This window comes from Pristis pectinata, chromosome 12 (assembly GCF_009764475.1).
Source record: "Pristis pectinata isolate sPriPec2 chromosome 12, sPriPec2.1.pri, whole genome shotgun sequence".
In the NCBI taxonomy this organism is placed as follows: domain Eukaryota; kingdom Metazoa; phylum Chordata; class Chondrichthyes; order Rhinopristiformes; family Pristidae; genus Pristis; species Pristis pectinata.
The window spans coordinates 8,966,430-10,119,862 of NC_067416.1; the positions used below are offsets into that span (position 1 = coordinate 8,966,430).

Consider the following 1,153,433-nt stretch of genomic DNA (forward strand, 5'->3'; position numbering starts at 1 on the left):
CTAAGAGATTTAAATCGGGGGACATTAGTGCAGCTAAGGGATGTACTCTGAAAAAAATTAAATCCAAACCAAACTAATTAATTTATCCAACTAATTAGGTAGAAGAGACATGGCTCAGTGTGTGGTGTGTTGTAATTGCAACATATGGGAACTGATGGACCCCGCAGTGGTTCAGAGTGACCATATCTGCAGCAGATATCTGCTCGAGGAGTTGATGAGTTAGACTCTGAGCTTCAGACATAGTGACACATCAGAGTAGGGGTGAGTTACCTGGACACTGCATTCCAGGAGGCAGTCACATTCCTTAGGTTAATTTCCTCCACTTTGAACAGTGGTCAGGGGAAGTATAGAGGGGAGAGGAAGCAGGTAGAGGGATCTGGAGGGTAGTTCTTGAGGAGCATCAGCCCTTACCATTGTCCAAAGGATATGAGGTTCCAACTCCTTGTGTGGGGACTACAGGGATGATGTACAGACTGTCCATGTCAACATGTCACGGGGGGTGGGGGCATTCGAGTGGGGGAAGAAAGGAGATACCGTATGTAGTGGTCATAAGGGACAGCATAGTTACGGGGAAAAGAGACTGTTCTCTGAGTAAAGACATAGGATCTCAAAGTCTGCATTGTCTGCTCAGTGCCAGGGTTAAAGACATCTCCCCTGGGCTGGAGGAGAACTTGGAGAGGTAAGGAGAGGATGCAGGACTCAGACGGAGGTTCTTCAGATGGATTATGAGTAGTCTGAAGCTGAGCCACATGCAAATTGGCAGGGGGATAAATAAAATTAGAGATATAAAACGTGTGGTTCAAAACTTAGTGTGGGAGAATTAGGTTCTGATGTATGGGTAATTGGGACGGCCTTCATCTAAATCATGATTGAGGTATATAAGATCATGAGGGGCATAGACAGGGTGAAAGCACATAGTCTTTTTCCCAGGGAGGGGGTGTTAAGAACAAGAGGGAACAGGTTTAAGATCAGAGGCAAGAGGTTTAGAAGAGACATCAGGGGCAGCTTCTTCACGCAAAGGGTGGGGCGTATTTGGAATGAGCTGCCAGAAATAGTGGTTGAGGAGGGCACATTAGCAACATTTAAAAGACATCTAGATAAGTACATGGATAGGAGAGGTTTAGAGGACTATGGACCAAACACTGGCAGATGGGACTAGTTTGCTGGGCAACACAGTCAGCATGGGCGAGTTGGGCCGAAGAACCTGTTTCTGTGCTGTATGACTCTACAATATGTGCTAGGACCAGTGTCCTGGTGAATTGCATTCACAGGCTTATTCACAGGGCTTTAAACTAATCAGAGAGGGGAATGGTTCCAATGATGGGATGTTTCATAAATCGAAAGGAAGTGAGAACGCAGTGGCACAGGATAGTGAAGGGAAGAATGAAAATCAAAATATGACAGGAAGGGGCAGAAAATAAAAGTGAAAGAGTGTAGCAAATTGTGAAGCTGGAGTAAGTAAAGGTTATAAAATCTCAAAGCTTAAGGCTCTTGATCTGATTGCACACAGCATTTATTACAAGGTAGATGAACTGGCACAATCAGCAACAAATGAATGTGATCTAGTTGCTATTACAGAGGCATGGTTACAGGGTGACCAGGACTGGGAACTCAACAATCCAATGCTCCAAAAGAATAGACAAGAAAGGAAAAAGGCGTTGCTAATCAAGGAAGGTTTCAATGCAGTGTGAGTGGTGATATAGTGGCAGTGGATGTTGATTAGGATCAGTTTGGGTAGAAATAATGAGTAGCAGGGGAAAGAATTTGTAGGTGGTTCCCAAGGTATCACTTCTAGATTAGACTAAAGCATAAATGGGCAAATATCAAAGGCATTCATGAAGGGAATTGCAATTACAAAGGATGATTTTAATCTGTGTACTTATTGCACTAATCGAACTGGCAAAGGGAACATGAAAGAGGAATTTGTGGAGTTCATCAGTAATTGTTTCTTCAGGCAGTATGTTACAGAACCTACCTGGAACCCAGGAGATTTAGACATGTGTAATAGAACACCGAACATAGAACACTACAGCACAGTACAGGCCCTTCAGCCCACAATGTTGTGCCATATTTTATCCTGCTCTAAGTTCTATCTAACCCTTCCCTCCCACATAGCCCCCTATTTTTTTATCATTCATGTGTCTATCCAAGAGTGTCTTAAGTGTCCCTAATGTATCTGCCCCCACAACCTCTACAGGCAGTGTGTTCCACGCACCCACCACTCTCTGTGTAAAAAACTTATCCCTGACATCCCCCTTATACCTTCCTCCAATCACCTGAAAATTATGTCCCCTCATGTTAGCCATTGTCGCCCTGGAAAAAGTCTCTGACTATTAATCCTACCTCTGAATGAAAATTGGATTACCAGGAGATCTTGCAGCTGAGGATCCTCTAAGAAGTAGTAATCACAATATGGCAGAATTCCGGATACAGTTTGAGGGTGAAGATATTGGATTCCAAAATCAGCGTCCCAAACTTAAATAAGGGCAATTACAATGGTGTGAAGGTAGAGTTGTCTCGAGTGGCCTGGGTAAATAGGTAAGATAAGATATCTTTACTCACATGTACATCGAAACACACAGTGAAATACATCTTTTGCATTGAGTGTTCTGGGGGCAGCCCGCAAGTGTCACCACATTTCCGGCATCGACATAGCATGCCCACAACTTCCTAACCCGTACGTCTTTGGAATGTGGGAGGAAACCAGAGCACCCGGAGGAAACCCACGTAGACATGAGGAGAATGTACAAACTCCTTATAGACAGTGGCTGGAATTTAACCCGGGTCTCTGGCGCTGTAAAGCGTTACGCTAACCACTACACTACCATGCCTGCCCCTGCATGTTGCCCCTGGTTGGTTTATTTTTTCTATGTAACTATTTAACCGAGTGGCTGCAGTTCTGACTTAGGAACTGTTCAGCTTACGAGAAGTTCTCAGGCAGAGAATCCTGTCGTAACCCTGGGAACGACCTGTATTGAAAAGCAGCAAGTCTATCATTGAACCCTGAAGGCTGTTAAGTAGAGAGTTGAAAGATGAGGTTGAGGAATAGGTCAGTGGATGAGCAGTGGCAGATATTTAAGCAGATGGTTCATAACACTCGGCAGAAGTGCATCCCAATTAGAAAGAGGGATTCCACAAGAAAGATGAACCATCTGTTCTTAACAAAGGAGGTCAAGGAAAATGTTAAATCAAAAACTAGAGCTCACCAAGTGGCAAGGACTTGTGATAGACCAGAGGAATTTTTCAGGAACCAGCAGCAAGAGACTACAAAGCTAATAAGGAGAAAGAAATTGATTATGAGGGAAAACTGGCAAGGAATAACAAAAGCAAATAGCAAGAGTTTATTTATGTAACAGATATATAAAAAAGGAATAAGCATGGCCCCTCCAGAGAGTGAGAAGGGGGAATTAATAACCAGAAACAAGGAAATGGCAGATAAGTTAAATAAGTACTTTGCATCAGGATTCACTGTCGTGGATACTTCAGATATCCTAAAGATTACAGGTGGGCTTGTTCCAAATAGTATGTAACAGTTCCTATCATGAGGAACCAGGTATGGGACAAGTCGCCCTCAAGGGGTTTAAAGATAAGATAAGATAAGATAAGATAAGATATCTTTATTAGTCACATGTACATCAAAACACACAGTGAAATGCATCTTTGTGTAGAATGTTCCGGGAGCAGCCCACAAGTGTCGCCACGCTTCTGGTGTCAACATAGCACGCCCACAACTTCCTAACCAGTATGTCTTTGGAATGTGAGAGGAAACCGGAGCACCCGAAGGAAACACACACAGACACAGGGAGAATGTACAAACTCCTTACAGACAACAGCCGGAATTGAACACGGGTCACTGGCGCTGTAAAGCGTTACGCTAACCGCTACACTACCGAGTGGTGGCAGAGATAGCGGAGCCAATGTTTGAAGTTTTCAAAACTCACTGAGTTCTGGGGAGGTAACAATGGACTAGAAAACCACAGACGTGACTCCCTTGGTTCAAGAAGGGTGGGAGACAAAAAGTGGGAAACTTTGGGCCTCCTCCTTAACATTTATAGTTGGCAAGATGCTGGAGTCTATATTAATTCCCCCTTCTCACTCTCTCGAGGGGCCATACTTATTCCTTTTTATATATCTGTTACATAACTCTTGCTATTTGCTTTTGTTATTCCTTGCCAGTCTAAGAAATAGCTAGCTATTTAGAAAAGCATAAGTAATCAACCCATGTCAACGTGCAAGGTAAATCTTGCTTGACAAATTCCCTCAAGTTCTTCAAACATGTAACAAGCAGAGTTGATAGAGGGAACCTGTAGATGTGATGTATTTGGATTTCCAGAAGGCATTTGACAAAGTGCCAAGTAAAAGGTTGGTAGACAAGAAAAGAGCTCATGGTAATCATGGAAGTGCATTAGCATGGATTGATGATTGGTCATCACGTAGAACACAGAGGATCAAAGTGAACAGGACTTTTTCAGACCAGAGGGATGTAGCTAGGGAGTGCCCCAATGGTCAGTTCTTGGCCCTCAGTTATTTATCATGTATATGAATGACTTGATGAAGGAACAAATGTAATTGTGCCAATGACATTAAAATGGATGGGAGAGCATATTGTGATGACGATATTTGGATTCTGCAACAGGATATCGACAGGTTAAGTGAGTCAATGGGTGAAAACTTGGCAAATGGATTTCCATGTGGGAAAGTGTGAGGTAATACACTTCAGTTGGAGAATTTAAAGGCACACTTTATCTAAATGGAGAAAACTTGCAAATGAGTGAAGTACAGAGGTATCTGGCTGTTAGTAGGTTAGCAGGAAGCCGCAGCAAATAATTAAAGGAGATGGCATATTGGCCCCTATTGAAAGACAGGTGGAGTTTAGATATAAGTAAGTACTGTTACAATTGTACGGGGTGTTGATAAGGCCATCTGGAGTACTCTGCATAGTGTTAACCCCCTTATTTATGAAAAGATATACTAGCATTGGAGCTGACCAAACGAGATACATTAATCTAGTTACTGGGATAAGGGAGGTTGTCTTATCATGAGCAGCTGAAGAAGAAGGATCTTTGTTCTTTGGAGGTGAGTTCAGTGGAGCAAGAACAGGCAGAAACAAAGGGCCTACCACGGCAGTCCAGTTTGTGTATCTTGTGTAGGAGACAGATACTGCTGTGTTGGGTTGGAGAACTATCAGGTTGCAGGCTGTGGAGGAGAGATCTCCTGAAGTGATGAGATCTGTGATGGTATTGGAGACAGTGGCCTGGTGTTCATTGGTGGGGTCATGGTCCAGGATAGGTATGAGGAGGTGTCCAAGAACTCTCATCTAGCCACTGCAAGGTAGAGGTCAGTTCATCGGACCATGACTCGAAATGTTGACTGTCCATCTCCCTTCACAGATGCTGCCTGGGTAGCTGAGTTCCTCTGTTTGCTCGTTTTTTTGTTCCAGATTCCAACATCTGCAGTCTCTTGTGTGTGCTTTGTTCTTTGGCATTTAGAAGAATGAGTGGTGATCTTATTAAAATATATAAGGTCGTAAGGGGGCCTGACGGTGAAGATGCACCAGTCTTCATTGGTGGTTTGGCAATGGGGAGAGTCAGAGGCTTTGAATTCTTGGGTGTAAACACAGTGGATGTTGGACCAATCACAAGGAAGGTACGCCCACCTCTCTACTTTCTTAGCAGGTTAAGGAGGTTCAGCTTATCACAGAACAAACTTCTACAGACGTACTGTTGAAAGTATCCTGATTGGTTGTATCATGGTTTGGTATGGCAATTTAAATGCGTAGATAAGAAGCTGCAGAGAGTATGCACTCAGCCCAATACATCACGGGCACATCCCTCCCCACCATTGGTTGTATCTACAGGGGGTGCTGCCTCAAGAAGGCAACATCCATCATCAAAGATCCCGACCATCTGGGCCATGCCATCTTTTTGCAGCTCTCCTGCAGGAGGTACAGAAGCCTGAAGTCCCACACCACCAGGTTCAAGAGCAGTTACTTCCCTTCAACCATTTGGTTCTTGAACCAACTGGCAGAACCCTAATCATTACAGTTTAGCAACACATTTTGATCCCTTTGCACTAAAATGGACTTTGTTTTCTTTTCTAATTGTGTTCTTTCTTGTAAAAACTATGTGTAATTTATGTTTAATTTATGTTTTTCTTGTGAATGCTGCTTATCTGATGCTATGTGCCTGTGATGCTGCTGCAAGTAAGTTTTTCATTGCACCTGTGCGTATTTGTACTGATGCATATGTCAATAAACTTGATCTTGAGAAAGACAAGAGAAGGCCAGAGCGGAGCATTAATAAAATAATGAACTGAATGGGCTGAATGGACATATATCCAATGTAATCCTATGTAATAATCCTATGTTTGATGTAGGTTCAATATGAGGACCTATAGGTAGTTAACTAAGCCAGACAACTGTGTTAAATATCTAGCTTTATGAATAAAAGATTACCAACACTACTGGTGGGCTTTGAACATGCTGCATTATCCTTGCAAGCTTTAGCTTGCTCTTTTAAGAGCTTAGAGACCAAGAACAGATACAGATTCAATAGTTTAGAGAATCCAGATGAAGCAAATTCTAAATACCTACAAAACAATCATGAAATGTTTCAATAGTCCACAGCATACAAGAAAACAAATAGAAAGTCTTCCAAAATATTTCTTGCCATCCCAAACAAAAAAATGTAACGGAGGAAATTCACCCCACCATCAGAAGTATTGACTCTATCATGCCTATCTATACCAATCCCACTTGCCTGCATGTCCCTCTGCGCCCTGCTCATTCAAGTCAAAATCCAAATCAGGTTTATTATCACTGTCTTATATGACTTGAAATTTGTTGTTTTGCGGCAGAGGTAAAACCTCCAAAGCCTCCACTTCCTTTCTGTAATGGGCGACCAGAACTGCACACAATGCCCCAAATGCTACCCAACCAAAGTTTTTTTACTATTAGTTAAACCTAAAATTTGTTCTCAATAAGTTAAACCTAAAATCCATTGAGTATGTATTCATGTAAATGATAAAGAAACGCAGGAATATCTTATTGTTGGTAGATCCAAGTTTAGAAAGGAAACTTTCAGATTTATTAGCTCTTGGTACTTAAGTGCTGCTATTTATTTAGAAAAATACTGAAATCTCCCCAAGGAAGCTGATATTTGGATACAGATCTGTGCAGGACAGTTATTTAGCAAAGTCATGGATCATGGATGGTCATGCTTTTCCAAAGTGAAGTGTAGAATTGTCTGCATACTCTTCCATTTCACATTTTGATATGTTTTTAATCTTAGAGATAATGATAACATCAAAGCAAAATACTGGAGATGCTGGAAATCTGAAATATAAATACAAAATGCTCATGATGCTCATGACAAATGATACTCAGACAGAGAGTTCATGCTTCAGATCAATAATCTTTCACCAGAACCGAAACCTAACTCTGTTTTTCCCACCAGAGAAGTTTCCTGACTTGTTGGTAGTTCCTTTCTGTCTACAATTTGTCCTTATCCATATGCAGCCTACCAACCAGAGCAAGGAGCAGTTGGCTACTGTTGACCCTTCCAGTTTACCATCTCCAATGTGCAGGCCCTGGGCTCCATAACCATTTGTTCTCACTGCTGTTCACTGTTTTTATTTCAGGTTTGCAGCATCTGCAGTTTCTTTCCCCTTGTCTATTGTTAGTAGATGTAGTCCAAGTTTTCCAGGTAACTTTATCCATTTCCTCCAGTGAGACAAAAGAGATGTGAACGTAATCGTTAGGTTGATTAATCAGGTTACAAAAGGGAAGAAAACAGCAAATAAAAAGGCAGGTGTTGAACTGGCAGAGTTTCAGAGACTAACCCATGAGTATTGTAAGGTGTGCCGTGCTCATAAAGACATTGCAAAGAAGGGTTGGAGGAGAAGAGAGCTTACCTTAGCTGCTCTGGTAAGAACATTAGACATCTTCCCAAGATGCCAGGAGAATTGCTGGACCAATTAACTTGACCTGCCTTAATGAGAATCTTCCCTTATAATTTCCTTAATTGGACTTTTCTACAACACAGAGTAATGTATACCAGGTGGGTCATTAAGGGAAGATGCAAAGTAATGCATTTTGCTCCAAGTATTGGATTGCAGCCAATCATAACATGTCAAATACAGCATTACATATCCATCACAATTAATGCATTGGAGAAGATACCAAAACATCAAGTTGGATTCAGATTTTTTTCTTTTTTTTTACTTTTTACACATTATCCTAAGTTGCTAAACAAGTGTTGTTGCTCACAGTCTCAGCGTGCGTGAGAACTACACATTAAGAAATATCTGAGTATGGTCTGGGGTTGACGTATGCTCTGATGAATGATTACGTTTTAATTTATGCCTGCACTGAAGGGCAAGAGCTTCATTAATCTTGGTTTTCCTGACATCTGCCATGTTGTGATTTCAGATTTGCTTAATGAAGAAGCAAAGCAGTACGCCTGCATTTGTACCTTTCTGCGGACAAACATGGTGTGGATGGATCGAGGTCAGGAGCAGGAAGAGGAAAAGATGGCAGGAAAACGTGGAAAGGTGGGATGATTAATGTGATGGAATGAAAAAAGTCATGAGCTGCGAAAGCATTAAGAGGTGGTGGAGAAAGTCAGAAGAGTGTAAGATACAGACTTTGGATGCAAGAGAGTGTAGGGACAGCTGGGCAAGACTGTTCTTAAGCTGAAGTCCAACATATGCAGCTTATAGACTATTGGTTATGCACCATTTAAGAACTGTAATATGTAACTAGCTGCTCTCTATCTGTTGCTGCAATCATACAGGTGCCCAAGAAGAACAGGGTGAGTTGCCTCAATGACTATCAACCGGTAGCACTCACATCTACCGTAATGAAGTGCTTCAAGAGGTTGGTTATGGCAAGAATTAACTCCTGCCTGAGCAAGGACCTGGACCCGCTGCAATTTGCCGACCACCGCAACAGGTCTACAGTGGACGCAATCTCACTATACTCTCCACTCTGCTTTGGAGTACCTAGACAACAGCAAAACATGTGTCAGTCTGCTGTTTATCGATTACAGCTCGGCGTTCAACACCATCATCCCCTCAGTACTAATCACCAAGCTTGAAAACCTGGGCCTCTGTACCTCACTCTGCAACTGAATCCTTGATTTCCTCATTGGGAGACCACAGTCAGTAAGGATTGGTGATAACGTCTCCTCCTCACTAATAATCAACACAGGCGCACCTCAAAGCTGAGTGCTTATCCCACAGCTCTACTCTCTGTACACTCATGACTCTGTGGCTAAGCACCACTCAAATACCATTTATAAATTCGCAGATGACACCACTGTTGTTGGCAGAATCTCAGATGGCGATGAGGAGGTGTACAGGAGTGAGGTAGATCGGCTGGTTGAGTGGTGTTGCAACAACAACCTTGCACTCCATGTCAGCAAGTCCAAGGAATTGATTGTGGACTTCAGGAAGGGGAAGTCAGGAGAACACACACCAGTCCTTATTGAGGGGTCAGCGGTGGAAAACGTGAGCAGCTTGAAGTTCCTGGACATTAACAACTCCGAGGATCTATCTTGGGCCCAACACATTGATGCAATCATGAAGAAGGCAAGCCGGCAACTCTACTTCATTAGGAGTTTGTGGAGATTTGGTGTGTCACCAAAGACTCTTGCTAATTTCTACAGATGTACGGTGGAGAGCATTCTGACTGGTTGCATCCCTGCCTGGTAAGGAGGCTCCAATGCGCAGGATCAAAAGTGGCTGCAGAGGGTTGTAGACTCAGCCAGCTCCATCATGGGCACAACCCTCCCTGCCATCGAGGATATCTTTAAGTGGCTGTGCCTCAAGAAGGCGGCATCCATTATTAAGGACCCTCACCATCCGGGACATGCCCTCTTCTCGTTACTACCATCGGGGAGGAGGTACAGGAGCCTGAAGACCCACACTCAATGATTCAGAAACAGCTTCTTCCCCTCCGCCATCAAATTTCTGAACAGTCTGTGAACACTACCTCATTGTTCCTTTATTTGCACTATTTATTTATTTTGCAATTCATTTTTTTAATGTCTTTGCACTGTACTCTTCCCCCAAAACAACAAACTTCACATCATATAAGGCAGTGACAATAAACCTGATTCTGATTCTGCAAATATTGCTTGAAGAAGTTTGATAAACTGTCTGTCTCTGTGGAAGCCCCATAAGAAATGCTGCTTTGCACAATGCAAGTTCTTTTATAAACAGAGTAACTTTGTAAGTTTAAATCACCAATTATCTTCCAGTATCCTAACGAGTGAATGCCACAGGAAACAAGAAATATCCATATGGTAATCAGTGGCAGAAGTGTTTTTTGGTATTGAAGTGGTTGGATAATTGAGGATAATTGAGGATGTGTTGGATAATTGAGGAAATCTGCCCCTCTCTCTGCTGTCTTTTTTCTCTCTCACCCTTATCACACATGACTAAAGGAAGTCAAGCAAATCTGAGTCATGTTCATAGAGTTGTACAACACAAAAACAGGCCCTTTGACCCAACTCGTTCATGATGCCTACTTACATTCACAATCTACCTCATCATGGCCTTGCACCTTATTGTCTGCCTGCACTTCACTATCTCTGTACCTGTAACACTTTATTCTGCATTCTGTTATTGCTTTTCCCTTGTACTGCCTCAATGCAGTGTTGTAATGAAATGATCTGTATGGATGGCATGCAAAGCAAAGTTTTTCACTGTACCTCGGTACATGTGAGAATAATAAACCAATTTATCAATTTATGTTGATTGCATTTGCCCACATTAGGCCCATAGCTCTCTACTTCCTTCCTATAGTACTTGTCCAAATGCCTTTTAAATGTTGTAATTGTACTCGCCTTTACCATTTCCTCTGGCAGCTTCTCGCATGTAACCGCCACCCTCTGTGTGAAAAACCTGCCTCTCAGATCTCCTTTAAATTTCTCCCCTCCATATGTGAATGACCTTGCTTTGGTACTCAAGAAGTTAATGTCATTGAGTCTACCCTGAACAAGGACCTAAAGACCACAAAGGAATATAAACTGAACTGGAGGCCATCAGTTCAAGAACTGACCTGCACTGCCCTAATCCCACCTCAACAATGGAAAACTACATACCACCTCTTGCACTACCATGGACTTGCCTCTGATTGTGTTCTTTTTGCACTAATGTCTTGTTTTTTACAGTCTTTTGTTTCACTTTCTTGTATAATATATGTATGACTTATATTCTGTGTGCCATCTGAATCTAAATTCCTGTGATGTTGCTGCAAGCAAGTGTTTCATTGTACCTGTACCTCACCATACTTGTGCACATGACAGTAAACTTGACTTGACTTGGCTCAAGGCAAATCTCCAAAAAAAAACAGTTACTGCTTTTTTCATGACCACAGAAACACCAATATGGTCCCTATCTTCCATGGCAACAATGTAAGTTTACTTCAGTGATGCCAGACTGCACACTAACCTCCAGAGACCATCTAAAGAAGGTAGCCAACAAGATAAAGACGAGAGGTAACCTGAGCTACTCAGTTGGAAACATCTGCATCAAGGCATTGATGGTGTCTGCATGCTCAGTGGCCATATACTGTACAACAGTATGGATCAGATTCAGCCACATCAGCCTTGCTGTTGTTCAACTTGACACTGTAATGGAGTGCCTCAGTGGTATACTTTAGTGCAGATCTAGGTCCTGGTTACCTGTGCTGAAAACATTGCTCCTCCATCCATGAGCCATGACACCACAACCCTCCGTGAAGCCCATCAGATTTAGGAAAGTAAACACCTCCCCACTCTCCAGGATCTCTCCGTTGTCCCTGGGCAGTGTTTGAAGTCATGCAAACCCTTTTGGATCCTAGCATTCAGTTTCCAGCAAGGCAATTTAAATCTGGTTAAGCTGGGAAAACCAAATGGAATTCACAGGAGGACACAGGTAAGTGTGAAAGACCCATCGCACAGAGCCCCAGGCTTTGATCTTCTACATTGCTTATGATCATTCAGTTGCATTCACCCAAACTATGGCTGATGTGGACAACCAATGTACTGATAGGAAGTACAAACACCTTCTATGTGTGACTGTGGCAATCAGAAACACAAGGTACCCCAATAGGCATTCCATAGGGATGAAATGGCTTTCACAGCAGTACTCTCTGCTACCACAGATGCAATTACCTGACTTCAACATTATAGTTCTTGTACGACCACAGAGCCATATCGAAGAAGGTGATGATCACTCTCTATTTCCCTTTATTCTCTCCCCCTCAATAATTCTCAACAACTCAAGTGGAAATGAAGGTCCCTCAATACCATGGAAAGAAAAGCAGGGTGTTCTGAAGTCCTTGCTTCTATATATCATCTGAAAAAAAAAAGATTCATTGCTCATTGCTGCTTTAGAGCTGTACTGAGGGTAAATTGGCCGCTCTTTTCCCGATGTGAAAGCAATAAATACACTTCAAAAGAAGTTTCATGGCTCTCTGGTGCCTTTCCTGCTTTGTGTCTGCTTTAATTCATTCTCACAGTACAGAAACTGTGTGGATGAAATAGCTGGAACAGAACAGGAAAGCCAGAGAAGACTGTAACAGCCAAAAGAAACAAAGCTTAAAATGAGTGATGTACATACGTATGAAACATACATATTAGGAACAAGAGTAGACCATTCAACCTGTCATGCCTACTCATCACTTACTAAGATCATGGCTGATCTGATGTAACCTCAACTCTGAATTCTTGTCTACCCAGAGTAATCTTTCATCTCTAGCATATCAGGTATCGATCTACCACTGCCTTAAAAAAGCTCAAAGACTCAGCTTCCACTCTCCTTTGAGGAAAAGAGTTCTAAAGACTCACAACCCTCTGAGAGAGAGAAAAAAAATCATTTTGCATCTGTCTTAAATGGACCACCCTTTTGAACAGTGAGTGCTGGATCTATATTCTCTCAAAAGGAGAAACGTCCTCTCCACATCCACCCTGTTATGACACCTCAGGACCTTATATGTTTCAGTCAAGTCACCTCTCACTCTTCTCAACTCCAGTGCAGTTACATAAGACATTGGTGAAGCATTTGGAGTATTGTGGACTGTTTTGGTCACCCATTATAGGAAAGAAGTTATTAAACTAGAAAGAGGCAAGAAAAGATTTACCAGGATGTTACCTGGACTTGGTGGCCTGAGTTACAAGGATTGGTTGCATAGATTAGGACCTTGTTCCCTGGAACGTAGGAGATTGAGGGGTGATCCGACAGAGGTATGTAAGATCATCTGGGGCATAGACAGGGTGAAAGCACATAGTCTTTTTTCCAGGGAGCGGGTGCTGAAAACAAGAGGGCATAGGTTTATGATCAGTGGCAAGAGATTTAAAAGGGATATCAGGGGCAGCTTCTTCACGCAAAGGGTGGTGCGTATTTGGAATGAGCTGCCAGAAATAGTGGTTGAGGCGGGCACATTAGCAACATTTAAAAACCATCTGTATGAGTATATGGATAGGAGAGGTTTAGAGGGCTATGGGCCAAATGCGGGCGGATGGGATGAGCTCTCTGGACAACACAGTCAGCGTGGACTATTTGGGCCGAAGGGCCTGGTTCCATGCTGTATGACCCTATGACTCTATGTCGCGTCCAACCATCTTTGGAACTTTGCTGATGTTTCACACGTTACTTTGTTTTAAAGAACAATTTGATTGGGCTCTAGATAGCAACATAGATAACAACTGCATCGTCATGGGGACCTCAAGCCACATATAAGGGGGTCTAAAAGTAGTAATTTAAGATCGTAAGGACAGGTAGAGTACAAGAGTAGTTTTTTAAATATAATTTACTTTGTATACACGGGAGCTAAGGATAATGAGGAAAGTGGCCGTATTAGTTGAAGAAATTAAGCATGTGACATTGGATTTCCCAGAGAGGAAACTCTGGGATTTCCAGGGCATCACACTGTATCATATAATCCTGTTTCAGCGAGTGTTCCAGGACCACATTTTCCCATTGATTGTTTCTCTGCAGGTTTAAGTTGATTAATCTGTACGTAAGAAGTTTCCCTGGCAACGGATGCCCTTACAAGTTAAATGACAAAATAAAGCTCAAAGGCTAATGTCATAGTCACACTACCAACCAAACAAAACATATGACAATTTGCAAATGATGAACAGGAAAAGACCCACCAAGCCTATCCTGCTGCATATAAATGTGATGCCTTGACACAACAAGACAGGGTTACTCACATTTAACAAATGTTTGCATTTTTAAGTGTCAGCTGTCTCTCTGTTGGTAGCACCCTTGCATCCTGAGTCAGAGGAAATGTTTTCAAGTTCCACTCCAGGGGTTTAAATGGAAACATGTAGCCCGAGTCCTTAATACAAGGGGTGCTGGCTGCCATGTTAAACTGATGCCTCTTCTGCACCTTCCTGAGGTGAGGATCCCTGGTGGATTTTAAAAATTACAAGACACTAATCTCAAGAAGAGCAGGGGAATCCCTCGAAATATTTTTCCCATAAGAACATTTTATGCAACTATTTTTGATTTGGAACATCAAACAGTACATCACAGGAACAGGCCCTTCGGTCCACAATGTTTTTCCGGACTAAATAAGCTAATAAAACCTCATCCCTTCTGCCTGTACGCAGTCCATATCCCTCCATTCTCTGCACATTCATATGCCCATCAAAGAACTTCTTAAGTGCCTCTGTTGTACTTGCCTCCACCACCACCTTTGGCAATATATTCCAGGCACCCACCACTCTGTGTAAAAAACTTGCCCCATGCATCTTCTTTGAACTTTCCCCCTCTCACCTTAAGTGTATTCCCTCTAGCATTAGACATTTTGACTCTGGGAGAAAGATCCCGGCTGCCTACTCTATCTATGTCTCTCATAACTTCTATCAGGTCTCCCCTCAGCCTCCACTGCTCAAGAGAAAACAGCTCTAGTTTGTCCAATTTATAGCACATGCCCTCTAATCCAGGCAATATTCTGGTAAAGCCAGTCCTGATGGTCTCAACCTGAAACATTGACTGTTTATTTCCCTCCATAGATGCTGCCTGACCTACTGGGTTCCTCCAGCATTTTGTGTTTGTTGCTTCAGATTCCAGCGTCTGCAGAATCTCTTGTGTATCCTGGTAAACCCCTTCTGCACCCTCCCCATACACCTCCACATCCTTTCTATAATGGGGCGACCAGAACTGAATGCAATACTCCAGATGCGGCCTAACCAGAGTTTTATAAAGAACTTTTTATTTGGTGTTGTGGTACCTTGCTCAGTGGTAATTGGCTGCCTGAATTGTCCAACAGTTCTTGATTAGTGGTAAAGCAGTTTGGAGTATACAGAGACTGTGGAAGGTACTATATAAATGCTAATCTTTCTTTCTTTAAACCTGGAACCTCACTATGACAGAATCATTCTCTGAATGCTTACAGTTCGAATCCATCCTTCAGTAAAGGTATGCACTGACCACAATTGTATTCTGTGCCTGGAAGGGACATGCATTCTGTTGCATTACAGAAGCCCAGTAGAGTGCTTGTCAGTGCTTATTTCTTTATTTCCCTTAAGTTCTAACCTATTGACCTAATTATCACATGGTCTTCCATGTCTTGCAACCAACTCTAATCTTCCCTTGGCATGCAAACAATAGCTTTTCACTGTATCTCAGCACGTGACAATAATAAACCAATTACCAATATACATTCTTGAAATGCTTCAATTATTGTTTCCTAGAGTCTTATCTCCTAACAAATATAGAAAGAACTGTAATCCTTTTTCCCTCAGTAAAACTCAGTTTAACAAATAGCTGAGAACTACAAATTAGAGATTTTCTTCGAACTCAATTACATTCTTTTCCTTTGTGTCCTGATAAGGATTTATTAGATGTAATTTTTAATTTGGAACCCTTTCAGGATGGCTCAATATCTAATATTTATGACAGATTATTAGGAATGAGTAAGGTGCCACTAGATAAAATTAAAAATGCTTAGGAACAAGATTTGCAGATGTCAATTTCTGAGGAAACTTGGAATGAAATTTTCAAGTTGGTTAATACTTCTTCATTACATGCTCGTCATTCTGTCCTTCAATTTAAAGTGGTCCATAGAGCTCATTTGTCTAAAGATAAACTATCCCATTTTTATTCTGATATATCTCCTTACTGTGATAAATGCAGTAACGGAGTGGCTTCCTTAATTCACATGTTTTGGACGTGTCAGAGTCTTAAAAAATATTGGACTAAGTCTTTCATACTTTTCTGTACTTTTTAAAATAAATTTTAAACTTAATCCTTTGACTGCACTATTTAGGATTGTTGGAGAAAAAGATATAACTTTGAAGTCTTCTGATTTACATATTCTGGCTTTTATTTCTCTGATAGCCAGCAGAGCAGTATTGCTTAAATGGAAGGAAGCTACTCCGCCTACGCATGATCAATGGTTACGGGATGTTATGTCATACTTGAATCTAGAGAAGATTCGCTGTTCAGTTTTTGAATCTAACCTAGACTTTGAAACCCTGTGGAGACCCTTTTTGAATTATTTTCAAAATCTTTGATTTGGGGACTAAAACGCAGATATTGGCTGACACTGTTACATTTTTTAAGGTTTTTCCTTGCTGTTACTTCGATCTAACAGCTTTGGGTTTTGGTAGTGGGGGTAGATTTTTTTTTGTAATAAAATATTTCAATTTTTTCTTCCTTTATTAACTAACTACTATATGTGATTATTGATTTAGAGTATTGTAATCCTAAGTACGATTTAACACAATGTATTCAGTAGTATTTTTACTCTCTTTCTTGATGCGTGTACTCTATTTTTTCATGGATTTAATAAAAATATTGTAAAAAGAAACAAATAGCTGAGAATAAAATTAGTGTGACTGTCAAAAACACACTTAGCTTGGATCTGCATGAGATCTTTGAATTATAGCCTGTGTTCTTGGTCAAGGCAATGAAACCTTGCTGTACCACCCCCACACGCAAGTTATCTGAAAGGTATGATGGGGTGCTGGGGATGGGGGGAGGTGAGGTTGTGGTTGTACACCCTGCCACATCCCATGATATTCCATCAAGTTGCAAAAGATTCATAAGTATAACCAAAACACTGAGCTAATGAGCAAACACATTCTAAAATCATTCACATTCACTGAAATTTATTGCAAGAACACCACCACTTTGGACAGAATTGTGTCTGTTTACTCAGATGACAATAAAAGATTTCTTGCTGTTATTCAAAAAAGAGTAATAAGTTTTCCTGATCTTCACAATATGTTTGAAAACACACACATTAGTCATTGCATCTCTTTGTGAATGACTGTTGTTTTCTTCCATTCAACAGCAAAGGTTTTGCTTCCAAAGTTACCAACCAACCAACCCCTCCCTTTCTGGAGTAACTCCCTGATCTTCCACAGAGGGTGTGTGAGGATGTGAACGCATCTCTGCAAGCCTATGGTTCTTAACCAGTTGGGAGGCACTATTTAGTCTATAAATGGGAATGGTGGTGTTAAATACTTCAACAATGGATTCACTTGATTAGATGATAAGTAATAACTTAGGACCTGGCAGCATAAAACTATCTGAATATTGAGATATATTAAGCACCAGAGCACGTCAGGAGAGGAAACAAGGGAAAATGCAAAGATTTCAGGAGGGGGAAGGTATGCCTGGCTGTTCTGTGTATTAATACACTCTTTCATATTCCCAGTATTTATTTCAATCCTTGTGCCATTGAGTCTTTGTTTCAGCCCCTTCGTCAGATGTTACAGCGATCCATTGTTTTGGCAGACTCCATGCTGCTATCCACTTGCTTTTGAACCTCTGCAGGGGCCACAGGTGGAGATTCCATGGTATAGCCCTGGGACTCGTTCCAACTGCTGATCCTGTGTTCACCATTCCCAGAGGAACCAATACCATGGTGCTGGCCAGCAGGAAGATAAACAACTTTAAGAGTATCTCTACTGTAATAACTCTTGTGTGTGACCTCTGCTGGAGCAAGGTTTGGATGTAAACAGTGGTGTGCCACAGGGATCTGTTCTGGGACCCCTGCTGTTTGTGATTTTTATAAATGACTTGGATGAGGATGTGGAAAGGTGGGTTAGTAAGTTTGCTGATGACACAAAGGTTGCTGGTGTTGTGGATAGTGTAGAAGGTTGCTGTAGGTTACAACAGGACATTGATGGGATGCAGAGCTGGGCTGAGAAGTGGCAGATGGAATTCAACCCCGAAAAGTGTGAAGTGATACACTTCAGAAGATCGAATTTGAAGGCAGAACACAGGGGTAATAGCAGGAATCTTAGCAGTGTGGAGGAACAGAGGGATCTTGGGGTCCATGTCCATAGATCCCTCAAGGTTGCTGCGCAGATTGTTAGGGTTGTTAAGAAGGTGTATGGGGTGTTAGCCTTCATTAGTCAGGGTATTGAATTTAAGAGCTGCCAGGTAATGTTGCAGCTCTATAAAACTCTGATTAGACCACACTTGGAGTATTGTGTTTAGTTCAAGTCACCTCATTATAGGAAGAATGTGGAAGCTTTCGAGAGGGTGCAGAGGAGATTTACCAGGATGCTGTCTGGATTGAAGAGCATGACTTATGAGGATAGGTTGAGCGAGCTAGGGTTTTTCTCTTTGGAGAGAAGGAGGATGAGAAGTGACTTGATAGAGGTGTACAAGATGATAAGAGGCATAGATCAAGTGGACAGTCAGAGACTTTTTTCCCAGGGCGACAATGGCTAACACAAGGGGCCATAATTTTAAGGCAATTGGAGTAAGGTATAATGGAGACGTCAGGGGCAAGTTTTTTACACACAGAGTGGTGGGTGCATGGAACGCACTGCCAGCAGAGATAGTGGAGGCAGATACATTAGGGACATTTAAGAGACTCTTAGATAGACACATGAACGATAGAGAAATGGAGGGCTATGTGGGAGGGAAGAGTTCGATAGATCTTAGAGCAGGACAAAATGTCAGCACAACATCGTGGGCCTAAGAGGCTGTACTGTGCTGTAGTGTTCTATGTTCTTAAACCCTGGTGATCTGTCTGTTCTAACCTCTGAATGTTTTTAGTGCATGTTTTCCTGCGATCCTCTCCGTTGGAACAACATTTGTGACCTCTGCTGGTGGTGGGATCAAGCAGCCATTCCGATTAAGAATCACTGACCTGAAGCATTAACTCAGCTGCTCTCTCTGCCAGCGCTGCCTGACCTGCTGAGTCTTTCTTACATTTTCTGGTTTCATTTCCTATTTTCTGAATTCACAGTATTTTGCTCTTTGTATCCAATCAAAATCATTTTGCTGTCTGTAGGAACTTTCTCTATACAAATTGGCCGCAACATATTCTGGATTTCCACAACAGATTATTATCTGTAAAGTGTTTTGGATCTCCCTCTCTCTCTGTTGTTTGGATGGACTTATCAGTTTTCACAAGTTACACTTTTGGGAATCAAAAAATGCAGTCACTAAACATATGAAATAAAAACAGAAGACGTAGCATCCATGGAAAAAGAACCAGAAAGGTCCTCAACCTGAAACATTAACTCTGTTTCTCTTTCCACCGTGGCTGTCTGATCCACTGAGTGTTTCTAGTATTGTCTGTTTTTATTACAGTGTTGGGATCAATGCCAAACCAGGAATTGATTTCCGTGAAAGACTGTAAAATTCTTAAAATTTGCAGAGAAGGTTTGTAACTATTTCAGTGCTCAGACAGAAGTGCTCTGTCACCTCCCACATGCTATTTTACAAAGTGATTTTCACCGCAAGCAAATTTGTGTTGAGTAAAAGAGATGTTTTAATTCCAAAGTCCTGCAGACGGTATATATAAATAGAGACACAGGAGACTGCAGATGCTGGAATCTGGAGTAAAAAACAAAATGCTGGAGGAACTAAGCGGATAAAAAGGCTGACAATTGCGAAAAATCTCTCAATTTTTTTTTCCACAGCTGCTACCTGTGTTAGAACATAGAACATAGAACATAGAAAACCTACAGCACAATTCAGGCCCTTCAGCCCACAAAGCTGTGCCAAACACGTCCCTACCTTAGAAATTACTAGGCTTACCCATAGCCCTCTATTTTTCTAAGCTCCATGTAACTATCCAAAAGTTTCTTAAAAGACCCTATCGTATCCGCCTCCACTACCTTTGCCTGTAGCCTATTCCACGCACTCACCACTCTCTGAGTAAAAAACTTACCCCCGACATCTCCTCTGTACCTACTCCCCAGCACCTTAAACCTATGTCCTCTTGTGGCAACCATTTCAGCCCTGGGGAAAAGCCTCTATCTACCCGATCAATGCCTCTCATCATCTTATATACCTCTATCAGATCCCCCCTCTTGATCATTGCCAGTGCTTTCACTTTTTTACTTAAGAATAATCTTCTGTAATGTGGTCAGCAGAATCCATATGGGGTTAGGTTCCCCCCCTAACCCCCTTTGTAGCCCGATATAATTATGCCTGTGCAAAACTCATGCTAATCTATGTCCCAACCTTCCTATGTTGGCATCCATCTCCATGTGGCAGCTGAAGTGGTTCTATTGTGTTGAAGGTGCTATGTAACCTCAAGTTATAGAGTCATAGAGCACTACAGCACAAAAACAGGCCCTTTGGCCCATCCAGTCCATGCCAACCTGATCTTCTGCCTGGTCCCATCTACCTGCACCCGAACCATACCCCTCCAACCCCCTCCCATCCACATACTTATCCAAACTTCTCTTAAGTGTTACAATTGAACCCACATCTATCACTTCTGCTGGCAGCTCGTTCCACACTCGCACCACCCTCTGAGCGAAGAAGTTTCGCCTCAGATTCCCCTTATGTTTTATGTTTTACCTTTCACCCTAAACCTATGTCTTCTAGTTCTTAGTCTCACCCAACCTTAGGGGAAAAAGCCTGCATGCATTCATCCTATCTATACCCGTCATAATTTTGTATACCTCTATATGATCTCCCCTCATTCTACTGTACTCCAGGGAATAAAGTCCTAACCTATTCAACCTTTCCCTATAACTCACTTCCTCAAGTCACGGTAACATCCTTGTAAATTTCTCTGCACTCTTTCATGCTTATTGATATCTTTCCTGTAGGTAGGTGACCAGAACTGCACACAATGCTCTTAATTCGACCTTACCAACGTCTTGTACAACTCCTGTATTCAGTGTCTTGATTTATGAAGGCCAAAGTGCTAAAAGCTCTCTTTATGACCCTATCTACCTGTGATGCCACTTTCAAGGAACTCTAGACCTGTATTCCCAGGTCCCTCTGTTCTATCACACATCTCCGAGCCCTACCATTCACTGTGTAAGTCCTACCCTGGTTTGTCCTCCCAAAGAGCAACACTTCACACTTGTCTGCATTAAATTCCATCAGCCATTTTTCAGCCCATTTTCCGAGCTGGTCAAGATCACACTGCAAGCTTTGATAGCTTTTCTCGCTGTCCACTACGCCCACTCTCTTGGTGTCATCTGCAAATTTGCTGATCCAGTTTCCCACATTATCATCTAAATTATTAATATAGATGATAAGCAACAATGCACCAAACACCGATCCCTGTGACACACCACTAGTCACAGGACTCCAGTCAGAGAGACAACCATCTACTACCACTCTCTGGCTTCTCCTGCTAAGCCAAGGTTGAATCCAATTGGCGACAAATGGCAAGCGACTTAACCTTCTAGATAAGCCTCCCATGTGGGACTTTGTCAAAGGCCTTGCTAAAGTCCATGCAGATGACATCCACCACCTTTCCCTCATTGACCTTCTTGGTAACCTCCTTGAAAAACTCCATAAGATTGGTTAGACATGATCTACCAGTCTCAAAGCAATGTTGACTATCCCTAATTAGGCCCTCTCTGTCCAAATACATATATTCTGTTTCTTTGACTACCTTCCAATAATTTACCCATGACTGAGGTCAGGCTCAGCGGCCTATAATTTCCCGGCTTTCTCTTAGAGCCTTACTTGAACAACGGAACAACATTAGTTATCCTCCAGTCCTCCGGCACCTGACCCGTGGCTAAGGATGTTTTAAATATCTCTGCCGGGGCCCCTGCAATTTCTGAACTAGCGTCCCACAAAGTCCGAGGGGACAGCTTGTCAGGCTCTGGGGATTTATCTACCTTAATTTTCCTCAAGAGAGCCAGTACCTCCTCTTCCATAATCTGGATATGGTCCGTGACCTCACTACTCTTTTGCTTCAGTTCTGAAGTCTCCGTGTGTGTCTCCAGAGTAAATATGGATGCAAAAAATTCATCTAAGATTTCCCCTATTTCTTTCAGCTCCACACATAAATGACCTCACTGATCTTCAAGGGGACCAATTTTGTCCTTTGCTATGCTTTTGCTCTTATTATAGCTAGAGAAACTCTTGGGATTCTCTTTCACCCTGTCTGCCAGAGCAACCTCATGTCCTCTTTTTGCCCTCCTGATTTCTCTCTTAAGTGTTCTCTTGCATTTCTTACACTCCTCAAGCACCTCATTTGATCCTAACTGCCTATACCTGATATGCGCCACCCTCTTTTTCTTTACCAGGGCCTCAATATCCCTCGATAACCAAGGTTCCCTAAATCTGTTTTCCTTGCCTTTTATTCTAACAGGAACATATGGATTCTGTAGTCTCTTTGCATCTCTTTGCGGAAAACAGCCTATCCCAATCCCTTTTGGTGCCATCAATATTCACCTTCCTCCAGTTTAGAATCTAAACCCGAGGACCAGTCCTATCCTTCTCCTTAATTATATTAAAACTAATGGAATTATGATCACTAGATCCAAAGCATTCCCCTACACACACTTCTGTCACTTTCCCTATCTTGTTGCCTAAGAGGAGATCCAGTATTGTGCTCTTTCTAGTTGGGACCTCTACATATTAATTGAGGAAACTTTCCTGAACACATTTGACAAACTCTATCCCATCCAATCCCTTTACAGTATGAGAGTCCCAGTCAATATGTGGAAACTTAAAATCACCTACGATCACAACCTTATATTTCTTGCAACTGTCTGCTACCTCTCTATAAATTTGTTACTCTAAATCCCGCTGACTATTAGGAGGTCTATAATGTAGTCCTGTTAACAAGGTCAGCCCTTTTATATTCCACCCATATTGCCTCAGTAGACGAGCTCTTCAGTACATCCTCTCTGAGCACTGCCATGACATTTTCCCTGATGAGTAATGCCCCACTACGCAAAAGAGGCATTTCACTGTGTGTTTCGATGTACGTGTGACTAACAAAGATCTTATCTAATACCTTCCTTTCTATCATGTCTAAAACATCGGAACCCCGGAACATTGAGCTGCCAGTCCTGCTCCTCCTGCAACCAAGTCTCACTAATGACTACAACGTCACAATTCCACATGCCGATCCATGCTCTAAGTTCATCTGCCTTACCTACAATACTCCTTACATTGAAATAGATGCATCTCAGAACATTAGTCCCACCATGGTTATCAACCAGTTGATGTGTCTTTGCTTGTAGGCTTAACATCTGCTTTGCCCACAGCTATTGCACTTGCTGTCTTGCCACTCTGGTTCCCACCCCACTGCACCTCTAGTTTAAATCACCCTGAGCAGTACTAGCAAACCTTCCCACAAGGATATTGCCCCCCACCCCCTCTCCAGTTCAGGTGCAAACCATCCCGTTTGTACAGATCCCACCTGCCCTGGAAGAGAGCCCAATGATAGAAAGCCCTTCCCCCTGCACCACCTCCTTAACCCTGCATCGTCTTCCTATTTCTTGCCTCACTAGCATGTGGCACAGGTAGCATTCCTGAGATCACCAGCAGGAGGTCCTGTCTTAGCACCTATCTCCCTGAACTCTCTCTGCAGGACCTCGTCACTGGTATCAATATGTCATTGGTACCAATGTGGACCACGACTTCTGGCTGCTCACCATCCCCCTTAAGAATGCTGTGGACTTGATCCGAGACATCTCTGACCCTGGCACCTGGAGGGCAACGTACCATCTGGGAGTCTCGTTCTCGTCCACAGAATCTCCTGTCTGTTCCCCTAACCGATGAATCCCCTGTCACATCCGCATTTCTCTTTTCTCCCCTTTCCCTCTGAGCCACAGAGCCAGTCTCAGTGCCAGAGACCTGGCTGCTGTGGCTATTCTCCTTCCCAATAGTATCCAAAGTGGTATACTTGTTATTGAGGGGCACTGACTGCCTATCACTTTAGTGTTACTGAGGCTGGCATTGTGGCTGAGAGCATTGAAAGTAAGGATCTTTGGATATTGGGCCAGTGAGCTGAATATCTTTGTTTTACATACAGTAGAAATTAAATCTTCCATCTGGTTTAAGTTCACCATTTAAAGTCGATTTGCCTGAAAGCATTCTCACAGTGTAGTCATGGTGGAGTCTAGAATGGATACTTAATGGTCTGGGTGGACTCGATGAGCTGAATGGTCTGTTTCAGTGCTGAACGACTCTAGAGTCTATTACTCTAATTCTCTATGTTGTCCTTTGAACCTGTCAACAGACCCCAGATTACCATGCTGCACAGATCACACATGGAAGATCAGGATTAACTTCAATGAATGAAAACCAGCAGTTCAGATCAGGATGAATAGCAAAAATCAGTCCCCATTATCACCAATGAGATCAGGATAGTTTTCACTGGCAACATGGCTGGGATTGTTCGAAGGGCTTTGGTGGGAACTATATTTTCATGGACCCATTTCTGCAAACAAATGATGGAACAAAGGGGTGCTTCATGTTGCTGTATCAATAATTAACCAGTGAGCAAGCCTGAAATTTAGCCAAGGAATAAAGTGGCCAGAGGGGACTGGAAATAGTCATTGAAGATCTCTAAAGCAGCACAGTGTAGTAAAAGATTGAGTTGGTGAGATTGTAAGCCACAGAGGAAGGGATAGTATTACAGAGGGAGGGATGGTATTATAGAGCACGTGTTGGATTCAGAATCAATTAATGAATCTCCAGGACATCAGCAGAAATTGTGGCCTTTATACAGAGGCAGAGACAAAAACTTCAAGCACATTGGGGTAATGGAATGGTAAGGAGTGGGGGTTGGGGTGAAGGGGATGGAATGCTCATTAAAAAGGGAAATACAGAGACCAGTGACTGGGGGAGGGCTAGACATCTGCTGTTCACTCAAGTACAGGGATGCGAGCACATATTATGGACCTGGAGAAACAAAGGAATGCAGATGCTGGAATCTAGATGAAAAATGCAATGATGCTGGAGGAACTCAGCAGGCCAGGCAGCATCCGTGGAGAAAAGCAGGCGGTCAATGTTTCGGGTCAGGACCAAAGATAGGAAAAGGGACAACTGTCTTCTCAGAGAAATAATTTTCCAGAAGGGATGTTCAATTGAGCTTCCACTTCTCACTTGTGGACATAAGAAATGGGAGTAGCAGGAGGCCATTCAGCCCTTCACTCCTGTAACATTGAATAAGATCATGATTGATCTTATTTGGCCTCAATCCTTCTTTCCTGGCTGTTCCTCATGACTATGAGACTCCAGTGGTCCAAATATCCATCCATCTCAGTCAGGGAATAATTACAGTACAGAAAGAGACTATTCAGCCTCTTGAACCTGAAGTAGCTCTAGTGCCAGCGACCCGGGTTCAATTCCAGTCACTGTCTGTAATGAGTTTGTACGTTCTCCCTGTGTCTGCGTGGGTTTCCTCCGGGTGCTCGGGTTTCCTCCCACATTCCAAAGACATACGGGTTAGGAAATTGTGGGCATGCTATGTTGGCACCAGAAGTGTGGCGACACTTGCGGGCTGCCCCCAGAACACTCTACGCAAAAGATGCATTTCACTGTGTGTTTCGATGTACATGTGACTAATAAAGAAATCTCATTTTATCTTATCTTAAAAGCAATCCAGCTAGCCCTGCTCCCTCACTGTCTCTCTGCAGCCTTGCACATTCCTTCCTTTCAGATGCTTATCCAGCTCCTTCTCACTACAATTGAATCTGCACCAGAACTCCCCCTGGCAGTGCATTCCAGACTCTGACCACTTGATGTCTTATAAAAAAATTCCTTGTGCCACTTCTGGTTCTTTTGCCAATCACCTTCATTCTAGGTCCCCTTTGGTCCTTGACCTCTCTACCAACAGGAAGATTTTACAGCCATCTGCACTGTCCCAACCCTTCATGATTTTAAATACTTCTTTCAGATCCCCTACCAACCTCCACAAGGAGAACAACCTCAGTTTCTCCAGTCATCTTTTGCAGTCTCTGAACTGTTCTCAATTTTCTGGCCTACCATTAATTTGCAACATGTAAAAGATCCCACAGCGTTGTTTCAATTAATTTTAATTGATCTCCCAATGGTGTTTTGACTGATATACATCAACCTAAACCTGAAACAAAACACTATCATTATAATATTTGTCAGACTTTGCTGTACACATTACTGTCTGAGCACATCCATTTGTACCACAATGGATATTACACTACAAATGTACTACAAAAAATGTAATAAGCTCTACATAAATCCAAGTTCCTTTTTGCTGAATTAAATCTGAAAGAAAATTGAAAACTGATTTGGGTATATAAAGGATTCATAGCAGCTGCATCTAATAAACAGATACCTCGAGACAGTGCATTCTTGGCATGGATAATTTCAAATTAATCACATATTACTCTTGGGAAACTTGGGGAGTAAAAATGCAGATATATTGTGTTTTAGTTCAGTGATGAAATCTTGATTGTGGGTCTCCACATACACAATCTTGACTCAGTACCGCATGTACAGTTTTGTACGTATTTCTTGAAGCTTATTAGTTCAGTGACTGTTCAACACATCTGCTCTTTGAAATGAATAACAAGTTCAGAATCTCTTACAGTCAATTAACTTTCAGCCCTCCCTTTATAATCTCTTCCAGCCCTCTGAGATAAACGTGCTCCTCCAAATCTACCAGGATAGCCATCTCCAATTTAACCACGTCATTCTTGACAGCTGTACTTTTAGCTACCATACCTCAAGCTCTGAAATTTCATCCTAAGAGTTTGCATCTCTTCTTTCTCCTTTGAGACAAAACTACTCTCTTTGAGACAGTCCTATGAATCAACTTGGAAAATTTTGCTACAGTAAAGTTGCAATAAACAAATTATGATTAAATAGAATGATTGATTTACTAGCATTGTCTGTGTGAACGTAAGAAGCTGCAGGGAGTAGTGGACTCTGCCCAACACATCACAGGTACATCCCTCCCAACCATCGGTAGTATCTACAGGAGGCGCTGCCTTAAGATGGCAACATCTATCATCAAAGACCCCCACCATCCGGGCCATGCCTTCTTCTCACAGCTACCATCAGGCAGGAGATACAGAAACCTGGTGTCCCACACCACCAGGTTCAAGAACAGCTACTTCCCTTCAACTATTTGGTTCTTAAACCAACCTGCACAACCCTAATCAGTACCTCAGCAGAGCAACACTATGACCACGTCAATCTTTTTGCACAAAAATGGACTTTGTTTTTTTTATTCTTTTTTTGTAAAAGTTGTGTATAATTTATGTTTAATTTATGTTTTTCTTGTGAATGTGGCTTACCTGATGCTATGTGTCTGTGATGCTGTTGCAAGTAAGTTTTTCATTGCACCTGTGCACACATGGACTTGTGCATCTGACAATAAACTCAACTTTGACTTTGCTGAACTTCACCTTTGTTGCTGCTTTAAAGGCGGCACAGTGCAGTTTGTAGAGCTGCAGCCTCACAGCTCCAGCAACGCAGGTTCAATCCTAACCTCGAGTTCTGTCTGTGCGGAGTTTGCAGGCTCTCCCTGTGACCTTATGGGTATCCTCTGGCTTCTCCAGTTTTCTCCACACCCCAAAGATATGCAGGTTTGTAAGTTAATTCTACATTGCCCTTAGTGTGTACGTGAGTGGAGAGGAGTGTGGGGAGAATAAAATAGGATTACTATAAATGGGTGCGAGATGGTTTAGGACTGACCTGGTGGGCTGAAGGGCCTGTTTCCATGCTATATGACCTTTCATTATTTGGCATAATCAGGGGTGCAGAACTGAGGTTGTAATGAGATCAGATAGGATCTGCTTGAATGGTGGAGCAGACTCGGGCCTGAGGAGCCTTCTGCTGTTAATTTGACTGTATCATGATACTCTTTGTTTGCACTGCTGTTTACAATCAACTAACAAAAAGGCAGGACATTTGGAGAGAAAATAATGATAACAAATTAACTAAAATTGGAGTCAGGTGGCAAATGGACACAGGAAATGAGGCAATTTGACCACTTAGGCTGAAAAGAGTGCAGAGAAGGCTTTCAAGGATGTTGCCAGGACTAGAAGGCTTGAGTTATAGGGAGAGGTTGGCCATACTAGATCTTTATTCCTTGGAATGTAGGAGAGTGAGAGGCATACATAAGGTGGACATTAACAGTCTTTGCCTGAGGGTAGGGAGTCCAAAACTAGGAGGCATAGGCTTAGAGTGAGAGGTGAAAGATTTGAGAGGGACTTGAGGAGCAAATTTTTCCACATAGAGGGTGGTGAGTATATGGAAGGAGCTGCCAGATGAAGTGGTTGAGGCAGGTACAATAGTATCATTTAAGAAGCACTTGGATAGGTACATGGAGGGGCTTAGAGGGATGTGGGCTGAACACAGGAAATTGGGACTAGTTGAGTGGGCACTGTGATTGGCATAGACTTTTTGGGCTGAAGGGACTTTTTGGGCTGAAGATCCTTTAGCTATGCTGTTTTGCTCTATGGTTCAATGGTCTGAGTTAACAATTAGGTTGCACTATTATGATTTGTCTGATTTTTTTTCCACTGCTAAAAGATCATTATTGTCCTTGTGAAAGACCAAAATTTCTGGAGAGAATCCCTCCAAGTATTTGGCTTTATTGCCCAGAACAATACTGCTGCACAATTATGCCTGAAGTAAACAAGGATGTGAATAAAGTGCATGGTTGGAATTAAAATGTCACTTCAAATTGAAGGGATACTTTTACTCTATTTAGCATGTGAGGAGGAGTCTCATTCAGCACTGTTTAAATGCTGTTTTGGGGGCAACAGTGGTTATATTGCTGGGCTAGTGACCTTGATGTCAGGGCTAATGATTTTATTCCAGATTTACTTAGTAAATTGAACTTAAATTCCTTAACCAATGGTAGGATTTGAACTCACCTGCCAATCATTGTGGACTTCAGACCCAGAGCATTGTTGCTAACTTTTAACTGCCTTCCAAAATGGAAAAGGCTTGTAATAGCCTCTTCAACTAAAATTGGTTTATTATTGTCACATGTACTGAAGTACAATGAAAATATTTTGCCTGCCATTCATACAAATCATTTCATCACATTGAGGTAATACAAGGGAAAACAATAATAGAATGTAGAATAAGTATTACAGTTACAGAGAAAATGCAGTGTAGGTAGACAATAAGATGCAAAGCCATGATGAGGTAGATTATGAGGTCAAGAGTCTATCTTATCATACAAGGGGATCATTCAATAGTCTTATAAGAGCAGGATAGAAGCTGTCCTTGAGCCTGATGGTACATGATTTCAGACCTGTATAGTTCATTCATTCCAGGATGATGGAAGATCACCAGACCTGTAAGTAGATTTAAAAGAACATTATTAGTAATTCTTAGAGTCATAGAGTTTAGACTTAAAAGAACAGAAAAATTATGTGTGTAGATCTGCAGAGAGCTGTTTGTAATGAGTTGCCACATTCTGGTGCCATCTTGCAGGTCTCAGTATTCAGAAAGGTGTGTCCACTGTTTCACACAAGCATACTTGCCTACTTCTGGTGGTACCTGCTGTCCATTTTGTTTCCTGGTGGTACCTGCAGGGCTATTTTGTTTCCTCAAGGCATGTTCATGGACCAATTTTTCAGGAGCAGCATCAAGCATCTGTTGCACTTGACTAATGTCATCTCTGTGCCCGGTGTGCTTCAGGTCCATGCAGATTACTTGAGATCCATAGCTTTAGTGTGTATAATGTGTGATATGAAATACTGAAGCAATTAAAAAGAACTTGCATTGCATGATTGAAGTTCTAAGTTATTGCAACCATTTCTTTTAGACATTTCCAACATCTCATCTCATATATCTTTACAAAATAGGAGGCCATTTCATCCCATCAAATATAAGCCAGCTTTCAGAGCAAATCTATTAATTCTCTCCTCCCATTATCTGGAAAGAGGTTTGCATTAATTGACTTTATTTAGTATAGTCTAGTTTCTGGTCATTCTGTGTCTCAAGCCATCCTGAGAGAAGTTTCTCATGTTCACAAGAGTGATATTAAAGGAAAGTTGTAGTTCTATTGTGATGAGATTCTGTGCAAACGTGGCTCCCATTTGTGACTCCTATAAACAGAATATAACAAGCCTCTAATTTGATGTATTTCCCCACCCACCCCATCAATTGTTAAGACAAGAAAAAGATGAAAGGATCTCTTTTTTTTAGTGCCAGTGACCTTCACCTCAGTTACTTCAGATACCTGTAAAGTATCTGAAAGTCATAAGACACCTGAACTTTGGGAATACTTTGCACCTTTCTAGTCTCCATATTAAATGATATTGAGGATTGGGAGAAGATCAAAAGCAAAACTTTAAGAAGGCTGATACCAGAACTAGCACATGACAACTATTAGAAAGATGAAAGAGCTTTCCCAGAGAATGCATAGGGCTGACCTTTAAAATAATGAAGGGGTTTGAGGGGGAGAAATGACACTGTTTTCAGTTGTTTGCTGACCAGTTTCAAGGGCCATAACTATAATGTTGTTAAAAATATATCAAATAGTGAGTTCAATAAAAATTTTTGTACTCCAGGATAAAACTGTAGGTCATCCATAGTTGAAGTGGAGCATGTATCCTGGTCACCACATTTCAGGGATGGATGTCACAGAATTAGAAAGAGCACCAGAATTTAACGAGGCTATTGCCTGGGATGGAGAAGTTTAGCGAGCTGGGCCAGGCTGGGATTCTTTTCTTTAGAAAACAGGAGGCTGAGGGAAGATTTAATCCAAAGGACAGGGTGAATTTAAAAAAAAGACCTACTTTCCTTAACAGTGAGGTTGAGATGAGATTTAAGGTAAAATACAGAAGTTGTTGGAGAGGAGCTGAGGAAATAATTTTTTACCCAAAGAGTAGTAGGGGTCTGGAATACACTGCCTGGAAGGGTGGTGGAGATAGAAACCTTCCTCACATTTGTAAAGAACCTGGAATGAGAATGTGCTTAACCAATAAGGCTATGGATGGAGAGCTGGGAAGTAGGATTAAAGCAGCATGGACATTTTGGACTGAATGCTCTCCTTCTGTGTAGCAATTCATTGCATCTGGAGCACACAGAAGTCCTACATAAGCAGCAGAAGGAGCAATAAGCTACCCGCTCCATCAGGCACCTCTTCCCTTATCTGTGGAAGAGTCTGTGGTTCCCACATTGGCCTCATCAACCACCTTAGGTCCAACAAAATCGGAGTGGAAACAAGTCATATGGATGTAAGGGAAAGATGGATCAACTGGTCAGGGAGAAGAAACAGATGAGTTTAGATGATGAAGAGTTGTAGGAAACTAATGGGGAATGTAAACATGGGTCAAATGGACTGAATGGCCTCTGGGTGTATAACACAGGGTATGAATAAATAGAGTGAAGGCATTTGCAAACTTTATACCTTCTTCAAAGAGAAACACGTGTTAAATAGTTAGGGAGTGCATCTGCTGAAAATCTTTTCTAAATGTCGTTCAGTAACCGCTGAAAGTTATAATGGCTCTTGTGTAGCTCCAGTAACCTGGATTCTGTTTGTTTTGAATTTGAACATTCTTTATCTGAAGGCAGGGATTTCTTCTGATGTTCCAGTTTCCTCCCATGTCCCAAAGACATAATGGTAGGCTAATTAGCTGCTGTAAATTGCCCCTATTGTAGGTGGGTGGCAGAGAGAATTAGGGGGGAAATTGATGTGGTGTATGAATTAGAATAGGTTACAGGGAAATAAATAGGATAATGGGATGACCCCGAGTGCCACAATGGGCCAAATGGCCAACCTCCTATCTTGTAATAAAAGATGAAACCCATTTGTGACACCTGGGTTTTCCATTCATTGACATCCTTTACTTTATTGGTGTTAAGACTGTTGGAGACCATGTGTGTGTTGGGGAGGGATAGGGTGGGGGTGGTGATGTAGTGAGGATTCAAAAAGGTTTCATGCAATAGAAAGTCTTGCTTTAATGCATCTTGACCCCAGGAGCTGTTAATCCATCTGTAAACCAGTGATTTTACAGATGGAATTCATTTTTTTAATAAATCCATGGGATGGACGGTTGCAGACAGTCAGAAATTATTAATTGGCCTTGAGTACAGTAGTCCACTGATGCATTTTGGAGAGCAATTAAGAATGAACCACTTTGCAATGTGTCTGGAGTCACATGTAGACCAGTCAGATACAGACAGAAAATTTCTCTCCCTAAAGGACATTAGTAAACCAGATGGACTTTTGCAACAGCTATCATAGAACATCGTTGATATTTGCTTTATATTCTAGACTTATTTAAATAACTCAGTTTAAGCTATCTAGCTGCCATGATGAGATTTGAACTTCATGCTTCAGGACCATTAGTCTGGGCTGCTGGATTATTCGCCTAATAATATAATCACGAAGCTACCCATGCTTCATTCAATTCAATGAAGCAAAACAGGGCATTGAAGCTATGGTATGCATCCATGTATCCTGTTCCTGCCCATCAGGATTCTGCTGATCAGAAGTTCACTGTAGTGGCTCCATGTACTAGACTTTTTGCTAAAGTAATGGGTCTTTAATCATGGAAGATTGTTTCAATGTAATTCCACTCAGCACTTTTCCTGACTTCAACACAACTCCTCTAACGTGCTCTTCAATCAGTATCTTATCTGCACCCAAGATTTAACTTAAATCTCCACACTTTTGAGTTTAATTACCATCCTTTCAAGAGAACATGGGAACGGGAGTTAGCCATCCAATCCCTCGAGCCCTGCTATTCAATTAGATCATGGTTGATCTCTCCCTCAACTTCACTTACCAGAATTTGGTCCTGTGTTGTTACTCTGTGCAACAAAAATCTATTAATCCCAATCTCTGGAGTATTAAATGTCCAATAGCCAAGAGTCTGTGGAAAAAGTGTTTCTGATTTTCCTTCCCCCTGTACAGTTGTTCTTGTTTAAGAAGTTAATATTGAAATTTATTTTGATTTTTGTGGAATTTATAGCAATTAAAGCCACACAAAACCATTTTACAAATCTTCCTTTGCAGTCTCAAGCTACATGAAGTACAGAACACTATTATAAAGGATGATTGAACTGTTTCTAGAGTCCATTTTGAATACCCTATGAGATATTGGTGTAGAATTTCTGTGGTTTTCACAATTATCTGCCAGAGGATCAGAAAGTTCATGAAGTTATCAACTATTTCTCCAGGTATTGCACTAATTACCCAACAAAACTGAAGTAACTGGGTGCAATAATTACCTGCAGAAGTTACTACCTGCATTTCCAATGGTTAAACCTCAAGAAAACTTGGAATTTGTCACATATTTGTTTTCTTATGAGTCAGTTTTTATCACTTTATCTGAAATGATTTGGAACTCTGGTGAACCATGGCCTTAGTGCAAAGTGCTCTCACTTTGAATGCAATGTTGCAATTGTATTTAAATGTAAGCTTGATTCCAGGAACATGGTGGACCTGACACCTTGGATGAGTGAATCTCACCCCACTTGCATTTGGAGTCTTTTTGAAAGATAGACTTGCACTTTTCACAATGTTTCCACGTCATTATTAGATGCTTTTACACCACAAGATTGGCATTTATGTTTGACTTCACACTACGTTGTGTAAGTCATTTGCCAATTGTGTGTGTCAGCCATGGCTCATTTGGTGACATTTTCATTCTGAACCAAAAAGTTGTGGGTTCCAACTCCGACTCCAACTCCAGAGACTTGAGTATAAAAATCTGAACTACCGGAACAGCCCTAAGTGCTTTACAACTAAGGTAGCACTTTCTGGAGTATTGCACGCATTGCAGGAATGAACTTTTTAAAAAAAAGTATCATCCTTAAGCAAGATGCTAAAAACAAGAGGGCATAGGTTTAAAATCAGAGGAGAAAGATTTAAAGGGGACATCAGGAGCAACTTCACTCAAAGGGTGGTGCATATTTGGAATGAGCTGCCAGGAATAGAGGTTGAGGCTGGCACATTAGCAACATTTAGATAAGTACATGGATAGGAGAGGTTTAGAGGGCTATGGGCCAAGTGTGGGCAGATGGTACTAGTTCGCTGGGCAACACAGTCAGCATGGATCAGTTGGGCCGAAGGTCCTGTTTCCATGCTGTATGACTTAAAGTCGCAGCATTACAGGTGGAGAACACATTAGGCAGGAGTGTCCACCACTTCCAATCTTACACTTGCTTCCAAAGACTCCAACACTCTGTTGCTTTACCAATGGTTCCAGACAAGGAAATGGTCAACAACAGATGGAAAATCCATGCAACAGAAAAGGATGAGAGACTCATTTTAACTTTCAATGGTTATTATCGAGAATTTGGAGGAGGATTTTTCCCTGTTACAGGCACAGTGCCTGATCTGTATAACATGCGATTAAAATCTATTGATATGAATTCTAAACTACTTTGATATTTAATCATTAGAAATTCAGTAGTAATTTCCACAGGTCTCTCTCCCACTCATTATAAAGAACATGACAGTTATATTTCCCTCAGTAAGTTCCTATAATCATCTATTTTTAATAATGCTAAATAAGTCATAAATATTGACCAGGATATCACAGAGAACTCACTGATTTTTTTTTTGCAGTACTCCTCATTGGATCCTTTATGTCTACCTTCTCATGATAATGATGGTGCCTCTAACAATGCAGCATTCACTCAGTGCTAGCTTAGATTTTTGTACTCGGGTCTCTGGTGTGGCACTTGAACCTACAACCTTTTGACTCAGAATGAAAACTGAGCTATGTCTGACACATGTGATTTATGCAATGTTATGTGAAGTTGAAAATAAATGCCAAACTTGTAGTGTAAAGGTAACATTATCATGATCTGTCATTCCTGCTCTTGTAGCATGTTGGATTAGCAATTCCAGCAAGCTGTCTTGACAAAGATATAATATCATGTTTCTAACACTAAAATTGAGGTAGAATGTTTTGCCTGGTTTCAGGAACCAGATATTTCCAACTTGTTTGTGAATTGTTAGAATGTCAAGATAGAAAATGTCACCTACAGCATCCAGTGATTTAGCAGTGACTCAGAACTTGGCTCTGAAGATATTCAGAGTAGATGATGGTGTGCTATGTGTCACTGTTTGACAGGAATGGCTTGAGTAAATTCTCTTTTTCTCCTTGGAGAGCACTGGTACATTTCAACTATGACAGAAAAACATCTGGTGAGCCTTATCTCAAAAGACTTGTTCATTCATAGAAATTGCCATTTACAAAAAAACTGGTGGAGGCAGGTCCTGAGATGCATCAGTAACTTAAGCTGAAAAAGCTTTCTCGGGAGTGGGTTTCCTTTTACTCAATTAAGGTAAAGAAGCAAAATCCATTAAAGAATTAGGGAGGGGGAGAGAGAAAGAAATGGAGAAGAGATAAAAGTGAAAGCTCACCAATCATACTGTTATATTGAGAGGATGGAAAATAATATTTTGGCAGTTTATAGAATTGTTGAAACATGGAAAGAGGCTATTTGGCCCATTGTCTGCTCCTAACACAGCACTTCCATCAGTCCAATTTCCCTAATCTTTCTCCTTAGCCCTGCAATTTATTCTCTCCCAAGTGCCTGCTCAGTTCCCTTTTAAATACATCTGATTGATTCTGTATCCACCACCTTTACACAGAGTGAATTCCACATTCTAGCTACTCCCTGAGTTCAGTGGTTTATCCTCACATTCCCCTTGTATGGGCAGGCACCGTAGTGTAACGGTTAGCATAATGCTATTACAGTGCCAGCGACCCAGGTTCAGTTCCAGCCGCTGTCCCTAAGGAGTTTAAGTTCTCCCTGTGTCTGCATGGGTGTCCTCTGGGTGCTCTGGTTTTCTCCCACATTCCAAAGATGTACGGGTTAGGAAGTTGTGGGTGTGCTATGTTGGCACTGGAAGAGTGGAGACACTTGCGGGCTGTCCCCAGAACACTCTACGCAAAATATGTACTTCATTGTGTGTTTCAATGTACATGTGACTAATAAAGATACCTTTAACATCATAGAATTATACAGCATGGAAACAGGCACTTCAGCCCAACTCATCCATGCCGTCAAGGTGCCAACCTGAACTAGTCCCATTTCCTGCATTTGGCCCATGTCCCTCTAAACATTTCCCATCCATGTACCTGTCCAAATGTCTTTTAAATGTTGTAATTGCACCTGCCTCTACCACTTCCTCTGGCAGCTCGTTCCATATACCCACCACCCTCTGTGTGGAAAAAGTTGCTCTTCAGGTCCCCTTTAAATCTTCCTCCTATCACCTTAAACTTTTACCTTCTAGCTTTAGATTCCCCTGGGAAAAAGACCGTGACCATTCACCTTAGCTATGCCCCTCATGATTTTATAAACCTCTATAAGGTCACCCCTCGGCCTCCAACAATCCAGGGAAAAAAGCCTCAGTCTCTCCAGTTTCTTCTCATAACTCAAGCCTACCAGTCCCAGCACCATCCTTGTGAATCCTTTACTGTGAGGGGAAAGGCAATCACAGAGGAAGGAATGAATTAAATTGACAATGTTAAATCCACATTCAGGACATGCAGTGATGACCCCTTGAAAAGGTGGCTGTGAACAACTTTCTTGAAAGTCTGCAGTCCATGGGGTGAAGGTATTTCCTCAACGCTGATGCTCTGGAATATTTTAACTGATGAGCAAAAATTTGCAGATGTGGGAAATCTGGAATAAAACCGGACAATGCTGGCAGGCACAGTAGTGTAGCAGTTAGCGTAACACTATTACAGCGCCAGCGACCTGGATTCAATTCCGGTTGCTGTCTGTAAAGAGTTTGTATGTTCTCCCCGTGTCTGCATGAGAAGTGTGTGTATTAGATAGTGCGCTACACAGGCACTGTAGTGTAGCAGTTAGCGTAACGCTATTACAACAGTATAATGCTATTACGGTGCCAGCGACCCAGGTTCAGTTCCTGCCGCTGTCTGTAAGGAGTTTGTGTGTTCTTCCCGTGTCTGCATGGGTTTCCTCCGGGTGCTCCAGTTTCCTCCCACATTCCAAAGACGTACGGGTTAGGAAGTTGTGGGCATACTATGTTGGCACCGGAAGTGTGGCGACACTTGCGGGCTGCCCCCAGAACACTCTAAGCAAAATATGTATTTCACTGTGTGTTTCGATGTACATGTGACTAATAAAGATATGTTATCTTATAAAAGCTCAGCAGGTCATGCAACATCTCTGCAGGGAGAAGCAGATTTAGCTCATCAGTTTTGACGAAAAGTCATTGATCTGAGGTATTAACTCTGTTTCCCCCCTATGTCCGAATCTGCAAAATATGCTAATTAATGCCTTAACTGTAAGGGCATGAACAATGTTGGCCACTTGAAAAAGGAAAATAAAATAACTTTTAAAGTTGATACTATGGGGGGATAAAAAGTGATGTTCAGACTGAGACAGTGACAGGATATGTCGGAACTTGTGGTTTGGATGGGATTAATCCCACTTTGACCAGGTGCTGATTGCTGATGGAAGAAATGAAGCTGGCAGGTTGCTCTCTGAGTTTCACTGCTGTAAAGCAGCTAACAGGGTTCTGGTTTTCAGTCAGTCTTAATACCCAAGGAGACTCACTGCAAGAACCAGCAGCTTGATAATACCAAGCCTTCTGTAGCCTGACGGCTGCTGTTTGTGGAACAATTCTCATTAAAACTGGGATCTGTCACTCATAACTGATGAGTGGGAGCCTTTCAAAAATGAATCCCTAGCGCACATCGCAAGAATATGGGATTTATTTTATTGATCTATTGGGCTAGGTGGCACAGTCTGACTCATGGCTTGCACTCCTCCCTGGCCACACTAATCTTTTATAACTACCCAGCTGCCAATGAGACCTCCAAGAGAAGGTGGTGTTGCCTATCCTTACTGATTGTGGTCTGTTGGTCAGGAAGTCAGTGATTCAGTTACAGAGAGGTGTGCCGAGTCCTAGGTCTCGGAGTCTGGAGATGAACTTGATTGGAATTATGGAACATACAGGGAAATGCCAGCTTATCATCTATGCAATCTGGTATTTCAATTGTTTTCCTCTATGCCATTACAAATGGGCACAAATACCATGTCCGGTTTGGGACCAGGTTGTGGCTTTGGATGTTGACTGATGGACAATCAGGAAACCAGGAAACCATTGGCAAGCTTCCATCTTGGGCAATATTACAAGGGGTCTACAGACTGGTTTTCAGTGGGAGTGGTTGACAAGGTGGTTATTTGGCTTTTTAGTGGTGGAGATGGCTGCATCTCCCATGGGCAGCCTGGCATCAGGGTTGTCATAGAACAGGACAGCCAGTACGGGCCCTTCAGCCCATGATGTTGTGTTGAACTATATGAACACCACCTCCATAATCAATCTAACCCTTCCCTCCTGTACAGCCCATAAACCTCCATTTTTCTTGCTTCCATGTGCCTATCTAAGAGCCTTTTATATGCCCCTACTGTATCACCCACTACAACCACCCCCGGCAGTGCATTCCAGGCACCCACCACTCTCTGTGTAAAGAACCTACCTTTGAAAGCTCCCCTGAACATTCCTCCTCTGACCTTAAACAGATGACCTCTGGCATTGGTTATTGCTGCCCTGGGGAAAAGGTGCTGGCTGTCCACTCTATCTATGCCCCTCATACACCTCTATCAAGTCACGTCTCATCCTGTGTTGCTCCAAAGAAAAAAGCCCTAGTTCACTCAACCTCGTTCAACGTTGTCATGACAATGTATCCATGGAGGTTCCTGTTATCTTATTTGTCCTACTTGCACAATTTGAAGAGATCACAGTCAATGTTGTAACTGATCACAAAAGCCAACAATGATAATGCCCTGGTAAATCACACATTGATCTGTTCTTTTGGTGCGGAGAGGCAGAGTCTTAAGAGAGGGAATGATTCACTGAAGACATGGCCCCCAGTGTTTGGGGAAGGAAGGAAGGAAGCAGTGGATGTGCAGCAGGCTGGAACTATTCCTGGAGGAATTCCTTCACCTTGGTTAGCTAGTGAGATCAACCAATTCATCACAGACCAGCAAATGAACCTGGGACCTCCCTCCTTGGAATAGGTGAGTCCTCCATCATAAAGTGCATTAAGATGGAATCTATGAGATTTGCATTCATTAAGCTGTAAATATTAATATTCTCACTGACTGTGCTCGAGTCCCAATAGGACATGCTGAATAAAAGTTTTGCTCTTGTCTGATAATTCATTTCCTGTCTTATAACTCATCTTGTAAAGTATTTTTATTAGCAAATTCTCTACTGAGTGTTTCACTGTGGCTTGCTAAACACAGTCTCCAGTCTAGGTCCTTGAAGCAATTCTTCGTTATTTGCATTCTCCTGTCTATAGCTGTGTTTCCCCAGAATTGATCAATATTCCGAAGACCAGATGCTTTCGACTCCACTACAAGCCAATTTGTTTGCTTGCCTGTAGCTGGCAGGCAGCATTGAACACCAATGCACATAAACTGGTAAGAGCAGTGTGATAAGGTTTGACTGTGGTATTCAGAGGAAAATGGCACTAGTTGAGGTCGGTGCCATACTTCATTACACAAAAGCAATGCATGTGGATCTGCAAAGGAATGACGGCTTTTATACTGCAGTCAGTGCTCAGCATGTTTAACTCAGGATCTGAGAAACAATTGTAACAGGATATGAATTTTAATTAAGCAATGTGCATCTTTCTTAATGAATCTGAGAAACAAACCGACAAGTCAAATCGAGTTTATTGTCATATGCACAAGTGTGGTGTGTTGCAGGTACAATCAATAACTTGTACACAGGCATGCAGGGGTTCACAGGTATGCAGGTACAGACAACAACATAAATTATACAAGACAGTGAAGAAAAAAAAAGACACAATCAGAGATAAGTCCATGGTAGTGCAAGAGGTGGTCTGTCGTGTTCCATTGCTGAAGTAGGATTAGGGTTGTGCAGGTCGGTTCAAGAATCCAATGGTTGCAGATGGGATTCCAGGTATAACAGATGAAGGTTTTATCCCTGCTCTCTACCAATTTCATTTGGGCTGCAGTGAGGATTCCCTGTTGGTATAGTCTTCCCTAGACTGGGCAGTCACGGTAATCTAGCAGTCAACGTATGCTATTACAGTGCCAGCGACCTGGGTTCAAATCCGGCCACTGTCTGTAAGGAGTTTGTACGTTCTCCCTATGTCTGCGTGGGTTTCCTCTGGGTGCTCTGGTTTCCTCCCACATTCCAAAGATGTACAAGTTTGGAAGTTATGGGCATGCTATGTTGGCGCTGGAAGCGTGGCGACACTTGCGGGCTGCCCCCAGAACACCCTATGCAAAAGATGCATTTCACTGTATGTTTTGATGTACATGTGACTAATAAAGAAATCTTATCTTAACCATGCTTGACTCTGATCACTCCATGGACTAACCTTCAACTGGCCTTTACTGGTCTGCTGTCTGATAGTCCTGGGCAGTTTGCAAGTCTGTAGTTATAAATGAGGAGCAAGAACTAATTTCAAGAGTTGATCCCTGCACCTGGATTTTATTGGCAAATAATCTTGAACTGATGCAGGTCAGAGCAATCTTGTTCCCGAAATCATTTTAATGATGTACCATGGGATAAGGCCATCCAACACATCAAATCTGTGCTGACCCTTGTGAGAGCAAGCTAACTGGTTCCAAACCCCATGCCCTCTCCCCACAGAGTTGCAGATTTTTTTCCTTTTAGTTACTTATTGTTTCCTCTTGAATGCCACCATTGAATCTGCCTCCACGATTGCCCCTGGCAGTGCATTTTAGACTCTAAAATGGCCTTCTGGCCTTGCAAGAAGATGCTTTCAGAGATACAAGAGACTGCAGATGCTGGAATCTGGAGGAAAATAAACAAACTGCTGGAAGAACTCAGTGGTTCAGGCAGCAGCTGTGGAGGTAAAGAGATGGCTGATGTTTCGGATCGAGACGCTGCATCAGGACCTGACCTCAACCTGAAATGTCAACTATCTCTTTGCGTCCATAGATGTTGCTTGACCTGATGAGTTCTTTCAGCACTTTGTTCCTTGTGTGAAGGAGGCTTTCCTTCCTTTTCCAAGTTTTCACTTGTTTTTTTGGCAAATTACTTTCGTTCCATGTTCTCTGGTTCTTCATCTGCTGGTTCTTGTTTATTGAAGTTAATTTCTCCCTTACTGCTACTTAGAGGGTGACGATGGAGATGGGCACACATGCAAATACACCTTTTCTCCAAGGTAACATAGTCATGTAATGTAACAACACCACTGCTTTACATCTGCATTGATAGAAATCAGCTTTTGCTACGGAGGAAGTCCACAGTGCCAATAATTTAGAGAGAGACCGTCTGTTCACTCTGCAAGGGCTCAAATAGAAAATGAGCTGGGGGTGGGCAAAAGGGATGAGGAATCAGAACTAATTCCCATCCACCCTCTTACACAGATCCCAAAATCCCAGCAAATATGACATCCATTCAACAAGGAATTCTACCAAGGTTGTCTTCTAGCAAGGAACAACAAAGAATTCTAGCAAGGGCATTCTGCGTTGGCGCTGGAAGCGTGGCGATACTTGTGGGCTGCTCCCCAGCACATTCTCAGTAACGTAAAAAAACACATTTCACTGTGACTAATAAATAAATATCTAAATATATAATGGTTTAAATTCAAGGAAGAATTTGTCCGGAGGTAAATTTACTTATTACTTATTTCATCACAGAAGGAGGTGACTCAACCCGTTGGGTATACGCATGTGCCTGTAGACACATCCCGTAAATCCCATTCCCTGTATTTCCTTGTGACCTATTCTTTCTTGCATGTCCATAAATTCCTCCCAATTCCACCACCATCTGCCCTCACTAGGAGAAAATTACAGAGGCCAACTAATCTTCCAATCAGTACATCTTTGGGATGAGGGAGGAAACTGGAGCACACGGAGGAAATTCATGCAGTGACAGGGCGAAGGTGCAAGCTCCACACAGACAGCACCAGAGGTTGGAATCGAATCAGGGTCACAGGAGCTGTGTGGCGGTGGCTCTGCTACTTGTGCTACTGTACAGCACTGATGCGCCATGATGTGAATGAGCAATGAAGCAACACCGTGTGGTGGACCCACTCCAATTTGGTTCAAGGCATTGTTTAGTGGGGGTGTGGAAGGAATGTCCTGACATGTTGGACATTGTGCCTCACACCTGGGTTTGATGCTGACTTCTATTTCTCTCTGTGTGGAGTTTACACCTTTCCCCTTTGATGTGGATTTTCATGCAGTTTCCTCCCACATCCTAAAGATATGCTGAAAGGTTAATTGATCACTTTAAAATTCCCACTGGAGTAGGCAAGTGGCAAAAGAATTAAAAGGGGTATTGATGGGCATATGTCAGAGGGAATAAGTTGCAGTACAGGGAAATAACAGGGAATGGAACAGAGGGTATTGTCTGTTGGAAACTAGGCTGGACACAATGGGTGGAGTGGCGCCATCTGTACTGAAAGAAGTATGTTCAGTCTTGAATTCCAGACCTTCTACTCTTAAATCCCAAAGTTAGACGGGAATTTTGCTTTCTTGTCACCCTCTGTGGCATAAAGCTCATAAGGAGGCAGTTCCCTATGGGGACCAGTACCTTGAGTGGTGGGGCTGCTTTTGGAGAGACTTAACCTTGAGTCATGGATGAGTTATAAGGATGGGCGCCACGTGATGACTGACCCTTTCCACCTTGCGCAGTTGGCGGGATCCCCATTACTGAGGCTCCCAGCAATAAAGGAGAAGCTGTTCCCTTGGAGGTTGATGGCTTTGATACCATGGTTGAAGCCCGTTGAACACCCGAGCAACAGCTAAAGTAAGGTTTGACCCTTTAACCAAGCTGGAACTGGCCTCTGGTTGACACTGACCGATGTCACTGCTAGAGCCTCAGCAGCCTGTATACGTCAATATGTCAGAAACACACAAGACTGCGCCATAGTTTTCCCAAGTACGCATTTGGAATCACTTTAAGTAATATCTGTGAAAAACACTCTTGTTGCACATAAAATATCATGCTACACTGGAAAATAACTAGGGAGACGACAATAATAAGTTTAAGGTAGACTTTTAATGGCACCAGTGAGACAAAGTGATTCAGCTCTTCGCCCACCTATAAAGCAGAAAAAAAACTAAACTTCTCTGGATTTCAATGTGCAAAGCTCTTTGTTATAAATTCAAAGCAAAGGCACTGATCTGAGGGGAAACCTGTTGAAATGTAACTGGCCTTGGGTGCTACTGTGTTGTCAAAGGAAGTTCTTTCTTACTTAGGCATCCCTCAGGACTAAGGGTAAGTCGCTTCCACTCCCGTTTTGTGGGTTCTGAGGTGTCCGATGATGCCAATGAACCACAAATTCTTCCACAGGAGGTGCAGGTAGGGGAGATGTGTGAGTAGCTTGTGAAGTGGTACATTCCCTCCACCATTTATGTAGGCCTTCTGTGTGCTTCTGATACAAGGCCTTGAGGTTCTAAATACCATGCAGAATACTCCTCCTCCACAGTCATGTTCCTAGTAGTCAGTGGGGATACTTCATTTCTTCAAGAAGGTTTTTCACCACATCCTTGAATATTTTTCTCTATTCCCCTGGTAACCTCTCCAATAGCAGAGCTCACATTAGAGTCCCCATCTGGTATCCAGATGTCTCGGGGGTACATCTCTCACCCCCAATTCAGTCAGTCTAGGCTAATGCCCTATTGAGGTACAAGCAGATTGGAGATGTTCCTCTGTCTATTCTCCCAGATGGACAAAAGAGATCCTGGATCCTATTTGAGGAAAAGTAGGGTATCCACAAAGTCCTCCATGAAGGCCCCACCCACCCAGGACACTCTCTCTTCTCCCCCCTCCCATCAGGCAGAAGATACAAAAACCAGAAAGCACCAACTACCAGGCTCAAGGACAGCTTCTATCCTGCTGTTATAAGGCTATTGAACGATCCCCGAATATGAAAAGACAGACTCTTGACCTCCCAATCTACCTCATTATGGCCTTGCACCTTATTGTCCACCTGCACTGCACTTTCTCTGTAGCTGTGACACTTTATTCTGCATTCTGTTATTGTTTTCCCTTGTACTACCTCAATGCGCTGATGCGATGAAATGATCTGTATGGATGACATGCAAAACAAAGTTTTTCACTGTACCTCAATACATGTGACAATAATAAAACCAATTTACTTTAATCAACAACTTTTTTTCACAAAAGTAATATTACCTGGCCATTATCACATTGCTGTTTCTGGGATCTTCCAATGCACAAATTGAAAGTGATGTTTCCTTTGTTGCTACAGTAGATGTATACTATAATGTGCACACCTTGTGTGAATCACTCTGGGGCTGGTGGGAGGTTTGAAATCCGCTGTTTTCAACACTTGAGAGTGATAGAAGATTAACGTGTTTGAGATGAACTGATAACTGGAGGTGTGATGGGAGTGGAAGTGCTGTGGTAGCTTTTTCTATTCCATCTACACTCAAGGGTCTATCAAATCAAACTCTAACTGAGCAACTAATCTCCAGAATATGAAATGATGTCTCTCTCACTGGAAATGTATGATTCTTTCATGTAAATTCCAAACATTCAGACAAAATATATTGTAGCTGAAAGGAGAGACAATATTTAGTCACAAGACTTACTTATAGAGACATAGAGTGATACTGTACGGACACAGGCCCTTCAGACCACCAAGGCCATGCTGGCTATTCACACTAACAATACTCTAGTTGCATTTTATTCTCCCCATATTCTCATCAACCGCCAGATTCCACCACTCACCTACATGCTGGGGGCACCTTATAGTGGCCAACTAACCTATCAAACTGCAAACCTTTGGGATGTTGGAGAAAATGGAGTGGACCCACATAGAAGATGTGCAAACTCCATACAGACAGCACCAGTGGTCAGGACTGAAGCCAGGTCTCTGATGCTGTGAGGCAGCGGATCTACGAGCTGTGATTTGATAAGAGTTTTCTTATTAATCTAGAGGACACACAGTCCCTTTTCTGCACAGAACTGTTGACATTTGGCCCGAAAAGCTTGGCTAAGTTGCGTTTCAGTCAGTACAGATCCAAAACAGTGACTCAATGAACACACAAAGTGCGACACCTGCACTTTTTGGCATAAATGTGGTTCTGGTGTTAACACTGATGATGCTCAAAATTCAAAATGATGTGCCCAGGTTAGGGTCATCTGCTGTGCGCAGGGGATAGACTGACCTGTTTAAACCATTGCAATTGATGAGATGCCAGAGTTGGATGTGAACTTCCCTTACCAGTCATAGTCGAAGGAAACTAACAGGAGCTACCTTCTCATTAGTGTCTGCTTCACTGCTTCTGGCTGCTGTTTCTTTCCTGCGAATTCTTTGTCATGTTTCATTATTCTGTAATTTGGTGCCCTTTCAAAGTTCTGTCTGGGATCCTGGCAAATATAGAAGATGGGGGGGGGGGGGGGGGTGGGTTAGATGGAGCGTATTCTGCCTGGAGGTCGGTGACCAGTGGTGTTCCACAGGGATCTGTTCTGGGACCCCTGCTCTTTGTGATTTTTATAAATTACTTGGATGAGGATGTGGAAGGGTGGGTTAGTAAGTTTGCTGATGACGAGAAGGTTGCTGGTGTTGTGGATAGTGTAGAAGTTGCTGCAGATTACAACAGGGCATTGATAGGATGTAGAGCCGGGCTGAGAAGTGGAACATGGAGTTCAGCCCAGAAAAATGTGAAGTGATACACTTTGGAAGATCGAATTTGAAGGCAGAATACAAGGTTAATGGCAGGACTCTTAGCAGTGTGGAGGAACAAAGGGATCTTGGGGTCCATGTCCATAAGTCCCTCAAGGTTGCCCTGCAGGTTGATAGGGTTGTTAAGAAGGCGTATGGTATGTTGTCCTTCATTAGTCGGGGTATTGAGTTCAAGAGCCGTGAGGTGATGTTGCAGCTCTATAGAACTCTGGTTAGACCACACTTGGAGTATTATGTTCAGTTCTGGTTGCCTCATTATAGGAAGGATGAGGAAGCTTTAGAGAGGGTGCAGAGGAGTTTTACCAGGATGCTGCCTGGATTGGAGAGCATGTCTTCTGAAGATAGGTTGCGTGAGCTAGGGCTTTTCTTTTTGGAGAGAAGGAGGATGAGAGGTGACTTGATAGAGGTGTACAAGATGATGAGAGGCATAGATCGAGTGGACAGTCAGAGATTTTTCCCCAGGGTGAAAATGGCTAGCACGAGGCAGCATAATTTTAAGGTGATTGGAGGAAGATATAATGGGGATGTCAGGGGTATGTTTTTTTACACACAGAGTGGTGGGTGCGTGGAACGCACTGCCGGCAGAGGTTGTGGGGACAGATACATTAGGGACATTTAAGAGACTCTTAGATGGCCAAATGAATGATAGAAAAACGAAGGGCTATGTGGGAGGGAAGGGTTAAATAGATATTAGAGCAGGATAAAATAATGGCACAACATCATGGGCCAAAGGCCTATACTGTGCTGTAATGTCCTATGTAGATATATATCCCTAAACCAACATCATTAAAATGGATAATGAAAACACTACCACATCACTGCTTGTGAGATCTTGCTGTGCACAAATTGGATGCTGTGTTGCCTGCATTCTAACATTGTTAACACCCCAAATTACTTCATTGGTGACAAAGTGCCTCAGGGCATCCCAACAGGGCAGGTGCGATAGAAATGCAACTCGGTCTTTCTTTGTTCAGAGCTCATTCTCTACATGGAGGGAAGTTATAACGCTGTTGTTTAACTCAAAGGTCGGCTGTTAGCAAACGTCTGTCCCAGCTGTGCCAAGTACTTAAGCTGCAAGGGGCGCACAAGGGAACGGGTCAATGGTCTTGTGGAGGGAAGGCTCTTCTCTCAGAGGGTGTTCCGTGAGCAGTTTGCATCACCTTCAACAAGCAGTAATGTGTGTGCTATTTTAGAGTTATTGAGTCATACAGCAACAGAAACAGGCCTCTCAGCCCACAGAATCCATGCAGAACATAAAATACCCATCCATATTAAGTTATTCTTGCTTCATTAAAGTATCTGTTGCTGATTTACGTTAGTAGCTAGTGCCACAGGTCCAGACTCGGGCCTGCTGGTGTCTCTCCAGTCCACTGACGCCCCAACTCTTCAGCCTGAGACACCAGCAAGAGTTCACAAGTTAACCAATGTACCAGGGAGGTCCCTGAGGTTCTCTACTCCCAAACAAGCCCATTCTATTTTACTAGACAAGAGGGCACAATGATCAAAACTTGGCACAGGCATTTACAATCAGTAAGATAAGATAGCTCACATGTACATCAAAACACACTGTGAAATGCATCTTTTGCGTAGGGTGTTCTGGGGGCAGCCCGCAAGTGTTGCCACGCTTCTGGCGCCAACATAGCATGCCCACAACTTCCTAACCTGTACGTCTTTGGAATGTGGGAGGAAACCAGAGCACCAGGAGGAAACCCACGCAGACATGGGGAGAACGTATAAACTCCTTACAGACAGCAGTCAGAGTTGAACCCGGGTCACTGGTGCTGTAATAGCATTACCCTAACCGCTACACTACTGTGCCTGCCCCTCACCAGTGGTCTTTTATTAAGAGAAGGGTATTGAAGAATCCTGGATTGGTTTATGAGGCAGATGTGTTAGAAGGTGTTGGATAAAGGGAAAGTGTCGGTTATGCCAAATCCACTGAATGTGTCCAGGCTGGAGAAGAAGAAGATCCTTATCACTGATAAATCTCAGTCCTGGAACTCCTTAACAGCGATGCTGTGGGAGTGTCTTCACCATAAAGGGTCTACCACTAATAGCTCAAGGGCAATTAATGCTCGCCTCACTAGCAATGCACACATCCAGTATGTGAATTAACAGAAACATCCCAGTAACTGGAAAAATTATACTTCAGGACGTTAGTGCTAACGTGCTAGAGATTGAAGAACGGCAGCAATTCCAATGGAATCCATTCACTCCGATGCAACCCATTGCAAAAAGGAAAATTCAAGCTTTGACTATTTAAAGCAGTAATTAGAACCAGCCAGTGTGTATTTCAACAGGGACAATAATGCTTATTAAACCACTGACATCAGATAAGGTTGCGGAGGATATGCAGGGGATGTGTTGAACATGGACTTTGGGAAAAGGGCTGGGAGATTACGAGAAAAGATTAAGGGACATCTAATCTGGGAGAGGAGAGCAAACTGGATGAGAGGTTGGTTAGACTGAGGATTGGAGCAGGTAAGAGTTAAAGGCAAATTTCTGAAGTCGTACGTTCAGTTCCAGGGCCACTTCTGTTCAATCAATGATTTGGAACCAGGCCTGGAAGGAGTGTTGTCAAATTATGCAAATGATACCAGAATAGAAGGCATAGTTAATTATTCATAGGACCAAATGAAGCTACTAAAGGATAAGACAGAAGAATAGGCTGAAATGCAGCATATTTAATTCAATGCCAAAGGGGCTTAACTTTCAAGTGAATTGCCCACCTGGTCTAATTTTTATTTCTATTGAAAGAAAGGACTGCTTGTACAATAGACGAAAGTGTGGTGTAATATATTTTGATCTTTTTTTTAGAAAAAACAACATAAAATATAACCGCAGAACATTAAGTACAACACCTCAGCTTGGTAAGACTTAAAAAGAGAATAGATTTTCAGCTTTACCCCTTCCTGCAACAGTATAGTTGGTTGATCTGATATCCCATCCTTTCCTTAGAGAAGGTAGGAGCTAGAGTTCCAAGAGCAATGCACTGATCTCATGAGGCATTGGAAGGAGGGTCATGCATTCTAAAAGGGATCCACCTAAGTCATTGGTGCAATACCATGCACACATTTCCCTGCTCTTATAATCTGTGTGTTCCTATCTCTTGGTAAATCCCAGTTTGTAATAATGTTCCTCCTTCCAACAGTACATTATGATCAAGCCAACACGTTTGTGCTGAGACTTGAAGCCTGAGGCTGAATTAACAATTTTGCTAATGGACATCAGGTCACAAATGAAGCATTTGTCATTTGTTTTCTGAAGTTCCTCTTCGGTCCAATAAACTTTCCTCATTTTTACCATTATCTGCTGTGTCTTTTGTTTTTCAGAACACAGTAGTTCCATTGGCCCATTTTACTAACCCTTCTGTGACCCACTTTCACATAATGCAAACCTCGACCTTTCACTTCTGAGTTAATAAGTAAGTGTCCTTTCTGTAGTGAGCATTTGCATTCAAGAGGTAATCTCTCAATCCGGAAGGAAAGATGAATTGGATAACACACTACAACACAACAAAACAAATTCTCTACGCCATCCTGAAATCTGGAAGAAAAATAGAGAATGTTTAGAGGTTCAAACAGCATCTGTGAGGTCCATAAATCACAAATGCTGTGACATGCAACAACACAGAGGTTGTAATCCAGAGGTCTAGGCTAATGATCCAAAGGTCCAATGTCACCATGCTAGTTGGGGAATTTGCATTCAATTAATTAAATAAATCTGAATTTTAAAAAATAATCACAGGGATATTGCAAAGAAGAGAAGGAAATCTGATATGGTTCAGCAAGCTGCTCATTTCATAACAATGTAAGAAGCTGTATGGTTTTTTAAAGCCCATTGAATAGGATGATGGCCGCTCTGTTCTTTCTCTCAACTCTTTCCTACCTGTTCCCCATAATCCTTACCCTTGTCACTTCACGCAGTCCAAAAATGCACCCGTCTTAGTCTTGAATACATGATATAAAAATGCGTAATGAAGAAAAAATCTTGATGCTCAGCATCCATCGCTTCCTGGGAGAGATTCTGAACCAAGGGAGACCTTCTGACCGGAGCAATTCCTGCTCCTTTCTGTCTTACTGGGCAACTCATTACTCTGAGTCACCCCCCCTGGCTCTAGGTTCTTCTCAACATCTACCCTGTCAAGTTCTCTTATTGTCTTATATGCTTCAGTAACCTCTCCTTCATCCAAACTCTAATGTATGGCCTCAATCTTTCCTCGTCTCTGCATTCCAGAAATAGCATTCTAGATACTTAAGTGTATTGCTCCTTAAATAAGAAGACAGTAAGTGCTCTAAACTAGCTAAAGAACCAGTGATCAGCATTAGATGTCCACCTTCCCAGCAATGAGTGCATTGCAAAAATGTTTTAAACATGGGTCCACTTACAACAGTGTTGGCCACTACCATTATCACCCCCACCTCTGTTGCCCTCCTGCTCACTCAGGTGCAGACAGGAGATTCCTGAAATGTGGCAAGTTTCTAAAGCACTTACCATCAGGCTCAAGGACAGCTCCTATCCCACTGTTATAAGACTATTGAATAGTTCCCTAGTATGATAAGATGGACTCTCGACCTCAAAATCTACCTCGATATGACCTTGCACCTTATTGTCTATCTGCACTGCACTTTCTCTGTAGCTGTTACATTTTATTCTGCATTCGGTTCTTGTTTTACCTTGTACGACCTCGATCCACTGTGTAATGAATTGATCTGTATGCAAGACAAGTTTTTCATTGTACGTTGGTATATGTGATAATTCCGATTCCACTTTAAACTACACTTTGCACTAACCCACTCCACCCCACCAAATACAGATGTGGCTGCCTTGACACTAAGAATGCACAAGACCATTTGAATTAGTGCACTGGGCTTCACTTACTTCTCATTATGATGCATCCAGCATCTCATGGCAGAAGGAATCCCGTCTGATTTTCATCTTCCATCTGCCCAGATTTACCCAAACTTTTAAGGTGCATTTAAAGATCACGCCAATCAGAGCTGAGCAATAATGCAATACACAGCACGGACTGTACAATCCTTCCCCTTGTCTGTTGGCATGTACTGCCAGAGAGAAGGGACTAGTGGCCACTTTAATGATTTAGAACATAGAACGTAGAAAACCTACAGCATAATTCAGGCCCTTTGGTCCACAAAGTTGTGCTGAACATGTCCCTACCTTAGAAATTACTAGGCTCACCATAGCCCTCTATTTTTTCTAAACTCCATGTACCTATCCAAAAGTCTCTTAAACGACCCTATCGTATTCACCTCCACCACCGTTGCTGGCAGCCCATTCCATGCACTCACCACTCTCTGAGTAAAAAACTTACCCCTGACATCTCCTCTATACCTACTCCCCAGCACCTTAAACCTGTGTCCTCTTGTGGCAACCATTTCAGCCCTGGGAAAAAGCCTCTGACTATCCACACGATCAATACCTCTCATCATCTTATACACCTCTATCAGGTCCGCCCTCATCCTCCGTCGCTCCAAGGAGAAAAGGCCGAGTTCACTCAACCTGTTTTCATAAGGCATGCTCCCCAATCCAGGCAACATCCTTGTAAATCTCTTCTGCACCCTTTCTATGGCTTCCACATCCTTCCTGTAGTGAGGTGACCAGAACTGAGCACGGTACTCTAAGTGGGGTCTGACCAGGGTCCTATATAGCTGCAACATTACCTCTTGGCTCCTAAATTCAATTCCATGATTGATGAAGGACAATACACCGTATGCCTTCTTAACCACTGAGTCAACCTGTGCAGCTGCTCTAAGAGTCAAGAATTTATGCTTCCTTCTTCTGCACTCCCTTTCCCGGTGGTGCTGCCACATCCTCAGACTCTTAATTCTACCTGTGATGGATTTTCCAGGTCCTAAAAGGGCTTATTGCTAACCTCAGCTTTTTAGCACAGCAGCATGACCTGTCCAAAGGTCAAGAAGTGGTTGCTCATTCAGCTAAAATCCCATTTGCAAGAACAGCAGAAATTGTCCAAGGCTTAAGATGTTTGTTGTTTGCTAAATTAAACTTCTAACCAATATTCCCTGCTCAGCCTCTAAACATAAACAAGAGAACAATGGGATCCACGTTTACTTAATTAAACACTCCAGTCACCTGGCCTGAAAATGTGGTTGAAAAAACATCACAAACATCACATGGCAATGACGTCAACTAAATAAAGAAAACAGTATAAATTATAGAAAGCAGTCAGGGTCAGGGGAATGACAGAGAGAAGGGGTTACAGAAAGAAGACATCAAATTCATTCCTCAGCCTTTGGTTTCTGCGATGGACGACTTGTTCGTGTGCAACTCGTTGGTATGACTTTTTAGCTTGTAAGGATTGTACTTGTGTTTGGAAATCCTTTGTAAGTTACAAGTCATTGTTAAGAATTTCTTATCAGAATTAAACGTGTCTCGCTTAAAATAAAATAAACTGTGTTTAAACTGCTTCGTTAGCTGGAAGTATCTTCTCCTTGGTTTGGAGGAGGGACCCACTTAGTCTCTCTGAAAAGGTCTAGCTGTCAATAATCACTCTTGAAATAGTGATTATTGACAGCTAGACCTTTCCGGAGAGACTAAAGTAGTGAAGGAAACTAGTCCTTGAAGTGTAGGTTGATACAGTATAATCTCCTTATAGTGACAGTACTCATAGGTACTAATGCCAGATGGAACTTAAAGTCTTAAGTTTAGAGCTCTCAGACTGTACACTCAAAATCATCACATACCTCTCTCTATTCTGCTATTATTACTTTAGCATTTCTTTCTGCACAGCTTCAGACTTGCACTACAATCTTTGCACCGTACTGTAGTTTTGCATCGTTGCTGTATTTACTGTTGTGTTTATAATTACCATGTATATTGTTTACTCTGCAAGTTTCATGCGAACAAGGAGGTTCAAAAACATGAGGAGACAAGAGGGGAAGAAAGATGGATAGTTTCAGGCAGGTAATTCTAGAACTCAGGATCTTAGCAGCTGAGCGCACAACTGTTGATGGTGGAGCAAGTAAATTTGGGAATGAACAAAAGACATCGAGCTGAATAGATATCACAAAGGGTTGCAGGAGATTATGGAGATCATGCAGGGTTATGGAAGGATCTGGAAAAAGATTAAGAATTTTATAGACCAAAGTGACTACAGTGGCCAGAGTCTGGAACAAAAATCATAGCACTGAAAGAACTCAGCAGGTCAAGCAACATCTGTGGAGGCAAAAGGTATATGCCTTGGCAATCCTGATGCAGGGTCTCAACCCAAAATGTTGACTTGCACTTTTGCCTCCACAGATGCTGCTTGACCCACTGAGTTCTTCCAGCGTTCTGCTTCATGTTGAGCATTTTGAAACTGAGATGTTCCTGAATAAAGAGTCAAAAAAAAGTTCCAAAATATGCATTTCCTCAGAGAAAAAGTTTGAGTAATAGTGGCAGATGATTTTTTGTTCTGCATTGTTTGTAACAAAGGGGACATTTACTTTCTAAGGTACAGGGAACAAATAAATAATTCCCAATGCATCCCTGCTCCAACTTTCATCCAACTGGATGAGAAATCAGATGGATGAGAGAAAGGCTTACTGGGATAATGGCCTCTTCCTGTTCCTAATCATTGGTGTTGCTATGGTTGCAGAATGTTTGCATTTGCCCTGTTAGTTTCAAGTATCCTCAAACCCCCTTATCTAATAATGAGATGGGCAGACACGGTAGTGTAGCAGTTAGTGTAACGCTATTACAGCGCCAGCGACCTGTGTTCAAATCCAGCCACTGTCTGTAAGGAGTTTGTACGTTCTCCCCGTGTCTACATGGGTTTCCTCCGGGTGCTCCGGTTTTCTCCCACATTCCAAAGACATACAGATTAGGAAGTTGTGGGCATCCTATGTTGATGCCAGAAGCGTGGCGACACTTGCGGGCTGCCCCCAGAACACCCTACGCAAAAAGGTGTATTTCACTGTGTGTTTTGATGTACATGTGACTAATAAAGATATCTTATCTTATGAGATTTCCCCAAACCCCTAAAGAACAGAAGCAATGGATGTGAAAGTATCCGTTCTAAATATTTGAGCAAACAAGTAAAATTGAAACAAGTCTATATCATTAGTGTTTGATTTCTTCAGTAAGCAGGCCAAAACACAGCAGAAAATTTGTAGTAGGGAAGAAGGCCATGCAGCCCATCATGGATATGTCTGCTTTTCAAAAAAGATGCTGATTGGCCTTTCATTCACTAAAGATTCTTGCACTCAATATATCCTTGCCATAAGAAAAAGAAGATGCCTCTGCTCAGGATCACAGGAATAAACATTAGAAGCTGAGGAAGGATATTCAGCCCCTCTAGCCTGCTGCTGTATTCAATAATATCATGGCTGTTCCTCTGCTTGTAATACATCTCCCTTCCCAATCTTTTATTGTGTCCAAAACACAATGGGGCACCACAGAACATCTTCTGCATTAAGAATGATGCATTGGACCGAATTAACCATGGACAGTAAAGATAAATAATGTATTCATAGAGGGATTTATCCAGCAAACAAAAGTGTGTTGGTTGTAAGTCTTTGGTCTTCATGATTGGAGAAAAATATGACTCTAGATCCTGTGGTTTTGTCTTAATAAATGACACCATCACTGCATGTAATTATAGTATGCATGCACATTTATTCAAAAGGTTAAACTTCCAGCCAAAATAGCCTGAGCACCAAAGACACACTAAGTAGCACACCAGACAAAGGAAATTAAATGTCTTGACTTATCTCCCATTGATTATCATGTATTATACTGTCTTCACCACCCAATTACTTTTCGAAAAACAGGAGGAACATACTACCCAAAGAAACACTTCCCACCACGCCTCCCTTCTTCAAACACAACTACAAGTCCACCACGTCTACACTTACTGTTTACCCCTCAGAAACCTGGCTATTATTCACATTTGTGTAACAGTGTTATTTTAAGCATCTAAAATTATTAAAATATGCAGTTACTAAAATAATTACAACTTTATCAATAGGATACAAACAAAAGTTGCCTTTCTTCAGTATGTAACATCACATCTGACATACTAAGATAAAAGCAACACTGAGTTTTAAACAAACACTGGAAATAAAAAGACATTTCGTGAATAATTTAATCAAAGTCTTTAAAATCACCAACAAATTTAGTAATGTAAATGCTGTTTGATTACACTGCCCATTTTGGTAAATTCTTTAGATTTCTGCATTACTATCTGGATTGATTCAAATTTCCAATTAGAAATTTTCATCAGCAGCTCAGTTTCTGCAGCTGATTGTACCACTTCTAAAAAAATACAGTGTTTCATCCACACATTGGCCATATCTACCCTTGATGAACTGTTCAACACTGGAGATTTCACCGGAGTTATGAGACAGCAGAACTAACTGCAATGCCACTCTGCTTTTGTTGTGGGACTTTGAGAAATCTCCAAAGAGTATGCTGGATTTACAATGGGAATTACCGCAGTCCCCAAATCTAACAAGAAACTAATTCCGTGTACTTTATTTTAGACTCATTTTGGTAGTTTAAAATCAGGTTGTTCACAGGTGATTGATGCTGTGATTGACATTTTGATTTAAAATGCCCAGTTTCAGCTTATTAATCAAACTTACCATTACTCTTAAATATATCAAATAATTTTTTCAAGCAGCACTCTAATGAAATAATTGAGATTTATAATACCTGTGGTTCAATGCAGACATTGCATTGGTGATATGCAAATATTTTTCAATGGCAGGTTAACATGTTTTGATGAAAGGTTAATGTTGTTTTCATCTCCAAAGCTGCTGGAGTATTTCCAGAATTTTCGACTTTTATTTTAAATTTCCCACATCAGGAGTATTTTGTTTTCATGTAAGATTAAAATGTAACTTTCCTGGCAGGACTTAAAATAAAGCAAAGATAATTTCTAAGGCAGAAATGGTAACTCTGTTGAAAGAGCAGAAACTCTTAAACAGTCTGGTGCCGTTGTAGTGAGGCGTTAGTTCAGGAAGCAACACAGAATATGCAAAGGCTGGAGGACAATAAGGCTGAGATCAACTCCTTGAATAATCTGAGGAATTGGCAGCAAGCTCGCCCTCTATTCCTGACTCATTGGCTCCCTGCCCTTCCACCACTGTTTTTGTGCTCACTGTAGGAAACAGAAGTGGTGAGAAATCTTTCTCCTGCCTTGCCGCCTCCTCACAGAAGTCAGCCCTGTATGTACTGGGGGATCGTAAGGTTGGCTAGCTCTGAAAGCCTTTGGGGCGCTGTAATGTTTACAAAAATGTGGTAAGTGACAGTGTATACACATCACAAGAGGTAGCAGTTTATTTGCAAGACAGAACAGACTGGTCGAAACACATGTTGAGCTGTCTTCAGACTGGGTGTTCCAGTCAGTGTCACATTGTAGAAACTTCATAAAGCTCTCTTGTCCAACAGCATCAGAGTATGTCCACACACAGGTATACAGGACTGTCTGTACTGTACTGCCTTTGAGGGAATTCTGACCATAACATAGTGGGGAACATAGATTTCTAACAAATACAACTATCTTTCTCCTTTTGGATGAACAACAACTATAAATCTAGCCAACTGAATGATTTTTGAATTCCTCCTGATCCCTTTTCAGGTTTTGATGTTGAATCAATTTGTTGGGCTATTTGCTTCTGGATTTGGACTCAATGAAGCTTCTGCCTCTTTGTCAGAATTACTTGGATCTGGTACTTCATTCCTGAAATCTGCACTGGATCAAACTTAGACACCATGATCAAGTGATTTGTCATTCAGACTTGATTCATCTCCAGCTGAGATATTTTGGATTTTATTTCCAATGATATTTCTTGGTTCCTCAAACCTTGACCAGTGCACATTTTGTTTGAAACTACTTTCCCTCTGATTTGTATCTTGGTGACTCACTGTTTCTTCAGCCTTAGAAGCCAAGCTCAGCTCAACAAGGTCCAAGTGTGTTTTTCAATCCTCTGTTCATGAAGAGTTCATCTTGCATTCTGTGGAGTTCTATGCTTCAGAAAGAAATTGGCTAAGTGATGTTTCATAATGAGTTTTCAAAGTCTCTACTGCACTCAATTCCATTCACAACTCCTCAGCAAATTAAGCACTCCATCCCTGTATGCAGTAAGACCTAGGCAACGCTCAGGCATGGGCTGATAAGTGGCAAGTAATATACACTCTACAAAAGTGCCAAGCAATTACCATCTGCAATAAGAGAGAATATAACCACTTCCTCTTGACATTTAATGTCATTACCTTTGCTGAGTCATGTACCATCTGGGGATCACCATTGCTCAGAAGCGCAACTGGACCAGCACAAGAATACAATGGCTACAAGAGCAAGTCAGAGGCTGGGTATCCAGTGGCATTTGACTCATCTCCTGGTGCGGCGGACTGGGATCCCACACCGCTGGGTTCGGGGGCAGCTGCTTCTCTTCAGCCATTTGGTTCTTGAACCAGCCGGTCACTGCAGTTTAACAACACTATGACCACCTTGATCACTCTGCACTAAAATTGACTTTTTCTGTTCTAATTGTGTTCTTTCAAAGTCAAAGTCGAGTTACAGTGTTGCTAAACTGTAGTGATTGGGGTTGTTTGGGAGCCAAGTGGTTGGGGGGAGGGGGGTGGTTGTTCCTGGGCCTGGTGGTGTGGGACTTCAGTCTTCTGTACCTCTTGCCCGATGGGAGCTGCGAGAAGATAGCACGGTCCGGATGGTGGGGATCTTTGATGATAGATGTTGCCTTCTTGAGGCAGCGCCCCCTGTAGATACTGCCGATGGTGGGGAGGGACATGCCCGTGATGTATCGGGCAGAGTCCACTGCTCTCTGCAGCTCCTTAAGTTGCTGTACATTCGAATTGCCATCCCAGACCGTGATGTAACCAGTCAGGACACTTTCAAAAGTACACCTGTGGCAGTTTGTCGGAGTGTTCGGTGGCGGGCCGGGCCTCCTTGACCTTCTGAGAAAGTAATGACGCACACATACCCAGGGTATAAATGCCACAGAAACTCGCTTTTGAGAAGACAAGGACATGGGCCAAACGCAGGCAAATGGGACCAGCTTAGATGAGCATCTTGGCTGGCATGGACCAGTTGGGCCGAAGGGCCTGTTTCCGTGCTTTATGACACTGACAGCCTAAGCCCTTTTCACCATCTACACGTCACAAATCAGGAGAGTGATGGAATACTCTCCTCTTGCTTGGATGAGTGAAGTACCAACAACTCTTAAGGAGCTCAACACCATCCAGGACAAAGGAATCTGCTTGATTATTACCCCATCAACCACCCTAAGTGGTCATTGACTTCAGGAAAGGGGGTGGTGCACATGCTCCTGTCTACATCAATGGCGCTAAGGTCGAGAGGGTTGAGAGCTTCAAATTCCTAGGAGTGAACATCACCAATAGCCTGTTCTGGTCCAACCATGCAGACGTCATGGCCAAGAAAGCTCACCAGTGCCTCTACTTCCTCAGGAGGCTAAATTAATTTGGTATGTCCCTGTTTTCACTCACCAATTTTTATTGCTGCACCACAGATGCACCATAGCCTCCCCTTCATGGACTCTGTCTATACCTCTCACTGCCTCAGTAAAGCAGCCAGCATAATCAAAGACCCCACCCACCCCAGATACTCTCTCTTCTCCCCCCTCCCACTGGGCAGAAGATACAAAAGCCTGAAAGCACGTACCACCAGGCTCAAGGACAGCTCCGATCCCGCTGCTCTAAAACTATTGGACGGTTCCCTAGTTCAATAAAATGGACTCTTGACCTCACAATCTACCTCATTATGACCTTGCACCTTATTGCCTACCTGCACTGCACTTTCTCTGTAGCTGTTACACTTTATTCTGCATTGTTTCACCTTGTATTTCCTCAATACACTGTGTAATGAATTGATCTGTACGATCGGTATGCAAGACAAGTTTTTCACTGTACCTTGGTACAAGTGACAATAGTAAACCAATACCAATTCCAATTCCCTCCACATTAGGTGCAGTGTGTACAATCTATAAGATTCACTGCAGTTACTTGCCCAACCTGGTCTGACAACACCTCCCAAACCCAAACCCTGTACAACCAAAAGAGACGAGGATAGCTGGCTCATGGGAGCTCCACCCTCAAGTTTCCCTCCAGGTCACACACCATCCTGACTTTGAAATACCTTGTGATCCTTCATTGTTGCTGGGTCTAAATCCTGGAGTTCCCTGCCCAACAGCGCTGTGGGAGTACACTCACCAGAAGACTTGCAGAAGTTCAAGAAGACGGCTCACCACTATCTTCTCAGGATAAATGGGGAGCGTGATAACTACTGGCCTGCCAGTGACACCCAAATCTCAAGAAACTCACTTCTTGAGACTTGCATCATCTATTCCGTACAACATCTCAGCTGCCTCATTTGAAACTTGGTGACATTAAAGAGCAAGGGTATGTTTCATAATGAGCAGGATCGAGGGGGGATGAGGAATGGTGGGCATTGTCAGAAACAAGCTCTTCAAGCACGCCATAACACATACTTACAGAGTTTAATTCACCTAGAGTTGTGGGAGATGTACTCATGCCATTCTATTGAATTATCATTCTCTCTATTCTCAAAAGTCTATGCATGTACCTTGAACTTGTCCATGACTGGGAAGGAGTTTTTGTGTGCCTTGTTCCTGCAACTTTGACAGATACTTACCTATGATTCGAAGTCACTGTCTCGACAAGGCCAGCTAACAAAACTTCTCAAAACTTCCTGTGTGCTGAGTCTGAACTGTGGCCAAAATCTTTTCTCTCAAAGTAGTAACTATTACCTCTCCGTGAACCCATTTGATACACCTTTGTTCACATGGAAACACATTGCTATGACTGTGGAATTATTTCATTACTTTGATCTGGTTAAATTCTGTCTATCCTTTCAATGTCTGTTCGTGGAGCTTTTACAACATTGGATCTCAACTGCAATTTTCTTCTTCTGTGCTCAAGGTATCAACAGGTCATCTTGGTTGTAGAAGCAGTGCACTTTCACCAGAAGAACTCGAGCAGATCAAGAGGATCACGCTATGTTCCTTCATTTGTGATGCAGCATTTTGACGATGAGACGTTGGCCATTCCTTTCCCTCCACAGATGCTGCCTGACCCATTGAGTTCCTCCAGTAACTTGTTTTGTGTTCCAGATTCCAGCATCTGAAGTCTCTTGAGTTACCTTATTTTCCTAGTTTGTTACAATGCTGGGAAGCTGTATATAGCTGTCTGCTTGAGTTCCATTTGCCTAAAGTCTTTAAAGCCTCCCCAACAAAGGTTTTCAGTTTGATTGGTAATTGGTTTATTATTGTCACACATACCAAGAAACAGTGGAAATCTTTGTTTTGCATGTCATCCATTCAGATCATTTCACAACCGAATTACATCGGGGTAGTACAAGGGAAAAGCGATAACAGAATTCAGAATACAGTGTTACAGTTACAGAGAAAGTGCAGTGCAGGCAGACAATAAGGTGTAAGGGCCATGATGAGGTAGATTGTGAGGTCAAGACTTCATCTTTATCGCACAAGAAATCCATTCAGGAGTCTTATAACAGCCGGGTAGAAGCTGTCCTTGAGCCTGCTAGTGCATGTTTTCAAACTTTTGTGTCTTCTACGCCATGGAAGGGGGAGAAGAGAGAATGACCAGGATGGGAAGAGTCTTTGATTTTGTTGGCTGCTTTCTTGAGGCAGCGGGAAGTGTCGACAGAGTCCATGGAGGGGAGGCTGGTCTTCCTAATAGACTGAGCTGTGTCCACAACTCACTGTAATTTCTTGCGGTCTTGGGCAGAGCAGTTGCCTTACCAAGCTGTGATGTATCCAGATAGGATGATTTCTATGATACATATTTAAAAATTTGTGAGGGCCAATGGGAACATGCTGAATTTCTTTAGCTTCCTGAGGATTTAGAAGCGCTGGTGAGCATTCTTGGCCGTAGTGTCCATGTGGCTGGACCAGGACAAGCTATTGGTTATATTTACACCTCGGAACTAGAAGCTCTCAAAAAATTGCTTTCTGTTAATAATATCTGTGTGAACTTGCTCAGGTAAAAGTCTGAATTCATTATCAAACAGTAGGTAAGAATATTTGTCTGTCAATGTAGTAGTTATCAGCATATTTATTCAAAATTCTATCTGTTTGCTGCCATTCCTATCTATGACATAGATACCATCCAATCCCAGTTGTCTTTGAATCAATTTCCAAACCATGAATTCTTCTTTTCTCTTGCCTTATTTTGAATTGTCACTGAAATTGATTTTGTTGCCTGCAGCTGTACCAAATCCTGAGAGTTCCTGAAATAAAAAACAGAAAATGCTGAAAACACTCAGCAGGTCAGGCACCATCTCTGGAAAGAGAACCTGTTAACGTTTCAGATCCAGGATATTTCACGAGAATTCCTCAGTGCACACATAGCCATCTTAATACAAGTACATAATGCATTAACAAGGAAGAAATGTTTTCAAGATTTAAGATTTGAGATATCTTTATTAGTCACATGTACATCGAAACACACAGTGAAATGCATCTTTTTTTGCGTAGAGTGTTCTGGGGGCAGCCTGCAAGTGTCGCCACGCTTCCAGCACCAACATAGCACGCCCACAATTTCCTAACACGTATGTCTTTGGAATGTGGGAGGAAACCGGAGCACCCGGAGGAAACCCATGCAGACACGGGGAGAACGTACGAACTCCTTACAGACAGCAGCCAGAATTGAACCCGGGTCGCTGGTGCCGTAAAGCGTTACTGGAGGAACTCAGCAGGCCAGGCAGCATTCGTGGAGAAAAGCAGCCAGTCAACGTTTCGGGTCAGGACCCTTCTTCAGGACTGACCCAAAACTTTGGCCGCCTGCTTTTCTCCACAGATGCCACCTGGCCTGCTGAGTTCCCCCAGCATCATCGTGTTTTTCATCTAGATTCCAGTAGCTGCAATCCTTTGCTTCTCTAGAAATGTTTTCAAGATGTGGTTAAACTCAAAAGCCACATAGCTTCAGATAAGGCCGTTCACTGCATTCTTTATTTTAAAGGATAAACAAAAAGATTTGTAATTAAGTTTCAGAATCTATTTTCTTTACTCACATCAACTTTTTTTTTACATTTTCTTTTTTCTTTTTCAATCTTTTTATTAATTTTCAAATTAATACTGATTAATACATATAACATGGGTGATTATACACGTGATACAAAGAGATCGGGAGGACAACCATGACATACATAATCATAAAGAATAAAAAATATATTCTAGGCCCCACGGTCTCTTAGTAAGCGAATATATTACAAAAAAAATCAAAAAGGGAAAGAAAAAGATTTATTGTATAAAAGAAAGAACGCCCAAATCAAAAAAAAAATTTACGTAATAAATCAAAACAAACTAAAAATAAAACTTCAAAAGAAAAAAAAATTGGACTGACATTTCTCGATGAACAAAGAGCATTATTATGTCGTCAACTCCACTCCGCTAAGTTCAAAGATTATTAAAACGGGGTCTATATCATATGAAAATATTGAATGAATGATCTCCAAACTTCCTCAAATTTAAGCGAAGAATCAATAGTGCAACTCCTAATTATTTCTAAGTTTAAACATGACATAGTTTGAGAAAACCATTAAACATTTTTTTATATTCATTTCTTTGCAGAGCACTGATAATATCAATGAGAAATCTGGGTGAGAGGAATTGCTGAAAGAGCCAAATTAACCATCACAATTCTCAAGGAATAGAACTGAAAAACAGAGGTTTTATTAAGTTTACGCGGAACTCAGTTAGACCAGAAATTGAGTAATTGTGAACAGTTCTCGTCTCAATGTTTCAAAAAGTCGACAAAGATGCGACCTTAACTGAGGGGTTATAACATTGGAAAATGGGGGTGAAAAGGTGATCCAGAAGTCATCTTTGAAATTATGTTGGAGTCTGATAGGTAAGTATAGACAGGATGTTTCCAACACTAGGAATCATAAATATAAGATAGTCACTGACTAAACGAGGAATACAGGGGAAATATCCGAAAATGGAACTTGCTACCACGTGGGTTAATCAAGGCTACTGAAATGGATCATTTAAGGTAAAGTTGGCAAAGAGCAGGATAGTGTGCTGATGGAATTGGATGAGAAAGTGTTTCAAGAGGTTCGTGTGGAGCAACAACAACATTGACAGGTTGGACTGAATGGCCTGCTTCTGTGCTATAAACCATGAATTTCTATGTAATGCTTGCAGAACCTGGGTTGGATCCTGACCCCTGATGCTCTCAGAGTGAACCTAGTAAGTTGTCCCTGTCACACCATGGTCTTCCCATTGGATTCTTCCCATAACCCAAAGGCATGTTGATTGCTGGGTTAGTTGAATGCTGCAAATTAGCCTTGGTGTGGGTGTGTAGGAGGAGAGTTGTGGCAGTTAAACATCGAACAGTGCAGCATTTCGGCACTTCGGCCCATGATATTGTGTCTAACTAATTAAACTAGTAATTAAACAGCTAACCAAACTAGTCCTTTCTGCCTACACAAATCCATATCCCTCCATTCTCTGCACATCCATGTGCCTATCTAAGAGCCTCTTAAATGCCTCTATCGTATCTGCCTCCACCACCACCCCTGGCAGCATAGATCTCCTTTAAACCTGCCACACACATCTCTTTTAAACTTACCACCTCTCACCTCTGCCCTGTGGTATTAGCCATTTCGACCCTGTGAACGTTATCAGTTAATGGGTATGTGGGAGAGAATAGGTTATGGAGAACTAGGTGGGGAAATGGACTTGTTGGTATTGCTGTGGGAACTTCCATGGACTCAGCGAGCCAAATGGAAGCCTCCTTCTATGTGATAAGGAAATATGAAAAATGTGATAGGAAAATGACATCCAATTATTAACAGAGCATGTTGGGACAATCCTGCTGCATATACAGTATATGACTCAAAATTAGATTGAGTTCTATGTATATTTATTTTGGTTTTCCCGTGGTATTTTCTGGATATTTAAATTGGACAAAAAAAAAAGATTTGGTGAAGAAAACCACTAGAATTGTTAGGGAAGTGTTCTCTTTAAGAAAGAAAGAAATTCTGCAGATGCAGGGAATCTGAAATAAAAGCTGAGGTTGCTGGGAATAGTCAGCAGGTCAGGCAGCATTCACTGGAGAGAGGAATAGAGTTCATGTTTTGGATTGGTGACATTTTCCCTGAAATATGAATCTTTCACCGAGCCTTGGGTGGTAAATGAGGGAAGCCACCCCCTTCATTCATCCATCCAATGTTCACACCTGTCAAAGTGCATGTGACGAAGATCAGGCAGATTTCAAAGTAGAGGGGTGTGCAATCCAGTTATCAGCCCTGGGGTAGACTCTAGCACCATCACAGTATGAGATGTGTGATGTATGAGAGTATTACATCACAGTAACTGCACTGTGTAATGAATTGACCTGTACGATTGGTATGCAAGACAAGTTTTTCACTGTACCTTGGTACAAGTGACAATATTAAACCAATACCAATACCATAGTTGCGAACATTTCCCTAATGAGAAGCATATATTACCCAACAATTTCAAGAAAGACTTTCAGACCATTCTAGATATTCACCTCTTTCCTCAAATAAAAGTTAACATTTTTTTAATGGAGTTCCTTGACGATTGGGACAGCATACAGAGGTAAAAATGCTTGTGGCAGATTTCTGTGACTCCAATTTTATCCTGATAAATGAGGAATTATATTGAGCACCTCGCAGCAGAAGGGACATGGCTGTGTTCGAATCTAAAGGCAGTGACTTTGTTATTCACAGTGACTGCTCAAAGACAATCACAGCAAGGGCCAATTTAGGCTGGGAAAATGTTCAATGGAATATTGATAAGTTGCCAGGTCATGTTCCTCAGCTGGTAGGTCTTCAGCTTGCCAAATGTTGAGAAGGGTTTCTGATCTGTTTTCGTCACTTTAAGTGAAGAAATTCCCAACATCAGTTTATTCATTTCATCTATATCTCTCTTTCACACTGGTTGCAAAGAGCGGTTTGGCTACATTCATTTCAGTGAATTTGAAAAAAATCTCTAAGCATCTACAGTTAAACATTAAACTTTTTGTTTACAAGAGTCTGGTGGGTTTGTGGTCACTTTAATTCTAGATTGAATTTGACTTAATTAACAGCATTTAAATTCCCCATTTGCTATGACTGAATTTAAACTAGTATCTCAGGATCAATTGACCAGACACTTCAGTGATAATCCAACAACATAACTGCAATGCCACCATGGCATGAATATTGAATTCTCCCACTTTAGGTAATCCCCACCCCCCTTCCCCACAAACACCTCCCCCCCCCCCCCCCCCCCCCAGCCATGCTTTTTCTCTTCTTCCACTTCCTAGCTTTTTTTTCACACTCTCTCTCTTCCTACCTTTGACCTATCCCCGGTGGATCTGCTCTCCCCTCCTCCACTGTACCTGCCTATCACTATCTCTTATCTGCATCTACCAATCACCACCCTATGCCCACCCTGGCTCCCCTCTTTTGTCCACCTATCACTGCTCTGCTTTTCCCTCCTAAATATTGGGCTTCCCCTTTTCCTACCTTCAGTCCTGAAGAAGGGTTCTAACCAGAAATGTTGACCGCCTGCTTTTCTCCACGGATGCTGCCTGGACTGCTGAGTTCCTCCAGCATCATCGTGTTTTTCATCTAGATTCCAGCATCTGCAGTCCTTTATTTTTCTGCAATGCTACCACAGCTAGACAATAATGTTTGATTATTGCTGAGTGTTTTTTTTTACCAATTGTGGCTTTTCTTGATTGTGTAATTCAATATGCATGGCCCTAACTAGAAAATAAGTCTCTGAAAAGATAATTTGCATTTATATATCCCCTTTAGAATCCCCCAAATTGCTCTATAGCCAATGAAACTCTTTTGTGGTGTAGCCGCTGTTTTAATGCAGGAAACACAGCAAATGACTTGCACACAGCCAGGACCAGCAAGTAACAATGTGATGATGATCATTTCTATGATATTGTTTGAGGGTTAGATAATGGCCATGACATTGGGTGTATTTTCCCTGCTCTTCTTCAGAATGGTGTCAAAGGACCTTTTGCATTCAACTGTGCACTGAGGGCACCTTGGTTTAGTGTCCCATCTGGAAGATGGCATCCCTGATCGTGCAGCATTCCCTCGATACCCTACTAAAGCACCAGCCTTGATTTCTGGGATCATTTCCGGAGAATTAAATGACCGTTCAGGGTCACAAGGAAATGCAGTAACAACAGGTAGGAATTAATCAAAAACAAGGTTAAGATGAGTCAGACACATGAATGCACCAGTTTCAGGAGATAAGGCATGATCTACCCTCTGCACATGAATACAAAGCTTAGCTTTATGTAACAAAACCCTTTCTTAAAGCATTTATGATCTTGTTAATATGAACTGCACAAAGAAGTGTTCTCCTCAGCTGGATTTATGCAGGGATGTATTTTTTAGTCAGGACCATGCATATTGAATTATAAAGTGAATAAAAACTGCCGTTGGTGAAAAAAAACGCAATCATCAAATGTTATTGTTTAGCTGTGGTATCATTGTAATTACGTTGTTGGGCTAGCACTGAAACGTCTGGTCAATTGATCCTGAGATATCAGTTTCAATTCAATCATAGTAAATTGGGAATTTAAAATCACAAGTTAGTCTAGAATTACAAAAACTGGGTTCAATGTTGGTGGCCATGAACCCATCAGATTCCTGTAAAAATCCATCTGGCTCACTAAATTCCTTGACTCACCTGATGCCCTTACCTGCTGTGGTCTGTGTGAGACTTCAGACACCAATGTCATTGATCCTTAGCTGCTCTCTTCCCTCTGAAATGGACTAGCAAGCTCCTGTATGTGGGTCGGTGGTAGAATCTTGAGTAAATAGATGGGATTGTGAAGAGAATAAAATGGGATTAGTTGTAGGATTAGTGTAATTAGGTGCTTGATGGATGGCATTGACTTGGTGGGGTGAAGGGTTATTTGACTCTTTTAATGTATGTCTATCTTCTCACATGAAATGTTTTTGGTATTGATTGGTATTCAGAGTCTTCAGAGGGGAATGAAAATCAGAGAATATTTTATTATTGATTAGTGGGAAGGCAAAGTAATTTTTAATAATTGAAAATCAAAAATCTGCAGGTACTGGAAATCTGAAATTAAAATATTAAACGTTGGAAAACACTCAGCAGGTCAGGCAGCGTCCGTGTAGTGAAAAATAGTTGAAGTTTCGGGCTGAAGACCTTTCATCAGAACTAGAAAGTGGAGAAAACAGGTTAGTTTTAAATGGCAGAGAGAGTGAGGGAGGGGTGGATAGGACAAAAGAAATATCTTGGACAGGATGAATCCAGAGTTGGTATGGTGATTTCACCGTTTATGGAGCTGTCTGGTCAAGAGATTAGTGAGGGTGGTTAGGGAATGAGAAAGCAAAGAAAGGGGCATGTTAAAGCTGTGAAATGTAGAGCAGAGCGATTGCTGAGATCTGAAACTAGAAGGAATACTCAGCAGATCAGCCAGTGCCTGTGGACAGGAAAAGATAGTAATCTTACTTAGTAATATTACAGATAGATAACCTTCCAGCAGAACCGGCTAATTCTAGTACAATTGGAATGCAACACTATTGAATTCAATATTGAATCCAGAGGGCAGTCAGGATGAAAGAAGTCCTTAAGCTTCCATTGGGACTCATTGAAACAGTGTAGCAAGTCACAGGTAGTTCAGAATGGGGGTGAAATGGGGAAATTAAAATGACAGGCAACTGGAACCTGTCACTTCCTTGCCCACTGAAAAAGCAATAGTGTGTCCACTGCAATGTCTGCCAACTTCTCAGACAATAAATTATTGTACCTCCGTACAAGTGACAATAATAAGCCAATACCAATACCATAAACAAAACTAAACAGCCTTTCTCTCAAATTCTACCACTTTAAAACAAATATTTTGTGCCTGATGCCTTATTTTTCTTTAGTCTCAGGATTTATGTCCAATGGTGTAAGCCTTGGGAACTTCATCAGAGTTTCCCAGACATAAAAAGACTGTTCAAGTGGGTGCAGTGTGCTACCAACCACATAAGTAATTAGTTGACACACTGATCTTGGTTTCTGGCCTTCCAAGCCGACTGTAGATGCTTGCTGCTCCTCTGCACTGAAATAGTTAATCATAAATCTCATGTTATATGTATTTTCTCTCTTCTCTTTCAAAAAAGAATTAAAATTAATGTCTGTAGATAAGTACAATTTCACACTGGGTTTCAATGCATTACTATATTTTATTCCACAATAACTTTCATGAATTATGGATGTGTCTTTGTGGAATAAACCCGGTAATGCACCATTACTGCAGCCACGACCTATATTTACTGACATAATTGTATGAATAGACTGTTCAGGTCTATTTAATTTTCTCAATTCTATAGTTCGGCATGATATACCTCCTTTTTACCTAGCTTTAGAATTATAAAATGGTTCACCAGCAAAGCTATTCTTTTCACTAAATTAGTCCCACCCCTACCCTTTCTCAACTTGATTGCTTTGACTACAAGAAAATGAAATGTTTAATGGGCCAAGAGACAGCTGGAGCAGATGGACGCACATTCAAATTCTCATGAAATGATGGAGCAAAGAGATGAGGGCCTGTTAATAAAGAAAATGGGCAAAGCAAGTCTCCAGTTCATGGGCATTGTCAGGGTGCTTGCCTGATACCCAGTCTTGGGTGAGGCACCAATGGGGAAGACAGAGGCCATTGTCTTTGGTGCCCACTCAAACCCTCTACTGCTGCCACTGATTCCCATTTCTCATTGGTGGCAGTCTTGAAATGAACTACACATCATGGATTTGTACCATTCTCCTCTCCCCTTTACATCACAAAACTCCACTTTTCTCTCTAAACAGATGCTGCCTGAGCTGCTGCAGGTTCCTAGAAATTCTGTGATTTCATTACAAAACCTGGCAACTTCCATCCCTGCAAATGATTGTCCCCATCCTCCTCACACACCTCTGAAAACCAAATCATTTCCACAATCCTACCTCATGCTGCTAATCCTACTTCAGAACGGAACACCACGGACCCCATCTTGCGCTACTCTGGACTTGTTATTGATAGTGTCTTTTTTTTGCACTGATGTCTTGGTTTTGCACCATTTGTTTTGCTCTTTCTTCACTGTCTGGTATAATTTGTGCATAATTTATATCTTGTGTGTCATCTGTACCTGTGTACCTGTACATACATACAAGCACGTTTTTAATTGTACCTGTACCTCACTGTACTTCTGCACATGACAATGAACCCAACTTGATTTAACTTGACTTTTGTCCCATGAGGCATTACCCATCGCTTTGGGGTCGTCAACAGTTTCATCTTAAATAGGATGCCTCCTGTTTAAATCGGAAGTTGGTCGCCTTATACAAGGGTATGGGACGCCCTTTCTCCTGTATAATGTTTGACATCCAGGCCCTTGACTTCCAACAGTTGAACCCAAGCTGATGCAGAACCAGTGACTCGGGATAGCATTCGTCTCAGAGCCACACACAAAGTGCTGGAGGAACTCAGCGGGTTAGGCAGCGCCTATGGAGGGAAATGGGCAGTCGACGTTTCGGGTCGAGACCCTTCATCTGGACCCTATCCCCATCACTTTCTCTATTTCCCCTCTCCATCTGCCCATCACACCCACACACTCCTCTCACTGGTTCCCCTCCCCACCTCCCTTCCTGTATTCCAAGCTCCACCACACTCTCCTATCAGATTCCATCATCGTCAACCCTTTGTCACTTCCACCTATCACCTCCCGGCTTCTGACATCATTCCCACTTCCCCCCCCCCCATCTGCCTATCACACCCCTCACCTGGATCCACCTATCACCTGCCAGCTCTTGCTCCACCCCTTCCCCCCACCTTTTTATACTGGTTATCTCCCCTCTTTTGTTCAGTCTAGATGAAAGGTCTCAACCTGAAACATTCACTGTCCATTTCTGTCCACAGATGCTGCCTGACCCGTTGAGTTCCTCCAGCACTTCGTGTGTTGCTCCAGATTCCAGCATCTGCAGTCTCTTGTGTCTCCATTTGTCTCAGAACCACCTGGAAGATTCAGCGGCCCAGGATTTTCCAGTCAGTAAGGAGCATTACTGGCGTTCCCTGACCTCAATTTACTGTAGAGAGATCCTGTCATTGGGAGGGAAATCATGATCCTTAACCACAAGCCCCACCCACAAGAAGTCCCAATGAAAATGAACCCTGCCTGCAATAAGTCTCTCTGCCAAGCCAGGGGTGAATATTAGCTCAACTTGTGTATTTTTCCCCTTTTTTTGCTTTCTTTTCCTCTAGGAGTGGAGAACATTCCCAGCCTGACCTGCCAGGCACATATTCCTGCTCAGCATTTTGCAGCTCCTACATTGCTTTGTCTATGTTCCCACTTTCTAACTGCTCTCATTCATCCATTGGCCAGATAACATTATTTGCAGCTTATCCCCATGGTCACCCCAGTTTTACCCATTCAGGGACACCACCACCACCACCCCCATCCTCTCTGCGGCTTAACAAATTACTTTAGTCATCTTTCCAGTTCTAACAAAAGGGCTTCGACCTGAAACATTAACTCCGTTTCTCTTCCTATAGATGCAGCCTGACCTGGTGAGTATTTCCAGCGGTTTCTCTTTTTACTCTCTGAAAAGTCAACATATTCCTTGATTTTTGGAAATGCAATGTTGGAACCCAAACCTCAATGATCCACAGCAGTCCAATTAGGATCCTCATCCTTCAACTTAAGCTCTTAATAGTCCAGACCCTTATTTTACTCTGAAATCTCCTGCAAACTCATGGCTCTCATCAGAAGTGGATGGCATGCTGGTGCAGTGGATATAACTGCTGCCTTACAGCTTCAGAGACCTGGGTTCACTCCTGATCTTGGTCCCTGTCAGCGTGGAGTTTTTTATATTTTCCCTGGGACTGTGTGGGCTTCCCCCAGGGGGCTCCAGTTTTCTCCCACATCCCAGAGAGGTGCTGCTTGATAGATTAGTTGGCCATTGTAAAGTACCTCTTGTATAGAAGGGAAGGTTGACGAGGATGCTGCCAGGACTCGAGGGCCTGAGTTATAGGGAGAGGTTGAGCAGGCTAGGATTTTATCCCTTGAAACATAGGAGATTGAGGCCTTATAGAAGTGTATAAAATCATGAGGGGTGTAGATAGGGTTAAAGCACGTAGTCTTTTTCCCACAGAAGGGGTACTAATAACTAGAGGGCATTGGATTAAGGTGAGAGGTGATAGATTTAAAACAGTCCCTGAGGGACGACTTCTTCATGCAGAGGGTGGTGTATAATGAGCTGCCAGAGAAAGTGGTTGAAGCAGGTACAATAATAACTTTGAAAGACACTTGGAGGGGTTTAGAGCAATATGGGCCAAACGCAGGCTCACAATCAAAGACCCCACCCACCCGGGTCATTCTCTCTTCTCTCCTCTTCCATCCTGTAGATGGGGTCTGAGACCCTATCTCCCTATCTTCCTGTAGAAGATACAGGAGCCTGAGGGCATGTACCACCAGACTTAAGGACAGCTTCTACCCCACTGTGATAAGACTATTGAACGGTTCCCTTATACAATGAGATGGACTCTGACCTCACGGTCTACCTTGTTGTGACCTTACACTTTATTGCACTGCACTTTCCCTGTTGCTTTGACACTTTACTCTGTACTGTTATTGTTTTTACCTGTACTACCTCAATGCACTCTGTACTAACCCAATGTAACCGCACTGTGTAATGAATTGATCTGTACGATTGGTATGCAAGACAAGTTTTTCACTGTACCTCGGTACAAGTGACAATAATAAACCAATACCAATACCAGGCAAATGGGACATCATGGTCAGCATGGATGAGTTGGGCTGAAGGGCCTGTTTCCGTGCTATATTACTCTATGACTCTATAGGTGGGTAATAGTGGAATTAAGTGAGTGGTGAGGACAGTTGTTGTAGGTGTGAGAGAAAAGTAAAATGGGGATTAGTGTTGATGAGGTCTTTATATAAAAGCCCCATCAACACCTTGTCAGGCTGGCACTGACAAGGTGACATGAAGGGCCTGTAACTCTTGAACTCTAAGGAGCCGAGAGGTAATGTTGCAGCTATATAGGACCCTGGTCAGACCCCACTTGGAGTACTGTGCTCAGTTCTGGTCACCTCACTACAGGAAGGGTGTGGAAGCCATAGAAAGGGTGCAGAGGAGATTTACAAGGATGTTGCCTGGATTGGGGAGCATGCCTTATGAAAACGGGTTGCGGGAACTCGGCCTTTTCTCCTTGGAGCGACAGAGGATAAGAGATGACCTGATAGAGGTGTATAAGATGATGAGAGGCATTGATCATGTGGAAAGTCAGAGGCTTTTTCCCAGGGCTGAAATGGTTGCCACAAGAGGACACAGGTTTAAGGTGCTGGGGAGTAGGTATAGAGGAGATGTCAGGGGTAAGTTTTTTTACTCAGAGAGTGGTGAGTGCATGGAATGGGCTGCCAGCAACGGTGATGGAGGCGGATATGATAGGGTCTTTTAAGAGACTTTTGGATAGGTACATGGAGCTTGGAAAAATAGAGGGCTATGGGTAAGCCTAGTAATTTCTAAGGTAGGGACATGTTCGGCACAACTTTGTGAGCCGAAGGCCCTGAATTGTGCGTGGGTTTTCTATGCTTCTATGTTTCTAACTCTCCATCTCTGATTTATGGACCCCTCCATAAGTACTGACAGCTCTGCCTTCAGCCAGTTAAACCTGATGCCCTAACATTCCTTTTCCTTCTTCCTTTAAAACTACCCTTAAGGTCTACGACAAGTTGCTCATCCCTCATCTGAAAAAAGAAGTTCCACATCTACAGATGCTTTGGAATAATTTAATTTTCGCTAACTGAAAACTACCTTGAGAGTTGAAAGGAGAAGTAAAAATAAATGAAAAGGCACTGGCTTGGAAAATGGCAGAAGCTGAATACTAAGTTTTTATACAATAGTTCATCCAGCAAGACTGTGACCCCAGTGGAGCCTGTTTGACAAGAGTGGAGACTGGAGACACATTCTTCAACCCATGCTCCCATTTAGAACCTAGTATGACAACACCTGCTCTTTCTCCATGGACTTGGAGGTTTTTTTTTTGTCCTTAATGATTCTATATATCACTGCCACAAATAGATGTCTCAGGCCAGGAACACAGGAATAAGAACTAGAAGCAAGTGTAAATCATATGGGTCATCAACAGTGATTTGGATTCAATAAGATCATAACTGATCCTGAGTTCCAGGTCTATTTCCTGCCCAATCCCCACATCCCCTGATAATCCATTATCATTTGTGGCAGCATGAACCTGGTGCGTGATCTGGAAGGAAACTTGTAGGTAATGGTGTTCTCATGTGCCTCCTGTCCCCGTGTCTGCGTGGGTTTCCTCCGGGTGCTCCGGTTTCCTCCACATTCCAAAGACGTATGGGTTAGGAAGTTGTGAGCATGCTATGTTGGTGCCGGAATTGTGGCAACGCTTGCGGGCTGCCCCCAGAACACTATGCAAAAGATGCATTTCACTGTGTGTTTCAATGTACATGTGACTAATAGAGATATCTTATCTTATCTTACATGTGGGTTTGGGAGCTGCTATTGAAAGCCATTCCCACCAATTCCTCAATTTACAAAAGAAATGTGCTCCTGTTAAGTGAACTCTCACAGATGGTAAAGGCAAGGTGAAAAACATTAAGGATATTTTAGTACAGTATATTCTTATGAGAGGACTACTGCTCATGATTTGTTATAGTGAAAAATAGATTTGTAAACCAAAGGCCCATACCCCAAAAAATCACTGGTCTGACTTGCTGGGTATGTCACACAACCCTGCTATTAGAAACATGTTCTGCTTACTTATCTGTGTTATTACTTTCTAACTGTCCCCTTTAACCAATCTGGCTGGACAATCCTTGCTTTATATTCACCACAATGTTGGCTTCATCCTATCACAGATTTTCTTTTTGTCCTATCCATTTCCTCCTGTCATCTTTCCTGCAGCTAAAAACTATCTCTTTAATATCCCATCTGCAGTTTTGCTGAAGGGTCATTGATCTGAAATTGTAGCTCTGACTCTCCCTCCACAGATGCCGCCTGACTGGTTGAGTATTTCCAGCACTTTCTGTTTCTATTTCAGATTTCCGACATCTGCAGTTTTCTTTCAATCCACAATTGTTACAGTCAATTTTCAATGCAGGAAAGATTTACTGACAGTAATTAACACTTTGCGCCATGAAAAGAACACAGTCTGAAGTGGGCAAGACTTGACTTTCTGTGTGGAATTTAGAATCAGAATCATATTTATTATCTCTGACTTAAATGATGTGAAATTTGTTGTTTTGCAGCAGCAGTACAGTGCATAGAAATAAATTATTTCCATAAATTACAAAAATAAATACATAGTGAAAATAGAAGGAATAACGAGGTAGTGTTCATGGACCATTCAGAAATCTGATGGCGGAGGGGAAGAAGCTGTTTCTGAATCATTGAGTGTGGGTCTTCAGGCCCCTGTACCTCCTCCTCGATGGTAGGAATGAGAAGGGGGAATGTCCCAGATAGTGAGGGTCCTTAGTGATGGATGCTGTCTTCTTGAGGCACCGCCTCCTGAAGATGTCCTCAATAGTGAGGAGGGTTGTGCCTGTGATGGAGCTGGCTGAGTCTACAACCCTCTGCAGTCTTTTGTGATCCTGTGCATTGGAGCCTCCATACCAGGCAGACCAGTCAGAATTCTCTCCACCATACATCTTTATAAATTTGTAAGAGTCTTTGGTGACAGACCGAATCTCCTCAAACTCCTAATGAAGTAGAGCCGCTGGCATGCCTTCTTCATGATTGCATCAACGTATAGGGCCCAGGATAGATCCTCTGAGATGTTGATGCCCAGGAACTTGAAGGAACTTTAGTTTGCATGTATTGGGCAAAAACAAAGACTTCAAAAAGTTTTAGACACCTTAATAGTGATCAAGATAGCAAATGTCATTTTCTTTAATCACACACCTACCTTTACTGCAGTTGCTGTAGAATTTGAACAAACAAGATGATGATAATATTAGCCTCATTATTATTCCAGCAGTTACGAACTAGATCTAGATATTAGATATTTATTTATTAGTCACATGTACATCGAAACACACAGTGAAATGTGCCTTCCTGCATTAATGAGAATGTGCTGGGGGACAGCCCGCAAGTGTCGCCACGCTTCTGGCGGCAACATAGCATGCCCACAACTTCCTAACCCCTACGTCTTCGGAATGTGGGAGGAAACCGGAGCACCCGGAGGAAACCCACGCAGACACGGGGAGAACATACAAACTCCTTACGGACAGCGGCCGGAATTGAACCCAAGTCAGTGGTTTATTATAGCAATTTCTGTATGTAATTGTTTCAGCAAGTATATAATTTGCTTCCCTGTCCTATCTAAAACAATAATTGATAGCATGAAAAAATGAATATCATTTTTTTTCTTATGGCATTAATTAACTGATAATAACATCTTTAATTTTAAATCCATTCTCATAAGCCATGGCTTTTTGATGACACAGTGGCTATAGTTAAGCTTAAACCTTTTGGGTACCATTGATTTGTACTCATTCTCCCATTTAAATTCCTTAATTAAGTTTCACTTCATTGTTTTTCTCCTCTCATTGTAAATTAACATTTGTATTTGAATCTTATACCAGACTTGACTTATTAGAAACTAATGATGGACCTTCTAGGCTGGCAAATGTTTAGTAGTCGCTCACACGCTGCAGCAATTAGGAAAAATAATTAAAACAAATGATCTGTGTGGCTCTTCAACAAATATTATTAATCAAAAGCCTGCAGCTGACTGGCATTCAAGTGTGCATGCAAAACATCTGAATGAATGTCGCCTACAAAATATGTTGGCTCTACCTCTTTGGAAATAAAATGAGTGTAATTTTATGAAATAAGGCCTCTGGCTATTCTCCTGCTAAACGATTCAGAAGCGATGAGTTTCACAGCAACTTATTTCTTTTGCCTTCCAAGCCATCCGTGCCACTGTATCTGGGGACGTACTTAATGAACGATGGGAAATTGTATAGTTGGAGGATTGTTCATTATGAAAATAGCCTCAAGGGAAAACAAATGTTACGGTCATTTGTGAAGCTGGACATTGGTAAATATGCAACAGTTGCATCAGGGTTTTCAAAATTAGCTTATAACATGGTCCATCGTAACTTCTCGCTTTCCTGTACTTGGTTTGAAAGAGGTTCTAAAATATTCCAGTTCAATCGCGGATGTTTCTCCAAACAGCTGGTTGGATTCTTAATTCACTCTGTTTTGATTGAACAGTGTCCTGGCCATTACAACCAGTCGAGTGCACACAGGATGGTGTTCAGGTTGCTTAAAAAATATGAAGGAAAATATTAAGTCAATCCAGGCAAATTCTAAGTCACGTGGAGGATTTGGATATCAGGTTTGATGGTCGGGTTTGAAAGTCTGAAGCAGGGATGGAAATTGCATGACATTTTTTCACTTCATATATCACCAAGGAAACCCACTGAAACTAGAGAAATAAAGGACTGCAGATGCTGGAATCTAGGTGAAAAACACAATGATGCTGGAGGAACTTAGCAGGCCAGGCAGCATCTGTGGAGAAAAGTACGTGGTCATCATCGTGTTTTTCACTTAACCAACTGAAACTGATAGGTTAAGTTATCAAGGCTTATAATAACAAATTGGACTAGAAGCACACAACAGATCAGACAGCATCTGTAGAGAGAAACAGAATTAACGTTTCATGTCATAGATGCTTCATCAGAACTGCACAGTTCTGACAAAGGTCTCTGACCTGCAGTGTTGTTTCTTTTTCTGCAAACGCTGACTGACCTGCTGAATGTTTCCAGACCTTTTTTTATTTCAGATTTTCAGCAACTGCAGTTTTTGTTTTGATTTTACAACAAGGAATTGGTTCAGCTTGTGAAAAGGGGTATATTTTCTTGCAACAAGTATTCCTGTGTGATCCTAAAAATTCTTACCTTGTTAATGCAAAATTATGGAAGTTTTGGAATTAGACTGTCTCCTTTTCCACTAAATATCGGAAGTTAGAAGAAACAGAGAAAGTCAATGGGTGTGTGGGAATGCCACAAGTTCCCCTGCAGATTTCCCTTTAAGTTCCATAGCACTCCGACTTGACTATATACCTCTGTTCCCTTGTCAACAGCTCGCCTTCACAAGAACAATTAACAGTCAGAGAGTTGTAGAGTCCTTCAGCACAGAAACAGGCCTTATGACCTACTGAGTCTGCACCAACCAGAAAGTAACTATTTCAGAGAGGTGGAATAAATGGGTCTTTATCTGACTGGAAAGATATACGTAACTTGTGGAGGACTCCAAGGATCAGTTCTTGGCGCACAATTACTTACTGTCTATGATAATGATGTAGAGGAGGGGGCAGATTATTAAGGTTTGCTGATGACAAAAAAAACAGATGGAAAGGCATTACTCTGTTGAGAGCATTTGGACTCAACAACAGGATATGGATAGGTTGAGTGAGTGGGCAAAAGCTTGGCAAATATTGGAAAGTGTGAGGTTATATGCTTTGTTAGGAGTGATTAAGACTATTTTCTAAATGGGAGAGACCTCAGTGGACTACAGAGGGATCTAGGTGTTCTTGTGCACAAAACACAATAAGTTAGTAGACAGATGCCACAAGTAGTTATGAAGGCAAATGACATATTGACTTTATTGCAATGGAGGTTGGAGTTTAAAAATAGAGAAATATTGATACAATTTTTTCGTGTGCTGGTGAGGCCACTTATGGAGTATTATGTACAGTTTTGGTCCCTTATTTAGGAAAGAGTATACCAGCATTGTAGGCAATCCAGAAGAGATTCACAAGACTGGTGCCTGGGATGAAGCAGGTAAAAAAAAATTGGATCCCTATTCATGGAATTTTGAATGAGGGGTGAACATATTGAAACATATAAGATCCCAGCATAGAGGTTGAGCTGTTTCCACTTGTGAGAGAGTCTCAAATGTGGGGGCATAGACATAAGATAAGGAGGTGGTCATTTAAAACAGGTGTGTAGGAATTTCTTCTTGCAGAGAGTGGTAAATCCTCTACCTCAGAGGCTGTGGAGGCTAGATCACTTTTATTTAAAGAGGAAGTAATAACTATGTGAAAGATCAGGGAGTTGAGTGCTATGGGGAACTGGCACAGAAGAGGAGATAGCCCTGGAGGAGATCAGCCATTTTCATATTGAATGACCACACAGGTTTGAAGGCCAAGATGGCCTATTCCTTCTCCTTTTTTCTTGTGTTCTTGCAAATGTAGTTTCCCCTTCTCATTGCTTCATTTCATACTGAACATATCGCTGATGGGTGTGTTCCATGTCTCACTGTTGGAGTATCTATGTCGGCCAGGAACCTAGGGATACAACTTCTGGAATGATTTCCCAATCTACCATCATAATTTTGGCAGATCATCTGCAAAAACCCTTTGAAATGGTTGATAAATGTAAAAACTCCAGAATAATTTACAGAATTTAGTGTTTAACATTTCTCAAGAAAGTTACCACAATAATCTCTGTATAATTCTGATTATAAGCAGGAAAAGAAACTCAAGCGGAGACTAAACTGGTGAACATCTTTATTAAAATAGCAAACAGGAAAAAATAAAATGAACACATTAAGCATTTTTAAACATGTAATTTCTGGGCCATTTTTATTTAAAATGTGTGTTGACCATTTCCTTGCTATAAAAGTTATGTTTTTTTTAAGACTGTATTATCAGTTAGTTTTGTCATTCAATTAAGTTTGGCATTTATTTTCAAGTGAGAGTGGGATTGAAGCAAGCACGACTGATTATTTTACAAAAGGCATCATGATTACCATATTGTTTTTAAAGGCAACATTTAATTAAATTTAATTTTCAGATCTCCCATGAGCCAATTGCTAAAATCTGAGTCACACCAAATCCTCAAGTTCATATTCCAATGAAGAGTCATTGACCTGAAACATTGACTCTGTTTGACAGATGCTGCCTGACCTGCTGAGAATTTCCAGCATTTTCTGAATTATTTTGGATTTCCTAAGTTTTAGTTGTTAGTTTCCCAAGTTCACATTCCTGGTCTGTGTTGATTGAAAAAAAGACAAATTTACATTTATATGGTGACTTTCACATCTGCCTAAGGGCATCCCAAAGTGCTATACAGGCACTGAATTTCTTTTGAAATATAGTCAAAATTGTAATGTAGGCAATTGGGTTAGTAGATATGAGCTCCCACAATGTGATAACGACCAGATAACCTCTCTTACTAACGTTGTAATACTTCCTCACACCTGCAGTGGAATATTAGATGAGATTATTTTATTGTCATATACACCAGGGTGCAATGAAATTCCTTGTTTGCATGAAGCTCACAAATAGTACAAATGGTCATAATAAATTCAACAGTAAATACGATGATGAGCACAAAACAGCAGAATGGTGCAAGGATTATAGTCCAACTTAAGTAGTGCAAAAAGAGATACTGAAGTGACAATAATGGAATAACCGAGAGAGTTAGAGTTAGGAGTAGGAGAAAAGAGTACCAGGAAGGTGGTGTGAGAGGGGTGATCGGTCCATGAGTCTGATAGCAGTGGGGAAGAAGCTGTTCTTCTGGACGTCCTGGCTTTCAAGCTCCTGATTCTCCTCCCAGAAGGGACTACATGCTCCAGTTGCTGGAGCAGGACTCCAACGCCGAATGTTCTGACTCAGGATTAGAGTGCTACCAACTGACCCAAGGGAGGCAGCTAATTCACCCTGTCAGTCAAAAGACGGGGATTCCTCAAACTCCCTTCACCAGCTTGGGGAAAATCAGCCTTTGTTCCTGGCATTGACGCAGTTAGATATCACAGGATATTGGAAGAGGGCAGGATTGGGCATCAGGGTTAATACTAAACAATTGAATACTCCACCCACTGTTTCTGCTGAAACTCTCAAGTGCAGAACACTCACCTTGGTGGCAGAAGGTGATCAATGCAGTTGGGAGCACCAATTGGGCCAATGGAACAGGGACAATACTGAATATTGAAGAGCTCGTCATGGTTGCTTGCTGTTCGCAGAATAATACTTGCCCGAAATTCAAGAGAGTCGGGGCAGAGGTGAGTGTAGTCGCTATTACTAAGGAGAAGGTGTTTGGAAAGCTGAAAGGTCTGAAGGTAGATAAGTCACCTGGACTGGATGGACTACACCCCAGGGTTCTGAAAGAGGTAGCTGAAGAGATTGTGGAGACATTAACAGTGATCTTTCAAGAATCACTAGATTCAGGAATGGTTCCAGAGGACTGGAAAATCGCAAATGTCACTCCACTCTTTAAGGATGGAGGGAGGCAAAAGACTGGAAATTATAGGCCAGTTAGGCTGACTTCAGTGGTTGGTAAGATGTTAGAGCCCATTATTAAGGATGAAGTTTCAGGGTACTTGGAAAAACATGATAAAATAGGCCGAAGTCAGCATGGTTTCCTCAAGGGGAGATCTTGCCTGACAAATCCATTGGAATTGTTTGAAGAAGTAACAGGCAGGATAGACAAAGAAAAGTCAGTGGACGTTGTTTACTTGGATTTTTAGAAGGCCTTCGACAAGGTGCCGCACATGAGGCTGCTAAACAAGATAGGAGCCCATGGTATTACAGGAAAGGTACTAGCATGGATAGAAGATTGGCTGACTGACAGAAGGCAAAGAGTGGGAATAGAGGGGGTCTTTTCTGGTTGGCTGCCGGTGACAAGTGGTGTTCCGCAGGGGTCGGTGTTGGGTCCGCTACTTTTCACGTTATATGTTAATGATCTGGATAATGGAATTGATGGCTTTGTGGCCAAGTTTGCTGATGATACAAAGATAGGTGGAGGTAGATAGTAGTGTTGAAGAGGCAGGGAGTCTGCAGAAGGACTTAGACAGGTTGGGAGAATGGGCAAAGAAGTGACAGATGGAATATAGCGTAGGGAAGTGTATGGTCATATAGTTTGGTAAAAAGAATGAAGGCATAGGCTATTTTCTAAACGGGGAGCGAATTCAGAAATTAGAGGTGCGAAGGGACTTGGGAGCCCCAGTGCAGGATTCCCTAAAGGTTAACTTGCAGGTTGAGTCAGTAGTAAGGAAGGCAAATGCAATTTTGGCATTCATTTCAAGGGGACTGGAATATAGAAGCAAGGATGTAATACTGAGGCTTTATAAGGCATTGCTCAGACCACATTTGGAATATTGTAAGCAGTTTTGGGCCCCATATCTAAGGAAGGATGTGCTGGCATTGAAGAGGGTCCAGAGGAGGTTTATAAGAATGATCCTGGGAACGAAAGGGTTAATGTACAAGAAGTGTTTGATGGCTCTGGGATTTAGAAGGATGAAGGGGGACCTCATTGAAACCTACTGAATATTGAAAAGCCTAGACAGAGTGGATATGGAGAGGATGTTTCCAGTAGTGGGAGAGTCTAGGACCAAAGGGCACAGCCTCAGAATAGAATGACTTCCCTTTAGAACTGAGATGAGGAATTTCTTTAGCCAGAGGGTGGTGAATCTATGGTATTCATTGCCACAGACAGCTGTGGAGGCCAAGTCATTGAGTATACTTAAAGCGGAGGTTGATAAGCTATTCATTAGTAAGAGCATCAAAGGTTATGGGAAAAAGGCAGGAGAATGGGGTTGAGAGGGAAAAATAAATCAGCCATGACTGAATGGTGGAGCAGACTCGATGGGCTGAATGGCCTCATTCTGCTTCTATGCCTTATGACTAAAAAGGCAAAAAAAACAGATGATTTATCTTATTTTAATTAATTAACATATATTTAAAAGATGGTGTAACTTCAATAAATGTGAACAAAAGAGATTGCAAATGTGTTTTGATGTCCTTGATGTGGTGATGTTTTTAATGGCAAAAGCTGTTCAGTCTCCTATTGTGAAATATTCTTATTAGATCAATGATCAAGGTTGTTTCAATACTTGGAAACAAGGGAACTGTGAATAAATAAGATTTAGTTTCAGTGCAAGCTCTCATTTTTCTATTAGGCTTTAAGATCCTGCTCATCCTCTGTCCTGCCTTTTGTGCAGGTGTTTTGTTAAGCCTTTTAAAAAGCAGCTTTGTCTTCGATCTTTTTTTCCCAATTGCTGAGTTTTGCTGGGTTGTATCTTTCCTGTTACTGGCATAACTCATGTACCATCTCCTGAGTAACCATTACCCATGATGTAGGTCTAGGCAGTGAGTGATGGCAAGGTATTTAACAAACAGAATGGCATCATAGCCAGATCAGTTAATCACATGTTCACAAAACCTCTCCAGCAGAGGTCAGTCAATGCCAATTATATTTTCTCCTCTTAGTTTAGGACTGAAGTTTTTTGTCACACCTTCACTGGCCAACCTAGTACAGAATGAAATCTTCTCTGTGGCCATACTGGCCTCTGAAATTCAATGTCACACAATTCCATTGAGGGGACTTTGTAGAGTATTCTTCACTGAGGCAATAGGAATTGACAACACTAATCTAATCCCATCTGGCTACCTAGAGAACGCGTTCCATATCTGCAGGTCCAAATTCATGCAACAAATTATTGCTTCATTCAACTGAGCACACGTTGGGATGTTGGCATGATCATGTACACGGTTTCTCAACAGGGTTTTCCTTCAATCATTTCAACAGAAATGGCCAGAAGCAATTGTGATAACCCTTTCCATGTGAAATCTTGCAGGCAAAAGTTCAGCGCGCAATATCTGTGTTGGTCCACTTTGTTCTATCTCTGTATACTTTTCCCCAGGTCTTTCCCCACTCCCCACCCTCCCCTGTTTCAAACAACGATCCATTATCTTTTTAAAAATTACTAAAGGTTCTGTTTTATATTCCTTCCGGTAGGGAACTGAATGCCCCAATGACCTCCTGCATGAAGAGATTTTGCTGACTTCTCGTTTGTCCTGATGGGAATGTTAAATTTATGATGTTCAGTTCTTAATCCCTGACCAACAGATATATTTTCTTTGCATACTTCCCAAAAATCATAGGACATAGAACACTACACACAGTACAGGCCCTTCGGCCCACAATGTTGTGCTGACATTTTATCTTGCTCTAAGATCTATTTAACCCTTCCCTCCCACATAGCCCCCTATTTTTCTATCATTCATGTGTCCATCTAAGAGTATTTTAAATGTCCCTAATGTATCTGCCCCCAAAACCTCTTCAGGCGTGCGTTCCACACACCCACCACTCTCTGTGTAAAAAACTTACCCATGACATCCCCCTTATACCTTCCTCCAATCACCTTAAAATTATGTCCCCTCGTGTAAGCCCCTCCTGTAATCCTCAATAACTTTGAACTGATCTATCATATGAAAACAAAAATAAAATCTGCAGATGCTGGAAATCTGAAATAAATAAAAAGAAAACGCCAGAAACACTCAGCAGGTCAGCCCATATCTCTGGGAAGAGAAACAGAGTTAATGTTCCGGTCGAAGGTCCTTCGTCAAAGCCGTATCATCTCCCTGCTAGTCCTCATTAAAACTTTTACACCTGCTGACCCTGCTGTGAACTTCTTCCCAACATCAAGCTTATTTCTGGTACCATCTTCAACATGTGTTATCCGAAATTCTCCTGCATCTCTCTGAGCTTACACCATGCCTCAATCACCCATCGGTAACTTTTACGTTGGGTTCTGATTAAGCAACATCTTAATTTTAAAACTTCCACATTTGGCCTTCAAGTCCTTCACTTGTCCATATCTTTATTCTTCTCTGGTGTTCCAAACCTCCAGTATCTCTATATTCCTCCAATACTGACCTCTTGCGCATTCTTAATTTAAATTGTTCCATCATTGACAACCACGCCTTCAGCATGATAGGCTCCAAAGTTTGAAATTCTTTCCTTAAAACTCTCTCTCTCTACCTTCTTTAAAATGCACCATAAAACCTATCTCTTTAATTACTCTTTTGGTCACCTGCCCAAATGTCTCTTTGTAAGTCATTTATATGTCTGATTATATTGGGACATCTTGTTACGAATTTGATTTTGTTTAATATTATGAAGATTTTCCCCCACCTTTTCCCTTTAAAGACATTGCCAGAAATGTCTTGCCCCTGGCATAGGTTCTTTGCATCTAAGTCCAAAAACTTTGTAAAGAGCAGTTTCACTTCACTAACTGTGCTACCACGAACCCCAGGAACAATTGAGCTAAATGGAAGACCACCCAAAATATGAAATATGTGTACTTGGCATATCTGACCTTTTGTGTCAATGTTCCATGCAATGTACTGTCAATTACTGAAAGCTGTTTCTTGATAAAACTTGATGCAATTCAATTTCAATTGATGCTGTAAATACTATCATGCACCGAAATGTCAGTTGAGGTTTGCAATAATAGTAGCTGTTTGCAAAGAAGCTGAGCCAACCCTACAGAAACTGCTGACTCTTGAAAGGTTTCACTGCCGTAATCTAATCTTGGTGTTAAGAAAAACTTAAAAAACATTTTGACTTGTGTTTTGTGGTCGGCAATGTCATCTTAACACCTGAATAAAATGTTGGCTTTGCAATCACTTCAAGTATATGTTTAATCCAGCTAAATTCTTCTATGAGATCACAGCCACTATAATTCACCTGGTAGTATCCACCGCCCATAAATTATCCAAATGTACGTCTGACATCCAGTGACAGACGAGTAGATATTTCCTCCAATGTAATAATGGGAAGAGATAAGCCATTGTTTTTGGTCCCTAGCCACCTATTCCAGCCCTTGTCTGGGCTACTGTCTGATGCTGAACTAAAATGTCCATAGACATAGTATCTTATCTGACCTTGAGTCTCTGACCATGTACTCACATTATTAACAAAATCATTTTTCCCACCTCAGGGTTATTGCCCAGCTCCATCCCCGTCTCAATTCACCAATCAATTAATCACTGGTCCATGTCTTCTCATGTCTGGACATTTGTCTGCTCTAATGCTCCCCTTGCCACCCTCCCACCTCCACTGTCTTTATACCTGAGCTCATCCAAACCTCTGCTCCCCATTTCTGAACTCACACTGACTCTTAAGCTTTACGACCTACATAAATGCCAATTTTAAAATCATATCTCACTCATTAGAACTCTGAAATCCCCTCTTACGACCCTCTGTGATCTCTGTGCTCTGTCAATTTTGGCTCCCTATTATAAACCCTCCATCAGTGGTGTCCACAACCTCAGCTGCCTACCTCCCTCTCCTTTTCTAAGATGAAGCTTCAGCCTAACTAATGAAACCCTCAACCTAACTAAGCATTTTGTCATCTCCACTAATTTTTCCCAGTGTGACTGGATGTCAATTCCATTTGAAAAACAGTCTGTGAAATGCCTTGATATAAGGGAACTATATCAATGCAACCATTTTTGTTGTTTTCTAATGCATCTTATTACCTGGATTGGATTATCATTTTATATCCATTATTCTATCCATAAACTTCCAAATGCTGCATTGTCATAATCTTTATGTATTTACTATTTACTATTGCGTTCAGTTCTGGTCACCTCATTATAGGAAGGATGTGGAAGCTTTAGAGACGGTGCAGTGGAGATTTACCAGGATGCTGCCTGGATTGGAGAGCTTGTCTTATCAGGATAGGTTGAGCGAGCTGGGGCTTTTCTCTTTGGAGAGAAGGAGGATGAGAGGTGACTTGATAGAGGTGTACAGGATGGTAAGAGGCACAGATCGAGTGGACAGTCAGAGACGTTTTCCCAGGGCGAAAATGGCCAACATGAGGGTGCATAATTTTAAGGTGATTGGAGGAACATATAGGGGAGATGCCAGAGGTAAGCTTGTTACACACAGAGTGGTGGGTGCGTGGAAAGCACTGCCAGCAGAGGTTGTGGAGGCAGATACATTAGGGACATATAAGAGACTCTTAGATAACTGCATGAATGATTGAAAAATGGAGGGGAGGACTATGTGGGAGGGAAGGGCTAGAAGGGCAGGATAAAATGTTGGCACAACATTGTGGGCCGAAGGGTCTGTACTGTGCTGTTATGTTCTATGTTCTATTTTGTTAGCTTGCTGAATTGAAATACTCTTTTAAAGTATATTTATTAACTGATTATTACCAAGACACCCCTCTTTTTCAGGTGCTTTTGCCGAGAAATTCTTCTCTGGTCAGAAGGAGATAAGTACAGGGAGGGGACTGGAGGGTGTAGGCTGTCATGGTATTTTACTCAGGTACAGAAGTGGTGAGCAGAAATCTCAGGCATAGGGGAGGATTGATTGGTTCAATTTTAGGAAATGGACTGAGTGTAATTTGTGCTGGACAGTTTGAGATTATTTTTTGTCCAATATCTGGCATGAAACTGCTAAATAGCAACACTGCAAGACTCCTGTGGTGTTGTTCATGCATGATCTGGATTCTATTGTTATATAGTCATTCAGTATATTGAACTCCACTTCTGAAATCCATTCCTTTGAAGACCTTAGAGTGAATTACAGAGATCTAGTACAACATGTTATTATGATTATATAGTGCATTTAATGTTACTGATGGTGATAGAGGGTTAAGTGCTTTGAAACGTAATAATCCATTTACTTCTTAGCCACTCGAAACAATGAGTTGCCATCTGTTACGGATTGTAGCCATAAGATTTTCTCAGCCAATCAGTACTTTTTGCAGGAAGAATGTATTTTGAAAAAGAAACTTAAATTACCAACAGCAAAAAACAAACTGCTGGAGGACCTCAGTGGGTCAGGCAGCATTTGTGATCACAGACATTGCTTGACCCGCTGAGTTCTTCCAGAGTTTGTTTTGTGCTTCAGATTCCAGCACCTGTAGTCTCTTGTGTTTCCATGCATTCTATTTGCCTGCCCTTTGAGTAACTGGTAATTGATTTATTTCTGTCACGTGTACTTAGATACAGCTAAAAACTTTGTTTTGCATGCCATCTATACAGATCATTTCAAAACAAAGGTAAATTGAAGTAGTACAATGGGAAAAGCAATAACAGAATGCAGAATATAGTGGTACAGCTACAGAGAAAGTGCAGTGCAGGCAGACAATAAGGTGCAAGGCCATGATGAGGTAGAACAAATGAAAATGATGGGCAAAGAAATTCCAACTGGTCCATCAAACTACGGATTTTCTTTATCCTCCACTTCAGAATCAGAATCAAAATCAGAATCAGAATTAGCTTTGTTATCACTGAGATATGATGTGAAATTTGTTGTTTGGTGGCAGCAGTACAGTGCAAGACATAAAAATCTATGAATTACAAAAGTAAATAAATAGTACAAAAAAAGGAATAGTGAGGCAGTGTTCATGAATCACCTGCACTGCACTTTCTCTGTAGCTGTGATACTGTACTCTGCATTCTGTATTGTTTTACCTCATACTACCTCAATGCACTGTGTAATGAATTGATCCGTATGAACAGTATGCAAGACAAGTTTTTCACTGTACCTCGGTACAAGTGACAATAATAAACCAATACCAATTCTAATTCCAAGAAGCTGTTCCTGAATTATTGAGTTTGGGTCTTCAGGCTCCTGTACCTCCTCCCTGATGGTTAACAAGAAGAGAGCATGCTCCGGATGCTGAGGGTCCTTAGTGATGGATGCTGCCTTCTCGAGGCATCACCTTTTGAAGATGTTCTTGATGGTGGGGAGGGTTGTGCCTGTGATGGAGCTGGCTGGCATTTCTATCTCTATCCAGGGAAGAGGCAATATAAGCAGAGAAATCTCCAGTGCTGTTAATGGGAACGAACTCCCTGACCCCATCACAGACTGAAAGCACAAGACAATGCATGGACAATGTATTGTCTCAAAAATCAGGTATCTTCTGTCAAGGCCAGTCTCACTTTCTCTGAAAGATACAAAGAGCCAATGGTCACCACTCCACCCTTCAATATACTCCAGAGGTTTCTTTCCTTCTAGGAAACAAAGAACTGCTTTATATCTAATCTAATCCTACCCATGTAGATTTAAACCTAAAGGTAAGAAATTGATAGCAAACAAGTTGCCATTGAAGTAAATAAATCTTAGAAACTTTGAAGCATAGTGTACTGTTTAGTGTTGATGTTCGGTTCCAGTACATGTCTGGGAAGATTGTCACGGTATCAGAGTGAAATGTAACCAAATGGAGAATGAACATAGCTGCCATTTTAAGCAGCTCCAACACCACCATCCCTTGATACAGTGCCTCAGTTGGTACAACTCTTGCTGTTGAATCAGAAGGCTATGGGTTCAAGTACCATGAATAAAGAAATCTAAGCTGACAGTTCCATAAAATACCGTGAGAGAACTGTTGAAATGTTCAATCACAGCCCACATCTGCTTCTCACAAGAATGTAAAAGAGTCCATATTTTTTCATGAGCAGGGGTGTTCTTCCTGGTGTCTCGGTCAATATTTAACCCTTAATCAACATTTTAAAAAATACCTGGTTATTATCAGATTGCTCTTTATGGGAGCTTACTGTGCGCAAATTATCTGCCGCATTTCCTATTCCTCTGACCATATTTCATTGCATAAAAGGTGCTAACAGAAAAGCAAAAATGTATTACTATCTCATCCCACTCAACACATCCAATGTTAAAGCAATTCATTCACGTTAAGCCGGCTGCCTTTTACGGTTTAACTGCGTAAGTTTTATTCGGGGTGGGGGTGAGTGGCCTCGTTTTGAGATACATCAGGTACGAGTAGTTAAGTTGGGAGGTTTTTTTTTATTTACAACAATGCAAGTCAGTGGGTGCCAACACTGACTGAACGTGAGAGCGGGAGCACACCCGGGCTGATCGACATTGCAGAGCTGTGAGTGTCGTGTTAAGCGCTGCCATCGATTTCCCGAAGGGAGAGAGAGAGAGAGGCAGGGAGAATAACAGAGAGGGAGGGAGGGAGGGGGTGGGGGTGAGGGACGGAGTAAGCACCTGCACCAATGATCCACTAGATGGTATGAGATGAATGGAGTGTCGGCGGGGGAGGAAAGTTTGTTACTGCTGAGTGCATCAGTCGTGACTCAACTGCAGGCTGCCTGCAGTCAATGTCCGTCTCACAGGGGGAATCATTGTCCAACCACCTCGCATCCGCACCATAACCACAACTTGTTGCAGGACCCAGTGACTACCCGCCCCCCACATTCTATCCTCAATAACGTTAATTTAAGTTTATGTTTGTCGTGTTTATAGTGTACTGTGTTGCTGCAAAAAGGCTGATTTCCATGGCATTTATACCCTGGGTATGTGTGGCCATGACAATAAACTTGAACATTTAATTATTAAGTTGTGGAGCTCGGCGTTGTCACACTCCTGTTTGGTTAGTGTGTATGTGTGGGGTGTGGGGGTGTGGGGGTGTGGGGGGGGGGAGGCAGAGGAAGGGGTCAGTGATTTGCCGGTGTGGGCGTCTATCCTTGGTAAACACGCGTTGCCCAGTGTCTGGTCAATGTGGACCCCGGCGGCGCGATCGCCCTTCCTTATGACAAGCGGCACGAGTCGTCCTGCGCTTCAGCGTGCACCGCTTACCGAAAACCTGCGGCAGGTTTGGAAAAAAACCCCAAGGGAACGCGCGTAAAGAGGGGGGTGGAGGGGTAAGGAGAGCCCGGCGGGTGATACCCGGGAGCAAGGCGGTAGGAGCCCCCGGGAGATGCGGCCGTCTCTGCCTCCCTGTTCCCCCAAAAAATATAACACGAGGCAGAGCCCAGAGCGATGAGGTTGCGAAGACTCCCACGCCCCAGCAGACCGTCCAACCTACCCTGACGCGCCCAGTGATTATTAATAAGAGGGCGGTTATCCTTAACACGGTGAACGAGTTAATGAGGAGGACGGTGCTCTTACCAGGCTGATCGTTAGCGAAAGCAGAGTGGGTCTGAGCTGCCGAGGACATCGCACACTCCCACATCGCCGGAGTGTGTGTGTGTTTTTTTTTGCAACCGTGTGACCAGGATGCCCACAACACGACATCGAAGCGTTGATAAATGATTGCAGCTCGTTGCACACAACACAGTAGTGGATCTAACCATCATCCTTGAATCAGTTTATCAACAACCTCCTTCCTTTACCTTTTTATTGGCGCACTTTTGATTAAAGCACTGAATGCGAACAGTTTTATCAGTTGGAAGCACTTTTTTGTAAGAAGAAAATATTGAACAAAAAAATAAGCACCCCTCTCTTCCCACTGGAGTCACACAACTTCCAAGAAGTTGGATCGGGTGTCACGGAGAGGTTGAAGTTTTGTGGCCGGGGGGTTCTGAAGGATGGTGCCGCAGGTTGTGTGGAAGCCGGTGTGGATGTGTTGGACACTGCTCGCCTCTCTCGCCTCTGCGGACTTGAATTGCGCCCCTTCTCCGGCGAGGCAGCGGGGATCGGTGTATGTGCGCCTCGGGGCGGAGGGTTCGACGGGGCGATGGCGTCGCGGGCTTTTGGACGAGTTCCCCGGGATGGGCGCAGGCGGTCCGGGTCACGGCGGCAGCTCCCGCCCGGAGGCGGTGAAACTGACCAACCCTCGGCCGGAGGAGATGGAACTGACCAGTACCACCTTCGCATTGGCCGGTGATTCCGCGCACAATCAAGCCATGGTTCATTGGTCTGGACAGAACAGTAGCGTAAGGATTTTATATTAAAACACGCGTTGCAAACTATTAGTTTGTATTTATCGTAATAGAGACGTTGCGATTGACATAACCGTTTAACCACTTTGGCTATTCTATCCAAGTTTTGTATGGGATCGCTCTAGTTTCGAATCTCATTTTAGTTGTTGGATGGCCCGTCTAAAGCCCAGAAAGGTGCAGATTACATTTAAGTAGTGGGTTGAGAGTGTGAAAGATCGGGGTGGCCATAAAGTGATTTGAATGAGGTGGGTGTTTTAAAGCAGGTTTATAACGTGGCCGTCGGTTCCTTAACCAACCCTCCGAGAACAATTGTTTGAGACCCGATACAGTTCCAATCATTCATCGTCTCGGAGACCCCATGGCAATAAACTGGGTGAAGCAATGGTTTGAGTGAGTGACCATTATTCGAACCAATACCAGTTTTAAACTCCAGGTATGATATATGCAGGCAAAATGGATAAGGGTACGTAAAACGGGGATCGTTCATTGGCTCCAGAGTCCTTTCTTCAATTGAAGTGGGCATTATTTTGGGGGGTTGGGGGGGAACATCTACTCTTCAATGTGTTTGGAAACACGTGTTCAGAGAACACGACCATTGTGATTAGGTGTCAATGACCCTGATCCAAGTGACAAGCAAGCGTAGATTTTGCTCTCTGTGTAAAAGAAATTGGATAAAGTGAAGCCGGCGAAGTCATTCCTTTTTTCATATTGGAGTGGTTACGGGTCCCACGGAGATCTTGTGTGTCTCTGAATTTACGAGGGACTATTTCAGTCCCTCCCGAAATTAATCCCCTTTTAAAAGAAGTTGGGTTTAACGACTCTACATAAGTGACTATACATTTCAGCAGCACGTTTTCCCCCGAAGTTACATGGGTTTAAATTGTTCCTAATTAAAACCTGCTTCGGAAACATTAATCGGACTAAAGCCCGTTATTTTCTGTGGGTGATTTTTCTGTTGCAATTTGACTCTTAACGTAACGACATGGCTGAGTTACGCTGTGAACCCCATGTTGAGTCGCAACCTTTTTGGGGGGGGGGGGTAGGTTCAGTTTGGAATTTTCTAGAGGTGCTTTTCACCCCCCCCCCCCCCGTAACCCCACAAACCGACTCTTTAAATTGAAGGTTCAGAACCTAACGAGCGCTTGGAAAGCCGGACTCGCTTGTATCCCAACGCTTGGTGGAATATCCTTCCGGATGGATTCTGCCTCTCAAGGGCGAGGGGCATTCCTCGGGATACAGAGCGGTGATGGAAATACCCCGCCTGACCCACCCCCTTAGTCTACCAAAATGTCCCTAATGATTGGAAACGAGGAGCGAGCCCGAAAAGGCAGTGAAGAGAAGTCTGTTTGTGCCCGGTTAATGTACCTCCGCTTGGCCGATTGCAACGCGCACTTGCCGCTGCCCCCACCTCTGGCTATTCACAGTGTACCAACCACAAAAATAAATATTGGCAGTGAGACCAGAAACTCACACTGCATCTATCTCCCCCCACCCCTGACAAAGGTAGTGAAAACTCTTGAAATATCCGACTTCAAGTAATAATCTGAAACTCTCCGTATGCGGCTCCCATTGTATCTCCGCTCACGCAGTCCTAGGGCAAAGCCGCTTTAAGGTTCCTGCAACAGACTCCGATGTCAAACAAACCGTGCGTCACCAGTGTTATCAATAACCGGGCATCCGTCCATAACCAATGCCTGGGCAATGTCTACTCTCTGGGCGACTCTCGCAAGTAGGGCAAAGCCACCACTGCCTTTGCTTAACGTCATTTTAAACCAGGGGAAGGACACAGAGTTGAGTGGAGCTGTTGAGGCCAGCGCCCATAGAACCGGTCGCTGTGACTTGCGGGTGCAGGGCGAGAACAGTTTGGAGTTGGCAATGTCGGGGCAGTCTTGTTTCAACGTTGGCACGGAGCTAGCAGGAGACGCGAGAGATTGCAGATGCTGGAGTCTAGAGGCAAAGACAAAACAAATAGCTGGAGGAACTCAGCGAGTCGACCAGCGTCTGTGGAGGCGACGTTTCGGGTCGTGACCCAGCATCAGGACTGAACAACATATTTACTTTGCTATATCCCTGATATTTTTTTAAAAAAAGATCTCTTTGACTGTAACTATATGTCGACCATACTTTCCCTCAACTATTGGTTGGCAGAAATATCAAGACATTATTTCCAAGTGGAGTCTATTTCCCTCGCGTCCCATTTTACATCAACAATAAGTCCGCACCATGAGCCAACATAAAAAAAATTCCCCCTTTTAATGCGTGTGCTTCTCTTCATCTAAATTTCATTTTAAATCGCCCGGGTGGGAATTAACATTGGAGGTTTAGTGAATCCTCTAATATTCTTTGCGTTCACTGAGCGTAAATTAAGAGTCCGGGTTTCGTCGTTGGAGATGGATTCCCACTTAGAGAACTTGTGTCGGAACCACTTCATCATCTGGCTGTAGAGAGCCTCCGCTTCACTTGGTTTTGATGCGGTCATATCAATATTTCAGTTACATTTTTTTGTAAAGAAAATCTTTAATGGATGGATTTATCACCCGCTCTACTGCGGAAAAAAAACAAGCTGTTTTTTACGCACCGGGTCGGGCATTTCTGCTTAATTGCTTTTGGGACTATGTCACTTTTTGGCATTAAAGTGTAACGGATTTAATTGAAAGTATTAACCGCTTGGGTTAGAGGTGTCGAAATACTGAGTGCGCAGAATAGGAATTGAGTCACGGGATGTAGGTTTAGCCAAACGCTCTCAATACACCCCCTGTAACCTGCCGATTGGGCAGTGGATCTAAAATTCTCAGTATCACATCCAGCTGTGGTCTTTCTTCTCAATCGCAGTACCTTCCCACGGCCCTTCAACCCTATTAAATTTGATCATCCCCGATTTTAATCGCCCCAGGACTGGTGACAGCGCAGTCATCTGCCTAGACCATAAACCGTAGAATTTCTTTCTCAACCACCGACCCTTATCTCTCTCCCTCTCCTCCTCAAAGAGACTTAAAATTCACTCCTTTCAGCACACTTTGTTACCTACCCGTGATGTTGGCCCAGTTTTTATTCGATAACAAGAGTTTGGACAACACGCTATGTTTCAAAGCACTATACACGGTAAATGGAAGTTGTAGTCAAAGCACATTGTAGTTCTGACGGATGTAGCTCTTGATCGCCTGAAGGAGAGTGTCCTTTGGGGTGTTATCTTCAATAACTCACTGGAAATATTGGTTTGGAAGAAGTCTTGGGCAAGTTATGGCTGTCACTAACTTAACACATTCATTGCAACATTCCTTAATTTCCATAGACATATCTGCCAGTTCCTTGGCTAAGACACCCTTAATTATCATAGCCCTGTCATCTATTAAAATCAATGGGAGTATGTCTGCCAACACTGCTTGAATAAGATCTCACAGTGTGATCTACTGCCCTCCAAACTATTCTGTCTGGTTAATAACCCTTCTCCTTCCTCCCCTCCCCCACACCCATTTAATCCCTGATATATTCATCACCTAACTAAATAAAATGAGTAAGTCACAATTACTTTTCTGCAACTATGACTTATTACTTATTTCTCCCAAGCTGACTGTCCAAGAGATTAATCTTCCATTTCTTAGGGACTGCATAGCAATCTTGGAAGGTTGGCAACTCTGGTAGCAAAGCAGGGTAGAGGCATTGAGATCACATTGTTTCAGAATGGTGCAGGTGTGCTGAGTATTTGGGAACTGTATAAGGAATGTGTTATAGGAGTGTGGCCACTGGGTGTCCAGAGTAGCTTCGTGGAATCCTGCAGAAATGTAAACCCTCTAGTCTTAATCACTATGTTTTGCTTGAAGGGAGATGGTTGTGCTTATTGGAGGTCATTCGGCCCAGCTCCTGGGCAAGGAGATCCTCAGTGTAGCATGCTAGGCCCAACCATCTTCAGTTGATTCATCAATGACCTTCTTGAAGTCTGCAGGCTGCACAGTCAGCAATGAACAATGTTCAATTCCACTCACAGATCCTAAGGAAACGATGCAGCTCACCTTTGCAAGACCTAGATGACTTCCATCATCCTAAACAATCACTTCCTCCACCTCAGTGCTGTCTGCAAAATGCACTGTTGCTACTCTGAGGCCGCACTGATGGCATTGTGACCTTCACCCCTAAACAAGGACAAGGGCAGCAGCACATGAGAACACCACCTTAAGGTCTCCCTACAAGTTGCACATCGTTCTGACTTCTTCATCATTGCTGGGTCTAAACCCTAGAATTCCCCACCCGACTGTATTGTGGGAGCACTTTCGCCAAACGAAACTGTAATGATTCCAAAGGCAAGACAGTGCTGGAGTGTGGCGACTCACTACCGATCTACTCATTACCCTTATTATAATCTTTCTACACTTTTAAACTTAAATTATGTGTCACTTACTATAACTAATAATGTTCTTTTAAATCTTCTTCACCTTATTGCACTGCACTTTCTCTGTAGCTGTGACACTTTACTCTGTACTGTTATTGTTTTTACCTGTACCACCTCAATGCACTCTGTACTAACTCAATGTAACTGCACTGTGTAATGAATTGACCTGTACAATCGGTATGCAAGACAAGTTTTTCACTACAAGTGACAGTAATAAACCAATCCCATTACCAGAGGTGGCCCACCACCATCTTTTTATGGGAAATCAGGGATAGTAAACAAATAGAGCAACACCCATATTCCAAAAAAAACAAAGAAATAAAAAAATGTTAATGCCATTTGTATTTGGTTTACCATCCTGCTGTAGGCTATGTGCTTTGACCAGGGCAACGATATTTAGGGAAATCTTTGAATGATTATGAAATTGCTGCTTGGGGCAGGTGAGATGTTTCCTGCATCGATTTTGAGATTGGTTTCTGATGTCGGTCATGATAATTGCACAACACTGAGCCATAATATCATGATGCACATCTGAGAGTTTTGGAGGAATGGTTTACCTTTCCAAATGTCTTTGTTTTATGTCAACATTTATTCCTATTTCTTGAGACTTTTTTTTAGAAATTTGCGCATTGAGATTTGGCTGAAATGCATCAAAATCCATAAGCAAAGAGAGTTCTTAACCATACATTGGTAGCATTGCTCACGGTCTAAAGCTAAAATGGTCTATTCCACTTACTTTTGCAGCAAATTATGATCTAAGGTCACCAATAGTAGAAAATGAGTACAGGCAGCTTGACTTAATGGTTTTTGTCACTAGTATCATCACTGCTGTGAATTCCAGGCCAATATTCAATCAAGTAGAAAAGGCTGAATTCTACATCTTGCCAATTCTTCCCAATTGGTGTTCAGACAATGAAAAAAAAATCTGCAGATGCTGGAAATCTGAAACAAAAACAGAAAATGCCAGAAATACTCAGAAGGCTTGGCAGCATCTATGGAAAGAGAAACAAATGATTGATGTTTATCAGAACCTATCTGGGCTTCACCTGTTTGTGCTCCTTTCTGTCGCAGCTTCTTCTGCCCTCACCAGTTCCTTTCAAGCTTCACGGGCAACAATAATTCTTCTTGAGGCAACGGCACAGATATAGTTGCAGTTTCATGCTTGCTCATTCACTGGCGTGTTGTGCATTAGAGGTTGTGGGTGCCCTTGACTAACTTGGAGATTACTCACCCACTTTCTAATGGTGTCTTGTCCAACTGCTCTCCTATGGGTATTCCCTTGTTTGAAGTTATTAATTGCATTACCATTAACTGGTATTCATAAGTCACCACTGGAAGATTGCATTGTTTACAGTTTTTTGTAGGAGACCTTTTAACATCTGGCCTGCTTCTTCCTTAATAGCTGAATGCAGGGTAACATGCATGCTAATATGAGCACAACAAACTGCAAAATTATCAATGGATATGCAGCAAAGGCAAATCGCTGATTAGGTGCAGATTTCATTGACCAGTCGATCAGGTTCAAGGGCTAAATGGCCTTCACCAGTTTCCTGTGATCCTCAACAAGCATAAATCATCACTCTTCCATTCTGAATGTCATGTTGGACAATAGCTATGGTCCCTTTGTTACCAACATTCTTGAAGTGCTAGGATGTATTGTATTTGGTGCATGGTTTTGAGTATTGGTATAAAGCCATCTTATTCTACCCCCTGTTCAGGACTGAGTGAGGATGGGGAAGAATTGATGATTTAATTGTTGTAAAACTGTAATGGGAAGAGAAAGAGCTTCAGAACAATATTCTTGATTGTGGAGGAATTCGGTGCAAAATCTGTGTAAATTTAAGCACAATAATTATCATAAAAGTTTGAGGAAACTGCAGATGCAGTTAGGTTAAATGTACCAGCACTTCGTAATAACATGAAGTTACACATGGCATTTTTTCACTAAAAAGGCTCCTGATCATTTTTTCTGCATGCAAAGAAACGTTCTCCATTTCTTCTCATGCAGAAACAAATGTGTGCATTAATCTTAATGTGAGACTACAGTTAATGCATTCACACAGAAGTGGACTGCAGTAGTGTTTGCTTACTGCCCATAGGTGAGACTGGTGTGTATTTAAGTCCCCCCGTATCTTGTAGGATTTCTGTACTGGTTCAGAATCAGGCTTTATATTTCAGGTATCCATGAAGAAAGGTTCTGTTTGCTTCATTAACCTGCAGTAAAGCTACTGCTGTGAGCTCCATAAAAATCAGATGATCACATGAAGTAAAATTTGATACTTAGTAAAAGGTGCCTGTACTCATCCGATTCAGTGATAAATGAGATTTGGTTTTGTCTAGAGTTGAGCACAAAGAAGGTGGGTTTAGCTATAATTCCAATCTCTGGTGTGTTAAAACTCCATAATAAATGCCTATCTCATCCATTTAATGCTAAGACATGTCGTACATTTTGATTGTAAGTAATGATGTTATGTCATTGAAACAACAGTTGAAACATCAGCAGAGGAATTTGTCAGGAGACAAGTGTAGATAAATGCAATTCACTTAATTGCTATATTGTCGATTGTAGTCAAGCATGAACATCCTTTTGCTATGCTCTCTGCTGATACAAACTGCTCACTACAGGGAATGAGAAGCACTTTGTCAAAGATGGGCAGTTAATACAGTTGAAGTGCCCATGATTACTTTGGATAAAAGGTCGCCATTTTATTTTCCTTGGGGAAGGACATATTTTATTTACTTGTCCTGTAACAAAATCATATTCTATTTCCCTTGCATGTTAATTGCTCATTTGCTCCAACCACATAGGAACAATCTCTGTTTAAAATGGAATGCACTTTGTCTCTCTTGATTGACTCTTGGATCTTGTATTACATCAGATTATGCATCCTTGTTCCAAATATCTAACTTTACAGAGAGATGTATAGAGGGATCTTGGGGTCCAAATCCATTGCTCCCTGAAAGTGGCTGCATAAGTTGATAGTGTGGTAAAGAAGGCGTATGACATGTCTGCCTTTATTAATCGAGGCGTTAAGTTCAAGAGTCAGGAAGTCACGTTGCAGCTTTATAAAACTCTGGTTAGGCCGCACCTGGAGCATTGCATTCAATTCTGGTCACCCCATTATAGGAAGGATGTGGAGGCTTTGGAGAGGGTGCAGAAGAGGTTTACCAGGACGCTGTCTGGATTAGAGGGCATGTGCTATAAGGAGAGGTTAGACAAACTTGGGTTGTTTTCTCTGGAGTGGTGGAGGCTGAGGGGAGACCTGATAGAAGTTTATAAAATTATGAGAGGCATAGATAGAGTAGACAGCCAGTATCTTTTTCCTCAGGGTCGAAATGTCTAATACTAGGGGGCATGCATTTAAAGTGAGGGGGAAAAGTTCAAGGGAGATGTGCAGGGCAAGATTTTCACACACAGAGTGGTGGGTGCCTGGAATGCACTGCCAGGGGTGGTGGTGAGGCAAATACGATAGAGGCATTTAAGAGGCTTTTTGATAAGCACATGGATGTGCAGGGAATGGAGGGATATGGATCATGTGCAGGCAGAAGGGATTAGGTGCCAATAGCTCAATTAGTTCGGCACAACATCATGGGCCAAAAGTCCTGTTTCTGTGCTGTACTGTTCTATGTTCTATGTTCTATGTTTAAGGCTAATTATCTGTCATCCCTATTTATCATGTTTTACATTCTTGTCATCATTTATGTGCTCAATTTTTAGAACAGATTTTCTAATTCGTTTGGAATAGGCAAATGCACTACTTGGTGCTGTGTGAGCCAAGCAGTTCTTGATTGGATGTTAGTTAAAAATAGAATTGTACTTGCTTGTGATTCCTCCTGCAGTAAAATAGCCAGACCCTCAGCTGCCTGAGCCCAAAGAGCAATGATGTCTATTTAATTATAACATGGTGGCTAGCCATGTTGTTTGCATGCCTGATCCCAGAGTCAGGTAGTCTGTTCCTGGGGCACAGAGGAAAAGATCAAGGATTGTTCAAAGCCTTCTCGGAGAAACATCCCAACTGGGAATGCCCGGCCAGTGATAGCTCAAAGTGGAAGAGCATTTGCAATGGTATTGAGAACCTTGAGTCCATTCATTGGGAGCACATGGAAGCCCAGTGTATTTGGTTAAAGGAGTTTTCCACCTCACGAACCATCCAGCTACCCACCCATCTGTGGAAGAGTCTGCAGTTCCCGCATCGACCACCTCAGAAGAAGAGTGGAAGCAAGTCATTCTCCATCCTACTGCTCTGCCTTCGAAAATGAAAATGTGAAATGGCACTTGTGGATCTATGCAATGGATACGAGACTTCACTAGGAAAAAAAAGTTGCATGGATTAGCACTGTCCTTAATTTTCTTAAGGGGTTCTCTATCATTTAACACAAAGAGTTAGCAGTCAGAAAAGGTAACATTTAATTCATAAAATCATTTAAATTATGTTATTTTTAAACAAAATCTTCTTATGTTCCTTCCATTTTAGGGAAAAACATCTGCCTTCTTCATCTGGTGTGATCAATGTTGTACTTAAAGGTACAACTAGGCACAACTGGCAAGAACTTACATCAATTGAACACTTTTCATGGCTTCCAAATGTCTAAAGGTTTTGCGGGAAATCAGATGCCTCTCTTGGGCTGTCGTGTTTCCTCACAGTTGAAGTGTCAGCATATGTCCGCAATAACAAGATTCCACAAACAGCAATCATCAGATAATCTATTTTAGTTGAATAGTGAACATTGGCTAGGGCTGTTGCACAGCTCTCCTTTGCTTTGGTTTGATGCCCTACCCTTGGCCTTCCTCAGAGGGCATATAGGAATTTGGGTTAACAGTCCATCCATAAGATCACCTCTTTGACATGGACTGCCCTGAAGTGCCCATTGTTCATGGGGGTTGAGCCCACGATTATCCCCTCTGAGGTGAGAGACCTGTCACTGTACCAAGGCTGATGGTTAAAGTTAATGCCTTCTCCCATTGCCTCACCTTGAAAGGAAAAGCATTGCGATGGTAGTACAAGTGAGAAGAAGCAACACAGTTACCCACTCAACTGAAGGATGATCATCAAAATTACCACAACATGGAATGACCTCACTTTTTTAGTGCACCTGGTGATTTTAAAGTTAGCCATAATTTGGTCAATGCTGATTACTGTTGGTGCAGGATCTGTTGAAATGGGTGGGAGATAACATTTTAAAGTGAAGTGTAATTGGAATAGTGAAAGAGAAGAGCACGTGGCTATTGAAATTTTCAGTGCAGGTTTTTTAAATATATCCATCACCATCAATACATTGCTTCTAAATCATTGTTCCATGTGTTCACAGAGTTTCAACCCCAAACGTTAACAATTCCTTTCCCCTCACAGATGCTGCCTGACCCGTTGAGTTCCTCCAGCAGACTGTTTGTTGCTCCAGATTCCAACGTCTGCAGTCTCCTGTGTCTCCATGTATTCCAATTGCCCACCCTTTGAGTTTTAATTCTGGTAGTGTTGCCCACGAACGTTGCAGACTTGAGTTAGAAGAGATGGTGTAATGTAATCTTTCCCCTTTCTTTTTCGCCATCTTTTCCAGTTTTCCTTGAGGAGACAGCACTGGTGTTGTTCACATGAAAAAAGCAAAATTTCCTTCTTAAAGAATGAAAGAACAAATTGCTGGAGGAACTCAACGGGTCAAGCAGCATCTGGGGAGGCAGAGGGATGGTCAACATCTTAGGCTGAGACCCTGTATCAGGACTGTTGAGTTCCTCCAGCAGATTGTTTGTTGCTCCAGGTACCAGCATCTGTAGTCTCTTGTTTCTTCATTTGTAAAGAATGGGGTTATAGTGGGTGTTGAGAACAATGTGTTCATTCTGTGCATCAGTCATTGTAAACACAGTGAGGGCAGAGTGTTGGCGGGAGGGCAGTCAGATTGGGGTGCTGTAGCAATAGAATTCATGTAAACATGAAACTCTTCAATTAATTCTCTGAAATGTACTGTATACACAGCCCATGTATCTGTAGAACTTGATTGAGCAGTTATGTTCTGTATCAGTTTGCATTTATTTTAGTCACTGAAATGAAAAGAATGGATTGTGTTAAAAAGGCACTGGCACTGTTAGTCCTGTGTACTATAGCTAAGTTGTAGCATGCTAAGACCCCAGAAACTTCCTGGAGTCCTGAAGAAGGGTCCTGACCCAAAATGTTGACTGCCTGCTTTTCTCCACGGGTGCTGCCTGGCCAGTTGAGTTCCCTCAGCATCATCTTCTTCTTCTCTGGAGTCTTTCTGTGTAGTGGCGTTTCATATTACTTGACATTTATCCATTTTTGAAGATGGTTTCTTAAACACATTATGAATTGGACCACAGTAGTGTAGCGGTTAGCATAACAGTATTATAGCGCCAGTGACCCGGGTTCAATTCCCGCCGCTGTCTGTAAGGAGTTTGTATGTTCTCCCCATGACTGCGTGGGTTTCCTCTGGGTGCTCTGGTTTCCTCCCACATTCCAAAAACATACAGGTTAGGAAGTTGTGAGCATGCTATGTTGGCGCCGAAAGTGTGGCGACACTTGTGGGCCACCCCCAGAACACTACGCAAAAGATGCATTTCACTGTGTTTCAATGTACATGTGACTAATAAAGAAATCTTAGTCTTATCTTATTTATATTAAAGATAGAAGGAATTATTGTGCTGTTCATCTTCCTGTAAGACTTGGGTTTAAATGCAGTCTTATGTAGAATGTTCAAAAGCTTACTCTTTTTCCACCAGCTACCTTAAATATTTTTACTCCCAGTATTAGAGACGTGGGCCTTGTTGCCACGCAGAGTAACCAAGGCAAACTGCATTCAAGTAGGCGATCAAAAATGCGTGAAAGAGGAAGGAGCAGGTTGATATGGTGACAGAGATAGAGTGGGGCCTAGGACGGAGCAGGAGCACTGGCATACGTCAGTTGGGCAGAATGGCCTGTTTCTCTGGTGTAAATTCAATGGGTCAGGTTTTCTTGCTGAAAATCAGTCCTATACAGACAGTGTAGTGCTCAGGACACGCGAGCGATCCTGCTGAACTCTGGCCTGAATGCGCTGCTTGTTGCAGGGGAGGTCATGTGATCCTCTTGCACGCATACACCAATGAGGTAATCTCCTTCATCCCACAGATGATTGACACAAAAACCCCTGGTGACTCAGGGATCTGTTCTGGGACCCTTACCCTTTGTGATTTTTATAAACGACCTGGATGAGGAAGTGGAGGGATGGGTTAGTAAGTTTGCAGGGACACAAAGGTTGGATGTGTTGTGGATAGTATAGAGGGCTGTCAGAGGTTACAGCGGGACATAGATAGGATGCAAAGTTGGGCTGAGAAGTGGCAGATGCAGTTCAACTCAGATAAGTGTGAAGTGGTTCATTTTGGTAGGTCAAATATGATGGCAGAGTACAGTATTAATGGTAGGACTCTTGGAAGTGTGGAGGATCAGAGGGATCTTGGGGTCCAAGTCCATAGGATGCTCAAAGCAGCTGCACAGGTTGACTCTGTGGTTAAGAAGGCATATGGTGTATTGTCCTTCATCAATCGGGCAATTGAATTTAGGAGCCGAGAGGTACTGTTGCAGCTATATAGGACCCTGGTCAGACTCCACTTGGAGTATTGTGCTCAGTTCTGGTCGCCTCACTACAGGAAGGATGTGGAAGCCATAGAAAGGGTGCAGAGGAGATTTACAAGGATGCTGCCTGGATTGTAGAGCATGCCTTATGAAGGCAGGTTGAGGGAACTTGGCCTTTTCTCCTTGGAGCGACGGAGGATGAGGGGGGACCTGATAGAGGTGTATAAGATGATGAGAGGCATCGATCGGGTAGATAGTCAAAGGCTTTTCCCCAGGGCTGAAATGGTTGCCACAAGAGGACATGGGTTTAAGGTGCTGGGGAGTAGGTACAGAGGAGATGTCGGGGTAAGTTTTTTACTCAGAGAGTGGTGAGTGCGTGGAACGGGCTGCCGGCAACGGTGGTGGAGGCGGATACGATAGGGTCTTTTAAGAGACTTTTGGTTAGGTACATGGAGCTGAGAAAAATAGAGGGCTATGGGTAAGCCTAGTAATTTCTAAGGTAGGGACATGTTCAGCACAGCTTTGTGGACCAAAGGGCCTGAATTGTGCTGTAGGTTTTCTATGTTTCTATGTTTTGTTTCTATTTCTCGGGTGTGATCCTGAGGGGTTGGAGCAAGGTTTAATATCCGTGCCCAACCCCTGCACCAAAAAAGGTGGGAAGCATCATTGGGGTTTCCAGGTCAATTTTCTTGGAGGACGCAGGAATCTGAAGAGTTTACGTAAAAGAAAATTAGACTCAGCTTTTGTCTTCATATGTTTGCCTGAAATACCTCTGCCTTGACTGGTAACTTAAGCAAATAATTATGCGGGCAAAGTTCGTAGAATTCAACTTCCTACCTGACAGAACCGGAGACTCCAGGAATGGCTGGAATCTTACTCAGCTAGAGGTCCTCACCAGCCAGTAGTCTGCCTGTCCTAGAAGATCTCGACAGTGCTGGATTGTGCAATGTTTGGACCCAAGCCAAAGCTGTGGGATTCCAATCCTTGGCACTAAGGTCCCTGGTTTTGCTAGCTATCTGAAGGTGGCCCTCTTGGTAACTGGCAGTCTGTCCACCTTCCAATTGGAACCAGCTGGTCAACTGATCTGGCCAATGTTAATCTCCATAAGGATGTGGAGAATAAGTGGCAGTTGTATTCAGTTTCAAACAAGCATGGGCAAAGAGCACACATGTATCTCTATTTTGACACTCTGATTGTTATTTGTAATTCCAACAAGATTGGAGGTGAAGGAGTGTGATTGTTGGCAGATGCTGCTGCACAATTGGAATTGGTTTATTATCGTCACATGTACCGAGGTACAGTGAAAAATTTGTTTTGCATAGCATTCATACAGATCAATTCATTACACAGTGCATTGAGGTAGTACAAGGTAAAACAATAACAGAATGCAGAATAAAGTGGTACTGTTACAGAGAAAGTGCAGTGCAGGTAGACAATAAGGTGCAAGATCAGAACCAGGTAGATTGTGAGGTCAAGTGTCCATCTTAGAGTCCATCATTTCAGAGGCAGAGAAGCAGGCACAACCTCTCTCCTTAGAATTGGTATGAAGTGGGAATGTCCCCTTCTGTTGCCTTTAGGATTCAATCATTGCTTGACATCCCTGCCTTTTACATTGCAGATGTGGCACTATTTTAAAAAATTGAAAATATTGAGACAGTGGGTGGATTATATATCAGATTTCTATTTATTAGGTTATCTATGCTGCTGTTCTATTATCCTGAGACTTTGCGCTCCAGTACAAAACTCTGCAAAGTATTCTCTCAACATCTTCCCTGTCGAGCCCCAACCTCCCCTGAATCATATGTCTCAATGAGATTGTCTTATTCTTTGAAACTCCAAGGAGTGTTGTCCATTCTGCTTAATCTTTCCTCATGGGATAACCCCTCATCCTAGGGATCAATCTGGAATGTAGTGGAGCCTTGTTTTAATGTGGCAGCAAACAGTCTGCTGGAGGAACTTAATGGGTTAAGCAGCATCTGTGGGGGAGAAGGGATTGTTGAGATTTCGGGTTGAAACCCTGCATCAGGTGTTTGAGTCCTGATGTGGGGTTTTGACCCAAAATGTCAACAATTCTTTTCCCCCAACAGATGCTGCTTGACCTCCTGAGTTCCTCCAGCAGATTGTTTGTTGCTCCAGATTCCAGCATCTGCAGTCTCTTGTGTCTCACAAAAAGTGCTGGAGGAACTCAACAGGTCAGGCAGCATCCATGGAGGGAAATCAACAGTTGATGTTTCGGGTTGACACCCTTCATCAGGACTGGAAAAGAAGAGGACAGAAGCCAGAATAAAGAGGTGGGGGGGAGGAGCACACGCTGGCAGTTGAGAGGTGAGAAGAGGAAGGTAGATGGGTGGGTGAGGAGGAGAAGATGTAATAAGCTGAGAGGTGATAGGCAGAAGAGGCCAAGGGCTGAAGAAGCAAGAATCCGGTAGGACAGGGCAGTGGACCATGGAATAAAGGATGGGGGAGGAGTGGAGATGGGCACACCATCAAGGTGGGGGAAAGGAGCCACAGGAACAAGGGAAGACAAAGGAATGCAAGCGGGAGCCCTTGGACTCTTTTACCTATCACCTCTCAGCTTATTACATCTTCCCCCCCTCACCTGAACTCGCCTATCCCCTGCCCGCATGTTCTCCTCCCCCTCCCCCCACCTTCTTATTCTGGCTCCTGCCCTCTTCCTTTCCAGTCCTGATGAAGGGTCTCGGCCCGAAACGTCGACTGCTTATTTCCCTCCATGGATGCTGCCTGACCTGCTGAGTTCCTCCAGCACTTTATGTGTATTGCTCCAGATTCCAGCATCTGCAGAATTTCTTGAGTCTCTTGTGGCTCCTTGTTTTAACGTACACTATCATCCAAATTACAATTGACTACTGCAGTCACACCACAGATGATGACAACGTGGAGACTGCATGTTACAGTGCTTGGGATATGTGGGTGATCCTTCTCAACTCCAGAACGAATGCACTGTTCATCATATTATTGGTTCCTGGGTAAAGTTATGTGACTGGTCCTCCTGCAGGTCCGCACTAATAATGTAACTTCCTTCACCTCACAGACTTTTGACACAAAAACCCTTCGTGATGTTTGTCAGTTGTGATCTTTTATTTGGGGGTGAGGTGGGACAAAGTTTAACCCCAACTCAAAAAAAAGTTGAGAAAATTCATGAGGGGTTCCATATGAGTTTACTTGGTGGTTGCAGGAATCTAAAAAGTTTATTAAGGAGAGGTCCAGCTTTTGCCTTCATTTATTTGCCTGAAGTACCTTTTCCTAGTTCAATAGAGTCCTGGAGTGAGACTTGAACCTGTAACCTTCTGGCTGGGTCAACAGTACTGCTGCTGGGTCCCAGCTGATTTAGAAAGCTACAATATGAAAGCAAGACAGAAAATGCAGGTTTAGTCAGTGTTAGTGGATTGAAAAGGCAGGTCTATGTTTTAGCTTTATAAAACTGGTTAGGCCGCATCTGGTGTTTTACGTTCAATTCTGGTCGCCCCATTATAGGAAGGATCTGGAGAGGGTGCAGAAGAGGTTTACCAGGATGCTGCCTGGATTAGAGGGCATGTGCTGTAATGAGAGGTTGGAAAAACAAGGGTTGTTTTCTCTGGAGCAGTGGAGGCTGAGGGGAGACCTGATGGAAGTTTATAAAATTATGAAAGGCATAGATTGAGTAGACAGCTGGTATCTTTTTCTCAGGTTTGAAATGTCTCATACTAGGCATCTATTTAAGGTGAGAGGAGAAAAGTCCAAAGGAGATGTGCGTGGCAAGGCTTTTTTACACAGAGAGTGGTGGGTGCCTGGAATGTGCTGCCAGGGATGGTGGTGGAGGTAGATACAATAGAGGTGTTCAAGAGGCTCTTAGATAGGTACATGAATATGCAGAGAATGGAGGGATACGGATCATGTGCAGGCAAAAGGGATGAGGTGTTTTTCGCCGAATTAGTTTGGCACAACATCGTGCGCCAAAGGGCCTGTTCCTGTGCTTTACTGTTCTATGTTCGATATTTTATGTTCTTTGTTCTATGATTTGTGGAAGGAGCTAACCTTTCTTCCCCTTCCAGAGGCATTTCCTGATGTTTCATTTGTGCATGCAGAGTGGTCCAATATTAATATTGAAATCAAATTTCAAAGTTATATTTTCTGTCTCTGTATCTTTCCTTCTCAGGGTGTTTGGTGCATACCTTGGAGAATTTACAGGGAGAAATTCTTGACACTTCTCAAGTCACAGGCTTGGATTGGCATTTGGGAAGCGGTTTAGGTAGCTACGTGCCATTTAGAGGCTGAAGCGAGGGTGGCTTTGTGTGATCCAGGATTTTGCTGTGAAGTCTCAAAGAGTTCCCTGGTATATCAAGCCAAGCAAGTGCATATTGCTGGCTTGAACAAACAGCCTGAGCGCTTGGCCTTCCTGGAGCAAGAGAGTGAAACAAATGGTTTTCATTTTGTTGGGGGAAACACTTTGCTGGTGCCAGAGGTGCTGTGCTTCCAGCAGCTTGGGAAACCAGCCAAGGAAAACACGACTGCTGCCTTATTAATATTCTAGCATCAATGGGCCTGATGCTGATTCCAGCACTGCAGTCCAAATGGCAACAAGTACTGCTGCTCTATTCTGAAATCTTCAGGTTGTAAAAGGTTGCAGATTTCATTGACTGAGACCATCACTGCTATCATTCTTAGAAAAAATTAACTTTTGGTATTGCTTTTGGTTTATTATTGTCTCATGTACTAAAATACAGTGAAAAGATTTTGAGTGCCATCCAGACAGATCATTCCATATACAAGTAGATATTTAGATATTTATTTATTAGTCACAGGTACATCGAAACACACAGTGAAATGCACCTTTTTGTGGTACTGAGAATGTGCTGGGGGCAGCCCGCAAGTGTTGCCACTCTTCTGGCGCCAACATAGCACGCCCACAACCTCCTAACCTGTACGTCTTTGGAATGTGAGAGGAAACCAGGGCACCCGGAGCAAAACAGAGTGCCGAATAGAATGTTACAGTTACAGAGGAAGGGCAGATAAATAAAGTGCAAGGGCCACAATGAGGTAGATTGGGAGATCAAAGCTTAATCTTTTAGCGCATAAGAGGTCTGTTCAAGAGTCCGATGTCAGTGGCATAGAAGCTGTCCCTGAGCCTGGTGGCAGGTATTCTCAAGCTTTTGTATTGTCTGCACGATGGGAGAGGGGAGAAGGGAGAATGACTTGGGTGGGAGGACTCCTTGAGTTGGCTACTTTCCCGAGGCAGTGGGAAGTGTTGACAGAGTCAGTGGAAGGGAGGCTGGTTTGCGTGATGGACTGGGCTGCATTCACAACTCTCTGCAATCTCTTGCAGTCTTGGACAGTGCAGTTGCCATATTGAGCTGTGATACATCTGGACAGGATGCTTACTGTGGTGCGTCTGTAAAAATTGGTACGAGTCAGCGGGGACATGCCAAATTTCCTTACCCTTCTGAAGTAGAAGTGTTAGTGTGCTTTCTTGGCTGCAGTCGTACTGAAGGAGTTTTCAGACATTGAAATAAAAACAGAAGCATGCTGGAAACACTCAGCAGGTCAGGCAGCATCTGTGGAAAAAGAAACAGATGTTTCATTTCTGAGAGAAACAAGGGATGCTGAAATCTAGATAAAAAACACGATGCTGGAGGAACTCAGCAGGTCAGGCAGCATCCGTGGGGAAAAGCAGGCGGTCAACATTTCGGGTCAGGACCCTTCATTTCTGAGACCGTTAGTCAGAACCGGAGCAAAAACATGAACTCAGTTGCTCTTTCCACAGACGCTGCCTGAACTGCTGAGTGTTTCCAGCACTTTCAGCTTTTATTTCAGATTTCCAGCATCTGCAGTTCTTTTGATTTTTTCTTTTCATATATAGGCTTGCTTGTGATTCTGAACACATAATATTCTTATCTTACATAATTTTAGCAATGATTGCAAACTAAATGCTGAATGGTTTGGAGTATTACATGCACCCCATGCCCTAAATTGTGCGTCCCCTCTTGGCTAGAGTGCACACACACAGACACACCACTTACAGAAGATGAATTTGCATTTCTTGCTGTGTGTTCTCTGTGTGTTTCTTCACTAAGAGCAAAAACACAAGTGTTACATAAACATTTAACATCCATGCCTTTTACATGCGGGATGTAATGTTATTCAAGGAAAAAATAGTTCTGAAAATATCACAATTGTCACAGTGGGATGGGTTACCTGCCAGATGACTTTCCTTTGGCAGGTTCACTCTGCTGCTGCTACCGTTGCAGTGATCACCAGATTGAGCACTTGCTTGGCATGAGATGGATTTTGCCTCTCCTTTTTGTGAATTTCTTGAGAGGAGATTTGAAAGAGGTGCTGTGATGGATAAGATAGAGTAAATGGAGTGGAGCTGTTTCCATTCGCAGATGGTTCAGGGACTGAGAAAGAAAGATTTTAAAATGAAAGGTAAAAGACACAAAGGTGTTGTGGGGCAAATCCTTCCTTAATGCAGAGTGGTGATGATCTGGAACTGCCTGTAAGGCTGGTGGAACCCAGGGCTTTTGAGATAAGCATTTGAGGGAAATTAAGTTACAGGACTAGGAAAAAAGTTTGTGTCAGGGATGGCACTGAATAGATTGCTCCATAAAGAATTGGCTTGGAGTTGATGGCCTCTTTCTTTGCTGTAACAATCCTATGACTCTCTGTGTCATTGGTGTGATGGATGATGGTTTTGGGAATTGGAACAGTATCTGGTTTCAACTTTCAATGTACACAGGTCAAATCATGGTTAATTCAAGAAACATTAAATTCAGTTAATTTGAAAATATTCTGGAATGAAAACCTGATAACCAGAGCAGTGACCACGAAGCTACTGGATTTCCATGAAAACTCACCTGGTTCATGAATGTCCTTCAGGGAAGGTAATCTGCCATCCTTGTTTTATCTGGGCATCCTTGGTGAAAATTTTTATCAAAGGCCTTCTGAAACTCTTAATATATCACATCCACTCATCCCCCCTTGTCTATCCTGCTGGTTACAACCTCAAAATAATTTCCTGTTCAGAAATCTATGTTGACTCTGCCCAGCACTATCACTTTATTAATAATAGTTTCCAACATTGCCCTCCACATAGAGTGAAAAAGTGGAATAATTGCAGGCAATTTAAGCTACTATAATATTAATTGGACACATGATATATGAAAAGAAGATAAGGAACATGTGTTTATATATATATGTGTGTGTGTGTGTGTGTGTATATATATATATATATATATGTATATGTGTGTGTATATATATATGTGTGTGTATGCGTGTGTGTGTGTGTGTATATATATATATATATATATTTTTTATATATATATATATATATTTATTTATTTATTTATATTTATATGAAAATAAACAACCAGCAAGGGTTTGCTATTGGATCTAGCAATGATGAATAAACCAAAGAAAAGAAAACTAAAAGTAGGGGAACATTGAAGCAATAGTGACCATAACGCAATATATTTTTAAGTTGATTTTAGAGAAGGCATAAGCAAGAAGGCAGGTTAATAGATTTGAGAAAAGCTGATTAGAGGGGCTGGAAATAGAATTTGGTTCAATAAAATGGGCAACGTGAATTGATTGCAAACTGACTTCAAGATGCACTTTGGAATGTGTGAGTAAGGCTTGCTATTTACATCAGAAGTGGGTAGTGATGTTCCCAAAGGATCAGTTCTGAAACCACTGCTGTTCACAATTTGTTCTTAATAATTTATACTATTGAATCAAAACATAATCCTAAACTTTGAAATTATGATTGGGAGGGGCCATGATGGGGCAAGGGGTGGGAGTCAAAACTGAGGAGGACTCCACCAAATTACAGGAGGCAGTAATAAACATGTAGAATGAGCAAATTGAAGTTCAACACAAAATATCCGATGGTATGTTTTCAAAAGCTATTTCAGTGGGAGCACAAACATTGCTGTGTTTTGGTTGATATAGTGGATACTCTTCTGATGTTTCTGGATCCCTGTGTACGGTTGCAAGGCTGAGACAGTGTGTAGTTTGGGAATACAGATGGGTTTGTCTTTTCTTAAATTATCCTACACGGCATCTGTTCCTGTGCCATTTATAGTGATAACTGCTGGTGATTATCTTTCTACTCTTGTTTAATACTGTTGCTAAGCAGAATGATGCTGTCATCAATGCCAAACATTTAAAAGTTAAAAAAAAAGTGTGGTCTTAAGAAATACTGCAGAACATAGATCTAGAAACTGAGGATGAAAAGGAGGAATGTTGTTTTTCTTACAGCATTTTTTATGACCATTGGATATGCTTTATGAAGTATTTTTGAACTATGATCATGATTGTAACATTGAAAACATTGCAGTCCATTTTAACAAAGTAGGCACTTATAACCTGAATTTGATAAATGGCCTGGTAATCTAGTAACATATCAGTCAAGTGCTGATCAAGTCATAAGGGCTACTTCCTCAGGAGGCTAAAGAAATTTGGCATATCTCCGTCAACCCTCACCAATTGTTATAGATGCTCCATGGAAAGCATCCAATCTGGATGCATCACGGCTTGGTATGGCAACTGCTCTGCCCACGAATGCAAGAAACTGCAGAGAGTTGTGGATACAGCTCAGCACATCATGGAAACCAGCCTCCCCTCCATGGACTCGGTCTACACTTCTCGCTACCTCAGGAAAGCAGCCAACATAAAGGTCCCTCCCACCCCAAACATTTTCTCTTCACCCCCCTCCTATTGGGCAGTAGATACAAAAGCCTCAAAACACGCACCATCAAGATCAAGGACATCTTTTATCCCACTAAGATTATTAAATGGTCCCCTTGTATAATAAGATGGACTCTTGACCTCACGGTCTACCTCATCATGAACTTGCACCTTATTGTCTGCCTGCACTGCACTTTCTCGACAACTGTAACACCTTATTCTGCATTCTGTTGTTGCTTTTACCTTGTACTACCTTAATGTACTGATGTGATGAAATGATCTGTATGGATGGCATGCAAAACAAAGTTTTTCACTGTACCTTGGTACACATGACAATATCAATTTATCAATTTAGCAATTTACCTCCCCTGTACTTAGCTGGCAGACATGTCCTCAGTTATAATTCTCATCAGAAACTGGGCTCCTTTGACAGTGCAGCACTCCCATGTGTCTGTTCTGGGAACATTGACTTGAAACATGCTTGAAACTCTGAAGTGAGTCTTTAGTATGCAACCTTCTGATTCAGATGGGAGTGTTACTGCTGGTCGGTGATAAGTGTACAAGTTATCAGTTTATTTGCAGAAGGTTTTTATTTTAATTTTTTCACATCAGCGGGGAGTCTGATAGCTTGTGGAGATTTATCATCTCAGTCAGCTGCGTCTCTAAATCGAGCCACAAAAAATAACAGCCCCTCATAGATTTTCTGCTTGCCCAGTGAGGAGATCACACATTCCCCTCCGAGGATTAAGTAGCAGATTGAGGCATAGGTTGTGCTGACAAGAGTAATTTTTGAGCTTAATTTATTAAAACTATGCAGTTTGCCAGCAGGGATCCGAGAGTCATTGTCACAGTGTCATAGAGCAGGGAAACAGACCCCACATCCCACCAAGTTTGTGGTGACCATTGAGCACCCATTGGCATTAATCCTATTTCCTATTCTCCCTACATTCTCTTCAACTCCCCCCTTCCCAGATTCTATACTCACCTATGCACCAGGTGCAATTTACAGGAATCAACCTACCACCTTTGGAATGTTGGGGGAAACCAGAGCAATCACAGGGAGAACATGTAAACTCCTTATCTAAAGCACAGAGGTCAGATTTGAACCTGGGTCACTGGAGCTGTGAAGTAAGAGGTTCCTGGAACTACACAGAGCTTGTTGGAACAGCCCAACAATGGTATTACAAAATCTGTCAGAAAGCACTGGCTTGGCTCTGAACTTGTGTCATCTTTGAGCTGCTAAAGGGAGCTTTCTCCATATCCTTCCTATTTAGAAGGCATGTTAATGGTTCAAGAGCCGAGGTTTACACTGGGCTATTTCACTCATTTACAATTTTGTTGAATTACAAAGTAACTCTATTAAGTGTGGGAAGAAAAGATATTGCAATATACCTGTTTGAAGCATTGATATCAAAGAGATGTGTATTCAGTTTCCACTTTGGATTAAAGCTATGTTAGCATTTCTATTCCTTTTTATCAGAATCTGAGAGTCGTAGAAGAGCTATGCCACAGAAGAAGGTCATCTGGCCTACTGAGTTGTTAATCTACCAGGAGAATTTCTATAATTCACCCATGGACCAGACAGCTTGCTTCAAAATTGCAAGTCTTGTACTCTCAGCGGTGGGTCAATTAATTACAGAATGAGGGAAGGTTCTTTCATTAATAGAGGAATTCCATTGTTCACAACACTGCTTTGATGAAAGAGACGAAGTGTGCATGCATCAAAGATATTGGTCACACTGAACCCCTAAACTTGTGTTGGTTTTTGTTTGCCAAGGCATCTCATGTGTATGAAGTCATTTTATGCTGGGGAGCAATATTAAAACTTTACTGAAAGAACACTTGACTTTTAGGTGTCACCATTTCTTGACTGTGGGCACACCGCTTCCCATCTTCATCAGTACTCAGAGTTACTTAAAGTGACAGTGAAGTGTCTGCTCGATCTCTCTGTGCTCCTGCATAAATATCATCATCTTTCTCCAAAGATTTATTTAAGCCTTTTTTATGTGTCTGGTGATAACATCTCATTTGCATCTAAGTCATTATTTGTGGCTATGTTATTATTACTTGGGGACAGGATTTAGTTTGTATCTTCCTTTGTGAATCTTTGGATGAAGTAATCAGCTCAATATTTGGCATCTTTTGTATTTATAAGCTAGCTGCAAGCTCATGAACGATGGCTTGATGTGAAGTTCTTTTTCACCATGATTAATCAAATTGGCTCCTTAATACTAACTGATGGATTATTTGGAAAATTAACTAACAATAAAAGGCTTAACTCAACTGAATATAGTTCTGTAATATATGGGGGCATACGTATTTTCACTAAATTAATTTGTTTTGTTAGTTGATTGTATTTTGCTACTAAATTATTTTTATTTAACTCTATCTTTTGATGCAGCTGAGACCATTATGCACTTGACTGTATGAATATCTTACATAAAATACCTGTCATAAACTTAAATGATTGTCAAACCCATTCCTGTGCACACTTGTGTACAAAGTGGCCTGTGCACATACATAGTTTCATTAGAAGTTCTGGTAGAGGTTGCGTGTCATTGGTCTGGGGGTGTTGGGTCTCTTTCAGTCTCTACAGATGCTGCCTGACTTGTTGAGTGCCACCAGCATTTTCTGCTCTTGTTGAGAGCAAGAAAATGCTGACCTTGTCATTGACGATTACAACCTGTGAAATGAATTACGAACTTGATGTCCTTCTGTGAGACACCAAGCAGAAGTGGAACCAATGAATCTGCCTATTGATTGTCAATCACCATGAGTGGGGGGAGTGGGGGGGGCACACGGGGGAGGAAGAGTGAGGAGGGGCATTGAAGGACATTGGGTCTGTGCTGGCTGATTTGATTACTAAAAGCTGACCATTGCACAAACACTTGGTCTCCAGTGAAATGACCAGGGCAGTTGCCCAATCCATGACCAAACGAGGCTGCTGCTTCACTTTCTGTCAACTCTGTGGCCCGTTGCTTTCCTCCTCTGCTTGATGTCCTTTGTTAGCAATCATGCCTTCAGTTGCCTCACTCTGGATTCTGTTTCCAAATTTTTTTCCACGTTTTTTCCCCTTTTAAGTTGTTCCTTTACATCTTCCTCTTTGACTAAATGTTTTGGTATCCTGCATTAATGTTTCACCTCTTGGTTCGCTGTGAAGATGTATTTTATCCAATGTATGCCCTTGAAATCCTTGGGCATGCATTACTAATGTCAAAAGAGTAAAAAGGTGTTTCTGAGGGCATCTTACTCTGGATCAATGGTGTAAATGTTTCAATAACAGGGACTTTTCAGTTAAAGATGGAAAGTTCTGAAATTCCCAGGGTTAGAAAGGATAATCAAAGTCAGTCAAAAGTTATAGTCGAGCTTATTGCCATATGCACAAGGACACATATGCACAGGAGCAATGAAAAACTTACTTGCAGCAGCATCAAAGGCACGTAGCATCAGATAAGCAGCATTCACAAGAAAAACATAACTTAACATAAATTATACACAATTTTTACATAAAAGAGCAAAATAAAAAAAAAACAAAGTCTATTTTAGTGCAAAGTGATCAAAGTGGTCATAGTTTTGTTAAACTCCCGCGATTAAGGTTGTGCTGGTCAGTTCCAGAACCGACTGGTTGAGAGGAGGTAGCTGTTCTTGAACCTGGTGGTGTGGATATAGTCATGGCAGTATGTTGGTGGATGAGAGGGAATGGGAATATAGGATGGAATCTGGATCTAGTAGAGTCTTCTCCTACTTCAGTGGCCAAACCCTTAATGGTAATGCAAGAGTTAGTGCTGCCACCTCACAACTCTAGCTACCAGGATTCGATCCTGAACTCCAGTTCTCACTCTGTAGAGTTGCACATTCTCTCTATCACTAAATACATTTCCCCTGGATACCCTGGTTTCCTCCCACATACCAAAGACATGGTGGTTGGTTGTTTAGTTGGGTTAGGTAAATTATCCCTCCGATAACTGGATAGTTGGAGAATCAGAAGCAGATTTATTATCGCTGGCTTATATAATGTGAAATTTGTTGTTTTGTGGCAGCAGCACAGTGCAAAAGCATAACATTTCTGTAAATTACAAAATAAATAGTGTAACAAAAAAAAGGAATAATGAGGCAGTGTTCATGGGTTCGTGGACCATTCAGAAATCTGATGGCAGAGGGGAAGAAACTGTTCCTGAATTGTTGAGTGTGGGTCTTCAGGCTCCTGTACCTCCTCCCTGATGGTAGTAACAAGAAGAGAGCATGTCCTGGACGGTGAGGGTCCTTAGTGATGGATGCTGCCTTCTTGAGGCACCGCCTCTTGAAGATGTCCTCAGTGGTGGGGAAGATTGTGCCTGTGATGGAGCTGGCTGAGTCTACAACCCTCTGCAGCCTCTTGCTGTCCTGTCCATTTGAGTCCCCATACCAGGCTGTGATGCAACCAGTCAGAATGCTCCCCATCATACATTTTGCAAAAGAGCCTTTGGTGACATACCAAATCTCCTCAAACTCCCAATGAAGTAGAGCCACTGGCATGCCTTCTTAATGATTGCATTAATGTGTTGAGCCCAGGATAGATCCTCTGAGATGTTGACACCCAGGAACTTGAAGCTGCACACCCTTTCCACCACTGACCCCTCAACGAGAACTGGTGTGTGTTCTCCTGCCTTCCCCTTCCTGAAGTCCACAATCAATTCCTTGGTCTGACTGACATTAAGTGCGAGGTCATAGATATGACACCATTCAACCAGCCGATCTGTCTCACTCCTGTACGCCTCCTCATCATTATCTAAGATTTTACCGACAACAGTGGTGTCATCTGCAAATTTATAGATGGTGTATGAGCTGTGCTTAGCCACAGAGTCATGAGTGTAGAGAGAGTAGAGCAGTGGGCTAAACACGCATCCTTGAGGTGTGCCTGTGTTGATTGTCAGAGAGGAGGAGATGTTACTACCGATCCACACTGACTGTGGTCTCCCGATAAGGAAGTCGAGGATCCAGTTGCAGAGGGAGATACAGAGGCCCAGGTTTTGAAGCTTGGTGATTAACACTGAGGGGATGAGGGTGTTGAACGCCGAGCTGTAATCGATAAACAGCAGCCCAACGTATGTTTTGCCATCATCTAGGTGCTCCAAAGCAGAGTGGAGAGCCAGTGGCATTGCGTCTGCTGTAGACCTGTTGCACCAGTCGGTGAATTGCAGTGGGTTCAGGTCCTTGCTCAGGCAGGAGTCAATTCTAGCCGTGACCAACCTGAGTTGATGGGTATATCAGTGAGAGTAGATTAAGATAAGACAAAATAAGATTTCTTTATTAGTCACATGTACATCGAAACACACAGCGAAATGCATCATTTGCGTGGAGTGTTCTGAGGCAGCCCGCAAGTGTCGCCACGCTTCCGTCACCAACAGAGCATGCCCACAACTTCCTAACCCGTACGTCTTTGGAATGTGGGAGGAAAGTGGAGCACCCGGAGGAAACCCACGCACTCATAGGGAGAACGTACAAACTCCTTACAGACAGCGGCCGGAATTGAACCCGGGTCGCTGGCGCTGTAATAGCGTTACGCCAACCGCTACACTACTGCACCTGCCCCTTTTGGAAAAATAAGTAGAGGAGTGAGATTAATGGAATTTTTCTGAGAGTGGGTATAGACCCGATGGGCAGAATAGCTTCATGTGTTTTAAGTAAACATAAAAATGTGAAATGTTTATTAGAGTCATAGAAAGATGCAGCACAGAAACAGGCCCTTGGTTCCACTGAATTCACACCACGCACCAAGCACCCAGCTACATTAATCCTACACTAATTTTATTATCCAAACATACCCATCATCTGCCCCCCAATTCTACCACCCACCTACACACTAGGAGTAACTTACAATGAGCAATTAATCTACCAACCTGTCCACTTTTGGGATGTGGGAGCAAACCGGAGCGCCCTGAGGAAACCCTTGCGATGACAGGGAGAATGTGCAAACTCCTCACAGACAGCACCTGAGATCAGGATTGAACATCAGGGTAGCGTGCTTCACCCCTGCTCTACTCTCTCTATACCCACGATTGTGTGGCTAGGCACAGCTCAAACGCCATCTACAAATTCGCTGATGACACCACTGTTGTTGGCAGAATCACAGATGGTGACAAGGCATCGTACAGGAGTGTGATAGGTCAGCTGGTTGAGTGCTGTCGTAACAGCAACCTTTTGATTTTGACCCGCTATGTTCCTCCAACAGTTTGTTTCTTGTTCCAGCTTACATCATCTACAGTCTTCTGTGTCTCTATTTTAGGTTGTTCAATATTTCTAAAGTGCATCTTCAAATGCAAATCTTTCTTTTGGATGGATGGATCTCATGCTTTACAGGATTAATGCAATATTTATTGATCTTCCTCTGCCTGCTTGCAAATCTTGCTCAACATGAGCTCTTGCAAGTTGTAAGGGCAATCTTTTTCTAGCATAATAAGTGCTCAAACAGCTCCATTTCCATTAATTGTCCTGGGTTTAACAGCCACCTTTTTTCAGATATGACATGACTTTAATTGTAAGCTTGTCACACTTCGATATCATTTGTGAAATATCATAGTTTGTTACTAATGTTTAAAGTTGTATTCTTCCCCACACTCTTGCAGTCTCTTCAAACAATATTGATTAGCATATAAATGGACATTACCCAGTCATTACATATGAACCTGCACTCTGTCCCCCCTTTCTATATGTCTAGAATTTGCATTTAGAGACTTGTATTACCATAGATTTGAATTCTATTAAAATGAATGGAACCAAGTAAGAATTTAAATAATAAACTCAACATGGAATGCTTTTTTAATGGAGCTGAATATATTTACTGCGTCCTCTTTATCACTGTGATACTCGCGCATAACTCTGGGTGATTATATGAACATTTGACGTATTTTGACCTGGTGAATCTTTTGCCTAGTTACATCCCACTGAAACATCTGTGCTACAGTAGGGTTGCAGGATCTCTCTACTTGACTTGTGCACTTGGATTCAAAGCATGAGTATTAACGTAGAACTTGGGGGCACAGTGTCATAGCAAAAGGCCATGACACAGGAGGTTGCAAATCCTCGGAAGTCTCTACCTCAGGAGGCTGTGGATGGTTAATCAATGAGGTTATTAAAAATTGAGGTTAAGACATTTTTGGATACTTGGGGCAGAGATGGATTGGGCAGGAAAGTGGTCGAGACAGTGGAGCAGACATGGTCTTCCTGAATGGTAGAGTAGAGTTAAAGGAACCACATTTTTTTCATATTTCCTTATGAGAGTGACTTGATTGGCCAAATGTCCCCCTTCTATGCTGGCTCTCAGTGCAATCCATCCATTCTATTCCCCACATTTCCCTGCAACCTCTTCTCTCTCACATGCCTCATCCACTCCCCTCTGGGTGTCCTGTCCTCCATCTACAGTATCCAATTAACTGGAGCACCTGGAGGAAACCTAGGTGGCCACAGGAGAAACTCCAAAAAACTCCACAAGCTCCACTATGCGAACTCCACACAGACAATTGTCTGAGGTTAGGAACGAACCTGGGTCACTGGAGTAGCATAGAGACAGCTGCAGTGATTCCACCAGTCTACCGCACAGCATACTTCTTTGCTGTCTTCTAATGTTCATCACGAGGAGTCTTTCAATAGAGTAATTGCACTTATACTGGACAAGTTCTTGAGGGAGCAAAGAATTGGGTGTCAGGATGGGTCACATAAAGAGTGTAGGAGGAGCTTTGTGTGGAGAACATGTACCATTTAGACCAACTGGGTTGAGTCATCTGTTTCTGTGATGAGGTTATTTTTGGAGTTTTGTTTAGAAGAGCAAAATCAGTGTATTGAATTGGGTCCTGATGCAAGGTTTCTATTTCTTTGCCTCTACAGATGCTACCTGACTCGCTGAGTTCCTCCAGCAGCTTGTTGCTTGCTCAGTGTATTGGATTATTGTTGGCTTCTACAATTAGTGTGTAAATTGGTTGTTTTTGTCTTAAGCAGTCCCTTGAGACTGAGGGTGACTGGCTTCCATTTGGGTAGTATTGGATCTGAGGTAACTGATATGGCCACTGTAGCATCCACATCTTCTGCCATAGATGGAGCAGGAGGTGCTTGATGAAACTGGTGAATAAGTAGTTTGTGAGGTGCTGCACTCCTTCTGCCGATGTGTGTTCCAGATGCATGGACTCAAGGTTCCTGGTGTCATCTCCAATGCTCCTTCTCCACCTTGAGCAGTCATGGGCCAAGAGATGTCCAGGCAATAGCGGGGAGAAATACGTTTCATAAAGGAGGCCTTGAGCACATCCTTGAATCTTTTCCAGTGTCTGTTTGGTAATCTCCTCCTGTGCCAGAGCTTGGAGTAGAATGCCTGTTTCAGGAATGTTGGGCATGCGATCCATGCAGTTGTATGGCCTAGACCAGTGGAGATGACTAGGTGTAACTAGGCCCTCAATGCTGGGAATATTGACCTGAGGGAATGTTTCTTGTGCTAGCATACTTATAACCCAACCCACTGTGTTGGAAATAGTCTACTTTGGATCAGGTGTTTGTTTCACATTATGCCATGACAACTAATTAATCATGTGTACACTGACAGTGGCTATATCTCCTCTAAATCCTAAATTAGATGGAAATCTGTCAGGTGCTTCAAACTTTTTCTCGTCCCTCCATTACCATATTGGTATGGTTATTCTTGCGTTAATGGTAAATTGTGCATAATTTATGTTTAGTTTATATTTTGTTCTTGTGAATGCTGCTTATCTGATGCTATGTGCCTGTGATGCTGCTGCAAGTAAGTTTTTCATTGCACCTGTGCACACATGGACTTGTGCATATGACAATGAGCTCGACTTTGACTTTCAACCCAACCTACTGGTGGGAAGCAGTTCGTTTTGGATCAGGTGTCTATTTCATATCAGGGAATTCAGTGGAAGGTAGAATTTGGCAGCATGTAAAAGGGTCATGAGTTTAAACCCACCTACTTCTGTCCGACTGTTTCAGACCTGGTGGCTACTGTTTCGTACATTTACTTAGACACCCTGAGGCCATAAAAGTGTTGTATGAATGCAAGTTTCTGTTCTTATCCTCAATCTTGTTTGTTGATTGGTTTTCTTGTAAGGTAAGGTAAGCAGGATCAATGCAAAACCTCTCAAATTCCTCTTGTGTTTAGGGCATTTTAGGGAGTTGGAGGGGGCAAGCTTGTGGTGGTGTTTATGAATTCTGTGTTTGTATGATCCATATAATGCATTTGAACATGTTCTCACTGGTAATTTTTATCACCCCATGCTCTTTTTCTTACTCCCACAGAGCACATCGTTTGCCCAGTGATAGATGCCTGAAGGCAAAAGCCTTTGGGTATTAGTCAGAAAATTTATTCATCCTGGCCTTGAATTTTTCTGGGTCTTGAATCTAATTTAACGCTTCTCATCCTCCTGGCTCCTCAATTGCTTTTGGCATTTACTTAGAGCTGTTAACTTCAAGAATTGGTCAAGGGTGATGAAGCTTTTCGTCTTTGCGGGTAGCTCAGGTGTATATCAATAGAGCCTCATGGGTTAGTATAAAAGATTTAAATGTATAGTTGCTGATGATGGTAGCAGAGCTTTGTACTCAGCTACAGAACTTCATCATCAATCAGGCAGTGGTGCAGAAAGCTGCCTCATCAGACCTCCAGCCTCCCAACGTACAGTAAAACTCCGATTATCCGGCATTCCCAGGACTTTGGTGGTGCTGGACTAGCAGATTTTCTGGACTGTTTGGATGTTATTTCTCTTAACACCTCAACACACTCTTAATGCATATTTTTTGATGTTATAAAGAATGATAATAAGTTTTCCAGTGAACCAGGTGCGTGGAAATTGGGGACCTGGTGAGTAGAAAACAAGCACAGGAACTGGAGCTTTGATGTTGGAAGGGAGTGTGGGAACTGGGGACTTGGTGAGTGGAAAACAAGCACAGGAACTGGAGCTTTGATGAGTTGGAAGGGAGTGTAGGAACTGGGGAACTGGTGAGTGGTAAACAAGCACAGGAACTGGAGCTCTGGAGAGTTGGAAGGGAGTGTGGGAACTGGGGGGTCCTGTGAGTTGGATGGGAGTGCAGCAAACGTGACCCAGAGATCCAAATTCCAGACAATCCAATTTTCAAATAGACGGATAGCAGAATATCAGAATTTTATGGTACATATAACCAAAAGAGAGAATTTGAAACATCAGTGCATTTCATGCTGAGCTGCCTGGGCTTTATTACTGGTTGGGATTTTCAGCGAAGACATCACATATACGGCAAACCAAGTAACATGGAGGTAAAGGGAGGGATTGAGGCTGGGTGGGATGAAGGACAGAGAGACCTGTATTGTCCTCATGAGACTTAACAGTATTCTCATTGTCAGTTTAATATCAACTCCGTGATATGCTTCCATCTCATCCCCATTTTTTTGTGCATTTTCTCCGTCATCTGAGCAAGAAGAATTAAAACTGATGATGACGTGTCATTAAAGGCTACCTCAATGACAGAGCAAGTAAAATAGTTGCAGTTGTGAAATTTTATCTGTGTTCCCAATCAGTATTTCCCTGTTCAATCAGGTGCAGTGATCCTGCAATTAGATCAGAGCAGGCAATTGACTGGCTGGGCGTTTGTGGTCCCAGTCCTGGTCAGTGCAGTGATGTACTGCAGTCTGAAATTTCAGAAATGATTACTGTCATTTGTGCTGCTCAGAAACAGCTTGCGGTGGTAAACAGCGACTGCACTAAACAGTGACCAAAAGAGGAAAAAGAACAGGCTCGACTGAATGGTCCACATCCTTGTCCATTATGGCCAAGGTGATCCTAATATCTCTGACAGCAAAAATCAGAACAATTGGTAAGTTGGTTTATTATTGTCAAATATGCCGAGGTACTGTGAAAAACTTTGTTTTGCATGCCACCCATATAGATAATTTCATCACATCAGTGCATTGAGGTAGTACAAGGGAAAAACAATAACAGAATGCAGAATAAAGTGTTACAGTAACAGAGAAAGTGCAGTGCAGGCAGACAATAAGGTGCAAGGCCATGACGAAGTATATTGTGAGGTCAAGAGTCCATCTTAAAGTACCGGGGACCATTCAATAGTCTTATAACAGCTGGATAGAAGCTGTCCTTGAGCTTGGTGGTACGTGCTTTCAGGCTTTTATATCTTCTGCCCAATGGGAGGGGGGAGAAGAGAGAATGTCCAGGGTGGGTGGGTCTTTAATTATGTTGGCTGCTTTACCGAGGCAGAGAGAAGTGTAGACAGAATCTGTGGAGGGGAGGCTGGTTTTCATGATGTGCTGAGCTGTGTTCACAACTTTCTGCAGTTTCTTGCAGTCTCGGGCAGAGCAGTTGCCATACCAAGCCGTGATGCATCCGGATAGAATGCTTTCTACAGTACATCTATAAAAATTGGTGAGGGTCAATGGGGATATGCCGAATTTCTTTAGCCTGCTGAGGAAGTAGAGGCACTGGTGAGCTTTCTTGGCCATGGCATCTAAGTAGTTGGACCAGGACATGCTATTGGTGATGATCACTACTAGGGACTTGAAGCTGTCAACCCTCTCGACATCAGCACCGTTGATGTCTAGAGGGGCATGTGCACGGCTCCCTTCCTGAAGTCAATGACCAGCTCTTTTGTTTTGCTGACTTTGAGGGAAAGGTTGTTATCATGACACCATGTCACTAAGCTCTCTATCTCCTTCCTGTACTCCGACTCTTCGTTATTTGAGATTCGGCCCCCTACGTTGGTGTCATCTGAATCTTGTAGATGGAGTTAGAGCAGAATCTGATTGATGATGTTCTTTGCCAAATTAATTTGTGATTCAATCATTGGTTTGCATGGTTGCAAACTGGAGATTATACGATTTATAATTCTTAGTAAAACTAATAGAGGGGAAATAGTTGATAGAAAACTTTTCTTCTTGGTGTCCCCATCAACCCATTATTGGATTCTCGAATGAGGTAAAGCGAGTGAGACCTAGCAACCTATCACTGCTGTGTTTCATTGATCAATGGATTCCAGGCATGTGCCTTTAATTCTCCACCAGACAGGATTTTTTCAGTTATGTTTGGTGTGGCTGAATAAGCAGATACTTCCTACTCTCCACTTTGAATGAGCACCTTTGTTCAGTGTGACCTGCTGGAGTTTGATAAGCCTCTATGAATATATAAAAGCCATAGGTGGCACATGAAGAACAAATATCTGAAAGGACCTTCCAGATATTGCATTGACATTTCAGTTTCATCCTTGTTGCCCTCGAAAGCAGCAAGGATGTCCCACTGAATCTTTCAAGAGAGTACGTGAGTTTGATCCCTCGTGATTTAGGCTACTCTCTCTTGGGATAGTAATAAAAAATGTTCCCCGTCCATTCACCCTTCAAACTCAAACATGTTTGAAAACATTGCAATTTGAAAACTCTAAAACATCACCAAAAAAAAATCAAATTAAAGCAAAACTGAAAATTTTGAAACCCCAATCAGCCAAGTTGGGCTTCCTTAAACCATAGACTGATGTTAAATACTTGAATGATGGATTTGACTTTGAATAAACAGGATTGAGATTAACCAATCCGAATAAATGGCTCTGCTGAAGCATAGGGTCAACCATGGATTCTTTCCTTCTTGATCTGCACGCATGCATACTATGTACACGTACCCAGCTAGCCTGTCCAGAATTAAATGAACAAGTGAACTGCATCTATGATAGCCTTATATATACAACTTAAGGAAAATAGGGCTGGCATTCAATGGATCTGTTGCCTATTTGGGGAAGGTTGGAAATTGACAGCAAATTGGACATAATTAGAAGCAGGAGTAGACTACATTCAGTAAGTACACTATCAAATCTCTGCCTTAAGTCCACTTTCCACTGAATCTCTACAACTTCTGTTTCTGCAGCCCAGAATATGTCTGAGCATCCTCAGTTCTAAAGAATCACAAACCTCCTGGTGAAGTAGTTTCCTCTCATTGTGTGGTCCCATAATTTTGCAACTATTGCACCAATTCCAGGATCTTTTAAATATCCTATTATTTTGAGGAAAGATGTGGAACATTGGAAGATTTTTTTCAGTGACTTTGGCTGAGGTACCTCGAAAGAGTTGAATGCCCTCAACGATGTTGTTAGGAAATAACAAATATTTATAACAGACATGGACATGACAGCAGGATGGAGAGGCAGATGGTTCAACTGGGAATTTAAAGCAAGTGCAAGGGAAAAACTAAAACCTGCTGAATGCTTTTTATGGAGTCAGCTTTAGGATGCACGTAAAGCTAAATTGAGCATTAATAAAAGCATAATTACAAAGAAGGGTAGAAAAAAACAACATGCAACATACACCAGGGGGAAAATAAGAGATATATTGGGTATCTTCAGAATGAATAAGGCAATAAAAATTGTGCAAGACCAGAATAGAGGCACCTGAAGTATAGTAAAGGAAGAGAAGGGTGTAATTAGTCTTGCAAGTAAATTTAACACTGCCATTAGTCACAAATGGGGATGGGTAAAATAAGTTGTGATTGAGGTATTGGAACAGTGAATGATTCACAAAATAATAGGCAGAGCACTGCATCAGAAATCTTAGTTATGCTGGATGAAATGTTAACATCCTTCTTTGTATTGAACAGAGCATGGATTGATCTTCAATCCCACCCCATCTAGACCAGGACAGGCTTAAGATCACATCAATTAATCTATTGTGGGTCCCACCTTTCAAACCATTTGTTGACTCACCTACTTTAAGCCACACCAGCTATTTACCTTAATGAAAATCAAGCATATTTTTTCATCTTTCTTAGTTATTTAATCACGGGAGGTTGCTGGGGAGCACGAGGTATCCGTGGGCACCCTGGGTGAATTTTGCGATTGGTGGGCTCCTCAGGGGATCGCGTGTGCCGTGGATTCTCGTCTGAAGTAGTGTGTTTTGCATCGTTTAGTTAGCATTCTCTGCAGTAGTTATGTAGTCAAAATATGTCTGCGTAGTTTTTCCTTTCTTGTGTAAGTTGCTGTAGTTTTGACACTGGATGTCATTTTGTAGTGCTTTTCATGAATAAACTTCTGTATGTTTGTAAAAAAATGGGAGGTTGTTGTCTCTGATGATCCAACATTTCTTGTTCATCCTCGATCACTGTTAAATTGAGTTGTTTTCTCGGTCAGTTAAGAGACAATTTCATTGCAAAAAAACAAACTGCTGGAGGGTCAGGCAGCATCTGGAGAGGGAAGTGTACTGTCGACATCTCAGGGTTGAAACCCTTCATCTCAGTCTCATCCTGAAATGTCAACTGTCAAATTTCCCTCCACAAATTCTGCCCAACCTATTTGGTTCCTCCAGCAGCTTGTTTCTTGCTCCAGATTCCAGCATCTGCAGTCTCTTGTATCAATGTTTTCATCGCTATGGGTTTGGATTCACATAAGCCAGGCCAGCAGAGGATGGCAAATTTATTTCATGAGTTAGCTTGGTAGATTCCTTTCGACAATCCAGTATTGCATAACTAACATTACTGGCACTGGCTCTACTACGTAATGATATAAATTGAGATTTTCCAGCAGGGATTCAAACTCCAGTCTCTAGATCTTCCTTTTGAAAGATGGCCAATTGATCTTGTGTCAGATATCTTCCCTGGAACAGGTCCAGTAGCTCACCGGAATTTTTTTTCATATCTTGAAGCTTGTGAATTTCAGAATTGTTGCCTTTTCATTTTCTGCCTGCAATCTCTGTTAAATAGTCTGTCTGTTCCAACAGGAGGCAACCCCCACTGCAGACAACCGACGAACTTGCAAATTTCTACGTAGTCTGGGGATCAAATAGTCTGTGGTATTTTCCTGGTGTGCAGGAGAGGAGAGGGACACTTCTTTCTTAAGCATTTAAGAAAAAGCAGACGTATTGCGCTGGAAACATTGGTCAATAGAAAGGCAACAAACAGCAATCGATTACTGATAGATATATGTTGATACATTTATGAAGATAATTTGTTCTTTCCCAGGAAATCAGACTGTGAAAAAGCTGCTTTATACCACCATAGTAATCAAGACTGGTGTGTAGGCTGCCTGACATGTCCTCTGCCTGATCTTGTTCCCACGTTCAGGTTGGTTACACAAGCTCTTCCCCTGGTACCTTTGAGGTGAAGGAAACTTCAAGAGATTTGGAATAGGAGGAATGGTCTTTGAAAGTGTGGACTTCCCACTACTGTTCAAAATAGTTAGAACTATTGCTGGTCCAGTCTATCTGATTGTAATTTTTTAAAAAATGAGTCAAGAGGGTTGGATCTGTACTCTGCTTTTCTGCTCATTGTGACACCCTGGGTTGTGAAAGGACCTGTGTAAATGCAAGTCTGTCGTTATCTCCGTGGCCCTGAAGTCCAAGCTTTCTCAATTTCCAGGGAAACACTTTCAAGGCGTCATCCATACAGGAAACGTGACTGCCAATTTGCACACAGCAAGCTCCCATAGGTGATAGTAAGGTAGGTGCGTAGACAATTTGGTGTTGCTTTAAGGATAAAGTTTGGCTACCTCCTCGGCACTGTACTGTAAGATGCCTCAGTCATAGGATGGTGCCCAGAACATTCTGACTCTGCCGGGAGGACCACTGTTTGAATTAAGGCCGATGAGAGGTTCCATTTCGTCCTGGGCCCGTCAAAATAGATGTCTGCAAAATTCCTGAAGATAAGGAGTGTTGCAACATAAGAACCAATGAAATAGGAGCAGCAGCAGGCCACCTGGTCCTTGAGCTTGCTGTGCCATTCATTAAGATCATGCTGACCAGTTACAAGCACTATCATAGATAGGGTCAATGCACACAGTCTTTTGACCAGAGTTGGGGAATCAAGAACTAGAGGGTACAGGTTTAAGGTGAGAGGGGAAAGATTCAATAGGGACCTGAGGGGCAACTTTTTCACCCAGAGGGTGGTCAGTACATGGAATGAGCCGCCAGAGGAAGTGGTTGAGGCAGGTACATTAACAACATTTAAAGGGTATGTGGACAGGTACATGGATAGAAAAGGTTTAGAGGGATATGGGCCAAACGTGGGCATATAGGACTAGCTCAGATGGGCATCTTGGTCAGCATGGACTAGTTGGGCCAAAGGGCCTGTTTTCGTGCTATATGACTCTATGACTATCCCCTTATTGTCTGATTCTCTTAATATCCAGAACTCTATCTATCTATGTTTTGAATGAACTCAACAACTCAGTCTCCACAGCCCTCTAGAATTCCCAAGAATTCCACCACTCACCTACACACTAGGGGCAATTTACATTAGCCACTTAACCCACCAACCTGCACGCCTTTGGGATGCGGGACGAAATGGGATCACCCGGGGGAAACCCACACTATCATAGAGATGCTGTGCAAACTTCGGAAGCCAGGATTGAACCTGGATCACTGGAGCTATGAGGCAGCGGTTCTCTCAGCTGTGTAACTGTGCCGGCCTTGGCCCTTCATGGAATTGTCTTCCCTGAAGGTAGTGAAAGCAGGATCTCGAATATTTTTAAGGCAGAGGTATGTAGATTCTTGACCAGCAAAGGGGAGAAAAGTTATCGGGTTTAACAGGAATGTGAAGCTGAAGTTGCAGTTTGATCAGCCTTGTTCAAGGGGCTTAGTCACCCACTTCTGCTTCTAAATCACGTTCATCTAAGGAGAAATGTTTTTGGAGCTGGTTGCTGGAAACAATGAGTTCCAGACTCTCCCCAAGCTTTTCAAAAGTAGCTGGATGGGGATTTGATGCATTGTAACCAAGGAGGTTATGATCTGAGAGCAGGAAAGTGGGGTTAGTCACTATTTAGTGATCGGCTAAATAACCTTCTGTGGCTGTAACTCATACAACTCCTTTTGGGATGTATGAGGAACAGTAAAATAAATCAAAAATGATCTTGCATTTATATAGGTTCTACACTCCGGGACTTTGCATTCCCAATTACAAAATGAGAAGTAGTGGCATTACTGCTAATCTATATTTCCCTTTTAGTTTCACTGATGCATCTGGTACCGTATTCCTCAGATTTCAAGGGGTTGCTTTCACTTTTAGGAATGCTGGTTTGGATAGTTTGAAGACTCAAATTATACTCTTGAGGAAGGTACAAGATTTTAGTTTATTTTTAAACTACAAAAAATAAATGGGAAGTGCTTTTGAAGTATTAAGCTTCTTCCTGTAAAGGAGCTCGTTTGACCTTGCATGTGTGAATTGTGAAATAAGTTGTCCGTGAAAATAAATAAATCAGCCACTATCAGAATTCACTCACATTCAAATGGATCTTGGGTGGATTTTGGTTGGGGAAAAGGGTCTCATAAGCTGGTGATTTCATCTAACACAGATCTAGTGTCCATACACTCTACTGAAATATAGAAAACCTCAGGTGTAAGTGTATAAATAAATTAATCTTTTTTAATAGTTCAGCAAAATGCTTCAAAAACACAGGAATGTACCAATTTTTATTTAATAATGAGTCCATTCATGAACACCTGTTCTTTGATGTGGCAGTCTAAGTGTCTGGCAGTAGCTGGTGTTACAAAATGAGCTACTGACAACTGTGAGTCACATTCCTCATTGTGGGGTATCATAGAGTTGTACAGTCTTCTGACTTACATGGGTTATCCTCCAGTAACACTCTCCACTGCCCTACATTGGTTTTACTGGATGTAGGCATCACTGGCAAGGCTGGCATTTAATTGCTCACCTGAAGAGCTTGGTGGGCCAGAGGACAACTAAGAGCAAATTGGAATGCTGTGGTCCTGGATTCACATGCAAGACCAGACTGGTAAGGGTGACAGGTTTCCTTCCCTAGATTGTTGTATGAATCCACTTTGATAATAAGTGTGAGTAAACAGGATGGGTTTATATTGCAGTACAGTTGTTTTATGGTTGCCATGACTGAAGTTGGTATTTTATTCCAAGTTTATTTAACCGCAATAAAATTCCCTCAGATGGCACAGTGGGATTAGGACTGACACCTCGAGAGAAGTAGTCCTATAACTAAGCTACTGTGTCTATTGAGAGCTCTGGTGTCTTTTAAAATTACATGCACAGCTTCAGTACTCCAGGAGCTAATCAGCTTAAAGTGGTGAGATGCTGTATGTTTCAGACAGAAGATGCTCAATTAAGAGGAAAGATTTGAAGGTGGTACGGTGGGAGTTCCAGAAGTTAGAAGCAACTCATTCAATGAAGTAAAATGGATTACTTGTATAACTGATGTGGAAATAATGAGGAAATCTAAAATATCCCTTCAGAAAAAAGGGTTGCAAGGCTGCACAGGGGTGTCAGCAGAGAAGATAACTTTGGGGGGGGGGGTGGTGGTGAGAAGGTGGGTGCAGGGAAGAAAAGATAATTCATTGGAAACTTAATCAACGAGAAAATAAGGATGAGTACAAACGAAGAGCTGAGCGTGACTAAGGTCAGGATGAACAGGTGAGCATTAAAAAGATGGCCAGATAATTGCAATAGTGATAACAAGGCATATTAGTTATATAAGCAATCAGGGGGCAATCAAGCACTGCTTTAGAGCTTTTGCTGGATTTATTAGGGCAGCGCACAGATGAAGATAAAGACCTGACTGATGAGCTAAAGGCATCAGTTTTGACCCATTCATCTCCTCCAGACTCAAAGCAGCCTTGATTTTCAAGCTGTTGAAATTATTGGCTGAAGAATTAGAATAAATGAGTTTTGCCCAATACTTTGGAACTGTGAGCATTGTGTTGAAGGTAACACTTTGTCAGTAGCTTCAGTGGGTTAGAAAACCTGCTTTTAGAACATAGAACATAGAACACTGCAGCACAGTACAGGCCCTTCGGCCTACAACGTTGTGCAGACATCTTATCCTGCTCTAAGATCTATCTAACCCTTCGCTCCCACGTAGCCCCTTATTTTCTAATTTTCTCTGCCCGCATCCTTGGGCATTAGAGAACCGTCCTTTAAACTCTACTCCCCAATGAAGCAGGAACAGACACAGTGAAATGTGGAAGAGGGGAATGTTAAGTTGCTAATATTTTTTTGCATATTTAATTCAAGGCTGAAATTAGCTCTCAGCAACACTATTCCAGAAATGTATTTGCTGAACCAATTAAAAGACAAACCTTTTCTTTCTGGTCTAGTGTCATGTGGAAGAGTTTCTGAAATCTGAAAGGCCATCAATTTCAATCATTAAGCACCTTAGAATGCTTAATTACTGAATGGGTTGGGTTGTGAAGGATATCTCCTTACCATTTCGTTGTTGTTGCTGCAACTATTGAAAAGACCTTCGTAGAACTTCGATTGAGTTTAGACAGATGCAAGCTCGGGGTGAAATGCTGCCTTAACCAGTGTTGTAGCTACATAATATTACATTATAATGGAGAAGATAAAATTGCGGCACCTCTTACAACTCTTTCAGGGCCTTCAAAGTGTTTGACAACCTATGTGGTAGATTTGACTTGTAGCCACTGTTGTAATGTACGACTCCAAATATTATCCAATCTGAGATTATCAAATTCTGCATAAACCAGGAATCCAAACTTGGCCACGATGCTTGACTTTTATTCTTTACTTCCACCTGTGTTAGATGCAGAGACATGGTTTGGGAAGTTAAAGTGTCCACGTGGGCTTGTGTGAGGTGAGGGAGTGAATTCATTTCAAGATGCAGCCCCTTCTTGCTTGTATAAGTCCTCCTTGGGTTACAAGTGCTTGACTTATGGATAGTCTGAACATACATATGAATGTTTGGGAGACCAGCGGGATGGTTTTGCCGGCTGCTGCGGAGTTGCAGGCATCTTCTGCTGTGTGGGAGCTCAATTCACGGCAATAATATGAATGGTTGATATATAGACCCTGGTTTAACTACACATTGCCCTGAGTTGGCCTGTGTCCAAAGACCCCACCCACACAGGTCATTCTCTCTTCTCCCCTCTCCCATCAGACAGAAGATACAGGAGCCTAAGGGCACCTACCACCAGGCTCAAGGACAGCTTCTACCCCACGGTGATAAGACTATTGAACAGTTCCCTTATACAATGAGGTGGACTCTTGACCTCACAATCTACCTTGCACCTTGTTATGATCTTGCACCTTATTGTCTACCTGCAATACACTTCCCTGTAGCTGTGACACTTTACTCTGTATTCTATTATTGTTTTTACTCTGTACTATCTCAATGCACTGTGTAATGAATTGATCTGTACGAACAGTATGCAAAACAAGTTTTTCACTGTACCTCGGTACAAGTGACAATGCTAAACCAATACCAATACCAATGTTTTTACTTAAATATATTGTCAAATGGCAGCATTTCTGACTTGCAAACTGTTCAAGTTACGAATAGTTCTCAGGAATGGAGCCCGGTAATAATTCAATGTTCATGCTGTTAGGTAGGTTTGGAATGTTGCAGCCTAATGGCATGAACATTGAAGTCTCCCGCTTTAAGTAATCCCCACGCCCCTTCCCCACACCCCCCAGCCACCCCCCCCCCCCAAACATACCTCTTCTTTTCTTCCATTTCCTAGCCTATCTCTCTTTTTTTCTATCCCCCTTTTTTTCCTCCTTACCTTTGACCCACCCCCCGGTGGATCTGCTCTCCCCTCCTCCCCCGCACCTGCCTATCATTGTCTCTTAGCTGCACCTACATATCACCACCTTGTGCCCACCCCGCCTCCCCTCTTTTGTCCACCTATCACTGCTCTGCTTTTCCCTCCTATATATCGGGCTTCCCCTTTTCCTATCTTCAGTCCTGAAGAAGGGTCCTGACCCGAAACGTTGACCGCCTGCTTTTCTCCACGGATGCCGCCCGGCCTGCTGAGTTCCTCCAGCATCGTCGTGTTTTTCATCCAGATTCTAGCACTCACCTGCACATTAGTGACCAATTAACTTAACAACAGGCACATTTTTGGGATGTGGAAGGAAACCCGAGCTCCTGAAGGAATCTTATGCATTCACAGAGAGAAGTTGCAAAACTCCACACAGACAGCACCGGAGGTCAGGATCGAACCCTGGTTTCTGGAGTTGTGAGGTAGCAGCTCTCCCAGCTGCACCACAGTGCCACCCCAATCTTAGTTAAGGTTTAGTTAAGTAAAGCTTGGCAGAATTGCACACACTGACAGAGCAGGCACCAATGACGAAAAAAATGGAATGACACCAAGATTAAGAATAAGTCCTGAGGGGGCAGACTGCATAGAACCCCTAAATTTATTGCTTCAGCCATCTGAAAGAAATTAATAAAACTCTCTAGAACTTACAGTGCACAGAGTGGGGCACAGGGGCTGTGTGTAAAGCTTTTTACTTGATTGTGGATGCTGTGCAATGTTGCCACTGTCGTTCCTCAGGTTTAACTCTAGCTGTACACTCCAGAGAGTGTTGTCAGATTTCTGCCATTATAAATGCTGAGACCTGATAAGCTTATGGCAAATGCAGCAAAACTCCAATAATCCGGCATCCGATTTTTCAGAAATCCTGATGGTCTGCCATCTGCCTCGCCCGTTATTCCGGAATGTGAACCAGGAGCCCGTTGACCAAGCTGGATGTGCAGAGGTTTGGAGTGCTGCCAGGGTCAGGGTCTGGACTGTGCCCTGGGTGTGCAGGCAGAGCTGAGATTCAGAGTGTGGGCTGGGATCGGGGTCCAGGACACCAGGGGTCAGGTATGTACGAAGGTTTTCAGCTGGGGCCAGGGTTCAGAGTGTTTCCCACTACCTTAAAACTCACCAGAAAATTTATTACACAAGTGTGCAGTATGCAGAGAAAGTCTGTTTGGGTATTAATAGGACTAACATCCAATGGGTCAGAAAATCTGCTAGTCTGGTACTACCAGAATCCCAAGGTTGCCTGATTTTCAGGATTTTATTGTGCTATTGTTGTTCGTCGACAATCAAAGTTTGATTTATGGCAGATAAATACAAAAGTCATTGGGGCTGCAGGAAATAGTCAGCAGATAATAGGAGAGCTACCCTTGCTGATGTGTAGGCCTGAAGACTAGGGTACATTGATGAGCAGAGATTTCAGAAGGGATCCCATCACAACCCTGTTGTAATGCAGGAAATGGTATTGGTGTTGGTGTTGGTTTATTATTGTCACATGTACCAAGATACAGTGAAAAACTTTTGTTTGAATGCCATCCAGACAAATTACAGCATATATAAGAACATCGAGGTTGTAAGAAGAAAAACAGAATGGTGTTGCAGTTACAGAGAAAGTGCAGTGCAGCTTGACAAATAAAGTGCAAAGGCCACAACGAGGTAGATTGAGAGATCAAGAGTTCAAGAATTCATCTTTTAGAGTCTGAGAGTTCCATTCATGAGTCTGATAATAGCGGAATAGAAGCGGTCCTTGAGTCTGGTGGTGTGTGTTCTAAGGCTGTTGTATCTTCTGCCTGACTGGAGAGGGGAGAAGAGAGAATGACCGGGCTGGGAAGGGTCCTTGATTATGTTGGCTGCTTTCCCCAGGCAGCGGGAAGTTTAGATGGAGTCACTGCAGGGGAGGCTAGTTTGCTCGATGGAGTAACCATTTTGGGAACATCAAGCTCCCACAAGCAGAAATGAGTTAGTAACTGGATCATTTCCTTTGGATGTGTTGGTTGAGTAAATTATATCATTATGGCAAGGCTCACTCCCAGGATTAACCAAGCTTTGTTACAAAAACATGTGCTGAAGTATTTATAGAATAGTTTGCATGTTCAAGCTGCCGTTTCTGGAGTTTTACTAATTTTGCCTCTTTTCTCTCACACGCATTTGAAAACAAGCTGGTGCTATTTTTTGTTAATGACACAGATTATACATGGCCAATTGAAAGGATTGAGCTAAATTGCTTTGTCTATCTAGCTAAATGTTTTTAGTTTGATGCTCCTGGCAGTCCTGTATTTTCTTTCCTTCATTCTTTAAGTCTTCACCCTAATCTAAAGACTTGAGGCTTGCCATAAAGACTAGGTAAATATCAACACAAAAATGTGCAGTAAATATCTTTTTACCTGTAACTTTTGACCGAGGTACAGCCTGTTTTATTTTGATATTCAAATATAGTGGGTTTAATAATTACATGTCATCGCATAGCTTCTTAATGTTTGTTGTATTACCCAACACATATACCGCACTGAAATGACTGCTGATATTGTTTGAGTGATTTCTTTCCCTTACAGGAAATGCATTTGTTTCTTCCCGACAAATGCATGATTGAAAGTGAACAGAATTCCCATGGACACCAATGTGAATTCTTGTCTATTGCCAATCATGTTCACAATTGGATCGTGTGTGTGAAATATGGGAATTCTTGTTGGGAGATGAAGTATTAAAGCATTCATGGAGATTATTGATAATGGTGAAGAGATTTTGTAAATGGTATGAAGGAGGGTTTTAAGTCAGAACTAAAGTACTGATGTAACATGACTATGGCAAGGGAATCCAAATTCTTCAATTATACTTGGTTTGCAACAGAATATTGTCTTGTGAGGGATCAGGGTGGATGGGCACCATGCCATGTACTCTCAGAACCAAAGAGCAATACTTTTCTGCACAAACAGCAGTATTGTCAAAGTTACTGCCTTAAAGGGGCAGGGCTTTTCAACTCAATTGGTTCAAACAGACGCTCATTGTGCATTGACTTGTTGTTGTGAACTTTTGTCCACTCTACACAATGACAATTGTATTGTGTTTAAACATGGGAAATACTAGAATGTATTGCATGGATGAGGCCATTTGGCTCATCATGTCTGTGCTTATCCTTTGATCAATCCATCCAATTCATTACAGTTCTCTGCTCTCTTATCATAGCCTTGCAAGTTCATTTTTTTCTTTTCAATTACCCATCAGATCTTCTTCCATCATCCTTTGGGTCATGAAAGTAAGATAAGATAAGATATCTTTATTAATCACATATACATCGAAACATAAAGTGAAATACATCTTTTGTGCAGAGTGTTCTGGGGACAGCCTGCAAGTGTCGCCATGCTTCCGGTGCCAACATAGCATGCCCACAACTTCCTAACCCGTACGTCTTTGAAATGTGGGAGGAAATCGGAGCACCCAGAGGAAACCCATGCAAACAGGGGGAGAACGTACAAACTCCTTACAGACAGCGGCCAGATTTGAAACCGGGTTGCTGGCGCTGTAAAGCGTTATGCTAACCGCTACACCATTGTGCCTGCCCTATGTCAAGTGATTAGCTTACATTTGTAGAGAGAGAGGAAAAGAGGCTCTCAACAGAGCAGAATGTAGAATCAATTTGATCAGTATTTCAATACACTTAGAGTCATAGTCATACACACAGAAACAGGCTCTTCAACTCAACTAGTCCATGCCGACCAAGATTCCCATCTAAGTTAGTCCCACTTACCTGCATTTGGCCCATATCCCTCTAAATATTTCCTATCCATGTACCTGTCCAAGTACCTTTTAAATGCTGTTAATATACCTGCCTCAACCACTTCCTCTGGCAGCTCGTTCCATATACTGACCACCCTCTGGGTGAGAAAGTTGCCCCTCAGATTCCTATTAAATCTCTCCCCTCTCACCTTAACCCTATGCCCTTTGGGTTTTGATTCCCCATCCCTGGGAAAAAAGAATGTGCGCATTCACCGTATCTATGTCCATCATGATTTTATACACCTCTATAAGATCACCCTCATTCTCCTGCGCACCAGTGAAAAGAAGTCCCAACTTGCTCAACCTCTCTGCATCACTCAGTCCCTTGAGTCCTGGCAACATTCTCGTAAATATCCTCTGCACTCTGTCCTTTATTAAACTTCCTTTATGCTGGCGAGATATGACCATTATCAGCCATAATTATCAACATAACAGAGTCACAGAGTCATGCTGCATGAAAACATCCTCCCTGATCATTAAGCAACCCTTTACACTAATCCTATACTAATCACATTTTATTCTCCCACATTTCCATCAACTGTCCTGCAGATTCTACCTCTCACCTCCACACCAGGGGCAATTCACAATGGTCAATTAACCTACCAACCCACAAGCCCTTGGGATTTGGGAGGAAACCCACGTGATTACTGGTAGAATGTGCAAACTCCACGCAGACAGCACTGGAGGTCGGGATTGAACCCAGGTCTCTGGGGTTGTAAGGCAGTGACTCTACTGTCTACACCTCCACGCCACTCCAAATGAACCCAGAAGATTGCTAATGTCCCAGAGTTCGTTGTAATTCTGAACTCAGATGGACACTTAGAAACGCAAGATGAACCATTTGTAAACGGAGTAAATTCAGTGAGGTTGTTTCCCTGGGCTGAGGAGTCTAGAAGTAAGGGGCATTGTGATGGGATAAGGAGTCAGTATTTAAGACTGAGATGAGCAGAAACTTCTTGAAATCTTTGTATTTCTCTATCCCCGAGAGCTGTACACTTCACCTGTGTAAAACACTACACCTGTGCAAATCTCCACAGCATCTGGCGACCCTGTGACCTCTGTCTCAGAGGCCGACATCAGAACAACCTTCAAGGGGGTGAACTCTCGTAAGGCATCAGGCCCCGATGGTGTAGCTGGCAGGGTACTGAAAATCTGTGCCCATCAACCGGCTGGAGTGTTCAAGGACATCTTCAACCTCTCACTGCTGCAGTCGGAGGTTCCCACCTGCTTCAAAAGGACATCAATCATACCGGTGCCCAAGAAGAGCAGGGTGAGCTACCTCAATGACTATTGCCTGGTAGCACTCACATCTACTGTGATGAAGTGCTTTGAGAGGTTGGTCCTGGCTAAAATTAACTCCTGCCTGAGCAAGGACCTAGACCCGCTGCAATTTGGCTACCGCCACAACAGGTCTACAGCGGGCGCAATCTCACTGGCTCTCCACTCAGCTTCGGAGCACCTTGACAACAGCAAAACATACATCAAGCTGCTGTTTATTGATTACAGCTCGGCGTTCAACACCACCATCTCCTCAGTACTAATCACCAAGCTTCAAAACATGGGCCTCTGTACCTCCCTCTGCAAATGGATCCTTGACTTCCTTATCGGGAGACCACAGTCTGTGTGGATCGGTAGTAACATCTCCTCCTCACTGACAATCAACACAGGCGCACCTCATGGATACGTGCTTAGCCCACTGCTGTACTCTCTCAACACTCATGACTGTGTGGCTGGGAACAGCTCAAACACCATCTATAAATTCACCAATGACACCACTGTTGACAGAATCTCAGATGGTGATGAGTAGGTGTACAGGAGTGAGGTAGATCAGCTGGTTGAGTGGTGTCGCAACAACAACATCATACTCAACGTCAGCAAAACCAAGGAATTGATTGTGGACTTCAGGAAGGGGAATTCGGGAGAACACACACCAGTCCTCATTGAGGGGTCAGCGGTGGAAAGGGTGAGCAGCTTCAAGTTCCTGCGCATCAGCATCTCAGAAGATCTATCCTGGGCCAACACATTGATGTAATTATGAAGAAGGCATGCCAGCAGCTCTACTTCATTTGGAGTTTGAGGAGATTTGGTATGTCACTAAAGACTCTTGCAAATTTCTACAGATGTATGGTGGAGAGCATTCTGACTGGTTGCATCACCGCCTGGTATGGGGGCTCCAACTTGCAGGAACAAAACAGGCTGCAGAAGGTTGTAGACTCAGCCAGCTCTATCGCGGACACAACCCTCCCCACCATCGAGGACGTCTTCAAGAGGTGGTGCCTCAAGAAAGCAGCATCCATCATTGACCCTCATCATCTGGGACATGCCCGCTTCACATTACTACCATCGAGGAGGAGGTACAGGAGCCCGAAGACCCATACTCAATATTTCAGGAACAGCTTCTTCCCCTCCGCCATCAGATTTCTGAATGGACCTTGAACCCATCAACACTACCTCGTTATTCGTCTTTTGCACTATTTATTTATTTTTGTGACTTATATTAATTTTTATGTCTTTATGTCTTGTACTGTACAGCCGCGACAAAACAACAAATTTCACGACATATGTCAGTGATAATAAACCTGATTCTGATTCTGTAATTGCTTAGTTGTTGAATATATTCAAAGCCGAGATCAATAGTGTCTTGGAAACTGGGCATCATAGGATATGGGGATCAACTGTGTGGAGCTTGCACATTCTCCCTATGAGTTTCCACTGGGTACTCCGGTTTCCTGCATGCTGATAGGTTAATTGGCCACTATAAATACCCCTCAGTATGGCTAAATGGCAAAAGAATGAAAGGGGAGTTGATGGTCCTGTGAGAGAAAATAAGTCGCAAGGCAACAGGAAGGGAACTCGGATTTATGGGACTGTTCTATAAAGAGCTGGCAGGGACTCAATGGGCTGAATGGTTTCTTTTCTGTATTACATTATTTAAGTAATGATGTGGATCTTGAAGTATAGGATCAGACACAACCTTACCCTATTTCCATCTCTTGTGTTCCTTCGTGGGGATGTCAACAATCGCTGCACTGTGCTTGACTATTTTAAGGATTCCTTTCATAATGTTCAGTTACACATTTATAAGTAGGCAATTAATATTTGGTCAGACTGCAGTGAGCAAAACCTCAGAGAGAAATTCTAGTTCATTTAACCTCCCAAATTCAGACAACAGAAGTGTTGTGCATTCCAAAGTTATGGTGGAAACAACTGACGACCTTAACTTGCTCACCATCTGTATTCAGCACTTGGGGAAGCTATGTCAGAGCTCTCTCCATTGGCTTGTTTCCTGCCATCTCCAGGAATGGGTAATATGATGTGAAGACAGATGTTGAACTGGCAAGCAGAACAAATAAAAGTCAGCAAGGGATGAAGCAGTATTGCCTTAGACGGCAATAAAGCTCGAACAATGTTTTAATTAAACCACTTGATTTGAATTTCCTGAACGGGAAATAAAAATTGCACTAACAAGAGTTGATTGTGAGGTGGATCAATGGACTTGCAATTCAAATTAAATTTTTATCATCTGTGCGAGGCACTGAGGAAGCTGGCTGAGTGAGTTACAACAGTACCTCTCAGTTTTGTTTTTTATGATGAATAAAGTTTACTCTGGAATTTTAAAAAGTACCTCTCAAATGCATGGCAGCCCCGTTGCTTGCAGGTACCCCTTCCACATTGCCACTATTTTTGGCATGTTCCCTTTGACCCTCACCAATTTTTATCAATGCACCAGAGAAAGCATCTTATCTGGATGCCTCAGGGCTTGGTGTGGTAACTGCTCTGCCTGAGAGTGCAAGAAATTGCCAGGAATGTTGTGGACACGGCTCAGTACACGACAGAAAACCAGCCTCCCCTCCATGGACTCTGTCCACACTTCTTGCTGCCTTGTTAAAACAGCCAACATAATCAAAGACCCCTCCCACCCCAGACATTCTCTCTTCTCTCCCCTCCCATCAGGCAGAAGATACAAAAGCCTGAAAGCACGTACAACCAGGCTCAATGACAGCTTCTATCCCACTGCTTTAAGACTATTGAACGGACCCCAAGTACTATAAAATGGACTCTTGACCTCACAATCTACCTCGTTACAGCCTTGCACCTTATTGATTGCCTGCACTGCACTTCTTCTGTGGCTATGATACTTTACTCTGCATTCTGTATTATTTTTCCTTGTACTATCTGAATGCAATGTTGTAATGAAATGATCTGTATGGATGGCATGCATAACAAAGTTCTTCACTGTACCTCGGTACATGTGACAATAGTTAACCAATTTACCTATTTGATTTATGGATATGCTTTTCTGCTCCTTCATCACCAATAGATAGTGAGCTCCAGGATTTTAATCCCAAAACACTTCACCACATGGACTGCAATTGTTTGAGAAAATGGCCCACCCTCACCCTCTCAGGATAATTAGAGATTGGCCTTAAGTATTATCCTTGTCAGATGCAGGGTTATATTTTTATGGCACTTGGGACATTGATGCAGCTAGTTTAAACATGTTGTGACATAACGAATGTCCCAATCCTGTTAAACAAGTCAGAACCAATTTTGTGTGATGGAGCAAGCAAGCTTGGCAGAACAAGTAAATGGCCAATTGGAATATCCTCTTAAAGATCACCATGTCACAGGGTTGTACCTGTTCTTGTAGAAATGTTCTGGGCAATTACGACCAATGAGTCACCAAAGCGTGTGACAAGCCACATAATAGAGATGGAGGTAGATAACAAAGACCGATCTCTCCAAATGTGCAGGCTCTGGAAAGGCTATAGGATGGAAGAGAGGTCAGGAGGACACAGGGTTGTTCCAAAAGCAATTAACCTCTTCATGAATGCAGGAGAAGATGATAGGTGTGTGAACATAGATGGTCAGCAGAGGAAATGTAGCTATGAATAAGAGGCCTGTTGAGTACAAATGACTTTTGGGGCTGGGAGGTGGGGGGAATGTGAATTGATTGAATGGTTGAATCAAAGGGATGGCTTTGTTTTGATTAGATACTGACCAGGAACAGGGGTCTTCTTGGTAGGTCAAGAAGTAATAGTTAAATGTTTGTATATTGACCAAGAAAATGATCAGTGATGATGTATAATCTTAGGTTTGGATGACACAGGTCCCGTGTAATAATGTTTAGGGTATAATCATCACTGAGGGAGTTGTGATTTTTAATCGCACCAGAACTGTCTATTTGGGTCGCTTCTGAGCATGTGTTGGAATAAAGTTGTGAACAAAGGACTTTGTTTCAAAATAGCGATGCCCAGATCTTGTCTATGTGTAAAAAAAATAGATTGCAGGATATCTCCTTTTAATTTTTAAGTTCTATTAATTGGTAACAGTTTCATAACATTTGAAGTCAGACATTTTTGTTGCTCTGATAACCAAGTGATTGGTATTGGTATTGGTTTATTATTGTCACTTGTACCGAGGTACAGTGAAAAGCTTGTCTTACAAATCGATTGTACAGGTCAATTCATTACAAAGTGCAGTTACATTGAGTCAGTACAGAGTGCATTGATGTAGTACAGGTAAAAACAATAACAGTACAGAGTAAAGTGTCACAGCTACAGAGAAAGTGCAGTGCAATAAGGTGCAAGGTCACAACAAGGTAGATTGTGAGGTCATAGTCCATATCATTGTATAAGGGAACCATTCAATAGTCTAATCACAGTGGGGTAGAAGCTGTCCTTAAGCCTGGTGGTACGTGCCCTCAGGCTCCTGTATCTTCTACCTGATGGAAGAGGAGAGAAGAGAGAATGTCCCGGGTGGGTGGGGTCTTCGATTATGCTGGCTGCTTCACCAAGACAGTGAGAGGTAAAGACAGAGTCCAAGGAGGGGAAGCTGGTGTCCGTGATGCACTGGGCTGTGTCCACAACTCTCTGCAGTTTCTTGCGGTCCTGGGCAGAGCAGTTGCCATACCAAGCCGTGATCCATCCAGATAGGATGCTTTCTATGGTGCATCGGTAAAAGTTGGTGAAAGTCAAAGGGGACAAACCAAATTTCTTTAGCCTCCTGAGGAAGTAGAGGTGCTGGTGAGCTTACTTGGCCGTGGCTTCTACGTGATTGGAGCAGGACAGGCTGTTGGTGATGTTCACTGCCAGGAATTTGAAGCTGTCAACCCTCTTGCCCTCAGCACCATTGATGTAGACAGGTGCATGTGCACCGCCCCCTTTCCTGAAGTCAATGACCAGCTCTCGATCTGTCAAGTTTCAAACACATGAGAAATAAAAATTATGATTCGAAATGCTCAATAATGTAAAACAACTTTGTGAGTTGATGTTTCTCTCAAAGTCCTTCCTATCATGGAAACATTACAGGAACCTAGCAAAGTAATTCATTGTGGACATTTTAAGTTTTCTCCTGTGTCCACCTCTGCTCCATTTGAAGTTATTCCAGGCCACCAGGGCTCTAGGTGAAAAGGAAATGTATGAGGTTGGTTTAAAGGGCATGAGGTGCCAACGTTTTCAGTGCAGTTCTCAGTAGCAGATGGGTTGAGGTAGTGGCAGCAGTGGCTGATGTTATTGGAGGAGGTAGCAGGTGATCTTTGTGTCACAGACTGTTGGCCAAATGATAGTTGCTGTACTTCTCTTTACCGTTTTGGACTCAGTCCTGTTGAATTGGAAGTGGCAGCCCACCTATGTTTACTGTGCTCAGCAAGCTTTAGCTGGGGAGAACCCCCAATTAACCCTTTCCATTCCAACCCAATGGGTTTTATCAGAACATCTGAAAGTTTAACCTGCTGTTGAATAAGCTCCAAAGACCAGGAATAGTCTGGTTCAACTGGTTGCACAGGCATATAGTGGAATGGAGTTTTGTTGTTGCAGTGTTTACCTGAGGAAATTGGAGTTCATCTGAGTTCAGAAGTTGGGAGAAGCAGCTTGTGGACACCAAGTCAGCCAAAGTTGGGAGAAGTGAATGGCGGTGGAGAAGGAGGGGAGAAGGATCTGTTGTTGTGTTGGAATTTGCAAGAATTAGATTTTCCCTGGAATGTTTTCAAGAAACTATGCATGGGAATAAATTTTCAGGAATCTACAAAACACAGACCACCTTTTTCCATGCATGTTAACAAAATTAAATGCAATAAATTATTTAGGCATAATCTGAAATTAATTTAAATCATTTGAATCCTATCATGTGGTAGAAGCTCCTCCAGGATTCATTGATTTGCATGAAAAGGTGATATTATCAAAGGGGACACATTGGCAGGTGTTGGCGTTCCAGAGTAGCTGGGTTAATGGTGTTTTTGTAAACATGCCTTTTTCTGACAAATTTCTCCATATTTCTCAACCCCCAGGGCAAGAACTCCTGCTACTGATTTTTCTCAGTACTTTGCCTGTATCTTAGTTCTGATTATAGATCCTTTACACCCTGCTCAATACATTTGCATGGATAATTTTCTACTCTGGTCAATAGATTCCTTGACTCTGCAGGAATTAATGATCAATCATTTGGTGCACAGCTATTTTCTTTAGGATTCTTTGAAATATTGAAATGATTACGGATGCACAATTAGGGTAAAAATATTAGAATCCTAACAACTTTAGTTAACATGTGGCCCCCAAAGGCAAAGAAACGGATCCTAGATAAAGTAAAACTGAGGTTTTAAGAAGACTGCATTAACAAATATCTAATAGCAAAACCATCCTTGGTTCAGTAGCAACAACATTTTCCTTTTATACAGTAGTAGATGTGGAATACAGAAACATTTGTACTAATGGGGTAAGTTGTATTGTTGAGTTGGTGCTGATGTGTACTATGGATATAAGCCCATTGAATCTTCAAAATTTCGTGAGACAAGGAGGACATTTAGCCCATCTTGACCATGCTGTTTGGGGAAAAAAAACAATCTGATCTCACCTTCCAGTACTTGATTGGTAGCCCTGTAGCTCCCAGCTCTTCCAGTGAGTATCCAGGCACTTTTTACATGTGATGAGAGTTTCTGCCTCTACCACGATTGAGGCCAATAGTTCCAAACCCTGACCACCATATGGGTTGAAAAAAAAATCCTTATCTCCCTCTAAGGGTGGAATGATGCATTCTCTAGAATAAGCCTTTTATGTTTGTAACATTGATATTCATCGATCCATTTAAAGAATCCACCAGTAGAGAAGATTGGATTTGGAGACCAGGTGCCAGTCTTTATCCTATGGTGGGGATGACAAAAGCGAGAGGGCATATGTATAAATTAAGAAGTAGGAGGTTTAGAGGGGATCTGAGGGGCTGGTATAGATAATGGTCGGCATGGGAATGGTGGACCAAAGGGCCTTTTTCTGTCCTGTACCACTCTATGCAGTCCAAAAGAGGTTCACTAGGCTAATTCCTGGGATGAGAGGGTTGTCCATTCACCAGCAGCTAAAGAAATTAGATCAACATTCTTTGGAATTTGAGGAGTAGTCTTATGGAAACATATAAAATCCTGACCTATATGACAGGGTAGATGTTGAGATGTTTCCACTGGTGGGAGATTCTTGAATCAGTTACAACATTATGCAGTAATCCTTTAAAACTGAGGTGCATAGAAACTTTTTCTTGTAAAGGATGGTGATTCCCTGGAATTCACCACCCCAGTGGATTATGGAAGCTGGATCACAGGAGGGTATTTAAAGAGGACATAGATACATTTTTGAAAGATGAAGGAACTGAGAGCAATGGGGAACTGGCACAGAAGGGAAGATGAGGCCTGGGGCAGAGCTGCCCGAATGGTATTGAATGGTAGGGCAGGCTTGAGGGGCCAAGTGGCCTACTCTCACTTCTACTTACTTGTGTTCTTGTGTTCTGATATTCTTATGACAACCATTTTCTTTTCACTCTCCAGAGCAATGATAATAGAAGCTGTTGCATTATTTTGAGAGGGGATATTAGATTGTCATTGTATTATAAAATCCCATGCTGATGTTTGTGAGCATAATGACTATATTCAAAGCTACTTGGAGCCAGCACTGTGGGACTGCATGTGTATTTGGAAATCCTCTAAAGGCAATGATGGTAGCAAGGTCAATATACCTGAACTATGTAATAGTTTAATGGAGTACTGAATCAACAGGAGGTTTCCTCTATAAGGAAACAGATGAAAAACAATGCCCCAGATATTGGCCTTGAACCTTTCCTGTTTTCACCTACACCAATAAATGTATTTATTAGGTTCTAATGTTGTATAGCCTGCATACAAACGCAACACTCAGTACATTTTTGGAATGCTTTCAAGAAATCTCAGGAATTTGGTGAGGGAATTGGCAAGCAACTATTTCTATTGGTTGGGAATCTGGGGGTAAAGTTGGCTGTGAAATTAAGGAACGCTTCTACAGACAAAGGAATTAGAAATTCAGAACTCTTGCTCAAATGGTAGTTGATGTCAGGTCAAATGGTTAATGTTAACTCAACATTTTGATTATTGGAAGTAGTGAGAGAGGTGGGAGATAAGGAAATTAGACTGAGGTAGGTCAGCCATTATCTTGTTGGATGAACAAGCTTAAGGAGCCCAGCGACCTCCTCCTGTTCCTTTGAACAACAGAGTATCTGTTTGAAAGGCCACTAAAGCTAATCATGTGTAGGACTGCAGCTAGGTGTCATCACATGTGCTTCAAGGTGGCAGATATTTTGCTCGAAGGATATTGCTATTGGCATTGGGTTTGGTTTATTATTGTCACTTGTACCGAGGTACAGTGAAAAACTTGTCTTGCATATCGATCATACAGATCAATTCATTACACAGTGCAGTTACATTGAGTTAGTACAGAGTCCATTGAGGTAGTACAGGTAAAAACAATAACAGTACAGAGTAAAGTGTCACAGCTACAGAGAAAGTCCAGTGCAATAAGGTGCAAGGTCACAACAAGGTAAATCGTGAGGTCAGAGTCCATCTCATCATATAAGGGAACCGTTCAATAGTATTATCACAGCAGGGTAGAAGCTGTCCTTAAGCCTGGTGGTATGTGCCCTCAGGCTCCCGTATCTACCTGATGGAAGAGGAGAGAAGAGAGAATGACCCGGGTGGGTGGGGTCTTTGATTATGCTGCCTGCTTTGCCAAGGCAGGGAGAAGTAAAGACAGAGGCCAAGGAGGGGAGGCTGGTTTCCGTGACACATTGGGCTGTGTCCACAACTCTCTGCAGTTTCTTGTGGTCCTGGGCAGAGCAGTTGCCGTGCCAAGCCATGATGCATCCAGATAGGATGCATTCTGTGGTGCATCGAAAGTCAAGCGCATAAGTCAACCAGTTGAAATTTTAATTCACTTCCCTTCATGCCCACTTTCTCTTGCTGACCTTGGTGTCAGCTAAAGGGTCTTTATTCCCTGAATTTTTCCAAGGGGGATTGAACTATGTTGGTTCCTCACCTAAAGTCCTCTTCCCCCCCCCCCCCCACCAAACAGAGTGCTGATTCTTTGTAGGATCCTTGGTCTTCCAATTCAATCATAGTATGTATTTATAAAAGGCATCGATTCACACGTTGCAGTGCTGGGAACTTGTTGTAGGGAGGGCAGGGCAGGAGTTCAGATCCGTTGTGTCCGAACTCCTGCTCTCCCTGTTGTGGTGCTGGGAACTTGGTGTAAACTTCTGCCCACCCCACTGTGGTGCCAGGAGCCTGGTATGAATCCCTGCCTCTGCTGGGATTCCCTCAGCAATGAGTGGCCTTGATGTTTAGAGGCTGCCTGAGGGAGCTGTGTTGGGCAGTCAAGGACGAGCGATGCAGCCAATCAGGAGTACATTGTGTGCGCGTCATGGCCGAGCATTGGCACCACCTTCTCCATGTGTTGAGAGACCGCCCAAGTCTCATCACCTCCTGATCACTGTGATGGAAGCTGTGTCTCCTCGTCTGTTTTCAGTCCGGAGGTTTGTCTATGCTTATAAGCTTGTTAACGTGGAGAAAGACCCATATCTCAGTGCAGACCAGCTTCCTCTTTTGCTCCAGCTCGTCTTGCACCAACCATCGGAGGATGCCTCTCAAAGTCAAAGTCAAGTTTATCGTCATAAGCACGCACAGGTATGCGATGAAGAACTCCCCACTTCCTTCCCTTTATTTCATGCTCCACCTTCCTCTCCTATCAGATTCCATCATCCTCAACCTTTTGTCACCTCCACCTGTCACCTCCCAGCTTCTGGCATCTTTCCCACTCTCTCCCCTCCCTCATCTGCCTCTCACCCCCCTCACCTGGATCCACCTATCACCTGCCAGCTCTTGCTCCACCCCTTCCCTCCACCTTTTTATACCGGCTGTCTCCTCTCTTTCTTCCAGTCCAGATGCAAGGTCTCGACCCAAAACGTTGACTGTCCCTTTCCCTCGATAGGTGCTGCCTGACCCGCTGAGTTCCTCCAGCACTTTGTGCGTTGCTCCAGATTCCAGCATCTGCAATCTCTCTTGTCTCCGCAATGAAAAAGTTAGTTGCAGCAGCATCACAGGCTCATAGCATCAGATGCACAACAGTCACAAGAAAAACATAAATTAAACATAAATTATACACAACATTTGCAAGAAAGAACACAATTAGAACAAAAAAAAAACGAAGTCCACTGTAGTGCCTCTCCACACTGAGCCACAGGGCGATTCATTGCTGGATCTGTGCCAAGTTCCTAGCATGGCAGTACTGTCAGTAATGATCCCTTTATATTTTGCAGAGATTTTGAGGTGTACTTCCTTAAAATGCTTACTGTAGGTATCCAGACCTCAGAAGCACATCAGAGAGCCAGGATCACTGCTTCCCAGTAGACCATGAGTTTTGTACCAGGTTTGAGGTCTTGATCTTCAAGTATTTTTTTCAGAATCAGAATCAGATTTATTATCACTGACTTATATGATGTGAAATTTGTTGTTTTGCGGCAGCAGTGCAGTGCAAAGACATAAAAATTACTATAAATTACAAAATAAATAAATAGTGCAAAAACAAAAGGAATAACAAGGTGCTGTTCATGGGTTTATGGACCATTCAGAACTCTGATAGCAGCAGAGAAGAAGCTGTTCCTAAATCGTTGAGTGTGGGTCTTCAAGCCTCCTCCCTGATGGTAGTAACGAGAAGTCAATAGACCAAAGGCTGTGTTGGTGCACTGGAGGCGGTGGTAAATTTTATCATTGAGGTTGGAAGTGGTCCACATTTTCTAGGGCCTTTATTGGTGGGGAGCAGTGTGATGCATCAGAAGCAAGTTGGTAGTGGACCTTTATCTTGTGGGTATTGAGTGCAAGGTCAATCATCTTGCAGGCTTCGGAGTTGATGTCTGGAGCTTCTCATAGACTGCAACTCGATTAATAAGATTCCTGTGACCTTGGTTCGAGAGTGTAGTTGCAGTAGCCGGAATAGTTTTAATGCTATAATCATCCCTTTTAATACTGATTTTATTGTGTAGCCACTGGGATAACACTCACATAGTGACTGGGCAATACAGTTCATTATTCCTACATATCATATCAGATCCCCTAAGCTAATTAATCATTCAATTTTATCTCTACTCAAGTGGATATAAATTTGGGTGAGCTCCTTCTAGACTCCTGCTAAGCTTAAACTGTAGTGAAAGGTTATCAGCCTGAAATACTAATTCAGTTCCACTCCCTGCAGCAGACCTGACCTGCTGAGTGTTTCCAGCATCTTCTGTTTTATTTTGGACTTTTCAGTGCATGCAGCTTTTTGCTTTCAAGGCAATGATTGTGTTGCAGATATTCCTCAGAGGTTGTTGCAGCAATAAGGCTTCTATATCTAAACAACAACTGATTTGTTTAAATGATTTCTCATTTGGAATCCATTGTGGGAGCCGTATCTAGACAGCTTTGTACAGATTAGAATTACAAATGTTGTATTAGTTTGAATTTGTTGCTCATTATGGCTGCATTATGCTGATGTGTTGCACATTCCAAAATGAGTAAGTATTCAACAAAAATGATTACAATTCGATGTGTGGTTTTGAGGATGTGGTGTTCCATTTAATTATTGCTTAACAAAGTACAGAATTGAATTGGAGGTGTTCATAAAACGCAAGAAAGCTACATGTTGATCTTGAGTTCTTGTGGTGACAGAGTGATGTCTATATATTGTTCCACCAGTAACCTGGTTCTGTATATTTGCAGCACCTAGGGAGCGAGCTTTATGCACAGAGACTGTACCATTCTGCACAAAATCTGCAAATAAAATTTTGTACAGGAGCAAAAACAAAAGAGTGACTGTCTGGGGACCTAATAATTCAATACATTGCATGAATAAATATAAATAATGTTTTACAACAAGATCTTCCAGAGGTTTGAATTAAATCCTGCAGCTGATGTTGTTATTAGTTTGTAACTGCAGATCATTTCTCTGTAGTATCAGTGCAAAACACTACACTTACATAACTTCCTATTAACTTCTCTATTATACACATATTTAGCTTCCCCCTTTAAATATGTCTGTATGATGTGACACTTTGAAAGTACTTCATTCATTGTAAAGTGTTCTCGGATGTCCTGAAATTGTCAAAGGCATATAAATAAGGGAGAGTTTTTCTTTAATTACTCCATATGGTTTCAAATTCCCCTTTCTTCAGAATTCTATCTTGCCTTTATGAACCTTGTTTTGGATTCTCCTTCATCTCAGTCCTTGCCCGAGGCTTTGCCCAATAGTTGAGAAACCCCCCACCAGGTGAAACCTCCTCTTCTCTCAGCAGAATGGGCCAGAACGTCCCACTCGCCATCTGGTTGTTTCCTATCTGAGTGTAACAGCATAATGGATGGCGCTCAATGAAGCCTTGGCAACCCTGTCAAACTCCTGATAGAGTGTGACCATCTCCCCAGACCGCCGGTCCTATTGCTGTTACAGTGAGGTCACATGATTGGCCCTAGTACAGGCTGACAAAGTCTGAGTTAAGACCTGTTCCCACTTGACTTCACCACACTTTCCCTTATTATGGAAAGCAGGAATGAAAACAAATATCAGGGTTAAGCAAGACAATTTTATTTAATTTGGACTTTGGAAACTAAGAAACATCAAGTTACGTGACAAAATAGATTCAGGAATGTGATAATTGATCTAATTATCGAATTATAGCAATGTTCTGCCTCCTTCAAACGTATCGGAAATGTCAAATGTATTTGCTAATGGATCTGCAGATTTAATATACCAACAGGCCATATTTTCCGCAATTAACCAATGCAACTAAACACAAGGCCAACTCGATAGTCACACTGAGCAGAGAGCAAATATATCTTTTTGGCCAATTAAACTACATTTGATATTTGGTATTTGGGTAGTGAAGTGGACTTTGGTGCACTATAGCTCTATTTTTGTTGAGAGGTGATTGTAGCTTGGAGGTGGAATGGTGATGGGGCAAGGGGCAAGGATTGGTACACATCCTGATACCACTACATTCAGAGTCACCTGAATGTGTCCTGGAATCAGACTGAAAATAAGTCTTTGTAGTCCGTCTTTTTGGTTAAATTAATAAGCAGACATGTTTCAAGAAGCTCTTTTGCATCTATCACTATTTTGCCTGGTTTCTCAAGCCATAGTTGCTTCTGCACTTAAGTCAGTTGGTTTCTGTGATGTGCTGAGCTGTGTCCACAACGCTCCGCAATTTCTTGTGGCCTTGGGCAGAGTAGTTGCTGTACCAAGCTGTGATGCATCTGGATAGGATGCTTCTAACGTGCATCTATAAAAATTGGTGCAGGGCAATAGGAACATGCCAAATTTCCTTAGCACTGTGTTAGAAGTGGTTGGTCTATTAAAAGAATGAAATCCAAAATCTGATTTTCTGCCTGTCCAGCTTCTCTCTGTGGAGAGGTTCAGTGTACATTCTAAGGTCCTTTGTAGGCTAATTGCTTTTGTTCAAGAACATTTAGTCTTCAGATTAGAGCCAGAACAGAAGTAATCTTGTGTTGTACTGGGATGTGTTGAGCAATGAAAGTCAAAAGGGAGCAGCAATAAACATGGGGTTCTTTTCATTTATTCAAATATTTCATTTTCAAGGTATGAATGACATTTATTTTGTTTCCTACAATGTATTGGTATTGGTGTTGGTTTATTATTGTCACTTGTACCAAGGTACAGTGCAAAACTTGTCTTGCATACCTTTTGTACAGATCAATTCATTACACAGTGCAGATACATTGAGTTAGTACAGAGTGCATTGAGGTAGTACAGGTAAAAACAATAACAGAATACAGAGTAAAGTGACACAGCTACAGGGAAGTGCATTGCAGGTAGACAATAAGGTGCAAGGTCATAACAAGGTAGATTGTGAGGTCAAGAGTCCATCTCATTGTATAAGGGAACTGTTCAATAGTCTTATCACCGTTGGATAGAAGCTGTCCTTGAGCCTGGTGTTATGTGCCCTCACGTGAGGAGAGAAGAGAGAATGACCTGGGTGAGTGGGGTCTTTGACTATGCTGGCTGCTTCACCAGGAAAGCGAGAGGTATACCAGATGGTACAATGTACCAAAACTTGTAGCATGTAGATCCACCAGACACCACTACCCTCCACAAAACCCAAAGTTTCTTTATTTCAAAACTATACTTTATTCATAATATACACACAGTAAATATAATTCATAACCTTTATGAACCAATTGCAATGCATCCTTGTAGCACACAACCCAGTTACCTTGTCATAAGCAGACTGTCCGCTGTGAAGCCACGGTCAATAAAATGAACTCGAAACTAAGCCGGATGCCAAATTAATAGACTTGTACTAAAGCTGTGGTATAATTCTCCCACACACCCTTAAAGGCTGTTATGGAAATAATGCTGCAAAAAGTTACAAGAAAGATGTTAAAGCCAAGAGTCTGGTTTTGGAGGAAAGGTTGGAAGAAAATTGGCTTAGCAAACAAGAAGCTGGAGGAACTCAGTGGGTCAGGCAGCATCTACTGAAGGAAATGGACAGTCAACGTTTTGGGTCGAGACCCTTCACCTGGACTGAAAGATAGAGGGGAAATAACCAGTATAAAAAGCTGAAGGGAAGGGGTGGAGCAAGAGCTGGTGGGTGATAGGTGGAGCCAGGTGAGGAGGGATGATAGGCAGATGGAGGAGGGAAGAGTGAAATAGTGACAGAAGCTGAGAGGTGATAGCTGGAGGCGACAGAGGGCTGCAGATGATGGGATCTGATAGGAGAGGAAGGTGGAGTATGGAATCAAGAGGTGAAGGCAGGGAGGGCAGATGGAGACAGCGGGGGAGTGGAACCAGGGGAAGGATGGGCAGATGAAGAGAGGGGAGGAGGGGAAAGAAACAGGGTGATGGGGGGATGGGGGTGAGTGGAGGAAGAACTGGGTAGATCAGGAGGAAAGAGAAAAGGGACAGAGGAGGGGTAGTTTACTGGAAGTTGGAGAATCCAATGTTCATGCCATTGGGTTATATAGAGTGCCCGGGTGAGATATGAGGCGCTTGTGTCTCCAAGAAATTGGGCTTGTCCAGTTTGTGAGATTGACCAGGATCCTTAAATGTTAAAGGGAAAGATTGATTCTAGGTCATGCACAAGTGCAGGGCCAGAAGCAATGGGTGCAAACATTCTGACTTCATGTTAGGAATGATCAGCATCAGCCAGAGCACTCCTGAAGTTTAGTTTAGTCAGGTGATGGGTTGGGGGTGCATCGCTTAGCTTCCTGTGAGAGAGCGGGGTGTTACTGGCAGTCGTCATAACATTCAGTAAGCCCCATTTCGGGACGACAAACTTTCTCTGGCTTTGAACGACACCTTGGCTATGTGAGAGGTCTGTTCAATTGTAGTTACTAACTTTCATTGTCATCAGTCACTGAGTCCTTTCAAAGTACTTCAATCTTCAACCCACTCTTTCATTCATGAAGCAAAGTTCTCGCCTACTCTAGTTTCATCTGTAGCTTTTAAAGCCTCCAGTTGGTGTTGTTCTGCTTGTTTTCTCGATCATTTCTTGCTTAAGGCTGCCACTCCAGCAACTTAGAACAGTTCCATTCTCACCAATCACTGGTAATCGTGTCACTTCTTACATAAGGCATGTTTGTTGTACAAGGCGTGGGTGGGACCACACTTGGAGTATTGCGTACAGTTTTGGTCACCCTGCTCTAGGAAAGACGTCATTAAGCTGAAAAGAGAGCAAAGATTTACAAGAATGTTACTGGGACTCGAGGCCCTGAGTTATGAGGAAAGGTTGGGCAGGCTAGGACTGTATTCATTGGAGTGTAGGAGACTAAGGGATGACCTTATAGAGGTGCACGGGGAGGGTGAATGCACACAGGCTTTTTCCCAGGGAAAGGGAACCAAAAACTGGATGGCATTGGTTTAAGGTGAGAGGGGAAAGATTTAAAAGGGACCTGAGGGGCAACTTTTTCACACAGAGGGTGGTGTGTTTTTGGAACGAGCTGCCGGAGAAAGTAGTTGAGGAAGGTACGATAATGAAATTTAAAAGGCATTCAGACAGGTACATGGACAGGAAAGATTGAGAGGGATGTGGGCCGAATGCAGGCAAATGGGACTAGCTCAGATGGGTACCTTGGTTGGCATGGATGAGTTGGGCCAAATGTCCTGTATCATTGCTGTTTTACTCCATAACCTTCAGCACCCTCTTGCTTAATTATTCCAATCTAGTGAAGTATTTTTAATATTGCCCTAGTTTTGTTAATGAATGCGTAGAATTTGATCTAAACCTCCAACTTTACCAAGAACATCAGTGAGAGTTGCTGTAACCACCAGCCAGATCCTTCCCCCACAATGAACATCCAGGCACAAGCCTATCATTTACCATTAGTTTCTAACTATTTTTCCATCTGCTTATTAATCAAATGTTTACTGAATTTATATCTAATGGTCATCATCATGTAAAGTCATTGCTTGTAGCTAGATGCTAAAGCAGTTGTCTAATTCAGCTTCAGCTAGGATCATATTTAATGCCCAGTTCAATGTGTTCCTGGATCCCAAAGCCAAAATTCCCCGTGTTACAGAAGTTGCTCTTCCTTAATTCATACTCCCACACCTTTAGAACCTTCTCTAAAATTTCTTCAGCTTTGTTCCCGTGAAATGTACAGTGAACAGCAATCTTCTTGTTTCTCCGAATGCCAAAGGACTGCACTGTATAACGAATTTTTGGAAACACTGGAGTCTGGCCAGTGAGTTGCTCCAGCACTTTAGCAGCTCTGGTGAGTCTGTCACCACTTTCACCTGCACAGATGTTCAGACACAGTTTCCTAATGCGGAGCTCACGCATAGGGTTTTCCTTCCGTTCACTCGTCATCGCTACAGCGCCTGTGCCGCCAAGAAGCTAGTGTAGTAGTTAGCATAACGCTACTACAGCGCCAGTGACCCCGGTTCAATTCCGGCCGCTGCCTGTAAGGAGTTTGTACGTTCTCTCCGTGTCTGTGTGGGTTTCCTCCGGGTGCTCCGGTTTCCTCCCACATTCCAAAGACGTACGGGTTAGGAAATTGTGGGCATGCTATGTTGGCGCTGGAAGTGTGGCGACACTTGCAGGCTGCCCCTAGAACACTCTACACAAAGATGCATTTCACTGTGTGTTTCAATGTACATGTGACTAATAAAGATATCTCATCTTATCTTATCAATTATCAATGAGATTCCTGGAGGTGGATGTTGAGAATCATAGAACATAGAAGAGTACAACACAAGAACAGGCCCTCTGACTCATGATGCTGTGCTGAACTAATTAAGCTAATGACACTTAATCCCTTCTGCCTGCACAAGGTCCATATCCCTCCATTCTCCACATATTCCTGTGCCTATCCAAGAGCTTCTTAAAAGTCACTATGGTATCTGCCTGCACCACTGCCCCTAACAGCACATTCCAGGCACCCACCACTCTCTGTGTAAAAAAACTTGCCCCGCACATCTCCTTTGAATTTTGCCCCTCTTACCTTAGGTACATGCCCTCTAGTATTAGACAATTCGACCCCGGGAAAAAGATGCAGGCTGTCTGCTCTATCTATGCCTCTCATAATTTTATAAACTTCTATCAGGTCTCCCCTCAGCCTCCACCGCTCCAGAGAAAACAACCTGAGTTTCTCCAACCTCTCCTTTTAGCACATGCCCTCTAATCCAGGCAGCGTCCTTGTAAACCTCTTCTGAACTCTCTCTGTAGCCTCCTACAATGGGGCGACCAGAACTGAATGCAATACTCCAGATGCGGCCTCACTAGAGTTTTATAAAGCTGCAACGTAACTTACTGATTTTCGAATTCAATGCCTCAACTAATAAAGGCAAGCATGCCATACAGAAAACACGATGGTGCTGGAGGAACTCAACAGGCCAGGCAACATCTGTGGAGAAAAGCAGGCAGTCCTGACCCGAAACATCTTCAGTCCTCAGGAAGGGTCCTGACCTGAAATGTTGACCGCCTGCTTTTCTCCACAGATGCTGCCTGGCCTGCTGAGTTCCTCCAGCATCATCGAGTTTTTCATCTAGATTCCAGCATCTGGTCCTTTGTTTCTCAAGCATGCCATACGCATCTTTACCACCCTATAAGCTTGTGTGGCCATCCTGTGAAGTAAGTTAGTGGAAAACTTAATCAACAAAGTACAAAAGGTACAGGCCAAGAAAGTTATGGTAAAATATAAATCAAAAATGACTTATTCTTCAATGATTAGCAGTATATCAAGGAACTGTATACATTTCCACAGAAATAATTTACATGTAATTCTTGTATTCAAAGCCTGAACTCCCTGTGTAATGGGATACATGTCTTGATGTGAGGCAACACTTGTGCCAATTCTGTCAGAGAGTTCTCTGTTGAGAATCCTTGATGCTATTTGATCTGAGAAATAAGGTGGGAGAAGGTTTGCGATCTGACAACCAAAAACGATATTGCCAATAATTGACAGGTAATTGCATTGTCTTGCAACGACAGGCAATGCACATTGGGATTCAACGCATTTATTTCATGCCTGGAGGGAAGTAAAAAATCGTCTTGGGGGATGAAGTGTAAAACAAGGCTGATTTTGGCAGAAAACAGGTCAGTTATATTAATATCAATGTCTTTTGGCTCTTGAATTCATTAAAATAGGCAGAAGGCTCAAGTGTGCCGTATCCCAGAAAACTTGTCTGGTTACCTTGGTGGCCAAAGTAATTTTGGAATCTAAATATTAATGTATATAACTAGCCTACTTCCTACAGTGCATCAGCCTCAAAACCCAATTCTCTCCATTTTAACTCTTGCTGTCAGGGTTAACGGGGTACAATTACTTGTTGGTTCTAAATACATTTAATGTTTGGAGCTGTGAATCTGGGTCTTGAGGTTGGGCCATGTTGTGCATGCCAAACCTGTTCCTTGTTGTTCCCATGCTCTCACACTTATCTGGGTTGCTGGCACAGAATTGGTCTTGTTGGGCTTCCACGCTATCCATTTAGGTTGTGGGGTCTGAAGGGCGCTCAGGATCCAGGCAGAGCAGTGTGAAAGTATCTATTCTTGGAATGGAACTGACAGCCTTTGACAGGCAAAGCTAGAGATAGAGCTTTGCAATCTGTAAAAGTTGTTATTCAATGTCTATACGTTTTTATATTTCTGTATTCCTTTTCGACATAAAAGGTGGCCATTTCGATCAATCAGGTCTATCCCTGCTCTCAGAACACTCTCATTATCCCACTATTTTTTTCCCCGCATCCCATTCTTCCCACATCAACTCCCTTTAAATTGACCTTATGGAGGTGTATAAAATCATGAGGGGCATAGATTGGGTGAATGCACTCAGTCGTTTGCCCAGGGAAGGGGAATCAAAAACAAGAGGGCATAGGTTTAAGGTGAGAGGGGAAAGATTTAAAAGGGACCTGAGGGGCAACTTCTTCATGCAGAAGGTGGCGCATATATGGACGGTGCTGCCGGTGGAAGTGGTTGAGGCAATAACAACATTTAAAAGGCATTTGAACAGGCACATGGATGAGAAAAGCTTAGACATATATGGACCCAATATGGGCAAATGGGAGTAGCTTAGATGGGCATCTTGGTCGGCATGAACCAAATGGGTCAAAGGGTCTGTTTCCATCCTGTATGACTTTACACAAAACCAGACACACCAGGGGCACTTTACAGTGTCCCACAGACCTGCACATCTTTGGGACATGGGACGAAACAGGAGCACCTGAAGAAAACCCATGCAGTCACAGGGAGAACATGCAAATTCCACACAGACAGCATCCAAAGTCAGGTTTAAACCTGGGTAGCTGGAGCTGTGGGCCTGTCTTTGACATTTTAAAAAGTATGCATATTATTAAAATTATTAAAACTGTTAAAATTGCTATAAATAATTGAAAGTTACTAACTTTAGCTTAATTAAAATAAAATGCCACTTCCAACTCACCCTGTATCAAATCAACATGACATTCAGACAGAAGGCAACAATTCAAGGTTGTAGGTCAACGCTCCACTACTTTGAGGCAAATCAGAGAAGAGCAATAAATGCACCCCATCCCATGAGAGAATTTAAGAGTAAAGGAGACCAGTTAAAACACATCAGCACACAGTGAAAATAAAAGTTGTAATGGCCCTGAAATACTAGACTGATTTTTGCTACCTTCTCTCAAATTGGCTAAATCTTGTGGAGTAAATTCTGGAACTGTGTCAATTTTGTTTAAAAGGTGTTCATCTCACCCACCGATAGTTCAATGGCCTGGATTCTTAATGGAAGGAAAGTTGTGGCTGGTTTAACTAGCTTCATTAAAAGTAAATCTCCAAATTAAATTGCTAATGCAAAACCTTTCAAAATTTTGACAACTAACAAATGGATTGTAGATATGATATTAAAATATTCACTGGTTCCAGTTGTAGAAATAACTTTCATGATGAAATTGAAAATACACGTGACTCATTGTGTTCATAATTGACGGTGTGATGAAAGATTTCATCAGCTGAATTCTGCCAAGCTCCTTTACATTTTCTGTGTGTCCTTAATTGTCCATCCCATATTGTTTAGTAGGGAAAAGATTACTTTTATTTAAATTAAGGGTTGATGAGTTAATTGGCCACTGTGTAGGGTGAATGGTGGAATCTGGGTGGGGTGTTGCCAGGGATGCGGGAAGAACAAAATGGGATCAGTGTAGGATTGGTGTAAGTGGGTGCTTAATAGTTGGCACACGCTCAATAGGCCAAAGAGCTTTCCTCTGCACTGTATGATGCTGTGACATTATTGGTATTGGTTTATTATTGTCATTTGTACCATGGTATAGTGAAAAACTTGTCTTGCGTACCATTCATACAGATCAATTCATTACACAATGCATTGAGGTAGTACAGGGTAAAAACAATAACAGAATACAGAGTAAAGTGGCATAGCTACAGAGGAAATGCAGTGCGGGTAGACAATAAGGTGCAAGGTCATAGCAAGGTAGATTGTGAGGTCAAGAATCCATCTTATCGTATAAGGGAACCATTCAATAGTCTTATCACTGAGGGATAGAAGCTGTCCTTGAGCCTGGTGGTATGTGCCCTCAGGCTCCTGTATCTTCTGACTGATGGGAGGGGAGAAGAGAGAATGACCCAGGTGGGTGGGGTCTTTGATTATGCTGGCTGCTTCACCAAGGCAGTGAGAGGTATAGACAGAGTCCATGGAGGGGAGGCTGGTTTCCCTGATGTGCTGGGCTGTATCCACAGCTCTCTGAAGTTTCTTGTGGTCCCGGGCAGAGTAGTTGCTGTACCAAGCCGTGATGCATCCAGATAGGATGCTTTCTATGGTGCATCGATAAAAATTGGTGAGTGTCAAAGGGGACATGCCAAATTTCTTTAGCCTCCTGAGGAAGTAGAGGCACTGGTGAGCTTTCTTGGCCTTGGCGTCTATGTGGTTGTTCCTTGGAGACTTTGGAGAGGGTGAGAAGAGTTTCACCAGGATTCTGCCTTGATTAGAGAGCTTTATTGAGAGGTTGGACAAACTTGGATTGTTTTCTCTGGAGCTTTGGAGGGTGACGGCAGACCTGATAGAGGTCATGACAAGATCATGAGAGGCATAGATGGGGTAGACAGTCAGGATCCTTCTCCCAGGGTAGAAATGTCAAACACCAGAGAGAACATTACGTTAAGGTGAGAGGGGGAAAGCTACAGGCAGATGTGCGAGATAAGTCCTCTACACACAGAGCGATAGCTGCCCTGAACGCGCAACCAGAGGTGGTGCAGGCATGATGGTAGCATTTACGAGGGATGCACATGAACACGAAGAGAACGGAGGGGGGGGGGGGACGTGGACCACGCGCAGGCATGTGGGGCTAGTTTAACCTGGGATCATGGTCGGCACAGACACCACGGGCCAGAAGGCCTGCCCCTTTTATTATTATTATACAGGAATGGGAAATGGAGATAACTGGTCATCCATGTGGCAGTGAGTGAGGGAGAGGTGTTTCCTGGTGCAAATTCATAACCATGTTAGAAGTAGGAATTTTTACTTGTGTTAATCGTATCCACACATCATGTGCAATAGAACAGACTGAACACTTCTCTCACAGTGAGGATTTACAAGGTATTGTCATCAAACTTGTCAATTGATGAAGTCCACTTCAGAAGTGGATGCCGAGTCTCCTTCTGAAGACGTCCCTGAGATCGAGGATGACTTGCTTCCACTCCAGTTTCCTTGTTCTCCTCATACAGGCCATGGAATCTTTTCTCCTGTCCACTGGTCGGCTGCCCACCTGAACTGGGCAGAGGGAGTGAAGTTGGATCAGTGGGAACCAAAGGAATGTGGTTGGATACATCATGACAAGGGCAAGGAGAGGCTTAAACATTAATGTGTGTGCAGATTCCAGTCCTACTCCAGAGACATCACAAGTGCCAACTACAGGTATGCTGCATTGTCAGGGATGTTGTTTTGCAGATGAAACAGTGAATCAATACCTTGATTGTTTTGGGGTGAATGTAAAATAACCTGTATTACTAATCTGAAGTGCTCCTCCTGGTCTCCTGACCAATATTTATCCTTCAGTCAACATCACTGATAAGTAAATTATACAGTGATCATCACATTATTGTTTGTGGGAGTATGCTGCACGCAAATGGATATTTGTGTTTCCCACATTACAGCTGTTGATATCATTTTCGAATAAAGTTTAGCAGCTTAGAAAGTTATGAGCCAAGTGCGGGCAAATGGGACTGGCTCGGATGGGCATCTTGGTTGATATGGACCAGTTAGGATGAAGGGCCTGTTTTCATGCTGTATGACTCTATTACTCTGAGACTCTAAATACCTTGGGATATCCTGAAAGGTTTGTGGAATGTGCTGTGGGAATATAAGTCCACCCTTTCCTCATTTCTGATCCTCCTGGTCTTGAGAAACGGTTCAGTGAAAGACGAGCAACAACCAAACTTCTGGAGGAACTCAGTGGGTCAGGCGACATCTACGGAGGAAAATGGACAGTCGACGTTTCGAGTCGAGACCCTTCATTTTGGGTGAAAGACGAATCCCCCTCTCTATATGTGTACGAGCCTCTGCAGTTCCTGGTTTATCACCCTGCCATTTTCAACAAGACTGCCCAAGCACTTTGCCCTTGAGGCAGAACTTAAAGTTACAGATGGAAATGTTATCACCTTATCTTAATGTGCATTTTTAATAGAAGACCCCAAAAGTTTCAGTCGGGTAGCAATTCCAAATTAAAAAGAGGATTTAAAATAGGGATCATCACTAAGCAGATGGGGAAAAATAGTGTGTAAGTAGCCCACAACATTTTAACTGCCTTGTTTACAGAGCTTTTCATCGAATCTACTTGTTCTTTTGGCCCTACTCTCAGTTTTTATATGAAAACCTAAGATAAGATAGGATGTCTTTATTAGTCACATGTACATCGAAACACACAGTGAAATGCATCTTTTGCGTAGCGTGTTCTGGGGGCAGCCCGCAAGTGTCACCACGCTTCCGGCGCCAACATAGCATGCCCACAACTTCCTAACCCGTACGTCTTTGGAATGTGGGAGGAAACCGGAGCATCCGGAGGAAACCCATGCAGACATGGGAAGAATGTACAAACTCCTTACAGACAGCGGCGGGAATTGAACCCAGGTCGCCGGCGCTGTAATAGCGTTACGCTAACCACTACACTACCGTACCTGCCCGTAACTAGACTTAAATATGTAAAATGGAATTGTTCATCCCTTGAACTTAAATGGAAGTTTTCTTTGAAGCAACAAACAATCCACTGGAGGAACTCAGCAGGTCGAGCAGCATCTTGGGAGGAAAGGAAATGTCGACGTTTCGGGTCGAAACCCGGCATCAGGACCAAGGATTTTTCTTTTTGTCCTGTGCCTCATTCCACAGCAGGTTCATTATAACAGTGACTACACATCAATATGTGTAAAGCCCTTTGGAACATCCTAAGTTACTCCAAGGAGCTGTGCAGGTGGAAGTCTGACTTTTCTAATTTGCCATACTGTTGGAGCGTCGTCTCCTCCTTCCTCCAGTGACGCTCTCCCTTCCATCCCAAAACAAGTGAGAGACATGACGAATCACTTTAGAGCAATGCTGATATTTCTTCCTGTCTGTACTTCTGCTGGAAGGCAACTTCATGGAAGTGCAAGAAAGTCAATCCAGTGTTCTAATCTACATTTTTTTTTGCTCGATCATGACCTGGTGACATCAGAGTCATAACTGATGAAATTACATCTCCTTACATAGATGTTGTTACTCAGCTTAAAAAAAATTAAAAATACATTTGTGGGACAAGTCTAATAATTAAAGACGCCATATGATTGATTACTCATCTCATCCACTCATTCTCTTTCTGTACATTTCCGCCACAAAGTTAATTGAAAATGTTCAACGATACTCTTTGACCTCATAATAATTTGACATCGTGAGGGAGGCGCATGAATTGTGTTGCCTTGACAGATCTTGCAGCGTGTCTCTCTCTCTCTCCCCCTCTCTCTCCCTCTCTCTCTCTCTCTCTCTCAGACTTAGTATTCTCCTGAGGATCCAGCTGAGAGTTTCCAGAGGGATAAAATTGTCTAGTTTCTTTGAAACGTGAATGGTAGGGGACCATGATTCAGAATCTCACTGGCTTGGGGAGAATCAGAAGAAGGGCCAAGGGGTGCTTTTTTCTTTTGTTCCTCAAAGTGCTATTTCCTCTCAGGATCACAGTTTGCAAACTGAGTGCTGGTGGCAGTGGTGTTATGACATTGCTGGGAGTATTGACCCAGACAGTGAGCAGGATCACTGAGGCTTCAGAAGCCAAAAAACTCATGTCGTGTGTGTCTTGTTTTATGTTAGCTTCAACAAAGATAGCTAAAGGTAAATGTCCATCTCCCATTGTTCCTTCAGTAGTTTCATGTGAGGCACAGTAAAGTCCTGTATTAACATCTCGACCACTGAACAGAGCAGCTCCTGGGAGCTCTGTCAATAAAAGCACATAACTTGTGTAAAATTAGAATATCGTCACCGTACTGAGCAAGTCACCTTTAAGCCTCTCAACCTTTATAGCGTGAATCCTCTGCAGCAGCAATGGGAGCACTGAATGAACATGCCTTTGGCATTATTCCTTTAGAGGTTTTTCCACAAATCTATGGAAGAGGTCCTGTGAATTGCCCTTCTAGTTTAGAGAAGTGGATTCCTGGGACTAATACTGAAAAGTCAAAGTCAAGTTTATTGTCATAAGCACAAACACATGTATGCACAAGTGCAATGAAAAACTTAATTATGGCAGCTTCTTGGGCACGTTACATCAGATAAGAAGTGTTTACAAGAAAAAGAACATAAATTAAACATAAATTATACACAATTTTTACAAGAAAGAACACAATTAGAACAAAAAAAACTGCTTGTTCCATGGAGACACAAGAGACGAGATGCTAGAGCCAAGAACTACTCACAAAGTGCTGGAGGAATTCAGCGGGTCAGGCAGCATCTGTGGAGGGAAATGGACAGTCAACGTTTTGGATTGAGACTCTTCATCTGGACCAGAGTATCTTGATCTGAAACACTGACTGTCCATTTTTCTCCAGAGATGCAGCCTGACCCACTGAGTTCCTCCAGCGTTTTGTCAACTGCTTGTTCCATGCTGGTGGACGTAGGGGTTGGTTGGACTGGGGGAAATTAACCAAGGTTCTTGTTTCTGATTTGTCACTTGTAGCGAGCGTCCAGCCAATCAGGAGCATCATCGTTGAACCTGGTTACAATAACTAGTGTTAATTATTGCTGTACCTGGACAAAAACCACTTGCATTCTCCTAATAATTACAATCATGACCCAATAATCCAAAGCAAACAAAGACAGAATGTTTGCTTACCCACAATCTTCTGACATCGGGAGCATAAAATGAAATGCAACAAACATTAAATTGATTCTCGCACAAAGCAATTCTCACCTTCCTCTGATGAGCAGAGAATCCCTGATCCCAGTTCGTGAAATTAATTTCTGATGTTGTAGTTTTTCTCCCTCTCTTGCTTCTCTCACCTTTTAACTTTCTCTCACGCAGTCCTCTCTTTCCCTCTCACGTTCTCTCTCTCTCATGAGATTTTTTGAATGAATGTCAAAATCATTGGCGTCAAATTTATCTTAGGAACTGCTTTGACTATGGTATTCTGTTCAAAAAATAGTAAATATAAATTTGAATAAAGGCTCCTGCCATTTTTGAACTAAAAATAAAACTGCTGGAAATCTGAAATAAAAACAGAAAATGCTGGAAATATGCAACAGGTCAGGCAGCATCTGTGGAGAGAGAAACAGAGTTAATGTTTGAGATTGAGCCCTCACCACTGTGCCTCCTGTAAGGTCCGTTTTCTCTCTCTCTGTTCAGTGCTCTAGTGATAAGACATTCCATACAAGAGCCTCTGAGATGTGTCTCTTTCTCCTGAGCTGTAGCTTCCCCTATGCCATATCTGACAGAATCTTTGACCATACCTCACCTCTGATCGTAACCGCTCTTCTGCACAGTTCAAGGACAGAGATTCCCTGGTTCTCACCTTCTACCCCACTACACTCCATAATCAACGGGTCATCCTTTGCAATTTCCACCAGCTCCATCAACAGTCCTCCACCAGACACATCCTCCACTCCCCTCCCCTTTCAGCATTTCAAAGGAACCATTCCCTTTGCGAACTCCCGGGTCTGCTCATCTTTTTCCATCTACCCCTCCACTTCTTACAACACATTCACATGCACAGGAGATGCAACACCTGACTCGTACACCTTTCCATCTTTCCTTCCCATCATCTAGGAACAAAAGAATGTCCTTCCAGACGAAGTACTGATTCAGTTGCATGTCGTCCAATCTGGAGTACTACATTCAGTGTTCACAATGTGGTCTCCTTTACACTGGGGACAGCATATGTAGGTTGGGTGATTGCTTTGCAGAGCACTTATGTTTAGTCCATAGAGACAACCCTGAACTTCTAATTGCCTGCCACTTTAATTTTCCATCCCATCCAACTCTGACTTACCTGTGATCTCCTGCACTGTTATAACATACTGTTATAACAGGGGTCAATGTTATCTTGAGGAACAGCACATATTTTGCATGGGCACTCTGCAGCCTCCCAGACACAATATCGAATTCTACAACTTTGGATTACTCACTTTCTCTGTCTGTATCAGATCGACCATTTCTGCTGTAAGTCACCCTTCTCTGAAATTGGCTCGTTTTTTTGCTCTCCATCAGCAGAGCCTCATCCACTGGGCATGTCCTACTTCCCTTCATTTCGCAATTCTTGTGTTCCTTTGTTTGTGTTGTCTCTCGAACTGCTCTTATTTCATTGATTTTGTTCATCATCTCTCTCTCTAACTGCCCCCATTGACAAGATGACCTCTACTACTAGTCCCCATGGTTTCAACATATCAGAGATAATACCTTCTGTTCTTTCTGTTCCTTCCCCACTCTCTCTTCAACTTAGAAACAATTTGTTTTCTCTCTTTGGAAGTTCCAACAACCTGAAACATTAACTCAATGTCTCCTTCCACAGATGCTGCCTGACCTGCTGAGTGCTTCCAGCATTTTCTGTTTTTTTTTATTTCTGTCAGTATTTAGAACATAGAACATAGAACAGTACAGCACAGACAGGCTCTTCGACCCACAATGTTGTGTCGACATAGCTATTCCCTCCTACCTACAGAATGCTCATATCCCTCTATTTCCCTCTCACTCATATACCCATCCAAGCCCCTCTTAAAAGCCCCTAATGAATTTGCCTCCACGACCCTATCAGGCAACGCATTCCAGGCGTCCACCACTCTCCGAGTAAAAACTTACCCCTCACGTCTCTTCTGAATCTACCCCCTCTCACCTTAAATGCATGTCCTCTGGTATTGAATCACTCAATAATGGGAAAAAGATATTGCTTGTCCACCCTATCTATGCCCATCATAATTTTATACTCTTCCAACAGATCACCCCTCAGCCTCCACCGCTCCAGAGAAAAGAGGCCAAGTTTGTCCAGCCTCTCCTGATGGCACATGCCCTCTAATCCAGGCAGCATCCTAGTAAACCTCTTCTGCACCGTCTCTAAAGCCTTGACATCCTTCCTATAGTGAGGTGACCAGAACTGCATGGAATACTCTAAATGCGGCCTCACCAGAGTTCGATAGAGATACATCATAACTTCCTAACTCCTATACTCGATACCCCGATTACTAAATGCAAGCATTCCATAAGACTTCTTAACCACCCAGTCTACCTGTGTAGCCACTTTCAATGAATCATGGACTTGCACCCCAAGGTCTCTCTGCTCTTCAACACTGTTAAGGGTCTTACCCTTTAGAGTGTACTGCCTCTTGACATTAGTCCTATTTGCTTTGATTTGTCAGATTAACGCCATCAACTGTTGTATCCAATAGCCCATTCCAGCTGTTTCCTGTAAAAAAAGTCTCCAAACATCTGCCCAAATTTGCATTCCCAAACATTCCAAAATGAAGATTCAGTAAAATATGGCAAGCAACTATGACATGTAGAAATGAGTAATTATACCAAGAGCAGAACACAGTTTGAATTGTAGGTGCTCCCAACATTATTTCATGTACCAAGACACCAAAACAAAAGTGAGTGCAAGTTTGAAGGAGCAATGCAAGTGGTTGAAGCACAAGATTCATTTCTCTTGGATATTTAGAGCACATACCCTTTGTCTAAACTCTGGACTATTTCTAATTTTACTTGGCATGACTCTCATGTTTTTCTCAGGTTGAACAGAATATAGATTTTCATTTTTAACAAAAATGAAAGGGCACTTCTCTAACCTTTATGAAAATTGGACTGCATTTGGCACTTTTTCTCAAAAATTCTCCTATTAGCTATTGATAACATCTCTGGCTAATGGTGTTGTCAATAAGATATGATGGTTACTATTATTCCAGTGAGGCCTCTTGGTGGGGTGTTATGTACATGAGTAAACTAATAAGACTGGATCAGGGGTAGGTGCCAACATAGACTGCCTGGGAAGTGTATATTATATTTATTTATTTGTTAATTTACTTATATTTACGTGGATATTGCATGCAGAACTATATTATTTAATTATAATATTGTACATAATGCTACACACCGCATCACACACAGCCCTACCAGTTAATGCATGAACCCAATTATGTTGATTTCCCAGCTCCATTCTATATTCCTTTGTATGAAAATCTCTTTTGATGCCTTCAGAGTTATCAGATGGTCTCTGGTGGACATGGGGGTGATGACGGTGAAGGGTGGAGGGATGGTGAAGAGGATATTTAATTGGTTGCGGCAGTGGGAAGTCGGCCGTCCTGTGGCTCCAGTGTGGACAGCCCCCTTGTTGCTGCAGCTTTGGTAAAGTCAGGGTGGCCCAGTGGCGCAGCTGGTAGAGCCACTGCCTCACAGCGCCAGAGACCCGAGTTCAATCCTGACCTCGGGTGCTGAAAGTGTGGAGTTTGCACATTCTCCCTGTGACCGTGTGGGTTTCCCTCAGGTGCTCCAATTTCCTGCCACATCCCAAAGGCGTGCGGACAGGTAGGTTAATTGGTGCTGGAAATTGCTCCCAGTGTGTAGGTGTATGGCAGAATTTGGGGGGAGTTGATGAGAATGTGGGTGGAGTAAAAATTGGGATGAATGTAGGATTATCGTAAATGCACTCAGTGGGCTGAAAGGCCTGTTTCCCTTCATGTCTCTACACTCTAAAGTGTAACTGGGCACTCACATTAAATTTTTATTTCCTTCTTTCTAAAGGGGAATAAAATTCTGAACAGATGCATATGTGTGTGTGTGTGTGTGTGTGTGTGTGTGTGTGTGTGTGTGTGTGTGTGTGTAGGAGTGTGTGTGTGAGTGTGTGTGTGTGTAGGGGTGTGTGTGCGTGTGTGTGTATGTGTGAGTGCATGTATGTGTGTGTGAGTGTGTGCGAGTAGGTGTGTGTGTGTGAGGGAGTAGGTGTGTGTGCGTATGTGTGAGTGCATGTGTGTATGTTTGAGTATGTGTGGGTGTGTGTATGTGTGAGTAGGTGTATGTGTGTAGGTGTGTGTGTGAGACTGTGTGCGTGTATGTGTAGGTGTGTGTGTGTGCGTGTATGTGTAGGGGTGTGTGTGTGTGTGCATGTGTGTGTATGTGTGAGTGCATGTATGTGTGTGTGTAGGTGTGTGTGTGTGCGAGTAGGTGTGTGTGTGTGTGAGAGAGTAGGTGTGTGTGCGTATGTGTGAGTGTGTGTGTATGTTTGAGTATGTGTGGGTGTGTGTGTATACGTGTGTGTGTGCGTATGTGTGTATGTGTGAGTAGGTGTATGTGTGTAGGTGTGTGTGCGTATGCACGTGTGTGTGTGTGTGTGTGTGTGTGTGTGTGTGTGTGTGTGTGTGTGTGAAATAGACCTGAGGTTGCATGTTTCCAATAGACTGGACAATAGCATGATATTCTTCCCTTACAAGATGTCCATGAATGAATCCGACTTGATTTAATCTCAAACAGGAAGTTCATTGGCTTCTCTTTAGTTGTAGCTAGAATCTATTATATAGTTAAACTTCCTCACTTCCAGTGTGCTTTCAGGTTTAATGTGTCAAGTTGCAATTTAGTTGAGCATTTCAGATTCAGTTATGAGATGTGTATTTGTTGCTTCATTGTGGATCTGCACAGCAAGTTCTAGAGGTGGGAAATGGCACATATGTCAGCAATTAAAACAAGTTAGCATCGGGTATTTTGTGGAAAGCATCTTAGCCTGATCCATAATAATGCCTGCCATCATCATGAGTGTACAGGGACCGTGTGCAGAAGAAGTGTTGCGTAAAGGTCTGGAGAAATAGGGTCACCGTTTTCTCTGAAAACTATGATGTCCATCACTGTTATTCTACAGTTTTCAATAGCGTAAGACTGAGGAAGGGATGACTCTTTTGTGCTCTAATGGGTACTTCTTTGAAAGGTGTGTTGATGGATTAAATTTAGAAAATACTAACAATGGTATGGAGTAGACAGAAAGCACCATTTGATGTGAAGACCTTTCAGCAGAAATGAGTAGATGTTGCAGATGGACAGCTTGTGGAGAGGAACAGAGGGGGAAGAAAGACACTGAGCTAATGGAAAGAATGGTCAGTGATTATGAGGACAGTGTAATGAGTCACAAGAGTAGTGTGATCAAAGGAAGTAATAACAGAAATTAAGGCCAGCAGGCTGTATAACATTTTACTTCACAGAAAGATTGCTGTAATCTTGAATCTAATGACTTTAAGCAGCTTCTATTTCTCCCTACTTGGACAGCAGGTGTTGGGACTGTAGGCGTCGGTCTCCTGGGCACGTAATGGGGATGTGTTGTCGAGAACGTGTTTGGGAAGGGTGATTCAGCTGCACTCGTTTGCTTTGGATTATTGGGTCACAATCGTAATTTTTAGAGTGCGGGTAGCTTGCGTCTATGTACAGCCTGTGATGGCACCTGCCTCTTTTCTCCACCACACTCCTCTGCCCATTGAAGCCCCCTTTATATGACAAAATTCCCCATGCTTCCCACTATGAATGGTAGGACCTGAGGGATTATTGAGGAACAGAGGGATCTCCATTGTACAAGTCAAAAGATCCCAGAAGGTGGCAGGACCAGTAGATCAGGTGGTGAAGAGGGCTTATGGGATGTTAGCCTCATTGGCTGAGGCATAGAATATAAAAGCAGGGTTGTTATGGTACAGCATTGGTTAGGTCACATCTGCAGTACTGTGTACAGTTTTGTTCACCACACTATAGGAAGGATGTGATAGCAGTACAGAGGGTGCGAAGGGGATCCATCAGTATGTTGCCTGGATTGGAGCATTTCCGTTATGAGGAGAGAATGTGTTTGCTTTCCTTGCAGCAGAGGAGACTGGGCTGGGACACCTGAGAGAGGCGTACAAAATTAATGCAGTCAGAGGCAGAGTATATAGCAGGAAATCTTCCACCAGTAACAGAAAATAAAGCCAGATGACATAGATTTAGGGTAAGGGGGAAGAGGTTTAGAGGGGATCTGAGGAAGAACGTTTCCACTCAGAGAGTGGTTGGAACCTGGAGCACACTGTGTCGGAGTGGGTGGTGGAAGGGGGTACTCCCAAAGTAGTTAAGAAGTATCTGGACATACACTTGAATTGTCACGTCATGGAAGGCAGGCTACCAAGTGCTGGTAATTGGGATTAGTATAGATGGGTACTAGATGGTCAGTATGGGCAAAGTGGGCTGAAGGGCCGCTTTCTGTGCTGTCTGACTCCTCCTCTGCCATTGTCCTGTGACTGTCTACACTTTCAGAAATGTTAGAGAGGTTCCATCCAAACTAAGGACATGTGTTGTCGGGATCTACGCCCCATGCCTCTGCTGTTAAAGTACATGACTTGTGGTCATCCAGCTACTTAACTAGTGTCTGAGGGGGTGTGCTGAGTGACTGCACCAAGTGATAGTGTGAAGATTGTGCGTGCTGAATAAACAACATGGGTGCTGGTTCTAACAAAGCCTTGTGTCCGGTGATGGAGCAGAAATACCATTGTCCTCATATTCACATTCGGAGGTTGACATTTCCATGGCATTTACTAATCCAACTCCAGCTGTGCTCCTCTTGATCTCAAGGAAGCATGTTATCTGGATAAAAGGAAATGCCATATTAAACCATTTAGAGCTTTTAAGTGTGTAGCTAATGGTTCATATACAGTAGAGTTTTTCCATCATTACTGTGGGATATGTGACCCCTGTGGATTCTTAACATCCAACAAAGACCATGTATAGAAAATACATGATACTCAAGGAGCTCAAAACGTGTCCTATTTTTTCATGAGCTTTCCTGGAGCTTTCCAGAAACAATATTGCAATCCAGAGATAGTTACATGAAACAATCTTTAAAGGCTATCTGTGAGTTACAAACAGGTTCCATTTTTACAGATGTCCATAAGTCAATTTTGTCCGTAAGTCAAAAAATGCACAAAATCACTCAATATGGTGACCATACCTCCACAGTATTGTAATAAATGGTGCTGGTGAAGGTCAACTGACATGAACATTCCTTTATTGTCATCTCCTGCCTGGCTACAATGGTACAGGATCAGGAAGTCCCAGGCTCAGTGGCTGGTTTCGATGGGCTTGAAGTATCAGTGCACGTTACATTGTTTAGCAGAGTATCATTGCACAATTATTAATAGAAGTGATTGCTTGTCAACTTTCAAAGCAACTCTCTTAAGTGGCCTCCTGTGGTGAAACAGGCAGCTTGTATTCTTAAGAAACAATGGTGTCTAATTATTGCAAGAAAGTTGCATGTAAACAGGCTTTCTTTTAAAGACTGGTTCTCATTTGAATGTAATAATATTTATGGGAGCTCATTCATACTAAAAGGCAACTGCAACATGCCAGCTGGGTTCAGTGCGATTCACCCCATTAGAACCACAAGTATCAGGTTATGCACTGTTGGATGTTGGAGGTAGGGTGGGAAAATGGGTTTGGAACTCTTCCAACATCCAAAATCCCTGAGAATTTTCAAGAGCTCAAGGTGCTCTTGGTTGAGGAAGCCACAACTGACAAAAGAAGTATGAAATAAAGATGTTTAAGAAAAGAGATGATGACTGTAAAATGACAAGCTTGGTGGGTTTGAGGATCCCGGATCTTCCAATATTTTGTATGATGAATTACATCAGCCTCTGTTTATCCTTCTGGAGTGGAAACCTTCATGTTGTTCCATAATCTCTGCTCCCCACAAACAAGCCTTCCATCAACTGCACCAACAGACAACTAACCGCATTGGGAAACAAAGGCTGGAATCTCCCGTTATGGAGTTAAGGGGTTTGAAATAGAAATGGGGGTGATAGGAACGATTCAATGTGGAAATTATTGATATAAAATTTTCACATGGAAATGAGCAAAATTACCTTTTGGAAATAAAAAAAAGAACTGCAGATGCTGGAAATCTGAAATAAAAACAGAAAATGTAGGAAAGGTTCAGCAAGTCAGGCAGCATCTGCAGAGCGAGAAACAGTTAGCTTCTCAGGTCAAAGACCCTTCATCAGTTCATGTGCCAAAGCACATCAGATGCAATAACACCCTTTCATGCAGGTAGACACAATTGTCACAGAATTTAAGGTTGGGGGTGAAACTTATAGAAGTTTACAAAATGATGAGGGGCTTAGACATTATAGATAGAATTTTTTTCCGGGGGCACTCTAAAAGGAGAACAGGTTTAAGAAATTTAAAGAAGACCTGAGGGGCAAGTTTTTCACGCAGAGGCTGATGAATATCTGGAACAAGCTGCCAGAGGAGGTAGTGAAGGCAGGTACTATTACAATGTTTACAAGGCATTTGCACAGGTACTTGGATAGGAAAGGAATGGAGGGATATGGGCCGAATGTGGGCAAATGGGATTAGTGTAAATCTGCATCACAGTTGGCATGGATGAGGTGGGCTTTTAGGGGCCATTTCTGTGCTGGGCGTTTCTATAATTCTATGGAAAAGTGGAACAACTTTCATCAATTATTTGAAAATCAAAAAACTGAAACTCTGAAATAAAAACAGAAAATGCTAAAAAAGCACCTCAGCAGATCAGGCAGCATCTGTGGAAAGAGAAACAGTCTGCATTTCAGATCGAAGATCCTTCTTCAGAATTGAGAAAGGCAACGGAAAAAAGATGCTGAGTTTTCGCAGCACTTGCTGCTTTCACTGCATGAGTTATTTTCCTTTTACTGGTCTTTGTTGAGTGAAGAATGTTGTTCAGGGGGCCAAGGAAACTGCTCTTCCATCAGTGCAACAGAGTTTCCAGCATTCACGAGAGTCAACGAAACATGGACATGGGTTCGCTTTGACATTTCTTCATGTAATCCTGCATTTCTGTTAACCTGTGAGCATGAGTTTAGTTCGTCTCCAAGATATAGATCCAATTCTGTATTCGCAGAACCTAAATGCTCCAAGTTACATACAGAAAAAAAAAACTACGCTGGAAAAGTGCCAGGATTCATGGTGTGCTGTTGCTGTAGGCATAGAGAGACTAGACTTTGGGACTGAATCCACAATTGCAAAAATTCCCTGACTGTTATAGCCAATGGGCTCAAAATAATTAAGGCGTCAAAGCTTTGCAGAAGTCACCGTAGGCTGCGATGTAAAATCCTTTATCTCTTTTGCAAACACAATACTGATTATTGCAGCATGCCCTAATCCTTGCTTGATGATGTCAGCATGCTCAGATTAAAACTTTCTCTATCACCAATTGCCCCTTTATTCTCTGACATGGGTAAGGTTTGCAAAGGTTACTGGAAAGGACCTTGGTGGCTCATTTTCATAGAGACCTCTCTTAATTTATGTTCCTGGATAAAGTGTCTAGGTGTGTGTGTGTGGGTGCACGTGCGCACGTCAGGGGGATAATGTGTGGGCATGGAGATGGTTGAATAAAGTCCATTTATGCCAGCTTGGCATTTGCTTTTACATTTTCTCATGATTCTCATGTTCCCCTTATGACAGAGAAGATCATTCAGCCCATTGATGCTATGCTGGCCCTTAAGGGGTGAGGTGGGGGAGTGAGGAATGGGGTGAGGTGGGGGAGTGGGGAATGGGGTGAGGTGGGGGAGGGGAATGGGGTGGGGTGGGGGAGTGGGGAATGGGGTGGGGTGGGGGAGGGGAATGGGGTGAGGTGGGGGAGTGGGGAATGGGGTGAGGTGGGGGAGGGGAATGGGGTGGGGTGGGGGAGGGGAATGGGGTGAGGTGGGGGAGTGGGGAATGGGGTGGGGTGGGGGAGGGGAATGGGGTGGGGTGGGGGTGGGGGAGGGGAATGGGGTGAGGTGGGGGAGTGGGGAATGGGGTGGGGTGGGGGAGGGGAATGGGGTGGGGTGGGGGTGGGGATTGGGGTGGGGTGGGGGAGTGGGGAATGGGGCGAGGTGGGGGAGTGGGGAATGGGGCGAGGTGGGGGTGGGGAATGGGGTGGGGGAGGGGAATGGGGTGAGGTGGGGGAGTGGGGAATGGGGTGGGGTGGGGGAGGGGAATGGGGTGAGGTGGGGGAGGGGAATGGGGTGGGGGTGGGGATTGGGGTGGGGTGGGGGGAGTGGGGAATGGGGTGAGGTGGGGGAGTGGGGAATGGGGTGGGGTGGGGGAGTGGGGAATGGATTGATGTGGGGGGGGCGAGGTGAATGTGGGGAATAGGGCGAGGGGCAGGGTGAAGGTGGCATGTGGGGGGATGGGGTGAGGAGAAGGTGGGGGATGGGGTGGGGTGGGGGAGTGGGGAATGGATTGATGTGGGGGGGTGAGGTGAAGGTGGGGAATAGGGCGAGGGGCGGGGTGAAGGTGGTGGGTGAGGAGAAGGTGGGGGATGGGGTGAGGAGAAGGTGGGGAGTTGGGTGGGGTGCTGGGGGATGGGGTGGGTGAGGACAAGGTGGGGGGGATGGGGTGAGGAGACAGTGGATAGTCGGGAGTGGGACGGAGTGAAGGTGGGGAATGGGGCTCGGAGAAGGGTCAGGAATGGGGCACTGGTTGAGGTGAAGAGTGGAGGAGATGAGAATGGGGCGGTGAAATTGGGGTGTGGGGCAAGAGCGAGGTAAATATCTGTGGAGCGTGGGCACTGGTGGGGAGTAGACACAAGGTTGCATCATCACACAACAGAATGGTGCAGCAGGATCATATTTACTGCTCTGGCATTTTATTGGGCATATTTGCTCTTGGATTCCTTTTAAAATCCCAATTCCCTGGCTGTCTTCATTTCCCTTCGTACCTTCACTTCACCATCAATTACTTGCTTTAATTGATTCTGCCTCCCTGGCCCTGTGAGACCTTGCATTCTGGATTTGTGCAGCAGCTTGAGTGAAATAAGTTGAGATAGCATCCTTAATCTCCACAGGACATCCCAAAGCTCTCCACAGCCACTGAATTACTTTTTAATGCATTGTCGCTGCTTTGATGGCCAATGTGACAGCATCTGCAGAACCAATGAGAAACAGGGTTGATTAATCTATTTCAGGTGGTGTGATTCTGTTTTCCTTAAGATTCCTCTTAAATCATTTTTTTCCACAAAAGATGGATACCATCAGCAATGCCGGCATATATTTTGTCTACCCCACTTCACCCCGGGTCTAAGGCAGTTAAGATTGGTGGTTCTGGAGTAACATATCGGTCGGACTAGGTGAGGGTGGCTGATTTCATTCTGTGAAGGACGTTTGTGAAACCGCAAGCGGGATTTGAACTCGTGTCTCTGAATCAATAGTCCAGGCCTCCTGAATGACACAGGAACACAGGAAAGTAGGGTTAGGATAAGGCCCCTCAAGCCTGCCCAGCCACTCGATATGATTGTGGCTGATCTACCTCAGGCCTGATCTCCCCTTCTGTGCCAGTTCCCCAGAATCCTCAATCCCCTGATCTTCCAAATGACTACCTTCATCCTCCTTGCATATTTCTAACGACCTAGCCTCCACAACCCTCTGGAGTAGAGAATCCCAGAGATTCACCACACACTGCAACAAGGAATTTCTTTCTTCTTGGCAGCCCAATCACTCCAATCTTCCATGCAAGAAATCTCTGATATCCACACAAACTGGAAGATATATCGACCTCTCAATGAAAAAAAATACAGCCTTCTCCCAGCAATGCATTGATATGTCAGCCCACTCCAGTGTTGCACTTGGGGTTTTATTTGTGACTTCAGCTTTTCTCTCCAGGCTTCCAGATGGCTGGACCTTCTCTTCATATGGTTTTATTCCAACTTTGACTGTGTTCAATTTGCCACCTCAGAAAGAAGAGACAGGGAAGAGTCCTTCTCCAAATCCCTGACACCAATCAATTTGTTTAAATTTAAGCATAAGAATGAGGAGCAGGAGTCTAATACTAGAGGACATAGATTTAAGGTGAGAGGGGAAAGATTTAAAAGGGACCTGAGGGGTGACTTTTTCACACAGACAGCGGATAAATTTTTGCCTTGTTCTGCTTTATTTTTGATATCATGGGATAAATGTTGACAAGGATGGGAAGAGTTTCTGGTTCATCAGATGGTTTCATGGCATCTTTATAAAGGTGGTTGGATGAGGACCTTGATTAATGGTTACCAAAGAGGCAGCAAATTCAATCATGCAACACGCACAGGGACAGTGGGCTAGAGTTTGTTGTCAAGTCTTTCAGTGGGGCTTCAGGACAGAGGTAGGCATGTTATTAACAAGTCCAGCTGCCAAGATTAAACAGAATAAAGAAAAATAATGATAGAAAAAATTCAGACTAAGAGATTAAAACTTGGTATGCTGCTAAAGCTTCAAACTGGCTCTAATTTTCACTTCCATTGCTGTAGAGGTGAAAATTATAGCAATTGAAGAGATGGATTGATGCTCTGAAAGGATTGGATGGTACTGTAAATGTTTCTTTCATGGCTAATGAGTTGAATGGCCTTCAGGTGCATTTTTTCTTCTGAAGGCCAAAGAAAAATATTTTGGAACTGCGAATAATAACAGAAAGGAGAAGGAAAGCATTGAAGGAAGAAATTCGTTGAGCAGATTGGTTGATCATTTATGAACAAGAACCAGAAAATCACCACCAACAAAAAAAATTATCTGTCAAAAGGAAAGAGAATTAAAAGCTAAGTAAACATAAGCACGTTAGAAATAAATGGTCAGGATCTTCCTCCCAGGGTTTAAATGTCAAATACTATAGGGCATAGCTTTAAGGTGAGGGGGAAAGTTAAAAGGAGATGTGCAGGGCCAATTTTTTGCCAGAATAGACTGCCGGGGTGGTGGTGGAAGCAGATACAATGGTGGCATTTAAGAGGCTTTTAGGTAGACACATGAACATGGAGTGGAATGGAGGAATATGGATCATGTGCAGGCAGAAGAGATTTAATTTAATTTAGTATTGTGTTCAGTGCAGACATCATAGACTGAAGGGCCTGTTCCTGTGCTGTACTGTTCTATGTTCTAAGTTCTAAATCAGAGCAGAAATAGGCCATTCAGCCCTTCAAGCCCATTCTGCCATTCAATTAGGTCATGGTTGATCTACTTTACACAGTTGTTCCACTTCTATTACGTTTTGGTTCCCTTAATATCGTGAAGTCTGTCAGTTGCCGTTTTAAATTAAAGACTGTGCCCTCTGGTTTAAAGAATTCCAAAGATTTGCCACACCTTGATTGAAGGACTTTCTTCTCATTTCAGTCCTAAATGGCTTACACCTTATTTTAAGACTGTGAACACTAGTTCTAGACTTCTTAGCTAAGGGAAGCATCCTCCAGATAGATTGTGAACAGTTATGGTCCAAGCAATTCTCTCTGTTGTACCGCTAGTCACAGCCTGCCAACCAGAGAAGGAACTATTTGTTCTCATTCTTTGCTTTGTATCTTTTAACCAGGTGTTACTTCATGCTAGTATATGGCCCCAGTTCCATTTGCTTTAACTTTGTTCACTAACCTGTGTGGAACTTAATGAAAACCTTTTGAAAATCCACTGGTTCCTCCTCATCGCCTTGACTAGATACATACTCTGTTAGCTTAATCAAGAACGATTTCTTAAATCCACACTGACTCTGCCCAATCCTATTATTTTTTACGACTACCTCAATAGTAGAATCTACCATTTTTCCTTCTGTTGATGTCAGTCCAACCAGTCTGTTGTTAAAAACAAACTGCTGGAGGAATTCAGCGGGTTGAGCAGCATCCGTGGAGGGAAAGGAACGGCCGACGTTTCGAGTCGAGACCCTGCGTCAAGACTGTGAGTGTAGAGGGAGGATGGCCAGTGGAGCAGGCACAGTAGTGTAGCGGTTAGCATAACGCTATTACAGCGCCAGCGACCCGTGTTCAATTCCCGCCGCCGTCTGTAAGGAGTTTATACGTTCTCCCCATGTCTATAGTGTTACAATGTGCATGGAGATGGGTGACTAGACCAATCTGGGCTCGAAAATTCCTTTCACATGGGTGACAGAGGTGTAGAGACGCTGCAGCATCAGTGCCTCTTGATGTTCTGGATTCCCTTTTCTTCTTTGCTTCTTTCATTCTAGTTTCCTCAAATGAGGGAGCACCTCGTTTTGTTCAGCTATGCCACACAGGATGATCCAATGCTTGTTGTTCCCAGTAGGGTGCGTCAACACTGAAACTCTTCAGGGATGTTCTAAGAGAGTCTTTGAATCTCTTTGTCTGTCCACCACGTGATCGTTTGCCCTCAGTCAGTTCTCCACTTTGGTATTCTGTCCTCAGACATTCTTTTGACATTTCCTGCCCACCAGATCTGCGATTCTTTCAGCAATGTGTAAATACTGGGGAAGTTTCTTTGGGACGGAGTCTCTGTGTGTCTGGAATCTTGTCTTGCCACGTGACATGAAATATTCTGCACAGACAGGTCGTGGTAGGTGATAGGTGGACCTGGGTGAAGTGGGGAGTGACGGGCAGATGGAGCCAGGCGAGGGAGGGGAGTAGGAGACCCTGTAAAAGTGTGTGGGTGATAGGTTGATTGAACCAAGTTGGGTGGAGGGGATCAAAGCTGGGTGATGGGGGCAAAAGGGGGGTAAGGAAAAGAAGACGGTGGGAGGACCTAAGTGGATCAGAAGGAAAGAGAGGGGAGGGGGGGAATCACAGGGGATAAAGGGTTATCTGAAGTTGGAAAATTCAATAATCATGCCATTGAGTTGTAAATACCCAGGTCCATTGTTGCCTGTTTTCTCTCCTCCTGCTTTCTTATATTTGCCTCCCTCCAAACTTGGGATCAATTCCGGAATCTGTAGGATTCTGGAAGGCGATAATCAGAGCTTCCACTATCTCCATATCCACTTCTTTCAAAACACTAGGAAATAAAGATTGAGCATCGAATTTAATAAAAGGCATTGCTCGGTCTTGTGTACGAGTACCGGCTGCCCCCAGTTACAGATGGATGGTACACACCAAATGAACAGCCCTGCTGTAATCTTAAAAATGCTTCAAAATGATCTTGTCCCACTCTGTGCACACATAATCTAATGTGACACTGAGGCACGGGGCTGTGAATGGTGCACAGTTTGAGGTGTTGATGAACTGAGGCTCTGCCAGCCTGCCGAAGAAGTGGATGTTGTTAATCCCATGGCAACACACCAAGAAAAGCAGGGAGTATGGGCAGCGGCCAGGTTGAATTCTACCCCCCCCCCCCCACCCCTCCACCGCCACAAGAAAAAGAGATTAAATTGATCTCATTACTGAGAGAAAGGTATAAAGTTATGCAGCAGCTGCTACATTTCCTTCAGGACATCTTAAAGATCCTGAAGCACTTTATAGCCAATGGAAGTATTTTTTTAAAGTGTTCTAACACAGGAAATGTGATAACTAATTTGTACAGCATGCTCTCATGGTTTGATGTACACAGACCTAAACTGCTTTTATTGCAGTTTGTCTAAAGCTGGTTTTCTAACCTGGCATATGTGCATTGACCGCAATATTTAAAGCTAATTGATCAAATTAGTGTAATGCTAATAATTTCACTGTCTGCTATTTACTCTTGCTGCCTCGCTCTTGTCAATAATTTCAGTTTTGGATTTGCTGTGACTGTTGCCTTGATAAGTTAAGATTTCTTTATTAGTCACCTGTACATCGAAGGTTCTGGGGGCAGCCCGCAAGTGTCAACACGCTTCCGGTGCCAACATAGCACACCCACAACTTCCTAACCCATACGTCTTTGGAATGTGGAAGGAAACCAGAGCACCCGGAGGAAACCCACGCAGACACAGGGAGAACGTACAAACTCCTTACAGGCAGCAGCGGGAATTGAACCCGGGTGGCTGGCGCTGTTAATTGTTATGCTAACCGCTACACTACCGTGCCAGGGCCAGTGAAAGATTCAATGGGCCTCAATGTGCTTACACTTTGCAGGTGGTTCCAGGGTAAACTACCGGTGTCATCCTCCTCCTGGCTCAGCTCACCTCTGACATGCACGCCTGGATGTCAGGTGCTGATGCAATTGACTCACTCTGCAGCTGGAGTCAGCACAGAATGGAGCAGCTAGTAGAGTCACTGCCTCAGAGCGCCAGAGACCCGGGTTCAATCCTGACCTTGGGCGCTGTCTGGGTGGAGTTTGCATTTTTTCCTTGTGACCGTGTGGGTTGGTAGGTTAATTGGCCACTGTAAATTTCTCCCATTGTGTAGGGGAGTGGTTGAATCTGAGGAGATTTGATGAGAATATGGCGAGAATAGAAAATGAAGTTGATTTGTGTGCAGTTCTGGTCGCCTCATTACAGGAAGGATGTGGAAGCTTTGGGGAAGGTACAGAAGAGGTTCGCCAGGATGCTGACTGGATTAGAGAGTCTTAGCAACAGGGAGAGGTGGGAAAAACTTGCATTGCTTTCACTGGAGCGTTGGGGACTGAGGGGAGACCTGATAGAGGTTTATAAAATTATGAGAGGCATAGATAAGGTGGATAGTCTTTTTCCCATTGTAGACATGTCTAATTCTAGAGGATGTAGCTTTAAGGTGAGAGGGGGAAAGTTTAAAGGAGATGTGCATGGTAATTTTTTTATGCAGAGAGTGGTTCGTGTCTGCAACCCCCCTTGCCAGGGGTAATAGTGGAAGTAGACGTGATGGGGATGTTTATGAAGCATTTAGACAGGTATATAAACACGCAGGGACTGGAGGGATATGGATCATGTGCAGGTAAGTCAGGTTTAGTTTAATTTGGTATCATGGTCGGCACAGACATCACGGGCTGAAGGGCCTGTTCCTGTCCTGTACTGTTCTATGTTCTTAATTTAGGATTAGTGTAAATGGGTGGTCGGTTATCAGTGCAGACGCCATGGGCCAAAGGGTCTGTTTCTCTGTTGTCTTCTTCTTTGACTCTGTAATTCTGTGAATCCGTTGGTGAAGCACACACCTACTGAACCAAGCAGTAAGATGCCAGCTTCTCAGCTTTATAGCAGCCATGGTTGGCATATGTAGCATAAACCCATTCATTTGATGTTGACTGGAATTGGAGATGGTATAAAATGGGAGTGAGGCTGGAACCCAGACCTGATTTGGGCTGGATTACTGCAGCACTGGGATACTGTGGGTGGACGGAAGTCATTTTTAAATACTGTCACTGATGTGGGAAATGTACTAGCCATTTGAGAACAACAAGCTCCCACAGACCGGTAATGATTAGATTGTAATTGGCAATGGTGATGTACAAACTGGTTGGGCTAATTCACAATAACAATTTGGGATCTTCCTGAGAGAGCATGCTGGACATTGGGTGAATGGCTCATCCAATGGCCAGCAAGGAAGCACTCCCGCTGTACACCAATGGAGAACCAGGTTCGGTGTGTTGTTCAGAACTCTAATGTGGCGACTCTATAACTCTCTGACTCAGAGGGAAAAGTCTAACCAACTGAGCCATAAGTGGCACTCAAAGCGGGGATTTGAGTTCCCCATTGTACCAGCAGCACTGTGGGAGTTTTCCCATTGTACCAGCAGTACTGCAGGAGTATCTCCATTGTATCAGCTGCACTGTGGGTGTTTCCCCACTGTAGCAGCAACACTGTGGGAGTTTCTCCATTGTACCAGCAATACTGCGGATGTTTCCCTGTTGTACCACCTTTTCCTTAGGATGTTATATCATGGTCCCAACTTCCTGCCTGGGAGGGAATCAAAGGTGCTGAGGGACTATTTGAAGAAGGTGCATGAACTGACAAGCTCTTATCAAGCAGTAGCACCACAAATGGAATATTTTGCTGTTCATTCACATATTGTTATAGGAACTTGCTATGTGCAGTTTGCACTGGTTCATCTCCATGATAACATTTAAATACACTGAAAAATTTATCGCTTGGATGCACATGCAGCTTCTTGTAAAGTTTTAAGTGATCACCCTATGGCACTGACACTCTCACCAGGGGGAATGGTTTAACAGGATGAATAGTGAAAGCCTGGAATAATTTTGAAAGGCTTCCATTCCATCGCCACTTAGCCTTGATATGATTGAACAGAGACTATCCCTAATGTGAGGGCTCTCTGCAAATAGCCTTTAACATCCGTCTGAACTCGCAGAACAAAATGAAGGTCCTCAGTTCAGTATATATCAAACAAATAATCACTCCCCCACACAGGACTCCCTCAGTGCAGTACCGAGATGTCAGCCATTGTTTCACTCATACTCTGAAATATTGCTTTGGATCATACATATGGACATCGGAGTTGGGAACAGGAGGAGACCACTTGGCCTCTCAACCTTGTGCTACCATTTAATAACAACAGGGCTGATCTGACTGTAATCTTAACTCTGCACGGGCAGGCACGATAGTGTAGCGGTTAGTGTAATGCTATTGCAATGCCAGCGACCCGGGTTCAATTCCAGCCACAGTCTGTAAGGAGTTTGTACGTTCTCCCCGTGTCTGCATGGGTTTCTGCTGGGTGCTCCGGTTTCCTCCCACATTCCAAAGACGTACAGGTTAGGAAGTTGTGGGCATGCTATGTTGGCGCCGGAAGCGTGGCGACACTTGTGGGCTGCCCCCAGAACACGCTACACAAAAGATGCATTTCACTATGTGTTTCGATGTACATGTGACTAATAAAGATATCATTATCGTCATTCCCATCTACACTTGGTAACCTTTCTCCCCCTTGCTTATCAAGAATTATTCTGCCTCTGCCTTAACGGCATTGAAAGACTCTGCTTTCATCATTCTTTGAGGAAGAGAGTTCCAAGTACTCTTGACCCTTTGAGTGAAAACATATTCACCTCATCTATGTCTTACCTGAGCAACCCTTTTACTTTTAAACAGAATCAGAATCAGAATCAGGTTTATTATCACTGACATACGTTGCAAAATTTGTTGTTTTGTGGCAGCAGTACAGTGCAAGACATAAAAATTACCATAAGTTACAAGAATAAATAAATAGTGCAAAAAAAGAATAACAAGGTGGTGTTCATGGACCATTCAGAAATCTGATGGCAGAGGGGAAGAAACTGTTCCTAAAATATTGAGTGTGGGTCTTCAGGGTCCTGTACCTCCTCCCCGATGGTAGTAATGAGAAGGGGTCATGACCCATAGTTCCAGATTCTCCTATTAGAGGAAACATCGGCTTCATACCTGCCCTGTCAAAACACCTCAGGATCTTGTATGTTTCAAACAAATTACTGACCACTGTTTTAAACTCCAGCAGATACAAGCCCAGCCTGCCCAACCTTTCATCATCAGAAAACCTGCGCATTCCATCTGTCAGTCCAGTAGCATTTCTCTGAACTGCTTCCAGTGCAATTATATTCTTCCTTAAATGAGACCAAAACTGTATGCAGTAATCCAGATTGTCTCACCAATGCACGACTGAAGCATAAGCTCCCTACTTTTGTATCCAATTCCCCGAGCAATAACCAATGACATTCAGACAGCTTTCCTAATTGTAGTGCCTGCATACAAGCCTTCTGCAAACCATGCACCAGGACACTCAGATCCATCTCAATCTCAGAGCTCTACTATCTCTTGCCATGTAGATAACATGCATCTTTCATTAATTTTGTTCAGCCAAAATGGACAATTTTACATTTTGCCACATTATACTCCATTTGACTGATCTTTGCCCAATTGTTTAGCCCATCTACATCCCTTTGTGGACACTGTCTGTCCTCCTCTTTCCTACCTCTCATCAGCAGTTTGATTCTTAAAAACTTTAGTATGTCAATATTTGTTAATGCATACCAACAACAGGGGAAAATAATCCCTCAATATCTAACCACAAGTTTCCACTATACATGTGAAAGGGCATAAGGTAGAAACCTTTAGTTAGTCTGTGAGTACCACACTTTGTGTGACCACACTTGGTGGGCTTAACACTATGATGCTGGAGGAACTCAGCAGGCTAGGCAGCATCCATGGAGAAAAGCAGGCAGTCAACGTCTCGGGTCAGGACCCTTCTTCGGGACTGAAGATAGGAAAAGGGGAAGCCCAATATACAGGTGGGAAAAGCAGAGCAGTGATAGGTGGACAAAAGAGGGGAGGTGGGGTGGGCACAAGGTGGTGATAGGTAGATGCAGGTAAGAGATAGTGATCGGCAAGTGTGGGGGAGGAGGGGAGAGCAGATCCAATGGGGGATGAGTCAAAGGTAAGAAGGGTCCTGACCCGAAACATTGACCACCTGCTTTTCTCCACGGATGCTGCCTGGCCTGCTGAGTTCCTCCAGCATCATAATGTTTTTCATCTAGATTCCAGCATCTGCAGACCTTTATTTCTCTTGGTGGGCTTAAGGTAGATTTGTTTTGTTTTGCGTGCTTGCATTATTTAAGTTCTTGACTGTTTTGAATCTCTTCTCAAAGTCTTGACAACGTGGCATTTACTATGGGCACAGTTATTACAGCGGGTGTCTGGTGTGCTGGGATCATCCTGCCATCCTAATGCTTTGTTCTTGCATAAGCACAGAGCTTATAATTCTGTCCCTTCAGCCACAATACTTATTTCTGAATATACAGTGCTCCTGGGTCGGTGGGAGAGCATTCAGCCAGGGCATCCTCTGCGGATGAACTGATTTCTGGATGTTTGCTGAGTTGGGGATCACCCTACCCTTCCAGTGAAGCTGAATTTCTGAATTTTGGACATGACAAACAGTGACTGGTGAGGCTTCAGATGGCTGGCAGTGTCTGTGGTGTGAAGCTGTTGCCATGGAAGGGGGAAGGAAGACAAGAAATCAAGAATGTCGGAGCAGGACTAGGCCACCCAACCCCTCAAGCCTGCCCTGCCATTCAATACAATCATGGCTGATCTAAAGAAACACACAAAAAATGCTTCAGCACTTTGTGTGTGTTGTTCCAGATTTCCAGCATCTGCAGTCTCTCTTGTGTCTCCATGGCTGATCCATGCTGCCCTCATCTCCTCTTCCCCATAACCCTCAATTCCTCAATCCTTGAGATATTTATCGATTTCCACCTTAAATATATCTAATGATCTGACCTCCACCACCCTCACAGGCAGAGAATTCCAGAGATTCACTACACCCTGAGAGAAGAAATCTCTACAAACCTCAGTTTTAAATGACTTGCCACTGTCGCTCTGTCCTCTCGTTCATGACTCTCCCAATGGTAAGAACGTTGCAACATCTACCCTGTCGAGCTCCCTTATATGCTTGAATAAGGTCACCCCTCGTTCCTCTAAACTCCAAGGAACACAGAGGGAAGAAGAGAAAGTGGAGCGGGGAAAGGAGCAGCTGCACCAGCAGCAGGAATATGTCATTAGCGGTAATCATACTGTTGCTATTATTTCATCAACCATGTACCCAGTGCTATTTCTGCAATAATAACTCTAAAGTCAAATTATACGGCAATTAAGAGTGTGATATCTACTATAATTCAATATTTATCTTGCTTTATGAGCTTTAAAATGCAGTTTTTTTTATTGCGGCCAGATTTCCTCATATCACCCTACTCGTGATAAGTGTAGATTACTGTACCTCCACAGGGATTAACATGATCAGTTTATACTTAGGAGAAAACCACTTCAAGTTTTATTTTAATTTTGGTGATTCTTTAGTTACCTGAAATTCAATCTTCCCTCTTTATTTCACCCACTACAGTAAAAGTCCAATAATCTGGCACCCTTAGGAGTTTGATGGTGCTGGACTAGCAGAGTTTCTGGACTATTGGGAAGGGCCTGGGAAGTGTTGTAGAACAGGGAGACCTTTTAGTACAGGTGCATGGTTCCTTGAAAGTGGAGACACAGGTCGACACAGAAGGCATTTGGCACACTAGCCTTCATTGGTCAGGATATTGAGTACAGGAGTTGGGATGTCATGTTACAACTGTACAAGGAATCGGTAAGGCCATAGCTGGAGTACTGCGTGCAGTTCTGGTTGCCCATGGTATATAGGAAGGATATCGTTAAACTGGAAAGGGTGCAAAGAAGATTTCTGAGGATGTTACCAGGACTGGAGGGTTTGAGTTCGAAGGAGAGGCTGGATAGGCTAGGAGGCTGAGGGGTGACCTCATAAGGGGCACAGATAAGGTGAATAGCCACATTTCCCGGGTAGGGGAGTCCAAAACTAGAGGGCATTCAATTAAACTAAAAGAGGAAAGATTTAAAAGGGACCTGAGGGGCAACTTCTTCACACAAAGAGTGGTGGGTATATGGAACAAGCTGCCAAAGGAAGTGGTCGAGGCGGGTACAACTATGGCATTTAAAAGGCATTTGGACCACAAAACAAATGGGAAAGGTTCAGAGGGATAAGACCAAACACAGGCAAATGGGACCAGCTCAGTTAGGCAATTTGGTCAGCATGGATAAATTGGGCCGAAGGGCCTGTTTTCTGTGCTGTATGGCTCTATGACTCTATTGCATGTTATTCCAATTAATTCCTATTAATACCCAAATGCTCTTTTATTTCACCTTTTTTTTAAATATTAGAGCATAGTATAATAAATTCTCCAGTGAACATGGTGAGCTTAAAGGGAGCTGGAGATACACAAGCACTCTGGACCCTTGGCTCTGGCCACACACCCCGCTCACATTCTGGATCCCCAATGAGTGAGCTAAATGTCGAACCATGATTGAGTGGATGCCTGGAGTTTTACCGTAAGCTGAAACCTTGCTGAATTTTGTGAACAAACATGAGCCACTCTGACAGGCTATTGACCGTAGAGTCATAGACCCATACAGCAGGGAAACAGGCCCTTCGGCCCAATCCGTCCATGCCGACCAAGTCGCCTCACTGAGCTCGTCCCATTCGCCGGCGTTTGGCCCACATCCCTCTAAGCTTGACCAAAGTTCTTGGACATGAAACGGGAGGAACGGGGTTGCCGCCACTTCTCTGCGCCTCACGACCAATAGAAAGCTGGTCCCATCCTTTTGAGAAAGCGCCATGGTGTCTTTCACTTGCAGGTTAAAAGTGTATCCAAGGAAAGAGGATTAATTTTGTGTGGACCATCAGCCTTCTCTCATTTAATTCAACAGGTATCAAGCTTTCCGTAGTATGGTGGCAGTAGTCCAGATGGACTGGTGAGAACATAGATCATAGAACAGTAGAGCAGAGGAACAGGCCTTTCAGCCTATCATGTCTGTGCCAACCATGCCATTCTAACTAATCCATCTAGCAGCATGTGGTCTGTATCCCTCTTTTCTGAGCTGGTCCCATTGGCCTAAATAATGCTCAATATAATATAAATTATATAGTAAGTAAAAAACTAGAAAGCTTTGGCAAACTTTGAAACTGAATTAGAAAGCGATAATGTTGGAAGTTCACAACATGAGATAAAGAGTTGCTGTAATAAAAATGCAGTTCATCCATTAAAATGAAGAGGACCAGTCACTTCCAACTAGACTGATTGGCGCATGACTCCTATCCTATGAAATGTGGTCTTCTATGGTGTCTGTGGAATCAATGTGTGAATTTGAACACAAAAATTCCACTTGGAGTAGGTCACCAGGCCCCTTGAGGCCTACCCACCATTCAATATGATCATGGGTGATCTATGCTGGCCTCCACTCATCTTTTCCAGTTCCCCATAACCCTTGATTGCTCAATATTTCAAATACTTTTCTATCTCCACCTCAGATATATCTAATGATCTGGCCTCCACCACCACTGGTGTAGGGGAATTCACCACCCTCTGAGAGAAGAAATTTCTGCACACTACAGTCTTAAATGAGCAGCCCCTTATTCTGTCCTCTTTTTCGTGACTTTCCCACCAGTGAGAACATCTCAACATCTGTCCTGTCGAATCCCTTTAGAATATTATGTAGTGGCCTACTCCTGATCCTAATCTTCCAACAGATTAATTTCAATCTCCTATTATTTTCCCCATTGCCCTCTCAAGTACTTTAATTCTCCTTTTTGAATGTGTTTCCACCAGCTTGACCCAAGCAAACAATCCAGATGCAAGAACAAATGCAATCAGCTCATTTTGGAATAAAGGACCGTGTGGGTTACAGACTTCGATTATTGTTTTATTCATTTTGCCCAATGTTGTGACCTTCCATGGTTTTCACTCAAGGTATCCAGTGCAAGGAAGGATTTCACATGCTGGTTCCAAAATGGCTCGGTACAACCCAAAGGTATAATACCGCAGATGCTGGAAATCCAAAGTAAAAACATAAACCACTGGTCAGGTGACATCCGTGAAGAGAAATAAAATGAACATTACTCAGAATTTTGAAAAAGTGATGAAAGAAGTTTTAAGATGCAGGGAAAAGGGAGAGAGGGTTTGGGGGAGAAGCAGAGGGAAAGCCTGTGATAGGATGGACAGCGGACGAGAGTGATTCAAATGGTAGTGGTGCCATTTGAAAGTGAATAGTGAGGGCTTGTGAATGACAGAAATTGTATCTGGGGAGGTATAAATCAGAAAAGATGAATAAAATTGAATAATATCTGAAGAAAAAGTCAAAGTGGAAATTTGAGATACAAAGCTGTAATGGCTGATTATCTAAAGCTGTTAAATTTATGATAAGATATTTATTTATTAGTCACATGTACATCAAAACACACAGTGAAATGCGTCTTTTTGTGTTACTAAGAATGCGCTGGGGGCAGCCCACAAGTGTTGCCACTCTTCCGGCACCAACATAACCTAACCCGTACGTCTTTGGAATGTGGGAGGAAACCGGAGCACCCGGAGGAAACCCATGCAGACACACGGGGAGAACGTACAAACTCCTTACAGACAGCAGCGAGAATTGAACCCGGGTCACTGGCGCCGCAATAGCGTTACACTTACCGCTACACTACCGTGCTGCCCAATTTGGTACTGAGTGTGGAAGGAAGCAATGTGCCCAGTCAGTAGATAAAGTACTCTTCTTGAGCTTGAGTTGGACTCTGGTTCTATGCATTAATTTATTGTGGTTAATTTAATCAATTCCCCGGGAAAATAAGTGTCTTTATTTCATTGTTGAACAAACAGCTATTAAAATTAATAATAAGCCATTCTCAGGTTTAAAACCAAAGATATATCATTTATGGTAATTATCATTTGGTGAGTTAATCAGTTGCAGATAAACAGACCTTAGAAATTTTTGCAGTTGCAACATTGCATCTGTGACTGATATATGGTAAAGTGAATTCATAATAATGCTTTCATTAATGGTGTAGTAACATATCAAAAGTGCCTCACGCAATGTATTACTTTAGGGAGGTGAACTGTTTCATCATACTCCTACAGAAGTGACAGCTGTGTGATCAAAATAATGCTACAAAGTGGACAAGCCTTTGTTTTGCAAAAGAAATTCCAGCAGTTGCTGGTGGAGAATTTTAATCTTGGCTACCTCACCTTTGAGAGCAACAGTGAGACATGTTGTGGGAATATGCCGTCTCCAGGTCTTGCCTCTCTAACTTTCCAGCAGTTATCATTCCTCTATTGTCAATGGTCAGTATCCTGGTGTTTTATCCCTGGGGGCTCCAATGCCTCAAGGACTGCCCACGGTCAAACCAAAGGTCCATCACCTCATGTTGATTAAAAGACTAGCAATTAATTGACTGTGCCAGCACTGATGTGACCACACCTGGAATATTTGTGTACAGATCTGCTCTCCCTACTTAAGGAAGGAATTACTTGCTTTGGAGGTTCATCAAATCGTTTCCTGCCAGGCAGGATGATTTGTCGTCTGAGGACAGTTAAAACAGACTGAGTCTATTCTTTTGGGTTTAGACAAATGAGAGGTAACCTCACTGAAAATTACATCATTCTAATGAGGTTTGACAGGGGAGGTGTGGGTTTGATGTTTCCCCAGGCTGAGGTCACTGTCTTAAAATGAGGGGTTGGCCATTCAGGACTGAGATGAGGAATCCAGAACCAGGGGTACAGTTTCAGAATAAAGGGTGGCAGTTTAAGACTGAAAGGAGGTGACATTTCTTCACTCAGGAGTGGTAAAGTTTTTACCTGAGAACAGTTGGAATCTCAGTTACCAACCGTATTCAAGAAAGAGCTCGATAGATTTTTGGATATTAAGGAAATCAAGGGATGTTTTTGATTAGTTCAGGAAAGTGGCACTGAGGTAAAGATCAGTTATAATCTTATTGAATGGTGGAGAATAGACATGATACTGAATACCTGCTGCTGTGTCTGCTGCTCATATGATACATGGACATTGCTTATGTATCGTAGCTTGGTTCCTTTGCAGATGGAAAGGCTTTAAGTGAGGATCATGGCTTAAAGTGGCGAGGTTTAAACTGATGTCTTAATTGCATCTGCTTTAATGTTGCTACTGAAATGAATCTATATGTCAACAATCTGTTAATGCGATAGTTCAGAAGTCACACTTCGATTAATTTGTTGATTAATATGTACCTATAAAAATAGGTTAATGGTTTTCCTAAAGCCAGTGAAAACATTTCATACGAACATGATCTTTTATGGTTACAACCCAAAGTCTCAACAAAACAGCTTTATAAGTGTGACTGAGATTAAGGCAGGTCAAAGTCATTAGTGGTTTGTGACTATTGTACAGAATGATTGCTCTCCTGACGTTTAACCAGACAGGGAGTAGCCTTGTTCCAATACATTGTTACACTCTCTTGTATGGTTGCTTTACTTCTGTTTAAAATATTTTTGCTCAGTTGACATATTCCACAGTTGTTATGGATACAAGATGACAAGATAATGGCAAATATTGCAATTTGACACCCCAAGCCTCCACAACTGACACAAAAGGTAGAACATTGATTTGCATTTTTTATGCCAGTAAATTTCAGATGCAACATATACTTTTTTTAATGGTGGACCAAACCGACAGTTTTTGTTCTTGATGGCCCTGTCTGCACCCGGCAGGTGGGTCTTCTGTCATAACTGCTTAGTGTGAAGGGAGTATGACAATGCAAAGTCTCCAGTTTTCAGCCACTGACCCATGCTGGGAGTTGATATTCCTCACCTCCACATTTTGCTTTGTGGTTTCTTTCCTTGCTGTGTGAAAACTTGGTCTGTTGTGGTTGACAGAAAATGGGTGACTAACAAATATTCTGCCAAAGAGTGTCAATGGGATTATCTCTGGGCGTGGTGCAAATGGTTAGCAAACCTTTTGTGTGTTGGAGAGGAAGTTTCCAGCCTCTTATTCTGTCATTGCCCTGGGGTTCTTTGCCAAGCGATGATATGCCTGTGGCAGGAAGGCTTTGGGAGTTGTCATATCCTGATGGTCCAATCCTCATAAGTCCAGAGCAGGCTTGCTGGACCATTTAGTTTTTTTCTGTCATTTTGTTGTTGTCAACATCCTGCAGTCCTAGGTTCTGGGAAGGATTGACAGTCAGTATCAGGCTGAAGTGACACATTTACATCAGACATCTCCTCCTCCCTACCTAACAGGTACATCTTACGATGAGATGGACTCTGACCTCATGATCTACCTTGTTGTAACCTTGCACCTTATTGACCTGCACTTTCTCTGTAGCTGTGACACTTTACTCTGTACTGTTATTGTTTTTACCTGTACTACCTCAATGCACTCTGTACTAACTCAATGTAACTGCACTGTGTAATGAACTGACCTGTACAATCGGTGTGCAAGACAAGTTTTTCACTGTACCTCGGTACAATTGACAATAACAAACCAATACCAATACAGTGATAGACTGCAGCAGACTCGCCCCGGCAGATGCAACTGGTACCATTATTGTGGGCCTTGGCCCAATGTGAAACATCTTTCTTCCTGAATTTGCAGTAATTATACAGGATCGTAGGCAGAAGCAGGCATGTTGGCCTGACCCATTCTCCCAGCAGAACTGACATTTATCAACCATCAGCAGATCACCATATCTCAGATCTCTGTGCACACATGGGAAGAGTTGGAGGTCCTGGATGAGCTGGAGGTCAGGTGCTGGTACATCGGGCTGCCTGCTCTACAGCTGGACTTATTGCTGGACCCTTGAGTCTGGGTGTCCATTGATGGTTTTGTCCCCTCTTGGTTCAACATCTCATTTGAATGACAGCATCTCAAACAGTGCAATTGAGATGGATTCAAGGGATCCCATGACATTGTTTCAAGGAGGAGCATTGGCGTTTTCCCTGATTAATGTTTTTCTCTATTTGCTCAAATTGGTTTTCATGTTTTCTACTTAACTATCATGACTGTGCTTCAAAAGTCCTTCAAATGGCACTGAAATGTCTTGGGTAGAGCTGAGATTATCAAGGCACTATGTAAATGCAAATGTTTTTCTGATACAGGCTAGATATTGTGCTCATGTGTCTGGAGATCAGACTGAAACTCTTCTGGTCTTGTTGACTTTGTTACGTGCTGGGAAAACATTAAACCCCTGTGAAAGTTCTCCTGCAGTTCCCTGTTTGACCAGTTCATGAGTAATGGTAAATATCTGTGGCTTCTGAACATGTATCATTTTAAATCCACAATAGGATGAGTGGACAATATTTACATTTAGAACTGGTCTGGCTATACAGTTGTCCGCAGAGAAACCTTAGAATTGGTAACAGTTTGTTTCAGCAATGTTGGAATGCATTTCCAGATTTGAATGTTGAATTTTCACCAACCCTTGAGACTATAAGGAGATGTTGGACAAACTAGGGTTGTCTTCTCTGGAATGGCGGAGGCTGAGGGGAGACCTGATTGGTGTTTGTAAAATTATGACAGGCATACAGTAGACAGCCAATCCAATCCCTGAAAGTGGCTGCACAGATTGATAGGGTGGTAATGAAGGCATATGGGGTGCTTGCCTTTGTTATTCAAGGCATTGAGTTCAAGAGTCAGGAAGTTATGTTGCAGTTTTATAAAACTCTGGTTAGGCTGTATCTGGAGCATTGCATTCAATTCTGGTTGCCCCATTATAGGAAGGATGTGGAGGTTTTGGGGAGGGTGCAGAAGAGGTTTACCAGGATGCTGCCTGGATTAGAGGGCATGTGCTATAAGGAGAGGTTAGACAAACTTGGGTTGTTTTCTCTGGAGCAGCAGAGGCTGAATGGAGACCTGATAGCAATTTTTAAAATTATGAGAGGCATAGATAGAGTAGAGAGACAGTATCTTTTCTCCAGGGTTGAAATGTCCAATACTAGAGGGCATGTACTGAAGATGAGAGGGTGAAAGTTCAAAGGAGATGTGCAGGGCAAGTTTTTTTTACATAGAGAGTGGTGAGTGCCTGGAATTTATGTTTTTCTTGTGAATGCTGCTTGTATGACACTATGTGCCTGTGATGCTGCTGCAAGTAAGTTTTTCATTGCACTTGTACTTACATGTACTTATGCATATGACAATAAATTCAATTTTGACTTTGACTTTGATCTTGAGGGGTGGTGGTGGAGGCAGATAAGATAGGGGTGTTTAAGAGGCTCTTAGATATGCACATGGATATGCAGAGAATGGAGGGATATGGACCTTGTGCAGGGAGAAGGGATTGGGCATCAGTAGCTTAATTAGTTCAGCACAACACCATAGGTTGAAGGGTCTGCTCCTGTGCTGCACTGTTCTATGTTCTACATTCTAAATCCAAAATGACATCAACACAACTGGACTCAAATTTTGTTTCAAGCAGATTCTGAGTCTGTGGGTGAATATTGTTGAACAGCCAATCCTAGTTGTCCTTGAGTGACTTTGCCACAGGTCTGGAGTTACCATGTCGACCAGGATTTTCCCCAGATGGCTTTTGATGTGTCACCATTATTAAATGTTAGCTCTTTAATTCCAGGTTTATTTAGTTAACTGAATTTAAATTTCCTGTGCTCCATCTGAGGGATTTAAGCTCTTATTTCCATATCTTTAGCTCAGGGCTCTATTGCTCATTTAGTAACATAACCACTTTGCTACTGTGCCCTTGCAGGAAGGGAGGGGAGCTGGAAATTGGTCCACCAATCCAGAAAGAGGTCCAGGTAATTTTTTTAGCATCTAACTTAAATGCCCACTGGCTGGTTACTTTGTAATCAGCCAGTCTGGATGGGAAGTCAGTGAGGGGCAGTGGAAAAACTGAGAGGAGTCTGACACAAGGCAGGTGGGGGGTACATTTCTGCACAGTATTTATGGAATTGAAATGAAACAGCTCTGTTGTCATGAAAGGCAATTTCAAATATAGTCTGGCATTATTTTTGCCTCTGTTGTCACATTTTGATTAAAAATGTACATATTGGTTAGTTCAACTCAAATGATTTCAGAATGAATTCAGAATTGAGAAATCTTTTAAAACTAAAGTCTGTCTTGTATTCTGCTGAATCCATTAAATGTAGAGAAGTCTTGTGGCAAGTATACATCCATCACGCAGAACGTCACAAAAATGACATTAAAAAAAGGAGAAAAAAAGTCAATCTTTTTTCTGAGTCAGGCTTTGAAACTTATAAGCAGTTCCTATTTTTGACCACTTTGCCACAGGGAGTACTTGTCCAGTGGCTTCATGGGGTGGGATCAGTTAAAAGCCTTTGTTTTATCCATTAGGTATCACAAGGGTGCTTTAGACCTGTCCTATTATTCCCAACCCACCTCCAAACAGCCCAAAGCTACCAATGTGCAATGGGAAGTTGCAAGGTCAAATGCTAGATGATCAACATGAATTTAAGAGCAACAAACGATCTGCCGGAGGAACTCAACAGGTCGAGTAGCATCTGTGGAAGGAAAGGAATTGCTGATGTTTCGGCTCGAAACCCTGCATCAGGGTTGGGTTCTGGGATCAGGATTATGAATCCAGAGTTTGCTTTGTGAAGGTGTCTGGAAAATCTTTTAAGCTATTTTTGGTGTAAGCACCTTCTCCCATACAGGGACTGGAAAAGCTAGAATATGTCCTTTGCTAAGGCTGTAGATCCTGAGACATTGTAGCTTTCAAGACTGGGAGAGGTTGATGTCCGCCTTACTGGAGGAAGATCAGGAGTTATATTTGGTTTAATTACATCAGAAGCTACTTACTTTTTTTTAAAAGAAATGCTCTTTGATGGAGAATATATTAATGGCTCTAAAAATAAATAGGAGAAATTGATGTGCACTGAGGCAAATGCCTCACTCAGATCTCAATAAGGAGAAAGTCATGCCGTTAAAATAGGAGAAAATACACAGGAAGTGCCACTTTGATGAGGATGAATATTACTTTTCCAATCACTAGCTGAATGACTACAGCACTGGGATTTTGAAATTGCCTCACTGTGAGTTCAAGTCCCTGAGCTCTCCATCGTCTAAACTATTTCTGCAACTTATGGACTGAGTGTTTTCAGTCCTAAATCACTTGAAGGATCCAACATGTTATATGGAATGTGCTTTGCTGTATTTATCACAATAGATATTACTGTAAAACTGTATTTACTTGATATAATGGTTTCCAGTCACCAGTAGTACAACTGTACACATAAAGATAAAATTATATACCAGGCATGAGTATCAACTTAGGTCATAGAATTCTTGCTTCAGAGCAACAAGGACTTGATTTCAAACCCCATTTCTGCATGAACACATAATTTAGGCTGACACCATTTTGGTCCAGTTTGGGTGGGCCACCTGTTGTCCCACAGCCCATGTACAGCAGCATTTATCTGGGCCAGAAGTAGAAGGTCAGGTGTAAACTCCCCCTAGTGTGTAGGTGGATGGTAGAACATAGGAGGAATTGTTAGGAATGTGAGGAGAATAGGTTACAGGATTGATGGGCTGAAATGAACCTCTTCTATGTCATAAGGAAATTGTGTAAAATGGATACAAAAAGTGGCTATAAATGTCTTTCAATTTCAATCCAGTGAATCCTGGCAGGATAATGTATGGATGTGAAGTATTGGAAGAAAAATCAAAAGAGAACTGCGTTCATATCATGCTTCAAGAAATGTCCTCCATTTGTGCTGTAACAATTTTATAATTCTATTTCAGAGCCTATTGCAGAGTTTCTGATGTCAGAAATTAATATTCACTGACTGAAAAAGCAATCTGCTTAACTTGGTCCAACACCGAGCTTCCGAATGAGTTAGCTTCAATAGTTCATAAAGGACAAAATGGAGATAATCTATTTTAATATATTTACAATGGCAAATAATCAATTGGTAATTTTTCTCCAAACCTCCCGCAGTTCTCTCATGTGGGCTTGTCAATTCCTCCACTCTTTGTGATCTACATCTGATTTGAACCAATAACCTCCAAGCAGATTGTGTGTATGCTTCAGGGAAGAACCACCATCTGTGCTGTTGAAACCTGTTTGAATTGCGTATTGTCCGTAACTTCATCTGTGCTCCATGGAAGGTAGCAAGAAGAGCAATTTAACAGTAAAGTAACATTTTACAATAAATATATAAAGTCCTTTATTGCTTTTTTTTTCAGAAAACATTGGGGTATAAATGTGGATTCCTTGTAGGAAGCAGTATGAAGGGGTTTCTTAGTATGACCATTCACAAGCTGATAATGATGTCTCTACAAGAGCTGATGATATTTATATTGTTGTGTGATCCCTGGAGTTCATCTGAGATGAGGTTTCTATGGTTTTTCCAACCTTATTAGGCTATTTTTGGCTTATTTCCCAGTCGGAAAAGGTCCGACTTTGTCTCTCTCTCTCTCTATCTCTCTCTCTCTCTCTCTGTCTCTGTCTCTTGTCTCTGTCTGTCACTCTCTCTCTCTCTCCTTCCCTCCCTCTCTCTCTCTCTGTCTCTGTCTCTGTCTGTCACTCTCTCTCTCTCTCCTTCCCTCCCTCTCTCTCTCTCTCTCTCTCTCTCTCTGTCTGTCACTCTCTCTCTCTCTCTCTCTCTCTCTCTCTCTCTCTCCCTCTCTCTCTCTCTCTCTCTCTCTCTCCCTCCACCCCCCCCCCCCCCCCCTCTCACCTCCACTCCTGGGTTGTTAGGAGTGTTGCAGACAGCTTGATGCAATGTCCTTTTACAATATAGTACCTTAGTAATACCATTTGATTTTAGCTTAGTTTGCATCCATATACATAATTGACATTCTGGACACCAGCCTCGGGAAATAAATAGCATTTACCTCCTTGTAGACTGTGAAAGGAGCAAAACTCAAACTGCTGGAGGAACTCAGCAATTCAGACAGCATCTCTAGAGACAGAGGGATGGTCGACGTTTCGGGTCAAGACCCTGCATCGGGTCTGAGAGTGTAGAGAAGGGGATAGCCAGTATAAAGAGGTGAAGGGGAGGGGTGAGGCAGGAGCTGGCAGGAAGTAGGTGAATCCAGGTGAGGAGGGGTGGGGGGTTGAGGTGATAGGCGGAGACTACTAAGGACCACAGATTCTGGAATCTGGTAAGTAAGGTGTTAGGTATGCCATGTTCTTTCTCTCTCCTTCCAATTCACCAGGTTCTCTCACCCAACCACCTTCTTTCCAACACCACTGCCCCCCCCCCCCCACACACACACACACACACACACACAAACACTCCTCTCTTCAGGCCTCTGTTACCCAGTTTCTTTCCTTCCCCACCTGGTCCCATCTGCCCATCATCCCTCCCTTATCTGGTTCCAGTCTCCATGAGTTGAAGGTCCATTTCCCTCCACAGATGCTGCCTGACCTGCTGAGTTGCCCCAGTAATATGTATTTTGCTCCAGATTCCAGCATCCACAGTCTCTTGTGTCTCCAGTCGATGAATAGAATGGATTCAAGAACCCAACTGAAATAAGCTGACATTCTCAGGAAAAGGAAAAGGAGCAAGTTACTGAAAATCAATAAACTGCAGACACTGGAAATCTAAAATAAAAAACAGAAAACAATGAAAACCCTCAGCAGATCAGGCAGCATCAATGGAAAGAGAAACAGAGTTCCACTTCAAGTCAATGCCCCTTCATCAGAGAGGTAATTTATATTTGACTTCAGACTTTCGAGCTTGCCATACTTTCATCATGATTGCTGCACATTAACAGTATTGGTAACAAGGTGTATAACAACAGTGGTGTTCATGATTTCTTTCAAAGTCAAAGTCAAAAGTCAAAGTCGAGTTTATTGTCATACACACAAGTACATGTGTGCACCGGTGCAATGAAAAAACTTACTTGCAGCAGTATCACAGGCACAGAGCATCAGATAAGCAGCATTCACAAGAAAAAACATAAATTAACAGTAAATTATATGCCATTTTTACAGGAAAAAATACAATTAGAACAGAAGTCCATTGTAGTACAAAGTGATCAAAGTGGTCGTACTGTTGCTATACTGAGGGTAGTGATTAGCGTTGTGCTGGTTGGTTCAAAAACTGAATGGTTGAAGGGAAGTAGCTGAAGTAGTGTGGGACTTCAGGCTTCTGTACCTCCTACCCAATGGTAGCTGCGAGAAGATGGCATGGTCCGGATGGTGGGGATCTTGATGATAGATGTTGCCTTCTTGAGGTAGCGCCTCCTGTAGGTACTGTCGATGGTGGGGAAGGATGTGTCCGTGACGTGTTGGGCTGAGTCCACTACTCCCTGCAGCATCTTACATTCCTCCACGTTTGAATTGCCGGACCAGACCTTGATGCAACCAGTCAGGATACTTTCAGCAGTACATCTTTAGAATTTTGTTCAAGTGTTCTGTTCCAAGAAAAATTCTGTGTGGGTGATATAGTGGTGCAGTAGGTAGTGCAGCTGTGGGGATCTGAACGTGATCCTGACCTCTGGTGCTGTCTGTGTGGAGTTTGCACGTTCACCCTGTGACACAGTTCTACCACACGCTCTGATTTCCTCCAACATTCCAAAAGCACGCCAGTAGGTTAATTGGCTGCTGTAAATTACTCTTTAATGTAGGTAAGTGGCAAAATAATCAGAGGGCATCTGAGAGAGAAATAAGAAGTGGCTCTACAGGGAAATAAGAACAGCGGGTATCAGACTAATGGGATTGCTCTGCTGGGAGTCAGCATGGATTCAGTGGGGCCAATAGGCTTCTTTCTGTGCTGTAATAACTAAATAAGTGCAAAATTGACTTTCCTCTTGTTCCTGCAGAAGATCCCTTGAACTCACCTTGAGTTTAATGCAGGCACGGTAGTGTAGTGGTTAGCGTAACGCTTTACAGCACCGGAGACCCAGGTTCAATTCCAGCCACTGTCTGTAAGGAGTTTGTACGTTTCTACCCGTGTCTGTGTGGGTTTCCTCCGGGTGCTCTGGTTTCCTCCCACATTCCAAAAGATGTACATGTTAGGAAGCTGTGGGCATGCTATGTTGGCGCTGGAAGCGTGGTGACACTTGCCGGCTGCCCCCAGAACACTCTACGCAAATGATGTATTTTCCCTGTGTGTTTCGATGTATATGTGACTTTTGGGTGAGGTGCTAAAATAAAGTTCTGTCTGCACTCTCTGGTGGACATAAATCTAATTCAAAGAAGAATAGAGTCCTCCCTGGTGATCTAGCTGATATTTGTCTGTCCACTGACCACTAGAACAGATTATCTGGTCGTTATCAATTTGGTGTTTGTAGGAATTGGTAGTGTGTAATTTACAAGTCTCTGTATTTCAAGGACTGTAATATGGTTCAAGGAATTCTGAAAGGGATGTGACAGGTGCTATGTAATTGCAAGTTATCTACCTTCATTTGTCATTGACCAGATAAAGGTCAGTGAGTTTCCTTGGTTTATCACTGACCAAAAATATGTTTCACCAACAGAGGAAGATCCTGAGCTCTGTGTTATACTGTGCTTGGATGTTTGAAATTCCCATATATCTTTGAATTTTTAGTTTGCAATATATTATTAAAAATGTTTATAGTGTAGCCATTTCATCACAGAAGTCACTCCATTTACCTTCCAAGGATATAGACAACTCATGAAATCTGTCACACAGCTCTTTAGTTTAAAATATAGAAATGCATTATAATGGAAGGTGTGATGATTTATGGGTGGTGGTTTGGCTTACACTTGCATAAAAATGATTTGACTTTCCTTTGATCAAGAAGGAGCTGATGGCAAAGACATCGAGGACATTTGCCCTTCAACATGCCTTGATTAGAGGTGTCAAGTCAATCTGGAAACACCTATGCCAAAATGGACATGTTTCTTTGAAATAAAAGATGGATTCGAGGCAAATCACCTCCAATGTCAGTTTTCTTTATGTCGTATTCTCAACATCAAAAAGTATTTTGTCTTTGTATGAATTTACAGTGACTAAAAGAGGTCGTATACATCGTATCTGTACTCTTTGCATTGTATTCCATTGTACTGTGCGGGATTCTTTTGTCATGAATGTGCCTGAAGTAAAGAGAGAGGTTTCAGGTGTGAGACAGGGTCCACAGGATGTCCTGACATGCTTCACAACTGATGAACTACTTTTGAAGTGTGGTGATTGCTGTTCTGCAGCAAACCATCAGGTTCTTGAACAGACCTGCACAACCCTAACCCTAATCCTATCTCAGCAATAGAACACTACGAGCCACCTCTTGCACGATCGTGGATATATCTTTGATTAAGCACTAATGTCTTGTTTTGCACAGTCTTTTTTTCTCTTCACTGTCTTGATTAAATGTATGCATACTTTATATTCTGTTTGTTGTCTGAACCTACGTGCCTGTGATACTGCTGCAAGCAAGTTTTTCATTGTACCTGGACCTCACTGTATTTGTGCACATGATAAACTCAACATGACTTGACTCTACTTGGCTTGCACTGAATGGCTGATGTGTAGATCATTTTCTGTTATGGTAATCCAAGGCAATAACAATGTCTTTGTTGCCAATCCAATACTGAGACAACAACTTGCCCTTAATATCCTGAAATACTCCACAGGAAAATAATCAGATGTGTTAAAAATTGGTGTTAAGCCAAAGGAGAAGATAATAACATGGGTGGTCAGAAATGAGAGTTTTACTGGAGACATGAGAGAAGAGAGAGAATGCCAGAACTTAAGGCAAGAAGGTTAGAGGTGTGGTCACTGATAGTGGGTGAAGGAACTTGTGTCCGTGCAAGAGGCCAGGACTGAGGGATTTCAGGTCCAACAGCAATGGGAATCACTGATGTCTTTTGGTTTATTGGTTTATAATTTTCACATGCACTGAGATATAGTGAAAAGCTTATGTTTGTGTGCCTCCAGGCAGATCATGCCATGCATAAGTACATCATGCCATACATGCCACAGCAGGCATGGTAGTGTAGCGGTTAGCGTAACGCTTTACAGCGCCAGTGACCCGGGTTCAATTCTGGCCGCTGTCTGTAAGGAGTTTGGTACGTTCTCCCTGCGTCTGTGTGGGTTTCCTCTGGGTGCTCCCGGTTTCCTCCCACATTCCAAAGACGTACAGGTTAGGAAGTTGTGGGCATGCTATGACGTGCCGGAAGCGTGGCGACACATGCGGGCTGCCCCCAGAACACTCTACGCAAAAAGATGCATTTCACTGTGTGTTTTGATGTACATGTGACTAATAAAGATATCTTATCACATCTACCACCACACTGTCCCATCTGTGGGAAGAGTCCGCAGTTCCCATGTGGGTCTCATTCACCACCTCGGATCCCACAAAACCAGAGTGGAAGCGAGCCCCGATGCAGGGTTCAACCCAAAACAATCGACAATTCCCTCCCACCCACAGATGCTGCTCGACCCGCTGAGTTCCTCCAGTAGATTGTTTGTTGCTCCAGATTCCAGCATCTGCAATGTCTAGTGTCTCCTTGGAAATAGGTCATCCTTGATCCTGAGCAAATACTTAAGGAAAATAAGATGCCTCAATTTGTTGCAGCATCATTACTAGATTTGAGATTAAGTGGGAACTGTAATCCAATCCCTGAGTCCAAGACATGAGCTGAATTCTCTGACTAAATTCAAAGTGAGAATGTAAAATGCTGGAAATACTTGGGTTGGGTAACAGATGCAGAGAGAGAGGGAAACAGAAAGTTAACACTACAGGCAAATGTCCTATCAACATCCCCCATTAAATTGCACTCTTTTTTTTCACTTCCACCAATCCATAATTCTACAAGTTTGATTATACGTCAATAGAAGTTGCCTGCAGCTACTAAAACATTGACTTGTGTCTCACTCGGCAGTGCTGAATGGGAGTGAACTGGATAAAGTAATCTGCTTTTGGTACCCCAGCATTACTCCCGGGTCAGCCAGCCCAACTGCTCTGCAATAGAGGTTTGGCCTTATTTGTAGTTTCTGCAATTGATCTGAAATTGAAAGGAAATGTTATGTTTTGAGGAGGTTGTCGGTGGAAAATAATGTTGCAGAACCAAATTGAACAAAGCAAAATCAATGAAAATAATGTTAAAAAATACGTATAATCTATCTTTGTATATATTTCTCAGCCAGCAAAACTTAATATTTAATCAGCAAATTATGATAAATATTATGTTGCACTTCTGACCCTGAAGTTGCTGATGGCATAAATCATTATATCAGTAATTGTTTTGGGAAGGAGTATCACAGAGCCTGGAGTTTTAATACTTTCTGCCTGTTGGTGTGTTATGAGATCATTGTAGAAAATGACTGAGAGGAGCTGGAATTGTGGAATTGTTATGGAGGGGAAAGCCATTCAGTCCATCAAGGTCATGTGAGCTCCTTTGTCGAAGAATCTGTTGAGTCCCTTTCCCCCACCGTTATCCCAGCAAATTAGTTTTCCTCCATTTCCTTTTTGAAACCCTAATTGATAATCATCCCAAGTGTTAGCTTTTTCACTGAGCTTTTGTAGAGGTGGATTAGATGGGAAAATATTATTTTTGTGCAATGAAATGACAGAACTATATAATGAGAATGCTTTTTCAACTTTGATTCATGATACTGCAGTGTTACACCTAGTTTAACGGAATGTCTAATACTAGAGGGCATGCATTTAAGGTGAGGGGGGTAAGTTCAAAGGAGATGCGGGGCAGTTTTTTATACAGAGTGGTGGGTGCTTGGAATGCGTTGCGAGGGGTTGTGGTGGAGGCAGATGCGATAGAGGTGTTTAAGAGGCTTTTAGATAGGCACATGAATATGCAGAGAATGGAGGGATATGGATCACGTGCAGGCAGTAGAGCTTTGTTTAATTAGGTGTCATTAACCTAATTAGTTCAGCACATTGTGGGCCGAAGGGCCTGTTCCTGTGTTCGATGTACATTACACTGGACCCTTCTATTCCAGCAAACCTCTGCAGGACCTCCCTTGTAAACTTGAGGGCATCTGAAACGCTGTCACCCGTGTCCGAAGTCACAGTAAGACCTCATTGTCCATCAACCTCATTTCCCTCAATGTCAACAAAACAAAAGAGGTGGTCATTGACTTCAGGAAAGGGGGTGGTGTACATGCACCTATCTACATAAACGGTGCTGAGGTCGAGAGGGTTGAGAGTTTCAAGTTCCTGGGAGTGAACATCACCAGCAGCATGTCCTGGTCAAATCACGTGGATGCCATGGTCAAAAAAGCTCACCAGCACCTCTACTTCCTCAGGAGGCTAAAGAAATTCGGTATGTCCCCTTTAACACTCACCAACTTTTATCGATGAACCATAGAGAGCATTCTATCTGGATGCATGACGGATTGACATGGAAACTGCTCTGCCCAGGACCGCAAGAAACTGCAGAGAGTTGTGGACACAGCCCAGCACGTCACAGAAACCAGCCTCCCCTCCTTGGACTCTGTCTTTACATCTCGCTGCCTTGGTGAAGCAGCCAGCATAATCAAAGACCCCACCCACCCGGGTCATTCTCTCTTCTCTCCTCTTCCATCAGGTAGAAGATACAATAACCTGAGGGCACATATCACCAGACTTAAGGACAGCTTCTATGTGATAAGACTATTGGACGGTTCCCTTATACGATGAAATGGACTCTGGCCTTGTGACCTTGCACCTTATTATCTACCTGCACTGCACTTTCTCTGTAGCTGTGACACTTTACTCTGTACTGTTATTGTTTTTATCTGTACTAGCTCAATGCACTCTGTACTAACTCAATGTAACTGCACTGTGTAATGAATTGACCTGTACAATCGGTACGCAAGGCAAGTTTTTCACAGTACCTCGTACAAGTGACAATAATAAACCAATACCAATACCAACACTAAACCAACCCTGTGCTTGCTAACCTTCTTTGGCTCTGCATTAGGAAGCACCTTGATATTTTTAAGAGCATTCTCCCCTTCAATTTCAAATCTCTCAGTTAACTTCTTCCTCCCTTTTCTCTCTAATCTTCAGCTGCCATAAATCCTCCAGAAGTTATCACCCCTCTAATTCTGATCTCGAAATTATCCCCAGTTTTATTTGCTCATCCCAGCCAAGGTCCTAGGCTCTGGAAGTCTATTCCTAAACCACTCAGCCTCTCCAACTCTCTGCCCCCCACTGCTCCCTTTTTTAAGGTCTTCTTGTAAAGCACCATGGAGTGTTTTGTCACACTAAAGGAACAAAATAAGTGCATTTTGTCATTTTATTCTTTAATTTATTCAATTAGAGATATGCTTCTATCCAGCTATTACCCCACTTTGAACTCTCCGTGGTTGGTTGTAATCATGTAGTAACCCAGAAATTGCAAACAGTTTTGGGTAATTTGTGGGATGGGACTCGACTTGATGACTTTACATATTCCTGGAGGTTTGAACATCACCCAACCTCCCATTTTCAGCTGGATGCTCAGTCAAGAAGATTTCCCTTCCCAATTGTCAACACCTTTCATAATTAGTAACCTAAGGTATGAAATCAAAATAATTGATAATCTTTGGTATCCTCTGCCTGCAAGGCACAGCCGTGGAGTCGATTCAAGAATGAGCTGAATAGTTCCTTGTACAGCACGGGAGTCATGAGGTATAAGGAGTGGGTGAGGAACTAGATGGAAAGGATCAGCCGTGATCCTGCTGAATAACGAAGAGACCTGGAGGGACATGTTAACATTTTCCTTTGAAGTTGTAGTGTTGCAGTGATGTTTCTCCTGTGGTATTCAAGCCTTACAATCACATGGTGATTATTAGCCTTCCGTTCCTTGACACTTAAGGCATTCCTGGAAGGTTGGCTGGCTCTTGGAAACCTCACCATGCAAAGGCAATTCTGGTTTCATCACTGTAATACCCAACAGACGGGGTGGGAAACCATTGAATCCTACACACATCTCACCCTGTATGCGGTGGTGGGCATATCCCACCCCTTAAAGTGTCTGTGGAATACATTTATCTGGAGAAAAACAACGGGCTTGAGCAACCTGTTTCACAACAACTGCTCTGCCCGAGACCATAAGAAATCACAGAGAGTTGTGGACACATTTCAGTCCATCATGAAAACCAGCCTCCCCTCCATGGACTCTGTCTACACTTCTCACTGCCTCAGGAAAGCAGCCAACATAATCAAAGACCTCACCCACCCTGGATATTCTCTCTTCTCCCCTCCCGCATTGGACAGAAGATACAAAAGCTTGAAAACACACATGACCGGGCTCAAGGACAGCTTCTACTCCACTGTCATAAGACTCTTGTACAATAAAATCAAACTCTTTATCTCACAATCTACCTCGGCGAGGCCCTTGCACCTTATTGTCTACCTGCCCTGCACTTTCTCTGTAACACTATATTCTGCATTTTGTAATTGCTTTTCCCTTTGTAGTACCTTGATGTATTGATGTTGTGAAATGATCTGTATGGGTGGCATGCAAAGCAAAGTTGTTCACTGTATCTCAGTGCATGTGACAGTAATAAACCAGTTTCTAATTGCCAATTACCTATTCTTCGTGGATAATGAATGCTAACTGAGGATCCAGAGACCTTGGAAAATAATCCACTGGCATGCCATTGGCTGATGGGGTCTTCAGCTTCACAGCAAATCTGAAACACAGCAGCTCCCACAGTGAAGCACTTACTCCATAGTTTATCTGGATTATGGTGCTTACTGTATGTCTCTGGAGTGGAGCTTGACCCACAACCTTATGACTGGGCAGTCAAGCCAGTTGCCACAGAGAGAGGGAGAGGGAGGGTGGGAGGGAGGGAGAGAGGGAGGGAGGGAGGGAGGGAGGGGGAGAGAGAGAGAGAGGGGGAGAGAGAGAGAGAGAGAGAGAGAGAGATCTTTTTTAGTCACATATATTGAAACACACAGTGAAATGCATCTTTTGCGTAGTGTTCTGGGGGCAGCCTGCAAGTGTCGCCACACTTCTGGTGCCAACATAGCATGCCCACAACTTCCTAACCCATATGTTTTTGGAATATGGGAGGAAACCAGAGCACCCAGAGGAAACCCACGCAGACATGGGGAGAACGTACAAACTCCTTACAGACAGTGGACGGAATTGAACCCGGGTCGCTGGCGCTGTAATAGCGTTACGCTAACCGCTACACTACCGTGTCTGCCCACCTACACTACCGTGCCTGCCACTTAAGTCCGCCAAGATCGGATGGTGTTGCACCTGCTGCCATTGCATGGGTCGTCCAGGGCTCACACTATTACTGCTTGTGTGCCAGCAGAGGCTTCTTCAACTGAAGGCACACATCTGGCAGTATTAAAGTCACAGCCCAAGACTGCTCTCATTTTGGCATGAGAGTCTGTGCCACAGCTGTATTTCCAGCAAATGTACAACTGCTGTCTTTGTCCAGATGACTGCCTTGGGGCTGGAAAACTAGGCAAAGATACCAAACAAGCAGAACAATGAGAGAGTGAGAAGGCTCCTGTTATTTACTGCCTTGCAGGAGTAGGATTTTAAAGGCAATTTAAAAGTGACATTACTTTTTACAATGGCATGCGAAGCCCTGGATTAAAATTGTATTGCGGTATACAACACTGACAGCTTCCTCACCCTTTGTGTCCTCCATTGTGGCAAATTGAAGTTTGCTGAATTAGATTTTGAAAATGAGAATATTTCATTTCGACTGGGTTTATTATTGAAGCTCTTACTCAGAAAGCCAAAGTGGCTCAATTTAGCAATGGCTTTATTTACCTGATGCAAAAAAGGAGTATGTCTGTGAGCAAGAAGCAGCTCTCTGCTTCCACCTCCCCCACCCCCCGCCACCACACCCCATACTGAGGGCAGTAGCTGGCTAGGGTGCAATGCATCTATAAATATCGCAGGCCATTAATAAAGATGGCCCGCTTTTGTCTTCTTTGAAATTCTTATTCAAATCATTGACGGTACATGAATCACTTTCACCTTCACAGGCTGGAAGCTGCATGAAGGAAGCAACTGCCCCTTCAGTTGTAGGACTCACCTGCTTTCAGTCTCTCGGGTATTGGGCAGATTGTTCAGGTCAGCACGCAGCTGGTGATGGTGGAAGTTACCCCCCCTCCCCCCCCCCCCCACCAGGACGTCTACCCTGAGGCCTGAGGGTAACCCTTTCACCAAAGGTGACGTCTCTTTCTCCCTGTCAGAACAGAGTGATTTGTGGATGTCAAAGAGGCTGCCTGCAGTTTCCTGAAAACTGAACCAACTTCAGCAAAGCTGTAGGAAGTGGTGTGAGAGAGAGCCACTTAACGAACACAAGCCACGGTGAGAAGGTGGGAAATTCCACAAAACATTGGAAGTATTCTGTGGGGGTGACTCAGTGGCAGATCTGGTAGAACTCCCGCAACCTAGCTTCGATCCTTTGATGCAGTCTGTGTGTAGTTTGCACGTTCTCCCTGTGTCAGTGTGGATTTCCTCCAGGTGCTCCAGATTCCTCCCATGTCCCACAGATATGCCGGTTGGGCAACCCCCCTTCCTCAATGGAATCAGTCACTCTATCTTAAACAGTCTGAATTTTTACTTCAGACTTAGTGGTATCATTGGATGTCTTTGTGACTATCTGTGTCATTTGTGTGAATGATAAGGCTGACCAAACAATTGGTAAAATGAAATCTAATATAATGAGTGAGGATACAGACTCAGTGTGACTTGGACTCTCTTTGTAATGGTGCTGCTTATCTGATTGCATAATAATACAAAATAAAGAACCCACCACGCCAACCCACTTCTGGAAGGGTGGTTCAGTGGCAAAGCGAGTGGAACTGCTGCCTCACAGCTCCAGCGACCCGAGTTCAAGACTGACCTCCGGTACTGTCTATGTGGAGTTTGCACTTTTCCTTGTGACCACGTAGGTTTGCCCCAGGGTGCTCCAGTTTCCTCCCGCATCTCAAAGATATGTGCATCGGTAGGTTAATTGGCTGCTGTAAATTGCCTGCAGTGTGTCGGTGAGTGGTAAAATTTGGGAAGAATTCATGGGAATGTGGGGAGAATAAAATAGGATTAGTGTAGGATTATTGTAAAAACAGGTGCCTGATGGTTAGCACAGATTCAATGGGCTGAAGGGCCTGTTTCCATGCCATATCTCCCTATAATTCCATCAGTAGGTCATCCTATTTGACTTGTAGTTGAATGTCATCTTTTACTTTAGTGATCCTGACCTTTTGCTGATTTTTTTTTATCCTCCCCTTAAGAAGCTGACTGCCTGCATGTTTCTATCTACCAACCTTTTTCAGTCTCTGGTAACGTTGCTCTAGCTCGTGGCAAAGAGAAGATTAAAATCTTATCAGAATATGGATAGGTTTTCTGATTGCTAAAGTGGATTAGTGAATTGTTTATTATTTGTATTCTTTGGAGAAGACACATCAGTGTGTCTGTACTTTGGAATTTTAACCACCTATCAGCCTGGTGAAAGAAAGCCATGCCTGACTACACTGACTTTTTAAACAGAAACATCAGATAAGTTACCACTCCAATTATTTCTGAGAGAGTCCTGAAGTGTGAATTGGTTGAAGCAGGTTATTGTTTTGCTGGTTTGATCGAGGGATAGTTGTGAAAAGATCAGTGATTGGGTTTGCTTATTGGCGTTATAAAGGCAAATAACAGAAACTGCTGGACTATATTCCTGGAAAAGGTATTGATAAATTGGTAAATTGATTTATTATTGTCACATGTACAGTGAAAATCTTTGTTTTGCGTGCCATCCATATCATTTCATCACAACAGTGCATTGAGGTAGTACAAGGGAAAACAATAACAGAATGCAGAATAAAGTGTTGCCAGTTACAGAGAAAGTACAGTGCAGGTAGACAATAAGGTGCAAGGCCGTGACGAGGTAGATTGTGATGTCAAAAGTCCATCTTATTGTACTAGGGGATTGTTCAGTAGTATTATACAGCGGGATAGAAGCTGTCGTTGAGCTGGTGATTCCTGCTTTCAGGCTTTTCTGTCTTCTGCCCGATGGGAGGGGGGAGAAGAGAGAATGTCTGGGGTGGGTTGGGGTCTTCGATTATGTTGGCTGCTTTACCGAGGCAGCGAGAAGTGTAGACAGATCGATGGAGGGGAGGCTGGTTTCAGTGACGTGCTGAGCTATGTCTACAACTCTTTGCAGATTCTTGTGCTCACAGGCAGAGAAGTTGCCCATATCACGACCGTGATACATTCAGATAGGATGCTTTCTATTGTGCATCTATAAAAAATTGGTGAGAGTCAAAGGGGACATGCCACATTTCTTTAGCCTCCTGAGGAAGTAGAGGCGCTGGTGGTACTTTCTTGGCTGTGACGTCTACATAGTTGGACCAGGACATACTATTGGTGATGGTCACTCCTTGGAACTTGAAGTTCTTAACCCTCTTGACCTCAATGTCATTGATGTAGACAGGAGCATATGCACTGCCCCCCTTCCTGAAGGCAATGACCAGCTCTTTTGTTTTGCTGACTTTGAGGGAAGGTTATTATCATGGACACCATGTCACTAAGCTCTCGATCTCCGTCCTGTACTCCGACTCATCGTTATTGAGATTCGGCCCAGTACGGTGGTGTGATCTGCAAACTTGCAGATGGAGTTAGAGCAGAATCTGGCCACGAATTCTCCTGATTCCCATTCCCTCCAGCTCTACAGCCCAACAAACGTTGTCTTCTCCTAATCTTGTGCAAACTTCCGCTTCTCCCCCAAGGTCTGGCCAGCTGAGCTCCACACTCCGGAATTCTGTCTACAATGCTTCCCACTTCTTTTTACCCATCTTAAGACTTCCATCCACCATCACCCCCTAATTTGCCAGTGGAGAGACTCCCTAGCTCATTCCTCCCACCCATCCTGCTCTCACCCCGGGAACTTTCCACCGCCCCCACCATAAGATGCAACATCTGCCCCTACACCACCTCCATCACCTCCCTCCAGGAACCCAAACAGTCCTTTCAGGTGAGACAGAGATTCACCTGCACCTCTCTTAATATCATCTACTGCATTCGGTGCTCCAAGTGTGGCCTCCTCTACATTGGCGAGACCAAACGCAGACTAGGTGACTTTTGCAGAACACCTGCGCTCTGTCCGTAACCACGATCTGCATCTCCCCATTGCCAGTCACTTCAGCTCCCCCTCCCACATTGTCACTGATATGTCAGTCCTCGGCCTCCTCCACTGCCGGAAGAATTCCAAGCACAAAACTGGAGGAACAGCACCTCATTTCCATCTTGGAACCTTGCAGGCCTAACGGCATGAATATTGAATTCTCCTACTTTAAGTAATCCCATGACCTAACCCCACAAACCACCCCCCTCCCCCACCATGCTTCTTGTTTTTCTTACCTTTCCTAGCCTATCTCCTCTTTTCTCTCCTTACATCCCCCGGTGGATCTGCTCTCTCCCCTCCTCCCCCACACCTGCCTATCACTATCTCTTACCTGCATCTACCTATCACCACCCTGTACCCACCCCGCCTCCCCTCTTTTGTTCACCTCTCACTGCTCTGCTTTTCCTTCCTATATTTTGGGCTTCCCCTTTTCCTACCTTCAGTCCCTGAAGAAGGGTCCTGACCCGAAACATTATCCGGCCTGCTTTTCTCCACGGATGCTGCCTGGTCCGCTGAGTTCCTCTTGTATTATAGTGTTTTTCATCTAGAGAGAGTACAGAGGATATTTACGAGGATGTTGCTGAGACTCGAGGGGACTGATTTATGGAGAGAGATTGAACAGGCTTTATTCACTGGAGCGGAGGAGAATAAGGCGTGATCTTATAGAATTGTACAAAAATCATGAGGGGAATAGATAGGGTGAATGCACATAACCTTTTTCCCATGGTTAGGGAATCAAGAAGTCGAGGGCATAGGTTTAGGGTGAGAGGGGAGAGATTAAATAGAACCTGAGGGGCAACTTTTACACCCAGAGGGTGGTCAGTATATGGAATGAGCTGCCAGTGGAAGTGGGTTGAGGCAGGTACATTAACAACATTTAAAAGGCACTTGGACAGGTACATGGATAGGAAAGGTTTAGAGGGATATGGGCCAAACAAGGCCAAATGAGACTAGATGGATGGGAATCTTGTTCAGCATGGATTTGTTGGGCTGAAAGGGCCTGTTTCCATGCTGGATGACTCTATGACTTTGAAGTGACATTGCTTAAGCCTTCAAGATGATGGAGGAGATAGGACTGTTCATGAAATTTGCTCCTGATTGACATTCCTGTGGGCGCATGTCGATGTAGGTGTGCAAGCTGGTGCCCTCATGTGGAGTGGGCCAGTCACTGCTGGGCAAATACCCATTACTGGTCAGTTTTAGCTGGGATCCTGTAAGTAAGACCTTTGCAACAAAACAACTTGCAATTATACGGTGCCTTTAACATTCCAAGGCACCTTGTGGGAGAGTTATCAAAGAAAAAATGAAGGCCGTGCCACAAACAAAAGATGAAAAAAGCAGATGACCAAAGGTTTGGTGTGCTTTAAAGAGCATCTTAAATACATGGAAGGGATCTCAATCCTCAGCATCAAGGCTCTGGGACTTAACTGCACATAATATGTTGCGTCAAAAGAGAGAGTGTGACAGGCAAATAGAATCATTCCGAGAGGCCTTCCCTGTAGCTTGGTTTGCAAAGGCTAAAATATGGTACAGAGTTTCTATTCCAGTCAAAAAATAAAAATTAGAAATTCAAGAGTACAGACATTAAATGTTTGTTGGGGACAATTATTTTTCTCCTACCTTTTTCTGCTTTTCCATTCACGCCCAGAGCTGACAAACTATGGAGATTTTATCACATGACCTCTCATTTTTAGCCCCCCCCCCCCCCATTCAAACAGTAGTCCTCCTCATTCCCAGATTCTACCACGACCTACACACTGGAGCAATGTACGGTGACTAATTAACCCATCAACCACACATCTTTGAGAAGTGGGAAGAAAACCAGAGCACATGGGGGAAATGCACATGGTTACAGGGAGGACATTCAAGCTCCATACAGACAGCACCCGAGGCCAGGATTGAGCCGATCCCCTTTTCAATATTTTTTTGCAAAAGAATGCTTAAAGAAAATTGACAGGAGAGGTGTAATATCACAATTTTAATTTTTCTCTCTGCTTGCTCTCATTACTGTTCAGGAGATTGATTCTTTGTTGCTGAGCACTTCAGGGTAACCCTGGAGGTTTGACAGCCCAACTGCGTTTAGAGATATTGCTCTTTTTATGGCTGCTCCCACCCCCCCCACCCTTGAACGTGGCTACTGGTGTGGCTATGGTGCCATAAAAAATTGTATATAAACTGCACTCTTGTACGTCAGCTCCTTTCTTTGGGGACTTCCAGTTCAGGAAGGCATCTTTCTAGAGTTAATAATTCATCCAGCTTTCTGCATGTAAGCTTGTGGTCAAAGATGGAAAAAAAATGAATTCATGTTTTGAACGCTATTTATATCCTTATTAATATATTGCCTCAAGTTTTGCAATTTCATTGTCCAAGCAAAAAGGATCAATATAAAATATCAATATCAATAAGTAGTGTTTTGTAAAATTCTTCCAAGCCTAATTTTAATGGGCTAACGCAGTGGTGTATAAGTTGCACTGGTGTACAAGTTGACCTCTCCCTGCCTCCCACCATTCCATCAATCTCTGCCGTCACAGTGGCACTGACGGTAGTAGAGCTGTTTCACAGCCCCACAAACTTGGGTTCGATTCGAATCTCTGGTGCTGTGTGTGTGGAGTTTGCAATGTTCTCTCTGTGGGCGTTGTGCTGATGGATGGATTAACAGATGTGAAATGTGAGAGGATAGATTGCAAGGAAATAAGTGGGGGATAGGATTGCTCCGAGAGCCAGCATAGACTCAATGGGCCAAATGATCTCCTTCTGTCATAGGGAAATATAATCTGATATATAATATGGTAACATAACAAATAACATAACAATAAATGATATATTTATGCACCTTTTTAGTCACTCCCAAAAGTGTCCAGAAAGTAGATTTTAGACCAGTTTTTATAGGAAATCACAATGCCATTATGTTACGTACCAACAACAAAAGAAACACACTGAGTCATGTATAAGTGTTAGAAACTACTTTAGTAATAACTACTTATGATAATAAGAAAAATAAAAGTAAAAATGTTAGAATGTTAGAAGTAAAAATGTTCTATGTTAAACATTAACCCCCAAAACTAAAACCGAAGTGTGCGTGTGGCAAATTCCCAAACTCCAAGTCCAGGAATAGTTCTCAAAGTTCAGTCCAGCAAGCCATCAGGTGAAACATGAGCAAAGGCTTTTGCGAAACCACTGTTGACTGAAGAGAAAATGTAGAGAGAGAATAGAGACATTACGAAATCCAAATGTTCCACGACGGAACCCAAATGACACCTCAGTCACTGATGATCTCCACTGTTTTGTTCCAAAGTATCTGCCACCCCGAAAGGCATTTGAAACGTGGCCGTCCACACAAATACCTGTTTCCCACTACAGGTTAACGACAAAGTGGACTCCACTGAATTATTCCAAAAATCCATACATGGATTGTAGTGACAGACACAGTTACTGTTTTCATCCATCGATACAGAGACCAGCAAGCAGTGTCCCTCTTTCTCCTCTCTCTCCTTCTGACTCTAAAACGTCAGGACGTCATTTCCGTTGTTGTTGTAATGAAGACACGCACACACGCACACACGCACGCACTCACACACACACACACACACACTACTGTACTATGTCTTAAAGGGACATTCACCAAATAGTAACCTAATCCATAACAATTAGCTTGCCCATGTGATCAATTTTCTTCTGCAAGTTTTAATGGTAAATGGCATTGGGCTATTCAGCTCTGGTATGCATCTCAGTCAAGCTTAATTGAGTCGTCAGACCACACTTAGAGTACTGTGTTCAGTTCTGGTTGCCGCATTATAGGAAGGACGTGGAGGCATTGGAGAGGGTGCAGAGGAGATTTACCAGGATGCTGCCTGGATTAGAGTGTATGGAATATGAGGAGAAGCTTAAGGTGCTAGGGCTTTATTCACTGGAAAGGAGGAGGATGAGAGGAGACATGATAGAGGTATATAAAATATTGAGAGGAATAGATAGACAGTCAGTGCCTCCTTCCTAGGGCACCAATGCTCAAGACGAGAGGGCATGGCTTTAAGGTTATGGGTGGGAGGTTCAGGGGAAATGTCAGGGGGAGGTTTTTCACCCAGAGAGTGGTTGGTGCATGGAATGCACTGCCTGGGGTGGTGGTGGAGGCAGATACATTGGATAGGTTCAAGAGTTTGTTGGATAGGCATATGGAGGAATGTGAGATAGAGGGATATGCGGGAGGAAAGGGTTAGATAGTGTGAGGGTGGTTTGATGGACGGCACAACATGGTGGGCCGAAGGGCCTGTTTTGTGCTGTATGGTTCTATGGTTCTATGGTCATCAATTGGGGGATGCACCTTGCAGCAGTAGTTGTTGATGAGTGGTTTAGATGACAGCACAGCCTGTTTTGTTTTAACCGGTTCCATCTTTTCCTAAGACATGGAATGTTACAATGTCCTCAAGTAGCTGAGATCAAATAGTTTTGCTACAAACCAAGGATTGTATCGAGGGGCTTCCTGATCTGCAAGTGTTATCGCTGTCGTTAACATCTGTGCAATTCTCCACAGAACAGGAGAGCAGGAATTCTCAAGAGTGTTTGAAGGGAAATGTTAGGACTAACTTAAATAGGATTGTCAAGGTTAGACTCACCCTGTGTGACCAGTGAAAGTGACATCTGTTTTCAACAGCGAAACACAGCAGCTTGTACAAAGTGCTATCAAGCAACCTTTGTCTGACTCCTAAGTGGGAGGAATAGAATGTTTGATGTGCTGTGTCCTACAAACGCGAAGGACTCGTTGCTTCTCCCCTTGAGCTATCTTTGACTCTCTGTTTTTGATTTTTGTGTAATCCAGCTCCTGATCAGCATGGAGTCAGCACATCTGGAGTGCTTTCTGCCATGGAGCAAACCAGTCATCAGTGTGCCAGGTTCTTCTGTACACTGCCTTCCAGTTTCTTTTGCACAAAACAATAGCTGTTGCCTAATGTGCAGTGAAGCACAACCTTTATTATAAATAGCAGCCAATCATAACGCTGTCCTTGGTTCTGAACCTGAGTCTTCAATGTTACTTGAATGGGTGAAGTTCCTGGCGTGGATTCTCCATGTCTCTTTGGGATAATCCATCATTGTCAATAATCAGCAACTCAGAAACAGAAGTGATTGGGTTTGGCAAGCACCATGGCTCAGTGCCTGACATCCACACCTCCATCACCAGCTTATGGTTTCAAGCCACTCTCTGGATGCTCAAATACATAATGTAGGTTGGTGTCAGGGCACCACTGAGGGAGATGCCTTCATTTTGATTGGATTCTAAACTGAAGTCACATCTTACCTGTTGATAAGAGATTCTGTGACACTATTTCAGAGATAGATGGGTGTCCCTCCTCTATGTCCTGGTTGGTTGACATCAGTACAACTGATGATGTGGTCATCACATCGCTATTTAAGATAAGATAAGATTTCTTTATTAGTCACGTGCACATCAAAACATACAGTGAAATGCATCTTTTGCATAGAGTGTTCTGGGGGCAGCCCGCAAGTGTTGCCATACTTCTGGCGCCAACATAGCATGCCCACAGCTCCTAACCTGTACGTCTTTGGAACTTGGGAGGAAACCGGAGCACCCAGAGGAAACCCACATAGACATGAGGAGAAGGTACAAAGTCCTCACAGACAGTGGCCGGAATTGAACCCAGGTGGCTGGCGCCGTAATAGTATTACGCTGACCGCTACACTGATCTGCCTTCATGCAGTTGTTTTCAGTCCACTTTTACTATTGGTATTGGTTTATTATTGTCACTTGTACGGAGATACAGTGATAAACTTGTCTTGCATACCGTTGTAGAATCATTCTGTATGCAGAATTAGCGGTCACTTTTCTGAAATTACAAATTGGTATTAATCAACAGTAAAATACATCGAGGCATTTTGAGCTCATGAAAGACACAACATAAATATAAACTTTTTTACTTGCTCCTTCTGGGGGCTGTCCTCTCCAGCCCCTTTAATTCACAGTTAAAATTATTCAAAAACATTCATTAATGTGAATCTTTATTCGAAAGGCTTTGGCTGAGGCATTTTTCACTTATCCTCTGTTGAATAGCTTGCCAGTTGATAATTTAACTCTGTGTGATTACGTTGTCTCTTCTGCTATCCTGAATGAAATAAGAGTTCCTTTTATTCATTCCTGGGATTGTGTACGTTATTCGGAAGGCAGACACTTCTTATCCAACCTTAGTTATCCTTGAAGAACCACCTCCTTGAATCACTGCAGTCCTCCCGGTGAAAGTAGTCCCATGGTGGTGCTGAGGAGGGATTTTCAGGATTTTGACCCAGTTCCAATGAAGGAATGGTGACATATTTCCAAGATAGGATGGTGTGTGACTTGAAGGACAACTCTGAAGCAATGTTGTTCTCATGGCACCTGCTGTTCTTGACCTTTTAGTTCACAGAGTTTGAAGAAGGAAGAGAAAAAAGCTTTGAAAACAAACAAAAATTCACCAATCTCTTTGTTTTGTGTCGCTTGGAATAACTATTAGCCAGTAGTAGTTGTTTGTTAGTGACATCTAAAGTGCATTGCTTCAAAATGATATCAGGATCTCTAGCCTTTGAGGTTGACAGTAATAATAGATTTCTGCTTCAGCTTCATATCACTGGATTGACAAGACTGCAGCACTTCTTGGATTACTTGAACTCCTGAAGAGAAAAATTACATTTGGTAATTGAGTGTTTGGGTAGCTGAACGTTTATAATTAAATGGTTGAAGGAACACAGAACTGTTTTGGTTAACTGTTTTATTGTATGGTATCACTTGGAATGCTCATCCAGCTACTTGCAAGAATTGTGTTTTTAAGTGCGTTGTGACAGACCTTTGCCTGAAAACTACTGATAATGTTGGGCAGGTGTTCTAAGCTACCTGTCTGGAGGAGCATATGAGTGGTTAATGTCTGGGAACCTTTCTAGTGATCTAATCCTGGCACCTTTCAAACCACGGATTCAACTGGCACTAACACTGCCCTGGCATCAAGTGACCATGGATCCACTGGTCAGTGTGTGTGGTACAGGGCTGGGTAATGTATGCTGCTCTAAGGCCGTAGATTTGGTAATTGGTGCAATTTGTTTTGCATGCCATCCATACAGATCATTTCAAAACATAAGTACATTGAGGTAGTACAAGGAAAAGCAAGAACAGAATGCAGAATATAGCGTTACACTTACAGAGAAAGTGCAGTGCAGGTAGACAATAAAGTGCACAGGCCATGACGAGGTATATTGTGAGGTCAAGAGTTCATCTTTATCGTACAAGTGGTCCATTCAAGAGTCTTATTACAGCGGGATAGAAGCTGTCCTTGAGTTTGGTGGTGCGTGTTTTCAAGCTTTTGTATCTTCTGCCCAACGGAAGGGGGAGAAGAGAGAGTGATTGGGGTGGGAGAGGTCTTTGATTATGTTGGCCAGTGACCTGGAGTTTGCTCTAGTCCATAAATTATTGGAGACTCCGGGTCAAACCCAGAGAATTTGCAGGTATGGATGGGAAGTGCATAAGTTCTAAATGTGGTTTCAAATCCTATCAGAGACTGGATGCAGGGAGAATATTTTCTTTGGCTGGGCCTCGAGAACCAGGGGCCACAGTCTCAGGATATGGGGTAAGGCATTTAGGATTGAGATGATGAGGAATTTCTTCACTCCATGGATGCTGAAACTTTACAATTCATTACCACAAAAGGCAATGAAGGTCGAGTTGCTGAATATTTTTAGGAAGGGTGGACGGATTCCTAGCCTCAAAAGGCATCAAGGGATATGGGGAAAGAGCAGGAATATAGTTTTTGGAAGGAAGATCCGCCATGATCATTTTTAATGTTGGTGTTGATGCCAAGGACTGAATGCACTTTTCCAGCTCCTATTTTCTGCCTTTCTATGTTTCTATTCCCTTTATTCTCTCTGCATGTCACTCTCTCATCAACTTAAAATGTTCTTGTCCCCATACTCATCCAATTCTGTTGAAGGGTGATCGACCGGATACCTTAACTATGTTTCTCTCCCCACAGATGTCGCCTGGTCTGCTGTGTATTCCTGGCATTTTCTCTTTTTATTTTAGATTTACATCATCTGCAGTATTTTGCTTTTCGGCTCTGATCTGTGTAGAAGCATGGGAAGGCAGAGGAGTTCGCTGATTATGTTTTTTTTTCCTTTGGATTCTGGATTCTCCCACACTTTCACACAATAAATGTCTTCTTGGGGTAATTCACCATTGTTAAGAAGTCTTTGTCTTACACTCACTCTATCCTTCCCCCGACCTCTTTAATTCATGGTTAAAAAGACATACAATAGGAAAGTGAACAAATCTTCTACATTTCACAAGCCTCATTACAGTAGTGCTGTGTGTCACTAAGCTCTTCTAATGTTTGAACTGACTATTGTAAACTTCAAAAACCTAGCACAATCTTTCTCTCTCAACTGAAACCAGGATCCCCAACATTCTGCCTTTGCAGCAGTAGTGAAGGAAATGGTCGTCAGGGATACGGGGTTCGTGAAGCTATCTATTCAGGGAGCAGCAGACAAGATGCTGGAGGAACTGAGCAGGTCAGGTAACCTCTGTGGAGGGAAGTGGACAATCGACGTTTTGGGTCAAGACCCCTCATCTCGACACTTCATCACGTTTGTGCAGATTCCAGCATTTGCAGTCTCTTGTGTCTCCTATTCATGGAACAGACTTGGGCATGAGGCTTTCCAAAATGCATTTTGAAGAACAGCTTATTTATAAAGGGGTGGCTTCTCTTGATGGTTCTGGAGGTCTGGACACAGCCGGATGAAAGGTGATGATTGTAGAAATGGATGGTGCACCATCTTTCATCGTGCACCATCTTATTTACTTCGTCAGATAAAGTTGCCTAACAACTTTTCATCTGTCTGGTGTTCCTCCTTTCACAATCCCAAAAGTGGAATATACTGTAAATGTGCTGAGATTGGTAAGTTGAACCTTAAGTTGTGGAAGGTGACTGAACAGGCTACTTTTGTGATGGTATACATACAGAGGTGGTTTTGGTGCCAGGAGACTCCTATTGCTCATCTCCTTGTAAATTTTATCTAATGTGGGACAAAGTAGAGAGTGGCAAGTCTTGCTTTAGATACCCTTGACGGTCCAACTCTGGAAAAAATGAGGAATAATGTCTTGGTTCACTGGTAACCTTCTGGAGATCAGACCTTACTGAGAGGAGAAGCTTGCATGAGTGTGCTAAAGATAAGATAAGATAAGATCTTTATTAGTCACATGTACATCGAAACACACAGTGTAATGCATCTTTGTGTAGAGTGTTCTGGGGGCAGCCCGCAAGTGTCACCACACTTCCGGCACCAACATAGCATGGCCACAACTTCCTAACCTGTACGTCTTTGGAATGTGGGAGGAAACTGGAGCACCCAGAGGAAACCCACGCAGACACGGGGAGAACGTACAAACTCCTTACAGACAGTGGCCGGAATTGAACCCGGGTTTCTAGCGCTGTAAAACGTTATGCTAACCACTACACTACCGTGCCTGAAAGGGCTTGTCCTGATCTGAGCCTTATCAGAGCATTGGCCTCAGAAGGTAACCAGTGAATGTTCTGCACTGGATCTGGTGCTATAAGTATGGAGGTAGTGGGAGTGAGGGTGGAGGTTGACAACTTTCAAATCAAGTCGAGTTTACTGTCACGTGCACAAGTACGGTGAGGTACAGGTACAATGAAAAACTTGCTTGCAGCAGCATCACAGGTACGTAGGTACAGACAACACACAGAACATAAATTATACCGAAGTTATGAGTAAATTATACTAGACAGTGAAGAAAAAAGACTGCGCAAAATAAGACATTAGTGCAAAGAAAACACAACCAGAGGAAGCCCATGGTTGTGCAAGAGGTGGTCCGTAGTGTTCCATTGCTGAGGTAGGGTTAGGGTTGTGCTGGTCGGTTCAAGAACCTGATGATTGCAGGAAAGTAGCTGTTCCTGAACCTGGTGGCGTGGGACTTCAGGCTTCTGTATCTCCTGCCTAATGGTAGCGGCGAGAAGATGGCATGACCCTGATGATAGATTCCGCCTCCTGTAGATGCTGTCAGTGGTGGGGAGGGCTGTGCCCGTGATGAACTGGACCATTTCTCTGCAGCCTCTTGCATCCCTGTGCATTGGAATTGTCGTATCAGGTCACGATGCAACCAGTCAGGATAGTTTTGTTATTCTGATACTTTGATCCATTCCCTGCCAAGAATACATCAGTTCATCTGTCAAGTCTGCACCATTCATATCAATGATTTTTTGAGTGAATGCAATAACTGCTCATTGCTTCCAAAGCTCATGGGAACACCCCAGTCTCCCACCATGGGCAGGAACCCTCAAAGCAATGGAGGAGCTCTGGAGATGAAGGAAGAGAGAGAGAAAACATCTTATAATTGCACAGGTGGGTCTAGATCCCCGTTAGAGTAAAGCTCTAATAATCCGGCATCTGATTGTTCAGAAATCCTGATAGTCCAAGATCTGGCTCAATCATTAGATAAGATTTCTTTATTAGTCACATGTACATCGAAACACACAGTGAAGTGCATCTTTTGCATAGAGTGTTCTGGGGGCAGCCCGCAAGTGTCACCACTTCCAGCGCCAACATAGCATGCCCACAACTTCCTAACCCGTGTATCTTTGGAATGTGGGAGGAAACCGGAGCACCCAGAGGAAACCCACACAGACAAGGGGAGAATGTACAAACTCCTCACAGACAGCAGCCGGAATTGAACCTGGGTCACTGGCGCTGTGATAGCGTTATGCTAACCGCTACACATATGAGCTGGGGGTCCAGTGTGCAAGCAGGGTGTGTGGCTAGAACGGGGGGGGGGGGTGTCCCGAATGTGGCTGGATTCAGGGTCTAACTGTATGCTAGGTGGGTGAGGAAATGCCATGGGGTTCAGGAACACGGTGAGGTTTGCATCCAGAGCTGGTATCAGAGGGCTGAGGGCACATAACTCCAAGCTCAAAGACAGCTTCTATCCCACAGTGATAAGACTTGAACGGTTCCCTTATACAATGAGGAGGACTCTTGACCTCACAATCTACCTTGTTATGACCTTGCACCTTATTGTCTACCTGCACTGCACTTCCTCTGCAGCTGTGACACTTTACTCTGTATTCTGTTATTATTTTTACCCTGTACTACCTCACTGCACTGTGGAATGCATATGAACAGTACACAAGACAAGTTTTTCACTGTACCTCGGTACAAGTGACAATAATAAACCAATACCAATATTTCCTGCTCCCTTTAAGCTAACCAGGCTCTCTGGAAAATTAATTATACTAATGTATATATAAAAACAAGTGAAATAACAGTCTGTTTGGTATTTCTTAGAGTAACATTCAATAGTCCGGAAAATCTGCTATTTCAGCACTGCCAAACTCTTATATTCTGGATTATTGGAGTTTTACTATACTTACACATATGCAGCTTTGCAGTTTGTGCATTTAAGACCTCCGCTCCTGAAAAGCCCAGGCACAGGTTCCCCAGTGGAAGTACAGCTCAAATGGTGTCCCTAGCTGAAAAAGAGTTTGTTTTCAAATGTGCATGAACTTCTGGACCAGCATATTTTTGCATCCATTTATTTTGCTGTGAAAATGGCATGAAGTGGTGAGACAGGTGTTGGACTTGCAGTCAAGGATCGAGCGTTCAAATGATTTAAGGGGCGGTTCAAATCCCAATTGGCTCTGGAGGGTGGGCCACCGTGAAGATAGACATTTCGGAGGACCAATGGCAGGACTGTGGGTGATGAGTGTTTAGAAGTGAAGACATGTGACAAAGCTTTGAGGAATGCATTTAACTGGAGTCAGCGATTCTAGGTACTGGACATCCGGAAAACAATTTCAACAAAAAGTTAGTAATTTAAATCAGCGTTGAACTTGAATAAAACATCTACAGCAACAAGAAGAAATAGCTTTCACTCTGTTTAGGATGCTTTCCTGGAATAAGCGTGTTTGCCTCCAGTCGCTGGTTTATTACCATTTTAGTAAGTTCATTTTAGTTACTACATCTATGTTGGTTGTTTTATTTAATTTGTACCTTTAATGAAGTAAGTGCTCTTCAGTCATCAAGTTCATGGATATTACTTTTACATGTTCCACCAGAGCTGGCAATCAGAATTGTATTGATGTGAAACAGGTGTCAGGAATTCAGATGAATCACCAACACCTCCTGACGTTTTTTTTGTCATGCTGTGTGATTAGAATTGTAGTACATCATCACTTACTCTGATGCCATAAATATTTCCGTGTTAAATCTTTGAAGTTAATTGCACCTGCAAATCCAAAAAAACTGCCTTTCCCTTGAAAGTTATGGAATATTTGAAATGGCTTTATCGTTTTAAAAGAAAATGTTGCAAAATTGTCAAAAGAAGCAGGAAAAATAAGTGCATGGAGTTGCATTAACCTGAAATGCCTTGCCTAACATTCTCAACTCCAAGTCTGAATGTTGATTCAAACAGTAACTTTTCAAATTGGATAAAACTTGTATGGCTTAAAGAAAATTGTAGGGATATGGGATGGATTGGATAGCTCTTTCAAAGAACAGCTGAATGCATGATGATTCATAGAATGATATAGCACAGGAATAGGCCCTTCAGCCCACAATGTTGTGCTGAACAAATAAAGCTAATGAAACCTGATAACTTCTGCCTGGACATGGTCCATTTACCTCCATTCTCTGCATATTTCTATGCCTGTCTGAGACCCTCTTAAATGCCTCTATCATATCTGCATCCACCGCCATCCCTGGCAGTGCATTCCAGGCACCCACCACTCTGTGTGTAAAAATACTTGCACTGCACGTTTCGTTTGAACTTGCCCCCTCTCAACTTAAATGCATAGCCTCTAGTATTAGACATCTCGACCCTGGGAGAAGGATACCGGCTGTCTACTCTATCCCTCGTATAGATTTGAATAGTTTTCTTCTGTATCAGTGACTTTATACCTTTGTAATTAAAAACTAATAGTAATATGTAACCTTTATCCAATAATGATACAGAACAATAGGATTAACAGCAAATTGGAACTAGACCACGTGTTGCTTTGAAACAGTCACAGCATCTTGATCGTGTATGGGGATAAAGATTTCATCTTCTCCCAAATAAACTAGCAAGGAATGGTGGGGGGAAAAGGGAATATTTTTAATTGGTTCTTGCCTTCTCTCCTACCCATTGGAGAGAAGGATTACATCTGGACCCAAATAATGGTAAACGGGTCAGCTCCACTAAGGGAACGTCAAGGCAAAAGTGATCACAGTGCATGAGCTTTATTTAAAACAAAATTGACAGAGGAAAGATGAAATAAAGATCAAAAATCTCCATATTCTGAAAGAGTATAGAGGGCATTGGAAAGATCTAAAGGGAATTCACAAGAATGATACCAGAACTGAGGAAAGACTGAATGAATTGTAAATTTGCTTTCTGAAAAGGGGATGCTGAGATATAACTTAATAGGTGTCTTTATGGTAATAGGTCTGTCTAGGATAGAGACAAAGAAAAAAATTTCCACTTGCTCAGAAAGCCCAGACTTGGATCATAAATATAAAATAATCAAGTATAACTCCAATAAGAAACTGGAGAAAGATCCTCAGCTGGAGCCTGGTTGAAAGTATTGTGTATCCCTGTGCTATGGAAGTATTGTGTTCCAAGATAACCATCCATAGAGCAATTTTCTGCAACGCGAACCCTCTTTTCCTATTGAATCAAGGTAAACTAGTCTAGTTGTCTGTTTACATTTTGTGTTTATTTATTTCATAAATTCTGTAAGAACAAATTTTTATTCCTTATCTCAAATGTTTTCGCCTTGATGGGTGGGTACACTGTAAAAGCTGAACCTAGGAATAGTAGTGTGTATAGCTAAGGTTGGATAAAGTGAATAGGGTCAATCTAGTGTTAAACTGAAGCTTTGGCAAAAACCTTTGATTAAATAATCTGTTTCTGTGCTATACTCAATATATTTCCCTCAGCAGGGGTGTATGTGGAGGAGCATAAAGCAGGGTAAATAGTCACTTAATTGTCTTGTATTCTTGAAAGAAAATGTTAAAAAAAAATATTTGGGTCTGGTACTTGTGTTGCAGAATATCAGCAAAACACAAGGACCATGTCTATTACACTCAACTATCTGCATTAAAATAGCATGGCATCATTAAAAGATCAATGAATTGCGTGTTAAATAACTTATCACACAAGTACCATACCCCTGTATATTTTAACACGAACATCATGTACACTGAACATAGAACATTACAGCACAGAACAGGCCCTTTGGCCCACAATGTTGTGCCGACATAGCTAATCCCCCTGTGAAGGATGTACTGTACAGAAATATAGTGCTCAGCACTAATGGTTTAAACCTATTTGTGTTCCACACAAGACTTCTTTGATTCATTTATAGGACGTGGACATGACTAGCAATGTGATCATTTATCGTCTGTTTCTAATTGCCCCAAACCGAGGCGATAGTTAAATATCAACCACGTGACATGGATGTGGAATCACATATTGGTCCGACTGAGTAAAAATGGCAGGTTTCCTTCCCTAGAGGAATCAAAGAACCAGATGGTATTGGTTTATTATTGTCACTTGTACCGAGGTACAGTGAAAAGCTTGTCTTACAAATCAATCGTACAGGTCAATTCATTACACAGTGCAGTTACATTGACTTAGTACAGAGTGCATTGATGTAGTACAGGTAAAAACAATAACAGTACAGAGTAAAGTGTCACAGCTACGGAGAAAGTGCAGTGCAATAAGGTGTGAGGTCACAACAAGGTAGATTGTGAGGCCATAGTCCATCTCATTGTATAAGGGAACTGTTCAATAGTCCTATCACAGTGGAGTAGAAGCTGTCCTTAAGTCAGGTGGTACGTGCCCTCAGACTCCTGTATCTTCTACCCGATGGAAGAGGAGAGAAGAGAGAATATCCTGGGTGGGTGGGGTCTTTGATTATGCTGGCTGCTTCACCAAGGTAGTGAGACAGAGTCCAAGGAGGGGAGGCTGGTGTCCATGATGTGCTGGGCTGTGTCCACAACTCTCTACAGCTTCTTGCGGTCCTAGACAGAGCAGTTGCCATACCAAGCCATGATACATCCAGATAGGATGCTTTCTATGGTGCATCTGTAAAAGTTGGTGAGCGTCAAAGGGGACAAACCAAATTTCTTTATCCTCCTGAGGAAGTAGAGGTGCTGGTGAGCTTTCTTGGCTGTGGCTGGGTTTTTATTACTATCCAGTACTTTTATGATTAACACCACCGATTCCAGATTATTGACCACTAGAATTTAAATTCCTTCACTGTCATGGTGAGAAACTCCTATCTCTGGAGAGTTGATTTGGAACTCTGACTGCTGATCCAGTATCTAAACCACAACTCTCATTATCATCCAATGTTTTCAGCATGGTGTTCTAGCCATCCTCCATCATGGGTTTATCTAAATACATTGCCTCAATTATTCCCACATTATAGTCTCAACTCTCTCTCTAGATAATTAACAATGATTAGAACCTGCTTTCCCAAACTAACACCCATCTGATATTGTAATTCCAACCATTTGTAGAAACTGGAACATTTTAGTTGCAATCATTTCTTTTGTGGCAATGACTCCTCAGCCTGTTCATCTGTAGGCTCATCCAGAGGAAAGGGTGAATGGTCTGTTTGTGGACTATTAATTGATCTTGAGCTCTGAAGGAGTCTCTAGAGTGGACTTTAAGCCATAACGTTCAGTCCTTGAGGTGAGAATTGCTGCCTTCATATTGAGCACAACAAGGCTGAGTTTTGCTCCTTGGTGTTCACTGTTCACCAGTAGTTGAGGGGCAGTTTGGATTGGATGGAACCAAAATTGCGAACACAATGGCTAACAGGAGGCGACATAATTTTAAGATGATTGGAGGAAGGTATAAGGGGGATTTCAGGGGTAAGCTTTTCTTTTTACATAGAGCGGTGGGTCCATGGAACGCACTGCCGACAGAGGTTGTGGGGGCAGATACATTAGGGATACTTAAGAGACTCTTAGACAGACACATGAATGATAGAGAAATGGGGAGCCATGTGGGAGGGAAGGGTTAGATAGATATTAGAGCAGGATAAAATGTTGGCGTGATATTGTGGGCCGAAGGGCCTGTACTGTGCTTTAGTGTTCTGTGTTCTAAAATTAAAGAACTAATGTTATGAGCAGCACACAGGGGTGAGGGGAAAGAAATAGGGGTACGGTAGTAGGGTGGGAGGCGCAGAAATAGCCCTTTGCAAGTGCTAAGCAGCATGCTTGGCAATCCAGAATGCATTGTAGATTTGGGTAATAATGGAACACAACAGAGCTGGTTACCTGCTGATATCTGACCAGTGTGTACCAGCACTCACCAGGATACCCGTCTGAATCAATCTCCCTAGCAGGGAGTCAAAACCTCTTCCAGAACACTGCAGGACTTTTCCCAGAAATCAATGTGATAGATTTTCAGCTCAGGTTTTCTTTTTCAGACATCAACATTCAATTGGTGACGGCTCCATTTCTGTTCTAATTAAAAGACTGGTGGTTCCAATTTTGTATGTTTCTTTACTTGCCTCCATTTCCTCTTTCTCCAAAGCTGCCTCTTTTGCTTCCTCGTTTCTCACCTTCCTCCATTCTGACTGCTTGGTAGAATATAAGTAAAGAGCTACTGAGTATTGTCCAATACTTTTCCCAGCTGGCCTTTGGGGAGAGCACAACTGTAGGTGCTGGAACCATGGTGGCAACCACAGCTGATCCCACCACTGCCATTATCCGGCTCGCTTCTACCTCTTCGGAACGGGCTTGAGTGATTGGCAGCAAATGGTTCCACAGTAACCGCTGTTGGAACACTCACGACAGAAAATACATGTTTAATGGAGCTGCAATTAGGCTTTGCAAAATGTTTGAGAAACACTTTGATTGAGGTGAAAGTTTCTTGTAACTTAGTGTCCAGGAATAACATCCTTCCTATCCTAAATACCCTGAGAGGGAATTTACCAGCATCTCTGTGTAAAATGGAGTGGTAGTTGGAAAGAAACTGCCCTTGTAAAAATGTGTCTGAGGTACTAAAGTTTAGGATAAAATTAGCTCCACCAAGAGGAAGTGAAATACTATTAATGAAGTCCAAAACTGCACAATGATGACATTGATATCATGATGTATGGATCAGCTAAAGATTTTAAATGCCTCATTTGTGAGGCAATAGGACAGTGTGTAGGTTATGTGGTGCCATGAGCCTTTTGTTTTTCAATGGGATTATGGGCCAATTTGATCTTGGTCTCAGATCTACCTTCCTCCCTGTTTCCAGAATGCTTGACTTTGCTACAGTTCCAAAATCTGAATATCTTAGCCTTGGAATCATTCAGTGACTCTGGGGCTACAGCTTTCAAAGGTAGAGATTGCCAAAGAGGAGAGATTTCTCTTCATGTGGACAAGTGAGTGGCCTCTTTTTGTTAAAAGTATGCCCACTAGTTCTGGGTTCCCCTACTGGTGGGGAGAGGAGGGAGGGGGTGGTTGTAACATCCTCTCAGCTCCTTCACAATCTCACACATCTCATTCTGCTGAACTCCAGTGAGTACTTCACATCAGTATTCACCAAGAAGAAGGACATGGAAGATAGCAAGATCAGGGAGGGCAATGCTGATATTCCAAGGCATGTTGATATCGAGAAGGAGGAAGTGTTGGGGCTCTTGAAGAACATCAAGGTGGATATATACCTAGGGCCAGATGGGATTTATTCCAGGTTGTCGAGAGAGGCAAGAGGGGAGATTGCTGGGGACTTGACAGATATCTTTGCATCCTCTTTAGACACAGGGAGGTCCTAGAGGACTGGAGAATAACCAATGTTTTTCCTTTGTTTCAGAAGGGCAATTGAGACAAACCTGGAAATCATAGGCCACTGAGCCTTGCATCAGTAGTAGAGAAATTATTGGAGAAGATTTTTAGGGATGGGATCTACTCTCAACTGGAAAAGCATGGAGTTGTTGGGGATAGTCAACATGGCTTTGTGTAGGGATGGTCATGTCTTACAAACGAGATTGAGTTTTTTGAGGAGGTGATGAAGATGATTGATGAAGGTAGGGCAGTGGATGTTGTATTCATGGACTTCAGTGAAGCTTTCACCAAGGCCCCTCGTGGGAGGCTGATCCAGAAGATTAAGGCGATGGGATCCATGGAGACTTCGTAAGTTGGATTCAAAATTGGCTTGGCCATAGAAGACAGAGGAGGTGTTAGTCAGATTAGAGGTCTGTGACCAGTGGTATTCTGCAAGGATAAATGCTGGGACTTCTGTTGTTTGTGATTTATATATAAATAATTTAGATGAAAATGTCGGTGGGCTGATTAGTCAGTTTGCAGGCAACACAGAAATTGTCTGTTGAATCTGAAATGACTGAGCAAATTCAAAGTGAAAAACATGCCTCACTACAACTTTGATTCATCAAGATGTTAAGGGAAACTTCTCGACGTAAATATGCATAACTTAGTTAAAGACCTGGTCTCAGATAGAAATTTGACATTCTGAAAAGGTTTGGAATTCAGGAGGCTAAAGCATTTCCAAACTAAAGCCAGTTGTTATACCAGAAAATTGGGGAAATTGATCTCTCAGTGAAGATTGTACGCTTAAATAGCGGAAGTCTTGTTCGATCAATTAGTTCCCTTTTACTACTACAATAGACAAAAGGATTCTTTCTGATTGAACACTTAAATCTATTGCTCAACTGACAATGTTCTTGGAGGTGCCATCCCTTTGCTTACTGCATTGGGAAACTGAACATTGAGTTGAATGTTTTGCTCCTTGTAAAGTTCAAACGATAGATCATTCTTCAGAGGTTTGTGACATTACTCCTTGCTGTTTCAGTTTCCTCTCCACTGTGTTCTAGTGGGAGGAAAGAATAGAAATTCCTTTTGATACAAAATGACTGCTACTATGCTGTCGCTCTTCACCCTAATTATGTGACTGCCAAATTATTGTACAACTATTAATCATATCAGCTAAAATGCCATTGGAAACTCCAAGTTCAATAGCTATTGTTCTCAATCATTGCACAACTTGAAAATCAAGCTTGCTTTTAAACTCCTCTCTCTTTTCTCAGTTGCCCATCACCCGATGCACTTTGTCAGTTCTGAAATAAAAGCACAACATGCTGGAGATATTCAACAGGTCAGGCAGAAGCTGCGGAGAGAGAAACTGAATTATTTTGAGTCAATTATATTTCAGCGTTTGTCTCCGGGGCATTGGAACACTTTGGTATTTTACAACAATGAAACTCTTAAATGGACCTCTTGTACGTTAAAAGTGAACTCCTGGATTTCACAATCTACCTCATCATGGCCCTTGCACCTTATTGTCTACCAGCACTGCACTTTGTATAATGCATTCTGTTATTGCTTTTCCCTTGTACTACCTCAATGTACTTGTGTTTTGAAATGATCTGTATGATGGCATGCAAAACAAAGTTTTTCACTGTACTTTGGAACATATGACAATAATGAGTTAAATATCAATTCCAATAATACCTCTTGGCCAGTCTCTGGAATGGTCCTTCCAAGGAGTGTTGAGGTGGGGAGGTTGGAGGGGGTGATGGAGGTGGTGCAGATTGTGAGCTGAAGGTGTGAGACAAGCTATTATCCTTTACAGGACCCTAAAGGGCAGCTGAAGTTAATATATAAACCAGGCACAAATTAATTGAATCGTGGAACAGGCTCAATAGTTAATTGATTTACTTCAGTTCCCATAATAGATGATTGAATGTTTCAATTGACAGAAGGAGAATGGGATTTATATAGAACCTTTCACATCCCTCTTAGAATATCCCAAAGTGCTTTACAGCCAATTAAATACTTCTGAAGTGCAGTTATTGCTGTAAATGTCATTTATTTTCTCAAAATGAATCACTGGTTTAAGCCACAGGATGTAATGCTTCTGCTTGCAAAATATTCAGTCAGCTGAAAGGGCCTCTCTTCACTCCGTACTCCTGACCACTTTTTTAATTTGTGTTTCTTGTGAACGCTGCTTATCTGACGCTATGTGCCTGTGATGCTGCTGCAAGTAAGTTTTTCATTGCCCCCTATGCATCCATGTACTTGCACGTGTGACAATAAACTCGACTTCGACTTCTTATGAGCGGTCAGACACTGACCAAAAAGAGCCCTCCAGCACTCCTGCTATCTGCCCCAGTAACCCAACGAAAACCTCCAGCCATGCCTGTCAGTTTGCTGCATGCAAGGGGCAAAGCAGTGGTATGCAATGATTCTGGGTTCCCAACTATGAGACTGAGGTCAAGTGAGCAGAAAAGAAATCTCTTTATTTGTGCGATGGCAAGGCTGTGAGTCACAAGAGAGCAACTCCAATTAAGAGGCCCAAATGCAGGTATTGTATTCCTTTTAATTGAATGGCATTGATGAATCGTGATGCATTTTGAAGTTGATCACTAATAATTACATGAAGACCCATCACTTTGGAATTTCTCCAACCCTTTAATTGCTATTTGTTTTGGAGATTGTGAACCGTGTAGACAACCTCTGGTGATCATAAGTATCTTGGGAACTGGGCTCTGACACTTTTGGGGTCTCTGTCTCATCAGATGTGCCATGAGTTACGCTTGCCACTGTCCTCCTAATTGGATCTGGATTTTATTGAATGGCAGAAGTTACAGCAGCAGAGGATGCCTACTCTTGTTCCTAGTCCTTTATTTAACAATGATATTTGAAAACTTAGTACATCCCAGTCAGTTTGAATGACAAATTTGTCAAATCCAATGCCTCAAACAGAAAATGCTGTAAACACTCAGTCGGTCAGGCAGCATCTGCGGAAGGAGAAATGGTTAATGTTTTGGGTCCTGGACCCTTCATCAAAATCTGAACCTGCTCAGACCTGAAATATTAAGTTTCTCCTTCCACAGATGCTGCCTGACCTGACTTCCAGCAATTTATGCATTTATTTCAGATTTCCAGCAGTTGCATTTTTTTTATTTTCTGTTCCACTGTCTCCCATTTCTCAAATTTCCACCCTCTCCTCCCAATTCCCGAAGCACACAGCCCAATGTGTGGTATGTACTGAAATTCTAGGCTCACTGATAAAGAATGGGTGGTTTGGTATCTCTATATTTCTACCTTCTGTGTGAATGATGCTTTCAATAAATAGAGAGGAAAAAGTTAAAGATCTAAATTGAAATATATCCATATATTTCACAATGCGCAGTATGCATCCCTTCTGCAAGATGTACATGGTTTAAGTATGCAATAATTTAAGTGACTTATAGTATGGTAAATGAGAGAGGAATTTTAAACAGTTATTTAAGGTGGCTACTGGTTAATTCAGAAGTTTTTTTTATTTATACTCAGTAATAGTTGGTTTAGGTGATCAGTTCTGACCCTTAAATCTATTGAAATGTCTGTTCTATCTCTCTCATCCTTGTCTCAATGTGGATGGTGCAGGCTTCGCTGAGATTTTAATTTCCAGAGAGATTTTGGATGCTGCTACCAATCCAGATCAAGTTGAATTTATTAAGAAACATTTGTTTTCTGACAGTTGTCAATGCTTGAGTGGTTTAATTCATCTTTTTCGGCTAGGGACACCATTTGAGCTGTACTTCCAAGACTGAAAAAGGAATTTAAACATGAGTGTTGTGGAAACATGAATAAAAGCTTTCCAAAAATTCAATCATCAGCAGACTGATTTTTTTTTTTCTCTCTCCATCTGTCTCTTGCTCTCAGACACACATATTCTTTGTCCCTCACTTTCTTCCTGTGTTTTTTCTCTCTTACTCTCATACTCACTTATGCACTCTCCTTCCTGTGTCCACCAGGACATCTTTTGCTGTGATGGAGCTTGGAATCGAGTGTCTGTTTCCAGAGTCTGATGCAAATGACGTGGCCTGTGCAAGAGAGCAAACTGAGTATAATTTGGGGCTCAACACTGGGGGTGTTGGCAGGGAGATGTGGGTTCACTTATCTGGGTGGTATACTTGGAGGATTTAGCGGAGGCAACATTGGTGGCAGCTTTCCAGTGCTTTGATGTAATTAGTCCATGAGTAAGACACGTACGTGAGGACAGATCTATTGCAACCCAGCAGGCGGTGAGCTTTGAGGTCTTGATGTTCAAACACTATTAGTTATTATAAGATGTACATGACTTTGAAATGAATTAGATACATTATGGCATTAAGGACCTAGTTATAATGAAGCATAAAGACTAAACCTTGCATCTTCCTGAATTATTATTTGAGAGCTAAAATTAGATTACAGCTTTCACATCACTCCGTGGTATATTTCTTTAATGAGTTAGCATGTGAAGATACTAAAACCTTAGCTTGTAGTGGTAGCTAACGTGTGTTGTGGCCTTAATGTCAGGGGTTTAGACAGAATAGATGGTTAGATTTTTTTTACCAAAATGCAAGTGGGCATAGGTTTAAAGTGAGAAGAAGGGGTTCTAAAGGGATTCTGAAGGGAAAGTTTTCTTTTTAAACACAGTGGTTGATATCTAGAACATTCTGCCTGGGGAGGTGGTAGAATCGGATACAATTATGATGTTTAAGAGGCATTTAGACAGTCATTTGAACAGGCAAGGCATAGAAGGATGTAGACCTAAAATAGCATTAGTGTATTTGGGTAAAAAGGTCAGCATGGTTGAGGTAGGCCATAGGGCCTGTTTCTGCGCTGTATGACTCCATGACCCAAGAAGATGGCTGGCACTTTGGTACAATTTTATCCCTGTGAAGCAGGATGGATATGGGACACACAGACATACCACCAGAGGAAATCAGCAGGTGTTTGTTTCAAAAGCTGCTCTCTACCTCACTGCCAATTTGGACCTTCTAGTCCACCATACTTGCCCTTTTTTTTCCTTCCCATATCCTCCTCATATTCCTATTCACTTGATCCACTGACCTTGCCCCTTTTTTTCTCTTCTTCCCCCCCCCCCCACCATCCCCCTCTCCGCACACCCCTCCCCCAATCATTACAGCTGTAGCTGACTGGCACAATTTTAGTCTCCTGGGCAGGTGCTCCTGACCATCCACCCAACTGCGTTGATGAGGAAGTTGGCAGTAGAGGCCTGGCCACTAAAGTGATTCGAGCCTCCCCCACCCCATGTAGTTCTTGGTTGGGTTAACCCCTCAGCTGCTTTCCTGACTGGATTTTCACCCAGGATGTGGAAGCTATGCCTTGGGTGGAGTGCCCTTGTATTACCTTTTAAGATCTTCCTGAAGATCACAGCACTTGGGTATGTGTAGATCATGAGAGGCTTGGTGATAGAAAGACAGAAGAAAGTGAATCAGTAGTTGGAATCTGTTCCAGTCTTCCCAGCTTGAGTGGAGGAAGACGAGGGTGATCTAACGTTGACAGAAGTCAGCCAGCTTGGCATCGACTAGGTCTGTCCTTCGAGCCAGACCAAGCTGTTATTACAGTCACTTAGTTGGGATAATATAGGTCAGTGTAACAAGGCAACCAGTACTGTAAAAGTAACTGAGAATGTAAGGGTTAATAATGTACAGCTGTTATTGCTTCAACCGTGGTGTGACAATAGTTATGACTGCAAGATGTGCAGGTGCTTGGGTGAAGCAAAGAAGTGCTTAAGGTATACAGTGGCATGCAAAAGTTTGGGCACCCCTGGTCAAAATTTCTGTTACTGTGAATAGCTGGGCGAGTAAAAGATGATCTGATTTCCAAAAGATGCAAAGTTAAAGATGACACATTTCTTTAATATTTTAAGCAAGATTACTTTTTTCATCTTTTACAGTTTCAAAATAACAAAAAAGGAAAAGTGCCCGAAGCAAAAGTTTGGGCACCCTGCATGGTCAGTACTTAGTAACACCCCCTTTGGCAAGTGTCACAGCTTGTAAACGCTTTCTGTAGCCAGCTAACAGTCTTTCAATTCTTGTTTGGGGGATTTTTGCCCATTCTTCCTTGCAAAAGGCTTCTAGTTCTGTGAGATTCTTGGGCCATCTTGCATGCACTGCTGTTTTGAGGTCTATCCACAGATTTTCAATGATGTTTAGGTCAGGGGACTGTGAGGGCCATGGCAAAATCTTCAGCTTGTGCCTCTTGAGGTAGTCCATTGTGGATTTTGAGGTGTGTTTCGGATCGTTATCCTTTTGTAGGAGCGATCCTCTTTTCATCTTCAGCTTTTTTACAGACAGTGTGATGTTTGCTTCCAGAATTTGCTGGAATTTAATTGAATTCATTCTTCCCTCTACAGTGAAATGTTCTCCGTGCCACTGGCTGCAACACAAGCCCAAAGCATGATCGATCCACCCCCATGCTAAACAGTTGGAGAAGTGTTCTTTTCATGAAATTCTGCACTTTTTTTTTCTCCAAAATTTCCTGCATCCTCACCACAAAATTCAGTGTCAGAAGTTTGCAAGGGAACATCTAAACAAGCCTGATCCATTTTGGAAACAAGTCCTATGGACTGGTTAAATTAAAATAGAACTTTTTGGCTGCAATGAGCAAAGGTATGTTTCGGATGTGGGTATAATCACAGTATTTAAAAGATGTTTAGGAAAGGTTTAGAGAGATACGGGCCAAACGCAGGCAAATGGAACTCGCTCAGACAGACATCTTGGTTGGCATGGATGGGTTGGGCTGAAGGGCCTGTTAACGTGCTGTACAATTCTATGACAGATGTAGTTGAAAAGGCAATTTAGAATCATAGTATTAACACAGACTCGACTTCAATTACTCCCGATAAGCCTGGGAATGAAATAAGGAAAGCACAACGTTAAAATATGAGGCAATATTGGACTGTGAGCTTTGGGTGTGGTGGATAGGCCAATAGAAATTGAGATTCTTCAGGATGCATGAGATAAGACGGGCCAAATGCATTTCCTTGTGTGCTTATGAGTGTGAGACAAGAGAAAATGGCATGTTAACTTTCATTGCACAAAGTTAAACCTTAATCATTCAAAAAGACTGCAGTGGGATCACAAAATTAGATTAGCATTCAAGTGGAAGGGACATCGCTTTATTGGCTTCTGTGTGCTTCAGTTCATTCATTCGCATTGCATCTGACCTGGAATGATCTGAGTTGGACCAAACTTGATTCCGGTTGAATAGATCCTCATTGTTCACGGTTGGGGTTAGTTGAGTTTGCAACTTGTACCTAATAGAAACCTAATCGACTATGTCAGAACCGAATCCTGTGCTATTGAATATCTGTTTATCTGAAGAGGCCTAGTTTACCAAGTAAATCATGATTACCCTTTCTATGATGTTTTGGGAAAATGCTTCAAAATATATTTCAGATGTCACATGTTGCTGCATTCTCTCTTGGCAGATATCCAGGTCTCCTCAAGGTACCAGGCAAATTATTGCAACCCATAAAGCACCTGCTGTTCTAGGTTAGTGAATGAAAATGAAACATTGGATGTGGCAGAACCTCTCTTGACAGCAAGGCTGAGCTGGTGCATGTTCATGGGGTTTGATTGTGCCTGGCGGGGTGGTGGAGCTGGGGCTTGGAGGTGACAGCACTGGGGAAGAGAAGAGAAAACGTTGCCATGTGTTCAAATAAAATTTAATTATGTGCATTTTAGAGATGTCAGGGATACATTTCGGGGGGAAAAAAAATGGAAGCAACACCAGAATTTAAACAAAAATCTCTCTAGTCATCTCTTGCTTTATCACAGCAATTGTATAGGTCTGTGTAGTAGTTCTACCAATGGAGGAGAATTATCTCATTATATTGGTTTAGCAGTAATTTCTATAATGTGATTTTTTAAAAATTATTATTCATTCACAGGGTCTTGACATCATTGGGAAGATGACTATGCATTTCCCATCCCTTAATCTTTTCCCTTGATGGCTTCTAAATATACTGATCAAGAAAACCATTTTGTATGCACTCCAGGATTCATCCACTAAACTATTACTGCTAATTTTGTTTGCCTGGTCTACATGTAAAGCTCCCCATGTCCACTGTGTTGCCCTTGTTATGTGTATCCCTAATTTCCTGACTTATACTATGCCCTGCATTACAATTATTGTTGGGGGCAATCGTCTACAGATCCCTAAGTGTTTTCTGTTTCACCTGAACTGAATTTAGTACTTGATTTTTGGAGCTCAGATCTGTTCTCTCTACAGTACATATCCCATCCTTTATTATCAGGGCTGCCCATCTTTTTCTACTTTGCCTATCTCTTTTAGCAGTTCATTATCCAGGAATATCTAATTTCCAATCATTGGTCATGTTGTAACCACATCTCTGTGAAGACTATTAAATTGTATCTATTTATTTCCATTTGAGCTGTTATTTTTATTATTATTGTCACATATACTAAGATACAGCGAAAGGCTTTTGCTTGAGTGCCATCCAGACAGATCATTCCATACCTCAAGGTAGGAAAAAGAAAAATAGAATTCAGAATATAGTGTTACAGAGAAAGGTAGACAAAGTGCACGGGTCATGATGAGGTAGATTGGGAGATCAAGAATCCATCTTTTAGTGTCTGAGAAGTCTATCCAAGAGTCTATCCAAGGTGAGATAGAAGCTGTCCTTGAGCTTGGTGGTTTGTGCTCTCAGGTTTTTGTATTTTCTGCCCGATGGGAAAGGGTAGAAGAGAGAATGACCAGGGTGTGAAAGGCCCTTGATTATGTTGGCTGCTTTCCTGAGGCAGCAGGAAGTGTAGACTGAGTCAATGGAGGGGAGGCTGGTGTGAGTGATGGATTGGGCTGTACTCAAAACTCTGATTTTCTTTTGTCTAATGTGATTCAAAGGCTGCATTTCTTCAATTATAAGACTTCAGTTTTGCTTCTTTCCCCCCCCCCATTTTTCCCTAATTAGAGGCTTCCTGTTTGTAGGGCACTGTCCCTTCCTGCCAAACTCCGGTTAGCTTTAACCAGTTCCTGACCTGCATGACTACCTTGTGCTTTCCCTTTAATGTTCTAAATCTCCCTTCACCTGCACCCTCCACCGACTATCCAGTTTAAGCCTTTATCTACTTGTCTGATTCACTAGGGCAATGGTGAAACCAGTTCAAGTGGAACCTTTCCCAATGGAACTTCTCCTTTTCCCCAGTACTGGGTCAGTAGCCTATAAATTGAAACTAATTTCTCTGACAACAATCATTAGTCATTAATGTAGTGATTTTACTAACTCTATGCTAGTTAGTGCATTGCTCAATTAGTAATGCAGAGATCATTATCTTTGTGATTCTGCTTTTTATTTTGGAGCCTAGCTCCCAGTACTTTTACAGAACAACCTCCTTAGTCCAATTTATGTTGTTGGTTACCACCTGGACCATAACAGCTGGGTCTTTTCCTTCCCACTCAAGTTCTTCTCCAAATCTGAAGAGAGATTCAGGCAGTAGCCTTCAGGACTCATGCTCACAGCTGCAGAGAATAGTATTTATCTTTCTAACAATACTGTCCCATCACTCCTGCATTCCAGTGCAGTCCCCCAGGTTGAATGGTCCATTATACCATGGTGTTGTGCTCAGTTAGCTCACTCCCTGTGGCTTCCATCACATTTCGTGTAGTTTTTCGAAAAAAAAGTGTGCACAATGCTCAGGCTGTGGCCTAACAAGCTTTGAATGTATCTAACATAATCTCCCAGCTCATATAAATGGGGTAATAATAAGTAAATTCCTTATCTACTTATTCTTTAAGAATCTGTGGATGGTCATTCCAGGGAAAGTGTATGTCTGTCGGGCCCACTGTTAGTAAATATTTTTCCATACCCTAAAGAGTGATGGAGAACCAAATGCTTTTTGAAACAATCGGGTGATTACATGGTGACTATTACTGATACTAATTTATTCTGGATAATTTAGTTAATTGAACTTAAATTACCCAGGCAAGAATTGACCAGAATTCACAAGAATTGACAAGAATTCACCATTTGTCCAGGCCTCTGGATTAAGCAGTCTAGCAACGTAACTACTATTCTATTTATAGTATTACACTATAGTAATTTTATAGTAATTTTATGTCTTTGCACTGTACTGCTGCCCATATCCCTCGAAACATTAGGTTCTTCCTTTTGTCTCTTTTTCCCCTGATGAGCACCCTTGGATCAGAACCTTCTGCTCCCCAGGATTTATGGTCGGAGTTTTCACATTCGGTAAACCTTTGGTATCCTGTCAATCAATCAGGACTGCACTCAAGGGGAGTAAAGCAACAAAAAGGAAAAAATATAAAATCAAGATTTAAAATTAGCAAATACAGATCAAGCAAACAATTAAGGCCAATTGCAGAAAGAGACACAAAGTTAACGTTTCAGTTCAGACCCTTCATCAGAATTAAGTTCTGATGAAAAGTCTTTGATCTGAAACATTAACTGTTTCTCTCTGCACATATGCTGCCTGATCTGCTGAGTGTTTCCAGCATTTTACATTTTTTAATTTTGGATTTCCAGCATCTGCAATTTGTGGATTTTAACTTGGGGAAAAATTGAGAGAGATTTTTCAGAGAACTGGTGTTGGCATGCCGGGCTCCTTTTGTTCCGTATCATCTCACGAATAAGACAGGTAACCACACCTTGCGGTGTTCCAGTTTTCTGATACAGTTCAGGCAGCTGACTGCTGACTAAATATTGGTGAACGTTCCACCTTCCCCACCTACTGCCTCCATTCACACTGAAATCAGGATCCCACCCCATCAAGAATATTGGCTGTAATCATGGCATGCAGCAAATCTAAGCTGCACTGGTGCATTTTGCATGCTCAGGAGCCCAGGCAGAAGGTTGCATCTTAGGAACAGTACAGTGACTCAGCTAGTAGCGCTGCTATCCTACAGCACTAGTGACCAAGTGTAATCCTGACATCCAGTGCTGTTTGTGTGTAGTTTACCTGTTCTCTCTGTGAATTGCATGAGGTTCCTCTGGATGCTTCTGCTTCTTCCTACAGAGGTACAGGTTGGCAGGTTGAACTGCCGATCTAAATTCCCTTAGTGAGCAGCTAGAAACTGAGGGGAGCTGATGGGAATTTGGGGAGAATTGGTTCCAGAGAAAATTAGCGAAGAAATGGGATTGTTCTGTGAATGGCTTCCTCCTCTCCAAAATACGGAAATTAACACAGCAGGAACTTATGACCAACAAATCTCAGATGCTTCTGCTGCAAAACGAAGTACTTTTCTGTAAATAAAAACGTTACTTTTCCTTGTATCTGGAGTATAATTAAATAATTCCAAAGCGCATCTCTCCTCTGCACAAACAGACAGACAGAAGAATTTCACAACACTCTCCCACAAAGTATCCTGTTTGCAACCGGTCACGCATGTATGGTGAGCCTCCTGTTCCTGCCAGGTTATTGCTATCCAATCCAATCACAGTTTAATTGGATCAGTAAAGTAATTAAGAACTCTGGTGTAAGAATAAATACATTGTACTGTGTTTACAACACATTAATGCACATTTTTAATGGGCTTATTCAGACCTTTCCTTCCTTCTGAAGACTGTGCCTTGTGTTTGAAATGTCTGCAGAGCCCATGATGTTCCTTCAGTAGCTTGTCCTGCTTGCTTTGCTTGTTACTACAAGCAGTTACCTCTGGATTCCATTCCTGTGAACCGTTTGTACGTTGGAAATGAACATCAACAGCGTGTGGGAGAGGGCCAGAGAAACAGTGGTGACGGGAAAGCGAACAGGCCCGGGAAGAGCAGCTGTCAGCTGGCCTCACTTGCTCAGTGAGCGAGTCTGCTCAGCCCTCCCAGCTCTGCTCTGCTCCACACGGCCTCTGACTGCTCTGGCTTGGCGGTTGCACAGTGTTGGGGGGGCTGGGGGTGGGTGGGTGAAGTGGGGCGAGAAGGCACGCAACAATGCTCCGTTCCCACCCAGCAGCCAACAAATTTATCCGGCTGGTCTCCCAAATGCTTGTTCTAATGTAAAGGGTGTCCATAGGTCAGTGTTCATAACCCAGGAAGGATTTGCAGGTTTTAATGCATGTTTTGGGATGCACTGTTGTAATGATTTGTATGGACTGGATTTTTGCTGTACCTCAGTACATGTGACAATAATAATAATAAACCAATCTAAATTCTTCGAGTGATTTGGTCAATACATTCAGCAGTGTTAACACCTTTTTTTAAACCATAGCACCATTGTCACTCATGTGGCCCCTGAGATGATGCACCCTTTTGTTTGAGGGGCTTCCCTGCTGGACTCAGCCCCTCGGTGTCCAGTAGTGGAAGGGCCCTAGACTGTTTCTTCTCCACCGAGCCTTTATTGAGCATCGCTTTATTCTCACCTGATGACCCACATGTGTATTGGGACCAGACTTTGCTGATCTTGCCTCTTTTTTTCTCCCCCCCCCCCCCCCCCCCCACCCCCCCCCCCCCCCCCCGTAGATAAGTGATGGTGAGAGAGTTGCGTGTAATTTTGAACTCTGTGCTATTGGCATGGTGAGAGTGCATCGTATGGAAGTGAATCTTCTGCTGCCTTGCATGACTTAATAACAAAGTGTAGCAAAATCTATAGAATGAAGCCATATCTGTTTGGTAAATTGGTTTATTATTGTCATGTACTGAGGTACAGTGGAAAAACTTTGTTAAGCAAGCAATCCATACAGATCAATTCTTCACAAGAGTGCATTGAGGTAGTACAAGGGAAAGCAATAGCCATGCAGAATCAAGTGTCAAAGAGTGCAGAGCAGGTAGACAATAAAATGCAAGGCCATAATGAGGTAGACTGAGGTAAAGAGTCCATTTCATTGTACTGGGGGACTGTTCAATAGTTTTATAGCAGTGGGATAGAACCTGTCCTCGAGCCTGGTGGTACGTGCTTTCAGGCTTTTGTATCTTCTACCCATTGGGAGGGGGGAGAAGAGGGAATGTCTGGGGTGGATGGGGCCTTTGATTATGCTGGCTGCTTTACTGCGGCAGTGACGTGTAGACAGAGTCCATGGAGGGGAATTATGTGATTATTTGCCACTGGTGCTTAAAATGATGTCAATCTAAATCAACCACTTCTAATGTTTGAAGGAACTGTAAAAATGAATAATAAATGCAGGATTAAATGTATGGATGGACTCCTGACCTCACAATCTACCTTGTTTGACCTTGCACCTTATTGTCTACCTGCAATGCACTTCCCTGTAGCTGTGGCACTACTCTGCATTCTGTTATTGTTTTTACCCTGTACTACCTCAATGCACTGTGTAATGAATTGAACTGTATGAACGGTATGCAAGACAAGTTTTTCACTGTACCTTGGTACAAGTGACAATAATATACCAATGGTCTTTTGAGCAGAGCAGGAGAAACCTTTGGTATATGGAGCATTGGAAGGCTGTGGAATACACTACTGGGTTTAACTATTAATTCATTGACCATGCCAACATTTAAAAGGTTTGCTGTGTGGTTGAAGGAAAAGGATCGAAGGAGAATGAAACAACAAGCACATGGGATTAGGTCTCTTTCTTGTGTGGAAGATAAATGCCACTATTGTTAGGTTGGGACGTAATTTCCACATCATTTGGTTTAATTGTATTGGGGAGCTTTGAACACAATTAGTTTCCAAACATGCTCAACAGCAGATAATTGCAACTCTACCTCACTGCAATGAGACTTATACTGGGGTAAGTGCCTTGCAAGTAATTACTTTGAGTTACACTATTATTTTTCCCTTGCTATAGCATATTTAGTACAATTTCCTAATGTATTTTCAATACAAATCAATGCTTGATGCTGACAGCTGTTTTGTTTTGAATGTATATCCAGCAGTTGTTGTAGCTTACTTCCAAATGACAGTGGAGAATCTGATTGGCCCTAGAGCTCCATAAAGAATAAAACTTGGATTTAGTGACTGAGGATCACACTAATCTTCTGTACCACGTCCACAATTAATATGACCAGTGATTTTACATTGGCCACATTTTCCTGTGAGAGATTTCCCCAAGTTATTTATATTTTTATTCTGGTTTAAGTGTAAGCAGTGTATAGTTTGTGTTCAGCAAGATATTATTTCTATAGACATGGGATTCCTTTCTTCCTCTTTTGTAAGATAAGATTGATTTCTTTATTAGTCGCATGTACATTGAAACACAGTGAAATGCGTCTTTTGCATAGAGTGTTCTGGGGGCAGCCCGCAAGTGTCACCACGCTTCTGGCGCCAACATAGCGTGCCCACAACTTCCTAACCTGTATGTCTTTGGAATGTGGGAGGAAACCGGAGCACCTGGAGGAAACCCATGCAGACACAGGGAGAACATACAAACTCCTTAAAGACAGCAGTGGGAATTGAACCCAGGTTGGTGGGGGAGAGAGAGAGATTACAGAATGCGAAGACAGTATGAACAATCCTTGTGACCTGCTGGTTGGTACGCTGATTGGCCACTGTAAGTTACCCCTTCTGTAGTGTAATTCTCGGTCTAGATGAAGGGTCTCCACCTGTCTATTGACTGTCTATTTCAGCATCTGTGGGAAGAAAAGAATTGTTGACGTTTTGGGTCGAAGCCCTGCATCAGGACTCCAGTAATTTGTCTTTTGCCCCTTAGGAGCTTGTGTGTTTGAATAGGGTTGCCCCTCATTCTTTTAAAATCCAAGGAATACAGACCCAAACTGTCTAGGCTCTCTTGATAGGACAATCCTCTCGCCCCAGGATTTATTTAATTTGTATTTTCCAAATGCCATGGTGGGATTCAAACTTGTGTTTCTCGATCAGTGGCCCAGAAGACTAGCTACTAATCCAGTAACTTACCTCAGAGGGTGGAGCAGTGAGAAAGCCTCTCACAAATCAGAGGGGGAGCAGGGTCCTGATGCAGGATCTCAACCCAAAACGTCAACAATTCCTTTCCCTGCCACAGACCTGCTGGGTTCCTCCAGCCATTTTTTTTTGCTCTAGATTCCAGCATCTGTGGTTTCTTGTGTCTTCAGTAACTGAACCATTGTGCTTTTGCTGACTCTGCTTCAGGCTTCTTCCTTTCTCCAGTGAAAGCAAGCTATGTGTTCATATTAATTGCCTTTCAGCAAATGAACATTTCGCCAGCAGATTCTGTGCGCAGATTCCTTAACATGTTGAATTCTAAATAAAGTATATTGGAAGAGCTGGTGAAAAAAATTAGATCAACAGTTTTTGTGACTGAGTGAGTGACATTTGTTCATTGCAGACAATTAATGCCATGAACCTCCAAGTTGAAATTTGCACTTAAGCAAACTGTTTGTGTGAATGTCTCTAAGTATGTTCACCAGAGGCTTGGTGTACACAAAGCTCACCTGAGCCTGTTCTGCTTGAGATTTGGTTTGCCATCTGGAACCATGTCTTCCTTCCCAAGAATTAGAACATAGAACACCACAGCACGGTACAGGCCCTTTGGCCCACAATGTTGTGCCAACATTTTATCCTGCTCTAAGATCTATCTAACCCTTCCCTCTCACATAGCTCCCCATTTCTCTATCATTCATGTGTCCATCTAAGAGTCTCTTAACTGTCCCTGATGAATCTGCCCCCACAACCTCTGCAGGCAGTGTGTTCCACACACCCACCACTCTCTGTGTAGAAAATAAACTTACCCGTGACATCCCCCTTGTACCTTCCTCCAAGCACCTTAAAATTATGTCCCCTCGTGTTAGCCGTTGTCGTCCTGGGGAAAAAGGCTCTGACTGTCCACTCGATCTATGCCTCTTATCTTGTACACCTCTATCAAGTCACCTCTCATCCTCTCCAAAGAGAAAAGCCCTAGTGCACTCAACCCATCTCACTTAACCTATTGTTGTGGTTAGTCTTAATTAGGAGAAAACCTTTTTGTATCTTTTTAAATTTGTAAAGGGGATAGAGGCATCTATAACAAGGCTAGTATTTATCAATTTTCCTATGACACAGTGAGGCCATTCAGCCCATCATGTCAATTATAACAATCCCATGCTCCTTTCTCTTTTCCTCCCAACTCTCCCTTCATTCTCTTCATATCCACAGCTTCAGGAGACAACTTACCATAGCCAATTAACCAGCACGACTTTGGGATGTGGGAGCAAACCGGAGTAGCCAGGGGAAACCCATGCGTTCATAAGGAGAGCGTGTGAAGTAGCAAAGGTCAGGATCCAACGTGGGTCACTGGAGTTGTGGGGCACCAGCATCACTGCTGCTCCACTTCACCTTCTAAGTATTGCCATCCTCGGTCAGACTGGAGAAAGTGGTGTTGGGCTCCCTTCTTGAATTGATGCAGTCTCCTTGGTAAAGGCACTGCTCTTCAGTCAGGAGATGTAGACTTCTGAATGTCAAGTGGCTGAGGCTTGGAGTTAACTTCTGTACAGTATCCAAAAATAACATCAATAGGAATATTAAATTAGCAATATGTTTCTAGGACTCGTGAAACCATAACTTTACTTTTGTAAATGAACTGAAATCCAAGTGTTTTTTTTTAAAGAGATATTGACTGTAATGTCCTGAGGGGGCCTCGAAAGGGAGAATGTGGAGAAAATATTTTCTCGTGTGCAGAATCCAGAACTAAGGGTCACCGTTTAAGAATTAGTGGATGCATTTGAGACGGAGATGAGATGTATTTCTTTTTCCTGAGTGGCCGTGAGTTTTTGGAACTCTCTTCCTCGGGTTGAAGCAGATCTTTGAATTTATTTTAAGGCAGAGGTAGGTTAATATTTGCTGAGCAAGAGGTCATAAGGTTACCAAAGGCAGGCAGAATATAGTTGAGTTTACAATCTGAGCAGCTGTGGTCTTATTATTGGGGAGAAAAGGCTCAAGGAGCTGAATCAAAGACCCCACCCACCCGGGTCATTCTCTCTTCTCCCCTCTCCCATCAGGCAGAAGATACAGGAGCCTGAGGGCACATATGACCAGGCTCAAGGACAGCTTCTATCCCACTGTGTTAAGACAATTGAATGGTTCCCTTATACAATGAGATGGACTCTTGACCTCACGATCTACCTTGTTATTACCTTGCACCTTATTGTCTTCCCTGTAGCTGTGCCACTGTACTCTGTATTCTGTTATTGTTTTTACCTGTACTACCTCAATGCACTCTGTACTAACTCAATGTATCTGCACTGTGTAATGAATTGATCTGTACAAACGGTATGCAAGACATGTTTTTTTTACTGTACCCCGTTACAAGTGACAATATACCAATGATTCCAATTTGAATGTAGTTTGCTTTCATTAGTTTTGTGTTTGGCAGTAATACTACCTGCTATGTCACTGGGCTATCCAAGAAAGTAAGTTAGAGGCACAGGAAGGAGAAAGATTTGATGGGATTGTTCTTCTCTGCTGGGAGATAGTGTGAACCTGATGGGTCAAATGACCTCCTCCTGTGTCATAATGAGTGAGTTAGGAAATACTCAGCAAGATGGGCAGATCTGAGGAGGAAAAGATGCTGCCGATAAGCTTTCTTCCTATTAGATGGTCCACTTGTGATAAATCTCACTCAGGATGAGCTGCACTGGCAAATCTGATATTGCCTAAGCTTCACCCAAAATTGGAGCTTATCGTGATCATATGGTGGAATAGACTGAATTAAATTAAAAAAAAATGACAAGCATTATGAAAAACCCTTGAGCAAAGACTGCTAATTCATTTCAATATCCTTTGAAACATAAACTTGAAGAGCAGTTGTTTCTCATCTTTTATTCCTCATTGGTAATGCATATGATTTAACATGACACATGTATGTCACAGAGAAATGAGGGTTCTGTTATACTACCCTTTTCATTTCACAGCAGTTGGCCACCAAATTTTGTGGTAAACTTCAGCAGTTTTCAAAGCAATGAATAAGATCTCCTCAAATTAGTAACAAACGGTCTGAATTAGCTGGAAAAAAACTAATCATTTTTTGAATCTTTCTCTATTTTGGGTTGAGAAAATAGTGTAATTTTTTTCTTGCTGATTCCAGTAAGATCGAATATGCCTTGCCATGGTTTTTATGGTAATATATGCAGATATGGTACTTGCTATTGAACTTTAAAGATAATTTAACATCACAGTCTCTGTTTTGGTATTTAAATGAGCAGAAAATAATCTCAACAAATTTAAGATCTGAATGAGTAATTTCAGTACTGAAAAAAGAACAAATTTGCATTTATATAGTGCTTCCCTAACGCGGAAGGTCATCAAAAAGCACTTCGCAGTCAATTATTTCTCTTCTTGAAATGCAGATGCTCAGGTGGAGAAACCTTGAGCCAATTTATGCAGAGCAAGATCCCAGTATCAGAAATAGCTGGATAGATGCAAATTGAGAGATTAATTTTGTCCTAACACCAAAAGAATACCCTCGCTCTTTGAGTGCCTTGGGATGTTTAATGACTACTAGTCAGCGGCACAGCCTTGCAAAAGGTGACATTGATTGCAGTGCAAAAGGAATGTTTCATTGCCACGTCAGTCTGGATTATGTAGTTAAGTGTCTGGAGTAGGACATGAATTCAGGCCTGAGCCAGAATGTTGGTCCTACCAATGATGCAATACTCAGCAGCTCACCAAGCTGTGAACTTAAATATATTTGGGATTTTAATTTGCTTGTTATTTTAAATGTGCATCTTATTATGCAATACAGAAAATCTTTACTCCTTATCCATTCAGAATTGAAGGAGAATCAATTCCATATTGACAAGGATCTGAACTAATGCCAGATTACAGGGAAATAGAGCACAGATCCATAGATATTTTCAAGGAGTGAACTTGGATCTAGAACCTCATCCAAGGGCAGCAATATTCTGCAGACTCTGTCACTCCAAGGTCACCTCAGAACTGCATTTGGTTTTGGTTGCCATACCTTCATTCTAACTTGGTCATATGTCTGGAGCTTGGTATTGGTTTATTATTGTCACTTGTACTGAGGTACAGTGAAAAGCTTGTCTTACAAACCGATCATACAGGTCAATTCATTACACAGTGCAATTACATTGAGTTAGTAGAGTGCATTGATGTAGTACAGGTAAAAACAATAACAGTACAGAGTAAAGTGTCACAGCTACAGAGAAAGTGCAGTGCAATAAGATGCAAGGTCACAACAAGGTAGATAGTGAGGTCAGAGTCCATCTCATTGTATAAGGAACCATTCAATAGTCTTATCACAGTGGGGTAGAAGCTGTCCTTAAGTCCAGTGGTACATGCCCTTAGGCTCCTGTATCTTCTACCCGATGGAAGAGGAGAGAAGAGAGAATGTCCTGGGTGGGTGGGGTCTTTGATTATGCTGGCTGCTACACCAAGACAATGAGAGGTAAAGACAGAATCCAAGGAGGGGAGGCTGGTGTCCATGATGCGCTGGGCTGTGTTCACAACTCTCTGCAGCTTCTTGTGGTCCTGGGCAGAGCAGTTGCCATACCAAGCAGTGATACATCCGGATAGAAAGCATCCTATGGTGCATCTGTAAAAGTTGGTGAGTCAAAGGGGACAAACCAAACTTCTTTATCCTCCTGAGGAAGTAGAGGCGCTGGTGAGCTTTCTTAGCCGTGGCATCTACGTGATTTGACCAGGGCAGGCTGTTCACAGAAACCACATGGACTCTGGCAGTTCATAAAGTCAACCAACAATTACTACAGGATTTGATCTTTAAGTTGGTCTCAGTCATCCTGGCCTCTTCCAATGGGGCTACGGTGGCAGAACAAACCAATGGATTCAGCTGTCTGTTTGGAATTGCCAGCAAAATCCGACACCATTCTGTAAAAACTTTGTGCGACTTTATTCACCTGTGTGAGCAGAACGTGTTTTTAGAGAAATAGAAGTTTCTTTACAAGGAATGAGTTATCCAAGAACAGGAGTTAATTGACATTGAGTAAAGTTCTTGCTTTAGGCTAAGTGTCCTAGTTTTGATGGATCATCTTGCAATTTTCTGCAGGTGCATGTTGTGCCCTGCTATGTGTTTCGTGAATTGAAACAAGAGGAAGAAGTTTAAAACTCTGAAATAAAAACATAATTCGAGAAACACTCAGCAGATCAGGTGACATCTGTTGAGACAGAAACAAGAGTTAAAGTTTTGGGTCAATGGTCTTTCATCAGGCTTCTTCAAGCCTTGCTTTCACATTAATTTCAGACTCTGGTCACTGCAATGCTGCTCCTTCCTAATTGCAAGCTTCTTCAGAAGCAGTCAGCTTAAAGCAAAGGCAGCTGAACATCGGGCATTATTCAGGACTTCTTTCCGATTCTTGTCACAGGATATCAGTGAATTATAGAAACAATAGCACATTTTATTGAGAATTAGAAGTGGGTACAATAACAACATTTAAAAGACATTTGGATAAGTACATAGGAAAGGTTTAGAACATAGAACACTACAGCACAGTACAGGCCCTTTGGCCCACAATGTTGTGCTGACATTTTATCCTGCTCTAAGATCTATCTAACCCTTCCCTCCTACATAGCCCTCCATTTCTCCATCATTCATGTGTCTAAGCCTCAAATATCCCTAATGTATCTGCCCCCACAACCTCTACAGACAGTGCGTACCACACACCCACCACTCTTTGTAAAAAAAAAAAAGAAAACCCAAACAAACAAACTAACATACCTCTGACATTCCCCTTGTATCTTCCTCCAATCACCTTAAAATTAGGTCCCCTCATGTTAGCCATTGTCGACCTGGGGAAAAAGTCTGACTGTCCACTCGATCTCTGCCTCTTATCTTGTACACCTCTATCAAGTCACCTCATCCTCCTTCTCTCCAAAGAGAAAAGCCCTTGCTCACTCAACGTATCCTCATAAGACATGCTCCCCAATCCAAGCAGCATCCTGGTAAATCTCCTCTGCACCCTCTCTAAAGCTTCCACATCCTTCCTGTAATGAGGCAGCCAGAACTGATCACAATACTCCAAGTGTGGTCTAACCAGAGTTCTATAAATCTGCAACATTACCTCGCAACTCTTGAACTCAGTACCCTGACTAATGAAGGCTAACGTTCCATATGCCGCCTTAACGACCCTATCGACCTGTGTAGCAACCTTGATGGATCTATGAACGTGGGCCCCAAGATCCCTCTGTTCCTCCACACTGCTAAGAGTCCTGCCATTAACCTTGTATTCTGCCTCCAAATTCGATCTTCCAAAGTGTATCACTTTTCACTTATCCGGGTTGAACTCCATCTGCTGCTTCTGAGTCCAGCTCTGCATTCTATCAATATCCTGTTGTAACCTACAACAACCTTCTACACTATCCACAACACCATCAACCTTTGTATCATCAGCAAACTTACTAACCAACCCTTCCACATCCTCATCCAAGTCATTTATAAAAATTACAAAGAGCAGGGATCTCAGAACAGATCCCTGCGGAACACCACTGGTCACCGACCTCCAGGCAGAATACGCTCCATCAACCACCACCCTCTGTCTTCTATGAGAGATCCAATTCTGAATCCACACAGCCAAGTTTCCCTGGATCCCATGCCTCCTGACTTTCTGAATATGCCTTCCATGAGGAACCTTATCAAACACCTTACTAGAATCCATGTAAACCCCATCCACTGCTCTACCTTCAACAATGTGCTTTGTCACATCCTCAAATAATTCAATCAGGCTCGTGAGACCTGACCTGCCACCCCTCAAAACCATGCTGACGGTACCTAATCAGCCTATGCATCTCTAAATACCCATAAATCCTGTCTCTAAGAGTCTTCGCCAGTAATTTGCCCACCACTGAAGTAAGACTCACTGGTCTGTAATTCCCAGGGTTATCCCTACTCCCTTTTGTAAACAAAGGAACAATATTTGCCACCCTCCAATCATCTGTGTCACATACCAGCAACAAAAGAAACACACTGAGTCATGTATGTGTTTAAAAACTATCTTATTAATAACTAATTATGATAATAAGAAAAGTAAAAGTAAAAATGTTAGATCTTAAACATCAACCCCAAAGCTAAACGAAGTGTGTGTGGGGCAAATTCCCAAACTCCCAGTCCAGGAATAGTTCTCAAAGTTCAGTTCAGTAAGCCGTAAGGTGAAACGTGAGCAAAGGCTTCTGCAAAACCACCATTGACTGAAGAGGAAATGTAGAGAGAAAATAGAGAGTAATTACGAAATCCAAATGTTCCACGATGGAACCCAAATGACACCTCAGTCACTGATGATCTCCATTCCTTTGTTCCGAAGTATCTGCCACCCCGAAAGGCATTCGAGATGTGGCCGTCCACACAAATATCTGTTTCCTTCTACAGGTTAATGTCAAAGTGGGCTCCACTGGATTATTCCAAAAATCCATATGTGGATTGTAGTGACAGACCAAGTTAATGTTTTTCCTCCATCGAGACAGAGACCAGCAGACAGTGTGTGTCTTTCTCTCTCTCCTTCTCTCAGACTGACTGCTCCAAAAAACATCATCACGTTCTTATCTCCTGTTGTTGTCATAATCACGCCACAGACACACACGCTACCGTGCCATGTCTTAAAGGGACATTCACCAATAGTAACCTAATCTGTAACCTCTGGCACTACTCCTGTGGCCAGTGAGGATGCAAAGATCATCGCCAAAGGTGTAGCAATCTCAACCCTCGCTTCCTGTAATAACCTTGGATATATCCCATCCGGCCCCGGTGACTTATCTATCCTAATGTTTTTCAAAAGTTCCAGCACATCCTCTTTCCTCACATTGACACGCCCGAGCGTATCAGCTTGTCATACACCATCCTCGCAAACTTCAAGATCTTTCTCTCTGGTGGATACTAAAGCATAGTATTCATTAAGGACCTCTCCTACCTCTTCCGACTCTAGGCACGTTTCCTCTTTTATCCCTGATCGGTCCTACCCTCCCTCTAGTCATCCTCCTATTCTTTACATACGTGTGGAACACCTTGGGATTTTCCTTGATCCTACTTCTCGTGCCCCCTTCTAGCTCTCCTCAGTCCATTCTTAAGCTCTCTCCTGGCTACCATGTAACTCTCCAGAGCCCTGTCTGATCTATGTTTTCTAAACCTCAGGTAAGCTTCCTCCTTTTGACAAGATATTCTACATCTCTTGTCAACCATGGTTTCTTCACTCTACCATCCTTACCCTGCCTCAGTGGGACAAACCTATTCAGAACCCCATGCAAATACTCCCTGAGCAACCTCCACATTTCCGGTGTGCACTTTCCCAAAAACATCTCTCCCCAATTTACGCTCCCAAGTTCCTGCCTAACGGCATCAGAATTCCCCCTCCCCCAGTTAAATACTTTCCCATATTGTCTGCTCCTATCCCTCTCCAAGGCTATGGGTAAAGAGCAAGGAGTTATGGTCACTATCTCCAAAATGCTCACCCACCGAGAGATCTGAAACCTGATCAGGCTCATTACCCAGTACCAGGTCCAGAATGGCCTCCTCTCTAGTCAGCCTGTCCACATACTGTGTCAGGAATCCTTCCTGGACCCACCTAACAAACTGCCCCATCTATCCCCTTTACACAAAGGAGGTGCCAATCAATATTAGGGAAGTTGAAATCACCCATGACAACAACCCTGTTATTTTTGCACCTCTCCAAAATCTGCCTCCCAATCTGCTCCTCAGCATCTTTGCTGCTATTGAGAGGTCTGTAGAATACTCCCAATAGAGTGATCGCTCCCTTCCTGTTTCTGACTTCCACCCACACTGACTCGGTAGATGATCCCTCCAGGACGTCCTCCCTTTCTACAGTTGTGACACTGTCCCTGATCAGCAAAGCCACTCACCACCTCTTTTTACCTCCTTCCCTGTCCCTTCTGAAACATCTAAACCCTGCAATATCCAGCAGCCATTCCTGCCCTTGCGACAGCCAAATCTCTGTAATGGCCACCATGTCATAGTTCCACGTACTTACCCACGCTCTAAGTTCATCAGCCTTGTTCCTGATACTTCTCACATTAAAGTAGACACACTTCTGCCCATCCAACTGACTGCAATTTTTTCCTTTCAAATGTCTATCCTTCCTCACAGTCTTTCTACACTCTGCTTCTACTTGTACACTAATTGCACTACCCTCTGACCTTTCACTCCATTTAGAGGGATATGGACCAAATGCAGGCAAATGGGACCAGGTTGGGTGAGTAGCTCGGCATGGATGAGTTGGGCTGAAGGGCCTGTTAACGTGCTGTATAACTCTATGACAGATATAGGTTAAAGTAACCACCATAGAGGAATTTAGAATTGTAGTATAATCACTGACTCTGTTTCAATTACTGTGCTGCAACACTCTGATTCTGACTCCAGAGAAAGAATTATGAAAGTCCAGCAGGTTGACATCTGTGTGATTTTTTTTCTTTTTTTTAACATTAACAAGGGAAAGGAGACATTCATCACTGATTGGTTCTGGGGAGCATTGATCTTCGATCTGATATTTTTCTGTTGCTAGTCATTGCAGTGCAGTTGGCTTTGAGTTCTCCAGGACTTGGGAGAAACCCTGGTGACTTTCTTGCATATAATTTTTTTGAAGCTGCTATTTCACAATCTCTCAGATGCTGCTGCTATTCCATAACTCTCTGTGGGATGTGCATTTATCTTTTGATCAAGTTTTCATGTCCAGAAGCTCTGGAATTGGCAGTCAGGGCTGGTTGGCTTGGGTATTTTGCCACCTCCATTCACTACACGTGCTGAGATCTGTTGCACTCCATGTACACACTTCTGAGATCAGCCAATCTTCTTCAGCCACAGGAGATTTCCTCCCTGTGTTTGTGACTGTGCTGTATTTGGAGCCCCTTCCTCCTCCATGTTCACACACGGCTGTTTGGTGGCACTATTAGGTGACAAAGGCTCAGCTCCCCCATGCACACTGATGAAGAGCAGCACTCTGCTGGGCTGATGCCTCTCTCCCCTCTCACTTGGCCCTCCACTCCTGGCCCAATTTCCACTCCTGAATCAACTGCAGTTTCCTTTGGTTGATCATCGTTAAGACCAAAACTATCGTCTTTGTCCTGCACCACAAAAACTACATGGTTTTCGTTTACTTTAAAATTGTATTTGGTGTCACTGTGGAACAGCTGGTAGAGTCACATAGTATGGAATCAGGCCCTTCGGCCCAACTCGTCCATGCCAACCAAGATGTCTGTCCGAGCTAGTCCCATTTGCCTGCATTTGGCCCATATTCCCTCTAAACCTTTCCCTTTTCATGTACCTGTCTAAATGGTCTCTTAACCGTTGTAATTGTACCTGCCTCTACAGCTTCCTCTAGCGGCTTGTACTAAATACTCACCACTGTCTGTGTGAAATAGTTTCACCATGGGTCCTTTTCAAATTTTTCCCTTCTCACCTTAAATCTATGCTTTAGACTCCTCTACCCTGGGGGGATAAACTGACTATCCATTTTATCTGTGCTCATGATTTTATATATCTCCTATAAGGTCACCCCTTGGCCCCCAGTGCTCTCGGGGGAGGGGGGGGCGCGGGCGCGGAGGTGGTAGGAGAGGAAAGTCTCAGCCTCCAGTCCTTCAGTCCCAGTAACATCTTCATGAATCTTTTTTCTTATCTGCACCCTTTCCAGTGAAAGGCATCCTTACAGTGCAGCTTTCTCACATCCAGGTTCAATCCCAACCTCCGTTGCTATCTTTGTGGGGTTTGTACATTCTCCCTGTGACTGCATATGTACATCCTTTTGGGTTCTCTGGTTTCCTGTCACATCTCAAAGACCTGCAGGTTAGCAGGTGAATTGACCACCATAAATTGGCCCTAATGTGTATGTGGGTGGCAGAGCTTGTGGCGCGTTGATTGAAAAGTAGAGGGAATAACATAGGATTAGTGTAAAATGATTGCTTTGTGGTTGGCATAGACTTAGTGGGCTGAAGGGTCTATTTCATGGTATATGACTCTTTGCCTCCACGAGCTGTGGTGATGCAGATTCAGACCTGACTTCTGGTGCTAACTGTATGGAGTTTGCATCGTCTTCCACTGACCTGTGTAGGTGGCTGTTACAATTCAGGGGTGGAGGGGTGGGGGGGGATGTTGATGTGAATATGGGGAGAATATTGTACATTGGTATTAGTACGAATGGGCACTTGATGGTCAGCATGGACTCAGAGGGCTGAAGGGCCTCTTTCTGTGCTGTATGCATCTATGTCAATACGTGAATTTGAAAGAGGAGGTAGAGCAAATTTACTCCCTCTGAGTGGGCAGACAGGTTTAAGATCATTGATAAGAGGTCTAAACAAGAAAGTAGGATACATTTTGGCTTGGCATGATCTGGGGCAATCTCCCTGGAAAGGTGGTGGAAGCTAGTTCCTCAAATAACTTTAAAATGAAGTTTGACAGGTACTTGAGGATCTTGCAGTGTCACAGACAAAATGCAATTGCTGATAGCCAAGTGAGATTCAATGAGCTGTGTGGTCTCCCCCAATGATCTAGGTGTCTGTGATTCCAACTTGCAGGGGCGAGAAGTGACTTGATTGAAATGTGTAACAACCTGAGGAGGCTTGATCGCGTCGGTGCAGAGAGGAGGTTTCCTGTTGTGGGGGAATCTGTTTAAAAGTAAAGGCTTGCCCGTTTACAGCAGAGAAGAGGTGATTTTTTTTTTTCCCCTGAGTGTTTTAATACTTTTAAGGAAGGGATTATATAGTTGAAAATGATATAACTGCTGATGTTGGAAACCTGAAAAATGCAAAATACTGAAACTGCTCAGCAGGTCGAGCAGTGGCTGCGATCAGTTAAGGTCAGAACTAGAAAAGAGGGAAAACGAGTTATGTTGTAAAAAGGTGGGAGAAGGATGGACAGGACAGAGGGGATATTTTTGATAGGATGGATCCAAATGAGTAAATGTGGCAATTAGCGGTTAGATTATGCTCCTTTGTCTATGGTATGTGTTACTAACAGCAGGACTGTGGGACATGCCCAGCAGGTCAGGCAGTACAAATGAAGAGAGAAAAAAATTTGGTTTATTATTGTCACAAGTACCGAGGTACAATCTTACATGCTCTTCATACAGACCAATTCATTACAACAGTGCATTGAGGTAGTACAAGGGAAAACAATAACAGAATGCAGAATAAATAAATTTGAAGATATTTGGAGTCCATTTATTCAATATTTTCACATGATGTAGATCCCCTTTCAATAACTTTCCAACTTGGAGGAACGGACTTGATGACATAATATTGCTCTGTTTCTACTGTGAAATTTTAGCCCAGTTTTTTTTTCTTTTTTTTGTTGTTTGTTTTTCTTTTAAAAAGTTTTTTTTGTTTAGTTTATATTGTTTATAATTTTTTTATTGATTTGGGTTTTCTTTTAAATTTATATAATAAATCTTTTTCTTTCCTTTCTTTTATATTATATTCAATTACTAAGAGATCATTGGATCTACAGATTTTTTTTATATTTTATTGTTCTTTATGATTATATGCTATGATTGTTATCCTGATCTCTTTGTATTACATGTATAAATATTGATACTATATATCAATCTGTATTAATTTGAAAACTAATAAAAAGATTGAAAAAGAAAGAATGCAGAATAAAGTGTTACAGTTACAGAGAAAGTGCAGTGCAGGTAGATAGTAAGGTGCAAGGTCATAACGAGGTAGATTGTGAGGTCAAGAGTCCATCTTATTGTACTAGGGAACCCTTCAATAGTCTTATAACAGCAGGATAGAAGCTGTTCTTGAGCCTGGTGGTACGTGCTTTCAGGCTTTTGTATCTCTGCCCGATTGGGGGGTGGGGGGGGGTGGTTGGGCGGGGTGGGGAGAGGAGAAGCGAGAATTTCTGGGGTGGGTGGGGTCTTTGATAACGCTAGCTGCTTTACCAAGGTAGCGAGAAGTATAGATAGAGTCCATGGAGGGGAGGCTGGTTTCCGTGATGTGCTGAGCTGTGCCAAAAATCTCAAATGGATGCCAGGCAGAAATGGATAGTTTTGAACTAGAAGGAAAGAGCAAGCCACCTAAATTTGGAGAATTCAGTGACATGTCCAAAAGGTTGCAACACGCCCGGACAGAAGATGGGGTGTGGTTCCTCAAGCTCACATTGGGTCTCATTGTAACAGTGCAGGAGGTAATGGACAGATCACTCGGAGTGGGATGGTGGATATATTCTCAGTAAATAAGGGACTGAAGGGTTGCTGGGGGCGGGCAATATTTGGAGCTGAGGTTGAATCAGACATGAGCTGACTAAGTGGCAGAGCAGGGTTGAGTGACCACCTCCTGCTCTTCGTGTATTTTTAATGTGCATCCCATTTACTCTCCCATCACTGCAGGTAAATCCTCAGAAAAGGGGCGAAGATGTGAGTAAACTGCATTGCCAACTTCAAAGCATATTATCGTTTGGATGGGAGGTGTGGACAGTGCAAGGAGGTGGAGAGATATAGATCTCTAATTCCTATACTGCATTGACACTGGGGAGAAGAGCCAGGTGGTTCGTTTGTTCCCAGTGCATTATGAGATGGTTTAGATAAGATGTCTTTATTAGTCACGTGTACATCGAAACACACGGTGAAATGCATCTTTTGCGTAGAGTGTTCTGGGGGCAGCCTGCAAGTGTCGCCATGCTTCCAGTGCCAACGTAGCATGCCCACAACTTCCTAACCCATACGTCTTTGGACTGTGGGAGGAAACCAGAGCAGCTGGAGGAAACCCACGCAGTCACGGGGAGAACGTACAAACTTCTTGTAAAACCATCTCTCTGGATACCTATGAAAGAGAGTGATAACTATATGTTATATTACTATATTCCTAACAATGCTCTGAATGTTTAAATTCTAGCAGCTATTTCTTTATAATCCTTAAGCTATCAACAGTCAGGGTTTTTTAAAATAAAAAAGAGTTCTGTTAACAGCCCTATGAATACCAAAAAGAAGAGCTCGTTAAACATCCCTTTCTCCAGAAGTTATCTATAAAGTCAATTGTATTTCTTTGGTGTAGCCAACACCACCTTAACCTTCCCGAAATTCATCTTGATGTTTGTTGTACAGTTTGAACTTTACTTGACGTTAACCTTTACTTGACATTAACCTTCTTCGTCTGTGCTTTGTTACTTGTATCTGTTACTTAGAAGCATATTAAGGGCACACTAGATGTGACGTACCCATCCTAGTGCAAACATCATAAACACCTGATGCTATTTGGACAGGACTATTCTCTGAATTTGTTTAGTGGGGTATGAGTCGCTCTCTCGCTCTCTCTGAAGTAGATTGAGAGATCAAAAGTTCATCTTTATCGTATAAGGAGTCTGTTCAGCAGTCTTGTAACAATGGGATAGGTGCTGTCCTTGAGCCTGGTGGTATGTGTTCTCAATCTTTTGTATCTTCTGCCCAATGGAAGGGGGGAGAAGAGAGAATGGCCAGGGTGGGAGGGGTCTTTGATTATGTTGGCTGCTTTCCCGAGGCAGTGGGAAGTGTCGACATAGTCAATAGAGAGCTTACAGAGAAAATATTCCTTAAAAGTAATGCTAGGGTGTTGGAGCTGAGAGTACATTCATCAGAACAGGGAAGGATACCACAAGTTCAGAAGCCCATCCCTAGGACTCCATTCGAACAACTTCTAGTGGATGGTGAAGTTGTGTGTGGAGGTCATCAATAAAGCTAGGTGTTTGGAGATTTTGTCTTGCAGAGAAAGCTTATGGAATTAGAACATCTTGTCCAAATTGGTAGTGCAGGCTGAATAAAAATAGAGACCTTAATTAATGTTTGAGAAAGAAATGAAGTAACAAGCTGTTGGAGAAAGTGTATGGATTTATGACTAGGAAAATGAATTATCAGAGAGCTAGCATAAATACAAAGGGCCAAGTGGTCATCTTCTGTGCTCCAATATTCTGGACCCTTATTCACTGCAGGTGACTTCAGTAATTTTCAGTAACCTGTTGACCACCCATTCTCTTGCAGTTTACCAGTTCTACACTGCTGGGAAAAGTGTCTTTGTGAGATAGTGGATTGGAAACTGAGAGAAGAAAAGCTATTTATTTCATGCCTCCAATCATAAAATGTCTCCTTATACTCTGAGTGTAATCTCAGAGTGCATACGAGAAGCAATTTGTCACAATGGAACGTTCCGCAGACAAATCCCAGGATTTCTCGTCTGCGCTGCAGCTTTCTTTGAGCTTTGCTGTGTACATGCAGGCAATTCCATTCTGACCAGGAGTCCACTTTTAAGTGCCTCTCTCATCCTGTTGAAAGAATGAAGGCAGTTTCCAGCTGGTTACTCCAACAACTGCGCGTGCCGTTGGCGTGAGCCCTGAGCTGCTGACAGACGCTTTGATTACAGAGGCCAGGGCCAAGGAGGCAGTGGGCATCTGCAGGCTAAGTGAGGGGAATGGTGTCATTTCTAAGCATGCTGCTACATAAACTGCTGGTAAGAGGGTAAATGCAAAAATTGGAAAAGAATAACCCTCTTGCTATAACTGCCAATGGCCTTGGATGGTTCTTCTGTCTCTGATCATTTAACCCTTGAGAGGATGAGCAGTTATTTTGCTCCTGGACTGAATACAGATGTAAACCCATGAGGATGCCCTTATTTCTTTGCCATCTGTGCTGATTCCAAACTTGGGGAGTAGTTTCAACCCGGTTCCTAATGGATGTGACACCGCTGAGACCACCTGTGTCCATCTGTGTTACGCTGCCCACCTCCACTTCCCTTCACTTGTACTTTGGTTACCACCAGATTTGACAGGGTGGGTGTGTAGAGGATGTTTCCTCTTGCAGGAGAATCTGGAACAAAGGGTCTTTGTCGGGGGTAAAAAAAAAAAGGGTCTCTCATTTTTAACTGACAGAAATGAGATGATTATTTGTTTCTCTCTGAGGGTTATGAGCCCCTGATGCTCTGCTTCCCTTGCCTTTTCGAGCCTTTGAATATTTTTAAGGCAAAGGTAGGTGGGTTCTTGGTAAACGAGGGTGTAAGAAGTCACTGTGGGTAGGTTGAGATTACAGCATTTTTTGCACTACTTTAGACTGCACTACAATCCTTGCACTGCTTTGTGCTTGTCACTGTATTTATTGTTAACAAAGTATACCGTCTGTGGGCTTCACGTGAACAAGGAAGTGCATCGCACCCTGGTGTGTATGACAATAAACTAATCTGAATCTGAAGCCTTGATCTTGCTGGATGGAGGAGCCGAGTGTTCTGTCCCTGCTCCTGACTAGATTTGTTTTTGACAATTCCAATGCAGAGGTGGCTGACGTCCTTCCTGTTGCTCTTCATCCAGAACTGCATCCGAGCTCTACCTCGCCCCCCGTCCTGTTCATTTACCACCTCGCCTCCGTTGGCTCCCAGTTCCACAAAGCCTCAGTTGTACAATGCTTCCCTGCCTTGGCCTCGATCCTCCCAGCCGAGGCCAATGCAGTGTCTTCCAGGCCTGTAACCCACTGCTATGTCTGTACTCCGCTAATTCTTGCCTCGTCACTCTCCCTGGATGCAAGCACTCCGTGACTGGTGGTGAGGTTGTCCACGGCCAAGCCACTAAGCACTGGAATTCGTTACTTAAGCCTTTTTGTTGCGCAACCTCTCTCTTCCTTTAACAGTCAGAAGGGCAGTACGATGGAGGACTTGAGCTTGAGGTGTGATGGTGGTAGACAACTGGCTTCCCTCTGCACACTCCAATAGATTTCCTTCCATTGACTGACTTGTACAGTAGAACGATAACCCACCATCCGACTATTCGGAATTTCCGATGAGTCAGCATCTGGTTCACCAGCTGATGTTTGCTGTGCCCCCAGTTTCCACACTTGCTCTCAGATCAATGGAGCCAAAGCTCCTCCACACTCTCTGACACCCCAGGACATTCTAACACACCGGGTTCACTCAAATTTATTATAATACCGTGTAACATTTTAATACAAATGTGCATCAAAAGTGTGTTCGGGTGTTAAAAGGGAATAATATCCATTAGTCTGGAAAATCTCTTAGTCTGGCATCGTCAAAGTCCTGAGTGTGCTGGATTGTCAAAGTTTTACTGTACAAAGGAAAATCCAGTGGAGTAAAATGGGACACCGCTCAGATGTCAACCCATGTTCATCTTCTCTGAGGTACTCCTTTTAAATATAAGCCACTGACTGCTTACAGGGTGACCATAGAAGTAATTGTGCCTGGATAGAGTGGATGTGGAGAGGATGTTTCCATTTGTTGGAGAGTCCAGAATCCGAGGGCACAACCTCAGAATAAAGGGATGTCCCTTTAAACCCGAGATGAAGAGGAATTTCTTTAGCCAAATGGTGGTGAATCTGTGGAATTCGTTGCCACAGAGGGTTGTGGAGGCCAAGTCATTGAGTGCAGTGATGGGTTCTTGATTTGATAAAAGGGTTAATGTTATGGGGGAGAAGGTAGGAGAATGGGGTTGGGGGGGAAAGAAATCTGTCATGTTTGAATGGCAGAGCAGACTCGATGGGCTCAATGGCCTAATTCTGCTCCTATAATCTTATGATCATGTCTCCAACAGACCAGGGTGTGTAATACTGGGAGTAGTTCAACTCTCAATTGTAAACATTTTGCCGTTTCAACCTCCAGTGTTGCATACCTAGGTGAAACACAGAAGTGTGCCTGTTTTTCTCAGTGATGGTTGAGGGAGGAGCGTTTGCCTTGGTGAACTCCCTGGAGTTAGAAATCAAAGAACAACAGATGCTGGAAATCTGAAGTGAAAACAGAAGATACTGGAAGCACACCAGAATGGGTCTTTGACCTGAAACGTTGACCCTGTTTGTCTTTCTGCAGATGCTGCCTGACCCGCTAAGTGTTTCCAGCAATCGTTTTTGTTGTTTTTATCCATGGTCTTGGGATGGGATCCTTGGAATTTGTGTAAACAATGAAAACAGCGTGTTTAAGGCCTCAGTGTAATTTCTGATCCAAGTACTAGTGGTTCTGACCATGCGCCAGAACCTCGGCACTGCACTGTTATACATTTCCAACTCAAGAAAGGAGTTTAAACCCACTGCCCTCTGAACCACAAAGGAAACAGTGATAATGGAATCAAATTAACATTAATCAAAATAAGAAAAGCTACTGTTGTATAACTGAAAAAAATCAAGAAAATTAAAGCCTCTTTCAGTGTTACTATATTCATGGATCTATCTCCAAAGGTAGAATCATTCCTGATAAGGTTGCTATTTGACAGCAGCTGCTGAAGATCCTGCAGTTATCCACTCCCATTTGATGAGTCTAGGTGTTTAGTGCAATGTGAACGTTCTGCATGAGAGCTTGACCTTTTTTCAGCACAAAAGGTCAAAATAATGGTGATACTGTTCCAAATGTAGTCAGCCAGGTATTGCACTGGATATCACATTCTTCTAGGATGAGGGGACGTAAATTCCCTGAGTAAAGGTGCTTATCTGGCAAGCCAAACTTTCCAGCTGTTTTGCAACTGGGCGATATCCAGCAGGGGAAGAAACAAAGTGGTTTAATCACCCAAGGCAGACATGTGAAGGAAACCGCTGATGAAACGCATTCCTTTTGGCAGTTTGAGAAGTCTTTTGATTATTAATCCTATTCCATAGAGAGGGTGGAAAAATCCCAAGAAGAGGCGATGTCTCCAGAAGGTGACACCCACCATTATGGACCCCCACCATCTGGGCCATACCCTCTTCTCAATACTGCCATCAGGCAGGAGGTACAGGAGCCTGAAGACCCCACCTCAAGGTTCAACAATGGCTTCTTCCCCTCTGCCATCAGGTTCTCGAACTGACCTGAAAAACCCTAACACTACCTCCAGCCTATATTTCTTTTTCTCTAACCTTGCACAACAAAAATAACCATAACAAAATTAGTGCAAGTTATGTCTAATTCATGTTAATTTAAGTTTGTTAACTTGTGTTTGTAATTTACTGTGCTGCTGCAAAAAGCTAACTTTCATGGCATTTACACCCAGGGTATGTATGCCCATGACAATAAACTTGGAACATGAAACTTGAAGTCAGAATTATTCTGTTGTAAAGTAATTTTACACATTTTGCCTTATCATTTTCATTAAGTTGGCGGTTGATGGTTGTCATGGACTCGATGGGCGGAAAAGTTTGTTTCCTTGCTGTACCTCTCTATGACTCTGAGGCTACGTTGAATTGAAGTGCCAAGGCTGATGAACCCTGGTAATCCCACAATACTATGAACCAGAGAGTCATTCAATTGACAGACGGCTGTAAGACCCAGCTGTTGCAAAATGACTCCTGTGTTTGCCTATGTAACGACACAGCCAATGGAATGGTGATTATGCTGGCACTGTTGTAATCTGCTGAAACAGACTTGGCAACTTGACTGCAATAAACTATAACCAGATAATAAACGGGTAAACTGTTTGTGATGATGTTAAAGGGCACTGATTTGGATGCTACCTCCTTTGTTACATGACATCAGAGCTTTTTGTGTTGCTCCAAGAGACGGGGTCTCAGTTGAAAATCTCGCTTGCCTGAGGCAGTGCATTGCTCCCTCAGTAAAGTAGTTGAAGCAAAAGCTGCAGATGCTGGAAATCTGAAATGAAAACTGGAACTGTTGGGAACACCCAGCAGGTAAGGCAGCATCTGTGGAGAGAGAAACAGAGTCAACATTTCAAGCTAATGTCCCTTTTTATTAGATGATTCTGATGGATGGTCATTGATTTGAAATGTTGACCCTATTTCTCTTTCCACAGATGCTGCCTGACCTACTGAGTGCTTCCAGCAATTTTTGTTCTTGAATTACTGTTGTGTAAGACTTTCACCTGAACTTTCGTGCTGATTTCATTAAACCTTCTTTAACTTACTTCAATACCTATGTAAAAGTTTAATTCACCTGAATTTCTGCCAATTCTGGGTTTTCTGTAAACTTCTGGAACTCTATGTACAAAAGTTTGATTCAAGATTCTGCCATTGATTTGATTTTTTTCTTAGCAATGTCTTTTTCTTCATTAAGACCTACAATGCCTTCTCCTTGTCAGGGTTTGATGATGGGCTTGATCAATGATAAGCCTGAGAAGTCACCTCAATTCATCCAGTCTGCCTCTGCTTTATGATCCACAGACACCTGACTGTACCAAGGGCATTGCAATCCCCAGAGAAGGCACAACAATGAAGTTAAAACAGGGCCATGGGGGAGAGAGTGGGAATTCCTCATTGTTAAAGGGTCAAGACTTGCTGAGGGTAATTTGGTAAGAGGAGCAGAGTGGGGTGGGGAGGAAAATCAAATTGTCCCTATTTTTATAATACAGGCTATCAACAGTAAGGTAATCTCCATCCAAGCCAGAAACTGGCCAAGCTTCACATTAAAATTTGCAAAGCTGTGATTGCTCTTCCTCCTACATTTAAAGCCATTGACAAGAGATCCAGGTGGGAGATGGGGAGACATTTTGCACTTCAGTGACCAGCCAGGATCATGAATGGAAAGTCAAACCAGCATAGAACTTGTACTCTGGTAGGACACCATGGACTGTAATGGAACACAGGGATCTAGGAGTACAAGTGCATAGTTCATTGAAAGTGGCATCACAGACAAGATGGTGAAAAGGGCATTTAGCACACTGGCCTTCATCAGTCAGGGCACAGAGTATAGGAGTTGGGACATTATGTTGCAGTTGTATATGTTGTTTGTGAGGCTGCACTTTGGAGTACTGTGTACAGTGTTGGTCACCCTGTTGTAGGAAAGACAGGGCTAAACTAGAAAGAGTGTAGAGAAGATTTACATTTGCCAGGACTGGAGGGCCTGAGTTATAGGGAGAGGTTGGCCAGGCTAGGTCTTTATTCCTTGGAATATAGAAGAATGAGTTTTGCAGTGTTTAAAATTGAGAGGCAGATTTAAGGTGGATGGTAACAGTTTTTTTCTCCTCTGGATAGGGGAGTCCAAAACTAGGAGGCATGGGTTTGGGGTGAGAGGGGAAAGATTAAAAGGGACCTGAGGGGCAACTTTTTCACACAGAGGGTGGTGTATAAATGGACTGAGCTGCCAGAGGAAGCTTTGACTGCCCTCAGAAAGAACAAGCAAAGGCACAAAGGGCCGAATGGCCTCATTTATGAAATTTGCAGTACAAAACAATGAAATCAAAGAATCCTTTGCTGTAATTTGCATAAATGGCAGTTTTAAGTCTTAATTTACACATGCAAGAAGAATGGATCAAGTGTAAATAATTGGCCTGTATTCACTGCTCGCTCACCCAACAGCCTGGTTGGGATTCATTGGCTGAGGGAACTGTGGATCAGTGAAACCTTCACCCAATGTAATCAGGTCCCGCAAGTGAGCCAGACCAGGTCTTTCTCCTGGGGTTCAGGAATCAAGAACGAGAGGGAAAAGGTTTAAGGTGAGAGGGGAGAGATTTAATAGGGACCTGGGCGTGGTCCGTAAATGAAATGAGTTGCCAGAGGACGTGGTTGAGGCAAGTACGGTAACATTTAAAAGACACTTGGGCAGGTACATGGATAGGAAAGGTTTAGAGGGATATGGGCCAAACATAGGCAAATGGGACGAGCTTGGATGGGAATCTTGATCGGCGTGGACCAGTTGGGCTGAAGGGCCTGTTTTTGTGCTCTATGACTCTAAGCCCCACAAAACAGCTGAGAAAGCCTTTGATAGTTGTCAAAGCCATGGATCCTTCACCCACCTGCTGAATCCTGGACATTCAAAGGTAATTGAAAGTTGAATAAGGAATTAAAAAATTGTCAGCTATTATACATTTGGAAAAATAAAAGACACCCTCGTAAATTATGCAGTTAAAAATACTACAACAAGCGCAAACCATAGAATTGTGCAGCACACGCAAAGGCCATTTTGGCCCACTCCATCCATGTCGACCACGATGCCTACCCATGCTAATCCCATTTGCCTGCATTAAGCCCGTATTGCTCTCCACCTTTCCCATTCAAGCACTTGTCCAAATGCCTTTCTAAATACTGTAATTGTACCTGTCTCTCCCACCTCCTCTGACACCTCGTTCCAGATAACCACTGCCCTCTGTGTGGGGGGGAAAAAACTTACCCCTCATATCTCCTTCTAAATTCCTCCCCTTACTTTAAACCCATGCCCTCTAAGTTCTAGACCCCCCTGCCCTGGGGAAGCAAGATCCTGACAATCTACTCTATCTGCGCCCCTCGTAATTTTATGTGCTTCTATAATGTCACCCCTCAGACTCCCATGCTCCAATGGGAATAAACCCTACCTGCCCACTCTCTTTATAACTACAGATCCCTACGAACCCATGAATCCCACAAAATACTTCAATAAAATAATTAACTCATTTTGTTCTTGCCTTTCTTGCAGTTATAAAATCACTATTTAATTAGGTTTATAAATCCTACCCGGGATAGGAGCTGTGAGCTAACTTCCCAGCATAAAAGCCGGAGAAACCAGGCGAGTCCATTTCACGTTGCCGGATTCAATGTGAAATTTGTCAATGGAGACTTCTGGGCTAGAAGCACTCAATTATTTTGGAATTTCTGCATTGGAATACGTAGGGCCAAAATCCCTAATATTGTTTTGCTGGCAATTCACTACTGAATGACTAGCCATTCCCAGCAAGATATTTTTAAAGGGATAAGTGTGTAAGGGCTGGATGTGTGGACGTGTTGGGAGAAGGCCTGTGTAGAGCACTAAAGCCTTCATTGGGTAGTTTCTGCAAATATTTACACGTTGTGCGCTTCGTATAATTTTATACATATTTATCACTTTATTTAAGCTCTGCATCTGCACTCATTTTCCATTAAATTGAGTGTTTTCTGAATTTAAAAAAAAAACTTCAGTTAAATATTGGCTCAGATCTTTATTGTAAAAGGATGTGGATACAGGAGTAAGTTGTATAGGGCATTGGTGAGACTGGTCCTGGAATATTCTGTACAGTTTTGGCCTCCTTCCATTTGAATGGATGTACTTGCAGTGAAGATTTAATTACTGACTGGTTGTGTTTCATCCTGGTCTGGTAACTGCTGTGCTCTGGACAATGGAACTTGCAGAGAGTAGGAAACGCTGCCCAGTATGTCACAGACTCGTCACTTCCTTCCGTCCAGTCCATCTTCACGGTGCATTGCTTCCGGACGGCTAACAGTATCGTCAAGGATGCCTGCCACCCTGGCCCTTCCCTCTTCTCTTTTATCTTCTGGGAGAAGGTATAGGAGCTTGAAAGCCTGGATGACCAAACTCAAGAACAGCTTCTTCTCCACTGCTATTAAACTTCTGAACCAATCACCTCTTTCACAACCCCTTCCCAGTGGGGCTGCCATGTCCTTAGACTCTTAATTTTACCTCTTCTGTTATTGTCACTTTTAACTTTCCTTTTGCACTACAATCTTTGCACCATTCTGTTGTTTTGTTGTATTTATTTTTACCATGTATATTGTTTACTCTGTGAGCTTCAAGTGAGCATGGAATTTCATTACACCCTGATGTACATGACAAAACACTAATCTGAAAAAACAGGTTCCAGGGATTGCAGGTTTTCTGTATGAGGGGAAATTGAAGAATGAGAGGACATACAACCTTCCTGACAGGCTAGATGAATGAAGTACGTTTCCCTTGGTTGAGAAATCTAGGACCAGAGGCAGTTTGAGAATAAAGGGTAGGCTGCAGGGAACTGAGACGAGGAGAACTTCTTCACTCAGACAGTTATTTTCAATGAATTAATTTAATTTTTGTTGTGTTTGGTGTGTTAAATATAAACAGTGCAATGTTTTAAGTTTTCTTAACAGTTCTATTACTTGAACAGATCTTAAGTGTTACTGAATGAATGTCAAGTGCACTTATGAATAGTCAGTAACGTTAACAGAGTTAACGTTGCTGAACCTGGGAGGATGGTCTCACTGGCTGTTAAAGCCATCCTGTGAGTGCAGCAAGTTGTCTACAGGGACGGTTCCTGTGCTGCACTTCAATATGCTGAGTGCAGGGAGTCCGAATGTGCCCCAGGGCCAAGCTGGAACAAGTAACATGGCTTAAATGCAGACATGAGAGTGCAGATGCTTGAATCTGGAGCGGAAAAAAAAACAGGCTGCTGGAGGGACTCAGCGGGTCGGGCATCATCTGTGGAGGCAAAGGGATAGTTGATATTTCGTGTCATCAGGAGTGGGAGTGTGAAGAGGAGATAGTTGGCATAAAGAGGTGAGGGATGAGGCAGGAGCTGGCAAGTGACAGGTGGATCCAGGTGAGGAGTGGTTGATGGACATATGGAACCAGGTGGGGGAGGGAAGGATGGAGGTAGTGACGGGTTGGGAGGTGATAGATGGAGGCAACAAAGGGCTACAGATAATGGAATCTGATAGGAGAGGAAGATAATGCAGGTAACCAGTGATTTCAGAGACAATTGAGAGTAGGACTTTCACAGTGAATGGTAGAGCCCTGGGGAGTGTTGTAGAACAGAGAGACCTAGGAGCACAAGTACATGGTTCCCTGAAAGTGGCGTTGCAGGCAGACAGGGTGGTGAAGAAGGCTTTTGGCACGCTGGCCTTCATGGGTCAAGGCACTGAGTATAGAAGTTGGGATGTTATCTTGTAACTGTACAAGGTGTTGGTGAGGTCACATTGGGGATATTGTGTTTGGTTTTGGTCACCCTGCTATAGGAAAGATGCCATTAAGCTGGAAAGAGCACAGAGGAGATTTGCGATGATGTTGCTGGGACTCAAGGGACTGAGTTATGGAGCGAGGTTGAGCAGGTTGGGACTATTTTCAATGGAGTGTAGGAGAATGAGGGGTGATCTTAGGGGTGTATAAAATCATGAGGGGCATAGATAGGGTCACAGTGCACAGTCTTTAGTGTAGCGGTTAGGGTAACGCTATTACAGTGCCAGCGACCCAGGTTCAATTCTGGCCACTGTCTGTAAGGAGTTTGTACGTTCTCCCCGTGACTGTGTGGGTTTCCTCCGGGTGCTCTGGTTTCCTCCCACATTCCAAAGATGTACGGGTTAGGAAGTTGTGGGCATGCTATGTTGGCACTGGAAGCATGGCGACACTTGCGGGCTTCCCCCAGAACACTCTACGCAAAAGATGCATTTCACTGTGTGTTTCGATGTACATGTGACTAATAAAGAGATCTTTTTCCCAGGGTTGGGGGATCGAGAACTAGAGGACATGAGTTTAAGGTGAGATGGGAGAGATTTCATAGTAACCTGAAGGGCAACTTTCTCACCCAGAGGGTGGTCAGTGTATGGAATGTGCTGCTGGAGGAAATGGTTGAGGCAGGTACATTACCAACATTTAAAAGGTACTTGGACAAGCACGCGGATAGGAAAGGTCAGCATAGACCAGCTGGGCCGAAGGGTCTGTTTCCCTGCTCTGTGACTCTGACTCAGGATAATGGGCGACCTGCCCCATCTCTTATTCTGGATGTTGTAACTATAATGCTACAATTTGATGGTTGCAAGCACCTACTACGCTCATACGATGTGATGCATTTTGCTGCCTATTGCTAGGGATACAATCGTCAGCGACCACCATTAGCACAGTCAGAGTAATCATCTGCAGCAGTTATCATGGATTCATGGGAGGAGGCCATTTGGCCCATCATATTGCACTGACTCCAGTTTCACCCACTGACCCCTTCTCTGTAGCCCTGCAAATTTTTCTCCACAATATGAAGTAGTTACTCTTGCAATATTTAAGATGTCTTTGGACAATCTCTTGAATCACCAAGGTAGAGAAGGCAACGGGCCAATGGCTGGTAAATGGGATTTGTATAAATGGTTACCTGATGGCTGGCATGGGTATGGTGGGCCAAAGGGCCTGTTTCTGTGCTGTATGACGAACACTCAATGACTGTATTATGTTTATCCAGTTCCCTCCTGAAGGCCACAGTGGAACCTGGCTCCATCACACCTGCAGGCAGTGCATTCCCGATTCCAATCATACAGTGTATGTAAAAGTTTTTTTTTCCTCGTCACTCTTAATTCTCCTCCCCTATATTTTATACCTGTGATCTCTAATCTTCAACCCCACAGTCTCCCACCATCCACCCTGTCATCATCGTTCTTCCTGTGACTATGTGGGTTTCCTCCTACATTCCAAAGACGTGCAGGATAATAGATTAATTAGCCACTGCAAATTGCCTCAAGTGTGTAGGTGAGTGTTGGAAAAGGGGCAGTATAAAATGGTTATTAGTGCAAGATGAGTGTAAATGGGTGCTTGAACATCAGTGTGGACCTGGTAGGCCAAAGGGCCTGTTTCTGTGTTGTATGTCTCAATGACTCTATGACAGCCTCTCTTTCTGGCATGGAAATATTTTCTTTAATCAATATCCCCCTCCCCAACTTTCCTTTTCTTTGCATCCAGGAATTTTTAATGCCTGTTCCTCCAACTTCTGAGCCAAATTTCTGCTATTGCCACCACATCGTCATAGAGTTGTACATCGTGGAAACAGGCCCTTCAGCCCAACTCGTCCGTGACAACCAAGGTGTCTGTCTGAGCTAGTTCCATTTGCCTGCGTTGGGGCCCATATCCCTCTAGGCCTTATCTATCCATGTACCTCCCCAAATGTCTTTTAAACATTAATTGCCTTCCTTCCTCTGGCGGTTCGTTCCATGCACCTATCACCCGCTGTGTGAAAATCATTGCCCTTCATATCCCTTTTAATTCTTTCCCCTCTCACCATAAATCTATGCCCTCTAGTTCTGGACTTCCCTATCCTGGGAAAAAGACCGTGACCATCCATCTTGCCTCTGCCCTCATGATTTTGATACATCTCTCTAAGGTATCCTGGTCCAACCACGTAGATGCCACGGCCAAGGATGCTCACCAGCCCCTCTACTTCCTCAGGAGGCTAAAGAAATTTGGCATGTCCCCTTTGACACTCACCAACTTTTATCGATGCACCACAGGAAGCATCCTATCTGGATGCATCATGGCTTGGTATGGCAATTGCTCTGCCCAGGACTGCAAGAAACTGCGGAGAGTTGTGGACACAGCCCAGCGCGTCACGGAAACCAGCCTCCCCTCCATGGACTCTGTCTATACCTCTCGGTGCCTTGGTGAAGCAGCCAGCATAATCAAAGACCCCACCCACCTGGGTTATTCTCTCTCCTCCCCTCTCCCATTAGACAGAAGATACAGGAGCCTGATGGCACATACCACCAGGCTCAAGGACAGCTTCTATCCCATTGCGATAAGACGATTGAACGGTTCCCTTATATGATGAGATGGACTCTTGACCTCACATCCTACCTTATTATGACCTTGCACCTTATTGTCTACCTGTACTGCACTTCCCTGTAGCTGTGACACTTTACTCTGTATTCTGTTATTGTTTTTACCCTGTACTACCTCAATGCACTGTGTAATGAATTGATCTGTACGAATGGCATGCAAGACAAGATTTTCACTGTACCTCTGTACAAGTGACAATAATAAACTAAAATCAATACCCCTCTGCCTCCTACATGCCAGGGGAGAAAAGTCCCAGCCTCTCCTTTATAATTCAAGCCCTCCAGACCCTGTAACATCCTCCTGAATCTCTTTTGCACCTTTTCCTGCTGTTAATTTGCTATGTGACTATCTGTGCCTGTTGAAACAATACAAATGCAGTGGTTTGCAGGAAATGATAATCAGCTAGATTATTCTGCGTTTCGTGATCTATGACATTCAATTGCAGTAACTTACAAAGATGGCACTTGAGGATTTGATTTTTTTCCTCCCCAAGTGTGGCAAGATGAACAGTGATAACTAAGTTTGGAAGCTCAGTGTTGAAAGGCTCTGAAATTGATTGAAATTTATTATTTTGCTCGATGAAGAGAATTATGCTGTTGAAATGGAATGGGAAATTGAGGAATACCAATCATATCTATATGTAGTTACACCAACTTTTAAAAATTGAAAAATTGAAATGTTGAAACATACAAGATCCCAAGGGGGCATGACAGGATAGACGTCGAGATGTTTTCACTGGAGAGTGAGTCTCAAATGAGGGAACATAATTTCAAAATGAGAGGTTGGCCATTTAAAAACGAGATGCATCAACATTTCTTCTTGCAGAGGATAGTGAATCTCTGGAATTCTCTGCCTCAGAATATTGTGGAGGCCGGCTCATCAGAAGTATTTAAAGTCAAGGTAGATAAATCTTTGAAAGATCAGGGGATCGAGGGATATGCGTTTAGGGTATGCGAGTGCCAAGATCCCTAATTTTGTCATGCTGGCAATTCATGACTGAACTACCTGCTGTTTGCAGCAACATGCTTTCAAGGGGATAAGCAATGGTGTAGAGACCTGGGGTAGGTAAGCCACGATCATATTGAATGGTCAGGCTGGTTTGAGGGGTCAGGTGGCCGATTCTTGCTCCAATTTTCTTGTGTTCTTGTGGAAATGGCATCCATATGCAATGTTGTTGCACATCTATGCAACTGAACTGATGGTCAAACTTCCCAGAGTAAAACTTTATGTAGGTTCTTCGAACATTAGACTAAAATCCACCTAAGTTTTGTGGTGGTAACGTCATCGAGACCATCAACATTTGCTGTCATCACTCCTTGAAACTGAAGACGTTTAGCATTTTCATGTATACATTGCTTAACCGGAACTGCGGAAGGCGCTGACAATGATTCGGCTTCTCCAGCTGTGCTGTTTGCAGAGTTCTCCAATGTAATCAAGGGAAATTGATGTGAATTTCAGCTGTTTAAGAACTAACTGTGAAACACCCTGCAGATGTCATGTCTTGTTGCTTGAGGTGCGACTTATAAATGCTGAGCTGAGCCATAATTACTGCTTAGCAAACTCGCTTGTCTGAATAAATATAATTTTATATATGCCGATTGTAAGAGATAGGTTATATTATTTTGACTTCAAATTTAAGTTGCATGTGCAATTTTCTGGGATTGCACAGCGCTGTTTGAATATATTCTTGGATAGTTCATCTCATCAGAAAACAAACTACTGGAAGCAGTGAAGGGATGATCAATGTTTTGGGTCAAGACAGTTTTGTTGCCTCCATGTTTGTTGCTTGATCCACTGAGTTCTTCCAGCAGTTTGGTTTTTTTGCTCCAGATTCCAGCATCTGCAGCATCCTATGCCTCATCTCATGATCACCTTAATTGCTCTGACTCATACTCCGCCATTGGTCACTCAACATATTGGTCCTAATGATCTTCTCGTCCCAATTATCCCTTGTCCAGGGGTGCATCCACCCTCCAATACAGAGGAATCCTTTGGGTTTGAGAGTTGAGAAGTTAATTACTGGGAATTTGCTTCAATTCCTGTGGATTCCAATGCAGTTCCAGAAGTCAACACTTCAACTCGTGGAACGCAGAACCATGTCACCAGTAAATGCACTAAACTGTCTGTTTCAATGGACAGTGGTAGAAAGACATTATTTAGAATGGAGATACAGGCCTGTAAGACTCGAGACGTCACCATTATGGATACTAGAAGATCTCTCTAAATTTCCTCAAGATGTGACAATTGGAACTTTGGACTTTCTGGTTAAAGTGGTGTTGTCGACTATGTCAACTCAAGTTCAGCACATAAAGTTTTTGGAAGAGATGAGCCTTTCCAGAAGGCATTTAGGAAAGCAAATGATGTTATTAGCCTTTATTGCAAGAGGATTTGAGTGTAAGATGAAAGATGTCTTATGTGTACTTAGCTAATGAAGGATGCACTTGCTTTACAGCTATTGGAGGGAAGATTCACTAGATTCTTCCCTGGGATGTCAAATGTGGAGAGATGGAGAAGACTAGATCTTTGGTAAATTGGTTTATTATTGTCACAGGTACAGTGAAAAGCTTTGTTTTGCGTGCTATCCATACAGATCATTTCATTACACATTGAGGTAGTACAAGGTAAAACACTAACAGAATGCAGAGTAAAGTGTTACAGTTACAGAGAAAGTGCAGTCCAGGCAGACATTAAGGTGCAAGGTCATGATGAGGTAGATTGTGAGGTCAAGAGTCCATCTTATCGAACTAGGGAACCGTTCAATCGTCTTATAACAACAGGATAGAAACTGTCCTTGAGCCTGGTGGTACATGCTTCTGCCCAATGGGAGGGGGGAGAAGAGAGAACATACAGGGTGGGTAGAGACTTTGATTATGTTGTTCGCTTTACTGAAGAAACGAGAAGTGTAGACAGAGCCCATGGAGGGGAAGCTGGTTTCCATGATGTGCTGAGCTGTGTTGACAACTGTCTGCAGTTTCCTGCGGTCATGGGCAGAGCAGTTGCCATTTCAAGTCATGATGCATCCTGATAGGATGATTTCTGTGGTGCACTGATTAAAATTTGGTGAGGGGCAAAGGGACTTTTAAGGACCTCCTTAAAATAATAATTGTTTTTTGGAGGATTTGACAAGGTAGATAAGGGGAGGATGCTTTCCCTGGCTGAAGAGTCCACAACAATAAACCAAAGTCTCAAAATAAGTCATAGGCCATGAGGAATGAATGGAGGAGAAACTTCTTCAGTTAAAGGACGGTGAACCTTTGGAATAATCTATCTGGAAGCTATGGAAGCTCTGTCCTTGATTGCAGTCAAAGCAAAGAGCTATAGATTTTTGGATACTAAAGGAATCAAATGATACGTACATAGGACAGGAAAATAGCCTTCAGCTAGAAGGTCAGCTAGGGTGTTTTCGACTGGCTAAGTAAGCTTAAGGTGCCAATTATCTTCCTGCTCATGTTTATTGAGTGGTGCTTAACGTCACATTACCCCCATGCTTCTAGTCCTTTCAAGGCAAGAGCTAGGCAAAATGATTCTTTGTAAAATAAATGTTAGTTCAAACTGGAGTCACTGTATTGACATTGAATTGAAGGCAAAGCAAAGATAATAAAGCAGTTGGTACAGTATGCCTGAAGGAATATTTCCCAGTCAGATAAATCACCTTTTTGTTTTCTTTTAAAAAGAATATTAAATCTGAGAAAAACAGAATCAACATTCACTCACGGTAGAGACCTGCATCTCTATTACACTTTCCACTGCTTCACATCATCCCAGAGTCAAATGCACACTTTCTTGTTCAGATGCAGTCAATCTTCACCCAGCAATCTCCGACGGACAGCAATGCCCAATGATCTATTTTGGTGATGTTAGCTGAGAGAGAAATATTGGCCAGGACACAGGATGGAGCACCCCAAACTTTTCTTGAGTATAATGCAGCAGGATCTTTTAATTCTAGCCCGGTGGGCAGATAAGGCCTTGGATTTGTGTTTCCTTCGAATGACAGTGCAGCACTCCCTTATTCTTCCCTGGTGTGTCAGCCTAGATCTTGAGTCCATGCACTTGAACTTGGACTCGAGCCCTTTTCCTCTGGAGCATTGGATGCTGAGGGGAGACCTGATAGAAGATTATAAATTTATGAGAGGCATAGATAGGGTAGACAGTCATAACCTTTCTCCCAGGGGAGAAATGTCAAATACTAGCGGACATACATTTAAGGGTGGGAAAGTTTAAAGGAGATGTGCAAGACGATTTTTTTGCACAGAGTGGTAGGTGCCTAGAATGGGCTGCCAAAGGAACCAGATATTTAAGAGGCATTTAGATAGACCGATGAATATGCAGGGATATGGAGGGATATGGATCATGTGCAGGCAGAAGAGATTTAGTTTAATTTTGCATTGTATTCAGCCCAAACATCATGGGCCAAAGGGCCTGTTCTTGTGCTGTACTGTTCTAGGTTCTGTGTTCTATAACCTTCTGACTTGGTATGTGTAGACAGAACCATCAGGGAATATCAACGTGCAATCCAAATTACCCTTTAAATTTGAGAGTTAAGATGCTAACTAACTAAACCTACAATGGACATTATTCAAGTCTTTATGAATGAAGTTCAAGTCCTTTTGCACAAGCCACAGAGGACAGGACTGAGCCCTCAGAAGATGATTCCTGGCAGTGATCGGGTGGCACATTTTGGCACCAACCCAAGTGACATCATCTCAAGGTTTCATTAAAGGCTCCTTGAGAATACGATTTTATACTTAGTGTGACACATTGAATGAGATTTCTTTTTTTCCCTGATTAACGGATTTGAGACACAGGGAAGGAAATGTATGCAGTCCTTAGAGTCTTGATAGCTGTATAAGTCGTACATCAAGATTGCAAAAGCCATAAAAGAGTTGTGTATTGATATTTGGTAGTGAGACATTTATGATCTAACCTCACTGGAGAGGCTTGCTTTAAATCACTGAGAAACCAAGGAGATCTAATATAAGAATGCCGTTATGATTTCCTTCAAAGATTTGCCGGCACTTTTCAATGGCTCAGCTGCATCTGCTTCCCCTATTTGTCTGTTTCAATATCCAGTTCCAACAATGGAAATGTGTTGCTGAGAAAATGCCTGTGCTCCCACAGTTCTTTCAACCACAGAAGAAATATTTCATTAGAATCATAAAATCAGACAACACAGGAGGGGATCATTAAGCCTTTTCCATCTCTTTTGGAAGAGTTATCCAATTAGTCTCATTTCTATGCTCTTTCCTTGTAGACCTGCAAATGATTCCCTTTCAGTCATATTTCCTATTGCCTTTGGAAAAGCTCTTGCAGCACCTTTTCCAGGCAGTGGTTACTGGACCATGGTAACTCGCTGTGTGAAACTTCTGCTTTCCCTCTCTGTTTTCGACCTCAAACATTAACTCTTCTTCGCTCTCCATGGATGCTATTTGACCTGCTGAGTGTTTTTGACATTTTCTGTTTTCATTTCCAGCAAGTGCAGATTTTTTTTCCATTTTCCTTTTGCTCTCTGGTTCCTTTGCCAGTTATCTAAAACAGTTTCTAACTGATCCTCCCTGGTTCTTCTTACTTACGCCACTTCTTTAAAAAACAGTGTTTCCTTGTGAAAAGTCAAATCAAATTTGTTGTCATGTGCACAAGTACAGCGAGGTACAGGTACACTGTAAAACTTGCAGCAGCATCACATGCACGTAGGTACAGACAACACACAGAACATAAAATGTACATAAATTATACCAGACGGTGAATTATATAATTGTGTGGATTGTGGGAAACCAAGACTTTAGTGCAAAAAAAAGACAATCAGAGACAAGTCCATGATAGTGCAAGATGTGGTCCTTAATGTCTGTTGCTGAGGTAGGGTTAGGGTTGTGCAGGTCAGTTCAAGAACCTGATGGTTGTAGGAAAGTAGCTGTTCCTGTCCCTGGTGGTGTGGGACTTCAGGCTTCTGTACCTCCTGCCTGATGGTGGCAGTTAGAAGAGGGCATGAACCGGATGGTGGGGATCCTTGATGGTAGATGCCACTACCTTGAGACAGCACCTCCTGTGGATGCTTTCAGTGGTGGGGAGGGCTGTGCCCGTGATGGACTGGGCTGTGTCCACAACACTCTGTAGTCTCTTGCATTTTCTGTACTTGCATTGCCGTACCAGGCCATGATGCAACCAGTCAGGATATTTTCAACAGTGCATCTGTAGAAGTTTGTTAGAGTATTTGGTGACATGCCAAATCTCCTGGAGCTTCTAGGAAAGTATTCTAGGAGGGAATTATTTGCTTTTTTAATGTTCGTGTACATTCTCCACCAACTGGAAAAATCGAGACAGCAAGTGCTTACCAGCGCAAAGTAAGATTTTATATTGCACGGAAACAACCCAATCTAATGTTTCTGTTTAATAACAAATTAAACCAGATCAAAAATACTTTTCTAGTGTACACACCTGACTCCCTTCCCTTCCTAATCTTGGGCTCGCTCCCTTTCCAAAGATATTTGCTTGTGTTGTGTTCAAGTGCACCAGATATCTACTGGTATTGCCCGATTGACATTTTTCAAGTCAAAGCTTAGCTTATAATCAATACTTCTAAATTAGTCATTTTAAATTTAGAATATATTTTAAACTTACATCTCCATATGCTTAAAAAGTTTGTGTTCTCTTCCTGCCAGCAACACTCTATTTCTTGTTCCAGGTTCTGACACTTAAAATTATTCATCAGATTTTGAGTGTAACACTGTCAGGTATTTTGCTCCAATGGTGTTTTTAAAGAAATGGTGTAATAGCAAATTGGGTCACTATTTTTATATCCCTTCTGACTTTTGTATTCTTTTATTTCTGCTGTAATCCTGTTTTACACTGTTGTCTCATCAAAATTAACTCCACTGTTTCCATTGGGAATGAATGCTTAAGTACAGGTAATATTGAAATACTCAGCAGTGTGGAGAGAGCCACAGAGGTGAAGTTTTAACTCAGTGACCTTTCACTGGAGCTAGGAAAAGTTAGAAATCAAACATGTTTTACGTTTCAAAGTAGGTGAATTTAATAACTCTTAAAGAGCTTTTAAATATCAGAAAAAATCTGACCTTGTTATAGCATTCCTGTTATTTGTGTCACTAGAAGGGACAACTGGATCTTTGTAATCAAAGTATCAGAGTTTGCAGGCTGAGACACGAGCCAGAGACACATGGAATAGCAGGTCTGCCAGAGGTGCTGAGGGTCGCAGTATGTACTGTGAATGCCTCCAGATAAAATAATGTGGTCAACATTAGTAAAAGCAGAAAATGCTGGGACGTATTGAGCAGATCCGGCAGCATCTGTCGAGAGAGAAGCGGAGTTAACCTTCCAGGTTGTTGACCTTTATTCAAAATTATGAAATGTTACAAATAAAACAGGTTTGAAGTTGCAGAGAAAGGGAATGTGTAAAGAAAATTAGGGGAATATTGGTGATCGTATGCTGGCTGTAAGAGGTCATAATGGTGGACCCAGCTGAGAGAGGGTGGTGCAGATGATCCATCGTGAGGAGATACAGTACAACCATATGGAATTGAATGAAAGCAGAACAGGAGAAAGAAAAACAGATTAAAAAAACACCAGATAAGCAAAACGATGTAGATGCTATAAATCTGAAATATTAAAAAGCAAAGAAAAAAGTGGAACGCACTGCCGGCAGAGGTTCTGGGGGCAGATACATTGGGAACATTTAAGAGACCCTTAGATAGCCACATGAATGATAGAGAAATGGAGGGCTATGTGGAAGGGAAGGGTCACATAGATCAGTGGTTTTCAACCTTTTTTCATGCTGTGGCCCCCCAGAACACGTCCTTGTTAGATGGCAGACCCCCAAAGCCCACAAAATCAAACAATCGATAATTCATGCATACAACACTTAAATTACTGCACATAGGCCCTATTGAAATAGTGACTATTTCAATCACCGATAATTACCAGCGGTGTCTTTCAGTGTTCAGTTCAATGTGAAGGTCGTGCTTGTTTTGCACTGCAGAGTTTGTCCAAACGTGGTGGTATGTGCGACAAACATACGCGTATGTCATCCTCAATATTCAGTCTTGATCTGTATTTGGTTTTCATGGCAGTGACTGTAGAAAATGCTATTTGGCACAAGTAAGTGGTTGCAAATGGTAACAGAACATTGACGGCTTTGCCGGACAGCAGTGGATACTCCTGGGAACATGCTATCCGGAACGACAACAGTGACCTTTGGTTGAACTGCAAGCGCCAAGTCCTGTCAGATGACAGTTCAGCCAATTCTTCTTGTTCACGTCCAGTTAAATCAGTAAGCATGCATTCAAACGGATTTCAAATCCAATCAAACATGCTCGTGTCATCGTCGCCGAAATACTCATGGAAATAATGTGACAGCTGTTGAATATGGTTCAAAACGGTGCTCGCAATGGCCTCTGTCTTCGTCTCGTTCACTGTCAGAAAGTCAGCCAGCAAATGAAACATATCATAGATGCCTTGCTCGCATCTTCCCTTCCAGATATGGAGTTTTTTCTGGAAGGCATTGATTTTGTCATGCGTTTTCAGAACATTTGCCCTTGCAAGGTCCTTGCAATGATAGATTTAAGCTGTTCAAAATGTTGAAAATATCTGCAAGATAAGCTAATCTGGCAACCCATGTCTCATCTGTCAAGAACTATGCCAATGATCCGTTATGCTCATTTAGAAAAATGAGCAGTTCATCTCGCAATTCATATACACGCTGCGCAACGTGGCCCTGTGGCAGCCATCTGACTTCTGTATGTAGCAACAAATGCTTATGCTCTGCTTCCATTTCATGGCATATGTTTTCAAACAAACGATGATTGAGCAGCCTGGCTTTGATAAAGTTAACAATTTTAATGCATGTGGAAAACACATCCGCAAGATTTTCATCCATATCCTTTGCAGCCAAAGCCTCACGGTGAATCATGCAGTGGGTTGCTGCTACATGTGGAGCTGCTACTTTCACTCATGCGACTAGACCCGACTTCCATCCCATCATTGCGGCAGCACCATCCGTGCATACTCCAATACACGCCAATAGCGATTGTACAAAAAAAAAGTGTCAAGCACACGGAAAAATTTCTTCACCGGTTGTACGCCCTGGGAGCACCTTGCAAAACAAAAAGTCTTCCAAAGCCTCTCCTTCCCAGCAATATCGAACATAAACCAACAACTGCGCAGCACTGGCAACATCAGTACTTTCATCGAGCTGAATCGCAAAACTGACTTGCTGAAGACGTGCTATCAGCTGGCTCTGTATATCTTCTGCCATATCGCCAATTCTTCTGCTTATGAGACAGTGGAATGGCTTTCAGTTTTTGACTGGATTCTTTTCCCAGTACAACTTCGCACATATCTACTGCTGCAGGCAGTATAAGCTCTTCTCCAATTGTGTGAGGCTTTCTGGAACGTGCTATTCGTAATGCTACCAAATATGATACGTGAAGAGCCTTCTCATTTACAGTGGCGCAGGCTGTCATTTTGCCTTTCTGCTTGAGGTACAGCTCCTTTTGCCGCTCAAAATATTCCTCAGCTTACTGGCAATATCCGGATGCACTGTTGTTAAATGGCGCTTCAATTTCGCTGGTTTCATTGCATCATTGGACAGCATTTGCAAACACACAACACAGAGGTTGGTCCGCATTTGTCCCCACTGCGATGAAGCCGTATGAAATGTATTCTGGATCGTACTTGCATTGTTTTCTCTTTCGGTTACCCTTATCCCCTTCGTCATCAGAATCTTCCAGATTCTGGTCAGCTTTTCTCTTCAGAAATTTCTCCATACTCAGCAATACACACTGGACAGTTTAATTACTATTACTGATAAACAAAATTATCAAAACTAATCTAAAATTTACATGCTTGCGCACTTTTCGTTTAACAGTGACATCACTGTGGCATAAATGCACGGTAAGTAAGCAATATTATTAAGGCACAGTGCACACCAACAACGTCACTCAGTCTCACTAACACTACAGTGCACAACAGAATAGTAGTGAGTAGTGAACACTACTGACCACTCTGATTACACAAATCGAATATTAAGTGGCAGCTTACGAGAAGGGAACACCGTCTAAGTCTCTAAGATTGTCACCTGTAACAGATAGAATAGATATGGCCGATTTTCTGAATAGTGGAAAACCAGAGCAAGCAAGTAAGATACGTCTTCGTAACAGATCGCTTTCCATTTTTTTTTCTTGGCTTGCTCGCGAACCCCCTGGCAACCCGCTGGACCACAGGTTGAAAAACTCTGACATAGATCTTAAAGCAGGATAAAATGCCAGCACAACATCGTGGGCCAAAGGGCCTATACTGTGCTGTAATGTTCTATATGTTTAGTTGCTCACGTTTCAAATGCACTACATAAAAATCACAGGAGCTTTGCACATTACCAATCAAAGTCAGAATGAAGATGCACTTATTGATTACGAACTACTTAGCATTTTACACCAGATCAAATTAACAGCCATCAATATGCAACATCACTGGTAATGTGCAGAGAAACATCTCCAGCAACAGAAAAGTGTCATCTTTAATTTAGTTTAGGTTGAACTTTAATAAAATCAATGCATGTATTGTATGATTTTTAAAAAATTCTCATTTTACTGGATTTCTGTCTTTTTTCGCTTCTTTGTGAATTTAGACCAGTGTTGGTGAAAGAAGGGCGGCATGTTTCCAGGTCAGCATCAGGAAGGGGACCTGCAAATGGTGGTGTTCCCATATGCTTGTTGCCCACGTCCTTCTAGGCTGTAGGCGTGGCACGTTTGGAAGGTGTTGCAGAGGCCTTACTGAGTTGCAGCAGTGCACTTTTTATAGCTGGTTTACATTGCAGCCATATTCTGCCAGTTGTGAAGGGAGCTGGTGTTCAGGGGGATGCAAGAGGGGCCCTACACTGGATGATGTTAACTTTGGAGTGATACTGGAGCTCCAGGAAACTGAAGAGAACTCAATTCGTAATTGGTTTATTATTGTCACATGTACTGAGGTACAGTGAAAAGCTTTGTTTTGCATGCCATCTGTACAGATCATTTCATTACAACAGTGCATTGAGGTCGTACAAGGGAAAGCAATAGCAGAATGCAGAATATAGCATTACAGGTGCAGAGGAAGTGCACTGCAGGCAGACAATAAGGTGCAATGCCACGAAGACGTAGATTGTGAGGTCAAGAGTCCATCTTATTATACAATCCCTGTACCTTGTGGACAGGTGGAAGATCTCACTGATCTTATCTGCACATTATCGGTGCAGTGAGATCTTGGACTCAGCTCATGGGAAGGGGTGCCAAGTATAGACAGGTGTACACAAGGTACTGACAAACTACCCTGAATGATATTCACAGGTCCCCATAATTCTGACAGCTTGGGATCTATTTTGGTCTGATTGGACTTCAGTGAAACCTGTTGAAAACTTTTTTTTTCTTCTGGATTTAAAGTAACATTTGTTGTAGTTTTCCCAGTCACCAAAAAAATATAATTAAAAAGGAAGCTGGCTTGTCCCCTGTGGTGTGTACGCACCTCTCTCATCTTGTAGAGTACAGGCACCATACCTACGAGACATGCAGTGATGTATTAAAAAACACATCCTTCACTCTGCAGGTAAAATCTGCGGGAAAAGATTACTTGCTGCAGGAAGAGCATCTGGTTACATAAGAAGTTGTACCACTTGGCAGTGAAAGATGAGCTATCAGTTTCCTTGCATGTGGCACAGCCATTTTATTAAAATTACCATCTGCTCACTGTTTTTCAGAAGACAGTCAGATGAAGGACTAGATCTACTGGTATCCAGACAGCACACTGTGGAAACTTTTGATGCAGTCAACGCAGTTAAATGATAAATGGCAACGCTTTTTAAATAACATGGGGATAAATTTGGGGCATCATTGATGTGTGTGCTTTCTGTCGGAGCAGTAACTATAGTGATGGCATGTTGGGCAACTATATTCAAGGCCGATTGATAGGTCTTAAGACATTCAAAGGAATCAAGGGATATGAGGTTCGTGCAGGAAAGTGGTATTGAGGTAAAAGGTCAGCAACGGTCTTACTTAATGGCAGAGCCAGAAGAAGGTGCTGGATGGCCTTTGACCTGCTTCTATTTCTTATGCTCTTCTGCCTTTGAAGACAATGGAATACATTTTAGAGCATCCAATGCATTTAGTGCCTCATTTTGGAGATGAATTTCTAGGAAATGCATCTTGAGGGTAATACTCCTATCAGTAGAATGTAAACACTCCTTAAAATGTTGACCTCTAATTTTTATTTGCATAAATAATTGCAACAAATTTGAGGTTGTTGGTGGTCACCGTTAAAATGGAGGACATCTGACAGCAAACTTTGAAGTCAAGAAACTCAGGAATTATTGTCAGCGATTCACGGCTCCTTTCCAAGGTGTGCTGTCTTTGCTGAGGCAATTCATGTACATTCAGTGGGGTAAGCTATTCCGCAGTGCAGTGCAAAAGGATTGTGTGGTGCCCAAAAGAATTTAATGAAGAACCAAAATGTGATCTGGTCCATTGTATGTGGGTATGAAGCATTTTGGAAATTTATTCTGGTTCCTCTGTGTGTGATGTGAAGGTGCAAGGGGGATGCTAGAGAAATGCGTGAGGGTTGGTGAGCATGCGCAGTGATGTCTATTAGCATACATCATGTGCATTGATAACATTGTACGGGCATCATTGTGGAGCCCAGGTCTACACATAGTGTGGGCTCCTCTCTGAGAAACTGCAGAGCCGAGGACTATCTCAAAGTTATTCAAAGAAGACTGGCTGACGGGGTTCCCTGCTAGGGATTGATCTTCTGCCTAGAACTTTGCTTGTGAATCCAACCCCTGATGTACCTTCCCCGGATCTTCCCACATCCTCCTCCTCTACCTCACCTCCTGCCACTTTACCCTTGGTCCTCAGGTCTGATTCTCCTTATCCCTCTTCATCCTCTGTCAATCTCCACCCCACCTCCCCCCTCCCCCTGAAAACTAATTGTCTTCACACTCAAGATCCAGAGTTCTAATGATTTTGTTAAAGTTTATGATACTGGCCCAAGATCCAAACTCTAACTGCTCAAAAACTGGAATTGTCCAAAAACTCAAACATTCTTGAAAGTATTGCACTTGACAATCAGTTAAATGAAGTTCAGATTTATTGTCCAAATGCTGGGACAATTCAGCCAAGCGCCAATTGTACTGGGCAATTTGTCAGCTTTGCAGTATTGTGGTACATGGGTCACAAACCCGAACTCTGAGTTGACCCAAAGAGCCTTTGACCACTCCTGACTTGCCTGAACCTCCAACACCTCTGATTTCGTTTTGCTTTGCAACTCAATAAGGCTAACAGATAACCCCAGGGAGGAACTACAATAAGGAAGCATAATTCAAGGTCTATTTTGTAACCATAAGAAAATCCTGTTTCTTCCAAAACATTATGTACACGTGATCAAAAATCTGAAAGCTGTCATGGTCTCAGTCCTGAAGTTGCTGAATTTTGGACACGGATCTATATTTCAGATTCTATCTTGCTTCATATTTATGTCCTAACTTTTCTTTCACTTTATGATATGTTTTAAAAATTATGAAGATTAGAGCTTTCTATTAAAATAAATATAGAAAATGCTGGGAAAAAAAAGTCATCAGGTCAGGCAGCATCTGCTGAAGGAGAAGCAATTAAAGCTTCAGGTCAAAGACCCTTCATCAGAGCTTGTGGTTTTTCCAGCAATTTCTGTTTTTATTGCAGGTTTTTCAAAGCTGGCAGTTCAGAGCTTGTTACTTTGCTCTCTCTGAGAGCTCTTCTGAGTGATTGGCTGTCCAGACTGCTGATGAAATCTCTGTTGCTGGATGCTAAGGATCTTGTAGAGCTGACATCCTGCAGCAACAGGCAGGGGCAAAGAGAAAATCCACACAACAGAGCCTGCTGAAATTTTGTGATGTGAGCAACTAATACTATTGGTAATTGTTTTTTTTATTGTCACATGTACCAAGGTACAGTGAACAGCTGTTGTTTGCATCCCATCCAGACAGACCATTCCATACATATGTTGAGGTAATGCAAAAAGAAAACAATACAGAATATAGTGTTACAGTTACAGAGAAAATGCAGTGCAGGCAGACAATAAGGAACTATGATACGGTAGGTTGAAAGATGTAGTGTTCACCTTTATCATATAACAGGTTGGTTCAAGAGTCTTATAACGGTGAGGTAGAAGTTCTGCTAGAGCCTGGTGGTACAAGTTCTTAAGCTTTTGTATGACCACAAAGTCTGGGCCAATGTTTGCTTTTGGTTAATCTATATACTTATGATAGAGGGAAACACGATTAAGCTTTTAATATTCATGTTTCTGAGAATTATGTTCTATTCGCACACATTCGAGGATTGAAAATGTAAGGATGGGCTTCCAATTTTTCTTGATTCAATCCCAACAGATTTCCCCCTTCCTCATTGTTTTCCTGCACCTCATCCTTTTGGCATTGTCTTCTCTGTGCTAATGACTTCATGTTTTTTTTATGACAAGTTCTGGATCAGCCTCGTGTGTTCCCTTATAAGGTATCTTTATTACTCACATGTACATGGAAACACACAGTGAAATGCATCTTTTTGCGTCAAGTGTTCTGGGGGCAGCCCGCAATTGTCGCCACGCTTCTGGCACCAACATAGCATGCCCACAACTTCCTAACCTGTACATCTTTGGAATGTGGGAGGAAACCCACGCAGACAAGGGGAGAACATACAAAGTCCTTACAGTCAGTGGCCGGAATTGAACCCGGGTCGCTGGCACTGTAATAGTGTTACGCTAACCGCTACTCTGGATCATCCTGTCCCTCATAATCAAGAATTTGCCTTCACCATCCTATCTATAATAATGACAGTGTGACGTGGGACTCCTTGTAAGAACGGACACTAATATTACATACTTCCATTTCTGACTAATGAGTTGATCAATGCCTTGCATTAAGAAAATGAAAAGTCTGTTCTATTTCATAAACTGTGCATGAGTGAACAGAAGAAATAAATGTGAAAATTGTATTCTGTAATGGTTTTCCCCCTAACATCACTGTTGTCTGTGCTCTGGATAAACAAGACATTTCATTCCTGTGCCTTTGCCCTGCAGCCAGTTCAACCTGTATATTCGGAAGTAAAAAAAGAAAGCAAGAGCCTAATCTCTGACCTCTTTGTTTTACAGTGTTGGTCACCAGGCTGTCAGTTAAATGAGAAACCTCCTGATCTCGGAGGTGGTGCCTAGAAACAGTCTTAGCTTTTCAAATGAACAGAACATTTTGATTCCCTAGTGTGTGAGCTTTGCTGCCGAGGTTTTTAACAAGCTGTTTTGTGCACTAAGATATAAAACTAATGGCCAGGAAACCGGTCCACTAAAGCTGTTCCCAAGCCTTGTGTTTACTGCAGCATTGTGACAAAACAATCCTAACCGACTGGGGTGGACTTGCTCTGAGGAAATCTGTCTCCGCCTGCCATGAGCTAATGTTCACATTTTAATACAAGTGATGACAAGTGAAGAAACTAGAGGTCTCAAGAATGAGTAGGTGACAATGGCCATTTCAATCTGTGGAGGGTAACGTAATTGCTCCCTCAAATGACCTTCTCTCAGGTCACACGTGCTGGGTCAACATTAATATTAGAAACCCCACTTGAGTTGATCCATTTTTTCAAAACTATACTTTATTCATGAAGTATATTTTAGAGTTTATTCATTTATTTATACTATTAGGGCATGTCTCACTCTTTATGTAATTAGTTTATTATCGTCATGTGTACGGAGATACAGTGGAAAGCTTTTGTTTGCGTGCCATCCAGACAGATCATTCCAAATGCAAGTGCATTGAGGTAGTATAAACAATAACAGAATGCAGAATATAGTGTTGCAGTTGCAGAGAAAGTGCAGTGCAGGTAGACAAAGTGCGAGGGTCAGGGTGGAGTAGATTGAGAGATCAAGAGCTCATCTTTATCGTATACAAAGTCTATTCAAGAGTTTTATAACAGTGGGGTAGAAGTTGTCCTTGAGCCTGGTGGTATGTGTTCTCAAGCTTTTGTACCTTCTGCCCACTGGGAGAAGAGAGAATGATCAGGGTGGGAGGGGTCCTTACGTTGGCTGCTTTCCCGAGGTGGCCATCAGTTCAGTGCGTTCTCTAACAATGTCAATGCTCCTCCTGTTTCTGCCTTAAATGATGCACCCCAGAGGCATTTGAATGGCAATTATACAGGGCCCAGTCCCTCAGTGTCCTGTGGCAGCAGGACCCTAGACTGCAGTCTTTCCTTCAGACCTATGCAAACCCCAAGTCCAGTTTTACTGTTCCCACCATTTCTCTGGTCCTCTTGTCAAGCCATCTCCTCCTCCTGTAAATAAAACAGCAGATGCTGGAAATCTAAAATGAAAACAGGAAATGCTGGAGACACTCAGCATGGAGTTCTGCATACTTTCTATTGTTTGCCTTAGTTTGGTATGAGGCTTTTATGTATAATTTATGTTAAGTTTATGTAATTTATGTTTGTAATGTGCTGTGCTGCTGCAAAAAAGAAGTATTTACCATGGCATTTATACCCTGGGTATGTATGCCCATGACAATAAACCTGAATTTGAACTTGAACTCCCCTCTACTGTTTACCTTCTATAGCTGAGAGGACAGAGGAGGGCTGAATATGAACTAGTCACACCTGGAGAACTCTGAAATGTCTGCTTCTTAATTGTCCCTTCTCTACAATTCCTTAGTGCAAGAATGGCCTTCACCTTCCTTGTATATACAACAAAATGGAATAACTTTATCCTTGTTCTCAATATTTCTCTTCCCAAGTCACTCAAACTTCTCAGGTGTTTATCTGCTGTTATTTCCCTTGACACCCCAGCTTCAGGAAAGCATGCATTGTGCACTTTACAACTTGAAGATCTTAAACATTTCTCAAAGGTCAGAGATTACTCCAAGGGTTGAGGAGAAAAGGAAGCTTGTTAATTTATTGAAAAGCCACGATTACAACATGACTAATCTACAGCAACTGGCACCAGTTTGCTCTTTCTCTGTCCCTCCCTTTACAATTTGGGGTTAGCAGTCTCCTTTGGTGTGTCCTCTTGTCAAGCTACCTCCACCTCCTGTCAATAAACTATCTGCAGATGCCGGAAATCCAAAATAAAAACTGAAAGCACTGGAAACACTCAGCAGGTCAAGCAGCACCTGTGGAAAGAGAAAGGGGTCAGTTCTGATTAAGGATCTCAGAACTGAAGCATTAACTCTGTTTCTCCTTCCACCATTTCTGCCTGACTTGATGAGTGGTTCCAGCATTTTCTATTTTCACTTCTCTTATTATTTCGCTTCAGGCATCCTGATTTTATGGGAGGGAAGATCCTCAAATCAGCCACGTCTAATTATTGGAAGGAAAGCAAGTCTCCTACCTCAGCTGGTTGTGCACTTTTTAGGTGTGTGACTAATTTGAAGGAACATGCCAGACTGACTCGGTGGTCCCAGCCTGCATCCTCCCCTTCCTCTTTTTGAACGGGCACACACTCCACCAAGGCCTGCTTTCGGTTTATGTTACTGTTCCACTGATATCTCCTGTAAGGAATTCCACACTTTACCTTCCAGGCCCATGTTGGTAAGGCCAAGGTAGCTCATATCAGTGGTAATCTGAGGTGTGTAAAAGCAGACGACAATTGAATTCCGAATGGGCTCTCTAATTTCTTGTGAACTAGAATTTATTGAAACACTACACATACCACATGCCTTACACCAGCAATCCAAAATGAATAGAGGATGTGGGAAGGTACCCATTGGATTGTTGATCAACTGTTAATTCAACATCAGACTTTGATCTTCTCACAAAGCAAATGACAATTTTCAAATCGTCACCTCCATCCTGTGGCCGCACTTGCTCCTTGACAGGACTGTCTATTCGTACTGTTCACTTGTATTCTTTCCTGTGTGTTTTCCACCTCCTCTGGCAATGATGTGATTCTTTGTCTCGGATGCCACTTATGATCCCAGTTAATGAACGACACTTAATTATATTTCTTTTGTTATGTAAAATATATTTTTAGTGAAGTGTTATTGGACATGCTGTGGAAGAAAAGGTCAACTGGACAATTGTCTGTCTTAAATACACCAACCTAATTAAAAATGGGAAATTTTAAACTGAGACACGAGACGGAAATTTAAAACTAAATCTGACATGTTAAATAATTAATAGTTTTGAAATTTCTAGTAGTTTGTGATTTACAATCTTGCCATTTTTATTTGAAATTATTTACTTTTTTAAAACTAGTGTTGAAAGTAAAACACAGACGGACTCATTAGTGCATCAAAACCCATTTATATAATGCGTCCAGTGCCACAAATGAAGATGTGAATTGCAACATGCTGGTGCAGACCAGGGAGGGCTCAGTTTGACTGAGCACGGTTTGTGCCCGTGGTAAGATTCTACACACTGAAAGCCTGATGTTCAGAAATTTCAAAGGAAGATAGAAAGAAGAGAGAGCAAGAGGGATAGATAAGCAGAAAAAGAGAGTGTGTATGTGCAGTAGATTGAAAGTTGATTTGCATGCATTTTCAGAAAGATTTGGATTTCCCCTTGCCAGGTTGTGCGTAGATGCTCTGCAGATAGTGAAGTACTTTTGAAGTGTAGCTTGGTTTTAAAGTAGGCAATGCTACAGTCAAACAACAGCAAACACCCACAAACAAATGACTGATTTAATTTATTCAGATTTTGGGATGTGGGCATCCAACTATTATTGTGTTCGAGAAGGTGATGGTGATCTGCCCTCTTCATCCACTGTACTCCTGATGAAGGGATTCCCACAGTGCTGCTCGGAGGGAGTTCCTGGATGTATACCTAGGAAGACAGGGTGGTGCCTGACTTGCAAATGGCAGAGTTCCCTTGTGCCTGAAGATCTGCTCTTTCTTGATGGTAGAAGTTCTGAGATTTGGCGGTGCTGACAGCATCGCCTCTATGACTGACAGCTGTTCATTTTATCAATGGTACAAACACTATAACCATGCTGCGCTGGTTGTGGACGGAATGAATGTCTTGGGTGATGGATGGAGTACCAATGAAATGGGTTGTCCAGGTCTTTCTGCATGGTCTGTGTTATTTTCTGAGAAGTTGCAAATAGAGTTGAATGATGTGCATAATGTGAATGATCACCTAACCTTGTGATGAAGGGAGGTCATTGATAAAGCAGCTGATATCTAGGTCTAAGGCACTGCCCTAAAGTGCCCCTGCAGTGATGTCCTGGGGCTGAAATGATTTGATCTCCAACAACCATAACCGATTTTCTTTGTGTGAGGCATGACCCCAACCATTGGAGTCTATTCTTTTTGATGCACATCAACCTTGGTTAACTGGGGCTCCACAATGCCACACTTGGTCAAATGCTGCCTTGCTGTAAAGAGCAGAGTGTCTAACCTCACCTCTGGAATTCAGCTTATTGGTCCACACTTACATATTTCAAAGATAGCAATTCACAGCAAGAAACTTGGTTTTCATTCTGTTCCTATTTGTAATGCCTGAACATCTACTGTGGATAAGATCAATAGGTTGCAGGCAGAATTTGCAGTCTCCACTTGCTTTGGCTTCAGTTCACATGCAACAGGGAACTGTGTGGGAGAAGGCACTGGCTTCACTTTCATACAAAGACAATCTGTACAACATCATTGCTTCCACTTTGTTCTCAGGTTGCTTTCCAGGTGGCTCCAGGTGAATGAGATGCTTTTAAAATTAACTCGCAGATGCAGGGAAACCTCCTCTGGCAGGAGACTCCCAGACATTGGGTCATTCCTTACAAGAAGAGTCAGACGTTCAGGGGCAAAGATGGAAACCTTGCTTGCATTGAAAGGCTGATACTTGTGTAGAACCAACTTCCACAATAGCAGTGGATGTCAGCTCAATTAAATCAGGATGGATAGGGTTTTGTTGATGTATGGTATTACGTACACCTGGAAACATCACACTGAGCATCGAACAACAGGTTGCTGGTGAGTAAGTGCTGCTTAAAGCATTGGCAACAACACCTTTCATCATTTTGCTGATGAGAGCAGACTGATTGGGTTTGTCTTGTTTTTTGTGGACCCAAGGTGTTTTCCATATTGCTGTGTGGATGCCAAAGATACAAGTACATCTTGGTTAGAGTCTTGAGTGGTTCTGGTCTTCAGCACAACATCTGTGATATTGTCTATCCCATGACGACTGAGGAATACTATTGACCAGGGCACTGGAAGCCTTTACAAGAAATCCTTCTAAGAGCTCTATACTGATTTAAAATGATTCCATTGACTTGAAGGAGTCCTCTGAATCAAAACTGCTTGATTCGATTACACAAGGTCATGGCAGACTGTTGTAAGTCACAGAGAAATCAGTTTTATGGTATACATCTCTTGGTATTCTGTAAAATGTGTTTCTTAATGAGTAAAGTGACCAAACTACTGGATAAATCGAGGCCTAGTGTTGTCTCTGTGCTTTTATTATATTCCATGATAACCCATGAACACTACCTCATTATTCATTTTTATTTTGCACTATTTATTTAGTTTTGTAATGTATAGTAATTTTAAGTCCTTGCACTGTGCTGCTGCTCCAAAACAACAAATTTCACATCATATGTCAGTGATAATGAACCTGATTCTTCTACTGTAGCTGAATGCTTTCCTTTCTGTTTAATGTTAATACCTAGGATTATAAATTAGCCATTCTGCTCTTTGACCTTTTCCATGCCTGAGATGATGTCTGACCGATATTTAATGCCTATGTACCGAACTTGATTCCATATGTCTTGATGCAGTATGGTGAACAAAAACCCATCCGACCCTGATTTAATTGACCTGACATCTATTGCTGTTGTGGGAGTTAGCTCCACACCTGTGTGCCACCCTTTGGATGTGGGCAAGGTTCCTACCTTTTTTTTTCCCCTGACTGTCCGACTCTTCCTGTGAGGAATGCCCCGATGTCTGGGACTCTCCTGCCAGTGGAGGTTTCCCTGCATCCGTGAGTTAGTTTCAAAAGTATCTCATTCATCTCAGCCTGAGCTATGTGGAACCTGAGGACAGAGTGGAAGCAATGATTGGCTTTGTATGAAAAGTGAAGCCAGTGTCTTCTTTCCACCCCCACCCCCACCACCACCACCCCCCTCCCACACCCAACTAGGTTCCCTGTTGCATGTGAACTGAAGTCAAAGCAAGTGGAGACTGCCAGTTCTGCCTGCAACCTATTGATCTTATCCACAGTTAGATGTACAGACATTACAAATAGGAACAGAATGGAAGCAGAGGTTCCTGCTGTCAATTGATATTTGTAAATGTGTGGATCTCTCACAGGGTAGTGAACCTAGAACTTGCTGCCTCTGAGGGTGGTGGTGGCCAGATCATTGGATATAATTAAGGTGGAGGTAGATCGATAAATATCTGAAAGATCAAGGAATTAAGGGTTATGGGGAACTGTCACAGAAGAGGAGTTGAGGCCAGTATAGATCAGCCATAATCATATTGTATGATGGGGCAGGCTTGAGGGGGTCTGGTGGCCAGACCATTCTAAAGTGCATCACAAGCAATGGAGTACGTTGTTAGTGTAATCCCCGTCGCAATTAAGATGCCACTTGTAGACCAGAGAGGCTGGATGCAAAGACCCTTAAGTTGACTGATAGAAGTGAGCAGGGAAGAGCTCTGATGAGGATCTGCCCAAGAATTAGTGTGTTGTGCTAGACACAAAGGCAAAGATTTGAGTGTTGACCAGAAACTGATCTGACCCTTTGTTTCAGGTGGCAAGTAATTATTTTTTCCCATCCCATTGTCCTGTACATGGGTCTTGATTCTCTATGTATCTTCATTTTCACATACTGACCATTTTATCCAGCCGATCCACCTATTCACAGCATATCTGATTACTAACCATAGCCCAATCGACTACTGTTCAAAGCATATCCACCTATTGTCCCTCATTGTTATCAGTGGCCCTCAGAACCCTAGTGTGGATTAGTATACTTCTGACAAGTGAACCTTGAATCCTGTCAGCTGACCACTTAGGATGGACTGATGTTTCTTCTCTCGCTTTTGGTTAAGGTTTCTGACCTGCTCCATGTTTAATTTGCATTTGTAATTTATTAGATAGATATCTTTATTAGTCACATGTACATTGAAACACACAATGGAATGCATCTTTTGCATTGAGTGTTCTGGGGGCAGTCCGCAAGTGTTGCCACATTTCCGGCACCAACATGGCATGCCCACAACTTCCTAACCCGTATGTCTTTGGAATGTGGGAGGAAACCGGAGCACCCGGAGGAAACCCACGCAGACATGGGAAGAACGTACAAACTCCTTACAGACAGCGGCCGGAATTGAACCCGGGTCACTGGCGCTATAATAGCATCACGCTAACTGCTACACAAGACGGAGAATTTTATGGCAGTCGTTAAATACAGTCTACGGATATCACAGAGAAGGTTGGAAACCAGTTCTTGTATTTTATGTTTCTTGTGTCTCCCCCACTAAACAATACTATGTCTACCCCTCACAGCAGTAGAAAATGCCGTTGGCCATTTGTGCACAGCAAGGTCCCATAAATGAACTAAAATTTACTAACAACACAAAAAGCCCTCACAAATAGGGAAGGATAAAAGAGAAAGATCAAGTTCAAGAGTCATGCCTTTCCTTGGCAAATAATTTGCTGTCTGTACCTACCTCTAGACCACTTGAATAAAAGCATCTAGTTGCTATAGAATCCTGTCCAGAATGAATCAGCACATTCAATGAAGAAGGGTAGAAATGGAGAATGTTAAGATGCATAATCTGAACAATATTACATCTGTGATGTTTATCTTATGTTATCAGAGGTGACAGAAATGAAAGAAACTTATTCATGCGATGACATAGTCCTGTTTATTTATCAACAGGTCTTCTGGTCAATAGCACACTGCTTTTTATCGGAGCTTTCTGTGAGAAAACTGATTGCAGCCTTGCCAGTATCAACAGAGTGACAATGCTTAATCCTGCTGTGCAGTTAGCTCTGTCTCCTCGCGGCTCCAGGGTCCCAGGTTTGATCCCGATCTCGGGTGTCTTGTGAGTGGAGTTTACGTATTCTTCCCATAAGCATCGGTTTTCCCAAGGTGCTCCGGCTTTCTCCCACATCACGAAGAGATCCGAGGGGCAAGTTTTTCCACAGAGGATGGTGGTTAGGTAGAACAAACTGCCAAAGGAGGTGGTAGAGGCAGATACTATTAAACCATTTAAAAGGCATTTGGATAGGAACGTTGTAGGGAGATGTTGCCCCAACATGGGCAAATGGGATTAGCGTAGATTGACATTGTGGTTGGCATGGAGGAGTTGGGCCAAATGGCCAGTTTCTATGTTGTGAAACTCTATGATAAGGTGGTAGGTTAATTGACTACTGTGAATTAGCCCTTGATGTAATTAAGCGACAAAAGAATCAATGGGTAGTTAATGGACATATGAGAGAGAATAAATTGCAGGGCTATGAGGGAGCAATGGAACTGATGGGATTGCTTTGTCAGGAACTGGCATGGATCCAAGGGCTGAATGGTCTCCTTCTGTGCTGTAATAAGTAAGTAATACTTTATAGGCCGTGAAGAAATGTGGGTCCTGAGACTGGGAAAAGTACCACATTAGTGCAAGTCTTTTTTTATATGGGTGATATCCACAAGACTGATATCTGTTGCCCATTCCTAGTGTGCATGGTCTGTAGCCATTAAGATAAGATATCCTTATTAGTCGCATGTACATCGAAACACAGAGAAATGCATCTATTTTGCGCAGAGTGTTCTGGGGGCAGCCTGCAAGTGTCGCCACGCTTCCGGCGCCAACATAGCATGCCCACAACTTCCTAACCTGTATGTCTTTGGAATGTGGGAGGAAACCGGGAGCACCCAGAGGAAACCCACACAGACACGGGGAGAACGCACAAACTCCTTACAGACAGCGGCTGGAATTGAACCCGGGTCGCTGGCGCTATAAAGCATTATGCTAACCGCTAAAGCCTTGCCTTCTGTGTGAGGTAAAAAATGCCTTTAAAAGCTGAAGTAGTGGGCATCTATCAATATCCGGAACCAAAATGACACAGAGACCATTGTAGTTTTTTTGATGAGAAGAGAAAATAAAATGGGTTACAATGAAGCAGCCACAATAAAATATGTCCAATCTTAGCTAAGCATTTGATAAAATATGAAAACTCAAAAGAGCAATATCTTAAGTCACAGTTTGCAGTGCAATTTAGTAATCTGCAGGTGGTATAGACTGTAATGTGTTACTTTAACAGTGCATCCCACAGAGAAATGGAAAGAGAGAATATACAGTACCACAACGAAAACAAAAGTGCAAGGTATGTAATCAACAGCTGCCTCGTTGCAATGAATGACTCGGGATCAGGCCCTGAGCCAGGAATCTTGTCATAGGTATTGTTCAAGGCAAAACAGCTCTATTTAACTCTCTGTAGAACTCTTATGAGAAGACTGCTACCTGCTGAATTTACAGGCGGATTCATCTTCAGCTGCTAAATTCCCAGTGAATCCAGGCGTCTGGAAGTTCTGCATATGCAAGCTGTTGATAGGTGCTCCCTAAGGATAGTACTATCTGTCCTCTCTGCTTTTCTCTGGCTGCCTCCCTGCTATGTAGAGATACCTTGGGCCAGGCTAGTAGCATTTGAATCTCTGGTTCAGGAGGCTGTGAACACAATCACGATATGGGAATACAGAATGAGGTTGAGATACGTGAGCAGTACCAAGCATTGTCCAAAGATTCAGAAATTTGGGGGAGTCTGTCTATTTGATCCAGTGGCTCAGGTGAATTTTAAAGACTTTGCAACATTATTTTAAGAAAAAGCAGAGATCTGTCCTTCATACTGGCCAGCATTCCTCTTTTTTTTAAGCAGCACCACCTACAAAATGCAATGCAGCAACTCACCAAGTCCCCTTTGACAGCACCTCCCAAACCTCTGACCTCTATCACCTGGAGGGAAGGAATACCAAGCACAAGGACACAACACTACTTGCATGCAAGTTCCCTTTTACCGTATATATTTATGTGCAGAGCATCTTTAAGAACTGGCTTATATCGCATGGGATGACTTTTAATGCACAGTTGGACTCAAACACTGCAGTTTAGTTCGGACTTGGTCTTCAGTAAAGATGGTTCTGTTCATAGTTCTACCTCGAGAATGCCAGATTAAAATATTTATGTTATTAATGTGTGATCAGGACCTCCATTACAGTTGCGTAAGCACTATGAAGAAAAATTCTAAAGTAAATATTGCAAAAAAAAAATTAGCAGCTGTCCCAGTCCAGCTGTTCCTGAAGCCTGCACAGTGGAAGTTAATGGGCTTCTGTAAAAGGGTTTGTAAATGACAAGTTGACTTGAGATTTTCATCTGTTTAGGCAAGGATTTGCCCCTTTGCCTACACTGAATTTTCACGGGCAAACCCTGGCATGTGCTACTTATTTTACCTACTTTCAAGCAGAAATAGAAAATGCCAGAAGGACTTAGCAGTTTGGGTAGAATCTATGGAAATAGAAGCCCAGTTAATGTTTAATGTAAGGCAAATTATTTGGGTCAATTGTGCTTTGGACAACTTATTTTATTCTGGAAGCTGTTCAAGATCAGAAATCAGGATGGCAATCTCCTTTTTTTATATAGTACATAGAACATTACAGCACAGTATAGGCTCTTCAGCCCACGATGCGGTGCCAACATTTTATCCTGCTCGTATGAAGTTATTGAGAGAGATGCTCTGTAACTCCAAGTCCATCAATTCTTTTTCTTCTCTGCTTATTGTCCTTAAGTAAATGGATCAGCAAATGTTGCTCACAGTAATTGTCTGGCCCAGGAAGTACAATATTAAATTGTGATGATAAAGTTGTGCAGCACAGAAACAGGCCCTTCAGCACAACATGTCTTTGGCAATATAATAGTGTCATCCCTTCAATGCCCAGCTGCTTCCATTGGTCACCCACCTTTCTAACAATGTCTAGCTTTCCCATGCCAGTCAAGTTGCAAGAGAAGCAATTCATTATGCTCTGAGATGATTTTTGATCATGAATTAAATATCTGTTCCACTCACCTTTAAATACTTTGTAATACTGGTTCAAGGAAGATAGCAACTCACTTTCATCTCTTTAAAACTGTTCAATGATATTGTAATGCTGCTGAAAGAGTTTTTCTCTTTCTGAATTTGTGTATTTTAAATTAATGTAATGGGAGTTGGAGACTGTGAAGAGCTAATTGAAGTAGTCAGCCCTAAAGCAGTCATTTCACAACCATTAAAATAACCCCAAGACCAATAAGGGTAGGGATTGGGGATGGATATTGTCAGTGAAGGTCACTTTGCTTTGACTTGGCCCAAAATCATTAGCCAATAACATTGACTGGAAGTGAGATCTAGAGTCTGCACAGCTTCACCACTCTCCTCTTAATTCAGTGTGGGCATTGCATTGCTTGAGGGACCAGAGTTCCTGGTGAGGCTGCAATGGTAATGAGATGGAGAGACTCCCCTACTGTAAAAGCACTTGAAGAATAAGGAAAGGAAAGGCTTGAGTTCCCAGTGAAGTCCAAAAATCAGAGTTATACAGCACAGTAACAGACCCTTCACAGCAAATCGTCTACACCGACCACTGTGTCCTCCTCAGCCAGTCTGTAGAGAGCAACTTGCAACAAGTTGCCACACTCTAGCACCATCTTGCCTCCTTTTCCATTGCCTGCATATCCCTCTAAACCTTTCATATCCATGTACCTGTCCAAATGTCTTTTAAACATTGTAATTGTACCTGCCTCTACCACTTCCTCTGGTAGCTCGTTCCATATACCCACCACCCTCTGTGTGGAAAAACTTGCCTCTTGGATCCCCTGTAAATCTTACCCCTCTCACCTTAAATATACGCATTCTAGTTTTAGAGTCCCCTACTGTGGGGGGATAAAACATTGTGATCATCCACCTTATCTATGCCCCGCCTGAATATACTATATAAACCTCTATAAAATCACTCCTTGGCTCAGAGAAAACTGACCCAGCCTATCCAGTCTCTTCTTGTATCTCAAGGCCTCCAGTCCCAGCAACATCCTTGTGAACCTCTACTGCACTGTCTCTAGCTAAATCACATCCTTCCTTTAGTATGGTGACTAGAACTGCACTTGATATTCCAGGTGTGGTCTCACCAATGTCTTGTACAGCTGCAAGATGACATTCCATCTCTTGTAATCATAGGCCGCCTTCATCACCTTGTCTACCAGTGTTGCCACTTTCAGGGAACTATGTACTTATACTCCTGGGTGTCTCTGTTCAGCAACACTCCCCAGAGTCTGCCATTCATTGTGTATGTCCTGCTCTGGTTTAACTTCCCAAAATACTTTACTTTGCACTTAACCGAGTTAAATTCCATCTGACGTTCCTTTGCCTACTTTCCCAGTTGAGCCAGATTCTATTGTAACCTTAGACAATCCTCTTCGCTGTTCACCACACCACCAATTTTGGTGTCATCTGCAAACTTATTAATCATCCCACCTACACTTTCATTCCAATCGTTGACAACAGGGGTCCCAGTGCCGATCCCTGTGGCACATCATTGGTCACAGGCCTCCAATCTGAGAAACAACTCTCCACTCCCGCCCTCTGTCACCACCAAGCCAATTTTGTACCCAGTTTGCTAGCTCACCCTGGACCTCGTGTGATCTAACCTTCCAGACTGGCCTATCGTGTGGGACCTTGTCAAAGGCCTTGAGAAAGTCCACAGAGACAACCTCTACTGTCCTGCCCTCATCAATTCTCTTGGTCATTTCTTTTTTAAAAAAAACACTCAGTGAAATTCATGAGACACAATTTCCCATACACAAAGTCATGCTGACTATCCCTAATCAGTCCTTGCCTTTGCAAATGCAGATAGATCCTCTCCTTCAAAATCCCCTCTAGTAACTTTCTCACCACTGATGTTGAGTTCACTGGCATCTAGTTCCCTGGCTTGTCCTTGCAGCCCTTCTTTAATAAAGACATAACATTAGCCCCCCTCCAGTATTCAGGTAGCTCATCCCTGGCTAAGGAGGATAACAAAAAAATCTCTGTCAGGGCCCCTAGCTTCCCCCAATGTCCCAGGACACACTCAGTCAGTCCCCAGGGCTTTAAGTACCTCAAGACTGCCCACACCTCTTTTGTAATGTCAAAATGTTTCAGGACGTTACTGTTTTCTTCCCTGAGTTCCCCAGCTTCCATGACCTTCTCCATGGTAAATACAGACAAGAAGTATTCACTTAATACCTTATCCATCTCCCGTAGCTCCACAGATAGATGACCACACTGATCTTTAAGGGGACCTATTATTTGCCGAGTTATACTTTTGTTCTTAATGTACTTATAAAATCTCTTTAGATTCTCCTTTACCTTATCTCCCAAGGATATTTCACCTCCCCTTGTTGCCCTCTTGATTTCCTTCTTGTGTACTCCTCCATCTCTTATACTCAAGGGATACAACTCCTCAAATCCAGTCATCTGAAGTGATCACTGCAACATTGGATGTGTTTTATTTGCTCTGTTGTGTCTTGGTAATGATCCACTGTCTTATAAATTGTGTGCAGTACTCTTTGGAGGCCAGATTATACTGTTTGCAAATCTGTTCATCATGATAACACAAGTATGTTTATTTAATAAGCATCCAGCAGCAGTCCATAATCAAAGGCGTAAAGAACTCCCTGAGGCTCAGAAAGAGACTCTGCCTCTCTGCTTCTTATTTCAACCAAATATCCAAAAATTGCAGAAGGGAGGTTAGAGTTGACATACACACTCTCGGCAAGTATCTGTGTTGCGATTACATGGATTAACATGGTAGTTATTATGCAATTTAATTAGAGACATGATTAGCCTCATCTGGATTTCGCACTAATCCTTGTGTAGAAAAGCAAACAGGATGACACCTCCAGCAGGATTTCAATGATCTTTTTAAACTTTTAAAAACAGCTCAATAACGGGCTCTTCGGCCCAACAAGCCTGTGCCGTCCAATTACACCTACTAACCCGTCCAATTACACCTACTAACCCGTAGGGCTTTGCAGTGTGGGAGGAAACCCACGCAGACACGCGGGGAGAACGTACAAGCTCCTTACAGACAATGGTGGGAATTGAACCCCAATCGCCGGCGTTGTACTAGCGTCACGCTACCGCGCCACCCGCAAGAAGGTACTATAATCAATTAACCACCAAACCCACACAAACATGCAAACTCTGCATAGACAGCAGCAGAGGTCAGGATTGAACCCACATCGCTGGAGTTGTGAGGCAGCAGCTCTACCAGCTGCGCCACCTGCTGACAAATTTTAAATTCTCCGACTGCCATGGTGGGATTCGAACTCGTACCTCTGGCTTAATGGTCCAGAACTCTGGCTGAGTCCAGTAACTTAACCACTGCACCACCGTGAGTGAGACATTTTTAGTAATATATTACGGCAAAGAAGCTCATCTAAATGCTTATGTGATGTCTCTGGCATTGCAATCATTCAAAAATTATAGATTTTGACAGGAAAGACAAGTAAAGTTTATTTTGTAAAAGTACAGTAAGGTACAGGTACAATGAAAAACTTGCAGCAGCATCATAGGCATGTAGGTACAGATAACACACAGAACATAAATTATACAAGACAGTGAAAGAAAAGATTGTGCAAAAAAAGCACAGAGACAAGTCCCAGGTAGTGCAAGAGGTGGTACGTAATGTTCCATTGCAGAGGTAGGGTTAGGGTTGTGCTGGTCGATTCCAGAACCTGATGATTGTAGGAAAGAACTGTTCCTGAACCTGGTGGTATGGGACTCCAGGTTGCTGTACCTCCTGCCCGACAGTAGTACAGATGAATAAAAAAATTGGTAAAAGTTCTCTGTAGCTTTCTTGCGTTTTTTCTCCCCTCTGTTCATCTCTGACTGCCTGCACTTTCAGTGTATGAATCGGCTGGTTGATTGACTTTCCACTTACAAAGCTGATATGAAAATGACGCAATTTTATTGAAAAGGGATGCTAGAGCTTCAGAAGCAATTCAACATATTTCATTCTTTGTTGAGGTTGTTTGCTTGAGAAGGCACAGTGGAATAAAATCAGAACATGCTGGAAGTACTCTGGTCAGGTGACATCTGTGACGGTAAAAACAGGTGATATTTAAGGCTGATGGAAAGGCATTGATTTTGAGACATTTACCACTGTTTCTCATTCCACAGATGTTGCCTGATCTGTTGAGATTTTCCAGCATTTCTTGTTTCTATTCAACCTCTTCTGAGGTTGCTTCAGATTATTCACACACACTTAGGTCCAGTATAAAGCTGTGCTGGAGATCTCTATGTGTGAATTGGGATCACTCCAGCTGGGCTCCCATGGGCTGGTTGCACCCATTCATACAGTCTTCAGGAGCCTACCTTCAATTGCCCTGCCCCCTGCACACATTCGATTGGCTACTCAGCATGTACTGTCTCGACAGTTGCACGGTGGCAGGTACGGTGGTGTGGCAGTTAGCATAACACTTTACAGTGCCAGGGACCTGGGTTCAATTCCGGCCACTTTCTGTAAGGAATTTGTACGTTCTCCCTGTGTCTGCATGGGTTTCCTCCAGGTGTTCCGGTTTCCTCCCACATTCCAAAGACGTACAGGTTAGGAAGTTGTGGGCATGCTATGTTGGCACCGGAAGCGTGGCGACACTTGTGGGCTGCCCCCAGAACACTACACAAAAAATGCATTTCACTGTGTTTTGATGTACATGTGACTAATAAAGATCTTATCTTGCAAAGTGCAATACCTCTTCACCTTCACAAATAAATTATCTCCTCCTTTCATCTCTAATATATTAGAGAAACTTACTTTGCAGCAGCATTACAGGCACATAGCATCAGATAAGCAGCATTCACAAGAAAAACCTGAATTAAACATAAATTATATGTAATTTTTACAAGAATGCAATTCTTGCTTGAGATCTGAATTCGAACAGAGTTGAGGAGAAATTTCTGTAGTTGTTGTCTGGAATTTATTACCAAAAAGAATAGTGCAGGCAGGAGTCATCATTATGTTCAAGAGGTACATGTTCAGAGCACTTGATGCATGCAATGATGACATTGAACTGGGTACCCCATTAAGTATGTAACAACAGGAGGTGGATCAATCACCAGTGATTTACATCCTTTTTAAAAAAAAAACAAGCAATATAACAAGGAGTACATTGCACGTAAAATAGTGAACCTCTGTGAATTGAAGTGACTCCCAGGACATAATTTTTAGTTGTTTTGCAATGAAACCTTTGCCTTTCACTTTTTTGAAAACAATGTTTTCTGGTATCCCTCTGTAAAGATTGAGGGATCTTTGAAATGACAACTCTTGAAATATGTACCTATTCCTACCACTGGTTATGGGGCTTTGGTAGTTGCATCTGTAGTCTCCAAGACACAATCAGATCCGTGCTGAAGTTGGGGCTTCTCCCCAGAAGACCAATGCAGTGTCACCCATATCTCCCTCCACCTCTGTTCTTAGTGATTTCTATCCCCCATTTTCTCTTTTCTGATCCCTGTTCTCTGTCATCTCCATTGGCTTCCCCCAGTTCTGAGACAGGGTCATTGACCTGAAATGTTAGCTGGTTTTCCACAGATGCTGCTCGACTGGCTGAGGTCTTCCAGCATTTCTGTTTTGTTTCTGGCTTCCTGTGGTCAGTGCAGAAATGAAATGGCAGCTGTTTTTCAAGAAGGCTGCAACTACCTGAGAAATGTTTAGTTTGGCAATGGAAGCCATGATAATGTTTCCTTCAAGCAAAGATGTCCCAATTCTGTGAGTTTGGATTTGACATGACCGCAATATGCACCAATTACTACACAATGGATTGTCATGCACTTGGATACATTTTACAACATATCAATTTTAAATCAAATGCTTTATCTTTTAAAATGTTTATAGCTGAGTTTTCAGCTTCTACCTAATTGTACGTGTGTGTTCCAATCTCTCCTTTGCCAGCTCTGTAAGGGATTGTGCTTTATCCTTCTTGGTTTGTTGAGAATTCTTCAATGTGATTGACTTGATAAAGTCTTTGCTGCTGGATGCTAGGGATCCTCTTGAACTGACACCTGACAGCAGTGATGTAAGAAAATTGGACGTTCACACTACAAAGATTGGCTACACTTCTGTAGGCAGTGTTCTCTGAGGTCAGGGGCAAGCATCGTTAGTTTGCCACTGGCCGCAAAATCCAGTCCGTTGTTTATGTTGAATTCTTGTCCAACGTTCCCTATTAATGCTCTCTGTCGCTGATGCAGCCTTCCTTGGAGAACAAAGTGCTGAACTAAAGTCTCTCACGCAGACAGACAGGTGAAATTCACTGAAGTATTATAATGATACGGCAAGCAAACTTTTTGTACAGGAGATAATATGGTAACAATCACTGTAAGGATGGAATTTCTGAGGAGGACTTTTTTCCTGATCTACTTCTCAATGGATTATTGACCAGCAGCAGCTGCCTACTACTACCATTCCCTGATGATGCTCACACTTGAGTAACAAGCATCAAGTGGATGGAATATGATAATCAAACCTGGTTCTTTGTCTGTGATTCAATATTAAAAGGCCCAGTAGAAGTATCCTTCCCCTGCTCTTGATTACACAATTTGCATTTTGACTTGATATCACAGGACCCAGCTCACATTCACATTTTTTTAAGGGAATAGTTTTCCCCAATTCAACAATGATGTGAAACTTAACTCCACCAGCGACAAAACTACAGTGGCTACAAAAGCAGATCAGAGGTGCTGGATCCTGGAAGAATGGCATGTTACGGCTTAAGTGTAGAGAGCAGTTTCCGAGGGAAACTGATTTCTTGTCACCAGCTGAACTGTAAAATAAACCTTGTCACTGAAAAAGAATGTCATTTCCAAATCTATGTATCTATGAGGATGAAGTAGTTTGTAGGCTGAGATTTAATTTCCTGAGCAGGAGTCGTCTATTTTCATTCATTTCATTTCCTCCTCAATTTATGTTAAAAGACTGGCACAACTCCTGGGGAACCACACAACTTGTACTTGCTTTGTCAGTTTTTTTTTGTACATGTTTTAATCTGGACAAACAGATGTGTTTAAGAACTGATTCTCCTCGCTTTTTGCCCGAAGGGAATGTTCGTAGCAGTGTCCAAATTTCCGTTCCAATTCTGCCAGTACAAGGAACTCCAGGGGAAGGATCTGTGCTGGGACTGCCCTTTTCTCTATGTTAATGGTCCAAAGAGGTCTTGCCAGGCACATGGAGAAAGAAGAAACCTTCATGTGCCTTGACAATGTTAGTGGGCCCCAGTGTTGATCAAAGTGCATCTTGTCCTTTGCCCCATACTCCTTGAATAGACTGGCAATCACATTGAATGTGAATAGCAGACAGAGAGCATAGAACGGTACAGAACAGCATCTGCTGCCCACAATGTCTGTACCAACCAGGACGTCAATTTAAACTGCACATCTGCCTCTACATAGTCTATATACCTTCATTCCCTGCTTGTTCATACATCTGCTCATATATCTAAATGCCACTTAGACATTGCTATTGTATCTGCTTCCACCACTTCCCCTAGCAGTGTGTTCCACATACCTACCACCCTCTGTATATAAAAAAATATTGTCCACCAGATCTCCTTTAAACCTTCACCCTCTCACCGGAAACCTCTAGAATTTTACATTTCCATCCTGGGAAAAGAGACTCTGACTATCTAACGTCCATTCTTCATAACTTTATAAACTTCTATCAGGTTCCCCCCTCAGCCTCTGATGTTCCAGAGAAAAGAATCCAAGTTTGTCCAACCTCTCCTCCTGGCAAAATTGGCACTTAATTGAAAGGCTGTATAATTCACTGTATAAGGCTGTATTATCTTCTTTTTACAGAAGTATTCCTGTGTTTCTATTTTCTTGTGAGAAACCAGATTCTGCTGGAATGTTAGCAAGCAACTGATCTCACCACGAGCGATATTCAGGGCACTTCACTTTAGTCCTCCTGGAGACTGTTAACTGGACAGTTTTACCCCTTCCTGATACACAGTATATGAAGGATGTTGCTCTGGACCAGCACCAGAACACAGAGCTCACCTCTTGTCGTGGGGTGGGGGGTGGTCAGAAATAAATTGATGGAAGAGGGATACAAAAGAATGAACAGAAGCTACACGTGGGAAGAGGAATTATTCCTGTACACGTTGGAAATCCAATGGCACTTTGGAGGCCTGGATTTTGTGTGCGAGCTTAGCTCAGCCTGTGTCAGTCTTGACTCTGAGTTGGTGTACTTTAGATTCAAACTCCACTCCAATGTTTAAATACAATGCAGGCACGGTAGTGTAGCGGTTAGTGCAACACTACTACAGCACCAGCGACCCGGATTCAAATCCGGCCGCAGTCTGTAAGGAGTTTGTACGTTCTCCCAATGTCTGTGTAGGTTTCCTCCCACATTCCAAAGATGTACGGGTTAGGAAGTTGTGGGCACGCTATGTTGGTGCCGGAAGCGTGGCAACACTTGCAGACTGCCCCCAGAACACTCTGCTCAAAAGATGTATTTCACTGTGTGTTTCGATGTACATGTGACTAATAAAGATATCTTAACTTATCTTAAATATGAAAGGCAGCAATTGCTTCCTTTCCTATCTCCTCAATGTTCCCTCGGGAAACTGACTACAATGTACCTTTGGCTTCCTCATCTACAAACTACCCAGCAGGTGAGATCAATTTCCACACTTGTATATTTTTGTTTGTGACTGCACTTTAAAAGCACTTCATTGGCTCCAATGCACCATGGGATCTCTGTGTATGATTCCACGTAAAAGCATTTAATCTTGCTGTCTAAAATCATCCAGCTCTACGTGTCCATCACTGGACACCACCTTTCCACTGTCTCCGTGTTGTCCCACCGGTTGTCCAGCATGCAACCCTGGGTAAGCCACAGGTTCAGCAGATAAACCTGCCACTAGCTCTGTGGCTTCCTCATTATAGGTACATTGTCCATTTCTATGTACATTGTGCCCATCCTGACAGGAAATCTGAATGAAATGCATTGAACGTATATATAGATTAACTGCTGTAGTGCATAAATACTACCTGTTAATGTTTTTGGTTATCTGCCATATACATTTTCCCATGTGGACCTCAGATGGGATGTATGCATGTACCTTGCGTGTGTGGACAAGCAGTTTACCTTTTGGTGAAATGGTACGGGGAACAGTGGACTGCTGTACATCGAGTGTGTGTTTGTGTGACTTGACATTGGAAGTACAGCAGTTTGAATAAAGGGAGTGAATGCCTACTTCCAAATTCATTTAGCAAATGTAATTCCAGTAGTTGTTTACATGGCAAACAAAAAATCAAATTGTTTATAATTTGAGTAAAAGGCATCAACAGTAAACAGTCCAGATGGTCTTGACCTGAAACATTGATTGTCCATTTCCCTCCGCAGATACTGCCTGACCCTCTGAGTTCCTCCAGCATTTTGTTTTTTGTTCCAGATTACAGCAACTTCAGTCTCTTGTGTCTCCAACAGCAAATGTGAATTCATTGCTTCAAATATTCATTCAGGCAACAGGTCCCGATGTGAGGGTTGATGCATTTTGAGGGAGTCCAATTGGTTAAGTACTTTAAGTAATCAGGTTTCGAATAATGTCAATTTGTATGTGGCGAGGAGTTGTAATTGCACAAGTGAAACAATTCTCCTTTAATTCAATGAGCATCTAGTATCAGAGTGCTTCTGTCCGATGTGCTTCTCGTCGGGAGATTTGTCCTTTGCAAATGGGCAATGTAAAATTCAGATATAAGATAAGATATCTTTATTAGTCACATGTACATTGAAACACACAGTGAAATGTACCTTTTGCCTAGAGTGTTCTGGGGGCAGTCCGCAAGTGTCACCGTGTTTCCAGTGGCAACACAGCATGCCCACAACTTCCTAACCTGAAACTCTTTGGAATGTGGGAGGAAACCGGAGCACCCAGAGGAAACCCACATGGACACAGGGAGAACGTACAAACTCCTTACAGACAGCGGCTGGAATTGAACCTAGGTTGCTGGCGCTGGAATAGCGTTACACTAATTGCTACACTACCGTGCCTGCCCAGAATTGGGCACAATTTTACATTGAGTTGTATAATGCTTCCCAACACATGAACAGGGAGCTAACAGGTTGGTGTTTATGTTCCCTGTGAGCCTCCAACCACCTTACTACCTGTCATTACCATCAATATATCTTTCTACTTCTTTATTGCTCACCTGTCTTTCAATTTCTATTGTAAATTCTGAACAGTCTAAACCTGCCTTTCCAACGTGCATTTGTGTAGAGTGCCTTCAGTGTGACATCATCCTTTGAATATTAACATCATCCACCTCTTGCATCTCTGTATGGACTTGTGAAGTCAAGTTTATTTTGGATGCAAGTAATGGACATGGATGGCCAATGGGTTGAAACTGGGGAAGAGCATTTCACTTGGGACCAGTGCACTGTGAGAAAGATGGTCCCATCAATCCAGGCCTGGGGATTTAGAAAACACTGCTTCAAAAGCTGGAGGAAGCACGTTCAACCATATATTTCAAGGAAGAATTGGATGGATACTTCAAGTAGAGACACTTGAAGGGCTGTAGGAAAAAGTAGGTGGTGGGGTGGAATGTACTGGATAGGTCTGTGAGGGAGCCAACGTCTGCACAGTGGGCTTGTACACGTGCAGCTTGCAAACAAGTGCATTTTATGCATTATTTTATATATATTAAATATGGCATTCAATGTCAAAAATGCTGCTGATGGAGAAATAACAAATTTCTGCAGAGCAAAGAATAGTGAAATTATATTAATAAACTCCCTTCAACACAGCTTTCCACTTTGTATGAATGTCAACAACAAGAATAAGTATTCAAGGCTTATTCTGACATTTTCATACAACAATCATTTCTGAATATTTAGTGGGGTTTATATTGGGAAACGTGCACCAATCATACAGAAAAGCTGGAGTCATGACTGTACCAAGGTTACAGTCTCGATACCAGTCTCTATGTCCATTCGCCAGTGGGCAAGTTGCAGTAACTAACAGCCTTCAGTCTCTTGGAGTTATGTTGGCTTCATGCCACAGAGAGTGTGAACAGGTCACTTCAATGGAGTGCTCTTTTAAAAGCCTTCTGCATTATTGAAGAAACAAGATTGATAAACTGCTTAGCAGTGAGCAGCAGGATTGCTGCAATCTTGTCTGGAAGCTCAGTATGAATGAAATGCTGTTGAACAGAAGACCGTGGCTTGCTGATGTAACACAAGTTATCTTCACAATAATTTAGTACCCTTTTTTGAATAAAAAGTTTAATCCAACTCTGCAATATCAGAAGCATAATTTTCATGGTCGGTTTTCCCAACTATATTGCATCAGAATTGGACATCTTTTAAAATGCATCGAGCAAGGTGCTGCTTCTTTTAGTGTTTTTTCTACAGAAGGCAAAATGAAACCATCATATTGCAGGCCATTACAGAATTCCAATGAGAATGGTCAGTAGAAGTAATGTGCCAGTGTTCTCTGTGTAGTCGGGTGCAAATTGGAGTCCACTTTGACGCACACATTTCAGTGTAAGCCTTTTTTATATTATTAGCTAGCATTATTGCCTGTGGCTCGATTGGTACCACTCTTGCCCCTTGATTAAGATCTTAAATTGAAGCCTGTCTGCTCTCTCAGAATGGATGTAAAAGATTTCGTGATACTGTTTTCAAGATAAGCAACTGAGTTGTTCCAATGACCTATCAGCAGGCACGGTAGTGTAGCGGTTAGTGTAATGCTAATACAGCACCAGCGACCCAGGTTCAATCCTGGCCACTGTCTGTAAGGAGTTTGTACGTTCTCCCCGTGACTGCGTGGGTTTCATCCCACATTACAAAGATGTACGAATTAGGGCGTTGTGGGCATGCTATGTTGGCGCCGGAAGCGTGGCGACACTTGTGGGCTGCCCCCAGAACACTTCACGCAAAGATGCATTTCACTGTGTGTTTCGATGTACACGTGACTAATAAAGAAATCTTATTGATATTTATCCTTCCCTCAGATTATTCAAAAAGATTGATTATCTGGTCACTGTTGTATTTCTCTTTGTTCAAGGTTGCTTTGCACAAAATGGCTTCTATGTTTCGCATATTAAGATTTCTTTATTAGTCACATGTACATTGAAACACACAGTGAAATGTATCTTTTGTGTAGAGTGTTCTAAGAGCAGCCCACAAGTGTCACCACGTTTCCGGCGCCAACATAGCATACCCACAACTTCCAACCTGTACGTCTTTGGAATGTAGGAGGAAACCAGAGCATCTGGAGGAAACCCACGCAGACACGGGGAGAACCTCCAAACTCCTTACAGACAGTGGCTGGAATTGAACCCGGGTCGCTGGCGCTGTTATAGCATTACACTAACTGCTACATGATGGCCCTTTAAAAATGTTTCTTTGGCTGTGGAATGTTTTTGGATGTTCTGGAAAGGACAGCAAAGGTACGGTAAAAATGCATCTGCTTCTTATTAGAATGAAGATGCAGAAAACAATTAAATCTAAATCTGAAATGTTGCAAATGATTGACAGGTCAGTCAACACTCAGAAGGTGTCTCGTGCAAAATAAAATGGACTCTGCAGGGGTTTACTCTGGGTTTGTCACCTGCAGAACCATCAAAACATGCAGAATGGAATAAAAACATCAACTTGTGTTTACCTAGCAGTCTAAAAGTAATAAAACACTCAAATGTACTTCGGACATGCATTATCGAACAAAATTTGTTAGTGTGCTGCACCAAGAAACATTAAGACAATGAACCCAAAAGCTTGGCCAAGAAGCTGAATTTAAAAGATAAGATATCTTTATTAGTCACATGTACATTGAAACACACAGTGAAATGCATCTTTTTGCGTAGTGTTCTGGGGGCAGCCCGTCAAGTGTCGCCACACTTCCGGCGCCAACATAGCATGCCCACAGCTTCCTAACCCGTATGTCTTTGGAATGTGGGAGGAAACCGGAGCACCCGGAGGAAACCCACACAGACACGGGGAGAACATACAAACTCCTTACAGGCAGTGGCCGGAATTGAACCCGGGTCGCTGGCACTGTAATAGGGTTATGCTAACTGCTAAGGTTGAGAGGAAAAGAGGTGGCAAGGTTAATGGAGAAATACATCTTACTGGACTTGTATTCAAGGGGCTCTCATTTCTCCGAAAACATTAGTGTGTCTCCAGAAATTATGTTACATGTATGTGTTGTTGCAAATGTTTGCATTCTTATTTTCAGGACAATTTATTTTGTATTTATGATTAACGATTCATTCGGAAGTAATTTTGCCATATTGACCAAGTACATCTGAGACATTAGATGCACAAAACAATATCGTCCTATCTGTTGGTATTCTGATCTTTATTCTCTTTATTTTATTCCCCTCAGTCTTATCCTCCTCCATGATCTTTGAGATGCACACCAGATAAAATGAATGCCATCTCCCCCATCACTGAGAGAGCTGCTTTTGTTCTAAAATCATTGGTCCCTCTGTCAAGCGCAGAGTTTCAAATTCTGGAAGTTGTGTCCTGCCTCATGTATGATCGAGCTTAGTCACAGGGAAAACAGCAGAAATAGGTCGGCTCAGAGACAGGCATTAACGGAACATGTAAACTGTGGCAGATGTGAATGATCTGTCCAATAGTACTATAAGCTAAACACAATTAATCTTCATTAAGACCCATCTTTCATTGGCCAGGGGGAAAAAATCCTGCATCAGAATTTCCATTTCCACTGTTAATGATTGAACTTATTAGCAGAATTGATAATTAGGAATAAAGTCCTTCTCAACAATGCATATCTGGTAGAGAAGAGTATAAATGAAGCCCCACACATTTTAAGAAGTTAAAATGCTAACCCTTGTTTTACAATTCTTCCATTGCCTTTGTAACCTCCTCCAGCCCAGCAACTCTGAGACATTTGACCTCATCTGATTCTGGTCTCCTCACCCTGCTCTGACGGTTCTCAAATTTAATTGCTGCCTTAAGCTGCTCACCCCTTCAATAATGGAATTCCCTTCTTCAAGCTCTCCTCCTTCTCCAAAAAGAAAGCATTCCTTAAACCTACCTCTTTGAACAACCCTTTGGGCACCTACCTAAATGTCATTTGCTGTAACTGGATGTCAAATTTTGTATCTCAACACACCTTGAAGTATGTTGGGAGGCTTTAAAATATTGACAGCTTGATAATTAAAAACCAACAACAACTTTTATCTGGATGTCTTTTCAAAGATCCTACGTTATTATCAGTTAAGCTCAGTATGTGATATTCATGCCTTTTGTGTTGACCACTATTGTTCAAGACCCTTCCTAAAATACATTCTCTGGGAATGCTGCATGTCAGAAGTGTTAATTTTTGGAGTGGTTATTAAAATAAATACCTTTTACCTATACTTGAAAATCAAAAATTTTGCAGATAGTGGAAATCCAAAACATGGAGAAGGGGTTAAACAGAAAATGCTGGAAACACTTAATTTTGAAGCAGGGTCTTTGACCTGAAGCTTTAACCCTGTTTCATTTTCTAATGTGTTTCCAGCATATTCAGTTTTTATTCCCTTTTTTTTGTGCACCTGGCTTATGATATTTAGAGGTTTATTGAGGAAAAGTGGCAGTCTCCCAGTGTCCCAACATTCTTTCTTCAATCAGTACTAGATAAAAAATTAACTAACCAATTGTCTCTTTATGGAATATCGCTCTGCATAAAAATGTCATTGGTCTGGCTTATTCAACAACTGTCATTGAATATCAAAGTACTTGAAGCATGTTGAACTTTTTCTTTAGATGTGCTGGTCATTGTATCAGCTTTTTCCTCACATTTCTTCCATTCTTTGAAATTGAAGAACAATGGATTTATTCATAAGAGAAAAAGCCAGCTTTGAAGAAGAGGAATAACAGTATGAATGTGAATTGAAGGATGTACACAGATGGCAAACTTGTTCTTAAGTGAAGCTTGTTCATGTACAAAATATTGTTAAGTAGAGCACTGCTCGATGATCTGCAGTGTTCAGTTATTATAGTGCTTGCAAATCCAGTATTATTTATGTACCTTACTTCTGGTGGACCCTTAATCATTTTATTTCCTGATGGACCATTACATAGGAAGATCAAAGACTTGTGCCTGGCTTGAGCAGCTAGTACAAAGCTGAGGTAAAAATAAGGTTGCATCTGGAAACATGTTGCCAATATTTTGAGCTTTCCATATTGATGTGGGTTCTCTTCAGATTCAGCTCCATTTACGATAAAAGGAATTGCTGGGAATCTGGGAATAAAAAGCAGAAAAATGGTGGGAAACCAAAAGAAAGTTCTCCATTTATACAAGGTTATTCATAATTTTGAGGAGTTCCCGAAGCACTTAGCTTCCATTGATCCTTTTGAAGTGTAATTGGAGGCATAAGTGGAAGACAAATGGTGGACTATTTTCACGCAACAAGATCCCATAAAAAGCAATGAGGTAAAGACCAGATAATCTGTTTGTTGTGATATTGATCGAAGGCAAAGTATTGATGGGGAAGATTCAGGGATTTAAATGGTTTTGTAGAGGACACACATTTCATGTACATGTATGTTCAATGGTTATTGTAGGGGCCTGTTGGTCGCCACACTATGCAAGGCAGTGGGTGATCATTTATATCCACCTGAGAGGGCAGGCAGGGCCTTGGTCTAATGTATGCCCTGAAAAATGATTTCTCTGACAATGCAGCATCCCTTAATTTCCATTCGGCGACATAGAAAGAGGTCATTTTGTCCCTTTGAGTATATGTTGGCTCACAGAGCAATCCCATTCCCCTACTAATGTCCCTGCATTAATGTGCCCTCCTGGATTATAAGTCTATAATGGGATTCAAACTACCAGCGTTCCAACTCGGAGAGGCGAGAATGACAATAAACAATCTTCTGGAGGAACTCAGTGGGTCGAGCAGCATCTGTGGGGGCAGAGGTAAGAATGACGAAGCAGCTTTATGACAAAAGGTGTTCAGTGGATGGTCAAGGAAGGGCTTCCTTTTTCAATAGTTCACTTCATGTGTTGGGTCGTCCTGAAGAGGCTTCACGGCCAAAGGATGACTTCTGAAGCATGGTCACTGTGGGAGAACTACAACACCCAATTTATACGGAGCAAGCTCCCACAAACTGGAAGTGATAATGGCCAAATAAGGTTTCTATGGTGTTAATTGAGGGATAGGTGTTGTCCAGGAAACCCTATTTCTTAAGATAAATTTCAAAAAAGACTGGTTTAGCAGCTCATGCAAAGGTTGGCATCTCCAACAACATAATGGCACTCTCACGAATCCACTGGAGATTACATCCAAATTTTGGTGTGCAATTCTGTGCAGTGGCACTTCAACCCACAACCTCAGGGGCACAAGTGATACCCAATGAACCACAGTAGATAACTAGCATAAAGTAAGTGGATGGCCTTGGGTAGGTAGAAGTCAGTACATAAGGTGACCCAGGGATTCTTGCTGGGCTTGCTTTGTGTATCTAAGTAGTGTGGTGGAGACACAGGACATTACGTCAAAAATTAACTGAGGGAGAATTGCCTCAAAAGGGAGTGAGATTTTGGACTGAAAAAAATGAGTAAAACCTTAAACACCATCAACTAAACTGGACATCCTCCCACCAGGAGACAGGTTTGGAAAATAAAAATCCGAAGTTTATGGTTCTTAATGAACTAAAAAATAATGGCAAATGGGATACAGATTTAGTATATTGTAATGGTGGAGGTCTTTCCAATTCAGAATGGTGTATGGTATGACTTGAGAAGGAACATACAGGTGGTGGAGTGCCATGTGCCCACTGACAATGTCCTTCTTGGTGCTAGAAGTCATGGGTTTGTAAGATGTTATGGAGTCATGTAACATGGGAACGGGCCCTTTGGTCCATCTTGTTGATGCTGGCCATCAAGTACTTAGATGTCTTAATCCCAGCTGTTGAAGAAGTTTTGGCAAGCTGCTGCAGTGCATATTGTAGACGGTACGGACCAAAGCCGCAGTGCATCAGTGGTAGAGTGAATGAATATTTTGGGTGGCGGATGCAGTGCCAATCAAACCTCAATAAAAACTACTTGATGAAGGGAAAGACAGGCAAACTCAAGTGTGAGTTCGATATTTAATTAAAAAAGAGAAGAAACGGGTTTTGTATAGCACTTTTTATGACTTCAGAACATCCTAAAGCTATTTGCATCCAACAAATTACTTTTTTGAAGTACGTTATAGGAAAGCACAGCAGTCATTTTGTGCACAGCAAGGTCCCATAAATAGCAATGACAGAAATAACCAGTCAACCATTTTTTCATGGTATTGGTTGAGAGGTAAGTGTTGGCCAAGAGACCACGAAGATGTCTCTCTCTCTCTCTCCCCCTCCTTTGAATAGTGTTGTGACATTGTTTATGTCTAAGCCAGCAGGATTGTGTTTAATGTCTCATTTAAAAGAGAGACCCTGCAATAATGCAAGGCTAGCTCAGTACTACACATATATATAGTCTCTTTGCAGGGACTGGAACCTCTGACTTCCCACTCAGAGTACTACCACTGGGCCAATCTCTACACTAATTAATTTCACAAAGAAATGCCTAATGGATATGATAAACGGTGAATTTCAACATGTTCCAATTTAGATGTTATCACCAAGAAGTTATTTCATGCGCACATCTGATGTGTTTGAAGGCTTTTCCACTGCTCCTTCTGATTTAGGAGGGTGGGGAGAGGAAGGTAGGTTGTGGGCTGCAGGGGTGTGCTCAGAATGGAGAGGGGATCAGGGAGGGTGGTGATAGGCTGCTGGGGTTGGTGGTCATGGGGATGTGAAGTGTGTGTCAAAGTTGGAATGCTCTGGTGGATTCAGATTAGTTTATTGTTGTATACACCAGGGTGCAATGAAATTCTTTGATCGCATGAAGCTCACAGAGCAAACAGTATACACGGTAATACAACAATGAGTGTGAAACAACGGAATGATGTAAAGTATAGTAGTTCACACTGAGGTAGTGCAAAAAGAAATGTTGAAGTGACAATGATGAAAGAGGTAGAATTAAGGGTTTGAGAATGTGGCAGCCCCACTGGGAAGGGGGTATGAAAGATGTGATTGGTTCAGAAGTCTGATAGCAGCGGGGAAGAAGCTGTTCTCGAGCCTGGTCGTCTGGGCTTTCAACCTTCTGTATCTTCTGGAAGGTAGAAGAGGGGAAAGGGAATGAAGGTGATGAGATGAGAGGGCGGGGTGGGCCTGGGGAAATGTGTAGTGAAGGGTAAGTACATAACTTCAAAGATTATAAGAAAATATGAGTAGGAGTAGGCCATTTGGCCCCGTCAAGTCGGCCCCGTCAAGCCGGCCCCGCCATTCGATATGATCATGGTTGATTTGCCCCAGGCCTCATATCCTCTTCTGTGATAGTTCCCCATGGTCCTCAATTCCCTGATCTTTCAAATATTTTACCTACTTCCACTTTAAATCCCCAATGATCTAGCCTCTACAACCCTCTGGGGTAGAGAACTCCAGAGATTCACCACCCTCTACAAGAAGAGGTTTCTACACACCTTCGTTTTAAATGACCAGCCCCGAATCTTGTCGCCATGTCCCCAGTCATGTAACAATATGAAACAAATAAGATCATCCCTCACTCTCCTAAGCTCCAAAGAATATAGATTTTGTTTCCCAAACATACAGTTTATTCATAAATATATAATATATACATACAGGAAGTACAATCAGTACGCTGCTTTCTTCAGAGACATGAGACTGCACATGCCGGAATCTGGAGCAACAAACAATCTCAGAAACCCGCTGAAGAACTCAATGAGTTGAGCAGCATATGTTGGGGGAGAAGGAATTGTCAATGTTTCAGGTCGAAACCCTGCATCAGGACAGCTTTCCTTACATTCATTGTGCCAGCAAATCAATGCATTCTATTTACAATGCATCAATGCAACTCCTGTTTCCTCCTCAAACAATACACAATAGATCTCTTTATTATGTGCTTCCAAGGAGACATACTAATCTGTGCTTCCAAACACTGAACTTCATTGTCTGCTACCTACTTGAGTTACCTTTATGTTATGTTGTAGTAGGTCTCATATTAATTGTGAATGCTTCTGCATGAGTGATCTGCAATAGATTCAGACCATGAATGCGTTATTGAATTGAATGGAATTTAAGCCCAAAAGCAAAGATGTATGCAACAAGTGCCTGGTGACTTTCAACAATAGGGATTGAACTAAATTTTATTAGTTAACATTATACCAGAGAATTTCCAGACTGTTGACATTTATCATAGGAGATGGGGTGCTGAGGGCCAAAGTTGCATTTGTAGATGGGCTAATTAAGGAGAGTATTAGTGGATCTGATGACAGGAGATGACAAAGTTGAATTTGTTTTGAGGTCATGAACTTTGTGGATAGCAGAATGTCTGTGGATGTTGTCTACATAGACTTTCAGAATGGGTTTGTTTAGGTTCCACGTAAGAGATTATTCACAAAGAATTGGCTAAGTTTTTTGATGTGGATTTGTATTTGTAGGGCACATGAGGCAGAAGGTAGTATGCTTGATGTTATGTACTCTGAATGTTAGGTGGTGCTCCTCTGGTCTGTACCTTACTGTTTCACCATTCATTGATTGGATGAAGAACTCAAGAATTGCGTTTGGATTTTTAGGCAATACTCAGGAGGAACAGCAACATTTGTAGATGACAGTTGAAAGAGACTAAGTAAGTGAATGTACAGCATAAAAAGAGAAGCAGGAATAGAGCATTCAGCCCATGCATCTGCTCAGGTATTCCTGACACTCTACAGAGCCTTGGTTGGGTCCCACTGGGAGCCTTTGGCTCAGTTAAGTTCACATATTTGTCTCAAAAGAGGTGGAACATGGATTTACCCGACCAATGTCAGGAATTAAATGGTTAAATTACTGTTGCATAGACTTGGCTTGCACTCCCTTGAACTTAAAAGGTTGGGGCTAATCTGATTGAATGGTTTAAAATGGAAAATTAAATAGAGAGAAGCTTTTTTTGTCTCTAGGAGGGGAATACAGAACAAGAGGTCCTTTCCTCAATGCATTTCCTCAGAAGCCTCGGTATGCTGGCCAATTGACATTTTCAGGACTGAGATTGATCGATTTCTTTCATTGGGTGAGAGTATGGATTAACAGCAGTTAAATAACATTGATGTCATGTCATAACTGTGATTGGGCTGATCCTCTTCGCTTGCTCTAACATTCATGATTTTCAACACTTTTGTTTATCAAATCATCCCTTCAATCTCCTCCTCATCACGAATATAGATATAAAAATAGAATTTATTACATTCTCTTAAACCAGTCAACATCCTGTTAAATTGGCACCACCCTCAGAATTGTCTTCTACTTATAAAGTGGGAGCCAAAATTCTCCAACTGGAGCATGGAAGTTTTATATAGATCCACTATTACAATTTCACTTTTATCTTCTATACATCTTGCCATAAAACCTAGCATTCCAATTAATGCTTTTATAGGCTTGTAAATCAAACTCTTAATTCACATCATCCAATTTCACCTCATTCAAATTGTACTTGTTTCTATCAGGTTCCAATTCCAAAAGAATTATTTATTTTGCCTCCTGTTTTGGCATCGTCTATGGTTGTAGATGTCGCTCTATCCAGCAAAATATTTAAACTTACACATTTTAAATTGACAAATACTTAAGCTGATGTATGGAAAGGATCAAACACATGAATTAACCATTTAGAAACCACTCTCAAGTATGTAACCAAACTGACACAAGTAGGTTGTTCATCCTCTTGTCCCTGCTCTGCCAGTCAATAATTTTGTAACCGATCATCTCCCTCATGTTCAGTTTCTCACCCTATCCCTTTATTCCTTGACCTTATACAAGTTTAAGGCAGATTTAATAGTGATTAATTTCCAGGGAACATCAGTTCAAACTCTCCCATGGATGCCAGGGAAGCAAAATTTAAATCATTCAGTAAATCTGGAATTAAAAGACAGGCTAGCCTCAATAACGGTAAATTGGTTTATTACTGTCACATATTCCGAGGTAAAGTGGAAAAACTTTTTTGCACACCATCCATAAAGATCATTTCATCACATTAGTACATCGAGGTAGTACAGGGTAACTGACTGGTCACACATAGCAACGTCGTTCACTGATGTCCCTCAGGAAAGAAGCCTAACAACCAACCTTGCCTTGTCTAGCCAATGGGTGACTCCAGACCCACAAATGTGGTTGACTCTTAACTGTGCCTCTGTTCAGGGGCAATTAGATGCAGACAATAAATGCCAACATAGCCAATGGCATTCAATCTCGTCAACAAATATACAAAATAAAATGACTGAGCATTCATTGTCCTCGGGTAAAGAATTTCAACCATTTACAGCCCACTGTGCAAAATAAAATTCCTCAATGACCATTTTCATATCATGAGACTATGCCACAATGTTCTTGCCTTTCCTGCCTGAGGAAACAGTTCTCAGCATCTGCTCTGTCAATCCCTCTCAGAATCTTACCTACTAATTCCAGCTTCCTGTTGCAATCAGTTGTTGCCCTCCTTTCAGTTCCATACCCCTTTGGTCTGCTCCAAAAGGGTTCTGTACATTACCTTGCAAAAGGCATCAGGACGTTCGAGTTTTTTTATGTTTCAAAAATAAACTTTATTCATAATAATAAAAAAATATACACAAAAGAAACAAAGCAAAACTTTTACATTCATGGTCATTACATTCAGTAGTGTTAACTTATGTTTTAAAACCATTGCACCATTGCTTATGTGGCCTTCTGGGATGATACACCATTTCATTGTTTGAGGGGCTTCCTCACTAGACTCAGCCCCTCCATGTGCGGTAGCAGAAGGAGCCCAGACTGTGATCCTTCCCCTCAAAGCCTTTGCATTGGTTGCACCGAGCTTCAGTGCGTCCCTCAGCACGGACTCCTGCAGCCTGGAATGTGCCAGTCAGCAGCATTCCCTCACGGACATCTCACTATGCTGGAAGGCCAACAAGTTTCGGGTAGACCAAAGGACATCTTTCACCGAGTTGATGATCTTCAGGCAGCACTTGATGTCTGACTCGGTGGGTGTGTCCCTGGGAACAGCCCGTAGATCAGGGAGTCTTCTGTTACGCAGCTGCTGGGGATGAACTGGGACACCGACCCTTGCATCTTTCTCCTCACCCTCTTTGCAAGTCTACAGTCTGCAAAGAGGTGGGTGACCATCTCTTCAAAGCTTTTAGAAATTGGATGAGAATGTTCATTCTGTGGCTTTCCATTCAGAGACTGCTACATTATAATTTTCCCTTTTTTAAAAAAAATCTTGGGTGGCTTCTGTGTTAATTATCAGGCAGTGTTACTTTTCCAGTCTCTGAATAATAACTCGCTGGTAAGCGTGCTGTAAGCTTCTTTGATACAAGTTTAACCTTGTTGACTAGCTTTTAAGGGTAGGAAATTTTCATTAGTTGGCTTCGTGAAATTAATGGCTGAACACATTTGATCTGAGAGTTTGGCCTTAGCCACAGAACAGAAAAAAGAATCCGAATCTGGATAAATTACTGAAGGAGTCAGTTAAATACTGGAAGTTGTGGAACTTGAGTGTGAATAATTTATACAATCCCCTCCAGAATGGCATGGTGGAAATGGGCCACTCACTGGAAGTGTCTGTACTATGTTCAACCTAATGAATTGGAACTATGTCCCTGCCTTTCCAGTCAGATACCACTGAGCCTTGGTCAGGTTGATGATACGGACCAACCTCTGTACAAGGGGAGATGCAGCAGTTAGCACTGCTGCCTCACTGCTGTAGGCACCTGGGTTGGATGCTGAACTTGGGCGCTGTCTGTAGGGAATTTGCATGTTCTCTCTGTGACTGCATGGGCTTCTTCCTGGTGCTCTGGTTTCCTTTCCCATCCCAAAGATGTGCTGGTCAGTAAAATGGCCACTGTATGTCGTTCCTCAGCAAACGTTAATGGCAAAAAGCATCAAAGGAAAGTTGCTGGGCGCGTAAAAGAGAATGTGCAGGGCTGAAAGGAGATCAGAACAATTTAATAATGGTGCTGAGGTGGAGATGGTTGACAGCTTCAAGTTCCCAGGTGTACACATCACCAATAGCTTGTCCTGGTCCAACCAGGTTGACACCAGGGCCAAGAAAGCTCACCAGCACCTCTACTTCCTCAGAAGGATAAAGAAATTTGGCATGTCCCCATTAACCCTTGATAGGTAGATGCGGGTGAGAGATAGTGATAGGCAGGTGCGGGGGAGGAGGGGAGAGCAGATCCACCGGGGGATGGGTCAAAGGTAAGGAAAAAAAGGTCGGAAAAAAGTTCTCCCACTTTAGGTGATTCCCCCCACCCCCCACCACGCTGCTTCTCTTCCCTTTCCTAGCTTTTTTCTACCTTTTTTACCTTTCTCTCCCAACCTTTGACCCATCCCCCAGTGGATCTGCTCTCCCCTCCTCCCCCGCACCTGCCTATCGCTATCTCTCACCTGCATCTACCTATCACCGCCTTGTGCCCACCCCACCTCCCCTCTTTTGTCCACCTATCACTGCTCTGCTTTTCCCTCCTATATGTCGGGCTTCCCCTTTTCCTATCCTCAGTCCCGAAGAAGGGTCCTGACCCGAAACGTTGACCGCCTGCTTTTCACCACGGATGCTGCCTAGCCTGCTGAGTTCCTCCAGCATCGTCGTGTTTTTCATCTCGATTCCAGCATCTGCAGTCCTTTGTTTCTCCAGAGGGGACATAGACAGGGGAAAGGGGTGGAGCAGGAGCTGGCAAGCGATAGGTGGATCCAGGTGAGGTGGGGTGATCGGAAGGTGGAGGAGGGAAGAGTGTGGATAGCAACAGAGGCTGGGAGGTGATAGGTGGAGGTGCCAAAGGGCTGCAAATGGTGGAATCTGAACAGAAAGGAAGGTGGAGTAGAGAGAATGCAGCGAAGGTTCACCTGACTGATTCCTGATGAAGGGTCTCGACCCGAAACATCGACTGTCCATTTCTCTACATAGATGCTGCCTGACCTACTGAGTTCCTCCAGCGTTTTGGTGGTGAAATACCTTTAGTTGAGGTTGCTGGCTTACAGTAATCTTCATGTAAAAGCTGACACCAGTATATCCTCCGCTTTCCCTCTACCTGTCCTGCTGTGAGCTAAATCCTGAGTATAAACCTTGAGGGTCCTGAAGATCAACATTGTCCTGATGAGATTGGACTCCCAATTTATCTCAGCCCCACTTCCCTGCAGTTCTTGTCTCTGTGGCCTGCCTGCTGACATCTGCTGGTGAGTGACTAGTTCACTTTTCCTGACTGCAGTAACTCTGACTGTAGCCCCCCTACTGACTGCGGTAACTCTGACTGCAGCCCCTGTACTGACAATGGTAATTCTGTTCTGATTGTAGCCCCCATGTAGTTAACTCTGACTGTAGTCCCTGTTGAGTTTTTCCAGCATTTTCTGTTTTTATTTCATTAAAAGTTGATTGCTCCATGAGTGAATTAACACCTTTGATTTTCAGTCCAGTGGTGTTGAAAATCTCACTGCAGATGAATTCAGCAAGTTGCACTAATATTGATATCATGGAGTGCAGTCTTCCACCAGAACAGAAGTACAAGCACAAACTAAAATCCCGCCAAAATGAGATGAATTTCCTGCTGGGTACTCAGGGTCCCAGAGGTGTGCGCAGAATTAAGATCTGCTCCGGGTTAAACAGAGAGTCAATTCCTTAGCAATGTTTGCTTTGGAGATGTCTGAACAAATTTCTGGAATGGTTGGAATGGCTTATTATTGTCACATGTACTGAGATACAGTGAAAAGCTTTGTTTGCTTGCCATTCAGGCAGATCATGCCGTACATAAGTACATCGAGGTGGTGAAAAGTAAAGCAGAATGCAGAATATTGTGCAGCAGCTACACAGAAAGTACAGTGTAGGTAGACAAAAAAGTGTGTGGGTTGGCTCCTCCTCTGAAGGGCAGCACCTCCTTCAGTGCAACAGTCCCTCAATACTGCACTCCAAGATTTTTCTGTCAATATGAGACTTAAACCCACATCGTTGGTCTTGGGACTCTCACCTTTGAGATGCAAATAGCAAGGCTAATGTTGAATTCCCATCCTAACCCTTTAGCCCTTAACTTGAATGTAACATTGTCTAGAGATTGCTGCTATTTTTGATAAAGGCAAAAAGCCTTGACAATAATTTATTTATGCATGCACGTCACTGACTCAAGACTTTGGAAACTCCTTTCAGTTAAATGGACCTTCAACCAGTATCAAGAGAGAAGAGATTTGCATTTCTGTTGCGTGAATACAATCGTAGATCCTAATTTTGACAGAGGAGTTTCTATCGACCTTCACTTTAATTTTCCATGTCTTGCTCCTATATATTATGTCCTTCCAAGATTTTTCAATTAAATTTGTAACATTCTGCAAATTCTTGTATTGTGAGGCATATCTAATTATTTTTTAAAAGAATACTAAGTTTGCTTGAATACATTGTTCAGTGCAGAGTCAAAAAACTGCTTTTCCAGATAATCTCTCTAATGTGACATTGTGCTTAATTTTATCAGAACTCAATACTTTTTGCTTAGGTTTGCCAATTAAGAGAACTTATTGACTTAATTTTTGCATTAAATTTAAATGAAGACAAATGTATGTTGAATAATAATATGCACTGCATGACAGCTTCTTTCATGGTCTTGAATCTAACATATGTTTGCATAAGCATTCTTACAGTTTGCTTTTCTATTAACAAACTTTCACTTGCAAATCTCAAACTGCAGATTCACACACATCCATAATTCATTCCCTGATGATCCATTAGTTTTAGCTGCACAATGCCCTCTGTGGAATTGGAGTTAAATGAATCTGCATGGACTCTGTCTTTACCTCTCTCTGCCTTGGTGAAGCAGCCAGCATAATCAAAGACCCCACCCACCCGGGTCATTCTCTCTTCTCTCCTCTTCCATCAAGTAGAAGATACAGGAGCCTGAGAGCACGTACCACTGGACTTGACAGCTTCTATCCCACTGTGATAAGACTATTGAGCAGTTCCCTTATACAATGAGATGGACTATGACCTCACAATCTACCTTGTTGTGACCTTGTACATTATTGCACTGCACTTTCTCTGTAGCTGTGACACTTTACTCTGTACTGTTATTGTTTTTACCTGTACTATACCAATGCACTCTGTACTAACTCAATGTAACTGCACTGTGTAATGAATTGATCTGTACGATTAGTATGCAAGACAAGTTTTTCACTGTACCTCAGTACAAGTGACAATAATAAACCAATACCAATATTGAGTGAATTGTTGGGCTGGATGGCACTAACAGCTAGCTGGTGATTCTACGGAGAAGTGCTGGCTAACTGCAGACCATGCGTCAGTCCACTCCAGACTCCTGCATCTGCACACTGCTGGGAGGGAAGTACAGAATGTGCTCTCACCTTTGAGCCTGGGACAATCCATAACTTGTCAAGCTGAGGGACCAGGTGTGCTTCTTATCTGGCTCCTCTGCTTTACGCAGCTACTGATGCGTCTCGCACTGCCCTAATCACTTGAATGGGGTTGCTGACCTTAATAAAGTTTAGCTGCATTTATTGCTGATGTTTCTCTATTTTTCTAAGATATTTTTATTAAATATTGACACAAGAAAGCAGGAGTGAGCCATCAGACCCTACCACTTAATATGATCATGGCTGATCTATGCTGGTGTAACATGCTTTACAATAAGTTTATTACATTTTAAATTGTTATCTTTTTATTAGAGACATTTAAAAACCAGGAAACCTTTGATAACAGGCTTGGTTCCTTCATCCAAGTCATTTGAATGCGCTGCCAGGGGTGGAGGTGGAGGCAGATATGATAGAGGCATTTAAGAGGCTCTCAGATAGGCACACGGATGTGCAGAGAATGGAAGGATAGGGACCATGTGCAGGCAGAAGAGATAAGGTGTCATCAGCTTAATTAGTTTGACACAACATCATAGGCCGAAGGGCCTGTTCCTGTGCTGTACTGTTCTTGTTCATCAATGTAGATTAAATTGGCCCCGGTAATGTTACCCACTGCTTACTGATTGCCAATCTAAAAATGGCACATTTATCCTGACTCTTTCTGTAAGTTAACCGCTCCCCTATCCATACCAATGCGTTCCCTGCACTCTTGAGTGGAAATCCTTTATGTGGTACCTTATCGAATTACTTTTACTTGTGGGATAGTTGGGGAACCCAACCTTTGAGGTTGCTGCTAGTCTTGTAACATAGGGGTGTGAGAGTAGGAGGCAAATCAAATTGAGTATGACCTGGTCCCATGCCTAGTAATTCTGCTTCAGAATCGGTCACAGTTTGCCCTGCTCCTAACCACCATTAACATCAGTCTTTATCACTTGTTTGTGCTGATGAATCCTCGGGTCTCTTGTTGATAATCAGTAAGCTAAACTCTCCACCATCTCCTCCAGACATCAAGGAGTTAATAATCAGGCCATCTGTTTTAAAGAGGTTGGACAAACTTGGGTTGTTTTCTCTGGAGCATCAGAGGCTGAGAGGAAACCTGACAAAAGTTTATAAAATTATGAGAGGTATAGATAGGGTAGACAGTCAGAATCCTTTTCCCAGGGTAGAAATGTCAAGTATTAGAGGATATACATTTAAGGTGAGAGGGGGAAGGTTTAAAGGAGATGTGTGAGGCAAGGTTTATTGTACACAGAGAGTGGTGGGTGCCTGGAATGGGCTGCCAGGGGTGGTGGTAGAAGCAGATACAATAATGGCATTTAAGAGGCTGTTAGATAGACACATGAATATGCAGGGAATGGAAGGATATGGATCATGTTTTGGCAGAAGAGATTTTGTTCAATTAGGTATCGTGTTCAGCGCAGACATTGTGGGCCGAAGGGGCTATTCCTGTGCTGCACTGTTCTATGTTCGATGATTGCATCTCATCAGCTCTGGGATAGAAAATATTGACAAGATAAGATGTCTTTATTAGTCACATGTACATCGAAACACACAGTGAAATGCATATTTTGCATAGAGTGTTCTGGGGGCAGCCCGCAAGTGTCACCACACTTCCGGCGCCAACACAGCACGCCCACAACTTCCTAACTTGTATGTCTTTGGAATGTGGGAGGAAACTGGAGCACCCGGAGGAAACCCACACAGACACGGGGAGAACGTACAAACTCCTTACAGACAGCGGCCGGAATTGAACCCGGGTCGCTGGCGCTGTAATAGCATTACGATAACTGCTACCCTACCGTTCCTGCCCTAAAAAGAACTGGCCCGTACGGGGATCAAACCCACGACCTTGGTGTTATTAGCACCGCACTCTAACCAGCTGAGCTAACCGGTCACGTTAACTGTTTCTCTTTCCACAGATGCTGCCTAACCTGCTGAGTGTTCTCCGCACTTAATGTTTTTACTTCAGATTTTCACCATCCGCAGTTTTTGATTTTCATTTATGATCCTATCTAACTGTTGTACCTTCAGTCTTTTATTCTGCACCAAAGTTCGTGTGTTGCTCCTTGGCTGTTTTCTCTCTTGCATTGGTAATAACACGGTGTAACAGTTCACAGGCTGTTCAGACTTTGAGCTATACTGACGATGTAAGGGATGTGGTGAATTCCGGAAGCGTGGCAACACTTGCAGCCTGCCCCCAGAACACTCCGTTGCAAAAGATACATTTCACTGTGTGTTTCGATGTACATGTGACTAATAAAGAAATCTTATCTTATCTTATTAGTGTTCCATATTTACCTGCTCTATAATGTTTGGTTATCTGCAAATACCTTAGTCTTAGTTCTACCTTCTTGCACCAAACCATGTTTCAAATTGCTTGAGCTCATTAGTGCAGCGTTTAGGGAGCACTTAAAATACAAAATTGAAAGTCACTATGTTTGATTGCTGAAGTAATGTTTATGAAGCACTCAAGCTTTTTTCTCGCTTTGCCTCCTTGTTATTTATTTTCAATCATTCATAATTGCAGCTATACTTTTCAGCCAGAATCTGGTTTGTTAATTTCTACCTGTCTTATTTTAACAGCTGAGCAATTCTGTGAAGTCGCAGTCCGTCATAATCGTAAAAAAAAAACTCAAATAAAAAATTACTGCCTCGCATTCTGTTCACTCGTGGAATGTTTATGCTTTAGTGTTTCTGTAATTGAAGCTCACAATCTTCGAACTTTAATATTCAACTATGAAGGGTGAGCCGTAAAAATTCAGAATCAGCAATTGCAAATAATGTCGAGGAGTTGCGGGAAAGAAAACCGTCAGAGCTTAATGCTCCCAACTGCTGCAGTGACTATGGCAGAGGTTCGTGGCTGGGCTTTGGAGTCTCTCAGTTGCTTCTTGGCTAGCTCTTTGTTGGATTGTCGACCTCTGGGCTGAGCCCGTTGCTGGTGTTCTGCCTCCTCTTGGGACAACACGCTGGATTGATTGGCCTACTTCTGTCATATTACATGGAAGCAGCCCCTTCGGCCCATCTGGTCCGGGCTGACCAAGTTTCCCATCTAAGTTGGTCCTATTTGCCTGTGTTTGACCCATATCCCTTTCCCGTCCAAGTACCTGTCCAAGTACCTTTTAAAAGTTGTCAATGTACCTGCCTCAGCCACTTCCTCTGGCAGTTCATTCCATATACTGACCACCCTCTGGGTGAAAAAGTTGCCCCTCCTATTAAATCTCTTCCCTTCCACCCTAAACCTATGTCCTCGATTCCCCAGTCCTAGGGAAAAGACCGTGGACATTCACGCTACCTATGCCCCTCATGAATTTATACACACATTCTGTGCTGTAACCATTCTCTATGTTCATTATGTTTGTAGAGCTGCTGTCTCAGCCCAGGCAACCTGGGCTCAATCCTGATCTACAGTGCTGTCTGTGTGGAGTATGCACATTCTCGTGACTGAGCAGGATAAGATGAGATCTTTATTAGTCACATGTACATCGAAACACACAGTGAAGTGCATCTTTTGCAGAGAATGTTCTGGGGGCAGCCCGCAAGTGTCACCACGCTTTCGGCACCAACATAGCACGCCCACAACTTCCTAACCTGTACGTCTTTGGAATATGGGAGGAAACCGGAGCACCCGGAGGAAACCCACGCAGACACGGGGAGAACGTACAAACTCTTTACAGACAGCAGCAGGAGTTGAACCCTGGTCGCTGGTACTATAATAGCGTTCAGTGAGATCATGGCTGATCTGTGATGTAACTCAACTGGACAGAGACGAGGAGAAATTTCTAAGCTCCGACACACATCTTCTGCACTCTCTTCCCGGTGAGCTATGGGTGCTTAGCTGTTGAGTACACTTAGGGCTACGATGGACAGACTGTGGGGCTCTGAGGAAATAAAGGAGTATGTGCACTGGGTGGGCAAGTGGATTGAGATGTAGGATCAGCCATGATATTGTTGAATGATAGAGCAGGTTCTGAGGGTCATTTGTATTTATATTTCTTGTGATTCTGGTAAATTGGTAAGTTGGTAAATTGGTTTATTATTGTCACATGCACTGAGGTGCAGTGAAAAACTTTGTTTTGCATGCAATCCATACAGATCATTTCACCACATCAGTGCATTGAGGTAGTACAAGAATAAAGTAGAATGTAAATTATAGTGTCACAGTTACAGTGAAAGTGCATTGCAGGTAAACAATAAGGGGTAAGGGTCATGGCAATGTAGATTGTGAGGTCAAGAGTGAATCTTATTGTTCAATAGTCTTATAACAATGGGCTAGAAACTGTCCTTGAGCCTGGCGGTACGTGCTTTCAGGCTTTTGCATCATCTGCCCGATGGGAGGGGGAAGAAGAGAGAATGTCCGGGGTGGGTGGGGTCTTTGATTATGTTGGCTGCTTTATCGAGGCAGCGAGAAGTGTAGACAGGTCCATAGAGGGGAGGCTGGGTTTCATGATGGACTGGGCTGTGTTCTCAACTCACTGCAGTTTCTTGTGGTCTCGGACTGAGCAGTTGCCATACCAAGTGGTGATGCATCCATATAGGATGCTTGCTGTGGTGCATCGATGGGAAAAAAAAATTGGTGAGCGTCAATGGGAATGTGATGAATTTCTGTAACCTCCGGAGGAAGTAAAGGCGCTGGTGTACTTTCTTGGTCATGGTGTTTCTGTACAGTGTACATTTCAGTGTATCCATTAATGCCATAGGTTATCACAATTAAAATTAACAGCATCAATTGCCTTAATGGAGCAGAGCTCCAAAGTTCTCTCATCCTCTACAAGTGGAACTACTTCCTCAACTCATTCCTGAAAGGCCTGGCTCCATTTTCAATAGATATCCCCTATTGTCGGTTCCTGAACTGGTGGAAAGATTTCTCTCATCCTGCCTCCTCCTAATATTGTAGACATTCGATCAAATCACCCTGAAACCTTCTGAGAAGGACGAATCCCAGCCATTTTTGCTCTGCACTTTTTTGTCTTTGCTATTTCTCTATTTCTCAGCAGATAACATAAGATATTTATTTATTTGTCACATGTACATTGAAACACTCAGTGAAATGCGTCTTTTTTGTGTTACTGAGAATGTTCTGGGGGCAGCCCGCAAGTGTCGCCACTCTTCCGTCGCCAACATAGCATGCCCACAACTTCCTAACCCGTACATCTTTGGAATGTGGGAGGAAACTGGAGCACCCGGAGGAAACCCACGCAGACACTGGGAGAACGTACAAACTCCTTACAGACAGCGGCCGGAATTAAACCCGGGTCACTGGCACTGTAATAGCGTTACACTAACTGCTACACTAGCGTGGATGGTACGGGAGCATAGGGAAGATTTAGTATTGAATCACCATAGCTACAGCACGGGAGGAGGCCAGTTGGCTCATTGTGTCCACACTGACTCTCTCCCATAGTAACTCATCAGTTCCATTTCCCTGCCCTCTGTCAGTAGCCTTGTAAGTGATTCCTCACCACAAAGATAATGGGACAGGTTTGATGGTCTTTCCAATGTTGAATTGTATGATTGTTGAATGGTCTCTCCGTGCCATGCATTCTCAAATGTTAGTTCTGCACATATCCTGCAAGCTCCGAATCTGAGTTGTGATGAAGTACAGTTCCATGGACAATCCACCCTCTCCCAAGGTGCATAGAAAGGGGTGATGGAGAAGGTCACTGCACAGTGACATCCTTTCCAATATCCCTATCTACCCAGTTCAGCTTTTTTTTTTGCAGAAATACATACTCTGTTATATCTTTACCACACTCCTACCCGCCTGAGTTGAGAAAATTAAGCACAGAACATGGATCGATGCTCCAAAGATAACTCTACACAGGTCTGAGCATTCATCAAACAACTGAATTGGATGAGCCTAGGCGAGAGTACAAGCAACTCATCCATGTCTGTCCCTGGAACCGTGGCAGTAAATCCACCCCTAAACGGTGATGTGTAATGCAACACAAGGATAAGCTTTCAATTCATCTGTCTGAAAGATGAGTATTTGAATCATTATATGAACCCAAAGCAATCTGACCATTTGACATATAAATGCATTTAAAAGCTTTCAGTGATTTTACCTCAGGAATAAAAGCAAGCAAAAATAAACGATTAAAGTTTATTCCAAAATAACCTTTGATGTAACAAAACTGCAAGGAAGACTGTATCCCATTTTATAGTAGGTTTAATATTCTCCTATTCGATGCTGTGCTTCCAAGATCATTATTTCCAGCCTCTAAGAATATTTCTTCATCTTTCAGCCACTGAAGTTCTTCATCTTGATTGTAAATTAATAAGTCCTCTTTATGTGGCATGTCCTTTTTTAGTCTCTTCTGTAGCCAATTGTCTATTCTAATGTAAAGGACATTCAGACATTTAGAAGAAAACCTCAAAGACCCTAAGTGACAGGTTCAGTCATTTGGCAATGGAAAATGAAAAGATAGTCAAGTGGTTTGGTGAAAATGGTTTGACCAGGATCTTTATTTTGGTATATTATTTCCATTTGCTAGATTTTAGCTCAATTTTAATTCTGAGGAAGTTTTCTATCATTGGGTAATGATGCTGATCCAGACCACAAGTCCAAGGTATTTTTCTGGACGATAGACTTTGCCCTTTCTTGGTGGGATTATTAGATCATGAGCAGGAATAAGCCTACAATAAGGTCATGGCTTATCTGATTTAGAACTGAGGGCATCTGATTTGCCCTCAGTTCTAGCCTCTTGCCCAATCTACATAACGCTTGATTCCCTTGCAGTCCAACAATTTATCTAGGCCAGTCTTGAAGATGCTGAATGACTCAGCTTCCACATCATTCTGGTAAATGAATTCTCAATTTTTGAAATTCCTCCTTTTGTGCACAACCTTTTAACCTGAGATGACGCCACTATTTTCAAATAACCTACCAGGTGAACCATCCTCGCTGCATCCCTCAAATTCATATGTCTCAATAAGACTGCCTTTCTTTTTTCTAAAGTACAGAAGAGAAGATCACAATATAACCCCCTTGTCCCACAAATCAATCAACTGAACTTTCTCTACCGTGCCTCCAAGATGAGTACATTTTTGGGGGGAAGTGTTAGAAAATTGTGTGGTGAGAGTGGAAAGAATGATTTGGTAGCATCATCACTGACCAAGCAAGTTGACATAGGAAGGACCTATCTACCAAGAAAGGGATTACTGCAGATGGTGGTAGAACGAACAAAAACTTGAGCTATTCATCACCACTTCACCCTGTCTATCCACAATGGTTTTGTCAGGACTGACTGTCAGATGGTAATTGTAGGGATAAAGTCACATCTTTACACAACAAGATATCTTTATTCATCACATGTACATCGAAACACACAGTGAAATGCATCTTTTTTTGCATAGAGTGTCCTGGAGGCAGCCCGCAAGTGTCGCCACGCTTCCGGCTCCAAAATAGCATGCCCATAACTTCCTAACCTGTACGTCTTTGGAATGTGGGAGGAAACTGGAGCACCCGAAGGAAACCCATGCAGACATGGGGAGAACGTACAAACTCCTTATAGACAATGGTCAGAATTGAACCCAGGTCACTGGTGCTGTAAAGCTTTACGCTAACCACTACACTACTGTGCCTGGTGTATTACTGTGCGAAAAGAGAACAGATTCAACAGCTCTGGTCTGAGCATCCATAAGAAGCAGAGCCTCAACCAACCACTCCAAGATGATGTAGCCATTTTGGTTCTGGCCCACAACTAAAACTTGGTAAAGGATGCAAGTCCATTGGAACTCTACAGCGGAATAAAGTGGAGTCTGAGTCTACCACGCTCTGTCTATTGTACTAAAGTACATACAGGAGATAAAATGCAAAAAAATAACACAGGGACCCTCAAACTTTCTGAGGAAATGCTGCCACTCTGTTCAAAATTTGGCAGAGGCAGGGTTGAGATTAGGTTACTGGAGTCATTAAAAATGCATGTATAATCATAAAGATACTGACCCAGAATCAATGAAAATGAAGTGACATTTTGCTTAATCTAGCAATGTGTTTGCAGACTCCAAGCAGCATAATGGAAAATATTGTCATTAAAAGCACTCACACCGCAATGATTAAAAAACCTGCAAAATCCCCTAGGAATTAGGAGAAGAGTCAATAGCTTAAAAGAGTCTGATTCTGTTACCAAGTTTATGGCTATAATGTAATATCTAAAAAATGTGAATTAAAATGTGTTGGAGAATTGATAGAAATAACTTCCAATAGTCCATAAAATCTGCCAGTCCAAAACCTCCAAAATCCTGAGTGTGCTGACTGATTGGAGTTTTACGCTACTCTGTTTCATGCACTCTGCTCTGAAGGTGATTTCTATCATTGTGTTCTGTTCTGGTTGCCTCATTATAGGAAGGATGTGGAAGCTTTAGAGAGGTTGCAGAGGAGATTTACCAGGATGCTGCCTGGATTGGAGAGCATGTTTTATGAGGATAGGGTGAGTGAGTTAGGGCTTTTCTCTTTGGAGAGAAGGAGGATGAGAGGTGACTTGATAGAGGTGCACAAGATGATAAGAGGCATAGATCGAGTGGACAGTCAGAGACTTTTTCCCAGTGCGACAATGGCTAACACAAAGGGGCATAATTTTAAGGTGATTGGAGGAAGGTACAAGGGGGATGTCAGGCATACGTTTTTTACACAGAGAGTGGTGGGTGCGTGGAACGCACTGCCGGCAGAGGTTGTGGGGGCAGTTACATTAGGGACGTTTAAGAGGCTCTTAGATAGCCACATGAGTGATAGAGAAATGGGGAGCTGTGTGGGAGGGAAAGGTTAGATAGATCTTAGAGCAGGATAAAATGTCGGCACAACATTGTGGGCCAACGGGCCTGTACTGTTCTGTAATGTTCTATGTTAATACCCCAACACATTTTTTTAGATGTTACCCAGTATTAGAATACATTTTCCAGTGAACCTGCTAAGTTTAAAAAGAGTGTAGGAAACAGGGCCCAGTAAGTTTAAAGGCAGTGCAGAAACTCAGTGAATGGAAATGGAACATGGGAAACATCACCTGGTAAGAATGCCAAACCGTTGGGATTCCTGGATAGTCAGATAGCACATTATCGAAGTTTTACTGTACAAATGATAGCTAATAATCATGAACACACTTAGCACTGGTGACCTAAAAAAATTCTTCCCATCAACTCACACAGCGTGCAGAAGAAGCTGTTCAGCCCTGGTGTGCTAGTTACCATTTCTCCCTCATTTAACACCTCTGATTAACTGGTCATTATCACATTGGTGTTTGTGGGAGCTTGTTGTGCCCCAATGGGTAGCCACTTTTTTTTATATACGGCAACAGCGACTACTTATAAAAAGTCATTTTCGGCCTGTAAAGCTCCTTGGATTGTCCTGAAAGGGCTGTGAAATGTGCCAGAAAAATTCATTATTACTATCACTATTTTTTTGCAGTTATACTAAGCTGGCCTGTCACAGAACGTGGTCGATGTTCATGGTTTTTAGCTGCATTGACACAGGACTGGAGCACAGGCTAGGATGTGGGGAGCAATATGCTCATATGATTATCCCATCTATTAAGTCTGCGTTCCCAAGTTCCCATTCTTTTGCAAAGTCCTCTGCTGGAAATGTGAATTTTATACATAAAGAAAAGTCACTTCAGACACCCTAGGGCCAATATTAACTCTGTTTTCCTGTTCACACACTGCTAGGATCATGTACAATGCCATTTTCACACTGTATCTCATTTTACACTCCACCAACATCAATTTTGAAGTGTCAAATAAGGGTCATCTCTGGTTGCTTCAAATGTCACAGCATTTAACCATTGTAGGGAAAAATATTTCAGATTGCAAGTCTAAATATTTAAGAAGACATGCCGTTTTTAAACCAATCCACACTCATTTAATGGATGTCAAAAATCAGATATCGTGCAGAAAGGAGAGGTGGAGTAAATTCAAATCCTGCCTGTGTTTTTTGAGGCCAACACACTTCTGTGCCACAGTTTGAGTGACTTTAGCAAAGAAGATTTTCAAGAATGTTGCCAGGACTTGAGGGCCTTAGTTATAGGGAATGGTTGGGCAGGCTACTTCTTTATTCTTTGGAGTGTGGGAGACTGAGGGGTGACCTTATAGAGGTGTATAAAATCATGAGGGGCATAGATAGGGTGATTGCGCAGGGAAAGGAAATGAAAAACTGGATGGCATTGGTTTAAGGTGAGAGGGGAAAGATTTAAAAGGGACCTGAGGGGCAACTTCTTCACGTAGAGGCTGGTGGGTCAATGGAACGAGCTGCCAGAAGAAGTGGTAGAGGCAGGTACAATTACAACATTTAAAAGACATTTGGCCATGTACATGAGTAGGAAAGGTTTGAAGGGATATGGGCCAAACGCAAGGAAATGGGACTAGTTCAGATAGGCATTTTGGTGGACGTGGACAAGTTGGGCTGAAGGGCCTGTTTCCGCACTGTGTAACTCTGAATCCAGAAAGTGAGTGTTTTGGTTCCTTTTACTTTACTTCATATTATTGTTCTCAATTAATTTATACCTGTTAAATGTGTTTTTAAATAAGTTTATATATTTTAATTATTTAAATCCTATTTCAACTTTTTAAGATGCCTCTAATTATCAGGAACAGTTAGAGACAACTAAGAAGGTCTTTGACAGCTCAAGCTGTCAAAAAGTTATCAGGATGGTCCAGGAGCAAGGTTTCAGAACCCACCAGCTGAGACCTAGTCATCTTTATGACCTGTCCTGCTTCATAGAACTGGCACCTTAGTGAGACCATGAGGTCTGCATAAAGCTAGTGCAGCTGTGGGATTGAATCTAGGTATGGTTTGTGTCGAGCACAATCTGGCCCACCATGAATCATGACATCAACTTTACCTTTGATAGTCCAACCCTGAAGTTCCTTAGAAACGTTATTGTATATTGAAGATTCTCTAATAATAGTTTTCTTTTTGTAATTATATATGACTTGGAGTTACACTTTCAGTTTGTCTGCAAGTGTTTTGGATCAGTTTCAATTATGAACAGAAGAACAGTTGTAGAGTAACACCAAGAATTAAACTGAATCACTTCACAATGGCTTCATTCTCGATTAACCTATGATATCACAGTAATGTGTGGGAGCAAAAAAATATCTTTTCTTTCCTATCAAACACAGCACTGTCATTTTAGCAAGTTGCTTTGTTCCCACGTGTTAAGTCTGTTGTTTTGTGTGACTATGTCCCAGGGGGCCATTGGCACAGCTTGACCTTTGATCAGTGGTAGAAACGAGCCGCTGGAGCTCAGCGAGTCAGGCAGCATCTGCAGAGGAAAATGGACAGTCCAGATGAAGGGTCTCTTGACCTGAAACATTAACTGTCGTCCCCTCCCCCCCACAGATGCTGCCTGACACTCTGAGTTCCTCAAGCAGCTCTTCTTTTCTCCAGATTCCAGCATCTCCAGTGGTGTCGATCAGATTGTAAAAGGTTGTTGGGAATGGAAGGGATGATGGGGAGATGTTTATTCATTAGCCACGTGTACATCGAAACACAGTGAAATGTGTCTTTTTGCGTTACTGAGAATGTGCTGGGGGGCAGCCCGCAAGTGTCGCCACGCTTATTCCTAACCTGTACGTCTTTGGAATGTGGGAGGAAACCAGAGCACCCGGGGGAAACCCACGCAGACACGGGGAGAATGTGCAAACTCCTTACAGACAGCGACGGGAATTGAACCTGGGTCGCTGGCGCTGTAATAGCGTTATGCTAACCGCTACACTACTGTGCGGCCCTGGGGAGATGGAGAATGGAAGAGAAGATAGAACTCTAGAAAAATTCATGACATAGAAGGAGTCTATTTCTGTCCATTGTGTCTGGACTGGCTGAAATATCCCACCTTTCAGACTAGGCCTGATGCTCCATAGATCACAGCTCTTCAAGTACAAATCCGGGCACGGTGATAGTTTCTGCATTTACCATTCATCACTGCAAACAACCATGACGTGGAAAAAGGTTTTCCTTGTGTCTTTCTAATCCTTCCACTGAATACTTTAAATCTCTGCCCCCTCTTCCAAGTGAAATAGGTCTCTTCCTATTTACCCTCTACCCCCCCTCAATGTTTTATCCACCTCAATTCAGCCCCCTGTGTTACAAAGAAAACAGACCCCAGCCTGCTCAATCTTTGTTCATCATGGAAACTTTCCAGCCCTGGAAACAAGATGGACGGTGAAAGCAAAGGAAGGAGGGTTTCAGGAGACGCTGAGTGTAGATGGTGAATGGAGTATTTGAGACTGAAGGCAGGGAGAGTTAATGAAAGGGAAGATGGAGAGTGAAGGAACTGGGAGGGGCTTTGGAGAAAGTACAGATAATGAAAGAGATGGAGCAACGTGGAGGGAGAAACCTTTGTTTGAGCACTTTACTCAAGTGGCATCATTCACCTGATAGTGTGACAATGCAGTCTCTTTACATGGTTAAAAGATTGCATCTGAGCCCAGTGATCATTTTGAAGTGGGCGGTAAGTAAGACCAAGTGCTCATAAATGGTTTCTGTTCCTTTCCTGCTTCAGCCCTTGCTTAGCAATACTGAGGCAAGCAGTACTGCCCATATCTCGTGTGTTTATTTGCCACTGAAACTTTCCTAGTACCAGTGGGTTTAGGGATGAATTTACCAATCACAATAAGATGGGGATTTTCATGTTGGACCCTGATTGTTGAAGTTTGAAGATAAAAATTTAGGCTGATATTCTCGTGCAGCACTGAGAAGGTGCTTTATGATCAGAGGTACAGTCCTTCAGATGATACCCTGTCTGTTCTCTCAGAGAGATCCCACGTCATTGGTTCAAATAACAGTAGGGGAGTTATCCCTGGAGTCTGACCAATATTTATCCTTCAATCATCCTGTTATCTGACCATTGCCACATTGCTGTTTGTGGGAGCTTGCTGTGTGCAAATTGGCTGCTTTGTTTCCTATATTACAACAGTTACCACAAATCTTCAGCAGTACACTGTGCCAGGGTCTCCTGAAGTGATGCAAGGCATTGTTTAAATACAATACACAAAAAGTGCTGGGGGAACTCAGCAGGTCAGGCAGCATCCATGGAGGGAAATAAACAGTCGATGATTTGGGCTGAGACCTTTGACTGCGTGTGCTCCTCCCCCTTCCCAACCTCCTTATTCTGGCTTCTGCCCTCTTCCTTTCCAGTCCTGATGAAGGGTCTCAGCCTGAAACGGCGACTGTTTATTTCCCTCCATGGATGCCGCCTGACCTGCTGAGTTCCTCCAGCACTTTTTGTGTATTGCTCCAGATTCCAGCATCTGCAGAATTCTTTGTGTCATTGTTGAAATGCAAGTTCTTTCCAATCACTTGCACCCAAATATCACTGTAATGGGAGATCAAGCTTAAATACCTTGAGCAGTTTAAGGGCCCAGTTCCTTCCCACTGCCTGCATGCCGCACGCACCTCCTGCACTGAATATATTTACATTCGGAACACTGGCTTTTCTGAGCGAGATTTGCAGATTGGGGCCAAATCGCGAGCTGTTTGCTGCTGTGAGCTCATGCTCGCTCTGTATGATCACTTTCACACTACTCTTATTTATTTTACTTTAGGGCCTCAACAGCCCAAAGAAGAGAGAGGAGACTCATTCATCAAGTACGAGTGAATTCAGGTCACTGGCACAGCACATGCATTGTCTTATTTATTGCCTTATTCCTGAAGTAACCCTGGAATTTTTTTTTCAATCTTTGGTTTTGACACCATTTGTGGTATCATAGAATCATTGAATTGTTACAGAAGGAAGCTGTTCAGCCCACCATTGTTATTCTGCCTCCTAATGGAGCAATCCCATTCCCCTGGTCTTTCCCTGTGACCCTGGAAACTCACACTCAAATGCCAGTCTAATCTCCTGTTGAAAACCCCGGCAGATTCTGTTACCTTATTGAGAGAAAGTTCCTGTCATACACCTGCAATATAAGTTTTTTTCCTCACATTTGCCTTTCATATCTTGGCCAAAGTTTTAAGGTTATGCCTCCCTGGTCCTTGAACTCTCTGCTAATAACACAGTAAAAATTCCCTCTATTTAATCTTTCTAATCCAACATAATCTTGTGCAACCAACAAGATGCTGGAGGAACTCAGCAGGTCAGGCAGTATCTGTGGAGGGAAATGGACAGTCGGTGTTTCGGGTCGAGACCCTTCATCTGGACGGTGTCGACTGTCCACTTCCCTCCACAGATACTGCCGACCCACTGAGTTCCTCCAGCATCTTTTGTGTTGCTCCAGATTCTAGCACCTACAAACCCCATTATCTTGTGCCCCTTCATCAAATCTCCTCTCGGCTTTCTTCACTCCCAACCTCCAACACAAAAAGTTATGAAAAACAATAACCGATATGACAACGAGCTTCCTAAGTATGTGCTGATGTGACTGATTTCTGTTGCAGGCACACATTGCAGCTTTAACTTTTTTTAATCAGGATGTTTGCTAGCTGTAATGAAGATATATAATGGTGTCTGTATTGCAAACACATCTGTACAGTTCAACACAGCAAATGAAATGTGTGGCTTCGATCTATGTATTTTTAGATAACATTGTGTTCCTCAGCTTCTACCAAAGTGAAGATATCTTTTATTTCTCCATTTATCAAGTAGTGTTCCTCTTTTCTTGAGGCCCATTGTGCTTGAAACTGTTCCCACTGTGGAAGACAGGCTGGCTAACTCCTCCCAAGCCTAAAGCTTTGCTACTCTGTGTTTGCATGGTGGAGGGTTAAGTGAAAGAGTGTGCTTGGATTGATTTGTTGATGGATCATAGAGTAATACAGCACAAAAACAGTCCCTTTGGCTCACCTCGTCCATGCCAACCAAAGTGCCCGCCTAAACTAATCCTATTTGCCCATATCCCTCTAAACCTTTCCTATCCATCTACTTATAGTAATGTCTTTTAAATGGCATTATTGCACCTGCCTCAACTACTTTCTCTGGCAATGTATCCCATATACGCACCACCCTCTGCATAAAGAAGTTGCCCCTCAGGTCACTTTTAAATCTTTCCCTTCTCACCTTAAAACTCTGCCCACTAGTTTTTGGTTCATTTTCCCTGGGAAAAAGACTGAGTGCATTCACCTTGTCTATGCCCCTCATGATTTTATGCACCTCTATAAGGCCACCAGTCAGTCTCCTACATCACAAGCAATAAAGTCCCAGTCTATTCCAACCTCTCCCTGTAATTCATGCCCTTGAGTCCTGGCAACATCCTCATAAATCTTCTTTGTTTTCTTTCCATCATTGGTGCTGGAAAGCTATTGAGGAAAATTTAATTACAAGGTTGGCAAAGGTGTTCACAGACCAAGGTGGTTCCGTGGAGTCAACCCCAGATTGCCCAGTTGAGTGTTGGAACAGTTGGAGGTGTGAAAATGATTACTTCTGCTTCAAAATTCCTGAAGGATCTAAATTAATGTCCTGATCTATCCAAAGCTGATCACGATGAAAGTGGGGGCATGAGGGCAGAAACCAATTGGAGTTCGGATTATCCAATTGGACTTGTTAGTCCGTCACAGAGATGATCATCAGGTGGGGAGGGAACTGACTCGAATGTGATATAGATGGTCACTTGGTAAGGAGGTGATGGGCTCTGACAGTTGACAAGCAATGCTGACCCTTACTCCTTGACACACCTGTAAAATATAGCTACTGTGTCTAGGGATCAACAGTAAGGTGACGCCATATCTGTACAGCTCAGCACTTTCAGGAGAGAGAGAGGAAGGGAAACATTATGGGTAATTAGCATGTAGGAGTGTTCTCAGTACCTGTGCAATGTTATTTAGTATTTGTGGTGATCTAGCTTTGTGTAAAGATAATGCAGTGTATATTTAGAATCAGTATTGCCACAGAAAATAACATTTTGAAAACCCATTGTGAGTACGGCTTGTTCAACAAGGCTAGGTTATACATAGATGAATACTTTGAGTGAAGGAATTACACACACCTGCAGTTATTCTGAAGCTTGAGTGTGACTGCCAATAGCCCATTTGTGATCTGCTTCAACCTGTCAATTCATGGCCAAGGTCCAAGCTTTTTCTTTATACATTTATTTCTTTCCCTCCCCCTCTCCTCCCCTCCACTCTCCTCCCCTCCCCCTCTTCTCCCCCTCTCCTCCCCTCCCCTCTCCTCCCCTCCCCTCCCCCTCTTCTTCCCTCCCCCTCTCTTTCCCTCCTCCCCACTCCTCCCCACCCTGTCCTCCTTTCCTCCTCATCCCCCCCTCCCTCTCCCCCTCCCCCTCCCCCTTTCCTTACTCTCTTTCTGCATTGTGAGCTGTCTGATTTTTTTCTTGCGTGCCCTATCCTTGTGTGTGTGACAGGAGGCCAGAGCCAACCTCCTCTGAAGTGACAGCCAACTCTTGTCCATTCGGTATAAGGAACCTCTTAATGACTCAGTAAGTGTTAATTACTGCCAGTCAATCTCTCTGGCATTGAAAATTAACTGTTAGAAGCATCGGCTCTTAATCCTTAATGTTTCATTTGTTCGAAGCTCAAAATATTTAAGAACAAAACTTAAACATTTTGGTTTCTTCAATAATTTGTCTCTTCTTTCTTTGTGGCTGATTGTGAATCAAGTTCACCTATTCTAATTTACACTTCCGTGTGCTATTCATTTCTCAGTCCTTTCATCAGATGTTTGAGATGCTTATCCCTGGTTTCCTGTGAAACCATTTCCACTTTGCAACTCCAGTAATTTGCAGAACATTAAAAATGCAGAAGGGCAGATCTAATTAACAGAGGGTGCCATTTTGCAATGACTGGGCTACTGTTTGGATTTATGCAGTGGGTTAATGGTTATGGCACCACAAAAAAAAGCTTTTCAGGATCTCAGATTGAAACAAAGTGTTTTACAACCAATGAAGTACTTCTGAAATGGATTCACTGCTGCAATCAATTGAGCACAGCACAGTGATAATGACCAGATCGTCCGTATTTGTGATGCAGAAAGAAGGATACGTTTTTGGCCACAACAATAGACATATCTTCCCTGTTCCACTCTGACAGTTTGGCATGGGATCTTTGGATGTCTAAGGTCGTTTGAAACAATGGTGTTCCTCCTGCATTTGTCTTGAGTGTCACCCAGAAATCCTTGCACTCAAGTGTTTGCTCCAGGAGTCGAACTCAGAACCTTCTGACACAGAGGCAACAATAAGACCAACTTGGATACATGTTCGGGATTCCAGTGTCTGCAGTCTCTTGGATACATGTTGGCAATAGTTGTAAGTTCTACCATCTGGTTATTGGAACCCAGTGGTTCACTTATGTTCTACAAGGTGGTCTTATATGTGGCTCAGATCTCACACTATGTTAATGGACTGTTAATCTCCTCCAGTGAATTGGCAAAATTGACTGCAACTTTTATCTCTCATTGTGCTTTGTACTATTAGTGGCACTATGCTGTGTTTACACTGCAGAGTAAAATAACATGCATTGTATCCAAATGAAATCAAAACGCACTGCACATCAGTAATTAATGTTCCTTGAAAGTAAGATCTGTTGCTGAAAGATAAGATATCTTTATTAGTCACATGTACATCAAAACACACAGTGAAGTGCATCTTTCTGGGGGCAGCCTGCAAGTATCGCCGCGCTTCCGGCGCCAAAATAGCATGCCCACAACTTCCTAACCCGTACGTCTTTGGAATGTGGGAGGAAACCAGAGCACCCGGAGGAAATCCACGCAGACATGGGGAGAACGTACAAACTCCTTACAGACTGCAGCCGGAATTGAACCCGGGTCACTGGCGCTGTAATAGCCTTACGCTAACCATACGCTGAGCAGGTTTGGTTTGACAGTTCTCTTACGACAGGGACCAGATACATGATAGTGACAGGATGAGTCAAGTTTCCATTTTCAATGTATGAAAATTCCAGGAATTTTACCATCATTTTGGGATTGCCTTCCTCACTACCACTCAATGTTCAGCAAAAACCTCACAGCTCTGTGCTAATCATATAGCTGACCTGAATCCCTCCATCCTGTGATGCATAAACACGATTACTCAGGGTTTAGATCAACCTTGCTCGAAAATCATAGTCACCAAAAGGAGCCCATTCAGACCAGTGTGTCTGTCATCAGCCTGACAAAGACATCCAAATCACTAGTTGCAAGACCCCAATCTTTCCATATTGTTTTGCAAATGTGTTAATCTGCTTTGAATGCCTCTATTGAATCTGCTTCCAACACTTCCAGCATCTGACCTTTTCAAAAGTGGCCTTTGAACTCTGCCGTCTGGTTGTTGATCCACTTGCCGGTGGAAAACATAGAGGTAGACTAGGAGATCGAGAGCTCAAGAGCACATCCTTTAGCGTATGAGGGGTCCATTCAAGAGTCTGATAACAGCGTGATGGAAGCTGTCCTTGAGCCTGGTGGTACCTGCTCTTGGGCTTTTGTATCTTTTGCCTGATGGGAGAGGGGAGGAGAGAAAATGTCCAGGCTGGAGGGGGTCTTTGATTATACTGGCTGCTTTCCCAAGGCAGTGGGAAATATAGAGAGAGGCAATGGAGTGGAGGCTTTTTGCGTGATGGACTGCGTTAAGTTAACAACTCTCTGCAATTTCTTGCACTCTTGGTCAGAGCAGTTGCCATACCAAGCTGTGATGCATCCAGATAGGATGCTTTCTATGATGCATCTATAAAAATTGGTAAGAGTCATCGGGGACATGCCAAATTTCCATAGCCTTCTGATGAAGTCGAAGCGTTGGTATGTGTGTTTTATTTTGGCCTTAGTGTCCATGTGGCTGGACTTCAGTAATAGCTGCTCATGAGTGGGTCTCCAGTGGGTTGAATGTCCACTGGATTCTAGGAAATGGTCGAATTGATGAGGTTATTGTTCCTGAGTCTGTGCTATGAAAAGTGGGTTCGAGCAACCACTGGGCATGGGACGAGGTGAGAACAACAAGCTGCTGTGGTGCAATGCCAACTGCTCATGTTTGCTATTGGCAATTTAAGTAGATCATCAGAGCTCATCTCAACCCAGCAAGGAACACGTGCCTTGGGAAGATAAGAGGAAGGGAAGACGTTATCAAGAGTACTGCTCTAAAGATGCATCTTGAGAACAAACTAATGATATGACCTGGGGGAAAATTACTATAATTTTTTTTGGTTCATTTCTCACTGTATGTAATTCTTTAATAGTATGTGTTTTTCACCCTGGTTGATTTTTATTAGTAAAACTTGATTCTGCAGAAGGATTTATTCATTGCTTCTGATCATTCATTACATCCAGGCAGGCGAGTGGGGAAACTTTATCAGTTGTGTAGCTCATTGTTGGAATTACAGACTTTAAAATCAATAGAAGTATGTGTGAACGACAGCCTGATGAAATGCAGGAGGTTTTTATACGGTGAAGTCTAATTTGCTGAAATGGCAGGTTGCCTTTCAGGCAGAAAGGATCAGAGCAGAATCGCAGAGGAACTCTGTGGAAGTTAAATGCAAGTCAAGCGCAGAATATAAATTCAAACTGCAGAACAGGCTACTGCTTGAAGCTGAACTCGGAAGTAAGAATTTTTTTTGGGTGGCTGGGATTACACTAAAACAATGTGAAAGAAGTTGTGGGAGATGGCATCTGTGAAACTGTAGCGCCAAATCAAGAGCAGCGATGCTAATTTGTTTGTAACTCCCTAATATTGACACTTGAGATTTGGTGGAGAAATAGGTGTGATTAAGGCCAGTCAGCCCCTCGAGCCTGTTCTGCTGTTCAATAAGATAATTACTGAGCTGCATTATAACTTGCTTCACCCACTTCTGTCGGCCTCTGTGCCCGAGAACAATCTCAGCTTCTGCATCCATCAGTCACCCTCGTGTGTCAATAGGATACTTCCATATATCCATGACCCTACATGTTATTGCATCTGTATCATTCCCCTTTAACTGGCCTCTTTGAATGCAGCATTTACTCAGTGAAGCTGGAGTATCGGTCAAGGTCTTAAGGACTGTCGTCAGTAATTATTTCCTTGGGGCTCCTCCCCTCTACACTGCTGTGATGATTGCAGGAATGGGGTAAGATCATGGTGCTGGACCAGGAAATTCCCAGCAACGAGGTCCTAAAAGCGGAGTTGTTTTCGTCATTGCTGTTCTGGCTTCCCTTTCGTGAGTTGTATTTGGAAATGTTCAGTTTGACCCTTGGTGTTTGCAAAGATTTTGATATGTGGGGCCGTTGTTGTTAACTGCATTGTATTAAGCATGAGGATGAGTCCCTATTCTGGAGTGGTCTAGAGTAACTCTGCTTGTATGGTGTGAACGTGGCTCCCAGTGACTACTGGGTCCAACTCGGTGGGAAATCCCTCCTGTGGAATAACTCATCTTTATGCAGTGAATGGGCACACATGAAGAACAGTCACTGTGTTAGCTACCATTGGTAGCTACAGAAGAGAGGCATTTAACCCACTGTGTTCCTGACAATTTCCAATGTCTTAGTATCATAGAGAAATACAGCACAGAAACAGGTTTTCCAGCCCATCAAGTCTACACTGACCATCAACCACCTATCTTACACTAATTCTACATTTTCATCAACTCCCTTCAGATCCTACACACTGGGGGCAAGTTATCATGGCTGATTAATGTACCAACCCACACATCTTTGGCATGTAGAAGGAAACCGGACTAAGCTCACTAGTCACAAGAAGGACATGCATACTGACAGCATCTGAGGTCAGGATTGAACCCAGTTCTCCAGTACTGAGACACTTTAGCTCTACTAGCAGTGCCACCTTGCCACCCCTGTGTCCTGATATCTCTGTATCTCCCTGTGTTTTATCCTGATGCCATAGCTTCATTTTCCTACCAGGCTCACCCCTGCCAATGATCTTATGCCTGAGAACATCCTTTGGATCCCCAGTGAAATCTTACATCTGTCTGATACTCTCCTCATCATACCAATTGCCATGAACAGGGTTGGCTCTTTCTCGGTTAGGTATGTCCTGAACCTCCCAGTGACACCGTCCACTACAGAATGGATTCGCGTCCAGCTTAATTGGATGCTTCCTATCAAAATGGTGTTCACACTCACTTTGTTTTCTTGCTCCCTGTGAACATCTTGAGACAGTGCTCAAGAAGGCTGCAGCCTTGTTCAGGAATGAGAGATGACTTTCACTTGCTTTGTTACGTTGCCCTCTCTGAGAGTTGGAGGTTTAGAATCCACGGTGACACTGACACGTCACGTAATGTACTGAAGGAGGCTTGCACTGATCTGCAGTACTCACTCAATGCACTGTGTAATGAATTACGATACAATAAGATACGATGTCTTTATTAGTTGCATGTACATTGAAACACACAGTGAAATGCATCATTTGCGTAGAGTGTTCTGGGGGCAGCCCGCAAGTGTCGCCATGCTTCTGGCGCCAATATAGCATGTCCACAACTTCTTAACCTGTACATCTTTGGAATGTGGGAGGAAATTGGAGCACCCGGAGGAAATCCACACTGACACGGGGACAATGTACAAACTCCTTACAGACAGTGGCTGGAATTGAACCAGGGTCGCTGGCGCTGTAATAGCGTTACGCTAACCACTGCAGTACCGTGCCTGCCTGTCTATGAATGGTATGCAAGACAAGTTTTTCACTGTACCTCAGTACAAGTGACAATAATAAACCAATACCGTCATTTACATGAGTTCTTGAAAAATCAAAAAAACCTTGCAGATGCTGGAAATCTAAAATAAAAACAGAAAATGCTACACATACTCAGCAGGTCAGGCAGCACCTGTGGGAAGAGTTAACATTTCAGGTTGCAGACCGTCTGTCAGAACTGGGGAGGAGCGAAAAGAAGCTGTAGGGAGGCTGGGGGAGGGGGATGTCTCTGATGGAATAAAACCAGGGTGACCATGGGGATAAGCTGTAAACAGGTTATCTGGTCAATGGGTGAGTCGGGACAAAAGAATACAAAAGACTGTAGGAGCTGCAAGTCATGCCCGGAAGGTCAGGCTTAGCATATCCTCTACTCCCAGAGGGAGAAAAAGAAAAGAGGAAAAATAAAACACACACGCTCAGCCAATATCACAGATAAACAACCCATACACACAGAGTAATCAAGTTATCTGAAGTTGTTGAATATTGAATTCAGGCATGGTAGTGTAGCGGTTAGCATAACGCTATTACAGCGCCAGCGACCCTGGTTCAATTCCAGCCACTGTCTGTAAGGAGCTTGTGTGTTCTCTCCGTGTCTGCATGGGTTTCCTCCGGGTGCTCCGGTTTCCTCCCACATTCCAAAGATGTACGGGTTAGGAAGGCATGCTATGTTAGCACTGGAAGCGTGGCGACACTTGCGGGCTGCCCCCAGAACACTGTACGCAAAGATGCATTTCACTGTGTGTTTCAAAGATATCTGTGACTAACAAAGATATCTCTCTCTCTCATAAATTGATTTCTGTCTGTATCAATCATCAATCTGTGATAGTGACTCAGATTTTTCCTTTTTCTCCTTTTTCAGTCTCTGGGAGTGGAGGACATTCCCAGTCTGACCTACCGGTCATGTCTTCCTGATCTGCATTTTGCAGCTTCTACATTCTTTTGTCTCTTTTCTTTTGCTTCCATTCACCCATTGACCAGGTCGCCTTACTTACAGCTTATCCCCATGGTCACCCTGGTTTTACCATATCAAAGCAGCCCCCCTTCTTTCACCCTCCCTGCTGTTTAACAAGGTCCTTTATTATCCTTCCCATTTCTGATGGAGGGTTTTCAACCTGAAACATTTGCTCCCTTTCTTTTCTCACAGATGCGGCCTAACCTGCTGAGTATCTCCAGAATTTCTGTTTTATTTATGCTACATTAATACCTCAGTTTTCTTCAATATCATTGGGTCAAAGCTGAGATATCCTGCATGCATTACTACCCATTTCTGCTCAGTTTCATCTTTGAACAAAATGCCAAAGGACAACATTTAAAAGCTTTACTTGAGTATGTATTCTTAAACAGTGTGAATTATGAAGGCAGAGATTATGGAGAAGTTTCCTCTGTTCTGACTGGTTATTATTTACACCTGTTGTACTGATTACACACCTATAGTAGAAGTTGATTTGAATTTGAAATGCTTATTGAGTTGAGAGAGGAGAAGTATCTATGCCCATTAATTTTGTTTAATTATATAGAGAGGCAGACACGCATAAGTGTCTATCCTCATCTACATTTTTCAAAGATGAGTTGAATTTTTGAGAAAGGGCAAGTATGGAGGAAGGAAACGAGTTTGAGGATAAAGGTCCAGTTTATCCCTCCACAGTGCATTGGAGTCCATTTTATATCAAAACAGCCTGATGTTCATGGAACGTTAAGGCCCCTATCTGACTCTGCTGCAGATTGGGTTAGTGTTGGCATCCCCACCCGACTAATCTCAACTTTGCGACCTACCACGGCCGACAAGAAGTTGAAATTACTTCATTGTGTATTGCTATTTACCATGTGCAACTCCACAGGAAGGGAGTCAATAATTCTAAAATTCAGATTTGGACTTACTAAATGTAATTCTTTTGGGAATATGACAGCATTTTCATCAAATTTCTACAATGAAGGAAAGACTTGCATCTGTAAAGAATCTTGCATGATCTCAGAATGTCTAAGCAGGTTTTAGATCCTAATTTATATGTAGCTTCAAAATACGTTGATGATTATACATTCGTCTGTGTTTTGTGGACAGCAACAATGAGGATACAGTGCTTATGGTCCATTATACTGCCTGCAGACTTCTGTAGACTTTTGACTGGCAGCTTACAGTGACCAGAGATGCTTTTCAATGCACCAGACTCCACAGGGAACTGGATGAACAAGGAAAAAAACAGCGCATCTCCTTTACCTATCAGATTGAGGAGCCCTCGCTGTGTTTTACGGAGTTTAAACCAGCAAAAATATTTAATTCTATATTAAATTATACATATAATGTTGATTAAACTAGGGAAAGATAGTATGAAAGAGAGAGATTAAAGAGATAAAAAGAAAAATGTTTAAAAAAAAATCATTTTTAAAATGCTTCTGAGGGGAACCGGCATTTGATGGAATAAGGCATCACACTTGTGGAACTTAATTTTAATGGACAGGTTATTTGTCAGTAGTCAAAATTCATTGTGACATTGACTTTCACCTGAAGTTCATTTGGTGCATTTTGCTGGGTGTCCAGTGAAGAAATACCCTAATTTACTGTTCTTTCATGAACTTGATTACTGAGTCTCTCTGCAAAGCAGTGATGATTCGAAGCTCGTGAAGGTACAAGGCAACTCGAGCATCAACTTTCTTATTTATCATGTCTTATGCTGTTGAAAATTATGAAATGACTTGATCCATAATAATGGTGAATGTCAATATTGGCATTATACTAAGTGCAAACACCAGTCTATTGTTTAGGACCATCACCTGGGATTTCTTATTAAGATTGACCACAAATCCAAGATGCTGACCAGGTTTCTACAGTTGAGGATCCTGGGTGGAAATGTATAAATTGGTAAATTGGTTTATTATTGCTAAATCGGTTTATTATTGTCACATGTACTGAGGTACAATGAAAAGTGTTGTTTTGCATGCCATCCATGCAGATCATTTCATCACATCAGTGCATTGAGGTAGTACAAGGGCAAAAACAACAACAGATTGTAAAATAAAGTGTTACAGTTACAGAGAAAGTGCAGTGCAGGCAAACAATAAGGTGCAAGGTCATAATGAAGTAGATTGTGAGGTCAAGAGTCCATGTTATTGTACTAGGGGACTGTTCAATAGTCTTATAACAGCAGGAGAAGCTGCCCTTGAGCCTGGTGGTGTGTGTTTTCAAGCTTTTGTATCTTCTGTCTGATGGGAGAGGGAAGAAGAGAGAACGTCTGGGGTGGGTGGGGTCTTTGATTATGCTGGCTGCTTTACCGAGGCAGTGAGAAGTATAGACAGAGTCCGTGGAGGGGAGGCTGGTTTCTGTGATGTGCTGAGCTCTGTCCACAACTCTCTGCAGTTTCTTGCGGTCACGGGCAGAGTAAACACTGACTGTTGAGAGAAAACAAACTGAGAGAGAAAGGAGTGTTGATCCTGCTCTGCACTTTAACTGAGGAAGAAAATTGGATATGGTTCATGCAATACCAAAAGGAAGGGAAAGACAAAGCAGGAAACTACAAGACAGGGAAAGCACTGGAAACTATTATTAAAGACATTATAACAAGGCACTTAGAAAAATTTAAGGTAATCAGACCAAGTAATCAACATGGATCTGTGAAAGGGAAATCCAAATTATTGGTGTTCTTTAAGAATCAACATGTGCTGTGACTAATCTGCTGGATTTACTGTACTCAGTTTTCTGAAAGTACTTAATAATAGTTATTGCAGAAAATTAGACCTCCTGGTGTAGGAGATAATATCTTGGTGTGGATGGAAGATTGGCTGACTAAGAGGAAACATGAAAGGTACTTATTGTTTGGCAAGATGTAATGGGTGGTGTGCTACAAAGTTCAGTACTGAGGGTTCAACTTCTTACATATTCTATAAATGATTTGGATGAAAGAAGTGAAGGTACGGTTGTTAAACTTGCTGATGGCACAAAGATATGTCGGAAAGTACTTAAAGAGGAAGATATTAAGATGAGTTTGATGGAGAACTGGCACAGAAGAAGATGAGATCTGGGCAGATCAACCATAATCATACTGATGGCGGAGCAGGCTCGATGGGCCAGATGGCCTACTCCTGCTCCTATTTCTTATGTTCTTTAAATAGCTAACAGAATATTATTGCTTATTATGTGGGGAGTTGAATACAAATATAGGGAGATTATGCTGCAGTTATATAGGGCTTTGGTAAGACCACATCTGGTGTACTGTGTACAGTATTGATCTCCCTGTTTAAGAAGGATAGAAATGAGTTGGAAGCAGTTCAAAGAAGGTTATGAAACCTGAGAAGGATGGGTCCTTTTATGAGGGCAGACTGGGCTTGTATCCAGTGGATTCCAGAAGAGTGACTTGATTGAAACGTATAAGATCCTGAAGAATCTTGAAAGGATGAATGTGGAGAGGACATGGTGGGGGTCACCATTTCAAAACAAGAGTCACCTATTTCAGAGCAAGGCAAAGCATTTCTTTTTCCTCTGGTTATTGAACTGGGCAGCACAGTTGCATAGCGGTTAGTGTAATGTTATTACAGCACCAGTGATCCGAGTTCAGTTCCAGCCGCTGTCTGTAAAGGAGTTTGTACGTTCTCCCCGTGTCTGTGTGGGTTTCCTCCGGGTGCTCCAGTTTCCTCCCACATTCCAAAGATGTTCAGGTTAGCAGATGGGTTAGTACATGGGTGTAATTGGGTGGTGCGGGCTTGTTGGGCCAGAAGGGCCTGTTACTGTCCTGTATAAATAAAGCTTTTAAAGACTGAGAGTCTTTGGAACTCTCTTCCTCAAAGGTCGGTAGAGGCAGAGTCTTTAAATAAATGAGGCAAGGTAGATAGATTCTTGATAAGCAAGGGGGTGAAAGGTTACTCGAAGTAGACCGAAAGATAGAATTGAGGTTGGAACCAGATCAGCCATGAGGTCATTGAATGGTGGAACAGGCTCAAGGGTCCGAGTGGTCTACTCTTGCTCCTAATTCAGCATAGTGTGTATGTATGTTCCCACTGTGTTCGGGAAGTGTCTAAAGTTGGGTTAAAATAATGCTAGAGGAACTACAATACCTTTATACTCAGCAGAGTCAATGCATGGTTGGTGTTCATCATAGAGTCATCTTGTTTCAAACTTGGACATTCCAACAGATTAAAAGTCCAAATCACTACATGGGTGCATGAAATTTAATGAAGTAGTTTGGCTTTGGTCAGCATTGCTCATTTTGTTGTCGTGAGAAAAATATAGACACAAGAGACTGCAGATGCTGGAATCTGGAGCAACAACCAATCTGCTGGAGGAACTCTATGAGTCGAGCAGTATCTGTGGGGAGAAAAGAATTATGGATGTTTCAGGTAGAAACTCTGGAGTAAGACTTCCTCAAAGTTGGAGCAACAAAGAATCTGCTGGAGGAACTCACTGGGTTGAGCAGTATTTGTGGGGGAGCCTGATGCAGGGTTCTGACCTAAAACGTCAAAAATTCCTTCCCCCCCCACCCCCCCCTCACAGATGCTGCTCAACCCGCTGAGTTTATCCAGCAGATTCTTTTTTTGAATCGTGGGAAAAAGTTGTCACGTATAAAACAGAGGCAACACAAGGAGATGTTAGATAGGAAAGTAAGCTTGGGTTTGTTCATCTGTTAGTCCCCTCCCTTCATCTAGGGCAGGCACGGTAGTGGTTAGCGTAATGCTATTACAGCACCAGTGACCAGGTTCGATTCTGGCCGCTCTGGTTTCCTCCCACATTCCAAAGATATATATGGGTTAGGAAGTAGTGGGCATGTTATGTTGGTGCCAGAAGCATGGCGACACTTGCAGGCTGCCCCCAGAACACACTATGCAAAAGATGCATTTCACTGTGTGTTTCGATGTACATGTGACTAATAGAGAAATCTTATCTGTGACTTCAGCTGTAACACCCTTAAGCCTAAAATTTGCTGCCTCAACACTTCTTTCTGATTGGCTCATCCACTTATGAGATGAGTGAGTTAATTGCAAGCGAGCATTTATTGCTTATCCTGAAATGCCCTTGAGAAGGTGGAGGTGAGATGCCTTCTTGAGCCACTGTAGTCATTCTGGTGGAGATACTCCCAGAGTATTGTTGGGTAGAAAATTCCAGGACTTGGAGCCAGCAACGATGTAATAAATTTCCAAGAAGGATTGTGCGCTTTGAAATGCATCTGCTGGTCTTGTCTTCGAGATGCTGCCTGAAGCCCCAGTCATTGACACTTCCCAACATCCCTTCCTCTGGCTCAGCATCGAATGTTGTTTGATAGTTCGGGATCTTTGCCACATTACGGATGCCGTGTAAATGAAAATTGCTGCTGTTGTTGATGTGACACTTCAAAATGTAGATTAATGGCAAATAACTTTATTTAAGTTCATCTGCCTCCTGAAATAAATCGGCTTATAGTGTTAGCAACATGGGTTTGGGTATTGGACAATGGTGCCTTTCCCTATCACAGAACTCTACCACCTTATAAAGGCAATGGTGAGGTTTTGCAGCTTAGAGGTAGGAGAAATTGGTGACTAAATTGCTGGAGCAGCAGCTAGTGTTCTGAAATGATGCTCAGACAGGGATTCAAGTCCCACCTTAGCAGCTCGGGAATTTAAATTCAAGTAATTAAATGAATGTGGAATTTTAGAAAAAATGTCTCAATTATGGTAACCTTGAAACTGCCTGTTTATTGTAAAATCCAACTGTTTCACTGATGAAAAACACAATGATGCTGGAGGAACTCAGCAGGCCAGGCAGCATCCGTTGAGAAAAGCAGGCGGTCAACGTTTCAGGTCAGGACCCTTCTTCAGGACTGAAGATAGGAAAAGGAAGGCCCAATATGTAGGAGGGAAAAGCAGAGCAGTGATAGGTGGACAAAAGAGGGGAGGCAGGGTGGGCACAGGGTGGTGATAGGTAGATGCAGGTGAGAGATAGTGATAGACAGGTGCGGGGGAGGAGGGAAGAGCAGACCCACCGAGGGATGGGTCAAAGGTAAGGAGAGCGAGAGGAAAAAAAGGTAGACAAAAAGGGCTAGGATGGGGAAGAAGAGAAGAAGCATGTTGGGGGGGGAGGTGTGAGGAAGGCGGGTAGGGATTACTTAAAGTGGGAGAATTCATGCTGTGAGGCTGTAAGTTTCCAAGATGGAAAATGAGGTGCTGTTCCTCTAGTTTGCGCTTGGAATTCTCCTGGCAGTGGAGAAGGACAAGGACTGACCTATCAGTGATGGTGTGGGAGAGGGAGTCGAAGTGACTGTTTCACCGATGTCCTTTCGGGAAGGAAATCTGCCAACCTTACCCAAACTGGCCTTTATGTGACTCTAGACCTACCAATACGGTTGTCCCTTGGAGACTCAAGACACTGCAGATGCTGGAATCTGGAGCAACACACAACATGCTGGAGGAACTCAGCGGTGTAGCTGTGAGAGTCAGTGGGTTTGTAGTAGATGTCGGTGGATAATCTGTCTCCTGAGATGGCGACAGAGAGATCAAGAAAGAGGGGAGAGGTGTCGGAGATGGATGGGGTGGAAGCTGGGTTCCTCCAGCATCTTGGTAGTTGTCTCTTAACTGCTCATCAGTTCAGTCATAATTTAAGGATGGACAATAAACCGGCAATGGTTTAGTTGTTTGTGAACAGCTAGTTCCTTCTTCACTGTCATTCACTTCTTGCAATATCTTCATTCTGTGAACAAATTTAAAAAAAATTGCAACAGGGTATTCAAGCAGTCTGTGGTCACTAATTCTCCAGTCACATCTCCTCCTAATTACATACCTGAGCTCATGAAGAAAAAGCTCATCTTTTCTTAATGAGGCAAAGTAAATTGACCATAAACCAATTGTCACATCAGAGACGGAACATGATTCTTGTGCTGTAGGGTCAAGGGTGAAGTTCTTTCCTGTGCAAAGGTTTTATTTAATTTTCTGAATGTTTGTGACCAGCTCTCCTTGACTGACTCTCCTGGGGCAGTCCTGAAGGAAGATCATAAAACTGGCCCCACTGACCATCAAGCACCCGTTGACACTAATCCTGTTTTATTTGCTCCACATTCTCACCAATTCCCCTCAGATTCTACCAATCACACACACACACACACACACACACACACACACACACACACACACACACACACACACACACACACACACACACACACACACACTTGGGGCAATTTACAGTGACCAATTAGTCTACCAACCCAAAGATTTTTGGGATGTGGGAGGAAGCTGGTGGAAACCCATGTGGTCACAGGGAGATCGTGCAAACTCAGCACAGACAGCACCCCCAAGGTCAGGACTGAACTCTATTAGTTGTGCCACTGTGCCGGCCTAAGTCTTGCAATTTCAACACAAAATTAGAGTTGAAGAGAGTGAAGAAGGTTGTCAAAGGATACAGCAGGATATAGATCAGTTACAGTTATGGGTGGAGAAATGGCAGATGGAGTTTAATCCATGCAAGGGTGAGGTGTTGCACTTTGGGAGATCAAATGTAAGGGGAAACTATATAGTTAACGGCAGGAACTTTAATAGCATTGGTGAACAGAGGGATCTTGGGGTCCAAGTCCACAGGTCCCTGAAAGTGGTAATGCAAGTAGATAGAGTAGTATATGCTTCCTTTCACTACTAGGGGCATATGACATGCTTCCTTTCACTACTAGGGGCATAGAGCACAAGAGTCAGGAAGTCAAGATGCAGTTGTATAATGCTTTGGTTTGGCCCCACTTGGAGTACTGCATGCAGTTCTGGTCACCCCATTACAGGAAGGATATAGAGGCTTTGGAAAGAGTTCAGAAGAGGTTTACTGGGATGCTGCCTGGATTAGAGGGTATTAGCTATTGGACAAACTTGGGTTATTTTCTCTGGAGCGGCAGAGGATGAGGGGAGACCTGACAGAAGTTTATAAAATTATGAGAGGCATAGATGTAGTCAGAATCCTTTTATTCCCCACAGTAGAAATGTCGAATACCAGAGAGCATAGCTTTACAGTAAAGGGGATGTGCAGAGCAAGTATTTTTACACAGATAGTGGTAGGTGCCTGGAACATGCTGCCAGGGGTGTTAGTGGAAGCAGATATGATAGTGGGATTCAAGACAATTTTAGCTAGGTACATGAATATGCAGGGAATGGGGGATAGTGTCCATGTGCAGGTAGAAGGCATTAGTTTAACTTGGCATCATGCTCAGCACAGACACGGTGGGCCAAAGGGCCTGTTCCTGTGCTGCACTATTCTGTGTTCTATGTTTTGAAGATGTCATCTTTCATCTGATGGATGTGAAGGATTCCTTGGCAAAGAGCAGTGGAACTTTCCCCAGAGTCCTGTCTGTCATTTATCACTCAAATCGACATGCCTTTAAAATGAAAGCAGAGTCTCTGCTCTCTGTCACATTGCTGTTTATGGGATCTTCCTGTGCGTATATCGGCTGCTCCATTTCCTACATTATAAGCAGTGCCTGTGCGTCATTGGTTGTAAATCCTGCAATGATGCACTGAAGTAGTAAAAGCCCAGAACTAGAAACTTTTCTTTCCATGAGTTTTGTGCTGATGGGGTCACGCTAAGCGAAGAAAGGCTTACAACTCCAGTCTCTCAAGTCCTGGGGTAACCACACACATTTTAAGTTTTGTTTTAAATTAGTAATTAACTTACAAGCAGGTTCTTTGCCAGTAGGTACTCCCAGCCCCAGCCACCCCCAGAGGTGCTGATTGATATCTGGGGTTTCTCTGGGCACTGCCAGCCTTTAATGTTGTTGCTGATTCCAAACTGTGTCTTGGTAGCCTCAGCCAGCCCAACATGATCAGTGTCTGCTTTTAACAGGACAGTGATCACTGGCCATTTCCTGCACCCCCACTGCCTCACCAACTCAAAAACTGGCACCAAGGATGTTAACATCAATCTTGAGAGGCTGAAAATGCTAACAAACAGCTTCAAAACAAAAATATAGTGGCAATTTGGGTGACAATCAATAGTTCAAAACGCTCATGAATACTGGCTGATTGAGCGGACGGCCAGCAAATAAGTTTCAGTTCTGATTTATTGCAGGGCACTCGGATTTTCACCCGCAGATTGAGATCACATTTCATGATTACTGTGAAAACAAAGACTTAAAAACAAAAGATTTCTGCACACAAAGAGGTGGTTATGTTTGAGAGAGCGTTCTTTAGTGAGTATGTTGTTATTTAAACCATAAGGATGCAGGAAAAGGCTCACAAGTGTGCAACCTTCACTTACCATTCAGTCCATCAGCTCCATGCAGGTTGCCAGCAGAACAATCCCTGTAATCCCAGTTTCCCCTTCTCCTTTTTTCCCTATATTTCTGTAGTTTATTCTCTCTCATACACGCCCATCAACCCTGCTCTGATTCTTTTGTAACTTAGGTACATTAGGCTAATTGGCTACTGTAAATTATCCTGATCAGCTCACCTTTGGGGGACGGGAGGAAACCAGAGCACACACGGGGAAATATGCGGTCACACTGAGAACATGCAAACAGCACACAGGGTTGACCCCAAGCTGCTGTGGCTCTGGGATAGCAGCGGTGTAACAGTCGATCATTTTGTTAAGGATGAAACATTAGAGTCAATGAGTTATACAACACAGAAACAGGCCCTTTGGCCCAACTCATCCATGCTGACCATTTGCTTACATTTGGCCCACATCTCTCGAAATCTTTCCTATCCATGCACCTGTCCAAGTGTCTTTTACATGTTGTAATTTTACCCAACTCTATCACTTCCCCGGCAGCTCGTTCCATATATCCACCACCTTCTGTGTGAAAAGTTGCCCCTCAGGTCTCCTTTAACTTTTCCTCTCTCACCTTGTACCCATGCCCTCTCATTTTAGACTCCCTTACCCTGGGAAAAAGACCGTGACCATTCGCTTGGAACTGGGATTGGTTTATTATTGTCACGTGTACTGAGGTACAGTGAAAAACTTGTCTGGTTTACCGTCCATACAGATCAATTCATTACATGGTGCATTGAGGTATAATAAGGTAAAACAAGGACAGAATGCAGAATAAAGTGGAACAGCTTCAGAGAAAGTGCAGTGCAGGGAGAAATCTATCCCCCTCATGATTTTTTATACCTCTATAATGTCACCCCTCAACCTCCTACACTCCACAGAAAAAGCCCGAGCTTATCCAGTCCCTCCTAACGCAAGCTCTCCGGTCCTGGCCAATATCCCTGTGGATCTTTCCTGCAACCTTTGACATCCTTCACGTTGCTAGGTGACCAGAACTGCACGCAATATTGGCACAGGACACAGGAGATAACTCCCATGACCACCTTCCTTGTAGCCCCATGAGGCCTTTTACTACCTCCCTGACCGTGGAGATGCAGTCTTAGTTTAACCTTTCCTCTGACTACTGCATTTTCCGTGGAGTGTCAGCTACATTGGGAGTTATATTTTAAATTATGGGATTACATGGACCAGTGATTATCTTTTGAAATGGCCGAGCAAGTCTCCCAGTTTAGAAGAAAAAGGTCTGCTATCCTCACCAGAATAATCTCATTTTAACATATTGATGCCAGCCAATGACCTGTCAATGTAATTGCCCCTGAGGACAGCACAATAGTGCAGCCGGTAGAGCTACTGTCTACTATCTAGGTTCAAACCTGACCTCTGCATGAAGTTTGTACGTTCTCCTTGTGACTGCGTGGGTTTCTCTGAGCGTTCCAGTTTCCTCCCACATCCTAAAAAAAACATACAGATTGGTAGGTTAATTAGCATCTGTAAATTGCTCGCAACAAATAATCTGCTGGAGGAACTCAGCAGGTCGAGCAGTATCCGGTAGGGGGTGGAGGGGGGAAGGAATTATCGACATTTCGGGTTGAAATCCTGCATGGGTTTGTTGCTCCAGATTCTAGCATTTGCAGTCTCTTGTGCCTCTGCAAATTGCACCTGGTGCACAGATAAGTGCTAAAATATGAGAGAATTGATAGGAATGTGGGTAGAATAGATGACAAGGAAAATCAATGGGGGGGGGGGGTGAGATTGCTCTGTAAACCAGCATGAGACAGATTGGCCAAATAGCCTCCTTCTGTGCCGTAAGGAAATATGGAACCAGACAGAAGTCATGCATGGCAGGATGCTACTCATTTATTTTTCAAAGTGGATATTTAAGTGAAAGTCTCTTGTTTGCCTGTGTTTAAAAAAAACAGAGCTCTGTTAATGGAAGTCTTGTCATTCTGGTAATTAGCCTTCTCTGTGCAGGGGAATTTAAAATTTCAGTTATAGAAATGAATGATAGCTCTTGGGGGTAAATATTTTTTTTCAAAGCATTTGAAATGAGACGAGGCAAGTCTGGATGAGATGTTTATGGTTGAAGTAATCATTAACAAATTTCATTGAAATACATCGACCACCATCAGCAAACACAGATACTGTTGATGGAATGATTATTACGATCCCATTAATTGCGATGAGAACATTAGTTTTGATGTAATTTTTAAAAATTGCTACTGTGATAGGTATTGAAATTTCAGTGGTCGTGTTTTATTTATGAAGTGTTTTATCCAACCCTTTGCCCCTGAAAATGTAAGTGCCATATAGAATATATTGAGTTTTGAATTAGGGAGATGTGTGAGCTGTGCTGTATTAGTTTTCCTGCCTCTCTCCTCCAAACTTTCAGATTGCTTTCTCAGGTACTTCAGTTTTATTCAGTTTCATTTCAGCTTTCTGAATAATTTCAGCACAAGTCTTTGGAAGGACAAACTCCCAAGGCAGAATACAAAGTTAATGGCAGGATTCTTGGTAGTGTGGAGGAGCAGAGGGATCTGGGGGTCCATATCCACAGATCCCTGAAAGTTGCCTCACAGATGGATAGGGTAGTTAAGAAAGATTATGGAGTGCTGGCTTTCATAAATCAAGGGATCGAGTTTAAGAGCCGCGAGTTAATGATGCAGCTCTGTAAAACTCTGGTTAGACCACACTTAGAGTACTGTGTCCAGTTCTGGTCGCCTCATTATAGGAAGGATGTGGAAGCATTGGAAAAGGTGCAGAGGAGATATACCAGGATGCTGCCTGGTTTAGAGAGTATGCATTATGAGGAGAGACTATAGGATCTAGGGCTTTCCTCCTTGGAGAGAAGGAGGATGAGAGGAGACATGGTAGAGGCATACAAAATATTAGGAGGAATAGATAGAGTGGACAGCCAGCGTCTCTTTCCCAGGACGCCAATGCTCAATACAAGAGGGCATGGCTTTAAAGTATTGGGGAGGGAAGTTCAAGGAAGATATCAGAGGAAGGTTTTTTACCCAGAGAGTGGTTGGGGCATGGAATGCGCTGCCTGGGGCGGTGATGGAGGCAGGTACATTGGTCAAATTCAAGAGATTACTAGATAAGCATATGGAGGAATTTAAAATATAGGGCTATGTGAGAGGAAGGAGTTAGATAGTATTAGGTGAGGTTTAAAGGTCGGCACAACATTGTGGGCCAAAGGGCCTGTATTGTGCTGTACTGTTCTATGTTCTAAGAATACACACAATTGCAATCTTCTGAGTTTCTAAACTCTCTGTAACTGTAACACCATATTCTGCATTCTGTTAGTGCTTTTCCCTTTGGATGATTTCAAAGTACTTATGTTTTGAAACGATGGCATGCAAAACAAAGTTTTTTACTGTATCGCGATGGACAGGCACAGTAGTGTAGCGGTTAGTGTAATGCTATTACAGCGCCAGTGACCCGGGTTCAATTCCCGCCGCTGTCTGTAAGGAGTTTGTACGTTCTCCCCGTAACTGCGTGGGTTTCCTCCGGGTGCTCCGATTTCCTCCCACATTCCAAAGACATATGTGTTAGGAAGGTGTGGGCATGCATGTTGGTGCCAGAAGCGTGGCGACACTTGTGGGCTGCCGCCAGAACACTCTACGCAAAAAGATGCATTTCACTTTATGTTTCGATGTACATGTGACTAATAAAGATATCTCTTGTATATGACAATAATAAACCAATTACCATTTACCAATTACTAACCCTGCTGTGGCTGAATCCTTCTCACCACCTCAGCACAATCGACCATGGTTCGGTTGAAGCACCCATTCCTGTGTCTAAGTATAATCATTTCAGCCCCCACTTCAGAGGGTTCAGCGCAAATATCGGGGCTGGAAGTCCAGAAGAGGTGCTGCACTGTAAGAGTTGCTGTCTTTAAGATGAGATATTAATCGAATATTCTTTCTGCTTTCTCGCTTTGGATGTAAAAGATCTCAATGCTCTGGTTTTCAAGGTGACAATGGCCTGCCCAACATTTATGCATCAATTATGTGTGGTCAAAGGCTCAGCAGATAGCTCTGGTAACCCAGGTTTGATTCTGATCTCCGGTGCTGTCTGTGTGGAGTTTATAGTACTCTTTGAGACTGTAGTCTTTCTCTAGGTTCTCTGATTTCCCACCCCCCCCCCCCCCACCTATCCTTTCCCAAAGACATGCTGGTTGGTAGGTAAATTGACTGCTGAAAGTTGCCCCGAGTGTAGGGGATTGTGGCAGAATTGGGATGGAGTGAATGGACATGTGAAGCAGGATAGGTCACAGGGGCATAAGTGGGGGAATGGGATTGTGGGACTGCTCTGAGAGCCGACATAGATGTGATGGGCCAAATGGCCTTCTCCTCTGTTTTAAGGAAATATGATATGATGTGCGAAGATATAATACAAAACTAATTATCACAAAAATAGAGCACCTGGTTATTGTCATGTTATTTGTGAAAGCATACTGTGTACCAAGTGATTGCAGTATCTCCTGCAAAGGAAGAATGCCGACACTTCAAAGGCTCTTCATGGCTGTGAATCATATTGGGTTGTCCTGATGGCAAGAATATGACCACAGAAACATCTTCCCTTTGGTGTTCCCAGAAAAATTGTTGCTACTGATGTTTTTTTCCCTCCTCCTGATCCAAATGGCTCCCATCGTCATATCTCTTTCCCCACCCCCACCCTGTCCATTGTGCATCACTCACAAAATCCTCCCACTGGTTCTCCTCCCCACCTCCTTCCCTTTATTCCATGGTCTACCTTCCTCCTCCTATCAGATTCCACCTTCTTCAGCCCTTTGCCACTTCCACCTATCCCCTCCCAGCTTTTTACATCACTCCCATTCTCCAGCTTCCCTCCCCTCCCTCCCCTCACTCCCTCCCCTCAATCCCCGTACTCCCTCCACCTGCCTATCACCCTTCCTTGCCTGGATCCACCTATCACCTGCCAGCTCTTGCTCCACCCCTTCCCTCCACCTTTTTATACTGGCTGTCTCCCCTCTTTCTTTCAAGTCCTGATGAAGGGTCTTCATCCAAAACGTTGACTGTCCATTTCCCTCCATAGATGTTGCCTGACCTGCTGAGTTCCTCCAGCACTTTGTGTGTTGTTGTTGGCTATATTTGGGATGGATATCACTGAGGAGGAGGGTCATTAAGTTGTTCTAGCCCATTATATGTACAGCGATCCCAGTTGTTTACCAGGCATCTAAGAGTTGGATTAGGTTCATTGAAGCATAGGGCCACACAACACAGAAATGGGCCCTTTGGCCTACCAGACCCATGCTGACCTTTTTGCCAAAAAGGAGATAAAGAAACTAAGCCGATATTCTCAGGAAGAAATTTAATTGGCTGATTTCATTGAAATATTTAGCATTTTGAAATGAATTAATCAAGAAGATTGAGACATTTATTTTTCCATTTGTTGAGGTGTTTGTCTTGGAGTCATAACCTTAAAATACAGCCAGGTTGGGAAAATATCTTCACAAAAAAAGATGGCAGAAGAATGTAACTCTCCCAAAAACTGTATTGGACGCTGAATTAACAGTTTTAAATCTAAGATTGATAGTTTTTTTTATTTTAACCAGATAAGGGTATGAAAGAATGTGGAGCCAATATGGGTGCAAGGGATTAGAATGCAGATCACGAACAATCTTACTGAATGTCAGAACAGGCCTGAGGGGCTGAATGGTCTGCCTGATGTTCTAATATTCCTGTCTGGAGGAATTGAAGTATGATTGTTAAACCCCTTCCCACATGAATATAAAAGTGCTGCCAGATTTTGGTTCATAAGCAATGAATATATTTGATCAATGGGAATGTTCCTTCTGTGTTACAACCCCAACCTTGCAGCAATTCCCAAGATCAAGAGGAGGCACGCCTGGTGTTAGAGCCAAACACAACTGACTCTTCAATTACCGAAGGATGTTATCAGTCGAGCTGCTGAAAATGCCAGCAAAGGCCATTATTTCTCCTTAAATCAGAAGAAAATTGCTTTTATATCATAGAGTCATGGAGCGAGACAGCACAGAAACAGGCCATTTGGCCCACAGAGTCTGCTCTGACCATCAACCACCCATTTACACTAATCCCATATTTTATCCCCGCATTCGCTTCAACCGATTCTATCACTCCTGACACACTAGGGGCAATTTATACCAGCCAATCAACCTACTAACCTGCACGTCTTTGGGATGCAGGAGGAAACCAGGGCACCAGGAGGAAACCCACCTGGTCACAGGGAGAACGTGCAAGCTCCACGCAGACAGTATCCACGGTTAGGGTTGAACCTTGGTCTCTGGTGCTGTGAGGCAATGGCTCTACTGGCTGCACTACTATGTCGCCTGCTTTTATGGCTTGCAATAATATTTTTTACTGAACGGTGCAAATATCAATTTTAATATTTAATCAGGTTTTGACAGGACTATTAAAGTTGATTGGGTTGCCACTAATTTCAGCTTGTTATGTGTCCTAGTCCCATTGACATCACTCCTTGTTTATGACTGGAACTGTGGTCAATGTTGATTTGCATGTTGGTTATTGGCAAGTTCATTGGGTTGACTTATCGAGATCGTAACAAAGATAAGACATGACTGAACATTTAGGCTGTAATGTAGCTAGATCTTTTGTACTGTCTCCCTTCTGCCCTAGGTGCTGTCGATCTTCCATGCACGTTTTAATCTGAATGCCCAGTGAAGGTGAAGGACAAATGGTTCAATATTCCTGAAATTTCCCTACTTCCCTATTGTTTTTACCTGAACTACCTCAATGCACTCTGTACTAACTCAATGTAACTGCACTGTGTAATGAATTGACCTGTACAATCGGTGTGCAAGACAAGTTTTTCACTCTACCTTGGTACAAGTGACAATAATAAACCAATACCAGTACTAAATTTGTTTGGAAAATCCAAATCAAAATGGCAATGAAAGTACCTAGTTGTTGATGATTAAAATAAGACACCAGCAATCACAATGCACATTTGATAATACTTAAAAATAGTTTATCATTTCACCAGCAATTGTGGCTTTTCTTTTCACCTGCCTCTACAACCAACAGAGTACAGCGGTATGACACCTTAGTGGAGGCTATGGCTTGGAGATTGGTTTAGAATTTAAATTGAGATAATTTAATAGATTCAGAATAAATAAAGAAAATGAGCACCAGTAACCACTAGACTCCTGCAGAAAAACTGATCAGGTTCACTATTGTCCTTTAGGGAAGGAAATCTACTTTCCATACCAGGTTTGGTCTGTGTGTGATTCCAGAGCAACTGAATGTGATTAACTCAAAACTATTCAACCACTTCAAGGGCAGCTGAAAGTGGGAAAATGTTGACAAGCCAGTCATATTCTCATCTCATTAATAAATCATAATAAACATGAGCACATCTTTAGTGGTTGGGAATTCATCCCAGTCTTGGTCTGAAACTGTGATTTTTCTGCAGGGGAAATTGAGGTTTGTGTTACATCTCAGTGCTGGGCCGACTGGGGTCTGATCTGGGGAAGTGTCTGAGGCTTTAGCACTGGGGAGGAAGGGTCACTGAAAGTTTTCCCTCTGGGACCACAAACAGCAAGGATGCTTCTCTGGGTTGCAAGGAATGTCACTGACTCTACTGGCCCAGACCTCCCATCCCGGTCAGCTTCTGTGAAATCCCCTCCATGGTCTGGAAACCAGTGGGCAGATCTTGGGTGCATCAGTTTCACTTTTTTCATGTCTGCTCCCGAAGAAGTGAGCTGTCTGCATTTTAAAATATCCTGAGCCTGAAATTTGAGGCAACAAGTATGCTTTTGCATCAGTCTGCTTCCCTCTCCCCTCCAAATCCTATCTGGCGTTAAATTCAACTCAAAAATTGACAGAAACAAACAAAAAAAAAGTTGAGAAAACAAGGGATTTCGGCTTGGAAAAGGACTTCCTGAGAGATGACCTTTTCATGATAGATTCGGTAGCAAAGGGACGTGCAGGAAGTTAGTTCCAGACTACTGCTGTCAGTTAAAGTTTAAGGATAAGATTTTTGGTGTTCCTTCTTACTAAGGCAAATTAAAATGGTGTTGAAGGCATTGCCTGCAGTCCACAACTAACTGTGATGTTTGGTACAACTGAAGTCCTAACACATGGTACACTACAAAACTCGTCAAAGTCTAGTTTATTGTCATATGCGCAAGTACGTGTGTGCACAGGTGCAATGAAAAAATTACTTGTAGCAGCATCACAGGTACAGAGCATAAAAGCAGCATTCGCAAGAAAAACCTAAATTAAACAATTTTTAAAGAAAGAACACAAGTGATCTGGACTTCATTCAGTGATTAGTTTGAGGGAAGGACTTTAATTGAGAGTAATGGAGCAAATATCTTGGGGTTTCCACAATGGAATTGGATAGTGTGAAGGGAAGCTTGAGGGATTTTTTCCCCCCCAAAGGAAGCCAAACTATATTTCTCATTTATAATTAAATAGTAACACATCCTGGCATGAGATGTTCTGGCATGAGACTGATGCCTGAAGGCAGATTTTTTCCCCAGGTCATATCCTTGGGTAAAAGCAGTAAACTGTGAGCCTCCCTGAGGTCAGAAGCAGTGAAATTGTTTCCCCAGCTCTCTTCATTACCCGGCTAGCTGTGGAAACTGCAAGTTTTCACTCCTAAGGGATTTTGTACATTCCCACCATCACACCAAAGAAATCCTGTGACCGAGCGACAGACCAGAAGCCTTTAATAAGAGATTCCAGCTAAATATGGAATACCTGGCTAAACGAGAGAGTCATAGAGAGATACAGCACAGATACAGGCCCTTCGGCCCAATGAGTCCATGCCGACCATGGTACCCACCCAGCTAGTCCCAATTTCCTGTGTTCGGCCTATATCCCTCTCAGCCTCGTCCCTGCATGGGGAATGCTACCATAGATGATGGACTGCTACCAAAGAATTCTTGCTTGGATTACTATCAACAGTTCTAATTGCTGATTCAAGAGGGTGAGTGGGGAGGGGAGGGGAGGGGAGGGGAGAACTCACCAGCCCCCATCATCCTTCATTACTAGAATACAGAACAGAGAACAGTACAGCACAGGAACAGGACCTTTGGCCCACAATATTGTGCCAAACTAAACACCTAACTAAACGAATCCCCTCTGCCTATGCAAGTCCATATCCCTCCATTCTCTGCACATCCATGTGCCTATCTGAGAGCCTCTTAAACAGCTATATCGTATTTGCCTCCACCACCACCCCTGGCAGTGCATTCCAGCACCCACCAGTCTGTTTATAAAAAAATTGCGCCAGACGTCTCCATTGAACTTACCCACCCCCCCCCCCCCCCCCCCTCACCTTTAATGCATACCCTCTGGTATAAGATATTTCAACCCTGGGGGAATAGATACAGGCTGCCTACTTCTTATAACCTTATAAACCTCTCAGCTCGGTACCTTATGAAGGTCAGGGTGATTTGCTTAGTAGTGTCACATGTGTCCTGTGTTCGTGATTAATGTTTGGTGTTTCAACCTCAAACAGATCAATTGCATGCTTACAGTGATACTTGGGTCATGTGGGATATGGAAAAAAATTGTAAGTGCTTGTGCAGGGGTCAGTTTGGGACCGGCTGGGTCTTAATGTTGTATCTGTGCAGACCTCAGGAAGGATCACTCCATGCAAGGCAGTGAAACATGGAGAATAGACTGAACCAAAGCTCTACATCTTCCCTGGGAATCTATTGTCTTTCCTCTGGAATTGGGGCAGGAGATTACCTTCTGTAACATTGCATTTTACTTGATCGCCGGTCCCAAAATAACGCAGAGAAACTACAGTTTAGTGATCTCCGATAAAATCTCTCTTCCTGCTGAGAAGAACCAAGCATTGCTTCCTCCTATGAAACACACGGCTTGCTTTATTGGAGAGGATGTTGAGGTTTAAGACAAGAACGTCATAGGTCATGAGTTCCAATCAAACACTGCTGCATTGACTGCTGGTTTATAAACTTTCTGGTGTTCAGTGCATTTTGTGGTCCCTCTTTTAAAGCTCCCAAATTTAAAATAAAACCATCATTAAATCAATATACTCTCAGTGGTCTATCTTTGTTGCAGGCTGTTTCAAGGGGAATCCCATTGTAATTTAGAAATGGAATTCAGAGCACAAAATGAATGATTGTTTTATTTAGTAAGACCATTTTTATTTAAGTTTCACTGAATATGATGTTGTGCCCAAAGATAATACTATCATGTTTTAATATTTATCATTGGATTAGGCTATTGTATCATCACCTACTTGAGTTTGCATTTAGCAATGATAGCTCAGTATTGCCTTTGTTCTGTTAAATAGAACTCCATCTGTAATCCTTCAAATATTGAATGCAGCATGTGAAGAATAATTTTGGTTTCTGATTAATGTTCTCTCCTTATAATAAATATAATGCTCAGAACCTAAAGCCCTGCTGTTCTTTGGGACCTAATTTGTTTGGGATAGAATCACAGAGAGAATCCTAGAGTGGTTTGGACTCTCTTGATTTTCACACTCTTCCATTGTCAGCAGTGGCTCCTTAGCTCACACTGTGAGTTAAGAAGATCATGGGTCAAGTCATAGAGTTATACAGCACAGAAACAGGCCCTTCAGACCAAATGGTCCATGCCGACCAAGATGCCCCATTTAGTCCCCATTGTTGTTGTTTGGCCCATAACTTTCTAAACCTTTCCAATCCATGTATCCGTCCAACTGTCCTTTAAAAGTTATCGTATCTTCCTCACCTCTTCCTCTGGCAGCTCATTCCACATGGATACCACCCTTTGTGTTTAAAAAAAAGTATCCCCTCCAATTCCTATTAAATCTTTCCCCCCTCATCTTAAACATATGTCCTCTAGTTCTTGATTCCCGAGCCCTAGGTTAAAAAAAAAGTGCATTCACCCTATCTATGCCCCTCACAATTTTATACACCGCTGTAAGATCACCTGTCAGTCACCTACACTGCAAGGAATAAAGTCCTAACTTGTCCAATCTCTCCCTGTAACTCGGTCCCTCAAGTCCTGGCAACATCCTTGTAAATCTTTTCTGCTCTCTTTAAAATCTCAAAGAATTACAAATGGAAAAATCTATGATGGCACCCATAGTGTGGAGCTAAAGGAGTGCAGAAATGTTGGAGATGCCACCTTTATTGAGGAGTTGTTAGTCTGGGCTCATGCCTGCCCTCTCAGCTAGATGTAAAGGATCCCAGAAGAACTTAGTCCTGGTGTCCTGGCCAAGATTTATCCCTCAGTCGACTTTGCCATCTCAGATTATCACATTGCTATTTGCAGTAGATTGCTGCATCTTGAAATTGACTGCTGTGTTTCCTGTATTTGAAACACTGACTACCCTTCAAAGGACGTCATTGGCTGTAAAAACACTTTGAGAAATGATGGATTATACGTACCTGCAAGTATTTCATCTTTCATGTCCTTAAATACCACAATGTTATTAGCGTCAACCACTTCTTCACCTAGAGATGGTCAGTATCTGGAATGAGCTGCCAGAGGAAGTGGTTGAGGCAGGTACATTAACAACATTTAAAAGGTACTTTGATAAGTACATGGACAGGAAAGTTTCAGAGGGATATAGGCCAATCACAGGAAAATAGGACTAGCTTAGATGGGAATCTTGGTCAGCATGGACCAGTTGGGTCAAAGGGCCTGTTTCTGCACTCTATGACTTAATGACACTCCTAGTGCTATTGAGTTTCTCGTTCACACTGCTCTCTGGGTAAAGGTATTGCTCCTGAATTACTTGAAAGGAATGTGAAAAGTGCTATACAAATACACGTCCTTGTTTTTTTTCTCTGTTGTTTTATATTTTACATGAATTGCAAGTGTCATTATATTTAGCCCATGCAATTGATCATCCTGCTATGTTTTGAAGTGAGCCTTCATCACCTTGCCTTAATGGATTTGAGACAGCCTTTCACAGGAAGAACAAATGAGTACCACTGATAGTTGTACTGATAGTTTCATTTGTTATTGTGATCCCTTTCGCACATCTGCAGTTTTTGAGATAATCCATTGATGTTTCAAGTCCTGAGGAAGGGATTTGCTATCCTGTAATCTCTCTGCCCTCTAGCTTTCCAAAGAACCAGAGATCTTGGTTCTTTTATACACTTGGACTTTGTTTCCTCTACAGTCTGCAGAATTTTTAAACCTAAATTTGGTCCCATTTAACCACTCCTTCTCTAGTTCAGTCTAAATCTTTGCAACCCAGAGGTGACCTGCAAATGAAGGTGAGACCATTCACCAATGTTCCAGATTTATCTCACCTGACTTTCTGCTGCATACCTCTGCTGTTCTTCCCCAAAATATACATGTAGGGTCAATAAATGCCAAAGCTAGTGGGAGACCAAAGCTGAGGTCTCTGAGTACTGGCTTGTTACGCTTTGAGGCCCTCATGATCAGTCAGCAGGTAGATATAGTAAAGATGACTTTTCATATGGGGGAGGGGGAATGGTAGACATTCTCTGGGGGTCAGTGGTAAGGACATTGAAGATTGGATATGGGTATGCAGGTAAAATTCCAAAATTTACAGGCAACACCAAAGTGTGGTAAACAGCGAGGAGGACTGTAATAGTAAGAGGACTTGGATAAACTCGCAAAATGAAAAGATGTGGGAAATGAAAGTTAATGCATAAAGTGTGAGTGATACTTCCTAACAAAAGGAAGAGGGGACAATACAGATTAAATGGTCTGTGTTGGAACAGAGTGTGTGCGTATATTTTCGAGAAATGGCTGGATGTGTTGAAAGAACCATTAGCATGGGATCCTGCTCATAGAATAGAAAAGCCTCCATGTTGAACATTTATAAATAAAAATCTATAAGACGCCTTCACCATTTTGACTACCTGTGTCGCGGCTTTCAGGGAACAGTGTACTTGTACCCCGAGGTCTCTCTGTTCTACACTCCCTCAGACCCTGTCATTTACTGTGTAAATCCTGCCCTGGTTTTATTCTATCTTTGATCCTCCACCACCACTGTCATATTCTCTTTAATCATCATTGCTACCCCTCCTCCTTTCTTTTGGTCACAACTAGAATATTACCTGCAATTCTAGTCACTATACTTTAGGATGCACAGGTCCTCAAGAAGGTGCAGAAGAGAATAGTTCCAGAGATGTGGGACTTCAGTGACAAGGGCAGATTCGAAAAGCTGTCCTTGAAGTCAAGAAAATTGAGAGGAGGTTTGAAAGAGGCATACGAAATCACAATGGATGCAGATGGGTAAATAGGGAGAAGTTGCTCCCATTCCCACTGGCAGATGGTTTGTGGACAACAAGCAACAGAACTAAATTGTTGGGCAATGCTTGGAAAATTGGTTCTAATGCAGACACTGGTTAGTATCTGGAGCTTGGTGTCTTTAAAAGATTTCTTTATTAGTCACATGTACGTCGAAACACACAGTGAAATGCATCTTTTTCCGTAGTGTCCTGGGGGGCAGCCTGCAAGTGTCACCACACTTCCAGCGCCAACATAGCATGCCCACAGCTTCCTAACCAGTACGTCTTGTTGGAATGTGGGAGGAAACCGGAGCACCCGGAGGAAACCCACGCAGACAGGGGGAGCACGTACAAACTCCTTACAGACAGCGGTTGGAATTGAACCCGGGTCACTGGCGCTGTAAAGCATTACGCTAATCGCTACACTAGCATGCCTGCTTAATCCTGACTATTCAAAAGCAATTGGATAGGCTCTTGAGGGCAAATAATTTGCAGGGATATAAAAATAAATATCATAATAATGTTTATTTATTAGTCACATGTACATCGAAACACACAGTAAAATGCATCTTTTTACGTTAACAACCAGCACAGTCTGAGAATGTGCTGGGAGCAGCCCGCAAGTGTCACCACGTTTCCGGTGCCATCATAGCATGCCCACAACTTCCGAACCCGTATGTCTTTTGGAATGTGGGGGGAAACCGAGCACCTGGAGAAAAACCCACGCAGACATAGGGAGAACGTCCAAACTCCTTACAGACAGGATATGAAGAAGGAGCAGAAAATGGTACTGAATAGACTACTGGATACCAGAGTCCTTGAGGCTGCGTTTGAGAGCTGCGAGGCACACTAACTCTCCACCTCATAAAATTTATTGAGAAACACTAAACAGATATTTTCTGCATCATAGCAATTCACTGTTAGTCTTCGAGGCTTTGTGAGCCTTCATCCTTCTGCCAAGCCTTTTTGAAATTAGAAATTGCTTTATTAGTCTCTGAAGATTTGAGTTATTTGGATTTAAAATTGCACTCACTCATTCTTCTCAACAATCTCTCCATCAGTACATGGATATTTAATTTAAGCAATATTCTACAAAAATACTATCTTTGATTGTTCTATCAACTTCCTTAATACTTACAGAAACTAGTGTTTACTAGTGGATTAGGCATGATTTTAATGTGGTTACTGCTAATCCAGGATGTACTGTTGTAAGTATCATGACTGGTTGCATCATGGTCTGGTACGGCAATTCGAATGCGCAGGAACCTAAGAACCTGCAGGGAGTAGTGGACTCTGCCCAATGCATCACGGGCACATCCCTCCCCACCATCAGTAGTATCTACAGGAGGTGCTGCCTCTAGAAGGGAACATCTATTGTCAAAGATCCCCACCATCTGGGCCATGCCATCTTTTTGCAGCTACCATCGGGCAGGAGGTACAGAATCCTGAAGTCCCACACCACCAGGTTCAAGAACAGCTACTTCCCTTCAACCATTCACTTCTTGAACCAACCAGTAAAACCCCAATCACCGCTACAGTTCAGCAACACTGACCACTTTGATCACCTTGCACTAAAATTGAATTTTTTTGTTCTAATTGTGTTTTTTTCTTGTAAAAAAGTGTCTATAATTTGTTTAATTTCTGATTTTTCTTGTGAATGCTGCTTATCTGATACTATGTGCCTGTGATGCTGCTGCAAGTAAGTTTTTCATTGCACCTGTGCACACTTGTACTTGTGCACATGACAATGAACTCGACTTTGACTTTGATATTCTGATGAAAAATTGTGATATGTGGCATTTTCCCAATGTCTGGTTTGTAATGAAAAGGGGTGCTTTTCAGTAGGGCAGAGCAATTTACTACCTTTAACCTTTGAAGCAAAATCTTCCTTCCATTCAGGCCTAAAACTTCTGTTATCTTTCTATCTGTGTTCTTATCTGTGTCTCTTATAAATCGATGACATTATTGTAATCCAGAAAATTAATGTAGGACTACTAACACTTAAATGAGATGAGTACTGAGCATCCAGCAGAGGTACCCTGCAGGGACTCCATGCATATGCCGCATGTACACGCATCACAAGCTGTTGGGGCATGTGATACGACGTGCAACTCACGTTTCAGGGCCTGCCCTGCTGAGGTCAGAGGGGAATGTGAATGCCAAGGGGAGGGGAAAGTTTTCTGTGTACCGTAGGAAAGATGTTATTAAGCTGGAAAGAGTGCAGGAAAGATCTACGAGAGTGTCGCCAGGACTCGAGGGACTGAGTTATAGGGGACAGGCTAGGACTTTATTCCTGGGAGTGCAGGAGAATGAGGCGTGTAAAATCGTGCGGGGCAGAGATAGGGTAAATGTGCTCAGACTTTTCCCCCAGGGTTGGGGACTCAAGAAATAGAGGGGAAAGATTTAAGATGAGAGGGGAAAGATTTAATAGGGACCTGAGGGGCAAATTTTTGTTTATACAGAAGGTGGTAAATATATGGAATGAGCTGACAGAGGAAGTGTTTGAGAAAGTACAATAATAAGTTTTAAAAGACAGTTGGACAGGTTCACGGATAGGAAGGATTTGGATGGATATGGATCACACACAGGCAAATGGGACTAGCTTGGATTGGCTTCTCAGTCGGCATGGACTGCTGAGGCTGAAGGGCCCCTTTCCGTGCGGTATGACTCTATGTAGGCTGAAAATCATAGCCCTTTCCACCAATACACAATGGAAAACATAGGTTGCCTTCTATCCTTGGGGATAGAAGAGCAGAGAGAAAAGCAGAGTTATGACTCATTGAATCTTACAGCTGGACCAACACTGTCCAGTGCCATTTCAACCCCTTCCAACACCACTAATCTGAATATTTTCCATGAATCCTTTATCTGAAGGGGGAGGAGACTTTGAACAAGCCAGTTGTCCTACCACATTTGACTGCATGGCTAAATTCTGCAGTAATTCATCCTGGAGATAAGAACGAGCAATACGTCCCTCATCATCCGATTGCATGCCTAGAAGGTTGACAGGCTACCAGATGTCTACTGGAGCACAATAAACATACTGGATGCAGCGGCAGCATGTTTTTCTCCTGAGGCTGCTGCTGATGAGAGCAATAGCTATTGTGCAGTGGCTAAATAAATGGATCTCTTCGTAATCTTGAGCACCATAAAACACTGGATGTCACAAAGGATATACGTTTAATGATTTTATATATAAAGGCACAAATGTAGTAACAATGTCAAGTCCAACGGTGGAGGCACATCTAGTACAAAACTTCAAACGAATTGAAAGCAGCCAATTTAATTCTTTATCAAGCTACCATTTTATTAATCACCATCTGCAACTTTTTGGACAGTCCTATTGATGAAATATGTTAATTCCATTGCTGATATAGCAGGATTTAACAGAAAGCAAATAGATTGCATTCTGCTTCCATACTGGCCTCGCATCTGTCTATCTGAGTTGATTGCTACATCTTTCTCCCAATAAACCAAGTCCCTTAGGTACACAAGAGTAATTATACTGAACTTAGCACTTCTCTTTTTGCTCAGCAGTGTTTACTGCAATCCGATAATCAGTTTGCTTATGTGTACTAGCGTTTCAACTTGGTGAATCCTGTTCCAGACTGATTGCCGTCTATAATTAAAACTCAATGCATCTGATATTGGCTTGTTTGGGAGGCGTTGTACTTTGCTGTGCAAATGATCCTCGAGTTATATTCCTTGGTTGCTGCCACTATTCAGTTGACTGCTAGATGGGCAAACTTAATAAGTAACAATTAGATTTTCTTCTTTGCAATTTGGAAGTTTTGTATTACAATTAAATGAAAACCAAGTCACCTTAGTTTAACCCTATCAGAGACGTCCTCTCTTCCCCCTCCGCTCCGCTATTTAACGAGCTTCTTTTATCTCCTTCCCAGTTCTAACAATGGTCTTCAGCCTGAAACATTAACTCTGTTGCTCTGTCCACAGATGCAGCCTGACTTGCTGAGCATTTCCAGTTTTTATTTTATATTACAGATATCTTTAGATCTAGTTTTTCTTTAAAATCATTGCTCATCAAGGTAGTCAGCTTGTGTAATATATGTCCCAACAGTTTTAGCCTCTCCCAACCCCCAAAAGCCCTGAGAGGAGTTTCCAGACATTTGAATTGATATCACGAAAGAATCAGAATCAGGTTTATTATCACTGACATATGTTGTGAAATTTGTTGTTTTGCGACAGTAGTACAGCACAGGACATAAAAGTTACTGTAAGTTACAAAAATAAGTAAATTAATGCAAAGGAGGAATAATGAAGTAGTGTTCATGGGTTCATGGACCATTCAGAAATCTGATGACAGAGGGGAAGAAGCTGTTCCTGAAACATTGAGTGTGGGTCTTCAGGCTCTTGTACCTCTTCCCCGATGGTAGTAACGAGAAGAGGGCATGCCCTGGACGGTGAAGGTCATTAGTGATGGATACCACCTTCTTGAGGCACCGCCTCTTGAAGATGTCCTCGATGACGGGGAGTGTAGTGTCCGTGATGAAGCTGGCTGAGTCTATGACCCGCTGATGCCTCTTGTGATCCTGGGAGCCTTCATACCAGGCGGTGATGCAACCAGTCAGAATGCTCTCCACTGTACATCTGTAGAAGTTTCCAAATCGCTTTATCTGTAGAAATCTGTAATCTGTAGACATCTGTAGGTATCTGTAGAAATACCAAATCTCTTTAATGATTTTATATACAAAGGCACAATGTTAAGTCGAACAATGGGCATACATTTCGTATAAAACTTCAAATCAATCGAAAGGACCCATAATTCTTTATTGAACTACTTTTCCCCTTCTTTTAATGGTAACTAACGTGATGGAGTGAATTGGAACAAGGCCCATTCAGCCTTGGACTGAGCTGGTTGAACAGTAGAGCGGAGGGTCTCTGTCCAAACCCATGCATTGTGTGCCTTTCTACAGATGTGAAGGACGCATTCCGGAGTCGTTTGGATGAGTTTTCCCTGCATAGACTCCATTCCTGGAGCAACCTGCCTGGAAAACTTCCTTTCTCCATCTGCCAAGTTGGCAGATGGTACCATTTGTGGTCGACCAGATGCTGCAGCTGCCATCAAAACAAAACGCTGTACAATCCTCCAGCAGAGCCATCCATTAAAAAAAGTAAAGCTTGGCTAACAATTTTCCTCCAAACTTTTCTGAGCACTCAAGTGTGGGTTCTGTTACGGCATGTGCTTTTGCAAGGGAGTGTTCCTTGAACTTTGTTGATTTTCAACATTCGAATCACAGAAATTTACTGCAAAGGTGGGGACTACTCAGCCCATGGAGTCTTTGCTGGTCAAAAAATGGTGGATTTTAGGCTTTTCCCACAATGCCGCTATGTACGATAACTGTTCCATAACAACATCGGCGTATAGCCGTTCAAGAAGGCAGATGAAATTCAAAAACTCGCTGATGCTGGAAAATTGTGATAAAATCAGAAAGTGCTGGAAATATTCAGCAGGTCAGGCAGCATCTGTGGAGAGAGAAGCAACAAGTTAATATTTCCGAGCGACGAATGAGGAAACGTTAGAAAGCAAACATGCTTCATGTTTTTGGAGAAGTTGGGGGAGACACAAGTGGTGGTGACACTGGCAGAGACATGATGGTGAAAAGGTGCAGAGGATACTATCAGGGCTTCATCCTCTCTCAGCTGGTGCCACCACCATTTGTATTCCCTCCACCCTATCTACAATGTAAAGCGAGTTTGATTTCTACCCTTTCCCAGTTCTGATGACAGGTCAGTGACCTGAAACATTGCCTCTGTTTCTCTCTCCACAGATAAGATCTTTATTAGTCACATGTACATCGAAACACACAGTGAAATACATCTTTTGCGTGGTGATTTTTGGGGGGCAGCCTGCAAGTGTCGCCACGCTTCCGGTGCCAACGTAGCATGCCCATACCTTCCTAACCTGTACGTCTTTGGAATGTGGGAGGAAACAGAGCACCCAGAGGAAACCCACACAGACACGGGGAGAACGTACAAACTCCTTACAGACAGTGGCCGGATTTGAACCCAGGTCGCTGGTGCTGTAAAACGTTATGCTAACCACTAAGCTACCCTGCCTGCTCTCTGACCTGCTGAGTATTTCCAGCATTTTCTGTTTTGGTTCAGGGAAGCTGCTCACCCCCACCCTCCAACTTCTCAGTGGAGTTAGGGATGGCAAATTGGTAAATTGTTTTATTATTGTCACACGTACCGAGGTGCAGTGCGAAACTTGTCTTGCACATAGTCCATTCAGATTAATTCACTACAACAGCACATTGAGGCAGTACAAGGCAAAACAATAACAGAATGCAGAGTAAAGTGTTACAGTTACAGAGAAAGTGCAGTGCAAGTAGATAGTAAGGTGCAAGGTCACAACGAGGTAGATTGTGATGTCAAGAGTCCATCTTATCGTACTAGGGAACCATTCAATAGTCTTATAACAGCGGGATAGAAGCTGTACTTGACCTTGGTGGTATGTGTTTTTTTATCTTCTGCTCAATTGGAGGGGGCAGAAGAGAGAATGTCCAGGGTGGGTGGGGTCTTTGATTACATTGGCTGCTTTACTGAGGCAGCAAGAAGTATAGACGGAGTCCATGGAGGGGAGGCTGGTGTCCGTGATGTGCTGAGCTGTGTCCACAACTCTCTGCAGTTTCTTGCGGTCCTGGACAGAGCAGATGTCATACCAAGTTGTGATGCATCCAGGTAGGATGCTTTCAATGTTACATCGATAAAAATTGGTGAGTGTCAAAGGGGACATACCAAATTTCTTCAGCCTCCTGGGGAAGTTGAGGTGCTGGTGAGCTTTCTTGGTCATGGTGTCAACATAGTTGGACCAAGACAGGCTATTGGTGATGTTCTCTCCTCGGAACATGAAGTTCTCAACTCTCTCAAACTCAGCACTGTTGATGTAGACAGATGCATGTACACCTCCCCCTTTCCTGAAGTCAATGACCAGCTCTTTTGTTTTGTTGACATTGAGGGAAAGATTGTTGTCAGAACACCATGTTACTGGGTTCTCTATCTCCTTCCTGTACACCGACTTATACAGCCCACTACAGTGGCATCATCTGCAAACTTGTAGATGGAGTTAGAGCAGAATCTGGCCACAGAGTCATGAATGCGTAGGGAGTAGAGTAGAGGGCTGAGTGATAAATGCTGGCCTCACATCCTGAAAAGTTGGTAAATTTCTCTACAGTTTTCTCAAGGACTTTAAAATAGATGTAACTCTTTTTTGAGGAATTGATTGGATTGATGTCACATTTGGCTGTACAGTGCACAGCTGATAGAGCTACTGCTTCATAGACACAGGGTTAACCTTAACTTCTAGTGCTGTCTGCATATGCATGTCGTCCTTGTGACCGCGTGGGTTCCTCTGAGTGCTCTGGATTTCCCCCACATCAAAAATAATGTGTAGGTTAATTGGCCATTATAAATTGTCTCAAGTGTGTAGGATCTTGCTTGATTTGATTGGAATGTGGGGCAAATATAATGCATGAAAGTAGGATTCTTGCAAAAATGGGTATTTGATAGTCAGCACAGATCTGATGGGCTGAAGGGCCTGTTTCTCTGCTGTATCTCTCTATGAGTCCATGGCATTTCTAAGCCTTTTACACCTCAGCCTCCCAATCATTCCCCAAAATGTTACTTGTGATCAGATATTTTTAAGCAATCTCCAACCAATTGCTGACAGAATTGTTGGTCCAATGCCTCTGAGTCATAATCTGTTGTTAATTGACATTAACTGGTTAATTTTGTTCAAAATGGATATTAGGATAGGTAATGTAGGAAGTGGAAAAGTTGTGCAATTTAAAACCACTTAATTTGAATTATCTGATCACTGAAATTTACCACTAATTTCCCAATCTGCCACATTATTTACATATCACTAGTTAAATTAGCAATTCAAATGATAGGAGACTTAATTTCGTTAACACAGAAACAACTCTTAATGACTAGGATTAGTCTGTACAACAACATTTCACTGACATGGGTTAAGAGGTTTTATTGAAAATATGTTCCCTCCCTGATTTATTCAGGTTTAACCTTTACATGGTTCACAAACCAACTGGATAACACTTTGCAGAAAATAGCAATGTAAAGTCCCTCTTCAGTGTTAAGATGGTTATTAGAGATCACTGCCAGGCCAGTAGCTTGTCAGATTGCATTGCCCCTATCCCCACATTGAACACCCTCTCTAATTTTCAACCTATTCATTTCATTGGGAATTAAAATCAGACAGGTTCTGTGACTGGTGGGTGATCTCCTCCATCGATTTACTACTTAAGAGGGAAAAGTGAAAGTTATTCCCATCCCGACCCACCTTTCCATGCCAGAATCTGAAGAAGGGCAAGAATTTCCCCTGGGGTTTTGGATAATATTTCTACTTCATTGCACATCTGTTTCAAAGATGTTGCTGATCACAATGCTGTGAGTGTATTTCACTGTACAATCAAAGCACAGGTTTTCTACAAATACAATTATTATAAACTCTTGGTAGTTTTTTCTAACTTTTTTTTCCTAACTTTACCAGGATGCTGCTTGGATTGGAGATCATGTCTTATGAGGATGAGTTGAGCGAGCTAGGGCTTTTCTCTTTGGAGAGAAGGAGGATGAGAGGTGATTTGATAGAGGTGTACAAGATGATAAGAGGCATAGATCGACTGGACAGTCAGAGAATTTTTCACAGGGTGACAATGGCTAACACGAGGGGGCATAATTTTAAGGTGATTGGAGGAAGGTATAAGGGGCATGTCAGGGGTAAGTTTTTCACACAGAGAGTGGTGGGTGTGTGGAACGCACTGCCTGCAGAGGTTGTGGGGGCAGATACGTTAGGGACATTCAAGAGGCTCTTAGATAGACACATGAATGATAGAAAAATAGAGGGTTATGTGGGAGGGAAGGGTTAGATAGATCTTAGAGCAGGATAAAATGTTGGCACAACATCGTGGGCTGAAGGGCTTGTACTGTGCTGTAATGTTCTATGTTCTAAGAAATCCACAAATGGTTGTAAAGTTTGCTCCAAAAATGGAAGCATAATTCCCTGTTGTATTCAGGGCTGGAAAAAACAGTCTCCAAGACCTGCTTAGGTTTTGCAAGATGACAGGGTCACAGCCATGGACTCCTGAGTCTGTGACTTTTGGACATTCATGCCCAGAAATTGGATTGGACTCTTCTTTTTGGCACACTGAAATAATATTTTTCTTGAGTTAATTTCTAATAAGAATTCCTGCAAAAAAAATGCAAGATGGACTAAAATTGGAACAGAAAGGTGAACAAAACCAGAACTATGCATTTTCCCATGAGGTGACTCTCAATTGAACAGGGTTTCTGATGCTTGAATGAAAAGCAATTAGAGAAGGATGTCAGTGCTTAAAGACACTTTTAATTTCAGCTGCATAATGCCAACATACAATTTGGCTGCCGTGGAAAAGACAAAGGCTGCAAAGGAGAGAGGGAAAGAGAGAGCTCTGAATATTCACATCAAGGGACATAGAAGTCATCATAAGAGAGCTACATGCCTTGAGAGTGGTCCTCTGGTGCCAAGAGACCTGCCAAAGGTGGCGTTATGGAGCCTGGCAGGAGGTGGCTGCAGTTGCTCCCTCCAGATTGGTGAATTCCCCCTCAAAGGAAAGTGATAGAAATAATACATCTCGTACACACGTGCTCACACACACACACTCTCTCTCTCTCTCTCTCTCCCTCTCTCCCTCTCTCTCTCTCTCTCTCTCTCTCTCTCTCTCTCTCTCTCTCTCTCTCTCTCTCTCTCTCTCTCTCTCTCTCTCTCTCTCTCTCTCTCTCTCTCTCTCTCTCTCTCTCTCTCTCTCTCTCTCTCTCCCTCCCTCCCTCCCTCCCTCCCTCTCTCCCTCTCCCTCTCCCTCTCCCTCTCCCTCTCCAATACACTGACTCAGCCATCTACACCCTTCCACAACGTCCCCTCTCCTACTCGACCACTCACAGCACTGTAGTGTAGCGGTTAGCGTAACGCTTTATAGTGCCAGCGACCCGGGTTCAATTCCGGCCGCTGTCTGTAAGGAGTTTGTACGTTCTCCCCGTGACTGCTTGGGTTTCCTCCGGGTGCTCCGGTTTCCTCCCGCATTCCAAAGACGTACGGGTTAGGAAGTTGTGGACATGCTATGTTGGCGCCGGAAGCGTGGTGACACTTGTGGGCTGCCCCCAGAACACTCTGCACAAAAGATGTATTTCACTGTGTGTTTCGATGTACATGTGACTAATAAAGATATCTACGTATATCTATATCTATAATCTCCATCACTGATCTTCTACTCCCTTCTTTTTGCACATGGAAGTCACGCCTCCAGTTGTTGAGGAATGGCAACTCTTCCTGTGCACAGAGATATCTCAGGGTTCTGCCAACTCCTGCCGTTACTGCCTCCCCTGTCATGCCCACCCCCTCCCCAGCCTCCCTCCAATTCTGCATTTCTGGGCAACTGGCTCAAGGGCAACCTTGTTCTTGCTGCTGGCAGGTGAGGGCTGTGCAAGGAACGGAAATGATGCCCCACTACAGTCGAGCATGTGATCATGAAATTAACTGGTATGTCATGTAGTCCTGGGAATGAATGTGTCCGATCTCTAATGTGAGGTAGATGCCTATCTCAAGCATCTTCTCCCAACTTAGTTATATGTTTCCCTGTGACATAGCGGGAGGCCATTCAGCCCCTCAAATCTATGCCAGCTCTCAGGACATTCATATGTCCCGACAAACTTCCTGACAATCTTTTCTCTCTCACATGCTAATCATGTCTAATCCGATGTTTTCCTGATGCATTAACACGTTGCAGCAGCCAGTTAACCCATCAATGAGTACGTTTCTTTGGGATGTGGGAAGAACCCAGCGCATCGTGGTATGTCCCACAAAGAGCATGTGCAAAATCCGCACACACAACACCAGAGATCAAGATTGAATCTGAATCACAGGAGATGAGATACAACAGCTCTATGTGATGTGCCATTCTGCTGCCCTATATAAACTATAAAGAGAGGTTGGATAAACTTGGGTTGTTTTCGCTGGAGTGTTGGAGGCTGAGGGGGGAACCACAAAGCCTGACATCATAGTGATCACGTTCAAATGTATTGCACAGAGCGAAACATTGTGGTTCTGCTGCTGTAACTTCATCAGTTCTTTCCCATTGTGTACCTTGAAATGGCCAGTTGCCACAATGGTGGAAAGTGAACCTCACTCTCTCATTGAAGACTGCATTTGATTGAAATGTTAATCCCTCAAAGCATTACGCACCACTGCATGCCAAGTAAATCTGTGATGTACACTTGGCTGCATTGACAGCAAGGTTGAATAGCCACTGTTGATGTTGACCAAAGCGTTCAAGCTCTTTATCACTGGTATCAACTGCAGAGTGAGTTGGTGGAAGGAAAGAGCATCTTATGTGAAAGTCTGAGTTCTTTAGACTGGGTTCTACTCATCTGGAAATGCAGAGATATGGTAGCAAGTCATGTAGGTAATTAGATGAGGGATTCATTCATTCATGTGTTATAATCAGTGCAAGTAGACTTGCTAAGCAAGATGTGAGGTTTAAAGTATATTTAAACATGCAGCATGCTGTTCTTTCTGTGTCCATTGATCCTGATCTCCATGGAGAAAGCGGTCCAGGTGTGAGAGTGTGGCTAACGTCCTTCCTGGAGAAACCACATATCTCGATGACAACAACGTAGGAAGACCAGATGCATTGTTCATCAGAGAAGTTCAAATAAGTGTGATGTTTTCAAAGAGCATCTGACTCTTGTCTGTTCTAAAATTGGCATGCCTTTTCCTCTTTTCTCAAGGTCTCTGATCAACCCTGAGTGGACAGAGAGAGCACTCTCTAAGTTGAAGCACATTCCATGGACTTTGGCCTGTAGTCAGTTCTGAGGCTGCACCATCAGGTCTCCTGACATAACCTTTATATAACCAGCAACAAATTAGTGCAATGTGCTCTTAGTTCTTCCGAGACTACTCAGTGAATGTTGTTCCAGTTCCAAGATATGTCAGTATGGGCAAAAAATACGTGAAGTGATGACATTTGATTCACATCTGATCTGTGCATGTATCATGACCGATAGTGCTCCCACCAGTTCCATGAATGGTATGGTTCACCCAGAAAAGATTGCTAGCGTGATTTATCCCAGGTAAAGCTGAAATTAGATTAAGTGGTGCTGAATATTTCAGTGCTACACGATCCAATATCCAGGCAATAACCAGCACAGTGGCAGAGAACTGTTTTTGATGGCTGGTTGTTCCTGCTTCCTGCCTTTGATTTTTTCCCCAAGTGTCTCATTGCTGTCGAACTCTCCTCCCTCTCCATATGTTTTGCTGTGTGCTCCTCCTTATTCTAAATACTTCTCTCCAACCTGCTCTGCATGTGAGCCTCTGCAAGTGCGCTAATTGTCTTAATACTCACAGTCTCACTGCTTGATGGGTCTTCCTTAAACTACTCTCATCCTCACAACCTTTCCGCACCATTACAAACCCAAGGATCTAATGGTCACTAAAGACAGAAGGCAATTTCAAATTCCCTCTTGATAGTAACGTGCTTTATTGCCAACGTTGGGATATGCAAGTAGTGGCAGAGGTCTGTCGCAAAATAAAAGGCAGTAGCTGCTGACTCGATCAATAATTTTAAATATGAGTTTGATAGATTTTTGCAAGTCAAGGGTATTAAAGGGCATGGAGGAAGGGTTAAAATGCATGTCAGCCATGGTTTCATTGAATGATAGATGAAGCTTGTGGACTTGAGTGGCTTATGTAGGTCAACGAGCTTAGAGGTGATGGACTTGATGAAAATTGGGAAAGGTATGATATCAATATAAATGTTGTATTATAGCATTTGCAATTGACCAGATAAATAACACTGCTTGTGCTCAAAGGCCCTGGATAGACAAAATTGATGTGTTACAGAAATAGCAGATAGAATTCAATATTGTAAATGGAACGTGGAAGGCCATAACCCAGATACTGAGCTGACAGGTCCTGGATTGATTCAATAATGTTGGATTTGAAAGTAAAGGTGGTTTTATTTCCTAAACGTGGATGAGAGCACACAGATAACTACATTTTGCAAACAGATGTTGAGGCAGATGATGCAGGGTTGTGGGAGATGTCCATGATTCAGACTAAGAAACCTCCTGTCAACCAAATGGTTGCATGGAGGAAATTATTCTATCCTTGGGTGTAATGATTATTTTCTGAATATTCAAGTAACTTATGGATGTTCGCTTAATGTTTGAAGTTCACATTTATAACAGTTTTATTTTGAGGTATTCTCACAACGGTAACATCCATCATCCAAGATGCTTCTCAGGTTGAAGCGTCCAACATCTGCTTTTAAAGCCCTCCAGCATATCCGATCACAATCTCCATCTGCCTTCATTTTCACTTGTTTCATTGACTGCCTGATGACTCCGTGTCAAGGTCTGGAGTTCTGGCGATCATGGCATTTGCCTGAGTCAGTTTTGATACTCCTCCTGTCAAGTGCAATAAACCCCACCCAGACATTTGAATGGAGTTCAACAACAGTAAATGCTGGTGTACGAATGCATGGACCAGACATGCTTGTGATAAAACAATCCTCAGCACTGGGCCATACCAGATGAGCTCATCGATGCATCCAATACCGTGGGGAAGGATGATTGATTTGATATACTTTACTTGGAATTCCAAAATGCATTTGGTAAATATTAGGCAAATTGTAAGTTAGTTAAATGGATTGAAAAGTGATGGAAAAGAGAGCGATGATTAATGGACAATCTCCAGTCTAGGTGAGGCAATCGGTGGAACTGTGTGTGTGTGTGTGTGTGTGTGTGTGTGTGTGTGTGTGTGTGTGTGTGTGTGTGTGTGTGTGTGTGTGTGCGCGCGCGCGCGCGCACCCTTTTTGCACAGTGTATTGATGATGAGCAGTGAGGTATTTATTGCAGCTTTCCTGTCGTTCAACATGAATTTGCCTTCTCTCTCCTTCCATCTTCAGTAACATTTTCTAAAATCATCCCTTTAACTTTCCCCTCAGTTTCCTTCATTACTCTCATTATTACCTGGCACTTTACATGAGACCAGGATATTATATTTAGGGAGTAAAAATATGCGTTTCTATAGTACGTCTCTCTTAAGATTTCCCCAAAGACCTTTTTACCCAATGAGGTACTTTTGATGTGAACCAATTGAATCAATGTTGTAGGAATTGGAGAAACTGAAATGTGAAGTGGCAACACAGCACGATCCCACAAAATGATGTAATAGCTGTTGGATAAGTGATACACGTTGGCTAAGATACCAGGGATAATTCAAATTGCTCTTCTTTCAATTGGTGCTTGGATATCCATGCAGAGAATAGATGGGGCCTCATTTTAATATCACATCTGAAAGAAGACACCTTTAATAACGTAGCATTCCTTCATTACTGGAGGGCTGCTCCGGATTTTCATGCTCTTGTCTCTGGAGCGCAGCTCCTGGCTCAGAGGCAAGAGTGCTGCCAACTTCTGCACAGCCAGTACCCGCAAGTTGTTTTAAGTTGTCAAGTAGTATGGTTTGCTGATGTACCCATAAGCACAACTGTTTTCCATGGATCCAGAAATGGATCTGACATTGAATAACAGCTGTAATGGAGCCTAGCAACGTCTGTTACACGGAAAGGCTGACAAGAAAAGTTAGGAATTTGGATGAAGACATCAGCCACACATGGAATGTATCTGAGTCTTGCCAGCTGTTGTTTCAAAGCGCCTGCCCTGGGAAATTATTTATGTCAATTTATCAGCAATTGTTTAAGAAATTGAGAGAAATGAGGAAGTAAACAATAAAATGGATTTCATTGCAAGTGAATTTGAGATCATCCATTTTGAAATAAAAGGTAATACATTAGAGCATTGTTTTTATTGATGCACCATAGAAAGCATCCTATCCGGATGCATCATGGCTTTGTATGGTAACTGCTCTGCCCATGACCGTAATAAACTGCAGAGAGTTGTGGACACAGCTCATCACGTCATGGAAACCAGCCTCCCACCCCCGGACTCTTGCCTACACTTCTCGCCGCCTCCGTAAAACAGCCAGCAGAATCAAAGACCCCAGATACATTCTGTCTTCTCCCCCCTTCCATCGGGCGGAAGATACAAAAGCCTGAAAGCATGTACCCCCAGGCTTGACAGCTTCTATCCCACTGTTATAAGACTATTGAATGGTTCCCTAGTATGATAAGATTGACTCTTGACCTCACAATCTACCTTGTTATGACTTTGCATCTTATTATCCTCCTGCACTGCACTTTCTCTGTAACTGTAAGATTTTATTCTGTATTCTGTTATTGTTTTACCTTGTACTACCTCAATGTACTGTCGTAATTAATTGATCTGTATGAATGGTATGCAAGACAGGTTTTTCACTGTACCTCTGTATATGTGAGAACCATAAACCAATGTATCAATTTACCAATTTATTTAAATGTGGGAGCACCCTCAATACTTGGACTGCAGCAGGACAAGTTTTTCACTGTACCTCGGTTTAAGCGACAATCATAAACCAATACTAATACCAAGATGATGGTTCACCCTCACCTGCTTACAGAGTAGCCCAGGCAAGTAACCACGATGCATTTTGTGGATGGCACACACTGGAATGTGTGTGAAGTTTCACAGTTTCCAGCTTTCCACATTCATGAGCCGTAAGCAGGTGGGGGTGATCCATCATCTTGACCTGCTGCAGTCTTTCCAGCAAAGGCCAGACCCCATGAAGTAAATAACTATAAAAATTGCAGCCGTTGGTCTAATGTAGGAAATGTAGCCGCCAATTTATGCACAGCAAGCTGCCACAAACTGCAATGTGCTAATGATTGGATAATCTTATATTTTCTAATATGCCGTAGAGAAGGCTATTCATCCCACTGAATCAATGCTGGCTTTCAGAGCAACCCCATCAATTCCATTCCTCATTTATTTCCCTTTAACACATAACATGCTCTATCATACATGATCATTAATCTATTTCTGGTAATGTTAGCTGAGGGATAGAAACTGGTCAGGTCATCCCTGATTAACTGCCCTATTATTCTTCAAAATGTTGGTACTATGTCCACCTGCGAGAAGGTATATGGCCTCGTTAGATACAAAAGACGTCACCTCCAACAGTACATCAGTGAAATATCAGCCTAGACTTCAGTACAATCATTACAATCAGCCCAAAACATTATAGGCATGTCCCTCCCCACCATCAGTAGTATCTACAGGAGGCACTGCCTCTAGGGGGCAACATCTTTCATCAAAGATCGCCACCATTCCGGCCATGCCATCTTAGAACCACAGAACACTACAGCACAGAAAACAGGCCATTTGGCCCTTCTAGTCTGTGCCGAAACTTTATTCTGCTAGTCCCATTGACCTGCACCCGGTCCATAACCCTCCAGACCTCTCCCATCCATGTACCTTCTCACAGCTACCATCGGGCAGGAGGTACAGAAGCCTGAAGTCCCACACCACCAGCTTCAAGAGCAGTTACTTCCCTTTAACCATTTGGTTCTTGAACCAACCTGCACAACCCTAATCACTACCTCAGTATAGCAACACTATGACCACTTTGCACTACAATAGACTTTGTTTCTTTTGTGCTCTATTGTGTTCTTTCTTGTAAAAATTGTTTAATTTATGCTTTTCTTGCGAATGCTGCTTATCTGATGCTATGTTCCCATGACGCTGATGCAAGTAAGTTTTTCATTGCACCTGTGCAGACATGTACTTGTGCCTATGACAATGAACTCAGCTTTTGATTAATCAAGGTTGTGTGGTGGGACTTGGAGCCACAACCTACTAACGTAGAGATGAGAGTTCTGTCAACTGAAATAACACACATCTATGTGGCCTTATAATATTAAATGCATAGAAAAACTGCTAGTAATAGCCCTGATCCAAAACTGACCATCCACAAGATGACATCATTATTTTAGCAAGGTTGTGGAATTACTAACTTTAAAGAATCCAAATTCTCTCAAATCGTATACATGCTGCAGTGGCTATTTCATGAGTCAGAGAACATCATGATACCTGTACCAATAATCATTTGAAACTAATGGGCGTCTGGCAGTCTATGACCGAGGAGAGAGAGTTTAGCCTGTCAAAGTGATCAGCAGTTGGTGGCTGGGAGTTGGAACACAGAATGCACAAGAAGGGACCTGACCACTCAGAGCTAAACACTGATGTACAGAATCATAAGTGACAGGAGTAAGCAGAGGCCAGACAATGTGTAATGAAAGAAAATTGCAATATATTCTTGGCCAAGCTGAACAGTTGGTGAGCAAAGATCCAATTAAATACACAGACAGTGGAACATTGGTCTATAATTATATATTTGGAAAAAAGAAAACACGACGTATGTCTGTCATATTCACAGAATGATTCCAGCCTTTGCAATGCCTTTGAAGTGCAAACCATTGTTGGAAACAGGGTGGACAACAGGGTCAGGAGCTGAATAATGACTGAGAAAGGATTAGATTTGAAAGTCAATTGCACAGAGGTTGGAATGAGTAGTGGCATAGTTTTATTGTATTTCAGTGCCCTGCACAGTCCATGTGCCCCTAATGTGGATACGGGCATCCAGCATGCAGACTAAGCCTGTATGTAACTTGAATTTCTTACCAATGCAATCATATCACTAGCATTGATGACTTAACTCATTGATTATATTCACCATTTCCTTGACATGATGGCTAGAGCTGTTTCAGAGAGACCGAAAGGGTACACTGTTGAGTAATCTAAAATTGGACCTGTGACTCACCTTACATAATCTACCTCTCTGACTCTCCTTCCTGGCCTACAGCCCCCACCTACCCATGTTCGTGAGAAGTTACTAGCTCCCGCCCACCAAGTTCTAGACCCCTGACGCTCCTCCCAACAGACGACGTCCCACCTGAACTCCAATCCAGCTGGAGTGTTCCATAATCTGAGGAAGTATATGCTGCTCCTTTGGAGTCTGTGAAAGGTCCTGCAGTGTAACATAGGTATTCAGTACTTAGCAGAAGCAGAAGGCTGCACTTCAGTCTGCACTTGGGAGTCCTGCATTTCTGCCTAGTTGAATGGGTGAAAATGTTACAGATCTGGACTGTTCTGCCTTTTATCAGTGGAAGATCTGCCCCAATAACTCTCAAAGCACATCACCTGACGTATGTCCGGCATTTTCTGTTTCTATTTAACATCCAATGTTCATTCAATTTTGTTTGCTATTAAGGGGGACTGTTTTGATGTCTTAACTAATTGGTAATTGGTTTATTATTGTCACATTTACCGAGGTACAGTGAAAAACTTTGTTTTGCATGCCATCCATACAGATCATTTCATCACATCAGTGCATTGAGGTAATACAAGGGAAAAGCAATAACAGAATGCAGAATAAAGTGTTACAGTTACAGAGAAAGTGCAGTGCAGGTAGACAATAAGGTGCAAGGACATAACAAGGTAGATTGTGAGGTCAAGAGTCCATTTTATCGTACAAGAGGTCCATTCAATGGTCTTATAACAGTGGGATAGAAGCTGTCCTTGAGCCTGGTGGTATGAGCTTTCAGGCTTTTGTATCTTCTTCCCAAGAAGAGAGAATGTCCAGGGTGGGTGGGGTCTTTGATTATGCTGGCTGCTTTACCGAGGCAGTGAGAAGTGCAGACAGAGTCCGTGGAGGGGAGGCTGGTTTTCAGGATGTGAAATATTGTACTATAATGGGACCTTAGTCTGGGCATAGAGGAGAGGTGGGTCAGATAAAAGGAAAAAGATTAGAGCCAGGATTACGCTATGCAATCCAGAGCAAATTATCCCGAGAATTAGGATTAATTATCATTCCAATTAAATGAGGGAACAGGACTGTTAGAACTGATAGGAAGAAATGGTTAAAAGCATGAATGCAAAGAAAGATTGTGTCATTCTGCCTAAGAGAAGTGAATTGAAGCTTATGGTGTTTGCTGTACATTTACACTGATGCTGTCATTCTTAACACCACTACTGTGCTGGCAGATTTAGAGATTAAATATATCATAGTGTTGCAGCATTTTCTCCCTATAATAGCACAACGCTGTGGTAATGTTAAACAAATGATAATTAATGCCACTGTGCATCAAGTGAATAAATACTATTTGACTTGAGTAACATAAAGTATATTCCACGTGATATTGTCTCCTCCAGGCCGCACAACAAAAACACACTTCATGTCTATCTTTATTCAATACTCAGATATACCATCCACCGCTCTGTTTATGCATGTGCGTGTGTGTGTTTGCTTTCAGGCGCTTTGTTGCTCCAGGCTGAGTTTAGTTTAACAAAGAGGAATAGTAGGAGCAGACTGTCACACTGCCCGTCATCCTGGGAAGCAGTAGACTCCTTTGCAGATAAGCAGGTTTGACTGCTGCAGCTGGCTTAACATACGTGGTTAATGTTTTCAGGGGCACCTGATCTTTGCACTGCCCCTGTTGCCCGCGTGGCCAGTCACGTGGCAACCTGGAGCAGGTCTTGTTACCCAACGCTCCTCTTTAGCAACATGATTAACCGACAGATTACACCCAGGCATTTGCTCGCCTGCCCTCACACGTGATTTTGTTTTAAAATTCATTGTAGAAATTTCACATTCCTTTTCTCCATAAGAGAAAATTCCCTGTCGTGCGGCAGCATTTTACACTGATCTCACATATCAAGTTGTCTCTTCAGTCTATGTGTTCTTCATTTCACAAACAGTTGAAGGTGATATCTGAATTATTAAAATTATATCTTACATCTCAAGCAGACAGTGGAAGTACCACAATTGCCCTTATTTAAGCTGTTAAACTGCCAGTTTAAAACAGTTGATAGGATCACACAGCACAGTAGGAGGCCATTTGGCCCATCATGGCTCTTTCAAAGAATTATCAAATTAATTCACTGCCTTGTTCTTTCCTTACTATCCTGCAAGTATTTTTCCTGCATAAATATTTATCCGATTCCCCTTTGAATGATGCCACTAAATTTGCTTCCACTTCTCCTTCTGTTGTCCATTCTTGATCACAACAACCTGCTACGTAGTTTATTTCTTTTATGTTGCCTCTTTTATTTTTAAGTCTGATTCCTCCAATCACAAATCCTTCTGTTCCTTTTTGTTTAGAAAGATCCTCCTCATTTTAACAGCTGTGAGATCTTTCCTTAACTTTCTTTGCTGTTGTCCCCCCATATAATTACTCTTTTTATGCTTGGTACCATTATGCTTGGCATCTTTTGCATCCTCTCTAAGCCTTGACATTCTTCACAAGTGACCAGAGTTAGCCACAATCTTCCTTCCAGGGCCTAACGTGCTTTATTAAGATTTACCTTCTGAAGCGATCACTTGGGTTTGAGAATGACTTTGCCCTGCTTCGATTTTGTGGGCTCTAAGGTGGCTTAATGGGGCCAATGTGGGAATTGAAGACTCGTCTACGGATGGGATGGTGAGGAGGCTCGGGGGATGCCTACAGGGTGGGTGGATCGTTTGTGAGATGGTCCGCACCTTCTGCCACTAGTGCAGGGCCTCAGTGTGCTCCTGATGCCTGGCCTTGAAGTCCTCAATACCATCCTGAGTGTTCTTCCTCCCCTCTGAGCAGTCATGGACCAGAGATTCCCAAGAGCCAGTGAGGGTGTTGCAGTTCTTCAACACATTCTTGAATCTTTTCCTCTGTCCACCTGGTGATCTCTGTCCCTGACAGAACTTGGAATAAAGGGGCAACACGCACAAAATGTTGGAGGAACTCAGCAGGTAAGGCAGCATCTATGGAGGGAAATGAACAGTCGACGGCAGGTCGAGACCCTACATCAGGACTTGGCCTGAAACGTCGACTGTTCGTTTCCCTCCATAGATGCTGCCTGACCTGCTGAGTTCCTCAGGCATTTTGTGTGTGTTGCTTCAGATTTCCAGCATCTGCAGTCTCTCTTGTGTCTCCGTTTGGAATAAAGGGTCTGTTTTGGGAGTCTGGTAAGGTTTGGCACAGCCATCTCAATGTGATATTCACTTCTCTTTTTAAAGCCCAGGGTCCCATATTCTTTTGGAACACTATGTTTCTTCTGTTGTGTACACTGCCAACTATGTGTTGTGGCCATTTAGTTGTCAAGCTGTCAGTGTTTCAGACTCTCCTTGTTCTATTTTCCAACCGGGCATTTCCTTCTCAAAGTGTACACCAATCACATTGCAGAAAGCCTCCCTCACCAAATTACATTCTGCTCACAAATTCATTCAAATTCGAATAAAAACTAAATTCCCACAATGACATTCTGCCAACCCCTGTTCTTGCTGCAGCTATTACGATAGTTCACTGCCCACTCTGCTGGATATTTTTAAACAAAAAATGTATCTCGTAAAACTATGTCAATAATTCAGCAACCTACATGGGAAAAATCACAAAATTACTCACTCCAATCATTGTCACTTCAATCATCTCATGTAATGCTTTATCTCTCTCTCTCTCACCTCTCTCTCTCACCCTCTCTCTCTCTCTTTCTCTCATCCTCTCTCTCTCTCACACACTCTCTCTCTCCCTTACCCTCTCTCTCTCCCCCTCGCTCTCTCTCTCTCTCACACCCTCTCTCTTTCTATCTCTCTCACTCACACCCCACCTTTCTCTCTCATGCACCCCCCTCTCCCTTTCTCCCTCTCTCTGTCTGCCTCCCATTCCCACTGTCCCTCTACCTCCATCTCTACCTCTCCCTCTCTCTTATTTCCCCTTCTCACATTCTTCCCCAGTCCTGGCACTTAGCTATGCAGATGATCCCAACAATTCATACTCCATGCACTCCAAACAACTGTGGAGTAACCCCCAAAACATCAACATTCACCAGTGCCCAGTGCAGTCTACAATGGCTCTCCCCTCCTCCAGGGTAGAAGGGTTTCTGTCTTTTACCTTCCATATTTGAACTGACTGATCTCCGTACCCTTGAGTTATAATAGTTTAATTCACCTTCATTCTCCTTTTAAACCTTGCCCTTGTTGCTGTTCTTATGGCTGTACATTTCCCTTGAGAAGTTCTCATTTTTTTGGAATCTCTGAGCCAGCACTTATGGCCCATCTTGTATTGGCCTTGAGAAGATTGTGGTGAGCTGTCCTCTTGTTCCATTGTCATGCTTCTGGTGAAGGTACCACCACAGCGCTGTTGGTCAGGGAGTTACAGGGTTTAGATTGCACATGAGGAAGGAACAGCTGTATGTCTTCAAGTCAGAATGACATATGACTTTGAGTGGAACCTGCAGATGGTTCACTTGTCCTTCTTGTTGGTTAAGGTAGTAGGTTTGGGAGCTGCTGTTGGTGTAGCCTGGGCCAGTAACTGCAGTGCATTTTGTAGATGCAACCACTGCCTGCTGGTAGTGGAAGGAGTGAATGTTAAGGGTGATGGGATACCAATTAAGTCGATGGTGTTGAACTTCATGAGTGTTTTCAGACCTTTGGAAAGTCGTGCTCCAAATTTGGTCTTGTCAGTGGTGGAAAGGCTTTGGGGTGTCAGAGGATGAGACACATACTGCAGGATACCCAGCCTCTGACCTGCTCTTGTAGTTCTTGAATTGACATGGCTGGTCTATACAGTATGTGTTTCTAGTCAATGATGACCATCCCCACCACAGGGATGTGGATGGTAAAGGGCTCAGTGATGTTAATGCCATTGAGTGTCAAAGTTAAGCAGTTAAATCCGCTCTAGTTGGAATCAGTCATTTTCCAGCATGAATATTACTTGCCACTTATCTGCCCATGCCTGAATGTTTCTTTGACCTTGCTCCATGTAGACGAGGGCCGCTTCAATGTGGAGTAGCTGATTTTTGTGCAATCATCTGCAAGCATCCCCACTTCTGTCCTTACAATGGAAGGACAGTTATTGATGAAGCACATGAAGATCTTTGGGCCTAGGTCACTGCCCTGAAGGACTCCTGCAGTGATACCCTGGGGCTGGGATGATTGACCTTCATTAGCTTTGTGTGAAGTATGAACCATTGGAGTACTTTCCCCTGGATGCTTATTGACTCAATTTTTACCAGGGTTCCTTAATGCTACAAACAATCTACTGGAGGAACTCAGCAGGTCGAGCAGCATCTGTGGGAGGAAAGGAATTATCAGCTCTTCAGGTTGAAATCCTGCATCAGGACCTTTCCCCCCACAGATGCCTCTATGGTGCATTGATAAAAATTGGTGAGTGTCAAAGGGGACATGCCAAATTTCTTCCTCAGGAGGCTAAAGAAATTTGGCATGTCCCCTTTAATACTCACCAATTTTTATCAATGCACCACAGAAAGCATCCTATCTGGATGCATCACAGATTGGTATGGCAACTGCTCTGCCTGGGACAGAAAGAAACTGCAGAGAGTTGTGGACACACCCCAGCGCATCACGGAAACCAGCCTCCCCTCCATGGACTCTGTCTATACCTCTCGCTGCCTTGGCGAAGCAGCCAACATAATCAAAGACCCCACCCACCCGGGTCATTCTCTCTTCTCTCCTCTCCCATCAGGCAGAAGATACAGGAGCCTGAGGGCACGTACCACCAGGCTCAAGGACAGCTTCTATCACACGGTGATAAAACTATTGAACGGTTCCCTTATACGATGAGATGGACTCTTGACCTCACAATCTACCCTGTTTGACCTTACACCTTATTGTCTACCTGCAATGCACTTCCATGTAGCTGTGACACTTACCTCTGTATTCTGTTATTGTTTTTACCCTGTACTACCTCAATGCACTGTGTAATGAATTGATCTGTATGATCGGTATGCAAGACAAGTTTTTCACTGTACCTCGGTACAAGTGACAATAATAAACCAATACCAATACCAATCCAAATGCTGCTCGACCTGCTGAGTTCCTCCAGCAGATTGCTTGTTGCTCCAAATTCCAACATCTGCAGTCTCTTGTGTCTTCCTTGATGCCCCACCTTGTTAAAAATGCATTGATGTCAAGGGTGGTCACTCTCACCTTACCACTGGAATTCAGTTCTTTGATTCATGTTTGGTCCATGGCTGTGACGGTATCTAGAGGTAAGCGGCACTGGCAACATCCGTGCTAGGCATTGGTAAGCAGTTTATTGATCAATAAGTGCTGCTTGATAACACTGTTGGTGACACTTTCCAGCACTTTGCTGATGTTCGAGAGCAGACTGGACGGGAATGAAATTGGATCTGTCCTGATTTTTGTGAACAGGACATGTCTGAGAAATTTTCCACATTTTCAGGTAGGCGCCAGTGCTGTGACTTTTCTCACATTGTCGGGTATACAGTATGTCATTGTTGTGCTCTACTGGGGCAGCTTGGCTAGGGGAGCAGCTTGTTCTGGAGCTCAAGTATCCAGCAGTACAGCTGGGATGTGGTCTGATTCCATAGCCTTTGATGTGTCCAGCGCTCTCAGCATATCATGTGGAGAGGATCAAAATGGCTCAAGTATTGGTATTGGTTTATTATTGTCACTTGTACTGAGGTACAGTGAAAAACTTGTCTTGCATACCGATCATACAGGTCAATTCATTACACAGTGCAGTTACATTGACTTAGTACAGAGTGCATTGATGTATTACAGGTAAAAACAATAACAGTACAGAGTAAAGTGTCACAGCTACAGAGAAAGTGCAGTGCAGGTTGACAATAAGGTGCAAGGTCATAACAAGGTAGATTGTGAGGTCATCGTATAAGGGAACCATTCAGTAGTCTTATCACTGAGGGATAGAAGCTGTCCTTGAGCCTGGTGGTATGTGCCCTCAGGCTCCTGTATCTTCTACCTGATGGGAGAGATGAGAAGAGAGAATGACCCAGGTGGTTGGGGTCTTTGATTATGCTGGCTGCTTTGCCAAGGCAGCGAGAGGTAAAGGCAGAGTCCAAGGAGGGGAGGCTGGTTTCTTTGATGCGCTGGGCTGTGTCCACAACTCTCTGCAGTTTCTTGTGGTCCCGGGCAGAGCAGTTGCCGTACCAAGCCGTGATACATCCAGATAGGCTGCTTTCTCTGGTGCATCGATAAAAATTGGTGGGTGTCAAAAGAGACATACCGAATTTCTTCTGCCACCTGAAGGAAGATTAGCTTCTGTGATAGTGGGGATCTCCGGAGGAGCTAAGTTCAATTATCCATGCAACGGTTCTGCTGCCTTCTCTGTAGCATTCAAACGTTGGGCCCTGCCGTCACTGGGGAATCTCTGCATACCGCACTGGTTGGTGACCCTGTCCTTCTGCTGCTTTCGTGTTGTAGCCTTAAGCTCTTCCAGCCTCTCCTTAATCTCTACTTGCCTTTTGCAAGCTTTCAGCTTCATCAAACCGCTCCATTTCTGGAGTCAGATCACACTCAATCCTGCCTGCCACTAATGCATTCCCTTTGTGCTTTCCCTGCTGCCACAGTAATGATTTGTGGCTTTGCAGTAGTGTTCGAACTTGGGGCCTGGCCACCACAGCTGTATCATGGGGCAGAGCAGGCTGCAAACCATAACTAGAACTCAGGAGGCAGATCCCAATGTCCTGGCTTGATGTCACTGTAACAGGTTGCTGCTGTCAAAAACCTTCTGGACCACTTTGAAATGTCTCTGATAGTCGAAGGCATTTAAAAAACTGTTCAAATAAATCTAAAAATTTAAAAAATTAAAATTAAAAACAAGAAAAAAAATTACTTAAATAGCTTCATCTAAATTAAAAAAATCTAACATATTAAGATAATGTAAAATAAAGAAAAATATGCAAAGCGCTTAACCTGTATTTAACATTTTAAGAGACATAAAACATTTCTGCAGATGCTGGAATCTGGGGCAATTCACAAAAAAATGCTGGAGGAACTCAGCAGGTGAGGCAGCATTCATGCCCTCTTCCTTTCCAGTTCTGATGAAGGGTCTCGGCCTGAAACGTCAACTATTTACTTCCCTCCATGCATGCTGCTTGACCTGCTGAGTTCCTCCAGCACTTTTTCTGTTTACCATTTTAACCCAGGTCAGTGACCCCATTAACCTGAAGCCACTCTATTTACTTTGCCCATAGATGGTGTAAAACTTGGGGCTGTATGTAAAGGGCAGCACAGTGGCACAGCTGGTAGAGCCACTGCCTCACCGTGCCAGAGACCTGGGTTCAATCCTGGCCTTGGGTACTGTCTGTGTGGAGTTTGCACGTTCTCCCTGTGACTGCGTGGGTTTCCTCCAAGTGCTCCAGTTTCCTCTCATGTCCCAAAGGCATGCTGGTTGATGTTAATTGACCACAGTATATTGCCCCTAGTGCACCGTGAGTGGTAGAATTTGGGGGAAATTGATGAGGATGTGAGAAGAGTAAAAAGAAAATGGGATTAATGTCGGACTAGTGTAAATGGATGGTTGATGGTTGGTGCAGACTCCGTGAGCCAAAGGACTGTTTCCATGCTGTATCTCTCTGTGACTCTACGAGTGTGTCTAGCCCCTAACTCAGTGCACTTGTGTATAATGGGTCCTTCATCTCCAACATGTCTCTGACTCCCATGTTTCGATGTGCAAGCATGGAAACTGGTGATGAGCTGAGGATTAGTGATAAGGATGTTCCCCCCCTAACCATTCAGTCCCTCTACCACTGGGGCACTGTGGCTCCAGTGTGCTCCATCTTTCGAATGCATTGCAGCAACACACCAAGGCTTCTTCTGCAGATCCTCTCAAATCCACAGCCAGGGAGTGTGCAGCAGGAGGGTGGGAACGCCACCGTCCGCAAGTTCCCCTATACATCACACAAAGTCACAGTCAAAGTCAAAGTCAAAGTCGAGTTTATTGCCATATGCACAAGTACATGTGTGCACAGGTGCAATGAAAAACTTACTTGCAGCAACATCACAGGCACATAGCATCAGATAAGCAGCAGTCACAAGAAAAAACATAAATTAAACACAATTTTTACAAGAAAGAACACAATTACACAGAAGAAACAAAGTCCATTGTAGTGCAAAGTGGTCATAGTGTTGCTATACTGAGGTAGTGATTAAGGCTGTGCAGGTTGGTTCAAGAACCGAATGGTTGAATGGAGGTAGTTGTTCTTGAGTCTGGTGGTGTGGGACATCAGCCTTCTGTACCTCCTGCCCGATGGTAGCTGTCTGACTTGGAAATTTACTGCTAGCGCTAAGTCTGGGTGCCAGAACCCCCTACCCAACAGCACTGCAGGAGCATCTGCACTACTACTGCTGCTTACAAAGATGGCTTGCTACCACTTTCTCTGGGGCAATTAGGGACAGGCAATAAATGCTGGCCTTGCATTGGTGCCCATGTGAGTCAATAAAAACACGTGGGATGTTAAAAATGTGTACATGTAATTTTGTACCAAAAGGATATTTAAGTATAATAAATGATGAGAAAAGGCTGATTAAACTGAGTGCAATTGCATACTGCAAGCCAAATATTAAAAAAATTGACGGGCTGGATTTTGATGTGACAATGCTGGTGAAACTGACAATGTTTACTGTGTGCAGTTTTGGGTTCCTTATTTAAGAAAGGATGTGCTGCCGTTCAAGAGGGTTCAGGGAAGATTCACTAGAATGATTCCAGGATTGAGAGGGTTAACACATGAGGAATGTTTGACTGCTCTTGGGCTGTACACCTTGGAGTTCAGAAGAATGAGGGGGGACCTCATAGAAACATTTCGAATGTTAAAAGGCCTGGACAGAGTAGAGTGGCGAAGTTGTTTCCCATGGTAGGTGAGCCTAGTACAAGAGGGCACGACTTCAGGATTGAAGGGCGCCCATTCAGAACAGAGACGCGGAGAAATTTCTTTAGCCAGAGAGTGGTGAATCTGTGGAATTTGTTGCAACAGGCGGCTGTGGGGGCAAAGTCATTGGGTGTATTTAAGGCAGAGATTGTATCTGAGTAGCCAGGGCATCAAAGGTTATGGTGAGAAGGTGGGGGAGTGGGGCTAAACGGGAGAATGGATCAGCTCATGATAGAATGGCAGAGCAGACTCGATGGGCCGAATGGCCAACTTCTGCTCCTTTGTCTTATGGTCTTCAATTACGTGAAACTGGCAGCAATGTATGGAGAAGAAACGTGAGCATTAAACTCGGAAATCTGAAGCTGCTGTCAGGAATTCTCTGCTCCTCCTTGAGGAGCACTGTTTCTCATTTCCAATGTAGTTCATATAAATAGCGAGAGCTTTTAGATATACGTTATTGTTCCTGTAGATACCCCTACACTGCTAGTGATTGAGGAAAGAATATCATCCTGGTCAGCACATTGGGACTTGTGAGGTCAAATGACTCACTGCAAGTTAACTGATCAGCCTTCAAAGTAACGTGATGGGCTTTCTTGACTGAAAAATTATCCTTTCACTCACCTCCGCAAGAGTTCATTCCAGGACCCTCTGCTTGCTAAATCCCCCGGTGATATCGTTCATTGACATGATGTCAATTTTCATGCACTTATGTTGGCACCCAGCTCTACTCCTGCACCATACTATTTCCATATATTTAGTAAATAAATAAATCCTTTCATTGATTCCCATTCCCCAAAGGTCCAAGGACAATAGCAAGCCTCCTTCATCAATATCTGTCCATTGGAGCCATCACAGTTAAAGTCAGTCTTGTCCCCTCACTGGGAGTTGTTGGATATATCAGTTGATTTCCCCCATTGCAAACTTAACACAAAATATCAGCCCACTCAGTATAGACCCCGGATTGAAGTGTAGGCTGAGTTACTCCCTTGATGGAACTTCTGAGCCACTGGAATCCAAAGTAAGCTCATTGCAGGTCGATAAACAGAAATGCATTACAACCTCTCGCTCCGTAATTAGAATGGGAATCATTACTACATACTAAGCCTGTTTGGTGATTGTGTTTTGCACAGAGTCTGTATTTTATTGAATTCCATTATCTACTGAATCATATTTTCCAAGGAACTTTAAGCCATAGTGCAGCAGATTTAAGTTAAGGCAAAATGGTTTATATTGTGACACTTGGCCAAGTTTGAAAAATAAACTATGTTACTGTAAAACAAAAGGATAGGTCCCAGAATTATGAATTGCTGTTAATCAGTTTATTAAAAATAAATTTTTAATATTGTGTTCAATCTAGAGTATTTGGTCTGACCTGATGTTATCCTGTCAATTTGTCACTGGATGTGCATAAGGCTACATGTGCTAAAATGCACATGCATTATCTACATCGGCAGTAAGTCACAGAGCTTTTCTTTCTACTGAGATTCCCAGGTGAAAGATCAAGGTCCATAGTGCACAATGCCACAAAGCTGATCAAAACTAGAAGCGACAGTGTTGGTTATAGTTACTGCACACTTCCATTCCTTCATTTTCCGTATCTCCAGATATCCAGTGTCCTCCAAGAATGGACAGATCACATTCTTGTGAGCTCCAACTGTCTTCTTTTGGAAGAAGAGACTTCCAGATTTCATTTATACTTGGTATCACAAAAACTATCCTGATTTTTCTCCTAGATGGCTACGCTCCAAATTTCAGATTCTGGTTTTGATATCTCAACTATCAGAACGAGCTGGTTCTACCCCGTGAAATACTCCTTAACCTCAATCAATTCACTCGTGGGAACACAAGCCACGTTTTTGAAACTTGTCCGAACATTAGGACATAAGAAAGCAGAACAGGAGTAGGCTGTTAATCCCACTGAACCTGCTCTGTGATCCAATAAGATTGGATGATCCTGTTCCTTGTCTGTTTTCCCCATCTCTCTTGATTGTTTGTGTTCGCAAAATCAACTGAGCTCAGTCCTGGGCAGGTCCAATGTCTGTGCATTGATTGTGGGACAACAAATTCCAAACTTTTGGAACCATTTGAGTAAAGAAATTTCTCGTCATCACTGTCTTAAATAACTGACCCTTTTCCTGAGATTAGACACCCTTCTTCTCGAATCTCCAGCCAGGTGAAAAATCCTCATCTCATGTTCTTATGCAATGTGGTAGGAGGCTATTCAGCCCATTGAACATGTACCAGCTCTCAGAGCAATCCTATCAATCCCATTTCCTCACATCTCCCTGCAACCTACTCTCTCTCTTATGCCCTTTAACTTCCCCTGCCACCCCCCCACCCCGGTTCCCCCACCACACACCTATCCCTAGGGGTGATGGACAGTAACCTACTAACAAGCACATCTGGGATAAACACATGTGGTCTCAGGACAAACAACACAGACGGCACCAGAGATCAGAATCAAACCTTCCACTGGCGTTATGCGGCAGAGGTACTACCTGATGCACCACGTAATTTGTGCCATTACTGTTGTCTTGTACCAATTACTCTTCAATCTTATACTGGGCACCACCCTGTTGTAAACCCCAACCTTCACTGGTCTGACTGACGGTGTTGACTTGTTCCTTTAGGGACTCATGTATTTAAGCATGATGCAGGGCTTCTGCCTGAAATATCGACAAGTACATGGTTCCCTTACAGTGACATCACAGGTAGACAGGGTGGTGAAGAATGCTTTTGACACTCTAGCCTTCATCAGTCAGGGCACGGTGTATAGGAGTTGGGATGTTATGTTGCAGTTGTACAAGCCTGCCAGAAGGATTCCTTCTTCTTCAGCCCTTTGCCTCATCTACCTATCACCTCTCAGCTCATTACATCTCCCCCCCCCCCCCCACCTACCTTTCCTCTCTCACCTGGACTCACCTATCACCTGGACCCACCTATCACCTGCCTGTGTGTGCTCCTCCCCCTCCCCCTCCCCCTCCCCCCACCTTCTTATTCTGGCTTCTGCCCTCTTCTTTTCCAGTCCTGATGAAGGGTCTCGGCCCAAAACGTGGACTGTTTATTTCCCGCTATAGATACTGCCTGACCTGCTGAGTTCCTCCAGCACTCTTTGTGTATTGTTACAAGGATGCTGCTAGGACTGAGTAATAGAGAGAGGTTGAGCAGGTTGGGACTTCATGCGTTGGAGCGTAGGAGAATGAAGGGTGATCTTATAGAGGTGTATAAAATCATGAGGGGCATTGAAAGGGTAAATGTGCACAGTCTTTTTCCCAGGGTTGGGGAATCAAGAACTAAAGGCCATAGGCTTAGGGTGAGAGGGGAGAGATTTAATAGGAACCTGAAGAGCAACTTTTTCACCCAGAGGGTGGTAAGTATATGAAATGAGCTGCCAGATGAAGTGGTTGAGGCAGGTACATTAACAACATTTAAAAGGCACTTGGACAGGTACATGGATGGGAAAGGTTTAGAGGGATATGGGCCAGATGTAGGCAAATGGGACTAGCTTAGATGGGAGTCTTGGTTGGCATGGACCATTTGGGCTGAAGGGCCTGTTTCAAGACTGTATGACTATATGACTCTAATTCCTTTCCCCCCAGAGATGCTGCTCGACCGCTGAGTTCCTCCAGCAGATTGTTTGTAGCTCTAGATTCCAGCTTCTGCAGTCTCTTGTGTCTCCTATTATATCTTTGAACCCCTGTACTTTGCTCATTCATATTCCTCCGTGTCTTTCCCTTGTACGTGGACTCACCTTGGTTTAAAACACAAATGCTAAATAGAGGAAACACTCAGCAGGTCAGCCAGCATCTGTGGAAAGAGAAGCAAAGTTACTGATTCAGATTGAAAGCCCTTCACCAGATTTCTAGCATCTGCTTTTTTTTTATTTTCATTGACTCCCCTTTAATTTCCTTATCAAAAGGTATTACATCAATCATAACAACAACAGCTTGTCTTTGTAAATTGCCTTTGGATACCTTGGAGTGTTGTCAAACAAACTTAGACTCTGAGCCATGCGAAGAGATGTGAGTGTGGTGGCAAATAGTCTGGGCAGAGAGGTAGGGAAAGTGCCAGATGAAAATGCGGCTACCAATTTGGAGATGTGCAAGAGACTGGAATTTGAGCAGTGTGGATTGGGCTGGAAGGGGCTGCTGTGAAGAGGAGAGGGTAGATTATAGGGGGATTTGGAAACAAATATCTACTCAGCATTTATACTCCTATTTCCTTCCAGAATTCCATGTGTTTCAATGGGATAGTGACTTGCACAGGAGATTGTTGGGAGGAGCCAACTGGAGCACAGGTCAGGTAGCATCTGTGGAAAGAAAAACCTGAAGTTAATGAATCAGGTTGAAGGCCCTTCACCAGATTTCCAGCATTTCCTCCCCTTCAATGATAATAAGCATAATATGGAGACATACAAAGCATGTGTGTGTTTGCTGTGCACTTATAGAATCAGAATATAAGTTCCTGCACACATCCCTGCTTTGCAACCAAATCTCGCCCAAATAAACTCCAGTGTACATAAGTAAGTCCAGCTCAGTGCATGACCTCAGGTGGGGTCTGACCGAGCAGCACAATGTCCTCTGCTTTGTAACCCAGCTTCATCACAAGGATGAAAGCATTCCGTTCACCTTGCTTAACGTGTTTCCCAGTATCCGGTCACAACGGTATTTCATCTGTTAACTCCCAAGCTAGGTGTTACTGAATCACTACTTACTCTATCTCATCCTTCTCACTTGTCTGTTTCCCATCTCCTCACTGACGTGACCCTTGATTTGCTTTGTCCAACTAAATTGAAAGCGCCCACCTGTGCAGCAGTGGTATTCAAATTGTTCAGTTTTCCGCTGTTGCGTATCCACAAATGAGATAAATCAGGATGAAATGACCAGTCAATCTGCAGACAGTATTGGCAGCCGCAAAATGCAAGAAGTTTCTCAGATTTCCTCATGATGCGAAATACAGCCATTCAGTCCATCAAGTTTATGCTAGCTCTCAGATCAATCCCATGCTCTCACTTAAATAAAAGCTGAAGATGTTGGAAATGCTACACAGATCCAGCAGCGACTGGAATTTCTCTGGAATTAGATATATTTTGGAAAAGGGGCAATCTGAAGGGCAATGGGGGAGTGTACTGGGACCTCACTTTCAAAGGGCTAGCACGGGGCGCAGGCCAAAAGGTCTCTTTTACCACTCTAAGATTCTACAATGAGAATAGCCCAGACCCCTTCCTCAAATGCTACACAGATGTCACCATGTGCAATTATAATGATTAATGCAGAGTAATAAAGCCATTCTGAATGATTTATTTAAGGGTTATACAAAGTATGATATCAGGTTATTTTCCACATTAACGATTCACTTTTCATCCCAAAATTTTGCAACAGACGAGATCTTTAAAGACTTTTTTATTGCTCTAAAGTGGTTTTCACCTCTTCAGTAGATTTCCATCCCATCATCTTGGAAGTAATTTCCGTAGGGAATTAACCTAAAAGACTTGGTTTGCCACAACACAGCAGACATTAATAATCAATCACAGGGAGCGTTCGGATTACTTGTTCCCTGGAAAATGATGAGACAGAACAAGAATCAACATAATTAGTTTTGATTTTCACTCAGAGAGGATGGTCAGAGGAGGAAAATTCTAACTCAACATATCAGTATTGCTGGAGGATGTCAATTAATTTAATTATTAATCCATTCGTTTCGGTTTATCATTTGGCCTAGTTTGGTACTGTCATTGTCAGTTTGTTTTATTTTCCGATTTTAACTTCAGTACGCCTTCATTGTTGCAACTCAAGCTCCAGAAGGTTGTTCAAGGAATTGAGCTCATAATCCAAGGTTACGTCAAATTGTACTGTCGTGGGTGAGCTGAATTGTCAGAGGTGCTATCTGCCAAGATAAGAGTTGAACCCATAACTTATACACTGTGACTGCACTTCAGAAACGCATTCCCTCTGAGGCTGTGTGAAAGTGCAAGATCGGAGGTGTGTGAAATTGGATAGTTTCACTTGAGCCTTCACATGATGGACAGAATGGCCTCTGTCAGGAATAGTATCATTTCATGATATTGTGAAAGGCAATTTATTAACACAACATCTTTAACTCGTCAGTTTAATCCACTTGCTTGGAAAAGAGTGTCTTTGGGTTCATTGAAAGCATCGCTATGCTAGTATCAGCAAAGCAAAAGTCAGAGTCTTTCCCAAATAAGCGAATTGAACTATTGAATCTAAAGAAGGATTTCACATCAATGTAGCTCCTTTCCCGGTATATGACACTGTAAATTATTCTTAAGTCACTTTCTTCTGATTCACTTTTATAAACTCACTGAAATCTGTGATACAGAATGAGTCTGTAATTGCTTGCAAGATGCTTATCTTGCGTAACTAATGTGCTTTTGATTTAGAACAACTGCATATCTCTTTCCTTGATATCAATCATTTAAATCCATTAATTTTTATGTTTACACAGCTTCTCTAAAGGCTTTGCTGCAATGAGGCTGGGGTGACTGGGGTTGTTAGCTTTCGATGGTGTCATACAACGAAGATTTCAACATTAGCTGGGCTGGTATCCAGACACTTCCCTTAAGATCAACTGTAAAACAGCCTGGGTGAAACTCAGTGAATAGATCCAGAATTACACTGCAAGGAACCAGGAAAAATCTTGGAAAGAGGAGGGATATCTTCTCCACAGCTAACTTGCCAAATTAGAACATCCCTTTTGAATGAAAATATGACATGTCAACTTCTGAAGATTCATATATGTGGGGTAACTCTTCGGATTTGTCATGGATTTTGAGCTTGCTTGACAACCTCCCTGTCCCTGCTCCCAATCTCTCAGCCTCCCATTGTTGCTATTTTGAGGACTTCTGAGGAAGGAAACTGTACAGTCAGGAAGATATGAGTGGGAAGCAGAAGATAGAATTTATCTAGAAGAGTGTAAGAACATAGAACATAGAACAGTACAGCACAGAACAGGCCCTTCAGCCCACAATGTTGTGCTGACATAGCTATTCCCTCCTGCCTACAGGTTGCTCATATCCCTCTATTTTCCTTTCATTCATGTGCCCATCCAAGCCCTTCTTGAAAGTCCCCAATGAATTTGCCTCCACCACCCTATCAGGCAACGCATTCCAGGCATCCACCACTATCTCAGTAAAAAAACGTAACCCTCACGTCTGTTCTGAACCTACCCCCTCTCACCTTAAATGCATGCCCCCGGTATTGAATCGCCCAATAATGGGAAAAAGATATTGCTTGTTATGGATCACTCAATAACGGGAAAAGATATTGCTTGTAAGGTAATGTATGTCAGGATGATAAAAAAAAGGAAGGCGATACATCATAAATGGTAGGATGATGAGAACTGAGGTCAAGAGTCCATGTTATCATACTAGGGAACCGTTCAATAGTCTTATAACAGTGGGATAGAAGCTGTCATTGAGCCTGGTGGTACGTGCTTTCAGGCTTTTGTATCTTCTGCCCAATGGGAAGGGGGAGAAGAGAGAATGTCCGGGGTGGGTGGGGTCTTTGATTATGCTGGCTGCTTTCACAAGGCAGCAAGGTATCAGGAACTCACTGCCTGAGAGTGTGGTGGCAAAAACCTACGTCACATTGATAAGAAACTGTACAGATTTACAAAGATTTACACTGGGAAGTTGTGCAGTCATTGAGAGGTAGAGCACAGAAAATAGGCCAATCAGCCCACTGAGTCTATGCTGTTCATGAAGCATTCATTTTTACACTTATCCTAACCTATTAGGATAAACCTATATCCTATAAACCTATTTTATCTTCTCATGTTCCCATCAACTATCCCTAGATCCTACCACTCACCTACACACTTATCGCTATTTACTGTGTCCAACCTGCATGTTTTTGGGATACAGGAGGAAACTAGAGCATCTGCTCACAGGGAAAATGTGCAAACTACACACAGGTACCACCAGAGGTTGGGATTGAACCTGGGTCACCAGAGCTGTGAGGTAGTGGGTCTATCAGCTGGGCCGTGATGCCAACAGTTGGGGTTAGGCTCTTTTCCTAGCAATATAAGCTGAATGGCCGCTGTGTTGGAACTTGTGTATTAATGATCCTTCGATGCTGTCAGAAAATTGAGTCCTGAAGAAGGGTCCTGACCCGAAACATTGACTGCCTGCTTTTCTCCACGAATGCTGCCTGGCTTACTGAGTTCCTCCAGCATCATAGTGTTTTTTGTCTAGATTCCAGCATCTGCAGTCCTTTGTTTCTCCACTATATCGTCCTGCCTCAGGATCTTCGAGGATCTTCGAACCTCTTGTATGATGACTGCATGGAGATCTAATGTGGCATCCAGGGAACAGCTGAGACATATTTTAAACTTAATTTTTATATTATTATGAAATTACTCGTTCTTTCTCATGAAATATTCCTGTGTATTCATTGCTGTTTGTGTTGGTTTTTGGTTTTGGTTTATTATTGTCAGTCGTACTGAGGTACAGTGAAAAACTTGTCTTGCATACTGTTCATACAGATCAATTCATTACACAGTGCATTGAGGTAGTACAGGGTAAAAACAATAACAGAATACAGAGTAAAGTGTCACAGCTACAGGGAAGTGCGTTGCAGGTAGACAATAAGATGCAAGGTCATAACAATGTAGATTGTGAGGTCAAGAGTCCGTCTCATCATATAAGGGAACCGTTCAATCGTCTTATCGCAATGGGATAGAAGCTGTCCTTGAGCCTGGTGGTATGTGCCCTCAGGCTCCTGTATCTTCTGCCTGATGGGAGAGGGGAAAAGAGAGAATGATCCGGGTGGGTGGGGTCTTTGGTTATGCTGGCTGCTTCACCAAGGCAACGAGGGCTATAGAGTCCATGGAGGGGGGGCTGGTTTCCATAAAGTGCTGGGCTGTGTCCACAACTCCCTGCAGTTTCTTGCGGTCCCAGGCAGAGCAGTTGCCATACCAAGCCGTGATGCATCCAGATAAGATGCCTTCTATGGTGCACCAATATTGACTGGTAGCTAATCACCTTTCACTGTAGATTTTTATTACACCACAATGGCACCCATTAGCAGAACACAATGAAGCCCAAATCCCTACCATCTGCTTAAAGCAAATATCCAGACACGGGTTTAAAATGCAGCATTTCCTGGCACATCTCTGCAATAGCAATGCTATTGAAAACCACAGGTAAGCCTCAGAGCATTTAAGGCAATAAATCAAAATGTCTTGGTAGAATTTCTGCATTGGAACAGGGATAAGAATAAACTGCATACTAATCCATCATGTGTAATTCTCCATGCACAAGGAATACTTTGCATAATAACGTTTTCAACATTCTTCATGCTTTCACTTTTCGATTCACAATCTCCAATCCAACATCCAGGTAGCTATGCAGGGGAAACATTATTGATGGTCCCTTTAGGAATGCAATGAATGGTGCTTGGCTCTTCTGCATCTAGCACCTGCCCTATGCTCAATTGGACAATGGTTAACATGCACCTCAACACCATTCACTCAGATTTGCTCCCTGTCCTTGGATGCACTTGTCCAACAAAAGTCAATCAAAACAAAAGCAGAAAGTAAACCAATACTGAGTTCAACAATAATGATCATGGCCAATGTTTCCAAATTTTTCAAACAACTCATTTGAAGTACCTTTGATACATAGAACATAACACAGTACAGCACAGGAACAGGCCCTTCGGCCCACAATGTCTATGCGGACCATGAGGCCAATCCAAACTAATCCTATCTGCCTGCATATGGTCTGTAGCCCTCCACTCCCTGCCTGTTCATGTGTCTGTCTAAATGCCTCATAAATGTTGCTATCGTATCTGCTTCCACCATCTCCCCTAGCAGCACATTCCAGGCATCTACCACTCTCTGTGTAAACAAAAAACTTGTAAACTCACAAATCTCCATTGAAATTTCACCATCTCACCTTAAAGCTATTACCTCTAGTATTTGACATTTACACCCTGGGAAAAACTCTATCTCCCTATCTATCACTCTCATAAATTTTATATACTCCTATCAGGTCGCCATTCAGCTTCCAATGCTTCAGAGAAAACAATCCATGTTTGTCCAATCTCTCCTTGTGTCTAATACCCTCCAGTCCAGGCAACATCCTGGTGAACTCTTTTGCATCCTTTCAGCTTCTCAACCCAGCACACAGCTTCTTTCCTTTGTTCCTTAACTTGCCCTATTACCAGCCCCATGTGCTTTGCACCCTCAGTCTTCTGATCTTTAACCTCTCCTGCTCTCCACACCACTGGAGGTCTTTCCTTTCCCTCTTTGCTTCCCACCTTACCGAACCTCCTTAAAACCTGTTGCCTCCCTAACTATTGCTGCTTCTGGTGAAAGGTCCCTCCTTCCAGGTAGTCCCTGGCCTGTTGAGTGTTTCTAACTTCTTTGATCTTTTCATGGACCTCAGTCTTATGAGTTCCAGTTGTCCCATAGTCCAGGCTTTTATTGGGAAGGTAATTCCTGCTCCCCATAGTGTGAAAAGCTTCCTGATTTCGCTCCTTGGATGTAATTTAGTGCTGATGTTCTCTCATTTACGTCCCTTTCAGCTATCTCCATGCCTTAGGTATGGAACTAAAACCCAACCTGATGCAGCCAGTCCAGACTTGAGGACTTACAATATTTTCCAAACACAACCTTGGGGCTGTTAAGTAGGCGTATGGTGTGTTGGCCTTCATTAGTCGGGGTATTGTGTTCAAGAGCCGCGAGGTAATGTTGCAGCTCTGGTTAGACCACATTTGGAGTATTGTGTTCAGTTCTGATTGCCTCATTATTGGAAGGATGTGGAAGCTTTAGAGAGGGTGCAGGGGAAATTTACCAGGATGCTGCCTGGATTGGAGAACATGTCTTATGAGGATAGGTTGAGTGAGTTAGGGGTTTTCTCTTTAGAGAGAAGGAGGATGAGAGGTGACTTTGTAGAGGTGTACAAGATGATAAGAGGCATAGATCGAGTGGACAGTCAGAGACTTTTTCGCAGGGCGACAATGGCTAACATGAGGGGACATAATTTTAAGGTGATTGGAGGAAGGTATAGGGGGGATATCAGAGGTAAATCTTTTACACAGAAAGTGGTGGATGTGTGGAACGCATTGCCGGCAGAGGTGGTGGAGGCAGATACATTAGGAACATTTAAAAGGCTCTTAGGTAGCCACATGAATGATAAAAAAAATGGAGGGCTATGTGGGAGGGAAGGGTTCGATAGATCTTAGAGCAGGATAAAATGTTGGCACAACATTGTGGGCCGAAAGGCCTATACTGTGCTGTAATGTTCTATGTTCTACAACCTGCCCTGCCCTGACCAACAACCTCAAAGGTGCTATGGACCTTTCTGAGGTTAAATTACCAAATATTGATCAGAAATAGAAAACACAAGTGGTAATACTGAGCACACCATCCTGACCTGGATAAGGCATTGACCTGGAATGATCTAACCTGACCTGAACTGGAATCCAAGTAAATTAGACCAAACCTGAACTTGCACCTTTAGTTAGGTCCTGAAGGGCTTGTGTTGGGTAGTTACAACCTACCTTGTCTTTTGTTTAGCACCCATTCATTCTCACAAACCAAAGGTTTCTCAAAAGAAGAAGAGACCACGTGATTTGAAAAGCCCACCCTGTGGTGATGAATCAGTCCCTCCTTGCTCACTCTCTCAGCCCATCCCTCAGTCCCTTCTCTCCACGGAGAGAATGTTGGTCGCCTTGAACCAGTCTATATGGTGCTGTGTTGACCTTCCTTGTCAACTTCTCCCTCCCGCTGGGTAAACTGATCTCTCTCTAAACATAATGCAAGAAAATAAACAATTTTAGAAAGAGGTATCATTCAGCAGGTTTCTCTCTCTGAAAGGGTTACCTACAACCTTGCTTATCTCTGAGCCTGCCTGAGTCAATGAGCCTTTGTTATTTGTGTTGATTCCCTCTGTGTGATGCTTTGTTGGTTTGAGGGCATTTTGATGTATGCCTGTACTGAGAGATGTGTCCTGTACGAGGAACTGATTATGTTCACCCTGAGGTATAGAGTGCAACACTTTTACAAACAGCCTTCTCGAGATAAATATTTAATGGAAAGTGCCTTTTTTGTGTGCGTGTGACCCAAAGCCATTTATTCCTTGGTAAGATACAGGCTACTGTGGCAATGCACAGTGCTGTGTTTACCTCAGCTGAGCCACCTGCAGTTGAGTCTCAAAGAAAACCGAATGTTTGGAATCCTTCAGTGTGTATTATGTAAAGAAGACCTGTTATTTTTAGATGCTTGTTATAGTTTGCAGTGGTATAAAGTGGCTTCATTGTTGATTCAGCACAGATTGTGTCATGTCATTTGAACATAAAGTCACATGAAATGCATTTACAGTACCAGAACACCTCCAGGAGACAATAGAGCAGAAGTGAGGCCAAGCTTAAAATGTTCCCAAGTGTTTCACTTTATAATAGACAGATGCAAGTGGAGACCTTTTAAACTCAATTTAGTTGAGATCTTGTCACCTCCCTCTGAGCTTGGTGAGAGCCTTCCTTTCTCTGAGCTCAAAGGTCAGGAGTTCAAAGCCTCACCTCTGGAGACTCAAACATCTGATCTCATTGGCCTTCAAGTGCAGTACCATCAGGAGCACTGCACTATTGATGAGCTGTTACGCTGAGCCTTCTCAAGTGAAGGTGAAGGAATGTTGAATTAATATCAGTGTCCTTCAACTGAGATGCACATCAAAGAGTCTAACGACACAAAGGAATTCCTCAGAATGGTCTGAATAATATTTCTTCATCCATCAATATGACAGAAGAAAACAGGTTAATGATCATTTCTCCTTCTTCTGACTGTATGGAAGCCTTTGCCAAACCTTTGCCAATGCAGCACAAACCAGCACCGTTTTTGACTCTTGAAGTAATTCATTAGAGCAAGGGCTCTAAGATTGGGAGGTTAATTAGTTACTTTAAATTAAATGGAGCAATGGGATTGGTGGGATTGCTGGCATAGACTCGGTGTGCAGAATGAACTCTATTTTTGTTGTAAGGAGATGTGAAAGATGCCTTGGCATCCTTAAATGCACATGATTTCTTGTTAGAATATACAGCAAACATTTGGATCAGTGGAGCCAGTAATTAAGATAGTTCTGTCATTGTCTGAGACTGGTGTCTATGGTATCATAGAACGTCACAGCACAGTACAGGCCCTTTGGCCCACAATGTTGTGCCGATATTTTATCCTGCTCTAATATCTATTGAACCCTTCCCTCCCACATAGCCCTCCATTTTTCTATCATTCATGTGTCTATCTAAGAGTCTCTTAAACGTCCCTAATGTATCTGCCCCCACAACCTCTGCCGGCAGTGCGTTCCACGCACCCACCACTCTCTGTGTAAAAAAACTTACCTCTGACATCCCTCTTATATCTTCCTCCAATCATCTTAATCATGGCACTCCTTTTTGAATCGAATATATTCATAACAGCTGGGATTCCTTCATTGCAAGCAGTATTATCACAGTCTAAAGATAGTGCATAGTAGATCATGATGAGTACTATAGAATATTGACCTTGGCAGAATTCATTCATCTACGTTTACAGCCATTTTAACACTCAAGAGTTGGTAGTGTTGCTGGCAAGGCCAACATTTACTGCCTGGTCCTATTTGGCCTTGAACTGAATGGCTTACTGGACCATTGCAGAGGCTGTTAAGAGTCAACTATACTGCTGGTGAATCTTTGGCCCCTGCCCCTTCACTGGACATTAGCTATTACTTAGTGTCTGATAAATTTATTGATTTATTCCACATTATTTAATAAGGATTTGATTTTGTATTTCTAGATCATCAGCTTATTTCTCTGGATGTATATTTGATAACTTTATCGCTATTATACTGTACTCCTGCAAAAAATGCAATGCATTATTAGCAAATGATAAGTCTTTCTGTTAATCATTATGGTTGGATTTTACTGTTAGGGTTTGAAGTCTAATTCTGATCTTGTCTCTTTTAGGTGATTCTCATCCTGACAAAGCTCTACGACCACAATCTCGGGAGTGTCACGGAAAGCTCACTATGGAGGTAAGTGGATCTGAAAGGTCAGAAGAACAGTAAGCTGGTTAATTCAGTAGGGAGCAAACATTCAGGACTCAATGTAGTGTGAAATATTAAGGAGACAGGGACAGCTTGTGACTATCCTGAAGCATTAAGAGAAGCAATGTCTGGTCTCTCTCAGCAGCAACTGGAGTCTCGGAACTGAATTAATGAGATTTTTTTCAGTATTCCCCCGACATTAATTAAGTAGAAATTAGGACTAGGAAATACTGATATGCATTGGTTGCAGAATTGTACAATAGACACACCAAAATAAGGCAATTACATCAAAATATATCAAAGCAGGGATTATCCCATTCTGTACTTTACAGTAAGGAAATATTGTGCAAAATTGATTATTTTTTAATGGACAAAGCTATTTAGCCATACTGATAGGGCAAGCGATCTGACACAGTGTGGCATCCTGTAGAACTCTCCCTGTACCATGTAAAGGTATTTTGTCATTGAGGTACTGGAGTTCCCAATCAAACACCTACAGGGACAGTTGGAGGCGATGTCTGGCGATCGACTAATCATTCTTGGCAACTGATTAGTGTGAGGTGTTGCACTTTGGGAGGACAAACCAGGTTAGGGCTTACACAGTAAATGTTGGGCTCTGAGATGTGCAGTAGAACAGAGGGACCTGGGAATACAGGTCCATAGTTCCTTGAAAGTGGCATCACAGGTAGGGTCGTAAAGAGAGCTTTTGGCACTTTGGCCTTGGCATTGTGTGCAGATCTGGTCACCTACCTACAGGAGAGATATCAATAAGCTTGAAAGAGTGCAGAGAAAATTTACAAGGATGTTGCCGGGACTTGAGGACCTGAGTTATAGGGAAAGGTTGAATCGGTTAGGACTTTATTCCCTGGAGTGCAGGAGAATGAGCGGAGACCTTCTAGAGGTATACAAAATTATGAACGGTTTGGATAGGGTGAATTTCCCGAAGGTTGGGTGAGACTAGAACTAGAGGTCAGAGGTTTAGGATGAAAGGTGAAATATATAAGGGGAATCTGAGGGGGAACTTCTTCACTCAGAGTTGGTGCAAGTGTGGAATGAGCTGCCAGCAGACGTGGTAAGTACGGGTTCAACTGTAACACTTAAGGGAGGTTTGGATAGGTACATGAATGGGAGGGGGTTGGAGGGATATGGTCCAGGTGCTGGTAGGTGGAACCAGGCAGAAGGTCAGGTCGGCATGGACTAGATGGGCCAAAGGGCCTGTTTCTGTGCTGTAGTGCACTATGACTCTATAACTGGTGGCCTCTGTTGGACCAGAGGGCGTAAGCTTTGAGTAGGGGGTAAGACGCTTAGAGGCGATCTGAGGAGACGTCTTTATGCCCAGAGGGCAGTTGGAATCTGGAACACACCAGCTGAGCTGATGGTGATAGAGCCCCTTATAACATGTAAGGAGTATCTGAAAGAACACTTGAATCACCAAGATGTAGAAGGTGTGACCCAAGTGCTGTTAAATGTGATTCATACAGATGACAACTTGATGGTTAACATGGACATGATGGGCTGAAGGGCCTTTTTCTATACTGTATAACTCGATGACAGAGGATGTTTCCTATTGTTCTATGCATTGAGATATAACTGCATTGACAGCTGGCAAGTCACCGTGTTCCCATGTGTCACCCTGATATTGGAGTTTGAACTCTGTACTGCCTACAGTGCACAGGATTGTGACAGTATTGATACAGACGTATGTGTGTGATGAATATGTAACTCTGTTCCAAAAGGCTGCAATTGTAAGTCTTTGTACCAGTGCTGTAAATTGGTTGAAAAAATTAAAATTTAATAGCTTCGTCCACATGAAGTAAATTGCTTGGTGCTTCAGTTAAAATAATTCATAAAAGTATATCAAGTGAATCTGTCATGTGTCTGTAAGCCAACATTAACAATCAGTTCTATGCATTGATAAAAACAAATTGATTAAAATATCAATTTTCAGCTGACTGAGCTAAAATCTCAACTTTGAGTAATGTCCATTTTACAGTAGTTGGACTTTTATGTTATGCAGAGCATTAAAGCACAGCAAGACTCACAAACAGCAGTGGCCTTCAAAGTATTCTTCCTTTGGAGAATGTTGCAAACATTGCTGTGCTCTTGCAGAGAACTTGTCTGAAATTGTTCCAATGATTTCAGGGCAGGAGCTGTGGCTGGGGGAGGGGACAGTTGGCAAAGGAAGGAACAAATGCAAATACAGAGAGCATTTTTGTTCTTATTCAGTCAGGTACTAAAACCAAAAAGATTCTACATCAAACATTGATCTTCAGAGTAGAAAGCAAGCAGGATTTGTATAGACCTAGCTTTAACATTGTAATCTTTTAGAACCGCTCAAAGTGGAGCTAGGGCTTTGCTCTTTGGAGAGAAGGAGGATGAGAGGAGACATGATAGAGGTGTACAAAATATTAAGAGGAATAGATAGAGTGGACAGCCAGCGTCTCTTTCCCAGGACGCCAATGCTCAATACAAGAGGGCATGGCTTTAAAGTAATGGGTGGGAAGTTCAAGGAAGATATCAGAGGAAGGTTTTTTACCCAGAGTGGTTGCGGCATGGAATGCGCTGCCTGGGGTGGTGGCAGAGGCAGGTACATTGGTCAAATTCAAGAGATTACTAGATAAACATATGGAGGAATTTAAAATAGAGGGATATGCGGGAGGAAGGGGTTAGATAGTCTGAAGCGAGGTTTAAAGGTCGGCACAACATTGTGGGCCGAAGGGCCTGTATTGTGCTGTACTGTTCTATGTTCTAAAGTGCATTTTAGCTCCTTATGACTCCCATAAGCCTAGTTGGAAAGGTAGTGGGGAACTAGTAATAACATCTGAGTCCTTATGACTGTTCATGAAGAACAGCTTGCGCATGACTTTTATCAACAGGGTCATAAACAATAGTTTTTATGTTTAATGATTCAATATAATTCATTGCCTTTCCTTGTAGAGTTGGTAATGTTTTGAAGATTTTATTGGAGCTTAAGGTAAATTGAGAATGGTTATATCATGAAAACCAATCTAAGCATTGATTAATTTATTAAATTGACAAATGAGACTTATTATTTACTTATTAACATTCTAAAGAATAGCTGCTGATTTGAGTTAACTTTATGGACTTATTTATAACTTTATTTTTGAAAGGTATTTTATTTATGGAAGAACTTACATTGTGCAAAGCAGCATTTCTCTACTATAGATCTAATATCACACAGACAGCTTCTCCCCAGAGTCTCTGCAATGTTCAGTCCTAAACATTGTTGCAGTGTTTGCACAGAGAGCAGTTGGTCATAAGGTACAGTTCTTCAAGTGGAATAAAACAACATTACATAAGCCACATACTTTGCAGTGGGTCAGGCAATGGCCATTTACATCATGAGAGAGTCTGAACACTGCTCTTTGATATTCAATGTTCCTTTATCATTACTGCATTGAAGTCCTGCTCTGCCCTAACCAATAGGACTGTTGGAGAGCCTTTATCACATGGATTGAAGGAGCTCTGGAAGGTTGATCACTGCTACCACCACCTTGGGGGAATTTAGGGATAAATGCTGGCCTTTGCCAATGATACCCACAGCCTTCGAATGAATGATAAGTGAGAGCCTAGGGACAGGGTTTGTGAAGGGGATTAAAGTTGATGGGTTTGGTCTGCCCATTATATAGTTGGAGGAAATATCTGCTCATCAAGTAGGGGAAGTCCAGCATGGAGTCTGACTATCAGAGACAGCAGAGGGTGAAGACAGATGCTGGTGAGGAAAATCTGGGGCTTGTTAAGATACATGTAGAAAGTTAAAGTGGAAGAGGAAGAGGAAAACCAGGAAAAGGTAGACAAGTGTAAAAGAGCAGGAAGAACATAAGAAAAATAGACCATAGCACACTACGACACAGTACAGGCCCTTCGGCTCACAATGTTGTGCCGACATTTTATCCTGCTCTAAGATCTATCTAACCCTTCCCTCCCACATAGCCCCCCATTTTTTTTTATCATTCATGTGTCTAAGAGTCACTTAAATGTCCCTAATGTATCTGCCCCCACAACCTCTGCAGGCAGTGCGTTCCACGCACCCACCACTCTCTGTGTAAAAAACTTACCCCTGACATCCCCCTTATGCCTTCCTCCAATCACCTTAAAGTTATGTCCCCTCGTGTCAGCCATTGTCGCCCTGGGAAAAAGTCTCTGACTGTCCACTCGATCTATGCCTCTCATCATCTTGTACACCTCTATCAAATCACCTCTCATCCTCCTTCTCTCCAAAGAGAAAAGCCCTAGCTTGCAAGGAGCAGGAGTAGGCCACCAGGCCCCTCAAGCCTGGCCCTCCATTCAATATGATCATGAGTGATTTTTCACTGACCTCAACTGTTCTGGACCAGTTCCTCATAATCCTCAATTTCCCAATCTTTCAAAAATTTATCTGCTTAAATACTCCCAGTGATCTATCCACCTTAAACACTTCAATGATCCATCCACCTTTGAATGCTCTAACCTCCACAAACCTCTTGCACAAAGAATTCTAAACATTCTAAACATGATGTCAGGAGAGGAGTGGATATTGAATATTCCTGGTTTTCAGTGTTTTAAGAGGGATAGGGAAGGGGGGAGAAGAGGAGGAGGGGTGGCGATACTGGTCAGGGACACTGTTACGGCTGTGGAAAGGATGGATGTTGTATAAGGATCATCCCTAGAGTCTGTATGGGTGGAATTAAGGAACAAGAAAGGAGCAGTTACTCTACTAGGAGTATTCTATAGGCCCCCCGGTAGCAGTAGAGATATAGAGGAGCAGATTGGCAGGCAGTGTTTGGAGAGAAGCAAAAATAACAGGGTTGTTATAATGGGAGACTTCAACTTCCCAAATATAGACTGGAACCTGCTTAGTGCCAAAGGTTTAGGTGGGACGGAATTTGTTAAATGTGTCCAGGAGGGATTCCTGACGCAGTATGTTGACAGGCCGACTAGAGGGAATGCCATGTTAGATCTAGTTTTAGGAAATGAACCGGGACAAGTGAAGGATCTATTGGTGGGTGAGCATTTGGGGGACAGTGACCATTGCTCCATAACCTTTAAAATTGTCATGGACAGGGACAGGTGCAGAGAGGACAAGAGGATTTTTAATTGGGGAAGCGCGAACTATGAGGCTATGAGGAGAGAACTTGGGAGTGTAAACTGGGATGTCCTTTTTGAAGGAAAATGTACCATGGAGATGTGGTCGATGTTCAGGGATCTTATGCAGGATGTTAGGGATAAATATGTCCCGGTGAGGCAGAGAAGGAATGGCAGGGTGAAGGAACCGTGGGTGACGAGAGAGGTGGAATGACTTGTTAGGGAGAAGAAGGTAGTGTACATGAGGTATAAGCAGCAAGGTTCAGACAGGGCCCGTGAAGAATATAGGGTAGCGAGGAAGGAACTTAAGAAAGGGCTGAGGAGAGCTAGAAGGGGACATGAAAAGGCGTTGGCTAGTAGGGTTAAGGAAAATCCCAAGGCCTTTTTCAAGTATGTGAAGGGTAGGAGGATGGCTAGGGTAAAGGTAGGTCCGATTAAGGACAAAGGTGGGAGAATTTGCCTGGAGGCGGTGGAAGTGGGAGAAGTTCTCATTGAGTACTTCTCTTCGGTATTCACCAGGGAGAGGGGTCTTGATGACGCGGAAGGGAGTGCTGGTAGGGGTAATGTTCTCGAGGTTGTAGCTATCAAGAGAGAGGATGTGTTGAAGTTGTTAAATAATATTAAGACAGATAAATCTCCGGGGCCTGACGGGATTTTCCCCAGGCTGCTTCGAGAGGCTCGGGAGGAGATTGTTGAACTGCTGGTAAGGATCTTTGAGTCTTCGTTGTCCACGGGAATGGTGCCAGAGGATTGGAGGGTTGCGAATGTTGTCCCCTTGTTCAAAAAAGGTAATAGGGATAGGCCAGGGAATTATAGACCGGTGAGTCTCACGTCTGTGGTGGGTAAGCTGTTAGAAAGGATTCTAAGGGATAGGATTTATGAACACCTAGAGAATCATGGACTGGTTAGGGACAGCCAACATGGCTTTGTGAAGGGAAGATCTTGCCTCACAAGCCTGATAGAGTTCTTTGAGGAGGTGACCAGGAAGATTGATGAGGGCAGTGCGGTGCATGTGGTTTACATGGATTTTAGTAAGGCGTTTGATAAGGTTCCTAATGGTAGGCTTCTTTAGAAGGTCAGAGGCCAAGGGATCCAAGGAAGCTTGATGTGTGGATTAGGAATTGGCTTGCATGTAGAAAGCAGAGGGTTGTGGTGGAAGGAGTGCCCTCGGATTGGAAGGCAGTGACTAGTGGTGTCCCGCAGGGATCGGATCTGGGACCTCTACTTTTTGTGATATTTATAGATGACTTAGATGAGGGGGTGGAGGGCTGGGTTAGTAAGTTTGTGGACGACACTAAGATAGGTGGTGTTGTGGATAGTGTGGAGGGCTGTCGGAGCTTACAGAGGGATATTGATAGGGTGCAGAGCTGGGCTGACAAGTGGCAGATAGAGTTCAATCCGGAGAAGTGTGAGGTGGTACACTTTGGAAGGACAAACTCCAGGGCAGAGTACAGGGTAAACGGCAAGGTACTTGGCAGTGTGAAGGAGCAGAGGGATCTGGGGGTTCATATTCACAGTTCATTGAAAGTTGCCTCACAGGTGGAAAGAGCAGTTAAGAAGGCCAATGGGATGTTGGCTTTCATAAGTCGCGGGATTGAGTTTAAGAGCTGCGAGGTGATGATGCAGCTTTACAAAACTCTAGTTAGGCCACACTTAGAGTACTGTGTTCAGTTCTGGTCGCCTCATTATAGGAAGGATGTGGAGGCGTTGGAGAGGGTGCAGAGGAGATTTACCAGGATGCTGCCTGGATTAAAGAGTATTGAATATGAGGAGAGGCTTAAGGTGCTAGGGCTTTATTCACTGGAAAGGAGGAAGATGAGAGGAGACATGATAGAGGTATATAAGATATTGAGAGGAATAGATAGAGTAGACAGTCAGCGCCTCCTTCCCAGGGCACCAATGCTCAAGACGAGAGGGCATGGCTTTAAGGTTACGGGTGGGAGGTTCAGGGGAGATGTCAGGGGGAGGTTTTTCACCCAGAGAGTGGTTGGTGCATGGAATGCACTGCCTGGGGTGGTGGTGGAGGCAGATACATTGGACAGGTTCAAGAGCTTGTTGGATAGGCATATGGAGGAGTGTGGGATGGGGAGATATGCGGGAGGAAGGGGTTAGGTAGTGTGAGGGTGGTTTGATGGACGGCACAACATGGTGGGCCCAAGGGCCTGTTTTGTGCTGTATGGTTCTGTGGTTCTATGGTTCACCACCCTCTGTGAAAAGAAATTTCTACGCACCTGAGTTTTAAGTTACCATCGCCCCCACCCCCCTTCCCCCACCACCAACCTCCCTATCTTGTAACTATGTCCCCTTGTTTGAGGTTTTCCACTGTGGAAGCATTTCAATGTCAGGCCTCCTAGGAATCTTACATGTTTTAATAAGATCATTCCCTAGTTCTTCTAAATTTCAAAGAGTGTAGAATAAGAGAAACAGAGTGAGGGAGAGAGTGACCATGGAAACAAATTAAGAAGACCTGAGGTTTTTGAAGTATCTAGATGATGTGAGCTCTTAAGAACATGTCCCAGGTTTCTATTGATTAACCTTTGTGTATATTTGCCTTGTTGCAAGAATAAGCTTATAATAAAATTCTACCTGCTTCGTTACAGTACAGAAACAGTGTCAGGATGTATTTATGAGCTCCTTATGCTTAATCTCAACTGAAAGCAGCTGTTCACACTTTCTGAACACAATAATTGCTGTTCTCATCTTCCTGGAGTTTTACTAGGCTGTGCACTCCATGTCTGCATATTGTGAGATTCACACAATCAGCTATTTTTCCTTGAGCATTTCACAGGACTCACGCAGTCATTTTTCACAGATTAACGTTTGTAAATACACTTCAATTTTTGTGCCAGTTTTTAAACTTGTGGAGGTAAAAATTCTTCAGATGTCAAGTGTACCAACACCATGACAATTTGGTGTAACCACAAAAAGGTGTTTTGAGAAACAAGAGACTGCAGATACTGGAATCTAGATGAAAAACACTATGATGCTGGAGGAACTCAGCAGGCCAGGCAGCACCTATGGAGAAAAGCAGGTGGTCAATGTTTCGGGTCAGGACCCTTCTTCAGGACTGGAGATAGGAAAAGGGGGAAGCCCAATATATAGATGGGAAAAGCAGAGCAGTGATAGGTGGACAAAAGAGGGGAGGCGGGGTGGGCACAGGGTGGTGATAGGTAGATGCAGGTAAGAGATAGGCAGGTGCGGGGGCGGGGGGGGTGAGGTTGTGGGGAAGGCAGGTGGTGATTACTTAAAGTGGGAGAATTCAATGTTCATGCCATTAGGCTGCAAGGTTCCAAGATGGAAAATGAGGTGCTGTTCCTCCAGTTTGCGCTTGGAATTCTCCTGGCAGTGGAGGAAGCTGAGAACTGACATACCTGTGATAGTGTGGGAGAGGGAGTTGAAGTGACTGGCAATGGGGAGATGCAGATTGCGGTTACGGACAGAGCGTAGGTGTTCTGCGAAATGGTCACCTAGTCTGCGTTTGGTCTCACCAATGTAGAGGTGGCCATACTTGGAGCACTGAATGCAGGAGATGATATTAAGGGTTTTGATTTCAGTTGAAGTAGTAAATGATTCTCTCTTCTCTCCTCTTCCATCAGGTAGAAGATACAGGTGCCTGAGAGCACATACCACCAGATTTAAGGACAGCTTCTACCCCACTGTGATAAGACTATTGAACAGTTCCCTTATACAATGAGAAGGACTATGACCTCACGACCTATCTTGTTGTGACCTTGCACCTTATTGCACTGCACTTTCTCTGTAGCTGTGACACACTACTTTGTAATGTTACTGTTTTTACCTGTACTACATCAATGCACTTTGTACTAGCTCAATGTAACTGCACTGTGTAATGAATTGACCTGTACGATCGGTTTGTAAGACAAGCTTTTCACTGTACCTTGGTACAAGTGACAATAATAAACCAATACCAATACCAACGAAGAAATTATTTGTAATTGGAGTATTGTGTGCAGTTCTAGTTGCCCCGTTACAGCAAGGATGTGGAGGCTTTGGAAAGGGTGCAGAAGAGGTTTACCAGGATGCTCTCTGGATTAGAGGTTATGAGCTATAAGGAGAGGCTGGACAAACTTGGGTTGTTTTCTCTGGAGCAGCGGAGGCTGAGGGGAGACCTGACAGAAGTTCATTAAATTCTGAGAGGCATAGATAAGGCAGACAGTCAGAATCTTTTTCCCAGTGTTGAAATGTTAAGTACTATAGGAGATGCATTTACGGTGAGAGGGGAAAGTTTAAAGGAGATGTGCAGGGCAAGTTCTTTTACAGAGAATGGTAGGTGCCTGGAATGGTCTGCCAGGGGTAGAGGTGAAGCAGGTACGATAATGGCTTTTAGATAGACACATGAATATGCAGAGAATGGAGGGATATGGATCTTGTACAAGCAGAAGAGAGATCAGAATCAGGTTTATTATCACTGACTTGAATGTCGTGAAATTTGTTGTTTTGTGGCAGCAGTACAGTGCAAAGGTATAACATTTCTGTAAAGTACAAAATAAATAAATTGTGCAAAAGAGGAATAACGAGGTAGTGTTCATGGGTTCATGGATCATTCAGGAATCTGATGGCAGACGGGAAGAAGCTGTTCCTAAATCGCTGAGTGTGGGTCTTCAGGCTCCTGTACCTCCTCCTCGATGGTAGCAAAACGGCTAGATTAATTCTTACAGTCTTACATGTGGGGATTTACATTGATGTGGAATCCACCTCATCTTCAAAATAAGCTTGACAATGGCATGGAGTCAGTAGGGACTGCAGATGCTGGAATCTGGAGCAAAACATCAAACTGCTGGAAGAACTCAGTGGGTCCAGCAATATCTGTGGAGGCAAAGGGATGGTCGACGTATCAGGTCAATATCTTGCATCAGGACTGAGTGTTGAGGAAAAGTTGCCAATGTAAAGAAGTGAGAGGGAGAGTGAGACGGGCAGGTAGGTGATAGGTGGAACCAGGTGAGGTGAGCAGATGGAGTCAGGTGGGGAAGGTGGAGGGGGGAGTTTAGAGTAGAGGCTGGTAGATAATAGGTGGAAACAGGTAAGGAAGAAAAAAAATAAGCAGCTGGAGCTAGGTGGGGGAAGATAGAGGCTGGAAGGTGAAAAGTGGACAATAAGCTTGAAAATAAGTTGTTTTTGGAGCCTAGCTGTTATAGTTACAGAGGTTAATATGCAACTGGCTAGAACTTCCTCAATTGCTCCAGTGGTGCAGATGGTAGTGCTGCTGCCTCACAGCTCCAGTGAACCGGATTCAATCCTGATCTCCGATGCTGTCTACGTGGAGTTTGCACGTTCTTCCAGTGACCATGTGGGTTTCTCCCGCGTGCTGCAGTTTCCTCCCACATCCCGAAGACGTGTAGGTTAATAGGTCACGGTAAATTGTTCCTATTGCTATAAATTGATGGCATGTGGATGGGAATAGGATTAGTGCAAACGGGTGCTTGATGGTCTTGGACTTGGTGAGTCGAAGGGGTTATTTTCATGCAGTATGACTCTAACTCAATAACAAATGCACACCAATGACTTTTTCAGGCATGATTACTTAATGTGTTGTGTGAACTTCTCCCAATGTCCCCCTAACTATCTCCCAACCCTCCTCAACTGAACTCCTGATTCATTCCCCCATACCGATTGGTATTGGTTTATTATTGGTACCGTGAAAAACTTGTCTTGCATACTGTTCATGCAGATCAATTCATTACACAGTGCATGGAAGTAGCACAAGGCAAAACAAATGTCCAGTCCACCCATCTCTCAAAACCCTCCGTATACCAATTCACAGCCTCTCCAGATCCTGACCATTGCTGACCTACCACCTGTACCCTGGCAGGCAACATTTTGGATCTGCAACCCTTTGTCATGTTGGATGCTTGACTGGGCAATGTGCAACTTTGTATCTTGGCCTGTGTTAAGTTTGCGTTTAAATGAGATCCAGGGATTCCAAAAAGCAGTGCATTCAACTTCTAAGACTGGCTGTCCATTTTAAAACCAGACAGTTGCCACTTTGCAGAAGTGAGGCCACATTTGGAGTATTGTCTTCCGTTTTGGTCACCCTGCTATTGGAAAGGTGCCATTAAGCTGGAAAAAGTGCAGAAAAGGTTTACGAGGATGTTGCCAGGAATTGAGGGACTGAGTTATGGAGGGAGATTGCGCAGGCTAGGACTATATTCATTGGAGCATAAGAGAATGAGAGTGATTTTACAGAGGTGTATACAATCATGAGGGGCATAGATAGGGTGAATGCACACAGTTTCCTAGAGTTGGGGAATCAAGAACAAGAGGGCATAGTCTTGAGGTGAGAGGGGAGAAATGTAATAGGAACCTGAGGGGCAACGGTTTCACCCAGAGGGTGGTCCTTACATGGAATGAGTTGCTAGAGGAAGTGGTTGAGGAAGGTACATTAACAACATATAAAAGATACTTGGACAAGTACATGGATAGGAAGGGTGTAGATGGATATGGGCCAAATACAGGCAAATGGAACTAGCTTAGATGGGCACTTGGTCGGCATGGACCAATTGCCCAGAAAGCCTGTTTCCATTCTGTATGACACTATTAGCACCCAGGATTGGATCTGTTGGTGGTTCGTCATCCCCTGATGTTTCGCACCTTCCCAGAACATGAGACATCCCAGCATCCTTTCCGGCCAAGTAAATACTATTTTGAAACGTAGTCATTGTTCTAATGTAGGGCGAGCAGTGGCCAATTTGTGCAGAGCAAGCTCCCACAAACACATTGAGCTCCGGGCAGGGGAGACTTCTCGTTCCATTTATTTCATTGGCCTTGTTTGGAAGAAAAGTGTGTATTTAATTTACCTCTCTTTAACCTCCACCTGTTCGTTGTGAAAATCCGAATTAAATGTGTTTTGCACATTGATATTCTTGTCTTGATGAGTGGAACATAACTCACAGTTTTGATGTGAATGCACGCTGGTACTAACAGCCTGGGATGTAACTGCTAACTGCTGCTGCCGTGTGTTAAAATAGCCATGTGGCAGCTGTAGTGACTCCCCAGCAATATGTCAACTGTTGGCTGCTCAGCTTCTGATTCCTGCAGCCACTCTTTATGACATACCATGTATTAACTTCAGGTTTTATGGTCTGTCATTATTTTCTTTTGCTACTAATGGGCAATAAGGGACAGATCTCCCACCTTATCCTTGTTCTGGGTAACCTGGTGGAAGTTCTGGTATCCTCGGCTGGTGTTGAGTGAAGCTGGCAGCCAGCAGTGTTTCCCTCATCCCTCCCGCACACCCCCGCTCCCCCACTGTTCTGGTAAACTCCTAAACTCCTCACAGAACCAACTGAATGGTATGATCTGTCCGTCTGTCTGACTGTCTGTCTGTCTCTCCCTCTCTCCCTCTCCTCTCTCCTCTCTCCCTCTCTCCCCTCTCTCTCCTCCCCTCTCTCCTCTCCTCTCCTCTCCTCCCCCTCCTCTCTCCTCTCCTCCCCCTCCTCTCTCCTCTCCTCTCCTCTCCTCTTCTCCTCTCCCTCCCACTCTCTGTCTGTCTGTGTGTGTGTCCGTCTGTCTCCCTCTCTCTTTCTCTCTCTTGGAGTCCTGCCTGCTGGCCTGTGGGAATAGTACTGGGGAGGAGCTGCACTGTCAGAAATATCGTTAAACTAAGGCTCTGGTTCTGCAAAGAGATCCACTCTTTTGAAGAAGAGAAGGGGAGTTCTCACTGCAGAGATGGGCAGTACTTATCCCTCAATCAGTGAAATCAGTTGCTTGGTCATTTTTTCATTTCTGTTTCAGGGAATTTACATTGCACAGTTTTGTTTCCTATATTTCAACAGTGACTACCCTTGCAAAGTCTGCCATTGCATGGTGTTGTGTAGCTTGTCTTTCTTTTATAATTGCCAGGATAAATTCACGTTGATGAAATGGGTTCCATTTCAAGACAAGGACGTTGCTTTACAAAATATATCCTGGTCTAGTGTCCACACTGAATAACTTGAGAGGACAAGGAAATGTGGATGAGGAACTGGACTTTCAGTTCAGGTGTCTGATCTACCTCCCGCCTGATGAGAATCTCCTCACTTAGCAGGACATAAGAACCCAATGTGAACTGAGTTTTGGGAGGCTCCATTCCAGGATCCTCTGCACCTGGATCCCACAATACTAAAATATTAGAGTGACTGGCCCAAGGGTGATTGATCAGAAGATGAGGGTTAACTCGGCCTTTTCTCCTTGGAGTGACGGAGGATGAGGGGTGACCTGATAGAGGTGTATAAGATGATAAGAGGCATTGATTGTGTGGATAGTCAGAGGCTTTTTCCCAGGGCTGAAATGGTTGCCACAAGAGGACACAGGTTTAAGGTGCTGGGGAGTAGGTACAGAGGAGATGTCAGGGGTAAGTTTTTTACTCAGAGAGTGGTGAGTGCGTGGAATGGGCTGCCGGCAACGGTGGTGGAGGCGGATACGATAGGGTCTTTTAAGAGACTTTTGGATTCGTACATGGAGCTTGGAAAAATGTCCCTACCTTAGAAATTACTAGGCTTACCCATAGCCCTCTAAGCCTAGTAATTTCTAAGGTAGAGACATGTTCGGCACAACTTTGTGGGCCGAAGGGCCTGTATCGTGCTGTAAGTTTTCTATGTTCTAAGATGCATGGGATGAAGATTAAGGAAATTCTACTGTACCCTACTTGAAGGATCTTTGATTCAGATGATGGACCCCAACAACCACACTGATATATCGCACCACAATGCAGTGTAGTTTGAACAATTCATTTAAAAGATAGCTCAGGGGAACATTAAACATCAAGTGCTCTTGGTCGATCTATCAAGCTATTTGCTTAGCAACCAAACTCATCAACTGGCCATCAGCCCAGTGATCGTCACAGAACAAAGGCAGAGAGGTTAGCTGATGTTATTTTTAGCAGCATCCATCTTCCTTAAAACTGCCAGCAAAAGGCTTGTTTCGTCACGTTCTTTCAGTGGAGGGCCCTCGTGGAAATTCCCACCTGTGGCGGAGTGCTCTAGCTGTGAGCGAAGACTTTTAGATAAATTCGTCCATCCTTTGCTGCAAAGATGTATCAGTCAGACACAACAGCAACCTGACGGCCTGGATTCTCTGAGTCCCCTGGTTACTCCAGTATGGTCAATCTGCCTGATTATCTGTTGTCTCAATGGTTCCATCAGTGGAGACTCGCAGAAATTATCACATAGCTTTCTCCAGGCACATCAACTGTACAGAATAATGAATCTCTCAGAACCCAGTTTCATTAAAGTTTATAATTTATTTAGAATAATATATAATAGCCGGTAAATAATTAATATGTTATATTTCAATGTTTTTACTTCTCTCCTCCAAGGCAATTATCTCATTGCTTCACGTGCGAGGTCAATGTCCTGCTTCTACTGTTAATTGCATCATTCCCACTGTATCTCTCTCTCCCTCTCTCTCTCTCTTTCTCTCTCTCTCTCTTTCACCCCCCCGCAGTACACTGCCTGTGGCCCTACAGGTGTCATCTGCTCTTTGACACTTTGTTGACATGCCTTTGTTGATATACCTATTCTTGATGATTGAAAGTGGCCACACAAATTGATAAGGTGGTAAAGAAGGCATATAACATGCTTGCCTTTATTAGTTGAGGCATCGACTGCAAGCATCAGGGAGTTATGTTGCAACTTTATAAAACTCTGGTCAGGCCGCATCTGGATTATTGCCTTCAATTGTGGTCACCCCATTATAGGAAGGATGAAGGCTTTGGAGAAGGTACAGAAGAGGATAACCTCATTATGACCTTGCATCTTACTGTCTACCTGCACTGCACTTTCTCTGGAACTGTAACACTTTATTCTGCATTCTGTTATTGTTTTGCCTTGATGCTTCAATGCACTGTTGTAATGAATTGATCTGTACGAATGGTACACAAGACAAGTTTTTCACTGTACCTCGGTACATGTGACAATAATAAACCAATTTACCAGAATGCTGCCTGGGTTAGAGGGCATGTGCTATAAGAAGAGGTTGGACAAACTTGGGTTGTTTTCTCTGGAGTGGTGGAGGCTGAGGGGAGACCTGATAGAAGTTTATAAAATTGCTTAATTAGTGTTTAAGAGGCTCTTAGATAGGCACATGTATATGCAGAGAATGGAGGGATATGGACCTTGTGCAGGCAGAAGAGATTAGTTTAATTAGGTGTCATTACCTAAATTAGTGGGCTGAAGGGTCTATTCCTGTGCTTTACTGTTCCATGGTCTGTGTTGACTCAGAATGGTGATCAGAGGATACAGACGATGTGGCTGAGAGACCGCCTGCCTGCCCCTCATCCAGTGTTTCATTGGTCATAGAGAGGCCAAGTTTTGCATTCACAAAATCCACACTCCCTGTCTTTGAAGTGTGACGTTGGAAATATACCTATTCCCACACAACAAGCTCTCACAAAACCCAATTTGGTCAAAGTGTGGCATGGAGGTGCTGTAGGTAGTGTTGCTGCAACACAGTTTCAAGGACCCAGCTTTGATCCTGACCTCTGGTACTTTCTGTTTGCACATTCTCACTGTTTATCATGTGGGTTTTCCTCACCTTGCTCCAGTCTCTTTCCACATCCCAAATACGTGCTGGTCGGCAAGTTAATTGGTCATGGTAAATTACCCCATGTGTAAGTGGGTAGTGGGAGAATCAGGAGGAAGTTGATGAGAATGTGGGAGAGAATAGTTTAAAGGAAATAAGTGGGGATATGCGATTGATTACTCTGGGAGCCAGTATAGAATTGATAGGCTGGGAGCCAGTATGGAATTGATAGGCTGTATAGTTTCCTTCCTTGTCAGGAAGGTTTAAGGGTGCATGTCCCACTGTGTGTGAAAACCTGAATAAAAAAAATCCAGGTTGTCGCTCATGTTTAGAATGGAGGGAGTGCTGCATTATCAGAGGTGCCATCTTGGGATGAGAGATTAAAGTGGGGCCCCGTGTGTCCTCTCCAGAAAATACAAACAATCCCATGCCAGTATTTTAAACCAGACCATGTGGAGTTCTCCCCTCTTGCCCTGGATGACATTTCCCCACATTCAATGAGACTAACGAATGATTGTTAGTGCGCTGTGTTTTTGTGGGATCTCCCTGTGCAGAAGCTGGTTGCTCCATTTTCCCTAATTGCTTCAATGGCTGCTCTTCAAAGAGTACTTCATTGGTTGCAAAGCACTTGGAGATGACCAGAGATTGTGAAGGTTGCCTCACAGATAAAAGTCATTTTCATAGATCAACAGCGAGAGAGATACTGAGATTCTTGATCATTATAGCCCCTTACCCATTGGAACTTGCTCAGTTGTGACTGAGTTGGCACTTAACTAAAGTGTTAAGAATTTAAAACAGGAGGAGGCCGTTTGGCTTCTTATGCCTATGCTATCATTCTTTAAAGGTCATGATTGACCGATCACCTCAGCGCACTTTCCTGCACTAATCCCATTCCCCTTGATTCCCTTAATATCTAAAAATAGATCTCTTTCTTGGAATTACTCAGCAACTGAGCCTCCTCAGCCCCCTGGGATAGGGAATTCCTAAAATTCACCACCTTCTGTGTGATGGAGTTTCTTCTCATTTCTCTCCTGAATGGCTGGCCCCTTTATTTTGGAACTGTGACCCCAAGTTCCAGACACCTCAGTCAGTGGAAACATCATCTCTGCATCTAATCTGTCAAGTCCTGTATGAATATTGTATGTTTCAGTTGAGAGTTACAGGTGAGTGTGTGTGTGCTATTACACAGTTGTGAAGGGAACCTCTCCTCCCCTTTAATACAAGCAGATAAAACTGATGCAGATCAATGTAAACCTGTTTTAAAATCCCAGGTTACCATGGAGAATGTAATTGTTCAGTTGATATCTTCCACTTATTTATAGCTCCTGTTTAACACAGCTGCATAGAGCTGTGTTTCTTCACCTCTTAGGTACGGAATATTTATTCTACGGTCTAATTGTGCTGCATCTGACCTTTCAACAGTTCCTAAACTAATCAGCTCCAGCCATTTGATTAATTAATTTTCCATATGAAGTGTGGCTGATATTAAAGAGCAGGCTTGGCTGCAAAATATTAGTTTAAGAATTTTAGTGACAGTTATGATTTATTAATGTGCTTGTCAAAGGGAATGTGCCGCCTCTGTGTCCCTTGCCAGAGTTTCACTCTGATTTGTTCTCTCATTTTAATCCGAAGGGGTAACAGACCTGTAAATCTGCCAGATTGTTGGGCTTCCTCTCTACCTCCCTTTCTTCTGCTTGGCCGTGTGTTTATGAGGAGATTGGTGGTGGCGGGAGGGAGGTTTTATTCAGTTGAATGGACAGCCCTTCTCAGGCACCGTCCAGTTCTTGCGTCCACTCAACCTTCAAAAACGCGCTAGGTCACACAAAACATCGAACAGTACAGCACAGGAACAGGCCCCTTGGCCCACAATGTTGTGCCAAACTAATTAAGTTAATGACACTTAATCCCCTCTGCCTGCACATGGTCCATATTCCTCCATTCCCTGCATATCCGTGTGCCTATCTAAGAGTGTTTTAAATGCCTCTGTCATATCTACCTCCACCACCACCCCTGGCAGCATATTCCAGGCACCCACCACTCTCTGTGTAAAAAATATGCCCTGCACGTCTCCTTTGAACTTTCCCCCGTCACCTTAAATGCATGCCCTCCAGTATTAGACATTTTGACCCTGGGAGGAAGATACAGACTGTCTTTCCTATCTATGTCTCTCATAATTTTGGAAACTTCTATCAGGTCTCCCCTCAGCCTCCGCTGCTCCAGAGAAAACAGCCCTAATTTGTCCAACCTCTCCTTATAACCTCTAATCCAGGCTGCATCCTGGTAAACCTCTTCTGCACCCTCTCCATAGCCTCCATATCCTTCCTATGATGGGGTGACCAGAATAGAATGCCATACTCCAGAGTATAAGTGGAAGATGTAAAGAAAGTCTTGCACTTTTATAGTGCCTTTCACAGCATTGAGGTGTCTCTAAGCTGCTTCTGAAATGCTTCGGAAGTAAGATGGTCAGTCTGTGCCCAACAAGATCCCACAAGCAGCAACATGATAAGGAACAAATCATTTGCTTTCGTGATAGAGATTGAGGGATAAATATTGGCCTCAGGACATGGGTGATTACTGATTCCTCCGGAACAGGCTCAATCTGGGCAGAACATCCCACTTTTCTTCTCCTAACGAATAGATGTGCCCGTGACTGCCACAAGGTGTCAGGGAATCACCTGGGCAGAGAAACTGGAAGAGAATTTGGAAGGGAAAACCACAGTTGGCTAACACCAAGTTTGCATGGAGCCATATAACGCAGAAGCAGGCCCTTCAGCCTATCGAATATGTGCTGAGCATCAAACACTCATTTACACTAATCCTACACTTATATCATCCCCATATTTTCCCCTGTTTCCCTGTACAGGTAAGTATTGGTATTGGTATTGGTTTATTATTGTCACTTGTACCGAGGTACAGTGAAAAACTTGTCTTACAACATGTCTGAGGGCCCAACCCTTTACAAAACTATGGATAAGAAATAAGCAAGCACTATCAATGATTCTCCCAAACTGACCAATCTTGCTTGACCTGGAGGCCATCAAACTGCCTTCCTTAGATACAATGACAAGCTCTGTTTATGTATTACCTTCAAGACGGGTAAACACCTCAAGGTTCTGCACAATATTATGAGTCAAAATTAGACAGCAAACCACATTTTAAGTCCAGTTCCAAAAGACGGGTTTTAAGGAAGACCTTACAGGAGAAAGAGAGTTTGAGGTGGAGAGGTTGTGAGAGGATTTTCCAGAGCTAAGGGCCTTGGTAGTTGATGGTGTACCTGTCAACGATGGAGTGATTATTTTTGGGTCAGAATTATTGGAGGTAAATGTGTTAGTTCATAGAGTTACAGGAGATTATAGAATAGGGAGTAATGAGACCACAGAGGAATTTAAAAGTGAGGATAAGTTAAAATGAGGTGAGGCTTTAGAGTGACTGTAGGTGATGAGTGAATGAGGGATGTGGGGATTGGGTGTGAGAGTGAACCATCAACCATGGACTTACTGACAGATAAAGCAGATGTGAGGGCTGTTTGCTCTCCTGCTTCCTTGACTTATGTTCTTAATGGAAATAGAACCTTGAATGCAGAATGGGGATTTTCTTTCGAAATGTATTATACTGGAGCAATGCAATGAAGTCTCAGCTTGGTACCTTCTTTCAGATTCAGTGCCGATCTTAAATAGTTGGTCACTGACCTGAAATGAAGTGGATAGTTCATCAGGAGATTGTAATTCTGAGTGTGACTGTTTACAATGCTGAAATTGATCTTGCTGCTTTCACCACTTCATCAAGCTGTCGGTCGGGAGCAGTCAGTCAACTAGCTCTCAACACAGAGACACCTCACAGAGAACAGGCTTCCACCACAACTGGGTCCCTGCTCAAGTATCTCTGAGAAAGCCAGAACTTAATGCAGGCTGGATCTCCACACAATTTTCACCTTGCTCAGACTGTAAGAGTCTGCAGTACACAGAAGTTTTTAATCAGTTGATTCTTTCGTTAATGGTTCTAAATTTTAAACACACACACACACACACACACACACACACACACACACACACACACACACACACACACACACACACACACACACACATATCAAGGTTGCCTTGAATAGTTACTAAATGGAACATCTTGGTGTCCTTTTTAGTATTCACTTGATTAATGAGGCTTTACATCTGTAGCAGAAATCGCCTCTTTGGAACCAGTTTGTTAACCTGGCCTCTTGAAGACTGAAGTATATATAAAACAGGGCTTCTCCCTTAAGGCGGTATCCTAATCTCCTGGGTAACTGTCAACCCAATTTCAATACCAATCAGACTTCCTGAAACTTCTCTTATTCCTTACTAGGTAAGGATTTTTTTGTGATAGTTTCTGTGTTTTATGAATACTTACCACACCTTTATAGGTCTCAAAGATGTTATTATTCAGCTCATTATAAATTAATGATAACTAAGGGGGAAGGGAGGTTTGGTTTGGTGCCAGCTCTTGCTATGAATGATGAGTGTATGGCACCATCCCAATGTTTGACTTGCACCTGCCCATTACTAGTTTTCCTGGGATTTAGCTCAGTAAGTTTCTGCCAGGGACACATACAATGCAATGTCCTCCACAAGCCATCCAGAAGTTATATGAACAGGGAAAGAAGTAGTATGTCTCCTTAACCGATCATACCACAGACTAGTTAATAGCACAGAGTCTGCACCAGGAAGCAAAAATTAGAATAATGAATTCAACAGCAAATCATGTACAGAAAGCAAAAAGCTTGGAATTTTTTTTCTAAATCTCCAACAATAATTAAATGGTACAGGAATGAGTCTCCACACTTGTAAAAATTCACTGTGCCAGAGATGATGTTCGGCAGAAATATTAAGTGAGAATGAATGCACCCACATTTACACCAGATTGAATAGGCCTTCATTTTTGTGGTACATTTGGTCAGCATTTTTAATATCCCTTTAGAAACTTCCCATTGTTCTGTATCTTTAGATGCGAAGTCATTTGTCAAAATGCCCATTCATACAAATTTTAGAGGAAGGCAAATTTTACACAGGGTTTTCCAGAATTTGATACTTAAACCGTGCCGCTCTGTTCCCTTGGATACTGATGTCCAATCTGTGGAGAAATAACAGGAAACACAGTTAATTGTGCTGTTATTTTCACAGCAAGATTTGGGCCAGTGAATTTCAAAAGGGATGTATTTTCCAAACCAGCAAACCTCTGTCTCATTTATGAGCTTCTTGTTCAGTGCAGCCGCACTACTGTGAGACTGAGTGAGTGCAGTGATAGGCTCACATTCAAAGAAAGAACATTAAGATCCTCGCAAGTAGATGGACAGTGGAGATGACAATGGAAATGAATCTGGAGTTCTGTCCTTTATGCTGTAAGGGCAAATTACACTTGCTGTCTTAACTAGATGCTTGACGGAAAAATTTAATGTTTTTTTAAAAGAGAATTATTTAATCACTACACTTCTGTGTACTTCAGACTCTTACATTCTGAGGGATGGGAAAATTGTGTGGCGATTCAGCCTGCATTAAGTTCTGGCTTTCTCAGAGATACTTGATCACATAATATTGGCTGCTGCAGTGACATGACATGTAGAAGATAGAAGTTATGTTTAGGTTGGACAATGTTATTGTATCTTTGATCAGTCCTTGAATGAAAATGGAGCACAGTCTGGATTACCTGAAACAAGAAAAGTCGAACCACATGGACCTGAAGCAGTTCCTCACGTGTGAAGCAAAGAATGAACCAGCTACATGTACAAGGAGTGAGGTTGGCTGATGGCTGAGTGGCAGCAAAGGAAACCAAGCTCTGCTTCTGCTTATAAAAGATCCATCTCGCAGATGTGTTGTAAAGGATGTGCAGGTTGTGAAACTCCTTTCCAGCTGACACAGCCACCACTCACCTCCTCTCTCCCTCATCCACACACCCTCCCACCCGTGCCCCCCCCCCACCCAGCTTTTTATATATTTCTAACCTCGCTGCTGAGACAGGGACTAACAAATCTCTACCCTTTATTAGGTTATTGTTCAGTGCCCTTTCTGCTAAGAGGTAAGTTTTGCACTGCAGTTAATGTGCGCCATTCTTCGCCTGGGAGCATTTAATGCTGCCTGTGCCCCTGCTGGATTCTCCAAAGTTGTCAGGAGTTCCTTTAGTTTGATCATGGTTTGGGCATGGGAGCCGACTCCTTGAGAAGGCACTCCAGGGTCATCATGGGTGTGCTTTGAGCAACACTCCCCTTCATGCCATTAACGCTGCTGCACTTGTTCCAGCTGACTTGCCCTCTCTTTGCCGGGAGACATTTCCTTGAGTGACATCAGCCCCTTGGTACCTAACCCCGGCTTCCCTCATTTTGCTAGCATTGCCACAGACTAATATGTTGCATCAGCTATTACTACTGTAGCTTGATTTACATCTGGTGATAAATGGTTAACACTAGAGGAAAGAGAATAGTTTTGTTTCACTTAGGCCCAGGAGGAGAACTTCCTGCCGAGTTGCACATGGACGATCGAGAGGATTGGTGAGAGGGGTGGTGCGGAAGGCACAAAGTGCCTGCTCTCAGACCACCTCTAAACAGCCAATAAGAAGGATTCACACAATAAGAGGCAGCTGTGGGACTTAGGTTTGCCTGCAGCTGTATCCCTTCATGGTAGGGTTGAGTGCACTTCTACGCCATGTACATTGTTAGAATGTTTGATTGCCCTTCTACAAAGGCATTCTTTAATTAAACTTGGATAACCTGCATTTAGTTCAGAAAAGTGCTGAGAATTTGAATGAGATCTGTTGTTCGCTAACTTCTTGCAAAGGAATATATGTTACTGTAAATGTACAGACCGAGATATCAATGAAAACAACTTCAGATTCAGGGAACTCTGCATAGGTGTTGCTGAACTGTACTCTTAGCACAAGCCAGTCTTTGAGTAACATGAAAAAATCAGAAGCACCCTTTCCCCATTTTATTTGCTGTTTTGAGGCTAAATATTGCCTTTTTAAAACCCATTTATGGTTGTCAGTATATAGTTCAGCATGTGTCTTGTTGGACAAGATCTCCCTACTCAGTGGTCCTGTGTTTGATTTCTCCATTTCAATTTGTCCATCCTCTTCCTCTATCTCTCTTGGTCTGGTGTCTGTATTCTAGTTCCGCTGTCTATCACTATTTTACCTCTGTGCCTTTCCCTTTGCTCTTTTTTTTTGGCTTATTTTATTTTTTCTGCCTCTGTCACTTATTCTTCCTTTTGCTTTGTATCCGACTGACTCAAGTGCCTGATTCCTGTGTTATTTCCCTACTCTTCCACCCGTATGCAAGCCTTTTCTCTCGGTTTCTCATTAGTGCCATTTTTGTGACTTCTCTCTTCTTAATCCATCCTCCTTTCTCACTTTGCATTGTTGTTATCCGTTTCCTTATTCCAACCCCTGAGAGAAACACTCATCACTAGCAATCAAAGGTCAACTTACTCAACTCAAACTTATGCAGAGCATCATTTATTTTTCTCTTAAGTCTCCTAGGGATAAGATAAAGGAGTTATTCATTGGTTTCCTGGTAACTGCAGACCTGATAGTAGCTGGCTATCTACTTTCTATGTCTATTGATAGCTTTGAAAACTTTTTTCTGCAGCTAATGTTATTTTTTCATACATGGCAGTTTCAAGATGCAACTGGCAAGTACAGGGCATCCTTGGGTAATGAACAGGTTCCGTTTGTTACAGAGGAGACACAAGAGACTGCAGATGCTGGAATCTGGTGCAACCAACCATCTGCTGAAGGAACTCAGCAGGTCGAGCAGCATCTGTGGTGGGGGAAGGAAAATTCATTCTAGTCATTAATGCAGAGCTTGGTGAGTGACCAGTTGGACAGGATCCTGTGCGCTTTGATTTCTCCGTCTGCCTTTCATTTTGTTCACCCTCTTCTGACGATGTGTCGTCGAGCGGAAACGATGCCTTTTCCTTCTCCACAGATGCTGCAGGACCTGCTGGATATCTCCAGCATTTTCCACTTATGTTGCAGAGTTCTAGTCTCTGTACAATGCTGCTTTTGCGTATAGGTAGCATGCTGCAGGTTTAACATTTATCAATTACTCGAGCATCCAAATGACAGATGTAAGTTCTTGACTCATATCCCTGCAGAGGAATCTGGCAAAATCTCATGAAAATAATGAAATTAAAGTGGGTTCTTTTTACTTTCCTTTCCTTTGGTCATCTGAAGGCGTCTTACTTGGAGAAGGCTTCATAAGCCTGAGTGAGGTCACTGGAGGTCAAGGCAAGGGGTGTTGGCGAATTACCTTTATTATAGGCTGGGGACATTACTCGCAAAGCCAAAGCCCATAACATTACTAGCAAAGCCTACATTAAAAGTGGAAACTCTGGAAATACTCCATTTTTTTATTTCAAAATAAACTTTATTCATCATAAAAAACAAACTACATACAATAAACCAGTGCAAACCTTTATATTCGTGTACTGATCAACCATTAGTGTTACCTTTTTAGATATAAAAAAACACAGCACTGATGCCACTCGCGTGGCTCCCTGGGGTGCTACCCCAATCCCATATTTACAATATTTAAGGGGCTTCCTCACCTGACCCCGCCCCACCCTCTCCAGTGGCACCCAGCTTCAGTGTGTCCCTTAGCACGTACTCCTGCAGCTTGGAATGTGCCATTCGGCAGCATTCCCCTATGGACATCTCGCAGTGCTAGAAATACTCCACTGGTCAGGCAGTGCATGTGGAGGGAGAATTGATGATCAGGCTGGATGTTATGGAACAGGGTGACCAAGGAGTGCAAGTGCATAGTTTGCTGAAAGCGGCACCTCAGGTAGATAGCATGACGAAGAAGGCGTTTTGCATTCTGGCCTTCATTGGTTGGGGCATTGAGTATAGGAGTTGGGAAGTTATGTTGCAGTTATAGAAGATGTTGGTGAAGCCTCACTTGGAGTATTGTGTACCGGTTTGGTCACCCTGTTATAGGAAAGATGTTATTAAATTAGAAAGAGTGCAGAAAAGATTTACCAGGATGTTGCCTGGCCTTGGGGGCCTGAGTTACAAGGAAAGGTTGCGTAGATTAGGACTTAACTTCCTGGAACATAGGACCATAGGACGTTGAGGGGTGACATGATAGAAGTATGTAAAATCATGAGGGGCATAAACAGGGTGAAAGTGCAAAGTCTTTTTCCCAGGGAGGAAGTGCTAAAAACAAGAGGGCACAGGTTTAAGATCAGAGGCGAGAGATTTAAAAGGGACATCAGGGGCAGCTTCTTCACACAAAGGGTGCCGCGTATTTGGAATGAGTTGCCAGAAATAGCGGCTGAGGTGGGCACATTAGCAACATGTAAAAGCCATTGAGATCAAGTACGTGGATAGGAGAGATTTAGAGGGCTATGGGCCAAACATGGGCAGATGGGACTAGCTCGCTGGACAACACAGTCAGCATGGATGAGTTGGGCCGAAGGGCCTGTTTCCATGCTGTATGACTCTATGGGTGTCAGCTGTGGGTTTCCCCTTGGTCAAGCTGTGAATGGAGGGCAGAGATGTGGAGCATATAATCAACAAACTACAAAGCTACAGACCACTCTGCCTGCCTAGCCCCTTTAGCTGGTGAATGTCTTGACCCTGGTTTTAGAGTCATACAGCTTAGAAACAGGCCCTTCAGCCCACTGTGCTGACAGTTGAGCACCCGTCCACATTAATCCCAGTTTTATCCTTCTCACATCCCCACCACTGCCCACAGATTCTGCCAGTCACCTCCTTACTGATGGCAATTTACTGCGGCCAATTCACCAACCAACCTGCATGTCTTTGGGATTGTGACCATGGCTTTGTCTGGGGGAGGTCACGTCTTACAAACCTGATTGAGTTTTTTCAGAAGGTGACAAAGATGATTGATCAGAATGTGACAGTGGATGTTCTACACAGGGACTTTAGTAAAGCTTCCAACAAGGTCCCTCATGGTAGGCTGGTCCAAAAGATTATGGCACATAGGTTCCGTGGAAACTTGGTCGAATGGATTGAAAATTGTCTTGGCTGTACCTCAAAGGTAGTGCTGGAGGAGTATTATTATTCTGACTGGAGGTCTGTGACCAGTGGGGTTCTGCAAGGTTCAATGCAGGGACCTCTGTAGCTTACAATATATAGAAATGATTTGGACAAAAATGTAGGTGATTGATTAATAAGTTTGCAAATGGCATGTGCTATCCGGGGAGGCTGGACAAACTTGGGCTCTTTTCTCTGGAGCGTCGGACACTGAGGGGTGATCTATTGGGTGTATAAAATTATGAGGGACATAGATAAGGGTGGACAAGCAATATCTTTTTCCCATTATTAAGCGATCCAATACCAGAGGGCATGCATTTAAGGTGAGGGGGGTAGGTTCAGAAGAGGCGTGAGGGGTAACTTTTTTACTGAGAGTGGTGGATGCCTGGAATGCGTTGCCTGATAGGGTGGTGGAGGCAAATTCATTGGGGTCTTTTAAGAGGGGCTTGGATGGGCACATGAATGAGAGGAAAATGGAGGCATATGGGCATTCTGTAGGTAGGAGGGATTAGCTATGTCGGCACAACATTGTGGGCCGAAAGGCCTGTTTTGTGCTGTACTGTTCTATGTTTGATACAAAAATTGGCAGCGTTGTGGATAGTGAGGAAGGTTGTCAAAGGATTCAGCAGAAAATGGACCTATTTGGAAACATGGGCAAATGACAGATGGAGTTTAATCCTTACAAGTGTAAGGCATTGCACTTTGGGAGGTCAAATGTAAGAGGAAAGTGGACAGTAGATGTCAGGGCCCTTAGGAGCTTTGATGTACAGAGGGACCTTAGCGTGCAAGTCCACAGCTCCCTGAAAGCGCAACACAAGTAGAAAAGGTGGTGAACGAAGGCGTATGTTATGCTTGCCTTCATCATTTAGGGTGTTGAGTATAAAAGTAAGGAAGTCATGTTGCAGCTGTATAAAACTTTGATAAGTCTGTGTTGGGAGTATTGGATGTAGTTCTGGTTGCTGCATTACAGGAAGGATATGGGAGCTTTGGAGAGGGCACAGAAGAGGTTGAACAGGATGTTGCCTGGATTAGAGAGCATAAGGAGAAGTTGGATTGTTTCCTCAGGAGCATCAGAGGCTGAGGGGAGATATAATTTTATAAACTTGTATCAGAAGTTTATAAAATTATGAGAGGCGTAGATAGTCAGATTTTTTTTCCCAGAGTAGAAATATCAAATACTGGAGGGCACAGCTTTAAAGTGAGAGGGGGGATAGTTTAGAGGAGATTTACAAGGTAAGTTTTTTTACACAGAGAGTAGTGGGTGCATGGATTGCACTGCCAGGGGAGCTGGTGGAAACAGATACAATAGTAATATTTAAGAGCATTTGTACAGCCACATGAACATGCAGGGGATAGAGGGATATGGACCATGTGCAGGTAGATGGGATTAGTTAGATAGGCATGGCTTTTTCTGTACTGTACTGTTCTGTGTTCTATGTTGGTGGAAACTGGAACACCCAGAGGAAACTTATGTGGTCATAGGGAGAACATGCAAACTCCATACATACAGTGTTAGATTGGTATTGGTATTGGTTTATTATTGTCACTTGTACTGAGGTATAGTGAAAAACTTATCTTGCATACCGTTCGTACAGATCAATTCATTACACAGTGCATTGAGGTAGTACAGGGTAAAAACAATAACAGAATACAGAGTAAAGTGTCACAACTACAGGGAAGTGCAGTACAGGTGGACAATAAGGTTCAAGGTCATAACAAGGTAGATTGTGAGGTCAAGAGTCCTCCTCATCATATAAGGGAGCTATTCAATAGTCTTATCACAGTGGGGTAGAAGCTGTCCTTGAGCCTGGTGGTATGTGCCCTCAGGCTCCTGTATCTTCTGCCTGATGGGAGAGGGGAGAAGAGAGAATGACCCAGGTGGGGGGGCGGGGGGGTCTTTGATTATGCTGGCTGCTTCACCAAGGCAGCGAGGGGTATAGACAGAGTCCATGGAGGGGAGGCTGGTTTCCATGATGTGCTGGGCTGTGTCCACAACTCTCTGCAGTTTCTTGGATCTTTGAGCCAGCAGCTCCATTAGCTCTGGCACTTGTGCCCTTCCATGCCACATTCATTTTCCCAAATAAGGCAGAATGATGGTCAAAACTAAGACCATTTTTGTTGATGAGGAACATAAAAAAGCAAACCACTTGGCCCCTCGAATGTGCACTGACTTTCAACAAGATCATCGCTAATCATCCATATAAACTCCTTTTTTTCTGTGCAATAACAATGGGGGTTGAGATTCACTTGAAGAATTGAACCATTAGTGGATCTCACCCCTCATCCAAGAGGTTTAAAAAAATATTGTATTGCTTGAAAATGATGTTGCCACCGCTGACTCTGTGAATAATTGGATTCTGCTATTGAAATGAATCAGAGCTTATTCCTGTCAGAATAACCCAGTGGGCTTTATTGGTACAGTATACACAGTTAATGAGGAAGATGTGAGGGGGGAGCATTTGTTAAGACACCAGTTCTTTTGCTTTATCATCCAATGCAAATATAATATTCAACATCTAAAGATTTTTTATTCTATTTAATCTATGTTCCACTAAATATAAAGAAAATCTTGGATGAATATTATACACTCCTTGACCTCAGGATGTTCGAAAGCACTTTACAGCCAGTGAAGTAATTTTGAAATGTAATCATCGTAGGGAACACGGCAGCTTACTTGTGCATGTTAAGCTCCCACAAAGTGAAGACACAAGAGATTCTGCAGATGTTGGAATCTGGAGCAACACACACAAAATGCTAGAGGAACTCAGTAGGTCAGGCAGCATCTATGGAGGGAAATAAACAGTCGATGTTTCGGGTCGAGACCATGAGGACTGGAAAGGAAGAGGGCAGAAGCCAGAATAAGAAGGTCAGGGGAGTGGAGGAGCGCACGCAGGCAGGGGATAGGTGAGTCCAGGTGAGAGGGGGAAGGTGGGGGAGGGGATATGTAAGAAGTGAGAGGTGACAGGTGGAAGAGCCAAAGGGCTCAGGAAGAAGGAATCTGGTAGGAGAGGACAGTAGACCATAGATTAAAGGGAAGGAGGTGGGGCAATGGATGGGCAGATCACGACGGCAGGGGAAGGGAGAGAGGAGGGGTAAGGGGACCACTGGAATGAGGGAGAACAAAGTGGGGGGGAAGGTCGGGAAGAGGGGTGAGGTTACCAGAAGTTAGAGAAATCGATGTTAGACCGTCAGGTTGGAGACTACCAAAGTGGAATATGAGGCATTGATCCTCCAACTTGCATCTGGCCTCAACATAGCAGTAGAGGAGGCCATGGATAGACATGTCAGTACGGGAGCAGGATGTGGAACTGCAGTGGATGGCCACCGGGAGGTCCTCGCTTTTGTGGTGGATGGAGTGAAGGTGCTTGATGAAGTGGTCACCCAACCTGCGTCGGGTCTCACCGATGTAGAGGAGGCTGCACCGGGAGCACTGGATGCAATAAATGATGCCCTCAGATTCACAGGTGAAGCGCTGCCTCACTTAGAAGGACTGTCTTGGGCCCTGAATGGTGGTGAGGGAGGAAGTGTAGGGGTCAGGTGTAGCACTTTGATACGTTGGCCCTTTGACAGGGTGGGAAGAGGTGTCATCAAGCTAACTGTGGGAGTCAGCGGGATGTAAAAGATGTCTGGGGTTAATCTGAATAGAACTTTCCCCAAACCGAAGATGTAGCCATGGGCACTCGCATGGGCCCCAGCTGTGTCTGCCTTTTTGTCAGCTATATGGAACAGTCCATGTTCCAAGCCTACACCAGTAATGCTCCCCAACTCTTTCTCTGCTGAATTGGGGCTGCTTCCTGCACCCGTGCTGAGCTCATCAATTTCATCAACTTTGCCTCCAACCCACCCAGCCCTCAGATTCACTTGGTCCGTCTCCAACACTTCTCTCCCCTATCTGGATCTCTCTGTCTCCATCTCCGGAGACAGATTAACCACCGACATCTTTTACAAACCCACTGACTCTCATGGTTACCTTGACTACACCTCTTCCCACCCTGTCACTTGCAAGGATGCCATCCCCTTCTCCCAGTTCCTCTGCCTCCGCCGCATCTGTTCCCATGATGACGCTTTCCATTCCAGGACATCCGAGCTGTCCTCTTTTCTCATTAAACAGGGTTTCCCACCCACCACCATCAATGCAACCATCACCCATATCTCCTCCACTTCCCACACATCTGCCCTCACCCAATCCACCCTCCCCCCCCCACCCCCCGGACATAACAGGGACAGGCTTCCCCTTGTCCTCACCTACCACCCCATGATTCCGCCACCTCCAACGGGATCCCACCACCAGGCACATCTTCCCTTCCCCCCCCCTCCAGATGATCTGTCTTTGTGATGTTGACTCCTGGATTGGTCCTGATGCAAGGTTTCAACTTAAATCGTCGACAATTCCTTTCCTCCCATGGATGTTGCCTGACCCGCTGTGTTCCTCCAGCAGACTGTTTGTTGCTCCACGTTCCAGCATCGACAGTCTCTTGTGTCTCTACAAAATTAAAGGAATATGTTCATATCTGTTACATTACAAGAAGACCTTATCCCCAGTATTGATGCGTGCAGAAATAGTATTCTCTGCGAGACAAGAATACCTGGATTGGTGTCAACAATGGGGCGCAAAGCTCTTCCAAAGTTTTGTAAACACCACTTTGATCTCTGCCACTTTCTGCCCATGTCCTGGTGTAACCTGTGCCTTTCAAGTCCCCGTATGCTCACTACTAATAGCCACTGGGAGACTAAGCTAGCATGTATAAACCTAAGCACATGTCCAGCGAGCCAACTCTGAGAACGTGAGGGTCGCAGAATCACACCAATTCTCGCATTGCCCCTAACATAGGGTGAGCCTGAAACATTGAGAGGCTGCACATGAAAGTCATGAGTTTGGGTGATTTGGAGTTTCTGATAAAGTCCCTGGACTCCCAGACTTCATAAACTGCCGGGGACTTGGGTGAAATGTGGTGCTTCCCAAAGTGCGACCCTCTTAGAACCATAGAACAATGCAGCATAATACAGGCCCTTCGGCCCACCATGTTGTGCTGACCTTTAAACCACGCCTAAGACTATCTAACCCCTTCCTCCCACATATCTCCCTATTTTAAATTCCTCCATATGTTTATCTAGCAATCTCTTGAACTTGACCAATGTATCAGCCACCACCACCACCCCAGGCAGTGCATTTCATGCATGAATCACTCTCTGGGTGAAAAACCTCCCTCTGATATCTCTCTTGAACTTCCCCCCCCATTACTTTAAAGCCATGCCCTCTTGTATTGAGCATTGGTGCCCTGGGAAAGAGGCGCTGGCTGTCCACTCTATCTCTTCCTTTTAATATTTTGTACACCTCTATCATGTCTCCCCTCATCCTCCTCTCCAAGGAGTAGAGCCCCAGCTCCCTTAGTCTCTCCTCATAATCCTACTCTCCAATCCGGGCATCATCCTGGTAAATCTCCTCTTCACCCTCTCTAATGCTTCCACATCCTTCCTATAATGAGGTGACCAGAACTGGACACAGTACTCTAAGTGTGGCCTAACCAGAGTTTTGTAAAGCTGCATCATTACCTCGCGGCTCTTAAACTCGATCCCACGACTTATGAAAGCTAACATCCCATAAGCTTTCTTAACTACCCTATCCACCTGTGAGGCAACTTTCAGTGATCTGTGGATATGAACCCCCAGATCCCTCTGCTCCTCCACACTCCCCAGAATCCTACCATTAACCTTGTAGTCCACCATGGAGTTCATCCTTCCAAAGTGTACCACCTCAAACTTCTCCGGATCGAACTCCATCTGCCACTTGTCAGCCCAGCTCTGCATCATATCAATATCCCTCTGTAAGCTTCGACAGCCCTCCACACTATCCACAACACCACTGACCTTTGTGTCATCTGCAAACTTGCTAACCCACCCTTCCACCCCCTCATCCAGGTCATTAATAAATATCACGAAAAAGCAGAGGTCCCAGAACCGATCTTTGTGGGACATCACTGGTCACAGCCCTCCAATTTGAATGCACTCCCTCCACCACAACCCTCTGCTTTCTACAGGCAAGCCAATTCCGAATCCACATGGCCAAGCCTCCCTGGATCCCTTGGCCTCTGACCTTCTGAAGAAGCCTACCAAGTGGAACCTTGTCAAATGCCTTACTAAAATCCATGTAGACCACATCTACTGCACTACCCTCGTCAGTCTTCCTGGTCACCTCCTCAAAGAACCCCATCAGGCTTGTGAGGCAAGATCTTCCCTTTACAAAGCCATGCTGGCTGTCCCTAATTAGTCCATGATTCTTTAAATGCTCATAGATCATTTCTCCTATCTCTTAGAATCCTTTCCAACAGCTTGCCCACCACAGACGTAAGGCACACTGGTCTGTAATTCCCTGGACTATCCCTACTACCTTTTTTGAATAAGGGGACAACATTTGCCGCCTTCCAATCCTTCAGTACCATTCCCATGGACAACAAGGACTCAAAGATCCTAGCCAACAGTTCAGCAATATCCTCCCTCGCCTCGTGAAGCAGCCTGGGGAATATTCCATCAGGCCCTGGGGACTTATCTGTCCTAATATTTTCTAACAGCTCCAACATCCTCTCTCTTGATATCTACATGCTCTAGAACATTAACCTTACCAAAACTGTCCTCAGCGTCATCAAGGCCCCTCTCCTTGGTGAATACTGAAGAGAAGTATTCATTGAGAACCTCACCCACTTCCACAGCTTCCAGGCACATCTTCCCACCTTTGTCTCTAATCGGACGTACCTTTATTCTCGTCATCCTTCTGCTCTTCACATATGAGAAAAAAGCCTTGGGATTCTCCTTAACCCTACTCGCCAAAGCATTTTCATGTCCCCTTCTTGATCTCCTCAGCCCCTTCTTAAGTTCCTTCCTTGCTACTCTATATTCCTCACGAGTCCTTGCTGCTTACATCTTATGTATGCTGCCTTCTTCTTCCTAACTAGTTGTTCCACCTCTCTTGTCACCCATGGTTCCCTCAGCCTGCCATTCTTTCTCTGCCTCACCGGGACAAGTTTATCCCTAACATCCTGCAAGAAATCCCTGAACACTGACCACATCTCCATAGTACATTTCCCTTCAAAAAAGTCATCCCAATTTACACACTCAAGTTCCAACGTTATAGCCTCATAATTTGCCCTTCCCCAATTAAATATCTTCCCGTCCTCTTTGCTCCTATCGTTGTCCATGACAATGCTAAAGGTTATGGAACGGTGGTCACTGTCCCCCAAATGCTCACCCACCAAGAGATCTGTCACCTGACCCAGTTCATTATCTAATACTAGATCTAATATGGCATTCTCTCTAGTCGGCCTGTCAACATACTGTGACAGGAATCTGTCCTGGACACACTTAACAAACTCTGCCCCGTCTAAACCTTTGGCACTAAGCAGGTGCCAATCAATATTTGGGAAGTTGAAGTCTCCCATACCACCCTGTTATTCTTGCACCTTTCCAAAATCTGCCTCCCAATCTGCTCCTCAGTATCCCTGCTGCTACCAGGTTGCCTATAGAATACTCCCAGTATAGTAACTGCTCCTTTCTTGTTCCTAACTTCCACCCATACTGACTCTAGAGAGGATCCTTCTACGTTATCCACCCTTTCTGCAGCTGTAATAGTATCTCTGACCAGTATCGCCACCCCTCCCCCCTTCCCTATCCCTTTTAAAACACTGAAAACCAGGAATAATCAATATCCATTCCTGCCCTGGTGACAGCCCTGAAAGAGCCACAATATCATAGTCCCATGTACTTATCCAAGCTCTCAGTTCATCACCCTTATTCCTGATACTTCTTGCATTTAAGTTGTTCATCTTTACTCTTGTTCATCTTTATCAGTCGATTCGACACAGATATCTTCTCCAGTTCTTTCCCAGAATTCTTGTACTGCTGAAGAGCTCCATCAGTACAAGAACTCCCCTGAAATGTGTCAGATTGAAATGGCCTAGGGTGAAAGGATAATCACGCGTGTACTTTCCATGCTAAACCAGCTGTGCAATTTTCCTAACTTTATAAGTCCTTTCCATCAGCATCAGCGGCCTGAAGGTCATTCTCTGGAGTATGTGCATTCCAGTTAAGAAAGCTACTTCCCCCAAAGACCAATTTCAACATCAAGAAGGACTTTTGTTTGATCTTTAATTAACTTTGTTCCACGTGGAAAATAGAAGCTACAATGATTTCCCTTATTCACTGGAGTTCATGATTGACTTTGAAACAATATAACCCATGTCTGATACAATGAACTGATTGACACCAGAACACAGGCCCCAAACTTGTATGCTTTTGTTAAAGAAAAGAATGTGAGCCGCAGGCAGTGGAGCTGAATTTGACTTCCATGGGTGGCAGTTATCAGAAGGGATTCTTTTATCTCTGGGTTCTCTGTCGCTGCAATTCTGCTGGAATCTATTTCAGGTCAAGTGGGGTTAAACCATCTCTTGTGACTTGCTTTTGCCTGGGTAAATGCAGCACAGAAACAGACTATTAAGCCCAATTAGTTGATGCTTCAGCAACACATAATGTGTTGAAGGAACTTAGCAGGTCAGACAGCATCTGTGGAGGGAAATGGGCAGTCGACTTTTCGGGTAGAGACCCTTCATCTGAACCGGTGGCGGAAACAAGTACCCAGGAAAGACACATGGCGGTGGTAGTGAGTGCATGGTCGAAGAGTAGGACAGCAGCAGAGATCACAGAAGGGGAGTAGTGAGGGGGGGTCTCACAGAACTCCCGGCGAGGTCCATATGAAGGCTCTCGACCCGAAATGCCAACTGTCTGTTTCCCTCCATAGATGCTGCCTGACCTGCTGAGTTCCTCCTGCGCTTTGTGTGTTGCTCCAGATTTCAGCACCTGCAGTCTCTTGTGTCTCCAGTTTATACTCGACACAAGTCTGCTTTAATTTTATCCTTTCAGTAATTCTTTCCCAATCCCTTTTCTCACACATAATCATCTAATTTCCTTACAGTATCCAAGTAGTTTGACCCCACCCACCCAGGACATTCTCTCTTCTCTCCTCTTCCATCGGGTAGAAGATACAGGAGACTGAAGGCATGTACCTCCAGACTTAAGGACAGCTTCTACCCCACTATGATGGGGTAGAAGACTACGGAACGGTTCCCTTATATGATAAGATGGACTATGACCTCACAATCTACCTTGTTGTGACCTTGCACTTTATTGCACTGCACTTTCTCTGTAGCTGTGACACTTTACTCTGTACTGTTATTGTTTTTACCTGTACTACATCAATGCACTCTGTACTAACTCAATGTAACTGCACTGTGTAATGAATTGACGTTTACGATCGGTATGCAAGACAAGTTTTTCACTGTACCTCGGTACAAGTGACAATAATAAACCAATACCAATAACAAGCTAACTGGGAATGTGAGGAGGGAGGATGTTAAGAGACTTCAAGGGGACACAGACGAGTGAAGTGAATGGGTGAGAATGTGGCAGAGGGAACATAATGTGGGCAAATGTGAGTTCATCCACTTTGGTGTACAAAATTAAAAAGGAGTGTATTTTTTAAATGAAGATGTTGGGAAACATTAAAGTTCAAAGGTGTCCCTGCACACAAGTCACTGAAAGCTAGGAGGCTGTTGCAGCAGGCAATTAAAAAGGAAAATGTATGCTGACCTCTATTGTGAGAGGATTTGAATACAGAAGTAAAGATGACTCACAGCAATTATATAGGGTCACAGTGAGACTGCGCCTGGAAGACTGTACTCAGCTTTGGTCTCCACATCAAAAAGGTATGCACTTGACAGAGAGGAATTGCAGTGAAAATTCAGCAGGCTGTTTCCTGGAATAGACGGTTTGTCATATGAGGGAAGATTGAGTTGACTTAGTCTGTATTATGCAGCATTTAGAAGAATAAGAGATGATCTCATTGAAGCTTACACAAGTGGATAAGGTAGTAAAGAAGGCATATGGCACGCTTGCCTTCATTGGTAGGGGTGTTGAGTATAAGAGTAAGGAAGTCATGCCGCAGCTGTATAAAGCTTTAGTCCGCACTTGGAGTACCACGCGCAGTTCTGGACACCCCATTATTGGAAGGATGTGGAGACTGTGGAGAGGGTGCAGAAGAGGTTTGCCAGGATGTTGCCTGGATTAGAGGGTATGAGCTATAAGGAGAGGTTGAACAAACTTGGGTTGTTCTCCCTTGACCGTCGGAGACTGAGGGGAGACCTGATAGAGGTTTTTGAAATTATGAGAGGCATAGATAGGGTAGACAGTCAGAATCTTCTCCCCAAAGTAGAAATGTCAAATACCAGAGGACATGCTTTTAAGGTTAGCAGGGAAAGTTTAAAGGCAATTTGAGGGGCATGTTTTTTACGCAGAGTGTGGTAGCTGCCTGGAATGGGTTACCAGGAGTAGTTGTGGAAGCAGGCAGTTTGGTGGAGTTTAAGAGGCTTTTAGATAGACTCATGAATATGAAGGGAATGGAGGAATATGGGTGATACATAGGAGGAGGACGTTTAGTATAAATTAGCATCAAGATCAGCACAACATCATGGGCCGAATGGCCTGTCTAATGCTTACAAAATTCTTACCGAGGTCGACAGGGTGAATGCAGGGATGATGTTTCCCTTGAATGTGGAGTCCAGAGCGAGGGGTCACAGACTCAGAGGAAGGGGTCAACGATTTAGGACTGGGATGGGGAGAAATTTCTTCACCCAGAGGGTGGTGAATCTTGGCATTCTTTACCCTGAAGGGCTGTGGCATTTCTGTCACTGAGTTCATTCAGAGCAAGATCGATAGATTTCTGATCATTAAGGGAATTGAGGGATATGGGGATAGTGCAGGGAAATGGAGCTGAAGTGGATGATTAGCCACGATCGTGATGAATGACAAAGGACCAGATGGCCATATGCTGTTCCTTATTACATCCTTAAGCATTATTTCAGTAATGGAAATACTTGGTGGATTTATTATCTTACATTTATGATCGTCTTGAATTCTCCCAGTACATAGAACAGAACCACACAGGAACAGGCCCTTCGGCCCAGGATGTTGTGCCGAACTAATTAAACAAACGATGCCTAGTTACACTCATCTCTTCTGCCTCCACAAGATCCATGTTCATGTGCCTATCTAAGAGCCTCTTAAACACTTCTATCATATCTGCCTCCACCACCACCCCTGGCAGCACATTCCAGGCACCCACCACCCTCTGTGTAAAAAATAACTTGCCCTGCACATCTCTCACCTTAAGTGCCTGCCCTCTGGTATTTCAGCCTTGGGAAAAGGATACCGGCTGTCTACCCTATCTATGCCTCTCATAATTTTACAAACTTCTATCAGATCTAACTGTTGTATCTGCCCTGTCGAACCCACTCATAATTTTTAAGACCTCTTTTAGGTCACCCCTCCTATTCTGGTCAGTCTTTCCCAATAGCTGTCACCTTTCATTTTTGGTCTCATTCTTGGACAGTAGCACAACAGTCAGTGCCGCTGTCTCCTAGCCGCAGAGACGTAGGTTTGATCCTGACCTTGGGCGTTGGCATTGTGAAGGTTTTACATTCTCCCCGTGACCACCTGGGTCTCCCCCTGAGTGTTCTGGTTTTCTCTCATATGCCAAAGGCACGCTGGTAGGTTAATTACTTGTGGTAAATTCCCCCTCGAGTAGGTGGCAAATGAATCAAAGGGGAGCTGATGGACATGTGAGATAGAATAGGTTGCAGGGCTACAAGGAAATGAGTGAGACTGATGGGATTGCTCGGTTGTGAGCCAGCATGGATTCAAAGGGCTGAACAGTAGTAAGTAATTAAGTCCTTCCTGCAATCTTCCAGCTGTACAGAGTAACTGCTTTATGTGGTGACCTGACCCATGGTCACTACACTTGGGTGTAGGTCAAGCAGCAAGCTTAACTTAGGTTAAAGCTAGCTGAGAAGGGGTATTGCTGTGAGTTCAGGATGATATTATGCTTTAGTTTTGAAAACTGATGATAAAAATAAACCAGAATCGTCGCCGGCTGGTAATAGTTAATCGCTTGGAATCCTGGACATGATAAAGGAAAGAAATTCATTTCTTTAAACAAAATAGCTGATGTTTGGCATCCACCACAGAGCTTTGAAGTTTCAGGACAGCTTAATCAGAAACCAGACTGTTCCAAAATTAGGATGATGAGGGTCTTGAGACACCTAGGGTAAAGAAGCAACTATTGTGGAGATACGTATCCTGTTAAGGGATTAATTTTTTGATATTTTGCATATATTACCATGCAAAGACAGATGTGCAATTTTTCAGAACAATCACTGATAATATGGCTGTGCTGCACTATTAAAGTCTGGCTGCCTTTATTATATATTGGACTTAATTGTTACACTGAAACTTAGAGTGCAATTTTACTTCATAGAATTAAAACCATAATTCATCTGTGTAGATAGAAACAGAATCAGGTTTAGAAATTGATTTACATCCATTTTTGATTCACTAAATCAGTGTTTTATTTTCTTCCCCAAAACAAAGTCTAAAGTCAATAAAACAAATCCTGAAATTGGGAGATCCTCCCTTTAAGAAATTTTTATTGTGGTTTGCTTCCCTTTATTATCTATGGTATGTTGTCGAGTTTATTGTCATATGCATAAGACATGCATGCACATGTGCATTGAAAAACTTGCTTGCCTCAGTATCACAGGCACATAGCATTAGAGAGATAACATTCACAAGGAAAACATAAATTAAGCATAAATTATACAAAATTGTACAAAAAAGAACCCAATTAGAACAAAAAAAAGTCAACTTTAGCGCAAATTGGTCATATAGTCATAGTGTTGCTATACTGAGGTAGTGATTAGGGTTGGGGAGGTTGGTTCAAAAACCAAATTGTTGAAGGGAAGTAACTGTTCTTGAACCTGGTGGTGTGGGACTTCAGGCTTCTTACCTCCTGCCTGATGGTAGCTGCGAGAAAATGGCATGGCCTGGATGTTGGGGAATTTTGATGACAGATGTTGCCTTCTTGAGGCAGTATCTCATGTAGATACTTTCAATGCTGGGGAGGGATGTGCCTCTGATGTACTGGGCTGAGTCTACTACTCTCCGCAGCTTCTTACATTCCTGCGCATTTGAATTGCTGTACCAGACCGTGATGTAACCAGTCAGGATACTTTCAACAGTACATTTGTCGATATTTGTTAAAAGTGTTTGGTGACAGAGCCGAACGTCCTCAACCTTTTAAGAAAGTAAAGAGGCTGGCATGCCTTCCTTGTGATTGCATGTATGTTCTGGGCCCAGGACAGGTCATCCGATAAGTTAACACCCAGGAATTTAAAGCTGCTGACTCTCTCCACCGCCGATCCCCTAATGTAGACTGGTGCACGTTCACCATTCTTCCCCTTCCTGAAGTCAATGATCAGTTCTTTAGTTTTACTGATGTTGAGCAAGAGGTTGTTGTTGCAGCACCACTCAACCAGGTGTTCTATCTCGCTCCTGTCCTTGAAGATACCTTAAAACTTGTGTGTTTCATTGACACTTCTGCGTGCTAGGTATGCAGCAGCAATGGGCTTTGGGAAATAGATCAGTGCTATTAAAGTGATCTGTCAGGAGATGAGGTCAAATGGGCAGGGTTTGGGGCTGGGGTTAGAAATCATGGTAAGTGGGAGGGGATTATGAAAGTCACAGGGGGAGGAGAACATGAGATTGGTGGACAGTGGCACATATGTCTCCTGGGGTGGTATGGAGTGGGCCAATCCCTCTTGGCTATGGTGATCTCCATATCCCAGGAGCAATGGGAGCATTGGGTCTATGTACTGAGTGGTCTGTGAACTTCAGTGATCAGTTCATAGAAGTCTTAATGTATACCAAGCAAATAATATATTAATCAAAATTACGGAGAGTACTTTAAACAGTTCACCACTTCCAGCATGGTGTATTCCTTATTGGATTGTAAATTAATTACTCAAAGTAAGTTGTGACATTTTGATCCAATTTTTGTTGGGACGTTAATAATGAGCAATAGGTGTAATCACATGACTAATTATGAATGATGGTAGGAAATGCCAGGTAGAATTTCCCAATAGGTGAGACTCCAACAGGTATGGGTATGATAGTCGCATTTCTATTTACACATAAAATGGAACAATTTTTCTTTTTCTAATTACTGGGCTCTAATATTTTAGGCCAATGATCCTGCATCTGAATTGACCTGAAAGATTGACTCTTCCACTCTTCACGGATACTGCCTGACTTGCTGAGTATTTCCAGTGGTTTCTGTTTTTTTTCATGCTTCCCACATTCATAATATTTTAGTTTTGATTCTGGAACCGAACATTTTTTCTCACATTTCCTTACAAACATAGAACATAGACAGTACAGCACAATACGGGCCCTTCGGCCCACAATGTTGTGCCGACCTTTAAACCTCGCCTAAGACTATCTAGTCCCTTCCTCCCATATATCCCTCTATTTTAAATTCCTCCATATGCTTATCTAGTAATCTCTTGAATTTGACCAATGTACCTGCCTCCACCACCGCCCCAGGCAGCGCATTCCATGCCCAACCACTCTCTGGGTAAAAAACCTCCCTCTGATATCTCCCTTGAACTTCCCACCCATTACTTTAACATAGAAGGAAACCATTCAGCCCATCAGGGCCAAATTTGGCTGCTAGACCAATCCCATTCCCAACATATTTCCCTGCAAACCATTCACTCTCATGTGCCCTTCAACTTTACCTGGATTCTCCCACTGATCACCTACACTGGTGGTAATTATTTTACAGTAAGCACTTAATGTTGAATTGCTTGGTGGACAGCCTCGGGTTTAGCGTGGTGGCTGCTGGTTCCGTTGTTTATCCACTGCACCACTGTCACCATGGTAGATTTCAGGAGTCCCCCTCCCAATAAAGCTGTTGAGGCCAAGGCTGTTAATTGAAAATTTCAGAAATGGCAAATATGAGATTTTTTTGCTGTTGAAGGGCATTGAAAGAGATGGAACGAAGGTAAGTAAATGGAGTTCAAGTTTCAAGTTCAAGTTTATTATCATTGTCATAGGCGTACATAAACAGAGTATAAATGCCATGAAAATTAGCTTTTTGCAACAGCAGCACTGTATAGTGCAAGGACAAACATAACCTAAAATAAACTTAAATTCACATAAATTAAACATAACTTGCACGTTTGCAGAATAAACAACAAAATAAACATAATGACACTAGTGCAAGATTGAGAAAGAGAAAAATGAAATACACTCCAATGTAGCGTTAAGGTTTTTCAGGTCAGTTCAAGAACCTGATGGCAGTGGGAGGGAAGCTGTTGTTGAACCTTGAGGTGTGGGTCTTCAGGCTCCTGCACCTCTTGCCTGATGGCAGCATCGAGAAGAGGGAGTGGCCTGGTCCATTGTTGTGCAACTCAGCCTTGTTATAATTGGCGGTGCAGGTTGGAGTATTGACTGGCCCTCTGCCTATTCCTAATTCATGTGGTGCAGCTATGAGAACAGAATAGACTGATCAGGAGGAAAAGGAATAAAGTTAGGAGCTAGTTGCGGTGTTTCGATGCTGAAATGAGTGTGTGATATTAGGAGAAGCAGAACTTCACTGCAGTTTAGTCTTCTCTGGAATTTTGATCTTGAACGCTTTGGTGAATCACCTGCCGTTGTGTTGACAGTTTGCTTAATCCCACCTTTCACTGTTTCAAAGACATGGATCATAGCTCCACATACTCTTTTCTCCAGCCAAAATCAATAAGCCTTTCTTCATAAGTTAGCACTGTAAGGCATGGAATCATTCTGCTCATTCTTCTCTGGGTCCTTTCTAATCTCTCTGTGCTCCTGCCGAGGTTGGTCCGAGTCAACCTGCCACACCGCAGGAACGGCGGCACTACTGACACTGGCAGAATTTGTTCTGACTTGCAATCTATTGCTCTCCAGTCTGCTGACAACAATTCCACTTTACATTCAACACCTTCCTTCAGACCCACACCCAACCAACTTGCAACCTTCATACCTCACAAACTGCAATGTCTGAATCACCAAACCTTGACTTCTTCCATGCTGTTAAATGGGTCAATGAACTCTTCTTGTTCAGAACACAATTTCTTCATCCCACTTTCACACGTAAGGGTTGCCATCTCTTCGCCCTTTCACCTTCAATCCTGATCATCGTTCAGCATTTTGGGCCTATCTGTTACCCCTGATTTTGTTGAACTCCCAAATCTCCATCACTCACACTCCTCTTTTTCATGTCGAGTTATTTTGTTCCCATGAAAGCTCTAAATCTACATAAGGCCCAAGCATGTGAGAAATGACAATGCTGTTTCTTTTTAACCATTTCAACAGCCTTTCTCCTATCATCTGATAACATAGAGGAAACAGCTTGTCCTTCAATGGATTTTTTTCCCCTCTATTCAGCCTTATTTCTCTTCCTTTCTCTTATCTCTGACGATAAACATTGTTTTGAACCTTCTTTTCTTCTCCATTGTTCTCTGCAACTGCGCTGCTTTAAATATTTCTCCAACTCTGGAACTCACAAGATTGCACAAGTTCCTGCTCGAATTAAGAGTTGTAGAGTCAGACAGCATGGAAACAGGTCCTTCGGCCCAACAGGTCCATGCTGACCAAGATTCCCATCTGAGCTAGTCCCATAAACTGGACCCTGCTCCCCAGCATACTACTAGCTAATGTCCAGGCCATTGAGAACAAAGTTGAAGAACTAAGGTCAAGGCTGACCTACCAAAGAGAACTGGGGGACTGCTGTGTGCTATGTCTCACCAAAACGTGGCTTACGCCTGCTTCACCTGACTGCACCATACAACCTGAGGGATTCTCAATTCACCAGATGGACCATACAGCGGCAAAGTTAGAAGTGGAGGGGTCTGCCTCTTAATCAGCACCTCGTGGTGCTTAGACGTGACGGTCCTGGTGAGTTCCTGCTCACCCAGCTTGGAATATCTAACGGTGAAGTGTTGCCCATAGTACCTGCCACTGGAGTTCACTTCAGCTATCCTGATGGCGGTCTGTGTCCCAGTGCATGGACATGAAGCCTGCACTCAATGAACTATATTCTGTGGTCAACAGCCTTGAAATGGGATACCCTGAGGCCCTCTTCATCATTGCCGGTGACTTCAACCAGGCCAACTTCAAGAGTGTTACCAAAATACAACCAGCATGTCTCCTGTCCCACCAGGGGCCGAATCACCCTTTACAATTGCTATACAGCCATCAAAGATGCCTACTGAGCCACCCCCCACCCTCACTTTGGTAAGTCAGACCACCAGGCTGTGCTCCTTCTCCCTGCATACAAACATAAGATAAGATCTCTTTATTCATCACGTGTACATCGAAACACACAGTGAAATGCACCTTTTGCTTAGAGTGTTCTGGGGGGCAGCCCACAAGTGTCGCCACGCTTCCGGCACCAACGTAGCACGCCCACAACTTCCTAACCTATACGCCTTTGGAATGTGGGAGGAATCCGGAGCACCCGGAGGAAACCCACACAGACACTGGAAGAACTTACAAACTCCTTACAGACAGCAGCCGGAATTGAACCCGGGTCACTGGCGCTGTAAAGCGTTACACTAACCACTACACTACCGTGCCTGCCCAAAAGACAGAAGCTGAAATGGGAGGATCCAGTACAAAAAGTCATACAGTGCTGGTCTGAGGAAGTAGATGAGCTTTTACGTGACTGCTCTGAGCCAGTGGACTGGTCCATGTTCAAAGACTCAACTGCCAGCCGAGTTGAATATGTCACCACTGTCACAGACTTTGTTAGCTAGTGTGTAGAGGACTGTGTACCAAAGAAGTCAACTCAGGTGTTCCCAACCAGAAACCATGGATGAACCGGGAGATCCACTCCCTACTGAAGTCTAGGACTGCAGCATTCAAATCAGGTGACCCTGACCTATACAAGAAATACAGATATAACTTCTGTAAAGCTATCATAGATGCCAAGAGACAATACCAGTCCAAAATTGAGTCCCAGACCAGAAGTCAGTTGTGACAGGGCTTACATGCTGTGTAACAGGCTACAGAACTAAGTCAGGCAGCATCACTGACAACAGCACATCCCTTCCTGATGAGTTTAACACATTTTATGTGCGTTTTGAACAGAAGGGGATTGGTATGTCACCACCCACCCCAACAGCTTCCAATGCACCTGAACCCATAGTTACCATTGGGAATGTAAAATCGGTCTTCCGGAGAGTGAACCTGTATCAGGGGTTCAGATGGTGTATCAGGCCCAGATGGTGTCCCTGGTTGTGTCCTTAGATCCTGTACAGATCAGCTGATGCAGGTATTTACAGACATTTTTAACCTGCTTTAAAGAAGACCACTCTCATCCTGGTACCTAAGAAAAATAAGGTAACGTGCCTTAATGACTACCGCCCGGTAGCTCTTACATCCACCATCATGAAGTGCTTCGAGAGGCTGGTCATGGCACCCATCAACTCCAGCCTCCCCGACAACCTCGACCACTGCAATTCACCTACCGCTGAAACAGATATACAACGGATGCCATCTCTTCTGGCTCTATACTCATCTCTGGAGCATCTGCACCGTAAAGGCACCAACGTTAGATTATTGTTTATGGACTACAGCTCTGCCTTCAATACGATAATTCCAAGCACTCATCACCAAACTCCTAGACCTGGGACTCAACACCTCGCTTTGCAACTGGATCCTTGACTTCCTAGCCAACAGACCACAATCAGTAAGAATAGGCAGCAACACCTCCGCCATGATTATTTTCAACACTGTGCCCCACAAGGCTGCATCCTCAGACCCCTACTCTACTTCCTATACACTCACAATTGCGTGGCCAGATTCTGCACCAACTCCATCTACAAGTTTGTAGGTGATACCACCTTAGTTGGCTGTATCTCAAATAACGATGAGTTGGACTACAGGAAGGAGATAGAGAGCCAAATGACATGGTGTCATGACAACAACCTTTCCCTCAATGTCAGCAAAACAAAAGAGCTGGTCATTGACTTCAGGAAGGGGGGCGGTGCACATGCTCCTGTTTACATCAATGGCGCTGAGGTCGAAAGGGTTGAGAGCTTCAAGTTCCTAGGAGTGAACATCACCAACAGCCTGTCTTGGGCCAACCACGTAAATGCCATGGCCAACAAAGTTCACCAACACCTCTACTTCCTCAGGAGGCTAAAGAAATTTGGCATGTCCCAATCGATGCTCACCAATTTTTATCAATGCACCATAGAAAGTATCCTATCTGGATGCATCACAGCTTGGTATGGCAACTACTCTGCCCGTGACCGCAAGAAACTGCAGAGAGTTGTGGACACAGCCCAACACATCACGGAAACCAGCCATCCCTCCATGGACTCTGTCTACACTTCTCGCAGCCTTGGTAAAGCAGCCAGCATAATCAAAGACCCACTCACCCCAGACATTCTCTCTTCTCCCCTCTCCCATCAGGCAGAAGATACAAAAGCCTGAAAGCACGTACCACCAGGCTCAAGGACAACTTCTATTCCACTGTTGTAATGGTTCCCTAGTATGATAAGATGGACTCTTGACCTCACAATCTACCTCATTATGACTTTGCACCTTATTGTCTACCTGCACTGCACTTTCTCTGTAGCTGTTACACTTAATTCTGCATTCTGTATTGTTTTACCTTGTACTACCTCAATGCACTGTGTAGTGAATTGATCTGTATGAACAGTAAGCAAGACAAGTTTTTCACTGTGCCTCGGTACATGTGACAATAATAAACCAATTACAATTCCAATTTGCCCATGTTTGGCCCATATCCCTCTAAACCTTTCCTATCCATGTACCCGTCGGAATGTTTTTAAAATGTCGTTATTGTACCTGCCTCAACCACTTCCTCTGGCAGCTCATTCTATATATGGACCACCCTCCGGATGAAAAAGTTCCCCTTCAGGTTTCTATTAAATCTTTCCCCTCTTAAACCTATGTTGTCTAGTTCTTGATTCCCCAACCCTGGGAAAAAGACTGAGTGCATTCACCTTATCTATGTCCCTCATGATTTTATGCACCTCTATAATATCTTCCCTCAGTCTCCTGCCCTCTGTTGATAGTCGCAGCCTGCTCAGCCTCTCTCCATAACTCAGTCCCTCGAGTCCTGTAACATCCTTGTAAATCTTCTCTGCACTCCTTCCGCTTTAGCTGCATTTTTCCTATAGAAGGGTGACCAAAAATTAACACAATGTTCCAAATGTAGCCTTACCCAACATCTTGTACAACTGCAGCATAACATCCCAACTCCTTTACTCAATGCCCTGACTGTTGAAGGCCAGTATGGCAAAAACCTTCTTCACCACCCTGCCTACCTGTGATGCTACTTTCTGGGAACTCAGGAATTCATTTTCACTAACTTCTCAGGATGTCTGCTCTGCCTTGTCATTCCTTCATTCTTCTGCTTTAAGACCAAATTTGTCTGATGAAGATAATTGTCAAAGAGAAGCAAGGGGGTATAGAAACATAGAAAACCTACAGCACAATTCAGGCCCTTCGGCCCACAAAGCTGCGCTGAACATGCCCTACCTAGAAATTACTAGGCTTACCGATAACCCTCTTTTTTTCTAAGCTCCATGTACCTATCCAAAAGTCTCTTAAAAGACCCTGTCGTATCTGCCTCCACCACTGTTACCGGCAGCCCATTCCACGCACTCACCACTCTCTGAGTAAAAAACTTACCCCTGACATCTCCTCTGTACCTACTCCCCAGCACCTTAAACCTATGTCCTCTTGTGGCAACCATTTCAGCCCTGGGGAAAAGCCTCTGACTATCTACATGATCAATGCCTCTCATCATCTTATACACCTCTATCAGGTCCCCCCTCATCCTCCGTCACTCCAAGGAGAAAAGGCTGAATTCTCTCAACCTGTTTTCATAAAGAATGCTCCCCAATCCTGGCAGCATCCTTGTAAATCTCCTCTGTACCCTCTCTATGGCTTCCACATCCTTCTTATAACGAGGTGACCAGAACTGAGCACAGTACTCCAAGTGGGGTCTGCCCAGGGTCCTATATAGCTGCAACATTACTTCTCGGCTCCTAAATTCAATTCCACGATTGATGAAGGACAATACACCATATGCCTTCTTAACCACAGAGTCAACCTGTGCAGCTGCTTTGAGCGTCCTATGGACTCGGACTCCAAGATCCCTCTGATCCTCCACACTGCCAAGAGTCCTACCATTAATACTATACTCTGCCATCATATTTGACCTACCAAAATGAACCACTTCACACTTATCTGGGTTGAACTCCATCTGCCACTTCTCAGCCCAGTTTTGCATCTTAGCTATGTCCTGCTGTAACCTCTGACAGCCCTCCATACTATCCACAACACCTCCAACCTTTGTGTCACCTACAAACTTACTAACCCATCCGTCCACTTCCTCATCCAGGTTGTTTATAAAAATCACAAAGAGTATGGGACCCAGAACAGATCCCTGAGGTGCACCACTGGTCACCGACCTCCATGCAGAATACGACCCATCAACAACCACTCTTTGCCTTCTGTGGGCTAGCCAGTTCTGGATCCACAAAGCAATGTCCCCTTGGATCCCATGCCTCCTTATTTTCTCAATAAGCCTTGCATGGGGTACCTTATCAAATACCTTGCTGAAATCCATATACACTACATCTACTGCTCTCCCTTCATCGATGTGTTTAGTCACATCCTCAAAAAATTCAATTAGGCTCGTAAGGCAGGACCTGCCCTTGACAAGGCCATGCTGACTATTCCTTATTACAGTGTGTATTGATCTGGTCATTATCATATCAGTAAAACAGCCTATCTTGCCATTTTCACAGTGTTGCTTGTTGGACATTCCACTGCGCATATTGGCTGCCATATTCCCTGCATTACTTCCTTATCTACCATCCCTCTTAATTAACATCACCATCAAAAAGAAAATCACTTTCTCAAAGGTTGTGAGACATAACTGTCTTAAATTGTTTGGTATACAGAGTCATTACCCTGCAAACTCATTTGTTGGACCTAAGGTGCTTTGGGACATTGCTGAGAATGTGTTAAGTTGCAATATCGCTGTGGGTAGTTTATGTCTTGATATCTATTTCTGTTGCTTGCTTGCACACTGGACTTTGGCACAGGAACTTGCTTCTTTTGGTTTGTCAATGTAGAATAAAAAACCTCAAACCCCTCAACCTGACTGTTTCTGCAGCTCTAGTTCTTTGCTTGTTGTAAGGAGAAATCAAAGAATACCTCGAAAGTGAATGAGCTTTCTACTAAGGTACTTCCCTTACTTCTTTCTGAGTCCATCCATGACAGGTGTACATGCAGGCATTGAGACAATACTTCACCTTGTGCTGAAGTTAGGTCCCATATCCGTGGTCTGTTGAGAGAGTATTGCATAATCAGTGGTACCAACCTTTGGATGAGACAAATTGATCTCATGTTTCATCTTTCCAATAGATGTAAAAGAATTTTTGGCACTTATTTTGAGAAAAAGAGGATGAGTTATCCCTAGTGTGCTAGCCAATACTTAGTTAAGATCACCAAAGGAGATTACTTAGTGAGTTTAATATTGCTCTGTTTAGGATCTTATGCGCAAATTTTCTGCTGCATTTGGCATAACTTCAGAAGCTTCATTGGCTATAAAGCATTTTGGCAGGTCAGGATACAATAAATACAGTCTTTCTTTAATCTGCCAATTCACCTTCCACAGTCTTCAAGCTGGAAGGAAAGTCAATAGAAAGTTCATTGTGTATTTGTCCCAGCAAGACCATATAAGGTTGATTGTGCCGACTCATTTAGTTCACCACCTGAATTTTTCATTTTGAGTTTATGTGCATCTCTGTTGAAACCCTGTGCTTGAAATTAAGGGAGCTTGAGAATGAATTGCTCCTTGCTGAGTTGCTGGAATTTCCTTTGCCTCGGAATTGAACAAACCAGGCAAGATTAATCACCCATAAGTGATCAATAGTCACTCAATGGAAGTCTCAGGATGTGCTAATATTCTATTCATGAGGCACAAGAATAAGATGATGGGATGTCTTCAGTTAAGTGCCTGATTAATGCTGCAGGATTTCTCTGATATTACGTTGGATTGTCAGACTTCTGATCATGTCCATTTTATCCCCATTGGGAACTGTACGTCACAGATTACTTTAAGAAGTACATCAGAATCAGAATGAGATTTATTATCACTGACTTAAATGACGTGAAATTTGTTGTTTTGCGGTAACAGTACAGTGCAAAGACATAAAATTATTATAAATTACAAAAATAACTGGGAAATGTTCATGGATTCATGGACCGTTCAGAAATCTGATGGTGGAGGGGAAGAAGCTGTTTCTGAATTGTTGAGTCTGGGTTTTCAGGCTCCTGTACCTCCTTCAAATGGTAGTAACGAGAAAAGGACACATCTCGGATGGTGACAGTCCTTAGTGATGGATGCCGATTTCTTGAGGCACCGTCTCTTGCATATGTCCTCAGTGCTGAGGAGGGTTATGCCCATGATGGAGCTGGCTGAGTCTACAACCTTCTGCAGCCTCTTGCAATCCTGTGCATTGGAGCCTCTGTACCAGGCTGTAATAATGCCACATACATGTGGTATTAAACAGCTTAAACTTGTGAGTTTTTGCCATTTGTCTAGTTTAGAACTAGTTAACATGGATTTTCTTTGCCATGTGAAGTATTCTCTGGTACCTAACGTAGCCCCATTATTTTATAACATAAACATGGCTCAATTAAAACTTTAAAATAATCCAATTGGACCACAATCTCATCATCCTTTCACAATTTTATATCCATTTATCAAATTACCACTAAATCGGTGATGAGTTACTATTTTGTGAAGCAAATTCCAAATCTCTACAATACCTAGCCAAGAGAAGTGTTTCCTACCCACACTCCTACAAAGCCTGGCTCCTGTTTTTTTTAAGTCTGTGCCTCCCAATACTAGACTTGCACTTTCTTTGCAAATATAGACCCAACCCACGGGTGGAGGATTGTTCCTTGGCTTGAGTTCTGATTGTGGCTTTGTTGATGAACATTCATAAAGCATCCTGATAACTAATACTCCCACAAGTTAAAGCAAAAATAAACTCTTGTGAAAGGAGCTAACTGTTGCAAAAAGCAGGCATCAGTCTATGATGTTCTTTATGTTACTGATATATTTCCTAATCACCCCACCTTTGATAATAGTGGTTATCCTCCTTGCACTCAGGTGTAGATCCAGAAGATCACTGCGGCTCATACTTTCTGTGAGATGGGGAGCTCTAAGATGTGTGTTGGTTTATTCAAGGTACTTTTTCAACTAGTCACATGTAGTAATGACACACACATGTTCAGCATCACACACATTTACATATATGACAATCTTCATCTTGCAGAAGGACCAAGCCTCTGATCTAGATCCACTTGATTGAAGCAGTATTTGGTGCTGTAAAATGATCATCATGAAACATTCGATCGATCGCTCCTTGGTTTGAGGTCTGATTGTGCCTTTGTGCAGAGTCCTGATGAAGGGTCTTGACCCGAAATGTCGACTGTACATTTCCCCCCGTAGATGCTGCCTGACCTGCTGAGTTCCTCCTGCTCCTTTGTGTATTGCTTGAGATACATTCATATGTTAGCTGTGACTTGCTCTCTCTCTTGAGTTATAAGGTTGCAGGTTCAAATCCCACTTCAGAGATTTCAGCACGTAATATAGACAGCCATGCAGTGCAGTACAAACACGGTGCTGTACTCCAGACGAAATGCTCAAACGAAGGTCCCATCTACCACTCAGGTGGATGTGAAGGATCAAGGATCCCATATTGCTATTTGAAAAGTAGCGGGTGAGTTTTCCTGGTGTCCTCATCAGTACTTAAACTCTTAACCAACATCATAAAACATATTATTGGGTCATCAAGCTTAACTGGTATTTGTGGGAGCACAAATTGATTGATGCTTTCCCTATATTATTACAGTTGAGTTTCAAAATGTTAATTAATTGTAAAAAGCACTTTGGTCGTGAAGAGCGGAATAAAAATTTACTTTTACTCAACCTAGGTGCTGATTTACATTTTATAAGCTTCTGGGACTGAAACCAAGCAGTTGACAATAAGCCTCAAGAAATTCAAGGAGATCCATATTGTTCTGTTGATCATTGCATTGCAAGTCCCGCTTTGTGGAGCACCTCCGTTCATTCTTTGACCTTCCTGTTGTCTGAAACTTCAATTCTCCATTCCACTTCCATTCTGGTCTGTGGTCTGCGTTCTGTGGCCTCTTGCACCGTTACAACTAGGCTTTATATAAACTTGAGGAAGAAAACCTCGTCTTCTATATGGGTATGGTACAGCCTTCTACTCTTCCAACTTTAGGTAACTCACTTTCTCTGCCGGTGTCAGAAGTGGCCATTTCTGCTGTAAGTCATCTATCTGTGATTTTGGCTCAGTTTTTCTCTCTCCATTAGTACAGCCTGACCTGTGGAACATGTCCCACATCCTGCTATTTGCAATGTATAACACAGACAAAGAAGTGTAATCACTCTCGAACTGCCCCAGTAACTTGATCTCACCCTATCACTGATATTCCCTCTGTCCTATCCACCCCTCCCATCACTTTCTCTTCACCTATCTGGATGCCACACAGCTTGGTATGGCAACTACTCTGCCCAAAATCGCAAGAAATTGCAGAGAGTTGTGACCGCAGCCCAGTCCATCACGCAAACCACCCTCACCTCCATTGACTCTGTTTACACTTCCCACTGCCTTGGGAATGAAGGACCCCTCCCACCCGTCTTCTTCCCTCTGCCACAGAAGATATAAAAGCTCGAGAGCATATACCACCAGACTCAAGGACAGCTTCTGTCCTACCAGAGTCTTAAATGGGCCTCATGTGCTAAAAGGTGATGTCTTGATCTCCCAATCTATCTCATCATGGCCCTTGCACTTGTCTACCTTCACTGCACTTCCTCTGCAACTGCAACACTATATCATGCATTCTGTTTTCTTTTTACTACCTCAGTGTAATTATGTGCGGCATGATCTGTCTGAATGGCATACAAAACAAAAACTTTTCACTATACCTCGGTATATGTGACAAAAATAAACCAATACCAAATTATCCTTTTTCGCTCTCTTGGTACTGTTAAAAGATCATCATGAAACATTAAATAGGTTTATTTGTTTGGTGTGTCTTGCTCTCACCTCTGAATTATAAAATTATGGGTTCAAATCCCTCTTCAGAGACTTCAGCATTTAATATAGATAACCATTCTCTCTTTCTGACCTGAAACGTTAACTCTGTTTCTCTTCCCACAGATGCTGCCTGACCCACTGAGTATTTCTGGCATTTTCAGTTTTTATTTCAGATTTCCAGCATCTGCAGTTTTTTTGATTGTCAAGAATCAATTCACTCTCGAGCACTAGTTACAGTGCTCTGTAAAAAGGTAATACAATTACCATATTACCATTTGCATCCTAACTTCTGTCATTTAGATGCTGGCGAATCTTCAGCCCCCAGCCCTCTATAAACAATCACTCTAATTTTTGACATTTTCTCTAGAGCAGAATGGAGAACCTCTGGCATTTTTAAACCAGGGAATGAGATTCAATTCCTGCCTCAAGTATCGATAGTCATAGCTCTAATATAATTAATAATTATACTTTCCTCAGCAAACCAAGCATGATCTAACCTGCGAAATCTGTTAATAAACTGCAGCAAAAATACATTTTGCTTCAGGCCAAATACTTGCTACCTATTCTTTTGTCCCTGGAGTTAGTCACAGAAGAAATCTTTTGTGTCCTCCCACTAATGAGATCCAATTACACTCTATGGTTTATTGAGCAACATTTAGTGTACATGACATTACATCGGATAAGTGGTAATTTTTAATATTTGTCTCATCATTTTATTTATAAGGTGAGCTGTGTATATTATACGTTCTTTGTAATGCTCTGCACAGTTGTATTGTTATCAATTCCATTCAAAATGAATGATTGATGGGAAAAATTGCACTCAGGTTGTTGTGGTAATCGATATTAATGAAATATTGAACCATAATGTATCTTGAAGCTGATAATTGTAATTTTCCTAATACCACCATTTATCGTAATAAACATTTGCCCTGGCCATAATTGATTCAATATCCCAAGCCTCATACAGCTGCAATTGGAGATTCTAATAGTTGCTTCAGTTAAGGAGGCCTGAAGTTCATTTCATTCTAATTAGAGTCATAGAGTCTGGAAAGGCATGCTTGCCTCTGCTTCCGTCCTTCTGATGACCTGTTTGTACGCTCAGGTGGACAAGAAAGATCCCTTGACACTATTTTGAAGAGCCAGGGAGATCTTCCTTCTCTTGTGACCCTCAACGAATACCTAAAGCAAAAGATCTGTGTGCAAATTAATGTGTTTCGCACTCTGCAACAGTGAATACGCTTGGGAATATTTCACTGGTTGCAAAGTGCTCTAGGATGTTCTGAGGTTGTTAAAAGCGTTGCATAGATACTAGTGTTGTTCCTGAAACATTGGTTGAGTAAGGGTAGTGTTTGAGAGCACAATTCACTCAGATTTGCGAGGCTCAGGTAAATAGTTTAGGAGATCATCATGGGGTGTTATGGACTGCAAGCTAATGCTCTTGAAAGAAAAGGGTGCAGTAGGGGAGATGGATTGGAGAAGAAAGGTGCAAATAGCAACTCTGCTATCAAAAGGCACATACATGGGAATAGCAGAACTCAATAATGATGTTTGATGGTGGAGAGGCAGAATGAATGACCTTGTGGAGAATTTCAGTTACCCAAAGCAAACCTTTCAATGTTAACCCCACTAAGGATTCGCCAGAAAGACTGAAGCACTGGGCTTGAGGCCCGGACCTCTCCAGGGAATGAGAACCAGTGTATAGTGGTGATAATTGCCGCAAACGATAGCTAGTTGATGGCATGTCATCTCCAGGTGTCTCTCCCTTGCTGCACTGGCGGTTGAAAGGATATCCACTACATATGCAATGTGCTGGCAACTGAAGCAAGATCTTAATTTGTGAAAGTTTGTACAACCCAAGCGAAAGCTGAAACATTTGCAAAATAGATAGATGTTGTCAAGTCAAGGGCCAGGCAGATGATGCAGGGCAAAGTTCCTTTTATCACTCTGACTTCAAACCTCTGACTGCATCACTGGAAACTTTCTGTTTACTGTTACGGCCATTGGTTCTACCTGTGGGGCTGTTGTATTATTGGGGCAGAGCCTATCTCAAACAGGTTTGGGATTGCTGAAACGGAACTCATACAAGATCCTGTAACAGAGAGAGGAGATTGTCAGGTCATCTCATAAGTGCGGGATCCCTTGTGCTAACCTGGCAGGAGGGGCTATGTCCTGGCTTTTAACATTAACTAACGGTTACCGGTTGGTTTCTGCACACCTGGGAACGTGAGTATTTAGCCAACACTGAGACCATTCTGCCCCTACCTTCCAATGAGAAACATGTGCAGATACAACTTCAGGACTAATGGGGATGTGCGGAGAACAAAATGAGATTAGTGTAGGATTAGTGTAAGTGGGTGCTTGATGGTTGGTATGGACTCAATGGGCTGAAAGTCTTGTTTCCATGTGATAATGCCTCTATAACACCGACTGGGAGTTGGGTGATTCTTTCACCAACAGTGACCTAGAACTAGCTACAATGGGGTTGAAATAAAAAATCAGCTGTGATTGAATTGTGGAGCAGACTCAATGGGCCAAATGGCTGAATTCTGCTCCTATATCTTATGGTCAAACCTTGACACTATTACATTATTTATTTATGCAATTTAGAACTTACAAAAATTAGCAGAGGCTCTATGTGCAATTTAGAGAGTTCCAAGATATTCAATTTTATTTATCCACTGGTGGGATGTGAACGTCATTCACAAGATCATCATCAACGCCTTTCAACTGAGTGGCTCACTGGGCCATTTCTGAGCACTAATGAATCTTGGTTTCCTCACCTCATTTTATCCTTTCCCCTTGCAAAAAGGCCTGTAAAGGCCTCATAATTAAAGTGAGCTTAGATAACTTTCGTCTGCTTCTGACAGATGTGCGTTCCGAGCAGAAAATCTAATTTGCTACAAAATGATCTTCAGGAAAAGTGAGCAAGCTATCTCCGTTCTCCCGGTGTTCACATGGGGGCACGTGTGGACATGCTTACATACTCTCCCACTTTCTTGTACAGGTGCATTCTTGCACATACGCGCGTGCACACACACACACACACACACACACACACACACACACACACACACATTCTCATACCTTCACACGCAGTCTCACATGCACTCTCACACGCACTCTTACATACACGCTCTCACACACACTCACATTCTCATGTATTCACACACATTCTTACACAGATGCTATTTATTATATCTTCTCATGTACTTCATTATATTTACACATGTTTGAATATTTGCACGATGTGCATTTTATAGTAACGTATGTTTGATTGTATTTATACACATGTGCTTTATACTTACATGCACACAACTTACATGTTTATTATATAAACACACCCACACATAGCCACGTGTTTATACTTACCCATGCATTTTATTATGTTTACACACTTGGACACATTGACACTCTATATTAAAACATTAATATATTTATCTATGTTTTATTATATTTATGTGTACACACGCTATGCACAGAAACACAGACACGTGAACATGTATACACACACATTCCACAGCAGTGTGACCTCACAAGCTTTTATGCCATCTCTACATACACAATGGTGAAAGCAAATTCTTCTCCAACAATTAGCTAGCTCAGATGAAGACAAGGGGAAGTGATCTCAATCTTGACCAGGTTTCAAATTAACTTGGCATCACCAAATAACTTTAAAACACTCCTGTGTAAAAGATTGCAAAAAAGGACTTTGCTTTAATGAGAGCTACCCAGCTTTATGCCTTCTGGTGGATAATGACCAGAGTGACTAATCATTCGCACATTCATATTCCAAGCTGACTGTCAGGATTTCTAAACTAGACTTCTATTTTGCATTGTGTTCTTGTGGATAATCAATCTTGCAAGCACTTCAGCCTGAAAACATTAAATAGTCATGATGGCACTATGCATCCACTTCTAAAATGGGTTCCTTTGGAATCAATGGAATGAATCTTGGAGGCAGAGTACAACGTGCTGATATAACCTCACAGCAAGTGTAGCACTGCTGAACAGGGATGAAGTTCTGGGCAGTGATTTGCTCATAGTGACCATGTGTTTTTGCCTCCCTTCAATTGCATTTTCAAACCAAAAGTCGTCATAATGTTGGCTAATATCTGGTGGATGAGGAACTCCTCCCACCTGCAGTAATAGAGTGGCACTTGCATCTGTCCATGGTGTTGAACTTGACCAGATGACGTTACCGAAAGAATGAACAGGCTGTGACTCTGTATGCAGTATGTTATAGATAAGGGTGAGGTACAGGTAGAAGAAGGGAAAAAGAATGATATAGGAGAGCTGAGATGTGTGGAGCATGAGCTCTGTAATGGACACATCAGACTGGACGGGCTGTTTCTGCTTTGTGTCTGGATAACATGAAAACACTATTGCAGGTGTTGAATGAATGAGTTAGCCAAGCCTTTTGTTTTCCAGGAGCACCTCCTCATGGGGTTTCCTGCCATTGCCTTGCTTATGGGAGTCATGGAGCAAAAATACAGGCCTTTAAGCCCGCTAAGTCACCGCCAACTAACAAGGACCCATTTACACAAATTCTGAACCAATCCCATCAACCCCTGCCAAACACCTATATACTTGGAGAAAGTTACAATCGCCAATTTAAAAAGCTTCTTCTCATCCCAGTCCAAAATGGCCACTTCCTTATTCTGAGATTATTCTGCTTCTGGACATCAGCTAGGAGAAACAGTGTCCCCTCATCAATATTACTGAGCCCTGTAACAATTTAGTTTCATTCAGATTGACTCTCATTCTTCTAAAGCCTGGAGAATAGAGGCCTAATCTATTCAATCATTCCTCATAGAGCAAATCTGCCTTCCCAGGAACCAGTCTGGTAAATTGGTATTGGTTTATCATTGTCACTTGTACCGAGGTACAGTGAAAAACGTGTCTTGCATACCGTTCGTACAGATCAATTCATTACACAGTGCATTGAGGTAGTACAGGGTAAGAACGATAACAGAATGCAGAGTAAAGTGTCACAGCTACAGGGAAGTGCATTGCAGGTAGACAATAAGGTGCAAGGTCATAACAAGGTAGATTGTGAGGTCAAGAGTCCATCTCATCGTAATAGGAAACCGTTCAATAGTCTTATCACTGTGGGATAGAAGCTGTCCTTGAGCCTGGCGGTATGTACCCTCAGGCTCCTGTATCTTCTGCCTGATGGGAGGGGAGAAGAGAGAATTACCTGGGTGGGTGGGGTCTTTGATTATGGTTGCTTCGCCAAGGCAGTGAGAGGTATAGACAGAGTCCATGGAAGGGAGGCTGGTTCCGTGATGTGCTGGGCTGTGTCCACAACTCTCTGCAGGTGCTTGTGGTCCTGGGCAGAGCAGTTGCCATATCAAGCTGTGATGCATCCAGATAGGATTGACTTGCACTTTCAAATTTTCAAATCTTGAATATTTGCACTTGCAAATCTTCAAGAGAGCCAAGAATCCTTCTAATGGAAAGTTCAGAACTGTGTAACAACCCAACCATTCTTATGACAAGCTTAAAGAGAATAATTGGGAGAAAAAAAATCAGGAGAAGTTTACATGAAGGAGATTGTGGTCCCTACATGCATCAATGCTTGTCTTCTCTGTTACAAATTGTGCTACCAGACATTGATGAGGAACCTTGGTGCTGTGACCTTGTCCAAAAATTTGTCTCTTAATATATTAGCTTTTATGTAACTACATCCTGTTGTGGTTGAGTGCAACAATCAGTCATTGACAGTGAAGAATTTCACAGTGCTTACCAATACTGTGAAGAATTACATTGGAGGTTTTCAAGTGATGGATAGTTAAATCACAGTGAAAAGGTATTACTAAATAACCACTGACAGATATCCATCACAGCTGTTTTTCAGAGTGTAGGATGAATACTTAGACACTATAATGGGTTGCCATATCCCTTTTATGATACTTTGAGGATCTGTCAACCAATGATAGAACTATTCTGTGGAACAGTCAGATTTATTTACACCGTACCTTTTTGGATTGCTAATGCTGTTTGGATGAATTAACTGTTCATGAGTACTAGGAATCCTTAGTGGTGCTGTAACTCAACATGCCTTTCAGTGCAGTGCAGAGTTTGATACTCATACCACGTCAGCTGAGTCTCAGTGGCTAACGCTTGCTCTCTGAAGGTTGTGCGTTCAAGTCTCACTTCAGTGACTTGAGCTGTAAGTTCAGACCAGCAATGAGAGAATGCAGCACTTTCTCAGAAACTGCTTGCAAATGAGGCTTTAAACTGAGGCCCCATCTACCCTCTGAGTGGATGTTAAAGATCCAGGGATGCCATTTCAAAGAAGGACAGGAGGCCCATCTTTGGTGTCCTGGTCAGTACCAACATACTTAAAAGCAGATTATTTAGTTGTCATCACATTATTTATTGAGAGAGCTTGCTGTGTACAAGTTGGTTGTTGTATTTTCTGTATTACAACACTGACTATACTTTAAAAGTACTTTATTGGCTGAGTTTTTTTCTGCATGGGACAAGAAATGTTCTGTAGAGATGCAAGTCTTACTTTCTCAATAGTGTTGGCAGTGGAGACAGGTGAGGTGGTGGACGGATCATAGTACTTGATATACATGTCTCTGAATTGAACTTAGAATATAGAACATTACGGCACAGTACAAGCCCTTCAGCCCATGATGTTGTGCCGACATTTTATCCCGCTCTGTCTAACCCTTCCCTCTCACATAGCCCTCCATTTCTCTATCATTCATGTGTCTATCTAAGAGTCTCTTCAATGTCCCTAATGTATCTGCCCCCACCACCTCTGCCAGCAGTGCGTTCTGCACACCCACCCCTCTCTGTGTAAAAAAACTTATCCTTGACATCCCCCTTATACCTTCCTCCAGTCACCTTAAAATTATGCCCCCTCGTGTTAGCCATTTTCGCCCTGGGACTGTCCACTCGATCTATGCCTCTTATCATCTTGTACGCCTCTATCAAGTCACCTCTCATCCTCCTCTTCTCCAAAGAGAAAAGCCCCAGCTCACTCAACCTATCCTCATAACACATGCTCTCTAATCCAAGCAGCATCCTGGTAAATCTCCTCTGCACCCTCTCTAAATCTTTCACATTCTTCCTATAATGAGGCGACCAGAACTGAACACAATACTTCAAGTGTGGTCTAACCGGAGTTCTATAGAGCTGCAACATTACCTCGCGGCTTTTGAACTCAATACCCCGACTAATGAAGGCCAACACACCATACGCCATTGAGATGTTGAAGAGTCAGTCAAGGTCGACATGATGGAATGCCGTTCAGGAGCTTTGCTGGAAGGTGACTGATACAAAAGTTATTGGAGCACAGGCCAATCTCAGTTGCCATGACCACTGTGGTGGAATACTCCACTTGAATTTATCATTCAGCCTCATGCATAAAGAATTGCCACTTAATACGGACAAAGTTTTGGGACCCCTGGACTATAGCCCAGCAAATCTCATTGCTTTTCTTCAATGATAGACCCAATAATCTAATGCAATCCACTCTGTGTGTCTGCCAGTTTTAATATATAAGAACAACTTTTGATGTTACTTTTATAATTTGAGCCTTCTCTCTATAAGCTTTACACCTGTTCAGTGCAAAAGACTGGATCACGACTGGCATGTCTTCTAAAGTAATATGTTAACCTTTTGCATGAAGTGACTTGACTACTGTGCCTCTGGGTTACCAATCTACTCTAGTACTGTTGGTCCATTTTATATACCTATAAAGTAGGAAAAGGTACTGATGACATTACTATTTCAGGTTAAGAACATAAGAAAGAGGAGCAGGAGTAGGCCATCTGGCCCATCGAGCCTGCTCCGCCATTCAATGAGATCATGGCTGATCTGTCCGTGGACTCAGCTCCGCCTACCTGCCTTTTCCGCACAATCCTTAGTTCCTCTACTACGCAAAAATCCATCTAACTGTGTCTTAAATATACTTAATGAGGTAGCCTCTACTGCTTCCCTGGGTAGAGAATTCCACAGATTCACTACTTGCTGGGAAAAGCAGTTCCTCCTCATCTCCATCCTAAATCTACTTCCCAGAATCTTGAGGCTATGTCCCCTAGTTCTAGTCTCACCTACCAGTGGAAGCAACCTTCCTGCCTCTATCTTATCTATCCCTTTCATAATTTTATATTGTTTTATAAGATCCCCTCTCATTCTTCTGAATTTCATTGAGTATAATCCCAGGCGACTCAATCTCTCTTCATCTCTGGAATCAACCTGGTGAACCTCCTCTGCACCACCTCCAAAGCCAGTATTTCCTTACTCAAGTAAGGAGACCAGAACTGCACACAGTACTCCAGGTGCAGCCTCACCAGTACCCTGTACAGTTGCAGCATAACCTCCCTGCTCTTAAATTCAATCCCTCTAGCAATGACAACCAACATTCTATTTGCCTTCTAGATGGTCTATTGCACCTTCAAACCAACCTTTTGTGATTCATGCACCAGCACTCCCAAGTCCCTCTGCACAACAGCATGCTGTAATCTTTCACCATTTAAATAATAATCTGATCTTCTATTTTTCTTTCCAAAATGGACGACCTTGCATTTACCAACATTGTACTCCATCTGCCAGACCCTTGCCCACTCACTTAACCAATCTATATCTCTCTGCATCCTCTGCATAATTTGCATTTCCACTCAATTTAGTGTCATCAGCAAACTCAAATATGCTACACTTGGTCCCCTCTTCCAAATCGTTTATGTATATCGTGAGCAATTCCAGGCCCAGCACCGACCCCTGCGGCACCCCGCTCACCACTGATTGCCAATCAGAGAAACACCCATTTATCCCAACTCTCCACTTTCTATTGGTTAACCAATCCTCTATCCATCCTAATACATTACCCCCCAACTCCATGCATCCTTATCCTGTGGATAAGTCTTTTATGCAGCACCTTATCGAACACCCTCTGGAAATCCCATTATACAACATCCACCTGTTCCCCTCTATCCACTGTGTTCATTATATCCTCAAAGAACAATAACTTTGTCAAACAGGACCTGCCCTTCCTGAATCCATGTTGTGTCTGCCTGATAGAACCATTTCTATCCAGATGTGTCACTGTTTCTTCCTCAATGATAGCTTCAAAAATTTTCCCGACTACAGACGTTAAGTTAACTGGGCTATAGCTACCTGCCTTTTGCCTACATCTATTTTAAACAGTGGCGTGACATTTGTTGTCTTCCAATCGACCGGGACCTGCCCAGAATCCAGAGAATTTTAGTAAATGCCTCAACTATAACTTCTGCCATTTCTTTCAGTATGGAATAGTAGAAATCCCATTTCTGAGATGCATTTCATCAGGACAAGGGGACTTATCTACCTTTAGGCCAACTAGTTTGCTCAGCACTATCTATCTAGTGACAGCAATTGTATCGAGGTCCTCACCTGCCATCGCATCCATAACATCTCTCTTTGGCGTGGAAGACGTGTCCTCCACTGTGAAGACCGACACAAAATAGTCATTCAGAGCCTCGGCCATTTCCGCATTACCCTATCTTAATTCCCCCTTCTCATCTTCCAAGGGACCTACATTCACTTTAACCAACCTTTTCTGCTTTATAAAATTATGAAAGCTTTTACGATGTTTTTATAATTTGTGCTAGTTTACTTCCATAATCTGTCTTCCCTTTCCTTATTGCTTGCTTAGTGCTTCTTTGTTGCTTTCTAAAATGTTCCCAATCTTCCAGTTTCCCCACTACTCTTGGCGACTTTGTATGCACGAGCGTTTAATTTGATGCTTTCTTTTATTTCCTTAGTTATCCAAGGCTGGCTTCCCCCCACCCTTACTTTTAACTGGAATATACCTTTGTTGAGCACTTAAGTTATATTATCTGTTCATTGTGGTCAATAAATTTATAGAGAAGCCAAATATCTCAGAAGAAACTTCTCAAAACTGTTCTTACTGATGCAAAAACCATTTTATGGAGCAGGAATGACAAAGGACGACAGGACATAACAAAGTGAATCTCGGATAAATATAACACAGGTACTCCAACTTGATGGGGTTGTGCCTCCTGGCCATGTGATGGAGTTAATCTATATACAGGAATTAAATGATTACACAGCTTATATCAGAGGATACATTTAACAGTTGGCCACCTGTTTCCTGACTGTAGAATAAATGACCAATTGATCTTGTGTGCCTTTAGCCTGCTAGATTAGCTTTCAGGTGACAGCCACGTGCACCTCGGGTGACAGTCGAAACGTCGACCATCCATTTCCCTCCATAGATGCTGCCTGACCCGTTGGGTTCCTCCAGCACGTTGCATGTTGCTCCAGATTCCAGCATCTGCAGTCTCCTGTGTCTACATCTTTTATGAGACCATTAATGTCCAAAAGGCTCTCTAGGTGCCTTGAGATCTAAGTTACATAAGGAGACACTGGGTCAAATGTCGAAGAGGTAGGTTCTTGAAGGAGAGTAGTGGGGAGGTTAAGGGTGGGAGTTATGGAGGTTGGGACCAGAAGAGTGAAGGTCCAGCTGCCATTATTGGAGTCAGGAAGGTCAGAAGTGCACAAGTACCTTGAAGTGAAGGAGTGCAGAGATCCTGAATGGGGTGTAGAAGTGGAGAAAGTTATGGAGGGGCAATGTCAAAAAGAGATTTGAAAGCATGAATGTTTGAGGCTGGGTTTTAAATTCCTGCTCAGCAGTCTCACCCAAACTAGGAATGAGATGGATGTGTAAAGAAAAGTGGGGTTGCCACACCTGGTATAGCATCTGGAGAGCCTCATACAAGTGCAGTTATGTTTTCTTATAGTGCTCGCAGGATTGAACTGGTTTGTCCATGACAGAGTTCACACTCCACGCAGGTCTTCTATATCATCCAACCTTCATCTTCCCCATTACAGGTGAGAATCAGAATCAGGATCATGAAACCATAAGACATCAGAGCAGAATTAGGCCATTCAGCCCATCAAGTCTGCTCCGCCATTCAATCATGCTTATTATCACTGTCATATGTCGTGAAATTTGCTGTTTTGTGGCAGCAGTACAGTGCAAAGACATAAAAATGACGATAAGTTACAAGAATAAATAAATAGTGCAAAAGAGGGATAATGAGGTGTTGTTCATGGACCATTTAGAAATCTGATGGTGGAGGGGAAGAAGCTGTTCCTAAAATGTTGAGTGTGGGTCTTCAGGCTCCTGTACCTCCTCCCCAATGGTAGTAATGTGAAGAGGGCATGTCCCGGATGGTGCAGGTCCTTAAATAATGGATGCCGCCTTCTTGAGGCACCGCCTCTTGAAGAAGTCCTCGATGGTGGTATTATCTAAATTTATCATTTAGGTGCTGTCTAAATGCTATCATTTAAGTGCTATATAAATGCTGCTTTTTGGTGCTGCAGTCAGTATAGTTTTGGATGTCAGCATCATTACTTGCTGATCTCCCTCTACATCCCCTAACACTGCTCCCCTGTTCTGGCTTGAATACAGACAACCTCTGCGTTACAGCAGTCTGGGTAACAGAAGTTCGCTCTTAGAGCTTCGATAAATCACTACCAAAAAATCTGAGATACAGATTAAAATTTGCTCTCAATGAACTTATGTGTCAACTTGTTTTTCAACTCTCACTTCTTGATGCATGCGCAGATGATTTTGCATGGCGTTACAGGAAATTCCAGACTGTAGAATAAATGACCAATTGATCCTGGGTGCCTTTAGCCTACTAAATTAACTTTCAGATGTCAGCCACATGCATCTTTTATGAGCAACACACAAAATGATAGAGGAACTCAGCGGGTCAGACAGCATCTATGGAGGGAAATGTGCAGTGGTCTCCCGCAATACACTAACCATTCCCAGATTAACTCAGTGAGGAACACCACAGGGGCTTAGGTAGGGAGTGCGAAGGGCAGGATTTGGACCACTGTGTTCTTGGTCTCATCATCTTTAGTTACTCCCAGTACAATCTGGTTTCCCAGTGCAGAGCCAGACTGTAAGCCTATCAGGTAAGTCTGTTCTAGGGCAGGCACGGTAGTGTAGTGGTCAGCATTGTGCTATTACAGTGCCAGCAACCTGGGTTCAATTCCCGCTGCTGTCTGTAAGGAGTTTGTACGTTCTCCCTGTGACTGCGTGGGTTTCCTCCGGGTGCTCCGGTTTCCTCCCACATTCCAAAGGCGTATGGGTTAGGAAGTTGTGGGCATGCTATGTTGGCGCCTGAAGAGTGGTGACACTTGCGGGCTGCCCCCGAACACTCTATGCAAAAGATGCATTTCGATTTACATGTAACTAATAAAGAAAATGTTAAAATAAGAACAGACATTCTGGAAATACTCAGCAGGTCAGGCAGCATCTTTGAAGAGAGAAACAGAGTTAACATTTCAGGTCAATGTTCTTCCAACAGAGATGGGAAGAGTTAGAAATCAAACATGTTTTAAGTTGCAGAGAAGGACAAGGGTTGGAGTGAATCAAGGGAATGGGTGTGATAGGGTGGAGACCAAGAGAGAGTGAATGACCTGTGGTGCCAACTGAGAGAGGGTAGGGAAGGCATGTTAATCACAGCTGATCTGTGTGAAGGAGGTATAGATGGAAGGAAGTGAGTAACAATAGAGAAGAGAAGGGAAAAAAAAGACATTTATTGTATCTTACCTTTGATTTTTTTCCCTCTGTTCTCATTTACCTCCTCCTTTGAGTGAGTCTCAGTGTCCAACAGGAGCATGACAAGTGCAATGAGACAGGATGCAATGTTAGCTTCTCATCACTGGGATTTCGCTTGCCTCACATCTGGTCCATTCTAGGTTAATTGATAGAGATTGCAAAGGTGAGATGACAATTCCATTATCGTTGAATAATGCATTTACCAACTAAGTCTTATTTTGTCCAACAAGTCCCTATGTGTTCTGAGATTTCCCTCTTTTTCACACTCTAAGACTTGGTGACTGCCATCAAAGGGTTTATTCTACTTAAGTCCACTGAGAATTTGATTGAGGCACAAGTAATAGCGGAAAGGGAGAGGGAATGCTTTATATCGCTGCATCAAAGATTCGACTCCAAGGGGATGTGTTTTGAACAAACCTTCAAAACACAAATCTGTTTTGCCTCAACTCATTTCCAGGGAATCTCCCACTAAATTGAAAACGTATTGCAGTTGAGGTGGGTATGTCCCGTTAACCTAGGTTAGCTTGGGACAAACTTGCCTTTCTCTGCTGGGGTGCGCCAGAACTCTGTTGACTGTGCCAGTGGCTGCCCATTTAAATAACAGCAAACAATAAACATGTAACCACAATTCAACATTTTCCGTAGGTTCGACTAATCCTGATGCTCCACAAACATGACACTGACATGTCACAACACACTTATTAGCAAAAGTGTTGCGGAACTGTGTGATGTACTGTGTTCTTGGTATTTTTCGTACTGTTTAATTATTGTCTTCCCACTCAGAATTTCATTCATTCAATATTAATGTGACAGAGTCACTGGCTTCAGTGCCTCTGGCTCCCCAAATAGAATCATTAGTTTGTACAGCTGGCGTAGTCTTAACTGACTTAAATCACCTCTCGGTGATGAGTGGAGTTTTACTAAGCCAGCAGCAGCACTATATACTGCAACCTCCAATAAATCTCCCCTCATTGGATCAATATTAGGAATCTATTAAATCTGCTTGAATGCAAAATAAGGGCAGACTTATTAACCATTTACATCCCCATTTCATATTACTTCATCTGAAGTCCTTCCGGTCCATATCTTGCCCAGATCAAATTTTAGTTACTCAATCCAAACCAACCCAACATTTCCCTTTCACTTCTAATCCAAAATCAGACCCTTGCTAGCTCTCGGGAGGTTTGTATATTTTGCAAGTAACTATTCTTCATGCATGATACGACAAAGTGAGAGCTGGCGATCACCAACGTGGTGAATGTCGGACCCCTGACCCTGTTGTTATTGCACACAAGAAAAAGATTAAAATCACAGGCCTTTCTGCCCAAGTTGTGCCTTTGCTCACTCATTCCACTGGTGGAATGTTCCTTTTATTTCCTTTGCCATTTCGTGTTTCTGCCACTGGGAGAGAATCATAGCTGATCTCTCGTGTCACTGGGAGAAAGAGGTCTTAGGATTCATCTTCCTCACTCCTCATCCCATGCGTGGTCAGTGGCTGTGGATACATGTTGAGAAAGCTCCATTATTGTAATAACAAGCCAGAGAAAATGATCTACATGCCTTATAAAATGATTGGGATCATTATCCCAGGTGCCTTTCTAGCCTACAGGCAGTGGGGACTTCCCTCAGTTGAGAAGCGGCCTTGTAGGTGACACAAAGATCAAAGTCAGAGTCGAGTACATGTGTGCACAGATGCAATGAAAAACTTACTTGCAGCAGCAGAACAGACACATAACATTAGAGACAGAACATTCACAAGAAAAATGCAAATTAAACATAAATTTACAAGAAAGAATTAGAACAAAAAAAAGCAAAGTCTATTGTAGTTGCAAAGAGGTCAAAGTGGTCATTGTGTTGCTATATTGAGGGAGTGATTAGGAGACACAGGAGACTGCAGATGCTGGAATCTGGAGCAACAAACAATCTGCTGGAGGAACTCAGCGGGTCGAGCAGCATCTGTGGGAGGAGAGGAATTGTCGACGTTTCGGATCGAAACCCTGCATCAGGACTGAGAGTGGAGAGGCGAAATGGCCAGCATAACGAGGAGAAGGGGAGGATTCCAAGGTGATTGGTGGACTTGAGGAGGGGTGTAGGATGACAGGCAGGGAGTGCCAGGTAGGGGAGGTGAGCCAGGGTGGAGTTGGAAGGCAGACGTGGAGATTGCTAAGCAGAAGTTGCATTAAAAACTTGCTCACATCCCATGCAATAAAGCATTGACCTTTTTCCATTTATTTGGCAAGAAAGTTAAGATCTCAAAAATGTCCTGTTTCTGGAAATCACACAGGAGAAGTCATCGAAACAGTGCGAGCCACTGGCAACATCTGCATGTGCACAGTCTAGAAGCAGCTGTTAGCTTCAGAGGATAACAAGGGAGAACGCTGATTGTTTCACCACAACTTCCAAGCCACACTCAGCATTTCAAATCACTTTGGTTCAGAGGATGAAATGAGTTAGGGGGTACAGGATGATCAGACCATGATTAGAACTAGCTGTATGTAGGGTAATCCCTGACATGGATCAGGAGGGAGCAAATGGCCAGCTTCCATGTTGTAACCTCCATGTATTTCTCTCCCTTTCTCTGGAGGACTGGCTGATTGTAAATAGACCACCACACACACCAGCATGAATTAAAATCAGAAGTTACAAAGTCATAGTCATACAGCATGGAAACAGGCCCTTCAACCCATCATGGCTACACCAACCAACAAATACCCAATAACACTATCCAGCATTGATCCCATTTTATTCCCTCCACATTCTCATCAACACCCCATCAACAGACTCAGAAAGTGATGTTGCAGCTTTATAAGACTCTGGTTAGGCTGCATCTGGAGTATTGCATTCAGTTCTGGTCACCCCATGATAGGAAGGATGTGGAAGCTATGGAGAGGGTTCAGAGGAGGTTTACCAGGATGCTGCCTGGATTAGAGAGCATGAGCTATAAGGAGAGGTTGGACAACTTGGGTTGTTTTCTCTGAAGCGGCGGAGCCTGAGGGGAGACCTGATAGAAGTTTATAAAATTATGAGAGGCATAGATAGAGCAGACAGCTGGCATCTTTTTCCAAAGTGTCCAATACTAGTGGGCGTGCATTTAAGGTGAGGGGGGGAAAGTTCAAAGGAGATATGCGGGGCGAGTTTTTTACACAGAGAGTGGTGGGTGCCTGGAATGTGCTGCCAGGGGTGGTGATGGAGGCAGATACGATAAAGGCATTTAAGAGGCTCTAAGACAGGGACATGAATGTGCACAGACTGGAGGGATTGAACCACATGCAGACAGCAGTGATCAGATGTCAATGGCTTAATTAACTTGGCACAGCATCGTGGGCTGAAGGGCCTTTTCCTGTGCTTTACTGTTCTGTATTCTATTTTCTAGGTTCCGTGTTCTATGGGGCAATTTACAGCGGCCTATTAACCTGTCAAGCTGCGTCTTTGGGATGTGGGAGGAAGCCGATATGGTCACAGGGAGAACATGCAAACTCCATGCAAACTTCCATATTAACTTTTGTTTCATAGTATATTTATGATTTTGATCGATTATCAGAGTCATAGAGTTGTACATCACGGAAAAAGGCCCTTTGGCCCATTCTTGTTCATATTGACCAAGATGTATATTCAGGCTAATCCCATTTCCCAGCACTTGGCCCATATCCCTCTAAACTCTTGTCGTTCACATACCTGTCCACATACTTCTTAAATGTACCGAATGTACGTGCCTCAACCACTTCCTCTGGCAGCTGGTTCCATATATCTACCACCTATGGAAAAAAAAGTTGACCCTCAGGTTCTCATTAAACCTCTCACCTCTAACCGTAAAACTATGTCCTCTAGCTTTCGATTCCCCAACCCTGGAACAAAGACGGCACGGTAGCGTAGCGGTTAGCGCGACACTATTACAGCGCCAGCGATCGGCGTTCGATTTCCGTCGCTGTCTGTAAGGAGTTTGTACGTTCTCCCGTGTCTGCGTGGGTCTCCTCCGGGTGCTCCGGTTTCCTCCCACATTGCAAGGACGTACGGGTAGGTTAATTTGGGTTTAAAATGGGCGGCCCGGACTCGTTGGGCCGGAAGGGCCTGTTACCACGCTGTAAATAAAATTAAAAAAAATTAAAAGACCGCTCACCCTATCTATGCACCTCATGATTTTATACACCTCTATGAGATCACCCGTCAGTCTCCTATGCTCCAAGGTGTAAAGGCCTATCTATCCAACCTCTCCCTATATCTCAGTCCCTTGTGTCCTGGCAATGTCCCTGTAAATCATTTTTGCACTCTTTCTAGTTTTATCGCATCCTTGTGCATTATTCAATGTTTTATTTTTCAGGTTTTAATCCTTTATAATAATTTTCTATTTTTGGTTGTATTTTTTCCATCATTCACAAGTGCCTCTGATCACCAGAGACACTTCTAACTGGTGAAAAGACCTTTGGCAGCACAGGCTGTCAGACAGCCATCAGGGCGGTCTGTGGGCAGGGCTTTGCAGAGTGACAGAAGCTTCAGGGAGGGCTCAAGATCCGTGTAGCCACCAAAAATTAGTGTAGTTGTGGGGCTGGTGTGGGCGGCAGCCACAAGGTGTAGGACGGGATCAGCAACCTGTGAAATCAAATGTGTAATGAAAACTCTTCAGATAAAATTTTATAACTACCTATTGTGTCTCAAATGTTCTCGCTGAGTACAAACAACGCTGGCAAATTGTGCAGAAAAGCATCAGTCAGGCTCTTGACATTTATTGGCTAATTGGCTGAAAGGAACCCAGAATAGTTTGTAATTATACATGGCCACGTAAGGGTCACATCTCGTTTGGGGAGGATTTTACTTCTGTTTGTTAGCCTGTTTTAACGCCCACTGCAACAGGCACAATGAGTTGCACGAAGCAGCTGGGAGCTCAGGTCAGAGTGGATTTTATTAACTGCAACTTACCTAAAATAGAGGAACAGTACGTCACTTGTCCTGATTCTCTGAAAACAGCTCAGAGTATTTCATGTGCACTTTGTAATCAGCAGAATCTTACCACCAGGCTAAAGGACGGCTTCTACCCTGCTGTTATAAGACTATTGAATGGTTCCCTAGTACGAAAAGCTGGACTCTTGACCTCACAATCTACCTCGTTATGACTTTATACCTTTTTGTTGGTGTGGACTGCACTTTCTCTGTAACTGTAATCACTTTATTCTGCATTCTGTTATTATTTTATCTTGTACTACCTCAATGCACTGTGTGAACGGTATGCAAGACAAGTGTTTCACTGTACCTCCGTACATGTGACGATAATGAACTAATTCCAATTCTGCAATCACTGGGAGATGCAGCACGGAAACAGGCCTTTCGGCCCATCAAGTCCATGCCAACCATCAACCACCAATCCGATGTTTTATCCTCCCCAGATTCTCATCAATCACCCAGATTCAACCTCTCACCTACACACTAGGGGCAGCTTACAGCAGCCAATTAACTTACCAACCAGCACACTGTTTGGGATGTGGGCAGAAACCGGAGCACCCTGAGGAATCCACGCGGTCACGGGGGGAGCATAAAAACTCCACACAGACAGCACCGGAGGTCAGGATTGAACCTGGGTCACTGGAGCTGTTAGGCAGCTGCTCTACTAACTGTGCAACTGTGGACTAAATGTTATATAATGTGGGAAACATGGTAACCAGTTTGTGCAAAGCAAGTTTCCACAAATAACAACACAATAATAACTCGTCACGGCTAGTCACGACAATATTAAGTGAATACCAATACCAATAGTTTATCTACCTCTTTTGCAATCTTAGTTGAGGGATTAATACTGGTCAGGAAACATGTGATAACACCCTTGGTCTTGGTCTTTCATGTTGTACCTTGTGATTTCTTACATCCACTTTATTAAGCCCACAGGATTTCGGTTTTACATCTCCTATCACTGACCTATACGCTAGGGGCAATTTACAGCAGTCAATTAACCAACCTGCATGTCTTTGGCTTGTGGGAGAGAACCAGAACACCTGGCGGAAATGTACACAACCACAGTGAGAACATGTGAAGTCCACACAGACTGAACCTGCTTCACCGGAGCTGTGTAGTCTTGGCACTACAAATGGCTCCACTGTCCAACTGCCCTATACTGTACAAGAGGGAAGAGATATATTGAAGCTTCTCACCAGCTTGTTGACAGCAGAGACATTTTGCCCACTGTCCTTGGAGTGCCTTCCTTCAATTGGTGACGTAAGAAATTTAATTTGAGATTTGAAATAGGGAGAAAAGATTTGGATCTAGTGGAAAGTGTGTCTGGCAGTTCTCAGAGTCATGGAGTAATACTGCATGGAAACAGGCCCTTCGGCTCAGCTGGTCCATGCCGACCAAGATACCCACCGAAGCTAGTCCCACTTGCCCTCATTTGGCCTGTATCCTTCTAAACCTTTCCTGTCCATGTACTTATCCAAATATCTTTTAAATGTTGTTATTGTACCTGCCTCAGCCACTTCCTCAGGCAGCTCATTCCACATACCCACCACCCTCTGTGTGAAGTTGGCCGCCAGGTCCCTTTTAAATCTTCCCTTCTCACCTTAAACCTGTGCCCTTCTAGTCGTTAGTTCCCCTTCCTTGGGAAAAAGACTGAGTACATTCACCCTATCTATACCCCCCATGATTTTATGCACCAAGGTGACCCCTCAGTCTCCTATGTTCCAAGGAATAAAGTCTTAACTTGCCCAACCTCTCCCTGTAACTCAAGCCCTCGAGTCCTGGAAACATTCTCAAAAATCTTCTTTGCACTCTTTCCAGCTTAATGACGTCTTTCCTATAACAGGGGAACCGAAACTGTACACAATACGCCAGGTGTGGCCTCACCAATGTCTTGTACACCCTTGGCACCCCTTCAGTACTGCACTGGAATGTTGGCTGACTTAAATCCCAGATGCAGCTGTGAACTCACAAGCTATGAACCAGAAAGGAGAAGACTGGCATGCTGACACTCAGTCCCTGGTAATTGGGTGTGCAGTGGCATAGTGGTCATGTTATTAGAGCAGTAATACAGAGATCTGAACTGTGAGTTTGAATGCCACTGGGGAAATTGGGGAATTTAAATTCAGTTCATTAATTAAGTACAATAAATTGGGATAAAAAGCAAGTAAATTGGTAAATTGGTTTATTATTGTCACATGTACCAAGGTACAGGGAAAAATTTTGTTTTGCGTGCCATTCATACAGATCATTTTATCACGTCTGTACATCGAGGTAGTACGTGTATCAGTGATGATGAACGTTGTTACCCAAAGCATCAGAAAAGCCTATTTGCTTGACCATTGGAGGGAAATCATATCCAGTCTGGCTTGATAAGTAATTACAAACACAGTGAGGTCAACCTTTGACTGCCCTCTGAAATGGTCCAGCAAGTCACTCTGTTCCAGGCCACTTAGGGATGGGCAATGCTGCTCTTGGTAACAACATTAATTCAATACATTGGTGATTTATAAGGCAGCACAGTAGCACAGCTAGTAAAGCTGCTGCCTCACAGCTCCAGCAACCTGCGTTCAACCCTGACCTCAGGTGGTGTCTGTCCGTGGAGCTTGCACATTCTCCCTGTGACCATGTGACTTTCCTCTGTTTGCCCTGGTTTTCTCCCACATCCCTCACTGGAGTTTAGAAGGATTGGGGGAATCTCATTGAAACCTTCTGAATATTGAAAGGCCTGGATAGAGTGGTCGTGGAGAGGATGTTCCAGTAGTGGGAGAGTCCAGGACCAGAGGGCACAGCCTCAGAATAGAAGGACGTCCCTTTAGAAGAGAGATGAAGAGGAATTTCTTAAGCCAGAAGGTGGTGAATCTGTAGAATTCATTGCCACAGACGGCTGTGGAGGCCAAGTCATTGGGTATATTTAAAGCGGAGGTTGATAGGTTCTTGATTAGTAGGGGCATCAAAAGTTACGGGGAGAAGTCAGGAGAATGAGGTTGAGAGGGAAAAATAAATCAGCCATGACCAAGTGGCGGAGCAGACTCGATGGGCTGAATGGCCTAATTCTGCTCCTAGGTCTTATGGTCTTATCCCAAAGGCACGCAGGTTGGTAGGTTATTTGGTCACTGTAAGTTGCAAAATAACTGCAGGTACTCTCACAGCATTTGAAAACATATATAGACGATTTCTTGGAGGCACAAAAGACTGCAGATGCTGGAATCTAGAGCAGCAGCCAATCTTTTGGAGGAACTCAGCGGGTCAAGCAGTATCTATGGAGGGGAAGGAATCGTCGACATTTCAGGTCGAAATCCTGCGTCAGGACTGACCACCTTGCCTCTCCACTCTCACAAAATGTCAGCATTTCCTTGGAGACAGAAGAGAGACTGTAGGCACTGGAACCTGGGGCAAGAAGCAACCTGCTAGGGGAACTCAGCGGGTCAAGCAGCATCTGTGGGAGGGGGAAGGAATTGCTAACATTTCGGGTCAAAACCCTGCATCAGGACAGATGCTGCTTGACCTGCAGAGTTCCTCCAGCAGATTTTTTGTTGTGCGAGACAAGTGCTTGAATTGCCAAAGTGTAGAAGGCTAAGGACCTAATGCTGGAAAATAGGGTGAGTATAAATGGGTACTTGATGGTCTGCATGGACATGGTGGGGCAAAGGGCCTGTTTCTGTGCTGTATGACACATGATCCTATGATTCAAAGCATATTGATGAAGCTAAGGCAAAGACCAGTCAAGAAATTATTGAATGACTGAACAGTTGTGTGGGTTGAACAGCCTCCTCCTGTTCCTGTGAGTCATTCTTGAACCCACAAGCTCCTGACTAAGGGATGAGACAGATCATCTTAGCCACAACCAAAGTAAAACTCAGTAAATATCATCTATACACGCTCTGTTCCCTTCCACTAGAATCAAAAGCACATCAGGCTGTCTTGTCAGATGAAGCCATTTTAAAAATGCTCAGAGGACAAACTAAAATAACTCTATACATAACTTCTGACCCATGTAATAAATGAACAGCTCTTGGCATTGTTGTCCTCAAAGGATAAATACACCCTTTTGCTCTGTAAGAAGTGCGTTATCCGGCAGCTAAGGAAGTGTGTTGAATCGTAAGTGTTTCTCGCATAAATAGGATATCACTGACAGAAATGGATTCTGATAAAGGTCCCTCACATGCTCACATTGCATTTGGTTTCAGCTCTGGCTTGTAGGAAACCACTTGACAGAGATTGGACAAGATAATTTATCTATTTTAAATGCCTGTATGGGCAACAGGGGAATGCACTGGGCAAATCATCTATATTTGTAAGTCTCTTCTTCCATTTCAAATCAGATTTACAGGCAATCCTTATGAACCAGGACTGGGAGGAAGGTGCAAAGGTTTTTGCTGATTCAGTGGCGTTACTCATGGAGATAAATATGGTTGCAGGAGAGGAGTGTGGTGGGCGTTGGTGGTAAATATTAAACGAGTAGAAGCTTTCTAGAGCCAGTATTTGCATGATTTGTTTTTGAAATGTGGTTCATTCAAGCCCTTTGACCCTTTTCCTGGTTTGTGATGACCTTTCTGTGTCCTCAGGCCCACAACTGCTCTCTGGAATAACATGAAGGATCTCACCTGAAACGTCAAGTGTCTCCCTCCATAAATGCTTCCTGACCTGTTGAGTTCCTCCAGCACTTTTTGTGTTGCTCCAGATTCCAGCATCTGCAGTCTCTTGTGTCTCCAGAATATCAAACTTCTCAGACAGTGAAGGATGTGCATAAAATGTTGGTCTTCCCAGCAAACCCCACTCAGCAAAAATGAATAGAAAGAATGACAGACTAGCAGGAAGGTACATGAAAGAGAACCAAAGTTTAAGTCCAGCCATAAGCTTGTCTCTGTTTTCAACTATTTTTCAAGCTCTCCAAACAGTCTTTTTAAACTATTCCTATCACAAAGGATTTTGTTATCACAGAGTCATACAGCACAGAAGCAAGCCCTTTGGACTAACTGGTCCAAACTGACCAACATTCCCATCTTAGCTAGTCCCATTTGCCTGCATTTAGCCCATATCCCTTTTGATCTTTCCATGTACCTGTCCAAGGTCTTTTAAATGTTGTAAATGTACCTACCTCAACCACTTCCTCTGACAACTCATTCCACATAAGTACCACCGTCTGCATAAAAAATGTTCCTATTAAATCCCTCCCCTCTTACCTTACACCGATGCCCTCTCGTTCCTGATTCCCCAGTCCTGAGAAAAAGACTGTGTGCATTCACCCTATCTCTGTCCCTCATGATCTTCTACACCTCCATAAGATTGCTCCTTATTCTCCTCCATTCCAATGAATAAAATCCTAGCCTGCTCAATCCCTCTCTGTAACTCAGTCCCTCGAGTCCTAGCAACATCCTCATAAATCTCCTCTGCTCCTCATAAATATTTTCTGCACTCTTTCCAGCTTATTAATTGAGTTGGTTTGATGGACCATTGGTAAAGCCATGTTTCTAACCCTGAACAAGTCTTTCTGTTGTAATCTTAACTACATAAAGAGCAAAATGCAGGCCCCCTCATGGACAGCTATCCCATTTTATGGAAAAATATTGGCACACAATTAAATATTGTCACTTGGCTTCCTTCATCTTTTATTTGTGGGATGTGGGCATCACTGTCAAGGTCACCATTTACTGCCAATCCCAAGTTGGTCTTGAATAAAGTTGCCCACTGGACCAATTTAGAGTAACTGTTGTGGGCCTCGAATCACATATTGCCCAAGCAAGACAAGGGAAGACAGAATTTCTTCCCTGAAGGACATTAGTGAAGCAATTCATCATTTCGGCGTCACCATCATACACACTGGCTTTTTTTCCACCTCAAAGTTTATTTTAACCACTGAATTTAAATTCCTCAGCTGTCGTGCTGGGATTTGAACTCATGATGAAGACACAAAAAATTCTGCAGATGCTGGAATCTGGAGCAATACATAAAAAGTGCTGGAGGAACTCAGCAGGTCAGGCAGCATCTATGGAGGGAAATAAACAGTTGATGTTTCGGGCTGAGACCCTTCATCAGGACTGGAAAGGAAGTGGGCAGAAGCCAGAATAAGAAGGTGGGGGGAGGGGGAGGAGCACATGCCGGCAGGTGATAGGTGAGTTCAGGTGATAGGTGAGTCCAGGTGAGTGGGGGAAGGTAGGTGGGTGGGGGAGAAGGAGAAAATGTAATAAGCTGAGAGGTGATAGGTAAAAGAGGCAAAGGGTTGTAGAGGGAATCTGGTAGGAGAGGGCAGTGGACCATGGAATAAAGGATGGGGGAGGGGAGGAGAGGAGATGGGCAGGTCATCAAGGCAGGGGAAGGGAGCCACAGGAATAAGGGAGGGCAAAGGAGTTGGGGGGGGGGGGGGAAAGAAGGGGTGGGGTTACCAGAAGTTCGAGAAATTGATGTTGAGGCCATCAGGTTGGAGACTCCCAAGGCGGAATATGAGGTGTTGCTCCTCCAGCCTGCACCTGGCCTCAACGTGCCAGTAGATTAGGCCATGGATAGACATATCAGTGTGGGAGTGGGATGTGGAATTGAAGTGGCCACCAGGAGGTCCTGGCTGATGCAGCCGACAGAGCGAAGGTGCTTGACGAAGCGGTCACCTAACCTGCGTCGGGTCTCACCGATGATCCGGATCATTGCTGGATCATTACTCTGAGCCTCTCAACGTCAGAAAATGAGAAATAGAGAAATGAATTGGCCACCTAGCCTGTTGAGTCTGCTCTACCATTCATTATGATCTCTTCCCTTGGAGCAATGGTACAGTACAGAGGTGCAGCTGGAAGTGCTGCTGCCTCACAGCTCTGACAATCTGGGTTTAATCCTGACCTCAGGTGCTGTCTGTGTGGAGTTTGCACGTTCTCCCCGTGACTGTGTGGTTTTCCTCTGGGTTCTCACATCCCAAATACACGTGGGTTGGTAGGTTAATTGGTTAAATTGTAAATTGGTTTATTATTGTTGCATGTACTGAGGTACAGTGAAAAACTTTGTTTTGCATGCAATCCATACAGATCATTTAATTACACAGTGCCTTGAGGTAGTACAAAGGAAAACAGTAACATCATGCAGAATAAAGTGTTACAGTTACAGAGAAAGTGCAGTGCAGGCAGACAATAAGATGCAAGGCCATAACGAAGTAGATTGTGAGGTCCAGAGTCCATCCTATCACATCAGGTGACCATTCAATCGTCTTATAACAGCGGGATAGAAGCTGTCCTTGAGCCTGGTGGTTCGTGCTTTCAGGTTTTTGTATCTTCTGCCTGATGGGAGAGGGGAGAAGAGAGAATGATCAGGGTGGGAGGGGTCTTTGATTATGTGGGGTGCTCTACCGAGGCAGGTTACTGTAAATTGCCACTGATTTATTCTGAGTGGTGGAACCTTGGGGAGTTGATGGGAATATGGAGAGATCAGGAAAATTAGTGGGGGGGAGGTGAGACTTCCCTGAGATCCAGCGTAGACTCAATAGGCTGAGAGGTCCTCCTTCTATGTGGTAAGGAAGTATGGAAAATGGAACACTATCCCCATATGCTGAAATTTACCAATTTGTGCAGTGATTGGCTGAACCTCCACAGCCCTTGTGGGTGGAGAATTCACCACCCTCTGGACGAAAAAAAATCTCCTTATCTTCTACCCCTTATTCTGAAACAGAGACCCTGGTCCTAGACTGCTCTCCATCAAGCCTTTTAAGAATTTTGTGTTTTGATGAAATCATCTCACAATCTCCTAGACTCTAGAGTACACAGCCCCAATCTACTCAATCTCTCCTCATATGGAAAACTTATGGAACCAGTGTAGTGAATCTTCACTGCAATCCCTCTATGGCAAGTTCATCCTTTCCAAGGTAGGGAGACCAATACTGTACACAATACTCCAGGTGCAGTCTCAGCAGGACCTTCTACAATTACAATAAGACTTCCTTACTCCTGTAGTTAAATCCTTATTTCTGTATTTAAACCGTTTGCCTTCTTAATCACTTGCTGCACTGGATGTTGACCTTCAGTGACTCTTGTAGAAACATATCTGGGTCACTTTGAACATCAGCATTACCTAGTGTCTCACCACTTAACAAACATTCTGTTTTTCTGTTATGTGCACCAAAGTGGGTAACCTCACATTTTTCCCCACATTGCATTGCATCTGCCATGCTCTTGTCTCCTCAACTTGTCTCAGTCAGTGGTCCATCATATTACTGCACCACTTGAAAAACACGACGATGCTGGAGGAACTCAGCAGGCCAGGCAGCATCTGTGGAGAAAAGCAGGTGGTCAACGTTTCGGGTCGGGACCCTTCTTCAGGACTGAAGACAGGTAAAGGGGAAGCCCGATATATAGGAGGGAAAAGCAGAGCAGTGATAGGTGAACAAAAGAGGGGAGGCGGGGTGGGCACAAGGTGGTGATGGGTAGATGCAGGTAAGAGGTGGTGATAGGCAGGTGCGGGGGAGGAGGGGAGAGCAGATCCACCGGGGGATGGGTCAAACATAAGGAGAGAAAGGGAAAAAAGTAGAAAAAAGAGGCTAGGAAAGGGAAGAAGAGAAGAAATACTGTGGGGGTGGGGGTTACTTAAAGTGGGAGAATTCAATGTTCATGCTGTTAGGCTGCAAGGTTCCCAGACGGAAAATGAGGTGCTGTTCCTCCAGTTTGCGCTTGGAATTCTCCCCTCCTAGATTGGAGTATAAATTGTACTGATGTATTAGTTGCGTCTCTGTATCCAGTCATCCCAACTTTTAGGGATTTTAATGTCAGGAAAACACCTTACTTGGTTTAAAATACATTTAACTATTCTTTTATAAGCTTTAAGTTAAAAATAGAAAAATCTGCAATATTTGGAACGCTTTATTCAATTAATTACCTACCTTGTTACAATGTCATTGCTTCAAATTTAATAAACCATGAACAATTTGAAAATACAGAAAATAGCACATAGTGTTTTTAAAAATGAATATCAAGTCTAGCAAATCTAATTTTATTTGATGAACATATCGAAGTGTAAGTGACACTAGTGCACTAATTCTGATGAAGCATTGGCTGTTTCTGCCTGACCTGCTGAGTGTTTCCAACATTTTTCGTTTTTATTTCAGATTTCCAACATCTGCGTTTCTTTGTTTTCCTGTTACTGGTCTACAAGTTGTTTCCCACCACCTCTCCCACATCCCTACTCAAACCTTCTATATAGATTTACCCAAAAATATCCATGAAGTTGATTTGCAGACCCAATTTTTACACTAATGAGCCTAATTTCATTTGATGTCTCCCTCCATTCGCCAGCCTTTGTACTGCTTTTAAATAACTGCAGATGGGTGAACAATGAGTACTTTGCGTGATAATAAATGCTTGCAGCAACCGTGTGCAGAGAGCTGACTATTCTATAGTGTGGTCTGAAGCAGTGACCGGAAGTTTTAATAAGCATTGAAGTGTAAGACTCTCGGGGCTGGTCTTGGCTGCACATCATCATAATTAAAGTATTTCATTATTAACAATGCTCACGTCCTGCTTCTTGTTGTCAGGATTTTAACTTAAATTGGTGCACAATTGTATAGATTCAGTATTGGGAATGTTAAAGATTGCACTGGCCTGTCTGTTTCTTTGATCTTGGTCCACATTTTATCACTGTGGATTTTAAAATAAAACCAATCCATCGTGGGATGTTGGCGGACACACTGAGACCTGGAAGGTGGTGATGCACGCTGGTTATTCTCAGGATGAGAGTGTTGCTGGCACAGATGGCATTTGTTTCCTATCCTGAGTTGCCCCTCTGCAACTGAGTGCTTCTAAAGGTGATTACCTTATTGTCTGCCTGCACTGCATTTTCTCTGTAACTGTTATTGTTTTCCCTCAATGCACTGTTGTAATGAAATGATCTGTCTGCATGGCATGCAAAACAAAGTTTTTCACTGTATCACAGTACATGTGACAATAATAATCCAATTTACCGATTTAAGAATCAAACATCACTAGAAACTAGTCTTTGGTTGATGCCATTAATGGGTGCTACAACATTGAGCATACTTTGCATCTCTTCCTGATATTCAATTTCATTAAGATATTCAAAACAAAACATATTGGGTGCAGAAAGGATACAAAGGGCAGCTGGGTGTATCACCCCTGTGAAAGAGACAATTTTCATCTCTAACTAAATTTTCTTTCCCTACAATTACTAATAACTTGTTAATCATTCCCCTTTAAGAGAGTCACGTGATGCTGTTCAGTCTATGCCAGCACAGTTACTATGTTATTGGTCTGGTAATCGGACTAATAATCTAGAAGCATTAGCTTGAGTCCCACTACTGTGGCTGAGAAGTTAAATTAAATGAATTAAATAGATCTCAGTCATGGAGACCGTTATACCACCAAATTGTGGTAAAATCTTGCCTGGTTCACTCTGGAAGGATTAGAAGGTCGGGATGAGGAAGGTCAGCCAATTCCGATATGGATCTGGGAGGAGGAGGACTGTTCCTCCTAGCCTCCAAGGAACACTGAGAGAGCTGTTCACCTGTGGACCCATCTGCTCCGACCACCACTGAAGGCCAAGTTTCCTGACTGTCCCAACTCACCTGCGAGAAACCTGTAGCCCCTGCCAGCTTGCAACTGTAACTAAACTGCTCTCTCTTTCTTTAATCAGTCCTTCTCTCGTCCCACTGTCTCCTCTCTTTCTTCTTCCTACTCACTTCTCTATCCTCCAGTTTTCTTGCTTCCTTCTCTCGCCTCCCTCCCTCTTTTGTTGTCCCCCTCTCTCTCTCCTCCCTTTTTCTTAGCATCTCCTCCTCTCTCTTTCCCTCTTTCTCTCTGTCATTGGACCCCTCCGCTTCTTTATTCTCTCTCTTTCTCTGTTCCCCCCTCTTCCTCTCTCTCTCCTTTCTTCTCCCTCCTTCTCACCTTTCACCTCTCTCCCTCCCTCCCCCTCCCTCTCTCCCTCCCCCTCCCTCTCTCCCCCCCTCCCCCTCCCTCTCTCCCCCCCTCCCCCTCCCTCTCTCCCCCTCCCCCCTCCTCCCTCCCCCCCTCCCTCCCCCTCCCTCCCCCTCCCCCTCCCTCCCCTCTCCCTCCCCCTCCCTCCCCCTCCCCCCTCCCCCCTCTCCCTCCCCCTCCTCCCCCTCCCCCCCCTCCTCCCCTCTCCCTCCCCCTCCCTCCCCCTCCTCCCTCCCCCCTCCCTCCCCCTCTCCCTCCCCCTCCCTCCCCTCTCCCTCCCCCTCCCTCCTCCCTCTCCCTCCCCCCCTCCCCCCTCCTCTCCCTCCCCCTCCCTCCTGCCCTCCCTCCCCCTCCCTCCCCCTCCCTCCCTCCCCCTCCCTCCCCCTCCCTCCCCCCTCCCTCCCCCCCGCCCCTCCCCCCTCCCTCCCCCCCTCCTCCCCCCCCTCCCTCCCCCCCTCCTCCCCTCCCCCTCCCCCCCTCCCTCTCCCCCCTCCCCTCCCTCCCTCCCCCTCCCCCCCTCCCTCTCCTCCCCTCCCCCTCCCCCTCCCTCTCCCTCCCTCTCCCCCCCTCCTCTCCCTCCCTCTCCCTCCCTCTCCCCCCCTCCCTCTCCCTCCCTCTCCCCCCCTCCCTCTCCCTCCCTCTCCCCCCCTCCCTCTCCCTCCCTCTCCCCCCCTCCCTCTCCCTCCCTCTCCCCCCTCCCCCTCCCTCCCTCCCTCTCCCTCCCTCCCTCTCCCTCCCTCTCCCTCCCTCTCCCTCCCCCTCCCTCTCCCTCCCTCTCCCTCCCTCTCCCTCCCTCCCTCCCTCCCCTCTCCCTCCCTCCCTCCCTCCCTCCTCTCCTCCCTCCCTCCCTCCCTCCTCTCCCTCCCTCCTCTCCCTCCCTCCCTCCCCCTCTCCCTCCCCCTCCCCTCTCCCTCCCTCCCTCTCCCCTCTCCCTCCCCTCTCCCTCCCTCCCTCTCCCCTCTCCCTCCCTCCCTCTCCCTCCCTCCCTCTCCCTCCCTCCCTCTCCCTCCCCTCTCCCTCCCTCCCTCTCCCTCCCTCCCCCTCCCTCCCCCTCCCTCCCCCTCCCTCCTCCTCTCCCTCCCTCCCCCTCCCTCCCCCTCCCTCCCTCCCCCTCCCTCCCCCTCCCTCCCCCCTCTCCCTCCCCCTCCCTCCCACCCCCTCTCCATCCCCTCCTCTCTCCCCCTGTGTCCCCTCCCTCTCCCTCCCTCTCCCTCCCTCTCCCTCCCTCCCTCTCCCTCCCTCCCTCTCCCTCCCTCTCCCTCTCCCTCCTCCCTCTCCCTCTCCCTCCCTCCCTCTCCCTCTCCCTCTCCCTCCCTCTCTCTCCCTCACTCTCCCTCCCTCCCCCTCTCTCTCCCTCCCTCCCCCCCTCTCTCCCTCCCTCCTCTCTCTCTCCCTCTCCCTCACCTCTCCTCCCTCTCCCTCCCTCTCCCTCCCTCTCCCTCCCTCTCCTGAGTAATTCCTGGTAGTTAGCACTAGTAAGATGCAGATAGGATCATGGCTTGGCCCTGATGATAGAGCCAGTGCCAAGAATATTAAATTGTGGCCTGCAATGTCTGTGCAGTATTAGGTAAAGAAGCAATTACCAGCAAAATGCATGTATCTGATGTTAAATAAGCTGTTTGCTTTCTCAGACCGTGTTCTGCATTCTATTCTGACCTATAGGCAAAGGTTACATTCAACATGAACTCTCTCATTTAAAGCAGCAATGTATTCTGATGAACAGCACATCAGCCTAAGTGTTCTTGAGGGAGATAACAGCGTGCTAATTAATCTTTCAGTCAGCACATATTAGTGTTTATATTCTAAAGCTGCTGGTTAAGCTTGTTAAGCACAGCCTGGGAACAGAGTTGTTTAGTAATTCCCCTGATGGGAGTATAGTTTAGGGTTCCCAAATTTCCAAGATTGCCTGGAGTCTCCAAGAATTAAATATTAATCTCCAGCACCCTGCTGCGAGAAAAATCATGAGAGCATTCACAAAAACTGTTTTCCTGTTTCAAATAAGAAGCTGTTAGTACACAACAGGAGCCGTGTCTTATTATTCTCTAATTCCCATGGCCCCTGAATCCCCTGGAGTCCAAAATCTATTGGTCCCAGTACTCCAAGACTACGCTTTCTGAGACACAAAATTCCACTATCCTGTGAGCATAAGCCTACCCCTTATCCAAGCTGATTCTCCCAATACTTCATCCTCTATTTTAAAGAAGCACCTTCCAGCATCAACCCCAATGAGAACACCTGTGTTCTTCTAATCACTAATGAATGCAGGGCCGTCACATTCAATGCTCCCAATCACCCATCTCCCAGGAATCAATCAATCAATCCACAGTGCATTAGCTCCAAAACAAATGCACCCATTTTTGTTGTAAAGTCATACTGCATGGAAACAGGCCCTTCTGCCCATTGAGTTTGCACTGACCATCAAGCACCCAATTACACTAATCCCATTTTATTCTTCCCACATTCCCATCAACTCCTCCCAGATTCCGCCTCTCACTTACCCACCAGGGGCATTTTACAGCGGCCAATTAACTGATAACATGCATGTCTTTGGGATGTGGGAGGAAACTGGAGCACCCGGAGGAAACCTCAAGGTTACAGGGAGAACATGTCAGTCAGCACCAGACGTCAGGATTGAACTCGGATACCCTGTGCTCTCAGGCAGCAGTATTATCTCTAGGTAGAGTCACACAGCATGGAAACAGGCTATTTGGCCCAGTGAGTCTGTGATGACCATCAAGCAATCATTTTTGCATGGATCCCATTTTATTCTCCCCACATTTCCATCATTTACCCTCAGATTCTATCACTCATTTACACACTAGTGGTCAATTAACCAACCACCAGTCATTGGGATTTGGGAGGAAACTGGAGCACCCAGAGGAAATCCACAGTCATTGGGAGAACATGCAAACTCCACATAGACAGAACCAGAGGTCAGGATTGAACCAGGGGTGTTGGAACTGTGAGACAGCAGTTGTACAAGGCAGCACTGAGGTACAGCTATATTCTACTTATGATACTTTGAAGTTCACAGCTGCATTGCCAGAATTTCAAAATGCTCATCTGGCAAGGTGATGAACCTTCTCCTTTAGATAAATGAAGCGTTTGCATTCACCCCTGAAGGGGGCATTTGGCTCCACTGCAGAGCTCCCAGCAGTGCAGGCATTCATGGAGGGTACTCCTACCTTCTACAGACATCAAAGATAGAACAGGAAAAGGCCATTCAGCCCACAGTCTGTTTGAGCATGAAACCAAATTAAACTAATCCCTTCTCCCTGCTCATGATCCGTATCCCTCCACTCCCTGCATATTCATGTGCCTGTCTAAAAGCCTCTTAAACACCACTATTGTATCTGCTTCCACTGCCACCCCTGGCAACATGTTCCAGCCACCTGCTGCTCTCTGTATAAAAAAGATAAGATAAGGTACCTGTGGTAGTGTAGTGGTTAGCGTAACGCTATTACAGTGCCAGCAACCCAGGTTCAATACCGGCCGCTGTCTGTAAGGAGTTTATACGTTCTCCCTGTGACTACGTGGGTTTCCTCCGGGTGCTCCGGTTTCCTCCCACATTCCAAAGCTGTACGGGTTAGGAAGTTGTGGTCATGCTACATTGGCGCCGGAAGCGTGGTGACACTTGCGGGCTTCCCCCAGAATACCCTACGCAAAAGATGCATTTCGCTGTGTGTTTCGATGTACATGTGATTAAAGATAAGATATCCTTATTAGTCACACGTACATCGAAACACACAGTGAAATACACCTTTTGCATAGAGTGTTCTGGGGGCAGCCCGCAAGTGTCACCACGCTTCTGGTGCCAACGAAGCATGACCACAACTTCCTAGCCCGTACGTCTTTGGAATGTGGGAGGAAACTGAAGCACCCGGAGGAAACCCCCACAGACACGGGGAGAACGTACAAACTCTTTACAGACAGCGGCTGGAATTGAACCCAGGTCGCTGGCGCTGTAATAGTGTTACGCTAACCGCTACACTACTGTGCCTGCCCTGCACATCCACGTTAAACTTCCCCCCTCTCACCTTAAATGCATTCCCTCTAGTAGTAGATATTTCTGCCCTGGGATAAAGATACTGGCTGTCTACCCTATCTGTGCCTCTCATATTTATAAACTTCTAACAGGTCTCCCCTCAGCCTTCAACGCTGCAGAGAAAACAACAGAAGTTTGTCCAATCTCTCCTTATAGCTCATACCCTTAATCCAGGCAGCATCCATTTCTGCACACTCTCCAAAGCCTCCACACCTTTCCTGTAATGGGTCGACCAGAACTGTACACAATATTCCAATTACAATTAATTTCTTCATCAACTACTTTGAAAACAAAACACCTTTCTGTGGTTACACCAGATTGTCACAGTGTTGGTACGCCTTACACCTGAAGAATTTTTACCTCCACAAGTTAAATACTGGCACAATACTCCAAGTAGACATGAATCATCCAAGAAGATAACAGACATCTCCCTGCCAACTCTTTGCCAAGTGTGGCCATTGTCTAAGGTGGCTTCTGCACCTTGGAAGCATGTGAAGGCTCCTCCGTCTCCCTCAGGAGATTCTGCCATCAGCTTCCGAACACAGGATCATCCAAACATTCCCCATCAACGCTCCCAGCTGTTGCAAGCGTGCTGGCTGCGGTGTGGTGTCATCCTTGAAAGCTACATCCTGAGGTCGGAAGCGGTGAGGACACTTTCCTCTAACACCAGACATTCATTCGGCAACACTTGTTCCTGAAAGAGTTGTATCACAAGCTGGAGCCCAACAAAGCTATTTTCAAACAAGTGTTAACAACCTTCATAGTTATTTCCAGAACATTTCAAAATGGCATCTGAAAGTTTCTGAATGCAGCATTAATGTTTTAAAACTGGTGCAGATGAACTTTCATGTCAGAATCTTACCGGGACTGGAGGGCTTGGGTTATAAGGAGAGGCAGGATAGGCTAGGGGGAAAGAGGTGAACATAAGGGAAACTCAACAGCACCAGGACTCAGCTTGAGTCTACAACTAGTACTATGGAAAATTACATGGTAAAAACTTGCTTTTCATTTTAAAAGGGGAAGGACAAAGCAGAAAATTTATAAAATCATGAGGGGTATGTACAAGGTGAATAGCTAAAATCTTTTCCCCAGAGTGGGGGAGTCCAAAACTAGAGGGTATAGGTTTAAAGTGAGAGGGGAAAGAGGGTGGTGGGTATATGGCATGAGCTTCAAGAGGAAGTGGTAGAGATGGGTAAATTACAACATTTAAAATGCATTTGGACAGTTACATAGATAGGAAAGCTTTAGAGGGATATGGGCCAAATGCAGGCAAATGGGACTAGCTCAGTTAGGCAACTTGGTCAACACAGGCTGTTTCCATGCTGTATTGCTCTATGTCTCTATGACTCTAGAATTATTTCTGTTCACCCCAGTCAATGGGGCCTCAGTTTAATGATGGGTGACTTGGTGGTGCAGCAGGTAGTGCTGATTCTACATGACTCCAGTGACAGAGGTTCAATTCTGACCTCAAGTGTTGTCTGTATGGAGTTTGCACATCCCTTTGACCATGTGGGTCTCCTTCAGATACTCCAGTTTTCCTCTACATTCCAAATGTGAGCTGGTTGGTGAATTAACTGGCTCATGCATTTACCCCTTATGTAAGTGAGGGGTAGAAGAGTCGGGGGGTATTGATGGTTATGTGAGAGAGAAGAGGTTACAGGGAAATATCTGTGGGAATGGGGCTGATGCGAATGTTCTAAGAGCTGCCACAAGCTTGATGGGCTGAATGGCATGTGGCCTCACCAATGGCTTGTACAACTGCAACATAACATCCCAACCTCCATACTCAAAGTGTCTTGAGCACAAGTTCTAGGCTGACCCTCCAATGCAATTCTAAGGGAGTGCTCACTTTCTCATACCCTCATATCGGAGGGGTGGAAACTTTTTTATGGAGCTGCCGGAAAAAATAGCCTATCTTGGGGCTGTAATTGTCAAAATAATCTACGTAGTCCAGCTGATGTAGGAATCAGCAAAGCAAGAGTATGCTACGTCAAAGCTCTTTGAATAGACCTGAGTACATTTTGGCGATTCCTCTCCATGCCACTGTGGAGAAATGAGTGGAGACTTCTTCTCGAAAAGGGTGGTGAGTCTCCGGAATTCTCTACCCTTGAGGTTTGTGGAGGCGAGATCACTGGAAGTATTTGAAGAGGAAGTAGATAAGTTTTTGAAAGATCAGGGAATTGAGGGCTCTGGGGAACTGGCACTGAAGAGGAGATGAGGCCTGGGGCAGATCAGCCATGATCGCATTGAATGGCGGGGCAGGTTTGAGGGCCCTGTTGACTTATTCCTTCTCCTATTGTCTTATGTTCCTACCAAGGTGACTGGTTAACCCTTACATGGGGGAAAGGCAAAAGGGCCCTGTAATATGAGCAAGACAAGCTCCCTAAAAGCAGCAGCCATCTAAGAACAACATCATCATCAGCCTCAGACACCACGATCCAAGACTCCATTATCCTTGGATTACTTGTGTAACTGTGGGTGTGATCCCCTGTCACACCACTCGGTGGTGGTGTCTCTGTATAATAGTGTTACTCTGACTGGACTGCGACACTAACAGTACATTAGCTTTCAACAAATCGAAGCATAATAAACATCATTTCAGTCTACTTAGGAGTATAGTGCAAGACTGGAACACATTCAAGAATTGGCTGCAGTATCGAGTGGCTGAGGGTGACATTTTTAATAGGTGGAGGTTGTGATGCCTCGAATTGTTATTTTGAAACAAGGCATCCAATAAAAGGAAAACAGGGAATGTACCTGCAGTGCTGCCTTTCCATTCCTCAGCTAATCTGGTGGATTTTAGACCTTCCCTATTCTCCTCTCTCACAACTTGTGATGCTTTCTCAAGTCAACAGCTGTTGCTGCCAGCGGTACCTTGCCAAAAGTGCTCATGGTCCTATCATGGAAAGGTGGAGGGGATGTGGATGCTGTCCGACATAAGGGAAAGACTTGTACTTGCGTAGCATGTGTAGTGTAGCGGTTATTACATAATAATATACATAATAACACAATACATAGTAACGCTATTACAGCGCCAGCAACCTGGGTTCAATTCCCACCGCTGTCTGTAAGGAGTTTGTACGTTCTCCCCGTAACTGCGCGGGTTTCCTCCGGGTGCTCCGGTTTCCTCCCACATTCCAAAGACATACAGGTTAGGAAGTTGTGGGCGTGCTGTGTTGGCGCCGGAAGCGTGGCGACACTTGCGGGCTGACCCCCAGAACACTCTACACAAAAGATGCATTTCACTGTGTGTTTTGATGTACATGTGACTAATAAAGATATCTTATGTTGCACATCACGGGGCTATCCAAGAGAGATTTATCTCTAAATGAAGTGCTTTTGAAACGTCCTCATTGTTGTACTACAGGAAATGGGTAATCCAATTTGGGCACAGCAAGATCCCACAAACAGTGATTAAATAAATGATCAGTTATCTGTTGAAGGCGTTGGGTGGAGGAAGGTGAATTTTGAGAGATGGGTACTAAAATGGTCATGGAATCATAGAAGTTTATGGTAAAGGAGGAGGCTTTTTTAAATTTCAAAAATAAACTTTATTTGTAATAAGAAATACATACAAAAGAAGAAACAGTGCAAAACTTTGACATTCACGGTCATTCCATTCAGTAGTGTTCACACTTCTTTTTAAAACCATAGCACCATTGCCACTCGTGGCCCTCTGGTGTGATACACCCTTTCATTGTTTGAGGGGCTTCCTCACCTGACTCAGCCCCTCCAATGGTAAAGGAGGAGGCCTTTTGGCCCATGTTTTCCATACTAGCCAAAAAATCTCATGTGCCAGCACTTGACACTTGTAGGTTATGGCTCTTCAACTGCTCATTGTAACTGTGGTGACAGCTTCTGCCTCCATCGCCCTTTCAGGCAGAGTGTTAGAAATTCCTGATACTGATTCCTGTTTTCAAAGCCCTTCTATAGCTTGAGCTCCCTATCTCTGTATTCACTGGTGGCTCTTTGGTCCTCTAATAGATCATCCCCAGATTTAATCATGATGCCATTGGTCACTGTGTCTTCAGCAGCCAATGACTGAATTTCCCTCCCTAAACCTCTCTACCAATAAGATGCCTCTTAAAGCCTGCCTTGTCATCCACATCTGCCTTTATATCTCCTGTGGGTCAAATGTTGTTTGAAAAATCTTCTGTGAAGAACCTTGGGACATTGACTCTGTTAAAGGCAACACGACAATACAAGCAACAAGCAATCAGCGGGTCGAGCAGCATCAGTTGGGGGAAAGGAATTGTTGACGTTTCGGGTCGAAATCCTTCATCAATACAAGTTGTTGTTGCTCCAAGTATCGGGATATGTGCACTTACCAGCAGCAATTATTTGGCAGTGAACAGGTCCAGAAATTCAGATGTTTTTCCAAACCCACTTCGTCTCCTTGTCAAATGTTTAGAAACCACTCTTTTGCAGTCTTGGCTCAGATCAGCGGACTGATGAGAGTCGTGTGTGCCTGCCGCAGTGTGCTCAAAGTTACCTTGCCAAAGTGCAATGCCCCCACTGACTCCTGGGAACCGCTTTGTCCTTGACTGTGCAAAGTGGAGTAGAAGCATTCAGGATGGTACCCAGAGTCAGAATTAGATTTATTATCACCGATGGATAATAGTGTTATATTGGTGTTGGTATTGGTTTATTATTGTCACTTGTACCAAGGGACAGTGAAAAACTTGTCTTGCATACCGATCGTACAGGTCAATTCATTACACAGTGCAGTTACATTGAGTTAGTACAGAGTGCATTGATGTAGTACAGGTAAAAACAATAACAGTACAGAGTAAAGTGTCACAGCTACAGAGAAAGTGCGGTGCAATAAGGTGCAAGGTCACAACAAGGTAGATCGTGAGGTCAGAGTCCATCTCATCATATAAGGGAACAGTTCAATAGTCTTATCACAGTGGAATAGAAGCTGTCCTTAAGCCTGGTGGTACATGCTCTCAGGCTCTTGTATCTTCTACCTGATAGAAGAGGAGAGAAGAGAGAATGACCCAGGTGGGTGGGGTCTTTGATTATGCTGGCTGCTTCGCCAAGGCAGTGAGAAGTAAAGACAGAGTCCAAGGAGGGGAGGCTAGTTTCCGTGATAAGCTGGTTCCACAACTCTCTGCAGTTTCTTGCGGTCCTGGGCAGAGCAGTTGCCATACCAAGCCATGATGCATCCAGATAGGATGCTTTCTATGGTGGTGGATGCCGCCTTCTTGAGGCACCACCTCTTGAAGATGTCCTGGAGGTCCTGCATTAGGAACATACAGAAGCCTGATGTGAGCAGTGGAAGGAATGCATCACCTCACAAAACCCTACCCACCTGCCCCATTTTGCCATCTCCTGCTCCTGCCCCATCAGTGGCAGGGTCTGTGCTTCCAATATTCACCTCATCAGAACCAGTCGAACTAGAGTGGAGTCATAGTCAATCCCAAGGGACTGCCTCAGATGGCCACATTGAACAGTGCATATACGCAGGAAACTGTCAAAGACATTTGAATGAAGGTGCTTAGCTTCACTTTCAGATGGGCTTCTCATTGCTTACAAAGGGAGGATGCCCAGTTATTTCCAGATATTAAATGCACACCTTTACAGTGGGCTTGGTAACAGAATGGTTGAATTATTAAATTAACAATCTGCAGATGCTGGAAATCTGAAATAATAACAGAAAATTCTGGAAAGACTCAGCAGGATAGGTAGCATCTGTGGAAAGCGGAACTGTTAACTCTCCAGGATCAGGATCCTTTGTCAGAACTGTTCTGATGAAAGATTACCTGTTTCTCCTTCCACAGATGCTGCCTGACCTGCTAGGAATGATTGAAGTATTCAGTCAAAAAATATTTAGAAACAATGACTTTCAAATACTAACCCGACAATTTAATCAGAACAAAAGCAAAGCAAATAATGCCAGTAGCATCCTAAGGGAGCAGAGCTACACTTCTGTCAAAATTGTATTGTGAAACTTCCTCCTTTAAATCATCAACCTCAAATGTTGGCAGTTTTTCCCACACTGTTATTTTTCCATTAGACCTTCACTGTCTGGTTAATGTGTTAACACAGGGCACAACATATAACAGCTTAATAGATACTGGTAGGGACAGTTGCACATCCACAGTGATGGATCCTTTATTAGGTTATTGAAACACACCTTTCAGTTGTTACAGGCTGTTCCTGTCTTGAGGAATTTCACCTTGCTCTAAACTGGCATACTAACCTATCCAACGAAGAGTTGAGGCTCCTGGTTTGAATTCCAAATCTGTTGTGGCTTAATTGGGCTTTGCTGGGCTTTGTGGAAGTGTCGCTAAGATTAGGGGTAGATTCCTAGATTCATGAATGCTGTATGACAAACCTCTCCCCCAACCCCTCCCCTTCCCCACCGCCACCCCTCCCAACCCTGTGAAGTGAGCAAAGTTGGCCATAGGTGAAGTGAGACTCAGACTGCCTCTATAGCACCCACCATGCTTTTTGGCAGGGCCTTTCAGAGGGCAGATAAGTGTCAGCTATGGAGCCACGAGAGAATGCAGATGCTAGAAATCTAGAGCAAAACACAAAGGTGCTGAGGGGAGCTCAGCAGGTACGGCAGCATCTATGGAAGGAAATGGACAGTCGATGTTTTGGGTCGAGACCTTTCGTCTGGACTGGAAAGGAAGAGGGGAGATAGCCAGTATAAAAAGTTGGTGGGAAGGGGTGGAGCAAGAGCTGGCGGGTGATAGGTGGATCCAGGTGAGGGGGGTGATAGGCAGGTGAGAAAGGGGGAGAGTTGGAGGGTGATGGGCAGATGAGGGAGGGGGAGAGTGGGAGGGTGATGGGCAGATGAGGGAGGGGGAGAGTGGGAGGGTGATGGGCAGATGATGGAGGGGGAGAGTGGGAGGGTGATGGGCAGATGAGGGAGGGGAGAGTGGGAGGGTGATGGGCAGATGAGGGAGGGGGAGAGTGGGAGGGTGATGGGCAGATGAGGGAGGGGAGAGTGGGAGGGTCATAGGCAGATGAGGGAGGGGAGAGTGGGAGGGTGACGGGCAGATGAGGGAGGGGGAGAGTGGGAGGGTGATGGGCAGATGAGGGAGGGGAGAGTGGGAGGGTCATAGGCAGGTGAGGGAGGGGAGAGTGGGAGGGTGATGGGCAGATGAGGGAGGGGAGAGTGGGAAGGTCATAGGCAGATGAGGGAGGGGGAGAGTGGGAGGGTCGTAGGCAGATGAGGAAGGGGGAGAGTGGGAATGATGTCAGAAACTAGGAGGTGACAGGTGGAAGTGACAAAGGGCTGAAGAAGATGGAATCTGATAGGAGAGGAAGGTGGAATTTGGAATAAAGGGAGGGAGGTGGGAAGGGGAACCAATGGGAGGAGTGTGTGGGTGATGGACAGATGGAGAGAGCGGGGGAGGGGAAAGAGATGGGGTGATGGGGGTCAGTTGAATCAGGAAGAGAAAAAAGAAGGGGAAAAGGGACGGGGGGGGGCAGCGGTTACGGGAAGTTCGAGAATTCGATGTTCATGCCGCCAGGTTGGAGACTGCCCAGGTGGAATATGAGGTGCTGTTCCTCTAATTTGTGTTTACCCTCAACCTGGCAGTGGAGGAGGCCGTGGACAGGTATGTCGGTGTGGGAATGGGAAGTGGAATTAAAATGGCTGGCCCCCGGGAGGTCCCGGCTGGCGCAGCGGAAGTAGTGAAGGTGCTCGATGAAGCGGTCCCCCAATCTGCGTCGGGTCTCAAGTCGGATGTAGAAGTGTTAGCCATTTTGCTTTGCATATGGAGTCAAATAAAGCCCAGACAGGTTTCTCATCCTTGAAGATATTAGAGAAAATAATAGGTTTTTATAACAAGCTGGTAGTTATTTAGTCCCCTTTAGCTATACCAGAGCTTTATTTCCCAGATAATCTAATTATTTGGTTGAATGTTTATTCCCCAGACACACAGTTGGGATTTGAACTTGTGAACCTTCATCATTTGTTCAGTATTTTGGACTACTGGTCCAGCAAGGTAACCACTTTTCCGCTATGTCCTGTGTATAACCTCTATGCTCCACATGGAGTCATATTTTGACATTGTGTGGAAATAGTGTTATGATTTTACTTCAAGGTGAGTTGTAATTTAAAAAAAATCCAAAGAAAGTCATCCATGAACATTTTATTATCATAAAATATTCCAGTTCCTTTGTGGTTAATAAAATGAAGAAACCTAATTCTCAGCCAACCGCATAAAATTTAGTGGTAATAGCAGTATCTGTCTGCAGCATGGTTTAAAAAGTCACTGGACTAAACATGAGTGCTCTTCTCATTACAAACTGAACACTAAGATAAAGGGCTTATGGAAAAAATGTCCAAGTGAAACGTATCTGCTCTTCAAAGGCAACTAGTGAGGCATGAACTCAATTGGACAGATTTGCTATTAGCAGGTCACCAGTGAAGCAGCTATTTTCAATCACCCTCTGCTGTAATCTGTTGGGGATACAAGTCCAACAGCCTTGTTTTACTGCAGGGAGACTGTGAACCTTGTCGACTGTCATTCAACAGGACCTTAGAGTTGGGAGAATCTCAGTGACATTTCAGAAGGGGCACAAGGGAGCAGGTGAAGGGCAAGAAATTCACCATCAGTTACTTGCACTAATTGGACTATTTACTGGTGAATGAAGTTAGTTAATGGTAAATATTTTGAAGAAGAATTCAAGCCTTTACCTCTTGGATACTCAACATAAGTGGCCAAAAATGAACCTACACCACAGGACTGAGAGCAGCAAGGGCGGGTCTCTCAGCCCCAGGAGTTTGGACCCTCATGAACCTCCCCTCGCTCCGCTTCATAGAGTCATAGCGCAATACAGCATGGAAGTGAGCCCTTCGGCCCAACTCAAGGTGCCCACTTAAGCGAGGCCCATTTGTCCGCCTTTGGCCTGTGTCCCTCTGAACCTTTCCTATCCATATACTTATCCAAATGCCTTTTAGATGTCCTTTAAATGTAACCGCATCAAACCTCATTAAGGAAACCTTCCGTTCTTGCTTTTGTATTTGTCTAGTTTGCCCTTACATCAGTATATAAGTATAATTTATTGTTGCTGGCTTTATAAGTTTGGGTCTGGGGTTTGGAGACCATGTCCATTGTTGACGTATCGGTACCTCCCTTGGGCTTATGTTTGGTACTGCTCTAGAAAAGGGGCCGGTTATGCTTACCACTGGCAGATGCCTTAGATGGGCACTTGTACAGTGCAGTGTGAATATAGCAGATGCCTGGTACATGGCCAAGCCATAGGTTTCTGTCAGCTCAGCAACAATGTGCATCTTAATGCTAATTTCATCCTCACACTGGCGAAAAGCCAGTGGTAACATTAGCTCTCGGCTAATGTTGTGCTACTTCAGAATGAGGATCATAATGTTTGCCGGCCACACAGTGGACTAACTGAGTTATACTGGAGTGCATGAGAGAGTCAGACTTTGTCACCAATTGGACATCTCCCACGAAGTGCTTGCATTAACTATAGATGTGAAGTGACTGCTATCTTGTAGGTAAGGATTTTGCAACCAGGTGATGAGTGATTCAGTGATCTATTTTTAATGGTGTTAGTGAGCTGGCCAGAGCAACTGAGTAACTCTCTCTTCTTTTGATATTGCCGAGAAATCTCTAATATCCACATATCCACATCAATAGACAAAACGAGAAAGTTATCCCCCATCAGTGATCATAAGCACGCGGTAGAGCAGCAACTGTGTATGTGACTTCAGTGGAACTGAATTTCTAAAGTAAAATAAAACACATAGAGTCATTGAGTTATGTAGCATGGAACCAGGGCCTTCAGCCCAACTGGTCTGTACTGACCAAAATTCCCATCCAAGCTTATCCCATTTGCCTGTGTTTGGTCCATATCCCTGTGAACCTTTTCTATCCATGTATCTGTCCAAGTGTCTTTTAAATGGTGTTCATTTACCTGCTTCAACCACTTCCTCTGGCTGCTCATTCCACATACTGACCACCTTTGGGTGAAAAAAGTTTCAATTAAATCTCTCCCCTCTCACCCTAAACCTATGCCCTCTAGTTCTTGATTCCCCAATCCTGGGAAAAAAAGATTGTGCACATAGTTGCTGCCACCTCTTCTTCTCCTTAGTTAGTAACTTAGGGTCAATGATGATTTGCTTCCATTACAGTTCTGTGGGTTCTGAGATGGCAGGAGTCCAATTGTAGAACCATTGATCCAGCCACAGTGGGAGCTATAGCTGCTGGAGTGGTTGAGTAATTGGTTTATTATTGTAACATGTATTGAGATACAGTGTAAGGCTTTTGTTTGCATGCCATCCAGACAGATCATTCCATACATAAGTGCATCAAGGTAGAATCAAAGGAAAAACAAAACAGAATTCAGAATATAGTGTTACAGTTATAGAGAAAGTGCAGTAGAGGTAATCAAATAAAGTGCAAGGGCCATAACAAGGCAGATTGTGAGATTAAGAGTTCATCTTTATCTTACAAGAGTTCCATTCAAGAGTTTTATAACAGTGGATAGAAGCTGTCCTTGAACTTGGTGTTTTCAAGCTTTTGTATCTTCTGCCTGATGGAAGGGAGGGAGAAGAGAGAATGATCGAGGTGGTTGCCTGAGATGTTTTGCCCTCCTTCCGCTGTTTACATAGGCTCCCATCATAGAGATTTGAGGTTCTTAGTGCTTCCAGATGTTTCTTCTCCATCAAGGATCAGGGAATCCCATGAATTGGTGAAGACGTTGCATTTTTTCAAGAAGGCTTTGAAGTGTTTTCTTTGGTCCAACGGACATCACTTGCTGTGAGAGCTTGGAGTACAGTGGTGATTTCAGGAGTCTCATGTCTGTCACCAGCATGCGTACAAGATGGCTTGGCCACCAGAGCTTTTCTGAGTATGATCAGGGTGTTAGTGCAGGGGATGTGTCCTGAGAAAGTGCGTTGACATTGGTCCACCTGTCCTGCCGATGGATTTAGAGGACTTTGCAGAGATAGTGTTGATAGTATTCCTTCATTGGTTGCTCTTGTCTCTGAAGCCTACAGGATGATGTGCAGCACTCTTGCTCGGTACACCATGAACTCGTGCTGGGTTTGAGATCTCGATCTTTCAACTCTTTTCCTCGGTTGGTTGGAGCCTGCACTGGTGCAGTGGAGATGGTGGTGAATTACATTGTTGATGCTGAGAGGTAGCTCCTGAGAAATGGAAAGTAATTCATGTTGTCTAAAACTTAATTATTGAGGGGGGGGTGACATTGTAGAGTGGGAGCAGGTTGGTAGAACACCTTTATCTTTTGGATGTTTAGTGTAAGTCCCACCCTTTTATATGTTGCTTGAAGCTCAGCCTCTGAATGAGCACGTACGTGAGCCCAGTCTGTGTACTGTGAATCGATGATTGAGCTCGAGATGATGTTGGTTCTGGAATAGAAATGATGAAGTTTGAGTGATTCCCCCCTCATCTTGCAGGAAGCCTGTCAGAGGTGAGGTGCAGTGTTGCAGCAAGGAAAGTTAAGAAGAGGGTTAGTGCAGTGACCCAGCCCTGCTTGACTCCAATCTTTATTGAGATCAGGTCTTTGATGGAACCAGCAGTGAGGATCAGGGCTTGTGTGTCATCATGTAACTGGTGTGAAACAGTAACACATTTTCCTGTGGTGGCCAAATTATAGAAGAATTCTCCGTAATTCCCGTCACTTGTGTGGTCAAAAATGGCCATGTGTAGTGGTTGGTGCTGCCCTCTACATACCTCCTGGATCTAGTGTGCAATGAATATCATTCAGACATGCTTCCTGCTGAATGGAATCCATATTGGTACCTTGCAAGGTGTTTCTTCACCACTGGGAGGAAACAGCTGAGGAGGATTCTCGAGAAGTCTTTCCCTTTTGCATTCAGTAGGGAAACCACTCTGTAATTACTGCCATTGGACTGGAGTCCTCTCTCGAAGGTGGTCATAACTATGGCAAACCTGAGCTCCCCCCTTTCCAGAAGAAAAAGATGGAGTCGTATCACAGTCCAACCAAGGAGAGATTTCTAGCCAATAGGGTCTGAGCATCAGTTCATTCAACTAAAGGTCTTGTAAAAATCGGGTTCTCCCTCAACTCAATCCATGAGCACACAGTCAACTACAGTCTACACTGGCAAAGCACTATTTCCAATCATCCCTTCCTTTTTATGTGCCTGTACATTATGAGCAGTAACTGCTTGTGACAGAATTACCCACTTTTAACCTGGATTATAAAGGTTCCTACTTCCCTCAGTATCTTTCTTCTATTCACTCTCTGAGATACTGGGGATAACCAGTGGCACAGCTAGTAGAGCATCTGCCTCACAGCTCCAGCAACCCTGGTTCAATCCTGACCTCCAATGCTGTCTGTATGGAGTTTGCACTTTCTCCCTGTGATGGTAGAGATTCCTCCTGAATGCGATGGCTTCCTCCTGCATCCCAAAGACATGCTGATTGGCAGGTTAATTAGTCTCTGTAAATTACCCCCAGTGTAGGTGGGTGGAAGGAGAATCGGGAGTGAGTTGATTGGTGTGTGAAAGAGAATAGGTCATTGGGAAATAAATGGAGGAATGGGATTAACGGAGTTACTCTGAGAGCTGGTATAGACTTGATGGGCCAAGTAGCCTCCTATGTCGTGACAAATATGAGAATTTAAATCAATAAAGTGCTACATTAAACGGAAAAACATACACAGAGACATATGTACTGTGTCATTAATCATTAACAAAGGCAAAGAATACAATAAGGAAAATAAAATGAAATACTAAATAGGCTGGGGCTTTTTTCTTCCAATCAAAATCTTTAATGGGCAGGCACATTGTGTAGCGGTTAGCTTAACGCTATTACAGTGCCAGCGACCCAGGTTCAATTCCGGCTACTGTCTGTAAGGAGTTTGTACGTTCTCCCCGTGTCTGTGTGGGTTTCCTCCAGGTGCTCTGGTTTCCTCCCACATTCTGAAGACGTACGGGTTAGGAAGTTGTGGGCATGCTATGTTGGCGCCAGAAGCGTGGCAACACTTGCGGGCTGCCCCAGAACATTCTATGCAAAAGATGCATTTCACTGTGTGTTTCGATGTACATGTGACTAATAAAGAAATCTTATAATCTTATAATGTGATGATGGTTCTGATCAGGTAGAGGAGGAGAAAATGTTTCCACTTATGAAGTTTCCAAAAATAAGGACTATAAACGCAAACTTAGAACTGCCATTTCACAATTAACAATCTGAAACGTTACTATATCTACTAGAAAAAGAGGCATTTCAGCTCATTGAGTCTATGCTGGCTCACAGAACAATCACATTCCCCCACAAATTTTACTTGTAACCGATCCTTCCCTTGTTCCATTAACTGCCCCCAGATGCTACCACCTATCTACATACTGGGAGCAATTTACAGTGGCCAATTAACAAACATTCCTGCACATCCTAGGAGGAAACCTGAGCACCTTGGGGTCACAGGAAGAATGCTCAAACACCACATGGTCAGGATTGAACCCAGGTTACTGGAGCTGTGAAGTAGCAAATCTCCCAGTTACACCAATGCACCACATTGTTAATTCTGTTCCATTTTCTACAGATGCAACCTGACCTCTGAGTAAGTCTGATGCTGTAATTTCTGGTGATCTGCATTCAGAGTTTTAATTTTTCTTATTAATAAAAAAAAGGAATCAAAGCCAGAAGTAGCAGCAGTTTCCAGTCTGATGTCTTGGTTCTGTTATGCTGCTAGCTCATTGAACACGTGCCTCTGCCACCTACAAAACAAATTAGCAATTAACCGTTGAGCCTGTGTTAACTGCTTAAAACACTTTTGATAATCTGCAAACACCTTAGCAGTAATGTGCGACAGAAAATGCAAAAAATTATTTCACATATTACACAAATATATTTTGATAAAATAAGCTTTGTTGAAATCTTATTACCTGGGAGCGATGTGTATGGGTATGACGGAAGAGTTTTTTCAAAACAGGGAGGCTGGACAATTTAATAGAGGATAAAGGAAAATTTCAGATTGATTTGCCTCAGCAGAAGGTTTAATAACTAAGTTTCACAGATTTATAATCACTTTATTTAAGGGTCATTAGTTGTTGAGTCAATGAATATATTCAAAGTTGAGAGAGAGGTTTGGGTTATTGGGAAAAAGTGGGTTATGGAGAACAGGGAGGGAAGTGGGGTTGAGGACAGTAATCAGGTCAACCGTAAACTTATTGAGCTAGGGGCTAAGGGGCCAACTCCTGCTTCCTTTTCATGTGATCACATAGTTAGAGTAGAATTGAGGGGAAACATTGTGCAAAGACGACCAGGGATCTGACAATGAAAATGCTGGACTCAGCAGTTCAGGCCAAAAGGTCCTTCATCTTGAAACGTTAATTCTGTTCCCCTTTCCACAGGTGTTGCCTGACCTGCTGAGTACTTCCAACATTTTCAATTGTTATTTCAGACTTTTTATTTCAGACTTTATTTGCAGCTTTTTGATTTCAGGGGACTTAAGGCAGAACTTGATAGGTTCTTGATTGGGAAGGGAGTTAAGGTGGGAGAATAGGGTTGTGCAACAAATCAGCCATGATTGAATGGCAGAGCAAACTCAGTGAGCCTAATGGGCTAATTCTGCTCCTATATCTTATGGTGTTATGGGTCTGGTTAAAACAACAGCGAGGGCAGAAGCCTTCAAAATGTGCCTGGATGATATGTTGATGTGCCTGAACGATAAGGATCTGGGCTGAGCATTGGAAAGTAGAATGAGTCTCAAAAAGACCTTTTTGGTTGGCATGGACACGGTGGGCTGAATAGCCTCCTTCTCCACCTATGAAAGGAAAGACTTGCCTTAGATAACACTTAAGTGATCTTGGGAAGTCCCAGAGAGCTTTTCAGACAGGGAAGTAGATCAGAAGTGAAGTCTTTGTTATAAAGCAAATACAGCATCACATTTGTGTCCAACAAGCTCCCATAATCAGGAAACAGGCCGTTTGTTTCAGTGGTGTTGGATTGATGGACGAATATTGACCAAGGAGAACTGCCTTTAAATAGTTCCAAGGATTTTTTTGCCTCTGAGTCTGGATGGTAAATCTGATTTAGTGCCACAGGTAACAGTGGAATGTACTTGTCACTCGATGTTGGTGGATGGACACTAAGAAAGAACAGTGGTGGCACCATGCCACAGCCAGTGGAGCTGCTGCCTCACAGCTCCAGTGACCCAGGTTCAGTCATGACCTCCAGTGCTGTCTGTGTGGAGTTTGCACGTTCTCCCTGTGATCATGTGGGTTTCCTTCAGTGCTCCAGTTTCCTCCCACATCCCAAAGACATACAGGTTGTAGGTTAATTGGGCACCACAAATTGCCCTTTGTGTGCAGGTGGGTGGTAGAATACGGGAACGAATTGATGGGAATGTGGAGAGAATAAGTTACAGGGGAAAGTAGTGTGGGGATGAAATTGTTCTGTGAGCCAGCATTTACTCAATGGGCAAAATGGCCTCTTATGTCATGGAAGTGCAGTCGTCCAAAATGAGTAATGGAATGCTGCCACATTTCATTCAAGGTGGTTTGTGTAATTGAAAACTGGGAGTGATCTAAGAAGGATAACTGATTCACTTTCACCCCTTTCACATGCAAAGTCAAAGAGATCCCTGTTGTGTATAATTGCCAGTTTTAAAGTAGAATTTATTGCATAAGAGTTAAGCCCTTGGGAGCTGGGTTAATTGTAACTTGATTCAGTTCAGTCAGTGTCCCAACTAATGGTACTTCTGTCTGCCACTGAGATCAGTGCGTATTTTGATATCACTCTTTACGTGAGTCCCAGAGATTGTGTTTTTTTTCTGCAGTTTACACAAGCGCAATTTGACATAAAACCACTATCATTTAAATGTGACTATGGAAGCTACAACATTCATGCAAATGTATGTGAAACGTCGGCTGTCAAAATCAGGCCAAGGTAGACAACAGAGGGGGAAGATCCTTGGGTGGAGCTGGGTGCTGCAGGTTGCTCCCTTTCTTTGGGTTATCTTCCAAATTAGATAAAGAATGCAAAGGCTTTTGTTTTGTTAGGAAGGAATATATGCGGTATAGTTGAAGATTGGTACCACAGCCAAGAAGTCTGGCATGTAGGAGATGCACATACACAACAAATTAGCCAGTGGAGGGGATAAAGTGGATTCTGGAAATGTGGTAGAAGAAATACTGAGCTTATCCACTCCTAGTGAAACAACAATTAATAATGCTGACAGTATGTGGCACTCATCTGCTAAGTAAGTGGCATACAAGATTGTCATGATGGTACTAAAACTTGCTCCACTCAATCATGAAAGCAAGTGAATGAGAGGGAGTATTGGTAAGGTCTACCAGATAGTAAACAACATGGAAATGTTAAATCCACAACACTGTTTTAAGTTAAACAGAGCAAGGGCCAAAGATATAAATTAGATAATGAGTATTGTTTTCATTCCTCATGCTATGACGAATTAATTTGTAATTTGGTGGGATTGGAAAATCATTCAGCAGCTGTAAATCCTGATTAGAGGACAGTAACATAGAAATAGCAATGCAATGGTGAGTTGTGTGCAATGCCCCCTATCACCCATCTCCCCCTCAAATAAAATCCCTCATGTTCTTTGTTAAACCGCTGTCCATTTTGAAACAGCCATCACCTATCCTAAATTGAGCCAATAGGCCGGAACCTGAGCTCACTGATGATTCATCCACTCTCACCACTGACATTTAAACTAGTGTTGACTTGCTGGTCCCACCACCTGACTCCCTGTTCTGCGGTTGGGACCCACCTGCACCAATGGAGGCCCATTTCTTTGATTCAGTCCTCTCCATCCCCCAGTGATCTCTCATCATAGACTTCAGCCTTGCAAAGCAGGCTTCTGTCCGAGAAGGTCTCTGGCCTGTTAGCCTGACTCCCAGCTAATGGATGGAGATGGGACCCCACTTAAAGTAGCTCTGTCATAATGTTCTGCATGAGGTTTTTTCTGACCCACAATTTCCCCTTTCCCCTCACCACTCTCACCTCTCCCCCCACTCACCCCCAACCCCCTCCAGCCCCTCCACCTCCATCTCCCTCCAAGTTTGGGACTTCAATACACCAGCTTCTATGTTGACATCACTTATGTTTGTTGCCTGTGTAATTGGGTCAGGTAAGCTTAGAATTCCACTGGTTTGGTTTGTTTTCTGTGCTGTACCCTCTATCCTCTGGCAGGGAAGCAGTGGAGGTTCTTAGGTTGGCCTTTATGTTTGTGGACAAGACAGGAAAGGAAACAAAGTCCAGCTCTTTCTTTGATTATTATTCACAGACTCTGACGTAAAAGTGACCGCTGGGGTGGGGGGAGGGATTACGGGCAACCAGAGCAGAGCAGGACATTAATGAACCCTCACCCAACCTGTCCACACCTTAGAGACAGAAGATTCTGGGATCTGGAGCAAACGACAAGCTGCTGGAAGAACTCAGTGGGTCAGGCAGCATCTTGAATCATAGAGTAATACAGTATGGAAATAGACCCTTCGGCTCAACTCGATCATGGCGTCCACCAACTAATCCCATTTACCCGCGTTTGGCCCATATCCTTCTAAACCCCTCCTATCCATGTACTTATCCAAAAGTCTTTTAAATGTTGTATTGTACCTGCCTCAACCACTTTCTCTGGCAGTTCATTCCATATCCGGTAGTGTAGCGGTTAGCGTAATGCTATTACAGCACCAGCAATCCGGGTTCAATTCCCGCCGCTGTCTGTAAGGAGTTTGTACGTTCTCCCCGTGTCTGCATGGGTTTCCTCTGGGTGCTGTGGTTTCCTCCCACATTCCAAAGACGTAAGGGTTAGGGAGTTGTGCGCATGCTGTGTTGGCGCCGGAAGCGTGGTGACACTTGAGGGCTGCCCCCAGAACACTCTACGCAAAAGATGCATTTCACTGTGTGTTTCAATGTACATGTGACTATTAAAGAAATCTTATCTTAACTCTGTGTGAAAAAGTTGCCCCTCAGGTCCCTTTTAAATCTTTCACCTTAAGATAAGATAAGATAAGATAAGATTTATTTATTAGTCACATGTACGTCGAAACCTCTGCCCATCTAGTCTCCCGTGGAAGGAAATGGACAGTCAACATTTCGGGTCGAGACCCTTTGTCTGGACTGAAAGATAGAGGGGAGATAGTCAGTACACAAAAGTGATGGGAAGGGGTGGAGTTAGAGCTGGCAAGTGATAGGTGGATCCAGGTGAGGAGGGGTGATAGGCGGGTGGAGGGAGGAAGGGGTGGAGGTAGCGACAGAGGCTGGGAGGTGATAGGTGGAGGCCACAAAGGGCTGCAGATGATGGGATCTGATAGGAGAGACCGGTGGAGTATGGAATCAAGTGAGGGAGGTGGGGAGGGCAGTGGGGGGAATGTGAGGGTGATGGGCGGATGGAGTGAGTGGAGGAGTTTTCTGCTCATTCCTTGCTCATGAAACAGCATCTTCAAGGAGACACTAAATTGGATATTTATAAATAATCCAAACACGCACTGCTGGAGGTAACACAGTGCCAGCTCCAGAAGCTAGAATATCCCTGAGAAGACACAATGCTCCTCTGACATCTCAATTTGGTGCAATTACCCACTCTTTCGATTTGTAGTCTGTTATTATCATTTCTCCTGTATGTTAGGTTTAACAAATCTATAATGCATTCACTGAAAAAAAACCCTTTATGGATTTGTTTAAGTAATGATGAAGGAAAAATGTTTGTGCAAGCTTCTTTGAGATGGCAAATCTCCAAAGACTGTAGATAAACCATGTTCTTTCAATTTCCTGGAACCGTTTCATTTAGGTCCCACCAGTTAAGGTGTGATTGGGACATTGATACGTGCATGTGCAGGGATTTCCATTTGCTGACTTTTGAAGAGGTACAACCAGGGGGGCAGCATCATGACTCAGCTAGTAAAGCAGCTGCCTCGCAGCTCCAGTGACCCAAGTTCAATCCTGGCCTCTGCTGCTGCCTGTGCAGTAAGATGGACGATGAGATGGACTCTGACCTCACAATCTACCTTGTTGTGACCATGCACCTTATTGTCTATCTGCACTGCACTTTCTCTGTAGCTGTGAGGTATTTAAAGAGGAGATCAATACATTTTTGATAGATTGGGGCATTGAGGCAATGGGGAACTGGCACAGAAAATGAACTGAGGCTTGGGGAAGATCAGCCACGATTGTATTGAATGGTGAGATAGGTTTGAGGGGCTGAATGGCCTATTCCTGCTTCTGTTTGTTTGTGTGCTCTTACATGATATTTGGTGGTCCCAGCTCCTCCCAAAGCTCCACCCACCACATGCAAATGTCTCCCTTTATAACAATTAAGAAAAATGCTAATGAATTATGATATTTTGATCTATCAACTAAGTATTTATTTATATTTCCTTTCATTTTGTAGTTGGAGCATAACAAGGGGTGACCTTATAGAGGTTTATAAAATCATGAGGGGCATAGATAAGGTGGACAGTAACAGTCTTTTCCCCAAGGTAGGGGAGTCCAAAACTAGGGGGGGCATAGGTTTAGGTTAAGATTTAAAAGGGACCTGAGGGGCAACTTTTTCACACAGAGGATGATGAGTATCTGGAGTGAGCTTACTGAGCTGCCAGAGGAAATGGTTGAGGCAGGTACAATAGTATCATTTAAGAAGAACTTGGATACAGCTTAGAGGGATATGAGCTGAACGCAGGAAATTGGGACTTGATGGGTGGGCACCATGGTCGGCATGGACTTGTTGGGCCGAAGGGCCTGTATCTTTGCTATATTGCTCTATGACTTTACCACAAAAAAAAGCAGTAAGAGTATACACTAAACCTCTTGAGGCTACCACTGCTATTCAATGATCAATGCCAAAATTGCCTCTTTTCCTCGACTTGATGCCCTAGCCCCTTGATTACCTTGAGTCCCAACATCGATTGATAAATAGTACACTTGCAGTTTTAGATACTTCCTTCCACGTTCCTTTCAGGTGGCAGAGAGGCACAGCTCATAGAGCCACTGCCTCACAGCTCCAGTGACCCAAGTTCAATCCTGACCTTTGGCAGTTTATGTGCAGTTTGCACATACTCCGTGGGATTCCCCTGTGTGCTTCAGCTTCCTCTCACATCCCAGAGATGTGTTGGTAGTTTAATTGGCCACTGTGAGATATCCCTGGTGTGTCAGTAAGTGGCAAATTGGTTTATTATTGTCATATATACCAAGGTACAGTGAAAAACTTTGTTTTTCATGCCATCCATACAGATCATTTCATCATACAAGTACATTGAGGTAGTACAAGGGAAAACAGTAAAAGAATGCAGAATAATGTGTTATAGTTACAGAGAAAGCGTGGCGCAGGCAGACAATAAGGTTCAAGGCCATGACGAGGTAGATTATGAGGTCAAGAGTCCATATTGTCGTTCAAGAGGTCCATTCAAGAGTCTTATAACAGTGGGATAGAAGCTGTCCTTGAGCCTGGTGGTACGTGCTTTCAGGCTTTTGTATCTTCTGCCTGATGGGAGGGGGAAGAAGAGAGAATGTCTGGGGTGGGAGGAGTCTTTGATTATTTTGGCTGCTTTCCTGAGGCAGCAAAAAGTGTAGACAGAGTCCATGGAGGGGAGGCTGGTTTTTATGATGTGCTGTGCTGCGTCCACAACTTTCTGCAGTCAAAGGAATCGAAGGGGAGTTGAGGGGCACATGAGAAAGATATTACGTGCAGGGTTACAGGGAATTTTGAGCAGGAATTGGACTGATGGGATTAATCTGTTGGATGACAGTATAAAACTGATGGCATGTATGGCCTCATTGTGTATTGTAATAAGTAGGCAAACCTCACTATTTGCTTGGGAAAGAAAAGAAACATCTCATGATTACAATTTGTGTAACTGTGCCAGATTGTGTGTGTTCTTTGTCAGATTTATTAACAAACTTTAGACAAATAAAACTATTTCCAAACACCCCTGCTTCAAACTCAATGAAAATGCCTTGTGGAATTCAATTGGTCCCAAATCAGGTACAGTAAGACCAGTCCTAATGCAGGTTGTTAAGAAGTCAAAGCTACAAAAGTTCAATTATGTTCAAAGGGTATTTGTAAAAGAGTGTTAATTCAGTTCCTTTCTGCTGACAAACTCAATAATTCTTCTAAGCTTGGTTTCCTTAATTGTGAACAATTATTGATCAAAACAACAAATAGAGAAAAAAAGTCAGTGATAATTCATTTTTAAAGCAGGGTGCTGATGATGACTTTCATTTTGAAGTCTATACAATTAGCCCTGAAGTGACTGGTTAAAGTATCTAACCCTAAAAAGAGATGAGTATCGAGCTTTGTAACCAGCTGTGCAATGCATGCAAACTACCCAGTTTTTCAAACATTCAGCCAAATCTATAATTGCTTCTTAGCTTTTGCTGTCTTCCTGCAATATTAAAAACTGGATTCTTTATCCATTCTTAGCACCATGGTTCCAGATTTAATAATACTTACTGTAAGATTGTATGTAATTCAGTGATTTATAATATTCTTTCAGAGGATGAAACCTTGCATATCTCAGCTACTGTATATCACAGCAAGTAGAAGTAACAGTTTCCAATATTGTTCCTTACTGCGTCTGCAGGTTGTGGTTTGATCCTTTGGTGAAGTGCATCTTCTTGTACCCTTTGTTGTGGGGAAGACTTACATCAGGAGCCATGTTGGACGATCACTAATAAATCCAACAAAGATGTCGGGAGAAACCTTTTGACCCAGAGAGTGGATGGAATGGTCATTCCTGACCACCAAGTGCTGTCTGTGTGGAGTTTGCACGTTCTCCCTGTGACTGCATGGGTTTTCTCCCACATCCCATTGACATGCAGGTTAAGTTGATGAGGATGTGAGGAGAATAAAATGGGTGTGTGATGGTAGACCTTCTTCCATGCTGTCTGACTCTGTGGCTCTGTGACAAGGACGTGCAACTGACTAGCATGTAGAATGTGTTGAGGCAAACAATGGTCCAAGCCTTCTGCTGCCAAACAATCACTGTCCGTCTGTCCTTGGGTCATGTGTTGCCCTGGGCACAGCTGGGTTCCAGCTCTCAGCACTTTGGCTAGCAGAGTGCAGCACAGGGCTGCCGTAGAAGTCGATGGTCAGTTGCACTCATAGAATGGTTTTGACTGCCAGTGAGGTCCCAGCCCCGCCTGGTTCCCTGGTGACCGAAGCTGTTAGTAAAGTTAAGTTTCTCCAGCATCTGCAGTCCTTTGTTTCTACTGGGCTTCCCCAGTCTTGAAGAAGGGTCCTGACCTGAAATGTTGACTGCCTGCTTTTCTCCATGGATGCTGCCTGGCCTGCTGAGTTTTTCCAGCATCACAGTGTTTTTCATCTAGATTCCAGCATCTGCAGTCCTTTATTTCCCCCCGCCTCCCCTCTTTTGTCCACCTATCACTGCTCTGCTTTTCCCTCCTATATATTGGACTTCCCCTTTTCCTATCTTCAGTCCTGAGGAAGGGTCCTGACCCGAAACGTTGACCACCTGCTTTTCTCCACGGATGCTGCCTGGCCTGCTGAGTTCCTCCAGCATCATCGTGTTTTTCATCCAGATTCCAGCATCTGCAGTCCTTTGTTTCTTTAAGTTTGTCACTATCATTAGATGACTTGCAACCTGTTAGAAGAAAGAAATGACACTGAAAAAATATTTGAACATTTAAAAAAATCATACACCCACACACACACAACTTAAAAACCATTAAACTAACAATTCAATTTTTAAAAAAAGCATCTTCGCTATCCTTTGTCCCACCAACTGATCGTTCCCATTCATTTGGATGAGGACTAATCCATTTGCATCAATTAACCCCCTGTGCAGGATCAGCGGGTGGGATTCCTGGCCTGGGAGGTGGAAAACCTGAGGGAGTCCATACAGTCCACCTGTGTAGCATGGGCAACAGACCCTGGTAGAGCTGTTGTTGCCAAATTATGCCCATGCTAATCAGCAAAGAAATGTGGTGAGACTGTACTTGGAATATTTGTCCAGTTTTGGTCTCCTTGCCTAAAAAAAAGGACATACTTGCCATAGAGGGAGCAGGGCAAGGATTCACGAGACTTGTTCCAGGGTGGTGAGTTTGTCTCATTAGCAGAACGGCCTGAATTCTCTGGAGTTGAGAAGAATGGGAGGTCCCATTGAAACATACAAAATTCTTACAGGGGTTCGACAGACTGGATGCAGGAAGCAGTGAGTCATAGTCGCAGATTAAAGACCAGATGAGGAGAAAGTTCTGCGTTCAGAGGGTGGTGAAGTTTTGTGATAGTCTACCCTGGAGGGCTGTAGAGGCTCAGTCACTGAGTTCATTCAAAACAGATGTAGGTTTTTGGACATTAAAGGAAGAAGGGGATATTGGGACAGAACAGGAAAATGCTGAGGTAGGAGATTCACCATGACCCTGATGAATGGCAGATTAGGCTGGAAGTACCAAATAATTTACTTCTGCTCCTGTTCCTTATATCCTTATGGCTGCCAATTAGTGTACAAGAAACTCCCACAAAAACAAAGCAACAATGACCTGCTAATTGGTAAATAATGGATAATTTGAGTGGTTTGGGGTTAATGTTAGCCAGGAAACTGGTGATAACTCAGAATAGTGCCTTGCGGTCTCTTACACAAGGATATATAACATTGGTTAACCATCTCTTCCAGAAATCATCTCTCAAGTGACGCGCCAAAGGTTAGCCTAGATTTTTGCACTCAACTCTTTGGTGTAGGATGTGACCCCACAACTCCTGTACTTGGAATGGTGGGGCAAATCTTGACTCATTGGATTAACCTATCACAACTACAATATTCAGGGGATTTAACACTGAATTCTTCACAAGAGTGTAAGCTACCAAGGATAAACAGCAAGCCCAGGAAGAGGACAGTTGAAAGGGAAGCTTCACTTGGGCCACTTCTTAAAGATAAAGAGTTGTCCATTCAAGACATATTTTTCTCTCGGTGGGCCGGGAGTGTTTGGAACTCTCATCTTCAAAGTGTGGTTGAAGCAAAGTTTTTGAATAATTTTAAGGCAGTGGTGGGTAGATTCTTGATAAGCAAGGGGGTGAAGTTTTACTGAGAGAAGGTGGGAATGCAGAACTGAGGATCAGCTGTGATTGTATTGAACAGCAGAGCAGCCTTGAGGGTCTGAAAGGCCTATTCCTGATCCCAATTCAAATATGCGTAATTGGTAATTCATCTATGATTGTCACACGTACTGAGATACAGTGAAAAACTATATTCTGCATTCTGTTATTGTTTTACCTTGTACTACCTCAATGCGCTGTGTAATGAATTGATCTGCATGAACGGTATGCAAGACAAGATTTTCACTGCACCTCGGTACGTTGGACAATAATAAACCAATTTACCAAAAACTTTACATGCCATCCAGGTAGATCAGTTCATACATAAGTACATCGAGGTAGTGCAAAAAGAAAAACAATAACAGAATGCAGAATATAGCATTACAGTTAAAGACAAAGTGCAGTGCATGTAGACAATAAGGTGCAAGGGCCATGACAAGGTAGATTGGGAGATCAAGAGTCATCTTATCGTACAAAAGGTATATTGAAATATATATAAACGTAGTTTCAAATGTGCCTTTGGACACTTTCCAGTTGGCTTGGAGGGAAAGCTACAGCTACCCATCTGGTTAAAACCATCAGTGACATCTTAGGAACCCTACCCTGTATAAGGTCTCATATGGAGAGAATGAATGAGCAACGACACCACTCCAGTTTCTACAATAGGAGGGAATGGAAACAAGTTTAACCTTGAGGATGTAACGGGGAGAGTTGATCGAAGGGAACCTATAAACGTCATTACTTAGATTTCCAGAAGGCATTTGACAGAGTGCCATGTAAGAGACTGGTGCATAAATTGAAAGCCCAGGGTATTGGAGGAAGTGTGTTAGAATGGATTGAAAACTGTCTGTCTTATAAAAAAAATAGAGAGTTGGAATAAATGGGTCCTTTGCAGACTGGAAGGAGGTGGCTAGCAGAGTACCGCAGAGATTAGTTTTTGGCCCACAATTGTTCACTATTTACATTAGTGACCTGGAGGAAGGAACCGTATGTAAGGCATTAAATTTGTCAATGATATGAAAATAGATAGATAGACATGTTGTGATAAGGTCATTGTGACTCTGCAGTGGGACATAGATAGATTCAGTGATTGGGTCAAAGGCTCGCAAATAGAGTTTAATGTGGGGTAAGAGAAATCAAAAAGCAGTTTATTATCTAGGTGAGTGAAGTACACCAGGGATCTAGGTGTTCAACTGCTTGAATCACAGAAAGTTAGTAGGCAAGTCCAAGAAGTAGTTAAGAAAGCAAAAAACATTTTGGCTTTCAGTGCAAAGGGGTTGGAGTTTTAAAATAGGGAGATATTGTTACAATTGTTTCAGGTGTTGGTGAGGCCTGACCTGGAATACTGCTTACAATGGAAGTGGAATATACTGATATAGTAACATTGGAGGCAGTACAAAGATTCATCTGGTTAACTGCTGCAATGAAAGGGTTGTCGTGCCAAGACAGACTAAATAGTTTGGGTCTGTATTCGTTGGAGTTTAAAAGAATGAGGGGTGACCTTATTGAAACATATAAGGTCCTAAGGGGGCTTGACAGAGTAGATATTGGGATGTTTTCACTAGTGGGGAGTCTTGAACAAGGGAACATAACTACAAGATAAGGGGCTGGTCATTTATGGAGAAAATCCTTCTCACAGAGGGTGGTGAATCTCTGGAATTCTCTGCCCTGGTGGGAGGTGGAAGATGGATCATTAGAAGTATTTAAAGTGGAGATGATCAAATAGTTGATAGAGGAATAGAGGGGTGTGGAGAAATGGCACAGAAGAGGAGTTGAGGCTGACGTAGATCAGCCATGATCATATTAAATGATGGGGCAGGCTCGAAGGACCTGGTAGCCTACTCCTGTTCTTATTCCTTGTGTTCTTGAAGGTCGATGCATCGATCATGAATATATGTATATATATAAGTCAATAACCCGAGCCCAAAATGCTCGACTTTGAATGAAATAATTTGCATGAATACCCCACGTTAGTGACACCATTATTTTGTTGCTGCTATTAGTGTTTTATTTCCCCAAAAGCAATGTCAGGACTTTATTACCACCTGTCTGTCCACATGAAGGAAATGCGGTGACTTGGGTTATTAAACTCTGTGTATGCAGTGATCTGTAAATATATTCTTACAATATGTGAATACTGCCTGGTTTGCTCTGCTCATTATACAACTGAGCTGCCAGCAGGAATATCAAATGAGAAAGGATGTCAGCTGAGACTACAAATCCTCCGACCAACTGCACCCTTGTCACATGGAAATCGAGACCACGATGAGTTACTGCTTTCCTGGGGGCTGTTTTGCACCAGTGCTGATGTTGATTTCATCTCCAGTGCCATCTGCCATTGGTGGGATGGTCATAAAATCTTAAAAACATATAGCTCAGAAACAGGCCCTTTGGCCCAACAAGTCCGTGCCAACCATCTGCCACCAATTTATATCAACGTTACATTAATCTTTTTTTTATTCTCCCCACATTCTCATCAGCTTTCCCCAGAGTCCACCACTCACCTATACCTTTGGGCCAACCTACAGCAGCCAATTAACTGACCAACCTGAACCTCTTTTGAATGTGGGAGGAATCCGGAGCACCCATAGGAAACCCACACAGTCACAGGGAGAACAGTCAAACTCCACACGGACAGCTCTGGGAGTTAAGATTGAATCTAGGTCTCTAGTGCTGTGAGGCATAAACTCTTCTCTTAGTGAAGTGATGGGATTGGCCACCCAGAGGCCTGATCAGTGACGTGCAGAAATCCCTTTGGTATTTTGTATTTTGTTAGTGAAATGACTTCTACAATGAAAAGTAGGTAGCAGTAAAGATAACTATAACAGTGCTGGATTGTCAGTCCTCTGAAAGGGCCCAGCAAGCTGCTTCGTTCAAAGGCTCTGGGGCAGTTATGGGAGGGAGGGGAAAATAAATGCTGGCTGTGCCAGCTATGTATCGGTAAATTGGAAACTGGTAATTGGTTTGTTATTGTCACATGCACGGAGGTACAGTGAAAAATATTGCATGCTATCCATACAAATCATTACACTACATTAGTACATCGAGGTAGTACAAAGGGAAAAGCAATAACAGAATGCAGTATATAGTGTTACAGTTACAGAGAAAGTGCAGTGTAGGCAGACAATAAGGTGCAAGGCTTTGATGAGGTAGATTGTGAGGTCAGAAGTCCACCTTATCGTACAAGAAGTCCATTCAATCGTCTTATAACAGTGGGATAGAAGCTGTCCTTGATGCTGGTGGTACGCGTTTTCAGTCTTTTGAATCTTCTGCGGGATGGGAGTGGGGAGAAGAGAGAATGTTTGGGGTGGGAGGGGTCTTTGATTATGCTGGCTGCTTTACCGAGTCAGTGAGAAGTATAAACAGAGTCCATGGAGGGGAGGCTGGTTTTCGCGATGTGCTGAACTATGTCCACAACTCTCTGCAGTTTCCTGCAATCTTGGGCAGAACAGTTGCTATACCAAGCCGTGATGTATCTGGATAAGATGCTTTTTATGGTGCATCTATAAAAATTGGTGAGGGTCAATGGGGATATGAATAAATACAAAACTTCTGCTGCAATTGGAGTCCCTTTTCTGTGATTGAGGTTGGATTTGTTGATCCTAAAGCCATTCCTCATGACTTATTTTCCTGCACAGTGGATTATCCACATTCAACTCTTGTCCAAACGGGAAGATTCAAGACTTGGTTGGGCTTCGGTTGTGCCACAGTCAGAGCCACATATCAGCATCTGTGGAACTTTTAACTGCTTGTTGGAACTCCTGGAAAGTGAAGCTCATTTAAACTTATTGCAGGCAGCAGGCAGAAAACATTTTCCACTCATCTGGGTTGGAGAGCTGCAGAACTGAACGGGAAATTGGAACCTTGCTCCTAATGGAGTTCCCCATCCAGTTCCCCAGTCTCATCCACCTACAACTCCCTCATGTTCTACACAGGATATTAAATCACGTGAAGTGTGGCCTGTATCAATGACAGAAATACACTCCTGTCAGCAGTCAAATTTATTTTAAGTGTGATAAGCTGGTTGAGCTTTCAGAGTCACCCTGACGATGTGAAACAATAACTCAGCTCATTACCTAAATATAAAATAATTCATTATGATCCATGTAATTAGAACTAATAAACCAGAATAAAGTACGTGTAGTATTAATTATCACTGTTCAGAATCTCTTCCCTTTCCCATCCCTCATGAAACATCTTGAATACTTGTTGCTTGAGCCTTTTTTATTATTTAACCAAGAGGATGATTGTCATCACAGTTGATCCACTGTCAGAGATCACTTCATCTAACTACACAATATATGCAAATCCAGGCTGGTTCTTTGCCTCATTCTTTTAATTGTGATATACACACATAATATATATACGGTATATATTTTTGTTTGTTGCCAGCATCTGCCTGATGTTGAGAGGGATTGTTGAACGAGTTATCGAGTCATGGAGTCAGACAGCACGGAAACAGGCCCTTCGGCGCAACTGGTCCATGCTGACCAGGATTCCCATCTAAGCCAGTCCCATTTGCCTGCATTTGGCCCATATCCCTCAAAACCTTTCCTTCCTTATCCATGTAGGATATTGAGAGGGGTGGTGGGGACTGGGAGGCAGAGGGAAGAGTTGGCTTAATTTTATCTCACAAGAACACAAGAAAATAGGAGCAGTGTCCTCAGCACTGGAGAAACCAAAGGCAGATTGGGTAATCACTTTGCGGAACACCTGCACTCAGACCGCAGGGAAGACTCTGAGCTTCTGGTTGTCTGCCACTTTAATACTCCATCCCACTCCCACTCTGACCTATCAGTCTGTGGCCTTGCACTGTTACAGTGAGGTCCTACACAAATCTGAGGAACAGCACCTCATCTTCCGACTGGGCATGTTGCAGCCTTCCAGACCTAATGTTGAATTCCCTAACTTCAGGTAACTTGATTTCTGTTTGTATCAGTTGTTCCCCTCTGGGAGTCAAGGATATGCCTCACCTGATCTCCCAGGCATGTCTTCTTCCTTTGCACTTTGTAACTCCTTTGTTCTCATTCTCGAACTGCTCCCATTCACTCATTGACGAGATAACCTTATTTAGAGCTTATCCCCATGGTCACCATAGTTTCACTGCATCAGAGACATCCCCCTCCTTCACCCTCCCTGCAGATGAACAAGCTTCTTTGGTCTCCTTCCCAGTTCTGAGGCAGGGTCTCCGATCTGAAACGTGGACTCTGTTTCTCTTCCCACAGATGCTGCTTGATCTGCTGAGTATTTCCAGCATTTTAATGTTCAGATTAACTCAGAGCAGGAGTAGGCCACTCGGCCCCTCAAGCCTGCTCCACTATTCAATATGATCCTGGTTGATCTGGCCCCAGGCCTCAACTCCTCTTCTGTGCCAGTTCTGACATCCCACACCACCAGGTTCAAGAACAGCTACTTCCCTTCAACCATTCGGTTCGTGAACCAACCGGCAAAACCCTAATCACTACAGTTTAACAAAGCTATGACCAGTTTGATCAGTTTGCACAAAATTGAACTTTGTAGTTTTGTTCTAATTGTGTTCTTTCTTGTAAAAATTGTTTATAATTTATGTTTAATTTATGTTTTTTCTTGTGAATGCTGCTCATATTGCTGCTCTGTGCCTGTGATGCTGCTGAAGTAAGTTTTTCATTGCACCTGTGCATACATGTGAATATGACAATAAACTCAACTTTGACTTTGACTTCCCTTTAACCCTCAATTCCCTAAATATTTCAGAAGTTTATCTACCTCCACTTTAACTACTTCTAATGATTTAGCCTCCATAACCCCATGAGACATTGAATTCCAGAAATTTATTGTCCTCTATGAAAATAAATTTCTACAAAAAGTGCTGGAGGAACTCAGCAGGTCAGCCAGCATCCATGGAGGGAAATGAACAGTGGACGTTTTGGGCCGAGACCCTTCATCAGGTCTCGGCCTGAAACGTCGACTGTTTATGTCCCATCATGGATGATTCCTGACTTCTGAGTTCCTCCAGCACTTTTTGGGTACTGCTCCAGATTCCAGTATCTGCAGAATCTTTTGTGTCTCCAAAATAAATTTCTACACACCTCGGTTTCAAATGGCCAGCTCCTTATCTTGTAATTATGTCCTCTCATTCAAGTCTCTCTCACGAGTGGAAACATCCTAACATCTGCCCTGTAGAGGGCTGCGTAGAGTGTTCTGGGGGCAGCCCGCAAGTGTCGCCGCACTTCCAGTGCCAACATAGCGTGCCCACAACTTCCTAACCCGTATGCCTTTGGAATGTGGGAGGAAACAAGAGCACCTGGAGGAGACCCACGCAGACACACGGGGAGAACGTACAAACTCCTTACAGACAGCGGCGGGAATTGAACTCGGTTGCTGGCGCTGTAATAGCGTTACATTACGCTAACCGCTACACTACCGTGCCTGCCCTTCTTCTTTTGTGGTCTTGCTTCTGAACATGCCTAGGAGCTTGGGTGTAGAAATAAAGGAAACGTTGTGCTCTGTTGTAAAGCAAGATAATTACATACAAACAGGAGGGCTGAAACTATCTGAGTTTGCAAGAGAATGTAGGAATTTCATCCACACCTCAAAGATGCTTTGCTGTACACAGGAGTATAAGAACACAAGAAATAAGGATCAGAAGTAGGCCACCAAGGCCCTTAAAGCTGCCCCACCATTCAATATGACCATGGCTCATCTGTGGAGACACAAGAGACTGCAGATGCTCAAATCTAGAGCAACAAACAATCTGCTGGAGGAGCTCTCTTTGTCTGTCTCCATCTCTCATTCACCTGCCACTGTCTCCCAACTCCACCCCAGCTCCCCTCCCCTACCTGGCGCTACCTGCCCGTCATCTTACACCCTTCCTCAGTCCACCAATCACCTCGGACTCCTTTCTGACCACCCCCCTTCTCGTCTTTATACTGGCCATCTTGCCTCTCTGCTCTCAGTCCTGATGCAGGGTCGACAATCCCTTTCCTCCCATTGATGCTGCTTGACCCACTAAGTTTCTCCAGCAGATTGTTTGATGGGTGATCCGTGCTGTGGCAATTTTCCATCACTTTCATTTCCTCGATCTTTCAAATATTTATCCGTCTCAAATATATCCAGTGATCCGGTCTCCACCCCCCCTCAGAGGCAGAGAATTCCAGTGGCTCACTGCCCTCAGAGAAGTAATTTCAGCACAGCTCAGTTTTAAATGGCCGGCCCCTTATGTGGCACCTAGGTCTCCTTGTTTGTGATTATCCCGCGGGTGTAGAGTAGTCCGCAGGTAAATCTGAACTCACACACCTTGAGCTCGTGAAGCTGTAGTGAGAAATCACTCACGCTCAGCATTTTATCACCTGGGAATTCACGGCAAGGGAGCGGAGCCACAAGGAAGTTTGCAAGGAAGTTGTGGTATGGGAAACACAGGGAGCAGTGTGTACACAGCAAACTCCCATTAAAACAGCATGACAATGAAGAGATATCCTACTTTTAGTGATGTTGGTGACTAGGACATGGGGATAACTAGTCTATGCTCCTTCAATATAATGCCATGGAGCCTTTTTACATTAGACATGGCCTCTGCTTAATGCCATGCCTGAAATATGTACCTTCTGTGGTGATGTATTCCTTCAGTTCCAGCCTGGAGTGGCCTCGAAAGAGTAGACGCAGAAAGGACGTTCCATTAGTAGGAGAGTCTTGGATCTGAGGGCACAACCGAAGAATAAAGGGACGTCCTTTTAGAACTGAGATGAGGAGGAATTTCTTCAGCCAGAGGGTGGTGAATCTGTGAAATTCGTTGCCACAAGAGGGCTGTGGTGGTCAAGTCATTGGGTGTATTTAAGGCAGAGATTGATAGGTTCTTGAATGGTAAGGGGGTTAAGGGTTACGGGGAGAAGGAGGGAGAATGGGTTTGAAAAGAAATCAGCCATGATTGAATGGCAGAGCAGACTCGATGGTCCAAATGGCCTCATTCTGCTCCTATATCTTATGGTCTTGTGGGCTAAATGTCAGCCAATTTTTTCTACTCATGATTGAAGCCAGATGAGTTAAAATGGACACCACAAGCTAATGCATTAGAATGAATTTTAACAGAAAGAGCATCAGCTATAAAAGGAAAAGGGAGAATGTACATAATAAAAACTGACAAGAACATATTTTAGACTGCAATACTGCCTGGGGCATTAATGATTAGATAAATACCATGAGCTTCATTCGTCCAGTTAGTTCTGAATCAGTTGCAATGTTTGAGAGGGAATTCAATAAAGACTTGGGCAGAGAAATATTAACAGTGTAAGAAGAATAAAGCAAGGAAGTGGGATTGGAGTAGTCAGTTCTACTGTACCACCTGCACAAGTGTCAAAGGCCTGGTGACCACTCTCTGCAAGCTGTACTGTGGTCAGAATGCCAATCGTTTGAAAGCCCTGCAGGATCTCTTCAGTTGTATTTCATCCATTCTGCATTCAGCTCTTGCAAACGTTTCAAAATCTCCCGTGATATGAAAGGAAACAAGGACTGGAAGCTCCGTGCTATCAGCAGAGTAAGCTACCGTCTTGAGTCATAGAGCAATACAGCATGGATACAGGGGCTTCGGCCCAACCAGTCCATGCTGACCACGGTACCCACCCAGCTAGTCCCAATTTCCCACCTTCGGCCCATATCTCTCTAAGCCCCACCCCTCCACGTACCTATCCAAGTGCTTCTTAAATGATACTATTGTACCTGCCTCACCCACTTCCTCTGGCAGCTTATTCCATACACTCACCATCCTCTGCATGGAAAAGTTGCCCCTCAGGTCCCTTTAACATTTTTCCCCTCTCACCCTAAACATATGCCCCCTAGTTTTGGACTCCTCTACCCTAGGGAAAAGACTGCTACCATCCACCTTATCTATGCCTTTAATAATTTTAAACACTTCTGTAAGGGTCGCCCCTCATTCTACGACATTCCAAGGAATAAAGACCTCGCCTGGCCAACCTCTCAGGCCCTCTAGTCCTGGCAACATCCTTGTAAACCTCATACAAACAGCTCCGTAAGCTTGAGTATTGCCACAACATGGAAGGCATTGAAATCCCAAATCTCCACCCCTCCCACCACCCTAGCACCTTGCTGAAGTATACCAGTGAAGCAATGCAGGTGTTATTACTTTATCTCAGTAGTGGAAGAAGGAATTGGTAATCAGTAATTGGTTTATTATTGTCACATGTACTGAGATACAGTGCATTCCATCCATACAGATCATTTCAAAACATAAGTACACTGAGGTAGTACAAGGGAAAAGCAATAACAGAATGCAGAATATAGTGTTACAGTTATAGAGAAAGTGCAGTGCAGGTGGACAATAAGGTGCAAGGGCCGTGATGAGGTAAATTGTGAGGTCAAGAGTTCATAGCTATCGTACAAGGGGTCCATTCAATAGTCATATAACAGCAGGATAAAAGCTGTCCTTGAGCCTGGTGGTACGTGTTGTAAGCTCTTGATTCTTCTGCCCGGTGCGAAGGGGAAGAAGAGAGAATGTCCAGGGTGCGTGGGGTGTTTGATTATGTCGGCTGCTTTTCCGAGGCAGTGAGAAGTGTAGACAAAGTTCATGGAGGGAAAGCTGATTTTCATAATGAACTGAGTTGTCTCCACAACTCTGTGCAGTTTCTTGTGGTCTCAGGCAGAACAGTTGCCATACCAAGCTGTGATGCATCCGGATTGGATGCTTTCTATGGCACATCTATGAAAATTGGTGAGGGTCATCAGGAACATGCCAAATTTCCTTAGCCTCCTGAAGAAGGAGAGGCGCTGATGTGCTTTAGGGGTGAGGGAGAGAGAGAGAGAGAGAGTCCACTGAAACTAGAAAGGCTCAGGTTTGGTTCCATTCATCTTGCTGTGACACACATTGATTACGGGATGGGATTTTACCTGCAACAAGCCTCCTACTGAGGCCATGTGTCCATGCTTAAGAGCAGCTGCCACCGCGGGTAATGTTTGCAGCCACCTGCATCCAGTTGTGGAGTCATTTCGCTGTGATGGATGGCTGTCTGTGACCGGACCAAGGGGACAGGGGACAGTCTGTCCAAGCTGAACAGCGACTGCAACAGTGCCAGCAAAAAATTAGTTGCTGGAAGAAATCAAGGGGTCAGGCAGCATCTGTGGAGGGAAATGGACAGTCAAAGTTTCAGGTCGAGACCCTTCATCTGGACTGAAAGAGTAGAGAGGATAGTAGGAGAGATGGCCAGTATAAAGAGGTGAAGGGGAAGGGTGGAGCAAGAGCTGGGATGCAATAGATGGATCCAGGTGAGGAGGGGTTGATTATCTAATAAGAGAGGAAGGTGAAGAGTGGAACCATATCAGGGAGGGGTGGTGGGCAGACGGGAACACTTAAAATGCACTTTAGGCTCTCCAACTCATTTGCTGCCTTCACATTTCTGGGGACACAGGTTCGATCCTGACCTAGGGTGCTGTCTCGGTGCAATTTTCACGTTCTCTCTGTGACCGTGTGGGTTGCCCCGGTTGCTCAGCTTTCCTCCCACATAGATGTGCTGGTGGATTAATTGGCTGCTGCAACTTACCCCTTAGTGGGGTTAATGGCAAAAAGAATCAAAGGGCAGTTGCTGGGCAGATGTGGGAGAGAATAAGTTGCAGGGGTACAGGGAATCAATGAGATGGGGCAAATGGGATTGCTCTCCTATAAGCCAGCATGGACCAAATGGGCCGAATGGCTTCCTTCAGTGTTGTTATATATTTCAGGTAAAATGTATTTCGAAGCACATGCACTGAGAACAATGAATCGCTGGGTTATCAGTGAATCTCTGTCCCTTTGGAAGGAATTGTACTTTCCCATGTCCTTACAGACAGACTTTCAAGGAATTTCTAGTGTTGTAATATCTATCTGATCCACTCACTCAGACACTGAAGGACAGAAAATGATCTGAAGTAATGAAATGTGTGTCACCACAAACCTGGGTCTACTGCACCATAAAGCAAACCAGTTCTGCTTATTTCTGCACAGAGACGTTTGTTTCACAGCATGAAGAGCAGTTAGTCATTCGCTCTGATTCAAAAGGGGGCGCACCCAAAGACCCCACCCAACCGGGACATTCTCTCTTCTTCCCCCTCCCATTGGGCAGAAGATACAAAAGCCTGAAAGCACGTACCATCAGGCTCAAGGACAGCTTCTACCCCACTGTTATAAGACTATTGAATGGTTCCCCAGTACAATAAGATGGATTTGACCTCACTATCGACCTCATTATGGCCTTTGCACCTGATTGTCTGCCTGCACTGCACTTACTCTCTAACAGTAACACTTTATTCTGAATTCTGCATTCTGTTATTGTTTTCCCTTGTACTATCTCAATGCACTGATGAAATGATCCGTAGGGATGGCATGCAAAACAAAGTTTTTCACTGTACCTCAGTACATGTAACAATAATAAACCAAATTTACCAAATAATTTTGATGCATCCATTATCACTAAGGCACAGATGTTGCATCCTTATTCTACTTATCCTTATCCATCAGCAAACTAGCCTCACCTCCATTGACTCTGTCTACACTTCCCGCTGTCTCAGGAAAGCAACCAACATAATCAAAGACCCTTCCCACCCCAGTCATTCTCTCTTCTCCCCTCTCCCATTGGGCAATAGATACAAAAGCTTGAGAGCACATACCACCAGGTTCAAGGACAGCTTCTATCCCGCTGTCATCAGTCTCTTGAACAGATCTCTCATACGCTAAAAGATCAACTCTTGATCTCCCAATCTACAATGTCGTGGCCTTACACTTTATTTGTCTACCTGCGCTGCACTTTCTCTGTATCTCTAATACCATATTCTGCATTCTGTTTTCCTTTTTACTACCTCAATGTACTTATGCATGGAATGATCTGCTGGGATGGCACACAAACAGCAGCTTTTCACTGTATCTCGGAACGTGTGACAGTAATAAATTCCAATTCCAATAGGAATGCCAAAAATGTTGGATCTTGCCAAAGTTGTTATTGAAGGTTAATCATTCAGTGGAATTAACAAGTTGACTGTCTGATTAATTTTCCAACTTTTGGTAGCTTAATGGCCTTTAATCCTTCACTAGCTCTCATGTTCCCTCGCTGTCTCTGTGCTATCAATACCCAGTGTCAGACAACTTTTCCTCTCCATTAGGTACTGGGGAGACTGAAGCGGTCATCTTGAGTCGCCACCCCAAGCTTTATATTCTTCTGAATGGTTGCATTCTTAGGATGAACCTTACTGAGCTGAGCTCCTGACTACATGCCCCCTCTGGCTCCACTACCACCAAGTGCAGAGTTTGTAGCATTTGTGGTTAAGTTGTTGAATGAAACTGAGATGAGGTTTGCAGTACAACTGTTAAAATGAATGTTCAGTGGGTGGAATATGACTTCATAGACAGATGTTCTGGTGTTTAGCTGCCCACAGATGTTATGGTGTTTAGCTCCTTGCCAGCAGTAAGTAGGGAGATTCGGATTGTGGGCTGTAACAAGTCATTGGGGAGGTAGAAGCAGAATGTGGAAGAGAGCAACTGGCAGTGAAATGGTGCTTGTGGTAGAAGAGGTGGGAGGGCAGAAGGGTAAGGTGGGGCATCTTAGTTTGAGTTTGACTTTCCCAGGTCAGTGTTTAGTGTCCTTGCACTACTACACTGAGGGGATGTTTGAATGTCAGCTGACAGTCTGTTTCCTTCCAGCTGTTTCCAAACAAAAAGATTCGTCGTTTTTGTCAAGACAAACTAGTCCAAAGGCTTTTTCAGATTTAAACAGACTTATCGGCAGAAAAAACTTTGTTGCAGTTTTACATGAGACAGCTTTGACAGGGACTGCTTCCAGAGAAGCCTCAGCACCTTGCTTTCTCCACCGCCTGGATCTTTCTCTTAAAAGAATAAGATTGACAGCAGCTTCCTGTCAGACCATTAACCCCATGGGAATTAACAGAAAAAATTGAAATGATGAAAACTGAACTGATGAAATTGTGGTGACACATCTCAGCAAACTTGTATTACAAAGAAAAAGAAAGGATCAACATATCATTAAGACCTTGCAGAACCAAAAGGCTACACGGGTAGTGTAGGGACGGCATGGTAGTGTAGCGGTTAGTATAATGCTATTACAGCGCCAGCGACCCGGTTTCAATTCCTGCCGCTGTCTGTAAGGAGTTTGTACGTTCTCCCCATTTGTCTGCGTGCGTTTCCTCCGGGTGCTCCGGTTTCCTCCCACATTCCAAAAGATGTACGGGTTAGGAAGTTGTGGGCATGCTATGTTGGCGCCGGAAGAGTGGCGACACTTGCAGGCTGCCCCCAGCACATTCTCAGTAACGCAAAAAGACGCATTTCACGTCTTTTTGCGTTACTGAGAATGTGCTGGGGGCAGCCTGCATTTCACTGTGTGTTTCAATGTCCATGTGACAAATAAATAAATATCTTTAATATCTATCTGCAAAAAAAATTAGCCCATCGTTTTTGGCAACTTTTGTGCTGTATTTTCCTCTTTGCTTGTCCTGTAAAAAACTCCTTCACTTGTACTTTCCTAGTTCTGCTTTAAAGGGGAGACATACTGAAAAGACACTAATTCAAATCCACTAATTAGAATCATTGAATTATTACAGCACAGGAGGAGCCCATCAAATCTGTGCCAGATTTTTGTCGAACAATCCCATTTCCCCCTCAGCCCTTCCTTGGCGATTATTTTTTCAATATCTGGACATTGCTGACAAGACCAGCTGATTGCCTTTGAGAAGGTGGTGGGTGAACCAGCTTCAACTGAGTGGCTTGCTTGCTGGTTCATTTCAGAATCAACTTTATGGGTTACTTTGGAGTCATAATGTATTCCAGACCAGGTAAAGAGCAACAGATTTCCTCCTTTAAGGGCATTAGTGAACCAGATGGATTTTATAACAGTCTGGTCATTTTGTTTTTGTGTTTGTCAATTTCTAAGACTAATTGTCTTCTTTTACCTCCCAAATTTTCAATTATTAACTGAACTTAAATTCCACCACTGCCATGGTGGGTTTGAACTCAGATCTCTGAATTGTTATCCCAGGCCTCTGAATTATTAGGTGAGTAACTTAACCATTATCATACTCCTCAAATTATTTTCACTCAATTCTCTTTTGAAAGCCTTGATAGGCTGTTTCCATCACCACTATGGGCAGCGAGGTGCAAATTATATCTGAGTACAACATTTACTCTCACATCCCCCTTTTGACTTTAGCCCATCACTTTGAATTCATATCCCCTGCATCCGTTATTGAGAGCACCCTCTCTCCATCTGCCCTATCTAAACTTCTGATGATATGCCTCTCAATCTTCTTTGTTGCAAGTGGAAATCCCCGCTTCTTCATTTCAACCTTATAAATGAAATCCCCCATCCTTGTAAATGCTTCCTGCACCTTCTCTAGGACCTCAACAGTCTTCCTAAGGTGTGGTGACCAGAACTGCTACAACATTTTCCAACATTTTACTAGTTTATTTTCAAACTTTGGAAGACTGTAGAATTTTTGAGACTTCCTCAATGGAAAGGAAAAAATGTGATCATATTGCTAGCAAAGAGCTCTGGCCAATATATCTCTCTCAAGCAGATGGGCTGGTTATTTTCCTCAGTGACGCCTGTTCCCGGAATGAAAGGGCTTACTTATGATGAGCGTTTGTCGGCTCTTGGACTGTACTCACTGGAGTACAGAAGAATGAGATGGGACCTCATAGAGACATTTAAAATATTGAAAGGACTGGACAGAGTAGATGTGGCTAGGCTGTTTCCCTTGGTGGGTGAGTCCAGGACCAGAGGGCACAATCTTAGAATTAGAGGGTACAGTTTCAAAACAGAGATGAGGAGAAATTTCTTTAGCCAGAGGGTGGTTAATTTATGGAATTCCTTGCCAGGTACAGCAGTGGAGGCCAGATCATTGGAGGCGTGTAAGGAAGAGATAGATATATCTAAATAGTTGGGGTATCAAGGGGTATGGGGATAAGGCCGGAAATTGGGATTAGAATAGTTTTTTTTCTCCCTCCCCCCCCCCCCCCCCGATTTCTCATTTCTTTTTCTTTTTTCCCTTTTCCTTGGAACAGACTCGATGGGCCAAATGGCCTGCTTCTGCTCCCTTGTCTTGTCTTATGATCTTGTAACACCATGTGTATAAACTGCCTGTCATGTTTCGACAACGATGGCAATCGGAAATAATCAATGTTTTGGAAAGCTAAGTTGTTAGCAATACTTTTATTGTCTGCGCCGCTTAAGGGTTTTGATGGACCAGGGGCCATTTTAATAATCTTAACATTCAGTTGCTCAGACTGTCATATAGGAACTAATTCAATATTTCCTTGTGTAAGTGATATGCCAGAGAACATTATAAATGCCACTTGTTTTGTTACCCAGAAGTATTCAATACACAAAGCTGCAAGTGAAAATTGAGACAAAATAAAATAAAAGAACTGGAGTTGCTCAACGTCTGGAACAAGCAGAGGAGGTGTTCGAATACTTGAGAAAATGTAGGAGAAGGAAGTGAGCAATGCTGGAATACAGAGCCAAAGAATAAACTGCTGGAGGAACTCAGAGGGTCAGGCGCTATTTGTGGAGGCAGAGTGATCATTGATGTTTCAGGTAGGGAGTAAAGAGGTGTATAAAGTTATGAGGGGCATAGATAGGGTGAATGCACACAGTCTTTTACTCAGGGTTGGGGAATCAAGAACTAGAAGGCATAGGTTTAAGGTGAGATGGGAGAGTTTTAATAGGAGCCTGAGGGGCAACTTTCTCACCCAGAGGGTGGTCAGTATATGGAATGAGCTGCCAGAAGAAGTGGTTGAGGCAGGTACTTTAACAACATTTCAAAGGCACTTGGACAGGTACATGGATAGGAAAGGTTTAAACAGATATGGGCCAAATGCAGGCAAATGGGACTAGGTTAGATGGGAATCTTGGTCAGCATGGACCAGTTGGGCTGAAGGGCCTGCTTCCGTGCTCTGTGACTCTATGACTCCAAGAAGATAGCCAGTATAAAGAGGTGGGAGGCAGGGGTGAGACGGGGGTTGGTAGGCACCAGAAAATGTAGGCTTTGGTCTAATTTCCTACTGGGAGGAGAGATGTGATAATGACCATTTCTGGGACATTTTACGTCACTCCAGAAATTCAACTGTCCTCCTCCCACCGTGAATCATTTTGTTCGTCTGATGCCATGTCAGACGCATTTCAACTTAGGTCATTTCCTTTGCCTCAGTCCTTTGGGGACAATGGGTGAGGTTAGACCCAGTTGTGCTAGGAATGACTATTGATGGTCACTCCAGGGTGACATAGTTCTTCATGGATCTGTGATAGGCTAGACCTCTCAATAAGCCATGTCTCATACTTAGCTTTTTTTTTATCTGCACCCTCACCACCATCTCCAGATCTCCTCCATGAGCTCAGTCTCCCAGATGCTACCGAACTTTGACCTTACATATGGCCCAGACCTCACCATGCACCCGCCCCCTTCCTGATCCTCCATTCCCCAAGTAAGCCAGTTCCCCTCCCCAATTCCCCCAACCCTCCAATCAGACCAGGACCCTGACTCAGTTCCTGCTCCTCCATCACTCGCTAAAATTTCAGGTTGATGACCTTGTTCAGATGAGATGTCATTACCTGGAAAGTTAACTCCCATTCTTTCTCCACAGATGCTGCCTGACCTGCTGATCATTTGTAGCTATTTACTTTTCTTTCTATTTTGGTTCAAGCATCCGTTTTAACGATACAGTAAATGATAATTTCTGCCAACTAACATCAATGACATTGAAAATTAGTTATTGCAACTATGCAGTCTTATTCCTTCAACAGTGACTCAGTAGCACCCTGAGTCTAACTGGAAGTTGCAGTGAGGGGTCCACAAGGGAAATGTTTATAGATACTCCACTGCTTCAACTGTCTGATACATCCATTAATAATTCTAGTCCACATTACAACTACTTGATCACTTTCTGAGGCACCAAGCTGCCCTAAAAGCAGCCTTTTCCTAACGCCCACCTTATATCAGCAAATGGGAAATATAAAGATAAGTATTACTGGGAGACACAGGAGACTGCAGATGCTGGAATCTGGAGCAACAAGCAATCTGCTGGAGGAATTAAGTGGGCTGAGCAGCATCTATGAGAGGAAAGAAGTTGTTGACGTTTTGAGTCAAAACCCTGCAGCAAGACTGAGACTCTACAAACTTGGGAGGATGCCTGGTGCTCCCAGGCCACAGTTTCCCTGGTAGTATAGACTACTGCACTTTAATCCCAATATTTTCTTGCTCCACCATCATCCCGTGGTGGCTGCAGTGTGGACCGTCTGTAAGATGTGCAGCAGCAGCTCTTTGACCCCCCCCCCACCCATGTTTTCACCTGCCTGGGAGGGCAAGGGCAGTTGTGCTAGGGAATGCCACCACCTGCAAGGCTCACCCTATCCAGACGGAAGAATATCACCATTCCTTCATCATTGCTGGATCAAAGTCCTGGAATTCTGTACCTAAAACACTCTTCTTCAGATGGATGGCAACAGTTTGGGAAAGCAACTCACAAGACCCTTCTCAAGGATTATTAGGGATGGGCAGTAAAAGCTGGTCATGTCAGTGATGCCCACATCCCTTGAGTCAATACTTCTGTCATTGGGTTCAACGTGTCCTTGGACAATTAGTTTCTTATATATTTTTGCGTGCTGTAGATGTTAAGATTAAGATTTCTTTATTGGTTACATGTACATCGAAACACACAGTGAAATGCATCTTTTGCATACAGTGTTCTGGGGGCAGCCTGCAAGTGCCGCCACGCTTCCGACGTCAACATAGCACACCCACAACGTCCTAACCCGTACGTCTTTGGAATGTGGGAGGAAATCAGAGCACCCATCATGGGGAGAACGTACAAAGTCCTTACAGACAGTGGTCGGAATTGAACCCGGGTCACTGGCGTTGTAATAGCGTTACGCTAACCGCTACACTACCGTGCCTGCCCTGATGCAGAGAAGGAAACAGATCCTTAGGGATCTGAATGATCAGAAGAAGCCAGTTCCTCTGCAAGTCTCACACCATCCAGACTTGGAAATATATCGCTGTTCCTTCCTTGCTATTGGCTTAAAGTCATGGAACTCCCTCCCTGCCTTGGACTGCTGTGGAACACCCTGACACAAGGACTGCAATAACTCATCGTCGTCTTCACAAAGGTAATTAGGGATGGCTAAAACATACTGGCCTTGCTAGTCCCATTCCTCAGTCTTATAAATTAATTTAAAAAACATCAAATCAAATTGAAGGATGAGGAGTTAAACAGAACGAGTTGGTGGTATGTTGGAGTTTGTAAATTCAATGTCAACACATGTTCAAAAAGCAAAACAAAGATTTGATTAAGAGAGGGATGTAGAAAGACAAAGCAAAAAAAGTATTTTTAAGTATACTTTCTTTAATATGTCCAACAAAAGTTAAAAGCTTAAGGAATGAGAGTCTATAGCTGTAATAATTAATTTTCAGTATCAGAGAAGTTTAATGGCAATAATTATCAATTATAGTATTGTTAAAAAGAATAATTAAACCAAAATAAAACAAAAATTTTCAAAATAGTCAACAGGTCAGACAACATCCATGAAAAGAGAAAGAGAGTTAGTGTTCAGGGTTACTCTTTGAATATATTTATTCAATTATTTATTCAATATTCAGGATCTAACCATCATTTATTGCCTCTTTTTAAGTGACCTTGAACTGAGTGGCTTGCAAGGCCACTTTAGACTCAACCACAAGGTGTGGGTCTGGAGTCACATATGGGCCAGAGCAGGTGAGGATAACAGATTTCCTCCCCTCAAAGATTTTAGTGAATGTGAGTTTTTTTTACAGAAGTAGTTTTGCAATCATCGTTACTAAGACTAATTGGTGTTTTTTCAAAATTTCGGATTGTTCACAAGACAAAATCACAAGACAAGGGAGCAGAAGTAGGCCATTCGGCCCATCGAGTCTGCTCCAAACTGAATTTAAATTCCAAAGCAGCCTTGGTGGAATTTGAACTTGGGGTCTCTGGATTGTCAATTGAGTAAATTAACTGCTGTACCACCACAAATGCCACAATGGAGGAGGCATTCTTGTGTCTTTGTGTATGGCTGACATTAACTACAAAGGAAGGGAAGAGTTTCATCAGAACAATGTCATCAGCCTGAACTATTAACTATTTCCCTCTTTGCAGCAGCTGCCTGACCTGCTAAGCATTTACAGAGTTTTATGTCTGTATTTCAGTTCCCTGGCATCCACAATAAGAATATAAGAAAACAGGAGCAGGTCTGGCCCCTTTAGTCCCTCAAGCCTGCCCTGCAATTCAACATGATCGTGGCAGATCTGCCCCAAGCCTTCATCTCTTCTGTGCCAGTTCCCTTGGTCCTTAATTCCCTGATCTTTCAAAGGGTATATCCTTCCATTTGAAACATCCCAAATGATCCAACCTCCACAACCCTCCTGGATAGAGAATTACAAAGATTTATCACCCTCTGCGAGGAAAAGTTCCTATGTTGCTTTTATAGGAATGATTAGGTCAATATGGAGAAAGTTTTGTGGCCATGTTATATCTATTGTACAATTGATGCTTGCTTAATGCATCCCTATTCTCAGCCAGAGAGTGAGATGCCACTATTACAAAACTAAAAAGGAGCAATATGTTTTGGGCAACATCCTTCGGATTGTTGCATTTATCCACACATCTGCCCTTGCCTTCAGCTGCTGGACTTGAGTAACAGCAATTGTTCTTGGCCTCAACATTATCCTGACAGCAAATTATGAAGCATTGCCTCAAACCTCTGAACGAGCTTGAAGGCAACGACACATCAGTGTATTGAGGGTAAATGGTTCAGCCCTTGTTTCTCTGGTATTTAATATCAGCTCTGCACAAAGACACTTAACTGCCTTCAAGTGCACTCCTCCACAATTCTTTTCGATGAAAAGTATTCACAATAAAAAAAAGATGAAGGAAGCTGCTTGGAGGCAGAGGGTAGTTGAGTGAACTGTTAGCAAATGGAATTACAAGTAGATGTTGTTGTCAGCAGTCAAGGGATTGCACTTGTTGTTGGCCCCAAACAAACGGTCCACTTGATTAACTTTTACAACTTTTTACTATTTTACCGAAACTAAATAAAGGGGTTGAGAAGCTAAAATGTCATTCTTTTAACCACTTAAGTTTTGTCATTTCAATCAGTGGCATTTTTAAATGTTGTTATCTGGGATAATCCATGCATATAAAATTAATTATTCATCGCTGCAAAGATCGTTTGACCATAGTTCTGTCTCAGAATACTGTTAAAAAATTCAATGCAGCACACTTGCAAGAATTGTTGCACCGTGGAAGGAGGCCATTTGGTCCATTAAGTCTGGACCAGCAGGCTCCCCCCGTCCCACTCCCACACCCTCTCCCTATTCCCCTGCTTTCGTTTCAGATATTTATCCAGGTCCCTACTGAACTCTCAGTTGAATTGCTTCTACCACCAACCCTTACTTTTTATAGAAAAAGCTTTTGCTCATTCAACAAGGCTTCATATTTTTGATGTTTTTTTATAGCAACAACAGCTCATAAAAATCTAAAGTTCATGACAGCTCACTGATTTTGTGGTGACTGCTTCTTTGAGAGTGGAGCACTGTAAAAGCGTAGGATATCAAGAGAACCAACATTAAGAATGACGGCACGTGCTTGGATATCAGAAACTGTGGTCAGTTTTATTTAGTTATGTTGGCCCAGCTGACATTTTTGTCCTCAAAGCAACTACAAGTTCCAGGTTAATGTAGATGAACAAATGCCAACTTCTATAATGCTCTTGATCCAATGATTAGTTTTGCACAGGACCAAAAGGAGATATTGGTACAATTCAACAAACATTTGGTATAGGAGGTTGGTTTAAGGCAGAACTGAGTTAAATTCCTTAGTTATTACAGCACAAAATGAGGCCATTCAGCCCTCCAGTCACTGCTGGCTCCAGTATCACTACCTTGTCACCACCTTGTTTCCCTGCGAACCTGAGACTTACTAACTCTCACACATGAACATCCATGCTCTTTGAATTCCTTTGCTATTTACCTACACATGGGGGCAATTTAAAGTTGCCAATTAACCCATCCGCACATATTTGGGATGTGGGATAACTTAGAGGAAGCCCATGCTGTCCCAGAGAGAATGTGAAAATTCCACACAGGCAGCGCCCAAGGTCAGGATTGAACCCAGGTCCCTGGAGCTAAGAGACAGTGCCACTGCTGTGCAGATTTTTGTTTCCTTTTTTTATTCAGTTGTGAGAGAAGTCTTGGCCAACTTGAATCTGACTGAATTTTCAAACATTTCCCTCCTGCATGCTTGTTTGGCACTCTCCATCTCAAAAACTTGGTGAGAAAAACAAAATATTGTGATGTATTTGAAACCCTGCTGCATTAACTTTAAGACATCTCTTGTCACCTCTGTGGGTTTGTGTGAATGTTAGAGTTTCCTTGACAATGTAGATGGAGTTGGTGACGAGAAACAAAACCCTTGCCACAAAGCCTGTAAGATGAACAGCACAAGATGTAAGCATTCGAAATGTTTTAATGTCAAAAGGCACTTATAGCCTTATTAGTGTATGAAAGGGCAAACTTAATATAAATTTTGCAGTTAGTATGAAATTTTTATTGTCTAATGTTAAGGCATTTTTTGCTGAATGTCTGAGATGAAAGCAGTTTTTCTCTCATTACATGAATGATTTAGGCAAAAGATATCTAGGCAACAAATCCAGTTTCTCTCCCATCTTTGAGGGCACCAGAAATGATTATCCAAGTGGGATTGTTTGCCCTTTCAATTCTTCCCTTGGGTTTTTCCCAATTTTCATCTTCCATTTCCAGTGGGACTCAATTTTCAGAGCAGTAAGGGACCATTTAACTGCTCAAGCCTGTTTGATTATTCGATGGGATCACGGGTGATGTCATTCAGCTTCCACTCACCTTGGGTCCACGTCCCTTTACACACTTGGCTCACGCAAATCTGTCGACCTCAAGTCTAAAGTCATGAGTTGGTGAGAAACAAAGGACTGCAGATGCTGGAATCTGGATGAAAAACACAATGATGCTGGAGGAACTCAGCAGGCCAGGCAGCATCCGTGGAGAAAAGCAGGCTGTTAACATTTCGGGTCAGGACCCTTCTTCAGGACTTGGTGAACCATGACTTCTTTATGTAGTAGAAGAATCCACACTTCTGTCACCCTCTGTGTGAAGAAATGTGTTCTATCCCCTTTCAGGAATGGAATAGTTCTGACATGTTCCCTTGTTCGAGACTTCCCTGGGAGCAAAGAATATTTACCTCTAGATACCCAATCAATTCCATTCAAAATTCCATGAAACTCAGTTAAATTCAATTGATGAATTCATGCTGATATAAAGACTTTCTTCATTACAGACCAGTCTGTAAAGGGTAGGTGTAGAGGGGGGGATTGGAGAATACAACTGAATGGGCAGATGCATACACACAGACACACACACAGACATACACACAGGCACACACACAGATGCACACACACAGACATACACACAGGCACACACACAGATGCACACACACACACACACACACACACACACACACACACACACACACACACACACACACACACACACACACACACACACACACACAACGTGAGCACTCTCCAGCAGAGGTAACTCCAGAAACATCAGTACCATATACAACATTGAAGCAAGCCCTCCCACTCACCTGTTCCACACTAATCATCGAGCACCCATTTACACTAATCCCATTTTATTGCTCTATATATCCATCAACTCCCCTAGCCCACCCCAGATTCTACCACTCACTCAAAAACTCAAGGGGCAATTTACAATGGCCGCTGAACCTACCAACCTGTCCTTCTTTGGGATGCAGGAGGAAACTGGAGCATCTGGAAGAAACCCACACGGTCACAAGGATAAATCCCACACAGACAGCACTGGAGGACAGTATTGAGTCCTAGTTCTCGAAGCTATGAAACAGCAACTCTACCAGCTGTGTCACCCTGCAGCCCCTACTAGAAATTACTACCCTGTCCATAGCACCAAGGACAGCATCTCGATCCAATGGTACATTGTACTCTGCCTCTGAAATTCATTCCTTTGACTTCAAATCAGAGTGAGAGTGGGCTGGGGATATATCCTTATGTGATCTTGGGACATGGGAATTTGCTGACCAGATCAGCATTAATTGTATATTCCCAGTTGCTCCTTTAGTGGTGTTCTTTGCCGGGCCAGTTCAGAGAGCATTTGAGAGTCCACCCATTGATGGGTCTGGAATGGTGTAAAGGTTAGATTGAGTAAACATGGCAAACCTCCCTGCCAGGAGAACAGTTGTAAACCAGACTGGCATGTTCAAACAATCTGAGAGCAGTTGGATGCCATATGGAGATGTTTAAGATTTAGGACTAAAACCTAGCTTCATTACTGAAAACCCCATGGTAGGTCAGTGTAACTGAATCAACATTCAGATAATCCCTGCTATTAATCGGATTGGCTGAGGCATAGTCTAAAGATGATGTTGGACACTTGTAAACTTACAACAAATGATCCAAATATCATCATATACCATTCAGACAGCAGTGACAGGTCACTGGGATATTATGGTTGAACAAAGAACTATCAGATAATGGAAAGATTTTGGATATGAACTGTGGGGTTTAAGGACCTTTATGGTCTCAAGAATTCCAAACACATAATCCTGAGATGGTTTGTTTTTGAGACTGCATTGTTTTTTGAGTGAGATTATCACTGAACACAGCTCATGTGTGAGGTCATACAACTCCATTGGAACACAGCAATACATATAAGATATATTTATTTATTAGTCACATGTACATCAAGACACACAGTGAAATGCATCTTTTGTGTAGAGTGTTCTGGGGGCAGCCCACAAGTGTCGCCACACTTCTAGCGCCAACATAACATGCCCACAACTTCCTAACCCGTACGCCTTTGGAATGTGGGAGGAAACCGGAGCACCCGGAGGAAACCCACGCAGACACGGGGAGAACGTACAAACTCCTTACAGACAGCGGCGGGAATGCTGAAAATGCCAGTGTAACTCCTCAACCTTGATCCATTACTTAATGAGATCATGACTCACCCTGTACCTTATGTCCGCTTTTCCAATGGATTCCCATATCGTTTGTATCCATCAATGTCCAAAAGTCAATCAATCTTGTCCTTGAATAAAATGAATGAGTGAATATTCACAATCATCTGAGACTGAGAATTCCAAAGACGTACCATCCTGCTTTCTCATATTTTCTCACAACGTCCATGTATAGTAACCAATTAACCTACCACCAGCACACCTTTGAGATGTGGGAGGCAAGCCACCTGGTCACAGGAAGAACAAGCAAGCTCCACAAAGACAACTACCGAGCTCAGGATCAAACTTGGGTTGCTGGAGCTGTGAGGAGCAGTTCTACTAGTCATACCACTGTGCTGCTCGCTTCTCATTCTGAGTCTGTGCCCCCTTGGAGATTGTTATGATGTGTTGGCAAATTCTAAACTGTCGATAGAACGAGGCAGAAATATTTTATTTCTACCACTTTTAAAAAAAATCCAATCAACCTTTCTTTGGTTACAGAAATTGCTAGTAAAATATCACTGATTGATGATAGCACACATATAAATAAGGGCTTTTTTAAATAATGCCCAAGTAGGTACATAATGGAAAATTTTCACACCAAACTGTGTTGAATGTAATGTAACCTCCTGAGAAATACAGATAAGTTGAATAGCACAGAATTTCTGCATGTTTTGTGAGTTGAATCTGGGAGCCATACAATGAAATTGCAGTGCAAGGCGTTTTTCCCTGTGATACCGCAGTGGTTATCTCACACATGAGATAATTCATAATAGTGTAATTGAAAAGCAGAATACCGCAGATGCTGGAAATCTGAAATAAAAACAGAAAGTGCTGGAGATACTCAGCCAGTCAGGAACTATGTGTGGACGGAGAAACGGGGATAATGTTTCCTGTCAATCTCCATTTCTCAATCTGAAATGTTAACTCTGGTTTTCTCTCGACAGATGCTAGCCAAGTATCTCCAACATTTTTGCTTTTATTCCTTCATAATGCAAACTATACATGGTCTATTGAAAAGATTGGACTTGTTTATGCAATGATTTTTGTATCTATTTCTGTGTTTGCTGATATTTTCAAATCATGATTTACATCTTGTTCTACATTCTGTAATCAACCTAAAAGATATTGGAATCATTTAATTCTATCATGTGACCCATTTAAGGACAAAGGAAGTATCTCAGTAATTGTTGGAGTCTGGGACTGATTTGCCCAAACTGTGAATGTGATCTCTGTATTTTAACTAAAGTTTTGATTTAGAGTCACAGAGTTATACAGCACACAAACAGACCAAACTCGTCCACACTGCCTACCTAAGCTGCTCCTATTTGCCCGCGTTTGGCCCATATCCCTCTAAACCTTTCCTGTCCGTCTACATGTTCAAGTGTTATTGTACCTGCCTCAACCACTTTCTCTGGCAGCTTGTTCCATATACATACCACCCTCTCTTATAAAATTGTCAGAATTTTTGATGCACAATGTAATTTGTGCTTCATGAAGTGTCCCACACATACAGCAAATCTACACACACAAGATTTATTCTGTTGAGTGAACACCCAAATGCACTTTATGTGTTCCATTTCTAAAATTGCACTCCAAACACATCAAAAATATGAAGGAAAGAAAGAAGGTGATTTCTTGCCTACACATTCTAGCACATAACCAGGAGTTTACAAACTTAAAGTAATCTACAATTTTCTACCTCATTGCAGCAATTAATCTCTAACTGACCCAAGTCATTTGGATCATAGTTTAAGATAACAGGTTGGATTTAGAATGTAAAACACTACAGCACAGTACAAGCCCTTTGGCCTACAATGTTGTGCTGACATTTTATCCTGCTCTAAGATCTATCTAACCTTTCCCTCCCACATAACCCCCCCCCCCCCCCATTTCTCTATCATTCATGTGTCTATCTAAGAGTCTCTTAAATATCCCTAATGTATCTGCCCCCACAACCTCTGCAGGCAGTGTGTTCCATGCACCCACCACTCTGTGTAAAAAAAACTTACTCCTGGCATCCCCCTTATACCTTCCCCCGATCACCTTAAAATTATGTCCTCTTGTGTTAGCCATTGTCGCCCTGGGAAAAAGTCTCTGACTGTCCACTCGATCTATGCCTCTTATCATCTTGTACACCTCTATCAAGTCACCTCTTATCCTCCTTCTCTCCAAAGAGAAAAGCCCTTGCTCGCTCAACCTGTCCTCATAAGACATGCTCTCCAATCCAGGCAGCATCCTGGCAAGTCTCCTCTGCACTCTCTGGAAAGCTTCCACATCTTTTCTTTAATGAGGTGACCAGAACTGAACACAATACTTCAAGTGTGGTCTGACCAGAGTTCTATAGAGCTGCAACATTACCTCACGACTCTTGAACTCAATACCCCGACTAATGAAGGCCAACACATCATATGCCTTATTAACAACCCTATCGAACTGCGCGGCAACCTTCAGGGATCTATGGACGTGGACCCCAAGATCCCTCTGTTCCTCCACACTGCTAAGAGTCTTGCCATTAACCTTGTATTAGTACCACTCCACCTATGTGGCAGGGTACTTACTGTGTGTATGCAGTTCATGTTATTGTAAAATAATAGAGATAATTTAAATTCAACCCTGGATTAAGAAGTTATTTTGATGGAATTAGTCATCAGCCTTATACCCTGAATTTTACATTGAAGTCAATGGAAAGGGAAATCAGTGTGGATGCATAACATGTGGACAAACCAGATCTATCTGTCTTCAGACTGGAAAGTAAGGTTGCAATCTCCTGTTTTGCTAAAGCACTGCCATAACTTTAGCCCTTCATTATCTTATAAATAATGGTTCAATTCCAGCCACTGTCTGCAAGGAGTTTGTACGTTCTCCCCGTGTCTGTGTGGGTTTCCTCCGGGTGCTCCGATTTCTTCCCACATTCCAAAGACGTACGGGCTAGGAAGTTGTGGGCACGCTATGTTGGCCTTGGAAGCGTGGCAACACTTGCGGGCTGCCCCCAGGACACTCTAAGCAAAAGATGCTTTTCATTGTGTGTTTCGATGTACATGTGACTAATAAAGATATCTTATTCATCCAAATTAATGCAGGCAATAATGTTTTAAACCAAGGCACGATTAACAATAATCTTTCAAAATCAGTCCATAAAATTCTGGTCATGTTCAGCAGCCTTGCATAGATGTTAACAGGCCAGCAAGAAAAGGAGAGTTGTTCATCTCTCTGATGGCTGACCAGTTAATTCTTATTCTGGCACTTCTCAGCCCATTGCTTTCCCTGTGTCTGTGTGTAAGCTCATCGCATTTTCAAGACATCCATCTTCCCACATTGTCAGTGATCCTGGGTCAGGAACCAGGAGAACAAATTATCAGTTGTAGTGGAAATCACAAGTGTGTGTTGTAAATATGTGATTTTATTGCTTTTTGCTGATTCCCTGGATATTGAAAAATATTCCGCCTCATTCTGCTGGAGGATTTACACCCACATCTCCTTTCTGCATCTCCTGAAGTCACAGCATTATAATATTGTTCCAAAGCAGCACAGACTTGATGGCAAAACACTTGTTCAGTGACTGTTTGGAATCTAATCCAGAATTTTCAGAAATGTAATATTTTAAATGTGTTATTTAAGTGCAACAGAAATTCAAATATGGGTTTTCTAGTCACTTAAGAATGCAGGGCAGAAATTTGTCCAGCACCGCTTCCGATCTTCAAGGAAACAAAGAGAGCAGTAGAAACCAAGATAGCATGTAGGTCACGTGTATGAGTAACACCATAAGAGTATTGCACCTTATACAAGTTCAGGTTCCTCTCAGTTGCGATGATTCAACTCTAAGTCTGGGAATAAGTTTAAATTAACATTCTTTGCTCGATTTAGGACCTATTTCTGTAACTGGCCTGTGGCAGTGTCTGATACACCCATTCCTATCGTCTATTTTCTCTCGTCATTTTACATATGGCAAAAATTGAGTCATCTCATATACTAACATTGCTCCAGTTAAAAAAAACCTAATTTTAGATTAATTACAATAAGGGTCAATCATTGGATGATAATATGAGGAAAATGGAACCACGGGAACATCTTAACGCAGCACTTTGTGACTGGAGTTCACTGCCACTGGGTATTGAGGAGCAAATTTATGCACAGACTCTTAATGTGCATTAATTTGACAACCAGATCTCAGCGAATATTGGAGAGACATTACGTACAGACCACTCCTGGGAAGAATGAAGGAATTAAGAAATTCTCTGGTCTCTTTGACAAGTGTGGTATGATGTGATCGTAACAAGAGAGGTTAGCGAAGGTCAGATCAAAGTAGCAGTGTTGCCATTTTAAAAAAATGCATTTGTGGCATACAGAAAGTGCTGGAGGTACTCAGCTGGTCAGGAACTATATGTGGACGGAGAAACAGGGATAACCTGTCAATCTCCAATCTTCATGCCTATTAGAAATCCATGTAGGTAACTCCAAGCTGTGGAGTGCAGGTAGAGCTCAACCCTGCACTGATTAAACCAGCCTCTCATATAGTCCTGGATAGTCCAGTGCCTTGTGGCTCCAAGGCACTGCACTGTAGTGTCTGGACTGACTTTTAATAGTCTGTAATAAGACCACACCATACCACTGCTTTATCAAGTACAACTGTCAATTGGTATTTGGGTGGAGCTGAATTCGTAGACCTCACTTCATTCCTCAGGAGGTGGATGCTATCAGGACATCTTGATTATCAGCCAGGTTCTATTACACTACTCTTCCCAATCATTTATACTTCCTCAACGATTTCAGTCTGTAATTATAGCCTCAACAGCATGACCTAGACAAACGTAATCTCCATTGCAAATTACTACCTAAAAACATAGCTCCTTAACCTTGTGGCTGAATACTCCATTGAGAATTGTCTGTAAAAGTGTGCATTTCCAATTTCATATCAGCCTGTAAAAAGTGCCTTTTCCCATGATCTGCATAATGCCTTCCGAGAAATGCACTGAGAGACGCAGCAAATATTCAAAGATGGGAAGGCTTTTTGCAAGAAAGACAGTACACTTAAAAGTATTTGTATGATTTGTTTTTAAAACTTAGTGGAAAACTGGAGATCTGTGTTGTTTGAGAAGCAGGCATGCCACATGACCCTGCTGTCCAATAGGACTGCTGATAGAATGAAAACAAGATTATCCATGCTTAAGGACACATTACAATCTGGAATTAAATGAAGACGCAAGAGACTGCAGATGCTGGAATCTGGAGCTATAAAACAAACAGCTGGAAGAACTCAGCGGGCCGGGCAGCATCTGTGGAGGAAAATGCATAGTCGACATTTCGGGTCGAGACCCTTCATCTGGTGCATTTCCCTCCACAGATGCTGCCTGACCCGCTGAGTTCCTCCAGCAATTTGTTTTTTTTTATATTAAATGAGTTGGAAAAGAACCTGATTTATAACAGGGGTGCCCGTGTGTCAGATTTTTAAAGTGGCACCCTGAGACAGTTTCTGATTGTGTAATGATGTGTTCCATACCACGAGGAGGGGTTGAGCCTATGGCCTTGTGGTTTCCTGCCTTAACCTTTTGATCCCTCTCCAGGAGTTACCATTGCTGCCTGGATTAGAGAGTATGTTCTATAAGGAGAGGTTGGACAAACTCAGGTTGTTTTTTCTGGAGCAGCAGAGGCTGAGAGGAGACCTGATAGAAGTTTGTAAAATTATGAGGGGCATAGAGTGCCAGTATCTTTTTTCCCGAGGTCAAGCTGTCTAATACTAAGGTGAGAGGGGGAAAGTTCAAAGGAGGTGTGCAGGATAAGTTTTTTACACAGAGAGTGGTGGGTGCCTGAAATGTGCTGCCAGGGGTGGTGGTGGAGACGTATGCAACAGAGGCATTTAGGAGGCTCTTAGATAGGCACATGAATGTGCAGAGACTGGAGGGATATGGACCATGTGCAGGCAGAAGGGATTAGTGTAATTAGAATTCATTAGGTTATTTAGTTTGAGACAACATTGTGGGTCAAAGGGCCTGTTCCTGTGCTGTACTATGTATAAATTCTGTGTATAAGTCTCTGAGTATGGGGTTGTAATATTTTGTATAAAACAATGACAATTACATTAGTTTTCCAAATGTATGTTTCTCATTGTGCCCATTGGATCTATCCTAGCTCCCTGCAGAACAATCCCATCAGTCCCATTTTCCCTTTCTCCTGTACCCCTGCTACTTCTCCTCTCTCACCCAGGCCCATCCACACCCCTTTGAATCTTTTTGCCTCTTACTAACACCGGGAGTAATTTGCAGTGGCCAATTAAGCAACCTGCACATCTTTTAGATGTTGTCAGAAACCTGGGCACCCAGGGGAAAGCCACGTGGTCCGACAGAGAACGTGCAAACTCGACACAGATGGCACCCAGGGTCGGGATCAAATCTGAGCTCCCAAAGCAGTGAAGCGGTAACACTAACGGCTTCACCACTCTGCAGCCTGTTTTGCTTTTGTTTTTCAGTTGTTCAAAATGACAAGGGATTGTTACAGAGTAGATAGGGAGAAGCAGTTTCCACTAGTACGACACTCAGTGAAGACAGACGCAGGTTTGAAATAATTGGGGATTGAAACAAAAAGAAAATCACCAGGAAAAAGAGCAAATTCTTCACCAGATCACTTGTCATGACATCGATTATGTTACCAGAAAGGATAGTGGGAATAAATTTAATGGAAACTTTCAGATGGGAGTTGGGGATATATTGGAAAAGGGAGAAAAATGCAGGACTATGAGGAAAGAGCAGGAGAGGGAAACTAATTAGAGCTTTCTCCCTGCGCTGTGAGAGTCTTTCAAGGTCACATGCTCTTGCACACTGCTATTTTTTATAGCTTGCATGCAGTGAGACCGAGATCCTCTTTGAGACATGAGTTCTGGTTGGATCGTCTATTTTCCAAGTCAGCTGGTGTTCCCAAGGGTCTCCCATCCATCTACTAACCAGGCATGAACTGTGCTAATAAAAGCTAGGAAAAGATTTCACTTAAGGTGAGGGATTGGGCTAATAATGGCCAATGGTGAAAGACATAAGCAGACAGGAAACAAAACTGTTCGTAGCAAACAGCAAACACTGAGATCTGTGCTGTCACAATATTTGATAGGTCCAAAGAAAACCTTTATGTGCGTGGAGGCTTTTATGGAGCTTGCATGTGGGCAATGGAAGGAAAGTTTGAGTGAGAGACTGCGACAACTCACATTCCATGGAAAAGTATGCAGCTGATTCATTAAACATGAAGAGAAGCCGGGCTGATCGTCAGCAGAGTCTGCACAGGTCACACAAGCTGGGTGTTTCTCTCGCAGGGAGAGATACAAAGCAGATGACAATTCCGCTTGTTCCCCTGCTTAAATGAGGCAATTGTCACTGCCTTCACAAAAACAAAAGTTTTGGGGCAGGTCTCCTTGCTGAAGATGGAAGAGACTGCAGGTGCTGGAAATCAGAAGCAACACGCAAAGTGTGAGAGGAACTCAGTGGGTCAGGCAGCATCTATGGAGGGAAATGGACAGTTGATGTTTTGGGTCAAGAGCTATCATCAGGACTGTTGAAGGGTCTTGACCTGAAATGTCGACTGTCCATTTCCCTCCATAGAAGCTGCCTGACCCGCTGAGTTCCTCCAGCGCTTTGTGTGTTGTTTCTCCTTGCTGAGTTAGGTTACGTGTGTACTAATCAGCTTCTCAATTCCCCTTGAATACGATGCACTTAATCAACATCCCTGAGATCCGCTGTGAGACGGTCCTGGTATGCAGGAGAGGGAGTACATTTGTCCAGGGGATTTGTTATGACCTGGAATGTTCTGCTTGAAACAGTGATGGAAACAGGTTCAGAAGTCACTCTCAAAAGGGAATCTGTAGTCTGAAAGAAAATGTGCAGGTTGGCTGAGTGGGGCTAATTTCAATATCAAAGGGCTGGCAGAGGCATGATGGGCAGAAAGGCCCCTTTCTTCTGCCATCTGGTTTTGGTGGCTTTGAACACAGCTGCCGTGCTGAGTTGCCTTGTCTACTGGCACTACAGAAGGCAAAGTGAGTTTATCACTGAACTCAGTCAGAGTAACTACTTTATACTCAGGAAAAAAGTGTTGTTATTTACCAGTTTTAAATAGCATTTCACATTTATATCAACCAGAAGCAAGATTTTTGATATAATGAGTGTGTGTGTGTGTGTGTGTGTGTGAGAGAGAGAGAGAGAGAGAGAGAAAAGATTGATAAAAATGACTTTAACTCAAATTATGAATTCTCACACGCCACAAAGTGACCAAAAACTCTTTTTTTCAGATGTTTTGAGGGATATACATTAGCAGGGACATAAATGAGTGGTGGAATTGGAGAGAAGTTAATGGAAATGTGAGGAGAATAAAATGGGATTAGTGTAGATAAAACAAGATATTCACATGTACATCGAAACATACAGTGAAATGCATCTTTTTGCATCACTGAGAATGTGCTGGGAGCAGCCCCCAAGTGTTGCCTCTCCTCTGGTGCCAACATAGCATGCCCACAGCTCCTAACCTGTACGTCTTTGGAATGTGGGAGGAAACCAGAGAACCCAGAGGAAACCCACGCAGACTCACGGGGAGAATGTACAAATTCCTTACAGACAACAGCTGGAATTGAACCCGGGTCACTGGCGCTGTCATAACATTACGCTAACCGCTACACTACCGTGCTGCCCCTGTAGGTGTAGGATGAGTGTAAACAGGTACTTAATGGTCAGCATAGACTTGGTGGGCCAAAGGGCCTGTTTCTGTGCTGTACGACTTTCTAAGTCTCTCTCTCTCTAAAATGCCACCCTCCTCCTCAGCCTAGTTCCATGGGATCTTTCAAGCCCACTTGTGAAGGCAGACAGGGTCTTAATTTAACATCTCAAAAGAAGGATGATGTCTTTGATGGTGTAGCACTCCTGCACTATTGCACTGGAGTGTAATAGCCCAATTCACAAGTCAAGTATGAAACAACTTACTTCAAAGTAACAGCAGAAAATGCTGGAAACACTCAGCAGGTCAGGCCTCAACTCTGGGAAGAGAAATCGAGTTTCATGTCGAAGACCCTTCATCAGAACTGGGAAGGAGACAAAAGAAGCTTGTTAAGCTGCAGGGAAGGTGAGGGAGGAGGGTGTCTCTGATAGGGCTGGCTGTGAGAATAAGCTGGGAACAAGGTTGTCTGTTCAATGAGTGAATGTAGAGAGTGAGAACATGGATAAAGTAATGTAGGAGCTGCAAAACGCAGAGCAGGACACCACGTCTGTCAGGTCAAACTGTGCATGTCCTCCACTTCAAGAGAAAAAAAAGGAAAAGAGTTTAAAAAACTGAGTCAATATCACTGGTAGATGAAGGATATTTTGCCATTGATACAGAGAACTTCTTTGCACTGGAGTTGTGAGTGGTGCCAAGGAGATTTACTTGTATTCGCTTTTGCCAGGACTTTGCAACAGCAGTTGGGATATGAAAGCACTGTTTTGTTTTTTCTTGAAAACTATTTGTTTCCTGAATTGTTTGAGCAGATTCTGCCTTCAAGTTGTATTGGTTGAATAGTGGCAAGGACAAATGAAGATTTTTATATCTGCTGTTGCCAAGGACAGCAGAAGGGATGTGAGAACTGTGTTTACTTGAATAGTGTAAACCGTTTGGTCTTATTACTAATTATGTAAAAAAAATCTTGAACATTATGATAGGATCAGAGCCATGTTGTAATAAACCAGCCTTTTGCAACAGATGTTTCAAAATGTTAAGCAGAGAAGAACTTTCCTTTGGATATATTGTGATTTCATTAACCCAGCTGACAGTATTCAACACAACCAGGTAACTCAGTCACCAAAACAGGGAAACTAATCTGTTTCATTCCTGATGGTCTTTGTTGAGGAAGAAATGCCGGCCAGGGCACTTGAAGCAATCCCTGAATCTTTTATATTTGAATGAATGGCTGAAAATGGTCCAAATTTTACAGGATAACCAACTGTACTCAGCGTTCTTTGGAGTGTGTCTGAGGAAGTGCGTTCAAAGGAAATATGCTACCATTTTGCTAGCAACATTGAGTATCACATTTAGGTATATTTTGATCCCAATATTAAGTTTCCCTGCCATTTCTCCAATTTTTCTGACACCTCCAGTAATCTGCAGAAGTTATTTGGGCTCCAGGGACATTGAGATGAAATCTTAGTCAAATAAAAGGTCATAAATAGGGTGTGAAACCTCTAGCAAGGCAGGCATGTAGTGTCCGTCCTGAAGTCCCCATGAAAAGATGGATGTGAGCCTTGTTCTTGAACTGTTGCAATCCATTAGTTTATCACTGGCTACTCCCACAGTGTAGCTGGATTTAAACACAGCAACAATGCAGGAATGACAATATATTTCCAAGACAGAATAATGTCTGAATAAAAACAGAAAATGCTGGAAAAACTCAGCGGCATGTGTGGAATGAAAAAGAGTCAATATTTCAGATCTGTGACCCTTCATCAGAATTAGGAAGGGGAGGGATGCAAGTTAGTTTACAGGAGGAGTTGAGTTTCATGAGGTAAGTTGAAATGGCTTAGTAGTGGCAGTTACCAATGCATTTAGCTTAGAGTCATAGAGTCAACCAGCACAGAAACAGGCTCTTCAGCCCAGCTGGTCCATGCTAACCAAATGCCCATCTAAGCTCGTTCCATTTGCTTGAGTTTGGTGCATATCCTTATGAACCTTTCCTGTCCATGTACCTGTCAACTGTCTTTTAAAAGTTGTTATTGTTACCTGCCTCAACCACTTCCTCTGGCAGCTCATTCCAAATATGTACTACCCTCTGTGTAGAAAAGTTGTACCTCAAGTTCCTATTAAATCTCTCCCCTCTCACCTTAAACCTATGCCCTCTAGTTTTTGATTCCCCAATCCTGGGGAAAAGACTGTTTGCATTTACCCTGCCTATGCCCCTCATATGACCCACGAGTTAGAGGAAAACCCACAGTGGGTGGTGGTTCTCTGGTAGGCGGGAGAGGCCAATGGTTTGGGAAGTGTTGTTGAGAAAGCAACACCGCCGTGTTTTGTGGATGGTGCGCACTGTGATGGGGCACTGTATGAAGGGCTTTGACTGGCTGCAGGGAAGGAAACCAGGTGGGCAGGTGAATGTGTTTGGCAGAACACCGGGAGTGCGGGTTACCTGGGTTATACTCACCTGTTCACTTTGTTTCATTCTTCCTTCGTTCACCTTTACTACCCCCTCCCACCACCTGGTTCCATGTGCCCATCAACCCCTCCCCATCTGGCTCCACCTATCACCTACCAACCTCTGTCACACCCCTTCACCTTACTGCTATACACAGGCAACCTATCATCTTTTTCTCAGTCCTGGCTCAGAATCTCGACCTGAAACGTCGACTTCAACCTTTACCTCCACAGATGCTGCCTGGCCTGCAGAGTCCTTCCAGTGTTCTATTTTACGACACATTTTTTAAAATGCTCAAACCTGGCTGTCTTGTAAAGGGGACAAACCTTGAATTTGTGTTTTCAGCCTTCTGATCAATGTGCACTTTGTCTCAGGAACACTGGCCGTCTCACTTCCCCACCTCCCACCCCTCTCCCCTCCCCTCCGTCACACGCCACAGAGACACTCCCTCTCTGGCAGTCCCTCAGGACGGAGGAGAACTGGCTTCCCCTCTGGTTCTGTGAGTTGTGTGGCGGCTGCCGAGGCCTTTGTGGGATCCACAGACTCTGCCACACGTGGGGGTGCAGGAGGCGGTTGATGGGACTGGGATGCTGAGTTAGGGTTACAGCTGAAGAAATGTCAGGATTCAGCCAAAAGCATGAAGAACTTCAGAGCCTGCTGAGCACTAAGTCCCAGGCCTGATATGAAGAAACAATAACACTCTCAATGGAAAGTCTATTGGAGTGGAAAACAGTTTCACTCCATTTCTCCGCCTGGTTTACTGAATATGACTCTCTAGAGTTGTATATTGGATGGCTTCAACAGAAGGTCCCAATCTTTAATAATGTGGCAGCACCCACTGATTACCTGTTGTATAACTGAATCTCATTTCCTGGAGACCTGCTGTGCTGACATTGATAGAGGACCTGACATTCACAGTCTGCTTTTATTGTTTTGTGTCCTCCAAAGTACATCTGTCTTATCCAAACTGTATTCGCTGCAATCGGGTGGTGCCATCCTGTCTGGTTTTAAGGGTGGGAAAAGGGCATTTAGTTCACCTGATAACATTTGTAGAGCTTGAATTTATAAAGCACATGCTGGGCGGCGTGTTGGCACAGCTGGTAGAGCTGCTGCCTCACAGCTCCTGTGACACCAGGTTCGATCCTGACTGCTGTCTGTCTCAAGTCTGCATGTTCTCCCTTTGAATGATTGGGTTTCCTCCGGGTGCTCCAGTTTCTTCCCACATCCCAAGGACTTGCAGGTTGGGAAGTTAATTGGCCACTGTCCAATTGCCCCTAACGTGTAGGTGAGTTGGTAAATCTGAAGGGTGTGGGGACATTGATGAAAGTATGAGGGAGAATAAAAATGGGATTAGTGCAAATGGGTGTCTTGATGATCAGCAGAAAGTTAACAGAAAGGACTGTTTCTGTGTTGTATGACTACTCCAGATGCCCAAAGCACTTCACAACACTGAAATATTTTATTATGTTGTGAGAACACAGCAGTCAAAGGCCCAGAGGATTGATTTTAGGTTTTAAGTTTTGATTGAAGACTCAATGTTGTGGGCTGTGGAATGAGGAAAAACTCACCCTAATCAAACACTGTTGTTGGTCTTTGGATTAACATCTCTTCTGAGGGATGGACATGCACTGTAGGATTGCCTCGTGTGCAGTCACTAGGTGTATGCAATCAATTTGTTTGTGAAAATGTGCACAGACATTGGAAGTGTGTGTGAGTTGCTATCTAATACAAGACACTGTTGGCTAGTTATCTACAGTCCTTGATTCCCTCACAGCCGACACAAAAACCTATCAAAATACCGCAGACACTACAAAACCTGTATTAAAAGCAGAATATAAATAAAAACTGACTGATGGATGCTGCTGGATTGTCTGCATGTTTCAGCATTTTCTGTTTTTAAATCAGATTTTCAGCGCATCTGCATTTTTTAAAACTTCTTTAATTTATTGGGACTTCTTGGTATATCTGCCCCGAGGAAACTCTGCTCTTCGACATTCTCTGGCTGTCAATCTTACTTTGTTAGCTTCGTTGTTTGCCTTTTTTTTACCAAAATTTACTTCCACAACCATATTTCTTCCCCTGGCAAATATAAATTAAAAAAAGTACAACTGCAGATGCTGGAAATCTAAAATAAAAATAAGAAATGCTGGAAATACTCAGTGGATCAGGTGACGTCTTCGACCTGAAATGTTAACTCTGTTTCTCCTTCCACTGATGCAGCCTGACCCAGAGTCACAGAATCATACAGCATGGAAACAGGCCCTTCGGCCCAACTTGTCCATGCCGACTGTGTTGCCCAATGAGCTAGTCCCATCTGCCTGCGTTTGGCCCATAGCCCTCTAAACCTCTCCCATCCATGTACTTATCATGATGGCTTTTAAATGTTGTTAATGTGCCCGCCTCAACCACTATTTCTGGCAGCTCATTCCAAATACGCACTACCCTTTGTGTGAAGAAGCTGCCCCAATGTCCCTTTTAAACCTCTCGCCTCTGATCTTAAACCTGTGCCCTCTTGTTTTAGCACCACCTCCCTGGGAAAAAGACTATGTGCTTTAACCTATCTATGCCTCTCATGATCTTATATACCTCTATCAGGTCACCCCTCGATCTCCTACATTCTGGGGAATAAAGTCCTAGTCTACTCAACCTCTCCTTGTAACTCAGGCCCCCAAGTCCAGGCAACAGCTCAGCATTTTTTGGTTTTATCCTCAGCAAATGTTTCTGGCTGTGACTTATTCTGCATGTATTCCAGCTGAAATTGCGCCCCTCATACTTTGAACCCACTTGATATTCCTTGAGTCACTGTTCCCATCACATCCTGAGATCCAAACTTGAGAGCCACACATCCCTCTCTCTCTCTTTCTCTCTCTCTCTCTCTCTCTTGCTTGCTCTCTCTCTCTCGCTCTCTCCCCTGCATTGCTCTTTCCCAAAGTCTTCCTCTTCCATTTCATCCTTCGCCACCTCTGGTGCTTTAAGAAAAGGTCTCTCAGGTGTCAAGGAACCTAATTCAGATGGAGACATGCGAGACTGCAGGTGCTGGAATCTGGAGCGAGAAACAAACTGTTGGAGGAACATGGTGGGTTGAGCAGCACCTATGGGGGAAAAGGACTTAATACAACGTCTCAACCCGAAACGTTTTGTTGTCACTCTCAGGGTTTGCTGAACCTTGGTGCCCAGTAGTAATATCCACTTTGTATTAGCAGCCCTGGTGGTTTTTGCAGCAAGTTCTTTCTTTGTAACTATCTTGATCACACCTACAGCCACCGTCTGTCTCATGCCGCAGAGAGCAAAGCGACCAAAAGATTGGTATTGGTATTGGTTTATTATTGTCACATGTACCGAGATACTGTGGAAAACTTTAGTTTGCGTGCCATCCAGGCAGATCATGCCATACTTAAGTACATCGAGATAAAAAGAAAACAGAATGCAGAATATAGTGTCACCTAAACAGTCCTTCCAGGTGAGGCAGCGCTTCACCTGTGAATCCATCGGTGTCATTTATTGCATCCGGTGATCCCGGTGTGGCCTCCTCTACATCAGTGAGATTTGACGCAGATTGAGGGATCGCTTTGTCGAGCACCTTCGCTCCATCCATCGGAACAGCCAGGATCTCCTGGTGGCCAGCCATTTTAATTCCACTTCCCATTCCCACACTGACATGTCTGTCCACGGCCTCCTCTACTGCCAGGCTGAGGCTAGATGTAGGTTAGAGAAACAACACCTCGTATTCCATCTTGGTAGTCTCCAATCTGACGCCATCAACATCGATTTCTCTATCTACTGGTAACCACTTCCCTCTGTTCCCCCCCCCCCCCCCAATTTGTTTTCCCTTATCTCTCTGGCCCCAACACCCCTTCTCTTTCTCCTCCTCTGCCATCACAACCTACCCATCACCCACACTTTCCTCCCTCTGGTTCCCACCACCTTCCCTTTATTCCATGGTCCACTGTCCTCTCCTATCAGATTCCATCTTCTTCAGCCCTTTGTCTCTAACAGCTTCTCACATCGTTCCCACTTACCCCCACCTCCCCCATATACCTGCCTTCCCCATCTCACCTGGGCTCACCTATCACCTGCCAGCTTGTGCTCCTCCCCCTCCACCCACCCTTTTATTCCAGCTTCTGCCCTCTCTATCTCCGGCCCTGATGAAGGGTCTTGGCCCGAAACGTTGACAGTTCATTTCCCTCCACAGATGCTGCCTGACCTGCTGAGTTCCTCCAGCATTTTGTGTGTTGCTCCAGATTCCAGCATCTGCAGTCTCATGTATTGGCAGAATATAGTGTAGCAGTTACAGAGAAAGTGCAGTGCAGGTAGACAAATAAAGTGCAAGGGTCAGGATGAAGACGATTGGAAGATCAAGGATTCAAGAATTTACCTTTAGCATATGAGAGGTCCGTTCAAGAGTCTGATAGACTCTGGTTGAACAAACTTGGGTTGTTCTCCCTAGAACATCGGAGGCTGAGGGGAGACCTGATAGAGGTTTTTAAAAATTTGAAAGGCATGGATAGGGTAGACAGTCAGAATCTTTTCCCCAGGGTAGCAATGTCAAATGCCAGAGACCACGATTTTAAGGTTAGAGGAGAGATGTTTAAAGGGGACGTGAGGCAAGTTTTTACGCAGAGTGTGGTAGGTGCCTGGAATGGGTTACCAGGGATAGTAATGGAAGCAGGCAGTTTGGTGGAGTTTAAGAGGCTTTCAGATAGACACATGAATATGAAGGGAATGGAGGGATATTGATGATACACAGGAATAGAACACTTAGTGTAAATGGCATCAAGATCAGCACAACATCATGGGCTGAATGGCCTGTCCCTTGCTGTACTGTTCTATAACAGTGGAGAGAAGCTGTTTGAGTCAGGAGGTGGATATTCAGAAAAGCTCTCCACACACACGGGCTTAGTTGGAACCATGCCAACAATTCCTCTTCCCAAACAGATGCTGCTTGACCCGCTGAGTTCCTCCAGCGGATTGTTTTTAACCCAGTTCAGCAGGTGCCTGACCTGCTGACTATTTGTAGCATTTTCTGTCTTTAACCGGTGATGTGCTGTTAGATCCCACATATTGCATTGCGTCCTGTGCTCCCTGTTAGGATAACAGCTAAAATATGAAGAGCATTTTGCTTTGTTTTACCTGGATTGATGCAGAAGCTAAAACCAGCAATAAAAGCCTAAGTATCTATTCCACAATTGGTCTGTCTATAAAATAACTTGACATCTTAATAGTGTTCAGAATTAAAGGTGTTATATCCTTTCCAAGAATCTCACAACGTCTGCATTTTTAAGAGCAATTAAAGCCCAGGGAATAACAGAACATCCGGCACAGTGTCAACTACTGTTCCAGACGTGACTTTGCTCCCAAAGTACAATACTTTGATTTCTCAGCCCAGAGGAGGCTTTACGGCCCATTAGGACAGTGGCAGCTCCACAATAGGGCTTTCCACTTTAGTTCCCGGATCCACCATTTCATTCTCATGAGCTTGAAAATTATCCTTCTTCCAGTCCTTGTCCAATTTCCCTTTGAAAGTCCCCATCGAATGTGATTCTTCCAGGCAGTCATGTAGTTCCAAACCATTACAACCCTAATCAGGAATAAACAGCAGCTCATTCCCAGGTTAGTTCCATTACCAATTATTTTAAAGCTGCATATAATAACAATGTTGTAGGTAGGTAATAGAGTGAGGATGATTGGTTAATTCCCCTATCAATCAAGGTTGATGATCACACTGCGGTTGGTGACTGAGGCTGATTTTATACATTTAATTCCCATGTAGCAATCCTCCACTTATTGTATTGCTTCGTAAGGGATGGGAATTATCTTGTTTTTATTGGGAGAGTTGTTTCTGTTCTTTCCTCCAAATCATCGGCAGAGAGAGCGTTGTTAAAATTAAATGTTCTGATATTTTAGAGAAACAAAGGACTGCAGATGCTGGAATCTAGACGATAAACATGATGATGCTGGAGGAAACCGGAGCACCCGGAGGAAACCCACGCAGACACGGGAGAACGTACAAACTCCTTCCCGTCGCTGTCTGTACATTCTCCCGTGTCTGCGTGGGTTTCCTCCGGGTGCTCCGGTTTCCTCCCACATTCTAAAGACGTACGGGTAGGTTAATTTGTGGTTTAAAATGGGCGGTGCGGACTCATTGGGCCTAAAGGGCCTGTTACCATGCTGTAAGTAAAATTAAAAAAACTCAGCAGGCCAGGCAGCATCCATGGAGAAAAGCAGGCGTCAACGTTTCGGGTCAGGACCCTTCTTCAGGACTGAAGATAGGAAAAGGGGAAGCCCAATCTACAGGGGTGAAAAGTAGAGCAGTGATAGTTGGACAAAAGAGGGGAGGCGGGTTGGGCACAAGGTGGTGATAGGTAGATGCAGGTAAGAGATAGTGATCGGCAGGTGTGGGGGAGGAGGGGAGAGCAGATCCACTGGGTCAAAGGTAAGAATGAAAAATGGGGGTGGGGGTAGAAAAAAGAGTAGGTTAGGAAAGGGAAGAAAAGAAGAGGAATGGTTGGGGAGGGGTGTGGGGGTGGATGTTGGGATTACTTAAAGCAGGAGAATTCAATGTTCATGCTGTTAGGCTGCAAGTTTCCAAGACGGAAAATGAGGTGCTGTTCCTCCAGTTTGTACTTGGAATTCTCCTGGCAGTGGAGGAGGCCGAGGACTGACATATCAGTGACAGAGTCGGGGGGGGGGGGGGAGTTGAAGTGACTGGTAATGGGGAGATGCAAATCGTGGTTATGGATGGAGCGCAGGTCTTCTACGAAATGGTCACCTAGTCTGCATTTGGTCTCGCCAATGTAGAGGCCATACTTGGAGCACCGAATGCAGTCAATGATATTAAGGGAGGTGCAGGTGAATCTCTGTCTCACCTGAAAGGACTGTTTGGATGGAGATGGTGTAGCATCTATCCAGTTGCTGGAGGAAACATTTTCATCCAGTGTCTTCTACTGCAGTTCTGGATTCTCTCTCTCAGTCACACACTATTATTTCTACACTATCCTCTCCGTGTGCGGTAACATTTCTGAACTAACTTTTTGGAATGTATCCACTTCATGTTAGACCTAGACCTTGAGGTTTTTCAGCCTATGGGTGGTTATCAGATCTGAGCCTACTCATAGCTCTTGCACACTTTCCACTAGTTACAGAAGGGGGACAGGCAAACTCCTCCATCCAACTCTCCCACCTTTGCCACCCCCTCCCTTCTATAATACCACCCCAACTCTGGCTGATCAGGACTGTCTGGAGTTGAAACCAGGAGCCATCCTGATGTAATGGGAATAATGGATACTTTCTCGCCTATTAATCCTCTAGAGCCAAGAAGCCAAACCCCACCATTATAGGTGAGAAATGCAATTAATTGAATTAGCCAAACATCAAAAGCTAGAAAATTCATTAATGGTGAGAATGGAACGACCATATTAGATTCAAAATCCAACTAGCTCACAAATACTCTTAAGGAGAAAGAAGTCTTGCCACCTCTGTCTTGGTCTACACAGGCAGGTATGGTAGTGTAGCAGTTAGTGTAACACTATTACAGTGCTAGCAACCCAGGTTCAATTCCTGCTGCTGAGGGTAAAGAGTTTGTACGTTCTCCCCGTGTCTGTGTAGGTTTCTTCCGGGTGCTCCAGTTTCCTCCCACATTCCAAAGATGTACGGGTTAGGAAGTTGTGGGCAAGCTGTGTTAGCGCCAGAAGCGTGGCGACACTTATGGGCTGCCCCCAGAACAGTCTACACAAAAGATGTATTTCACTGTGTGTTTCGATGTACATGTGATTAATAAAGAAATCTTACCTTATCTCGTAGCTACTGGGGACTCATGAGCAATATTTGAACCTGGGGTTGTCAGAGGTGAACTGGACCAGGTGTTGACCCTTACCCATGTCGGGGAGGCTGAGGGGAAGTTCTGTGATGCCAAGGAAGCAGCAACAGGCTTAAATCTTAAATGTTTCCTCCTTTTCTGCTCCTACGGAGGAAGAAGTCAGGTTGGATACAGCATGGTCCTTGGCTGAGCAAAGCTCTCTCTCCTGTATCCCAACAACATGGTGCCAGTTATAGTCATAGAACATGGAATATAGAACAATACAGCACAGGAACAGGCCCTTCAGCCCACGATGTCTGTGCCGACAATGATGGCAAATGAAACTAATCGCATCTGCCTGCACATGATCCATATCCCTCCAGCCCCTTCACGTTCATGTGCCTGTCTAAATGCCTTTTAAATGCCACGAACGTGTCTGCTTCCACCACCACCCCTGGCAGCGTGGTCCAAGCATCTACCACCCTCTGTGAAAAAAACTTGCCCTGCACATCTCCCTTAAACTTTCTCCCTCTCCCCTTAAAGCTATGCCGTCTAGTATTTGACATTTCTACTCTGGAAAAGAGACTCTGACTATCTACCCTATCTATGACTCTCATAATTTTATAAACTTCTGTCAGGTCTCCCCTCAGACTCCAATGCTCTGGCGAAAACAACCCAAGTCCGTCCAACCTCTCCTTATAGCTAATATTCTCTAATCTGGTAATGATGGTAGTTCAATCAAGCCTTCCTCTGACTTACATGGATGCAGAAGACTTGATCAGAAAATATGTTTCTGCATACCATTGATGTATGTGCTTAACTAATAAATAGGGGAAAGGGTTAACCAATGGAATGTGCTTGAAACACAAGCAAAACCACTGACCTACAAAGGGAATATAGGCCTTGCTACTCTTATCAGAGATGTCATCTCACATGCTGTTATTGCATCCATGGAAGTCACTGTAAGCTGCAAGTTTTGTTGCTCTCTCAATCGCTTAAACTATAGAACATAGAACAGAGAACATTACAGCAAAGTACAGGCCTTTCGGCCCACAATGTTGTGCCGACATTTTAACCTGCTCTAGGATCTATCTAACCCTTCCCTCCCACATAGACCCCCATTTCTCTATCATTCATGTGGCTATCTAAAGAGTCTCTTAAATGTCCCTAATGTATCTGCCCCCACAGCCTCTGCTGGTAGTGCATTCCACGCACCCACCACTCTCTGTGTAAAAAACTTACCCCTGATATCCCCCTTATATCTTCCTCCAATCACCTTAAAATTATGTCCTCTCGTCGTGTTAGCCATTGTTGCCCTGGGGAAAAGTCTCTGACTGTCCACTCGATCTATGCCTCTTATCATCTTGTACACCTCTATCAAATCACCTCTCATCCTCCTTCTCTCCAAAGAGAAATGCTCAAGCTCACTAAACCTATACTCTCCAATCCAGGCAACATCCTGGTAAATCTCCTCTGCAGCCTCCCTAAAGCTTCCACATCCTTCCAATAATGAGGTGACCAGAACGGAACACAATACTCCAAGTGTGGTCTAACCAGAGTTCTATGGAGCTGCAACTTTACCTCGCGGCTCTTGAACTCAATACCCCAATTAATGAAGGCCAACACACCATACACCTTCTTAACAACCCTATCGACCTGCATGGCAACCTTGAGGGATCTATGGACATGGAAACCAAGATCCCTATGTTCCTCCACACTGCTAAGAGTCCTGCCATTAACCTTGTATTCTGCCTTCAAATTTCATCTCCCAAAGTGTATCTCTTCACACTTTTCTGGGTTGAACTCCAGCTGCCACTTCTCAGCCCAGGTCCACATTCTATCAATATCTGCAGCAACCTTCTACACTATCCACAACACCAACAACCTTTGCATCATCAGCAAACTTACGAACCCACCCTTCCACATCCTCATCCAAGTCACTAAGTAAACTAATAAGGACTGTGGTTGTAGAACAGAGATTAAGGAGGTCTGCAACAGGGTACAGTGGTTGTTGAGGTTCATCCTGAGCAGTTGCATAACACTGGATGTTGTGCCCTATTGGCTGTTCCCTGGGACACACACTGAGGCAAATGCCAGCTGCTGCTGAAAGATCAACTTGGTCTTCTGATGCAAGGAGATGTACAAGGTACAGGAGAACGTGCTGAGGGATGCAGGAAAATTTGATGCAGCCATCACAAAGGCTCTGGGGGGAAGGACCACATTTGTGCTGCTGCTGCCACTGGACACTGAGGAACTGGTTCTTGTGTAACAGCCACTCAAATGCTTCAGTAGAGACACAAGGGACTGCAGATGCTGGAATCTGGAGCAAGAAACAATCTGCTGGAAGAACTCAGCGGGACGAGCAGCATCTGTGCGGGGAAAAATACTGTCGACGTTTTGGGTCGAAACCCTGCATCAGGATTCAGTGCTCAATCAGAAATCAAAGGTCCTGACGACCCGAAATGTGGACAACTCCTTTCCTCCCACAGACGCTGCTCGACACGTTGAGTCCTTCCAGCAGACTGTTTTGTTGTCTCAAATGCTTCAGCGATGCAATGTCTATGGATAAAGCATTCATGACATTGACAGGTCATAAGGAAACGTGTTGAATTTGATACAGTGAATGAAGATTACAACGTATGTCGATTTTTATTCTTGCATATCTTTGATTTAAAAAAACGCAAGGACAGAGGAAAGTGCAGGTGAAAGGGGAAGGAGTGAATTGTAATGACTGAGCTTAAAGTCCTACAATAACTTCAACCGCAGAAGTTTTACCAGTTACATCAATGTGACATTTGCTATTCCTCAAATCAACTGCAAGCCTGTGACTGTTAAGAGATGGGCTGTCACTATAAAGCTCCTTTTACATGTCATATTTATTGCATGAGGCTGGATTAGATTTGACCCAATATAGCTGAAACATTGTCTGCCTGTTCCCAAAGTGAAATAGACATCATTTTCCATAATGTTAGCAAGGGGTCAGTTCTCTGTGAACCATTGCCTAAAATTTGCTAATCCTCTTGCCTCAACAACATTGCACTTGAAGGACAAAGAGTACAGAAATAGTGTGTGTGAGAGGCCAATCCCAGAATGCAGTCAGTATCCATGTGCACTTTGAACTATGGATAAACAACGAGCAGCTGAGGATGGATTCAAGGTGAATCCAATCACAGGTTTCTAGTCACATTTTCACTGTTGGTTCTGAGGAATCACCCCCTTGCAGATGACAATGGCTCAGTGATGTGGATTTCTTCTTTGTCATCTGCATTACCTGCAAGGAATTGGCATCATTTCCAACAATAGGCATGTCATTGAATTGGCTGAGTGGAACATAGAACATAGAACAGTTCAGCACAGAAAAAGGTCATTCAGGCCATGATGTTGTGCCGAACTAATTAAATGAGGAATTAAACACTTAACTAAACTAATCCCTTCTGCCTATGCAATGTCCATATCCCTCCATCCTCTGCAGAATCATGTGCCTTTTAAACACCCCTACTGTATCTGTCTCCACCACCACCTCTGGCAGCGCATTCTAGGCACCCACCACTCGGTGTAAAAAAACATGCCCCACACATCTTTGAACTTTCCCTTCTTACCTTAGTATTAGACATCTTGACCTCAGAAAAAGGTATCAGCTATCTACCCTATCTATGCCTCTCATAATTTTATAAACTTCTATCAGGTCTCCCCTCAGCCTATGCCGCTCCGGAGAAAACAACCCAAGTTTGTCCAACCTCTCCTTATGGCATTTCAAGGGAAAAGTAAGTTGAATCTCTTCTTCAGTTTCATGTGCCTGGCCTGAGTGGCTGCCCATCCTGAAATACAGCCACACTGAGACTGCAAAGTTTGCAATCAACCTCAACCACCTCGCGGTCGCCTCTAGTCCTGTGGCCGGCCATCAGAAACGTTAAACGGGGCTTCAGTCTGATGTCTCCTGATGCTGAGCAAGTCAGTCACCAGTGGACATGACAGTCACTGAGAGCAATGCAGACATCACAAGTCACATGAGTCCAGTGTCCTTCACTGACATTTCCAACATCTCCAAGTTGTATAGTTATGTGGGAAACATATCCTGCATACAGAATTAACACCAAGCACCAGATAATTCTGTTCCGCAGATTCCACTGGAATTTGTTTGTTAATTTCCTGCCATTTGAAGGCAGTGTAAAACTTCCTTCAACATTTTTGTATGTCACCATGGTGTCTCATTCTTCTAATCTACCCTTCCCCTTGTAAACCATTGTCCTCTAAAATGTTTAAGATAGATATGAGTAAATAATGAGCATCATAAACATGTGAGTTACTGATACAAAGGAATACATGTGGTCGACAGTGCCTTCCTAGGGCACTGCACAGGAGCTAAATCGTAATCTGCGGTGGAAAGTTTTACGAGGCTGTCACAGAGCAAATAACATTGATTAAAATCACTTGGACAGCACTGAACTGTCAACTTTCTTTCTGTCTTAGTGCACTTTTGATGCAAGAGAATCAACCTTGAAATTACATAAAGTAATATTATTTCATGAAGTTCATTTGTATTAGATTGGCACCTTTCACAACCTCGGGACATTAAAGGTGCTTCAAAGCCAATGAAGCAGACTTGGAGAGTGATTTCATATGTAATATTGCACATACAGTGGCCAATTTGAGCACAGCAAGTCCCCCCAATAGCAATGTGATAAAGCTTTTAGTGATATTGATTGAGGGAGAAATATTCACCAGAACACAAAGACTTCTTCAGAATAGTTTTATGGGATCTTCTAGGACCTTTTAGGAAGAGTAGAAATGGCCTTGGATTAGCATCTCACAGAAACGATGAGATGAAGAGAAATATCTTCACTCAGAAGATGGTGAACCTATGGAATTCTCCACAACAGAAGGCTGTGAAGGCCATGACACTGAATATATTTAAGGAGGAGGTACAAAGATTTCAGAATCAAGTTTATTATCACTGGCATACGTTGTGTAATTTGTTGTTTTGCGGTAGCAGTACAGTGCAAGGCATAAAAATTACTATAGGTTACTAAAAATAAATAAATAAATAGTGCAAAAGAGGAATAACGAGGTAGTGTTCATGGGTTCATGGACTGTTCAGAAATCTGAAGGGGAATAAACTGTTCCTGAAATGTTGAGTGTGGGTCGTCAGGTTCCTGTATCTCCTCCCCAGTGGTAGTAACGTGAAGAGGGTGTGTCCCGGATGATGGATGCCACCTTCTTGAGGAACCACCTCTTAAAGATGTCCTTGATGTTAGGGAGGGTTGTGCCCATGATGGATCTACAACCCTCTGCAGCCTTTTTCAATCCTGTGCCTTGGAGCCTCCATACCAGGCTGTGATGCAACCAGTCAGAATGCTCTCCACCATACATCCAGAGAAATTTGTGAGTCTTTGGTGACGTACCAAATCTCCTCAAACTCCGAACGAAGAAGAGTCGCAGGTGTGCCTTCTTCGTGATTGCATCAATGTGTTGGGCCCAAGATAGATCCTCTGAGATGTTGATGCCCAGGAACTTGAAGCTGCTCACCCTTTCCACCGCTGACCCCTCAACGAGAACTAGTGTGTGTTCTCCCGACTTCCCCTTCCTAAAGTCCACAATCAATTGTTTGGCCTTGCTGACATTGAGTGCGAGGTTGTTGTTGCGACACCACTCAATCAGCCGATCTATCTCACTCCTGAACACCTCCTTCTCACCATCTGAGATTCTGCCAACGACAGTGGTGTCGTCAGCGAATTTATAGATGGTGTTTGAGCTGTGCCTAGCAACACAGTCATGAGTGTAGAGAGAGTAGAGCAGTGGGTTAAGCACACATCCTTGAGGTGCGCCTGTGTTGATTGTCAGCGAGGAGGAGATCCACACTGACTGTGGTCTATCCATAAGGAAGACTAGGATCCTGTTGCAGAGGGAGGTATGTTATTCAAGGTACACACTCAACCACCCAGGTCTTGATGAAGTAGGTGATGGCTGTGGCATATTCATTTAGATCTGACGATGAATCCTTGAATATGGTCCAGTCCACCAATTCAAAGCAGTCCTGTAAATGCTTCTCCGCCTCCCTTGACCATACCTGTGCGGCCCTCACCACTGGTGCTGCGGTCCTGTCTCTGCCTATAGGTCAGAAGTAGAAGTACAGCCAGGTGATCGGACTTGCCAAAGTGCGGGCATGGATGGCACGGTAAGCGTTCTTGATGGTGGTGTAGCAGTGATCGAGTGTGTTGTCTCCTCTGGTTCCGCAGGTGACATGTTGGTAGTTTGTCAGAAACTTTTTCAAGCTGGCCTGGTTGAAGTCCCCCATGATGATCGGGAAGGCAACATGGTGTGCTGTCTCGTGACTGTCGATCACGGTGCTCAGCTCCTCCAGTGCCAGCTTGACATTTGTCACTGGTGGAATGTACACCCCTACCAGGATTTCCAGACATAAAAAGCATCAAGGTGTGTGGGGAGAGAATGTGAATATGGCATTATGATAGAAGGTCAGCCATGTTTGTATTGAATGATGAAACAGGTTTGAAGGACTCGGTGACTTACAACTTATCCCATTTTCTATTTTAATCTGTTTCTGTGGTACTTCTGATGGTTTAGTATTCCCTCATTGCTCCATTGGACTATCAACATTTTCTCTCCATTACAAGGAACATAGAACAGTTCAACACAGAAATAAACCTTTCAGCCCACAATGTCTGTGCTGACCCTGATGCCAATTCAATTGAACAAGACTTCTGATCCCATGTTACTTCTGGGCATGGCTGGCACAAATTGGGTTGGCACACTTATTTCCTAACATAATCCACCAGTTCTTCCACTTGAGTTGACAAGTGCGACTTGTTCCCGTGCCTTGGTACAGAATATTGGTAAGGCCACATCTGGAGTACTGCATACAGTTTGGGCCCCCTTACCTGTAAAATCATGAGGGGCTTAGACAGGATCAATACACACAGTCTTTTTTCCCAGGGTTGGGGTATCAAGAACTAGAGGACAGAGATTTGTGAGAGAGGAGAGATTCAAAAGAAATCTGAGGGGCAACTTTTTCACCCAGAGGGTGGTCCATTTATGGAACGAGCTGCTAGAGGAAGTGGTTGATGCAGGTACATTAACAACATTTGATAGGCACTTGGACAGGTACATGGATAGGAAAGGTTTAGAGGGATATGGGTCAAACGTGGTCAAATGGTAATTACTTAGATGGGCATCTTAGTCAGCATGGACCAGTTGGGCCGAATGGCCTATATCCATGCTGTGTGACTCTACAGATATAGTAGCATTGGAGTGCAGAAGGCAATTCCTGGATGAGACGATTGTCCCATTAGAAGAGGCTGCACAGGTTGGCTCTGTATACTTTGGAGTTCAGAAGAATGAGGGCTGATCTTATTGAAGCAAATGAGGTCCAAATGTCAGAGTCGATGTCAAGATGTTTTCACTAATGGGAGAATCTTGAATGAGGGGACACAGTTTCAAGATAAGAGGGCGATCATTTAAAACTGCGGAACAAAGAAATTTCTTCTCACAGAGGGTGGTGGAATTCTTTACCCCAGAATGTTGTGGAGGCTGGATCGTTAGAAATATTTAGAATGAAAGGAGATACATTTTTGAAAGATTTGGGAATTAAGGGCTATGGGGATCTGACTCAGAGACAGAGTAACGGTCTGGGGTAAATCAGCCATGACCATATTGAATGGTGGGACAGGCCTGAGGGGCCAGGTGACCTACTCCTGCTTCTGTTTTCTTATGTTATTGTATTAACTAAAATTTATAGAACTGAGGAAATGCAGCTCTCCCATTGAAGTAAACCTTGCTTTACCAACTGAAATACTGGGCAATGGTCCAGAGGTGTGGACAGAAAACACTGGAGACATGCCCTCAACTCTCATCATGGCTTCTGGGAGCTTAAGTTCAGTTTAATAAGTCTGGAAAGCTCGATTCTGTAATGGTAACCATGAAACCACCAGATTGTTACAAGAATCCAGACACAAGATACTGCAGATGCTGGAATATGGAGCAACAAACAATCTGCCAGAGTTCTGATGCATGGTCTTGACCCGAAACGTTGATAGTTCATTTCCTCTCACAGATGCTGCTCAACCTATTGAGGTCCTCCAGAAAGGTGGTAAATTGGTAAATTGGTTTATTATTGTCGCATGTACCGAGGTACAGTGACAAAATGGATAGAGCTGAGGAAATACACATCTTCCAGTAAAGTAAACCTTGCTTTACCACAAAAAACATTTGAGACATGACCTCAAATCTCATTATGGTTTCTGGGGGTTTATGCATCCCATCCATACAGATCATTTAATTACAACAGTGCATTGAGGTAGTCCAAGGGAAAGTAATAACAGAATGCAGAATAAAGTGTTACAGTTACAGAGAAAGCGCAGTGCAGGCAGACAATGAGGTGCAAGGCTATAATAAGGTAGACTGTGAGGTCAAGAGTCCAACTTACTTTTCAATAGTCTTATAACAGTGGGATAGAAGCTGTTCTTGCCACTCCCCTTCTCCTCTTCATGCTGGCCACCTCGCCTCTCCACTCTCAGTCCTAATGCAGGCTTTTGACCTGAAACATTGACAGTTTCTATCCTCCCACAGATGCTGCTTCACCTGCTGAGTTCCTCTAGCACATTGTTTGTTGCGTTAAGTAGAAGCTGTCCTTGAACCTGATGGTACGTGCTTTCAGGCTTTTGCATCTTCTGCCCGATGGGAGGAGGGAGAAGAGAGAACGTCCAGGGTGGGCGGGGTCTTAGATTTTGTTAGTTGCTTTACCGAGGCAGTGAGATGTGAAGACAGAGTCCATAGAGGGGAGACTACTTCCCATGATGTGCTGAGCTGTGTCCACAACTCTGCAGTTTCTTGCGGTCACGGGCAGAGCAGTTGCCATAACAAGCTGTGTTGTATCCAGAAAGGATGCTTTCTGTGGTAGAAAGCTATGGTTGTTTGCTGTTATAAAAATCCATCTGCTTCACCAATATCCTTAAGGGAAAGGAATCCACCACCTTTACCTGATCTGGGACCATATGTAACTCCCAACTCCATCAATGCGGTTAACTCCTTGTTGCCCTCTGATCTGGCTAGCAAGATATTTAATTCAGGGGCAATTAGGGTTGGGCAATAAATGTTGGGCTTGCCAGAACTTCCTTCATCTGTGAACGTACTGGAATTCTCATTAGCTGGTTTCGCTGAACACTTGTTATGATGGCCATTGCAGCATACCCACACAGTGTATCCACAGCCCCCCCACTTGTACTGTGCTCCTCCATAAATGTGTTCCCTGCACAACTTCCCATCCAGTTTAGCCGTTGGTGGATGGAAACATTCCTCTCTGACTTGTCACAGCTGACCAACCTCAGTGTGCTTCAAGACCTACATCTGTCCAATAATTGTAGCCTGGCTCAAAAAACTGACAAGAAAATAGATAGCTTCCTTTTCAACTCAGACCAATGGAGATAAATGGATGAGTGCACACCTGACTGGGCTCCCTTTGACATTTCATAGCAGTGTACAGAAGGTCAGCAGTCTGAGCTTCTGACTAAATCAGCAGCTGATATAAATGACAGGTCTCTGCCTCTTCCACCAATGCAAGAGTTATGCTCTGGCACATCCACAGGCTACGGTTGAACCATTCGCACAGGTTAACAGTGGAAATTTCCTCACTCCAGCTCAACTTTCTATCCTTATCCCTCCTCCACATCCCTGCCACCATTTGTTGGGGTGCTAACACATGCGGTTAAACATTTGCCCCTGGTTGAGGTTTTGGTTTCTGGCATGTGTCTGCTCAGAAAGCAAGATGCAGAAGTTTTCTAACAGAGAAGGGAGTTGGCGTGAATGCCACTCCCTTACCTGAGTTTAGAACATGGACTCTGAGCCTCCAGAAATTGATATGCTGCAAGCCGTGTAGGGTACTTAAAAAAATATTTTCATTTTCTCTAAACATTTTTGCTTGGTAATTGAAGATGGTCCTAAAGTCAACGACTATCTCATTGTGTTCTCTGCCTCTGCTTTCCAATTGCTGTGGGAGGGCAGTGCATTGCAACAATGTGTTCGTTGACCGGTGATGGGAAGATGAAGAAGGGTCAAGAGATCTTGTGAAGGAACCTCTGAGAATGTGCCCACCCATGGATCCATGGAAGAAGATCCGTACCCAGGTTCCCTCTTGGCCACTACTAAACAAAGGAGCTATTTTCACTGTGCCCCAGTTGTGGACACGTTTCATGATCCCTTATGTCCTAGTTGGAGGCAATTGCATCTGCGTTCGCTGGTGTACTGATTTAAGCAATGACAATGCATGATTGGAAAGGATCTGTTTCTTGTCCCCAGTATCCCGTTTATAGCTAATCTGTCAGTGTCTTGTTTGTCCTAGTTATACAGCATGAATTCCCTTGGGTCCCAATTCTAAAATGATATACCTGTTGTCTTCTCCTTCCCCTTCAGATTTTTGGATTTTGATTTGAGTTGGCCAAACAACAGTTATCTTGAGTTGAAAACCTTCAGGATATCATTCGATTCTATGAATTACTGGTAAAGAAAGAAAAGGGATCAAGGGTCAGAGAGCCTCCTGAAGTGACGACGTTAGATGCGTTTTATTTAACTGGTGTCTCCATAGATAACCCATTGTTTCCTGAAGCAATTGTACCATTGGGAGCAGAGTCTCATAAAGCAAAAATTTCTTGTGTCGGGGCTGATGACACCACGGTGCATTTTCAAATTCCACTGAGATAATAACTTAAAAGGAATTGGGTCCCAAGAGACGGAAAAACACATCAAAACAATCTAGACAAGAGCTGACTGGTATGCAATTAATTAAATCCATAACTCAATGCATTATAGATGTCAATATAAACAGACAAAAAAAATTGGGCAAGCTTACAATGAGGTCGTGCATGCTATATTCCGCACTAAAGGGAATAGAGGGATATGGATCATGTGCAGGCAGGTAGGTTTAGTTTAACTTGGCATTACAATCGGCACAGACATTCTGGGCCAAAGGGCCTGTTCCTGTGCTGCACCGTTCTATCTTCTGCAAAGTGATGACATTCACAGTGCTCGTTCTGGGTTTTTTAGGCGTTGCGGACTGGTCTCAGCATTTTGTGGCAGGTCTGGGAAATCTCCCTGGTGTGGAAGGGGGAAAGAGAAACAACTGCATTTGCAGAGGACCTTCATTTCATAACAAAGCTAAACATCTCAAGGTGCTTTAAAGAAGCAGAATCAAACCAGGTTTGATTCCAAACCACGTTCAGGGAATTTACGACAGGGTACCCAGCTTCTGCCCTGTCTTTGTAGCCATGGTTTTTATGTAACAGAGCTGAGTTTTTGGACAATGGATATTAAACATGGGGCACTCAGTGATGGTAATGTCAGAAGTAGATGCTTAGATTCTCTCTTGTTAGAGATGATCATTGGTTAGAACTTTTGTGACATACATGCCACTTATCAGCTCATGCTTGAATGTTGTCTCGGTTCTGCAGCACACAGGCATGGGCTGCATCACTTGTGGTGAATCAAACAAAACACTGTTCGATCATTGACAAGTTTCCCTGTCTCTGATGTTGGGGAGGATCAAGCATGCAGAAATGGAGGAGTGCAGAGGTTAATGTATGACTCAAGGAGAATGGACTTAGGCTGCCGTATTGCATGCTTGCAATGTAATGTTGTACCTGGCCTTCAATATGGTGTGCCTGAGGAGAAAGAGGCTACGATTGTGCTCTGTAACAAATTAGGCTGCAGAGTCACCCGCTTCTCTGTTCCTATCCTTCGTGGATGGGATCAGGGAAACTTTGAATGTGTTGATTTTTCCTCTTCACCAGCGACTGTCTGAAGATACACAGACACCGCAGCTCATTTTCAATGAAAGCACCTTTCCCAGGTTGCCTTTAAGGCTCTTCAGATATCTTGAGTGTGACAAAGCAATAAAATAAATTATTCAATTGAATTCTAAATGCATGGGAAAGTTTTTCTTTCCAATATCTATTGGTATTGACATCTATAAGGCAATAAATTATGGATTTAATTAGTATTGGTCAGCTGCTCCTAGATCGTTTCATATATGAGTTTTCCTCATTCAAATTATACCTGCTGGCTGCTGACAAATCTCTGGCAATCCAGAGCTGGTGTCTGATACCTTGCTCCTCCCACAGGGTACCCAGTTGCAATCCTCTCCAAGGTAATTAACAGAAATCAGTGAATTGACAAGAACTTTCTGACTGTAACAAAAAAACACCAAAATCTTCAGCTTTGTTGAACAGGAATTGATGTTTATTTATTAGTCACATGTACATCGAAACACACAGTGAAATGCATCTTGCTGCATTACTGAAAATGTGCTGGGGGCAGCCCGCAAGTGTTATCACTCTTCCGCCGCCAGCATAGCATGCCCACAGCTCCTAATCTGTATGTCTTTGGAATGTGGGAGGAAGCCGGAGCATCCGGAGGAAACCCACGCTGACATGGGGAGAACGTACAAACTCTTGACAGACAGCGACGGGAATTGGACCCAGGCTGCTGGCGCTGTAATAGCGTTACGCTAACCACTACACTACGGTGCCGCTAAGTAAGTTTGTATCTGCATACAAAGGCATAGTTACATCTATAACTGTAACACGATATTCTGCATTCTGTTTGCTTCTTTACTTCCTTGATGTACTTATGTATGAAATGATCAGTCCGGACAGCATGCAAAACAAAAGCTTTTCACTGTATCTCGCTACATGTGACAATAATTAATCAATACCAATATCTAGTGATTTCACCAGCCCTAAAAGAGTATTCCAGATCTACCATACTTTCCATAATTGCATGACTTTTGACAACGTAATAATTAAGTTTTATTTTATATTTTTAAAACTGATAGGGTGGTAACAAGAAAAAAACTTGCAATCAAGATGTCAGTAGGGTGATTCTTGACACTGTGGTCAAATTATCTTGATTGGTCTTAGAATAGTGTGCACTTAATGGAAAACACTAAGTCTGTAAGAATTGTTATTTTCAACATTATGGATATTGAGCCATTTTGTTTCTGAAGTCTCTAAATAGATGTGATACATCAGTTTTTAGCAAGAAATTGGCAGGGCAATGGATTATCTCAAATCTTGAAAGAAGGATGCAACACTGAGTAATGCTTCTAAAGGCTTTGCAGTTGGATGTCTTTAGCTATTGGAGTCAGCATTATACTTTTGAAAGTGCAGTTCTTCCTTCTAATGATGAAAAGCCTTGATCCTGACTGCAAAAAAAAGCTTTGAGATTAGAAAATACCTCATCTTCTCATCTCAAGACATGAATCTTGAGATAAATGCCCAGCTCTTGTGTTTGCGTAACAACCCCATGGCAGAACAGATTGAAAGGCACTGCGCTGTGAAGCAAAGGGAAGAGATTTTAATCTTCAGTGAAGCTCAGCCATGTATCATTTGGCCAAGAGTTGTGAGATTATTTTTAGGAGAATGTATTCAAGGATTAGATGCCTTCCCTGCAGAAGAGGGAAATCTTTCCAAAGGTGGATTTACCTTTTTGCATGTTGGCTGACTGATTTCCTAATATCAAAGAGCAGTCAGGAAGCTGATGCGGTACAGATCACTGTGGAAAACAAAGTGAACACTAGATTAAGGAATTGGAGCTAAAACAAATCTTGATTTTTATTTTAAAGTTGTTCTGGTTACACCATAGTGAGTCAGGTAAAACGATACAAAGATTGTCATTGTTCAATCCCTAATCACTTCTGAACAAATGGGTTTCAGCCAGGGCCTCTGTCACCTGGTGCCTACAGCTTGGGAGAGAGACAGACAAGCTCGAACTTACAACTGGTGCCAAAGTGTGAGTGTGCTTTTGCATGTGTGAATATGTGGACCTCCATGTGTGTGTGCACATGTTTGTACATGATGAATGTGTGTGTCTGTGTGTGGGCATGTATCGATATTAATGGTGCATGTGTTTATGTACGGCATGTATGTATGTGCATTTGTTAACTTATATGAATGTACTGTATGTATTGATATGTGTTTGCATGTGTGTGCACGTCTAATGTATTTATGCATGTGTGGTTTGGGTAACAGCTTCACAAGGACCACACATCATCTCTAAATAGCCACAGAGGAGGGATGGTCCCTTGCAGGAGATTGTTGGATTTATCCTGGTGGGAAGGAGAGTGCAGGGTGGATGGTGCACCTCACATCTGTCGACAATAAATGAATAAATTACCCTCTTGGTTACTGCTCTCAGGAAATAAAGGGAGGAAAAGCAGGGAGATATCCAATGTCTTTTCTTTAGGTATAAATAGGAAATGCTGGGGACAGTCAGCAGGTCAGGCAGCATCTGCGGAAAGAGAAACAGAGTTAACCTTTGAAGGTCGGTTATCCTTCGTCAGAAGGATAGAGCCAGCCAAGGGCCTTCAACTCAAAACGCTAACTCTGTTTCTCTCTCCACAGATGCTGCCTGACCTGCTGAGTGTAACCAGCATTTTCTGTTTTTATATCAGGTTTCCAGTATCTGTAGTTTTTTGAATCTGATTTCTTAAGGTATCCAATCAGGTTGAGGATATTGCCAGAATTAATGCTATAAACCTCTGCAAGAGGTTGTATTTTACATCCTAAAGGTGATTCTTTTTCCTTATGTTGCGTTAATGAAGCTTTAGCTCCAATGGCATGCATTGCATCTGCTGAGGTTGATTCCTGTTAAATTACCACTTCTACTTACACAACTGATCCTAAAGCTCCCTGTCTCTGAGAGGGATTGAAATTCAATATTTAATTGTCTTCCAGACAGGATGTGCTACAAGATGCTTTCTGTACCTGAAGCGGTCAATTCTGCAATACATGATGCATTAGGAAACCAGACAAGGGCATTGATTGATTTATTTTTAGGATGTGGGTATTGCAAAGGGTGCTGTAAGCTGAGCCTTTGAATAATTTGGAGGCAGAGATCGGTGAGACAAGGGGGTGAAAGGTTACCTGGGGTAGAAAGGAATGCAGAGACGAGATTACATTCAGATCAGCCATGATCTTATTGAATGGTGGAGCAAGCTCCAGGATCTGAGTGACCTGCTGCTGCTCCTCATTCATATGTTCGTTTGTAATTGGTTGGAGAGGTATGGCAATTGGGTCAAGAGCAGATGACATTGGTTGAGAGGGGTGGACAATTGAATTGAGGATAGGGGTCATTGGTCAGAGGGTAGCTGAATTGGGGACAAGGCCATTGATCTAATTGAATAGGGACAGGAGACACAAGAGACTGCAGATGCTGGAATCTGGAGCAACAAACAATCTGCTGGAGGAACTCAGCAGGTCGAGCAGCATCTGAGGGGGTGAGAGGAATTGTCAACATTTTGAGTCTAAATCCTGATCACACCTTTACTCCCTGAAGTGTGGCTCGACCCGCTGACTTCCTCCAGAAGTTTTTTTGTCATTGATTAAGAGGGTTGGCTTAGATGATTCAGAGTAGAGGACGTCAATCTGGGGACCAATCAAATCAGGGGCAGTGATTATGGATCACTGGGAGTTGGGTTTGGGGCAGGGGTCATCGATGAGTGGGATTCATCGATTCAAGAGAAGGAATCTTTTGTTAGGCGGTCGTCATCAGGGGCAGGGCTCAACTTTTTGGGAGTATCCAGGCAGGAGCAGGGGTCATCAGTCGGAGGGAGTTGAGTCGGGGCTAGAGTCAATATTTGAAAGGGTTTGTTGAATTGGGAGGAGGGGTCATCGGTTATGGTGGGCTATTTGAATCAGTGACAGGGGTCATCGGTCGGTGGGGGAGTTGTTGTGTTGAGGGAGGTGCTGCTTAGAAGGGAGTCTTGGGTAAGGGAGGTGGGAGGTTATTGAGGTGGGGATGGTAATATCAGTACTATGGGTAGGCGGTTGGGGTCCCCAAGGAGAGGTGGTAATTAAATAACTGAAGACCACTTATACCTAGTCTGGCCCTGATCTGGAACACCCTTTCCAGTCACAAACCCTGCCACTCTGAAAGCCTACCTCTGCAGGACAGTGTGGGGTATTCCAACCCAAAGGAAACCCCCAGAGGTGGCAAATAAAAGGAATGTCATTGGCTGGTACTGCCTCTATGTGTTACGTGCACAGGGGAACTGGGGGAGAAAATCACAGTCTGTCCCATTCCAGCTTATTTTTCGGAGAAAATGGATCTGATAGCATGCTGAAATATGGGGCTTCACGCTCTAGTTTCTCAGCAGTTACATTGCCAAGTCAGGATACCCTAAGACTTGGAGGGAAACATTCAGCATGTGCACCTGCTGCCCTTGTCCCTCTGGGGAAGTGCTGTCAAGGCAGCCTGGGTGAGTAGTGCTGTGTGTCCTGTTATTGCTATGCATTGCAACCATGGTGCCCTGTGATGGGGGCAGTGAATGCTCAAGGTGGCTGGTGAGCTTATGAAGCAATCAGCTGTGTCCTAAAGGATGGCAGAGCCCATGGGGTTTTCCTTAACTTAGCAGATTTAATATAAAATTAAATCAACAATGCAAATGAATAAATATTGGAATTACTCAAAGAGTGTCAAAAGGCAACCAGAGAAGAAAGGACAGTTCCCAACAAATTATGAAAAATTTCACATTTGCAATATTTCTGAAGCAGACTCATAAGTTCAAATAATTAGTACCCGTAATGGTATCAATTTTAGCTGAATATACATTAATTCATCTCTGTTACGTTGTCTGGACAGCAAATCCTCCCACATTTATAATGTGAGAAACGCTTGAATCTATTATAAAGAGATTAATTCAAACACACAGTTAATGAGCATACAGATAATAATTCAAATGGACTGCAAATTACGAAAGGCTGCTCACTCTAGCAAACGTCATTAGAATTGGGAAGATAAATCAGAAAGTGCTGGAAGAGCGCAGTTGGTGGGTCAGAGTCTGAAAAGAAGTAAGGCAGGTTAACATCTCAAGCATGACACTACTTCAGAAGCAGATGGATTTGTTATGAAGTTTATTTAAGATCTCCTGCACTTAAATTATTTTAAAAAATTCTCTCTGTTGGAATGTGGAAAGGTAATAGACCTGATGGATAATGGAGGCAGAATGTTAAAGGATGTATGCAAATGTATGCTCTGCAGCCCTTTTCTGTAAGCGGTGCACAGTAGGAACATGAGATCAGAAGGAGGCTACATACCATCTTGAGCCCCTGCTGCCATTCATTGAGATCGTGGCTGATCTGTCAGTGCCTTTTCTCCGTGTCACTTAGTGCAAAAATCCATCAATTTCAAATTAACAATTGACTGAATTGTCATTTGCAGAAGTGTTCTGAATCTTTGCCATCCTCCCACTTTCATTCCTTGTCCCAGTTCCTCCAGCAGTGGGGAGAGTTCCTCTTAATAACTTGAAAACCACAGTCAAGCCACTCCTTAACCTTGTAAATCTCAGGCAACATATTCCCGTGCATCTGTAGCCCTTGTCCCTTAAGGGCCACAGGTCTGGGAAATGCCTTGGTGAGTGGTGCTGTGAAACTCTTGTTTGCACAACCTTGTAATTTAACCTTTGGAGTTCGGGTATTGTTCTGGTAACCCCTCTCTGAAAGCATTCCAAGCCCTAAATGTTTTCTCACCCTGTTGTACAAGACATTAGTTGGTCCGCACTTGGACTATGGTGTGCAGTTCCAGTCACCACACTATAGGAAGGACATGATTAAACTCGAGAGGGTGCAGAAAAGATCCACAAGGATGTTGTCTGGATTGGAGGGCTTGAGTTATCAGGAGAGATTCGATAGGATAGGTCTGTTTTCCACGGAGCATAGGAGGCTAAGAGGTGACATGATAGAGGTTTATAAAATTATGAAAGGCATAGATAGGTTAGGTCATCAGAATCTGCTTCCCACGGTAGGTATGTATAAAACTAGAGGGCATAGGTGAGAGGGAGAGGTTTAAAGGGGATCTGAGGGGTAAATTTTTCACACAAAGAGTAATTGGTACCTGGAATGAGCTGCCAGAGGAGGTGGTGGAGGCAGGAACAGTAACTACATTTAAGAGGCATCTGGCCAGATACTTGAATGAGCAGGGCACAGAGGGACATGGAGTTAATGCAGGCAAGTGGGATTAGTACAGATAAGCCTGATAAATGGCGTTGATGCCGTGGGCTGAAGGGCCTGTTTCTATGCTGTACAACTGTATGACTATGACTCTCTGAATAACCATGCAGAGACATTAAGAGAGATGCAGCAATGGGAACAGGCCTTTCAGCCCACCAAGTCCATTCTGACAATCAAGAACCCATTTTTGCACTAACCCTACCCTAACCCATTTTAGTTTCCCCATGTTCCATCTTTACCCACCTTCCTCTCGCAGATTCTACCACCGACCTACGCACTAGGGGCAATTCCCAGTGGCCACTTAACCTACCAACCTGCACACCTTTGGGATGTGGGAGGAAACCAGAACACCCGGAGGAAACCCGTGCGGTCAGGATTCAGCTTGGGACACTGGACCCATGAGGCAGCAGTTCTACTCGCTGTGACACTGTGCCACCAGTAATATCCTTCATTAAAGGATAGCAAAGTCGGTGGACAGGCTTCTTTATGCAAGTTTGATTGCAGTGCAGGTGGAGATGTGAGCTGGCAATCCTTTTCCTACTTGACCGCCAGTGAGGATATAGACAATGAAAAGGGGTAACCGTAGCTCAGTTAAACTGTTGGCCTCAAGTCTGGGCTCATAATTCAGAAATCAAATCCACCATGGCTGCTGGTGATTTTAAATAAATGGAATAGAAGTAAAAGGTTGGTGTCATAGAGTATAAAACCATAGAACCATAGAGTAATAGTCATAGAACCATAGAGTAACCACAGCAAGGAAAAAGGCCCTTCAGCCCCATTTGTCCATGCTGACCAAGATGTCTATCTAAGCTAGTCCCATTTGCCTGCATTTGACCCATAAATCTTTCCTATCCATGGATGCTGCCTTCATGAGGCACCACCTCTTGAAGGTGTCCTTGATGGTGGGGAGGGGTGTGCCTGATGGAGCTGGCTGAGTCTGCAACACTCTGCAGCCTCTTGCGATCCTATGCATTGGAGCCTCCATACCAGGCAGTGATACAACCAGTCAGAGTGCTCTCCATCGTACATCTATAGAAACTTAGAAGTCTTTGGTGATGTACCAAATCTCCTCAAACTCCGAACGAAGTAGAGCTGCTGGAGTGCCTTCTATGTAATTGAATCAATGTGTTGGGCCCAAGATAGATCCTCCAAGATGTTGGCGTCCAGGAACTTGAAGCTGCTCACCCTTTCCACCGCTGATCCCTCAGCAAGAACTGGTGCGTGTTCTCCCGACTTCCCCTTCCTGAAGTCCACAATCAGTTCCTTGCGAGGTTGTTGTTGTGACATCTTCCACAGTTCAAGAAGACAGCCCACTATCACCCCCATTCACTGACAGTTTGGGATAAGCAGAAAATGCCAGCAATAAAAAACTGAGCCGTATTTTGTTCCTTTAGATATTATGGGTCCCTCGTGTAAATTGAACACAGTGAAATCAAAATGGAGACTGCCATCACTTTCCGCTGTGGTATTCATGGAACACAATCTGAGTGTCAGGAACAGTAGTAAATTGGCCAATTATGACGCACTTGCAAAGTGCTGGTTTCACAATCTCCTAAATTACTTCAGTTAATGTGAATGCTAAATATTTAGGTGGGCTTGACTGTGGAGTGTACAGCAAAGCTTTACATTTAGGGCTGGCTGCCAGATTTGAAAGTGTGGTTCACAAACTGAGCCACAAAGTCAAATAAAAATATAATGAGCAATTTTGGGCCCCGTGTCTAAGGAAAGATGATCTGGCCCTGGAGAGGGTACAGAGGAGGTTCACAAGAATAATCCTAGCAATGAAAGGCTTAACCTATGAGGAGCATTTGATGTTTCTGGGCCTGTACTCGATAGAACTCAGAAGGATGAGGGGGGATCTCATTGGAACCTACCAGATACTGAACGGCCTGGATAGACTGGACGTGGAGAGGATGTTTCCAATAGTAGGAGAGTCTAGGGTCCGAGGGCACAGCCTCAGGATAAAGGGACGTCCCTTTAAACTGAGATGAGGAGGAATTTCTTCAGACAGAGGATGGTGAATCTGTGGAATCCATTGCCACAGAGGGCTGTGCAGTCAAGTCATTGGGTGTATTTAATGCAGAGATTGATAGGTTCTCGATTGTTAAGGGGAGAAGGCAGGAGAATATGGTTGAAAAGAAAAATTAGCCATGATTAAATGGCAGAGCAGACTCAGTGGGCCGAATGGTCTAATTATGCCCCTGTATCTTATGGTCTTATGCAGGAACACTGTGTCCTTCCATCTCTGGCCTCTTGTGCAGTCCTCACCCTCCTCACCCCACCATTGACGGACATGCCATCAGCCATCTGGGAACAAAGCTCTGGACATCCCTCCCTAACCTTGTACTCTTCTCCTTTAAGACCAAGCTCCTCAACAAAGCTTTTGGCTACCTGTCTTTGGTTCAGTGTCAATTCTTTTCTGATAATGTAGGATATTTGAGGTCAGATCTTCCGAGGGACCCTGCACCCACAATCTTTGGACTCAAGACAGAGTTATGCTGCTAACTGATCCCTGGTTGACATGTCATAATACAAGATTATACAGAGAGCAAAAGAAAACAACAGGGGATGATTCTGTGTTGCAGGCCATTGTGATAGGTGAAGTCTGAACAAGATAAATGTGTCCTCATTGGATGAAAGGTTAAGCGGGGAACATGACCTAGCTTGTTAAAATAGTGAAAGGAATCGATAAGATAGATGAATCTGGTGCAGAACCAGGATAGAAGAAGCAAATAGTGTGATTCTAAACTGGAAGGTCCCATGCAAAGCCTAGTTTTGAAGGCAACCTTTTCACAATTAGGGATTTTTACCCGAGGGAGCAGACTGACACACCACCTGTAAGGGCCTTCAACTCCTTCGGAAAGGATTTAACCAGAAACACTATGAACTTAGGATTGGATTTGTGATAGAAAAGGGGCATGAAAGTGGCTAAATAGCAAAGCATTTCTGGTGCATGAGATCTTTTTGGTCCCTTGTGCCATCTTTGAGTCAATATCTTCAGGGTCTTTGTCACCTTGTGATCACAAGATCTCAACCTTCATAATGACACAGTCCATAAAACGTCTCACACTTTCCCCTCTACAGTCCTTCACCTCTTTCCCAACCCAGCCCAACACTTAACCCCCGCTTCTCACCCACCATAATTCTTAACCCCGCATAGCCCACCCTTGTTCTTAACGTCCCTCCTTATTAAACAACGTTAACCCCTCTCCGTCCTTTACTCTCATCCTTACTGGTTCCATTCTTAACCCCCTCATCACCCAACCCTCATCTTTAACTCCTGGGTCACCCAGCCCCATTCTCCTGACCTAGACCAGCATTTATTGCCTATCCCTATTTGCCCATAAAAAAGGTGGTGATGAGCCACCTCCTTGGACCTTTCTGCTGAAGGTACTTGGACTGCTGTTGGGCAAGGATTTCCAGGGTTTAGACCCAGCAGTGATGAAGGACAAGTGAAATATTTCTAAGTCAGGACGATGTACGAGTTGGAAGGGAACCTGGTGGTCCCTTGAACCTGCTGCCTTTGTCCCTCTTTGGGGTAGAGGTTACACATTTTGGGAGGTGCTGTTGGGGTAGTCTGGGCGAGTCGTGACACTTTGTACATGGTGCACAATCCATGAATGAAGAAAGCCAAGAGGAAGCAGCTTCCAAAACAGCTGGAAATGCAAAGAAACATGGGACTACAACTGATTATTTTCATTCATTTCTCCACATGGCAGACAAATGGTATGAAAGTTTAAGACCTGGACAAGAAAGCCTGATACTCAAAGCTGGCTGGTAGAGTAACACTGGTTCACTGCATCAATCAATCCCTGCCTCCCTGCAGCTGCTGGGTTTCTCCAACATGACCATTAAATCCTCAAAGCTGCGGAAACGTGAGCCACGTAGCCACATATACAGTACATAGCTCTTCTATTCCTTGACCAGGTCTCAACAAAGTTCTGCTGAACTGGCAGAAAGAGCGCTTGCAGTGGTTGGAGTCAGCTTTCCCAGATTTAAGGAGCGCTTGTCTCTCACAAATGAACTGGAATTTTTGGATTTACAATTTGAAAGCACATGAGCAGACATAGCAGTGTAGATCCAAATAAGTTCAAAGAAACTCCAAGGTTCCTTCATCTGTAACACTTGGAGTTAATCCAGGATATCAGTCAAGAAAGGATTTTCCAGAATCGCTTTTATACATTCATTTCCCACTAAAACAAATGTAGGAATGGAGAAATTCCCAGACTGTGAAATGTTAGTAAAACCATTCTTTTAAAGTTCTTACTAAACATATTGGGGTTTTAATAAAATTCCTGAGCAGCATTTACATAAGACTTGTACTTGTGGCTATTTGTAACTGTTTGTGTTCTGTGCTGCAAGAGTTCAGCTGGTTATACTTACTTCATGCGGATTGTTCTAGTTAACTTTACATTGTCTATAGTAAATAGTTTGTATATTTATTAGCTGTAACAGGGAGAACCTACCTAAATGAGAAAAGGCATCTCTACTAGTGCTCGCTTAAACCCTGCCACTTCATAAAAAAAAATGAAGCTAGCAAGAGATTACAAGTAAACATTATTACAACAATACTGGTACATACGGTAATCCTGGATTAGTGATAAGCATAAACTTTTCTTTAACTTCAAATTATTCTAAGTCACCAGCCACAGAAGGATCCATTACAATATATTCAGGCTCCTGGAAAATTAATACTTGCAACCTAGTGGATACCGGTTAAATTATTGGGCTAGTAATCCAGTAATCTGGACTGCTAAAATGGTGATGTACATTCAAATCCCATCACGTCAGCTGGGAATTATAGAAATCAGGAATAAAATGTTGGAATCGTAATGGAGAACATGAAACTACTTGTTTGTTGTCACTTAAGTCATTTGGGGAAGGAAACTGCCGTCTTTACTCAGTCTGGCCTATCTGGTCTATGGTTGATTTTTAACTGGCAGCTGAAATGTAAAGCAGATAGGATTGGGTGCCTTCAGTCTTGGAAGTTTTACGAATTGTCAATTCAGGGCAAAGACTTTGGAAATAAAAACTAATTCAGTTAAAACTAGCAAGAAATGACAGGGAAACATTTGTAACTGTAGGACTGCTACCCACAGGAATCCTAGTTAACTGATAAGCACGCACATTCTCTTACTTTACTCTCAAACTATTCTAAGTGACTTAATACGCTACAAGACCATAAGACATGGGAGGAGAGTTAGGCCATTCAGCCCATCGAGTCTGCTCCACCATTTGATCATGGGTAATTTTTTATTCCCTCTCAACCCCATTCTCCTGCCTTCTCCCCATAACCTTTGATGTCCTTACTAATCAAGAACCTATCAACCTCTGCTTTAAATATACCCAATGACTTGGCCTCCACAGCCGTCTGTGGCAATGGATTCCACAGATTCACCACCCTCTGGCTAAAGAAATTCATCCTCATCTCTGTTCTAAAGGGACGTCCTTCTATTCTGAGGCTGTGCCCTCTGGTCCTGGACTCTCCCACTATTGGAGACATCCTTTCCACGCCCACTCTATCCAGGCCTTTCAATATTCACTAGGTTTCAATGAGATCCCCCCCCATCCTTCTAAACTTCAGTGAGTACAGGCCCAGAACCATCAAACGCGCCGCATATGTTAACCCTTTCATCCCCGGGATCATTCTTGTAATCCTCCTCTGGACCCTCTCCAATGCCAGCACATCCTTAGGTATGGGCCCCAAGAACAGGAAATGGTGGAAAAATCAGTGGGGCTGGCACCATCTGTGGAAAGAGAAACAGACAACAGTCTGTAATCCTTTCTCAGAACTGGAGGGAAGATAGAGGGAGAAACAAAGGGCATGCGTGTGATAGGATGAGTTGAAATGCTTTAATGCTATCGTTATCAGCACATAAGCTTCTGGGTCTGTATAATGAGTTAATAGTTAAGGTGTAGAGAGCTACCTGGCAGAATTAATGATTAGATATGGCCGTGGAAGAGTCTTGGTCAACACTATAGCATTTGTATCACCATAAAAGCATATGCTATAACTTAACTTTCATGCAAAACTTAAATGATCATAAGCAAGATGTTTGGACACCAGTTTAGTTCTGACCAGGCCACAGTTCCTTAACAGGCAACCAATCAAGTTACTGTATCAACTGCAGAAGTCCTAGATGTTGTATACCTTCTGTCTTTCTGGGAGTTCTGTTGTGCTTGGAGAAACCACCATTCCTGGAAACCAGGAGACTCAGTCAAGGCAACAAAGTAAAGTTCATCTTGCCAGAATCACTCGCCGGAAATCATGTGATTTATAGAATTCAGTCCAGTCGTCAAACGACCCAAGCCTGGGAGTGAGTTCTGCAGTTTTCTTTTGATATCCTGAAGGGATCACAAAACATGGGCAGTACTAAACATTTGGCTGATATATATGATCAGTTAAATTTTAGAAGGCTTTACAGAAACGGCCGCTTATTCGGGCACAAATGGGGATGGGCAATAACTGCTGGCAGCAATACTCACATTAAGTCAATAAATAAGAACTATTGTACTTTACCACACATCTGCAACTTTCAATTAGCCTGGACCCAATAGGATGTCCTCGCATAGCTTTGCATTTCATCCATTGGCTATAATTATTCATACAGCTTTAAGAGGTGCATGGAGCATTATGATAAGTCTAATACATGAGAGCTAGAGTCCTTGGCTGTGGAAAATTATCAGAGCTGGATTCAGAACAAAAAGGTTAAAAGGAGTCACCACTTTAAAAAAAACTCCTTCGTTTTAATCACTTGAAAGACCCATTAGTTCCCCAAACAAATGGAGGAAATTTCTTATGCGTGGTTTGAAATGTTATGGTCACAGGCCAAGTTTCAAACACATTCATTAAATCAGCCAATAATAATAAACCATTGACTAATTTGCCAAGGTAATGAAATCCCGATAAATTTCCCAGCTGGAGGCCAAAGTAATTTCCTGCAGTTTTACTTGAAAACTTGTAAATTGAACTGCAGATGGATCATTTAAGTTCATAAATCAGGCTGCCACAGATTCACCAGAGGTCAACTAGCTCCATTTGTTTGGCACCTTTGTGCAAGCAGTCTGGTATTTCAGGAAATTTACAAAGGCTTTGATTGTGATAGTGATTCAAAGAGGTGAAGTTTAGAAGAGATGGAGAGATTAAGGAGGAAATTCCAGAGCTTGCGATCTTGGGAGCTGAAGGGTTGATCAGCGAAAGTGTTGTGAAGGAAGAGGGGCTGCAAGAATGCGAGTTAGGAAATGGACTGTAAGAAATCTGGGGCACAAGTTGATGTGCGTTGATGAGGCTGTGGAAAGCAACCTTACTCTGGACTGGTCTTACGTTTCAGCCTGTAAGTATATTGACACGGACACCAGCTCTGGAGAGTATTCAGCTCTCCTGCACTGATATTACTGATCTTGACTCAAATAGAATTCACTGCAGCAAAAAGGGGACTTTAGAGAGAGAGAGAGAAAAAATATCAACATTACATCTACAAAAGATTCTGCCGGTGTCATTGTGTACCAATCACACAACTGCCGAGCTATCCCCCTTTCCTGCACCCCCAATGGGAATGTACTACAAAACAGTAAAGCTTCTTTATATGTATAAAGCTAGGCTGAAAAGATTGAATGAAAGATTAGAAAAGGAATAATGCAGCTTAGATCAAATGACTTTCAGTTAAGTTTCTAAAACCCTCCTTAATTAAGTTGCTGCAGAATCAGGGAGTGTATTACACAGGCTGAATTGTATTCAATGAGAAGTTATAAAAGTGACAGGGCAAATGGCACACTATCAATCTGCTTTTGCTTTTGATTAAAGCTAAAATCGTTGGACAAAATCTACGGTGACTGAATTGGATATTTCCTATTTCAAGTTGATATGCAGGAAATCAACTGGCCCTTAAAAACTCTGGGCCTGATTAATAGCTATTCGCCAACAACAGATTAGCAGTAAAACAGTATATTTTGGACAACAGTTAATGCTCCAATGAACTGGAGCATCGTTGCAAATATTATTTGTCCGGCATAATAGAATTGTGCATAATTAATGATTTTGCTCAGACTGGAGCTAAAGGAGCCATGAATGTCAAAAACATTTCATTATTTGTTAAATTTATTTACAGGTCAACTGACTATGGAACCACGTATGAGAAGCTGAATGACAAAGTGGGCCTCAAAACTGTGCTGAGTTACCTGTACGTCTGTCCTACCAACAAGAGGAAGGTAAAAGAAATCATTCACTATGCTGTGCAAGAGAAGTGAGGCCAGGGGTCTCACCTTAAATCAATATATGCATTCGTATAAATAGGGAACGTCCTTGACAAGCGGAGAACTGAAGTCGGTGCCGTTAATTTGCATTGCTGGTTTCCAAGGTTGCTGGCTGCCTTATTAACAGTGATTGTCAAAGGAACTTGACTGGTTGCCCACCTCCTGAGCAAAGTTGTCTGAGGAGATCTATTTCTATCTATTTCTATTCGCTAAAACACATGCTGGGTTATTACCTCTTAGAAACAGACCCTGTAACTGCCCACAGGGAGCACAGTACACCTTCATGAAATACTGTACGGTGGCATTAATAATGTCTTTAACTGCTGCACTTCAAAGACAGGGTGGGCCGTTATCCAAAAGAGTCGTATATACCTTCATCAAATGCAGTTTGTTGCAGAGAAGTGTTCTATGCCCTTGTGAATAAGAGGCCTGAGACTGTGCTGTGGAATAAATGAGAATTCTGAGTGTGTTAGCCTGAAGCTTTTCTCTTTGTTGTACAACTGGATCACAGCCTTGACTGAATTATCAGACAGAAATATATGCCAAAGGTTGCTGCAATCTCTGTGTTATCATCCAATGTTAATCAAAGTGTATGATTATGTAACAGAATATACATCAGGCATTGCACTTAATTAAACATAAGAGACCATACTGTTGTACACAACTGATGAACACAGGGTAAAAGTAGATAAAGTGCTGTGATAATCTGGGAAGGGAAGCATGTTACTGAATAAAAGTATTACATGACTGGAGCTCAATTCTTCTGGTAGCTGTCAGATCAGAATAAAATGAAATTGCAGATTGCATTTATGTAGCATCCTTCAAGAGCTCAGGAGATCCCAAAGACTTTTCTAGCCAATGGTGGATTTATAATCACTTGCCAACGTATACAGAGATAGCTGCTGCAATCAGTCTTGTAGTTTCATCCAGGTGAAAGATGTAGTGATGATGATGGAAGGATGAATATTTGCCAGGACACTGGGGAGAATCACATGCTCTTTTTCAAGATACTGCTGTGAGCTCATTTACATCCACCTGTAATAACTGAGAGGGCTTTGATGTTATGCATCTGTAGCATGTCACCTCAGAGAGTGTAACACTCCCTCTGTACTGCATCAGCCTAAGTCTCCTGAGTTGGACTTGAACTTGCAACCTTCTGACTTATTTTGGCTTAATGCACTTTGATAACGTTGCTTCTGTCCACCTTTGGTAACATCATCTGCTGGTTGTTTGGGAGTGTGTTCCAGCCTCTTGCGTACTCTAGAATTGAGTAATGGATCAAAATCACTGGCACTCCATCTGGACTGTGAAACCAGTCACCCTCTGTTGTTAATACCAGAACTCAAGATTAGACTTTTGCAGCTGAATTCATATTCTGTTGACTGCAGTCTCATCTTTGGATTCACCCAGAATTGAGCTCATAGTCCCATCTTTTTGAAGGAATGTTGCTTTGCTGACATTCCCATCTCCTGGATGAGACATTAGGCACTGTGCTTGCTCAAGCTGACTCTAAAGATAGTTTGGCGTTTTCTCAGCCTCCCTTACCGCTTTAAATCTGATGAAGGCTATTCACTTCCATCGTGGAGGAATTGCGACTGGATTCAGCTGCTTCATCTATTATAAGGTCAGAACTGTGCCAAAGTTAAGCAGGATTGTTCGCAGATCTGATAGAAATAAGCCTTGCACACGCAATGCTGCACATAACACACTTTATTGCAAAGTTACAACAAGTGGTACTTATCTCGGATGCATGCCTGAGCCCATTTAACTGCAGTGCCCCGTTCCAATTGGTCCACAGCATCAGTCGTGACCTAACCTGTGGTGAGCCCGAATCCAAGAGACCTCACCACCAGTGTGCTCACTCTTTTATACCCTGGTCACTTCTCTCTGCCCCGACCTGGATCTAGAGCAAGTATAAGTATAATTCACTGCATTTAAAACAACATAAAAGTGTATCATTGGGAACAAACATTCCATGAATGGCCTTTATGAACCTCACCCTGAAGTTGCACAATGCTTATTACAAAGCAAAGTATACACCTTGAAATTATCGGGAATGAGTGGTGTTTGTTGGAAAGTCACAGAGTCATAGACTGATACTACTCGGACACCTATTCCACTGACCCTGCCAAGCTCTGTTCATTGGTTGTGTCATCCACTAAGTGTGACTTCTGCTCCATCTGTATATCCTCCTTTTCCTTTTATCCAACCAGTTATTATTGAAGCTGGTGTAAGAATCCAGACAGGCTAATGAAGCATTCCTATTGCTTCCCTACCCAGACAATACACAACATCACAAGGTAAACAAGGAGATTTGTGTGGTGGCAGGTGAATACTTTGAATTGCCATGGATTTAGTTTTCTGCAAAACCAACACTTCATTCCAATCTTCCATCCAATGTGATTAAGGAATGAATACTTCAGGGAGGAACTTACATGCTTTCAGAAGAGTGACTTGTCTCCTTGAGTCCTAAAAACAACCATAAATAATCATTGCCATAATCCTTCTCTTTGCCTCTGTACTACAGTGATGCCTTTATAACATTTTAAGCACGTGCGTGATTCATGGCAAACGTTCCATTAATGGCTTTGTTGAAACCTCACACTGAACTTATTGCAACTCAGCTGCATAATGTGGATTGAGTAATGAATATCAGAGCAAAATATGCATGGATACTGAAATGGCCTGGAATAGAAGTTATTCTTTAAGCAATCACAGAATCGCCAAGTAATATTCTGTAGGCTTTTCAATCGGCTGAGCTTGTGTTGATTTTGGGTAGATCCATCCATTTTGTCCTATTTCACTGCTCTTTCCCTTCTTTCTCCTTCAAGTGCTTATCCAGTCCTATCTTGCAAGTCGCTATTGAATCTGATTCTACCATCTTTGCAGACAACACATTCTAGACCATCTCCTGCTGGAGGTCAAAGAGGTGTGGGGAAGCTTCCTTCCTTATCAGACCGCTGGTTCTCTTGCCGATCACCTTAAATTTCATGTTCATGGGATACCGGCCTTTATTCTTTGAACAAGTCACTGTCCTAATTCCTCCTTGTGTAGCTCAGTGCCATCGTTAGGGTGGCACAATAGCACAGCTAATAGAGCTGCTGTCTTCCAGCCCCAGTAACTCAGGTTCAATCCTGACCTCTGGTGCTGTCTGTGTGGAGTTTGCAACTTCTCCGTGACAGCCCATGTTTCCCTCGGATGTTCTGGTTTCCTCCCACATCCCAAAAGACCAACAGGTTGACTGGTTAATTGGCCACTGTAGACTGGCCTTAGTGTGTAGGTGAGAGGTAGGATCCTGGGAGGTGTTGATGGACAAGTAGGGAGTCCAGGTTACAGGAAAAATTTCAGGGTTTATGATTGCTTCATGAGCTGGCAGGAACCCGACAAGTCAAAATGGTCTCCTTCTGTGTTGTAATGAACTACATTGTACAATAGTTTGATAATTTTCCTGGATCATTTTGCTTCAATAATGGTGTTATAAAAATGGAAGGTGTGCAGCAAAATTGTAGTAAACTTGCATTGAAGGGAAGCCTATTTGAGATGCTCACAAATTTGAGGGAGCTTGATAGACAAATACAGAGAAAACGTTTCTTCCAATGAGTGGGTCAGTACTAAAAACTTGCAGTAATTGGCAAAAGAACTGATGGGGAAGTGCAGAGGTCTTCCTCATACAGGGAGTAGTTGAGACCCAAGGTGCTGGAATTGGAATCAGAATCAGAATCAGATTTATTCTTTGTTGTGTTGCATCAGCAGTACAGTGCAAAGACATAAAATTACTCTGAATTACAAGAATAAATGAAGAGTGCAAAAAAAAGGAATAACAAGGTCGTGTTCATGGGCCATGACAGAGGGGAAGAAGATGTCCAGTGGAGTTTCCAAAAAGCAATTAGGCATGAAGTTGAAGTGGACTTATTTGCAAAGGCATGTGGTAGATAGGCAATGAGACAACACTGAACAACCCATTCAAACATTCGCATTGGCATGATGCGCTGAAGGGCCTGCCTCTGTCACATAAAACTCTGTGACTCCTATTGATGGATCACATAGATGACTGGATGGTTGGACCATGGAGGACTGCAGCCTCTCTGCAGTGTGGAGGTCAGGGAGACACTGGGACTCAGATGCATGAGTACCTGATCTCTCACTCTGCCCCGAACTCACTGACGAGACCAGGGCATTCTGCAAGCTGCTGTGCTGAGAGACCGATCTACCATGTCTTTATGCCAGCCATAAGTTTAGGCAATTTTTTGTTCACTTTCTACATTTATGTTTTTAATTAATTAAGAACAGTTTAAAGCATTTTAAATACATTCCAAATTTATAATTTTAAAGTAATTTTCATATTTAAGTTTTCTTTGTTCTCATCACTCTTTGATCATCAGATATCAGAAAGGTCAAGCTGTCAGTGGGCCATCAGAGCAGTCCAAGGGCGGGGCCTTAGTTCATGTTGCCTACAGTCATGGACCACTGAGGTTCACGGAAAGGTCTCTGTAGTGGTGTGGCGGGAGCTTTGTGGGTGCAGAACTTTAGTGTGTCCATTGGGCTACAGTGGGGGAGCCCGTGAGTTGTGGACGCAGTCCATTTCTTTGATCCTAACACCATTTGATGATCTGTCGCTGTTGCACTTTTTTCCTGCTCATTCTTTTCCACTTCTGCTTTAGGCACCCATCCCAACCCCACAACAACCACTCTGTTACTTTTCATCCTGGTATTTTTCATTAAGTTGCTTTCTTTTTTGTCTCATTGTGTTCAATTACATATTCTGCTTTGGCTCCATTGCTGCTCTCTCCAGAGGTTTGAGTGCAAGCATTATTTAGGCTGGCACTTGAATATTGCACATCTGGAGGTGTTGTGGTTTAAATGAGGTATTAACTGTGGCTCTGTAAACTTCCTCAAGTGGTAGTGAAAGATCCCATGGCACCATAATGAAGAGAACTAGGAAAGTGTCCCAAGTAATATTTATGAGTAGAGTCATGTGGAGGCTAACTTAATCGATTAGTAGCCATTGTTCCAGAGCCTTGATTTAGAGGATTGAGTTTGAATCCCACCACCACACAACAGGGAATTTAATTAAATAAATATCACAGTAACCGTGAAACCACTGGATAGTCATAAAAAACTCATCTGGGTCACGAATGTCCTTCAGGCAAGGAAATCTTACCCTCCTTACCTGTGACTCCAGACCTATTGAGGTAGTTAACTTTTAATTGCCTCCTCATTTCAGGCCAGTGAGGGATGCACAATAAATGCCAGTGATGTCCCATCGATTGAGCAAATAAATTATAAAACAAAATCCCTCCATCATCATTGCTAAAACAAATAATTTGAGCATTATCTCATCACTATTTGTTGGACATTGCTATGCAGAATTTGGCTCATGATTTTCCTCATGTTTCAACATTTTGAAAATACTTCACTGGCTGTATTATTCTTCAGGGCATCCCCCTGAGACCATGAAAGAGATTGTATAAGACCAAGTCTTTTTTTCTGGCTGTCTGCCGTCTCACAGTCCACTAATTTCATTATTGTCAATGCTCCTCAACTTTACTACAGGGACTAGTAATCATTCACTGGGACATATCCCATATGAAGTTAAGTTATCATCCATTTTATTGGTTTTGTGGGACAGGAAGGTGGTACTTGCCAATGAGGGAATGTGTGAGAATTCATTTGACTTTTTTCCAGGGATGGTAGGCAGCTTTGATATCTACTTTGGGGATGGAAGGACATAATTTAATTCAAAAATCCAAATCAAATGTCATAAATTCCACAAGGTTTAACGTAAGTTAACCAAGGCAGATCCAGACGGGTCCTTATATGGGTGTGCATAACCATTCTGTTCATGTAGACAGAATGGGTAATGCAAAGCATGTTCTTGGGAAGTAGACTTTAATAGCAAGTATTTCTTGTGAGGGTCACTGCAGAATTCCAATGGAGCCCATGAACCTGGTTTACATCTGTGGCAGTTGGAATTACAAAGGGAGTCCACCTAATAAATATAGCTCCATCAATGGAGATTTGGTATTCCTGTCCTGCCCTCTGTCCATCATCACTGCCTCTCCAGCTGGAGTCCTGGGAAATGATCAGAAACAATACCACAATTCTTTGTCTGTATTATCCACCTCCAACTGCCCCCATTAGATGGGTGGACCTCTGCAATTTATCCCACTACGACCCTGGTCTTACCGTATCACAGGTATTCCCTTTGTCCTATTCATCCATCTCCTCACTTTCTGTGCAATGTGAAACTCATCTGTTTCTCTCTCTTTCCCAGTTCTGAAGAAGGGAAGCATTGACTCCACTGAATGTGTGGCAGCATCTCTCCCCAGATGCTGCCTGACCTGCTGAGCACTTCCAGCATTTTCTGTTTTTATTGCAGACTCCCATGACTTCAATACAAGGGTGTGATATTGGTATTGGTTTATTATTGTCACTTGTACCGAGGTACAGTGAAAAACTTGTCTTGCATACCGTTCATACAGATCAATTCAACAGATCAATTCATTACACATTGCATTGAGGTAGTACAGGGTAAAAACAATAACAGAATACAGAGTAAAGTGTCACAGCTACAGGGAAGTGCATTGCAGGTAGACAATAAAGTGCAAGGTCAAACAAGTCCGTCTCATCGTATAAGGGAACCGTTCAATAGTCTTATCACCACAGAATGGAAGCTGTCCTTGAGCCTGGTGGCATGTGCCCTCAGGCTCCTATATCTTCTGCCTGATGGGTGAGGGGAGAAGAGAGAATGACCTGGGTGGGTGGGGTCTTTGATTGCGCTGGCTGCTTCACCAAGGCAGCGAGAGGTATAGACAGAGTCCATGGAGGGGAGGCTGGTTTCTGTGATGTGGTGGGCTGTGTCCACAACTCTCTGCAGTTTCTTGCGGTCCTGGGCAGAGCAGTTGCCATACCACACCATGATGCATCCAGATAGGATGGTGCATTGATAAAAGTTGGTGAGTGTCAAAGGGGACATGCCAAATTTTTCTCCTTAAATAGGAAAACAAAATTGTACACAAGACTCCAGGTGTGAGTTCAGCAGCATGTAGTACGAAGACTCACCTGCCCTTGTACTCCATTCTCTTGGTAACCAGTGTGAGCTCACAGATTGTGTCTCCAGTGATAGTGATGTAATCAGGTCACTTTTGCTTTTACATTTTTGACTCAGGTTTAAACCAATAGATGTAGTCAGGAGCGAGAGCAGAATATTTCACCAAGTCTACAATTCCATTCTCTCAATTGGAAGACAGTTCCTCAAGGAGAAGCTAAAACTCTGAAACAAGTCAATGACTCTCCATCCCTGATCCTCGAGTGACTTGTGTGGTTAACCATCAAGCGGCAGTATCAAGCATCCATGCATAACATCTCAGCTCTGCCAATTATTCCAGCTCCATAGGAACACTTGCTGCTCACTACATCTCATGGCCTCTCAGCATGATACTGTTAATACAGTGCCCATTAGTGGCCCACGATTGTTCTGTGCACTATTGTCTTTCCAGCAAATCTGTTAAGACACCCATGGGCATTTTACATGAGAGTCAATCAACTGACGGATTACTTGATGGACTGAACTGGAACTGAACCCATACTTTTGAGGTTACAGTGTAGCATTGTTTAGAAATATTGTCCCAGAAGTTCTTTCACACTTTAAACATCGTTGCGTGGGAACAAAAAACGATCCACTGGAAGAACTGAGCGGATCAGGCAGCATCTGTGGAAGGAAATGGACAGTCGACATTTTGGGTCGAGACCCTTCATCTGGATTGAAAGAGTAGGAGGGGATAGACAGTATAAAGAGGTGAGGGGGAGGGGTGAGGCAAGAGCTGGCAAGTGATAGGTAGATCCAGGTGAGGAAGGGTTGATTGGCAGATGGAGTCAAGTGGGGTAGGGAAGGGTGGAGATAGCGACAGAGGCTGGGAGGTGATTGGTGGAGGCAACGAATGGCTGCAGATAATGGAATCTGATAGAAAAGAAGGTGAAAAATGGAACCAAATAAGCAAGGGACAGTGAACAGATGGGATGAGTGGAGGTAGGGAACCAAGTGGGAGAAGGTGTGTGGGTGATGGGCAGACGGAGTAGTGTGTAAAGGAAAAGAAACTGGGTGATGGGGGATGGAGAGGAAGGTTAGGTAATAAGGATGTATGTGTGTGAGAGGACCTGGTAGATCAGAAGGAGAAAACATGGAACAGAGGGAGACCAGGTTACCTGAAACTGGAGAATTTGAGGTCCACGCCATTAGGTTGTGGACTACCCAGGGGGAATATGAGGTGCTGTTCATTGAGCAGGAGAAGAGAGTAGGAGACCTCCATAGAAGACCTGAGATAATTTAATGTCAGGCCACTTTTGTATCATGCATTAGGTATGGCGCATCATGTACTTGAGTGTCACAAATTCTTGGACAGTGATTACATCTGGAATCCATTTGTCGACACAAAGTCGCAGTAGTAGTGTGAGCTTTACAGTCCAACCTCCAGATCCTGGTTCCCACCAGTGGAGCTGCTTTGGTCCTTCACTTCCAGTGGCAGCTTGGAGATAGGAATGGCTCCACCATCCACTCATAGACAGACTGAGGTAGGAACCAATGCTGTACACTGTACATGTTTGGGCATCTCTATGAGTTCGCAGGTCAGATTCACGGAGGATCTGGAACCAATCTTCCATTATGCAAGAACCATGCAGTAAGTAACTGATTGCAATTAGTAATTAGATTTTTGATTCAATTCCCTCACACAAGTTATTGCTTCACCTGAAAGAATTTCCATACCTGTTTTTTCCTTCTCAAATTTGTCATTTGATTGATAATTTCCTTCGTCTCTTTTGTTCTGTTATGGTAAGTGACAAGTTCTCTACAACCGGAGCCACACAGTCATCAGTTTAAGTATCACGCCAGGACCTGAACACTATTTCAGCTGACACACCAGGCCAATTGTCTGCTGTATAAACAGAGGATGAACTGGGAGTAAACCTTGGTGGATCTTGATGAACTGGCCAGCAATGCTCAACACTACCGATGATTCCCAAAACAAATGACTTGATCAACATTTGTCGTTGCCTGTTTATGAGATCTTGCTGTGTGCAAACAGGCAATGGTTACTGCGGTAGTGTGGGGGGTGACCACAGTAGTGTAGCGGTTAGCGTAATGCTATTACAGTGCCAGTGACCCGGGTTCAATTTCGCCGCTGTCTGTAAGCAGTTCTCTCCGTGTCTGCGTGGGTTTCCTCCGGGTTCTCTGGTTTCCTTCCACATTCCAAAATACATACAGATTGGTAAGTTGTGGGCATGCTTTGTTGGCGCCGAAAGAGTGACAACACTTACGGGCTGCCCTGGCACATTCTCGGTAACGCAAAAAGATGCATTTCACTATGTGTTTCGCTGTACATGTGACTAATAAATAAATATTATATTATTCTTATTATTATCATGCACTCCGAAAGTAAATCCTTAGCATGTAAGGTTGTGATGAGGTGGGCCACCAATGTGAGTTCTTGCCTGTTTGTCCAATGTCCATTGAATATGAGGAGAGGAATTGAGCTTGCCCAGAGCTATGACATCCATCACTAAGGACCCTCACCACCCAGGACATGCCCACTTCTCGTTACTACCATCAGGGAAGAGGTACAGGAGCCTGAAGACCCACACTCGATGATTCAGGAGCAGCTTCTTCACCTCCGCCATCAGATTTCTGAACAGTCCATCAATACTATCTCATTATTCCTTTTTTTTGCACTATTAATTTATTTTGTAATTTATAGTAATTTTTATGCCTTTACACTGTCCTGCTGCAGTAAAACAACTAATCACATGTCATATATGTCAGTGATAACAAACCTGGTTCTGATTCTGATTAAAGTTTTATGGCTAATGTACTCCCTGATTTTAACTCTTCCAACCTTGTTCTGTTTTTTTGAGTCTTTACTGGCACAGGAGCAACATTTAGGTGGCACAGTGGTACAGCTAGTCGAGAAGCAACCTTACAGCTCCAGCAGCCCAGGTTCAATCCTGACCCTGGTGCTGTTTGTGTGGAGTTTGCATGTTTTTCCTGTGACTGTGGGAGCTTCTTCTGGGTGCTCTGGTTTCCTCCCACATCCCAAAGATGTATGGGTTGATAGGTTAATTGGCCAGTGTAAAACACTCCGGGTTAAGAGTGGTAGAATCCAGGAGAGTTGAGGGGAATGTGAGGAGAATAAAAAATGGGATTAACACAGGAGTAGAGTAATTTGATACTTAATAGTCAGTACAGACCCAATGGGCCAAGAGGCTGTGTGACTATCTCCAACAAGCAGCTTGTTACCAATCCCAGGAAGACATCACCAGCTCAGACCTGGGCAAGCATCGACATGCCAGACCCTCCATGAGAGAGGCAGTCCCTTCCTCGACCAATGGAAGATCAAATCTCACCCCTTAATTTGACAATTGGTTTGAAAACCACAGTGTAAAAAAACTACTGCCCAGGAAGGAAGTTTGCCAACAATATCGCAAACAACCACAACCTGGCTTTAGGTTGCTCATGCCATTTTAATGTAGCAAATCTAAACCACTCGTACAACAGAAAGAGGAACTATCTCTGCAATAAAAAGGAGATAAGGACATAAACTGGATCCTTCTAATTACTTTCTAACTGGCCACTAACTGTGGATAATGTCTGCCTCTCAATACATTGGTGGGGAGATGTGCACAGTCATTTAAGTTTGATCACCGTGCACATGTTCGTGTCCTTTATGTGCTTAACAATTACTGGCCAGAAGATTGTGTCCCTGGCACATCCCCGATTGGTGATACACAAGTTCTTGGTTGCTAAAGTTATTAAACCAAATGCTTATTAACCCTCGCTCGAGGCAGGATACAGTTCCTTCAATCACCATACAAACCGTCCTTTCAAGAGTTGACTTTTTACTCTGAACTTACTGGGTAATGTTCAGGAATCATCTCAATACAATTGAAAAATATAATTGCCTGGAATTATTCAAGAAAAGATCAATCCTTAGTTTGCACTTATTTCATCTATTTAATGATTGATGATTCACCCACCAACTTCTAGTAGCATATCAGTGGGAGAAAAGGTATTAGTGATGACAGAGGCAGAACTAATACAACATGAAGACAGTTTTCCTATGTGTTTTATTGGAATATCTTTTTTGTTTCCAAAGTACTTGAAGATCCAAGTAAAGCAGAGAAGTATTCCCGCTATCTGCCATTATTGCAGTCTGTACGTGATGATAACAAGGAGAGTGAAATTGAAAATGCCTCGGGATATTATTGCAGAAAATAAATCATTTTGCTTGAAGTTGGTTATTTTATTTTCCTTGTTGACCGATTGGAATGCAAATCCAGCCAGATAAATATAATGTTGATATTGTACTGCATTGGTTTTCAGAGTGTGGGTATTCTGTGGTGAGTGATTCACCTCTTGACCCAAAGGCTTTGCACCATCTCAAGGCACAGTTCAGTTGTGTGAGGGAATACAGTTCTCTTTCTTGGTGAATGCAGCTCCAACAACACTCATGAAGCTCAACACCACTCGCTAGCACAGTAGCCCCAAGACTGGCACCCCATCCATCAGCTTAAACGTTTAATCACTCCCTCACAGCTGTTCCATTCCTGTGGTGTGGACCCTTTACAAAATAAACTGGAGCAGGTTTTAGAACATCAAACCTTACAGCAAAGTACAGGCCCTTCGGCCCACAATGTTGTGCCGACATTTTATCCTGCTCTAAGATCTACCTAACCCTTCCCTCCCACATAGCTCCCCATTTCTCTATCATTCATGTTTTTTCATCAGGGATTTCTAAACCTAGTTAAAAGGGCAAGGATAGGGCCCTTCATTGTCTCTTGAGTCCAAATCTTGAAAGTCCTGAGTGCAGGGTGGGAGTATCTTCACCATGAAGACTGCAGTGGTTGAAGGAGACAGCTCACCACCCCCTACTGAAAGTCAGCCAGAGGGTGGCCAATCTGGGGAATTCGTTGCCACAGAGGGCTGTGGAGGCCAATTCATTGTGTGTATTTAAGGCAGAGATTTAGAGGTTCTTGACTGGTAAAGGGGTTAAGGGTTATGGGGAGAAGACAGAAGAATGGGGTTGGAAAAAAAAATCAGTCATGATTGAATGGCAGTGCAGACTCAATGAGCCAAATGCCTAATTCTGCTCCCATATCTTATGGTGTCATCGAATGTGACTGTTTTACTTCTGTGATTTGTGTTTGAATGCAGTCAAAGTAGAAACAGTACAGGCAACGAGGTAAGTCAAATAAGCATTTATTGATCAAAAGTCTAAAGGGCAAAGTGGCCCCCAGGTAGTGCTTGACAGTAAATTGGAAGCTTCTTCATACATGAGACAGGCAGCTAGAAAATAGAAGTTTCAAACTAGGGATGTAGAGTCTAAGGATGAGACTGAGCACGTGCTTTGATCAGAAGAGATGGAAATACTCAACATCTGTTATGGATGAATTCTGGTTTGGGAATACTTGACACCATTGCTAATTCCCCAGCCCTGACATTGACAAGACAGAGAGGTTTCTTTTATCAAACTGAGGACCATCTACTTCTCAAGCACTACGCCAGGTATGCATTGCATTGGGTGACTGTTACACTGGATGGTCATCATAGGCACTCATAGCTATCTCAAAGGCCCCGCACATCACACAGGGTGACTGACAGGCGGATCTGCATCCATCAAGGTCCTGAATATCAAATAACCACTCACTGTACTGTCAGCTCTCATTTGTCACGCTTGATGATATGTGCTCAACTATTGTCAGCCTACATGGGCTTGTCACTGTTTTAAGTAACACTCGATGTGATTTTGTTTTAATTTCCCAGCATGGAGGTATTTCCCTGCCCAATCCTTATTCCCTCATTTGATGAAAAGGTGGGGATGAGTGTGAAGGGAGAAAGTGCCCCTTTCTATCTGCAAACAATTGCCTGTAAAAATCTTCTTTTATTTTTTAAATTGTACTGGTGGTTACAAATAATCACCATATGTTGAAGAATAGTTCCACATAATCGTCAGAACAATTTTGGCATTGCAAGCACAATCTTATCAGTAAATGTTACAAAAGAAATGAACACATCTTTTTCTCTCTCAGGATCTATCATAAAGGTTCAGTGTTGTGGATCCTGGGAGTTCTTTGTGGATATATGGACCAAGTGTCATAAATTTCTAAAGTTCTACGATTAAGTCTTTCTCAATGACCGGGTATATTTAGCTAACTTCCCGTACATACTGGTCATGCTGTACATAAAGGTAGTAAGGAGAGGAAATTAACTTGTCCTATCCTTCTGATTTTACCCTTATAATAAAGCAGAAGGAGGCCATTTGGCCCATTGGATCTATGCCAGCAATCCCATTGGTCCGATTCCCCTTCTCCTTATTTCCCTATCTCCCTGCAAATTATTCTCCTTCACACATGCCCATCAACTCCGCTTTTTGCCATTAACCCATACTAAGTGGCAAATTAACCTACCGGCATGCCTTTAGGATGTGGGAGGAGACCAGAGTATTTGGTGGGAAACTCGCACTGTCATAGGAGGACATGCAAACTCCACACAGAGTGCGCCTATGTCAAGGTCAAACTTGGGTCCGTGGAGCAATGAGGCAGCAGCACTAACTGCTGGACCACCGTGCTGTAGAGAGAAGTGGGTAATGGTTGCCGTTCAGATTGACAGATGGTAGACCCCAAGGGTCAGCACTGAGGTCACTGCTTTATTTGTATTTGTAACTTAGATATGTGCGTGCTGAATAACATTTCCAAGTTTCTAATGACACTAAACCTGTGTGGTAAACAGTGAAGAAAATGGTAGTTAGAGCATAGAACACTACAGCACAGACCCTTCAGCCCACCATGTTGTGTCAACATTTTATCCTGCTCTAAGATCTAACCCTTCCCTCCCACATAGCTCCCCATTTCCCTATCATTCATGTGTCTGTATAAGAGACTCTTAAATGTCCCTAATGTATCTGCCCCCACAACCTCTGCCGGCAGTGCGTTCCACGCACCCACCACTCTCTGTGTAAAAACTCACCCCTTATACCTTCCTCCAATCACCTTAAAATTATGTCCCCTCATGTTAGCCATTGTCGCGCTGGGAGCAAGTTGAGTGCAAGAAGAGGGAAGAGCTCTGTCTGAATGGACAAATGAAGTTTAATGTGGAGAACTGTGAGACGATATACATTAGCAGAAAGAATGAGGAGCAACAATGCAAATGGCACAGTGCTGAAGGATATGCAGGAACTACGGGCCTCCACACACATGTGAATAAATCCTTAAATGTGGAAGACTACATGGAAAATTGATTAGAAGTGTATAAGGGATCCTAAAATTCATAAACGGAGGCAAAGAGTCCAAAGGTAGGGAAGCCTTACAAAACACTGTATAATCCATAACTGCCTCCAAATCTGGTGGTCATATCTCAGGAAGGATGGAAACTACCTAAAAACGGTACAGAAAAATTTTACTTACGATCTTCCGTGATGAGGGATATCAATTCCAAGGTTAGATCGAGAAGCTGGGGTTGCTCTCCTTGGAATAAAGAAATTTAAGAGATGTGTCAGACGTGTGCAGGCTCATGACGTTTCGGTAGGGAACATAGAGTAAAGAGTATTCCTGCACTGTCAGAACTTTAGTGGTGCCAGACTGGCAGATTGGATGTTACTCATATTAATACTACAACCCCCTTTTAATTCACTCTTTTCAGATGTTACATAGTAGTGTAATGTATTTTTCTGCAAACCAAGTGTGTTTAAAGAGAGCACAGGAAACAAAACCCAGTGGGCTTAAAGGGAGCATGATAACAGGGCCCTGGTGGGTTTACAAGGAGGAAGGCTAATGGGGTCCTGATGAATTTTTAAGGAGTGTGGTATTGGGGCTCTGGTGAGTTTAAAGGGAGCATGAGCAACAATGAGCCAGTTGCAGGATTTCCAAACAATGGAATAATGGATTGTTGGGGTTTTACTATTACCTGTTTTGCTTTGATCAATCTGCATTCCTTCTCTTTACTGTTTCAGAGACTGGTATGTAGCTTACTTGGTTTTGACTTTAATCAGTTCCTTTGCCCAGATGGACGGTAGTTCCTTCTTCATTTGTCCATTGAACTTCAGTTGACTCTCTTTCAATTCTAATGGTTCTGAGGTGATATGATGTCTCATGTGGCACAATTTTACCAAAGACCACAATGAAAGAATCACACTTTTAGGGCAGCTCCCTGTTTAGACAATGCAAACGACTGGAATTTTGAATTATAAAATGCATTTATTCTTCAATAGCTCCATGGCCTGTGTACTGAGTAATCTGATTGACCAGCTTAATTATTCCAAGTGGAGTCAAGGCTTTAAATTTGAAAGCTTCAAGGTGAAGCAATGTCTTATACAAATTCATGCACTATATTCATCTCTTCCATTTTAAGCAGGGTTGTTCCCCAAATTTGTCTGCATAACTAAACCTCTCCCTGTGCTATATATAACATATACAATTGAAGGCTAATTAACTTAAAAAGGGATACACTCACTTTAAATTAATGAATGTGCTCTGTGTCACATCCTACAATGATTAAATACTGAAGATTCTTTTTTAGATTGGCCAGTGACTAGCACAAAACCAGGTTCGAATCACTTTGACTCAGTGCTTCCATTGCATATTAGAGTCAGAATGCCCAAGCACTTTCAGGCATTATAATTTGCTTTATAATTTCTCAATAGGTAATGATTTGGCTGCAAAAATACTTGCCTCTAAAATGCTAATTGCATCTTGGTCAGAAAGGCTGTGAAACAAGAGCATATACTGTGGTGTGAAGGACATTTTGCCCATCAATCCTATGCCAGCTATTTGAGGAGGAAAAGATATTGGTATCAGTCTACTATTGTGATACAGCAAAAATCTTTTGTTTTCTGTGCCATCCAGAAGATCATGCCATACCTAAGTAGATTGAGGAAGTAAAAAGAAAAACAGAATGCAGAATATAATGTTGCAGTTACAGAGAAAGTGCAGTGCAGGTATACAAATAAAGTGCAAGGGCCATGTTGAGGTAGATTGGGAGATCAAGAGTTCAAGTGTTCATCTTTTAGTGTGTGAGAGGTCTGTTCAAGCGTCTGATAGTGGGATAGAAGCTGCCATTGTGTCTGGTGGTATCACCAAACTCCGAGACCTGGGACTCAACACCTCCCTTTGCAACTGGATCCTTGACCAACAGACAGCAATCAGTAAGGATAGGCAGCAACACTCTGCCATGATTATTCCCAACACTGGTGTCCCACAAGGCTGCGTCCTCAGCCCCCAACTCTATTCCCTATACACTCGTGACTGCATGGCCAGATTCTGCTCTAACTCCATCTACAAGTTTGCAGATGATACCACTGTAGGGGCCGTATCTCAATTAACAATGAGTCGGAGTACAGGAAGGAGACAGAGCTTAACAACACAGTGTCATGATAACAACCTTTCCCTCAATATCAGCAAAACAAAAGAGCTGGTCATTGACTTCAGGAAGGGGGGTGGTGCACATGCTCCTCTCTATATCAACAGTGCTGAAGTCGAGAGGGTTGAGAGCTTCAAGTTCCTAGGTGTGAGCATCACCAACAGCCTGTCCTAGTCAAATCACGTAGATGCCACGGCCAAGAAAGCTCACCAGTGCCTCTATTTCCTCAGGAGGCTAAAGAAATTTGGCAAGTCCACGTCGACCCTCACCAATTTTTATCAATGCGCCATAGAAAGCATCCTATCTGGATGCATCACTGCTTGGTATGGCAACTGCTCTGCCCATCACTGCAAGAAACCGCAGAGAGTTGTGGACACATCACGGAAACCAGCCTCCCCTCCATGGACTCTGTCTATACCTCTTGCTGCCTCGGTAAAGCAGTCAACATAATCAAAGACCCCAGCACCCCAGACATTCTCTCTTTTCCTCTCTCCCATTGGGCAGAACATAGAACAGATAGAGAAGCCTGAAAGCAGGTACCACCAGGCTCAAGGACAGCTTCTATCCCGCTGTTATAAGACTATTGAATGGTTCAATAGTATGACAAAATGAACTCTTGACCTCACAGTCTACCTCGTTATGACCTTGCACCTTAGTGTCTACCTGCACTGCACTTTCTCTGTAACTGTAACACTTAGTACTGCATTCTGTTATTGTTTTACCTTATACTACATCGATGTACTGTGTAATGAATTGATTTGTACAAATGGTATGCAAGACAAGTTTTTCACTGTACCCCTGTACATGTGACAATAATAAATCAATTCCAATTCCAATGTGCTCTCAAGCTTTTGTATCTTTTTTCTGATGGGAGAGGGGAGAAGAGAGGATGACTGGGGTGGGAGGAGTCCTTGATTATGTTGGCTGCTTTCTCTAGGCAATGGGAAGTGTAGACAGAGTCATGGAGGAGAGGCTGGTTTTCATGATGGACTGAATTGTGTTCATAACTCTCTGCAATTTCTTGCAGTCTTGAGCAGAGCAGTTGCCACAACCAAGATGTGATGCATCCGGATAGGATGCTTTCTATGGTGCATCTATTGGTGAGGGTCATCGGGGACATGCCCTGACCCTAACCCTTACCCTAATATATTCTTTAGTCTTCTGAGGAAATCAGTTTGTCCCCAGCTCTTTCCCAGTAGACAGGTAATTTACTTTCCTTCAAGAACTTAGCCAGTTCCTTTGGAGAATCTGTTTGCACCATCTTTTCAGGCACTGCACTCCAGATCATACATCCTTGCTGTATGGTGAAGCTTTTCCTCAATGTTTCATTGTTCAGTGTTTGTACCATCTTGGAGTGAGTGCATACAGTTCAAATTCTTTGCTCCAAGAGTTACCTGGACTCTCCTGCCTACAGAACTTTCCCATGTGACGTATTCCTGGATTGCCTCCAGATAAGTAACAGGAAAGAATTCCGAGGTTTATCCATTTGTCCAAGGAAGAAGTAACTTTCTAATTACACACCGTCAAAATTCACTGAGAATTTGACAGCCTGTCACTTTAATGATATGAATTTTCTGTGCTATTGATATTGTGTCTCTAAATGCCATTGGACTATTAGTAACAAATGTATGATTTCATCCTTACAAATCAGCCTCAAGGCACGTGAGAGCAGAATAACATTACAGCACCAACTTTGACTTTCTCAATATTGAATTGCAGTAAATTGGGCCCCGAGAGTATGAGAAGACTGCTTTTGATAAGAATTCTGGACCTCACATTGTTTACGACTGCAGTGCTTATGATGCTTGCTTCTCCTTGCCAGAATTGCTCCTTTGCATGTCAGTTCTGGTTGACACTAATAAATCAATCACTGTCAGTTTTGTGATGCCTGACTGCCACTTGAATCTGCTAACTACATATGTAATGATACCCTTGTCAGTCCTCAAGTCAGGATGCACAGTGGGATAGCTCACAGACAGAGAGCAATAGGGGACTGATGTAAGGGCTAATTACAAACTCCAACTCCCTCTCCCCCAAGGCCAATGGCAGGCACCTGTCCTTATGACTTAACTGCAGGAAACCATTACCCCTCTTAGACCCAGAGGATAATGTATTTGCTATCATGACACAGCTGGATAGGGGCAAGGAAAGCCAGCTGTGGAAATTGAATTTGAATTAGTTGTAATTGGTTTATTATTGTCACATGTACTGAGGTATAGTGAAGAACTTTGTTTTGCATGTCATCCATACAGATCATTTCAAAACATAAGTACATTGAGGTAGTACAAAAGGAAAAGCAATATCAGAATGCAGAATATAGTGTTACAGTTACAGAGAAAGTGCAGTGCAGGTAGACAATAAGGTGCAAGGGCCATAACGAGGTAGATTGTGAGGTCAAGAGTTCATCTTTAACCCACAAGAGGTGCATTCACGAGTCTTATAACAGCGAGATAGAAGCTATCCTTGAGTCCGATGGTGTGGGTTCTCAAGCTTTTGTATCTTCTGCCCAATGGGAGGGGGCAGAAGAAAGAATGTCCAGGTTGACTGGGGTCTTTGATTATGCTTGCTACTCTTCCAAGGCAGTGAGAAGTGTAGACATAGTCGATGGAGGGGAGGCTGGTTTCCGTGATGGACTGGGCTGTGTCCACAAATCCCTGCAATTTCTTGTGGACTTGGGCTGAGCAGTTGCCATACCAAGCTGTGATGCACCAGATAGGATGAAGGATCTGAAAAATCTTCTTTCAAGAGTTTAAAGAGAAACAAAAACACATGGGTGTTCTGATAGAGATATGCCATCACAAAAAAATTGCAGTGCACTGATTTTGATATTGGTGGGTCTGAATTGCAACAACTGGGAGAAACAAAAGACAGATCTTTGTATGTCTCCTTTAGACAGGAAGCCGTGGGTGGACTTACCTCACTGCTTTTCAGAGGTTTATTTTTACAGTGGACTTTTCATTCATTGCCTTGATGAATAATAGTGCTTTTCATCAAACATTATCTTCAGACACATTGCAGAATGCAAAATGCCATGAGTCATAAGAGATAAAGAATAATGTAGCAGAGAAACTCACGGGTCTAAAGGCAGACAAATCACCTGGACTCGATGGCCTCCGTGCAAGACTCTTAAAGGAAGGTGCTGCCGAGATAGTGGACCCATTGGTTGAAATTTTTCAAAACTCACTGAATTCCGGGAGGGTGCCAAAGATTGAGAAAACACCCAATGTGACTCCCTTGTTCAAAAAGGAAGGAAAACAGAAGGCAGGGAGCTGCAGGTCAGTAAGGTTAACATCTATTGTTGGCTCTGTAGGGTTAGGAGTCAGTGTATGTCAGTGAGCACAGGGGTTACAGGTGAAGAGGGCTTGACTCAGGATGCAGACAGCTGAAGTTATGGAGGGTGTGGGTTTGAAGTACAGCCAGCAGAGCATGCAGTACTTTACGAGGCAGAGTGGTCACGTCGGTTATACCGGTGTGTAGTCTGACAAGACAACACAAAAACCCAGGCACATCATCACTGCAGTCTGAGGTGACCCCTTTGAGTAATTCAGGAAGATTGCGTCTTTGTTGGAGAATTGCAGCTCCAACCAGTTTACACCGCCAGACAGCCACGTATTTCTCTTCCTTAACCTTTCAGCATTTCAAAGGGATCACCCCCTTTGTGGCTCCTTCCGTCCCCTTCAGTTACTCCCCATCTTATTGCAATTTCCATGCAACCTTCAGAAATGCAACGCCTTTCCTTCCACCTCTTCCTTTCCCACTGTCTAGACCTGAGCAGAGGTGGGGGTCACCTGTGGTGTTTGGTGGGCTAGTCATTCCCATGTGGGCTACAGAGCTACTAAGCCAAATACCAAAGAGATTTAGTGTCCTTGATATTATTTTTAATGCACCCTGTTGCTTTCCTCTTGGCACCATTGTAACTCAGCTGCTGATCCAGTTAAAAACAAACAAGCTGTTTGCAGTAACAGAAAGTTAACGTGGATGAATAAACCATTTCATTGAAAACAGCACACAGGGGAATATGAAACCCTTGAGACCAAGAAAGAATTGGCACTGTCTCATAAAATGTGCCAAAGTGTTTCACATTAGTTACTGTGAAATGCTCTTTGACGATCGTCTATACAGTCTCCATAAACTTAAAAGGATACCTTATCCTAATAAAATGACAGCAGGAGGTATTTGGCGCACTGAATTCATGTTGGCTCCCAGGAGTGCAATCCCATTCAGCCCATTCCCCCTCTCCTTATTTCCCTTTACCCCTATAATTCTCTCTCACACGTACCCACCAACACCCCTTTCATTTCTTTGCTTTTTGGTTGATGGAGGACACCTCATTAGATCATAGAGTTGTACAGCACAGAAACAGGCCCTTCAGCCCAACTTGTCCATGCTGACCGAGATGCCTAGCTACGTAAATCCCATTTTCCTGTATTTGGCCCATATCCCTCTATTCCTTTCCAAAATGTTGTGATTGTACCTGCCTCTACCACATGATGTCGCAATTCTTATACTCAATACCCCTGCCTATGAAGGAAAGCAAGTTAAGTACCTTCTTCACTACCCTATCCACCTGTGTCCCCATTTTCAGGGAGCTATGTACATCAACGCATCTAACACCCCTGCCATTTACTCTGTAAATCAAGGTCCCTCTGTACATCAACGCATCTAACACCCCTGCCATTTACTGCCTATGTCCAGCTAGCATTGAGGAGCCAAAATGCATTGTCTCACACTTGGCTATTTAAGGTATATTTAAGGTGGAGAATGATCTAAAGTTATGGGGAACTGGCAGAGAAGAGGAGATGAGGCCAACATGAATCAGCCATGAATGGTGAGGCAGGCTTGAGGGACCTGGTGACCTACCAAATGCATAGTTCGTTGAAAATGGTGTCACAGGTAGACAGGGTGGTGAGAAAGGAGTTTGGCACGCTGGCCTTCATCAGTCAGGGCATTGAGTATAGGACTTGGGACAATATGTTGCAGTTGTATAAGTCATTGGTGAGGTCGCTCTTGGAGTACTGTGTACAGCTTTGGTCACCCTGTTATAGGAAAGACGTAGTTAAACTGGAGAGAGTGCAGAAAAGATTTACGAGGATGTTGCCAGGACTAGAGGGCCTGAGTTATAGGGAGAGGTGGGCCAGGCTAGGTCTTTATTCCTTGGAACATAGGAGAATGAGGGGCGACTGTATAGAAATGTTTAAAATTATGAGGGGCATAGATAAGGTGGACGGTAACAGTCTTTTCCCCACGGTAGGGGAGTCCAAAACTGGGGGGCATAGGTTTAGGGTGAGAGGGGAAAGATTTAAAGGAGACCTGAGGGGCAACTTTTTCACGCAGAGGGTGGTGAGTGTATGGAAGGAGCTGCCAGAGGAAGTGGTTGAGGCAGGTACAATAGTATCATTAAAGACGCACTTGGATAGGTACATGGAGGGGCGGGGCTTAGAGGGATATGGGCTGAACACAGGAAATTGGAACTAGATGGGTGAGGATTGTGGTCGGCATGGACTGGTTGGGCCAAAGGGCCTGTGTCTGTGCTCTATGATGCTACTCCTGCTCCTATTTTCTTGTGTTCTTGCCAATGCTGTGGTGTAATTCACAGTAACCCATCAATCTATCAACACCATTTTGGGACGTGGAAGAAAACTGGAGATCTGGAATACACCCACACAGTCACGGGAAAATATGCAAACTCCTTACAGAGGTCAGGATCGAACCTGAACCCCGTGAGGAAAGCTCCTTCCCTTGAGCAGTGAGCAGAAGTTTAACCGAAGTCTATGGCTTTAAGAATAAAGAAATCAAAATCTGCAGTTCTCTGGCACCCCATTATTTCAGGACATTCCAAAGTTGCATGCTTGAACTGAAGTTACTCCTGGAACACTGGAAGTATGGCAGCCAACTTCTGCACAGGAAGCTCCCACAAGTAGCATTGAGAGAAATTTGCAGCTCCTCCCTTGTAATGAGGCTGTACCAAGAATGAGCAGAACACTGGGGAAAGCCCCCAGAACACTACACAAAAAGATGTATTTCACTGTGTGTTTCGATGTACATGTGACGAATAAAGATATCTTATCCTATCTTATCCTATCTTATCTTATCTTATCTTATCTTATCTTATCTTATCTTATCTTATCCATGGAGTGGGGTCTTTTGTCCACCTGAGTCAGGGCATTGGGTATAGGAGTTGGGATTTTATGTTGCTTTTGTACAAGGTGTTGGTGAGGCTGCTCTTGGAGTATTGTGTACAGTTTTGGTTACTCTATCATAGGAGAGACATCATTCAACCGGAAAGAGTGCAGAGAAGATTTACAAGAATATTGCCAAGACTCGAGAGTGTGAGTTATAGGGGGAGGTTGGGCAGGCTAGGACTTTATCCTCTGGAACATAGGAGATTGAGTGGTGACCTCATAGAGATGTATAAAATCATGAGGGGTCTAGACAGGGTGAATATACACAGTCTTTTTCCAGACAAGGGGAACTAAAAACTAGAGGGCATAGGTTTAAGGTGAGAGGGAAAAGCTTGAAAAGGGACACAAGGAGCAACTTCTTCACGCAGAGGGCAGTGCGTATATGGAACGAGCTGCCAGAGGAAGTGGTTAAGGCAGGTAGAATAACAACACTTAAGAGACATTTGGATAAGTACATGGATAGGAGAGGTTGAGAGGGATCTGAGCCAAACATGGGCGAATGGAACTAGATTTGTGGGCACCATGGTCAGCATGGATGAGTTGGGCCAAAGGGCCTGTTTCCATGCTGTATTGCTCTATGACACTATAAGAGAGGAGGCGAGTTTAATGTCCCATCCAACAGCTGAAGGCCAAAACCACCGACAGTACTGCACCCCCTCAGTGTTGCATTGATGTGCCAGTCTGACTTCAAAGACATAAGGCTGCGTCCCAGTGGGAACACTGCTGCACATGTTGGAGTTAAGTATTGCCACTGGGATTCCTGCTGGTAAATCTGATAAAGTGACAAGTCACCTACTTAATCAGCATAACACTGTCCGATTAACTGACAGGCAGTATACCTGCATGAGGTCAGTAACTTCAGTTAACTGTTGTTAATGATATCCATGATAAAATGAATGAGTGACAACTTATGCTTTTCATGCTTGCCAAGCTAACCTAAAAGCTAACGTCTATTTTTGGCGGCATGAACATAATGAGGCGAATAAACTCTGTCTGTGCTGGGTATTTCTACGTTTATCTCATCCTTATGCTGGAGCAGGACACAGTGAAAAGTCTTTTCCCTCTGCTGATGTCGACTGATGTCAAGTCAAGTCGAGTTTATTGCCATATGCACAAGTACGTGTATACACAGGTGCCATGAAAAACTTACTTGTAGCAGCATCACAGGCACATAGCATTAGCAGCACAACATTCAGAAATTAAACAGAAACTATACATAATTTATACAAGAACACGAGAAAGAACACAATTAGAACCAAAGGAATATACAAAGTCCATTGTAGTGCGAAGTGGTCAAAGTGATCATAGTGTTACTATACTGTGGTGGTGATTGGTGTTGTGCAGCTTGAATCAGAATCGGATTTATTATCACTGACATATGACATTAATTTGTTGTGTTGCAGCAGCGGTACAGTGCAAAGACATAAAAACCTATAAATTACGTAAATAAATAAATAGTGCAAAAAAAAAGGAATAACAAGGTAGTGTTCATGGGTTCATGGATCGTTTAGAAATCTGATGGCGGAGGGGAAGAAGCGGTCCTAGATTGTTGATGTGGGTCTTCAGTCTCCTTTACCTCCTCCCTGATGGTAGTAATGAGAAGAGGGCATGTTTTGGATGATCAGGATCCTTAATGATGGATGCTGCCTTCTTGAGGCACCGCCTCTTGAAGATGTCCTCGATGGTTCAAAAACCAAATGGTTGAAGGGAAGTAGCTGTTCTTGAACCTGGATGTGCTGTGCATTTGTAGAATTTTCCCTGTTTGTTTCCCTGATTTGCAACTGCAGCGGTGCTTTTTTGTAAGGAACCTTGTCATATTTATCCGTTGTCACACTGAGTTTGCTGATCAACAATCTGAGACGTCACCAAGTTGTCATTTACATAATCCAAAATACTTCTGGATTTATGCTCATATAGAGCACAGTGTGGAGAATGAATGAATATCTCAGCCAGTTCACTACCTTCACCCTGAGGCAGGTTATGTTGTCCATGGTCAGGTCAATAACATTTCGTTAACTAGTGTGTTCTTGGGTGTTTCCCTCTTTAAGATAAGATATCTTTATTAGTCACATGTACATCGAAACACACAGTGAAATGCACCTTTTGCGTAGAGTGTTCTGGGGGCAGCCCGCAAGTGTCACCACACTTCCTGCACCAACATAGCATGCCCACAGCTTCCTAACCCGTAAGTCTTTGGAATATGGGAGGAAACCGGAGCACCCGGAGGAAACCCACGCAGACATGGGGAGAACGTACAAACTCCTTACAGACAGCGGCTGGAATTGAACCTGGGTCGCTGGCGCTGTAAAGCATTATGCTAACCACTACACTACCATGCCTGTGGAAAGATGCACGTGGTCTGGCTGAAACTTGTTGATCTTTCAGTGTAAGGAGATGTCCGCAAATTAATCCCGTCAACTGGCACATTCCAGACTGCCAGACTACATGCTAAGGGACGCCCTGAAGCTTAGCACGGCCACTACAAAGGCTCTGTAGGAAAGCACCACAATCCAAGGTCCTACCACCACTGGGCACTCAGGGACTGGGTCCTGTGTAACAGCATCTCAAACACTTCATGGGTGTGTAGTTTGAGGTAACATAAGTGGTGTTGACACATTGTAAGAGAAGGTAGTGTATCGATAGCATGGTGAATGTACAGACAGATGTGGAAACGCAAGAGGCTGCAGATGCTGCAATCTCGAGCGTCGATAAGTCCTTTCCCCCGACAGATGCTGTTTGACTTGCTTTGTTCCTCCAGCATGTTGTTGTTGTTAGAGAAAGATGTGTACTGATTGTATTTACTGCATCTATTATGAATAATGTTCCACTTTTAAAAACAAAGCCTGTGGCCCAGTGCTAAAGATGCTATTTCTGTGGGAGAGCCAGTGGGCACATACTCAGAAGGCTCTTGGTTCAATCCCACTCCAGAACTAAGGTAACACTGTGCTGCAGTCCCAGCCTGTAATTAGATTTTTTGCACATGTTGCTTCACCTCCCCCACTGAACTGTTCATTTGGAAGTGATATTTTCACCAGATGAACAAGTCCCTGTGAATGACATATGCAAAAACACAAATCTCAAACACATCTACTTCCATTAAAAAGGCAGACATGTCTCTAAATATGGACATAACATCATTGTATCATGATTGGTTCTGACACATAAATTGTCTGCATTTTTAGGCATGTACAATAAGAATTCAGCAGTGTGTAAACTAATGGGCCTTTCTTTATCAGTGCATACAATTCCTTCAACACATTAAAGAGTCCCATTTACCTTTGGGATGAAGTATGAGGACAGTTTGAGATATGATGCAATTAGTGTGGCATGCAGGCAATGCTGTCCTGCTTCCCAAAGATATCTGACACTGGGGTATCCTTGTGGTATTTTGGGCTGTAATTGAGGGGGATTTTTTGCAATGATTGGGCTGTACAGTGGTGCAACCAGTAGAGATGCTGCCTCACAGCTCCAGTGGGCTGGGTTCAGTCCTGACCTTTGATGCCGTCTGTGTGGAGTTTGCACATTTGTGACTACATTGGATACTCTGGTTTCCTCCCACGTCCCAAAGATGTGCATGTTTGTAGGTTAATTGGCCACTGCAAATTGATTTTAGTGTGTAAGTGGGTGGCAGAGTCTAGGAGGCATTGAAGCAATACAAGGAGAATTGTTTCCAGGAAAATTAGTGGTAAATTGTAAATTAAATTGCTAAATTGGTTTATTATTGTGACATGTACCAAGGTACAGTGAAAAACTTTGTTTTGCATGCCATCCATACAGATCATTTCATTACAACAGTGCATTGAAGTAGTACAAGGGAAAACAATAACAGAATGCAGAATAAAGTGTTACAGTTAGACAATAAGGTGCAAGGCCATAACGAGGTGAATTGTGAGGTCAAGAGTCCATCTTATCGTACTAGGAGACCGTTCCTGTCACGATGGAATGGGATTGGTCTGTTAGTCGGCATAGGCTCAAAAGGCCAAAACAGTCTCCTTCGATGTCACTAGGAAATACAAAATATGACTTTGCTCAACTGCTCCATTATCAATGTATCATGGAACTTCCAGAAGATGAAAGTGAGCCTTGGATATTTGTCACCCTGCACACCCTGCCATTACTTTTCATCATATCCATTTCTACATAGCTCACATATATGGCTGCATTCCTTCGCTAGCCAGTTGTGTGGGCTGAAGTCAACTTGGCATTCCAATGAGTGTTGTACTGTCGGCTTTCAGGCATTTGACTGAGACCTATCTGTCCTCTCAGGTGGAAAAAGAATCCCACAGCGAGGCAGCTCTCCCCCGTGCCCTATTTATCCTTCAAACAGGATCATAACAAGTGAGGATTATCTCTCTCAAGGCTATTTGTGGGAGCTTGCTGTGCCCAAGTTGGCTGCAGTTCTTACTACATTCTAGGAGTGACTACACTTCAGGATAGGCCCAAGTATCTCAAAGCTGGGTGACGTAGGGCTGTTAACTCACATCTCCAGTGACCCAGGTAACTGGTGTCCTGTCCGGAATTTGCACGTTCTTCCTGTGACTACTTCGCCTTCCTTTGGGTCCTCCAGTTTCTTCCCACATCCCAAAGTCCTGCGGGTTGGTAGATTACTTGGCCACTGTAAATTATGACCAGTGTGTAAGGAAATGGTACAATCTGGATGGTGTTGATGGGAATATGGGGAGAATAAAATGGAATCGGTGTAGGATTGGTGTAAATGGGTGTTTGATGTCAGTAGGTCTGCTTCTGTGCTGTATGACTCCATGAGAAGCCACCATCCTTTTCTACAATTCAGGTGACTGCTTATTCCAATGATGAACATTGGAAAGCAGCTTGGAGCTGAAAGTAACACAGTAATTCTGAAACCATTTGCAGTCTCCCTCTCTTACTGGATACCTGAGGGTAAGTAATTCAACAACAACTTTCATTTGACGTAACAAAATGGCGGAAGTGTTTTGCTGAAGCAACATCTGAACAAGTTTGATGGTCAAGGACACTCAAATATTTAAGGACAGGTGGGGTGGTCTTTAAGGGGCCTTGAAGAAGGAGAGAGAGAGAGAGGTAGAGAAGCAGAGTGGATTAAGGAAGGACTTCCAGAGTTTAAAGGTTCAAAGGGACAGAAATGGTACTAGTGCTGAAGCTCATCCCCGCTTTGTGTGCCACACATAGTCATCGTTGCAAATTGAACTGTACTTCTGAAATTTTTTCCATATTTCCATATAACAAGTGAGGATTATCTCTCTCAAGACTATTTGTGGGAGCTTGCTCTGCCTGTTTTGTTCCAGCATGTCAATGCCAGCTCACAAAACAATCCCATTCACAATAATTTTCCCTGGAATCTATTCTCCCCACATTCCTATCAACTCCCTCCCAAACTTTACCACCCAGCCACACCAGAGGCAACCAAGAGACTATTATCCTCCCATCCCGCACGTCTTTGGGATGTGGGAGGAAACTGTAGCACCTGGAGGAAACCCACGTGGTCATGGAGAGAATGTGCAAACTCCACACAGACAGTGCTGGAGGTCAGGATTGAACCTGGGTCACTGGAGCTGTGAGACAGTGGCTCTACAAGCTGCTCCATTGTGCACCCTTTTTGTATTTAAATATATCCATGTTTCAGAAGTGTAAGTTCAAAACAATGCAGACACTTAATGAACACCACAGAGAGCAGAGTTTTGACTGAAGTATCCAGTTCTTCTGTAAAACTTGGAAGCAGACAAGTCTTGCAACACCCTGCAGTTCTGCTCTCCCATGTGTCAGCTGTGCGCAAACTTCACAGCTTATGTCTCAAGTTGTGACAGTCACTTTGCAAGATGTACTGTGAACACTGTTCCAGTTGACTTCTCATAACTTTGGCCTCAAAACCCTTTGCCTCAGAGAATAAACATTTTTCTTAAGTCTCGGTCAAAAATCTGACCTTTTGCTTTGTAATGGAGTTTAAGAAGATAGAAGCTGCAGTTTATTTTCTGTCTGGCTACTGTTACCATTCAATTATAAATGATCCCTGGGTAAATAGCTCCATCAGCTCTGAATTGTAAATCACATGCATATGAACATTCAGAATAGGAGTAACCTGTCAGGCTAGTTCCAACATTTACTTGGACTATGCTTGATATGTACCGCAAGAAACTGCAGAGAGTTGTGGACACAGCCCAGCGTGTCACGGACACCAGCCTCTCCTCCTTGGATTCTGTCTTTACCTCTTGCTGCCTTGGCGAAGCAGCCAGCATAATCAAAGACCCCACCCACCCAGGTCATTCTCTCTTCTCTCCTCTTCCATCAGGTAGAAGATACAGGAACCTGAGAGCACGTACCACCAGACTTAAGGACAGCTTTTATCCCACTGTGATGAGACTATTGAATGGTTCCCTTATACAATGAGATGGACTCTGATCTCACAATCTGCCTTGTTGTGACCTTGCACCTTATTGCACTGCACTTTCTCTGTAGCTGTGACACTTTACTCTGTACTGTTATTGTTTGTACCTGTACTCCCTCAATATCCTCTGTACTAACCCAATGTAATTGCACTATGTAATGAATTGACCTGTACGATTGGTATGCAAGACAAGCTTTTCACTGTACCTCAGTACAAGTGACAATAATAAACCAATACCAATACCACTTACATACTCCAGTCTCTGCCTCATATCCTTTGAACAGAAGGCATTATCAAAAGGCACAGGTGTAGGCCATGTGGCTTCTCGATCTTCCTCTGTCATCAATAAGATCCTAGCTCATCTGATCTTGAGCTCAACTCCGCTTTCCTGTCTGTTCCACATCCCCCTTGAGTCCCCCCTAACCCAAAACCCTGTTTCAGATAAATACAGGAAACACTCTGCAGGCCTGGCAGCATCTTTGGAAAAAGCAACAGAGTTAACCTTTCAGGTCAGTGACATTAACGGGAACTAAGCTGAATGAGGAATTCAGCTAAAATTCAACTGCGAAGTTAGTGAAAAATGAGAAAACAAGACAGTTTTAGGTCACATTGGGGATTGGTTGAGAGGGAAGAAAGGGACAGAGTTGTTGTGGTGATATGCCATTTGTGCAGCCGGTTGGTTGATCAATTAATGAGGATGGTTAGCGAGAGAGAGAGAGAGAGAGAGAGAGAGAGAGAGAGAGAGAGAGAGAGAGAGAGAGAGAATAAAGCGACATGTAGAAGTTGTGAAAAGAAGAACAAAAGAGCAGAAAAAAATAGGATCAGGATTAGGTCACCAGGCCTCTCAAGCCTGTCCCACCACTCAATGTGATCATAGCTGATCTACACTGGCTTCAACTCCTCTTCTGTGCCAATTCCCCATAATTCAAATAGTTACTGTATTTATGTCCATATTATATATATCCAATGATCTGGCCTCCACCACCCTCAGGGACAGAGAATTCCAGAGAGTTACTACCCTCTGAGAGAAGAAATTTCTATGTACCTCTGTTTTAAATAGCCAGACCCTCATATTGTAGCTATGTCTCCTTGTTCATGACCCTTCCACTGGTGAAGACATCTCAACATCTATCCTGTTGAGATGTTTTCACTGTTGTCCCCATAGAATGTTTGAATAAGGTCATGGTTCATTCTTCTAAACCCCGAGGAATACAGACTCAAACTGTCTAGCCTCTCTTGATAGTACAACCTCACTATAGGAAGGATGTCGAGGCTTTAGAGAGGGTGCAGAGGAGGTTTACTAGGATGCTGCCTGGATTAGAGGGCATGTGCTATCAGGAGAGGCTGGAAAAACTTGGGCTCTTTTCTCTGGAGCGGCGGAGGCTGAGGGGTGATCTGTTGGAAGTGTATAAAATTATGAGGGGCATAGATAGGGTGGACAAGCAATATCTTTTCCCCATTATTGAGCGATCCATTACCAGAGGACATGCATTTAAGGTGAGAGGGAGTAGGTTCAGAAGAGATGTGAGGGGTACGTTTTTTACTGAGAGAGTGGTCGATGCCTGGAATGCGTTGCCTGATAGGGTGGTGGAGGCAAATTCATTGTGGGCTTTTAAGAGGGGTTTGGATGGGCACATGAATGAGAGGAAAATGGAGGGATATGGGCATTCTGTAGGTAGGAGGGATTAGCTATGTCGGCACAACATTGTGGGCCAAAGGACCTGTTCTGTGCTGTACTGTTCTGTGTTCTAAGTACAACCCTCTTGTCCGAGGAATTACTCTGGTGACTCTCCTTTGGACTGCATCCAAAGCTACTATGTCCATTTTTAGGTAAGAGGTGGGGGAAGGGAGCCATAGGAATAAGGGAAGACAAAGAGAGCAGAGGACCAAAACAGTGTCCAGTATGCCAGGTGTGGCCTCACCAACAGCTTGTATAACTGTAGCAAAGCTGCTCTGTTCTTAAACCCCAACCCCTTCACCATAAAGCTCAGTGTGCTGTTTCAATACACAAAAAGGGCTGGAGGAACTCAGCAGGTCAGGCCGCATCTATGGAGGGAAATAAACAGTCGACGTTTCGGTCCGAGACCCTTCATCAGGGCTGGAAAGGAAGAGGGCAGAAACCAGAATAAAAAGGTGGGGGGAGGGGGAGGAGCACACGCAGGCAGGTGATAGGTGAGTTCAGGTGAGAGGGGGAAGGTAGGTGGGTGGGGGAGAAAATGTAACAAGCTGATAGATGATAGGTAGAAGAGGCAAAGGGCTGAGCAAGAAGGAATCCAGTAGGAGAGAGCAGTGGACCATGAATGGGGGAGGGGAGGAGAGGAGATGGGCAGGTCATCAAGGTGGGAGAAGGGAGCCACAGGAATAAGGGAAGGCAAAAGAGTTGGGGGAGAAAGAAAAAGAAGGCGTGGGGTTACCAGAAGTTAGAGAAATCAATGTTGAAGCCATCAGGTTGGAGACTCCCAAGGCGGAATATGAGGTATTGTTCCTCCAACCTGCGCCTGACCTCAACGTGGCAGTAGAGGAGGCCATGGATAGGCATGTCAGTATGGGAATGGGTATTCCAACCTGCGCCTGGCAATGTGCTGTTTGCCTCCTTAACTACTTGTTGGACCTGCATGCTAACTTTTTGTGATTCATGCACTAGAACATCAAGATCCCTCTGAACTTCACTCATTTGCAGTCTCTTTCCATTTAGATAATAATGTGTCTTTTGGTGTCTCTTACCAAAGTGCGTGACCTCACACTTCCCCACATTATTTGCCAAGCTTTCACCCAATCACTGAGTCTATCTATTTCCCATTGTAGAACCACAATGTCCTCATCGTAACATGCCCATCCACCTACTTTTGTATCACCGGCAAACTTGAAGACCTTGCATTTCATTCCTTCCCCCAGATCATTAACGTAAGTAGCAAACAATTGAAATCCAGGTCACAACTCTTAAAAAAATCAGAAGGAAATATTGGAAATACCCAGCAGATCAGACGGAGAAAAAGTGAGTTCATGTTACGGATGCATAACCTCATAACAAAACTGACCTGTCCTGATTTGGACAGAAACAGTTACCTGAAGTTGTAGAACTCAACGTTGAAGATGAGGTGCTATTCCTTGAGCTTACGTTGGGCCTCGTTGGAACAGTGCAGGAGATGGGAAGGGCAGACGGGGAGAGGAGCGGCATTCCCTGCCGGTTAGGCAGCATCTGTGGGGAGAGAAGCAGAGGTGACATTTCAGGTAAATGACCTTCCATTAGAAGAAGATCACCAGCTTGTTTCTCTCTCCACAGATGCAGCCTGACCCACTAAAAATTTCCAACACATCCATTTTCCAAAGTGTTTGACTTTTGTGTGGAGAATTGCTTTCTTATTTACCTTAGAGGTGTCCTGATCCTAAATTTATGATCATATCCCTTTTGTTTGTCATCCGTAGAGGTATTAATTTCTCCATGTGCACCCTCTTGAATCATTTTAGTAAACTTCAAGTCCTTGATTATGTCTCAGTATCTTACACTTAAGGGAATTTAAGCGAGGTTAACGTCATAATTTGACCCCCTAAGGCCTGGTGTCATTCTCATGCACACACAATATATCAGGTAGTTAATACTGTGAAAAGTGACTTATAGATCTCTGTAATACAAGAGATTCTGCAGATGTCGGAATCTGGAGCAACACAAACAAAATGCTGGAGGAACTCAGCAAGTCAGGCAGCATCTACGGAGGGAAATAAACAGTCAACTGTTCATTTCCCTCCATAGATGCTGCCTGACCAGCTGAGTTCCTCCAGAATTTTGTGTTTGTTGTTAGAGATCTCTCTATTTTAAGCTTCTTAAAACTTTATTTATACAGCATGGTAACAGGCCCTTCCAGCCCAACAAGCCTGTGCCGCCCAATTACACCCATGTTAACCTACTAACCCATACGTCTTTGGAATGTGGGAGGAAACCGGAGCACCCGGAGGAAACCCACACAGACACTGGGACAATGTACAAACTCTTTACAGACAGTGGTGGGAATTGAACCCTGATCGCTGGCGCTGTAATAGCGTTACGCTAACCACTACATGGCCATGCCGCCTGATTGATTTATATCACACATAGTTCATCTGCATACACGTTAGCATCAGATGAAGCAGAGAGATACTTGAAGCGTTGCAAAATAATAACTGGATGAATGACTTGAATTGTGCCAACAATGCTTACAGTGTTTGGGAAATGAATCTTCATCATTTCTTTCAATGTCTCCATCCGCTTAAATGATTTCTTTTCAATTGAGGTTGAAGTATTTACAAGATATTAACTTGGCAGGGCTAGTCAATACTCTGCAGAAGGGAAGGCAAAGATTACTGAGTGAATATTATCGACAATGTCAGTAATTCAATCGTAGATAATTAATGCTTTAGTGTGTGGGAATAAAGAAAAGTTTGAATTTAAGAAAGGGGGCAGCTAATTTATGCAACAGCAAACTTCCACTAGCAGATGATAACAAGAGTATCTGTTGATTTTAATAATATTGATTTAGACATCCATATTCCTTGGATGTCAGTGGCATTGACATTTAGAAGGTTTTCCTTTGAAAAGCCTTTCTATTCTTGAAAATAGGTCTTTGAGATCTTTCATATTCAACTGAGAAAGCAAGTAATGTCTTGCTTTACAACTTAACTGAAGGTTGGTACCTCAGACAGTGCAGCACTCCCTCAGTGACACAGGTCAACAATGAGAAATGGCAAAGATAGTTTTGTCAACTCTAATCACCCAATGAGGATCCATATGTGATGGGGGTGCTAGAAACTAGGAATAGCCAGGATATCACAGTTAGCTTTGGGTTAGACATAAAAACTAGCTGAAGGCAGCTGAATGTTGCAAGTACCTTTAACCGTTAGCTGACCAAATCAGCTGAGTTCTGATTAAACAGGGAAGGACAGGAATGAGTCATTCAGGGCCTTGAGCCATTCGATGGGATCAAACTTGATCTGTGCGCCAACTGCCTTTACCTGTCTCCATTCAGAATCTCAGTGCTGACTGTCCCTAATTAACCCATGTTCCTCCAAATGTGAATAAATCCTATTCCTAAGAATCCTCTTCAATGGTTTCCCTAACATTGATGTGAGGTTCACGGGCCTATAATTCCCTGGATTATCCCTATTTTCCTTCTTAAACAAAGGAACAGGCAGAAGGGATTAATTTAGTTTGGCATTATGCTCAACACGAGCATCGTGGGCTGAAAGGCCTGTTCCTGTGCTGTATTGTTCTACCTCTCTGTTCTATATTCTAATCCCAATTATGGGGCAAATCCTTTACCCTGTCCACCAGTGTGTTGGGTGATGCATTTTATGACACTAGAGTGTTTTATCATGATAAACTAAGTAAACCAGCTGGACAGGAGCTTAGCTAAGAACATCTAGGGTCAGAGAAGTGAAAGTAATGGCATCAAACTGCACACTCGATGGGCAGCAAGCTGACCCTATGGTCCCCACACTCACCTCCCAAGCCCTTTTGGACCTCCCCTCAAGAACTATTTGTGAAGTATGTGAATTTTACTCAGTGGCATTTGGTTGGTTAATGATTGTAACCAAACAGCGTTCATACAAGAGTTTTCATGAAGCCTTAACCTAAACAAAACTCAGTCTCTGAGAAATCAGTCTGTTCCACTTGAGGATTCCATTAAGGACTGCGTGGGTCACAGATGTAAACATGATATCTCAGCTGAACATTGGCATCAAGCAAAATCATCTTCCCTGCTCATAGAGTCATACAGCATGGAAACAGGCCCTTTAGCCCAACTGGTTCATACTGACCAAGAAGCCCATTTGCCAGCATTTGGCCCATATCCCTCTAAACCTTTCCTATCCACGTGTCTGTCCAACTTTCTTTTAAAAGTTGTTACTGTACCTGCCTCAACCACTTCCTCTGGCAGCTCGTTCCACATACGCGCCACCCTCTGTGTAACAAAGTTACCCTTCAAGTTCCTATTAAATCTTTCCCCTCCCGCCTTAAACCTATGCCCTCTAGTTCTTGATTCCCAAAGCCTGGGAAAAAGACTGTGTGCATTCACCTTATCTATGCCTCTTATGATTTTATACACCTCCATATGATCAGCTTTCAGTCTCCTATGACCCAAGGAGAAAAATCCTACTGCTTCATATTTTCTTATGACAGAAAGGGAGGCCATTCAGCCACTGAGCCTGTGCTAGCACACAGAGCATCCCATTCCCCTGCTAATCTTCCCTGTCACCTTTTCTCCCCACATTCCCATCAACTTGCCCCAGATTCTACCTCTCCCTGACACACAAGGAGCAGTTTACAATGGGCCAATTAACCAACCAACATGGGAGGAAACCGGAGCACCCGAAGGAAACCCACATGGTCACAGGGAAAAGTGCAAACTCCAAGCATAGAACACTGAATATCGGGATTGAACCTGGGTCACCGGAGATGTGAAGGTGTTCCAGAAGTTCAGCTTCAGTGATAGTTGTGGGGTTTCAGCTAGAAACTAAGAAATAGAAATACTGTAGTTCTTGAGGGGAGGTCCAAAAGGACTTGGGAGGTGAGTGTGGGGACCATGGAGTCAGTTTGTTACACTTACATGTTAATATTCAGTTATAGAGTCACGGAACCACGTCCTTCAACCCAACTCGTCCATACTGATCAAGCTGCCCATCGAAACTTGTCCCATATCCCTCTAAAACTTTCCTGTCCATGTGAGAGAAACAAAGGACTGCAGATTCTGGAATCTAGATGAAAAACACGATGATGCTGGAGGAACTCAGCAGGCCAGGCAGCATCCGTGGAGAAAAGCAGGCGGTCAACGTTTCGGGTCAAGACCCTTCATCCAGATCCTCCTTCTTCTCCTGAAGAAGGGTCCTGACCAGAAACGTTGACTGCCTGCTTTTCTCCACGGATGCTGCCTGGCCTGCTGAGTTCCTCCAGCATCATCGTGTTTTTCATCTTTCCTATCCCTGTAGCTGTCCAAATGTCTTTTAAATGTCGTCAGTGTTCCTGCCTGAACCACTTCCTCTGGCAGCTCATTCCATATCCACACCACCCTCTGTGTGAAGAAGTTGCCCCTCAGGTCCCTTTTAAATCTCTCCCCTCTCAATTTACACCTATACCCTTTAGTTTTTGATTCCCTTTCCCTGGGAAAAAGACTGAGTGCATTCACTCTGTCTATGCCCCTCATGATTTTATATACCTTTGTAAGGTCAGTTTTATTGTAGGCAATGGAACTGAATATTAGCAGCCACGGCACAGTAGTGTAGCGGTTAGCGTAACGCTATTCCAGCGCCAACAACCTGGGTTAGATTCCGGCCGCCGTCTGTAAGGTGCTTGTATGTTCTCCCCATGTCTGTGTGGGTTTCCTCCAGGTGCTCCAGTTTCCACCTACGTTCCAAAGACGTACAGGTTAGGAAGTTGTGGACATGCTATGTTGGCGCCGGAAGCGTGGTGACACTTGCGGGCTGCCCCAGAACACTCTATGCAAAAGATACATTTCAGTGTGTATTTTGATGTACACGTGACTAATAAAGATATTTTATCTTAAGTATGACAGACCAATCTCATTCACAGTGTGCCACACGCTGAGACAGAATTGTACCCCTGGATATTTATACTGGGACTGTGTGAGGTAACACCTGGGCATTCTATAACACTTCAGATTGACTGACAATGTTCGCAAATAAGTGGAAGACTTGGATTTATAAAACAACCTCTCATGAGCCCTGGATCCCTTGCTGTAAAGTCTCTTACAGCCAATGAAGTGCTTTTGAAGTGTAATCACCATTGTAATGTAACTAATGTAATTGATTAACTGAATGACACATTACATGATTCAGTAATGGATCAGTCACTCCAGGGATGTCTAGCACTGCTTTTATATTGGTGCACAGCGCCTCAATGTCTTTCAGGAATGTGTAGACACTGTGGTGTAGCATTTAGTGTAACGCTTAACAGCACCAGCAACCCGGGTTCAATTCCGGCTGCTGTCTGTAAGGAGTTTGTATGTTTTCCTCTGTGTGAGTTTCCTCTGGGCGCTCCAGTTTCCTCCCACATTCCAAAGACGTACGGGTTAGGAAGCTGTGGGCATGCTATGTTGACGCCGGAAGCATGGTGACACTTGCGGGCTGCCCTCAGAATATTCCATGCAAACTGTATGTTTCGATGTACATGTGACTAATAAAGAAATCTTATCTTATCTTATAACCATGCACCAAGCTCTTCCTTTTGGTCATGACAGGGTCACGGAGCTCCACTTTTAGTACAATTGAATGGGTTCCCAGCCACTTTTACTGCAGCCAGTTTCTTGACTGAATTCAAGTTCTCAAATTGCCCAAGTGGGACTTGAACTCATGACTTCTGGTCCAATAACATGAACCACTTAACTACCATTCTATATGCAAGTAAGAAGCCTGCTTGAAGTCCCCTCTGTGGGACTGGTTTACTTTGAGGTAGTATTGGTTTCTTATTGTCACATGTACTGAGATACAGTGACGAACTTTTGTGTGCCATCCAGACAGATCATGTCATACACAATTGCATAGAGGTAGTAAAAAGAAAATCAAAGTGCAGAATAGATTGTTGCAAATACAGAGAAAATGCAGTGCAGGTAGACAAATAAAGTGCAGGGGCCACGGTGAGGTAGATGGGGAGATTAAGAGCTCAAGGGTTCATCTTTTAGCATTTGATAGGCCCATTCAAGAGTCTGATAACAGTGGGATAGAAGCTGTCCTTGAATCTGGTGGTTCGTCCTCTCAGGTTTTTGTATCTTCTGCCCAATGAGAGAGAGGAGAAGATAGAATGACCGGGGTGGGAGGGGTCCTTGGTTATGTTAGCTGTTTTCTGAGGCAGCGGGAAGTGTAGACAGAGTCGATGGAGGGGAGGCTGGTTTGTGTGATGCGTTTACAACTGTCTGCAATTTCTTGTAGTCTTGGGCAGAGCAGTTACCAGCGTCACTGTCAACCACACTGAAGAAATCCAGAGGTGGTACCAACCAAGGTTGCCAACAGTCCTGTATCACAATGGACATCCCATTAGTTAAATGGAAAATTGATCACCCCATACTAAATCAGGAGCAACACACACAAAAATTGCTGGAGGAACTCAGCAGGTCAGGCAGCATCTATGGAAAGAAATAAACAGTCAACATTTCGGGTCAAGACCCTTCATCAGGACTGGAAAGGAAGAGGGCAGAAGCCAGAATAAGAAGGTGGGGGGAGGAGGAGGAATGCAGACTGGCAGGCGATAGGTAAGTCCAGGTGAGAGGGGGGAAGGTAGGTGGGTGGGGGAGGGGGGAGATGTAAGAAGTTGAGAGGTGGTAGGTAGAAGAGGCAAAGGGCTGAATAAAAAGGAATTCGGTAGGAGAGGGCAGTGGACCATGGAATAAAGGGAAGGAGGTGGGGAGTAGACGGGCAGGTCATGGGGGGGGGGGTGGAAGAGGAAAGAGAAGGGGGGAGGGGGGCACAGGAATGGAAGACAAAGGGGGGGGGGGTGGAAGAGAGAGATAAAAAGGGAGAGAAGAGGGGAGGGGTTACCGGAAGTCAGAGAAATCGATGTGGAGCCTTCAGGTTGGAGACTACCAAGGCAAAATATGAGGTGTTGTTCCTCCAACCTGTGTCTGGCCTCAACTGGTCTCAACCCGAAACGTCAACTGTTTATTTCCTTCCACAGATGCTGCTTGACCTGCTGAGTTCCTCCAGCAATTTTTGTGTGTGTTGCTCCAGATTCCAGCATCTGCAGTATCTCTTGTGTCTCCAGACTAAATCAGTATGGGATGCTCTTTATCCTTTACTTGAACGTCTGACTACTTTTTGGAGCCGGTTTGGGGAAGGCTTCCCTAGATTCCCAGTAAACCTTGGTACATGTGACAATAATAAACCAATACCAGTGTGCTGAGCTACAATAACTTGTGTCCTTCTGGATCAGTGCATGAATCATTTGGAATATTAACACAGAATGGTGCATAACTTAGACTTTTCATGAAAATATATGAAACAGAAATGTCGATTTATAAACTTTTCACAACATTAATTGTTTTTTAGTGACTCACAGAAAAAACAGAAACCAGGCTGAGACAAGAAGGGAAAAGGTTTGCTGGTGACATATTTAATGAGTGTGGAGCATGTTAAATATTGCCACTAATTATTATAACTGAATAACTCCCCTATTATTACATATTTTGTTTGAACGACTTGTACCTTTATATCACATTTAATGTAGTTTCACATGATCACCATTAAAACTAATTAGAAACCAAATCTGTGCAAGGAATTAGCATGGGTAATATCGTGACATTTTATATTCATTTATGAGACAAGAAGCATCACATACAAAGCCAGCATTTATCAATCGTTCTTAATTTCCCTTGAGGACGTGTTGGTAGGCTGCCTTCATGAACTGTTGCAGTCCAACTAGAGATCTTACCTGCAGCACAAGTGGATTTTGTAAATGGATAAAGCAGCCACCATCTAATTGGATTCACATTTCACAAACTGAGGTAAAATGAAGACATGTGGACCCACCATGACCCTATGCGTAGAATAAATTATTTTAACACTGCCAAACAATAACAAGGAGAACTGCACTTGTAGAAAAAAATGACCTGATTTCCTCATATAAACACCCTCCGTGGGTGTTTTTATGAAATATTTCACTATTAACATTGAGGTCAAAATTGTAAATGTGCTACATTGTGAACAGATACACAAGAGAAATTGGCAAACTGCCCACTTTAAATGTCAGTGCAGGAAAATGTTAGTAGAGCACTGAAGTTAAAGCAAATCTAGGAAAGTCAGTAATTATGTTTTCCTTTCACCAATAAATCATCAGTGACAACAAGCTGACACCCAGTGCAACTGTATTTATGTTATAGAATTGCCTCCAGAATTGGAGCTGTAATATAGGGAAAACTTGCAAGTCCCACAAATAGCAATGTGATAATGATCAGATAATACTTTCTAACGATGTTCAATGAAGGCTAAGTGTAGGGCAGGACAATTGGAACAACCCTCTTGATCTTCTTTCAAATAGCTCAATGGGATCTTTTAGTCCATCAGAGAGAGCCGACAAAACCTCAGTATCATCCAAACAACGAGCGGCACCTGATCACCATGGCACTGGTGTTAGCTTAGACTTTTGTTTGCAAGTCTCTGGACTGGGACTTGAACCCATGAACAGGGTTACTAATGAGCCATGAGTCTCCGTGTTGTGCTGAAGGACCTTCCTGCATGCCCTTGTTTCGGTTCCTGTCTCAGCTTGTGGTTGGATTTTACTCAAGTCTTTTGCTCTTCCCCAGTTTTATTCCTCCATTGCTGCTGGCCTAGGTCCTAAACTCTCGAATTCCATACCAACACTTTTCCACCTCTCCAACCTGCTCTTCTCTCTTAAGATGATCTCTAAAGTCTATCTCTTTGACTAAGCTTTTGGTCAACTATCTTCAAGTCTCCATATGTGGATTGGTGTTTCACTCAGTTGTAGATTGGGCTTGTATTTTCCTATTGGGACCTTGTCAAAAGCATTGATAATAAAGCCATGTACATTACATCGAATGTGGGACCTTCCTTGACACTCTTCATTACCTCCTCAAAACATTCTATCAAAGTAGCTGATGGGATCTTCCCTAAACTTTTCCACTTTCCCACATCTCCAGCCTGCTCCCCTCTTTTAGACAATCTCTAATTCCCTCTGATTGTCCTTGATTAACCTGCATCTTTCTAAACACTGATTTATGCTGTTCCTCAGAATTACTTTCCAATAATTTTCCCACCATTGGTCTGAGATGAGCTTCCCTTCAGTTACTTGGTCTGTTCCTTCCTCCTATTCTAAATACTGGTACTTCACCTGTCCCCCTTCAACACACTCCTTGGGCGATTATAGACCCTGACTAACCTTTTAAGAAGCTGGGAGATATGGGTGGTACAGCAGAGTTGCTATCTCACAGCTCCATTGACCCAAGTTCAGTTCTGACCTCGGGTGCTGGCTGTGTGGAGTCTGTATGTTCTTCCTGTGACTGCATGGGTTTCCTCCGGGTGCTCTGGTTTCCTCCCATATCCCAAAATCGTGCGGGTTGGTAGGTTAATTTGTCCACTGCAAAATGATCCTAAGTGTAGATGAGTGTAAAATCTGGGGAGAGCTGCAAAAGTGTGGGGAGGATAAAATGGATTGGGGTAGGGTTAGTGGACGATGTGGACTTGGTGAGTCAGAGAGCCGATTTTCACCTTGTGCTTCTCTATGACTATTAAATGAAAATCAAAAATCTGCAAAAGTTGGAAATCTGAAATAAAAACAGAAAATGCTGGAAACACTCAGCAGGCCAGGCAGGATCTGTGGAGAGAAAATGTTTCTCATTCCACAGATGCTGCCAGATGTGCTTAGTGTTTCTGGGATATATTGTATGTGGGCCTGATGATTCATCCAATTTTAAAGATGTGTTGCACTTTAGGAGGTCTAATGTAAGGGGAAAGTATACAGCTAATGGCAGGGCCCTTAACAGCACTGACGTACAGAGGGATCTTGGCATCAAAGTCCATGGTGGCCACACAAGTAGATAGGGCAGTAAAGAAGGCATATCTCATGCTTGCCTTAGTTGGTTGGGCATTGAGTATAACAGACAGGAATTCATGTTGCAGCTATATACAACTTTGGTAAGGCTGCACTTGGAGTACTATGTGCAGTTCTGGTCACCCCATTACAGGAAGGATGTGGAGGCTTTGGAAAGGGTACAGAAGAGGTTTACCAGGATGCTGCCTGGATTGGAGGGTATGAGCTATAAGGAGAGGTTGGACAAACTTGGGTTGTTTTCTCTGGAATGTTGGAGGCTGAGGGGGGACCTGATAGAAATTTATTAGACTATGAAAGGCATAGATAGGGTAGACAGTTAGAATCTTTTTCCCAGGGCAGAAATATCAAATACTAGAGGACATGCATTCAAGTTTAGAGGAGATGTGTGGGGTATGCTTTTTTACACAGAGAGCGGTGGGTGCCTGGAATGGGCTGCCAGGGGTGGAGGTGGAGGCAGCTAAGACGGTGGTGTTTAAGAGGTTGTTAAGTAGGCTGATGAATATGCAGGGATTGGAGGGATATGGAACATGTACAGACAGAAGAGAATTAGTTCAATTTGGGATCATGTCCAGCACAGACATCGTGAGCTGAAGGGCCTGTTCCTGTGCTATACTGGCACGTTCGTGTAGCGGTTAGCATAACGCCATTACAGCCCCCAGAGCACTCTACGCAAAATAAAAATTGTGTCTTTCTATGTACATGTGACCAATAAAGTTATCTTATCTATGTTCTATAAGTGTTTTCTCTCTCTCTCTCTCTCACACACACACACTCATTCTTCCTAATCTGTGACATCCCTCTCAAATGCAAAGGATTCACTGAGAAGCTACTGAATGTCGGCAGTCTCCACGTCCATTTTATTCTGTTATCTTCTTCTCCTTTACATATTAATGAAACATCTTGGGATCTTCCTTAACTTTTCCTGCCGAAATTTTTGTTGTGTAGCCTCTTTGCTAACCTCATTTGCTATTTAATTTCACCCCTGCATTGCTTTGCACTCCTCTGACCCTCTTCAATATTGAGCTTTCGACATGGGTTTAATTATCTGCTATCAGTCACTGCACCTCCTATTGGTGATGGTTTGGCTGAGAAACTTTCAAGAAATCTTCACACTTCAATTTTCACTTTGCTGAAACTTTGCACAGAAGGAAATCATTAATAAAAGCTAGATTCTCTGATTGGTAGTTAATAGGGATCCCTGGAGTTCTGGCAGCTTGTAACTGCCAGAAATATTCTGATTCCATTATCTCATGTCACTCTTCAAATTCCATATTTTATAGGATTTTTCTAGCTTAATTTTTTGCTAATTTGAATGTGGTTTCTCGCCCCAAACTCTGAGTCAGTCATGTGTAAGTGCATGAAGTAAATTAAATGTCTGAGTGTGTGTAAATTGGATTGTAAGCTCAGTGTTGTGTTGTGTATTGATGTCAACAAGCTGTAAATAATGGCTGATATGGGCTAATTATTTCCAGTGTGAATAGAGATGCTGGATCTGAGTTGCAGCCTCTTCTGCAGTGCACTTTTACTTTTAGGGTAATGTGTCCGTGCACCAAGTGTGGCCAGTCCAGAGGCACGTCTTCAATCCTGACCTCCGCCCTTGCGGAGTTTGCATCTTCTCCCTTTCATTGGACGGGCTTTCCCCCAATACACTGCTTCCTTCTTGTGCCCCAGAGATGGGGTGGCTGGTTGCTGTAAGTTACCCCCAGTCTAGGTTCAGGGGAAGAGAATTGGGGCAAGTTAAAGGGAGAATGAGAGAGAACAGGTGATGGGGAAATAAATGGGGGAGAGGGATTGATGGCATTGCTCGGAGTGCTGACACATACTCGATGGGATGAGTGGCCTCCCATGTTGTTAGGAAGTAAGAACAATAAGAAATAGAAACAGCACAAGGCCATTCAGCCCTCGAGCCACTCATGCCTGATCTTCCACTACAACATTATTTTCCTGCCCTATCCCCATATACCCTGATCCCTCTCATATCCAAAAATCTATCAAACTCATGATGATGCTGGAGGACCTCAGCAGGCCAGGCAGCATCCATGGAGAAAAGCAGGCGGTCAACGTTTCAGGTCAGGACCCTTCTTTGGTATTGGTATTGGTTTATTATTGTCACTTGTGCCAAGGTACAGTGAAAAACTTGTCTTGCATACCGTTCGTACAGATCAATTCATTACACAGTACATTGAGGTAGTACAGGGTAAAAACAATAACAGAATACAGAGTAAAGTGTCACAGCTACAGGGAAGTGCATTGAGGGTAGACAATAAGGTGCAAAGTCAAACAAGGTAGATTGTGAGGTTAACAGTCCATTTCATCGTATAAGCGAACCGTTCAGTAGTCTTATTACTATGGGATAGAAGCTGTCCTTGAGCCTGGTGGTATATGCCCTCAGGCTCCTGTATCTTCTGCCTGATGGGAGAGGGGAGAAGAGAGAATGACTCGGGTGGGTGGGGTCTTTGATTATGCTGGCTGCTTCACCAAGGCAGCGAGAGGTATAGACAGAATCCATGGAGGGGAGACTGGTTTCCATGATGCGCTGGGCTGTGTCCACAACTCTCTGCAGTTTCTTGTAGTCTTGGGCAGAGCAGTTGCTGTACCAAGCTGTGATGCATCCAGATAGGATGCTTTCTATTGTGCATCAATAAAAGTTGGTGCGTGTCAAAGGGAACATGCCAAATTTCTTTAGCCTCCTGAGGAAGTAGAGGGGATGATGAGCTTTCAGGACTGAAGATAGGAAAAGGGGAAGCCCAATATATAGGAGGGAAAAGCAGAGCAGTGATAGGTGGACAAAAGAGGGGAGGCAGGGTAAGCACAAGGTGGTGATAGGTAGATGCAGGTAAGAGATAGTGATAGGCAGGTGTGGGGGAGGAGGGGAGAGCAGATCCATCGGGGGGATGGGTCAAAGGTAAGAAGAGTCCTGACCCGAAATATTGACCACCTGCTTTTCTCCATGTATGCTGCCTGGCCTGCTGAGTTCCTCCAGCATTATCGTGTTGTTCATCTAAATTTCAGCATCTGCAGTCCTTTGTTTTTCTCAATCTATCAAACTTACTTTTGAATGAATTCAGTGGCTGACCTTCCACACCCTTCCGAGGAAGAGAGTTCCAAAAATTCACCAATCAAAGACCCCACCCACCCCAAACATTCTCTCTTCTCCCCCCTCCCCATCGCGCAGAAGATACAAAAGCCTGAAAGCATTTACCACCAGGCTCAAGGACAGCTTCTATCCCACTGTTAGAAGACTATCGAATGGTCCCCTTATACAATAAGATGGACTCTTGACCTCACAATCTACTTCATCATGGCCTTGCACATTATTGTCTGCCTGCACTGCACCTTTTCTGCAACAGTAACACATTATTCTGCATTCTGTTGTTGTTTTCCCTTGTACTACCTCAATCCACTGATGAGATGAAATGATCTGTATGAATAGCATGCAAAACAAAGTTTTTCACTGTACCCTGGTACATGTGGTCAATAATAAACCAATTTATCATTAGTGTGAAGAAATTTCTCCTCATTCCAGTCCTAATTGGCTTAATTTTATGACCCCCCTGCCTAGTTACAGACCTTAAGCCAGGGGTAACATCCTCCCAGTATCTACACCGTTGAGCCCTGTAAGAATTGTGTCTATTTCAATGAGATTGCATTCATTTTTCCAAACTTATAGCTCAAACCAAGTTTTAAGTATTGAAGCCAAGCCTACTCAATCTCTCCTGCTAGAACAGGCATACCATCCCAGGAGAAAGCAAGGTGTATTAAAGTAGCCACCTCCAACAAAGCAGAATCCCCTCAGTGCAACACTGGAGTGTCAGCCTGAGGTTTTGTTTTCATCAATAAGTGTGGGACTTGAACCCATGGACTCCACCCACTGTGCATCTGGACGTGAGTGTGTTTGCAGCGCTGCTTTTGCAAATGTGTGCATGTCTGTCCTTAATATTTTAAGTGTCACACTGTAACCGTTGAGACTTTTTTAAGCTTCAGTAAAATATTGAGATCTGGTGTAACAAAATGAGCCTCAACGTACAGGTTCTCTTCCTCGGAAATCAAAAAAAACCGCAAAATATCCAAATCCAAATTTCCAACTGATCTATACCCTGCTTCATCCTTCAACAACCTTCCTCACTCTCAACAACTCTGCCAATTCTCGCGTCTTCTACAAACTTACTCATCAGACCACCTACATTTGCAACAACAAAGGTCCCAGCACTGATCCTTGCAGAACGCCACTGGTCACAGACCTCCAGTCAAAATAGTATCCTTCCACCACTACCCTCTGCCTTCTATGACGAAGCTAATTTTGTCTCCAATTTACCAACTCACAGTGAATCCCATGTGACTTGTATCCCAGTTCCCCTGTATCATTGGACCAGATCTTCCTGGAGCAGAGCATACCTCTGTTAAATTCATCTTTATTTCTTGTTATTCTGCTGAATTCAGCTGAAAAAGAAAGATTTAAATGGAAGTGCAAGCTAATAGTGGCTCGACACAACCAGCGGGTGATCTGGGATCACAGTGAGTCGTATAGTCCTTCTCCTTAAACAGCAAGATATAGGAACTGAGAGAGATACAGAAATGACAGAGAGGGAAGCAAGTTATTGCCAGATCAAGTCCAGAAACAAAGGGGGTGTAGGAGAAAGAGAAAACAGAAAGGAAGGGTGTAAAATGTTTAATTTGTAAGGGGGTGATTTTCCCTTGGTCACTGCTGTTAGTTCGTAATGCATGTGCTTGTACTACTCTTCTGAAATTCACTTCTTCTGATGTCAATGCAACAATGCACAACCACTGTTACAGTGTCCACATGACTGAAGATAATTTTCAACCCAAAATCTTTGAAATCTTAAAAATAGTTGACTATACTCAGGAATGTAAGTCAATTGCTTAAATTGTTCCCTTTTCGGTTGAAATAGGTGTATAGGCATTGACTTAACAATTATCATGCCAATTAAGAGTATTTACACTCTTAATTAACTGGCCACATTTTCCTTGGTGAGTTTAATAGGATATTAATGTGCAAACCCAGCAAAATTCTGAAGATTAATGGGCAGATTGAATAGGAGATACCACTTGTGTGAAGCAAATAGTGAAAAGTGTAAACTGACGAACAAGTTCCAGAGATTTGCAACTCATAGCATAACTCCTAATGCCTGAACTTGTGGACCAATTTGCACACTTATCACCTTTCCGGCAAGATCTGGTTCCAAGTCCTGCACTGCTGGAGGTGTCACCTTCTAGCTATACTTGACAAATGGCCACTTTGTGTGCACCAACCACGTCATCTAAAGTTGACCTAAAATATTAGTACTTATACTCTCTCCACAGATGCTGTGTGACCTGCTGAGTGTTTTCAGCCTATCCTGTTTTTATTTTAGAACTGCCAGTTTTTGATTATTTATTTGCCAAGGCAACCTGTTTCTCTCAGAACAGTTTAACATGGCACTGTCATTGTGCAAAGCTGCTAAGCAAACCATTTTTTTGTGTTTACAAGCACCATGCACTGGTATCAATAGCATCAACAGTAGCATTTCTTGCTTTACTGATAATAGTAGCCACTCTCTTTTCCTTGTAGAATTGAACTCTACCAAAACAGCTGATCTTAGAAGCAACCCCTCTTTCTCATCATGATCATTCCCCAAGGAACCAAATAGTTCAAGCTTCCACATGAATATGGTCAGTCCTTCAAGGTACAAAAAAGTTTGCATTTATGTAGCACACTTCACTTCCCAAAGCACTTTATAGCCACAGTATCTTCAGTCGTGGTATCTTTTCCCTGAGTTATAGGGAGAGGTTGGTCAGGCTAGGACTTTATTCCTTAGAACATGGGAGATTGAGGGGTGACCTTACAGAGGTGTATAAAATCATGAGGGATGTAGATAGAGTGAATACACAGTCTTTTTCCCAAGGAAGGGAAACTAAAAACTGGAGGGTATCGACTTAAGGTGAAAGGGGAACAATTTAAAAGGGACCTGAGGGGCAACTTCTTCACGTAGAGGGTGGTGCGTAGATGGAATGAGTTGCCAGAGGACGTGGTTGAGGCAGGTACATTAACAACATTCAAAGGACATTTGGATAAGTACGTGGATAGGAGGGGCTTAGAAGGATATGGGCCAGACATGGGCAAATGGGACTAGCTTGTGGGCACCATGGTTGGAATGGATGAGTTGGGCTGAAGGGCCTTTTTCCATGCTGTATTACTCTATGACTCTATGACAGTATGACATGCAGTGTGGAAGGAAACAATGCAGGCTGATGATGCACAGCAAGCTCCCACAACCAGCACTGTGAGAGTGACCTGTTCAGGTGATGTTGATTGGGTGATAAATATTGTTTGGATAACTCCCCTGTTCTTCTTTATTTTACCTTATATGTTCGTTGAAGAAGAGAGACAGGGTGTTGGTTTTCTGTCTCATTTGAAATAGTGTTCAAAGCAAATTAGAACCTGCAAGAGAGAGATAGCAGGAAGGTGAAAGATATTGTTCTTCTGTGTGGTATTGTGGTTTAGTGGAGCACTTAATCATTTATTTACCATTCTGAGTGAGGTAGACCTCATTTAATAATGAGCCACTGAGCAGCAGAACCATTTGGTAAATCGGTAAACTGGTAAATTGGTTTATGATTGTCACATGTACCGAAGTACAGTGAAAAACTTTGTTTTCCATGCCATCCATACAGATCATTTCATCACATCAGTGCATTGAGGTGTTACGGATCAGGTTGATATTTGGTGTATTTCCCTTTAAGACATAGACAGTAGAGTAGTAGTGTGGGTGGTGTCATCACGACAGCAAGATAACAACGTGCTGACGGTTTTGCTCAGTGAGTCAAAGAGAGTCGTTGGTGGGGGGGAGGGGAGAGAGGGGGAGAGAGAGAGAGAGAAACACTGCTGGTCTCTGTGACAATGGATGAAGAACAATATCTGTGTCTGTCACTACAATCCATGTATGGATTTTTGGAGCAATCAAGTGGAGTCCACTTTGTCATTAACCTGTAGTGGGAAACAGGTATTTGTGTGGACGGCCTGTATCGAATGCCTTCGGGGTGGCAGATACTTCGGAACAAAGTAATGGAGATCATCGGAGATTGAGGTGTTGTGTGGGTTCCATCATGGAACATGTGGATTTCGTAATTTCTCTCCATATATTCTCTACATTTTCTCTTCAGTCAACGGTGGTTTTGCAAAAGCCTTTGCTCATGTTTCACCTGATGACTTGCTGAACTGAACTTTGAGAATTATTCCTAGACTTGGAGTTTGGGAATTTGCCACATACACACTTTGAGTTTAGTTTTGGGGATTATGTTTGATATCTAACATTTTTACTTTTCTTATCATTACAACTAGTTATTAATAAAATAGTTTTTAACACTTTTACATGACTCAGTGTATTTCTATTGTTGCTGGTACGTAACAGAGGTAGTACAAGGGAAAAGCAATAACGAAATGCAGAATAAAGTGTTACAGTTACAGAGAAAGTGCAGTGCAGGCAGACAATAAGGCGCAAGGCCATGACGAGGTAGATTGTAAGGTAAGATTTCTTTATTAGTCACATGTACATCGAAACACACAGTGAAATACATCTTTTGCGTAGAGTGTTCTGGGGGCAGCCTGCAAGTCTCGCCACGCTTTCAGCACCAATATAGCGTGCCCACAGCTTCCTAACCCATACGTCTTTGGAATGTGGCAGGAAACCGGAGCACCTGGAGGAAATCCACACAGACACGGTGAAAACATACAAACTCCTTACAGACAGTGACCAGAATTGAACCCAGGTCACTGGCGCTGTAATAGCATTACACTAACCACTACACTACCGTGCCTGCCATGATTGTGAGGGCAAGAGTCCATCTTATCGTACTAGGAGACTGTTCAATCATCTTATAACAGTGGGATAGAAGCTGCCCTTGAGCCTGATAGTATGTACTTTCAGGCTTTTGTATCTTCTGCCCATTGGGAGGGGGGAGAAGAGAGAATGTCCACCCCGGGAGGGGTCTTTGATTATGTTGACTGCTTTACCGAGACAATGAGAAATTTTGGGATATAAATCTGCCTTGGAATACAGTTCTGCCCTCATATCTTTATAAAGTGGCCATTTTCTTCAGGTGCTGAGAATGTTGACATTGAAGTAACTGGTGCGTCAATGAGCCTAGCTTGAGTAAGACACTTCTCCTCTCCCAACCTCATGGCTCAGGAATCATCACTGATCTAATCCAGGTTGTCAGCCTTAACAGGAAAATGCCTGATTGTCACTGGTGCCAAATTTTGCAGCCCTCTTGTTGGAAAGCTGGATGACAGACATGCCAGATTTAGTCGCCTTAAAAACCCAATCCCAGCCTGAAATGGAGCCTTGCAATTTTACATTCAAATACTGGCAGAAGAGGTCTTTACCTGCCTTTAATTGCAACAGAGTCAGAAAGATTGCTTCAAATAAATGGAGTGATTGAATTAAAATAGCACACCAATTTATTTCATGTAAACACATTGAGGACAGTACGCTAATACTCGTGCAATCATTCCAAGGTGATTGTACCTTGAAAGAAATGAAAGATACAGTGAAAATTTGTCATGGTAATTATGCATTTATTTAACACAGCAATTATTATTTTTGCAATGACTTGGAGATAATTGTTGAGTTGCCGGCATATATCTGCAAATATTTCATAACCAAATTTTTATTACTGTTTAATAGCAGGCAAAACACCAAACATGCTTGAGGTAAATACACTTCTGAATATGAAACTGCCTGGATCAGTAATTATTTCTACAGTACTAATAATTCTCCACCAGCTTTGAGTATTCACGATGATATTATTGGGCACTTTGGAACCTCACAGCTTTGCAATGTGTTCAGGATATGTACTTGGGAAAGCGTATTGCCTGTCAGTGGTTAGTAGAGGAGTGGGGGACTATGAATGAATGTGCAGGAGATAAATCGGGTGATATCGTTTGGATTTTTAAAAGCTCGAGGATCGTGGGAGCAAGTCAAAGGAAATATCACTTCACGTAATTTAATTGGTATTTATAGGTCTTGCTCCCCAGTTGGTTTATGTCGGTGCTTCTTCATCTTGTTGGGCAATCCCTTGGGGTTGAGGCTGAATAATCACACTGCAGCGAAGTGTGGAAGAAGCCCTGTATGTGATTTACTTTAATGTGAGGTGGGTGTTACGCACCAGCATCCACACAGGCCTGACTGGGTGAGATCTTGATGCAGCAGCAAGGAATTCCAAGGCTAGCTTCTGCTTCATAGACCCCTCAAATCCACACACACACACACACACACACACACAAACACACGCGCAAATATACACACACACGCGCGCAAATACACGCACATTCATACACACACATACAGACACAAATTTTCTCTCACACACAAACACGCACGTGCACACACATTTTCCCTCTGTCACACACATTTTCTCTCACATACACCACACACACGTTTTCTCTCTCATGCATACACACACACACACACATTTTCTCTCACAAATGCTCAAACCACACACAAGCATATTCCATCTACACACACACACACACACACACACACAGGCACAATATGGATGCTCCCAGCCAAAATCCCTTCCTCAGCCTTTTTGTTCACCAACCCTCCTCCCCTATTCACCACTATTCCTCAATCCCCCCCTTCTTCTGATTCCTACTTCGCTCCCTCAATTCCCCCTCAAAATCTCCGAGCCTTGTCACCCCTCCTCTTCCATCTTTGCAACTCCATCTAACTGTCCTTCTGCTTCTCCCCCTACTATCCAGCTGCTGGCCCTTTACTCTACGCATCCTGTTGCACCAATCCACCAACTGCTGACCTACTCCCACTCCAGGGCACTACCTGACTGCCAGACTTCCTCCTAGTCCAAGCAGCAACTTGGACTCTTCCAAAATATCCCCCAAATCCTTAGGACAAACTCCAGCCACCTACCCCTGCTGTTTATGCTTCACACAAGCCTCCTCCTATCTCACCTTATTTCTTTCTCCTTCATTTGCTTAAGTAGCTTCTCCTTAAAAGTTCCTTCTAATTTTCACCTCAGCCAGTCCCCAAGGAACTATGGTCCAGTTTCTAACCACTGAAGCACTTTCTCCCCAAATCCCTGTTTCTGGATTTATTTGCGATGATCTCATGTATATGGCCACTTGCTTTGGACTCCCCAACAAGTGGAACATCTTTCCATTCAGACCAGCAAACCCCCTTCATAATTTTTAAGACTTCTTTTGAGAAAAGAGCCCCAGCCCATTCTGTCGTTCCCAGTAGGTATACCCTTCTTAGTTCTGGTTTCATCCTTGTAAATCTTAACTTACACCTTTGCAAATGGCAGTCAATCCTTCCTTGTGATTGGGTATGTGGAACCAAGCTCAGTTAAGTATGATCGAGCCAATAATCTCAGAATCAGAATCAGGTTTATTATCACTGAGATATGTTGTGAAATTTGTTGTTTTGCAGCAGCAGTACAGTGCAAGACATAAAGACATAAAAATCACTATAAGTTACAAAGATAAATAATAGTGCAAAAGAAGAATAACGAGGTTGTGTTCATGGGTTCACGGACCGTTCAGAAATCTGATGGCGGGGGGACGAAGCTGTTCCTGAAACGTTGAGTGTGAGTCTTCAGGCTCCTGTACCTCCTCCCCGATGGTAGTAACATGCAGAGGGCATGTCCCGAGTCGTGAGGGTCCCTAATGATGGATGCCGCCTTCTTGACGCACTGCCTCTTGAAGATGTCCGTGATGGTGGGGAGGGTTGTGCCCGTGATGGAGCTGGCTGAGTCTACAACTCTCTGCAGCCTCTTTCGATCCTGCAGATTGGAGCCTCCATACCAGGTGGTGATGCAACCAGTCAGAATGCTTTCCAAGGTACCTCGATAGAAATTTTCAAGTCTTTGGTGACATACCAAATCTCCTCAAAGCCGTAATGAACTAGAGCCACTGGTGAGCCTTTTTCGTGATTGCATCAATGTGTTGGGCTCAGGACAGATCCTCTGAGATGTTGACGCCCAGAAACTTGAAGCTGCTCACCCTTTCCACCGCTGACCCCTCAATGAGGACTGGGGTGTGTTCTCCTGACTTCCCCTTTAAAGTTGAAGGAAACTTTCCTGCTTTTGAATCCCTTGTTATGGATTGAGCTATTTCTGCACTTATGCGTTCATCTCTTGTTCCACACACCTTCCTTTCGTAAATCCTTTAAAGTTTTTCTGAACTCGGGTTCACTTCCCAAACTCTGGCCCTGTATCACTGGGTCGGCCCCACCTGAAATTGACCTTGTCGCAGATGCTTTGCCGATGGGACATCTTTAAAGTATTCATATCCTTTCCTCCCTGGCCTAGAGCAGTTCAGTCAAATCAAGGCAAGTTTATTGTCATGTGCACAAGTACGGTGAGGTACAGGTGCAATGAAGAACTTGCTTGGAGCAGTATCACAGGCACGTAGGTTCAGACAACACACAGAACATAAATTATATATAAATTATATCAGACAGTGAAGAAAAAGACTGTGTAAAACAAGCCATTAGTGCAAAAAACACAGAGACAAGTCCATGGTAGTGCAAGAGGTGGTCCGTAGTGTTCTATTGCTGAGGTAGGATTCAGGTTCAAGAACCCGATGGCTGTAGGAAAGTAACTGTTCCTGAACCTGGTGGTGTGGGACTTCAGGCGTCAGTATCTCCTGCCCGAGGGTAGCAGTGAGAAGAGGGCATGGCCTGGATGGTGGGGATCCTTGATCTAGATTGGCATTTCAAAGCACAAAGTACAGAGATGCTCAAAGCACAACCGACCTCTTCGTGGGAGCAGATGTGTGGTTTAATGCCAGTATCCATTGGTTGCTGCCTTATTTGTAGTGCTGTCTTGCTGCTGCACCACTGATAGGCACTGAATGAAAAGAAATTGCTGCATTTGCACAGAACCCCACAAGCTGGTCACTACCACTGATGCTGATAGCTAAAAATTACTGGTGCCAGATTCTTTGCAAACACATGAATTCTGCCATCATTCTCTCTGGCACGAAAATTATTCCTCCAGCTTCCAAATTTTGCAGGGAGATGTAAAGAAAATCAATTTTTTTCCTTATTTTTCTGAGTATTTTTCTCCCAGATCTATTATTTTCCCTCAATCTATCGTTGAATTCACCTGCTGTAATTCACCCTTACTCTCAGCCCTTCTACTGTTTACTTCCCAATCAATCATTAAATATCACTGATGAGGGAGATGCCCTTCCAGTCACACCCCCGCTCACTCCAGTCCGGCCCTGCTGATTGTTCCCGGTTCCATCATTGGTTGTCCAGTTTCCTCCTGCTGTGCAGATCTCAATAGACACCCTGCTATAACAAAAGCTGGCCCGTTTAGCAGAGAGTCTGGCTGCTGGTCCTGTTAGTTCAGGCTATGCTGAAAGTATAGAGGTGTATAAAATCATGAGGGACATCCATAGAGTGACTGCACACAGTCTTTTGCCCAGGGAAAGGGAATCAAACACTAGGAGGCATCGGTTAAAGGTGAGAGGAAAAAGATTTAAAAGGGGAAACTCCTTCACGTAGAGAGTGGTGCAAGTATGGAATTAGCTGCCAGAGGAATTGGTTGAAGCAGGTACATTAACAACATTGAAAAGACATATGGACAGGTACATGGATAGGAAAGGTTGAAAGGGATATGGACCAAACACGGGCATATGGGACTAGCTTAGATGGACATCTTGGTCGGCATGGGCAAGTTGGGCCAAAGGACCTGTCTTTTACTCTGATGCTATGACTCTATGTACTATTGGAAGAACAGTAGGGAATTCCACTGAGGTTTTAACCAGCATTCCTCCCTCAGTACAGTAGAATCAGATTATCCCTTCTATTTGTTGCTTGTGATGACTTGCTCACTGAATTTCTCTTATCTCCTATAGGAGGCCATTCAGCCCATCAAGTATATGCCACTGCTCCCGTTCCCCTACATCTCACCTTATTCTCTCTCAAACATGCCCACCAACCCCTCCCTGATTCCCCTGTCACACATCTACACCAGGGGTAATTTACAGTGGCCATTAACCCCACCCGCACATCTTTGGGATGAGGAAGGAAACCAGAACCTCCAGGGGAGACTCACATGGTCACAGGAAGGACATGAAGACTCCACCCAGACAGCAGCCAAAATCAGGGTCAAACTCGGATCCTGGGAGCTCTGAGGCAGCTGCCCAACCTGCCCTATAGCTGTTGCACATTGCCACATTTATGAACATCTGTCTCTAGGTTATTAGTCCAGGTTTCTGGACTACCAAGGCCATAGTTTAATCTTTGCCCCATCACTGTAACCCCTTTGATAAAGAGCAGGGGAACTACAGGCTGTCCTGGGGTAACAAACAGGTTTCGTTTTTACAGTGACTTTGTCCGTGTTGTTAAATACACAAAATTCACTCGATATGGTTAACCACCCCTCCACAGTATCATAATGAATGGCAGAAAAAAGCACACAAGACTGACAAGAAAGAACAACTACTAAAAGTGGAAATTGAGACAGAAAACTAGTTCTACCATCTACAGCAACAAACATGTACATAGGTTCAGTGACCATACCCAAAGAGCAGCCTACTGGCTGTTGACTGCTTTGGGAATAATACAGGATTCCAAGACAGGGCAGAACTCCAGGTTTTTCTTTCATGACCTGCCTGCAAGGGCTTTGCTGATATCAAGGAGGAGCTGGATATGTGGAAAACAGCCAGACCCGAACTAGAAAAAGGGAAAGACCAAGGTTACCCAGTTAAACCAGAGGCTCCTGCTCAAAGATAAAAAGAGCTCTAACTTGTACAACGTTATCTGTGTCCTTCTCAGGATGTCCCAAAGCACTTCACAGTCACTGAAGTTCGTTTGAAGTGCAGTCACTATTGCAGGAAACACAGCAGTTGACTTGCTCACAATCAAACAGCAATGTGCTGTGCAGTGGATCTGTTTCTTTAAAGTAATGTTGAGTGAAGAATAAATATTAGTCTGGAGATCAGAGATCAGAGATCCAGTCCATCACCAGGTTACCAATGCCTGACTTATGGATACCCCTACTAACGAACGAGCTCCCATAATATTATTAAAAATCTGCATTCTGTTATTGTTTTGATCTTGTAATACCTCAATGCATTGTTGTCATGGAATGATCTCTCTGAATGGCATGCAAAACAAAGTTTCTCACTGTACCTCAGTACATGTGACAATAATAAACCAATTTACCAATCTTAAAATCAAAAGTCTGACGTACATAAGATAAGATAAAATATCCTTTAGTCACATGTACATCGAAACACACAGTGAAATGAATCTTTTGCATAGTGTTCTGGGGCAGCCTGCAAGTGTCGCCACACTTCCGGCGCCAACATAGCATGCCCACAACTTCCTAACCCGTATGTCTTTGGAATGTGGGAGGAAACTGGAGCACCCGGAGGAAACCTACGCAGACACGGAGAGAATGTACAAACTCCTCACAGACAGTGGCAGGAATTGAACCTGGGTCTCTGGCGCTGTAAAACGTTACGCTAACCACTACACTACCGTGCCTGCCTATACCATGATCATATTGAACAGTAGAGCAAGCTTGAGGGGCTGAGTGGCCTACTCCTGCTCCTGCTCCTACTTTCTTATGTTCTTAGGTAAATTAAACATGTTAATGAGGTGGTGCCATTATGCCCCAGAAAGCATTGGAAAGGGTGCAGAGGAGATTTACCAGGATGCTGCCTGGTTTGGAGAGTATGCATTGTGAGGAGAGACTAAGGGAGCTAGGGCTTTACTCTTTGGAGAGAAGGAGGATGAGAGGAGACAGGATAGAGGTGTACAAACTATTAAGAGGAAGAGATAGAGTGAACAGCCAGCGCCTCTTTCTCAGGGCACCAATGCTCAATACAAGAGGGCATGGCTTTAAAGTAATGGGTGGGAAGTTCAAGGGAGATACCAGAGGAAGGTTTTTTGCCCAGAGAGTGGTTGGGGCATGGAGTGCGCTGTCTGGGGCGGTGGTGGAGGCAGGTACATTGATCAAATTCAAGAGATTGCCAGATAAGCATATGGAGGAATTTAAAATAGAGGAATATGTGGGAGGAAGGGGTTAGATAGTCTTAGGCAAGGTTTAAAGGTCAGTACAACATTGTGGGCCGAAGGGCCTGTATTGTGCTGTACTGTTCTATGTTCTATGTTCTAAATCCAGTTTATGTGAGTGGTACATATGTTCGTTCCTACAAATGGTAGAATGAGTTTCTTCTCCCTCCCCACTTTTAGTAATTGTTCTTTCTTTTCAGTCTTATATGTTTTTATGCTATTCATTACAACACTGTGGAGGTTTGGTTACTGTATCAAGTGAATTTTGTGTATTTAACAGCATACGGACAAAATCGACTTACAGACGTCTGTAAAAACGGAACCCGTTCGTTACCCAAGGATGGCCTGTAGTTCCCCTGCTCTTCATCAAAGCGGTATAGTGATGGGGAAAAGGTTAAACTCTGGACCAAGTAGTCCAGAGGCCTGAACTAATTACCTGGAGACATGTGTTCAAATCCCACTACAGCATCTGTTGGATTTACATTCAGTTGATAATTTGGAACAACTGTTTGCAATGATGGCCACAAAACCTGCGGAATTATTGTATAAACCCATCTTGTTCACTAACCTCCTTCAGGTCAGACCATAAACCAGAAGGCATAAGAGCAGAATTAGGCCATTCAGCCCATCGAGCCTGCCCCCCCATTCAAGCATGGTTGATTTTCTTTCAAACCCATTCTCCCGCCTTCTGCTGTAACCCTTAACCCCCTTACGAATCAAGAACCTATCAGTCTTTGCCTTAAATACATCCAATGACTTGGCCTCCACAGTCGTCTGTGGCAACGAATTCCACAGATTCACCACCTTCTGGCTGAAGAAATTCCTCCTCATCTAAGTTATAAACAGACGTCCCTTCATTCTGAAGCTGTGCCCTCAGATCCTTGACTCTCCTACTGATGGAAACATCCTTTCTACGTCCACTCCATCCAGGTCTTTCAGTGCCCAGCAGGTTTCAGTGAGATCCCCCCTCATCCTTCTGAACTCCATCGAGTACAGGCCCAGAGATATCAAACGCTCCTCATAGGTTAAGCCTTTAATTCCTGGGATCATTCTTGCGAACACCCTCTGGACCCTCTCCAGGACAAGCACATCCTTCCTTAGATACGGGGCCCAAAATTGCTCATGGTATTCCAAATGCAGTCTGACCAATACCTTATAAAGCATCAGCAGTACATCCAGGGTGGGAAGGAGAGGAAATATGCCACCCCTGCCTGGTCTAATCTATACATCATCCCAGACCCATCCCATGTGGTGGACTCTGAAATGACCCAGATAGCTCAGTGATAGGTGGATCACCGCCATTTTCTCAAAGCTAGTTAGAGATCAGCAATAAATGCTGCCTTGCCACTGATGCCCAGATCTTGAAAAGTGAATAAATAGGGGAAAAAAACAGCACCCTGGAATCTCCACCGTCAACCTAAGTCAGGATCTCAATTTAATGTCCCAATTGAAAGTTGGCACCTTGGACAAAGTCAAAGTCAAGTTTATTGTCATATGCACAAGACGCTGGACAAACTTGGTCTCTTCTCTCTGGAGCGGTGGAGGCTGAGGGGTGATCTGTTAGAAGTGTATAAAATTATGAGGAGCATAGATAGGGTGGACAAGCAATATCTTTTCCCATTGTTGAGCAATCCAATACCAGAGGTCATGCATTAAGGTGAGAGGAGGTAGGTTCAGAACAGACGTGAGGGGTACATTTTTTACTGAGAGAGCGGTGGATGCCTGGAATGCGTTGCCTGATAGGGTGGTGGAGGCAAATTCATTGGGGGTTTTTAAGAGGGGCTTGGATGAGCACATGAATGAGAGGAAAATAGAGGGATATGGGCATTCTGTAGGTAGGAGGGAATAGATATGTTGGCACAACATTGTGGGCTGAAAGGCCTGTTCTGTGCTGTACTGTTCTATGTACATGTATGCACAGGTGCAATGAAGAACTTCCTTGCAGCAGCATCACATAGCATTAGATCATATACACAATATAAACTGCATTAGTAACTCTACATAAATGTTCATGCTCAGGTGTTGTGTGAAAAGGTTCTTTTGGAATCTTAAAGATGGAGGACTCTGGACACAGGCTTTGGATTTTAAAAATAGTTTAATCACAAAGGCAAGTGTGGGGACAGAATGAATGGGAACAGATGCACACTGGCACACGCACGCAGGAGACCGCGAACGTGAGGGGGAATCGCAATGAGGATGAGATACACACACACACACACACACACACACACACACACACACACACATACAGACACACAATAAACAAGGTACAGCTTATTAAGGGATAAACACCTTGACCCAAACAAGCATTAGCCCTAACACTCTCTGGAATCTGACTAAGACACTCCCAAACCACGTGGTGGTACATACTCTTACCAGTGGTCTCTGCAGCATTGTTTCACTGTTCCTGGGGAAGTCAAAACAGGAAGGGCCAGGGGAGTGCAACACTCTTTATAGTGCTGGGAGGCTGGGTGGAGCCCGGCCAGGTGATTTAGACAGGCCATTGGCTTGGAGGTCAAGGACAAAGGTGCCTGCCAAGGCCAATAGTCAGGCAGGTTCAGGAACAATGGTGCTCTCCAAGGCCAATCCCTATGCCCACACCTGATGGGTGGGGTGGAGCCAAACCTTGATTGACAGTGGTGTCACTTCTGATCTGATAAGCAATGCTGCCCTCCGACCAGAGGGGTCAGTGTTGTTACGGTCATGTGACAGCCATGTGCTCTCATACTACATCAGGTCTCCGGGCTTAGATTTGAACCCACAACTTTCTGAGTCAAAGGTGAGAGTGCAAACCACCAACCCATAGTTCAAGCCACCACATAAAACACACACCACACCACAGGAACACGCCCTCTTCACGTTACTACCATCGGGGAGGAGGTACAGGAGCCTGACGACCCACACTCAACGATTCAGGAACAGCTTCTTCCCCTCCGCCATCAGATTTCTGGACAGTCCATTAACCCATGAACACTACCTCATTATTTCTCTTTTGCACTATTTATTTATTTTTGTAACTTTTAGTAATGTTTACGTCTTTATGTCTTGCACTATACTACTGCCACAAAACAACACATTTCATGACATACGCCAGTGATAATAAACCTGATTCTGATTCTGACACAAAACAGCGGTGAGCAGTTGCCATCTACAGTCGCTCCTATCAGCTTCCGTGTCTCTCGAGGAGCACGTCATGGCCAGCTCTTGAATGCACCTTTCCCATCTCAGGCAGATGCACTGATCCCTTACTTGCACTGAAGTCTCGTGCCTCCAGAACTACTGTCTGATTCAAGAAAACACACAATTCACAGGAGAAGATGCGGTAATAACAGGTTCTTATCACTAGCTGCCATAGGATGTATAATTAGATATTCAATTTTGAACAGTCACCTAAGAGTCAGCCTGTATGTTTCTCAATAAATTGTTTGTGTTTGCTACCTGCTTTAGTTAAACCTTCTCAATAAATGTCAAATATCAGTGGTCCCACAAAATTGTTTAAATCATCAAGCTTTAAAGGATAATGACTTTACTGAGGATTAGTGGGATATAATACACACTAAGCTCTTAATTCACTTAATATTTTGCTTCTGAACTGTGTATTAATCCCCTTTTACCCATGCCAACTTTTTATTACTTCATTAAAAGTCTCTTCATCATTATTTCTTTTTTGTCACAATGATGTTTGCATCAAATGCCTGTCTACTGGTACGCAACAGTGCAGGGACAAATAAGTTATCCTACCACATCCCCCTGCGGTATATTCTGCTATTTAACGCAGAATATTCTGCTATGGAACGCACTGCCTGCAGAGGTTGTGGGGGCAGATACATTAGGGACATTTAAGAGACTCTTAGATAGATACATGAATGATAGAGAAATGGGGGGCTATGTGGGAGGAAAGGGTTAGATAGACCTTAGAGCAGGATAAAATGTCGGCACAACATTGTGGGCCGAAGGGCCTGTACTGTGCTGTAGTGTTCTATGTATGCTCTATGTTCTAAATCATTTGGTCATCATCATTATCACTTGCTGTGCACTCATTGGCTGCACTTTTCGTTCACTACACCTACACTTCGCTGGATGTAATGCAGTTTTGGATGTTCTAAAGGAGATGTGACTGGTGGTATGCCAATGATGGGTGAGCAAAGCAATGGTGAATGATCTGAAAAGATCTTCAAGAGAACTGAGCAAATATCACATACTGCACCAATATTCTGTATCTTATCCTCATAAGGAATAAGGCAACAGAAAATAACTTAGTCATTTTAAGGAAAGGTTTAAAGGGATGTGGGCCAAATGCAGGCAAATGAGGCTAGCTTAGTTGGTCAGCATGGATGAGTTGGGCTGAAGGGCCTGTTTTCAGTGCTGTATATATGACTCTAAATAGTAAGGACCTTTCTTCTGTCAAAAAGCAAGGGCAATGATTTAAAGCAAATGGTATAAGGACTGGAGGGGAGATCGGGAAAAGAGTTTTCACTGAGAGGACAGGGGTTGGTCCTTGAAGTTACTGCCTGAGAGTGTCATTGAGGCAGAAACCCACGTCACATTTAAATAGTGCTTGACTGTGCTCTTGAAGAACTGTATTCCACAGGGCTAAAGGCAAAGTGAGATTAGGTTGGATAGCTCTTTTCCATCTGGCACAGAGATGATGGACTGATCGGTTTCCTTGTGATTTGAAATCTTTCCATGCTGAAGCTGGCTGCTGAGCTGGGATTTTGACTGGCTGGAGCAGTGGCTCTCTGGTCACGTTTCCATTACTGATCACATGGGTAACAGCAGCCGCCTCAGCTGTGCCTGAGAAGCTCCCAACAAATCAAGCCTTGTGCATTGTGGGATCTCAAGCAGACATAACCCAAAGAGTAAAGTAGGATCATTCTGTTCCTTGATGGCCAGCACTCTTGCTTCTGACCTAGAAGACTGTGGGTTCATTTTCCCTCCCCAGAGACGTGAGCAGAAAAATCTCAGCTGATGTACCTGTGCAGTGCTGCACTGTTGAAGGTGCCTTTTTCCAAAGCGATATTAAACCAACATTTGTGCATTCTTTCAGGTGGATGTCCCCAGAACCATTTCCAAAAAGAGCAGGTTACATGTTCCCTCTGTGCTGTTTAAGGTTTATCTCCCCTGCTGTGTGCCTGTGGTCTTCATGAAGACTATGAAGACTGATTATTTGATCATTATCATGTTATTATTCATGGGAGCTTTCTGTGCACAAAATTGCTGCCACGATTCCCTATAACATTATGGCTCTGACCATACTTTGAAAGTATTTCATTGACTATAGATAGCTTTGGGGAACCATGTGGTCACACAAGGCTCCAGAGAAATATTAGCCATTCTTTTTTTAACTGTGGACCCAAACTGAGAGCTTAAAGTTGGACTAACAATCTAAAACTAAAAAAAAGATAGTTAAAAGTTAGAAATCACTGTTGGCAATGTTGCTTAAAAGCCTCAACTAAATTCCTCTCTACTATTTTAACAGAGACATTGACTGTTCATTTTAAATGAATTACTACCTCCATTATAATAAGAGAGGAATTTGCTCTGGGTGTTTTATGATAGCATCACTGACAATAATTTTCCCTGAAAGTGTAAGTTGTGTGTTGAAAACGTTCAATAAAATTGTTTCAGTTAATGCTCACACAACATAAAGCTTGAATTCATTTTGGACTTCCGTGCATGCCAAGACTCAATCACATCTTGTTCCCCAAACAAATGTTTTTCAAATCTTAACAACTTTGCGCTATCCATTACATTCAGATGGGTATATTGGGTCTCAGCTCAGTAACATGAAAGGGGACTTCAGAGAGCAGTGATGATCCAATACTGTGTTCGCCTTGACTACATTGTTCAGTCTTTATGATATAGTCCATAAAACTCACAGAATAACTTGTCTTCATGCCAGCTTTAACCATAAGCAAACACACAACCATGGAGCCACATATTAGTAGAGTGATAGAAACAGGCCCTTTGGCCTGAATTGTCCATTTGGTATTGGTATTGGTTTATTATTGTCACTTGTACCGAGGTACAGTGAAAAACTTGTCTTGCACACCGATTGTACAGGTCAATTCATTACAAAGTGCAGTTACATTGAGTTAGTACAGAGTGCATTGATGTAGTACAGGTAAAAGCAATAACAGTACAGAGTAAAGTGTCACAGCTATAGAGAAAGTGCAGTGCAATAAGGTGCAAGGTCACAACAAGGTAGATCGTGAGGTCATAGCCCATCTCATTGTATAAGGGAAACGTTCAATAGTCTTATCATAGTGGGGTAGAAGCTGTCCTTAAGTCTGGTGGTACGTGCCCTCAGGCTCCTGTATCTTCTACCCGATGGAAGAGAAGAGAAGAGAGAATGTCCTGGGTGGGTGGCTCAACCAAGATGCCTATCTATGTTAAGCCCATTTGCCTGAGTTTGGCCCTGTCCCTTGAAACGTTTCCTATCCATAGACCTGTCCAAATATCTTTTAAGCAGTGTAATTGTACCCACCTCTACCACTTCCTCTGGCAGCTCATTCCATACACCCTTAACAATTTCTCTTCATACACATCTGAGAACTGTATGAAAAACCTGCCCCACAGGTTCCCTTTCCCCTTGAACCTGTGCCCTCTAACTTTAGGTTCCCCTACCCTGGGAAAAAAACAGCGACTGTCCACCTTATCTATGTCCCTCATAATATTATATACCTCTATAAGGTCACCCCTTAGCTTCCTTCGCCCCAGGGAAAACAATCCTAGCCTATCCAGCCTAATCTTATAATTCAAGCCCTCCAGTCCTGGCAACATCCTTATGAATTTTATCTGTACTTTCTCCAGATTAATTACAAAATCCTTGTGTACGGTACATTGCCCGGGACCTATCTATCAAAGTCCAAGGTGGATAGGTAGAGTTAACATGAAGACCAAGTGTGATCTAATTGAATGGCAGAACAGGCTCGAGTGGCTGAATGGTCTCCTGTTCCTACGCCTTATGTTTTTGTGGCTTATTCTAGTAGAACCCATATACAAGAATTACTATGATAGATCCGCAGGTGCAAAGATGGACAGGCGAAGTTATTTAAACTTGCTTCATTAGTGTTACCTCTGTCTCCTTGATCTCAGGCAGCACTCATTATCTGCCCCGTTCCTTGATATTTTTGTGCCTCTCGCTACAATCTTCATAGGAAACTGTTCCTGCCGATTTATTAGTCTGCACACAGCAGGGGAGACTATGGAATATTTATGTTTCTTCTGCTCCTTGCAAAGCTTCCATTTCACATCTTTATTACAATTCACAAATTGCTTCTGATGGCAACAGTCTATTGAAGGCACTTTTTTGCTCTGGGGAACGAGAATTTTCATGTGCCTTAGAGATCTGCCATAAACAGGATACTTCCCATTGCAACATCATGGTTCCGAGCGTGAGGAGCAGTTGACATCTTGTAAGCTTTGAAGTTTATGAATGAGCTATCAATTCTTCCTGACGAGCTGAAAAATCTTTACTTTCCTTTGGAAGAGCTTCTGCATGCATCATTCTTTTCTCCTTGTTTGATTTCTATTGATTTTGGCTTAAACAACCTCTCTTTGTATAAGTTCTGAGGTGCATCTATCATTTCTCAAGTTCTTCTCTCTCCTTACAACATTTTTATTGAATCCATGAAAAAAAATACAGAGTACATGCATCAAGAAAGAGAATAAAAATACTACTGAATATGTTGTATTAAATCGTACTTAGATTACAATACTCTAAGTTAATAATCACATATAGTAGTTAGTTAATAAAGGAAGAAAAAGTTAAAATATTTTATAAAAAAATCTACTCCCACTACCAAAACCCGAAGCTGTTAGATGGAAAAAACAAGGAAAAACTTTTTAAAATGTAACCATGTCAGCCAATATCTGCATTTTAGTCCCCAAATCAGAGATTTTGAAAATAATTCAAAAAAGGTCCCCACAGGGTTTGAAAGTCTAGGTTAGGTTCAAAAACTAAACAGCGAATCTTCTCTAGATTCGAGTATGACATAACATCCCATAACCATTGAGCATGTGTAGGCGGAGTAACTTCCTTCCATTTAAGCAATACAACTCCCCTGGCACAAGTTTTTGACTTGTGTAAAATCAAATGTTACAGGAAAGAGAGAAAGATCTGTCTTATATAGCTGGCCCTTGCTAATAAAGAGGAGGACTCAAGGATTCACAGGTAGCTGCCATTCTACTCAGAAACAAGTGCAACATTAGACTTCCACTGCAGGTCCCTGTTTAGAATATGGCCTAAATCTTTAATGTAAAACTACAACCCAGCAATAATGATAAAACAAAGCAAAGTATATATTCAGCACCTGTTTGTATTATATCTATTTGCTCATAGGATGTGGACATTGTTAGCAAGGCAGCATTTATTGCCTATCCCCATGAACCAAGTGACCTGTTAGGCCATTTCTCAGGGTTGGACACGTAGAAGTCAACCATGTAAGAGTCGTAAACTTCCTTCACCAAAGGACATTAGTGTACCTGATGGGTTAAGTTTTGTCGTTGTCACTTCTCGTATATCCCCCATTCTACGATGACCAAGCGCCACAAAAGATGTGTTACAATTTACTAAAATTATTTTGTTGTCCAAAACCTTTGGCCTATCCCCCTGGGAATTAGGCAGCCAACTAATTAAGTTCTCTAATACAGAATGGCAGTGTTCGTGCATTCCAGGAGTAGCCATTGTCAACACCAGCTTCCAGATGCCAGTATTGCGAACAATTATTATTGAAATATTATTTGTTACAGGTTAGCTCGAATATCCATCGAAATTACCACCTTTGTTTTTGATTCTGTCATCTCCTTATGCCACCATTCTCTGAGTATCTGCTCTTTAATTCTGGCTCCCAGAACATATCTAAATATAAATGTTCCACCAGTTGCAACTGTGTCCAAAGCATCCGATGTCCCAAGCCCTGAAACTCATACTCCACTCCCCCCTTTGGAGGTCCTCCTTAAAGCCTTTGAGGAAGCTTTTGACCTTTCATTCTCTAACCTCCTTAGGGGTAATTTTAGTTTGAAAACACACTTGGAGCACCTTGCTGTGTTGAAAGCCACATAATGCTGTAACACTCTACTCCACAGGTGGAGGAGTAAGCCAGTATAGGCTGGATGTCTGATAGACTTCTCATCCCTGAGGTTACAGGCAGCAGACTCCTGGCATAATCCCAGCATGTGGAATTTCCTGGAAACTACCTCTGGTGAAAGCAACATGAGGATGCAAGAGGCAGGAAGAAAATATTTCTGGTAGACCTGCAGGGCAGAGATCTGTTTCTGTCTAAGAATTGGTAATTGGTTTAATATTGTCACATGTATCAAGGTGCAGTGAAAAGCTTTGTTTTGCATGCCATCCAGACAGATCAACCCAAAACACAAGTACATCTAGGTAGTGCAAAAAGAAAGGCAATGATAGAGTTACATATGGTGTTACAGTTACAGAGAAAGTGCACTGCAGGTAGGCAAATAAGGTGCAAGGCCACGACGAGGTAGACTGTGAGATCAAGAGTCTATCATCCAAGAGTTCCATTCAAAAGTCTTATAACAGCAGAATAGAAGCTGTCCTTGAGTCTAGCGGGAGGTGTTCTCAAGCTTTTGCATCTTCTGCCCAATGGCTGCTTTCCTGAGGCAGCAGGAAGCGTAGACAACGGAGGAAGGACTGGCTTTGGTGATAGAGTGGGCTGTGTTCACAACTCTGCAATCCTGCACTGGGCTCTGTTCTCAACTCTCTGCAGTCTTGGGCAGAGCAGTTGCCATACCAAGCTATGATGCCTCCGGTTAGGATGCTTTACATGGTGCATCGATAAAAATTGGTGAGGGACCTCAGCAACATGCCAAGTTTCCTTAGCCTTCTAAGGAGGAATTAGAGGCACTGGTGTGTTTTCTTGGCCACAGCATTGACATAATAAAACCTGACCTAACCATGGCCAATTCAAACCTACCTGAGCCAGAGGACGGAAAATCATTCTTGTACCCAAGCTGAAGCTGACACATATGGTCAGGTCTTGTTGAGCTTGGGATCTGGTTGCCAGCCTCCACTACACTGGGTTTTGGATTATGTCTGCTTGCTTAGCTGCGCTGTGGGCCAATAGTTTCTTTCCTCCATCCTCTGCCCTCTGCATCTCCCACAATCCCTCATTTCTTATCTATCGGTCTTGGTCCCTTCCATCACTCCTTCCCCGACCAACCCTCCTTCAGTGCTGTCTGTCCTGCTCCCCTCTACATCTCCATCAATCAGCTACATCAAAGGCTTTCTGTCCACGTCCTCACTGTGGTGAAAGGTAACATGTTAGTTTGAAGGTTTTCCCAGCACTCTGCAGAGTCAAAGTGACGTTTATTAAAAGGGCTTAGCCCCACACTCTTTCTGAGATCACATTATGTTTGAGACAGGTGTTGCTGACACTGCCTTTGCTTCCTTCCTCCAGAATCACTTCTGGACTTGGATTTTCTCACCACTCCCAGTCCTTGTCTCTCCCCCTGGCCTCTAAATGGCCATCATTGTTGTTGGCACTGAGATTGGCATAACCGTAAACAGAGTCAACGGAGACATCAAACCGATATTAACGAATTCAACGGATAGCCAACACTCTGGCAAATGGATTTCACATGATAGAACGGAGCACTTTCTAAAAGGGGGAAAGCTGGCAGCAGTGGGCTTCAAAGAGACTTGGGAATCAATGTACATTGATCATTTAAATATCTCGGAGATGGCCAGAAAATAATTAAAAGGTCAACAGAAGGTCGGACTTTCTATGGGACTGCAGTGCAAGAGGTAGAGGCTATTTTATACCTGAATACTGTGAAGATTTCTGGGCACTACACCTTCAGAAAGATATATTGGGAGCATTGTTTAACCAGAATGAAGCTTGAATTCCATAGGTTAAATCACAAAGAGAATACACAAACTAGGATGTATTCACTGGAATTTACAAAGTTTAAGGATGAGTTGATTGAAGGTTTCATAACTTCAAGGTGAACCAAAAGGAGAGATAGAAAAAAATATATCCACTCCTTAGCGAGTGTAGGACTAGGGAAACTATTGTGGAAATTATAAGATAGGATATTTATTTATTAGTCACATGTACATCAAAACACACAGTGAAATGCATCTTTTTGCGTTACTGAGAATGTGTTGGGGGCTGCCCGCAAGTGTTGTCACGCTTCCAGCGCCAACAGAGCATGCCCACAGCTCCTAACCTGTACATCTTTGGAATGTGGGAGGAAACCGGAGCACCCGGAGGAAACCCATGCAGACATGGGGAGAACGTACAAACTCCTAACGGACAGTGGCGGGAACTGAACCTGGGTCGCTGGCATTGTAATAGCGTTACGCTAATCGTTACACTACCGTACAGTGTCTTCCAGGATTCTTCTCTACACACATACAGTGGAAGATTCAAACATCATTTCACAAAAGGTGATTTTGTTAATTCTTAATCTGAGATTGATACATTTAGGTTAACCAAAGTTATCAGGGGCTATGGGGAAAGGACAGTGGCTAGAGTTAGATCAGAGATGAGCCACTCTGCGTAAAAAACTTACCCCTGACATCCCCCTTATACCTTCCTCCAATCACCTTAAAATTATGTCCCCTTGTGTTAGCCATTGTCGCCCTGGGAAAAAGTCTCTGACTGTCTACTTGATCTATGCCTCTTATCATCTTGTACACCTCTATCAAGTCATCTCTCATCCTCCTTCTCTCCAAAGAGAAAAGCCCTAGCTCGCTCAGCCTATCCTCATAAGACATGCTCTCCAATCCAGGCAGCATCCTGGTAAAAGCTTCTAAAGTGACCAGGGGGCAATTAGCTGATCCTGTATAATTAATTCCAGGCTATCGCACTGACTGCATCATAGATTACAGTCATTTATAAGCAGAGGGCCAGACCACTGCACAGAGGTCCGGCCACTGTGCTACAAATGTTCCTTGGTATTAAATTGATTTCCTGGAGAGTGGAATAATTACTTCTCAGCTCCAGTACCCGAGGTAGTGGGAATTATCTGTCAGACTTGCTCACAATGTGTTGGCCCTTCTACACAACCACCGGTGATAAATAACCCCCGGTTACATTCGAGCTTAAGTTATGAGAACAAATAGACCTGGAAATTGCCTCCTGAGTTATCCCGGATTCATTTATATTCCTCTTCAAACTCTATTGATTTTCAAATAGCCAGTCATGTTTTAAATTGGGAGATTCCTGATTATTTCTCTCCCTCCAAATCTAACTCAGTAGAGATGAACAAATTAAACAGGGGAAGACTTTTTTTGACACTAAAGTGTTTCTTCATAAGGTACATAAAGATGATTTTTTCGTGTGCATTGTGCCTTAATCAAAATAGGAGCAGCCAACAGAATAGTAAATAGAAGACGGGACATGTACATTAGGGCAATATGCTCTTTATTTCTGATTGAAAGGAAGCAGGGCTTGGGGGAATTACTCAGTGGTGGAACTTGGCAACATCTTGCTGCTTTAGTTCCTCCTGTAATGTGAGACTATCAGACAACACCTGATAGACAAGGAGCTCATAGACTGGGAAAATGAGATGATACGGGAGAGGCCTTTTGATCCATTCTGCATAGCCAGATTTAGAAAGAATGACCCAATTAGTCCAGTTCTCTGAGAAGAGTATTTGCGTATTTTCATACAATGGGGATAGGTTGAGCAAGCTAGAGCTTTTCTCTTTGGACAGAAGGAGGATGAGAGGTGACCTGATAGAGGTGTACAAGACGATAAGAGGCATAGATCGAGGGGACAGTCAGAGACTTTTTCACAGGGCGACAATGGCTAACATGAGGGGACATAATTTTGATTGGAGGAAGATATAAGGGGGATGTCAGGGATAAGTTTTTTTACACACAGTGAGTGGTGGGTGCGTGGAACGCACTGCCAGCAGAGGTTGTGGGGGCAGATACATTAGGGACATTTAAGAGACTCTTAGATAGATACATGAATGACAGAGAAATGGAGGGCTATGTGGGAGAGAAGTGTCAGATAGGTCTGAGAACAGGATAAAATGTCGGCACAACATTGTGGGCCGAAGGGCCTGTACTGTGCTGTAGTGTTCTATGTTCTATGTAGAAGGAGGCCTTTTTGGCCCATCAAGTCTATGCTGACTCACAGAGCAACCTATCCCTGTAAACTATTCTCCCACATTCCCCCGATTCTACCACCCACCTCAACTAGGGTCAGTTTACAGTCACCAGTTCAGGCAACCTTGTGATGCGGGAGAAAACCTAAGGAATTGGGGGAAACGCACACAGTCATAGGAAAGAGAAGCAAAGGACTGTAGATGCTGGAATCTAGATGAAAAACACAATGATGCTGGAGGAACTCTGCAGGCCAGGCAGCATCCGTGGAGAAAAGCAGAAGATCAACGTTTTAGGTCAGCGACCCAGGTTCAATTCCGGCCACTGTCTGTAAGGAGTTTGTACGTTCTCCCCGTGTCTGCGTGGGTTTCCTCCGGGTGCTCTGGTTTCCTCCCACATTCCAAAAAATGTACAGGTTAGGAAGTTGTGGGCATGTTATGTTGGCACTGGAAGCGTGCCGATACTTATGGGCTGCCTCCTGAGCACTCTACACAAAAGATGTATTTCACTGTGTTTCAATGTACATGTGACTAATAAAGATATCTTATCTTATCTAAAACAAAATGAGTCACAGAACCGACCCAGGAAACATAATCTGAAGCCTTAGGGCCTTATGACCCAGTATCCCTATTCCACAGGCTATTGGGGAAGGTTCATGAGGTGTCTAAATACATCCATTGTTCCAGAAAGTTCTTCTGCCACTTTGGAATGTTTGCACCAAAGATCTACTTTCAGAGTCGGAAAAACATGAGGAACAAGTTCTGATTGAGGATTGAGCAGCAGAGGCTGATTAGAACATAGGACAGAGAACAGTACAACACAGAACAGGCCGTTCGGCCCACAACGTTGTACCAACATAGCTAATCCCTAATTGAAGATAGCAAAGCCACAGCCTCTTCAACTCTGCTCACCACTGCAAGGATCATCGTCTATCAGTGTTTAACAGCCTAGCCCACTTTGGTTCTCATTTCCAGTCAAGCGACATCCATGTGACAGTGTCAAAATTAATTTTCCATACAGCCTGCTGAGTCCATCTCAGCATCCTGTTCTTTATTCAAGTGGTTGCTTCCTTGGGGAAATAGTGTGGAAAGGAGTTTGGGACAGAGAGCGTGAAATGGGTCAGCAGAGCAAGCAATGAATGTTTGCAGAGGATGATGCTGTAGATAATCTGCCAGAATTGCTGTCTTTTTTCACTTTTTTTTTACTTCTTCCTGTTTCTTTGCTTGTGGTAAAATGACGTAAATTCTCCAGGGAGGTTTGAGGCAAGTCAGCAAAGAGTATATGTTGGAGAGGGACTACTATAAAAGATGGGAAGGATTCCAAGGTTGGAGACCAGGCACGGTAGTGTAGCGGTTAGCGTAATGCTTTACAGCGTCAGCGACCCGGGTTCAATTCCAGCCACTATCTGTAAGGAGTTTGTACGTCCTCCCCGTGTCTGCACGGGTTCCTCCGGGTGCTCCGGTTTCCTCCCACTTTCCAAAAAAGATGTACAGGTTAGGAAGTTGTGGGCATGCTATGTTGGCGCCGGAAGCGTGGCGACACTTGCAGGCTGCCCCCAGAACACTCTACGCAAAAGGATGCATTTCACTGTGTGTTTCGACGTACATGTGACTAATATAGATATCTTATGAACCAGAATGCATTTCTTTACAATGAACACACCCTGCACACTCAGCATCAGATTCCCCTCCCCTCCTTGGACTCTGTCTTTACCTCTCATTGTCTTGGATTAGCAGCCAGCATAATCAAAGACCCCACCCACCCAAGACATTCTCTCTTCTCTCCTCTTCCATCAGGTAGAAGATACAGGTGCCCGAGGGCACATACCACCAGACTTAAGGACAGCTTCTACCCCACTGTGATAAGACTATTAAACAGTTCCCTTAGACAATGAGATGGACTCTGACCTCACGATCTACCTTGTTGTGACCTTGCATCTTATTGCACTGCACTTTCTCTGTAGCTGTGACACTTTACTCTGTACTGTTACTGTTTTTACCTGTGCTACATCAATGCACTTTGTACTAATTCTATATAACTGCACTGTGTAATGAATTGACCTGTACGATCGGTTTGTAAGACAAGCTTTTCACTGTACCTCGGTACAAGTGACAATAATAAACCAATACCAATACTTTGCTAAGTAAGTCATTTGATGGTGTCATGATTAGTATATTATTTCTCGACAGTCTGTCACACCTACATAATACTCCTACTGTCATAACATGGAACAGCACAGAAACAGGCCCTTCAGCCCACAGTATCCATAACCATCGTACATCCCATTTACCAGTATTTGGTACGTAGCATTCTGTGCCTTGGCATAGTGGATCCGTTAATCCTACGTTATAAACTACCTGTCAGTGGGAATCAATAGAACACAGGGAAAAAGCTCCCAGTGACTGAAGTTATTCTCACAGAAAGGAAGATGGTTGTGGTTGTTGAACGTCAATCATTTCTGCCCCCATAACATCAGTGCAGTAGTTTTGTAGGAAAATGGCCCAGTCTGCTTCAGCTATTCACCAGTGCCTTTTTCTTCTTCGTAAGGTCAGATGTTGGTGGTGTTCACTGATAATTGCGCTTATTCTCAGACAATGAAGCAGTCAGTGGCTTCATACACCAAACTCAGGCAGTCAGCATAGGGCAGGCTAATGTTGAGGTTAAGAACAAGGCAGTGTTGGAGCTTCTGAAAAACAGGATAGATAAATCCCTGGGGCCGGATGCAATATATCCCAGGTTACTACAGGAAGTGAGGGAAGAGATTGCTGGGGCATTGACAATGATATTTGTGTCCTCCCTGACCACAGGAGTGGTACCAGAGGATTGGAGGATGGCAAATGTTGTTCCGTTGTTCAAGAAAGGTAATAGGGATAATCCTGGGAATTATAGACCAATGAGTCTTACGTCAGTTATGGGCAAACTATTGGAGAGGATAGTTTGGGCTGTCGGTGGAAAGTAATATCTGTGTCACCAAGTGTCAGGTGGTCACTGAACAGCAAAGACTGCAGATCTGGAAATCTGAAGTAAGAACAGAGAATGCTGAAAACATTCGTCTGTGGAGAAAACAAAACAAAGTTAGCATTTTAGGTCCCTAAACTTTGTTCAACCCTTCCTGAGGAAAGGACATTGACCTGAAATATTACTTCCATTTCTCTCTCCATGGAGGGTGCCTGACCTGTGAGTATTTATTCCAGGCAATGACCATCTTCGACCATCTTCAACCATCTCCCTTCGATATATATCAGCATTAACATTGCTGAATCCTCCACTTTCAACTTGCTGGGACCCACCCATGCGCAAAATATAAATCGAACCTGCTGTATAAATGCTGTGCCAGATATTCACTACCTAACTCCCCAGACTCTCTGCACCATTTACAAAGCACAGGTCAGCAGCGTGATAGAATATTCTCCAGTATTCTGGATGAGTGCAGACCCAATAACAACAAAAGCTCGACACCACTGAGGCCAAGGCAGCCTATTTGATGGGCAACCATCCATCATCTTAAATGTTCACCCCTTCCAGCACCGGCTCCACCTTGGATGGAGGGTGCATCACTTACAGGAGGCATTGCAGCCAATACAGCCCTTCCCAAAGTGGAAAAGTCTTCCACTTAGATGACAAGAACTGCAACCAGATGGGAGCCTTCAAATTCCTCTCCATTTCACGCTGCTCATTGCAGCTGGGGTTAAATTCAAGAGCTCTTTTACAAGCCGTCCTCTCGGATTACCTTCATTGTGGACTGAAGGCGTTCAGGAAGACTCCTTATCACTACCTTCTCAAGGGCAATTAGGTCTGGATGATAACCCATGGATAGACGCTAACATAGCACAAAACAGGATCAGGCCATCAGAAATAAATCCTTATTTTAGCCACCTAGAGTCATGTTTATCCCTATTTTGTAAGGCTGGCCAGTGCTAACCACAGGCCATAGTTATAAGAGATCCAGAAATCAACCACTCTGGGCCCTTGCAATATTTAGGTGTATTAACATAAAAGGCAATGTAAAATGTAACACTGAAAGTTGAAATAATTTAAAGAAGGTGCAGGTATTGCAAAGTCCAAGTTCTTTTTGTGAACTCCTAAGTATAGACCTTCCTGTGATGGTCTTGGGCCACTCTTCATTTCCCTCCATAGATGCTGCCTGACCTGCTGAGTTCCTCCAGCTTTTTGTGTGTTGCTCCAGGTACCAGCATCTGCAGTCTCTTGTCTCTCCATCTTAATTACCAGAGTGTTGGATACATGGTGACTAAGCCTTTCTGAAAGAGCTGAGGTGGACTGAGAACTGAGACTAGAGGAACCTCTGTGTTCTGTGCAAGGTGAAAGAGTATCTACAACCATTGAAAGCAGACTAGTGGATTCACTGCACCCTTTCTCAGCATGAAGTAAATGATCTTACCTTATAACAACACAGAAAAGAGGCTATTCAGCCCATCAGATCCATGCCAGCTTCCAGGGGAGCAATCCTATTATAGATAGAGTCATACAATATGGAAACAGGCCCTTCAGCCCGAATTGTCCATGCTAACTGAGGTGCCTATCTATGCTAATCCCATTTTCCTGCATTCCTGCCACATCCCAAAGCTGTGCAGAGCTGGTAGGTTAACTGGCCACCATAAATTGCTCCTAACCAGTGAATGAGTGGTAGAATCTTGGGCAGGTTGAGGGGAGTATTGGGAGAATAGAGTGGGATTAGCATAGGATTAGGAGAAATGGGTGCTTGATAGTCGGCATGGACTCGATGGGCCAAAGGGTCCGTTTGTGTGCTGTATGACTGTATAGATGAGGTGAGGTGTGTGGAGGTACATGTACATGCAGAAACACAACAGACTAATCAGACTCTGTGTTCTGTCAGACGTTGCCGTTCTCTTTAAGGTAAAGATGAAGTTCATCCTTTCATATGTCCAGACCCCAAACTAAAAGCAGCTCCAGTGATAAGGCAGGCTTGAAATGTTACCTGGCCTGATGCGCCCTTCTACCATCAGCTGTGTTGATGTCAGATATTCAGCATTTGATTTATATTCCTGCTACTTGCCTTAGGAAAGAGATCTTCCCTTTCGCCTCTTGGTTAGGCTTTTTGTTTGTTCTGCCTCCAAGCTCTTTCAGCTGTCGTTGTCTGTGAGGAGCTCTCATGGAGCTGAGGTGATCCCAAGAGATGTTGTGATAGATCTGTCAAAAGCTTGATTAAATATTCAGAGCTTTGATGAGACTTGTTAACAACTCTAATTTGCATTGAGCATGCTAAGGATTTGATAACCCTGTATGGTGTCCTCTGAATAATGGCATCAAACCCTTAGAGTCAGAGCACATTTCCACCTGTTCACTGATTGACTTGGTTACTCTCTCCATTACGTTCACTCATTTTTTAAGGCCTGTAACTTTCTTTATCATTTCAAGTTTCAACGTTTTGTACTGAACTGCATGATTAGAAATAAATAAAAACATAGATTTGAAATACTCAGCAACTGTGGAGAGAGAAACGGAGATGATGTTTCAGGTCAATGTTGCCTCAAATTATTTTATCATTATTTCCTTATGGAATAGGAGGCCATTTGGATCATCAGTCTGTGCTGGCCCTCAGAGCAATCCCCCATTCTCACAGATCACAAAGAAATGCTGGTTATGTGAATTATGAATGATAGAGAAATGGAGGGCTACGTGGGAGGGAAGGGTTAGATAGATCTTAGAGCAGGATAAAATGTCGGCACAACATTGTGGGCCGAAGGGCCTGTACTGTGCTGTAATGTTCTATGTTCTATAGTTGTATTGTTGCACTTATTATTGCATAGACGTCCATGCAAGATGGCGCCGGAGCATGGCGACTCATTGCAAGCTGCTCTCTACAGATCTACCAATACCAATTACCATATATATTGGTGAACTTCACACAAGCAAGGAATTTCATTGCACCCAGGTGTATATGACAATAAACTAACCTAACTAACTAACTAACTCCACTTATTTACCTGTATCCTGTACTCTCTCACAAGCCCATTATCATCCCTGCACCCCCTCCCCAAATTCTCCTACTATCCATGTACACTAGAGGAAAGTTACAATCACCATTTCACATGACAACCAGCATGTCTCTGTAATGTGGGTAGAAACCAGAACATCTGGGGGTAACTCACAGGGAGAACATGCAAACTGCACACAGACAGCAATGGAGGTCAGAATCAAACCACGTCCCAGAAGCTTTGAAGCCGCTGCCACTGTGCTGCCTGACCTGTCGAACGTTTCTATGTCATATCTCCGGTGTCTGCGGTATTTCATATTTGGCACATGACTAGAACTGCCCTTTGCTGTTTTTTAGCTTCAGTCAAACATTGTTCTTCCCGTCATGTCCCAAGTCTTTAAATAGATCAGCATGCTTCCCTGTCACCACTAGCTGCTTCTTTCAGAATGACTGCAGTAATTTCTTTTCACTAATTCAAACTATTGACACATGCAAAATCCAAGTGCACACTCTCACTGAGTTTGAAATCTTAGACATTACGGTTTACCTATACGTTCTTTACATTTTCCTATTCCCCTGTTCTGGTGCAAAATCACTCCATCAGTTTGATTCACTCAACTGGTACATCATGTAAACATGTGCCACATCCCTGCGATCGGATTGAAATAAACGCATCGTCAGCTGGGCAAAGGTAAGTTACAATGGGTGTTGCAAGATCTGAAGTTAAAGCAGAAAATGCGAGGAGTCCTCAATGTTTTATATGGTATCTCTGGAGAGAGCGAGACACACACAGAATTAATGTTCCAAGTCCATGAGTTCCAATAGAACATAGAACATTACAGCACAGTACATGCCCTTAGGCCCACAACGTTGTGCCGACATTTTATCCTGCTCTAAGATCTATCTAACCCTTCCCTCTCACATAGCCCCCCATCTCTCTGTTATTCATGTGGCTATCTAAGAGTCTTTTAAATGTCCCTAATGTATCTGCCCCCACAACCTCTGCCAGCAGTGCGTTCCATGCACACCACTCTCTGTGTAAAAAAACTTACCTCTGACATCCCCCTTATACCTTCCTCCAGTCGCCTTAAACTATGCCCCCTTGTGTTAGCTATTTTCACCCTGGGAAAAAGTCTCTGACTGTCCACTCAATCTATGCCCCTCTTAATCTTATACACCTCTTATCAAGTCGCCTCTCATCCTGCATTGCTACAAAGAGAAAAGCACTAGCTTGCTCAACCTATCCTCATAAGACATGCTCTCCAATTCAGGCAGCATCCTGGTAAATCTCCTCTGCACCCTCTCTAAAGCTTCCACATCCTTCCTATAATGAGGCATCCAGAACTGAACACAATACTTCAAGAGTGGTCAAACCAGAGTTCCTATAGAGCTGCAACACTACCTGGCGGCTCTTGAACTCAATACCCCGACTAACGAAGGCCAACACATCATATGCCTTCTTAAAAACCCTATCAACATGCGTGGCAACCTTGAGGGATCTATGAATGTGGACCCCAATGAAAGATCACTGTAAGAAGGAACTGTGGTCTGCTGTACAGTACTTGCTATACCTGGGTTACTTGCATCAAACTCCACTTCTGAAATTTGGTTCCATTAAACTGAGTGGACCCAAATTTCAGAAGCAGAGACTGAAACACAGGTGTAATTGTATTGCATATTCAGCACTTACAACCGAGGATGAAATTCTAATCCTTGTGATCTTCAGAACTTGTTCGCCTTTGATGTGTTAATCCTGTCTCCTGCTCTACAGATGATGCCTGACTCACCGCGTATTTCCTTTTTTTATTCAACCTGAGTGTAGGTGAGTGCCTGCTGATTCTTGCTGATCTTCTGATGCTAAACATGCCATTTTTGCTCCCAGAAATGCTTTCATTCTGCAGCATTAGGCTGGTCTGTTAAACATGCGGTGCACAAAAGGCCAACATATATTTTGCCGCCACTACTGTTACATCTTGCTACTGCGTGTGAAGTTCACTTCATCATGTGCAATAGAACAGGTCCTGCGTGCTTAACACTCTCAAGGATTTTTCACTCTTCTCTCAGCCAATGTGGAGCAACTGGAGGAACAGAAATGGGTTGCAGATTCAGTGAGCTGAGGGGAGAAGTTCAGGGGAGAGAACATGTGATGTTGAAGCAGTTAGTCAAGACTTTAAACATCACGTTAGGGCACTGGTGGGGAGGTCATGCTAGGCGCTGGGGCATGGGGAGGACTCAGCATCAAATTTGGGGGGCTTGAGATTGAGATGTGGTGTAGGGTGAGGGGGCATCTGGCATGGTTGCTAATGGGGGTCTGAAGGAGATCTTTGGCAAGGAGTAGGTTTTTAACATAAAGGGCTTCGGCCTGAAGCCAGGTCCTTGTGCTGTTCTCCACAGGCTGAGGGAGGTCACCTGAGAGAAGGCCTCCCATCCACTGTGACAGCCCGTTCATGTTGATTCAGCCTGTAACGTCGACGCAACAGGCATGCTCAAGTGAATGTTATGGACGTGGCATTAGTATGTTGTACACATCAAAAATCCAGAAACAAAATTGTGAACTTTTATATCAACACATCAGTCCTTGATCCCAACAATCATTTCTCATTAATTTCTGTCATGTGACACACATGAACTTTACGTAACACGGTAGACGGTGGGCTATTCTTTTTCGTCCCACCCTTTCCCAATGAGAAGGATTTGGCTAAGGCTTTGCAAAATTTTTTCATTTTTCTTTAATTGGATTCATTTGAACCACGCAATGGATATTTTTTCCCCTCTTATCTCTCCCCACAAGGTCCACAATCTGGTCTTCCTTGATCTGATTACATTTCATTGTATGAAGTTCCTTCCTACTTGTTTCACATTAATTTCTTATGACACTAAGCATTCTGGTTATATTTTACTGGTACAACTGCTCTACAAATCCCTGTTACTCTCTGTAGATTTAATTATTTTCCCTTCAGTATTCTGCTTTTGACACAACCATCTATTATACTGACAACACACACCTTCCATGAGACTATCTACATAGGATTTATGCTCAATTTTATTTTTTGCAACCCTGCTATATATTTCTTTATCAGTGTTTTTTTTTCCCTAATGGTATACTTGAATCTTTTACATCTAATATTTTATGAGGTGGGAAATTGTCTTTATTCAGTTGCTATTTACTCTGTGTTCCCCAACATTAAATGTGTTTTATACTTCCGGCTCAATCTCATCTTCCCCTCAACAGAAAGCATCTCATTTCATTTATCCATGGGTGTGTGTGTGTGTGTGTGTGTGTGTGTGTGTGTGTGTGTGTGTGTGTGTGTGTGTGTGTGTGTGTGTGTGTGTGTGTGTGTGTGTGTGTGTGTGTGTGTGTGTGTTTATGTGTACACACACATAGACATTGGGTCTATGTGTATCCATTGAGTGCAAGTATGTTTGTGTGAGAGAGATTGGAGAATGGGTTGTATATTAGAGATGGGGGTAAAAAGTACAGGTGGAAGTGAGGAGCGATTCAAAAATCAAAAAGGAGATTTGTACAAGGCAGGTGGTGGGGATGGAACTGGTACAGAGATCAAAGGTGGTTCTTCTGGGGAGTTCATTACAAAAGGGGACATGGAAAATTTAGCCACGTACGGAGGGCAGCACTTCACCTGTGAATCCAAGGGTGTAATTCACTGTATCCGGTCCTCCTGGTGCGGCCTCCTCTACATCGGTGAGACCCGACGCGGGTTGGGTGACCGCTTCGTCGAGCACCTTCGCTCCATCTGCTGCAGAAGCAAGGACCTCCAGGTGGCTAGCCACTTCAATTCCACATCCCACTCCCATACTGACACGTCTGTGCATGGCCTCCCCTACTGCCACGTTGAAGCCAGATGCAGGTTGGAGGAACAACACCTCATATTTTGCCTTGGTAGTCTCCAACCTGATGGCTCCACATCGATTTCTCTGACTTCCGGTAACCCCTCCCCTCTTCCCCTCCCCCTTTGTCTTCCCTCATTCTAGCGGCCCCCTCCCCCCTTGTCTTTCCCCTTCCCCCACCCCCATGACCTGCCCATCTATTCCCCACCTCCTTCCCTTTATTCCATGGTCCACTGCCCTCTCCGACCAAATTCCTTCTTATTCAGCCCTTTGCCTCTTCTAACGATCACCTCTCAGCTTCTTACATCTCTCCCCTCCCCCACCCACCTACCTTCCCCCCTCACCTGGACTTACCTGTCACCTGCCAGTCTAAGTTCCTCTCCCTCCCCCGACCTTCTTTCTCTGGCCTCTGCCCTCTTCCTTTCCAGTCCTGATGAAGGGTCTCGGCCCAAAACGTCAACTGTTTATTTCTCTCCATAGATGCTGCCTGACCTGCTGAGTTTCCCCAGCTCTTTTTGCGTGTGTTGCTTCAGATTCCAGCATCTGAAGGATCTCTCATGTGTCTGGAAGGGGTTGGTGTGGCCCAGGGTAGAGGCAGGTGGAATTCAGGTGTGCAGCCCTTTAGAGGTGAACAACAGATTGCGCCTTCTTTTGTATTTAATCGTTGGCTGTGGACATCACTGGCATTTACTGTTTATCTGTAATTGCCCTGAATTGCGGAGGCATTTGGTGGGTCTGGAGTCACAGGTAGGTCAGACTGGGTCAGGATGTCAGATTTCTTTCCCTGAAGGACATTAGTGAACCAGAATGCTTTATCCATGCTATATGGATATGGTAGTTTTATAGTCACTGTTGCTGAGACTAGATCTTTATATTTAAAAAAATACAGAATTATTTAATTATTTGAACTCACATCTCCAGACCAATGGTTCAGCACTCACAGGAACACGGGAAAATAGTGGTAGTTCTGGGCCCCTTGGCCCCTCAAGCCTACCCCATGATTCAATGTGATCAGAGCTGATTTATTTCAGGCTTCAACTCTTCCTTTGTGCCAGATCCCCATTGCCTTCAATTCCCCGATCTCTCAGATATACATCTAACTCCACTCTAAATACTTGTAATGATCTCGCCTCCTCAAATCTCTGTGGCAGAGAATTCCAGAGATGCACCACCCTCTGTGGTAATAAATTTCTACACTCCTTTGTTTCAAATGTTCGGCTCTTTATCTTAAAAAGATATCCCCTCGTTCAAGACTCTCCCAATACTGAAAATGTCTCAACATCTACCCTGCTCTGCCTCCTTTGGATCTTATACGTCTCAATAAGATCACCCCCTCATTCTTCTAAACACCAAAGAATACAGACACAACCTAGTTAACCTGTCTTGATCTGGTGGCCTTTTCTCCTTTTCTTATGATGCTGTGTTTTAGGGAGGATGCTGTGTCTTTGGGATACTGTAGGATAATCTCACTGGCTGTTTCTCCACTTAGATGTTCCTTCAGTAAGACAATGACACAGAACTCACAGAATGAGAAATGGGGATTGATAAAATAAGATATCTTTATGAGTCACATGTACATCAAAACACGCAGTAAAATGCATCTTTTGCGTGGAATGTTCTGGGGGCAGCCCGCAAGTGTCACCACGCTTCCAGCACCAACATAGCATGCCCACAACTTCCTAACCCTTAAGTCTTTGGAATGTGGGAGGAAACTGGAGGACCCGGAGGAAACCCACACAGATGCGGGGAGAACGTACAAACTCCTTACAGACAGCGGCCGGAATTGAACCCGGGTCACTGGTGCTGTAATGGAGCTACACTCACCGCTACACTACTCGTGCTGAGAAGATTGTAAATCCCAATGGTCACAAGTGTAGCTTTCACTGATAGAGACCTCAGAGGATAACGTACATTTGGATAAAAGCTAATTCACCCAACACTTATTTCCATGGTACAATCATTAACTGAAAGGATGAGCTCTCTTTCTAATAAACAAGAATCAATGATGTATGAAAATATTGAATTGAGTTTGAGAGTCTTGAACATTAGACAACATGACATTTAATGACTCTTTATAGCATTTGGGGAAATTATTGAATCTACGTTTGCTGAGATGATACAGCTAATCTCAACATTGCTTAAAAGGGCTTGATAAATGAATTCCTAAATACCGAGGAAGTCAAAAAGGTGCCAAGGGCAAGATGCCCAGGAGAAAAAAGATCATAAGTAATTTGTCAAAGCTGAAATGAACAAGGGCAGTTTGCTATTCACCAGAAAACAACCATTGTGAATTATGATCTCGCCAGGTATCCTTTGATGAATAAAGATGCTTGTTGATCACCACAAAACATAAAATTCCCCTGTTAAATGCAAAATGAATGTGCAGACGTTCTGAAGCTGTGTGGCAGGAATGTGAATTGGAAGATAGTCAGCATTGATTTTCCCTGAATATTTGAAGGAAGTGTGGCATTTCTAAGGCTTCTATCACAACCTCAGAATGTCCCAAAGCTTATTCCAACTAACAAACCGCATCTGAAGTCTGGTGCTGGGGTAATGCTGGGAACCTGTCCCAACGTCGTCTCTGCATTTCCAATGATATTCTGTCCACCTCATCCCTTGCATTTTACAGCCATGATAATCCATCTTCTGGTTGAGATGCTAAACTGAAACCCTGTCTGCCCTCACAGTAGACATGAAAGATCCCAAGGTACTATTCTGAAAAAGAGTGGTCGGGTGCTTATCTCTCAACCAGCAGCTCAGAAGCAGATCATGTGGTCATTATCACATTACTTCTTGTGCTCACTTCTATAACGCAGGGAAGCTGGACAGTTTCTCCCCAAGAATTGCCTGGGCAACCAGAATTTGGGTGGCACAGTGGTGCAGCTAATAGAGCTGCTGCCTCACAGCTCAAGTGACCCAGAATCGATCCTGATCTCTGGTGCTGGCTGTGTAGAGTTTGCACGTTCTCCCTGTGACCGTATGGGTTTTCTCCAAATTGTAATTGGGTTATTATTGTTACATGTACTGAGATACAGTTAAAAGCTTTGTTTTGCATGCCATCCAAGCATAAGTATAAGCAGGTAGTACAAAAGAAAAAACAATTACAGAATGCAGAATATAGTGTTACATTTACAGAGAAAGTGCACTGCAGGTAGACAGTTAAGGTGCAAGGAACATGACAAGGTAGATTGTAAGATCAACAGTTCAGCACGGTAGTGTAGCGGTTGGCGTAACTGTTGTGAGTGAGAAAACAGATTCGATGGGTCTCAAAAGCAAGGACTCTGAATACAGTCTGGCAGTAAATGATTTCATTTACAAAAGACGAGCGTGGGGAAATGGTAATGGGAATAACACACACGCACACAGTTGATAGTGAGCGTGGGAAAATCGCAACAGGGATAAAATACACACACACATAACAAACTAGGTACGTACAATCAAGGAAAACCAATACGATACCCGCCATCCCTTGACTCAGAGCAGGCATGTCTGTATGCTACTAGGGACACTAACTAAAACGCTCCCAACCCTTTAACAGTGCACACCTCGCCAACGATTTCTCCAGCACCGTTCCACGGAACTCGGCCTGGAGTGAAGCAGGGCGGTCCCTTGAAGATGGCAAAGAGGGGGAGCCGAGCACACGTGGTGGCCTTTATAGTGCTGGAGGGCTGGGGGATCCAGCCGGGTAATTTACAGGGGGCCAATGGCTTCGTGCCAGCAAGGACTAATCAATTACAAAGGCCAATGGCCCAAAGCCAAGTAAAAAGGTACTCAAAGGGGCCAATGGTCAGGTGTGCTCTGATGGGTGGGGCAGGGCCAAACCTTGATTTGCAGTGGTGTGTCTTCCGACTAGGTAGTGGGCAGTGCTGTCACGTGACAGCCATGACCCTCCACAATACAGTAACACTATTACAGCACCAGCGACCTGGTTTCCATTCCCACGGCTGTCTGTAAGGAGTTTGTTGATTCTCCCCGTGTCTGTGTGGGTTTCCTCCAGGTACTCCGGTTTCCTCCCGCATTCCAAAGACTGACAGGTTAGCAGCTGTGGACATACTATGTTGGCACCGGAAGAGTGGCGACACTTGCAGGCTGTCCCCAACACATTCTCAGTGACGCAAAAAGACGCATTTCACTGTGTGTTTCGATGTACATGTGACTAATAGATAAATATCTTATCCTCTTTATCATACAAGAGTTCCATTCAAGATTTATGGTTTGATGGAGTCACGGCCAGATACAGCACAGAAACAGGCCCTTTGGCCCACCAAATCTACACCGAACATCAGTGACTCATTTATATTAATTCTACATGAATCCCATGTTTTATTCTCCCCACACAGTCTCATCAACTCCACCCATATTCATCCACTCACCTGCACATGACTGACCAATTAACCTTCTGTCTTATCCTGACCTTGTACAGCCCCCTCCTCTGATTGCAGTCACCCTGCAGAGTCCTGCCAACTGTGCACTAATCTCCCAATTTAGCTGAAAGCTGTGGAAAATCCGAGGCTTTATTCTCTCTACACCAGCAGAGTAGTGGGTGGCACGGTAGCGTAGTCGTTAGCGCGACGCTATTACAGCGCCAGCGATCGGGGTTCGATTCCCGTCGCTGTCTGTAAGGAGTTTGTACGTTCTCCCGTGTCTGCGTGGGTTTCCTCCGGGTGCTCCGGTTTCCTCCCATATTGCAAAGACGTACGGGTAGGTTAATTTGGGTTTAAAATGGGCGGCGCGGACTCGTTGGGCCAGAAGGGCCTGTTACCACGCTGTAAATAAAATTTAAAAAATTTAAAAATTTAAATGGCAATCAGAAGTGATTAATGGTGGTCACATTCCTCAGATTCTGGAGCACTGAAACATTTTGTCAGTTCCCTCTGCAACATGTACCTGCCTGGGGTTGGGAAACTCCACAAATCACACTGAGGTCTCCAGAATTTCTGCCAGAAGATGGTTGATCTCAAATAAAGGAATGATTCACAACAGAAGGAACAAAGTAGGATGTGGTGTGGGCACTGAGTTGGGTGTGTGGGCAAGGGAGAGTGAAGTATTAGCCATCTTTGGTGTCACCTCAGAGTTGAGCAGGTCATTAAAATATCAAACTGTGTGACTTCTGACAGCTCAAGTCGAGTTGAGTTTATTGTCATGTGCACAAGTACGGCGAGGTACAGGTACAATGAAAAACTTGCTTGCAGCAGCATCACAGGCACGTAGGTACAGATAACGAACAGAACATAAATTATACAAGAAAGTGAAAAAAACTGCAAAACAAGACATTAGTGCAAAAACGCAATAATAAACAAGAGGTGGTCCGTAGTGTTCCATTGCTGAGGTAGGTTGTGCAGGTCGGTTCAAGAACCTGATGGTTGCAGGAAAGTAGCTGTTCCTGAACTTGGTGGTGTGGGACTTCAGGCTTCTGTATCTCCTGCCTGATGCTGGCAGTGAGAAGAGGACATGACCCGGATGGTGGGGATCCCTGATGATAGATGCTGCCTTCTTGAGGCAGCGCCTCCTGTAGATGCTGTCAGTGGTGGGGAGGGCTGTGCCCGTGACAGACATAGTTATGTTGAAAGAACTGCTTATGACCTCGAACATAAGCAGCTTATTTAGAATTGTTTTTTTAGGACAAAAGAACGTGTACTAGTTTGCAACTTTCACAGCCTTGGGGCATAGCAATCCACTTGCAGCCAAGAAAATTGTGTTTTGACCTCGAGTCACTGCAGCAATTACTAAGTGTGGCATGAAGTTTGCACACAGCAAGATCTCACGAACAGTGATGTGATCGTAAGCAGATAATCTGATTCCGTGATGTTGCTTGAGGCATAGTTACTGGTCAGGGCACTGGGGAGGGCACCGCAGTTTTCATGATCATTGCCTTCTAAATCCCAAAAAATGATCATTATGGGGAGTGTACTGGGAGGCGGATCACATGGGCATTCCACCACAGAGCTGGCGAACATTGCATCAGATAAATTCCAGGCTTCAGCATGTGTGCTAACGCCATTGTTGAGGACCAATAACTAAACCCGCCTGTGCTTACATCCTACATTCAATCATATCAGAATACTACATATACATGTGACTCATTTGCATATTTACAATTAGTAAATTGGTTTACTGTTGACACATGTACTGAAGTACAGTGAAAAATTTTGTTCTGCATGCCATCCATACAGATCATATCATCACATCAGTGCATTGAGGTAGTACAAGGGAAAACAATAACAGAATGCAGAATCAAGTGTTACTGTTACAGAGAAAGTGCAGTGCAGGTAGACAATAAGGTGCAAGGTCATAATGAGGTAGATTGTGAGGTCAAGAGTCCATGTTATTGTACTAGGGAACCGTTCAATAGCCTTATAACAGTGGGATAGAAGCTGTCCTTGAGCCTGGTGGTAGGTGCTTTCAAGCTTTTATATCTTCTGCTCGATGGGAGGGGGAAGAAGAGAGAATGTCTGGGGTGGGTAGGGTCCTTGATTATGTTGGCTGCTTTACTGAGGGAGTGAGAAGTGTAGACAGAGTCCATGGAGGGGAGGCTGGTTTCTGTGATGTGCTGAGCTGTGTCCACAACTCTCTGCAGTTTCTTGCAGTCCTGGGCGGATCAGTTACCATACCAAGCCGTGATGCATCCAGATCGGATGTTTTCTATGGTGCGTCAATAAAAATTGGTGAGGGTCAAAGGGGACATACCAACTTTCTTTAGCCTCCTGAGTAGAGGCACCGCTGAGCTTTCTTACATTGCCTGAAGACCAGATTCCACACAACAATGGTATATAGTTGGGAGAACATGAGTAAGAGTATTGCAAGTCAGGGTGAATAGGCTTTTCAAACCTTTGCCCCAGCATTGTTGATGTTGTCTACTGAAGCTGTGGACCTCCCTATTGAAATGGCTTGATTGTACAAGAGAATTTCAGAGCTGCTGTTACTTGAAGTTAATTATGCATGAATGACATCTTCCAGATTTTGTTTTAAATGCTTGGGTTTAAACCAATCCTGCTTGGAGGTACATTTGCACAACTGGTAAAGCTACTGCTTCACAGCTTCAGTGACTGGCTTCAGTCCTGACCTCTGGTGCTGACTGTGTGGAATTTGCACATTCTCCCTGTGACTGCGTGGATTTCTTTCACGTATTCCAGTTTCAAACCACGTCCCAAAGATGCGTCGGCTGGTAGATAAATTGCGTGCTGTAAGTTGTCTCTAGACTGTTGGTGAGGAGTGGAATCTGGGGTGAGTTGATGGGAAAGTGGGGAGAATAAAATGGAATTAGTGTGACTGGGTGCTCAATGGTTAATGTTGCCAGGACTCGAGGGCCTGAGTTGTAGGGAGAGGTTGGGCAGGCTTGGACGTTATTCCTGGGAGCACAGGAGATTGAGTGGTGACCTTATAGAGGTGTATAAAATCATGAGGGGCATAGATTGAATTCACCTGCTCTAATTCAGCCTTACTGAACTCTCAGCCCTTCTGCTGTTTACTTTCCAGTCAATTATTAAATATCATTGATGAAGGAGATGCCCTTCCATTCACACCCCTGCTCACTCTGGTCTGGCCCTGCTGATTGTTCTCGGTTCCATCATTGGTTGTCCAGTTTCCTCTTGCTGTGCAGATATCAATAGACACCGTGCTATAACAAAAGCTGGCCCATTTAGCAGAAAGCCTGGTTGCTTGTCCTGTTTATTCAGGCTACGCTGAAAGTATAGAGGTGTATAAAATCATGAGAGGGATACATAGGGTGATTGCACTCAGTCTTTTTCCCAAAGTAAAGGAATCAAGCACAGGTTTAAGGTGAGAGGGGAAAGATTTAAAAGGGACCTGAGGGGCAACTTCTTCACGCAGAGAATGGTGTGTATTTGGAATGAACTGCCAAAGGGAGTAATTGAGGCAGGTACAATAACAACATTTCAGAGACATTTGGATAAGTACATGGAGAGGAAAGGTCTAGAGGGATATGGGTCAAACATGGGTAAATAGGATTAGTTTAGGTGGGCACCTTGGTCAGCATGGATGAGTTGGGCCGAAGGGCCTGTTTCCATGCTGTATTACTCTCTGACTCAATTGACTATAGAACCAGTTTCCATGCTGTATGACTCAATGACAACTATTAGGAATTGCAAATGCACTTCGACCGAGGAGAGAATTCCAAGAAATTAGATTTCCTCCCATATAATGAAAGTTACCAAAAAAATTGTGAAATTTCTTTAAGAAGTTCTCTTGATTTACCCCCATGAGGGTTATTGTGGAAAAACAGGTGTGGGAACGGGGAACCTCGGGTGCAGGGTGCACGGGGCTAAAAACTGGGTCTCCCAGATGAGAAAGCCCCAGAGTATGGAGCTGATCGACCGCTCCTGTTGCCCTGGGTGATCCTGGGTGCCTCAATTAGTAGCAGCGATGGCTTCAAGGATGGAGCTGTTATCAGTTCACAGAAATGTCAATCTGCACAGAGAGCTGCAAGCAACACATATTTATATTAATAAAAACTACAGGAGATGATTTTTTAATAGACAAAAACATTCCACCAGTGGGGATACTTTAAATGTTGCAATTAAAACAGTAGGTTTCTTGTTCTATTTGGCAGTTCCCAAAACACATTGTGGACAATGAAAATCTTTTGAAGTTCGGTCACTAGAGTTGGACTGTATTACAAATATTGCAATGAATTCTAGTGGAGACAGGAACCCTCACCACCTGTAAAAAATGGTTGGACAAAGACTACACACTGATGATCAGTTAAGCCTGAGACTGTAACTAGCAGGTAGATAATAGGCCACATGAGTGGCATCGGTGCTGTGTTTTTTACATAAGAAGCTAACCCTAATGATTGATCCGAACACGATTGTAAAGGTTTACACTGTTTTATTGTTGTATATAGTTTGTTTTTTTATGATGAATAAAGTTGTAGCGACTCACCGGCATCGAACCGGCTCCTGACATCGCGAACGTCGTCGGAGGCCCCGATCCAAGATGGCGCGGGGCCCTCCTTCTTCCCCACCGTCGGGCTAGGAAAGCCCGCGCGCAGGAAGGTCAGGTGACCAGCGCGTGACGTCAGCGCGGGAACTGTAGCGCGGGAAGTTTTGGCATATTAAAGGCGCACCTTGCCCCGATCGTTCATTTGATTTCTGATTTCGAACCAGCGACTCTGTGTCTTCATTTTGTAGTGTGTAGCCAGCCGCTACAAAGCTTATTTTGGAATAAATTTTTAAAAATTTCGACTTATAATACCTTCCATCACTTTGCTGGCAATTGAGAGTATATTGATTGGGTGGCAGTTAGCCAGATTAGATTCATTGATGTCTTGGTGGTAAGGGTCACCAGGGCAACCTTCCATATTGTAGGGGGGATGCCAGTCTTCTAGATGTCCTGGAACAGCATAGCCAGAAGTGCAGATAATTCAGGATTAGAACTCTTCAGCACTACAGTTGGTCCCAGAGTCATTGTACCATCCAGTTCCCACGGCCCTTTCTTGATATCATGTGGAATGAATCCAAATGGCCAAAGGATGGCTGTTGCAATGGGATGGTCCCCAGGAAGTTCACCCACCTCTTAAAGGAAAACACTGGTTAAGAGACAAGGAACAGAGACTATGAATAAAATGGATATTTTTCTGGTTGTCAAGAAATTCTTCTTCCTGTGAGATACTTCTTCACTCAGAGGATTGCATATCCTTGAAGTTCTCTACCCCAGAAGGTTATGGATGGTCAAACATGGAAGATATTCAAAGCCAACCCATGAACACAAAAGGATTTGGGAAAGGGGCAAGAGACTGCAGATTTTGGAATCTGGATCAAAACACAAACTGTTGGAGGAACTCAGCAGGTCAGGTCAGGGAAGTGGACAGTCAACGTTTCAGGTTGAGACCCTTCACCTGGACTGAAAGAGTAGAGGAGAGATAGCCAGTATAAAGAGGTGATGGGAGGGGGTGAGGTAAGAGCTGGCAAGCGAGAAGCGGATCCAGGTGAGGAGGGGTGATAGGCAGATGGAGGAGGGAAGAGTGGAGGTAGCGACAGAGGCTGGGAGGTGATGGGTGGAGGCAACAAAGGGCTGCAGAGGATGGGATCTGATAGGAGAGGAAGGTGCAGCATGGAACCAAATAAGGGAGGTGGGGAGGGCAGAGGCGAACAGTGGGGGGGGGGACCCAGTGGGAGGGGTGTATGAGATGGGCAGATGGGCAGTAGGCGGAGGAAAGGAAAGAGACAGGATGTGGGGAATTTTGAGTCGGTGGGATATGGGGAGTGGGGGAGGTGGGGTGGTAAAATGGACTAGAAGAATAAACTGTGATTTGATGGAATTTCAGAGAAAAGGCATTGGCCACATGGGATTCTGCTTCTATTTCTTATGGTACAAAGCACTCCTTATGTGATCAAGTTCATTCTTGAATACATGAACCTTTTCCAGTCACAAATTAATATTTCAAGTTGTTTGTACATCACTCAAAAAGAATCAGCATTTATTTTGACTCCTTACCTTGGTTTCTTATTGAATTGCTGAGTGCATAATCTATTGTTTAATCCCTTTTTTTAAGTTATGATTTTAGTTATTGCCAACTTCATATATCAAGGAGCTGTCAGTTTTCAACAGCAAGGTCCCGAAGCCAAATAAAACAATAAAGGAGAATATTGAAGTAGTTTTTCTCTCTCTCGCGGAAGTGAAAATCCGATTAGCAGAAAAAGTAAGGATCTTGCTGTCCTGAGATGGGGGAAGTGAACGGGGAAGGAGAGTGATGACCTAAGGTCACAGGCTATTCCTGTTCCTGCCCTGCGTTCGCTGATCCCACTTCAGCCGCTGGCTGTGTGAGATCAGTGAATCAATGCTACTATTTACGATCATTTCTCTATTTAAATTCTCCCAGATTTCTTCCTCTTCTACATGCATTTAAGGTGGGAGAGGGGGAAGGTTTAACAGAGATGTGCGGAGCAAGTTTTTTACACAGAGGAGTGGTGGGTGCATGGAATGGCCTACCAGGGGGTAGTGGTGGAAGCAGATATGATAGTGGAGCTTAAGAGGCTGTTAAACAGACACATGAAAATTAAGGAAATGGAGGGATATGGATCATGTGCAGGCAGAAAAAATTTAGTTTAATTTGGCATCGTGTTCGGCACAGACATTGTGGGCCGAAGGGCCTGTTCCTGTGCTGTACTGTTCTATGTTCTATGTTCTATCGGTCACAGCTCTGGAGGAAGGCCACATCTCCTCTCCTGTGCCAGTTCCTCATGGCCCTCAATTGCCTTATCTTTCAAAGGTTTATCCACGTCCTCCTTAAACACCGCTGACGATCTGGCCTCCACAGTGCTCCGGGGCACAGAATTCCAGAGATTCACCTCTGTCTGTGGGAAGAAACCAGCGAGCCAACCATATTCCTCTGATTGCCATATTTTCATTTTAGATTTTCAGATTTCTCTACAACATAGGAAGCCATTTGGCCCATTGAGACCATGCTGACTCATCAAGCAATCCCATTAATTCCATTCACGCACCTCTTTTTCTTTAATGAATTCTCACTCGCGTGCTCATCAACTCCATCCTGATTTTTCTGACACAAGGGACAATTTACAGTGGCCAATTAATCTGCCAACTAGCGCATCTTTGAGAAGTGTGTGGAAACCAGAGTTCCGCCAAGGAATCCCACACAGTCACCAGGAGAACGTACAAGCTCCACAGGAACAGAACCCAAGGTCAGGATCGAACCTGGGTCACTGGAGCTGTGAGGCAGCAGTGCTGACCACTATGCCACTGTGCTGAATAAAGATCAAACTTATTGAAGTTACATCTCATAATCACAGATCAGAGGGGTCCTGATCCAGCAAGGAAACACCCAATCTGCCAACAAAGCCTTCTGCATCATAAAGGATTACGTGGCCTTCAATATTTCAGCATTACAATGCTGAAGTCACTCTGCAGTTCAGGCAGATGCTGTCTGACCTGCCGATTATTTCCATCATTTTCAATTTTATTTCTGATTTCCAGCAGCTGCAGATTTATTTCCGCTTTTCAGCTGAGCAGCACTCCCCGTTCAGCAAGCTGTCAAACCTTTCAAGGGCTCTAAATTCTCCTGAAGGTTAATGAATTCAAAAACGTCCCAGATTCCTCAGGAAATATTAAAGGCTATTAAACTATTACAATTTAAAATACATCCTAAAACATATAAAGACAATGTTAAAAAAAAGGACTTAATACTACTTACATTGGCTCCTGACAGCTGTTCCTTCCTGAAGGGAATGAAGATGTACTTGCTAGATCAGGTCTAACCCAGCACAGGATGTTCAAGTGAATTTCTTACCATAGGCATCAGGGAATCATCTTAGCCTGCTGTAGCCAAACAGAACACAATTTCCAGACTTCAGTCTTTGCGGAGAACTCCCAAAACTGCTTGCAATTCTGTAGGGCAGTGTCAGCAGGCACTTCCCTGGAAAAGAACTGGACTGTTCAAAAGTGAAAGCAGGAGATACTGGGAATTTGCTCACCCAAAGGAGTATGTTGATAGGAAAACTGGCGCTTCAAAGACTGCATTTCGAGGTGGGTAAGGGTTTGATGAGAAGGGTTGCAAATAGATTTGAGGTACAGTTTGCACATGATCAAACTGATTGGCTGCCCAGGTTTGAGAGGCTGAGTGGCCTCCTCCTGTGCCCATTGCAGACCAGGGTTACTAAACCACTGATAGAGTCTGTGTTGGGTATTTCTGGTCATCAGTAGCCAATCCAGCAATTTCCCCACTCTTGCTTGTGTCTTGCAGAGCAGGCATGGTAGTGTAGCAGTTAGCGTAATGTTATTACAGCGCCAGCGACCCAGGTTCAATTCCGGCCGCTGTCTGTATGGAGTTTGTACATTCTCCCCGTGTCTGCGTGGGTTTCCTCCGGGTGCTCCAGTTTCCTCCCACATTCCAAAGGCATGCAGGTTAGGAAGTTGTGAACATGCTATGTCGGTGCCGGAAGCGTGGCAACACTTGCGGGCTGCCCCCAGAACACTACGCAAAAGATACATTTCACTGTGTTTCGATGTACCTGTGACTAATAAAGAAACCTTGTCTTATCAGAGTGACTAGAATGTTGCTCATAACATACATGAGCCGCGGTTGGGGGGCCTTATTCTCGACAGCCTTTGCCCAGGGTTCCTTTTGCTTTTGGCCTTGTCTCTAGCTCGGCACGTGACGCACGAGATAAGAATATCCTCTCCCATCAGCCTCTGCCCCGGATAAAGGTGGACCAACCAAACATCCTCAGCGCCTCTCATCATCCTTTCCCCCTCCAATCACTGATTCTCCTCTGATCATCCAGCTTTTCATCTTGCTGGGTGTTTTTGTGAACACCTCAACCAGTGTTCAGTCATGCCTCTTGTCCTATCTCCCCACCATGATTAATGTCCATATTTCAATTTATGCATCTGATTTATCATGCTGTAAAATGACGTGGAATGAGAGAATACAAAATCCCCATTGCTTTCATTGGGCAGGACAGTCTCATTACTCATGAGCAACTGTCTCCCAAATGCCTTGAGCAATATGCTCTCAGTATAAGAGAGATACATGGTAATAGATGACCGGCAATGCACCATGTAAGTCAGGATAGCTCTCCCTGTGCTGCCTGCTTGGTTTTCCAGCACCAGGAGAGTCAGGGGCTTTAGTTTTAAACACAAATATATGAATTAGGAACAGGAGTAGGCCTCTTGGCCCCTCAAGCCCACTCTGCCATTGAAGATGATCATGGTTAATCTGATCGTAACCTCAACTCTGCGTCAAAAACAAGAGGGCTTGGGTTTAAGGTGAGGGGAAAGAGTTTCACAGGGGATTTGAAGGGGAAAGATTTTCACACAGAGAGAGATTGATATCCAGAACTCGCTGTCAAAGGTGGTGGTTGAATCAGACACAATGACTATGCCCCTTCTCCCCTCTCCCATTGGGCAGAAGATAGAAAAGTCTGAAAGCAGGTTCAAGGACAGCTTCTATCCTGCTGTTTTAAGACTACTGAATGATCCCCTAGTGCAATAAGATGGACTCTTGACCTCACAGTCTACCTCGTTATGGCCTTGCACCTTATTGTCTGCCTGCACTTCACTTACTCTGTAACCGTAACACTTTTTTCTGCATTCTGTCATTGTTTTCCCCTGTACTACCTCAATGCACTGTTGTAATGAAATGATCTGTATGGATGGCATGCAAAACAAAGTTTTTCACTGTACCTCATTACATGTCACAATAATAAATCAATTCCAATTCCAATTTAGACAGGCATTTAAATAGCAAGGCATAGAAGGATACAGACCTAATTCAGGTAACTGGGATTAGTGTACATGGGTATAAAGGTTGGCATTGGTGTGATGGACTGAAGGGCCCTTTTCTGTGCTGTATGACTCTATGACTCTGTGACCCTATGTCAGAGCTTTCTCCAGATCTGTAGTCCTCTGAATCCTCTGGCGTCCTGATCACAAGAGGTGCCGAAGCCAGGTCCAGTCCTGGGACAGAGCCCATCACGCAGAATTACAGGCAGCTTCAGGTCATTGCTCCGTGGTGTGACCTCCCTGCCTAACACCCATGGGAAAGGGAGCAGGGTAAAAATTCACATGGAATAAACTTCACCTGAAACAAAGAATGTTAAAAAAAAGTTAAATGATTCAAGAAGAAGCAAACTGACATCTTTCAGTTAACAGCAAAAAGTATTGCATTTTTTACAATCTCAGCACATTCTGAAGCAGTTCATGGATGATGTAAAAGGTCTTCTAAAGTGTGTTCACTGTTGCTATGTGAGGAACTGATCAAGCCTAGATTGCACACAGTGAGATTTGCACAATCAGCAATGTGATAGCACCCAGATGGACAGTCAACCCCCTTCCTCTTGTTTATCTCCATCAGAACATGGAAAAACAAAGGACTGCAGATGCTGGAATCTAGATGAAAAACGCGATGATGCTGGAGGAACTCAGCAGGCCAGGCAGCATCTGTGGAGAAAAGCAGGCGGTCAATGTTTCGGGTCAGATCCCTTCTTCAGGACCGAGGATAGGAAAAGGGGAAGCCCAGTATATAGGAGGGAAAAGCAGAGCAGTGATAGGTGGACAGAAGGGGGGAGGCAGGCTGGGCACAGGGTGGTGATAGGTAGATGCAGGTAAGAGATAGTGATAGGCAGGTGTTGGGGGAGGAGGGGAGAGCAGGTCCACTGGGGGATGGGTCTAAGGGAAGGAGAGAAAGGAATGGTAGAAACAGGTGGGTGGGGTCTTTGATTATGCTGGCTGCTTCACGAAGGCAGCGAGAGGTATAGACAAAGTCCATGGAGGGGAGGCTGCTTTCCGTGATGTGCTGGGCTATGTCCACAACTCTCTGCAGTTCCTTGCGGTCCTGGGAAGAGCAGTTGCCATACCAAGCCATGATGCATCCAGATTGGATGCTTTCTATGGTGCATCGATAAAAGTTGGTGAGTACAGGCCTTTCGACCCACAATGTTGTGCCGATATTTTAATCTGCTCTAAGATCTATCTAACTCTTCCATCCCACATAGCCCTCCATTTTTCTATCATTCATGTGGCTATCTTAGAGTCCCTTAAATGTCCCTAATGTATCTGCCTTCACCACCTCTGCTGGCAGTGTGTTCCACACACCCACCACTCGCTGTGTAAAAAACTTACCTCTGATATCCCCCCATACCTTCCTCCAATCACCTTAAAATTATATCCCCTCATGTTAGCCATTTTTGCCCTGGGAGAAAGTCTCTGACTGTCCACTCGATCTATGCCTCGTATCATCTTGTACACCTCTATCAGGTCACTTCTCATTCTCCTTTGATCCAAAGAGGAAAGCCCTCGCTCACTCAACCTATCCTCATAAGACCTGCTCTCTAATCCAGGCAGCATCCTGGTAAATCTCCTCTGCACCTTCTCTAAAGCTTCCACATCCTTCCTATAATGAGGCGACCAGAACTGAACACAATACTTCAAGTGTGGTCTAACCAGAGTTTTACAGAGCTGCAACATTACCTCATGGCTCTTGAACTCAATACCCCGACTAATGAAGGCTAACACACCATACACCTTCTTAACAACTCTATCAACCTGCATGGCGACCTTGAGGAATCAATGGACGTAGACCCCAAGATCCCTCTGTTCCTCCACACTTCTAAGAGTCCTGCTGATTACCTTGTATTCTGCCTTCAAATTCGCTCTTCCAAAGTGTATCACTTCACAATTTTCTGGGTTGAACTCCATTTGCCACTTCTCAGCCCAGCCCTGCATCTAACAATGTCCTTTTGTAACCTACAGCAACCTTCTACACTATCCACAACACCACTAACCTTCATATCATCGGCACACTTACTAACCCACCCTTCCGCACCCTCATCCAAATCATTTATAAAAATCACAAAGAACAGGGGTCCCAGAACAGATCCCTGCAGAACACTGCTGGTCACCAACCTCCACGCAGAATACTCTCCATCTACAACCACCCTCTGTCTTCTATGGGCGAGCCAATTCTGAGTCACCCAGCCAAGTTTCCCTGGATCCCATGCCTCCTGACTTTCTGAATGGCCCTTCCATGAGGAACCTTATCAAATGTTTTACTAAAATCCATGTACACCACATCCACTGCTCTACCTCCATCAATGTGCTTTGTCACATCCTTAAAGAATTCAATCAGGCTTGTGAGGCATGACTGACCCTCACAAATCCATGCTGACCATCCCTAATCAGCCTATGCTTCTCTAAATGCTCATAAATCCTGTCTCTAAGAATCTTCTCCAGTAATTTGTCCACCACTGAAGTAAGACTCACTGGTCTGTAATTCCCAGGGTTATCCCTACTTCCTTTCTTGAACAAAGGAACAACATTTGCCACCCTCCAATCATCTCAGTGGAGACGCAAAGATCATTGCCAAAGGTGCAACAATCTCTTCCCTCGCTCCCCATAATAGCCTGTCTGGCCCCAGTGACTTATCTATCCTAATGTTCTTCAAAAGTTCCAGCACATCCTCTTTCTTCCTGCTGACATGCTGTAGTGTATCAGCCTGTTGTACGCCATCCTCACAAACATAAAAGTCTCTCTCACTGGTGAATACTGAAGCAAAGTATTCATTAAGGACCTCCCTTACCTTTTCCGACTTCAGGCACATGTTTCCTCTTTTATCCCTGATCGGTCCTACCATCACTCTAGTCATCCTCCTATTCTTCACATACGTGTAGAATGCCTTGGAGTTTTCCTTAATCCTACTCGCCAAGGCCTTCTCATGCCCCCTTCTAGATCTCCTAAGTCCATTCTTAAGCTCCCTCCTGGCTACCTTGTAACTCTCCAGAGCCCGGTCAGATCTTTGCTTTCTAAATCTTAGGTCAGCTTCTTTCTTCCTCTCGACAAGATATTCTATGTCTCTTGTCAACCATCCTTACCCTGCCTCAATGGGACAAACCTATCCAGAACCCCATGTGAGTACTCCCTAAACAACCTCCACATTTCCGTTGTGCACTTCCCCAAGAACATCTGTTCCCAATTTACGCTCCCAAGTTCCTGCCACCAGGCTCAAGGACAGCTTCTATCCTGCTGTTATAAGATTGTTGAACGGTCCTCTTGTACAATAAGATGGACTCTTGACCTCACAATCTACCTTGTCATGGCCTTGCACCTTACTGGCTCCCTGCACTGCACTTTCTCTGTAACTGTAACACTATATTCTGCATTCTGTTATTGCTTTTCCCTTGATGTACTGATGTTGTGAAATGATCTGTATGGATGGCATGGAAAATGAAGTTTTTCACTGTACCTCAGTATCTGTGACAATAATAAACCAACTCAGCTCAACGCAACTCAACTCGATTGTCATGGTGAGGGGACTGTTGGAGAGGGAATCCCACCATTTAGACCCAGCGATGATGACTTTACACTGATAGTGTACGCAGGCACAGTAGTGTAGCGGTTAGCGTAACCCTATTACAGTGCCAGCGACCTGGGTTCAATTCCGGCTGCTGTCTGCAAGGAGCTTGTACATTCTCCCCATGACTGTGTGGGCTTTTTCCGGGTGTTCCGGTTTCCTCCCACATTCCAAAGACATACGGGTTAGGAGGTTGTGGGCATGCTATGTTGGCGCCGGAAGTGTGGCAACACTTGCGGCTGCACCCAGAACACTCTACGCAAAAGATGTATTTCGCTGTGTGTTTCGATGTACATGTAAAGAAATCTTACCTTATCTTATATTTCAATGTGGTTTGGAGGGGAACCTCCAGCTGTTTCCATGCATCCGCTGCTTTTCTATTCCCAGATGGCAGAGGTCATGGGTTTGGCAGGTAGTGCTCCTCCTCACAACTACAGAGACCTGGGTTCAATCCTGACCTCAGGTGCAGTGTTCGTAGAGTTTGCACGTTCTCCTGTGACTGCGTGGGTTTCCTTCAGGTTCTCCAGTTTCCACCCACATCCTGAAAGTGGGAAGGTCACTTGGCCTCTGCAAATTTCCCCTAGTGTGTAGACGTATGGTAGAATCTGGGGGGAGTTGATGGGAATGTGGGGAGAATAAAATGGGTTCGGGTAGTTTGTATGTAAAAACCAATGCTTGACGGTCAGTGTGGACTCAGTGGGCCTGTTTCTGTGCTGTATCTTTCTATGACTGTACACTTTGTTCTTATATGGTAATCATGCATTAAGAGACTGCCAAGGAGGGCCAAAGTAGTCCTTCTTCGTTTGATTCCATGTATGTCTGTGGGTAATTATGAGTTTGAAAGGGAATATAAAATCAGGCAATCTCCAAATAGCCAATCATTAAATGCCGTTGCTGATTTTAAGGTGGGAGGTTTAAAGTGCAATCAGTTTGATATTACCCGTCTTCCCCTGTCTTGTGGGTCAAAGTTACCCTGAGCAGGTGTTTTGATCTCTGCAGACCATGGCACTTTGCTCCTTAAAACCTGTTCTTCCTAGTGCTAGGCTGTAGAGTGATACAGCTGGTAATGAAGCTGTCTCACAGCTCCATTAACTTGAGTTCAATGCTGACCACCGGTGTTGTCTGGATGGAGTTTGCACATTCTCCCTGTGACTGTGTGGGTTTTACTCCAGGTGGTCTAGTTTCCACCTACCAACTGAAGGTGTGCTGCTAATTGGCCAATATAAATGTGTGAAGGTGAGTGGTAGAATTTATGAGGAGAATAGCTTACAGGGAATATTAGTGGGAGAATGGGGTTGCTTTCTGTGTCAGCATTGCCTCAATGGACTGAAATGGTCTCCTTCTGTGTTGTAAAGAAATATGGAAATGCTAGATGCTTTTCGATTTTGAATTGTGATGCTACTATTGCAGAATGTGAATAGTTAGTGAGTGAAACAATGCAATTTTGCATCGAGGAAGTCATTATGCAGTGCTGGCTGACTTGCTTCTTTGGAGAGCACTTCTTGTGTTTTTCTGGACCTCAGGTTAGGTGCTTAGGGAGAAGGTAAAGGGATGATCACTGCAAACTACCTTCTAGCCTGCAGCTAACAACTTGGTTCCTTATGCCAAGAGCCTCCTTTTCAAAGTTAGCCACAACCTCTTGAAATTGTCTGTAATCTTCACAAGAAGAATAAACTTTTGTTTCTACCATCAACCTTCGGTCCCAGCTGGAGATAAGCTCAACTGGACCCCTTGAGGTGCAGTCAGACCCAGTCTTAGAACATAGAAAGAGGAGGGGGAGACACATCAATGGGGTTGACTTTTAACTGTCCTCTGAAATGGCCCCACAAGCATTCAGTTGAAGGGAAATTTGGGACTCACAATAAATGCTGGCTTCACCAGGGTTCTATTGATGAATAAAAGAATTTTGGCCATTTAGTCCCTTGGTCATTTTCCATCCTTCAGTTACATCACAGTTGAGATCCACCATGGGAAGTGTTGACAGTGTGGATAGGGGAACTGATTCAAGGATGTGCTCAAAACATTGAGGAAATGCAGCCTCCTGCATTGACTCCTGGAAACTTGGGCCCATGACAGCTGAAGGTGGAGAAGGAGCAGTCGGAATGGTATAGAGAACATCAAGGCCATGCATTGTGAACACATAGAGCCTGCAGAGGAGGAAGAAGTAGGGCACCACCTCACAAACTACCCTCCCACCCACCCCACCCCATCAGCCACCTCCTGTCCCACCTGTGAAAGAATCTGAAGTTCCTACATTGATCTCATTATGGCAGGCACGGTAGTGTAGCGGTTACCGTAACGCTATAGCAGCGCCAGTGACCCGGGTTCAATTCCAGCTGCTGTCTGTAAGGAGTTTGTATGTTCTCTCCATGTCTGCATGGGTTTCCTCCGGGTGCTCCGGTTTCCTCCCACATTCCAAAGACGTACGGGTTAGGAAGTTGTGGGCATGCTATGTTGGTGCCGGAAGCGTGGCGACACTTGCTTGCTGCCCCCAGAACACGCTATGCAAAAGATGCATTTCACTGTGTGTTTCGATGTACATGTGTCAAATAAAGATATCTTATTTTATCATTAGCTACCTCAGAACTCACAAAATCAGAGTGGAGGTAAGTCATCCTCATTTCTGAGGGGTTGCTGAAGAATATGATGATGGTGATGTAGATGCAGTTCTTTAGGACAGGCTCGAAAGAGTCACAAGCACTTTAATTTACTTAATCAGACCATTTTAAGCATGCCTATCACAGTCGAATGTCAGCTCTCTTGCCTCTGAGACAGCAAAAGGTTCAAAGCCCCATTCCAGAGGCTTGACAAAACAGTCAAGGATTGAATGGACACAGTACTGATAAGGATACCATATTTAATATGAGCCTTTAGGCCAAGCCTCCATTTGTCCTCAAGATAAGAGGTGTTGAAGAGCAGGGAAATTCTCACCAATGACTTAGAACGTAGGACATAGAACAGTACAGCACTGGACAGGCCATTTGGCCCAAAATGTTGTGCCAACCTCAATGCCAATTTATGCTAAATGTCCTCCTCCCATGTATCATCCATGTCCCTCCATTCCCTCCGTATTCATGTGTCCACCTAAAAGCCTCTTAAACGCCACAAAACTGCCTGCTTCCACTACTGCCCCTGGTAACCCATTCCAGGGACCTATCACTCTCTGCGTAAAAAACTTGCCCCTCACATCACTTTTAAACTTCCACCCTCTCACCTTAAAAGCATGTCCTCTGGTATTTGACATTTCTACCCTGGGGAAAAGATTCTGGCTGTCTACCCTATCTATGCCTCTCATAATTTTCTCTGTCAGGTCTCCTCTCAGCCTCCGATGTTCTCGGGAGAACAACCCAAGCTTGTCCAACCTTTCCTTATAGCTCATATCCTCTAATCCAGGCAGCATGTCCTATTAAAGGATTCATAACTAAGCAGAAGTAATGGCCCTGAATAGCAGAACCCATGTTTAGCTTCTTGCAAACAATTACTTAGAGAGACAAAGAGATGCATTCTCAGTTGCATGCTGAAACAATTAATGCAGTAAAATGTGTATTTTGAACTCCACTTTTGAAATTTAGTCATATTAACCTTGTTTTCTGCTGCATTAACTCTTTTAAGCCATGTTCTACAAAGACAGGGTCAGAGACAGCACACCCCCATTTTTCTATAGTCCTGCTGTGTGCATCCTTTTGAAGGAGAATTCTTTGCTGAATACTTGCTTAATAGTCAAGATTTATCCCACAAACACCATCACAAAATCATTATCAGGTTATTTTCGCACGCGTGTGTGTGTGTGTGTGTGTGTGTGTGTGTGTGTGTGTGTGTGTGTGTGTGTGTGTGTGTGTGTGTGTGTGTGTGTGTGTGTTTGTGAGTGAGTGAGTGAGTGAGAGAGAGAGAGAGAGAGAGAGAGACTTGTGTGCAATATTACAGCCAGATTTACTACTTTACAGTTATGATTACCTGACATTAGGTATTTTTGGATGTCCAGAAGTCATGAAGTAATGAGCAGTGCCACATATAAATAAGCCCTTTTTTTGGCCTCTTTTGTCAGTATTGGGATGGAATGATTGTTAGATTTTGGTCAACATCAAACACAGTAGGATATGATTTTCATACTGAATATGCAGGATTTATATATATATCACAAACAACAAATGGCAGATCAGCAAATAGTCCCAAGGGTGAAGATTAGGGCAATTAAAATGGAAATTAACAAAGCAAGTAGATTACACAAAGCCCACAGGAAAGATGAATTTTGGGAGAATTGAGAAATAAGCAGCTTAACAGGAATATTACAAGTGCCACTGTCCATGGAGATAACAAGAACTATTGGAGCCAAGTGCAATGCTGAAATATCCTCCAGTAGGAAATTAGTTGGACATTTAACAACACTAAAAGGGGTGATGAGATTGAATGCAGAAACCAAAGTCAGAAGTGTTTACTTCCTCAAAAGAACGAGGAAATAAAGTCGACCATTCAGCCAGCAATGTCTTATGTTTTTCAGCTTGTTACCATGGAAGCAGTTCATCCAATTCTATTTCCCAACTTCCTCTCTTAGAAGAATTCCATGCTTCGGCTCTGTATTGGGAGTGTCAATTGGAGAATTCAGTCTCCAGTTGGAACTATTCCTGGTAGTTTCACCACCTGGTCCTTGCCTCGAATCATTGCCCTGCCCCCTCACTTCACCACCATTGGTTGGCTGGCATGTCCATCATAGTAATACATGGCTGTTCTACACCAATCAGAAAATGAACAGTGTTTTCGGTACCCAATTAGATGGCCTCTGACTCCTGGTCAAACTGTACTCGTTTCCCCAGGTTCGGTACTTTTCTAATTTATAAACAAATAAAACTATTACAGCACCAGCGAGCCGGGTTCAATTCCCGCCGCTGTCTGTAAGGCGTTTGTACGTTCTCCCCGTGTCTGCGTGGGTTTCCTCCGGGTGCTCCGGTTTCCTCCCACATTCCGAAGATGTATAGGTTAGGAAGTTGTGGGCATGCTGTGTTGGCGCTGGAAGCGTGGCGACACTTGCAGGCTGAGCCCCAGAACAGTCTACGCAAAAGATGCATTTCACTGTGTGTTTCGATGTACATGTGATTAATAAAGAAATCTTATCTTAAGTATAATGAATTCTCTTTCAAAAGGATGCACACAGCAGGACGATCTTAAAGGTTCAGCAAACCTATAGGAAAATGGGTGTGTTGTCTCTAACCCTGGATTTTTAGAACATGGCTTAACAGAGTTAATTGGGCAGAATGCAATGTTAATAGGACTAAACTTCTGAAGTGGAGTTCAAAATACACACTTTACTGCATTACTTGTTTGGGCATACAACTGGGGATGCATCTCCACCCCTGTCTTGTCTTTGCTTGTCTTAGTAATTGTTTGCAAGAAGCTAAACATGGGTTCTGCTACCCAGGACCGTTACTTCTACTCAGTTATGAATCCATTAGTGGGACAATATAAAATGGTGTCACGTTGATGTACTGAGGAGTGCACTAGATTAGAAGAAGTGCAGGTGAATTGCTGCTTCACCTGCAGAGGCTGTTACGGTCTCTGTATAATGGGAGAGTAAGAGGTATGGGGGAAGGCAGTTGCATGGGAAAGAACCATGAGAAAGGAAACGGTCAGTGGAGATGGGAAAGCAGATCAGGGATCTTGTGGAGGAACAATCCCTTTGGAATGCTGAATGGGAAGTGGATGGGAAGGGTCTCTGATGGTGGAATCCTGTTGAGTAGTGGAAATTACAGAGGATGATCATTTGAATGGGGAGGCTGGTGAAGTGGAAGATGAAGTTACAGAGAATCCTATCCTTGGTCTGGCCGGGAAGAGAGCAAGTGAGGAAATAGAGGAGGTATGACTGAGAGCCCAGTCATTTATGGTGGAAGGAAAAGAAAGCACTGGTGTTGGAAGTCTTATAGTCAGAACGGATACAAGAGAGACGGAGAAACTAGGAGAATGGAATGGAGGAAGTGGAGAGGGAGAAAGTGTAGTCACAATGCCCGTGGGAGTCTATGAGCTTGTGACAGATATCAGTCACTAACCTATCCTCTGAGGTGAAGATAGAGAAATCCATGGTGGGAAGGGAAGAGATTGATACGGACCGGGTGAAAGTGAGGCCAGGCTGGAAATTGGCAGCAACAGACAAGCAGTGGAGGGACATAGACTATGTGCAGGCAATTGGTATTGGTTTGGATTGGCATCATGATCAGCACAGACATTGTGGGCCAAGGGGCCTGTTCCTGTGCTGTACTGTTCTATGTTCCATGTTTAAAGTTAATGATTTTTTTTTAAACTTCTCTACAAATGCTGAATAACATCAATGCACTGGTAAAAGAGTTGAGGGAGGAAGCACTGAAACAAGGACAGTTCAAAACATGGGTAAGCCTAGTAATTTCTAGGGTAGGGACATGTTCAGAACAGCTTTGTGGGCCGAAGGGCCTGAATTGTGCTGTAATTGTTACATGTTCTATGTTCTGTCTCACAAAGAGCCAGGCATAGCATGAGCCTTTGCAAGCCTTTGATACACAGAAAATGAATGTAGTTAAAGGAGAAGTTATTTAATCTAAAAACTCTATAACTTGAATCACACTAGTTTCTTTCCTTTTCTAGTTCTGATGAAAGGTCAATGACCTAAAACATAGATTGTTCCCTCTCCACAGATGCTGCCTGATCTGCTGAGTATCACCAGCATTTTATGTCTTTACTCCTTATGCTGGCCATGATTTCAGTGGTACATGAGCAACAGAGTCGCCGAGCTTCAGCATCCTGTCATTTGTAAGATCCTTTCTGCTACAAAATGAAAACTCGAAATTGCCTCCAAACCAGTTTAAAAGCAAAGACAAGCATGAAAGAAATGAAACATTTCCTCATACATATGGATACGCAATGCATTTTAATAGCTGTGTGTTTGCATTACCACTGCACAAAAGGAGTGATCTTTCTGAGCTGCATTTTTTATTAATGAGTGGAAACAAACACAAGAGGAGTGTCACTTCAGATGTTAGCTGACCAAGGAACTGGGGCGGGGCAGAGAGAGAGGCCACACAGAACGTAATGAACACAGTCTGGATCGGTGGTGGCAACCAATTCTCTTTCAGTAAGGAGGATGGTTGCTCAATTTAACTGAAGTCATGAATAAAAGATGAGGCTTTTATTTAACCACAGCTCAAATGAGCATTTGCATTTTCAGTCCTGCCTTCATCTTGGTCCAGTTAAATTTCTTAATCTGAACATGCATTATTGAACTAATGAATGATGAAGCTTAAATTCCTCTGGCAATGATTTTAAAAATGATTATTAGTTTTTGGAATATGGTCAATGCAGACAAGGTTACAATTCTTACCTATTCCTATTTCTCTTTTGAGGACTGAGTTTATGAATGGACCACACCGGGGTCAGTATTGTCAACTTCCAGGCTGAGGATGCCAGAATTTTGACAGAACAGAGATAATGAACGTTGATGAAACAGGATGTGTGTGATCTGGAAGTTGGAATTGATGAGGATCCCTTAATCTTCCTGCTCCTGGTGGTTGAGTTGGGAGAACTGGGAGTTAATGCTGAAGTGAATGACAGGTTGTCCAGATGGGATAGAGCAGGGGTGTTTTTTTCTTATTTTGAAGAAATACTTTAATTCTTCCCAGCAATTCTATAGAAAATGCAGTTTATGCAAACTTAGCATCGTGTTTACCGTTTTACCATCACAATGTTTTACCAGTGGATGACTTTTTTTCCTGTGCTGTTTGCAACAACGTCATGAGTATTAATCCCCAAATCCTGGAGGCTCCAGTATAATCCAGATGGACCGGTGACTCTGGTTCTGAGTAACACCTGGCACCTATTGAATATTGAAGGGAGACAAGGAAAGTTGGTTATGATGGATACAAGGCTCAAGTGACATGATGTGATTTTCATGCTATTTACGTGGTTACACCTGGATGTGGGCAGCTCCCCTACTGCAGCCATGGGAATTGGGGGCGTAAAGCCGCAATGGGATCATGGTAGTCTGCCTGATTTGGGCATGGGTCTATATGGTTAGGACCCAAATTGGCTGGTACCAACTGATACCAACAAAGGATAGTACCGATTTTTATCTGTCTGAGACTGATGGAGATGAGTGATGCAAGAGTTAGGGTAGTGTGGGCTTGAAATTCGATGTATTATGAGAAGCCAGGTAGCCATTAAATTGACAGAGGATTCCCATGCCTGACCAGTGTTAGTTTGTCATCCAATTTAACTCTGATTCTTTCTCACTATTCAGACCCTCAGTGCACATAGCTAAAGCCCACAAGAATACAGCTCTGCATTTTCTCTCAACCTGCTATTATATACTTTACTAATCCAGTTCCCAGGAGATGAGAGTCCATTGCAAAAAACTAGCCTTTTGTTTAGTATCACTCAGCAACAAAATAAATAAACACTTGACAATGCTTCAAAAGAAACCTCTGAGGAGTGTTCTTGAATTTCTAAGAAGTTAAAATGAGGGTATAAGACGATAGCTTGGCAGAGTTTAATGGTGGACAACCACCAGGCTCAAGGACAGCTTCTATCCCACAGTTATAAGACTATTGAATGGTCCCCTTGTACGATAAGATGGACTCTTGACCTCACAATCTACCTTGTCATAGCCTTGCACCTTATTGTCTACCTGCACTGCACTTTCTCTGTACCTCTAACACTATATTATGCATTCTTTTATTGCTTTTCCCTTGTACTACCTCAGTGTACTGATGTGATGAAATGATCTGCATGGATGGCATTCAAAACAAAGTTTTTTATTGTACCTTGGTACATGTGGCAATAATAAACTAATTTACCAATTTGAGCGCAAACTGTGGATTCTGCTCACAAATAAGTTGTAATTGTTATCCCAGTGACATAAGTCATAGCTAATAACCCCTGAGAAATGGAATTGGAATTGCTTTATTATTGTCACATGTACCGAGGTACAGCGTAAAACGTGTCTTGCATAGCGTTCATACAGATCAATTCATTACACAGTGCATTGAGTTAGTTCAAGGTAAAACAATAACAGAATGCAGAATGAAGTGTTACTGTTATAAATAAAGTGCAATGCAAGGTGCAAGGTCATGATGATGTAGATAGGTCAAAAATCCATCTTATCATACTAGGGAACCATTCAATAGTCTTATAACAGCAGGATAGAAGCTGTCCTTGAGCCTGGTGGTACGTGCTTTCAGGCATTTGTATCTTCTGCCTGATGGGAGGGCAGCGAAGAGAGGATGTCTGGGGTGGGTGGGATCTTTAATTATGCTGGCTGTTTTATCAAGGCAGCGAGAAGTGTAACCAAGTCCATGGAAAGGAGGCTGCTTTCCATGATGTGCTGAGCTGTGTCCACAACTCTCTGCAGTTTCTTGCGGTCTTGAGCAGAGCAGTTGCCATACCAAGCCATGATACATCCAAATAGGATGCGTTTTGTGGTCTATAAATAAAAATTGGTGAGTGTCAAAGTGGACAAGCCAAATTTCTTTGGCCTCCTGGGGAATAAGAGGTGGTGGTGAACTTTCTTGTCCGTGGCGTCTGTGTGGTTGGACCAGGACAGGCTATTGGTGATGTCTACTCCTCAGAACTTGAAGCTCTCAACCCTCTTGACCTCAGCACTGTTGATGTAAACAGGAGCATGTGCACTGCCCCCCCTTCCTGAAGTCAATGACCAGCTCTTTTGTTTTGCTGACATTAGGAAAATGATTGTTGTCATGACACCATGTCACTAGGCTCTGTATCTCCTTCCTGTACTCCAACTCATTGTCATTTGAGATACAGCCCACCACGGTGATGTCACCTGCAAACTTGTATATGGAGTTAGAGCAGATTCTGTCCACACAGTCATGAGTGTATAAGAAGTAGCGTAGAGGGCTGAGCACACAGCCTTGTGGGGCACCAGTGCTGAGAATAATCGTGCCGGAGGTGTTGCTGCCAATCCTTACTGATTGCGGTCTGTTGGTCAGGATACTTGTCTGCAGTACTTATGTGGGGGACACAAATGGAGCCCAGTTGGGGTAGATAGAGGATGGGTGGTCTATCCAGCATTTTTACACACCTAAGGAGCTCTGGTACTACTGAGAGAGGCTTGGCATCCTTACCTGGCATGGAACTCATTCCAGAGCACTTAACCACATTGTTGTTGACACCAGTAGTGAGTGCCTTTTGGCAACAAATTAGAAAGTGATATCTCTGCTGTCTGAGCATCAGTAACAGTTCTTTTTTGGTGTGAATGTTTTGCCTGCACTTCAGTTTTGCTCAACATTCTGAAGTTGTTACTGCTTCATGTGTGACTGAGGTGAGGAATGGTAGTTTGGGTGAAGTTAGTTGATATATATATATATATATATTTATTAGTCACATGTACATCGAAACACACAGTGAAATGTGCCTTTTTGTGTCACTGAGAATGTGCTGGGGGCAGCCCACAGGTGTCGCCACGCTTCCGACGCCAGCATAGCATGCCCACAACTTCCTAACCCGTATGTATTTGGAATATGGGAGGAAAGTGGAGCACCCGGAGGAAACCCACGCAAATACACGGAGAGAACGTACAAACTCCTTACAGACAGCGGCGGGAATTGAACCCAGGTCGCTGGCACTGTAATAGTGTAACACTAACTGCTACACTACTGTGCTGCCCTCTTGTTATGCATTTTCACTTCTGAGTTTGAAGGTTGTGAGTTCAAAGCCTCACTCCAGACATTTAAGCACTAAATTAGGACCCCTGTGGTTAAAAAGTCCCGTGGTTTGATTATTGAAATTTGCCATAATGTCCTTGTCAATAGTTGTCTCTCAACCAGCAACATTAAAACCCATAATCTCATCGTTATCAGATTGCTTTTCGCTGGAGCTTCATGTGATCAAGTTGACTTCTACGTTTTTGATATTGCTCTTGCCTATGCATCATAACTCCTTTCTTAGTTGTTAGGTAATTTGGGATGAATTGCTTTTTCTGCGCTCCTGTTTTTATTGGCTCCTTCACCACTGGCCCCTCCTCCCTGGCTCCTAATTATCCATCCATGCTCAGTTTCCTATCTTAATGTGGGTTGGCAGATAGGAGAGTATATGACAATGGACCTTTGATACCCTCAGCCATTGGATTTGTTTCATGTGAACAAGATGTTCCGGGGGGTGGGGTTCAGGGATGGGGAACAGATCAATCCATGGGGAGCTGGGCTATAGGAACACCTCTAGCCATCCCAAAGGATATCTGGTGTGGCAGATTACATACCATTATCCAGACTTGCTTCTTGGGAGGAACAAGATTACCCACCAAGGATCTATTGCTCAGCGTAGGAGAATGAGGAGTGATCTTATAGAGGTGTATAAACTCATGCGGGGCATAGATAGGGTGAATGCACACAGTCTTTTACCTAGGTTTGGGGAATCAAGAACTAGAGGGCAGAGGTTTAAGGTGAGTGGGAAAGATTTAATAGGAATCTGAAGGGCAAATTTTTCACCCAGAGAATGGTCCGTATATGGAATGAGCTGCCAGAGGAAGTGGCTGAGGAAGGTACATTAACAACATTTAAAAGGCACTTGGCACGTACATTGTTAGGAAACGTTCAGAGGGCTATGGGCCAAATGCAGGCAAATGGGACTAACTTTGGTGGGATCTTGGTCAGTATGGACCGGTTGGGCCGAAAGGCCTGTTTCCATGCAGTATGACTCTATGACACAGATTCTCCCCCATGGATTATCAGACACACATAATATTTACCCAGTATCTAAGGGTATTTTTTATACTGGAATGCTGCTGTTGATTAAGTTGTTAAAACATTATTATAATCAAATCCCAAGATTACATCCTGACATATATAATTCAGGTCTTAGCTTCTCAGAATTACATAGTCAGGATTGTACAACATAAGAATAAAACATTATTATAACAGCGATCAATTTGTGTATAATATTAAAATAAAATATATCTTGGTCTGTCAACTCTGCGCACAAGATTATTGGATAGATATGAGCATGTTACACATAGCACAGCCTTGGGCTGAGTACAGAATATCAAAGCTAAAGCAGTCCTATAGAGAGGGTGATACATTTTTGGAATAGACTCCACATAGTTGGTCCTGTATGATGCGTTGGATGACACACAGCTATGAGCAGGTGACACACAACGACAAAGCCAAGAGTATGTCACACAGATTGACGCAGCTACAAATGTGTTGCATAAAATGGAATGACTAAGAGTATTTTTCAGAGGATGAGACAGCCAGAAATATGTTCCACAGATTGACATGGAAGGGAGTAAATTATACAGAAGGGCACACTTGTGCTGTCTTGCCATTTACCAATGTCCCAAATGTAGCCGTTTTGCTTTGAGTTAAATTGTCAAGTTCATTAAAATGAAGCTGAAACTTCATGAGCCGTTTAATAAAACCAGATAGTAAAACACTGGAACAAAAGGAACTCTGTTATATTGAGACTCAATTTATCCTCCTAATGAGACCCTCTCACAGAGCTTTGAATAAAGTAGAGAGTGAAACATAATTTCCCCAAGTAACAAATGTTTCCAGTATTAAGAAAAATTATGAGGTATTTTGAACCTATAAATTATGGCTGAAATCCATTTGTCAACATTTAAAGAAAGTAAATGGTATTTCCAGAACCTCCCTTGATGGTGATGAATTGCAATGCCAAGGCTTGGCACCAGGAGCATGTGTCTCCTTGAAAGCTTGTTTATCGACTGTTAATGAAAAAGTATTAATCCATATCAGTCCCTGAATCCAGGCAGTGATTCTTGTTAAGGGAAGCAGCAAACTCTCCTGCGACAAATGCACTGTTATTTTTGTCCTTTAACAATTCTGCAGCTTTGGAAATTCAGGAAACCTCACCCGAAACCATTTGTGTCGAGAGTGCCCAGTGACAAGTCAGAAAATAACCATTTGATTCATTGGTACTATTTATTTCTTGCTCCTGTTCATGTGCAAGTATCTAAATTACTCCAGTGATGTATTGGTATTGGTATTGGTTTATTATTGTCACTTGTACCGAGGTACAGTGAAAAACTTGTCTTGCATGCTGTTCATACAGATCAATTCATTACATAGTGCATTGAGGTAGTACAGGGTAAAAACAATAACAGAATACAGAGTAAAGTGTCACAGCTACAGGGAAGTGTAGGGCAGATAGACAATAAGGTGCAAAGTCAAACAAGGTAGATTGTAAGGTCAAGAGTCCATCTCATCGTATAAGGGAACTGTTCAATAGTCTTATACCAGTGGGATAGAAGCTGTCTGTAAGCCTGGTGGTATCAGGCTCTTGTATCTTCTGCCTGATGGAAGAGGAGAGAAGAGAGAATGACCCAGGTGGGTGGGGTCTTTGTTTATGCTGGCTGCTTCTCCAAGGTAGTGAGAGGTATAGACAGAGTCCATGGAGGGGGGGGCTGGTGTCCGTGATGCGCTGGGCTGTGTCCACAGCTCTCTACAGTTTCTTGCGGTCCTGGGCAGAGCAGTTGCCATACCAAGCCGTGATGCATCCAGATAGGATGCTTTCTATGGTGCATCGATAAAAGTTGGTGAGTGTCAAAGGGGACATGCCAAATTTCTTTAACCTCTTGAGGAATTAAAGGTGCTGGTGAGCTTTCTTGGCCATGGCGTCTACGTGGTTGGACCAGATACAACGTACAATAACAATGCTTAAGGAAAAGGGTAGCATGTTGATTCAGTACTGCTGCCATACAGCTCCAAGGACCCAGGTTCGATCCTGACCTCAGGTGCTGTTTGTGTGGAGTTTGCACTTTGTCGGCGACCATGTAGGTTTTCAAGAGAACGCTCTGGTTTCCTCTCACATCCCAAAGATGTGCTGCAACAAACAATCTGCTGGAAGAACTTAGCGGGCCGAGCAGCATCTGTGGGAGGAAAGGAATTGTCAACATGTCGGGTCGAAACCCTGCAGTTCCTTTCCTCCTACAGATGTTGCTCAACCAATTGAGTTTTTCCAGCAGATTGTTTGTTGCTCCAGATTCCAGCATCTGCAGTCTCTTGTGTCTCCAAAGATGTGCCGATAGGTTAATTGGTTAATTTAAGTTACAGCTTGGTGTAGGTAGGTAGTGTAATGTCAAAGGGTGGGGAGCATTGATGGGAGAATAAGTTGCAGAGCAATGGGGAAATGTTGGATGGGAATGATGCAATTGCTATGCTAAGAGTCAGCATGGGCTGACTGGTCTTCTCCTGTGTCATAATAAGTAAAAATTAGCTCACTGAAGAATTGCAATAAAAAGGGTCAAGAGATGTGGCAGAATGGTGCAGAAAGAAGAGCTTCTATTTCACAGTTCACAATCCTGAGTGGAGTTTGCCCGTTCTCCGTGTGACCATGTGGGTTTCCCCCGGGAGCTCCGGTTTCCTCCCACATCCCAAAGATGTGTAGATTAGTAGATTAATTGGCTGCAGTAAATTTCCTGTAGTGTGTGGGTGAGTGATAGAATCTGGGGAAAGTTGTTGGGAATGTGGGGAGAATAAAAATGAGATGAGTTATAAGCTAAGCTATATCTTTATCTTCATCTTTATTAATCACATGTACATCGAAACACACAGTGAAATGCATCTTTTGCGTAGAATGTGCTGGGGGCAGATCACAAGTGTCACCACGCTTCCAGCACCAACATAGCACGCCCATAACTTCCTAACCCATATGGCTTTGGAATGTGGGAGGAAACCGGAGCACCCGGAGGAAACCCACGCAGACACACGGGGAGAACGTACAAACTCCTTACAGGCAGCAGCGGGAATTGAACCTGTGTTGCTGGCGCTGTAATAGTGTCACGCTAACCGCTACACTACCATTCAGGATTAGTGTTCATGGGTGCTTGACAGACCTCCAGCTGATGGAACAAAGTTGTGTGATTCTCTTCTTCCATGTTAGACAATAGACAATAGACAATAGGAGCAGAAGTAGACCATTCGGCCCTTCGAGTCTGCACCACCACTTTGAGATCATGGCTGATCCTCAACAATCAATATCCTGTTCCTGCCTTGTCCCCATATCCCTTGATTCCCCTATCTATAAGAAACCTATCTAGCTCCTTCTTGAAAGTGCCCAGAGAATTGGCTTCCACTGCCCTCTGAGGCAGTGCATTCCACAAATTCACAACCCTCTGGGAGAAGAAGTTTTTCCTCACCTCTATCCTAAATGGCCTAGCCCTTATTCTTAAATCATGCCCCCTGGTCCTGGACTTCCCCAACATCTGGAACATATTTCCAGTCTCTATCTTGTCCAATCCCTTAATAATCCTGTATGTTTCAATCAGATCCCCTCTCAATCTTCTCAATTCCAGCATGTACAATCCCAGTCTCTCCAACCTCTCAGCATAAGACAGTCCCGACATCCCCGGAATTAACCTCGTAAACCTACGCTGCACGCCCTCTATAGCCAGGATATCCTTCCTTAACCCTGGAGACCAAAACTGTACACAATACTCCAGGAGTGGTCTCACCAGGGCCCTGTACAAATGCAAAAGAATCTCTTTGCTTTTGTACTCAATTCCCCTTGTAATGCAGGCCAACATTCCATTAGCCTTCATCACTGCCTGCTGCACTTGCTCATTCACTTTCAGTGACTGATGAACAAGGACTCCTAGATCCCTTTGTATTTCCCCCTTACCTAACCCCACACCATTCAGATAATAATCCGCCTTCCTGTTCCTGCTCCCAAAGTGGAGAACCTCACACTTATCCACATTAAACTTCATCTGCCAAGTATCTGCCCACTTACCCAACCTACCCAAATCACCTTGAATTCTCCTAACTTCCTCTACACATGTCGCACTGCCACCCAACTTTGTATCATCAGCAAACTTGCTAATGTTATTCACAATGCCTTCATCTAAATCATCAACATAGATCGTAAACAGCTGCAGTCCCAGCACCGAGCCCTATGGCACCCCACTAGTCATGGCCTGCCATTCTGAGAAACATCCATTCACCCCTACCCTTTGTTTCCTATCCGCCAACCAGTTTTCTATCCATGTTAATACCCGCCCCCCAATTCCATGAGCCCTAATTTTACCCACCAATCTCCTGTGTGGCACTTTATCAAATGCCTTCTGAAAGTCGAGGTATACAACATCCACTGAATCTCCCTCGTCTATTTTCCTGGTTACATCCTCAAAAAACTCCAGTAGATTAGTCAAGTATGATTTGCCCTTGGTAAATCCATGTTGACTCGACCCAATCCTATCATTGCTATCCAAATATGCCGCTATTTCGTCTTTAATAATGGACTCTAGCATCTTCCCCACCACAGATGTTAGGCTAACTGGACGACAGTTCCCCATTTTCTCCCTCCCTCCTTTTTTAAAAAGTGGGATAACATTAGCCATTCTCCAATCCTCAGGAACTGACCCCAAATCTAAGGAACATCGGAAAATGATCACCAATGCATCCACAATTTCTAGAGCCACCTCCTTTAGTACCCTGGGATGCAGACCATCTGGACCTGGGGATTTGTCAGTCTTCAGCCCCATTAGTCTACCCATCACCATTTCTTTCCTAATGTCAATCCACTTCAGTTCCTCTGTCACCCTCTGCCTTTTGTCCATCCTTACCTCTGGGAGATTTCTTACGTCTTCCCCCGTGAAGACAGATCCAAAGTACTTATTAAATTCGACTGCCATCTCCCTGTTTCCCGTAATAATTTCACCCGATTCGGTCTTCAAGGGCCCAACATTGTTCCTAACTAACTTCTTTCCTTTCACATACCTACAAAAGCTTTTGCTATCCTCCTTACTATTCCTGGCTAGCTTGCCTTCGTACCTCATTTTTTCTTCCCGAATTACCTTTTTAGTTAAATTCTGCTGCACCTTAAAAATTTCCCAATCTTCTATCTTCCCACTCAGCTTGGCTCTGCCATACTTCTTCCTTTTTAACACAATGCTATCTCTGACTTCCTTTGTCAGCCACGGTGGCCCCTTCCCCCTCTTTGAGTCTTTCCTTCTCTGGGGAATAAACTGATCCTGCACCTTGTGCATTATTCCCAAGAATACCTGCCATTGCTGTTCCACTGACAATTCTGCTAGGATGCCCGCCCAGTCAACTTTAGCCAGCTCCTCCCTCATGGCTCCATAGTCTCCTTTGTTCAACTGCAAAATTGACCCTTCTGATTTGCCCTTTTCCCTCTCCAATTGCAGATAAAAACTTATCATGTTATGGTCACTACCTCCCAATGGCTCCTTTACTTCGAGTTCTCTTATCAAATCCTGCTCATTACACAGCACTAAATCCAGAATAGCCCTCTCCCTGGTCGGCTCTCGTACCAGCTGCTCCAAGAATGCATCCCGGAGGCACTCTATAAACTCCCTTTCCTGGGGTCCAGTACCAGCCTGATTTTCCCAGTCCACTTGCATATTGAAATCCCCCATAACTACTGTGACATTACCCTTGCCACATGCCAACATTAACTCAGTATTCAGCTTGCACCCAATATCCATGCCACCGTTCGGAGGCCTGTAGATAACACCCATTAGGGTCTTTTTGCCCTTACAGTTCCTCAGTTCTATCCACACTGACTCTACTTCTCCTGATTCAATGTCCCCCCTTGCAAGGGACTGAATCTCATTCCTCACCAACAGGGCCACCCCACCCCCTCTGCCCACCTTCCTGTCCTTACAATAGCATGTATACCCTTGAAAATTCAATTCCTAGGTCTGATCTCCCTGCAGCCATGTCTCCGTTATCCCAACAACATCATACTTACCCATTCGTACCTGAGCTTCAAGCTCGCCTACCTTATTCCTGACACTCCGTGCATTCAGATATAGGATTTTTAACCCATTTCTCCTCTCTCCATTCGTATTAATGTTCCGAAATTGTGTAGTTCCTATCTGTCCTCTACCCTCCATCTTGCTATCGTCTCTCTCATTCTGGATCCCCTCCCCCTGCAAATTTAGTTTAAACCCCCCCGAGGAGCATTAGCAAACCTTCCTGCAAGAATGTCAGTACCCCTCCAGTTCAGGTGTAAACCGTCCCGTTGGAATAGATCCCATCTTCCCTGGAACAAATCCCAATTATCCATAAACCTGAAGCCCTCCCTCTCGCACCATCCCCTCAGCCACGTATTAATCTGCCTAATCTTCCTATTCCTCTCCTCACTCGCATGTGGCACAGGTAGCAATCCTGAGATTGTTACCCTGGATGTCCTGCCCCTCAACTTAGCACCTAACTCCCTGAACTCCTTACGCAGGACCTCCTCTCTTTTCCTGCCCAAGTCGTTAGTCCCTACATGGATCACAACATCTGGGTTCACGCCCTCCCTCCTGGGAATAACCTGAACCCGATCTGAGATGTCCCGGACCCTGGCACCAGGGAGGCAACAGACCATCCGGAATTCCCGATCATCCCCACAGAATATCCCATCTATCCCCCTGACTATAGAATCCCTTATCACTACCGCTCTCCTCTCTTCCTTCTTCCCCTTCTGAGTTGAGGGTCCACTCTCGGTGCCAGAGACCAGACCTCCGCAACTAGTTCCTGGTAGGTCATTCCCACCAACAGTATCCAAAGCGGTATACCTATTATTGATGGGGACAGCCACAGGGGTGCTCTGCTCTCTCTGCCTGCTCCCCTTCCCTCTCCTGACAGTTACCCAGTTACTCTCCTCCTGTCTTATCGGTGTGTCTACCTCCCGATAACTCTTATCTATCTCTGCCTCCACCTCCCGAATGATCCGTAGTTCTTCCAGCTGCTGCTCCAATTCCCTAACTCGGTCTGCTAGGAGCTGCAGCTGGACGCACCTTTTGCAGGTGTGGTCATCAGGGACAACTGTGCTGACCCTGACCTCCCACATACCGCATACGGAGCACATCACTGCTCTAACTGTCTCCCCCATATCCTGCTCCCAGATTAGTTACAACAAATCAAGATAAAAAGTACCCACCAGACCTTACCTTATATCTCAGCAGCACATACTCAGGCTTACCGGCTTCCTCTTAGCGAAGTCCCTGTGTGCCGAAGCCCCTTGTGCCAAAGCCCGACCACTCTGCTTCCCTCTCACTCCGCTGCCCGCTCCGACGCTGCCCGCTCTAGAGGCTGTTTGCCTTTTAAGCTGCCCGCCTCATGCCTGCGCAGTCCAGCCCCCCCACTCAAGCACTTAAAAACTTTTACAACCCTACTAAAAGCACCTTAAAACAACAAACTAACCCTAGTAAATTACACCCCTCTTAAAAAACTAAGCTCTACACTTAAAACCCACTAAAAAAGATAAAAGAAACACTTAGCTTTTCCGAGGTCCTCCGAACTCCCCTCGAAGCGAAACTAATGGCCTCCGAAGTTTTTTCCTACTTTTTAAGCTGCCCGCCCTGCGCCTGCGCAGTCCAGCCCCAGTCCAGTTGTATGATTCTCTGACTCTAAGTATCTTCATTGTTTCATTTATATTTGATCTTAAATACAGTGTTCAATGTCCCACTTGCCCATTTATTCCCAGCATTTATTTCCTTTGCAAAAGCCTGGAATACATTTATCTTTAGAAAGCAAGTCTAACCAGTATTTACATGCCACCTTTCACATTTCCCTCCAGGACATCCTTGAAAGCCAATGAAACCCTTCCAATCCCAGCAGTAATGTAGGAACTGCCTTGCCAACAACAAACTCCTACAAGTGGCAATCAGTTTGGCCAGGGCTTGGGGGAAATCTCCAGGACTCACCTTCAAAACAGTGCCACGGGAGGGAGCAAATGGAGTCTTGAATTATCGTCCTGTCAGAAAGACAGCAGCTCAGATCATTTTCCTCTCAAGCACAGGCGCAATATTTTACGTATCCCATTTGACCATTAGCAGCCGACTGAAATGAAAACCCCAAAAGCCCCCAACTCACATTTACGATGAAATCTCCAGCAAGTCACTTTTATTTCTTCCAAAGCAACATGATCTCACCCAAAGTAACACCCACCAATCGCCATTAGCCCCTCTAGTTAAGGTTGTTCAACCATACACCAGCAATAACTTGGGAGTTTTGTTTCTCTCCCTGAACCTGGCAGTTGATGTAAATACACATTCCGTTAAATCAATTAATATGTTAATTTTTGCATGCAGACCAACATCCTAATGCAAGCATTGGACTGTAATTGACCAATTGAAATGATGGGGCAACAATCTGTTGGAGGAACTCAGTGGTTCGAGCAGCATCTGTGGGGGGAGCAGTTCGGCCCACTGAGTTCCTGCAGCAGATTGTTTGTTGCTCCAGATTCCAGCTCTGCATTCTCTTGTGTTTCCATTAAAATGATGATTTGATTTAATAAAGGTCATTGATTTGAAATGTTAATATTGTTTCCCTCTCCACTCTCAGACACAGTAATGTAGCGGTTAGCATAACGCTATTCCAGCGCCAGAGACCCGGGTTCAATTCCGGCCACCGTCTGTAAGGAGTTTGTACGTTCTCCCCGTGTCTGTGTGGGTTTCCTCCGGGTGCTCCGGTTTCCTCCCACATTCCAAAGACGTACGGGTTAGGAAGTTGTGAGCATGCTATGTTGGCGCTGAAAGCGTGGCGACACTTGCGGGCTGCCCCCAGAACACTCTACGCAAAAGATGCATTTCACTATGTGTTTCGAAGTACGTGTGACTAATAAAGATATCTAAAATAAAATCTTATCTAACTGCTCCCATTCACTCACTGAACAGATAACCTTGTTTACCACTTATTCCCATGATCACTCGTTTTATCCCATCAGAGACATTCCCCACCCTCCATCTTCACCATCCTCTCTCACCCTCCCTGCTTGTTTTGTCTCCTTTCAGTTCTGACAAAAGGTCTCCAACCTGAATCATTAACTCCATTTCTCTTCCCACAGATGCAACCACTTTGGAAGGGACATACTTATACATGTGTTTTTTCAGAGGTTACTGACAAACCTCAGGGAACAAATAAACACAAGTTTGCTCTCAAAGTGATCAGGGTCACACTCAGCCACAGAAACTTTACTTCTGGGGATTTATCTCTGCTGACCGCTTTTCCGTTCACCTCAACTTTGTAAAAAAAAAGCACAACTCTCAAAGTGGGGAATCTTTGGTTTTTGTTGAAGGAGGCACTGCTCTGCAGGCCTTCCAAAAGTACATGCTTTCACTGAGACCATTCATGTCCCCTGCACGTTCCTGTCGCAAGTTGCAGAAGGAAGCTGCCGTTCAGAAGGTTCAAGGACAGCTTCTATCCCACCATTATAAAAATATTGAATGGTCCCCTTGTACAATAAAATGGACCCTTGACCTTACAATCTACCTCGTTATGGCCTTGCACCTTATTGTCTGCCTGCATTGTACCTTCTCAGTAAATGTAACACTTTATTCTGCATTCCAATATTGTTTTCCCTTGTACTACCTCAGTGCACTGATGTGATGAAATGATCTGTATGGATGGCATGCAAAACAAAGTTTTTCACTGTACCTCAGTACATGTGACAATAATAAACCAATTTACCTTTGCACTGTTCTTCTGAAGCCTGTACAAGTTCCTCTACCTCTTATTACAACTAGTACTGATTCACATGAAGCTCTCCTGAACTGACATGTAAATTGCACTTCTGTACAGCTGCTACCACCCACCATCCACCTACCCAGGCAGGCTTTGATTGGTTCAATGAGGTCACAACTGGTGAACAGAGCGTGAATAATACCATGATTTATTCGGATTAAGTAAATGAGGTCATGATTGGTTTGGAGAAGGTAAATGAGGTCATGGTTAATTTGGATAGGGTAAATCAGACCATGATTGGTTTCGATGGGGTACAAAAGGCCTTAACTGGTTTGGAGAGGATAAATAAGGTCATAATTGATTTGGATAAGGTATAGCTACCTCAGGGTCATAGATAAGGTGGATGGTCGCAGTCTTTTCCCCAGGGTATGATTTCTAAAACTAGAGGGAATAGATTTAAGAGTGAGAGGGGAAAGGTTTAAAGGGGATCTGAGGGACAAGTTTTTCACACAGAGGGTGGGGGGTGGAAGGAGCAAGGTGTCAGAAGAAGTGGTAGAGGCGAGTACAATTGCAAAGTTTCAAAGACATTTAGACAGGTACATGGATAGGAAAGGTTTGGGCCAAGTGCAGGAAAATGGTACTTGCTCAGGGAGGTATCTTGGTCAGCATGGATGAGTTGGGCCGAATGGCCTTTTTCCATTCTATATAACTCTGTGACTTTATAACTAAGATCTTGACTGGTTTGAAGAGAGTAGATAAGATTTTGACTGTTTTGGAGGAGGTAAGTTGAGGGAAGCTGTTATCATGAGCAGATGACCCACGGATTAACTCATAGACTTTAATTTTGGACAAAAAATCCCGAAGTTGTGAGGAAAAACATTTTAATGCAGAAAATGGAATTCACTTCCTGCAACGGCATTGGAAACAAAGTCAACCAATTATTTCAGAAAAGAAATAGAAAGACACCTTTGGGAAGATAATTTACAGGAGGGCAATGAGTAAAGTGCCAAGAAATTGGATTGATGGAACTGCCCTACCACGAGCCTAGCCAGTCAGCCTTGATCTGTATCCATAGTTGATTCTATATACACAAGTTTGAGTCGTCACAGTGAACCTTTCATCACCTTTTATTTCTCCTTTATTCTGCCTTGAACAGATAATGCTCGTGAGTGACCCTGAGATTGAGAGCAGTGTTCTAATCAGCTCAGACGAGGGCGCGACCTATCAAAAGTATCGCCAGAGCTTTCAGATCCAAAGCATGCTGTTCCATCCGCAAGAAGAGGATTGGATCCTGGCCTACAGCCAAGATCAAAAGGTAGGTCATGTCACTTCAGTCTATGGTTAATGGAATCTGAGCAACACTTTCATTCCAGTGATGAGTTTGGTCTTTAAATTGGATCTGGAAACAGACCGTGCTGTCAATATTGAAAATGAGGTGTAAACAACTTCACTTTCATGTCAGTGTGAGATTGAGATGTGCACTTTCATTGACTGGGTAACATGGTACATTCTGTTCAAAGAGAACTGTCAGGGTCTGCGTTCCTTATCGTTAAAGAAAACTTTGAATTCGATGGCCCCATCTTGATACTGCTACAGGTGGTGGTTTGATGAAAGGAAATAGTTATGGCCAGGAGCATCATCTTTGATATATCACAAGTTGAAGTCATAATATTGTGGACTCCCAGGAGCCTTCCTGAGGCTGTTAAGGAAATGAAGCACGTAACATCCAGACAGCCAATGTTTGAACACAGCGTATGCACCCCAGGGTTTACAGAAGTTCAAACTCAAATCTCTGACCAACTTCCAGATCCAGCATAGGATTGAGAATTCCTTGGAACCTGTCTTTGAATTTTTCTTTTGGGACCCTAGATTTCAAATCCCAGCAACACCAGAACACTACCATGGTTCACAACAAGCTTTCACCTTGCTAATCACATCTGGTAGCATGAACACAAAAGGATTCCAAGCTAAAAATTAAACTATATATCAGCGTCCACTTTCCCATCACTTTATAATTAACACATCTGTCATCACATGGAAACAGAGAACTCTTTCCTTATACAATTCAATAGGGCTGTCATTTTGATACTCTTGACAGCTACCAATGAATAGGTAGGATTAACTCACTTTGCTGGTTTTGTGAAAAAAAGAAAGATATAATAAGAATATAACTTTCTGCAAGTGGCTGAACAGTTTCAGTTACAGGAACATTATTAACAGTTTTTTTTTATTTCGTTCTGGAGATGTGGTAGTCACCAGTAAAGGCAGGGTCAATTGAACATCCCGAGTTACTCTTGAAATGGTGAAAGATGGCCACCTTCTTGATCAAGATACTTCTCAGAATTATGGAATTATAGAATTGTAACTGGCAACCCAATGAATGAGAGGAACAACTCTACATGTTTAATCCTCTGCAGCCTATTAGGACATGGTCCATATGAAGGGTCTCGACCTGAAATGTCAACTGCCCATTTCCCTCCACAGATGCTGCCTGACATGCAGAGTACCTCCAGCACCTTGGTTGTTGCTCCAGATTCCAGCCCCTGCATTCTCTTGTGTCTCCATGGTCCATATCTGTTGGCAGACCTGCACAGCACTGGGTCTGTTCAAAATGGTAACTGCATTTGCCTGTGTCATACCTAAAAAGATAGTCATTGGTTCAGAATCAGGCTTATTATCACTGACTTATGTGTTCTGAAATGTGTTGTTTTGCGGCAGCAGTACAGTACAAAGATGTAAAAATTACTGTAAATTCCAAAATAAATAAATATCGCAAAAGAGGAATAACGAGATGGCATTCATGGGTTCATGGACCGTTCAGAAATCTGATGACAGAGGGGAAGAAGCTGTTCCTGAAACATTGAGTGTGGGTCTTCAGGCTCCTGTGCCTCCTCCCCGATGGTAGTAACGAGAAGAGGGCATGTCTCAGATGGTGAGGGTCCTTAGTGATAGATGCTGTCTTCTTGAGGCCTCGAGAAGATGTCCTCGATAGTGGGGAGGGTTGTGCCCATGATGGAGCTGGCTGAGTCTGCAACCCTATGCAGCCTCTTGCAATCCTATGCATTGGAGCCTCCATACCAGGCTCTGATGCAAAGAATATCGCAGTTGCAAGAGTGCAGTAAGGCATGATGCTTTCATATCAAGGCCAAATTAACTAGTTCTTATTATAATTCAGCTCTTAACTAAAATGTTAATAACTTATGACTGCTTTTCCAGCAGAATGTTAAATTGATTTAGCATCCCTCCTGCAACCTCCACAGAGACAGCGCTGGAGGTCAGGATTGAACTTGGATCACTTTAGCTGTGAGACAAAGGTTCTACTGGTGGTGCTTCTGTGCCCTCATTTTACTTTTCACTTTTTTAGAAGTAGCTTGCGTCTACACAATGCCTTGCACAATCTCTGGATCTCCTTATGAACTTTGTGCTTATTGATGATTGAAACTGGGTAACATACTGAATGGCATTAGAGGTCTTAGTCACTAACTTAAAGACAATGAGAGAAAAGCAGTATACTTATAACTGGCAGACTCCAATGGTAGCAGTCTGAAATCTATGTTTATAGCAAGAGTACTATGCAAGTCCACCAAAGTATATGGACCATGTCCCAACAGGTTGCAAAGGATCAAACACGTAGAGTTGTTCTTCCCATCTTCAGGTTCCAAGGTATCACATGCACCTCATCTGAGCAATAATATGTGTATTTGTGTTTTCTCTGTGAGTCGGTTGACAGCACTCTGGCCCATTGCATTAAGTGTCTATGGGTTCAAACCCCATTCCAGAGTGTTAAGTCCAGGCTGAGTCCTTAGTGCAACATGGAGGGAGTGCCACACTGTCTGAGCTGCCATCTTATGTTACACTGAAGCCTCATTATTTCTCTCAGTTGAATAGAAAGCATCCTGCAGCAGTAATTTGAAGAAGACAGGAATGCTCTCTCAAGTCTTTTGGCTAATATTTATCCCCTAACAGTTCAAAAAAACATAACTCCTTGGTCATTGTCATATTTTTGTGGGACCTTGCTGTGAAAAATACCTGCTGTGTTTCCAACGTTGTAGCAGTAACCACACTTCAATAAACAGTTCAATGGCTGCAAAGTGCTTTGGGATGTCCTGAAAGACATTAAATAAACGGAAGCCTGTCTTTCTGCTCCTCAGTCTGACCAGACAATAGACGCAAATCATAAAATAGTCTTCCCTTTGTACAACAAATGGGGGGACGTGCCTTTACTGCTATGCTACTCAAGATCAAAGGGAACCTTCTGCCTGGGAAGATGAAAAGGACATCACACTTGAATATCTTCACCTTGCGCTTGTGCTCCCTAAAAGTGTCACTTTAAAAATAATAGAGTCAAATAATAGAGTCAAATGGTTCAAGTAAAGAGAAAGGCACATCCACCATGGTTCAAATTTCTATTGTAGGTCAACTGTTTGGGAAGAGAGTGTAGCTGAGCTACTGCACTGACAGGAGCCTTTGGTATGATTTACAGAAACAAACAGAACCAAATATTCTTCCATCCCCTAAAAGCAAGATCCGAATCCACTACTGGAAAGGTTGGTGGAATATCCAGTCATGGCTTTCAGAAAGGAATTTGACATGTTTCCTGACACACTAAAGCATTTCTACTATCTACAATGCACAAATCAAGAGCATGATGAGATATTCTTCAGCTGCTTGGAAAAGCACAATGTCAACATCTCTCAATAAGCTCAAGAAGATCCAGGACAGAGCAGCCTGTTTGGCACCACATCAAACACCCTCCAGGTTCATTCCCTCCCCCCTTCACGCACATTGGCTGCAGTGTGTACCAACCAGGCTCCTCCAACAGCACCCCCACAAACCTGCAACCTCACCAACAATGTGCTGCCTGGGGTGGTGGAGGAGGCAGGTACATTGGTCAAATTCAAGAGATTATTAGATAAGTATATGTCAGAATTTAAAATAGAGGGATATGTGGGAGGAAGGGGATAAATAGTCTTAGGCGAGGTTTAAAGGTCGGCACAACATCATGGGCCGAAGGGCCTGTACTGTGCTGTACTGTTCTATGTTCTATGTTATGTAAGAAGGACGAGGGCAGGAAGGACTTTGGAATTCTCTGTCCTGGGAGTACAGAGATGGGACAAGAAAGGTTCTTGATTGGTAAAAGGGTTAAGGGTTACGGAGAGAATTTGGGAGAATGGGTTTGAAAAAAAATCAGCCATGATTGAATTGCGGAGCAGGCGATGGGCCGAGTGGCCTAATTCTGCCCCTATAACTTATGGTCATGATCTAAAGTGCATCTGAGGTGGAAAATTAGCCCAGATCGCATTGAAGGGCAAGGCAGGCTGAAGTGATCATGCTCCCATGATAAGGCTTTCCATTCCAGGACATCCGAGATGTCCAACTCTTTTCTAACCATGGCTTCCTCCCCGACTGTGGTCAAGAGAGCTCGCACTCGTATCTCTGCCATTTCCCGCACCTCTGCTCTCACCCCCACCCCTCCCAGACGCAACAGTGATCAGGTCCCCCTTGTCCTCACATTTCATCCCACCAGCTTACGTATCCAACACATCATTCTCCGCCACTTCCGCCATCTCCAACGGGACCCCACCGCCAAGCATATCTTCCCCTCCCCGCCCCTTTCTGCCTTTCGCAGACACTGCTCTCTCCGTGACTGCCTACTTCACTCCTCCCCTCCCCCCACCCCACCCGTCCCGCTCTGCCCCCGCCATAGGTGCAACACCTGCCCCTACACCACCTCCATCACCTCCATCCAGGGACCTAAACAGTCCTTTCAGGTGAGACAGAGATTCACCTGCACCTCCCTTGATATCACCTACTGCATTCGGTGCTCCAAGTGTGGCCTCCTCTACATTGGTGAGACCAAATGCAGACTAGGTGACCATTTCGCAGAACACCTGCATCTGCCTGTAACCACGATCTGCATCTCCCCATTGCCAGTCACTTCAACTCCCTCTCCCACACTATCACTGATATGTCAGTCCTCGGCCTCCTCCACTGCCAGGAGAATTCCAAGCGCAAACTGGAGGAACAGCACCTCATTTTCCATCTTGGAACCTTGCAGCCTAACGGCATGAACATTGAATTCTCCCACTTTAAGTAATCCCCACGCCCCTTCCCCCAACCCCCCCCCCACACACACACACACCCCACCACACCTCTTCTTTTCTTCCCTTTCCTAGCCTCTCTCTCTTTTTCCTACCCCCTTTTTTATCTTTTCTTACCTTTGACCCATCTCCAGGTGGATCTGCTCTCCCCTCCTCCCCAACACCTGCCTATCACTACTTCTTACCTGCATCTACCTATGCTTGTGCCCACCCCACCTCCCCTCTTTAGTCCACCTATCACTGCTCTGCTTTTCCCTCCTCTATATTGGGCTTCCTCTTTTCCTATCTTCAGTCCTGAAGAAGGGTCCTGACCCGAAACGTTGACCTCCTGCTTTTCTCCATAGATGCTGCCTGGCCTGCTGAGTTCCTCCAGCATCGTCGTGTTTCTCATAAAGTGACCATGCTTCCATTTCTCACGCTTCCCCTTTGATTCCCACCTCCTGTATTTAACAGTGAAATATTAATTTTAAATCTGCATTGCTGAATATTCAAGTGTCAGCTCAGAGCACCATCTGGAACCTGGGAATCTGGCCCAATTCGCAGTATCCCTTTAGCCAACTGCAGCAGACTGCATTAATTTCCAACAGAACCTATCACTCCAAAGAAGATCAGTTGGAATCTTTGAACAATGTCCTGCATTGTGAGATTGTGAAATTTAGCAATTATAGAGGGAATTTATTCTGTCATAATAGCTTCCTCATTGCGACAAAACTGTTAGGAAAAAAAACATTATTTCTTAACTGCACCCTAATCTATCTTCAGCTAAGCTGCCTCAAAAATTGTAATCTTATTAAACTGCAATGAAGTCAGGCACCACTCTTTGCAGTAAAGCTCATACTTAGTTATTCTTGCTGAAAGGTGGTTTTCTTTCAAGGTTTTACTCTGTCTCTTGAGTTGTATGGATGGACCAACTAAAACTTGTCAAATTGGCATTAAAGGTCTTTAACAAAAAGAGTTCATCCAATGCTTGGGTTGGTGCAGTAATTAACTTTCCTTAATTTGAGGTAAATGGTGAAAGGTCTATGTGTAAAGATGGAATGAGAAAAGGGTCACAACTGTGAAGAAGGTTGCAAAAGTAAAAACTGCTGTTTGTGTTACTTCTAGGAGGCGACAGAGGCCACAATGTCAATGTTTAGCTAGTAGCTTCCTTCAGAAGAGAGTGGAGCCCTCACTTTCAGAAGAAATATTCACCAAGAGGAATTCTTCTAGCCTTTCTGGTCAGAAATAGTTTCAAATAATGACGGTAGATATATTTTTGAAAGATTGGGAAAGTGAGGGCCGTGGGCAACTCGTAGAGAAGAGTTGATGTTTGAGGTAGGTCAGCCATGACTATATTGAATGGTGGGACAGGCTTGAGGGGTGAGGTGGCCAACTCCTGTTGCTACTTTCTTGTGCTCTTATGTTAAATAATAAACCTTTGCCACCTTTTTCTACTCTACCATTAAGTAAGCATCTGTTATTTTAGGAGTATCAAGGCAATAATCCTCAGTCATGAGCCTAGTCTGACCTGAGATCAACCAGCTCTCTCTATATGCTGCACATATCAAACCACATCTGAGCCCATGGTCTGACACCATGTGTCACATCTGACACCACGTGTCACGGGACATCACATATCATGACACATGATGTATTTACTCACATAGACACTCTGGATTCATTCAGCCTTGCTGAAGGAGATGTTCATTGATGAATAAGGATATGTGGTCCTATCATTTTTAATAATTGGGTCAGAATTTATCATCTAGGACCAAGCAGTCCACCTGATTGGCACACATTAAGAGTATAACAGTGTGATGGTTAGTTTACGAAATCAGCATCTAGAATTGTGAACGATTAGTCCAGAGACGTGAATTTGTCAGCTAGTGAATTAATGGTTTTGTAATTCAATTAAGTAATTTATGTTTAAAATGTTAGTCTCAGCAATGATGGCTATGAAAGTATCATATTGTACAAACCATCTGGATCACTAAAGTCTGTCTGGGAAGGAAATCTGCTACCTTACCTGGTTTGGTCTGTAACTGACTCCAGACCCACCAATGTGGTTGCTTCTTACCTGCCCCCTGAGGTCAGAGGCAAATAAGGATGGACAGTAAATGCCAATATCGCCAGGGATATCCGTATCTTTTGAATAAAGAAATTTGCCATGCTCCCTTTGACCCTCACCAATCTTTATCGATGCACCATAGAAAGCATCCTATCCGGATGCATCACAGCTTGGTTTGGCAATTGTTCTACCCGGGACCGTAAGAAACTGCAGAGAGTTGTGGACAGGGCTCAGCACATCACGGAAACCAGCCTCCCCTCCATGGACGAGGCTTGGCCTGTCTACTGGCTTGGTAGAACAGCCAACATAATCAAAGACCCCACCCACCCTAAACATTCTCTCTTCTACCCCCTCCCATCAGGCAGAAGATACGAAAGCCCAAAAGCACGTACCACCAGGCTCAAGGACAGCTCTATCCTGCTGTTATAAGACTATTGAGTGGTTCTCTAGTATGATAAGATGGACTCTTGATGTCACAATCTACCTCATTATGGCCTTGCGCCTTATTGCTTGCCTGCACTGCACTTTCTCTGTAACTGTAACACTTTATTCTACATTCTTTTATTGTTTTCCCTTGTACTACCTCAATGCACTGTTGTCATGAAATGATCTGTACAGACTGCATACAAAAGTTTTTCATTGTACTCGGTACATGTGGCAATAATAAACCAATTTACCAAAATTCTCTACCCTGAACAATTGTGTTCTCTTCTACTGCTGCACTATGGCAGTAGTGTCTATCACCTGCAAAATGGTTGGGATACTCCACCAGCTCCTCTCAGACTCATGACCTCCACCACCAAGGACAGCAGGCAGATTGGAACACCACCACCTGCAGGTTCCCCTCCAAGTCATGCACCATCCTGACTTGGAGGTACGTCACTATTCCGTCATCACACTGGGTCTAACTCCTGACCCAACATCATCACCAAAAGGATTGCAGTGGCGCCAGCTAGTGACTCACCATGACCTTCTCAAAGACAATTAGAGAGTTATAATAAATGCCGACTGTGTGTAGATACCCACATCTACTACATTAACAAATAGAAAAGATGCTGGAGATACACACTCAGCATGAAAGTGAGAGAGACAACAGACTGTCACAAATTGGAAGAACACAGGATATCTGTTGACATTGGAGGCCATTGATTTTAATGGCCACCATTGGGACTCTATCCAAAATGAAGGGTCGGAGGCTTCCTGCGGAGTATAAACACTGGCTTGGATTAATTGGGCTAAATGGACTGTTTCTGTCTTGTCTGTTCCATATATTAAAATGGAACTGATTGCTTTTACTTTGCCAATTAATTTTGTTTCCTGCTCTGCCCTCTGGCAAGTCTGGATTTTGAATGGTATCAGTGGCAAAGCAACTGAGGCTGAAATATTCCTTTCCCCGAGTCCCAGTTTTAAATATAAAAGCACCGTAACCCTCTGGTGTTCTGGGTACACCCATCTTTGTGCTTGAAAATAAGTGCTATTTTTGAATCTCAACCTCCTGTGGTTACTGGAAGCTGAGAACAGGGATAGAACTAATGCCAAGCAAAATTAAATAGCGGCAAATTGTATTATTCAGAAACTTTAATTAAGCAGTCTGTAATTGTTTCTTCCTCCCTGAAATGAACTGATGAATTAATTTAGTTAATATAACATCCAAAAACATATTTTACAGTGGTCATGAATAGATGTGGCATTGATTGCAGAATGTTCCCAATTAGTTCAATTAATTCATTCATTTCAGAGAGAAGAGTCATGACAATACAAAAGAAGTCGAGAAGTTGATATTCCACAGAGATAGAAGAGTGTTAACACGCCATTGATCAAGATCTACATTGTTGTAAAACAATCACAATTATTTTGCTTTTACTTCAAGCTCTTTTGTTAAAGGATGCATCAGAGTAGGGGATGCTATTGGTTCTGTTGGCAATTGGAGCCAAATTAAAAATCAACAAATTTAAATTAACAGTGCATGGTTCTAAATTAACAATGCATGAATCTGCTTGGAATGCAGTGTGAACATTCAAACTGGGAGGTACGGAGAAAACATCAACTGGAGATAAATCTATCAGAACCTCGTAAAAATTAGCATTTTAATTCCACAGGCTATTTAAATGAGCTCTGCTAAATTAATGGCTGTAATGAACTTGGAGGCAGGTGGTTATTTAGTGGTTCAACATTTAGTTGGGTCACTCTTGCCAGAAATTGATCCTGGGAACTGAGAGGAACTCGGACAAGTAATTGCAGAGTTCATAGGTGAAAAGTGAAAGAGAGAGCAAGCCACAGCAACTGGCTGCAGTGGAGAGAGTGAAAAGAGATTGTTGGATAATTCCCAATAATTTTCACTGTGTACCAACATCTTCAAAGGATACAAATGCCTCCTATTTTTCCAAGGGAATGTCTGCAGTTACTCCCAGACTCTGGTAATTAAACATGGTGATCTGCAGTATATACCTCACAAATACTATTAGCCACAGCTTTTGCCAGGAGTGATGGTGGAGGCAAATATGATAGAGGTGTTTAAGAGGCTCTTAGATAGGCACGTGAATGTGCAGAGGATGGAGGGATATGAACATTGTGTTGGTAGAAGGGATTAGTTTAATAAGGCATTTAATTCCTAGTTTAATTAGTTTGGCACAGCATCGTGGGCCAAAGGGCCTGTTCCTGTGCTGCACTATTCTGTGTTCTGAGTTTCACCTTGCAGAGTTGGGAGTTGGAGCAGGAGCTTTGAAAAGAGATGAGTCTCTGTGCTTGTGGGTTTCACCTTGCAGGAATCTAAAAGAGGCACATTTGCAAATTGTTAATAGTTGATTGGCTAATTAACAGCAGCCAATAAAAAGAAGGTAGGGTCAAGTAGCATAGCCATTGTTGGATTGGGAATTCTGAGGCTTTGGCTCAAGATGCTTTAGTGAGCGGAGGCTATGGTAAGTTTCTTTCTTTTTAGCGCTAGGCTAGAGAAGTTAGAATAGCTCTAGGGCTAGTGGTATGTTCATCTAGTGAGATGTGAGAGTTTTGGAGACCTTCAGTCTAACTGGTAGCTACATCTGCACAAGATGCATCCAGCTGCAGCTCCTTACAGACTGTATCAGGGAACTGGAGCTGTAGCTGGATGACCTTTGGTTCTTATGGGATACCGAGGAGTACACAGACAAGAGATACAGAGAGGCAGTCATTCCTAAGCTGCAGGAGACGGATAGCTGGGTGACTGTCAGGAGAAGGAAGGTGAATAGGTAGGTAGTGTAAGAGTACCCCTATGGCTTTTCCCCTGAATAACAGGTATTCCATTTTGTATACCGTTAGGGGGAATGACCTACTAAAGGAAAGCTGCAGTGACCAGGTCTCTGGCACTGAGCCTGGTTGTGTGATGCAGAAGGGAAGGGGTGGGGGGAGAAGAAGAGAGCAGTACTGATAGGAGATTCAGTAGTAAGGGGACCAGACAGGAGGTTCTGTGAATGTGAAAGAGACTCCTGGATGGTATGTTGCCTACTGGGTGCTAGGGTCTGGGATGTCTCAGATTGGGCCCACTGCATTCTGAAGGGGGAGGGTGAACAACCAGAGGTCGTGGTACATATTGGTACCAATGACATAGGTAGAAAAAGAGATGAGGTCCTGAGGAGGGAATATAGGGAGCTAGGTAGGAAGCTGAAAAGCAGGGCCTCAAGGGTAGTAATCTCTGGATTGCTGCCTGTGCCAGTGAGGGTAAGTATAGGTTGACTTGGCAGATGAATGTGTGCCTGAGGAATTGGAGCAGGGTTTTAGATTTGCGGATCATTAGGATCTCTTCTGGAGAAGGTACGACCTGTACAAAAGGGATGGGTTACATCTGAACTGGAGGGGGGACCAATATTCTTGCGGGCAGGTTTGCTAGAACTGTTGGGGAGGATTTAAACTAGTGGGATGGGAACCTGAGTGAAAGGTTAGAGGTTGGTGCATCTAGTGCACAAGTAGATGCAATGTGTAGAAAGACTGAGGAAGGATAGGCAGTTGAAATGGCAAAATTGCAGTTTGTTGGATGGACAGAAGTGTGCCTACTTTAATGCAAGATGTATCAGGAGCAAGGCTGATGAACTTAGAGCATGGTTAAGTACGTGGAACTATGATGTTGTAGCCATTACAGAGACTTGGCTGTCACAAGGGCAGGAATGGCTGCTGGATATTCTGGGGTTTAGATGTTTCAAAAGGGACAGGTAAAAGAGGTGGGGGAGTGGCTTTGCTGATCAGTGACAGTATCACAGCTGTAGAAAGGGAGGATGTCCTGGAGGGCTCATCTACTGAGTCAGTGTGGGTAGAAGTCAGAAACAGGAGGGGAGCGATCACTCTATTGGGAGTATTCTACAGAAACCCCCCCCACAAGCAGCAGAGATGCTGAGAAGCAGATCGGGAGGCAGATTTTGGAGAGGTGCAATAATAACAAGATTGTTGTCATGGGTGATTTCAACTTCCCTAATATTGATTGGCACCTCCTTGGTGTAAAGGGGATAGATGGGGCAGAGTTTATCAGGTGTCCAGGAAGGAATCCTGACACAGTATGTGGACAGGCTGACTGGAGGAGAGGCCCTACTGGACCTGGTACTCGGCAATGAGCCTGATCAGGTTTCAGATCTCTCGGTGGATAGCCTTGGAGAGGGATGGGAGCAGGTGATATAGGAAAGTATTTAGTTGGGGAGGGCTAATTATGATGCCGTTAGGCAGGAACTTGGGAACATAAATTGGGAATGGGTGCTCTTGGGGGGACTGCACAATGGAAACGTGGAGGTTGTTTAGGGAGTACTTGCGTGAGGTTCTGGATAGGTTTGTCCCATTGAGGCAGGGTAAGGATGGTAGAGTAAAGGAACCATGGTTAACGAGATGTAGAATATCTTGTCAAAAGGAAGAAAGATAATGCTGCCAGGTAATGTTTCAGCTCTATAGGACTCTGGTTAGACCACACTTGGAGTATTGTGTTCAGTTCTGGTCGCCTCATTATAGGAAGGATGTGGAAGCTTTAGAGAGGGTGCAGAGGAGATTTACCAGGGTGCTGCCTGGATTGGAGAGCATGTCTTATGAGGATAGGTTGAGCAAGCTAGGGCTTTGCTCTTTGGAGAAAAGGAAAATGAGAGGTGACCTGATAGAGGTGTACAAGATAAGTCCTTGATCGAGTGGACAGTCAGACTTTTTTTTTCCCCGGGTTGAAAATGGCTAAAATGAGGGGGGCATAATTTTTAAGTGATTGGAGGAAGATATAAGGGGGATGTCAGAGGTAAGTTTTTTTTATACTGAGTGGTGGGGGTATAGAACACTGCTGGCAGAGGTGGTGGAGGCAGATACATTAGGGACATCTAAGAGATTCTTAGATAGCCCTCCATTTTTCTATCATTCATGTGACCTATGTGGGAGGGAGGAATTAGATAAATCTTAGAGTAGGATAACATGTTGGCACGACATCATGGCCAAAGGGCCTGTACTGTGCTGTAACTTTCTATGTTCTATCTATGTCCATTGGTCTTCCTGTAGAGTCAATTATAAAATTATTAAAAGATCACAAACAGTCAAATAGGTAGTGTAGATTCACCAATCACACCATGGTTGTTGGTTGAATCTCAGATGGTGATGAGCTGTACAGGAGTGAGAGATCAGCTGGTTGAGTGGTGTCATGACAACAACTTCGCATTCAACATCAGCAAGACCAAGGAATTGATTATGGACTTCAGGAAGGGGCAGTCAGGAGAACACACACCAGTCCTCATTGAGGGGTCAGCAGAAAGGGTGAGAAGCGTCAAGTTCCTGGGCATCAACATCTCAGAGGATCTATCCTGGGCCCAACACATTGATGCAATCACAAAGAAGGCATGTCAGTGGCTCTACTTCATTATGAGTTTGAGGAGATTGGATCTGTCACCAAAGACTTACAAATCTCCATAGATGTACAGTGGAGAGCATTCTGACTGGTTACATCACAGCTTGGTATGGAGCTTCCAAAGTACAGGATCACAAGAGGCTGCAGAGAGTAGAAGACTTAGCCAGCATCGTCAGAGGCACAGTGCTCCCCACCATCAAGGATATCTTCAAGAGGCAGTGCCTCAAAAGGTGTCATCCATTATTAAGGATACTCGCATCCAGGACATGCCCTCTTCTCATTACTACCATCAGGGAGGAGGTACAGGAGCCTGAAGACCCACACTCAATGATTCAGGAACAGCTTCTTCCCCCTCCATCAGATTTCTGAATGGTCCATGAACATTACCTCTTTTTGCACTATTTCTTTTTGTAATGTGTAGATTTTAATGCCTATGTACTGCTACTGCAAAACAATTTCATGTTGTATGTCATTGATAATAAACCTGATTCTGAGAGAGTTCATTGACAAAATGCTGGGAGTTTTCTCTCCTCTCACAGGTAATGTTTGTATGAAGCAGTTCCTCTTCTGGATTGAAGTTGGTAGAATCTCAGATGGTGATGAGGAGCCATACAGGAGTGAGATCAGCTGGTTGAGTGGTGTTGTAACAACAACCTCACTCAACATCAGCAAGACCAAGGAATTGATTGTGGACTTCAGGAAGGGGAAGTTGGGGAACACACCCCAGTTGTCACTGAGGGGGCAGCTTTTAACTGCTGGATTAAGCTGTTAGGCCAAACTCTGACATTTTGTATTTTACTTGAAGTTGAAACACTACTTTCCTGTAACTCATTCCTCACTGGGACAATTGTACTGAAGAGATCCTTAATTTCCCTGTTTCATCTGTCCTTAATCGACAGATTGGCCATCCTCCCTCTCTGTGATGCCTTGGTACTTCTAATAGACACATGGACACACCTGAATAGATGCCTACAGCTTCAGCCAGAATACAGGACATCTTAGAGATGGTGTTGCATGGTATTTAGCAACATCAACTTTTATCTATTTATTTAGTATCTCAAGTGTTTTTTTTTGTAGGAACAAAAAGTTGACACGGAGCTACCTTTTAGGATAGTTCAGGTTTTGAAGACTACCTATAAGGTGAGAGGAGAGCCAGAGAAGTTCAGGGAGGGTAGTCCAAAGCTTGAAACCTAGATATCTGAATGCCAGCCTCTGGTGGAATGATCATTTGCAGGCACAAGGAAGAATTGGAGGGGTGCAGAGGTTTGAGGGTTATCAACTGGAGGAGATTACAGGGCCAGGGAGGGACAAAACAGGGATATTTAAAACAAAAAACAAGGATGGGAACTTTAATATGTATTAGATAATAATTTTCAAATCAGTTGCTTCAGGGCCTTTTTCTGACCTTGTTTTCTTCACAAAGACCTTGTCTACTGGAGGAAGATGCTAAAATCTAGACTACTTAATCACATAAACCAATAGCAGCAAACTTCCCCACTGTGCAGACCCAATCTGATGTACACCTAATAGAGGAAAGAACCACCTTGAGAGCACTAAATCAAGGTTATGCAATAGACTGACAATGACTGTATCTCCAAGGAATGGGCAGAGCTCCAATGAAGCCCGTTTAGTCTGTGTTTTTATATTTAACTATCTCTCCATGTTTAGCTGACTAATATTTCACAACAATTTTATTTACAACTGTGAGTACTAACGATTCCTCAGATAAGCAGGGACCAGAAATAGGCCCTGCCACAGTAGAGACCAAGAAAGCCTTCCTAAGTCAGTGTTGAGGCTCCTGGTGGAGTTTTGAAATGCAGGGCCTTGGAGTGAGCTGGAGAAGAGATTTACCACAATGGTGTGAGTCATGGTGCTGGGTTTGCCTTCTTTAAAGCAGTGTGGGTGAATGTACACTATTTGAAGGGGTTCAGATGTTCTGGAGTAGCATTTACTGGGAGAAGAGCCATTAAACAATGGACAGAGTCAAGTTGCTGCTTTAGAACAGGAAAAGTGGAAAGAACATTTTGACACCACAAATTATCAATGATCAGAAAAGTATTGCCTATAAGAGAAGTAGATTCAAAAATAACTTTCAACTCATATACTGTATGCTTAAAATAGAAACAATTGCAGGATTATGGGGGGAAGCAGGCATAGACATGATGGGCTGAATGGCCTCAAAGAGCTGCATGATTCAAATTCCAATTCAGCACTGAAATGAGCAAACTTTGGTCCAGCATCTATCTTCTCATTCCTGTTTTTAAATAAACATTTCTCTTGGAATACAAAAAGAAGAAAACTTTCTTTTTGTAATCAAAGTATTATGCAAATATGCCCAATTAAGAATTCCATTAAATGCTGCTGCATGATGAAGAATGTTTTAATTCTAATTAGCACTGATCATTTAATCTGATGATTTCACACAATCAACTTAATTGGACACTGAAAAAGGGAAAAGGCTTGATTGCATTCCCCATTAGACCAGGTAACCAGTCACTGTTCTAATCTGTGGCCAAATGATATCAGTTATGGCAGTAATGCACCAAATTGGTTCTGTGTGGCACCAGAATTGACATTAGCAGAGTGGAGCAAAAGAATACAGAACAGTAGAGCACAGGAACAGGCCCTTCGGCCCACATGACTGTGCTGATGATGATGACAGTTTAAACAGCACATCTGTCTGCAGGTGGCTGATATCCCTCAGTCCCCTGCCTGGTTCATGTGTCTGCCTGAAGGTCTATTAAACATTACTATTATACCCTTTTCCACCACTTCCCTTGGCAGTGTGTTCCAAGTACTTACGACTGTGTGTGTAAAAAAAAACTTGCCACGTATTCATGTAAATCTCCTTTAAACTTTCCCCCTCTCACCTTAAAGCTATGCCCTCTAGTATTTGACATTTCCACCCTGGGGAGAAAAGACTCTATTTTACAACTACCCTGTCATAATTTTTTGAACTTCAATCATGCTGCCTCTCAACCTCCGACGGTTCAAAGGAAACAATCCAAGTTTATCCAACCTCTTCTTTTGCTAAGGACATCAGAAGCAGGAGCAGGACTAGGCCAGTCAGCCCTGGATCCTACCCAGCATTCTAGGCTGAACCAGCTTGGCCTTAGCACCACTCTTTTCTCATTATCCATTGACTCCCTTGTGGTACAAATACCTGTCAATCTTTACCTGAAATACATTCAGTGACTCCACCTCCACAGCTGTCTTGAGTAGAGAATTCCAAAGAGTCACCAGACTTTGAGGGTAAAATTCCCTCTTCATTTCCATCTGGAATGAGTGACTCCTTATTCTAAGAGGATTAGCCCAGTTCTTGATACCTACACTGGGGCAAATAGTCCCTCTTCATCTACCCTGTCAATCCCCTTAGAATTTGTTCAGCCTTTCTTCATAGATCAGTCTTGTAATCTCAGCAATCAATCTAGTTAATGTTCTCTGCAATGCAAGTATATCATTCAATAACTATGGAGACCAAAGCTGTTTTCTACTGTACAGCATGCTGTAAAGTTGCATTAAATTTCCATACAATAAAAGCCAACATTTTCAAGATTTTCTGTATGGAGTGACGGAGGATGGGAGGCGACTTGATAGAGGTGTGTAAGATTATGAGAGGTATAGATAGAGTGGACAGCCAGCACCTTTGCCCCAGGGCAGCAATGGCCAATACCAGAGGGCATCCGTTTAAGGTGAGTGGAGGAAAGTTTTGGGGAGCTGTCAGAGGTGTTTTACATAGAGAGTGGTGGGTGCCTGGAACGCACTGCCGGGGGTGGTGGTAGGGGCTGATACAATAGGGACATTTAAAAGATGGGGACATGGATGGAAGAAAAATGGAGGGTTACGGCTGTGTAGGAGGGAAGGGTTAGATTGATCGTGAAGTAGGTTTATATAGATTAGCACAATGTCATGGGCCAAAGGGCCCGTACTGTGCTATACTGTTTTATGTTCTATTCCATTGGCTTTCATAATTAACTGTTGTTGTGCCAACCCTTTGTGTTTTACGCACAAGTATCCCCAGATTCCTTATTCTATATGCCTAGATGAGTGCAGTGCCAACAACTCTCAAGATGTTTGTCAGCATCCAGGACAAAGCATCCCACTTTATTGGCACCTCATTCACCAAGCCTTCATTCCCTCCGTAACCAGAGCATTGTGGTTTCAGTGTATACCATCTACAAAATGCTCTGCAATTACTTACCCAGGTTACTTCAACACGAGTCCTAAATCCACAAACTCCACCACCAGCAAAGCCGAGGACAGCATGCCCGTGGAATTACCACCACATGTCGATTCCCCTCCAAGTCATACACCGGCACGGTAGTGTAGTGGTTACCATAACTCTATTACAGCGCCAGTGACCCCAGTTCAATTCCCGCCGCTGTCTGTAAGAAGTTTATGCATTCTCCTCGTGTCTGTGTGGGTTTCCTCCGGGTGCTCCGATTTCCTCCCACATTCTAAAGACGTACAGGTTAGGAAGTTATGGGCATGCTGTGTTGGCACCAGAAGCGTGATGACACTTGCTGGCTGCCCCCAGGACATCCTACGCAAAAAGATGCATTTCACTGTGTTTTGATGTACATGTGACTAATAAAGAAATTTTAAATATATCGCTGATCATTGTCGCAAGGTCTTTATCCTCAAACTACCTTCCCAGGAGCTCTGTAGGCATACCTTCATGCAAAAGACTGCAGTGATTCAAGCAGGCAGCTCATCACTATTTTCCCAAATGCAGTAAAGATATGGGCACTAAATACCGTCCCTGCTGGTACAACCAGATCCGAAAAATGATTCACTGCAAGCTACTCTCCAGCTTATCAATCAAAGGACAATTGTCTTATATGTAGTGTATAAAATATTATTGAATATTGTATTCAAATGCCATTATACTTTATATCAGAATGTCAGGGAGATAGGAAGCATTGCTTGGTGGATATTACTGATTGAACCTCAGCAACTTCGTTCTCAATGGAACAAAATGGTGGGTTTTCAGAATAAAAGCTGAGAATATTGAGGTTGAATAGGCTCTTTATTTCTAAGGAAGCTTTTTGGTGATTTTATGTCTTTTTATATTCAAATATAATTCTGTGCAGGGCAATAGGTTTCTCATTATGCCCAGAGGCCACATTTCCTGAAACAAAAAGCATGTAACCTCTGATGGGATGAAAATGAAGAGCCAGTTTACATAACTGAGGAGGCTGAAAGAGTGGACTGGTGAAATTAATAAATGCCAGTGCAGTTCATTATCTGTACCATTCAAATTTATGTACATTGTCAACGGCTAAATTAAATGTCCATTCTTATTTATTGCTTTAATCTAGTGTACTGTTAATTAGTAATTGAACTTTGAGATCCATCTCCAAATGTGTCAGGCATGTAGAACTGAAATGTGGAAGCCTTTAGCACATCTCGACCCAAATAGAAAATGAGACTATTTATAAGAGAGATGCTTGCCGTCCAATGTTTGAAAAGTTATGTTTGCTAAAAGTGGCCTTTGTCCCTTTCACAGAGAGTCACACTTCATAGGAAGCTCAGTTTTGTTTGGCAGAGTTTGTTTCCAATTATTTATATCAAAGGGTGTGGAATACCAAGGGTATGTGTCTTGGAAGAGATTATGGACCCAACAACCTGTCAAGGCTTTTGTTATATAATTGATAGCCATTATATGGGATCTTTATGGTGATGATATGTGGCTCCTTTATTGTATCTTTGTCTTTTATCTGCACGAAATGACTTAATGGCCCTGCAACTCAGTTGTGTTCCAAACCAGATTTAATAAGGTCTTCATACTACAGCTCCTTGTAGCTGCAACTCCCTGTCACAGAGGCCTATGAGGGCAGAGTCCTTGGGTATACTAGGGCTGCGACAGGCTTCCAATCAGTAATGGAAAAGGCAGGAAAGTGGGTTTGAGGAATGTCTAATCAGCCACGATCCATTTGAACGTCGAGCAGGCTTGAGGGGTTGAATGCCCGACTTCTGTTCCTACATCTCATGGTTTAACGGCCTTATATTTAAGTGTTGCACATCTTCCAGGCTTGTACTGGTGTCAGAAGGAATTGAAGGTTAATCTCTTTAAAACTGCTGTAAGCAGAAACAGGAGAACCAAGTCAATGGGTCATTAAAAACAAACGTGTTTTCATTTTCTGATTTCTTTGTCACTTAGCCAGTGATTAAAAAGAATAATAGAGACGGCGGAAAAGGTGTTACCGGCAGACCATGTGAAAGACACACGATGAAACCCCCATCAATACAATAAACCAGTATTCAATTCCAAGTATGATTACACTTTGAGATATTTGCAGAATGATAGCAGGGGTTCTGTAATATTGCTCGGAGGTAGTTGACTCAGACAGACCAAAACTGTGCAGATGCTTGGCATGCCTGTCCCTTTAAGGTTAATTCTCATTATAATCGCTGTGTAAACCCAGGTATGTTTGACCTTTGTGATGGAGGCAGTAAATGCCATGTCACTGTCATGTGGCAGGTTGCAGATTAATATTAGTCTGGGTGGAATTCACAGGCAGAAGTATGTTGTTGTGTCACTTTCACCTGCCCACTGCAGTCAGAGCCAGCTCCAGTGACTTTTCTGAGGTAGATTCTGTCCACACAGAGCGTGGTGCAATATAAGATACTACACAGTATTGCCACATCTGTAAAATACATCCAGCCACCCAGGAGAAGTGATCCCACTGGCTATTATAATAGGGTGCTGGGAGAGATCTAACAGAACCAGCTGTGTCAATGGTCGCGCAGGTAGTCGATCATGACCCTGCTTCAGAAGGTTGGGCATAGTCATCTAGATGGGCATTGCTCCTCAGTACCACGGAAATGTCTGAGGTGAACCCTGTCCTTTCAGGTGGATGTAATGGGTCCAATGACACATTTCAAAGCAGGACAGGAATGTTCCCAGTCCCTGCCCACCCCGTAACTGTATCTTTCACTCAACCTGTATCACTAACATGGTTTGTTGCCCACAGTTAATTTTGTGGGAACTTTCTGCATGCAAATTTTTAGCAATGCTTCCTACCCTGACTCAGTGACTGTGGTTCAAAATCCCTTCAATAGTCTTTGGGATTTCCTGAAATCCTGAAGGAAGCTGGAGAAGTCCACATTTTCTCTAGAACCCTATTCTAATTAACATAGTAAGCTCAGTCTTAAATCAGCTCACTTAACACAGTGAGCTTCTGCCTCAGTTAACACAGTAGGTCACCAGCCTATTTAGCAGAGCGGGACCCACACCAGTTTACAAATGATCCCCAGCTACTGTTACTACAATGCTGCTCAAAAACTGGCCACTATTGAGTGGAAACTGTGACTGTTTCCTGCCTGTAATGAAGAGAGGATTCTGATGAGTGATGTCTCTATTTATAAAGTGTGAGGGATGGTTTTACTTCAACTTCAGGGTGGAAAAGGGGGATGCCAACAAATCAAAATTTCTCTTTGGAACCTTCCTAGACCCTTGAGCTCTTGGATCATCAAGACATGGTAGATGATGAATCAAATATTGATTAGTATAGATGGGTACTTGATGGGTAGAATGATGGGCTGAAGGGTCTGTTTCTGTACCGTCTGACTCTATAATTTCATGACCCACTTTTATTACTTCTACACCCACTAAATAAATTTTTTTTGTCAGCTTAAAGGTCTGTCTCTTCTTCCCCAGTCCGCTTTCCCAAGCCAGGGACTTCACCAAGCAGGCTGTTAAATACCGTTCTGGATCTAATACAAATAGAACAATGCAAATACAAACAGTACTTTCTGGAAATACCCAGCGGATCAGTAGAGAGTATCAGTAATGATCACCCTTCTGATTCACTAATGTCCTTCATGAATTGCAGCTTCTCAAATTCTAATTAAGCTGCATCTGGAGTATTGTATTCAATTCTGGTTGCCCCATTATAGGAAGGACGTGGAGGCTTTAGAGAGGGTGCAGAAGAGGTTTACCAGGATGCTGCCTGGATCAGAGGGTACGTGCTATAAGGAGAGGTTGGACAGACTTGGGTTGTTTTCTCTGGAGCGGCAGAGGCTGAGGGGAGATCTGATAGAGGTTTATGAGATTATTGTTATGTTTGTTCTTCATCAAGAGACAAACCGCGTGAGTTTAACATCTGAAAATTTTATTAAACAACACAACAGACGGGCTTGCTTTCCCTCTCTTTTTACAGCCACTTCCTGTTCCCCCCATGTGACCCCTTGCATTGCCTGCTGCAAACTGTCATTCTTTATTTTAATGACATAATAACACAGTTATGAGAGGCAGAGCTAGAGCAGACAGCTGGTATCTTTTTCCCAGGGTCAAAATGTCTAATACTAGAGGGCACGCATTTAAGGTGAGGGGGGTAAGTTCAAAGGAGATGTGCCGGACAAGTTTTTCTTATACTGAGAGTGGTGGGTGCCTGGAATGCGTTGCCAGGGGTGGTGGTGGAGGCAGGTACAACAGAGGCATTTAAGAGGCCCTTAAATTGGCACATGGATGTGCAGAGAATGGATGGATATGGACATTGTGTCAACAGAAGGGACTAGTTTAGTTAGGCACAATTACTAGTTTAATTAGTTCAACACAACATCATGGACCAAAGGGCCTGTTCCTGTGCTGTACTGTTCTATGTTCTATGAATGGAAATCCATTATCCTTGCCAATTCTATGACCCCCCCCCCCCCAACTCTTAACTGCCTCTACAGTTCAGGGACAATTAGGGATGGACATTGAATGCTAGCATCACCAGGGACAACCACCACCTGTAAATGCACAAGTAGAAGTATATACATTGTGGACAAACCATTGAACAAACTATAACTCTGTTTATGAGCTTAAATAAATGATACAGATGAGGTACTGCCTGTAGCAGTGTTATAAGGAGAAATATTCACTTCCTAGCAACTCTCTAGGCAATAAGCCCATGTATAATGTATTGCTGCTTTCAGATAATATAAATATATGTGTTAATAAATGTGCTACTTATTATTAGAGGCTTAATTTAAGATTTCCCTCTGTTGTGAAAAGTCATTGATTTGTACCCTGGGATGTGGCTGGTACACTGCCAATACTTTGTTGTATTTAATTTGGTCAACAAACATAACCAGGTGTACAACGAGGCCGAGGAAAGGTTCCCCAAGCGGAAATTTGTGGCTGAACGTCATTTGCTTAAGAGCAAAGAATAATGGAAGCAGAAGGAAAATATTTTCCTTAGCTCCTGATGCTGACAAAATAGAAGAGTGGGCAATATGGACACAGCAGCCACTTTAATTGAAGCATTCTAAATCATTGCCACATGAACAAGCTGCCAGCTCATTTTTCTTAAACTGACAAATGTAAATGAAAGGACAACCTCCAAAAAAATAACACCACACTTGAGAAAAGAGAAAGAGATCAAAAAATTGAGCCCCACACTCTGTTACAGTACTGGGAGAGAGGTGCACTGTTAGATGAGGAGTTGGATGAGTACAGTGGTTAAGTCACTGGATTTGCAGCCATAGTTCCGAACTGTTGACCCAGAGATATGAATGTGAATCCCACTGGCAAAGTTGGAGAATGGAGTCATAGAGTCAGGCAGCATGGAAACAGGCCTTTTGGCCCAACATGTTCATGCTAACCAAGATGTCCATCTATGCTGGTCTCATTTGGCCCATATCCCACTAAACCCTTCCTATCCATGTACCTGTCCAAGTGTCTTTTAAATGTTATTTATTGTACCTGCCTCAACCACTTCCTCTGACAGCTTGTTCCATATCTGCACCATCCTCTATGTGAAGAAGTTGTCCCTCAGGTCCCTTTTAAATCTTTCCCCTCTCACCTTAAACCTATGCCTCCTAGTTTTTGGTTCCCTTTCCCTGGGAAAGCGACTGTGTGCATTCACTCTCTCTATGCCCCTCATGATTTTATGGACCTCTACAAGGTCACCCCTCAGTTTCCTGTGCTCCAAGGAATAAACGTCCTAGCCTGCCCAACCTCTCCATAGAACTCAAGCCCTCGAGTGTTGGCAACATACTTGTTAATCTTCCTTGCACTCGTTCCAGCTTAATGACATCTTTCCTATAACAGGGTGACCAAAACTGTACACGATGCTACGCAAGGTGCAGCCTCACCAATGTATTGTATTTAAATTCAAATAATTAAGTAAAATATGGAATTTTAAAAAAAAGTCTCAGTAGCAGTAATTATAAAACTAACAGGTTATTCTAAAAACGTATCAGGGTCACTAATGTACTTCAAGGAAGAAGATTGAGTCATCCTTACCCACTCTGGTATACATGTGATCTTAACTGCCTCCTGAAATTCAGGGGCAATTATGGATGGGCAGTAAATGTCAACATTGCTAGCTTTGTCCGCATCCCATGAATGAATACATTAAAAAAGAGTTAAAAGAAGGAATTATTTCTCTCTTGAATTGATATGATAGATTCCACGGAAGTTATTTGTGGAGTTACAGGAGAAATGAAGAAGCACTAAGATAGGGCTATACTCACAGCTGAATGGGAGGTGATCTCATGGAAACAAACAAGGCTCTGTGATGGATCAACAGGGAGATGCCTTGAGGCATAACTTTAGGATAAGGATCTGGACACTTAGAACGAAGAAGAGGAGAAATGCCTTCACCTGGAGGATAGGGAAACTTTGGAACTTTCCACCTGGAAGTGCTGTGGCGGTTCAGTTATAGGGTGTATTCGTGGCCAGGGGTCAGTAGACTCTGGACAATGAGGGGATGAGCTACGGGGATCGTTCAGCACCTGAGTGTGGGATCAACCGTTCCCCTTTTGAATCGTGAAGCAGATTCAAGAGGCCCATACTCCTTCTATGTCTTATGTTCCTGAGTATCAGTTCATTTGTCCCACGATCAACATTACTAAAACCCCAGCAGACTGTGGATAGTCAGTCCTTGAGTACATTCAAGGCTGCAGGCAATTGGACTTTGGACATGAGGATCAGGCGAGAAAGTGGCACTGAGGTAAAAGATAAGTCAGGATCTCATGACCTTACAGAGCAGGATCCAGGTGCCATGTGACCCATTTCTGCTTCTCTTTCTTAAGTAGCTTGTATGGTCATCGTCATTTTGTTGTTTGTGGGAGAGTGCTGTGGGCAAATTGAATGCGGCAATCCCTTCGTTACAACAGCAAGAACTCTTCAGAAGTACTGCATTGGTTGTCAAATACTTTTGGATTATCCCTGAAGGGGGTATTTCAAGCAAAGCCTGTCTACCTATGTACACTAAGACATTTACTTACGTTGACACTGTCTTTCCTCAGTAGATAGTTACTCCAGCAGGAGCTCCATGAACGAACAGATGATGCTCACAACTGAAAGCCTCAAGGCAGAAAGCTCTTATTTAGAATTCTTTAACAAGGTAACACAAAACATTGTTACGGGGTTCCAATCAAAGTTAAACATGTCCTGTTTTAACTTTAATTATTTTATTGTAATGGTTTCTGACAGAAAGCAACTAAACATTCAATAGATTACATTAATTAAAAATATATAATGTAAATAAAGATCAGTAATTCTGCTTTCATATTTATTATTCCATCTGTCAAAGAAGGAAGCTGTTTGGCCCATTGAGTCTGTGCTGACACTCGGAACATTCCCATCAATTCATTTCCCCATTTATTTCCCTGTAAACTATTCCCTCTCAGTTGCTCTGGGCTTAATCCTAATTGGAACTTTTTTTTTTCTTTTTCAATCTTTTTATTAGTTTTCAAATTAATACAGATTAATATATAACATCAATGTTTGTACATGTAATACAAAGAGATCAGGAGAACAATCATGGCATAGATAATCATAAAGAACAATAAAATATAAAAAAATCTGTAGATCCAACGATCTCTTAGTAGATGAATATAGTATAAAAGAAAGGAAAGAAAAAAAATCCCCAAATCAATAAGAAAAATTATAAACAATATATCAAACCAAACTAAACAGAAAAATTTAAAAAAAAAACAAAAAAAAAGACTGGACTGAAATTTCTCACAGCAATATTATGTCGTCAACTCCCTTCCTCTAAATTGGAAAGTTATCGAAAGGGGATCTACATCATGTGAAAATATTGAATAAATGGACTCCAAGTATCTTCAAATTTAAGCGAAGGATCAACAGTACCACTCCTAATTTTTTCCAAGTTTAAACATGATATAGTTTGAGAGAACCATTGAAAAGTAGTAGGGGGTATTGGATCCTTCCATTTAAGCAAAATGGATTGCTTGGCCATTAATGTAACAAAGGCAATCATATGGTAAGCAGAAGCAGTTAAATGGCCAGACTCTATCCTTGGTACTCCAAAAATTGCAGTGATAGAGTGATGTTTTAAATCAAAATTCAGTACAGTTGAGATAATGTTAAAAATGTCTTTCCAATATTTTTCTGTGCAAATCCAGTGACTTAACTACTGTACTCATCCAACCCCTCATCTAACAGTGCACCTCTCTCTCAGTACTGTAACAGAGTGCGGGGCTCAATTTTTTGATATCTTTCTCTTTTCTCAAGTGCAGTGTTACTTTTTGGAGGTTGTCCTTTCATTTGCATTTGTCAGTTTAAGAAAAATGAGCTGGCAGCTTGTTCATGTGGCAATGATTTAGAATGCTTCAATTAAAGTGGCTGCTGTGTCCATATTGCCCACTCTTCTATTTTATTTTTTCGTGTTTTATGTTGGTATTGGTTTATTATTGTCACTTGTACTTACAACTTGTCTTGCATACCGATCGTACAGGTCAATTCATTACACAGTGCAGTTACATTGGGTTAGTATAGAGTGCATTGATGTAGTACAGGTAAAAACAATAATAGTACAGAGTGAAGTGTCACAGCTACAGAGAAAGTGCAGTGCAATAACGTGCAAGGTCACAACAAGGTAGATCGTGAGGTCAGAGTCTATCTCGTCGTATAAGGGAACCATTCAATAGTCTCATCACAGTGGGATAGAAGCTGTCCTTAAGTCTGGTGGTACGTGCCCTCAGGCTCCTGTATCTTCTACCCGATGGAAGAGGAGAGAAGAGAGAATGACCTGGGTGGGTGAGGTCTTTGATTATGCTGGCTGCTTCACCAAGACAGCGAGAAGTAAAGACAGAGTCCAAGGAGGGGAGGCTGGTGTCCATGATGCGCTGGGCTGTGTCCACAACTCTCTGCAGTTTCTTGCGGTCCTGGGCAGAGCAGTTGCCATATCAAGCTGTGATGCATCCAGATAAGATGCTTTCTATAGTGCATCGATAAAGGTTGGTGAGAGCCAAAGGGAACAAACTGAATTTCTTTAGCCTCCTGAGGAAGTAGAGGCGCTTGTGAGCTTTCTTGGCCGTGGCATCTACGTGATTTGACTAGGACAGGCTGTTGGTGATGTCAAATCACGTAGATACCATGGCCAAGAAAGCTCACCAGTACTTCTACTTACTCAGGAGGCTAAAGAAATTCAATGGAAAGTAAATTTACTGATATGGGTTCAATACTGAAAGCTTTGATTAATGAGATGCAGAAGAATTGAGGATTTAAAGAGGGAAATTCTGAGGCTTGCAGTTCAGTGCTTTTTTTTCTCGACTAGACATGCCCAGTCAGTGAATTGAGGGCAGAAATTAATTGAATGGCTCTTGATCTCCTGATTACTAACTTTAATAGCTAGTGTATCTACTTGACCAATTCTTTCAATTTTATTATGAAGTTAATCAGACACAATAAAACTTTTCAGAAGGCATAGCTTCCTTTCCTGACAGCAACAACCATCCCTGTCATCCCACCCAAGTCCATCAACACCAACCAGCCTTATCGTAAGGAACCATCAGCTGTGGCTCTCTCACTTCTGAGACAGCAGATTGTCAAGTCCCCCTCTACAGACTTGCAAACAAAAAAGTGGGAGCAGTACTGAGGGAGTGCTGCAGATATGCTGTCCTTCAGATGAGGTGTTAACCTAATTGTTCCCTCAGATGAATGTAAAAGATCCCATAACAAGGTTTGCAGAGGAACAGAGGAGTTATCTCCAGTGCCATGGCCAATACTTATCCCTCTAAAATTTGAAAAGCCAAATCATCTGGTCATTATCACATTGTGGCAACTTAGTGTGAGCAAATTCCTATATTATTGACAATGTCTACACTTCTAACGTACTTCATTGGTGCTCAGGCACTTTGGGATGTCCTGAAAGAGGTGTTCTGGAAGTATGAGTCTTCCTTTGTTTTGAACTACTGAGCTGTGCAGTGAGGTGGGTGGGTGAGGTGGGTGGGGTGGATATTGGTGACTGCATATTAACTAAAATAACGGGAAAGTGTGCACCATTTATTGCATCTAACAAAATAGAGAACAAGCTTCCCCAAAAGATCTTCACTTTTTTTCTAAGGTATGCTTTATTCATCAAATTAACAAATACACAATATAGTGCATTCACATTTCAACATCCGTCCACTTGCCCACAGTTTTACTCATTCACCACAGTGTTTCTTGAGATTCTGGGTTGAAAATTACAAGGGAGAGGATTCAATTCAATTCCCAGAAGCATGGGAACCCAATCTCCATCTCTCCCCTATTCCTACATTACCACCTCTCTTAATGTTTTAATTCCTGAAAGGAAATCTTTTGAAGTAATTAGCCAAAATATTAACCCACAAACTCCAAGAAATCCTTTGCTTCTTGGTCAGCCATTTTTAAATGTGGAATTTAAAAAATATATATTTTACAGCCTTCTTGTGTTATAATACGTATGGTATTTAGCTATGAAAATTACTTTTCCCCTGTTGTACAATTACTACCATACCAAAAACCAAAGTAGATAATTTAAATTATTTTCTAAAATATTAAATCTATTTAAAAGTATTCTCATTCACTTTCCTTATCATATTTTGCTTTATAATTATTAGTCAAACAATGTCTTAATATTATACTTTCTTAATTATTTAGAGTTTAAGCAAGATTTGCACCTGCCTCACAACATGCTGCCTTCTCTTTAAGATTGTGTTTGAACTAGCACCTACAAAGGCATGAAACAGTCTCTGGCTGGCGATGAGCTGTTTCCAAAGGTTGTATTCTGTCCCCTAGTTTGAAGACCGAGCACTGGGCTTCTGCTCGCATCATTTAGTCAGTGGATCAATTGGTAAGGCCTTTCTTAGGGATTCTTGTTTTTAGTGCCACGTCTTTTACTTTGACATTTGGTGCCTGCAGTGCTAATATCCTTGATAGAATTGATATGACTTGATAGAGGTGTACAAGTTGATAAGAGGCATAGATCGAGTGGACAGTCAGGAACTTTTCCCCAGGTCAACAATGACTAACACGAGGGGGCATCATTTAAGGTGATTGGAGAAAGATATAAGGGGGATGTCGGGGGTAAGTTCTTTACACAGAGAGTGGTGGGTGCGTGGAACACACTGCCGGCAGAGGTTGTGGGGGCAGATACATTAGGGACATTTAAGAGACTCTTAGATAGACACATGAATGATAGAGAAATGGGGCTCCATGTGGGAGGGAAGGGTTAGATAGATCTTAGAGCAGGATAAAATGTCGGCACAACATTGTGGGCCAAAGGCCCTGTACTGTGCTGTAATATTCTATTTTCTATCCTGTAGTATCCCTCAATATTTTACAATGTTGTTGAGTGTGGAACTGAACAATTCAGACTAGAGAGTCCTCCCATTGGTTAGAGGTCTGTTCTGAGTTGTCTCCTATTAGCCAGGGGTTAGAATAGCTGGAGTTCTGGACTGGAGAAGGAATTATCATCCAGATGGTCATTTTTGGAAAGTATAAGCACATTATGCTTAGCAAACACAGAGGAGGACTTCCTTCCTTCAGTCTGGGCTAGTTTCAAATCCAGTTCCCTGAGTTAAAAGAACAGGCAGGACATGCAGAAACATCTGAAAGAGTACAAGGAATGATGCACAGATCAGGAAAAAGAGATCCTTGGAAAAGGTGGAGGTAGAGTTGGGAAAAGATAAGATTGGTGCCAAGAACAAGAAAAAGCGAGGCTGGGGATAGGCAGGAGTGGTGCCGGGAATAGGTGGGAGTGGTGGCAGGATCAGGCAGGTACAGGTGGGATTAGTGCTTGGAACAGGTAGGGAATAGGTAAGGTAAGATATCTTTATTAGTCACATGTACATCGAAACACACAGTGAAATGCATCTTTGTGTAGAATATTCTAGGGGCAGCCCTCAAGTGTCGCCACTCTTCCGGCGCCAGCATAACATGCCCACAACTTCCTAACCCGTACGTCTTTGGAATGTGGGAGGAAACCGGAGCACCCGGAGGAAACCCATGCAGACGCGGGGAGAACGTACAAACCCCTTACAGACAGCGGCCGGAATTGAACCTGAGTGGTGTCAGGGTTGATGGCAGGTACAGGTGGGAGCAGTGCTGGGAAAAGTCAGGAGCTTTGATGGAATCTGATGGGAATGGTGTCAGGAACAGGCGGGTGTGACGTTGGGATCGAATGGGAGCCATGGCGGAAACAGGTGGGAGCAGTGGCAGGAACGGGTGGAGTGATGCTGGAAACTGGTAAGAGCCGTGCCTGTAATAGGGAGGAGTGGTGCTAGGATCAAACAGGAATGGTACTGGGAACAGTTGGGAAGAATGTTATCACCGAGGTACCAATTAGACCATCAGGACAAGGCTCAATAAACTAGGAACGTTGATGCAGAGCCACATCCCCCATTGCCAACACTTCTACCCCTGTGAATGAAGAGTTGCACTGAAGGTTGACCCAGAGCAGCTAGCCCTGAGAATTTGGCTCTTTTGAATATGCTGAGCAGCTGTCACTGGAAGACGGCCAGGACAGTGTGCACTTGAAGCCAAATGATTCATGTAATGGCCTTCAAAATGCTGTCTTGTTAGACTAAAAGTTAGAGCTGAAGCCTCTTGCATTCATGCCGTGTTGATGCTGGAATCTGGGGCAACAGACAAAGTGCGAAGTCCCAGTCCAGATGAAGGGTTTCGATCCAAAATGTCCACTGTCCACTTCCCTCCACAGATGCTGGCGGACTCTCTGAGTTCCTCCAGCGCTTTGTGTGTTGCTTTGTGCCATGTCCTGGTTTTCCCACAGGAGGTAGTAAAATTCAGCCAACTGGAGTCCAAACATTTTTTAAAATTCATTTTATATGATCTCGGCATCACCGGAAAGGATGGCATTTACTCCCCATTACTCATTGCTTTTGGCAAAGTGGTGGTGAGCTACCTTTTTGAACCGCTGCAGTCCTGTTGGTGAAAGTTCTCCCATGGTGTTATTGGCACAGACGTGACCTCTTTCTATGTGAACTATGGAATATGACAAGACTATTGATATGGAATTTGACAAGACTAATAATAGACTATCGAACAGTTCCCTTGTACAATGAGATGGACTCTGACCTCACGATCTACCTTGTTGTGACCTTGCATCTTATTGGCTACCTGCACTGCACTTTCTCTGTAGCTGTGACACTTTACTCTGTAGTGTTATTGTTTTTACCTGTACTACATCAATGCACTCTGTACTAACTCTTTGTAACTGCACTGTAATGAGTTGACTTGTACGATCGGTATGCAAGACAAGTTTTTTGTGGGACTTGGATGGTGTTCCCCTCTACCTCCTGCCCTCATCCTTCTCGTTGGATGAAGTCAAACGTTTGGGTGGTGCTGTCACAGAAGCCTGGATGAGTAAGTGCAGTGCATTTTGCAGACGGTGTACACTGCAGTCATGGTGTGCAAGTGGTGGAGAGAATTAACATTACACTGGTGGATGAGGTGCCAATGAAGCGGGCTGCTTAGTCCTGGATGGTCCCAATCTGTACTGCTCTGCAGCAGCAGTGGAAGGCATAGCTGGATGCCATCCACAGACAATATCTACTTCACTCGGGTAGATCAGGGTTGGAAGAAATATTGCTATCTCCTGCAATTGATGACAACGCATCTTGGACAACACTCTGAAGGAGGCACGAAAGACTACAGATGCTGGAGTCTGGAGCAAATAGCAAACTGTCGGAGAAACTCAGCGGGTCAGGCAGCATCTGTGGAGGGAAACGGACAGTCAACATTTCGGGTCAAGAAGCTTCATCTGAACTGAGAGTCTCGGCCTGAAATGTTGACTGTCCATTTCCCCCCACAGATGCTGCCTGACCCGCTGAGTTCCTCCAGCAATTTGTCTTTTTTTAAGACCTAAAAGGAGAAAACATTCCTGCTTAAGTTAACATACTTAAATTACTGTCAGTGTGCAGAAGAGGCCTCACTTATCTGGGTGAAGACTGAGGACAAGTAACACACACATGCTCACACTGCCTCTGCTGCATTTTCCTGATGAATCTCCCTCAATGTCTGTCCCTCCAGACAACTACTCCCATCTCCCTATCCTCCACCTTGTTCTATTCTCTCTGACTATATCTCCTGTTGTATGTGGCTGGCTTGCTTTTACCTTTTGACTGTTCATGAACCTTTATCCTTCTTGCCTCTCGTTATTTCTCAGCTCCACCTGTTTCTCCAGCAGCCGCATTGATTTGTTATTTTGGAAAACTCCCAGTGCCCTAGAAGAGCTTCCCATGATTGATATCACTGGTGCATTTTATCACAGCAGTCTTCAGTGTGTAATACAATGTTAATTAGCCATTTACAGTGTTGTCATTAGGATCTCAGCAATGCATGGAGATGAGAACTCTGGTTACCTTGGAGCTTGGTTCTGCCATCACAACTTGGATTATCATCTGACAGAGCAAATCATGATTTTTATTCTGTTGATTTTGATAAAATGGAAATCATTTGCTTTTCATAAAGGGTCTCACATTAATTTAGGCAACAGGATTCATGGCTAACAAACATTCTTCTGGAGGAACTCAGTGGGTCAAGCAGCATCTGTGGGGGGAAAGGAATTGTCAGCGTTTCAGTTGAAATCTTGCATCAGGATTAATGGCTGTTTTTGTCAGGCACTGTAATATTATCCAAGGTCAATTGGTCACAGGTTATAACTTATTCATGACTGAGAACTGGAACATAGGCTTGCAAAATTGGTCAGTTGGATTACAGTAGCATGGTCCAACAGAAAACCTATCACTTAAAGGTAACAGGAGGTTCATTGAAAGAGGGTAGGAGGTCCAGCACCCTGTTGCTAACCATGTTGTGTGTGGTTCCTTCAGCACTGTCAAGGCCTTCCGCAGCTCAAACACCCAAGGCATCACCCCAGAGAGAATGAAGACCAGTGAATTTATCAGGGACAGAGAGGCAGTTAGTGTCCACTGGAAGCAACACTTTTTAAAGCTCCTCAACCGTGCCCTTGACTCCATCTTAGTCTTGTCCAACCTCGCCACCACCCTTGACCTACAAGAAGTTGAAAAGGCCACATGCCAACTAATGAGCAAGGCTACAGACACAAATTCACAAGCTCATTTCACATTGTCTGAGAAAAGAAGGATGTATCGGGGACCTCAGAGACTGTAATTGTGACCTTCCTTAAGAATGAAGACAAATCCAACTGCAGTAAGTACTGAGGGGTGTCCCTGCTGTCTGCCACAGAGACGTTGCCAGGGCCACTTCTCCTTTTCCATCTGCGATGTCTTCTGGAATGTTTAATTTCCAACCTTAGTCACTTTGCACCATGTCATGATACTTATTCTTAGATTATACATATTTATTTATATTTGTACCATTAATTCCACCATTTTTAATTACAAATGCTTTATGCATTTGGATAAAGACCCTCAATTTTGTCTTTTTATCATCTTCCGTTCTTTGTGCCTTAATTGGCGGTCCACTGTTATGGGTTATGCCCTGTCTTCTCTCTATTGGTGAGGCCACACCTTGGGTATTATAAAGAGCTTTAGTTACCCTGTTATAGGAAAGACGTCATTAAGCTGGAAAGAGTGCTAGAAAGATTTGCGAGAATGTTGCTGGGATTCCAGGGCTTGAGTTATAGGGAGAGGTTGGGCAGGCTTATTGGACTGAGAGGTGACCTTATAGAGCTGTATAAAATCACGAGGAGCTTAAATAGGGTGAATGCACACAGTCTTTTTCCCAGGGAAAGGGAATCAAAAACGAGAGAGGGGAAGGATGTAAACGGGATCTGAGGGGCAACTTCATCACACAGAGGATAGTGCCAAAGGAAGTGGTTGAGGCAGGTACAATAACAACATTTTAAAAATCTTTGGAGAGGTGCATTGATAAGAAATATTTAGAGAGCTATGGGCAAAGGCAGGCAAATGGGACTAGCTTAGATTGGCATCTTGAGCGGCATGGACGATTTGGGCTGAACGGCCTGTATCCGTGCTGTATAACTTTATGGCTCTATGACCAGCACTCTTTCCATGCATGCACCCTGCCCATAACCAACTCTGAACTCTTTTCACCTTATGTAAAAAAAAACCTCGAGGAGATAGTTGAACACACAACCTAACACAAGTGAGCAATGAGAAGGCAGTGCTTTTTTTATCCGGATGCCATTGAACTAAATGTCCATTTGCTAATTATGAGTTTAAAAACAGAAAACATTGGAAACACACCTGTGGAAGGATAAATAGATTCAACATTTCCTGATGAAGACCCTTCAACAGAACTGGAACAGTGAGAAAACAACTTAGTTTTATTTCAGATTTCTAGTGTCTGCTGTTTTTGATATTGACTGCATCTTGGATTATTTTCACAACATTTTCTCAAAATATTGTTCAGTGTTATTTGAGCTCTTATCCTAATGAAGCAGGCAGCGATTCTTCCTTGGTATGTCATCATGTTGTATCATTCACACTGCTGCAACAGTAAAAAAAATTAAATTGCAATTTCATTTACTAACTTGCTGGAAGCAGCAACACATAACCCATTGATATGCAATTTTAACAATTCAGGATCAGTGCATATCATGCTCACAATCCCTTTGGGAATGCTGCTGAAGAATTGCACAAATTTTAATATCACTTTTTCTTACAATTATTCCATTCAAAACAGAACATCAGTAAAACATAGTCAAACAATGATATGTTCAGGGATCACTGGACATAGGAGCAGAAGCAGGCCATTCGGCCCATCGAGTCTGCTCCATGAGCTAAACTAATACTATTCCCATCTAGCCCCAATTTCCAGCCATATCCCCATATCCCTTGATACATTGACTAATTAGATACTCGTTAATCTCCCCCTTAAATGCCTCCAATGATTGGGCCTCCACAGCTGTACGTGGCAAAGAATTCCATAATTTCACTATCCTCTGGCTAAAGGAATTTCTCCTCATCTCTGTTTTAAACCGGTACCCTCTAATTCTAAGATTGTGCCCTCTAGTCCTGGACTCACCCACCAAGGGAAACAGCTTAACTACATCTACTCTGTCCAGTCCTTGCAACATTCTAAATGTTTCTATGGTCCCCTCTCATTCTTCTGTACTCCAGTGAGTACAGTCCGAGAGCCGACAAACGCTCATCACAGGTAAGCCCTTTCATTCCAGGAATCATCCTCGTAAATCTTTTCTGAACCCTCTCCAACGTCAGTACATCCTTCCTAAGATATGAGGCCTAAAACTGCACACAGTATTCCAAATGGGGCCTCACCAGTGCTCCACAGAGCCTCATCAACACTTCCCTACTTTTATACACTATACCTCTCGAAATGAATGTCAACATAGCATTCACTTTTCTTACCGCCGATCCAACCTGGTGGTTAACCTTTAGGGTATTCTGCACGAGTACCCCCAAGTCCCTTTGTACAAGCAATAACCCAATAAAGTATCCCAGAGTCTTTCTAATCTCTTGTTGATCACTTTGCTGCATGGTTATTGTTGTTTCCAACTGTTTTCCCTCAACCTATGGAAATACATTTAAGATAAGTTAAGATAAGATTTCTTTATTAATCACATGTACATCAAAACACACAGTGAAATACATCTTTTGCGTAGAGTATTCCGAGGGCAGCCCACAAGTATCGCCACGCTTTCGGCGCCAACATAGCATGCCTACAACTTCCTAACCTGTACGTCTTTGGAATGTGTGAGGAAATCGGAGCACCTGGAGGAAACCCACGCAGACACAGGGAGAACGTACAAACTCCTTACAGACAGCGGCCGGAATTGAACCCGCAGTAATAGCGTAACTCTAACAGCTACACTACCGTGCCTGCACTAATCCCTTCAACAAAATAGATACCATACATGGGCTATTTTGGCTCATTCTGTGCTGATTGCTCAGTCCACCAGGACATTGATTTACCCCAGTTGGTTCATCCCATGGATAATGAGTGCAAGTTATTTGTCAATAGCTTCGTATTATCAATAGTGAATGCCCATGACTAGACCCAGATCCACTTCACATCATCCTTCACGAGTGTTACAAGATAGAGTAAAAAACATCAGATGGAGAGGTAACCCCTTCTCACTTTTACATCCAGTGCAAGCCTCTCAGTAAAAGGAAGCCACAAACTGCTTTAATCAAATTTGCATATCAATAAATCAGCAAGGGTTTATGAAATCAACAGCTTCACATTCAGAGAACAAAACTATTATCTTCATCAGTGAATGGTAGATTTCAGCAGATCTAAAACTGAAATTGTAATTTTAGAAGCTGTGCTAGTGGAGTTGATATGCTGCACTCACAAGCTGGGGAGGGATTGCTGCATGCTGCTTTGTGGGGCAGGATCAATTAACAACAAACAACGTTTCTTATAGCACCAATTTCATCCATAAATGCCTAATTTTGGATTAAAATGTCATGAAAATACACCAGTATTGTTACTACTGGTACATTCCCCCCTCTGCTGAATCTGCCACGGATTTTTCATTGCCCCAGCAGTTGTGTTGATATGAACAGATACATTTGTGTTACCAAATCCCTAAGGCATTACCCAAGCTATCCCAATGATTAGACCAGGTTCTCCTGACTGAGAAAGAATTGATTGTGTTTCTGTATTAGATGTGAAACTGAGTTACTCAGCCAGTGGACAGGATCACAGAAGCCAAACAGGAACATATGACCTGAAGCTTCTATCACCATCCATGTTAAGCACACACACTTACAGTATATATTCAACTATTGGTAATTGGTGCTTGGTTTATTAGTGCCCCATGTACTGAGACACAGTGAAAAACTTTGTTTTGCATGCCGTCCATACAGATCATTCTAAACGTAAGTACATCAAGGTAGTACAAAACAAAAAGCAGTAACAGAATGCAGAATATAATGTTACAGTTACAGAGAAAGTGCAGTGCAGGCAGACAATAAGGTGCAAGGGCCACGACAAGGTAGATTAACAGATCAAGAGTTCATCTTTATCGTACAAGAGGTCAATTCAAGAGTCTTTTAACTGCGGGATAGAAGCTGTCCTTGAGCCTGGTGGTGTGTGTTTTCAAGCTTTTGTATCTTCTGCCCGATGGAAGGGGGGGATAAGAGACAATGTCCAGGGTGGGTGGGGTCTTTGTTTATATTGGCTGCTTTCTCGAGGCAGTGAGGAATGTGGACAGTCCACAGAAGGGAGGCTGGTTTTCGTGACAGACTGGCTGTGTTCACAACTCTCTGCAATTTCTTGCGGTCTTGGGCAGAACAGTTGCCCAATCCAAATAAGATTATCACACGCTTCACCTACTCACATCAACAGATCCACACCACTCCAGTTAACTGACCCTAAGACTGCGGACTCCAACTAGGTGGGTAGAAACATGAGATTATTCCAGAGGGTGACCTGGGTGATCCTGGAGTCCCCTCTACTCCTGAAATCTCCATAAATTTCCAGCCACTCTGGAGAGCTTGAAGGAGGAAAAGGGAATCAAACCATATAGGAGGAGGCAAAGTTTGGGATTGGATATGCTGTTTATGTGGAGGATAGATACTAATACAGAGTGATTGTCTGTAATTCTATATATACTGTTTAAAAGTTATGCTCAAAATGATCAAAATAACATAACACTCTAAGCCACTGACAACCTGGAAGACACAAGCTTATAATGCAGCGAAACACCAATAATCCGGTATCTGAATGTTCCGATATCCCAATGATTTGGCATCTGGCTCAACACATTCTGTCTATTTCCTGTGCTCCTTTCAAACTCAGTGGGGCCCTGTTTCCTGAATTCCCTTTAAACTCGCCGAGTTCCCTGGTAAGTTTATCATACCACCGTGTAACATGGTGAATTATAAGTGTATTGGGGTATTAACAGAAGTAACATCCAGTCGTCTGGATCTCCATTAGTTTGGCACCACCAACATCCCAAAGGTGCTGGATTATTGGAGTTTTACTGCACTAATCCCAAATTGCTGTTTAGATGCACATTTAACGCCAGCGTATGTTGCTGGCAGCAGCTGTTGGCATGTTTGAGTTTCCACCCCAGAAGGTTTTACTGCCATTGGAGCGTATATCTGTTTCATGGCAGAATATCTCAGAATAAAATAAAGTAGACATTTTAAAACCCCCTTCAACCAATAAGTAAAAGATATATTAAAGCTATTTAAACAACTTTAAATACCAAGCCTGAATTTGTAAGCATGTCTTATCATGGAACATATCTCTGTAACATTAAATAATGCTTGCAAGCTGAATATTTATTGTGTACTCATGGCAACACTGCAGGAGCTGTAACAACTCCATCTCTTTCACATAGACTTGCTGCACAATAGCTAAAGGTTTAGTATAAAGGAACGATTATAATCAAAGCAGAAAATATCTAGCAGATATTCTTTAATTCAACAAAATGGGAAAAGCATTTCCTTTTGCCTAAAAACTAAACTCAGATGTCACAGGAGAGAATTTGGATCACTCCAATCAGCAAGCTATGTATTAAAACACACCAATTTCTTTTTTTATTTCTCCTGTTAACAATGAAATGTATTATTTGGAAGCAACATTTGTACATAAATCATCCAGTTGATTAATTTTGATTATTGCTTCAAATTTAAAACACCATTAAATAAATATATTGATGTGTTAGTTGATCACTGTTCTGTAGCAAACTGGGTTCCTGTTGAACGATCCCTAGAAATTTAATCTGCATGTGAACAGATCCAAAGAGATATACAAAAGATAATAAAATCAGAAGATATGACTTTTGTCCACTTGTCTCAGGTCTCACATGAAGGATATAATTATCAGTTATTGCAGCTAAATTAATTTTAATTTGACAGATCTTTTCTCATCCGTTGCCTGTGAATGGGTGGCAAATAAATAAAGATTTGGCAGCCAACAAGGATTAACACAATTAAAGTGACTCGCTGTTATTGTGTGATTTATGCTCCACGGTCATTTGATTAAGCTTAGTACCCAAAGAAATAATAGTAAAGTACAGCATAGTTGGGCAGGCCTCTTGAGTTCTGGCTCTCTGAGTTCCTGGAGGCCATCACCTGAAAGGCCTCAGGTACTTTAAGAGGTCCTGGGGTTAAATTAACAGCTTTTATCTTTGACTCGCCATTACTCAGCCTGTCCTGGAGATCACCAACAGACCGTCCAACCAGGGTTTCCCAAAGACAGGCCACGACACCTGAACTTTCCATGCAGGATTGCTCAACAGCTCAACTGGAAAAAGAGCTGGAAGGCTGGGGGCAATCAAGACCGTATGGAGTGTAAACGGCTGGATGTGGAGAGGATACTTGCTCTTGTGGGACAATCTGGAACTGCTGACCACTGTTTTAAAATAAGAGGTTGCCCATTTAAGACATGGATGAGGTGAAATCTCGCCACATGAGAGTGCAGATGCTGGAATCTGGAGCAATAAACAATCTGCTGGAGGAACTCAGCGGGTCGAGCAGCATCTGTGGAAGGAAAGGAACTGTTGACGTTTCAGATCGAAACCCTAATGGGTTTCAAACCGAAACGTCGACAATTCCTTTCCTCCCACAGATGCTGCTTGACCTACTGAGTTCCTCCACAGATTGTTTGTCGCATGAGGTGAAATGTTTTCTCTCTGAGAGCTGTGAGCCTTCCTCCTTAAGGAAGATCTGGATCAATACTTGATAAACAAGGTAAGAGCCCTGATGTGATGGCTCACCACTCCTTTCCCTCTCCCCTGCACCAGAAAGTACTGATGTGCACAGCAGAAAGAAAATCTACCCTCATGTGCTCTACTTCCGTGTCTAAAACATTTTGCATCCAACTCCATTCTGTAATATGTTCTGTCCACATCAGAGGAAACAACATCAGCATTTCTTTCTGAGGTGTTTTAAGAGGGACATAATTCAACCTCCAACCCTTAAAAAAATGTTTTATCAGTTTGCTTTATAACAAGGAGCTGTGGCTGCAACAGTTCAGCTGGAGTTAATCCACTCCACATTTTGTAATTGAGATCCACTCCAGTAGCTTCAGCAAAATCCAGCTCATGTTTTGTGACTGTGGTGCAGAGTGTGAGTTGGGACCATAATCTGAAGAAGCTGTTGCAAGCAAGACACTTAAAGGTAAATTACAGGGACCTGTTTAGAGAAGTAATCTACAGGCAATTGGACTCTGTTTTAGAGTTGTCAGTCACAGCTTCGTGCTTCTGCTATTTTATTTCCCCTTGGTTGGGTCTCTCATTTTTAGCAATGACCTATCCCCTTCCTTTATCAGAAGGAGCAAACAAACCTGTAGGAAATTGTGATGGGATAATCATGGGGGATATTTAGAACCCTGGAAGTGAAGTGGACAAATAACAGGGAACCAGTGATGATATCAGAAATTTCACGGAGATAGTAATCTGTATGAGGTTTGTTTTTAAACAGGTGGAGGACAGATTCAGGGTTTAGTAGTCTGTTGGGAACATAGAAGTGATTAATTCACTGCTCAATAATCAACAGTGATCAATTCATATGCTGACAACTACAAAGGCCATGGTTTAAAGTAACAGTGTGGAAGAACATGGTTTTGGAAAACAATGCTTGGGAGATGTTGATTGGATGTCCAGGATGTGGGGATACCCGCACCTCAAGGACCTGCAGCGGTCCAAGAAGGCACCTTCTCAAGGGCAACTAGGGATGGGCAATTAAATGCTGGCTCAGCTGTGAAGCCCACATCCCTTGATGTAAAACAGGAAAGAGAAAGGGAAAATGAGGCAGATATTCATCGGTGATAGCTAGCACCAAATGCACAATATTGTAAGTAGCAGCTGCACATTGTGTTCTGGTTCCAGAGTGCACTTACACTGCAGTTAGTGAAGCTATAAGCAGTGAACAATGATGGCCACCACTATTGGTATTGGTATTGGTTTATTATTGTCACTTGTACTGAGGTACAGTGAAAAGCTTGTCTTACAAACCAATCGCACAGGCCAATTCATTACACAGTGCAGTTACATTGAGTCAGTACAGAGTGCATTGATGGTAAAAACAATAGTAGTACAGAGTAAAGTGTCACAGCTACAGAGAAAGTGCAGTGCAATAAGGTGCGAGGTCACAACAAGGTAGATTGTGAGGTCATAGTCCATCTCATTGAAAAGGGGAACCATTCGATAGTCTTATCACAGTGGGGTAGAAGCTGTCCTTAAGTCTGGTGGTACGTTCCTTCAGGCTCCTGTATCTTCTACCCAATGGAAGAGGAGAGAAGAGAGAATGTCCCGGGTGGGTGGGGTCTTTGATTATGCTGGCTGCTTCACCAAGACAGCGAGAGGTAAAGACAGAGTCCAAGGAGGGGAGGCTGGTGTCCGTGATGCGCTAGGCTGTGTCCACAACTCTCTGCAGCTTCTTGCGGTCCTGGGCAGAGCAGTTGCTATACCAAGCCATGATACATCTAGATAGGATGCTTTCTATGGTACATCTGTAAAAGTTGATGAGAGTCAAAGGGGACAAACCAAATGTTACACATTTAGCATTGGTGATCAATTTTCCTGGGAGAGGTGGGGGGGGGGGAGGGTTCAAGGAGGTGAGAAAAGGATCCAAAATGATATCCGAGATCACCGTGTGTGGATAAGGGAGGCAAAACATGCATCCACAGAAAAACATATTAAAGGGATGCAATGTTACAAAAGGCATGCAAGCAAAGAGCAGGGAATGACTAATGAAAAAAGAAAAGGGGTATTGTTTATGGTGACTAGAGGGCTTCTCAGTACTCATTGTAGCAGTATATGGGGCTGAATGTTCACTGGAAATTTGAATGGAAAATTAACAGAAAGCCCATAAAAAATCAGGGCTATGAGAAAAGTCCCACAGAGATTTGTCTACCATAGACCACAGCATTGATGGACAATCTTGAGTAATATGATCAAAATCACCAATATTGGCCTCAAGTGATATCTACACACTCATCAATCCCTGACTGGGATTCTGCCAGAGCAACTCAGATTCAAATCCATTAAACCCTTGACCCAGGCATAACTGCAAGAGCTAACTTTAAACAGCAGGTTTGCAGCTGCTGACTTTAACTTCAGTGCAGCATTTGGACAGAAGGAAAATCCTCGTGACTGACACAAAGGGAGCTGATTGTGATAAGAGGCAACAATGTGGGTTAACTGCTCCTCCATCTCAATATTCAAGATGGGATGTGGGGCTTTGAAGGGAAACAAATGGCTTAAAAATCAGCTTTCATTATCAATTTTCATCCCAGTTTCCCAAAGGTGCCTTTGTCTTTGACGTTTACACTGAGATCTGAGAAAATGAAGAAGATCTTACCTGTAAACCTTATATTTTTAATGCAAGTGGTTCAGTATCATAGAATGATTTTAGATTAAGAGAATATAAGATTGGAAGAAAACAACAAACACTAGCCAGCATTGGAATGGTAAAGAATTGATAGAGGGGGCTTACATGGATAGGACCAAAGTTGTTGGGACTGTCTGGCTTGGATGTTCCAGGGGTCTTTTTTGCTTTTAGTTGTAATGACCTTCATTATGGATCTTGTAACCCTTGACTCAGTGAGTAAATTGCATATTTTGGTTTTGAAGGGTTAATGTTATAGTGATCAAGTTAGTCCCAACATAGGAGTGTTTCTTTTAGTAAAGGAAGTAAAATTTCTTCTTTTGGGGCACTCATGTCATAGTGTGCTTTCAAGACCACTCTAACATTGGGTTGAAAAATCACAGACATAAAAATTTTCCATGAATCAGTGCAATTGGGCAGTGAAGTGAAATGAATTGCTTTGCACCAAATATTAGCTTTGAAATGCTTAAGAGCAGTTTTTTGCGTCAGATCTTATCCCAGGGAGTTTGAAAGTCCTGAGTGAGTATGGATGGTTCCAAAGCTGAAGACTAACCAACCCCCCCCAACACTTTCCCCAGCTGCCCACATGGAATCCAGCAGTGGAATGTGAACTGGATAAATTGCTCAGTGATTATGCTGAGGGATATGCCCGAGACACTTACAACACATTAGACCTGGGGTAGGAACTACAAATCCATTCATTTGAATGGAGAAGAACAACTGCAAAGGAATTCAGAAAGGATCATATAATTTACATTCCTTTTAATTATTTGAGTTTGCTTCAGTGTTTCAATTTTTATTTCATTTTAAATAAACTTCAAGGACATTCAGAAACATTCAAGGTTCTTGGCAGTTTTGATAGCCAGCAAAGCCTAGGATGCAGGTTTGCTGGTTGTCAATGCATTTTTTCAGATGTTTTATGGACAAGGCCGATTCTGGCCACCCCATATAGTGCCATTGCATTGTGCAAGGCCTTGCCAATTAGGATCAGAATGGCACTTACATGGTGGGATCCACAACAGTGCTTTTATGTATGTTGGCCCATTGATGGGAACAGGTTGTGACCCACTGGCACAGCTGAAGTGAGACTTTTAATCAGAGTGTCTAGTACTGGACCTATTAGTGACTTGCTTTACAATCAAGGTATGACAGTAAATTGGTTGTATTCCTGGATTTGCAATCCAGATGCACACACCAATGATCTGGAGACTTTAGTTCCAATCCCACCATAGCAGATCAGGAATTTTAATTCAATTAATTAAATAATTCTGGAATTGTTATCAGTAATGGTGACCATGAAGCCATTGGATTGTCATATCTGGTTCACTAAGTTATCCAGCAAGGAAAGCCCAGACCACCCTAAATATGGCTGCAGCCTCTTAACTGCTGCCGAGGTGGTCAAGCAAGCCACTCTAGTCAAGGGCAGTTAGGAATGGGCAATAAATGCCAACGTAAATAGCAACAATGAATAAAAAAAATGCTAAAAATATTGTAAACTGTCCTGAACCAGTTAATAGTGGACATCATTCAGTTTTGATGTAAAATATGTTTGAAATAATAAAATGTTTAAAACGTGACTGCTAGTACTTGTGCTCCAAGAGAAATGAGGCCAAGCTAAGGACAAGAGATGGGATCAGCAACTACCTTATTGGATGATAGAGCAATCTGGAGTGGTGAATAGTCTCTGCCTTACGAGCGAGCACAGTGGTGCAGTTTGGAGAGGGGAATCAGCCAATTACATGGGTAAAACCTGATTCAGAAGTCTTGAACCTTGAATCATTGCAAAAGACCATATAAAATCTTGCTATAAATGGTTTGGGGAGAAACTCATGCATGTTCTCCGATCTTTTGAGCCATTTTCCTGATTCTGCAGATTACTCACGAAGTGGAAGAACCTTAGTCCCATGAACAGATTAGAGGTAGTGTATTTGTACATAGATTGAATACAAGGGTATAATTTGGTACCAGTGATAAGGTGACTTCTTTATGTTAATGGATTTTGTACTGTAATCTGTGTCAGTTTTAATCATAATAGTTCATCTCCCCATACTTAAGTCTCTTGCTTCAGACAAGTATCTCAGTGTAGCTGTGAGACATCTGTCTGTTCTCAACGATAAGTGTCTTTTTATAGCATTGATGTTCCATTTCGTGGTCTTCTGACAATTATACCTTTGAAACATCTCAGTGTTTCAACACTTTTGATGCATTATTAATATAATTCTTTTGAATTGTCACCACAAGAAGAGGATTGCGCTGAGTACACCAGATTAGACATAAAAAAAACAACAGATGTTGGAAACATTCAGGCAGATTCCATGGAGAGGGAAACAGAGTTATTGTCTCAGGCTGATAACCTTACCTCAGAACTAATTTTGCTTTGGGGTTACTGTATTAGATAGGTTCAGGTTGATTTTAATGCACCAATAGAAAGTTGCCACTCAAAGTTCCTCTTGGCTTTCAGTCTGTAACTCAAGAAGTCATATTGCTATCTGAATAATTGGTAATTGGTTTATTATTGTTGGATACACCGAGGCACATTGAAAAGCTTTGTTTTGCATGCCGATCATTCCAAACTTATGTATGTTGAGGTAGTTCAAAACAAAAAACAATAACAGAATGCAGAATATGGTGTTGCAGTTACAGAGAAATTACAGTGCAGGTAGACAAATAGGGTGCAAAGGCCATGACAAGGTAGAATTCATCATTATTGTACGAGAGGTTCATTCAAGAGTTTATTCTTATAACAGCTGGATAGAAGCTGCACTAAGCCTGGTGGTACGTGTTTTCAAGCCTTTGTATCCTCTGCCCAATGGAAAGGGGGAGAAGAGAGAATGACCGGGGTGGGAGGGGTCTTCGATTATGCTGGCTGCTTTCCCGAGGCAGCGGGAAGTGTAGACAGGATGTCTTGGTCTTATTTCTTCTGCTTTTATGAAACTTTACAGAACTTGCTTTTATTGGCTGAGAAGTAGATCACAAGCATAAGGAGGTCAAACTTGAGTAAAGTTCAGGTCAACGATTTCAAATAATCGAACCAACAAGTGGGCTTATATACCACAGTCAGTAAGGTGTGCAGACACTCCACCAGTTCTGATGCAGACTGAGCAGCCTGATATATTTAACGCTGAGACGGATAGCTTTTTTGAAAATAAAGGAAATGGGCTCACCCGCAATCTGATTGAATGTTGCTCTTAAGGGGAGGATGGTCTAATCCTGCTTCTATGCTCTTGTGAGCCAGGAAATGTTAGGGTAAGAAACATGGAAGTGTGTGGAATGAGACAGCAGCAGACTGGAAAGAAATTTTTACACCACTGAGAAGATTCCAGTGACTTTCCTTTTCTGGAATGACTTGTGTCCTCCAAGGAGTGCCATTACCTTGTGTGTCGTCCCATGGAAATGTATTATGGTTTTCCAATAAATGTATTTATAAAATGATTTTCAACAATATATCCTTTGAAATAAGTGTCCCAAACAATATTTGAGGGAGTCTCACTAGTTGCTTTTCCATCTAAAACATTAAATTTTTCAACCCTGGCTTTCAGCTTCACGTTAAGGTGAGTTTGCAAAATGTCTTGGCTACTAAGACTTTGTGCAAGGAAGCATATTTTTCTTTAGTCCCAGCAGGAATTTGGCTTTATTTTCTATATTTCCTGATGGTCTGTCTCAAATAGATTTCACTTCAAGTTATGAGGAATGCTTGAAATAAGAAAATTCTACTTTGCTCCATCAATTTCAATTAGCAGACCATAACATTCCTGACCTGAAGGACATGTTATTCGTTTGGTATGCAGCCATGCATGTTTTCTACAGCCTCTTGGGTGTTTGTTGGAGAGACTTTGTTATGCCATGTCAGTTTTGGGGGTCTAAGTGCAAAAGTGATGCTGATTAGATGCTGATCTCAACAATTACAGATGACAGAAATCTTTGTAGAGTACTTGCTGAATGCTGATGTTCCCTCTCTGATCTTTCTGTCCATTGCGAATACATTCTATTGATACAGGATGACTTTGGTTATATTTCCCTCACCCACCTTCTCTCACCTAATCACAACTTCCTCCAATCATTGAAGGAATTAAACTTTATTGGTGTTCTGCACTAATGGCTCTTCACTCTTGTAATTGTAAGAAATTAATCTACAGGGTGGGATTTTAATCTGTGATCCATTTTAGACATGGCTACTATTGAGGAGCATGCAAGGCTGGGTTGACACTGAGATGATGTGTCCCTTGGCCAGAGAATCCAGAACAAAGGAGGCACATTCTCTGGAGAAGGGGTCAGCCCTTCAGGATTGGAATGAGGAGAAATCTCTTCGTTCAGAGAGTTGGGAACTTTTTGATTTCTCTACCTCAGTGGCCACAGATGTTGGCTACATTCAGATCTAAGAAAGAGATTTTGACGTCATGAGGATTATTGAATATAGGGGCTGAGTAGGAAAGTGAAGTTTATAAGAATATAGAACATAGAACAGTACAGCACAGAACAGGCCCTTCGGCCCACAATGTTGTGCCAACATAGCTATTCCCTCCTACCTACAGAATGCCCATATCCCTCTATTTTCCTCTCATTCGTGTGCCCATCCAAACCCCTCTTAAAAGCCCCCAATGAATTTGCCTCCACCACCCTATCAGGCAACATATTCCAGGCATCCACCACTCTCTCAGTAAAATATGTACCCCTCACGTCTGTTCTGAACCTACCCCCTCTCACCTTAAATGCATGCCCTCTGGTATTGGATAAGATTGGTATGTACTGTATAAGATTAAACAGAGCTGGATCAAGGAACCTAGTCTTGGTCCTATTTCTTACGCTGTTATGAAAGGGAGGTCTAGCTTAATAGAATTTACTTTTATTGGCTGAGATGTAGAACACAAGCAGAGGGATATCAAACTAGAATTTTATATAACATTAGTTAGACTACTGCCAGAATAACCTGCTCCCCCTCTGTCCCTTTTCTCTCTCTTTCTAATCTACCCAGTTCCTCCTTCTCACATCCTAACCCCCACCACCTATCACCTTGTTTCTTTCCCCTCTTCCACCCACTCCAACTGCCCGTCACCGACCATGAGATCCCCTCCCATCTGCCCTCCCCACCTCCCTTACTTGGTTCCACGCTCCACCTTCATCTCCTATCAGATCCCATCCTCTGCAGCCCTTTGTTGCCTCCACCCATCACCTCCCAGCCTCTGTCGCTACCTCCACTCTTCCCTCCTCCATCTGCCTATCACCCCATCTCATTTGGATCCACCTATTGCTCGTCAACTCTTGGTCCACCCCTTCAGCTCACCTCTTTATACTGGCTATCTCCCTTCCAGCTTTCAGTCCAAAGACTGTCCATTTCCCTCCACAGATGCTGCCTGACCCATTGACTTCCTCCAGCAGTTTTTTGCTAAACTAATATGTATTGGTATTGGAATTAGTTTATTATTGTCACTTGTACCGAGGTACAGTGAAAAACTTGTCTTACATACCGATCATACAGGCCAACTGCAACACTGTGCTGCACTGCAACACAGTGCAGTTACATTGAGTTAGAACAGAGTGCATTGGAAGTAGTACAGGTAAAAACAATAACAGTACAGAGTAAAGTGTCACAGCTACAGAGAAAGTGCAGTGCAATAAGGTGCAAGGTCACAACAAGGTAGATCGTGAAGGTCAGATTCCATCTCATTGTATAAGGGAACCGTTGAATAGTCTTATCACAGTGGGGTAGAAGCTGTCCTTAAGTCCGGTGGTACGTGCCCTCAGGCTCCTGTATCTTCCACCTGATGGAAGAGGAGAGAAGAGAGAATGACCCGGGTGGGTGAGGTCTTTGATTATGCTGGCTGTTTTGCCAAGGCAGCGAGAGGTAAAGACAGAGTCCAAAGAGGGGAGGCTGGTTTCCGTGACGCACTGGGCTGTGTCCACAACTCTCTGCAGTTTCTTGCGGTCCTGGCCAGAGCAGTTGCTGTACCAAGCCGTGATGCATCCAGATAGGATGCTTTCTATGGTACATCAATAAAAGTTGGTGAGTGTCAAAGGGGACATACCGAATTTCTTTAGCCTCCTGAGGAAGTAGAGGCACTGGTGAGCTTTCTTGGCCGTGGCATCTACGTGATATGTCCAGGACAGGCTATTGGTGATGTTCACTCCCAGGAACTTAAAGCTCTCAACCCTTTCTGTGTGCAGTTGTAGTCACCACACTCCAGGGAGGATGTAATTACAGGTGGATAAGATACAGAGGGTGTTTAAGAACATGCTGCCAGTTATGAGGAGAGGTTGGCTGGATTGGTGGAACAGAGAACACCAAGGAGAGATAAAATGAGGAACCTAGGCAAGGAACAGAAAGACCCTATGGTCTTTCACCACAATATCAATGTTGAGGAGACATAGATTTAATTGTAGAGAGATTAGAGGGGAGTTAAGAAAACATTCCTTTAACCCTTAGGTAATAAAGGTGTGAAACTCGCTGCTCAGTGAGGTGGTAAAGGAAGAAGCCCAAGCAACACTCACAAAGCAGTTGGGTGAGAAGTTGATGGGCCGTAAACAGCGGGGCTAAGGACCACAAACTGGGAAGTGGTATTAACAGGAGACCTGATTAGACCTGATAGAAGTTCATAACCCCACCATAGAAAGGGTAGATAAAAAAGTCCTTTTTTTCCCAGGATAGAAATGTCAAATACTAAAGGACATGCACTTGAGGTGAGGGGGGAAAGTTTAAAGGAGATGTGCGGAGAAAGTTTTTTTACACAGGGAGTGGTGGGTGCCTGGAACGCACTGCCAAGTGTGGTGGTGGAAGCAGACGTGATAGTGGTGTTAAGAGGCTTTTGAATAGGTACATGAATATGCAAGAGATATGGATCATGTGCAGGCAGAAAGGGTTAGTTTAATTTGGCATTATGTTCGGCTCAGACATTGTGGGCTGAAGGGCCTGTTCCTTTGCTGTTTTGTTCCATATTCCATGTATGAATGTTCCATTATTTGGCTGTCTTGGTCCCCATGGGCAAAAGACCTCCTTCAGTGCTGTAAATTTCCATGATTCTATGAATTCTGGCCACATATTGAAGCTGCCCCAATGCCCATTACATTTTATAGCCAGTGTGTGACCTTTGTAGTGTAGCCTCTATTGACTTATAAATAAATGTGTTGGCTAATTGGTACACGGCATCATCCAGCCAGCAGCAGTGAGTGTTGCTGAAGGATGAATGTTGGCCAGGGAATAGGACAATTCCCTCACTCGTCTTGGTAATGAGGGATTCTTTTACCTCCACACCAGAGGTTAGACGGAGCCTAATAGCCCTGAAAGGTGGCAATACTGCAGCACTCCCTTAAGGCTGCAGTAAAATTTCATCCTAGATTTTATGCTTGAGTCCTGGAATGGATTATTAAGAAGTTAAGTTTCTCATCAGTTTACACATAGAAACCTTCAAGCGTTTGTAATCTTGTGAAAGCTGTTTTCCAAGCTTCATAAATTTTAGGACAAATATTATGCTTCAAGGTAGTTGAGTTCCTAATAGGATATGGCAAAATGCCATTGCTGGTTTCTGCAACCAATTTGAATTGGATTTGTTGTGCGATATCAACATGACTGTGCATTTTGAAGGCTCTTAGGGAGAGCATTTAGCTCTTGTGGCTTGTCTTTCCGTGGAAAATCAAGATCTCTTCACCCCAGTGAAACAACAATCAGTCTCTGAAATAATTCTGGAACTTCTGCCTCCAGTGTATCAAGAAGCAGATAAAACATACAGAACACTAACATGCTTTGCACAGAAAGTTCAAATTCCCTTTCAAAAGTCGTCATTCAGCTTAACAACACAGATTTGCGGTGTCCAAGGCAGGTGCCCCACGTTCCCAGGCTGACTGATATTCCAGCTGTTTTCCCACCTCTGTTGACTGATGTTGGTGTCTGCACTGACTCTCAAAAAGCCACACTTCAAAGACCACCAGATGTCAAAGGCATTTGTCAATCCCAAGAGGCCTGATGTCTCCTGAATTTCTGGACATTGGCCACAGTTTGAGTCTGTGGAAGACAAATGTTCGTCTCATGTTTAAGGTGACTCTCATCTCCATGTGCCTAATCCAGCACCAACCTGGAGAAATAACTCCTTTTCACCCAAACTTTCACCCAATTTTAAAAATTGATTTTATCCAAATCTCTCCAAGCAGCTTCCAAACTGAGATACCAGCCATATAGTTAAACATATCTTGATGCTGCTCACCATCCGGCCTTATTTTATATCATATCTCATGTTCTGTCTTGTATCGTCATGCTATGGGAAGGATGTGATTAAACTAGAGAGAGTTCAGGAAAGATTCACAAGATGGCTGCCTGGACTAGGGGCCCTCAGTTATGAGGAGAGACTGGATAGGCTGGGAATGTTTTCCCTGGAGTGAAGGAGGCTAAGGGATGATCTTACAGAGATTCATAAAATTATGAGAGGCATCAATAAGGCAGATAGTCACAGCCTTTTCCCAGAACAGGGAAGTATAACACTAGAAGGCTTATGTTTAAGGTGAGAGAGGAAAGATTTAAAGGGGGCCTGAGAGGCAGGTTTTTCACACAGCGGATGGTAGGTATGTGGAAAAAGCTGCCAGAGGAAGTGGTAGAGGTGGGTACGATTGCAATGTTTAAAAGGCATTTGGACATGTACATGGATAGGACTCTATCTACAGTTCTCGCTGCCTTGGTAAAACAGCCAGCAGAATCAAAGACCCCTCCTACCCCAGACATTCTCTCTTATCCCCCCTCCCACTGGGCAGAAGATACAAAAGCCTGAAAGCACGTACCACCAGGCTCAAGGACAGCTTCTACCCTGCTGTTATAAGACTATTGAACAGTCCCCTAGTACGATAAGATGGACACTTGATCTCACAATCTTCCTCATTATGACCTTGCGCCTTATTGTCTGCCTGCGCTGTACTTTCTCTGTAACTGTAACACTTTATTCTGCATTCTGTGTTATTTTACCTTGTACTACCTCAATGCACTGTGTAATGAATTGATCTGTATGAATGGTATGCAAAACAAGTGTTTCACTGTACCCTGGTATAAGTGACAATAATAAACCAATTCCAATTCCAATAAGGTAGGTTTATGGAATTAGCATAGATAGGCATGAAGTGCCTGCTTCCATGCTGTACAACTCTATGACTCTGTGCATCCATAACAATACAAAAGGAGGATATTCAACCCATTGCATCCATGTCAGCTTCCATTACTCTCGTTCCCACGCTTCATATTTCCTTGAACCCTGTCAACTTACTCTCTTTCACACATGCCCAACAACTCATCTTTTGATGCTTTTTGCCATTAACATACACTGAGGAAAAAATTTATTAGCCAATTAACCTCTGCGTTCTTCATTGGTATGTGAGAGGAAACGAGAGCACTCAAAGAAACCCACCTGGTTACACAGAGAACGTACACATTTGGCACAGATAGCACAGAAAATCAGAATCGAGCCTGGTCACTGGAGCCATGAGGCTTCATGACTGCACCACCCCTGATGACTTAATGTCACTTGGGCAAGCAGCGGGAGATAGCAAATGGGGCAATTCTCTTCATGAAGTGAGGAAAGAAATATGGAAGATAATCCAAAATAGAGCAAGAGCTTGCAATTTCTGCCACACTTTTCACAATCCTGGGAAATCCCATTTCTTCTGCAGCCAATGAAGTACTTTTGCAGTCACGGTTATAATATACAAAGTGGCAAAGGTAACTTATGCAACAGCAATATCTCATTAATTGCAAAGAGCAAGTAACCGAATGATGGGCTAGAAATGTAGTCATGTAACAACGTTTTTCTCTCAGCTCCTGCAACACTAACTGGGGGCAGGCACGGTAGTGTAGTGGTTACTGTAACACTACTACAGCACCAGCGACCCGGGTTCAATCCCAGCCACTGTCTATAAGGAGTTTGTACGTTCTCCCCGTGTCTGCATGGGTTTCCTCCGGGTGCTCCGGTTTCCTCCCACATTCCAAAGACGTACGGGTTAGGAAGTTGTGGGCATGCTATGCTGGCACCGGAAGCATGGCAGCACTTGCGGGCTGCCCCCAGAACACTCTACGCAAAAGATGCATTTCACTGTGTGTTTTGATGTACATGTGATGAACAAAGATATCTTATTTTATCTTACAACTGAAGTTAAATATTTTTCCATGTCAGTTGCTTAAGGACTGATATGTTCCCCATGAAATATTTGTCTTGGAGCATTTCAGGAAGCATAGCTCAAGTTGTCTCAGGGCACTCCAAGGCACCTAGGTCTTCCTAATACAGGGCTGGACTAGTACCCATGCAGGTAGCTCTCTTTCTTACCTTTAAATCTTCTGCACACTGCTCCCCCCACCACACAAACTTTCCACCAGTTCCCAGCCCACCTACCATCACTAATCTCTTACCTCCCAAGACTCAGGTCCCAACCCCCCACTTCTCCAGTGCAGTAACCCTCTGATTCCCAAGGCTTCCAGTGGAGTCATGACCTCCACCATTGACCACCATCCCCATCCCACCACCACTCACCTCCCCTGTCACCACCTCTAATCCTCGGCCAAGATTCTCAGCCTTCCCCTCCACTCCCTTGCCTGACAATGTGGCAGTGACATACATACCCCAACCTCCTCCCTCGGACCAGCACGCAGCCCCATGATTTGGCATTTGAATGCCGGCCATCCTGACTATCACCTATCCCGCTCCCCACCCCCAACCCAGCCTCAGTCATAACTCTGAGAGGTGGAGGGGGGGAGGTGGGGGGCACATTTTTATTCCCAAAAACATTATTAAAATCCTGCTGCGATGATACTCTGGATTGTGAATGCTAACCAGAATAAAGGAACCAACACTTCTTGCACATCTGTGAAATGGTGCTGTGTGTTCTTTTATACCCACTTGAGAGGTTAGTCACTTAGCCTGAAGGCTTCTACAGCTGGGGGCCAGTCTGAATTTTGTGGTCAATTAACTGGAGTGAGATTTGAACCCACTACCATCAGACTCAGATATGACAGTGGTATAGCAGTATATACTAAAGCAAGGCTGATGCCCAGATGGAACTGGGGGTGGAGTCTCCCCTTAAAGTCCTATTTTCCTCCTTTGTTAACTCCCTGACTTCTCTCACAAATGAACCTCTTTGGGAGTTGCTAACTCTGGCTGAAGGTTTCATCACTTTCCTTTCCAGGATGAGTGAATTCAACCCCATTCTGCTATTGGCTCCTGCTTCAAGTTTCTGTTGTCAATTGGAAGGGGGAATCTCATTGAAACCTTGAATACTGAAAGGCCTGGATGGAGATATTTAGATATTTATTTATTAGTCACGCATACATTGAAACACACAGTGAAATGCGTCTTTTTGCGTTACTGAGAATGTGCTGGGGCAGCCTGCAAGTGTCGCCATGCTTCCGGCACCAACACAGCATGCCCACAGCTCCTAATCCGTACGTCTTTGGAATGTGGGAGGAAACCGGAGCACCCGGAAGAAACCCACGCAGACACGGTAAGAACGTACAAACTCCTTACAGACAGCAGCGAGAATTGAACCCGGGTTGCTGGCGCTGTAATAGCGTTACACTAACCGCTACACTACCGTGGACGTGGAGAGGATGTTTCCGTTAGTAGGAGAGTCTGGGATCCGAGGGCACAGCCTCAGAATAAAGTGGCATCCCTTTAAAACTGAGATGAGGAGGAATTTCTTCAACCAGAAGATGGTGAATCTGTGGAACTTGTTGCCACAGAGGGCTGTGGAGACCAAGTCATTCGGCGTATTTAAGGCAGAGATTTATAGGTTCTTGATTGGTAAAGGGGTTAAGGGTTATGGTGAGAAGGTGGGAGAATGAGGTTGAAAAAAATCAGCCATGATTGAATTCTGGAGCAGACTCGATGGGCTTAATGGCCTAATTCTGCTCCTATATCTTACGGTTTTATGGAGAGTGGATGGATTCTTCTGTTATCCAAAGATTTGATTGTCCTGCCCCCCGCCTTCAAATTTTTACAACTAATCAAATCAAGTCGAATTTATTGTAATGTACACAAGTACAGAAAGGTGCAGGTACAATAAAAGACTTACTTGCAGCAGCATCACAGACACGTAGGTACAGACAACACACAATATAAATTATACATAAATCATACAAGATAGAAAAAAAAGACTGCGAAAGAAGATATTAGTGCAAAAAATGCAATCAGTAAACACAATCTATGTAGATGTTGAATAAAAATTAAAAACAAAGTACAATGCATAGAATTATGATAACTTTACAATGTAGAAAAGTCCCATGCTGGGGTCATGGCACTTTCTCCTGGAGACTACAGGAGGAATGTGGATGTTTGGAGACCGCAGTGGGATGTGTGACAATTGCTAGTGCAGAAGAGAGATAAGTGCTACACTATGCTAACGTAGTGGACAGTTGTTGTATTCAGTTTCCAACATGTAATGAGTGCAGTATGAACTCAATAATAACCACACAGACCATAGACTTGGCACTTAAATAGAAGCAGCATGAAGCTAGCAGCTCTGTTAATGAACATTTGAACCACTTTGTGCCCACGGAGAATATAACCACAGCATATCGCTAAGGTACACATGATTAGACAGCACTGTCCTAGATTTCAACTTAGTGGCTAAGGTGGTCAGATATCATGTGGTTTCCACAGTCTAGTCAATTTAGAAGGAGCATTACATGGAAGGTTACAGTAAAGTCAAATTAATTGTTAGAAGGATGTTTCCATGCAACACATTTTTAATAGTGTTTGTTTTCCAGTGTCTGGTAATGCTCAGCAGGCCAGACATCATCTGTGCAAAGAAAATCAGAGTTCATGTCACAGTCAGTGTCCTTCAGTACTGGGAAAAGTTAGAGAAGAGGCTAGTTTAAAGATGCAGAGAGAGGAGTGAGGAGGGGAGAGCAGAACAAAGGGGAGCATCTGTGACAGGGTGGAGGGCAGAAAAAATTGGATGATAAATGCGATGGTGGCGAAAAGTGAAGGAAGATGGAAATGGTTCACGAGAAGAAGCACAAGGTGGGTCTGGAGGAGGTGTAGAGGGACAATGGAACTGGAATAAGTTGGACATGGCGCACCTCTATTTTCTCTAATGTTTGCTCCCCTTTTGTCTTGCAGTTGTACAGTTCCAGTGACTTTGGACGGAGATGGCAGCTGGTCCATGAGAGAATCACTCCAAATCGCTTCTACTGGTATGTGTACTCATTGAACCTAAGCCTGGAGCTCGCTGTCCTCCAATATCAGAGAGTCGATACACAATCTGAATCCTCATCATTCAGTGTTAAAACATAGAACACTACAGCACAGGAAAAGGCCACTCGGCCCACAATGTGTGCTGAGCATGACGCCAAATTAAACATCTCAAAAGATCTGATCCCTCCTCATGATCCTTAAGTTTATCCTTTATCAAGCAGCCCTTTTGTCTATAGGAAGGCAGCTTATTGTGGAAAAGACCCCGGTATCTAATTGTGAGGGAAAATCCTAAGGATGTTTCTCAGCCACAGCACATAATTTGTCATCCATAACCCATGGCCTTTTCTTGCATGTTGGCTTTATGCCCCACATTAGTGGCTTTTGTACTTGTTGCACAGGTAATTTGTTTTGCATGCTGCCAGGATGAATATGTGGTCCTTTTCTGAGGATAGGATGGTTAATTCATGACTACTATGAGGGGTCCAATCAAGGTTGGTTTTGTTGAGCAGGGGAGATGACTAACTTGGTCAGGGGGATTCTGTCACCTTTTCAGAGTCATAGAGTCATATAACATGGAAACAGGTGCTTCGGCCCACAATGTTCATGCTGTTCATTATAGTTATCTTCATTACATAGATAACATACATAGAACACTACAGCACAGTACAGGCCCTTCGGCCCACAATGTTGTGCTGACATTTTATCCTGCTCTAAGATCTATCTAACCCTTCCCTCCCACATAGCCCTCCATTTCTCTATTATTCATGTCCCTAATGTATCTGCACCCACAACCTCTGCAGGCAGTACGTTCCACGCACCCACCACTCTCTGTGTAAAAAACTTACCCCTGACGTCCCCCTTATCCCTTCCTCCAATCACCTTAAAATTATGCCCCCTCATGTTAGCCATTGTCGCACTGGGAAAAAGTCTCTGACTGTCCACTTGATCTATGCCTCTTTTCATCTTCAAGTCACCTCTATCAAGTCACCTCTCATCCTCCTTCTCTCCAAAGAGAAAAGCCCCAGTTCGCTCATTCTATCCTCATAAGACATGCTCTCCAATCCAGGCAGCATCCTGGTAAATCTCCTCTGCACCCTCTCTAAAGCTTACACATCCTTCCTATAATAAGGTGACCAGAACTGAACACAATACTCCAAGTGTGGTCTGACCAGAGTTCTATAGAGCTGCAACATCACCTCATGGCTCTTGAACTCAATACCTCAATTAATGAAGACCAACACTCCACACGCCTTCTTAACAACCCTATTGACCTGCGTAGCAACCTTGAGGGATCTATGGACACGGACCCCAAGATCCCTCTGTTCCTCAACACTGCTAAGAGTCCTGCCATTAACCTTGTATTCTGCCTTCAGATTCGATCTCCTGAAAAGTATCACTTCACACTTATCCAGGTTAATTCCATTTACCTGCATGAGGTGCAGAGCCTTCTGTGCCTTGATGATCCAAGTACTTGTCTTGGTGCTTCTTACATATTCTGAGGGTATCTGCTTCTGCCAAAGTCAAAGTCGATTTTATTGTCATATGAATAAGTACATGTGTGCACAGGTGCAATGAAAAATTTACTTGCAGCAGCATCACAGGCACATAGCATTAGAGGCACAACATTTACTTCCTAAGGCAGCGGATTCCAGACTCCAGCTACACTCTGTGTGGAAAAAAATCCCCTTCGCATCCCCTCTAATCCTCCTATATCTCACCTTATATCTCTTCCCTCTTGTCTTAGACACCCCACAATGAGAAAAAGGATTTTACTGTCTATCCTATCTGTCCCCCTCACAATTTTATATACCTCTATCAGGTCACCACTTAGCCACCTCCCAATCTATCCAAGATCTCCTTTTCAGTGAAATGCTCCAAACCGGGCAACATCCTGATGAATCCCCCCTGCACCCTCTCCAGTCCAATGACATCCTTCCTATAGTGTGGCGACCAGAATATTCCTGGTGTGGCCTAATCAATGTTTTATAATGTTGTAGCATGACAAGACAACTCTTATGTTTTACTTCCCTTTCACGTTATCCCAATACAACCAAATTCATTTGTTTGCCAGTCCACTTCAGAGAGACTAATCACCTTTACCTTACCAAAAAACTTCTAATTACACTAAAGAATGAATTTGGTTATATTGTGATAACATGAAAGAAAAGTAAATCATAAGAGTTGTCTTGTCATGTTACAACATTTCTTTCATTTTTACTTGTACTTTTCTGAAGCAGTATTAAAATATTAAGCTTCGAGAAGTGAAAGAATAATTTTTCTCGGTGTTACATGATCAATGGTGAGGTGAAGCCTCACTGACTGAAGGATATGCCTTTAAACACAGCAAGTCTTAGAGAAAAACAGATTATTTTTTACTTAAAGACATAATGAGCATTGTTACCTTGTAAAATGTACAATTTTGAAGCCATTCTCACCATTGTAAGGCTTTTTTGTTAATCACTGTCATGTAGGTGTAAATACTACATTCTGCTATCAGCTAGCATTAAAGGTAAACAATAAAGGTTTTTATAATAAAATTAAAAAAAATGAGAGTGACTAGGTCACAAGGTTGGAAAAAGAAGTCTAATTGTAGCAGGTTATGCAAGATACAGTAGAACTGTTAAATAAATGTCTTTCATTATTACAAATGCTGGTGGGAGTATGAGTGGAGGTGTTCTAGAACAGGATATGTAACAACTGATGGGGTTGTGTGTGTAATAGGAACCAGAACTACAATATAGTGGGACTTAAAGTGAATCACCTACTGGGTTTGTGCTGGAAAAATCAAAGAGGAAATAGGACAGACTTAGGCACAGTTTTTCATCCTTCTATAACTGTGCAAGTTGCCAGTGAGGCTGCTAATTTGTTGATGAGTGAAGTTTGTCTAAGGGAGAGGTGGATGAGCCAGACATCTTGTACGTCAGTCGGTCTAACATCAGTTAATGTTCAGAATGTGCAGAGTGCTTTCAAACTTTGGGTGTCAGGCAATGATGTAACACCAGAGCAAAAACTGAAAGGTTGCTAATGATTGTTGTATCATCCTGTTAGAACTGAGCACCATATTGGCCTGCTTTTTGTCCATTGCACTTTACCAGGGTTTATGCTGAAAAAATGTCAGAGAGGAAACAAGAGAGGCTTAGGCCACAGTTTTTCATCCCTAGTCTACAAATGCACATGATACACATATATAATACGGGTTAACTTACCCAACATTAATGTCTGAGGTCCAGGACTCTTCATCAGAAATGTTAAGGGCTGCCTGGGGTGGTGGTGGAGGCAGATACATTGAACAGGTTCAAGAGCTTGTTGGATAGGCATATGGAGGAACGTGAGATTGAGGGATATGCGGGAGGAAGGGGTTAGGTAGTGTGAGGGTGGTCTGATGGACGGCACAACATGGTGGGCCGAAGGGCCTGTTTTGTGCTGTATGGTTCTATGGTTCTATGGTTCTATGGCTTTTAACTGGTTGGCAATTGGTTCTGTGAGTATATGCTTATCGATTATGATTTTGGTTTTTGTTGTAATGTGACATTAAACAGATGACCAAAATTCCACGAATGTAGCAGTCTTAAGTACAGTCTCATCTGCATTTTACACAAAATTGCAGAAGAGTTTTGATCCATATTGCTTAATGTAAAAGCATTTCAAAGTCTTCCACTCTGTAGATCATCGATACTAAGTTCAACTAACTTCAAGGCACAATTCAGGGTTATGATGAAATACTCCGCACTTGCCTTCACGAGCACAACACCAACAACTCTCAAGATGCTTGGCACCATCCAGTACAAAGCTAGCTTGCTTGATTGTCACCCCATTATTCACCCTGAACAGTTATTCCCTCCACCACCAGCACACAGTGGCTGCAGTGTGTACCACGTACAAGATGCTCTGCAATTAGTCGCCCAGGCTATTTCAAGTGAGACCTCGACCACCAAGGAGGACAAAGGCAGCAGGTTCATCGGAACACCACCATCTGCAGGTTCCCCTCCGAGTCACACACCATCCTGGTTTGAAAATATATCACCGTTCCTTCATTATCACTGGGTCTAACTCCTGAAACTCCCTGCCCCACAACATGGTGGGAGCACCTTCACTGGAAGGACTTCAGCGTCTCGATCCAGCAGCTTTTCAAGAGCGGTTTAGGAATGGGCAAAAATGATGGCCTTGCTAGCAACGGCCAGATCTCAAAGACAAAGGTAGAAAAATAAGTCCTTGAATGTTTCTCCATTCTGAAACTGCAATTTTCTTACAAGCAGAAGGGTCATAAATTAAGTTGTGCCTTTTGCCTCAGCAGCCTTTGATTGGATTAACATGGTATTGACTCAAAAGAAGTGTAATTGGCACTTGCAGAGATTTTAAATGCAGCTGAAAGACACTTGTGTTTTGAGGCAAGCATATTTGTAATCACTCAATCAAAAGGAGAAGGATTCATAATTCATTTACTGCAGACTTGAAAAGTCCAGAGCTTCATGGATCAAACTGTCCACCAGCTGATTGCAACTATCCTGTATTTAAAATTCTCTTCCCTTTAAGGATGGGGGAGCTCTCAGTGCACCGGAAGGATGTAGAATGTTACCCAGAATTTATATCAGTTTGTGGTAGGTAAACTAGTTCCTTTTGCTTCTTAATAATGAAGCATGGATTTCGGATCAGTAACATTATCGTTAGTGGATCAGAGCTTGAGTTGGTGAGAAATTGGGAAGAGTATTGATGTTCAAAGGGACCTAGGTGTCCACAAACACAAGTCATTAAAAGTTATCATGAAGGTACGGTAAACAATCAGGTCTGGCCTTCACTGCAGCAGGATTTGAGTTCAAGAATAAGCTTGCCTGACTGTTATCAGAGAGAGCCAAGGAATGATATACTTGCCAGAGAGGGAGTGCACTGAAGGTTCAGCAGACGCATTGCTGGAATGGCAGGTCTGTCAATAGAGGAGATCTTGAGTAGGTTATTCTACCCAAGCTCTCCTCTAGAGGTTAGAAGAGCAAGATGTATATCCTCATTGCAGCATGCTAAATTCTAAGAGGATTCGACAGGATAGATTGGAGAGGATGTTTCCTCTTGCTAAGGAGTCGAAAGCTAGGGGGTCACAGACTCAAAGTAAAGGATAGGCCCTTTAGGATTGAGGTGAGGACAAATTTCTACACTCAGGGTGGTGAATGTTTGGAATTCTCTTCCACAGAAGACTATGGCAGCTCAATCATACATTGCAATCAAAACTGATATCAATAGATTTCTGGATATTAATGGAATCAGGGGAAGTGTTGAAGTAGCTCAGCCATCATCCAAATGGCAGAGCAGGCTCAAGGAGCTGAATGGCCTAATCTTCTCCAGTTCTTTATGCTCTTGTGTAAGTGTGGGTGGTACTGAACTTGCTTTGGTGATAAATGGTGCCTGCAGGCTTAGATGCTGTCATTGGGAACTCTTGCTGTTTTTGAATGTGTTGGTTTCCATCCTACGTTAATCAAGTGGGAGTGGACTTTGGACATCTGGTTCACGCACACCTTTCCAGATACTGAAATCCAAGACAGACAGAGCTCCAGATGGGGCCACGTCTGTCGCCGCACTCAGCCGCTGGACTCCACATGAAATTCGACAAAATTCTACAAAGCCCAGTCTAGCTGGGACGAGCAACATTAGACGGGGGAATCCACCTCTCCAGTTCTGTTCCAATTCAGACTTTGTGTAGTGACAGACACCCCATCCATTTCAATAGGGATTCCTGTCATAGAGTCATACAGCACGGATACAGGTCCTTCGGCCCAACCAGTCCATGCAGACCATGGTGCCCACCTATCTAGTCGCAATTTCCTGCGTTCAACCCATATCCCTCTGAGCCCCGCCCCTCCATGTACCTATCCAAGTGCTTCTTAAAAGATGCTGTTGTACCTGCCTCAACCACTTCCTCTGGCAGCTCCTTCCATACACTCACCACTCTCTGCGTGAAAAAGTTGCCCCTCAGGTCCCTTTTTAATCTTTACCCTCTCACCCTAAACCTATGCCCCTTAGTTTTGGACTCCCCTACCCTGGGGAAAAGTCTGTTACCATCCACTTTATTGATGCCCCTCATGATTTTATAAACCTCAATAAACCTCTGTCCTGCTAAAGAGGTAGCAAAGGGAAAGGTAATCATTTTTGTTTGTTTTCATTTCTAATTGGTTTTAATGTGGTTTTAACCTATTTTATTAATTTATCTTTTTAATTATTTGTTTCAATTATGATAGTTTCCGAATGTTTCCAAATATTGGAGGCATACAAAAATTATTTAAAATTGCCTCATCCCTCAGCCTGTCAGGAGTATTCTGGGATGGAGCCTCAGTACCTCACCCACCTGAGGCCTTGTCTCCATTGAGACATTGCCAACAGACTCGAGGAAGTCAGCAGGTCGAGCTGGCTTGGCCTGCTGGGTTCCACCAGCAGATTGTTGCTCCAGGTTCTAGCAGCGCCTTGTGTCTCCAGACTCAACAAAGTGAAAGGCTTGCAAAACCTGGTCCAGGCTTCCAGATGGGCAGACAACTCCAGACAATGCTAAGCAAGAACTGGCCCAATGGGCTTGTCCATTCCACATTATAATCCCTGGTTTCTCCGTGAAAGTGGCCATGCAAGTAGATAGGGTGGTAAAGAAGGCGTGGTAAAGCACGCTTGCCTTCATTGATCGGAAGATTGAGTATAAGGGTAAGGAACTCACGTCGCAGCTATATAAAATTTTGGTTAGTCCGCACTTGGAATATTGTGTGCAATTCTGGTCACCTCATTACAGGAAGGATGTGGAGGCTGTGGAAAGGGTGCAGCAGAGATTCATCAGGATGCTGCCTGGATTAGAGGGTATGAGCTATAAGGAGATACTTGGGTTGCTATCTCTGGAGGGTCTGAGGCTGAGGGGAGACCTGATAAATGTTTATAAAATTATGAGAGGCATAGATAGGGTAGACAGTCAGAATCTTTTTCCCAGGGTAGAAATATCAAATACTAGAGGACAAGCATTTAAGGTGAGAGGGAGAAAGTTTACTGATTGGTATTGTTATTGGTTTATTATTGTCAGTTGTACCGAGGTACAGTGAAAAGCTTGTCTTACAAACCGATCGTACAGGTCAATTCATTACACAGTGCAATTACATTGAGTCAGTACAGAGTGCATTGATGTAGTACAGGTAAAAACAATAACAGTACAGAGTAAAGTGTCACAGCTACAGAGAAAGTGCAGTGCAATAAGGTGCGAGGTCACAACAAGGTAGATCGTGAGGTCATAGTCCATCTCATTGTTCCTGTGCTGTGCTGTTCTATGTTCTAATCCCCAGATTCATCAGACTGCTTAGAGCACAGTTCCACAGATGAGGGCAGTCCATCCTGTCCCTTAGCCAATGTCCCATACCCCTGGATAGACATATTATTTGACTAAGGGAAGGAAGTTTAATGCACACATATATACAAACACATCTCTGCAAATATATATATACATTGTACTCAAGCATATTCACAAAGTCAGGAAAATATGTGGATATACAAATATACATCTCCGTCTGGCAACTTGCATTTTCAACACAGCAAAGCATTCCAAGTCACTTCACAGGAATGTTGAGAAATAAAGTTCAACATCACATCCACAATATTGAGACAAATGACAAAAATTTTGGTCAAATTGATTGATTGAAAGAAGAGTGTGTGAGAGACAGAGAGAGAGAGAAAGAGGCTGAGAGATTTAGGAAGGAAGTTCCAGAGCTTAGAGCTGTGGTAGCTGAAGGCATAGTCGCGAATAATGTACTGTAGCAACTAAATTTAGATGTTCATCAGAACATAATAACACAGATGCTTGCACATGCCCCCAGATGCACTCACAAATCCAGAGACAAGACAAGGATACATCTAAAGTCATTTGTCACCAGAAGTCACTAGAATGAAATCCGAGTTTGATTTTCAGTTTTTCTGAAAATGTGATTTTATAATTGTTTTGTGGTTGTTGCCGCTAGCCAGTTAATAGAGAGCAAGTGACCAGATATCATGGAATTCATTCATGTTTCAAATGGCCTGCAATTAAACTATCGCTGAAGGCAGGTTGTGTAGCTGAAGGCAGGAAGGTTCTGACAGTTCAAGATAGCTATTAGAAGAGTGTGTATGCCTTTGAAATACAGATTGTAGGATTTAAAGTGTAACTGAGCTGATTTGTGGCTAGACTGATCAAAAGCTTTACTGTTATATCTGCTAATATAAAGCATCCTGTGCTTCTGAAGCTCTCATTCACTTTTGCCAGCTCAAAGCATATGGACAAAGCTCTGTGTTCCTCAAGACATTTTACCACATTCATAATAACTCCTTGCATTTATAAAGCAGCTTTAAGGTAGAATAGCTTCCAAGATGTATCATGCTAGTGACAAGCCTTGACAATGACCTACATGGGAGGATGAAAAGCTTGGTTCAATGAGGTAGGTTTCAAAAGAGCATCTTAAAAGAGAGAAAGTTACAGAGGCCAAAGATTTTGAGAGGGAATTGTAGTGCCTCAAGCCAAGACATTGAAAAGGAGGCTACCAGTGTGAAGTAATGATTATTGGGAGTGACCAAGAGGCTGGAAAAGGAGCAATGCAGAGCTGTAGGGCTGATGGAGCTTGCAGGGAAGAGGAGAAAAGGCCACGGAGGGATTTGAAAACAAGGATGACAATTTTTAAATCGTGAAGTTGTTGGACCAGGAACCAATTTTATAACTCTGAGCTGCTTCCCAGCTGATTTTGAGACTGATTGCTGTTTGAAATGATACTCATGGCATTCCAATAAGGTACATTTTACTGCCCAGCAGCAGAAACATAACTTTGTACAACATCACAGCACATTTCAAGACCGAACTTGGAAACTTCAATCGCTCCTTCATCAGTGCTGGGTCCGAGTCCTGGAACTCTCTCCCCACCAACATCTCAGGAAATTAGGGATGAACAATAAATGCTGGATTTAGCAGCAATACACACATCCCAGAGAGGCTGGGCAATTGAGAGACACCTCATTACAGAGAAATAAGTGGAGGAATGGGGCTCTTGAGAATTCACTGAAAGCTGGCAGAGACTGACTGGGCCAAATAGCTTCCATCTATGTCATGAGAAAATCTGAGAACTGATAAAGAGCAATGGACATGTAGCTCCACTCCCTGACGTTGATTACATTGGTTCTACAGTATTATGTTGCCTAATTATAAGAGTGAGTTTGAATAATCACAACAAATGACATGGAATTTACAGTCAGCAGTAATCTCAGTTGATTGAAGCACTTACAGTCAGTAATCTGGAGGTAAATATATGCAGTTCTAACTGACTTAAGTGCCTTTAATGCATCACAGTTCTTTGCCCACCACTTCTTCCACTCCTCCTAACTCCTTTTATATTGGAGTTCAGTTCCAAGAACAAGCCTTGAATTCACAAGCGTCGTAATAAAAAAAGAAGGCAAGGCTAGTACTTTGTTCTGTGAGTCCTCCACGTATGCTACTCTTATTCAAGGACTGAATCTTTTGATCAATGAAGCCATTTATTGTCTGGACGGAGCCTAAACCCTTTATGAGGGCCAGTTTTTCTATATTTTTTTCTGCGTTCTCAATATATTCTTTTTCCATTCTAAAGCAATTATCCCTCTACTCTTTGTTTGCTCTAATCAAGTTAGCATCAACTGATGCATTTTGCATTTTTGGATCTCTTTGTTCAATTCTTCCAGTTTTCCCCTTTATCTACTTAGCTTTGATTTACCTGCCAACAGCAATTATCTCTGTTTATGATGTTTATTCTTTTTATCGTTTTGGACACGTCTCCTTGATCTCAATTTGAGTATGCATCGTGTTCGCTTCAGACTAAGTAACCCTCCTCCTGATAAATTATCAATCTGATCTCTCCGGGGTTCCAGGAACCAAAACTGCCTCATTGTCCCAGGTATAGTCTGACCATTGTTTCACACAAAGTTAGCGTGATTTTTCTTTGTCTTAACTTCAACTCCATTTGTATTCTTTATGCTTTTTTTTAAACTTATTTTCATTTTCAAAGAATTATATATTTGCTTGCAGAAATCCTGTTACCATGCCAACCACTGAGAACTATTTCTGTTCTTTATTCATATTCCTGCTGTCTATGGACACTTTTTTCTGTATTTATCTGCATTTGCCTCTGCTGAGCCCAGTCACCTAGTCTGTTCACATTGGTTTTCATTCAAGCTCACCCCATTATACTAAGTTTACAGTATAGCTTTCTTCAGTGTTCATCTCTGGGCACTCCATGACCATTATCTGTTTGCCTGTAACACACTCAAGTGCAACAGCATGTTGCTCACTTCTTTCAACTCAATTACCATTTCACTAATTATGGCCCCTATTTTTCCCCAATATCGATGTAAAGTCAATCAGTTAGCTATAATAAAAACAAAATGCTGGATATACCCTGCAGTTCAAGTAATCCCCAATGAAAAGAGAAAAACTGACATCTGACATGAAAGGTTAGCTTTGTTTCTTTCTCCATAGATGCTGCCTGCCCCCCTGACTATTTCAAGCATTTTCTGCTTTAATTTCATACTTCCAGCACCTGCAGATTTTTGCTAATCAATCAGATTTTGTCTTTTTTTCCGTTTTCTATGGAGATGTAATATTTCTCACCTTTCAATCCTTTGCTGCAAGTCCCACATCTAACTCTGGCTAATCGTGGTTAGTTGCTCGATTCCATCCTCAGATGCTGCCTAGTCTGCTGAGTATTTCCAACGTTTTCTGTTTTCCAGAGTTCCAGCGTCTGCAGTTTTTTGTTTGAATTTCCATCCTCACTCCACCCTCACTCTTCAGTAGCTTCTCCAGAATTCTGACCCACCTGTTAATTTTGGACCCTCAGTCTTTCTTTTACAGCACTCCCTGTCCGTGGCAATTCCTTACTGACTGTCTTGTGTGTCCTCTATTTCCTCCTTACATCTCCAGATATCTCATGTATGTCTTGCCAGCTTAACCTTTGTCATATGTTTCTTTTCTAGAGCTTGCTTGTAGACTGATCTATTGGTTCACATTGCCTGTTTAACTACAATGTAATTCCATTAATTAACCCTAATAAGATAAGATATCTTTATTAGTCACATGTACATCAAAATTCACAGTGAAATGCATCTTTTACGTAGAGTGTCCTGGGGGGCAGCCCACAAGTGTCGCCACGCTTCCTGCGCCAACACAGCATGCCCACAACTTCCTAACCCATACGTCTTTGGAATGTGGGAGGAAACTGGAGGAAACACATGCAGACACGGGGAGAACGTACAAACTCCTTACAGACAGCGGCCGGAATTGAACCCGGATCACTGGCGCTGTAATAGCATTACACTTACCGCTACACTACTGTGCCTGCCCTAATTGAGCAAGGGGGTAATGATCAGATAATCCATTTTAGTGATGTTGGGTCACAGATAGATACTAGCTAGGACATGGGATAAACTCCCTTCCCCATTGTTGAATAACACTAACTGATTTTTTACATCCAGTTTTGAAGGTAAAGACAACACCTGTGGCAGTCTAACACTACTTCAGTCCTGCATTAGAATATCAATCTGGGCATTGTGCTCGAATCTCTGTTGTAAGACTCAAGAGGCAACTTACAATAAGTGCTGGTAAATGGGATTAGTATAGATGGGGACACAAGAGATCCTGCAGATACTGGAATCTGGAGCAACACACACAAAGTGCTGGAGGAACTCAGCAGGTCAGGCAGCAGCTATGGAGGGAAATAAGTAGTCGACATTTTGGGTTGGACTGATGAAGGGTCTCGAGTCAAAATGTCGACTGTTTGTTTCCCTCCATAGATGCTGCCTGACGAGTTCCTCCAGCACTTTGTGTGTGTTGTTAGTATATTGGTATTGGTATTGGTTTATTATTGTGACTTGTACCGAGGTACAGTGGAAAAACTTGTCTTGCACATCATTTGTACAGATCAATTGAGTACACAGTGCATTGAGGCAGTACAGGGTAAAAACAATATGGGTTCTTGATGGTTAGTATGGACAGAGTAAAATAAAGAGTGAGATCATTGAATACATAGAATATAGAACAGTACAGCACAGAACAGGCCCTTTGACCCACAATGTCGTGCCAACATAGCTAATCCCTCCTACCTGCAGAATGCCCATATCCTTCTATTTTCCTCTCATTCATGTGCCCATCCAAGCCCCTCTTAAAAGTCCCCAATGAATTTGCCTCCACCACCCTATCAGGCAACGCATTCCAGGCATCTACCACTTTCTGAGTTAAAAACCTACCCCTCACGTCTGTTCTGAACCTACCCCCTTTCACCTTAAATGCATGCCCTCTGGTATTGGATCGCTCAATAATGGGAAAAAAGATATTGCTTGTCCACCCTATCTATGCACCTCATATTTTTATACACTTCCAACAGATCACCCTTTAGCCTCCGCCACTCTAGAGAAAAGAGCCCAAGTTTGTCCAGCCTCTCCTGATAGCACATGCCCTCTAATCCAGGCAGCATCCTAGTAAACCTCCTCTGCACCCTCTCTAAAACCTCGACGTCCTTCCTATAGTGAGGTGACCAGTCTAAGTGTCTAATAGTCTAAATGGTTCACACTTCCTCATGGGACGTCATGTCAACAGTCAGGAGCTCTGTGTTGTATGACTCTACACCTTTAATAACAAAAGTGGGAATGCTTCCACTAAGCTATGGATAATGTTGGGAGGATAGACACAGGATTTCCTTTGAATAGGTTGTGCAGTAAATCAGTTCCCATTGTAAGTGGAAGGCCGAGATAACACAGCTGTGACAAAATGGAATGAAATTGTTTCTGAGGGCTGTGAAATAGTTTAACAAGCATTTACTTTTCGGGGGTACAACTATGAGACTTTATCTCCAGCAAGAATGTAAGCTAATTAAACAGCAGCACCAAAAAGATGAGAGTTATCAATTAGTAACATTTTGTTAATATTCTGTGGATCCATGGCTCTTCAAGCTTTTAACAAAGGTTCAATTAAAAAGTCATTATCAGTTTACTTAAGGAGTCCTAGGAAAGTAGTGCCTTAAGTGAAGTGTTAATGATTTTTAGTCAAGGTCATAAGAAAAATAAAAGGAATTAGAATGGGCAAGTCTAACAGGATTGACATTTAATTTGAAAGATAAGAGACAAAATACAGTAATCTGTATTTATGAGATGAATATGGCTTTGACCCATAGAATGGTCTAAATGGTTTGCACTTCGGGATAAGGCAGCCCTCATGGACATCATGTTAATAGTCAGGAGCCCCTTCTGATGTGAAGTGTTTAACCATTTGACAAATTGACAACCAAAAGCTGAAGTTGTTGCAAATCTGAAATAAAAACAAGAAATGGTGGAAATTCTCAGCAGGTCAGGCAGCATCTGTGGAGAGAGATACAGAGTTAGTGTTTCAGGTCGATGACCTTTCATGAGAACCTGATGAGGAACATTTCAGATGAAGGGTCATCAACTTGAACTGTTGAGATACAAGAGGCTACAGATGCGGGAATCTCGAGCAAGAAACAATCCACTGCAGGAACTCAGCGGGTCAAGCAGCATCTGTGGAAGGAAAGGAATTGTCGACGTTGCAGGTCCTGATGCAGGGCTTCAACCTGAAACATCGACAATCCCTTTCCTCCCACAGATGCTGCTTGACCCGCTGAGTTCTTCCAGCAGATTGTTTGTTGATCTGAACTGTTAACTCTGTTTCTCGCTCCATGCTTCCTGCCAAACCCAGGAAAGATTTCCAGCATACTCTGTTTTAACAACAAATTGACGAAGGACTGAAGGAGTACTGTATTGTTGGGAGTGCCACCTGTCAGTTAAGTTGCATGGGTCAAAGCCATATTTACCTCATAATTACCCAATTATTTTACTTTGTCTCTTATCTTTCAAGTTAAATATTTAAAGCAGTCCTGTTTCTGAGAGATGGGTGAATAATTTGTTACATAGGAATATCCTGTCCTGGGCAATGCAGAGATTGTCCAGATGTGCCAGAGACAGAAAAGCAAAAAGAAATAACTAGATCTGATAAAGTGCCTTCTTCTACCTTCAATTCTTTCAAAAATACTTCACAGCTGGTGAGGTACTCAGTAAATGCGATCTTTGTTGTAATGGGTAAATTTGGATGCAGCAAGATCCCTTGTTTTCTAGTCTCTCCCTGACTGTCTCTATAATCTTCAACAGCCCTGCAACCATCCCAAACCTGAAGTTTGACTTCTTGTATCTCCCTGCTTGTCATTGCTTCCTCTTCCTCTGGCTTTCTCTGTATCTCCCTCTCCCTTGCTCTTGTTCTTTTCACCTTTCTTGCTCTTCCCCCCCTTTCTCTGCCTCTCCTTTTCTCTTTCAGCTTTCACTATCTCTTTCTCTCTCTTTCTTTCCTCTTTTCTCTCCTTTCATTTTGATAATAAGTCTTCAATAGAGCCTTTTAGCTGAGAACAGTGGGAGTGGCTTTGCTTTGTCTACACCACCTATATCCCTTGGGAAAGTTACATTCAACCTCTTATGAGTGACGGCAGGCCTAATTTGTATGATTTCGTGCTTGGAATGGATAAGACTGTCTACATAGAGCTGCCTAGAAGTTCATCCGGGCGGCAAATGAATGGGCAAGTGCCCGCCAAACTTTTGACTAGGATCATCTGTACATTCATGACTCGTTAAAAGTCTTTCCTATAAAAAGAACAACAATTTTCCTTTATATAGCACCTTCAGCTGATGATAGAAAGAAAGAAAGCATGTTTGCAGCACATTTTGCATCTATTTCAGGATGTCCACACCACTTTATTGTGAAGTAAATCAGATGTAGTTGCCTTTATATTAAAGAAAACACAACAGCCAAGTTGTACAAAGCAAGCTCTCACAGGTAGTTCAATGTGCTAATGATCAGATAATTAGTTTTTTGTGATGTTGGTTGTGGGATAAATATTAGCCAGGACACCAGGGGGAACTTCCTTGCTCTTCTTCAAAATAGTGCAATGGGATCTATAACTTAAAGCCTGAGTTTCATATCCCACCTGAAAGATGGATTTATGACAATGGCAGTCCATATTTGTGTATTCTCTGAAAAAGTCTTGAACCATTAACCTTCTGATTTTGTGGGGAGCTGTCCTCTGAGCCTCAGCTGGCTTACTCAAACAGAATTCCATACCAAGGAACATGAGGAGATTTTTGTGATAGGACCTACAAGATGCAGTTCAGAAACTCACCAAGTTTGCTGTGATGCTCCCAAACCACATTCCCTACCACCCAGAAGGATAAGGATGGCTGATACCTGGGAACGCTATCACCTCCGATTTTTCCTCCGTGTCACACACCATCCTGACTGGAACAAGTTGAGCCTCTCTTCCATCACAGATGGGCCACAATGTTCGGACTCGTCATCCAGCAGTGTGTGGGTCTGCTTTCTTCACATGGATATCTCCTCTTCACTACCTCCTTCTCAAGAGGAACTAGGGATAAGAAGAAAGTGAAGGCCTCAATGGCAAAGAACTTTATCGCACAAATAAATAAAACTAGGGCAAGTTGACTAAAAGATGAGAGATACACAAGGAACAGAATTCTGGGTTAACAGTACATGTATACCACTGAGAATGTATTGGTGACCACACCTATCTATTGACTGTCCTCTGCTTCAGGGACAGTGGAGGTAACTCCTTCCACTCCCACTCTCAACAACCACTGCAGAGGTAGAATGTGAATTAAAATATTGGAATGGCAGCAGAAAATCTAAAGAGAAACAAAGGACTGCATATGCTGGAATCTAGATGAAAAACACAATGATGCTGGAGAAACTCAGCAGGCCAGGCAGCATCCATGGAGAAAAGCAGGTGGTCAACGTTTCGGGTCAGAACACTTCTTCAGGACTTCAGAAAATCCAAATATGTATTCTAAACTCCAGGGCAAATCTAAATACTTACATTCAAGTGGTAGTATCTAAAACACAAATGTGTCTGATGTTGCAGTCCCCTTTCTTGTTACTAAGACTGCTACATCAATCTCAGTACTGATGTACAAACAAGATGAGATAAGATACCTTTATTAGTCACAGGTACATCGAAACAGTGAAATACATCTTTTTGTGTAGTGTTCTGGGGGCAGCCCGCAAGTGTCACCACGTTTCCTGTGCCAACATAGCATGCCCACAACTTCCTAACCTGTATGTCTTTGGAATGTGGGAGGAAACCAGAGCACCTGGAGGAAACCCACGCAGACACGGGGAGAAGGTACAAACTCCTTACAGACAGTGGCCGGATTTGAACCCGGGTCGCTGGCGCTCTAAAGCATTACGCTAACCGCTACACAATATGAATTAGGAGCAGGAGTAAGCCACTCAGCTCCTCAAGCTGGCTCTGCCATTCAATAAGATCATGGCTGATTTGTTTGTGATCTTAACCCTACATTCCCAACTCCCTTGGTAACCTTTCAGTCCTTTGTTTACCAAGCATCTATCTACCTTTGCCATAATAATATTCAAAGACTTTGCTTCCACCACCCTTTGAGGAAAAGAGTTCCAAAGACTCACGACCATCTGAGAGAAATAAAATCATCTCATTCCGTTACATTTTTAAACTATGACCCCTTGTTCTAGATTCTTCCACAGGAGGAATCCTCTCCACATCCACCATGTCAAGACCTCTCAGGATCTGATACTTCTTGCTGCTATGGTAATGGAACACCAAAGGAAAACTTGTTCTTTCTCAAATAAAAAATGCTGGCAATACTTAACTGGTCGAACAGCATCTGTGAAGAGAGAAGCATGATCGATGACATGGAATATAGAACGGTACAGCACAGGAACAGGCCCTTTGGCTCACAATCTTGTGCCGAACTCATTGACCTTTCATCAGAAATGAGAAAAGTTAGAAACAAACTTCTTTTAAGTTGCAGAGAAGGAGGAAGGTTGGAGAGAATAAAGGGGATGAGATACACAGAGTCTGAATGACAAAATTGCCAGAGTTTGCAGCAGCACAGTGGCACAGCTAGTAGAGCCACTGTCTCAAAGTGCCAGAGACCCGGTTTCAATCCTGGCTTCAGGCGCAATCTAGGTGGAGTTTACACATTTTCCCTCAGCTGACTGATGATCAGAATCACAATGAGCTTTATTATCACTGACATATGTCTTGAACTTTGTTGTTTTGTGGCAACAGTACAGTGCAAAACATAAGCAAATAAGCAAATAGTGCGCAAGAGGAATAAGGAGGTAGTGTTCATGAACCGTTCAGAAACCTGATGGCGGAGGGGAAGAAGCTGTTACTGAAACATTGAGTGTAGTTCTTCAGGCTCCAGGCTCCTGATGGTAGTAACGAGAAGAGGGCATGTCCCGGGTGGTGAGGGCCCTTAATGAGGGATGCTGCTTTCATGAGGCACTGCCTCTTGAAGATGTCCTCGATGGCGGGGAAGATTGTGCCCATGATGGAGCTGGCTGAGTCTACAACCCTCTGCAGCCTCTTTCGATCCTGCACATTGGAGCCTCCATACCAGGCAGTGATGCAACCGTCAGAATGCTCTCCACTGTACATCTGTAGAAATTTGCAAAAGTTCTTTGGTGACATACCAAATTTCCTCAAACTCCTAACAAAGTAGAGCCACCGACATGCCTTCTTCATGATTGCATCAATGTGTTGGGCCCAGGATAGATCCTCTGAGATGTTGACACCCAGGAACTTGAAGCTGCTCACCCTTTCCACCACTGACCCCTCAATGAGGACTGGTGTGTGTTCTCCTGACTTCCCCTTCCTGAAGTCCACAATAAATTCCTTGGTCTTGCTGATGTTGAGTGTGAGGTTGTTGTTGCAACACCACTCAACCAGCCGATCTACCTCACTCCTGTACACCTCCTCATCACCACCTGAGATTCTGCCAACAACAGTGGTGTCATTGGCGAATTTATAGATGGCGTTTGAGTTGTGCCTAGTCACACAGTCATGATTGTAGTGAGAACAGAGCAGTGGGCTAAGCACACATCCTTGAGGTACACCTGTGATGATTGTCAGTGAGGAGGAGATGTTACAACCGATCTACACTGACTGTGGTCTCCCGATAAGGAAGTTGAGGCTCCAGTTGCAGAGGGAGATCAGTGTAGACTTGTTGGGCAGAAGGATCTGTTTCCATGCTATATTGGTGTTTGAGTCCAAGTGCTGACATCACTAAATGACATCCTCAGTTGTTCAGTCTTCCTCAGTATCCAGCCTTTTTCTACCTTTTTCTTTTTTCTTTTTCCTTTTTCTACCCAACCCATCCCCTTTCTGTAACTTAAAATATGTGTGTTTGGGTTTCTAACCCTTTCCAATTCAGATGTAGAGCCATCAGCCTGAAATGATAACCCTCTCTGCCCTGAAGCAATAACTCTGGTTCTCTCTCCATGGATGCTGCCTGACCTGCTGAGTGTTTCCAACAACTTACTTCAGATTTACAGCAGCTGCGGCAAATTTTTTTGTTCAAAAGCTTGGTCTTTCCTTGATTTCCTTAAGCTGTCAAACAAAGTCGATGATTACACACTTTAGAGTGAGGCTTAAAAGCTGCAGTCAAGTCATTCTGTGAAATTTGTCAGGCTCACAAACATGAGCACTGGAAGTGCCTTCTGGGGCTGGTCTCACAAGTGTAAGATTTCTGATATGAAAAATGAAATGCTGACTGTTTGCAAAGCAAAGCCCCTGAGGGTTAGCTTCACTTTTTGTGACCAAGGTGTTTTTTGATAAGAGAAACTCAGTGAAAGGGTTATCTTTGAACATGGGCTTATGTGAATCACTAGAAAGAAAACTCACTGATATTTCCATCACAGAAAATATAGGCCAGTACATTAATTAAACCATTCTTTAATATTAGGTGTCACTGATTAAGTAGTAGAAATTGTGATCATGGATGAAGGAGATCATTTGGGCTGTCTCTAACAATTGCCGGCTGTAACACAGAATAAATCTATTATGGATAATTATTCAGATAAGATGGCCCTCCTGCATATCTGTTCAACAATTCAGCAGCTAATCTTGTCTTAATGCCTGAACTAGGAGTAATGAATATTTCAAGGTTGTCTGTGCTTCTATTTCATTCAAGCTGTGGATTCACTGTCAAGACATGGGGCACTTTAAAAAGTGTGACGGGAAGTCCAAACCATCCCTGCTTTTGATTCATACTCCCATTTCCCTTTCTCCCCTTTTATGTATGAATGCTGCTGACTGGCACATTGCAAGCTGCAGGACTACACACTGAGGGACTCACTGAAGCTCATTCCAACCACTGCAAAGACTCTGTGGGGAAGGACCACGGTTTAAGGTCCTACCATCAATGGACACTAAGGGGCTGGGTCCCTTGTAACGGCCTCTTAAACAAGAGTACTATTGATGCATTGTAACTAAAATGTATTGATAGGATGGCACATTGAATGTAAAGAAAGACATGTACTGATTGTATTGTGTGCACTTCTGGTTGTCCTTTAACATTAAGGATGTGGAGGCTTTGGAAAGGGTTCAGAAGAGGTTTGTCAGAATGCTGCCTGGATTAGAGGGTACGAGTTATTGGGACAGGTTGGACAAACTTGGATTGTTTTCTCTGGAGCATTTATCCCAGGGAGAAATGTCCAATACTACAGGCTGCCAGTGTTGGTGGTGGAAGCGCCATACAATAGGGGCATTTAAAAGGCTTTTAGATAGATACATGTATATGCAGGGAATAGAGGGATATGGATCATGCACAGGCAGAAGAGATTTAGTTTAATTTGGCATCATGTTCGGCATAGACATTGTTTTCTGAAGGATACACAAGAAATTCTGCAGATGCTGGAATCTGGAGCAATACACAAAAAGTGCTGGAGGAACTCAGCAGGTCAGGCAGCATCTACGGAGGGAAGTAAACAGTCGACGTTTTGGGCCGAGACCCTTCATCAGGACTACTGTTCTATTTTCAATCGTATTTCCTGTAAATATTTTTATGAATAAGGTAAATTCTGAAAAAAAAATCTTAGAACAAGACAAGGATATTCAGCCCATCTGGTCCATCCCAGCTCATGGGAGAGCATGACATTACTCCATTCCCCCTCTCCTAATTTCTCCATCTCCCTGCAACTTATTCTCTCTCACACATGTCCATCAACTCCCTTTTGATACTTTTGGACATTAACCTACACTAAGGGGTAATTTACAACAGCCAATTAAACAACCGACCTGCATGTCTTTGGAAGGAAACCAGAGCACCCAGAGGAAACCACATGGCCACAGGGATAAGATAAGATATCTTTATTAGACACATGTACATCGAAACACACAGTGAAATGATCTTTTTGCGTAGGGTGTTCTGGGGGCAGTCCACAAGTGTCGCCACATTGCACAAGAGCGTGCAAACTCCACACAGACAGCCCCTGGGGTCAGGATTGAACCTGGGTCCCTGGAGCTGGGAGACAGCACCACTACTGATTTGGACAACTTCCATTCCTAATTATTTTTACATCTATAATTGTAACATCCTCACTCCTGGGGATAAGAATATAATTTTTCAAAGTGATCATTAACCATCACCTGTCCCTGCAAAATACAAAGACCAGTTACCTATGAAGTAGGCAATTTGTCTTTATTCATGTACTAACTGGATATAGGTGTTGCTGACAGTGCAAGCGTTGGTTGCCGTCTCTAGTTTTCCCTGAGGAGGTGGTGACAGGCATCTATTTGGACCACTGAAGGTCTTCTGGTGAAGGTGGGACCTCCCATGGTACTGTCGGTGGTTGTGGTGGGGGTGGGGAGGATGTTCCGAATTCCAGCAGATACAATAGCAACATTTAAGAGGCATTTGGAGAGATATGTGAACAGGCAGGGGATGGAAGGGTTATCGACTTTGTCTGAGCAGGCGTGAAGTCTGGAGAAACAAAGGAATGCAGATGCTGGAATCTAGATGAAAAAACAACAAGATGCTGGTGGAACTCAGCAGGCCGGGCAGCATCTGTGGAGAAAAGCAGGCGGTCAACGTTTCAGGTCAGGACCCTTCTTCAAGACATGAAGTCTAAATTGGCATTACGGTTGGACAGACATCATGGGCCAAAGGCCTGTTCCTGTGCTGTACTGTTCCATGTTCTATGAAGGAGACCCAGTGAAAGAATAGAAATATAATTCCAAGTTAGAAGGGGAATCTGTGGGTGGTAGTCTTCCCATGAGTCCAGATGAAGGGTCGCTACCTGAAACGTTGACTGTCCATTTCCCTCCACAGATGCTGCCAGCATCTTGTTTGTTGCTTCTGCTCCTGGGAACTGTCCGCAACCCAAATAGTTCACAAGCCAGAAATGTGGCCATAAGCAGAGTTCCCACAGGGCAGAAGATGCATGCAGCCCGACAGGAGCTGGCAAATCCAACCCGCTGATCTCCCAGATGCTCATTCGGATATACGAGTTGTCCATAAGTCGAGCGTTCATAAGCTGGGAAGGACCTCTATCCTGTATAAGTCAGCAAAGAGTTACTTTCCAGTGTATCTACTTAGCCTTGTGGGTTTTAGGATCCTTTGCCACATTTGCAATATCGTTTTTCCACTTGAAGGTCAATGCTCTCAGAAGCAATGGCAGTCTAAATACTTCCTAATTAAGACAAAGAAAGTTCAAAGCAACTCAGTGATATTTTCTTACTAAACTGGTATAAGAGGATTTCCACAGCTGGTGTTAACTGTTAAGCTCAACAAAAACAAATATCTTTGTTCCATTGGTGCTCTTTATTCATGATATGGGGACAGTTGAGCGCTGCTGAGTTTGCTAAAACATGGTCACTTCTTCTCTACGTCTTGGGTGTAAATCCATCATATCCAAGTGAAAATGAAGACTTCACTGTGGAAGCCAATGTCTTTCAATGAGCCTTGACTAGTTGGAACTCAGCACAAACTGAAAGAAACTTGGGGCAGTTTTGTCTCAGCTGAGAGCTGTAAGTTACCAGGAGTCGCTGTTCCAAAACTAACCATGAGCTGTGTTGATTGGCAGCAAGGAACCATTGGGATGAGTATGAAGCAGCCTGTACTGCAAGCACCTACTAATAATGTCATGGTGCAAGGAGACAGCTGTCAAACTGCCTTTGGAAAAATAGAAAAGAAAATGCCACTTTTCTGTATTAAAGAAAACTCTTTTGAGAACAGGTGCACAAGCAGTCCTTGAGCGAGTTATATTCCCTGGGACAACAATACTGAACCATCATCTCCAGTTCCTCTTGAGGACAGATTCTACTTGACGTATAAGATGGTGATGGTTTGACTGGGAATTTATGCAGTCAATTGGAGATGAAGATTCAGCAAAAGCAACACAAGAACTGCTGCATGCAATCACAGGAAGGGAAAGGAGCATAATAGGGTATGGGTTAGGGGTCGGTGGGGTGTGGGTTCGGAGTCACTTGGGGATAAGTTAGGGGTCAGTTGGGTGTGGGTTCGGGGTCGGTGGGATGTGGGTTAGGGGTCAGTGGGGAGTAAGTTAGGGGTTGGTGGGGTGTGGGTTAGGGGTCAGTGGGGGGTGTTAGGGGTTGGTGGGGTGTGGATTCGGGGTCGGTGGGATATGGGTTAGGGGTCAGTGGGGAGTACGCTATGGGTCGGTGGGGTGTGGGTTAGGGGTTGGTGGGAAGTTAGGGGTCACTGGGAGGTGTTAGGGGTTGGTGGGGTGTGGGTTAGGGGTTGGTGGGGTGTGGGTTAGGGGCCAGTGGGGGTAAGTTAGGGGTCAGTGTGTAGTTAGGGATCACTGAGGGTGTTGGGGATTTGGGGGCTGTGGGTTCGGCGTCGGTGGGAGATAAGTTAGGGTTGGTGGGGTGTGGGTTGGCGGTCAGTAGAAGTAAGTTAAGGGTCGGTGGGGTGTGGGTTAGGGGTCAGTGGGCTGTGGGTTAGGGGTAGGGGTGCGTGTTATGGGTCAGAAAGGTGTGGGTTAAGGGTCAGTGCGGTGTGGTTTAGGGTCAGGGTGCATGGTGTGGGTCATTGGGGTGTGGGTTAGGTGTGGGTGGTGTGTGCTAGGGCTCGAACTTCCCAACCTGAACTGAGAAAGGGCAGAGAAGAGAAAGAAGCATCCCAGTGTGGACCTGCTGATTACTTCTAACCCTCCAACTTAAACGGCTCTCCATAACAGAAGTATTCAGTGTTAAAGCTACATCTTCAACTATTCTGCAACCTCCTCGAGTTTCATATCGCCCCTAGTATCAACACATCTTCCAACAAAACTTCTGTACAATTATCCCTTTGCTTCTGCGGATGCTGCTTGGCGCACTGATTTTGTTCGTTGCTCCAGACTGCAGCATCTGTAGTCTCTTGTGTCTCCTTCCGTACATTCCTCCATCCTGTCTCAACACTTCCAGTATTGCTCCCACGTTCTTTGACCTTACTCTCTGGAAATCCTTTCCTAAACTATCATTTCTCTCACTTCCTCACCTTTAAAAACTACTTCAAAGTACTTAACTTTTACAAGTTATCACTGACTCTTCCTAATTTCTCTCTTTGTGCAAGGTGCACCTATTCATTTTGTGCGATCCTTTGGGATCATCAACCCTGGACTTGTGTTTTTAATATATATCTATTCCCCTCCATAACTCTCCATGCAGTAGATGGTCATTTTGGGATGGTAAGGAAGGGTCCAGTTTAGCACAACTCTGCCGTTGAACTGAGAATCACTGTTTGTCATACCTGTCCTATATATTGGACCAATACAAACCTGTACTAGGCTGATCCTAGTGCCAGGTCTGTTCTTAGCCTTTATCTGGAGTCAGAGAGTCACGCAAAATGGAAACACAACCCTCAGTGCAATAAGTCTGAGAAGACAAGGGGAGAATAAACACTGTTCCCGTGTTTACTCTACCCTCGTTCCCACTCAGTCACTGACACACCAGGGGCAATTTACAGTGGCCAATTGACTTAACAACCTGAGATCTTTTGGATGTGGGAGGAAACTGGAGTACCCAAAGGAAACCAACACGTTTTCCAGGAGAACGTGCAAACTCCACAAAAGGCAGCACCAGAAGTCAGGATCGAACCCAGTCACAGGAGATGTGAAGCAGTTTAGCTGTCACTGCTCCGCCCCGAAGTGTTCCACCATGCTGCCGTCTCGTTGGACCTCATTCTCAACACTGTCAATACTGATACTGTAAATAACTACAATATGTACAAAAATGAAAGTGAAATGTTTAGATCAGAACACCAGGAATGGACATCTAGTAACATGCACTTGACTGTACTATGGTAACGAAGAGAGATTTCTAGAGATTCACATTCTCTGTGTTTTATACAAGATGCAACGGCCATGAATGAATGAATTAAAAAAAGGACCCAAGCAGCATTATTAAATAAATTGGACTTGGACTGACTTCACATGCCTGTTCCTGATGTCTGCTGTCCTTCTGATCTTTATGTATTCTCTCTGTGTGAAAGCAAGCCTCATGTCATCTGCCAGCAATCCAAAGGAGATGTAATAAGCAGTATGCTACTGCTCATGGGGGAAGAAATATTTCTCTGATGCCTGCAACTCCTGGCAAACCAAAGATGTTCTGATCAAATAAACTGTATGTCTGAGCATGGTAATAACCTTGGTGCAAATGACAGGAGAGCTTGCTGTGCCCAGTCCTTCATTAGCTGCACTGCTTTTTGTAATGGGATATTCTTAAATATTTGAACAAACTCTGGACTAATTTATGTTGGGGAGCAATCGATCCTGATCCTACCTCAAATACAGAGACAGATTTATTCTACAGCTCAGAGACGTCTGTATTTGTCCTGAAGTGGAAATCTCTTCTCTGCTCTCTTGCGGCTGGTAAATGTAACATTTTTAACATTTATCCTTAGGCTTGAAGTAGTCATAGAGTCATAGAGGGACACAGAAAGAGGTGTTCCTGCAAACCATCAGCCACACATTTACAATAATCCTACATTAATCACATTTTTTTAATTCTCCCCACACTCACATTAACTGCCCCAGATCCTACCACTACCCTACACACTGGGGGCAATTTATGGTAGTCAATAAACAATGCCCAGTTGGGGGTTTGGGGAATGGAAGTGGTATCATGGAGTCATACAGCACAGTAACAGGCTCTTTGGCCCAACCAGTCCAAGATGCCCATTCAAACTAGTCCCATTTGCCTGCATTTGGCCCATATCCCTCTAAACCTATCCTATCCATGTACCTGTCCAACTGTCTTTTAAAAACGTTGTTATTGTACCTGCCTTAACCACTTCCTCTGGCAGCTCGTTCCATATATGTACCACACGCTGCATAAAAAAGTTGCCCATCAAGTTCCCATTAAATCTTTCTCCTTGGTGTCTTTCCCACATGGTGAATCCAGAGTTGGAGATGGGACCAGGAGGTCCATTCTGGCGTAAATGGGTAGCGTGTGATCTTGAAATGTGTGGGATGTTGCGTCCTTGATAAAAAAAATGTACGTGCTGAGTTCAACAGGGAAGGTGCAGACTCCTAAGGGAATAGAACCACCCAAACGTGATGATATCACATGAATTGCGTTGTTGCTTCTGGTTATGTGGCAAGTCCTTGAAGTGACCCTCCTTTTAAGAAGTGCATTCATAACATTTTAATTTAGTTTACAAGGATTTGTATGAAGCTCTGCATTTGTATCTCTTTCCATTCATAATTGTTTGATCCTAATGTGACTCACAATGGCTATAATGGCAGTTTAAACAGAGATTAATGCCTTTCAGTGAGTGTAACAACTATGTAACTGCATTTCCCTTCAGTGTATTACCTTGTGTCACTTCCAAATCGAAGAAAACTGAATAAAGATCTAAATCCCAGTCAGATAGTCATTGCCTTTAGAAATAGTGATAAATTATTCCCTTCATCAAACCCAGAAGCATTGATTTTTGTGTGCACGAGCAAGGGCTAATGATAGGCTGTGCCAAGAGATATGGGAGGATGAGCACAAATAGAGCTGTCAGATAACTGGACAAACGTGTCCCAAATTTATTTCACATGTTGTTTTCATTCCTTCCCCTTCCAGGTCTGTGGTGGGTTTGGACAAGGACCCAGACCTTGTGCACATTGAAGCAAGGGCAGCAGATGGATGTAAGTGCTTTTGTTGAATGTGTATCCTTGGTTATAATGCAAATCAGGCAAAGTGCCTTGGCTGCTAAGTGAGTTCACTGGTATTGCTTTGGGTCTATAGTAAGATTGCTCATTACTGGCTTTTAACCATTACTGAGGGAGTGCAGCACAGTCAAGCGACTGTCCTCGTTGATTTAGATGACGTGAAATTTGTTGCTGTGCGGCAACAGTACAATGCGAAGACATTAAATTACTATAAATTACAGAACTAAATCAGTAGTGCAGAGTAGAAGGAATAACATGGTAGTGTTCATGGGTTGATGGACCGTTCAGAAATCTGATGGCAGAGGGAAAGAAGCTGTTTCTGAATCGTTGAGTGTGGGGCTTCATGCTCACGATGTAAGATGTAAAAGATTCCATCGTACTACTTCAAAAGTAAACCAGCGATGTTCCAGCAAACATCAGGAAGGCAGTGTAACTTGTCACAATCACATTGGTACCCATTGAACTTTGATGTGCACGCTTTGCCCACTGCAATCCCTATTTTGCAATAATCACGATACTTCAAAGGTTTTTCACGCTGAAGTGCAATTTTTCATTTTACACCTGTGCTTTGTCTGTGTTCCGAGACTATGTATATCTGGTTTAATTTCGGTCCTTACACACGATTTCTATTGTTCACCCTCTTTGGCAGGGAATTCCCTTTAAAACACTTCATCCGTTTGGCAGACCGAACCAACAATATGTATTCAGTGCAAAGATTCAGTACTTCTAGCTTGCACTGACCCAGGGCCATCCAGATTCATCAAATAAAGTCAGTAATTAGTCAACTTTGGGCCACATATAATGTAGATCTGCACTGGCGTGTTTAATTGGGTAAGAGATGGACAATCGCTGTCCATTTCCCCATCTTAGACTAGTCTTAAGTCCTAACCTTATGACAAAATTGCATGTCTGGTTTCCTGTAGCCTCCCTCAACTGAAACTAAAGCCTCTTTACTGTCAGGATGTATGGACTCTGATGTATTCTGTTAATTGCTCAGTGAATATTGTCATTTATTCAATGTAAATGATTTCAGAAACACATACTAAGAAGTCCACCTGCATTCTGTCTGACAATGACTCCATGCCTTAATAATGAATTCCCGAATGCCTAGATGTCTCATTAGTCCATTGATTTTTACAATATAATGACGTACAGATTTAGCCACAGCAGAACAAATATGCTTAAATTTACCTGTGCGGATCATGCATTCATCACATTAGTCCTGCTGTATTGTCACCAGATGGACAATGAATGAGAATTGAACATGTCTGCTGTGTTTTTGATACTGAACAGACATAACAAGGTAAGGCACAATGCACTATTAGACTCCACTGAACATACTTCTGAGACAGATTCAATGGTTCATGGGAAGATCTGGAGTAGGAATAGATGACTCAGGCACTAAGCCATCTCCTACTAAAGTCTGTGTTTGACGGCTTTATGAACTCAATGAAAACCTGCCAGTGGATCCTTTGGACTTTTTAAACATTAAGTTCCTTCCATGCCAAAATGTCAAATAGCACTACTACATCTCTAATCCTCAGTGCTTCTTCTCAAAAGAGGTCCCTTTAATAGGACTAAGTCAACAATTCCCTTTTCTGCATCTAAGTGCATAGGAAAAGGATGAAGACAATTAGTCTCTCAAGCTGTTCATTCAATGAGGTCATGGCTGATCTACTAACTACACCTAACTACACACAATAAAACACACAACCTTTCCCCTAATGCCTTGTTGTGGACACAGTTCAGCACATCATGGAAAGCAACCTCCCATCCATGGACTCTTCTTGCTGCCTCATTAAAGCAGCCAACATAATCAAAGACCCCACCCACCCCAGGCATTCTCTCTTCTCCCCCCTCCCATTGGGCAGAAGATACAAAAGCCTGAAGGCACGTACCGCCAGACTCAAGCACAGCTTCTATCCCATTGTTATAAGTGTTGAACGATACGATGATATAGATTCTTGACCTCACAAATCTTGACCCTTGTTGTGACCTTGCACCTTATTGTCTGCCTGCACTGCAATTCTCTGTAATTGTAACACTTTATTCTGCATCCTGATATTGTTTTCCCTTGTACTACCTCAATGCATTGTTGTAATGAAATGATCTGTATGGATGGCATGCAAAACAAAGGTTTTCACTGTACCTCAGTACAAGTGACAATAATAAACCAATTTACCAATTTACCTTTGGTTAAAAATAACCTATCAATCTTAGATTTAAAATTAAAAATTGATATGTTCCTACCACATTTTGCTTGAGGGTTGCTAGGGTTCAGAGTCTCTGTTCTACATGTTCACCATCTTGTGGGGGGCAGGTTTTCTGATCCGAAGCCTTATCGAGGTGTGAAATCATTTCTGTCATGGCCTCCAGTCCAGTGCTTATTACCAATGATAAATGGCTTCTACTTTATATCTATATCTTTCATTATTCTAAAAAATCTCCCTCTGCTTCAATGAAAGTAAATTGATTCACTGGAGAGTTCCTTCTCAATTTAAGTCGTCTAATACCTCCAATCATTCCCCTCATTCTTTGTGAAATCCTTTGTAGTACTTCATCATTAATCTGTACAATGCCATTGGAGACCATCTGACTATTATGCAGTGGCTTCTCAATTCCCCTCAATAGCCAATTTGATTTGATAACTGCTTCATGCTGATGAGGTGCTTTCAGGACATGATCAGTGACACAGCCCATTTGCTTGAAATCAGATCCATAAGGATTCCACTGTGAAAGTCTAAATGCCACATTGCATAGAATGTACAGCGCCGACACAATCATTGGAGCCATCCGGCTTCTCCCACCCCTCTCCTATTCCACGGGATTCACAAGTGCTCAGTGTATCATGTATAGAATTCAGAACAGTTCAGAAGCAGCAAGCAGCATGCTGCTTCCAGGTTATACAGACACTGGTGGTTCAAGATGACCCTGTGTTCGCTAAGGTAAAATGAAAATCTGAATCTCTGTCCCTCGTATGTTAATTCCACTTTGCTTTACACCTTCACCTTATTTGCTTCATAAAGTTGCACGCTCTAAATTCTACCTATTTACTGGGTGAAGAAATTCCTACTGACTTGCCCGATTGATTCTTTAGTGACTATTTAATACTTAGGGCCCCTCAATGCAGAATTGGCCCACAAGTAAAAAGCATGTTCTCTGCGTCTACCCTGTCAAAAATGTTATTGCTTCCAAGTCTTTATTTAGCTTTCCCTTTTCTACAGAAAAGAGGTCTGTTCTGTTCAGTCTTCTCTGAGAGGTGACACCTCTCAGCGAAGACTGATATCTTCCTCGTGAAGTTTTCATGCTCCTTTCTTCCTTGCCTCTTTGTTCCTTTTATAACATGGAAACCAGGGTTACCAGACAAGGAAACGCCGATGTAGGTCAGTGAACACAAGGTGAGTGGGTCAGTGCAAGTTAGCTCATGATGGTAGAGCCCTTGATGAAGAACTTCCCAAAAAATGTACATGTCTCTCACAGAGCATGTGAAGGTGCATGACATGGACTTTCCAGTTGTCTGTGTGAATCTAGGTTACAAGGCACTTACTTTTAATGCCTTTGTAACTGGTAATTGGTTCATTATTGTCAAACATACTGAGATACAATGTAAGGCTTTTGTTTGCATGCCATCCACACAGATCATTCCATACATAAGAACATCCAGGTAGTACAAAAGTGTTATTTTCTATATTCATCAGTGAAATTTTCCTGTGAACCTATTGATTTGAATTTGACATCGTTGATGTGACTTTGCATTTGATTTTAGCTTTTTAAAATGTTCTGTGACTTTCTGAAGGAAATAGAAAGAATGATTGCAGGGTGATACTTTGTTCCTTGGTGAAAATAGTCTAATGATAGCATAATGTCGCAGTGTTCCTCAGGTGCCCCTTTTCCTTCATGAAAACCCTCCGCTCTTCCTTTCTTTTTCACAGATGCTCAGTACATCACCTGTAGAATTCAGAACTGCTCAGAAGCAGCAAGCAGCACACCATTTCCCGGTTACATAGACCACAATTCATTGGTGGTTCAAGATGACTACGTGTTTGCGCAGGTAAAATGGTCGCTCTCCACTTTTTGTTACAACAGCATCAGTTCCCAACTGAATCAAGTTTTGAAAGTGGTGTACAACACACAGTCATTAACATTGGTTTGTTTAACATTGATGCTGTGGATTAAGAGTACAAGAAAATCAGTGCAGGAATAGGCTACTTGGTCCCTTAAGCCACTCAATATGATTATGGCTAAGCTGATTAAGGAACATGTGGGGCTATGTATATTTTTCATGACAAATCTGTTGTTGGTTGATCTGGTGCCTCTGGTGTTGGGTGGAAGCTGGTTGCTGATGGCTCCTTAGGACACAAGTGCTTCAATATTCACTGAACCCACCAATGGGTAAGTTTTTTTTACACAGAGAGTGGTAGGTGCCTCACTCCATCTAATCAGCAGCATGCTCCCAAATTGTGAGCCATTTACCAGCAGAATGCAGGAAGGCCTGATCATTGTAATGTTTGTGGCCCCCACAACCCTCTCCCTCATTACCTTGAGTGGGAACCTTACATAGAGAGTGGTAGGTGCCTGGAACAGACTGCAGGGGGGAGTGGTGGAAGCAGATATGACAGTGGCATTTAAGAGGCTTTTAGACAGACACATCAACATACAGGGAGTGGATGGATGCGGAACATGAAGAGATTTCATTTAATTAGGCATCAGTTTCGGCACAGACATCGAGGGCCAAAGTGTCTGTTCCTGTGCTGTACTGTTCAATTTTCTATGTTCTATCTCAGATGAAAGGTGGCAGTTAATCCAGCCTAGTTAGTGCTCTGTTGGTGTTACACTATCATCTGAGACTACCAATCCGTCCCTTGGTAATGTACTGCCAAGTCAGACTGGTCGGCACTCCCACGTACTACACCATGGGTTTAGATAAAGTGGTGCTCTCTCAGTACTACACTTCTATCTAGAGAGCATTTCCTCAGTAATGTATAACCAGCCCAGGACATGATTTGTATCTAGAAGCCATAACCCTTGGGGACAAAATTACTTCCACCAGGCTGTATGGTATTCAAATACATGCATTCTTAATTACAGTCATAGTGATGCACCATGGAAACAGGCCCTTTGGCCCATCGAGTCCATACTGACCATTAACCACCCAGTTATATTAATCCTACACTAATTCTATGTTTTATTTCCCCACATTCTCATCAATTCACCCCAGATTCTGCCACTCACCTACACACAAGGGTCAATTTACAGTGACCAATCGACCTCCCAACCCGCACCTCTTTGGAATGTGGGAAGATCCAGAGGAAACCCACACAGTCACTGGGAGAATGTCTGAACTCCACACAGACAGCACCAAGGTCGGGATTGAACCCAGGTCTCTGGCACTGTGAGGCAGCAGCTCCACCAGCTGTGCCACTGTACCGCCATAGGAAAAGACACATAGGCTCAGTTTAGTGGTGCAGTAGGTGCTGGAGCCCACAGCTCCAGTAAGCCAGGTTGGATCCTGACCTCGGGTGCTATCTGTGCAAATTTGTATGTTCTCCCCGAGACAGCGTGGGCTTTCCCCAGTGCTCTGGTGTCTTCCCTCTGTCCCAACAACATACTGCTAGGGGTTAATTGACCACTGTAAGTTACCCATCAGTGCAGGTAAGTAGAAGAGAATCAGAAGGGAAGTTGGGAGGCACATGGGAAAGAATAAATTACAGGATCATGAAGAAATAAGATACGGAGGAGTTTGACTGATGGAATTGCTATACTTGGAGCTGACATGGACTTGATGGGCCAAATAGCCTCCTTATCATAATAAGTATGTTAGATCACGTTGGTGAAAATTCACCTCCGTTCCCCTTGAAACTTGCATCAATCATTAGAAATGTCTGAAATTGCTCATCTTTAGTAGGGGATGTTGGTCAAAGGTATAAGATGGAAAAAAACCACACTCTGTGATACTGTGACATTGCTTCCCCTTCACATGATGCTAGTTTGTGATAACGTGAAAAGTAGGCAGACTTTGCATCTGCAACTAGAGTCATAGAATCATGGAGTAATACAGCATGGAAGCAGGCCATCCGGCCCAACTCATCCATTCTGACCATGGTGACCACCTAACTAGTCCCACTTGTCGGCGTTTGGCCCATATCTCTCTAAATCCCTCCTATCCATGTACTTATGCAAATGTCTTTTGAATATTGTTATTGTACCTGATTCAACCACTTTCTTTGGCAGCTCATTCTATACCACCCTCTGTGCGAAGAAGTTGCCCCTCAGGTCCCTTTTAAATCTTTCACTTCTCACCTTAATCCTATGCCCTCCAGTTTTTAGTTCCTCTTCCCTGGGAAAAAGACAATGTATATTCACCCTATCTATGTCCCGCATGATTCTGATTCTGATTTATATATCTCTGTAAGGTCAACCCTCAATCTCCTATGCTCAAGGAGTAAAGTCCTTGCTTGCCCAAGTTTAGCTCATGCCCTCAAGTTCTAACAACAACCTCGTAAATCTTCTCTACACTCTTTCCAGTTTAATGATGTTTTCCCTGTAACTAGGCCACTAAAACTGGGCACAATCCTCCAAGTGCGGTCTCACCAACATCCTGTAGAACGGCAACATAAAGTCCCAACTCCTGTACTCAGTGCCCTGACTGATGAAGGCCAGCGTGCCAAATGCTTTCTTCAGCACCCTGTCTACCTGTGACACACGCTTTCAGCGAACTATGTACTTGTACTCCTAGGTCCCTCAGTTCCACAACACTCCACAGGACTTGACCATTCACTGTATAAGTTCTACCCTGGATTGACTTCCCAAAATGCAACACTTTGCCCTTATCCAAATTGAAAGCCATTTGCCAATCCTCGGTCCACTGACCCAGCTGATCAAGATCCTCCTGTAAGTTTTTGATAACCTTCTTCACAGTCTATGATACCACCCATTTTAGTGTCATCCACAAACTTACTAACCATGCCTTGTACGTGTATATCCAAATCATTTATATAAATAATGAACAACAAAAGTCCCAGCACCTACACCTGATGCACACAGGCCTCCAGTCCAAGGAACAACTTTCGACCAGCACTCTCTGTTTCCTACCATCTAGCCAATTATGAATCCAATTAGCTATCTCTCCCTGGACCCCATGTCATCTAACCTTCCAGACTAGCCTGCCATGTGGGACCTTGTCAAAAGCCTTGCTAAAGTGCATCTAGGCAATGTCCACCATCCTACCCTCATCTATCCTCTTGGTTACCTCTTCAAAAAACTCTAAAAGATTTGTCAGACACGATCTCCCATACCCAAAGCCATTCTGACTATCCCTAATTACACCTCGGCAAAAGTCAAAGTCGAGTTAATTGTCATATGCACAAGTACACGTGCAATGAAAATTTTGATAGATCCTGTCCCTCAGAATCCCTTCCAGTAACTCAGCAGCCTGTAGTTCCCTGGCTTGTCCCAGCTACCCTTCTTAAATAATGGTGCAACAATAGCCACCCTCCAGTCTTCATGAACAGTTCCAGAACTGTGTAGATTCTGCCAAATTGGCCCAGAGTACTTGAGCAGGATGTCCCAGGTTTTTCCTGGGACCGAGTTTATCTGCAGGCTCAGGCTCCCACATGCATGTAGTTGGTGAAGAGAACAATGAGTCAATAATCACTGCTAACTCGAGTGAACTGATATTCTCGACCAGTTTGCAGTGTTTGTCCTAATATAAGCACCTTGCAAGGTACAGGATTGGACAAGCGCATCAATTTGCCAAAGTCTGACAAATCTTACATACCTTTAAAATGATGGATGGTTTTGATGGCTTCTCCTTGTGGAGAAGAGAAAAAAGACTGGAGTTATTCATTGTAAGACAGCCACCTAGCATGCAAATAAAGAACAGAAGAGAAATCTCTTTACCTAAAGAGTGGTGGGAGTGTGCAGGCACAAGAGGCTGCAGATGCTGCAATCTGGAACTGCTGGAGGAACTGCTGGTCAAGCAGCATCTGTGGAGGGAAAGGCACAGCTGATGTTTTGGGTTGAGACCCTTCATCTAGACTGACGTAGGTGGTGGCAGGAGAATTGGGAGAATTGGTGAAAGAATAAGTTACAGGAAAATAAGTGAGAGAATTGGACCGATAGGGTTGCTCTGAGAGCTAGCATTGACTCATTGGGCCAAATGTCTTTCTTCTATTTTGTAAGGAAATATGAGGTATTGAATAACTCAGAAAAGGAACTTACTCTGAACTAATGTTATCAGTCCGTTAAATCAAAGGCCGCAAGCACTGTTAGACATCTGGTCTAATTTATGTCTGTTAGGAATGATTTACTATCTTCAAAAGTGTTAGTGTTGCAGATTATCATTTTTGTTTAATCAAAAACACTCTGCATTGCATATCCAGTACCAGAGCACATGTTCTGACACTTCAATGCGGTGCTGCAGGAGGGCTGCACAGTTGCGAGCTCTGCCTTTTGAATTCATTGTTAAACCAAGATCCCATGGAAAGTTCATATGGTGTATTAGCAAGACAGGGAGATCTTGGCAAAAGTTTAGCCCATAACCATCACTGAGACTTCGAATTGGCAGCACATGTCCACAGCAGGGGGCCAGAAGCCAGCCTCAAGCCACTTGGGCCTCATATTAACCAGTTAAAACCACAGTAAGGTAGAACTAGATAACAGAAGAAGAAGCCATTTGACCCGTACTGGGCTTAAAGGGAGCTGCTGAGGCCAAGTCCACTTCCCACCACCAGAGACTTGGAGCTTAAAGCAGCTGTTCATCCTAAATGTGATGGGGGTTTCTGCCTCCATCACTCATTCAAGCAGGTAGGTCCAGATCAGCCCCTCACCATGCCATGGTGAATAAATTTCCCTTTGAAATGCCTTCTAACCCTTTCACCTCTTAACTTCAGTTGTGTCCCCTAATTATCAGCCCCTCTGCTGGAGAAACTGGGGTTATTCTCCTCAGAGAAGACTGAGAGGTGATTTAGTTGTGCTCAAAGGGTGTGGTAAGAATAGAAAATAAGAAACCGCTTCCACTGGTAGAAGGGCCAAGAACCAGAGGACACAGATTTTATAAGAACCAGAGGTGACATGAGGAAAATCTTTTCAGCAAGAAAGTGAAAAATCTGGGATTCACTGCATCATGGAGAGGGGAAGGCGAATTCAATCACGCAGATACCACGGGAGAAAATTATTGCACAGCCACAGGGAAGAGCTAGTGAATGAGATTGACTGGATTGCTCCTGGAGAGAGCCGAAACAGGCTCATTGCTCCTGTCAGCATTGCAACAACCCTATCCACTGCTGATAAGCATCAATGAAAATATTTACTGCCTTATTTCCTCTGGGTGCTCCAGTTTCCTCCCACATCCCAAAGACGTACGGGTTAGGAAGCTGTAAGCATGCTATGTTGGCGCCGGAAGCGTGGCGACACTTGCGGGCTGCCCCCAGAACACTCTACGCAAAAGATACATTTCACTATGTGTTTCAATGTGCATATGACTATTAAAGATATCTTATCTTAATCTTAATCTTATTAAGCTTGAAAGGACCTTGATGTCTAATGTTTTGAATCATTTGACTTGGTTGAAGCTAATGCATATTCTGTACACATGTTCCCGATAAGTGATAACCTTATGTTACATAGTCACTTAAAGCAATTTAATATAACACTGCATGTGAATGAATACGAAAGCATAGTCTAATTCATTGAAAAATGAAAAAATGTCACATGTGACCTTTTCAGAGATATAGTCTATGAGCTCATTGAAAATGGGAGCAAGGAAGGTCTTATTGAGTACAGACCTCAGTTCAATCAATTGTTATTCACATCTAGAGCTAGAACACATTTTTGGTTGTACTGCCTTTCAGAAGATCTAAATTGTTTCAAGAAAAATCAATCACACCAATTTATCTCCTATCTCACCCTATCTCTATTTGGCATTGATTCCGATCATTGTTTCTATCAAGTGGAGAACTGTGGTGTGTGTCTTTATTTTGCTCTAGTTTATTCTGATTGGTTATGTATCCAGTTCCAGAAGTTTTTCAGGAGAAATCAAAGAATGATGAATGCAAATAAAAGAAGGAGATGGTATAGTGTTGGCTTCACCCTTACACGATATATAACTCTATTTTTCTCGATGAATCATTCATATCAGTGTTAGTTTCATTCCATAGTGCAATGTTTAAGACAACACATTTGTGGAGCATATTAATGCATTTTGGTTAGATGCTTCTAATCATGATTACCAAACCATGAGACTGAAAGGGATTCCGTTATCTTTGGAATAACAGCAAAAGGGAAAAAACAGAATTAGGCGCATAAGAAACCACGTTTATAGGGCTGAACACATCTCAAAGTTAACAGCTTTAGGGTGAAGAAGTATTGACATTACTCAAAATAATTACCCAAAAAATTGCCAGGTTTCCTGAGACACTCATCTATATTGGTCAGCACCATAAGAAAAGCTGGAGGGGATAATAGCCTTGGACTAGTAGCAACCATCCACTTCAAGCCCCAGAGAAATGTAAAGCCAATATTTTTGTCCAGAGGCGTGCTCCCATGGTTGAATACAGATTATGCAGTCTGAGCATGTGCCAAGGTTTCATCCACACTGTACCCGACTCTTTAATCTTCTGCAGTTTAAATGCAGTTGTTCTTCAAACTGGTTTGAAAAGAAGCCTAAGGCAATATTTAAAAGATTTACTTGGATGAGATTTATTTGAGAGGTTTTTCTTCCAACAGAATACAAAAAGGGTGCATTTTGGAAGAGTGTGAGTTCTAACCTGTTGTAGCTATTACTTTGTGTTCAGTAAAATTCAACATGAAGTGTATTAGGTTGAGAGATGAAGAGCTAGTTATGGTGGCACTGGGTGTGGGCTTACCATTGTTGAGGGCTGCTGGCACTCATTTGATTGTCGTGATAATCGAATGAGGTTGTTTTACCCAGAGAGTGGTTGGGGCATGGAATGCACTGCCTGGGGCGGTGGCGAAGGCAGGTACATTGGTCAAATTCAAGAGATTGCTAGATAAGCATATGGAGGAATTTAAAATAGAGGGATACGTGGGAGGAGGGGGTTAGATAGTCTGAGGTGAGGTTTAAAGGTCGGCACAACATTGTGGGCCTAAGGGCCTGTATTGTGCTGTACTGTTCTATGATTCTATGATTCTATAATCAAAAAAAAATGCAGATGCTGGAAATTCGAGATAAAACAAAAATTGCTGGAAACACTCAACAGGTCAAGCAGCATCTACAGAAAGAGAAACAGAGATCATGTTTCAGGTCGAAGCTCTTTTATCAGAGTTGCAGAGTCATAGAGTTATTGAGCATAGAAACAGGCCCTTCAGCCCACCAAGTTGCCCAATTGAACTAGTCCCATGTGCCTGCGAAAGAGCTGGGAAAATAAAGGTGGCTTTAAGCTGCAGAGAAGGTGGTGGGAGGGATGGACAGGACAAAGGGAATATCTGTGACAGGGTGAAGCCAGGTCATCTGGGTTTATGGAAGCATTTAGAGGGTGAATACACTTCTTTGCCTGTGTTCAGTGTTGTAAATAGCAGGACTGTGGGACATGCCCAGCAGCTCAGACCGTAGTCATGGAGAGAGAAAAATTAAGCCATTATCACTTATGGATGACTTCCATAAGAAATGGCCACTTCTGATACAGACAGACAAAGCATATTATCTAAAGTTGAAGAATTTTATATTGATTGGAATTCCAATTGATCCAAATGGTGTGCTTGAAGATTTTTTCTGTTGACAATGTAGCCATAGAATCCTGGTAAAGCGTGGCATGGGTTCAGCGGACAGATTTCTCAGTGTAGCTACTGCAAAATCTGCAAAGGTTTGGCACTCCACCAGTGGGCTCCCATGTCGGAATGCAGTTGTTGTCATCCCAACAGCACCGTGGACCTCTCAGGAATTCTAGGACTCCTGCACTTGAGCAATCCCTGTGTAGGAATTCCAAACTTCTCAGTAGTTAGGTGGGAAAATGTTGGCAGTTACATGTGGAGCTGTTGGAAATTCTCTGCAAAATCTGGACGATTATATTCTCTATAATATCCAAAGCCCTGGGCCATACATTTGCAGCAAATAAATCCATTGCCATCATCACTTAAAAAAAAGATCCAAAAAGAAAATATGTTTGAGAGGCTGTTTCTCCCATGTGTGAAAATATTAATAGACTAGCATATTTTTACAGCTCATTTTTTTTCAGGGCTTTTACAACAGCATGTTATAGCCTCTGATCCAAGTAAGATAAATCCCTTTTGCATTTTATTGAGCTAATCATATGTACCCAGATTTTGTGGCCATCACATTAACTTTTATCTACATGGAATATATATTCTGGTCGCAAGCAGTAAATAAATCTCCATGGAGACATTTGGTGATCTGCTGTTATCCCCGAAGCCAATCCAATGCAAATTTGGAGGAGACCTCAGTTTAGTTGGGAGCCTCATTCTTAGTATCAGCACATCCAGAGAGCCATAGATTCATGCAGCATGGAAACAGACCCCTTGGCCCACCAAATCCATGCCAACCCATTTAGACTAACCTACACAAATTACATTTTATTCTCCCCACATTCCCATCAACTCCTCCCAGAATCTGCCACTCACCTACATACCAAAGGCAATTTACAGTGGCCAATGTATCTACCAACCCGCATGTCTCTGGGACATGAGAGGAAACCGGAGCGCCCAGAGGCAAACCCACACGGTCACAATGAGAATGTGCAAATCCACACAGACAGCACCCGAGGTCCGGATCGAACCCAGGTCACTAGAGCTGTGGGGCAGCAGGTCTACCAGCTACACCATTGTGAAGCCCATTCAGATCATGACTTTGGCGGCTTAAATGAACAAGAAGTTTAGAACGCATAAATCGAGAGAAAATAGGTATTCCTCATGTTCAATTTACAAATTTTGGCGATGACACCATTGAGTCTTTGGGGGAGGAACATAGAAATGCACTGTGCCATGAGGCATTTCACTCAGCTTTCTTCATTTCTAATACTTCACTCTACGGAACATTTAGCAGAAGCACGTCACTTTCCTAAATCAAAGAATAGTTGTCCATACCACATTGAAACTAAACTGTGTGACCAAGAGAAGGTGTGAAGGAATTGAGGGGAGAGTCCAAAAGGTGATACATCGTACATGCCATCTTTCCAGGAATGGGATTGAAATACTCCTTGAATGACCAAGCAGTTTCTTCTTCATCTCTGTCTGCTGACTACCAGTACCTCAGGCCTTCCATATTTCTTTCCATTCTCAAACACCTTTCAAGTGCTATTGAATTGGCCCAAGGAAGATCTTGTAGCCACAATGGAGTAACCTTGGGCAAATGATCTGCCTCTCATTTGTGATTGTTGACTTCAGATCAGCTAACAAATACCCACGTCACCCTCATTACTGACCTGCAGAGTGGCACAGTAGTTAGTGCTGCAAGTACAAGAGACTGTAGATGCTGGAATCTGGAGCAACACACAAAGAGACTGCGGATGCTGCCCATTTGCTGACCTATTAGTGTGTTGCAGTAGTTAGCGTTGTTGTCATAGAGCTCCAGTGATCTGTGTTCGATCCTGACCTCAGGTACATTATGTATGAAGTTTGCACATTCTTCTTGTGCCTGTGGGAATTCCACTGAGTGGTCTGGTTTCCTCCCATACCCTAAAGACGTGCCGGCAGGATAATGGGCCACTGTAAATTGCCCTTAATATAGGTGGGTGCCCGGAATATTATAGTGGACATTCCGGAGAGAAGATGCTATAGGGAAAAAAGTGAGGGAATGAGAGTCATGGAAGTGGTCTGAAAACTAGCATGGAGTCAGTGGACCAAATGGCCTCCTGTATTGTAAAACAAAGCAAGCAGCTTAGAAATATCAAAGAGAATGAAAAAGAGATAAAGAAAAGAAGTATTTGACATTAAGGGAAGTTAAGCTTCCTGAAGGTACTTTAATAGCAGCCTCAAAATCATAGATCAGAAAGGACAGGGCAAGAGATTGAGCCACTGCTATTTAAGTAGTATTCTGCCTCATTGTCATCAGCCTGGGGTACTTAACATTAGCCCCATAGCCTTATATCTTCCTCAGACCATTTGAATCAAACAATTGAACCATGAGTCTGTCGTGGATAAAAACAGAGAAACTCTTTTAACAATTGAAAGATATTCATATTGTTGATTATTAAACAGGTTCCTTCTATGATTATTCAAATGTTCTAATAAAGCCATGCTGATTACAGCAGGAAGAAACTGTGCTGTCTCTGCTTTGATTGGCAAGTGGCTGAGAAAGACAGGTTAATTGCAGTAAACAGAAAGATCTATTTTCTTGCTTGTTGAATTGATGAGTGCACCAAATTAGGTTCTGCCTGTCACGTTGAAAGCGAGAAAGTGTGCTGGAGGAGCAAAGGACACAGGCAAGAGAAGGCAACGTGATTCCTGATCATGAAGCGTGGCTAATCAGAGACCTGCGGAAAGGAAAACTTCTTGAACCACCTTCTCGCTGTTTCACGCAACCATGCCTGACACATACAGTGTCGGGTTGTGGCAGTGGCTTTAGTAGTCAGGCTGCAGAAAATAGAATCAGGGGAAGGCAAAAGAAACAGTTTCGCAAAAGACAAGTAATAACTTGTATTTATATAACAACAGAAATGTACCAAAAGTGATCTTTAGGACATAGAACAGGAACAAACCCTTCAGCTCACAATGTTATGCCGAACTAATTAAGTTAATGATGCCTAATTACACCAATCCTTTCTGCCTGCCCATGGTCCATATCCCTCCATTCTCTGCATATCCATGTGCCTATCTAAGAGCCTCTTCAATGCCTCTATCATATCTGCCTTCATCGTCACCCCTGGCAGTGCATTCCAAGCACCCACCACTCTCTGTGTAAAAACTTGCCCTGCATAATGTCTGTGCTGAACACGATGCCAAATTAAAAAATGGGGTGACCAGAATTGAATGCAATACTCCAGATGCGGTCTATCCAGAGTTTTATAAAACTGCAATGTAACTTCCTCACTCTTGAGCTCAATGCCTCAACTGATAAAGGCAAGCACGCCACACACCTTCTTTACCACCCTATCAAGCTGTACAGCCATTTTCAGGGAGCTACGGATTTGGACACCAATATCTCTCTGTACATCATTCTGTTAAGGGTCCTGCCTTTAACTGTGTACTTTCCCTTTACATTTGATCTCCCAAAGTACAACACCTTACACTTGCCCAGATGAAACTCCATCTGTCATTTCTCCACCCATATCTACAACTGATCTATATCCCGCTATATCCTTTGGCAATCTTCTACACTATCCATAATGCCACCAATCTTTGTGTCATCTGCAAACTTACTAACCCACCCATCCATGTTTTCATCCAATTCTACAAGCAGCAGACGTCCCAGTACAGATCCCTGCGGAACACCACTAGTTACAGGAATATTATCAAACAGCTAGAAAGACAGGGTTAGAGATGAAGCTGTGATTATAGCAAACCCTTTCTGATGATGTTCACCTGCTTAATACGAGAAGAAACATTGTCCTCGTGTTATGAGGTTCTCAGAGTGGCCTAGTCATGAGGTTTCTTATCCTTCACATTATCAGAAGGTCAGAAACACTTGCCTGGTCTTTATTGTGCATTTGTCCAGCATTACATTTTTACTGCCCATGACTAATTCCTGCCACTTAGTGCAGCGGTTAGCATAATGCTATCACAGCGCCAGCAACCTGGGTTCAATTCCAGCCGCTGTCTGTAAGGAGTTTGTACGTTCTCCCCGTGTCTGCGTGATTTCCTCCGGGTGCTCCGGTTTCCTCCCACATTCTGAAGCCGTACGGGTTAGGAAGTTGTGGGCATGCTATGTTGGCGCCAGAAGCGTGGTGACACTTGCGGGCTGCCCCTAGAACATTCTACACAAAAGATGTATTTCACTGTGTGTTTTGATGTACATTTGATTCATAAAGGTATCTTATATTATTCTCTCCCTAGGTGACATCTGGTGGACGGGTAACCTACTACGTGTCATATCGCAGAGAGGGCTTCGCACAGATGAAGCTCCCCAAATATTCATTGCCCAAGGTAAAAACTGTGCAGTGTCAGCACTCTTTAGAATTCAGCAAGCCCCTTCCTTAGCCACCTTCATGGTTATTTCAAGTCAAGTCAAGCTGAGTTTATTGTCATGTGTACAAGTACAGTGAGGTACAGGGACAATGAAATACCTGCTTGCAGCATTATCACAGATGAGGCACAAAACATAAACATATGTATAGGTACTTGCGGGCTGCCCACAGCACAGTAACACAAAAAGACGCATTTCATTGTGTGCTTCGATGTACATGTGATTAATAAATAAATATCTTGTATCTTACATACCGCAGAGATTGCACTGTGTACAGAAGCTCTGGTCTTTGTCTGTACCGCCAGTGAATTGAATAAATTTCAATGTGCATCACTCAATTATACAAGACAGGGAAGAGATAAAAACGGTGAAGGCTTCTTATATCTGTGAATCTATTGAGGAAACCAGGAAGCAAACTATGCTCATATGGTTTGGTCAGGGCTTAGAACTGGGTTTTACCATCATTGTAATTTGTGAGTCCAGCTGCCCTCATGTGTTGACATCAGTAGAAGAGTGACCGGCTCATTGGTCAGTGCTCCATTTATAAACCTCTCCCATCACTCACATTGGTTGAAGTGATTTTATGAATGAAATATCAATCATTAACGGAAACCCAAGTGAGTAGCTCTAAAGTGAGCCAGGCCTTGTTCACTACTGGTACTTCTGGGTGGTACCAGCCAGTCCCACGAGCCCGTCAACATTAAGGAGAGGCAGGCAGGGCCCTGGGTTGTTTTAAACAGGCTTCCTTCTGCTTCTCCTTCAGGATACTGCTGGTCCCTGACCCTACTTCCTGAACCAAGCCAATCGCACCTCAGGGCAAAAGCAAAAAACTGAAATAAAAGCTGGAGGATGCTGGAAACACTCAGCGGATTGGTGGATAGGGAAACAGAGTTAATGTTTCAGGTCGGTGACCTTTCCTCAGAACAACGCAAAGTAAGAAGTCAAACATGCCTTACGTTGGAGAGAAGGCGGAGGGAAGGGGAGGGGTGAAGATAACAAAGGGAAACCCAGTGTTAGGTTGAAGCCTGGGAGAGACTGAATGGCACAAAGTCCAGTTATAGGAAGGATGTGGAGGCTTTGGAAAGGGTGCAGAGGAGGTTTACCAAGATGTTGCCTGGATTAGAGGGCATGAGCTACAGTGAGAAGTTCGACAAACTTGTGTTGTTGGGTAAGGAGTCCCACGATTAAGACCCATCGATGATCAAGAAACAGTGATGTACTTCCAATCCAGATGGTGCGTGACTTGGAGGGGAACCTGCAGATGGTGAAATTGTGGTGAAGTACCAGTCAGTCTGTTCTTGGCTATGTTAGGAATGTCATCCAGTAAAACTTGAGTGCAGGAAGAATTAGGCCTTGTTCTAATATAAGGAGGTAAGCTATTAATTTCTTTACCATGAAATGTAGAGAATATGGTGAGAACTATCCCTTCACAATTCAGCTTTTAGCAATGTCTGCTCTCCCAGGGGTGCTCACCCTCATCACTATGATAATCCCTCACAGTCTCAACAAAGAAACAAAGTACTGCAGGTGTTGGAATCTAGATGAAAAACACAATGATGCTGGAGGAACTCAGCAGGCCAGGCAGCATCTGTGGAGAGATGTGTTCTCCACAGATGCTGCCTGGCCTGCTGAGTTCCTCCAGCATCATCGTGTTTTTCATCACAGTTTCAACAGTTGGCTGTTATTTAGGTCATGGGCTAAAGAGATGTTGAGTCTCCAAATCTGATAGCCATTCCAAGAATGCTCTTCCCGAGTTCCCTAATATCTTCGGAATCACCAGAGTAAATATGGACAGCCTAGTTCTGTGAACCTGCTAGCAATGGGGATGTTCGTTGACCATTGTCATTAGATGCAGAGCTGAAACTTGTTGGGTTGGGTTTGAATTATTCTTTCTGCAGGTACATTATTCTAGATCAGTCAGAATCAGAATCAGATTTATTATCACTGACTTAGATGACGTGAAATTTGTTGTTTTGCAACAGCAGTACAGTGCAAAGACATAAAATTACTATAAATTACACAAATTGCATGGTAGTGTAGTGGTTAGCGTAACGCTATTACAGTGCCAGCGACCAGGGTTCAATTCCGGCCACTGTCTGTAAGGAGTTTGTATGTTCTCCCTGTGTCTGCGTGGGTTTCTGGGTGCCCCGGTTTCCTCCCACATTCCAAAGACGTACAGGTTAGGAAGTTGTGGGCATGCTATGTCGGTGCCGGAAACGTGGCAACACCTGCAGGCTGGCCCCACAACACTCTACGCAAAAGATGCATTTCACTGTGTTTCAATGTACATGTGACTGATAAAGAAATCTAAAATCTAAAAAAAAGTGCAAAAAAAAGGAACAATGAGGTAGTGTTCATGGATTCATAGACTGTTCAATAATCTGATGGCGGAGGGGAAGAAGCTGCTTCTGAATTGTGTGTGGGTCTTCAGGATCCTGTAACGAGAAGAGGACATGTCCTGGATGATGAGGGTCCTTAGTGATGGATGCCGCCTTCATAGTAACTGGCTAGGGAATATCCTCGAGATCTAGGGCACATTCACAGCTTTGGCCAATGGTGTAAAACAGGTGAGAATGTAATCACTACGTGTTGTCCATCTCTCTTGGATTTCCTCTCCTTTGAGTCACTTTGATCCATGATCCAGTAAGAATTACTCACCCCACCTAAATACTCTGACAACATATCCAGCCATGCACACCCTCAGTGAGGCCAGTTTCTCAAAACATGTGAGTCATAAACTGGTTCACCTCAGGTGCATGCCTGTGGCCAGCTATGTAGTAAATGCCACAAGAAATACCCAGTCGTTGCAAGCCATATTTATTTCCCTTGACATTTGCAGCAGTGTTGTTGGCTCAGCCTGTTGAGACCATCTCGGCATTGCTTATATTGCAACTTAGGGCTGTTGCTTTTCTGTCTTGGCAGGATATGCACATCATCAGCACAGATGAAAACCAAGTATTTGCCGCTTTGCAGGAATGGAACCAGAATGACACGTATAACCTGTATGTGTCTGACGCAAGAGGAGCCTACTTCACTATTGCTTTGGAGAATGTGAAAAGCAGCAGAGGCCCAGAGGGGAACGTTATGATTGACCTTTATGAGGTAACGTAATGTCTGTACTCAGCAGCACACTCGAGATAAAGGTATCTGGGGAAACGTGACACCAGGACAACCTGATCATTTACATAACAAGTGATCAGCTGGCTCTGCTATTGCAGTGATCCATCTGAGAAATGGATTTGATTATTCAAGGCAGGATCAAGTTGGAAGGAAGTTAATGTGCTTGTTGCTAAACTCCAGGATGGATTTGGTGAACAATGTTGTTTACTAGCATTAAATTCTAGGTTAAACATTGCTGGATAAAAATAAATATTATAAAGCCCAGAACACTTTTCCTGGAGATTTAAAAACAATTACTTTGTAGGTTGAGCACACAGAAAGCAATTTCAAAATCTTCAGTGGTAAATTAAACTATATCCTGCATGTGGAGATCTCTCTAAAGCCTTCATATTCATACTGCAACCATGCTGAAATATATTCGAGGGTTTGTTTTCTGTGTAGTGGATTTGGCCAATCTCCACTAACTGTGCAGATCTCGAAGTGCACCTCCTCTTCCCTACAGGGGCTGGTTTTAGAGACTTCATGAATGCTGATGGTATAAGCAAAGTAGAACAATCCCTTTGGGTCCCAGATTCACATGACCTCTTTTTGAGGATAGGTCTGGACGTGGATGGGATGTCACTGTACTGAGAGTCTGCACAATAAACCCTATCCCAATTTCCTATCATCAGTGGGTAGGACCCCATGCCTTTACAGCAATGCTGATGAAGGCTGGTGAAAAGGAGCAGGGAAAGGCTTGTGTGCATCAGATATTGGCTTAAGCACTTGGAAATGGTGCATTGTGTGTGCTTCTATACAGCATGCCTTCGATATGTTAGTGAGGGACAATGCTCATCTAATGGTCTTTATTTTCTTACTGACCATCTGCAGGGCAGCACTAAAACTGGCTTTCGTGACTCACGGGATGGTACCTTTTGTATTAAAAAGTTGATTCAAACCCATCCATTCCACCTCTTTGAGTGACATCTGACCAATCCTTCAATGGAGAAGAAGCGAGGGTTAACATAAACCAATACGATCCTTTCATCTGCTTCAAAAAAAACTCTACAAGTGTTGACCTCTAGGCCTTGGTCACATTTAAATATCACCATATCCTCGGATATTGGATCAAAAAATCCAGGGCTGCATATGTACAAGTACATTTGGATCCCAGTCTGCTCATGCAAACACAGCTCTGCATGCCCTCCAAACCCACTGATGCCCACACCCAGAGACAGAACCAGTCCCCTTCCACTAACACTCTCCTCCACCTGGCTGAACTTGTCCTCACCCTTAACAACTTTACTTTCGATTCCTCTCACTTTCTACAGACCAAGGGCGTAGCCAAGGACACTCGCATTGGCCCCAGCTATACCTGCCTCTTCATTGGCTATGTTGAACAGTCTCTGTTCCAAGCCTACTCCAGCCCCATTCCTCAACTCTTCCTCCGCTGTATCGACGACTACATTGGTGCCACCTCTCGTACCTGTGTGGAACTTGACAGTTTTATAAATTTCGCCACTAATTTTCACCCAGCTCTCCAATTCGCTTGGACTATCTCTGACACCTCTCTCTCCTTCCTCGATCTTTCCGTCTCCATCTCAGGAGATTCCTTATCCACTGACATCTTCTACAAACCCACTGATGCCCACAGCAGTCCTGAAGAAGGGTCCTGACCCGAAACGTTGACCACCTGCTTTTCTCCACTGATGCTGCTTGGCCTGCTGAGTTCCTCCAGCATCATCGTGTTTTTCATCAAGATTCCAGCATCTACAGTCCTTTGTTTCTCTGCATGTTCACACGTGAGCTTAGACCCGAGTATGTGCTTATGAATCTGGTCCCCTCAAGTTCCTCTTGGAGTGTCTGCACCCAGTATCAGATTCTGGACACGAGCAAACTGGTGCTTTTGGCCTGAGTGTGAGCATACTTGGGAGGATTGTTGAACAGCAGAACAGACTCAATGGAGTAAACAGCTCTCTCTTGTTTCCGTACTCCTAGAGCACAACTGCACCACAGAAGTGTGTAGTCTCTTAACTGACCTCAGAATGAATCAATCCAACCTATCATCAAGAAGAATTTGGCTGTGCAGATCCAGGGTCGCATGTACAAATTTAAGTCTGACCAGTTTTGGCGGGAGTGTCCTTGAGGAGAACATACGTGCAGAGGTTCATAACCTCACATTATATTTTTTTTTAGATGATTATTGGCGGGGTTTGCTCCCGATACCTTATGCACACCCTTGAGCCTTATTACTTATTATAATGGAGATAGAATAAAAGACAACTGGTCCATCTAGCCTGTCCCGTCCAGTTCTGAAGTCTTAGTGACTGTGAGACAAACATTTTCAACTTGTCCAGACCCTTGGAGCAAAAAAAAACAGATACAACCAGGGGAACAAGAACCTAAATCTTGTATGGAGTGATCTATTCCTCAGAGTCAGGTTCAGCTCTCCTCTGTTGCAATGTAGAGTGATTCAGAGGCAAGGTTTTTCTCCCATAAAGAATCAGAGAACACCCCACTGACTGGCAAACCTGCACACATCCACTGCTTTCAGAGAAAGGAGGAAGCCAAATAAAGAAATAATGATACATTTGTTGAAATGACAAGACGTAGCCCAACTGTGAACATCAGTGCAAATTACAGGTAGTTCTGCTATAACACAAAAACTACGTTCCTAAGAAACATCGCGTTATGGAAAGTCACGTTGCAACAAAACAGGCTGTAGTTGCCTTCAAAGCATAGATTTAAACAGGTTTTTCCGATCACGAACACACTATCAGCAACCCAAATAGCGTTCCCTAATCTATCAATCATGTTATAACCAATTTGCGTTATGAAAACACGGGTTATAGCAGAACTACTTGATATAATCTGATACCCTGATAGAAATTTATAAAATTATGAGAGGCATAGATTGAGTAGGCAGCCGGTATGTTTTTCCCAGGGTTGAATACTAGAGGGCATGCATTAAGGTGAGAGGGGTTAAGTTCAGAGGAGATGTGCAGGGCATGTTTTTTTACACAAAGAGTGGAATGAGCTGCTGAGGGTAGTGGTTGATGCAGATACAATAGTGGTGTTTAAGAGGGTGTTAGATAGGCACGTGAATGTGCAGAGAATGGAGGGATATGAACCATATGTAGGCAGAAGGGATTAGTGGAATTAGGTATCATTAGCTTAATTAGTTCGGCACAACATTGTGGGCAGAAGGGCCTGTTCCTCTGCTGTGTTGTAATGTTCTATGTACAAAGGCAACCTTTGTTCAAAACTATGTTCAGAACTACCTGTATTACAGTTGTATTGTTCATAACTGGAAAAAAAAAATCAATACAGAACAAGAGACATTTAAGACTCACTCCAGGAAGTTCCTCATGTAAAAAGTGGAAACAATGGTGACTAATAAAACAATGAAGTCAAAAACCCATTGTGGAAACTGTTGTGGCGTGACGGAGTACACTCAGTCTGGGTCACTGAGCCAGCCAGACAGAATGCCCTTCCTCATTTACGTGACCCTGATTCTAACATTGATGCTAATCTACTGTTTTATAAATGATTTCCATAGAAAGCATCCTATCTGGATATATCACGGCTTGGTACTGCAACTGCTCTGCCCAGGACCGCAAGAAACCGCAGAGAGTTGTGGACACAGCCCAGTGTGTCATGGGAATCAGCCTCCCCTCCATGGACTCTGTCTTTACCTCTCGCTGCCTTGGTGAAGCAGCCAGCATAATCAAAGACCCCACCCACCCGAGTCATTCTCTCTTCTCCCCTCTCCCATCAGGTAGAAGATACAGGAGCCTGAGGGCACATACCACCAGGCTTAAGGACAGCTTCTATCCCACAGTGATAAGACTATTGAACTGTTCCCTTATACGATGAGATGGACTCTTTACACCTTATTGTCTACCTGCACTGCACTTTCTCTGTAGCTGTGAGACTTTTACTCTGTTCTGTTATTGTTTTTACCTATACTACCTCAATGCACTCTGTACCAACTCAATGTAACTGCGCTGTGCAACGAATTGGCCTGTACGATCGGTATGCAAAACAAGTTTTTCACTGTACCTCGGTACGAGTGACAATAATAAACCAATACCAATACCAAATGACCAAGGGTGGAAACCCCAACTGTTGAAAGTTCTGTTCGACTAAATCATGGTTAGATCCATGTCAAACTTCAGTTGAATTGGCTTGGATGTGGTTTAAAACTGGCCCCCATTTCAGTTGATGGTATTTCAATTGTAACCATTTTTCCTAGGTAGCAGGGATAAAGGGAATGTTCTTGGCTAACAAAAAGGTGCAAAAGCAGGTCAAGACCTTCATCACATACAATAAGGGACGAGACTGGCGACTTCTGGAGGCTCCCGCCACAGATCTGAGAGGCAAGGACCTTCACTGTCTTCTGGTAAGCTGCCACATCAAGTGCCCCAAGTTTCACCTGCCTTTCCTCATCATTTTATTGAGCAATTATGAGGAAGAAATTCACCTTTGAGACTCATGCCAAAACATACAAAAAGTACAATCTGATGGCTGAAATCTCTGCACAGTGGTCATGTGGCTTGGCAAACAAAGAGTTGTAGACCCATACAGCATGGAAACAGGCCTTTCAGCACAGTGAGTCCATATTGATTGCCGAGCAACCCTTTTACACCAATCCCAGCACATCCCCTTCAATGCCCCACAGACCCCACCACCCAACGAACCCGCCCATCTTTGGGATGTGGGAGGGAACTGGAGCACCCGGAGGAAACCCGAGCACCCGGAGGAAACCCATACATTCACAGATACAACGCGCAAACTTCACACAGTCAGTGCCAGGGGTCAGGATTGAAACCGGGTTCCTGGAGGCATGAGGTAGCAGCTCTACCAGCTCTGCCTCTGTGCCACCCCAGAGACTTCCCCTTATTCTTTAAGGAGCTTTTTATTTTGGATAAGTATCCTAGACAAATCCAGACAAGGCAAGGAAGCAATGAAGGAGACCGAGCGTCATGATCAGTCTGATCCTAGAACCAGCAGCAGCCAAGTGAAATGATAGGTCAATGTTACTCGCATCTTTATTGACATTTTGATTGTGCTTTAAACTTTTTTGAACAAGACAGCAAATTTTTATCGCCCTTCATTTGACATTAACTGGCAATATAATGCGGTGATTTCACTCATCAATAGAGGGAACGAAAAGCTGAAAGTTTAATAGTGTGAAATTGACTTTGTCTCATCCCAGATGAATGATGCCTCGGAGATCAGCATGTATCCAGGACCACAGCTAAGGGTGAGAAGGATGCACTGGTCCAGAAATCTGATTGCTCACCACCACTCTCTCCACTCTCTCAGGCAAGTGTATTCGACCGGAATGCACTGCCTGAGAGAGTGTTGGAGGCAGAGTCGCTGACAGCATTTAAGAAGTGTCTAGACGAGCACTTGAATCACGTAGGCATAGAAGGCTGGAAGTTACAAGTGGGCCCCCACTGGTCAGCAAAGATGAGGTGTGTCAGTTGGTCTGTTTCCATGCTGTATGATCCCATGACTTGCATCAGTACTACATGAATAACAATGGATTGACTGAACCATGATAATGACCATTTCTGGGTTGTTATGCATCACTCAGGAAATTGGACTGGACACCTCTCTGTATGACTAGTGCTTGCATGTGTGTCAGGACCTCAAGTAGTGTTGCTCCCCATGCAATGTATCATTGCAGTGCTGCTAGAGAGATTTGCCATGTTTGTCCAACTGCAACTGGCATCCCAACTTATTTTCATGTGTATTTGTCCAGTGAAAAGCTGGGACTCCCATTAAGGGAAGTCTGATAATTACTCCCTTCCCCTGGGTATTGTCCCTCACCCATTGATCTCACCTCCTGACCCCCAAGTTACCTGACTCTTCAAGGCCCTGACCATCAGATTACCCACCATCACCCACTCCCACTCTGATCACCTCCACCCCAATCTTCTGATCGCTCCTTTTCCCTTCTCTGAACCTTGGACCTCTCCACACCGTCTCCCCAGTCCTCATACTGAACCCCAACCCCTGCCCTAATCCCTGACTGACCCTCTCCATTCAGGTCAAGCAGCATATTTATTTCATCAATCTTACTCCTGCAGGATTGACAGGGGCCTGTCATCTTACTAGGCCCACACCACATACTCCCTCTGATTACACAAAGCAGGGACTTCTTATAAATGTGTTGAGATCTTCATCCACAGGAGCCAATGAGGCACAGAGGAGTGGGTGATTGACTGACCCTGCCTTACCAGCCCCACATGAAGACCCTAGACTCTGGTGACCAAGCTCGTGATTGCCTCCGCACTCTCCTTGGAGAACCTGCTGGAGCCACCATATGTGAACTGTCCTGTAGTCTAGTCCTGTTATCTCCATGTATGTAAATGCAGAGGCTGTTTAGTCCAATATTCCCTCTCATATGTGCAATGATCACACCAGGGAGGAAATCAACCAGAAATTAACCTGTAAGTAGCTGGCGGTCTCTTTAAATGGCACTGGTGGGATGCCCTTTTTGAATATGAATCCTTCTTCAGCCATCCAAAGTTAATGGATGTTGGTTGGAACCTTGAGCCCAAGGGATGGTGCAGGGCTCAAACCCTAGTTGCATGATTTGCCTCCTCTAGAAACCTATGAGGTGGACACCACCCTCAACAACATGGCATCAGGCTGATTTGTCCCACATGCCATAAACCCTACTCGAGAACACATTCATGACACTTTAGTCAGGGGACGATCATTTCTTAATCTTTACATTTGAGGTCAACTTATTTTTTTAATGCACAGGAAAAAGAATGCTTGACATATGAATTCAATGTCGAAACCTGAAGTAAAAAAGGAAAATGCTAGAAATTCTCATCAGGTCAGGCAGCATCTGTGGAGAAACAAACAGAATTAATGTTGGTTAATTAGTTCCAACAGATCCATTTTGCTCGGCGTTTCTGTTTTTCTTGCTCAAGTTTCTAGCATTTTGCTTTTGTAAAAAATCTCTAATAATTCCTATCAATCTGGATCTTTTCCTCATGGATAATACGCAGTGAAAATTTGGTATCTTAAAAGCTCAGGTTTCCTTGGTAACATGGTAGATATCTGTGACGGTGATCATCTGGTTTGAATCATCCCGTGACTCCTGTTTACAGCCATACTGCTCCTTGAATCTGCATCTGAATGTGGCACAGAATCCTTACACATCAGGCAACATAGGCAGCAAGGACTCAGCACCGGGCATCATTGTGGCTTCAGGTACTGCATGACTCATGATATGCCTCTTCTTTATTTTTCTTCATTCTTGGTGCTTTTCATGTTACATTTACATTGCTCCCTCACCGTTGCTAGGGTACAAAACCATATCCTAGCAACTGTGAGTCAGCGAGGGAAACCTTTGGACCTCCTATTAACATTCCCATTCAGAGTTACACTCGGGCTTGGGAGCACCAAACCACAGTGTGGTTTGGAAGCAATTTGTTGAAAGTTTTGCTTCCCTTAATCCTCGTTCAGGCAATCACCCATTACTAGGTAAGACAGAGTTCATCCCTGGATGCATTTCCACCCGGTTCCCAATTAGTGATCCGATCCAAGTGGAATTTACCTGATTGTGCTCAGATCCAAGGATGCAAACTGTTTTCCCACACCCCTTGCTACAGTTGGTCAGTTCATTTGGAGGGTTCCTACTCCGACCCCAGTTTGGTTCAGGCCAGAAGATGTCCCTCCTTCCCCTTGTACATTAAGAATCTTCATAAAAAAGTTCACCAAGATACATGCTGCAACCCTCCCGTTGACCTTTTCCCCCATTCCTGAGATGCTACTTAGTATTTTTCAAAGTATTAGTACTTTTTCAAAGTACTTTTTCAAAGTACCTTTTCAAAGTAGTTCCAGGTATTTTTCAAAGTACTTAGTATTTTTCAAAGCAACTTTCCCCCCATACCATTTTCCGATATGAGCTCAGGAAGGTTTACTGAGAGGCCAATATCCCATTCTGCAAGTGTGTCCCTGATTCCTTCCTTTCCACCATTCGTGGTAATCCTTTAGCATTCCCAGATGTTGGAATTCCCTCCCTAAACCTCTCTCTCTCTCTGCCCCTCTCTCCTCCATTCTGCTGTACCTCTTCAACCAAGCCTGTTGTAATGTCTGCAATGCTAGTGTCTGTTTTAAATTTTAAATTTTTTTTAAAAAATTTATTTACAGCATGGTAACAGGCCCTTCTTGCCCAACGAGTCTGCGCCGCCCATTTTAAACCCAAATTAACCTACCCGTACGTTTTTGCAATGCGGGAGGAAACCGGAGCACCTGGAGGAAACCCACGCAGACACGGGAGAACGTACAAACTCCTTACAGACAGTGACGGGAATCGAACCCCGATCGCTGGCGCTGTAATAGCGTCGCGCTACCAATTTCAGGGAAATTGGTTTTGACAACACCTGCATTTAGCATCATCTGCATTCAGTCTGTTTGATAACATGTTGTGGATGTTATATAGGTACAAAGTGCTGTTGTTGCCGTCACAGGTCAATCAGTAAGTCTGACACTAAAGCTGGTTGAGACAGCTCACCTACAGGAATAATTCCTCCCCTTTGTCCTATCGTAAGATGTCTGATTCCTCTTCTTAACTGCCTGGAACCTACTCAGCAGGACAACCTGACAATGAACTGGTTTCCTATTCAACCATTAGCTCTGAATTTATCCATACTTATTCACCAAGGATTTCAAAGACCTTCTACATAGTAATATTATGGGGTGTCTGAAAAGAAGTGGGCAGTGGTAGGTATTTAAACTGGCACTGGATTTTCACTGGAATCTACAGTTTTCAGAGAGCTTCTTGTCAGCCAGTGACAGTGATGGGGTGAAATTTAACAGTCCGGTCTCTCTGACCATCTCCCCTGGATGCAGAAATGGGTGGGAAGCAGGTGAGAAGTCACAGCCAATCTTTAGTAAGTTGTCTATACCTGGTACTCCATTTTAGTGAGTTTTCTTGCCTCATATCTCATGTCAAATGAGAGACTGTTCTCAACCTTGTTTCCCGTTGGTGTACCCCTGAGTATGAACTCATGCAAATTATTCCTCTGAGATGCTGATGAACAAACTTTTAAAATCTTCTGTTTCTGTTTAAATCATTATAATAGGGGAAGCATTTTTGCAGTGCAGATCCCTATGAGGGGACAGATGCTCGTGAGGAGCCTTCGTTCAGTTAGTAACTTCTGAGTACTGACTCCCTTACAAATTCTGCTTCCTCTGTGAGATTGTGGCACTGCAGAAGCAGCCCTCTAAATGCATGGGTTTTGTACCTGATCAATGCAAGACACAAGTTGGAGGCACCGTGTTGGCAGCTAGTCTTAAAGTGACGACATTGCAACATTTCAAGGAACGTCATTGCCTAAATGTGTGTCTTGGGAGAGTGAAAGGTGCTTCACAAACAAAGGATTTTTTTGTCTTCTTGCATTTTCAGGTAGCGGTTAAGTTGTAGCTGTGAGTTGAAACTGTTTCTGTGCAATCAAGACTGATCTCTGGTGGCTTTACTTGAATTTCAGGCAACATCGGCCCTGAGCTAAAAATGGACAAGGACAGTCCCACTGGCAGCATGTTCATCTCATCAGACGGAGGGAACTCCTGGAGACAGGTAATGATGCTTTTGGCTCATGAACCAGGGCCCAACCTTCCTTGGCTGAGTTAACAGAGGCAATTGACAATAGTTTAATGAAGACACATAATCTCGACCTGAAATGTCAATCATCCATCTCTCCCCACAGATGCTGCCTGACCTGCTGAGCTCCACCAGCAGTTTGTTTTTGTTTGCTTGCGACAGTAATTTTACCCTGCTGACAATGTGTTGTTGCATCAGTGATCCTGCTCAGTATGAGAGGAACCGCAGGTTGGGACATTTGAAAGCCACTGGTGCAGAGCTACCATCCTCGGGATTATGACTGAATGCTACTAAATCAAGATCCCGTCTTAAAGCCCAGCAATAGTCTGGATTTATTCCTGTGCTGCCTGCAGCCTCGATACCACTAAAGTCCCGAGAACAAAGCAATGAGATAGCTGACCAGTTAAACTGGAGGAGCAATGTTTTCCAAGACATCGGAGGAGCATACTGTCAGAGTTAACAGGCAGTGTTGGTTAATCGCTTGATCCAGAAGACAGCACCTTTGACAAGGTGTCGGCACTATTGATGTTTTCTACTCACGGTGGAGAGTTTGAGGCCATAACTTGCTGATTCAGAAATGTGAACACGTTCACTGAGCCAATTTACAGCTGACATTTATGTCAATAAATTTTCAAAAAAAGATGTGCCTGACACCTTCTCAAGAGTGTGCTGTTTAGAATTTCATCCACTGCTAGCAGGACGAGTCAAGTTGAATTTCTAGGCAGGTGACTTCAAGTAAAACAAACCTTGTCTGTCCCCAGTAAACTCAAGCCCGTGGTATGATGGAAGCACTCAAAATTGGCCCACTCACTATTAATGACGCAATTTGATGTACAGAATAGTTGAGTAAAAGCAATGATGTCCTGATGCATTAGTTTAGATTCTGAGATCACATGCACCAAGAGGGTGTTTGAATATCTCCTCCCAGAGTATTTCCTAATTCTTATCTGGTTCCAGAACAGCCAATGGGTGGCACAATTGTACTGATGGTAAAGCTGATGTTTCACAGCTCTGGTGACCCGGGTTCAGTCCTGACCTCCGGTGCTGTCTGTGTGGAGCTTGCACGTTCTCCCTGTGACCGTGTGGGTTTCCTCTGGGTGCTCTGGTGTCCTCCCACATCCCAAAGACACGCAAGTCGGTCAGTTAATTGGCCGCTGTAAATTGCGTCCAGTGTATCGGGAAGTGGTCGAATCTGGGAATGAGGGAAGAATGAAATGGGATTAATTTAGGATTAGTGTAATTAAGTGCTTGATGATCAGCATGGATTTGTGGGGCTGAAGGTCCTGTTAGCACGGTGTATGACTCTGTGACTTGAATGGGAGTCTGGCACTTGTACCTAAGTAGAGGCCAATGATGAATTGTTACTCTGTTGTGTCTATAAGCAAGATCCATATGTGATGCAGCAATAGCTCATCCTGCCAAAAATTCAGTAAACTTCTGCCAATAAAACAAAACTACATTGTTCACCAGAATGTTGCACAACATCAAAAAGAACTTTTTGAAGGTTTTCTGATAAATAATTTGACAGCTATTTTCTACGCTCTAACAAAGGACTGAATTTAGATGGCAGAGCAGTTACTGCGAGATGTACGTGTGGGCGAATTCAACAAATTTTAGTCAAGGAATGCAATTAACAAATGTAAGAAATGAATATTCTCAAAGGCTGTCCAAACCCAACTGTAACTCAAAGTGACTGTCTGCCGAAAGAGTGATTTTGAGCACACAGCCATGAGCTTACCTCAGTCCAAAAGAAGAACAGAAAACACTTGATAAACTCAGCAGACCAGACAGCATCTATGATGAGGGGTCACAAACACAAACCTGTTTCTCTTTCCATAGACGCTGCCTGACCTGCTGAGTTTTGCCAGCATTTTCTGGTTTAGTTTCAGGTTTCCAGCAGCTGCAGTTTTTTTTTGATTTTTACTTCAGAACAAATCCTAGAAGTAGCTTGCTTCTTAATAAGTGGTTAAATCCCAAACCAGAAGATCCCGGGCTTGAACCTAGGGGCAGAAGTTTGTCCCTGTTCTGGTGGACAGAATCACTTTAGTTGTGTCTTTATGCCCACCCAGTGTTCCGTTCCGTTGTGCTTCATCATTGCACAAGTTGAACTGCTACCTCCTGCTCTACACTGGGTGTTGGTATCTGGGGAGTCCCATATTTGATGTCTGGAAAGTGTATGTGTTTGAGTATCGGAGGGACAGGATCAGGCTCCATTCTGATGCTGCTAGAAGTCAAATACCACTGTTAGCATTGTTTTATCAGAATGCACTGCAGCAAGTCTCCAAGTTTTTTTCAATTGTTCCTCCTAAATCTGTTTTTCTTCTGCACCAGAAGAGATGTGGACGGCACAGTGGTGCAGCTAGTAGAGGTGCTGTCTCATAGCACCAGAGACCTGGGTTCAATCCTGACCTTGGGTGCTGTCTGTGTGGAGTCTGCATGTTCTCTCGGTGACCATGTGACTTTCTTCTGGGTGCTCTAGTTTCATCCCACATCCCAAAGAAATGCACGTCGGTAGGTTGATTGGCCAATGTAAATTGTCCCTAATGTAAAAGCTGCTGGAGGAACTCAGCGGGTCAGACATTGGGGACTCGACCTGAAACATTCCTGATCCAGGGTCTCAATCCAAAACGTCGACTATCCCTTCGCCTTCACGGATGATGCCTGACACGTTGAGTTCCTCCAGGCTTTTATTTGTTCCAGTCTCTTGAGTGTGTCGGTGAGCGGTGGACTCTGGAGGGAGTTGACGGGAGTGTGGGGAGAATAAAACATGGAATTAATGTAGGATTAATGTCAATGGGTGGTTGCCAGTCAGGGTTCACGTGGTGGGCTGAAGGACCTCATCCATGCTCTATGTCTCAATGATCCTTGACTCTATATAGAGCCACCACCATCTGTGACTGATGTCTGGCTCACCAAGACACACGCCATCCTGACTTGAAGGTGTATTCCCATCCCTTCTGTTTCGGAACCCTGAAACAATAAGCCCAGCCGCACTGTGGGAGTACATTCACCAGACAGACAGCAGCAGTTCAAGAAGGCAGCTCACCACCACCTTCTCAAGGGCAATTAGGGATGGGCAATAGATGCCGGATCTCGGCAGGGATGCACACGTCCCAGTTATGACTAATAAGAAATATCAGTGAAAGTATCTTGAGGAGAAGGGCTGGAGATTCAGTAATTTCATCCCTATAATGTAATGACTCCAGTATTCAAAGTTGCAAAACCTGGGGGAGTCTCTAAGGTTAGTTTGTGGTGAGGTGGGAAGACAAGCCCAAAGGGAGAGCTAGCAATGATTGCTGACAAGCCAAGAGAAATGTATTGGCTCTACATTGGGTTTAAAATGTGCAAAACAATATTTATGTTCAAAGTCTCTTTGGTGGTCTATGTTGACCCCTCCACTAACCAGGGATCACAGAAATACAAATAAACAAGTTGGTGATCAAGTGGGTAAAAAGTGATCCCAGAACAAAGCCCCTTATTTAAAATACTTAAAGGTCCAACCTAAAATTAAAATGTTTAATGTTAGAAGTACTCAGAAGATTATAAGGCATCCATGAAAAGAAAACGTGATTCACGTTTCAGGTCAAAGACCTTTCAGCAAGACTTAGAGGGTCCCTAGTAAAGTGGTCAAAGTTTATCAGACATCGGACACATTTCCAACAAAGTTTGGATGTGGGTGGTCAGCCTTCTAATTTGGACTGAGGTGGTATCATCATCAACATGGAGAGCACATCACAACCAGGTCCACTTGCCAACATGTCAATTTAACTGCCAAGGACATTAGTGGAATTTATTGTGTTCAGTTCTGGTCACCTCATTATAGAAAGGATGTGGAAGCTTTAGAGAGGGTGCAGAGGAGATTTACCAGGATGTTGCCTGGATTAGAGAGCATGTCTTATGAGGATAGGTTGAGCGAGCTCGGGCTTTTCTCTTTGGAGAGAAGAAGGATGAGAGGTGACTTGATAGAGGTGTACAAGATGATAAGAGACATAGATTGACGGGACAGTCAGAGACTTTTTCCCCAGGGCAACAATGGCTAACACGACGAGAGGACATAATTTTAAGGTGATTGGAGGAAGGTACAAGGGGGATGTCAGGGGTAAGTTTTTTACACAGAGAGTGGTGGGTGTGTGGAGTGCACTGCCGGCAGAGGTTGTGGGGGCAGATACATTAGGGACACTTAAGAGACTCTTAGATAGACACATGAATGATAGAAAAATAGGGGGCAATGTAGGAGGGAAGGGTTAGATAGATCTTAGAGAAGGATAAAATGTCAGTACAACATTGTGGGCCGAAGGGCCTGCACTGTGCTGTAGTGTTCTATGTTCTAATTAACAGGCAAAACTTCCAATGAGATAAGGAGTTGTTCAATCTCTCCCTAACACCTAACGGCAATCAAAGACTGAAATATCCTTAATATTAACCTCCAATTTTATTTAGTCCTGACTAGTTTCATTTCATCACCAAAGTTCCTCAGTAGGTTGAGAGAAGACCAGTTTCAAACAAGCAAGAGGTTTTGTTTCTCCCCAGCATTATTGATCATGTTTCTGTGTTTGTTAGCACCCATTACTTTCTTTAAGGAGTTGGTTCATCTGTGTCAATACTTGTCCCTGTTTATTGTGTCTGTGTAACAGCAGTTACCACATTTCCAGGGTAATTAATTGAGTGAAACACTTTAAGCCAATTCAACATGAAGAGATTTTGTCTAAATGGAAGTAATTCCAGATTCATCAATCCCACTTAAGCAAATATTCATCCAGTTCCTTGTATGTTTAATTACCTTCAACATGCAAACATTTTTATTTGTTCCTGGCCAAAATAATACTTCAGAAATGAGTGATTACTGAAAAAAAATATAATTTGGCCCATTCAGAAGTAGAGGAAATGATCATTCATCAAATCAGTCAATCAGAAACATCAAAGTTTGACAATAAAGATGGGCTGTTCTAGGGGTAGTCATTCATTTTGTCTTCAGAACTGACAAATAAATGGCTTGTTTGTGCCCCATGTGTCTCCAGGATTCGAAATAAGAAGAAGGGCAGACGGGTTTGCATGCTTTAGCTGACAGAAATGAGGACAATTTTGTTTATGGACTATTTTTCGTAGTCCATCAAAATCCCTGAAGCCAGAAATCCTGTGAAATATATCAGTCTTTAACAGATACTGATTGATGAATTTCATGGTTTATTTAGCACTTCAAATATTTCGCATAACAAAAACAGCCCATGATAGAAGTACAGCCCTAGACATTATAACAATACTAATGAGGGCAAGGATTTGCTCAGCCTGTGAAAATAGAGTGAAAGTTCACATTCAGAATTATAGGGCGTTTTCAATCTAGTTGAGCAGTTTGGGTAGCTTCTGCTTCCATTAATGATGGAACTGACTCTCAACCTGTAGCACATCAAGGCTATGTGTGATAGGCCCAGTACACTTGATGTATGCAACTTGTTGGAGAAATGAGAGAAATTTTCCTTGTGCCTTGTGTGTAACAAGTTCAATCTTATTCTACCGATAAGTGATTTAGTTATATATGTGGGCCAATTAAGCAGAAAAATCCAGATTTAATCACTGCATTTGTACTTCACTGGTTGGCCATTTTAGAGTAGTAAATTCTAAAAAGTTGCATCATCTTTGAATAGCTTAATCATGTTTCTATTGAGTGTGTTATTAATGCACCTCTCATCTTGATAAGATAGAAGATAAGATTTATTTATTAGTCACATGTACATTGAAACACACAGTGAAATGCATCTTTTTTTTGCGTTACTGAGAATGTGCTGGGGGCAGCCCACAAGTGTCGCCACTCTTCCGACGCCGACATAGCATGCCCACAGCTCCTAACCTGTATGTCTTTGGAATGTGGGAGGAAACCGGAGCACCCAGAGGAAACCCATGCGGACACACGGGAAAAACGTACAAACTCCTTACAGAGAGCGGCAGGAATTGAACCCGTCGCTGGCGCTAACCAATACACTACCATGCCGCCCTATACCCTATGAGTATTAGAGTGGGAATTATGGTCCCGAATTTGCCCAGATAGAAACATACAGGAAGATTTTCTCTTAAAGAGATTACATTTGTTTCAACACTAGCATGTGGATTAAACAAAAAATAACAACGTGGAGTGGGAAAACTGACAATCTCTCAATTTTTTTCCCCATTAGACCAAGGTTTGTCATCCCAGCTCACTACAGTGGAGAAGCTGGACATTAATTCGTATTTGTATTCTTTCTATCCATGTTAACTTCATGTTTGTTATAAACATACTTCAATAATTGGTTCCATAACAATAGATGTTCATGGTTGGTTCAAAGTTCAGTGAAGTAACTTCATCTCGCATTTCACTTGCTTCAGTTTAATGAATGCCTTATCTCAAGGTAGTATCTGCAAGCTCAAAGTCTTGTCCTTGGCTACCACCTGTCTTTCTCCGATAGATTATTTCAGAAATAATCTATAACTGGTCCTGCTACACAGTTTACGCTTTGATGATGATGAGCCATCATTAATGTTCTTCTGATCTAACATATTATTTGGATTTCTAACATTCACTGAACTTCACTACTAAAGTTGTTTGGTATGGGTGAAATAGATTTTCCAATTGTGCAGACATAACGAGTTTCATTTGATTTGTTAAAGCCATCAATGTATTTTTCTTCAATTTTAATGAATAGATGATTCTGTCAAATGTTCCTCTCTCTACCTGAATGACATTAATCTCAATGTGTTTCCTCCCGATACCCAGATATTTGAAGAGGAACACAGCATTTTATTCCTGGATCAAGGTGGTGCATTGGTGGCCATTAAACACACACCTCAACCAATCCGGCATCTGTGGTAATTGTTGCTTTTATCATCCCAGCTAAGTGGAATAATTTGCAATTATATAAGACCTTGGTGAGACCATACCTGGAGTACTGTGTACAGCTTTAGTCCTCTTACATAAAATAAGATTCCCTACCCAATCCTTCCATACTCTGAAATGCCTCCAATCATTGCTCTCACCAACAGGATTCCTGTAGTTGATCCCATTCCCCACATTCTTGCTGGCACTCAGATCCCCATGTCCGGTTTCTCCACAATCCTCTCTTCCACTTTTCCCACAACCCATAGCATCTATTTCCAATATCCCCAAATTCCAGCACAATGTACAAATGCCCCAGTCACTCCTAGACCTGCTTCGTTCATGTCTTGTCCAAGTTGGAATGCCTTTCTGGTTTGTATCTCCGTTAGATACATGGGAAATATATCCACTCATTATAGAATTCTGTTTAGAGTAACATCACAGTTATCCTTTTGAAAAATGGAGAGACTAATTGGAATAAAAATTACTTTCAAAATTTTTGTGGTCCTTGAAATGGAACTGTGATGGACAATAATACAACGATGTTGCCATTGCACTAGACCTGGTTGTTTGGCTCCAACTTCTGTTTAGATTTGTCATTTGCAAAGCATTATTATGTGTTTAGAAAACAACCCCGTCCGTTTTCACAAAAGCATCATGGAGTCATAGGGTCATAAAGTAATACAGCACAGAAACAGGCCCTTCAGCCCAACTCATCCATGCTGACCAAGATGTCCATCTAAGCTAGTCCCATTTGCCCGCGTTTGGCCCATATCTCTCTAAACTTTTCCTATCCATGTACCTGTCCAAGTGTCTTTTAAATGTTGTTATTGTACCTGCCTCAACCACTTCCTCTGGCAGCTTATTCCATATACACATCACCCTCTGCATGAAGATATTGCCCCACACGTCCCTCTCCCCCCTCACCTTAAAACTATGCCCTCTAGTTTTTGATTCCCTTTCCTTGGGAAAAAAGGACTGTGTTAATTCACCCTATCTATGTCCTTCATGATCTTATACACATCTATAAGGTCACCTCTCAGTCTCCTATGCTCCAACTAATAAAGTCCCAGCCTTTAAAGTCCTTGTCCTAGTGATGTGCTAGTGAGGTGAGAAATAGATACATAATACAGTTCAATACGTGGCTAAGGAGTTGGTGCAGGAGGGAGGGCTTCAGATTTACAGATCATTGGGCTCTCTTCCAGGACAGGTGGGACCTGTACAAACAAGACGGTTTGCACCCGAACTGGAGGGGAACCAATGTCCTCACTGGGAGGTTTGCTGGTGCTGCTCGGGAGGGTTTAAACTAGAGTGCAGGGGGATGAGAACCACAGCAGCAGGGCAGCAGGTGGGAAGGTTGAGGGCAAGAACGATGGTATGACAAGTAAGACTGAAAGGAGGGAGAGCAAGAGGCAGGCTAATAAACATGGTGGGACTGATGGGCTGAAATGTGTTCAACGCAAGGAGTATTTTGGATAAGGAGGATGAACTTAGAGCCTGGATCAGTGCATGGAATTGCAATGTTGTTGCCACAACAGAGACTTGGTGGGGGACAGGACTGACAGCTCAACGTTCCTGGGTTTGGTTGTTTTAGATGTGATAGAGAGGGGTGGTGAAAGAGGTGGAGGGGTTGCACTACTGACATGGGAGAATGTCACAGCAGTACTCAGGACGTACTGGAGGGCTCATCCACAGAGGTAATTTGAGTGGAGCTCAGAAATAAGAAACGTGCAATTACGCTGATCGGATTATACTACAGGCCCCCCAATGGCCGCTGAGAGGTGGAGGAACAGATATGTAGACACATTATGGAAAGGTGCAGAAACAACAGGGTTGTCGAAGTGGGGGACTTTAACTTCCCCAGTGTTCTTAATACAAGAAGCTTAGATAGAGGGTGGGGGAGGGATTTCTTCAGTGCCTCCAAGAGAGGTTCTTGGAGAGTCCAACTAGAGGACAGAACAACCCAAGTTTTGGGAAATGAGCCAGGCCAGGTGACAGACCTGATAGTGGGGGAACATCTTGGGAATAGTGACCACAACTCATTATGTTTTAAGATAGTTATGAGTAAGGATAAAATCGGATCTTGCGGGAAGGAACTAAATTGGGGGAAGGCAAAGGATAAGGCAGGAGCTAAGGGGCATTGATTGGTAGCAGCTGCTATTGGACAAGTCCACCTCTGACATGTGGGAGTTTTTAAAGACCAGCTGATCAGAGTTCAGGATTGGCATGTTCCGGTAAGGAGTAAGGACAAGGATGGTAAGGTAAGGGAACCCGAGAGGTCCTAAATTTAGTCAGGAAGAAAAAGGAAGCATGTAAGGTTGAGGAAGCTAAAATCGGTCTGGGCCCTTGTGGAACATAAAGATAGCAGGAAAGTGCTCAAGCAGGTGATTAGGAAGGCCAAAGGGGGCCATGAAGTGTCTTTGGTGAGCAGGATCAAGGAGAATACCGAGGCATTTTATACACTTGTTAAGAAAAAGATGATTACTGAGGAGAGGGTAGGTCCACTCAAGGATAAAGGAGGGAATTTGTTCTTGGAGTCAGAACAAGTGGCTGAGGTACTAAATGAGTACTTTGCATCAGTATTTACCGAGGAGAAGGATTTGGAGGATAATGAAAGAGTGAGACATGCTAATGTACTGGAACATTTTGAGATTAAGGAGAAGGTAGCACTGGGTCTTCTGAGAAGCATTCAGGTGGACAAGTCCCCAGAGCCTGATGGCAAATATCCCAAAATATTGAAAGAAGCAAGTGAGGAAATTGCTGAGGCTTTGACAAGGATCTTTGTGTCCTCACTAGCAACAGGCGAGGTCCCAGAGTAGAGGAGAGTAGCAAATGTTGTGCCTTTGTTCAAGAGGATAAATAGGGAGAATCCAGGTAATTATAGGCCAGTGAGCCTCACGTCAGTGGCAGGGAAGCTATTGGAGAGGATACTGAAGGATAGGATTTATGCACATTTGGAAAGGCACGGCCTGCTTAGGCTCAGTCAGTATGGCTGTGTATGGGGCAGGTTATGCCTTACAAACTTGAATGAGTGTTTTGAGGAGGTGACAAAGGTACTTGATGAGGGTAAAGCACTAGACATTATCTACATGGACTTCAGTAAGGCATTTGATAAGGTCCCTCATGGTAGGTTGATTAAGAAGATAAAGATAAAGATGCCTGGGATCCAGGGTGAATTGCAAGCTTGGATTCAGAACTGGCTTGCCCATAGAAGACAGAGAGTCGGGGTGGGAGGCTGTTATTCTGGCTGGAGGTCAGTAACCAGTGGTGTTCCACAAGGATCGGTGCTGGGATCTCTGTCGTTCGTGATATACATCGATGATTTGGATGAAAATGTAGACGGGTGGATTAGCAAGTTTGTGGATGACACCAAGATTGGTGGAGCTGTGGACAGTGTAAAGGACTATCAAAGAATACAGCCGGATATAGATCAGTTACAGATATGGGCAGAGCAGTGGCAGATGGAGTTTAATCTGGGCAAGTGTGAGGTGTTGCACTTTGGGAGGTCAAATGAAAGGAGAAAGCATACGGTTAAATAGTAGGCGCCTTAATAACACTGAAGAACAGATATCTCGGGGTCCAGGTCCATAGTTCACTAAAAATGGCTTCACAAGTGGATAATGTGGTAAAGGAGGCATATGGCACGCTTGCCTTCATTGGTAGAGGTGTTGAGTATAAGAGTAAGGAAGTCATGCTGCTGCTGTATAAAACTTTAGTCAGACCACAGTTGGAATAATGTGGGCAGTTCTGGTCACCCCATTATAGGGAGGATGTGGAGACTGTGGAAAGGGAGCAGAAGAGGTTTACCAGGATGCTGCCTGGATCAGAGGGAATGAGCTGTAAGGAAAGGTTGGACAAACTTGGGTTGTTCTCCCTGGAGCGTCGGAGGCTGAAGGGAGTCCTGATAGAGGTTTTTAAAATTATGAGAGGCATAGATAGGGTAGACAGTCAGAATCTTCTCCCCCAGGGTAGAAATGTCAAACACCAGAGGACATGCTTTTAAGGTTAGAGGGGGAAAGTTTAAAGACGACGTGAGGGGCAAGTTTTTTACACAGAAAGTGGTAGGTGCCTGGAATGGGTTACCAGGGGTAGTGGTGGAAGCAGGCAGTTTAGTGGAGTTTAAGAGGCTTTTAGATGGACACATGAATATGAAGGGAATGGATGGACATGGATGCTACACAGGAAAAAGACATTTAATATAGATTGGCATTAAAATCAGAACAACATCATGGGCCGAATGGCCTGTCCACTGCTGTACTGTTCTCTGTTCCTAGTCCAGATGAAAGTTCCCGTCCCGAAACATCGACTGTCCATTTCCCTCTACAGATGCTGCCTGACCCGCTGAGTTCCTCCAGTATCTTGTTTGTTGCTCCAAAGTCCCAGCCTGCCCAAACTCTTCCCATTGTTTGAGTCCTGAAAACATTCTCATAAATCTTCTCTTCTACTAATCTACCAACACTAACCATCACACCATGGAGTTAGCCCTTTCTCCCAAAACCTTTGCCACTCCTAGGGAAGAAGTGCCTCTTGTTCCACAATCTATAATTGGCATTGATTTTGTCATACAAAAGTTTCTAAGTAGAGACTCTCGATGAGAAATCCACCCATGATCAGCAATCCTAAGCATGCTATATAGATTGAATAGCTCAATACACTCTGCCTTCAAAGTTCATCCTATTGACTTCAATAGAATGGTACAAAAACTTTAGGAGGCTTGAAAGGTAGCCAGAGAAAGAGAAAATGAGAGAGGTTTTGGAAGAACCAGTGTAAATCAGGTCTCAAAGATCTCTGCTCAACTTCTCACAGTTGTCTATGTGCAGTCCAAAAGCCAAATCAGGACAACGACCCCCACTGAGATGTCTACCTTTGAACCAACATGTTTCTCACTGCCCATCTTCTGATCTTATCTGGCAACACTGCGGGACCACCTTCACCATATGGATAAGTGGGTAGATCACTCCCAGCTTCTCAAGGGCAGCGAAGGACAAGAAATAAACATTGGTCTGCTCAATGACACTCACGTTCTAGAATGAATATTTAAAAGAAAAGCAAGGATTTGCTTCACTGCTTCACTCCGCATTAGCTGAGAGACGGTTGGCAGAATGACAACGTGAATGATTCCAACCATGCCAATTGCTGGTTGGACTCTTTTAATCATAGCTGCCTGTGGTAGTTTCAACTTAACCTCCTATCTGATGGCAGGGGTTGTAAATTGAAAGTTGATGAATTTTTGGCTGGATCAATGCAGAACTGAACCTGCAGGGAATTCTAGGCTTCAATCTGATTCACAGTGAGGCTGGTGCACTGTGAGCTCTATAAAAATCAAATGTGTTTGTTTGGCCACTCTTTGCTTCATCTGGTTTGCTTTTTCCCTCCCATTGCAGGGAATTACTGGACCAATTAATTGTTGAATCTTCACCCTGGTAGTCACATGTGATGGATTAGAGTCCCACAGATGATTTGCCAGTATTCACACAACGAGGTGCCTGACTGTTTGACTCCTGGACTAATGGCAGCTAGTAATGGCCAACAGATAGAGGAAGTACTGGAGGAGAAAGGAGCTGGCATAAAATGGGGTGTAGGATGGGAGAGGGGCGGGTGGCGAGAGGTAAGGGTAGGGAGAGAATGCAGCTTTACATAAGGGATGGGGAAAGAGCCCAGCATTAACTGAGTATGTGGAGAGAGTGCAGCTATAAATAAGGGTTGTGAGGGAGCTTTGGTCCAGTATTAACTGTGGATGGGGAGTTTGAGGTCTGCAGGTTGACTGCAAGCGCAGCCTTCTATAAGACACTGAGCCGATGGACAGAGTAGATCTGCGTCCAATCTGACACATAAGAACACAATAAGAACATAAGAAATAGGAACAGGAGTAGGGCATCTGGCCCGTCGAGCCTGTTCCGCCATTCAATAAGATCATGGCTGATCTGGCCATGGATTCATATCAACCAAACTGCCTTTACCCTGTAACCCTTAATTCCCCTACTATGCAAATATCTATCTAACTGTGTCTTAAATATATTTAATGAGGTAGCCTCTACTGCTTCCCTGGGCAGAGAATTCCACAGATTCACTACTCTCTGGGAAAAGCAGTTTCTCCTCATCTCCATCCTAAATCTACTCCCCCGAATTTTGAGGCTAAGTCCCCTAGTTCTAGTCTCAGCTACCAGTGGAAACAACCTTCCTGCCTCTATCTTATCTATCCCTTTCATAATTTTATATGTTTCTATAAGATCCCCTCTCATTCTCCGAATTCCATGAGTATAGTCCCAGACGACTCAATAGGTTAACCCCCTCATCTCCGGAATCAACCTGGTGAACCTCCTCTGCACAGCCTCCAAAGCCAGTATATCCTTCCTCAAGTAAGTAGACCAGAACTTCATACAGTACTCCAGGTGCAGCCTCACCAGTACCCTGTACAGTTGCGGCATTACCTCCCTGCTCCTAAATTCAATCCCTCTAGCAATGAAGGCCAACATTCCATTTGCCTTCTTGATAACCCGTTGCACCTGCAAACTAACCTTCTGTGATTCATGCACCAGCACTCCCAAGTCCCTCTGCACAACAGCATGCTGCAATCTTTCACCATTTAAATCATAATCTGATTATTTAGCAGCTATAGTATGTCACCTTTGCCTGCAAAAGTGTTGCATGTCTGAATTTCAAGTGAGAACACCACTGGGTCAGACTGTAGGGGAGATGGGAGGTGGGTGCATAGAATGATAGCTCAAGCTCAGCCAGTCCTGGATATTGTATTAGCGATTGCTAGAAATACTCAGCAAATCAAGCAGCATTTGTGGAGAGAGGAACAGAGCTAATGTTTCACATCAATGGCCTTTCCATACATTCCATCCCCTGGTGCTTTCTCTATCCCATTCCCTGCATCCTACTCTTAGGCTGTATCCAACTGGTCGAACCCCTGATGGCCAGAAAGATCTGAACTGATCTAGATCCCGTCCACCACAAAGGCTACCTAGTTCCACCACTTCTGGCCCTCCCTCGGGCATCTTCAGCCTCCCTCATTGCTGCCCTCGCTGACCACTAAGCTGCCATCAAACTCCAATCGGTCAAAACAACTGATGCCAAAATCATATCTCCAGAGTTTGTTTTGGCAGTGAACTTAGGCTACACATAAAGTCAGAACTTCCACTGCAAAGTCAAAGTCAAGTTTATTGTCATATGCACAAGTCCATGTGTGCACAGGTGCAATGAAAATCTTACTTGCAGCAACATCACACATACATAGCGCCAGATAAGCAGCATTCACAAGAAAAACATAAATTAAACATAAATCATACACAATTTTTACAAATGTTTTACAAGAAAGAATACAATTAGAAAAAAAAGTCCATTATATTGCAAAGTGATCAAAGTGGTCATGGTATTGCTATACTGAGGTAGTGATTAGGGTTGTTCAAGAACCAACTTGGTCACTGGGTGGGTTCTATCTCCGCTGAGTCCTCTGCTTTGCAAGAAGTGCCACACTGAAGCGTTTCTTTCTTGCATGCCTCCTTACAACTATACGCTTGTCCCTTCCTCACTTCAGGTATCCAGGTCCAACCAACCACCCAGACTCTGGCAAATTAGTCACAGAAAATGGGGGCACCCAGTCACCAATCTGTCACGGACAGCCACCAGTTCAGATAACAATGTTTCACTCTTATTTAAGAATAGTTCAGATGCCCCGGCTGCCCATAGTGAGAGACCAGGCAAGAATGGTTTGGCTTTACCATCAGACATAGCACGATATTTGGGTCTGCAGGTGATGATTGCATGCGCAATCTCGTCTGAGACACTGAGCCTAAGGACAGAGTAGTCTGCCACGGCAGCTATTGTATGTTACCTTTTCCTGCAAAAGTGTTGCATGCCTGAATTTCAGGTAAGAACGTCACTGGGTCAGTCTGTAAGGGAGATGCTGTTCGTGCAGCTTGGTGCCCACTGGTCAGCATGGACGAATTGGGCCAAAAGGCCTGTTTGCATGCTGTACATCTCTGTGACTCTGCATAAATTTTACTATTGACCTTTACATTACAGTACTGATGAACATTAGCTCCCAGACCCAATGAGCGTTGGTTATAAATGTCTCACCCTTGTCTTGATTATTTTATAACCTCACCCAGGTCGTTCTGCCTCTACATCAACTCCATCATCACTCCCCAAAGCTGGCTGCGGTATATCCCTCTCCCCCCGTGACCTGTGCTTCATTTGCTTCCCAATCCAACAAGAGGCACAGCATTTATTCTGATCCATCCTTCTCTCTGGAGCTCCCTCACCTGTCCATTTGTCTCCCTCAAGGTCCATCTGCTCTACCCAGCTTTGGCCTATCCCACCCGAGGTGGCTTGTTGTATATTTTCCAATTAATAACATTAAATCTGAGGTTTTTGAAAGAAGTGGGTTTAAGACAAAACGACAGCAAGGGAAACAAATGCTAATGTACACATCAGCTCTAATTTCATTACGTTTTATTGCTAATTTGTTCATGGGATGAATGTCACTGGCAGAACCAGCATTTGTTGCCCATCCCTCAGGTATTAAAACTGAGTGGCTTGTTATGCCATTCAGAGGCTGGGGCTGGAGTTACATATAGGCCAAACCTGGTAAGGGCACCAAGTTTCCTCCTCTTACAGGGCATTGGAAAGGATTTCAGGACAATTGAATATTTTCATAGATACCACAACAGATCCCATTTTTTTATTTAATTAACTAACTGAATTAAAATTCCAAAGTTGCCATGGTGGGGTATTGAACAGAGGTAGGCCTCTTGACTGTTAGTCTGTTAATAAAACCACAATGCTAACATTCCTACAGATCAGGCTGAGAAGGTTATATGGAAAACTCCTTTTCTAAAGTTAAGAAAAAGGGCTCTTTTGCTCTCTTTTCCTCCAGTAAGAGTGGAAGAGTATTTTATCGACTGTTATGGGGGCCATTTGTGTTAGCTATGAGCTTTCTCTCTGCAGGGCTGAGCTGTTGTTGCCACGGTTTCAGGTTGACAACTGTGAGTCATGAGCAGATAGTCCAAAAAGCCTTCTTCACCTGTACTTGCTGTGTGATATTGTGCACTGCAATTTGAGATTTATTTGTAGTAGATAACTGGATACCATTCGATGAAGCTCCTTCAACAGTTTATCTCATCCTTTCCGGCTGCCACTGCACCTTCAAACAGTTTCAAGCACTCCTGCTAACAATCCATTTCATCTGTAAGAATATCAAGATTAATCTCACTTCTATTTAAAAATGTGAAACTGTTTACTTTTTAAGGGTTGGGTGCATCAAAACAGCTATATTTTAAGACTAAATGAATGAATCTTTATGCAAATCTGGAATACCTAACAGGTCTAAACTCTGCACTGCCAACTCACATCAGCATACTGTTTTGATTGGCTGGCTGCGGTTTCCATGGTGATGACAGGAAGCCCTGTCAGAACTGAACCTCTTTTTGAAATTTAGTCAATCATAAAGCTATTGATAAGACATCCACTTAACATGCAGTGAGTCATAGGTAATTCTACTGATGCACTCAAGGCTTTTTGCTCCATTATTTCTTTGCCTGTGTAACACTCTTGTCATTATTTGGTTGTTTTAACTAGGCTGAGCTTTGATGAAGGGAGATCCTGGAGTAAGTACAGCTTCACCTCAGTTCCTCTCTTTGTAGATGGAGTACTGGGTGAACCCGGAGAGGAAACTCTGGTAATGACGTGAGTAGAGACATTTGACTTCACTAATGCAGTCTCAAGCTATTGAAAAATAAAAGGATAATGCCCATTGATTTATCATTTGGGGCTGAGATGAAAGAACAAAGAACTAAGTGCTTAGAAATTCATCAGCTATTGGTGGCACACTACACTGGAGAATTAGGGTGTTGTATTATGCTTTCCAAGTTCATTCCATACACCGTAATTGACTGGTGATGAATTTCTACTCTGTATAGTACTTTTCCAAGAATGTTACATAATCCTTTTGAATTATGGTCACTGTCATGATATGGGTGAGCATTGAAAATAGAACAAAGGACAGTATAACATAGGAACAGGCCCTTTGGCCCACAATGTTGGGCCGAACTAATTAAACTAGTAATCAAAAGCCTACTAAACGCAGAGGGTGGTGAGTATATGAATGAGCTGCCAGAGGAAGTGGTTGAGGCAGGTACAATGGTATCATTTAAGAAGCACTTGGACAGGTACATGGAGGGGTGGGGCTTAGAGGGATATGGGACAAACACAGGAAATTGGAAACTAGCTAGGTGGGTATCGTGGTCAGCATGGACTGGTTGGGCCGAAGGGCCTGTACCCGTGTTGTATTGCTCTATATGACTCTAAACTAGTCCCTTCTGCCCTACACTTCCATATCCCTCCATTTTCTTCATATTCATGTGCCCATCTAAGAGCCTCGTAAATGGCTCTATCGTATTTGCCTCCTCTACCACCCACCATTCTCTGTGTAAAAACCTGCCCTGCACATCTCCTTTGAAATTACCCCCCTCACCTTAAATGCATGCCCTCTAGGTATTAGACATTTCAACCCTGGGTAAAAGGTACCGGTTGTCTACTCTATTTATGCCCCTCATTATCTTATAAACTTCTATCAGGTCTCCTCTCGGCCTCCACCGCTTCAGAGAAAACAACGCAAGTTTGTCCAACCTCTCCTTAGAGCACATGTCCTCTCATCCAAGCAGCATCTTGATAAACCTCTTCCGCACCCTCTTATGTGAAATACGTATTTTGTGCACAGCAAGTTTCCATTAAAGAGCAGTGAGCTGATCTGTTCTTGAAGGACAGGACAGCAGTAGAACATATCCACAAAGGAAGATTCCATTCAACTGTGGCACTTAAAGGAGAAGGTTTGTGGATTAGCTTTAAATCTTAGCCCCAAAATCGGCTGTACGTTCCCAAGGTGAGTACCAACCCTTCGATTCCAGCACATGGTCAGATCCAGACTTGATGAAAAATCTCTCACTAATGAACCTAATTTTTGACCACAGTGATCCCAAACAGTTGCCCCACACAGAAATACTCCTTACTCAGCACCAGTTAATTTTCTTCAGTTTCTTTTTCAGCATTGGTAAGTAGCAGGTGTAGAAACAGCTAGTAACACCCAGGACCTGAAGACAAAATTAAGGCATATTATTGGTCCTTACGAATGGGAACTTAGGCCATTTTGTGCCTGCTCTTGATGCTAACTTTGGATGGAGCATTAGACTTTGGTGATGGCCACGATACATGGATAAAGCCAGATTAGGGCTATTGTGAAATCAAGTGTCCTTGTTTGACTTCCTTTTCATGATATAAAGAACCAAGGAAGTAAAACATGGAGATGACATGAAGTCATTCTACCGAGGGCGAAGCAGCTATGGAAGGAAGCTATGTTCTCAGTCTCCCAGGAATTACTGAAGCAAATACAGAAAGAATTAAACTACTTTGAACCTTGCCTCACAACTGCAGAAGGTACAGAAAATGACACTTAAAACTAACTTTTTAACCACTCGTTGCATACAAGAATTATAAACCTGGGCTTAGGAATTAAGGTTTAGGCAGCTACCTGTAGTCACAAGTTCTAAAATTGTTAAAAAAAAATCAAAGCAAAGGTTCTTAAAGAAAGACTTGAATATATATGGTATTTTATGTATGTTCAAGCCAGCCTGTAGATCTTTACAGCAAAAGAAATTACTTTGAAATGTTCAATCACTGTCTAAAACAGTAGATGTGGAACCTGCACTGACCAGCAAAGGTGAGAAAGGGAAATAGGAGCAAAACAGGGCATTCAACCTCTCCACCCTCTTCCACCATTTAATGAGATCACAGATGACCTGATCTTGGCGTCTCTGCACTTTCCAGTCTGATCCTGTACTTACTTTCCTAGAACCACTTTAGATTACAATTCTTGGGCTAAGTGCCCAATTTTTACTACCCACTGAACAGAGACAGTCAGGTCAGGCACCAACTGGAAGATACTGACAGCTTTTTAGACCAAACTGAACATGTTTCCGGAGCAGCTTATGATTCCTGGAATTGCTTGGGGCTGATCCTGACTATGTGTGACAGTGCAAAATGGACAATGGCAGAGGGTGGCCTCTTCTACATCTCCATCAATTGCTCTTTATATCTTATGCGTGGGAGAGGCTTTTATAAAGGGAAGTAATGAAAATAACACAGGATTACAGGGCTCAGCCTGCATGGATGAAGTGCAGCAATACCTCAGTCCTCCTAGAACAGATCAGGCAGATACCCAATGCCACGGTACTCACTCAAATCACATCGTGACTCTCTGATTACATTTCCTTCCCTGCAATATAGATTGGAAAAGGTGCAAAGGCAATGCATATCATCGCCCATGTTACAGTTACCCACATTACTGCCTCTTATTCGAGACATTATTTATGGGGGGCACATTCCTGCTGGGATTCTCCAACCACTTGCCATAAAGTGGGCAGCAGGTCAGCAGACACCTTACAGAACCAGTCCCTAAGCTGTTTACACAGCTTATTTACTGAGTGATGTCTAAGCAACTAGAAAAGCAACTTGACGAGATAATCAGGGACTTCTTGTGCCTCTGGCTGTACCTGTTACTTGCCTTCTCGCTGTCTCGGTAAATCAGCCAGCATAATCAAAGACCCCACCCACCCGGGACATTCTCTCTTCTCCCTTCTCCCATCAGACAGAAGATGCAAAAGCCTGAAAGCGCGTACCACCAGGCTCAAAGATAGCTTCTATCCTACTGTTGCAAGACTATTGAATGGTCCCCTAGTACAATAAGATGGACTCTTGACCTCACAATCTACCTTGTTATGACCTTGCACCTTATTGTCTACCTGCACTGCTGTGACACTTTACTCTACATTCTATATTGAATGGTATGCAAAACAAGGTTTTCACTGTACCTCGGTACAAGTGACAATAATAAACCAATTCCAATTCCTTCCATTCTTTGGAGGTTGAGGCAAATGTCAACATATTGGAGATCCCTCAAAAAGCTTGAAGGAAAACACTAAAAATAGAATGATTTACTACTTTCCCATGTTTGTGTTTGGTGGATTGAGAAATGACAGTGATTGAGAGGGAGTTCCCACATGAAGTAGGTTCACTGATAGATGAGTTTACATAAATCCACGGTCTCCCATGTTACATGAGGGAACTCCGAGGTAATTAATAAGTCTCAGTTAATCAGCTCAGGCCAATTTGAGATGTAGCCCACATTGAAGAAGTTTTGTTAAGATCGAATAGCACTTAATTATTTATTGATGCCTCAGCACAAGTAGAGAAACCGATGCACCACACTTCAGCTTGTTTACTTCAGCAGATCATCCATTTATTAATCTACCCGAGCTCTCACAGTCACTGGGCTGAAACACTGTCTACTGTTTATGGTGCTGTTTTTTAATTTCAAAGTGTAATTCAAAGAACACATACTATGATTGATACAATTCCATCTCCTGCACTTTCCAATTGCCATTATATTAATGGTTACATTAATCCATTTATTTTAACTTAAGCACATTCCTGCCATGGAATAATGCTGATTAGACAATCCACTCATGCATGTTTTACATTTTTAATTAGTAATGTTCATTTCTACTCTACTTCTGGGCAGGATAACTTGAAACACAGATAATTAATTTACCTAAGAGCTTGTAAATAAGTGCAGAATATGAAGAGATAACATGGTTATTCCAGCTCATTCTTCTTACACTTTATCCCACCTGAACTGGCTCCCAGTTCACCAGGGCTGGCATCCTATCAACCTAAATCTATTTCAATCTGGATCTCAATTGGCACACTCTGGCACCCAACTAATTCAGTCTGGCAACCAATTAACCTAGTCTGGTACTCAACTAACTGAGTCAGACATCCAACTAACCCAGTCTGGCACCCAACTAACCCAATCTGGTATCCAATTAATCTAGTCTGGTACTCAACTGAACAAGTCTGGCTTTCAACTAAACCAGTTCAGCATCCAACTAAACATGCCGGTTTCCAATGAACCCAATCCACTACTCAGATAATTCAATCTGGCATCCAATTTATTCAGAGTGCCATCCAACTAAGGGCGGCATGGTAGCGTAGCGGTTAGCGCGACGCTATTACAGCACCAGCGATTGGGGTTCGATTTCCGTTGCTGTCTGTAAGGAGTTTGTACGTTCTCCCGTGTCTGCGTGGGTTTCCTCCGGGTGCTCCGGTTTCCGCCCACATTGCAAAGACGTACGGGTAGGTTAATTGGGTTTAAAATGGGTGGCATGGACTCGTTGGGCCGGAAGGGCCTGTTACCACGCTGTAAACAAAATTTTAAAAAAATTAAATTTAAATTAACTCAGTTTTATACTAACTAACCCAGCCAGGCAAACCAACCCTGACTAGTACCCAACTAAACCAATTCCCTGCCACCCTGCCACCCAGCTGACACCCAGCTAGTCCAGTCTGGCACTGAGCTAGCCTACATTGGCACCCAACCAGTTTAGTCTGGCATCCAACAAACCCAGTTTAACTTTAATCTAACCCAGATTAGCACCCAATTGATCAGGTCTGGCATGCAATCAACCCAGAATGGCACACCACTAATTTAGTTTAACATCCAACTAACCCAGACTGGCATCCAGTTAATGGTGACTAATACTGAGCCAATCCAGTCTGGCACCCAAATAACCCAGTCTACATCCAACCAAGCCTGACTCGCATTCAACTATCCCAGCTGGTACACTCATCCAGTTGGCATACAACTCAGCCAAATATCCAGCTAAACCCAGACTGACGCCCAACGAACCAAGCCTGGTACCCAGCTAATCAGGTCAGGCACCTAAATAACCCGGTCTGGCATGCAAACAACACAGATCCCATTCAACTATCCCAAATGGCTCAGACATCCACCCATTGTGGTATCAGTTAACCCAGCTAACTCTTGTTGCATCCAATACATTTTGAACACTGCTGACATTACATGCCACCATCCCCAAGTGATTATACCAAATATCTGCTCCAACTTGAATATTGATACTTTCTCTAAGATATCTTTTAAATTCAGTTTGTCTTCTTTCATTCACACTAGTTCAGTTGATTCACCCCTCAGTATAGCATCTGATAAGAGGCTGATTGTAATGAGGGTGACCGTGTCGTGAAACTCAGTCTTTTGCACGGTTCATTCACTTTACACTTAGCCATATTCACACTCTTTTCAAAGCCTCTGCAGAACCTGTATGCTGCCTTACGCCCAGAACTGTGGATAATTCAAGCTAAAGTCTGACCAATCCACTGTAAAGCCATCGTATAATCTCTGCAGATATATACGACGCTGATTATGTGTTCCAGCATTCTGCCTGTATATAATTGCATTTCCATGTTACATTCCGAACTCTGTTGTGTGAACCAGAACTCTGTTTCCTATGACCCAACTCACACTGTCCAATTCCCTCATTGTCTCTGTGTTCATTAATCTTTTGGTTTCTGATTGAGCAAAATATCAATTTTATTTTTTTATCCTTATATTCAATTTCCTTATATTCACTCCCCCAGTCCCAGTTATCTCTTCAACTCCTCTAAAGTTTCATTTGAATTCCAAAGTGTTTTTTAAGCTTAACGGGGAAGAAAAATTGTTGTGAATGAGCAAATGACAATCTTTCCTTGCGGAAAGATCTGTCTCCACGTATGAAGCCATTCCACCCTCCCCCCTCACCGCCCTCCCAAAATTAAACCGTTCCACCTTCCCTTTTCATTCCCATGCACGAATGAAACCATTCCACTATCACCAGTATTTTAACCTTGCTGGTCTTACTGTGCTTTGCAATGGTGGATTCCTTTTCCCCACTCCGTCCAATCAGCAATATGCTCCCAAATAGGGAGCCGTTTACCAGCAGAACACAGGAAGGCCTGACCATCGAAGCCCCTACCACTATCCTTCATTATCTTGAGGGAGACATGGACAGTGTGAGGCAAACTGTTGGACCCAATCGGTTGGCCTCACTCTGCCCACGTTTGACTCAAGGTAAACAGACTCAGTTTATAAGATTATGAGAGGCATAGATTGGGTAGACAGTCAGATTATTTTTCCCCAGGGTAGAAATGTCAAGTAGAAGATGACATGCATTTAAGGTGAGAGGGGGAAAGTTTAAAGGAGATGTGTGGGACAAGTTTATTTACACAGACAGTAGTAGGTGCTTGGAAGGGGCTATCAGCAGGAATAGTGGAAGCAGATATGATAGTGGTGTTTAAGAGGCTGTTAGACACATGAATATGTGGGAAATGGAGGGATATGGATCGTCTTCAGGCAGAAGAGAATTGGTTCAACTCAACATCGTGTTCGGCACAGACATTGTAGGCTGAAGGACCTCTTCCTGTGCTATACTATTCTATGGTCTATGTTGTTCTATGTAATCAAAGCAGAGTGGGCTGCCTTTGCAATGTGGCCTTAAGCTGAGGCACCTTCTCTCATTGGGATCCAGCTGTTAACCAAGGAAGAGCAATGTGTTCCGGCCAACAATCCCCCCTGAAGTAAATCCGATCAGGGCTCAATGTGTACAAGAGTATCATCCATCAGTTACAAGGCTTCCTGAATTCAGTGGAACTAAATGTCAGGAAGGAGAGCATCACCAGCAGCCAGTAGCTGTGAGTTTCTTACAGTGTGGCCACCAAAGATACATTTCTTCTCCTGGAACTTTTCATTCACGTCATTCCTTTCCCAGGATCTTGTTATCTACAAAATGTTGGTGTTCACTGCTTTTGAAAAAGAATTATTGCATGAATATGATCACTAGAAGTGCAAGTCTTATTGGCATGGATTTATATTGAACCCTTTTTCTTTATTTTGCCTTTGGAAGTGTGTTTGGTCACCTCAGCCACCGCTCTGATTGGCAACTGGTTAAAGTGGACTACAGGTCCATCTTCAGTAGGAGGTGCATGGAAAATGACTTTCAAGTCTGGAAGCTGCACAGTCAGGTGAGTGATCATATCGTCTTCCATCTCCCCCCACCCCAATAATACACCATACTTGTCCTTCTGCATTGCTTGGAGACTTCAATAAAAGCCAGAGAAAACAGTTTAAAGACACTGCTCTCATCTCATGTAATGGCCACAGAATCTAATAACCTATCTCCCCCATCATGATCTAATTGCTTTGAATTATCCCAGTTGGTTTAATGGGTTTCACATGACATATTTTGCCTGGAGCTTTAACATAATTAATTTCCAATTGACAGTTCACTCTCCTGGTCTAATTACCATCCCTCCTGGATTGTGACATCTGGTACACATGGCGTACAGGGTGATGCTGGCGCGTACTTAATGGGGTTGATCATTGGCCAGAAGCCTGCCACTCGCGGTGGTTCCCAGATGGATAAAATTCAAGGGGTTTTATTTAGGCAGGGCACAGAAGACAGCCCATCAGTGTTGCAGTGGATCAAAGTTGACAAGACACAAAAGTGGGCCTGTTTCAGCAGACCTCAATCTACACAGCATTGAACCTGAATCAAATAAGTCTCACTGTTTCATGCTTGGTGACAGCTCCGCTCACTGACAGCCTTACTGCTTGTTAAACCAGCTCCACTTCACAGAGCCCATTCACCAGACATATCTTCTGCTCTGAAATGGCATCTCAAATCACTGAAAACTCTGCTGCTACATAGTAAGAGCAAGGAAATTAACCAAAATAAAATTCTAGGAAAACTCAGCAGGTCAGGCAGTTTCTGTGGAAAGAGAACCAGTTAATGTTTCAGGTCTGACACCCTTCATCAGAACCAAACAGAAGGTACATCTAAAGAGAATGCTTTCATCTCAGATGTGGTGGTGCCAGGAAGGTCAACATTTATTGTTCATCCTTAATTGTCCTTGAGAAGGTGGTGGTGCACACTTGCATTGATCCATTACTACTAGGTGGGTGGTGCAGGGTTGATGCTCAAAGAGCCCGTTCACTCCACCACTTATTTCCCCTCTGTCCCTTGGAAAATCACTCTCAATGTGGCACACACATCCTAGAACCAGGAAGCAAGGTTTGAAAACCAGTACTCGGCCTTTCAGGAATAGATGGAAGTGGTAGTTCTCCATGCAGAGGCTGAAGCACCTTGGAAGCCTCTAACACAAATGGCAACTGGGACCGGTCAATACTGAATTTTATATCTATGTCTGGTACATTATTGATAACCAAAGATATTAAGGGGTATGGAGAAAAAGCTAGTATATAGATTTAGGTAACAGATAAGCCGTAATCTTACTGACTGACAGGACAGGGTCAGGGAGGAGGGTCACCAAATTGAGTCTTTCTTTATTTTTCAGGTGTTATTTGGTGACAGTCTCTGTACTTGATAACTCTGTTGGGACTAGCTTAGATCAACTTCTTGGTCGGCACGGACCAGTTGGGCTGAAGGGTCTGTTTCCATGCTATATGACTCTATGGCCCTGATCTAAAAGGAGATCAGAGCTGTGAAGCAATAACTCCTATAGCTTTACCACTGTGGTAAAGCTGTAGGAATTACTGCTTCACAGCTCCAGTGACCCGGGTTCGATCCTGATCACCGGTGCTATGCTCTTCACAGCCCCCTGTGTGAGGTTTTGGTCCTGCAGACTTGAAAGCACCCATGAGCTGTCTGATGGCTGTCAAACACGATCCTGATCACCGGTGCTATGCTCTTCACAGCCCCCTGTGTGAGGTTTTGGTCCTGCAGACTTGAAAGCACCCATGAGCTGTCTGATGGCTGTCAAACTACGTCTAAATTCTGGGGGAACAATTCCAGCAAAAGTGTTGTCCTGGCTCCTCAGGCTAGGCTGAAGGTTGTGAAACAGTCAATTTGCAATCCTTAGCTAAAGTGCCAGCAACAGCTGACCTCCTGTTGGCTAATTGAGCTGTTCTGACACTGGCTTAGTTTAGATTTCAGCAGACAAGCTCCCATCTGTTTGATCTTGGCGTTTACATAAATAAACAGGTTAACCCTCTTAAAGCAGGGTCTAAATGATGGGCTTGGCTTTCTATGGATCTTCAATTTTCCTTTAGAGACAGATTTAGCAGAATCCCAAAATCTAAACCAAGCTCAGTGCTCTGTCAGCTGGTAGGCTTCTCTTTCATCTGCTCACTCTCCAAGCCAGTCAATTCCTACCTCACTCTCCACTTAATTGGCATTTCTACTTAATTGGCAGTTCTGCTCAATTGGTCTGTTAGAAGATGCCTCAGGAAGATTATATATTCCACTTCCTTATATTTATAAATCAAGTTCCACTAAAGCCCCTGCATTCCCTTCACACTGACTCCTGCAGAACAAAAGGAGTCAGTGTCCCAAAACACTGCAAATGAGCAAGCGGGAATACAATGCACTCTGAATCCTCGGGATCCTTTCCCTCCCTTTGATGTTACCTCAGTCGCAACAGAAAGAGGATAACCAATTCCAAAGGTCAAAATTCCAAAGATTTTCTCCAGAGTGGGCTAAAAGCTCTGTAGTTCATTCCTGCATCAGCTGGACAATATAATGGGGGCAGTGAAGGTTTCTGTGGATGTAGAAGATGAACAGAATCAGCTATATGATATGAGTATCATTGTTACAATGAGAAATTGGAGAGTCTGGGTTTGGAGCGGTGGGGGGGACCTGATAGAGGTGCACAAAATTATGATGGGCACAGATAGGGTAGGTAAGGGGAAATCTTGCCTCATAGAAAAGGTGTCTAAAACTGGAGGGCATAGGTTTAGGGTCAGGGGTGAAAGGTACAGAGGGGACCTGAAGAAGAACCTGTTCACCCAGAGGATGGTTGAAATCTGGAATGTAACTACCTCAGTGGGCAGTGAAGCCAGGTACTCTCACAGCATGTGGGAAGTATCCAGTCAAGCACTTGAATCGCAAAAGTATAGAAAGCTACGTACCAAATGCTTGTGAGTGGAGTTAGTCTGTATAGGTACATTATGGTCAGCATGGTGGATCAAAGGGCCCATTTCCATGCTGTATGACACTGGCAAGACCAGCATTCACTGACTCTTTCAAAAACTAGGGAGATCGCCAAGTCATTTCAAAGAGCAGTTAACAGTAATCGTGTTGTGTTAGGGGTTACTTATGGGCCAGACTGGGTCAGGACATTTACATTTTTGTGATTTCCTGGTTATCATTACTGCTACTGGATTTTTATCACAGATTTATGTATTTACACTTGAATGTGTCCTCAATTATTAATCCAAGACTGAACAACTGATGCCTTGACGTTACACTGAGCTGCATTGTCAAGGATTGTGATTATCAGGTGTTCTGTTGGCTGAGTGTCTGATTGTGACTCCTGCTTGGTGATGTTAGTTTTATCTTTGTCAGGTGGCAATACGTTTTCAGCACGTTGTTGAGGAGTTTGATGACATAGTGGATATATATTCATTTTTCAGGATCTAGGCATCGCGGCAAGGCCAGCATTTATTGCCCATCCTAACTGCCCTTGTGGTGGTGAGCTACCCGCTTGAACCACTGCCGTTCTTCCGGTAAACGTACTTCCACAGTGCTGTTGTGGAGGGAGTTCCAGGATTTTAAAACCAACAGTAATGAACAACCGACAAAACATTTCCAAGTTAGGATGGTGTGGGATTAGAAGGGGAATATGCAGAGGGTGGTGCTTCCATACACCTGCTGCCTTTTTCTTCTTGTGGTAGAGGGAGCAGGTTTGGGAGACACTGTCAGAACAGACAAGTAACTGCAGTGCATTTGGAATAGACAAGTAACCGATATGCAGCTTGTACACATCACGGCCATTATGCACCTATGGAATATCTAGGAAAATATCTAGCAAGTGGACTGCTTTATCTTGGGTATTATCAAGCTAAGTGATGTTGGAGCTGTACTCAGCCAGGCAAATGGAGAGTATCCCATCACCTTCTGATCAATGATGATGTTGACGATAGAGGACTTGAAAATGCTATTGAACGTCAAGGGTAGGAGGTTAGACTTGTTGGAGATTGTCATTATCTGGCTGACTGTTGTCCCGGACTTGGCCGCATGCAGGAAGAGATTGGTCCATTTACTAATGAGTTGCGAATGGAATCGAACATTGTCTAATTATCAGCAAAAATCCCAGCTTCTGACCTTATGATGGGAAGAAGGTCATTGCTGAAGCAGCTGAAGATGGTTAAGCCTAGAACACCACCCTGAGGAACTCCTGTTGTGATGTCCTGGTGCTGGGATGATTGACCCCCAACAACCACAGTCATCTTCCTTTGTGCAAGTTATGTTTCTAAACATTGGTGTGTTTTCCACTGACGGCCACTGACTTCAGTTTTACCAGAGGTTCTTGGTGCCACTCACAGTTGACGTCAAGGGCATCTCACCTCTGGAATTCAGCTCTTTGAGTCACATCTGGATGAAGGCTGTGATGAAGTCTGGAGCGCAGTGACTTGGCAAAACACAGACTGGTTAGCAGGAGAGCAGGTTGTTGGAGAATAAGGGGCAATTCTTTGTACCAGTAAGAAAGAGCTGTGGCTAATAATCTACATCCTGGAGGTCAAATCCCAATGTGGTCATTGTGGTGTTTGAAATATTTTAACTTTATTTCCTTTTTCTGGAATTAAACAGTGATGTTGACCAGGCAGCTATAGGGTTGGTGTAGACAAAACTATCAGGTTAACTATTGCCCAGATGTAGACAGTTGGGCCAAGATGTGACTTGACCCATTTATAAGACATCCCCAGGTTACAAACACCCAACTTAGATAACCCTACATATGAACAAGCTCCCATAAATTAAAAATCCAGGGTACAAACATACGTTCATTCCCACAAGCGACAGAACTAGCTTCCTCTCTGTCTCCACTGTAAGCAATTGTTCTTTGTTATCAGTTTTACGTGCTTTTGATGCCATTCATCATACTGTAGAGGGGTGGTTACCATATCGAGTGATTTTTGTGCATTTTCCAACATCGACAAAATCGACTTATGGATGTCGACAGAGGCAGAACCCGCTCATTACCAGGGAACGGCCTGTACTATTTTAATTAAAGTTTAAGTCAGAGAACTGACCACCAGGGTTCTGGGGGAGTGGATAATGTATTCCATTTTAATTTTGCAAAACTATCTTTGCAGTGGTTCATCTTTTAACAAGCTTCAGGCAGGAAGGGATAAGCTTGCTCGTTTATTTCTCACCCTTCCCACCATGTTTCTGTTTCCCCTCTCTTCCTCACCACCCTGACCCTCTGCCCTCACCCCACCACCACTCTTCCACATCTCTGTAGTCAGCTGGTGGCTTGCTTCTCCATACCTCTGAGCAGCTGTCCTTTAATCTGCCAGCAGGGAAGTGCAGTGCGAGCAGCCTCAAGTGGATCTTGCTTTGATTTTTCCTTCCTTCCTGAACTCTTTTATGTGGCTCCCCATTGCAGCCTGGCTGAGATCAATGGCTCACTACATCAAGTACCGCAAGCGGGAGGAGGAGAAGTATTGTTACGCATCTCTTATCGTCCTGTAACTCAGCTCCTGCACTTTGAGTTAGTATGCTGCCAGACACAAAATTATATCTTCCTGCAGCAATTCACTTGTTGCTTCCTTCACCCTGGGAAGAGACAGTGGTGAGCTGTTAGATTTTTAATTATGTGGTAGTTAGTTCAATCCCTCGATCCCACAGAAAGTTCTCGCATGAGTAAATTTTGGATGCTAAATTGGAGAAAATAATTAATAGATTTGCTAAACTAGGTGAACAACAGGAGTTTTAAAGTCGGCATGTTTCAAGAGTTTTGCCTCTTTTGGTAGTAACATTACTTCTGGCAGACACATGAAGGTTTGGATATATCGAAGAGCCATGGATGACTAGGCCCAAACTCCTAAACTCCCATCCTTTCCTTTAACACACTGGATCAGATAACATTCCACCTATTTCTCTCCCTCAAAGGAGCTACTTCTGTCTTTGGTCCTGAGTGTTATCCTCTTAACACAATTGTGGAACGTTCTGTTCCAATAAACGGTCTGCATGGCGTGAATTAGGAACTCAGCAGGTCGAGCAGCATCTGTGGGGGGGGGGGGGGGGGAAGAATTGTCGATGTTGGTGCATCAGGACTAAGAGAATGGAGGGGGGAATGGACAGTATAAGCAGAATTAGGTTTATTATCACTGACATATGTTGTGAAATTTGTTGTTTTGCAGCAGCAGTACAGCGCAAGACATAAAAATTACTATAAGTTACAAAAACAAATAAGTAGTGCAGAAGAGGAATAATGAGGTAGTGTTCACGGGTTCATGGACCATCCAGAAATCTGATGGTGGAGGGGAAGAAGCTGTTCCTGAAATGCTGAGTGTGGGTCTTCAGGCTCCTGTACCTCCTCCCCAATGGTAGTAACATGAAGAGGGTGTGTGCCAGACGGTGAGGGGAGGAGAGGGGGTGCAGTGAGACAGAGGCCAGAGGTGATTGGTGGACTGAGAGGGGGAGGGGTTGTAGAAAGACAATGGGCAGATTGAACCAGGTAGGGGAAGGTGAGGGATGGAGTTGGGAGGCTATCATCTATCATCTATCATATTGCTCCAGATTCCAACATCTGCAGTCTTTTGTGTCTCTATGGTTTAAATTAGTTCTGATTTGCCATCCATTGCCTAGCATTAAATTTGAATGACTGCTTCCATATTCTCCACCTGAATTCCATTTTGCAAACGTACCTAGGACAACTTTTACCCTATTACCCTACCCAATTACCAACCATTAATTAGTGAGTTAATCCTGAGCAGCATTCAAACATTCAAGAGATCAGAATGAGGAATTAAGACTTCTGCATTCCCCAACTAGAGCAAAGGATCAGTATTATTGCTGCCTTTATTGCTTCTCTAAAGATAGTGATGTAGATCCTCTCCCTACTAAGTAATTCAGTGGAAAAATAAGGTTTTTCCTGATCCCTAGCCTTGCTTAAGTGACCTGACATTTTCATTGTACTACTTAATCCGATCCTAAGTAACTTAGGTTTTCTTTTAATAAAATCTGTATCATATCTACCACAGTTTTGACTCCTCCAATGATAATATGTCACCAGTAGATTAAAAGTGTGCCCTTTAATTTAAAAATAGACTTCAATCCCTACCATTGAAGATGAGACTGTGTGAATGAGCCTTGAACAATGGTGATATAGGGCAGGGGATGATATCCTCTTTATTAGACACATCAAGCGCTGCTGTGTTCCAACCACCATCTGCACGGACACACAAGAGACTGCAGATGCTGGAATCTGGATCAACACACAGAACGCTGGAGGAACTCAGTGGGTCAGGCAGCATCTATGGAGGGAAATGGACAGTTAACGTTTCGGGTCGAGACCCTTCATCTGGACAGCTCCATGGTTTTAATTAGTATGGAGAATTAAAGCATTCAGTTACTCATGCTTTGTCACATTGGCATTTTTAAGCTAAACTTTGTTTTCAGAACAAACTCTGGCAATTTGTTATCAATGGTCCCGGAATTTAAAACTGTAGGGTGTTGTCATAATCCAAAGGATGTATAACACTTATCAAACTGTTGATTATTTTGAGTCCTAATTTCTTACCAGTGTGGTTTCCTTGAAGGGAGAGCCTTGTATCATGGGGGAAACACGGATATACAAGAGACGCCGCCCAGCAACGCAGTGCATTTTGGGGAAGAAATACAGAGAAGTGGTGACATCAGTGCCTTGTAATTGCACAGACAAGGACTTTGAGTGGTAAGTGCCCTTGTTGACATTTCACATCTTCTCCTTGTCAGGCGGTCCCTTGACGCTGGGAATGATTTGCATCCACCTGAGTTTCTGTCCATTCTAAGGTAGGTGATGAATCCAACATTGAACCTGCAGACTCTGCCACAGATGGGCCAGGAGGTGTTTGCTGAGGTGGGTGGGAAGCTTAGGAGGTGGTGTGCTCCATAGGCCATTTGTACGGGGCTTCCACATGCACATGGCAAACTGTCTCAAGGTTGTCATTGCCCTCCTGGATGTTCCTCCTCTATTTTGATTGGTCAAGGGCCAGGGATTCCCATGAGGTTGTATGGATGTTGCACCTTTCCATAGACACTTTGAGAACTTCCTAGCATTGTCTTCTCTGTTCCTCTGGTAACCTCTTTCTTTGACAGAGCTCAGAGTGGAGTGTCCTTGTCAGGAGTCTGATGTCAAGGATGCAGAAGATGTGGTCCATCTGTTGGGGGTGACTGAATGTACTTAGTGCTGATGTCTGGGAGAGGACACTGATGGCGGATTGCTTATGCTGCCAATGGACTTGGAGGATGTTGCAGAGACACCACCTTGAGGTGCTTGTTGTGGGTAGCCCATGTCCCTGAAGCATTCGGGGGACAGGGATCACATTTCACACAGCTGAGTGTCTTTGTCTTTGCAGCATTCAAGCCACTTCACCCAACTGCCGAGATGACCCTATACCGTAATGATATATAGACTGGTTTCTGTGCTCTTAATCGTAGTTAGTTTATCCCCAGAAATGGTTTAATGGGAAAATCCTGTGCCACCAACAGCAATTCTCACTCAGTGTCCACACACACATTGGAAAAACATTAGGCAAATGCTTCTCTCTCTGCTGATTTACATTACATCGCTTCTCTGGGTGTTACATTTTTACCCAAGTTTCCCAAAACGTTGTATACAGCGGACAATTTATTGGAAAACCTCTTGTTCATTATGTGCTATTTCTCTGCCCATTGATAAAAGCTGGGACCATTTTCCAACCACAGGCTCATAACACAGTCTTAACAATAGGTTTATTCATTGTCGGACATCCCAAAGCACTTTACAACCAGTTGGAAGTGTGGTCTCTGTTGTAATGTAGGAAAAATGACCACAAACAAGCAGTATTATACTGGTGGTGATTGGATCAACAGGAAAGCTGCTAAGCAAAGTTGCACCATTTCGGGTTTGTCGTCTTTTGTGGAAGAAAGCACCCCTGAGAGTACAGCATTCCTTCAGTTCCAAATTGAAGCATTGGCCTAGATTTTTGTGCTCAAGTGTCTGCAGTGGGATTGAACCCACAACTTTCTGACCCAAGCTGAAAGCTACAGCTAGCAGTCTTGATGATTTAGAGAATTTGACGTTGCTTTGGTTTTAATCTGATTTAGTCAGGGATCTAGTCTCTGGATTCTTGATTTCTTGAATGCCATGTTTTAGGGAAAGGGTCAGACTCTGCTGAGAAAGTGCAATACATGGAAAACAATGGGTTGAGATTTGTCATTGAGTTGTCAGTCTCCAGAGTTGCAAAGGACCTTCCAGGAATTAGATTAACCTGAATGTTGCTGTGTAATCCAGGCAGAAAATTTGTAAATTCATTAAGAATCAATGATTTGTTTACTTACTTTCTTTAGAAACTTTAATTCATGAGTCATTAAAATGTTTGAATTGGAAAAGAATTTGGCCTGAGGCAGATGATCATGGAAGTTCACCTCAAGGGTTACTCCAACAAGATTTGGCAACTGGAGTTTCAAATGAAAGCTAAAATTTTAATATCTGTTCCAACAGATGAAGTAAATCCACCTGGAATTAGATGGTATGGGATTAATTTAATTGGCATCATGGTCAGCGCAGACATGGTGGTCTGAAGGGCCTGTACTGTTCTGTTCTATGTTCGATGTTCTATGGGGAACAGAAATCCAAACTGAAGTAAAACAAAAATGATTCTTTCAAGAGACCAATACCTTTGTTAACGTTAGCGCCAGAATAATTTCAGTTCAACTCCAGTTTGAAGTTCAGCTTTCATGAGAAATGTATAATCTAACAAGTATTCCAGGTGTCAGCCCCATCCATATTTGAAACTCTTGGTCACACTTGCAGTGACATGCTCATGCCACTAGGTGGAGGGTCAACAGCTGAAGTTGCAATTCTCCAATTTTAATTTGGATGACAAAACTATTACATTACCACCTTGACTGGTTAGTTTTCTCCTCAAGTCTTAGATCTTTCCCAACTCTGAAACCTCTTCCAGCTCCACAAACTTCTAAGGATTCTGCTGTCCACCAACTCTGAGCTCTCATGCATACCAATTCTGCTACACCATTGAAGAGTCATTCCTCTGCTGTCACAAATCCCCTCTCTAAATATCTCCACCCTCCTCCTTATTGACTCTTATTAAAACTTACCTCATACTTTTGTTCACTATCCCATATTACTCAATGGCAAATGAAAAAAGACCAACAAATGCATCACATTGTCAGTCAGCATTGTAGAGTTAACATCCAGTTTTCATCTATAATATAGTGTGTTTTATTATTTATTTTAGTACATTATTAAGGCCTTTGACTAAAAATTATTTATATGCATGTTCAGGTTTGAGACTCTTTGGGGCTTGGTGGGAATTTGTCTCAGACACAACAGAGCCCAACTCCAACAGAGGCATCGTATGTCTGATAGCAGAAAAATTCAATGCACCCAAAATATTTCAGAGCTTATGAATCATCTTTACTCTAGTTTATCTTTAAAATATATTTTCAATAGAAACTGGGTTCAATGCTCAGACTCCTGACAACATTTGAAGTAGTATATTTGATGAAATTAAGCTATTTATTTTGGAGACACAACAGACTGCAGATGCTGGAATCTGGAGCAACAAGCAATTCGCTGAGGAACTCAGCGGGTTGAGCAGCATCTGTGAGGGGAAAGGAATTGTCAGGGTTTCAGGTTGCTCAGATCCTCCAGCAGGTTGTTTGATGCTACTTATTTTGTTTGAATATTTTCACAAGTGTAAGACACCTAATGTTCAATAGTGCCTCACCTCGAAACCGAAAAGTCTGGGAACACTCAACAGGTAACTCTGGAGAGAAAATCAGAGATAGCCTTTCAGATGAAAGGAGAAAGCAGGAATTACAATCAAGGGACTGAGGGATGGTGGTCTAAGGCAAGGGAAGACTCAAGGTGCCCATTGTTCTTTCTGTACTTGTCAGGGTAATTTTCAAAGGATCCTATAGCATCATGAAAATCCTTGACCATAAGAAATAATAACAGGACTCACCACTCAGCTCCTTGAGTCTGCCCTGCCATTCAATAAAATCATGGCTGCTCCAAACCTTCCTCAACCCCCTCCCTCTAACCATCTGTCTAGTTCTCCACAACCTTCCAAGGCAATGGATTCCAAAAACACACAATCCTTTGAAAAAAGAAATTCTTTCTCATCTCTCTCTTCAATGGGCACCCACTTATTCTGAGACCATGCCCTCCTGTCCCAGACCCTCCCAGGAGAGGAAACATCCTCCCTGTCTTTACCCTGTCGACCCCCTCAGAATCTTATACATTTCAATAAGAATGCTCCTCATTCTTCCAAACCCCAATGAGTACAGACTCTCCATGCACAGGATCATCCCAGCAAACCCTCTCTAATTAGTTATTTAACACCCCAAGTTAGCCATTTGGAATCTGATCTAAAAGGAAGAGTATTTATTGGTCTGGTAGTCATCTTGCGAATCCAAGGATATTAAGTTTTTCACTGTACCTCAGTACAAGTGACAATAATAAACCAATACCAATATTTTAGCATCTTGGCTGTTCAAACTAAGGAAGAGATCTCCACTGGTGTGTAGAGGGAGTGGGTATGCATTAGAGTTCAGAGCTTTATTGGGAATGCCATCGTCTTTTTTTCTGTGCGTGGATAAAGGAGGATCTTGCTGTTGAGAGACCCCTGGCAAGGCATTTTGCTGATGTTATTTTATTGTTTATTTATTCTTCATGATGTTGGCATCACTTGCAAGGCCAGCATTTATTGCCTATCCCTAATTGCCCTTGAGAAGGTGACGGTGAGTCACCTGCAACTTGCTCGGCCATTTAAGAGTCAAGCACATGGGGTGGGACTTTGCCTTCTTGTTTGTCCAAGCCTTTCATTCAGTAATTTAACCTTTGCACCACCATTATAGATTAGGACTTCTGATAGCTTGCATTTTCTGTATTATTCAGCACATCATCAACACCAGGATTGGAAAGGTCTTTGATTTTAAAGTTCAATTAAATCTTCACATTCCACTCAGGATTACTTTGGAGCCACACTTGGTCACCCTACCCCAGCCCACCTCTCCCCATGCTACTCTGAGTATTTGCCCCAAACTAGATCCAGTGTATTCAGCAGACCGTCACCAGAGTGTAAGTATTCAGTAAGGGAGCTCGCCTCACAGCTAGGAATTGTGGAAGTCATGGACCGGCTGCGAAAGGAACAACAACCTTTGAATATTTATGGAATTTGACAAGTCTACAAGATACAACAATGCCTCGTGGGACCTCAACTCTTTCCTCATGAGATGAGCAGCACCGCTTGGGAAACTCTAGCCAAGTTGAAATTGTTATTAAATAGCTGTGGTAGTCTCAAATGTGGAAAATAGATCTTGGAATTCCCTGTGCAGATGGAAATGGTTATCATTAATCCTCAGATGTTAGCGCACACTGAGGTTTCTCACAGCTTCTGCCTACCTTCCTCTCTGTGATACTACTGAGCCAGAAATTTAGTGATGGAAAGCCAAATATTGTGGGCTGCATTATATTTAAGCATACTCTTACATAGCATTAGATAGCATACACATAGGCCATTCAGTCCACTGGATCTATGTTGTTCATAACCCATGCAAGCATCCTCCTGCCTTTGTCAAGTCAAGTCGAGTTTATTGTCACGTACACAAGAAAGGTACAATGAAAAACTTGCTTTCAGCAGCATCACAGATATGTAGATACAGACAACACGCAAAATATAAATTATACATAACTTGTACAAGAAAGTGAAGAGAGAGAGAAACACTGTGCAAAAACAAAACCTTAGTGCAAAAAAAAGACACAAAATCAGAGGCAAGTCCGTGGTGGTGCAGGAGGTGGTCTGTAGTGTTCCATTTCCAAGGTAGGGTCAGCGTTGTGCAGGTCAGTTCAAGAACCTGATGGCTGAAGGGAAGTAGCTGTTCCTGACCCTGGTGGTGTGGGACTTCAGGCTTCTGTACCTCCTGCCTGATGGTAACAGCGAGAAGAGAGCATCACCCAGATGGTGGGGATCCTTGATGACAGATGCCACCTTCTTGAGGTAGCGCCTCCTGTAGATGCTGTCAGTGGTGGGGAGGGCTGTGCCCGTGATGGACTGGGCTGTGCCATGACTCTCTGCAGCCTCTTGCGTTTCTGTGCATTGGAATTGCTGTACCAGCCGTGATGCAACCAGTCAGGATACTTTCAACATCTAACCTCGTCATTATCTCCATCCATTCCCATGAGCTTACCATTATGTGTGCCAATATTAGTTGCCTCAACCACTCCATGAGATACCAAGTCCTCAACTGATATTGAAACATGGTTCCATTCCAACAGATTTCCTATGGGTATCTTCATCAACCTTTCCTCCTACTCTCACAGGGACTCCAAGACCAACTGCTTTGGACCAATAACTGTCCTGGTGAAGATCAATGAGAAATTGAGCGAGGGTTAGAAGAGTCAGCTAAAGAGGGGGAAGGACTCATCCGATGAGCAGTGGGGTTCATTGTCCAAAAGAATGGTGGAGGCAGAAATCCTTATTATATTGAAGAAGTATTTGAATGAGTGCCATGACCCACAAGGCCACAGACTAAGCCTCAAAAGTAGAGTTAGTCTCAATGTTTCATTTTCTGCCAGCACAGATATGATGGGTGGAATGGCCTCTTTCTGTGTTCAAAATTTCTAAGACTCTATGACCTTCATGGGTTGTGCAGCGCAGTCATATTCTGGGTCGTGATTTTGCTTGCAGAGAGAAAGCCTTGCAATGTATTTACCCACTCGTCATAGTTTGGATGATTAAGCTTTCAGATAATGGAACAGACTGGTAACAGTGGCTGGGCTTGACCTTCATCACACAAACTGAATTGGACCAGAACTCCTTCTAATAAAGGAATTAACCTGGTCCACCAGGATAAGATCAGTGTGGAAATGTTGCTCACCACAAGCGTAGATTTCTACTTATCCTTGCCGGGCTCTGAAACATGGAAAAGCAACTCTTTCGAAGGGTCAGGATCTGAAATTTAAAGGTATCTGATCTCTCTTTTGTCTGCAGTCTCCCTCCAGTGCTTACTGGCTTGGTTTGAGTTACGCTTGCAATCATCCTATTGATAGTAATCTGTTTTCTTTGCATGGGAATTATGAGGCATTTCATTGGGACTTGTGTCCAGGATGATTGTTAGCCCTTCAAACCTGTTCATTTCAAGTTAACCATTGACACAGTAATAGTTAACATTTATAGAAAAAAATTCCAGATTTTTACCAAATTCAAAATTGTTTCCTCTTGTGGGAGAATCTCAAACTTGTGGTCACTGTTTTAAAATGAAGAATCTCCATGTAAGACAGAATTGGGGTGTGATTTTTTTTTCTCTCTCAAAGGGTTTTGAGTTTATGGAGCTCTCTCTTGCTCAAAGGACAGTGAAAGCAGAGAATTTGAATATTTTTAAGGCAGAGGTAGATGAGTTCTCAAAGTCAAAAAAATAAAGTTGAGTTTATTGTCATTCACACAAGTACAGTACATGTATGCACAGGTGTAATGAAATCTTACTTGCAGCAGTATCACAGGCATATAGCATTAGCAACACAATATTCACAAGAAAAACATAAATTAAACATAAATTATACAAAATTGTCCAAGAACGAACAAAATTAGAACAAAACAAAGTCCAATGCAGTGCAAAGTGGTCATAGTGTTGCTCTACTGAGGTAGTGATTTGGTTTGTGCAGGTTGGTTTAAGAACCGAATGGTTGAAGGGAAGTAGCTGTCCTTGAACCTGGTGGTGTGAGACTTCAGTCTTCTGTACCTCCTGCCCGATGGTAGATTCGAGAAGATGGCATGGGCCAGATGGTGGGGATCTTTGTTGTTAGATGTTGCCTTCTTGAGGCAGCGCCTCATGTAGATACTTTTGACGGTGGGCAGGGATGTGCCTGTGATGTGTTGTTTGAGTCCATGGTCTCTGCAGCATTCAAATTGCCGAATCAAACCATGATGCAACCAGTCAGGATGGACTTCTTGAGAAGCAAAGGAGTGAAAGGTTACCCAGTTTGGCAGGAATGCAGAGTTAAGACTACAATCAGATCAGCCATGATCATAATGAAAAACGGAGCAGGCATGAAGAGTCATGCGATCTGTTCCTGCTTCTAATTCATACATTTGTAGAAATCACAGAATGATTGAGTTACAGAAGGAGCTCATTTGGCCCATTTAGTCTGTATCAGCTCTGTGAAGTACAATCCAGCAAATCCCAAATCCCTGCCCTTTTCCCAAAGCCCTGTGTTCCTTCTTCTCAGTAATGATTCCCAACTTGCTTCAAATTTTCAGACCCTGCGGCTGAATCCCAGATTCCCCAACAAGTGTAAATCATTTATTTCTTTCTAGCCAATCGTTCCCTTCACTTTCTGAAAAATCAAATCACCATTTAATCTTCTAAATTCCAGCAAATATATCGGCAAATCCCTCCTCTCCCTCGCAGATACCTCAAAAATGATCTTTGTTCAGTTTTCATTTTGCCATACTTGCATTTATTTTATTTGCGAATTGGATTTGAATGTTACTGGCAAGAAAACACAGCACAAGCATCATATATTCCTTATCACCATCACCAAGAATTATTAGCGGAGCTTATATCCATGAGTTTGCAAAGGAAAGACTGTATGCCTAAGAGCAGAGATGTGCAATGTGTTAAAAGATAAATAAATCAGTAGCTCCTACAAGACCAAGCAGTCTGCATCGGAGGGTATAACACTCAATATGCATTTTGCTGAGGTTCTCTTGTCTCGTGGCCTCAGAGTCTCATTCCATATGGGGAATGGATGGACCTATTTGGGCATGACAACTGCCTGGGGATTTGTGTGGAGTCACAGCCCATGAAATCTCTAGTTTATTTGGGTAGTGGTTCTTGCTGTACAGTTACAGTGATTCATCAAAGGACAAGGTGCCAGAGGGAATCACCAGACAGTTTGGATCAAGAGAAAGCTCCTTATTGCATCACTATTAGTGGTACAGAACTAATAACATTCAGCATGAATGGATTTCCTCAGTTGGACGTCTGCCTGGAAGGATCCAGTCCAGTCAACATGCCAAAGCTCCGTCAACATAAGAGTGAATTTATTGTTGGAGTGACGTGAATGAATGCTGAATTATTGAGCTCTTAGTTTTCAAAATCCATTTCCTACAAGATTTGTTTCCCACTGTAGCTGTTGCACATGGTTAGAATTGGCAAAATCTCAGGAAGTTATGGGACACAGCCAGTGTATCAGGGAAAGTGACATTTTGCAAACCTTGCCCAGAAACAGTTTTCTGCATTTAACTTAAAATTAAATTTTTCACCTAAACATGTTACTATATTTTAGAATACACCAAAATATAATAAAGCAAAAAGGAATAAATTAATGGATATTAATTAATAGTTAATAGACTATTATGTAATTAATCTGATATGAAATTGAAACTCAATTGAGTGTTGAAATTTTTCAGTTGTGAGATTTATAAAGGTAGTCCATGAAGTGGTGTTTCAGTTTTGTGAAGCGTACATCAGAAGCACATAAACTACCTGACAGCCATAACATTTATCAACCATCTCAGTCTAAAAGTCATGCCACTTCCAATAAGTTTCCAGATCTTCAGAAGCTCTGTTATTGAAAGCAACATTTCAGATGACGGCGCAGCTGGTAGAGCCTCTGCCCCAGAGCACCAGAGACCCAGGTTCAGTCCTGACCTTGGGAGCTGTCTGTGTGGAGTTTGCATGTTCTCTCTGTGACTATGCGGGGTTTTTTCTGGGTGCTTCGCTTTTCTCCCACATCCCAAAGACATTCGGGTTAGCAGGTTAATTGGTAGAACCTTGGGAATGTGAATGTGAAGAGAATAAAAAATGGGATTAATATAGGATTAGTGTAAATGGGTGGTTGATGGTTGGCATGGACCTGATGGGCTAAAGGACCTACTTCTGTGCTATATCTCTCCATGACTCCATGATCTCATTGCACAATGTTCCTCTTCCATTATGATCTATCAGCCACACATTATATCAGGTGAGGGGACATCTGAAACCTATGACCAAGTGAACAGCAAGTTAATGCAAGGGAGAGGTGTGACCAGTGCCATCTTTCTCTGCCGTCATTCCTTAGCCTAAGCACAGCCTTAGCGACTAACAGCTGTTTCATAGAACAAGAAACAACTGAAACAAAACAGCTGTCAACTCCATAAATTCAGTTTGATAGACTGCAAAATAAATTGCCAACCATGAAAGAATATCTAGTGTATGTACTGCCCTGAAAAACCTTTCACAATAACGCTCACAGCTGGTAGACAAACTGCAGCAATTTGATTATAACATTGGAGAAAGAAGCGTTGAATAAAGTTGTGTAAAATTGCAGGTGACAAAAGAAACGAAAGGAGACTTGATGGGCAGGTGAGAGAGAATAAATTGCAGGGATACAGGGACATAAGGAGAGGGGGAATGGAACTAATGGGATTGCTCTGCTGGGAGCTGGACACAAAGGAACGAATGGCCTCCTTCTGTGTCATTGTATATAAGTCATGATTGCTTTTCTCTTAGTTCAATGGTTGGGTTCATAAATCAGTAAAATTACAAGAGGTCTGATGATCAGACAGAAAATCTTAACGTTCATGAGACAAGTTATTCCCAGGACAGTTAGACTGGTATTTTTGAATTCCTGTCAGCATTCAGTGTTTATAACGACAACTAATGATCTGTCAGTCTGTGTCTGCCGACATATCCATTTTGCCTGAGATATTTTATGGCAATTTTGTTCCCCATCCCATTACGCAGCCACGGTTATTTGTACTAAGCTTTCATACACTGTATCCAACAAGAGGCTGTTCACTCTCTCAACATTAATAAACTCCTCCAACAATGGGATGAATTCCCACTGAAGTTACTCCTATAATCGTACGGCATCATGGCTATTTGGCCCACACTGTTATTGCTAGCTCTTCAAACGAATTATCCAGTTTGTTTCCCTCCCCACCCTTTTCCCCATCGCCCTGCAAGTTCTCTCCTTTTCAAGTGGTTTTCTAGTTCCCTCTCTCTGGCAGTGACTTCCAACCCATAACAGTGCACCACAGAAGAAGCATAATCTTTACTTGCCTGATGGTTCTTTTGCCATCTGCATCCTCTGGCTCCCAAACAGAGAAATAGTTTGCACGCTGTAACGTCACCACGTAAAAAAGGAACAATTTTCTCAGGAATTCTGTGTCGCTTCTTCTGAGGTTGCTGTGAGTGAGGTGGAGGACCCAAAGAAGATTGGTTTTGGAAAATTGTGTGAAGATTGTGAATGGGTGGTTGATGGTGGCTGCTAACTCGATGGGCTGAAGGGCTCTGTGTCACTGTGACTCTATGACTCTAATTCATCCTCTAAAATGAAATTACTAATCTGAAAATAACACCCCACTTGTTAAAGTTTGCCAATAGTCCTCCAAGGGCCAGTCATCCTTGAAGGTTCTGACACATTAGTATACATTAGTCATAGCCAAGCTACTTCATTACCACAGGTAAGGTGACACATCAATGTCGACTGTATGAAACAAAAATGTCAAATGTTTGCTAATCGAGTCCTTAGTCAAGGAAAGTGGCTGAGTTTGCAACCTATCTCATGTTCTTTGAACAGCTCTGAGAACGTTCAAAGCTCTGGGCAAAATCATTCCACATTCTGAGTACAATCTCACCAGCAGACAAGAGGAGCATGAGAGGGCAAAGCAACCTTGCACTGTCAGCAGGCTGACCTCTGGGAAGCAGGACTGTTGCCAGTGGAAATAATTTTTTTATAAAGTAACTTCTCAGTTTGAAACCTCCAGCAGGAGGCACTGCTGAGCCCCAGAGGATGAGGAGCCCTGCAACCCTTTGCCCATTGGTCCCAACTTTTGACAGTGAATCACAAGTTCAGCATTCTCCCCCAATGACTTCAACAGAATAGACAATGGGAGGTGTCCATTGAGTTGATGATTTACTATTGACCTTCCCAGGCAGATTTAGTTCCCACCCTCAATCTCCAGAGAGACATATAATAAAGTGTAATTTCATCAAAATACTTACAATCGTAATGAAAAACGAAACTATTATATGGCACCTTGGATGGCCTTGGGTCAGAGCTTTTGATGGAGGCAGACAAATAAAGGGCAGATGAAGCCAGGAGGAGGAGGGGAGAGTGAAGGTGGAGACAGCGAAGAGGGTGATAAGCAGGGACACAAAGGAACCTTTTCAGTAAGGAAAGTGACAATGGGAACCATTAGGGAAGAGGTGAAGGGCAGGTGAATCTAGAACCAGAGGGGGAAGGAAGGGTGGGGGAGCCGGTGGGTGAAATGTGTGGGTAGTAAGTGGGTGGAACCAAGAGAGGGAGGGGGATGACAATAGGTGATGGGGGGGGTGCTAGAGGAGAAATATGGGAAATGGGACAAAAATGTGAGGACCAGAGGAGTATTGGAAGGAGGGGGGGTGGCGGAGAGGGGAAGGTAGTGGGAGGACAAGAGGGGGTGGGGGGATACTGGAGGCAAGGAGTTACTTGAAATTGGAAAATTTACCGTTATATTGTGGACCTCCAGGTGGAATCTGAGGTGTAGCTCCTCCAGTTTGCGTTGGGCCTCATCCTAGCAGTGGAAGACAGGTTGGTGTGGGAATCTAAAGGGGAATTGAAATGACATGCGACTGGGAGCTTGGGATGGCCATTGCAGACAGAGCTCAGGTGCTCTGAAATCGGTCACCTAGTCTGCGTTCGGTCTTACTAATACAGAGGAGGGCACATCGGGAGCACTACAGTATCGGTGAAGACAGGTGTCAAACCAGGCTGCTTCACTGCTCCAAGATTTTTCTCAAACGTTCTCACCACAATGCTGCACCTCATCTCCAACAACCTCCCCACGGGAGTGGAGCTGATCTTCTAATGGGAACTAATGAGGAACTGTTCAGTGTAAGGCAACTACACTCCGGAACCTCTGTGGTCAAGCTGCAATATGCAGTTGATGTTTGGCCAACCTCCAATCCATTGATGGCTCCTTCACTGAAGGATCTAAGCAGACAGGTCTTAGGCTCAACGCCTGAAAGGCAAAGGCCCTGTACCAATCTGCCCTCACTGTCCGGCCTGCAAAAGACACCAGGCCCACAACAATGCAGTCACCTCTTCACAGCTTTGTGAAATGGCCTAGCAGGGACTTGAAGGACTTTTGTGGTTCCACCTCCTCCTCAGGAGAAATTAGAGGTGAGTGTTAGATAATGACCTTGCCAGTAACATCTGCATCCCGTGAGAGAGCAGAAAAAAAGTTATGCGGTACCAGATATTTGTCAGCTGTTTTGTTTTTGCACTAAGTAGCAGCCTTTGAGTGAGAGTCTATTTGATGTTCATAAACCACTTGAGCTACACTTTCACAGTTAATAACACCTTCTATGTAATCCATTCCTGGGGATATGTTCCATATTTAATAAGCCGCTCCAAATGTCACATTCCATTATTTCAGCTGTCAACTTTATCTTCCAGAGCCAGAATCTACTTAAAAACAAAGCCCAAAATGGTAAGGTCGAGAAACTTAATTGCAGTTGCAGATATCATCTGGGATAGATTAAAAAGGAATGTAAAGAGATGGATCCAATGTTACCATGGAAGAAAGGCAAATGCTGGTGGTTCAAAAGGAAATAAAGAGCTTTCAAAGTGGATGGTGTTCCCAAAACTCTCCATTGGGATTTACATCCTTGGTAACATACTCTTTACCAGATATTACCTTTCAATTTATTTTCGTTGGGGTGAACTATGAACCTTTTCACCCAGCAATGAAATTACCCAGCATTCCCTTGGAATCAAATATTTATAGCATCAGAACACTAAGCATGTTGACACTTGCTCTTTGCCTCTTTTAAAAGCTAATGTAAAAAATTCACATCTCTTTGCATTAACTTAAAAAAATAACCCTTTATATTATTCATACTACGGAACTAATGAGACCACCTGCATAATTGATGGCTTGAATAATTCACCAATAATCACCAAATATAAGTTTATGCAACTGCTGCTTTAAAGGAGAAAGTCTTTAAAAGGCAAATTAAACTTTATTCCTTATGAGTATTAACTGTATTTGCTAAACAAAATAATCTGCTTAAAGTAGAGATTGACTACTGTTTATCCAATTCCCAGCTGCTACAACTGCTAGGTTGTTTCCCGTAAGCCTGCTTTAGTTGTTTGTTGAAGCCAGTGCTTCCCCATGGTGTTTTTTTTTAAGGCAAACATCTACACTGTAGAGAGACGCTGCAATGATAAACAAGGATCTTCTATTCATATTAGTTTAATTCCAACAACATCTGCCATTCAAATTCTTTGATCAGAGAGACGATCACACTTCTCCATCCTCACCCAAACACACTCTTGTGTAGCCTGGTAAATTCTGAGACAAATCTCTTTAAAAGCATCTAATTAGTTGGTCCCGGGGGTATGAATTTATCCTGGGTTGTATGGGTTGAACACGAATATATAGCAGAGACTGTCTATTGATTTCCAGTTCTGAATTAGATTTCATTGAAGTCTTAAACTCTTCAAATCAGAGAATTGTTGTGACACAGGAGGACATTCAGCCCATTCTGTCCCTACTGTAGAGCAATCCCTTCATTTCAATTCTCCTGCTCTTTCCACATAGCTCTTTCAATTGGGACCTTGAGTTAACTTTGTTTCCATTAGTGAGTCCTAGATTGTAGGTGTTCTTTGTCTATAAATGTTTGTTCACACTCCTCACCTCTTTTTCTTTGTCCATCACTTTAATTCCTTGTGTCGTAATCCTTGACTCATCCACGAAAGAAGCAGCCTCATAAAGGTATATAAAGTCATGAGGGTCGTTCATTAGGTGAATGGTCACAATGTTTTTCCCAGATAAGGGAAGTTCAAAACTAGAGGGCATAGGTTCAAGGTGAGAGGGGAACACTTTTAAAGGGACCTGAGAGACAACTTTTCCGCACAGAAGGTAGTGGTATCACCACCCCTGTGCCCACCCCGCCTCCCGTCTTTTGTCCACCTATCACTGCTCTGCTTTTCCTTCCTATATATTGGGCTTCCCCTTTTCCTATCTTCAGTCCTGAAGAACGGTCCTGACTGGAAACGTTGACCGCCTGCTTTTCTCCACGGTTGCTGCCTGGCCTGCTGAGTTCCTCCAGCATCGTCGTGTTTCGCCACGGTTGCTGCCTGGCCTGCTGAGTTCCTCCAGCATCGTCGTGTTTCTCCAAGGTTGCTGCCTGGCCTGCTGAGTTCCTCCAGCATCATAGTGTTTTTCACCCAGATTCCAGCATCTGTAGTCCTTTATTTCGCTCGTGGTTACTTGGAACAAGCTGCCAGAGGGAGTGGTAGAAGCAGGAACAAATTACAACATTTAAAAGGCATTTCGATAGGTACTTGAATAGGAAAGGTTTAGAGGGATATGGGCCAAATGCAAGCAAACAGCACTAGCTCAGGTAAGCAACTTGGTCAACATGGATGAGTTGGGCCGAAAGGCCTGCTTCTGTGCTGTATAACTATGACTCTATGATCTTGCGCACGTACATCAAACCTCCTCTCCATCTTGTCTGGCAGCATCTGTGGAGGGAAATGGACAGTCAACGTTCAGTCCAGATGAAAGGTCTCGAGCCTGAAACATTGACTGTCTGTTTCCCTCCACAGATGCTGCTCGACCCACTGTAGTTCCTCCAGTAGTTTGTTTTTTTGTTCCAGATTCCAGTGTCTGCAGTCTCCATTCTCGTCTTACCACGTAGCTGAAGTCCCTCATCACTGCAACTGTAAATCTCTCTGCACCCTCTCCGGGAGATCCACATCCTTCCTGAAGTCAGGTGACCAGTATTGAGCTCCATAATCCACAGGAACCAAAGGAAATAGGAGCAGGAGCAGGTCGCCAGCCTCTCAAGCCTGTCCCGCTCTTCAATATGACCATGGCTAATCTCTGCTCTCCTCATCCTCTCCCCGTGCCAGTTCCCCATCACTCTTAATTGTTCAATCTTTGAAATATTTATCCAGTTACATTCTATTCATCCACTTTTTACTGCAGAAGTTGAATGTCCATTGAAGCAGTGGGACAGACCTTCTGCTTGCCCCTGGTCGCTAGCGGTCAGCCCTTGGGCCATGCTGTTTGTTCCGGTGTTGCCCCTGAGTGCAGTTCTGCCACTGGGAGCCTGGTTTCCAGCACTACAGTACAGCAGGGTACATCCAAGGAGCTGTCTGAGTGCAGGGAGCCGGATACGCTCACAGAACGGCTTCAATGGCTGGTGAAGCCCCCGCTCCCCCAGGATCACTGGAGGTTGAATCCGTCACTGTTGTGACTGACAGTTACTCAAACTGCTTGGGATGACTCTTTCTCTGTATCTCTCTCTCTCTCTTAGACACACACACACACTCACACACACGCTTTCATGCTTTCACACTTGCACACATGTGCACACATACAGTCAAACACATGTTCACAAGCATATTCATGCATACAAACACACACAGTCACATACAATACACACACATGCATGCACTCAGACACACTCATTAAAGCACAGTCACCTACATATGCAAACACGCATACTTACACTCACACATTCACATTGTGAAACAGGCATGCACAGAAAAAACATTGAAATTGTTTAACTTAAAATAATTAAATAAAAACTCCACTTACCTCTTGTCTCCCATTAATTTGAATGGGACTTTAGAGCAGGACGTTTGCTAAAGTTTGCACTGCAATGCTGGGCTCAACAAAGAATCCTTTGGAATAGAACAGGGACAGTCAACAGCACAACAGTAAGGAGGAAGATTCTGCTTTCAGTTTAAGCCAACACCAGTGCAGGTCACCTGATCCTATGCTGTGAAGTCCGTCCTTAAATTTTGACTTTGCTGATGCTTAGAGACCCCCCTCCTGGGCAGTAATGCTATCACTGCTCAACTGCCTAGCTGTCCTTGTGGTCGACTGTATCAGATAATTATCGAAGCTCAGGTTTGATTGGCTAATTGTGGCCTGTTATTTTGTCATTTGAGGGATGTTGTGGTTTTCTCTCTGATGAAGAGCAGTCTTCTCAGAATTCTTCAATAAGCCCCTAGGAGATTTCAGGAGGAGAGGTACTCAGGACCTCACCCGTAGTTGATGGGTTCAATGAAAAATGTTTATTAAGTTCATTTAAAGTGTTAATGTGACAGCTGTCAATGAATTTTCAGTTTGCTTGCAGCATGCTGCCAGGGAGTTTATTATCTCATGGGGCCTCCTGTCTTTTTTACTTGAAGCTACTGCTTGGAGTGGTGCCAAGCTTGGAGTGGTTTTGTTATGATTGTCATTAGATGTAACTAAAGAATAACCAGCTGCCCAAGTCTGGATATAACAAAGTTGAGTGTCTTAAAACTGCTGAACGACTTCCTAAAAATCATCTCATTCAAGTGAAAAGGCATGGGGTTGCAGTGAAAAGAACAAAAACAGACAAAAAAAAAACATGATGGAAGATTTAGTTATGTTAGGGCTCCTTATATTGGCAATAAAAATAGTATTTTCCAATGACTAGCTCAGCTGAATGCCAATTCCTTTGAGTTTTAATCTCAATTCCTTTGAGTTTTAATCTTACTCGGTGCAGCAACAAATGTGTCGATCAGAAATTCCACCCTCTCCCAATTTAATCCATGGTAACATCTTCCTTATTAAGCAAAACCTAGAGGGGAATTGCAGAGAATTTTTCTTTTCACAGTGAGTTGTGGTTTGTTCAATTGCCACAGGTTAGTATGGATGGGCCAGGGTTAGTTGTGAGTTCTCAGCTCAACATGGTTAATCTGAGCTTCCTTCTTGAAGAAAAGAATTATACAGGACGCAATGGGATTAGCATGGATAGGCAACTTGGTCGGCATCGATGAGTTAGGCCAAAAGACCTGTTTCCATGCTGAATAATTCTATGAATCTATAATTTATGAGCCACTGCAGGCCTTCTGGTGAAGGTACTCCCACAGCACTGTTGAGGAGGGAGTTCCAGGATTTGGACCCAGTGATGATAAAGGACCAGTGAGAGGTGCATATGACTTGGAGGGCAACTTGCAGGTGGCAGTGTTCCTGCTCCTGCTGCCATTGTCCTCCTTGGTGATGGAGGTCATGAGTTTGGAAGAGTAGCCAAGGCAAGTAGCATTTTGTGGATGGTACACTGTATGCAGTTGGTGGAAGGAGAGAATGTTTAGGGTGGCGATTGGTGTAGCAATAAAGTGGGCTGATCAAACTTGAGAGTTTTAGCTGGACTCATTTAGACAAGTGGAGAGTATTCCGACACACTCCTAACTTGTGGACTGCAGTGTTGAATGGTGTGTAACTTGGAGAGGAACCTGTAAGTAGTTGCAGTTTCTTTTCTCCGCTGCCTTTATCCTTCTAGTCAGTAGAGGCTGTGAGACTGGGAAGTGTGTCAAAAAACCAGTGAGTTTCTGCAAAGCATTTTGTAAGCACTGCAGCCATGGTGTGCTCATGGTGAAGGTGTGAATGTTTTAGTGTAGCGGGGTTTCCTGGCTAGCATTCCCAAAGAGAGCACTCGTTCACTGAAGAAAGCTTGAAGATGTCTAGTGGGATACTTAACAGCAGGTAGGGTTTAACCAGGGAGAAGGAAGTGAAGACGTTTACACCATTCAATGGGCCAGTGAACCAAAAGATACAAATTTGAAATTGCCAAAGAATCCAGGTGTGAGATGAAGATACAGTTGAAACAGTGAGTGGTTATGTATGGTCTAGAATACACTTCCTAGGAATGGAGTGGAAGCAGATTGGATAATAACTGCTGTTGAGTAAATACTTGAATGGAACCAGGGAACATGAACCTAATGGGGTTTTCAAAGTGAGACCACGGGTACAATGGACAAAATGGTCCTGTTCTGTGTTAAAAAGGTTCGTTGCTGCAATGAATCCAGAAAAAAATTGATTCATAAACTCTCAAATCTTTTCCATATTAAGTACCTGTGCCAACTTGCAAGATGGCGACAGGTGGTGAATTATTGGTTTTAATGGACCCATTTCCATGCACAGCTGTGTTTGTCAAAAGCAGTAACAAATTGCTTTGTCTGAAGTTTGATCAATAAAAATGTTTCCCTTTCCTTGAGTCTAAGTAGCAGACTTTTTCTGCATTAACTTTTTGCTGTGCTCCTTATTTTCTCTCCCTCCGATCTGAATTCCGGTTGGGAATTTTGTAATAACGTGGTAACAATGCCTACAGCATTTCACTTCTGTTTTTCGGATGTTTCTGAGGGATGCAGCGAGCTTTGCAGTGGTTGCATTTTTGAGCTCATTCCCATAAGCATCAATGGAGTCAATATTTTGACTCTTAAGCTCTCCTGGCTAACTTCCCAATGTCCCAGCCTCCATAAACCGACACTTATCCAGGTCACTGCTCATGCATCCATGCATCCAACTCAAGACAGTTCACCCATCACTCCTGATCCACCAACACCTTGATTTCAGGAATCTTATCCTTAGGTTCTAAAACATCCATTGCCTTGTTTCTCTCTCTGTCTCTCTCCCTCCATCTCTCTCTCTCTCCACACCTTCTCCCCCCACTCTATCTTGCTCTCTCTCCTTTTCTCTCCTTTGCTCTCTCTCTCTATTCACTCCTTCTCCCCCCTCTCTCTCCACTCCTTCTTCCCCTCTCTCTACTTGTTATTATCTCTCCCTTTCTCTCCTTTATGCTTTCTCTCTCTACTCTCTCTCTCTCTCTCTCTCTCTCTCTCTCTCTCTCCCTCTCTCTCTCTCTCTCTCTCTCTCTCTCTCCCTCCCTCCTGTCTTTCACATGTAATCATTGTGGTAACACATTGAGCCACTGAGAACAGGCACAATGACACTACTTGTCATAATTGTGGTATCAAGGGACATCCATCAGTAGTTTGCTTGATTGGCAAACTCAAGCAACCAAGTAGTGCAAAGAATAGTAAAGAGCATCGTCCACATGACCTTGGTCAAGAAAGTTGGGACTAAGCTGAATGATACAGACCGTTCACACTAAGTCACAGAGTCATAAAGTAATACAGCAAGCAACAGGCTCTTTGGGCTTTTGGATCCATGCCACCCATCAGTCACCCAGGTACACTAATCCTACACTAATCCCATTTTTTTATTTTCCCCACATTCCCATCAACTCCCCTCCCAGACTCTACCGCTCACTTACACACTAAGGGCAATTTACAGCAGCCAATTAACCTACAAACCCGTACGTCTTTGGGATGTGAGAAGGAACCAGAACACCCAGAGAAAACCCACGCAGTCACAGGGAGAATGTGCAAACTCCACACAGACAGCACCAGAAGTCAGGGTTGAACCCCGACCCATAGAGCTGTGAGGTGGCAGTGCTAATAGCTGTGACACTGTTCACCCAAGGCAGAAATCTACTGAACCCGTCATGCTTCAGTGGCACTGTGAACCGCAAGGAATTTTATTTACACCAAAACTGGAAAAAGGTTCAAGCTGATAGGGATGTGATGTTAGAGTGAGAAGAGATGGGATTGAGTCAAAGCTTCTGTCTGATAGTCCCAGGACAAGAACCCAGTGCAGCAGAGCTGGCTATCAAAGATTAGATTGAGGAGAAAACTAAAGCACAAAGGATCTGTGTGCACCAGTCGTACATGACATACCCTGAGCTCCTCTATGACGTACTTGATCACATTAAATATATAGCCAAGATTCTGTTGAAGAAGAATGCTTCAGCTCAGTTCTTCAAAGCACGGCTCATATCTGACAGTATAAAAGAAAACAGAAAATGCGGAGGATACTCAGCAGGTCAGGCAGCATCTGTGGAGAGAGAAAAACAGGGTCAATGTTTCAGGTCATTGACCTTTCATCTGTACTGGAAAACAAGCAGTTAACAGAGGAAGGAACTTTTGGTTTTCATTATAAAGGAAAGGGCTGGGGAAGAGGTGAAGAGACCCCAAGAAGTAGGTTTCTGACTGGTGTTGGAGATAGATGGCAACATTTGAACCTGTGAGTTCATGAATAAAGAATCAACGAAGAGACAAAGGTAGCCACCTGTCTGTGATTGATAATTCGATGTTGCAGATTTGAAGGACAGATCCTCATATCCAATCACAGGTCGCAGGCTTACCTGCAGATCAAGTTGTACAAAGATTCAAAGGAGTTCTCAAGGATAAATACTTACCTTAGAACCTGGGTTCAATACAATAGACTTCCATTTGGAAAAGAAAGCAACAGAGTTAATGTTTCAGCTCGATGAGTTTTCATCAGAACGAGGAAAAGTTATAAATCAAACGTTGAAAATTGAAGAGAGTAGGAAGGGATGGAGAGGACAAAGGCAAAGTCTATGAGAGGATGGGATGAAGAGAGATTCAGTGGTACAGACACTGGTAGTCTTGGTTGAGAGAGGGTGGTGATTGCCTGTTAACCACAGTTGATCTGGCTGAAGGAGGTGTAACTAGAAGGAGGTAAATGAGGGCAGGAAAGACAGAAGAAAAACCAGTGTTGACTTTGTGAGATGCAAAACACTTTAGATACTGGAAAATATGAAGTGAAAGAGAATGTTTGAAATGCCTAGTAGATCAGACAGCATCTGTGCAGAAAGAAAGACAGAATTGACATTCCATGCCTATGACCCTTCAACAGAACTGGCCAGTTCTAACAAAAACTGAAAGTGCTAGTTATCTGAAATTATTGAACTCAATGTTGAGTCTCAAGCGTTGTAACATTCTGAGTTGAAAAATGAGCTGCTGTTCCTCAAGGTTGTGGAATGAGTGATCAAGGTAGGTGCACCTTCTAAGTGGACAGAAGGAGTTTTCCTACCAATACATTTGCAGCTCAAGAGGCACCTTCAAAGTTGAGGCTGATCTTCAAATATATGGTCTTCACGGTTACTTGTGACGGACAATAGAGGCAATTTCACTGGTGCAGAATTTACTGAATTCCTCAGCAGAAAAGGAATCAAGCGTGAAATCCCTGAAAATCTCTTAAACCCTTTGTTGGAGATCAGTGTAATCTCCAGTGCCTGCAGCCCGCGTGCTGTTGAAGTATCCAATTTCTGTCACATATCAATCTCGCTCCTTCAGGGATTTTTTGACATACGTCTCCATTGAAGTTTGGTAGAAAACGCAGTTTGATCTAATAAGATCTGACAAAGATGGCAGGAGGTGAAATTGAGATAAAAGTTGCATGCTTCCCACAGAGCCAGAATATGCCACACGCTATCGCAGACGTTTGGGCCAGTGCATCAGAATCTGATGAACCCACAACTCAATGCCAATGTATGTTTAAAACAAGAGAAGTAGAAGGAACAGCATGATACCAGAGCTCAGCGTCACCACTACGATATTCCTATATTTGTATGAACTATCATGCAAGGAATCTCCAGAGGGGATCCAGAGGAGGTTCACAAGAATGACCCCAAGAATGAAAGGTTTAACATATAAGGAGCATTTGATGTCTCTGGGCCTGTGCTCGATGGTGTTTAGAAGGATGAGGGGAGGATCTCGTTGAAACCTACTGGATACTGAAAGACCTGGATAGAGTGAAGGTGGAGAGGATGCTTCCATTAGCAGGAGAGTCTAGGATCCGAGGGCACAGCCTCAGAATAAAGGGACGTCCCTTTAAAACTGAGATGAGGAGGAATTTCTACGGCCAGGGGGGTGGTGAATCTGTGGAGAGTTGTGGAGGCCAAATCATTGGGTGTATTTGAGGCAGAGATTGATAGGTTCTTGGATGGTAAGGAGATGAAGGGTTACAGGTACAAGGTGGGAGAATGGGATTGAAAAATAATCAGCCAGGATTGAATGGGAGAGTAGACTCGATGGGCCAAATGGCCTAATTCTGCTCCTATATCTTATGGTCTTAAGGTCATTATGTACGTCATTGGTTGCTCTAGACCAGTCTCATTGTGCAAGATCATCATCAAGACCACTCAAGACACTTTAATCATCAGCTCAACTAGAAGTTTCCTCAGTTTCTGCTACACTTAATATAGCAACGGTGGACTGACCTTGCAAGGAATTGCACTAATCATTGGTGATATTCAAATGCAACCTAAACCTGAAGGGCAGAATAATTCCAGTTGATTGAGGATTATTAACAAACCAGTACAGTCTACCCCTGAGTCTATAGTTTTGTAGTTCACGTGTTTTTGACCTTTCTTTGACAGTTATACACATTGATCAATTTAAGAGGAGGGAATACATGGGGTCAACTCAGGGCACTAGGACCCTGTGTATACTGATGTGTGTACTGACAATGTACAGAGGGCCATTCAAGAAGAAAAATAATTACAGACAACCAATAGCTTGCACATGTTGGGCAGTGTCACAAAGAATTGGAACTCGATTGTTTCTGTGCATGTTTGCATTAATTGAATGGTGCTGTTCTGAGAGTTACAGCAAAATCCAAGCCATTATCAGCTCTTCAGAAAGTCGCATCTAACTTGTGGTTGGACATGCCCAAAGTCATTAAACATCAGTAAAATCCTTGAAAATCTCTTAAACCCTTTGTTGGAGAATCCGTGTAATCTCGGGAGGCTGCAACCAGAGTGCAGCTGAAGTATCCAATTTCTGTCACGTGTCAATCTCACTCCTTCGGGGATGTTTTGAGAACCATCTCTACACAATTTCTTAATCCTCAGCCATGTCTGAGCACAGATCTCACAACAAAGTGACTTTGTTTATCGAATCAAAGAAACCAGCTGAAGATCAGCCGTCCATTTCTTCCTTTGAGCAAATGCACTCTTGCTAATCCTGACAAACTGAGAGGGCTTCAGAGATAAAATGGAAAGAGAAATGCTGTGAAATATCTGAAAGGAAAATGAAATATCTGCAGCTTTAAAGTTGGCAAAGGAAAACCAAGCAGCCTAACACCTTGGGTATAGACCCTTCATCAGCAAACCCCCAGAGTTTACTCGAATTCCATGCACAAACTCCAAAAGCCAGCTGAGACCATTTGCTGTGGTAAGTTGATTGTCCTGCTGACAAGAGGCCTGTGTATTTCCAAATTTGAACATATGTCAGACATTGCACAAATGCAAACTGATATTAAAAATAAAACAAGATGGAAAACCAGCATTTGACTTGAAACCTGGTGCCTGGATCTCTTCAGTTTACCAGGACCAAGAATAGCTTGGGTTTGTCTTAAAGATACTGAGGCCGGGTTAAAGATTAAACGTCACAGCCCAATTTTAACTGCACCTGTTCTTCATTGCCCATCATCACCAAGAGAGCAGAAGGCACAGCTGAAATAATGCAATGGTATTGTTGCCTCCTGACGAACTGGAATCTCTCATGTCACATGTTTTCACTTCAGAAGGCCCATTGACCTTCACCAATATTCAAATATCGGGGTCCAAAGATGTCATTCTGATCCTGACACAATGTTAACCCACACAGAGCAGAATGTACCGTGAGATGCTGTCTTCAAATAGGCCAGGTCCAGAAAAAATATCCAGTAAATCCTGTTTAATAACTGCTTCAGGCCTTCTCAGGGAAGAGGAAAGGTTTCCAGGTGCCAGAAGAATATCTTCAGTGATTTTCATCACTGGACTGGACTTCCTTTTGTCAGGACCACCATTGCGATCCCATCGTCTACTCCCATTGCTAACCAGGTTGGAACCAATTCCTTGAATGTCTAATGGAAGCCTCCTGTTCTGTGATTTCACTCTTTCTCCATCTTGCTGGAATTCATTAGTATCTGCAAGGGGTCCAGCCATTACAATGGAGCCAGGTCTCATGTGTTTATCATTCTCCCCATCCCTCCCTCACTATTTAATCCATTCCTTACCTGGCTCCCAGACCATCTCATGCTACCCTACCTTGTGTTCTCCCCCAATTTAAACTGAGGCTACTCATAGATCGATCTGTTGGTGTGAAAGAGCAAGCTACCTTCATGATATACAGATGACTGATTGTCAGCAGTATATGCTTGGGCTGGACATGTTCTTTATCATACTGACCAATAAACAAGCTTCTAATAGATGCAAACTGTTTCCATTGACAGGGAAGATTGTAAGCAGATTATAAGTGGCCAACAAGCCAGAGGGTTTGGGTTGGGAGGGGGTAGCAGATGAGCGAAGCCACTCTTACACAGTAGGTAGTTACCATCCGAATGCACTGTCTGAAAGGGTAATAGCAATAGATTAATGAGTAACTTTCAAAGGGGAATTAGCCTAAACTCTGGAACAATGTGCAGAGCTGAGAGGAAACACAAGTGAAGGATGACTAATTCCAAAGGAATAGAACAACTATGATGGACCAAATGGTCTCTTTCGTTTGATGTCTCTGGGCCTGTACTTGATGGAGTTCAGAAGGATGAAGGGGATCTCATTGAAACCTACTGGATACTGAAAGACCTGGATAGAGTGAACATGGAGAGGATGTTTCCATTAGTAGGAGGGTCTGGGATCTTGAGGGCACAGCCTCAGAATAAAGGGATGTCCCTTTAAAACTGAACTGATGAGGAATTTCTTCAACCAGGGGGTGGTGAATCTGGAATTTGTTGCCACAGAGCTGCTGTGGAGGCCAATTCATTGGGTTTATTTAAGGCAGAGATTGATAGGGTCTTGATGGGTAAAGGGGTTAAGGGTGATGCGGAAGATGCAGGAGAATGGGGTTAAAAATAATCGGCCATGATTGAATGGTGGAGCAGACTCAATGGACTGAATGGCCTAATCTGCTCCTCTGTCTTATGGTCTTTGATTAGCCATGTTTTAGCTGAATAGCAGAACCAGCTTGAAGGTTGAATGTCCTGGCCAATTCCATGAAAATGCTGGTGAATAAATAAGACTTCAGACATGCTGCTTCCTGAATGAATTGCCAGCATCTTCCAATTTGATATTTAGACTTGCGCTATTTACAGCTCTCAGTTTTTAAGCCCTAAGTTCCTAATGGTTTATTTTTCTCTCCAGAAATGACTAACTTTTTCTCATAAAAGTCCCAAGATACATGCATTGTTACTGCCATAAAATCAATTCACCCCTGAACTCAAGGGTATTTATTAAAGTGTTCAATTCCTTAAATTCTGAAGCCTTTTTAAACTGGCTTTCAGGTGTTCAGAGATCTAATTAAACCTTGTAAACTTCTGGTGTTATAATGATCATAAATATCTAAAATATCATTCTGAAGACAGGAACGCTCAGCGATCAACAATCCTTCTCATCCATGCGTTGCCAATTGGTGAATTGTATTAACACTTAATGTGACCCCATCCCCCCACCCCCACGCTTCCGCCAATGTCAAAGGCTTTGGATCTAACACCATTTGATAACAGATTGGAATTTCTGGAATTACAGAACTGGTTACAGCATGGAAGGAGGCCATTTGGCCCCACTGAGTCTGTGCTGGCTGAATTCAAATGCAGTTTGGCTTATCCTGCTCTCCTATCTTCTATACATAAGTAGTTATCCAGTTCCCTTTTGAACATCACATTTAAATCTTCCTCCTCTATACCTTCTGGCAGTGCATTCCAGACCCAACCCACGCACTATGTAAAGAATGTTGTTCCTTACATCACTTTCAGTTCTTTTGTCAGCCACTGTCATTCTATTTCTTTGGTTCATGACCCTCTGGCAATGGAAGTAGTTTCTATCCACACTCTTTGGACCCTTCACCATTTTAAATACGTCTGTCGGATTTCCTCTCAACCTTCTCTGTTTCAAGAAGTACCTCGGCTTCTCCTGTCAATCCACACAGCTATAGCTCCTCATCCATGGTCAATCACTTCTGCGCCCTTGCTAAGGCCTTCGCATCTTTCCATACATAAGGCACTCAGGAATGGAAACAACGCTCCGGTTGTGGCCAAATTAGTACCTTGTACAGGTTTTACAGAGCTCAGCAAATCATCCCAACTTGGGTAAAATATGGAACTGCCAACCCAGTGCAACACAGCCCTATGAGTTATATCAGACTGCACCCAAGTTGGCTCAAAGTCAACCTGTATAATTTGGTCCTTTTGAGTTCAGGTCAGGTATCTAGGCTCTAATTTGTCCCATCAAATTCATCTTCTTTCCACCAACCGTGCATTTTCCTGACTTATTAACCACCCAAGAAAACTAAAATCCAGTTTCCACACAGACCACCTGTCCAGCCATGATTTATACTTGGTCACGTGTCTTGTCTCTCCTGGGCATCCTCGCGGTCCCAACAGCTTAAGGAACTGTCTTCTGTTGCACAACATGCAATCAGTTTTCTCTGACTTGGGGGTGGTGTTGATCCTACCTGAACTTATTTCACACGTGACCCTTAACAGCTGTCAAAGTTGTTAATGCCAAGCTCCAAGGCAAAGCATACATCTGCGTCAAAGACCAAGTCATTATCCAAAGCTCTGTTTGACTTGCAGTTCAGCCACATGTCATCAAGCAACTCCACAATAAATCATAAGGTTAGACAGTAACCTGGAACAGCAAGTCACTCCTGTTGATAAAGATCAATAGTTCACTGGTCTTGAGATAGATTTGCAACGCCACAAAGCCAACAATTAGCAGTCTAAATGCCATATAATACTACATCGAATGTTAGGCAAAGGTAAAAATCCAAATTAAGGGCCAGAGAAAGGATACCCACTAATAGGGCCAGCAGGGAATTTAAAAAGAGCTTTTGGTATTGGTATTGGTATTGGTTTATTATCGTCACTTGTACCGAGGTACGGTGAAAAGCTTGTCTTACAAACCGATCGTACAGGTCAATTCATTACACAGTGCAGTTACATTGAGTCAGTACAGAGTGCATTGATGTAGTACAGGTAAAAACAAAAACAGTACAGAGTAAAGTGTCACAGCTACAGAGAAAGTGCAGTGCAATAAGGTGCGAGGTCACAACAAGGTAGATCGTGAGGTCATAGTCCATCTCATTGTATAAGGGAGCTGTTCAATAGTCTTATCACAGTGGGGTAGAAGCTGTCCTTAAGTCTGGTGGTACATGCCTTCAGGCTCCTGTATCTTCTACCCGATGGAAGAGGAGAGAAGAGAGAATGTCCCAGGTGGGTGGGGTCTTTGATTATGCTGGCTGCTTCACCAAGACAGCGAGAGGTAAAAACAGAGTCCAAGGAGGGGAAGCTGGTGTCCGTAACGCGCTGGGCTGTGTCCACAACTCTGCAGTTTCTTACGGTCCTGGGCAGAGCAGTTGCCGTACCAAGCCGTGATACATCCAGATAGGATGCTTTCTATGGTGCATCTGTAAAAGTTGGTGAGAGTCAAAGGGGACAAACCAAATTTCTTTGGCCTCCTGAGGAAGTAGAGGTGCTGGTGAGCTTTCTTGGCTGTGGCTTCTACGTGATTTGACCAGGATTTTCCAATCCAGAGAGTGGTCAGAAAGTGGGACTTGCCACCGAGAAAGTTGTGGACGTCAGAAGCACAGAAACATTGAAGGAAATGCTGGAAAATCATGAAGGAGAAAGGAATCAAAGGGTGTGTCTATTGAAGCAGAACTGGACAACGGTTCAAGTGGAGCATTAACATCAGCACAGAGCTGTCGGGCTGAATGGCCTGCTTCTTGCTGTTAATATTATGCTGGATCTGGAAAGGGAAATTTTTTGAGTTACCTTTGATCCCCCTTGTCTGCATCCAACTGTGCATATGCTCGCGACAAGTCAACTTTTGTAAAAAAAAACTTGGATCCTAATAAGTGTGCATTCAGATGGTGGGTAGACGGTAGGGGATATTGTTCATTTTCAGCCGCCTGAATTAACGTTAGCTTGTGATCATTGTGCAATTTTACTGTTATTCAGTACAACTATTGATGTTGCCCAATCTTTCTGAGTTACTTTGATCCATACTCCATCTGCTCCTAAATTCTCAAGCTCTTTTTCTACTTGCTTTTCAATGAATAAAGGATTGGCTTGGCTTACTGTAGAGTGGTTTGATACCAGATCAAGTCTGTATTTGTGCCTTATATCTGTTGAGTCCTTACATTTTCTTTCTTTTACCACACTCAAGCCTTCAAGGCATTCAATGCATTTGCACCTTAACTTTAATCTTAGTTCACTATTTGTGGACTTGCATTCCTTTCCTTGATTTACTTTGCTTCAAAGAACCAATCGTTGCCACTTTAAGAACAGCTGCTCCTTCTCCACAGTCAGAAGCAGCTGCCTTTAGTTCTCCCTGTCTGCTTTTAATCTGACGCAAAGAACCTGTACAAAAATGAATTTACTGAGCCTGCAGTTGAGAGACTGAGCCTTCAGTGTCCATCTCCCATCTGCTTTTTGTGGGGTTTCTTTGCAGCCACAGAATCCAAGAGGTAAGAATACTCCTCTTAAAGAGACAATTTTTTTCTGATTTTTCTTTTAAAAGTATATGATCTTTGTTGCCAATTTTGATGCAACCCAGGATGGACCTTGGATATTGCTTACAAGAACAGTTACAGGGTACAGGAACTTAAAACCAAGATGATTATTTTATTCTACTCTAACAGCATGGAATGCACTATAACTGGTGCTTGCATCATGCAGAGATGTGATGTATGCCCAAACTCCATGATGTATTTTCATATAACTATGTGAAAATTCCTCCCACATTCCAAAGACATAGGGGTTAGGAAGTTGTGGGCATACTATGTTGGCGCCGGAAGCGTGGCGACACCTTGAGGGCTGCCCCCAGAACATTCTACGCAAAGATGCATTTCACTGTGTGTTTCAATGTGCATGTGACTAATAAAGAAATCTTATCTCTTATATGGTCGTACTCCACATCAAGGAGGACTTTGCAGATCCTGGTCCCTGAAGCACAATATAAGAATGAACGAACTCTGAGGGACATAGGGTTAGGACAATACAAAATGAATAAAGAAATTCTGAAGTGGAGAGATAACTGCTATTATGTTCTCCCTTTTGCAATTAGATTGATTATTTTTGTTCAGGAATGAATGGTTTGGCCAAAGCTTGCTTAGTAACCGTGGGATCTCCAATGATGAAACAACTGTTGGAGTCACAAGAACGTGGAGAAGAATTGCTCAGATGTTTAGGCTCCTTTCCCTTGGTCCCTCTTGGCTGGCAGGTTGTTTTTTTTTCTTTAAGCTGGCAACTTTCGTAGAGTTGAAATTCGTTTGAGAACAGCTTCCAAGTTCTTTGCTTTTGTTTCTGTCTGAAGCGAGCAGTTTTAACATGAACCATTTCCAGGTTAGCAACCAGATGAAGAGGGCACAAAGGGTCCCCCTAATTCCCCATATCTTCCCATTCAAACTGTCTGAGTGACTGGAACAGTTGGTACCAGTTTGGTGCTGTTGCAAAGGACTGAAACTGCCTCAACTCATTTCATAACAGACCCTCATGGCCTGAAGAGATTTTCACCCTGTCACTCTTGGTTCAATATCTACTTGTCCTGCCAGTGGAAGAATTGCTTATGCTACTTGTTGGTCTCAAGTCAAAGTATTCCAATAGCCCAGTATATATATGAAAAAAACAAATCAGGGAACTGACAAAATAAGATGAGTTTTGTAAAATTTATTGGAATGCTGTTATCTATTAGGACACCAGGCAGCTTGGCTTTTAGCTGAACCATCAAACAAACTTGTTCAGGGAAGATCAGTGGAATGCACATCACACTGCAGTTTAAAAGCTCGGAAATTTCATTTTTAGCTGATAATGTCAAACTAGAGCTAATCTGACTGTAGAAGCACATTTAAATACATTACCTCTTGTTGACATATAAACCATCCTTTATAATACTGGAGTTAAAACATGCTGTTTTCTTCCCTTGAATTTTAGATGTTTTTTATCCTGTAAGTTTGAAAGCATTTGTTGGTAGTTTCTTCATTGACAAGATTGGTTTGATCTCAGTCATGTGCTATGTGCTTTCAATGCAATCCTTCCTTTAGAATATTCCACTGGCCTCTTTGAGGCCAGACGCAGGTTGGAGGGACAACATCTCGTATTCCGCCTTGGTAGTCTCCAACCTGACTGTCTCAACATCGATTTCTCTAACTTCCGGTAACCCCTCCCCTCTTCCCCCCCCCCCTTTTATCACCCTCCTTCCTGTGGCCCCCTCCCCTTCTCTTCCCCTTTGCCGCACCCTCCTGACCTGCCCATCTATTCCCCACCTCCTTTCCTTTATTCCATGGTCCGCCACCCATTCCTACCGGATATCTTCTTCTTCAGCTCTTTGCCTCTTCTACCTATCACCTCTTAGCTTCTTACATCTCTCCCTCTCCCCCACCCACCTACCTTCCCCCCCCTCTCACCTGGACTCACCTCTCACCTGAACTCACCTATCCCCTGCCTGCGTGTGCTCCTCCCCCTCCCCCCACCTTCTTATTCTGGCTTCTGCCCTCTTCCTCTTCAATCCTGATGAAGGGTCTTGACCCAAAACATCGTCTGTTTATCTCCCTCCATAGATGCTGCCTGACCTGCTAAGTTCCTCCAGCAGTCCGTGTGTGTGTTGCTCCAGATTCCAGCATCTGCAGAATCTCTTGTCTCTCCACTGGCCTCTATAATGCTTGTTTGGTTGAATTCACCGGTTGAAGTACAACTACTGTCTAAGGCAATGCTATCAGCTAATGAGTGGGAGGCAGGGCAGTGAGCCCAGTGATTTTGTGCAGTCTGTCCAGTCCTTTAACAATGGCCTCAGTGGTGATTGAGGGTGACACATCTGGTGCATCTAATAGAGCTGCTTCCTCACAGCTCCAGTGGCCCCGGCTGAATCCTGACCTCTGGTGCTGTCTGCGTGGAGTTTACACGTTCTCCCTGTGACCACGTGGGTTTTCTCCAGGTGCTCCGGTTTCTGCTCACATCCCAAAAATGTGTGGGTTGGTCGGTTAATTGTCCACTGCAATTGCCTCTAGTGTGTGGGCGGGTGGTAGAATCTGGGGGCATTTGATGGGAATGTGGGGAGAATAAAATGGATTAGGGTAGGATTAGTGTAAAAATGGGTGCTTGATGGTCGTCACGGACTCAGTGGGCCAAATAGCCTGTTTCCATGCTGTATCTCTCTCTCTATGATTCAATAATTCGATGGGTTCAACTGATACTTATAGAGCGGCTTTCACACGGCAGAAGCTGCTTCACAGGAGAACTGTCAAGTAAACTTTGACACCAAACATTAGGGCAGGTGAAAAAAAAGCAGATGCTAAGGAACATCTCGTAGGCAGAAAGGTGAGTCTTTGGCAGGGAATTCAAGAGGCCAGGGCTTTTAGTTGGATGCAAGGTTGCTGATGGTTAAATGTCGAATGATTAAATTCAGGGAAGATCACACGTATTAGAAGAAAGCTGATTTTTTTTTAAGTTTTATTTACAGCGTGGTAACAGGCCCTTCTGGTCTAATGAGTCTGGGCCGCCCATTTTAAACCCAAATTGACCTACCCGTACGTCTTTAAGAATGTGGGAGGAAACCGGAGCACCCGGAGGAAACCCACGCAGACACGGGATAACGTACAATCTCCTTACAGACAGCGACGGGAATCGAACCCCGATCGCTGGCGCTGTAATAGCGTTGCGCTAACCGCTACGCTACCGTGCCGCCCTGTGGAGGGGGTAGGGCTAGGGGAGGTTACAGAGGTAGGGAGGAGTGACACTATGGGAAGATTATAAAAAACAAACTTCAAAATCACAGTAGTGTTGTTCACTTGTCTGTCATTCACATAAGCTTTACCATATCACAGACATTACCTTTTTTCTCTCTGTCCCTCCCACTCTGCCCCAACTTAAAACCTGTTCATTTTCTAATTTTCCCTAGTTCTTGTAAAAGGTTATCTACCTGAAACTCAGATTCTCCCTTCACAGATGCTGCTTGAACTGCTGAGTATTACCACTATTTTCTGTTTCTATTTCAGATTTCCAACTACTGCATTTATTTTTCTTTTTAAAGTTAAAGCATCACTTAATTGGATGAACTGGATTTAGTGTGGGTCAATATGTGGGCAGCCAAGTTCTAGTTGAGCTGAAGTTTACATAGAACATGGGAGGTCAGGCAGGAGAGTGCTGGTATTGTCTAATCAATTCTAGGTCATTGTTAATCCTTACTCCAAGCAAACAGGGCAGATGCTTTACTGCGCTTCTGATGTAACTGATTGATTTGACACCCACAAAGTGACTCTTTGGACTGGCCTTATTAATAAGAGTTCTTCCTTTTTTAAAATCTTTTTGAAGACTCAATGGGAAATGCTATGTTTCTATTTCAAGCCGATTCACAACAATGGTGTACAGCTGGGAATTTTCAAACCAAAAAGGAAAAAAACCTAAGAAACAAACAGCAGATTTTCAATTGCACACTTTAGTTAAAAAAGCACCATGTTTTCTCTAGTTTTCTGTTGCTGTAGGTGATTGGTAATTGGTTTATCATTGTCACATGTACCAAGATACAGTGAAATGCAATTCCTTATGTACCATCCAGATAGGACAAGGTAGGACAACAAGGTAGGACAAAAGGAAAAGCAAAACAGAATGCAGAACATAGTGTTATAGTTAAAGAGAAAGTGCAGTACAGGTAGACAAATAACGTCCAAGAGCCATGATGAGGTAGATTGAGAGATCAAGAGTTCATCTTTTTCAAGAGTCTTCTAACAGCGGGATAGAAGCTGTCCTTGAACCTGGTGGTATGTGTTGAATCAGGATGTAAGAGTTTTATGTCACGCACCCAGTGTCATTGTTAAGCCCACAAAGTGGCGGTGTATGATGGCAATGGTCTTGTGTTTGCCCATTCCCCACTTCACCACTACCCCCAGTTCTGCTCTCAGTGTAAGCGTCCTGGTGGTGCAGTTAACCTGGGCCGGGAGATTTTAGGTTCTCTGCTCCCTTTATTCAGTTAATTAAAGTTGGTTTCAGTTTTAAAACGTCCATCACGGTTTTCAAATCTCTCCATGCCTTCACCCTCCCAAGTTCTGTAACATCCTTCAGGCCTGAACGTCTCTCAATTCTCTTCCGATTCAGCCAACCCACTCATCGCCGAGTTCATGCAGGTACTACAAGCAGCCCTGCTTTCAGCTGGCGAGGTCTGGAATTCTTTCCCTAAATCTCTTTCCTTCTCTTCATTAAAATAAAGTCCTCTTCTCTGAGCCATATTTTGCCTACCCCTTCTAGTATGTGGCTGTGTCGTATTTTGTTTGACAGTGATTAGCCTGAGGACCATTCACAACATTAAAACTGGCTGTATTTTTATATTGCCGTTTTTATATGGAGCTTCTAAATGGCTGCTCCATTGTTTTTACAGAGTCATAGAGTCATGTTGCAGCTATATAAAACTTTGGTTAGGCCGCACTTGGAATATTGTGTGCTGTTCTAGTCACCCCATTACAGGAAGGATGTGGAGGCTTTGGAAAGAGTACAGAAGGGGTTTACCAGGATGTTGCCTGGATTAGAGGGTATGAGCTATCGGAGAGGTTGGACAAACGTGGGTTGTTTTCTCTGGAGTTTCGGAGGCTAAGGGAGACCAGAGAGAAATTTATAAAATTTTGGGAGGCAGAGGAAGGGTCGACAGTCAGAATCTTTTTCCCAGGGCAGAAATATCAAAGACCTTGCATCAAGGTCTTTTCAAAGTCATCAAAGGCATGCATTTAATGTGAGAGGGGAAAGTTCAAAGGAGATGAGTGGGGCAAGTTTTTTTGCACAGAGAGTGGTGAGTGTGTGGAATGTGCTACTAGGGGTAGGGGTGGAAACAGGTACAAAGGTGGCATTTAAGAGGCTTTTAAGTCACCACATGAATAAGCAGGGATATGGATCATGTGCAGGCAGAAGAGATTTAGTTTAATTGGCATGGTGTTCAGCATAGACATCATGAGCTGAGGGACCTGTTCCTATGTTGTACTGTTCTAGGTTCTATGTTCTATGGTCATACAGTACCGAAACAGGTCTTTCAGCCCAGCACGTCCATGCCGACCTTTTTGCTTATCCCACCTTCCCACATTACGTCCATATCCTTTTATGCCTTGCCTATTTATGTGCCTAAACGTCTCTTAAATGTAGTGATTGTGTCTGATTCCACCACTTCCTCTGGCAGTGTTTTCCAGATATCAGCCACCTTCTGCTTCAAAAACTTACCCCAAATTCCCTTGAGAACTTATTCCGCTTGCCTTAAACCTATGTCTTCTTGTTTTTGATGCCCCTAACAGAGGAAAAAGATCATGACCATCTGCCCTATCTCTGCCTCTTACAATTTTCTATAACCTCTATCAGGTCGCCCTCAGCCTCCTTTGAACCAGAGAAAACAATCTCAGCCTATCCAATCTCTCCCCATAACTAAAGTCCTCCAATCCAGACAACCTCCTGGTAAATCTCCTCTGCGACCAAAGCTGCACACAATACTCCAAGTGCTATTTTGTAAAGTTGTAAAATAACCTCACAACTCTTATATTGTGTCCCGACCTATCAAGACAAGCATGCTATGTGGTTTCTTCAGCACTCTATCTACCTGTATTGTCACTTTCAGGCAACTATGGACTTAAACCCCAAGGTCCCTCTGTTCATCTACATTGCTTAGCGCCCTGCCATTTACTATGTATATCCTACCCCCATCTGACTTCACAAAATGCATCACCTTGCACTTGTCAGGATTAAATTCTATCTGCCACTGTCTAAATTGCCATCTGATCTATATTTTGTTGCCAATATTGCTGGATTTTCAAAGAATATACTTGGAAAGGTGTTAATATAAATGTCAGACATTTCTCCCTGTATATTCCACTATTTTTCTCTCTCCTCTTCATTATGCAATAGTGATTTTGGATATGAGCGTCACTCTGATGGGAGATGCTTACCAGCCTTCTGGTACAACCCATCCTTCATGACCAAGGAATGTAGTACGGGACAGAGCTACCTCAACAGCACAGGGTGAGTATGCTGCTGTGACTCTTAATTCCTATGCTGGTGTTTGTCCATTGATGGTTAGACCACTTCAAATCATCCCCTTCATGTTCATTGACATCAAGGTGAACCCATTCCAGTGCTGCTCTCCACGGAGGAATAGGCAGGGTTCAACAATCCAAGGCATTAATGCGTTCAGTGGGATCTATATGCAAACCTATTTATGGGATCTGGGAGTTGTTGCTTAGGTCAGTAATCAAAGCCTATCACCAATGCCTTTGAGAAGGTAGGAGTGAGCCAGCTGCTGTTTGGTGGAAGTTACTTTTTCTTAATTTCAAAAATAAGCTTTTCTCAGAATAAAAATATATCTAGAACATATAGAACATCAAAGAGTACAGCACAGTATGGGCCCTTTGGCCCACGATGTTGTGCCGACCTATATAAGCCTACCCCACGATCAATCAAACCTTTCCCTCCTACACAGCCCATAACCCTCCATTTTTCTTACATCCATGTGCCTATCTAAGAGTCTTTTAAATGTCCCTATTGTATCAGCCTCTACCACCACCCCCGGCAGTGCGTTCCAGGCACCCACCACTCCCTGTGTAAAAAAAAATCTACCTCTGATATCTCCCCTAAACTTTTCTCCTCTGACCTTAAACTGATGTCCTCTGGCCATTGCTGCCCTGAGGAAAAGATGCTGGCTTTCCACTCTATCTATGCCCCTCATAATCTTATACACCTCTGTCAAGTCACCTTGCATCCTCCGTCGCTCCAAAGCAAAAAGCCCTAGCTCACCCAACCTTTCCTCATAAGACATGTTCTCTAATCCAGGCAGTATCCAGGTAAATCTCCTCTGCACCCTCTCTAAAACTTCCACATCCTTCCTATAATGAGGTGACCAGAACTGAACACAATACTCCAAGTGTGGTCTGACCAGAGTTTTATAGAGCTGCAACATTATGTCTTGGCCCTTGAACTCAATCCCCTGACTAATGAAGGCCAGCACACCATACGCCTTCTTAACAACCCTATCAACTTGCACGGCAACTTTGAGGGATGTATGGACTTGAACCCCAAGATCCCTCTGTTCCACCACACTGCTAAGAATCCCGCCATTAACCTTGTGCTCCACCTTCAAGTTCAATCTTCCAAAATGTATCACTTCACACTTTTCTGGATTGAGCTCCATCTGCCACTTCTCCGCCCAATTCTGCATCCTGTTTATATCCTATTGTAACCTACGACAACCTTCTATACTATCCACAACACCTCCAACCTTCATGTCGTCAGCAAACTTACTAACTCACCCCTCCACTTCCTCATCCAAGTCATTCATAAAAATCACAAAGAGCAGGGGTCCCAGAACAGATCCCTATGGAACGCCACTAGTCACTGACCTCCAGGCAGAATACATTATATCTACTACCACCCTCTGCCTTCTGTGGGCGTCAATTCCGAATCCACATAGCCAATTTCCATGGATTCCATGCCTCATGACTTTCTGGATGAGCCTACCATGGGGAACCTTGTCAAATGCCTTACTAAAGTCCATATACACCACATCCACCGCTCCACCTTCATCAATTTGTTTTGTCACCTCCTCGAAAAACTTAATCAGGCTAGTAAGGCATGAGCTGCCCCTCACAAAGCCATGCTGACCATCTCTAATAAGACCATGCTTCTCCATATACTTGTAAATCCTGTCCCTAAGAATCCTCTTCAAGAGTTTGCTCACCACTGACATAAGACTCACTGGTCTATAATTCGCAGGATTATCCCTATTACCTTTCTTGAACAAGGGAACAACATTTGCCATCCTCCAGTCCTCTGGTACCACTCCTGTGGCCAGGGAGCACACAAATATCATCAATAATGCCCCAGCAATCTCTTCTCTTGCTTCCCATAGTAACCTGGGTATATCCTATCTGGCCCCGGGGACTTACCTACCCTCATGTTTTTCAGATCAGAAGTTTTTCAATATAAAAGAATAGACACATTGCAAAAAAAATTGACATTTTTAATGTCATATGTCAATGCATTCAGTAGTGTTAACACCTTTTTAAACCATAGAATCATTGCCACTTACATGGCCCCATGGGGTGATACACAATTTGAATATTTAAGTGTCTTCCCCACCAGACTCAGCCCCTCCATGTGCAGTAGCAGAAGGAGCCTAGGATGTGATCCTTCCCCACAGAACCTTTGTGTTTCCTGCACGAAGCTTCAGTGCATCCATCAGCACATACTCCTGCAGCCTGGAATGTGCTGAGTAAAGTGTTTGGTTTAGTTTCACACAGTCCTTGCTGTTTCCGGATTGTTTACACAAATTTACTGTGATACAATTTGTACGATTTTCTGGGAGATTACTCTCAGAGTGTTTGGCAGTTTGATATTTCTGGCTTGCTTGGACCCTTCAGGTTCAACCACCTTGCCACCAGTTTGGAGTCACATATCAGTCAAACCAATTAAATTTCCACCCCCTAGGACTTTAGTGAAGTAGAAGGTTTTGAAGGCAATCTAGTCACAACCATCAACATTAGTTTTTAATTCGAGATTTACTTAGCCAACTGGATTTAAATTCATTTGCCGCTTCAGATATGCGGATTATTCTTGCATTAACAAAACTACTATGCTCCCATGGTTCTGCTATCCTGGCACTCAGATTGAGGACTCCCTTGATAAACTTCGTCAGACGCCAGCTTTATCTGTCGACATATCTCCCTGAGTTGCAAAACGTTCCATCTCAGCTGGAAAATTCAAAACATTGGTGAGGTGGCTTCTCTTAGTGAACACAGGGCAGAATTTACAGTAGTTAAAGGAAGAAATGCCAACAGCTTTGTCATCATTACAATGACAAAACCAGAGGCAAGTTCTTTCCAATGATCTCTCCGCCTTGCTCCGGAATACAACAGCAGAATTCCCACCTGCCATAGGTCCAAATGACCACAGTTCGCAAGTGAGGATAGATATTGCACCCCCATTAAACTCTTTGCTGAAGCAGTGCAGTTCCTCACTGTACAGGTGGGGCTCAGCATTTGAATAATACCCAGAAAATGCTGTATAAACATTTTGGAAACAGCGAGGACTGTGTGAAACTGAACCAAACACTTTTCTCAGCTTGATGCACTTGTCAGAATCCCACTCATTAACTGTGTGAGTGGGACCAAAGTAGGTTGCGTATTAAAATGAGTCACACTCCGGTATCAGGTCATATAACATGCATATCATTCCCTTTATACGGACAGCAGAACATAAAATAATGACAGATTGTTTCCATTCTCGGTAAGTTGCCATTAGTTTAAAGTGACAAACACTTCTCACAGTGAAAACAGTCAGATTGATTTTAGTTCATTATTTATAAAGACAAGAACACTTTAATCTTTATTAGTAATTTAAAATGTCTTGTGTTGCAAGTCATCAATACAGGGAACATTTAGATAATTGCTCTTTAATCCCCATCACTAGTGTCTTCCTTTCACCCACGAGCATCGAAGGATGTTAATCTGTTCTCGATTAGCTGAAGGTAGACTTTTCCCTTTGATGAGAAGTTCCTCCCTGCCACCTTTCTACAAGCTTCTTGAGAAGCAGGCTGGTTTTGAACTACAAATGCATTTGTGGAGAGTAATTGGTTAGGACTAGCATTTGATCCCAGGTTTCCCACATTGAACCAATCCCAGGTTTCCAGTGTGTGGGGTCCATCCAACTTACCACCTCAGGCTATCACTCCAAGCACCTAGTATTGGCAGCAATCCCAAATCTTCACCATGAATTCCACAACATTCCCAGCATGTGGGGTCAGTTCCAATCGTTGCCACGTGTTATAACTCCAAGCTCCCAGAATTTAAGTCATCTGAATTTCCATGTCCTCTCCATAGATTCCTGACATGCATCCAAACTTTGACTTCCAATGTGGAAGAGAGGGGTCACATGGTCACATTGCACAAGAATGGCAAGCAGGGAACAGGCCATTTGGTCCAAATGGTCCATGCTGGTGTTCATGCTCCACTCATCTCCTCCAACACACTTTGTCCAACCTTATTGGTATAACTTCATATTCCCTTCCCCTTAAACATTTATGTAACTTCTCCTTGGTTGCCCAGATTGGAATTCAAGAGATGGAAATTCACCCTTATTTGCTTGCGTGAAACATGGTCGGTGAACTATGTACTCTGATTCTGAAATCCACTTGCATGTTATGGATCAGGATGCAATGTTCAGTTGACATTATGCCGGGCATGTGACGCAAGACAAGTTTTTAATTCTTACCCTTCTTCCATCGCAAATGTGAGATTTATGTTCTTTTTAGATTGTTATTCAGACAGCCAATACTGCAATGAGATGGTCACAAGTGTGCCATTTCTCTAATAAGAGTACCACTTTGATGTTATGGTTTTAACTGTACACAGTTATCGGAAGGTTGGTGCCAATAATTGCACTGGAGGTGTCAGGGATCAGTACACAGCCAAGCGGCATCTGTGCTCCAGCCGGGCTCCACGGGGTCTGCACCTTGTCACCAGCGACGGAATACTGGCCACTGTGTCGGGACAGAACGTCACCTTCATCGCCCACCTGGAAGAGGTGAGTCATCCTGTGGAGTACTTCCAATCACAGTGAGTCATTTCAGTCAAACCTCTGGTGGAAGAACAAAATCGTATTACCTTAAGGTCAGAGCCAGGCCATTCACGGGCATTGCAAGGAACATAAGGATATAAGGAATGGGAGCAAGAATGGGCCACGTGGTCATCGAGTTCTACAGCACGGAAACAGGCCCTTTGGCCCAACTCCTCCATGCCGACCGATATTCCCATCTAAGCAAGTCTCGTTGTTCCTTTGACCTTGCTGTGCCACACAACTTATGGGCTACCAGACAGCAATGATCCATGCTTCTGAGACCATGGAGGGTCTTAAAGGAGGTGAGCTGAGTAGAGAGGCTGGGGGAGAGAAAGACCTCGACAATTGAAGGCATGGCTGTCAGTGGTAGGAAGATGAAAGTCAGAGATATACAGGGGCTGTAGTTGGACAGGTGTCCAATCAATGGGCTGGATCACCACCGATCCAGCATGCTACCTGTGCTTCTCCTATGGTTACATTTACTTTGTGTTCCCGTCATCCTCAAAGCCTTGACCCATAGCTATCCAGCAAGGGAGGGTGGTGTACCTATGATAAATAGTGCTCAGGTGGCTGATACAGAGATACTTGCTGGTTTTTCAACAGCCCTTTGAACTGCTCTGAAATGTGTTTGATGATCAGGGACATGTAATAATTATCCAAGTAGACTTAAATAACTGTTGAAATGGATTTAAATAATTTAAAATATTAAAGTTATGAAAAAAACAAACTTACTTGAAACACTGTTCAGTACTAGATATTGGTAAATACGTTAAGATTTGGCAAATTAAAGAAAAACACTTAACTGCATTTACCTTTCTCATTAAGGTCAGCAATCCCATTCAAGTAAAGAGGCCTATGCTGGGTGATGGGGTGCAGGATGTGAGGTACAGAATGTTTGTGCCCCTGGACCTGATGCTGAGTCCAGCAGCGGAGTGGGAGGTCAGGAGAGCTGACATCTGACGCCAAGTTCTTTCCTGACTTCGACAGGGCGCTCTCTGCAGAATCTCCAGCTAAAGCTGAACACATTCCAGTCCAGGGCACAGCTGGGCAGGACACAGAGGTTCGGAGGGTTGACACCAAAGAGAGACTTGAGCACAAGGATGTGCTCTTTAAATTCGTGGCAATCCTCCACCTCGAGCCAATATAGGTGAACGAACAGGGGGATGAAAGGTGTATAGTGCTTGGTAGGAATGGGCAGAAGAATTTTGAATCAGCTGAAGTTAAGGGAAAACGGGATGTCATCCTAAGGGTCATTGGAATAACCAAGGGTGGAAGTGATTAAATCAGGGATGAAGGTTTCTACCTAATTATGCCTTCAGTAAAACCACCTTAATGAAGAAAATGGGAGACATTCAGCCCCATTCAGTAACTCAGGGGAGGCTCAATGATTTCTTAAAAATTTGATCATGAAGAGATCGTGTCTGCTCTCTAGCTGCCTGAGAAACAGCAATTTCAAAAGAAAGCATGGTTTACATTTATAATGCACCTTTCACAGCGTCTTTTTCAGATAATGAGATATAGGCTGCATGGTAGAGAAAAACACGATGATGCTGGAGGAACTCAGCAGGCCAGGCAGCATCCGTGGAGAAAAGCAGGCAGTCAACGTTTCGGGTCAGGACACTTCGAGAGTCCTGACCCGAAACATTAACCGCCTGCTTTTCTCCACGGATGCTGCCTGGCCTGCTGAGTTCCATCCAGCATCGCCGTGTTTTTCATCTAGATATTCCAGCATCTGCAGTCCTTTGTTTCTCTTGCATGGTAGAGAATTTGGGTGCAGCCAGCTCCCATACACAGCAACATGATAATGACCAGATCATCCTTCAGAAGGATAAATATTGGCCGGAACACTAGGAGTTAACTCTTGTGTTCTTAGGGTCACAGAGTCCTCGAGAGATACTGCGCAGAACCAGGCTCTTCAGCCACCGAGTCCACACTGACCGTCAATCACCCTTCACACCAATCCGACACTAATCCCATTTTTTATTCTGCCAATACTCTCATCAACTCTCCCCGGATTCTACCACCCACCTACACATCAGAAGCAATTTACTGTGGCCATTTAATTTACCAACCGGCAGGTCTTTGGGACGTGGGAGGAAACTGGAGCACCTGGAGGAAACCCACCAGGTCATGGGGAAAACGTGCAAACTCCACACAGACAGCACCAGAGGTCAGGATTGAACCCGGCTCGCTGGTGCTGTGAGGCCACACTGCCACTTTCTTCAGTGTAGTGCCACAGTGTCATTTACATTCAGCCTAGAGAGCAGACAGGGCTTCAGACAGCGGCATCTCCACACTGGTGACGGTGAATTTTAGGACAGGCACGGTAGTGTAGCAGTTAGCATTACGCTATTACCCAGGTTCCATTCCGGCCGCTATCTGTAAGGAGTTTGTATGTTGTCCCCGTATCTGTGTGGGTTTCCCCGAAGTGCTCCGGTTTCCTCCCACATTCCAAAGATGTACAGGTTAGGAAGTTGTGAGCATGCTATGTTGGCGCTGTAAGCTTGGTGACACTTGCGGGCTGCCCCCAGAACACACTGCGCAAATGATGTATTTCACTGTGTGTTTCGATGTACATGAGACTAATAAAGATATCAAGTCAAATCAAATCAAATTTAAGAATTCATCTGAATATCAGCATGTCCGTTACTCCCATCCCCAACCCCACCCCGCCCCATCCCAATGCTGCTCTGAAGTATCGCTCTAGGCCTTTGTACACATGCCTCTAAGAGTAGGACTTGAACTCACAACCTCTGACTCTGAAACAAGGGTGCTATCAACAGAGCCTCAACTCATGGCTTGGATCCGTCCCCAACCACCACCTCCCTACCACAAAAATTGGGTAACTGAAATTGGGCTGCGACGCTAGTTCTGTCGTTTCCCCCTGTACCTTACCTCATCAATGCCAGTGTCTTCGTCCACTCCATACATGTTCCCTCACCCTCTGCAAGTCGGACAGCAACAGAGAGTGAACGAGAGGAAACACTTAACATACAGACACAGACACAATAATTAATAAGATAGAAGAGTGAGCAACGTAATAATTTAGTTCCCTGATGCACAGCATGCCCTTTCGTTGAAGAAACTGGAGCGGAAATTTTGATTGATGCATTGACAGAAAGAGACAGCAGGTATGCTGCCCTCAGCCTATTAAGAGAACACACCTCTGAGCTGAATACTTTACTGGTGTGCAGCCAGTTCACTGTCCCTTTGTTTGAGCCAATTAATGTCTAATTGAAAGTCAGAATTATAAACTAAGATGTACCTGGACACACTCCAAGTACAATAAAACTATAATTCCCAAATAATTTTTTTGAAAAACTTGATGGTTCAGCCTCTGGTACATCTGCTTCTGTTTCTCAAGGTTGCTTTAAACTCACTACAGCCCATTTCCTGTGCTCTTTTTAAACTCATCAGGGCCCCATTTCCTCCTCTCTCTTTAAGCTCATCAAGGCCCTATTTCCCCCGCTCTCTTTAAACTCACTAGGGCCACATTCCATAGAACATAGAACACTACAGCACAGTACAGGCCCTTCGGCCCACAATGTTGCTCTAAGGTCTATCTAACCCTTCCCTCCCGCATAGCCCCCTATTTTTCTATCTTCCTTTTTAGCTTCCTTTAAAATTACCTTGGCCCATATTATTGCTCCTTTTAAATCACTGTGCCCCTGTTTCCGACACTTCTTTTAAACTCACCAATGCCTTGTTTCCTGTGATTCCTTTACACTCACTGGAAAATTTGTTATACTCCTGTATGACTTCTTAAAAAAGTGAATAAAAACTGTGTTGGGAACTTAATTGGAATAACATTCAATAGCTCAGAAAATCTGTCAGTGCAGCAACACCAAAGTCCTGAGGGTCTGGATTATCAGAGTCTTACTGTAGTGTTATACCATTGATGCTGGAACCTTAACACACACAAACATACACACACACACAGACACACACACACAGATATACATGCCACACACACACACACATACACACACACACACATGTGCACACACATACAGATACTCACACATGGATATACATGGGCACTGTGGGACAAAGCCACCATGAAAGCTTCAACAGAACTGTGGGAGCACTGTGCCTAGAAACCCTGCAGTAGTTCAAGAAGGCAGCTCACCACTATCTTTTCCAGCACACTTAGAAATAGGGAATAAATCCTGACCTTGTCAGCTATGACCATATCCCAAACAAAAGGAATATTAACGAACAGGGTTTTAAGGAAGATAACCAAAGAAGTCGATTTCAAATAATGCCTCAGAGAAGTGGAGAGGCTGGGAGGTTTAGGGTTTGCAGGACACAGAACTTTAAGGAAGAACATAGAACATAGAAAACCTACAGCACATACAGGCCCTTCGGCCCACAAAGCTGTGCCGAACATGTCCCTACCTTAGAAATTACTAGGCTTACCCATAGCCCTCTATTTTGCTAAGCTCCATGTACCTATCTAAAAGTCTCTTAAAAGACCACATCGAATCCGCCTCCACCATCGTTGTCAGCAGCCCATTCCACACACCCACCACTCTCTGAGTAAAAAACTTACCCCGGACATCTCCTCTGTACCTACTCCCCAGCACCTTAAACCTGTGTCCTCTTGTGGCAACCATTTCAGCCCTGGGAAAGATGACTGAAGAGGTAGATTTTAAATACTGTTTTTAAGAAAAGTGGAGAGGCAGAGAGGTTTAGGGTTTTCAGGACACATAAGTAAACACCAAGCAGTTTTGTAGTATCATCTATAACATCCTGGGTACACTCTGAGTTAAAATGTCAAATTCTGGTCCTCCTGGAGGCTGTTTTATTCTATTTTGTAGGTTCACTGTTCCTCACAGTGTGTAGTGATAGGCAGCAGGAATCTCCAGTTAGATTTCTCAGCAGGAGCTGAAATACTATTATGATTCCAGCGACAGTGTTAAGGGTTTTACATAGTTTCATTCTACAGGAGGAAATGCATCAGTCACGATTCTAATAGTAGCACCCTCGCCTCTGCATCTGAAGATTGTGTGTTCAAGTCCTGCTTCAGAGATCTGAGTGTAAAAAATGTGCACTGGCACTTAAGTGCAGTGCTGAGGGAGTGTTGCACTATCAGATTGCAGTCCTTCAGTTGACCTTAACACAAGACCCTGCCTGCCCTTTCAAGTGGATGTTGCACCATTTCATAGGAGTTCATAGCGTGGGAGTTATCCTTCAACCAACCTCTCTAAAGCAGATTATCTGGATTTCCCATTGCTATTTGTGAGTGTTGGCTGTTCACAAAAATTGCTAGCTGCATTCCTTCACGTCAGTGACTTCAGTTTAAATGTGGTTCACTGGCTCTAGGTGGCTTGGGATTGCCCTGAAGTCATAAGCAATCCAATGTAAATGCAAGTCTCTCTTTTGCTTTTAGTATTTATTAAATTTATTCATTTTGGGAAGGGTAATCTTCCTATTTTCTTCTTGAGCAAGATTTTTCCTTAAGTTACAAGCATCCAGTCATCTCCCTTATTCTCCATGTCCCTTACCCCTTCTTCTCACTAAAATCATGTTTATTGTGGTCTCCCACTCTGTTTGTTGATGTATACAGTTGTCCCAAATGTTATGATATTTTCCCGGCACTGTGAGAGGTATGCCTTCAACTGCAACCATAATGTTGGCTCCAATAATTCTGATTGTTCTTAATAACCTGCCAGGTTCATCAAGTTACCTTAGAGATAGAAAGTAAGATAAGATATTTTTATTAGTCACATGTACATCGAAACACACAGTGAAATGCATCTTTTGCGTAGAGTGTTCTGGGAGCAGCCCGCAAGTGTCGCCACGCTTCCGGCACCAACATAGCATGTCCACAGCTTCCTAACCCGTACGCCTTTGGAATGTGGGAGGAAACCGGAGCACCCAGAGGAAACCCATGCAGACACAGGGAGAGCGTACAAACTCCTTTTGGACAGCAGCCAGAATTGAACCCGGGTCGCTGGCACTGTAATAGCGTTACGCTAACCGCTACACTACCGTGTCTGCCCCAGTAATATCTGGTATATGGACACACGTGACCACACATCATGTAACCCATACTTTTTGCACATTCAGGGAAGGCTAATCAATACCATCTTAGTCAGTCATCCCCACAAAGAAAAAAAGTTCCCAAACTAAGAACGTACAAAGTCTTAAGATCACGATCTTACCTCCAGACATATTTTGCCTTTTCACCTATCCTGTCAGTCATGATGCCACACCATTGACTAATGGTTCTCACCTGCATTCTCTTTAAAAAATCTGTCCCATTACTGTGTGGTGGGGGACATTGTATGTTGGCAGGAGTTACAGTAATGATGAGTGGTGCAACATTTTCTGGGTAAGGAAGGTAGGATTCAGTGTGAAAAGTGTTCACCTTGACAAAACAAATGAAGAAAAATTAATTAAAACGTTTTACCATTCATAACATCAAGATCTATTTCAATGACTATTAAAACTACTTCATAACAACTTCCATTTCTGTCCTCTGGGTCTAATTTCTTGGCTTAATTTGCAATAATTGCCCAGGTTTACTGCAACCAGATAGTCGTACATGGAGAGATCTGCATTAGCATGTGTCTGCAATCTTTGAGACAGACTTCAAAGTACTTTTTATCATGCTTGTGAAGGACCAAAATGTCCCTCTTCTGATTGATTATTTAGGCCACTTCTTGAGAAGGGCATTCATCAGTGATGGATGTTGCATCTTTTTCAATCTTTTTCCATTTTTTTTGTGATTCTTGAATTCCCTTTTCAGATAATTCTAACTCTTCACAAACTCCCTGTTTCAAAGCCGTTAAAAAGGACTATTCTTTTTTATCAGTTTTATCATCAAATTACTAGTGTTATGGATTCTTCCAGCAGGCAGATGTTTACAGGGCGAGATCAGCCAATCAACTTATTATTTAATGCATGAGCAGGTTGCCTTCTCCCTCTGGAGACTGGCCAGCTAATGTTTAATGTGGGAAAAGGGAGCTGGATATATACTTGAAAAGGACAATTTTGCAGTGCTCTGCAGAACAAGAGAGTGGGACTGATTACAGAGCTCGTTCAAAGCACTAGAATAGGCACAGAGATCCAAATGGCCCCATTAAAAATAAATGAGTATTTTAGAATTGGAGGCACTTTTTGTTTATTACCATGCAGCCAATTTTTTTCCTACCTTTTCATTTAGCTATCCAGAGAGTGAAGATGAGAGATCAGATACTCCCACACTTCATGGATGCAACTTTGCAACCAATGGTATTACCAACAATTATTATTTTTAATTCTGTAACACTTTATTCCACATTCGGTCATTGCTTTTTCCTTGTACTACCTTGATATTACTAATGTGATGAAATGGTCTGTATAGATGGCATGCAAAACAAAGTCTTTCACCGTACCTCGGTACATGTGACAATAATAAACCAATTTACCAACCTTAGTGCACCAAGCTGAGTGACATACTCAGAGATTAGCACGTTGATGGGTCTGGAATCACATGTATCAGCCAGACCTGGTAAGGACAGATTGTGTGAGGACATTAGTGAATCACAGGGCTTCCATGAGAGTCCAGAGGATTTATGGTCACCACTACCAATGGTAGGTATTTTTTATTACACACTTATTTAGGGAACTGCAATGGTGGGATTTGAACTCACAACTTAGAACACAGAACATAGAACACTACAGCACAGTACAGGCCCTTCGGCCCACAATGATGTGCCGACAATTTATCCTGCTCTAAGATCTATCTAACCCTTCCCTCCCACATAGCCCCCCCCATTTCTCTATCATTCATGTGTCTATCTAAAAGTCTCTTAAATGTCCCTAATGTATCTGCCCCCACAACATCTGCCGCCAGTGCATTCCACGCACCACCACTCTCTGTGTAAAAAACTTACCCCTGACATCCCCCTTATACCTTCCTCCACTCACCTTAAAATTATGTCCCCTTGTGTTAGCCATTGTCGCACTGGGAAAAAGTCTCTGACTGTCCACTCGATCTATGCCTCTTATCATCTTGTACACCTCTATCAAGTCACCTCTCATCCTCCTTCTCTCCAAAGAGAAAAACTCTGGATTGTCAGTCGAGGCCTCTGAATTGCTCATCCAATAATGCAACCACAATACCAGGCTGTGATCGTAGTGCAGTTTGTGGCAGTGTGTTGCAGAGAACAGTGTTGTTGATATTTGCTGTGCTCGTCAGCATAATTCAGATGCCAATTTTGCTCTTTGATTTCACTTCAAGAGTTCTAGGTACAACATCAGACCCTGTTCAGGAGGCAGGCTTTCTGTTTTGCCAATTTAAAGTGTCACCAGTGAATTGATGAGAGAAACTGAGTGAACAATTTACACAGGTTGTCATTGGAAATACACTGTTTTGTTTCTCATTCTGTGTTGGGCTCTGGTGATAAGGTTTGGATTTTCTCAAATATGTGATATTTTTGAATGCAGACAGTTAATGGTTGCAATTAGCTTGCTATCTTTTAAACCAGCAACCTTTTAAGGACTTTGGTTGGGGTCAGTTAGAATATTCTTTCACCTCCAGACTCGATGGGGGTGGGCTCCCCTCCCATAATGTGCCGTGAGTTTCTTCAGTGGGAGCCATAGGACAGATGTTCCAGGGTCCAGGAACATGGGAGATGATCATTTGATGACAAATTGCCTTAAGACTTACAATCGCAGTCATGGAAACATAAGTTGGCTGGGGAGGGGATGAAGATGTTATATAGAAGCAGACTAAGGAGCAGACAAAATGTTGTAGGAACTCAACGAGTCAGGCAGCATAACCTGCTGAGTTCCTCCAGCTTTTTGTCTGTTGCTACAGATTCCAGCATCTGCAGTCCCTTGTATCTCCAACAGACTGAGATTTCCTAAGGAAATATCAGATTAGTCTGTGAAAAACATCCAAGTATTGTGGCGACTGATGTAGTGGCAATTAATATTGGCAATGAGAGCACTAAATAGTAAAGGATATTGGAACTGGCATCTTGCATCCTAAAAACTTGACTCTAAAACCATGAAATGCATTTTTTCAGATGTTCTCATTGAATGAACTTCACAGGATAGTGGAAGTTTCACGTTCAAGATAATTAAAATGTGACAATTTGACACAAATTCTAAATTAGACATCTCAGAGGAAATAGTCTGTTGCATCGGTTGAAAGGGTACTGTTCCGAAATTGCACTGAAGAGTGATACATTAGTTGCTGTCACACTGCAATGAATTATTTATTTGGTGTGTGCATTTCCGTGGAGACAAGCACTGGCTCCTCACTTGCTGAGTTCAGTCCACCATTCCATTGAGTGAGAGTCAGAATCACAATCAGATTCAGGTTTATTATCACTGACATATGTCGTGAAATTTGTTTTGCGGCAGCAGTGCAGTGCAGAGTACAGTCCTCCACAATATGCATCTCACTTGGATTTCAAAGAGCATTAGTGCAAAGGTCCCAAAGATGAAGGAAGTCCTGCATAATCCCTGGCTTTCCCTAAATCTGTTCAGTATGGTCCATTTAGCATGGGAACTCAGATCCAATGGTGCACTCTGAGGGGTTAGTCACGACCAGTTTGTTCTTCACATTCATTCCTCTGTATCATACCAGCTCTGTATACTCACCAGAGCTCTGACAATGTGGTGCTTGCTAATAAGGCAGCTCAAAAACAAATCAAATTTTTGTACTTGAACATCAGCTGCTGTAGAAGCAGCTCTGAAGCTGTGAATAACTGTTGGAGTTCGGAGACGATCTTTCTGTGTGATGTTGAGTCACAGGAAGAACTTCCAACATCACTGTCAGATGACGATGCAATTTACTTTACGTTGCTTCCTCATTTCCTCCAAATTTTATTCTTCAGCTTCACTTCCTCCCTCCTTCACACCATCATTTCGTCCCTCCATCTCGTCATCTCTTTTCCCCCTCCTTCTTCTCACACTCAACCCCTGCTTCAACAGCTGCATTTCTCTTCTCCTCCCCAGCTCCTCCCCACCCCATTCTAAGACATATAACAAGGAAGAAGACCTTCCACCCCACCACAGGTGCTCATACCAGAATTTCCTCAGACATCTTCCCGGAAATCCATATATCCAAAGCTGGACTCAGGCCTTTACTAGCAACAGATGGCCCTGCACTGCTCTGGAAGACTGCTCATGGAATCCAATGGGCCATCTTCCATTGGCTTCCCCACTACCAGATTGGGAATCCTGACCTGGCCCAAACACACCAATCCCTATTGAAACCAATGGAAGGAATCAGAGAAACATATGTAATAATTTGTTATTATCCATTCATGTTAATCTCATTTTTTAGTTAACGTTTTGAGCATGTTTTCAGTTTAAAATATATTTTTTATAAATATTTTTAAATTTTTCAGAGTTAATTTTAAACAGGAGCAAAGGCTGTTTGAATGTAAGTGACAGTCAAAGTCAGTAACAGGTGAGCTGGTGTATGTGGTGGCAGAGGATTGGGGACAAGCCTTCACCGGCTGTCAAAACCTCCCTGTGAGTGCAGCTGGCTGTTTTGTGCTGGGGCTATGCCAAAGGGCTGAGAGCCAGACCCCCTGTGGAGGCACAAGAGACTGCAGATGCTGGAACCTGGAGCAACACACAATCTGCTGGAGGAACTCAGAGGGTCAGGCAGCATCTGTGGAGGGAAGTGAACAGTCGACATTTCTGATCCAGATGCGGGGTCTTAACCTGAAACGTCAACTGTCCGTATTCCTCCAATAGATGCTGCCCGACCTGCTGAGTTCCTCCAGCATCTAGGTAAGATAAGATATCTTTATTGGTCACATGTACATCGAAACACACAGTGAAATACATCTTTTGCATAGAGTGTTCTGGGGGCAGCCCGCAAGTGTCGCCACGCTTCCGGCACCAACATAGCATGCCCACAACTTCCTAACCTGTATGTCTTTGGAATGTGGGAGGAAACCGGAGCACCCGGAGGAAACCCACGCAGACACGGGAAGAACCTACAAACTCCTTACAGACAGCGGCTGGAATTGAACCCAGGTCGCTGGTGCTGTAATAGCGTTACGCTAACTGCTACACTACCATGCCTTGTGTGTTGCCCCTCTGGAGGACCACTCCGAGGTCCAGACTAAAACAAAGAGCTCGCCGAAGGGGTAAACTGCCAGCAATGAGCTGACCCCATAGGAAATCAGAGCAGGAGCCATAAGCCCTCAAGCCAGTCTGCCATTAAATTCACAGCTGATTTGATCTTGGCCAGTTCCCTGCCTGCTCCCTTGAAGCCTGGAATCCCGAAGGAGTCCAAAAATCTGTCCAGCTCATTCATTCAATGTTTCATCCTCTCTAGCTCTCAGGGATAGGGAATGTCAAAGCTCTCTAGGAGAAATAAACTGTCCTCATCTCCAACTTAAATGAAAATCTCCTTCTTTGCCACCCGTCCTCCAGTGGCTAGGCCAAGCCAGGATCCCGAGGCTGCTTGCTGCCTGTCAGATTCAAGCCTTTGGTGTGACATGTTATCTGCTCATCTGATCTATAATTCATGTTTTGTAAGACATCATTTCTTTGCCAACTGCCAGCACTTCTTTGCTACATAAGAGCATTATCTCTTTCACTGTCTGGAGTTCATTTATGCAGGTATCAGTGTGAGATAGCATGATTATCTGGATAGCATGAAGCTTATACAATCATATTTTAACAATGGTGATATGTGATTGAGAGAGAGTGCACAGACGATATTTCTACCTGGTTTATTTTGTCTTTCTCTATCCTTTCTTTCTTCCTTGAAGGAAGAAAGTTGTAGTACAGGTGGAGACTCTCATGTACATGTAACTGTCCTTCACACACAAGCCTGCATAATGAGGTCCAGTAGTGAGTTCAGTTGGTCAGATAATAGAGCAGTCTATGCTCACTTGACAACATCAATGCTTGACCTATGAAGTAATAGAAAATGTGCCTTTCAAACAAGTAACAATCTAACCAACTTCCCTTGACATTCAACAACATGGGCACCATGAATCACCACCATCAATATCACCATTGTCCAGAAACATAAATGGACTGACCACATAAACATGTGGCTACAAGGTCAGGTCAGAGGAGGGATAGACAACTTGCATTGAGTGACTCACCTCCAAAATACCAAGCCCTTCCACCATCTATTGAGCACAAGTCAGGAGTGTGATGGGATCTCTTCACTTGTCTGGGTGAATGTACAGCTCCAACAAACACTCTCAAAGCTCACATCCAGGGCAAAACAGTCCATTTGATTAGCACCCCGTTCCACACAATACCTTTCACCACCACTACATAGTGCAAGATGGTCTGGTGTGGAAACTCCAATGCACTGGAACACAAGAGGCTACAGAGAGTGGTGGACTCAGCCAGTTCCATCATGGATACAGCTCTCCCCACCATCAAGGATGAGAGACAATGTCTCAGGAAGATGACTTCCATCATCAGGGACCCTCATCATGCCCTCTTCTTGATGCTGCCATCAGGCAGGAGGTACAGGAGCCTGAAGACCCACACCTCAAGGTTCAACAACAGCTTCTTCCCCACTGCCATCAGGTTCTTGAACCGACCTGAAAAACCTTAACACTACCTCAGAATATATTTCTTTTCTCTCTCGCAACTTGCACTAATGTCATTGTATTTATTTTGTTTATTTTTGTGCATGTGTAAGTTGTGAATAATTTATATTAATTTAAGTTTGGAATTGGAATTGGTTTATTATTGTCACTTGTACCGAGGTACAGTGAAAAACTTGTCTTGCATACCGTTCATACAGATCAATTCATTACACAGTGCATTGAGGTAGTGCAAGGTAAAACAATACAGAATGCAGAATAAAGTGTCACAGCTACAGAGAAAGTGCAGTGCAAGTAGACAATAAGCTGCAAAGTCATAACAAGATAGACTGTGAGGTCAAGATTCTATCGTATCGTACTAGGTTTATGTTAACTTATGCTTGTCATGTTTATAATGTACTGTGCTGGTGTTGCAAAAAGCTAATTTTCATGGCATATATATCTGTGTAAACTTGAACCGTGTATACCAACTACAAAAGGCACTGTAATAACTCTTCAAAGCTTTTTCCCAAACCCACAAACTCCATCACATAGGAGTGCGGAAAGAATAAAGGGGGTTAACTGTGATGGGGTGGAGAGCAAGAGCAATGGATGACACGGACTGATGTTGGTTGAGAGAGGACGGTAATGGCAGCTTGTTAATGGCAGCTAATCTGTCCGAAGGAGATGTGAATGGAAGGCGAACAGAGGAGAGAGAATAAAAGGATGCTGACACTGTGAGATACAGTACACAGCAGTTGCCAGAAATCTGAAATAAAAGGATTGCTAGAAGTACTCACAGGATGGTGTGCGATTTGAATGCAAGCTTAAAGCCATGGGTCCCCACATGCTTGCTGTTTTGGTCAATGGTCCGATAGTATGCATCCTGATTGGATGGTTTATTATTGTCACATGTACCAAGATGCAGTGAAAAGCTTTTGTTTTACTTGTCATCCAGACAGATCATGCCATATCTCATCGCTTCGAAGAAAAAAAGAATGCAGAATATAGTGTTTCAGTTACAGAGAAAATGCAGTGCAGGTAGACAAATAAAGTGCAAGGGTGACAGCAAGACAGATTGGGAGATCAAGAGTTCAAGAGTTCATCTTTTAGCATATGATAGGTCCATTCAAGAATCTGAGAACAGTGGGGTAGAAGCTATTCTTGAGTGGTATGTGTTCTCAAGCTTTTGTATCTTCTGCCCGACCGGGAGAGGGGAGAATAGAGAATGGCCAGGGTGGGAGGAGTCCTTGATTATGATGGCTGCTTTCCTGAGGCAGTGGGAAGTGTAGACAGAATTAATGGAGGAGAGGCTGGTTTGTGTGATAGTCTGGGCTGCATTCACAACTCTCTCCAATTTCTTGCAGCCTGGTGGACGTTGGCTTTAATCTTTTAGAATTCCCTCGATTCTGAAGGAGGGTCTATGATGGTAAATGTAACATTGTTCAGGAAACAATGGAAAGGGGAATTACTTATGACAGTGGCAGTGAAATTTAGCAATTTGTTCTTTTTCTGGTATCAGACAAAGTTTATGATCTGTTTTAAGAAAACATTGGATCTATCTAAGCTTTTCAGCTTACGTTGTACGGTTTGCTAACCCATCTGTTCTGTGTTGACACAGGGAGATATTCCGAGGACCAGCCTGCAGATAGAATTTGGCGATGGTACTGCAGTTACCTATGCTAATCTCAGCTCCGTCAAAGGAGGGATCAAGCATGTCTACAAGCACGGCGGAGTCTACCGTGTCATCGCAAAAGCAAAGAACAACCTGGGATCCACGCGAGCCATCCTGTTCCTGCATGTAAATTGTAGGTTCATATTATAAAGTTAAAAATGTACCATGGAAAGGCTCAAAATACACAGTGAAATCAATGCAACGGTGTAAAGACCTGGGGCAGTTGGTTTATAAATAGAAAGTTATGCTCAGTCACTTGCACTAAGTGCTGGGTTGGATGTAGGACTCCATCTTTTGACATTTGGCTACATTTAATTCAACGGCATTGAAATTTGAAAGCAGTGCGCAATGAATAGCTGCTGCTATTTTGCATATTTATTGTTAGAGTCATGGAGTGAAACAGCATGAGAGAAAGGTGCTTTGGCCCATCTCATCCATGCTGGCCAAGATGCCCATCTAAACTAGTTCCATTTGCCTGCGTTTGGCCCACATCCCTTTAAACCTTTCTTATCCATGTTGTATTTTAAATGTTGTCATTGTACCTGCCTCAACCGCTATCAACTAAAGGTTAGTTTCCAACCTCTGGGTCACCCTAGAGCTTGATGGCCTTCGTGCCCGCTCGCCAGTTCTTTTCCTTCCATTCTGGAGCCTTCCTATTTGCCCCTTACACTAATGCATTTTCAAAATCTCTGACTAAAGTGATCATTACAAAATTTACATCCATCTCCAGCATTTCAAATTCAGTCAATGTAGTCCTCTGACCTCAGATGAGGACTCGTAATGTGAATTAGAATCCAGTAAAACTGATGATCAAGCACCCTTGAGATTTTGGTGGACTAACAGACTTATTGCACTATTGGATATTGATCTTGTTAATGTTCTAAAGCAATTTTATTTCACTTTTTTACACAGTAGTATAATAAATTTTCCAGTGAACCTGTTGAGTATAAAAGAACCCTGATTAATTTAAAGGGAGTTTGGAACACAGACCCCAATAAGCCAGATAATGACCCTTCAAGAGTTCCAAACAATAGGATACCAGATTGTGGAGTTTTACTGTATGTCATGAACTAGATATCAGCACGCTGTCCCACACTGTCCAAAAATATAATCCTCTCTTGGATCTTCCTGATGTGGATCTTCCCAATGTGGATTATGAGTACAAGCATTTTACTTACCATTTACATTAATGATCTGGAAGAGGGGTGAACTGTAAGATATCAAAGTTTGCCGATGAAACAAAAATTGGTGGAAGGGCATGTTGTGACGAGGGTATTGTAATTCTGCAATGGGATATTGATAGACTGAGTGATTGGGGGAAAACTTGGCAAAAGGAGTTTAATATGGGAAAGTGTGAGGTCATGCACTTTGGTAAAATGAATAAAAAGGTAGATTATTATCTAACTGGAGAGATATTGGAAGTTCAGAAGGATCTAGGTGTTCTGGTGCATGAATCACAATATTTCGGCAGGTGGTTACAGCAAGTTGTTAAGAAGGCAAGAGGCATATTAGCCTTTATGGCAAAAAGGTTGGAACTTAGAAATAGATTAGTTTCGTTACAATGATACAAGGTGTTGGTGACCACACCTGGAGTCGTGTGCACAGTTTTGGTCCTCTTACCCAAAAAGCAATATATTGTTTTATATATTGTCCTGATACAGGGTTTTGACCTGATTTTGTCCTGATGCAGGGTCTCGACCCAAAACATCGCCAATTCCTGTCCTCCCACAGATGCTGCTCGACCTGCTGAGCTCCTCCAGCAGATTGTTTGTTGCCCACGCAATCACGGGGAGAACGTACAAACTCCATACAGACGGTGGCCGGAATTGAACCCGGGTCGCTGGTGCTGTAATAGCATTAAGCTAACCACTACATTACTGTGCCTGTCCTTAGGAATAGTAAAGGGAAAAAATAACTGGTGGGGGTCGTCTATAGGCCACCAAATAATAACATTATAGTGGCACAGGCAGTAAACCAAGAAATAGATGTAGCAGAGGATGCAGAGAGTCTACAGAGAGATATAGATAGGTTAAGTGAGTGGGCAAGGGTCTGGCAGATGGAGTACGATGTTGGTAAATGCGAGGTCGTCCACTTTGGAAGGAAAAATAGAAGATCTGATTATTATTTAAATGGTGAAAGATTGCAGCATGCTGTTGTGCAGAGGGACTCAGGAGTGTTTGTGCATGAATCGCAAAAGGTTGGTTTATTGCCGCATGGAGCATCCGCAGGTTAAACATATGTTCTAATTGCTGGAGTAGGCAATTACATCGACAGGCACAGAGTTCTCCTTTAAGTTAAGGAAGGATGGTGGTAATTAGGCCCTCCGCTGTGACACCACAGTACTTACTGTTAAATGGAATAACGAGGCAGCATTAATATTTAAATTGCACTCGACAGAGTAATTTGTCGGCTTGTGACAAGCACTGGGAGTTAGATGGGCCTCTAGCCTGTGAATTTGATTAAATATTATTTGGTTTTCTCTCTGACAGTCGCTTAATTTTGAACAGATTTTGATAGGAAGTGGTGAGTGCGTCTGAAATAAGACCGTGATTGTGTTTAAATCCAGCCAGATAAATTGCCGTGTTATTGAGCCCAGAACAGGCTTGTTATTATGTGGAGATATTGAGTTATCACATTACCTCGGCTGAATCCAGTCCTCATGACCAAACACGGACATCTTAGTGCAGGTGTAAATATTCAACACAAAGTTGATTTCAACCAGAGTTTGAAGCACCAAATTAGAGCTCATTAAAATGCCAGGAGTAATATCTTTTCCATGGTTCTCCTGATAACAACTTTGGGAGAACTCAATGCCAAACAGCAGAGAGCTAGTGCAACAATCTTTTCACTGAGAGCCTCATGATGACTGTCCCTTACAGACGAATGTGACTGGGAAACAGGGAAACGCTTACGGGGTGGCGATTTGTAGTGGCAGTGGCATGAACAACTTGCAGTGCCAGGAAATCACACTGGAGTATCAGAGGGCTGTCTTCTCTGGGAGAGCAGAACGCTATTTGATGTGAGACCCACTAATAGTTGCTGCATCTTCAATAGCATGGGGCCTGAGCTCTGGAGTTCCTTTCCTAACCCTGAATCACTCTGTCCTTCCTTCCTCTAGGTCTCTCCTACCTTTCCTGATATCCTTGTGCGACACAGGTGTTATCAATTGTGTCATAACTCTCTTGTGAAGTAGTTTGAGGCAGTTTAGCTGTGTTAAGGGCACTATGTTAATGCAAATTGTTGTTGTAAGTGGTATCAGGTTCCATGTAGGGGTAAACAGTCAGTCCTACAGTGGGATTTCAATCAGGACCGTGCCCTGGGTCTACAAAGAGGGGCCAATCTTTAACACTGTCACTTATGTGCTCCACCATGAATGGGCCAATATCAGAGAAGTGTCAACGGTGACACTTGGACTCAACTGCCCCAGACGAAGCAGGGGAGGTCTTGGTGCTGGGGAGCAGTAGTGGGCATAGTTCCAGCTCTAACTGCCTGGATCTTTGCCCAAAAGTCTACAGTCTGGCAGGAGTGACTGGTGAGGGAATTGGAAATCAGAATGCCTCTGAACAAGAGATGGTGCGGTACTGTCCATCTGACTCCTGGACGTCCCTGAAAGCTGCCAATAAAAAATATAATGCACAGACAACCTCAGCAAAGAGAAAAGCCAGGCTAATGTTTTGGGTTTGGTTGACATCACCAACTTTCTCTCTGAGCAGAGGCAACCCTACCTGCTGTAAATCACTGCCATTTGTAACGGTTTCTGAATTGGTTTGATGAGCACAACATTCGCCACACCAGAAAAAAAGAGCAATACAGGTCGTCCCCGGGTCAGGAACGCCAGACTGACGGACACTCTGTAGGTACGATCGAGGGTTTGGGAGACCAGTGGGCTGGATAGGGATGGATTTGCCAGTTGCTGCAGGGCGAACGGGCATTTCCCTGTGCCTTCTCTTCCCTGAGCCACAACACTCGGGGGGCAGGGTGGAGCCGAGCAGAGCTGGGAGCACTGACTGAGCAGACTCACTAAGTCAGTGAGGCCCGGCTGGCAGCCGCTCTCCACCGCGCCTGCTCGCTCCCCCGTCACTGCCGTGCCCGTGACCCTCCCCCACACACTGTCGCTGTCGGCTTCCGACTTACGGACAGTTCGGGTTACGGGCAGTTGTCAGGGGCAGAGTGCTGTCGGAACCTAGGGGACTACCTGTATTTGGATCGCTTTCAGAATAAGAATCAGATTTATTATCACTGACATATGTCATGAAATTTGTTGTTTTGTGGCAGCAGTACAGGGCAAAGACATGAAATTGCTATAAATTACAAAATAAATAAATAGTGCAAAAAAAACGAATAATGAAGTAGTGTTCATAGGTTCAGGAATCAGATGGCGGAGGGGAAGAAGCTGTTCCTAAATCATTGACTGTGAGTCTTCAGGCAGCCATGTCACATTGACTTCCTGTTGCTGTTGTAAAAATCAGTGACTAATAACCGAACTAATCTTACAGGTTTTGGTGATTTTGTCTTCTTCGCCTCCCTGCCCCAACCACCACCGACACCCCACCCCACAGGTCCTATCGAGCACGTGCACCTGTCCCTGCCTTACGTTGCAATCACCAACCAGGAGGTGAATTTGACAGCTGTGGTGTTGCCCAGTACAACTGGCCCTCTCACTTACTTCTGGTGGATTGAAAACAAGACGGAGGTGAGTGGTCATTGATGGGAGCTTCAACACTGGAACATAGTCAGCCAGCCATTTGGCTGCCATCTTTAAAAGTTGGCAATCAAACTTACCACAACTGTTTATTATCTTAGGAGTTCTTTACCTCACTGGGCTGAGAGGTAGAGAATTCCTGTACTAACAAGAACTTCTGGTAAGTTTGGTTGTAAAATATTTAGGAATAAGATTGGTAGATTGCTGTACAAGAAGGACTTTATTTTGGGTAGATATGTATGCTGTCCCTGGGAGTAGTTCTGGACGCACCATACCTCTGAAAGAATGCATTAACCATGCAAGGAAAGGCAGTCTCAATTTGCCAGACTGATCCCTGGGCTCCAAAGGTTAAATTACAAGGACAAATTGAACATCTAGGTTTGCGATCCCTGGTCCTTGGATCTTAGAAGGATGGCTTGATCGCTTTTCCAAGAATTTCAGGGAAAGGGCAAAGGTGAACTGCCCACCGTGTGTGACCACATCCTGTTCCCTGTGCAATTGAATGAATCGCCTGTGCATTTCTGTTAAGAGAGATTTGGAAGGATTTGCTGCATTGACCCTGTCAGTTATTATATGTGTCTGTCTGTCATTCAGGATGACAGCAGATCCAAAAGCTTCTGGACGTTAATAAGATTTGGCAAACAAAAGGCTGCCTTTGTGGTAGATCACACTGTAACTTTGCACATTTTGTACTGACTCACACAGTATCAATTGAAAGACTGACTTGTGACATTGTATTGTTTATTCTTCTTAGGTAGTCAGGGTTGAGGGCACTTGCTGCCACTCCAGTTCTGTGGATTCTGAGGTACCTGGTGAAGCCAATGCATGACCCACAGACCCTGCCAAGGAGGGGGCAGGAGATGCTTGACAGGGCGGGTGGATGGGTAGTTTGGGCTGTTGTGTACTGTTCATAGTGGGTTTCTGAGCGTTTCCAACAAATGAACTCCAGGTTCTTGATGCCATTCCCAATACTCCTTCTCCAATTTGAGCAGCGATGGGCAAGGGATCGGAGGTTTAAAGTCGGGGATAGTGCTTAAGTATTAGAGCCAGAGTTTCAGGGAGGAAGGGAGGTAGAAATTTGGAATTCTCTTCCACAGGCAACAGGTCAATTAATAGTTTCATATCCAAGGTGGGATTTTGTTAACCACAAGGGAAGTGGAAAAGACTTTGAGTGGAAGTAGGCAATGGATCAGCTATAATCCCACTGAACGCCGCAACAGGCTTAAGGGGATAAATAGTGTTTCTTTCTACTTCTCAGTGTCTCATTCCTTGTCATCTACTACAGCCCATCATCACCCTGGAGGACAAAGCTTCCGTCAGGTTCTCCAAAGAGGGAATAAATAGCATCACTGTGCAAGTGTCCGCTGGCAGTTCCATTCTCCAAGATGTAAAGAGTATAGCCATATTTGGTGAGTAAAGCACATTGCTTTAAGATTTCTTTATTAGTCACATGTACATTGAAACACACAGTGAAATGCATCTTTTGCCTAGAGTGGTCTGGGGGCAGCCCGCAATTGTCACCACGATTCCAGCGCCCACAACTTCCTAACCCGTATGTCTTTGGAATGTGGGAGGAAACCGGAGTACCCGGAGGAAACCCACGCAGACACACAGAGAACGTACAAACTCCATACAGACAGTGGCTGGAATTGAACCCCAGTCACTGGCGCTGTAATAGCATTACGCTAACCGCTACACTACCGTATATGAATACTATTATGGAGGCGGCACCCTGTCAGTAAAGAAATTCCTCTTCAGGTTGTTTAACCATACTTTTTGCACACTTTAAGCCCCAAATTCCCTCACTTTTATGGTGTTTGCTTTATATAAGAACAAAAATGTCAGTAATTGTGTCAGAATTACCAAATGTTCCTCTCAGTTTTTGGGCAGGTGAGGGTGAAATGGTTAGGATGAGGAACCCTTTTGCTGGATCCCAGCCTGTACTTCTCTTGGCAAGATGTTCTGGTCCTACTTTCAGTGAATGTTGGGGGTGTCTGCCCATCTACAGGAAGGCATTCTCTAACTAGGATGGGATTGGCTTGGATGGGAATCTTGGTCGGCATGGACCAGTTGGGCCGAAGGGCCTGTTTCTGTGCTGAATGGCTCTACGACTAACCACTAGAGGATGACACAACAATACCATACATTATAATATTCATCACTGTGGCTTTCACACAACTGAGGGGGTCAGGTGCCTTACTAGAGAAACAAAGGACTGCAGATGCTGGAATCTAGATGAAAAACACAATGATGCTAGAGGAACTCAGCAGGGACCTCCGCACCTCCGCTCTCACCCCCACCCCTCCCAGACCCAACAGGGACAGGGTCCCCCTTGTCCTCACATTTCATCCTACCAGCCTACGTATCCAACACATCATTCTCTGCCACTAACGCCATCTCCAATGGGACCCCACTACCAAGCATATCTTCCCCTCCCCACCCCTTTCTGCCTTTCACAGGGACCACTCTCTCCGTGACTCCCTCATTCAATCCTCCCCCTCCCACCCACCCATTCTGCTCCCACCCCGGGAACTTTCCACTACCCCTGCCATAGGTGCAGCTGAGTTCCTCCAGCATCATTGTGTTTTTCATCTAGATTCCAGCATCCGCAATCCTTTGTTTCTCTAGTAAGGCACCTGACCCCTCAAGCCTGCCTCACCATCCAATGTCATCATGGTTGACCTGCCCCCAGCCTCAGTTCCTTCTCTTTTCCCAATTGCTCTCGATTCCTTGATCTTCCAAAAAAATTGTCAACCTCCACTTTAAATACTTCTAATGATCTAACCTCCACAAGTCTCCGGAGCAGAGAATTCCAGCCATTTGCCACCCTCTGCAAGAAGAAACTTCCCCGTACCTTGGCTGTAAACAAAATACACAAATCTTGAAACTATGTCCCCTTGTTTGAGATGCTTCCGTGAGTGAAAACATCTCAACATCTACCCTCTCATGCCTCCTTCAGATCTTATATGTTTCTAAACTTCAAAGAATATTAAAGATCTGTACTTGGATGTCAATGCTGAGGCATTTTGCACACACACTCCCGTCTCTTGTACAGCAGGTGTCCACCCTCTCTCAGCAGTGGGAGTGACAGAATTGGCCACAGTGGACATTCTGTTGGAGAGGTTGGAAACGGATTGTTTCCTTTAGCGCTGAGTTTTCATTGATGAGTGTAAAGCCACAGATGGGAATTTGCCTGGCACTTAGTGCTGCTGCGGGGTTTGGAATCTTTCAGCGGCATGTCATTTCCCCCGTACATCCCTTTCACTCTGGTGAATATAGCCACCAGGGTGAGTACCAGGTCACGTGGATGGATGGATGCCTCACCCTGCCACACTTGTGCCAGCAACCTCATCATAGTTGGCCACCCTGTCAGACTTCCAACACTTGTCTAAAGGACAGCACCACAATTGGAGCCAAACACTATTGGTGGCCACACCTTTGCCTAAGCTCTGGAATTCCCTGCCCACCTTCCCTCTCTTGCTTTAAGACCCTCCTCAAACCAACCCCATTTAACAGGTTCAGATGGTGTCAATGTTTGTCAGTGAACAATTAGCTGACACAGCTTGGGATGTTTTCCCACATTAAAGGTGCTGTGAAAATGCCATGTTGAAAGATAAATTGACAATGAAACACTGCAGGCCATGAAATGTGCATAAAAAGGTCTCCTAGACAAATAGAATAAGATTTTTAATGGTGCTACGAAAGTTGTTTCAGATGACCAAATCATAACTAACAAATATAATCTGTGGTACGAAATGTCATTCTGATCAAAATCTGACCAAAATGTGATACCTAAACCCAGGATCCTTTCAATAATGTTCTTACATATTCGCCCTGCAGATTCCTACCGCTCATTGCTGCTGTCGTTTACGCCCAACCTGGAAGATCACAACCCAGACATTCCTGAGTGGAGGCAAGATCTGAGCAGGCTTGTCAAAAGAACTCTCGGAGAAGTAAGTGGGAGAAATTTCAATTTAGAACGTACCACACGCCCTCCAGGGAACAAAATTCCACAGATCTGCACTCGTTGATAGAAGTCCGACATAAACTCTCCTCCAGTCATGTTCCCCGGAGATAACTCCTACCGACACAGGAAATGTTAGCAGCTTAGAAACTGACCTATTTCCTCCCCTTTAAGACCTGGATTAGTACTGTACTAAAGATGGAAATTTTAGATGGTTCCTGGTGGGTTTGGAAGCCTATTCAATCTTATATCAGGAATAATAAGAGGAAAGGACAGTGGCCTATCTCGCTCAACGTCTACTGACCGTCCTGACAGTACTGTAATAATTCACCATGACTTGGCACAGCACTGCTGACATTAAAATCTGAAAGGCTGACTGGTGTCAGAAATGGATGTTCTTTTGGTGTCAGACATCCTCCAGCTTAGCCCTACTGTTAGCAGTCCAAAACTGGAGGGTTATAAGTAAAATATGAATCCAATTATAAATTCAGAAGTTTCTTCACTAGGCGCGTAGTTGGAACATGGAAAATGCCACCACAACTATCAAAAGGAATATTAACAGAAAATACTGGTCATGGTATTTAAGAAGCATCTAGGCAAGTGAGATAAGATAAGATTTCTTTATTAGTCACATGTATATTGAAACACACAGTGAAATGCATCTTTTGCGTAGAGTGTCCTGGGGGCAGCCCGCAAGTGTCGCCACGCTTCTGGCACCGACATAGCATGCCCACAACTTCCTAACCCGTACGTCTTAGGAATGTGGGAGGAAACCGGAGCATCCAGAGGAAACCTCTGCAGACATGGGGAGAACGTGCAAACTCCTTACAGACAGTGGCTGGAATTGAACCCGGGTTGCTGGCGCTGTAATAGTGTTACACTAGCTGCTACACTACGGTGCCTGCCCTTGAATCAACAAGGCGTAGAAGGCTATGGACCTAACACGGGTAAATGGGGTTAGTGTAGAGAGGTACAATGGGCGCCACAGACATGATGGGTCAATGGGCCTGTTTCTGTGGTGCATGACTCTGACTCCATGTCCTAACAAAAGCAATCCTTGCCTTTGCTGTGGCAGCTGGCTTAAATGTCCCATGCAAAGTATTCCCTGTAAGTGAATGTGTTCATTCATTCTGCAAATGCAACAAAGTGTCAGGCAGATATTCCAGCAACTCAGTGAAGTAAAGAGGTGGTCTCCAAAAGAAATCATTCAGAGCGCTGTGCTCTCAGTAAGGAGGCTCATAGTAAAATGCTAAGTCTGAGGGAGGAATGTTAGCACTCACTTCATCTTATCCAGGAAGGCTCCACAATTCTATAGTCTTAACAAAAATGATCTTTATCCCATGCTTTAAGGACTTTGAACATAACCTCTGGGGCACCAGTAAAAGGCATCAAGGACACACCCAGAAACTGCAGTGATTCCTCTCTGAATCAGGAGGTCAAAGTGTGCAAGCGTACTGTAACATTTGGACAAATAATTTTAGGGTACTGCTCTCTTTAGAGGTGTGACAGCTTGGGTTAATGATTCTTTCAAAAAGAGGAGTTTTTGCTCTCTCAGTTATTCCACTCCATTCTATTCTATTCCATTCTATGTTTTTCCTACGTGACACAACCACTGTGTCTCACTTTACCATTACTTGTGTCGTCAAAATGACCAGCTCAATCCTGCTGCACTTTAAACTAAATCGTTCCAGGTTTCTCTAAGAAGTTAGATATACTCAAGCGTTTCTGCGTAAAGACTGAAAATTGGTTTAGTTATCTATTTGTCAGCGGGAAGTATCTTATTTCTTCTCTAGCCCCAGCTGTTGTAACATTAAATCTTCTTGGACTGTTTCAAAGGGCATTAGGACTCAATGGCAAGGGTGAGCCAGACAAGGCCAACGTGACAGATTCACTTCTCGGAACTGTTGACTTTACTGAACCAGCCTCCAGCCCCCAAGCTTATTTTTGTCTGATGGTATTCTAATATTCTGATTTACCTCCTAGTTTCCTGGCCCATATTTACTATTCAATCAACATTTCTAAAGCAAGTTTTCTTATCGCTATTTCATTGCATTGTATGTCTCTTGGCATTACAACAGGAAGTGCACTTTGAAGTACTTCATTGGCAATGCACTTTTTTTAAACTTTATTTTTAAATTTTAAACTTTATTTTTAAATTTTAAACTTTATTTTTAAATTTTATTTACACAGCACGGAAACAGGCCCTTCCAGCCCAATGAGCCCACACCGCCCAATTACACCCACGTTAACCTACCCGTACGTCTTTGGAATGTCGGAGGAAACCGGAGTACCCGGAGGAAACCCACACAGACACAGGGAGAACGTACAAACTCCTTACAGACAGTAGCCGGAATTGAACCCCAATCATTGGCGCTATAGTAGCGTCACGCTAACCGTGCCACCCTTAGCAAGTAAAAGATGCTACATATCTCCAAGACCATGCCAGAGATTTTTTAATGCCATAACAAGGAGTTGATTCCTTATTTTGACTATGTGAAAAGCTCATAGAAGTTCTCCACGCTTTCAAAGAACTCAACCAATGCTCTCTTCTTGGCTCTGAGCATACCTTGACCATAGGAGACCCTTCTCATTTATTAGATAAGGCTGCATTGCATTGTTATTTGATTTCCCAAAGTAATTGGATATTTTTTAATGCTCGTAAACTTAAATGTTACTTCCAAAAAAATTATTTTCTGGCGAAGTAGTTCTTAGGAAAGTTTCTTCTCCTTTAGTCTCTGGTCTAACTAGTCCTCCCAAAACAAGACCAACCGAGCTGCTTCTACCTCTTTCAACCCTTTTGCTCCCTTTGATGTTGTAGCAAATAGCTACGATATTGACCTTTGCACCCAATGCTACTGAGATCAGGCCAGCACAGGATAATAAATTGGACAACTCTTCTCTCTGACCACCTTCGGGTTGCTATTTGAAACCACTGGGCTAGAGGGAGTGACTCTAACTGGATTGCTTCTACCTTGATCCAGCACTGACTCGATGGGCTTTCCATGCAGTAACGTTTCTATGAAGTAATTTTAATGGAAGATCATGATATAGGGGTTCGCACTGAACAATCAAAATATACTACATACATTTCTGTGGCAACACTCAAGATGCTGGAGGAACTCACAGGTCAGGCAGCATCTGTGGAGGGAAATGGACAGTCGATGTTTCAGGTGGAGACCCTTCATCTGAACTGAATGTTGACTGTCCATTTCCCTCCACAGGTGCTGCCTGACAAGCTGGAGAAGATAATTTGATGTATGTGTGCAAGCTCTCTATCTGGATGGGTCTCGACCCGAAACATCGACTGTCCATTTCCCTCCATAGATGCTGCCTGACCCACTGAGTTCCTCCATTCCCTTTGTGTGTTGCTCCAGATTTCAGCATCTATAGTCTCTTGTGTCTTCATGTGTACATTTCTGTGGCTCTGTGCTTCTGCAGAGTGTGGGATTAGAGGATGCGTTTAGGAACCTAATTCTAAAAAAATAAAGTCAGAGAAAAGAAGTTAAGAGCTGCCAGAGGATTTTGAAATCATAATAAAGTGCAGCTGTGTGTTCTGTAGGTCACAGCGTTACCAGAGCAACGGATGTTGCTAGCCATCCTGCCAGGCTTGCCGACTGCAGCAGAACTTTATATCCTCCCGCACCGAGATGCTACAGAAGAGAGGTTAAACAGCATGAGTCTAGATCAGGTGAGTCACCATTTGCTGTGTTCATTTTAGCCTTTTTACACATCACCTGATGAGCAACAATGGAGAAACATTCCTCTCATATATCATAATGACATACAAGGAGGCCATTTGGCCCATCAAGAATATGCCAGCTCTTGCTTATTTCCCTGCAACCTATTCTCGTATACATGTTTACTAAGATAAGATAGGATTGCTTTCTTGCTTTCCTTCTTCATTCACTGAACACAAAGAGATTAAGATTTAAGATTTTCTTTTTTAGTCACATGCACATCGAAATACATCTTTGCGTAGAGTGTTCTGGGGGCAGCCCGCAAGTGTCGCCACGCTTCCAGCGCCAACATAGCATGCCCACAACTTCCTAACCAGTACTACGCAAAAAGATGCATTTCACTGTGTGTTTCGATGCACATATGACTAATAAAGATATCTTATCTTGTGTGGGAGGAAACCGGAGCACCGGGGGAAACCCACGCAGACACGGGGAGAACATACAAACTCCTTACAGACAGTGGCGGAATTGAACCCGGGTCGCTGGCTCTGTAATAGCATTATGCTAACCGCTGCATTACTGTGCTTGCACAATTACATTGTGGGGAATTTACACCAGCCAATTAACCTAACAACTGACACATCTTTGGGATGTGGGAGGAAACCAGAACAGTCAGGAGAAACCCACATGGACGCAGGGAGAACGTGAAAACTCCAAACAGACAGCTCCGGAGGTCAGAATTGAACCTGGGTTGCTTGAGGTGTGAGACAACTGCACTACCCTGCAATACCACCCCGCTGCCCAAAAGGAGGCTAATGGGTTTAAAAGCCAACAATTGCCCACCAGACTGGATTCATTTGGTTCTTTCTGGTCAGTGTGAACTGGCTTCAGGTGCTGATGTAAATCCAGATTGAACTAAAATAAGTTCCTTTTGAATGGTGTCACAGCTCCCTTTCCGCTGTCCGCTGATGGGCAATCCTGGAACAAAGGGACACAGGGTTAAAGTTAATAGTGAGATATTTGGGACCACCGTACATCTGTAGAAGTTTGCAAGAGTCTTTGGTGAAATACCAAATCTCATCAAACTCCAAACAAAGTAGACCTGCTGGTCTGCCTTCTTCATGATTGCATCAATGTGCTGGGCCCAGGATAGATCCCCTGAGATGTTGACACCCAGGAACTTAAAGCTGCTCACCCTCTCTACTGCTGACCTCTCAATGAGGACTGGTGTGTGTTCTCCCAGCTTCCCTTTCCTGAAGTCCACAGTCAATTCCTTGATCTTGCTGATGTTGAGTGTGAGGTTGTTGTTGCGACACCACTCAACCAGCCGATCTACCTCACTCCTGTACGCCTCCTCGTCGCCATCTGAGATGCACAGGTATTGTAGGCTGAAGGGCCTGTTCCTGTACTGTATTGTTCTATGTTCTAAACAACATTCTTTAATCTTTGTAATAATTCATCTAAATAGGGCACATGAATAATGCATTGAAATTATTTTTTAAATTAAAAGCTTTTTTTTGTGTACATAGTTGACAAACAAGCTGAATCCTCATACACACCACTACACCAACAGTTTTGTTTTGTCAGCCTCCAAGTCTCCCATTGGGGGACTTGGTTGAAAATTTGATGTGTTGTTAGATCATTAATAATGAAGGCATTTTGACCATGATATTTTAAGTATTGATGTATTTACTTTTTACAATGAGTGCAAGAATGCAAACATGTTTGGGACTTGTTGAAGGTTCAATAATTTCCACCACCACTCTATATTCCTACTGCAGCTCTTTGAAAGAAAAGTTGCAAGGTGCTTTTCATTGGCCTTCTCTAGTAATTGATTCCCAAATAATTCTTGCATTTCACTTGGCAGTGCAGGAAAACTTCCTTAAAATTGGTGAGACTCGGCAATGTACAACAACCAGCAAGTTAAGGAATTGGTTTCATTTGGCTAAATCCATTATTCATCGGAATCAATGGACTACTTAGGTACTGAGTTAATGAATGGTACAAGTTAATGTTCTTGATAGCATTGAGAGTACAACGTTAATCAGTTGGTTGCTGAAGGAATTTCACCTATGTTGTAGCTTGTAAGAAAGTGATTCATTAAATTTGCTCATGTTGAGCAGTATAAAGCAAAGCTGGGATCATTGCTCACTACTGCACACACCAAGAACCAATGGTAATGGGATTCATTGATTATATTTAATGTAGTTGCCTCCAAATATAGTTTACCATACCAAAGGTCCCTCTGTCTGCATAAAGCTAAATATGTAACCTTAGGCTTTCATAATTAAACAGTTTACTCCATAAAGATAGGCATCTCTAATAGATCAACAACATTCAGGAATATGCATTCCTATTGCTTGAAAAGAGAGTTTGCAGAACTGTGGAGAAAGAGTAGGAGACTAGTAGCTCTTTCAAAGACCCAGTATATGCTCGAGATACTATATTATTCAACACTGAATGCATCTCATTCATTATCAATGTTGATTATGGTGACCTGAAGTATCTGTAATAATTCACTGCCTTCTATTATTTCTCACATATTGTTTACTCGTAGCTCCTTACGGCAGAGAAGGAAGCCATTTGGCCCATCGATTCTATGCTGGCTCAGAGCTCACCCATCAGTTCCACTTATTTCCTGCACCCTATTCTGTCTCACCTGCCTATCAACTCCCTGCTAATTCTCCTGCCAATGACCTACACTAGGAGCTATTTACGGTACCAATTAACCATAAGACCATAAGACAAAGGAGCAGAAGTCAGCTATTCGGCCCATCGAGTCTGCTCTGCCATTCTATCATGAGCTGATCCATTCTCCCATTTAGCCCCACTCCCCCGCCTTCTCACCATAACCTTTGATGCCCTGGCTACTCAGATACCTATCAATCTCTGCCTTAAATACACCCAATGACTTTGCCTCCACAGCCACCCGTTGCAACAAATTCCACAAATTCACCACTCTCTGGCTAAAGAAATTTCTCCTCATCTCTGTTCTGAATGGGCGCCCTTCAATCCTGAAGTCGTGCCCTCTTGTACTAGACTCCCCTACCATGGGAAACAACTTTGCTACATCTACTCTGTCCAGGCCTCTTAACATTCGAAATGTTTCTATGAGGTCCCCCCTCATTCTTCTGAACTCCAAGGAGTACAGCGCAAGAGCCGTCAAACATTCCTCATGTGTTAACCCTCTCATTCCTGGAATCATTCTAGTGAATCTTCTCTGAGCCCTCCCCAACATCAGCACATCCTTTATTAAATAAGGAGCCCAAACCTACCAACAAGTCTTCAAGATCTGGGAGGAAGCTGGAGCATCCAGAGGAAACCCATTCATTGACAGAAAGAATGTGCACACCCAACACAGACAGCACTGGAGGACAGGGTTGAACCCAGATCGCTGGAGTTGTGAAGCAATAGCTGTACCGCTCCTAAGTAATGACATGATTAGTTACTTGGAACCAATCCCATCACTGGGGTACATACCAGCATGAAGCTTTGTTTTAGTGTGAAGTGGTTTCCAAGGAGCAGCTCATGGTGTTGCACCCACTCAATAGCAGAGTGCAGAATAAGTTAAAACTGCTTCAAGACTAAAGATGTTACCCTTCAAATCTGCCATGGATTCCAACAACACCATATTCTTGCCAGTTGAAGACTAATAATCAGGGTTTTAATAACATTGGGGTGAGGTTCCTGGAAGAGCAATCAAAAGACCTGAACCAATGATGCAGAGACTTCAGTTTAAATCCTGCCACAACAATTCAGGTGTTCAATTAAGAAAGTTTGAAGTGGAAAGCAGTAGAGTAAAACTCCAAAAATCCACCATTGGACCATTTAGAAATCCCAGTGGTTTGGCAACTGGCTCACCAGGGAATGTGTACCAGACTCCGTTCCACTCACCAGCCCCGAGTTCCCACACTTCCTTCGATTTGCCAAGGCCCCAGTTCCCACACACCCATTCAACTCACCGGGGCTCTGGTTCCCTCACTCCCTTTCAACTAACCTGGTTCACTGCCTGACATTTAAAAAAATTATTCACAAGGCTGTTACCTGGATTGGAGGACTTGAGTTATACGAAGAGATTGGATAGGCTCGGTCTGTTTTCCCTTGAGTATAACATAGATCTATACTCCAGATAGAGGATAGAGGTATATAAAATTATGAGAGACAAGAATAGGGTAGACAGGCAGTGTTTAACTGTGTCTGAATTAAAAATGTGTTGGGTTGTTAAAGTAAATAACATCTAATCATTCAGAAAATTAGCTAATTTGCCATTACCAAAGTCTTGAGTGTGCCCAATTATTGGAATTTGTGGAACCACAAACAACTGTATGTTCATTACTATCCATCTGGTTTATATGCCCTTCATGGAAAGAAATCTGCTATCCTTATTTGGTGTGGTCTAAATGTGACTCCAGTCCCTCAACAATGTGGCTAACTCTTAACGACCTTCCAAATTGGCTTAGAAAACTCACCTCCCAATTCAGGGCAATTAAAGATGAGCAATAAACAGAGTTGTACAGCAGAAAAACAGGCCCTTCAGCCCATAATGTATGTGCCGACCATCAGACCTATATATACTAATCCTACTTGCCTGCATTAATTCCCTATCACTCCATGCTTTGTTCATTCAAGTACCTATCCAGACGCCTTTTAAATGTTGTTACTGTTCCTGCCTCCTCCACTTCCTAGCAGCTTATTCCAGATACCAACTACTTTTTGTGTGAAAAATTTACCTTTCAGAATCCCTTTAAACCTCCCTCTCACCTTAAACCTATGCCCTCTAGTTTTAGACACCACTATCATGGGAACAGGCACTGCCTATGTACCCTATCTGTGCCTCTCATAATTTTCTACACTGCTATCACATCACCTCTCAGCCTCCTTAAGGGAAAATAGACTTAGCATACCCAATCTCTTCTTATAACTCAAGCCCTCCAATCCAGGTAACTTCCTTGTGAAGCTTTTCTACACCCTTTCTAACTTAATCACATCCTACCAAGGGGACATAGCCTCAAGATTCGGAGGAGTAGATTTAGGATGGAGATGAGGAGAAACTGCTTTTCCCAGAGAGCAGTGAATCTGTGGAATTCTCTGCCCAAGGAAGCAGTAGAGGCTACCTCACTAAATATATTCAAGACACAGTTAGATTTTTGCATAGTGGGTGAATTAAGGGTTATGGGGAAAAGGCAGGTAGGTGGACCTGAGTCCACGGCCAGATTGACAGGCCAGATGGCCGACTCCTGCTCCTATTTCATATGTTCTTATGTACCTAATGTTGAACTTGCAAGCACAAATTTGATAGGCTTAATGTCCATCTACGATGCCGTAACAATTCTACAAATGTATGAGCATGAATGTCCTTATGATCCATCTTGGCTGATTAAGGGTTTAATCATTTTCTTCAAACTGTACTTTGGAATGGCTCTGCTATAGTTGTTGACTGATCTCACACCCCCTGCTTCTACCTCAGATTTCAGACATGGTGATTAACGCACTGAATCAGAATCGGATTCAATTTGAGCTAAAGCCTGGCATTCGGATCATTGTTTCCACTGCCCATCTCACCTTAGGTAAGTGCGTTAATTGCACAGTGTCCCACCAAAGGCTGGACTGTGCCGTTTTATTGGTAATTGGTTTATTATTGTCACATGTACCAAGATACAGTGCAAAACTTTGTCTTGCATGCCATCCAGACTGATCATTCCAAATACCAGTGCACTGAAGTAGTACAAAAGGAAAAGCAATAACAGAATGCAGAATATAGTTCCAGTTACAGAGAAAGTGCAGTGCAGGAAGACAAATAAGGTGCAAGGGCCATGACAAGGTAGATTGAGAGATCATCTGTTGCTGTGGTCTTGGTTGACTGACAAACCAGGCCTCAGAAGTCCAAGTTGTTTTTTTGAAAGTGTGAATACATTGAGTACCTAATGGGGTACATATCACAGGCTGAGTTCGAAGCACACTGTTGACTGTTATCCCATAATTCAGGACCTTGCTATTATTTGAAGCAACCTTTTCTTGGCATCTGTTTTTGTTTCACCCTGATGCAGCAATCTCGTCTTGTTGTTGAGTATTTTAGTTGGTGATATTGAGGCCCTGTTGAAAAACTTTGTAATTTCTTGGACTCTAAGTCAGCCAGCTAATGTTGAACTGATCAGAAAATGCAGTGTTAATGAAACAATTCTAACTTGAATATCAGGAGTAACTTTTTAATATTATGTAAATTAAGGTAAGCCTAAAGTATAGGAAAATACCAATCTTTGATGAGCCAGGAGGCCATTCAGCCCAAAGCATCCACACTGGCTCCCATCGGTCCCATTCTCCTTCACCTTATTTCCCTGCAACTTATTCTCTCTCACTCCTGCCTTTCAGCTCCCCAATGATTCTCTTTGCCATTAACCTACGCAAGGGGGTAATTAACCTCCCAGTGCCTTTGGGATGTTGGACGAAACTAGACCACCTACAGGAAACCCTCACAGTGATCAGGAAGACAGGCAGACTCTGCAGATAGCACCTGACATCAGGATTGAAACCAGGTCCCTGGAGTTAAGAGGCAGCAGTGCTAAACTGCTGTGCTACCACATCAGACCCTTCCACAATAACCATAGCTACAAGAATATCAGCAATTAGTATTAGACCTTGAATATTAGACCTAAGTTTTAAAAACATAAGAACAGAAGTAAGTCATCAGCCCTCTCAAGTGTGTTTTATCATACAGTAAATCCATGGCAGTATCTCTGCCTAAAGCCCACTTCCTTGTCCACTCCCCATATCTATGATGTGACTTTGACAGCCCTTGCTCTCCTGCTCTTCAAAATTAACTCCTTCAACTTGTTTTTTTTCAGGCAGGTAAACCCAATTTTTTTCAAGTTGTTGCTGACTCCAAAGATCCATCGATCTCACAACTTCACGAAATTGTTACAGCTCAGAAGGAGGACATTCAGCCTGCTGAGTCTGTACTGATTCTACTCAAGCGCAATCCAGCTCGTCCAACACCCCGCTCCCTCCCTAAAGCCCTGCATTTTCCTTTTCCTTTCAGATACTTATCCATCTCCCTCTTGAATACTATAATTGAACTTGCATGCACACTACAACCCAGTCAGGTCTTTCCAGACCCTAACCACTCAGTACTTGAAGAATGTTTTTCCACATTTATTCCCACTGACTAATTTGCCACAGCCTTCTGAGGCAGACTTCATGTATTTGACAACAGTCCTCGTCATCTCATTTTTAAATGGCTGCCTTATTATCCTCCAGCCAAGACCTCCAGTTGTAGAGTGTCCAACCAGTAGACTGGATCTCTCAGCATTTATAGGAGAGCCCACTGTATCTCAGATAAAGTTCTGGACATGAAAGGTACTCAGGGGTGAGAACAGGAACATAATACTGGGATAGAGGATCTGTCAGGATCAGACTGAATGGCGAAGCAGGTTCAAAAGTTCAGATAGCCTAGTCCTCCCCCTATCTTTCTGTGCATTATATCTTGTCAAGCCCTCTCATAATCTTGTCTCAATGAACTGGTCTCTTATTCTTCATAGGGGTAAAGGGTCAACCTTATTAAATCTCTTATTGCACGTTGTAAAAGAGATCCAATTAAAATAAGATTTTTTTTTAGCTTAATTCCTTTCTTTGCATCACCTTTCACCTTTGATCCATCTGTTTTGCCCACTTCTGTTCTAGAATTGAAACACAATGCAATGTTGATAATATCACTTTCACTTGAATGGACAGTCCTACATTCTAGTGGGTTTAATAGGTTTCTGTCAGGTAAGAAACCCAATCTCAACCTTTTCACTTGATTAAAAATCCCATTTCTTGGTGGAATCTGGAGGAGCTGGGAAACTCAGACAGATTGGGCTTGAAGGTCCTTAAAAAATGTTGAAGGAGTCCCTTTTGGAGACTTGAGGAGCAGAGGTGGGAATCCTGGTACAATTAGATTGCCTTTAACCTTGAGTATTCCCTTCATGGGTTAGTACATCTCGGAATGGATGTGGTCACTAGCACTGAATGTGGACTGTGTTATCAGCAGCCCATCACAATTCCTTCCTGATAATCAATGCCATTGACTCAATGTAGGGGGTTTCAAAGAGCAGTGGATACACATACCCATTTAGTGCACGCAGCCAAATAGGAATTTGTACTGCCTTAATTTCGCCCAAACCTTCCCATTTTCACATGTATTTGAACACTCTTCCACTGCCCTGTGGAAATTCTTTTTAAAAAAATCCAGTGCATTGCTACAAGATGAAGTAATGGGTTCTACTTCATTAACTTGGCATCATCTGTAATAAATGATGCTTATTTTTGGATGCCTATTTATTATTATTTGGTGGCAACTGAGAGGCGGGAGCACGATCTCTACAATTTCTAAGTGTTTTGTCATAGAAAGGTTTATGGTTTTGTTATAATTGGATAACAGTGAAATCTTTTCTGATGCAATGTATCAACTTTAACTGCTTTGAAAGGTTTGTAATGAGGCAGTAACACATTATAGTTAGTAATGGTTAAATGCAAAGAAATTATGTGAATGATCTATTCTATCATAGATAGAGTAGACAGCTGGTATCTTTTCCCCAGGGTCAAAATGTCTAATACTAGAGGGCATGCATTTAAGTTGAGAGGGGGGAAGTTCAAAGATATGCGGGGCAAGTTTTTTTACACAGAGAATGGTGGATGCCTGGAATGCGCTGCCAGAGATAGTAGTGGAGGCAGATACAATAGAGGTGTTTAAGAGGTTCTTAGATAGGTACATGAATATGCAGAGAATGGAGGGATATGGACCATGTGCAGGCAGAAGGGATCAGTTTCATTAGCTTAATTAGTTTGGCAAAACATTGTGGGCCAAAGGGCCTGTTCTGTGCTGTACTGTTCTATGTTCTTAAATGTTGTCATGCTGTAATTTTGTCAGTCATTTCCTTGGGCACAATGTATGGTGGCAATGATGGATAGTGGTGTATTCTTACCATTGAGTTGTATTTTAGGGTAGATGTCTCTGTAATTTTCATTGATAGATGATGGGGATAACAGAGGAAAGGTTATTTACTGGCACTTCCAGAAATGCAAATCAAATGATATGATTTAGAATCTGAAACATCCCCTCCCCAAAAACAAACAGTATTTGACTTGCTCTTCATGACTACTATGGAAGTAATCTCCTTAGCTTCTTACTGTCTTGTTCAACCATAAATCCACAATTTGGTTGGATTCATCTTTCCCGCCATCTCCCCACACTAACTGTGGATCAACAGGGTGGCAATGGTGGTGCAGCAGTTAGTGCTGCTACTTCACAGCTCCCAGGACTTGATATTTGGTCCTGACCCCGAGTGCTGTCTGCAAGGACTTTGCACATTCTCCCAGTGACCATGTGGGTTTTCCATTACTTTCCTGCCACATTCCCAATAAGTGCTGGTAGGTTAATTGGCAACTGTTAATGTATGTGAGCAATGGAATAAAACAAAGCAGTTGGTGAGCATGTAAGGAAGGATGGATTGCAGGTCCTCCTGTGAAAATCAAAAAAGAACTGCAGATGCTGGAAATCGGAAACAAAATCAGAAATTGCTGTAAAATCTCAGGGGGTCAGACAGCTTCTGTGGAAAGAGAGACACATTAGACCGCAGATTCTGGAATCTGGTGTAAAAACAAATGCTGGAAGAATTCAGCGGGTTAGGCAGCATCTGTGAGGGGGAAACAGAAACAGTCCACGTTTCGGGTCTGTGATCTTCCATCAGAGCTGGGAAAGACAGAGTTAGTCAGTAAGACAGAGGTGTGGTGGGGGTGGGGGGGGGGGTGATGGGGTGGACACCTAGAACAAATGGGTTAAAATGGTTTAATGGCTGTAACTACCAGCATGTTCAGCTTCTTGGTCTGTGTAATGAGTTGTTAATAGGTAAGATGGTGGAGATCCTGCCTGGTATGTTAGACAAATAGGGTAAGAAAAACTGAACCATAGAACCATAGAACCATACAGCACAAAACAGGCCCTTCGGCCCACCGTGTCGTGCCGTCCATCAGACCACCCTCACACTACCTAACCCCTTCCTCCCGCATATCCCTCAATCTCACGTTCCTCCATATGCCTATCCAACAAGCTCTTGAACCTGTTCAATGTATCTGCCTCCACCACCACCCCAGGCAGTGCATTCCATGCACCAACCACTCTCTGGGTGAAAAACCTCCCTCTGACATCTCCCCTGAACCTCCCACCCATAACCTTAAAGCCATGACCTCTCGTCTTGAGCCCTGGGAAGGAGGCGCTGACTGTCTACTCTATCTATTCCTCTCAATATTTTATATACCTCTATCATGTCTCCTCTCATTTTCCTCCTTTCCAGTGAATAAAGCCCTAGCACCTTAAGCCTCTCCTCATATTCAATACCCTCCAATCCAGGCAGCATCCTGGTAAATCTCCTCTGCACCCTCTCCAATGCCTCCACATCCTTCCTATAATGAGGCGACCAGAACTGAACACAGTACTCTAAATGTGGCCTAACTAGAGTTTTGTAAAGCTGCATCATAACCTCGCGGCTCTTAAACTCAATCCCGCGATTTATGAAAGCCAACATCCCATTGGCCTTCTTAACTGCTCTTTCCACCTGTGAGGCAACTTTCAACGAACTGTGAATATGAACCCCCAGATCCCTCTGCTCCTCCACACTGCCAAGTACCTTGCCGTTTACCCTGTACTCTGCCCTGGAGTTTGTCCTTCCAAAGTGTACCACCTCACACTTCTCCGGATTGAACTCCATCTGCCACTTGTCAGCCCAGCTCTGCATCCTATCAATATCCCTCTGTAAGCTCCGACAGCCCTCCACACTATCCACAACACCGCCTATCTTAGTGTCGTCCGCAAACTTACTAACCCAGCCCTCCACCCCCTCATCTAAGTCATCTATAAATATCACAAGAAGTAGAGGTCCCAGAACCGATCCCTGCGGGACACCACTAGTCACTGCCTTCCAATCCGAGGGCACTCCTTCCACCACAACCCTCTGCTTTCTACATGCAAGCCAATTCCTAATCCACACAGCCAAGCTTCCTTGGATCCCTTGGCCTCTGACCTTCTGAAGAAGCCTACCATGAGGAACCTTATCAAATGCCTTACTAAAATCCATGTAAACCACATCCACCACACTGCCCTCGTCAATCTTCCTGGTCACCTCCTCAAAGAACTCTATCAGGCTTGTGAGGCAAGATCTTCCCTTCACAAAGCCATGCTGGCTGTCCCTAATCAGTCCATGATTCTCTAGGTGTTCATAAATCCTATCCCTTAGAATCCTTTCTAACAGCTTACCCACCACAGACGTGAGACTCACCGGTCTATAATTCCCTGGCCTATCCCTATTACCTTTTTTGAACAAGGGGACCACATTCGCAATCCTCTAATCCTCCGGCACCACCCCCGTAGACAACGAGGACTCAAAGATCCTTACCAGTGGTTCAGCAATCTCCTCCCTAGCCTCTCGAAGCAGCCTGGGGAAAATCCCGTCAGGCCCCGGAGATTTATCTGTCTTAATATTATTTAACAACTTCAACACATCCTCTCTCTTGATATCAACAACCTCGAGAACATTACCCCTACCAGCACTCCCTTCCGCATCATCAAGACCCCTCTCCCTGGTGAATACCGAAGAGAAGTACTCATTCAGAACTTCTCCCACTTCCGCCGCCTCCAGGCAAATTCTCCCACCTTTGTCCTTAATCGGATCTACCTTCACCCGAGCCATCCTCCTACCCTTCACGTACTTGAAAAAGGCCTTGGGATTTTCCTTAACCTTACTAGCCAAAGCCTTTTCATGTCCCCTTCTAGCTCTTCTCAGCCCTTTCTTAAGTTCCTTCCTCGCTACCTTATATTCCTCACGGGCCCTGTCTGAACCTTGCTGCTTATACCTCACGTATGTTACCTTCTTCTCCCTAACAAGTCGTTCCACCTCTCTCGTCACCCACGGTTCCTTCACCCTGCCATTCCTTCTCTGCCTCACCGGGACATATTTATCCCTAACATCCTGCATAAGATCCCTGAATATCGACCACATCCCCATGGTACATTTTCCTTCAAAAAGGACATCCCAATTTACACTCCCAAGTTCTCTCCTTATAGCCTCGTAGTTAGCCCTTCCCCAATTGAAAAACCTCTTGTCCTCTCTGCACCTGTCCCTGTCCATGACAATTTTAAAGGTTATGGAGCAATGATCACTGTCCCCCAAATGCTCACCCACCAATAGATCCTTCACCTGTCCCGGTTCATTTCCTAAAACTAGATCTAACATGGCATTCCCTCTAGTCGGCCCGTCAACATACTGCGTCAGGAATCCCTCCTGGACACATTTAACAAATTCTGTCCCATCTAAACCTTTGGCACTAAGCAGGTTCCAGTCTATATTTGGGAAGTTGAAGTCTCCCATTATAACAACCCTGTTATTTCTGCTTCTCTCCAAACACTGCCTGCCAATCTGCTCCTCCATATCTCTACTGCTACCGGGGGGCCTATAGAATACTCCTAGTAGAGTAACTGCTCCTTTCTTGTTCCTTAACTCCACCCATACGGACTCTAGAGATGATCCTTCTACAACATCCATCTCTTCCACAGCCGTAACAGTGTCCCTGACCAGTATCGCCACCCCTCCACCTCTTCTCCCCCCTTCCCTATCCCTCTTAAAACATCGAAAACCAGGAATATTCAATATCCACTCCTCTCCTGACGTCAGTCACGTCTCAGTAATAGCCACGATATCATAGTCCCCCATACTTATCCAAGCCCTCAGTTCATCCCCCTTATTCCTGACACTTCTTGCATTTAAGTAAACACACTTCAGTCCATCTACCTTACTACTTTTACAGCCTGTATTCTGCTTCTCCTTCTCCAAAGCCTCTCTGCCTGTTTGATCTAACTTTTCCCCATTCCCTTCTTCCTCTGACCTACTCCTCCGGTTCCCTTCCCCCTCACAAACTAGTTTCAACCCTCCTGTACCACCTTAGCAAATCTCGCCGCAAGGATATTGCCCCCCTTCTGGTTCGGGTGTAACCCGTCCTCTCTGTACAGGTCCCACCTTCCCGAGAAGAGATCCCAATGATCCAGAAATCTAAAACCCTCCCTCCTGCACCAACTTCTCAGCCACACATTTATCTGCCACCTCCTTCTATTCCTACCCACACATGATTTAAAAAAAAAGAAAAGAAAAAATGCTGGAAAAAAACTAAGCATCTGTGGCAGGAGAACAGTCAATGTTTCAGATGAGGGACCCTTTATCAGACCTGAGAAAGAAAGAAATAAGTTTTGTCTCCCATGCAAAAGTAAGTAAGGGCTATGGGAAGATGCATCAGATCAAGACGGGCCAACAGACAGCAAGAGAAACCAGAGAGCCCAGAGGTTCAAGAAAACCCACAATGACCAACAGATGATACCAGGCACTTTCTTCCATTTGGGAGTCCACAGATATCCATTAGAGTTGATTTCCTTTTGAAGTAAATCATAAATATAACATTACAATTTTGTGGACAGCAATATTTGAAGCAACCTTTTGACCTGAAAGTGGTTTCTTGATTGATAAATAAACATGACATGAACAAACCATTTTTGCCAAAAGTATTAATGTGTCTTGAAGATTGCCTCAACTGGAACTTAGATTTGTCTTCCAAAATTCCTTCAAATGAAAAGCATTAGTCGGTAGAATAATTCCATCTGCCTGCCTATTATCATCAAAAGTGGTGCCCAGAAGCACATTGTTGTTGAATGATGTGACATGGTCTACACAATGCTCGATTATTGGTCCCTTCAGTCTTGCTCTGGGGAAACACAAAAATGGATGTAGCTGGAAACAACTTCCACTCAAAATTTCCTGAAGCTTCCAATGCCATTGGACAGTGGGAAGGCTGAGTTCTGGGAAAATACGACATACAGTCCACTTTATTCACTTGATGCATCTGTGTCATCTTGGATTTATTTTAAACTAGCTCATGACCTATTTTCTCTAATATATAATATTTCTCTTCAAGATGTGCAAGGCTCTTCAGTCCCCAAATACCTCAATGAATCCAGTAATCATAGAATCATACTGCATGAAAACAGCCATTCGGCCCAACTCGTCCACACTAACCAGTGTTCACCTTTCCATTTTAACCCCATCACTTAGGACTTGGTGCACACCTCTCTATGCTTAAGAGATTCAAGTGTTCATCTGGACATTTCTTAAATACTAACAGCAGCTATTCTCTCAGGCAGTGCATTCCAGCTACTTACCACTCTCTGGGTGAAAAAGGTCCCCCCTCATATCCCCTCTGAATCTCTTCCCCTTACCTATATCTTCTAGTTTTATCTACCTCTGATATGGGGAAAAGTTTCCTGCCGTCTACCCTGTCTATACCACACATAATTATATATTCCTCAATCACGTCACCTCCCTAATTTCCTTGGCTCCAGTAAGAAAAGGCTTATATCCTCCAGCCTCTCCTCATAAATAAACTGCTCCAACCTGGACAACATCCTGGTGGATCTCCTCAGCTCTATCACATCCTACTTATACCTCAGGACCAGAACTGCACACAGTACTCCAGATAAGGTCTGACCAAGGTTTTATAAAGTTTGAATTGGAATTAGTTTATTATTGTCACCTGTAACAATGGTATAGTGAAAAACTTGTCTTGCATACCGTTCATACAGATCAGTTCATTACACAGTGCATTGAGGTAGTGCAAGGTAAAATAATACAGAACGCAGGGTAAAGTGTCACAGCTAAAGAGAAAGTGCAGTGCAGGTAGACAATAAGGTGCAAGGTCACAACAAAGTAGATTGTGAGATCAAGAGTCCATCTTATCGTACCAGGGAACCATTCAATAGTCTTATAACAGCGGGATAGAAGCTGCCCTTGAGCCTGATGGTACATGTTTTCAGGCTTTTGTATCTTCTGTCCGATGGGAGAGGAGAGAAGAGAGAATGTCTGGGGTGGGTGGGGTCTTTGATTATGCTGGCTGCTTTACCAAGGCAGCAAGAAGTGTAGACAGAGTCCATGGAGTGGAGGCTGGTTTCCATGATGTGCTGAGTTGAGTCCACAACTCTCTGCGGTTTCTTGCGGTCCTGTGCAGAGCAGTTGCCATTCCAAGCTGTGATGCATCCAGATAGGATGCTTTCTATGGTGCATCAATAAAAGTTGGTGAGTGTCAACAGGGACATGCCAAATTTCTTTAGCCTGCTGAGGAAGTAGAGGCGCTGGTGAGCTTTCCTGGCTGTGGTGTCTACGTGGTGGGACCAGGACAGGCTATTGGTGATGTTCACTCCTAGGAACTTGAAGCTCCCAACCTCAGCGCCATTGATATAGACAGGTGCATGTACACCACCCCCCCTTCCTGAAGTCAACGACCAGCACTTTTGTTTTGTTGACATTGAGGGAAAGGTTGCTGTCATGACACCATGTCACTAAGCTCTTTATCTCTTTTCTGTACTCCAACTCAACATTATTTGAGATACAGCCTACTACAGTGGTATCATCCGTAAACTTGTAGATGGAGTTAGAGCAGTATCTGGCCACACTGTCATGAGTGTATAGGGAATAGAGTAGGGGGCTGAGGACACAGCCTTGTGGGGCACTAGTGTTGAGAATAATCATGGCAGAGGTGTTGCTGCCTGTCCTTACTGATTGCAGTCTGTTGGTCAGGAAGTCAAGGATTTAGTTGCAAAGGGAGGTGTTGAGTCCCAGATTTCAGAGTTTGGTGATGACCTCCCTACTTCTGTATTCACTGCCTTGACTAATGAAGGCCAGTGTCTCATATGGCTTCCTAATCACATTTTCTCCCTGCATTGCCACCTTCAAGGATCTACAGAGTCCTTCTGTTCCTCAATATTCCCTAAGACCCTACCATTCATGGTGAATGTCCTAACCTCATGAGGGCTCTCAAAATGCATCACCTCACGTTTTCTGGATTAAACTTCATCTGCCATTTTTCAACTCATTTCACCATAACATCAATATCTCTCTGCAACCTAAGACTCCCTTCCATGCCATCAACAACTCCAATTTTTGGATCATCCACAAACATAGTGATCATGCCACCCACATCCATATCCAAGTCATTCATATACATTACAGCAAGGGTCTCAGCGCCAATCCTTGTGGGACACCACTGGTCACACAGGCATCCATTCACCATCTGGAACCAATTGAATGTCACAATGTCACACAAAGAGCATGATCACAGAGAACCCAAATGCAGAACACCAGAACGAGACTGGAGTCGGGATGCTTCCTCAGTACCAAACACAGAACGAGTCCCAACACAGAAACAGGGTTTTCCAGGAGAGATGGGGTTTTCTAGAAACGGCAAAACTGGGACTGCTCTAGAGGTAACAGCTCTAAGCAGCTGGGAGATAAAGTATACCCAGACATCAACCAATAACCCAGTAACCAGTGTTTGTGAAACCAGGGTTCTTATACTAGTCTCCTGATGGCACTCAGGTGTGTGTCATTAGGCAAATAGTAGTGCATGGAAACCATGTGCTGCATAATAAGGCACCATCAATGGGGATAGGGGGCAGAATCGAGAACCAGCACTTGGAACCTTAACATTGAACTGTTGTGTTCTCTCAAAGGACCTTGAATAGAATGCACCAATAGGTTAATCATCTCACTTATACTCATGCTCCATTCCTTAATCACGTACCATTTCTACAAAAAATATCGATTTTATATTTGGAAAAATCTGCAGAACTCCATTCACTCATTGACCAGATAACCTTGTTTACAGTCTATCCCCTGTAGACATCCCCTCTTCCACCCACCCTGCACTGAACCAACTTCTTTTGTTCCATTCTCAGTTCTGACGAAGGGTCTTCAACCTGAAATCTTCGCATGGTTTCTCTTCCCACAGATATGTCCTAGCCTGCTGAGTAGTTCTTGCATTTTGTTGTTACTATAGATTTTATGTTGTTAATTTGTAAATGTACAAATGGGTATCTGGGGCAACTGTTGCATTAAGAAATGAGGAAGTGATGGAATTCCATGTTCAATATGATCAAGTCAAATGTTTTGCAGAACTCTAAAGAAATTTATTCTCATTTAAACCAAATTCACTCTTCATAAAGTGGACCACATCTCCAGCCCTGAGCAAAACTCTGTGGGAAATCCAGTCATTGACAGAATGGACAACCATGATTCTTGTAAGGTGTCCATGATTGTTGCTCTGATTAATTGGTCAGGTTGCTATTCAAGAAAGGATCTGCTGTTGCCAATCCTGGGACTCAGTGACTGGGCATCTCAAGGAGGGAGGAAGAATTCACAAAATAGATGTCACAGATGCATGTTTACCTGAAACACATTACCTTTTATCCTCCCTGTAACACAATCTGTATTTGTCACATCCATTTTCTGTGGCAATTTGGTTTTCCATCTTCTTGTAGCAGTTCCCTCATAGTCTAGAAGAGCCTTTCTGTGTTTCCATGTCAACTATATTTTAGAATTCCGACATGGTTTGATTCACAGGAGTCCAAAAGGAATTAAGATCCACAAAGTAACCTGAAGTTTTGTTAATTTATTCATGAGATTATGGATGTTGCTGGCAAGAACAGTGTTTATCACTCATCCACCATTACCCTGGGAACCAGCTACAACTAAAGCATAAATGATTCTAGCATGGATTGACAGGTTGGAGAAGGGGTGACGGTTTCCTCTATCTGGAAAGACTAGAACTGTAAGGCATAGTCACAGAATGAGGCTCATCCTTTGAGGACTGAGATAAGGAAAATGTTCTTGACTTAGAAGACTATGAGTTCTCCCTCCCAAAGGGCTGCAAATATTTGGTCATTGCATAGATGATATTTGGTCATTGTTGGATGCAATGAGGGTTGAAATGTCTAATATTAAAGGGCATGCATTTAAGGTGAGAGGGGGGATGTTCAAAGGAGATGTGCAGGGCAAGTTTTTTACACACAGAGTGGAGGGTGCCTGGTATGTTCTGCTAGGGGTAGTGGTGGAGGCTGATACGACAGAGGTGTTTAAGAGGCTCTTAGATAGGCACACGAAAGTGCAGAGAATGTAGGGATATGGACTGTGTGCAGGCAGAAGAAATGAGTGTAAGTAGGGCAACATTAGCTTAAGTAGTTTGGCACAACGTTGTGGGCTGAAGGGCCTGTTTCTGTGCTGTAGCGTTCTATGTTCTATATGTTCAAGGCTGAGAGCAATAAACTTCTGGCTGCTAAGTGAACCAAGGGAATTGGAGATGGGGCAGGAAAGTGGACTTGAAGTTTGGGATCAGCAGTGATATTACTGAATGTTAGAACAGGCCTGAGGAGCTCTATCAACTACTCCTGCTTCTATATTGTATGTTCCTACTGGATCCAATGTAGTCCATATGATAAATGCAGTCGTTAAAAGGTTGATCTAAATGTTGCTTCCTCTTTGTAACATTACCAGTGGCATGAGATGTACATATCAACTCTTTCCCCACAGCTCCTCTTGTGGATTCCAGCCCAGGACACAGTGGTTCAGCTTTGTTGATGCTGCTTTCTTTGGCCTTTGTTGGCTTAGCTGTTTTTGTAATCTACAAATTTAAAAGGTAAGGTATGACTGCATGACTGGATGGAGTGTCAGTGAATGTCGTTTGGTTTAAATAAACTTGGTGAGGCAAAGTGGAATACCACATCTCCCATATAACATTGAAAAAGGCAAGACTTCCAGTATAATCCAATGTAGAGCGTTACATTCTTCTGCATTGTAATTTACGAATCTGAGTGCTGTTGCTGTTGTTTATAATATAAATTACAACATTATAATGGTTGCAGTGTAGACTACGATTTATCAACATATGTATTTCATTTCATACATCATGGCCAAAAAATTAATTATTGATCAATAGCATTAAAATCACTAAACAGTAGTAACAGGGTGTTGCATGCAATCTTCCAAAATTCATTCCTTTGACTTCAATAATTCTGGAGATAGGGTACAACACTCACACATACCAATGTGCCACTGTCCTTGGTTCCTTCTTAGGTACCTGCACTTTAGATTTCTTTGTCTTTTGGATGAAAGAGAGGAAAATCTTCTTTCAATCAAATGAAGGGAATTGAGCATTCTCGCGTGTTGACTAAGTGGGATTCGCAGGAACCCTTTGATATCCTTGATTTGTTTCATTGAACCATAGGAACATTGGGACAGGGGGTGGGGGCGCTATATAGCAGTTGACGCTGGCACTTGGATAAGGTTTAGTCCCACCCGCCTTTCCCCGTTGCCCCACTCCCAGCCTCCCCACTGAGAACCTAAAAGATGCATTCTCCAGAGTAATGATGAGTTTTAATTTTAAAAAAAGCAAGCAATGGGAAACAGAGCAATACGTCAGAGTGTAGTTCTGGAAAGAGGCCATTTAGCCCCTTAAGTTTGTTCTGCCATTTAGTAATCCATGGTTTAACTGCACTCACCCAACTTTTCCCTATATATCCTAAAAGTATTGGTTAACCTATTAATTGACTGACCATCAATTACCGTTTACAGGAAAGACATCCAATATGCTGTGCACAGATAGTTACCTAATTTCACAGTCTGGCAGTAATTTTTATACCACATCCCACAGTCATAGACTACCTAACCACTGGAAATAGCTTCTCTCCAAACACTCAATTAGTTGTGCCTTGTATATTGTTGATCACAATGCAGAGACATCCTAAATTTCTAGATACCAGGGGGATGCAACTCTTGTTTGTGCAATCACTCCACAAAATTTAATCTTGGAATCCAGCTACCATTCTTGGTATTTCGACACTACACACCTTCCAAGGCCAACATATTCAATGTTCACACTGTTCACAGTGCACTGGGTATGGTTCTGGTTGTGATCCTGAGTTGTTGTTGGCCGCTGCGAGCAATTTCAGTCCTTTGTTTTGACCAATCTTGGGGTTAATATTTTGCCGTTCCCACCTGGGCATTAAGCATTACTCGGGCAGAGCCTGAAGAGGAAAAACTGGCACCAAAGATGCTGCGTCCCTTCCAGAAACAATCTGATGTTCCTGCTTCTGAAATTAATGCGAGGAAAATCAGGCAGGATTATTATTACAAAGCTCTCTGCCTTCTCTGCTTTGGCAGGGCACATGAGAAAAACAAACATCAGTCTTTTTGTGTTGTGAGTCTTGTTGCCTGTGATTTAAAATAATCACTGTTTCCTGTAAAATGTGTTCTTTAGCTCAGTTGCACCTTCCCTGAGGGAGAGATATTCGACTTTGCTAAACCCATGTGAGAATATTCCAAGCTAGATGTACTTATCTCTTGTAAAGTCAATTCCATTAACCAGGGACCAATATCTCCCCTTGTGTTTCCAGCTTTTCTGTCTCACTTGACCAGACTGCTTTACTAACGTTGCCTCTAATTTAACTCTCTCCTTCGTGTGAATGATGTTCATGCCAAGCTTGCTTGTGTGAACATCCAGTCTTTCTCCCAGCTCACTCCAACCATCAAGCCCATCCCTCTACCCTACCACCCTCCCCCCTCCAAAACCCAACCATCTTATCAAATACTTAACCTCGGATAAACCAAGGCTAATGCAAGGCTTGGGAATTATCAACACAGCATAATGTAATTATTATAATGGATTTTTGAAGCTGCACTGAAAGATATGAACAATTACTTCCAATGACCTCCATCCTAATTATCTCCATTACAAATTAATGCAAGAAGTTGACTAAAGAAATTGTCCTGCTTCTAATGTAAGGCAGCCTGTAATTTTCAATCCTGTAATTAATGACTGCATGCAGCAAAGGCGTCTACAAACAGCGATTGGCATATTGCTGAACTACTAATGCAGGAAGAGAGAGGGTGAGAGGAGACTTCCACTGCTACTAATCATTGTGAGAGTAGAATAGGAATACATTTTGGACATACAGTGAACGTTTTGAACTACAAAGAGATTGGTTAAAGGGGAGTGGAGGGATTTTCCTTGGTGTTTGCTTGATCTTCTGCCAGCAGTGAATACCACCAGGAAAATGTTATTTGTACAATGCTGTGTGATGTTAATAACTGATTTTCAATTGCACAAATTTGACAATGGTGTTAGCATTTTTAATTTCAACATAGCTGTTGGAAATTACAATCTGTATTGTCTAATATGTGAACTCGTTCATGCAAAGTCCCTATCTGTCAGCTAACCAAGGACGGTAATTTTTTTCATAACTTATTAAATGAAAGCTAGTTAATACAAATGCACCTCCATTTCAGTTAAGTTACATTCTGTTTACAATTAATTACCCAGGGAAAACATTGCTGAAGATAGTGAAGAATTATAATGAAGTGTCTGGTCAGTTGGAAAGGAATCTGTGGGGTAATTATGTGAAGGGATGTGCTGGAGTTCAGATAGGAAGGGAATTGCTTGGCACAGCTATGAAAATGAAATATCCAGGGACCCCACTCTAGTTTTCAAATAGTTTGCAAGTACACCGATCATCTCAACTACTCTTCGGAGGAAATAGTTTCTATCAAATAACTTTTTAGCTTCAAGCCCCTCCTCTGAGGTAAAGAACCCTGTTACATGCTTTAATATTAACAGTTTCCTCATCAATAGAAACACCTTTAGAGTAACAATCTCATTTATGAATGAACAGTAAGAAAGAATGATTGGCCAACATAATTGACGTCTGAGTTCTAATATGCAGACTCTGGGGAGCTGTGTTATGATCAAGTGCCCTACGGATGAGATTTTGAAATGGCAATGTGATTTTCTTATTCTTTTTCTTATTGAGAAATTGAACTGCATTCAAAATTAATTAGTAATTTCAGCACTAAAATATATACATGGATTGTTTATTTGCTCTTTTCATTCAATCTATCCAGGCCCAGAGGACATAATAATTAACTGAGTTTTTCCTCTTTGGTTCCATTGCAAACAAGTGGAACCTTTTGTGTTCCTGTGGTTAGACAGACTTTTGTCCTATACAGGCAGCCTTCGTGTAACAGACATTCAGGAATTCGCTCTTACTGAATTCACAATTCACAATCCAAAGATTTGAGATATGGAATAAAATTCACTCTTACAGAATTAATGTGAAAAAAGTAATAAATAAACACAAAATTTATTTTCAACTCACGTTTCTTGACGTGTACACAGATGACGTAGACTCACATTATGGAAAATCACGATACGGACTGTAACATGGGAATTGCCTGAACTTAGTTTTCTCTCAGCATTGGGAATAATGGCAGGATTTCTGAGTAATGGCAGGATTCTTAGCAGTGTGAAGGAACAGAGAGATCTTGGGGTCCAAGTCCATAGATCCCTCAAAGTTGCCGCATAAGTTGATAGGGTTGTTAAGAAGGCTTATGGAGTGTTGGCCTTCATCAGTCGGGGATTGAGTTCAAGAGCCACGAGGTAATGTTGCAGCTCTATAAAACCCTGAACACAATACTCCAAGTATTGTGTTCAGTTCTAGTCGCCTCATTATAGGAATGATGTGGAAGCTTTAGAGAGGGTGCAGAGGAGATTTACCGGGATGTTGCCTGAATTGGAGAGCATGTCTTATGAGGATAGGTTGAGGGAGCTAGGGCTTTTCTCTTTGGAGAGAAGGAGGATGAGAGGTGACTTGATAGAGGTGTACAAGATGATAAGAGGAATTGATTGAGTGGACAGTCAGAGACTTTTTCCCAGGGCGAAAATGCCTAACACGAGAGGGCATAATTTTAAGGTGATTGGAGGAAAGCACAGGGGGGATATCAGAGGTAAGTTTTTTTACACAGAGAGTGGTGGGTGCATGGAACGCGCTGCCAGGGGTGCTGGTAGGGGTAGATACATTAGGGACATTTAAGAGACTCTTAGATAGGCACATGGATGATAGAAAAATGGAGGGCTATGTGGGAGGGAAGGGTTAGATTGATCTTAGAGTAGGGTAAGATGTTGGCACAATATTGTGGGCTGAAGGGCCTGTACTGTGCTGTAATGTTCTATCTTCTGTAACAGCTTATCCTTGATAACTTCCGTGATTCCTTTTTCCAGGTATCCGCTGTCTCTGGCAGCATGGTATCTTCAAACCACTGTGTTCCCGGTGTCCTCACCTCTGTAACAAGTCTCTTTCCAGTGTATACTTTAATTGGCTTTTCCCAATGCATTGGAAAAGTTCCTTGGGGTAGCACCACTTGTGCCACCTTAGCCAATGCACACCTACAGCAAGGCGGTAAACAAAACACATTTTCGCAAAGTTGGTGGCTCAAGTGGGTTGCAGCTTTAGGATATTTGAATTTACCCTAACATCTACTCATTGCCAGAAGTTACAATGCTATATAAACATCAGGGAGCCTCATTAACCTCAGAAAACTCTGGCCCATTACCACCTGTCCCATTGAGTTGCATTGTGGTCAACCTCTGCATGATGCTGGCTCCCTGTTCTTAAGTTCTGGACAAAGAGCTGCTTTCCCTTTCAGCTGACTTGTTTTCCACTCTCTGAAGCCTGCAGAAGATTTCACTAAATGCTTTTGTCTGGGCGTGACAGTGTATCTGTTCAGCACTGATGTTCATCAGTCTGGCTTGTAGATGTTGCTCCATTGCAACTCACTGCCAGTTTGTGTACAACTCTGCCGTAGTCTTGTGAAAGCTGAATACATGAGAATAGTCCTGAGTGTACCTGTCCCATGTGTGGCTTTTCTCATCTCTTACATGAGTCGTGCAGTGTTGAGGGAAACCACACATCCCACTGTGTTCCTGCAGGCTGTCCAGTTAATCCCATTCCCCTTTCCTTCTCCCATATCCCGCAGTTTCACTCCTTTCTGCATGTTACTATTGAATTTGCTTCCAATAACTTTTTAGAGGGTGCATTCCAGTGTCTCTAAAAGATCCCTGGCTCTTTTGCTTATCACTTTACCTCAGGATCTAGAATAGTACAGCACAGGAAGAGGCCCTTCGGCCCACAATGTCTGTGCCAACCATCCTGATCCTTTGGTGACTGACCACTCTGCCTCAACATCCTTCTGTACTCGCCATTTTACTTATCACTATACCCACTCCAATACTTTGACCTCTCTCCTAAAGTGTGCAGCCTAAAGTTAAATGCATTCTCCACACGTAAAGCTGCTCACCTACTTATTGTTGCATTGGCTGATTACTTACTGAGACATCAGTTTGTTTGGCACAAGGGAAGCCTTTTTTCTGTCAAAGTTACAATCCAGCAACAACAAGGTTGCCTTAAATGGCCATTGTTCATCAGTGATTATCTCTGGATATGAGTTAAAAAATCCTGTTTATAAATGAAGATTAAACAACATTAAACTTTTGAAGAACTGTAGTCAAGGTAGGTAAACCAGCAGTCCACAAATACTAATCTTTTCTGGCTTTTTTGCCACCTTGACATCATATTTATTTGCATCATTTGATAGGATTGTTCTGTTCTCCCTCACTAACAACCTAACACAACCTACAAAAGCAAGCTAACACATCCATATATAGGGTTGACATTAAAATAAAATTTCTTCCAGTATATATTTTTTTCTTAATTGGCTGTCTGTCATTTTATACAGGAAGATACCTGGGATTAACGCTTATGCCCAGATGCACAATGAGAAGGAGCAGGAGATGATAAGCCCAATTACCCAAATTGAGGGCACCCCCAACATCACCCAAAGTGAATTAACCAGCCCAGAGGAATTCACTGATGATGAACTTGACACACAGAACTTAGGTAAATAAAGTAAAGTAGCAATAAATTAAACAAATGCACACAATCTCCATTCTTTCCCCTAAACACACACACACACACACGCACGCATGTATACACACACACACGTTCACACAGTTAAAATAAAATCTGTGCTCATTCTTTTAGGAAATAGTTTATTACATTTTTTTCAATTGTGTAACCTCTCATCCCTACACCATCAAAGTTTCACTATGATTCAGTGATTCTACTGGTAAGGTTTGGACCTCTAATTCATAGTTCTACGTCATCTGAGGCCCAGTGAATTTATGGAGCAGAGTTTCATTGATCTGGTTAGCAAAGGGAGTGATAACCATAAAGAGGCTGGTTTTCACAGTCTCTGCTCCCTCCCTCTCCTTTCTCTTCCCTGCCCACCCCAACACCAATCCCACTACTTCTTGACCAGAAGCTACTAATTTTGGTTAGCGGCATGGGTCATGATGGGTTCCCTTTTCCTTCACCTTTGGCCTTTATTCAGGTGGTAGGCTGAGACACAATTGCGGTGCCATTATATCCAAGCCCAATCAGTCTCATACCCAATGATCCACACCATTACACTGAACTCACTGAAAGTTGGGTAACTAGCAACAAGAACCCCCAGCTACAACCGAAAGGCTAGGCAACCCAACATGGTGACTAGATCAGCATGGGATCATCTTAATTCTACAGTATTTATGACAGCATCATCATTTACTGTCCCACTGATTCAATGGATCTATCAATGCAACTGGTCGAACTGTAAGATCAAGGCCTATTTCAATTATCTATGGCCTCTTTCTACAATGGAAATATTGCTCTTTTAGTATTGGTGTTGATTTATTATTGTCACTTATACGGAGTTACAGTGAAAAACTTGTCCTGCATACCGATCGTGCCTCAGCCTCACACAGCAAATCCTTATCAATATGACTTCTTCGCTCTGTATGTGAGGACTTCATGGTTACTGTGAGGCCTAGCCAACCTCTGTGTTTTTGCCATATCCTTCATTATTTAGTGGTGCCCGCACTGAATTAGCCACACCAGCAAAGGAGAGAGTTAAGGAGTTTTGGGTTGTGGGGTTTGACAAAGACTAGTGCTAGGAATCCCATTGCCCATACTGAAAATTGAAAGCAAAAGGCAGACAGGAGCACCAGGAGTTGGCTGTGACTATTGAATTGGGAGTTGTGTTGTTTCCATTCTCTCCTGACAGATGGACCAATGTAGCCAGTGTGCCAGGCTTTGTGCAGTTAAGTCCTCAAACTGAATTTCAGAGTTTTTCTCTTTGCCAGAGCAAGGCTGAAAAGAGAAAAGCCGGGCCTAGTTTCATTCAGAAATGGCACAAGCCTGAGAAATTCAGGCTCTGGTAATGCCTCGAACGATGCCCCTGTGGCAAGCCTTTGTCACAGAGTGAAAGTGCCGGCCAATGAAATGTCAATGTGTCTTGCAGTGCTCTGAGCAGCCTTATCCACCATGTTGGAGGGACCGTCAGAGAGGAGTGGCCATTGCGGGCACCTGGTGAGTACGGCCCATTACCCCAACAACCACGCCCACCTCCATATCTTTCACATTACTTTGTTACAACACTTTTTTTTTAAACATGCATTGCATAGCTGTTAGACCTTTGAGGGAAAGACACCTGTTTTAAGAATGCTCTGTTTCTTTCATCATCTCCCGTTAAAAATATATGTCATTTGACCTGTCCACACTCATTGTCTGTGTGTGTTTGTGTACTGGTTGAAAACTGAAACCAAATGTTTCCAAGGAACTGATTCCACATGACCATGACCTAGTCTACCAAGCACTGGTCCCAGCCAAGAACAAGACTATTGTAATAATGTTGAATAGCTTCAAAACTATCTAATCTATCTCAGTATGGATCATTCATTTTTGAGACTCGTTTGATGCTCCCTTTGGCTCAGTGGTCACATAAATCCAAGCTGACATTCCTGGTGCAGTTCGATATACTGCCTTGTAGGCGGGGCTTTAAACCAAGCCCTTATCAATCCTCAGAGGTAAGTATAAAATATCTCACAGGGTTCTTTACAACCAAGAGTAAGAACATTCCCTGGGGGCATTGGCCAGAAATTATTCCTCCACCAACATCACCGGAAGAATTTACGTGGTCATCATCTCACCCTTGCTAGTGGGATCCTGCTGTGCTTAAATTTAGAGCCTACAAATCTTACGAAAGTACAAAACACTTCAGAAGTCGGCTGTAAGGAGCTTTGGGGCAGCCTAAGGTCATGAAATGCACTATTTAAATGCAACTCTATTCTCACGGTAAAAAAACTGATATCAGTTTCTGTGTGATGTCCATGACTACCATGTTGTTGAAGATGATTCCAGGACAGAATTAAAAGCAAAGCCTGCTTTAGTTGGACCCTCAATGAGTGAGGCCTATTTGGCACATCGTACTCCACGCTCTGCACCATTGTGGCTTCTAGTCAGAAGGCTCTCAGAAGACAAAGGCAAAAAGACACAAAGAAGGTTTTTTTTTGTGTAATATATGAAGAATGGTAAAGCCTGCTAACATTTCCTTGTTGTGTCTTTTATTTCTTTATTTTCTTTTCGATTCTGCTTTAACAACTGTAAGTAGTTGTGTTTCCCCAAAGTTAAGAAGCTTCTCACCGAACATCAGAGCCAAACAAGGCCAGTGGACCCAACATGTGGGTCACAGGAGCCATCTGCTCGGGCCAAGGTTGCTCTGTATTTTAATTGGAAACTTTTAAGTAAGTCAGGCATAATTGTTTAATTGGTCCTTAACTGTTGTGTTTGACTTGGTCCTTACTATTGTGATAGATTTGCTTCAATTGCCACTTGGAGAAATTTTATTTAACTTAATATCATCTCCCATGCAGAAGTTGCTCGGTGCTTTTAAAACAGGAGATTATATAGCGGCTTTCATTTAAAAAAAGATCTGCCACTTTGTTGGAGGCTTAAAGAGTGAAATATATGCAAAAGCCTTTTCAATTGCTAAGAGTGTTAAAGGCCAGAAAGGAAGGGAGGAGCAAAGAGCATGAGGCACAAAGTGACAGAAGTTTGTCATTGTAATGCCACATGTACTACATTGCTAACGGTGATAATCTTTGGCAGTTCTGTGTTGCCCGTATTTAATTTCCATGAATTGATTTGAAGTTCTCTCTAAATCTGCAAATAGCTGAAGCAGGTGTAATAATCGTTATATTGCTGAGACAACCTCATTAGCACATGAGAAGCAGTATATAAATTTATAAAAAGGCAGACAGAATCTTTTTCCCATGTTAGGGTTATCAAGAACAACAAGGCATAGGTTTAAGGTGAGAGGAAGGATTTTTTAAGAGGATCTGAGGGGAAAGTTTTTGTTTCACAGGGAGTGACCAATATCTGGAACACACTGGCAAAGGAGGGGGTGGTATCACATACAATCAGTGTGTTTAAGAAGCACTTAGGCATTCGAATAGCCAAGGCATTGAAGGATACAGATGTATTGCAGGCAAGTGGGATTAGTGGAGATGAGCAAAAAGTTCAGCGTGGACATGATTAGCCGAATGGCCCCTTTCTGTGCTATAAAACTCTTTGACTTCATGACAAATTGAAAAAATTCAGCTAAATTGAGTATTTTTCTCATCAAGTGAAGCCAAATATCTCACACTTTCAGGAGGCAGGTGACTCCTACCTCCAACGTTTAAAGTATGGTCACTGGAAAGTAAAATGGCTGTAACATTGACTCTTTCTGTCAAAAGCTCACTCTGCTCACCTCCTGGGCATTCCATGGGGCTCTGTACAGTACGCAGTGTTAAATTATGTTTTGGAAGCTAACAAAAGGAGGAAAGGATGAACCTTCCTATTATGGTCTCCACAAATTGCTCTCAAGAAACAACTTTCCTCCATCAACAACATTACTACAGAACAAACACTTTAAAGGGCCGACAGGCACCTTGAAACATTCGGAGATGATGCATGGCATGCTAGCTAAATTGAAATTCTTTCTTCTGTTCATCACGCCCTTGGAGAAATGGACAACCTTCATATCAGAAGTGCATCCTTCAAAACGGCATGGTACTGTAAATATCAAGGACACTGTTTTTTCAATATGTGGATGCTTCTAATGCAAATAATGAAAGACTGAAAGTGAATTCTTGTTTTCTTGGCTCAAAATTTTTATTTTGTGAGGAGTACAATGACTGTGTACCAAGAGACCAAAATGAAAAGATTTCTCCTTGTCAGATGTATTAATTGCAACTGTTGATCCCTCTGTATTGCTCCAAGCTGTCAAAGCACCCAGCATATTATGAAACATTTTCAGACAAAGCCTTTATTCAAATACTCTAGCTACCAAAAGGATCAAGAGTTTTGTTGTTTGCATGTCACCAGAGGCATTGGGATTAGTGCTCTGATCACTTCACATGATCTGTGAGACGTTCTTTGTGTACAACAGTCCACATCTGAAAGAAATGTGAATGTGGATCTTGATAAAAACCCTTGTATGAATATACAGTTGAGAGTCAAAAAAAAGCAAAATACTGAGGAACTCAGAAATAAAAACAAAGATTATTAAGCAGTACTTATGGAAAACTTAGCAGCCTACAGACCGAAAATACCATTCTTTTTCTATGTGGATTGTCATTCAAAGATGAATGTTTCCAAATACCTCAAATTGAAGGGGATTGTTCCAAAAAAACTTATTCCTTCATTTTGGAGACTGAATCTACAGAACAGTCCAGTGCAGATGCTGAATGTGTTCCAGCCAGGACAACCAAAATGGAAAGAAAGGACAAATGGATGCAAAAAAATGACAAAATGACTTGTACAATGTTCACATTGTAATACATCTTGTTGTGTTTTAAACACTGTGGATTACATCTGAGTTCAAGTATCCATCTGATTAGGATGGAGATGTTCATGTGTCTAAAAAGGCTCTACCAGTACTCCTATGTACCACAGTGGGATGAGAACGGTCATTGTCTCTCTCTACAAGTGTCAGCTCCGTAGGGCTTGGTTCTTCCCTTCAGCTGTATATCCAAGCTGTATATATAACTGGAGTTTTAATCTGTTCTCCAAACATAGTTAACTCCATGCTGTTCTTATGTGAAGACAATTTTGAGATAGGATCATTGGGAAACAGCAGGACTGGACCTGAGATATGAAGGGTAGCCTGAAAGGCTGCCTCTTTACTGAAGCCAAGCTCTTTCGAGGGTTTCAACTCTACCATTTCTTGATACATTTATATCAGATTAGTCCTAAAAGAGGACAACACTTCATAATTGTTACCCTATTATTTCTCACTAAGAAAGAAATTTTCCAACATTTTATGACTTCATAATCTTTTAAGATTTTCATGATACACCTACACCCGTATTGTATCATGAGGAGCAGACCTATTGAAACAAATTTCCGGGTTTAATGCTAATAATTAGAAGAGAAAGCTGTAAGAAACAGAATCCCACCCCAGTAAATTAAATGAAGAACTATCACTAACTTTTACCCATACTTCCCAGATCTATATTTCAATCTAGATTTTGTTGCTGGACAAACAGGGGTAGGTTAGATTATAAAATTAGAGGCAGGATATATTTCAACAGGTGACTCACCTCCTGACTCTCCAGAGCCCTTCCACCATCTACAAAGCACAGTCCAAGTGTGAGATGCTTGGTTAGATTAGTGCAGTTCCAATCGTACTCAGGAAGCACTCCATGGGGCAAAGCTGCCCATTGGAACGCACTGCTGGCAGGATTTGTGGGGGCAGTTACATTAGGTACATTTAAGAGACTCTTGAATAGCCACATGAATGATAGAGAAATGGAGGGCTATGTGGGAGGGAAGGGTTAGATAGAGCAGGATAAAATATCGGCACAACATTGTGGGCTGAAGGGCCTCTACTGTGCTGTAATGATCTATGTTCTATGTTCTATTTGATTGGCATCCCATCCACTTGCCTATATATGCACTGCTGCCCTTCACAACGATAGCATGCACCAATTACAAAATGCACAGCTGCAATTTGCCGAAGACATTTTTGACAGAACTTCCCTCATCAGCAATCTCTACCACTGCAAGGGCAGGCGGTGCATGGGAACAGCACCGCCAGCAAGGTCACCCTTCATCTTGCCATGAGAAAATCCTGGCACTGTGAGCACTTCCATCTCATAGGCTGCAGCAGAGTGGCAATCCCCTCCCCCCCCCCCCCCCCCCCCCAAAACTTCTCAAGGACTGGGCAATAGATACTCGCCTTACCAGAGATGTACACATCCTGTAAATGAATAAAACTGAGATAGCTCCAAGTGGGAACCAAACCCTAGCACAGGGAGACTAGAGGACAACCTTCCATCCTATGATTCCCACAAACCCTGACCGTGGATGAGATGATCCGATTACCAAATTCCGAACGGATCAGGAATCTCCGGTTGGGAGCATCCCTCAAGACTGCAAGGTAACCAAGGTTTGCAGGTTGAAACACTGCTAACTCTTAAAGGAGACCTACCAACAAAAATAACAGGAGATCAGTATCAACATCTTCAGCCACTGTTGCCATCAGTATGGATGTCACGAGATACGCAGACTGTGATTCAATCATCCTTCATTTGCCGATCAGCCAGAACCCTCGAGTTCTGTGCTGCAATTACTACATTTCCACTCATCCAAGAGACAACTACGTGCTTTCCACTTAAAGACTTAGGATGGCAAACTAATGCTAAAGCAATTTACATTAATCGGAATAAATCTCCATTTAATTACAGGATTGCATGAGTGCATTTTTACTGAGTAGGAAAGCAAATCTTAACTTTTAATTCGCATTGCTGACGTTCCAAGGAAACTGAGTTTTTTTATCTTTAAAGTCAGGATAGAGCAGATTCCAGCAGCAAGCAGCTCTTGAGTTTAAAGTGGTTGCTATCGAACAGATTTATGAACTTTAATCAGCCATCAATAGATTTAAAACTCAAGACCTACAGGGTGCAGTGCACAGCAATCACTGATTAGCTTTGTTTGAATGTCTCGGAATGAAGAAATTATCTCAAATTACAGGCAGATACACTCAGTTTCATAATCTCATTTTAACTGCAGTCCACCAGTAATGGGATTTGGTTTCAATTCTAATCGAAAAAGCTGGGCAAGATGGTGAGAGTGCCTGGAAGAAGCCATCAGCCCTGAGGAGGAACCCCTGGTTTGTTAACACAGCAGGAAGTAACCTGGAGTCATGATCAAGATGTAATGGGACGCAAGCCTTGTTTGCTGGCATGGAGTTCCGCACATGGCGTAAGACTCCAAAAATCCACTATCCGACGCTTCAGACAATCCAATGGTTGGGCTTCAGGCTTCCCACTCACCAGGGCCCCAGTCCCCACACTCCGTTCGACTCACCATGGCCCCTGTTCCTGAGCTCCCTTCCCACTTGACCAGCGTTCCAGTTTTCATGTTTCCTTCTGAATCACTGGAGCCCAGTTCCCTCGTTCCATTTAAATGTATCTGGTTAAACAGTATCAATTGCAATACTGTGTGATATCTAAAACAACTCAATTTTAAGTGTGCTGGGGTATTAATAGAAATTACATCCAATAGTGTGAAGAATCTGCGAGTCTGGCATCTTTAAGGTACAGAGCGTGCTGGATTATTGGAGTTTTTCTGTATTAGACTCTCCAATGGACAGTCAAGAGGAGATAAAAACATGTAGCATTCCCTTTGAGTGATAGAAGTAAAAGCTCTAAGATAACATCACTGAGTTGCTTGACCAGAATCTACATGGCCATTTGTAGAGAGGGTCCCAGAGGTTTTGAGAAATTCTCTTAATTACAAACACAGAACGTAGAACAAACACAGTACAGGAACAGGCCCTTCCGCCCACCATTTCTCTGCTGACCATGATGCCACTCTAACTAATTCCATCTGCAGGTCCATATCCCTGTATTCCCTGCCTGTTCACATGTCTGTCTAAATGCCTCTTAAATGTTGCTATTGTATCTGCCTCCACCACCAGCCCTGGCAGCGCGTTCCAGGCACCCACCACTCTCTGTGCAAGAAACATGCTTCGCGCATCTCCTTTGAACTTTCCCCCTCTCACCTTAAACCTATGCTCTCTTGTATTTAACATTTCCACCCTGGGAAAAAGACTCTGATTATCTACCCTACTGATGTCTCTCATATTTGTACTGTATATACTTTTATCAGGAAACAATAAGATAACGATTCATAAAACTCACTGACAAAAATCAGAAGCTTAATATTTTTTAAAGTTCTTGAAACTGACAGAGCCATCACGGTCTACTTCTTTGCAGGTATTCATTGTACAGTAAAGTCATGTGGTATTACAATCCTCCATGTGAATGGGACACAACAACAGCAAGTTGCATTTATATAGTATTTCCATCTTAATGCATCCGTAGGTGTCGTAGAGTGTGAACAAACTTTGGTCGCTGAATGGAGGGTTCTTTTTGTTAGTCCTTGTTGATCCTCAGAGATAGAAGGCTGCATTCAGTGCACAAGAAGATCTCTGAGCTGTTAAGTCATGCACAACCTGTGCCCCTGTATTCTTCGATATTTTATATGGAAAGCAAACTCCCGTCGGCTAATGCCTCAGCAAGCATTGATTGATTGACACATTCTGTTACAGTTGCCATGTCTCCCTCTGTCCTGTCATTCAATTTTCTCAGCAGACTGATGCATCAATAAGCTTGCCGACCCTTCCGAAATATTAAACAGATTTCAGACAGAGAGGCAGCCTTTGCTAGCTGCAGGGCTTATCCTTTGCACTAAATTTACCTTCCTCAACATTCAAGGTGTTTCACTTTGACTTTCCTTCCAACTCCACCTTTTGCTGGTATTAATATTTATCAAGAGAACCAGCAGTGCAATGTTCCTGAGCCCTCCTGGCACAGAGAACACTAATCAGTCCTTGCTTCATGTGCATCCCCCTCAGTGACAGACTCTGAGAGACAAGATGGCTCTGTTGTGATTCTTTGAACGCAAGGGATATCACCCGGAGCAGAATCATCAGACGCCACTTTATTGTCTTTGAAAAGAAAAGCGAGTGAGGCGTAAATCAGGTGACTGAACCTAACCAATCAATTTCTGGGGCGGGGGGGTGGTGGGGTGGGTAGGTTAAAATTACTACCAAACTGAAAATGGCACTTTTCAATCAGTTAGAAGTGCTTGAAATAAAAGTGGCTTGATGTCATTACCAAATTAAATTCCGTTGCATGCTTTGTGCATTTCATGTCACATTACCATGAATCCAGTTGCAAAGCAGTAACTTACTGGGAGCTGCTGCTTTCATATCCACTTAACGTGTGTGATTGGTTAAGTGCCTTTTTTTATGGTTCAGCTACTGCAGCGTTGACCAAAAGAAATGAAGTGCCAGTTTTTCTGAATTGAGCCATCAATGATCTCAACAGCTGCTTTTAAAATGTGCTTATATATTACCTGTGGGCGTAATTATGATTCATACAGCAGAAATAAGACAAAAAATGAAAATCAGTAAGTCTGATTAAATGCCTCAATCTTTACTGTCACTCTGCATGCAAGGGACATTTATTATCCAGAGGCTTATCATTTAAAGTGGGCCCGTCTGTGAAACCACAAGATGAAGAAAGAAAGAGCTTGCATTTATATAGTGCCTTTTAAGACCACACGTTCCACAAAAATTCTTCGAAAGAAGGGAACTATTTTTGAAGTGTACTCATTATTCAATGCAGGGAAAAGAGCAGGCATTGACCGCTGTGGGGTTCCAATGACCAATCAAGGCATGGCGGCATGTTGGTTGCAGACTAAACGTTGGCCAAGATGACTGGAGCACTCCCCAGATCTTCTTCAAAGTGGGATGTTTCACATCTGCTGGGAATGGCAGATGGAGTCTCAGTTCAACATCTCATTGTCTAACAGTGCCGCATTCCCCCAGTGCTGCCTTGTAGGAAGAAATACATATGAAATAACCTGCTTGGATGTGAGTGATATATGTGAGGACAAGGATAGTGAGGACGCACTGTTGTTGAACACACAACACCCCGAGGTGATGGAAAGTCGAGCGTAGCACAACAGAGTAACACTTCCTGGGTCTGTATGTGAATACAGCCCAGATTAAAGGGAGTAAAGTTTTCTCCCGTTGTCACAAGTTAAGCTCACACAATAAATGAATTCATCTCATTTTCAGAGCATGACATGAATCAAAATCAAGCTTTGGCATACTTTATATCAATAGTCACACTCAACTGGGTTATAATGTGGTGTTAAGGGTATTCCCTTGACTTCGGGATTGAGGTAAATTGATATTTAAGTGTAACTATTAATTATGACATCCATCTTGGGTGTGCTTGACAGTGGTATGGCTTCCATTTGGAAATGTTGGAAAAAAACTGGTTTCCAAGTCAGCAAAACAGAGATTAGAAAGGGGCCATTAAAATCTCGATGTAGGGAGTACAGTGGTTATGTGAATGAACTAGTGATTAGATCTTAACTAATAATCAAGGAACGCAAGTGCAAATCAGCCGATGGTAGCTTAAATAAAATGCATTAATAATTTTAGATTTAAAAAGCTAGTCAAAGTAATGGTGACCCTACAAATACGAGATTGTTGTAGGAACCCATGTGGTTTCTTTAAAGTCCTTCACAGATCATTCTTACCAGTATAAATGTGACCCTAGACCCACAGAAATGTGGTTGACGTGATTCTATTCCAAGCTGCTCAGTTTAAGGTCTGTGTGGGGACAGACAATAACTGTTGGTCATGACAATGACGGCCAAAACCATAAACCAATGAACTGGCTTTTAAGGAGGCAATGAGTTTAGTGAAGTAATCCAGGTGTGCACCCCATGATGACTGAAGCCACTGAGGGACAAACATAGAATTAAAATGTAGAATTAGATAGAAGACAGAGGTCTAGAGGGCTGTGGGCCAAACGCGGGTATATGGGACTAGCTCACTGGGCAACACAGTCAGCATGGATGAGTTGGGAAAAAGGGCTTTGTTTCATGCTCCATGACTCTGTGCACTGGGTGCAGGGAATAGGAAAGCCTTCCACTCTCTGGCACAGCATCACTCACTCTGTGCTGATGAAATTCAAGGTGTACATTTTGTTTCCACAGATATTCTTTGATTTTTAAACCCGTTTTCCATGTTGCAGGAGAAAACCCAACAACAACAGAAAGTGAGAGCACAAAAGAAATTCCAAGCTATGTTTAGCCCTGAGACTGCTGAATCCACATTGGAGATGAACTTTTCTATCTGACAACACACAAGGTTTTAGCTTTAAAACTGTGCATGTGGATGGTGATGACACAGATTGCTTATTGTATCTATTTGGATAAAAAAATCCTTTTTCTATTTCCAAAAAAAAGAAAAAAAAACTTTCTTGTAAATTGATTTAAAGAATGTGGTGTCTAGGTCCTAAAAATACATATAGTATATTCAGTGTAAAAGGTAATACTTTTGGACAAAGAGCACACATGTACTTAAGCAAGATGTACTATTGCACAGGATATGTTCTCCCCACCCTTTGGATATTTTACAGGTGAGTATTGAATCACCACCTGTTTATTCAGTGCAGCCAGTCTCTTGCCCCTGAGTTCAAATAAAAGAAGGGAGACTTTCCACCAGCAGCAGGGTTGGTAACCAGTCAACAGGTTTGAATATAATTGGCCAAAAGAATCAGAGGAGAAGATGAGGAGACTCTATTTAACTCAGCAGTTTCTTGTGATCTGGAATGTGCTGCCTGAAAAGGCAAAGGGAGATTCAGAAAGTAATTTTCAATAGGGAATTGGATAAATACTTGAAAAGGATAAATATACAAGGCTATATGGAAGGAACCGAGCTGTTGGTCGAAATGGATCGGTCTTCCAAAGATCCAGCACTATGATTCCCCAAAGCATTAATCTGGTTCCCTACCCTTTAACCCTTCTCTTACCTGGCTCTATAAATTAACTTTGATGGGTGATCTAAGGCACGTCTGAAAACATTGTAAAAGGCACAGTGGGGGAATTTGTTTAATTAAGGAGTAGCGATTAAAAAGGGAGGAGGTCTTGCCTTTGGAATGAAGGGCAGACCCGAGGAATTGATCACACCCACTGCGTGTGGTCCTGCAGACACCAGCACACCTCTTCCTCTTCATCCATTCTGCCTCCTTAAATTGGCAACACTAATGGTCCCGCTCTCAGATGTAGGCTCATTCAATTACCAACTGAACCAATCGTAGCCAAGTACCGGCTGCTCCAATCACCAGCACCGCCTGGCCTACTCTGTGCTCTCCAGTTACAAGTTCAATGCAGACTTGTTTCCAATGCTCTTCCTGTTTACTGCCATCTCTCACAATCCGACCTTTCCAAGACCCAATCCTGTGCTGCGATATCTGTACAAGCTCAGTGCACCAATGCATCTGACTGAGATCAGACCTTGATGAAGCGTTACCTTTTAACCTGTGTGTACTGTAATATGCTGCATGCTTACAAGAAACAGCACCTATTGTACACTACCGGTGTGCTTGGTTTTCTTGTTTCAGTTGCATATTGTACTGTATAAAGTATTAGTCACATTATAGATCAGTTCGCAAAATTAGACTCAAGCTTTCATAATGATTAAGGAGAAAGGGAAGTAAAAATATCTTGGGTCGCTACTTAAACCTCCATGCGTTTGCAGAATGTGTCATCCCTTTCACTGGAAGTATGATCTCCAAAATACAACAGCAAAACCTTAAATGTCATTAAAACAGAGAGTTCAGAAACAAATGCATTAATATGAAGGAAAGACCCTGAAATAGTGCGATCACCCAGTACTGTAGCAGAATAGTTATGCCACTGGGCTCGGAGTAATCCCAAGACTTGGACTAAGGATCCTAAAGTCTCAATATGCCACCAAGGAAGTTTAATTATATAAATCTGGGATTATAAAGTTAGTATCTGTAACGGTAGCAATGAAATTAATGGATCATTGTAAAAAGAATCCATCTGGGCTCACTATGATCATTTAAGGAAGAAAGACTGTTGTGCTGGTCTACATTCGACTCCAGATCATAGCAATATGGCTGATTCTGAAATGGCCAAGCAAAACACTCAGAATTGAAAATAAATAAACCACTTTTGGTTGGGCATTGCATTTAACTCAGGGGCCAGAAAGGGACAAAATGGGTGGCGGGGGGGGGAATCAATTTTGCTCAAGTTATTGTTGGTGGCGCAGAAGCTAATTTGGGAATGAGAATCACAGAGGAACAGTTCTTAGCTTGTAAAAGAAGGCTAAAGTAAGAAAGCTTAAAGCCTTTCTCTGGTGGAACTCTCTCCAATATTTTAGTGGTTTTGATCATTTATTTGAGGGTGAAAACACTTCTGAAAGAAATTCTGATCACATTCAGCATTCATACTTAAATTTTAAGATAGTTTTAAAGCCATAATGAAATAAGGTTTCCAACATAAGATAAAAATGATGAGAAAAATAATATGAACCGTTAATGGAACAATTCCTTGTGTAGATATGAGGGGACCTGAGATGTAATTGCTGAATTTTCTCTCAACCAAATTTTGTTTCCAAGAGACCATGACCGTACAAGATTCTATTGGCCAATGAACAGGCTACATTTGTAGTTCAGATGTAGTCACAAAAGTCAAGTTCCACAGAAGTGGAATTATGTCTTCATTTGACAGTTGGGTTTGGACTGTTGTGAAACTATGGTTCAGAAAATAATAAATAATAGAAATACAGAACAGACCAATCAGCGTTTGTAAAGAGGAGGGCAGCACTGTGAGAGTATCACAGCTTTCAGTGTGAATGAAGAACTTGACTCTCTTATAAATCATTTTGGGCAAGTTTGTGTATATTTCCCCCATTGTCACATTTCTTAATTTACAAGAATAAATAAGGGAAGTTTTCTATCCTGTTTAAAATGTGAACATTTACACTTGTGAAGGTCAGCACTCTGTCTATCTATTTCAAGGCATAGATTGTAAAGACGTTCTCATAAAACACTTTCCAGTTTCTGGATCTCTGTGCAACTAAAGAGACTGAACGTATTTAAGTTGCCTTTTCAATAGTGTACATTGCAGATGAGGTCTTGTTTCACTTTGCCTTTGTTTTTGGAGAATATTATTTCAATTCCCCGCAATGTACTTCCCTTTTCTCAATAAACAAGACTCCAAGTTGACTGTCCTAAACTCAGACATAATTGAATTTAATAAACTCATTTAAAATAAAATTCTGTTTTGTCTTAAACCAAGGAGAATCACCTCACTGGACAGATGCATAGAACAGTAATCCCTTGCGTTCGATGTCGATAAACTGTTGTTATATTGAACTAAGAATAGTTTAAACAGATAGGTACATGAAGACAGAATGGAATCTGATATAAGAGATTGGGATTGCACGTAAAGTTGCCGAGAAAGAGAATCGAAATACCTGTAAGTTATGTCTAATTAAATCAGCTGATCTATAGTCATTTTGAAACTGTTAAAAAGTTATATTATATGTACTTTTATACAACGAGAATTTGAATCTGTTATTAAAAAATTGAAAATGCGCACAGATATGGTAATAAATCATACCTTTTGTATTGCTGTAACTTATATCTTTGAGACATGCAAAACATCTGAGTGGCACATCAGGAACCTTTTGTCATTGTCTTAACTGTTTTTGCTAATATTTGAGGCAAGCTGATCTCTGTCCTCATACTGCTGCAGACCCTCAGAAAAGAACGATTGGCTTTGTCCCCGTGCATGAGGGAAGTGACGGCTCTCAGAGACGTGATTCTGCAGAGGCCTTCTCGCCACGGGTCTGACGACCTTTAATCTCAGCCTGTCCAATGTGGTAATGCTGATGACCTGTGTCATGTCAAAACACCCAAAGAAACGTTAGGCTGCAAACATGCCCATGTGTCAGTGGTGAAGGGAATTGCATTTGATATTGGTCAGGCTGTGTTTTGGGATTAACAACTCAGGTTAAAGTGAAGTGCTTTCCATTGACTCCAATGAATTGATTGGTAGACACAATAAGTAGCATGGCAGTAGCTATACTGGCCTACTGCAGAGCTTCCACATCCTGGCCAAAGCATTGCTCTGTTCTGTAGCCCTTTCCCACCAATGATCAGGCAGGTAGCTGTTTAAACTCGGTCCCACCAAGGAGAAAACAAGCCCCTACATGATCAGGACATCTCGTGCACTGAGTGAAGTCATCCTCAGTACTCTGACCTTTCCAACAGTTAGAACCTTTCATTGAATTTCAGCATCATATGAACCAGATTAGGGTTTACAATGGCTCTTCTCAACAAGACTGACCAGTTCCCTATCTAATAACCCTTGGCAATCCCAATTCTCAGCAGACAAATGAATTTTAAACAAAAGCAACTGTAAATTATGGGAAGGTGATTGAACAAAAGTCAATGTTAAATTCAGATGTCAAAAAGTCTGAGATCAGTTTGAATTTGAATAAAGCAGTGAGATTGTACTAATTTGAGGGAACAATTGACTTGTTAACCCAACATCAGTAGGAGAGAAAATGTTGGAATCTACAATGAAAGATGAAATAAAAGAACACCTTGAAGATAATAATAGCATTGAGCAGAACCAGCATGGATTTATGAAAGGAAAATCATGTTTGACTAATCTACTGTTCTTGAAGGATGTGACTGGTAGAATTGATTAGGGTATATTTGTGGATATAGAGTCATTGTATTTTCAGAAAGTTTTCAATCACTCCCCACACAGAAGGTTGCTCAGCAAAGTTAGAGCATACAGAGCTGGTCATAATATATAGACATAGATTGAGAAATGGTCAGACAGAAAGCAGAGTGGGAATACATGTTTTTTTTCACTGATTGGCTGGCCGTGGCTAGTGGCTTATACAGGGATCACTGCTTGGGCCTGAGTCACCTGTAATTTGGCTGAATGAAACAAATGTTATATTTGCCGTAATGCGGATGATGCAAAACTCGCTGGGCTTATGAATACAGAGGAGGATATAAAGAGGCTTCAAGGGGATATAGATAAGCTGAGTGAGTGGGCAAGAACATGTCAGATGAAATAGAACATGGAAAAGTGTGAAGTTAGCCATCTGGTGCACAAAACAGAAAAGCAGTGTATTTTGTAAATGATGAGAAATTGGATAGTGTCAATGTTCAAAGGAATCTAGGTAGAGGTGAATATTAGTCACTGAAAGCTAACATGCAGGTGAAACAAACAATTAGGGAAGCACATAGAGCTCTGGCCTTCACAGAACATAGAACATTACAGTACAGTACAGGCCCTTTGGCCCACAATGTTGTGCCGACATTTTATCCTGCTCTATCTAACCCTTCCCTCCCACATAACCCCCCATTTCTCTATCATTCATGTGTCTATCTAAGAGTCTCTTAAACGTCCCTGATGTATCTGCCCCCACAACTTCTGCCAGCAGTGCGTTCCACACGTCCACTACTCTCTGTGCAAAAAACTTATCCCTGACATCCCCCTTATATCTTCCTCCAATCACCTTAAAATTATGTCCCCTTGTGTTAGCCATTGTCACCCTGGGAAAAAGTCTCTGACTGTCCACTCGATCTATACCTCTTATCATAACTGGAGGTTTTGAGTACAGGAGTAAAAGGTGTCTTACTGCAATTGTATCGTGCTTTGTTGAGACTGCACTTGGAGTAACACACAAAGGAGATGGAGGAACTCAGAGGGTCAGGCAGCATCTATGGAGGGAAATGGACAGTCGATGTTTCGGGTCGAGGCCCTTCATCAGGACTGGAAAGAAAGAGGGGAGATAGCCGCTATAAAAAGGTGGGGTGAGGGGGAGGAGCAAGAGCTGGCAGGTGATGGGATCTCTGCTGCTCTTCCACTGTACTTGGAGTATTATGTTCAGTTTTCATCTCTGTACCTTCAAACATTAGGTACTTACCATAGAGACAGATCTGCAAAGATTCAGCTGACTGGTTGCACGGGTGTTGCTGTGATTGAGTAGGCTAGGACTGTATTCTCTGGAGTTTAAATAAATGAGGGGAGATCTCATTACAAAATTCTCACAGAGCTCAACAGACTGGTTTTAGAGACGACGTTTCCTCTGGCTGAGGACTCTAGAACCAGGGGTTATGGTCTCAGAAGAAGAAGTAGGTCATTTTGTACTGAGATGAGTTTCTTCACGTTCTTGGTGGTGAACCTTCAGAATTTTCCACCCTCAGACACAATAGATTTCTGGATATTAAGGGAATCAAGGGACATTGGGTAACTGCAGGAAAATGATACCAAGATAGAAGGTCAGCCATGATGTTTATGAATTGTAGACTAGGCTTGAATGCCTGTATGGACTAGTCCTGCTTTTGTTGCTTATGTTCATAAATGCCTTTGTCTCCTGTTAATTGTTGACAAGGTGAAGGACAATACATGATTTGCACATTGCAAACTTGTGTTCATGTTGTTACCTGAACAGGTGAGCATTATAGACCATTCACTCCCTTCCCCCACCCGGAGTCTGCTCCACCAATCAGCTTGTTTTATCTTTTTTTGCTCTTGTTCTGTTTCCTTTGATGCCTTTCCCCTCCATTTATTTTAATTTTTCTGGTGTTATAACAACTACAGCCTTAAATCAGATTCCAGTCCATTCTGTTGGAGTCATAGAGAGATACAGCACGGAAACAGGCCCTTCAGCCCATCGTCCATGATGACCATCCAGTATTACATTAAACCTACCCTAATCTATTTTATTTTCCCACATTCCCATCAATTTCAATGACCCCCCCTCCCCATTCCCAAGATTCTACACTACGGGCAATTTACGGTGGCCAGTTAACCGACCGACCTGCAGATTTTTGGGACATGGGAGGAAACCGGAGCACCCAGGGAATCCAACAGGGAGAACATGCAGACTCCACGCAGACAGCACCAGAGGTCAGGATCGAACCCGGGTCACTGAGATTTGAGGCAGCAGATCTACTGGCTGTGCCATAGTGTCACAGTGATAATTATTGTAGATAATAACCTCCAAATATTAATCAAAATCCACCTTGCAACATTACTTGAAGACTAATATAAGGATGGCATTATTAATAATTGTTACTTGAATGATCAAATACAAGACTAAATAATCTGGTTTATGGACTTTGACATTCATAGCAGATAACTAAATAATGAGAGATTAGATAGTGTCAATGTTCAAAGGGATCTAAGTATGCTTGTACATTTATGTATTAAAGTACCCATAAGGTTTGCTATGGCAATGATGATCTAGATTTTCTGTGAGGTGAATTGACTCAACACAATTCATTTACACTCACAGCTCCTTAAAGAACAAGTAATGTTAGGAATTCCGGTCTATCTTCTAGAGGCTGAGGTCTGCATTAATCTTCTGTAGGCGGATTGGTAAACAGAGTTACAAGTATTACAGGAGATCTAACCCTGAGGTAGAAGACTGAAGCAAAGCAGGTGAAAGGCGAAAGAGTCCAGTTACACCACAGCATTGAGTTCCCAGTATCGTTTTGGAAAATAATGAAGCAGACATCATGGACTTCGAAAAAGGAAGATAAAGAAGTTAGGAATCATAATCATAAGATTCACCCACTTACTTCTTTTCAGACAAGATTCTGTGAGATTCTGATCACAGGGAACTCTTGGAGGGGGAAAGTTCCATATGGCTTTGTGGATGTGATCCAAAATGGAAGTATTGTCCTCCATCAGTAATCCCATGTTCTGCTACACCCCTGAAGCAGGTCTAACTAGTGGACCTTGGCAACAAGCACAAGGAAAGGATCTACAGGCAGTGTGGTCTGGAAGGATGAAATAGAATTGATAACCATTGACAATCCAGTGGTTTACAATCTAATACCAATCAATGTATCTAGTCCCTTGTCCCATGCTTCTTAAACCAGTAGACCAGCAAGCTATAGTTCTTCCAGCAGAAGTTCATTTGGACCAACTAACCCCTTTATAATTATGAATTTAGTTTTTGTTTCACCCTCTCCATCTGTTTCCCTCCCAATTTACATCCCACTTTTGAGTTATCACCTTTGCCTTAATTAGATCCACCCTATTTTCCCATTTACTCCTCATTTCCAAACAAACCAAGGGACCTGTATGGCTTTGTTAATGTTAATCAGAGTTTATTCACTAAAATCTTATTTCTGGGTGATCACTGCAGTTGTATGAACAAGAATCAGCAACATTATCTTTTGTTATATAGCTAATAAAAACATCAAATCCTGTTTTATAATGGTTGAAAGTAATAATCTGTCACCAGATTTATTTTAAGTGGACTCTGCATAGGTGTACTTCCAAATTAATTTGTGTTGAACACCACCCGGTTCCAATAATCAGTGTGGTATTGTGCCTATTGCAGTGATACAGTGTTCTGCATTGTCAAAGCTTTCCCTGGTTGTTTTGCTGCTTTAGCGATCACGGTATTTATTAAACAGGCCAAATCTCTATAAACATGTCTCTTGCTGTGCACGAATTGCATTTTAATTAAAAGTAGATCATTTTTAGTAAAATCCAACACACTGGAATGGAATGCTTGCTGTTATCATAATGCGTTTTATTTAATGTATGTGTAATGCTGCTGTCAAACTTGGCTGCCTGCTTGAAAAAGAAGCACCCTTTTCACTTCCACAGAATAAGGATTACCTCAAACATTAATGAGGGGCAGACTGCACAAGGTAGCTCTGCTTTCATCCAGGTTCAGGCTTGAGACAGCAGGGAAGGTTGGTGTCTCTGGATTCTACATCTCTTAAGGGATCTCAAGTAAAACCAATTCATCCAGAGCAAAAGAATAAACGAGTGATTTGAAATGTACCTCAACGTGGTTCAACATGATGGAATGGTATGGAAGTTGAAAATATCACACTGACACAGTAAACATGTGTAGATTGAAAGCAACATGAGGGTTGATGCTTGATGGGAGATGCTTGGGGCAGGGAGCTGTTGCCATTATTTTTACAATAAAATCTCACACATGCAGAGTGGCACTGTTGCCTCACAGATCCAGCGACCCGGGTTCGATCCTGACTTCTGCTGCTGTTTGTGTGGAGTCTGCACGTTCCCCACCGGGTGCTCCTGATTCTTCCCACATCCCAAAAATAGAACACAGAATATAGAACAGTACAGCACAGAACAGGCCCTTCAGCCCTCGATGTTGTGCTAATCCCTCCTAATGTGCAGGTTCATAGATGAATTGGTGATTGCAAATTACCTTCTAATGCAGATGGGTGGTGGGAGAATCAGGAGGGAGTTGGTTGACATGTGAGAGGGAATAGGTTTCAGGGAAGTTGGGGAATGGGGCTGATGGGATTGCTCTGAGAGACGGCATAAATCTATGGGCCAAATGGCCTCCTTCTATATGGCATAAACTCATCTATGATGATTTTTCAGGCAATTTGTACAAATCAAGTCCCTTAAAGAAAGAATATCCATATGCATTTTCAATAAAAACTTCCAACTGCGTAAAAAGTTCTGCAGAGATGTAATAAAGAGAGTGGAAAGCGGAAATAGTCCACCATCTGTGGCAGGGGAAGCAAAGTTAACATTTTATGTTAGTGGCCTTTAATCAGAAATGACTTTAGATTTATGGTTTCATTAATAGTTTGCTTCTGAATCATCGCTTCTGCAAAACAATGTTTCCAGCCTACACGCACAGCTCTGGGGATTTGGGTGTCAGCCTGGTTCCTCTTGGGAAAGAGGTGGTCATCCACCATCTTAAACCAGACTGCCCTCCCATATTGCTGTTAGGAAAGAGATGGGCAAACACGGTAGTGTAGCAGTTAGCGTAACGCTATTACAGCACCAGCAACCCGGGTTCAGTTCCTGCTGCTGTCTGTAAGGAGTTTGTACGTTCTCCCCACGTCTGCATGGATTTCCTCCAGGTGGTCCAGTTTTCTCCCACATTCCAAAGACGTACGGGGTTAGGAAGTTATGGACATGCTATGTTGGCGCCGGAAGTGTGACAACACTTGCGGGCTGCCCCCAGAACACTCTACGCAAAAAGATGCATTTCACTATGTGTTTCAATGTAGGTGTGACGAATAAAGATACCTTATGTAAAAAGCAAATCCATTGTAAACAACATTACAAGGTAAGGAGCAAATCGTTAATCTTCTGGGCATCTGTCCTGAAGCTGATATAATCTATTTTTGACATGCCACATCCCACTTCATCAGTGCTTTTGATTGGTGCCTTTGAATAACTAGCACATTGTGTTTGCAACATGCGCCATCCACCAGAAGCAATGCAGCAACACAGAGTAGAGTGCCAGAGAATGTGCTGTGTTTACCCAGCCCAGGAGAACCCACTGCTGAGTAGCATGTTTGAAATGGGATGAATTTTGATCACAAGTACCAGCTCCCCTTTCCTGGCTGCACTTGGAACAACAGCTTCCATATGTAATGTAGCAAAAGGTCTCAAGAAGCTTCACTGGAATGAAAGTTGACACTGAACAGATGACTAAAACTCCTAGATTTTAACGAGCATCTTAAAAGAGGAAAATACAGCCAGAGAGATTTAGGGAGATAGTACCAGAGTTCATTACCTTAGCAGCTAAAGGCATGGACATGAGTGGTGGAGGAATTCTTTTCTGGCAGAGAAGTGTCTAGATGAATGCTTGAATCACTTAGGCATAGAGGGCTATGGACCAATTACTGGGCAATGGGGTTAATACAGAAGGATGGCCACTGGTCAGCATGGATGAGTTGGGCTGAATGGCCTGCCTCCATTCTGTATGATTCAATGAGTGGTGAATCTCTAGAGTTCTCTACCACAGATTTGTGAGGACCAGATTGTTTGAAGTATTTAAAGTGGAAGTAGATAAATGTTTGAAAGATCGGGGGTTTGAGAGCTATAGGGATCTGGCAGTGAAGAGAGAGTTGAACCCTGGGGTAGATCAGTGAGGACCATATTGAATGGTAGGACAGGCTTGGTGGCCTACTCCTATTTTCTTGTGTTCTTGTGGATTAAACTCAGGGATGATCAAAAGGTTGGGGCAGTGCAAGTAGTCGGGTGGGTTGTGGGGGTGAAGAAGGTACTGAGGCAGGTGAAGTCTTAGACATGGAGGAATTGAAAAGAAGCACAGTGGTGATGTGTGCACAGGATGGGGTGTGGCTAGGGCAGGGGACGCAGAGATTTGGATGAGATCAAGGGGGCGGCACAACCATGCAGCTAGTAGAGCCACTTCCTCGGCACCAGAGACCCAGGTTCAATCCTGACCTCGGGCACTGTCTGTGTGGAGTTTGCACATCCTCCCTGTGACCGCATGGGTTTCCTCCAGGTGCTCTGGTTTCCTCCCACACCCTGAAGACACATGGGTTTGCGAGTTAATTGGCTGCTGTAAATTGCCCCTGGTGTGTAGGCAAGCAATAGAATCTGGGGCAGAGGGGAGGGGGGGTAGTTGATGAGAAGGTGTAGAGAATAAAAAAGTTGGAATCAAGGTAGGAGCAGTGTATCAGTATTAGTTTTGGTTTATTATTGTCACTTGTACTGAGGTACAGTGAAAAACTTGTCTTGCATACCGATCGTACAGGTCAATTTAGTACACAGTGCAGTTACATTTAGTTAGTACAGAGTGCATTGATATAGTACCGGTAATAACAATAACAGTACAGAGTAAAGTGTCACAGCTACAGAGAAAGTGCAGTGCAATAAGGTGCAAGGTCACAACAAGGTAGATCGTGAGGTCAGAGTCCATCCCATCGTATAAGGGAACTGTTCAATAGTCTTATCACAGTGGGATAGAGGCTGTCCTTAAGTCTGGTGGTACGTGCCCTCAGGCTCTTGTATCTTCTACCTGATGGAAGAGGAGAGAAGAGAGAATGACCCGGGTGGGTGGGGTCTTTGATTATGCTGGCTGCTTCACCACGACAGCGAGAGTCCAAGGAAGGGAGGCTGTGGGTGGTTGTCAGCACAGACTTAGTGGGCTGAAGGGCCTGTTTCCTTGCTGTGTGACTCCATGGAGTTTATGGAGAGCAGAGCAAGAGAAGCTGGCCAGGAGTGTGTTGATTAGCTGATCAGGAGAATGCTTTCAGTGGCAGAGAAGCTGGGCAAGGGTGGGATTTGTGAGGCATTATCAAGGCACAATGAGGAAACGATAAGAGGTATTGCCATAATGATACAGTTAAGGCAAGTGAACGGAATCTGCCTTTGTATCCTCCTGCTACAGACGATCAGGGACTGAAACGTGCCGAGAACAGCTGCCCACATTGTGTCTCATTTCACAGCACCGACCTCCCTGACCTTGTGCTCAGGCAGTGGATATGTTAATGGAAGTCTGCGAGTCAATTAAAAAGCGATTTGAAATCTCTGCAATCAAAGATCGTTTCTCACCAATTAGACTGGCTATGCAGCTGTCAGTCAGCTTCTGAGGCCAAAGTGCCTTTTCTCCAATCCTTCACAGCTTTAATAAAACTTCCAGCTCAACACTGGTCTGTCAACAGCAGAAATCACACAGATCAGCAGCTTCACAAGATCAGCGTTCATCATCCATTAGTTCTCATACGCACTACTCCTGCTGTAAGTGAAGGAACCTTCAGTAAGTACAAAGAATTACATTCAATTAATCTGATGCCAACTATCAGTGTGATGGGTATGGTGCTGTGGATGCTGGTGACTTGAATGACGGGTTATATTTTGAACAATTTGGAGCTGACATTCATGTTTATGAGGATGGAGAAGTGTTTCATGGTATGCATACAGAAAGTGAGATTTGCACTTCTCACAGCCTCATCTCAACCCGAAATGCTCACAGTCAATGAGGCACATTTAAAGAACTTGGCAGCCTACTTACAGCAAGCTCTCTCAGAAGTTACGCTGATTGAGGGATAATCATTTGCTGGGATTCTGGGGAGAATTCTCTTCAAATCACGCTGTGAAATCTTTCATGTCTTCCAAAAATAAAAGCTTTGGTTTAAAGTCTTATCTGATGATGCAGTGTGTTACCTTGGCACTACAGAGCATGAGGCAAAGCATCAGGTGATCATGGACTGACTTCATTCAGAGATGACTAAAGAGGTCCGTCTCGAAGAACATAGACATCTCAAAAGGTGAGAGGAAATTAAATAGGTAGAAAGCAAAACTATTGGTATTGGTATTGGTTTATTATTGTCATATGCCCTGAGATACAGTGAAAAACTTAGTTTTGCAAGCCATCCATACAGATCACTTCAGAACATAAGTACTTTGAGGTAGTACAAGGAAAACATAATTACAATGCAGAATATTGTGTTACATTTACAGTTACAGAGAAAGTGCAGTGCAGGTAGACAATAAGATGCAAGGGCATGACGAGGTAGCTAGTGAGGTCAGGAGTCCATCTTTAACCTACAAGAAGTCTATTCAAGAATCTTATAACGGTGGGATAGAAGCTGTCCTTGAGCCTGATGGCATGTGTTTTCAAGCTTTTATATCTTCCGCCAAATGGAAGGGGGGAGAAGAGAGAAGGGAGGGGTCTTTGTTCCAGCCGCTGTCTGTAAGGAGTTTGTACGTTCTCCCTGTGTCTGCTTGGGTTTCCTCTGGGTGTTCCGGTTTCCTCCCACATTTCAAAGACGTACAGGTTAGGAAGTTGTGGGCATGCTATGTTGGCACCGGAAGTGTGGCGACACTTGTGGGCTGCCCCCAGAACACTCTACACAAAAGGTGCATTTCACTGTGTGTTTCGATGTGCATGTGACTAATAAAAGTATCTTATCTTATTTTTGATTATGCTGTCTGCTTTACCAAGGCAGTGAGAAGTGGAGACAGAGTCCATAGAGGGGAGGCTGGTTTTCATGTTAGACTAGGCTGTGTCAACAACTGTCTGCAATTTCTTGTGGTCTCGGGCAGAGCAGTTGCCATACTAAGCCGTGATGCATCCAGATAGGATGCTTTTTATGGTGCATCTATGGATGGATTTGAAAATAAGCAAGATCACTTTAAAACTGAGGCATCACGTAAATAGGAACCAATCAAGTCAGCAAAGACAGGGGTGATGGGTGAACATAAGCACACAAGGAGATGGCCACTTGGCCTCTGAAGCCTGCCCATCATTCAATACAATCATGGATGATCAGCCCTAGATCTCATCTCCTGTGCCAATTCCCCCTCGTCCTCAAAAGATGTATCTACTTCCTCTTTAAACACCTCATATCATCTTGCCTTCACAAAACTCTGGGTGTGGGGAATTTAAGAGATTCACCACCCTCTGTGAGAAGCACCTCGGTTTTAAATCACTGCCTCTTAACCTTGTAACAATCTTCCCTCGTTTGGGATTTTCCCACTTGTGGAAACATCTCCACATCTACCCTGTCAAGGTCCCCTCAGGATCTTATCTTTCAATAAGATCACCCCTCATTCTTCTAAAACCAAAGAATATAGTTCTTTAGCCACTCATGATAACAACCTCCCCATCCCAGGAATTAGCTGAGTGAATCTCTTTTGAACTGCCTCCAATGCCAGTATATCTTTTCTTACATAAGGAGACCAAAACTGAGCACAATACTCCAGGTGTGGCCTCACTGGTGCTCTGTACAATTGTAACAGTACTTATCCATTTCTAAAATAAAACTATCTCTCAATAAAGGCCAATATGCCATTTGCCTTCTTAACCTCTTGCTACAACTGCTTGCTAATTTTTTGCAATTCATGCACAAGAATACCTACATTCCCTGTACTTCGCACATGTCCAATCTTCCTCCATTTTGCCTTTAGATTTAGATGAGTGGGACTTGGGATGATAATGGCCAGGTGATATTTACTGACAATAATGCCCAATCTTTGAGAAATAACATAACCTCTAAACCATTAGATTAATGGTTAAAGAACCACCTTATTTCAGGGTATGAAAAGCATGAGCATATTTCAAAGGAGAGCAAGTGGTAAATGGGATTAAAGGAAATTAATAAACTGGCAAAGTGCAGCAGTAAATTCAGGAAGACACAAGAGACTGCAGATGCTGGAATCTGGAGCAACAAACAATCTGCTGTTCTTCCAGAAGATTAAGTTCAGGAATACGCATTCAAAGCAATGGAGCAACACCAGCAGTGCTAAAGTAGAACAATTTGGGCATTCTCCAGGGCAGAAAGACAGTCATCCCACCCAATAATCCTGCCAATCGAATTCTACACTCTCAGGTATACTAGGCCTACATCATCAGACATTACTTGTAATACTCAGTACATCTTTCTACCCATTCCAAACACGAGTATTGTTTCTTCAGACAATCTCATCCAAACAACAATGAAGAGAGTTATTTATAAGTCCGTTAATTAAGAAAAAGGTATTAATAATAACTATGTATTTATTTAGCATCTTGGATGGAGAACATGACATAAAGGAGCACAACCGGACACAAACTGACATGGATTTAAGATAGAAGATATTAAGGACAGATGGTCAATGATTCGTGGCCTGGATAGTGAAAGGCCTAGACTCCAATGGTGAGGTGAAGGGAAGGAGAGATGCCCAAGAAATGAGAGTTCTTGGAAAGGTGCAGGGCTACAACATCTTGTAAAGATTGAAGGGAGGGGGGGGGGTGCAAAGCCAGCCAATAACTGGATCACAAGGATGAGAAATTTTAAAAATAAGCAACAAGAAGCAGGAGCCAATGTCTGTCAATGACCAAAGGCATGATGGGAAGGGAGAACCGGAAGACAGAGACTCTGAAAACTTCACTGGCCACCGAGCTACACATTTCAGCAGTTGAACAAAAGTCAACATATAAATTTGATGATTCCAGACTTCAATGCTTGCAAACATTGGACATTGGCTCTTGTCCTCCCTGACAAAGACAAATTGTTTTCTTTTCCAGCATGCCCTATTGAAACTAATTTTGAACTTACATTCTTCCTGTCTATTCAAAAACCTTGACAACAATTATAAGGTAGTAATTGAAAAACCAAAATCTGCTGATGCTGTAAGTATGAAAAAACCCAGAAACTACCCGAATATTCAGTAGGTCAAGTAGCATCTGTGGAGAGAAATGCATTTAATGCTTAAAACTGATGACATTCCATCAGAATTATATTGCAGTTCCTATTTGACAAAGAATGTAAACATTTTTTTTGTTTCTCAAGGGATTTTCCCAATGAGAGATTAAAGCCTGGTGTAGGTTGAAATGAGCAAAGAGAAGCATACAGTGGAAAGGGGATCATTTGCCAAGGACAATGGAATTTGATGTAAAGATTGAGCCACATGGTATTTACTCTGGGAACTAAGACAACATTACTATTTGGCTTCACAGAAATGATGCGACAGAATTTTGGCAAATCCCCAGAATTCAGTGAAGTTACAAACAGAAAGAATGCTGGCTGTGAATGCTTCAAGCTATCAGGGCTCAGGGCACATGAGGCAGAGTTTTTATGTCAGACAGCAGAATGACAGCATGATTGAGGTCTTCAATTAGACTGCATTTGAATGGGAAGGGTGAGAGCGCGAGTAGGAGTTTCCCTCAGAGAAAGAGAGGCAGAGTACTCTCAGCATCCAGCTGCCCTTCTCACCTACACAGAAATAAACTCAAACTCTAATATCTAAGAATATGAGAAATGGGAGAAGGAAAAAGCCATTTATCCTCTTTCTTCCTATTTCCCCAATCAATAAAGTCAGGGCTAATCTTCTACCACAGCACTGCTTTCCTACACTAAATCCATATCCCTGAATTTCTAAAAGTCCAAGGATCTCCAACTTGGAAAAAACTTAGGAATTAAAACAATGCAACAATCTTGGATAGAGAACTCCGAAGACTACTGTCTGTTGAAGAAATTTGTCCCGGTTGGCCGCTGTCTTATTTTGAGACTGCGACTGGGACCCCAGAGAAACAATATCTCAGTACCCATGCTGTCAAGCCTCATAAAAATGTTTTTTGTTTCAATGAGATCACCTCTCATTCCTCTCAACTTAAGAGGATAGTCGGCTTAACCTCCCTTCATATGTCAATTCTATCATCCCAGGGATCAATCCTGCAAGCCTTCACTGCAACCAATTTATTCTTCTTTAGACAGGGAGACCAGACCTTACCCAATAATCCAGTGACACACTGAGTATTTTTGAGTTTGTTTTCAAATGTTGTGGCGTTAAACACTTGGAAGGCAGCCTACAATCAGCACAATGCCCACAAAACAAGTGGGCAAGAAAGTTACCTGAACACAACTATGTCTAAGTAAGACACATACTGGAGGTGTTAAATTAAGTTTCCATTTTAATTTTGGTATTGGTATTGGTATTGGTTTATTATTGTCACGTACCAAGGTACAGTGAAAAACTTGTCTTGCATACCGATTGTACAGGTCAATTCATTACACAGTGCAGTTACGTTGAGTTAGTACAGAGTGCATTGAGGTAGTACAGGTAAAAACAATAACGGTACAGAGTAAAGTGTCACAGCTACAGAGAAAGTGCAGTTCACTAAGGTGCAAGGTCACAACAAGGTAGATTGTGAGGTCAGAGTCCATCTCATCATATAAGGGAACCGTTCAATAGTCTTATTACAGTGGGATAGAAGCTGTCCTTGAGCCTGGTGGTATGTGCCCTCAGGCACCTGTATCTTCTACCTGATGGAAGAAGAGAGAAGAGAGAATGACCAAATAATTTTTATCAAATGAGAGTGAAACATACCTGCAGGATGTTAGGAAAATGTTAATCCTGTAATACTTAAATGGAAGTTCATAGAACGAAAATATTCCAAAGGATTGGGGCCAATTAAATTGAAATTCTCGTCTCACCTTGAGACCTGCGTTGTCAGGCTGGGCTGATGGAAAGGTAAGTCAGCAGTTAAATATGGCAGCCTGACAGCCTGAATAAATGGAACATGACCTTCTTCAATGATGTTTACAGAGTAGAGACCAGCAGAGCTTCAAGGGACTGCTTTCTCAAGGATTGCTAGGGATGGGTATTAACTGCTGGCCTTGCCACCAACAGTCCGTAAGTGAATAAAGCAAGTTGCAATTTTATAAGGGAACCTTAAGGATTGTAGTAACATTGAGGTTGTGAGAGACACCAAATAAATGCAAGCTATTTATTACAACTAAATTGGCATTGATGCTGCTTATTTCTGAAAACCAAGAATACTGTCAATTGACATTCTGTTTAAGAGCCGTCATACTCTCTGACTGGATGGAGAGTGGGCACAGTGTGGATACTCCAGACCGATCTCTAGGTTGGAAGCAGGTACGTGACAGTCAACATTTGATCATCAATAAACTGTCATAATTCAGTGCACATTATGGTGTGAATTTCCTTGGACAAACAGGGACATAGATGTCCTTGTACACAGATCACTGAAAGGCAACCTGCAGATGCAGCAAGTGATTAAGAAGTATTTTGGCCTTTATTATTTTGGATTTGTTACTGCAGTCTTATAGAGTCTTGGTGGGATAACACTTGGAAGATTGCTTCAAGAGTTGTGTCCTTACCTTACAAGTAATGTCCTGAAGCAGGGTTTCGACCCAACACGTTGACAATTCCTTCCCCCTCCCACAGATACTCCTCTGCCTGCTGATTTCCTCCAGCATATTGTTTGCTGTTCCAGATTCCAGTATTTGCAGTCTCTTGTGTCTCCTTACAAATGATATATTTGAAAGAGGGGGAATGAAGCGAGGATTCACTGGATTGGTTCCAGGGATGGCAGGTTTGTTGCATGGGGAGAGATTGAGTAGACTAGCCCTGTACTCTATAGAGATTTGAAGAATGAGAGGAGATCTCCCTTACAGGTTAGATGGAGGAAGGATGTTTTCCCGTAGATGAGGACTCTAAAGCTACAGGTCACAGTCTCAGAATAAGGGGTAGACCATTTTGGGTTGAGTAGAGGAGGAATGTCTTCACTCAGAGGTTGGTGAATCATTGGAATTCTCTACCATGTAGAGCTGTGGAGGCTCAGCCATTACGTACATTCGTCAATAGGTTTCTGTATTTTACAGGTATCAAGGATATGGAGATTCTGCAGAAATGACACAAGGAAAAGTGGCTAGGGCACTGCCAGAAGCAGTAGTGAAGGCAGATTCAATTGGAGCACTCAACAGCGAGCTGGATAAATATCTGAAAGGAAAGTATTTCCAGGGCTGTGCGGAGATGCTCGAGAATCTGGATTGCTCTTGCAATGCATTGGTATGGACTTGAAGGGCTGAATGGCCTCCTTCTGTGCTGCATTGATTCTATGACTCTGTGACTCCACATTAGAGTGATCTCAGTACAATCCTGCTCCCAGCATAGGAACCTAAGCCAACACTCTACTCTGTTTTTCAACTTAAGGCAAATCATTCACATTACCTACCTATGCACACCCCTCTCCCACCCCCCAACTACCACCCCAGTCAGCCAGGGAAAGGAAATCAAAAACTAGAGAGCATAGGTTTAAGGTGAGAATGGAAAGATTTAAAAGGGACCCGAGGGGTAATTTCTTCACACAGTGGTGTGTATATGGAACGAGCTGCCAGAGGAAGTGGTTGAGGCAGGTACTTTATCAACATTTAAAAGACAGTAGGACAGGTACATGGATTGGAAAGGTTTAGAGGGATATGGGCCAAATGCAGGCAAATGAAGTCAAAGTCAAGTTTATTGTCATATGCACAAGTACATGTTTGCACAGGTACAATGAGAAACTTACCTGCAGCAGCATCACAGACACATAGAGTCATAGAGTCATACAGCATGGAAACAGGCCCTTCGGCCCAACTAGTCCATGCTGACCAAGATGCCCCATCCAAGCTAGTCCCATTTGCCAGCATTTGGCCCATAACCTTCTAAACCTTTCCTGTCCATGTACCTGTCCAACTGTCCTTTAAAAGTTGTTATTGTACCTGCCTCAACCACTTCCTCTGGCAGCTCGTTCCACATGGATACCACCCTTTGTGTAAAAAAGTTGCCCCTTATGTTCCTCTTGAATCTCTCCCCTGTCACCTTAAACCTATGCCCTCTAGTTCTTCATTCCCCAACTCTGGGAGAAAAACTGAGTGCATTCACCCTATCTATGCCCCTCATGATTTTATACACCTCTATAAGATCACCTCTATAAGGTCACCTCTCAGTCTCTTACACTCTACATAGCATCCTATAAGCAGCATTCACAAGAAAAACATAAATTAAACATAAATTGTACACTTTTTACAAGAAAGAACACAATTAGAACAAAAAAAATGAAGTCCATTTTAGTGCAAAGTGATCAAAGTGGTCATAGTGTTGCTAAACTGTAGTGATTAGGGTTTTGCTGGTTGGTTCAAGAATGACACTAGCTTAGAAGGACATCTTGGCGAGCATATTCCAGCTGGGCCAAAGTGTCTGTTTTCATCCTGTATCACTCAATGACTCTATGATTCTGACTCCGATTCCCAGACCAAGCCAGGATCCACCAGTATCTCACTGGGACAGGCCTCCCATCAGTTGACGCTCCAGTGTATCGAAACGTCTCGGCGGAGTCTGGAGCAGTGGAAGAGATATAAAAGCTGGAAGAGACAGGGCGAAAGACCAGTCATATCTTTGAATTAGGTGGAAATGTAGAAAACACCAAAGTACTTAAAAAGGCAATTCAAAAGAAGAGACAGAAATTGTACCAGTAAGAGCCAACACCCTGACCAATTTATTCCATCTCAGGAAGATTTATCTGCGGTAAAAATGCTAAAGAAAGAAATTAAAGGAGCATGTCAACCTTCTGTCTTTAGAGAGAGCTGAAAGCTAGAAGCTCAGAACACAAAAATTCACAAGCATGGTGACTTTATCAGCAATTATATTGAGGCATCAAAAAAACTTTAATTACATTGCAACTTTGGTGAGTTTCTTAACAGTGTTCTAAGGCTGGTTTATGGATTGACTGATGAAAGGATCTAATCAAAGCTACGCTGAGCTTGCTTTTGAGAAAGTTTGTCAGATAGCAGCTTTGATAGAGGTGGCACATTCAGTGCTGAAGGTCTTCATTTGTCTCTAATGCTGTACGATGTCGTAGTATTATAGAGCCTACCACGGGGCTAAAAGAGAACCAGAGAGAAAAGAATATGCCTCGTCAGCCTACTTGTGAGGAATGCAATGGCAATCACTTAGAACGGCGATGCTAATTCATCACAGCTACTAGTTATAGATGTCAATGTAAGGGTCATTTTGCAGCAGTGTGAAGGCAAGAACAGATGATCTTTTGCTTCATTGTGTGGAAGATGGTGAGAATGATGAAGAAGCTGGTTAATATGGTGTGAATGTTGCTCGTGAGCAAAATGAAAAGCCAGTGAATCGAGATTTCAAGGCACAGGTTTTGATCACCAGAAAGCATTGAACTGAAGACCAGCACTGCTCCCGAATGCGCTTTCATGGGGCAGAATGTTTCCTCATAGAATTTCAGCAGTTAACCTTTGAGGGAAATCACCGTCTAAGTGAAGATGGGAAGAGATCTCATCTGAACTTACAAAAATTGTTAAAGAGATGAACAATAGAGATGCAGACAGGGTGTTTCCCCTGACTGAGAAGTCTAGGACCAGGGGTGGAGTTTGAGAGTAAGAGGTAGGCCATTTAGGACAGAGATGAGGAAGAAATTTGTTTCCTCAGAGGGTGGTGAATCTTTGGAATTCTGTACCCCAGATGGCTATGGAGAGGCAGTCATTGAGTTCATTCAAAAGTAGAGTTCTAGATATTAGGGGAACCAAGGGAAATAGAGACAGAGCAAGAAACTAGCACCAAGATAGAAGATCAGCCATGATCCTGATGAATGGTGGAGCCGTCTTGGAGGACCAGGTAGCCTAGTCCTGTGTCTTATGCTCTTCTGTATTTGAGAGAAATTCTCCAAACAGTGAAACAGATGGGAAATTTTTTGAGATGAGGAGGCCAATGTGTAACATCACCTATTGCAATGGGAAGACATTATAGTCAACCAACTTTGGTGAGCAAGTGCAAGGTTTAGCAACTGAAGCTGAAATGGACAAATGCATTCAGAAATGGACAAGATAACTGCCAAGGCATGTGTAATAATTCCACAGCGCCTTTTGTGTGTGTTGCTCCAGATTCTGGCTCCTGTCTCTTTAATAATTCCTCCGGTAGTTTCAAAGGCCAAAAGATCACATCTACTTTGAATTTTAAAAATTGCAAATCTGGGACATCCTGCCTTTAAGAAGATATTGTCAAGGTTTAACCCTTTAAGAATCATTTAAAAACTGCCTTGCAGGTTCCCATGACAGCTGCCACCTGAGGTCACTACTCATTCTCACACAGCCTGCTGGGGAGAAGGTCAATGGTGTTAAAGTGATGTCTCTGTTGCAGCCACACAGGTGGTTGTGGTGGGTGGAGGGAAATCATGGCAAATGCAGGGGATTCATGGAAAGCAGGTAGGGGGAGGGTGTAATGATGACCATGGCCCTCTGCCATGGGTGATACGCAAGCCCTGTAAGCAACAGCATCATTGGGGTTGGACATGGAGGCATCTCTGACCTGAAGATATTTACACATAGATGCTGTGATCTGTGCTCAGAGCTGTTGGTGATAAGATTTCTAATACAAATTTCAGTACAACTCTCATGCTCTTTCCAGCATTTTAATACAAACACTACCTGGATTTGAGGGCCTGTGTTCTAAGGAGAGGTTAGACAAACTCCGGTTGTTTTCTCTGGTGAGGCAGAGGCTGAGGGGAGACCTGATAGAAGTTTATAAAATTATGAGAGGCATAGGTAGAGGAGACAGCCGGTATCTTTTTACCCAGGGTTGAAACGTCTAACACTAGAGGGCATGCATTTAAGGTGAGAGGGGGAAAGTTCAAAGGAGATGTGCAGGGCACGTTTTTTATACAGAGAGTGGTGGGTGCCTGGAATGAGCTGCCAGGGGTAATAATGAAGGCAGATACAATAGAGGCACTTAAGAGGCACTTAGACACATGAATATGAGGCATAGTCACAGACTGAGGGCATGGCCTTTGAGAAATGAGACAAGGAATCTTGACTCGGAAGGTTATGGATTCTCCATCCCAAAGGGCTGTAAATATTTGGTCATTGCATCCTGATAGAAGTTTATAAAATTATGAGAGGCATAGATCTTTTCTGGAAGGTTGAAACCTGTAATACTAGAAGGCATGCATTTAAGGTGAAAAGGGGAAAGTTCAAAGGAGATGTGTGGGGCAAGTTTTTCACTGAGAGAGTGGTGGGTGCATGGAATGCGCTGCCCAGGTGGTGCTGCAGGCAAATACAATGGAGGCATTTAAGAGGCTCTTAGATAGGTACATGAATATGCAGAGATTGGAGGGATATGGACTATGTGCAGGCAGAAGGGATTAGTTTAATTAGGTGTCAATAGCTTAATTAGTTCTGCAGAACATCGTGGGCCAAAGGGCCTCTTCCTGTGCTGTACTGTACTATGTATAATAAAATTATAGTGCAAGAGATGGAGTTTTAAAATATAAAATGTTGTCTCAATGGAACTATTTAAGTCACGCGTGGTGCAGTACTTTCAAGGTAAGATAAGATGAGATTTCTTTATTAGTCACATGTACATCGAAACACACAGTAAAATGCATCTTTACATAGAATGTTCTGGGGGCAGCCCGCAAGTGTCGCCACGCTTCCAACGTCAACGTAACATGCCCACAGCTTCCTAACCTGTTAGTCTTTGGAATGTGGGAGGAAACTGGGACACCTGCAGAAAACCCATGCAGACACGGGGAGAACGTACAAACTCCTTACCGACAGTGGCCAGAATTGAACCCGAGTCGCTGGCTTTGTGCTAACCGCTACACTACTGTGCCTGTGCTATACCCCTTGCAGAACTGTGAGTTAACAATGAAGGCGGTGAGACACAAAACTTTGATCCAATTTCTGTTTGCAAGCAGTTGGTGAAGACCCTGCACACTAGTGATGTCATCACATGCAGGATTTAAGATGGGAAGATAACATTGGCTTTACCGTGGGTGGGAACAGGAAGTGCATAGTCCAAGTTCCCAGTCGATAGGACTACAACAGAAAATGGCTGCAAATGCTTCAAAATATGCACATTTTTTGCATCATTTATGCATGCAAACACACACAAATGGGCCCATTTTCCAGGCAGGAGGGTCTCCAGAGTATGTCCATTGATCACAATTGTTCAGACTTTGGAAGTGAGGCCATTTTTTCCAATGGTGGAGGTGGAGTTGAGATTAGACCAGTGAAAAGATTGACCAGAGTTTATCTGTAGGGAGATGAAATCTATTGTTTGTTTGTTAATCATACCATATGTGTATTGTTAATGCTTTTGAGTGATAGATTGGTTTAATTGGTTTACAAAAAGCGAAAGATAGCTGCCATCTTATTGGATGGGCTGTCATGTGATATATCTACTTTGCAACAGTCAGTCTGGAGTAGGAGCTTGCCTGAGTAGGTTCAAGAACAGCTACTTCCCTTCAGTTATTCGGTTCTTGAACCAACCTGCACAACCCTAATCACTACCTCAGTATAGCACCACGATGACCAGACTGGACTACAGTGGACTTTGGTTTTTTGTTCTTTCTTGTATAATTTATGTTTCTCTTGTGAATGTTGTGTCTCTAATGCTCTGTGCCTGTGATGCTACTGCAAGTAAGTTTTTCATTGCACCTGTGCAGACATGTATTTGTGCGTATGACAATAAACTCGTCTTTGACTTTGAGAAATATGCATTTGGCTTAGGTATTAAGTGTTCAGTATTGTTAATAAAACATTATGATTCTTTGATAGTTATTTTGTCCCCTTGTGTGAGTTAGCACCATATACAGATGACATTAAAGATTTTTACAATGGGATATTTGTGTAACTATCAATATTGTGAGCAATCTGGGAGGTGATAATGTAGAAATGAACTTCTACTAGGGTTCTGAGGAGGCACCAGGGGGCTGTAGAACTATTCATATAAATACATATATTCCCAGGCAGGAATGTATCACTTGTATTACCACTTGTTGTGGGAGTCATTGAGTGCTGGTTTATAATTAGAGATGCTGAATTTTAAGCATACAATCAATTACTGTGAGCACTGAATCGGCCCTAAACCTCTGCTCCAGAATCACCCTCCTGATACATCACTATTACGCCAATTATCTTCCCAACTATTCCTTTCCCTGTGACGTGACTACCATTATAAGCACAGAAGTTCCCAGTGTTGCAAGTGGCTGCAGTCTCAATACTAATCCTCTCCACTCACAATCTGGAGAAAGAGCCTTGAATTGATGAGCTCTACTTTCAGGCAAAGCAACAGAAGGTGTTTGAAATGCTGGACTAGGCAGGGAGGAGGCATTTTATATTGTATTTATTCCCATGAACATAGTGCAGTTTGATCATTCTCAGTTCGTTGCTAATGGGTAAACCAATTAAGATAGAATGTTTGGGGTAAACAAGGCGCAAAGCAAAGCAAATGTTTCTCCTCAACTGCTTCAACCTACTGAGTACTACTCAGATTATAGCTCTAGATAGATTTTCAATGTTCACTGAAATCAATGCTCAATATGACTAATGCTCGATCAGTTTTAGCATACACACTGTAAAACATCTCCATCGATAGGCTTGACCTTTTGTTGGGTGAATTACATGGATTCATTTTGTAACTCTGTGAAATGATTCAAAACATGCACTTTACGGCAATTAAAATGATAATCCATGTGTTCAAATTCTTTGACTCTTATCACTAATGCTTTCAACCTAAAATTGTAAATTCCAAATACATTCAGCCAAAGAACCACTCTACAATAATAGTATTTATATCTTTGAAACTGATGAAGAACTTGTTTGTTATGCATAAAGGTTGGAGGAGTAGATGCTGGCTCATTTTCACAGGCATTGGTGGAATAGCATGCAGCACAGAAAGAGGCAATTTGGCCCATAGTGCACACGCTGCCCTTGAAGTGAGCAGTCATGATTAGGGCAGGCATGGTAGTGTAGCAGTTAGCGTAACGCTATGTCGGTGCCAGCGACCCGGGTTCAATTCTGGTTGCTGTCTGTAAGGAGTTTGTACATTCTCCCCGTGTCTACGTGGGTTTCCTCCAGGTGCTCAGGTTTCCTCCCACATTCCAAAGATGCACGGATTAGGAAGCTGTGGGCATGCCATGTTGGCACCGGAAGCATGGCGACACTTGCGGGCTGCCCCAGAACATTCTACGCAAAGATGCACTTCAGTGTGTGTTTCAATGTACATGTGACTAATAAAGATTTCTTATCTTATCCCATTAGTGCATTTTGTTTTTAACCCTGTAATTAACTCATTCTTAAGACTAGATTCCTTAACTGTTTATCAGTTAGCTTCACCACTTTTTCAAGTGAAGCATTCCAGGCAATTTCTTGACAGAAAGAAAATTCTCCCCCTTTAACCATCCTGTTTATTGTCACTCTGCAGTCTACAACTATTCCCACGTACCACTTTGCAAAGTTTCAAAGTTTCAGTGGCAGAAGAACTCTATCTCTGGCATCCAGTGGTTAACATAAAAATAGCTTTGCATTTCGGTTGTACTAACCTTTGAACATTTGCTTCCACTGATTTAACTGGAACAGAGAATGGGGAGATGGGCATAGCCAAAAGCCAGCAGTCTCACGTGTTTCCATTGCCAGTGACCCAGAGGCAAATTCCTTCCTTGCAAACCTTATGATCTGTGGGGCTTTGATTTTGGTTTTGCTTAGTAATATCTTCACATTAAGGCACCGTATGTACATAAAAAGGGTTAGCAGATTATTTGCAAAACAGAATGCTTAAATATATGAAGCATAAAATGAGTTGCTGTAGGAACTCGGTCAGTCAAGCAGCATTTGTGGAGGAAAATGGACAGTCAATGTTTTGGATCAAGACCCTTCATCTGGACTTGAGACCTCGAGCTGCTGCTTCTCCCAATCAATGTCATTGTTACATTGTTGTACACCACATGACTCTCTTGTCCAACAGGATGCCCTTGCATATAGATCCACAAGAAACAATGTGGATTTGGGCAAATCACAAGACAACTCTGGAAAAATATTTATCCATTTCGTTAACCATTTTCAGCTTCAGCAAAGGAACGAGCAGCTGCAATGTATTCAACTCACAATATTAACTGAACTAAAAAAATTTCATCTGTACAAATCTGCTTTCCAGGCCTATGCCCACTCCAGAACACAATGAGGTTCACTGATGAATAAAAGATTTCTCTTGATGATCCAGCCAAAGAAACTTGTTACTCCAAAAAACAATTTTGTTTCCATCTGTTCTCAGTGAAATGTGTCCAGATTAAGAAGATATAAAACAGAATCAATAAAGGATCCAAAGTGTGTATGCTGGCCATGATTCAAGATAATATTTCTTTCATGGTCAGTTGAGACTCCAAATAGTTTTTTTTATCATGCAATATACAAACTGTTTTTTCTGAAACTTTGAATGAAGTTCCTGGCAAGGTTATACTTCCTATTTCGCTTTCACTAAAGATATCTCCTAGTCTTCTTCTAAGGCAATTCTTTGGGATCGAAGATGACTTGCTTCCACTCTGGGTTTTGTGAGTTCCCTGATGAGTGATGAGGCCAATGTAGGAAACAAGAGACTCCTCCATAGAACTGGACTTGTTTTCCTCTTCTGCTATTCACCACTGCCCTAACTTTTATGGAAAAACAGAGAGAAAATTAGTCACAGTTTGATATACAAGCTGAGCACATCACCCAGCAGAATGCCAATTTGGTATTGGTATTGGTTTATTATTGTCACTTGTACTGAGGTACAGTGAAAAACTTGTCTTGCAAACCCATCGTACAGGTCAATTCATTGCACAGTGCAGTTACATTGAGTTAGTACAGAGTGCATAGGTGTAGTACAGGTAAAAACAATAATAGTACAGAGTAAAGTGTCACAGCTACAGAGAAACTGCAGTGCAATAAGGTGCAAGGTCACAACAAGGTAGATCGTGAGATCAGAGTCCATTCATTGTATAAGGGAACCGTTCAATAGTCTTATCACAGTGAGGTAGAAGCTATTCTTAAACCTGGTGGTACGTGCCCTCAGGCTCCTGTATCTTCTACCTGATGGAAGAGGAGAGAAGAGAGAATGACCCAGGTGGGTGGGGTCTTTGATTATGCTGACTGCCAATTGACAATTGCCAATAGCTTCAATATACATTTTCCAAATTGGTTTCTCAGGAATAAAGTTAGGATATTACAGAGTTTATGAAATGGCTCTCTACAGATGTATAAAAGAATTTAACGAAAATGTAAAATTGTAACCTGTTACTTTGATATATGGCCGATATGATATGGCAGATAGGGGGGCAGGCACAGTAGTGTAGTGGTTAGCATAACACTATATCAGCGCCAGCAATCCAGGTTCAATTCTGGCCTCTGTCTGTAAGGAGTTTGTACGTTCTCACTGTGACTGCATGAGTTTCCTCTGGGTGCTCCGGTTTCCCCCCACATTCCAAAGACGTATGGGTTAGGAAGTTGTGGGCATGCTATGTTGGTGCCTGAAACATGGCGACACTTGCGGGCTGCCCCCAGAACATTCTATGCAAAATGGTGCATTTCACTGTGTGTTTCGATGTACATGTGACTAATAAAGTAATCTTATCTGATAATCTTATATTTTATGATTATTCAATCAACACCTTAGTTTTAAGAGAAGCATGTTTTATTGTCTGTGTAACATCAATATAAGTCTAAATATCAGCCACAGTCTACAACACTGCCCATTAAGCATTAACCAATGTGGCACAGTCAATTATTAAGATGAAAATTCAAACAAAAATGCAGATGCTGGAAATCTGAAACATAAACAGAAGATGCTGGAAACACCCACAGCTTCTGTGGAAGGAGAAACAGTTAACGTTCCTGATCTGAGACCCTTCAATGGAACTGAGAGAGAAAGAAACAAGATTGTTCAAGTGGCAGGGAAGGTGGGGGAAGGCACTGGGTGGAACAGAGGGAATTTTTTTGATAGGGTGAAGTAATGTGGCAAATAAGGAGCAGTAAAGCTCCCTTGTCTGTGTAATGTGTTACTAATGTTGTGAAGTCTTTCTAATGTACAGTCTGGCCAGCTGAGACAGGTTTAAGCTCCTGTCTACTTTGGATGCCGCCTTCTGTCCAGATGGTATTTGTTCTCACCCACACCAAATAATCCTGCAGTGGTAATGTGATACCACTTCCAAAAAAGATGCTCTCCTTTAGCAGTTCCTCATCAATTCTTTTTCCTGATCAATTTAGTCTGATGAATGGCATGACCATTCACAGTTATTTTGCCTCATGGCCTTCACTTACAGGTATATTGCACTGTTCTGTTGTTTTTTGCTTGTCATTGTATTTATTATTGTCATTATTATTACCATGTATACTGTTTACTCTGTGAGCTTCATGCGAGCAAAGAATTCCATTGCACCTTGTGTATATGACAATAAACTAATCTAATCTAATCTATCTAATATTTGCTCAGACATCACTTATTACTTTTATTTAGAAGACGGGAGTTGGTCTCATTGCCTTTCACCTCCCTTATACGTAGCATTGTGTTTCTCAAACCTATGATCCTTATGGTCTCTTCTCTGTGCCGGTGGTTTACAAATCTGAGTCGACATTGTTTGTGTGTGTGTGCGTGTGTGTGCGTGTGTGTGTGTGTGTGTGTGTGTGTGTGTGCATGTGTGTGCGTGTGTGTGTGTGTGCGTGTGTGTGTGTGTGTGTGTGTGTGTGCGCGTGCGATGTGTGTGGATGTATGTGTGTGCTCATGTGTGGGAGTGATGCGTGTGGGGTGTGTGTGTGGGGTGTGCATGTGGTATGTGTGTGCATGTGTGTGTGATGTGTGTGTGCTTGAGTGTGTACGCGTGTGTGTGTGTGTGTGTGTGTCTGTGCGGTGTTTGTATGTGTATTATGTCTCGAACTACTAAAAAATAAAAATAACCTTCTTTTTCCATCATAGTTTCTTCTACATTTTTAGCCACAAGCTCATGCTCTTATAACAGATTACATACCATCGATTGGTGTCAGATTGGAACTGCTTCCAAGAGAAATCAGGTTGTAGCCAACGAGTCGAAAGTTGCCCAGAGAAGTCAAGTTATTAAGGGAAAGTGTTCCCTCATGTCCTTTGTTGATTATTTTTCAGAAATTAATAAAGCAATAACAAACCATCCAAATCTTAAGCTCCAATCCCACGATAGGTCTTAACATAAAACTCCATTCCTAATACTACCTGCCAAGAAACACAAGAGACTGCAGATATTGGAATCAGGAGCAAAAAACAAACCGCTGAAAGACCTCAGTGGGCCAAGCAACATCGTGGAGGCAAAGGGATGGTCGAGTGTAGAGGGAAGATAGCCAGGATATGGATGTGAGAAGGAGGGGTGAGGCAGAGGCTGGTAGGTGAAACATAAGACGAGAAGAAAACAAAATCGGCAGATGGAGCCAGGAGGGGGAGTGGAGAGGGGGAGGGTAGAAACATAGGTTGGTGGATGATAGGTGGAACCAGATAGGGGAGGGATGATGGGCAGATGGAGCCAGTTGGGGGAGGGGATAGGAAAGGTGAACCATGGGTGAAGAAACTCAGGTAGATAGGTCTGTGTGTGAGGGACAGATGGGCCCAGGTGGGGAAGGTGATGAGTCAAAGTAACCAGGGATAGGGATGGAAAAGGGTTCTAAGAGAGACTGGGAAAGGTTCACAAGGTAAACGGGCTACCTGAAACTGGAAAATTCAATGTTCCTACCATTGGGTTGTAGGCTACCCAAGTGGAACACAAGGTGCTGTTCTTTTAGTTTGCATTTGGCCTCACTGTGAGAGTGGAGAAGGTCAAGGAGAGACATACCGGTGTGGGACTGGGAAGGGGAGTTAAAATTACATGCAATGGGAAGCTTAGATTCTGACACTTCCACAATAGCCACACAGTTGCCTTAATATCAAGGGTTCTATGCAATCTTGTTATTAACATATGAAGATTGGAGAAGGCAGCAACCCCACATGCCAATTTCAAAATTCTCACTTTCAGTCCTCTAAATTTGATCCCAATCCTCATCGTTTTCTATAAAAGGTGGCTTGAAAATCTTCACTCCTAAGATTTGATTCATTGACTCACTTCCCTGGAGATCTAAAGGCCGTTGTGAAGAGGATTCTTTCCACACTGGTTATTTTACATTTTGATGCAGGCGTGGTTCTTTGACAGATGAAAATTGGTCTTTAGTGAGTGGAGATAGCAAAACTATGCTACTTGGATTAATGAGGTGTTATATGTACTGTTACACTTAAATAGTTACCATATTGAATTAATGAACTTTGAAACAGCAAAAATGAAAGCACATATTCTAAAGTAGACTTTAGCTACTCACACACATGCAAATATATAGTTTGGAATCTTTTGTCATTCATGATCATCACGATAGAGCACACATGATTCTTATCACTGAGGTGACTCACAAAATCCATGCAGTCTAATTAAAATGTATACATCGCCACAAAGGAAAGTGAAGCTTTGAATCAGTGGATCAGTATGCTAAGTAATTAACACCTACTATGAATACACTACAGTTGATATTAATTTTATGCAACATGTTGACTTCACCAGAATAATGGAAAAATTGCATTTATATAATACTATGGAGGACTAAGTGATACAATATTTCTTTGCTGATATTTAGGACAGTATTGAACTTACGACAACATACTTTCCAAATGTCAAAAGTGTAGCAAAATATTGATGTAATCAGTCATAGAGTCATTTAGCCCCCCCCGCCCCGCCCACCATGTCCATACCAAGCATCGTGTCCATCTGCACTAATCCTGTTTACCATTGCTCCATAGCCTTCGTTACCCAGGCCACACAACTGCTCGAGAAGAAACTTCTTCGATGTTATGAGGGTACCTGCCTCTACCAGCCCTAAAGGCAATGTGTTCTAGTATCTAACTACCCTCTGAGTGAAAAATTCTTCCTGAGATCCCCTCTAGCCTGTAAGCACTTGCTTTAAACCTATGCCCCTCTGGTTTTAGACACCACTGCTGTGGGGAAAAGTTTCTCACTATCTACACTATGTCCCTCATAATTTTGTACACATCAATCGGGTCCCCACTCTGTCTCCTCTGCTCCAAGGAAAATAAACCCAGGCAATCCTGTCTCTCCTCAGAAACTAAAACACTCCATCCCAGGATGCTGGTAAACCTCCCCTGCACCCTCTCCAGCACAATCACATACTTCCCATGGTTTGGTAACCAGAACCCAGTACTCCAGATTGGCCTAACCAATGTTATATATAGTTGAATCTTAATCTCCCTGCTCTTATATTTTGTGCCTACCTAATGAAGGTAAATATTGTGTATGCCTCCTTCACTATCCTATCTACTTGTGCTCCTCCTTCAGAGATCCTTTGTCTTGTATACCAATGTCCCTCTGTTCCTCAATACTAGCTGGAGCTCTACCACTCATTGTGTATGTCCTAGCCTGATTCATTCTCCCAAAGTGCATCAGCACACATTTATCAGGATTAAATTCCATCTGCCATTGTTCTGCCCATATTACTAATTGGTCAACATTGTTCTGTAGCCTCAGACCACCCTCCTCATTATCAACATTGCCTCCAATTTTCCTGTCATTTGTGATCATGCATCCTACATTCACATCCAGATCATTAATGTATTTAACAAACTATTGGATGCCAGCATTGATCCCTGTGGTACACCACTGATCACAAGACTCCATTCACAGAATTAATCCTCTACCATCGCCCATATTACCAAGCCACTTTTGGATCTAATTTGCCAATTTGTCTGGAATCCCATGGGCTCTAACCTTTATTAGTCACATGCACATCGAAACACACAGTGAAATGCATCTTTTGCGTAAAGTGTTCTTGGGGCAGGTTTATTATTTTTCGTTAACCCCTATATTTCCATTGCAAATTAATCCTGTCCCTCCACTGTAGATTCATCAGCCAATCACGACGTTTATTCCTGCTGCCCTCTTGAATAAAGGTACTGAATTTACTGTCATCCAGGCATCTGACACCTCACCTGGAACAGTAAAGATTTAAAAATCTCAGCTATCTCCTCCTTTGCCACCCATAGCAGCTTGGGATACATCTCAATAGGTCCTGGGTGTTTACTCACCTTTACGCCTGTTACGGCAGTTAATACCTCCACTTTTTTAACAAGGACATGTTCTAGAATTTCACCATCCCCCTGCCTGAATTCTCCACCGAGATGCATTCCTTTAAAACTTCACCCATGTCCTGTAGCTCCATGCATAAATTGCCACTCTGATCCCTCCCAAGCCTTAGATCTTTCCCTGGTTGACCCTTTTCCCTTAATATACTTATACAATACTTTGGGATTTTCCTTAATCTTGATATGTCATGCCCCCTCTTTATCTTTCTAATTTCTTTTTTAAATTCCCTCCACCTACACTGTCTACTCGCAGGACTCCCTTATTTTCAGTTCTTTATTCTTGCCATTTGCTTCCTTATTTTTATCCAATCCTCATTATTCCTTGACATTCAGGTTCCTTGGACTTGCTGTCTTGTCTTTCACCCTTACACAAACAGGTTGGCCCCAAACTCTCACTACTTCACTGCTAAATGACTCCCACTAGTTGAATGTGGACCTTCGTGCAAGTAGCTGCTCCCAATCACCAATAGCCTGTCCACATCACCAATAGCCTGTCCTGGTCAAATCACGTAGATGCCATGGCCAAGAAAGCTCACCAGTGCCTCTACTTCCCCAGGAGAAATTCGGTATGTCCCCTTTGACACTCACTAACTTTTATCGATGCACCATAGAAAGCATCCTATCTGGATGCATCACGGCTTTGTACGGCAACTGCTCTGCCCAGGACCACAAGAAACTTCAGAGAGTTGTGGACACAGCTCAGTGTGGCATGGAAACCAGCCTCCCCTCTTTGGACTCTGTCTTTACCTCTCGCTGCCTTGGTGAAGCAGCCAGCATAATCAATGACACTACCCACCTGGGTCATTCTCTCTTCTCTCCTCTTCCATCAGGTAGAAGATACAGGAGCCTGTGGGCATGAACCTCCAGACTTAAGGACAGCTTCTATCCCACTGTGATAAGACTATTGAATGGTTCCCTTATACGATGAGATGGACTCTGACCTCACGATCTACCTTGTTGTGACCTTGCACCTTATTGCACTGCACTTTCCCTGTAGCTGTGACCTTGCACCTTATTGCACTGCACTTTCTCTGTAGCTCTGTACTGTTATTGTTTTTACCTGCACTCCCTCAATACACTCTGTACTAACTCAATGTAACTGCACTGTGTAATGAATTGACCTGTACCATCGGTATGCAAGACAAGTTTTTCACTGTACCTTGGTACAAGTGACAATAATAAACCAATACCAATACCAATCTACTTTTGCTAGGTCCTGTCTTATGATATTGATATTTGCCTTCCTCTATTTCTCATCAGTTAATGTGCATTTCTCGGGCTAACGAGCAGGAGCTGAGATGTAGACTTAAAACTGAAACATCAGCAACCATTCTTGCAGGTGTAACTGCTACATCCAACCTCTGCAATCGTAGAGCTAGTCTTTGTTAAAGTTCTTCCTCAACATGAGTAGCTTCTAATTCCCAAACAACATGGAAATAAATCTGTTAATATTTTTCAGTTGCTGAAAGGAAAAGATTTGTGCTTTATAAAGGACTACAAGAAGCACTTTGACACCAAAGTCAGGGAGGTACAATTTCACAGTGTGCCAGGCCTCACCAAGTAAATGTTAAACTCATTTTCACAACCACAATGAAACCAAAATTGCTGAAAGTACTTAGCAGTTCAGGCAGCATCTGTAGACAAAGAAAGAATTACCTATATGCAGTGCTTTTAATAACTCCAAGACATTGTAAGATACTTTTCAACTAATTAATTACTATTTGAACTCTAGCCACAATTGTAATATGGGAAATCAGCAGCCACTTTGTGTCCAGAAAACTCCCACAAACAGCACTGTAATAATAGTTTGTTTTAATGATGTCAATTGAGGGATAACTATTGACTTGAACAACAAAATACTGCCATGGGATTTTTTATAACTGAGAGAATACTTATTTTAAAGACTGTAAGGTATTCTCTTTAGGCCTAATAAATAATTCAGGCCTAAGTGTGCTGTCCAGAACTCTGTATGCTCAGACATCAAAATACAGAATATAGACTCACAGAATGACCAAATTGCAGAATAGAGTTACACTACAGAAAGAGGCTATTTGTCACAATCTGTAGCCGCCCTATGTTAGATAGGCCAGCTACTTCCATTCTCTTCACCTTCTCATGCAGCAAATGCATTCCTTTCAGATATTTATCCAGTTCCCTTTTGAACACCATGATTAAATCTGCCTTCTCTATACCCCTGGCAATGCACTCCAGACCTAAACTACTCGTTGTATAAATATTTTTCCCTTAACTGTTAATTTTGCCCCTTTTGCCAACCACTTTCATTTTGTTATCTAGTCCTTGCTTGTTTGCTGATAGGAGCAGTTTCTCTCTATCTACTCTGTCTGAACCCTTCAGATTTTAAATACCTCCATGAAATCCCCTTGAAACCTTTTGTGTTTCAAGAATAATCCCAACTTCTCCATCAACATACATGACGATACTCCCTTCTCCTTGGAATCATTAGTAAACCTCTTCTGTATCCTCATTAAAGCCTTTACATCCCTCCTGTGAGTTGTGCTCAGCAGTGGGACAGAATAATTTAGAGGCAGCTGAACCAGTGTTATAGGTCAGACAATAAATTCATACAACCTGGTTTGTTAAGTCAGATCACATGATGCCCAGAAATGTGTCCTCTGTCCAAACACTCAGGCTAAGATAGGTTGTTTCTATGCAACAGAAGCACAAGAAACATCTGGACCAGCAGCTGGTGCAGCTGGTAGAGCTGCTGTCTCACAGCTCCAGTGGCTTGGATTCAGTGCTGATCTTTGACGCCATCTGTGTGAAGTCTGTACGTTCTCCTTGTGACTGTGTGGGTTTCTCCAAGGAGCTCTGGCTTCTTCCCACATCCCAAAGATATGCAGGTTAGTAGGTTAACTGGCCACTGTAAGGTGCACCTAATGTGTAAGTGTGTGATAGAATCTTGGCGGGAATTGATGGGAATGGTGGGAAAATAAGTTATGGGGAAAATTAATGGGTGAGTGGGATTGCTCTGTGAGCCAGTATAGATTCCATGGGCCAAAATGACCTGCTTCTATGTTGTAAGTAAATGGGAGATATGGAAACCCTAGTTACCTATATATTAATCTCCTGCTCCCCTTCACCCCACCACTCCCATTCCCTCTTCCCACCCCATCACTCCAAATGGTGATATTCACAGCACTTTTAGTTTGATAAAATCTGAGGATGTGGACAATTGTACATACGAGATTTGATTTGAAGCCGAGGATGTCCTGATTGGAAAGTGAACAGTGCATTCCTCTAACCTTTCCAACAATCAGTCGTTAGCAGCAGTGAGTTTTATTTCTGACGCTAAGCTGCGTTAAGCAATAGTGAGTGACGATGGTAGGGAAAAGGTGGGGAGCTAAGGAAAAGGGTCTTGGGGAGATGGAGTGTCCTTGTCCACGCATATCTGCAGCTAAAGTGTGTATGTCTTTGCTTGGGGTATGTGTGTGTGTCCATGCTAAGTCTGCCAAACAGAACCTGTTCTCCAAATGTCTTGGACCTACTTGTCCTTGCATGGAGAACTTACTCCATCCAGAAAGTGTGGTAGCTGGTGTGAAACAGCAACCTGACGTGAAAAGAATTCATTCACAGGCATCTCCTGCTCTTCAGAACCTTCCAAGTCAGGAGCAAAAGGTGCTATCAACAGCAGACACTGGAGAAAGCAAACAAGTGGATGTTTCATATTATCTCACTTCTGGGACCCAAGGTGACGAAGTAATCACCAATGTGTCCCAGAACCTCGGCAGTACCAAGGTATGTCACCAAGCTGTTGTCCCAAATCAGTTGACCAAAGACCTTGTCACCGGTCAGCCACTCACCCTCATAGCAACAACACATGGAAGTATGGAGTAGAAAAGCAAGGAGCAGAAGGGACAAAAAGATTGACAGAAAATTGAGTTAACCAATATTATTTGATAGCAGACTTAAAAGCAATACATAGACATATAGTTGTATATTATTATCAAGGTCATTATCAATGGGCATGAATATATTTGTGCAAGCTTTATGTTACAACAAAACCCATGTTCTTTAGAGTATGCAGTATGTATGGAAATTTGTGCATGTAATAATAACTTTGAGAGACTGGTCAAATCTATATTTCACATAGCAATTGCAATGATTCCTTCAGAACATACCTCTTTAGGAGGACAATTCTAAAAAATAAATCAGAGGGAATGAAACTTTCTCTCATCTCACTGCACAAGTTTGATTTTGTAAATTTTTAGCTCAGCTATATTAGCATTTAATGGTCCTATTTTCATTCTTAATTTCATCTTCCTTCTTCTGATGACATTTAGTTCATCACGAAGTGAAGAATCCCCTGTGTAAGAAACTCTAGAAACAGACACAATGCTGAATTATTGTTTGATTAATCTCTCTATTTTGTTCATTTCTTTTCTCAAATCAGAGTCAGGGGAAATTGAGCAAAATTTCATGATGATTGATTGACAGGTCCACACACCTGCTCCTCTGCAAACCAATTAGCTGCTGATTGTACTACTTAATTAATCAATTAACATGGTCATTTAAGCCTTACTAGCCCTCTTCAGAAGCAAATCTCTCAGCTCCTAAGAAACAGGTTACATATAAAGATTAAATGCTTTAAGATGTCTTCCCTGTTCTGTCAGGTGGATGTGAATGATCGCATGATACTTCTTGAAGGAAGATTTCCCCAGTGTTCTGTTCAATATTTACCACTCAGTCAATGTCACTGAAACAAGATGACAGATCATTGTCACACTGCTGCTTGTGGGAGCTTGCTGTACATAAATTGGCTGCTGCATTTCCTTCAATAGGGACCACACTTTAAAAGTGCTTTATTGGTGGTAAACTGCTTGGGACCTTGTGGAAGGGGTGTGAAAGTTGCTTTCAGAGCTGTTTTAATATTTGGGATGACAATTAAAGTAAATGAAGATGAGGGATCCCTTCCCCTAGTGGTCAGGTAACAGCTGGGAGTGTGAGCGGTGGAGATGACTGTTCTTTGACTCCTCTGGATGCATCACAGCTTGGTACGGCAACTGTTCCGCCCAAGACTGCAAGAAATTGCAGTGTTGTGAATACAGCCCAGTCCATCACAAAAACCAGCCTCCCCCTCCATTGACTCTGTTTACACTTCCCACTGCCTCGGGAAAGCAGCCAACATAATCAAGGACCCCTCCCACCCCGGTCATTCTCTCTTCTCCCCTCTCCCATCGGGCAGAAGGTACAAAAGTTTGAGGACACGCATCGCCAGATTCGAGGACAGTTTCTATCCCATTGTTATCAGACACTTGAATGGACCTCTCACACGCTAAAAGATGAACTCTTGATCATTCAATCTACCTGCGCTACACTTTCTCTGTAACTGCAACACTATATTCCGCATTCTGTTTTCTTTTGACTACCTCAATGTACTTATGGATGCCATGATCTGTCTGGATAGCAAGCAAACAAAAGCTTTTCATTGTATCTCAGTACACGTGACAATAGTAAACCAATACCAATACTCGTTTCAAATGCTTTTTTGTCAAAGGTGAGAGAGAAGAGTGTTCCTTCACTCAAAGAGAAACATCCCTTCTTTCAGTACTGCTGGGAAATAGGAAAAGAGCTGCCAATCTATCCAATTACAGAGCATATAAAACCCCATCCCCTTCACTGATGTCCTTCAGGGAAGGGAGTCTGTCTGATCTTCCCTATACATGACTCTTAAACCATGGTGATTTAGTGGTTCTGCCCTCTGAAATGGCCACTCGAACTGAGGGTTCAACTTAAAGTGAACCATACTTCACATTATGGGCTTCTGCCATCAGCCCACCTCTGTCTTGATGGGAAAAAAATACAAACTGCTGGTGGAACTCAGCAGGTCAGGCAGCATCTGTGGATGTAGTTCCTTGGGGAAGAACAGCAGTAGTTATTCTCTCTTTACAAGACAGATGCATTAATTACTTGTTCCACTCCAAAAGGATGACAACTTTGGAAGTAAATCAAATGGATGAAGCATTTACAAGTGCCTTTGTGAAATCACTGCATTAAAAGACCAAAGTGATTCTTCCTCCTTCACTGGTTACACTGAGTTATATTCCCAAATATATTGACTTGCCAATACTTGTCAAAGAAATGGACAGTTGATGGTTTGGATCAAGACCCTTCATCTTGAGCCAGATGAAGGATTTTATCCCGAAACGTCGACTGTCCGTTTTCCTCCACAGACGCTGCCTGATTTCTGACCTCCAGCAATTTGCATTCTTTCGCTCCCGATTCCAGCGTCCGCAGTCTCTTGTGTCTCTCCTGGAGGTTTCACTCCCATAAGGGGTTAATTTTGCTGCTGAAATGTTATTTTCCTTTGCGTGAACTGACTCCAAATGTAGTCTCTTAAAATTCAACACTTGTATCAATCGATCTATACATTTTCAAATGTCATTGGATTTGTGGAGTCCCTCCAGGCCTCTGTATGAGAATACATGATAAAGTAACAACTAAAGTTCCATATACTAGGTTTCAGTGGCAGGATGAAAATGCACTTATTTGCCTTGACATCAGTTCTGGATATAATTAATCCACATATTGTGCAGTTTTATATCCACCAAGACCATAACCAAACTAACCCCATCCTTCATTTTCCTATGTCCATCCACTTAACACAAACACTTTGCAGAAAAGTGCATAGAATGATTATATAATTGAAAAGGAGAATGTCATTATTACATTTGGTTGTTACAGGCGATTTTATTAAATGCACCAGGAGCTCTCATTGCCATAGACTTTGGATATTAATTATACTGTTACAGTAATAAATATTGTGATGTTACTGCAAAATAATATAAAATCCAACGGAACTGCTTTCATGTGGCAAATGATTACTTATTCATTGGGAGTGTTTAAAATACTTTTTCCTCTTTTGCTAAACCACATCTGATTGAAGTCATTTATCTTTATGCCTTTCAGTGGCTCAGTCCTTTTGTGACTTGGTTGCCCAGAAGGTTGTGGGTTCCATCCTCAATGCAAGGGCAGAAGATACAAAAGCCTGACAGCACGCACCAACAGGCTCAAGGACAGCTTCTATCCCGCTGTTCTAAGACTATTCAATGGTCCTCTGGTATGGTAAGATGGACTCTTGACCTCACAATCTACCTCATTATGACATTGCACTTATTGTCTGCCTGCACTGCACTTTCTCTGTAACTAACACTTTATTCTGCATTCTGTTATTGTTTTCCCTTGTACTACCTCAGTGCACTGATGTGATGAAATGATCTGTATGGATGGCATGCAAAACAAAGTTTTTCACTGTACCTTGGTACATGTGACAATAATAAGCCAATAATAATAATAATAATTCTCTTAGTGACTGTGGTTTTAAGGGAGTATTACACAGTTGGAGGCACTGTGTTCATGATGTACTCTTGAATTATCTCCCTCACCAGTTGAAACCAAATTACTTCAGAGAGGAGCAGTGGGGTCCCCCTGATAACCTGGTCAATCCCTTATTGTTCAATCTATCCCTTTTCTGGTGGGCTTCCCATTGATTTTATTCTAGGATTGCTGGGCCAGTTATCCATTGGCCTCAACTGATGACCTGTAGGATCCCAGCACAGCAGCTGAGGAAGTTTGAGTCATACAGTACAGAAACAGGCCCTTCAGCCCATCAAGTTCATGCTGACCATCAACCACCCATTCACACTAATCCTACACTAATCCCATTTTATTCTCTCCACTTTCTCATCAACTCCCGCCAGATCTCCCACTCATCGACCACACAAGGAACATTTTACAGTTACCAATTAACCTACCAATTCAAATGTTTTTCGGATGTGGGAAGAAACCAGAGCACCCAGTGGAAGTCCATATGGTCACAGGGAGAACATGCAAACTCCATACAGGCAGCACCGGAGGGCAGGATTGAACCTGGGTCGCTGGAGCTGTGAGGCAGTTAAATTCAGTTAATTAAATAAATAAAGCTCATTTCAGTGGTCTGGTTGTTGTAAATATTTATCCCATTCACTAATATCTTTCAGGGAAAGAAATGTCCTATCCCTTATGGGGTCTGACTTATATGTGACTCTAAACCCACAGCGATGTGTGGCTGACTCCTAACTGCACTGTGAGAGAGCCAAGCAGACCAGTCAATTCAAGTACAATTAGCTGTGAGCATTAAATGTTGGCCTTGCCAGTGACAACCTCAGCCTGTGAATGACCAGAATTAACAAAACATTGTTATGCACATATTGGTTGCTGTTCTTCCAAGATTTTATAGAGTACTTCATAGACTGTGAAGCTTTTGGAGTAACCTGATGTCATGAAAGGTATCATATATCTGCTTTTATTTCCCTTCCAATTTTCTGCTACAGTGGCAAGTTGAATTTTTTACTCCTGTTTCTCTTCTCTAGGAAGGCAGGTCAAATCTCAATGGAAGTATTGGACTCAAAGTCAAACAGTGAAGGTGTGAGAACCCAAGTTAAAAATAGGAGGCTTTGGAAGCCAAGGTGACTTTAAAAAAACAGGCAAGGCTATCAATATTCAAAGGGAATACCATGGTGAACACAGCTACACAGGGCCTACACTCTGTAGATGTGCCCCTGCATTACAGGGGATTTACACCCCTAATAATCAACCCATATCATAGCTTTCATACAGCAAAGCCATGTCATCTGCGCCTGAATCAAGAAACACAAGTTGTTTATTTACTTCTCAGACAAATTCCACAAGAGTTAATTTTATTCCTTACCTCAAGTTTTTGAGTCGTAATTTCTGAATTATTTAATGGTGAACTTCGGTGACCTGAATGGCCGTAATGTAGGGGTCACCTGTACTGGAGACTCCAAGTAGCAATCTGGAATGAGGCAGGTGGAACATGGATTGACAACACGTCCCCTTTGACACCCAGCAACTTTTATCGATGCACCATAGAAAGCATCCTATCTGGATGCATCACAGCTTGGTATGGCAACTGCTCTGCCTAGGACCACAAGAAACTGCAGAGAGTTGTGGACACAGCCCAGCACATCACGGACACCAGCCTCCCCTCCATGGACTCTGTCTTTACCTCTCGCTGTCTTGGTGAAGCAGCCAGCATAATCAAAGACCCCACCCACCCGGGTCATTCTCTCTTCTCCCCTCTCCCATCAGGCAGAAGATATAGGAGCCTGAAGGCACATACCACCAGGCTCAAGGACAGCTTCTAACCCATGGTGATAAGACTATTGAACGGTTCCTTTATACGATGAGATGGACTCTTGACCTCATGATCTACCTTGTTACGACCTTGCACCTTAATGTCTACCTGCACTGCACTTCCTCTGTAGCTGTGACACTCTCTATTCTGTTATTGTTTTTGCCCTGTACTACCTCAATGCACTGTGTAGTGAATTGATCTGTATGAATGGTATGCAAGACAAGTTTTTCACTGTACCTTGTTACAAGTGACAATAATAAGCCAATACCAAAGAGAAAATGAAAGCTCAATCTTTGCAATATTGACGTCGACAGCACAGATGGTGTTGGTGATCGTCTCCCTCCACTGCTTTGAGCGAGGAAAGCTCTCTCAGTGGAACACCACCACCTACAGCTTCCACTCCTAGTTGCACCCTGTCCTGATGTGGAAATATGTAGCTGCTCCTTCATCATTGCTGGCTCTGAATGTCAGAACTCCCTACCCAGCAACACCACCTTCAAGAAGTGGTACCTCAAGAAGGCCCCATCATCACCCAAGGACCCTCACCCCCCTGGGACGTGCCCTCTTCTCATTACTGCCATAGGGGAGGAGGTACTGGAGTCTGAAGACCCACCCTCAATGATTCAGAAACAGCTTCTTCCCCTCTGCCATCAGATTTCTGAATGGCCCATGAACACTACCTCGTTATTCCTTTTTTGTTTGCACTATTTAATTTACTTTAGTAACTTACAGTAATTTTTATGTCTTTGCGCTGTACTGCTGCCACAAAACAACAAACTTCACATCAGACAAGTCAGTGATAATAAACCTGATTCTGATTCTCCACTGCACAGACTTCAGCGGTTCAGGAAGATGTCTCATCCCAAGGGAAATTGGGTGTGGGCATTAACATACTGCCATCGCCAGTGACACTTATCCCATGTACAAACGAATCGTGATTTGGCAAGGAATGATGCCTGGCAATGTCAACCAGCGCAAGCACCTGCAACTTAATCTTCTGAAGTCCCAGCCACAGTGGAGAGATGAAGAGCTATAACCAACTAGTCACTTGTATAACCACTATAACCACTTGTATAGCAGTCCTCCCTGGTATAAAGCTGAGGCACCAGTCCGCCTCATCACAGAGTCTCTGCTCTGTTGCTGAGTTCAATGATCATGCACTTAGATTCAAGGTGCCCTGCAGAGTCAATGGCCAATAGCCGGAAAAGAATCAGAGCAATGTACAGCCATTGTGTCTCACCTTGTCCATGCCAACCGCAATGTCCATATACACTAATCCCATAGGCCCACATTAGGCCTGTATCCCTCTATAAATTTCCCATCCAAGTACCTGTCCAAATGCCTTTTAAACATTGCTGTAGTATCTGTCTCCACTCCCTCTGGAGGCTCATTCCAAATATTCACCACCTTCTTTGTGAAAATTTACCCTGAAGATCTTTAAATTTCTTCCCTCTCACCTTAAACCTGTGCCCTCTAGTTCTACGTACCCCTGTCCTGTTAAAAGGATTGACTATCTATCCTATCAATGCCCCTCATAATTTTATGAACCTCCATAAGAGCACTACCTTGCACTTGCCTTGATTAAATTCCATCTGCCACCACTCCACCCAACTTTCCACCCTCAGCCTCCTACATTCCAGTGAGAACAAACGCAGCCAATCCAATCTTATAACTGCAGCTATAGAACCACAGAACAGTACAGCACATAAAACAGGCTATTTGGCCCTTCTAGTCTGTGCCGAAACGTTATTCCACTAGTCCCATTTACCTGCACCCAGCCCATAACCCTCCATTCCAGGCAATATCCTGGAGAATCTCTTCTGAACTCTCTCTATTGCTACCACATCCTTCCTGTCATATGGCAACTGGTACTCTACACAATATTTGAATTGCATGGTTCTAACTATGGTTCTGTACAACTGCAACATGATGTCCCAACTCTTTTACTCAATGCCTTAGCCTATGAAGACAAGCATCCCAAATGCCTTTTCGCTACCTTTACCCTCTGTGTCACCACTTTCAGGGAACTATGGACTTGCACCCCAAGGCGTCTCTGTACATCACTTCTCCAAAGGCCCCTGCCGTTTACTGTATGTGTCCTAGCAGAATTTGACCTCCCAAGGTGCACTACCTTGCACTTGCCTGGATTAAATTCCATATGCCACCACTGGTCGATGCCCTGCTGTATCTTCAAAGAATCTTCTTCATTATCCATGACTCCACCAATTTTGTGTCATTTGCAAACACACCCACTACGTTTTCATACAAGTCTTTTATAGGTCTCATCACTGATCCCTGTTGGTACACCACTTGTTACAGATTCAACACACACAAAATGCTGGAGGAACTCAGCAGGTCAGGCAGCATCTATAGAGGGAAATAAACAGTCGACGTTTCGGGTCGAGACCCTTCATCAGGACCGGAAAGGAAGAGGGCAGAAGCCAGAATAAAAGGGTACGAAGAGGGGGAGGAGCACATGCAGGCAGGTGCTAGGTGAGTCCAGGTGAGAGGGTGGAAGGTAGCTGGGTGGGGGATGGGAGATGAAAGGGAGTGATGTGAGAAGCTGGGAGGTGATTGGTGGAAGAGGAAAAGGGCTGAAGAAGGAGGAATCCTATAGGAGAGGACAGTAGACCATGGAATAAAGGGAAGGAGGTGGGGAACCAGAGGGAGGTGATGGACAGGTCGTGAGGGTGGGGGAGGGGAAAGAGAAGAGGTGAGGGGGCCACAGGAATGAGGGAAAACAAAGAGGGGGGAGAAGAGAAAAGGGAAAACAGAGGGGAGCAGTTATCGGAACTTAAAGAAATCGATGTTGATGCCGTCAGGTTGGAGATGACCAAGACAGAATACGAGGTGTTGCTCCTCCGACCTGTGTAAGTTTTTTTTCTGGCTTCTGCCCCCTTGCTTTCCAGTCCCGGTGAAGATCCTTGATCCAAAACGTTGACTGTTTATTTCCCTCCACAGATGCTGCCGGACCTGCTGAGTTCCTCCAGCATTTTGTGTGCGTTGCTCCAGATCCCAGCATCTGCAGAATCTCTTGTGCCTCTGACTTGTTACAGATTTCTAGTCAGGAAAACATCCATCCAATCACCACCCTCTATCTCCAATTTTGGATCCAGTTCACCAATGTGCCACAGATCCCTTGTGCCTTAACCTTCTGGACCAACCTACCATGTGGGACCTCATCAAATTCCTTACTAAAGTCCATATAGATAACATCTACCACCTCTGCCTTCATCAGTCTCCTTGGTTACCCCTTTAAAGATCTCAAAAGGATTTGAGAGACAAAATCTGACCTGCACTAAACTGTGCTTACTCCTCATAGAACAGTACAGCACTGGACTGGCCATTCGGCCCATAATGCTGTGCCAGCCTCAATGCCAATTTATATTAAATGTCCTCCTCTGTAGCATCCATATTCCTCCATTCCCTTCATATTCATGTGTCTATCTGAAAGCCTCTTAAAGTCCACCAAACTGCCTGCTTCCACAACTACCCCTGGTAACCCGTTCCAGGCACCTACCACTCTCCACATAAAAAACTTGCCCCTCACTCCACCTTTAAGCTTCCTCCCTCTAACCTTAAAAACATGGCATCAGGTGTTTGACATTTCTACCTTGGAGGAGAAGATTCTGACTGTCTATCCTATATATGCCTCTCATAATTTTAAAAACCTCTATCAGGACTCCATTCAGCCTCCGACGCTCCGGGGAGAACAACCCAAGTTTGTCCAACCTTTCCTTATAGCTCATACCCTCTGATCCAGGCAGCATCCTGGCAAACCTCTTCTGCACCCTATTCACAGTCTCCACATCCTCCCTATAATGGGGTGACCAGAACTGCACACAATACTCCAAGTGTGGTCTGACTAAAGTTTTATATAACTGCAGCATGACTTCCTTATTCTGTACTCAACACCCTTAACAATGAAGGAAAGCGTTTCACGTGCCTCTTTTACCACATTATCCACTTCCGTAGTCACTTTCAGTGAACTATGGACCTGGACCCCAAGATCCCTCTGTACTTCAATGCTATTATATTAACTGTATACTTTTCCCTTTCATTTGACCTCCCAAAGTGCAACTCCTCACACTTGCCCGAATTAAACTCCATCTGCCACTGCTCTGCCCATATCTGTAACTGATCTATATCCGGCTGTATTCTTTGACAGTCCTTTACACTGTCCACGACTCCACCAATCTTGGTGTCATCCACAAACTTGCTAATCCACCCGTCTACATTTTCATCCAAATCATTGATGTATATCACAAACAGAGGTCCCAGTACTGATCCTTGTGGAACACCACTGGTCACTGACCTACAGCCAGAATAACAGCCTCCCACCCCTACCCTCCGTCTTCTATGAGCAAGCCAGTTCTGAGTCCAAACTTGCAATTCACCCTGGTACCCATGCATCTTTATCTTCTGAATCAACCTACCATGAGGGACCTTATCAAATGCCTTACTAAAGTCCACATAGATAACATCCGCTGCTTTACCCTCATCAAGTACCTTTGTCACCTCCTCAAAAAACTCAATCAAGTTTGTAAGGCATAACCTGCCCCATACACAGCCATACTGACTGAGCCTAAGCAGGCCGTGCCTTTCCAAATGTGCATAAATCCTATCCTTCAGTATCCTCTCCAATAGCTTCCCTGCCACTGACGTGAGGCTCACTGGCCTATAATTACCTGGATTCTCCCTATTTCCCTTCTTGAACAAAGGCACAACATTCGCTACTCTCCAGTCCTCTGGGACCTCGCCTGTTGCTAGTGAGGACACAAAGATCCTTGTCAAAGCCTCAGCAATTTCCTCACTTGCTTCTTCCAATATATATGCCAATAGGCCCTGGAGACTTGTCCACTTGAATGATTTTCAGAAGACCCAGCGCTACCTCCTCCTTAATCTCAAAATGTTCCAGTACATTAGCATGTCTCACTCTTTCATTATCCTCCAAATCCTTCTCCTCCGTAAATACCGATGCAAAGTACTCATTTAGTACCTCAGCCACTTGCTTTGACTCCAAGCACGTTCCCTCCTTTATCCTTGAGTGGACCTACCCTCTCCTTAGTTATCCTCTTTTTCTTAATACAGGTATAAAATGCCTTGGGATTATCCTTGACCTTGATCATTAAGGACATTTCATGGCCCCTTTCGGCCTTCCTAATTGCCTGCTGGAGCAATCCTAATCAGTCCCTGCCTTTCCAAGTGAACACAAATCCTGTCCCTCAGAATCTTCTCCAACAACCTCCCCACCACTGATGTAAGGCTCACCGGCCTGTAGTTTCCAGGCGTATCCCTCTGTCCTTTTTGAACAAGGGGACAACATTAGTTATCCTCCAATCTTCTGGTACCTTACCCATGGCTAACAAAGGTGCAGAAATTTCCATCAGAGCCCCAGCAATCTCCTCCTTTGCCTCCCTTAGCAGTCTAGGATAGATTCCTTCTGGCCTGGGGATTTATCCACCCTAATGTGCTCCAATATTTCTAGCACTTCCTCCTGCCTGATACAGATGTGCACCAGAATAGTAATGTGCCCTTCCCTTAACTCTCCAGCCTCCATGATCTTCTCCCTAGTGAATACCGATGAGAAGTATTCATTTAGCATCTCACCCTTATTCCTTGGCTCCACACACAGATTACCCCTCTGGTCCCTGAGAGGACCTATTCCTTCTTTAGCTACCCTCTTGTTTCTAATATACTTATAAAAGGTTTGCAGATCCTCCTTAATCCTACTTGCTAAGGTCATTTCATGGCCGCATTCTGCCCTCACAATTTGTGTCTTAGATTTTCTCCTATATCCCCTGTAAACCTTGTGACTTGTTTGAGAGCAATTTCCTATACCTGAAATACACCTCCTTCTTTTCCTTTATCAAATCTTCAATATCCTTCATTAACCAGGATTCCCTCAACTTACCATTTTTGCCTCTTACACTCACAGGAACATAGTGACTCTGAACTCTCACTATCTCACTTTTTAAATGTCTCGTCTATTAAAGCAGCATCTATTAAATACATTTAATGACTTGCCATCGATTCTTTGTTTGATAACCTTCCTTAGAAGTGTTTTGAGACATATTTGTTATATTAAAGGTGCAACGTCAATTGAAGTTGTTCTTGTATCACTCTTTACATTCAGTGAATGAGGGAAGGAAAGCAAGGTGAGATAACTTGTACACAAAATATTATTTCCTACCTCATGAGCATGACAACAGCCTATGTCCCAAACTCTCTCAATCAAAGCCAATTAATCAGCCTTTGAGCTGTTTCATGTACCTTTAAGAGACAAGTCCCTTGATTTGCTTCATTCTGTTTTGGCTTCCAGACACAGAACCACTTTTTTTTCTCCCGGGGGAATTTATCATGGAAGATGAATGACCATGCCTGCCCCAAAGCTTCTTGGAAGTAAATCTATTTCTGAATCTGATTTGACAAAAATAAATCGAATGGCCCAGCTTAGAAATAAAATTGAAAGACTAAGTGGCACTGTGTGATGGAAAGGCAAAGCAAGGGCACCAAGGCAGTGTGAGAAGCAGATTTAAAGCACAACCTTGGTCAGGACATAGTGAAGTGGGCAGTGATCTTTGAGGAATCCATTCATGACATGTGGGCATTACTGGTAATGCCAGCTTACATTGCCTGTCTTTGATCACCTCTGAGTTCCACATGACAGAAGTCCTCTCACTCAACACAGCATGGCCGTTAGAGCAGGCAGCTAAGAATTGATCATCTTGCTGTCGAACTGGAGTCACATACAGGCTAGACCAGATAATAGACAGCAGAACTCCTTTCCTCAGGAACAGAAGGATTTTTGTTTTTTTTAAAAAAAGTGATAATCCAGTAACTCATGATCACCATCACAGACAATAACTTTTTAATTCCGTATTTTTTTAAAATAATTGCATTTAAACCCCTCAGCTGCCGTCATGGGATTTGAACTTGTCCCAGCTCATTAGTCCTGTTCTCAAGGTTATTTAGTCCAGGAACATACCTAATGCACTATCACAACACTGAAGGAGGAGCTTAGTGATTCAACATTGAAGATGAAGGAAAAGATTCAGGGGAAGGATGCCACTATACTAGTCTCACCAACTCCAAATGCATCTGGGCTTGGTACTGGTATTGGTTTATTATTGTCAAGTGTATCAAGATACAGTGAAAAGCTTTTGTTTTGTGTGCCATCCAGACAGATCATTCCATACATATGTACATTGAGATGGTAAAACGAAAAAAAAAATGCAGAATATAATGTTACCGCTACAGAGAAAGTGCAGTGCAGGTAAACAAGTACAGTACAAGGGCCTTGAGGAGGTAGATCATGAATTCAGCTTTGGTGTATGAGAGGTCTGTTCAAGAGTCTGATAACAGTGAGACAGAAGCTGTCCTTGAGCCTGGTGGTACGTGCTTTCAAGCTACTGTATATTCTGCCTGATGGGAGGGGGGAGAAGAGAGAATGTCCCGGGTGGGGCATTCAGTGATGAGCATTCACAACCCTCTGGCAGTGGGAAGTGTAGACAGAGTCAGTGGAGGAGAGGCTGCTTTATGTGATGGACTGGGCTGCATTCACAACAAGGTGGCATTGTCAGGGGAATCACATAGAGTTATACGGCACAAAAACAGGCCCTTCAGCCCACCATGTCCATGCTGACCATCAAGTACCTATCTATACTAATCCTATTTACCAACACTAGGTCTGTAGATTCTCTGCACTGGCAATTCAAGGTGACTGAGAGCTGTTAGCTCTCAGAGCTACATGCCTTGGCAAGATCACTAGATGTGGGCAAACTGAGAGTGAGAATAGCCAGCAATACCATTGCAAGTGCAGGAAGTGATAATGGCATTACAATACTACTGGCCAAGTCCACCTAGAGTAGGCAGCATGACTCCACTCATTCTGGATGTAGATATAAAGAGGGTCCAATGATGTGGTTGCGTCCAAGGGCCATAAGAAGTGGCAATGAACTTGGCAACATTTATCCCAGAGAATGAAATCTTCTCAAAAACATACAAGATTCTAAGGGGCACTGTTTGTATAGCTGATGATGAGTAAGTGGGATGGACAATTGAGGGGATTCAAGAAGCAACTGGGTTTAGTGGGAAAAAGGATGAAGGGCATGAAAACCAAAATAACAGAAACAGTTGGATCACTAATAACACTAAATCAAATTGTAGGTTCAAGCCTCAGTCAGGCTTTCTACAACCTTATGGGAATAAACTCCTCAGGGAAAGATGCCAGAGAGGGCCAAATGGCCTCCTGAGCCACCTCTGCCATTCAACAAAATTATAGTTGTTCTTCCTTCTTGATCCCCGTATCCCTTCGTTCCCCTAAAGTCCAGAAATCTATCACCCTCGAACACACAAAGAGGGCCCACGGTTTTTTGGGGTAGGGAATTTCAAAGGTCCACAGCCCTCTGAGATAAGAAGTTCCTCCTCATCTCAGTTGTAAGGAGTCAATCCTTATCCTGTCACTATGTTCCCCAGTTCTAAATATCCTCACCGCATCTATTTAACAAAGCCCCTTCAGATTTTAAATAGTTCAATGAGATCTCCTATCATCCACCTAAAATCCAGGGAATATAATCCTCTTCTGTTGAATCTTTAGTCAAAAGAATCCCGTCATCCCGGGAATTAATCTAGGCAGTGAATCTTTTCTCTCCTGTACTGTCTCTAAGGCATGTATGCCTTTCTTTAAATAAGGAGAACAAATTTGCCTGTAGCATATGGTCTCACCAAAGACTTGCACAATTATAGCAAGACTTTTCTAGTCATGTACTCCATCTCCTTTGTAATAAAGGCTAGCATTCTGTTTGCCTTCCTAATTACCTGCCCCAGCAGGCTGGTGTGATGATATTGAGTGTACCGTCTGAGAGCTCTAAACTTGCAAGGTTTTAAGTATCTACAAGTATCCTCACTAAAGGGAGATTATACTGTATCAACCTACACTTCAAGGTCAAGTTTACTTCACTACTTTAGTCTCTACGGAAAGTCTAGCTGTCAGTAACCACTATTTCGAACAGTGGGTCCCTCTTCCCAACCAAGGACAAGATAATTCCAGCTAACGAAGCAGTGTAACACAGTTTATTTTATTTTAAGTGAGACACGTTTAATTCTAATAAGTAATTCTTAACGACGATTTGTAACTTACAAAGGATTTCCAAACACAAGTACAATTCTTACAAGCTAAGAAGTCATAATTACAAGTTGCAGACAAACAAGTCGTCCATCGCAAAAACCAAAGGCTGAGGAATGAATTCGAGGTCTTCTTTCTGTAACCCCTTCTCTCTGTCATTCCCCCGACCCTGACTGCTTTCTAACAATTATTCTGTTTTTTCAGTCAATTGACATCATTGGCATGTGATGGTTTTTCAACCACATTTTCAGGCCAGGTGACTGGAGTGTATAATTAAGTAAATGTGGATCCCATTGTTCTCTTGTTTATGTTTAGAAGCTGAGCAGGGAATATTGGTTAGAAGTTTAACTTAGCAAACAACAAACATCTTGAGCCTTGGACAATTTCTGCTGCTTTTGCAAATGGGATTTTAGCCGAATGAGCAACCACTTCTTGACCTCTGGACAGGCCATGCTGCTGTGCTAAAAAGCTGAGGTTAGCAATAAGCCTTTTTGGGGCCTGGAGAGGGAATATCTATCACACTGGTATAAGCACTGGCATTAGGGTTGTAGATCTTCCCTGTTCATTGACACTGCTGAACATGGGAAGGCTGCAGTGTGCCTGGTACAATATTGAGTTGCCATTCCTCAAGCTCACATTTGTCCTCATGGAAGTGTTCATCCTAATTCCCTCTCTACAGTTGCCAGAATATTTCCAGCTTTTGCTGCTTTTACTTCAGATTTCCAGAAGGTACAGAATTTTGTCTTGGACTCACCTGAAACTGAGAATATGTTGTGAAAACCATGCTGCTCTGTTGTAATATAACACTGATAACCCTTATATCAGCTCTGAAGTACTTTAAGATGTCTTGAAGATAGAGGACTACAAACAATATGCTGCACAACCCACCACTTGGCACTTATGTTCCATACTGGCTGCCTCAGACCCAGGAGAGAAAGTAACTTAAGTTTCTCACTTGGATTCTTGTTTAGACTTTCTACTGCATTTTACACATTTGCATTTGAAGCTTCCCCCACTTCCCCACCAGCATGTTGTCGCAGGTTTTGTCTAATCTATAGTCAGTTTCCACCTGCAAATGGGATTAATTTGCCAGTTTTGTTCAAGAACTCACAAGGATGGAGAGTTCCTTCAAGCATGTGCTCGAGACTATAAAACTATCAAATTAAGAGTTCTTTGATGAGTTATTGGCCCATGGAGTGGAATGAATCAATACTTACAGGGTTTGTTGGTTAACTTCAGCCCACCTATGGTGAGGAGACCACACTTTATCTCAGATCTCCGAACCTGAAGGGGAAAACTAAAGTCTGGGACATAACCTCTGCTCTTGCTTTTCTTTAAATCACTCATGGGATGTTGGCATAACCAGGAATGCCACTGTTTAATGTCCATCCCCTATTGCCCACAAGTTACCATTCCATTTAGTGGTAGTGAGCCATCTCTCTAGACTCATGGAGAAGGGTATTGCAGAAGCTTGAGTAGTTTGCTGGGCTATTTCAGAGTCGACCACAGTGGTGTGGGTCTGAAGATACTTAAAGGGCAGACTAGGTAAAGAGAACTGATTTCCATCCCTAAAGAACATCCTGAACCAGAATGGTAACTTAACCCTCTCACTGGGACTCTTGTTTACACTTTTTACTGCATTTTACACATTTGCAATTGAAACTTCACCCACTTGCTCACCAGTGTGTTATAGCAGGTTTTGTCTAATGTACACAGTCAGTTTCCTCCTGCAACTGGGATTAATTTGCCAAGAACTCACAAAGGTTCAGGAAACCTGAGAATGCTACAGCACATTATTAACACTACCTGTTCACACCATCATATATCGAGACTAACCCTTGAGATTACTAATCTAATAATTTAACCATTATAGTATCATGCCATGTTGGTTTGAGGCATCAAGTCATACAACACAGAAACAGGCCTTTCTGCCCTCCATGTCCATGCTAACCATCAAGTCCTCATTTATACTAACCCCACTTACCAGCACACGATCCAAAGCCTTCTGTGCGTCGATGATTCAAGTTCCTACTATTTCTTAAATATTGTGGAAGTATCTGCCTCCACCACCGGCTCAGGTAGTACATTCCAGATTCCAACCACCCTCTGGGAGGAAAACACTTCTCCTTAAATCCCTACTAAATCTCTTACCCTATATCCTAAATTTATGCCCTCTAGTTTTAGACACCTCTGCTGTGGAGGAAAGTTTCTGAATATCTACCTCATAATGTCCCTCATAATTTGGTATACTTCAATCGGGTCCTTCCCTCAGTTACCTCTGCTTTCAAGTAAAATGAACCCAACCTATCCAGTCTCTTCTTATAACTGAATCACTCCATCCTAGGCAACATTCTGATGAATCTCCCCTACACCCTCCCCGGTACAATCACGTCCTCCCTGTGTGGTGTCATGAATGCACACAGTACCCCAGATGCAGTCCAATGTTTTATAAAGTTGTACCATCACCTCCCTGTTCTTTTATTCTATACTTTGGCCTGATGAAGGCAACTATTCCAAATGTCTTCTTCACCATTTTATCTATCTGTGCTGCCACCTTCAGGAATTCTTGGACTTGTGCACCGATGTCCCACGGTTCCTAAATACTTCCTACGAACATACATTTATTGTTTGTGTCCTGATCTTTTTTATCCTCCCAAAGTGCATCACCTTTCACTTATCAGCATTAACTTCCATCTTGTTCTGCCTGTCCAGAGTGATATTGCAGAGAGATGCACGTGTGTGTGTGTGTGTGTGTGTGTGTGTGTGTGTGTGCGCGCGTGCGTGTGTGCGCGCGCGCAGGTTTGTGTGTGTGTGTACCTGTGTGTGCATGTGTGTATATGTGTGCGTGCATGAGTGTGCATGTGTGTATGTGCGTGTGTGTGTGCATGTGTATGTATATGTACCTGTGTGTGCATGTGTGTGTGTGTGTGTGTGTGTGTGTGTGTGTGTGTGTGTGTGTGTGTGTGTGTGCATGAGTGTGTGTGTGTATGAGTGTGTGCGTGCTTGTGTGTGTGTACGAACATCAGGTCAGGCCATTATCAGAGGCTCTCCAAATTAGCCACCACCCAGTAGACTAAAGCATGAACAATGCCTCTCATAAGATACTCAGTGAACGGACCCACCATACAGCCAGGATCTACCAAACTCAGGGGAGGAGTAAATGAAGAGAGAAACAGATGATACAAGAGCTTGGAATGGAATTTTTGGAATTCAAAAGTTAATCAATCTGATGGATTCATCAAACTGAATTTACATAAATTCATTAGTGTTTCTTTTTATCTTTTTCTCTCCTCACTTATAAAGTGCCACAGACACCCTCTTGGTCTGCTTGCCACAAATTGATTTGAAAATGAATTTGTATGCCACACCAAACAGCAGTTAACCATGCCAATATTAAACAAAAAGCCCCATTTTATACATCTTACAGTGAGAACGTATTTAACCACATGAGTTTCATATCGGTTGCAATTCAGAAACAAACCTGTGCACGTGGATTGCAGAATTTGCAACACCGGTTAGGAAGAGCACAACTCAAGTTTCTGCAATCTTTAGGACTGGAAGATGGTGCAAGCCTTGTCATCTGCAACCTCCTCCACCTCCACCCCCCTCCCTCAGACCCTACCCAATCAAATAAACACCAATGAAGGTTTCTGCTAATTGAACTTGTATATAGGCAGTCCCCAGGTTATGTGAGGGTTCCATTCCTGAGAACTGTCTGTACGCTGATTACTCCATGTTTTCTATAGCTATCCCATATCGTATCACTTGCTATAAATGTTTTCATTTCATTGAATTATTACCCTAACACTACCCATAGTTGAACTAATATAATGAATACTGTATCCATTAATGAATACCATGAAACATTTTATTATTATCCTCATCATTATTATTATTACAAGCTTGAAAAGTGCTTCAAAAATGTATGGGAAAACTTGTGTAAAGTCAGTTTTCTGTAAGTCAGGTCTGCTGTAGCTTTGGTTGAAAGATTTTTATAAAGAAGATGAATAAATACATAAATGGGCATATGTTTAAAGCTTTTGAACCTGCTAAAATAGAAATTTATGCTTTGATTTTTGTGCTAAAAATGCAATATAGTAATCTTTGCATATTGAAGTTCAATTCTATTGACTTCAATGGAACCAAATCTCCGAAGCAGAGTTCAACACACAAATATTAGCATGAACAACAGGGAAGAAATTTTACTAAGAACACTGCAACAATATCATCAGTAGATTGTCTTCTAAAGTCATTTTCAGTTATTGAAAAATAGGCTACTCATAGCTGATAGATTAGATATTCTGTGTACATAGAACATAGAATAGTACATCACAGGAACAGGCCCTTCGGCCCACAATGTCTGTGCCAGCTATGATACCAATCCAAACTAATCCCATGCCAATCCAATTTAATCCTACAATGATTATTTTTTGTGATGTATTTTCAAGCTCAACCAATTTACCATTCTTAAATAATTTTCTCAGCAGGCATGGAACAAAGATTCACCAAACTGATTCTTGAAGTGAAGGCTATGACAAGGGAGTGCATGTAATGGGACAATAATTTAGAGTTTAGAAAAAATGAGAGGGGATCTTCTTCAAACAAATAATAATGTTTGTGGGGTTTGACAGTGTAGATGTAGGGAGACTTGTTTCATTAGGCTGAAGATCTAGGAGGTCATGTTTTAAGGATTCAAGAGGAGGAGATTTTCTTCACTGAACTGTGGATGCTCAGTCATTCACAGCTGACATCAATAAACATGTGGGCACCAAGGATATCAAGAGTGTCATTGAAATAGAAATCAGCTATCATCTTATAGATAGATGTTATTGGCTCAAAGAGCCTATATGGCTCACACCTTCTATCTGTTACAGTTTTAAGCCAAAACACTTAAATATTACTTTCAAAAACATTTCTCAAATGTGTTGGCTCATAGACAATTTTACATTCAGCTACACTTTTCCTATTAATCCATAATTTTGGGAGTAGTTTACTCATTAATTTCTGATTGCACCTATGCAGACATTTTACCCTATTTGTTTTTGTAGCTGACTGTTAAACTCCTTGTTCTGCCTCAATCAGGGTTACGCTGACCCCATTTCCATACCTGAGCTGAATGCACATCGAATAAACGTAACAACACTTAAACAATTTCACAGCAGATTTCACAGGACGTGCTCACAGCAGAAATACAACATGCAAAGATTATTTATTTGAAGAAGTCATAAAGTGTAAAGTTCACACATTTAATTAACAGCAAGAGAATGCTTACACTTTGTCAAAAGAAGATCATGGTTCCATCGAGTAGAGTTTTAGACATATATTCAGAAGCTTCTTTAAACAAATGTATTTAATAAAAGTAATTATTATAGTAAATAAGGAGCTAATTGTAAAGCGCATATGTTCATTTCTGCCTCGTTGCACGCATTAAGTATGTGAGATATATTCTGGTTCGTAGACATTATGACAAAATGACTTCTTTTCAGCCTCATTAGACAACAAGAAGTTTGTAGTTTGTATATCATTTATCCTCGCTGACAGTTCCTTGCATTTGCACCTTCATCTATTCCAGTAGATAAGAGGACAGAGTCATTTACAGAGAGTAAACCTTCTGGATTGGGTTGTAGTGAATGCGGAAGATTTGCACTAAATTTTCCTAGCCAGAGTACAACAAATATTTCCATTTATAACGCAACATATCTTAAAGCAATTCACAAGAAATTAGGGAGTCAGGATCCAAGCAGGAACTCTTTTGCTTTTGCAGCTATTTGTTTCTGTCAAATTTGGAATATTGTACATAAGATTTAACTCATTTATGGTACATTTGATTTAACCATAAAAATCTTCTTCAAAAATAATTGCACCATCTTGCTCCTTGCCAATAAAGTCAAAGTCAAATTTATTGTCATATGCACAAGTACATGTATGCACAGGTGCAATGAATAACCTACTTGCAGCAGCATCACAGGCACATAGCATTACATAAGTAGCATTCACAAGAAAAACAAAAATGAAATATAAATTATACATAATTTTTACAAGAACAAACACAATTAGAACAAAAAACAAGTCAGTTTTAGTGCAAGGTGGTCAAAGTGGTCATAGTGTTGCTAAACTGTAGTGATTAGGTTTTTGCCAGTTGGGTCAAGAATGGGCTGGTTGAAGGGAAGTAGCTGTTCTTGAACCTGGTGGTGTGGGACTTCAGGCTTCTGTACTTCCTGCCAATGGTAGCTGTGAAAAGATGGCATGGCCCGGATGGTAGAGATCTTTGATGATGGATGTTGCCTTCTTAAGGCAGCACTTCCTGTAGATACTACCAATAGGGGGGAGGGATGTGCCCATGATGAAACATACAGCTTCTTATGTTCCTGAGCATTCGAATTGCTGTACTAGACCATGATGCAGTCAGGATACGGGTTAATATGTTCTGTTAAGTAAGCAAAGCATATTCTTTGGATACGATTTAAAAAATCATCAAATCCATTCTCTTTGTTTCATTTGAATCTGGGAAAAAGTTGACAGATTGGGGGTAGGAATTCATCACTTCTGCTGTCATTTGTGTGAAATGGTCAATAAAATAGTGCCTTCCATTCTGCATTATAAATTTGGAATGAGTTGGTTTGCCTGAGACTGGTGTCTTAGAGAGACGTTGTATTCAAATATAAAATCTCTTCGGATTTTTTCAAGTGTGACCAATTGGCAGTTTCACCGGTAGTGGACTTGTCTCCACTTACACCATCCATGCTTACAACAGTGGGTTGCCTGCCCTGCATAAATAGCACTAAACGTTTGTCATTGCAATAGGAGTTAATTACAAAAATGATATTATCATGTTTTAAACATGCCACTTATTCTGGGAAATTCAGTAAGTACATAAACTCGGTTACCCATTTTAAAAAGGCTCTGCTGATTTCAGGCAAGACTTCATGCAGTTTCAATCAGCTGTTCACACCATTGGTGAGACTCTCAGTTTTGGTACTGATTAAAATGCAGCTGCATCAGCCCTGTTCACTTTCAAAATATCTTGGTTTCATTTTTGCTGATTAACCATCCATTGCACAGAGCAGGCCAGATTAATACCAACTCTCTCCATTGTAAACAATGGGCACTGTGAGAAACTGCGGAAAGCACTCTGACTGGCTGCATCATGGCCTGGTATGGGAACTCCAATGTTCAGGAATGCAAGGGTCTACAGAGAGTGGTGGACTTCCCCAGTTCCATCACGGGTACTGCCCTCCCACCATCGAGGACATCTACAAGAAGTGATGTCTCAGGAAGGCAACATCCATCATTAAGGACTTCGACCATCTGGACCATGTCCTCTTCTCGATGCTGCCATCAGGCAGGAGGTATAGGAGCCTGAAGACCCACACCTCAAGGTTCAACAACAGATTCTTCTCCACTGCCATCAGGTAGGAGGTACAGGAGCCTGAAGACCCACATCTCAAGGTTCAACAACAGATTCTTCCCCACTGCCATCAGGTTCTTGAATTGACATGAAAACCCTAATTCTACCTTTGGCTATATGTCCCTCAACTTGCACTAATGTTGTTATGTTTATGATAGGGTCTGTTAAGAGACTTTTGGATAGGTACATGGAGCTTAGAAAAATAGAGGTATATGGGTAAGCCTAGTAATTTCTAAGGTAGGCACATGTTCGGCACAACTTTTGGGCCGAAGGGCCTGTATTGTGCTGTAGGTTTTCTATGTTTTCTATGTTTATTTTGTTGTGTAAGTTATGATTAATTTATGTTAATTTATGTAATTAATGTTTGTCATGTTTGTAATATACTGCGCTGCTGCTACAAAAAGCTAATTTTCATGGCATTTATACACTGGGTATGTATGCCCATGACAATAAACTTGAACTTGGATGATTCGATAGTACTGGGCATTTTTATAATGATTTGTCAGCTAGTGTTTTCTACTCCATCTGCCGTTTCCAAATCAGCAAACATGTGCATTGTCATTAGAGAGTCCCAGCCCCTAAGGGTGTGCCTGCTCCCACCATAACTCAGGGAAGAGTTCAGAAGGTGGTCTGTGAATTGAGCCAGGAGCCAGAAGTGCATTTAGTTTCCCTGATGCTTTTCTTGAGCCAGTCTCCAAAACAAAATAGCTGCTGACTCACTGCTACAGTCACCTCCATTCAATGCTGATCTCCAGTGCTGCCTGTGTGGAGTTTGCACGTTCTACCAGGGACCACATGGGTTTCCTCCAGTTGCTTTGGTTTCCTCCCACATCCCAAAGGTGTGCAGGTTGATTAAGTTACTTGGCCACTGTGAAGTGCAGGTGAGTGACAGAATCTGGGAGCAATTGATGGGAATGTGGGGAGAATGAAAAATGGGACTAGTGTAGAATTACTGCAGTGTAGGATGAGAGTAAATGGGTGTTTAATCATCAGCAGGAGAGGTAGTGAATTTCTACCTGCTTTTCACCAGATTCAATGGAACAATCTGAGAATAGATTTGATGTTTTTATTATATCCAAAGAATATGCTTGCATACTTGTCAGAATATATTTAAATGGCAGGGAGTAGGCTGGTGTATTTATTTTCAAAGAACATTTTTACGGTTAAATCAGATGTGCAATAAATTAGTTAAATCTTACCCACAGTATTACAATTTTGACATGAACAAATGATTTTAATAAAAATGCCTGCAAAACCAAATGAGGTCCTGCTTGGATCCTGACCCCCTCTCAACTTGTGAAATGCTTTAAGGTATGTTGCTTTATAAGTGGAAACATTTGTTGTACTCTGGCTGGGAAAATTTAGTGCAAATCTTCCTTGTTCACTGGAACCCAGACCAGGAGGTTTACTCTCAATAAATGACTCTGTCCTCTTAGCTGCTGAAATAGATGAAGGTGCAAATGCAAGGAGCTGTCAGCTGAGATAGATGATATACAGACTACAAACTTCTTGTGGTCTCCATCAAACTCAGTAGGACGGAGGTCCTGTTTCTGTGATATATCAGCTGAGGTAGTGAACTGGAATATGCTCTTGGTCTGATAGAAGACTAGAAGACAATATACGTGGTATATTTGCAGGTAAATATTTAAATTGCAAATGTTAAGTATGAAAATTATGCATTGATCTCATCATATGGGTGACTCACACTACACTACAGACAAATGCACTACACTACGGTCAGTATGCCAGGTGATAGAAGGTATATTAACCACCTGAGAAGATTGGGCCTATGTCTTGACAGGTGTAGAACCACCACACTGTCCCACCAGTCTGTATATCTGGATGCATCACAGCTTGGTATGACAACTACTTTGTCTGGGACTGCAAGAAAATGCAGAGGGTTGTGGACACAGCCCAACACATCATGGAAACCAGCCTCCCCTCCATGGTCTATACCTCTCGCTGCCTTGGTGAAGCAGCCAGCATAATCAAAGACCCCACCCACCTGGGTCATTCTCTCTTCTTCCCTCTCCCATCAGGCAGAAGATACAGGAGCCTGAGGGCACATATCACCAGGCTCAAGGACAGCTTCTATCCCACTGTGATAAGACTATTGGACAGCTCCCTTATATGATGAGATGGACTCTTGACCTCACAATCTACCTTGTTATGACCTTGAACCTTATTGTCTACCTGCACTGCACTTCCCTGTAGCTGTGCCACTTTATTCTGTATTGTTATTGTTTTTACCCTGTAATCCCTCAATGCACTGTGTAATGAATTGATCTGTACGAATGGTATGCAAGACAAGTTTTTCACTGTATCTCAGTACAAGTGACAATAATAAACCAATACCAATACCAGTATGGAGTGTGAGAGATTGCAGCCCCTGTTTCAGTATATTGAAAGGGCTGCTCCTCAAGTTCTGGTTGCACTTCAGCCTTACGATCCTGATCTCTGGGCACCTGGCGTGGGGATACGAGTCGATTGGAGAATCTCCTTGTGGTTAAGGTTAGGCTAGGGTTAGGGCTATGGTTGGGGCTCAGGTTAGAGCTATGGTTGGGCTAGGGTTAGGGCTATGGTTGGGGCTCAGGTTAGGGCTCTGGTTGGGCTAGAGTGAGGGTCATGGTTGGGGCTCAGGTTATGGCTGTGGTTGGGCTAGGGTTAGGGCTATGTTTGGGCTAGGGTTAGGGCTCAGGTTGGGCTCGGGTTAGAGTTTGGGTTAGGGCCATGGTTAGGGTCATGGTTTGGGCTATTGTTAGGGCTAGGGTTTGGGTCATGGCTGGTGCTCAGGTTGGGTTGCCTGGGCCTGGCTGAGGTGGCTATTCGCAGGTCCGGCAGCCAGCCATCGAAGACTCTGCCCAAGCCAACTGCCTGCTCCTCTTCCGAGGATATGTCTGTGCCCACGTATCCCTGGAGAAAGAGCATGTTGTTTCCACGTTCCCTGGGGGCCTTCCTGGACCCAGGGAGTGGATTGTATCTCTGATGTGATGTTTTATTTTAATTTGATGTTTGAATTTGTTGTATTTGTAAAAAAATTAATTGAGATTGATGGAAATATTATTAACAAAGCAGTCCCCTCTGTCACTGGAACCTCAAGTATTCTTCCAATGATTTAGTGGGAATGGTTAAAGTAGGTCGATCCACTATCATGTCCCATCTTTCTGGGTACTGCCCCATGAGCCATTCCAGGGTCCATGAAGATCAAAAGCCCAGTGATTTTCACCATCACAGTCAGGTCACACAAGAACTGATTCATTGCTTAAATGCACAATAATTGCAAAGTTATTTTTTAGCATATAAGCGGCTGGCTGAGCCACAGAGAGATCAGAAAGTTGAAGACATTGTGGCTGTTTGTCATTTCTTCATTACATTTTGAGCTAACATTGCAAATTCAAAAGCTTCCTGGGGAAAGGGATGCCACATGCCAATGTACTCTCGGCTGAGCTGGGAGACTGCAGCTCAGGGTATCCTGTCCACAGACAGGGCTTGCAATACAACGTGGTGCATCTGGCATAAAGTACCCCACCATGAGAGGCTGTCATTTGCTGCTGGGGGATTATGAACCCAATGAAAGATGCTCTCTGGTCTGCGGGGACATCTCTGTTGGTCCACTGCAAGGAACTGTCCATCATCAAATGTTGGAGATGGACACATTCCAAGGTCCCGGAAGACCTGGTGAGGAATGCACCAAAGCTTGGTGCAGCAACCACAAGGCTATGTGGGTAAGGCCCTCACTTCAAGACCATCCTGCCAGTGCACCTTAAAGGCTAAAATCTTTGTAACAAAACCCAGACCCATCCTATCGCTCATGGAAGTGATATCGTGAAGATATCGTGTAAACCTTGTCAGAATATACTGAGAGTGGTGACATACAAATGTACTGTGTCAGATATTTGCAAATTCTATAAATATTTTTGGAAAAGATAAAGTAGCCCAGCATAAGGCTATCAATAATGCAAAAAGTCAACACCAAATCTGTGGGAAGAGGTAGGTGATTGTCCAGGGTCAAGAGAACTGGACAATTTTCCCTGGGATAGGGCCTGAGATGAGCCAGACTCATATGTAATGGTTTCAGACAAGGCATTAACAAATTAACTATTTCATATTAATGTTATATAACTGCAAGGCAGGATAATGTGTTAGGGAGCAGAGAGTCATAGAGGGTGTATAGTTAATATAGGAGTTATTGATATGAGCAAGAAATGGCCTATTAGAACATAGAACAGTACAGCACAGGACAGGCCCTTCAGCCCACCATGTCTGTGCTGAGCATGATGCCAAATTAAACTAAACTCTCCTGCCTGCACATGATTTGTACCCCCCCCCCTTCCCTGCATATTCATGAAAGCCTCTTGAATGCCACTATCATATCTACTGCCTCTACCACCACTCCTGACAGCGCATTCCAGGCACCCACCACTCTCTGTGTAAAAAACTTGCCCCACACATCCCCTTTAAACGCTCTCCTTCTCACCTTAAAGCTATACCCTCTAGCATTCAATGTTCCTACCCTGGGGAGAAGATTCTGGCTGTCTACCCTATTCATACTCAAAAGCAGTGATCAGTTTTGAAATCACAAGGAGAAGTTATGTAAACAAACAAACTGTTCTCTATTAAAACAGCAGCTGCAATGTTACAGACAACAGGAGGCCATTTGACATAAGTGGTTTGGAAATGGAGAACCTTTTTCCACAAGACAATGATTGGTTGCTCAATTTGCATGTGCATATTGATATAGTTGTCCAATATTTCAGCAGAACACATGTGATATGACCTTAAAATAGGCCACCTTGAGACACCTGAAAAAGAGACCAAGGGCTTTGTTAATTGGATTCCAATGACCCCTTCAGAAACAGAACAAAACTCCAAGCCATCGCACACTGATAAGGAAGATTAATTTGGCATCGGAAGATGTGGAATGTACAAGATGGCTGAGAATAGCCATCAATACAGTGAAACAATAGATGAATGTGCTGGGCGTTAAAACCATTTGACATTTTAGAGTTCAGGTATTTGACACAGATATCCTCTGTCATATGTACTGATCATGGGAGGTCACTTTGGCTCATCAGAAATGGTCGTGGTCATTTTGATGGGCAGTCAACATAGAACATAGAACAGTACAGCACAGAACAGGCCCTTCAGCTCACAATGTTGTGCCGACATAGCTAATCCTTCTTATCTACAGCATGCCCATAGCCCTCCATTTTCCTCTCATTCATGTGCCCATCCAAGCTCCTCTTAAAAGCCCCCAATGAATTTGCCTCCACCACCCTATCAGGCAACACATTCCAGGCATCCACCACTCTCTCAGTAAAAAACTTACTCCTCATGTCTCTCCTGGATCACTTAATAATGGGGAAAAAGATATTGCTTGTCCACCCAATTATGCTCCTCATAATTTTATACACTTCCAACAGATCTCCCTTCAGCCTCCGCTGCTCCAGAGACGAGCCCAAGTTTGTCCAGCCTCTCCTGATAGCACATGCCCTCTAATCCAAGCGACATCCGAGTACACCTCCTCTGCACCCTCTCTAAAGCCTCAACATCCTTCCTATAGTGAGGAGACCAGAATTGCACGCAATACTCTAAATGCAGCCTAACCAGAGTTCAATAGAGATGCATCGTAACTTCTTGACTCCTATACTCAGTACCTCGATTAATGAAAGCAAGCATTCCACAAGCCTTCTTTACCTCCCTATCTACCTGTGGAGCCACTTTCAATGAGCTATGGACTTGCACCCCAAGGTTTCTCTGTTCTTCAACACTGTTAAGGGTCTTGCCTTTTAGCGTGTACTGCCTCTTGACATTAGTCCCACCAAGGTGCAACACCTCACATTTATCCAGGTTAAATTCCATCTGTCATTTCTCTGTCCACATCTGCAACTGATCTATATCACGCTGTATCCGTCGCCAGCCTTGTACACTGTTCACAACTCCACCAATCTTGGTATCGTCTGCAAAACTTACTAACCACCCATCAACATACTCATCCAGGTCATTTACATACATCACAAACAGCAGAGGTCCCAGTACAGATCCCTGTGGAACACCACTACTCACAGGCCTCCAGCCCGAATAAGTCCCTTCAACCATCACTGTCTTCTATGGGCAAGCCAGTTCTGGATCCACACAGCCAATTCTCCACTGACCCCATGCATCTGAACTTTCTTGATTAACCTATTATGTGGGACCTTGTCAAATCCCTTACTGAAGTCCATATAAATGACATCCACAGCTCTACCTTCATCAATCTCTCTCGTCACCCTGTCAAAAAACTCAGCCAGGTTAGTAGGACATGACTTGCCCTGCACAGAGCTATGCTGGTTTTCCCTATCAAGCCATCAGATTCCAGATGCTTGTATATCCTATCTCTAAGAATTTTCTCCAGCAATTTCCCTACAACTGACATGAGACTCACGGGTCTATAGTTCCCTGGATCTTCCCTTGTTCCTTTCTTAAATAGAAGAACAACATCAGCCACTCGTCAGTCCTCCGGGACCTCACCCGTGTCAAAGAGGACACAAGGATACTGGTCAAGGCCCCAGCAATTTCCTCTCTCACCTCCTTCAGTACTCTGGGGTATATCCCATCGGGCCCCAGGGACTTATCCACCTTAATACTGTTTAGGAGACCTAATACTACCTCTGCCCTGACCTCAAAATACCCTAACATGTTTACGCCCTTAGTTTCAATTTCTCCATCCTGCATGTCCCTTTCCTGGGTAAATACTGAAGAGAAATACTCATTCAGAACCTCACCCACATCCTCTGCATCCAACCATAGATTCCCTTCTTTATCCTTAAGTGGTCCTACCCTCTCCCTCGTTATCCTTTTATTCCTTACGTGGGTATAGAATGCCTTTGGATTCTCTTTAATCTTACTTGCTAAGGACTTTTCATGGCCCCTCCTGGCTTTCCTAATTCCTTTCTTGAGTTCATTTCTAGTTTCTTTATAGTCCTCACGTGCTCTATCTGATCTTAACTTCTGAAGCTCTACATACTTGTCCTTTTTCTTCTTGACTAAGTTCATCACTTCTCTGGACATCCAAAGTTCCCTTATTTTGCCATTCATGTCCTTTCTTCTAATCGGGACATACTTATCCTGTACCCTATGTATTTGATCCTTAAACACTTTCCATATGTTTGACGTGGACTTGCCAGCAAAAAGGTGTTCCCAGTTTATCTAGTTCCTGCCTTATGCCTTCAGAATTAGTCCTGCTCCAGTTTAAAACCCTCCCGCTAGCCCCATTCCTGTCCTTATCTATAGCTATCCTGAAAGTTAGTGAGCTGTGGTCACTGTTCCCCAATTGCTCACCCACTGATAGGTGAGACACCTGGCCAGGCTTATTACCCAACACCAAGTCCAGAATAGCCTCTCCCCTTGTTGGACTGTCAACGTATTGATTTAAGAACCCCTCCTGGATTCACCTAACAAATTCTGCCCCATCTAACCCCCTTGCACTAAAAGGGTCCCAATTTATATTAAGGAAGTCTCCCATGACCACAACCCTGTCATTTTTACACATTTCCCTAATCTGTTTGCATATCCATTCCTCAATGTCCCAGTGGCTATTGAAAGGTCTACAGTACACCCCCAAGAGAGTGATTGCACCCTTCCTATTCCTGAGTTCTACCCGTATAAACTCTGTGTCCGAGCCCTCCATTATGTCTCCCCGGAGTGCAGCTGATGGATTATCTCTAATTAGCATTGCAGCTCCTCCCCTCTTTTACCTCCCTCTCTATTTTTCCTAAGACTTCAAAACCCTGGTACATCGATCACCCATTCCTGCCCCTCCCTCAACTAAGTCTCTGTTATGTATCATCATTGTATCTAAGATTATAAAACTCAACGTATTTGAGTTTTGGGGAGAGTTATCCATGTAATTTCCTGTTAAAGTTTGCTTATAGAGTCATAAAGCAATACAGCACGGATACAGGGCCTTCGGCCCGACGAGTCCATGCCAACCACGGTGCCCACCCAGCTGGTCCGAATTTCCTGCGTTCGGCCCATATCCCTCTAAGCCCCGCCCCTCCATGTAACTATCCAAGTGCTTCTTAAATGGTACCATTGTACCTGCCTCAACCACTTCCTCTGGCAGTTCATTCATCTACTCAACAAATATAAAAATTTGTCCTTCAGGTCTGTTTTATATCTTTCCCCTCTCATCCTAAATCTATGCCCCCTCGTTTTGGACTCCTCTACCCTGGGGAAAAGACTGTTACCATCCGCCTTATCTACGCCTCTCATAATTTTAAACCTTTCTATCAGGTCGTCCCTATTATATTCATGGCTCTGGGCTCCAAATGGATTTGCAATCACATGATAACAACAGCTACCCTGACTCTGTGGGAATGAAGCACAGTAGCTGGCTCTGTATCAAAGAATGATAGCAGCTCACCTCTGTATGAATGAATGATTGCAGATTACCTGGTTTTGTTTGAATGAATAATGCCATCTCACCACTAGGAATGAATGATTGCAGGTTACCTGATACCACATGAATGATTGACAGCAGTTTTCCTGACCTGCGTGTCTGAGAGGTTATCGCAGAACCATCATTCTAAGGTGAAGAGGGAATTTCTAGTATCATTCATGCATTCTGTGACTATGATCTATAACCTTACTGCAATGTTTATTGTACCATCAGTAGAAAGTGCTTTGCACTGTGATGAAATGTCAAATTTTGGTTTTGTTTTCTTGTACTCAAGGACTTTCTTGGAGCCTTACCAGGGTTTCAGAACTAATTCTGATGTTCCATCCATTTTTCAGGGGAGTAACGTCATAGAGTCCTGTAACAGATGCAGCACAGGAACAGGAGACACGAGAGACTGCAGATGCTGGAATCTGGAGCAACAAACAATCTGCTGGAGGAACTCAGCGCGTCGAGCAGCATCTGTGGGAGGAGAGGAACTGTTGACACTTTGGATCGAAACCTTGAATCAGGATCAGTCCTGATGCAGGGTTTTGACCTGGAACGTTGACAATTCCCTTCCTCCCACAGATGCTGCTCGACCCCGCTGAGGTCCTCCAGCAGATTGTTTGTTACTCCAGCATGGAAACAGGCCCTTCAGCCCGTCGACTTGTGCTGACCATCAACACTGGTCCTACATTAATCCCTCCACACATTCTCATCAACTGCTCTCAGATTCTACCACCCACACACACACTAGGGGCTGTTCACAGCAGTCAATTCACCTACCAGCTTGCACATGTATAGGATGGGGGAGGAAACCAGAGCACCTGGAGGGAGCCCACACAATTACAGGGAGAACGTGCAAACTCAAAGACAGCAGCTGAGGCCAGGATTGGATCTGGATCTCCGGAGCTGGGAGGCAGTGGCTCTACTAGCTGTGCCATTGTGCGGACCTGAAGTGTAGTGTATATAATTAGCCATGGTTATTGAATGGGCTTGATCTGATTTGCATGACAATTCATTTATACTACTCTGAGGAACGTTATGCACCAGGGAGCCAACCCCTTGCCTTCACCTCTAAGGTTTCTACGTGGACACTTAATAGATGATTTAATATCAGGGGGCCATCCTCCAATTGATTATCATTTAATTACTCTTTAGAAAGGATGGGCCAGAGGGGTTCTTTAGATCTTACGTTGACAGCATGCAGGATTGCTGAGGGAATGAAGGGTACTGTTGGTGGATTTCAGGTTCATCGAACTGTCTTGGCTCATGCAGTCAAATCCAGAGTGAACGATACACAAGGCAATGCAGTGGCTGTTATTGAAATGCAAGGGGCTGCAGATGCTGGGATCTGGAGCAACAAACAATCTGTTGGAGGAACTCAGTGGGTCGAGCAGCATCTGTGGAGGGGAAAGGAATTCGGGTCAAAATCCTGCATCAGGATTAGCAGTTATTATTGTTCGGTCTGACATCTCTGAGCTGAGAGACACACTGCATTCAGTACCCGCTCCTCCTATCTGAGACAAGGGAGCAGGCAGTGATGTTAAAACAAGTGAGCATCACCCACCAATGTACTATAGTTAGGAGCCAACGTGCCGTGGCAATTAACATTCTCATTTTGGATTCTGAAAATGATGACTGCAAGTCTTGGTTGAAAACATTTTTCATTTGCCCTGGATGTAATGAGCCTCCCTCTCTACTATAAATTTCTATGTCTCTATAATTCCTCTGAAGAATCCAAAAATCAGTCTCAGCCTTGGAAGTACTTAATGACTGAGCAACCACAGCCCTAGGTATAGAGAATCCAAAGACCTCCAGACCTCTGAGAAAAGAAATTGTTTCCTCTCTCAGTCCCAAATGGCTGATCTAACCCCAAACCCTGGTACTCCAGCCAAAGGAAATAGCCATTCAGTAACCTGTCTCAGGATGATATCTTTTCCAATGAGATTGTCTCTCATATGTTCTTCACAACATTATTACCAGAAGGAATTTCCCAATGAGGGCACATTCGGGATTTGCATGTAATTTTCTGGTCTTCCATTGGCTGACAAGGTAGGCGTACTACTAATGGTCAACAGCTCCTACTCCAGAGACAGTAAAACTGTAGCAACAAACAATCTGCTAGAAGAACTCAGCAGGTCGAGCAGCATCTGTGGAGGGAAAGGAATTGTCTACGTTTCGGATCAAAACGTTAACAATTCCTTTCCCCCCACAGATGTTACTCGATCAGCTGAGTTCTTCCAGCAGATTGTTTGTTGCTCCAGATTCCAGTGCCTGCAGTCTCTTGTGTCTCTACAGTGAAACTGTACCCCAGCAAGAGTTACGGTCCTCAGGAGACAAAGGTAGATAATTGGACTGTAAAAATAAGTGTAAGTGGCAGCAAAATCATACAAAGTTTTCAGAAAGATCTAAATGGCATGGGTTCCAGAGATGGTGATTTAATTGGTTCAGTGGAATATACGCCCAAATTGAGCAAAACAACAAAGCCCAGGGGTAAGAAAGAGGCGAACTGCAACAGTAAAACATGCAATCTTATTTATTTTTTGGTTGGGGAAACAAGGCTGTTAAAAACCACTCAGTTTCTCTCTATGATGAAAATTGGGCCTGTAAATTGAAAAAATAAATAAATAGTAAGTTCTCCTGATGTTTAGTGAAATGTAAAATAAGTTCAGCAGCTTCAGTGCATAGGTTAATGCATGTCTGTTTTTGAACAACAAAGCTCAGCAATAAATTTGCCAATCCATAATAAAAAAAAATCAACTGTGCAGATTTGCAAGTGTCTTTAAAGAACGATTCGAGCACTGTTGGAGCAGCCCTATACTGACTTAGGTCATGGGAAAGAGCAACACATTGTACAATAGGGCAACATCTGGTGATCTTCATTAATCTTTTTTTCAACTTTTATACTGGTGAGAGACCAGAAGTATTTAGTTGCACTGGGATGTGCAATTATACATCGAAGGCTTGTTTGCACAGTCCAGCCAATTAAGGTCAGAGCCGTGCAGACCAGGAACTATAATCCTGACCTAAGCTGATTTAGAAAACTTCCACAGAATGTAGAACAGAGAACAGTACAGCACAGGAAAAGGCCATTCGGCTCATGATACCTGTGTCGACCATGACGCCAATTAAAACTGCACATCTGCCTGTACTATATCCCTCCATCCCCTGCCTGTTTATCTGTCTGTCGAAATGCCTCTTAAAAAATGGGAACAGAAATGATGAACACTGAGAAGATACAAGAGACTGCAGATGTTGTATCCACCATTCAATGACTCCACAGCTGATCTTTTACCTCAGCGTCCTTTTCTTGCACTAACCCATATCCCTTGAGTGCCTTAATATCTAAAACTGGAATCGCAAAATTGTGCCTGGCAAGGGATTGAGCCTCCTGACTCTAGATCACACTTAGGCTCTTGCTGACAGAGGAGAGCTGTGACTGAATGGCACTGTGCCATGATGTGATAGTGTGTGGCATCACTCACATTGTTCCTACAGGTGTTCCGGTTTCCTCCCACATTCCAAAGACGTACAGGTTAGGAAGTTGTGGGCATGCTATGTTGGCGCTGGAAGTGTGGCGACACTTGCGGGCTGCCTCCAGAACACTCCACGCAAAAGATGCATTTCACTGTGCGTTTCCATGACTAATAAAGATAAAGAACAGGTAGAAATCTCACTCTGTACAAAAGGGTTACAGGTGGTAATGGTAAGGGTCAAGGAAGCTGGTGGCAGCATGAAGTGAAATTATCCAACGCTCGTGGACAGGTCAGTTGTCCCTGACTCAGAATGTTATGGGTTCATGTTTGACTGCAGAGGTGAGCGTGAAATCCTCAGTTAGAATATAGCCTTTAGATTAGATTAGATCAGATTAGTTTATTGTCATATACAACAGAGTGCGATGAAATTCCTTGTTTGCATGAAGCCCAGAGTAAACAGTATACCTGGTAATAATAATCACAACAATACATACAACGATGAGCGCAAAACTGCAGAATGGTGCAATGGTTGTAGTGCAATCTGAAGCAGTGCAAAAAAATGTTAAATTACAATTGTGGGATAAACTAAGAGAGGTAGAGTTAAGAGTGCAAGAGCCACCTGGAAGGGAGTGTGAAAGAGGTGATCGGTTCAGGAGTCCGATAGAGGTGGGGGAAGCTGTTCTTATGTCTGGACGTCCAGGCTTTCAGGCTCCTGTATCGAAGGCAGAAGAGAGAAAAGGGAACGACCAGGGTGGCAGGCATCCTTTAATGATACTACGAGCCTTCCTGAAGCAACTTGAAGATGGATTTGATGGAAGGAAGTGACGAGCCTGTGATGGACGGGCCAGTGTTCACCACTCTCTGCAGGTTCTGTCAGTCAAGAGCAGAACAGTTGCCGCATCAGGCTGAGATGCAACCTGTCAGAGCTGATCTATTGATGACAGGATATTGGGTATATTATTAATAACTATGGATTAATTTTCAGTTGAAGATATTCCTCAGGATCAAGGATGACTGCTCCCACTCTAGTTTGGTCATTATGATGTGACTGAGGAGGTTAATGTGGAACCATAATCTCTTCCACAGATGGGGCAGGAGGTGCCTGGTGGTTTATGAGTGCACTCCTTCCGCTATTTATCCCAGTCTTCTGTGTGCTCCCAAGGTGCTCCGTACCTTCTCCACTCTGAACAGTTATAGATTCTCAGGGAATGTCACATTTTTTCAGGAAATCTTTTCCTGTATTGCAATAGAGTGCCTGTGTCAGGGGTCTGGTGAAAGGCATGTAAGTGATGTAACTAAGTGGGGCCTTATTGCTGGGGACATTAGCCTGGGTGAGGATATGATGTTGGTTTGCTTCTCCCACTAGTGGATTTGGAGAATCTTGTGGAGACACTTCTGGTGGTATCTCTCCAGTGCTCTGAGTTGCCTGCTGTAGGTAGCCCATGTCTTAAAAGGCATACAGAAGACCACAACTCTGTATCACAGCGGGAGACAAGGGAACCATGGCTAAAAACCAATGGTGGTTGCCTGAAGTATACAGACACATAAAACTTCAGCCTTTTAAGCTATTAATGAAATAAGGGATTTTACATAATCCCTTAGCCCAGAAAAGAAGCAGATGCATTGTTCACACAAGATAAGAAAACCTAAAAGATGTAAATTTCTTCACTTGACATATATTGCTCATACTTGATAAGGAGAGTAAATAAATCCACTGACATCCAAATGGAAGAGAATTTGTCACTTTCAGGTAGTTGCTCCAAATACGGAAACTGCTAGCTTGTTACTGACATTCAAGGATCATAAAAGTTGAGACAATAAAAGGCATCAGAAGGTTTTGTTTAGGCCTTCTCAAGAAATTCAGTTTTCAAGCTGCACTTTATGGAAGTTTGCAAGATAAAATGAGAAGGCAACAGATTTTGAAGCAAGCTTGTTTATCTGGGACACATTCAGAAGCCAAGATTTCTGTAACAATATCGACAAGGAGGATGCCTGCTGTGATGTTTGCAGATGTAGAGTCAATATTTACTTTAAAAAGCCAGCAACCTACTTAATAGTGGAGGACCTCAAGTTAGAAGGATCAAAGATGTAAAAGGTATGGAAAATGTTCAGATACACCACCACTTCCTTTTGTTTCAAAATGGTCTGTTAAAGTTGCACTTGCTTTGATTATTTCTCCTTTGCGTAATTAAACAGTGATGCTAACTGAATAAACTGCTCCTTAAGCTTTCTCTCACCTAGCAAGATTTCATGATAAATCATTTAAAAGTCTAACACTGTCCATTGAATTACTGAAGGAGTATTGCCCTCTTCCTAGTGTAATGTTACCTTAAGGCTCTATCTCCTCTCTCTTTGATGGAGGCAAGTGAACCTTGACACAGTATCAAAGATGAGCAGAAGCTTCATTCCTAGTGTCCAATTCTCATCCCTCAGAAAACATCCCAAAAGATTTGGATGGCACGGTGGCACAACTAATAGAGCAGTTGCCTCATAATTCCAGCAATCTGGAATCAATCCTGACCTCCAGTGTTGTCGGTGTGGAGTTTGCGCATTTTCCATGCTCAAGTAGCGCAAGTGGGGTTGTGGAAACTTAAGTCTGTTAGGTTGTGCAAGCAACCATTGAGCAAATGGGTTAATCATAATCTTATAGATGTGGCTGGGAAAAAATAACACTTGGTTTATATAACGCTTCATTATCAATTGAATAGCACATTCTAAGCTTGATCTAATTATTAAAATGTTTATTGCAGTGACATTAATTTTTTAATGCCATATTTGCAAAGTACACCTATTTCCCAGCTAGCACTTGAATTGTGAGTGGATAATTAGACAAGAAGCTGACTCACTCGTTGTTTAAACAGACATGTAGTTTTTGTTGGCTGCAACAGTAGATTTGTTCGAGAGTAAACATTTAATAATAACTTCTCCCCACCATTATGTGAAGTTTCTACACATTGGTCTTATTTTTACTGTATAGAAATAATGCAGCAAGAATGCAATTTGAAAGTTGTGAAGCATCTGCCCATAATAAAGTTTTACAGATGCACAAATTTCCCGAGTGTCACCCACCAGATGTTCTCTGCATAAACATTAATTTCTGTGTTACACATGAGAAATGTATGAAACAACAAAAGCTTCCATTTGCAATGTATGGGCAAACTCTCCAACAGCAGAAAATATTGGCGCCACAATTTGAGCAGTGTCTTAATTGACGTGAGCATGAACATGCCTAGCATCAATGTGGTCTTAAAGGGACATGCAACTACATTTAATTGGCATTATCCAGGTGGCATTGAGGCTAAGCTGGTGGTTCAGCAGAGAGCTGCTGGCTAGTTGCAGTATGTCTGTTAGCAAGTCTCAAAATCCATGCTTGTTTGCAGTGCAGAAGTAGGGAAAGTGCTTGAAGGTAAGATCCAGGTGCATCTGACTTTTCACTCTGCCACTGAACTAACCACTGAATCCAGGAACATTCTATAAGTTACTGAACTGAGAGGCAGGATACACTTCTTATCTGGCCCCTCTGCCTTACACCAACTAAAACTTGTAATTCTCGTATTCCTTAATAATTTAAACACAGTTGCCAACCTTCATTAAAAAGATAATTGATTTCTTAATTTTTATTCAATATTGAAAGTTTTAATTAATGTGTGTTAAATCTGATTTTAATTGAATTTATTGTTTTTTTAACTTTTTTATAATTGTTAACTTTTCAGTTACTTAAATTTATTTCCTCTTTCTTTAAATGCCTTTGATCTTCAAAGACATCTGGAAAGGGAGAAAAGGCCGTCAGAAGGCCATCAGGGTGAGACATGGGCGGGGCTTAAGCTTCCATCATCTATGCATCACTCATGGATTGGTCCACCTCATGATAGTGTGTCAGCCGTGTGTTGGGAGCCACAAGGCCACAGACAGTAACTGAAAGAAATCACAGAGCTGGCACCAGGAGGTTTTTAGACATAAGTAGTCCATTCGCCCTAAAATTCCATGCTGCTGGATCTGAGGTGGGGTGTGAATTTTATCTGCTCCTACCGTCTTTCCTAATTTACAGGGAAGGAACTGTTCATATTTTAGAGCAACTAATGACATCAGTGTTTCACCGCCCACAATCAGGGCCCTGTCATGGTTGCTTCAAGATTTCAGAGCCAGTATTTCTGTCCTCCAATCTACCAGCAACCTTGCCTTGTCTTAGATTCATACAGCACAGAAACACGCCTTCCAGTTCATTACATCCATGCCAACCATCGTACCTATCTGTATTAATCCCATTTACCAGTATTTAGACTGTAGCCTTTTATAATTTGGAAATTCAAGTGTTTGTCCAGATACTTTTTAAATTTTCTGGGAGTACCTGCTTCCACCATCCCTCAGGCAGCGCATTCTAGATTCCAACAATACTCTGGGTGAAAAGATTCCTATCCTGATCTCCTTTAAACCTCTTACCCCTTATCCTAAACCTATGCCCTCTAGTTGTTGATACCTCAGTTGTCAATTACAATTCAATTATCTTTTCCTTCTTGCTCCAGAGTGTGGTGACTCGTTGCAAGCTGCTGTCTGCAGATCTACTCATTACTTCTCCTATAATCGTTCTACTCTTCTAAATTTAAATTCTATGTCACTAAGTATTACTAATAATGTTCTTTTAAATCTTCTTACAGGGCTGGTGACACTTTACTCTGTATTCTGTTATTGTTTTGCCTTGTACTACCTCAATGCACTGTGTAATGAATTGATCTGTACAAACCATATGCAAGACAAGTTTTTCACTGTACAAGTGACAATAATAAACCAACACCAATATCAATGTGGATTGCATTTTGAATCTGATGTTTTCAGTCATAGAGAGGATGACACATTCAACAGATAAGATCTTTATCAGTCACATGTACATCGAAACACACAGTGAAATGCATCTTTTTGCATAGTGTTCTGGAGACAGCCCGCAAGTGTCACCATGCTTCCAGCGCCAATATGGCATGCCCACAACTTCCTAACCCGTACGTCTTTGGGAACAGACCCTTCAGCCCACCAAGTCTGTGTTGACCATTAACCGTGCACCAGTCCTACATTAGTCCCATTTTTTTATTCTTCTCACACTCTCATCAACTCTGCCCAGATTCTCTCACTCACCTGCACCTCACTGCCGTCAGACACCTGAACCAATCACCTCTTTCACACCCCCTTCCCAGTGGTGCTGCCACGTTCTCAGATTCTTAACTCCTCTCTCAGTTATTCTGTTATTGTCGCTTCAGCATTTCTTTTTGCGCTACTTCAGACTGCACTATAATCTTTGCACCATTCTGCTGTTTTGTGCTCATAGTTGTATTTGTTAGTATTTATTATTACCAGGTGTACTGTTCACTCTGCGAGCTTGGTGCAAACAAGGAATTTCTTTGCACCCTGGTGTATATGACAATAAAATAATCTGATCTAATATAATCTAATCTACACACTCGGGGCAAATTATAGGGGCCAAGTAACCTTCCTGCCCATGTGGCTTTGGGATGCGAGAGGAAACTGGAGCATCGGTAGGAAACCCATGTGATCACAGGGAGAATGCGCAGGCTCTGTGCAGACAGCACCAGAGGTCAGGATTGAACCCTGGTCTCTGGTGCTGTGAGGCAGCAGCTCTACCAGATGTGCCACTGTGTTGCCATGAAGTCTTCATCACCCTATTTTCTAACCATGGATCGTTCACCAGCTGGACTGAAGGTGTAAGTGGCAAGGTACCCGGAGGTGCTTGAGATCCAGTGAGGCATGTCCCCAGAGACGCAGGAGTAGGCCATTCGGCCCCTCATGCCTGCTCTACCATTTAACAAGATCATGGCTGACCTACCTCAGCACCACTTTCCTGTACTAACCCCATTTCCCTGGATTTTCTCAATATCCAAAAATCTATCAGTCTCTGCCATCAGTGTAATGATGCTGATGGTGGTGCCAGGGGCAAGCGACGGTGGAATGATTTGGTGAAAGGCCTGTTCCTGTACTGCAGATTGTCCCTTAGACTGACACATTTACCTGAAAATCTCCTCTCCATTATTTTAGCGTGATCCTTAACCCATTTACTTCGAGAATAGCAGAGAGTGATACTACAGAGAACGTAGCAGGTGTGGTGTCATTAATAACCTTAGGGCCAGCAAATTTTAAAATTCCATAGGAATTCGTGCACATCATTTAATTTTCACTGTGAGCTCTTCCATTAAACTACTCTAAAAGAACTAATAAATTTTCCCAAAACTGCAAATTGCCATATGCTACAACTGTTAGCAAAGCTTTAAATTCTATGTAATTGGTACATTCCTCTAATTTCCATGGACTTTGGATTCAATGCAAAGTGAGCTCAGTCTGGTGATCTGCCTGCTTATTGGACAGGGGCCTACAGGAAAGATAAGTTTCATGAGTTGTTGTGGCTCCAAACAGGTTTGGTCCAATCATTAATTTGCAACTGGTTGGCATTGGGATTGCCCAGGGCAACAGGACGCTTGGTAATTAGTCTCATGCAGCACTATGCACACCTTCAGGTCAGAAGATTGTTAGTTCATAAAGTGTAGATCCAAGTGTGTCACTTTAATTGGTCATTGGTATTGGTTTATTATTGTCACATGTACCGAGATGCAAGGAAAAGCTTTTGTTTGCGTGCCATCCATGCAGATCATTCCAAACATAAGCACATTGAGATAGTACAAAATGAAAAACAATAACAGAATGCAGAATATAGTGTTACAGTTACAGAGAAAGTGCAGTGCAGGTAGACAAATAAGGTGCAAGGGCCTTGACGAGGTAGATTGAGAGATCAAGAGTTTATCTTTAAAATACGAGAGGTCCATTCAAGAATCTTATAACAGCTGGATAGAAACTGTCCTTGAGTCTGGTGGTACGTGTTTTCAAGCTTTTGTATCTTCTGCCTGTTGGAATGAGGGAGAAGAGAGAATGTCTGGGGTGGGGGTGGCCCTTTGATTATGTTGACTACTTTCCCGAGGCTGTGTTGAAGTGTAGACAGAGTCAACTTGGGCTGATAGTTCAGTGTTGTACTGAGGGAGTGTAAAGAGCCATCTTTTAAATGATGTATTGAACCAATTTCTTTAGTGAGGTGGACATAAAATATTTAGTGCTTTGTAATGAAGAGCATAGAGTTCTGCAGGCACACCATTCAGCATTCCAGCCTCAAATAAGATATACAGTGTGCCAAGAAATTCATCCCCATTCAGTAGCCCAAAAGAAGTCATGTCTGTGCACTGTACCCTGCATCTGAAATTCAGTTCCACTGAAGTCACTGGTTGCCATTATTGATACTAACTTTTTAATTCCCAGTTTATTTTAAAACTTGAGTTAAGTTACCCAGCTGTCCTGGTAAGATTCACGCTCAAGTTTCCTGGCGTCTGGAATCTAGTCCAGTAACTTGTTGGAGAGAGTGCAGAGGAGATTTACGAGGATGTTGCCAGGAGTCGAGGGGCTGAGTTATAGGGAAAAGTTGAGCAGGCTAGCACTGTATTCCTTAGAGCGTAGAAGACTGAGGGGTGACCTTATAGACGTGTACAAAATCATGAGGGGCATAGACAGGGTGAGTGCACACAGTCTTTTTCCCAGGAAAAGGGAAACAAAAACTAGAGGGTATAGGTTTAAGGTGAGAGGGAAAGATTTAAAAACAACTTTTTCATGTAGAGACTGCTGCGTATAAGGAATAAACTGCCAGAGAAAGTAAAGAGGCAGGTGCAATCAGTGGCGGTTAGCATAATGCTATTACAGTGCCAACGACCTGGGGTCCATTTCGGCTGCTGTCTGTAAGAAGTTTGTATATTCTCCCCGTGACTGTGTGTGTTTCCTCCGGTGCTCCGATTTCCTCCCACACTCCAAAGACGTACGGGTTAGGAAGTTGTGGGCATGCTATGTTGGTGCCGGGAGCATGGCGACACTTGCGGGCTTCACCCAGAACACTCTACGCAAAAGATGCACTTCCCTGTGTGTTTCGATGTACATGTGACTAATAAAGAAATCTTATCTTATCGTACAACATAGTGGGCCGAAGGACCTGTATTGTGCTGTATTGTTCTATGGTTCTATGGTATTTGAATAAGCACCTGGATAGGAAAGGTTTAAACAGATATGGGCCAAACATGAGCAAATGAGACTACCTCAGATGGTCATATTGTTCTGCATGGACGAGTTGGGCTGTATCAGTGCTATATTACTCTATGACTCTATAAGGTAACTTTTATACTATCTATACCACAATGGCCACATTATCTTTCTTTATAGAGTCATTGTGTTCTCCAGAAGGAGGCCATTCAGTTGATCGAGCCCATACTGACCCCTGGTAGAGCAATCTCGCCAATCCCATTCATCCACTCTCCCCATTGTTCTGCAAATTATTCTCTCTCTCAAGAGTCTAACCAGTTCCATTCTGAAGGCACTGACTGATTCTGTCTCCATCACCAGGAGGCAATACTGCAGGAGATAATACTGCCACCTCACAGCTCCAGTGACCCGGGGTTGATGTCTGTGTGGAGTCTGCATGTTCTTGCCCTGACTAGGTGGGTTTCCTGTATGCTCCAGTTTCCACCCGCATCCCAAAGGTTGGTGGGTTAATTGGTTTAAATTATCCCTGGTGTAGGTACACAGTAGGAAAATCAGGGGAAGTTGATGGGCATGTGAGAGGGAATAGTTTACAAAGAAGTTAGAGGATTGCACTGAGAGCTGGTATAGACTTGACAGGCCTCCCTTCTGTATGCAAGAAAACACAAGCGATCCCTGCCAGTAGTAAATTCCAGATCAGAATCCTCTGCAAGTGAAAACAAGATTTTCCTCACATCACTCTGGTTCTTACTGAGAAACCTCACTGAAATGCACCAGGGCCCTTGGTGTCATCACAATTCAAACAGCAGGATCTTCAGGGACTTAGGTTGATTTTTTTTAACCCATTTACTTTGCTAAACCAATCAGAGGTTGAGGGATGCAAGTCCTACAGAGATGGCAAAACTACAACTAGGAACTGTGGGATAAGGGTTTAATGAAGAGACTCTTTACAAGGATGTCCCTGGCCACTGGTCTCATTGCCCTCAGCATATTATAAGCTGCCATTTATTCTTTTAGTAATTGCAATTGTTTTCATTGAATTTTTTTGCATGTTATTTACTTCTTATTTATTTCTTTATAAGATCTGGATGTCGCCAACAAGGCTGACATTATCACCTAACTCTAACTGCTCTGGAGAAGGTGGCGGTAAGCTGCCTTTTTGAACCACTGCAGTCCTTCTTGTGGAGGTGCTCCCACAGTGCTGTTCGATGGAGAGACAATGGATTGAGACTCAATGACTCTGTCTACACTTCTCACTGCCTCGGAAAATCAGCCAGCATAATCAAAGACCCCTCCCACCCCGGACATTCTCTCTTCTACCCCCACTCATTGGGCAGCAAATACAAAAGGTTAAAAACACGCACCACCAGGCTCAAGGACAGTTTCTATCCCACCGTTATAAGATGATTGGACAGACCTCTTGTACTTTAAGAAAGAACTCTTGACCTCACAATCTAGCCCGTCTTGACCCTTGCACCTTATTGTCTACCTGCACTGCACTCTCTCTGTAACTGTAACACTATATTCTGCATTCAGTTATTGTTTTTCCCTTGTACTACCTCGATGTACTGTTATTTTGAAATGATCTGTATAGATGGCTTGCAAAACTAACTTTTTTACTGAACCTTGGCACACGTGACAATAGTAAACCAATTACAATTCCAAACATAGAAACATATAAACACAGAAAACCTACAGCATAATACAGGCCCTTCGGCCCACAAATTTGTGCTGAACATGTCCCTACCTTAGAAATTACTAGGCTTACCCATAGCCCTCTATTTTTCCAAGCTCCATGTACCTATCCAAAAGTCTCTTAAAAGACCCTATCATATCCGCCTCCACCACCATTGCCGGCATCCCATTCCATGCACTTACCACTCTCTGAGTAAAAAACTTACCCCTGACATCTCCTCTGTACCTACACCCCAGCACCTTAAACCTGTGTCCTCTTGTGGCAACCACTTCAGCCCTGGGAAAAAGCCTCTGACTATCCACATGATCAATGCCTCTTATCATCTTATACACCTCTATCAGGTCCCCCCTCATCCTCCGTCGCTCCAAAGAGAAAAGGCCGAGTTCCCTCAACCTGTTTTCATAAAGCATTCTCCCCAATCCAGGTGTTACGGACTCAGTGAAAGTCCCTTTAAGATAGAGAGTGTGTGTGTATGTGTGTGTGGGGCGTGCTTACGTCAATAGAAGATAAAGGACGTAATGACGTTGTTGAAGAGAGAGAGAGAGAGAAGGGAGAGAGACACCAGGCTGCTTGTTTTCTCTATCGATGGATGAGAAACAATAACTGTGTCTGCCACTGAAATCCATGTATGGAAGTTGGAAGTAATCCGGTGGAGTTCACTTTGTTGCTGACCTGTAGAAGGAAACAGGTATTTGTGTGTGGACGACCACGATTCGGATGCATTTCGGGGTGAGGAAGTCACTACCGAGTAAACACTGAAGTGTCATTTGGGTTCCATCGTGGAACATTTGGATTTCGTATGTACTCTCTCTATGTTTTTCTACATCTACATCTTATCTTCAGACAATGGTGGTTGTTGAAGAAGCCCTTGCTCATGTTTCACCTTATGGCTTGCGGAACTGAACTTTAAGAACCATTCCGGAACTGGGAGTTTTGGACTTTGTCACACACACACACACGAAGAGTTTAGTTTTGGGGTTAACGTTCAAGGTTTAACATTTTTGAATTCTAACATACTAACATTTTTACTTTTATTTTACGTATTATCATAAGTAGTGATTAATAAAATAGTTTTTAACACTGAATCATGCTCAGTGTGTTTCTTTTGTTGCTGGTTCGTGACACCAGGCAACATCTTTGTAAATCTCCTCTGCACCCTTTCTATGGCTTCCACATCCTTCCTGTAGTGAGGCAACCAGAACTGAGCACAGTGCTCCAAGTGGGGTCTGACCAGGGTCCTATATAGCTGCAACATTACCTCTCAGCTCCTAAATTCAATTCCACGATTGATGAAGGACAATACACCATATGCCTGCTTAACCACAGAGTCAACATGTGCAGCTGCTTTGAGCGTCCTATGGACTCAGACCCCAAGATCCCTCTGATCCTCTACACTGCCAAGAGTCTTACCATTAATACTATATTCTGTCATCATATTTGAAGGTCCATTGACATTGTTCCAAATAAGGGTGGACTGGGAGTTCAAGGAAAACCTGGAAGCAGTGGTGCTCCCTTGTATTCGTTGTACAACTGTTGGTGTGTCCTAGTGTGGGGCTTTTGGAACAAATGGGAGGTTGGCACTGGGAAATGTAACCAGTTGAGTCCTCTTCAAGGGAGTTACTTACCTGTTCTTCCTCTGCTTCCCCCATTCTACCCACCACAACATCAGCAGCCTGCCCCCTCACTTATTGATCTTATCCAGTCCAATAGACCTCAACAGCTGAAACCACATCACCATCCAACTACCAACCCCACCCTGACTAACAATCACACCCCTCTGCCAACAAACACACTCAGGAGTCGGCACCCACCTCAACTACCCACTCCGCCAACTCTACAAACCCTACCTTGACAGATTGACTGACCCTTCCCCAGCCCCCCATTTACCAGCTTGCTCCCTCACCCTCCTCCTCCCCCAGCCCTGGTTCTCTCTTCCTCATGAGTCTCCTGGATCTGGCCTCAGATCTCTCTAGTCTCTTTTGTGCCCTCCACTGGCAGAAGAAGTGAAAGAAAGGGCTTTGGGCGACATGTGTTTCTGAACTTCCCAACAATGAGCCAACATCAGTCTGTTGGAAACCATGTGATGAAAGTTCAGGCACTGACCACATTATTTACCTGCTGGTTTGGAGGTGGTGCTGAAGAGCTCCTGGTGGGCTGTGCAAGGCAAATTGCAGATGGTACCAACCAACCCATCTACTTTAATGGCGTCAAGCTCCTTGAATTTTGTTGGAGCTATGCACATCCAAGCAAGTGGCAAAGCCTGCGTCATTGTATCTGAACATGAAGAATTAGATAGCATATTGCATTGTGAGCATTATAACTAGAAAAGAACACATGGTTATCACTGACAACAAACTTTGATGTGGAAACAAGTCATTGCATAACGGCCAAACCAATTAATTTTCTGCTTTTGCATTAAACCTGGGGAGGTCATGCAATCAACAGCATGGGAATTCATGAGACTAAGGTTGAACTATTTTACGAAAGATTTTCCAGGTTAAGGTCAACTCTCACATCAAGAAAAAGAAAGCTGAATAATTACAGTGCCCACCATTAAATGTTCTGTGAACAGTTTTATTGGAGTGTTAAAAATTTGCGATGTTTAGATGAACAGGAATGTATGAAATGGAACCAATCTGTTTCATCGTTGCCTTGAGACTGGGGTGTGGGTCCAAACTCGAGCAGATGGTGCAAATACCCACTCCTTGCTAATAGCTGTCAAGAGGCCTTAGTTGAAATTAATTTGTGTCTGGTACCAATTTGGTGCTCCTCCGGCATTAGTCTGATTCCAGAATTGGCAGGTGCGGACTATTTGGCAATGGCATACAACAGGAGTGAAAGGAGAGGGGAGAAGCTTCAAGTGTGTGCAGAAGTGGCAGTGGTCTTCATCTGGCTATACTGATCCACCCCTTCCCTTCAGCTTTTTATACTGGTTATCTCCCCTCTTATTTTTCAGTCCAGATGAAGGGTCTCGACCCAAAACGTTGACTGTCCATTTCCCTCCACAGATGCTGCCTGACCCACTGAGTTCCTCCAACATCTTGTGTGTTGCTCCAGATTCCAGCATCTGCAGTCTCTTGTGCCTCCATAGGGCAGGCACGGTAGTGTAGTGGTTAGTGTGACGCTATTACAGCACCAGCGACCCGGGTTCAATTCCGGCCGCTGTCTGTAAGGAGTTTGTACGTTCTCCCTGTGACTGCGTGGGTTTCCTCCGGGTGCTCTGGTTTCCTCCCACATTCCAAAGATGTACGGGCTAGGAAGTTGTGGGCATGCTATGTTGGCGCCAGAAGCGTGGTGACACTTGCGGGCTGCCCCCAGAACACTCTATGCAAAAGGTGCATTTCACTGTGTGTTTCGATGTACATGTGACTAATAAAGATATCTTAATCTTAATTTTACTGCTATAGTGTGAAGTCACTTCAAGGTATACCCTCTTTGAAGAAGTTTTCTCCTCCCTTCAATGGGAGTTCTGTGAACCCCACTGCTCCCCCTCTGTGATCTCTGCTGTTCTCCTGCACTTCACCTCTATGTATCACCTCCCAGTCACTGCCGCTATTTCCACTCTCCCCTCTTCCAACTGCCCGTCACCCCTCCTCACCTGGATCCACCAATGGCTTGCCATCTCTTCCTCCACCCCTTCCTCCCACCTTTTTATACTGACTATCCATCTTTCAGTCCAGATGAAGGGTCTCGACCTGAAACGTCAACTGTCCATTTCCCTCCACAGTCGCTGCCTGACCCACTGAGTTCCTCCAGCATTTTGTGTGTTGCTCCAGATTTCCACCATCTGCAGTCACTTGTGGTCTCCTATAGTTTGGTGGGGCGAGAGATTACCTGAGTGAAATGGGGTGAGGGAGGCGCTTTGTGCTGGGCATAAACCAACCAAAAGTATGTCACTGCACAGTCTGACAGCCACTCCCCCGAGCACAGGGGATCAGTAAAAGAGAGAAACGGGCAGACTCCGTCCAGCCTGAAGCGAGTGGTGCACCACCTGGGCACTGATTGGCTGGTGGTGAGGAGGAGCCAACCTTTAGTAATGATAGTGATTTCTTCAAGCTAAACTCATGATGGCCTGACCCTGTCAATACATCTGTGCGTACACACACACGCACACACACACACGCACACACACACACACACGCACACACACGCACACACACACACGTGCACACACACACACGTGCACACCCACACACAACTACATCCACACATACACAGATGTAAAAACACACACACACATCCATACACACCCATACACACATGCACACGCACATGCACATGCACACACACACACCCACGCACATGCACACACATACACACACATGCACACACATGCACAAACACACACCCACACCCACACATGCACATGCACTCATACACACACTCACACTCACACACTCACACACACACGCACACAGATATACACACACATGCACATCCATACACACTCACATATACACACACACTCATGTACACACACACACACACACACACACGCGCGCGCGCGCACACACACACACACACACACACACACACTCAAAAGCAGTTGTTAACCAGAAAAGAAGTTTAGAAAACTATTTAAGTGACCTTCAACATTATTTGGAGTTGTAAATTTACTGTAGAAGTTTATGTACAAAGCACACTAGTGGCACCTACAGACAAGACTCGGGATGTGCCATATTTTGCATACAGTCTAACCTTGTTCCAATCTTCTTGGAAGTAATATTGTTCCATATGTTGACAGTATTCGCACTGTCCATATGAATGCACAGTGAGCAGAGAAACGTGTCTCATTGTCAGAGCTGGATGGGCTTTGTGATATTAGGTAGCTTGATTTTCAATTTGACCCTGTCAGTAGTTGAAACTCATTATTCAGACATAGAAAATAGGCACTAGGAAAAAGGCCATTCGGCCCTTTGGGACGGCTCTACCAATCATTGTAATCATGGCTGATGATCCACATCAGCCCCCTGTTCCTGCCTTCTCCATATACCCATAATCCCTTTAATGTTGAGAAATATATCTACTTCCTTCTTGAATATATTTTATGATTTGGCCCCCATGGGTTTCCTGTTTCCTGAGTGGCAAATACCACCTTCTGGGTGAAGAAATATCTCCTGATCTCCATTCTAAATATCCTGAGACCATGACACCTAGTTCTGGTCTCCCCAGCCACCAGGTACATCATCCCTACATCTACTCTCTCTAATCCTGTTAGAATTATATAGGTTTCTATGTAATTCCCTCTCAAACTCCAGTAAGTATATGTCTAATAGACCCAATCTCTGCTCAGTCCTGCCATCTCAGAATCAATCTTGCAAACTTTGATTCACTCCCTCCTTGCCAAGAATATTCATCCTAAAATAGAGAAATAAAAATTGCCCACAGACTCCAAATGGGCAGGCATGATAGCGTAGCAGTTAGCATAAAGCTATTACAGTGCCAGTGACCCAGGTTCAATTCCGGCCACTGTCTGTAAGGAGCTTGTATGTTCTCCCCGTGACCGTGTGGGTTACCTCCCGGTGCTCCGGTTTCCTCCCACATTCTAAAGACGTACAGGTTAGGAAGTTGTGGGCATGCTATGTTGGCGCAGAAAGCGTGGCGACACTTGCGGGCTGCCCCCAGAACATACTACGCAAAGATGCATTTCACTGTGTTTTGGTGTACGTGTGTCTAATAAAGAAATCTTATCTCAACAAATGGGGTTTCACCAAGGCCCTCTACAACAAGACATCCTTGCTCATGTACACCAATCTTCTTGCAACAAAGACCAACATACCACTTGCCTAATTGCTTGCTGAACCTGAATGCTTTCTTTCAGTTACTTCTATAGAAGGACACCTATGTCTCTCTGTACCTTCCTTCTCCCAGTCTATCACCATTCAGACAATAATCTGTCTTTCCATTTTTAGAACCAAAATGGATTATAGAACAATACAGCACAATACAGGTCCTTCGGCCCACCATGTTGTGCCACCCTTCAAACCATACCTAAGACCATCTAACCCCTTCCTCCCTCTATCTTAAATTCCTCCATATGCTTATCTAACAATCTCTTGAACTTGGCCAACGTATCTGCCTCCACCACCACTCCAGGCAGCGCATTCCATGCCCCAACCACTCTCTGGGTGAAAAACCTCCCTTTGATATCTCCCTTGAACTTCCCACCCATTACTTTAGAGCCATGCCCTCTTGTATCGAGCATTGGTGCCCTGGGAAAGAGGCGCTGGCTGTCTACTCTATCTATTCCTCTTAATATTTTGTACACCTCTATCATGTCTCCCCTCATCCTCCTTCTCTCCAAGGAGTAAAGCCCTAGCTCCCTTAGTCTCTCCTCATAATCCATACTCTCCAATCCAGGCAGCATCCTGGTAAATCTCCTCTGCACCCTTTCCAACGCTTCCACATCCTTCCTATAATGAGGTGACCAGAACTGGACACAGTACTCTAAGTGTGGTCTAACCAGAGTTTTGTAGAGCTGCATCATTACCCCACGGCTCTTAAACTTGATCCCATGACTTATGAAAGCTAACATTCCATAAGCTTTCTTAACTACCCTATCTGCCTGTGAGGCAACTTTCAGTGATCTGTGGATATGAACCCCCAGATCCCTCTGCTCCTCCACACTACCCAGAATCCTGCCATTAGGCTTGTTCTCCGCCTTGGAGTTTGTCCTTCCAAAGTGTATCACCTCACACTTCTCCGGATTGAACTCCATCTGCCACTTCTCAGCCTAACTCTGCATCCTATCAATGTCCCCCTGCAATCTTTGACAGTCCTCCACACTATCCACAACACCACCGACCTTTGTGTCGTCTGCAAACTTGCTAACCCACCCTTCTACCCCTTCATCCAAGTCATTAATAAATATCACGAAAAGTAGAGGTCCCAGAACCGATCCTTGTGGGACACCACTAGTCACAGCCCTCCATCACAACCCTCTGCTTTCTACAGGCAAGCCAATTCTGAATTATCTGCTTACTCACACAAACTCTCAAGACCACATTAGAGCCCCTTTGCATCTGCTCACAGCTCACATTCCCACCCAGGTTTTGTCACCTGCAACTTGGTCAAACCAGAGTAGGACTTGTACTATGAATGGTAGGGCACTAGGGAGTGTAGAACAGAAGGATCTAGGAGTACAAGTACATTGTTAGTTGAAAGCGGCATCACAGGTTGACAGGGTGGTGAAAAAGGCGTTTAGCACGCTGGCCTTCATCAGTCAGGGCACTGAGTATAGGAGATGGGACATTACGTTGCAATCTTATAAGTTGTTGGTGAGACCAGCTTGGAGCACTGTGTATGGTTATGGTCACCCTGTTATAGGAAAGACGTAGTTAAACTGGAAAGAGTACAGAAAAGATTTACAAGGACTTAGCCAGGACTTGAGAGCCTGAGAGTTAGGGAGGGGTTGGCCAGGCTAGGTCTTTATTCCTTGGAATGTAAGAGAATGAGAGGTGACCTTATAGAAGTGTTTAAAATTATGAGAGGCGTAGATAGTAAAGTGGGTGGTCCCCCAGGTTAGAAGAGTCCAAAACTAGGGGGCATAGGTTTAGGGTGAATGGGGAAAGATTTAAAAGGGATCTGAGGAGCAAATTCTTCACACAGAGGGTGGTGAGTGTATGCAACGAGCTGCCAGAGGAAGTGTTTGAGGCAGGTGCAATTGTATCATTTAAGAAACAATTGGATAAGTACATGGAGGGGTGGGGCTTAGAGGGATATGGGCTGAATGCAGGAAATTGGAACTAGCTGGGTGGGTACTGTGGTCAGCATGGACTGGTTGGGCCTGTATCCGTGCTGTATTTCTCTATGACTCCATGACTCTAGTTCAGATATCCAGCATCTGAAGATTTTTTTGTTTTCATTTGCATGGAAATATTACGTTTAGTTCCCTTTTCAATAGTGGCCAACCACTGATCCCTGAAGCACTCCACTGGTGATTGCTTGCCACCCAGGAAAAGACCAGTTTATTTGTATGCTGCTTCCTGTCTGTAAATTAATTCTCAATCCACACCAGGATATTAGCCCAATCCCAAATACTTTCTGTGGGATCTTATCAAAAACTTTCATTGTTAGAGATGTCCACTGGGAATTTAAAACCAGGAACTTTATAATGCAGTCACTTCACCAAGAACCATTTTATGTCAGTGAGCAAGAGTGTGCAAGGTGACACAAATTAGGACAGACTCAGCAGAACTTTAGATGATCTCAATTAGAACCAGAAAGGAAGACAAGAACTCTTTTGGAACAGAAGACCAGAGAGAACATTAGCTGATGTTGGGACAAAATTGGACTTTACTATCAAGGTGGATCTCTGAAACTTAGTTCAGGGTCAAAAGCAAACTTGAAACAGTATAGAACATAGAACATAGAACATTACAGCACAGTACAGGCCCTTCGGCCCATAAAGTTGTGCCGACATTTTATCCTGCTCTAAGCTCTATCTAACCCTTCCCTCCCACATAGCCCCCCATTTCTCTATCATTCATGTGTCTATCTAAGAGTCTCTTAAATGTCCCTAATGTATCTGCCCCCACAACCTCTGCCGGCAGTGCGTTCCATGCACCTGCCACTCTCTGTGTAAAATACTTACCCCTGACATCCCCCTTATATCTTCTTCCGATCACCATAAAATTATGTCCCCTCATGTTAGCCATTGTTGCACTGGGAAAAAGTCTCTGACTGTCCACTCGATCTATGCCTCTTATCATCTTGTACACCTCTATCAAGTCACCTCTCATCCTCCTTCTCTCCAAAGAGAAAAACCCTAACTCGCTCAACCTATCTTCATAAGACATGCTCTCCAATCCAGGCAACATCTTGGTAAATCTCTTCTGCACCCTCTCTAAAGCTTCCACATCCTTTCTATAATGAGGCAACCAGAACTGAACACAATACTCCAAGTGCGGGCTGACCGGAGTTCTATAGAGCTGCAACATCACCTCACGGCTCTTGAATTCAATACCCCGCCTAATAAAGGCCAACACTCCATTTGCCTTCTTAACAACCCTATTGACCTGCGTGGCAATCTTGAGGGATCTATGAGCGTGGACCCCAAGATCCCTCTGTTCCTCCACACTTCCATTAACCTTGTACTCTGCCTTCAAATATGATCTCCCAAAGTGTATCACTTCACACTTATCTGGGTTGAACTCCATTTGCCACTTCTCAGCCCAGCTCTGCATTCTACCAATATCCTGTTGTAATCTGCAGCAACTTCTACACTATCCACAACACCACCAACCTTTGTATCATCAGCAAACTTACTAACCCACCCTTCCACATCCTCATCCAAGTCATTTACAAAAATCACAAATAGCAGGGGTCCCAGAACAGATCCCTGCAGAACACCACTGGTCATGAGCTCCAGGCAGAATACACTCCATCTACCACCACCCTCTGTCTTCTATGGGCGAGCCAATTTTCAGCTTTAGATGGTTCTAAGGAACTGGAATGTACTCAATGGCTTGAGATCAGTGTGGTGGATAATAATGTGAATCACACTGCCTGCTCTCTTCATGATAAAGCCAAGTGATGGGAAATTCCATTGTGTGTTATTAACACAAAGTGTTCCTGTGAAAAAAAGCTTTACGTTATAGTGCTTGTCTTTGGACAAATGGCAAAGTAATTGCTTCTAAATGCATTATGCATGTGAACACCAACATCACAGTGATGGTTATAGGTTTATAAGTGCAATAAAACCATAAAGCTGTTCTACCTCACAATAAGCACATTAGGGACCAAGCTCGCTGCTCAAAAGTTCACATTTTAACAGCAGTTGTGGTGAAGCACTCCACATTTTGTTGAAGAAATTAAAGGTTACGCATTTATGGCCTGGGGTTCTGAGCCTTTGGTAAGCATGGACCTACTGGCTGAAGATGGAACTAGGCATCTGGGTTTGCAATTCCCACTCTACTGATGGTCTTCTGGGATAAAGATCAAGTATGCTTTCTTCACAACAAAGCACACTTGAAAGAGTTACTATTTTCTGGAAGGATCTGAGTTTTGGACTGCCTCACAGAGGGATAATGTCAGATTGCACAGACCTCTGACACTCTCATGATCTACAGATGTTCCAAATGTAGGTCCGGCATCAGCTAGGGAGGACCATTACACATTATAGGCTAAGTGTTTTCTTAACATGTGGGTGCAGAATATAACCCAGCTACAATTTCAATTTGACTTAGAGTTGATCTCTATTGACTTCTGCTTTGACATGAGCCCCTCAGTACTGTGGACCCTGAAGATCTGAAATGATAAAACTCATCAGGTCTGACAGCATGTGTGCAGAGGAAAATGGAGTTAATGTGATATTGGTATTGGTATTGGTTTATTATTGTCACTTGTACCGAGGTACAGTGAAAACCTTGTCTTGCATACCGATCATACAGATCAATTCATTACACAGTGCATCAAGGTAGTACAGGGTAAAAACAATAACAGAGCACAGAGTAAAGTGTCACAGCTACAGAGGAAGTGCAGTGCAGGTAGACAATAAGGTGCAAGATCATAACAAGGTAGATTGTGAGGTCAAGAGTCCATCTCATCGTACAAGGGAACTGTTCAATAGTCTTTTAACAGTGGTATAGAAGCTGTCCTTGAGCCTGGTAGTATGTGCCCTCAGGCTCCTGTATCTTCTGCCGGATGGGAGAGGTGAGAAGAGGGAATGACCCGGGTGTGTGGGGTCTTTAATTGTGCTGGCTGCTTCACCAAGGCAGAAGGAGGTATAAACAGAGTCCATGGAGGGGAGGCTGGTTTCCGTGATGTGCTGAGCTGTGTCCACAACTTACTGTAGTTTCTTGAAGCCTCAGGCAGAGCAGTTGCCATACCAAACTGTGATGCATCCAGATAGGATGCTTTCAATGGTGCATCGTTAAAAATTGGTGAGGGTCAAAGGGGACATGCCAAATTTCTCTAGCATCCTAAGGAAGTAGAGGCACTGGTGAGCTTTCTTGGCCGTGACATCTATGTGGTTGAACCAGGACAGGCTATTGGTGATGTTCACTCCTAGGAACTTGAAGCTCTCAACCCTCTCGACCTCAGCACCATTGATGTAGATAAGTGCATGTACACTGCCCCCTTTCCTGAAGTCAACAACCAGGTCTTTTGTTTTTCTGACATTGAGGGAAAGATTGTTAACATAACACCATGTTACTGGGTTCTCTATCTCCTTCCTGTACTCTGACTCATATGGCTCCCTACAGTGGTATCATCTGCAAACTTGTAGATGGAGTTAGAGCAGAATCTGGCTGCGCTGTCATGAGTGTATAGGGAATAGAGTAAGGGGCTGAGGACGCAGCCTTGTGGGGCACCAGTGTTGAGAATAATCGTGCTGGAGATGTTGCTGCCTATCCTCACTGATTGCGGTCTGTTGGTCAGAAAGTCAAGGATCCAGTTACAGTGGGAGGTGTTGAGTCCCCGGTCTAGGAGTTTGGTGATGAGTTTGCTTGGAATTATAGTATTGAAGGCGGAGCTGTAGTCAATAAACAATAGTCTCACGTTGGTGTCTTTACTGTCCAGATGCTCCAGAGATAAGTGTAGGGCCAGGGAGACGGCGTTCACTGTAGACCTGTTTCAGCAGTAGGTGAATTGCAGTGGGTCAATGTTTTCCAGGAGGCTGGAGTTAATGCATGCCATGACCAGCCTCTCGAAGCACTTCATGATAGTGGATGTCAGAGCCATTACTGACTATGTTTCTCTATCTGCATTTGCTGCCTGACCTGCTGAATATTTATAGTTTTGTTTTTGTTACCATTGGATCTACTCTCGTTTCCCACTCTCTCTATCCTAACAGGCGTCTCACCACCAAGACATCTTCTAAAAGACAGAGCAAGTAAACCATGGCTAGACAATATCCTCAGTCCTGTCCCTGCTGATTGTTAAGGCCTGCTTGAATGAGGCCCAGTCTTGACAGAGCACACTGAACAATGAATCACTGCTCATAATTGAACCTGGTGCAGATTTAATGGGACCCACAAAACAATGAAAGGGATAAAACGGAAAACATCAAATAGCCAAGGGCTTGTTGAGAAATGTGTGCAGTTCCATTCAGAATCGTTAGCATTATAAGTATAAGTCCTGGCATGTTTGGGACTGCCTTGGAAACGAAAAGACCCAAGTTTGAAGACTAACCTCCACTGGAATTGGAATTGGAACTGGAATTGGTTTATTATTGTCACATGTACTGAGATACAGTGAAAAGCTTTTCTTTGCGTGCCATCCAGACATATGTACATTAAGGTAGTAAAAAGGAAAATGGAATGTAGAATATAGTTTTGCAGTTACAGAGAAAGTGCATTGCAGGTAGACAAACAAAGTGCAAAGGCCACGACGAGGTCGACTGGGAGATCAAGAGTTCATCTTTCAGTGTCTAAGAACTCCGTTCAAGTGTCTGATAACAGTGGGATAGAAGCAGTCCTTGAACCTGGTGGTGCATGTTCTCAAGCTTTTGTATCTTCTGCCTGATGAGAGGGGGAGAAGAGAGAATGACTAAGATAGGAGGGGTCCTTGATAATGTTGGCAGCTTTCCTGAAGCAGTGAGAAGCGTAAACAGAGTCAATGGAGGGGAGGCTGGTTTGTGTCATGGACTGGGCTTCGTTCACAACTCCACTGGCAAATTCCAGACCACACTCGCTACATAGAATTCAGCAGTGAACCATCAAAGTACCGAAATTCCTCAGCATCTACAATGGGTAACCTGCTCACAAATCCTGCACACTTACACCTGGTGCATAGATAACAATCCCGTTCATTTGTGAGGAAGAAAGATTAAAATAAACAAAATTATGGTTTTAAGTTATTCTTTACTGCAATGTTTTTAATGGGTTAGAAGTGTTTTTAAATTATACTTCGTTAAATTTATTTAACTTGTAATTGCTGATATGATTTTTATTAGTTTTTGAATGCCAATGATACTGATAAACTTTGGAAACTTTGATAGGCAAGAAAGCCAGGAGAATATCTTAAAGAGAACACCGCAAAATGCTCAGTAGATCAGGCAGCACCTGTTAGAGAGAAGAGTCGACATTTCAACAGAATGATCTTCATTAGACCAGCCATAGGTCAACTTTAAGATCTAGTTGTTATGCTTGGAATACTGCCAACATCAATCAAGGATCAACAGCGCTGTAACCTGACTATACCAGGACAACTCATCTAAACATATGCACACATACATGATACATCCAGGGAATAAATTGACTCAGCACAGAACCACGTCCAGCTCTAACAAGAAGAAATGAATACCTCGCCTTTCAGTGAAGGGCAAGGTACTCATTTCTTTTGAGAGTTAAAAATTCTCTAAATTTCCACAGAATCAATTGTAAGAAATATTAAACCACGAATTGTTTGTCCTTTTGTTTATTTCTTCTATTTGGCAATCTTTCTCTGCTGAACAGGTAGACAATTGCCAGGATAAAATTTTGCAGATTCTATGATACTGTGATCTCACCTCAGTGATTATCTGAGGTTTTAAGCTGAATGTTGGCAAACTACTCACCTGGGGAAAGTTATACCAGATCCAATCTTCACACATGCTCACACACACATACACACACACACTCACTCACATATACACACAATCACATACACACTGATGCACATGTACACAGATACATGCACACATACAGTACATGTACATCTACGTATATAGATTCCACTCTGTCATTACATACACACACACACACATGCACACTCACAGAAGGAAAAGTAGACATAGTTGTGTAGCATTTTTAGCATTTTCGGACAAACAATCAACTATTTGTGAAACTATAATAGTTTCTAAACAAAGCCATTGACAAGTTTGCATGCAGTAAGCTCTTAAAAGCAGTGTTGAAATAAATGGCAGTCAATTCTTCTCTCATCCACCAGCATATCACAAGGACTTCTTGACAGCCTCTTCTCTCCCTGTTACCCATGTGTTATCACTTCTTCACTCCCTGACAGCTTCCTGATATTCAATTCCCTGATTCCCTTCCAGTTTCAAGCAAAAGAAACCACCAGGCAAGGAATGAGCTAAAGGTTTGCAGACCTCACTCAAACTAAGTCAGAGAGATCCGGTTGCAAAACAAAGATGTTTTGTTATAAACATTAAAGCTGTTTAAAGATGCTTGAAGGAATAGAGGGCATGCAGTTTCACTTTTGAAAATTAAAGCAAAAGAGTTTTCTTTCTGTTATATTAACCCACCAACATAAGGTAGAATGTGAGTGTCACTGGGGTCCCTTTTTATTTCCATATATATTCCTACCAAGGTGGATAAAATTCACATTATCCTCCATCTATCATCTTCCTGCCCAGTCACTTAATCAATAGTTATCTATTTGCAGCTTTCCTCGCTGTCCTAACTAATTATGTGTGAGGAATGGTTAAAGGGGCAATAAAACTGTATTCCTGTTTATTTCAGATAGAACTTAGAACACTACAGCACAGTACAGGCCCTTCGGCCCACAACGTTGTGCCGATGTTTTATCCTGCTCTAAGATCTATCTAACTCTTCCCTCCCACATAGCCCCCCATTTGTCTATCATTCATGTGGCTATCTAAGAGTCTCTTAAATGTCCCTATTGTATCTGCACCCACAACCTCTGCTGGCAGTGTGTTCCACGCACCCACCACTCTCTGTGTAAAAAACTTACCCCTGACATCTCCCTTATACCTTCCTTCCAAATCTCCTTAAAATTATGTCCCCTCATGTTAGCCATTGTTGCCCTGGGAAACAGTCTCTGACTTGTACCAATAATGATAATGTACCAATGCTAAATGGGAGCACATGAAAGGCAAAATTAGCCTTGACATGTTTTGAAACGAACCCCAGTTTTTGGTTGCTGGGGATTATTGCATTTGGAGGGGCACCTGTCCCTTCCAGGTTTCTATCCATTCTCGAAATGTGGTATTGTGGCCAGTTCTTCTGCCATGGCCCCTTCATTCATTACGTCACATGTGGAGAAGGGTCTGGTGTTAATTCCTCCAGCATAAAACAGAAGTAATCTGTCACAAATGGGCTTGTTGTAGGTCTCATGTCACCCTGTAACCCAGTGGCACGGAAAGAATCATTGAATAGAACCTTAGAGTTGTTAGCATAAGACTATAAGATATAGGAGTAGAATTAGGCCGTTCGGCCCATCGAGTCTGCTCCGCCATTCAGTCATGGCTGATTTATTTCAAACCCCATTCTCCCGCCTTCTCCCTGTAACCCTTAACCCCCCCCCCCCTTACCAATCAAGAAACTATCAATCTCTGCGTTAAATACACCCAGTGATTCGGCCTCCAACATAAAAGGACGTCGTTTGGTACACTGAACCCATGGAGGCCCTTGGTGGGGCAAGTCCAGTCACTTCCTTCCCAGCAGCTCTGAAAATTCTTCACTCTCAATTCCCTTTTGAAAGTGACAGTTAAACCCACTTTAGCTACTCTATCAGTGACTGACTTCTAGATCATGACGGCTAATTCCCACTCCACCTTTAATCTCTGCCCTCTGATTTCTGAACATGTTATAAATGGGAAGACTTTTGCTTTGATTTACTGCTTGGAGCCTTCATGATCTTGAATATTTCTGGCAATTCACACCCCAAACATTTCTCTTCTAAGGAGAAAAATTCCAGCTTCTCCAGTCCACAAACTGATCTCCTTCATCCAGGATCCATTCTCGTCTTCCTGCTTCAGGTCTGTCACACCTCTCCAACAGTGGGTGATCAGAATTAGATGCAATTACCTAACAGTTGCTGAACCAGCATTTTATTGCAGTTAAATATAACTTTCTTGCTTGTGTACAGAATGTCCAGGATCCCATCTACTTTTTAAACAGCTTTCTCAAATTGTCCAACTTCCTTCAAGGAGTTGGACATTGTACGCCCAAATCCTTCGGTTCCTACAGTCACTTTGTAATTGTATCCTTAATATGAGATTGCCTTTCCTTGCTCATCCCACTAAACTGTATCCCTTCGCATAGAAGAACATCTAGTTCAATGGAACCCTTTTATAATCTCAAGATATGACTGCATGGCCAGATTCTGCTCTAACTCCATCTACAAGTTTGCAGATGATACCACTGTAGTGGGCCGCATCTCAAATAACAATGAGTCGGAGTACAAGAAGGAGATAGAGAGCTTAGTGACATGGTGTCATAACAACAACCTTTCCCTTAATGTCAGCAAAACAAAAGAGCTGGTCATTGACTTCAGGAAAGGGGGCAGTGTACATGCATCTGTCTACATCAACGGTGCTGAGGTTGAGAGCTTCAAGTTCCTAGGAGTGAGCATCACCAATGGCCTGTCCTGGTCCAACCACGTAGACACCACAGCCAAGAAAGCTCACCACTGCCTCTACTTCCTCAGGAGGCTAAAGAAATTTGGCATATCCCCTTTGACATTCACTAGCTTTTATCGATGCACCATAGAAAGCATCCTATCTGGATGCATGACGGATTGACATGGAAACTGCTCTGCCCAGGACCACAAGAAACTTCAGGGAGTTGTGGAAACAGCCCAGTGCGTCACGGAAACCAGTCTCCCCTCCATGTCTATACCTCTCGCTGCCTCGGTGAAGCAGCCAGCATAATCAAAGACCCCACCCACCCGGGTCATTCTTTCTTCTCCCCTCTCCCATCAGGCAGAAGATACAGGAGCCTGAGGGCATATATCACCAGGCTCAAGGACAGCTTCTATCCCACTGTGATAAGACTCTTGAACGGTTCCCTTATACGATGAGATGGACTCTTGACCTCACAATCTACCTTGTTATGACCTTGCACCTTATTGTCTACCTGTAATGCACTTCCCTGTAGCTGTGACGCTTTACTCTGTACTCTGTTATTGTTTTTACCTGTACTACCTCAATGCACTCTGTACTAACTCAAGGGATCTGCACTGTGTAATGAATTGATCTGTGCAAACGGTATGCAAGACAAGTTTTTCACTGTACCCGGTACAAGTGACAATAATAAACCAATACCAAGATTCTCCAAACTACAGATTCCTAAAATCCTGTTGTAAAGTAATGTAGAAAGTAGTCAATTTGGATGCAGCAATCTCCAGTAAGCTTTGGAGTAATGATTCTTGTGTGAAGTTAATTGAAGAAGAAATATTGGTTTGGACAAGACACCAGGGACAACTACTTTGCTCTTTTTCTAGTGAAATGGCAACTTTTAGATTAATGTAAGGGAGCAAAGAGGGATTAACTTTAAGATTTTAGTTGAAATACAGGACATCTAACTCTGCAGCAGACTCTCAGTCCTCCACTGAAGTGACAATCTAAATTTTTCTGTGCAATTCTCTGCAGTACAATAAATCTACAGCACTGTGATTCAAAGGTGAGAGAGTCACGACTGGCACTGAACCATTCTGTAGCCTGATGAAATGATCTACTGTGAATAAACCTGCTGCAAACAATTTAACTCCCTTATAAGCTTGAATGGGTAGAGAGGTGCTTATACTTGTGTCTAGGTCATTGCATTTGTGGGAAACGAAAGTTGTCAGCTTATATAAAGATGTACCAGGAAATGAAGAAAAATCTGGACAAAGCATAAGGCCATAATGTGCCTTGAGAATTTTAGTTTGTATAATGGATGACAAGTAGATGTAAGTGGTCATTTGTAATAAATAGGACTTTTGAAATAATGATGCCATGTCATTTCTTTTGAAACTATAATTTTTATAGCTCAGGTGCTAGCTCGGCCCTGGCGATCTTCAGAGATAAACTCCCCACCCAGACACTATCATTCCCCACTGAGCAAAATGTACAGGTGAACTAAAATGAAAGGTAATAATACACTTTTCCGTGGAAGTGGTCAGCCATGTATTGGTGTCCTCTGACAGTAACCTTGACATCAGCAAGAGCTATGGGAGTGGCTAAGCAACTTTATTAACTTCGGACCAGGAGGATACATTTAGCCCCTCGGACCTGTTTCTCCATTCAGTACCATGGTCAATCTGAGTCCCAACTCCATTTACCTGTCTGTTCTCCATATTCCTTAATGCCTTTCCTTACAGAAACTCTTATTGATCTCAGAGTTAAATTGAACTACCATTAATTACCATTTTCAACATTCTGAATTTCCCCCATCCGAGGCACTTGGTATTAGTATTGGTTTATTATTGTCACTTGTACTGAGGTACAGTGAAAAGCTTGTCTTAGAAGGCACTTGGAAGGATTTCCAAAATATATTCCTGAAAAGAAGACACAACATGCTGGAACCACTCAGGCAGCACCTGCAGAGAGAGAAACAGGAAAAAATTTGGAGCCTTTACTCAGAGAGAGAAACAGGAGAAGATTTCGAGCCTTTACTTCCATGATCTTTACTGATGAGAAGAAGGATCAAAGTCTCAAAGTCAAGTTTATTGTCATATGCGCAAGTACATGTATGCACAGATGCAATTAAAATCAGCATTATATAAGAAGCATTCACAGGAAAAAATGATTTAAACATAAATTATACACAATTTTTTACAAGAACAAGCATTTTAGTGCAAAGTGATCAAAGTGGTCATAGTGTCGCTAAACTAGCAGTTAGAGCTGTGTCACAACTGTGTGATTAGGGATCCACAGGTGTCCATGTGGCCTGGAAACATAGAATTTGAAACAGTCACAGGCCATTCAGCCCTTCATGCCTGCACTGCTATACAATGAGATAGTGGCTTAATTTATACCTCACTTTCATGAACTAACCCTATAATCCTTTGATCCCTTAATATCCAAGGAGAACTGCTTGAATTGGGTCTTTGTGAGGCAAATCTTTGAAAGGTATTTAAGATAAAAATGGAAATTGGAGTGGGAGAATTGTGTTTGAGAATGTCAAATGTAGGTTACATGAAAGGATTATATGGATAGGTAAATTTATATTTTGTGAAATGTGCAAGGGTTTATTCCAGGCATTTTCACTGGGACTATAATTTGCAACAATTCTGTTATGTATCTTGTTGCTTTGAAGTGGTTTTGGCATACCATTGACTCAAAAGCAGCAGTATAATTGGATTTAAAAATCACTGAACAACAGCACTCAGTGAACAGTCGGAAGCTGCTTAATGCAGCTTCGTATCACTGTATCTCTGGAGTGCAATGTTAAGCAATAAAAAAATTACCTTACAGAAAACTTTGAACTGCATATTAGTTTTTTTTTAAACATTAGCAGGAAGCCAACATCAAAATTTAAATAGTGTTTTAACACCAATGCACAGAAGTGCATCTTTCTTGATTAGCAAATAAGTCAGAGCTGCCAATAAAACTAAGGTCAACCTCAGAAGGTAGTTGCACTATATTAGTACAAATTGGTATCTGTAATAAAATGCAGCTCAGCCACATCCAGTAGTCATGTCAAACTAGTATCCACAACACATAATTCAACCACAATCTTCCTGCTGTATGCTGCCAATTTAACTGAAAACTTACTGGTCCAGTACAGGACAGTCCATCACTATCCCACTGTAGCTTGTGAATCAAAAGCCAGATAAAAGAATCTGAAATAAAAGCAGAAAGCACTGGAAAATACTCCATGGGTCAGGCAGCATTTGCAGGAGGAGAAACATGGTTAATATATCAGATCAATAACCTGGGAAAAAGCAAGAGATATGACAGGTTTGAGTGGCAAAGATAAGGGGAAGAGACAGCAAGAACGAAAGGAAAAGTCTGTGTTTTGGGGACAGGGTTGGATGGCCGGGGAGACTGAATAAGAGAAACAGGTAACACTGCAGGATTAAAGAGGGGAAATGGGACAAGTAATGAAACCAGTGGTTGTCTGGAGTATATGTAAATAGAAGTAGAATCATTAAATTATCAAATGAAAATACAACAGATGCTGGAAATTGGAAATCAAAATGCTGGTAATGCTAATTCTCTGACAATGTTAAATTCAGTGTTGTGTCTGAACAGGTGTGATGTGCCTACCCAGAGAGGAGGTGCTGTTCCTCAGGTTTGCAACAAGCTTCATCGAAACAATGCAGCAACAGCATTAGTCGAGCTGAGATTAGAAGTGAGCAAAGACGGATTGTTTAAAGTAAGATTGCCTGTCCCACATCTCTTTCAGCACAGTGCATTGGTGTTTATGCAATTTGCCTGCTAGGCACTATGGTTGGGAAAACCAACAACCAACATAACTAAGTGTTTAAAAATAAGCATGAAACCTTCACTTAATCCTCTCTTAAAGGTTTGCAGCTGTATCCATAATCACACTGCTGAGATAATCACATTTCAGTGACCTGTTAAACCTAAAGTCAGCAGTAGGAAAAATACTGGAATGTATATGATATAACAGAACACCCAGTAAAGAATAATGGGATTGAGCAGATTCAGCGTGCATTTATGAAAAAGAAATCTATCAGAGTTCTTTGAGGACATGACTTAACATAAATAAGGGGGTAACAGTGGATGACGTGTTTTTAGATTTTTAGATGGTTTTTGTTCTTACAGAGGAGATTGGTCATCAAGATCAGAGCAGATGAAATTGGGGGTAATGTACTGATGTATCTGGTAGAATGCAAAGAGTGGTGCCCTTGTGACAAGCGAGGTGTCACGGGGATCGGGGCTTGGGCCTCAGATATTCACAACCTACGTCAACGATTTGGCTGCTGATGGCGTGAAACTAGCTGAGAATGTGAGTAAGGAGGAAGATGTAAAGAGGTTTGAAGGGGATGTAGACAAGCTGAGTGAGTGGGCATGAACGTTGCAGGTGGAATGTTATGTGGAAAAATGTAATGTTATCTGCTTGAGTGCACAAAACAGAAAATTTAAATGGTAACAGATTACTTAGAGTTGACATTCAAAGGGACTTAGGTATCAAAGTTAACACACAAGGGCAGGAAGCGATCACAAGAGGAGTTAAGTACAGGAATAAGGATGTCTAACTGCCTTGGTGAGACCACACCTGGACTATTCGGTACAGTTTTTGTCTCCTTACCTGAAAGAAGGAGATGTTTGCACAGAGGGTGATTATAATGCGGATCCATTAGACAGGTTCAGCCATGGCAGATCTGCCATATAAGGAGAGGTTGAGCAAACTGGGCCTAGAGAAAGAAGATCTCGTTGATATTTACCAAATTTTTACAGGGCTCGACAGGTTGATGCAGGGAGGAGATTTCCCCTGGCTGAGGAGTCTAGAATCAGAGGTCATAGGCTCAGAATAAGAAATGAGGAGAAATGTCTTCACTCAGAGGGTGGTACAGCTTTGGAACTCTCTACCCTAGAGAGCTGTGGGTGCTCTGTCACTGAGTTCATTCAAAATGGAGATTGGTAGATTTCTGGATATTAAGAGAATCGAGGTGCATGCTCTGCCATGATATTGAATGAATGACAGAGCAGGCATGAATGGCTAAAAGACCTAATCTTGCTCCTAATTCTTATGTGCTCATATTCTGATGTTCTTAACAGGTGCAGACAGCTAACAGAGACTGCATGAAGATCCTTTGTTAGAAATCACAGAGCTTTCTAAGTGGGGAAGGAGGGGGTAAGCACTCATTAAGCTGACTGTGCACTCAATGTTACAAGTGACACCTCTATAATTGACTCCTGTGGTAATTGCAAATGATACCTGCCACTCTTCCAATGGAGGCGGCTTCATGTGACATACCAGGATAGTCCAAGCGGACGAAGCCACACTGGCAGGATAATGAGAAAATCACAACAAAGGAACTTACTCAGACACCACTTTCCATAATTTAACCAGCTGAGTATTTCTAACATTGTGCTTTTGAATGTGAATTCAATTTTGCATTTCCTTCCTTTGCACAGACTCTCACATTCTTTCCTGAAGTGTTTGATTCTTTATTCAGACCTCTCAATAACATACACAAAAAACGCTGGAGGAACTCAGTGGGTCAGGCAGCATCTATGGAGGGAAATGGACAGTCGACATTTCAGGTCTGACCCAAAACATCGACTGTCCATTTCCCTCCATAGATACTGCCTGACCCGCAGAGTTCCTCCAACATTTTTTTGTGTTGCTCCAGATTCCAGCATCTGTAGTCTCTTTTGTCACTCAATAACCTAATCACATAAGAAATATAAACTGCAGCAGGCCTTTTTGCCCATTCAGCTTTCCCTGCCCACCATTAAGAACACAGCTGACCCTAAACTGCCTCTTGGAGTGTAAAAGCCTAAAGGTTTCAGCCACGAATATACTCAATGATTGAGTGTCCACAGCCCTCTGGTGCAGAGAATTCCAAAGATGGACTACATCCTAAGGAAAGAAATTTTCCTTGATCTCACTCCTAAATGGTTGCCATATCAGGTTGATATCGAGCTCCCTAGTTCTATTCTCTGTAGGCTGAGGAAACAGCTGTCAGCATCTACCCTGTTAATCCTTCTCAGAATCTTGTATTTCAATAAAATTATTTCCCGTCTTCTAAATTCCACCAAGAATAGGCCAATCTTACTCCATCCCTTTCCAAAGAAAAACACTCTCAACCCAAGTGTCATTCTGGTGAATTAAACTGACTTCAAGCAGGTGTATGTTTCCTTCAGTAGGGAGACCAAAACTGCATAGAGTTCTGCAGGTGTGGTCTCAGCAGAGGTCTGCAAGATGCAATACCTACAGTTAACGGATGAATATGGAGCAGGTCATTTGATACTGAAGAGAGGAGATTTTTTTGCTCATGTGATGTTGAATCTTTGGAATTTTCTACCTTGGATGTCTGTGGAGGTTCAGTCATTGCTTTCATTCAAGACAAGATCGATAGATTTCTGAATGTTAGAGGAATCAAATGATTTGGGCACAAAAATAACCTCGAGATGAAAGATCTGCCCTGATCTTAATGAATGATGAAGCAAAATTGAGGGGCTGACTGGCTTACTCCTACTCTTATTTATAATCTTATGACTAGAGATCAGAAGGGTTCTGGTATATTTAAGATGGAGCTCTGTAGTTCGATGGCATATTTTATTGTAGTATATCCTTTAGTACATTCTATGGTATATTTTACCAGAGTCATGTTTATTATTCTTATGTTACTCAGTTTATCTTTGTTTCACTATGTTTCCTGGTGATATGTTTAGAATATGATATTCAATGGGAAAATAGTATGTAGTACAATTCTATATAGCAATACTAAAGCAGGAATCACATATGTAACAGCTCAATAAAGCCCTAGTCCTGTATTATAACTCCTTGTAGGTGTGTAATCTGTTGTTTAGGGTAGCAAGACAAATCAAACCATGAAATCAGTACATCATTCCCATTGCCAAGTGCTTGTTGTGATCCATGAGATAAAATGTCTGCAAGCTATTTAGTTGTATGCAGAAGGCAGAGCTGATCAGATTTTGTGTTGTAACATTGGCAGATCAGTGGCCCAGCAACTTTGTGGCTATAAGCCCCACTCCCTACCAGAGAATTAAGCACAAAAATCTGCTGCCCCCTCAGCTCAGTACAAAGGAAGTGCTGCTCTGTTGGAGATGCCATCTTCTGTAATAGACAATAAATTAAAATCCTGATCCTGTCTACTATCTGAGGAGGAGATAAAGGATCTCAGACCTTGAAGAAGAGCAGAGGTTTATCCTTGGTGTCCTGGCCATTATTTATCACTCCCTCGATATTACTATAAAATAATACAGATTAGGTTGTTGTCACATTGCTTACAGTGGGATCATTTTGTGCCAGAATTGGCTGGCGCCTTTCCCATCTTAGAATGCAGGCCACAGTTCAGAGGTACTTCAGGGTACAAAAGTGTCTCGGGCCTCCTGAAAGAAAGGGATAAAAATGCAAAAAAAAAAAGACAGAAAATGCTGTGGATACTCATCAGGTCAGGCAGCATCTGTGGAGAGAGCACGGCAGAACCAATATTTCAGGTTGGTGAAATATTAACTCTCTCCACGGATTCCGCCTGAACTTCTGAGTGTTTCCTGCATGTTTCTGCTTTTATCCTGGATTTCCAGCATCTGCACTTTTATTTTGCTTTCCACGTAGAAACACAACTCTTTCTTTATTGTTCCTTATTTCCAGTCTCCAACCTTTCCACGATCCCCATCACCCAACCATCTCATCCTAGCCTCTTGTGAAGTCTTTCCATGCCACCGACACCTACCCTCTCCATCCCAGCCACATCAGACAGCCACAAGCAGCCAGACTGACAACTGCCTAGGTCCTACTCTTTGGAATTCTCTATCTAACCCTCCCACTAAATCCACCTCCCTTTGCGACACTCATTTATAACTTACCCCTTTAACTAATGGTCATGTCTTGTTATGGGTACCTTGCCTTTCCCCTTACCTCTGTTAAGTCTGTTAGAGCACTCTCTGCATTAAATGCTGCTGTGAATATACTGTCTGATTTCACATTGTAAATCACATGTCCTGAAGCTGTAAGAACAAACCATCCCCTCCCCGTGCCACCCCCCAAACTCGCCAAACAAATTACTTGATTAATATTTGTTGTGCTTACTGGAGCAGTGACTGGGTCATTGCTCTGCATTATTTATGAGAAGTCTGATTTGCGAAGGTGCTATTTATCAAATTGCAGAAAATGTTGTTCAAAAATTGATTGCAGTATACTTCATGGTCTGATGGGGTAAATTAACGTCTTGTAATTAATCTAAGTTTACACAGTTTCATCAGCAGTCAGTAAGAACAAGCCAAAAAAAAAGGATACATAGTCAAAACTGCGGTAATTATTGTTTGAACAATTACATCCCGTTTGCAGCAAAGTGATGGGTCCCTCAGCCTTGGCTCCACACAGGCTGTCTCCCACCTCTCATTATTTATCGCTATCGGCACATCCTTTAATCAATTGGTGGAGACAGCAACAGTGGCCTTTCTCTGCAGTTCCTACTTAGCACACTTGTCAGTGAGCTAAAGGGTAAATTATTCGCAAATTGAAAGCTGTGTCATCAATTTTTGACTCCCAAGTGGAAAATTGCTCGAATTAGTCAGATTTATTGTTATGGAGTCATACAGCATGGCAACAGGCCCTTCAGCCCATCATTCACCCACCTACTTTAATCCTACGCTAGTCCTATTTTATACTACACCTCCTCCTACCTTGCATCCTGTAAGGATGCTGTCCCTTTCTCATAGAGTCATAGAGTTATACAGCACGGAAACAGGCCCTTCGGCCCAAGTGGTCCATGCTGGCCTAAATGCCCCATCCAAGTGAGTCCCATTTGCCAGCATTTGGCCCATAACCTTCTGAACCTTTCCAATCCTTGTACCTGTCCAACTGTCTTTTAAAAATTGTTACCGTACTGCCTCAACCTCTGGCAGCTCATTCCACATGGATACCATCCTCTGTGTATAAAAGTTTCCCCTCACGTTCCTATTAAATCTTTTCCCTTTCACAAACCTATACCCTCTAGTTCTTGATTCCCCAGCTCTGAGTAAAGGACTGTGTACATTCACCCTCTCTGTGCATGATTTTACACACTTCTTTCTCTCAGTGTCTTCTGTCCTCAAGATGATGCCTTCCACTCCAGGACAACTCATGTGCCCTCCTTTTTCAGGAAATGTGGCTTCCCCCCTCCCCTCCAGTGTGGTGGATGGAGCCCTCACCTGCATCTCCTCCATTTCCTGCACTTCTGCTCTCACTCTGCCTCACCTGAGACAGAACAGGGATATGAGATCCCCTGGTCCTTACCTTTCACCCCCACCAGCCTCCGACCCAGCACATCGTTCTTTGTCATTTCCACCAGCCACAATGCGATCCCACCACCAGCCGCGTCTTCCCCTCCCCTCCCCTTTCTGCAAGGGCTACTGTCTCCATGATTTCCTGGTTCATTCCTCCCTACCCATCCATCCTTCCCCCTCCCCAGGCGCTCTCCCCTGCAACTGTAGGTGGTATAACACCTGTCCCTACACCTCCTCCCTCACCACCTTCCAGGGACCTAAACAGTCCTTCCAGGTGAGGCAGGAGTTCACGTGGACCTCCTCCAACCTGGTCTACTGCATTCAGTGCTCTCGATGTGGCCGCCTTTACATTGGTGAGACCAAGCGCAGACTGGGCAACTGCTTTGCCGAGCACCTGTGCTCTGTCCGCAGTGGCCATTCCGAGCTCCCAGTTGCAAGCCATTTTAATTCCCCTTCCCATTCCCACACCGATCTGTCTGTCCTTGGCCTCCTCCACTGCTAGGATGAGGCCAAACGCAAACCAGAAGAATAGAACCTCATATTCCGTCTGGGTACTCTACAGCACAGTGGCACGAACACTGAATTCTCCAATTTGAGGTAAACTGCTCTCCAGACCCGTCTCCCAGTTTTTTTCCTCTCCAAAAGTAACTCCATCTGCCCATCACCCACACACCCCTCCCACTGGGTCCCCTTCCCCCACCGTTCCCATCTGCCCTCCCCACCTCCCTTACCTGGTTCCATGCTGCACCTTCCTCTCCTATCAGATTCCATCCCAGCCTCTGTCGCTACCTCCACCCTTCTCTCCTCCACCTGACTCCATCTGCCAATCATCCCCTCCTCAGCTAGATCCACCTATCACTTGCTAGCTCTTGCCCCAACCCTCCCCCCCCCCACCTCTTTATGCTGTCTATCTCCGCTCTGTTATTTCAGCCTAGATGAAGGATCTCCACCTGAAGCATCAACTATCCATTTCCCTCAACAGATGCTGCCTGACCCGTTGAGCTCCCCCAGAAGCTTGTGTTTTTGTTCTATTTTGTTCCCAGATTCCCATCAACTCCCCTCAGATTCTACCACTTTACTACATACCATTACAGCTTCTACCCCACTGTGATAAGACTATTGAACGGTTCCCTTATACAATGAGATGGACTTTGACGTCACGATCTACCTTGTTGTGACCTTGCATCTTATTGCGCTGCACTTTCTCTGTATCTGCGACACTTTACTCTGTACGGTTATTGTTTTTACCTGTACTACCTCAATGCACTCTGTACTAACTCAATGTAACTGCACTGTGGAATGAATTGACCTGTACAATCGGTATCCAAGACAAGTGACAATAATAAACCAATACTTACAGTGGCTAATTAACCTATCAACCTGCACATCCTTGGGAGTTGGAAGGAAGTCAGAGCAGCCAGAGTAAACCAACATGGTGACAAGGAGAATCTCCACAGAAACAGCACCCGAGATCAGAATTGAACCCAGGTCTCTGGCATTGTAAGGCAGAAGCTCTACTAGCTGTGCCACTTGTACTGTACTGTCTAGCTGTACTGACTGGCACAGTCCAAGGTGCAGGAGGACAAACAGAGGTGCAGCCACTGCAAAGCCTCAGTGGAAAGGACCACAGTCTATGGTCCTGATGCTACTGAACACTGAAGGACTGAGCCCAGTGCAACAGTCTCCCAAACACTTCACCTATGCACTTTTGAGGAGGAAACACAAGTGGTGATGATGCATTATAAAAGTTATATTGAACTGATGGTAAAATAAATAGAGAGGAAGACTCTACAATGTCCTCATTGTATTTATTGTACATATGATGAATAAAATATATTTTTGAAACAAAAACAGAGAAGGTGATTTCACTCACAGGGCAGAGAAGAAGATAGACCTTCATTCCAGAAAAACAATGAAGCAGTAATCAAGGAGAAAATTGGTTCCATGGACAAGAGGGTAAGTATCCACACAATAACAGTTTTAATGATTGGAAAAAGGATTAGGAGGAAGACAGGGGAAATATTTTTTGCACAGTGAGTTGTCAAGACCTGGAATTCATGAATAAAGGAGTGGTGGAAGATAAATTATTCAAAGAAGTTACGGGCTTAAGATGGAAACAGCAGTAAGTGGGACTAACGGGATAACATTTCAAGTATGATTATCACCCACTTCTGATTTTGTGAAGTGAATGGTCTTCCTCTATAATCTAGGATACTACAAACCATGTCTCTTTGAAATACAGAGAAACAAAGAGCATGGATTTGCTGCTTAATGTGCAGTTTGCCTGCTTCACTGGGTTTGGATTGGTGAAGCTATTTAGTAGGATGCATTTCCCCTTTAAGAATTGTCCTGAGAACAATCCATTTGTTGGTAAAGATATCACTTCCCGTTTCTATTAAGATGTTACTAGATAACAAACTTAAAATAAAGTGCTGCCTGAGCTGACCAACTCACCATCACTCTAGCAGTGCAAGTGATGGTGTTCGCACCCTTGGGTTGCTCTCTCCCAGTTTAGAATACAATGTAAGTTCACCACTCTGAGCATTGCCAGTGACAGGTTCAGCTCTCAAACCTGATAGAGCAGTGCTGAACCTTGCTGCCAGAGTGTATAATTAAGATTGCCAGCGGCAGGTTTAAAAAACTCATCAATCATTCCAGAAAAACAATTGTGTGACTAAGTATGATTAGTAAACATTACCTTTTTTTAGATCCAGTCATGTGTTTGCATTGCTTAAGGTGGTGCCAGCTTTTCAATCTTTCCATTCACTGTGTCCAATTCTTTGCCAAAACTGGGTCAAGTTCTCAGAATTGCCGCATGGGGCTTCTTATCATCTACTGGCATTTCCACAGAAGATGTGAACAGTGCAAACTCCAAGTGATTGGCAAAGCATCTCCCTCACAGTGCCTTTGGACAGCAAGGCACCAAGGGATCCTCCAACTCATCAGCAATGGCTGCATTCATATTTATCAATAATAAATATCCCAGCCCAGTACCGTTGGTGTGAAGGTGACGTTGTCAGAACACATTCTTAACAAAGATGGAGAAACTGGGGGATTGCAGGTGATCACTGGAGGGGACAGAGTAGGAAGAGTCGTACCCAAGGAAGCTGTGGAAGTCACTGGGTTTATAGTTGATACAGATTGGCAGCTTATCCCCAGAAGTTGTCAGGGGTGGGAAGAAAGAATTGAGATGGCGCATATGAAGGTGAAGGAAAGGTACAAATTGGAAATGATGGAGACACAAGAGACTGCAGATGCAGCAAATAACCTGCTGGAAGATTATTTAGCATCTGTGGGAGGAAAGGAACTGTCAACATTTCAGGATGAAACCCTGCGTCAGGACACAAAATTGGAAACAAAGTTGAGATGAGAGCAACATTGTACTTGCAAAAGAGATGAAGGAGGGGTCCTGAACAGAAGGACTCTAAAAATGAAAATTAAGAGATTGCAAATGCTGCAAAATCAGAAATAAAATAGAAAATTCTGGAAGTACTCAGAAAATCAGACATTATATCAGGCATCGTCTGTGGAAAGAGAAAGAGATAATGTTTCAGGTCAAAGATGTTGCATCCAGTGAAGGGTTATAAAGAACGTTTAATGCATCCCATGAGATAACAACAACATCCAAGATCCAAATGAGCATCCACAGCAAGGACAAATTGAAGAAAGTGAATGGAGTCAAAAGAGAAGTTGGTCAATGTGGGACTGGGTTCACTCAGGAGGAGGAGGAGGCAATGGTGAATGAGTTGAGGTGAGGCTTATCGCAAGAATGATGTTCTCGTGAGAAGCAAGATGGACAACCCCAGTGAAAAAGTGATACTTGGTACCAGGAGACTACAAACAATGGAGAAGGGCATCAGACTAGTTGCCATTGAAGGTGTGATGGACAAGATTAGGCTGAAACAAGGTTTACTAGGAGAGTCCTGCTTCTGGATCTTGGAATGGAGATAGAAACATGGGAAATGGAAGCTTCAGACTTTGAAGGGAAGATGTTCAGGAAAGAGAAAGTTAATGGTGGTCTGGGAATTGCTGACTTGATGGTCAAGTCATAATTCAGAGGGAGATATAAGGTGGTGTTCAAGAACTGATCATCAGCAGAGATTAGCTCAGCAGTCATCCAACAGACCTGTTCCAGGTTAGAACTGGTGCCAGGGCAGTTCTTCTGTTCACTTGGATGGGGGAGAGGGAACAGTTGTGGGGACTAAACTAGTTTTTAGTTCATTAATGTTTTTATTAATTCATTTGTTTATTATTATATTTGCAGTTGCTTTAAGTGGATTTAAATATTTATCATTTAGTTCATTTCAATATTCTTTTAAAGCTTTAATTATTTGAATATTTCTGAATAGATTTGGATTGTTTTGAGTACTGTATTTTTTTGAGCTTTAATAGCTGGCTAAATCAGGTGGTGTGACTTACCTGGATTTCAGAGGTTTTTCTCAGTATTTGCATGGATGTGGCTTCTTCTCACCCTCCCACCCCCCACACACATGCTTTATGAGACAGGGCCTCACCATTGAGGATGGGCTCCAAACCCAAAAGTTGGACTTGGCAGATTAATGCTGAATAACTCCAGAATTTTTTGAAAGCCATTGATAAGTCGTTGCAAGCTCGCTGTTGACTGGAAATTCCTGGCCGTTACATTTTAGAGTATCATATATCCGAATTTTTCCTTATGACCGAGAAGGAGGCCATTCCGCCCATTGAGTCCATACCAGCTCACAAACCAAGCCCATTCCTCCACTAATTTTCCCCACATTCCAATCAACTCCCCCCGGGTTCTCCCACTCACCTACACACAAGCGGCAACTTACAACGGACAGTTAAACGGCCAACTGGCACATTTCTGGGATGTGGAAAGAAACGAGAGCCCCCAGGGGAAGCCAGCGCAGTCACAGTGAGAACTCCAGACAACCAGCACCAAAGGTCAGGATTGAACCCAGGTCACTGGATCTGTAAGGCAGCAGATCTAAGAGCTATGCCGCTGTGCCAGCCCGAAAATCAGAGATACAGACTTAGCGTTTTGTGGTGAAGAAGGTGAAGAAAAACTACTTAGTCTCTTCCCATGAAGCATAAAGTGCACTCAGGTTAAATATCACTGGTGCAAAAAATGTCCACTTAACAACCAAAGCCACTCAATATGGTTCTGCTTCTAGCTTTAAATTCAAGCTTCTACAGACCGGGATATTACAAGCTAATCACCAGGGGTGCAATGATTAGTCCATAGCATAGCCATAAATCATCCACTGCTATATTCAGCTGCAATATTTTCTCAATTAATCAACCGTAAGTAATCATTGCCATTTACCTCACTTAAAACCCACACACCAGATAATCAGTCCTGCATGTAACTGAGAGAATAATATCATGCCTAGTGTACGTAAATCATACAAAGCAGCATAATCTTCATCCTACACCTGGCTTTAATCTTGCAGCTAGAATGAATGCGAAGGGCTGTGTTATTTGAACATGTGAAAATGAAGCAGCAATAGAAGGCGAATGAAATGTTGGGAAGAACAATGGTTCACATGCCATGCATTGGTAAGTAACTGCATTGCTGTTTTTAGAGTCTTACGAACAGGCCTGTATATGTGTAAGTTGTAAACACTATGCTAGGCTGCAGAAGGAAGGTTATAAGTAGATCACTCACTGTAACAAGCTGCAGGCAAGTTATTTACGGTTATTTCAATGCATACATTGTTGTCAAATTCAAGGTACAGAAATAAATAGTAGTTTACTGGAATGTATTAACCTTGGAAGTTTACAAGAAATCTTTTTGAACTATTTATCAATCCAATTGCTTCAAAATCAATATATTGGCATCATTCACGTCACAAACATGCAATGCTATTACTGCTGACCAGAATCTCAGTTGGATTTGTTGCATACATGCCACGGCTATAAGAGTAGATCAGAGGCCTGCAGCAAGTCCCATGACTCTGCAAAGCCTTTCAACGATCTGCAAGGCACAAGTCAGGAGCATGATGAAGTCCCGTCCCTACTTTCCTGGGTGAGTTCTGGTCCAACAACAAGCAAGAATCTTGATGCCCACCAAAAGAAAGCTTGACTGGAGTCCCATCAATCCCCTAATCATTCAATCCCTCCACCTCCATGACTCTATGGGTGAAGTGTGTCCCTCTACAAAATGCACTACAATAACTTGCTAAGGCTTCTTTAAGAGCACCTCTCAAAGCAGTGAAGGATAAGGGCAGCAGGTGAATAAGAACACCGCCATCCTTAGGTTCCCCTGCAAGTTACACACCACCCTGACTTGGAAATATATTGTCGGATCTTTATCATTCCTGACTCTAAATCCTGGAACTCCCTGCCTAACAGAACTGTGGGAGCACATTCTCTAGAAGGACTGTTGTGGCTCATTAGGTGCCTAACCATCATCAAGGGCATTCAGAGACAGGCGTTAAATACTGAGCATAGAAGTAACACCCACATTTTATGAATGAATTGAAAATAGTCTAGAGAATTATTTGGGAAATTTTACGATCTTTCAACAATTAAATGATGGATACCTTTATTAATGCCAAAATATTGGGCTAGAAATTTAGAGAGAAAGGGTTATTTTTCCAGAGTGAGATCTGATTATGGCCGTATCTGGGTTGATTCTGGACCTTTGACCAGCATCTTCTGGTTGTGAATACTTTTGCAGAAATGATACTCTTTCCACGTCAGATGTGCAGGTAATAATGTATGTGCCCACATCATTCTCGAGAGCACAGTCGGATGAATTCATCCATGCAGTTCAGAGGAGCAATGGGCTTTTTTTAAATGGCACTTCCCCTCCAGCAGCACAACTTAACGGGCACTTACCTGTCCAATCCAAACTAAACTGGGAACCCCTTACAGCTAAGTCATCCTTAACTTATTTAATTACTTGGTCTCCTCAGGACCCCTATCCCAACCCCCACGTAGCCCTAACCCACCCAGGGTCCAATCTGACCAGGTGACGCTGAACACCCAGTCTCAGACTCACCTGCATACTCAGCAGTGGTGCAGCAGCACAAGTGAAGCTCTTCCCTCAGAAAAAAGCCTATTCTATAGCTTGCAATGAGATTGGATCTAGGAGTTACTGAATTTCTTAATGAGGACCCACAGCGATAGAGTCATAGAGTTATACAGCTTGGAAACAGGCCTTTCAGCCCAACTCATCCATGCCGACCTCGTTCCCCACCTGAGCTAGTCCCATTTGCTGGCATCTGGCCCGTATTGGTATTGGTATCGGTTTACTATTGTCACTTGTACTGAGGTACAGTGAAAAACTTGTCTTGCATACTGATCGTACAGGTCAATTCATTACACAGTGCAGTTACATTGGGTTAGTACAGATGCATTGATGTAGTACAGGTAAAAACAATAACAGTACAGAGTAAAGTGTCATAGCTACAGAGAAAGTGCAGTGCAATAAGGTGTAAGGTCACAACAAGGTAGATCATGAGGTCATAGTCTATCTCATCATATAAGGGAACCATTCAATAGTCTTATCGCAGTGGGGTAGAAGCTACCCTTAAGCCTGGTGGTACGTGCCCTCAGGCTCCTGTATCTTCTACCTGATGGAAGAGGAGAGAAGAGAGAATGACCCAGGTGGGTGGGGTCTTTGATTATGCTGGATGCTTCACCAAGACAGCAAGAGGTAAAGACAGTCCAAAGAGGGGAGGCTGGTGTCCGTGATGCACTGGGCTGTGTCCACAACTTCTGCAGTTTCTTGCGGTCCTGGGCAGAGCAGTTGCCTTACCAAGCCGTGATGCATCCAGATAGGATGCTTTCTATGGTGCATCGATAAAAATTGGTGAGTGTCAAAGGGGACAAACTGAATATCCCTCTCACCCTTTCCTATCCATGTACCTGTCTGAATGTCTTTTAAACATTGTAACTGTACCAGCCTCTGGCAGCTTGTTCCATATACCCACCAACCTCTATATGAAAAACTTACCCTTCAGATCCCCTTTAAGTCTTTCCCCTCTCACCTTAAACCTACACCCTCTAGTTTTAGATTTTCCTACCCTGGGAAAAAGATGGAGAGCATTTACATTATCCACACCCCTCATGATTTTATATCCCTCTATACGGTCACCCCCTCAGCCTCTTACACTCCAGGGGAAATCATTCCAGCCTATCCAGTTTCTCCTTATCTCAAGCCCTCCAATTCCAGTAACATCCTTGTGAACCTTTTCTGCACCCATTCCAACTTAGTGACATCCTTTCCATAGCTGGGTGACCAGAACTGCACTAAATTCACCAATGTCTTATACAGCTGTAACATGATGTACTCTTGTACTCAAAGCCCTGACCGATGAAAGCAAGTGTGCCAGATGCCTTCTTCAGCACCCTGTCTACCTGTGACAATACTTTCAGATAACTATGTACTTGTAGCCATTTGGCACAATTACTATGGGCAACGATTAGCTCCTGGGATGTATTATTCATTCCCCAATCGCAAAAATAATATATCATCATATTGAGTCCAGAAAGGCATAAATCTCATGCTTACCAATATAAACCTAAGTGTTATGGAGCAAATAATTCACTCAGATCAAGCAGAAGCAGATTTATTATGATCGATCTTACACTTGCAAGTGGAAGAAGGGCCTGTTCACCTTATTAAAGTATGGTCCACACAGTCTCTCCAATTGTACAGAGCATGGCAATTTTTTTTGTTTAAAACACACAACCAGCAACATGGTACAGCATCTTCACCCAATGTACACACATTCTCTTACCAGCACAGAGCCAATCAGGTAAAAGTGAGCTTATGGAGACACAAGAGACTGCAGACGAAATTTGAAGCAACAAACAAAACGCTGGAGGAACCCAACGAGTTAGGCAGTATCTGTGGAGAGAAATGGACAGTCAACAGTCAACAAAGGTGAACTCATGATCAGTTGTTGCTGATGTCATCGGCCCATTGCTCCTCAGAACCACATGGATGAATTCACCAACTGCGGTGAGAATGTGTGTACATTGAGTGAAGATGTCGTAAGATGCTGTACCTTGCATCCTCTACCTCTGTCAGGTCCTGTACGAGGGAATGGAATGTCCTGTTCATCCATTAACTGTCACATACCAAGAACTGACTGGCTTTCTCTATTCTCACATTCCTCCCAGGGTCCCTGGTGGTATTTTGCAACACTCCCTTATAAGCATAGGGAGTTCCGCATAACCACAGCCCTTATTACTCACTGTCATGGGGCTGGTTCTGACTATATTCTTATCTCAATCTCATTCTCTCCTCTCACTGGGTCCATCCCTCTCAAGGTTTAGAGAGGATTGCTTTATCCTCCTTATCTCTAGCCTACCATCCTGTTCGATCTTACTGCAAACCCCTAAGATTTAACTTTGTTCACTATAAACAGAAAGTGCCTACCATTGCTGTTGTACATATGCAGACATTAACCCTTTGCTAATAACTTCTCATACCTTTATTATTTTACCTTCATAATAAATAGGAGCAGAGTAGGCCATAAGATCCTTGGAACCTGCTTAATGCTACTATAGACAACCCTAATCCTACCTCAGCAATGCAACACTACAGACCATCTCTTGCAATAATTTGGACTTCTCAATGTGTTTTTTTTGCACTTGTCTTATTTTTGCAGTTTTCTTTCTCTCCACTGTCTTGTATAATTTACATTCTGTTGCCTGAACCTATAAGCCTGTGATGCTGCTGCAAGCAAGTTTTCCATTGAACCTATAGCTCACCATACTTATGCACATGGCAATAAACTCAGCTTGACTTGACTTGAGCCATAGATAGAGTCATAGAGTCATATAGCATAGTACAAGGCCCTTCAGCCCATTATGTCCATGCTGACCTACAAGTACCTATCTATGCTAACACACAGAGCACTGAAGGAACTCAGCAGGTTCTGAAGCATCTGTGGAGGGAAATGGACAGTCAACGATTCGGGTCGAGACCCTTCATCTGGACTTAGCCCAGTCCAGATGAAGAGTCTTGACCTGAAACAGCGACTCTCCATTTCACTCTATAGATGCTGCTTGACCCATTGAGTTCCTCCAGCGCTTTGTGTGTTGGTCCAGGTTCCAGCATCTGCAGTTTCTTGTGTCCCTATCTATGCTAAGCCCATTTCCCAGTACTTGGTCTGTAGCCAACTATGCCTTGGCAAGTCAAGTGCTCATCCAGATGTTTCCTTAATGTTGGATCTTCACCATTTTCTCAGTCAGTGCTTTCCAGATTGCAACCTCCCTCTGGATGAAACAATTCTTCCTCTAAAGCTCTTACACCTCACTTAAACCTATGCCCTCTGATCTTAGACACAGTGCAATGGAGAAAGGTTTGCGACTATCTACCGACTCTATGACCATTATAATTTTGTATACCTCTAATCCCACTTAATAAACTCACAGATGATCTGAAAGGTGGCCTCAGTTCCAACTTCCTGCCTAACCCCACAACCCTTGCCTCCCTGCTAGTCCAAAGTGACTCCCCTGACCCAAATCAATACTCAAACCAAAGTCGGTGATTTGAAATCACCCTACACCATCAAATTTAGCTAATTTTTAACTCTCAAAAGAAACCTTCACAGAACTGCTAGCCAATCAGTTTTACTGAGAGATGGCCCTGTATTCTGTGCTGAATCAATTTATTCCATTGTTATTTCAAGTCTATGACCAATACATAGTGTGTGCGTCTCTGAGGGATTGGATTGGCCTGAGGATGTCATGCGCAGGACAGCTTTAGAACCACAGCTGTCCTATTTCCAGTTGTCATCAGCACAGTTGCTCATGATTCACTTCATCCAACAATTCTCCTGGTGCTTTTTAATTTTGTAAGCAAAGTAATTTGCTATTGCTGACACTTCATCGATTCCTAACCACATAATCTCAGCCTGAAGTAGTATCGTTATGGGTTATTGAGACATGAAATGAAAGCCTTGTTCTAAGCTGTATTAGCCCAGAAAAAAATTAGTAAAGATTATTCCAAGTCATGAAAATTTCTAAATGGCCTTGTATGTATTCAACACTTCAATTCTCCCCTGAGAATAAAGTAATTTCTTCTTAATACTAAACCACAACTTGTAATGAAGAGAAGGAAACTCTTGAACTTATATAGCACCTTTCTCATTCCAAAGGGCTTCATGTTTCATGAATACTTTTGAAGTGTAAACACAGTTGCAATACAGAAAACTTGACAGGTAATTGTGCACAGCAAGCTCCCATAACATTGTAATAATGATCAGATAATCTGTTTCCTGTGACGTTGATCTGAGGGTTAAAATTGGCTCTGGCCCCAGGAATAGCTCCCCTCCTGTGGAATACATAAGTGTGACGTCATTCACAATGTACTCCTTCACTTGTACATTGTGGGCACAACCTGAGAGATACCTTAGAATTGACCAGAAACACCTTGTTTGAGCTCCTCATGTCTCACATGTATCAGTCTCTTCACTCTGAGACCCATCCTGTTGGAGTTTAAAAGCTCACCGTGAACATTTATCTTACAACTCCACTTCTCTGAAATAGTGTTGTGACATTGCTAATGTCCTCCCGAGAGAGTGGATGGGGCAGCGGTTAACATCACATCCAATAGCACACCATTGATGCGCCACTCACCGTTCCATTAATGAGTCTCCTCTGCACCCTCTCCAGTACTATCACACCCTTTCTATACCTTGGTGACCAGAACTGAACGCAGTACTCCAGCTGGTCTGACCAAGGGTTTCTAAAGTTGAAGCTTAACCTCCTACTTCTGTATTCATTGCCCCAACTAATGAAGGCCAGTATCCGTTACGCCTTCCCAACCACATTATCTACCTGTATTGTTACCTTCAAGGATCTATGGACTTGTACTCCAAAGTCCATCTGTTCCTCAATAAGATCCTACCATTCATGGTGCATGTCCTAGCCTCGATTGTGCTCCCAAAGTGCATCACCTCACATTTGTCTGGATTAAACTCCATCTACCATTTTTCAGCCCACTTCACCAGTGCATTGATATTGCTCTGCAGCCTGACTACTTTGGTGGAAAGAGCTTGAAGTTCCTGGGCGTCAACATCTCAGAAGATCTATCTTGGGCCCAACACATTGATGCAATCATGAAGAAGGCACGCCAATGGCTCTACTTTGTTAGGAGTTTGAGGAGATTTGGTCTGTCACCAAAGACTCTTGCAAATTTCTACAGATGTATGGTGGAGAGTGTTCTGACTGGTTGTATCACTGCCTAGTATGGAGGCTCCAATGTGCAGGATGGAAAGAGGCTGCAGAGGGTTGTAGACTCAGCCAGCTCCATCATGGGCTCAATCCTCCCCACCATTGAGGACATCTTCAAGAGGCAGTGCATCAAGGCGGCGGCATCCAACATTAGGAACCCTCACCATCCGGGACATGCCCTCTTCTCGTTACTACCATCAGAGAGGAGGTACAGGAGCCTGAAGACCCACACTCAATGTTTCAGGAATAGCTCCTTCCCCTCCGCCATCAGATTTTTGAATGGTCCATGAACCCATGAACACTACCATGTTATTCCTCTTTTGCTCTATTTATTTATTTTTGTAACATAATAATTTTTATGTCTTGCACTGTACTGCATCCACAAAACAACAAATTTCAAATTTTTCGTCATTTTCAATCTTTTATTGCCAAGCCAATTTTGGATCTAGTTTGCCAATCTGCTCTGGATCCAATGGGTCCCAACCTTATGAATCAGTCTCCCATGTGGGACCTTGTCATCACAGATGTAAATCACATCTGCTGCCCTGCCCTCATTGATACACTGTGTTACCTCTTCAAAGAATTCAATCTGATTAGTCAGACAGAATCTGCCCTTGACAAAGCCATGTTGGCTGTCTCTGATTGACCTCTGCATTTAAGTAATCATTAATCCTCTCCTTCATAATATTTTCCAGTATCTTCCCTACTGATGTTAGGCTCTCAAGCCTATAGATACCAGCCTTTTCCCTGTAGTCTTTCTTGAAAAGCAGGACCACATTTGCTGTCCTCATCCAGTCACAACCCATTGTGGATGTCAAGTGGGAGATGAAAATTTCCCTCCTAGGCTTCACTGGTAAAGGTTCCAGCCCAAGTCTGGGTAAGCAGTAGAAGCAGTGTTTCAGGCAAAAGGAGGTTGGAATGAATGATCAGGTAAGTGGGGAAGAAGGAGTATCCAAGATGCAGCTCAGAGTGGAGAAGTATGATATCCCTCTCCAAGATCACTCCAATATATTTGGCTCCAGGTTAAGCAGCTCCTCCATTTCAACGTTCTCAACCTTGTTCCATCTCTCCCTACAACCTACCTCCTCCCTTTCACTCAGTGTCTTCCACCGTACAAGATAACTGCATTACAGCCTCTTTCTGATTCCCAAATTAATAGCTTTGCTTTCAGCTAACACGGCTAGATAGTAGATTCAGGCAGAAGAGTGAGTAATTTTTGATTACACTCAGAAGTCTCCTCTTAGCATCTTCCCTCTAATGAATCCAGCGTAGCTTTTAGAACTTATTTACAGGATTGTAAGCAAGGATAAGTGCTGGAACTTACCATTGGTGATCAGTAGTGTGGTTATGGTGTCTGTGGACCGGACAGCAGTTCTGCAAACTTTCCAATGCCACTTTTTTAAAAATGAGTGCAAAAGATTGTGAAAATTCAAATTGCATGAAATATAATTTGCAAGTAAACTTTTGTGTCAATACTTGGAGAATTTCCACCCCCCCCCCCCAAAAAACAGCAGAATCGAGAGGAATTTCTGAGTCCTGGTGTTTATTTTAATGAATCCAAATGTTTTAGTTTTATTGCAACTGAAGAACTTTTGTTGGTTCCATGCAACTCCCTGAACAGACTTAATTGACAAAATTGGTGTTAATTCTTTCTGGTGACACTATCACACAGCCCAAATCATTCTGCAAGTCCAGCCTCGAAGATCAGTCCCCAATGCTCCATTGAAGCATATCAATGAATATATGGGAAGGCCTGTGATTGAATTACCCATTCATTGGTAAATGTTGTCAATAAGCTTGTTAAAACCCATGTGTGTGCTGATGAGAATACTATGGCACATTTAACCATTCTGATACTATACCAAAAGGGTCCCTGATGCCTACAATATCTGCTCTGAATCTATATTTCCTTGTAAGTGCAAATGAAATTCAATATTCAAAAGGTTACTAAGTCAAGATTATTATAGGCATCAGACAGTAATGTATTATTGACAATTTGTGCTGTTCACCTTTTACACCATGATCTGATGAATGGGCATTTTGTGTGAAGTAAATGCATTTGGTTTTCCTTCTGTTCAGCTTGGCCGAGGCTGCAAGGCAAAATTTGGGTCCCTCAACCAAATGCATATTTATTGGTCAGTTTCAGCTCACTAGTCACCTGTGTAGTGCACTACCACCCAAATTTAAATTAAATAAATTAGTAAATTGATTTATTATTGTCACATGCTCCGAGGTGCAGTGAAAAAAAAAACTTTGTTTTGCATGCCGTTCAGAGACATCATTTCATGACAGTGCACTGAGGTAGTACAAGGGAAAACCAAATTCTGCAGCAGTGTTTCAGAACACAGCAGTCAGAGGCAAGAACTTTGATTTGTTGAACTATTTCCATTCTGCTTAAATTAACCTTACTTGGTATACTGACCGAGATCAGCTAATCCAAAAACACAGATACTTTTATCCTACTTTGTGTAATTCATGTAGAACCTTGAAAAAACCCTGCGCAGACAATTTGATCCAATGTGCCTGTGTTGGCGCTTTGAAGGATCTGTCCTATTAGTCCCACACTCTTGACCCTTCCTTAGAATCTTGTCAAATTCTTCACTTTGCTTCTAAAATTGCAAGCAACAGCCCACATTTTGCTCATGGATTTAACAGTTCAAATCTTTAATCCAATTGGGACTGTTGGAATATAAAGAAAAAGAAGAACGAAACCATTTTCACAAATTGTTCCAGAAATACCCATTTCACAGCATAAAGTATATAATTTCTAACACATCTCAAAAGTAGTGAGAGTCAGAAAAGGAATCATAATAAAGGCTGAATAAGAAATAAATTGTGGAACCCAATAGTCCTCTTGCTTTAAACTAATTCATTGAAAGTTCTGTGATCATAATCTGATTTCCCTCATAAATACCTTGGCCTCATAACAATTGGAAAGGGAGCCTAATAAGAAATGGCATACTGAGGATGTGTTTCACCATTGATCTGAAAGTGGGTGAGAGATTATGGTGGAGCTTCTCGGACTCTGGATGCTTATAGAGATTCCACACTCTTGGTCATTTAGTGCACTATGGGCACATGAATGAGAGGAAAATGGAGGGATATAGGCAATCAGTAGGTAGGAGGGATTAGCTATGTCAGCACAACATTGTGGGCCAAAGGGCCTGATCTGTGCTATGTTCTATGATCTATGTTCTACGTTCTATAATCGTAATGAAAATTTTCACTTATTTATAAGATAAGATACCTTTATCAGTCACATGTACATTGAAACACACAATGAAATGCATCTTTGGCATAGACTGTTCTGGGGGCAGCCCGTCAGTGTCGCCACGCTTCCGGCGCCAATATAACATGCCCACAACTTCCTAACCCGTACATCTTTGGAATGTGAGAGGAAACTGGAGTACCTGGAGGGAACCCACGCAGACACGGGGAGAAGGTACAAACTCCTTACAGACAGTGGCCAGATTTGAACCCGAGTCAATGGCACTGTAAAGCGTTACGCTAACTGCCACACTAACCGTGCCCACTGGCTTTACTGTAAACATCGCCTGCCTCTGCATTCCCAACATGTCAGAAACCTTTGGAGACAATTAGAGAGAGACATGTTGCTGGCCACTAGTGCCAAACACATGTTACGTTATCAATTTTCCTTTGTCCTGTTTCCCTAGATCCAGTCTACTGGATACATTAACCTTAATTTCACAGACATCAACTGAGAAGTTTCAGGTCATTTTTGATCTTGAAGAATTAATTTTTTGAATAAATCTGAAATAAAATAGAAAATGCTGGAAGTGCTCAGCAGGTCAGGCAGTATCTGTGGAAAGAGACACAGAGTTAATGCTTCAGGATGAAGATCCTCCCTCAGAAGATACAAAGACTGAGCGCCCTTCCAAGTATTCTTGATATAAAACCACAGACCCATGCTAATAATGTACACCTTTCTGCTTCAGTTCGAGAACTTCTGATTAGTTTTCTGTTTGTTACCATGCAATAATTCAAAAGCAGCAGCTAACAGGGCTGCTGGTGAAGCAGCACACACAGAAGAAATGCACGGTGCCAGAAAATTGGAAAAAATTGTGATCCGCAACAAAATGCAAATCGTGAAACTTTAAATGAGATGATTCTGATGGAAGAAAATGTCATTAAAGCTGCAGGGCCGTAATGATAAATGTCTCCCTGTCCCTGCAGCATTTGCCAGATTGAAAGCTCCCACTTAAACAGGAGTGTCATACTTCAGAACTAAAAAGACAAGGAAACCTTCAGGCGCATTTGTGAACGGAAGAAAATGAGGAATTTTACCTGACACATTTTTATGGGAATGTTTTAAAATAAAAATTGCTCTCAGGTTATGGGTAAAGCTGGCAAAGCCAGATTTATCATCTATTCCTCATGGCCCTGAGGAAGCCATGAACCTCATTCTGGAGCAATTGTTTTTACAACTGAGTGACTTGACAGGTCACTTCTAAGTGTGTCTAGACTTTCAATGTAGAGCCAGAGTCACAGACAAGGGTGTAATGCATAATAAGAGTCATATAGTACAGACCATAGAACAGTAAAGCACAGGAACAGGCCCTTCAGCCCACAATGTCTGTGCCAAATTAAACATCCCTTCTGCCTGCATATGGTCCATCTTGCCCCATTCCCTGCTTATTCATCTGCCTATCTAAAAGCCTCTCGTGCCAATATCATACCTGCTTCTGTGGACGCTGTGGCAAGACAAGGGTTAAGATAGTGTGCAGGCACAGCTGGTTTGCTGACAGTCTGCAGTCACCCATGCTGAGCAAGGTCTTTGAGAGCGTTGCTCCACTTTGTACAGCATGGGAGCCGAGGTCACCAGGCACACCGAGACAAGATAGGATAAAATAAAGGATTGCAAGGCACACACTAATGATTGGACAATTACTTCACTAACTCTAAGGTATTATTGGCCATTAACATGTAGTTTCTATTGGTCATTAACACCTATATTAATGGAACATGATTGGTATTTTATGTATGCAAATGAGGGATTCTAAGGTGCCCAAATATTTTAATTGGTCAATATCTGTTTAAGAAAGACAACTCTTTGTTGAAACTTCAGAATAGTTTGGTGACAGAGGCTGGACTGTCCTCCTTGTGCACAAGTAAATTAAGTGTGATTGAAAAATGAGTGCAAGTTGTCAAAGTCCAGTTGATATCTGCAACGACACTTCTACCCCTGGCAACGCAGTCCAGGCACCTATCACTCTCTGTGTAAGAAAACTTGCCCCACACATCCCCTTTAATCTATCCCCCTCTCACCTTAAAGCTATGCCCTCTACTGTTTGACATTTCTGCCCTGGGAAAAGGATTCTGGCTGCCTACCCTATCTATACCTCACATAATTTTATGAACTTCTATCAGGTCTCCCCTCAGCCTCCAATGCGCAAGTGAAAAAGGCCCTTTGGTCCATTGAATCTGCGCTTTCCATCAAGATGCATCACGGCTCGGTACGGCAACTGCACTGCCCAGGACCGCAAGAAACTACAGAGTTGTGGACACAGCCCAGCGCATCACGGAAACCAGCTTCCCCTCCATGGACTCTGTCTTTACCTCTCACTGCCTTGGTGAAGCAGCCAGTGTAATCAAAGACCCCACCCACCCGGGTCATTCTCTCTTCCATCAGGTAGAAGATACAGGAGCCTGAGAGCACATACCACCAGGCTTAAGGACAGCTTCTACCCTACTGTGATAAGACTATTGAACGGTTCCCTTATATGATGAGATGGACTCTGGGCTCATGATCTACCTTGTTGTGACCTTGCACCTTATTACACTGCATTTTCTCTGTAGCTGTGATACTTTACTCTGTACTGTAATTGTTTTTACCTGTACTACCTCAATGCACTCTGTACTAACTCAATGTAACTGCACTGTGTAATGAGTTGACCTGTACAATCGCTATGCAAGACAAGTTTTTCACTGTACCTCGGTACAAGTGACAATAATAAACCAATACCAATACGCTAATCTCATTTTATTCTCTCCACATTCCCCTCAACTTCCCACAGTTTCCACCACTCACCTACACTTTAGGGGCAATTAACTGTGGCCAATTAACCTACCAATCCAGAGACACAAGAGACTGCGGGTGCTGAAACCTGGAGCAACAAGCAATCTGCCGGAGGAACTCAGCAGGTCAGGCGGCATCTCTGAAGTGAAATGGACATTCGACATTTTGGGTTAAGACCCTTCATCTGCACCGAAAGAGTAGAGGGGAGATAGTCAGTATAAAGTAGACCAGTGCACATGTCTTTCACATGTGGGAGAAAACAGGAACGCCTGGAGGAAACATACTTGCTCACAGGGAGAACGTGTAAAATCTTCACTCTCTCTCTCTCTCTCTCTCTCTCTCTTTCTCTCTCTCTCTCTTTAACCCTCTCTGAATCAAATGAATCAGTCATTACCTCTCAAACTCTCTTGTGCCTTTCTATTACTTCTAATCCCTGTGATTGCACTGGGAATATGGAATTAGTAATTTTTCTGTCTTTGTACTCCAAACTTCTGATGGGGAATGAGCATTGTGCCGGTGATTGGCAGGAGATCAAAACTAAACCAAACAGGAACCTCAAATCTGTGAGAGTTACTGCAAATTCATACCAAATACAGTGATTACCAAGCACTCAGGGTTCTAGCATACCAGCCTTAAACAGGGATGTGCTTGTATAATGTGAAAAATGTCTCTGAAATGCAAGACAACATGTTACTTATTATGCTTACTGTGCCTCTCGTCACCTCTAGATAAATCTCTAATCATGGAGAAATTAAGCACTTGTCCCTGATTTGATAACAGCGTCAGATAAGCTTGTGATTTGTATCATCCACTGATTGGAGTGGTTGCTAAGTGCCCACCGTGACCAAACTGGAGGAGGTGGCTCTGAGTGGTGAGAATGCGAGGGTTTTTAGATATGGTCTCTGAAAGAGTTGACCCATCGCTTTTCCGTCACTAATTAAAAAAATTCAATAAATCACACATCTCTGGGATGGAAGTTCAGCTCACAAGTCAAAGATTACTGATGTCAGCACCAAGAATAAACATCGTGATTCCACTTAACACGGCAGCTGAGTTACAGACAACAAATTCTTCCTGCAACACATGATGTTTATTTCATCATTGGAAAGGTAGAACCAAACGACTGTGGTAAATATTGATATATTGCAGCCATCCTATCTGATTCCTGTGTCTAAGAAATGGGTCATTGAAAGTCAGAGAGAAAATGAGGAACACAACAAAAGCAATGGATCGTGAATTATACTGTGGAAGTGTATTATAATGATAATATATTAATTTATTGCTGCCAGAGAAAAATTTATTTCCTTCTGCATCATTGTTATTTCTCATGGAGACATGCGAGACTGCAGATGCTGGAATCTGGAGCAAAAAACAAACTGCTGGAGGAACTCAGCAGGTCAGGCAGCATCTGTGGAGGCAGAGGGATGGTTAATGTTTCAAGTCGAGACCCTGCATCAGGACTGAGAGTGGAGAGGGGAGACAGCCAGCATAAAGAAATATATATTACTTCTCATATTTTCTTGCAACATAGATGGACGCTATTTGGTCCATCAGAGCACACTATTCTTATTCTTACAACATACAGATCCTCCCTGGGTTACAAACACCCAACTAATGTACAGCCTGTATATACGAGTGAGCATTTGGGAGACCGGAAGGATGGATTGGCCGGCTGCTGTGGAGCTGCAGGCACCTTCTACCGTGTGGGAACTTGGTCTGTGGCCGCATTTCCGACTCGCAAACTGTTCGGGTCATGAACAGTTCATGGGAGCGGGACCCTGGTGTAACCTGGGGCAACTTGTATTCTCTCTCATGTGACCATCCACTCCCCCTAGTTCTTCTGCTTCCCACCAACACCTGGGATTACTTACCATATCCATTTACCCTACTATTAGGAACTCGAGAAACAAAGGACTGCAGATGCTGGAATATCTAGATGAAAAACACAATGATGCTGGAGGAACCCAGCAGGCCAGGCAACATCTGTGGGGAAAAGCGGGCGGTTAACGTTTTGGGTCAGGGCCCTTCTTCAGGACTGAAGATAGGCAAAGGGGAAGCCCGATATATAGGAGGGAAAAGCAGAGCAGTGATGGGTGGACAAAAGAGGGGAGGTGGGGTGGACACAAGGTGGTGATGCAGGTAAGAGATAGCGATAGGCAGGTGCGAGGGAGGAGGGGAGAGCAGATCCACCGGGGGATGGGTCAAAAGGAGGAAAAAAAGGTAGAAGAAAAGGGAGATAGGCTGGGAAAGAGAAGAACAGAAGCCCACCCCCCCATGCCTCTCTCTTCTTCCCTTTCCCAGCCCACCTCTCTTTCTTCTACCTTTTTTCCTCCTTACCTTTGACCCATCCCCCAGTGGATCTGCTCTCCCCTCCTCCCCCGCACCTGCCTCTACTATCTCTTACCTGCATCTATCTATCACCACCTTGTGCCCACTCTGCCTCCACTCTTTTGTCCAACTATCACTGCTCTGCTCATCCCTGTAGATTGGGCTTTCGCCTTTTCCTACATTCAGTCCTGAAGGAGGGTCCTGACCCGAAACGTTGACCGCCTGCTTTTCTCCACAGATGCTGCCTGGCCTGCTGAGTTCCTCCAGCATCACAGTGTTTGTCATCTATTAGGAACTCACTGAGTTGTTATCACCTATTATTTTTAATAAATAGGAAGAACTGTTGTGGAAGCATTACAGTAGGATTAGACCATGGGCTTAATCCTAATGTAGTACTGCTGTACAGTGATGTGATGTATAGTCGGTGATGTGATGATGGAGCTGGACACTGACCTCAATGAAAGCAGCCTACAAATATCTGGCAAACTCTACAGCATATACTTCGCTTTTTCCAACATTAGATGTTTTCAGGCATTAGTTCCGGGGATGCTTGGCAGCCAGCGGCTATGATATCATCAATAAGGCTTGGCAGCCAATCCAATGAAAGAATTTTCATTGACAACAAACTGGTAAGGAAAAAGTGCAGCTTTCAATTAATATTATTAATACTAAATAAAGATTGGGGCAGGTAGAAATGATTTAGAAGCTTTGTAACAAAATTTAAAAAATGATTTAAAATCTATTATGCCTTGACATATTCATCTAAAGTTATTCGAATCCATACACAATGTTTTTTTCTTAGGAATGGAGAGGTTGTTAAGCAGGAGTAAGGATTTGGCAAACTATTTAAACTTCACTCATACCAATATGCATAACATCTTCAGTTTGCAATAAAAAAAACTCCTTCAGGTTATTTCAGAGTAAATATGCACGAAGTGAAGCCACTTTAATAGGTCAACCTACTCTGTTTGCATTCACTGCCCTCACCACTCCTGTCACTCCTACAAGACCTACTTCTCTCCACCATCCACCCACGCTTACCATGTTAGCTGCTTCTCTTCTGTGAGGTCTATGCTTCCCAAAGTCTTTACGCTCATCCTAATAACATTCCATTCTGGATTGGCCGAAGAACGGGTTTTCATTTGAATGGTCCATTCAGGAAGAGGATACACGACAGTGAAGTTGTGGGGCACAGCACATGGCCTGACTCAAGAGTTCCATGGGATCTCAGTGACTGCTGATGTTTGATTGGACCATTCAAATAAAACGCCTTTTTTCCTCCACCGTTCAAGTTCTTTCAAAGAGGCATTGGGAGATATTGAGGCATTGGGAGATATTGAGGCATTGGGAGATATTGAGGCATTGGGAGATATTGAGGCATTGGGAGATATTGAGGCATTGGGAGATATTGAGGTCGTTGACCGAGTGGAAAGGAATAGTGCAAGTGGAACAGTGAGGAGGTAGAGGAGCATCAGTGAGGGGCCGGCAAGAATATAACATTAAAAGCAGTAAATGCTGGAAACACCCATCAGGTCACCTGTGGAAAGAGAAACGGAGCTAACACTTCCTTAAATGGAACTGGGAAAGAGAAAGAAAATAGGTGGTTTTAAACAAGCATCGTTTGCGTCCCTTTCCCAGTTCTGACGAAGGGTCTCAGACCTGAAGCGTTAGCTCCACTTCTTCTTCCACAAGTGCTGCCTCACGTGCCGGCTGTTTCCAGCAGTTTCTGTTTTATTTCAGATTTCCAGCATCTGTAGTTTTTTGTTATATTTGCATTTACTGGTGCTGCAGCTGGAATGTTAAGGTCTCTGCTTGAAGCCTTGAATCCACAGCCTTCTGACCAAAAGCCAAGCGTACTAACCACGTCGCCACATGTGACACAGTATGTGAACTATTTGTCTAACTTAAATATAATATATATAAATGATTTGGATTAAAATGTGGGTGGTCTGACTGGTAAAGTTGCAGGTGGCATGAAAGTTGGTGGAGTCATGGTTAGTAAGGACGGTTGTCAAAGGATACAGCAGGATTAGTTGGAAGTTTGGGCAGAGAAATGCAGGCAGAGTTTAATCTGGGCATGTGTGAGGTGATGCATATTGGGAGGTCAAATGCAAGAGGGAAGTACAGAGTAAATGGCAGGACCCTTAGCAATGATGTACAGAGGGATGTTGGGGAGTATGTCCATAAGCTCTTTGAAAGTGGCAACACAAGTTGGCAGGATAGTAAAGAAGGCATACTGCACGCTTGCCTTCATAAGTTGGGGCACTGAGTATAAAAGTTGGCAAGTTATGTTGCAGCTGTATAAAGCTTTGGTTAGGCCACGTTTGGAGTATTGTGCACAGTTCTGGTCACCACACTGCTAGAGGCTTTGGAGAGGGTGCAGAAGAGGTTCACCAGGACATTGCCTAGATTTGAGTGTTTGGACAAACTTGGATCGTTTTCTCTGGAGCGTCGTAGGCTGAGGGGAGACCTGATAGAAGTTTATAAAGTTATGAGAGGCATAGACTGGATAGACAGTCGGAGTCTTTTTTCCAGGGTGGAAATGCCAAATACTAGCGGGCATAGGTTTAAGCTGAGAGGGGTAAGGTTTAAAGGAGATGTGTGAGGCAATTTTTTTTTTTACACAGAGAGTGGTAGGTGGCTGGAATGCACTGCCGGGAGAGGTAGTAGAAGCAGATGTGGTAGCAATATTTAAGAGACATTTAGACAGACACATGAACAGGCAGGAATAGAGGGATATGAACCATGTGCAGGCAGATGGGATTTGTCAGATTGGAACCACGGATGACACAGACATTGTGGATCGATGGGCGTGGTGCTGTATTGTGCTGTTCTGTACTTGATGTTCAATACATCCTGCACAGATTCAACCTGCCTGCAAAGAATTATATATTACAAAAATCTCACCATTTTAGCTAAAAGCAAAGCAAACAACTGCAGAATGAAAGAACTTATTGTGGCGGTTGCTACCGCAGAATGAACACAAGACGCGAGTCATAGAGTTTCAGAACAGAACTGGTTTATTTTCCCACCTTGCGCGGGCCTTTTAAGGGAGACTGTTCCCGCCCAATGCAACCAGCAATGACATATATGCTATGTCATCAAGTCTTTCCCACGCACGGGTTCTCCCCGTCGCTCGGGGAAGACAAAGGCCCGCCGCCGTCTTGGGCCTCGCCGCTCCGATGCCATGCGACCCGACTGCCGAGTCGGTTCACTTACCCGGACGGTGAGTCGCTACACAACCCCCCCCCCCCCCCCCAGAACCGGCGATACAGTCTCCAAGGTCCGCGGGCTGTGCCAGCCGCCGCTTAGGGGGTCGGCCTCTGCGTTGCGGTGCTGAAACCTCGACCGGTTGTTGCAGATCTAAATGGGCAGGTTTGAGGCGGTCCGTCGTGAAAACCTGCTCCCTGCCCCCAGTGTCCAAAATAAAGGTGGATCCATTATTCCTGATGACTCGGAACAGTCCCTCATATGGTCCTTGCAACGGCGCCCGAGGTGTGCCCCTGCGAATGAAAACAAACTTACAGTCTCGTCGTTCTTTGGGCTGACAGGATGGGGCTTGACCGTGCCGCGAGGTGGGGATTGGGGCCAAGTTGCCGAGCTTCTCGCACAGTAGGACTGCTGGGGGTTGTTCCCCTTGGTCTCGAAGGGCAGGTATGAAATCCCCTGGGACAACTAGGGGCGCCCTGTACACAAGCTCAGCTGACGAAGCGCGGAGGTCTTCTTTGGGGGCAGTGCGTATGCCGAGCAGGACCCAAGGCAGTTCTTCAACCCAGTTAGGACCCCTCAGGCGGGCTATCAAGGCTGATTTCAGATGGCGGTGAAAACGTTCCACTAACCCGTTTGATTGAGGGTGGTAGGCCATGGTGGTGTGCAGCTGCGTCCCCAGCATGTTCGCTAATGCAGACCAGAGGCTGGAGGTAAATTGTGTGCCTCTGTCTGAAGTGATGTGAGCTGGAACACCAAAACGTGAGATCCAAGTTGTGAGCAGCGCCTGGGCACAGGAATTAGTCGTGATGTCAGATAGAGTGGTTGCCTCTGGCCACCTCGTGAATCAGTCCAGGATGGTAAGGAGGTACCGAGCCCCTCTTGAAACCGGCAGAGGGCCTACGAGGTTGACGTGGATGTGGTCGAACCTTCTACGGGTAGGCTCGAACTGCTGTGGCGGAACCTTGGTGTGTCGTTGGATTTTCGATGTCTGGCAGTGCTGACAATTCCTGGCCCACTCTCTGACCTGTTTGCGCAGGCCATGCCAGATGAACTTGCTGGCGATCAGCCAGACAGTGGATCTGATGGACGGGTGGGCCAACTCATGTATCGAATCGAAAACGCGTTTCCGCCAGGCTGCAGGAACTATAGGGCGGGGTTGACCTGCTGTGATGTCGCAAAGGAGGGTCTGCTGACCAGGACCAACCAAGAAATCTTGGAGCTGCAGGCCCGAGATTGCGGTTTTGTAGCTGGGCAGTTCATCGTCGGCTTGCTGTGCGTCAGCCAGGGCCTTGTAGTCAATACCCAGGGTCAAGCTGTGGATGGTTGGTCTGGAAAGTGCGTCAGCAATGACATTGTCCTTCCCAGAGACATGTTGGACATCCATTGTGAATTCGGAAATATAGGAGAAATGTCTCTGCTGACAAGCTGACCAGGGATCAGAGTCTTTGGAGAAGGCGAAGGACAAAGGCTTATGGTCGGTGAAGGCGGTGAAAGGCCTGCCTTCCAAAAAGTACCGGAAATGCCGGACTGCCAGGTACAGCGCTAGAAGTTCCGGATCAAAAGCGCTGTATTTAAGCTCAGGTGGTCTAAGGTGCCTGCTGAAAAATGCTAAGGGTTGCCAACTGCCTTCGATTAGCTGTTCCAGTACCCCACCAACCGCGGTGTTGGATGCGTCCACCGTGAGGGCAGTTAGGACGTCTGTCCTAGGGTGTACAAGCATCGTGGCATTTGCTAGGGCATCCTTGGCCTTAACGAAGGCAGCTGCAGCCTCGTCGTTCCAGGCGATGTCCTTGCCCTTACCAGCCATCAGCGCGAACAAAGGGCGCAGGATAAGGTCTGCTGCAGGGATGAACCGATGGTAAAAGTTGACCATCCCCAGGAATTCCTGTAGGCCTTTGACTGTGCTGGGGCGGGCAAAATGGCGGATAGCATCCACCTTGGCAGGTAGGGGTGTTGCTCCGTCACTGGTGATTCTGTGGCCGAGGAAATCGATAGAGTCAAGCCCGAATTGGCACTTGGCCAGGTTGATTGTGAGGTCGAAATCACGGAGACGGGAATACAGCTGGCGGAGGTGGGAAAGGTGTTCTTGGCGGTCATGGCTGGTGATTAGTATGTCATCTAAGTAAATGAACACGAAGTCCAGGTCTCGGCCTACCGCGTCCATCAGCTGCTGGAAGGTCTGCGCGGCGTTCTTAAGGCCGAATGGCATTCGAAGGAATTCAAAAAGGCCGAATGGGGTGATAATTGCAGTTTTGGGGACGTCATCTGGATGGACCGGGATTTGGTGGTATCCCCGAACGAGGTCCACTTTGGAAAAGATGCGGGCCCTATGTAGGTTCGCTGCGAAGTCCTGGATGTGAGGGATGGGATAGCGGTCCAGGGTGGTGGCGTCATTCAGCCTGCGGTAGTCGCCGCAAGGCCTCCACCCGCTGGTGGCTTTGGGGACCATGTGCAGGGGGGAGGCCCAGGGGCTGTCTGACCTGCGAACAATCCCCAGCTCCTCCATGCAACGGAACTCTTCTTTTGTCAGGCGCTTATCTGGAGGTAGGCGTCGAGCTAGGGCATGAAGTGGTGGCTCTGTGGTAATGATGTGGTGTTGGACCCCGTGTTTGGGCGTAGAATTCGTAAACTGAGGTGCCAAAACTGATGGGAATTCGGCTAGGAGCTTGGTGAACTCATTGCTGGACAGGAAAATGGAGTCCAAGTGCGGGGCTGGTAGGCTGGTTTCTCCCAGGGGGTAGATCTGGAAGGTTGTGGAGTGGACTAGCCGCTTCCCTCGCAGGTCGACTAACAGGTTGTGGGCCCGAAGGAAATCGGCTCCTAGGAGTGATCTGGCGACAGTGGCAAGGGTGAACGTCCAGGTGAAATGGCTGCCGCCGAATTGTAACTGAAGTGTATGGGTACCGAAAGTCCGTATCGTTGTGCCGTTTGCGGCATTGCGTACCGGACCTTGTTGCCTGTTACAAGTGTTGCGGCCGGTCGGGGGCAAAATACTGACCTCTGCTCCAGTATCGATGAGGAAACGCTGCCCGGACTGCTTGTCCCGAACGAATAGAAGGCTTTGTCAGCGGCCAGCCACCGTAGCTGTTAGCGGTGGCTGGCACTGACGTTTCCCTGACTTGCAGGGTGGGCGGCATCGACGGGCCTCCGCGCCCCACCTCTGATAGTAGAAACACAGTTGGTTGGCAGTGTCGTCGTCTGTGTTTCTGGGGTGTGGTCGCCCGGTTGCTGGGACTGGTTCAGGCGGGCGTTGGGCTCGCGGCCTGGCGATTTGGCCGACAGACGAACCGCACTCACGTTTGACCTTCCACAGGACATCTGCCCGGGCAGCCACCTCACGCGGGTTGCTGAAATCAGCGTCGGCCAACAGCAGGTGAATGTCATCAGGTAGTCATTCGAGGAAGGCCTGTTCGAACATTAGGCAGGGCTTGTGCCCCTCGGCCAATGCCAGCATCTCATTCATTAGCGTGGATGGGGATCTGTCCCCCAGGCCATCGAGATGAAGCAGGCGGGTGGCGCGCTCACGACGGGAGAGGCCGAAGGTCCGAATCAGAAGGTCTTTGAAAGCCGGGTACTTATGTTCCTCCGGAGGGTTCTGGATGAAATCAATGACCTGGGCGGCTGTCTCCTGGTCCAGAGAGCTGACCACATGGTAGTACTTTGTGGAGTCGGAGGTGATCTGCCAAAGGTGGAATTGCGCTTCGGCCTGGTGAAAACAGACGCTGGGCCGAAGCGTCCAAAAGCTGGGCAGCTTGAATGCCACTGCGTTGGATGCTGCATTGCTGTCCATTGTGCAGGTCCAAAATCCGTTTGGACCGTCAGGGTCGCCATTGTGGCGGTTGCTACCGCAGAATGAACACAAGACGAGAGTCGTAGAGTTTCAGAACAGAACTGGTTTATTTTCCTGCCTTGTGCGGGCCTTTTAAGGGAGACTGTTCCCGCCCAATGCAACCGGCAATGACGTATATGCTACGTCATCAAGTCTTCCCCGCGCGCAGGTTCTCCCCGTCGCTCGGGGAAGACGAAGGCCCGCCGCCAACTTGGGCCTCGCTGCTCCGACGCCGTGCGACCCGACTGCCGAGCCGGTTCGCTTACCCGGACGGTGAGTCGCTACATTATTTTATTTACAATTTTTCCATCCTTTAGTGAAAAGATAAGGGTTACTTTCAGTGCAGCAGTGAGCTTTGTGTTGGGAAGTTACTCTGACGGGTGTTGGTCACAGAGAGAGCAAGTCCAAGCTCCTAAATTTCAGTCTGGATTCCAGAGATGTTAGAATTAACCCAGAGAATGACAAAAACAATCAGCAGGTCAGGCAGCATCTGTGGAAAAAGGAACAGAGTTAATAGTTCAGCTTCAACAAACAATCTGCTGGAGGAACTCAGTGGGTCAAGCAGCACCTGCGGGAGGAAAGGAACTGCCGACGTTTCCAGTGGAAACCTTGCATCAGAACTCGAAAGGGTTTCAACCCGAAACGTTGACAGTAACTTTCCTCCCACAGATGCTGCTCGACCCGCTGAGTTCCTCCAGCAGATTGTTTGTTGCTCCAGATTCCAGCATCTGTAGTCTCTTGTGTCTCTCCACAGATGCTGCCTGAGCTGCTGAGTATTTCCAGCATCTTCTGTTTTTATTTCATGTTTCAAGAGTCTCCAGTTTTTCTTTCCTGATTTTCAAAGCTATAGCATTTGAATTTTTAAACGTGACTAAAAATATCAGTATCTGGTTATATTGCACATGAGTGGCCCTTGGAAGTGGTTTGGATTGTTAATCTGGTCCTTCCTGCAAAAATATTGTGCAACATTGTTTTAGAGCACGACTAGTTCATAAATACCTTTAGTGCTCCTCAATTTAATAGATTTCCCTTGGTTCAGCAGAGAAGGTTGCAAAACATTGCAACCAGTGTGTCACTGAAAGAAACTTGAGCATTTCCGCATTAAACCACAGAAACCGGTAGCTGCTGTCAGTTTCACAGTGAAATAACAGTGAATGCCATCAGTTTCACCATCATAACAACTATGGAATCCAGGTCTTAATATCATAGTAAGAAGATTGTAGAATGGAACATTCATTATTTTCAGTCAATTGTTCACCTTCACCATTATCTTGCAGTATTTTCACGGGAGATGACACTTCATTGAATAACCTTTTAATGCTAACTCCTTGTGTCTGTAATAAATCAACCTCAAAACCCAATGAAGATTAAATTCAGTTTATGACAGCTGTATTGTATATGCATTGACTATTGTAATGACAGCATTTCTACAACGTACGCGCAAGATCTCATTTTGGAGATGGACGATTATCTCCCAATTTCCATTATTCATCAGTGGATAATGGACATCCTAATGTATTTTGAATTTGTTGGATATGTACGTTGAATTATGAATTATTATAATGGCACACTTCCATATCTGTATCTGCCAGATTTGTGGTGAATTTTGCAAACCTACGTACCCTAGAACTTGCAATAAATAAAAACTGACTTTCCATTATTTCAACTGGACATTTTCCAGTATTTTTTTATTTTATTTCAAATTTCTAACATGTTCAGCTTTTAATTTTAGATGAAGTAGAAATGTTTTGAACTCATTTGATATTATCCTTCCAGAATTCCCATCCAGACAATCCGGAATCTCCTGGAAGCCTCAGATCCTGCCTCAGTCATGTCAGTTGGTTACTCACTCCAAACTGAACTAGATCCCCAAACGCAAGAAAGTTCCTCAAGTGGGCAATAAATTCCCAGGTCTATAGCAAAGTGAAATTGAAGCACATTCTTTTGACACCCTTGCTGCTGACTTACCAGACAGATTTGGGTGAAGGAATGTTATAAGTTTTATAATTTTCATAATCTTAATATGGTCTGATTACTTATTTTATTTTTCATAATGTTCAAATGTTTCTGACGAAAGGTAATCATCACCCTGGGGTGACGTGGTGATGCAGCAGTTAATGCTGCTGTTTCACAGCTTCAGGGATCCAGCTTCAATCTTGACCTCTGGTGCTGTCTGTAAGGGATTTGCATATTCTCCCTGTGACCCCCGTGAGTTTCCTCCGGGTGCTCCAGTTTCCTCCCACTTCCCAAGGATATGCAGGTTGGTAGGTTAATTGGCCGCACTAAATTGTCCCTAGTATGTGGGATCTTAGAGAAGTTAATGAGAATGTGGGGAGAGTAAAATTTGGGATTAATGTAGGATAAGTGCAAATGGGTGGCAGATTAACACATAATTGGTTGGTGAAGGAATAATACACACAAAGTGCTGGAGGAACTCAGCAGGTCAGGCAGCATCTATGGAGGGAAATAAACAGACGACATTTCGGGTCGAGAACCTTCATCAGGACTGGAAAGGAAGAGGGCAGAAGCCAGAATAAGAAGGTGGGGGGAGGGGGGGAAGCACACGCAGGCAGGGGATAGGTGAGTTCAGGTGAGGGGGGGAGGTAGGTGGGTGGGGGAGGGGGGGCGGAAGATGTAATAAACTGAGAGGTGATAGATAGAAGAGGCAAAGGGCTGAAGAAGAAGGAATCCAGTAGGAGAGGGCAGTGGACCATGGAATAGAGGAGGGGAGGAGAGGAGATGGGCAGGTCATCAAAGCAGGGGAAGAGAGCCACAGGAATAAGGGAAGACAAAGGAGTGGGGGGGGGGGGGGAAAGAAGGGGACTGGGTTACCAGAAGGGGTGGGGTTACCAGGGTGAGGTGAAGGGCCTGCTTCCATGCTGAACCTCTCTATAAGTATATGACTCTATGAAATTAAAGTTACAATTATTTTAAAATATGTTTTCGGGGTGCACTAGTGTAAATTGTTCCAATAAAGCACAGGCAAACACACACAGAATACTTACGTCTAAACTGTTGGCTAAGGCAGTGAGCTGAATCATTGTTAGTTTTCCCTGTCGAAATGTGGAACTTATTGACCACGACAAACTCGGAACCCATGGGGGAGAAAGAAATAGAGATGGTGATCTACATTACTGCTGCCTTGGAGCAACTTTACTTATAAGGCAACCTAAGGTATGAAAGAAGTTAGAGAGAAAACCTTTGCAATTGAAGTGTATCAGCCTGATTAAACATGCCACATATAAATCCAGGAGATTGCATACCTTCCAGAATATAAATTCATGAGGGTCCAATCTAGTCCACTTCACAATAAATCCATAAAAAAAATAAACAATAAATAAAGGAACTTGCAAGTTTTATTTCATTGCATCTGGTGAAGCTAACAAACTCCACCTGCTGTCTCTCAGAGGATGACAATTCATTGTTCTGGGAATCAGGCATCAATTCAACACCTATCACTCAAACGTACTTGTCTCCAACCAGCCAGGGTTATTCAATGCATCAGAGATGTACCTCTGCACCAGAGTGTGAAATTTCCTACATCAGCCATCCTTATTTCTGCAAGCTTGCCAAATAAGTGATGAGTAATATGGACCTGTACCCCCTGTATTCTGTGGACCACTGCTCACTGAACTGATGCTGGTCAGATTCTTGGAGGAGCCTAATTCCTGGCTGTTTCATCCTATTAGTTTGCTGGATGTCACTTTCTAATATAAAGGGAGAGTGCCCTAACTCCCCTTTCTCTTAAAAAAAAACATGGGTTAGGTCATTTAATCTTGCATCCATCACTCTGTTTATGAAGTCCAGGATCCTACATCTTTATTAACCATTTTCTCGCCTTCAAAGATTAATGCATGTGCACACCTAGACCCATCTGTTCCTGCATCTATTTTAGAATTGTACCTTTAAACCTGTACTGTCAACCTTCTAATTACTGACAAATTGTATCTCTTCAAACTTCTCTCTGTTAATCAATCTATGTCCTCTTGAAGCCTTCTATTATCCTCTGTTTACCAATTTTGCAAGCTTTGTATCATCTGCATGTTTGGTAAGTCAGACACAATTTGCTTTTAACACATCCATCTGCTCTGCCCAAGACAGCAAGAAATTGCAGAGAGATGTGAACACAGCCCAGTCTATCACGAAAACCAGCACCCCCCCCCCACCCCCTTCATTGACATTTGTCTACATTTCTTGCTGCCTCGGGAAAGCAGCCAACATAATCAAGGACCCCTCCCACCACAGTATTTCTCTCTTTTCCACCCTCTCATTGGGCAAAAGATACAAAAGCTTGAGAACATGTACCACCAGGCTCAGGGACAGCCTCTATCCCACTGTTATAAGACTCTTGAACGGACCTCTTATATGATAAAGATGAACTCTTGATCTCTCAATCTACTTTGCACCTTATTGTCTACCTGCACTGCACTTTCTCTGTAACTGTAACACTATATTCTGCATTCTGTTTTCTTTCCTTTTGTACTACCTCTGTATACCTACTGTATGTACGGCATGATCTGCCTGGATGGAATGCAAACAAAAGCTTTTCACTGTATCCCGGTACATGTGACAATAATAAACCAATTACCAATTACCATTCTGGTTCACTTTTATTAACTCAGACTTCTTCAGGTGACAATTGAGATTTCCTTGATTATCATCTCAAGAAGATCCATCAGGACTGAGATTAAACTGACCAACTTGTGTGTGCCTTGATTGCAGTTACATTTGTTTATGAATAAAAGTGTAGCATTCACCATTCTCAAGAGTTCTGCCATCTCTTCTGTACACAGGGAGAATTGGAAAATTAGGACCAGGCCTTCTGTGGTTTCCACTCCCACTGCTCTGCTTTCTATTCAGACTAGGTGACTTCATGTAGTTCTAAAATTTCCTCCTTGCTAATTTTCATCCCATCACTACAATCACTTATAGAGTCATGCAGTTATAGAGTCATAGAGTCACACAGCATAGAGTCATTGTGTCAAACAGCAGTGTGGACCCAGCCCACAGAGTCCACACTGACCATCAAGCACCCTTTTACACTAATCTTCCACTAATCCATTTTTATGCTACCCAAATTCCCATCAACTGTCCCCAGATTCTCTACACCCCGGGGACAATTTACAGCAGCCAACTAACCTAACAACTCACAAATCTTTGGGATGTGGGAGGAAACCGGAGCACCCGGAGAAAACCCACGCAGTCACAGGCAGAATGTGCAAACTCCACACAGACAGCACCGGAAGTCAGGATTGAACATGGATCTCGAGACAGCAGCTCTGCTAGCTGCATTATTGTGCCACCATTTTCTTAAATGCTTAAATTATTTGCTTCATTTTCATTACATTTACATATCAGAGATACAAACAACATTTAACAATCTCTCAGTTTTGACAGCAGGCAAAGCCTTTGGGCAAGGCTTTGCCAGCTGTCAAAGGGTTCCAGGGCAGATTGGGACTGGGGGGAGCTTCCTCAATGCACTGCTGGAGGCTACAAAACTGGAGTTTTGTTTATTCTGGACCACCAAGGTACACCCTCCACATCTGAACCAAATGAGTAAGACTGTAGGGGTAGGGGTAGGGGGCAGGAGAGACAGCGGGTGGCAATTCTCATAGACTCAAAAACTTTTAACCATGGCCTCAGCATCCAGGTGCCGAATGAGTCCACTCTCTTCCTCATACTGGTTTACTATTTATACACCAATGGAAGATTTTGGTGCCATTTGTGTTAGGTTCCAATCTATTCTCATTTGCTCGCTTTTCCCTTTGTTCATTTCTCATTTCAGCTTTTTACAGGCAGTCTGGTGACTGGAGTTCGCAGGTTGGACAATAAGTTTCATCTTACTGATTCCACAACAGGGAGCAAAGCCAACACTGAGAATTAATAGCTTGAAAGAAGCCTTAAAGCAGCTCAATTAATTCTGGTGGATGATCACAAGAGGAGGAAGATCTTCTGAAGACCTTCCTCCTCTCGTGATCATCCACCAGAATAAGATATCCTTCGACTGACAGGCACAATGCAGAGTTGGCAAGGTCCTGGATTATACAAGGTCCATCCTCAAGCAGCTAACACACCCAAGGGCGCTGCACAGTCTGCCTCAGGAAAGCAGTCAACATAACCAAAGCCCCCTCTGACCTTGGTCATTCTCTCTTCTCTCCCCTCTCGTTGGGAAGAAGATACAAAAGCTTGAGAACATAAGGACAGCTTCTACCCTGTTGCTATAAAACTCTTGAACTGACCTCTTGTATACTAAAGATGAACTCTTGACCTCTCAATCTACCTCGTTGTGGCCCTTGCACTTTATCTGTCTACCTGCACTGCAATTTCTCCATAACTGCAAAATTACATCCTACATTTTGATTTTATTTCCTCATATTCTACCTTCTGTTTTTGTTACCTCAATGTACTTATGTATGGAATGATCCATCTGGATAGCATGCAAATAAAAGCTTTTCACTGTACCTTTGTACGTGTGACAATAGTAAACCAATTATTAACAACCATCACTGGTCTTAGAGATGTGGTATAGCCTCCCTTCTTCATCTTGGCTCTTGGCCAACTGATCTGAGTATAGAATAGCCTTCCAGGTAGTCCATTTATCCTCTGCGCCTGCAGGATTATTCAGTTGCCCTAATACCCTTTGTTGGGAAAAAAGAACAACAATCAAAGGTATTTAATTGGCTGCCTGGTGTGCTTTCACCATTATTGTGGCCTGGAACTAGACTGTGATGAGAGGAATCTAGTCTGGGAAGAGAGTAGAGCAACAACATTAGAAAAAAATTCTCACAGCAGTAGTTGGAAGACAGAGGAAAGAATTGCATTTGTGTATCACCTTTTGCATCTGCAAGACATCCAAATGAGTATTGCAGGCAGGTTTTGTGAGGGCAGAGGTACTTTTGAAGCATAGTCAATGTATTAGTATGGGAAATGCTGCCAACGTGCACACAGCAAACAGCGATACAATAATGACAAGTGTTAGCGACATTTATTGAGGAACAAATATAGGTTTTTATTTGTAGGAACTATCCTGCTTCTTTTTAAAATGTTGCCGTGGCATTTTTTACGTGCATCTGAGAGGGCAGATCAGATCAGTGTTTAAGATCTCGAGCTGCCAGAGGAAGTGGTTGATGCAGGTACATTAACAACATTTAAAAGACATTTGGACAGGTACATAGATGGGAAAGATTTAGAGGGATATGGGTCAAAGGCAGGCAAATGGGACTAGCTTAGATGGGCATGGACAAGATGGGCCAAAAGGTCTGTTTCTGTGCTCTATGACTCTATCCTATCTGAAAGTCAGCACCTTTGACAGCACAATACTCCCTTAGCACTCTACTACAGCTTCAACATGGGTTACTTGAACTTGCAAACCTCTGCCTTAGAGACGAGAAGGTGCAATCTGGCTTCTGCAACTGACTGCTCTGCAGGAAGGAGACGCAAGAGACTACTGATGCTGGAACATGGAGCAAGTGACATGCTGGTGGAGGAACTCAGTGGATCAGGCAGCACCTGTAGAGGGAAATAGACAATCAACATTTCAAGTCAAGACCCTTCACCTCGACCCAAAACATCGGCTGTCCATTCCCCTCTACAGATGCTGCCCGAACTGCTGTGTTTGTCCAGCAGCTTGTTTATTGCTCTGCGGAAAGATCAGTCTTTACTTTCTCCTGATGGATGGTCTCCTCGATAGAACGTGGATTCACAGGCACCAGTTGTCTCAGCGATGATTCTTCCTCTCTACACCAAGAAATGAGTGCCAGCTAGTTAAATGGCTGAGGCTTAGAGTGTTTGTGATTTATGCCTTCCTCTACTCAAAACCCAAAAAACAAAACATGAAAAGAGTATTGTGAATGTTATAACTGAAGAAGATTGAGCAGGTCTGTTTTTCAAATTTCGTAAGTACTTCAATGGTGCAGAACAGAGGGATCTAATTACCTTGGACTATGAACACATATTAGAGAACATGTGTATGTAATTCCAATGAGATGAAAGATTAAAATTCCACCCACTCCAAGCCCATGAAGTAGTGATTCACAGTGTAGCTGGATAATAGTGATGAGTAACTTAAAAAAGACCTGCTCAGGAAAAAGATGGAAGGTTATAAAATGAATTACAGCATGGGTGAAATATTCCGCATGCACAGCAACTATAGGAATGTCAAGTCTTCAAGGCTGCCCATCGGGAGCTAAATACTGGATGTCTAAAAGCAATATAATGCATATATATAACTTTGCTTAGGCCGCACTTGGAATATTGTGTGCAATTCTAGTTGCCCCATTACAGGAAGGGTGTGGAGGCTTTGGAAGAGGTTCACCAGGATGCTACCTGCATTAGAGGTTATGAGCTATAAGAAGAGGTTGAACAAACTTGAGTTGTTTTCTCTGGAGCAGTGGAGGCTGAGGGGAGGCCTGATACAAGTTTATAAGATTAGGAAAGGCATAGATAGGGTAGACAGTCAGAATCTTTTTCCCATACTAGAGGACAAACTATACTGTCAAATACTAGAGGACATACCTTTAAGGTGAGAAGGGGAACCATTAAAGGGGATGTGCGGAGCAAGTTTTTTTTTACACAGAGAGTGGTAGGTGCCGGAAATGGGCTGTAAGGGGAGTGGTGGAAGCAGATACGATAGTGATGTTAGGTAGATATATGAACATGCAGGGAATGGAGGGATATGGATCAAGTACAGGCAGAAGAAATTTAGTTTAATTCAGTGTCATGTTTGGAGCAGACATCATGAGCCATAGGGTCTGTTCCTGTGCTGTACTGTTCTGTGTTCTATGTTCTGCGCTAGGCTCTGGAAACCAGCAATGGTGCTAGAAACATTCAGCAGGGAATATCAGAGTGAAAAGGATTAATGTTTCAGGTCCATTGGCCTTTATCAGAACCAGTTCTACTCAGTATTAATGGAAAGTCATTGGCCCTAACGTTTAATCTGTTCCACTCTCTCCACTGATGAGACTGACCAGTTGAGTGTTTCTGGCATTTGCTGCTTTCTGAATGCTGGTAATTATGAACAAACAGGTATTCTGCTGCTCAATTACCTCGTGGGCAAGGGGAAATCTTCCAAAACACACCAACATTAGTTTTGTTTTAAATATAGGTTGTATGTGCATTCATAGAACATAAACACCAGTCCAGATTCTGCAGGGAACTTCCAGCAGCTTTATGTACAACTGCTGACATTTCCCTGAGTCGGCATTCTGACTGGTGTGGAAACTCCAATGCACAGGAACGCAAGAGGGTACAGAGAGTGGTGGACTCAACTGGTTCTATCACGGGTACAGCTCATCCCACCATCGAGGACATCAACAAGAGGCAATGTCTCAGGAAGGCGACATCTATCATTAAGGGCCCCCACCATCCGGACCATGCCCTCTCCTCGATTCTGCCATCAGGCAGGAGGTACAGGAGCCTGAAGACCCAAACCTCAAGGTTCATCAACAGCTTCTTCCCCATTGCCATCAGGTTCTTGAACCGACCTGAAAAACCCTAACACGACCTTGGACTATATTTCTTTTTCTCTCTCTCAACTTACACTAGTGCTGTTCTGTTTATTTTGTCATGTAAGTCATTTATAATTCATGTTAATTTAAGTTTACCTAATTTATATTTGTCATGTTTGTAATGTATTGTGCTGCTGCCTCAAAAAACTAATCTTCATGGCATTTATACCCTGTGTACGTGTGCCTATGAGAATAAACTTGAACTTGAGGGAGACTGTGCTGTGGAATAGAATATTTGATGGGCTGAAAGGATTTTTCTCATTTTAAGTTTTAATTCTTAGTCTGCTGACGAGGCCATTTGTGCAATATAACACTGAACAACATCTTGCAGCAACCAATGGCCTGGAGGAAAAAAAATGGCATCATCTTCATCAATAAAATATGTCTGCATTGACGCAAAGTGCACAAAAAAACCCTGTGCAAATGCAAAATGTATCTAGGATGAATGACAATGATTAAATGTATTTTACCAGACATGTGGGAGGCAGATTACTGCACTGGTTCATTCTGAAACAGGAACCGTTGTCTCTCTGTCATCTTCCATGATTCACTCATGCAGACATATAGTTGCCAATTATTTTTGGTCTCAGAAGTTCTTTCTGCTGGTTGTCCCAGACTTTCTCACTGAAGTGTTCAGAGATGTGAACACAATCAGTCTCTTGACGTTATACAAAACTTGTTACTTGTGATAGTAAAGTTAATGCCTCTGTCATAGTTTCATTGGTGTCAGGCAGATTTACATAAACCTGCTGAGTGACGCTCCATCATGAGTAGCTTGGCTCTTGAAACCTCATTTCTCCAGATGTTTTATTCACTTAACCGTAGTCCCTCCATGGACTTTGATGAAGTTTTGGTCCATGAAGTAGGAAATTAATGCAAGTGATGTTTTCTGCAACCTATTCCCAGAGTTTAAAGAAAGAAACCATAAATTCACATCAACAAGGCTGGAAGATTCTTCTACTTTTACACATTAAGGCACATTGAGAAATATTGATAATACATCATATTTTGTGGTTTGGAATTTTTCATAGACCAAATTCCTCTAATGTTCCTGCAATGTCTAATTTCATGGGTATTGAAATGTTCCATTTGACAGCAGAATGTTGCTACAGATCATAATGAGCCAAATAGAGAAATGGAAGTGGCTTTGACCCAGGCTGGCATAATATTTTACTAATCAATTAACACACAGCTGCTTTCTTCACTGCCATCTGCAGAATCTGCATGTCCATCCTTTCAAATAGAGCACTAATGGAGCACTGCCTCATTTAGCACAATCAAAGGACAATCAGACAGAGGAAGCAAGACCGTTAGCTTGCAAAATGGCTCTCTTATGTTTCTCATTTTATTAACTCCTCAAAGTCATTTCCAGCATTCTGCTGACATTTACACATTTACAGCACTGAACTTCCAACAGTTTTCTCAACCAGCCAAAGTACCACGCATTTGGACATAGCCTTGGGACATAGCTCTGCTGTTGTGTGATGCACTAACATGCTAGAATCTTTTGTCCGCTATATTAACTTGTTTATTTTTTTTTGAAGAGAGCAAGTAAGTGGTCCCCATAATGTGCTGGCTACCCTATCAGTCAGTTTGACATTGCACTGCACAGTGTATTCACAGACATACAGATGTATTCCTCATAAAATTCCATCACCATTTTAACAGAGCCATTCTCAGCTTAAATGCCCCCAATGACAATCTAGTGTGGAGAGGAAATGGAAGCAATTGTCTTAAGAGTGTGTCTCTGTTATTTATGGATTACTTCTTCATCCGAATCTGTGCTTTGATCAGACTGGATCCCAGTTAGTACTCTGAATAGATTAAGATTAAGATTTCTGTATTAGTCACATGTATTCGAAACACACAGTGAAATGTGTCTTTTGCATAGAGTGTTCTGGGGGCAGCCCGCAAGTGTCGCCACACTTCCAGCACCAACACAGCATGCCCACAACTTCCTAACCCGTACATCTTTGGAATGTGGGAGGAAACCGGAGCACCCGGAGGAAACCCACGCAGACACGGGGAGAACATACAAACTTCTTACAGACAGCAGCTGGTATTGAACCCTGGTCACTGGCACTGTGATAGCGTTACGCTAACCACTACACTACCATGCCTGATCATTAAGTTGATTGATAAATCGACATCTACTTTTGGGTGAAGCCTCCCGCAGTGCATCAGTTGGAACTGATTGAAGAGATCTGCTACACTGCTATACTGAAACTTCCATTACAATGAGCAGCCTGGTTTCTATCTGCATATCCTCCCATCCACATTGTTCTTCAATGAAGCATAGGTTAATCACTCACATAGCTGTGAGGCAACTCTTCCATTTTTCATCAAAAACATCATTGCAGGTTGTGGCTTAAGCTGTCTCACCCTAACGTTAGGAATTCCCTTCCCAAATCCATTCACCATTCTACGTTCTCCTAGTCCACCTTTCTGACTAATATTTGCCAGCTGAAGGAGCAGAAATGTCTGTCAGCCACACATAAGGAAAGATTGAGTACTACCACAATCTGCAGTCCGAATCCATTGATTATTTCCTCTCCCAAACGTTGGCAATCAGTATCCTACCTGAACTTGAGATGAGCTTCTGACCATCTATCTACCCCTTTGCTGAGACCACCTATATCCACTTCCATAACAACTCAATCCCTGCGTCTGCATATCTGCTGCTGTAACCTTTAGCCTTTGTTGCTGGCCTCACAGCTTCAGTGACCTGGGTTCAGTCCTGACCTCGGAGCTGTTTGAGTGGAATTTACACATTCTCCCTGCCAGTTACCTTAGGGTGCTCCGGTTTCCTCCCACATCCTAAAGATGGATTGGTAGGTTAATTGGCAACTGTAAATGACCTCTAGTGTAGCTAAGTGACAAAAAAAAAATCAAAGGAGAACTGCCTGTGGGCAATAGAATAGGATACAGGTTACAGTGAGGTAAAAGGGGAAATCAGACTGATTGGATTATTAATTACCAAATAGCCTCCTCCTTTATCATAATAATTCATTCCATTAAGCTTGACTAGTCCAAGCCACCATCCTGTCCTTCACCTTCCATTGCCTTATCCTTATCAAATTCTGCTATCCTTTCCCTAACTCACACCACCCTCTCCCACGTTGACTAGCGCTGACATCCAGTCAACCAACAGCTTGATTTGAAAATTCTCATCCTTGCTATCAAATCTCTCCTTGGCATCGATCATCACCCCTCAACCCTCAAGATACTCACATCAGCATATTGTAGTGAGGAATGAAGTAATGCACTGGTGTCCAACCAGTAACCGGAAAGGTGCCATTGGAGATGAAGAGGGAGAAAGTCATCTCTCGTTTGTTGCACCTGCCACCTCTGCATGTTTGGAAGTGAATGTACAGAGGTGAGCACATCTGGCAGCCACTACTCATGCCATATTTAGTGGTAGAGACCTAAGGTGACCTTCCCTCCCAAAAAATAGTCAAAGGCATTAAAGTGGCAAACTCAGCAGTATATGGATGATCCATCTGCAAACAGGAAAAGGACACTTAGGCTCAGCTCAAAGCTTGCCTTCTTTTCTCTCAACCCAAAGCTGTTGGGTTCACTTCCCACTCAAGTCCCAATAGTATGGCCAGGCTGCATTGTAGAAGGTGGTGCCTGCCCTCTCAGATAGATCTAAAACATCACATACTTTATGTTCAAAGAAAATATCCACTGCTATCCTGGCCAATTTTTAACCTTCACCAGTAAAAATATGCATGAGATAGTCATTCACTGCATATATACAGATCAGCACTATTTCTTTACAAAACAATGTGTTCATACTTCAAAAGTAATTAAATGAAAGGATTGCATTTATATAGAAATTTGCAGTATCACTGGATATCTGAAAGCTCTCTACAACCAGTTCAAGTGCTGTTATTGTCACAATATAAGAAAATTGCAGCTAATTTGCATGCAACAAGCTCCCACAAACAGCAATATAATAATGACCAATTAATCCGAATTTTCATGACACTGATCAAAGGATATGAGGAGAATGCCCATGTTCTTCTTTGAAATAGTGCTTCAGATATTTTACACCTAAATTGGAGACCAGACTGGATCTCAGCATCACATCTCTTCTAAAAGACAATAGTTTCACTGGTGGAGTAAAGCAATGGGCTGTCAGCTTAGATTATCATACATGAGGTCCCTGGAACAGAATTTGAACACATAACCTTCTGACTCAGAGGCAGAAGAACCAGCAGTTGACCCATAACTGACATGGCTGGCAATTAGCTGCTGCTAAATGCTTTGTGATGTCCTAAGGGCTTGAAGTCAGTTATATAAATGCACATTCTTTCTTTCTGCACCAGGTATTATTCCTCTACTTTCTAAATTCCTTCCTCTTTGTCAATATGCCTGGGATCAGCCCCTGGAGCAAAACCCCTGCCACATGAATGCATCAACACTAAGCAAAAAAAACTTCCCCAAATGAAACAATTGAGTTTAATAGGCAATCGGTAAAGGTAAGCAATGAATGATCAATTCACAAAGTCCTAAATACAGATTAAACACTGTATGTCTGGTGGGCTTAGAATATCTCAGTGGAGCAATAGTTGCCCAGTATATAAACCTTGCTAAATTAAAATTCCTAAAGTTTCACAACTACATTCCAAAAATCTTCCTTGTCTTGATTCATTGTACATGCCATTTTTCAGGTATTAAAAGAACTTCAGTTGTTGACATTGATATTTACCTTGGCTTGCTAGAGCCACGTGAAAAAAATGAGTGAAACCATATCACCATCTGGGATATGACAGGCAGTCATTGTCCTAGCATCCATTTAACCCTCGTGAGCAAAGATTAAAATCTTATGACTTTTAAAACACAAGTCTTTAAGAGTGACAGTAACATTGTAGGAAAGTACCCCTGTGGACAATATTAACCAACTGCATCTTCATATTGGACACCAATTAAAATCTTACTGTGGATAAAAAAAAACAATTGGTAGTTCTTTATGAGAATCCAGACATGATACAGACCTCTATTAAGCCACGACTGCCAGACAGATGGTCTGACCAGGTCCATTTCCAGTGCTCTTCCACGGACCCAAAGTCAAAGTCAAGTTTATTGTCATGTACACAAATACATGTAGGCACAGGTGCAATGAAAAACTTACTTGCAGCAGCAACACAGGCACAGAGCATCAGATAAGCAGCATTCATAAGAAAAACATAACTTAAACACAATTTTTACAAGTATCTTACAACATGCATTGCCTAAATAGCAAGTTATGCTGGAGGGTCTGAGAATATTTCAGTGCACCAATCCACTTGGCCCACCCAAGGTCAATTGGCATGGTCTTTAACAAAGGGTGCAGCAGTTATATTGGTAATTAGAAGCCTTTGCCATCTATGGGGTCTGATATTCCATACAATGCTGCTTTTCTGACTCAGCTCCACACAGCATTGGAACTTTCATTAGGTTGTGAAGAGGTAAGCTAAGGTTGATCTATTTTTATATGTTTAATGTCAAATTGAAATGCTGACTTTGAAACAAAACCTTTCTGGATAAAGCAACACTGCTTTCATCACTTGACAATGTTTTCCTACCACAGACCAGTGTCTGGAGCTCAATTTATTTTCAACACAGAAGAGATAGCAAAGGTTCTGTGGTGTGTTTAGTTGGTCTTTGATGAATCAGCCTTCTGAGCGACCAAGTGGAAGATAAAGCATTTAATGTCAAACCATAAGATGAGTGACACCATGGACTCTTCTTTTAATTTGACAAATGTCATGTGCCTTTCTCCTCAGGCAGATTTGAATTTGAAGCTCAGAAATAAGTAAGTTACCCGTTTGTAAAGCCCACTGATTTGCAAGTTCCTGGTTATCAGTAACATTAAGGTCTCAGCAGAATAATCAATATTGCCCAGAGGTTACCAGTGAATATTGGAGAGAGTGGAAAAAAAAGGAAGCAGTACCACAGTGGATAAGTTACAGGACTAGCAATCTAGAGAACTTGACTCGTTATCCTACAATGGCAAAATAAACTTTAGAATGAAACAGTTCGTATCAACAATGGTGACCATGAAGTTACCAGATTATTGGTTCCCAAATGCCTTTTAAGAAAGAAAACCTACCATCTTTCTTGGTCTGGTTTTTACTCCAGATTCAAAGTAACGTGATGGTCTGCCTTCTAAAATGATCTAGCAAACTGCTCAAGGATTGGTAATTGGTAATTGGTTTATTATTTATCAAGATACAGTGAAAAGTTTTTGTTTGCATGCCATCCTGACAGATCATTCCATACATAAGCACATCAAGGTATTACAAAAGGAAAAAAGAACAAAATTCAGAATAAAGTGTTACAGTTACAGAGAAAGTACAGTGCAGGTAGACAAATAAAGTGCAAGGGCCACGATGAGGTAGACTGAGAGATCGAGAGTTCACCTTTATTGTACAAGAGGTCTGTTCAAGAGCCTCATAACAGTGGGATAGAAGCTGTCCTAGTGGTGCGTGTCCTCAACTTTTGTATTTTCTGCCTGACGGGAGAGGGGAGAAGAGAGAATGACCGAGGTGGGAGGGGTCCTTGATTATGTTGGCTGTTTTCCCAAAGCAGCAGGATGAGGGGTTGAGGTATTCACACATCTTGTGAACGGATGAAAATAAATTTTAATTCTGGGATATTTTCCTCAGAATGCTAGGAGATGTTGGCTTTGCACATTTAAGAAAAAAGTAGCCATTTCCTTTACTGAATGCGTGGTTGACTTAAAACAACTAATAGGCTGTGTTTAATGAAACAGTTCTTAGGCAGCTTATGTATGCTCTCAATGAGGATTTCTTATAATAATGGGAAAGTTGCAATGGCCAATATTTTATATTCTCAAAGGAAAATTAGTCAATGGAATATTAACGATTCTCCTGAAATACTTTTCTTCCCTGTAGAGTGGCAATGACACAATGATGAACCTTTTTCTGCTCACTTCCAAAGACAAAGAACGTAAATCCAGGGTGTCTGCTTTTTGTTTCTCTGCCGGGTTAATAAATCAGAGTGAAAGACGAATTCTGCCTTAATGTCAGCCTACATTAATGTCCATTAGTGATAGGAACCACGTGAAAGTAATGTCAGCTGCAACTTGAGCTAATGTGAATGTGTCTCATTCATTTGTGAGTGGGTGTGTTGTGCTCATTGGAATGAGAGAATCCCTTTTCACTCACATAAACAAGACCATGGGACACGCACCGGCATGTATGGCAATATCTTACTATCACGCAGCAAACTGTGGTTAAAGAGGCTAAAGAAATTTGGTTTGTCCCCTTTGACTCTCACCAACTTTTACCGATGCACCATTGAAAGCATCCTATCTGGATGTATCACGGCTTGGTACGACAACTGCTATGCCCAGGACCGCAAGAAACTGCAGGGAGTTGTGGACACAGCCCAGCCCATCACGGACACCTGCCTCCCCTCCTTGGACTCTGTCTTTACCTCTCGTTGTCTTGGCAAAGCAGCCAGCATAATCAAAGACCCCTCCCACCCGGAACATTCTCTCTTCTCTCCTCTTCCATCAGGTAGAAGATACAGGAGACTGAGGGCACGTACCACCAGACTTAAGGACAGATTCTACCCCACTGTGATAAGACTATTGAACAGTTCCCCTATACAATGAATGATACAATGAATGGACTCTGACCTCACGATCTATCTTGTTGTGACCTTGCACCTTATTGCACTGCACTTTCTCTGTAGCTGTGACACTTTACTCTGTACTGTAATTGTTTTTACCTGTACTACATCAATGCACTCTGTACTAACTCAATGTAACTGCACTGTGTGATGAATTGACCTGTACGATCGGTTTGCAAGTCAAGTTTTTCACTGTACCTCGGTACAAGTGACAATAATAAACCAATACCAATACCAATACCAATTTGGCTGCAGTGGGAAGCTGGAGATGGGCAGAACAGGCAAAATAAAAACTGAGTTAAAACCCCTTTTCTAGACCCTCTACTCCATCCCTGAAAAATAAGTGTGGAAGGGGGGAAGGGTCCTTCCAGTTTCAAGAGGAGGATCAATATTGCTTTGCCTCATTATACATACAAGCCAAAGAAACAGCTTTTTTACTCTAGATCTAGAATTCACCGGCTTGTTTTTCTCTGGGGCAAAGGCTACCAGAATTTGATTGGTAGGGATGGGAGAACTATTGCCCACCACGCCAAGCTTGACTCTTTCTCCTAGGACTGGCCAGCCTTTCAGAAGGAGCCATATCTCTGTGGTATACCTGTTCTACAGAGGAAACCCACCGCCATCATAGACACAAGGTATAGCTGGGTATTCACTGCAATGGCCCATAGAATCCCACTGAAGCTCCAAAAAACTTGGATGGCTCTGAACAAGACTGTGGTGGGGCAGAAGAGATGGAGAAGTGTCCAACACTGGGTCTCTCCTTCCTTCTTTCCGTGGCCAATTCATCCTCAACATCTCAGTGGATCTGTCCTGGGCCCAACACATTGATGCAATCACGAAGAAGACACGCCACTGGCTCTACTTCATTAGGAGTTTGCAGAGATTTGGTATGTCACCAGAGACTCTTACAAAGTTCTATAATTGTATGGTGGAGACCATTCTGACTGGTTGCATCACAACCTGGTATGGAGGCTCCAATGTACAGGATCGCAAGAGGCTGCAAAGGGTTGTAGACTCAGCCAGGTCCATCACGGGCACAACCCTCCCCACCACTGAGGATATCTTCAAGAGGTAGTGCCTCAAGATGGAGGCATCCATTATTAAAGACCCTCACCATCTGGGACATGCCCTCTTCTCATTACTACCATCAGGGAGGAGGTTTAGGAGACTGAAGACCCACACTCAATGATTCAGGAGCAGCTTCTTCCCCTCCATCATCAGATTTCTGAACGGTCCTTGAACCCTACCTCATTGCTTTTGCACTATATATTTATTTTGTAATTTACTGTTTTTTATGTCTTTGCACTGTACTGTTGCCGCAAAACAACAAGTTTCACACCATATAAGATAGTGATAATAAACCTGATTCTGATTCAAGTCAATCTCCTGCTAATCTGGCTCTGGTGAAGTCCCAGGACAGTGGTAGGAAAAGAGGGGAGCAGGCGAGTAGCTGTCTTAGACAAGGCCTGTTCTCAAATGTCATTTAATCAGATAAAGGTCAGGTTACTAATACCCCCGTGAAGGCTTGGCTGGAGGGAGGGGTTGGTGGGGAGAGAACCCTGGGCCAACTTTGAGGCGGACATTTGGCAATAGACTCATTTTCTGTATATCAGTACTCTGTGAAACAGGAACTTTGCTGAATCAAATCCCAGACAGTTTCCTGGAACCCTTTCCAAATGGAGTTTCTGTGAAACAGCACGACTCATTCTTTGGTGCAAAGTAAATGTTCTACTAATCACAAAGTTCATTGAATGTAGATATTGCTTCTATCAATAATTGTTTAATACTTAATTACTGCAATATTATCATTATACTGCTGAAGAGATCATGTCTCTAAGCAACAGCTTTCAAGGAATCAGGGTTAGACCAGCCAATAAGTTATCTACTTTTAGTTGCTCTGTGCAATTATTGCATGACTACTCTCACCAACTTCTATCGTTGCACAATAGAAGGCATCCTATCTGGATGCATCATGGATTAGTATGGCAACTGCTCTGCCCAGGACCGCAAGAAACTGCAGAGAGTTGTGGACACAGCCCAGTGCATCACGGACACCAGCCTCCCCTCCATGGACTCTGTCTTTACCTCTCGCTGTCTTGGTGAAGCAGCCAGCATAATCAAAGACCCCACCACCCGGGTCATTCTCTCTTCTCTCCTCTTCCATCAGGTAGAAGATACAGGAGACTGAGGGCACGTACCACCAAACTTAAGGACAGATTCTACCCCACTGTGATAAGACTATTGAACGGTTCCCTTATACGATAAGATGGACTCTGACCTCACAATCTACCTTGTTGTGACCTTGCACCTTATTGCACTGCACTAACCCAATGTACTGCACTGTGTAATGAATTGACCTGTACGATCGGTATGCAAGACAAGTTTTTCACTGTACCTCGGTACAAGTGACAATAATAAACCAATACCAATACCAATACCAGTGCTAAGGGCACTGAATTGTTATAGCGCTCTGGGTCCTGGAGTCTGAACACTCACAGAAATGCAGCCCTTGTACATTTTATAAAAGGCAGCCACTCTGGCTGTGTGGTATTCTGCCGGGAACCCGGCTCGAACTCTTCCCCTCCACTGCCACTCCCACAACAATGAGATCGCATTGTCACACGGGTGAGTGTCGAGTGAAGCAGTGAGGTGATGCGCAACAGACTGGTGTGGGATGGGCCAGGAGAAGGTTGTGGCCACTTAGTGCCGAGAGGTGGGGTTTAGGGCTCTACCCCAGCCAGTGTCCTTTGGTGGGGACTGATAGCACCTGTTGCAGGTGTAGACGGACAGACCAGATCCTACCATCTCTGTCATCGCCTTCTGTTACACAAACCGCCATTGAGCTTGTAACCACAGGGAAATCTCTGGGCTCACGAGAGCTGTGCAGTCAAACAGAGGGAGAGGGAGACAGCACGATTGAGGGCAATTGTGGGATCTGGGTGAAACATGGAGTGGGTCTGCTGGTCCCCAGCAGTGGCCACAGTCACCATGCCTGGCTAGGGTGTAGCCCTGAGGCCCAATTCTCAACAGTGTCCTGCACAACTCACCACAGCCCGCCCAACACCAACCCTCACAGGCAGCCATTACATATGGCGCACGCCACACCAAGCCAAATGGTGAGAAGATCATTTTAAGCATTTAATTGCTGCAGGACGGCCAACAGAACGTTGAGCATTCAACCAGGTTCCCAGCACAGTGGTACTCTCAGTAACACATGCCTCACAGTAGTGTAGCAGTTGGCATAACACTATCACAGGGTTCAATTCCCGCCGCTCTCTGTAAGGAGTTTGTACATTCTCCCCGTGTCTGCGTGAGTTTCCTCCGGGTGCTCCAGTTTCCTCCCACATTCCAAAGATGTACGGGTTAGGATGTTGTGGGCATGCTGTGTTGGCGCTGGAAGAGTGGTGACACTTGTGGGCTGCCCCCAGCACATTCTCAGTAACACGAAAAGACGCATTTCACTATGTGTTTCGATGTACATGTGACTAATAAATACATATCTTATCTTATCATAATGACCCCTTTTGGCACTGATTCCACTAGTGCTCTCCTTCCTGGGAATGCATCCTGAGTATTTCGTTAAAATGGAACAGCATTCCAGAGAAAGGGGAAAAGTTATATCTCAGAAGGGCATTTTCAGAGTGGCAAGTCACAGTGAGATCATAGAGTCCACTGAGTAACATCATCAGAGAGGGTAAAGCTGTGGTTCTCTTGTCCAGTGGGAATAAGAGGAATCTGTTTAAACACAGAAAATGGTTACACTGGAGATCACTTTGTTTGAAAGCTAATGAAAAAGCAGAAATGTGGTCAGGTAGAACCAAAGAAACAAGGAGTTAATTTGGCATGGCCTTATGCTGACCCTAAAATGATTAATGTAATTATCTCATCAATCTCTTCGGGTTCAAGAAATGATTGCTTCTACTGTGTTAATGGTGCACAGAAAACAGCAAGGTTATGTGTCTTCATTCATCAGCCGAAGGGTTGAACAAGGGTCAAAGCAATCCAACTACAGCAGACAGTCCCACTGATCAACGACATGGACTAAAGAGTAAAAAATCATGCACCATTCTACCCATCAATGCACCTCCAACCTTGGGCTGGTCAGATATGGTATGAAAAAAGACACAATATGAGACAGGTGGCTTAAATATGGGACAGTCCTCTGTGGCGGAGTTAATGCATTGAAAAGTAATGAATTGCATTTCACACTCTCTCTGGCAGTGTCACAATGTACCACAGTTACTGAGAAGAATCTGACTTAGCTTGTCACCTTTCATGAGGTAGAGGTAGTACTGCTACACTTACTTGTTGCCCAAGGAAATAAAGCTGTGTAACTAACAGAAATCTGTCACGTGAATGAGATGCCTTCTGCTTATTGAACTTAACAGATGCCCGTTGTCAAATTTTTAATTTTTGCTGCCAGTCACAACTTAACTATAATCGAGTCGTACAGTGTAGAAACAGGTCCTTTGGTCCATTGTGATTGCACTGACCATCAAACACTCACTTAGATTGATCACATTTTATTCTCCCAACATTCCCAGCAATTCCTACCAGATTCAACTGCTCACCTATACACTAGGGGCAGTTTACAGCAACCAATCTGCACATAGAGTCATAGTCATAGAGTGATAAGGAGATAGGGCACAGAAACAAGTCCTTTAACCCACTGAATCCTCAGCAACCATCAAGCACCCACATTTGCACCCATCCTTTCCTAACCCATTTTAGTCTCCCCCCATTTTAGTCAACTTCCCCCCCACCCCCAAATTTTACCAATCACAGACTACAGACGATTCATGGTGACCAAATAACTTACCCCTCTGCACATCTTTGGAATGTTGGAAAAAATATCAGAGCGCTTAGAAACCCATGTGGTCACAGGGAGAACATGCAAGCTCCGCGCAGACAGCACCAGAGGACAGGATTGAACCTGGGCTGCCAGAATGAGGCAGCAGCTGCACCAACTTCACCACCGTGCTGTCTCAAATATTGTGGTGTTATTTTTTTATTAAAGTGTTATGTGCTGCTATTTACTCCAACTGCTTCAAAGGTACTTGCCTCTGTACTGGAAATAGTTGGTAGTCCAAACTAACTCTATTGTAGTCCAAACTAACTCAACATGTTGTTGCTGTGTGATGACTGGACCAGATGTTTAGCTTCACCTATTAGGACCCACCTCCAATATGGTAAATCATTAATGGTAAATTAGTGGTAAATCATACAACACCCATACCCTTGACAGCAAGACAATGAGGAACCAGTGAAAATAGACTCAAAGATTTTTCCTGTTATTTGTGAGTGTTGCTGACCAGTACAGTCCCTGAAATCTACAGTTCATTGAGCTGGTTCAGGGCACTTGAAAGTCAACCACACTGTTGTCCATCTGGGTCAAGTGTACACAAGATCAGTTAAGGAAAGTCAATATCTTCCCCTGAAGAATACGAGTAACCTGATGGGTTTTTGCAGTAACCCAGTCACTTCATGCATTCTTGCTAGCTTTTTAATTTCATTTTTATTAAAGTGGATTTAAAAATTCCCTGGAGATGTTGAAGGAAACCATAACACCCCAAGGAAACCCACGTGGCCACAGGGAGAATGTGCAAACTCCACACAACAGCACCGGAGGTCAGGATTGAACCCGGGTTGTTGCAGCTGTGAAGCAGCAGCTCCACGAACTGTGCCACTGTGCCGCACCCCCACCTTCTGATCCAGGGAGGTGGATTTGAAGCCTGCCATGTCAGTGGAACCAGGCAAGGACAACTTATATCCCACTGTTATAAGACTCTTAACTGATCTCTTGTACGATAAAGATGAACTCTGGGTCTCTCACTCTGCCTCATCATGGCCCTTGCACCTTATTTGTCGACCTGCACTGCACTTTCTCTGTAAATGTATCACTATATTCTGCATTCTGTTATTGCTTTTCCCTTTATACTACCTCGATGTACTTATGGTTGGAATGATCTGCCTGGATAGCATGCAAAACATTTCACTGTATCTCAGCACATTTGGCAATAATAAACCAATTAAATTTAAGTAACTAAACAAAATAAATCTGGATTTAAAAAAACATCTAGCCTCAGTAGCACTATCCACAGGACTACTCGGTTGTCATTAAAAAACCCATCTGGTTGAGTAGAGAAAGAAGTCAGCCATCCTTACCCAGACTTGTCTCCATGTGACTCCATACCCACCAATGTGACTGACTCTACCTCTGAACTGTCTCCTCAGGTGTGAACAATAAATGATGACCTTGCCAGTCACACCCACAATCCATAAACAAATTAATAATAAGACATAAACCATGTCAGTCGACATGATTTCCCAGCAAGTTCATAGTCACCATTACTGACTGGGGCCTTTGTTACTTACAGGAATTACTTAATTAATTTAAATTCCCCAGATAACGTGGCACATTTAAACTCAGATCAAAATCAGCCTGCTTTCAGGAGAGAAGAGTAGAAGAAATATTTCCTACTTATTGTCTCCTGTCTGCAGAAGCAGCTGATATTTACTGCATTTAAAAAAGTAAAATAACGGGGATTGATTTGAAAGCTGCCATTATTCACAGGGACCTGAAAAAAATATTCATAAACCAGTTGATGTCTACCAGTCTCCTCAATTAGATTAGAGTCTTGTAATTCACTTCTTTCTATTCATTATTCTACACAATATCCTGTGAAAGCTGGGTATTCCCATTTTAATAAGTAAATGACAAATACATCATTGTATAATACAATTTAAATGCTCCTCTTTGCTGCTTAGTAAGATCATTATTCCCAGGACCATAAAAGAATGGAAGCTCTGAATTGGCCTGGAGGATACGCTTAAATGGACAATGTCAGTTGAAAAGGCATAAAAACAATTCACTCCTATACTTGGAAGAGAGCTTGGAAATGAAACCCATACAAGAGCAGAGAGCTGGATTGGCTTGAAGAGGCAAGATTAATTGAAAGGCAACTTGAGCTCAGGATTTGACCGACACTGTACCTCAACGGAAGCCAACATTTGAAAGCACAGGAGGCAGCAATATTTACAGCACCTTACAAGGAACTGTATGTAGACACAGGAGAATGCAGATGTGGGAATCTAGAGCAAAACAACAATTCTCTGGTGGAACTCAGTGGGTCAAGTCGTAAGTGTGGGGGGCAAAGGAATTGTCGGTGTTTCAGTTTGAAACCTTGCATCAGGATTGAGTGTGGAGAGGGGAGATTGGAGTTGGAATTGGAATTGGAATTGGTTTATTATTGTCACATGTACCGAGGTACAGTGAAAAACTTATCTTGCATACCATTCATACAGATCAATTCATTACACCGTGCATTGAGGTAGTACAAGGTAAAACAATAACAGAATACAGAATAAAGTGCTACAGTTACAGAGAAAGTGCAGTGCAGGCAGACAATAAGATGCAAGGTCATAACGAGGTAGATTGTTAGGTCAGAAGTCCATGTTATCGTACTAGGGAACCATTTAATAGTCTTCTAACAGTGGGGTAGAAGCTATCCTTGAGCTTGGTGGTATGTGCTTTCAGGCTTTTACATCTTCTGCCCAATGGGAGAAGGGAGAAGAGAGAATGTCCCGGGTGGGTGGGGTCTTTGATTACGTTGGCTGCTTTACTGAGGCAGCAAGAGACCATGGAGGGGAGTCTGGTTTCTGTGATGTGCTGAGCTGTGTCCATAACTCTCTGCAGTTTCTTGCGGTCACGGGCAGAGCAGTTGACGTACCAAGCTGTGATGCATCTGGATAGGATGTTTTCTATGGTGCATCAATAAAAATTGGTGAGGGTCAACAGCGACATGCCAGACTTCTTTAGCCTCCTGAGGATGTAGAGGGGCTGGTGAGCTTTCTTGGCCGTGGTGTCTACATGATTGTACCAGGGTAGACTACTGGTGATGGCCAGTATAAAGAGGAGGTGGGAAGTAGTGAGACAGGGTCCAAGGTAATTGGTGGACTGAGGAGGGGTGAAAGATGATGGGCAGGTTGCGCCAGGTAGGGGAGAGGAGAGGGGATAGAGTTGGGAGACAGTGGAAAGTGAATGAACTGTATGTATTCAGCATCACAGTCCAGATCAGAAGGAAGCAATGACAACATGGCCATCAGCTGCATACAAGTCAATGTTTTACATTCAGGAGTGTTGGTAAAAATGTCAGAACCCATTTGCTATTCATGGCACTCGTCATGCCGAAAGCATCAAAATAAATTATTACTACAGTGGAAGATTTATTTCACATAATACTCTTCCACAAGTACTTAGATGTGCCAAACCAATCCCTGCCCTCAAGCACTGAAATAATATTTCCAGCATGTACTCTTCTTAAGTCTCATCAAATGGTACAAAACCTGCTGGTTAAGAGTCTTAGACCAGCAAGTGATCAGAGAGACATGCCTCCAACAAAATATTTGATCATAGGTCTGATGACTGAGCTTCAGGCTTCTCTCTCCAGCCAACAAGCACAGGAGGACATCCTACAGTACTTTTTGCAGCAATGGAGGATGGCATTCAGGTCAGTGTAGAAGCTCAGGCAGCCCTACAATGTGGACATCTGCCCCTGTGGAAGGAGTCCATGAGTCATAAACAGGAACCATGAAATGGCTCTCAGAATCAGACTTTAGATTGCTACAGTCATATGAAGCTATTTAACTTGTCCCACAGCAGGTTATTTTTATAAACAGGATGGCAACACTAAAATTCCAGCCATCTAACAGTGGTTTCCAAAAAACTACAGTTTTGCCAGCAGCACAAAGAACAAATGTAATCGTTTTTCAGGTAATAAAACCCCCACTGTTTTTTACCCAGTGATATTTTCACTGCAAGCACAGCGAAACCTCACAAAGTGCAGTCACCTGCAGGCTTTATAACTCCATAATAACACAACACTGCTTAGTATGAAACTGGCAAACTCGATCCTGGCGCTGAACTCCAGATAGAATGAGGCTTCAAATCTGCACCTAATGAGTGCCTTGACATGCCTAGTATTCTATTGGGAGGGAATTCAATTACTCCAATATCAAAGCCAATACCATTTTTCAGGCTAAAATTATCACTCATCACTGTGCTGCTGCTTCAGTTTTTCCATTAATTTTCATGGTTCCTCTCCAAAGACACAAGTTTGATCGCCTAAGATCCTGGATTTTATTTAAAGGTTGTATTCACCCAGGCATTAGAGTGTTAACTAGGAGTTTTCTTTTGGAACAAGTGTCACTTAGTGATGGCATCACTCTTTCCAACAAATAATGAGTAGGATTTCCCAATCTAGTTAGAAGTACCGAGGATGACTCATCATGGACCAAGGTATTCAAAACTCACTTACTTCAGAGAGGGTAGGTCACCTTGACACTTTAAAACTCTGCTAGTTTATAAATTCCCCAGAAATGTATGAAGCTGATGAAAGCCAGTAAAGAAGTAACAAAGACTTGCATTTCTGCAATAACTTTCATGGTCTTTCAGGATGCCCCAAAACACTGTGCAATCAATGAGGCATTTCTGAAATAGACACAGAAAGTGCTGGAGATACTCACCAGGCAGGTCATGCAGGTTATGTGGGCAGGGAAGAACAGACTTAACAATTTAGATAAATTATGCTTCTGAAGTAAGGCTCTCTCTGGATGAGAACTTTTTGCAATATGTGCATTGAAATGCAGGCATTACTGCAATATAGAAAATATTAACCACAAATAGGAAGATTAATCTCATTCATCATTCAATATTCATTTTGAGAATTCCCAGTGTTCTGTTCTTTCCGCTGCTTGCTTGCTTGCAACAGCATCTAGGAGACTGAGATTCAGTTCTTAGAGATTCCTGTTAATCTGAGTAAAGTGGGAATTCTGTTCGTGACAAGTTTGGTTCCGAAATATTACCAAGAGTTCTGTTGATAATTTTAGTGTATTAAGGATGACCTCAGGAGGTAGGAATGACATTAAAAAAATCTTACTCTTATGAGCATTCTGTCTTTCATGGATGCCCCAAGATTTGTATTATGAACAACTTAGATAGTCTTAGTCGTGGTTTAAAGGTCAGCACAACATTGTGGGCCGAAGGGCCTGTATTATGCTGTACTGTTCTATGATTCTATGATTCTGTGAACTCCTACTCCTATAAGGAGTACAGAATTTGCTGTATTGGAATGAGTAACTAACCCTGGATTCAAGGAATCCCATGTATCTTTATCTATAACAGGACAGTTCTACTAGAAATATTGTCTCATAAAGCCCCACTTGACCTATACAATAACTGCACTTCAATCCCTTCTTCCAGGGAAAAATGTGTGATAATGGATTTTGATGCCACCAACACTTTGGGAAAGAGAAGCTCTTTTTGGATGAGAATTTTTGCAAAATATATATCGAAGGTGATGTCTTCTGTGATAAAGCTGAGGATGGCCTTCCTGCTCATTTGATACCCAAGCAGTAGACTGACTATCTGAATCAATCATGTTGTGATGGACTAAACAACACAAGAATAAATCCCTAGCTACTCTTTGCATATGCCTTCAGCAACAAGCTGCAAAATTCAATTCACTGAGCAGCTCGGAAATCAGGATGACATTTAGTGTGCAATGTTGGACTACTAAGCCCCGAAGATATAGTGTGCCTTAGATGAGCTTTGAGAACCAGCTGAAAGATGTACAGCCAACATGGAAACAAAGAAACAAACATCTGCAAAGTAGTGAAATGTCAAGGCCAAGCCAGGTCATGCCAGTGTGAAATTGCCCACAGGTTCTCTGCCAACCGCCAGCTAAAGAGATAAACCCAACATACACTGCTTATAAGATCTTCCTGTGTACAAATGTTTCAGCTAGATTGAAGAAAATGGGGTTGTTTTCCTTCGAGCAAAGAAGGTGGTGAGGAGGTCTGGTAACTGTATTCAAGATCCTGATTAGTGTAGACAGGGTAAATAGAGGAAAACTGTTCCCAGTAGTGTATAGGTTCAAAATGTTGAGCAATAGATATAAGGGGGAATGTGAGAGAAACCTTTCTCTATTGACACAGTAGTTTAGTTCTGCAATTCACAAGTTGTAGGATTGACAGAACCAGAATCAATCAGTGCCTTATGAATGGAATTAGAGAGGTATTTGAGAGAGGATACTTAGCATAGGTTTGGGAAAGAGCAGGGGGATGGGACTGATGACATTTCCCTACTTGGAGCTAGCACAGATTTAATAGGCCAAATAGCTCCTTCCATGCTATAAGAATTCTATGATTCAATAAATTACCATAGCAACAGGGGCTGCATTTCCATTGTTAACCATTAGCCATAAAGCACTTTGATACAACCTGAGGATTTGACTAACATATAAATGATAGTTTGTTCTTTGTTTGTCTCCTTTCACACTAGCAGCAATAAAGAAAGACAGCTAGAGTGCTTTTTGCCTTCCTATCAGGGTGTCCTAAAGCACTTTGCCTTCAGCAAAGTCCTTTTGAAATGTATTCACTATTACAATGTAAGTGATGCAATTTGCGATTTGAAAACCACCACAAATAAACAGATAAGCTCTATTTTTCAAGCAATGGGGTGAGGGATAAATATTGGCCAGGAAATAAGAGGTACTGTACGTCCCCTGGTTTTCTTCAGAAAGGACCATCAACATTAACGGTGCTAAGGTCAAGAGGGTTGAGAGCTTCAAGTTCCTTGTGAACTTGTGAACATCATTCCTAGCCTGTCCTGTTCAAATCACGTAGATGCCACGGCTAAGAAAGCTCACCAGCGCCTCTACTTCCTCAGGAGGCTAAAGAAATTCAGTATGTCCCCTTTGACACTCACCAACTTTTATTGATGCACCACAGAAAACATCCTATCTGGATGCATCATGGCTTGGTACTGCAACTGCTCTGCCCAGGACCACAAGAAACTGCAGAGAGTTGTGGACACAGCTCAGCACGTCACGGAAACAGTCTTCCCCCCCCCCTTGGACTCTGTCTTTACCTCTCGTTGTCTTGGAGTAGCAACCAGCATAATTAAAGACCCCACCCATCCAGGTCATTCTCTCTTCTCTCTTCCATCCAGGTAGGAGCCTGAGGGCACGTACCAACAGACTTGAGGACAGCTTCTATCCCACTGTGATAAGACTATTGAACAGTTCCCTTATACGATGAGATGGACTCTGACCTCATGATCTGCCTTGTTGTGACCTTGCATCTTATTTCACTGCACTTTCTCTTAGCTGTGACACTTTACTCTGTACTGTTATTGTTTTTACCTGTACTACATCAATGCACTCTGTACTAACTCAATGTAACTGCACTGTGTAATGAATTGACCTGTACAATCAGTATACAGGACAAGTGTTTCACTGTACCTCAGTACAAGTGACAATAATAAACCAATACCAATACCAATCTTATGTCCATGAAAGCAGAGAAGCCTCATCCAATATACAGCACCTCCAAGATGCAGAATTCCTTCAGCACTGCACCAGAATATTAACCTACATGCCTGTGCTTCTTGTCTATAGAGTAGGATTTGAACCCACAACCTTGTGATTCCAAGGCAGGGTTCCTACCAACTGAGCCGTGGTGCCATTTCAGGTTCCTTTGTGTCTCATGCCACCTAAGGTCGGAAGGTAAAAGACAGCAAACACATCTGTATGAGCAAAATTTTAAAAAAACAGCTAACACTCCTACATGTGAATCCTAGACTCTGGTAATATCAGTTTAAATCTGAAGTCTTAGCTCAGTGGGAGCCATTTTTATATCTGCATCATAAAGGCTGTGCCCTTGAATTCTGCTGTATGATTTAAGGCATTCCATTCAGAAGTTCTGCTATGCTTCATACTCTTCTCATGGGACGATCATTTTTTCTCAAGAATAAGTCCAGTGAACCTTTATTGCACTGTCTTTTAGGGAAGTTAACCATTCCTTATATTAAGAGATTAAAACTACACAGTATTCTGCAGCAAGCTTCCGGATAAACACAAAAAGTGCTGGAGGAACTCAGCAGGTCAGGCAGCATTTATGGAGGGAAATGGACAGTCAACATTTTGGATTGAGACCCTTTATTTCCCTCCACAGATGCTACCTGACCCGCTGAGTTCCTCCAGCATTTTGTGTGTTGCTCCTGATTCCAGCATCTGCAGTCTCTTGTGTCTCTAAGCCTCCGGATAAATTGGATAAAGAATACTTTAATACTCTAGTTGTTTTGTAATGAAAGGCAATATTCCATTTACTCTCTGGATCAAAGCAGATTTGTGGTGGGTGCCCCATCTGCCACTTTAAATATTCACTCTGCCCACCGACGGTCTGAAGTGTGTACCATCTGCAAGATCCACCACAGCAGTTCTTCAAGATCTCTTCAATTATATCTTCTAACCCTGTGACCTCCCCTCACCTAGAAAGATGCAATCAGCAGGCATGTGGTAAATATCTCCACCTGCAGGACCACTCTATGACTTGGAGTTGGAAACATTTTGCTGTTCTTTTATCAAGGCCGGGTCAAAATGCCAGAACTCCCTAACCAGCATCTTTGCCACAAGGACTGCAGTAGTTCAAGGACCCAATTCACCCCAAACTCCCTGGGGAGAATGAGGGATGAGTAATAAATGCTGACCTAGCCAGTGATGGCTACGTATTGTGAATCAATTGAAGCAAAGATCTGCAATGTAAATAGGACTGAAACCCTGAATGCTAATCCCTACACAGTGATTCATTCAGACCTTTTTAAACCTTTGTCTTGTTTTTGCCTGTCAGATTAACGATCCCACAGGAAACTGACAACCTGAGGAAAGTACTTCAAAGAACAACAGAAATTTAAATTTATCTCTCAGAGGACCTGCCAAGCAAGCATATGTTACACCCTGTACGCAGTGAATCAGTTTGAAACCAACAATCTCAATCACAGAAGCAAAAAGCCAAATGATTTGCATCAAAAGTTAAGCAGATGGAAGAGGATAGCACTACATTGCAAGAAGCCACATCTCCTGTAAAATTTGGATAGAAGTTTGCAAGTGTTCCGACTAGAGAAAGTGCTTTCTCAGCTGATTTGCATAAAAGAAATAAGGACAAGAAAAAAATTTGTTTCACCTACCCAATGAAGAGCAAAACTGCAAAAGTAAGTCTCTAAGAGCAACAATGGCACAGGTGGAGTTGTGATTCATGGGAAATGAATCACAATGTTTTGTTTAGAACATCCTAAAATGATAAAGAACAAAACAAACACGGCGATGGCCAATTCTACCCAAGTGGGAAGCACAAATCATATCTATTAACCTTACATGCTGAGGTAGATTCTAAACTGGCCATTTTGGTAAAAATGAACTCTATTCCAAGATCATTACAATAACTGCCTGATTTTACTTGAAATTAATTGGTTGGTATCTATCATCAGGGCACCAGCTACAGTGCCAGTTTTAAGTCTGGTTGGCAAGTTGAAAGTCTATGTCATTGCATTGACAACCATTCAATGGTGAAATGAATCTGTCCAAATAACTCTATCAATAAGCACTAGTGACGTGCATTTATGTAAGTGCTTTTAATGTAGTAAAATGAGCCAAGTACTTTACCTAACCAAATTTGATGCTGAGGCACATGGAGAGAGATTAGGACAGACTGGCATTAGCTTGGTGAATGAGATGAGTTTTAAGGAACATCGTAAAGCAGAAGTACTGTTGGAGAGGTTTAGAGAGGGAATTAGAATCGTACAGTTTTACATCAGAGAAAAAGGCCCTTCAGCCCAATTTATCCATGCTGACAAGTTGCTTATTTAAGCTAGAGTCCCATTTGCCTGCACTAGGCCCATATCTCCCCAAACCTTTCCTATCCATGTACCTGTCCAAATGTCTCCTAAACATTGTAATTGTACATGCCTCTACCACATTCTCTGGCAACTCATTCCATATACCCAGCTCAGATTACCTTTAACTCTTTCCCCTCTCACCTTAAACCTATGCCCTCTAGTTTTAGACTCCCCTACTTTGGGAAAAAGACTGTGATTCTATCTATGCCCCTCATGATTTTATAAACATCTATAAGGTCTTCTCTCAACCTCCTTTGCTCCAGGGAAAACAGTCTCAGACTCTCCAATCTCTCCTTACAACTCAGGCCTTCCAGTCCAGACAACATCCTTCTCAAGCTTTTCTGCACCCTCTCTAGTTTACTCATATCCTTCCTATAGTGTGGTGACAAGAACTGCACACATTATCGCAAGTGCAGTCTTGCCAACAATTTGTACAACTGTAAAATGGCATCACATTTCTTGTACTCAGTGCCATAGCTAATCAAAGCAAGCATGCCATACACTTCCTTCACTACCCTTTCTACCTGTGTCACCACTTTCAGGAAACTATGTACTTGTACCCCTAGGTCTCCCTGCTCAACAACAGTCCCCAGGGTCCTTCCATTCACTGTGTATGGCCTGCCCTGGTTTAACTTTCCAAATTGCATCACTTTGCACTCGTCAGAGTTAAGTTCCATCTGACATTCCTCTGCCCACTTTTCCAGTTGATCAATATCCTGCTATAACCACACCATCAATTTTGGTATCTTCTGCAAACTTACTAATCATGCTTCCTAAATCCTTATCCAAATCTTTAATATATATGACACACAACAGTAGACCCAGCATTGATCCCTGCAGCACACCACTAATCACAGGCCTCCAACCTGAAAAGCCACTCTCCACTCTCACCCTCTATCTCCTACCACCAAGCCAATTTTGTATCCAATTGGTTAGTTCACATTGGATCCCATATGTTCTAACCTTCCAGACCAGATTACCACAAAGGACCTTGTCAATGAACTTGCCAAAATCCATGTAGACAATATCTACTGGCCTGTCTTCATCAATCCTTTTGGTCAGCTCTTCAATCAAATTCAATCAAATGCACGAGACACGCAAAACTATGCTGACTATCCTTAATCAGTCTTTGCCTTTCTAAATGCAAATATATCCTGCTTCTTAGAGTCCCCTCCAGCAACTTTCCCAAGACTGATATAAGGCTCACTGACCTAAAGTTCCCTGGCTTGTTTTTGCAGTCCTTCTTAAATAAAGGCACAACATTAGACACCCTTCACTCTTCAAATCTGGAACAAATACCAATAAGACCAAACTATCAAATCAGTGATATCTGTTTACAAATGTACTCTTAGTCCTCCAGATTTCGTACAAGCCTCTCTTTCTATGCTTATAACACGGGACATGTAAACCAGTGATTAATGACAAACTTGCTTAAGGTAAAGAACAGAGCAGAGCAAAGAGGTTAAATTACTAAATGAGCAATCCAGAATTGTAGTTTAACCATTAGGAAACAAGTTCATATTCAACCCCAGGAGCTGAGAACTTAAATAAATCAATCTGAGGTTAAAAGTTAGTACCAGCAATTGTAGGCATGGAATTAATGGGTTGTCCTGAAAACCCACCATTAATAACCTTCATGAAAAGAAATCTGCTGCCGTTACTCATGTTGGGAATTTTTGCCAATGAGGCCAACTCGTAACTTCCCTTTGAAAGAGCCTTGTGTAGCCCACAGTACAAGAACAATTATGGGCGAGCAAATAATCTTCCTCTTGCTATTCTTGCCACATCCCATGAAAGAATATTAAGGATAAGCGATATCCATGGAATCACTTTAGAATCTTTTCTCATTTTGAGATTGGGCTGAGCTGCCTTTACAGACCATTGACGTAGCTTTCCGGCTAAAGAAGGTCAGACTTCCATCCATGCACATCAGAGTGCTGTCCAACAACACTGATTTTGATTTAGAATCACCATTTATTCACATATATTTCTTAAATGTAGCATATCTTCAGTACCTGGCACCCACTGCACTTTGTAAGAAATAAACAGGCAAAGATTGATTTCGTTTTTAGCATTCACCACCTACAGTGTGATCTCACCTACACTGGAGAAACAAAACACAGACTGGGTGGCCGTTTAGCAGAATGTCTTCATTCAATCCATAAGTGTGACCCTAGTTTCCAGTTACCTGTCACTTTAATTTTCTATCTAATCCCTCTGTATCTGACCTGCTACCTTGTTTCAATGTAAGCTTGAGAAATAGCATCTCATAGCATCATCGAATCATAGTGTTATACAACATGGAAGCAGGCTCTTCGGCCCAGTTTGTCCATGTTGACCAAGTTGAGCTTGTCCCAGCACCTCTACTTCCTCAGGAGGCTAAAGAAGTGCGGTTTGTCCCCTTCGACACTTACCAACTTTATCAATGCACCATAGAAAGTATCCTATCTGGATGCATCACAGCTTGGTACGGCAACTGCACTGCCCAGGACCGCAAGAAACTGCAGAGAGTTGTTGACACAGCCCAGCGCATCATGGACACCAGCCTCCCCTCCTTGGACTCTGTCTTTACCTCCGATGTCTTGGTGAAGCAGCCAGCATAATCAAAGACCCCACCCACCCGGGTTATTCTCTCTTCTCTCCTCTTCCATCGGGTAGAAGATACAGGAGCCTGAGGGCACGTACCACCAGGCTCAAGGACAGCTTCTACCCCACTGTGATAAGACTATTGAACTGTTCCTTTATACGACGAGATGGACTCTGACCTCACGATCTGCCTTGTTGTTACCTTGCACCTTATTGCACTGCACTTTCTCTGTAGCTGTGACACTTTACTCTGTACTGTTATTGTTTTTACCTGTACTACCTCAATGTACTCTGTACTAACCCAATGTAACCGCACTGTGTAATGAATTGACCTGTACGATCAGTATGCAAGACAAGTTTTTCACTGTACCTCAGTACAAGTGACAATAATAAACCAATACTCCTCTAAACCAATAAACCTCTAAACCGTTCCTATCCATGTACCTGTGTAAATGTCTTTTAAGCATTATAATTGTACCCGCCTCTACTACTTCTTCTGATTTTCCCCAGATACCTTTTAAGTCTTTCCCCTCTCACTTTAAACCTATGCCCTCTCGTTTTAGGCTCCCCTACTCTGGGTAAAAGAACGTCAGAGGGTCCTGTCTCTCAGAATCCCCTCCAGTAACTTTCCCACCACTGGTGTTAGACTCACCTCCAATTAAGCTTGTTACAGCCCTCAGGAATAAATATTACATTCAACAATTTCAGATAATCAGTTTTTCTAGTTTGTGTCAGTAACATTAACTCAGATTTTCTCTCTTTGTAGATGCAACCTGACTTGCTGGATACCTCTAGCCTTCTATTTGGTTTCAGATTTCCAGCAACTGCGGCGTTTTATATTTTGCACTTGAAGCAATCTTTTCCTCTGTCTCTTCATTTATTGCCCCCTTCAGGCAGGTTGCATTTAAAGCAAGCCTTCATCCCTTGTCAGATGGCATCAACCATTCAGTCACTCACGGTCTCCACTTTGTCACAGGCATTCCCTTTTTACTGCTCTCCCCACCGTCAAGGACATCTACAAGAGGTGGTGTCTCAGGAAGACGTTATCCATCATCAGGGACCCACATTGTGCCCTCTTCTCGATGCTGCCATCAGGCAGGAGGTACAGGAGCCTGAAGACCCACACCTCAAGGTTCAACAGTAGCTTCTTCCCCACTGCCATCATGTTCTTGAAGTGACCTGAAAAACACTAATGCTACCTTGGATTATATTACATTTCTTCTCTCTCAACTTGCACTAGTGTCATTATGATTATTTTGTTGTCTTTTTGCACACATGTAAGTTATGTATAATTTAAGTTTATGTTAATTTATGTTTGTCATGTTGGTAATGTACTGTGCTGCTGCTGTAAAAGTCTAATTTTCATGGCATTTATACCCTGTGTATGTATGCCTATGACAATAAACTCTTGAACGAGTTGTTCTCTCCACCACTCATTCCCTGGAACTTAAATCTTTGATTTCTAATTTTTCCTATTCTGAGGAAAGGTCATCAACCCAAAATGTTCATTCTGCTTCTCTCTCCACGGGTGCTGCGAGACCTACTGAGTATTTCCAGCTTTTATTGTATGCTTTTGATTATCTTAACATCCTTGCAAAAAGCATGCCAGATGCAAGTGTTAGATTTCCACTATGTGAGGCAAATCAGAAGGGAAAAGATCTGTGACGGTAACCTTGAGCTTCTTGAGCAATTTCTGGACCACAGTAGGTGGCTAACAGTTATTTGTAGAAGACCCTAAAAGATGAAATTAAAAACTCTGGTAACCACAGCAACCACCTTTCTGCACTTGTATGAAACTATTTGTTTGCACTTTGTCTCGCACTGAAGTCTGTTAAAGGTGCGTACAAACTCCTGGAATAGACTAGCACATGTTTGATGTTAAATCTAATGTCAAATTTGCAAAGCTGCAACTTTTATCTTTTGGTAAGCAGCTTTTTCTTTGAATATTTTGTTAACTATAGTTGCAGATGTGTCAGTAGAACAGATGATGCATCTTCATTTTGAGGTATCAGTCTTTTTGACATCATGATTATGAAAGAAATAAATGGAAAAGACTGGCCATCAATAGTTGGTGATTATTTTTCATATCTATTGCTTGAAAAAAGTAAGCAGTCCTTTTAAATTGCAACAGTCTTTATGTTGAAATACTCTACCCAAAAAGTGCTGTTGGGTGGAGAGGACGAGCCTTTAGACCCAACCACAATGAAGAAGCAGTGATATATTTCTAGCTCAATGGATGTATGAATTGGAGGGAAACTTGCCTATGATGGTGCTCCCATATCCCTGCTGCTCTGGTCCTTCTTGGAGGCAGAGGTCACAGATTTGGGAGCCAATTGGCAACAGACGACAGTGCATTTTGTAGATGACTACCATGGCTTAGGTAGTCAAGATATGTATGCTTACGGTGGTGGATGGGGTGCCAAGTAAGCAGCTAGCTTTAGCCTCTGTTACGTACCAGCAACAAAAGAAACACACCAAGTCATGTATAAGTGTTAGAAACTATTTTATTAATAACTACTTATGATAATAAGAAAGAAAAAAAAAGTTCAATATTAAACATTAACCCCCAAAACTAAACCCGAAGTGTGTGTGTGGGGCAAATTCCCAAACTCCAAGTCCAAGAATAGTTCTCAAAGTTCAGTCCAGCAAGCCATAAGGTGAAACTTGAGCAAAGGCTTTTGCAAAACCACCGTTGACTGAAGAGAAAATGTAGAGAGAGAATATAGAGAAATTACGAAATCCAAATGTTCCATGATGGAACCCACACGACACCTCAGTCACTGATGATCTCCATTGCTTTGTTCCGAAGTATCTGCCACCCTGAAAGGCATTTGAGACGTGGCCGTCCACAGAGATACCTGTTTCCTTCTACAGGTATCAAAAAAGTGGACTCCACTGTATTATTCCAAAAATCCACACGTGGATTGTAGTGACAGACACAGTTATTGTTTTTCATCCATCGATACAGAGACCAGCAGGCAGTGTCTCTCTCTCTTCCTCTCTCTCTTTTCTGACTGCCAAAACGTCAGCACGTCGTTATCTCCTGTTGTTGTCATAATGATGCCACACACACTACTGTACTATGTCTTAAAGGGACATTCACCAAATAGTAACCTAATCCATAACACCTGGAGGGTGTCAAATGTTGTTGAAGCTGCACTGAAGCAAGTGGAGAGTATTTCATCACACTTCTGACAATGTTTGTAGGTGGGGGAAATGCTTTGGGGAATCAGGAAGTGAGCCACATGTTATGGTTTATTTAAACATCCTTCTCCCCCCACCTTTTTATTCTGGTTTCTGCCCTCTTTCTTTCCAGTCCCGACGAAAATCAGCTGTTCATTTCCCTCCCTAGATGCTGCCTGACCTGCTGAGTTCCTCCTGTATTTTTTGTGGGTTATTTCAAATCATACTTCATTTATAAAAAATTCTAATGAATAAACAGCAGAACATTCGAATCAATATAATAGAGCTGAGCACTAGTTGTCACAACTTCAAGCTGATGCTCTGAATACATACCTCTACATTGTTTTTTGTGACCTTCTTTCATCTAACACAAAGGTGTTTTTGGAAAACCCAAACAACTATTGAATAGGTTTTCTACAGATTGTCCATATTATAACCCTTTGCTTTGACGTTAATGTATCAATCTCATTATCAGGTTGAACAATTTAGCAAAGGTCATGTTTCTCTTTGCGTGTGAGCCATTGCTTGCTAATTGATAGTTATATTTGCAAAAGGTGCATTTTCGCAATGGTGATCTCCTTGATTGACCTCAATTCAAGTGCATAGAACATTACAGCACAGTACAGGCCATTTGGCCCATGATGTTGTGCTGACTTTTTAACCTACTTTAAGATCAATCTAACCCTCCCCTCCCACATAGCCCCCTATTTTTCTATCATCCATGTGCCAATCTAAGAATCTCTTAAATGTGCCTAATGTATCTGCCTCTACCAGCACCCCTGGTAGTGCATTCCATGCACCCACCACTCTCTGTGTAAAAAAAACTTACCTCTGATATCCCCCCCTGTACATCCCTCCAATAACCTTATAATTATGCCCTCTTGTGTTAGCCATTTCCACACTGGGAAAAAGTCTCTGGCTGTCCACTCGATCTATGCCTCTTATCATCTTTACACCTCTATCAGGTCACCTGAATGAAAGTTCAGTTTCATTTATGATAGATGGCTCAGTGTGTGATCTATAAGCAGTTGGCTGCTGGATGGCTTCAGTCATCTTCAGAGGTACGGGAAGGCCTTAGCAGAATCTGCAGTCCATCCACCACTGGCTGAAAGTTCTCTGTAAAGTGCCTGGAGGGCAGAGGCTCCAGGATACAAGAGTTCTTGCACAACTTGAGGTGGGATCTCATTGAACCCTACCAAATACTGAAAGGCCTGGATAGAGTGGACGTGGAGAGGATGTTTCCATTAATAGGAGAGTCTGGGATCCGAGGGCACAGCCTCAGAATTAAGGGACGCCCCTTTAAAACTGAGATGAGGAGGAATCTCTTCAGCCAGAGGGTGGTGAATCTGTGGAATTTGTTGCCACAGTGGGCCGTGGAGGCCAAGTCATTGGGTGTATTTAAGGCAGAGATTGATAGGTTTCTGATTGGTAAGGGGGTTATGGGGAGAAGGCAGAAGAATGGGGATGAAAAATAATTAGGCATGATCAAATGGCAGAGCAGACTCGATGGGCTGAATGGCCTAATTCTGTTCCTATATCTTATGGTCTTATAACTTGTTGGTAGATTTCCATTTTTGCTCACAATCTTGCCAGCATGAACAACTTTCATGATGTGTAAATTTGTATCCCATCCACTACATGGAGATGCAACAGTGTTTTAATGTCAGATTAAAACAGTCTGCTTTGAAATGGGATGAATCAGAGAGAGTACTGTTAGTGCATAGCCTGCAAGATAACAGGGCTGTCTCAGAACCAACAAAAGCTCTGTGCAGTCAAATTTCCTGATGTATGGCCAAACTCTGACGGCATTGAAAGATTTGGTCGGGTCAACACATGCCATGCACAGGACTTGCTGTTTGCTCTGAATTTAATGGATGGAGGGGTTTATATTGCTGTGGTGAGGAGGATATATGACTTCCACAATAACTTCCTCTTGTGAGGCATGAGCTGGAGATGTCAAACACCAACAACACTAAAACCCAAGCCAGTCACTGATACTCTACTTGCTTATTGCACCATTTTCTCTGCTGTACATTAACTCTTGAATCATTGGGTGAATGTACCCAACCCCGATTTATTCAAAGTTAATTGTTTCCAGTATCCACAGTGTATTGCCTTTGCTTCTACTTTTCTCAATACCAAGCAACAGTACTGTGCCCTGGGTGGCTATCATACAGGGCGCATAAGAACCCCCACATAATGCAGAACATGTAAGATTAGCAATCTTATGTTTAACAGCTTTCCACGTGGCTTTCCTTGGAATGCTCCAGTTTCCTCTCACATCCTAGAGATGTGCAAGTCAGTAGGTTACTTGGTCACTGTATGTTGCCCCTAGTATGTCAGTGAGTGGTAGAATCTGGGGAGGAGTTGATGTGGATATGGGGAGAACTTTTAAAATTGGGATTAATATAAACTGGTGTAAACAGGTGGTTGATAGCCTGTATGAATTGAGAGGGCTGAAGGGCTTGTTTCCAAGCTGTATCCTGCTGTGACTATGAATTTATGAGATAAATATATGATATGACACACAGCAAGGGCAACACACTTGAATAATATAAGATAATATAAAATATATAGTTTCAAAGTTTACTGAGGATTTTTTAAAATCACATCTGGGTCTGATGTAGACTAATTGAAGGAGATTACAATATCATCACCATTCAATCTTGCAACTACTATCTGTGCAGACGATGGTCTAGACCTCCATCTCTTGATATATTATTTTAATTTATGGACAAGTATATGTTCATTTTCTAATGAGACATCAAATCTATGGGCATTCAGGCAGAAAAGTTACAAGCTGGTGTTGGAATAATTGCCTGTGTGTTATTTTTAGTTCACATTAATACTGGCAGCAAATTTGCCTTTGTACTATTTTAATGCAAGTGTTTAAATTAAACAGTTTCAGAACTGAATCATGCAGCATAAACAGGATTCTATCCCATCACATTGGCTAGTACCTTGAAATGTTACACATAGGTAATTAAAACTGAGGGTATTGCACGTTTTAGATGCCAGCACAGGCCAAGATGGGATGAAATTTTAACTTAATGCAAGTTTGCAGGGTTGCAAAAGAAACTGAACACAAACACTCCAGGTGAAACAGAAGTGTCTATCGTACCAGTATGTATTCAACAACAAAAAAAAAGTTTGTCATTTGACATCTAGGACAGTGCTGAATTTTATTACATTGGATCTGTGAGGCCAACCTTTGCTTGCCAAGTAAAGAGGTTGCAATTTATCTTCCTTTGATTCAAGATAGTTTGACTGTAGGCCAGTGGCAGAATTTGTTGATAAATTTCTTCAGTGCTCATTTATTGAAACATCAAGGAATTAGAATTGCTTTATGGATTGGTTTAATGGTTTTTTTTGTCTGAAATTATGGCTCCTTGATGGTAAAAGCAAAAAGAGTATTGTTATTGAATGAAATACGAGCAGAAAACTGTGGATCCTAGAAATCCAAGACAAAAACAGAATGCTGAAAGCACTTACCAGGTCTGTCAGCATCTGTGGGGAGAGAAACAGTGTTCATGGTTTGGGTCAATGACCCTTTAACAGAACTGGTAAAGTGACAAGCACGTTAGGTTGAAGTGAAGGAAAAGTGGTTGAGAGAACAGGGGGAATGTCTATGATAGGATGCCCATCACAAACCAGAGTAATTTGCTTCAGTTATATCATTCCACACACCTTGACATCATAGGGTTAACATAGTACTGAATGAGTCAACCAGCCTGTTGGGACTTTGAATGATCAGAGCTATAGATGTAACAGGTCTTTATCCAACATAAGCAGATACACAAAGGAGATATAGTGGAAGAATTTCCTAGGACTCAAAGTACATCTAAACTCAAAGTTTTTATAGTCTTCCAAGTACAAAATTAACAGATGGCAATTAAATACAATTTCAATAGTTACAATTGCATATTTTTATTCAATATTCTGTGTGGAATTACATATTTACAACAGGAGCACATCTTAACTAGCAAGACCAACTCTGAATGTTCAAACATCTTCGTTAGAATAAAGTAATTCACAATAATGGTGCAAAAGCTTTAGGACAAAGACATAGAAGAAATCTGACTATAATGTTCCACATGCTAAGTGGCAAAGTAGCCAGTCTGGAACCTTCCTTGATCACTTTTACAAAGGTGCAAAATATCTCAGTTCGAGACATCTGAATGGCTGGTTCCATGTGGTCCAATTAACATTGTCCTATTGCCTGTACTTTAGGCCATTGCATACCAGAATATCTCATGGTCATCTAGACCATTCCTCTTTAGTGGTCTCCCACTATGAGCCAGGAGCATGTTCTCTTCACAGACAGTGCTGTATTTGTTTGCAAAGCTGTCTTGTTCAATTTGAACAGGTAGAAAGCTGGTAATAGCCACTATATCTGACACTTAATACTTTCTAGCCATAGCTGCTTCTCCCTAACACAGCCCATCATGCCACCTTTGAGACATGGTTGGGGGGGGGGGGGCGTGGTGGAAAACAGGTAGGTGCGAATAAGAGTGCAGAAAGAATTGTTAGAAGAAATTACATCCAGATTATTGAATCCATTAGCTCCCAGCACAAAGGAAATAAGGAAATTCATGTGAGAGAACAGCCTTAGCTATCAAGTGATGGACAAGGTTTAAATTTAATTTGCCTTGCACCAAGCCAACCATTCACTGTTGTCATAATGTCACCCAGTCATGCCCTTTACCATATAATCACATCCAGATTTAAAAATTTTATTACTTTTCAGGAGCACAATCATTCAGTGCCACCACTGCTGCTGGCCAGCAGCAGAAATTGGTATTTAATATTTAGTCTATTAGTGTCTCAGGGTGTCTACCTAATGTCAACAGTTTCTCTATTGAATTTCTTCAGTGGCCTGAAGGCTAATGCAGAAATTCACAAGATGCAGCCAAGCAGGTTCCTATTAAAAGGGGCCAAAGTCTGTGATGTCTTTCATTAATGTGGCAAAAAAACTTCTCACGCTGGGTGGCAGATGAGGCTAAGTTGATAGTATTAACATCTGTGACCCAGAGGTCATCAGTCAAGATGTGGCCATTTAAAACTGAGCTGTAGGAATTTCTTCTTGCAGACCGTGGTGAATCTCTGGAGTTCTTTAACCTAGAGGGTTGTGGAGGCTAGATCACTGGAGGTATTTAAGAAGAGGTAGATAATTTTTAAAAGATCAGGGGAATTTAGTGCCATGGGGAACTGGTACAGAAGAGGAGTTGGAGCCAGATGAGCCACGACCAGATTGGATGTCAGAGCAGCTTTGAGAGGACTGGTGGTCTATAGCTTGTAGTTTCTTGTGTTAAAGCTCAAGTTATAATCACAAAGTCCAGGCTTGTGCACTAGTACAGAGCAGAGATGGAGCTGACTGTCAGACAATGCACTAAGGCACTGTTTCCTTTCTCAGGTAGACACATTATAAAGCAGGAGTTCTCTACTAGCCAATATTTATATCAGAAGGAAAAACACCTGACCATATTTGCATTATTATAATAATAGACATTGCTGCGCACAGCTTCACTTTGTTTGAGTAGATTGGGAAGCTTGGTGTGGCAGCTGCTCTGCCTAAGACCGCAAGAAATTGCAAAGAGCTGTGGACACAGTTCAGTCCATCACAAGAGCCAGCCTGCCTTCATTGACTGCCCACTGCCTTGGGAAAGCAGCCAATATAATCAAAGACCCTTCTCAAGCCAGTCACTCTCTTTTCTCCCCCTTACATGGGGCAGAAGACACAAAAGCTTGAAAACACACACCAAGTTCAAGGACAGCTGTTATAAGACCCTTGAATAGACCTCATGCACAATAAAGATGAACTCTTGATTCCTCAATTTACCTCATTGTGGCCCTTGCACCATATCATCTACCTGCACAGCACTAACTGTAACACTATATTCTGCATTCTGTTATTGCCTTTCCCTTCATACTTGCTCGATGTACTTATGTTTTGGAATGATCTGTATGGCTGGAATGCAAAACAAAGTTTTCTCACTGTATCTCAGTACATGTGACAATCACCAATTATACTGTGTTTGAAACATTGAAACATGGTCTTAATGAAATGCAGAGGCTCAAAGGGTGTTTGATAATGTAGATGTTGTGAGGATATTTCCCTTGGTGGAGGAAACTAGAAATAAGGAAAGTAATCTCAGGTTAAAGAGTTGCCAGTTTAAGACTTGAGACAAGGAAGAATTTATTACTTTGAAGGATTACTAATCTTTTGAATTTACTCGAAGCCTTGTGAATGCCCAGTCGTTATACTGTACTTTTTAAAAAATTTTTTATTTACAGCATGGTAACAGGCCCTTCCGGCCCAATGAGTCCACACCGCCCATTTTAAACCCCCAAATTAACTTATCTGTACGTGTTTAGAATGTGGGAGGAAACCAGAGCACCCGGAGGGAACCCACGCAAACATGGGAGAACGCATAAACTCCTTACAGACAACGAAGGGAATCAAACCCCGATCGCTGGTGCTGTAATAGCGTTGCGCTAACCGCTACGCTACTGTGCCGAGATAGAATGGTTTACGGACATGGAAATCAAGGTTTACAGGGGTCAGACTGTAAAGTGAATGCTAATGATGAAGTGTCCTGCTCTTATTGTGTGGCAGAACAGATTCAATGGGCCAAATGTTCTGCTCATCCATCTGCTTCCCATATTTCCTACATGACAACATCCCGATTTGTGTGGCTCTTTGTACTAAAATGTTAATGCACTTTATTGACAAAAGTGGACTGCATCAACCAGAGTATGATGAATGATGACAGTAAAATTGACCAACGAGGCTAGTGAGAGGTTCATTAGGATTAGAGAACCTGCTGTCTACTGGTTTGCATATAGCTCCATTAACTAACAGTGCAATTCTAAAGAACAGTGGCTTCATTTCTGCCCTCCTACGCACAAACTTCCCTTACAAGATAACAAAGCACTTGACTGTGCTTAGCTGTAATTTAAGAGGACTTGCTGGATGTTGTAGACACAGACAGCAGATGCTGGAACGTGGAGCAACAAACAATCTGCTGGAGGAACTCAAATGGGTCAAGCAGCGTCTGGTTGGGGTGGGGGTGGGGGGGAAGAGGGGGAGGAAGGAATTGAAGTTTTGGGTTGAAACCCTGCATCAGGAATTGTAGAATATGGGGAGAGTTGATGGGAATATGGAGGGAATAAAATGGGATCAGCACAAGATTAATGTAAACAATGCTTGCTGCTCAGTGTGGACTTAGTGCATTGAAGGGCCTGTTTCTGCTACTACTCTAAATAATGTGTCTAGCTCAGAAATGCATTGAGTTGTAGATGTGGCTTACTGGGGCAAATAGAATTAAAACAATTGGTCTAGATAAGTGCAAGGTGCTGCATCTTGGGAAAGACAAATGAGGATAGGACTTTCACAGTGAACAGTAGGGCCTTAGAGTGTCATAGGAGTCAAGTACATGGTTCCCTGAAAGTGGCTTCAAAGGAAGACAGGGTGGTAAGAAGGTGGCCTGTTTCTGTGCTATATGTCTCTGACTTAGACATCTTGACTGAAAAGAAAGCATGGAGTATCAAGGTATTAAATTGTGAAACAAAATGTTGGGCCTTTTTGTGGCTCTCTCGTTACTCTTTCCAGCAACTTTGAATGCCAATGTCTGTTACTTCACAAGTTAATAAAATTTAACACCCAGAACCTATCAGTGAAATACAGCACAGTATAATAACCAGATCACAGCATGATATCCAAGACACAATCTTGACCTCAATGACATGATTTAGAAACACATTTTCTACTGCTGTTGCAGTCTGGGCTTGCCATATTATCAGTGGAAAGTTCCCCACATGCACAGTGGAATAAATAGAACAGATTAGAACAAAATAAAACTGCACAGCACCCATCTTCCAACAGGATTCTTAGAGGAAAAAAAATCATTGCTTGGACAGTGAAGGGACTGGGTAACAAAGCACACCATCAGGAATATACTCCTTTCAGAGCACTGACTGTTCCACTTACAGCAAGATTAAGAGATTTTTTTCCACTAGCCTCTTCAAAGAGTAGCTGAAAGCATGCATTTATATTATGAATGTGCTCTGACAGTCTGTCATTAACTGTTAAAACCAGCTGTGGTAAATTAACTTAAAAGTAAGAGAATTCACTTGAGGAACAAAGCAAAATAATGGCACAAATTGTTGTAACTTTATTAGGGGAATGGACTGTATAATACATTAGAAACCTTATCAAACTATTTGATTTGAGAAGTTTGAGTTCACTTGGTTACATCAAAGAGCTGAGTCAACCTCAGGGATCTTCCAGGATTGAGGGAATTTCCCATGGAAACCATAGATCAAGGCCCAGACCTTTGTAACATCCAAGCCTTCTTTAGCCTCTGAAGTGTATTCTGTTACCTAAAGCATGCTTGACCAAGACCTCAGCTTATCTGCTGCTAAAACCACATCCATGCTCATGTTATCTCCAGAGTTGTCTATTCAATGCAACCCTACTAGCCTCCTTCATTAACAGGTTGTCAGACAGAACTTCATCTATCCCAAGTTGCACATGGTCCCTTTGGCCCATGACCCCTGTGCCTGGATGACCAACATCAAAACAATGCTTCAATTTTAAAGTTCCCCATCTCTATTTTCAAATCCCCCCGTGGTCTTGCCCCTTTATTTCTTTGAAGCCTCTTCCACCCTATAATCCTCTAGCTATGGTTAAATATAATCACTCCACCACTGGCGGCCATGTCTTCAGCTGCCAAATCTGTTTTGGAATTCTCTCCTGAAATCTTCGTCGCATAACCCCTTTCCTCCTTTAAGTCATTTCTGCCCCTGGACATCAGGTTCGATAACTCCTCATGTGGCTTAGCATCAGTATTTTGTATAATGATAGTCACATAAAACATTAAAACAATGCATAAATACAAGGTGCTCTTGAAACCAGTTGGAGTGAAGGTAGAGCTGATAGGTGGGCTCAGAAACTGAGAGGAGGTTCAGAGTCCCCTGGACCAAGCAATTGCCCCTAGATGAAGTTATTACAGAGCAAAACAAAAAGCATCCCAAGACGCTGTTGATGCTGAGAAGATTGCAATAGTCTCAACTCCATCTCCTTTTGGTTTGCACCAACATCCCCTTTATCATTAAATGACAATTATTTAGCCAGCCAAAATGAAGTTGATTAGGAAATACTCCTGTCAATCAAGCTTGTTTATCAACATTGTTGGAAGTTCATTGATTTTATGCAATTAATTTATATGCAGCTATCCTACAGACATTCTACTTTTCTGGAGAAAGTATCCGGGAGATGTTGCTTTAGTTTATTCCCTTTGTATTTCAAGTTGATTGCTAACTGTGTAAATAGACTTAGTTTGGCTGTACAATAAACGCTGTGGGTCATGTACCCTACCCTACCTCACCTTTCCTTTTCATTATTTGACACAAGGTTCACATTGAGCACCCTTATTTAATCTCTTCTGCCTTCCACACCAGCATGGACCTTCTTGTTCTTTCTTAGCTTGTCCCATATCTCCACAATTTAAGAGACACAAGATCTGCCACCACTTAAATCTTGTTTTAACTCTTACCTTTCTCCATTTGTGATAGAATGTCACAGATCTGCAGCTCCTATCAATACAATGGCATCAGCCTGGATTCACAAAAGAGTGGCCAGGAGAATTGTTTTTAATTGAATCAGATCCATAAAACAGACAAAGTTTAGCTCTTGCAAATATTAGCCTATTATTTAATAACCATTTTCAGATGATGTAAAGGGCAACAGTTTAAATTACCAGGTCATAATGACTAGATTAAAATTAAAATTGATTGCACGAACACTCAGTCAAAAATAATTAATTTTCTGATTTTGAGGTTTTATTTCTTTGTTCCTGAATTTTGGATGAAAATTTTCTATGAAATCAGCTGTGAGTAAATTAGTGCTTTCAGGTCAAAAGTAAAACAGAATGTTGGTTATTATAAAACTGAGCTTCTTTGGGAAACATCACCAAATAAAACGAAAGGGTTCAATTAAGAGGACAAGGTGTGATTAATTGAGTCATTGAGCCAAAATCTCATTCTGTTTAAAGCAGAGCATTCTGCAATTCGTCCTGTTATATATGCAACAAGATTATCTTTCCTTGGTTTTAAATACAGCCATTTATTAAACCCTAATAATCAGAAAAATTGTCATAAGTAACAACTGAATGAAACACGATTGTGCCAATTTTCTCGCTGTCCAAACCCTAACGCAAATGATCAAGAAAAGCAAAGGATAACAAATGATTGCACCATGTCTCTGATCCTTTGCATTCCCCTGGAATTTCCAGGATTCGCCAGAGGTGGTTATATGAGCTGGACCCAGACCTTGCTGACTAATAGATGCAGAGACAATGATGAGATGGGAACCATCTCCAAGATAGGGTAACCATAAGCAAGGTCGGAGGGGGCACTCAACTTTCACCAATAAATCTAGAGAGTTTAGGTTTTTATGGTTGAGGGCACAGCAACCAATGAAAGTAGGATTAAATTAAGGTCAGAATTAATGAGTGCTCTTCCTCCAGAAGGTTACAGGACTCTACACAATTACAGAAATAGGGTAGGGGGAAGCTGAAAATGAAGATGAAAATTTTTTATAATCAAAGTGTTGTTGTCAGGAGCCAATCTAGGTTAGCAAGCAAGGGAGTGATGGCCAAACAGGACTTGGTGCAGATTAGAGAAAAGAGCCTGCAGATGCTGGAAATACAGGCCAAACCATTAAAATTGCTGGAACTCAGCAGGTCAGACAGCATCTACAGAGGGAAATAAACAGTTGACGTTTCAGGTCGAGACCCTGCATCGTTAAAGCCCCAAGTGGAAAGACAAATGGGTGCTTTAATGGAAGTGTCTCAGTTTAGGGATAAAGGTCAAGAATATTTACTCCATAATATTTTAAGCAATCCAATGAGGAATAAATTCTGGATGTGCACTCCTACTGTGATAACAGTAAAGAATGAGAAATTAGTAGCAAAAATGGACCTGAGAGAAGCAGGCCTCCTTCAGCTCATGGATAAACCATTACAATTCATTAAAGTAATGATGCATTCTGAAGAGGAGCACATGGCTGTAAGTGTGCACATTAGCAAACTATCAGTAAATATGACAAATAAGAGATCTGAATTAATGGCAATCTCTTGAGACGTGTTTGTTTTCTCCCACTTCATGCCGTTGATCAACGATTTAACTTCAATGTGTTGGCATGGGTTACTAAAGATCTGTCTCTTCAAATCAATGCAGTTGACTGTTGTGTAGAAATAACGAGGTTAGCTGGTGAGAACGGAAACAAGAACTGAGCTGTTGCCATGGCGTTTGGCCAAGTTGTTCTACAGATTCCTAAACCACGAGTGGCTCGGCTGGTCAGGGTGGAAGGGGGTAGAAATTCATCTTAAGAAATGGAGACTTGCCCTTCACATCACTGCTATTGATGACTATATCAGACTTTAGTCACAAGACCAAGAGACAAGGTGCACAGGGAATCTGACAGAAACCAAGAACACAAGAAAATAGGAGCAGGAGTAAGCCACCAGGTTCCAAAAGCCTGCCCTGCCATTCAATATGATCCTGACTGATCTATGCTGGCTTGAACTCCTCTTCTGTGCCAGTCCCACATCATCTTTAATTCCTCGATCTTTCATTTACCTCCTCCTTAAATCCTTCTAATGATCTAGCCTCCACAACCCTCTGGAACAGAGAACTCCAGAAACAAGAGATTCTGCAGATGCTGGAATCTGGAGCAACACACAAAAAGTGCTGGAGGAACTCAGCAGGTCAGGCAGCATCTATAGAGAGAAATAAACAGTCAATGTTTTGGGTCAAGACCCTTCATCAGGACTCGAGGTTCACCACCCTCTGCAAAAATAATTTTCTGCACACCTCAGTTTTAAATAACCAGCCTCTTATTTTGTAACTATGTAACCTTGTTTTGAGACTCTCCTACTTGTGAGAAACTCTAAATAGCTACCCTCTCAGACTCCCTCAGCATCTTATATATCTCAAGAAAGTTACCCTCATTCTTCTAAACTCCAAAGTATAGAGGCCCAACCTGCTTAACATCCCCTGATAGGACAATCCTCTCTTCCCAGAAATTAGCCTGGTGTAAATAGAGAAGGTAAATAGTCAGCATTTAAAGAGCATTAGTTTTAACAACATTAGCAAAAGGGGAAAAGCTCAGAGAGGGTTGTGCAATATAGAATTGCCCTAACAGAATGGTACAACAAGTAGAGCCATTGACTCGAGTTCACTCCAGGCCTTGGGTTCTGTGTGTGGAGTTTACATGTTCTGACTGTGGATTCTCCCAAGTGCTCGTTTCCTCCCACTTCCCGGAGATGTGTGGGTCGGTAAGTTAATTGGCCGCTGTAAATTGCCCCTAGTGTGTAGATGAGTGGCAGAATCTAGGGTGAGTTGATGGGAATGTAGGGAGAACGAAATAGGTTGAGGTAAAAAATGGATACTTGATGGGGTCAGATTTGATGGGTGAAAGGACCTTGTTCTTTGCTGTATCTTAATGTCTCATTGACAAAAACAATTATAGAAGAGGAATCAATAACCATGTTCAGAGGAATATGTAAAAGGACAATTGGAAATGTCTCTCCACTCAACTGCCCCGCTCCCCTTTTTCCCCACAAGTCAGGTTGAGTTTATTGTCATGTGCACAAGTACAGCACCATCACAGGCACAGAGGTTCAGACAACAACACAGAACATAACTATAGAAGAGAGTGAAGAAAGACTGTGCTAGATATTGGTGCAAAAAAATAAAACACACTTTCAGAAACCAGTCCATGTTAGTGCACCAATTGTGTTATCAATAGAGGAGCTTTCCTTACAGTGCTTTCTGCAGGCTAGTCTGGAACAAATCCAGCTGCTTCTTGAAGGCACAAAGATCCTCAACACCCTCCACACCAGCCAGCAAAACATTTCCAGAATTCTGGCAAATTGTCTCAGGCCTGAAATGTTAACTCTGCTGCAACAAACAAAACACTGGAGGAACTCAGCCGGTCAGCAGCATCTGTGGAGGGAAATGAACAGTTGACGTTACGAGGCGAGATTCTTCATCAGGACTGGAAAGGAAGAGGGCAGAAGCCAGAATAAAGGGGCAGGGCAGGAGCATGAGCTGGCGGGTGAATCCAGGTGAGAAGGGGAAGGTAGGTAGGTGGGTGGGAGGAGGAAGAAGTGGGAATGATGTGAGAAGTTGGGAGGTGATGGGTGGAAGAGGCAAAGGGCTGAATAAGATGGAATCCGATAGGAGAGGACAGTGGACCATGGAATAAAGGGAAGGAGGTGGGGAACCAGAGGGAGGAAGGTGTGGGTGAAAGGTAGGTCTGCAGCTGCTGCTTGACATGCTCAGTGTTTCCAGCATTTTCTGTTTCTAAAATAAATTTCAGGGGTCCAGCCCTCTCAGGGAAAGAAAAACTCCCCAAATCTAACATGGTTCAAATCTTACGTGGTTTAAATCTTACATGGTTTTAAATATCAACTGAGTCTTTCCAAATGGTAAAATTAGAGTAATCCATCAACATCCATCTGTAACAGTGTTCCTGACAAATGATTACTGCTTTCTAACCATAAGGGATGCAGTCTGTACAGATGCCTCCAGAGTCCCAGCCATTTGAACTGATCAGTTCAATGAACCAACAATAGTAAAGGACAGTTTGCTGCCTCCAACACTGCTGTGGGAGAGCTTAGAAGACCAATATATCAAATGGCAGCTTAAGCACAGCGGCAAAAATCTGAAACATGTCAGGATGTTTCCGATTGACACGATGGGAAGAAGAAATGTTGCTCACAGAAATGATGAATGCTCTTCATATTTGCTGACATTTGGAGGGATAGTCAGTCAGTATTCATCCCAAAGCTGTAAATGCTTTTCATCTGTCATTGTGTCAAAGAACATATGCTTATTACACCAGAAAACCTTGCACTGTGGTCCAGTCCCCAAGACCATTTTGAGATCCATCATTTGAGCATTAGCCATGACTTTTTTTCCAGCTGAGCAAAAGATCTAGACTTTTACTCCATGACAGTACCAAAGGCATGCTGTAACATTGGATTCAACAGTGACTGAGGGCCCAATTGCCCTATTAGGTGAATGTAATAGATCTGATAATGTTATACTAAAGACGTGCAGAAGAATTGTAAGACTAGAGTCTCCTCTAGGTTCACAATGGGCCAGTAATGAGAACGTCAGCCACACAGGATTTTTAGTAAATGGGAAACAAACCAGAATTCTTTACTCTGCAGTGAAATGCCTTTGAGGTTGAGGGATCATAATGAGACACTGGGTCCTCTTTCTGGCTGTGTACCCCACCCTGCTAGGAGCTAAACCCTGTTTCTTCACAGCCATTCTGGTACTCGATCTGGCAATGGTCCAATGAGAGGACTTCCCATGGATGTCCAGCTCATTTCTTCAATTGAAGCCCATCCTGGTCACAGACCCCATCAGTGGTTCACTGCTGGCTTTCTTATTTCAAAGGCAACTTTATTCACAATACATACAGAAAACAATACAATTGATACACGTCTCACTTTACATTGTGTTAAGTTGGTATTCATTTCTTCTTAACATCAAACCAAGATGTTCTATTTACCAAAGCACTCAGCTGGGGAGTGACTGGTTCCCTCCTCCTATATTGCAGCAACTGTGTCATTGGGATGTCCTACTTTTAAGATAAATCTTACTGCCACAACCAATGGGAACTCCAGTTTTCCCTTTAATCCAACACTATCTCACCCCCACAACCCATCCTCTCCTGGCAGCTAACAATACTGCAGATTATTCCTCTTAATTCCTTTCTCTGTTACAATTTTGATGTTATTACATAACAATTTTAAATTTCATGCCAGGTGATCAAGAACAATTTCCGTAGGTAATTGTAGGGATGGCATGGTGGTGCAGCAGGTAGAGGTGCTGCTTCACAGCTCCAGAGCCCTGGGTTCAATCCCAACCTCCAGTGCTGTCTGTGTGGAGTTTACATGTTCTCCCTGTGACTAAGTGGGTTTCCCCCCCCCCCCCACATCCTGAAGATGTGGGGTGGATGGGTAAATTAACTGGCAGATGAAGTACCCGAGTGTAGGTGACTGGCAGGAGAATTGGGGTGAGGGGGGAGTTGATGAGTGTGTGAGAGGGAGAAAATAGATTTTAGGGAAATAAGTGTGGGAATGGGATTGCTCTGAGAACTGACAGACTCAATGGGCTGAAGAGCCTCTTTCTATGCTATAAACACATACGAATATGGTATGTGAATAATATGAACACCCAGGGAGTGTTGTAGAACAGGGACCTAGGAATACAGGTAAGGGTTCCCTGAAAGTGGCATCACAGGTAGACAGGGTGGTGAAGGTGACATTTGGTACACTGGCCTTCATCATTCAGGGCATTGAGTATAGGATCTGGGATATTATGTTGCAGTTGTACAGGATGTTGGTGAGGCCACATTTGGAATATTGTGTTCAGTTTTGGTCACCCTGCTATAGGAAAGATGCCATTAAGCTGGAAAGAATGCCGAGGAGATTTATGAGGATGTTGCTGGGACTTGAGGGGACTGAGTTATGGGGACAAGTTGGGACTTTTTTTTCATTGCAGCGTAACAGAATGAGGGATGATCTTGTCAAGGTGTATAAATTATGAGGGGCATAAGTTGTGCACATTGACACTATTTTTCCCCCCAGGGCTGGGGAAATCAAGAACTGGAGGGCATAGGTTTAAGGTGAGAAGGGAGAGATCTAATAAGAACCTGAGGGGCAACTTTTTCCACCCAGAGGGTTGTCAGTATATGGAAGGAGCTGCCAGAGGAAGTGGTTGAGGCAGGTACATTAACAACATTTAAAAAGGTATTTAGACAGGCACATGGAAAGGTTTAGAGGGATATGGACCAAACACAGGCTAATGGGATTAGCTTAGATGGGAATCGTGGTCGGCATGGACCAGTTGGGCCGAAGGGCCTGTTTCAGTGCTGTATGACTAATTATGCATTTAGAAAGGGAGCATATATTTTCACTGATAATAATTTTCAAATGTCATTGTTGGAAAAAGCTAGTTCACTTCAGTATTCTAAAGTCTTCATTGAAGAAGCCTCTTGTTAACTAGATCTTTGGATCCACCAGCACCTAGCTTACTAGACCTTCCATCTCCACTGTAATATAGTGGTTCTGTTTCTCACAACCCATAGTGTGCATTCAGAGCCCTCTGTAGTTTGGTTTTCTCAAGCACAATGGAAAGGGAACAACTTTTCTGCCAATTCCTGGAATACATCACAAATTGCATAGTGTCACTTTAGCATTCTAGCCCTGCTTAATAGATACAGTCAGAGCCTGTTCCCATTGTGTGTGATTATCTGCTGACCAAAGTATTTCCTTAAACTGATGTTGCCTTATCTGATCATTACCACACTTTTGAGAGAGCTTGCTGTGCTTCATACAATCTGCTGGAGGAACTCAGCAGGTCAAGCAGATCCTGTGGGAGGAAAGGAATTGTCAATGTTTCAGGTCAAAACCCTGCATCAAGTCCTGATACATCTGGAGCAACAAGCAATCTCTTGTGTCTCTTGCTGCGCTTCATATCTTGTTGTCCACTTTACAGAAATCACAATGCAATTTTTCCCCCTCCCTTTACAATTCCAAATAGCTTGCAGCAGTAAACTTGCCAATATTGAAGATGGGCAGGATGCCATGATCAAAACAATGCAAAGACAATAGCACTAGAAAGTGAAATAACTCACAGAAGATATTCAAATACATTGTTAATAAGATCAATAGAACACCTTAATTTGGGAATCCTTTAGGGAAAGGAAACCAATACAGAAAATGCCATACATCCATTAACCTCACAAGTGTTAATGTCTTTGAGGATCAGCACATCACATAAAGTATTGTGGCAAAGTTTGGTGGTTTAACCCTACCTCTATCTTGCTTCTTTTAAGAAGTCCACGTGTAAAGATGTTCCAACAGCAGTAAAAGTCATACAAAGATCTGGCCTTTTATTCCCCATTATTAAGAAGCTGTTTATTTTGCAGACAAGCATCAGATTTACTGAGACACAGACTGGCTCAGGTTAAACCTATCATCCAGTAGAATTATGCAGATAATTCTACAGTCAAGTGAGCTCCATTGAGATAGGAAAATAAAACACCAGAGTACACAATTTCTGTCAGGAAACTTTTTTAAAAAATCATCCCTTTTTTGTTTCCATTTGTATTAAATGTCTGAATGGAAAATAAGAAAATAAAGAGTGTGCTACTCTTGGCATTACCTCAATATATAATTGGAGGCACAAGAGACCACAGGTGCTGGAATCTGGAGCAACACGAAAAGCAATGGAGGAACTCAGTGAGTCAGGCAGCATCTACCAAGGGAAATGGAGTATCAACATCATACGTCAAGACCCTTCATCTGGATTGGAAGGAAAGAGAGGAGACAGCCGGTATAAAAAGGTGGAGGGAAGGGGTGGAGCAAGAGCTGGCAGGTGATAGGAGGATCCTGGCGAGGTGGGTGATAGGCAGATGAGGGCAGGAATGATGTCAGAAGCTGGAAGGTGATAGGTGGAAGCGACAAAGTGTTGAAGATGATGGAATCTTATTGGAGAGAATGGTGGGACGTGAAATAAAGGGAGGGAGGTGGGGAGAGGAACTGGTGGGGGGAGCATGTGGTATAATTGGGTTAGGTTTGGGGTGGGGGTGAGTGTGGTTTGTTTCAACAAAAATTAAGTTCTTCCAAAAATGCATTTTCAATACTTTTTAACCTGCTTGAATACTTGCTGCTAAAAATATAAATACCAACCCAATAAAAGCCAGTACTCAAGGCTATTTCCTTCCAATGGTATTGGCTTACTCAGTTGACCCCCTGGACAGTGGTGTGGATGCTCCCACTGCAGGAACTTGGGGGAAATGCATCATTCAGTGCTGATCTACTTCACAGGGAAAGGCCCAAACTATGAGACAAAATGAATAATTACAGCAGGTTGAGCAACAATTCAAGTCAATATTCTGGGCTGGGAGGTGCTTGGATGAGGGAGGAAAGGAAAAGTGATTGAAACTAGACTAGCCAAGGGAATAATGTACCATTATAGCAGTGCTGCTGGTATCTCTCCAGTGTTTTAAATGCCCCTCCTCAGAAGAATATAGAAAGAGCAAGGGTCACTGCTGTCTAGGAGACCACAGCTTTATTTTGAGCTTTAGATCCTGATCTTAAAACACTTTTTCCTCAGTTGGCCAAGAACTGTGCTAGTGCACTGAAGGTAATGATGAATTTTGTCATCAATATCTGCCTTAGCTGAGAGACAGCACCTGAAGTTTAGCAGGGTCTCAGCATGAACCTTTATCATCAGAGGCCATGTTGTACAGGGAGGGCAGGTTGGGAGAGGACCTTTATCTTGTGATTGCTGAATACAAGGCCCGTCATCTCACACATTTCAGAGTTGATGATGACTTGAAGCTCGATCTCTGAACCTGCTCAAATGCAAGCATCATCTGCGTACTTTGGCTATTGAGGTCGCTGTGATCTTAGTTTTGGGGTGGAAATGAAGTAGGTCAAACAATTTCCCATTAGTTCTGTTGATTAGTTCCACTCCATCAGAAAACTTATTGGAGGTGATGTGCCACATTCAACAAGAATGATCGACTAAAGCATCAGAGCAATAAATGAAGCCTTGCTAGACATTGGTCTGCAATGAGGTTGGCTCTGATGTGAACCTGTTGGGAAAGATCATGGCTAACAAACCTATGTACTTCTCTTAGACTATCTACAGGAGATACATCAAGTCACTGGAGAAATACCACCAATGCTGTCTCCACAAAGTCTTCCAAGTCCTCTATAAGAATAAGCAACCCAGGGTCAAGGTCAACTTCAACAAAGGTCTCCCAGGCCAACATCCCCAGCATGAGACTCTAATTACACTCAGACAGCTCCGTGAGGCAGGCCATGTTGTTTTCATGCCTGACACCCAGCTCCAGAAACAGATACAGCTTCTATGCCAAGCTCTGTCACAGGAAGAAGTGACTAGGTAGATGGAGGGGAGGATTCAAAGATGTGCTCAAAACACATCTAGCAAGCCATGACTGCCCAAAGTGTTCCTGACAGAAGTTATAAAATTATGAGGGGCATAGATAGTGTAGAATCTCACAATCTTTTTTCCCCAGGGTAGAAATGTCAAATACAAGAGGACATATATTTGAAGTGAGAGGAGAAAAGTTTAAAGGAGATGTGCGGGGCAAGTTTTGTTTTTACACACGGAGAGTGGTGGGTGCTTGGAACGGGCTGCCTGGGGTAGCAGTGGAAGCTGGTATGATTGTGGTGTTTAAGAGGCTGTTAGATAGACCAATGAATATTCAGGGATTGGAGGAGTATGGATCAGGTACAGACAGAAGGATATAGTTTAATTCAGCATCATGTTCGGTGCAGCCATCTTGGGCTGAAGGACCTGTTCCTGTGCTGCATTGTTCTCTGTTCTAAGCAGGGAAGGAGCATTCGTATAACACCACGAATCTTGAGTCTATACACAGGGGTCACACAGAAACCCAGCATAAATGGTGAAAGGAGTGCTCTAGCAGAAAAACTATGCATCTGCCCACCTGCGATAGGCTCTACAGCCCCCACATTGTCCTCAGACCCCACAGAACTGTAGTGGAAGCAAGTTGTTCTTGATCCCAAGGGACCACCTGAGAAGGAGTACCATCGTGGTATTTCCAGTGGTCGTGGTTCATCCAGTGCTGGATGTCAGATGAGCAGTCTTAATCCTTACAGATAATGGAAGTGGGTGTCATCAACATGTGTTTAGAAACCGACACTGTGTTTGTGCCTGGGGTAACTAATCAATGGGGAACAGGAAGGGACCAAGGATGAATCCCTAAGGGACACCTTGCAAGGAGGAACATGTTACAGTTCCCATAATCCCATAGAATATCATTGTTAACTTTAATAGGAATTTGCTGGAATTGTAATCACCTTGGACCAATCACATCACCTTATCACAGCTGGCAAGTGTACAGAAAGATGCAAACTAGAATCACAAAATGATTCCATCTAACTCAATATTTCCAAATTATTTTATGGCTTTGTTATGCCCAGCGATGAAAAGAATAAATCCTATCCCTTTTTATCACAAGATGGACTGGAAAATGTATAGAGTACTCTTTTGGTGCAGAAGATTCACAATTCCGAAAGATCTAATCACTGCAGCTGCAAGAGACAAAGGACTTGGTTTCCACCTTATTAAACACAGCTTCCAAAAAAAAACTGTCTAGAAAATTAAATCTGAACAACAGAGAAATGATGGGATTGAATGTGAATACCAATCACAAATGTAACTGGATCGTTGCTGCCTTATTTCACTTAACAAAAAAATGTAATAAACTGTTAGATAACCTCAGTACAGAAAATAAATTAGACATTGCTTTAAACTTGGGTAATTTTTAAGAATATATACAAAAGCTAAGTCAAGCAACAGCAATCTTACACAAGAAATAGGAGCATGGTGTAGCATATGGTCCCCTCAAGCCTGCTCCACCATTTAATGAGACCTTGACTGATCCAATCATTGTCTCAACTCATTAATCCCCATTAACCCTTCATTCTTCTACAATTACAGTCATAGTTGTTGAGTCATAGAGTCCTACAGCACAGAAACAGACCCTTCAACCCATCCAGTCCACGCTGACCTGATCTTCTGCCTAGTCCAATCTACCTGCACCTGGATCATATCCCTCCAAACCCCTCCCATCCATGTACCTATCCAAACCTCTCTTAAATGTTACTATTGAACCTGCATATACCACTTCCACTGGCAGTTCATTCCACACTCGCACCACCCTCTGAGTGAAGAAGTTTCCCTTCAGATTCCCCTTAAATATTTCACCTTTCAACCTAAACCTATGGCCTCTAGTTCTAGTCTCACCCAACCTTAGGGGAAAAAGCCTGCATGCATTCACCCTATCTATATCCCCCTTAATTTTGTATAGCTCTATAAGATCTCCCCCATTCTCCTGCACTCCGAATAAAGTCCTAACCTATTCAACCTTTCCCTATAACTCAGTTCCTCAAGCCCCAGCAACATCCTTGTAAATTTTCTCTGCACTCTTTCAAGCTTATTGATATCTTGCCTGTAGGTAGGTGACCAGAACTACACACAATACTCTAAATTCATCTTGTACAACTTCAACATAACATCCCAACTTCTGTACTCAGAGCCCTGATTTATGAAGGCCAAAGTGCCAAAATCTCTGTTTACGACCCTATCTACCCATGACACTACTTTCAAGGAACTACAGATCTGTATTTCCAGGTCCCTTTGTTCTACTACCCAACTCAGAGCCCTACCATTCACTGTGTAAGTCTTACCCTGGTTTGTCCTCCCAAAGTGTAACACCTCACACTTGTCTGCATTAAATTCCATCAACCACTTTTCAGCCCACTTGCCCAGCTGGTCAAGATCATGCTGCAAGCCTTGATAGCCTTCCTCGCTGTCCACTACACCCCAAATCTTGGTGTCATTCGCAAATTTGCTGATCCAGTTTACCACATTATCATCTAAATCATTAATATAGATGATAAACAACAACGGACCCAGTACCGATCCCTGCGGCACACCACTAGTCACAGGCCTCCAATCAGACAGACAACCATCTACTACCACTCTCTCCTTCTCCCACTAAGCTAATGTTGAATCCAATTGGCTATATCATCCTGAATGCCAAGCGATTTAACCTTCTGAACCAGCCTCCCATGTGGGACTTGGTCAAAAGTCTTGCTAACGTCCATGTAGACAACATCCACAGCCTTTCCCTCATCGACCTTCTTGGTAACCTCCTCAAAAAACTCTGCAAGATTGACTAGACATGACCTACTATGCACAAAGCCATGTCGACTATCCCTAATCAGGCCCTATATATCCAAATACTTATATATCCTGTCCCTTAGAATGCCTTCCAATAGTTTACCCACAACTGACATCAGGCTCACCAGCCTATAATTTCCCAGCTTATTCTTAGACCTTTTCTCAAACAATGGAATATTAGCTATCCTCCAATCCTCTGGCCCCTCACCCATGGCTAAGGATATTTTAAATATCTCTGCCAGGGCCTCTGCAATTCAAAAATATAACTCAGCCTTGTATACAGTTAATGGCTCAGCATCAACAGACAGCGGGATTGAGGATTCTAAAGGTTAACAATATTCAGAGAAGAAATTCCTCTTCATGTCAATCTTAAATCATTAATCTGAGATGATGCCTCTCGATCTACACATCTCCATGAGGAAAAATATCCTCTCTGTATCTGCTCTGTCAAGCCTTCTTATGTCTGTGAGATCATCACTCATTCTTCTGAACTCCAGAGAACATGGGCTCACTTTGCTTAATGGGGTGACCAGTGGAGTATCACAGGGATTGGGTCAGAACACTGACATTTAAATAACATATTGCTTTTCTGTTCTTCCCAGCAAAACAGACAAACTCACATTTCCCCCTATTATACTCCATCTGCCACTATTTTCCCACTTGCATAATAGGTTTATATCCCTTGCAGACTTTTCTCTGTATCCTCAGCAAACTTGGAAACAGTAGTCTCGACCCTTTCATTTAAGTCATTAATATAATTTGTAAATAACCGAGGTTCCACAATGGATCCCCGCAGTATAGCACTAATTACAGCTTGTCAACATGTAAATGAACCACTTATCCCAACTCACCATTTTCAATCTAAATACAATTTCTATCCATGTTAATAGATTACCCTTAATTCCATACACCCTTATATTGTGCAGTAACCTTTTATATAACAGCTAATTGAATGCCTTTTTGAAATCCAAGTACAGTACATTCATTGGGTCCTCTTTATCTGCCCTACCTGTTATATTGCAAACAAACACAAATTCTCTTGTTATAGATGACTTCATTCCCATAAAACAATTTTGACTCTGCCTAATCATGCTTTTGTTGTAGCTCTGTTATCACCTCCTTAATAAAGGACTCCAGCATTTTCCCAGCAACTGATATTAGGACAACCAACCCATAATTCCCTGCACTCTCCCTCCTTCCTTTCTTTGAATGGTGGTGTTTTATATTTGCAGTTTTCCCAATCTGCCGGTACCTTAATTTAGGGAATTTTGGAAGATCGTGACCAGTGCATCCTCTGAACAGACAGATGTCACAGAACCCAACTTTGAATTTGGGCAGTGGTCACTCCCACACAACATTCACCATGAATGGTCTACCTGTAACTGTGGGTTGGGTTACCTCAGAGACCCCAACAGTGCTGGCTAGCTTCAGAGACATTGTCCAATAATAGAAACAATTAAGGGCCCTAATAATGTTGTTGACAAATCCAGCTGAACAAACACAATGATCCATGGCAAGGAACAGGTTGGTGGCAGATACCAGATGTTAATCTTCCAACTACAAGACCTCCTCCTTTGAGGTAAGGCAGCCTCAATGGCATGGGGTGTCATATACAAGACCTTCAGTTGAGGGCTGAAAGGTCACTGAAGACAGGCAGTAAAGAAAGGGTTCACAACCTTCAAATTCTCAAACAATACACAGATCATCAAAAGATAAATTCCTTTAATCTCAGAACCAGTAATCTCCAAATGTTTAAAAGCCTCCCATTACACAAACTCAAGAGTTTTGGAACTTTTGCATTATGGTACTACCACCTCACAGTTTGACAATGCAGTCTCTCTTTGCCATTTATAGACCAGATGATTAAGCCCACTTATTATAAATGCACTAATGTGTCTGTCAAAACAGAGCAGGAAGGAACTGCAGGAGAAAGTGGTGCTGTTATTCAGTCTTCTTACAGAAAGCAGGTGCAAACCAGCTGAATGAAAAAAGCCACTGGATAAATTACTAACACCAACAGCTTCCAAATCTATTAAAAACAAAATCAGATTTAAGGATTTATTAACTCTCTTCACAATTATGCTGTCATTACTTTTATTCCAATCTAATGAAACCAGAAGGCTCGTGATTTTGTTTGCAATTAATCAAATGAACACTTTACCTCATTACTCAATCTCTACCCTTTGTGAAATGTACCCAGATTAGATTAGTTGATCCAACAAAGAACACATGCTACACTTGATGGCCAGCACTGGAACGAAGCTCCAAATTAGAAGTTGAAAAGCGAAAGAAAAACTGCAGATACTGGAAATCTGAAATAAAAAGAGAATGTGCTAGAGATCTCAACAGGTCAGGCATCATCTGTGGAGAAAGAGTTAACGTTTCAGGTCAAATGTTAAAATGTTTACTTGACCATTGCAATGGATTGATCAAAGACATAACTACTATCCTCTGCAATTGTGATCTTGGTAAACTTCCGCTCCGCTGCCATCCCAACCAGTTCCCTATGCAGTTCTTCTCTAGCTCCCAGCAACCTTTGATGTACAGGGGGATCGAGGAGTCCAAGTCCATGTCTCCCTGAAAGTGGCTACACAGGTTGATAGGGTGATAAAGAAGGTGTATGGAATGCTTGCCTTATTAGTCGAGGCATTGAGTCCAAGAGTCCAGAAGTTATGTTGCCACTTTATAAAACCCTTGTTAGGCTGCATCTGGAGCATTGCATTCAATTCTGGTCGCCCCATCATAGGAAGGATGTGGAGGCTTTGGAGAGGGTGCAGAAGAGGTTCACCAGGATTAGAGGGCATGTGCTAAAAGGACAGGTTGGATAAACTTGGGTCATTTTCTCTGGAGCGGCGGAGGCTGAGGGGAGACCTGATAGAAGTTTCTGAAATTATGAGAGGCATAGATAGACAGTTGGTATCTTTTTGCCAGGGTTGAAATGCTAGTGGGCATGCACTAAAGGTGAAAGGGGGTAAGTTTAAGGGAGATGTTCAGGGCAATTTTTTAAAAAAACACAAAGAGTGGTGGGTGCCTGGAATGTGCTGCCAAGTGCGGTGGTGGAGCAAATATGGTAGAGGCGTTTAAGAGGGTCTTAGATAGGCACATGAAAATGCAAAGAACAGAGGGATACGGACATTGTGTCGGCAGAAGGGATTAGTTCAGTTAGGCATTTGATCACTGGTTTAATTAGTTTGGCGCAACATTGTGGACCGAAGGGCCTGTTCCTGTGCTGTAATGTTCTATGTTCTATGAAACAATCCTCATCTAATGGCTTTCCTCCATTTTCCATCTGAATGAGACTGCACCCACAATGAGTTTACAGTCACTTAATGTTAGATTTCCCAGCAATACCTTTGCTCCTCCCCTCACACTATACTTCTGCAGGCCCATTGTTTCCACCCGAGGAATAATTGCTTCCTCATCTGTGTTAGACTTGCTTATCCAACACCCAGAAGTTGCAACTACTTCCAGGTAAACTTTGAGAAAAACAATCATATGGGGCTACAATTTATGGAGCAGGGCGCAAGGATTTTGGAGTGAACATAGAACATAGAACATTACAGCACAGTACAGGCCCTTCAGCCCATGATGTTGTGCCGGCATTTTATCCCGCTCTGTCTAACCCTTCCCTCTCACATAGCCCTCCATTTCTCTATCATTCATGTGTCTATCTAAGAGTCTCTTCAATGTCCCTAACGTATCTGCCCCCACAACCTATGCTGGCAGTGCGTTCCACGCGCCCACCACTCTCTGTGTAAAAAATTAACCCCTAACATCCCCCTTATATCTTCCTCCAATCACCTTAAAATTATGCCTCCTCGTGTTAGCCATTGTCGCCCATTGTCCACTCGATCTATGCCTCTTATCATCTTGTACACCTCTATCAAATCACCTCTCATCCTCCTTCTCTCCAAAGAGAAAAGCCCTAACTCACTCAACCTATCCTCATAAGACATGCTCTCCAATCCAGAGTGGGTATACAAAAAAACTGCAGATGCTGGAATCTGGAGCAAATAATAAACTGCTGGAAGAACTCAGCAGGTCAGGCAGCATCTGTGGAGGCAGAGGGATGGCTGGTGTTTTAGGGTCAAGACTGAGAGAGCAGAGCGAAGGCAGCCAGTATATAGAAGTGAGAGAGAGGGTAGACATAAGAGGCTGGTAGGTGATAGGTGGAACCAGATAAGGGAGGAGGATGGGCAGGATGGAACCAAGTGGGGGAGGGGAGAGGAAAGATGAACCAAGGGAGAAGAAACTCAGGCAGATAATATGTTCTACCCAGATCCTCCTACACCACCAGCCCCCTCATCACACCATTTCTTTCCCCTCCTCCACCCACTCCTTCCTTCCACCCCCCTCAGTTGATTCCATGCTCCACCTTCCTCTCCTATCAGATTCAATCATCTGCAGCCCTTTGTCACCTCCACCTATCACCCCCCCCAACCTCTGCCACTATCTCCACTGTTCCCTCCTCCATCTGTCCCTCGCCCCTCCTCACCTGGATCCACCTATCGCTTGCCAGCTCTTGCTCCACCCCTTCCCCTCACCTCTTTATACTGTCTACCTCCCCTCTATTTTTCAGTCCACATGAAGGGTCTCGACCCGAAATGTCAACCGTCCGTTTCTCTCTACAGATGCTGCCTGACCCGTTGAGTTCCTCCAGTGCTTTGTGCGTTTCTCCAGATTCCAGCATCTGCAGTCTCTTGTGTCTCCAGCAAAGGCTGGTTATCTGAAATACAATATCAAGTACCAACAGCAACAACATCTTTAGATGGAAGACGAGATGCTGCTCCTTGAGCTTACATTGAGCCTTGTTGGAACAGTGTAGAAGGCCAAGGGCAGAGGTCAGAGTTCAGATTCTCCATACCACTCCCAGAGAATTAAAGGGACAGGCCACTGGAAACTCAGGGTCACCCTCCAGACTGAACAGAAGTGATCTGGAAAGCAGTCACCCAAGCTGAACTTGGTTTCTCTTGGGAAGAGGAGACCATATCATAAACATCAAATGCAATACGCTACATTTCACAAATAAAAAATCAATAGAAATTCAGGAGAAGGTCCGTTACACAGAGTGTTAGTATGTGAAACTTAGTACCACATGGATTCGTTGGCCACAAAGCCCTGTGTGAGAACCTGTGGCTGTGAATGATGCCGTAGAAATGCAAGCATTTCTTCTTTTGCTCATTCCATTTCCAGAATTGATGGCAGGTAGAAGAGGACTTTCAGTTATTTGTTTCCTAAATGGATTTGCACAGCAGTATTAATGAGGTCAATTAACTGGAACCTGCATTAGCCAATTTGAGTGCTGAACCTGGGTTATGTCCTTGGAGCCACTGTCAATCATCATGTTTAAGACAATGGATATTGTTTCTTTGCATTCTGTTATTATCACCACAATTAAAAATAATCCAATTAATCAGCTGTTCTCCTCCCTTGCTAATTTTCCTCAGTGAATGTTTTCTCCCATTGTCATCCTGGGTGCGGTGGACAGCTGTCCTCATCATTTGTTCAGGTCTATAAAGAAATGACATGTAAGATAACTCAATCAGCAACATGGCATTATCGCAACACTGACAGGTTGTTACAGTCTTCGGTTTGTTTTTGCACTCTGAAGAAGCTCCCCAGCAAAAAAAGGAAATTGGAACTAAATGCAGGCATCCTCCAGAGCTCAAGCAGCATTACATTAACACAAGAGCAATTTTACAACTCAGAAACCAAGTTCAAATTCTCCTGTAAAGGTTCAGTTCTACCTGCCCGGCCTACTTCCGTTGCTCAATGGTCCTGCTCCGTCGGCTGAAAATTGTTCCTCTGCAGAACTTTCACAGCAATTGCCTACTTAAAATTCAGCCATCATTAGAGCAACATAAATGCTCATCAAACTCTACCTTTAATTAGCCCCAAAAGTCTGTGCTATTTTGCCAATCACATCCCACCCACTCTTTGCTACTACAATCAAGATCACTAAACAAAATCAGGTTAGTTGCTTGTGATCACAATGCCTTCTCACACAGTGCTCTGTGGTCAATGTGGTAGTAAGTTTCACATTCTAACACTGTGTAAAGGATCTTCTCCTGAATTTCTACTGTATTTTTATTTGTGAAATATAGTATATTGTATTTGATGTTTATGATATGGTCTTCTCTTCCTAGGAGAAACCAAGTTCAGTGTTAGCCACATTACAACAGAGACCACACTTCAAAAGACCCTCTATGGCTCTGAAGCCCTTTGGGACATCCAAGTCCTGATGCAGGGTTTCGACCCGAAACGTCAATGATTTCTTCCCCCCGCCCGGATGCTGCTATGCTGCTCAATCCGCTGAGTTCCTCCAGCAATTTGTTTCTTGTTCAGCCAAAGAGCATGATTTGTGGTATATAAAGGCAAATCATTCTCCCTTATAAATCTATGTATTATCAAAGGTTTTCATTACACTTGGACCTATGTATCGATCATTTAACTGAAATATGGCCTGTGTGATCCACAGGTTTTTGTATCAGTTGTTGGACAACTATTCCTAAAGATAAGTAAACAACCACATTTTTTAAAATATAGTAAGAATGTTCGGCTCAGGGCAACACAGTGCCACTGCTAGAGGAGCTACTGCTTCTCAGCACCAGGGACCTGGGTTCAGTCCTGAACTTGGGTGTGTTTGTGTGGAGTTTGCATGTTCTCCCTGTGACTGCATGGGTTTCCTCCGGGTGCTCCAATTTCCATCCACATCCCAAAGATGAGTGGGTTGGTCATGTGTAGATGAGGGGTAGAACCTGGAAGGGGGGGGTGCATTGGTGGGAATATGGGGAGAATAAAATGAGATTAATGTAAAAAGGTGCTTGATGGTCAGCAAGGACTTGATGGGTTGAAGGGTCTGTTTCCAGTGTCTGACTCTATGGCTCTATGACTCCAAAAGCTCAAGAAAGAACCTCAATTACTTTTCCTCTTAAGAAATGCTGACTAACTTGTATTTTAACAAACAGTCTAAGTGCATCCAAGAAAAGCATCTCACCAATCCCCTTTGACCCTCACCAATCTTTATTGATGCACCATAGAAAGCATCCCATCTGGATGCACCATGGCTTAGTATGGCAACTGCTCTGCCCGTGACCACAAGAAACTGCAGAGAGTTGTGGACACAGCCCAGCATATCACAGATACCAGCCTCCCCTCCATGGACTCTGTTTACACTTCTTACTGCCTCAGTAAAGCAGCAAACATAATAAAAGACCACCACCCACCCTGGACATTCTCTCTTCTCCCCCCTCCCATCAGGCAGAAGATAGCAAAGCCTGAAAGCACATACCACCAGGCTCAAGGACAGCTTCTATCCTGCTGTTATAAGATGATTGAACGGTCCCCTAATAGAATAAGATAGACTCTTGACCTCACAAGCTACCTCGTCATAGCCTTGCACCTTATTGTCTGCCTGCACTGCACTTTCTCTGTAGCTGTGACACTTCATTCTGAATCCTGTTATTGTTTTCCCTTGAACTACCTCAATGTACTGATGTGATGAAATGCTCTGTATGGATGGCATGAAGAGCAAAGTTTTTCACTGTACCTTGGTACATATGACAATAATAAACCAATTTACCATTTATAGCAAATTTGAAAGGAACCCAATAAGGCATAGACAGTCAGTGGGAATAGAAACATGGAAACTACAAATAACATCAGCAAAATGAAATAAACATACTGAACACTTTATGGAAACAACTCATTTTCTTATCGACCCAACAAAATGCATAATCATCAAGGACTGAGATCAATAAACAGTCTTCAGCAAAAGAGAAAGAGTATTTCATAAATGGGACAATAAACAGCGTTAGGTTCATTATATTATTGAATGAGGGAATTCAATCTTCAATAGATGAAGATAAGTAAGGCCTCAAAACCTGCAAGAGGCATCTTATGACTGGCACGTGCCTTGCCTTGACTTGCCACATGCCACTTCAAAAAGCGAGGTGCTATTTCATAATAGCTATTTGCTGAGAAAATGTTGTTCAATTTCTTCAATACAGAAGAAACAATAAGCATCCTCTGGTGCTGACTTGGAAGCAAATTATGCTGCTTGAAGTGACTAATAACATCAACAGCACGGTGAAACCATTCATTGTCCTTGCAAAACCCTGGACATTAGAAGGGAATTAGATAGGTTAGTTTGCATGCGATTTACTGCTTTGAGTAGAAAGAACATCACAATCAACAGTATTAGATCAAGGTTAGAACTCACTCCTAGTTTTTGTACTGCCCAAATTAATCGCTTAAAGTAATCCACATTGGTATTGGTTTATTATTGTCACTTATACTGAGGTACAGTGAAAAACTTGTCTTGCATACTGTTCGTACAGATCAATTCATTACACAGTGCATTGAGGTAGTACAGTTTATGAAATACTCTCTCTTTTGCTGAAGACTGTGGGGCAGGCAAGGTAGTGTAGCGGTTAGCGTGACGCTATTACAGCGCCAGCAACCTGGGTTCAATTCAGGCCACAGTCTGTAAGGAGTTTGTACGTTCTCCCCGTGCCTGCATGGGTTTCCTCCGGGTGCTTCAGTTTCCTCCCACATTCCAAAGACATACGGGTTAGGAAGTTGTGGGCATGCTATGTTGGCGCTGGAAGCGTGGCAACACTTTCGAGTTGCCCCCAGAACACTCTATGCAAAAGATGCATTTCACTGTGTGTTTCGATGTACATGTGACTAATAAAGAAATCTTATATTATCTCAATCCTTGATGATTATGCATTTTGTTGGAACAATAAGAAAATGAGTTGTTTCCATGAGGTGTTCATGACATGAGTATTGAGGGAGATGTATATATGGAGTGAGCTGCCAGAGAAAGTGGTTGAGGCAGGTACAGTAACAACATTCAAAAGACATTTGGATAAGTACATGGATAGGAGGGCTTTAGAGGCAAATGGGACTAGTCTGGTGGGCACCATGATTGGCATGGATGGGTTGGGCAGAAGGGCCTGTTTCTGTACAAAATTGTGTGTAATTTATGCTTTACTTGTGAATGTTGCTTATATGATGCTAGGTGCCTTTGATGATGCTGCGAGTAAGTTTTTCATGCATGTACTTGAGCATCTGACTATAAACTCAACTTGACTATGACTCTCTGTGACTCTATTGGTAGCTTGAATTCTGATCTTGCATTGGAGGTATCACACCAGCTATGTCTCATACCTGGCAGGATGCAGCAGTCATGAACAATGAGTGTGGGAAATAAGTCACACAAGAGAAATAAAATTCAAATACAAAATAGGCCATTTGCCAAAATCCAATTGCAAATGGATGAGAGGACAGCACTTTTGAGGGCTGAGAGTCATAGTCGTACAGAGATAGAGCAGAGAAACTGGCCCTTCAGCCCACAGAGTCCACACCAATTGCCAAGCGGCCATTTTTACACTAATCCGACCCCAATCCATTTTATTCTCCCAACATTTCCGTCAACCTACTGGCAGGCCCAGCAGAAAGGAGGAGGAGTAACAGGACAGTTTAAAAATGACAGGGAGCAAGTTTTTATTAACCTACCAGCAGCATATAAAAGGGAGGCAAGCTCTAACAGAAGTGAGAGGGGCTGCCTTGAGGTCAAAGTGCTGCTGTCGAGGTCAAAGTGCAGGCTTTGGTGAACGTTGGGCTTCAGTGGCTAGGATGAGTAGTGACAAGGTAATGATTGTTTTCTGTACCTTACTGTCTTAGTCGAAGGGAGTAGTTAAATAGGTTAGGAAGGCTATAGTAGTGGTATGCTCCTCCTGCAGCATGTGGGAAATCGGGGACATTTCCAAAACAACTCTTGGAAGGCCACATGGTATGGCAACTGCTCTGCCCAAGACCGCAAAGAAACTGCAGTGAGATGTGGACACAGCTCAGTACATCACAGAAACCAGCCTCCCCTCCATGGACTCCGTCTATACTTCTCGCTGTCTCAGTAAAGAGCCAGCATATTCAAAGACCCCACCCACCCCGAACATTCTCTCTTCTCCCCCCTCCCATCAGGCAGAAGATACAAAAGCCTGAAAGCATGTACTGCCACACTCAAGGACAGCTTCTACCCCACTGTTATAAGACTATTGAACGGTTCCCTAGTACGATGAGATAAACTCTTGTCCTGACAATCAACCTCATTGTGACCTTGCACCTTACTGTCTGCCTGCACTGCACTTTCTCTGTAACTGTAACACTTTATTCTGCATTCTGTTATTGTTTTTCCCTTGTACAACCTCAATGCACTGTTGTAAGGAATTGATCTGTATGGATGGCATGTAAAACAATGTTTTTTCAATGTACCTCGGTGCATGTGACAACAATAAACCAATTACCAGTTTAGAGCAGCTGGAGCTATGGGTGGACTCACTAAAAGATGCAGAGAATGAAGTAGGCAATACGTTTAGTGAGCTGGTCTCTCCAGAGGTGCAGAAGGAGAGGAGACGGGTGGCTGCCAGGAAGGGTAGGCAGGTAGTGCAGGAATCCCTTGTGGTTATCCCCTCTCTACCAGTATACTGTGTTGGTCACTGTTGGGGGGAGTTGTCCTCCCAGGGGAGAACAGCAGGAACAGTCCAGGTTATGGTACCATAAAATAAGAAGATAAGATAAGATTTCTTTATTAGTCATACGTACATCGAAACACACAGTGAAATGCATCTTTTGAGTAGAGTGTTCTGGAGCAGCCCGCAAGTGTCGCCACGCTTCCGGCGCCAACGTACCATGCCCACAACTTCCCAACCCGTATGTCTTTGGAATGTGGGAGGAAACCACAGCACCCGGAGGAAACCCACGCAGACACGGGGAGAACGTACAAACTCCTTACAGACAGCAGCGGGTATTGAACCTGGGTCGCTGGCGCTGTAATAGTGTCACGCTGACCACTACGCGACCATGTCGCCCATGGGCGGTTACAGATGGGCAATGCTGTAAAAGTGGCAGGGGGAGGGTGGGCAGATCTAGGAGAGTGATAGTTGTTGGGGGTTCTATCATAAGGGGGGAGGGCAAATAGTTGTTTCTGTAGCTGCTAAAGAGACTCCAGGTTGGTATGTTGCCTCCCTGATGCAAGGGTGAAGACATCTTGGAACAGCTGCAGAACATTCTGAAAGGGGAGGACAAGCAGCCAGAGGCTGTGGTACCTGTAGCTACCAATGACATAGGTGGGAGATGGGACGAGGTCCTCCACCATGTTTAGAGAGCTGGGTAGCCGGTCACAAAGCAGGACCTTAAAGGTTGTAATCTCTAGATGTTTCTGGAGGCACGAGCTAGTGAGTACAAGAATAGGGATAGATCAGATAAATACATGGCTGGCAGTATGTGGCAGGGGGATGGGCCTTATGTTCCTGGAATATTGGAACGGTTTTGGGGTAAGATAGGATCTGTAGAAGTGGGATGTGTTGCACCTTAACCAGAGTGGGACCAACATCCTTGATGGGAAGTTGCTAGCATGAAGACCCACACTCAACAAGTTAGGAACAGCTTCTTCCCCTCTGCCATCAGATTTCTGAATGGTCCATGAACCCATGAACACTACCATGTTATTCTTTTTTTTGCACTATTTACTTATTTTGTAATTTATAGTAATTTTGTCTTTGCACTGTACTGCTGCCACAAAACAATGAATTTTACGTCATACGAGGCAGTGATAATGAATCTGATTCTGATTGTTGGGGAAGTTTTAAACAGAGTTGGCAAGAGAAGGAGAAAAACTGAAGGACACACAAAAGGGAAAATAATCACTTTTTGGGCTGCTTGATCACAGACACAAAACAACACTCAGCAATCTGTTCCGTCTTTACACTTGTGATCAACTTCTTTCAAAAAAGGTGGAAAAAGCAAAACGGAACAAATGTCTGGCTGCAGTTACCCTCTCCACTGCAGTCGTGTTTGAAGGGATGGCTGGTGCAAATTTTGAAGTCTTCATCCATCCTTTGGCAAAGATGCTGCAACCTTATGATAAGCAGCTGGAAAGATAACAAAGCAATTATAAAAACCATCTGGAAAGCGAAGAAAATGGAGTGAGTATGGGCGACATTCTCCGCTGCAGATGGCGAAGTGTTAGATTGCTGTGATAAAGAAGGTAATGAAAGCAAAACCTTGATCTCATTATGAAAGCTGGATATCACTTAGTTAAAGCAAAACAGTTTTCTGGAAGTAATGACTGGTAATTAGCTTAGCAGCAAATGGGTAACAGTCAGAGAACAAGCTCAGCAAGGCGAATGAGTGTGTTAGTGGAGGGGATCTGGGTCTCTGACCTGAAACGTTAACTCTGTTTCTTTTCCCACAGATGCAGCCTGACCTGCTGAGTATTTCCAACATATTCTGTTTTTGTTTTAGATTTCCAGCATCTGCAGTTTCTTTGATTTTCAGGTAACAATCAGGATGGTTTCAATATCCCACACATGAGACAACACAGAGAAACATGTAAACAGCTATTGAGGCTGCCAAAAGAACTGTTTTCTTTATTCCTGGGGCAACAAAGCCAATATTTATGGTTATTGTAAGAAAAAATATAACTAATACTCATATTAGATAAATTCGCATTCCCCCAACACATAAAAAAGATTTGACTTCAGAAGCACAAGCATCTTAGTTTGTTAGTATTGAAGTTATAACTCAAAATCTATCAAAACTATGCAAATCTGAAATCTATCAAAACTGCGCAATGTGTCTAGATATATTCCAGCCTTCTTAAAGCATTCTATAAAGCTTAAAATGCTGCCATCTCATTTCTTTTGTACAACTATGATATGCTTCTGTTTGTTCTAACATCACTGGTGTTTTCCTTGATTGCTTTTTTTTTAAATTAATTCCAAACATTAAAGAAGTCAAAAATTAAATCTTCTCAATTTTTGTAAAAAGACCAAAAAATAATTGGTTTTCATTGATGGTGAAGTCCAGGATAATACGAAGCCATATTGTTATGCACTGACTCAAGTAACTGGAATTGTTCTATGCGATGAAAGCATGTTATTCAATTAACAAATGCAGCTACTTATCCAAGTATGTTGGAGAAGGGATGGTGGGTCTGAAGGAGGAAATCATTCTCGTTACCATACAGAAAGCAGTGCTATATTAAATTTATTAATGAAGGTTCAGGATCAATATAATTGTCTCTCTTCCTCACTGGGTCACGGTCTGTTACAGATCATTTTCCTATTTTGTAAAAAAAAGGTAGAAAATCTCAGCTCTTCAAGAGTCATAGTTTAAATTTTATGCATTCATTTCAGGCTTAAAACAAAAAAATAATTTGATGGCATTGGGCATGATTCAATAGCATAAATTATCCAACACTGTTGCATACTTTTGCAAATACTTTCACTATTTTGTTGCCAGAAAACTACCTTTATTTCTGCCAGAACATTCCAGAAAATAATCATATGCACAACTGGAATGTCAATTATATTGTACAATACTCAACGTGTCTAATATTTGTTTAATTAGATAAAGGGTACTAGGATTTCCAAATCATTCACATTTCTTCAGCTAAGAGGGATTTATTGAAACGACTCAAGTAGAAAAGTAGGCAGTTTATTGAAAGTCGGGATATGGAACTGTACATCAAAATATATATTAAATTAAGCACTGGGTGTATGAATTATTTCACCAGTACGAGAGTGTATGACATTGTCAATAACTATTATTAATATATGCTTACCATGTTGATAAACATCAGGACAATCCCATAAATAAGCATCATTAAAGATAGTTCAGTGCAATGCAATTAGGTTCTTTGGAGCATTATCTATAACCTACATACATGTGCATCATTAATCCACTGTCTCCCTGAATTACCCACCAGTCCCCTGTGTATTCTTAATTAATATGATGCATACTTATAAATGCAGGCCTAAACCTTCCAACATCAGTGGTTGGAACTGTTTTAGATAAAGCACAACATTGAGATTACTGCCTTTGAAAT

At 43.1% G+C, this 1,153,433-nt stretch overlaps 1 protein-coding gene across 1 annotated transcript; it reads left to right on the forward strand.

The window, feature by feature from the left end:
* The first annotated feature begins 89,939 nt into the window (after positions 1-89,939).
* LOC127576893 (VPS10 domain-containing receptor SorCS1-like) lies at positions 89,940-946,912 on the forward strand. Its single transcript, XM_052027714.1, has 27 exons — positions 89,940-90,287; positions 406,964-407,031; positions 584,306-584,405; positions 704,284-704,442; positions 758,667-758,740; positions 784,646-784,710; positions 788,667-788,785; positions 800,701-800,790; positions 803,753-803,932; positions 808,185-808,331; positions 811,063-811,165; positions 813,448-813,536; positions 820,306-820,397; positions 829,990-830,097; positions 837,201-837,318; positions 844,862-844,995; positions 879,824-879,937; positions 884,320-884,491; positions 898,661-898,847; positions 903,274-903,407; positions 904,702-904,825; positions 907,257-907,369; positions 910,940-911,068; positions 916,525-916,624; positions 929,489-929,594; positions 937,127-937,194; positions 946,770-946,912. Exons 1-27 carry the CDS (start codon positions 89,940-89,942, stop codon positions 946,826-946,828), a joined length of 3,300 nt encoding a protein of 1,099 aa, XP_051883674.1. The 3' UTR covers positions 946,829-946,912.
* The last annotated feature ends 206,521 nt before the right edge of the window (positions 946,913-1,153,433 follow it).

Coding starts and splice junctions, on each gene's coding strand:
- LOC127576893 (XM_052027714.1), top strand. CDS start 89,940: ATGGTGCCGCAGGTTGTGTGGAAGCCGGTGTGGATGTGTTGGACACTG. Junction 704,443..758,666: donor CCTACAGCCAAGATCAAAAG/GTAGGTCATGTC, acceptor TTTGTCTTGCAG/TTGTACAGTTCCAGTGACTT. Junction 837,319..844,861: donor TCTGGAAGCTGCACAGTCAG/GTGAGTGATCAT, acceptor GTTTCCTTGAAG/GGAGAGCCTTGTATCATGGG.